Source organism: Eurosta solidaginis, chromosome 5, assembly GCF_040869045.1.
Source record: "Eurosta solidaginis isolate ZX-2024a chromosome 5, ASM4086904v1, whole genome shotgun sequence".
Lineage (NCBI taxonomy): Eukaryota > Metazoa > Arthropoda > Insecta > Diptera > Tephritidae > Eurosta > Eurosta solidaginis.
The window spans coordinates 96,151,831-97,221,289 of NC_090323.1; the positions used below are offsets into that span (position 1 = coordinate 96,151,831).

The 1,069,459-nt window shown below is 37.4% G+C and overlaps 5 protein-coding genes, 2 long non-coding RNA genes and 1 pseudogene across 11 annotated transcripts; 5 read left to right on the top strand and 3 right to left on the bottom strand.

Moving 5' to 3' along the window:
- Positions 1-340,342: 340,342 nt before the first annotated feature.
- Positions 340,343-348,049, bottom strand: LOC137233482 (uncharacterized). The gene is made up of 3 exons (XR_010947486.1): positions 347,905-348,049; positions 342,017-342,401; positions 340,343-341,957 (listed from the first exon to the last, which is right to left on the bottom strand). It is a non-coding gene; the product is annotated as an uncharacterized lncRNA (long non-coding RNA).
- A 20,835-nt stretch (positions 348,050-368,884) lies between these two features.
- Positions 368,885-369,889, top strand: LOC137252235 (uncharacterized). 2 transcript variants are annotated; one of them, XR_010953484.1, is made up of 3 exons: positions 368,885-368,984; positions 369,049-369,411; positions 369,467-369,889. It is a non-coding gene; the product is annotated as an uncharacterized lncRNA (long non-coding RNA). The 2 variants fall into 2 exon arrangements; XR_010953485.1 differs by having other exon boundaries at positions 369,475-369,889.
- A 39,973-nt stretch (positions 369,890-409,862) lies between these two features.
- Positions 409,863-974,095, bottom strand: dos (daughter of sevenless). 4 transcript variants are annotated; one of them, XM_067787081.1, is made up of 10 exons: positions 973,886-974,093; positions 728,644-728,950; positions 686,103-686,554; positions 685,901-686,035; positions 581,714-581,834; positions 581,474-581,654; positions 581,095-581,413; positions 421,900-422,064; positions 410,642-411,150; positions 409,863-410,584 (listed from the first exon to the last, which is right to left on the bottom strand). In XM_067787081.1, exons 1-9 carry the CDS (start codon positions 973,952-973,954, stop codon positions 410,653-410,655), a joined length of 2,247 nt encoding a protein of 748 aa, XP_067643182.1. In that variant the 5' UTR covers positions 973,955-974,093; the 3' UTR covers positions 409,863-410,584; positions 410,642-410,652. The 4 variants fall into 4 exon arrangements, with proteins under 4 accessions (XP_067643182.1, XP_067643181.1, XP_067643183.1 ...); XM_067787080.1 differs by having other exon boundaries at positions 409,863-411,150; XM_067787083.1 differs by lacking the exons at positions 409,863-410,584; positions 410,642-411,150 and adding an exon at positions 415,978-416,157 and having other exon boundaries at positions 973,886-974,095.
- LOC137252791 (uncharacterized) lies at positions 631,247-638,777 on the top strand. Its single transcript, XM_067788877.1, has 7 exons — positions 631,247-631,396; positions 631,643-631,786; positions 631,903-632,192; positions 632,334-632,633; positions 632,718-632,773; positions 633,545-633,830; positions 638,370-638,777. Exons 1-7 carry the CDS (start codon positions 631,285-631,287, stop codon positions 638,775-638,777), a joined length of 1,596 nt encoding a protein of 531 aa, XP_067644978.1. The 5' UTR covers positions 631,247-631,284.
- A 50,686-nt stretch (positions 974,096-1,024,781) lies between the features above and the next one.
- LOC137252052 (protein transport protein Sec24C-like) lies at positions 1,024,782-1,025,560 on the top strand. Its single transcript, XM_067787214.1, has 4 exons — positions 1,024,782-1,024,860; positions 1,024,914-1,025,140; positions 1,025,201-1,025,432; positions 1,025,492-1,025,560. Exons 2-3 carry the CDS (start codon positions 1,024,995-1,024,997, stop codon positions 1,025,334-1,025,336), a joined length of 282 nt encoding a protein of 93 aa, XP_067643315.1. The 5' UTR covers positions 1,024,782-1,024,860; positions 1,024,914-1,024,994; the 3' UTR covers positions 1,025,337-1,025,432; positions 1,025,492-1,025,560.
- A 4,210-nt stretch (positions 1,025,561-1,029,770) lies between these two features.
- Positions 1,029,771-1,030,549, top strand: LOC137252051 (protein transport protein Sec24C-like). The gene is made up of 4 exons (XM_067787213.1): positions 1,029,771-1,029,849; positions 1,029,903-1,030,129; positions 1,030,190-1,030,421; positions 1,030,481-1,030,549. The coding sequence occupies exons 2-3, from the start codon at positions 1,029,984-1,029,986 to the stop codon at positions 1,030,323-1,030,325; spliced, it is 282 nt and encodes a 93-aa protein (XP_067643314.1). The 5' UTR covers positions 1,029,771-1,029,849; positions 1,029,903-1,029,983; the 3' UTR covers positions 1,030,326-1,030,421; positions 1,030,481-1,030,549.
- A 12,984-nt stretch (positions 1,030,550-1,043,533) lies between these two features.
- On the top strand, positions 1,043,534-1,044,694 carry LOC137254621 (protein transport protein Sec24C-like). The gene is made up of 6 exons (XM_067792428.1): positions 1,043,534-1,043,606; positions 1,043,660-1,043,886; positions 1,043,947-1,044,074; positions 1,044,131-1,044,178; positions 1,044,238-1,044,580; positions 1,044,633-1,044,694. Exons 2-5 carry the CDS (start codon positions 1,043,741-1,043,743, stop codon positions 1,044,549-1,044,551), a joined length of 636 nt encoding a protein of 211 aa, XP_067648529.1. The 5' UTR covers positions 1,043,534-1,043,606; positions 1,043,660-1,043,740; the 3' UTR covers positions 1,044,552-1,044,580; positions 1,044,633-1,044,694.
- A 10,546-nt stretch (positions 1,044,695-1,055,240) lies between these two features.
- Positions 1,055,241-1,069,459, bottom strand: part of LOC137254221 (probable Ufm1-specific protease 2) — a 51,935-nt pseudogene continuing 37,716 nt past the window's right edge.

Genomic DNA, 1,069,459 nt, shown 5'->3' on the forward strand with positions numbered 1-1,069,459 from the left:
ACGGGCAATCCCCGTTTAAATCATACAAAGAGACAAAATTGGTTTATTCGTTGTAGTGCTATAAATAGAACAAAAACAGCAACAATACCAAAGTTTCTTTGAAAACCGCCGTACCAATAAGCATAGCTTTGACACATAATTGCATACGAAGTACGCAATGTGTAAAAGATTAAAATATGCAAAAGAAGGCAATTGGGAAACACTTTACAACAACTAAGGCATGACGTAGCAGAATGCGTTTGTAACCATTTCAACTATCGTAGGAGTGCGGGTTCGACTCCCACTCCCGGGAGAAAAGGCTTTGAAGAGATTTACAAGGTATAATCGAAACAGATGTCGCCTTGTCCGTCCTGATGTCACGTTGTTTAATTTTTTCCCAAATTATTAAATAAATTATAAAATTAAAAATTGCTTCAAAAAAATGTTTTCATACATTTAATAAAAAAAGCAATACGGGCAATCCCCGATTAAATCATACAAACAGACAAAATTGGTTAATTCGTTGTAGTTCTATAAATAGAACAAAAACAGCAACAATACCAAAGTTTCTTTGAAAACCGCCGTACCAATAAGCATAGCTTTGACACATATTTGCATACGAAGTATGCAATGTGTAAAAGATTAAAATATGCAAAAGAAGGCAATTGGGAAAAACTTTACAACAACTAAGGTATGAAGTAGCTGAATGCGTTTGTAACCATTTCAAACATCGCAGGAGGGCGGATTCGACTCCCACTTCCGGGAGAAAAGGCTTTGAAGAAATTTACAAGGTATAATCGAAACAGTTGTCGCCTTGTCCGTCCTGATGTCACGTTGTTTAAATTTTTCCCAAATTATTAAATAAGATTTTCTATAATTGAATTAAATTTCATAAGAATTTTTAATATATTTTAATATATTTCTTTATTAAAATTTCAATACAAGAATAAATTGTACGCTTTGTTAACGCTTCGCTCCGGTAACACAGCGCCATTAAGGTGCTAGCCCGACCATCTCGGGAACGATTTATATGGCCACATTAAACATTCAGGCCTCGTATATATATATATACAATTATTATACAATATAAATATTTTCTATATTGATGTTCAATTTTTACTAAATTTCTCTTTCTACAGATTAGTTAAAATGTTTCATTCTCCACAACACAATACACACACGTCCACACTCACATATAATTTAAATGATTCGCTTATTGATTTACCCAATAATTCTTCTCAAGAAGAATTGGTAAATCCTTATGCAAAGCAAAATAATACCGAGATTTGTGCTACCTCCGTCAAGTTTCCACCTTTTTGAACAAATTGTATAGAAGCTTGGTTTATACACGTAGAAACACAATTTAATACAAAAAACATTACACAAGACACTACAAAATATGAACACACAATTACAGCACTACCTCAAGAAGTTATAATTATAATTTTAGATTACATTCAGGATCCCCCACAACATAATAAATTTGAACAATTAAAGAACAATTTTTTAATTATTTTGAACAATTAAAATAAAAAATTAGATACAATTTTGTCAGATTCGGAAATGGGTGATCGTTAGCCTCTGAATTTTATCGGTCGCTTCTGCTACTTACTGGCTCCAGATTTAGTCCAGATATTTTAAGAAAACTATGGATGAGGAAATTGTCTAATAATCTGAAAGCAGTATTAGGTAGCTCTTGTTTTGATAACATAAATGAATTAACAAAATTAGCTGACAATATATGGGAAGTAGTTAATAGGTCAGAAGTTTCTGTTGTAAATAGTTTTTAAAATTCCAAATCTCAAGATTCAATAATTGACAACAAATATCATGTGTCAAAAATTTCAGAAATTTTCCCTTGAATTGAGTGCTATACGACAAGAAATGAACTTTTAAATGCGAAGGGCTTATGCAAAAAATGTTAACTCCTAACATTATTTTATCATATCATGTATCCCAGAAACATGTATCTCAGCAACATGTTTCTCAGCAACATGTATCTCATCAACAGGTTGCCCAGCAACATGTATCTCATCAACAGGTTGCCCAGCAACATGTATCTCATCAACAGGTTGCCCAACAACACGTATCTCAGAATAATGTTGCCCAGCAACATGTATCCTAGCAACATGTTGCCCAGCAACATTATAACGTAGCGTTACTATAATATAACCCCCTGTACCTCTTTCTTACTTGCGCCTGAAACTATGCATATATAGCACAGCCAACAACCAACAGCTGATGGCAGGCGGCAACAATACAACCATCATATGGTAAATGGCCATATGCAACCAACAGCTGATGGCAGCCCAGCAACAAGACAATCACCACAATAGTGGTGCATTTATCCATCATTTTGCATCGCAAACCCTATAAAAGGAGCGAATTCGTATTTGGCAATTCAGTCTTCGCAGGTGAGCCAGCGGGAGTGGTTGTCTTTTTAAAGACACCATTAGGGAAGAGAAGGGGCGCCGTCATGGCGTAGGTCACCCTTCAACGGGGTTGGACGGCGAATGTGGTCTCTTCGGATAATCTCCCTCCGTCGCCCACATAGGTGTTGGGGGCCACGACGCCCTAATGACTAAGCCGCCCCTCCCCCGAAGCTCGGCTGAGCGGAATGGGACGCTGTCGTGGCGCGGGTCAACTTTCACCTGGCCTGAACGACGAGAATAGTATCTTCGGAATATTTCCCTCCGTCGCCCACCCAGGTGTAGAGTGGCACGACGCCGAACGACTCCCTCAGCGGGTTAGGGGGTATATATATATATGTATATAATTCAAATCAAACCTTTATAAAAAATATGGTATATAAAACTACACAAAAATTTCAAAATTAATTGAAGAAATTGTGCAATATCTTTTAAATTGATTGATGTAATTGTGCAATGGCTTTATTAGTAAAATATTCATTGTCATTTGCACTCAAGGAACCGTTGTATGAGCCTATCCACATTTAGATGAAAGTCAGCTATTATTGAGGTGTTGGTGAGACGTCGACGTTGCGTACAATTGGCTAACAAAAACAACAGTAAGCACACGTAATAACAGCAACACTAATATACGAATAAATGATTCGGCTACTGATTAAGATAAACAAATAAACAAATTACTTTATTTCCTGGTTAATTGTATTGTATATAATATTGGTAACAAGAGTTGCAATATTTAAGAACTGTCGCAAATGCAATTAAACAGAGTTTTTGTTTGCGGTATGAGATGAACACGCATGAATCGATTGTCTATTGAATTCAATCAAAAAGGAAATTTTTTTAGCACATACATATGTATGTATTTGTACATGTCAACTTAGATTTTGGATAACGTTAAATTACACCTATTTATTTCTATTTTGCATTAAATGTTGATTAAATTTTTGAATAATTTTATTTTGGGAATGGTGAAAATTGTTGGTTTTGTTGTAATTTTCTTCACCAAACTTAAAAAACTCAGTCCAATTCATTCACGCTTAGCTGATTATTTATTTCCACATCTCACCACACACTAACTACATATATTTTTCTCGCTTTCACACAATCGTTGAGTTGGTTAATACAATACAGTACATCTTGTTTCTGCTAGGCCGAAAGTTCAAGTATTATGTTGTTCATTAACCGATGTGTTGTTTATTGGACTATCGGTTGTGCAATGCTACGTTCGACTTCGCTTGCCTTTCTGCTTCAGTAGCGAATTGTGGTAGATGCAGCAAAATCAGCGTTATTGCTTAGTTATAGTAGGGTGGTAGGATCGCGAAATTGTAGGGTAATTATTTGTAGATACTAATTTGTTATATTAAGGAGGTAGGATCGCCAAATTGTAAGGTAATTATTTGTAGATACTAATTTGTATTTTTAGATTTAAAAAAATATATCTTTATTTCAATATCAAAATTATTATAATTAATAATCAAAAATGTTCTTCTTTTCACGCAACAATTCAAAAGTAACTTAAATCTATATTTTCTAATTTTAACAAAGTTGAAACAAGTAAAGTAAAATTATAAACCCTACATTTATATCAGATTCAGCAGAAATAAAATTTTTTACATCGACCGAACGCCTAAAAACGGTTTCCAGTAATAAAGAGTTTTCTACCTGAAAATATAATGATTAAAAATTTGAATGCATCTTAAAAATACTATGAAACTTAGGTGTGTAAAAATAACACTAATATGCCACCCAGCATGTTTAATTCTTTTCAGTTTTTTCTATCATTACAAAACAGTAATTTAATAAACATATTATTTTGAAATCCACGTAAATCTTAATATCCAAATTCGTCCTTGTTATGACTATTCACTTTTGCATTACTCGCTGAAGGAATATTATTTACGATTACCTTCCTCACATCATATCCTTGCATAAACAAATCTTTAAATTTCAATTCAAATGCCATCATGACGGTTTCCAGGCGCATTCAAACACTCAGGACACAAGTAGCGAATGTAATTGGCTATTATTTTATATTACATTTTATACTATTTTTACACAAGCCCTGGTCACGTTCTCAGATGCTTAGATTAGATGAAAAGTTTGCACGGTGATTTAACGTTTAAGTAAGTCTGTGAGAATATATATTAGAAATTTATTTGTTGTATGCTATTCATAAGAATGTATACCAATAACACCGTTATTTAATTGTTTTAATATCAGCGTTTATATTCTCATTTTCTTTTCTACGCTTTTCACGGATACGTTTAAATGCCTCTGTTTTAACAAGGCCTAATGAATTATAAACCACTCCACTTTTTAAAGAGTTCTGCGTCAGGGAACCTTTCTTATTTGGCTCCAGTTTGGTTGTATGACATATATTTACACTCTGGCAATTTACAGTTGGCGGACTTTCCAAGTCTAGATCAAAATACTGCAGTCGCGGCTTATCTGTTATACTTGTAGATAAAGGAATCAATTTAATTGAAGATTCATTTATTGAAGGTGATTTCTGAAGCAAACCTGGCTTATCGGCAGGTCCAACACTGGATTGGAGCTCCGTTTTTCCTGATGGTGTGAAAAGCGATCATGGTAATGTTTTTTTTTTCAAAATTATTTAGATCAGATTCAGCAGAAATAAAATTTGTTACATCGACAACACGCCTAAAAGCGGTTTCCAGTAATGAAGTGTTTTCTACCTGAAAATAGGATAATCAGAACTTTTAATTCATCTTAAAAATTCTATGAAACGTAGGTGTGTAAAAATAACACTAATATGTCATCCAGCATGTTTAATTCTTTTCAGTTTTTTCTATCATTACAAAACAGTAATTTAATAAACATATTATTGTTGTTTAGGCTAGTGGCCTAATTAATTTCCTACCGGATAGCCGCCCTCGACTTAACTATTTTTTCGTTTGTCAGCAAGCAACTGCTAACTTCCAATCGTCCTCTTGATACAGCATTTTCTTTCGTTAAGAGAGAAAATTCGGGGTTCGGTGGCGATTTAGAAGGTTCCGTCGTCTCTGATTTAGTTTGCATGCCAACAAATCACCATCTGATCCAGCGTTCGATTTTGGAGTTTCTCATTCAAACAAAAACGTAAGTTCCTACAATCCTTTTATTGTGATATTAAATTAATACGTATGACGAAATAAAGACATATTTTAATTATTGTACATATTTCTATATGTATAATTATGTTTTTATTTCTTTTCCGCAAAATACAATTGGTTTCATTCCAGCCAATTGCGTCGATAGTCCTTCGAGCTGTTCTACGAACAAGCAAGTACGTTTATAAAAAGAGCTTTGATATCAAAGAGGAGAATTTAGCCAACAGGTGCCGAACATTTTATATACATACCTACATATTCATCATCTTCATAAACCAAAAAAAAAATTTATTGCGGATGAGTTTTTCTTTTTATCGTACTGAATAATAAATTAAGAAAAAACATACATATGTATAAGTTGAGTGATTTTTGCGGAGTTTTGAAACAAAAAAAATTTTAATTATATCTAATAATTTTTTCGTTTGTGTGCGAGAAATTTTACATTTTTTTTTTCGTTTTCCAAGGGTTGGTGCACAGAATTCTTTAAAATTTTTTTAAATTTAATTCCTTGATAAATACGTGAACAAGTGTCCAAATTGGGAACTTCCTCTAATTTTTACTCTGCGCCTTCAAATTTGTATTGTTTTTTTCTTGTCGGTGGCACAAATATACGGCCCAAATTGCCCATTGGACACGGTTTTTTCACCCTTTTAATTCATCACAACACAGCACTTCACTATAAATTCAATTTAAATAACTATCACATAATTTGTATGAATACAAAATCACTCGCGCCCCGTTTTTTCCATAATTATAATCGTTTTAATTTATAGAAGTCATAATAATAGCGATTTGCAATCGCATTATTAAAACCCAAGTGCAAGAAAAACTAGATAAAAGAAAAAAAACAAATCGAAATAGGAGTGCAAATCCCGAAATTAGTACTGCGAATACCGAAACCTCATAAAGGAGGTTTAAATACACATTTTTGCTGGAATTTATTTTAAATAAAGTGTGCAATTATTTTTGAAATAATTTGTGATCTTTTTTGAAATAATAAATAAATACTTTTGTACAAAATTTCGAGTTTTTTCATTTTTCTGGAAATCAAGGAAACTGAAAGTTCCAGCCACGCTCAACCTCACCCACGCCGAAGTGAATGATGCCAAAATCATCATTCAAACTCAACGGAAGTATTACGAATACACGATAGAGCTGCTTCACATGGCAGGACCCTTACCTAAAAAGAACACCCTTCTGACATTAAAACCAATGCTAGATGACTCAGGAATCATGCGAGTTTCCGGAAGATTAGATTATGCCACATGTAGCCCTAAGGAGCGGCACCCAATTATCATACCCGAAAACTCTCGATTTTGTTCTCTTCTGTTGGACTTCCTCTGTTCGAACCTACTGCACGCCGAAAAACAGCTTATGATCCGAATGTACAGCATCAGTACTACATTCCACGTTTGAAGCAAAAGGTAACAAGTAAGGAAGGCTAAGTTCGGCAGTAACCGAACATTAAATACTCAGCTGAGAGCTATGGAGACAAAATAAGGGAAAATCACCATGTAGGAAAATGAACCTAGGGTAACCCTGGAATGTGTTTGTATCACACGCGTATCAAATGGACGGTATTAAAGAGTATTTTAAGAGGGAGTAGGCCATAGTTCTATGGGAGGACGCCACTTAGGGATATCGCCATAAAGGTGGACCACGGGTGACTCTAGAATTTGTTTGTACGATATGGGTATCAAACGAAAAGTGTTAATGAGTATTTTAAAAGGGAGTGGGCCTTAGTTCTATAGGTGGACGCCTTTTCGAGATGTCGCCATAGAGGTGGACCAAGGGTGACTCTAGAATTTGTTTGTAAGATATGGGTATCAAATGAAAGGTGTTAATGAGTATTTTAAAAGGGAGTGGGTCTTAGTTCTATAGGTGGACGCCCTTTGGAGATATCGCCATAAATGTTGACCAGGGGTGACTCTAGAATGCGTTTGTACGATATGGGTATCAAATGAAAGGTGTTAATGAGTATTTTAAAAGGGAGTGGGCGTTAGTTCTATAAGTGGAGGCCTTTTCGAAATATCGACCAAAATGTGGACCAGGGTGACCCAGAACATCATTTGTCGGGCACCGCTAATTTATTTATATATGTGATACCACGAACAGTATTCCTGCCAAAATTCCAAGGGCTTTTGATTTCGCCCTGCAGAACATTTTTATATTCTTCTAATTAATATGGTAGGTGTCACACCCATTTTGCAATATTTTTTTCTAAAATTATATTTTGCGTCAATAAACCAATCCAGTTACCATGTTTCATCCCTTTTTTCGCATTTGGTATAGAATTATGGGATTTTTTCCATTTTTCATCCATGGTCATCATCGATGTAAAAAACCATTTGAACACGTAAGCTCCAACCGAGACATCGCGTCACGGGACCCGTACGGTTTTTTGTTACAAGGATCTCTATTCATGTTCTCACGTATTTGTTCGCAATGACCGAATTGGGCCATTTTTTCATCACCGTACGAAGGTCCGTTCGAAGTCATCACACGGCACGATAAATATTTCAAAGTCAACTATAAAAATTACAATGCCGCGATTTCCATCGATCGGCTTAAGCCCGTATATTCGCCACTGAGGACACCTAAGTCAACATTGTTAAATAATTTTTTTTTTTTCATTTTAATTTAATTAAATTTCAAAATTCTACCAAAAAATACGGCGACAGACGGAAGGTTTTAAGACCGGGGCAAACTCCTGTAGGAATGAAAACGGCGACCTTGTAACTGATGTCCAGAGAGTGCTTAGATTATGGAGGGAACACTTCTCTGCTCTCCTAAATGGAGGCAGCAATTCACCGCGCAGAGATGAAGAACCCGATCCCGCAATCGATGATGATGGAATATATGTCCCCCCGCCCGATTATGACGAAGTTAGAATAGCAATAACCAAATTGAAAAACAACAAGGCCGTGGGCGCTGATGGATTGCCTGCGGAGCTATTCAAGTTCGGCGGCGAGGAGTTGGTAAGGCGCATGCAGCAGCTTCTTAGCAAAATATGGGCGGACGAAAGCATGCCCGACGGTTGGAATCTAAGTGTTCTTTGCCCAGTCCACAAGAAGGGGGATACTGCAAAATGCACCAACTATCGTGGAATCAGCCTTCTTAATATCGCATATAAGGTCCTTTCAAGTGTATTGTGCGAAAGATTGAAGCCCACCGTGAACCGGCTGATTGGACCTTATCAGTGCGGCTTCAGACCTGGTAAATCTACCATCGACCAGATTTTCACAATGCGCCAAATCTTGGAAAAAACCCGTGAAAAGAGAATCGACACACATCACCTCTTCGTCGACTTTAAAGCCGCCTTCGACAGCACGAAAAGGAGCTGCCTATATGCCGCTATGTCTGAATTTGGTTTCCCCGCAAAACTTATACGGCTGTGCAAAATGACGTTGAGCAACACCATCAGCTCAGTCAGAATTGGGAAGGACCTCTCCGAGCCGTTCGAAACTAAACGAGGTTTCAGACAGGGTGACCCCCTATCGTGCGATTTCTTTAATTTGATGCTGGAGAAAATTATACTAGCTGCAGAACTTAACCGCACTGGAACAATATACTATAAAAGCGTGCAATTACTGGCATATGCTGATGACATTGATATCATCGGCCTAAACACCCGCGCTGTTAGTTCTGCTTACTCCAAGCTGGAAAAAGAAGCGGTAAAGATGGGTTTGATGGTGAATGAGGACAAAACGAAGTACCTGCTGTCATCGAGCAAAGAGTCAGCGCATATGCGCCTTGGCAACCACGCTACTGTTGGCAGCCATAATTTCGAAATAGTAAAAGACTTCGTTTATTTGGGAACCAGCATCAACATTAGCAACAACATCAGCACTGAAATCCAGCGAAGAATCAATCTTGCCAATAAATGCTACTTTGGACTAGGTAGGCAATTGAAAAGTAAAGTCCTCTCTCGGCGAACGAAAATCATACTCTACAAGTCACTTATCGTACCCGTCCTGCTATATGGGGCAGAAGCATGGACCATGACAACAGCAGATGAAGCGGCTTTGGGAGTGTTCGAGAGAAAAGTTCTTCGAAAGATTTATGGACCTCTACGCGTTGGCGATGGCGAGTACCGAAGAAGATTTAATGATGAGCTGTACGAGCTATACGCAGACATCAACATAGTCCAGCGAATTAAAACGCAGCGGCTGCGCTGGCTAGGCCATGTTATGCGAATGAAAGATGATGCTCCGGCCAAGAAAGTGTTTCTATCGGAACCCGCCTATGGAAGCAGAGGTAGAGGGCGGCCCCCACTCCGTTGGAAGGACCAGGTGGAAAACGATTTAAACTCCCTTGGTGTGACCAATTGGCGCCGGTTGGCGGAGCGAAGGAGCGACTGGCGCGCCTTGTTGGACGGCCATAACCGTTTAGACGGTTAAGCGCCAATTAAGTAAGTAAGTAAGTAAATTTCATAAGAAAAGAAATATATTAAAAAATTCAATTTTTTGGCAATTTTTATAGCCTTATGCCTTTATGTTATGTTAATAATAATGAGCTTAAAGGCCAAAAAAAGTTAAATTGTTTGTTAACTGCTAACATGTAATTTTTTTTAGTTATTCTTAACGTACGTTCAAACTTTGTTTTTACATACATAAAACTATGTCATTGCAAATATTTCGTATCACTTAAGTTTTTTTTCTGTATTTGGTAAAAACTTTAACATAATAACAAAAATTCATTTTACATAATTTTTTTAAGAAGGGAAGTTATGTGGCAATTACATTCCCACTAATTCTCATATTCACCTTATAGTTAGTCAAGTAAATGTAAATACATATTTATAATTAACTGCATTTTGTTGTTGCACATAGTGGTTTGCGAGAACGAAGAACATAATAGAAATAGCAACAAGTAAGAACGGGACTCTCTTCGGCTGTGCCGAAGACTTCATACCTTTCATGAATGGGGCTGAACAATAATCTTATCCTGTTCGTAATCTCCGAATAATCGGATGTATAAGATAAGAAATATATAGTGAACAGATCTACATACCTAAACGATTTTTTTGCGTTAGGATGCAAAGTTTCAGGTTTTTTGTGGTCTGCGTGTAAAAACTATGACTACGAATCACGTATTTCAACAATATATGACGTAAACGCAACTATTGGATGAAATTTGATGAATTTTGAAGCTTATAGCCGTAAAAAAGGGCCAAAAATTACAGTTTATATGGGGTATTTAATATATATACCACCGATCTCTATGATTTTTTTAGACAACAATATATGCTATATAAGTAAGCATTTGGTGAAATTTGAAGCTTAAAGCTGTTAAAATGGTGCAGAAATTGCGCAAAGTTTCTTTTTTGAACAATCGGTTGTATGAGATATATACTATATATACCACCGATCTCATGATTTTTCCAGACAACAATATATGCTATACACGTAAGCATTTGGTGAAATTTGAAGCTTCTAGCTGTTAAAATGGGGAAGAAATTGCGCAAAGTTTCTTATCGGTTGTATGAGATATATACTATATATACCACCGACCTCAAGGATTTTTCCAGACAACAATGTATGCTATACACGTAAGCATTTGGTGAAATTTGAAGCTTCTAGCTGTTAAAATGGGGAAGAAATTGCGCAAAGTTTCTTATCTGAACAAGTTGTATGAGATATATACTATATATACCACCGGTCTCTATGATTTCTTCAGTGAAATTTGAACATATCTAAACAATTTTTAAGATAAATATAAAATAAAAAATATGTAGGTACTTTGTGTGAGGATGTAAAGCTTCATGTTTTTTGTGGTCAGCATGTAAAAACTATGAATACGAATCACGTATTTCAAAAATATATGACGTAAACGTAACTATTTGATGAAATTTGATGAATTTTGAAGCTTCTAGCCGTAAAAAAGGGGCAAAAATTACAGTTCATATGAAGTATATAATATATATACCACCGATCTCTATGATTTTTTCAGACAACAATATATGCTATATACGTAAGCATTTGGGGAAATTGGAACTTCTAGCTGTTAAAACGGGGCAGAAATTGTGCAAATTTTCTTATCTGAACAATCGGTTGTATGAGATATATACTATGTATACCTCCGATCTTAATGATTTTTTCAGACATCAATATGTGCTATACACGTAAGCATTTGGTGAAATTTTAAGCTTCTAGCTGTTAAAATGGGGCCGAAATCGCAAAAAAAAATATATATATACCATCATATATATATTATATATATCACCGATCTCTATGATTTTTTGACACAAAAATGTGTATATATACGTAAGCAATCGGTGAAATTTGAAGCTTATAGGTGTTAAAATGGGGTAGAAAATGCGAAAAGTTTCTTATCTGAACAATCGGTTGTATGAGATATATACTATATATACAACCGATCTCTATGATTTTTCCAGACAACAATATATGCTATATACGTAAGCATTCGGTGAAATTCAAAGCTTCTAGCTGTTACAATGGGGATAGAATTGCGAAAATATATATATATACTATATTTATATACTATATATACCACCATATATATACTATATATAACACCGATATTTATGATTTTTTCAGACAACAATATATGCTATATACGTAAGCAGTCGTTGAAATTTGAAGCCTCTAGCTCTTAAAATAGGGCAGTAATTACGAAAAGTTTCTTATCTGAACAATCGGTTGTGGGGGATATATACTATATATACGACCGATCTCATCAATTTTTTCAGGCAACAATATGTGCAAATATACGAAATTAAATTTAGTAAGATATGACAAAATCCCCTTTTTTCTGAAAAATCGGATGTATGGAGGATATATGCTATAGGGGTCCGCTCCGGCCGGTTCCGAAAAATGTCTAATCGGACACCCAAATACCCAAATTTTATCAAGATATCTCAAAAATTGAGGGACTAGTTTGCATACAAACAGACAGACGGTATACTTAATGGTGGATCTATCTATTTTCCTTTAAGGACTTACAATTTTGGGTTTCGTGACGAAATAATTATACCATTTCATTTTCATGAAAGGTATAAAAATAGGTAGGTACTTTGTGTGAGGATGCAAAGCTTCACGTTTTTTGTGGTCTGCATGTAAAACCTATGACTACGAATCACCTATTTCAAAAATATATGACGTAAACGAAACTATTTGATGAAATTTGATGAATGTTGAAGCTTCTAGCCGTTAAAAAGGGGCAAAAATGAAAGTTTATATGAAGTATATAATATATATACCACCGATCTCTATGATTTTTTCAGACAACAATATATGCTAAATCTGTTAAATTGAGTAAGATATGACAAAAATCCTCTTTTTCTGAAAAATCGGTTGTATGGAGGATATATGCTATAGTGGTCCGATCCGGTCGGTTCCAACAAATGTCTAATCGGACATCTAAATACACCCGCTCACCAAATTTTATAAAGATATCTCAAAAAGTGAGGGACTAATTTGCATACAAACAGACAGACGGACATGGCTAAATCAACTCAGTTCTTCATCCTGATTATTTCGGTATACTTAATGGTGGGTCTGTCAAAGCTTCACGTTTTTTGTGGTCTGCATGTAAAAACTATGACTACGAATCACGGATCTCAAAAATGTTTGACGTAAACGTAACTATTTGACGAAATTTGATGAATTTTGAAGCTTCTAGCCGTAAAAAAATGGCAAAAATTACAGTTTATATGAAGTTATAATATATATACCACCGATCTCTATGATTTTTTCAGACAACAATATATGCTATATACGTAAGCATTTTGTGAAATTTGAAGCTTCTAGCTGTTAAACCGGGGCAGAAATTGCGCAAAGTTTCTTATCTGAACAATCGGTTACATGAGATGTATACAATATATACAACCGATCTCTATGATTTTTTCAGACAACAATATATGCTATACACGTAAGCATTTGGTGAATTTTGAAGCTTCTAGCTGTTAAAATGGGGCAGAAATCGCAAAAAAAATATATATACTATATATACCATCATATTATATATATCACCGATCTCTAAGATTTTTTTACACAACAATATATACTCTATACGTAAGAAATCGGTGAAATTTGAAGTTTATAGCTGTTAAAATGGGGTAGAAATTGTGAAAAGTTTCTTATCTGAAAAATCGGTTGTATGAGATGTATACAATATATACAACCGATCTCTATGATTTTTTCCGACAACAATATATGCTATATATGTAAACATTCGGTGAAATTTGGGGCTAAAATTGAGAAAATATATATATATATACTATATATATATACTATATATACCACCATATATATACTATATATATCACCGATCTTTATGATTTTTTCAGACAACGATTCAAGGTTCGATTCGAGCTCAAGGCTAGAACAATAATTTTTTTCTAATTGTTGTTATTTTTTTTTAATTTTTCTAAATTTGAAAAATTGTATTCTGTTTTTGGAATAGTAAGTAGAAAATTTTTCAGACAACCTGCCATAGCTGCGCAGATAGATCCATTTCGAAGGGTGCTAAGCCTTCATCATCAGTAAGCTTTAGGCATGCTGCGCTAACCATTTAGCTATACAGCGGTGGTTTGTTTGACTCGAAAATTTGCTACTTCTATTCCTTTTTACCAACTATATTTATTCAGTGTTGCGCCATCTGGTGCAAATCACTGATAATGCTGGATTTTTGTTTATTGTCAATTACTTTGTTTGACATTCCCAAGTGCTCGTGGTTTATTAACAATTGTTTTTGTTTTTATTGGCCTATTGATAAATGATTCAAGGTTCGATTCGAGCTCAAGGCCAGAACAATAATTTTTTTTCTAATTATTGTTATTTTTTTTTTTAATTTTTCTAAATTTGAAAAATTGTATTCTGTTTTTGGAATAGTAAGTAGAAAATTTTTCAGACAACCTGCCATAGCTGCGCATATAGATCCATTTCGAAGGGTGCTAAGCCTTCATCATCAGTACGCTTTAGGCATGCTGGGCTTACCATTTAGCTATACAGCGGTGGTTTGTTTGACTGGCAAATTTGCTACTTCTATTCCTTTTTACCAACTATATTTATTCAGTGTTGCGCCATCTGGTGCAAATCACTGATAATGCTGGATTTTTGTTTATTGTCAATTACTTTGTTTGACATTCCCAAGTGCTCGTGGTTTATTAACAATTGTTTTTGTTTTTATTGGCCTATTGATAAATGATTCAAGGTTCGATTCGAGCTCAAGGCCAGAACAATAATTTTTTCTAATTATTGTTATTTTTTTTTAAGTTGTCTAAATTTGAAAAATTGTATTTTGTTTTTGGAATAGTAAGTAGAAAATTTTTCTGACAACCTGCCATAGCTGCGCAGATAGATCCATTGGGTGCTAAGCCTTCATCATCAGTATGCTTTAGGCATGCTATACACGTAAGCATTTGGTGAATGTTGAAGCTTCTAGCTGTTAAAATGGGGCAGAAATCGCAAAAAAAATATATATACTATATATACCATCATATTATATATATCACCGATCTCTAAGATTTTTTTACACAACAATATATACTCTATACGTAAGAATTCGGTGAAATTTGAAGTTTATAGCTGTTACAATGGGGTAGAAATTGTGAAAAGTTTCTTATCTGAACAATCGGTTGTATGAGATGTATACAATATATACAACCGATCTCTATGATTTTTTCCGACAACAATATATGCTATATACGTAAGCATTCGGTGAAATTTGAAGCTTCTAGCTGTTAAAATGGGGCTAAAAGTGAGAAAATATATATATATATATGCTATATATATATACTATATATAGCACCATATATATACTATATATACCACCGATCTTTATGATTTTTTCAGACAACAATATATGCTATATACGTAAGCATTCGTTGAAATTTTTAGCCTCTAGCTCTTAAAATAGGGCAGTAATTACGAAAAGTTTCTTATCTGAACAATTGGTTGTGGGGGATATATACAATATATACACGACCGATCTCATCAATTTTTTCAGGCAACAATATGTGCAATATACGAAATTATATGGTGAAGTTTGAAGCTTCAATCTGTTAAATTGAGTAAGATATGACAAAAATTCCCTTTTTCTGAAAAATCGGATGTATGGAGGATATATGCTATAGTGGTCCGCTCCAGCCGGTTCCGATAAATGTCTAATCGGACACCCAAATACACCCGCTCACCAAATTTTATCAAGATATCTCAAAAATTGAGGAACTAGTTTGCATACAAACAGGCAGACGGTATACTTAATGGTGGATCTATCTATTTTCCTTTAAGGACTTACAATTTTGGGTTTCGTGACGAAATTAATATACCATTTCATTTTCATGAAAGGTATAAAAATAGGTATGTACTTTGTGTGAGGATGCGAAGCTTCACGTTTTTTGTGGTCTGCATGTAAAACCTATGACTACGAATCACGTATTTCAAAAATATATGACGTAAACGAAACTATTTGATGAATTTTGAAGCTTCTAGCCGTTAAAAAGGGGCAAAAATGACAGTTTATATGAAGTATATAATATATATACCACCGATCTCTATGATTTTTTCAGACAACAGTATATGCTAAATCTGTTAAATTGAGTAAGATATGACAAAAATTCTCTTTTTCTGAAAAATCGGTTGTATGGAGGATATATGCTATAGTGGTCCGATCCGGCCGGATCCGACAAATGTCTAATCGGACACCCAAATACACCCGCTCACCAAATTTTATCAAGATATCTCAAAAATTGAGGGGCTAGTTTGCATACAAACAGACAGATGGACATGGCTAAATGAACTCAGTTCTTCATCCTGATTATTTCGGTATACTTAATGGTGGGTCTATCAAAGCTTCACGTTTTTTGTGGTCTGCATGTAAAAACTATGACTACGAATCACGGATTTCAAAACTGTTTGATGTAAACGTGACAGTTTATATGAAGTATATAATATATATACCACCGATCTCTATGATTTTTTCAGACAACAATATATGCTATATACGTAAGCATTTGGTGAAATTTGAAGCTTCTAGCTGTTAAAACGGGGCAGAAATTGCGCAAAGTTTCTTATCTGAACAATCGGTTGTATGGGATATATACTATGTATACCACCGATCTCAATTATTGTTTCAGACATCAATAAATGCTATACTCGTAAGCACTTGGTGAAATTTGAAGCTTCTAGCTGTTAAAATGGGGCAGAAATCGCAAAAAAAAATATCTATACTATGTATACTATCATATATATATTATATATATCACTGATTTCTAAGATTTTTTTACACAACAATATATACTCTATACGTAAGAAATCGGTGAAATTTGAAGTTTATAGCTGTTAAAATGGGGTAGAAATTGTGAAAAGTTTCTTATCTGAACAATCGGTTGTATGAGATGTATACAATATATACAACCGATCTCTATGATTTTTTCCGACAACAATATATGCTATATACGTAAACATTCGGTGAAATTTGGGGCTAAAATTGAGAAAATATATATACAATTTTTGTTGTTATATCGGCCTACTGATTTTAAGATCGCGGGTTCGAATCGAGCCCAAGGCCTAACAATAATTTTTTATCATTATTATTGTTATGATAAATTTTTTCTTAATTGAAAAAATTTTTAAATTAGAATAGAAGAAAGAAAAAATTTAGACAACTGCCAAAGCTCGTTGTATAGATCCATTTCGGGAACTGCTAAATTCCTTCATCGGCCGCTGTGATGGCTGAATGGTTATAGCAGCGGCGCCTAAACGTTGCCGATGAAGGAATTTAGCAGTTCCCGAAATGGATCTATACAACGAGCTTTGGCAGTTGTCTAAATTTTTTCTTTCTTCTATTCTAATTTAAAAATTTTTTCAATTAAGAAAAAATTTATCATAACAATAATAATGATAAAAAATTATTGTTAGGCCTTGAGCTCGATTCGAACCCGCGATCTGAAAATATATATATATATACTATATATACCACCATATATATACTATATATATCACCGATCTTTATGATTTTTTCAGACAACGATTCAAGGTTCGATTCGAGCTCAAGGCCAGAACAATAATTTTTTTCTAATTATTGTTATTTTTTTTTTTTAATTTTTCTAAATTTGAAAAATTGTATTTTGTTTTTGGAATAGTAAGTAGAAAATTTTTCAGACAACCTGCCATAGCTGCGCAGATAGATCCATTTCGAAGGGTGCTAAGCCTTCATCATCAGTACGCTTTAGGCATGCTGCGCTAACCATTTAGCTATACAGCGGTGGTTTGTTTGACTGGCAAATTTGCTACTTCTATTCCTTTTTACCAACTATATTTATTCAGTGTTGCGCCATCTGGTGCAAATCACTTATAATGCTGGATTTTTGTTTATTGTCAATTACTTTGTTTGACATTCCCAAGTGCTCATGGTTTATTAACAATTGTTTTTGTTTTTATCGGCCTATTTTTCAAATTTAGAAAAATTAAAAAAAAAAAATAACAATGATTAGAAAAAAATTATTGTTCTGGCCTTGAGCTCGAATCGAACCTTGAATCATTTATCAATAGGCCGATAAAAACAAAAACAATTGTTAATAAACCATGAGCACTTGGGAATGTCAAACAAAGTAATTGACAATAAACAAAAATCCAGAATTATCAGTGATTTGCACCAGATGGCGCAACACTGAATAAATATAGTTGGTAAAAAGGAATAGAAGTAGCAAATTTGCCAGTCAAACAAATCACCGCTGTATAGCTAAATGGTTAGCGCAGCATGCCTAAAGCGTACTGATGATGAAGGCTTAGCACCCTTCGAAATGGATCTATCTGCGCAGCTATGGCAGGTTGTCTGAAAAATTTTCTACTTACTATTCCAAAAACAAAATACAATTTTTCAAATTTAGAAAAATTAAAAAAAAAAATAACAATAATTAGAAAAAAATTATTGTTCTGGCCTTGAGCTCGAATCGAACCTTGAATCATTAATCAATAGGCCGATAAAAACAAAAACAATTTTTCAGACAACAATATATGCTATATACGTAAGCATTCGTTGAAATTTGAAGCCTCTAGCTCTTAAAATAGGGCAGTAATTACGAAAAGTTTCTTATCTGAACAATCGGTTGTGGGGGATATATACTATATATATACGACCGATCTCATCAATTTTTTCAGGCAACAATATGTGCAATATACGAAATTATATGGTGAAGTTTGAAACTTCAATCTGCAACTATGCTCATTGATTTAAAAACCATTTTAACACGTTAGCTCCAACCGAGACATCGCGTCGCGGGACCCGTACGGTTTTTTGGTTTTTTGTTACAAAGATCTCAATTCATGTTCTCACGTATTTGTTCGCAGTGACCAAATTTTGCCACTTTTTTCATCACCGTACGAAGGTCCGTTCGAAGTCATCACACGGCACTATAAATATTTCATAGTCAACTATAAAAATCACAATACCGCGATTTCCATCGATGGGCTTAAGCTCGTATATTTCGCCACTGAGGACACCTAAGCCAACACTGTTACATAATTTTTTTTTGCATTTTAATTGAATTAAATTTCATAAGAAAAGAAATATATTAAAAAATTTAATACAAAATTAAATTGTACGCTTTGTTAACTGCTAACATGTAATTTTTTTTTAGTTATTCTTAACGTACATTCAAACTTTGTATTTACATACATAAAACTATGTCATTGCAAATATTTCGTATCACTTAGGTTTTTTTTCTGTATTTAATAAAAGCTTTAAAATAATAACAAACATTTATTTTAACAAATTTTTTTTAATAAGGGAAGTTATGTGGCCATTACATTCCGACTAATTCCCATATTCACTTTATAGTTAGTGAAGTAAATGTAAATACATATTTATAATTAACTCTCGACCTATGATGCCTTTTGTTGTAGCACATAGTGGTTTGCGTGAACGAAGAACATAATAGAAATAGCAATAAGCTAACTCTTCTTTAGGTACATACCATTATAAGCAGTATGATATTATCTCGCGACGGGTGCAATGAAATGTTATATTAGTGAATTAATATATTAATAAATACGCATTAAATATTATAACAAAGAAAATAAATTGATTTAATGTAGTAATTTACCTATAAACGCTACATATATGCATAGTTTCAGGCGCAAGTAAGAAAGAGGTACAGGGGAGTTATATTATTGTAACGCTACGTTACAATGTTGCTGAGATACATGTTGCTAGGATACATGTTGCTGGGATACATGTTGCTAGGCACAGCGGTAGCCTCTTGTGCGCACGCATCGGTTCACGGCCGAAACCAGAGCTGTGGAGAGGGCGTCGTCCGCTCGTTCGGGCGGCGAGACATTCCTTACCAGACCAGGGCGACGGAGGGAGATAGTCCGAAGACATCACTCTCGTCGCCCAGGCCCAGCAAGGGTTGACTCGCGTCACGACCGCACCCTCTTCTCCCCATCTCGCTAGTGGGAGTGGTCAAATGTGCCTTAGGCACCCGCTCTGGCTAGCTTACTACACCAGGGCTGAGGGAGGAGGGATCGCTTGGTCGTTCGGCGTTGTTGTTCTTGTTGTTTGTTTTGTTGTTGTTGTAGCGATAAGGTTGCTCCTCGAAAGCTTTGGGGAATATTATCGATGTGATGGTACTTTGACGGATACTGATTCGGTACGCTCCGGTAACACAGCACCATTAAGGTGCTAGCCCGACCATCACGGGAACGATTTATATGGCCACATTACACATTCAGGCCATCCCTCCCTCCCCATATATATATATATAAATACATATATATACAATTATTATAAAATATAAATATTTTCTATATTGATGTTCAATTTTTGCTAAATTTCTCTTTCTACAGATTAGTTAAAATGTTTCATTCTCCACAACACAATACGCACACGTCCACACTCACATATAATTTAAATGATTTGCTTATTGATTTATCTAATAATTCTTTTCGAGAAGAATTGGTAAATGCTTATGCAAAGCAAAATAATACCGAGATTTGTGCTACCTCCGTCAAGTTTCCACCTTTTTGAACAAATTGTACAGAAGCTTGGTTTATACACGTAGAAACACAATTTAACTCAAAAAACATTACACAAGACACTACAAAATATGAACACACAATTACAGCAATACCTAAAGAAGTTATAATTATAATTTTAGATTACATTCAGAATCCCCCACAACATAATAAATTTGAACAATTAAAGAACAATTTTTAATTTTGAACAATTAAAATAAAAAATTAGATAAAATTTTGTCAGATTCGGAAGTGGGTAATCGTAAGCCCTCTGAATTTTATCGATCGCTTCTGCTACTTACTGGCTCCAGGTTTAGTCCAGATATTTTAAGAAAACTATGGATGAGGAAATTGTCTAATAATATGAACGCAGTATTAGGTAGCTCTTGTTTTGATAACATAAAGAATTAAAAAATTAGCTGACAATATATGGGAAGTAGTTAATAGGTCAGAAGTTTCTGTTCTAAATATTTTCTAAAATTCCAAATCTCGAGATTCAATAATTGACAACAAATATTTTGTGTCAACAATTTCAGAAATTTTCCCTTGAATTGAGTGCTATACGACAAGAAATGAACTTTTAAATGCGAGGGCTTATGCAAAAAATGTTAACTCCTAACATTATTTTATCATATTATGTATCCCAGCAACATGTATCTCAGAAACAAGTTTCCCAGCAACAAGTATCTCAGCAAAATGTATCTCCGCAACATGTTGCCCAGCAACATTGTAACGAAGAGTTGCAATAATATAACCCCCTGTACCTCTTTCTTACTTGCACCTGAAACTATGCATATAAAGCACAGCCAATAACCAACAGCTGATGGCAGGCGGCAACAATACAACCATCACATGGTAAATGGCCATATGCAACCAACAGCTGACGGCAGCCCAGCAGCAAGACAATCATCACAATAGCGGTGTATTTATCCATCGTTTTGCATTGCAAACCGTATAAAGGGAGTGAATTTGCATTTGGTAATTCAGTCTTCGCAGGTGAGCCAGCGGGAGTGGTTGTATTTTTAAAGACATCATTAGGGAAGGGAAGGGGCGCCGTCATGGTGCGGGTCACCCTTCCCCGGGGTTGGACGACGAATGTGGTGTCTTCGGACTATTTCCCTCCGTCGCCCACATAGGCGTTGGGGGCCACGACGCCCTAATGACTAAGCCGCCCCCCCCCCTCCACAGCTCGGGCTGAGGGGAAGGGGGCGTTGTCATGGCGCGGGTCACCATCCACCTAGCCTGGACGACGAGAGTAGTGTCTTCGGAATATCTCCCTCCGTCGCCCACCAAGGTGTCGAGTGGCATGACACCGAACGACTCCCCAGCGGGTTAGGGGGTATATATATATATATATATATATATATGGGGTATTCCATCTCATTTCGACCAATTTTGAACCCGACCCCCTTAGAATTGGATGAAAGTTGTTCTTCTTTTTCTAGCTTACGAAAAACGTTTTTGAGAATTTTTTAAAAATTGTTCATCCAACTCAAAAAAAGTTATGAATTTAAAAAAAAAACACCGTTTTTGTTTTCAAAATGCTATAACTTTTTCAAAAATTGACCGTTTGGGATCTTTTTTTTTTTTAATTTGTTTTTAAATGTACTTTTCGGAAAAAATACAAAAAAATGTTTAAATTTTTTTTTCAATTAAATAAAAAAAAAAAAAAAATCAGCCCACCCCGGGATTAGTGGGGATGATTGCAGAATTGATTGAAGTTTTTTATGAGAAAAAAAATGGCGAAATTCGAAAAATCTCGAAAAACTGAAAAATTACAAAAAAAAACTTTACAAATTTTTTTGTATTTTTTCCGAAAAGTACATTTAAAAACAAATTAAAAAAAAAAACAAGATCCCAAACTGTAAATTTTTGAAAAAGTTATAGCATTTTGAAAACAAAAACAGTGTTTTTTAAAAAATTCATAACTTCAAAATTATATATATAAATATATATATATATATAATTCAAATCAAACCTTTATAAAAAATATGGTATATAAAACTACACAAAGATTTCAAAATTGATTGAACAAATTCCGCAATGGCTTTCAAATTGATTGATGTAATTGTGCAATGGCTTTATTAGTAAAATATCCATTGTCATTTGCGCTCAAGGAACCACTGTATGAGCCTATCCACATTTAGATCAAAGTCAGCTATTATTGAGGTGTAGGTGAGACGTCGACATTGCGTACAATTAGCTAACAAAAACAACAGTAAGCACACGTAGTAACAGCAACACTAAATATACGAATAAATGATTCGGCTACTGATTAAAGAAACACAAATAAAAAAATTACTTTCTTTCCCGGTTAATTGTATTGTATATAATATTGATAACAAGAGTTGCAATATTTAAGAACTGTTGCAAATGCAATTAAACAGAGTTTTTGTTTGCGGTATGAGATGAACACGCATAAATCGCTTGTCAATTGAATTCAATCAAAAAGACAATTTTTTAGCACATATGTATGTATTTGTACATGTCAACTTAGATTTTGGATAACGTTAAATTACACCTATTTATTTTGTATTTGTGCATTAAATGTTGATTAAATTTTTTAATAATTTTATTTTGGGAACGGTGAAAATTGTTGGTTTTGTTGTAATTTTCTTCACCAACTTAAAAAACTCAGTCCAATTCATTCACGCTTAGCTGATTATTTATTTCCACATCTCACGACACACTAAATACATATATTTTTCTCGCTTTCACACAATCGTTGAGTTGGTTGATACAATACAGTACGTCTTGTTTCTGCTAGGCCAAAAGTTTAAGTATTATGTTGTTCATTAACCGATGTGTTGTTTATCGGACTATTTAAACTGATCCATGTCCACTTTTAATGTCTGCTGTTAACACGATCTGAATCGGATGTGCAATGCTACGTTCGACTTTGCTTGCCTTTCTGCTTCAGTAGCGAATTGTGGTAGATGCAGCAAAATCAGCGTTATTGTTGAGTTATATTAGGGTCGTAGGATCCCCAAATTGTAGGGTAATTATTAATTATACTAATTTTTATATTATAGGGTAATTATTTGTAGATACTAATTTGTATTTTTAGATTTAAAAAAATTTAATCTTTAACTCAATATCAAAATTATAATAATTAATAATCAAAAATCTTCTTCTCTTCACGCAACAATTCAAAAGTAACTTAAATCTATATTTTCTAATTTTAACAAAGTTGAAACAAGTAAAGTAAAATTATAAACCCTACATTTATATCAGATTCAGTAGAAATAAAATTTGTTACATCGATCGAACGCCTAAAAACGCTAGGCCGAAAGTTCACTTTTCGGAAAAAATACAAAAAAATGTTAAAATTTTTTTTTCAATTAAATAAAAAAAAAAAAAAAAAAATCAGCCCACCCGGGATTAGTGGGGATGATTGCAGAATTGATTGAAGTTTTTTATGAGAAAAAAAATGGTGAAATTCGAAAAATCTCGAAAAACTGAAAAATTACAAAAAAAAACTTTACAAATTTTTTTTGTATTTTTTCCGAAAAGTACATTTAAAAACAAATTAAAAAAAAACAAGATCCCAAACGGTAAATTTTTGAAAAAGTTATAGCATTTTGAAAACAAAAACAGTGTTTTTTAAAAAATTCATAACTTCAAAATTGGTCGAAATGGGATGGAATACCCCATATATATAAATATATATATACATATAATTCAAATCAAACCTTTATAAAAAATATGGTATATAAAACTACACAAAGATTTCAAAATTGATTGAACAAATTGCGCAATGGCTTTCAAATTGATTGATGTAATTGTGCAATGGCTTTATTAGTAAAATATCCATTGTCATTTGAGCTCAAGGAACCACTGTATGAGCCTATCCACATTTAGATCAAAGTCAGCTATTATTGAGGTGTAGGTGAGACGTCGACGTTGCGTACAATTAGCTAACAAAAACAACAGTAAGCACACGTAGTAACAGCAACATTAAATATACGAATAAATGATTCGGCTACTGATTAAAGAAACACAAATAAAGAAATTACTTTCTTTCCTGGTTAATTGTATTGTATATAATATTGACAACAAGAGTTGCAATATTTAAGAACTGTTGCAAATGCAATTAAACAGAGTTTTTGTTTGCGGTATGAGATGAACACGCATAAATCGCTTGTCAATTGAATTCAATCAAAAAGACAATTTTTTAGCACATATGTATGTATTTGTACATGTCAACTTAGATTTTGGATAACGTTAAATTACACCTATTTATTTCTATTTGTGCATTAAATGTTGATTAAATTTTTTAATAATTTTATTTTGGGAACGGTGAAAATTGTTGGTTTTGTTGTAATTTTCTTCACCAACTTAAAAAACTCAGTCCAATTCATTCACGCTTAGCTGATTATTTATTTCCGTATCTCACGACACACTAAATACATATATTTTTCTCGCTTTCACACAATCGTTGAGTTGATTGATACAATACAGTACGTCTTGTTTATGCTAGGCCAAAAGTTTAAGTATTATGTTGTTCATTAACCGATGTGTTGTTTATTGGACTATTTAAACTGATCCATGTCCACTTTTACTGTCTGCTGTTAACACGATCTGAATCGGATGTGCAATGCTACGTTCGACTTTGCTTACTTTTCTGCTTCAGTAGCGAATTGTGGTAGATGCAGCAAAATCAGCGTTATTGCTTAGTTATAGTAGGGTGGTAGGATCGCGAAATTTTAGGGTAAATATTTGTAGATACTAATTTGTTATATAAGGAGGTAGGACCGCCAAATTGTAGGGTAATTATTTGTAGATACTAATTTGTATTTTTAGATTTAAAAAAATGTATCTTTATTTCAATATCAAAGTTATTATAATTAATAATAAATATTTTTCTTCTTTTCACGCAACAATTCAAAAGTAACTTTAATCTATATTTTCTAATTTTAACAAAGTTGAAATAAGTAAAGTAAAATTATAAAGCCTACATTTATATCAGATTCAGCAGAAATAAAATTTGTTACATCGACCGAACGCCTAAAAACGGTTTCCAGTAATAAAGAGTTTTCTACCTGAAAATATAATGATTAGAAATTTGAATGCATCTTAAAAATACTATAAAACTAAGGTGTGTAAAAATAACACTAATATGTCAGCCAGCATGTTTAATTCTTTTCAGTTTTTTCTATCATTACAAAACAGTAATTTAATAAACATATCATTTGAAAGCGACATAAATCTTAATATCCAAAATTCGTCCTTGTTATGACTATTCACTTTTGCATTACTCGCTGAAGGAATATAATTAGCGATTACCTTCCTCACATCATATCCTTGCATAAACAAATCTTTAAATTTCAATTCAAATGCCGTCATGATGGTTTCCAGACGCATTCAAACACTCAGGACACAAGTAGCGAATGTAATTGGCTATTATTTTATATCACATTTTGTACTATTTTTACACAAGACCTGGTCACGTTCTCAGATGCTTAGATTAGATTTTCTTTTCTACGCTCTTCACGGATACGTTTAAATGCCTCTGTTTTAACAAAGTCTACCGAATTATAAACCACTCCACTTTTTAAAGAGTTTTGCCTCAGGGAACCTTTCTTATTTGACTCCAGCTTGGTTGTGTGACATATAATTGCACTCTGGCAATTTACAGTTGGCGGATTTTCCAAGTCGAGATCAAAATACTGCACTCGCGGCTTATCTGTTATACTTGTAGATAAAGGAATCAATTTAATTGAAGATTGATTTATTGAAGCTGATTTCTGAAGCAAAAGTGCCTTATCGGCAGGTCCAGCACTGGATTGGGGCTTCGTTATTCCTGATGGTGGGAAAAGCGATCGTGGTAATGTTTTATTTTCAAAATTATTTATATCAGATTCAGCAGAAATAAAATTTGTTACATCGACAAAACGCCTAAAAGCGGTTTCCAGTAATGAAGTGTTCTCTACCTGAAAATAGGATAAACAGAAATTTTAATTCATTTTAAAAATACTATGAAACGTAGGTGTGTAAAAATAACACTAATATGTCATCCAGCATTTTTAATTCTTTTCAGTTTTTTCTATCATTAGAAAACAGTAATTTAATAAACATATTATTGTTGTTTAGGCTAGTGGCCTAATTAATTTCCTACCGGGTAGCCGCCCTCGACTTAACTATTTTTTCGTTTGTCAGCAAGCAACTGCTCACTTCCAATCGTCCTCTTGATCCAGCATTTTCTTTCGTTAAGAGAGAAAATTCGGGGTTCGGTGGCGATTTAGAAGGTTCCGTCGTCTCTGATTTAGTTTGCCTGCCAACAAATCACCATCTGATCCAGCGTTCGATTTTGGAGTTTCTCATTCAAACAAAAACGTAAGTTCCTACAATTATTTTATTGTGATATTAAATTAATACGTATTGACGAAATAAAGGCATATTTTAATTATTGTACATATTTCTATGTATAAATACTAATTATGTTTTTATTTCTTTTCCGCAAAATACAATTGGTTTCATTCCCGCCAATGTCGGGCGGCAATGTCCTTCGAGCTGTTCTACGAACAAGCAAGTATGTGTATAAAAAGAGCTTTGATATCAAAGAGGAGAATTTAAACAACAGGTGCCGAACATTTTACATACATACCTACATATTCATAATATTCACAAACCAAAAAAAAAATTTATTACGGATGAGTTTTTCTTTTTATCGTACTGAATAATAAATTCAGAAAAAACATACATATGTATATGATCGAGTGTTTTTTGCGGAGTTTTGAAACGAAAAAAAATTAGTTATAATAATTTTTTCATTTGTGCGCGAGAAATTTTGCATTTTTTTCTTTGTTTTCCAAGAGTTGGTGCACAGAAATTGGGAACTTCCTCTAATTTTTACCGCGCGCCTTCAAATTTGTATTGTTTTTTTCTTGTCGGTGGCACAAATATACGGTCAAGATTGCCCATTGGACACTGTTTTTTCACCCTTTTAATTCATCACAACACAGCACTGCACTATAAATTCAATTTATATAACTATCACATAATTTGTATGAATACAAAATCACTCGCGCCGCGTTTATTTCCATAATTATAATCGTTTTAATTTATAAATGTCATAATAATAGCGATTTGCAATCGCATTATTAAAAACAAGTGCAAGAAAAACTAGATAAAAGAAAAAAACAAATCAAGGCGAATTTGCATATCTAAATGCATGTGGTGGGTGGTGAGCAACTTCGAAATAGGAGTGCAAATCCCGAAATTAGTACTGCGAATACCGAAACCTCATAACGGAGGTTTAAATACACATTTTTGCTGGAATTTATTTTAAATAAAGTGTGCAATTATTTTTGAAATAATTTGTGATCTTTTTGAAATAATAAATAAATACTTTTGTACCAAAATTTCGAGTTTTTTCATTTTTCTGGAAATCAAGGAAACTGAAAGTTCCAGCCACGCTCAAGCTCACCCACGCCGAAGTGAATGATGCCAAAATCATCATTCAAACTCAACGGAAGTATTACGAATACACGATAGAGCTGCTTCACATGGCAGGACCCTTACCTAAAAAGAACACCCTTCTGACATTAAAACCAATGCTAGATGACTCAGGAATCATGCGAGTTTCCGGAAGATTAGATTATGCCACATGTAGCCCTAAGGAGCGGCACCCAATTGTCATACTCGAAAACTCTCGATTTTGTTCTCTTCTGTTGGACTTCCTCTATTCGAACCTACTGCACGCCGAAAAGCAGCTTATGATCCGAATGTACAGCATCAGTACTACATTCCACGTTTGAAGTAAAAGGTAACAAGTAAGGAAGGCTAAGTTCGGCTGTAACCGAACATTACATACTCAGCTGAGAGCTATGGAGACAAAATAAGGGAAAATCACCATGTAGGAAAATGAACCTAGGGTAACCCTGGAATGTGTTTGTATGACATGTGTATCAAATGGACGGTATTAAAGAGTATTTTAAGAGGGAGTAGGCCATAGTTCTATGGGTGGACGCAATTTAGGGATATCGCCATAAATGGGACCACGGTGACTCTAGAATTTGTTTGTATGATATGGGTATCAAACGAAAAGTGTTAATGAGTATTTTAAAAGGGAGTGGGCCTTAGTTCTATAGGTGGACGCCTTTTCGAGATATCGCCATAAAGGTGAACCAGGGGTGACTCTAGAATTTGTTTATACGATATGGGTATCAAATGAAAGGTGGTAATGAGTATTTTAAAAGGGAGTGGGCCTTAGTTCTATAGGTAGACGCCTTTTCGAGATATCGCCATAAATGTGGACCAGGGGTGACTCTAGAATACGTTTGTACGATATGGGTATCAAATGACAGGTGTTAATTACTATTTTAAAAGGGAGTGGGCGTTAGTTTTATAGGTGGAGGCCTTTTCGAGATATTGACCAAAATATGGACCAGGATGACCCAGAACATCATTTGTCGGGCACCGCTAATTTATTTATATATGTAATACCACGAACAGTATTCCTGCCAAGATTCGAAGGTCTTTTGATTTCGCCCTGCAGAACTTTTTCATTTTCTTCTACTTAATATGGTAGGTGTCATACCCATTTTGCAAAGTTTTTTTCTAAAGTTATATTTTGCGTCAATAAACCAATCCAATTACCATGCTCCATACCTTTTTTCGCAACTGGTATAAAATTATGGCATTTTTTTTCATTTTTATCCGTGGTCATCATCGATTTAAAAAAGCATTTGAACACGTTAGCTCCAACCGAGACATTGCGTCACGGGACCAGTACGGTTTTTTGTTACAAGGATCTCAATTCATGTTCTCACGTATTTGTTCGCAATGACCAAATTGGGCCATCTTTTCATCACCGTACGAAGGTCCGTTCAAAGTCATCACACGGCACGATAAATATTTCATAGTCAACTATAAAAATCACAATACCGCGATTTAAATTGTACGCTTTGTTAACTGCTAACTTGTAATTTTTTTTTAGTTATTCTTAACGTACATTCAAAATTTGTATTTACATACATTAAACTATGTCATTGCAAATATTTCGTATCACTTAAGTTTTTTTATGTATTTGGTAAAAGCTTTAACATAATAACAAAAATTAATTTTACATAATTTGTTTAAGAAGGCAAGTTATGTGGCAATTACATTCCCACTAATTCCCATATTCACCTTATAGTTAGTCAATACATATTTATAATTAACTCCCGACCTATGATGCATTTTGTTGTTGCACATAGTGGTTTGCGAGAACGAAGAACATAATACAAATAGCAACAAGTAAGAACGGGACTCTCTTCGGCTGTGCCGAAGACTTCATACCTTTCATGAATGGGGCTGAACAATAATCTTATCATGTTCGTAATCTCCGAATAATCGGATGTATAAGATAAGAAATATATAGTGAACAGATCTACATACCTAAACGATTTTTAAGATAAATATAAAATAAATAAATAATAGTTTAAAAAAACTAAAAAACACGCTTTTATAACCGAACTAAAAAATAGAAAATAATTTTCAATTAAAAAGAGTTTATATAACAGTAGTAGAAGGTCAAACAATCATTTATAGTTAATCACCTCAAAACAAAATTATAATAAAATTTAAGTTATTAACAGAATAATTTAATTCACAGTAAAACGCGTGGGATGCTTGATATTGAATGTTACAATCATTCTATTGGCAACTATCTGAGAGGAAAGATATGAAATGTAGTCAAATGCACCCCACGCTTTTTACTGTGAATTAAATTATTCTGTTAATAACTTAAATTTTATTATAATTTTATTTTGAGGTAATTAACTATAAATGATTATTTGACCTTCTACTACTGTTATATAAACTGTTTTTAATTGAAAATTATTTTCTATTTTTTATTTTGGTTAGCTATAAAAGCGTGTTTTTTTAGTTTTTAGTTCAAGTAATTTTAAAAGTTTTAGTCGAGAGTGATGAAACCTCGAAACGCCAGCGGTCCATGGATAGATCCAACCCCAATCCACCGAAAAGGGCCAAGATGCAGGGAGGCTGGACGCGGCCTTTCGCCGAAATTGCCAAGAGTCGGCAGATAATTGGCATTATAGACGAGAGAAGCGAAGATGGCAGGATCCCGAAACAACAGTGGAAGTGGATCGAGGCCGCGCTCGCTACGGTGACCGTTAAGGTTAAGAAAGACAACCCTGGTCCACCGCCATCTTACACGGATGCAGGGTGGTTCCGGGGCAATATCAAGCTAATTGCCTGTGACGACGCCAGGTCGGTAAACCTCTATAGGGCCGCCGTCACACTGATAGGGGTGATATTCCCGGGCACGCGCCTCAAGGTAGTGGAGGCGCGTGATATCCCCTCACGACCAAGGGATAGAGCCAGGGTTCCAGTGACGCCAACGGACCCAGCTGACATCCTGGAGCTGCTCCAAGAGTACAACCCGCCACAGGTTTGGAAGTGAACCCGGATAAAACCGAGCTTGTCCTCTTCACGAGGAGGTACAAAGTACCAAATTTTATACCGCCAATAATTGGGGGTACGTTCTTGGCGTTTATCGATCAAGTCAAGTATTTGGGAGTCATTCTGGATAGGTAGCTATTCTGGAGTGACCATTCTTCTGACGATTCTTCTTTATGGTGCCTTGGTCTGGTGGCCTGCACTAGATAAAAGCCTTTATACGTGTGCAAAGTTTCAATCAAATTTATGGCCATTCAAAGTGGTAGTAAGGCCAATTGACCTTATGGCCGTTGACCTTATGTTACCCCAGCATCACATTAATTCATTGTCATCGAGCCTTGATACGCGTGCAAAGTTTCAATCAAACTTATGGCCATTAAAAGTGGTAATAAGGCCAACTGACCTTATGGCCGTTGACCTTATGTCACCGCACCATCACATTAATGCATTGTCATTGAGCCTTGATACGTGTGCAAAGTTTCAATCAAACTTATAGCCATTCAAAGTGGTAATAAGGCCAATTGACCTTATGGCCGTTGACCTTATGTCTCCACACCACCACATTAAAGCATTGTCATCGGTCCCTGATATGTATGCAAAGTTTCAAATTAATCAGAATTCTAGAAACCGGTGAAAATTAAGCTCAAAGATTCCGTTACATACAGGCCAAACTAATAAAAGCGTGTTAAAAACAGGTAGGTACTTTGTGTGAGGATGCAAAGTTTCAGGTTTTTTGTGGTCTGCGTGTAAAAACTATGACTACGAATCACGTATTTCAACAATATATGATGTAATCGTAACTATTTGATGAAATTTGATGAATTTTGATATTTTTTACAGTTTGTATGGGGTATATAATATGTATACCACCGGTCTCTATGATCTTTTCAGACAACAATATATGCTATATACGTAAGCACGGGACTCTCTTCGGCTGTGCCGAAGACTTCATACCTTTCATGAATGGGGCTGAACAATAATCTTATCCCGTTCGTAATCTCCGAATAATCGGATGTATAAGATAAAAAATATATAGTGAACAGATCTACATACCTGAACGATTTTTAAGATAAATATAAAATAAATAAATAATAGTTTAAAAAAACTAAAAAAACACGCTTTTATAACCGAACTAAAAAATAGAAAATAATTTTCAATTAAAAAGAGTTTATACAACAGTAGTAGAAGGTCAAACAATCATTTATAGTTAATCACCTCAAAATAAAATTATAATAAAATTTAAGTTATTAACAGAATAATTTAATTCACAGTAAAACGCGTTGAATGTTACAATCATTCTATTGGCAACTATCTGAGAGGAAAGATATGAAATGTATTCAAATGCACCCCACGCTTTTTACTGTGAATTAAATTATTCTCTTAATAACTTAAATTTTATTATAATTTTATTTTGAGGTGATTAACTATAAATGATTGTTTGACCTTCTACTACTGTTATATAAACTGTTTTTAATTGAAAATTATTTTCTATTTTTTAGTTCGGTTAGCTATAAAAGCGTGTTTTTTTAGTTTTTTTAAACTATTATTTATTTTTAATTTTTTAGTTCAAGTAATTTTAAAAGTTTTTGTCGAGAGTGATGAAACCTCGAAACGCCAGCGGTCCATGGATGGATCCAACCCCACGCCACCGAAAAGGGCCAAGACGCAGAGAGGCTGGACGCGGTCTTTCGCCGAAATTGCCAAGGGTCGGCAAATAATTGGCATTATAGACGAGAGAAGCGAAGATGGCAGGATCCCGAAACAACAGTGGAAGTGGATCGAGGCCGCGCTCGCTACGGTGGACGTTAAGGTTAAGAAAGACAACCCTGGTCCACCGCCATCTTACACGGATGCAGGGTGGTTCCGGGGCAATATCAAGCTAATTGCCTGTGACGACGCCAGGTCGGTAAACCTCTATAGGGCCGCCGTCACACTGATAGGGGTGATATTCCCGGGCACGCGCCTCAAGGTAGTGGAGGCGCGTGATATCCCCTCACGACCAAGGGATAGAGCCAGGGTTCCAGTGACGCCAACGGACCCAGCTGACATCCTGGAGCTGCTCCAAGAGTACAACCCGCCACAGGTTTGGAAGTGAACCCGGATAAAACCGAGCTTGTCCTCTTCACGAGGAGGTATAAAGTACCAAATTTTATACCGCCAATAATTGGGGGTACGTTCTTGGCGTTTATCGATCAAGTCAAGTATTTGGGAGTCATTCTGGATAGGTAGCTATTCTGGAGTGACCATTCTTCTGACGATTCTTCTTTATGGTGCCTTGGTCTGGTGGCCTGCACTAGATAAAAGCCTTTATACGTGTGCAAAGTTTCAATCAAATTTATGGCCATTCAAAGTGGTAGTAAGGCCAATTGACCTTATGGCCGTTGACCTTATGTTACCGCAGCATCACATTAATTCATTGTCATCGAGCCTTGATACGCGTGCAAAGTTTCAATCAAACTTATGGCCATTAAAAGTGGTAATAAGGCCAACTGACCTCATGGCCGTTGACCTTATGTCACCGCAACATCACATTAATGCCTTGTCTTTGAGCCTTGATACGAGTGCAAAGTTTCAATCAAACTTATGGCCATTCAAAGTGGTAATAAGTCCAATTGACCTTATGGTCGTTGACCTTATGCCACCTCACCATCACATTAATGCATCCTTACCGAGCCTTGATACGCGTGCAAAGTTTCAATCAAACCTATGGCCATTAAAAGTGGTAATAAGGACAATTGACCTTATGGCCGTTGACCTTATGTCACCGCGCCATCACATTAATGCATTGTCATTGAGCCTTGATACGTGTGCAAAGTTTCAATCAAACTTATAGCCATTCAAAGTGGTAATAAGGCCAATGGACCTTATGGCCGTTGACCTTATGTCACCACACCACCAAATTAATGCATTGTCATCGGTCCCTGATATGTATGCAAAGTTTCAAATTAATCAGAATTCTAGAAACCGGTGAAAATTAAGCTCAAAGATTCCGTTACATACAGGCCAAGCTAATAAAAGCGTGTTAAAAACAGGTAGGTACTTTGTGTGAGGATGCAAAGTTTCAGGTTTTTTGTGGTCTGCGTGTAAAAACTATGACTACGAATCACGTATTTCAACAATATATGATGTAATCGTAACTATTTGATGAAATTTGATGAATTTTGATATTTTTTACAGTTTGTGTGGGGTATATAATATATATACCACCGGTCTCTATGATTTTTTCAGACAACAATATATGCTATATACGTAAGCACGGGACTCTCTTCGGCTGTGCCGAAGACTTCATACCTTTCATGAATGGGGCTGAACAATAATCTTATCCCGTTCGTATAAGATAAAAAATATATAGTGAACAGATCTACATACCTAAACGATTTTTAAGATAAATATAAAATAAATAAATAATAGTTTAAAAAAACTAAAAAAACACGCTTTTATAACCGAACTAAAAAATAGAAAATAATTTTCAATTAAAAAGAGTTTATACAACAGTAGTAGAAGGTCAAACAATCATTTATAGTTAATCACCTCAAAATAAAATTATAATAAAATTTAAGTTATTAACAGAATAATTTAATTCACAGTAAAACGCGTTGAATGTTACAATCATTCTATTGGCAACTATCTGAGAGGAAAGATATGAAATGTAGTCAAATGCACCCCACGCTTTTTACTGTGAATTAAATTATTCTCTTAATAACTTAAATTTTATTATAATTTTATTTTGAGGTGATTAACTATAAATGATTGTTTGACCTTCTACTACTGTTATATAAACTGTTTTTAATTGAAAATTATTTTCTATTTTTTAGTTCGGTTAGCTATAAAAGCGTGTTTTTTTAGTTTTTTTAAACTATTATTTATTTTTAATTTTTTAGTTCAAGTAATTTTAAAAGTTTTTGTCGAGAGTGATGAAACCTCGAAACGCCAGCGGTCCATGGATGGATCCAACCCCACGCCACCGAAAAGGGCCAAGACGCAGGGAGGCTGTACGCGGTCTTTCGCCGAAATTGCCAAGGGTCGGCAAATAATTGGCATTATAGACGAGAGAAGCGAAGATGGCAGGATCCAGAAACAACAGTGGAAGTGGATCGAGGCCGCGATCGCTACGGTGGCCGTTAAGGTTAAGAAAGACAACCCTGCTCCACCGCCATCTTACACGGATGCAGGGTGGTTCCGGGGCAATATCAAGCTAATTGCCTGTGACGACGCCAGGTCGGTAAACCCCTATAGGGCCACCGTCACGCTGATAGGGTTGATATTCCCGGGCGCGCGCCTCAAGGTAGTGGAGGCGCGTGATATCCCCTCACGACCAAGGGCTAAAGCCAGGGTTCTAGTGACGCCAGCGGACGCAGCTGACATCCCGGAGCTGCTCCAAGAGTACAACCCGCCACAGGTTTGGAAGTGAACCCGGATAAAACCGAGCTTGTCCTCTACACGAGGAGGTACAAAGTACCAAATTTTATACCGCCAATAATTGGGGGTACGTTCTTTGCGTTTAGCGATCAAGTCAAGTATTTGGGAGTCATTCTGGATAGGAAGCTATTCTGGAGTGACCATACAGTGGAGCGATCCAAGAAGGCAGCAGCAGAGCTGTTCACCTGCAAGGGGGCAATTGGCACCTCCTGGGGATTCTCCCCTAAGGTGACCTACTGGATTTACACAGCCATTGTGCGCCCGATTCTTCTTTATGGTGCCTTGGTCTGGTGGCCTGCACTAGCTAAAGGCCTTTATACGTGTGCAAAGTTTTAATCAAATTTATGGCCATTCAAAGTGGTAATAAGGCCAATTGACCGTTGAACTTATGTTACCGCACCATCACATTAATTCGTTGTCATCGAGCCTTGATACGCGTGCAAAGTTTCAAAGTGGTAATAAGGCCAACTGACCTTATGGCCGTTGACCTTATGTCACCGCACCATCACATTAATGCATTGTCATTGAGCCTTGATACGTGTGCAAAGTTTCAATCAAACTTATGGCCATTCAAATTGGTAATAAGGCCAATCGACCTTATGGCCGTTGACCTTATGTCACCTCACCATCACGTTAATGCATCGTCATCGAGCCTTGATACGCGTGCAACGTTTCAATCAAACCTATGGCCATTAAAAGTGGTAATAAGGCCAATTGACCTTATGGCCGTTGACCTTATGTCACCGCACCATCACATTAATGCATTGTCATTGAGCCTTGATACGTGTGCAAAGTTGCAATCAAACTTATGGCCATTCAAAGTGGTAATAAGGCCAATTGACCTTATGGCCGTTGACCTTATGACACCATACCACCACATTAATGCATTGTCATTGGTCCCTGATACGTATGCAAAGTTTCAAATTAATCATAATTCTAGAAACCGGTGCAAATTAAGCTCAAAGATTCCGTTACATACAGGCCAAGCTAATAAAAGCGTGTTAAAAACAGGTAGGTACTTTGTGTGAGGATGACAAGTTTCAGGTTTTTTGTGGTCTGCGTGTAAAAAGTATGACTCCGAATCACGTATTTCAACAATTTTGAATTTTGAAGCTTCTAGCCGTAAAAAAAGGGGCAAAAATTACAGTTTATATGGGGTATATAATATATATAAGTGTATGAGATATAAACTATATATACCAGCGATCTCAATGATTTTTTCAGACAACAATATATACGCTATTAACGTAAGCATTTGGTGAAATTTGAAGCTTCTAGCCGTTAAAATGGGGAAGAAATTGCGCAAAGTTTCTCATCTGAAAAATCGGTTGTATGAGATATATACTCTATATACCACCGGTCTCTATGATTTTTTCAGACAACAATATATGCTATCACGTAAGCATTTGGTGAAAGTTGAGCATATCTAAACGTCTTTTAAGATAAATATAAAATAAATAGTAGGTAGGCACTTTGTGTGAGGATGCAAAGCTTCACGTTTTTTGTGGTATGCATGTAAAAACTATGACTACGAATCACGTATTTCTAAAATATATGACGTAAACGCAACTATTTGATGAAATTTAATGAATTTTGAAGCTTCTAGCCGTAAAAAAGGGGCAAAAATTACAGTTTATATGGGGTATATAATATATATACCACCGATCTCTATGATTTTTTCAGACAAAAATATATGCTATATACGTAAGCATTTGGTGAAATTTGAAGCTTCTAGCTGTTAAAATGGGGCAGGAATTGCGCAAAGTTTCTTATCTGAACAATCGGTTGTATGAGATATATACTATATATACCACAGATCTCAATGGTTTTTTAGACATCAATATATGCTATACACGTAAGCATTTGGTGAAATTTGAAGCTTCTAGCTGTTAAAATGGGGCCGAAATCGCAAAAAAAATATATATTTATATACTATATATATATATACTATATATGCCATCATATATATATTATATATATCACCGATCTCTATGATTTTTTGACACAACAATATATACTATATACGTATATACAATATGTGCTATATACGTTAGCAATCGGTGAAATTTGAAGCTTATAGCTGTTAAAATGGGGTAGAAATTGCGAAAAGTTTCTTATCTGAACAAATGGTTGTATGAGATATATACTATATATACAACCGATCTCTATGATTTTCTCAGACAACAATATATGCTATATACGTAAGCATTCGGTGCAATTTGAAGCTTCTATCTGTTAAAATGGGGCTAAAATTGCGAAAATATATATATATATACTATATATACCACCATATATATAGTATATATATACCACCGATCTTTATGATTTTTTCAGACAACAACAGGATGTATGGAGGAGTACTCCGATCCTGCCGGTTCCAATAAATGTCTAATCGGACACACAAATAACCCCGCTCACCAAATTTTATCAAGATATCTCAAAAATTGAGGGACTAGTTTGCATACAAACAGACAGACGGACAGACGGACATGGCTAAATCAGCTCAGCTCTTCATCCTGATTATATCGGTATACTTAATGGTGAGTCTATCTATTTTCCTTTAAGGACTTACAATTTTGGGTTTCGTGCCGAAATTAATATACCATTTCATTTTCATGAAAGGTATAAAAATAGGTAGGTACTTTGTGTGAGGATGCAAAGCTTCACGTTTTTTGTGGTCTGCATGTAAAACCTACGACTGCGAATCAGGTATTTCAAAAATATATGAAGTAAACGTAACTATTTGATGAATTTTGAAGCTTTGGCTGTAAAAAAGGGGCAAAAATGACAGTTTATATGAAGTATATACTATATATACCACCGATCTCTATGCTATATACGTAAGCATTTGGTGAAATTTGAAGCTTCTAGCTGTTAAAACGGGGAAGAAATTGGGCAAATTTTCTTATCTGAACAATCGGTTGTATGAGATATATACTATGTATACCACCGATCTCAATGATTTTTTCAGACATCAATATATGCTATACACGTAAGCATTTGGTGAAATTTAAAGCTTCTAGCTGTTAAAACGGGAAAGAAATTGGGCAAAGTTTCTTATCTGAACATTCGGTTGTATGAGATATGTACTATATATACCACCGATCTCAGTGATTTTTTCAGACATCAATATATGCTATACACGGTGAAATTTGAAGCTTCTAGCTGTTAAAATGGGGCTAAAATTGCGAAAATATATATATATACTACATATATATTATATATACCACCATATATATACTATATATACCACCGATCTTTATGATTTTTTCAGGCAACTATGTATGCTATATGCGTAAGCATTCGATGAAATTTGAAGCCTCTAGCTCTTAAAATAGGGCAGTAATTTCGAAAAGTTTCTTATCTGAACAATCGGTTGTGGGGAATATATACTATATATACGACCGATCTCATCAATTTTTTCAGGCAACAATAGGTGCAAGATACAAAATTATATGGTGAAGTTTGAAGCTTCAATCTGTCAAATTTTATCTAGATATCTCAAAAATTGAGGGTTTAGTTTGCATACAAACAGACAGACGGACAGACGGACATGGCTAAATCAACTCAGCTCTCCATCCTGCTTATTTCGGTATACTTAATGGTGGGTCTATCTCTTTTCCTTTAAGGACTTACAATTTTGGGTTTCGTGACGAAATTAATATACCATTTCATTTTAATGAAAGGTATAAAAATAGGTAGGTACTTTGTGTGAGGATGCAAAGCTTCGCGTTTTTTGTGGTCTGCATGTAAAAACTATGACTACGAATCACGTATTTCAAAAATATATGATGTAAACGTAACTATTTGATGACATTTGATGACTTTTAAAGCTTCCAGCCGTGAAAAAGGGGCAAAAATGACAGTTTATATGAAGTATATAATATATGTACCACCGATCTCTATGATTTTTTCAACACTACAATATATGCTATATACGTAAGGATTTGGTGAAATTTGAGCTTTTAGCTGTTAAAACGGGGCAGAAATTGTGCAAAGTTTCTTATATGAACAATCGGTTGTATGAGATATATACTATGTATACCACCGATCCCATAATTTTTTTAAGCATCAATATATGCTATACATGTAAGCAATTGGTGAAATTTGAAGCTTCTAGCTGTTAAAATAGGGCAGAAATCGCAAAAAAAATATATATACTATATATACCATCATATATATATTATATATATCACCGATCTCTATGATTTTTTGACACAACAATATATACTATATATGTAAGCAATCGGTGAAATTTGAAGCTTATAGCTGTTAAAATGGGGTAGAAATTGCGAAAAGTTTCTTATCTGAACAATCGGTTGTATGAGATATATTATATATATACAACCGATATTTATGATTTTTTCAGACAACAATATATGCTATATACGTAAGCATTCGGTAAAATTTGAAGATTCTAGCTGTTAAAATGGGGCTAAAATTGCGAATATATATATATATACTACATATATATTATATATACCACCATATATATACTATATATACCACCGATCTTTATGATTTTTTCAGGCAACTATATATGCTATATGCGTAAGCATTCGTTGAAATTTGAAGCCTCTAGCTCTTAAAATAGGGCAGTGATTTCGAAAAGTTTCTTATCTGAACAATCGGTTGTGGGGAATATATACTATATATACGACCGATCTCATCAATTTTTTCAGGCAACAATAGGTGCAATATACAAAATTATATGGTGAAGTTTGAAGCTTCAATCTGTTAAATTGAGTAAGATATGACAAAAATCCTCTTTTTCTGAAAAATCGGTTGTATGGAGGATGTATGCTATAGTGATCCGATCCGGCCGGTTCCGACAAATGTCTAATGGGACACCCAAATACACCCGGTCATCAAATTTTATCAAGATATCTCAAAAATTGAGGGACTAGTTTGCATACAAATATACAGACGGACAGGCGGACACCCAAATACACCCGCTCACCAAATTTTATCAATACATCTCAAAAATTGAGGGACTAGTTTACATACAAACAGACAGACGGACAGACGGACATGGCTAAATAAACTCAGCTCTTCATCCTGTATATTTCGGTATATTTAATGGTGGGGCTATCTATTTTCCTTTAAGGACATACAATTTTGGGTTTCGTGACGAAATTAATATACCATTTCATTTTCATGAAAGGTATAAAAATAGATAGGTACTTTGTGTGAGGATGCAAAGCTTCACGTACTATATAAAATGGGGTAGAAAATGCGAAAAGTTTCTTATCTGAACAATCGGTTGCATCAGATATATACTATATATACAACCGATCTCTATGATTTTTTTAGACAGCAATATATGCTACATACGTAAGCACTCGGTGAAATTTGAAGCTTCTAGCTGTTAAAATGGGGCTAAAATTGCTACAATATATATATACACTATATATACCACCATATATATACCACCGATCTTTATGATTTTTTCAGACAACAATATATGCTATATACGTAAGCATTCGTTGAAATTTGAAGCCTCTAGCTCTTAAAATAGGGCAGTAATTACGAAATGTTATATGTTATAGTGGTCCGATCTGGCCGGTTCCAACAAATGTCTAATCGGACACCAAAATACACCCGCTCACCAAATTTTATCAAGATATCTCAAAAATTGAGGGACTAGTTTGCATAAAAACAGACAGACGGACAGACGGACATGGCTAAATCAACTCAGCACTTCATCCTGATTATTTCGTTATACTTAATGGTGGGTCTATCTATTTTCCTTTAAGGACTTACAATTTTGGGTTTTGTGACGAAATTAATATACCATTTCATTTTCATGAAAGGTATAAAAATAGGTAGGTACTTTGTGTGAGGATGCAAAGCTTCACGTTTTTTGTGGTCTGCATGTAAAAACTATGACTACGAATCACGTATTTCAAAAATATATGACGTAACGTAACTATTTGATGAAATTTGATGAATTTTGAAGCTTCTAGCCGTAAAAAAGGGCAAAAATGACAGTTTATATGAAGTATATAATATATATATACCACCGATCTCTATGATTTATTCAGACTACAATATAGGCTATATACTTAAGCATTTGGTGAAATTTGAAGCTTCTAGCTGTTAAAACGGGGCAGAAATTGCGCAAAGTTTCTTATCTGAACAATCGGTTGTATGAGATATATATAATGTATACCACCGATCTCAATGATTTTTTCAGACACCAATATTTGCTATACACGTAAGCATTTGGTGAATTTTGAAGCTTCTAGCTGTTAAAATGGGGCTAAAATTGCTAATATATATATATATACTATATATACCACCATATCGAAATCGCAAAAAAAAAAATATATATATACTATATATTTATACTACACAACACAACAATATACGACACAACAATATATACTATATACGTAAGCAATCGGTAAAATTTGAAGGTTATAGCTGTTAAAATGTGGTAGAAATTGCGAAAAGTTTCTTATCTGAACAATCGGTTGTATGAGATATATACTATATATACAATCGATCTCTATGATTTTTTCAGACAACAATAAATGCTAAATACGTAAGCATTCGGTGAAGTTTGAAGCTTCTAGCTGTTAAAATGGGGCTAAAATTGCGAAAATATATATATATACTATATATACCACCATATATATACTACTAGCCTTTACCCGCGGCCCCGTCCGCAAGGATAAATTTAAATATATGGGCTATTCAAATATCAAGTTATCTGTTTAAAATTTTGTTTTCTGTCTAATGCATTTTATTTTTGCAATTGAGTAAAAAAATAACTAAATGAGCTGATAACCTGATAGGATCCCAAATGATCCCGAAATTATCCAGAAAAAGCTACGAAATGACCCCCACGCTATCGCGGACGGATCCCGAAAACCATCCAGATAGGCCCCGGAAGGGTCTCCAAAATTTCCCGGAATAGTCCCAAAAAAACCCGAAATGACAACAACACGATTCTAGACCTATCCAGAGAACCACACAGAAATTATCCCTGAAGGTGTTCCAAAATTATCCCGAAACAGTCCCGAAAAATTTCCGAAATGACTCTTACGGACTCCCAGACGGATCTCAAAAACCAACCAGAAATGATGCCGAAAGGGTCCCCAAATGATCCCGTATTAGTCGAAAAAAAGTCCTGAAGTGACCCGGACGGGATCCCGGACGGATCCCGAAAACCATCCAGAAATGATGTCGAAAGGGTCCCCAAATGATCCCGTATTAGTCGCGAAAAAGTCCCGAAATGACCCCGAAGGGATCCCGGACTGCTCCCCAAAACCATCCAGAAATGATGCCGGAAGGTACCCTAAATGATCCCAAAAAGTCCTGAAATAACCCCGACGGGATCCCAGACGGATCCCGAAAGTCATCCAGAAATGATGCCGGATGGGACCCCGAATGATCCCGAACAAGTCCCGAAATGACCCCGACGACATCCCGGACGGATACCGAAAAACATCCAGATATGATGCCGGAAAGGCCCTCAAATGATCCCCTAATTGTCACGAAATGACCCTGACGGGATCCAGGACGGAACCCGAAAACCATCAAGAAATTATGGCGAAAGGGTCCCCAAATGATCCCGTATTAGTAGAGAAAAATTCCCGAAATTACCTCGACGGGATCCTAGACGGATCTCAAAAACCATCCAGAAATGATGCCGGAAGATACCCCAAATGATCCCAAAATAGCCCCGAAATGGCCCCGACGGGATCCCGGACGGATCCCGAAACCCATCCAGATATGATGCCGGAAGGGTCCCCAAATGATCGCGAAATTGTCCCGAAATGATCGCGGAATAGTCCCGAAAATGTCCCAAAACAACTCCGACGGGATCCCGAACTGATCCCGAAAACTATACAGAAATGATCCGATATGATGCCGGAAGGGTCCCCAAATGATCGCGAAATTGTCCCGAAATGATCGCGGAATAGTCCCGAAAATGTCCCAAAACAACTCCGACGGGATCCCGAACTGATCCCGAAAACTATACAGAAATGATCCGGTAATGGTCCCAAAATGATCCCGAAATAGTCCAGAAAAAGTCCCGAAATTACCCCGGCGGGATGCCGGACGTATCCCGAATACCATCCAGAAATGATCCCGGAAGGGTCTCGATATTACCCTAACGGGATTACAAATAAGGTGAAGCTAATTATAAAACCATGTTGATAAGGCAGCAGGCGCGTTGGAGCGAATGAAAAGTTAGAAAAAACATCCAGGTAAAGCTAATAAAAGCGTGCTAATAAAAACAATTGATGGAGGGCGGATGGCGGGAGGAGATGGAGAGCACCACCGATCGTTTTTCCAAAATTGTTTAGATCTCGATCTCTATGAGCCAGATACCAAAAATTATTGATTTAGGAGAACACTTATATTGAGTTTTAACAATTTATAGATTTTACACCAGAGGGTGAAAGAAAGGGGGAGGGGGACGTAGGGTGTCACTGCTCATTTGGTAAGCCTTCGACTTATTTGACCCATTGAGTTTGTAATATTGGTGAACGTCAACATAGGTAAAGTTATAATGTGTAAAAATTATTAAAAAGTATTTGTTCGAAGGGTCGTGGGTCCCCTACCCCCATTTCCATGTTCGAAAAAAATTTCGCTAGTAGACATTATCTCTGTCCCAAATTTCATCAAAATCCGTGTAGCCGTTCTGGCGTGATTCAGTCACAAAGACAAAAAAATACAATTATTAAATTATAACTCTTCCTAGGGGCGGGGACCTCCCCCCTTTTCAAAAATATATAGCTAGTAGATCCTTCTAGACTATTGGCTATATGTGTGCAAAATTTCATCCAAATCGGTCCAGCCGTTCTTGCGTGATTGAGTCACAAGGCAAAGGTCTGGACAAACATACAAACATCCAAACTTTCCCATCTATAATATATATTAGATATATACCACCGATCTTTATGATTTTTTCAGACAAAAATATATGCTATATACGTAAGCATTCGTTGAAATTTGAAGCCTCTAGCTCTTAAAATAGGGCAGTAATTACGAAATGTTTCTTATCTGAACAATCGGTTATGGGGGATATATACTATATATAAGACCGATCTTATCAATTTTTTCAGGCAAAAATATGTGCAATATACGAAATTATATGGTGAAGTTTGAAACTTCAATCTGCTAAATTGAGTAAGATATGACAAAAATCCTCTTTTTCTGAAAAATCGGTTGTATATGGAGGATATATGCTATAGTGGTCCGATCTGGCCGGTTCCAATAAATGTCTAATCGGACACCCAAATACACCCGCTCACCAAATTTTATCAAGATATCTCAAAAATTGAGGGACTAGTTTGCATACAAACAGACAGACGGCCAGACGGGCATGGCTAAATCAACTCAGCTCTTCATCCTGATTATTTCGGTATACTTAAGGTGGGTCTATCTATTTTCCTTTAGGGACTTACAATTTTGGGTTTCGTGACGAAATTAATATACAATTTCATTTTCATGAGAGGTATAAAAATAGGTAAGTACTTTGTGTGAGGATGCAAAGCTTCACGTTTTTTGTGGTCTGCATGTAAAAACTATGATTACGAATCACGTATTTAAAAATATATGACGTAACGTAACTATTTGATGAAATTTGATGAATTTTGAAGCTTCTAGCCGTAAAAAAGGGGCAAAAACCACAGTTTATATGAAGTATATAATATATATACCACCGATCTCTATGATTTATTCAGACAACAATATATGCTATATACGTAAGCATTTGGTGAAATTTGAAGCTTCTAGCTGTTAAAACGGGGCAGAAATTGCGCAAAGTTTCTTATCTGAACAATCGGTTGTATGAGATATATACTATGGGTGAGATATATACTATGTATACCACCAATCTCAATGATTTTTTCAGCCATCAATATATGCTATACACTTAAGCATTTGGTGAAATTTGAAGCTTCTAGCTGTTAAAATGGGGCCGAAATCGCAAAAAAAAAATATATATATACTATATATTTATACTATATATACCATCATATATATATTATATATATCACCGATCTCTATGATTTTTTGACACAACAATATATACCATATACGTAAGCAATCAGTGAAATTTGAAGCTTATAGCTGTTAAAATGGGTTGAAATTGCGAAAAGTTTCTTATCTGAACAATCGGTTGTATGAGATATATACTACCGACCTCTATGATTTTTTCAGACAACAATATATGCTATATACGTAAGCATTTGGTGAAATTTGAAGCTTCTAGCTGTTACAATGGGGCTAAAATTGCGAAAATATATATATATACTATATATACCACCGATCTTTATGATTTTTTTAGACAACAATATATGCTATATACGTAAGCACTCGTTGAAATTTGAAGCCTCTAGCTCTTAAAATAGGGCGGTAATTACGAAATGTTTCTTATCTGAACAATCGGTTGTGGGGGATATATACTATATATACGACCGATCTCATCAATTTTTTCAGACAACAACATGTGCAATATACGAAATTATATGGTGAAGTTTGAAGCTTCAATCTGTTAAATTGAGTAAGATATAACAAAAATCCTCATTTTCTGAAAAATCGGTTGCATGGAGGATATATGCTATAGTGGTCCGATCCGGCCGGTTCCGACAAATGTCTAATAGGACACCCAAATACACCTACTCACCAAATTTTATTACGATATCTCAAAACTTGAGGGACTAGTTTGCATACAAACAGACAGACGGACAGACGGACATGGCTAAATCAACTCAGCTCTTCATCCTGATTATTTCGGTATACTTAATGATGGGTCTATCTGTTTTCCTTTAAGGACTTACAATTTTGGGTTTCGTGACGAAATTAATATACCATTTCATTTTCATGAAAGGTATAAAAATAGGTAGGTACTTTGTGTGAGGATGCAAAGCTTCACGATTTTTGTGGTCTGCGTGTAAAAACTATGACTACGAATCACGTATTTCAAAAATATTTGACGTAAACGTAACTATTTGATGAATTTTGAAGCTTCTAGCAGTAAAAAAGGGGCAAAAATGAGAGTTTATATGAAGTATATAATATACATACCACCGATCTCTATGATTTTTTCAGACAACAATATATGCTATATACGTAAGCATTTGGTGAAATTTGAAGCTTCTAGCTGTTAAAACGGGGCAGAAATTGCGCAGAGTTTCTAATCTAAACAATCGCTTTTATGGGATATATGCTATGTGTACCACCGATCTCAATGATTTTTTCAGACATCAATATATGCTATACACGTAAGCATTTGGTGAAATTTGAAGCTTCTATCTGTTAAAATGGGGCCGAAATCGCAAAAAAAAGTATATATATTTTAATTTCCAATGTCTTATTAAATACAATATCATGAGCTATTCTGTTTTGCGCAGGCTTGCTAAAAACTTCCCTTTATTTTATGAATCTTTCTTTCTACCGAAAAAGGCATTGCCACATTATCACATTTTTACAAGTGAATTTACTTAATCACTAAGAACTCCTTACCTAATTTTGCCTACAGAGGGCAACGTCAGTATTTACAGAGTAGATGCGAACACCTGATTGGTTGACTATAATCGACTCGATTATTTATGAGTTTTTTCTATTTACATATTATTTACTTATTCTAGCTAAACCTAATACATGCGTGAAGTTTCGTCTGAGTGTTGCTGAGGGCTATTCAAGCTGTTTTTGGTCTGCTGACCATCTTCTAATGCGCGAAGCTTCAACAATGCCATCATAGGGTAACTGAGTTAATTGGCAATTCTCAATGTCTCTAATTACATACCGATCATGTGGTAATATTTTATGGATCACATACGGGCCCCTGTATTTCGGTATAAGGTTTTTATTCCGACAGTTGTATCGACATTACGTATTACTACGAAATCACCTGCAGCGTATGTCTCAGGTGGCTTACTACTTTTGGAAAAGTATCTTTAACGAAGCTTTTTCGTTGCCCCGTTGCTTCTTTGATATTTGCTGGGGTATACTCGCCGTGCCCAGGGTTCGTTTACAATAAATTTGTATTAAAGGGGCACCTTGCAAATCGATTTAATATAAAAAACTTCACTCTCTTTATTGGCCCTAAATTCTATAATATAAAATAAAACGTGTTTGTATACTTCATTTTCAATTTCTCTTGAGTTATCTTGTGGTATCCTTGATTGCGGTGGCGGGCCTTAAGCGTCCGGCCGTATTCCGTTAGCTGGGTCCCGTTAGTATGTGGCGTCGGTGCTCTGTCGCGCCTTACGTCGGCGTCTACTTGTATTGCTGAGACGATGCTCTGTCGCCGTGTGCCGTTAGACGGGTCCCGTTAGTATGTGGCGTCGGTGCCTTGACGCGCCTTACGTCGGCGTTTCCTTGTATTACTCTGCTGCGCCTTGCGTCGGCGTCTATTTGTATTGCTGGTTGCTGGGTAATTCTCTGCCACGCCTTGCGTCGGCGTCTACTCGTATTTGCTGGGCGATACTCTGTCGCGCCCTACGTCGGCGTTTACTTGTATTGCTGAGGCGATGCTCTGTCGCGCCCTACGTCGGCGCTTACTTGTATTACTCTGTCGGTGTACCTCTGCAGCGCTCTGCCGCTGCGCTAGGCGCTGGCTTACCCTGGCTGCGCTATGCGTCGCCGTGCTGACTTGACCTCTGTCGGCGTACCTCTGCTGCCGCGGTTCGCGATGGCTTAAGGCTCCATTACTGATACTTAGCATAGACTTGACTTGACTTGGCGTAAACTTGGCAACTTAGCCACGATTCTACTCCACTTAGCGCATACAATTTGGCAACATAATCAGGTTTGAAATTTACTATTAAATAAATGTCAATTTGTATGACAAAATGTCAAAATGTCATGGAAACAAACAAATGGCAACTCAAAATGTAAACGTCACTTAGAACTTACATAGAAAATCAAAATACAACAGACTTCTAAGTCAAGTTAAGTGTTGCCAAGTTTTGAGTAATCAGTAACATGCACTGTTCATTTAACAGAACTGTAAGTGACAGTTCTCAAGTCAAGTCAAGTCTATGCTAAGTATCAGTAATGGAACCTTTACCCTGGTTACGTTGTGCGTCGGCGGACCTCTGCTGCGCTTTGCTGCCGCGCCCTGCGCTGGTTTACGTGCGTTGCCGCTCTATTGCGGCCTCTGCCGGCGTACTTCTACTGACGGAGGTGAGCGGGTGTCACCCGTCGCGATTGAGCGTTACTGTGGCGGGGCCTTTGGTCTTTGGGGGTGATGCGTAGAGAAGGTCAACAGCAATCACCATTCCACGACTCGCTCCTATGAAGTGGATTCCTATTGCATAGAGAAGGTCAACTGCAATAGGGATATACTTCGCTAGTAGCTCTGGTCACGACCACAGCTCCGTGCTGACTGACTCTGGTGCTGCTGTGTCGCTCCTTTTATGGCTGTTGTGTTTGGTGTTGCTAGCTCAAATGGTTGCGTTGCTATGGTCATCGTGTTGCTGTTGAATGTTGCGAGCGCTCGTTGTGTTGCTGAGATTTGTTGGTTGGCCGTGTTGCTCTTAAATGTTGCGACCGCTCGTTGTGTTTCTGAGACTGGTTGGTTGATCGTGTTGCTAGAGCCTTTTGTGGCCACTTGTTGTGTTAATGTCGTGTCAAATATGTTGTGGGGTCGTTTTGTGTGGGCCAAATTAATGAGGATTTATTTGGTCCTCACACCCCCCCCCCCCACACTTCAGAAATTTAGCCCTCGGTGCCCAGTATTCGTATGCGGGCCCTGCCTTTTACCACCGTGTCGGTGTATTCCCGTGTGCGAAAACTTACGCGGGAGCGTCCTTTGCCTTCGGCGATGCGTCGGAAAATGTCTCGCACGCTTTCTGCAATTTTCGGGAGTTGGTTTAGCGTTGGTCCATCCGCGTCGTGGGCCTCGATTATCACCTCTTGGTGGCCTGCTCTTGTTTGTTGTGGCTCTGTTTCGGCGTCTGGTGCTACCGGTTCAGTGTTGTCTTCCGGGATTGGTTGTTTGACTGTGTAAGGATTGTATGTGGTGGTTATGGTTTGCGTAGTCTTCGTGGACTCTCGACCGTCCCGTAGAAATCGGTTCAACATTTCCGTGCGCTTCTGGCTCGCCATTTCCTCGGTGAACGGCTGTCTGCACAGTCCGGGTACTCCTTCTCCGCTCCCTGTGTATCGCAATACCCTCTCCATGTTCTCGGCTACGTATACGCCACAGTCGTTGTTGTTGCATTGTTGAGGGACCTCGAGTACTTTCTCCTGGGCCTTAAACCCGTCATACCCGTACCGCTGTACATACTCCCACCGAAGGAAATCCACCCAAGCCTGTGTTGCGTGCGGAAGTTTGGCCCTGTGCATCGAGTCCGCTATCCATACGTACCGCTCCTGCCAGCATTCCGTGTCAGTGATGTGGTGTGTGACTGCTGCGTTCGCCAGGCCGAGTAGGTACCAGTGTTTGGCTACGTTGTGGGGCGCAAGGATCACGCTCTTGCCAAACAGGTCGACGTTTTGGACCCAGCGGTGTATGCGTCGGTAATTTTCCTCCGTGTTCCTCTTCTGGGTCAGCTGCCAGATCACGAAAGGGCTGAGAGTCGTATTGTGTTGTCCGTGTTGCTCTTCCAGTCCCTTTGCCCAAGCGTCAATAACGGTATCGGTTAGCCATCTAGATCCCTGGAGGGCGTTGAGGTCAGTCGCGTAGAGTGTTATGCCGCCTGGTCCTGCCGGGAATATTGTTTTGGTCGTTTCCCTCTCTGGTGGGGCTGTGTCCTCATTCGAGGAGAGCTCAATGATCGCTTGCTGTTGTTGATCCGGTGGGCCTGTGTCCTTGCCAGGGGAGAGCTCGATGGCTGCCGGCAACTGCCCTGCCTCCACGTCTATCCTACCCAGTGTGGCTGTTAGTGGTGATGTGCTGGTCTTGTTGTGGGCCTTGGCCGCGACTTCCTCCCATTTAGATATGCGCGTGGTGCGTGTCACGAGTTCCGTTGCCCGTCTGGCTGCTTCCGCCGCGCGCCTGATGTTGGTGCTGGCATAAGCTGCGGCTGCGGCTGACTCGGTGTTCGTGGTGTTGGTGTAGGTGTCTGCAGTGTTTGGTGATGTAACGGTGCGTGCGATGTCAGCGTACGTGTTTGCGTGTGCAGTTGCACGCATGTTGTTGACGTCGCCGCCTGTGGTGTTCGGTGGTGTGATGATACGTGCGACGTCAGCGTACGTGTTTTCGAGCTTAGTTGCGCGCGTGTTTCTGACGTCGGCGCCAGTAGCGCTTGGTGGTGTAACGTTGCGTGCGACATCAGCGTACGTGTTTGTGCGTGTGGTTCCACGCGTGTTGCTGACGTCGTTGCCGGTAGCTCCTTCCAGCAGTACTACCCCGGGGCGCTTTGCTTCCTCCTCCTCGTAATGCTGGCGCATACGCTTGACGCTGTTGTTTAGTTTGGCGTTATGGCTCTCCATCTTAGGTTGTTGGTTATTTTTTTTTTTTTTTTTTTTTTTGTTTTTGTTGGAAAAGAAATTCGTAGCAAACGAACGTGTTGTCACCTCCGTGGTTTGCGATAGAATGATTAGATTATTTTCCCTGAATTTATTTTAATTCCCGCGATGGTCTCTGCTGCCTGATATGGCTTTCGCTCCCCAATATTGACCGTTTTCTCCTTCCCGCCGTTGTTTTTCGTACTTTGAGTATCACTGGTGATACATATCCTAGGATCTGGTAGGGTCCGTCATATTTGGGGGCCAACTTTGCCGCTAAATTTTCGCCGGCCTTGGGGAGATGGTGTTCCTTTGCGAGCACTAGTTCGCCGACTGCGGGGGTCCATTTTCTCCGCCGTAAATTGTAGTGCCGTGCTTGATCTGCCGCCGCTCGTTCCATGTTCTGCCTCACTATTCTGAATGCCTCTTGCATTCTGTCAAGTTTCTCTTCTGCCGTTGTGGTAGCTGTGCCCGTCCCCAGGTTGACCTCGTCAAACAATGCGCCTGGTAGTCGCGGTTCCCGTCCTTGTACGAGGAAGACTGGACTGTATCCTGTGGACGCGGTCACACTGGTGTTGATGGCCAGCTCGATTTCTGGGAGACGGTCGTCCCATCTGTTTTGCTGTGATCTGGTGAGTTGTGCTATGATTCTCTTGATTGTCCTGTTCGCCCGTTCCGTCGGGTTTTCTTGCGGGGTGTAGGGCGCCGTGAATTGTTGTCGTATCCCCATTTCCCTGAGGTAACGCTGCCACATTGTGCTGGTGAACTGGAGGCCGTTGTCCGATATCAGTATCTTGGGAGCACCAAACCTGCGAGGATGCGTTCTCTGAACGCACGGCGTAGGCCTTCTGCTGTCGCACGCCTCATGGGGACCAGTTCCACCCATTTGCTGAAGCGGTCGAAAAATACTAGTAGCATCGTGTTCCCGTGTGTGGATCGTGGGAGTGGTCCAACGAAATCGACGCATACCGTGGCGAATGGTTCTTGGGCCACTTGTGTGAGCATCTTTTCGGCCGGCTTTTGCTGTGTTTCCTTGTACTTCTGGCAAGACTCGCACTGTCGTACGTATCGACTGATGTCCCGAAACATGCCGGGCCAGTAGTACCGGTTGGCAATCCGCGCTACTGTCCGGCGGATGCCCATGTGTCCAGCGCTTGGTATATTGTGATTTTCTTCTAATACTCGTTGTCGCAGTGGTGTGGGTACACCAAGTTTCCAAGGCACCGCTTCCTCATTTTGTGACCGGCAGGGAATATGGCGGTACAGTTGTCCATCTTGTATCATGTAGTCAGAATATTTCTCGGGGTTAGTGCGCACTTCATTCACGCGCTTATGCCACCACTTGCATGGTCGCTCTGTTGTCGTTGCCAGTCGTAGGGTCTCCAGTGGCTGTCGTGATAGTGCATCCGCTACCAGGTTCAGCTTTCCTTTCCTGTACTCTATGTCGAAGGTGTGCTGCTGAAGTTCCAAGGCCCATCGTGCTATACGGCCGGAGGGGCTTTCGATGGAGTTTAGCCACTTTAGAGACATATGGTCCGTGATTACCCTGAATCGGTACCCTTCCAAGTATGGCCTCATCTTGCGTATTCCCCAGACGATCGCGAGGCATTCCTTCTCGGTAGGCGAGTAGTTGGTTTCCGCCTTGTTGAGTTTCCTGCTGGTGTAGGCGATCACGCGTTCCCCGCTTTCCAAATCCTATGTCAATACGGCGCCTAGCCCGAAATTGCTTGCGTCCCTTTGCAAGGTGAAGGTCTTGGTGAAGTGCGGACAGGCAAGTATCGGTGCTTCCGTTAGTTTTTGCTTTCAGACCTCGAAGGCTTCCTGTTGTTCGGCTCCCCACTTCCAGTGTTTGCCCTTTTTCAGCAGGGTTGTGAGTGGCTGGCTGATCGTCGCGAAGTCGGGCACGAATCGTCGGTACCAAGATGCTATACCGAGATATTGACGCACCTCTTTCGCGTTCGTTGGTGGTTTCAGGTCTTTGATGGCTGCAACTTTCTCGGGGTCGGTGTGAATTCCCCTGTCGCTTACTACGTGTCCTAGGTATCGAATTTCTTTCTTGAAAAACTCGCATTTCTCCGTATTTATTCTGAGGTTGACGCGCTGTAGTCGTAGCATCACTTCTTTCAGGTTGCGAATGTGCTCCTCCAAGGTGGATCCTATGATGATTATGTCATCGAGGTAAGCGAAAGCGTAGGGTTCCATCTCCGGTCCAATAACCTGATCTAGTGCTCGGTGAAACGTTGCAGGTGCGGAGTGTAGGCCGAACGGCATAACGCGCCACTGGAATAACCCGCGTCCCGGTACCGTGAAAGCTGTGTAGGGACGGCTCTGAGGCTCCAGTGGTATTTGCCAGTAGCCATTTTTCAAATCCAAACTGCTGATATACTTCGCCCGTCGTAGCTTGTCCAATATATGTTGTATTCTGGGTAAGGTGTACGCGTCGGGTACGGATCGGGCATTAAGCTGCCGATAGTCCACGCATAACCTCCACTTCCCGTTTTTCTTCTTGGCTAGTACGATTGGTGCGCTGTGTGGGCTACAGGATGGCTCGATGCATCCTTTCTGAAGTAATTCGTCAATTTCGTTGTTGATGATGGTCTGCATAGCTGGGTTGCGGGGGAAGTAACGTTGCTTGATAGGGCGGTCGTCCGTCAGGATAATCCTGTGCTCAGCTATTGTAGTCACCCCACTCATGCTCTCAAATTTTCGGAGTTCTTCTGCCAGAAAACTGTGCACTCGTTCCGCCTCGTCCTCATCGTAGGCCCCATTGATCCTGTTGATCCTATCATCTATGTTATGGCTGTTCTCACCTGGTGGCGATACCTCCTCCGTGATCTGTGTCGGCTCGGCTGATGGCAATGTATGCTGTGTGACTGGCCTGGATAGCGCGAGGTGACCTCCTCCGCAGGATATGGTAGCTCCCATGCCCCCTAGTGTATCTAGGCCCAGTATTATGTCGTCGATTGCTCCGGGCATGACGTGTAAAACCGTGTTGTGTGACGCTTCTCCGAGGCGTACCTCAGTCCTTATGGCGTCGAAGATTGTGGTGCTAGTCCCGTTTGCCATCGTTATTTTGATGGCCACTCTCACCATTTCTCCGCTCCCAGAATTTACCACACGTTCTGCAAGGCTGCTCGAAACGAAACTTCTCGACGCCCCTGTATCGATGACTGCCTCGGCTGATTCCGCGCCGAGCCTAGCTACGGCGTAAAGGCGGCCGTGCTCTTGGTACATGGTTACTGCCGATTCGGCGCTGGGTTCCTTGGGCTCACTGCGCCTTGTTCTTTGTGAAGCCCTCTGTCGTTTCCCTGACGTCGACAGCAGCATTCGATTGTGCGTATATCACTGCGGCCACACTCCCAGCAAAAAATTTTCCGTGGGTTTCGGCATCTATACGCGTAGTGTCCTTGTTCACCACATCTCCTACATACGTTGTTGGGGTCAAACCTCTGATTGCCTGGAGGCGCGTGGTGCGGTATGTTCGGTGGTTGTGGCGGTGATGGGGTTACAGGTTGCGGTGGTGGAACCAAACTTGTGTCGCCTACGACGTGTCGCGTAACTTCGCGGCGATGTCCCTCTGATGGTCGTCGATAGCCCTCATGTATGCTCTCGAATTCCTCAGCAAGGGTTAAGAGTTCTGCGAGATGGGTGAAATCCCTCCGACGGATATAAAGTAGGTAATCGGGGTGGCTGTTACGGAAGATTCGTTCCAGCCGCTGTTCGCTGGTGTACCCTGCGTGTCTCATCAAGCTCTGTATAGCTAGCACGTAATCCTTGTACTTTTCCTTGTTATGCTGCCTTCGTTGGCGTATGTCGTCCTCGAGACGCTCGAAATACCTGACTGGCAGGAAGAAACGTAAAAAATCCTGTTTGAAGCTTGTCCACCTTTCCCAGTGCGCATTGTTGTTCCGATACCATTGTAGCGCGGTGCCCCCTAGTAGCTCTGGCATGGTTTTTGGTAGGAGATCCACGTTTAGCGCCTACACTTCGGCTAACTCCTCTAGCCGCTCGATGAACGCTAACGGATCCCGTCCACCGTCGTACTTTACTGACCACTTCCGCACTTGGTCGATGATGGGTGCGAACACAACGGTCGGTGCTTGAGTTACCTGAGGCGTATAATTTATGGCTGATGCCCTTGTCCCTGATGGTAAGTACGGTTGCGCGCGTTGCGTATTCCGTGGAGGAAATTCCAGTGGGTTCTGCTGTGGTTGACCCCCGGTCGTGGTTCCTTCTGCGGCCGGAGGGATTGGTGTCTGGGAGGTGCCGTTGGCTGGTACTGCTATTCCTGATGCTAAGTTCTTTTGTGGGGGTGCTGTGTTCCTGGGAGGAAACGCGAACTGGTCTCGCTCTGCTGGTCTATCTGTGTTGTTCATGGTTTCCCCTCCGTTTGACGGAATCGGTGTCTTAACCTCATTTAAGTCACTCGTGTCTGTTCTCTTATAAGCGGCTTCTATGGATAAACATTTTTCCTGTATTTCCGCGTCAACATTTGCTACCGAAGCCAGAGCTACTATGCGCTTTCGGATCTCCCGGGTGGTGCCTGTGTGCTCAATACCCAATTCCTGTGCGATGGATATCAGCTGCTCCTTTGAAATGTTGTCTAACCACGTGGTATCAATCTGGTCGGCCATTTTACGGTTAGGTTTCTAGTCAGGAATGTTCCTTCTGACGTTGTACGATTTGCAGGGTCCCTGCTCGGGCGCCAATTGTAACGAAGCTTTTTCGTTGCCCCGTTGCTTCTTTGATATTTGCTGGGGTATACTCGCCGTGCCCAGGGTTCGTTTACAATAAATTTGTATTAAAGGGGCACCTTGCAAATCGATTTAATATAAAAAACTTCACTCTCTTTATTGGCCCTAAATTCTATAATATAAAATAAAACATGTTTGTACACTTCATTTTCAATTTCACTTGAGTTATCTTGCGGTATCCTTTATTGCGGTGGCGGGCCTTAGCGGTCCGGCCGTATTCCGTTAGCTGGGTCCCGTTAGTATGTGGCACCGGTGCCTTGACGCGCCTTATGACGGCGTCTCTCTCTGCTGCGGTGCTTTGTCGCGCCTTACGTCGGCGTCTACTTGTATTGCTGAGGCGATGCTCTGTCGCCGTGTTCCGTTAGACGGGTCCCGTTAGTATGTGGCGTCGGTGCCTTGACGCGCCTTACGTCGGCGTTTACTTGTATTACTCTGCTGCGCCTTGCGTCGGCGTCTATTTGTATTTCTGGTTGATGGGTGATTCTCTGCCACGCCTTGCGTCGGCGTCTACTCGTATTTGCTGGGCGATACTCTGTCGCGCCCTACGTTGGCGTTTACTTGTATTGCTGAGGCGATGCTCTGTCGCGCCTTACGTCGGCGCTTACTTGTATTACTCTGTAGGTGTACCTCTGCTGCGCTCTGCCGCCGCGCTTGGCGCTGGCTTACCCTGGCTGCGCTATGCGTCGCCGCGCTGACGTGACCTCTGTCGGCGTACCTCTGCTGCCGCGCTCTGCGCTGGTTTACGTGCGTTGCCGCTCTGTTGCGGCCTCTGCCGGCGTACTTCTACTGACGGAAGTGAGCGGGTGTCACCTGTCGCGGTTGCGCGTTACTGTGGCGGGGCCTTTGGTCTTTGGGGGCGATGCGTAGAGAAGGTCAACCGCAATCACCATTCCACGACTCGCTCCTATGAAGTGGATTCCTATTGCATAGAGAAGATCAACTGCAATAGGGATATACTTCGCTAGTAGCTCTGGTCACGACCACAGCTCCGTGCTGACTGACTCTGGTGCTGCTGTGTCGCTCCTTTTATGGCTGTTGTGTTTGGTGTTGCTAGCTCAAATGGTTGCGTTGCCATGGTCACCGTGTTGCTGTTGAATGTTGCGAGCGCTCGTTGTGTTGCTGAGATTTGTTAGTTGGCCGTGTTGCTGTTAAATGTTGCGACCGCTCGTTGTGTTTCTGAGACTGGTTGGTTGATCGTGTGGCTAGAGCCTTTTGTGGCCACTTGTTGTGTTAATGTCGTTTCAAATATGTTGTGGGGTCGTTTTGTGTGGGCCAAATTAATGAGGATTTATTTGGTCCTCACAATCTTAAATTGTATTCTTGTGACCTCTCAATAGCTGCAAGTGCTGATGCCCGAGTTGTCTGGAGACTCGGTGCCCCGCTGACTTCTTGTTTGTCCTCGATATTTTCTGTCAGCTCATCGACTACAGCGCCCCTCTGTTCTACGCCGAACAGCAACACGCTTGGAGAGTGCCCAGTAGTAGAGTGTACGGTATTATTTAAGTTATATTCAGCTTGTCCTAACATGACAGACCAGTTGGCGTGATTTATCGGCTCAGTAATTTTGCTCAAAACGGCTTTGATGGCCCTATTTACTCTTTCTACTTGACCATTCGCTTGCGGCGAAGCGGTGGCAACTTTGACATGAGATATATTATTTTTTAACAGGTATGCGCTGAATTCGATAGAAGTAAAACAAGAGCCGCGGTCTGATATTAACCTCTTCGTTCTACTATAGTAGCTGAATTATTTCTCGAGACAGGCTATGACTTCTTTTGTGCTTGTGGAATTTACCGGATATAGACGGACAAATTAATAAATGCGTCGATTACCACTAGAATATATTTCCGCTTTGAGTTGGCGGAAGGCAATGGACCAAAGTGGTCGACATGTATGGTATCGAACTGTATAGGTTTTTTTTTGAATATTATGCAGATTGCGCTTGTTCACATTAGCAGGGGCAGAGTACATAATGCACTTGATACCATTCCGAATGAAATTTTCAACTTTATCCCTAAGTTTGGGTATCCAATAATGTTTTTTTATTTGATCACATGTCTTGTCAATGCCTAAGTGACCGATTTTCTCGTGAATCAGCCTAATAACGTTGTCTTCCATATCTTTTGGAACTAACATCTTCAAGTAACCCTCCCCCTCTCTCCTGAAGGCAAGGCCATCCGCTAATTCGTAGTTCAACACAGACCCCAGCTCTAGTTTCTCCCGTAACTTTCTTATGGAATCATTTCGGTATTGTGAGGCTTATATATAAAAGTCAACTTCATTGGCTCACCAGCGAGGGCTACAAGTGATTCGGAGGTGTGTGCGGTACCAGCTTCGGTGCATCGGCTAAGTGCATCAACATGCGCCATGTTTACTACACCTCTGTACAGGATTGTGTAATTATAGTTTTCAAGTTCTAGCGCCCATCTGGCTATCCGCGGGTTAAGCTGTTTTATACTTAAGGTCATCGTAAGCGAATTGCAGTCTGTGACTATCTGAAACGGAATACCCTCTAAATAGACTCTGAAGCGACGTAGTGCATATATAATGGCTAAGGTCTCTATTTCAAAGCTATGGTATCTCGCCTCTGCCGCCGTAGTAGCTTTTCAAAAATACATAACCGGATGCAGACGGCTGTCCGTTTGCCTTTGTAGCATAACCGAGGCGAAGCCCGCCGAACTCGCATCACAGTGCAACTCTGCCTGTTTCTTTGGGTCATATATATCTAGCACTGGTGCCGCCGACACTTTTTTAGCTCTTCGAAAGCCTGCAGAGATTCTTTTGACCACTCGAACTTAATACCTTCCCGTGTCAATATTTGCAAAGGGCCAGAGATCCTTGCAAAGTTTTGAATAAACTTCCTAAAGTAAGAGGAGAGTCCCAAGCACGTCCTAAGCACCTTCTGATTCCTGGGCAGCCTATATTTTCGAATTGCTTCTACATGTGCGTCACTGGGTCGTACGCCATCTGACCTAACGGCATAACCTAGATAATCGAGTTTATTAAACCCAAATAAACATTTATCAAGCCTTAATTCTAAATCCCTCTCTCTCATCCTCCTAAGTACTCTGCCCACATGCTCGATATGAGCTTCAAAATCTTCAGTGGCTACGATTATATCATCCATATACACCAGAATTAACCCCTCATCGACCAAATCTTTGAAAATGTTGTGAATATATCGCTGGAATACTGCGGGCGCGTTCTTTAGGCCAAATGGCATACGAACGTATTCGAATTGACCATACGGTGTTACGAAAGACGTATATTTAATGGAGTCGGCTGCCATTTTCACATGAAAGAGACCGTTTCGCAGATCAAAAGTTGAAAACAATTGTTTCCCCCCAAGTAACCGAGACAATCTTCGATTGACGGAAGCGGAAAATTGTCACGAGCCGTCAATTTATTAAGCGGGCGATAGTCAACGCACTTGCGTATCTCGCCACTCTTTTTCCTCACTAACACGATCGCAGAGGCATAAGGTGATTCGCTTGGCCTAATTATGTTTTTTCTAATAGTTCATCTGTTATTTTTCGCAGTTCGGCTTTTTCATAATGGGACAGCCTTCTTGGCGCTGAATGGAATGGTTTGTCGTCGACTAGTCTAATTTTCATTTCAGAGTCATATGGACAAACATCAATACCTGTAAGGTTCACATAGTTATCGACTAATGTTTTTTCTAATTGTGCTATATTCTTTTTTCCAAGGGCGCTGTTTATCTTTACCTCGGACAAAGATGCGCTCAGCTCATTGAAACTACCTTCAGATGGAAATATATCGAGTTGGCACAATCCGTCAGTAGGAGACCCCTGAGACATTATACCCGTGTGTGATTGGTTTATCTTACCGTCCAACTTATCAATGGATCCATTGTTGTGTCACTCTGAACAACCCTCTGCAACCTTAAGACTACATGCACCATTTGGATCAAGCGCACAAAAATAAGATTTTCCATCTAGTAAATGATTATATAATTGATTAGGGTGATATATGCCGCCATACTTAAATGAACACAAATGAATATTAAATTTTTTGAGAAAATCTCGACCTAAGATAAGAAGAATTTCCATGGTGTCATCGGGCACCACATTCAAGACAATTGTGTTAATTTTATTTTTAAACTTTATTTCAGCTTTGATTTTTCCAAAAGTTAACAATTTAAAACTTCCTAAATCTCGATAAATTGATTGTACGGGGGTTCCGTCAACGTCTATTGGTACTGCGGAATTCCGAACGAAGCTAGTTGGAGTACCGGTATCGAAAAGAGACGAAAAATCTATAAATTTTTTGTGAATTTTTAAACTATTTCATTGTTCTAGCATTCAGTAGTATATAAACTTATGGTGTATTGTCCTGAACCCCATCGACTATAAAATTGATTAACTCAAAATCATCAATATAATCACACCGCGTTGCGATATTTTCCATTTCTAATACGTACCGACGCACACTGCTCTTCTTGTCCCACTTGTGATTCGCTAATGCCTTATAGACTTCGGCACGACTCACCACACGCCCGAACTCTCTCACCAGCAGCGTCTTTAGATCAGCGTAGTTCAAAATATCTCTGCTTAACAAAAGTTTTGCATCCCCACAAATCGATTTACACAAACAAGTGAACTTGAAAAGCTCGTCAGCTCCCACCATTTGCATTATCCTTTCAAAGTTACGTAAAAGTCATGGACATTGTATGTCTTATTCTCCCCATCGAATTTCGTAATTGTATGTTCAATATCTCGGAAGGTTAAGCGCTTCGACAAATTCGACCTAATGTTGCCAACGGCATTATCAGTATTTGTGTCTTGGCATTGGCGCCTTAGATCAGCAACGGATTTTTCGAGTTCAAGAAGCTCTTTCTGTTTTTTATTAAATTGCAATTTTTCGGTCAACCTCGGTTTCTTCTCTTACCCCTAAGATGATTGCGTTGAACAGTTTTGTGTCAGATTCAGTATACCTGTTGACCGAACCGGTGGGCGCGGTGTTAATGGCGTCAATTGTGGCGGCGACGTGGGCAGCAGTACCAGCAACGGTGGCCTCAGTGTTAGTGACGGCGGCAATGTTTGTTATGACTAGAGTATTAACAGCGGCAGTTTCGGCAACGGTGGTGGCATCGGCAATGTCAGCAGTTTCAGCAGTGGCATCAGTATCGGCGGACGTAATGGCATTGGCAGTATCGGGGACATCAGTGACATCAGTCACGGCAGCATCAGCAGTGGCCGGAGCACCAGAAACAAAAGCGACGTCGACAGTATTTCGATCATTTACATCAGGTGAATCATAATTCAGATCAAAATTCGGGGCAGCGCTCACTGGGATACTAGTGGAAGGGACCTGACCAGCTCCAACCACATTTTGCAGCAATCTCCGCAGTTGCGTTGCCATAGATGTGTGTGGAAACTCCACCCCAGCATCATTTAGAACATTGATCAATTCCTCACGAATATTCATTATATATTTATGTATTCTTATTACGTTTGTAGCACGCAAATTCTACCCCACACCTGAGCTTTAATTTCCAATATATTGTTAAATAAAATATCAGGAGCTATTCTGTTTTCCGCAGGCTTGGCAAAAATTTCCCTTTATTGTATTAATCTTTCTTTCTACCGAAAAAGGCATTGCCACATTATCACATTTTTACAAGTGAATTTACTTAATCACTAAGAAGACCTTACCTAATTTTGCCTACAGAGGGCAGCGTCAGTATTCAAAGAGTAGAAGCGAACACCTCATTGGTTGTTCGCCGCATTCGTTACCTTAATGCAGGTTGCCGTAATTTTACACTAAATAATTGCGTTTACCGAGCTTAGAATAGAATAAGTATTCCTCAATAGATGGCAGTAACAACGCCACTCTTAAGGTTAGTACGCAACCATTTTCGGATAGCATCGGACACTTCCACATTTCAGTGGATTACAGTATACTATATACATACTATATATACCATCATATATATATTATATATATCACCGATCTCTATGATTTTTTGACACAACAATATATACTACATACGTAAGCAACCGGAGCAATTTGAAGCTTATAGCTGCTAAAATAGGGTAGAAATTGCGAAAAGCTTCTTATCTGAACAATCGGTTGTATGAGATATATACTATATATACAACCGATCTCTAGCTGTTAAAATGGGGCCAAAATAGCGAAAATATATATATATATTATATATACCACCATATATATACTATATATACCTCAGATCTTTATGATTTTTTCAGACAACAATATATGCTATATACGTAAGCATTCGTTGAAATTTGAAGCCTCTAGCTCTTAAAATAGGGCAGTATTTACGAAAAGTTTCTTATCTGAACAATCGGTTGTGGGGGATTTATACTATATATACGACCGATCTCATCAATTTATTCAGGCAACAATATGCGCAATATACGAAATTATATGGTAAAGTTTGAAGCTTCAATCTGTTAAATTGAGTAAGATATGACAAAAATCCTCTTTTTCTGAAAAATCGGTTGTATGGAGAATATATGCTATAGTGGTTCGATCCGGCCTGTCCCGACAAATGTCTAATCGGACACCCAAATACACCCGCTCACCAAATTTTATCAAGATATCTCAAAAATTGAGGGACTAGTTTGCATACAAACAGACAGACGGGCAGACGGACATGGCTAAATCAACTCAGCTCTTCATCCTGATTATTTCGGTATCCTTAATGGTGAGTCTATCTATTTTCCTTTAAGGACTTCCAATTTTGTGTTTCGTGACGAAATTAATATACCATTTCATTTTCATGAAAGGTATAAAAACAAACACAAGAACCTGAACACAGCAAATAGCGAAAATACCAAAAAACATACATTAGCGTTACATACATACCACAGCTAACAGACAACAAAACATTACACAAAATCATACCAAGCAGTAACACAAGCTATGCACACAAACAACAATATATGCCATATACGTAAGCGTTCGGTGAAATTTGAAGCTTATAGCTTTTAAAATGGGGTACAAATTGCGAAAAGTTTCTTATCTGAACAATCGGTTGTATGAGATATATACTATATATACAACCGATCTCTATGATTTTTTCAGACAACAATATATGCTATATACGCAGCATTCGGCGAAATGTGAAGCTTCTAGCTGTTAAAAAGGGGCAGTAAAAACATACATTAGCGTTACATACATACCACAGCTAAAAGACAACAAAACATTACACAAAATCATACCAAGCAGTAACACAAGCTATGCACACAAACAACAATATATTCCATATACGTAAGCGTTCGTTGAAATCTGAAGCTTATAGCTTTTAAAATGGGGTACAAATTGCGAAAAGTTTCTTATCTGAACAATCGGTTGTATGAGATATATACTATATATACGACCGATCTCATCAATTTTTTCAGGCAACAATATGTGCAATATGCGAAATTATATGGTGAAGTTTGAAGCTTCAATCTGTTAAATTGAGTAAGATATGACAAAAATCCTCTTTTTCTGAAAAATCGGTTGTATGGAGGATATATGCTATAGTAGTCCGATCCGGCCGGTTCCGACAAATGTCTAATCGGACACCCAAATACACCCGCTCACCAAATTTTATCAAGATATCTCAAAAAGTGAGGGACTAGTTTGCATACAAACAGACAGACGGACAGACGGACATGGCTAAATCAACTCAGCTCTTCATCCTGATTATTTCGGTATACTTAATGGTGGGTCTATCTATTTTCCTTTAACGACATACAATTTTGGGTTTCGTGACGAAATTAATATACCATTTCATTTTCATGAAAGGTATAAAATTAGGTAGGTACTTTGTGTGAGGATGCAAAGCTTCACGTTTTTTGTGGTCTGCATGTAAAAACTATGACTACGAATCACGTATTTCAAAAATATATGACGTAAACGTAACTATTTGATGAATTTTGAAGCTTCTAGCCGTAAAAAAGGGGCAAACATGACAGTTTATATGAAGTATATAATATATATACCACCGAACTCTATGATTTTTTCAGACGACAATATATGCTATATACGTAAGCATTTGGTGAAATTTGAAGCTTCTGACTGTTAAAATGGGCAAGAAATTGCGCAAAGTTTCTTATCTGAACAATCGGTTGTATGAGATCTATGATTTTTTCAGACAACAATATACGCTATACACGCAAGCATTCGGTGAAATTTAAACATATCTAAACGATTTTTAAGATAAATATAAGATAAAAAATAGGTAGGTACTTTGTGTGAGGATGCAAAGCTTCACGTTTTTTCTGGTCTGAATGTAAAAACTATGACTACGAATCACGTATTTCAACAATATGTGACGTAAACGTAACTATTTGATGAAATTTGATGAATTTTAAAGCTTCTAGCCGTAAAAAAGGGGCAAAAATTACTGTTTATATGGGGTATATAATATATATACCACCGATCTCTATGATTTTTTCAGACAACAATATATGCTATATACGTAAGAATTTGGTGAAATCTGAAGCTTCTTGCTGTTAAAATGGGGCAGAAATTGCGCAAAGTTTCTTATCTGAACAATCGGTTGTATGAGATATATACTATATATACCACCGATCTCAATGATTTTTTCAGACAACAATATATGCTATACACGTAAGCATTTGGTGAAATTTGAAGCTTCTAGCCGTTAAAATGGGGAAGAAATTGAGCAAAGTTTCTTATCTGAAAAATCGGTTGTATGAGATATATACTATATATACCACCGGTCTCTATGATTTTTTCAGACAACAATATATGCTACACACGTAAGCGTTTGGTGAAATTTGACATATCTAAACGATTTTTAAGATAAATATAAGATAAAAAATAGGTAGGTACTTTGTGTGAGGATGCAAAGCTTCACGTGTTTTGTGGTCTGTATGTAAAAACTATGACTACGAATCACGTATTTCAAAAATATATGACGTAAACGTAACTATTTGATGAAATTTTATGTGATTTGAAGCTTCTAGCCGTAAAAAAGGGGCAAAAATGGCAATTTATATGAAGTATATAATATATATACCACCGATCTCTATGATTTTTTCAGACAACAATATGTGCTATATACGTAAGCATTTAGTGAAATTTGAAGCTTCTTGCTGTTAAAACGGGGAAGAAATTGCGCAAAGTTTCTTATCTGAACAATCGGTTGTATGAGATATATACTATATATACCACCGGTCTCTATGATTTTTTCAGACAACAATATATGCTATACACGTAAGTATTCGGTGAAATTTGAACATATCTAACCGATTTTTAAGATAAATATAAGATAAAAAATAGGTAAGTACTTTGTGTGAGAATGCAAAGCTTCACGTTTTTTGTGGTCTGCATGTAAAAACTATGACTACGAATCACGTATTTTAAAAATATATGATGTAAACGTAACTATTTGATGAAATTTTATGAATTTTGAAGCTTCTAGTAAAAAAGGGGCAAAAATGGCAGTTTATATGAAGTATATAATATATATACCACCGATCTCTATGATATTTTCAGACAACAATATATGGTATATACGTAAGCATTCGTTGAAATTTGAAGCCTCTAGCTCTTAAAATAGGGCAGTAATTACGAAAAGTTTCTTATCTGAACAATCGGTTGTGGGGGATGTATACTATATATACGACCGATCTCAGCAATTTTTTCAGGCAACAATATGTGCAATATACGAAATTATATGGTGAAGTTTCAAGCTTCAATCTGTTAAATTGACTAAGATATGACAAAAATCCTCTTTTTCTGAAAAATCGGTTGTATGGAGGATATATGCTATAGTGTTCCGATCCGGCCGGTTCCGACAAATGTCTAATCGGACACCCAAATACACCCGCTCACCAAATTTTATCAAGATATCTCAAAAATTGAGGGACTAGTTTGCATACAAACAGACAGACGGACAGACGGATATGGCTAAATAAACTCAGCTCTTCATCCTGATTATTTCGGTATACTTAATGGTGGGTCTATCAATTTTCCTTTAGGGACTTACAATTTTGGGGTTCGTGACGAAATTAATATACCGTTTCATTTTCATGAAAGGTATAAAAATAGGTAAGTACTTTGTGTGAGGATGCAAAGGTTCACGTTTTTTGTGGTCTGCATGTAAAAACTATAACTACGAATGACGTATTTCAAAAATATATGACGTAAGCGTAACTATTGATGAAATTTGATGAATTTTGAAGCTTCTAGCCGTAAAAAAGGGACAAAAATGACAGTTTATATGAAATATATAATATATATACCACCGACCTCTATGATTTTTCCACACAACAATATATGCTATATACGTAAGCAGTTGGTGAAATTTGAAGCTTCTAGCTGTTAAAATGGGGCAGAAATCGCAAAAAAAAATATATAAATAATATATATTTATACTATATATACCATCATATATATATTATATATCTCACCGATCTCTATGATTTTTTCAGACAACAATATATGCTATATACTTAAGCATTTGGCGAAATTTTGAGCTTCTAGCCGAAATCGCAAAAAAAAATATATATAATATATATATATACTATATATACCATCATATTTATATTATATATCTCACCGATCTCTATGATTTTTTCAGACAACAATATATGCTATATACGTAAGCATTTGGTGAAATTTTAAGATATCGAAACGATTTTTAAGATAAATATAAGATAAAAAATAGGTAGGTACTTTGTGTGAGTATGCAAAGCTTCACGTTTTTTGTGCTCTGCATGTAAAAACTATGACTACGAATCACTTATTTCAACAATATATGACGTAAACGTAACTATTTGATGAAACTTGATGAATTTTGAAGCTTCTAGCCTTAAAAAAGGGACAAAAATTACAGTATATATGGGGTATATAATATATATACCACCGATGTCTATGATTTTTTCAGACAACAATATATGCTATATACGTAAGGATTTGCTGAAATTTGAATCTTCTAGCTGTTAAAATGGGGCAGAAATTGCGCAAAGTTTCTTATTTGAACAATCGGTTGTATGAGATATATACTATATATACAACCATTCTCTATGATTTTTTCAGACAACAATATATGCTATATACGCAAGCATTCGGTGAAATGTGAAGCTTATAGCTGTTAAAATGGGGCTAAAATTGCGAAAATATATATATATAATATATATACCACCATATATAAACTATATATACCACTGATCTTTATGATTTTTTCAGACAACAATATATGCTATATACGTAACCATTCGTTGAAATTTGAAGCCTCTAGCTCTTAAAATAGGGCAGTAATTACGAAAAGTTTCTTATCTGAACAACCGGTTGTGCGGGATATATAGTATAAATACGACCGATCTCATCAATTTTTTCAGGCAACAATATGTGCAATATGCGAAATTATATGGTGAAGTTTGAAGCTTCAATCTGTTAAATTGAGTAAGATATGACAAAAATCTTCTTTTTCTGAAAAATCGGTTTTATGGAGGATATATAGTGGCCCGATCCGGCCGGTTCCGACAAATGTCTAATCGGACACCCAAATACAACCGCTCACCAAATTTTATCAAGATATCTCAAAAATTGAGGGACTAGTTTGCATACAAACAGACAGACGGACAGACGGACATGGCTAAATCAACTCAGCTCTTTATACTGATTATTTCGGTATACTTAATGGTGGGTCTATCAATTTTTTTTTTTCTTAATTGACAACAAAATTTGATTTGCTTTACAACAATTTTCTCAAAAAAAAAAACAATGTTTTTGTGCGAGAAGATAGCTTATCTCTTATGTAAAACTATATGCCATCAATATTAATGAGGATACATAGAGAGTGCAGCAGTAAGAAAAATAAAATAAAATAAATTAAAAGAAAAGAAATTAGTTTAGCTGTGAAATAACGTATTATAAGTAATGTTTGATTTAAATTTGTATGATTTAAATAAATAAATAACTTATTACAAGTAATGTATGATTTAAATACCATTTCCGTATATCAGTAAAAGTAAGAGGAAAATTAACAATTACATTTTACAGCTGAATATTAAAATTATAGTTTGCAAGAAGTAGGCGTTTGACTTCAGTTTTAAAGCTTTGCAGATTTTTTGCATTTTTAACTTCATCTGGAAGTTTGTTGAATAATTTTACTCCATAGTGTTTTATTGATTTGGCACATCTTTCTGTTCGAAAAAGACGTGGTTTGATATTTGTTCGAGTTCTAAAGGCATATTCTGGGGTTTGTTCTTCTTGTATGTTCAAATTATGTTTAATTAAATTTTTTTTTATTTTGTAGAACGCTATTAGCGTCTTAGAGATGCAATATTTGCGTATATCTAGCCTATTACAATATAACAGCTCAATTGATGTTCTCCGCGGTGAATTTAAAATGTTTTTAATTACTTTATTTTGTGTTCTTTGTAATTCATTTATAAGTTGCTCTGAGCAAACATTCCATATTGGATTCAAATAGTTAATATATGACATGAACAAAGAGTTGTATAGAAGCCATAGTTGCCTTTTTGGAATTAATTTCCGATTTCTATATATCGAGAAATTCAGTGGTATTAATTTCATTTTCAGCTTGTTTATGTGTTCTCGCCAATTTAGATTTGCATCAAACCACATGCCAAGGTATTTTAGACTCTCGACCCTCGTAATAAAAGTACCATCTAGATGAATTCCCTTCAGATCGTTCATACCGGGAATATTTTTATAGTTGTTAAATATTATAAAATTTGTTTTCGAGATATTCATTTTCAGCAAATTACGTTCAAACCATTTCGAAAGTTTCTTTATATCCGTTTGGATATTGACTAATAGTTCGTCTAGAGTATCAGTAGCATACAAGAATGTCCCATCATCGGCATAAAATTGCGGTTTTCCATTTAACTCGAGTTTAAATATGTTGTTAATGTATATTACAAATAGAGTTGCAGCTAATTTTGATCCTTGTGGAACACCAGTTTTAATAGTTTTAGTTAGACTTTTTGTATCTTTTATTTGGACAAATTGCTTTCTATCAATTAAGAAACTTTCGAAGAATTTAATAGCAGTGTCATTAACTCCCAACTCTCTAAGCTTTTGTATCATGATGTAAAGATTTACTGAGTCAAACGCTTTACTAAGATCAATCGCCAGCATAGCAACGTATTTTTTCTATCTAAATTTTCATATAGAAATTCTGTACAAGTGATGCATGCGGACAAAGTACTTGAGTTTTCTGTAAATCCCCACTGATTATCGCTAATTATGTGATTACTTTTAATGAATTCTTTCAATCTGTTTAATAAAATACTTTCAAATACTTTGTCAATTGTACTTAACTTCGTTATAGGTCTATAATTTGAACAGACTTCCTTGCTTCCACTTTTGTGAATTGGAACTACTGATCCAATTTTTAACTCATCTGGATACTGACCACTTATAAAACATTCATTAATAAATTTTGCTAATGGACCATACAAGTCGTCTTTATATTTCTGTACCAGTCGCGCAGAGATTCCGTCAGGTCCGTTGGCCGACTTTGGGTTAAGACTACCAATTGCTAAACGTACTTCTTCGGTATGACACTGAGATAATATAAAAGGGTGTATTATTCCATTTACCGGTTCAGGAGAGTACTCAAAACTGTCTGGCGTATTTATAATGTTTAGAAAGTAATTATTAAAAGCATCAGCTATCTCTGAAAGTTCTGTAATATTGGTTTCATTATATTCTGTCTGCGTGATATCTGAGGACGAGGTATTATTCTGTCCATAAACAAGCTGATTTAAGATCTTCTACGTTTTAGTGCTAGATACAATATTTTCTTCTATCTGCCTTTCATAGAACTCTTTTCGTGCATTGTTCATTTCGTTGCGCGTTTGGGTCTTGAAAATCCTAAATTGGTTTTTCGACATACAAGTTATTGATGTATTTCCTCTTTAATTTGTAAAACTTGTTTCTCTCCTTGATCAGAGACAATGTTTCGTTATTCATCCACGGCTTCTTAACAACTTTATTTGTTTTTTTAATACTTATGTGAATTTTTCAATACTACTACATAGCTGTTTATGAAATCCCGAAAAGGTAGATTGGGTTATTATATTATTTATATATTTATTTTGTTCAAAGAGGTAGTAATCAAAAACTTTTATTTCGGTTTCCTGATTTTCAATGTTTTTTATATTGTTATTTACAGTCAAAGCTAGGAGTCTATGATCAGATATGACATTATCATCTAACGACAAAGTATATCTGTAATCAACTAAATCAGTTAGGGCATGATAAATGATAGTTTTAGAACCGTTGCCTTTTCTTGTATACATCTCTTTATTCAGACTATTTAAAAAGAGAAACCCTTTATTTAATACCGCACTTACATAGTTACTCAATTCTCTATTTGACGCTAATAAACTCATATTAAAATTTCCAACTACGATAGATCTCTTGCATCTCAAAATATCGTTTTCGAATTTTTCCACGAAAGAACTAATATCGCACGTGCAGAATCTATAGACACACGAGATCTGCATATTTGCTTTAATTAACTTTATGTTCAAAAAGCTACTTCCTTCATATTCTAATTCAGATAGAGAAGATGGAACCGTTCTATGTACAAAAATCGCGCATCCACCTGCTCTATTTGATATACGATTTGCAAAATAAGCATTATAATCTTTCAAGTTGAAATATTTCTTTTCGTTTTCGTATATCCAAATTTCACTCACACCAATTACATGAATAGTTTTGCCCTCGATTGCGTGTTGATGAATAAGCATATCAAGGTCATGTAATTTATTTCTAATACTCTGTATATTTAGATACAAAATATTAATATTATTATTGTTATTGATAAAATTTAATTTGTTTATTTTGTACTTTACATCTATTTTAAATGCTGTATTATTCACTTCATTAACAAAGTCCATGAATTTTTAGAATATAAACTTAAATATGTATATTACGGGATTTTCGGGATATCGGGATTTACTACACTAGTTTTTTCATATCTTCTAATTCCTTTACTTGGATAGCAGCAGTGTCGTTGGCTTTTCTTACAAAGACTTTCGCATCTTTGACCCAAACATATTTGTAGTTTTTTTGTTTGCTTCGTCTTTCACCTTTTTCATAAAATCGCTGAGCTCTTTTTCCATCAACTGATGAAAGTTGACATTCTTTCCCTTCATATCTGCATTTGATATTATTTTACTTACGTCTATATGCCCGCCTTTTTTTCTATACTCGAAGCATTTCATTTTAAACTCGCTACTGCTCATTTTCACTATCAAAGGGTATGTTTTAAATTTCTTGTTTTCACTTTGATAAACATCTAGGATGTTATCATCGTGAATTTTTGCATTGACTTGAGCAGCAATTTTTAAAACAACAGTTTTTAAGTCGACGTCTTTTATTTGAGGTAGATTTGTTATTATTAGGTTTTTTTATTTCTTTCTTGCTTTATTTCTATCACATTTCTCTCTAATGTTTTCATTTTGAGTTTTGTATTTTCCCCGCTTACTTTAAGCTCTTTCAATTCCTTCTTTATTTGTCTATTTTCTTCTGTTAGTCTATCAATTTCCTTCTTTAGTGCATCAAAACTGTCACTTATAAGCTCTTGCGACTCTCTTATTTTTTTCATCGCTCTTTCTTGCACTTTAAATTCTTTGTTTAATTTATCAATAATTGACGAAAGGTTGGCAGAATTGGTTTCGTTGTCACTTGAATCGCTTGAGGTTAAAATCTTTTCTTTGTTATCATGTTTCTTATTTATTCTTGTGTTTGGCGCCATTCTTGAATCTCTTTTATAGTCTTTCGCAGTTTTAGTTTTATCAAAATTTTTATATTATTTATTAAGTTTGCGAATTAACAAATTTCAAGCGCAATTAACTTTACCGACCAAGTCACTTTATTAATTTAGTTTTATGTATTTTTCGAAGCTTTAACGACTTTTGTTCACGTGAAATAATATTTATTTTACTGAGCTGTAATTATTGCATCCTCTCACTTATGACGACATTTTCCTTTAGGGACATACAATTTTGGGTTTCGTGACGAAATTAATATACCATTTCATTTTCATGAAATGTATAAAAATAGGTAGGTACTTTGTGTGAGGATGCAAAGCTTCACGTTTTTTGTGGTCTGCATGTAAAAACTATGACTACGAATCACGTATTTCAAAAATATATGACGTAAACGTAACTATTTGATGAATTTTGAACTTCTAGCCGTAAAAAAAGGGCAAAAATTACAGTTTATATGAAGTATATAACATATATACCAAACATACAATATATGCTATAAACGTAAGAAGTTGGTGAAATTTGAAGCTTCTAGCTGTTAAAATGGGGCAGAAATCGCAAAACAAAAATATATATATAATATATATACAAGCATTTGGTGAAATTTTAAGCTTCTAGCTGTTAAAATGGGGCCGAAATCGCAAAAAAACAATATATATAATATATATATATACTATATATATATATATATATATATTATATATCTCACCGATCTCTATGATTTTTTCAGATAACAATATATGCTATATACGTAAGCATTTGGTGAAATTTTAACACATCTAAATGATTTTTAAGATAAATATAAGATAATAAATAAGTAGATACTTTGTGTGAGGATGCAAAGCTTCACGTTTTTTGTGGTCTGCATGTCAAAACTACGACTACGTATCACGTATTTCAACAATATATGACGCAAACGTAACTATTTGATGAAATTTGATGAATTTTGAAGCTTACAGCAGTAAAAAAGGGCAAAAATTACAGTTTATATGGGGTATATAATATATATACCACCAATCTCTATAATTTTTTCAGACAACAATATTTGCTATATACGTAAGCATTTGATTTGAAGCTTCTAGCTGTTAAAATGGGGCAGAAATTGCGCAAAGTTTCTTATCTGAACAATCGATTGTATGAGTTATATACTATATATACCACCGATCTCAATGATTTTTTCAGACAACAATATATGCTATACACGTAAGCATTTGGCGAAATTTGAAGCTTCTGGCTGTTAAAATGGGGAAGAAATTGCGCAAATTTTCTTATCTGAACAATCGCTTGTTCGACATATATACTATATATGCCACCGGTCTTTATGATTTTTTCAAACAACAATATATGCTATACACGTAAGCATTTGGTGAAATTTGAACATATATAAACGATTTTTAGATAAATATAAAATAAACAAGTAAAAACGGGACTGTCTTCGGCTATGCCGAAGACTTCATACCTTTCATGAAGGGGACTGAACAATAATCTTATCCCGTAATCTCCGAATAATCGGATGTATAAGATAAGAAATATATAGTGAATAGATCTACATACATAAACAATTTTTTAGATAAACATAAAATAAAAAACAGGTAGGTACTTTGTCTGAGGATGCAAGGTTTTACGTTTTTTGTGTTCTGCATGTAAAAACTATGACTACGAATCACGTATTTCAAAAATATATGACGTAAACCTAACTATTTATGAAATTTGATGAATTTTGAAGCTTCCAGCCGTAAAAAAGTTTATATGAAATATATAGTATATATACCACCGATCTCTGTGATTTTTTCAGACAACAATATATGTTATATACGTAAGCATTTGGTGAAATTTGAAGCTTCTAGCTGTTAAAACCGGGCAGAAATTGCGCAAAGTTTCTTATCTGAACAATCGGTTGTATGAGATATATACTTTGTATACCACCGATATCAATGATTTTTCAAGACATCAATACATGCTATATGCGTAAGCATTTGGTGAAATTTGAAGCTTCTAGCTGTTAAAACGGGGCCGAAATCGCAAAAAAATATATATATACTATATATATATATATATATACCATACAGAGCTGTAAAATGATTCAATCAATACAGTTATAAATCAAGACTGATTCATTTACAAATATGATTGGTCGATTTCAAATATTTAAGCCAAGTTTGAGTGCGATTTCATGTTTTCCATTCAAAAATTCCGTTAGTGATTGCATGACTGTAAAAAAAGCATTCGGCTTGATTGTGAGTGCATCGAGAGCACTCCCACTCACGAGTGATTGCAAAATTTGTTGACTGCAATCATCTTTTCATTCAGTTCCATTGAAATTTTCGTTTTCAGGGTTGATACTTTCGTACTTCTGATGGTTAACATATCTGTGATTCGTTTGAAGGTTTCAAAATAGATATAAATAACTGGACTGCCATATTTCATTTAAAACATTATGTTTGATTCTAAAAAATTTTATTCGGTGGATTTTGCTTCAAATGGATTAAACCCAATAAAATGTGCTTTAATTCCGATTCGAAGAAATCAGACATACGAATTCCAGAGTCAAAATATTCAAAAAACTAAATTGGATTATAATATTACCTACAACAAAATAATATTTAGTCATAAGGTCCAAAATTGGCTTCCGCATTCAATTACTGCGGTGATCCTGACTCAATGTTTTGACATTTTGTATTTTAATTAAGTTCTTTACTGATTTCTACTAAATTAAGCATTATTTTTTAAGGAGGTTAATGGAAATCAATTGCCACATAAAATGTGTATTTTATAAAGTGCATTTCAATGGTGTTCTTGCAGTGAAAGTGTAGAAAAAAGCATTTAAAAATTCGAAGCGGTAGACGTCAAGAAGCAATGCACAGTGTTTCATTATAGAACAAAGTCTAAACAAATTCGGGGTGATACGATACATAAAATGAAAGTTTTGGAGTGTACTACATTGGATGTGGAATAACTCTGAGGACCCACTATATATATGTTTATGTCAATATAATTATATTTTTAATACCGTAAATTACACATGTGTTTAATTTTATGAATCGAAGGGAAAGCGAAAATTTTAGTTTAATTTATGACTTACAAAAAATGTTTATTGGAGTGACCAATTAACAACGTCAGGCGAGATTCGTCTCTTCTCGTCCTCCAATGCATTTTATTACTGTTGTAAATTTTATAATAGGCTACTCAAGGGACCACTTCAGCTAACTGGCATTCGTTATTAATTATTAAGATATTCGTATTTATTTTTGTTCGCGTTAACATACATCATGTGTACAAATTGCCGCTAGAATGAATTTGTGATACTAACGATTGTACATAAAACCATCAATATCCTTTAACGGGAGTCCTAGGAAACCTGCAGTTTCAACAGGGATGGATATAGTGAAAGGGGTGTTAGAGGAATTGGTTCCACATTGCAATTAAAGAGATGGTTGGTGTCATGTGGGGACAGGTTGCAGGCAGGACATACATTTTGTATGTCGCGGTTGATTTTGAATAGGTAAGAGGTTAACCTGTTACAGTATCCAGATCGAAGTTGAGCTAACAAGATTCTTTTCTGATGAGTTGAGCGTCTCTTTATCCCTACCCCAAGTGCTGCCGGCAAGAGATTTGAGGACTTTATTACGGCTCTGAATTATGGTACAATTGCGGATGCATTTTCGCGATCCTGATCGAACGTCACACTCAGTATTTTCGGGTGTAAGACCGTCGGTAGCGTGACGCTATCTGCGTGGATGTCCAATACGGTCAACCTTTGCCGTGTCCATGTTGTAAATAAGGTCACCGATGATTCGGTCTGTGACAATGTCAGGTTGCGCGAGGCGAAAAACTGGAGAGATCAGGGAGGTAGTTGTTTATTTTATTACATAGCTCATCGATGGTTGGACCGGGATCTGTAGCCATCATCGTGAATTCGTCGGCGGAGGATACAATGGTAGCTCCTTCTGGTGGCGAAAGGAGCTTCTATATGTAGAAATTTGTTGTTTAATTTTTCTTGGTTTAGATATGCGTTCCTGAATTGCACCGATGCTTACCTACCAGATAATTTGCGGTGCACCTTTTGAGACTTTGAGGAAAGGAAACTTTTTGAGAGTTTTGATTAATCTTTGTTCTTCGATAGTTTCAAAACAAAAAATAAACCGTCAGTACTATCGATTGTTACAAGTTACAAAGTTCCACCTTCCACCATTTTGATATACTACAAGCTGTTTTTTATTTTACATATTTGTCGAATTTGCTACACTGTGATAGCAGGAGAACGGTTATGTTTTTTTACTTTCAAAAACAAAATAACAAATTAAATATAAAAAATTGTAATTCTTTGACAACCCAATAAGCATTTTTAGCAATGTTAATTTAGAACTCATTTGAGAGCTAACCTTATTCTTAAAAACCTACGTTATTTAGTTTTCAAGTACACCTAAAATCACAGTAACACCAATTTTACACAGAAGTTTAATTTTAAAAAAATTTTACTTTTTAAAAATAACGTTTTTAACAAAAAAATAGTTAAAAGAGAAAGCACTTCGAATATAATCAAAATAAAATGCATAACCAAATTTATGTAACATTAGCTATGAAATCCGAAACTCCAAGAAAACCGACTATATTTTTGTATCTAAAAGCCTTCCAATAAAGCAATAATGAAGTAGTAATTTTGATGTTGTATTGAAGCTTTGTTCCAAATAGAAAGTACCTTTAAAATTCATTTCAATCAATTAATTTTAGTAAAGCAATCTTTTTCATATTCTCTGTTGGCTGAGTAAGTTCTTTTAGATGGATTTTTTTACAAACTGTAATTTCTCTCGAAAGTGTTCGCACAACAGTGCGCGTATTATACATTCAAGACACTATGACAGAGTTCTGTGGGTACACACTTCCATTTGCAAGGTTTCCCACTTTTCCTAAAAGTGAAATATTAGCAACACAAGCAACTGCATTAAATTCCAGTGATGTCGCTTCACTGGTTAAGGATGTAAAAAATTCAGTTGGATATAGTTAACACTTCAGCAATAACAAGATTAGCAGCTATTCGAAGTTTCAGTAATGTGGATTAAGCGGTCCAGGGGTTCAGCGATATGGGAATACATTCTTTAGGGGAAGTTCCACATCCCCCATCCCAATCCCGCCTGTTTTTCTAAAATGTTATAGGAGTGATGTTTTTCATCTAGCTGTCAGATATTATTACCCTCGCATCATTGCCTTCGGAGATATTTTTTAAACGATGCGCCCAAAAACAGTGCTGAAAAATTTCCGTGTGGGGTTCTCTTCATTAAAAATTTAAGTGCTATTAGATCGGGCAATATTTTTACTTTATACAAACTATATATGTATTTCTATTCTGGATATCTTGGGAAATATAATAAATAATGATGATAAAAATTTTGTTTATAGAGGTTTAAAATATTTGTAGTGTTTTAACTGACATTATCTGACTAAAAAATAAAAGTCAGGGGTATCCTGTAAATTTGTAACAAACATATTTATAATACAAAAATCTTTTTTTTTATTATTTTATTATAAAATTCATAACTGGTTTGGTCCCTGGCATGTACAAATAAATCTTAAAAAAATGCAAGAATGTTTGTTTTTTGCAAATAAGTATCTCCTTCAAGAAAACTTCGATTTCGAATTTTGACACCTCTCCCAACATTCTTGGAGGTATTTTAGCATTCGACCGCCAATGTGATTTTCTCGTATTCTGCTATTGCAGTTGACGATGGGATTGTATATAAATGTGTATGCAAAGTGGCCTACAATAGATTGGCCAAATTTCAAATATTTTCCGAAATGCCTGTCTCTAATGTCTCTTAAACAAAAAACAAGCTGCAAATTAATGTTTGAATTAACTTTCTGAACAAGTGTTTTCTAAAATGATTTAAAAGACAGTTAATCAAATTGAGAATTAAAATTTTCTTCCTTTCAGATATTTTGTTCCATTGTTTATTGGGGAAAAAAAGTTAGTATGAAAGACAGGAATGTTCAACCTGCCAAAAATATACTTTTTTTCTGTTTTACATTGCGCTTTTTCAAATTGTCATGTTTAACGCTATTGAGCAAGTTGTTTCAACTATTCTTATCCTGAAGTATGTCATAAACATGTTTTTAATAAATTTTTAAATTTCAACTTTCATAAGAAGGATCTTAAATTTTTTCATACTATTTTAGGGATTATTTGAGCATTTTTGCAGCAAGTGATTGGTACTGAATATATGGCTTCACACACCCAAAATGTGAAATCACCTAACTGCACTCACTGATTTCAGTATATTTATTTCTGCAGTTTGATTTAGCATTCTTTTCAATTGCATGCGGTACTGAATGAAATCTTTGTTTCTCAGCATGAATGCAGAATTAAAAAATTTAAAGCATAATTCTCGTATGAAGAAAAAATTGTGAAATACTGATTGTAGAAAATCTCTAATTTCAAAAAGCAAATGATTTCACTCTTCAACAGCTCTGATACTATATTTACCATCATATATATATTATATATATCACCGATCTCTATGATTTTTTGAAACAACAATATATACTATATACGTAAGCAATCGTTGAAATTTGAAGCTTATAGCTGTTAAAATGGGGTAGAAATTGCGAAAAGTTTCTTATCTGAACAATCGGTTGTATGAGATATACTATATATACAACCGATATCTATGATTTTTTCAGACATCAATATATCCTACACGCGTAAGCATTTGGTGCAATTTGAAGCTTCTAGCTGTTAAAACGGGGCCGAAATCGCCCGAGGAGGTGGTACTTTAATTGCTGTTCGGCGTAAATATCACTCATCATCTATTTCACTGCAGAATGAGGACACTCGGTTGGATCAACTGTGTGTATGTGTCAATGGGTCGTCGACACTCTTTATATGTGTATCTTACATTCCGCCTGGTAGTATTGACAGTTTGTATAAAGCACATACTGATAATCTTATAGACTTAGTTTCTACGAAATCAGAGTGTAATTTTTGTATTTTAGGTGATTTCAATATAGGAGATGTGAGCTGGGCGCCAGTGGGTGAGAGTTTAACTTTGTACCCCAACAATGTAACTAGCTTTTCCGAAACGTATGTTGTTGACAACTTATTAAGCGTCAATCTTACTCAAATTAATTCAATTTTAAATAAACTGTTTAAAACATTAGGTCTAATTTTTTTAAGTGAAGATATGAGTTTTTCTTTGGAAGAATGTCTCGACCCTCTGTCATGCCCCGGCTTGCATCATGTTCCTCTTGTCCTGCAACTGGAGTTTTACGAATTTAGAAATGTCGACTTAGATTTGCTACCGGATAATTACTGTTTCAAAAATTGCAACTTTAATGCCATTAGCGATAGAATCAATTTGCATGATTGGGATACTATATTTTCTGGGAAGAGTGTAAATGAATGCTTTGATATTTTCAAAGTTAAAGTCAATGAAATTTGCTCCACTTTAATTCCTCGAGTGAAAAGGAAATGTTACAAAATACCTTGGTATACAAGAAAGTTGAAAAGACTTAAAAATTTAAGGAATAAGTTTTTTAAAAGGTATAAATTATCGAAGATGCGTCTTCATAAGGATAAATATTTATTATACTCAAGTAAGTTTAAATCTTTGAGTAAGAAACTTCATAAAGAGTATGTTGCTAAATTTGAAAGGAATATTAAGTTAAACCCTAAATCTTTTTGGCGTTACGTTAAGGCTAAAAAGTCGTGTGCAAGTATCCCATCTAAAGTTTCTTACAATGGAAAATCTGCGTATTCCCTCGGCGAAGCTGTCAACCTCTTTGCTGATTTTTTCGGGGCGAATTTTGAGACTGGGACGTTTCTCACCGAGGAACTAGATACGGAAAATGACACCCCTATTAATTTTGGTCAATTGTCCCTGACTCTTGAAGATGTCATTTGTGGCATCTCGGTGATCAAGTCGTCAGTGCAAATGGATGTAGATGGGTTCTGTTCTTTTTTGTTTAAAAATATTGCAGCAGTTGCGTATCCAATCTTATTAATTTTTAATAAATCTCTCAGGAATGGAGATTTCATAAACGCTTGGAAGGTAACGTCTATTACCCCGATATTCAAGAGTGGTAATAAAAGTAATGTTGCCAACTACCGTCCTATTTCTAAACTTTCCACTGTCTCGAAATTGTTTGAAATTGTAGTTAAGGATAAAATATTCTTCGCAGTAAAGACCTTGATTTCACCTAATCAGCATGGATTCATGCCTGGCAGATCAACTGTAACTAATCTAGCAGTATTTTCTGAATACTGTATTTCTTCATTTAATAGGAGGGCGCAAGTTGATACTATCTATACCGATTTTTCGAAGGCTTTTGACAAAGTCAACCATTCATTACTAATATCTAAACTTGCTGGCTTCGGCTTCCATTCTAGTATGCTATCTTGGGTGAGATCTTACTTGGCAGATCGTAGCTGTGTTGTTGTGGTAGATGGTATTTCTTCGCGGTCGTTTACTGCCAATTCTGGTGTACCCCAAGGGAGCGTGTTGGGTCCCTTATTATTTGTTATCTTTATTAATGACATACGTCATTGTTTCAGTTATGCTGAATTCTTATTGTTTGCTGATGACTTGAAAATTTTTGCATCAATCACGACTCAATCTGAGTCCACTATGCTCCAAGCTGATCTTGATAACGTAATGGACTGGTGTAAACGGAATCGTCTGCTTTTAAATATAAGTAAATGTTTTAGTATTACCTTTGCTAAAACTCGAAATGTTCTTCCTGTTTCGTATCATATTGGGGACTCTACGCTGAGGGTTGTTGATGAAATATCAGATCTTGGTGTAGTCTTTGATGCGAAGTTTCTATTCCACAGTCAGATTAATTATGTCATTCCGAAGTCTTATTCCACACTCGCGTTCATTCGCCGTTTCAGTATGGATTTTAGTGATCCTTATACTTTAAAACTTTTATTTACAACCCTAGTGCGGTCTAAACTAGAATATGCTGTTTTCATTTGGAGGCCGTACCATGCCTGCCATATAGACCGACTTGAGCGTATTCAAAAAATATTTTTGCGATTTGCCCTCCGGTCTTTGCGTTTTCAGGACCCTGTTCCAACATACAGTTCTAGGTGTCTTTTAATTAACCTTAAATCTTTAGTGAGTAGAAGATCAATGCTTTCATTGACATTTTTATATGATATCATCAATGGTACGGTTGACTCGCCCTATCTTTTAGAACGTATACGGTTCAATGTACCATCGCGAACCCTTCGATGTCACGATTTTTTCTGGTTAGATAGATTTAGAACGACTTATGCTTCCAACTCTCCAATTGCTAGGGCAATGAGGGAGTTTAATTTGCTGTATTCTATAGATATTGATTTTGCATTAAATAAATTTAGGTTTAAACTGCTATTGAATGAAATTATTTGAATATTTTATATTTATTAGTTAAGATATATTAGTAAATAGTCTGTAAGGAGGTTCTGTTTGTCCTAGACTATAATATGAATAAATAAATAAATAAATAAATAAATATACTATATATACCATCATATATATATTATATATATCACCGACCTCTATGATTTTTTGACACAACAATATGTACTACATACGTAAACAATCGGTGAAATTTTAAGCTTATAGCTGTTAAAAAAGGGTAGAAATTGCGAAAAGTTTCTTATCTGAACAATCGGTTGTATGAGATATATACTATATATACAACCTTTCTATGATTTTTTCAGACAACAATATATGCTATATACGTAAGCATCTGGTGAAATTTGAAGCTTCTAGCTGTTAAAGCGTGGCAGAAATTTCGCAAAGTTTCTTATCTGTACAGGCGGTTGTATGAGATATATACTATATATACAACCGATCTCTATGATTTTTTCAGACAACAGTATATGCTATATACGTAAGCATTCGGTGAATTTTGGAGTTTCTCGCTGTTAAAATGGGGCTAAAATTGCGAAAATATATATATATATTATATATATATACTATATATACCACCACATATATACTATATATACCACCGATCTTTATGATTTTTTCAGACAACAATATATGCTATATACGTAACCATTCGTTGAAATTTGAAGACTCTAGCTCTTAAAATAGGGCATTAATTACGCAAAGTTTTTTATCTGAACAATCGGTTGTATGAGATATATACTATGTGTACCACCGATCTCAATGATTTTTTCAGACATCAATATATGCTATACGCGTAAGCATTTGAGAAGCAATTTGAAGTTTCTAGCTGTTAAAATGGGGCCGAAATCGCAAAAAAATATATATATACTATATATACCATTATATATATATTATATATATCACCGACCTCTATGATTTTTTGACACAACAATATGTACTACATACGTAAACAATCGGTGAAATTTTAAGCTTATAGCTGTTAAAATAGGGTAGAAATTGCGAAAAGTTTCTTATCTGAAAAATCGGTTGTATGAGATATATACTATATATACAACCATTCTATGATTTTTTCAGACAACAATATATGCTATATACGTAAGCATTCGGTGAAATTTGAAGCTTCTAGCTGTTAAAATGGGGCTAAAATTGCGAAAATATATATATATACTATATATATATACTATATATATATACTATATATACCACCATATATATACTTTATATACCACCGATCTCTATGATTTTTTCAGGCAACAATCTAATATATATTATAAATGGCAAAGTTTGGATGTGAAGATGTTTGGATGTTTGTCCAGACGTTTGTCTTTGTGACTCAATCACGCAAGAACGGCTGGACCGATTTGGATGAAATTTTGCACACATATAGCCAATAGTCGAAAAGCTTCAATCACAACAGACTGCCAATGATTTCGCAACTCGACTCTCACACCTGCTCTCTGAGGGCACAACTCATCTCCAAAGCACTTCATACTGCCGCCGAGGAAAAAATTGGTTACCGGCGGCCACGAAAAAACAACTGGTATGATGAAGAATGCCGCGTTGCAACCGAAAGAAAAGACGCTGCCTAAAGGGCTACGTTAAAAGCGAGCGCGACAAGAGGAGTGTGTGAACGCTATCGTGAGTTGAAAAAAGAAAAAAGCAGAAGCAGAAAGGCGTGAGTGCGAGGAGCTTGAGCTGCTAGCCACCAGGAATAACGCCTGAAAATTCTACCAAAAAATACGGCGACAGACGGAAGGTTTTAAGACCGGGGCAAACTCCTGTAGGAATGAAAACGGCGACCTTGTAACTGATGTCCAGAGAGTGCTTAGATTATGGAGGGAACACTTCTCTGCTCTCCTAAATGGAGGCAGCAATTCACCGCGCAGAGATGAAGAACCCGATCCCACAATCGATTATGACGAAGTTAGAATAGCAATAACCAGATTGAAAAACAACAAGGCCGTGGGCGCTGATGGATTGCCTGCGGAGCTATTCAAGTTCGGCGGCGAGGAGTTGGTAAGGCGCATGCAGCAGCTTCTTAGCAAAATATGGGCGGACGAAAGCATGCCCGACGGTTGGAATCTAAGTGTTCTTTGCCCAGTCCACAAGAAGGGGGATACTGCAAAATGCACCAACTATCGTGGAATCAGCCTTCTTAATATCGCATATAAGGTCCTTTCAAGTGTATTGTGCGAAAGATTGAAGCCCACCGTGAACCTGCTGATTGGACCTTATCAGTGCGGCTTCAGACCTGGTAAATCTACCATCGACCAGATTTTCACAATGCGCCAAATCTTGGAAAAAACCCGTGAAAAGAGAATCGACACACATCACCTCTTCGTCAACTTTAAAGCCGCCTTCGACAGCACGAAAAGGAGCTGCCTATATGCCGCTATGTCTGAATTTGGTTTCCCCGCAAAACTTATACGGCTGTGCAAAATGACGTTGAGCAACACCATCAGCTCAGTCAGAATTGGGAAGCACCTCTCCGAGCCGTTCGAAACTAAACGAGGTTTCAGACAGGGTGACCCCCTATCGTGCGATTTCTTTAATTTAATGCTGGAGAAAATTATACTAGCTGCAGAACTTAACCGCACTGGAACAATATACTATAAAAGCGTGCAATTACTGGCATATGCTGATGACATTGATATCATCGGCCTAAACACCCGCGCTGTTAATTCTGCTTACTCCAAGCTGGAAAAAGAAGCGGTAAAGATGGGTTTGATGATGAATGAGGACAAAACGAAGTACCTGCTGTCATCGAGCAAAGAGTCAGCGCATATGCGCCTTGGCAACCACGCTACGGTTGGCAGCCATAATTTCGAAATAGTAAAAGACTTCGTTTATTTGGGAACCAGCATCAACATTAGCAACAACATCAGCACTGAAATCCAGCGAAGAATCAATCTTGCCAATAAATGCTACTTTGGACTAGGTAGGCAATTGAAAAGTAAAGTCCTCTCTCGGCGAACGAAAATCATACTCTACAAGTCACTTATCGTACCCGTCCTGCTATATGGGGCAGAAGCATGGACCATGACAACAGCAGATGAAGCGGCTTTGGGAGTGTTCGAGAGAAAAGTTCTTCGAAAGATTTATGGACCTCTACGCGTTGGCGATGGCGAGTACCGAAGAAGATTTAATGATGAGCTGTACGAGCTATACGCAGACATCAACATAGTCCAGCGAATTAAAACGCAGCGGCTGCGCTGGCTAGGCCATGTTATGCGAATGAAAGATGATGCTCCGGCCAAGAAAGTGTTTCTATCGGAACCCGCCTATGGAAGCAGAGGTAGAGGGCGGCCCCCACTCCGTTGGAAGGACCAGGTGGAAAACGATTTAAACTCCCTTGGTGTGACCAATTGGCGCCGGTTGGCGGAGCGAAGGAGCGACTGGCGCGCCTTGTTGGACGGCCATAACCGTTTAGACGGTTAAGCGCCAATTAAGTAAGTAAGTAGCCAATAGTCTAGAAGGATCTACTAGCTATATTTTTTTGAAAAGGGGGGAAGTCCCCGCCCCCTAGGAACAGTTATAATTTAATTATTGTATTTTTTCGTCTTTGTGACTGAATCACGCCAAAACGGCTACACGGATTTTGATGAAATTTGGGACACAGACAATAGTCTACTAGCGAAATTTTTTTCGAGCATGGAAATGGGGGTGGTGATCCCACGACCCCTTCGAACAATTCCTTTTTACTAATTTTTACACATTATAATATTACCTTTACTGATCTTCACCAATATTACAACTCAATAGGTCAAATAAGTCGAGAGCTTACAAAATGAGTAGTGACAACCTCCGTCCCCCCTCCCCCCTTCTCAACACCTCTGGTGTAAAATCTTTAAATTGTTATAACTCAATATAAATTTTCTCCAAAATCAATAGTTTTTGGTATCTGGCACACACAGATCGAGATCTAAACAATTTTGGAAAAACGATCAGTGGTCCTCTCCTTCTCCTCCCGCCATCCACCCTCCTTCAATTGTTTTTATTAACACGCTTTTATTAGCTTTACCTGTATGTTTCTATGTAACTCTTCATTCGCTCCAACGCGCCTGCTGCCTTATTTACATGGTTAGGTTCATATCGAAACCTTTCCGGGATCATTTCTGGATGGTTTTCGGGATCCGTCCGGGATCCCGTCGGCGTCATTTCGGGACTTTTTCTCGACTAATACGGGATCATTTGGGGACCCTTTCGGCATCATTTCTGGATGGTTCTCGGGGTCCGTCCGGGATCCCGTCAGGGTCATTTCGGGACTATTAGGGGATAATTTTTCCGGCATCATTTCTGAATAGTTTTCGGGATCCGTCCGAGATCGCGACGGGTCATTTCGGGATAATTTGGGGTACCTAGCGTCATCATTTCTGGATGGTTTTCGGTATCCGTCTGGGATCCCGTCGGGGTCATTTCGGGACTTTTACGGGATCATATGGGGTCCCTTCCGCCATTATTTCTGGATGGTTTTCGTGATCCGTCCGGGTCATTTCGGGACTTTTTCGGGATCATATGGGGTCCCTTTTGGCATCATTTCTGGATGGTTTTCGGGATCCGTCCGGGATCCTATCAGGGTCATTTCGGAACTAATTCGGGATCATTTCGAGCACCTTCCTGCATCAGTTCTAGATGGTTTTCGGGATCCGTCCGGAATCCCGTCGGGGTTATTTCGGGACTTTTTATCGACTAATACGGGATCGTTTGGGGACCCTTTCGGCATCATTTCCTGATGGTTTTCGGTATCCGTTAGGGATCCCGTCGGGGTCATTTCGGGACTTTTTCGGGATCATTTGAGTTCCCTTCCGGCATCGTTTCTGGATGGTTTTTAGGATTCGTCCGGGATCCCGTCGGGGTCATTTCGGGACTTTTTCTCGACTGATACGGGATCATTTGGGGACCCTTTCGGCATCATTTCTGGATGGTTCTCGGGGTCCGTCCGGGATCCCGTCAGGGTTATTTCGGGACTATTAGGTGATCATTTGAGGACCTTTCCGGCATCATTTCTGGATGGTTTTCGGTATCCGTTAGGGATCCCGTCGAGGTTATTTCGGGACTTTTTCGAGATCATTTGGGTTCCCTTCCGGCATCGTTTCTGGATGGTTTTTGGGATTCGTCCGGGATCCCGTCGTGGTCAATTCAGGACTTTTTCGGGATCATTTGGGGTACCTTTCGGCATCATTTCTAGATGGTTTTCTGGATCCGTCCGGGATCCCGTCGTGGTCATTTCGAGACTTTTCGCCACTAATACGGGATCTTTTAGGGACCCTTTCGCCATTATTTCTGGATAGTTTTCGGGATCCGTCCGGGATCCCGTGAGGGTCATTTCGGCACTATTTGGGGATCATTTGGGAACCTTTCCGGTATATTTCTGGATAGTTTCCGGAATCCGTCGGGGATCCCTTCAGGGTCATTTAGGGACTATTAAGGGATCATTTGAGGACCTTTCCGGCATCATTTCTGGATAGTTTTTGGGATCAGTCCGGGATCCCGTTGGGGTCATTTCCGGACTTTTTCTCAGCTGATACGGAATCATTTGGGGACCCTTTCGGCATCATTTCTGGATGGTTTTCGGGATCTGTCCGGAATCCCGTCGGGGTCATTTCAGAACTTTTTCGGAATCAATTTGGGTACCTTCCTTCATCATTTCTAGATGGTTTTAGGGATCCGTCCGAGATCTCGTCGGGGTCATTTCGGGACTTTTTCGGGATCATTTAAGCATGGTTTTCAGGATTCATCCGGGATCCCGTCAGGGTAATTTGTGGACTTTTGCGAAACTATTTCGCGATCATTTTGGGCCAAGATCATTCCTGGATGGATTTCGGGATCTGTCCGGGATCCCGTCGGGGTCAGTTAGGGATCCATTTGAGATCCCGTCAGGAACATTTCGGGACTTCTTAGGGACTATTTCGGGATCATTTCTGGATGGTTTTCGGGATCCGTCCGGGATCCCCTCGGGGTCATTTCGGGACTTTTACTCTACTAACACGGGATCATTTGGGGCCCTTTCGGCATCATTTCTGGATGGTTCTCGGGGTCCGTCCGGGATCCCGTCAGGGTCATTTCGGGACTTTTTCGGGATCTTTTGGGGTCCCTTTTGGAATCATTTCTGGATGGTTTTCGGGATCCGTCCGAGATTCTGTCGGGGTCATTTCGGGACTTTTTCGGGATCATTTGGGGTCCCTTTTGGAATCATTTCTGGATGGTTTTCGGGATCCGTCCGAGATTCTGTCGGGGTCATTTTGGAACTAATTCGGGATCATTTGGGGTACCTTCCGGTATCATTTCTGGATAGTTTTCTGGATCCGCCCGAGATCGCGACGGAGTCATTTCGGGATCATTTGGGGTACCTAGCGGCATCATTTCTGGATGGTTTTCGTGATCCGTCCGGGATCCCGTCGGGGTCATTTCGGGAATTTTTCGGGATCTTTTGGGGTCCCTTTTGGAATCATTTCTGGATGGTTTTCGGGATCCGTCCGAGATTCTGTCGGGGTCATTTTGGAACTAACTCGGGATCATTTGGGGTACCTTCCGGCATCATTTCTAGATGGTTTTCTGGATCCGTTCGGAATACCGTCGGGCTTATTTCGGGACTTTTTCTCGACTAATACGGGATCATTTGGGGACCCTTTCGCCATCATTTCTGGATGGTTTTCGGGATCTGTCCGGAATCCCGTCGGGTCATTTCAGAACTTTTTCGGAATCAATTTGGGTACCTTCCTTCATCATTTCTAGATGGTTTTTGGGATCCGTTCGAGATCCCGTCGGGGTCATTTCGGGACTCTTTCGGGATCATTTAAGCATGGTTTTCAGGATTCGTCCGGGATCCCGTCAGGGTAATTTTTGGACTTTTCCGAAACTATTTCGGGATCATTTTGGGCCAAGATCATTCCTGGATGGATTTCGGGATCCGTTCGGGATCCCGTCGGGGTCATTTCGGGACTTTTTCGGGATCATTTAAGCATGGTTTTAGGTTTCGTCCGGGATCCCGTCAGGGTAATTTGTTGACTTTTCCGAAACTATTTCGGGATCATTTTGGGCCAAGATCATTCCTGAATGGATTTCGGGATCTGTCCGGGATCCCGTCAGGTTCAGTTAGGGATCCTTTTGAGTTCCCGTCAGGGACACTTCGGGACTTCTTAGGGACTATTTCGGGATCATTTCTGGATGGTTTTCGGGAACCGTCCGGGATTCCGTCGGGGTCATTTCGGGACTTTTTCGGTCTAATACGGGATCATTTGGGACCCTTCCGGCATCACTTCTGGATGGATTTTGGGATCTGTACGGGAACCCATTAGGGTAATTTCGGGACTTTTTCGGTACTATTTCGGGACCATTTGGGGACCCTTCCGAGATCATTTTTGGATCCGTCCGGGATGCCGTAGGAGCCATTTCGGGGTTTTTTGTTACTTTTCCGGGATAGTTTTTGGACCCTTCCGGGATCATTTCTGGATCTGTGCGGGATCCCATCTGGGTCATTTCCGGACTATTTCGGAACCATTTCGGGATCCTTCCGGAATCATTTCTGTATGGTTTTCGCGATCCGTCGTGGATCCCCTCGGAGCCATTTCGGAACTTTTTCTGGAGTATGTCGGGATAATTTAGGGACCCTTCCTGGATATTTTCTGCTTGATTTTTGAGATCCGCCCGGGAGCCCGTCAGGGTCATTTCGGAACCTTTTCGGGATCATTTTGGAACACCTTCGGGGATCATTTCTGTGTGGTTCTCTGGATACGTCTAGAATCGTGTCGTTGTCATTTTGGGTTTTTTTGGGACTATTCCGAGAACTTTTGGAGACCCTTCCGGGGCATTTCTGGATGGTTTTCGGGATCCGAACGCGATAGCGTGGGGGTCATTCGTAGCTTTTTCTGGATAATTTCGGGATCATTTGGGATCCTATCAGGTTATCAGCTCATTTAGTTCTTTTTTTACTCAATTACAAAAATAAAATGCATTAGACTGAAAACAAAATTTTAAACAGATAACTTGATAAGCAGGCTAACGTGAATAGCCCATATATTTAAATTTCTCCTTGCGGACGGGGCCGCGGGTAAAGGCTAGTATATGCTATATACGTAAGTATTTGGTGAAATTTGAAGCTTCCAGCTGTTAAAACGGGGCAGAAATTGCACAAAGTTCCTTATCTGAACAATCTGTTGTATGAGATATATACTATGTATACCACCGATCTCAGTAATTTTTTCAGACATCAATATATGCTAAACACGCAAGCATTTGGTGAAATTTGAAGCTTCTAGCTGTTAAAATGGGGCAGAAATCGCAAAAAAAAATATATATATATACTATATATATATATTATATATACCATCATATATATATTATATATATCACCGATCTCTATGATTTTTTGACACAACAATATATACTATATACGTAAGCAATCGGTGAAATTTGAGGCTTATAGCTGTTAAAATGGGGTAGAAATTGCGAAAAGTTTCTTATCTGAACAATCGGTTGTATGAGATATATACTATATATACAACCGATCTCTATGCTTTTTTCAGACAACAATATATACGAAAAGTACATCTAAAAATAAATTTAAAAAAAAAAGATCCCAACTGGTCAATTTTTGAAAAATTTATAGCATTTTGAAAACAAAAACGGTGTTTTTTTAAAAATTCATAACTTTTTTTTGAGTTGAATGAAAAAATTTGAAAAACTTCTGAAAAACGTCTTTCGTAAGCTAGAAAAAGAAGAAAAACGTTCAGCCAACTCTAAAGGGGTCGGGTTCAAAATTGGTCGAAATGGGATGGAATACCCCATATATACTATATATACCACCATATATATACTATATATACCACCGATCTTTATGATTTTTTCAGACAACAATATATGCTACGAACGTAATCATTCGTTGAAATTTGCAGCCTCTAGCTCGTAAAATAGGGCAGTAATTACGAAAAGTTTCTTATCTGAACAATCGGTTGTGGGGGATATATACTATATATACTACCGATCTCATCAGTTTTTTCAGGCAACAATATGCGCAATATAAGTAATTATATGGTGAAGTTTGAAGCTTCTACCTGTTAAATTGAGTAAGATATGACAAAAATCCTCTTTTTCTGAAAAGTCGGTTGTATGGAGGATATATGCTATAGTGGTCCGATCCGGCCGGTTCCGACAAATGTCTAATCGGACACCCAAATACACTCGCTCACCAAATTTTATCAAGATATCTCAAAACTTGAGGGACTAGTTTGCATACAAACAGACAGACGGACAGACGGAGATGGCTAAATCAACTCAGTTCTTCATCCTGATTATTTCGGTATACTTAATGGTGGGTCTATCTATTTTCCTTTAAGGACTTACAATTTTGGGTTTCGTGACGAAATTAATATACCATTTCATTTTCATGAAAGGTATAAAAACAGGTAGGTACTTTGTGTGAGGATGCAAAGTTTCAGATTTTTTGTGGTCTGCGTGTAAAAGCTATGACTACGAATCACGTATTTACAATTTACCATTTATTTATTTATTAAGTCTATGAACACATGTTCTTACAGACTACCAATGAAAAAACTTACAGCATATTATTAACAAAATTCTTACAGACTACTAACAATTTTCATACAATTAAAAAACTGACTACAATTGAGAAATACAAAAAGTTAACAAGTCAGTGAAAAACTAGCACTTACAGACTAATATAAAAGAATTGATAACTAAAAAACACACTTTAATAAATTAATAAAAACGTTCTTCGACAAAGAGAAATCAAGTTCGACAAAATATGAGATCTTATTAAATTCATTCATAGCGCGGGTAATTGGGGCATTTCTCGCATAATTAGTTCTACTATTAATGACATAAAAAGGGTAAAAGCTTCTAAGTTCTATTCTTGGAACATTAAAATTAATTTTCTCAAGAAGAGCAGCACAATCTGTATCCCCATGGATGATACAATATAAAAAGGTCAAAGAAATAATAGACCTTCTCGCTTCTAAAGTTTTAAGATTTAAAAGAAGTAAACGTGCATTATATGAGGGAAGAGGGCTAGTAAATCTAAGTGACCGCAGACAGTATTTAAGAAAAACTTTTTGAACTTTCTGAATCCTATTAATTGCAAACTGTTGGAACGGTCGCCAAATGATAGTGGCATACTCGAGATGAGATCGTACAAATGAATTGTAGAGCAATTTGAGTGTATACGGGTCAGAGAACTCTGCACTATTACGCCGAATAAAACCAAGCATTGCATACGATTTGGCTATGATAAAGTTTACATGGCTGTTGAAAGAAAATTTGGTATCATAAACCACACCAAGGTCCTTGATTTTATCAACAGTCTGCAGTGGTTTGTTATCAATGGTATATGAACTATTAAACTTAAAGCGCAATTTAGAGTAGGTTACGTGAAAGCATTTATTAATATTTAAAGAAAGGTGCGATCTAACGCACCAGGAATAGAAATTATTAATTTCACACTGAAGTTCGAACATATCACGCGAAGACTTTATAATGGAGAAAACTTTAAGATCATCAGCGTACAAGAGAAACCTAGCATACGAAAAGCAAGTGCTGATGTCGTTGATGAACAGGACAAAGAGCAAGGGTCCAAGAATACTGCCCTGCGGAACGCCGGAAGTTGCAAGGTATGGATCGGATGATACACCATCAATGCAGACAATACACCATCTGTTAATTAAATAAGAATTTAGCCACTGCAGAAAATTTGAGTGAAAACCAAGACAGGAAAGTTTATGAATAAGGATCTCATGTGATACCTTATCGAAGGCTTTGGAGAAGTCAGTATAAATACAATCCACCTGGTATCCAGATGCAAAAGCAGATATACAATACTCACTAGACTCCACTAGATTGGTGACCGTCGAACGTCCCGCAACAAAACCATGCTGTTTGGCACAAATTAGGCTCTTCACTGAAAAGTATAACTTGTCTTTTACAACACATTCAAATAACTTCGAAACAGTAGTGAGCTTTGATATAGGTCTGTAGTTACAGACATCATTCTTATTTCCAGATTTGTAGATAGGAGTTATCGATGCAAGTTTCCAAGCATTAATAAACTCCCCGCACTGAAGTGACATATTAAACAGGATCTCAAGAGGTAAAACTAAGGCCGGACAACCTTTAAACAAGGCACTTGAGAGACCATCAGAATCTGTCTTGACCGACTGCTTTAAATTAGTAATACCACTTGAGATCTCGTCACATGAAATCGACATTGAACCGAAATCCAGAGCAGAATTTAAATCAGATGCAAAGTCGAAAGAAGGGGCATCATCATAGGATGCAAAATTGGCACTAAAATAGTCCGCAAACAGGTTCACTACCGCATTAGGATTTGTAGCTACACTATCTTGGTAAAAGACAGAAGCAGGAACCGAGGAGCAGGTCCTTTTAGATTTAATAAAACTCCAAAATGTTTATGGATTGGACTTAATATTTGTCTCAAAGCTAAGAATATAGTTTTTGTAAAGAAACTTATCCAATCAGTTAAACTCCTTTAGGTACTGCTGATACTTCTCGTAAAAGAACAGATTCTTGGTCTGACTAAACTTTTGTAGTATTTGTTTCGCAAATTCTTCAATTTTTTTAAACCCTTAGTATACCAAGGTAATTTATACGGTTTTTTCTTAAAGACTGGAACATGCCTGAAACATAGGTTAAAAAGCGTTGATCTAAATACATATCTCATAGCAAATGCTAACATCTGAGGAGGAAAAAAGATCAACCCAGTTAATTTCCAAGAAAACATGGTTAAGTATAGACATGTCGCACCGTGCAAAATTAAGAGCGATATCATCATTTACAGAGGGTACACAAAACACATAAAACTCAAGTTTAAGAACAATAGTAGTGTGATGCATATCCGACGGAGCAAATGGTGCATCGCATTCGGAAATGTTAAAATTAATATTATCACTGAGGAATATAAGATCTAATATTCTGTCAAGCCTGTTAGTGAAGTTATTGATTTGCAGCAAGTTTAAGCTTAGCATGTTATCTATAAGATATGTCTCATAGGACTTCAATATATTATTTGGCATGAGGCCCGAACCACAGAAACCCTGAGACCAAGTGACATCACTTAGATTAAAGTCACCTAAAATACATATATGATTATCACCAAGCTTATTAAGAACTACAGATGAAATATTGTCAGCATGAGCTTTATAAAGATCTTCAGAACTATTTGGCGGAATATAAGATGCCATCAAGAATAGAGAGCCGGAGTACGTAGAGCCACTAACTTTAACACAGAGTTGGTCAAGTAGCGAATCGATATTATCCAGCTGAATTAGGGAAGCATTATACTTGCGTTGAGCTGCAATAAGTACACCTCCACCTCGAGAACGCCCAGTTTTTTCGACATCCCTGTCTTTACGGAAAACGACAAACAAATTGGGATCGAAGAATTCGCCAGCAAAAAAATCTGGAGTCAGCCAAGTTTCAACAATGACAAAAATATCATACTCTAACTGCGAGCTCAGCGACTTAACATCATGCGCTTTTGTTCTGATGCCAGAAGCATTTTGAAAATAGATATTTAGTTGCTTGTTGACAGGATTAGTATTGCCACTGGCAACTAAGGGCAATTCGATTGCCTTACCTCTTTGGGAAAAAAACGAAATGACCGAACGTTCACCCCAGCAGGCCACAAATCTGGTGATAAAATGGCATCATACAGTGTTTCTGTAACACCAAGCTTAAAGTTGACTTTTGTTAATGAGTCAAGCGGGGTGTCATTTTTTATAAGCCTTTTGTATTTCAACAACATATAACGTAAACGTAACTATTTATTTGAAATTTGATGAATTTTGAAGCTTATAGCAGTAAAAAAGGGGTAAAGTTACAGTTTATATGGGGTATATCATATATATACCACCGATCTCTATGACTTTTTCAGACAACAATATATGCTATATACGTAAACATTTGATTTGAAGCTTCTAGATGCTAAAATAAGGCAGAAATTGCGCAAAGTTTCTTATCTGAACAATCGATTGTATGAGATATATACTATATATACCACCGATCTCAATGATTTTTTCAGACAACAATATATGCTATACCTGTAAGCATTTGGTGAAATTTGAAGCTTCTAGCTGTTAAAATGGGGAAGAAATTGCGCAAAATTTCTTATCTGAATAATCCGTTGTATGACATATATACTATATATACCACCGGTCTCTATGATTTTTTCAGACAACAATATATGCTATACACGTAAGCATTTGGTGAAATTTGAACATATCTAAACGATTTTTAAGATAAATATAAAATAAACAAGTAAGAATGGGACTGTCTTCGGCTATGCCGAAGACTTCATACCTATCATGAATGGGGCTGAACAATAATCTTATCCCGTTCGTAGTCTCCGAATAATCGGATGTATAAGATAAGAAATATACATACCTAAACGATTTTTAAGATAAATATAAAATAAACAAGTAAGAACGGGACTCGCAAAAAAAAGGTCGTTGATCGGTAAAGAAAAAATTTTCCGTTCAACGCATATGACTCGTGCCAGTCGCCAAAGCGCAGGCGATTCAAAAAACACCACCAAAGCCAAAAAGCAGACAAAGCAGGTAGAGGAAGTGAGACGGCGTTACAACACACGCAGGCAGAGAGGTGGAGAGAATACGCTCAGGCAGCTTCCAAGAAGGTCATGGCCGAAGCAGCGCAGCAGAAAGCAGTAAAAGAAGCAGCGCCAATGGCAAAACAAAACAAAACAGTGGAATGTTAGAATAATGAATTGCTACAACAGTTGGTGCAATTGCTAGCATTAAAAATCCAAGCAGACGAAACAAAGCAGGCCGAAACCAAAATTACGGCAGAAAGTTTTGGCAAAATTATACCCGAATTCGATGGAGGAAATATGCCAGTGAAACTCTGGTTTACTAACTTTGAATTAAACGCAGCTGTATACGGTTTGAACAATGGACAGAAATACGTGCAAGCAAGGGCGAAAATGACGAAAACTGCGAAACTTTTTCTTGAATCGGTAGCTGTTTACGAATATGGTGCAATGCGCACAATTTTGGAAGACGAATTTGACAAGTCAAAGATGTGTAGTGCGGATGTTCACGCAGAACTACGATAACGGAAAAAGCAGAAGTTTCCACGAATATGTGCTGCAGATGAAGAAATTGGCTACACGTAGTAATATAGACACGCAGTCGGTGATTCGTTTTATAGTTGGTGGGCTGCAATTAAAAGACGAATTTAAATACAACCTTTGCAGCTGTAAGTCATATAAGGAATTGCCAGATCAATACGAAGTTTACGAGAAAATAGTTTTGCGGGAAAAAAGCAACAAAGAGCATAAAGGGCAAGTACACGTAAACGAGAAGCGTTCACACAATTTAAGCGAAAAGAGAACACATTGCTTTAACTGTGGCGCTACGGATCATATGCGGAAAAATTGCCATGCAGAAACAAAGTGTTTTCGTTGCAATAAAAGTGGGCATATGTCGAAAGACTCTCCAACTGTAGCTGCTGCTGTAAACCTCGTCCATAATTCGAAACGCTGTAAAAAGATAAAGATTAACAACGTCGAAGTAAGCGGGTTAGTAGACACGGGCGCAGATATAACTATTATAAAAAAAAGTACATTCGACAAAGTTGGTGGAGGTGTGCTGCAAACATATATACAACAGCTTTGCGGCCTCGGTACTAAATCTACAAAACCAATTGGGTGTTTCGTTGCTGAAGTTGGTGTTGACGACTTACTGACGCAGCAAAAATTCATTGTAGTATCCGAAAAAGACGTTATGTATGATGCGCTACTGGGTTACGATTTTATTTCAAAGTTCAACTTGGCGGCGACGGCAGATATATATAAGTATTTATAATGTAACCGACACAAATTCTCATGTTGATGTTCCTCCGCAGTACGAAGCCGAAATTCGCTCCTTGATTACCAACTACAATCCAGTCGATTATGTTGGAGAATGTCCAGTTGTATTGAAGATCATTCCGGATGGTTACGATGTCCCGTTCAGGCATTCTCCAAGTCGCATACCATTCCATGAAGTTGAAGCAGTCAACAAGCAAATTGATGAGTGGCTTAGAGCTGGAATCATAAGACAGTCCACGTCCAACTTCGCCAGCCGCATGGTTATCGTGAAGAAAAAGGACGGTACGTGCCGCATTTGTGTGGATTTTCGAAAACTTAACTAGGCTGTACTAAAAGATTGTTTTCCGGACCCTATAATTGAGGACGTAGTCGAAAAGTTGCAGAAGTCGAAATTTTTTACGGTTTTGGATTTGGAAAATGGGTTTTTCCACATCCCAATTGAAGAGAGTAGCAGAAAATACACCGCTTTCACAACAACAAGGGGGCTTCACGAATTTAATCGGGCTCCGTTTGGATTCTGCAACTCTCCCGCCGTTTTTATACGATTCGTTAACTACATCTTCCAGAATTTAATAAATAATAACGTATTAGACTTATATATTGACGATATTATCATTCATGCAGAAACAGCTGATGATTGTCTTCGTAAAACAAAGCTGGTTTTTGCAACGGCAGCAGAACACGGGTTGAAAATCAAATGGCCAAAATGCCATTTTATGCAGGCGTCTGTAAGTTTCCTGGGCCACTTTGTTAAAGATGGATATGTGTGGCCTGGCAAAGAGAAAACGGATGCGGTTAACAAGTTCGCAATCCCAAAAAATGTTAAGGCCGTGCAGTCGTTTTTAGGCCTAACGGGATTTTTTCGAAAGTTCATTATCACATTATCACACATCGCCAGGCAGCAAACAAATCTACTATGTAAAGACTCTGTATTTGCTATCGGTCCAGCTGAAGTCGAAGCCATCCAAACACTGAAAAATTGTTTGACTAAAGAGCCAGTGCTAAGGTTGTACAACAGAAATGCAAAGACCGAGGTACATACAGATGCGTCGAAGGATGGTTTCGGTGCAACACTATTGCAGTGGTATAGCGGCCAGCTATACCCAGTGTACTTCTGGAGCAAAAAGTCGACGGAGACAGAGGCGCGACAGCACAGTAATGTTTTTGAAGCGAAGGCGGTATACCTCGCTTTTAAAAAGTTTCGTCACTACCTGTTGGGCATTCATTTTAAGCTGGTGACTGATTGCGCGGCGTTCAAACAAACGTTAAGTAAACAGGATGTACCCGAGAAGTTGCTTCGTAGGTGGTTTATTTTCAAGACTTCGACTTTAGTGTAGAACACCGACCAGGCGAAAGGTTAAAGCACGTTGATTGCCTCAGTCGATACTCACAGCAGGTTATGATAGTAGCGTCGGAGTTGGCAGCTCGTATTAAAAAAGCACAGCAAGAGGATACAATGACTAAAGCAATCGCAGATCTACTTGATAGGCGACCATACGAAGCTTTTAAAATAAAAGCTGGTCAGTTATATAAAAATATTGAGGGTAACGATCTTTTGGTGGTTCCAAAGCAGATGGAAAAAGAAATTATTGTCAATGCTTATAATGTTGGTCACTTTGCGGTGCAGAAAACTATGCATGCTATACAACAAAATAATTGGATACTACACCTGGAACAAAAAGCTACGAAGGTAATCAACAATTGTGTAAAATGTATCATCTATAATAAGAAGCTGGGTAAAAAAGAGGGTTATCTGCACGTAATTGATAAAGGTGACCAACCATTGCATACGTTGCATATTGACCATCTGGGACCAATGGACGCTACCTCAAAGCAGTATAAATATATCTTGGCAATCGTCGACGCGTTAACCAAATGTGTGTGGCTGTACCCCACAAAGAGCACAGGTTGCGAAGAAGCGGTTCATAAGCTGGAGTCATGGTCTGCGGTTTTTGGAAATCCCGCACGCATAGATACCGATAGAGGTGCCACGTTCACGGCACATATGTTTTCCGTAAAGGAGAGGGGTATTAATCACATCTGGAGTACTACCGGGGTCCCACGTGGAAACGGACAGATCTAAAGAGTGAATCGAACGGTTCTGTTGATTATTTCAAAGCTCTCGGCAGAAGAACCTGCAAAATCGTTCAAGTTAGTTCCAAAAGTATTAATTCACATACTCATGCGTCTACAAAGCGGTTTCCGATTGAACTTATGTTTGGTGTCAAAATGAACCACACATGCAGTGATCAGATACAACTTTTACTCGAGCAGGAGCTATATGATGCATACGACGAAGGGCGGCACAATTTGCGGCAAGAGGCGAGGCACGAAATCGAGCGCGCTCAGAATCAATACAAAAAGCAGTTTGATAGCAAACGAAAGAAGGAATACGGGTAAAAGATCGGCGATTTTAAATTCAACAATAAAATATATAGACAAACAAACGGTCTTGGAATGGGAAGCCCCACATCAGCAATTCTTATGGAAGTGTTCATGCAAAATCTGGAAGAAAAGTACATACAGGAGCTGAAGTCCAAATTAGGCGTGTCATTTTATGCTAGATACGTGGATGACATAATATGCGTTTTAACTACTAATAACGAAGAGCTCGTACTGGAGTACCTCAACAAACAGCACGGCAATATAAAATTTACAATGGAAACCGAAAAAGACGGAGGAATCAACTATCTAGACCTCACGACAAATATTGATAAAGATGCCAAAAGATTTAACTATGACATATATAGAAAGTCAACGGCCACCGACACAATAATACACAATACCTCAAATCACCCTCAACATCATAAAAATGCAGCATTAAGGCACTTGGTACATAGACTTGAAAGAACACCTCTTACACAAGAGGCATATAAGAGAGAACTTGAGGTCATATATAATATCGCTGCAAACAACGGATATAAAAAAGCACTAGTAGATAAGCTCAGAAGGACAAATGGAGAACCAAAAAGAAATAATGAAAAAGAAAATAATAGCTGGACGACTATGACATATACTGGAAAAGCAACATATAAATTGGCAAATTTCTTTAAAAAATACAACATTAACACAGCATTCAAAACATCGAACAATCTACGGCGAAAACTAAGAACTAACATTAACTCAGAGGATCCGTTTAGCAGCCACGGCGTATACAAGCTTACCTGCGGATGCCAGCATAGTTACATAGGACAAACAGGACGGCAAATAAGAACGAGGTTCAGAGAACATATTAGAGATTACAACAAAAAAATACGGAATCCAAACATTATACCCGAGTCTAACTTCGCGAATCACATGGTCGAGAATGAATGTTCCCCAGCAAACATCAATAAAACAGTTAGGGTTCTTCACATACAAGAAAAGGGCCGACGTCTCAACGTACTCGAAAACATGGAAATCTACAAACAGAAAACATTCGACGGTAGAATAATAAACGAACAGATAAACACCATTTCTGACACAATATTCGAGCCTTTAAAACTTGTTTACAGGAAACAACTTAATCACACAGGTACAACAGACAAACGCACAACAACAAATAAACACAAAACAATTAACACACCAAAACAAAAAACCGACAAAGAAGGTCAAACGACTAAAATCACAGATTTCTACCTACCCCAGTCAGCCACACAAATCGATTAGTAAACCACCCTCGGTTCTGAACGAACACACAGCACATTCACATAACTAAATATACACAAGCATCAATTTGACAATACCTGCTCATATACCTACGAACTATAAATACAGGACAAATGACAACAACAGATCAGAACGAAAATCGACACTGATGATGGCACAACGCCGAAACCGGTTTGTCTCAAAACCAAATTTGACAAGGGATGACGGAAAATCGTTCCAATATACATCAGATATATACTATGTGTACCACCGATCTCAATGATTTTTTCAGACATCAATATATGCTATACACGTAAGCATTTGGTGAAATTTGAAGTTTCTATCAGTTAAAATGGGGCCGAAATCGCAAAAAATATATATATATACTATATATACCATTATATATATTATATGTATCACCGATTTCTATGATTTTTTGACACAATAATATATACTACATTCGTAAGCAATCGGTGAAATTTGAAGCTTATAGCTTTTAAAATAGGGTAGAAATTGCGAAAAGTTTCTTATCTGAACATTCGGTTGTATGAGATATATAATATATATACAACCGATCTATGATTTTTTCGAACAACAATATATGCTATATACGTAAGCATTTGGTGAAATTTGAAGCTTCTAGCTGTTAAAATGGGGCTAAAATTGCGAAAAAATATATATATACTATATATGCCACCGATCTCTATGATCTTTTCAGACAACAATATATGCTATATACGTAAGCATTTGGTGAAAGTTGAAGCTTCTAGCTGTTAAAACGGGGCAGAAATTGCGCAAAGTTTCTTATCTGAACAATCTGTTGTATGAGATATATACTATGTATACCACCGACCTCAATAATTTTTTCAGACATCAATATATGCTAAACACGTAAGCATTTGGTGAAATTTGAAGCTTCTACCTGTTAAAATGGGACAGAAATCGCAAAAAAAATATATATACTATATATATATACTATATATACCATCATATATATATTATATATATCACCGATTTCTATGATTTTTTGACACAACAATATATACTATATACGTAAGCAATCGGTGAAATTTGAAGCTTATAACTGTTAAAATGGGGTAGAAATTGCGAAGAGTTTCTTATCTCAACAATCGGTTGTATGAGATATTTACTATATATACAACCAATCTCTAAGATTTTTTGAGACAACAATATATGCTATATACGTAAGCATTTGGTAAAATTTGAAGCTTCTAGCTGTTAAAACGGGGCAGAAATTGCGCAAAGTTTCTTATCTGAACAATCTGTTGTATGAGATATATACTATGTATACCACCGATCTCAATGATTTTTTCAGACATTAATATATGCTATACACGTAAGCATTGGGTGAAATCTGAAGCTTCTAGCTGTTAAAATGGGACCGAAATCGTAAAAAAAATATATATATACTATATCTATGGGGTATTCCATCCCATTTCGACCAATTTTCCACCCGACCGCTTTAGGATTGGCTGAATATTTTTCTTCTTTTTCTAGCTTACGAAAGACGTTTTTCAGAAGTTTTTCAAATTGTTTCATCCAACTCAAAAAAAGTTATGAATTTAAAAAAACACCGTTTTTGTTTTCAAAATGATATAACTTTTTGAAAAATTGACCGTTTGGGATCTTTTTTTTACATTTGCTTTTAAATGTACTTTTCGGAAAAAAATCAAAATAAAATTTTAAAGTTTTTTTTTTCAATGAAATAAAAAAAAAATTCTCGGCCCACTCCATAATTAGTGGGGATGGTTGCAGAATTGAATGAAGTTTTTTATGAGAGAAAAAAAGGCGAAATTCAAAAAATCTCGAAAAACTGAAAAATTACAAAAAAAAACTTTAAAAATTTTTTTTGAGTTTTTTCCGAAAGGTACATTTAAAAACAAATTTAAAAAAAAAGATCACAAACGGTCAATTTTTGAAAAGGTTATAGCATTTTGAAAACAAAAACGGTGTTTTTTTTTAAATTCATAACTTTTTTTGAGTTGGATGAAAAAGTTTGAAAAACTTCTGAAAAACGTCTTTCGTAAGATAGAAAAAGAAGAAAAACTTTCAGCCAACTCTAAAGGGGTCGGGTTCAAAATTGGTCGAAATGGGATGGAATACCCCATATATACTATATATACCACCATATATATACTATATATACCACCGATCTTTATGATTTTTTCAGACAACAATATATGCTATATACATAAGCATTCGTTGAAATTTGAAGCCTCTAGCTCTTAAAATAGAGCAGTAATTACGAAAAGTTCCTGATCTGAACAATCGGTTGTGGGGAATATATACTATATATACTACCGATCTCATCAGTTTTTTCAGGCAACAATATGTGCAATATACGAAATTATATGGAGAAGTTTGAAGTTTCAATCTGTTAAATTGAGTAAGATATGAAAAAATCCTCTTTTTCTGAAAAATCGGTTGTATGGAGGATATATGCTATAGTGGTCCGATCGGGCCTGTTCCGACAAATGTCTAATCGGACACCCAAATACACTCACTTATCAAGATATCTCAAAAATTGAGGGACGAATTTGCATACAAACAGACAGACGGACAGACGGACATGGCTAAATCAACTCAGCTCTTCATCCTGATTATTTCGGTATACTTAATGGTGGGTCTATCTATTTTCCTTTAAGGACTTACAATTTGGGTTTCGTGGGGAAAATTAATATACCATTTCATTTTCATGAAAGGTATAAAAACAGGTAGGTACTTTGTGTGAGGATGCAAAGTTTCAGATTTTTTGTGGTCTGCGTGTAAAAACTATGACTACGAATCACGTATTTCAACAATATATAACGTAAACGTAACTATTTGATGAATTTTGAAGCTTATAGCAGTAAAAAAGGGGTTAAAATTACAGTTTATATGGGGTATATAATATATATACCACCGATCTCTATGACTTTTTCAGACAATAATATATGCTATATACGTAAACATTTGATTTGAAGCTTCTTCTTCTGTTCTTTTCTGAACAATCGGTTGTATGACATATATACTATATATACCACCGGTCTCTATGATTTTTTCAGACAACAATATATGCTATACACGTAAGCATTTGATGAAATTTGAACATATCTAAACGATTTTTAAGATAAATATAAAATAAACAAGTAAGAATGGTACTGTCTTCGGCTATGCCGAAGACTTCATACCTTTCATGAATGGGGTTGAGCAATAATCTTATCACGTTCGTAGTCTCCGAATAATCGGATGTATAAGATAAGAAATATATAGTGAACAAATCTACATACCTAAATGATTTTTAATGGCGGCCACCGTGGTGTGATGGTAGCGTGCTCCGCCTATCACACCGTATGCCCTGGGTTCAACTCCCGGGCAAAGCAACATCAAAATTTTAGAAATAAGATTTTTCAATTAGAAGAAAATTTTTCTAAGCGGGATCGCCCCTCGGCAGTGTCTGGCAAGCGCTCCGATTGTATTTCTGCCATGAAAAGCTCTCAGTGAAAACTCATCTGCCTTGCAGATGCCGTTCGGAGTCGGCATAAAACATGTAGGTCCCGTCCGGCCAATTTGTAGGGAAAAATCAAGAGGAGCACGACGCAAATTGGAAGAGAAGCTCGGCCTTAGATCTCTTCGGAGGTTATCGCGCCTTACATTTATTTTTTTTTATTAAATGATTTTTAAGATAAATATAAAATAAAAAACAGATAGGTACTTTGTGTGAGGATGCAAGGTTTCAGGTTTTTTGTGGTGTGCGTGTAAAAACTATGACTACGAGTCACGTATTTCAACAATATATGACGTAAACGTAACTATTTGATGAAATTTGATGAATTTTGATGAATTTTGAAGCTTCTAGCCGTAAAAAAGGGGAAAAAATTACAGTTTATATGGGGTATATAATATATATACCACCGATCTATATGATTTTTTCAGACAACAATATATGCTATACGCGTAAGCATTTGGTGAAATTTGAAGCTTCTAGCTGTAAAATGGGGAAGAAATTGCGCAAAGTTTCTTATCTGAACAATCGCTTGTATGAGATATACACTATATATACCACCGGTCTCTATGATTTTTTCAGACCACAATATATGCTATACACGTAAGCATTTGGTGAAATTTGAACATATCTAAACGATTTTTAAGATAAATATAAAATAAACAAGTAAGAATGGGACTGTCTTCGGCTATGCCGAAGAATTCATACCTTCCATGAATGGGGCTGAACAGTAATCTTATCCCGTTCGTAGTCTCCGAATAATCGGATGTATAAGATAAGAAATATACATACCTAAACGATTTTTAAGATAAACATAAAGTAAACAAGTAAGAACGGGACTGTCGTCGGCTATGCCGAAGACTTCATACCTTTCATGAATGGGGCTGAACAATAACCTTATCCCGTTCGTAATCTCCGAATAATCGGATGTAAAAGATAAGAAATATATAGTGAACAGATCTACATACATAAACGATTTTTAAGATAAATATAAGATAAAAAATAGGAAGGTAATTTGTGTGAGGATGCAAAGCTTCACGTTTTTTGTGGTCTGCATGTAAAAACTATGACTACGAATCACGTATTTCAAAAATATATGACGTAAACGTAACTATTTGATGAAATTTGATGAATTTTGAAGCTTCTAACCGTAAAAAAGGGGCAAAAATGAGTGTTTATATGAAGTATATAATATATATACCACCGATCTCTATGATTTTTTCAGACAACAATATATGCTTCATACGTAAGCATTTGGTGAAATTTGAATCTTCTTGCTGTTAAAACGGGGCAGAAATTGCGCAAAATTTCTTATCTGAACAATCGGCTGTATGAGATATAAACTATGTATACCACCGATTTCAATGATTTTTTTAGACATCAATATATGCTATACAGTTGAGCATGTGGTGAAATTTTGTGCTTCTAGCTGTTAAAATGGGGCCGAAATCGCAAAAAAAAATATATATATATATTATATATATACTATATATACCATTATATATATATTATATATCTCACCCATCTCTATGTTTTTGACACAACAATATATATACGTAAGCAATCGGTAAAATTTGAAGCTTATAGCTGTTAAAATGGGGTAGAAATTGCGAAAAGTTTCTTAGCTGAACAATCGGTTGTATGAAATATATACTATATATACAACCTATCTCTATGATTTTCTTAGGCAACAATATATGCTATATACGTAAGCATTCGGTGAAATTTGAAGCTTCTAGCTGTTAAAATGGGCCTAAAATTGCGAAAATATATGTATATACTATATATATATACTATATATACAACCATATATATACCACGGATCTTTATGATTTTTTCAGACAACACTATATGCTACATACGTAAGCATTCGGTGAAATTTGAAGCTTCTAGCTGTTAAAATGGGCCTAAAATTGCGAAAATATATGTATATACTATATATATATACTATATATACAACCGTATATATACTATATATACCACCGATTTCTATGATTTTTTGACACAACAATATATACTATATACGTAAGCAATAGGTGAAATTTGAAGCTTATAGCTGTTAAAATGGGGTAGAAAGTGCGAAAAGTTTCTTATCTGAACAATCGGTTGTATGAGATATTTACTATATATACACCAGATCTCTATGATTTTTTCAGACAACAATATATGCTATATACGTAAGCATTTGGTGAAATTTTAAGCTTCTAGCTGTTAAAAAGGGGGCAGAAATTTCGCAAAGTTTCTTATCTGAACAATCTGTTGTATGAGATATATACTATGTATACCACCGATCTCAATGATTTTTTCAGACATTAATATATGCTATACACGTAAGCATTGGGTGAAATCTGAAGCTAGCTGTTAAAATGGGGCCGAAATCGTAAAAAAAAATAAAATATACATATACTATATCTATGGCGTATTCGATCCCATTTCGACCAATTTTGAACCCGACCCCTTTAGAATTGGCTGAAAGTTTTTCTTCTTTTTCTAGCTTACGAAAGACGTTTTTCAGAAGTTTTTCAAATTTTTTCATCCAACTCAAAAAAAGTTATGAATTTAAAAAAAAACACCGTTTTTGTTTTCAAAATGCTATAACTTTTTGAAAAATTGACCATTTGGGATCTTTTTTTTTACATTTGCTTTTAAATGTACTTTTCGGAAAAAATCAAAAAAAAATTTTAAAATTTTTTTTTTCAATGAAATAAAAAAAAAATTCTCGGCCCACTCCGGTATTAGGGGGGGTGGTTGCAGAATTGAATGAAGTTTTTTATGAGAAAAAAAAGGCGAAATTCAAAAAATATCGAAAAACAGAAAATTTACAAAAAACAAACTTTAAAAATTTTTTTGGATTTTTTCTGAAAAGTACATTTAAAAACAAATTTAAAAAAAAATATCACAAACGGTCAATTTTTGAAAAAGTTCTAGCATTTTGAAAACAAAAACGGTGTTTTTTTTTTAAATTCATAACTTTTTTTGAGTTGGATGAAAAAATTTTAAAAACTTCTGAAAAACGCCTTTCGTAAGCTAGAAAAAGAAGAAAAACTTTCAGCCAACTCTAAAGGGGTCGGGTTCAAAATTGGTCGAAATGGGATGGAATACCCCATATATACTATATATACCACCATATATATACTATATATACCACCGATCTTTATGATTTTTTCAGACAACACTATATGCTATATACGTAAGCATTTGTTGAAATTTGAAGCCTCTAGCTCTTAAAATAGGACAGTATTTACCAAAAGTTTCTTATCTGAAAAATCGGTTGTGGAGGATATATACTATATATACGACCGATCTCATCAATTTTTTCACGCAACAATATGTGCAATATACGAAATTATATGCTGAAATTTGAAGCTTCACTATGTTAAATTGATTAAGATATGGCATAATTCCTCTTTTTCTGAAAAATCGGTTGTATGGAGGATATATGTTATAGTGGTCCGATCCGGCCGGTTCCGACAAATGTCTAGTCAGACACCCAAATACACCCGCTCATCAAATTTTATCAAGACATCTCAAAATTTGAGGGACTAGTTTGCATACAAACAGACAGACGGACATGGCTAAATCAACTCAGCTCTTCATCCTGATTATTTCTTAATGGTGGGTCTATCTATTTTGCTTCAAGAACTTACAATTTTGGGTTTCGTGACGAAATTAATATACCATTTCATTTTCATGAAAGGTATAAAAACAGGTAGGAACTTTGTGTGAGGATGCAAAGTTTCAGGTTTTTTGTGATCTGCGTGTAAAAACTATGACTACGAATCACGTATTTAAACAATATATGACGTAAACGTAACTATTTAATGAAATTTGATGAATTTTGAAGCTTATAGCCGTAAAAAAGAGGCAAAATTACAGTTTATATGGGGTATATAATATATGTGCCACCGATCTCTATAATTTTTTCAGACAACAATACATGTTATATACGTAAGCATTTGATTTGAAGCTTCTAGCTGTTAAAATGGGGCAGAAATTGCGCAAAGGTTCTTATCAGAACAATCGGTTGTATGAGATATATACTATATATACCACCAATCTCAGTGATTTTTTCAGACAATAGCATATGCTATACACGTAAGAATTTGGTGAAATTTTGAGCTTCTAGCTGTTAAAATGGGGAAGAAATTGCGTAAAGTTTCTTATCTGAACAATCGGTTGTATGAAATATATACTATATATACCACCGGTCCTATGATTTTTTCAGACAACAATATATGCTATAGACGTAAGCATTTGGTGAAATTTGAACATATCTAAACGATTTTTAAGATAAATATAAAATAAACAAGTAAGAACGGGACTGTCTTCGGCTATGCCAAAGACTTCATACCTTTCATGAATGGGGCTGAACAATAATCTTATCCCGTTCGTAATCTCCGAATAATCGGATGTATAAGATAAGAAATATATAGTGAACAGATCTACATACCTAAACGATTTTTAAGATAAATATAAAATAAAAAAAGGTAGGTACTTTGCGTAAGGATGCAAGGTTTCAGGTTTTTTGTGGTCTGCGTGTAAAAACTATGACTACGAGTCACGTATTTCAACAATATATGATGTAAGCGTAACTATTTGATGAAATTTGATGAATTTTGAAGCATCTAGCCGTAAAAAAGGGGCAAAAATTACAGTTTATATGGGGTATATAATAAATATACCACCGATCTCTATGATTTTTACAGACAACAATAATACGTAAGCATTTGGTGAAATATGAAGCTTCTAGCTGTTAAATGGGGCAGAAATTTCGCAAAGTTTCTTATCTCAACAATCGGTTGTATGAGATATATACTATATATACCACCGATCTCAATGATTTTTTCAGACAAAAATATATGCTATACACGTAAGCATTTGGTGAATTTTGAAGTTTCTAGCTGTTAAAATGGGGTAGAAATTGCGAATATATATATATATACTATATATATATACTATATATACCACCATATATAAACTATATATACAAGCGATCTCTATGATTTTTGCAGACAACAATATATGCTATATACGCAAGCATTCGGTGAAATTTGAAGCTTCTAGCTGTTAAAATGGGGCTTTAATTGCGAAAATATATATATATACTATATATACCACCATATATAAACTATATATACCACCGATATTTATGATTTTTTCAGACAACAATATATGTTATATACGTAAGCAATCGTTGAAATTTGAAGCCTCTAGCTCTTAAAATAGGGCAGTAATTACGAAAAGTTTCTTATCTGAACAATCGGTTGTGGGGGATATATAATATATACGACCGATCTCATCAATTTTTTCAGGCAACAATATGTGTAATATACGACATTATATGGTGAAGTTTGAAGCTTCAATCTGTTAAATTGAGTAAAATATAACAAAAATCCTCTTTTTCTGAAAAATCGGTTTTATGGAGTGTATATGCTATAGTGGTCCGATCCGGCCGGTTCCGACAAATGTCTAATCGGATACCCAAATACATCAGCTCACCAAATTTTATCAAAATTGAGGGACTAGTTTGCATACAAACAGACAGACGGACAGACGGACATGGCTAAATCAACTCAGCTCTTCATCCTGATTATTTCGGTATACTTAATGGTGGGTCTATGTATTTTCCTTTAAGGACTTACAATCTTGGGTTTCGTGAGGAAATTAATATACCATTTCGCAGATATGCAAAAGACTTTAAGGATCCCTATACCAGGAAGGCACTTTTTATCTCTTTAGTTCGCTCAAAATTAGAATACGCCTCAGTTGTCTGGAATCCTATTTATAGTGGCCACTCTGCCAGAATAGAGAGGGTTCAAAAAAATGCATTAGATTTTGCTTAATTTCAATTAACTTTGACGATCCAACCCCATCCTATTACTCGCGATGCATACTTATCAATCTCCATTCTCTTGAAATCCGGAGAGCTGCGCATCTACTAATGTTTGTTTATGATCTCATCACTGGCTCTTTGGATTGTTCAGCTCTTCTAGCTAAAGTTAATTTTAATGTACCTAATAGGTGTCTTCGTACTTTCTTGCCCTTTTACTTGCGTGTCGGTAGAGCTAACTATTGCATGTTTGACCCGAATTTCCGCGCACTTGCCGTATTTAATAGACTTTCAGGGAGTTTCCTTCTTGATTTCTCTTTGTCGAGAAGTACGTTCAATTCTTCTCTGGATTTGTGGCTGTAATTTATTTTTATTATTTATTCATCTCATTGTTATCTTTTTTCTTTTTTTATTATTTACACGGTAATTACATATATAAGTTTGACTATATAGTTTTTATATCTTTCTATTCATTTGTATCTAGTCTGTAAGATTCTTTTCGAGCATAGACTTAGTAAACATATACATACATTTCATTTTCATGAAAGGTATTATAACAATTAAGAACGGGACTGTTTTCGGCTATGCCGAAGGCTTCATACCTTTCATGAATGGGGCTGAACAATAATCTTATTCCGTTCGTAATCTCCGAATAATCGGATGTATAAGATAAGAAATATATAGTGAACAGATCTACTTACCTAAACGATTTTTAAGATAAATATAAAATAAAAAACAGGTAGGTACTTTGTGTGAGGATGCAAAGTTTCAGGTTTTTTGTGGTGTGCGTGTAAAAACTACGACTACGAGTCACGTATTTCAACAAAATATGACGTAAACGTAACTATTTGATGAAATTTGGTGAATTTTGAAGCTTCTAGCCGTAAAAAAGGGGCAAAGATTACAGTTTATATGGGGTATATAATATATATACCACCGATCTCTATGATTTTTACAGACAACAATATATGCCATATACGTAAGCATTTGGTGAAATTTGAAGCTTCTAGCTGTTAAAATGGGGCAGAAATTGCGCAAAGTTTCTTATCTGTACAATCGGTTGTATGAGATTTATACTATATATACCACCGACCTCAATGATTTTTTCAGACGACAATATATGCTATACACGTAAGCATTCGGTGAAATTTGAACATATCTAAACGATTTTTTAAAATAAATATAAAATAAAAAATAGGTAGGTGCTTTGTGTTAGGATGCATATTTTCACGTTTTTTGTGGTCTGCATGTAAAAACTATGACTACGAATCACGTATTTCAAAAATATATGACGTAAACGTAACTATTTGATGAAATTTGATGAATTTTGAAGCTTCTAGCCGTAAAAAAAGGGGCAAAAATGACAGTTTATATGAAGTATATAATATATACCACCAATCTCTATGATTTTTTCAGACAGCAATATATGCTTTATACGTAAGCATTTGGTGAAATTTGAAGTTTCTAGCTGTTAAAACGGGGCAGAAATTGCGCAAAGTTTCTTATCAGAACAATCGGTTGTATGAGATATATACTATGTATACCACCGATCTCAATGATTTTTTCAGACGACAATATATGCTATACACGTAAGCATTTGGTGAAATTTGAAGCTTCTAGCTGTTAAAATGACGAAGAAATTGCGCAAAGTTTCTTATCTGAACAATCGGTTGTATGAAATATATACTATATATCCCACCGGTCTCTATGATTTTTTCAGACAACAATATATGCTATACACGTAAGCATTCGGTGAAATTTGAACATATCTAAACGATTTTTTAAAATAAATATAAAATAAAAAATAGGTAGGTGCTTTGTGTTAGGATGCATATTTTCACTTTTTTTGTGGTCTGCATGTAAAAACTATGACTACGAATCACGTATTTCAAAAATATATGACGTAAACGTAACTATTTGATGAAATTTGATGAATTTTGAAGCTTCTAGCCGTAAAAAAAGGGGCAAAAATGACAGTTTATATGAAGTATATAATATATACCACCAATCTCTATGATTTTTTCAGACAGCAATATATGCTTTATACGTAAGCATTTGGTGAAATTTGAAGTTTCTAGCTGTTAAAACGGGGCAGAAATTGCGCAAAGTTTCTTATCAGAACAATCGGTTGTATGAGATATATACTATGTATACCACCGATCTCAATGATTTTTTCAGACGACAATATATGCTATACACGTAAGCATTTGGTGAAATTTGAAGCTTTTAGCTGTTAAAATGGCGAAGAAATTGCGCAAAGTTTCTTATCTGAACAATCGGTTGTATGAGATATATACTATTTATACCACCGATCTCAATGATTTTTTCAGAAATCAATATATGCTATACACGTAAGCATTTGGTGAAATTTTAAGCTTCTAGCTGTTAAAATGGAGCCGAAATCGCATAAAAAAAAATACATATATATTATATATATACCATCATATGTATATTATATATATCAGCGATCTCTATGATTTTTTACACAACAATATATGCTATATACGTAAGCAAATGGTGAAATTTGAAGCTTATAGCTGTTAAAATGGGGTAGAAATTGCGAAAAGTTTCTTATCTGAACAATCGGTTGTATGAGATATATACTATATATACAACCGATCTCTATAATTTTTTCAGACAATAATATGTGCTATATACGTAAGCTTTCGGTGAAATTTGAAGCTTCTAGCTGTTAAAATGGGACTAAAATTGCGAAAATATATATATATACTATAAATATATACTATATATACCACCATATATATACTATATATACCACCGATCTTTATGATTTTTTCAGACAATAATATATGCTATATACGTAAGCATTCGTTGAAATTTGAAGCCTCCAGCTCTTAAAATAGGGCAGTAATTACGAGAAGTTTCTTATCTGAACAATCGGTTGTGGTGACAGCGCGAATGTTTGATGGAACTAGCAATAACAAAATATATATTAATGATATACTCACGGGTTTTAATCGACCTTTGTTTACGGCAGCATATAAATTAAAGAAAGAGAAACACTAAAAATATTTATGGTTAGGGAAATCGAGCTTCCTATTAAAAAGAGCAGAAAATGAGAGGGTTATCAACATCAGAACTTCTGAAGACATAAAATTTATTGTTGATTAGCTACTCTGTAGCTATACTCTTTGTTCTTTTTTTCTTCATTTATTTTTCTTCGATGTTTGCCATATACGTAAGCATTTGGTGAAATTTGAAGCTTCTAGCTGTTAAAATGGGGCAGCAATTGCGCAAAGTTTCTTATCTGAACAATCGGTTGTATGAGATATATACTATATATACCACCGACCTCAATGATTTTTTCAGACGACAATATATGCTATACACGTAAGCATTTGGTGAAATTTGAAGCTTCTAGCTGTTAAAATGGCGAAGAAATTGCGCAAAGTTTCTTATCTGAACAATCGGTTGTATGAGATATATACTATGTATACCACCGATCTCAATGATTTTTTCAGAAATCAATATATGCTATACACGTAAGCATTTGGTGAAATTTTAAGCTTCTAGCTGTTAAAATGGAGCCGAAATCGCAAAAAAAAATATATATACTATATATATATACTATATATACCATCATATATATATTATATATCACCGATCTCTATGTTTTTTGACACAACAATATATACTATATACATAAGCAATCGGTGAAATTTGAAGCTTATAGCTATTAAAATGGGGCAGAAATTGCGAAAATTTCTTATCTGAACAATCGGTTGTATGAGATATATACTATATATACAACCGATCTCTATGAAATTTGAAGCCTCTACTCTTAAAATAGGGCAGTAATTACGAAAACTTTCTTATCTGAACAATCGGTTGTGGGGGATAAATACTATATATACGACCGATCTCATCAATTTTTTCAGGCAATAATATGTGCAATATACGAAATTACATGGTGAAGTTTGAAACTTCAATCTGTTAAATTGAGTAAGATATGACAAAAATCTTATTTTCTGAAAAATCGGTTGTATGGAGGATATATGCTATAGTGGTCCGATCCGGCCGGTTCCGACAAATGTCTAATCGGACACCCAAATACACACGCTCACCAAATTTTATCAAGATATCTCAAAAATTGAGGGACTAGTTTACATACAAACAGACAGACGAACAGACGGACTTGGCTAAATCAACTCAGCTCTTCATCCTGATTATTTCGGTATACTTAATGGTGAGTTTATCTATTTTCCTTTAAGGACTTACACTTTTGGGTTTCGTGACGAAATTAATATACCATTTCATTTTCATGAAAGTTATAAAAATCGGTAGGTACTTTGTGTGAGGATGCAAAGCTTCACGTTTTTTGTGGTCTGCATGTAAAAACTATGACTACGAATAACGTATTTCAAACATATATGGCGTAAACGTAACTATTTGATGAAATTTTATGAATTTTGAAGCTTCTAGCCGTAAAAAAGGGGCAAAAATGACAGTTTATATGAAGTATATAATATATACCACGGATCTTTATGATTTTTTCAGACAACAATATATGCTATATACGTACGCATTTGGTGATTTTTGAAGCTTCTAGCTGTTAAAACGGGGCAGAAATTGCGCAGAGTTTCTTATCTGAACAATCGGTTGTATGAGATATATACTATGTATACCACCGATCTCAATGATTTTTTTAGACATCAATATATGCTATACGCGTAAGCATTTGGTGAAATTTGAAGTTTCTAGCTGTTAAAATGGGGCCGAAATCGCAAAAAAAAATATATATATACTATATATACCATCATATGTATATTATATATATCAGCGATCTCTATGATTTTTTGACACAACAATATATGCTATATACGTAAGCAAATGGTGAAATTTGAAGCTTATAGCTGTTAAAATGGGGTAGAAATTGCGAAAAGTTTCTTATCTGAACAATCGGTTGTATGAGATATATACTATATATACAACCGATCTCTATAATTTTTTCAGACAATAATATGTGCTATATACGTAAGCTTTCGGTGAAATTTGAAGCTTCTAGCTGTTAAAATGGGGCTAAAATTGCGAAAATATATATATATACTATAAATATATACTATATATACCACCATATATATACTATATATACCACCGATCTTTATGATTTTTTCAGACAACAATATATGCTATATACGTAAGCATTCGTTGAAATTTGAAGCCTCCAGCTCTTAAAATAGGGCAGTAATTACGAGAAGTTTCTTATCTGAACAATCGGTTGTGGTGACAGCGCGAATGTTTGATGGAACTAGCAATAACAAAATATATATTAATGATGCACTCACGGGTTTTAATCGAGCTTTGTTTACGGCAGCATATAAATTAAAGAAAGAGAAACACTAAAAATATTTATGGTTAGGGAAATCGAGCTTCCTATTAAAAAGAGCAGAAAATGAGAGGGTTATCAACATCAGAACTTTTGAAGACATAAATTTTATTGTTGATTAGCTACTCTGTAGCTATACTCTTTGTTCTTTTTTTCTTCATTTATTTTTCTTCGATGTTTGCCATATACGTAAGCATTTGCTGAAATTTGAAGCTTCTAGCTGTTAAAATGGGGCAGCAATTGCGCAAAGTTTCTTATCTGACCAATCGGTTGTATGAGATATATACTATATATACCACCGACCTCAATGATTTTTTCAGACGACAATATATGCTATACACGTAAGCATTTGGTGAAATTTGAAGCTTCTAGCTGTTAAAATGACGAAGAAATTGCGCAAAGTTTCTTATCTGAACAATCGGTTGTATGAGATATATACTATATATCCCACCGGTCTCTATGATTTTTTCAGACAACAATATATGCTATACACGTAAGCATTCGGTGAAATTTGAACATGTCTAAACAATTTTTAAAATAAATATAAAATAAAAAATAGGTAGGTGCTTTGTGTTAGGATGCATATTTTCACGTTTTTTGTGGTCTGCATGTAAAAACTATGACTACGAATAACGTATTTCAAAAATATATGACGTAAACGTAACTATTTGATGAAATTTGATGAATTTTGAAGCTTCTAGCCGTAAAAAAGGGGCAAAAATGACAGTTTATATGAAGTATATAATATATATCACCGATCTCTATGATTTTTTCAGACAACAATATATGCTATATACGTAAGCATTTGGTGAAATTTGAAGTTTCTAGCTGTTAAAACGGGGCAGAAATTGCGCAAAGTTTCTTATCTGAACAATCGGTTGTATGAGATATATACTATGTATACCACCGATCTCAATGATTTTTTCATACGACAATATATGCTATACACGTAAGCATTTGGTGAAATTTGAAGATTCTAGCTGTTAAAATGGCGAAGAAATTGCGCAAAGTTTCTTATCTGAACAATCGGTTGTATGAGATATATACTATGTATACCACCGATCTCAATGATTTTTTCAGAAATCAATATATGCTATACACGTAAGCATTTGGTGAAATTTTAAGCTTCTAGCTGTTAAAATGGAGCCGAGATCGCAAAAAAAATATATATACTATATATACCATCATATATATATTATATATATCACCGATCTCTATGTTTTTTTACACAACAATATATACTATATACATAAGCAATCGGTGAAATTTGAAGCTTATAGCTATTAAAATGGGGCAGAAATTGCGAAAAGTTTCTTATCTGAACAATCGGTTGTATGAGATATATACTATATATACAACCGATCTCTATGAAATTTGAAGCCTCTACTCTTAAAATAGGGCAGTAATTACGAAAACTTTCTTATCTGAACAATCGGTTGTGGGGGATAAATACTATATATACGACCGATCTCATCAATTTTTTCAGGCAATAATATATGCAATATACGAAATTATATGGTGAAGTTTGAAATTTCAATCTGTTAAATTGAGTAAGATATGACAAAAATCCTATTTTCTGAAAAATCGGTTGTATGGAGGATATATGCTATAGTGGTCCGATCCGACCGGTTCCGACAAATGTCTAATCGGACACCCAAATACACACGCTCACCAAATTTTATCAAGATATCTCAAAAATTGAGGGACTAGTTTGCATACAAACAGACAGACGAACAGACGGACATGGCTAAATCAACTCAGCTCTTCATCCTGATTATTTCGGTATACTTAATGGTGAGTCTATCTATTTTCCTTTAAGGACTTACACTTTTGGGTTTCGTGACGAAATTAATATACCATTTCATTTTCATGAAAGGTATAAAAATCGGTAGGTACTTTGTGTGAGGATGCAAGGCTTCACGTTTTTTGTGGTCTGCATGTAAAAACTATGACTACGAATAACGTATTTCAAACATATATGGCGTAAACGTAACTATTTGATGAAATTTGATGAATTTTGAAGCTTCTAGCCGTAAAAAGGGGCAAAAATGACAGTTTATATGAAGTATATAATATATATACCACCGATCTTTATGATTTTTTCAGACAACATTATATGCTATATACGTAAGCATTTGGTGAGTTTTGAAGCTTCTAGCTGTTAAAACGGGGCAGAAATTGCGCAAAGTTTCTTATCTGAACAATCGGTTGTATGAGATATATACTATGTATACCACCGATCTCAAAGATTTTTTTTGGCATCAATATATGCTATAGGCGTAAGCATTTGGTGAAATTTACGACAATATATGCTATACACGTAAGCATTTGGTGAAATTTGAAGATTCTAGCTGTTAAAATGGCGAAGAAATTGCGCAAAGTTTCTTATCTGAACAATCGGTTGTATGAGATATATACTATGTATACCACCGATCTCAATGATTTTTTCAGAAATCAATATATGTTATACACGTAAGCATTTGGTGAAATTTTAAGCTTCTAGCTGTTAAAATGGGGCCGAAATCGCAAAAAAAAAATATATATATACTAAATATACCATCATATGTATATTATATATATCACCGATCTCTATGATTTTTTGACACAACAATATATGCTATATACGTAAGCAAATGGTGAAATTTGAAGCTTATAGCTGTTAAAATGGGGTAGAAATTGCGAAAAGTTTCTTATCTGAACAATCGGTTGTATGAGATATATACTATATATACAACCAATCTCTATGATTTTTTCAGACAACAATATATGCTATATACGTAAGTTTTCGGTGAAATTTGAAGCTTCTAGCTGTTAAAATGGGGCTAAAATTGCGAAAAAAAATATATATATACTATAAATATATACTATATATACCACCATATATATACTATATATACCACCAATCTTTATGATTTTTTCAGACAACAATATATGCTATATACGTAAGCATTCGTTGAAATTTGAAGCCTCCAGCTCTTAAAATAGGGCAGTAATTACGAGAAGTTTCTTATCTGAACAATCGGTTGTGGTGACAGCGCGAATGTTTGATGGAACTAGCAATAACAAAATATATATTAATGATGCACTAACGGGTTTTAATCGAGCTTTGTTTACGGCAGCATATAAATTAAAGAAAGAGAAACACTAAAAATATTTATGGTTAGAGAAACGAGCTTCCTATTAAAAAAGCAGATAATGAGAGGGTTATCAACATCAGAACTTTTGAAGACATAAAATTTATTGTTGATTAGCTACTCTGTAGCTATACTCTTTGTTCTTTTTTTCTTCATTTATTTTTCTTCGATGTTTGTTGACGTTCTGATTGATGATAACCCAATCATCGCTAGCAAAAATTTTTTTCAAAAAGCGCCCTCAGTAGGTTCTAACGATATAAAAGTTGTGCATCAGAATATACGTAGCCTCAGGCAGAATTTTGATTTATTTTTAAGTCATATCGATGCATTAGGTTGCCTACCAGATATTATATTTTTAACGGAAATTTGGATATATTCTTATGAAGTAAGTGACTACAGCATACCTCATTTCAATTTTTATGCCAATGCGAATGATAGATACAGTGCGGGAGGTGTTGGAGCCTTTGTGCGCAATACTTATGAGTGTACCTCAGTAAGTAAAAATCTTTATGGTGCTGATATGCTACAACTTTCTCTTAATATAAAAGGCGAACAATTTGTTTTCCTAGGGGTATACAGACTACAATCTGTTCCTATTTCTGTATTTATTCAAGAATACTCCAGTTTCGTGCTGTGTGAAGAAACTACAAACTTTTTCATACTGGGTGATTTTAATTTAGACCTTTTGCATCACTGTAATACAACTGACGATTATTTGGCCTTGATGGCTGGAAATGGTTATACTTCCTATATTAATGAGCCGACACGCTTAAGTTCGGGTACGTGTATTGATCATATTTTTTTCCGCTTTAATGCCGTACCATATAGATATTGTAATAATTTTAACACTGACTTGCAAGTAACTGATCACACGATGACAGAAATCATATACCAAAGTTAATTTCCCTATGCTGAATCATAAGCTATGTTCCGAAAGTTGGTCGAATGTCCTCGCTGAAAATGACATATCAGTAGCTTTTTACATATTTTTAGATATTAGCGCACATACGCAACGCTTCGTATACTGTGAATAATCGTAAAAAAATGTGAGACTTAAGCCTTGGATTACTCGGGATCTCCTACAGAAAATAAAGCTCAAAAACCAACTAAGAAAAAAGTGTGCTAAGCATCCTAGTAATAGAAGGCTCCGCACTAGATACAACAAAATAAGTAATAGCACCAATAAGGCCATACGACTGACGCGGGAAAACTTCTTTCGAAACAAGTTTAATTCAGCACTTGGCAATATTAGGAAAGAATTGGAAGTTGTAAATAATCTTCTTAATCGAAACGGTGAAAAAGATAATGAGCGAATAGATAGCAAGCTAGAAGTCAGTCGATTACAGATGCTGTGAAAATAGCTAATAAACTTAACACGCACTTTACAACGGTTGGGAACACAGTATTAACTAACTGCAATTGTCGGTTTGCGACCCATTTACCATCGGGCCAAGATGCTCGAAATAGCTTCTTTTTTTACCCTATCACAGGTTTCGAAATTATAAGTATTATAAAAACCTTAAAAAACTCTAGTTCATGCGGTGAGGATGGTATTTCCAATTTAATTTTAAAACAGATATATTTTAATGTGGTTGATATACTGATATACTTATTCAACACCAGCATTACTCAGGGTATTTTCCCCGATGGTTTGAAATGTGCGATTGTAATTCCGATCTTGAAAAAAGGGGATAAAAAAGATGTTAATAATTACAGACAGGACAGAACACAAAAAGTTAAAGTAGAATGTAGCTACAGTAGCTTACAGCTTGTTAATCTGGGCGTTCCCCAAGGCTCATTTCTTGGTCCAATATTGTTCTTGGTCTATATTAATTCAATATTTAAGCTTCCATTGAGAGGCAAGGCCACTGCCTTTGCAGACGATCTTGCAATTGCGTACAGTATACCGAATTACTTTGAATTAATATGTGACGTTAATCATGATATACATTTGTTACGAACCTGGTTCGCTTCACAAAAACTGATTGTAAGTAGTAAAACTAGACTTATGTATTTCAGCCATGTTCTCAAAGAACAACCAAGTTATGATGTCATATTTCACTCCGCAGTGTGCTCTCGCTTTAACATGCACCATATAGCGTGCACTCAAAGTGACGCGATGAGATCTTTTGATTGTAATAGAAACTGTAGTGAGAGCTGCTCCAGGGTTGAAGTGGTTGAGAATTTCAAGTACCTAGGAATTAAAATAGACAACCGCTTGAGTTGGTCTGAGCACATTAATGCTCTAAAAAAATACTTTCTATATACCACTCGTCACTTTTATCGTCTGAAAAAGTTATGTTCAATATCCACTCTAAAAACAGTTTACTACGGAATATTTGAATCTAAACTGCAATATGGTATCTCATGCTAGGGCGGCGCTTCGGCTAATAAGCTGTCAGCAGTGGTAACAATTCAAAAGGGGGTTATAAGGCGAATCTGCAGTGCAAACTATAGGTCTCACTCTATGCTATATTTTAGGAAACTAGATATATTTCCGTGTCGACATCTCTATCTTTACAAAGTTTTAAAAACATTCTTTATACGGTGTGGCTACCTGGAAAGCTTTCCTTCGGAAGTTTACAACTTACGAAGAAATCTACTTCCGATGGTACAAATTCCGCATACTAGGACGTCGCACTTTAAAAGTTTTTACACATACAAGTCGTGCAAATTTTTCAACTCCCTTACTGCCACTGTACAGGTAATAAGAAATGTCAACTTATTTAAAAAAGAAGTTAAGCTGTATCTTTTTGGTTATAACCACTTTGAATTAGAAACGATGCTGAGGACGACCCTATAAACCGTACATGCCTTAGGAAGCTGCAAATATTTAGTATTGATTCTCTTTCATATCTTTGATGATTTAATTTAATGTATATCTTAAACTCTTTATGAAATTTTTATTTTTGTACACCCCACACAAATCAATATACCAAAGCTAGGACTGGCGTTTAGAACTATGTTAAACTTTAATATAAAAAATGCCATATACTTTTCCCATGCTGCATAGTAATTTGAAATTATTTAATGTAATATTGCAATCTTAGGTTAATAAGTATGCATCTAGAAAATGTTTAATAAAATACAATACAATACAATACAATATATACTGTAACGAATTTACTTGCAAATCCTCTTATTTGCAATCCTCTGCTAAGTTCGAATCACTAAACTGTTGAATAAATAACTCCAATTTGTAATAATGCAAAATCGCCTTTATTAAAGTACTTCACAATAACACTCAAACTGTGCAACGAATAGCTTGCTTAATAACCAAACTGATTGATAGCTCAAATGAAACTCTACTATTCAAAATAATACTGCTCTTGCTCGCTAGATAGCGTCTTAGTCGAAACTGCTTGACAACTCAAATCAAACTGAATTCCAGCGCCTCTACAATTGCTGCCTTTTATAATCTTTGATTTCAACCTTCGCATCTTCTAGGCGCTTCCAGAATCTACTAGTCCAGCAGCTCTCAAACTTCTCAGCTGTAACTACAATTGCAAAATTTTATAGTTTTTCTCATTGCATACTTATAGGAGTATCTCAGATATATGCATGTGTTTGTGCATTGACTCTCCGCTGCTCGTATACGTACATGGTACATATGTGTATACGCAATTATTGTTTCGTTTATGTAGATACATAATGATTGATCTATAGATGTGAATTCACGTCACTGCTTAGCATCGGCTTAGAGATGGCAGCACTACTTAGTTTTGCTAATATTGGTAACACTGCCCTCCACCTAAGTCTGATTGTCCCGATTAGACAAATCTCCCGATCTTAACGTTGCCAGCCTTTCCAAATGGACCACTTTCATTTTGGTTCGTGGTTTACCGATGGTTTGTATGCGGTACACTACATCGTTGATCCGTTTTACAACTTTGTATGGGCCTTCCCAATTACACTGCAATTTCGGGGACAAACCTTTTTTACGTTGTGGGTTGTATAACAGCACCAAATCTCCTTCCTGAAAACCTTCTGAATTAAGTGCTTTATCGTATCTGGCTTTCATCTTGTTACTCATAATCTTTGTTCGTTGCCTTATCAGATCATGTATTTCTCTTAGCTCTTCTTCCAAATCACTAGTGGATTTCTTGACATTTCTCTCCGTATTGGCATCTATCCCAAACTTCAAATCAGCTGACAGTCTAAGGTCATTGCCAAAGATTACTTTTGCAGGGGTTTGGCCCGTTGTCTCATGCACTGCTGATCCGTAAGCCATCAAGAATAATGGTACGCGGGTATCCCACTCTTCATGGTACATGTCTACTACTTTCCTTAAGTGCTCCTCCAATGTTCTATTGAATCGTTCTACCATACCATCGGATTGAGGATGCAATGCAGTTGTTTGTGTTTTTCGAATGCCCAATGATTTACACATTTCCTGGAACACAGCTGATTCGAAATTCCTGCCTTGGTCAGAATGTAACTATATTGGTACACCATACCTTGCAACCCATTCGTTTTTAACCACTTCTGCTACTGTTGTTGTTGTTGTTGTAGCAGTGCTTCGCCCCACCTAACAGACGCGACCGATCACAAACTGTCATCAATATCCTCTAACGGGAGTCCAAGGAAACTTGCTGTTTCAACAGGGGTGGACCATAGGGAAAGGGGTGTTAGAGGCGTTGGTTCCACATTACAATTAAAGAGATGGTTGGTGTCATGTGGGGACACATTGCAAGCGGGGCATACATTTTGTATGTCGGGGTTGATTCTGGATAGGTAAGAGTTTAACCTGTTACAGTATCAAGAACGAAGTTGAGCCAGAGTGACACGCGTTTCCCTGGGGAGTATGCGTTCCTCTTCCGCAAGTTTTGGATACTTTACTTTGAGTACTGGGTTCACCGGGCAATTCCCGGCATAAAGGTCCGACGCCTGTTTGTGGAGTTCACCAAGGGCCTGCTTGTGTTTTTTCGCTTCATACGGCTGTGTTCTCAGATGCCGTATTTCCTCAAAATGCTTACGGAGATGACTCCTTAAGCCCCTAGGCGGTGCTGGCTCGTCAATCAGATGTCTGTTGGGATGCCCAGGTTTCTGGGTATTCAACAGGAACTGTTTGGTCAGCATCTCGTTTCTTTCCCTGATGGGGAGTATTCTCGCCTCATTATGTAGATGGTGTTCTGGGGACATAAGAAGACAGCCCGTGGCAATTCTGAGAGCAGTATTTTGGCAGGCCTGTAGCTTCTTCCAGTGGGTAATTTTTAGGCTTGGCGACCATATGGGTGACGCATAGCACGTAATCGGCTGGCTAATTGCTTTGTATGTAGTCATGAGCGTTTCTTTATCTTTTCCCCAGGTACTGCCAGCAAGGGATTTGAGGATTTTGTTACGGCTCTCAATTCTCGGAACAATTGCGGCTGCGTGCTCACCAAAATGTAGATCCTGATCAAACGTCACACCCAAGATTTTGGGGTGTAGGACAGTCGGTAGCGTAGAGCCATCGACGTGGATGTTCAAAATGGTCGACATTTGGGACGTCCATGTTGTAAATAAGGTCGCGGAAGATTTAGTCGGTGATAATGCCAGGTTTCGCGAGGCGAAAAAACTGGAGAGATCAGGGAGGTAGCCGTTTATTTTGTTGCATAGCTCATCGATCTGTGGGCCTGGGCCTGTGGCCATTACTGTGCAGTCATCGGCGTAGGAAACGATTGTGACTCCTTCCGGTGGTGAAGGTAGCTTAGATATGTAGAAATTAAACAAAAGTGGGGATAGGACACCACCCTGTGGCACCCCTTGTTTAATTCTCCTTGGCTTTGATGTTTCGTTTCTAAATAGCACCGATGCCTGCCGACCACCCAGATAATTTGCGGTCCACCTTTTAAGACATGGGGGAAGGGTAGACCCTTCCAGGTCTTGCAGTAACGAGCCATGGTTGACCGTATCAAAAGCTTTTGATAGGTCTAGCGCTACGAGTACTGTTCTATGGTGAGGGTTTTGATTTAAACCGCAATTTATCTGGGTGCTAATGGCATTTAGCGCGGAGGTAGTGCTATGGAGTTTTCTGAAGCCATGCTGATGGGAGGCTAGTTGCAAATTTGCTTGGAAATAAGGGAGCAAAATGGCTTCGAGCGTCTTTGCTACTGGCGATAGGAGAGATATCGGACGATACGACTCTCCTATGTTAGCTGGTTTACCAGGCTTTAGTAGCGGGACCACCTTGGCCATTCTCCATTTCTCGGGTATGACAAAGGTGGAAAGAGACAGGTTGAAGACCTGCGCTAAATATTTGAAACCCTCTTTCCCTAAGCTTTTAAGCATCGGCATGGCTATGCCGTCTGGGCCCACTGCTTTGGATGGTTTAGCGCGACCAATGGCGTCCTCAACCTCTTTAGCGGTGATGGTGATTGGTGACGCGCTGAATTTGTGTTTATGTGCGTGTCTGTTGGCCCTCCGTCTAACTTTGTCGACCGTAGAATGCATTATATATTGTCGGCAGAAAGCGCTCGCGCATTTTTTCGCATCCGACAGCACTTTGTCGCCAAAGGCGATGGAAACTTTGTCTTTGTGCTTGGTCGGATTCGATAGGGACTTTACGGTGGACCAAAGTTTACCCACACCGGTAGAGAGGTTACAACCTCTTAGGTGCTCCTCCCATTTCGCCCGCTTGTGTTCATCCACAAGCAATCTGATGCGTTGGTTTATATCCCTTATTTGGGGGTCGCCTGGATCAAGCTGCCTTATAAGGTCACGTTCTCTCGCTAAGTTTGCGGCCTCCGCCGGGAAGTGGGGCCGGATTTCGGGAATTCTCCCGGCGGGAATGAAACGTGCCGAGGCGGATTCAATGACCTTGCGGAAGGCACGCTCCCCTTGGCGGGCATCAGTCGGGATAGGGAGGGCAGCAAAGAGGTTGTCTGTAAAGGATTTATATTCTTCCCACTTTCCTTTTTTAAAGTTTATGAAAGTGCGTTTTTCGGTGACGATGAAGTCGGCGGTACGCTCGAGCGAAACAAGTATAGGCAGGTGGTCGGATGCCAATGATACCATCGGCTGCCACTTCTGCTACTGTTTCTGCTTCTTGGTTTGGGATTGGGTATACCTCTGGCCATTTACTGAAATAAACCATAACCACCAGTACGTATTTGTTTCCGCGGTTGCTAGTAGGAAATGGACCTGCGACATCCATTGCGATCCTTTCAAATGGTGCACCTGAAAAATACTGCTTCATCTGGCCATGACTTCGGGTTTTGGGCCCTTTCGCTCTGTTGCATACCTCGCAGTTGGCAATCCACTCGGTGACCGACTGACGACAACCAACCCAATAGAATCCCTGCTTAATTTGCTCGAGCGTCTCCGTGATTCCATGATGACCTCCGCTTGGACCATTATGCAGCTCGCTGAGCACTTCAGGAATCCTCTTCCTGGGAACAACTATCAGTATCTTCTTGCGTTGACCATCCTCACTCTCCCATACTCGATGCAAGCAACCGGATATCAATTCTAAACTGTTCCACTGTGCCCAATATGACTTCGCAATGGGATTCTCTGCTGACATCTCCTCTCTGCTTTGTCTTTCGTTTCGTTCGAGCCCTTGCATAACATGTGACAGATCTGTATCTTCTAGCTGACACTTTCTTAGTTGTTCCTTGTCCTATTCATCCGTACACGTTATAGTCATTAGCCGGACATCTATAATGTCTTCTTTAGCCTCGGCCTTTGAACAGTGCTTGCATTCCAGACTACATGGTATTCGTGAGATTGCATCGGCATTTCCATGGGTACTACCTTTTCGATGCTCAATGGAAAAGTCATAGCTTTGTAGTCGCTCGATCCACCGCGACAATTGTCCTTCCGGATTACGGTACTGCAGAAGCCATTTGAACGCTGCGTGATCTGTCCTGACACGGAATCGCTGGCAGTAGTGGTATTTGTGAAAATGTTTAATGCATTCTACCCATGCCAACAGCTCTCTCCGCGTAACACAGTAGTTCCTCTCTGGTTTTCCAATCGAACGGCTGTAATGTGCAACTAGGTACCTTCTCCTGTCCATCGACCAGTTGTGATAAAACGCCTCCTATAGCATATCCACTCGCATCTGTATCTAGAATAAATGTTGCTCCTGGAATCGGATATGCTAACATTGGGGCAGTGCACAAACGCTCCTTCAATGTTTGGAAAGCCACTTCTTGCTCCTTCTTCCATTGAAAAGCTTTGTTTTTTCTTGTAAGCTCATGGAGGCTATGGGCTACGCTGGAAAAATTTGGTACAAATCGGCGGTAATATGTGCACAGCCCAAGGAAAATTCTCAACTCATGTAGGTTCTATGGTCTTGGCCAATCCTTTACAGGCTCTATTTTTTCGTTCGCAGTGCAGATACCCTCTGTCGTTACCTTGTGACCCAAATAATTGACTTCCTTTTTAAACAGCGCACACTTTTTGGGACTTAACTTCAGACCAGCGCCAGCTATTCTCTGGAAAACTTTCTCCAAGTTCTTAAGATGTTCATCAAAGTTCTTGCCCAATACGATGATGTCGTCCAGGTACACCAAGCATGTTTTCCAATGTAGTCCTTTCAATACCTGGACCATGAGTCTCTCAAAAGTAGCTGGTGCATTACAAAGTCCAAAAGGCGTCACTGTAAATTGCCACAGACCATCACCGACACTGAAGGCTGTTTTCTCTTTATCTTCCTCCTTCACCTCAACTTGCCAATAGCCGCTTTCCAAGTCCAGTGTGGAAAACCATTTCGTACCAGATAGCGAGTGCAGAGTGTCGTCAATTCTTGGCAACGGGTAGCTATCCTTTTTCGTAACGTCATTCAACTTCCGGTAGTCCACAAAAACCTCATATTTCCATCCTTCTTCTTTACAAGTACTACCGGTGAGCTCCATGGACTAGCTAATGGTTCGATGACGCCGCTGTCGCTCATTTCTTGTATGATTTGACTCACAACTTCCCGCTTCGCCAGTGCAACACTACGTGGAGCTTGACGGATCGGCCTCGCATCTGCCGTTTCAATTTGGTATTTGGATGGATTTGGAACCATCCTGGTCAAATATTTTCGCGTACTTTAGGAACAGTTGTTTTGCCTTACTCTGATAGGCTTCCTCTAGCCCTTGCGTCCATGCCGTGATGTCATTTGAAAGATCAGTATTACTAGATGAAACGTGTTCCTGGAGCTGTTCACAGTTAATAACTACTTCGGCCTCTTGGCATCTTCCCAAAATAGCTCCTTTGGTCAAATTGAATGGTGACTTGAACTCATTGAGTACTCTTACCGGAATACGTCCATCTTGTTTTGTCATAGCCAGGGTTTTTCCTACAAGTATGTTCAGTGCTGATTTATTTGCTGCTTCGACAACCCACAATTTGTTTGTCCCACAATCTCCATCAACCTTTGCCCAGGTGACTGCTTCTGATTTTGGTGGTATTTGCTGACTCTCTTCCACCAGCACTCGTTTACTGCTGTAGCCTCTCTCGTAGCCGAAATTAAGTGGCACATCCATGTTCCTATATCGATCTTGATGCCTTGGTTGATTAAGAAGTCTACTCCAATTATGATTTCATCAGCAATACCTGCCACTATAAAATTGTGTAGTACCGTGACGTTCCCAATTGCTAATTCACATTCTACTTCTCCAATTACCTGGGTGTCCTCTCCCGTGGCTTTACGTAAGCTTGATCCAAGCAATGGTCTTATCTTCGTGTTGACTAAATCTGATCGAATGATGGAATGGGATGCACCCGTATCTACAGTCAGTAAACGTTCCTTTCCATCCACATGTCCTCCGACAGTAAGATTGCTTGACCTTCTTCCAATTTGCGAGACAGAGATTATGAGGCATTCAATTGAGGGAGCCAGCTGTCGCGCCTTGCGACTGACTCTCTTTAGTTTAACGATTGAGTGGACTTGGAGATTTGCTCATCTCCTTCAGCTCTGCGTTTACGACCACCCACATTGTTGGAACTGTTAGGGTTGGTGTTGCAATGTCGTGCAATATGACCTGGGTTGCCGCACTTGAAACATTTAATAACTCCGGCATTTTTCTGCTGTGATCCCTTCAGTGCTTCCAAAATTGTGTCTACCCAATCTGGTCTTTCCACTTCCAAACGATGAGCTTTGTATGCTGGTTTACTCAATAGTGAGGCAGTTTCCTGAGTCAGTGAATGTGATACCGTCTCTGCAAATGTTGGCTTTGGGTTTGCGTATGTGGCTCGCTTCGTTTCGACGTCCCGTATGCCATTTATAAAGCTCTGAATTTTTACTCTTTCGGTGTATTCCATGGGTGCGTCGGCATTCGCCAAATGTACAAGCCTTTCGACATCTGAAGCAAACTCCTGCAAAGTCTCATTTGGTTTTTGGTAGCGGTTTTGCAACTCAATTTGGAATATCTGTTTTTTATGCTCGATTCCATAACGTCGTTCTACAGCAGCCATCAATGCTTCATAACTGTTCCGTTCGTACTCTGGAATCGTCTGTAAGATTTCGGCAGCTGGTCCTTTCAATGCTACGAAGAGTGCAGCAACTTTATCTTCAGCATTCCAGTTGTTCACTGTTGCGATCTTCTCAAATTGTAGCTTAAAGACCTGGAAAGGAACAGAACCGTCAAAGGATGGTGTTTTTACCTTTGGATTACTCGCTGAAACTGTTGGGCGATTTAATTGCAACTCCTGTATACGACCTCTCAAAGCTTCTATTTCAGCATCAATTTTGTCCTCGAGCTGCACAATTTTTGTATCCTGTGCTTCCAGCTTTGATGTTACCCTTGCTTCCTATGCTTCCAACTGCGAAGACATTTGCGCCACCTGCAATGATAAGTGCTCCTCTTGTGCTTCCATCTTAGATGTTATACGTGTCTCTTGCGACTCCAGTTGGGATGCATTTTTTGTCTTCTGCTCTTCCAGTTGGGATGCCATATATGTCTTCTGTTCTTCGAGCTGTGTAGAAATTTGTGTTTCCTGTGCTTCAATCTTCGATGTTATGCATGTCTCCTGCGATTCCAATTTTGATGTTACTTGCGACGCCATTTCTGAAATGCGTACCTCCTGTGATTCTAGTTGGGATGATATTTGCGACGACATTGATGTTACTGTCGATGTTTGAGCAGCTATTGCAGCCAATATCTTGTTCAAGTCTGTGCTCGTAACTGTCTGCGATGTTTCATTTTTCTCTTCAATTTTTGTTGTTGTCGCGTCCCCATCAGGATAAAAGACATACTCGTCCACATCAATTCCTTCTGCTTCCATTGCCTCTCGTAGCCGTGCCTAAAGTTCGAGTTTAACGCCGCTTGTATTCAATCCACGGCTCTCCAACTCCTTCTTCAGTTGCTGAATCTTCAATTCACCGAACTTTGCCATGTCCTTGTTGTCCTCCGAAATTTATTCAACAATTCCTCTTCTGACACCAATTGTAACGAATTTACTTGCAAACCCTCTTATTTGCAATCCTCTGCTAAGTTCGAATCACTAAACTGTTGAATAAATAACTCCAAATTGTAATAATGCAAAATGGCCTTTATTAAAGTACTTCACAATAACACTCAAACTGTGCAAGGAATAGCTTGCTTAATAACCAAACTGATTGATAGCTCAAATGAAACTCTACTATTCAAAATAATACTGCTCTTGCTCGCTAGATAGCGTCTTAGTCGAAACTGCTTGACAACTCAAATCAAACTGAATTCCAGCGCCTCTACAACAGCTGCCTTTTATACTCTTTGATTTCAACCTTCGCATCTTCTAGGCGCTTCCAGAATCTACTAGTCGAGCAGCTCTCAAACTTCTCAGCTGTAACTATAATTGCACAATTTTATAGTTTTTCTCATTGCATACTTATAGGAGTATCTCATATATATGCATGTGTTTGTGCATTGACTATCCACTGCTCGTATACGTACATGGTACATATGTGTAGACGCAATTATTGTTTCATTTATGTAGATACATAATGATTGATCTATGGATGTTAAATCACGTCACTGCTTAGCATCGGCTTAGAGATGACAGCACTCTTTAGTTTTGCTAATATTCGTAACAATACTATATATACGACCGATCTCATCAATTTTTTCAGGAAATTATATGGTGAAGTTTGAAGCTTCAATCTGATAATTGAGTAAGATATGACAAAAATCCTGGCGGCCACCGTGGTGTGATGGTAGCGTGCTCCGCCTATCACACCGTATGCCCTGGGTTCGCACCCCGGGCAAAGCAACATCAAAATTTTAGAAAGAAGGTTTTTAAATTAGAAGACAATTTTTCTAAGCGGGGTCGCCCCTCGGCAGTGTTTGGAAAGCGCTCCGTGTGTATTTCTGGTCCCGTCCAGCCAATTTGTAGTGAAAATCAAGAGGAGCACGACGAAATTGGAAGAGAAGCTCGGCCTCAGATCTCTTCGGAGGTCATCGCGCCTTACATTTATTTTTTTTTTTATGGCAAAAATCCTCTTTTTCCGAAAAATCGATTGTATGGAGGATATGTGCTATAGTGGTCCGATCCTGCCGGTTCCGACAAATATCTAATCGGACACCCATATACACCCGCTCACCAAATTTTATTAAGATATCTCAAGAATTGAGGGACTAATTTGCATACAAACAGACAGACGGACAGACGGGCATGACTAAATCAACTCAGCTCTTCATCCTGATTATTTCGTTATACTTAATGGTGGGTCTATCTAGTTTCCTTTAAGGACTTACAATTTTGGGTTTCGTGACGAAATTAATATACCATTTCATTTTCATGAAAGATATAAAAATAGGTAGGTACTTTGTGTGAGGATGCAAAGCTTCACGTTTTTTGTGGTCTGCATGTAAAAACTATGACTACGAATCACGTATTTCAAAAATATATGAAGTAAACGTAACTATTTGATGAAATTTTATGAATTTTTAAGCTTCTAGCCGTAAAAAAAGGGCAATAATGACAGTTAATGTGAAGTATATAATATATATACCACAGATCTCTATGATTTTTTCAGACAAAAATATATGCTATATACGTAAGCATTTGGTGAAATTTGAAGCTTCTAGCTGTTAAAACGGGACAGAAATTGCGCAAAGTTTCTTATCTGAACAATCGGTTGTATGGGATATATACTATGTATACCATCGATCTCAATGATTTTTTCAGACATCAATATATGCTATACAAGTAAGCATTTGGTGAAATTTGAAGCTTCTAGCTGTTAAAACGGGACAGAAATTGCGCAAAGTTTCTTATCTGAACAATCGGTTGTATGGGATATATACTATGTATACCACCGATCTCAATGATTTTTTCAGACATCAATATATGCTATACAAGTAAGCATTTGGTGAAATTTGAAGCTTCTAGCTGTTAAAATGGGGCCGAAATCGCAAAAAAAAAAATGTATACTATATATATACTATATATACCATCATATATATATTATATATATCACCGATCTCTATGATTTTTTGACACAACAATATATACGTAAGGAATCGGTGAAATTTGAAGGTTATAGCTGTTCAAATGGGGTAGAAATTGCGAAAAGTTTCTTATCTGAACAATCGGTTGTATGAGATATATACTATATATACAACCGATCTCATCAATTTTTTCATACAACAATATATGCTATATACGTAAGCATTCGGTGAAATTTGAAGCTTCTAGCTGTTAAAATGGGGCTAAAGTTGCGAAAATATATATATATGCTATATATATATATACTATATATACCGCCATATATATACTATATATACCACCGATCTTTATGATTTTTTCAGACAACAATGTATGCTATATACGTAAGCATTCGTTGAAACTTGAAGCCTCTATCTCTTAAAATAGGGCAGTAATTACGAAAAGTTTCTTATCTGAACAATCGGTTGTGGGGGATATATATTATATATACGACTGATCTCATCAATTTTTTCAGGCAACAATATGTGCAATATACGAAATTATATGGTGAAGTTTGAAGCTTCAATCTGTTAAATTGAGTAAAATATGACAAAAATTCTCTTTTTCCGAAAAATCGGTTGTATGGAGGATATATGCTATAGTGGTCCGATCCGGCCGGTTCCGCCAAATGTCTAGTCGGACACCCAAATACACCCGCTCACCAGATTTTATCAAGATATCTCAAAAATTGAGGGACTAGTTTGCATACAAACAGACAGACGGACATGGCTAAATCAACTCAGCTCTTCATCCTGATTATTTCGGTATACTTAATGGTGGGTCCATCTATTTTCCTTTAAGGGCTTACAATTTTCGGTTTCGTGACGAAATTAATATACCATTTCATTTTCATGAAAGGTATTAAAATAGGTAGGTACTTTGTGTGAGGATGCAAAGCTTCACGTTTTTTGTGGTCTGCATGTAAAAACTATGACTACGAATAACGTGTTTCAAAAATATATGAAGTAAACGTAACTATTTGATGAGTTTTGAAGCTTCTAGCCGTAAAAAAGGGCAAAAATGACAGTTTATATGAAGTATATAATATATATACCACCGATCTCTATGATTTTTTTAGACAACAATATATGCTATATACGTAAGCATTTGGTGAAATTTGAAGGTTCTAGCTGTTAAAACGGGCAGAAATTGCGCAAAGTTTCTTATCTGAACAATCGGTTGTATGAGATATATACTATGTTTACCACCGATCTCAATGATTTTTTCAGACATCAATATATGCTATGTACGAAAGCATTTGGTGAAATTTGAAGCTTCTAGCTGTTAAAATGGGGCCGAAATCGCAAAAAAAAATATATATATTATATATATACTATTATATACCATCATATATATATTATATATATCACAGATCTCTATGATTTTTTGCCACAACAATATATAGTATATACGTAAGCAATCGGTGAAATTTGAAGCTTATAGCTGTTAAAATGGAGCTAAAATTGCGAATATATATATATATACTATATATATATGTAGGAATGATTCTGAAGGGCTGCGGATTTATTCATACTCTTTACTTTACTTTAAAACTACTGTTGTATCTATGTGTTTGATTTTATAAAATCGTCACGTTCGCTTTTGGAATTCTTGTAGAATTCTTTCAGTTGTAACGAGTATTAAAAAACTGATCGTACATACATACATCGAGAGAAATGATCACATTTACAAAATAATTTTAAATAAATTTTAAAATACTTATATACTAATAAAATATTCGAATGTTTATATAACCTACTAATTTAATTCAATAAATTATATCTTATTTTAAATTAAGACAACGTTTAATCTACAAATTGGGGGCTCCACCGTAGAGTCAGTCGTGAAAGAGTCATTAAAATGAACTATTTATGTGGATTTTTTTTTTTTTAATTTTATTCATAGGGGAAGGAATGATTGATTGGATGAAAACAGGAAAGGTCAGAAAACAATGAAATCATAGAGGAACGAAAGATTGGTTGGATGAAGACAGAAAAGATCAGAAAGCAATGAAATCATATAGGAACGAATCATTGGGCGAATAAATAGAAAATAAGGGAGTTTATAATATTGAAGTGAAGAAATCATTCAAAGTTATCGAAACCTGCATCATCGGGTGAGAGGTACAAAAAATTAAGTAAGTTATTTGTTCAAGTCCGCATTATCGGCTAAGCAGAGAACGAAAACAACGAAGAAATTATGGAATTATGGTTTTATAAAGATTTCTGGTAAAAAAAAAAAAAAAACGAAACGAATAACGACCGTTATTTTGTGAATTTTGTTTTTAAATAAAGCATAGACTTTAAGATTGGTGTTGTGAAGTTTTTACAATTTTGAGAATGGATAAGGCACAAATAGAATGTATGACAATAACAGTTGAAAGAGAAATTAAGAGAGGAGAATTTGTTGACCACGGGTCGTAAAAAATAACTTCAAGAAAGATTGTTCCAACATTTTGGCCATTCTGCGAATGATGATGAATCGGTTCAATCGGTGTATGAAGAAATTGCTAATGAAAGAGTGTTTCCAAATGTTGTAGTTCATCAACCTCAGTTCAATCCACAAAGGATGTAATTGATAGTCTTACGCAGTTTAAGGGAGTAGGTAGACCAGATGTTCATAAATTTTTAAAGGAGTTTGAACAAAATGCTCAAATTGTAGGATGGAGTAATCTTTAGAAATTCATTTATGCAAAACAATTGCTGCCAGGGGCTGCAAAGCTGCGAAGCCAGTTTGATATTCAAACATGGTCAGCTTTGAAAATTGTCTTAATAAATGAGTTTGGAGAGCGGGTATCTTCGGCTGATATCCATAGATTATTGAGAAATCGTAAAAAACATTCTAATGAAAGTTTTTTAGAATATCTTTACTCTTTGATGGAAATAGGTGGACGAATTAATCTAGAAGAGCTAAGTATTATTGAATATTTTATTGAAGGTATAACAAGGCTGTATTATATCAGGCAAAGGATATTGCAGAATTAAAACTTCTAATGCGTGTGTATGAAAGAATTCGTGGTAGTCAAGTTCGACAAAGCAGACCATTTTCAAATGGAACAATGAGTAGTAAAGATAAAAGATGTTTCAAATGTGGAAGTGATTCCCATTTAGCTAGTGTATGCTCAAAAATAAAATGCTTCAATTGTGGTCAACTTGGTCATAAATCTTTTGAATGTAAAAAGGTTAAAAAAGAATCGAAAGAAAATACAAATAAAGCTAATACGGTAGAAGGTTGGGGAGAGTAAAATTTAAAAATGTCAAATTTTGTGAGAATAATTTTCAATTTTCAGCTTTAGTCGATACAGGTTGTAATCTTTGTCTTATGCGATATGATACGTTGATGAAAAGTGAATTAGAAGTTCTAATTAGGTTGGAGCAAAAGGAGTTGCTTGGAATTGGGGGTTATAGGATTCGTACATTAGGAAGTTTCAAAACAAAGTTCGAAATTGATCATATTGAATTCAATTTGAAATTTTATTTAATACGTGATGAAGATATGAGTTATGCAGCTATTATAGGAAATGCTGTTTTGGAAATAGCAGACTTGGTTGTAACAAAGGAACAAGTAGCATTTTTTAAGTTAGATGGCAAATGTGAAGGAAAGAATGACAATATGCAGGATAGATTGGTTAAAAACGTAGAAAATTGTGGTTGGATTCGAGAACTAGATACAGTGTATGTTGTTTGTGAGGAGGCTAGTTTTGAGCAGGAAGTTGAAATAAGCCATTTACCTGATTATCTCGGTAAAGAAATAAGGGAATTAGTAATCAATTATGAACCGCATAATAATGTTAAGTCACAGTGATAAATGAAGATTTTATTGAGCGATGAAGTTCCGGTATACCAAGCACCCAAACATATGTCGTATGAAAATCAAATTTTTGCTGAAAAGCAAATTTCGGAATGGCTTGATAAAAACATAATACGGCCTAGTGTATCTGAATATGCAGCACCCATTGTGTTAGTAGCGAAAAAGGATGGAAGCAAACGGTTGTGCTGTGGCATTAATTGATGATGCTGTTGATAGATTACAAAAAGCTAAAGTTTATACTACTCTTGATTTAAAAACTGGATATTTCCATGTGCCCATTCACGAGGAGTCGAAGAAGTACACAGCTTTCATAAGACATAATGGTCAGTTTGAATTTAACTGTGTACCGTTTGGTCTTTCAAATGCTCCATCAGTCCTTTGTAGATACGTTAACGTTGTCCATAGACCGTTAATCCAAAGTGGGCATGTGATTGTCTACAAGGACGATGTTATTATACCAGCTAAAGATGAGCTTGAAGGATTAAATAAGTTACGCTGAAAACGGGTTAAAGATGAAATGGTCAAAGTGTCAATTTCTGAAAAGGAGAGTAGAATCTTTAGGATATGTAATTGAAAATAGTACCATTACTCCATCGGCGCATAAAACGAAAGCAGTTTCAGCTTTTCCTTGCCCGAAAAATGGGAAGGCTTTACAGCGATTAATAGGTCTTACTTCTTGCTTTCGGAGATTCATAGAAAACTATGCTATTATTGCTAAGCCACTGACAGATCTCTTAAAGAACGATGTACAATTTAAATTAGGGGAAAAAGGGATAACAGCATTTAAGCAATTGAAGGATGCTCTTGGGAAAGCACCTGTTTTAAAATTGTACGGTCCTACGGCATATTGCGAAATTCATACAGACGCTTGTAAGTATGGGTATGGAGCCGTGCTTCTACAAAAAGATATTGATGACCAGATTTTACATCCAGTACAAGTTATGAGTCGCAAAACTACACCGGTGGAAGAGAATTATCATTCTAATGAATTGGAGGCTTTGGCTATTATTAACGCACTGAAGAAATGGAAAATATATGTTATGGGTAGAATTTTAAAATAGTCACTGATTGTAATGCATTTACCATGACTATGAAAAAGAAGGATGTACCAGTTCGGGTTTCTAGATGGGCTTTATTTTTGCAGGATTTTGATTACGTGTTGGAGTACCGTTCTGGATCTAAAATGAGGCATGTAGATGCTCTCAGTCGTATGTATTGTACGGTTATAGAAGATTCACTAAAGCATAAATTGAAACAAGCACAAAAAATTGATAAATGGGTTAAAGCAGTACGGCAGATAGTTGAAAAGGAGGATTATGAAGATTATTATTTGAAACATGATATTTTATTTAAAGACCCAAATAAGGAGTTGGTGGTAGTACCAGAAGCAATGGAGACGGAAATAATAAGAGACGGACATCAGAAAGGACATTTTTCTGTGAAAAAGACACAGGATTATATTGGAAACACGTTTTATATACCAAAATTTTATAGAAAAATACATACAGTTGTAAAAAGTTGCATTGAATGTATAGTGACAAATGCTAAAACGGGGCGTAATGAAGGTTATTTAAACTCGATAGATAAAGATGATAGGCCTCTGGTAACATTTCATATTGATCACGTAGGTCCAATGCAGACGTCAAACAAAAATTATGCATATATTTTAGTAATTGTTGATGGATTCACGAAGTTTACTTGGCTCTATCCAACGAAGAACTGTGGTTCTGAGACTGTTATCGATAGGATAAAAAAATAATCAGCTGTATTTGGTAATCCAAAGCGGATTATAACCGACAGAGGAACAGCATTCACTATTGATGCGTTTAAAAAATACTGTGTAGAATCTGATATTCCACACTTGTTAATTGCAATGGGTGTACCTCGTGGTAATGGGCAAGTGGAAAGGGTGCATCGAATAGTAGTTCCAATGCTAGCTTAGTTATGAAAATCCTTCAATGTGGTACAAATATACAGATAAAGTTCAACAATTTATGAAAAGCACGCCACCTCGCAGTACGAAAATATCTCCATTTAAATTACTCACAGGTGTTAATATGAGGTTAGATGATTTAAAGGATATTAGGGTTTTAGTTGAGGAATCGGATTTAGCAGATTTTAATTTTGAAAGGGATGAAAGTAGAGAATTGGCTAAGGAAAATGTAGCAGAAATACAAGCAGAAAATTGTAGACATTTTGATAAGAAAAGAACACCAGATTCTAATTTTAAAGTAAATGATTTAGTAGCGATATTGAGAACCCAATGTGGAGTGGGAATGAAGGTAAGACCAAAATTTTTAGGTCCTTATAAAGTTACAATATGCTTTAATTATGGGAGTTACGAGGTAGAACGAGTTAGAGATACTGAGGGTCCGAGAAAAACTACAACTGTTTCTGAATATCTTAAAATATGGCCGCCATCATTAGAGGCCGAATGAACGCAGGATGGCCGAATGTAGGAATGGTTCTGAAGGGCTGCGGATTTATTCATACTCTTTACTTTACTTTAAAACTACTGTTGTATCTATGTGTTTGATTTTATTAAATCGTCACGTTAGTTTTTTGAATACTTGTAGAATTTTTTCAGTTGTAACGAATATTAAAAAACTGATCGTACATACATACTAGAGGTTTACGCCGATGACTTTATCGGCGGCGGCGGCGTAGGCGGCGCGCCGGCGTACACCGGTGTTCTTACTTTAAAAGTTTGATTTTTCTATTTAAAAAAATAATATTTAGGAAAGGTTTTGTTTATAGGTATTTAAGGAAATCAACATGTTGGCCATTTCGGAAAGATCCGGGGTTTTTGCATCAAAATCTCGCAGAACGTTCAAAAATTTTCGGGAGTAGCTCCTTGCGAAGGGATTGTCCCTCGTTCGCATGCTCCAGAGAGGCTTCGAACCTAACCCCGATCTTTGGAATTGGTACTGCTGCGTCTGCTGAAAAGAAATAGAGATACATAAAGTACTCACACTTTTGCCTGTATATCTCGTGCAAAGCGTAGTTTCACTTAGGGTTAACTCCTAATAATCGTCGCGAACACAATTTCTTTAAATCGTTTGTCGCTCCTTGGCGGTCACGCATAAAGGCGACTTAGGGTTGCTATGAATGGGCTATTAATACTCATGACTATCGTGGCACAGGGCGCCTGTTTTTAAGAGCTAAAATTTCCGATGTGCGAACAGTAGGAATCCCTACCACCAGTCGCTACCACGCCTCCTGAGCCTCACACCATATGCCAGTACAGAAGCTATAGGACTGCGACTTCGAACTCATACCTTCGTCGACGTCACTTTCCTAGAAGCTCTAGGTATAGCTCCAAAGACTTTCCAACGGATGCTTTTGTCGCGCTATGCTGCCGAGCTACACTTTGAAACGTTAGGGAGTGACTATTCGGCCAAAGATGCCGCTCTCGAAATCATAAGCAGTCTAATTGGATGTCATTGCGTCATGGGTGAAAATCCGTATAATCCTCGGCGCATCTACATAATTAAAATTTTACAAGGACCCTGGATAAAATTCTTAAAATGTAGACCAAAGATTGCAGACGTTTGTGTTCACAACATTGATTTCAATAGTCTTCGTTAAATCAAATTGTAATGAAAGTCGACGGATTTTAAGTTGAAAGTTGTTAACTACTGTTTTCCGGCCTTACGATATAGGAGCTCATTATGGATGACCGCGTAGCTTCAGTTTTCAGACAAGTTCGACTGTCCGCTGCGTTAGGGCAATATCACACACGGTCATTAGTTCCACTGTCTTGGGAAAGATTTTGCTTTACCACTTTGAGTGTTCTGGCGAAGGACAAAGCTTCACCTCGTAAATATATGTGCCTACGTATTCACAATTGTAAAAGCAGCCGTAACGTGTAGGTGATATTTAAACTTGGTTGATAGGCTATAATCAATGTGATTCACTCCAGGGGACTAGTTTTGGATAGGACCGCCAACTTTAGGAAATGTCAAACCGGAAGACTTGGGTGTTGAAGGATGAAGTGTGAAAATCAAAATTAACATTTCAGACGCTATTGTGTAGTTTCGCAAATAAACAACAGACGTTTGAATGTAAGCCCAAGTGATTGTTCAAACCCTCTCATAAGTACATATATCCTCAACTTAAGTATAAGGTAAGAATAATTTCAAAGGAGTGTTTATGCCCCTAGAACCTACTAAAGGATTTTGCATCGCTGATTTCGCTTATTCTTGAGGACAGTTTAAAAACATGTTCGCCTTGAGTCATTTTATTTGAATTAATTGTTCATTACTAATTTTTTCAAAAATGCAAAGTGAGCATATAAATTTATTATATAACTTTTCTATTAGTATTTTGTTTTAATAACTTGGTGAATTGGGTGATTGAAAGTCTGTGTTAAGCTGACATCGAAAGCGCCTGTTATTTTAAATAACTTTTGAATAGTTATAAAGAGTTAAATTTCGTAATTAGTTTCTTATAACTGGCAGTGATGCGCATCCGTTGATACCACTTTCACAATTTTCGACATGAACAATAAATGGCCTAAACAGTCTTAAACGAGTAGAAAATATAGTAACGCGCCGGACGCCGCACCGCCACGCCGATATTTTTGACATTCGGCGGCGGCGTGCGAAAAACGACGAAAATCGGCGGCGACGTATATCTCTAATACATACATCGAGGGAAATGATCACATTTACAAAATAATTTTAAATAAATTTTAAAATACTTATATACTAATAAAATATTTGAATGTTTATATAACCTACTAATTTAATTCAATAAATTATATCTTATTTTAAATTAAAACATTGTTTAATCTACATATATACTATATATACCACCACATATATACTATATATACCACCGATCTTTATGATTTTTTCTGATAACAACATATGCTATATACGTAAGCATTCGTTGAAAGTTGAAGCCTATAGCTCTTGAAATAGGGCAGTAATTGCGAAAAGTTTCTTATCTGAACAATCGGTTGTGGGGGATATATACTATATATACGGCCGGTCTCATCAATTTTTTCAGACAACAATATGTGCAATATACGAAATTATATGGTGAAATTTGAAGCTTCAATGTGTTCAATTGAGTAAGATATGACAGAAATCCTTTTTTCTGAAAAATCGGTTGTATGGAGGTTATATGCTATAGTGGTCCCATCCGGCCGGTTGCGACAAATGTCTAATCGGTCACCCAAATACACTCGCTCACCAAATTTTATCAAGATATCTCAAAAATTGAGGGACTAGTTTGCATACAAACAGACAAACGGACAGACGGACTTGGCTAAATCAACTCAGCTCTTCATCCTGGTTATTTCGGTATACTTAATGGTGGGTCTATCTATTTTGCTTTAAGGACTTACAATTTTGGGTTTCGTGACGAAATTAATATACCATTTCATTTTCACGAAAGGTATAAAAGTAGGTAGGTACTTTGTGTGAGGATGCAAAGCTTCACGTTTTTCAAAAATATATGACGCAAACGTAACTATTTGATGAAATTTGATGAATATTGAAGCTTCTAGCCGTAAAAAAGGGGCAAAAATGACAGTTTATATGAATTATATAATATATATACCACCGATCTCTATGATTTTTTCAGACAACAATATATGCTACTAGCGGACCCCGTTGCACTTCGTAGCAACCAACCAAAAAAAGAAATGAAAGATTATAATTTTTTTTATGAAATGAATGCATTGTATTTCAAAATTATTAATTTCAATCCAAAACCTTTGGATATACAATATTTTTAGTTTGCCTATTGGAAGCGAGCACAAACAAACAATTTGGAGTTCCAACTCTTGAGCAGGCCACGTATAGCTGTCCATGTGAAAAGCACGGCTCCTCAACATTTAATCCGCATATTTGAAACGTTTGTCCTTGTGCCTTATTGATGGATATGACAAATGATAGACGCACTAGGAATTGCAAACGCTTGATTTCAAAGGGCATGTCTGTTGGAATCAGTGGAATACGTGGTATGAGTACAATTTCATTTTTCGCTGTTCCGGTCAATATTGTCGCTTCAATTAAATTCGGCATCAATTTTTTTACTACTAATCTTGTGCCATTGCATAGTTTTGGTGCATTTAAATTCCGCAGTAAAATAATTGATGAGCCAACCTTTAAATTCAAATAATGCGTGGCATACCAGGTGGTTCCAATGAATTCAAAAATTCAATTGGATAATTCACTGCATCATCTGCATTCATTGCGCTATCAACAGATTTATATGATGTCGCTGCACCTGGCAATTTTTCTTGAATCTGATAATTGATTGCATTGACGTGTAAATTTTTTGGTGCCTGTATTGCGCGTTCTCTCAACCAATTGTGATTCCTGTAATTTTTAATAATATTTGGAAACACACTTACAATCAACTCTTCTGTTGATTGGAGAATGGTACAGAAATTGTTCGGCAATGTAATCAATCCATTTGTATTATCGGCTCGAATTTTCCATTGCCAATATCTAACAATTGCTTCGAAAACCGATCTGCAGATTGGTCGTTGTGAAATTGAACGCGCATATTTATGTTCAATGTCAATTTTTGCACATGTCGCCACAGAAGAGAAGACTTTAAACACGCGTTGATCTTATCCGCCGGTGTTGATCGTGGAACCACAGGAAATATTTGTCGAAAATCCCCTGAAAATAATATTAATGCACCACTAAAAATTTCTTGATTCTGACGTAGATCTTGCATTGTACAGTGTAATGCTTCCAGCGATTTTTTATGCATCATTGTACATTCATCCAATAGAATAATTGCTGCTTGTTGCAAAACTTTTGCCATCGCAGAGTTTCTTGAAATATTGCACGTGGGATGTTCAATCACCTGTTAATTTGAAAATAATTACATTTTAATTAATATCGATTAAATTTTAAAGTAATCAATCAATAAATATAAGCATACCTGCACATTCAACGGCAATTTTAATGCAGAGCGCACTGTTCGTCCACCATCCAATAGAGTAGCAGCGATTCCCGACGAAGCAAGTGCCAATGCAATTTTTCGTTGCGATCGAATGGCTGCCAAAATGAGTGATATCACAAATGTTTTTCCCGTACCACCAGGCGCATCCAAAAAATATAATCCACCGACTTCATTTTGTACCGCTTGAATGATGGTATCATAGACATGTTTTTGATGGTCATTTAATTTAGGAACATTCAAATTCACAAATGTTTGCAATTCATTGGGATCATACTGTTGTTCACGTTGCAATTCTCGATCAAATAAATTATGCATTGGACGATTGGGTGATGACAAACCTAATTGCCCTAATCATTTATTTGCACTCGTAAGGCACATATCTTCAATCGCTATCAATGCCTCATTATACATTTCCAATGAAATCAGCAAATCAGTGTTTCTTGTGTGATGACGCATTCGAATCAAATAGTCTTCTGCCATAAAATCTTTGTATTTATTCCACAATTCAAGAGGATTTGAAGGAAAACATGTTGACACGATTATGGCATGTAAGATACGTATTTGGTGTGGAGAAGAAGCAATCGACGCATCGTGAAGCGTTAAATCCCAATGCGCATCATTTTCAAGCAAACCTAATTGCTCGCATGCTTCACAATACTTCATACATAAATAACCATTCACTCTTCGCAAATGTTGAAATGAACGTGGCCCAACAACATTTACTAACAAAAATCGCAAATAATAACATTCTGCATTGTTTGGATGAACTGTGTACAATCTTCCCATGGTATCTGCAAAAAAAAAACACCCGGATGGCCATTAAGAGGTGTTCCTTGTTTACGTCGTTACCATGAATGCGTGCGATGAGTGGGAGTGTGTGTTTGTATGTATGCAAATTATTAACTTAACGAAGATATGTTGGAAACGCAGGTGTGAACAATAGTTACCATCAGAAGAAAGTGATTGATAAACATTTGCATTTGGACAGGTTCATCTGTTTAACATTTGTATGCTGTCTATGAAATTAACTTGTAATAGGTTGGATCGATTTTTTTCGTTAGGTCGGACCGAAATGTAAATTTTTTTTTCAAATTTTGAATTTTTTCTAAAAAAAAATCATAACTCAAGAATGGCTAAACCCGATTTGGGATGTCAAAATCAACTAACCATCATCTCTCCTTCCTGTATCTTTCCTAAAAATGTCATGGCAATCTTTCTATCCGTTCTCGAGTTATAGAGTTACAATCAAAATGTACACTTCTTTTTATATACATATATAGATATACGTAAGCATTAATGAAATTTGAAGCTTCTAGCTGTTAAAATGGGGTAGAAATTGCGAAAAGTTTCTTATCTGAAAAATCGGTTGTATGAGATATATACTATGTATACCACCGATCTCAATGATTTTTTCAGACATCAATATATGCTATATAGGTAAGCATTCGTTGAAATTTGAAGCCTCTAGCTCTTAAAATAGGGCAGTAATTACGAAAAGTTTCTTAGCTGAACAATCGGTTGTGGGGGATATATACTATATATATGACCGATCTCATCAATTTTTTCAGGCAACAATATCTACAATATACGAAATTACATGGTGAAGTTAGATGCTTCAATCTATTAAATTGGGTAAGATATGACAAAAATCCTCTTTTTATGAAAAATCGGTTGTATGGAGGATATATGCTATAGTGGTCCGATCCGGCCGGTTCCGACAAATGTCTAATCGGACACCCAAATACACCCGCTCACCAAATTTTATCAAGATATCTCAAAAATTGAGGGACTAGTTTGCATACAAATAGACAGACGGAAAGACGGACATGGCTAAATCAACTCAGCTCTTCATCCTGATTATTTCGGTATACTTAATGGTGGGTCTATGTATTTTCCTTTAAGGACTTACAATCTTGGGTTTCGTGATGAAATTAATATACCATTTCGCAGATATGCAAAAGACTTTAAGGATCCCTATACCAGGAAGGCACTTTTTGTCTCTTTAGTTCGCTCAAAATTAGAATACGCCTCAGTTGTCTGGAATCCTATCTATAGTGGCCACTCTGCCAGAATAGAGAGGTTTCAAAAAAAATTCATTAGATTTTGCTTAATTTCTATTAACTTTGACGATCCAACCCCATCCTACTACTCGCGATGCATACTTATCAATCTCCAGTCTATTGAAATCCGGAGATGTCACGGATATTAGCATCACTAAGTTATCCCATCACTAAGGCGATGCTAAGGCCATGCCAAGCAGTATTTACGTTAATAATCAAATCAAGTATATGCATATATAAGGCAGCCCAGAGAGATGTCACACACAGATGCATTTACTTATACGCCCATGTGTGCGCGAGAGACTGTAAACTACAAATATTCACATCAATAATTCAATCATTATGTATCTACATAAACGAATAAATAATTGCGTCTACACATATGTACCATGTACGAATACGAGCAGCGGAGAGTCAATGCGCAAACACATGCATATATCTGAGAAGTTTGAGAGCTACTGGACTAGTAGATTCTGGAAGCGCCTAAAAGATGTATAAAATTGTGCAATTTTAGTTATAGCTGAGAAGTTTGAGAGCTCATGGACAATGCTAGTACATTCTGGAAAAATGCGAACGAGGAAACCAAAGGGTATAAAAGGCAACAGATGTAGAGGCGCTGGAATTCAGTTTGAGTTGAGCAATCAATCAGTTATTGATTAAGCACGCGATCTGGCGGCCAATAGTAGAGTTTAATTTGAGTTATCAATAAGTTTGGTTATTAAGCCAGCGAGTAGCAAAGTATAAGTGTTATTGTGAAGTACTTTAATAAAGGCCATTTTTCCATTATTCAATATTGGAGTTATTTATTCAACAGTTTAGTGATTCGAACTCAGCAGAGGATTGCAAATAAGAGGATTTGCAAGTAAAATCGTTACAATTGGTGTCAGAAGAGGAATTGTTGAATAAATTCCGAAGATTGGGAATACAACTTGGACATGGCAAAGTTCAGTGAATTGAAGATCCAGCAACTGAAAAAGGAGTTGGAGAACCGTGGATTAAATACAACCGGCAATAAGATCGAACTTTAAGCACGGCTACGAGAGGTAATGGAGTCGCAAGGAATTGACTTGGACGAGTTTGTCTTTTATCCTGATGGGGACGAAACAACAACAAAAATTGAAGAGAAAAACGAAACATCGCAGACAGTTGCGAACACACAAATGTCCGAAATGTTATCACAAATATCCACCAACTTGTCATCACAACTGGAAGAACAAAAGACAAATATAACATCCCAACTGGAAGGACAAAAGACAAATATAACATCCCAACTGGAAGAACAAAAGACAAATATAACATCCCAACTGGAAGAACAAAAGACAAATATAACATCCCAACTGGAGTCACAGAAGACATATATGGCATCCCAACTGGAATCACAGGAGGCACGTATTTCAGAAATGACGTCGCAAGTGTCATCTCAACTGGAAGGCCAAAAGACATATATGGCATCTCAATTGGAAGCGCAAGAGGTACGTATATCTGAAATGTCGGCAGAAATTTTGGAACAGGTACCATCAAAACTGGAAGCGCAGGATGCAAAAATGGCTCAATTTCAGGCAGAAGTAGATGATTTAAAAGGTCGTATGGAGCAGTTACAACTAAATCGCCCAGCTGTTTCAGCGTGTAATCCAAAGGTAAAGACACCATCCTTTGACGGTTCTGTTCCTTTTCAGGTCTTTAAGCTACAGTTTGAGAAGACCGCAGCAGTGAACCAATGCAATGCTGAAGATAAAGTTGCAACTCTGTTCGTGGCACTGAAAGGGCCTGCCGCGGAAATCTTACAGACCATCCCAGAGTACGAGCGGAACCATTACGAAACATTGATGAGCGCTTTAGAGAGACGTTACGGAAGCGAGCATAGAAAACAAAACCGCTACCAAAAATCAAATGAGACATTACAGGAGTTTGCTTCAGATATTGAAAGATTGGCTCATCTTGCAAATGCGGACGCACCCGTGGAATACACTGAAAGGGTAAAAATCCAGAGTTTCATAAATGGCATACGGGACGTGGAAACGAAGCGAGCTACATACGCAAACCCAAAGCTGAAATTTTCTGAAACGGTATCACATGCATTGACTCAGGAAACGGCCTCACTATTGAGTAAACCAGCATACAAAGCTCATCGTGTAGAAGTGGAAAGACCAGATTGGGTAGACACTATTTTGGAAGCACTGAAGGGATCACAACAGAAAAATGCCGGAGTTATTAAATGTTTCAAGTGCGGCAACCCAGGTCATATTGGACGACATTGCAGCAGCGGTCCCAATAGCTCCAACAATGTGGGTGGTCGTAAACGCAGAGCAGAAGGTGATGAGCAAATATCCAAGACCACTCAATCGTTAAACTAAATGGAGTCAGCCGCAAGGGGCGACAGCTGGCTCCCGCAATTGAATGCCCCATAATCTCTATCTCGCAGATTGGAAGAAGATCGAGCAATCTTACTGTTGGATGACATGTGGACGGAAAGGAACGGTTACTGACTGTAGATACGGGTGCATCTCATTCCATCATTCGAGCGGACTTAGTCAACAAAAAGATAAGACCATTGCTTGGAGCAAGATTACGTACAGCCACGGGAGAGGACACCCAGGTAATTGGAGAAGTAGAATGTGAAGTCGCAATTGGGAACGTCACGGTAGTACACAATTTTATAGTGGCAGAAATTGTTGATGAAATCATAATTGGAGTGGACTTCTTAATCGACCAGGGCATCAAGATCGACATGCAAAGCAAGACGATGCGATATAAAAACATGGATGTACCACTTAATTTCGGCTACGAGAGAGGCTACAGCAGTAAACGAGTGCTGGTGGAAGAGAGTCAGCAAATACCACCAAAATCCGAAGCAGTCATCTGGGCAAAGGTTGATGGAGATTGTGGGACAAACAAATTGTGGGTTGTCGAAGCAGCAAACAAATCAGCACTAAACATACTTGTAGGAAAACCCCTGGATATGACAAAACAAGATGGACGTATTCCGGTAAGAGTACTCAATTAGTTCAAGTCACCACTCAAACTGACTAAAGGAGCTATTTTGGGAAGATGCCAAGAGGCTGAAGTAGTTATTAACTGTGAACAGCTCCAGGAACACGTTTCAGCTAGTAATACTGTTCTTTCAAATGACATCACGGCATGGATGCAGGGGCTAGAGGAAGCATATCAGAGTAAGGCAAAACAACTGCTCCTAAAGTACGCGAACATATTTGACCAGGATGATCCTAAACCAGGCCGCACCAACGTTGTGAAACATCAAATTGACACTGAAGATGCGAGGCCGATCCGTCAAGCTCCACGTAGTGTTCCACTGGCGAAGCGGGAAGTTGTGAGTCAAATCATTCAAGAAATGAGCGACAGCGGCGTCATCGAACCATCAGCTAGTCCATGGAGCTCACCGGTAGTACTTGTAAAAAAGAAGGATGGAAAAATGAGGTTTTGCGTGGACTACCGGAAGTTGAATGACGTAACGAAAAAGGATACCTACCCATTGCCAAGAATTGACGACACTCTGGACTCGCTATCTGGTACGAAATGGTTTTCCACGCTGGACTTGAAAAGCGGCTACTGGCAAGTGGAGGTGAAGGAGGAAGATAAAGAGAAAACAGCCTTCAGTGTCGGTGATGGTCTTTGGCAATTTACAGTGATGCCTTTTGGACTTTGTAATGCACCAACTACTTTTGAGAGACTCATGGACCAGGTACTGAAAGGACTACATTGGAAACCATGCTTGGTGTACCTGGACGACATCATCGTATTGGGCAAGAACTTTGATGAACATCTTAAGAAATTGGAGGAAGTTTTCCAGAGAATAGCTGGCGCTGGTCTGAAATTAGGTCCCAAAAACTGTGCGCTCTTTAAAAAGGAAGTCAATTATTTGGGTCACAAGGTAACGACAGAGGGCATCTGCACTGCGAAAGAAAAAATAGAGGCTGTACAGGATTGGCCAAGACCACAGAACCTACATGAATTGAGAACTTTTCTTGGGCTGTGCACATATTACCGCCGATTTGTACCAAATTTTTCCAGCGTAGCCCATAGCCTCCATGAGCTTACAAGAAAAAACAAAGCTTTTGAATGGAAGAAGGAGCAAGAAGTGGCTTTCCAAACATTGAAGGAGCGTTTGTGCACTGCCCCAATGTTAGCATATCCGATTCCAGGAGCAACATTTATTCTAGATACAGATGCGAGTGGATATGCTATAGGAGGCGTTTTATCACAACTGGTCGATGGACAGGAGAAGGTAGTTGCATATTACAGCCGTTCGATTGGAAAACCAGAGAGGAACTACTGTGTTACGCGGAGAGAGCTGTTGGCATTAGTAGAGTGCATTAAACATTTTCACAAATACCTCTACGGCCAGCGATTCCGTGTCAGGACAGATCACGCAGCGTTGAAATGGCTTCTGCAGTTCCGTAATCCGGAAGCACAATTGGCGCGGTGGATCGAGCGACTACAAAGCTATGACTTTTCCATTGAGCATCGAAAAGGTAGTACCCATGGAAATGCTGATGCAATGTCACGAAGACCATGTAGTCTGGATTGCAAATAAGAGGATTTGCAAGTAAAATCGTTACAGTATTATAACAATTAAGAACGGGACTGTTTTCGGCTATGCCGAAGGCTTCATACCTTTCATGAATGGGGCTGAACAATAATCTTATTCCGTTCGTAATCTCCGAATAATCGGATGTATAAGACAAGAAATATATAGTGAACAGATCTACATACCTAAACGATTTTTAAGATAAATATAAAATAAAAAACAGGTAGGTACTTTGTGTGAGGATGCAAAGTTTCAGGTTTTTTGTGGTGTGCGTGTAAAAACTATGACTACGAGTCACGTATTTCAACAATATATGACGTAAGCGTAACTATTTGATGAAATTTGGTGAATTTTGAAGCTTCTAGCCGTAAAAAAGGGGCAAAGATTACAGTTTATATGGGGTATATAATATATATACCACCGATCTCTATGATTTTTTCAGACAACAATATATGCCATATACGTAAGCATTTGGTGAAATTTGAAGCTTCTAGCTGTTAAAATGGGGCAGAAATTGCGCAAAGTTTCTTATCTGAACAATCGGTTGTATGAGATATATACTATATATACCACCGACCTCAATGATTTTTTCAGACGACAATATATGCTATACACGAAATCATTTGGTGAAATTTGAAGCTTCTAGCTGTTAAAATGACGAAGAAATTGCGCAAAGTTTCTTATCTGAACAATCGGTTGTATGAGATGTATACTATATATCCCACCGGTCTCTATGATTTTTTCAGACAACAATATATGCTATACACGTAAGCATTCGGTGAAATTTGAACATATCTAAACGATTTTTAAAATAAATAAAAAATAAAAAATAGGTAGGTGCTTTGTGTTAGGATGCATATTTTCACGTTTTTGTGGTCTGCATGTAAAAACTATGACTACGAATCACGTATTTCAAAAATATATGACGTAAACGTAACTATTTGATGAAATTTGATGAATTTTGAAGCTTCTAGCCGTAAAAAAGGGGCAAAAATTACAGTTTATATGAAGTATATAATATATACCACCGATCTCTATGATTTTTTCAGACAACAATATATGCTATATACGTAAGCATTTGGTGAAATTTTAAGTTTCTAGCTGTTAAAAGGGGGCAGAAATTGCGCAAAGTTTCTTATCTGAAAAATCGGTTGTATGAGATATATACTATGTATACCACCGATCTCAATGATTTTCTCAGACGACAATATATGCTATACACGTAAGCATTTGGTGAAATTTGAAGCTTCTAGCTGTTAAAATGGCGAAGAAATTGCGCAAAGTTTCTTATCTGAACAATCGGTTGTATGAGATATATACTATATATCCCACCGGTCTCTATGATTTTTTCAGACAACAATATATGCTATACACGTAAGCATTCGGTGAAATTTGAACATATCTAAACGATTTTTAAAATAAATATAAAATAAAAAATAGGTAGGTGCTTTGTGTTAGGATGCATATTTTCACGTTTTTTGTGGTCTGCATGTAAAAACTAGGACTACGAATCACTTATTTCAAAAATATATGACGTAAACTTAACTATTTGATGAAATTTGATGAATTTTGATGCTTCTAGCCGTAAAAAAGGGGCAAAAATGACAGTGTATATGAAGTATATAATATATACCACCGATCTCTATGATTTTTTCAGACAACAATATATGCTATATACGTAAGCATTTGGTGACATTTGAAGCTTCTAGCTGTTAAAATGGCGAAGAAATTGCGCAAAGTTTCTTATCTGAACAATCGGTTGTATGAGATATATACTATGTATACCACCGATCTCAATGGTTTTTTTAGGCATCAATATATGCTATACGCGTAAGCATTTGGTGAAATTTGAAGCTTCTAGCTGTTAAAATGGGGCCGAAATCGCAAAAAAAAAATATATATATACTATATATACCATCATATGTATATTACATATATCACCGATCTCTATGATTTTTTCAGACAACAATATATGCTATATACGTAAGCATTTGGTGAAATTTGAAGTTTCTAGCTGTTAAAACGGGGCAGAAATTGCGCAAAGTTTCTTATCTGAACAATCGGTTGTATGAGATATATACTATGTATACCACCGATCTCAATGATTTTTTCAGACGACAATATATGCTATATACGTAAGCATTTGGTGACATTTGAAGCTTCTAGCGAAGAAATTGCGCAAAGTTTCTTATCTGAACAATCGGTTGTATGAGATATATACTATGTATACCATCGATCTCAATGATTTTTTTAGGCAACAATAAATGCTATACGCGTAAGCATTTGGTGAAATTTGAAGCTTCTAGCTGTTAAAATGGGGCCGAAATCGCAAAAAAAAATATATATATACTATATATACCATCATATGTATATTACATATATCACCGATCTCTCTGATTTTTTCAGACAACAATATATGCTATATACGTAAGCATTTGGTGAAATTTTAAGCTTCTAGCTGTTAAAATGGAGCCGAAATCGAAAAAAAGATATATATATACTATATATATATACTATATATACCATCATATATATATTATATATATCACCGATCTCTATGTTTTTGGACACAACAATATATACTATATACATAAGCAATCGGTGAAATTTGAAGCTTATAGCTATTAAAATGGGGCAGAAATTACGAAAAGTTTCTTATCTGAACAATCGGTTGTATGAGATATATACTATATATACAACCGATCTCTATGAAATTTGAAGCCTCTACTCTTAAAATATGGCAGTAATTACGAAAACTTTCTTATCTGAACAATCGGTTGTGGGGGATAAATACTATATATACGACCGATCTCAACAATTTTTTCAGGCAATAATATGTGCAATATATGGTGAAGTTTGAAACTTCAATCTGTTAAATTGAGTAAGATATGACAAAAATCCTATTTTCTGAAAAATCGGCTGTATGGAGGATATATGCTATAGTGGTCCGATCCGGCCGGTTCCGACAAATGTCTAATCGGACACCCAAATACACACGCTTACCAAATTTTATCAAGATATCTCAAAAATTGAGGGACTAGTTTGCATACAAACAGACAGACGGACATGGCTAAATCAACTCAGCTCTTCATCCTGATTATTTCGGTATACTTAATGGTGAGTCTATCTATTTTCCTTTAAAGACTTACACTTTTGGGTTTTGTGACGAAATTAATATACCATTTCATTTTCATGAAAGGTATAAAAATCGGTAGGTACTTTGTGTGAGGATGCAAAGCTTCAGGTTTTTTGTGGTCTGCATGTAAAAACTATGACTACGAATAACGTATTTCAAACATATATGGCGTAAACGTAACTATTTGATGAATTTTGAAGCTTCTAGCCGTAAAAAAGGGGCAAAAATGACAGTTTATATGAAGTATATAATATATATACCACCGATCTTTATGATTTTTTCAGACAATAATATATGCTATATACGTAAGCATTTGGTGATTTTTGAAGCTTCTAGCTGTTAAAACGGGGCGGAAATTGCGCAAAGTTTCTTATCTGAACAATCGGTTGTATGAGATATATACTATGTATACCACCGATCTCAATGATTTTTTTAGGCATCAATATATGCTATACGCGTAAGAATTTGGTGAAATTTGAAGCTTCTAGCTGTTAAAATGGGGCCGAAATCGCAAAAAAAAATATATATATACTATATATACCATCATATGTATATTATATATATCACTGATCTCTATGATTTTTTGACACAACAATATATGCTATATACGTAAGCAAATGGTGAAATGTGAAGCTTATAGCTGTTAAAATGGGGTAGAAATTGCGAAAAGTTTCTTATCTGAACAATCGGTTGTATGAGATATATACTATATATACAACCGATCTCTATGATTTTTTCAGACAACAATATATGCTATATATGTAAGCTTTCGGTGAAATTTGAAGCTTCTAGCTGTTAAAATGGGGCTAAAATTGCGAAAATATATATATATACTATAAATATATACTATATATACCACCATATATATACTATATATACCACCGATCTTTATGATTTTTTCAGACAATAATATATACTATATACGTAAGCATTCGTTGAAATTTGAAGCCTCCAGCTCTTAAAATAGGGCAGTAATTACGAGAAGTTTCTTATCTGAACAATCGGTTGTGGTGACAGCGCGAATGTTTGATGGAACTAGCAATAACAAAATATATATTAATGATGCACTCACGGGTTTTAATCGAGCTTTGTTTACGGCAGCATAAAAATTAAATAAAGAGAAACACTAAAAATATTTATGGTTAGGTAAATCGAGCTTCCTATTAAAAAGAGCAGAAAATGAGAGGGTTATCAACATCAGAACTTTTGAAGACATAAAATTTATTCTTGATTAGCTACTCTGTAGCTATACTCTTTGTTCTTTTTTTCTTCATTTATTTTTCTTCGATTTTTGCCATATACGTAAGCATTTGGTGAAATTTGAAGCTTCTAGCTGTTAAAATGGGGCAGAAATCGCGCAAAGTTTCTTATCTGAACAATCGGTTGTATGAGACATATACTATATATACCACCGACCTCAATGATTTTTTCAGACGACAATATATGCTATACACGTAAGCATTTGGTGAAATTTGAAGCTTCTAGCTGTTAAAGTGACGAAGAAATTGCGCAAAGTTTCTTATCTGAACAATCGGTTGTATGAGATATATACTATATATCCCACCGGTCTCTATGATTTTTTCAGACAACAATATATGCTATACACGTAAGCATTCGGTGAAATTTGAACATATCTAAACGATTTTTAAAATAAATATAAAATAAAAAATATAATTTTTTTATGAAATGAATGCATTGTATTTCAAAATTATTAATTTCAATCCAAAATCTTTGGATATACAATATTTTTAGTTTGCCCATTGGAAGCGAGCACAAACAAACAATTTGGAGTTCCAACTCTTGAGCAGGCCACGTATAGCTGTCCAAGTGAAAAGCACGGCTCCTGAACATTTAATCCGCATATTTGAAACGTTTGTCCTTGTGCCTTGTTGATGGACATGACAAATGATAGACGCACTAGGAATTGCAAACGCTTGAATTTAAAGGGCATGTCTGTTGGAATCAGTGGAATACGTGGTATGAGTACAATTTCATTTTTCGCTGTTCCGGTCAATATTGTCGCTTCAATTAAATTCGGCATCAATTTTTTTACTACTAATCTTGTGCCATTGCATAGTTTTGGTGCATTTAAATTCCGCAGTAAAATAATTGATGAGCCAACCTTTAAATTCAAATAATGCGGTGGCATACCAGGTGGTTCCAATGAATTCAAAAATTCAATTGGATAATTCACTGCATCATCTGCATTCATTGCGCTATCAACAGATTTATATGATGTCGCTGCACCTGGCAATTTTTCTTGAATGTGATAATTGATTGCATTGACGTGTAAATTTTTTGGTGCCTGTATTGCGCGTTCTCTCAACCAATTGTGATTCCTGTAATTTTTAATAATATTTGGAAACACACTTACAATCAACTCTTCTGTTGATTGGAGAATGGTACAGAAATTGTTCGGCAATGTAATCAATCTATTTGTATTATCGGCTCGAACTTTTCCATTGCCAATATCTAACAATTGCTTCGAGAACCGATCTGCAGATTGGTCGTTGTGAAATTGAACGCGCATATTTATGTTCAATGTCAATTTTTGCACATGTCGCCACAGAAGAGAAGACTTTAAACACGCTTTGATCTTATCCGCCGTTGTTGATCGTGGAACCACAGGCAATATTTGTCGAAAATCCCCTGAAAATAATATTAATGCACCACTAAATATTTCTTGATTCTGACGTAGATCTTGCATTGTACAGTGTAATGCTTCCAGCGATTTTTTATGCATCATTGTACATTCATCCAATAAAATAATTGCTGCTTGTTGCAAAACTTTTGCCATCGCAGAATTTCTTGAAATATTGCACGTGGGATGTTCAATCACCTGTTAATTTGAAAATAATTACATTTTAATTAATATCGATTAAATTTTAAAGTGATCAATCAATAAATATAAGCATACCTGCACATTCAACGGCAATTTTAATGCAGAGCGCACTGTTCGTCCACCATCCAATAGAGTAGCAGCGATTCCCGACGAAGCAAGTGCCAATGCAATTTTTCGTTGCGATCGAATGGCTGCCAAAATGAGTGATATCAAAAATGTTTTTCCCGTACCACCAGGCGCATCCAAAAAATACAATCCACCGACTTCATTTTGTACCGCTTGAATGATGGTATCATAGACATGTTTTTGATGGTCATTTAATTTAGGAACATTCAAATTCACAAATGTTTGCAATTCATTGGGATCATACTGTTGTTCACGTTGCAATTCTCGATCAAATAAATTATGCATTGGACGATTGGGTGATGACAAACCTAATTGCCCTAATCATTTATTTGCACTCGTAAGGCACATATCTTCAATCGCTATCAATGCCTCATTATACATTTCCAATGAAATCAGCAAATCAGTGTTTCTTGTGTGATGACGCATTCGAATCAAATAGTCTTCTGCCATAAAATCTTTGTATTTATTCCACAATTCAAGAGGATTTGAAGGAAAACATGTTGACATGATTATGGCATGTAAGATACGTATTTGATGTGGAGAAGAAGCAATCGACGCATCGTGAAGCGTTAAATCCCAATGATCATCATTTTCAAGCAAACCTAATTGCTCGCATGCTTCACGATACGTCATACATAAATAACCATTCACTCTTCGCAAATGTTGAAATGAACGTGGCCCAACAACATTTACTAACAAAAATCGCAAATAATAAAATTCTGCATTGTTTGGATGAACTGTGTACAATCTTCCCATGGTATCTGCAAAAAAAAACACCCGGATGGCCATCAAGAGGTGTTCCTTGTTTACGGCGTTGCCATGAATGCGTGCGATGAGTGGGAGTGTGTGTTTGTATGTATGCAAATTATTAACTTAACGAAGATATGTTGGAAAGGCAGGTGTGAACAATAGTTACCATCAGAAGAAAGTGATTGATAAACATTTGCATTTGGACAGTTTCATCTGTTTAACATTTGTATGCTGTCAATGAAATTAACTTGTAATAGGTTGGATCGGTTTTTTTCGTTAGGTCGGACCGAAATGTAAATTTTTTTTTTCAAATTTTGAATTTTTTCTAAAAAAAAATCATAACTCAAGAATGGCTTAGCCCGATTTGGGATTTCAAAACCAACTAACCATCATCTCTCCTTCCTGTATCTTTCCTAAAAATTTCATGGCAATCTTTCTATCCGTTCTCGAGTTATAGAGTGACAATCAAAATGTACACTTCTTTTTATATATATAGATATACGTAAGCATTAATGAAATTTGAAGCTTGTAGCTATTAAAACGGGGTAGAAATTGCGAAAAGTTTCTTATCTGAAAAATCGGTTGTATGAGATATATACTATGTATACCACCGATCTCAATGATTTTTTCAGACATCAATATATGCTATACACGTAAGCATTTGGTGAAATTTGAAGTTTCTAGCTGTTAAGATGGGGCCGAAATCGCAAAAAAAAAATATATATACTACATATATATACTATATATACCATCATATATATATTATATATATCACCGACCTCTAGGATTTTTTGACACAACAATATGTACTATATACGTAAGCAATTGGTGAAGCTTATTGGTTGAAGCTTATAGCTGTTAAAATGGGGTAGAAATTGCGAAAAGTTTCTTATCTGAACAACCGGTTGTATGAGATATATACTATATATACAACCGATCTCTATGATTTTTTCAGACAACAATACATGCTACGTAAGCATTCGGTGAAATTTGAAGCATCTAGCTTTAAAATGGGGCTAAAATTGCTAATATATATATATATACTATATACTATATATACCACCGATCTATATGATTTTTTCAGACAACAATATATGCTATATAGGTAAGCATTCGTTGAAATTTGAAGCCTCTAGCTCTTAAAATAGGGCAGTAATTACGAAAAGTTTCTTATCTGAACAATCGGTTGTGGGGGATATATACTATATATACGACCGATCTCATCAATTTTTTCAGGCAACAATATCTGCAATATACGAAATTACATGGTGAAGTTAGATGCTTCAATCTATTAAATTGAGTAAGATATGACAAAAATCCTCTTTATGAAAAATCGGTTGTATGGAGGATATATGCTATAGTGGTCCGATCCGGCCGGTTCCGACAAATGTCTAATCGGACACCCAAATACACCCGCTCACCAAATTTTATCAAGATATCTCAAAAATTGAGGGACTAGTTTGCATACAAACAGACAGACGGACAGACGGACATGGCTAAATCACCTCAGCTCTTCATCCTGATTATTTCGGTATACTTAATGGTGGGTCTATCTATTTTCCTTTAAGAACTTACAATCTTGGGTTTCGTGATGAAATTAATATACCATTTCGCAGATATGCAAAAGACTTTAAGGATCCCTATACCAGGAAGGCATTTTTTGTCTCTTTAGTTCGCTCAAAATTAGAATACGCCTCAGTTGTCTGGAATCCTATCTATAGTGGCAACTCTGCCAGAAGAGAGAGGGTTCAAAAAAAAAATTCATTAGATTTTGCTTAATTTCTATTCACTTTGACGATTCAACCCCATCCTATTACTCGCGATGCATACTTATCAACCTCCAGTCTCTTGAAATCCGGAGAGCTGCGCATCTACTAATGTTTGTTTATGATCTCATCACTGGCTCTTTGGATTGTTCAGCTCTTCTAGCTAAAGTTAATTTTAATGTACCTAATAGGTGTCTTCGTACTTTCTTGCCCTTTTACTTGCGTGTCGGTAGAGCTAACTATTGCATGTTTGACCCGAATTTCCGAGCACTTACCGTATTTAATAGACTTTCAGGGAGTTTCTTTCTTGATTTCTCTTTGTCGAGAAGTACGTTCAATTCTTCTCTGGATTTGTGGCTGTAATTTATTTTTATTATTTATACATCTCATTGTTATCTTTCTTCTTTTTTATTATTTACACCGTAATTACATATATAAGTTTGACTATATAGTTTTTATATCTTTCTATTCATTTGTGGTAGGTACTTTGTGTGAGGATGCAAAGTTTCAGGTTTTTTGTGGTGTGCGTGTAAAAACTATGACTACGAGTCACGTATTTCAACAATATATGACGTAAGCGTAACTATTTGATGAAATTTGGTGAATTTTGAAGCTTCTAGCCGTAAAAAAGGGGCAAAGATTACAGTTTATATGGGGTACATAATATATATACCACCGATCTCTATGATTTTTTCAGACAACAATATATGCCATATACGTAAGCATTTGGTGAAATTTGAAGCTTTTAGTTGTTAAAATGGGGCAGAAATTGCGCAAAGTTTCTTATCTGAACAATCCGTTGTATGAGATATATACTATATATACCACCGACCTCAATGATTTTTTCAGACGACAATATATGCTATACACGTAAGCATTTGGTGAAATTTGAAGCTTCTAGCTGTTAAAATGACGAAGAAGTTGCCAAAGTTTCTTATCTGAACAATCGGTTGTATGAGATATATACTATATATCCCACCGGTCTCTATGATTTTTTCAGACAACAATATATGCTATACACTTAAGCATTCGGTGAAATTTGAACATAGCTAAACGATTTTTAAAATAAATATAAAATAAAAAATAGGTAGGTGCTTTGTGTTAGGATGCATATTTTCACGTTTTTTGTGGTCTGCATGTAAAAACTATGACTACGGATCACGTATTTCAACAATATATGATGTAAGCGTAACTACTTATTTGATGAGATTTGATGAATTTTGAAGCTTCTAACCGTAAAAAAGGGGCAAAAATGACAGTGTATATGAAGTATATAATATATTCCACCGATCTCTATGATTTTTTCAGACAACAATATATGCTATATACGTAAGCATTTGGTGAAATTTGAAGCTTCTAGCTGTTAAAATGGGGCAGAAATTGCGCAAAGTTTCTTATCTGAACAATCGGTTGTATGAGATATATACTATATATACCACCGACCTCAATGATTTTTTCAGACGACAATATATGCTATACACGTAAGCATTTGGTGAAATTTGAAGATTCTAGCTGTTAAAATGACGAAGAAATTGCGCAAAGTTTCTTATCTGAACAATCGGTTGTATGAGATATATACTATATATCCCACCGGTCTCTATGATTTTTTCAGACAACGATATATGCTATACACGTAAGCATTCGGTGAAATTTGAACATATCTAAACGATTTTTAAAATAAATATAAAATAAAAAATAGGTAGGTGCTTTGTGTTAGGATGCATATTTTCACGTTTTTTGTGGTCTGCATGTAAAAACTATGACTACGAATCACGTATTTCAACAATATATGATGTAAGCGTAACTACTTATTTGATGAAATTTGATGAATTTTGAAGCTTCTAACCGTAAAAAAGGGGCAAAAATGACAGTGTATATGAAGTATATATTATATACCACCGATCTCTATGATTTTTTCAGACAACAATATATGCTATATACGTAAGCATTTGGTGAAATTTGAAGTTTCTAGCTGTTAAAACGGGGCAGAAATTGCGCAAAGTTTCTTTTCTGAACAATGGGTTGTATGAGATATATACTATGTATACCACCGATCTCAATGATTTTTTCAGACGACAATATATGCTATACACGTAAGCATTTGGTGAAACTTGAAGCTTCTAGCTGTTAAAATGGCGAAGAAATTGCGCAAAGTTTCTTATCTGAACAATCGGTTGTATGAGATATATACTATGTATACCACCGATCTCAATGATTTTTTCAGAAATCAATATATGCTATACACGTAAGCATTTGTTGAAATTTTAAGCTTCTAGCTGTTAAAATGGAGCCGAAATCGCAAAAAAAATATATATATACTATATATATATACTATATATACCATCATATATATATTATATATATCACCGATCTTTATGTTTTATGACACAACAATATATACTATATACATAAGCAATCGGTGAAATTTGAAGCTTATAGCTATTAAAATGGGGCAGAAATTGCGAAAAGTTTCTTATCTGAACAATCGGTTGTATGAGATATATACTATATATACAACCGATCTCTATGAAATTTGAAGCCTCTACTCTTAAAATAGGGCAGTAATTAAGAAAACTTTCTTATCTGAACAATCGGTTGTGGGGGATAAATACTATATATACGACCGATCTCATCAATTTTTTCAGGCAATAATATGTGCAATATACGAAATTATATGGTGAAGCTTGAAACTTCAATCTGTTAAATTGAGTAAGATATGACAAAAATCCTATTTTCTGAAAAATCGGTTGTATGGAGGATATATGCTATAGTGGTCCGATCTAATCGGACACCCAAATACACACGCTCACCAAATTTTATCAAGATATCTCAAAAATTGAGGGACTAGTTTGCATACAAACAGACAGACGGACATGGCTAAATCAACTCAGCTCTTCATCCTGATTATTTCGGTATACTTAATGGTGAGTCTGTCTATTTTCCTTTAAAGACTTACAGTTTTGGGTTTCGTGACGAAATTAATATACCATTTCATTTTCATGAAAGGTATAAAAATCGGTAGGTACTTTGTGTGAGGATGCAAAGCTTCACGTTTTTTGTGGTCTGCATGTAAAAACTATGACTACGAATAACGTATTTCAAACATATATGGCGTAAACGTAACTATTTGATGAAATTTGATGAATTTTGAAGCTTCTAGCCGTAAAAAAGGGGCCAAAATGACAGTTTATATGAAGTATATAATATATATACCACCGATCTTTATGATTTTTTCAGACAACAATATATGCTATATATGTACGTAAGCATTTGGTGATTTTTGAAGCTTCTAGCTGTTAAAACGGGGCAGAAATTGCGCAATGTTTCTTATCTGAACAATCGGTTGTATGAGATATATACTATGTATACCACCGATCTCAATGATTTTTTTAGGCATCAATATATGCTATACGCGTAAGAATTTGGTGAAATTTGAAGCTTCTAGCTGTTAAAATGGGGCCGAAATCGCAAAAAAAAATATATATATACTATATATACCATCATATGTATATTATATATATCACCGATCTCTATGATTTTTTGACACAACAATATATGCTATATACGTAAGCAAATGGTGAAATTTGAAGCTTATAGCTGTTAAAATGGGGTAGAAATTGCGAAAAGTTTCTTATCTGAACAATCGGTTGTATGAGATATATACTATATATACAACCGATCTCTATGATTTTTTCAGACAACAATATATGCTATACACGTAAGCATTCGGTGAAATTTGAACATATCTAAACGATTTTTAAAATAAATATAAAATGAAAAATAGGTAGGTGCTTTGTGTTAGGATGCATATTTTCACGTTTTTTGTGGTCTGCATGTAAAAACTATGACTACGAATCACGTATTTCAAAAATATATGACGTAAACGTAACTATTTGATGAAATTTGATGAATTTTGAAGCTCTAGCCGTAAAAAAGGGGCAAAAATGACAGTTTATATGAAGTATATAATATATACCACCGATCTCTATGATTTTTTCAGACAACAATATATGCTATATACGTAAGCTTTCGGTGAAATTTGAAGCTTCTAGCTGTTAAAATGGGTCTAAAATTGCGAAAATATATATATATATACTATAAATATATACTATATATACTACCATATATATACTATATATACCACCGATCTTTATGATTTTTTCAGACAACAATATATGCTATATACGCAAGCATTCGTTGAAATTTGAAGCCTCCAGCTCTTAAAATAGGGCAGTAATTACGAGAACTTTCTTATCTGAACAATCGGTTGTGGTGACAGCGCGAATGTTTGATGGAACTAGCAATAACAAAATATATATTAATGATGCACTCACGGGTTTTAATCGAGCTTTGTTTACGGCATCATATAAATTAAAGAAAGAGAAGCACTAAAAATATTTATGGTTAGGGAAATCGAGCTTCCTATTAAAATGAGCAGAAAATGAGAGGGTTATCAACATCAGAACTTTTGAAGACATAAAATTTATTGTTGATTAGCTACTCTGTAGCTATACTCTTTGTTCTTTTTTTCTTCATTTATTTTTCTTCGATGTTTGCCATATACGTAAGCATTTGGTGAAATTTGAAGCTTCTAGCTGTTAAAATGGTTTGAATGATTTTTTCAGACGACAATATATGCTATACGCGTAAGCATTTGGTGAAATTTGAAGCTTCTAGCTGTTAAAGCGATGAAGAAGATATACTATATATCCCACCGGTCTCTATGATTTTTTCAGACAACAATATATGCTATACACGTAAGCATTCGGTGAAATTTGAACATATCTAAACGATTTTTAAAATAAATATAAAATAAAAAATAGGTAGGTGCTTTGTGTTAGGATGCATATTTTCACGTTTTTTGTGGTCTGCATGTAAAAACTATGACTACGAATCACGTATTTCAAAAATATATGACGTAAACGTAACTATTTGATGAAATTTGATGAATTTTGAAGCTCTAGCCGTAAAAAAGGGGCAAAAATGACAGTTTATATGAAGTATATAATATATACCACCGATCTCTATTATTTTTTCAGACAACAATATATGCTATATACGTAAGCATTTGGTGAAATTTGAAGTTTCTAGCTGTTAAAACGGGGCAGAAATTGCGCAAATTGAACAATCGGTTGTATGAGATATATACTATGTATTCCACCGATCTCAATGATTTTTTCAGACGACAATATATGCTATACACGTAAGCATTTGGTGAAATTTGAAGCTTCTAGCTGTTAAAATGGCGAAGAAGTTTCTTATCTGAACAATCGGTTGTATGAGATATATACTATGTATACCACCGATCTCAATGATTTTTTCAGAAATCAATATATGCCATACACGTAATCATTTGGTGAAATTTTAAGCTTCTAGCTGTTAAAATGGAGCCGAAATCGCAAAAAAAATATATTTATACTATATATGTGGGTCCAAATAAAACGCATTAAGTTCTTTTGAACAATTAAGTATAGTTTATTCAAATTATTTTTAATCAGTGGTATTGAAAAGAACGCGCAGTCGTTGAAAGTCAATCGGTAACTAACTCCGTTTCGTTCGTTTTAAATCAGCGTCATGTATTTTTCGTCAAGTGTTCGTTCGTATGTCTCTAATGTCAGTAGAGTTGTATTATCTAGTAGCTAATAGGTCTGTCCACTTCTTGTTGTCCGTTCCTGTGTCAATCCTACATTCGGCCGTCCTGACATGTCGTTCGACCCGAACGATAGGTTCCAGGCTTTCATGTGCTCGGATATTGTTGTAGTTTTATGGGGACCCTCATGGTCACCTACTTTTTCTACTTCATACCTGCCGTGGGGTAGCCTTTGTTTTACAGCATATGGCCCTAAGAATTTGGCCTTAAGTTTTAAGCCTGGACCATATTGCGTTCTTTTTATCGCAACCAACTCATCTACATTATATTCGGTCTCTTTTTTTCGCTTTGAATTAAATGAACGTCTATTCTCTTCTTGAATATTTGAAATATTTTCTACTGCATGTTGCCTGACATCTTCACGTTCGCTATTTAATTCTTCAACTAACGAATCTTCCAGTAACTTGCGCAGTTCTATGGTTTCGGCTACACGCATGTCTAACCCCGTTAGTATTTTAAAAGGTGTATAACTGGTACTTCTTGTTGGACTATTATTGATAAAACGTTGGACTGTTTCGACATATTTGTACCAGTTTTCTGGGCTATTGTGACATAGTTTCGTAAGAAGTGGAATAATAATGCGATGTATTCGTTCTACTTGTCCATTACCGCGAGGGACCCCTGTTGCAATTAACAGATGTTGAATATTTTCTTTGTCGCAATACTCATCAAAGCTTTTTGCTGTAAAAGCAGTACCTCTATCTGTTATTATTCGTCTAGGGTTACCAAACACTGAAGCCTGTTTTTCTAATCGATCTATGACTGAAGCTGAGTCAGTACTTCTGGTAGGATAGAGCCAAACAAATTTGCTAAACGCGTCTACTACGACAAGCAAATGATTGCATTTTTTGTGTGTTAATTCCATTGGACCTACGTGATCCAGATGGTACGTCGCAAGAGGTTTATCTTCTTTGTCGATAGGTGAGAGTAATCCTTCCATTTTTCCTACTTTCGCTTCTGCAATAATGCACTCTACGCAACTTTTTACTATTTTGCTTACTTTCGGTACAATTTGTGGTATATAAAAATGTTTTCCTATGTAATCTTGGGTCTTTTTTGCTGCCCAATGCCCCTAACGATGTGCCGCACGAATAACTTCCTCTTCCATTGCTTGCGGAACCACTACTAACTCGTTAACTGGGTCCTTATACAAAACACCATTCTTCATATAAAAATCTTCATAAGCCTGGTTTTCGAGAACTTTAGAAATAGCCTTCACCCAATCATCTCTTTGCTGCGCCTCTTTCAAGCGAAAGCTTAAAGAGTCTTCTAGCAACACACACGACATTCGACTTAGTGCGTCAACATGCTTCATCTTCGTTGCTGGCCTATGCTCAATCACATAATCGAAGTCTTGTAGGTACATGGCCCAACGAGCAACTCTAAGGGGTACTTCTTTTTTCATCACCGTCTGAGCGAAAGCATTACAGTCGCTTACGATTTTGATCTTTTTTCCCAGCAAATATATTCGCCACTTTTTCAAGGCCTCTATGATCGCAAGAACTTCCAACTCATATGAGTGGTACTTCTGTTCTTCTGGCCTAGTCTTTCGGCTCATATATTGGATGGGGTGGAATCGTTGGTCATCTATGTCTTTCTGAAGTAGTACGCCCCCATAGCCATACATACAAGCATCCGTATGTACTTCGGTGTCAGCATTAGGATTGTAGAGTTTTAAAACTGGTGCTTTAACAAGCGCTGACTTAAGTTGCTGAAATGCTAAGTTTTCTTTCTCTTCGACCCTAAATTCGGTGTCTTTTCTGAGTAAATCGCTCAATGGTTTCGCGATTACCGCGTATCCCTCCACAAATCGTCTAAAATAGGAAGTGAGCCCTAAGTACCTTTGAAGGGATTTCCTATCACGTGGTAATGGAAACATACTCACAGCTTTAATCTTATCTTCTGATGGTTTTATACCCCCATCCTCAATAACGTAACCAAGAAATTGTATTTTTCTCTTTAGAAATTGGCACTTTTGCCACTTTATCTTTAGCCCATAACTTTCTGCTCTTCCTAAAACAATTTTAAGTTTTTTCAAACCATCGTCTACATCTCTGGCCGGAATAATAATATCATCCATATAAATTACGATGATTCCCTCCTGAACTAAGTCACGAAAAATAGCTGAAATGTACCTACAGAAAACAGCAGGTGAGTTACATATACCAAAAGGTACAAAGTTAAATTCAAATTGGCCACCCTGTGTGACAAAGGAGGTATATCGCTTTGAGTTTGATTCAACCGGAACATGAAAGAATCCGTTAGCTAAATCCAGGGTGGTAAAGATCTTGGCCCCTTGCAACTTTTCTAATACATCGTCTATCAGTGCCATTGGGAAATTGTCCCGAAGAATCTTTTCGTTCAATTTCCTGTAGTCACAGCACAATCGCTTGGTTCCATCTTTTTTTGAAACGAGAACCACAGGCGATGCGTACTCGGAGTTGCTTGGCTGTACAATGCCATCTTTAAGCCAATTGTTGACCTGTTCGTCAATTATGCGTTGATCTGCATGCGAAACTCTACGTGGTGTTTGATATATAGGTAAATCATCGGAGACAATAATTTTCATTTCAACTGGCGATTGCAACTTCGGTACTGGTACGTACTGCTCTAACATCGTGCTTACTAATGCTCGTTTATCTGTTGGCAAATGTGTTAAGTCTAAAGGCAAATCGTTTTTAATATTAACTAATTCGTTTTCTGAACAAAGTGCTGTAAATTCAAGCAGAAGAAAATTATCTGATATATCTCTCTTCCTATCCGCTTCTACCTCACTGTCTTTTTTGGGTTTTGATTTAAACTCGGCGTTTCCTTCGGAAAACGAGATATCTACATCTCTCAGTATATCATTTCCTAGTACGGCGTCGTAGCGCAAGTCATTAGATTTGGTAACATGAAAAGTAACTTCTACTGCAAGGTCATCTACATTAATTTGTTTAGTTATACTGCCTATTGTGTTTAATTCGCTTTCTTTGATACCAACTAACCTTCGTTTTTCGTTACTTAATTGTGGGTAGTTCAACTTACGGAATGTGCTGTAATTAATCAAACTCAAATCTGATCCGGTGTCGACCATAGCATCGACGGCTATATTTCCTATTTCAATTTTCTTGAAGATTAAACCGCTGCAGTGATTTCGGGGTGAATTAAGCATGACATTAACTGTCCCCTTTTCTGTTTTTATTGGTTTTGCTGCATTTCCCTTGCATTCAAAACTACGATGCCCTGCTTGACCACACTTAAAACACGTATACTGCTTAGTACCGCTGCTACAATCTTTTGCCAGGTGTGCTGTTGATGAACACTTATAACATTTTCTCGAACTATCTGCGCTACTTTGTGAGGTCGACCCCTTTGGCATGCTTTGACCATAGCTCTGCCTGTTTGATGACAGCCGCGAACCATGCACCCTTTCGTAGACCTTTAAATTTTCTTTCAAGTCTTTTATAGTTTGTGCTTGGTATAGTATGATTTTGTTTGTCCTCGAATCAGGGATACCGTCTACAAAATAACCGATTATACTTACTTCATCTAGTTTTATTGGCTTTGCTATCTCCACGAGAGTATACAGATACTCTTTGAAAGACTCAGTGGCCTTCTTACGACGACTTTGTAACATTCTATGAATATCAAGCGCGGATAACTTCCTACCGAACTCGTCAATTATAGATGATTTTAATGAATTCCAGTCCCTAATACCGGTCTGACTGCGCAAGAATAATTTTGCTGCTCCTTTGAGTAGCTGTTTAGCGTATACATACTTCTGTAGTTCACTCCAACCTAACGTTAGAGCATTATCCTCAAACTCTTGTACCCAGTCGTAAACGTCCAATGTGTCGGTCCCTGTAAATGACGGGAGGCTATCTTGAATGTCCTTTAAAGTGAAGTTAGGCCTCATTACTAAAGTTTGTGGAGCGGGACTGACGGCTTCTTCATAAGTTGTCTCTTTATCGCTTTCTGCATCACTTTCTTCATCGCTTTGTACTAATTGATAATGCCGAAGAAGTCTGTCCCTAAGGTCAGTCTAACGTCCTTGAACACTTAAGTTAACACTTCTTAGGTTTTCTTTTAATGACTCTACTGTCATAGCTAAAATTTTCTGAGCGTCCATGGTATTGGAAATGTCGTAAATATTAAAATATGGTGAAAAATATGTTTAATCTATCAGCTAAGAGTGTAGTATTAAAATAGCTAAACTGGCAATGTTTAATAGTAACGTTTTAGCATGCAATTTTTAACACTTGATTTCATTAGTCTATGTTTGATTTGCTTGTTTATTTATTTAACTTCTATTTTTATTTTTATTGTCGTGTACATACAAATCGTTGTCTCTGAATTAAATTCCTGCTTGTTTGCATGCATGCAGTTAACAAAACAAAATCATTCAATTCTTTTGGTTTGTTTTGATTACTATATTCTTAAATTAGTGATTTTGACCACTTTGTCCTGTTTCCACTTTTAAATGATATTCGTGTTTTACTAAGTAAGATATATGTATGTGTACCTACTTGTACGCATTCTATTTTGACATAAAATGTTTCGTGTGCTGCGAACTAAATTCTTAAGTTTATGATCTTTCAAGATTTATTTGCTCTTCACTCCCACAAGTTGATCTATGTTTCTAGATATGAAAGCAATGCCTTATATTCTTTCTACGTACAATACTCATAGGCTTGCTTCTTTTTAACTTTCTTCTTTAGTAACTAGACTTTCTACCTATGCCCTTTGGCTATATTGCCATCCTCTTCTTAAAATGTAAAACTGCCAGCTTTCACATACACATATACATAAATATATATTTTCTCATACAAATCAAAAATACTCAGAAATGTTCTTTAACATTCGTAATTGGAATAATTACCTTTTGCAGCACACAAATATATTGTAATCATGTTCTTGTTCCCATGCATGAACTTAAAAATGTAATGTTTAATGATTTCTTTACTACATTTAATCATTCACTAATCTATTTTATCCTTTGCTATGTATATATGTATATGTACATTTATATGTTTCTACCAGGCATGCTTAACCAACGAACTGATATCATTTCGTTACGATAATTAACGTTAATAAACGAAACAAAGTCATTTCGTTTCGTTTATTAACGTTAAGAACGTCAAATTAACGAAATGATTTTGTTTCGTTTTCTGCCATATCAAAACGAAATCAAATCGTTTATGTTGATTATTAATTTCAAACTATGCTGGCAAAGTTGGTTGATGGCGGAGTCATTAAAGGTGAAAGCATTAGCCGAGCTGATTGCAACTTTTCTCATGAATTTTGACAGTACGAACATTTCTCAGAGTATTTTTGATATTACCACCAACGAATTACACAAACAAATTACATGGAGTTCGTGTCTATGTCCGCTCGCTGTTACCACCTTACGGCTTCACCATGGCTATAGCATTGCCAGCACAATTCAAACATAAAGTATCACGTTTTTGTTAACGTTTTTAACGTTAACGAAAGCTTTTCATTTCGGTTAAAAACGAAATACAATTTATCTTGATAATTTCTTTATTGATAATATTTCGAAGTGTTTCAACGGAAACGGTGGAAATTTTTTGATAAACGATTAGCTTAACGTTAAGGTGCATCCCTGGTTTCTACTATTTGCTAAAAATATTGCGATTTTCAGCTTTCGTATTCGTACATACATAAATAGTTTCTCACTTACGTACATGGAAAATAGTGGTACCTCCAAAATTTTGTGCTGTTAGGGTATACCGATCCTCTTCTGCTTTCGTTGGCCTTGGTTATGTTCTGCTGTTTTTGTGAAATTCACCTGTCTCGTTGTGTATAGCTGTACGGCTCTCACTGTCTCGACTTTTGGGATATCGGTCTGTTTTTATTTCGTCTGTAGCTGAGTTCTCTCCCAGCAGATATGTATATGTTGATGAGTAACTTTCATAAATTATGAAGTGTTTGTAGCTTTCGATGTATATCTGTGCTGCTCTCACACCAGCTTCGACTGTTGCAATGATTTCAAATTTTAAACTCAGCGTTGCTGTGCGGCTTTCACTGACATCACTTTTGGTACTTCGACTTTCGTTAAGTTTCTTAGTTTATTAGCAAACTCTGTACTTGAGCTATTCACATAAAAATTTCGCTGTGTAGCTTCCAAAAAATTCTCGATGTATAGCTGTGCTGCTTATACACCTTTTATTGTCGCTATGGCTTCAATTTTTCTTCTTTCACGAGTGTAATACTCGTGCTTTATGCTACCGAATTTCGTCTTTTCCAATATGGTAGCTGTTTTTTTTTCGTTTTTTTTTTGTTCTTTGATGTATAGCTGTGCGGCTTATACACCTGACGTAATTGATGTAACGACTTCAAATCCAAACATTATCTCTCTTGTTTCACGAGTATGATACTATAACTCTTCGTATTTGAACTTCGGCTTCACAAATTTAAACTTCGTAGCCAACTGACGCTACAGACCATTTTTCACGCTGTGATTTTCGGCTGTAACTTTAAGATACGGTTTTTATGCAATTTCTTTTGCTTCTCAATGAACCAAACTTTAGAAAGTAACTTCTTATTTAATGTGTGGCTCAATATGAAAATTTCTTCTTTTGTTTTTTCAAAAATAACTATATTTTCATAGGTTTAATGCACTTTCACAACGAACACTTTCTTTTATGAGCGATTTTAACACGCTCGCGCATAGATTTCCACCTTAATTATTGTTACGGCTCAATCACGGTTGAGTTCCCCAAAAATGTGGGTCCAAATAAAACGCATTAAGTTCTTTTGAACAATTAAGTATAGTTTATAGTTTATTCAAATTATTTTTAATCAGTGGTATTGAAAAGAACGCGCAGTCGTTGAAAGTCAATCGGTAACTAACTCCGTTTCGTTCGTTTTAAATCAGCGTCATGTATTTTTCGTCAAGTGTTCGTTCGTATGTATCTAATGTCAGTAGAGTTGTATTATCTAGTAGCTAATAGGTCTGTCCACTTCTTGTTGTCCGTTCCTGTGTCAATCCTACATATATATATACTATATATACCATCATATATATATTATATATATCACCGATCTCTATGTTTTTTTACACAACAATATATACTATATACATAAGCAATCGGTGAAATTTGAAGCTTATAGCTATTAAAATGGGGCAGAAATTGCGAAAAGTTTCTTATCTGAACAATCGGTTGTATGAGATATATACTATATATACAACCGATCTCTATGAAATTTGAAGCCTCTACTCTTAAAATAGGGCAGTAATTACGAAAACTTTCTTATCTGAACAATCGGTTGTGGGGGATAAATACTATATATACGACCGATCTCATCAATTTTTTCAGGCAATAATATGTGCAATATACGAAATTATATGGTGAAGTTTGAAACTTCAATCTGTTAAATTGAGTAAGATATGACAAAAATCCTATTTTCTGAAAAATCGGTTGTATGGAGGATATATGCTTTAGTGGTCCGATCCGGCCGGTTCCGATAAATGTCTAATCGGACACCCAAATACACACGCTCACCAAATTTTATCAAGATATCTCAAAAATTGAGGGACTAGTTTGCATACAAACAGACATACGAACAGACGGACATGGCTAAATCAACTCAGCTCTTCATCCTGATTATTTCGGTATACTTAATGGTGGGTCTATCTATTTTCCTTTAAGGACTTACAATTTTGGATTTCGTCACGAAATTAATATACCATTTCATTTTCATGAAAGGTATAAAAATAGGTAGGTACTTTGTGTGAGGATGCAAAGCTTCACGTTTTTTGTGGTCTGCATGTAAAGAAGATGATTACGAATCACGTATTTCAAACATATATGGCGTAAACGTAACTATTTGATGAAATTTGATGAATTTTGAAGCTTCTAGCCGTAAAAAAGGGGCAAAAATGACAGTTTATATGAAGTATATAATATATATACCACCGATCTTTATTTTTTTTCAGACAACAAAATATGCTATATACGTAAGCATTTGGTGATTTTTGAAGCTTCTAGCTGTTAAAACAGGGCAGAAATTGCGCAAAGTTTCTTATCTGAACAATCGGTTGTATGAGATTTATACTATGTATACCACCGATCTGAATGATTTTTTTAGGCATCAATATATGCTATACGCGTAAGCATTTGGTGAAATTTGAAGCTGCTAGCTGGTAAAATGGGGCCGAAATCGCAAAAAAAAAATATATATATACTAAATATACCATCATATGTATATTATATATATCACCGATCTCTATGATTTTTTGACACAACAATATATGCTATATACGTAAGCAAATGGTGAAATTTGAAGCTTATAGCTGTTAAAATGGGGTAGAAATTGCGAAAAGTTTCTTATCTGAACAATCGGTTGTATGAGATATATACTATATATACAACCCATCTCTATGATTTTTTCAGACAACAATATATGCTATATACGTAAGTTTTCGGTGAAATTTGAAGCTTCTAGCTGTTAAAATGGGGCTAAAATTGCGAAAATATATATATATATACTATAAATATATACTATATATACCACCATATATATACTATATATACCACCGATCTTTATGAATTTTTCAGACAACAATATATGCTATATACGTAAGCATTCGTTGAAATTTGAAGCCTCCAGCTCTTAAAATAGGGCAGTAATTACGAGAAGTTTCTTATCTGAACAATCGGTTGTGGTGACAGCGCGAATGTTTGATGGAACTAGCAATAACAAAATATATATTAATGATGCACTCACTGGTTTTAATCGAGCTTTGTTTACGGCAGCATATAAATTAAAGAAACGGAAACACTAAAAATATATATGGTTAGGGAAATCGAGCTTCCTATTAAAAAGAGCAGAAAATGAGAGGGTTATCAACATCAGAACTTTTGAAGACATAAAATTTATTGTTGATTAGCTACTCTGTAGCTATACTCTTTGTTCTTTTTTTCTTCATTTATTTTTCTTCGATGTTTGTTGACGTTCTGATTGATGATAACCCAATCATCGCTAGCAAAAATTTTTTTCAAAAAGCGCCCTCAGTAGGTTCTAACGATATGAAAGTTGTGCATCAGAATATACGTAGCCTCAGGCAGAATTTTGATTTATTTTTAAGTCATATCGATGCATTAGGTTGCCTACCAGATATTATATTTTTAACGGAAATTTGGATATATTCTTATGAAGTAAGTGACTACAGCATACCTCATTTCAATTTTAAAGCCAATGCGAATGATAGATACAGTGCGGGAGGTGTTGGAGCCTTTGCGCGCTATACTTATGAGTGTACCTCAGTAAGTAAAAATCTTTATAGTGCTGATATGCTACAACTTTCTCTTAATATAAAAGGCGAACAAGTTGTTTTCCTAGGGGTATACAGACTACAATCTGTTCCTATTTCTGTATTTATTCAAGAATACTCCAGTTTCGTGCTGTGTGAAGAAACTACAAACTTTTTCATACTGGGTGATTTTAATTTAGACCTTTTGCATCACTGTAATACAACTGACGATTATTTGGCCTTGATGGCTGGAAATGGTTATACTTCCTATATTAATGAGCCGACGCGCTTAAGTTCGGGTACGTGTATTGATCATATTTTTTTCCGCTTTAATGCCGTACCATATAGATATTGTAATAGTTTTAACATTGACTTGCAAGTAACTGCTCACACGATGACGGGTTTGCAAATATTTGGAATTGTTTTCGACAAACCAAAAGCAAATCGCGTTCAGAAATCATATACCAAAGTTAATTTCCCTATGCTGAATCATAAGCTATGTTCCGAAAGTTGGTCGAATGTCCTCGCTGAAAATGACATATCAGTAGATTTTTACATATTTTTAGATACCTTAAACGCGCACATTCTCAACTCTTCGTATACTGTGAATAATCGTAAAAAAATGTGAGACTTAAGCCTTGGATTACTCGGGATCTCCTACAGAAAATAAAGCTCAAAAACCAACTAAGAAAAAAGTGTGCTAAGCATCCTAGTAATAGAAGGCTCCGCACTAGATACAGCAAAATAAGTAATAGCACCAATAAGGCCATACGACTGACGCGGGAAAACTTCTTTCGAAACAAGTTTAATTCAGCACTTGGCAATATTAGGAAAGAATGGGAAGTTGTCAATAATCTTCTTAATCGAAACGGTGAAAAAGATAATGAGCGAATAGATAGCAAGGTGGAAGTCAGTCGATTACAGATGCTGTGAAAATAGCTAATAAACTTAACACGCACTTTACAACGGTTGGGAACACAGTATTAACTAACTGCAACTGTCGGTTTGCGACCCATTTACCATCGGACCAAGATGCTCGAAATAGCTTCTTTTTTGACCCTATCACAGGTTTCGAAATTATAAGTATTATAAAAACCGTAAAAAACTCTAGTTCATGCGATGAGGATGGTATTTCCAATTTAATTTTAAAAAAGATATATTTTAATGTGGTTGATATACTGATATACTTATTCAACACCAGCATTACTCAGGGTATTTTCCCCGATGGTTTGAAATGTGCGATTGTAATTCCGATCTTGAACAAAGGGGATAAAAAAGATGTTAATAATTACAGACCTATTTCACTACTCTCGGACAGAACACAAAAAGTTAAAGTAGAATGTAGCTACAGTAGCTTACAGCTTGTTAATCTGGGCGTTCCCTAAGGCTCATTTCTTGGTCCAATATTGTTCTTGGTCTATATTAATTCAATATTTAAGCTTCCATTGAGAGGCAAGGCCACTGCCTTTGCAGACGATCTTGCAATTGCGTACAGTACACCGAATTACTTTGAATTAATATGTGACATTAATCATGATATACATTTGTTACGAACCTGGTTCGCTTCACAAAAACTGATTGTAAGTAGTAAAACTAGACTTATGTATTTCAGCCATGTTCTCAAAGAACAACCAAGTTATGATGTCATATTTCACTCCGCAGTGTGCTCTCGCTTTAACATGCACCATATAGCGTGCACTCAAAGTGACGCGATGAGATCTTTTGATTGTAATAGAAACTGTAGTGAGAGCTGCTTGAGGGTTGAAGTTTTTGAGAATTTCAAGTACCTAGGAATTAAAATAGACAACCGCTTGAGTTGGTCTGAGCACATTAATGCTCTAAAAAAATACTTTCTATATACCACTCGTCACTTTTATCGTCTGAAAAAGTTATGTTCAATATCCACTCTAAAAACAGTTCACTACGGAATATTTCAATCTAAACTGCAATATGGTATCACATGCTAGGGCGGCGCTTCGGCTAATAAGCTTTCAGCAGTGGTAACAATCAAAAAAGGGGGTTATAAGGTGAATCTGTAGTGCAAACTATAGGTCTCACTCTATGCTATATTTTAGGAAACTAGATATATTTCCGTGTCGACATCTCTATCTTTACAAAGTTTTAAAAACATTCTTTATACGGTGTGGCTACCTGGAAAGCTTTCCTTCGGAAGTCTACAACTTACGAAGAAATCTACTTCCGATGGTACAAATTCCGCATACTAGGACGTCGCACTTTAAAAGTTTTTACACATACACGTCGTGGAAATTTTTCAACTCCCTTCCTGCCACTGTACAGGTAATAAGAAATGTCAACTTATTTAAAAAAGAAGTTAAGCTGTATCTTTTTGGTTATAATCACTTTGAATTAGAAACGATGCTGAGGACGACCCTGTAAACCGTACATGCCTTAGGAAGCTGCAAATATTTAGTATTGATTCTCTTTCATATCTTTGATGATTTAATTTAATGTATATCTTAAACTCTTTATGAAATTTTTATTTTTGTACACCCCACACAAATCAATATACCAAAGCTAGGACTGGCATTTAGAACTATGTTAAACTTTAATATAAAAAATGCCATATACTTTTCCCATGCTGCATAGTAATTTGAAATTATTTAATGTAATATTGTAATATTAGGTTAATAAGTATGCATCTAGAAAATGTTTAATAAAATACAATACAATACAATACAATATATACTGTAACGAATTTACTTGCAAATCCTCTTATTTGCAATCCTCTGCTAAGTTCGAATCACTAAACTGTTGAATAAATAACTCCAATTTGTAATAATGCAAAATCGCCTTTATTAAAGTACTTCACAATAACACTCAAACTGTGCAACGAATAGCTTGCTTAATAACCAAACTGATTGATAGCTCAAATGAAACTCTACTATTCAAAATAATACTGCTCTTGCTCGCTAGATAGCGTCTTAGTCGAAACTGCTTGACAACTCAAATCAAACTGAATTCCAGCGCCTCTACAATTGCTGCCTTTTATAATCTTTGATTTCAACCTTCGCATCTTCTAGGCGCTTCCAGAATCTACTAGTCCAGCAGCTCTCAAACTTCTCAGCTGTAACTACAATTGCAAAATTTTATAGTTTTTCTCATTGCATACTTATAGGAGTATCTCAGATATATGCATGTGTTTGTGCATTGACTCGCCGCTGCTCGTATACGTACATGGTACATATGTGTATACGCAATTATTGTTTCGTTTATGTAGATACATAATGATTGATCTATGGATGTGAATTCACGTCACTGCTTAGCATCGGCTTAGAGATGGCAGCACTCCTTAGTTTTGCTAATATTGGTAACACTGCCCCCCACCTAAGTCTGATTGTCCCGATTAGACAAATCTCCCGATCTTAACGTTGCCAGCCTTTCCAAATGGACCACTTTCATTTTGGTTCGTGGTTTACCGATGGTTTGTATGCGGTACACTACATCGTTGATCCGTTTTACAACTTTGTATGGGCCTTCCCAATTACACTGCAATTTCGGGGACAAACCTTTTTTACGTTGTGGGTTGTATAACAGCACCAAATCTCCTTCCTGAAAACCTTCTGAATTAAGTGCTTTATCGTATCTGGCTTTCATCTTGTTACTCATAATCTTTGTTCGTTGCCTTATCAGATCATGTATTTCTCTTAGCTCTTCTTCCAAATCACTAGTGGATTTCTTGACATTTCTCTCCGTATTGGCATCTATCCCAAACTTCAAATCAGCTGGCAGTCTAAGGTCATTGCAAAGATTACTTTTGCAGGGGTTTGGCCCGTTGTCTCATGCACTGCTGATCGGTAAGCCATCAAGAATAATGGTATGCGGGTATCCCACTCTTCATGGTACTTGTCTACTACTTTCCTTAAGTGCTCCTCCAATGTTCTATTGAATCGTTCTACCATACCATCGGATTGAGGATGCAATGCAGTTGTTCATGTTTTTCGAATGCCCAATGATTTACACATTTCCTGGAACACAGCTGATTCGAAATTCCTGCCTTGGTCAGAATGTAACTCCATTGGTACACCATACCTTGCAACCCATTCATTTTAAACCACTTCTGCTACTGTTTCTGCTTCTTGGTTTGGGATTGGGTATACCTCTGGCCATTTACTGAAATAATCCATAACCACCAGTACGTATTTGTTTCCGCGGTTGCTAGTAGTAAATGGACCTGCGGCATCCATTGCGATCCTTTCAAATGGTGCACCTGAAAAATACTGCTTCATCTGGCCATGACTTCGGGTTTTGGGCCTTTCGCTCTGTTGCATACCTCGCAGTTGGCAATCCACTCGGTGACCGACTGACGACAACCAACCCAATAGAATCTCTGCTTAATTTGCTCGAGCGTCTTCGTGATTCCATGATGACCTCCGCTTGGACCATTATGCAGCTCGCTGAGCACTTCAGGAATCCTCTTCCTGGGAACAACTATCAGTTTCTCCTTGCATTGACCACCCTCACTCTCCCATACTCGATGCAAGCAACCGGATATCAATTCTAAACTGTTCCACTGTGCCCAATATGACTTCGCAATGGGACTCTCTGCTGACATCTCCTCTCTGCTTGGTCTTTCGTTTCGTTCGAGCCCTTGCATAGCATGTGAAAGATCTGTATCTTCTAGCTGACACTTTCTTAATTGTTCCTTGTCCCATTCATCCGTACACGTTATAGTCATTAGCCGGACATCTATAATGTCTTCTTTAGCCTCGGCCTTTGAACAGTGCTTGCATTCCAGACTACATGGTCTTCGTGAGATTGCATCGGCATTTCCATGGGTACTACCTATTCGATGCTCAATGGAAAAGTCATAGCTTTGTAGTCGCTCGATCCACCGTGCTAGTTGTCCTTCCGGATTACGGTACTGCAGAAGCCATTTCAACGCTGCGTGATCTGTCCTGACACGGAATCGCTGGCCGTAGAGGTATTTGTGAAAATGTTTAATGCATTCTACCCATGCCAACAGCTCTCCGCGTAACACAGTAGTTCCTCTCTGGTTTTCCAATCGAACGGCTGTAATATGCAACTACCTTCTCCTGTCCATCGACCAGTTGTGATAAAACGCCTCCTATAGCATATCCACCCGCATCTGTATCTAGAATAAATGTTGCTCGTGGAATCGGATATGCTAACATTGGGGCAGTGCACAAACGCTCCTTCAATGTTTGGAAAGCCACTTCTTGCTCCTTCTTCCATTGAAAAGCTTTGTTTTTTCTTGTAAGCTCATGGAGGCTATGGGCTACGCTGGAAAAATTTGGTAAAATCGGCGGTAATATGTGCACAGCCCAAGGAAAATTCTCAACTCATGTAGGTTCTGTGGTCTTGGCCAATCCTTTACAGGCTCTATTTTTTCGTTCGCAGTGCAGATGCCCTCTGTCGTTACCTTGTGACCCAAATAATTGACTTCCTTTTTAAACAGCGCACACTTTTTGGGACTTAACTTCAGACCAGCGCCAGCTATTCTCTGGAAAACTTTCTCCATGTTCTTAAGATGTTCATCAAAGCTCTTGCCCAATACGATGTTGTCGTCCAGGTACACCAAGCATGTTTTCCAATGTAGTCCTTTCAGTACCTGGACCATGAGTCTCTCAAAAGTAATTGGTGCATTACAAAGTCCAAAAGGCATCACTGTAAATTGCCACAGACCATCACCGACACTGAAGGCTGTTTTCTCTTTATCTTCCTCCTTCACCTCAACTTGCCAATAGCCGCTTTCCAAGTCCAGTGTGGAAAACCATTTCGTACCAGATAGCGAGTCCAGAGTGTCGTCAATTCTTGGCAATGGGTAGCTATCCTTTTTCGTAACGTCATTCAACTTCCGGTAGTCCACGCAAAACCTCATTTTTCCATCCTTCTTCTTTACAAGTACTACCGGTGAGCTCCATGGACTAGCTAATGGTTCGATGACGCCGCTGTCGTTCATTTCTTGTATGATTTTACTCACAACTTCCCGCTTCGCCAGTGCAACACTACGTGGAGCTTGACGGATCGGCCTCGCATCTGCCGTGTCAATTTGATATTTGGATGGATTTGGAACCATCCTGGTCAAATATGTTCGAGTACTTTAGGAGCAGTTGTTTTGCCTTACTCTGATAGGCTTCCTCTAGCCCCTGCGTCCATGCCGTGATGTCATTTGAAAGATCAGTATTACTAGATGAAACGTGTTCCTGGAGCTGTTCACAGTTAATAACTACTTCGGCCTCTTGGCATCTTACCAAAATAGCTCCTTTGGTCAAATTGAATGGTGACTTGAACTCATTGAGTACTCTTACCGGAATACGTCCATCTTGTTTTGTCATAGCCAGGGTTTTTCCTACAAGTATGTTCAGTGCTGATTTATTTGCTGCTTCGACAACCCACAATTTGTTTGTCCCACAATCTCCATCAACCTTTGCCCAGGTGACTGCTTCTGATTTTGGTGGTATTTGCTGACTCTCTTCCACCAGCACTCGTTTACTGCTGTAGCCTCTCTCGTAGCCGAAATTAAGTGGCACATCCATGTTCTTATATCACATCGTCTTGCTTTGCATATCGATCTTGATGCCTTGGTTGATTAAGAAGTCCACTCCAATTATGATTTCATCAGCAATACCGTGACGTTCCCAATTGCTAATTCACATTCTACTTCTCCAATTACCTGGGTGTCCTCTCCCGTGGCTTTAGGTAAGCTTGCTCCAAGCAATGGTCTTATCTTCGTGTTGACTAACTCTGCTCGAATGATGGAATGGGATGCACCCGTATCTACAGTGAGTAAACGTTCCTTTCCATCCACATGTCCTCCGACAGTAAGATTGCTTGACCTTCTTCCAATTTGCGAGATAGAGATTATGAGGCATTCAATTGAGGGAGCCAGCTGTCGCGCCTTGCGGCTGACTCTCTTTAGTTTAACGATTGAGTGGACTTGGAGATTTGCTCATCTCCTTCAGCTCTGCGTTTACGACCACCCACATTGTTGGAACTGTTAGGGTTGGTGTTGCAATGTCGTGCAATATGACCTGGGTTGCCGCACTTGAAACATTTAATAACTCCGGCATTTTTCTGCTGTGATCCCTTTAGTGCTTCCAAAATTTTGTCTACCCAATCTGGTCTTTCCACTTCCAAACGATGAGCTTTGTATGCTGGTTTACTCAATAGTGAGGCAGTTTCCTGAGTCAGTGAATGTGATACCGTCTCTGCAAATGTTGGCTTTGGGTTTGCGTATGTGGCTCGCTTCGTTTCGACGTCCCGTATGCCATTTATAAAGCTCTGAATTTTTACTCTTTCGGTGTATTCCACGGGTGCGTCGGCATTCGCCAAATGTGCAAGCCTTTCGACATCTGAAGCAAACTCCTGCAAAGTCTCATTTGCTTTTTGGTAGCGGTTTTGCAACTCAATTTGGAATATCTGTTTTTTATGCTCGCTTCCATAACGTCGTTCTACAGCAGCCATCAATGCTTCATAACTGTTCCGTTCGTACTCTGGAATCGTCTGTAAGATTTCGGCAGCTGGTCCTTTCAATGCTACGAAGAGTGCAGCAACTTTATCTTCAGCATTCCAGTTGTTCACTTTTGCGGTCTTCTCAAATTGTAGCTTAAAGACCTGGAAAGGAACAGAACAGTCAAAGGATGGTGTTTTTACCTTTGGATTACTCGCTGAAACTGTTGGGAGATTTAATTGCAACTCCTGTATACGACCTCTCAAAGCTTCTATCTCAGCATCAATTTTGTCCTCGAGCTGCACAATTTTTGTATCCTGTGCTTCCAGCTTTGATGTTACCCTTGCTTCCTATGCTTCCAACTGCGAAGACATTTGCGCCACCTGCAATGATAAGTGCTCCTTGTTGTTGTTGTTGTAGCAATAAGTGCTCCTCTTGTGCTTTCATCTTAGATGTTATACGTGTCTCTTGCGACTCCAGTTGGGATGCATTTTTTGTCTTCTGCTCTTCCAGTTGGGATTCCATATATGTCTTCTGTTCTTCAAGCTGTGTAGAAATTTGTGTTTCCTGTGCTTCAATCTTCGATGTTATGCATGTCTCCTGCGATTCCAATTTTGATGTTACTTGCGACGCCATTTCTGAAATGCGTACCTCCTGTGATTCTAGTTGGGATGATATTTGCGACGACATTGATGTTACTGTCGATGTTTGAGCAGCTATTGCAGCCAATATCTTGTTCAAGTCTGTGCTCGTAACTGTCTGCGATGTTTCATTTTTCTCTTCAATTTTTGTTGTTGTCGCGTCCCCATCAGGATAAAAGACATACTCGTCCACATCAATTCCTTCTGCTTCCATTGCCTCTCGTAGCCGTGCCTGAAGTTCGAGTTTAACGCCGCTTGTATTCAATCCACGGCTCTCCAACTCCTTCTTCAGTTGCTGAATCTTCAATTCACCGAACTTTGCCATGTCCTTGTTGTCCTCCGAAATTTGCTCAACAATTCCTCTTCTGACATCAATTGTAACGAATTTACTTGCAAACCCTCTTATTTGCAATCCTCTGCTAAGTTCGAATCACTAAACTGTTGAATAAATAACTCCAAATTGTAATAATGCAAAATGGCCTTTATTAAAGTACTTCACAATAACACACAAACTGTGCAAGGCATAGCTTGCTTAATAACCAAACTGACTGATAGCTCAAATGAAACTCTACTATTCAAAATAATACTGCTCTTGCTCGCTAGATAGCGTCTTAGTCGAAACTGCTTGACAACTCAAATCAAACTGAATTCCAGCGCCTCTGCAATAGCTGCCTTTTATACTCTTTGATTTCAACCTTCGCATCTTCTAGGCGCTTCCAGAATCTACTAGCCGAGCAGCTCTCAAACTTCTCAGCTGTAACTATAATTGCACAATTTTATAGTTTTTCTCATTGCATACTTATAGGAGTATCTGATGTGTTTTTGCATTGACTATCCGCTGCTCGTATACGTACATGGTACATATGTGTAGACGCAATTATTGTTTCGTTTATGTAGATACATAATGATTGATCTATGGATGTTAATTCACGTCACTGCTTAGCATCGGCTTAGAGATGACAGCACTCTTTAGTTTTGCTAATATTCGTAACAATACTATATATACGACCGATTTCATCAATTTTTTCAGGCAACAATATGTGCAATATACGAAATTATATGGTGAAGTTTGAAGCTTCAATCTGATAATTGAGTAAGATATGACAAAAATCCTGGCGGCCCCCGTGGTGTGATGGTAGCGTGCTCCGCCTATCACACCGTATGTCCTGGGTTCACACCCCGGGCAAAGCAACATCAAAATTTTAGAAAGAAGGTTTTTAAATTAGAAGAAAATTTTTCTAAGCGGAGTCGCCTCTCGGCAGTGTTTGGAAGGCGCTCCGGGTGTATTTCTGCCATGAAAAGCTCTCAGTCAAAAATCATCTGCCTTGCAGATGCCGTTCGGAGTCGGCATAAAACATGTAGGTCCCGTCCGGCCAATTTGTAGTGAAAATCAAGAGGAGCACGACGAAATTGGAAGAGAAGCTCGGCCTCAGATCTCTTCGGAGGTTATCGCGCCTTACATTTATTTTTTTTTTATGACAAAAATCCTCTTTTTCCGAAAAATCGATTGTATGGAGGATATGTGCTATAGTGGTCCGATCCTGCCGGTTCTGACAAATGTCTAATCGGACACCCAAATACACCCGCTCACCAAATTTTATTAAGATATCTCAAGAATTGCGGGACTAGTTTGCATACAAACAGACAAACGGACAAACGGGCATGACTAAATCAACTCAGCTCTTCATCCTGATTATTTCGTTATACTTAATGGTGGGTCTATCTAGTTTCCTTTAAGGACTTACAATTTTCGGTTTCGTGACGAAATTAATATACCATTTCATTTTCATGAAAGGTATAAAAATAGGTAGGTACTTTGTGTGAGGATGCAAAGCTTCACGTTTTTTGTGGTCTGCATGTAAAAACTATGACTACGAATCACGTATTTCAAAAATATATGAAGTAAACGTAACTATTTGATGAAATTTGATGAATTTTTAAGCTTCTAGCCGTAAAAAAAAGGGCAAAAATGACAGTTTATGTGAAGTATATAATATATATACCACAGACCTCTATGATTTTTTCAGACAAAAATATATGCTATATACATAAGCATTCGGTGAAATTTGAAGCTTCTAGATGTTAAAATGAGGCTAAAGTTGCGAAAATATATATATATGCTATATATATATATACTATATATACCGCCATATATATACTATATATACCACCGATCTTTATGATTTTTTCAGACAACAATGTATGCTATATACGTAAGCATTCGTTGAAACTTGAAGCCTCTAGCTCTTAAAATAGGGCAGTAATTACGAAAAGTTTCTTATCTGAACAATCGGTTGTGGGAGATATATATTATATATACGACTGATCTCATCAATTTTTTCAGGCAACAATATGTGCAATATACGAAATTATATGGTGAAGTTTGAAGCTTCAATCTGTTAAATTGAGTAAAATATGACAAAAATTCTCTTTTTCCGAAAAATCGGTTGTATGGAGGATATATGCTATAGTGGTCCGATCCGGCCGGTTCCGCCAAATGCCTAGTCGGACACCCAAATACACCCGCTCACCAGATTTTATCTAGATATCTCAAAAATTGAGGGACTAGTTTGCATACAAACAGACAGACGGACATGGCTAAATCAACTCAGCTCTTCATCCTGATTATTTCGGTATACTTAACGGTGGGTCCATCTATTTTCCTTTAAGGGCTTACAATTTTCGGTTTCGTGACGAAATTAATATACCATTTCATTTTCATGAAAGGTATAAAAATAGGTAGGTACTTTGTGTGAGGATGCAAAGCTTCACGTTTTTGGGGTCTGCATGTAAAAAATATGACTACGAATAACGTGTTTCAAAAATATATGAAGCAAACGTAACTATTTGATGAATTTTGAAGCTTCTAGCCGTAAAGAAGGGCAAAAATGACAGTATATATGAAGTATATAATATATATACCACTGATCTCTATGATTTTTTCAGACAACAATATATGCTATATACGTAAGCATTTGGTGAAATTTGATGGTTCTAGCTGTTAAAACGGGGCAGAAATTGGGCAAAGTTTCTTGTCTGAACAATCGGTTGTATGAGATATATACTATGTTTACCACCGATCTCAATGATTTTTTCAGACATCAATATATACTATACACGTAAGCATTTGGTGAAATTTGAAGCTTCTAGCTGTTAAAATGGGGCCGAAATAGCAAAAAAAAAATTTATATATTATATATATATACTATTATATACCATCATATATATATTATATATATCACAGATCTCTATGATTTTTTGACACAACAATATATAGTATATACATAAGCAATTGGTGAAATTTGAAGCTTATAGCCGTTAAAATGGGGTAGAAATTGCGAAAAGTTTCTTATCTGAACAATCGGTTGCATGAGATATATACTACATATACAACCGATCTCTATGATTTTTCCAGACAACAATATATGCTATATACGTAACCATTCGGTGAAATTTGAAGCTTCTAGCTGTTAAAATGGGGCTAAAATTGCGAATATATATATATATATATACTATATATATATGTAGGAATGATTCTGAAGGGCTGCGGATTTATTCATACTCTTTACTTTACTTTAAAACTACTGTTGTATCTATGTGTTTGATTTTATAAAATCGTCACGTTCGCTTTTGGAATTCTTGTAGAATTTTTTCAGTTGTAAGGAGTATTAAAAAAACTGATCGTACATACATACATCGAGAGAAATGATCACATTTACAAAATAATTTTAAATAAATTTTAAAATAATTTTATACTAATAAAATATTCGAATGTTTATATAACCTACTAATTTAATTCAATAAATTATATCTTATTTTAAATTAAGACAACGTTTAATCTACAAATTGGGGGCTCAACCGTAGAGTAAGTCGTGAAAGAATCATTAAAATGAACTATTTATGTGGATTTTTTTTTTTAATTTTATTCATAGAGGAAGGAATGATTGATTGGATGAAAACAGGAAAGGTCAGAAAACAATGAAATCATAGAGGAACGAAAGATTGGTTGGATGAAGACAGAAAAGATCAGAAAGCAATGAAATCATATAGGAATCATTGGGCGAATAAATAGAAAATATGGGAGTTTATAATATTGAAGTGAAGAAATCAATCAAAGCTATCGAAACCTGCATCATCGGGTGAGAGGTACAAAAAATTAAGTAAGTTATTTGTTCAAGTCCGCATTATCGGCTAAGCAGAGAACGAAAACAACGAAGAAATTATGGAATTATGATTTTATAAAGATTTCTGGTAAAAAAAAAAAAAACAAAAAAAACGAAACAAATAACGACCGTTATTTTGTGAATTTTGTTTTTACATAAAGCATAGATTTTAAGATTGTTGTTGTGAAGTTTTTACAATTTTGAGAATGGATAAGGCACAGATAGAATGTATGACAATAACAGTTGAAAGAGAAATTAAGAGAGGAGAATTTGTTGACCACGGGTCGTAAAAAATAACTTCAAGAAAGATTGTTCCAACATTTTGGCCATTCTGCGAATGATGATGAATCGGTTCAATCGGTGTATGAAGAAATTGCTAATGAAAGAGTGTTGCCAAATGTTGTAGTTCATCAACCTCAGTTCAATCCACAAAGGATGTAATTGATAGTCTTACGCAGTTTAAGGGAGTAGGTAGACCAGATGTTCATCAATTTTTAAAGGAGTTTGAACAAAATGCTCAAATTGTACGATGGAGTGATCTTCAGAAATTCATTTATGCAAAACAATTGCTGTCAGGGGCTGCAAAGCTTTTTATTCGAAGCCAGTTTGATATTCAAACATGGTCAGCTTTGAAAAGTGCCTTAATAAATGAGTTTGGAGAGCGGGTATCTTCGGCTGATATCCATAGATTATTGAGAAATCGTAAAAAACATTCTAATGAAAGTTTTTTAAGAATATCTTTACTCTTTGATGGAAATAGGTGGACGAATTAATCTAGAAGAGCTAAGTATTATTGAATATTTGATTGAAGGTATATCTGATTCACGAGCAAACAAGGCTGTATTATATCAGGCAAAGGATATTGCAGAATTAAAACTTCAAATGCGTGTGTATGAAAGAATTCGTGGTAGCCAAGTTCGACAAAGCAAACCATTTTCAAATGGAACAATGAGTAGTAAAGATAAAAGATGTTTCAAATGTGGAAGTGATTCCCATTTAGCTAGTGTATGCTCAAAAATAAAATGCTTCAATTGTGGTCAACTTGGTCATACATCTTTTGAATGTAAAAAGGTTAAAAAATAATCGAAAGGAAATACAAATAAAGCTAATACGGTAAAAGGTTGGGGAGAGTTGAAATTTAAAAAGGTCAAATTTTGTAAGAATAATTTTCAATTTTCAGCTTTAGTCGATACAGGTTGTAATCTTTGTCTTATGCGATATGATACATTGATGAAAAGTGAATTAGAAGTTCTAATTAGGTTGGAGCAAAAGGAGTTGCTTGGAATTGGGGGTTATAGGATTCGTACATTAGGAAGTTTCAAAACAAAGCTCGAAATTGATCATATTGAATTCAATTTAAAATTTTATTTAATACATGATGAAGATATGAGTTATGCAGCTATTATAGGAAATGCTGTTTTGGAAATAGCAGACTTGGTTGTAACAAAGGAACAAGTAGCATTTTTTAAGTTAGATGGCAAATGTGAAGGAAAGAATGGCAATATGCAGGATAGATTGGTTAAAAACGAAAAAAATTGTGGTTGGATTCGAGAACTAGATACAGTTTATGCTGTTTGTGAGGAGGCTAGTTTCGAGCAGGAAGTTGAAATAAGCCATTTACCTGATTATCTCGGTAAAGAAATAAGGGAATTAGTAATCAATTATGAACCGCATAATAATGTTAAGTCACAGTTAGAAATGAAGATTTTATTGAGCGATGAAGTTCCGGTATACCAAGCACCCAGACGTATATCGTATGAAAATCAAATTTTTGTTGAAAAGCAAATTTCGGAATGGCTTGATAAAAACATAATACGGCCTAGTGTATCTAAATATGCAGCACCCATTGTGTTAGTAGCGAAAAAGGATGGAAGCAAACGGTTGTGCTGTGACTACCGCAGATTAAATCAAAAAAATATTAGAGAGAATTTTCCAATGGCATTAATTGGTGATGCTGTTGATAGATTACAAAAAGCTAAAGTTTATACTACTCTTGATTTAAAAACTGGATATTTCCATGTGCCCATTCACGAGGAGTCGAAGAAGTACACAGCTTTCATAAGACATAACGGTCAGTTTGAATTTAACTGTGTACCGTTTGGTCTTTCAAATGCTCCATCAGTGCTTTGTAGATACGTTAACGTTGTCCGTAGACCGTTAATCCAAAGTGGGCATGTGATTGTCTACAAGGACGATGTTATTATACCAGCTAAAGATGAGCTTGAAGGATTAAATAAGTTACGCTGAAAATGGGTTAAAGATGAAATGGTCAAAGTGTCAATTTCTGAAAAGGAGAGTAGAATTTTTAGGATATGTAATTGAAAATAGTACCACTACTCCATCGGCGCATAAAACGATAGCAGTTTCAGATTTTCCTTGCCCGAAAGATAGGAAGGCTTTACAGCGATTAAAAGGTCTTACTTCTTGCTTTCGGAGATTCATAGAAAACTATGCTATTATTGCTAAGCCACTGACATATCTCTTAAAGAACGATGTACAATTTAAATTAGGGGAAAAAGGGATAACAGCATTTAAGCAATTGAAGAATGCTCTTGGGAAAGCACCTGTTTTAAAATTGTACGATCCTACGGCATATTGCGAAATTCATACAGACGCTTGTAAGTATGGGTATGGAGCCGTGTTTCTACAAAAAGATATTGATGACCAGATTTTACATCCAGTACAAGTTATGAGTCGCAAAACTACACCGGTGGAAGAGAATTATCATTCTAATGAATTGGAGGCTTTGGCTATTATTAACGCACTGAAGAAATGGAAAATATATGTAATGGGTAGAAATTTTAAAATAGTCACTGATTGTAATGCATTTACCATGACTATGAAAAAGAAGGATGTACCAGTTCGGGTTTCTAGATGGGCTTTATTTTTGCAGGATTTTGATTATATGTTGGAGTACCGTTCTGGATCTAAAATGAGGCATGTATATGCTCTCAGTCGTATGTATTGTACGGTTATAGAAGATTCACTAAAACATAAATTGAAACAAGCACAAAAAATTGATAAATGGGTTAAAGCAGTACGGCAGATAGTTGAAAAGGAGGATTATGAAGATTATTATTTGAAACATGATATTTTATTTAAAGACCCAAATAAGGAAATGGTGGTAGTACCAGAAGCAATGGAGGAGGAAATAATAAGAGATGCACATCAGAAAGGACATTTTTCTGTGAAAAAGACACAGGATTATATTGGAAAGACGTTTTATATACCAAAATTTAATACAAAAGTACATACAGTTGTACAAAGTTGCATTGAATGTATAGTGACAAATGCTAAAACGGGGCGTAAGGAAGGTTATTTAAACCCGATAGATAAAGATGATAGGCCTCTGGTAACATTTCATATTGATCACGTTGGTCCAATGCAGACGACAAACAAAAATTATGCATATATTTTAGTAATTGTTGATGGATTCACGAAGTTTACTTGGCTCTATCCAACGAAGAACTGCGGTTCTGAGACTGTTATCGATAGGATAAAAAAACAATCAGCTGTATTTGGTAATCCAAAGCGGGTTATAACCGACAGAGGAACAGCATTCACTAGTGATGCGTTTAAAAAATACTGTGTAGAATCTGATATTCCACACTTGTTAATTGCAACGGGTGTACCTCGTGGTAATGGGCAAGTGGAAAGGGTGCATCGAATAGTAGTTCCAATGCTAGCTAAGCTTAGTTATGAAAATCTTTCAATGTGGTACAAATATACAGATAAAGTTCAACAATTTATGAAAAGCACGCCACCTCGCAGTACGAAAATATCTCCATTTAAATTACTCACAGGTGTTAAGATGAGGTTAGATGATTTAAAGGATATTAGGGGTTTAGTTGAGGAATCGGATTTAGCAGATTTTAATTTTGAAAGGGATGAAAGTAGAGAATTGGATAAGGAAAATGTAGCAGAAATATAAGCAGAAAATCGTAGACATTTTGATAAGAAAAGAAAACCAGATTCTAATTTTAAAGTAAATGATTTAGTAGCGATACTGAGAACCCAATATGGAGTGGGAATGAAGTTAAGACCAAAATTTTTAAGTCCTTATAAAGTTACAAAATGCTTTAATTATGGGAGTTACGAGGTAGAACGAGTTAGAGATACTGAAGGTCCGAGAAAAACTACAACTGTTTCTGAATATCTTAAAACATGGCCGCCATCATTAGAGGCCGAATGAACGCAGGATGGCCGAATGTAGGAATGGTTCTGAAGGGCTGCGGATTTATTCATACTCTTTACTTTACTTTAAAACTACTGTTGTATCTATGTGTTTGATTTTATTAAACGTCACGTTAGTTTTTTGAATACTTGTAGAATTTTTTCAGTCGAAATCGTAAAAAACATTCTAATGAAAGTTTTTTAGAATATCTTTACTCTTTGATGGAAATAGGTGGACGAATTAATCTAGAAGAGCCAAGTATTATTGAATATTTTATTGAAGGTATAGCTGATTCACGAGCAAACAAGGCTGTATTATATCAGGCAAAGGATATTGCAGAATTAAAACTTCAAATGCGTGTGTATGAAAGAATTCGTGGTAGTCAGGTTCGACAAAGCAGACCATTTTCAAATGGAACAATGAGTAGGAAAGATAAAAGATGTTTCAAATGTGGAAGTGATTCCCATTTAGCTAGTGTATGCTCAAAAATAAAATGATTCAATTGTGGTCAACTTGGTCATAAATCTTTTGAATGTAAAGAGGTTAAAGAAGAATCGAAAGAAAATACAAATTAAGCTAATACGGTAGAAGGTTGGGGAGAGTAAAATTTAAAAATGTCAAATTTTGTGAGAATAATTTTCAATTTTCAGCTTTAGTCGATACAGGTTGTAATCTTTGTCTTATGCGATATGATACGTTGATGAAAAGTGAATTAGAAGTTCTAATTAGGTTGGAGCAAAAGGAGTTGCTTGGAATTGGGGGTTATAGAATTCGTACATTAGGAAGTTTCAAAACAAAGTTCGAAATTGATCATATTGAATTCAATTTAAAATTTTATTTAATACGTGATGAAGATATGAGTTATGCAGCTATTATAGGAAATGCTGTTTTGGAAATAGCAGACTTGGTTGTAACAAAGGAACAAGTAGCATTTTTTAAGTTAGATGGCAAATGTGAAGGAAAGAATGACAATATGCAGGATAGATTGGTTAAAAACGTAGAAAATTGTGGTTGGATTCGAGAACTAGATACAGTTTATGCTGTTTGTGAGGAGGCTAGTTTTGAGCAGGAAGTTGAAATAAGCCATTTACCTGATTATCTCGGAAAAGAAATAAGGGAATTAGTAATCAATTATGAACCGCATAATAATGTTAAGTCACAGTTAGAAATGAAGATTTTATTGAGCGATGAAGTTCCGGTATACCAAGCACCCAGACGTATGTCGTATGAAAATCAAATTTTTGTTGAAAAGCAAATTTCGGAATGGCTTGATAAAAACATAATACGGCCTAGTGTATCTGAATATGCAGCACCCATTGTGTTAGTAGCGAAAAAGTATGGAAGCAAACGGTTGTGCTGTGACTACCGCAGATTAAACCAAAAAAATATTAGAGAGAATTTTCCAATGGCATTAATTGATGATGCTGTTGATAGATTACAAGAAGCTAAAGTTTATACTACTCTTGATTTAAAAACTGGATATTTCCATGTGCCCATTAACGAGGAGTCGAAGAAGTACACAGCTTTCATAACACATAATGATCAGTTTGAATTTAACTGTGTACCGTTTGGTCTTTCAAATGCTCCATCAGTGCTTTGTAGATACGTTAACGTTGTCCGTAGACCGTTAATCCAAAGTGGACATGTGATTGTCTACAAATACGATGTTATTGTACCAGCTGAAGATGAGCTTGAAGGATTAAATAAGTTACGCACGGTTCTTAAGGAGGCAGCTGAAAATGGGTTAAAGATGAAATGGTCAAAGTGTCAATTTCTGAAAAGGAGAGTAGAATTTTTAGGATATGTAATTGAAAATAGTACAATTACTCCATCGGCGAATAAAACGAGAGCAGTTTCAGATTTTCCTTGCCCGAAAGATAGGAAGGCTTTACAGCGATTAATAGGTCTTACTTCTTGCTTTCGGAGATTCATAGAAAACTATGCTATTATTGCTAAGCCACTGACAGATCTCTTAAAGAACGATGTACAATTTAAATTAGGGGAAAAAGGGATAACAGCATTTAAGCAATTGAAGGATGCTCTTGGGATTGTACGGTCCTACGGCATATTGCGAAATTCATACAGACGCTTGTAAGTATGGGTATGGAGCCGTGCTTCTACAAAAAGATATTGATGACCAGATTTTACATCCAGTACAATTTATGAGTCGCAAAACTACACCGGTGGAAGAGAATTATCATTCTTATGAATTGGAGGCTTTGGCTATTATTAACGCACTGAAGAAATGGAAAATATATGTTATGGGTAGAAATTTTAAAATAGTCACTGATTGTAATGCACTTACTATGACTATGAAAAAGAAGGATGTACCAGTTCGGGTTCTAGATGGGCTTTATTTTTGCCGGATTTAATTTCGTGTTGGAGTACCGTTCTGGATCTAAAATGAGGCATGTAGATGCTCTCAGTCGTATGTATTGTACGGTTATAGAAGATTCAGTAAAGCATAAATTGAAACAAGCACAAAAAATTGATAAATGGGTTAAAGCAGTACGGCAGATAGTTGAAAAGGAGGATTATGAAGATTATTATTTGAAACATGATATTTTATTTAAAGACCCAAATAAGGAGTTGGTGGTAGTACCAGAAGCAATGGAGGAGGAAATAATAAGAGATGGACATCAGAAAGGACATTTTTCTGTGAAAAAGACACAGGATTATATTGGAAAGACGTTTTATATACCAAATACAGTTGTAAAAAGTTGCATTGAATGTATAGTGACAAATGCTAAAACGGGGCGTAATGAAGGTTATTTAAACTCGATAGATAAAGATGATAGGCCTCTGGTAACATTTCATATTGATCATGTAGGTCCAATGCAGACGACAAACAAAAATTATGCATATATTTTAGTAATTGTTGATGGATTCACGAAGTTTACTTGGCTCTATCCAACGAAGAAATGTGGTTCTGAGACTGTTATCGATAGGATAAAAAAACAATCAGCTGTATTTGGTAATCCAAAGCGGATTATAACCGACAGAGGAACAGCATTCACTATTGATGCGTTTAAAAAATACTGTGTAGAATCTGATATTCCACACTTGTTAATTGCAACGGGTGTACCTCGTGGTAATGGGCAAGTGGAAAGGGTGCATCGAATAGTAGTTCCAATGCTAGCTAAGCTTAGTTATGAAAATCCTTCAATGTGGTACAAATATACAGATAAAGTTCAACAATTTATGAAAAGCACGCCACCTCGCAGTACGAAAATATCTCCATTTAAATTACTCACAGGTGTTCATATGAGGTTAGATGATTTAAAGGATATTAGGGGTTTAGTTGAGGAATCGGATTTAGCAGATTTTAATTTTGAAAGGGATGAAAGTAGAGAATTGGCTAAGGAAAATGTAGCAGAAATACAAGCAGAAAATCGTAAACATTTTGATAAGAAAAGAAAACCTGATTCTAATTTTAAAGTAAATGATTTAGTAGCGATATTGAGAACCCAATATGGAGTGGGAATGAAGTTAAGACCAAAATTTTTAGGTCCTTATAATGTTACAAAATGCTTTAATTATGGGAGTTACGAGGTAGAACGAGTTAGAGATACTGAGGGTCCGAGAAAAACTACAACTGTTTCTGAATATCTTAAAATATGGCCGCCATCATTAGAGGCCGAATGAACGCAGGATGGCCGAATGTAGGAATGGTTCTGAAGGGCTGCGGATTTATTCATACTCTTTACTTTACTTTAAAACTACTGTTGTATCTATGTGTTTGATTTTATTAAATCGTCACGTTAATTTTTTGAATACTTTTAGAATTTTTTCAGTTGTAACGAATATTAAAAAAATTGATCGTACATACATACTAGAGGTTTACGCCGATGACTTTATCGGCGGCGGCGGCGTAGGCGGCGCGCCGGCGTACGCCGGTGTTTTTACTTTAAAAGCTTGATTTTTCTATTTAAAAAAATAATATTTAGGAAAGGTTTTGTTTATAGGTACTTAAGGAAATCAACATGTTGGCCATTTCGGAAAGATCCGGGGTTTTTGCATCAAAATCTCGCAGAACGTTCAAAAATTTTCAGGAGTAGCTCCTTGCGAAGGGATTGTCCCTCGTTTGCATGCTCCAGAGAGGCTTCGAACCTAACCCCGATCTTTGGAATTGGTACTGCTGCGTCTGCTGAAAAGAAATAGAGATACATAAAGTACTCACACTTTTGCCTGTATATCTCGTGCAAAGCGTAGTTTCACTTAGAGTTAACTCCTAATAATCGTCGCGAACACAATATCTTTAAATCATTTGTCGCTCCTTGGCGGTCACGCATAAAGGCGACTTAGGGTTGCTATGAATGGGCTATTAATAATCATGACTATCGTGACACAGGGCGCCTCCAGTTTTTTCGGCTGTTTTTAAGAGGTAAAATTTCCGATGTGCGAACAGTAGGAATCCCTACCACCAGTCGCTACCACGCCTCCTGAGCCTCACACCATATGCCAGTACAGAAGCTATAGGACTGCGACTTCGAACTCATACCTTCGTCGACGTCACTTTCCTAAAAGCTCTAGGTATAGCTCCAAAGACTTTCCAACGGATGCTTTTGTCGCGCTATGCTGCCGAGCTACACTTTGAAACGTTAGGGAGTGACTATTCGGCCAAAGATGCCGCTCTCGAAATCATAAGCAGTCTAATTGGATGTCATTGCGTCATGGGTGAAAACAGGGATGCACCTTAACGTTAAGCTAATCGTTTATCAAAAAATTTCCACCGTTTCCGTTGAAACACTTCGAAATATTATCGATAAAGAAATTATCAAGATAAATTGTATCTCGTTTTTAACCGAAACGAAAAGCTTTCGTTAACGTTTTTAAACGTGATACTTTATGTTTGAATTGTGCTGGCAATGCTATAGCCATGGTGAAGCCGTAAGGTGGCAACAACGAGCGCACATACACACACAAACTCTATGTAATTTGTTTGTGTAATTCGTTGGTGGTAATGTCAAAAATACTCTGAGAAATGTTCGTACTGTCAAAATTCATGAGAAAAGTTGCAATCAGCTTGGATAATGCTTTCACCTTTAATGACTCCGCCATCAATCAGCTTTGCCAGCATAGTTTGAAATTAATAATCAACATAAACGATTTGATTTCGTTTTGATATGGCAGAAAACGAAACGAAATCATTTCGTTAATTTGACGATCTTAACGTTAATAAACGAAACGAAATGACTTCGTTTCGTTTATTAACGTTGATTATCGTAACGAAATGATATCGTTTCGTTGGTTAAGCATGCCTGGGTGAAAATCCGTATAATCCTCGGCGCATCTACATAATTAAAATTTTACAAGGACCCTGGATAAAATTCTTAAAATGTAGACCAAAGATTGCAGACGTTTGTGTTCACAACATTGATTTCAATAGTCTTCGTTAAATCAAATTGTAATGAAAGTCGACGGATTTTAAGTTGAAAGTTGTTAACTACTGTTTTCCGGCCTTACGATATAGGAGCTCATTATGGATGACCGCGTAGCTTCAGTTTTCAGACAAGTTCGACTGTCCGCTGCGTTAGGGCAATATCACACACGATCATTAGTTCCACTGTCTTGGGAAAGATTTTGCTTCACCACTTTGAGTGTTCTGGCGAAGGACAAAGCTTCACCTCGTAAATATATGTGCCTACGTATTCACAATTGTAAAAGCAGCCGTAACGTGTAGGTGATATTTAAACTTGGTTGATAGGCTATAATCAATGTGATTCACTCCAGGGGACTAGTTTTGGATAGGACCGCCAACTTTAGGAAATGTCAAACCGGAAGACTTGGGTGTTGAAGGATGAAGTGTGAAAATCAAAATTAACATTTCAGACGCTATTGTGTAGTTTCGCAAATAAACAACAGACGTTTGAATGTAAGCCCAAGTGATTGTTCAAACCCTCTCATAAGTACATATATCCTCAACTTAAGTATAAGGTAAGAATAATTTCAAAGGAGTGTTTATGCCCCTAGAACCTACTAAAGGATTTTGCATCGCTGATTTCGCTTATTCTTGAGGACAGTTTAAAAACATGTTCGCCTTGAGTCATTTTATTTGAATTAATTGTTCATTACTAATTTTTTCAAAAATGCAAAGTGAGCATATAAATTTATTATATAACTTTTCTATTAGTATTTTGTTTTAATAACTTGGTGAATTGGGTGATTGAAAGTCCGTGTTAAGCTGACATCGAAAGCGCCTGTTATTTTAAATAACTTTTGAATAGTTATAAAGAGTTAAATTTCGTAATTAGTTTCTTATAACTGGCAGTGATGCGCATCCGTTGATACCACTTTCACAATTTTCGACATGAACAATAAATGGCCTAAACAGTCTTAAATGAGTAGAAAATATAGTAACGCGCCGGACGCCGCACCGCCACACCGATATTTTGGACATTCGGCGGCGGCGTGCGAAAAACGACGAAAATCGGCGGCGGCGGCGGCGTTTATCGGCGGCGTATATCTCTAATACATACATCGAGAGAAATGATCACATTTACAAAATAATTTTAAATAAATTTTAAAATACTTATATACTAATAAAATATTTGAATGTTTATATAACCTACTAATTTAATTCAATAAATTATATCTTATTTTAAATTAAAACATCGTTTAATCTACATATATACTATATATACCACCACATATATTTTATATATACCACCGATCTTTATGATTTTTTCTGATAACAACATATGCTATATACGTAAGCATTCGTTGAAAGTTGAAGCCTATAGCTCTTGAAATAGGGCAGTAATTGCGAAAAGTTTCTTATCTGAACAATCGGTTGTGGGGGATATATACTATATATACGACCGATCTCATCAATTTTTTCAGACAACAATATGTGCAATATACGAAATTATATGGTGAAATTTGAAGCTTCAATGTGTTCAATTGAGAAAGATATGACAGAAATCCTTTTTTTCTGAAAAATCGGTTGTATGGAGGTTATATGCTATAGTGGTCCCATCCGGCCGGTTGCGACAAATGTCTAATCGGTCACCCAAATACACTCGCTCACCAAATTTTATCAAGATATCTCAAAAATTGAGGGACTAGTTTGCATACAAACAGACAAACGGACAGACGGACTTGGCTAAATCAACTCAGCTCTTCATCCTGATTATTTCGGTATACTTAATGGTGGGTCTATCTATTTTACTTTAAGGACTTACAATTTTGGGTTTCGTGACGAAATTAATATACCATTTCATTTTCACGAAAGGTATAAAAGTAGGTAGGTACTTTGTGTGAGGATGCAAAGCTTCACGTTTTTCAAAAATATATGACGCAAACGTAACTATTTGATGAAATTTGATGAATATTGAAGCTTCTAGCCGTAAAAAGGGGGCAAAAATGACAGTTTATATGAATTATATAATATATATACCACCGATCTCTATGATTTTTTCAGACAACAATATATGCTACTAGCGGACCCCGTTACACTTCGTAGCAACCAACCAAAAAAAGAAATGAAAGATTATAATTTTTTTTATGAAATGAATGCATTGTATTTCAAAATTATTAATTTCAATCCAAAACCTTTGGGTATACAATATTTTTAGTTTGCCCATTGGAAGCGAGCACAAACAAACAATTTGGAGTTCCAACTCTTGAGCAGGCCACGTATAGCTGTCCATGTTAAAAGCACGGCTCCTCAACATTTAATCCGCATATTTGAAACGTTTGTCCTTGTGCCTTATTGATGGATATGACAAATGATAGACGCACTAGGAATTGCAAACGCTTGATTTCAAAGGGCATGTCTGTTGGAATCAGTGGAATATGTGGTATGAGTACAATTTCATTTTTCGCTGTTCCGGTCAATATTGTCGCTTCAATTAAATTCGGCATCAATTTTTTTACTACTAATCTTGTGCCATTGCATAGTTTTGGTGCATTTAAATTCCGCAGTAAAATAATTGATGAGCCAACCTTTAAATTCAAATAACAGGTGGTTCCAATGAATTCAAAAATTCAATTGGATAATTCACTGCATCATCTGAATTCATTGCGCTATCAACAGATTTATATGATGTCGCTGCACCTGGCAATTTTTCTTGAATCTGATAATTGATTGCATTGACGTGTAAATTTGTTGGTGCCTGTATTGCGCGTTCTCTCAACCAATTGTGATTCCTGTAATTTTTAATAACATTTGGAAACACACTTACAATCAACTCTTCTGTTGATTGGAGAATGGTACAGAAATTGTTCGGCAATGTAATCAATCCATTTGTATTATCGGCTCGAACTTTTCCATTGCCAATATCTAACAATTGCTTCGAAAACCGATCTGCAGATTGGTCGTTGTGAAATTGAACGCGCATATTTATGTTCAATGTCAATTTTTGCACATGTCGCCACAGAAGAGAAGACTTTAAACACGCGTTGATCTTATCCGCCGGTGTTGATCGTGGAACCACAGGAAATATTTGTCGAAAATCCCCTGAAAATAATATTAATGCACCACTAAAAATTTCTTGATTCTGACGTAGATCTTGCATTGTACAGTGTAATGCTTCCAGCGATTTTTTATGCATCATTGTACATTCATCCAATAGAATAATTGCTGCTTGTTGCAAAACTTTTGCCATCGCAGAATTTCTTGAAATATTGCACGTGGGATGTTCAATCACCTGTTAATTTGAAAATAATTACATTTTAATTAATATCGATTAAATTTTAAATATAAGCATACCTGCACATTCAACGGCAATTTTAATGCAGAGCGCACTGTTCGTCCACCATCCAATAGAGTAGCAGCGATTCCCGACGAAGCAAGTGCCAATGCAATTTTTCGTTGCGATCGAATGGCTGCCAAAATGAGTGATATCACAAATGTTTTTCCCGTACCACCAGGCGCATCCAAAAAATATAATCCACCGTCATTCGCTACCGAACTGTCAAGCCGTACGGTCGCATTTAATTCGTTTGTATTTATACTCGCTACTTTCTGTTTGCGCTATTTAACCTAAATTTGCTTTTTGAGCTTTTTCACGTGCGTTTTTCTTTTGATAAAACTTTAGATCAAAAATTTAACTTGATAAAATCGTAATTGTTCACAATGCCCCTCGGGGCCAACAAGCTGGGGGATAATAGGTTTGCACCTTTATCTCCAGCTCCTAAATCCAAAAGAAAAAAACCAACAACTGCAACACTTGACTTATTCCCGGAATTACCTATAACGCAGAAGGATAATCCTAAGTATCTGGTAATAAAATCGAAGGACGAAAAAAAACCGATTTCAACCACATCTTGTTTTGCTGTCTACAAAGGTATACAATCAATTAGTAAAGACGTTAACAACATAACATCTCTTCGAGATGGTAGTCTACTACTACTCGTAAAAAACCAAAAAATTGCTGACAAATTTCTCTCAACTAAAGACCTGCCCGGCGCTGGTGCTGTCGAAATCTTACTTCACAACTCACTTAACTCAGTAAAGGGAACGATTTATGCTCCATTTATCTGCCAACTTGCTGATGAGGAAATAATAGAAGGTCTGAAAGATCAAGGCGTAATTGCAGTTCACAAATTCACCAAACTAAACAATGGCAAGCGGGAGCCTACGGGCGTAATACTCTTAACGATTGAGAAATACACTTTGCCTAGTCGTATTGAAGTTGCCTGGCGAACTCTTGATATCCGTCCCTATTACCCAAATCCCATGCGCTGTAAAACTTGCCAATTGTTAGGTCACACTACCAAACGCTGCAACAGTACTCCATCCTGCGTAATCTGCAATCTTCCCCCTAACCATTCCTCCCCCTCTGAGTGTACTAGAGTGAAATGCGCAAATTGCGGTGGTGAACATCCTGCTTCATCTAATGACTGTCCTAAATTTGTCCAATCTAAAGAAATACTTAAAATTAAAACTATTCACAAATGCTCAATGAGCGAAGCCATCAGCCTTTACAAGGCACAAACTCCAACTACTCCTAAACCATTTTCTTACGCCAACATAACCGCTTCCAGCAACAACGCTTATTTCAATGCAAATTCCTCCAAAAATGAAAACAACTTACACCCAAACGATTCCAACCTCAACATTATTGCTAAAACTTCAAACAACAACAACACCCTTTCAAATACCAACAACCATACAGTCCCTTCCGACTGCATTAATACCCCATCTCCCTCAGTATCCTCCCTAAACAACTCTCCTTCTCCCCCCTTCTCTCCTCTCTCCCTATCCTCATCCCCTGCCATTAATTCGCCTCCCGCCTCTGTGCCTTCTCCTACTTTCTTTCCCACCTCAAACATCCCCTCGCTCATGGAAACATAATTCCTGACACATTTTTCTTTTCCTTTTTTCTTTTTCATGATGTTAACTGTCCTTCAATGGAACATTAACGGTTACATAAATAACTACTTAGAACTTGAAATATTAATTAAAGAACACAACCCTTCTATTATATTACTAAATGAAACACATATAGCAAGCAATAAAACAGCCTATACCCCAAAATCATTTATTGGTCACTTCTATAACCTCCCGTCTAACACATCAAGCAAACAAGGTATCGCAATCCTGATTAGAAGAAACATTCCGCATAACATTCTCTCTATATCTCCTTCGAATATCTTGTCCCTTTCCCTTGAAATTTCCTCCCCCTTTAAAATCAACCTAATTTGTGCCTATTCCCCGCCACACCAAACATTTACATCAGCTGATTTTCTGAACCTTCTCCCACCTGGCTCTACTCCTTTCTTACTTGCTGGTGACTTCAATGCCTGGTGTCCTCTTTGGGGTTCCCCATCATCCAACACCAAAGGCCGAGCAATTGAAGATGCTGTACTTAGCTCCGAATGTTTCGTACTTAATGATGGTTCTCATACCCACTTCTCAACCCATTCCACTTTTACCCACATTGACCTGACACTCTGTTCTACCTCGCTATCACCTAAAATTGATTGGCACCGTATAGATGATCTACATGGAAGCGATCATTTTCCTATCAAAGCTAACATTTCCCACCAAAATTCAACCTTCTTTAAACCCAGAATATTCTTTAAAACTTCTTCAGCTGACTGGCCTAAATTCGAAGAATTTTGTTTGAACTACTCAGATACTCTTCCTTCTTCTAATAACATAAATCAAGAAGCTTCTAGGATCCAAAAAATTATTAGATCTGCAGCCAATCAATCCATTCCACTAACCTCTCCTAAACCCAGAAATAACAACCCTCCTTGGTGGGATAATGAACTTTCTTCTCTTAGAATTCACAAGCAACAAGCTTGGTATCATTTCAAACATAACCGCTCGCCATCGAATCTGGTAGCATATAAAAAAGCGAATGCCATTTTTAGAAGAAAAGCTAAGTTAGCTAAAATTAAATCTTTTCAGACTCTCACAGCCAGCATAAATTCCTCTTCTGATCCCAAAATGATTTGGACAAACATAAAAAGATTATCTGGTAACCTAACCTCCTCTCCTATCCCACCCCTCAAATCCTCACAAGGCAACCTAATATATCCTCAGGATATAGCCTTAGAGTTCGCCACTTATTTCTCTAACAACTCCTCTGACTCTAATTTCTCACCTGAATACTCTTCTAACAAACAATCTATTCTCTCCTATACCTACCTTCCCCCTTCCTTATCACCTTCAGCCAAATACCTCGATTCAAATCTGTCTTCAATTGAACTTCATCTTGCCCTGTCTTCCGTTAAAGGTAAAACTCCTGGAATAGATAAAATTTCCTATCCCATCATCAAAAACCTACCCCCTCTCCTCCGCAATAGACTCCTTAAACTTTACAACAATATCTTTCAAACTTCCGTCATACCCCAAACCTGGAAAACCAGCGCCGTCATCCCAATATTAAAACCTGGTAAACCTCCCTACGAAGTTACCAGCTATCGCCCAATTTCTCTCCTACCTTGCCTAGGAAAACTCTTAGAAAAAATTATTGCTACTAGGCTTTCATGGTTCCTCCAATTTAATAAACTCATTCACTCTAATCAGGTTGCATTTAAAAAAGGCCAAAGCACAATTGATGCCCTTCTTTACCTTGACCATTTCATCTGCGATGCTCTATCTAACAAAAACCACGTTTCCCTTCTCTCCCTTGATTTCGAAAAGGCATTTGATCGCGTAGGCATACACGTGGTTTTAAGACAATTAATTAAATGGAAGGTAGGACCCCGTATTTTTAATTTTGTAAAATCTTTCCTATATAAACGAAAAATTAAAGTTCTTATTTCTGGTTCATCTTCTCCCTCACTTTCCTTAGATAACGGAACCCCTCAGGGATCACCGCTGTCAGGTATTTTGTTCATCATAGCATTTGACGAAATCAGTTCTATCCTATCAAATTTCCCTAATATACGTCACGAGCTATATGCTGATGACCTGCTCATATTTTCCAAATCTTCCGACCTTAGTTCCATATCCTCTTCCTTTGTAGACGTCCTTTCCCAGCTATCCTCTTGGTCCCTCTCGTCGGGCGCTTCAATATCGTACTCTAAATCTAATTCATTCCACATTTGTAGAAAACAAAGTTGTAATTTTCCACCAATTTCATTTAACAATGTAAATATTCCTTGTCCTCCTACAATTAAGTTTCTTGGATTAGTCCTAGATAGTAAGTATGTATTTAAAGATCACTGTCAGTATATAAAAAATAGAATTATTAAAAACTCAAATATCATTAAGTACCTATCATGTAAGCGCTCGCTCATTGGCCCAGCTCTATTAATTCAAGTTGTCAACGCCCTAATACTCTCCGTATTAAACTACGCTATTGAAATTTATGGACATCACTCAAAGAACCATATCAAAATGCTTGCTGCTCCGTATCACTCAGCTATAAGAAGATCGCTCCATGCATTCCCAACATCGCCTATCAAAAATTTATTAGCAGAATCTGGTCTTCCCTTTCTAAGGGACAAAATGGAAGACAGCACTATCAAACTCTACCCTAGGATTATCCTTGGTTCCAATAACACGCTACAAAATGCTTTACATTCAGCATCATCACGGATTCGATCGCCTAAAATGGAATCAGCAATATACAAAAGCGCGTCTTTTGCCAAAACAAACAACTTGCCATTAAAACCACCCAAACTACGTAAACTTTGTCATCCTCCATGGTTGATTTCTAAAGAAACTTTTATAGACAATCTAGTTCGCCTACCCAAAAATACCACTCCGAATGCGATTTACATTGCTGAATTTCTAGTAGTTGCGAGTGCATTAAAACACAATAGTTGGAGATTTATTTACACGGACGGATCAAAAAATACCAGCACGTCATTTGCTGTCGTTAGCGAAAAAGGTAAGCCGATATCCTATGGGCTGCTTTTCCCCTTCTGTTCTATATTTATTGCCGAGGCCTCCGCTATTTTCCACGCCGTTCTACATGCTTCTAAAAACTCTGGAAAATATATAATATGTACCGACAGCTTATCATGTTTTCAAGCTATACAAAATTGCAATAACCTCACTAATGTCATCAAAGCAATTAGAGAATATCTTATTCTGTACCGAAATAAAATTAAGCTAATGTGGGTTCCAAGCCACACTGGTATAACTGGAAATTTTTACGCTGATGAATTAGCAAGAGATGCATCTAAGTCGCCCATAATAACAGTCAGCTTCTTTACAAAATCTGACATATATCGTCTCATCAACGAAAGAAGACACTCTAAACTAGCCATCGATTGGATTTCTTATAATCACCATTATGCTATAGTCAACTCAGCAAGGATCAAACCAGTGTATCCATCAACAATACCAGCTAACATTCTCACTCCATACATACGTCTCCGGATAGGACACACAATAGCTACGCACGCTCACCTCCTTGGTAGCACAAGAAACAATTGCTGTCCATTTTGCAACGACACAGCAACTGTCCTCCACCTATTAGAATTTTGCCCAATGCTGCGAGATAAAAGAGAACGCAACTTTAACATGGATCCTATCTCCCTTCTTTCCAATCCAACTGACGAAAACATAAAAACCATATATCATTTTCTAAAAGATTCCGATTTATTGAGAAGAATATAACACAAATCACTTATTCAACGGACAGCTGATAGCCTCTGATGCTAGCGCTGCATGTTTTTTTTTTTTTAGGTTGTACATATGTTAAATAACATTGTATAAGCTTTTATAAATAAATAAAAAAATAAATAAATAATCCACCGACTTCATTTTGTACCGCTTGAATGATGGTATCATAGACATGTTTTTGATGGTCATTTAATTTAGGAACATTCAAATTCACAAATGTTTGCAATTCATTGGGATCATACTGTTGTTCACGTTGAAATTCTCGATCAAATAAATTATGCATTGGACGATTGGGTGATGACAAACCTAATTGCCCTAATCATTTATTTGCACTCGTAAGGCACATATCTTCAATCGCTATCAATGCCTCATTATACATTTCCAATGAAATCAGCAAATCAGTGTTTCTTGTGTGATGACGCATTCGAATCAAATAGTCTTCTGCCATAAAATCTTTGTATTTATTCCACAATTCAAGAGGATTTGAAGGAAAACATGTTGACACGATTATGGCATGTAAGATACGTATTTGATATGGAGAAGAAGCAATCGACGCATGGTGAAGCGTTATACATAAATAACCATTCACTCTTCGCAAATGTTGAAATGAACGTGGCCCAACAACATTTACTAACAAAAATCGCAAATAATAACATTCTGCATTGTTTGGATGAACTGTGTACAATCTTCCCATGGTATCTGCAAAAAAAAAACACCCTAATGGCCATTAAGAGGTGTTCCTTGTTTACGTCGTTACCATGAATGCGTGCGATGAGTGGGAGTGTGTGTTTGTATGTATGCAAATTATTAACTTAACGAAGATATGTTGGAAACGCAGGTGTGAACAATAGTTACCATCAGAAGAAAGTGATTGATAAACATTTGCATACGGACAGGTTCATCTATTTAACATTTGTATGCTGTCTATGAAATTAACTTGAATAGGTTGGATCGATTTTTTTCGTTAGGTCGGGCCGAAATGTAAATTTTTTTTTTAAATTTTGAATTTTTTCTAAAAAAAAATCATAACTCAAGAATGGCTAAACCCGATTTGGGATGTCAAAATCAACTAACCGTCATCTCTCCTTCCTGTATCTTTCCTAAAAATGTCATGGCAATCTTTCTATCCGTTCTCGAGTTATAGAGTGACAATCAAAATGTACACTTCTTTTTATATACATATATAGATATACGTAAGCATTAATGAAATTTGAAGCTTCTAGCTGTTAAAACGGGGTAGAAATTGCGAAAAGTTTCTTATCTGAAAAATCGGTTGAATGAGATATATACTATGTATACCACCGATCTCAATGATTTTTTCAGGCATCAATATATGCTATATAGGTAAGCATTCGTTGAAATTTGAAGCCTCTAGCTCTTAAAATAGGGCAGTAATTACGAAAAGTTTCTTATCTGAGCAATCGGTTGTGGGGGATATATACTATATATACGACCGATCTCATCAATTTTTTCAGGCAACAATATCTGCAATATACGAAATTACATGGTGAAGTTAGATGCTTCAATCTATTAAATTGAGTAAGATATGACAAAAATCCTCTTTTTATGAAAAATCGGTTGTATGGAGGATATATGCTATAGTGGTCCGATCCGGCCGGTTCCGACAAATGTCTAATCAGACACCCAAATACACCCGCTCACCAAATTTTATCAAGATATCTCAAAAATTGAGGGACTAGTTTGCATACAAACAGACAGACGGAAAGACGGACATGGCTAAATCAACTCAGCTCTTCATCCTGATTATTTCGGTATACTTAATGGTGGGTCTATGTATTTTCCTTTAAGGACTTACAATCTTGGGTTTCGTGATGAAATTAATATACCATTTCGCAGATATGCAAAAGACTTTAAGGATCCCTATACCAGGAAGGCACTTTTTGTCTCTTTAGCTCGCTCAAAATTAGAATACGCCTCAGTTGTCTGGAATCCTATCTATAGTGGCCACTCTGCCAGAATAGAGAGGTTTCAAAAACAATTCATTAGATTTTGCTTAATTTCTATTAAGTTTGACGATCCAACCCCATCCTACTACTCGCGATGCATACTTATCAATCTCCAGTCTATTGAATTCCGGAGATGTCACGGATATTAGCATCACTAAGTTATCCCATCACTAAGGCGATGCTAAGGCCATGCCAAGCAGTATTTACGTTAATAATCAAATCAAGTATACGCATATATAAGGCAGCCCAGAGAGATGTCACACACAGATGCATTTACTTATACGCCTATGTGTGCGCGAGAGACTATAAACTACAAACATTCACATCAATAATTCAATCATTATGTATCTACATAAACGAATAAATAATTGCGTCTACACATATGTACCATGTACGAATACGAGCAGCGGGGAGTCAATGCGCAAACACATGCATATATCTGAGAAGTTTGAGAGCTACTGGACTAGTAGATTCTGGAAGCGCCTAAAAGATGTATAAAATTGTGCAATTTTAGTTATAGCTGAGAAGTTTGAGAGCTCATGGACAATGCTAGTACATTCTGGAAAAATGCGAACGAGGAAACCAAAGGGTATAAAAGGCAACAGATGTAGAGGCGCTGGAATTCAGTTTGAGTTGAGCAATCAATCAGTTATTGATTAAGCACGCGATCTGGCGGCCAATAGTAGAGTTTAATTTGAGTTATCAATCAGTTTGGTTATTAAGCCAGCGAGTAGCAAAGTATAAGTGTTATTGTGAAGTACTTTAATAAAGGCCATTTTTCCATTATTCAATATTGGAGTTATTTATTCAACAGTTTAGTGATTCGAACTCAGCAGAGGATTGCAAATAAGAGGATTTGCAAGTAAAATCGTTACAATTGGTGTCAGAAGAGGAATTGTTGAATAAATTCCGAAGATTGGGAATACAACTTGGACATGGCAAAGTTCGGTGAATTGAAGATCCAGCAACTGAAAAAGGAGTTGGAGAACCGTGGATTAAATACAACCGGCAATAAGATCGAACTTTAAGCACGGCTACGAGAGGTAATGGAGTCGCAAGGAATTGATGTGGACGAGTTTGTCTTTTATCCTGATGGGGACGAAACAACAACAAAAATTGAAGAGAAAAACGAAACATCGCAGACAGTTGCAAACACAGACTTGAACATGATATTGGCTGCAATGTCGGCACAAATGTCCGAAATGTCATCACAAATATCCACCAACTTGTCATCACAACTGGAAGAACAAAAGACAAATATAACATCCCAACTGGAAGGACAAAAGACAAATATAACATCCCAACTGGAAGAACAAAAGACAAATATAACATCCCAACTGGAAGAACAAAAGACAAATATAACATCCCAACTGGAGTCACAGAAGACATATATGGCATCCCAACTGGAATCACAGGAGGCACGTATTTCAGAAATGACGTCGCAAGTGTCATCTCAACTGGAAGGCCAAAAGACATATATGGCATCTCAATTGGAAGCGCAAGAGGCACGTATATCTGAAATGTCGGCAGAAATTTTGGAACAGGTACCATCAAAACTGGAAGCGCAGGATGCAAAAATGGCTCAATTTCAGGCAGAAGTAGATGATTTAAAAGGTCGTATGGAGCAGTTACAACTAAATCGCCCAGCTGTTTCAGCGAGTAATCCAAAGGTAAAGACACCATCCTTTGACGGTTCTGTTCCTTTTCAGGTCTTTAAGCTACAGTTTGAGAAGACCGCAGCAGTGAACCAATGCAATGCTGAAGATAAAGTTGCAACTCTGTTCGTGGCACTGAAAGGGCCTGCCGCGGAAATCTTACAGACCATCCCAGAGTACGAGCGGAACCATTACGAAACATTGATGAGCGCTTTAGAGAGACGTTACGGAAGCGAGCATAGAAAACAAAACCGCTACCAAAAATCAAATGAGACATTGCAGGAGTTTGCTTCAGATATTGAAAGATTGGCTCATCTTGCAAATGCGGACGCACCCGTGGAATACACTGAAAGGGTAAAAATCCAGAGTTTCATAAATGGCATACGGGACGTGGAAACGAAGCGAGCTACATACGCAAACCCAAAGCTGACATTTGCTGAAACGGTATCACATGCATTGACTCAGGAAACGGCCTCACTATTGAGTAAACCAGCATACAAAGCTCATCGTGTAGAAGTGGAAAGACCAGATTGGGTAGACACTATTTTGGAAGCACTGCAGGGATCACAACAGAAAATGCCGGAGTTATTAAATGTTTCAAGTGCGGCAACCCAGGTCATATTGGACGACATTGCAGCAGCGGTCCCAATAGCTCCAACAATGTCGGTGGTCGTAAACGCAGAGCAGAAGGTGATGAGCAAATATCCAACACCACTCAATCGTTAAACTAAATGGAGTCAGCCGCAAGGGGCGACAGCTGGCTCCCGCAATTGAATGCCCCATAATCTCTATCTCGCAGATTGGAAGAAGATCGAGCAATCTTACTGTTGGATGACATGTGGACGGAAAGGAACGGTTACTGACTGTAGATACGGGTGCATCTCATTCCATCATTCGAGCGGACTTAGTCAACAAAAAGATAAGACCATTGCTTGGAGCAAGATTACGTACAGCCACGGGAGAGGACACCCAGGTAATTGGAGAAGTAGAATGTGAAGTCGCAATTGGGAACGTCACGGTAGTACACAATTTTATAGTGGCAGAAATTGTTGATGAAATCATAATTGGAGTGGACTTCTTAATCGACCAGGGCATCAAGATCGACATGCAAAGCAAGACGATGCGATATAAAAACATGGATGTACCACTTAATTTCGGCTACGAGAGAGGCTACAGCAGTAAACGAGTGCTGGTGGAAGAGAGTCAGCAAATACCACCAAAATCCGAAGCAGTCATCTGGGCAAAGGTTGATGGAGATTGTGGGACAAACAAATTGTGGGTTGTCGAAGCAGCAAACAAATCAGCACTAAACATACTTGTAGGAAAACCCCTGGATATGACAAAACAAGATGGACGTATTCCGGTAAGAGTACTCAATTAGTTCAAGTCACCACTCAAACTGACTAAAGGAGCTATTTTGGGAAGATGCCAAGAGGCTGAAGTAGTTATTAACTGTGAACAGCTCCAGGAACACGTTTCAGCTAGTAATACTGTTCTTTCAAATGACATCACGGCATAGATGCAGGGGCTAGAGGAAGCATATCAGAGTAAGGCAAAACAACTGCTCCTAAAGTACGCGAACATATTTGACCAGGATGATCCTAAACCAGGCCGCACCAACGTTGTGAAACATCAAATTGACACTGAAGATGCGAGGCCGATCCGTCAAGCTCCACGTAGTGTTCCACTGGCGAAGCGGGAAGTTGTGAGTCAAATCATTCAAGAAATGAGCGACAGCGGCGTCATCGAACCATCAGCTAGTCCATGGAGCTCACCGGTAGTACTTGTAAAAAAGAAGGATGGAAAAATGAGGTTTTGCGTGGACTACCGGAAGTTGAATGACGTAACGAAAAAGGATACCTACCCATTGCCAAGAATTGACGACACTCTGGACTCGCTATCTGGTACGAAATGGTTTTCCACGCTGGACTTGAAAATCGGCTACTGGCAAGTGGAGGTGAAGGAGGAAGATAAAGAGAAAACAGCCTTCAGTGTCGGTGATGGTCTTTGGCAATTTACAGTGATGCCTTTTGGACTTTGTAATGCACCAGCTACTTTTGAGAGACTCATGGACCAGGTACTGAAAGGACTACATTGGAAACCATGCTTGGCGTACCTGGACGACATCATCGTATTGGGCAAGAACTTTGATGAACATCTTAAGAAATTGGAGGAAGTTTTCCAGAGAATAGCTGGCGCTGGTCTGAAGTTAGGTCCCAAAAACTGTGCGCTCTTTAAAAAGGAAGTCAATTATTTGGGTCACAAGGTAACGACAGAGGGCATCTGCACTGCGAACGAAAAAATAGAGGCTGTACAGGATTGGCCAAGACCACAGAACCTACATGAATTGAGAACTTTTCTTGGGCTGTGCACATATTACCGCCGATTTGTACCAAATTTTTCCAGCGTAGCCCATAGCCTCCATGAGCTTACAAGAAAAAACAAAGCTTTTGAATGGAAGAAGGAGCAAGAAGTGGCTTTCCAAACATTGAAGGAGCGTTTGTGCACTGGCCCAATGTTAGCATATCCGATTCCAGGAGCAACATTTATTCTAGATACAGATGCGAGTGGATATGCTATAGGAGGCGTTTTATCACAACTGGTCGATGGACAGGAGAAAGTAGTTGCATATTACAGCCGTTCGATTGGAAAACCAGAGAGGAACTACTGTGTTACGCGGAGAGAGCTGTTGGCATTGGTAGAGTGCATTAAACATTTTCACAAATACCTCTACGGCCAGCGATTCCGTGTCAGGACAGATCACGCAGCGTTGAAATGGCTTCTGCAGTTCCGTAATCTGGAAGGACAATTGGCACGGTGGGTCGAGCGACTACAAAGCTATGACTTTTCCATTGAGCATCGAAAAGGTAGTACCCATGGAAATGCTGATGCAATGTCACGAAGACCATGTAGTCTGGATTGCAAATAAGAGGATTTGCAAGTAAAATCGTTACAGTATTATAACAATTAAGAACGGGAATGTTTTCGGCTATGCCGAAGGCTTCATACATTTCATGAATGGGGCTGAACAATAATCTTATTCCGTTCGTAATCTCCGAATAATCGGATGTATAAGACAAGAAATATATAGTGAACAGATCTACATACCTAAACGATTTTTAAGATAAATATAAAATAAAAAACAGGTAGGTACTTTGTGTGAGGATGCAAAGTTTCAGGTTTTTTGTGGTGTGCGTGTAAAAACTATGACTACGAGTCACGTATTTCAACAATATATGACGTAAGCGTAACTATTTGATGAAATTTGGTGAATTTTGAAGCTTCTAGCCGTAAAAAAGGGGCAAAGATTACAGTTTATATGGGGTATATAATATATATACCACCGATCTCTATGATTTTTTCAGACAACAATATATGCCATATACGTAAGCATTTGGTGAAATTTGAAGCTTCTAGCTGTTAAAATGGGGCCGAAATCGCAAAAAAAAAAAATATATATATACTATATATACCATCATATGTATATTACATATATCACCGATCTCTATGATTTTTTCAGACAACAATATATGCTATATACGTAAGCATTTGGTGAAATTTTAAGCTTCTAGCTGTTAAAATGGAGCCGAAATCGAAAAAAAGATATATATATACTATCACCGATCTCTATGTTTTTGGACACAACAATATATACTATATACATAAGCAATCGGTGAAATTTGAAGCTTATAGCTATTAAAATGGGGCAGAAATTGCGAAAAGTTTCTTATCTGAACAATCGGTTGTATGAGATATATACTATATATACAACCGATCTCTATGAAACTTGAAGCCTCTACTCTTAAAATATGGCAGTAATTACGAAAACTTTCTTATCTGAACAATCGGTTGTGGGGGATAAATACTATATATACGACCGATCTCAACAATTTTTTCAGGCAATAATATGTGCAATATATGGTGAAGTTTGAAACTTCAATCTGTTAAATTGAGTAAGATATGACAAAAATCCTATTTTCTGAAAAATCGGTTGTATGGAGGATATATGCTATAGTGGTCCGATCCGGCCGGTTCCGACAAATGTCTAATCGGACACCCAAATACACACGCTCACCAAATTTTATCAAGATATCTCAAAAATTGAGGGACTAGTTTGCATACAAACAGACAGACGAACAGACGGACATGGCTAAATCAACTCAGCTCTTCATCCTGATTATTTCGGTATACTTAATGGTGAGTCTATTTTCCTTTAAAGACTTACACTTTTGGGTTTTGTGACGAAATGGGGTAGAAATGGGGTAGAAATTGCGAAAAGTTTCTTATCTGAACAATCGGTTGTATGAGATATATACTATATATACAACCGATCTCTATGATTTTTTCAGACAACAATATATGCTATATATGTAAGCTTTCGGTGAAATTTGAAGCTTCTAGCTGTTAAAATGGGGCTAAAATTGCGAAAATATATATATATACTATAAATATATACTATATATACCACCATATATATACTATATATACCACCGATCTTTATGATTTTTTCAGACAATAATATATACTATATACGTAAGCATTCGTTGAAATTTGAAGCCTCCAGCTCTTAAAATAGGGCAGTAATTACGAGAAGTTTCTTATCTGAACAATCGGTTGTGGTGACAGCGCGAATGTTTGATGGAACTAGCAATAACAAAATATATATTAATGATGCACTCACGGGTTTTAATCGAGCTTTGTTTACGGCAGCATATAAATTAAATAAAGAGAAACACTAAAAATATTTATGGTTAGGGAAATCGAGCTTCCTATTAAAAAGAGCAGAAAATGAGAGGGTTATCAACATCAGAACTTTTGAAGACATAAAATTTATTCTTGATTAGCTACTCTGTAGCTATACTCTTTGTTATTTTTTTCTTCATTTATTTTTCTTCGATTTTTGCCATATACGTAAGCATTTGGTGAAATTTGAAGCTTCTAGCTGTAAAATGGGGCAGAAATTGCGCAAAGTTTCTTATCTGAACAATCGGTTGTATGAGATATATACTATATATACCACCGACCTCAATGATTTTTTCAGACGACAATATATGCTATACACGTAAGCATTTGGTGAAATTTGAAGCTTCTAGCTGTAAAATGGGGCAGAAATTGCGAAAAGTTTCTTATCTGAACAATCGGTTGTATGAGATATATACTATATATACAACCGATCTCTATGATTTTTTCAGACAACAATATATGCTATATATGTAAGCTTTCGGTGAAATTTGAAGCTTCTAGCTGTTAAAATGGGGCTAAAATTGCGAAAATATATATATATACTATAAATATATACTATATATACCACCATATATATACTATATATACCACCGATCTTTATGATTTTTTCAGACAATAATATATACTATATACGTAAGCATTCGTTGAAATTTGAAGCCTCCAGCTCTTAAAATAGGGCAGTAATTACGAGAAGTTTCTTATCTGAACAATCGGTTGTGGTGACAGCGCGAATGTTTGATGGAACTAGCAATAACAAAATATATATTAATGATGCACTCACGGGTTTTAATCGAGCTTTGTTTACGGCAGCATATAAATTAAATAAAGAGAAACACTAAAAATATTTATGGTTAGGGAAATCGAGCTTCCTATTAAAAAGAGCAGAAAATGAGAGGGTTATCAACATCAGAACTTTTGAAGACATAAAATTTATTCTTGATTAGCTACTCTGTAGCTATACTCTTTGTTATTTTTTTCTTCATTTATTTTTCTTCGATTTTTGCCATATACGTAAGCATTTGGTGAAATTTGAAGCTTCTAGCTGTAAAATGGGGCAGAAATTGCGCAAAGTTTCTTATCTGAACAATCGGTTGTATGAGATATATACTATATATCCCACCGGTCTCTATGATTTTTTCAGACAACAATATATGCTATACACGTAAGCATTCGGTGAAATTTGAACATATCTAAACGATTTTTAAAATAAATATAAAATAAAAAATATAATTTTTTTATGAAATGAATGCATTGTATTTCAAAATTATTAATTTCAATCCAAAACCTTTGGATATACAATATTTTTAGTTTTTGGAAGCGAGCACAAACAAACAATTTGGAGTTCCAACTCTTGAGCAGGCCACGTATAGCTGTCCATGTGAAAAGCACGGCTCCTGAACATTTAATCCGCATATTTGAAACGTTTGTCCTTGTGCCTTATTGATGGACATGACAAATGATAGACGCACTAGGAATTGCAAACGCTTGAATTCAAAGGGCATGTCTGTTGGAATCAGTGGAATACGTGGTATGAGTACAATTTCATTTTTCGCTGTTCCGGTCAATATTGTCGCTTCAATTAAATTCGGCATCAATTTTTTTACTACTAATCTTGTGCCATTGCATAGTTTTGGTGCATTTAAATTCCGCAGTAAAATAATTGATGAGCCAACCTTTAAATTCAAATAATGCGGTGGCATACCAGGTGGTTCCAATGAATTCAAAAATTCAATTGGATAATTCACTGCATCATTTGAATTCATTGCGCTATCAACAGATTTATATGATGTCGCTGCACCTGGCAATTTTTCTTGAATCTGATAATTGATTGCATTGACGTGTAAATTTTTTGGTGCCTGTATTGCGCGTTCTCTCAACCAATTGTGATTCCTGTAATTTTTAATAATATTTGGAAACACACAATCAACTCTTCTGTTGATTGGAGAATGGTACAGAAATTGTTCGGCAATGTAATCAATCTATTTGTATTATCGGCTCGAACTTTTCCATTGCCAATATCTAACAATTGCTTCGAGAACCGATCTGCAGATTGGTCGTTGTGAAATTGAACGCGCATATTTATGTTCAATGTCAATTTTTGCACATGTCGCCACAGAAGAGAAGACTTTAAACACGCGTTGATCTTATCCGCCGGTGTTGATCGTGGAACCACAGGCAATATTTGTCGAAAATCCCCTGAAAATAATATTAATGCACCACTAAAAATTTCTTGATTCTGACGTAGATCTTGCATTGTACAGTGTAATGCTTCCAGCGATTTTTTATGCATCATTGTACATTCATCCAATAGAATAATTGCTGCTTGTTGCAAAACTTTTGCCATCGCAGAATTTCTTGAAATATTGCACGTGGGATGTTCAATCACCTGTTAATTTGAAAATAATTACATTTTAATTAATATCGATTAAATTTTAAAGTGATCAATCAATAAATATAAGCATACCTGCACATTCAACGGCAATTTTAATGCAGAGCGCACTGTTCGTCCACCATCCAATAGAGTAGCAGCGATTCCCGACGAAGCAAGTGCCAAAGCAATTTTTCGTTGCGATCGAATGGCTGCCAAAATGAGTGATATCACAAATGTTTTTCCCGTACCACCAGGCGCATCCAAAAAATATAATCCACCGACTTCATTTTGTACCGCTTGAAAGATGGTATCATAGACATGTTTTTGATGGTCATTTAATTTAGGAACATTCAAATTCACAAATGTTTGCAATTCATTGGGATCATACTGTTGTTCACGTTGCAATTCTCGATCAAATAAATTATGCATTGGACGATTGGGTGATGACAAACCTAATTGCCCTAATCATTTATTTGCACTCGTAAGGCACATATCTTCAATCGCTATCAATGCCTCATTATACATTTCCAATGAAATCAGCAAATCAGTGTTTCTTGCGTGATGACGCATTCGAATCAAATAGTCTTCTGCCATAAAATCTTTGTATTTATTCCACAATTCAAGAGGATTTGAAGGAAAATATGTTGACACGATTATGGCATGTAAGATACGTATTTGATGTGGAGAAGAAGAAATCGACGCATCGTGAAGCGTTAAATCCCAATGCGCATCATTTTCAAGCAAACCTAATTGCTCGCATGCTTCACGATACGTCATACATAAATAACCATTCACTCTTCGCAAATGTTGAAATGAACGTGGCCCAACAACATTTACTAACAAAAATCGCAAATAATAAAATTCTGCATTGTTTGGATGAACTGTGTACAATCTTCCCATGGTATCTGCAAAAAAAAACACCCGGATGGCCATCAAGAGGTGTTCCTTGTTTACGTCGTTGCCATGAATGCGTGCGATGAGTGGGAGTGTGTGTTTGTATGTATGCAAATTATTAACTTAACGAAGATATGTTGGAAAGGCAGGTGTGAACAATAGTTACCATCAGAAGAAAGTGATTGATAAACATTTGCATTTGGACAGGTTCATCTGTTTAACATTTGTATGCTGTCAATGAAATTAACTTGTAATAGGTTGGATCGATTTTTTTCGTTAGGTCGGACCGAAATGTAAATTTTTTTTTTCAAATTTTGAATTTTTTCTAAAAAAAAATCATAACTCAAGAATGGCTAAACCCGATTTGGGATTTCAAAACCAACTAACCATCATCTCTCCTTCCTGTATCTTTCCTAAAAATTTCATGGCAATCTTTCTATCCGTTCTCGAGTTATAGAGTGACAATCAAAATGTAAACTTCTTTTTATATATATAGATATACGTAAGCATTAATGAAATTTAAAGCTTGTAGCTATTAAAACGGGGTAGAAATTGCGAAAAGTTTCTTATCTGAAAAATCGGTTGTATGAGATATATACTATGTATACCACCGATCTCAATGATTTTTTCAGACATCAATATATGCTATACACGTAAGCATTTGGTGAAATTTGAAGCTTCTAGCTGTTAAAATGGGGCCGAAATCGCAAAAAAAAAAATATATATACTACATATATATACTATATATACCATCATATATATATTATATATATCACCGACCTCTAGGATTTTTTGACACAACAATATGTACTATATACTTAAGCAATTGGTGAAGCTTATTGGTTGAAGCTTATAGCTGTTAAAATGGGGTAGAAATTGCGAAAAGTTTCTTATCTGAACAACCGGTTGTATGAGATATATACTATATATACAACCGATCTCTATGATTTTTTCAGACAACAATACATGCTACGTAAGCATTCGGTGAAATTTGAAGCGTCTAGCTTTAAAATGGGGCTAAAATTGCTAATATATATATATATACTATATATACCACCGATCTATATGATTTTTTCAGACAACAATATATGCTATATAGGTAAGCATTCGTTTAAATTTGAAGCCTCTAGCTCTTAAAATAGGGCAGTAATTACGAAAAGTTTCTTATCTGAACAATCGGTTGTGGGGGATATATACTATATATACGACCGATCTCATCAATTTTTTCAGGCAACAATATCTGCAATATACGAAAGTACATGGTGAAGTTAGATGCTTCAATCTATTAAATTGAGTAAGATATGACAAAAATCCTCTTTTTATGAAAAATCGGTTGTATGGAGGATATATGCTATAGTGGTCCGATCCGGCCGGTTCCGACAAATGTCTAATCGGACACCCAAATACACCCGCTCACCAAATTTTATCAAGATATCTCAAAAATTGAGGGACTAGTTTGCATACAAACAGACAGACGGACATGGCTAAATCAACTCAGCTCTTCATCCTGATTATTTCGGTATACTTAATGGTGGGTCTATCTATTTTCCTTTAAGGACTTACAATCTTGGGTTTCGTAATGAAATTAATATACCATTTCGCAGATATGCAAAAGACTTTAAGGATCCCTATACCAGGAAGGCATTTTTTGTCTCTTTAGTTCGCTCAAAATTAGAATACGCCTCAGTTTTCTGGAATCCTATCTATAGTGGCCACTCTGCCAGAATAGAGAGGGTTCAAAAAAAAATTCATTAGATTTTGCTTAATTTCTATTAACTTTGACGATTCAACCCCATCCTATTACTCGCGATGCATACTTATCAACCTCCAGTCTCTTGAAATCCGGAGAGCTGCGCATCTACTAATGTTTGTTTATGATCTCATCACTGGCTCTTTGGATTGTTCAGCTCTTCTAGCTAAAGTTAATTTTAATGTACCTAATAGGTGTCTTCGTACTTTCTTGCCCTTTTACTTGCGTGTCGGTAGAGCTAAATATTGCATGTTTGACCCGAATTTCCGAGCACTTACCGTATTTAATAGACTTTCAGGGAGTTTCTTTCTTGATTTCTCTTTGTCGAGAAGTACGTTCAATTCTTCTCTGGATTTGTGGCTGTAATTTATTTTTATTATTTATACATCTCATTGTTATCTTTCTTCTTTTTTATTATTTACACGGTAATTACATATATAAGTTTGACTATATAGTTTTTATATCTTTCTATTCATTTGTATCTAGTCTGTAATATTCTTTTCGAGCACAGACTTAGTAAACATATACATACATTTCATTTTCATGAAAGGTATTATAACAATTAAGAACGGGACTGTTTTCGGCTATGCCGAAGGCTTCATACCTTTCATGAATGGGGCTGAACAATAATCTTATTCCGTTCGTAATCTCCGAATAATCGGATGTATAAGATAGGAAATATATAGTGAACAGATCTACATACCTAAACGATTTTTAAGATAAATATAAAATAAAAAACAGGTAGGTACTTTGTGTGAGGATGCAAAGTTTCAGGTTTTTTGTGGTGTGCGTGTAAAAACTATGACTACGAGTCACGTATTTCAACAATATATGACGTAAACGTAACTATTTGATGAAATTTGGTGAATTTTGAAGCTTCTAGCCGTAAAAAAGGGGCAAAGATTACAGTTTATATGGGGTACATAATATATATACCACCGATCTCTATGATTTTTTCAGACAACAATATATGCCATATACGTAAGCATTTGGTGAAATTTGAAGCTTCTAGCTGTTAAAATGGGGCAGAAATTGCGCAAAGTTTCTTATCTGAACAATCGGTTGTATGAGATATATACTATATATACCACCGACCTCAATGATTTTTTCAGACGACAATATATGCTATACACGTAAGCATTTGGTGAAATTTGAAGCTTCAAGCTGTTAAGATGACGAAGAAGTTGCGCAAAGTTTCTTATCTGAACAATCGGTTGTATGAGATATATACTATATATCCCACCGGTCTCTATGATTTTTTCAGACAACAATATATGCTATACACTTAAGCATTCGGTGAAATTTGAACATATCTAAACGATTTTTAAAATAAATATAAAATAAAAAATAGGTAGGTACTTTGTGTTAGGATGCATATTTTCACGTTTTTTGTGGTCTGCATGTAAAAACTATGACTACGAATCACGTATTTCAACAATATATGATGTAAGCGTAACTACTTATTTGATGAAATTTGATGAATTTTGAAGCTTCTAACCGTAAAAAAGGGGCAAAAATGACAGTGTATATGAAGTATATAATATATTCCACCGATCTCTATGATTTTTTCAGACAACAATATATGCTATATACGTAAGCATTTGGTGAAATTTGAAGCTTCTAGCTGTTAAAATGGGGCAGAAATTGCGCAAAGTTTCTTATCTGAACAATCGGTTGTATGAGATATATACTATATATATCACCGACCTCAATGATTTTTTCAGACGACAATATATGCTATACACGTAAGCATTTGGTGAAATTTGAAGCTTCTAGCTGTTAAAATGACGAAGAAATTGCGCAAAGTTTCTTATCTGAACAATCGGTTGTATGAGATATATACTATATATCCCACCGGTCTCTATGATTTTTTCAGACAACAATATATGCTATACACGTAAGCATTCGGTGAAATTTGAACATATCTAAACGATTTTTAAAATAAATATAAAATAAAAAATAGGTAGGTGCTTTGTGTTAGGATGCATATTTTCACGTTTTTTGTGGTCTGCATGTAAAAACTATGACTACGAATCACGTATTTCAACAATATATGATGTAAGCGTAACTACTTATTTGATGAAATTTGATGAATTTTGAAGCTTCTAACCGTAAAAAAGGGGCAAAAATGACAGTGTATATGAAGTATATAATATATACCACCGATCTCTATGATTTTTTCAGACAACAATATATGCTATATACGTAAGCATTTGGTGAAATTTGAAGTTTCTAGCTGTTAAAACGGGGCAGAAATTGCGCAAAGTTTCTTTTCTGAACAATGGGTTGTATGAGATATATACTATGTATACCACCGATCTCAATGATTTTTTCAGACGACAATATATGCTATACACGTAAGCATTTGGTGAAATTTGAAGCTTCTAGCTGTTAAAATGGCGAAGAAATTGCGCAAAGTTTCTTATCTGAACAATCGGTTGTATGAGATATATACTATGTATACCACCGATCTCAATGATTTTTTCAGAAATCAATATATGCTATACACGTAAGCATTTGTTGAAATTTTAAGCTTCTAGCTGTTAAAATGGAGCCGAAATCCCAAAAAAAAGTATATATTTTCTATATATATATACTATATATACCATCATATATATATTATATATATCACCGATCTTTATGTTTTATGACACAACAATATATACTATATACATAAGCAATCGGTGAAATTTGAAGCTTATAGCTATTAAAATGGGGCAGAAATTGCGAAAAGTTTCTTATCTGAACAATCGGTTGTATGAGATATATACTATATATACAACCGATCTCTATGAAATTTGAAGCCTCTACTCTTAAATAGGGCAGTAATTACGAAAACTTTCTTATCTGAACAATCGGTTGTGGGGGATAAATACTATATATACGACCGATCTCATCAATTTTTTCAGGCAATAATATGTGCAATATACGAAATTATATGGTGAAGCTTGAAACTTCAATCTGTTAAATTGAGTAAGATATGACAAAATCCTATTTTCTGAAAAATCGGTTGTATGGAGGATATATGCTATAGTGGTCCGATCCGGCCGGTTCCGACAAATGTCTAATTGGACACCCAAATACACACGCTCACCAAATTTTATCAAGATATCTCAAAAATTGAGGGACTAGTTTGCATACAAACAGACAGACGAACAGACGGACATGGCTAAATCAACTCAGCTCTTCATCCTGATTATTTCGGTATACTTAATGGTGAGTCTGTCTATTTTCCTTTAAAGACTTACACTTTTGGGTTTCGTGACGAAATTAATATACCATTTCATTTTCATGAAAGGTATAAAAATCGGTAGGTACTTTGTGTGAGGATGCAAAGCTTCACGTTTTTTGTGGTCTGCATGTAAAAACTGTGACTACGAATAACGTATTTCAAACATATATGGCGTAAACGTAACTATTTGATGAAATTTGATGAATTTTGAAGCTTCTAGCCGTAAAAAAGGGGCAAAAATGACAGTTTATATGAAGTATATAATATATATACCACCGATCTTTATGATTTTTTCAGACAACAATATATGCTATATATGTACGTAAGCATTTGGTGATTTTTGAAGCTTCTAGCTGTTAAAACGGGGTAGAAATTGCACAATGTTTCTTATCTGAACAATCGGTTGTATGAGATATATACTATGTATACCACCGATCTCAATGATTTTTTTAGGCATCAATATATGCTATACGCGTAAGCATTTGGTGAAATTTGAAGCTTCTAGCTGTTAAAATGGGGCCGAAATCGCAAAAAAAAATATATATATACTATATATACCATCATATGTATATTATATATATCACCGATCTCTATGATTTTTTGACACAACAATATATGCTATATACGTAAGCAAATGGTGAAATTTGAAGCTTATAGCTGTTAAAATGGGGTAGAAATTGCGAAAAGTTTCTTATCTGAACAATCGGTTGTATGAGATATATACTATATATACAACCGATCTCTATGATTTTTTCAGACAACAATATATGCTATCCACGTAAGCATTCGGTGAAATTTGAACACATCTAAACGACTTTTAAAATAAATATAAAATGAAAAATAGGTAGGTGCTTTGTGTTAGGATGCATATTTTCACGTTTTTTGTGGACTGCATGTAAAAACTATGACTACGAATCACGTATTTCAAAAATATATGACGTAAACGTAACTATTTGATGAAATTTGATGAATTTTGAAGCTCTAGCCGTAAAAAAGGGGCAAAAATGACAGTTTATATGAAGTATATAATATATACCACCGATCTCTATGATTTTTTCAGACAACAATATATGCTATATACGTAAGCTTTCGGTGAAATTTGAAGCTTCTAGCTGTTAAAATGGGGCTAAAATTGCGAAAATATATATATATATACTATAAATATATACAATATATACCACCATATATATACTATATATACCACCGATCTTTATGATTTTTTCAGACAACAATATATGCTATATACGCAAGCATTCGTTGAAATTTGAAGCCTCCAGCTCTTAAAATAGGGCAGTAATTACGAGAACTTTCTTATCTGAACAATCGGTTGTGGTGACAGCGCGAATGTTTGATGGAACTAGCAATAACAAAATATATATTAATGATGCACTCACGGGTTTTAATCGAGCTTTGTTTACGGCATCATATAAATTAAAGAAAGAGAAACACTAAAAATATTTATGGTTAGGGAAATCGAGCTTCCTATTAAAAAGAGCAGAAAATGAGAGGGTTATCAACATCAGAACTTTTGAAGACATAAAATTTATTGTTGATTAGCTACTCTGTAGCTATACTCTTTGTTCTTTTTTTCTTCATTTATTTTTCTTCGATGTTTGCCATATACGTAAGCATTTGGTGAAATTTGAAGCTTCTAACTGTTAAAATGGGGCAGAAATTGCGCAAAGTTTCTTATATGAACAATCGGTTGTATGAGATATATACTATATATACCACCGACCTCAATGATTTTTTCAGACGACAATATATGCTATACGCGTAAGCATTTGGTGAAATTTGAAGCTTCTAGCTGTTAAAGCGACGAAGAAGATATACTATATATCCCACCGGTCTCTATGATTTTTTCAGACAACAATATATGCTATACACGTAAGCATTCGGTGAAATTTGAACATATCTAAACGATTTTTAAAATAAATATAAAATAAAAAATAGGTAGGTGCTTTGTGTTAGGATGCATATTTTCACGTTTTTTGTGGTCTGCATGTAAAAACTATGACTACGAATCACGTATTTCAAAAATATATGACGTAAACGTAACTATTTGATGAAATTTGATGAATTTTGAAGCTCTAGCCGTAAAAAAGGGGCAAAAATGACAGTTTATATGAAGTATATAATATATACCACCGATCTCTATGATTTTTTCAGACAACAATATATGCTATATACGTAAGCATTTGGTGAAATTTGAAGCTTCTAGCTGTTAAAATGGCGAAGAAGTTTCTTATCTGAACAATCGGTTGTATGAGATACATACTATGTATACCACCGATCTCAATGATTTTTTCAGAAATCAATATATGCTATACACGTAATCATTTGGTGAAATTTTAGGCTTCTAGCTGTTAAAATGGAGCCGAAATCGCAAAAAAAATATATTTATACTATATATATATACTATATATACCATCATATATATATTATATATATCACCGATCTCTATGTTTTTTTACACAACAATATATACTATATACATAAGCAATCGGTGAAATTTGAAGCTTATAGCTATTAAAATGGGGCAGAAATTGCGAAAAGTTTCTTATCTGAACAATCGGTTGTATGAGATATATACTATATATACAACCGATCTCTATGAAATTTGAAGCCTCTACTCTTAAAATAGGGCAGTAATTACGAAAACTTTCTTATCTGAACAATCGGTTGTGGGAGATAAATACTATATATACGACCGATCTCATCAATTTTTTCAGGCAATAATATGTGCAATATACGAAATTATATGGTGAAGTTTGAAACTTCAATCTGTTAAATTGAGTAAGATATGACAAAAATCCTATTTTCTGAAAAATCGGTTGTATGGAGGATATATGCTATAGTGGTCCGATCCGGCCGGTTCCGACAAATGTCTAACGGACACCCAAATGCACACGCTCACCAAATTTTATCAAGATATCTCAAAAATTGAGGGACTAATTTGCATACAAACAGACATACGAACAGACGGACATGGCTAAATCAACTCAGCTCTTCATCCTGATTATTTCGGTATACTTAATGGTGGGTCTATCTATTTTCCTTTAAGGACTTACAATTTTGGATTTCGTCACGAAATTAATATACCATTTCATTTTCATGAAAGGTATAAAAATAGGTAGGTACTTTGTGTGAGGATGCAAAGCTTCACGTTTTTTGTGGTCTGCATGTAAAGAAGATGACTACGAATCACGTATTTCAAACATATATGGCGTAAACGTAACTATTTGATGAAATTTGATGAATTTTGAAGCTTCTAGCCGTAAAAAAGGGGCAAAAATGACAGTTTATATGAAGTATATAATATATATATCACCGATCTTTATGATTTTTTCAGACAACAAAATATGCTATATACGTAAGCATTTGGTGATTTTTGAAGCTTCTAGCTGTTAAAACAGGGCAGAAATTGCGCAAAGTTTCTTATCTGAACAATCGGTTGTATGAGATTTATACTATGTATACCACCGATCTCAATGATTTTTTTAGGCATCAATATATGCTATACGCGTAAGCATTTGGTGAAATTTGAAGCTTCTAGCTGTTAAAATGGGGCCGAAATCGCAAAAAAAAAATATATATATACTAAATATACCATCATATGTATATTATATATATCACCGATCTCTATGATTTTTTGACACAACAATATATGCTATATACGTAAGCAAATGGTGAAATTTGAAGCTTATAGCTGTTAAAATGGGGTAGAAATTGCGAAAAGTTTCTTATCTGAACAATCGGTTGTATGAGATATATACTATATATACAACCGATCTCTATGATTTTTTCAGACAACAATATATGCTATATACGTAAGTTTTCGGTGAAATTTGAAGCTTCTAGCTGTTAAAATGGGGCTAAAATTGCGAAAATATATATATATATACTATAAATATATACTATATATACCACCATATATATACTATATATACCACCGATCTTTATGAATTTTTCAGACAACAATATATGCTATATACGTAAGCATTCGTTGAAATTTGAAGCCTCCAGCTCTTAAAATAGGGCAGTAATTACGAGAAGTTTCTTATCTGAACAATCGGTTGTGGTGACAGCGCGAATGTTTGATGGAACTAGCAATAACAAAATATATATTAATGATGCACTCACTGGTTTTAATCGAGCTTTGTTTACGGCAGCATATAAATTAAAGAAACAGAAACACTAAAAATATTTATGGTTAGGGAAATCGAGCTTCCTATTAAAAAGAGCAGAAATTGAGAGGGTTATCAACATCAGAACTTTTGAAGACATAAAATTTATTGTTGATTAGCTACTCTGTAGCTATACTCTTTGTTCTTTTTTTCTTCATTTATTTTTCTTCGATGTTTGTTGACGTTCTGATTGATGATAACCCAATCATCGCTAGCAAAAATTTTTTTCAAAAAGCGCCCTCAGTAGGTTCTAACGATATAAAAGTTGTGCATCAGAATATACGTAGCCTCAGGCAGAATTTTGATTTATTTTTAAGTCATATCGATGCATTAGGTTGCCTACCAGATATTATATTTTTAACGGAAATTTGGATATATTCTTATGAAGTAAGTGACTACAGCATACCTCATTTCAATTTTTATGCCAATGCGAATGATAGATACAGTGCGGGAGGTGTTGGAGCCTTTGCGCGCTATACTTATGAGTGTACCTCAGTAAGTAAAAATCTTTATAGTGCTGATATGCTACAACTTTCTCTTAATATAAAAGGCGAACAAGTTGTTTTCCTAGGGGTATACAGACTACAATCTGTTCCTATTTCTGTATTTATTCAAGAATACTCCAGTTTCGTGCTGTGTGAAGAAACTACAAACTTTTTCATACTGGGTGATTTTAATTTAGACCTTTTGCATCACTGTAATACAACTGACGATTATTTGGCCTTGATGGCTGGAAATGGTTATACTTCCTATATTAATGAGCCGACGCGCTTAAGTTCGGGTACGTGTATTGATCATATTTTTTTCCGCTTTAATGCCGTACCATATAGATATTGTAATAGTTTTAACATTGACTTGCAAGTAACTGCTCACACGATGACGGGTTTGCAAATATTTGGAATTGTTTTCGACAAACCAAAAGCAAATCGCGTTCAGAAATCATATACCAAAGTTAATTTCCCTATGCTGAATCATAAGCTATGTTCCGAAAGTTGGTCGAATGTCCTAGCTGAAAATGACATATCAGTAGCTTTTTACATATTTTTAGATACCTTAAACGCGCACATTCTCAACTCTTCGTATACTGTGAATAATCGTAAAAAAATGTGAGACTTAAGCCTTGGATTACTCGGGATCTCCTACAGAAAATAAAGCTCAAAAACCAACTAAGAAAAAAGTGTGCTAAGCATCCTAGTAATAGAAGGCTCCGCACTAGATACAACAAAATAAGTAATAGCACCAATAAGGCCATACGACTGACGCGGGAAAATTTTTTTCGAAACAAGTTTAATTCAGCACTTGGCAATATTAGGAAAGAATGGGAAGTTGTCAATAATCTTCTTAATCGAAACGGTGAAAAAGATAATGAGCGAATAGATAGCAAGCTGGAAGTCAGTCGATTACAGATGCTGTGAAAATAGCTAATAAACTTAACACGCACTTTACAACGGTTGGGAACACAGTATTAACTAACTGCAATTGTCGGTTTGCGACCCATTTACCATCGGGCCGAGATGCTCGAAATAGCTTCTTTTTTGACCCTATCACAGGTTTCGAAATTATAAGTATTATAAAAACCATAAAAAACTCTAGTTCATGCGGTGAGGATGGTATTTCCAATTTAATTTTAAAAAAGATATATTTTAATGTGGTTGATATACTTATTCAACACCAGCATTACTCAGGGTATTTTCCCCGATGGTTTGAAATGTGCGATTGTAATTCCGATCTTGAACAAAGGGGATAAAAAAGATGTTAATAATTACAGACCTATTTCACTACTCTCGGACAGAACACAAAAAGTTAAAGTAGAATGTAGCTACAGTAGCTTACAGCTTGTTAATCTGGGCGTTCCCCAAGGCTCATTTCTTGGTCCAATATTGTTCTTGGTCTATATTAATTCAATATTTAAGCTTCCATTGAGAGGCAAGGCCACTGCCTTTGCAGACGATCTTGCAATTGCGTACAGTACACCGAATTACTTTGAATTAATATGTGACATTAATCATGATATACATTTGTTACGAACCTGGTTCGCTTCACAAAAACTGATTGTAAGTAGTAAAACTAGACTTATGTATTTCAGCCATGTTCTCAAAGAACAACCAAGTTATGATGTCATATTTCACTCCGCAGTGTGCTCTCGCTTTAACATGCACCATATAGCGTGCACTCAAAGTGACGCGATGAGATCTTTTGATTGTAATAGAAACTGTAGTGAGAGCTGCTTGAGGGTTGAAGTTTTTGAGAATTTCAAGTACCTAGGAATTAAAATAGACAACCGCTTGAGTTGGTCTGAGCACATTAATGCTCTAAAAAAATACTTTCTATATACCACTCGTCACTTTTATCGTCTGAAAAAGTTATGTTCAATATCCACTCTAAAAACAGTTCACTACGGAATATTTCAATCTAAACTGCAATATGGTATCACATGCTAGGGCGGCGCTTCGGCTAATAAGCTGTCAGCAGCGGTAACAATCAAAAAAGGGGGTTATAAGGCGAATCTGTAGTGCAAACTATAGGTCTCACTCTATGCTATATTTTAGGAAACTAGATATATTTCCGTGTCGACATCTCTATCTTTACAAAGTTTTAAAAACATTCTTTATACGGTGTGGCTACCTGGAAAGCTTTCCTTCGGAAGTCTACAACTTACGAAGAAATCTACTTCCGATGGTACAAATTCCGCATACTAGGACGTCGCACTTTAAAAGTTTTTACACATACACGTCGTGCAAATTTTTCAACTCCCTTCCTGCCACTGTACAGGTAATAAGAAATGTCAATTTATTTAAAAAAGAAGTTAAGCTGTATCTTTTTGGTTATAATCACTTTGAATTAGAAACGATGCTGAGGACGACCCTATAAACCGTACATGCCTTAGGAAGCTGCAAATATTTAGTATTGATTCTCTTTCATATCTTTGATGATTTAATTTAATGTATATCTTAAACTCTTTATGAAATTTTTATTTTTGTACACCCCACACAAATCAATATACCAAAGCTAGGACTGGCATTTAGAACTATGTTAAACTTTAACATAAAAAATGCTATATACTTTTCCCATGCTGCATAGTAATTTGAAATTATTTAATGTAATATTGTAATATTAGGTTAATAAGTATGCATCTAGAAAATGTTTAATAAAATACAATACTGTAACGAATTTACTTGCAAATCCTCTTATTTGCAATCCTCTGCTAAGTTCGAATCACTAAACTGTTGAATAAATAACTCCAATTTGTAATAATGCAAAATCGCCTTTATTAAAGTACTTCACAATAACACTCAAACTGTGCAACGAATAGCTTGCTTAATAACCAAACTGATTGATAGCTCAAATGAAACTCTACTATTCAAAATAATACTGCTCTTGCTCGCTAGATAGCGTCTTAGTCGAAACTGCTTGACAACTCAAATCAAACTGAATTCCAGCGCCTCTACAATTGCTGCCTTTTATAATCTTTGATTTCAACCTTCGCATCTTCTAGGCGCTTCCAGAATCTACTAGTCCAGCAGCTCTCAAACTTCTCAGCTGTAACTACAATTGCAAAATTTTATAGTTTTTCTCATTGCATACTTATAGGAGTATCTCAGATATATGCATGTGTTTGTGCATTGACTCTCCGCTGCTCGTATACGTACATGGTACATATGTGTATACGCAATTATTGTTTCGTTTATGTAGATACATAATGATTGATCTATGGATGTGAATTCACGTCACTGCTTAGCATCGGCTTAGAGATGGCAGCACTCCTTAGTTTTGCTAATATTGGTAACACTGCCCTCCACCTAAATCTGATTGTCCCGATTAGACAAATCTCCCGATCTTAACGTTGCCAGCCTTTCCAAATGGACCACTTTCATTTTGGTTCGTGGTTTACCGATGGTTTTTATGCGGTACACTACATCGTTGATCCGTTTTACAACTTTGTATGGGCCTTCCCAATTACACTGCAATTTCGGGGACCCTTTTTTACGTTGTGGGTTGTATAACAGCACCAAATCTCCTTCCTGAAAACCTTCTGAATTAAGTGCTTTATCGTATCTGGCTTTCATCTTGTTACTCATAATCTTTGTTCGTTGCCTTATCAGATCATGTATTTCTCTTAGCTCTTCTTCCAAATCACTAGTGGATTTCTTGACATTTCTCTCCGTATTGGCATCTATCCCAAACTTCAAATCAGCTGGCAGTCTAAGGTCATTGCCAAAGATTACTTTTGCAGGGGTTTGGCCCGTTGTCTCATGCACTGCTGATCGGTAAGCCATCAAGACTAATGGTATGCGGGTATCCCACTCTTCATGGTACTTGTCTACTACTTTCCTTAAGTGCTCCTCCAATGTTCTATTGAATCGTTCTACCATACCATCGGATTGAGGATGCAATGCAGTTGTTCATGTTTTTCGAATGCCCAATGATTTACACATTTCCTGGAACACAGCTGATTCGAAATTCCTGCCTTGGTCAGAATGTAACTCCATTGGTACACCATACCTTGCAACCCATTCATTTTTAACCACTTCTGCTACTGTTTCTGCTTCTTGGTTTGGGATTGGGTATACCTCTGGCCATTTACTGAAATAATCCATAACCACCAGTACGTATTTGTTTCCGCGGTTGCTAGTAGTAAATGGACCTGCGACATCCATTGCAATCCTTTCAAATGGTGCACCTGAAAAATACTGCTTCATCTGGCCATGACTTCGGGTTTTGGGCCCTTTCGCTCTGTTGCATACCTCGCAGTTGGCAATCCACTCGGTGACCGACTGACGACAACCAACCCAATAGAATCTCTGCTTAATTTGCTCGAGCGTCTTCGTGATTCCATGATGACCTCCGCTTGGACCATTATGCAGCTCGCTGAGCACTTCAGGAATCCTCTTCCTGGGAACAACTATCAGTTTCTCCTTGCATTGACCATCCTCACTCTCCCATACTCGATGCAAGCAACCGGATATCAATTCTAAACTGTTCCACTGTGTCCAATATGACTTCGCAATGGGACTCTCTGCTGACATCTCCTCTCTGCTTGGTCTTTCGTTTCGTTAGAGCCCTTGCATAGCATGTGAAAGATCTGTATCTTCTAGCTGACACTTTCTTAATTGTTCCTTGTCCCATTCATCCGTACACGTTATAGTCATTAGCCGGACATCTATAATGTCTTCTTTAGCCTCGGCCTTTGAACAGTGCTTGCATTCCAGACTACATGGTCTTCGTGAGATTGCATCGGCATTTCCATGGGTACTACCTTTTCGATGCTCAATGGAAAAGTCATAGCTTTGTAGTCGCTCGATCCACCGTGCCAGTTGTCCTTCCGGATTACGGTACTGCAGAAGCCATTTCAACGCTGCGTGATCTGTCCTGACACGGAATCGCTGGCCGTAAAGGTATTTGTGAAAATGTTTAATGCATTCTACCCATGCCAACAGCTCTCTCCGCGTAACACAGTAGTTCCTCTCTGGTTTTCCAATCGAACGGCTGTAATATGCAACTACCTTCTCCTGTCCATCGACCAGTTGTGATAAAACGCCTCCTATAGCATATCCACCCTGTTGCTCCTGGAATCGGATATGCTAACATTGGGGCAGTGCACAAACGCTCCTTCAATGTTTGGAAAGCCACTTCTTGCTCCTTCTTCCATTGAAAAGCTTTGTTTTTTCTTGTAAGCTCATGGAGGCTATGGGCTACGCTGGAAAAATTTGGTACAAATCGGCGGTAATATGTGCACAGCCCAAGGAAAATTCTCAACTCATGTAGGTTCTGTGGTCTTGGCCAATCCTTTACAGGCTCTATTTTTTCGTTCGCAGTGCAGATGCCCTCTGTCGTTACCTTGTGACCCAAATAATTGACTTCCTTTTTAAACAGCGCACATTTTTTGGGACTTAACTTCAGACCAGCGCCAGCTATTCTCTGGAAAACTTTCTCCATGTTCTTAAGATGTTCATCAAAGCTCTTGCCCAATACGATGTTGTCGTCCAGGTACACCAAGCATGTTTTCCAATGTAGTCCTTTCAGTACCTGGACTATGAGTCTCTCAAAAGTAGTTGGTGCATTACAAAGTCCAAAAGGCATCACTGTAAATTGCCACAGACCATCACCGACACTGAAGGCTGTTTTCTCTTTATCTTCCTCCTTCACCTCAACTTGCCAATAGCCGCTTTCCAAGTCCAGTGTGGAAAACCATTTCGTACCAGATAGCGAGTCCAGAGTGTCGTCAATTCTTGGCAATGGGTAGCTATCCTTTTTCGTAACGTCATTCAACTTCCGGTAGTCCACGCAAAACCTCATTTTTCCATCCTTCTTCTTTACAAGTACTACCGGTGAGCTCGATGGACTAGCTGATGGTTCGATGACGCCGCTGTCGTTCATTTCTTGTATGATTTGACTCACAACTTCCCGCTTCGCCAGTGCAACACTACGTGGAGCTTGACGGATCGGCCTCGCATCTGCCGTGTCAATTTGATATTTGGATGGATTTGGAACCATCCTGGTCAAATATGTTCGCGTACTTTAGGAGCAGTTGTTTTGCCTTACTCTGATAGGCTTCCTCTAGCCCCTGCGTCCATGCCGTGATGTCATTTGAAAGATCAGTATTACTAGATGAAACGTGTTCCTGGAGCTGTTCACAGTTAATAACTACTTCGGCCTCTTGGCATCTTCCCAAAATAGCTCCTTTGGTCAAATTGAATGGTGACTTGAACTCATTGAGTACTCTTACCGGAATACGTCCATCTTGTTTTGTCATAGCCAGGGTTTTTCCTACAAGTATGTTCAGTGCTGATTTATTTGCTGCTTCGACAACCCACAATTTGTTTGTCCCACAATCTCCATCAACCTTTGCCCAGGTGACTGCTTCTGATTTTGGTGGTATTTGCTGACTCTCTTCCACCAGCACTCGTTTACTGCTGTAGCCTCTCTCGTAGTCGAAATTAAGTGGCACATCCATGTTCTTATATCACATCGTCTTGCTTTGCATATCGATCTTGATGCCTTGGTTGATTAAGAAGTCCACTCCAATTATGATTTCATCAGCAATACCGTGACGTTCCCAATTGCTAATTCACATTCTACTTCTCCAATTACCTGGGTGTCCTCTCCCGTGGCTTTAGGTAAGCTTGCTCCAAGCAATGGTCTTATCTTCGTGTTGACTAAATCTGATCGAATGATGGAATGGGATGCACCCGTATTTACAGTCAGTAAACGTTCCTTTCCATCCACATGTCCTCCGACAGTAAGATTGCTTAACCTTCTTCCAATTTGCGAGATAGAGATTATGAGGCATTCAATTGAGGGAGCCAGCTGTCGCGCCTTGCGGCTGACTCTCTTTAGTTTAACGATTGAGTGGACTTGGAGATTTGCTCATCTCCTTCAGCTCTGCGTTTACGACCACCCACATTGTTGGAACTGTTAGGGTTGGTGTTGCAATGTCGTGCAACACTTGAAACATTTAATAACTCCGGCATTTTTCTGCTGTGATCCCTTTAGTGCTTCCAAAATTTTGTCTACCCAATCTGGTCTTTCCACTTCCAAACGATGAGCTTTGTATGCTGGTTTACTCAATAGTGAGGCAGTTTCCTGAGTCAGTGAATGTGATACCGTCTCTGCAAATGTTGGCTTTGGGTTTGCGTATGTGGCTCGCTTCGTTTCGACGTCCCGTATGCCATTTATAAAGCTCTGAATTTTTACTCTTTCGGTGTATTCCACGGGTGCGTCGGCATTCGCCAAATGTGCAAGCCTTTCGACATCTGAAGCAAACTCCTGCAAAGTCTCATTTGCTTTTTGGTAGCGGTTTTGCAACTCAATTTGGAATATCTGTTTTTTATGCTCGCTTTCATAACGTCGTTCTACAGCAGCCATCAATGCTTCATAACTGTTCCGTTCGTACTCTGGAATCGTCTGTAAGATTTCGGCAGCTGGTCCTTTCAATGCTACGAAGAGTGCAGCAACTTTATCTTCAGCATTCCAGTTGTTCACTTTTGCGGTCTTCTCAAATTGTAGCTTAAAGACCTGGAAAGGAACAGAACCGTCAAAGGATGGTGTTTTTACCTTTGGATTACTCGCTGAAACTGTTGGGCGATTTAATTGCAACTCCTGTATACGACCTCTCAAAGCTTCTATCTCAGCATCAATTTTGTCCTCGAGCTGCACAATTTTTGTATCCTCTGCTTCCAGCTTTGATGTTACCCTTGCTTCCTATGCTTCCAACTGCGAAGACATTTGCGCCACCTGCAATCATAAGTGCTCCTTGTTGTTGTTGTTGTAGCAATAAGTGCTCCTCTTGTGCTTCCATCTTAGATGTTATACGTGTCTCTTGCGACTCCAGTTGGGATGCATTTTTTGTCTTCTGCTCTTCCAGTTGGGATTCCATATATGTCTTCTGTTCTTCAAGCTGTGTAGAAATTTGTGTTTCCTGTGCTTCAATCTTCGATGTTATGCATGTCTCCTGCGATTCCAATTTTGATGTTACTTGCGATGCCATTTCTGAAATGCGTACCTCCTGTGATTCTAGTTGGGATGATATTTGCGACGACATTGATGTTACTGTCGATGTTTGAGCAGCTATTGCAGCCAATATCTTGTTCAAGTCTGTGCTCGTAACTGTCTGCGATGTTTCATTTTTCTCTTCAATTTTTGTTGTTGTCGCGTCCCCATCAGGATAAAAGACATACTCGTCCACATCAATTCCTTCTGCTTCCATTGCCTCTCGTAGCCGTGCCTGAAGTTCGAGTTTAACGCCGCTTGTATTCAATCCACGGCTCTCCAACTCCTTCTTCAGTTGCTGAATCTTCAATTCACCGAACTTTGCCATGTCCTTGTTGTCCTCCGAAATTTATTCAACAATTCCTCTTCTGACACCAATTGTAACGAATTTACTTGCAAACCCTCTTATTTGCAATCCTCTGCTAAGTTCGAATCACTAAACTGTTGAATAAATAACTCCAAATTGTAATAATGCAAAATGGCCTTTATTAAAGTACTTCACAATAACACACAAACTGTGCAAGGAATAGCTTGCTTAATAACCAAACTGATTGATAGCTCAAATGAAACTCTACTATTCAAAATAATACTGCTCTTGCTCGCTAGATAGCGTCTTAGTCGAAACTGCTTGACAACTCAAATCAAACTGAATTCCAGCGCCTCTGCAATAGCTGCCTTTTATACTCTTTGATTTCAACCTTCGCATCTTCTAGGCGCTTCCAGAAACTACTAGCCGAGCAGCTCTCAAACTTCTCAGCTGTAACTATAATTGCACAATTTTATAGTTTTTCTCATTGCATACTTATAGGAGTATCTGATGTGTTTTTGCATTGACTATCCGCTGCTCGTTTACGTACATGGTACATATGTGTAGACGCAATTATTGTTTCGTTTATGTAGATACATAATGATTGATCTATGGATGTTAATTCACGTCACTGCTTAGCATCGGCTTAGAGATGACAGCACTTTTTAGTTTTGCTAATATTCGTAACAATACTATATATACGACCGATTTCATCAATTTTTTCAGGCAACAATATGTGCAATATACGAAATTATATGGTGAAGTTTGAAGCTTCAATCTGATAATTGAGTAAGATATGACAAAAATCCTGGCGGCCCCCGTGGTTTGATGGTAGCGTGCTCCGCCTATCACACCGTATGTCCTGGGTTCGCACCCCGGGCAAAGCAACATCAAAATTTTAGAAAGAAGGTTTTTAAATTAGAAGACAATTTTTCTAAGCGGGGTCGCCTCACGGCAGTGTTTGGAAGGCGCTCCGGGTGTATTTCTGCCATGAAAAGCTCTCAGTCAAAACTCATCTGCCTTGCAGATGCCGTTCGGAGTCGGCATAAAACATGTAGGTCCCGTCCGGCCAATTTGTAGTGAAAATCAAGAGGAGCACGACGAAATTGGATGAGAAGCTCGGCCTCAGATCTCTTCGGAGGTTATCGCGCCTTACATTTATTTTTTTTTTATGACAACAATCCTCTTTTTCCGAAAAATCGATTGTATGGAGGATATGTGCTATAGTGGTCCGATCCTGCCGGTTCCGACAAATGTCTAATCGGACACCCAAATACACCCGCTCACCAAATTTTATTAAGATATCTCAAGAATTGAGGGACTAGTTTGCATACAAACAGACAGACGGACAGACGGGCATGACTAAATCAACTCAGCTCTTCATCCTGATTATTTCGTTGTACTTAATGGTGGGTCTATCTAGTTTCCTTTAAGGACTTACAATTTTCGGTTTCGTGACGAAATTAATATACCATTTCATTTTCATGAAAGGTATAAAAATAGGTAGGTACTTTGTGTGAGGATGCAAAGCTTCACGTTTTTTGTGGTCTGCATGTAAAAACTATGACTACGAATCACGTATTTCAAAAATATATGAAGTAAACGTAACTATTTGATGAAATTTGATGAATTTTTAAGCTTCTAGCCGTAAAAAAAAGGGCAAAAATGACAGTTTATGTGAAGTATATAATATATATACCACAGATCTCTATGATTTTTTCAGACAAAAATATATGCTATATACATAAGCATTTGGTGAAATTTGAAGCTTCTAGCTGTTAAAACGGGACAGAAATTGCGCAAAGTTTCTTATCTGAACAAACGGTTGTATGGGATATATACTATGTATACCACCGATCTCAATGATATTTTCAGACATCAATATATGCCATACACGTAAGCATTTGGTGAAATTTGAAGCTTCTAGCTGTTAAAATGAGGCCGAAATCGCAAAAAAAAATTTTATACTATATATATATACTATATATACCATCATATATATATTATATATATCACCGATCTCTATGATTTTTTGACACAACAATATATACGTAAGGAATCGGTGAAATTTGAAGGTTATAGCTGTTCAAATGGGGTAGAAATTGCGAAAAGTTTCTTATCTGAACAATCGGTTGTATGAGATATATACTATATATACAACCGATCTCTATGATTTTTTCATACAACAATATATGCTATATACGTAAGCATTCGGTGAAATTTGAAGCTTCTAGCTGTTAAAATGAGGCTAAAGTTGCGAAAATATATATATATGCTATATATATATATACTATATATACCGCCATATATATACTATATATACCACCGATCTTTATGATTTTTTCAGACAACAATGTATGCTATATACGTAAGCATTCGTTGAAACTTGAAGCCTCTAGCTCTTAAATAGGGCAGTAATTACGAAAAGTTTCTTATCTGAACAATCGGTTGTGGGGGATATATATTATATATACGACTGATCTCATCAATTTTTTCAGGCAACAATATGTGCTATATACGAAATTATATGGTGAAGTTTGAAGCTTCAATCTGTTAAATTGAGTAAAATATGACAAAAATTCTCTTTTTCCGAAAAATCGGTTGTATGGAGGATATATGCTATAGTGGTCCGATCCGGCAGGTTCCGCCAAATGTCTAGTCGGACAGCCAAATACACCCGCTCACCAGATTTTATCTAGATATCTCAAAAATTGAGGGACTAGTTTGCATACAAACAGACAGACGGACATGGCTAAATCAACTCAGCTCTTCATCCTGATTATTTCGGTATACTTAACGGTGGGTCCATCTATTTTCCTTTAAGAGCTTACAATTTTCGGTTTCGTGACGAAATTAATATACCATTTCATTTTCATGAAAGGTATAAAAATAGGTAGGTACTTTGTGTGAGGATGCAAAGCTTCACGTTTTTTGTGGTCTGCATGTAAAAAATATGACTACGAATAACGTGTTTCAAAAATATATGAAGCAAACGTAACTATTTGATGAATTTTGAAGCTTCTAGCCGTAAAAAAGGGCAAAAATTACAGTATATATGAAGTATATGATATATATACCACCGATCTCTATGATTTTTTCAGACAACAATATATGCTATATACGTAAGCATTTGGTGAAATTTGAAAGTTCTAGCTGTTAAAACGGGGCAGAAATTGGGCAAAGTTTCTTATCTGAACAATCGGTTGTATGAGATATATACTATGTTTACCACCGATCTCAATGATTTTTTCAGACGTCAATATATACTATACACGTAAGCATTTGGTGAAATTTGAAGCTTCTAGCTGTTAAAATGGGGCCGAAATAGCAAAAAAAAAATTTATATATTATATATATATACTATTATATACCATCATATATATATTATATATATCACAGATCTCTATGATTTTTTGACACAACAATATATAGTATATACATAAGCAATCGGTGAAATTTGAAGCTTATAGCCGTTAAAATGGGGTAGAAATTGCGAAAAGTTTCTTATCTGAACAATCGGTTGCATGAGATATATACTACATATACAACCGATCTCTATGATTTTTCCAAACAACAATATATGCTATATACGTAACCATTCGGTGAAATTTGAAGCTTCTAGCTGTTAAAATGGGGCTAAAATTGCGAATATATATATATATACTATATATATATGTAGGAATGATTCTGAAGGGCTGCGGATTTATTCATACTCTTAACTTTACCTTAAAACTACTGTTGTATCTATGTGTTTGATTTTATAAAATCGTCACGTTCGCTTTTGGAATTCTTGTAGAATTTTTTCAGTTGTAAGGAGTATTAAAAAAACTGATCGTACATACATACATCGAGAGAAATGATCACATTTACAAAATAATTTTAAATAAATTTTAAAATAATTTTATACTAATAAAATATTCGAATGTTTATATAACCTACTAATTTAATTCAATAAATTATATCTTATTTTAAATTAAGACAACGTTTAATCTACAAATTGGGGGCTCAACCGTAGAGTAAGTCGTGAAAGAATCATTAAAATGAACTATTTATGTGGATTTTTTTTTTTATTTTATTCATAGAGGAAGGAATGATTGATTGGATGAAAACAGGAAAGGTCAGAAAACAATGAAATCATAGAGGAACAAAAGATTGGTTGGATGAAGACAGAAAAGATCAGAAAGCAATGAAATCATATAGGAATCATTGGGCGAATAAATAGAAAATAAGGGAGTTTATAATATTGAAGTGAAGAAATCAATCAAAGCTATCGAAACCTGCATCATCGGGTGAGAGGTACAAAAAATTAAGTAAGTTATTTGTTCAAGTCCGCATTATCGGCTAAGCAGAGAACGAAAACAACGAAGAAATTATGGAATTATGATTTTATAAAGATTTCTGGTAAAAAAAAACGAAACAAATAACGACCGTTATTTTGTGAATTTTGTTTTTACATAAAGCATAGATTTTAAGATTGTTGTTGTGAAGTTTTTACAATTTTGAGAATGGATAAGGCACAGATAGAATGTATGACAATAACAGTTGAAAGAGAAATTAAGAGAGGAGAATTTGTTGACCACGGGTCGTAAAAAATAATTTCAAGAAAGATTGTTCCAACATTTTGGCCATTCTGCGAATGATGATGAATCGGTTCAATCGGTGTATGAAGAAATTGCTAAAGAAAGAGTGTTGCCAAATGTTGTAGTTCATCAACCTCAGTTCAATCCACAAAGGATGTAATTGATAGTCTTACGCAGTTTAAGGGAGTAGGTAGACCAGATGTTCATCAATTTTTAAAGGAGTTTGAACAAAATGCTCAAATTGTAGGATGGAGTGATCTTCAGAAATTCATTTATGCAAAACAATTGCTGTCAGGGGCTGCAAAGCTTTTTATTCGAAGCCAGTTTGATATTCAAACATGGTCAGCTTTGAAAAGTGCCTTAATAAATGAGTTTGGAGAGCGGGTATCTTCGGCTGATATCCATAGATTATTGAGAAATCGTAAAAAACATTCTAATGAAAGTTTTTTAAGAATATCTTTACTCTTTGATGGAAATAGGTGGACGAATTAATCTAGAAGACCTAAGTATTATTGAATATTTGATTGAAGGTATAACTGATTCACGAGCAAACAAGGCTGTATTATATCAGGCAAAGGATATTGCAGAATTAAAACTTTAAATGCGTGTGTATGAAAGAATTCGTGGTAGTCAAGTTCGACAAAGCAGACCATTTTCAAATGGAACAATGAGTAGTAAAGATAAAAGATGTTTCAAATGTGGAAGTGATTCCCATTTAGCTAGTGTATGCTCAAAAATAAAATGCTTCAATTGTGGTCAACTTGGTCATACATCTTTTGAATGTAAAAAGGTTAAAAAAGAATCGAAAGGAAATACAAATAAAGCTAATACGGTAAAAGGTTGGGGAGAGTTGAAATTTAAAAAGGTCAAATTTTGTAAGAATAATTTTCAATTTTCAGCTTTAGTCGATACAGGTTGTAATCTTTGTCTTATGCGATATGATACATTGATGAAAAGTGAATTAGAAGTTCTAATTAGGTTGGAGCAAAAGGAGTTGCTTGGAATTGGGGGTTATAGAATTCGTACATTAGGAAGTTTGAGGCATTCAATTGAGGGAGCCAGCTGTCGCGCCTTGCGGCTGACTCTCTTTAGTTTAACGATTGAGTGGACTTGGAGATTTGCTCATCTCCTTCAGCTCTGCGTTTACGACCACCCACATTGTTGGAACTGTTAGGGTTGGTGTTGCAATGTCGTGCAATATGACCTGGGTTGCCGCACTTGAAACATTTAATAACTCCGGCATTTTTCTGCTGTGATCCCTTTAGTGCTTCCAAAATTTTGTCTACCCAATCTGGTCTTTCCACTTCCAAACGATGAGCTTTGTATGCTGGTTTACTCAATAGTGAGGCAGTTTCCTGAGTCAGTGAATGTGATACCGTCTCTGCAAATGTTGGCTTTGGGTTTGCGTATGTGGCTCGCTTCGTTTCGACGTCCCGTATGCCATTTATAAAGCTCTGAATTTTTACTCTTTCGGTGTATTCCACGGGTGCGTCGGCATTCGCCAAATGTGCAAGCCTTTCGACATCTGAAGCAAACTCCTGCAAAGTCTCATTTGCTTTTTGGTAGCGGTTTTGCAACTCAATTTGGAATATCTGTTTTTTATGCTCGCTTTCATAACGTCGTTCTACAGCAGCCATCAATGCTTCATAACTGTTCCGTTCGTACTCTGGAATCGTCTGTAAGATTTCGGCAGCTGGTCCTTTCAATGCTACGAAGAGTGCAGCAACTTTATCTTCAGCATTCCAGTTGTTCACTTTTGCGGTCTTCTCAAATTGTAGCTTAAAGACCTGGAAAGGAACAGAACCGTCAAAGGATGGTGTTTTTACCTTTGGATTACTCGCTGAAACTGTTGGGCGATTTAATTGCAACTCCTGTATACGACCTCTCAAAGCTTCTATCTCAGCATCAATTTTGTCCTCGAGCTGCACAATTTTTGTATCCTGTGCTTCCAGCTTTGATGTTACCCTTGCTTCCTATGCTTCCAACTGCGAAGACATTTGCGCCACCTGCAATCATAAGTGCTCCTTGTTGTTGTTGTTGTAGCAATAAGTGCTCCTCTTGTGCTTCCATCTTAGATGTTATACGTGTCTCTTGCGACTCCAGTTGGGATGCATTTTTTGTCTTCTGCTCTTCCAGTTGGGATTCCATATATGTCTTCTGATCTTCAAGATGTGTAGAAATTTGTGTTTCCTGTGCTTCAATCTTCGATGTTATGCATGTCTCCTGCGATTCCAATTTTGATGTTACTTGCGATGCCATTTCTGAAATGCGTACCTCCTGTGATTCTAGTTGGGATGATATTTGCGACGACATTGATGTTACTGTCGATGTTTGAGCAGCTATTGCAGCCAATATCGTGTTCAAGTCTGTGCTCGTAACTGTCTGCGATGTTTCATTTTTCTCTTCAATTTTTGTTGTTGTCGCGTCCCCATCAGGATAAAAGACATACTCGTCCACATCAATTCCTTCTGCATCCATTGCCTCTCGTAGCCGTGCCTGAAGTTCGAGTTTAACGCCGCTTGTATTCAATCCACGGCTCTCCAACTCCTTCTTCAGTTGCTGAATCTTCAATTCACCGAACTTTGCCATGTCCTTGTTGTCCTCCGAAATTTATTCAACAATTCCTCTTCTGACACCAATTGTAACGAATTTACTTGCAAACCCTCTTATTTGCAATCCTCTGCTAAGTTCGAATCACTAAACTGTTGAATAAATAACTCCAAATTGTAATAATGCAAAATGGCCTTTATTAAAGTACTTCACAATAACACACAAACTGTGCAAGGAATAGCTTGCTTAATAACCAAACTGATTGATAGCTCAAATGAAACTCTACTATTCAAAATAATACTGCTCTTGCTCGCTAGATAGCGTCTTAGTCGAAACTGCTTGACAACTCAAATCAAACTGAATTCCAGCGCCTCTGCAATAGCTGCCTTTTATACTCTTTGATTTCAACCTTCGCATCTTCTAGGCGCTTCCAGAAACTACTAGCCGAGCAGCTCTCAAACTTCTCAGCTGTAACTATAATTGCACAATTTTATAGTTTTTCTCATTGCATACTTATAGGAGTATCTGATGTGTTTTTGCATTGACTATCCGCTGCTCGTTTACGTACATGGTACATATGTGTAGACGCAATTATTGTTTCGTTTATGTAGATACATAATGATTGATCTATGGATGTTAATTCACGTCACTGCTTAGCATCGGCTTAGAGATGACAGCACTTTTTAGTTTTGCTAATATTCGTAACAATACTATATATACGACCGATTTCATCAATTTTTTCAGGCAACAATATGTGCAATATACGAAATTATATGGTGAAGTTTGAAGCTTCAATCTGATAATTGAGTAAGATATGACAAAAATCCTGGCGGCCCCCGTGGTTTGATGGTAGCGTGCTCCGCCTATCACACCGTATGTCCTGGGTTCGCACCCCGGGCAAAGCAACATCAAAATTTTAGAAAGAAGGTTTTTAAATTAGAAGACAATTTTTCTAAGCGGGGTCGCCTCACGGCAGTGTTTGGAAGGCGCTCCGGGTGTATTTCTGCTATGAAAAGCTCTCAGTCAAAACTCATCTGCCTTGCAGATGCCGTTCGGAGTCGGCATAAAACATGTAGGTCCCGTCCGGCCAATTTGTAGTGAAAATCAAGAGGAGCACGACGAAATTGGAAGAGAAGCTCGGCCTCAGATCTCTTCGGAGGTTATCGCGCCTTACATTTATTTTTTTTTTATGACAACAATCCTCTTTTTCCGAAAAATCGATTGTATGCAGGATATGTGCTATAGTGGTCCGATCCTGCCGGTTCCGACAAATGTCTAATCGGACACCCAAATACACCCGCTCACCAAATTTTATTAAGATATCTCAAGAATTGAGGGACTAGTTTGCATACAAACAGACAGACGGACAGACGGGCATGACTAAATCAACTCAGCTCTTCATCCTGATTATTTCGTTGTACTTAATGGTGGGTCTATCTAGTTTCCTTTAAGGACTTACAATTTTCGGTTTCGTGACGAAATTAATATACCATTTAATTTTCATGAAAGGTATAAAAATAGGTAGGTACTTTGTGTGAGGATGCAAAGCTTCACGTTTTTTGTGGTCTGCATGTAAAAACTATGACTACGAATCACGTATTTCAAAAATATATGAAGTAAACGTAACTATTTGATGAAATTTGATGAATTTTTAAGCTTCTAGCCGTAAAAAAAAGGGCAAAAATGACAGTTTATGTGAAGTATATAATATATATACCACAGATCTCTATGATTTTTTCAGACAAAAATATATGCTATATACATAAGCATTTGGTGAAATTTGAAGCTTCTAGCTGTTAAAACGGGACAGAAATTGCGCAAAGTTTCTTATCTGAACAAACGGTTGTATGGGATATATACTATGTATACCACCGATCTCAATGATATTTTCAGACATCAATATATGCCATACACGTAAGCATTTGGTGAAATTTGAAGCTTCTAGCTGTTAAAATGAGGCCGAAATCGCAAAAAAAAATTTTATACTATATATATATACTATATATACCATCATATATATATTATATATATCACCGATCTCTATGATTTTTTGACACAACAATATATACGTAAGGAATCGGTGAAATTTGAAGGTTATAGCTGTTCAAATGGGGTAGAAATTGCGAAAAGTTTCTTATCTGAACAATCGGTTGTATGAGATATATACTATATATACAACCGATCTCTATGATTTTTTCATACAACAATATATGCTATATACGTAAGCATTTGGTTAAATTTGAAGCTTCTAGCTGTTAAAATGAGGCTAAAGTTGCGAAAATATATATATATGCTATATATATATATACTATATATACCGCCATATATATACTATATATACCACCGATCTTTATGATTTTTTCAGACAACAATGTATGCTATATACGTAAGCATTCGTTGAAACTTGAAGCCTCTAGCTCTTAAATAGGGCAGTAATTACGAAAAGTTTCTTATCTGAACAATCGGTTGTGGGGGATATATATTATATATACGACTGATCTCATCAATTTTTTCAGGCAACAATATGTGCTATATACGAAATTATATGGTGAAGTTTGAAGCTTCAATCTGTTAAATTGAGTAAAATATGACAAAAATTCTCTTTTTCCGAAAAATCGGTTGTATGGAGGATATATGCTATAGTGGTCCGATCCGGCAGGTTCCGCCAAATGTCTAGTCGGACAGCCAAATACACCCGCTCACCAGATTTTATCTAGATATCTCAAAAATTGAGGGACTAGTTTGCATACAAACAGACAGACGGACATGGCTAAATCAACTCAGCTCTTCATCCTGATTATTTCGGTATACTTAACGGTGGGTCCATCTATTTTCCTTTAAGAGCTTACAATTTTCGGTTTCGTGACGAAATTAATATACCATTTCATTTTCATGAAAGGTATAAAAATAGGTAGGTACTTTGTGTGAGGATGCAAAGCTTCACGTTTTTTGTGGTCTGCATGTAAAAAATATGACTACGAATAACGTGTTTCAAAAATATATGAAGCAAACGTAACTATTTGATGAATTTTGAAGCTTCTAGCCGTAAAAAAGGGCAAAAATGACAGTATATATGAAGTATATGATATATATACCACCGATCTCTATGATTTTTTCAGACAACAATATATGCTATATACGTAAGCATTTGGTGAAATTTGAAGGTTCTAGCCGTTAAAACGGGGCAGAAATTGGGCAAAGTTTCTTATCTGAACAATCGGTTGTATGAGATATATACTATGTTTACCACCGATCTCAATGATTTTTTCAGACATCAATATATACTATACACGTAAGCATTTGGTGAAATTTGAAGCTTCTAGCTGTTAAAATGGGGCCGAAATAGCAAAAAAAAAAATTTATATATTATATATATATACTATTATATACCATCATATATATATTATATATATCACAGATCTCTATGATTTTTTGACACAACAATATATAGTATATACATAAGCAATCGGTGAAATTTGAAGCTTATAGCCGTTAAAATGGGGTAGAAATTGCGAAAAGTTTCTTATCTGAACAATCGGTTGCATGAGATATATACTACATATACAACCGATCTCTATGATTTTTCCAAACAACAATATATGCTATATACGTAACCATTCGGTGAAATTTGAAGCTTCTAGCTGTTAAAATGGGGCTAAAATTGCGAATATATATATATATACTATATATATATGTAGGAATGATTCTGAAGGGCTGCGGATTTATTCATACTCTTAACTTTACCTTAAAACTACTGTTGTATCTATGTGTTTGATTTTATAAAATCGTCACGTTCGCTTTTGGAATTCTTGTAGAATTTTTTCAGTTGTAAGGAGTATTAAAAAAACTGATCGTACATACATACATCGAGAGAAATGATCACATTTACAAAATAATTTTAAATAAATTTTAAAATAATTTTATACTAATAAAATATTCGAATGTTTATATAACCTACTAATTTAATTCAATAAATTATATCTTATTTTAAATTAAGACAACGTTTAATCTACAAATTGGGGGCTCAACCGTAGAGTAAGTCGTGAAAGAATCATTAAAATGAACTATTTATGTGGATTTTTTTTTTTATTTTATTCATAGAGGAAGGAATGATTGATTGGATGAAAACAGGAAAGGTCAGAAAACAATGAAATCATAGAGGAACAAAAGATTGGTTGGATGAAGACAGAAAAGATCAGAAAGCAATGAAATCATATAGGAATCATTGGGCGAATAAATAGAAAATAAGGGAGTTTATAATATTGAAGTGAAGAAATCAATCAAAGCTATCGAAACCTGCATCATCGGGTGAGAGGTACAAAAAATTAAGTAAGTTATTTGTTCAAGTCCGCATTATCGGCTAAGCAGAGAACGAAAACAACGAAGAAATTATGGAATTATGATTTTATAAAGATTTCTGGTAAAAAAAAAAAAAAAAAAAACGAAACAAATAACGACCGTTATTTTGTGAATTTTGTTTTTACATAAAGCATAGATTTTAAGATTGTTGTTGTGAAGTTTTTACAATTTTGAGAATGGATAAGGCACAGATAGAATGTATGACAATAACAGTTGAAAGAGAAATTAAGAGAGGAGAATTTGTTGACCACGGGTCGTAAAAAATAATTTCAAGAAAGATTGTTCCAACATTTTGGCCATTCTGCGAATGATGATGAATCGGTTCAATCGGTGTATGAAGAAATTGCTAAAGAAAGAGTGTTGCCAAATGTTGTAGTTCATCAACCTCAGTTCAATCCACAAAGGATGTAATTGATAGTCTTACGCAGTTTAAGGGAGTAGGTAGACCAGATGTTCATCAATTTTTAAAGGAGTTTGAACAAAATGCTCAAATTGTAGGATGGAGTGATCTTCAGAAATTCATTTATGCAAAACAATTGCTGTCAGGGGCTGCAAAGCTTTTTATTCGAAGCCAGTTTGATATTCAAACATGGTCAGCTTTGAAAAGTGCCTTAATAAATGAGTTTGGAGAGCGGGTATCTTCGGCTGATATCCATAGATTATTGAGAAATCGTAAAAAACATTCTAATGAAAGTTTTTTAAGAATATCTTTACTCTTTGATTGAAGGCTAAGCTTAGTTATGAAAATCCTTCAATGTGGTACAAATATACAGATAAAGTTCAACAATTTATGAAAAGCACGCCACCTCGCAGTACGAAAATATCTCCATTTAAATTACTCACAGGTGTTAAGATGAGGTTAGATGATCTAAAGGATATTAGGGGTTTAGTTGAGGAATCGGATTTAGCAGATTTTAATTTTGAAAGGGATGAAAGTAGAGAATTGGCTAAGGAAAATGTAGCAGAAATATAAGCAGAAAATCGTAGACATTTTGATAAGAAAAGAAAACCAGATTCTAATTGTAAAGTAAATGATTTAGTAGCGATATTGAGAACCCAATATGGAGTGGGAATGAAGTTAAGACCAAAATTTTTAGGTCCTTATAAAGTTACAAAATGCTTTAATTATGGGAGTTACGAGGTAGAACGAGTTAGAGATACTGAAGGTCCGAGAAAAACTACAACTGTTTCTGAATATCTTAAAACATGGCCGCCATCATTAGAGGCCGAATGAACGCAGGATGGCCGAATGTAGGAATGGTTCTGAAGGGCTGCGGATTTATTCATACTCTTTACTTTACTTTAAAACTACTGTTGTATCTATGTGTTTGATTTTATTAAACGTCACGTTAGTTTTTTGAATACTTGTAGAATTTTTTCAGTCGAAATCGTAAAAAACATTCTAATGAAAGTTTTTTAGAATATCTTTACTCTTTGATGGAAATAGGTGGACGAATTAATCTAGAAGAGCCAAGTATTATTGAATATTTTATTGAAGGTATAGCTGATTCACGAGCAAACAAGGCTGTATTATATCAGGCAAAGGATATTGCAGAATTAAAACTTCAAATGCGTGTGTATGAAAGAATTCGTGGTAGTCAGGTTCGACAAAGCAGACCATTTTCAAATGGAACAATGAGTAGGAAAGATAAAAGATGTTTCAAATGTGGAAGTGATTCCCATTTAGCTAGTGTATGCTCAAAAATAAAATGCTTCAATTGTGGTCAACTTGGTCATAAATCTTTTGAATGTAAAGAGGTTAAAGAAGAATCGAAAGAAAATACAAATTAAGCTAATACGGTAGAAGGTTGGGGAGAGTAAAATTTAAAAATGTCAAATTTTGTGAGAATAATTTTCAATTTTCAGCTTTAGTCGATACAGGTTGTAATCTTTGTCTTATGCGATATGATACGTTGATGAAAAGTGAATTAGAAGTTCTAATTAGGTTGGAGCAAAGAGAGTTGCGTGGAATTGGGGGTTATAGAATTCGTACATTAGGAAGTTTCAAAACAAAGTTCGAAATTGATCATATTGAATTCAATTTAAAATTTTATTTAATACGTGATGAAGATATGAGTTATGCAGCTATTATAGGAAATGCTGTTTTGGAAATAGCAGACTTGGTTGTAACAAAGGAACAAGTAGCATTTTTTAAATTAGATGGCAAATGTGAAGGAAAGAATGACAATATGCAGGATAGATTGGTTAAAAACGTAGAAAATTGTGGTTGGATTCGAGAACTAGATACAGTTTATGCTGTTTGTTAGGAGGCTAGTTTTGAGCAGGAAGTTGAAATAAGCCATTTACCTGATTATCTCGGAAAAGAAATAAGGGAACTAGTAATCAATTATGAACCGCATAATAATGTTAAGTCACAGTTATAAATGAAGATTTTATTGAGCGATGAAGTTCCGGTATACCAAGCACCCAGACGTATGTCGTATGAAAATCAAATTTTTGTTGAAAAGCAAATTTCGGAATGGCTTGATAAAAACATAATACGGCCTAGTGTATCTGAATATGCAGCACCCATTGTGTTAGTAGCGAAAAAGGATGGAAGCAAACGGTTGTGCTGTGACTACCGCAGATTAAACCAAAAAAATATTAGAGAGAATTTTCCAATGGCATTAATTGATGATGCTGTTGATAGATTACAAGAAGCTAAAGTTTATACTACTCTTGATTTAAAAACTGGATATTTCCATGTGCCCATTAACGAGGAGTCGAAGAAGTACACAGCTTTCATAACACATAATGGTCAGTTTGAATTTAACTGTGTACCGTTTGGTCTTTCAAATGCTCCATCAGTGCTTTGTAGATACGTTAACGTTGTCCGTAGACCGTTAATCCAAAGTGGACATGTGATTGTCTACAAATACGATGTTATTGTACCAGCTGAAGATGAGCTTGAAGGATTAAATAAGTTACGCACGGTTCTTAAGGAGGCAGCTGAAAATGGGTTAAAGATGAAATGGTCAAAGTGTCAATTTCTGAAAAGGAGAGTAGAATTTTTAGGATATGTAATTGAAAATAGTACAATTACTCCATCGGCGAATAAAACGAGAGCAGTTTCAGATTTTCCTTGCCCGAAAGATAGAAGGCTTTACAGCGATTAATAGGTCTTACTTCTTGCTTTCGGAGATTCATAGAAAACTATGCTATTATTGCTAAGCCACTGACAGATCTCTTAAAGAACGATGTACAATTTAAATTAGGGGAAAAAGGGATAACAGCATTTAAGCAATTGAAGGATGCTCTTGGGATTGTACGGTCCTACGGCATATTGCGAAATTCATACAGACGCTTGTAAGTATGGGTATGGAGCCGTGCTTCTACAAAAAGATATTGATGACCAGATTTTACATCCAGTACAATTTATGAGTCGCAAAACTACACCGGTGGAAGAGAATTATCATTCTTATGGATTGGAGGCTTTGGCTATTATTAACGCACTGAAGAAATGGAAAATATATATTATGGGTAGAAATTTTAAAATAGTCACTGATTGTAGTGCACTTACTATGACTATGAAAAAGAAGGATGTACCAGTTCGGGTTCTAGATGGGCTTTATTTTTGCCGGATTTTGATTACGTGTTGGAGTACCGTTCTGGATCTAAAATGAGTCATGTAGATGCTCGCAGTCGTATGTATTGTACGGTTATAGAAGATTCAGTAAAGCATAAATTGAAACAAGCACAAAAAATTGATAAATGGGTTAAAGCAGTTAGTTGAAAAGGAGGATTATGAAGATTATTATTTGAAACATGATATTTTATTTAAAGACCCAAATAAGGAGTTGGTGGTAGTACCAGAAGCAATGGAGGAGGAAATAATAAGAGATGGACATCAGAAAGGACATTTTTCTGTGAAAAAGACACAGGATTATATTGGAAAGACGTTTTATATACCAAATACAGTTGTAAAAAGTTGCATTGAATGTATAGTGACAAATGCTAAAACGGGGCGTAATGAAGGTTATTTAAACTCGATAGATAAAGATGATAGGCCTCTGGTAACATTTCATATTGATCATGTAGGTCCAATGCAGACGACAAACAAAAATTATGCATATATTTTAGTAATTGTTGATGGATTCACGAAGTTTACTTGGCTCTATCCAACGAAGAAATGTGGTTCTGAGACTGTTATCGATAGGATAAAAAAACAATCTGCTGTATTTGGTAATCCAAAGCGGATTATAACCGACAGAGGAACAGCATTCACTATTGATGCGTTTAAAAAATACTGTGTAGAATCTGATATTCCACACTTGTTAATTGCAACGGGTGTACCTCGTGGTAATGGGCAAGTGGAAAGGGTGCATCGAATAGTAGTTCCAATGCTAGCTAAGCTTAGTTATGAAAATCCTTCAATGTGGTACAAATATACAGATAAAGTTCAACAATTTATGAAAAGCACGCCACCTCGCAGTACGAAAATATCTCCATTTAAATTACTCACAGGTGTTCATATGAGGTTAGATGATTTAAAGGATATTAGGGGTTTAGTTGAGGAATCGGATTTAGCAGATTTTAATTTTGAAAGGGATGAAAGTAGAGAATTGGCTAAGGAAAATGTAGCAGAAATACAAGCAGAAAATCGTAAACATTTTGATAAGAAAAGAAAACCTGATTCTAATTTTAAAGTAAATGATTTAGTAGCGATATTGAGAACCCAATATGGAGTGGGAATGAAGTTAAGACCAAAATTTTTAGGTCCTTATAAAGTTACAAAATGCTTTAATTATGGAAGTTACGAGGTAGAACGAGTTGGAGATACTGAGGGTCCGAGAAAAACTACAACTGTTTCTGAATATCTTAAAATATGGCCGCCATCATTAGAGGCCGAATGAACGCAGGATGGCCGAATGTAGGAATGGTTCTGAAGGGCTGCGGATTTATTCATACTCTTTACTTTACTTTAAAACTACTGTTGTATCTATGTGTTTGATTTTATTAAATCGTCACGTTAGTTTTTTGAATACTTTTAGAATTTTTTCAGTTGTAACGAATATTAAAAAATTGATCGTACATACATACTAGAGGTTTACGCCGATGACTTTATCGGCGGCGGCGGCGTAGGCGGCGCGCCGGCGTACACCGGTGTTTTTACTTTAAAAGCTTGATTTTTCTATTTAAAAAAATAATATTTAGGAAAGGTTTTGTTTATAGGTACTTAAGGAAATCAACATGTTGGCCATTTCGGAAAGATCCGGGGTTTTTGCATCAAAATCTCGCAGAACGTTCAAAAATTTTCAGGAGTAGCTCCTTGCGAAGGGATTGTCCCTCGTTTGCATGCTCCAGAGAGGCTTCGAACCTAACCCCGATCTTTGGAATTGGTACTGCTGCGTCTGCTGAAAAGAAATAGAGATACATAAAGTACTCACACTTTTGCCTGTATATCTCGTGCAAAGCGTAGTTTCACTTAGAGTTAACTCCTAATAATCGTCGCGAACCCAATATCTTTAAATCATTTGTCGCTCCTTGGCGGTCACGCATAAAGGCGACTTAGGGTTGCTATGAATGGGCTATTAATAATCATGACTATCGTGACACAGGGCGCCTCCAGTTTTTTCGGCTGTTTTTAAGAGGTAAAATTTCCGATGTGCGAACAGTAGGAATCCCTACCACTAGTCGCTACCACGCCTCCTGAGCCTCACACCATATGCCAGTACAGAAGCTATAGGACTGCGACTTCGAACTCATACCTTCGTCGACGTCACTTTCCTAGAAGCTCTAGGTATAGCTCCAAAGACTTTCCAACGGATGCTTTTGTCGCGCTATGCTGCCGAGCTACACTTTGAAACGTTACTTACTTACTTACTTAATTGGCGCTTAACCGTCTAAACGGTTATGGCCGTCCAACAAGGCGCGCCAGTCGCTCCTTCGCTCCGCCAACCGGCGCCAATTGGTCACACCAAGGGAGTTTAAATCGTTTTCCACCTGGTCCTTCCAATGGAGTGGGGGCCGCCCTCTACCTCTGCTTCCATAGGCGGGTTCCGATAGAAACACTTTCTTGGCCGGAGCATCATCTTTCATTCGCATAACATGGCCTAGCCAGCGCAGCCGCTGCGTTTTAATTCGCTGGACTATGTTGATGTCTGCGTATTTGAAACGTTAGGGAGTGACTATTCGGCCAAAGACCCTGCCCTCGAAATCATAAGCAGTCTAATTGGATGTCATTGCGTCATGGGTGAAAATCCGTATAATCCTCGGCGCATCTACATAATTAAAATTTTACAAGGACCCTGGATAAAATTCTTAAAATGTAGACCAAAGATTGCAGACGTTTGTGTTCACAACATTGATTTCAATAGTCTTCGTTAAATCAAATTGTAATGAAAGTCGACGGATTTTAAGTTGAAAGTTGTTAACTACTGTTTTCGGCCTTACGATATAGGAGCTCATTATGGATGACCGCGTAGCTTCAGTTTTCAGACTAGTTCGACTTTCCGCTGCGTTAGGGTAATATCACACACGGTCATTAGTTCCACTGTCTTGGGAAAGATTTTGCTTCACCACTTTGAGTGTTCTTGCGAAGGACAAAGCTTCACCTGGTAAATATATGTGCCTACGTATTCACAATTGTAAAAGCAGCCGTAACGTGTAGGTGATATTTAAACTTGGTTGATAGGCTATAATCAATGTGATTCACTCCAGGGGACTAGTTTTGGATAGGGCCGCCAACTTTAGGAAATGTCAAACCGGGAGACTTGGGTGTTGAAGGATGAAGTGTGAAAATCAAAATTAACATTTCAGACGCTATTGTGTAGTTTCGCAAATAAACAACAGACGTTTGAATGTAAGCCCAAGTGATTGTTCAAACCCTCTCATAAGTACATATATCCTCAACTTAAGTATAAGGTAAGAATAATTTCAAAGGAGTGTTTATGCCCCTAGAACCTACTAAAGGATTTTGCATCGCTGATTTCGCTTATTCTTGAGGACAGTTTAAAAACATGTTCGCCTTGAGTCATTTTATTTGAATTAATTGTTCATTACTAATTTTTTCAAAAATGCAAAGTGAGCATATAAATTTATTATATAACTTTTCTTTTAGTATTTTGTTTTAATAACTTGGTGAATTGGGTGATTGAAAGTCCGTGTTAAGCTGATATCGAAAGCGCCTGTTATTTTAAATAACTTTTGAATAGTTATAAAGAGTTAAATTTCGTAATTAGTTTCTTATAACTGGCAGTGATGCGCATCCGTTGATACCACTTTCACAATTTTCGACATGAACAATAAATGGCCTAAACAGTCTTAAATGAGTAGAAAATATAGTAACGCGCCGGACGCCGCACCGCCACGCCGATATTTTTGACATTCGGCGGCGGCGTGCGAAAAACGACGAAAATCGGCGGCGGCGGCGGCGTTTATCGGCGGCGTATATCTCTAATACATACATCGAGAGAAATGATCACATTTACAAAATAATTTTAAATAAATTTTAAAATACTTATATACTAATAAAATATTTGAATGTTTATATAACCTACTAATTTAATTCAATAAATTATATCTTATTTTAAATTAAAACAACGTTTAATCTACATATATACTATATATACCACCACATATATACTATATATACCACCGATCTTTATGATTTTTTCTGATAACAACATATGCTATATACGTAAGCATTCGTTGAAAGTTGAAGCCTATAGCTCTTGAAATAGGGCAGTAATTGCTAAAAGTTTCTTATCTGAACAATCGGTTGTGGGGGATATATACTATATATACGACCGATCTCATCAATTTTTTCAGGCAACAATATGTGCAATATATGAAATTATATGGTGAAATTTGAAGCTTCAATGTGTTCAATTGAGTAAGATATGACAGAAATCCTTTTTTTCTGAAAAATCTATTGTATGGAGGTTATATGATATAGTGGTCCCACCCGGCCGGTTGCGACAAATATCTAATCGGTCACCCAAATACACTCGCTCACCAAATTTTATCAAGATACCTCAAAAATTGAGGGACTAGTTTGCATACAAACAGACAGACAGACAGACGGACAGACGGACAGACGGACTTGGCTAAATCAACTCAGCTCTTCATCCTGATTATTTCGGTATACTTAATGGTGGGTCTATCTATTTTGCTTTAAGGACTTACAATTTTGGGTTTCGTGACGAAATTAATATACCATTTCATTTTCACGAAAGGTATAAAAGTAGGTAGGTACTTTGTGTGAGGGTGTAAAGCTTCACGTTTTTTGTGGTCTGCATGTAAAAAATATGACTACGAATCACATATTTCAAAAATATATGACGCAAACGTAACTATTTGATGAAATTTGATGAATATTGAAGCTTCTAGCCGTAAAAAAGGGGCAAAAATGACAGTTTATATGAAGTATATAATATATATACCACCGATATCTATGATTTTTTCAGACAACAATATATGCTACTAGCGGACCCCTTTGCACTTCGTAGCAACCAACCAAAAAAAGAAATGAAAGATTATAATTTTTTTTATGAAATGAATGCATTGTATTTCAAAATTATTAATTTCAATCCAAAACCTTTGGATATACAATATTTTTAGTTTGCCCATTGGAAGCGAGCACAAACAAACAATTTGGAGTTCCAACTCTTGAGCAGACCACGTATAGCTGTCCATATGAAAAGCACGGCTCCTCAACATTTAATCCGCATATTTGAAACGTTTGTCCTTGTGCCTTATTGATGGACATGACAAATGATAAACGCACTAGGAATTGCAAACGCTTGAATTCAAAGGGCATGTCTGTTGGAATCAGTGGAATACGTGGTATAAGTACAATTTCATTTTTCGCTGTTCCGGTCAATATTGTCGCTTCAATTAAATTCGGCATCAATTTTTTTACTACTAATCTTGTGCCATTGCATAGTTTTGGTGCATTTAAATTCCGCAGTAAAATAATTGATGAGCCAACCTTTAAATTCAAATAATGCGGTGGCATACCAGGTGGTTCCAATGAATTCAAAAATTCAATTGGATAATTCACTGCATCATCTGCATTCATTGCGCTTTCAACAGATTTATATGATGTCGCTGCACCTGGCAATTTTTCTTGAATCTGATAATTGATTGCATTGACGTGTAAATTTTTTGGTGCCCTTATTGCGCGTTCTCTCAACCAATTGTGATTCCTGTAATTTTTTATAATATTTGGAAACACACTTACAATCAACTCTTCTGTTGATTAGAGAATGGTACAGAAATTGTTCGGCAATGTAATCAATCCATTTGTATTATCGGCTCGAACTTTTCCATTGCCAATATCTAACAATTGCTTCGAGAACCGATCTGCAGATTGGTCGTTGTGAAATTGAACGCGCATATTTATGTTCAATGTCAATTTTTGCACATGTCGCCACAGAAGAGAAGACTTTAAACACGCGTTGATCTTATCCGCCGGTGTTGATCGTGGAACCACAGGAAATATTTGTCGAAAATCCCCTGAAAATAATATTAATGCACCACTAAAAATTTCTTGATTCTGACGTAGATCTTGCATTGTACAGTGTAATGCTTCCAGCGATTTTTTATGCATCATTGTACATTCATCCAATAGAATAATTGCTGCTTGTTGCAAAACTTTTGCCATCGCAGAATTTCTTGAAATATTGCACGTGGGATGTTCAATCACCTGTTAATTTGAAAATAATTACATTTTAATTAATATCGATTAAATTTTAAAGTGATCAATCAATAAATATAAGCATACCTGCACATTCAACGGCAATTTTAATGCAGAACGCACTGTTCGTCCACCATACAATAGATTAGCAGCGATTCCCGACGAAGCAAGTGCCAATGCAATTTTTCGTTGCGATCGAATGGCTGCCAAAATGAGTGATATCACAAATGTTTTTCCCGTACCACCAGGCGCATCCAAAAAATATAATCCACCGACTTCATTTTGTACCGCTTGAATGATGGTATCATAGACATGTTTTTGATGGTCATTTAATTTAGGAACATTCAAATTCACAAATGTTTGCAATTCATTGGGATCATACTGTTGTTCACGTTGCAATTCTCGATCAAATAAATTATGCATTGGACGATTGGGTGATGACAAACCTAATTATCCTAATCATTTATTTGCACTCGTAAGGCACATATCTTCAATCGCTATCAATGCCTCATTATACATTTCCAATGAAATCAGCAAATCAGTGTTTCTTGTGTGATGACGCATTCGAATCAAATAGTCTTCTGCCATAAAATCTTTGTATTTATTCCACAATTCAAGAGGATTTTAAGGAAAACATGTTGACACGATTATGGCATGTAAGATACGTATTTGATGTGGAGAAGAAGCAATCGACGCATCGTGAAGCGTTAAATCCAAATGCGCATCATTTTCAAGCAAACCTAATTGCTCGCATGCTTCACGATACTTCATACATAAATAACCATTCACTCTTCGCAAATGTTGAAATGAACGTGGCCCAACAACATTTACTAACAAAAATCGCAAATAATAACATTCTGCATAGTTTGGATGAACTGTGTACAATCTTCCCATGGTATCTGCAAAAAAAACACCCGGATGGCCATCAAGAGGTGTTCCTTGTTTACGTCGTTGCCATGAATGCGTGCGATGAGTGGGAGTGTGTGTTTGTATGTATGCAAATTATTAACTTAACGAAGATATGTTGGAAAGGCAGGTGTGAACAATAGTTACCATCAGAAGAAAGTGATTGATAAACATTTGCATTTGGACAGGTTCATCTGTTTAACATTTGTATGCTGTCAATGAAATTAACTTGTAATAGGTTGGATCGATTTTTTTTGTTAGGTCGTACCGAAATGTAAATTTTTTTTTTCAAATTTTGAATTTTTTCTAAAAAAAAACATAACTCAAGAATGGCTAAACCCGATTTGGGATTTCAAAATCAACTAACCATCATCTCTCCTTCCTGTATCTTTCCTAAAAATTTCATGGCAATCTTTCTATCCGTTCTCGAGTTATAGAGTGACAATCAAAATGTACACTTCTTTTTATATATATAGATATACGTAAGCATTAATGAAATTTGAAGCTTCTAGCTGTTAAAACGGGGTAGAAATTGCGAAAAGTTTCTTATCTGAAAAATCGGTTGTATGAGATATATACTATGTATACCACCGATCTCAATGATTTTTTCAGACATCAATATATGCTATACACGTAAGCATTTGGTGAAATTTGAAGTTTCTAGCTGTTAAGATGGGGCCGAAATCGCAAAAAAAAGTATATATATATATATATATACTATATATACCATCATATATATATTATATATATCACCGATCTCTAGGATTTTTTGACACAACAATATGTACTATATACGTAAGCAATTGGTGAAATTTGAAGCTTATAGCTGTTAAGATGGGGTAGAAATTGCGAAAAGTTTCTTATCTGAACAATCGGTTGTATGAGATATATACTATATACCGATCTCTATGATTTTTTCAGACAACAATACATGCTATATACGTAAGCATTCGGTGAAATTTGAAGCATCTAGCTGTTAAAATGGGGCTAAAATATATATATATATACTATATACTATATATACCACCGATCTTTATGATTTTTTCAGACAACAATATATGCTATATAGGTAAGCATTCGTTGAAATTTGAAGCCTCTAGCTCTTAAAATAGGGCAGTAATTAGGAAAAGTTTCTTATCTGAACAATCGGTTGTGGGGGATATATACTATATATACGACCGATCTCATCAATTTTTTCAGGCAACAATACCTGCAATATACGAAATTACATGGTGAAGTTAGATGCTTCAATCTATTAAATTGAGTAAGATATGACAAAAATCCTCTTTTTATGAAAAATCGGTTGTATGGAGGATATATGCTATAGTGGTCCGATCCGACCGGTTCCGACAAATGTCTAATCGGACACCCAAATACACCCGCTCACCAAATTTTATCAAGATATCTCAAAAATTGAGGGACTAGTTTGCATACAAACAGACAGACGGACAGACGGACATGGCTAAATCAACTCAGCTCTTCATCCTGATTATTTCGGTATACTTAATGGTGGGTCTATCTATTTTCCTTTAAGGACTTACAATTTTGGATTTCGTCACGAAATTAATATACCATTTCATTTTCATGAAAGGTATAAAAATAGGTAGGTACTTTGTGTGAGGATGCAAAGCTTCACGTTTTTTGTGGTCTGCATGTAAAGAATATGACTACGAATCACGTATTTCAAAAATATATGACGTAAACGTAACTATTTAAAAGGGGCAAAAATGGCAGTTTATATGAAGTATATAATATATATACCACCGATCTCTATGATTTTTTCAGACAACAATATATCCTATATACGTAAACATTTGGTGAAATTTAAAGCTTCTAGCTGTTAAAACGGGGCAGAAATTGCGCAAAGTTTCTTATCTGAACAATCGGTTGTATGAGATATATACTATGTATACCATCGAACTCAATGATTTTTTCAGACATCAATATATGCTATACACGTAAGCACTTGGTGAAATTTGAAGCTTCTAGCTGTTAAGATGGGGACGAAATCGTGAAAAAAAATATATATATACTATATATAACATCATATATATTATATATATCACCGACCTCTATGATTTTTTGACACAAAAATATATACTATATGCGTAAGCAATCGCTGAAATTTTAAGCTTGCAGCTGTTAAAATGGGGTAGAAATTGCGAAAAGTTTCTTATCTGAACAATCGGTTGTATGAGATATATACTATTAATATACTATGTATACCACCATATATGCTATATATATCACCGATCTTTATGATTTTCTCAGACAACAATATATGCTATATACGTAAGCATTCGTTGAAATTTGAAGCCCCTAGCTCTTAAAATAGGGCAGTAATTACGAAAAGTTTCTTATCTGAACAATCGGTTGTGGGGGATATATACTATATATACGACCGATCTCATCAATTTTTTCAGGCAACAATATGTGCAATACACGAAATTATATGGTGAAGTTTGAAGCTTCAATCTGTTAAATTCAGTACGATATGACAAAAATCCTCTTTTTCTGAAAAATCGGTTGTATGGAGGATATATGCTATAGTGGTCCGATCCGGCCGGTTCCGGAAAATGTCTATTCGGACACCCAAATACACCCGCTCACCAAATTTTATCAAGATATCTCAAAAATTGAGGGACTAGTTTGCATACAAACAGACAGACGGACAGACGGACAGACGAACTTGGCTAAATCATCTCAGCTCTTCATCCTGATTATTTTGGTATACTTAATGGTGAGTCTATCTATTTTCCTTTAAGGACTCTCAATTTTGGGTTTCGTGACGAAATTAATATACCATTTCATTTTCACGAAAGATATAAAAATAGGTAGGTACTTTGTGTGAGGATGCAAAGCTTCACGTTTTTTGTGGTCTGCATGTAAAAACTACGACTACGAATCACGTATTTCAAAAATATATGACGTAAACGTAACTATTTGATGAATTTTGAAGCTTCTAGCCGTAAAAAAGGGGCAAAAATGACAGTTCATATGAAGTATATAATATATGTACCACCGATCTCTATGATTTTTTCAAACAACAATATATGCTATATACGTAAGCATTTGGGTTAATTTGAAGTTTCTAGCTGTTAAAATGGGGCTAAAATTGCGAAAATATATATCTATACTATATATATATACTATATATACCACCGACCTTTATGATTTTTTTAGACAACAATATATGCTATATACGTCAGCATTCGTTAAAATTTAAAGCCTATAGCTCTTAAAATAGGGCAGTAATTACGAAAAGTTTCTTATCTGAACAATCGGTTGTGGGGGATATATACTATATATACGACCGATCTCATCAATTTTTTCAGGCAACAATATGTGCAATATACGAAATTATATGGTGAAATTTGAAGCTTCAATGTGTTCAATTGAGTAAGATATGACAGAAATCCTTTTTTTCTGAAAAATCTATTGTATGGAGGTTATATGCTATAGTGGTCCCACCCGGCCGGTTGCGACAAATATCTAATCGGTCACCCAAATACACTCGCTCACCAAATTTTATCAAGATATCTCAAAAATTGAGGGACTAGTTTGCATACAAACAGACAGACGGACAGACGGACTTGGCTAAATCAACTCAGCTCTTCATCCTGATTATTTCGGTATACTTAATGGTGGGTCTATCTATTTTGCTTTAAGGACTTACAATTTTGGGTTTCGTGACGAAATTAATATACCATTTCATTTTCACGAAAGGTATAAAAGTAGGTAGGTACTTTGTGTGAGGGTGTAAAGCTTCACGTTTTTTGTGGTCTGCATGTAAAAAATATGACTGCGAATCACGTATTTCAAAAATATATGACGCAAACGTAACTATTTGATGAAATTTGATGAATATTGAAGCTTCTAGCCGTAAAAAAGGGGCAAAAATGACAGTTTATATGAAGTATATAATATATATACCACCGATCTCTATGGTTTTTTCAGACAACAATATATGCTATATACGTAAGGATTTGGTGAAATTTGAACAGCTTTCAGATGCCGTTCGGAGTCGGCATAAAACATATAGGTCCCGTCCGGCCAATTTGTAATTAAAATCAAGAGGAGCACGACGCAAATTGGAAGAGAAGCTCGGCCTTAGATCTCTTCGGCGTTTATCGCGCCTTACATTTATTTTTATTTTATTTATCTCAAAAATTGAGGGACTAATTTGCATACAAACAGACAGACGGACATGATTAAATCAACTCAACTCTTCATCTGATTATTTCGGTATACCTAATAATGGGTCTATCTATTTTCCTTTAAGGACTTACAATTTTGGGTTTCGTGACGAAATTAATATACCATTTCATGTTCATGAAAGTTATAAAAATAGGTAGGTACTTTGTGTGAGGATGCAAAGCTTCACGTTTTTTGTGGTCTGCATGTAAAAACTATGACTACGAATCACGTATTTCAAAAATATATGGGGTAAACGTAACTATTTGATGAAATTTGAAGCTTCTAGCCGTAAAAAAGGGGCAAAAATGACAGTTTATATGAAGTATATAATATATGTACCACCGATCTCTATGATTTTTTCAGACAACTATACAGATAGACATGCTATATACGTAAGCATTTGTTTTAATTTGAACCGTCTGGCTGTTAAAACGGGGCAAAAATTGCGCAAAGTTTCTTATCTGAACAATCGGTTGTATGAGATAAATCCTATGTATACCAACGATCTCAATGATTTTTTGAGACATCAATATATGCTATACAGGTAATCATTTGGTGAAATTTGAATCTTCTAGCTGTTGAAATGGGGCCGAAATCGCAAAAAAAAAAAAAATATATATATATATACTATATATATATACCATATATACCATCATTGTTTGCTGTTCGTATATACCACCTCGTTCGGATATGGATGTTTATGCTAGTCATAGCTCGGCCATCTGTGATTTGCATTCGCAGTTGGGAGATAACGATCGACTTGTTGTTGTTGGTGACTTTAACTTACCAACAGTTAGTTGGGTTAATATAAGTGATTCAAACTTTTTAACTCCCACTGCTCAACATGAGTTTCTCAATTGCTTGTTAGACTCATCTCTTTTACAGATTAACAATGTTCCAAATAGTGGAAATAAAATGCTGGATTTAGTATTTGTGGATGGCTCGGTGGGTACTGCCCTTACGCAAATACCACCTTTATCCCTTCCAGAAGACCCTCTTCACCCTACGCTAGAGATATCACTTGATATCAGCCTACCCCGTAGGATTCAAGTACAGTCTCGTCCCCGATCTAGATGCTTCTACAAAACGAATTTCATTATGCTCAATGATCTGTTGGCTTCCCATGCTTGGTCGGATCTCTATGCTTGCACTGATGTCGATTCGGCTATCTCTATATTTTACAGTACGCTTGATAGATCTTTGATACCTGCATTCCTACTCGCTATACCCTATGTTCGAATAAGCCCCCTTGGTTTTCAAGGCAACTTATCAGACTTAATAACATCAAATCTAGGCTTTATAAGAGGTTCAAGAAATCTGGAGCATCTGCAGACCTCTCTAAATATCTAATAGCTCGTTATAAATTTCATCGTCTTAATCAGCTTTGTTATAAAAATTACTTGAGTTGTTGTAAAGCCCAATTTTTTAGAAATCCAAAAAAGTTTTACGGTTTCGTAAATTCAAAGCGGAAAACTTCAGGGTATCCTTCCTCATTAACCTTTGGAGGTAAAAAAGCTTGCACTGATGACGACGTTGCTGAACTATTTTCTGAGTTCTTTAAGTCCACGTATTCATCCAGTGTTTTTCATTCTGGTCAATATCCCTATTGCTTAGATAGCTCGAATTACATTAGGAATCCTGCTATTGATGGTAATATTGTTCTTCAGAGTCTTCAATCTTTGAAGCCCACCTTTTCTCCGGGACCGGACGGTGTTCCTAGTTGCGTGCTTAGGTACTGCGCCGAAAACATGTATGAGCCTATTTTAAAATTATTTGAGCTATCTCTGGGATCTGCGTCATGCCCGGCACTTTGGAAACAGTCTTTTATTATACCCCTGCATAAAAAAGGTAGTAGGTAAAAAGTTGATAACTACAGGGGTATTGCTCAACTTTCAGTCATTCCTAAAGTCTTTGAACAGATTGTCACCAATCAACTGCAATATCAGTGTTCTAGTCTTTTATCTCCATGCCAACACGGTTTTATTCGTCAAAGGTCAACCACTACAAATTTGCTTGTATTCACCTCTATAGTTATGGAAGGATTTTTAGCGAACAAGCAAACGGATGTCATCTACACGGACTTCAGCAAAGCATTTGATACCGTCAACCACGGGTTGCTTATTCATAAGCTTGATTTACTGGGCTTTCCATTTCACCTATTAATGTGGCTGAAAAGCTATCTTTCTAACCGGACCCAAAAAGTCCTGTTCAAGTGCAATCTGTCGGAATCGTTCGGAGTTTCCTCCGGCGTACCCCAGGGAAGTCATCTAGGCCCTTTGCCCTTTGCCCTTTTCATTAATGACTTGCCACAGACAATATTATATTCCCATACTATAATGTATGCGGATGATGTAAAACTTTGCTACACTTACTGTCCTACCGATTTGAGTTCCTTGGATCTTCTTCAGGCCGACTTGGACTCGTTCCAATGTTGGTGCACAACAAATTTATTAGCTTTAAATTGCTCTAAATGTAAGCATATGACATTTCACCGAGTGAAGCCAGCATTGAAATCTTATGTAATAGATGGTACGCCTTTGGAGCGTATATCTATTGCAAATGATCTAGGTGTCCTTTTTGATCCGAAATTGAATTTTAACATGCATATTTCATCTACAGCCAACAAAGCGTTGGGTTTACTTGGATTTGTTAAAAGATGGGCTAAAGAGTTCGATGATCCGTACCTCACTAAGGTTCTTTACACATCGCTGGTTCGTCCAATACTCGAGTATTGCTCATGCGTTTGGTCCCCTGTTTCTCAAAAGCATATAAAGCGTCTTGAGTCAGTTCAAAAGCAATTTTTGATATTTGCATTGCGCGGCCTTAATTGGGACTCAAGTCTCCACCTTCCTCCATACAGAAGTAGACTTCTTCTTATTAACTTACCCACTCTGGAAAATCGGAGAATATTACTGGGGGTATTGTTCATCCATAAGCTCAATATTGGAGAAATTGATTCCGCGGACCTCCTCAGCCGCTTGTTTTTTGCGGTTCCCCCTAGAGTATCCAGACACTACGTTCCTTTCTATTTACCCCTTTGTCGACGAAACTTTGCTAAAAATAATCCTCTTCTTATCTGGTGCGCGCACTACAATGACTTGTATAGCTGCATCAGTCTTGAATGTACTTTTGCCACTATACGTAATGCAATACTTGCCTATCTAATTTAAGAGATGCAAGCTAATTTAATTTGCCGGCATTTTATTCCTTCGATAATAAACAGGAACTATCTCGCTTAAGGATGGAGGAACATTTATCAACATGTATCATTAAGAAGGAACAAGACAGTACTGTGTTGATTGGAATCTGGTGCATTCCAACAACGTAAAAAACATGCTTTTTCATGAGTCACTGACCGGAATCGTATGCATTCCGGCAGTATAATCTTATGGGTCAGGCATCGAGCTGATTGGAATCCGGTGCATTCCAACAACACAGGTCATGTTACTTTTTTATGCCTTGTGATGGCGTATCCTCATTACACTACTCTTAGCACTGCCGTATTCCCATGACATGCTGATTGGAATCTTGTTGCATTCCAACAGGGAGATTGGAATCCACTGCATTCCGAAATCATGCTGAGCGGAATCTGATGCATTCCGCCAGTATAAGATTTCGGCATAAGATCTTATTTCTGCTCATATTTCTTATTATTATTATATTCTGAAATTAAATAGTAATGTTCATTAATCTTTCTTTGTTTGTAATATAACATTGTTGAAAGCTCGATATATCTTAAATTTTATCTTTTGAGTTGTATATTTATATATCTTTTATATTATGCAGTCGACCATAGTTTGTCGTCGACTTTAAATAATAAATAAATAAATAATATATATATCACCGATCTCTTTGATTTTTTGACACAAAAATATATATACTATATACGTAAGCAATCGGTGAAATTTGAAGCTTATATCTGTTAAAATGGGGTAGAAATTGCGAAAAGTTTCTTATCTGAACAATCGGTTGTATGAGATATATACTATATATACGACCGATCTCATCAATTTTTTCAGACAAAAATATATGCTATATACGTAGCCATTCGGTGAAATTTGAAGCTTCTAGCTGTTAAAATGGGACTAAAATTGCGAAAATATATATACTATATATACCACCGATCTTTATGATTTTTCAGACAACAATATATGCTATACACGTAACCATTCGGTGAAATTTGACGCTTCTAGCTGTTAAATGGGACTAAAATTGCCAAAATATATATACTATATATACCCCCGATCTTTCTGATTTTTTCAGACAACAATATATGCTATATACGTAAGCATTCGTTGAAATTTGAAGCCTATAGCTCTTAAAATAAGGCAGTAATTACGAAAAGTTTCTTATCTGAACAATCCGTTGTGGGGGATATATACTATATATACGACCGATCTCATCAATTTCTTCAGGCAATAATATGTGCAATATACGAAATTATATGGTGAAGTTTGAAACTTCAATCTGTTAAATTGAGTAAGATAAGACAAAAATCCTCTTTTTATGAAAAATCGGTTGTATGGAGGATATATGCTATAGTGGTCCGATCCGGCCGGTTCCGACAAATGTCTAATCGGACACCCAAACACACCCGCTCACCAAATTTTATCAAGATATCTCAAAAACTGAGGGACTAGTTTGCATATAAACAGACAGATGGACAGACGGACATGGCTAAATCAACTCAGCTCTTCATCCTGATTATTTCGGTATACTTAATGGTGGGTCTATCTATTTTCCTTTAAGGACTTACAATTTTGGGTTTCGTGACGAATTTAATATACCATTTCATTTTCATGAAAGGTATAAAAATAGGTACGTACTTTGTGTGAGGATGCAAAAATTCACGTTTTTTGTGGTCTGCATGTAAAAAATATGACTACGAATCACGTATTTTAAAAATATATGACGTAAACGTAACTATTTGATGAAATTTGATGAATTTTGAAGCTTCTAGCCGTAAAAAAGGGGCAAAAATGACATTTCATATGAAGTATATAATATATGTACCACCGATCTATATGATTTTTTCAGACAACAATATATGCTATATACGTAAGCATTCGGTGAAATTTGAAGCTTCTAGCTGTTAAAATGGGACTAAAATCGCGAAATTATATATATATACTATATATATATACTACATATACCACCATATATATACTTTATATACCACCGATCTTTATGATTTTTTCAGACAACAATATATGCTATATACGTAAGCATTCGTTGAAATTTGAAACCTCTACCTCTTAAAATAGGGTAGTAATTACGAAAAGTTTCTTATCTGAAAAATCGATTGTGGGGGATATAAACTATATATACGACCGATCTCAACAATTTTTTCAGACAACAATATGTGCAATATACGAAATTATATGGTGAAGTTTGAAGCTTTAATCTGTTGAATTGAGTAAGATATGACAAAAATCCTCTTTTTCTGAAAAATCGGTTGTATGGAGGATATATGCTATAGTGGTCCGATCCGGCCGGTTCCGACAAATGTCTAATCGGACACCCAAACACACCCGCTCACCAAATTTTATCAAGATATCTCAAAAACTGAGGGACTAGTTTGCATACAAACAGACAGACGGACAGAAGGACATGGCTAAATCAACTCAGCTCTTCATCCTGATTATTTCGGTATACTTAATGGTGGGTCCATCTATTTTCCTTTAAGAACTTACAATTTTGGGTTTCGTGGCGAAATTAATATACCATTTCATTTTCATGAAAGGTATAAAAATAGGTAGGTACTTTGTGTGAGGATGCAAAGCTACACGTTTTTTGTGGTCTGCATGTAAAAACTATGACTACGAATCACGTATTTCAAAAATATATGACGTAAACGTAACTATTTGATGAAATTTGATGAATTTTGAAGCTTCTAGCCGTAAAAAAGGAGCAAAAATGACATTTTATATGAAGTATATAATATATATACCACCGATCTCTATGATTTTTTCAGACAACAATATATGCTATATACGTAAGGATTTGGTGAAATTTGAAGCTTCTAGCTGTTATAACGGGGCAGAAATTGCGCAAAGTTTCTTATCTGAACAATCGGTTGTATGTGATATATAATATGTATACCACCGAACTCAATGATTTTTTCAGACATCAATATATGCTATACACGTAAGCATTTGGTGAAATTTGAAGCTTGTAGCTGTTGAAATGGGGTCGAAATTGCAAAAAAAAAAATATATACATATACCATATATACCATCATATATATCACCGATCTCTATGATTTTTTGACACAACAGTATATACTATATACGTAAGCAATCGGTGAAATTTGAAGCTTATAGCTGTTAAAATGGGGTAGAAATTGCGAAAAGTTTCTTAGCTGAACAATCGGTTGTATGAGATATATACTATATATACAACCGATCTCTTTGATTTTTTCAGACAACAATATATGCTATAAACGTAAGCATTCGGTGAAATTTGAAGCTTCTAGCTGTTAAAATGGGGCTAAAATTGCGAAAATATATATATATACCATATATATACTATATATACCACCATATATACTATATATACCACCGATCTTTATGATTTTTTCAGACAACAATATATGCTATATACGTAAGCATTCGTTGAAATTTGAAGCCTATAGCTCTTAAAATAAGGCAGTAGTTACGAAAAGTTTCTTATCTGAACAATCGGTTGTGGGGGATATATACTATATATACGGCCGAACTCATCAATTTTTTTAGGCAACAATATGTGCAATATACGAAATTATATGGTGAAGTTTGAAGCTTCAATCTGTTAAATTGAGTAAGATATGACAAAAATCTTCTTTTTCTGAAAAATCGGTTGTATGGAGGATATATACTATAGTGGTCCGATCCAGCCGGTTCCCACAAATGTCTAAACGGACACCCAAATACACCCGCTCACCAAATTTTATCAACGGCGGCCGCCGTGGTGTGATGGTATCGTGCTCCGCCTACGTGTGGTTCAAACCCGGGCAAAGCAAAGAAATAAGGTTTTTCAATTAGAAGAAAATTTTTCTAAACGGGGTCGCTTCTCGGCAGTGTCTGGCAAGCGCTCCGGGTGTATTTCTGCCATGAACAGCTCTCAGTGAAAACTCATCTGCCTTGCAGATGCCGTTCGGAGTCGGCATAAAACATATAGGTCCCGTCCGGCCAATTTGTAATTAAAATCAAGAGGAGCACGACGCAAATTGGAAGAGAAGCTCGGCCTTAGATCTCTTCGGAGTTTATCGCGCCTTACATTTATTTTTATTTTATTTATCTCAAAAATTGAGGGACTAATTTGCATACAAACAGACAGACGGACATGACTAAATCAACTCAACTCTTCATCTGATTATTTCGGTATACCTAATGGTGGGTCTATCTATTTTCCTTTAAGGACTTACAATTTTGGGTTTCGTGACGAAATTAATATACCATTTCATGTTCATGAAAATTATAAAAATATGTAGGTACTTTGTGTGAGGATGCAAAGCTTCACGTTTTTTGTGGTCTGCATGTAAAAACTATGACTACGAATCACGGTTTTCAAAAATATATGGGGTAAACGTAACTATTTGATGAAATTTGAAGCTTCTAGCCGTAAAAAAGGGGCAAAAATGACAGTTTATATGAAGTATATAATATATGTACCACCGATCTCTATGATTTTTTCAGACAACTATACAGATAGACATGCTATATACGTAAGCATTTGGTTTAATTTGAACCGTCTGGCTGTTAAAACGGGGCAGAAATTGCGCAAAGTTTCTTATCTGAACAATCGGTTGTATGAGATAAATCCTATGTATACCAACGATCTCAATGATTTTTTGAGACATCAATATATGCTATACAGGTAATCATTTGGTGAAATTTGAATCTTCTAGCTGTTGAAATGGGGCCGAAATCGCAAAAAAAAAAAATATATATATACTATATATATATACCATATATACCATCATATATATCACCGATCTCTTTGATTTTTTGACACAACAATATATACTATATACGTAAGCAATCGATGAAATTTGAAGCTTATATCTGTTAAAATGGGGTAGAAATTGCGAAAAGTTTCTTATCTGAACAATCGGTTGTATGAGATATATACTATATATACGACCGATCTCATCAATTTTTTCAGACAAAAATATATGCTATATACGTAACCATTCGGTGAAATTTGAAGCTTCTAGCTGTTAAAATGGGACTAAAATTGCGAAAATATATATACTATATATACCACCGATCTTTATGATTTTTTCAGACAACAATATATGCTATACACGTAACAATTCGGTGAAATTTGACGCTTCTAGCTGTTAAATGGGACTAAAATTGCCAAAATATATATACTATATATACCCCCGATCTTTATGATTTTTTCAGACAACAATATATGCTATATACGTAAACATTCGTTGAAATTTGAAGCCTATAGTTCTTAAAATAAGGCAGTAATTACGAAAAGTTTCTTATCTGAACAATCCGTTGTTGGGGCTATATACTATATATACGACCGATCTCATCAATTTCTTCAGGCAATAATATGTGCAATATACGAAATTATATGGTGAAGTTTGAAACTTCAATCTGTTAAATTGAGTAAGATAAGACAAAAATCCTCTTTTTATGAAAAATCGGTTGTATGGAGGATATATGCTATAGTGGTCCGATCCGGCCGGTTCCGACAAATGTCTAATCGGACACCCAAACACACCCGCTCACCAAATTTTATCAAGATATCTCAAAAACTGAGGGACTAGTTTGCATACAAACAGACAGATGGACAGACGGACAAACGGACATGGCTAAATCAACTCAGCTCTTCATCCTGATTATTTCGGTATACTTAATGGTGGGTCTATCTATTTTCCTTTAAGGACTTACAATTTTGGGTTACGTGACGAATTTAATATACCATTTCATTTTCATGAAAGGTATAAAAATAGGTACGTACTTTGTGTGAGGATGCAAAAATTCACGTTTTTTGTGGTCTGCATGTAAAAAATATGACTACGAATCACGTATTTTAAAAATATATGACGTAAACGTAACTATTTGATGAAATTTGATGAATTTTGAAGCTTCTAGCCGTAAAAAAGGGGCAAAAATGACAGTTCATATGAAGTATATAATATATGTACCACCGATCTATATGATTTTTTCAGACAACAATATATGCTATATACGTAAGCATTCGGTGAAATTTGAAGCTTCTAGCTGTTAAAATGGGGCTAAAATCGCGAAATTATATATATATACTATATATATATACTACATATACCACCATATATATACTTTATATACCACCGATCTTTATGATTTTTTCAGACAACAATATTGCTATATACGTAAGCATTCGTTGAAATTTGAAACCTCTACCTCTTAAAATAGGGTAGTAATTACGAAAAGTTTCTTATCTGAAAAATCGGTTGTGGGGGATATAAACTATATATACGACCGATTTCAACAATTTTTTCAGACAACAATATGTGCAATGTACGAAATTATATAGTGAAGTTTGAAGCTTCAATCTGTTGAATTGAGTAAGATATGACAAAAATCCTCTTTTTCTGAAAAATCGGTTGTATGGAGGATATATGCTATAGTGTTCCGATCCGGCCGGTTCCGACAAATGTCTAATCGGACACCCAAATACACCCGCGCACCAAATTTTATCAAGATATCTCAGAAATTGAGGGACTAGTTTGCATACAAACAGACAGATGAACAGACGGACATGGCTAAATCAACTCAGCTCTTCGTCGTGATTATTTCGGTATAGTATACTTAATGGTGGGTCTATCTATTTTCCTTTAAGGACTTACAATTTTGTGTTTCGTGACAAAATTAATATACCATTACATTTTCATGAAAGGTATAATAGGTAGGTACTTTGTGTGAGCATGCAAAGCTTAACGTTTTTTGTGGTCTGCATGTAAAAACTATGACTACGAATACGTATTTCAAAAATATAGATATATTCAAAAAATATATAGTACAAATATATATAAATTTGATGAATTTTGAAGCTTCTAGCCGTAAAAAAGGGGCAAAAATTACAGTTTATATGAAGTATATAATACATATACAACCGATCTCTATGATTTTCTCAGACAACAATATATGCTATATACGTAAGCATTTGGTGAAATTTGAAGCTTCTAGCTGTTAAAACGGGGCAGAAATTGCGCAAAGTTTCTTATATGAACAATCGGTTCGGAATCACGTATTTCAAAAATATATGACGCAAACGTAACTAGTTGATGAAATTTTATGAATTTTGAAGTTTCTAGCCGTAAAAAAGGGGCAAAAATTACAGTTTATATAAGTATATAATATATGTACCACCGATCTATATGATTTTTTCAGACAACAATATATGCTATATACGTAAGCATTCGGTGAAATTTGAAGCTTCTAGCTGTTAAAATGGGGCTAAAATCGCGAAATTATATATATATACTATATATATATACTACATATACCACCATATATATACTTTATATACCACCGATCTTTATGATTTTTTCAGACAACAATACATGCTATATACGTAAGCATTCGTTGAAATTTGAAGCCTCTAGCTCTTAAAATAGGGCAGTAATTACGAAAAGTTTCTTATCTGAACAATCGGTTGTGGGGGATATATACTATATATACGACCGATCTCATCAATTTTTTCACGCAACTATATGTGGAATATACGAAATTATATGGTGAAGTTTGAAGCTTCAATCTGTTAAATTGAGTAAGATATGACAAAAATCCTCTTTTTCTGAAAAATTGGTTGTATGGAGGATATGTGCTATAGTGGTCTGATCCGGCCGGTTCCGACAAATGTCTAACCGCTCACCAAATTGTATCAAGGAATCTCAAAAATTGAGGGATTAGTTTGCATACAAACATATAGACAGACAGACGGACATGGCTAAATCAACTCAGCTCTTCATCCTGATTATTTCGGTATACTTAATGGTGGGTCTATCTGTTTTCCTTTAAGGACTTACAATTTTGGGTTTCGTGACGAAATTAATATACCATTTAATTTTCATGAAAGGTATAAAAATAGGCAGGTACTTTATGTGAGGATGCAAAGCTTCACGTTTTTTGTGTTGTGCATGTACAAACTATGACTACGAATCACGTATTTCAAAAATATATGACGTAAATGTAACTATTTGATGAAATTTGATGAATATCGAAGCTTCTAGCCGTAAAAAAGGGGCAAAATTACAGTTTATATGAAGTATATAATACATATGCCACCGATCTCTATGATTCTTTCAGACAACAATATATGCTATATACGTAAGCATTTGGTGAAATTTGAAGCTTTTAGCTGTTAAAACGGGGCAGAAATTGCGCAAAGTTTCTTATCTGAACAATCGGTTGTATGAGATATATACTATGTATACCACCGATCTCAATGATTTTTTCAGACATCAATATAAGCTATACACGTGAGCATTTGGTGAAATTTGAAGCTTCTAGCTGTTAAAATTGTAATGGTCGGTGGCGAATAAGCCAGCGTGCTAGTATTACTCATATTTTGGAAAAAATTATCGCATGCGATAACAGAATCAAAGTTCGACCCGTTGATGGCGCTGTTGTCTTGCGCCTAATAAAAAGTTAGTATACAAAAAGCTAAAAATTTGTTTACATCTTCCATATCGTGATAGATCGCCTCTGTCACAATGAGAAGCTTAACTTCCGGCCTCTGAAAGGTATAAAAGGGCACATGGTGCCTACAGTTAGCCTCTTTTTTTGGACATCTCTACCTCCTGTGTACAAGCGAGTCACCGAAGGGGTGAAATAAATATCAGCAGATCACCAGCGGAAAAAAATTTCCGAATTCTATTCTGGAAGGTAGGTTTTTAAATTTATTAAAAAGTGAAGTGTTTTTTTTTTATTCGAATTTGTGTTATTTAGGTCTGTGTCAAAACCGTAGGTCAAAGTACCAAGTGATTGGCCTTCTTCACCCGCGTCCTTTACACGGCCACGCCTAATAGCTTAGAGAGTGGTCAGTGCCAAGAACACCATATACGTACGAAGCACGATCTCCAGATTGCCACCCACCTCCAGCTTTGGTTGCCAGCGTTTGCATCGGCTCAGTTGGAACGTTGGCGCACTAGTGTGGAGGTGGACAGTTCCGTGGATAAACATAAACTACCGTGGAAGACCGAAATATACGTCCGCTTGGCGGAATGACTCCCATTCGGTTGCTTTAGCTTCCAAGGAGCCACCTTCGCTAACAAAAACTTGCAACGCGCCACGAAGGCGCATACCAGGCGCGCATCTTGATCATCGCGGAAATTTAACAGCCCACAAAAAGAGGACAAAAGTCCATAAAGCAGGAAAGAGGCAATTGCCTATGTCATTATAAGTGTTTGTGCAGATGGCATAACCCACGAGGGAAATAGCCCATAATAATGTATATGTGAAGATAATTATAGAAGGTGAAGTTAGTAAAATCTACGTAATTGAAATAACCTATTTTTGGTTTTCGCTAATGAATTTAGAATTTTTAAACATTCGTAATTAAACCTTAAGTCAACAATCGTGGTCTCTTTAACGTAATTAGAAAAGTGTTGAAATTGACTATTTAAAGTAGCAATTAAATTCAAAATTACAAAACCTAGAATAGATATATGATAATTAAAAATTGTAAAGCTTGTCTTGAAACAAAAAAAAAAAAAAAAGGAAGAGGAAACGTATAGCAGTCGCGGTTGTGCTAGTGTGATCAGTTAGCAGAGGGAAAATTTTCAACAAAAAAAAAAATTTGATTTTTTTGAACGGGCTAATGTCAGTTTGTAGTTTTGTTTAAAATCCATGACGTCAGACTTGCAGCTGAAAAGCAAAAACACCTAATTGTTAGGGTACAGAAATACGCCCAACTTACAAGAATTTCGCTAAAATAAAACACCAACAATAACAACAGTACAAGCTGTCCCGCACATTCATCACTGGAAGGCCTTTCAACGAGGGATCGGCATCGATGGACATACACATAAACACATGTAAGTCAATTGTACTTTTTTTTTATATTTTCTTATTGTTCGACCTTCTTAATTTTTTCTGATAAGCACAGTCAGATCGACATTAGTATGTACGTACATAGCAAGCAATAAACCTGCTCCCTATGACGACATACATACCTACATATTTGTTGGTACCAATTTTGCATACCAATGTCGACTTGATAACAGTGCTCCCATATTTGCCCATAAACGCAACAACAATTATCAATATGCCCTTAGAAATGCGCTAAAGAAAAAGAAAAAGAAACCATAGATTTGTTTGTTTACAAATTGCTTCTGAAGGCGATCACACCCAACTGCGGTTAGCTAAATTTTCTGAGCTCCTAGCATTCGAGGCACAATTGGATTGCCTACACTAGATACATAGCTAACTAATTATTCTCACCTATCAAAACGGGTGCCATTGTATCTAAACGCCTTTGGCGCATATTGTCCAAATAAAGAATGTAGTATATATTATAGAAAACGTAAATATAGATATTTTTCTGATTGAAAATGAATAAATATGTAAAGTGAATTTATAACATATAATTATGTGTTAAATGTAGTTTTCCTGGAGGCATAGGATGGCATAGGGAGGTAGGGAACTGTACATTCTTTGGGGATCTTCAGCAAATGCAGTTGTTAAGAAGATCCATGGCTGGGTCGGGTATAGAAAGCGCAGGTCGAATATCATCTTAGACCTCGCTGAATCCATCAGTACGATTAACAGTAGGGTGTCCCCCTTTTTTCTCTTGGTATTTAGTTCCGCCCATGTTACCATACATAATTTCCCAGTTTGTTTTAATTTTTATTCTCCATTCAGGAATCCTATAAAAATAAATTTATGTGAAGGCAGTTAAGGTAAGGCAAAACCCACCCCACGCCGAAAGAGCTAAGGCACCAGAGGATTCCGCCGGCCGCGACCCTTAAACTGTCCATAGATTAATGATTCGTTCCTCATGTCGTCACCTAGGAACCACCTATAAATTCACCCACCTCTATAGTGGCTCGTTACATAAATTTTTGGCGCCCAACGTGTGGGGCAAACTAACGTGTGGTGATAACAAAATTAGAGCTGCTTTGTGGCGTTTGCGTTGCTTGGGACGCATCGGTACCTATTCCGTAAACCCACCTAGTGAAAAAACTTTCCAAGTACATTTTCCATAGTTAGTTGTAGCACATATCCGATTTGTTCTGAGAAGCTTTAATATAGTTTGGAAGTGTGTCATCCCTGCTGACGAAGTTAGATCAGTTTAAGTCTACTTCCGCAGAGGCTGATACTGCAGAGTCTAGGGAGTTAAGCGGCCTACGATGCTGGTTATTCTGATTGGATACCAAGCCGAGAAGCAGGTTTAGCTGCTCTAGGACTCAATCGAATCCGAGCTAAGATAGTACTTTCCATCTACTGTCCCTAGATTAGTTCTCACACAAGCACAGCTTATTTGTCTTGGGATAAATCATAATTTTTTGGGTCAGCTATTAAATACTGTTGTACACATTTCCAGAATATTGCATATTCGGCACTGCACGGATACCAGTACTGAATGTCCCTACATTATACTTTTTCTAGAATACCCTAAAGATTTTGATGAAACCAAGTATTGCACCGGATTGTTAGAGATCGTTTCTGCCAGATCTCGGGCCGGGTTATTGTCTGGAACGTGATCGTATGCTGCTTTGGCGTACCCATGCCGAATAATTTGAATCGGAGCTCGGCAGTAAACCCATTTATGATCCGTTTTCTTAGTATTAAATTACAAAAACTTAGTCCACCCTATAAATCATATCGTATTGATAGTTTTACCTACTTTTTTATGTCATCAGCCTATGCCAAAGCCAGGAAAATAAATTTGTTTCTTCTATTGAAGTTATTTTGAGAATTTGAATTTTTTGACAATGCCATTACAGCACAGTCCACCATCAGGGCCAGTTACAAATATAGTATGTGCCCTTTGTAAGCAGGAGATAAATAACACCCATCCTTGTTATATACTAGTCTGCGACCATATTTTTCATAAACCGTGTTTAGAAAGTTGGTTGGCAGAAAATAGTCAGTGTTACCTGTGTGACCAAATTATTAACCAACCTGATATTAAAATAGTTGTTGGCAATTGCTCCCCTGGAGCTAAGTCTAAACGCACCGAACCTGTAACTGATCGAACCATTGTTACGCGAAGTCTTTCTAAGTTCAGGCAACCAACGAAAACTTCCAACCCTATCGAAACACAAGAGATGCGGGGTGCCGGAGCAAGTGACGCACCGTCATCCGCCTTGGATGCTAGTCATAGCTCCAACCAAACTGAGGGCCTGCCTATTACCGCAGGTAATAGAAGGCGAGGTAGGCCGTCTCGAAACCGAAATATTCGTCAAGGCAACGGGATTGACCTTACAATTATTCAAGAAATGATCGAGCAAACTGTGACTAGAGTCATGACGAGTTTAAACGTTAGTTTATCTCAAAATGCTCAGCCTAGTTCAAGCCCATCAAATAACCCTGTTTTACCAATATCCTCGCGGGATACCACTGCTTCGACAGATTCGTCCACACGCATAAGAAAAACAGCTGACATAATGCAAAAGTGGAATTTACACTTTGATGGATCGCCTGAAGGTTTAGGAGTAGAAGAGTTTATATATCGGGTGAAATCTCTCACAGACGAAACCTTAGATAGTGACTTCACTGCTATGTGCAAGCACATGCATATATTGTTTGCTGGCAAAGCCAGAGATTGGTACTGGAGGTACCATAAGCAGGTGAACCGTATAGTTTGGTCAGATATTTGCGCTTCTCTTCGACAACAATATAGAGATTATCGCTCTGCTTTTATGAGTAAGGAGATGATTAGGTCCCGTAAGCAAAAGCCTGGAGAATCATTCTCATCTTTTTATGACGCAGTGGCGGCACTTATTGACAAATCCAGCGTTCAAATGGATGAAGAAGAGGTAATGGAGATTTTGAAAAATAATTTACTCCCTGAAACTCGGGAAAAGTTATTGTACCAGCCGGTACACTCCGTTGGACACCTACGACGTTTGGTGCAAATGAGCGAAAACTTAACAAAGGAGCTCAGCTGTCGTGCCGACAGTGTAATCAAACAAAAACCCCTTGTTACTCGTCGTCAAATTCATGCCGTTGAGGAAGCTTGTTCGGAGTTAAAAGAAGACGTAACGATTGAAGGAGAATTAGCCGCAATTCGCAGTAACCATTCAAAGGTCGAATGTTGGAATTGCGCAGAGTTAGGACACATTTGGGAAGATTGTTTGGCGGAACGCCGCATTTTTTGCTACGGTTGTGGCACTCCTAATGTCTACAAGCCCCAGTGTCCATCTTGTCTTCGAAAGGCGTCGGAAAACCGACAAGCGGGTACATCCAATACCAGCCGGATGGGCCCGAGAGCGTAAATAAGCCAATTCTGGCGGAAGAAAATAATTTAAAAAAATCTTTCGTAGATCCAGTTCCTCTTCATCGACGATCGTATGAAGAGAGGCTTAACAATTATTTAGAAGTTAAGAATCGTCTGTTTAATGACATCTCCCCTAATGCAAGTAAGCGTACGTTGCGCTTACAGAGGTTTTTTGAAAACGTTAAGAAAGACCAAAAATTATTAGTTTCGACCATTTTCAGCAATCAGCAGGATATGCGAAGTTATGCAGAAGTTTCGTTTTTAAAATATAAAGAAGTTGATCTTTTAGACACTGGAGCAAATATAAGCTGCATCGGTTCAAACCTTGCGAAAGTAGATTTTTCAAATATCCCCGAATTCAGGCCTATAAAATCGGAAGCGAAAACTGCCGATGGTGAGAAACAGCAACTTATAGGTGTACTTAATGTAATTATGACCTATAAGTCTGTCAAGATGCCAATGAAACTTTACGTTATACCTACCATAAAACAGAAACTTATTTTAGGCCATGACTTTTGGAGAACCTTTGCCCTTGCACCTAACATAATAAGTTCCCTGCACTTGCATATAGATTCAAAAACAGAAAGAGACCCTAGTCTGTATCCTCTGAGTCAGCCAGAAATTCAGCAGCTAGAAGTAGTTAAAAACATGTTTCCAAACGCATCTAAAGGATTAGGCCGTACCTCCTTAATTCAACATCATATCGATGTAGGAAATGCCAAGCCGGTAAAACAGCGTTTCTATCCCGTTAGTCCAGCGGTAGAAAAGTTGCTTTATAATGAGATAGACCGAATGCTCGAGCTGGAGGTAATTGAACCATCCGTAAGTGCTTGGAGTTCTCCCATGCGTCTCGTAATTAAGCCTAATAAGGTTCGACTCTGTTTAGACGCTCGTAAGCTTAACGACGTTACAACCAAAGATGCCTATCCTTTACCTAGCATTGATGGAATATTTTCAAGACTACCGAAAGCTAATATAATTACCAAACTTGACCTGAAAGATGCATATTGGCAAATTGAGCTTAGTCCTGAGTCAAAACCGTTGACTGCGTTTACAGTCCCAGGGCGACCGCTTTACCAGTTTAAGGTCATGCCGTTCGGCTTATGCAATGCGCCGTCTACAATGTGTCGTCTCATGGATGAAATAATTCCACCAGATCTTCGACATTGCGTTTTTGGTTACCTCGACGACTTATGCATTGTATCGGAAGACTTTTCGTCACACATTACGGTACTAGTTCGCTTGGCAGAACAATTTCGCAAAGCAAATTTGACTCTTAACATAGCTAAAAGCCAATTCTTTGCCACAAGCATCAACTACCTAGGTTATATCATTGGTAGTGGGGGTATTAGTACTGACCCCGATAAAGTATCTTGTATTGTAAACTGGCCCACACCTAGAAACTTGAAGCAAGTTCGAGGCTTCCTTGGGGTTTGTGGATGGTACCGTCGGTTCATTCACAACTACGCTGACCTCACGTATCCTATAACTGAACCTTGTCGACCAAGAAGAAGTTCTGTTGGACGTCGGAAGCCCAACAGGCGATGGGCCAACTGAAGCAAATTTTGACAACTGCCCCAGTCTTAACAAACCCAGACTTTGAGAAGAAATTTTATTTGCATTGCGATGCCAGTGACTTCGGTATTGGTGCAGTCTTAGTCCAATTGTCCGAAGAAAAAGAAGAAAACCCGATAGCGTTCATGTCCAAGAAATTGACCCGATCTCAACGTAACTACAGCGTCACCGAGCGTGAATGCTTGGCCGTAATACTGGCCATAGAAAAATTCCGTTGCTACTTAGAGCTCCAAGAGTTCGAAGTAGTCACGGACCATTCGAGCCTTCTGTTGTTGATGCGACAGCAAAATGTCTCCGGTAGACTTGCTCGCTGGATATTTCGCTTGCAGCAATTTAAATTTTCCATATCTCATCGAAACGGTAAGGATCATATCGTGCCCGATGCTTTGTCACGGCTGTGTGAAAATGAAATATTAGCATTGGATATGAACCCGGTTATAAATATTGATTCCGAGGCATTTCATGATAATGCTTATGTAGCTCTGAAGAAAAAAATTGCTGGAAATGCGGAGAAATTTCCCGATATAAAAATCGTCAATAGAATAGTGTATATTAGAACAGAACCAGCCATGGTAGATGCGCTAGAAGACAAATCCCCTTGGAAGGTATGCGTTCCAGAAAGGCTACGTAACGATGCCTTAAAACAAGCCCATGACAGCCTTACGTCATCTCACGCGGGTGTACAAAAAACGATAGAAAAATTGCGCCGTTATCTTTTTTGGCCTGGTCTTGCTAAAGATGTACGCGAATAAATTCGGCAGTGTGGGGTCTGTAAGGAGAGTAAAGCTCCGAACGTAACATTACGTCCTCCAATGGGTGCTCATAGTCCTACTGACCGACCTTTTCAAAGGCTATATATTGATTTGCTGGGACCATACCCGCGAAGCAAAAATGCCAACATAGGACTACTGATTGTTCTTGATCATTTTAGCAAGTACCACTGGCTTCAACCGTTGAAGAAATTCACGTCAGCGGCAATACAAAAATTTCTGCTGGAAAATATTTTTCATAGTTTTGGGGTTCCCGAAACTATTGTAAGCGATAATGGGACCCAATTTAAAGCTAAAGAATTCAAGGCGTTTCTCACGGAATTGGGTATCCGCCACATGTACACGGCCCTATACTCACCGCAGAGTAATGCGGCTGAGCGCGTTAATCGGTCGTTGTTAACAGTGATTCGTTCGTACCTAAATAACGATCAAACGCAATGGGACGTGCATCTGTCCAGCATATCTTGTTCCTTGAGATCCGCCCTGCATCAGTCTCTAGGATGTTCCCCTTATAGAGCATTGTATGGGCTGGACATGATCACACATGGATCCGACTTCTTGAGGAGCCAATTTTACCTCTCGAACGGACAGATAACTTGGCGTTGTTGAGGAAAGACATCCAAGCTAACATACGCAAGGCATACGATAGGAACGCCAAGCAATATAATTTGCGTTCCAAACCAGTGTCTTTTAAAGAAGGTCAAGAAGTTTACCGCCGTAACTTTTCCCTGAGTAAGTTTTCTGATCAGTACAATGCGAAATTAGGCCCACAATTTATAAAATGTAGGATTCGTAAGAAGCTTGGAAATTCTTATTACCAGCTCGAGGACTTGCAGGGAAAAGAGGTAGGCACGTATCACGCCAAGGATATTAGAAGCTAGTTCCCCCTAATACTCCGTCCTACCAGGGTCGTATTATTGGGTTTTGTAATGGTCGGTGGCGAATAAGCCAGCGTGCTAGTATTACTCATATTTTGGAAAAAATTATCGCATGCGATAACAGAATCAAAGTTCGACCCCTTGATGGCGGTGTTGTCTTGCGCCTTATAAAAAGTTAGTATACAAAAAGCTAAAAATTTGTTTACAACTTCCATATCGTGATAGATCGCCTCTGTCACAATGAGAAGCTTAACTTCCGGCCTCTGAAAGGTATAAAAGAGCCCATGTGCCTACAGTTAGCCTCTTTTTTTGGACATCTCTACCTCCTGTGTACAAGCGAGTCACCGAAGGGGTGAAATAAATAGCAGCAGATCACCAGCGGAAAAAAATTTCCGAATTCTATTCTGGAAGGTAGGTTTTTAAATTTATTAAAAAGTGAAGTGTTTTTTTTTATTCGAATTTGTGTTATTTAGGTCTGTGTCAAAACCGTAGGTCAAAGTACCAAGTGATTGGCCTTCTTCACCCGCGTCCTTTACACGGCCACGCTTAATAGCTTAGAGAGTGGCCAGTGCCAAGAACACCATATACGTACGAAGCACGATCTCCAGATTGCCACTCACCTCCAGCTTTGGTTGCCAGCGTCTGCATCGGCTCAGTTGGAACGTTGGCGCACTAGTGTGGAGGTGGACAGTTCCGTGGATAAACATAAACTACCGTGGAAGACCGAAATATACGTCCGCTTGGCGGAATGACTCCCATTCGGTTGCTTTAGCTTCCAAGGAGCCACCTTCGCTAACAAAAACTTGCAACGCGCCACGAACGCGCATACCAGGCGCGCATCTTGATCATCGCGGAAATTTAACAGCCCACAAAAAGAGGACAAAAGTCCATAAAGCGGGAAAGAGGCAATTGCCTATGTCATTATAAGTGTTTGTGCAGATGGCATAACCCACGAGGGAAATAGCCCATAATAATGTATATGTGAAGATAATTATAGAAGGTGAAGTTAGTAAAATCTACGTAATTGAAATAACCTATTTTTGGTTTTCGCTAATGAATTTAGAATTTTTAAACATTCGTAATTAAACCTTAAGTCAACAATCGTGGTCTCTTTAACGTAATTAGAAAAGTGTTGAAATTGACTATTTAAAGTAGCAATTAAATTCAAAATTACAAAACCTAGAATAGATATATGATAATTAAAACTTCTAAAGCTTGTCTAGAAACAAAAAAAAAAAAACAAAAAGGAAGAGAAAAAGTATAGCAGTCGCGGTTGTGCTAGTGTGATCAGTTAGCAGAGGGAAAATTTTCAACAAAAAAAAAAAAAAAATTGATTTTTTTGAACGGGCTAATGTCAGTTTGTAGTTTTGTTTAAAATCCATGACGTCAGACTTGCAGCTGAAAAGCAAAAACGCCTAATTGTTAGGGTACAGTAATACGCCCAACTTACAAGAATTTCGCTAAAATAAAACACCAACAATAACAACAGTACAAGCTGTCCCGCACATTCATCGCTGGAAGGCCTTTCAACGAGGGATCGGCATCGATGGACATACACATAAACACATGTAAGTCAATTGTACATTTTTTTTATATTTTCTTATTGTTCGACCTTCTTAATTTTTTCTGATAAGCACAGTCAGATCGACATTAGTATGTACGTACATAGCAAGCAATAAACCTGCTCCCTATGACGACATACATACCTACATATTTGTTGGTACCAATTTTGCATACCAATGTCGACTTGATAACAGTGCTCCCATATTTGCCCATAAACGCAACAACAATTATCAATATGCCCTTAGAAATGCGCTAAAGAAAAAGAAACCATAGATTTGTTTGTTTACAAATTGCTTCTGAAGGCGATCACACCCAACTGCGGTTAGCTAAATTTTCTGAGCTCCTAGCATTCGAGGCACAATTGGATTGCCTACACTAGATACATAGCTAACTAATTATTCTCACCTATCAAAACGGGTGCCATTGTATCTAAACGCCTTTGGCGCATATTGTCCAAATAAAGAATGTAGTATATATTATAGAAAACGTAAATATAGATATTTTTCTGATTGAAAATGAATAAATATGTAAAGTGAATTTATAACATATAATTATGTGTTAAATGTAGTTTTCCTGGAGGCATAGGATGGCATAGGGAGGTAGGGAACTGTACATTCTTTGGGGATCTTCAGCAAATGCAGTTGTTAAGAAGATCCATGGCTGGGTCGGGTATAGAAAGTGCAGGTCGAATATCATCTTAGACCTCGCTGAATCCATCAGTACGATTAACAGTAGGGTGTCCCCCTTTTTTCTCTTGGTATTTAGCTCCGACCATGTTACCATACATAATTTCCCAGTTTGTTTTAATTTTTATTCTCCAGTCAGGAATCCTATAAAAATAAATTTATGTGAAGGCAGTTAAGGTAAGGCAAAACCCAACCCACGCCGAAAGAGCTAAGGCACCAGAGGATTCCGCCGGCCGCGACCCTTAAACTGTCCATAGGTTAATGATTCGTTCCTCATGTCGTCACCTAGGAACCACCTATAAATTCACCCACCTCTATAGTGGCTCGTTACAAAATGGGGCCGAAATCGCAAAAAAAATATATATATACTATATATACCATCATATATATATTATATATATCACCGATCTCTATGATTTTTGACACAACAATATATACTATATGCGTAGGCAGTCGGTGAAATTTCAAGCTTATAGCTGTTAAAATGGGGTAGAAATTGCGAAAAGTTTCTTATTTGAACAATCGGTTGTATGAGATATATACTATATATACAACCGATCTCAATGAATTTTTCAGACAACAATATATGCTATATACGTAAACATTCGGTGAATTTTGAAGCTTCTAGCTGTTAAAATGGGGCTAAAATTGCGAAAATATATATATATATATACTAGATATATGTGGGTTTATGCAAATGACGATTCCTATATACTTTAATATTAATTACTTTATTGATTATAATTGAGTTAGCATATGAAATGTAAAGAATGATATTTCAAAATTTTCCTTGTAAAGAAGTCAGACGATTTTCAATAGACGAATTACACACAACGCTTTTCATTTTCTGTGAATAATTTGGATTTATACATTGGTAAAATCCTTACTCATAAATATTATCTCACATTTGGGGGCTCGTCCAACGTTGTATGTTTTACTAAAGACGTATAAACACGAAAGAGGAATCAACTGCAAAAATCTTCTAAAGGAGTATAAAGACGAAATTTGGATAAAGACGAAAAAAGGTGAATCTTAAAGCTGGGAACATTTTAAATGATGGCAAAAAGTATGTAGTCAGCAAAAATACCGAATGTGTGTGAATGGACCTTGCATCAGCTAAAAGAAAAGGCAAAGGAAGTGGGATTGGCTATGGGCGGTAGTAAAGCTGAAATTATTGCACGCCTATTGGAATATGATCCGAGCGGGAATTGGTTGCATTGCGACGATGCAGGGGAAGAAGATGCTGCAGCTTTTGAACTTGCATCGTGAGCTTGAGTTCCTACGAGCTAGTAGAAATGCAAGCAGACTATTGGAGCAGGTTATTGGAGAAGATTTGCTAGAGAAGCAACGTATATCATCACTAAGATTGCGGTCAACATCCAAGATGAGTATTAAGACATTAGGTGAGCTCAATAATGATTTCGATGGATCACCTGATAGACTTCATTGATTCAACGTTTGGAGGAAGCAATTAGTTTTTCTGAAATCTGCACATGATCTCAGTGAGAACGAAATAAAAATTTTGATTAGTCTGAAACTCAAGGGAAAAGCATTTGAGTGGCTTCATTCAAAAGCTGAGTATTAGAAATGATATTTACTGATTTATTGTCTCAAATTGAGCGAATGTATAAGCCAAAAACAAGCAAAATCGAGCAAAGAAAGCAATTTGAAAATCGAGTATGGAGAAAAGAAGAACCAGTCAGGGAATACGCCCATGATAAGATCGTGAACGGAAATCGCATTCCTATTACAGATGAGGACATGTTGGAGTACCTTGTAGAGGGAATACCGGATCGCACTCTTTATAATCAAGCACGTATGCAAGAATTCATTACAATAGAATCTCTAATAGAAGCGTTTGACAGAATTTTCTTAAAAGAAGCAACCATTTTCACGCATTATAGTGTTAAGTTGATGAAAAATAAAACTTGTGAAGGTTATAAAGATGGTTCTGATGGTAGTGTCTTGCAGAAGTGGACAGCGAAGAGGAAAATTGTTATAATTGCGGAGAGTTAGGGCACCAAAGCGGTGAATGCCCAAAGAAAGGAAAGGTCCAAAATGTTTTAACTGTGGAGAGCATGGACACCTTGCATTAAAATGTTTTGAGAAAGCCAAACTAACAAAACAATCAAATATAATAACCTGAAAACCCTGTACACGTTACATGAAAGTTGTTTTGATACATGACCACGAAATTGAAGCACTTATTGATACGGGCAGTGACTTAACATTAATGTGTGAAAATGAATATGAAAAGATTGGGTCACCGATGTTGGAATATTCAGAAGTACGTTTTTCTGGGTTGGGATCACCAGCGTACGATGTAATGGGAGAATTTGACACAGAAATAATCATATATTGGCATATTTTTCCAATCCGAATCAGAGTGATTCCAATGTTATTGCAAGGAATCGGCTTTTGATTGGAAATGTTTTTCTTGTACGAAGAAATTTCCATGCCAAACAGGGTGTGATTTATATTGACAAGGATAACGATGTTTCTGAAATTTTTCAAATCCAAGCTTATGATGAGGAGGATAATGGAGAGATTGACCTTTCTCATATAGATGAACATGAAGTTAAATCTGAAGTGGAGATAATAGTTACTAATTATAAGCCGAAACAAAATGTCAACACGACGGTGAGTATGAGATTAGTGATTAAAGGTAATGAGCCTGTGTATCGAAAAGCGAGAAGATTATCTCCACCTGAGAGGGACATCGTGAACAAACAAATTGAAGAGTGGCAGAGCCAAGGCATAGTAAGACATTCAGCATCTGATTACGCTAGTCCGATAGTTTTGGCTAAGAAAAAAGATGGTTACCATCGACTTTGTATAGATTATAGACTGCTCAATAGGAAAATTGTAAGGGATCGATATCCCTTGCCTTTAATTGAGGATCAACTGGATGAACTTCAAGGTGCAAGAATATTTAGCACATTAGACTTGAAGAATGGATTTTTTCATGTTGAAGTAGACGAGGAAAGTGTGAAATATACGGCGTTCATTGTTCCAGATGGGCAGTTCGAGTTCTTAAGAGTTCCTTTTGGACTCTGTAACTCGCCATCAGTATTTCAGAGGTACATTAATGCCATTTTTAGAGAAGCAATACGCGAAGGCATTGTATTGATTTATATGGACGACTTGATAGTTATTTCAAAAGATATAAATGAGGGTTTGCAAAGGCTGAGAAAGATTTTTGATATAGCATCAAACGCGGGTTTAATCGTCAATTTCAAAAAGTGTAATTTTCTGACACTGCCCGTAGAGTTTTTGGGTCATATTATTGAAAATGGCATGGTAAGACCCGCAGAAATCAAAATCAAAGCTGTGAAATGCTTTCCGAGCCAACGAATATATATGGGATTAACAGGATATTTCAGAAAATTTATTCCAGACTACTCAAGAATCGCTCGACCTTTATCGAATCTTTTGAGAGCCAATGTCAAATTTAAATTTAATTTTACAGAATTGAATCATTGAAAACTTATCTTACTAGTCAGTCAGTTCTTAGTATTTATAGGGTTGGTGGTGAAACTGAACTTCACACAGATGCTTCTAAAGTTGGGTATGGGGCAATTGTATTGCAACAGGATGCTGAGGATGGATTGATGCACCCTATATATTTTGCAAGTGGAAAGGCTACTGAGGCTGAAGAGAAATATCCTAGCTATGAGCCCTACGTCGATTTCGCGTATACCTATTAGGAATAAAATTTAAGATTGTGACGGATTGTCAGGCTTTTACTATGACTATGCAGAAAAATGATCTGTGTGTAAGGGTATCACGCTGGGTATTGCTCTTAGAAGAGTTCAAGTATACAATAGAGCACAGGCCGGGTCGAAGTCTTAAGCATGTGGACGCATTAAGTAGATACCCGATTTCGTCATGTTTAATAATTACTGAGACTGATGACAGTCTATCTGCAAGAATGAAGAAACTTCAGCGAGAGGATGTTGATTTAAATAAAAAAATAAAACAAACAGAAGAGGGAACGTGTAGAGGTTATAGTCTGTTGTGCAAAGACGTAGAGGACGGATCACGTATCGTAGTTCCAAAAGTAATGCAGATGCAGATTATTCGAGGTGCACATGAAAGAGGATATTTTTCAGTTGGGAAAACTTTGACATTGCTTGAAAATTCGTATTGGATCCCTGACTTGCGGAAAGAAGTAGAGAACGTAATCGAAAGTTGTGTGCCATGCATTTTAGCTGATAGAAAGATCGGGAAACCAGAAGCATTTTTGCATCCAATTGACAAAGGAAGTTCTCCCTTTCACACATATCATATTGACCACTTAGGACCACTGCCTTCAACAAAAAAATCCTACTGCCATGTATTTGCGGTAATTGATTCATTTACAAAATTTGTGTGGCTCTATGCTACCAAATCAACAACCTCTGCAGAAGTTATTGAAAAGCTTCGACTGCAATCAATTAACTTCACTAATCCGAAACGAATTGTAAGTGACAGGGGAACTGCTTTCATATCAAAAGAATTTGCAATGTATTGTAGCGAAGAAGGAATTCAACATGTCTTAATAACAACAGGTATTCCCAGGGCAAATGGTCAAATTGAAAGAGTTAGTCGAATAATAATTCATATGCTAGCGAAACTCTCTGCTCCAAGTCCAGGGGAATGGTATTGCCATCTTAGCAATGTTCAGAAGTTGATCAACATTACAGTACATCGAAGTACGGGTGCCACTCCATTTAAATTGATGTTTGGAGTAGAAGCAAACACCAAAGATGATCTGAAGTTGTTAGAGATCTTGGATCAGGAGTCTATTAATGTGTTTGAGGGAGAAAAAAGTTATCTCCGACAGGAGGCACATAAGAGCATTCAACTTATGCAGGACGAAAATAGGCGACATTTTAGAAAAAAGGCATATATTTATCGTGAAGGAGACTTGGTTGCTATTCGAAAAATGCAGCAAACACCAGGATCTAAGTTGGCGCACAAGTTTCTTGGCCGTTATCAAATAGTGAAGTGTTTACGAAACGATAGATATGTTGTACATAGAATTGGTGAGACCGATGGTCCCAAACAAACATCTACCGCAGCCGATTCTATGAAAAGATGGACATTTGATGCCGATGAGGACGTTCTTCGAAGTGATGATGAGCAATTAGAAGAAGACGGAGATGCACTCGGGTCGAGTACTTGATCAGGATGGCTGAATGTAGGTTTATGCAAATAACGATTCCTATATACTTTAATATTAATTACTTTATTGATTATAGTTGAGTTAGCATATGAAAAGTATAGAATGATATTTCAAAATTTTCCTTGTAGAGAAGTCAGACGATTTTCAATAGACGAATTACACACAACGCTTTTCATTTTCTGTGAATAATTTGGATTTATACATTGGTAAAATCCTTACTCATAAATATTATCTCACATATACCACCATATACATATATACTATATATACCACCGATCTTTATGATTTTTTCAGACAACAATATATGCTATATACGTAAGCATTTGAAGCCTCTAGCTCTTAAAGTAGGGCAGTAATTACGAAAAGTTTCTTATCTGAACAATCGGTTGTGGGGGATATATACTATATATGCGACCGATCTCATCAATTTTTCAGGCAACAATATGTGTATTATACGAAATGATATGGTGAAGTTTGAAGCTTCAATCTGTTAAATTGAGTAAGATATGACAAAAATCCTCTTTTTCTGAAAAATCGGTTGTGTGGAGGATATATGCTATAGTGGTCCGATCCGACTGGTTCCAACAGATGACTAATCGGACAGCCAAATACACCCGCTCACCAAATTTTATCAAGATATCTCAAAAATTGAGGGACTAGTCTACATACAAACAGACAGACGGACATGGCTAAATCAACTCAGCTCTTCATCCTGATTATTTCGGTATATTTAATGGTGGGTCTATCTATTTTCCTTTAAGGACTTACAATTTTGGGTTTCGTGACGAAATTAATATACCATTTCATTTTCATGAAAGTTATAAAAATAGGTAGGTACTTTGTGTGAGGATGCAAAGCTTCACATTTTTTGTGGTCTGCATGTAAAAACTATGACTACGAAACACGTATTTCAAAAATATATGACGTAAACGTAACTATTTGATGAAATTTAATGAATTTTGAAGCTTCTAGCCGTAAAAAAGGGGCAAAAATGACAGTTTATATGAAGTATATAATATATATACCACCGATCTCTATGATTTTTTCAGACAACAATATATGCTACACCCAGAGAAAAAACGCGTTGTAGAAATAACTATGAAAATATTCAATTTAAATATGCTCAAGTCTAATATGAAAAACCTGAATCTGAATATTTTACACCTTGATTTTACTAAAAATACAGTTAATCAACGGATTTACTATGAAAAATATTGATTTTAAATGTGACACACGTTGACTTGAATACAAATAAGAATCTAGCAACGTTAAGCGCCAAATACACGACACGAACATTTCCGCGAACATTCCCGTTATGTCATGTTTCTGCGACCTTTTCTGTCGTGTATGGTGGTGTTTGCCAGTTCGCGCGTGTATGGCGAAATAGCTCATAATCGTAGTAATTTCTGAACGGAACAGACGTGCGCGGAAAAGTAAAGTGGACAATAAAAAATTTCTGAGTGAATTTATTGAAATGTATAAATCTTTGCCATCATTGTGGCAAGTAAAAAGCAAAGATTATTGTAATAGAATTAAAAAGAATAATGATTTTGCGACTTTAATCGAAAAATTAAAAGAAGTAGATCCTGATGCCACAAAGGATACAGTTATAAAAAAAATAAGTAGTTTGCAGGCGCAATACCGGCGTGAATAAAAAAAAAAGAGAGATAGTTTGAAGTCTGGTGCTGGTGCTGAGGATGAATATGTTCCTACTCTTTGGTGCTATGATTTGCTATGCTTTTTGAAAGATCAAGAAGAACCTTTGGCAGGCGTTACCACAATGCAGGATGAAAATACAAACACATTTGAGGTAAGAAAAATTTTTGTTTTTGATGCCGATGAGGACGTTCTTCGAAGTGATGATGAGCAATTAGAAGAAGACGGAGATGCACTCGGGTCGAGTACTTGATCAGGATGGCTGAATGTAGGTTTATGCAAATAACGATTCCTATATACTTTAATATTAATTACTTTATTGATTATAGTTGAGTTAGCATATGAAAAGTATAGAATGATATTTCAAAATTTTCCTTGTAGAGAAGTCAGACGATTTTCAATAGACGAATTACACACAACGCTTTTCATTTTCTGTGAATAATTTGGATTTATACATTGGTAAAATCCTTACTCATAAATATTATCTCACATATGCCACCATATACATATATACTATATATACCACCGATCTTTATGATTTTTTCAGACAACAATATATGCTATATACGTAAGCATTTGAAGCCTCTAGCTCTTAAAGTAGGGCAGTAATTACGAAAAGTTTCTTATCTGAACAATCGGTTGTGGGGGATATATACTATATATGCGACCGATCTCATCAATTTTTCAGGCAACAATATGTGTATTATACGAAATGATATGGTGAAGTTTGAAGCTTCAATCTGTTAAATTGAGTAAGATATGACAAAAATCCTCTTTTTCTGAAAAATCGGTTGTGTGGAGGATATATGCTATAGTGGTCCGATCCGACTGGTTCCAACAGATGACTAATCGGACAGCCAAATACACCCGCTCACCAAATTTTATCAAGATATCTCAAAAATTGAGGGACTAGTCTACATACAAACAGACAGACGGACATGGCTAAATCAACTCAGCTCTTCATCCTGATTATTTCGGTATATTTAATGGTGGGTCTATCTATTTTCCTTTAAGGACTTACAATTTTGGGTTTCGTGACGAAATTAATATACCATTTCATTTTCATGAAAGTTATAAAAATAGGTAGGTACTTTGTGTGAGGATGCAAAGCTTCACATTTTTTGTGGTCTGCATGTAAAAACTATGACTACGAAACACGTATTTCAAAAATATATGACGTAAACGTAACTATTTGATGAAATTTAATGAATTTTGAAGCTTCTAGCCGTAAAAAAGGGGCAAAAATGACAGTTTATATGAAGTATATAATATATATACCACCGATCTCTATGATTTTTTCAGACAACAATATATGCTACACCCAGAGAAAAAACGCGTTGTAGAAATAACTATGAAAATATTCAATTTAAATATGCTCAAGTCTAATATGAAAAACCTGAATCTGAATATTTTACACCTTGATTTTACTAAAAATACAGTTAATCAACGGATTTACTATGAAAAATATTGATTTTAAATGTGACACACGTTGACTTGAATACAAATAAGAATCTAGCAACGTTAAGCGCCAAATACACGACACGAACATTTCCGCGAACATTCCCGTTATGTCATGTTTCTGCGACCTTTTCTGTCGTGTATGGTGGTGTTTGCCAGTTCGCGCGTGTATGGCGAAATAGCTCATAATCGTAGTAATTTCTGAACGGAACAGACGTGCGCGGAAAAGTAAAGTGGACAATAAAAAATTTCTGAGTGAATTTATTGAAATGTATAAATCTTTGCCATCATTGTGGCAAGTAAAAAGCAAAGATTATTGTAATAGAATTAAAAAGAATAATGATTTTGCGACTTTAATCGAAAAATTAAAAGAAGTAGATCCTGATGCCACAAAGGATACAGTTATAAAAAAAATAAGTAGTTTGCAGGCGCAATACCGGCGTGAATAAAAAAAAAGAGAGATAGTTTGAAGTCTGGTGCTGGTGCTGAGGATGAATATGTTCCTACTCTTTGGTGCTATGATTTGCTATGCTTTTTGAAGGATCAAGAAGAACCTTTGGCAGGCGTTACCACAATGCAGGATGAAAATACAAACACATTTGAGGTAAGAAAAATTTTTGTTTGCGATCTTCTCTCTTTTTTTACGCTTAATTGCCACAGCGAGCAATATTGCTGCAGCACAATTGTTGTCCGTATTCATCGCTGTCTGAAAGAGAACTAATGTTCGGCCAAAAGTTCGTATGGTGTATGGCCAAAGCTGCGAACAAGATTGCGGAATGTTCGCGGAAATGTTCGTGTCGTGTATTTGGCGCTTTAAATTAACAAAAATAAATTTCAATATAACTAATTTACATATTTAGTTAAACGTTGCAGCATATTTATTTTAACTATGGTCATAGTCACCCAGTATTTATTATATGTACATACATTCATACATACATTTATTTATATATTAACTATGGGCCATCTGCACCGCGATTCATACACATGTTCATAACTCCAGCGCAATTGGTTCAGTGTTGCCAAGATACCAACGTGTTTATACCAAAGTAGGGCATACTTTTCGGCCGCATGCTGCAACGACTTAATACTCAAATGACCACGCCAATTAAATTTTTCTTCTAAAGTTTAGTGTTTATAATAAAATGTCTCTTTTTATCTCAATAAAAACCAATAAAATAAACCAAATTAATAATAATAATATTTTAACAAATAAGTGCCACTAATGGGATTTGAACCCTGGCACTGCATTTGTGATCTGCTCAGAACCCGATCCCAAATTAGCGACTTATTTTTAGAGACTAGTGACGTGAGAATGCTAAGTGAATACCATATAGTCTCAAATTGGGATTTCACTAGTTTATTTTATATTGAAACTAGCAGACCAGGCAGACGTTGTTCTTCCCTTAATTTGGTCTATCTGCATACATCTTAGTAAGGTCTTTCCGTCTAACTCTGCCTTCCCCCTCTTATATTTTTCTTAATCTTTTATTCACTCCTCTCTCCGTCTTTTTCGATTCGTCTATCTCTATTTCGTCTCACTCTATCTCTTTCTCAGTCTCCTTCTCCTACCCTCTTTTCTCTTCTCTCAAGTTCTTCTCATTCTCCTTCATCTCTTATTGCCAGTTCCAGAGGGTGGTCCTAATCCCAGTCCCAGTCCGTCTCTGGTCTAGTTCCCGGAAAAAAGGATCGTAAATACTAATACAGGCAAATTAATACACCAAATTTCAGGCAAATCGAATAGGACGTACATAGGTACATATATAGGTATGTGGGTATTATTAATACATGTCTCTATTTCGGCTTCGCATGCTTATTTATCAGTTTTGTCAGGTTGATGCTACTAAATCGAATATTACAATGGAAATTACTTTAAAGCTCTCAGCAATAGCTTTCATTTGATATCCATAATACACACACATTGTGCAGGTATCCGGGTCCACGTTTTGGCTAATATCTCGAGACGCTAGTCACACAGCTATAGAAAAATTACTCTGTACTAAAGCACTAATCAACAGCTTTCATTTGATATCCATATTGTATAAACATATTCTAGGGGCGCCCGGGTCTCCTTTTTGTCCTATTTCTCGAAACCCTAGTCACCAATATGTATCCTGGTCCACTTCCCGGAAGAAAAATTATCCGACATTTTATTCTAGATATAACGCTACCTACATACGAAATTTCAGGCAAATCGAGCCATATATACGACAGTTTAGAATAAATCGGTCCCTGGTCCACTTCCCGAAAAAAAAACTTTTCACAAACACTCTGCGGGTTCCTATTAAGTTATCCTAAAAATTTCATGGCAATCTTTCTATCCGTTCTCGAGTTATGGAGTGACAATCAAAATGTACACTTCTTTTTATATATATAGATATTTAAAAAGTGATCATTCTAACATCGTTTTATTTTTCTAAGATATGCAATTATAATAAAAAAAATTCCTACAATATGCATAAAATGTATAATATACACGCATTATGAAATGATATTTGAAAGTAGTGCTGTTATCAAAAATGAACCAGGTTCTCAAAGATTTTAGTTTTTGAACATTGGCAACCATAGGATGTCATTGGCGAGGATAACTGTAAAATTGCCAATTATCAGAAGTTTTGTGTACTTTGAGTGAGTAAGGCGTGCGATCGAATATCAAAAATTAAATTACATTATTGGTAAGAAAATAATAATCTTAAATTGCGTGTAAAACGTGTATGGGCAGACATTCATACACTTTAATATGTACATACATAAATTAGATGTAATTAAACGTACGTATGTAAGTATGTATGTGCATACTAATGTGTATGGATGCCGGTACAATATGTACATGTTTATACGCGAATATTTTCTTCAGAAGATATTCATTTACATTCAAATAATGTTGCTTCTTTTTCTGATTACCTTTGGTCAGGTTTTGTGTACTTGGAGTGAATACCAGTTTTGAACTAAATTGCAAATTATATTACCTAATGATATTGGTAAGTGTGAAAATAATGCTCAATCAGAAATCAATCTTCTTAAAAAAGTGTTTGTTTGCGTGAAAAACATGTATGGACAGGCGTCCATATGCTACCCTAATTTGCATGTCAATGTGTATGAATGCCGGTAGATAGATGTTTTTTACGCGAACATTTTTTGATTTATACGTTGAAATATTTATTAGTTCTTTCTGTTCCATTGAGAAATAAAATGTTAAATGTGCAAAGCGAACGAACTGATGACGAAAAATTACAAGAACTATTAAATTTATTCGAGTTAGATTGCTTATTTGAATGCTTAAGATGTAAGTAAAACATTATTGGAAAATTGTCAGTGCAACTTTATTGAATTAAAGTTATTCCAGCGAACGGAGTGACTTATCGCTGTCTCAAATACGTTTCAAAGTCTGACATTAAGGATGCTATCTCCAATATTGGATTAAGAGCTGAGTTCAGGGAAAAACTTTTTGCTTAGCGGAAATCCGAGGTGACACACGTAGCTAAATAATCTTGTCATAACATTAAAACGTTCGTTCTTACTAGTTCAATATTGATGACGAAACAATTTCGGTAGAGTCCAGAGTCATATCTTGGTTGGAAAAATCGCAGAGCTCAATTTCAACGGAATTCAGCACGCAAATACGCAAGAATTCATTGCTGGTAAATCACTATTTTCTGTTACCCGTATTTATTTTTAAAATTTCCTATAATTTCAGGACATCAGCACCATTTTAAAAAGCTGTTCGAAAGGCAGGAGCATTCTAAGTTACTACGAGAATCACTCTTGTTTAACTAATACTCAAAGGGAGCAACTAATCACGATATTAGTGGAAGAAGCAAATTGCAATGGCATAACCATTAGAACTTCCGACTATCGTGCAATCGTGGACCAAATAATTTCAATATTTCCTGGAGAACGTGAAGCTAAGGTAAATGACTTTGTGTGGCGTCAAAATATTCCTTTATACTTATGGGGTATTCCATACCAAATCGACCCCTTTAGATTTGGCTGAAAATGTTTGTTCTCTTTCTACGTTACGAAAGACGTTTTCCAGAGTTTTTTAAAATTTTTTCATCCAACTCAAAAAAAGTTATGAATTTTTGAAAAAACGCTCTTTTTTTCAAAATGCTAGAACTTTTTCAAAAATTTACCGTTTGGGATCTTTTTTTCCATAATTTTTGTGTTTAAATGTACTTTTCGGAAATAAATACAAAAACAATTTTCAAGGTTCATCTTATATGAAATTTTACAGTTTTTCGAGAAAACTTACCAATTTTTCGAAGTTTGTCATTTTTATTTTTCTTTATTCTTTGAAAATGTTGTAGAATTTTGAAAAAAAGAGCGGTTTTCTTCAAAAATTGATAACTTTTTTTGCGTTTCTAGTTAATTTTTGTTTTTTTATATTGGAATATTTAAGTTCAAGGTCGATTTCAACATCATATACCCAGGGAAAGAGCTGATGCTATTTAGCAAGTGGGATGTTTTTAAAACAAAAATCAAGCTTTATTACCGACAAAATTTGCACAATGAAAGTTGCAAAAAGCTACTAATAGAATTGCAGCTTGCTAAAAACCACGATAAGTACAGATAAAGTAATTTGTTTTTAAATAAATCATTTCCAAATAAATTTTACGTAACAGATTCATCCGACTTCATTATAACAACCTTGCTCCCATTTGTTTTACCCCCCACTTCCTGGTATAAGAGTAGTCCGAAGGAGAAAAGAAAGAAAATAACAATACTGGACGCACAAGAAAGCCTGGTTCTACATTTGTCTTCAGTCAGCGACTACGAACAGAAAATAGCCGAAATTGTTGAAAAAATGTTTTCAAAAAATTCAACAGTTCAGCCATTTATAATTGTAGAAGGATTTAGTTCATACAATCTGAAGTCCTTTTTTGTTTATTTCGATAAAAATTTATACAAGTTAAACTCCTTCACTGAATCCTTGGTAACATGTTTCAAAATATTCCATACGTTAAATTTAAAGTATCCAATTGCATCTGAATTGTCATGGTTATTTATTCAGAAATTCTTTTTTGAAATCGACACTAGATATGATACAAAATCTTCTAATTTGACGGCACTGTTGAATTTTATGAAAACTGAAACGTAGTTTAAAATAAATACACAGAAACTTAGAAAACAAAGTAAAAACTGCTTATCAAGATGTATCCTTGCTTCAAATGTAACAAAACTATGATTACTGTAGATTTATTAATAATTCATCTAAAATATGACCATTTTTTATCGCGAAATAGCCCATTACAATGCAAAGTAAATAATCGTAACCAATTATTTAATATGTATAACACATTAAAAGCACATTTTTGTAAAGTACACTCATGCGGAAAGGCATTTATCCTATAAGCATCGCACAAGCCCCTATTTATGAAAACTCAAATCCAAATTTATGTACAACGCTATTGTATGAAAAAAAAAACAGTTAATAATTTTAAAACTGTTAAAATACAAGAACATATAGAAAATCTTAAAAAAGAAGCTATAACTTTTACACTACGACTACATGCACAGTCGTTCAAATATACTTAAACTTATCTCACTTCCCGACGCTCCTGACATAGATGAAGATTTGAAATGCATTTCTAATTTCTGTACTGAGCCATTCAAGGATATTGATTCTGAGTATCGGGTTTTAAAAGTTTTAAGAGAAATGAAATTATATCAAGATCCGAAATCGTATGTTGTATCAAGCAAAATTTCACAAAAAATTGTAAGAGGTAATTCGTCTTTATTTCAAAAAAAGATTGATATTTACATCAGTAACGTCCAGTTTCAGTTTAAGTCTTTCTTTAAACTACCGAACATACTTAACGCGACAATTGACAATCAAAAAACGCTTTTGGAGAACGAATCCTTCTCAAATTTTATAAATTCTGATACATTCGCGAACAAGTCAAAAAACTTTCTATCTGATGACATTGTAATACCATTTTTTCTGTATTTCATGAATTTCAAACGAACAATGCTCTAGAAACTCATCTGCAGTCTATTTGCGCATTTTATTATTCGTTTCCAACGATATCTCAATACCTACTATATAAGCTAGATTTTATTTTTCCATTTGCATTTATTTCATCAAATTTGTTAAAATCTCATGATCATGAAATGGTATTTTACCATATATTGCGTGAGCTTAAGCAGTTGGAAAACGGCATTGAAATTGATACGCCTAACGGAATAAAAAAAATTTATTTCGTAGCAGGACTAGTTTTAGGAGACAATTTGGGGTTAAATTCATTTCTTGGCTTTGAAAGTTCATTCAGATCTAAACGGCTTTGCCGATCTTACCGACGAAGTAATAATGAAATGAAAACAGACTTTATTGAAATAAAAAAATTTTTGAGAAATAAATTTACATATGAAAATGATTTAAAATCCGAAAACTTTTTAGAAACCGGCATCAAAACCAATTGTATATTAAACAAACTAACAAATTTTCATGTAACACAAAACTTTTATTTTGACTTGATGCACGATATTTTGGAAGGCGATGTGTCTATGATATTTGCAAAGTTCTCTTGGCCTTGATCGACAATTAATAGTAGAAAGCAACTTTTTTCATATGGTGAAATAGAGGTAGGGAATTTCTCGGTACCATTGGATATGCACAGACTAAAAAGTTTTAAACTAAAAATGACCGCTAGTGAAATGCTTTGTTTTGCTAACTTTCTGCCACTAATGATAGGTGATTTGGTGCCAGAAAGCAATGAACACTGGATTTTACTAACAAAAATTTTGGAAATTATAGATTTATTATTTCAAAATAAATTTACTGTACAAGATTTGAAATCTTTAGAAAAGAAAATAGAATTGCACCACAAATTGTATGTAAAATTATAAAGACCGTTCTTAAAACCTAAGCATCATTTTATGGTTCATTATCCTACAGCAATTTCAAAATGCGGACCTTCTATTATGACATATTTTATTCTACAAGTTACCCTTTACATTTATACCAATTGAATAATGGGAAAAGTTATGTAAAATACAAATCGCTTTAACCAGCAGTTTTGTACGAAATATTGTACAAATTTATTTATTTTTGAATAAAATATACATAAAAACTAATTCAAACCTATTATTTGGAATACGAAATATTTCTGGTAAATATACACCACATTAAATGCACGTAATTAAAACCAAATATGGAGCATAGTAAATTTAAATATGGGTGCAATTAAAATTAAATATGAAGCATAGTAAATATTACTATGCACGTAGTTGTAATAACTATGAAAAATAGTCATTCTTAATATGCTGCATAGTAAGATTGAATATAAATGTTCTTTGAAACAAATAAGCTGTCAGTTAGCTTTGACTAAAATTATATTCATTATTATAAAAGAATATATTTGAAACAAATATGAAACATATTTGATTCTACGACGAAGCGAAGTTGATTTAAATAATACCGTATATTAAGTTTATCTATTTGTATAGTTAAATGTACTACGTTCATAGTCAAACCAATTTTAAAGTGCAGCATAGTTAGAATGACTATTTTCCAATTAACTGCAAAACCATTTTCAAAAATAGTTAAATCAACGTGTAAATTGTCAGATTAGTTAGAATGACCATTTTCCAATTAACTGCAAAACCATTCACAAAAATAGTTAAATCAACGTGTAAATAGTCAGATTTACGTGTGTTTTGCGCTGAGTGTATATACGTAACAGAGGTTGTAAGAGATATATACTATGTATACCCCCGATCTCAATGATTTTTCAGACATCAATATATGCTATACACGCAAGCATTTGGTGAAATTTGAAGCTTCTAGCTGTTAAAATGGGGCCGAAATCGCAAAAAAAAATATATATATACTACATATACCACCATATATATATTATATATCACCGATCTCTATGATTTTTGACACAACAATATATACTATATACGTAAGCAATCGGTGAAATTTGAAGCTTATAGCTGTTAAAATGGGGTAGAAACTGCGAAGTTTCTTATCTGAGCAATCGGTTGTATGAGATATATACTATATATACAACCGATCTCTATGATTTTTTCAGACAACAATATATGCTATATACGTAAGCATTCGGTGAAACTTGAGCTTGTAGCTGTTAAAATGGGGCTAAAATTGCGAAAATATATATATATACTAAATATACCACCATATATATACTATATATACCACCGATCTTTATGATTTTTTCAGACAACAATATATGCTATATACGTAAGCATTCTAGCTCATAAAATAGGGCAGTAATTACGAAAAGTTCTTTATCTGAACAATCGGTTGTGGGGGATATATACTATATATACGACCGATCTCATCAATTTTTTCAGGCAACAATATGTGCAATATGCGAAATTATATGGTGAAGTTTGAAGCTTCAATCTGTTAAATTGAGGAAGATATGACAAAAATCCTCTTTTTCTGAAAAATCGGTTGTATGGAGGATATATGCTATAGTGATCCGATCCGGCCGGTTCCGACAAATGTCTAATCGGACACCCAAATACACTCGATCACCAAATTTTATCAAGATATCTCAAAAATTGAGGGACTAGTATGCATACACACAGACAGACGGACATGGCTAAATCAACTCAGCTCTTCATCCTGATTATTTCGGTATACTTAATGGTGGGTCTATCTATTTTCCTTTAAGGACTTACAATTTTGGGTTTCGTGACGAAATTAATATACCGTTTCATTTTCATGAAAGATATAAAAATTGGTAGGCACTTTGTGTGAGGATGCAAAGCTTCACGTTTTTTGTGGTCTGCATGTAAAAACTATGACTACGAATCACGTATTTCAAAAATATATGACGTAAACGTAACTATTTGATGAAATTTAATGAATTTTGAAGCTTCTAGCGGTAAAAGAGGGGCAAAAATGACAGTTTATATGAAGTATATAATATATATACCACCGATCTCTATGATTTTTTCAGAAAACAATATATGCTATATACGTAAGCATTCGTTGAAATTTGAAGCCTCTAGCTCTTAAAATAGGGCAGTAATTATGAAAAGCTTCTTATCTGAACAATCGATTGTGGGGGATTACAACCGATCTCATCAATTTTTCAGACAACAATATGTGCAAAATACGAAATTATATGGTGAAGTTTGAAGCTTCAATCTGTTAAATTGAGTAAGATATGACAAAAATCCTCTTTTTCTGAAAAATGGGTTGTATACAGGATATATGCTATAGTGGTCCGATCCGGCCGGTTCCGACAAATGTCTAATCGGACACCCAAATACACTCGATCACCAAATTTTATCAAGATATCTCAAAAATTGAGGGACTAGTATGCATACACACAGACAGACGGACATGGCTAAATCAACTCAGCTCTTCATCCTGATTATTTCGGTATACTTAATGGTGGGTCTATCTACTTTCCTTTAAGGACTTACAATTTTGGGTTTCGTGACGAAATTAATATACTATTTCATTTTCATGAAAGGTATAATAAGCCAACTCTTCTTTACGTACATACCATTTTAAGCAGTATGATATTATCTTGCGACGGATGCAGTGAAATGTTATATTAGTAAATTAATATATTAATAAATACGCAATAAATATTATACCCAAGAAAACAAATTGATTTAATCGAGTAATTTACCTATAAACATAATTTCAGGCGCAAGTAAGAAAGAGCTACGTTGCAATGTTGCTGGGCAACATGCTGCTGAGGTACATGTTGCTGATTCATTTTGCTAGGCGCAGCGGTAGACCCTTGTGTGCACGCATCGGTTCACGGCCGAAACCAGAGCTGTGGAGAAGGGGTCCTTCGGTCGCTCAGGCGGCGAGACGAGGCCGACGGAGGGAGATAGTCCGAAGACACCACTCTCTTCGCCCAGGCCCAACAAGGGGGTCTCGCGTCACGGCCGCACCCTCTTCTCCAGATCTCGCTAGTGGGAGTGGTCAAATATGCCTTTGGCATCCGCTCCGGCTAGGTTACTATACCGGGGCTGAGGGAGGAGGGGTCGCTTGGTCGTTCGGCGTCGTGCCACTCGACACCTGGGTGGGCGACGGAGGGAGATTTTCCGAAGACACCACTCTCGTCGTCCAGGCCAGTTTAAGGGTGACCAGAGCCATGACAGCGCCTCCTTCCGCTAAGCCCGAGCTGCGGGGTAGGGGTGGCTTAGTCATTAGGGCGTCGTGGCCCCCAACACCAATGTGGGCGACGGAGGGAGATAGTCCGAAGACATCACATTCGTCGTCCAACCCGGTGAAGGGTGAACCCCGCCACGACGGCGTCCCGCACGGTAGCAGCGACGGGATCCGCACGGCGGCTGAACGGCGGTAGGATAGCGGACCGCCAACGGTTGGCGTAACAACGGCGGTAGGATAGCGGACGGATCGGTCATCAGTGGGATCGGTGGTCGGAGGTATCCGACGAGCGGGAGACCTGCAAGAGACTGCGAGGACTCGGTTAGTGCTGCCTTCACCGCTGGACACCCCGCCTCCTTACTTGCACGCTAGATAGAAGGTGCGCAAGGGGGCGGGACTGTACCAGCCGAGACACCGTGGAACGATCAGTGGGCGGATGGGAAGTGCACCACGCAGCGGTTCACGGCCGAAACCAGAGCTGTGGAGAACTGGTCGTCCGCTCATTCGGGCGGCGAAACATTCCTTACCAGACCAGGGCGGCGGAGGGAGATAGTCCGAAGACATCACTCTCGTTGCCCAGACTCAGAAAGGGGTGTTTTGCGTCACGTCCGCACGCTCTTCTCCCCATCTCGCTAGTGGGAGTGGTCAAATATGCCTTAGGCATCCGCTCCGGCTAGCTTACTATACCAGGGCTGAGGGAGGAGGGGTCGCTTGGTCGTTCGGCGTCGTGCCACTCGACACCTGGGTGGGCGACGGAGGGAGACAGTCCGAAGACACAACTCTCGTCGTCTAGGCCAGGTGAAGGGTGACCCGCGCCATGACAGTGCCCCTTTCCGCTCAGCCCGGGGGAGGGGCAGCTTAGTCAATAGGATGACGTGGCCCCCCAACACCAATGTGCGCGATGGAGGGAGATAGTCCGAAGACACCACATTCATCGTCCAACCCCGGTGAAGGGGATTGGGTGACCCTCGCCATGACGGCGCCCTTCCCTTCCCTAAAAAGACAACCACTCCCGCTGGCTCACCTGCGAAGACTGAATTGCCAAATGCAAATTCGCTCCTTTTATACGGTTTGCGATGCAAAATGATGGAGAAGTACAAAACAATTGTGGTGATTGTCTTGTTGCTGGAAAAATACACCACTGGCCTGCCATCAACTGTTGGTTGCATATGGCCATTTACCATATGATGGTTGTATTTTTGCCGCCAGCTCAGCTGTTGGTTGTTGGCTATGCTATATATGTGGCAATCACATTCCCACTAATTCCCATATTCACCTTATAGTTAGTGAAGTATTTACATTTACATTTAGTGAAGTATTTATAATTAACCTATGATGCATTTTGTTGTTGCACATAGTGGTTTGCGAGAACGAAGAACATAATAGAAATGGTAATCAGCTAATTCTTCTTTAGGTACATACCATTTTAAGCAGTATGATATTATCTCGCGACGGGTGCAATGAAATATTATATTAGTAAATTAATATATTAATAAATACGCAATAAGTATTATACCCAAGAAAAAAAATTGATTTAATGGAGTAATTTACCTATAAACCCTACATTGGTGACCCAGGCGTGATCGCTTAAATAAAGTAAATTTAGAATTTCGATTCGTTGAAAGTGCGACTAACAAAAAAATACATAAAACGGTTTTGCCCAAATGGAAAATACCTAAAATTACTGTTTACACAAACATTCGTTCCTTTCAATGAAATTGAATAGTAGCAACATAAGCACTTATTTTAAGTGCTGGATAAAGATTTACAAAAATTACAAAATTATTTTGAAGTCCATAGAACTGTACAAAAGAATATTGTTTTTTTTTTTTATTCTTGTGTGACCACCATTAAGTAAAATATCGCCCGACATTTTTGTTCTACATTAGAAAGCGGAGTGGTCGAATTCTCCAGCGGCAAATCGGTTTGCAAACACTAACAACATTGCAGTTGAAATCACACGTACACAATTTTTTTTGTGTTGTAATATTAACGCTACTTTGGTGACTCCGAAGTGATATGAACACGCAACGTTTGACCGTCAATCCAAAAAGATTGCCGTGAATGGGCAAAATCGTGCCTGCAATGTCAGCAAAATAAAATTCATCAGCACGTGACGTCACCTATCGCCCGCTTCGAAATACCAACAAAAAGGTTCGAACATATACACATTGACTTAGTCACTACGCCAACGTCTCGAAGCTACAACAAATGTTTGACGATCATAGATAGATTCACTCGGTTCCCAGAAACTGTACCATTAAAAAATGGAGATACAGACACAGTTGCATTCGCATTGATCATTAATTGGATTTCAAGGTATGGCGTGCCTGTCGGAATAACATTTGAAAGAGGAGGTCAATTCACATCAACATTGTTTCAATCATTGAAGAGGCTATTTGGCATTAAGCACTGGCGCACAACACCATATCACCCCCAATCCAACGGGCTAGTAGAGCGACTGCATCGGTAACTCAAATCCGCTTTACTATGCCACAATGAGACATGGTTTGATGCCCTACCAGCTGTATTACTTGGTTTGCGTGCAGCATGGAAAGAAGATATAAAAACCACTCCAGCTGAACTCGTATACGGCGAACCGATTCGTTTGCCCGGCGAATTTCATAGCTCCATCAGAAAAGCATTCCAACGCCCAAACTGTGCTCATCGATTTAAAAAACCATTTGAACACATTAGCTCCAACCGAGACATCGCGTCACGGGACCCGTTTTTTTTCTACAAAGATATCAATTCATGTTCTCACGTATTTGTTCGCAATGGCCAAATTGGGTCACCTGTTTCATCACCGTACGAAGGTCCGTTCGAAGTCATCACACGGCACGATAAATATTTCATAGTCAACTATAAAAATCACACTACCGCGATTTCCATCGATCGGCTTAAGCCCGTATATTTCGCCACTGAGGTTACCTAAGCCAACACTGTTACACAATTTTTTTTGCATTTTAATTGAATTAAATTTTATAAGAAAAGAAATAATATATTAAAAAATTCAATACAAAATTAAATTGTACGCTTAGTTAACTGCTAACATGTAATTTTTTTAGTTATTCTTAAGGTACATTCAAACTTTGCATTTACATACATAAAACTATGTCATTGCAAATATTTCGTATCACTTAAGTTTTTTTTCTGTATTTAGTAAAAGCTTTAACATAATAACAAAAATTCATTTTACATAATTTTTTTTAAGAAGGTAAGTAATGTGGCAATTACATTCCCACTAATTCCCATATTCACCTTATAGTTAGTGAAGTAAATGTAAATACATATTTATAATTAACCTATGCACATAGTGGTTTGCGAGAACGAAGAACATAATAGGTACATACCATTTAGGTACATACCATTTTAAGCAGTATGATATTATCTCGTAGGGTGCAGTGAAATTTTATATTAATAAATTAATATAAATTAATAAATACGCAATAAATATTATACCCAAGAAAACAAACTGATTTAAGGGAGTAATTTACCTATAAACGCTACGTATATGCATAGTTTCAGGCACAAGTAAGAAAGAGGTACAGGGGGGTTATATTATTGTAACACTACGTTACAATGTTGCTGGGCAACATGTTGCTGAGATACAGGTTGCGGGGCAAAATGTTGCTGGGAAACATGTTGCTGAGATACAGGTTGCGGGGCAACATGTTGCTAAGATACATGTTGCTAGGATACATGTTGCTGATGTACATGATGCTAGGCAAAGCGGTAGCCCTTGTGCGCACGCATCGGTTCACTGCCGGAACCAGAGCTGTAGAGAGGGGGTCGTCCGTTCGTTCGGGCGGCGAGACATTCCTTACCAGATCAGGGCGACGGAGGGAGATAGTCCGAAGACATCACTCTCGTCGCCCAGGCCCAGCCAGTTGTGACTCGCGTCACGGCCGCACCCTCTTCTCCCATCTCGCTAGTGGGAGTGGTCAAATATGCCTTAGGCACCCGCTCTGGCTAGCTTACTATACCAGGGCTGAGGGAGGAGGGATCGCTTGATCTTTCGGCATTGTTGTTGTTGTAGCGATAAGGGTGCTCCCCGAAGGCTTTGGGGAGTATTATCGATGTGAAGGTCCTTTGCCGGATACATATCCGTTAGGCTCCGGTAACACAGCACCATTAAGGTGCTAGCCCGTCATCTCGGGAAAGATTTATATGGCCACATTAAACATTCAGGCCATACCTCCCTCCCCACCCTCAAGTTTCATGAGGAGCTTGGGGTCGCCAGAGCCTCGCCTGTTAATGAAACAGTTTTCGCCGCGGATAGGTGAGGTTGCCAATTGGGCTTGGAGAAGCTGTATATTGCGCTGACAACCTGAAGGGTTGTGCTACACAGCCCCTTGAATGCGGTATTTTAGTCGCCTCTTGTGCCAGGCATGCCTACCGCGGGTATATTCTGACCCCCTAACCCGCTGGAGGAGTCGTTCGGCGTTGTGCCACTCGACACCTGGGTGGGCGACGGAGGGATGTATTCCGAAGACACTACTCTCGTCATCCCGGCCAGGTGAAGGGTGACCCGTGCCATGACAGCGCCCCCTTCCGACCAGCCCGAGCTGCAGGGGAGGGGCGGCTTAGTCTTTAGGCCGTCATGGCCCCCAACACCTATGTGGGCGACGGAGGGGGATAGTCCAAAGACACCACATTCGTCGTCCAACCCCGGTGAAAGGTGACCCGCGCCGTGACGGCGCCCCTTTCATTCCCTAATGATGTCTTTAAAAAGACAACCACTACCGCTGGCTCACCTGCGAATACTGAATTGCCAAATGCAAATTCGCTCCTTTTATACGGTTTGCGATGCAAAATGATGGATAAATACACCACTATTTTGGTGATTGTCTTGTTGCTGGCCTGCCATCAGCTGTTGGTTGCATATGGCCATTTACCATATGATGGTTGTATTGTTGCCGCCTGCCATCAGCTGTTGGTTGTTGGCTGTGCTATATATGCATAGTTTCAGGCGCAAGTAAGAAAGAGGTACAGGGGGTTATATTATTGTAACGCTACGTTACAATGTTGCTGGGCAACATGTTGCTGAGATACATGTTACTGGGATACATGTTGCTGAGATACATGTTTCTGAGATACATATTGCTGGGATACATGATATTGTTACGAACATTAGCAAAACTAAGGCGTGATGATATCATCTCTAAGCCGATGCTAAGCAGTGACGTGAATTCAAATCCATAGATCAATCATTATGTATCTACATAAACGAAACAATAATTGCGTCTACACATATGTACCATGTACGTATACGAGCAGCGGAGAGTCAATGCACAAACACATGCATATATCTGAGATACTTCTATAACTATGCAATGAGAAAAACTATAAAATTGTGCAATTGTAGTTACAGCTGAGAAATTTGAGAGCTGCTGGACTAGTAGATTCTGGAAGCGCCTAGAAGATGCGAAGGTTGAAATCAAAGAGTATAAAAGGCGGCAATTATAGAGGCGCTGGAATTCAGTTTGAGTTGAGCTATACAGCAGTTATTGATTAAGCACGCGATCTGGCGGCCAATAGTAGAGTTTCATTTGAGCTACCAATCAGTTTGGTTATTAAGCAAGCTATTCGTTGCACAGTTTGAGTGTTATTGTGAAGTACTTTAATAAAGGCCATTTTGCATTATTACATACTGGAGTTATTTATTCAACAGTTTAGTGATTCGAACTTAGCAAAAAGGGCAAATAAGAGGATTGCAAGTAAATTCGTTACAATTGGTTTCAGAAGAGGAATTGTTGAATAAATTCCGGAAGACAACAAGGACATGGCAAAGTTCAGTGAATTGAAGATCCAGCAACTGAAGAAGGAGTTGGAGAGCCGTGGATTGAATACAAGCGGCGTTAAACTCGAACTTCAGGCACGGCTACGAGAGGCAATGGAAGCAGAAGGAATTGGTGTGGACGAGTATGTATTTTATCCGGATGGGGACGACACAACAACAAAAATTGAAGAGAAAAATGAAACACAGCAGACAACGGCGAACACAGACCTGAACATGATATTGACTGCAATATCGGCACAAATGTCCGAAATGTCATCTCAAATATCTACCAATATGTCATCACAATTGGAATCGCAAGAGACACGCATAACATCCAAGATGGAAACTCAGCTGGAATCGCAGGAGAACCATATAACAGCGAAGATTGAAGCACAAGAGGCACGGATATCCGAAATGTCGGCGCAAATTTCAGCACAGATATCACCGCAGATCTCTGCTTAACTGGAAGAGCAAGAAGGACGCATTTCCTCGAAGTTGGAGGCGCAAGATACAAAAATTTTACAGTTTGAAGAAAAAACCGAGGCCGAGGTGGATGCTTTGAGAGGACGTATCGAGCAGTTGCAACTAAATCGCCCAGCAGTTTCAACGAGTACTCCAAAGGTAAAAACACCATCCTTTGACGGTTCTGTTCCTTTCCAGGTCTTTAAGCTACAATTTGAGAAGACCGCAATAGTGAACAACTGGAATGCTGAAGATAAAGTTGCTGCATTGTTCGTAGCTTTAAAAGGACCAGCTGCGGAAATCTTACAGACCATCCCAGAGTACGAGCGGAACAACTACGAAACATTGATGAGCGCTTTAGAGAGACGTTACGGAAGCGAGCATAGGAACAGATATTCCAAATTGAGTTGCAAAACCGCTACCAAAAATCAAATGAGATATTGCAGGAGTTTGCTTCAGATATTGAAAGATTGGCTCATCTTGCAAATGCGGACGCACCCGTGGAATACACTGAAAGGGTAAAAATCCAGAGCTTCATAAATGGCATACGAGATGTGGAAACGAAGCGGGCTACATATGCGAATCCAAAACTAACATTTGCTGAAACGGTATCGCATGCACTGACTCAGGAAACAGCCTCACTTTTGAGTAAGCCAGCGTACAAAGCTCATCGCGTGGAAGTGGAAAAGCTAGAGTGGGTAGACGCAATATTGGAGGCGCTGAAAGGATCGCAAAAGCGGAGTGAAAAAGTTATCAAATGTTTCAAATGCGGGAAGTCCGGTCACATTGCCCGTTATTGCGATCTTGATCCTAGTAGTTCCAACAATGTGGGTGGCCGTGAACGCAAAGCTGGAGGAGATGAGCAAGGGCGAGTAAGAGGTAGGGATCGGGAGCTAGATCCAGCTATTGAATGCCTTGTGATATCTGTGTTGCAAATTGGTAGAAAATCGTCAGAGGGAATGTGGATGGCAAAGAACATGTACTGACTGTAGATACGGGCGGATCTCATTCCTTGATTCGATCTGATTTGGTCTACAGGAGAATAAAGTCATTACCTGGAGCAAGGTTGCGTACGGTCACAGGCGAGTATAACCAAGTCCAGGGATAAGTGATATGTGAAGTCCTAATTGGGAAAGTCATGGTTTTACACAAATTCGTTGTGGCGGAGATCGTTGATGAAGTCATATTTGAAGTGGACTTCTTGGTTGGCCATGATATCAGGATCGATATGCGGAGAAAAATTATACGCTATAAGAACCAGGACATACCACTTAACTTTAGTTTGGAAAAAGGGTTCAGCAGTAATCGGATACTGATGAAGAAGACTCGACAAAGGCCACGAAATTCAAAGGTAAAGGTTGATGGAACAAATGGGCCAAACAAATCAAAACCGAAGGTACCTATGAGAGAAACACTGGCATTGAAAAGCCCCAACGGACGTACTAAAACGAAGGAAAGGATTTGGCAGAAAGAATGGAAGGGTGGTTTCAAGCCAAGGCACACTACTGTTGTGAAGCGTCGGAAAGATACTGATTATGCAAAGCAAATCCGTCCAGCGCAACCTCTACGAAGTAGTTCATTGGCCAAACAACAGAGTGTGAAGGAACGGCCCAGGGTAATGAGTATTAAGATGAAACACTGGCATGACAAGAACTTTAAGTCGGAAGGTTTCTTGGCGGGAGATTTGGTACTGTTAAACCACCTTCACCGGCGGAAAGGTGTTCCATCCAAATTTCGGTGCAGTTGGGAAGGCCCGTACAAAGTTGTGAAGAAGATCAGTGACACCATCTGCCGCATACAAACCATTGGGAAACCACGAAGTAGAAGAGTGGTACATTTGGAGATGCAAGCGACGTTTAGATCGGGAGATTTGTTTGATCGGGACGATCAGATTTAGGTGGAGGGGAGTGTAACGAATGTTAGCAGCACTGAGCGATGCTATCGTCTCTAGGCCGATGCTAAGCAGTGACGTGAATTCACATCCATAGATCAATCATTGTGTATCTACATAAACGAAACAATAATTACGTCTACGCATATGTACCATGTACGTATACGAGCAGCGGAGAGTCAATGCACAAACACATGAATATATCTGAGATACTCCTATAAGTATGCAATGAGAAAAACTATAAAATTGTGCAATTGTAGTTACAGCTGAGAAGTTTGAGAGCTGCTGGACTAGTAGATTCTGGAAGCGCCTAGAAGATGCGAAGGTTGAAATCAAAGAGTATAAAAGGCGGCTATTGTAGAGGCGCTGGAATTCAGTTTGAGTTGAGCTATCCAGCAGTTATTGATTAAGCACGCGATCTGGCGGCCAATAGTAGAGTTTCATTTAAGCTATCAATCAGTTTGGTTACTAAGCAAGCTATTCGTTGCACAGTTTGAGTGTTATTGTGAAGTACTTTAAAAAAGGCCATTTTGCATTATTACATATTGGAGTTATTTATTCAACAGTTTAGTGATTCGAACTTAGCAAAAAGGGCAAATGAAAGGATTGCAAGTAAATTCGTTACAAGTTCATTTCTTGTCGTATATCACTGAATTCAAGGGAAAGTTTCTGAAATTGTTGACGCATAATATTTGTTGTCAATTATTGAATCTTGAGATTTGGAATTTTAAAAACTATTTAGAACAGAAACTTCTGACCTATTAACTACTTCCCATATATTGTCAGCTAATTTTGTTAATTCATTTATGTCATCTAAACAAGAGCTAGCTAATACTGCTTTCAGATTATTAGGCAATTTCCTCATCCATAGTTTTCGTAAAATATCTGGACTAAACCTGGAGCCAGTATGTAGCAGAAGCGACCGATAAAATTCACAGGGCTTGCGATCACCCATTTCCGAATCTGACAAAATTGTATCTAATTTTTTATTTTAGTTGTTCAAAATTAAAAAAATTGTTCTTTAATTGTTGAAATTTATTATGTTGTGGGGGATTCTGAATGTAATCTAAAATTGTAATTATAACTTCTTGAGGTAGTGCTGTAATTGTGTGTTCATATTTTGCAGTTTCTTGTGTAATGTTTTTTGTGTTAAATTGTGTTTCTACATGTATAAACCAAGCTTCTGTACAATTTGTTCAAAAAGGTGGAAACTTGACGGAGGTAGCAAAAATCTCGGTATTGTTTTGCTTTGCATAAGGATTTACCAATTCTTCTTGTGAAGAATTATTCGGTAAATCAATAAGCGAATCATTTAAATTATATGTGAGTATGGAAGTGTGTGTATTGTGTTGTGGAGAATGAAATTATGAACAATTAGCTAACAAAAACAACAGTAAGCACACGTAGTAACAGCAACACTATACGAATAAATGATTCGGCTACTGATTAAAGAAAAACAAATAAACAAATTACTTTCTTTCCTGGTTAATTGTATTGTATATAATATTGATAACAAGAGTTGCAATATTTAAGAACTGTTGCAAATGCAATTAAACAGAAATTTTGTTTGCGGTATGAGATGAATACGCATAAATCGATTGTCAATTGAATTCAATCAAAAAGACAATTTTTTAGCACATATGTATGTATTTGTACATATCAACTTAGATTTTGGATAACGTTAAATTATACCTATTTATTTCTATTTTTGCATTAAATGTTGATTAAATTTTTGAATAATTTTATTTTGGGAACGGTGAAAATTGTTGGTTTTGTTGTAATTTTGTTCACCAAACTTAAAAAACTCAGTCCAATTCATTCACGCTTAGCTGATTATTTATTTCCACATCTCACCAAACACCAACTACATATATGTTTCTCGCTTTCACACAATCGTTGAGTTGGTTGATACAATACAGTACAACTTGTTTCTGCTAGGCCGAAAATTCAAGTCATATGTTGTTCATTAACCGATGCGTTGTTTATTGGACTATTTAAACTGATCCACGTCCACTTTTACTGTCTGCTGTTAACACGATCTGAATCGGATGTGCAATGCTACGTTCGACTTTGCTTGCCTTCCTGCTTCAGTAGCGAATTGTGGTAGATGCAGCAAAATCAGCGTTATTCTTTAGTTATAGTAGGGTGGTAGGATCGCGAAATTGTAGGGTAATTATTTGTAGATACTAATTTGTTATATTAAGGAGGTAGGATCGCCAAATTGTAGGGTAATTATTTGTAGATACTAATTTGAATTTTTAGATTTAAAAAAATGTTATCTTTTATTTATCAAAATTATAATAATTAATAATCAAAAATTTTCTTCTTTTCACGCAACAATTCAAAAGTAACTTAAATCTATATTTTCTAATTTTAACAAAGTTGAAACAAGTAAAGTAAAAGTATAAACCATACACATATATCACATTCAGCAGAAATAAAATTTAGTACATCGACCGAACGCCTAAAAACGGTTTCCAGTTATAAAGAGTTTTCTACCTGAAAATATAATTATTAGAAATTTGAATGCATCTTAAAAGTACTATGAAACTTAGGTGTGTAAAAATAACACTAATATGTCACCCAGCATGTTTAATTCTTTTCAGTTTTTTCTGTCATTACAAAACAGTAATTTAATAAAAATATTATTTTGAAAGCGACATGAATCTTAATATCCAAAATTCGTCCTTGTTATGACTATTCACTTTTGCATTACTCGCTGAAGGAATATTATTTGCAATTACCTTCCTCACATCATATCCTTGCATAAACAAATCTTTAAATTTCATTTCAAATGCCTTCATGATGGTTTCCAGGCGCATTCAAACACTCAGGACACAAGTAGCGAATGTAATTGGCTATTATTTTATATTACATTTTGTACTATTTTTACACAAGACCTGGTCACGTTCTCAGATGCTTAGATTAGATGAAAGGTTTGCACGGTGGTTTAACATTTAAGTAAGTCTGTGAGAATATATATTAGAAATTTATTTGTTGTATGCTATTCATAAGAATGTATACTAATAACACCGTTATTTAATTATTTTAATATCAGCGTTTATATTCTCATTTTCTTTTATACGCTCTTCACGGATACGTTTAAATGCCTCATGTTTTAACAAAGTCTACTGAATTATAAAGCGCACCAGTTTTAAAAGAGTTGTGCGTCAGGGAACCTTTCTTATTTGACTCCAGCTTGGTTGTATGACATATATTTACACTCTGGCAAATTACAGTTGGCGGATTTTCCAAGTCTAGATCAAAATACTGCAGTCGCGGCTTATCTGTTATAATTGTAGATAAAATAATCAATTTAATTGAAGATTGATTTATTGAAGCTGATTTCTGAAGCAAAACTGCCTTATCGGCAGGTCCAACACTGGATTGGGGCTTCGTTTTTCCTGATGGTGTGCAAAGCGATCGTGGTAATGTTTTATTTTCAAAATTATTTAGATCAGATTCAGCAGAAATAAAATTCGTTACATCGACAGAACGCATAAAAGCGGTTTCCAGTAATGAAGTGTTTTCTACCTGAAAATAGGATAATTAGAAATTTTAATTCATCTTAAAAATACTATGAAACATAGGTGTGTAAAAATAACACTAATATTTTATCCAGCATGTTTAATTCTTTTCAGTTTTTTCTATCATTACAAAACAGTAATTTAATAAACATATTATTATTGTTAAGGCTAGTGGCCTAATTAATTCCCTACCGGGTAGCCGCCCTCGACTTAACTATTTTTTCCTTTGTCAGCAAGCAACTGCTAACTTCCAATCGTCCTCTTGTTCCAGCATTTTCTTTCGTTAAGAGAGAAAATTCGGGGTTCGGTGGCGATTTGGAAGGTTCCGTCGTCTCTGATTTAGTTTGCCTGCCAACAAATCACCATCTGATCCAGCGTTCGATTTTGGAGTTTCTCATTCAAACAAAAACGTAAGTTCCTACAATCCTTTAATTGTGATATCAAATTAATACGTATTGACGAAATAAAGACATATTTTAATTATTGTACATATTTCGATGTATAAATACTAATCATGTTTTTATTTCTTTTCCGCAAAATACAATTGGTTTCATTCCCGCCAATTGTGTCGATAGTCCTTCGACCTGTTCTACGAACAAGCAAGTACGTTTATAAAAAGAGCTTTGATATCAAAGAGGATAATTTAAGCCAACAGGTGCCGAACATTTTACATACATACCTACATATTTATAATATTCACAAACCAAAAAAAAATTTATTACGGATGAGTTTTTCTTTTTATCGTACTGAATAATAAATTCAGAAAAACATACATACATATGTATATGATCGAGTGATTTTTGCGGAGTTTTGAAACGAAAAAAAATTTATTTATAATTTTTCGTTTGTGCGCGAGAAATTTTGCATTTTTTTCTCTGTTTTCCAATTGTTGCTGCACTGAATTCATTTAACTTTTTTTTTTAATAATTTCGCTGATAAATACGTGAACAAGTGTCCAAATTGGGAACTTCTCTGGTTTTTACCGTGTGGCTTCAAATTTGTATTGTTTTTTTCTCGTCGGTGGCACAAATATACGGCTAAAATTGCACATTGGACACGGTTTTTTCACCCTTTTAATTCATCACAACACAGCACTGCACTATAAATTCAATTTAAATAATTATCACATAATTTGTATGAATACAAAATCACTCGCGCCGCGTTTATTTCCATAATTATAATCGTTTTAATTTATAAAAGTCATAATAATAGCGATTTCCAATCGCATTATTAACAACAAGTGCAAGAAAAACTAAATAAAAGAAAAAAACAAATCAAGGCGAATTTGCATATCTAAATGCATTATAGTGGTGGGTGGAGACCAACTTCGAAATAGGAGTGCAAATCCCGAAATTAGTACTGCGAATACCGAAACCTCATAATACATACATTTTTACTGGAATTTATTTTAAATAAAGTATGCAATTATTTTTGAAATAATTTGTGATCTTTTTTGAAATAATAAATAAATACTTTTGTACCAAAATTTCGAGTTTTTTCATTTTTGTGGAAAGCAAGGAAACTTAAAGTTCCAGCCACGCTCAACCTCACCCACGCCGAAGTTAATGATGCCAAAATCATCTTTCAAATTCAAGGGAAGTATTACGGAGACACGATAGAGCTGCTTCAAATGGCAGGACCCTTACCTAAAAAGAACACCCTTCTGACATTAAACCCAATGCCAGATGACTCAGGAATCATGCGAGTTCCGGAAGATTAGCCTATCCACATGTAGCCTTAATGAGCGGCACCAAATTATCAGATCCGAAAACTCTCGATTTTGTTCTCTTCTGTTGGACTTCCTCTATTCGGACCTGCTGCATACCGAAAAACAGCTTATGCCTTTTCGAGATATCGTCATAAAGGTGAACCAGGGGCGACTCTAGAATTTGTTTGTACGATAAGGGTATCAAATGAAAGGCGTTAATGCGATACCCATCAAATGAAAGGTGTTAATGAGAATTTTAAAAGGGCGTGGAACCTAGTGGACGCCTTTTCGAGATATCGCCACAAAGGTGGACCAGCGTGACTCTAGAATTTGTTTGTACGATAAGGGTATCATATGAAAGGCGTTAATGCGTATTTTAAAGGGGCGTGGACCTTTTCGAGATATCGCCATAAAGATGGACCAGGAGAGACTCTAGAATGCGTTTGTACAATATGGGTATCAAACGAAAGGTGTTAATGAGTATTTTAAAAAGGAGTGTGCGTTGGTTCTATAGGTGGAGGCCTTTTCGAGATATTGACCAAAATGTGGACCAGGGTGACCCAGAACATCATTTGTCGGGTACCGCTAATTTATTTATATATATAATACCATGAACAGTATTCCTGCCAAGATTTCAAGGGCTTTTGATTTCGCCCTGCAGAACTTTTTCATTTTCTTCTATTTAATATGGTAGGTGTCACACCCGTTTTGCAAAGTTGTTTTCTAAAGTTATATTTTGCGTCAATAAACCAATCCAATTACCATGTTTCATCCCTTTTTTCGCATTTGGTATAGAATTATGGCACTTTTTTCATTTTTCATCCGTGGTCATCATCGATTTAAAAAACCATTTGAACACGTTAGCTCCAACCGAGACATCGCGTCACGGGACGCGTACGGTTTTTTATTACAAAGATCTCAATTCATGTTCTCACGTATTTGTTCGCCATGACCAAATTGGGGCATCTTTTTCATCACCGTACGAAGGTCCGTTCGAAGTCATCACACTAACGATAAATATTTCATAGTCAACTATAAAAATCACAATATCGCGATTTCCATCGATCGGCTTAAGCCCGTATATTTCGCCACTGAGGACACCTAAGCTATAATTTACATAATTTTTTTTTTTTGCATTTTAATTGAATTAAATTTCATAAGAAAAGAAATATATTAAAAAATTCAATACAAAATTAAATTGTACGCTTTGCTAACTGCTAACATGTAATTTTTTTTAGTTATTCTTAATGTACATTCAAACTTTGTATTTACATACATAAAACTATGTCATTGCAAATATTTCGTATCACTTAAGTTTTTTTTCTGTGTTTAGTAAAACTTTAACATAATAACAAAAATTCATTTTACATAATTTTTTTAAGAAGGGAAGTTATGTGACAACTACATTCCTACTAATTCCCATATTCCCCTTATAGTTAGTGAAGTAAATGTAAATACATATTTATAATTAACTGTCGACCTATGCTGCATTTTGTTGTTGCACGTAGTGGTTTGCGAGAACGAAGAACATAATAGAAATAGCAATAAGCTAACTCTTCTTTAGGTACATACCATTTTAAGCAGTATGATATTATCTCGCGACGGGTGCAATGAAATGTTATATTAGTAAATTAATATATTAATAAATACCCAATAAATAGTATACCCAAGAAAACAAATTGATTTAATGGAGTAATTTACCTATAAACGCTACATATATGCATAGTTTCAGGCGCAAGTAAGAAAGAGGTACAGGGGGGTTATATTATTGTACCGCTACGTTACAATGTTGCTGGGCAACATGTTGCTGATACAGGTTGCTGGGAAACATGTTGCTGATACATGTTGATAGGCACAACGGTAGCCCCGGTATCGGCTCACTGCCGAAACCAGAGCTGTGGAGGGGGTCCTTCGGTCGTTCGGGCGGTGAGACATTCCTTACCAGACCAGGGCGGCGGAGAAAGATAGTCCGAAGACATCACTCTCGTCGCACAGGCCCAGCTAGAGGGACTTGCGTCACGGCCGCACCCCCTTCTCCCCATCTCGCTAGTGGGAATGGTTAAATATGCCTTAGGCATCCGCTTCGGCTAGTTTACTATACCAGGGCTGAGGGAGGAAGGGTCTCTTGGTCGTTCGGCGTCGTGCCACTCGACACCCGGGTAGGCGAAGGAGGGAGATATTCCGAAGACACCACTCTCGTCTTCCAGGCCAGGTGAAAGGTGACCCGCGCCATGACAGCGCCCCCTTCAGCTCAGCCCGAGCTGCAGGGGAGGGTGGCTTAGTCATTAGGGCGTCGTGGCCCCCAACACCCATGTGGGCGACGGAGGGAGATAATCCGAAGACACCATATTCGTCGTCCAACCCCGGTGAAGGGTGACCCGCGCCATTGCGGCGCCCCGCACGATAGCAGCGACGGGATCCGTACGGCGGCTGAACGGCGGTAGGATAGCGGACCGCCAACGGTCGGCGTAACAACGGCGGTAGAATAGCGGGCGGCTAACGTACGTCGTAGCAGCAGCGGGATGGAAGGAGCGGTGGCACCAGATGGGCGACGATGCGACAGTAGAAGCGGTGGATTACGGAGCGCGTACCATGGCGAAGGCGGAGAGGGAGGTATGCTGGTAACGGGTTTTACCTGTGCAACAGCAGGTTGTTTCGGTAGGCGTAGTCGTCGGTGGTATCGGACGGATCGGTCTTCGGCGGGATCGCTGGTCGGCGGTATCCGACTTGCGGGAGACCTGCAAGAGATTGCGAGGACTCGGTTAGTGCTGCCTTCACCGCTGAACACCCCCGCCACCCTACTTGCACGCAAGATAGAAGGTGCGCAAGGGCGGCGGGACTGTACCAGCAGAGACACCGTGGAACGATCCGTAGGCGGATAGGAAGTGCACCACGCATCGGTTCACGGCCGAAACCAGAGCTGTGGAGAGGGGGTCGTCCGCTCGTTCGAGCGGCGAGACATTCCTTACCAGACCAGGGCGGCGGAGGGAGATAGTCCGAAGACATCACTCTCGTAGCCCATACTCAGCAAGGGGTGACTCGCGTCACGGCCGAACCCTCTACTCCCCATCTCGCTAGTGGGAGTGGTCAAATATGCCTTAGGCGGCCGCTCCGGCTAGCTTACTATACCCGGGCTGAGGGCTCGCTTGGTCGTTCGGCGTCGTGCCACTGGACACCTGGGTGGGCGACGGAGAGAGATAGTCCCAAGACACCACTCTCATCGTCCAGGCCAGGTGAAGGGTGACCGGCGCCATGACAGCGCCCCCTTCCGCTCAGCCCGGGGGAGGGCGGCTTAGTCATTAGGGCGTCGTGGCCCCCCAACACCTATGTGCGCGATGGAGGGAGATAGTCCGAAGACACCACAACGTCGTCCAACCCCGGTGAAGGGTGACCCTCGCCATGACGGCGCCCTTCCCTTCCCTAATGGTATCTTTAAAAATACAACCACTCCCGCTGGATCACCTGCGAAGACTGAATTGCCAAATGCAAATTCGCTTCTTTTATACGGTTTGCGATGCAAAATGATGGCGAAATACACCACTACTGTGGCGACTGTCTTGTTGCTAGAAAAATACACCACTGGCCTGCCATCAACTGTTGGTTGCATGTGGCCATTTACCATATGATAGTCGTATTGTTGCCGCCTGCCATCAGCTGTTGGTTGTTGGCTATGCTATATATGTGGCAATTACATTCCCACTAATTCCCATATTCACCTTATTGTTAGTGAAGTAAATATAAATACATATTTATAATTAACTCTCAACCTGTGATGCATTTTGTTGTTGCACATAGTGGTTTGCGAGAACGGAGAACATAATAGAGATAGCAATAAGCTAACTCTTCTTTAGGTACATACTATTTTAAGCAGTATATTATCTCGCGACGGGTGCAATGAAATGTTATATTTGTAAATTAATATATTAATAAATACGTAATAAATATTATACCCAAGAAAACAAATTGATTTAATGGAGTAATTTACCTATAAACCCCTTAAATAAAGTAAATTTAGAATTTTTGTTCGTTAAAAGTGCGACTAACAAAAAATACATAAAACGGTTTTGCCCAAATGGAAAGTACATAAAATTATTGTTTACACAAACATTCATTCCTTTCAAAGAAATTGAATAGTAGCAACTTAAGCACTTATTTTAAGTGCCGGATAAAGATTTGCCAAAATTACAAAATTATTATAAAGTCCATGGACCTGTACAAAAGCAAATGGTTTTTTTTATTCTTGTGTGACCACCGTTAGGTAAAATATCGGCTGGCACAAATCCTTGGGCTGAACCCTCCCAGAGGGTGCCGGCTGGTAATATGCACACCAGTTTCCCCTTCCAGGGGAGTGCTAGCTAAGTTTAGGAATCATCTCCATTTGTGCCCCAGCTCCTTAATAGCTTAGGCATATGGAAATGGTTTTTAAACGTGGCCTCAAGGTGGGAACTGGACCACGCCCAGTTGAAAAGGTGGTCCACCCCTAATCCAGGGTGTTATGCGATTCCGTGCCCATTGGATGGTTTGCAGTCAGGGGCATCCGACTGTATTCTTACCGAGCCTCCCGGATACCGGTCCACCTCCGCGAGTAACGGCGACTTGCTACGGTATGGGGCACTACCGCAGTCGACCACATTGTTTCCCTTATCCCTTTACTTCAGGCTGCCGAACGGTCTCACCTTAGTAGGCAGCTAACGAACAAGATGTAAAATGAGCAACAAAAACCTGGCCTCGGATCCCTGCACGGGTAAAGAAGCCGCCCTTGGACTAGGCATTAAAAAAGTCCACAATTCGTCGGGAACCGCACAGACGGCGCCGACCAGGCCTTCACGGCAACAAAAAAATCTTCGGCCACCTGTGCAAGCTAGCGGAAGAACTAAACCCCTTGAGGGCAAGTCCAATTCCTAAGCAGCCGGCAAAGCTAGCCCCAAAGAGAGAAAGCAACGTCCGACTGAGCAAGCACAGGAGGCCCGTCCCACGCCCGTACAGGGCACCTCTTGTCAGCAGGTGGCTGGTAACAGCACTAAATCCTCCACGGAAAAAGTACTGCCTCCACCGCTGCAAAGCTACCTCGCAAGCCGGCTGAACACCTTGAGGGTTCCAAGGCAAATAAGCAAATCCCGACTTCGGTCCGCAACCAGCGGAACATTCGCAATGCCGTCAAAATCTTTGAGAAACTTGGCAACTCTCCCAGCGACAAGTTGACGGCAGAGCAAAAAAAGTTCTCTGGCCTGGGCCAGGAAGATTATTTCTGCCAAGAAGGGCAGCAACAACAACCCCATCCCCCTTCCTCTTCTGCCACCAAACTACTTTCTGACCCGAAGATGCCGGCCCTTAAGAGACAAAGGTCTATGGGAAATGCCTCGAGCGATCCCAAAAGGCACCGGCCTTCGACCTCTACTCCCCCTGCCCTGACCAAAACCTTCAGCGAGGCGGCTAAGGCCAACTTTACGCTGGCGGTTTCGAACCACGGTCACCCGGATGGGAACATAACCCCGGATAACTGGAAGGATGTCCTTAACGGCCTTCTCAAGATCTTTAAGGACATCATGACCAAGTATCCGGGGCCGGCTCCCACTATCCGTGATGCCAGCTGGTACCAGGGTAGGGTCAAGCTTGTTTCCTGCGCCGATGAGCGCTCGTTCAAGCTCTACAAACTCGCCATAGCTTCGCTAGGACAGCTGTGGCCTGGAGCCAGGTTGGATGCGGTCGGTGTGGAAGAAATTCCGAACACACCGAGATCTAGGGCCTGGGTCCCAGACGGCATAGCGGATCCTGGCGAGATCCTGGATACCATCGCGAAGTCGAATCAGGGGCTACCCTCGAGCGATTGGAGGATAGTCCGGGTCGGCGAGACAAGGGCGAAGCAACGTTATGTTGGCTTCATCATAAACGAGGATTCTCTCCCTTGGCTTGACGAATGTGTTGGAGTATTAAGCTACGGCTTCTACTCCATCACGTTGAAAATTCGAAGGGATGGTACGAAGGAGGAAACACCGGACGAGGGTGAGCCTGTACCTCAGGGCGAGGGATCAGACAGAAACACCCCGAGTGGATCTGCTGCCCATGGCACTGGGGAAGGGACCGCCACCGCGCCGGAAGATCTGGTGATTGGGGATACCGCCTCGAGCGAATCTGCAACCGCCACAATGAATCTCACGGACCCATGCAACATCTTGAGTGGACATGGGGCCGTTATCGAACTGGCACGCAGCACTCCGGATGCTGAGAGCGATACACTCTCGGTATCTGAGTTTGCGGGCCAGTTCTTTACGGGTAGCTTCTGCTGGAATCCGACCCGTCGGATGCCGAATTCGACGATACCATCGTAAAGGAGGCATCCGACGATGCGGATCAGCAGAGGATGGACGTCGATGCCGCAAACGAACCGTAACGGGCGCGCAGGTACTGCAGGTAAACCTGCACCATTCTAAGGTAGCCTCGGCTGCCCTAATCTTACGCCTCAGCACAACGTATGAGGATGTCGTTCTAGTCCAGGAGCCTTGGGTCGTTGGCAGCAAGGTCTGTGGACTCTTTTCGAAGGACTACCGGCTGGTGACCCCGCCCGTGACAGGTAGAATCAGATCTTGTATTCTAGTAAAGAAAAATCTAGTATTTATTTTACTATCTCTTTTTAGCGACGAGGACTTTACCTGTATTAGCATCGAGCTACAGGGGCAACAATCTGGCTGATGTCCGCATATCTCTCGCACGATCGCCCAACTTCTGTGCAGGACCGGCTCTGCAAAGCAGTACGGGAGGCCCACAGTAAAGGGTTCCGGATAATAATTGGGGCCGATGCCAATGCACATCACACTACTTGGGGCTCTACCGACATTAACAGTAGGGGTGAGTCTCTTTTTGATTCTATTATAAGTAACAATCTAAGTATATGCAACTCTGGAGACAAACCAAATTGCATCACCTCAAACAGGAAGGAGGTTATAGATGTTACTCTAGTTTCTGGGGCATTCTCTGACCTTGTCAAAAATTTGATAGTTTCCAACGAAAACTCCTACTCTGATCATATGTATATCATTTTCACTCTGCTCTTGCGTACACCGCCTAGGGTGGCTTACAGGAATAGGAGACGTACGGACTGGAACCTTTATAAAAAATTCCTATCCTCTACTCTCCTAAAGAACGCTTCTCACGGTAGGCCGAGCCTACCGCTAACAACTGATGAAGCGCCTCCTTTAGGCACAACATTTGCTTCTCTCGGTGAGATAGACTCATCGTCAAAAATAGAAGAAGCAGTAGATCTTATCACCAAATCTTGTAACTCTGCCTTCACAGTAGCCTGCCCGGAGATTAAGGTAAAAAGAAACCCTATTGGTGGAACCAAAGAAATCTCCGAGCAGAGGAAAAACAGCAGAAAACTCTTTAACGAGGCTAAGCGTACGGGAATCTGGTCCCATTATAGGGACGCCTTAAAATCTTTTAAGAAGTTAATCCAGAAGGCCAAAAGGGACTCCTGGAAGAAATTCACCAATGACATCGAAGGAGTCTCAGAGGCCAATCGCCTACGAAAGGTCCTCTCGAGAACCCCCATACCTCCAAGCTGCATTCGCACAACGAGGGGAGAAAGGGCCACTTCTAGTACGGAAATTCTCGAAACCCTGATCAGCACTCACTTTCCAGGCTGCAGATATAAACCATACATCTTAAACACGCAATCTAACCCAGGGCCATTTCAACCCCTGGACCACATTGTAAGCGAAAAAGGAGTTATATGGGCAATCAAGTCCTTTAAACCCTTCAAATCTGCGGGAACGGATGGAATATTTCCCGCTGAATTGCAAGCGCAAGCGATCTTATAAGCCCGCTGCTTGCTAAAATCTACAAGGCTTGCCTCAACCTGGTCTATACCTCCACGGAATGGACCAAGGCAAAGGTAGTCTTCATACCCAAAGGAGGCAGGATATCGGGGAACAGTCGAAAGGATTTCAGACTAATAAGTCTGACCTCCTTCCTCCTAAAAGTTCTAGAACGATTGCTGGACGCCTACATTAGACGATCGGCAAATAAGGCACTAATCTCCAACAACCAACACGCCTACTCTAAGGGCAAATCCGTAAAGACAGCTCTACAAGCTATCACTACTAAGATAGAGAAGGGTCTTGCCTTTAAAGAATTTACGCTGGGTATCTTTCTCGACATAGAAGGAGCCTTCAACAACGTTCCCCAGCAGCGGTCGCAAAATCTCTACGTTCACTAGCGGTGGAAGAGCCTCTTGTGAAATTCGTCGTGCTCCTTCTAAACAAGAGAATCATTATCTCTGAGCTGGGCAGCTCATAGTTAATAAGGTATACCAACAGAGGAACCCCCCAGGGGGCATTCTTTCTCCTCTTCTATGGAACCTGACGGTGAACGCTCTGTTATCTATACCACAGCCCACCGGATGCCAAGTCATTGCATATGCCGACGACATAGCCTTGACAGTTACCGGCAAACACCTTCCGGTGCTTGGCGAACTCTTGCAAAATGCTCTTAATCTAACAAACGCTTGGTCTATGGAATGCGGACTCAGCATCAGCAGTGAAAAAACTGAAATTGTGCTTTTTACCCGCAAACGCAGTATACCGGAATTTACCCTCCCGTCCCTAAACGGGAAGCAAATCAAACTCTCTACCGAGGTTAAATATCTCGGAGTTATTCTAGACAGGAAGCCTGACTGGAAGCGAAATGTGGAGGAACGATCCAGGAAAGCCACAATGGCTCTCTACGCTTGTAAGTCAGCAATCGGAAAAAGGTGGGGTCTCCAGCCACGCATAGCCCATTGGATCTATACGGCAGTGGTGAGACCCATACTCTTCTACGCCGTCACCGTATGGTGGAGGGCACTCGATATCGAATCTAACAAGAGTAAAGTAACGAGAGTGCAGAGGATGGCGGCAATGCTCACCAGCTGTTCCCTTCCGTCCACTCCCACCAAAGCTCTTGAAACCATAGTATTCCTTCTCCCAACTGTTCTATATGGTAGATACTGTGCCTCCTGCAACGCGGCAAGGCTCAACGCTATCGAACCATGGAGGGACTGCAGGTTTGGTCACACCCGGATCCTGAAGCAAGTCCCCGAAATCTTCTTGAAATTGGACCATACAACATCGCCCCCTTGCTGGGACAACAAGTTTTCCACAAGAATCCCAAAGAGGAACGAGTGGGCAAACGGCGTGGAGCCGGGATCACACGAAATCTCCTTTTTTATAGATGGCTCTAAACTAAACAACAGAGTCGACAGCGGGATATTCTCGGAGAAGCTCAATCTAAGCGAGGGCTTTCGCCTACCTAATTACTGCAGTGTTTTTCAGGCTGAACTCATAGCTATCTGGGAAGGAGCCTGCTATTTTGCTAACCTGCAGGTAACCAATTCTATTTCAATTTTCTCTGACAGCCAAGCTGCCATAAAATCCCTGCAATGCAGTAACACCTCGTCACTAGTGGCATTGAAGTGCAGAGAAACCCTCAACAAACTAGCTGAAAATTGCAACCTTAGCATAATGTGGGTTCCTGGACACTGTGACATCTCAGGAAACTGCGCCGCGGATGAGCTAGCTAGGGAAGGCACCAACTTGCAAACAACAACCTCCGCTGGTTGGGCCAGCCCTCCTCTAAACACTTGCAAATACCACCTGCGATCTCTTTTCACGGATCAGGCAAACGCCAGATGGGCGAGGGAACCTACATGTAGTATATCCAAGCAAATCTGGCCTAAGCTGGATGAAAAGAGATCGCGATCGGTGATATTGTTAAACCGTATCTCTATAAGCCCACTAGTGGGCCTTCTTACAGGTCACTGTCTCAAGGTGCATAGGCACTTACGGTGCCTATATGGCCCTGTAGACAAATGACTTCTGCCGCAGCTGTAGGGACAGCAGGAGATAGAAAGAGTTGAGCACTATCTGTGCCACTGTCCCGCACTGTCAAAAACCAGGTACCAATGCCCCCACAGATACTCTTTTGGGTGCCTTGCGGAGCTGGAATCTATAAACCCAAACGACGTCTTGCGTTTCATTGGGCAAACGCTTTGGTTTAGCCTCACTGGGGTCTAAACTTTCTTCTTTTTCGAAAGTAGGGTAATAGGAAATAGGGGCCCCCGCGTGGTAGCACAACGGGCCACAACGGCCCTGCTCAGGCAGGGGAGGCAGCCACTCTAACCTAACCTAACCTAGGTAAAATATCGCCCGACATTTTTGTTCTACATTAGAAAGCGGAGTGGTCGAATTCTCCAGCGGCAAATCGGTTTGCAAACACTAACAACATTGCAGTTGAAGGCACACATACACACATTTTTTTTGTGTTAGTAATATAAACGCTACATTGGTGACCCCGAAGTGATATGAACACGCAACGTTCGACCGTCAATCCAAAAAGATTGCCGTGAATGGGCAAAATCGTGCCTGCAATGTCAGCAAAATAAAATTCATCGGCACGTGACGTCACCTATCGCCCGCTTCGAAATACCAACAAAAAGGTTCGAACATATACACATTGACTTAGTCACTCCGCCAACGTCTCGAGGATACAACAAATGTTTGACGATCATAGAAAGATTCACTCGGTTCCCAGAAGCCGTACCATTAAAGAGTGGAGATACAGACCCAGTTGCATTCGCATTGATCACTAATTGGATTTCAAGATATGGCGTGCTGTCAGAATAACATCTGAAAGGAGGGAACTCGTATACGGCGAACCGATTCGTCTGCCCGGCGAATTACTAGCTCCATCAGACAAGCATTCCAACGCCCACACTGTGCTCATCGATTTAAAAAACCATTTCAACACGTTAGCTCCAACCGAGACATCGCGTCACGGGATCCATACGGCTTTTTGTTACAAAGATCTCAATTCATGTTCTCACGTATTTGTTCGCAATGACCAAATTGGGCCACCTTTTTCATCACCGTAGAAGGTCCGTTCGAAGTCATCACACGGCACGATATAAAAATCACAATACCGCGATTTCCATCGATTGGCCCGTATATTTCGCCACTGAGGACACCTAAGCCAACACTGTTACATAATTTTTTTTTTTGCATTTTAATTGTATTAAATTTTATAAGAAAAGAAATAATATATTAAAAAATTCAATACAAAATTAAATTGTACGCTTAGTTAACTGCTAACATGTAATTTTTTTAGTTATTCTTAAGGTACATTCAAAATTTGTATTTACATACACAAAACTATGTCATTGCAAATATTTCGTATCACTTAAGTTTTTTTCTGTATTTAGTAAAAGCTTTAACATAATAACAAAAATTCATTTTACATAATTTTTTTTTAAGAAGGGAAGTAATGTGGCAATTACATTCCCACTAATTCCCCTATTCACCTTATAGTTAGTGAAGTAAATGTAAATACATATTTATAATTAACTCTCTACCTATGATGCATTTTGTTGTTGCACATAGTGGTTTGCGAGAACGAAGAACATAATAGAAATAGCAATAAGCTAACTCTTCTTTAGGCACATACCATTTTAAGCAGTATGATATTATCTCGCGATGGGTGCAGTGAAATGTTATATTAATAAATTAATATAAATTAATAAATACGCAATAAATATTATACCCAAGAAAACAAATTGATTTATGCCCCTATTACGATATACAACTAAACTTGGTTGGGTTGTAATTAAAACAACTAAACTTTCAGACATCTAAACTCCTGTTTGGTATTATGAATTACAACTTATTTCAGTTGAAGTTGAATTGGCGTTGCCAACCTAAGAAATTTAAGCATTTGTAAAAGTGATTTTGTTATTACAAGATATTATATGAAATCTATTTTATAATGGCGAAAATGTTGGTGATTAACATGTCGCGAATACGGAAAACATTCGCGTGATCATTCCAATCACTTGGAACTACCAAACACCAAGTAAGAAAATGTTTAAGTGACAAATGATGAGCTTCAAATTAAGTTATTTTGCAGATTTGAAAGGAAGCATTTTGCTCATTAGTAAACAAAATTAAGGACCATTTCCGCAAACGCGTTCGAGGGACGGCTTTACCCCTATTTTAAAATTATGCGCCACAATCAGATTCCTTGCTGATGTCAGCTATCAAAAATGCTGTGGAAATGATTTTGGTGTTGGACTGGTTTTATATTTTATTGAGAAGCATATTTGTACGCAGTGGATTAAAATCCAAACAGCAAAAATTGTATTTTACTCTAAAACAGGATGCCCAGGAGTAGTGATTAGTAACAATGGGACTCACGTTGGCATAATTTCACCTATTTTGGCTGCATCCGAACTGCGGCGAGCTTCGTCCAACTTCGGAATATCGCTCCATAAAGTCAAAAAGTTATTCAATGTAATCCTTCGTTTAAACGTTGTTTTTTCTATAAATGTGCACAAAATTGCTGATTATAGTTTGATTAAAAAATGTTTTACTACCGTCTTTAAATTTTTTGTTTTTTTTTTTATGGCGTCTTATGAGCCCGTGCACCATCTAGCTCTTATCAAAGGTGGTATCAAAAAACGCGTTTTGATCTCCGTTTTTAGGATTCGAAAGCGGAAATTAAAAATTGTAACTCTGTCGCAAAATATTTACAAAAACCCACAAAACAGCCCGTGAGGGTCCGAAATATGAGGGCCGATTCGCATTTTTTTTCCACAGAAGACCTTTCTGTGTTGGCGGGGTTTGGCCGCGATTTGTAAAAATAACCCTGGGTGGGTCCAGTGCCTTTCTGCATTAGTGTGTACAAAAAAACTTGCAAAATACAACCACATGAAAATTTGAACCGAAATGATATGACAGAAATTAAATTTTTAATTTTTGTTTTCGGATTTTAAAATCGGAGGTCGAAACGCGTATTTTGATACCAATTTTGAAAATTTTTGCTAAAAGCTAGGGGATGGACCGTCTTCTAAAACGTTACATTTTTTCAAAACAACTGCAAAATTGTATGAGACAACTCCTAGTAATCAGTTGTAAGATTTTGACGTCTTTGACAACTACACCAACATAAGGTTGTAAACGGTAATTCCACAATAAGTTGTAAGACTAGACAACTCAACCGACATTTTTTTTTTACAGGTTGAGTTGTAATCTGTAATACCATATTGCGAAATTTCAACAAAACCAGAGTTGAGTTGTAAGCAGTAATTGGGGCATTAATGGAGTAATTTACCTATAAACGCTACATATATTCATAGCTTCAGGCGCAAGTAAGAAATATGTACAGGGGGGTTATATTATTGTAACACTACTTTACAATGTTGCTGAGATACAGGTTGCGGGGCAACATGTTGCTGGGAAACATGTTGTGCATATACATGTCGCTGGGCAGCATGTTGCTGAGATACATGTTGCTGAGCTACATGTTGCTGGGAGACATGTTGCTAGGCACAGCGGTAGCCCCTTGTGCGCACGCATCGGTTCACGGCCGAAACCAGAGCTGTGGAGAGGGGTCGTCCGCTCGTTCGGGCCGGAGGGAGATAGTCCGAAAACATCACTCTCGTCGCCCAGGCCCAGCAAGGGGTGACTCGCGTCACGGCCGCACCCTCTTCTCCCCATCTCGATAGTGGGAGTGGTCAAATATGCCTTAGGCACCCGCTCTGGCTAGCTTACTATACCAGGAATTAGGGAGGAGGGATCGCTTGGTCGTTCGGCGTTGTTGTTGTTGTTGTAGCGATAAGGTTGCTCCCCGAAGGCTTTGGGGAGTATTATCGATGTGATGGTCCTTTGACGGATAGAGATCCGGTACGCTCCGGTAACACAGCACTATTAAGGTGCTAGCCCGACCATCTCGGGAACGATTTGTATGGCCACATTAAACATTCAGGCCATCCCTCCCTCCCCACCCCCAAGTTCCATGAGGAGCTTGGGGTCGCCAGAGCCTCGTCTGTTAATGAAACAGGATTCGCAGCGGATAGGTGAGGCTGCCAATTGGGTTTGGAGAAGCTGTATATTGCGCTGGCAACCTGAAAGGTTGCGCTAAACCGCCCCTTGAATCTGGTATTTTAGTAACCTCTTACGACAGGCATACCTACCGCGGGTATATTCTGACCCCCTAACCCGCTGAGGGGAGACGTTCGGCGTCGTGCCACTCGACACCTGGGTGGGCGACCGAGGGAGATATTCCTAAGACACTACTCTCGTCGTCCGAAGACGACACATTCGTTTTCCAACCCGGGTGAAGGGTGACCTGCGCCATGACGGCACCCCTTCCCTTCCCTGATGGTGTCTTTAAAAAGACAACCACTCCCGCTGGCTCACCTGCGAAGACTGAATTGCCAAATGCAAATTCGCTCCTTTTATACGGTGTGCGATGCAAAATGATGGATAAATACACCACTATTTTGGTGATTGTCTTGTTGCTGGGCTTCCATCAGCTGTTGGTTGCATATGGTCATTTACTATATGATGGTTGTATTGTTGCCGCCTGCATATATGCATAGTTTCATGCGCAAGTAAGAAAGAGGTACAGGGGGTTATATTATGGTAACGCTACGTTACAATGTTGCTGGGCAACATGTTGCTGAGATACATGTTGCTGAGCAACATGTTTCTGAGATATATGTTTCTGAGATACATGTTGCTAGGATACATGATATGATAAAATAATTTTAGGAGTTAACATTTTTTGCATAAGCCCCTCGCATTTAAAAGTTCATTTCTTGTCGTATAGCACTCAATTAAAGGGAAAGTTTCTGAAACTGTTGACACATAATATTTGTTGTCAATTACTGAATCTTAAGATTTGGAATTTTAAAAACTATTTAGAACAAGAACTTCCGACCTATTAACTACTTCCCATATATTGTCAGCTAATTTTGTTAATTCATTTATGTTATCTAAACAAGAGCTACCTAATATTGCTTTCAGATTATTAGGCAATTTCCTTATCCATAGTTTTCTTAAAATATCTGGACTAAACCTGGAGCCGGTAAGTAGCAGAAGCGACCGATAAAATTCAGAGGGCTTACGATCACCCATTTCCGAATCTGACAAAATTTTATCTAATTTTTTATTTTACCTTAAAGAATATCTTTAAATTAAGACTTTCTTTAATTGTTCAAATTTATTATGTTGTGGGGGATTCTGAATGTAATCTAAAATTGTAATTATAACCTCTTGAGGTAGTGCTGTAATTGTGTGTTCATATTTTGTAGTGTCTTGTGTAATGTTTTTTGTGTTAAATTGTGTTTCTACGTGTATAAACCAAGCTTCTATACAATTTGTTCAAAAAGGTGGAAACCTGGCGGAGGTAGCACAAATCTCGGTATTATTTTTCTTTGCATAAGGATTTACCAATTCTTCTTGAGAAAAATTATTCGGTAAATCAATAAGCGAATCTTTAAATTATATGTGAATGTGGAAGTGTGTGTATTGTGTTGTGGAGAATGAAATATTTTAACTAATCTGTAGAAAGAGAAATTTAGTAAATATTTAACATCAATATAGAAAATATTTATATTTTATAATAATTGTTTAAATAAACAATATATATATATATATATATATATATATATATATATAATATATATAATTCAAATCAAACCTTTATAAAAAATATGGTATATAAAACTACACAGAGATTTCAAACTTGATTAAAGAAATTGTGCAATGGCTTTCAAATTGATTGATGTAATTGTACAATGGCTTTATTAGTAAAATATTGATTGTCATTTGCGCTCAAGGAACCGCTGTATGAGCCTTTCCAGCACTTGTAGTCAGCTATTATTGAGGTGTAGGTGAGACGTCGACGTTGCATACAATTAGCTAACAAAAACAACAGTAAGTACTTGTAGTAGCAGCAACAAAAAACACTAAATATACGAATAAACGATTCGACTACTGATTAAAGAAAAATAAGTAAACAAATTACTTTCTTTCCTGGTTAATTGCATTGTATATAATAGGGGTACTCATGAAAGCATATAAACTTATAAGGTGTAAAATTATATTCATTTACACACGCTGTTATATGAACGCACCTAGTAATACTCTTGATAAACTTGATTGTTTATCAGCTGTATTATTGCCGAAAAAATTTTTTTTTATTGTTATACAAATTAAAAAATGCCAAGATTAAGTGAAAAATCAAAACTAAAACGAATTTACTTGCTGATGTTGGAGATTTCTGATGAAAATGCCTGCTGTAATGTCTGCAAGGTTGCATTAATTTGAGTTTACCGCGTTTACACAATGAAATGTGCGCGTAAATTTATACAAATTGTGTAAATGATTTTTCATACAAAATTTGACAGCTCGTTTACGCACTAGATAAATTTATACGTTTACACACTTTATAAGGAATTTATACGGTTACATGAGTCCCCCTAATATTTATAACAAGAGTTGCAATATTTAAGGACTGTTGCAAATGCACCTGAGATGAACACGCATAAATCGATTGTCAATTGAATTCAATCAAAAAGACAATTTTTTAGCACATATGTATGTATTTGTACATGTCAACTTAGATTTTGGATAACGTTAAATTACACCTATTTATTTCTATTTTTGCATTAAATTTTGGTTAAGTTTTTTAATAATTTTATTTTGGGAACGGTGAAAATAGTTTGTTTTGTTGTAATTTTCTTCACCAAACTTATTTAACTTAGTCAAATTCATTCACGCTTAGCTGATTATTTATTTCCACATCTCACCACACACTAACTACATATATTTTTCTCGCTTTCACACAATCGTTGAGTTGGTTGATACAATAGAGTACATCTTGTTTCTGCTAGGCCAAAAGTTCAAGTATTATGTTGATCATTAACCGTTGCGTTATTTATTGGACTATTTAAACTGATCCATGTCCACTTTTAATGTCTGCTGTTAACACGATCTGAATCGGATGTGCAATACTACGCTCGACTTTGCTTGCCTTTCTGCTTCAGTAGCGAATTTGTATTTGTAGATTTAAAAAAATAGAATCTTTAATTCAATATCAAAATTATAATAACTAATAATCAAAAAATTTCTTCTTTTCATGCAACAATTCAGAAGTAACTTAAATCTATATTTTCTAATTTTAACAAAGTTGAAACAAGTAAAGTAAAATTATAAACCCTACATTTATATCAGATTCAGCAGAAAAAATATTTGTTACATCAATCGAACGCCTAAAAACCCTATGCCGAAAGTTCAAGTATTTTGCTGTTCATTAACCGATGCGTTGTTTATTGGACTATTTAAACTGATCCATGTCCACTTTTATTGTCTGCTGTTAACACGATCTGAATCGGATGTGTGTGTATGTTCGACTTTGCTTGCCTTTCTGCTTCAGTAGCGAATTGTGGTAGATGCAGCAAAATCAGCGTTATTGTTTAGTTATAGTAGGGTGGTGGATCGCGAAATTGTAGGGTAATTATTTGTAGATACTAATTTGTATTTTTAGATTTAAAAAATTGTATCTTTATTTCAATATCAAAATTATAATCATTAATAATCAAAAATTTTCTTCTTTTCACGCAACAATTCAAAAGTAACTTAAATCTATATTTTCTAATTTTAACAAAGTTGAAACAAGTAAAGTAAAATTATAAACCCTACATTTATATCAGATTCAGCAGAAATAAAATTTGTTACATCGACCGCTGAAGGAATATTATTCGCGATTACCTTCCTCACATCATATCCTTGCATAAACAAATCTTTAAATTTCAATTCAAATGCCGTCATGATGGTTTCCAGGCGCATTCAAACACTCAGGACACAAGTAGCGAATGTAATTGGCTATTATTTTATAATACATTTTGTACTATTTTTACACAAGACCTGGTCACGTTCTCAGATGCTTAGATTAGATGAAAGGTTTGCACGGTGGTTTAACGTTTAAGTAAGTCTGTGAGAGTCTGTGGCGGCCACCGTGGTGTGATGGTAGCGTGCTCCGCCTACCACACCGTATGCCCTGGGCTCGCACCACGGGCAAAGCAACATCAAAATTTTAGAAATAAGGTTTTTAAATTAGAAGAAAATTTTTCTAAGCGGGGTCGCCCCTCGGCGGTGTTTGGCAAGCGCTCCGGGTGTATTTCTGCCATGAAAAGCTCTCAGCGAAACCTCGTCTGCCTTGCAGATGCCGTTCGGAATCGGCATAAAACATGTAGGTCCCGTCCGGCCAATTTGTAGGGAAAATCAAGAGGAGCACGACGCAAATTGGAAGAGAAGCTCGGCCTTAGATCTCTTCGGAGGTTATCGCGCCTTACATTTATTTATTTATTTAAGTCTGTGAAAATATATATTAGAAATTTATTTGTTGTATGCTATTCATAAGAATGTATACTAATAACACCGTTATTTAATTATTTTAATATCAGCGTTATTCTCATTTTCTTTTATACGCTTTACACGGATACGTTTAAATGCCTCAGTTTTAACAAAGTCTACTGAATTATAAACCACACCACTTTTTAAAGAGTTTTGCGTCAGGGAACCTTTCTTATTTGACTCCAGCTTGGTTGTATGACATATATTTACACTCTGGCAATTTACAGTTGGCAGATGTTCCAAGTCGAGATCAAAATACTGCAGTCGCGACTTATCTGTTATACTAGTAGATAAAGGAATCAATTTAATTGAAGATTGATTTCTGAAGCAAAACTGCTTTATCGGCAGGTCCAACACTTGATTGGGGCTTCGTTTTTCCTGATGGTGTGAAAAGCGATTGTGGCAATGTTTTATTTTCAAAATTATTTAGATCAGATTCAGCAGAAATAAAATTTGTTACATCGACAGAACGCCTAAAAGCGGTTTCCAGCAATGAAGTGTTTTCTACCTGAAAATAGGATAATTAGAAATTTTAATTCATCTTAAAAATACTATGAAACGTAGATGTATAAAAATAACACTAATATGTTATCCAGCATGCTTAATTCTTTTCAGTTTTTTCTATCATTACAAAACAGTAATTTAATAAACATATTATTGTTGTTTGGACTAGTGGCCTAATTTATTTCCTACCGGGTAGCCGCCCTCTACTTAACTATTTTTTCGTTTGTCAGCAAGCAACTGCTTACTTCCAATCGTCCTCTTGATCCAGCATTTTCTTTCGTTAAGAGAGAAAATTCGGGGTTCGGTGGCGATTTGGAAGGTTCCGTCGTCTCTGATTTAGTTTGCCTGCCAACAAATCACCATCTGATCCAGCGTTCGATTTTGGAGTTTCTCATTCAAACTAAAACGTAAGTTCCTAAAATCCTTGGCTGAGCGACTGCCGCAGTCGTCCGCAGTCAACCATAATTTTTCTTTCCAACACAATGAATTTAAATGAATTTACCTGAATTTTATATTGAGATTATTTACATATATACCTTTTACGTATAAGTACGCATGTTGAATTATTTGCATGTACAAATACGTATATCCTATATTACGTACATATTCCTTCCAATTTGTAGGGAAAATCAAGAGTAGCACGACGCAAATTGGAAGAGAAGCTCGACCTTAGATCTCTTCGGAGGTTATCGCGCCTTACATTTATTTTTTTATTCCTTATTAAATTTAAGTATTTGAGACGTTTGTATTGTACGCTAACACGCCAGCGTATTTCACCTCTCTGGCAACCCCAACAATGGGTTGACAGATGTGACTATGTACACATAAATATATTTATTATTGTTTTGACATTTTGCTTTTTTACTCATTCGAATTTACCCATTCGGTGTGACACTAAAAGTTGTAAATCTCTTTGTATAAAAGAAAAAATAGTATCTTTAAAGTTAACCAAACCCCGGTGCCTTTTTATTTAAACTCGAAAGCCTATAATCGGTTGTGTACGGCATTTAGTATTAACCTTAGTTGAAATAAGGAATAAAACAAATTTGTCCAATTGAATGAAACCTGCAACTACACAAGTGATTGAAGATAGGTTATTATATGATATATTGTTGCCGCCACCGCCACCGTAAGCAGCACACCGCCATCACATCGCCATCTCAAACCGCCGTCTCCACAGCAGCATCCTCATCCCAGGTAAAGGAAACCTCCCCCTAAACAGTGGTCCTTCGACGCCACTAAGGAACCAGCGACACAATAAGTACCCATTTTCCAAAAAATTGTGAGTATTAAATGCGATTTAATACACCCCACACAAGAAATATATATAAAATCGGAAAAAGTAAGGCATTTAATCCTCAAAAAATTATTATTTCCCGCCAAAAGTTATAATTTCCCGCCAAAACTTGCACATACCATTTCGTATATATATATATATATACAGCAATAACGCCATATTGCAAAACTCAGTACGGTATATGTGCAAAGCAAAATAAGAAAAATTCAGTAGTTAGCTACAGTGGGCACACTTGCTAAAAGCACCCCCTTATATTTTAATACGACAAACCTCTTAATAATTTAAAATTTTCTCATTTTAAATTAAAATACCTCTAGTCGCTAATTAAATATACTGCAAAACCTCTGCAAATTTCTCATTTTCCCCCACTTGAATAAATATTGAACAAATATTTTTTTCCTTACTTGTGTTCACACATCTATACAAAAGCATACACAAAATTAATTACACAAATAAGCGGCAATACAAAATCTCATACAGTGGTACAAGAGTGGTTCAGTGCGTACACTACCGTTTAAAAAATATAGCTCTCTTGTGTAAAGCTAAAATTTTCCCGAGTAATTTAGTATTTCGCTCTGTATCCCCATTTATACAGTCCACAAGACTATTGATAGAGAAATTAACATAATTACTCATAATTACATATATATATATTTGTATTTTTCCCACGTATATTTAACCCTCACGCATATATCTATATATTAATACGCTAACAAAATTTCCATACAATCAATTGATAGGCTGTTTCGCATACTTAGCAAACGTAAAATCATATAAAAGTTATATGAATCGATTCGTATTGATCAGCCGCAGTGCATAGGCCTATTTTTGTTAACAAATATTGTTTATAATTAATAGAAAAAGTTTTTTGTAAATTCGAAAAATTCATACAAACATCGTAATTCATTATCGTGCACAAGCGCGCCATCTTTGGGAAAAATTATCTAAGTTTTCTGATGCGAATTTCAAAGACCTAAATCTTTATGCACAAGCGGGCCGTCTTTGGGAACAATTATCTAAGTGTTTAATGTGAATTTCAAATTTTATGTATCCCCGCTAAATTCGAAGGCACAAATGTTTCACCTGCATACAAATATGGTTTCCCATTTTTGCCGCTTACCAATAATAGCCTCTACCAAAATCCTAAAAAATTGTTCCAAAATAATTTATAGCGTACCAAAAACCTTAAATACAATTAATTTTGGACCGACCCATTTTTTGTGGCAAATTTTACATACACGTAAATACAAAAGTCTTTATTTAACAGATTCTTTGTTTTTTAGTTTAGTTGTTTTCAAAAAAACATGAAATCACAAATAATGAGTTAACTTTTGTTGAAACTAACTAATTTATTGCGCGCCGTCTTTGGAAACAATTATCTAAGTGTTTAATGTGAATTTCAAATTTTATGTATCCCCGCTAAATTCGAAGACACAAATGTTTCACCTGCATACAAATATGGTTTCCCATTGTTGCCGCTTACCTATAACAGCCTCTACCAAAATCCTAAAAAATTGTTCCAAAATAATTTATAGCGTGCCAAAAACCTTAAATAGAATTAATTTTTGACCGGCCCATTTTTTGTGCAAATTTTACCTACACGTAAATACATAAGTCTTTATTTAACAGATTCTTTGTTTTTTATTTTAGTTGTTTTCAAAAAAACATGAAATCACAAATAATGAGTTAACTTTTGTTGAAACTAACTAATTTATTTATAACAATTAATGGCAAATTTGCTCGAAAATGTTGTTGCATTTGCAGATTTAATCCTCATTTTAGATAAAGTACGTCTTATACTGAACAAAAAAAAAAAGTTACAAAAATATAACATTACATTTTTTAAATTGCCGTTTATGCTAATTACGAAACAAAAAAACGTCCCAAAAACTTTTTTGATTTTAGGTCAGAGCGGCAACCGGCATCATAGCGGCCGTCTTGCACAGGCAGTATATTACCCACTTTATTTATTATTAGGCTAACTTTGTTGGATTATATATCAATTAATCGGATGCTTAGATCCCAAAACCCTAATTGGTTTATGTCGCTTAAAGTAGTGAAATCAATTTTATTTAATAAATATGATTGCGTGAATAATTTCAATGTTTTTGTTTGTTTTTCCTTTCTTCCTAATTTATTCTGTTCTGTTATATCTTAGTATTATATTGTTCACAGACGATATTTTATGGTAGATATGGTCATATATATTCATGAAATGGAGTGTTCACAAATTTAATACAAATTAATTACGTGCATAGATCTCAATGGGATCCCAACATTAAATATCCGAATATTAGAATCTTCATATTTCCACAATGATCACATTAAAACCCGGAAAAAAGTATAAGTGCACTTATAGCGTTTTTATATGAAACTGTTTGTTCACTTCACTTAATTTTTCGCAATTTAAGTACTTCATTTTTTTTCTTTAATTAAACATTTTTTTAGTAAACTCTGCCTTCTTTCTCATTACATAATTTTTTTATATTTTTATTTTATTTTTTATGAAGGTATCCTCTATTTTACTCGAAATTTTTGTTTTGTGACACAGTTACATATTAGATATGTATTTATACCAACTTAAACGGGTGGCGTGAAATAGGCTAAATTCATTTAGCAAATTTCTTAATTTTTAACTAAAAGTTCGTGTTTTTTGAATTATGACACTATTGACGTAAATGGGCGATATGTGTATATGGGTGACATAGGCCTACTGGGGAACCGAGCTCCCAAAACTAAATTCGGTAGCGCGCCAACGGGGACCTTCCGGGTGGTGTGGGAAAACCTATTTTTCATTTCAATTTCAAGTAATTTCACCATAATTCTATGTCAATTTCATATGATTTTACATAATTTTTATATTTTTGTTTAAGGAGCTCCATACCAAAACGTTATAATTACATGTGAAAAGTTTGTAGAAAATTTAAGAAAATACAATCAAAAAGTACAAAGTCTTAGATCAAATTCAAAACTTTAAAGAAAAAGTTAAGTAAGTTAGATCAGTTTGCTATATTTCCAACACTTGATGCATAGACTGAGTTCAAAAAATACACGTTGGTCGAATTTCGACCACAGGCGATATTAGTACATATTAAATACAGTGCACCGCGGCACAGTGGTCAACTTTGTGTCGCCATACCCTCAAATTTAAAATTAATTAAAACCTCTTTACCTCTGAAATTCGTCCCCCTCTTTCTATTGGGTTTTACACATACTCAAACCCCTCAAATAAATTTAACTAAAAAACTTTTTTTTGGTTTTGAAAATTATTCTCTCTTGCTATTTAACGTGAATATAAACGCAACTCCCTCACACATAGTTAAAAGCAAATAAATACTCTCTATTCAAAAAAAAAAAAGTTTTTTCTCTCTCTTAGTTAAATTTTATTAATTCTCAACTCTAAGCGTCATAAAACAAAGCTCAAAAATGAGCGACGATGAATCCAAAAAAAGTGGCTCCAAAACTCAAGGAGTTAAAAGATTTAAAACCTCGTCTGCCCCCAAAAAATTTATATCCGAAACGGATAATTTTATGGAATATTGTGCTCGGTTTAGGTCGACGTCGCTCCAAGACAACACTGAGTCCTCACTCAAAATAAAAAACTCGAATATAGAAAAATTCTGGAATCGAGTCCAACACGTCTTCGAAAAATTGTCGAAACCCCAGATCAGGAACTGCCCGAAGATTTTCCAACATCTGCTAATAGCAAATACAGGTCCTGTCTCATAGCGTATGAAGACACGAAAGCCCAGATCGAAGACCAGCTTCAGTTGCTTAAACAAGCAAATGCCCCCGCGACCCCTACTGTCACACCAGGTCCACCCGATAACTCCGGTATTTCGCTGAAAATCCCTCCCTGCGATACCGAAATATTTTATGGTAGTTACGAAAAATGGCCCTCATTTCGTGACATGTTAACAGCCGTTTATATTAACCACCCGAAACTCTCCCAAGCGCAAAAATTGTATCACCTCAGATACAAAACCCAAGGAAAGGCAGCTCAAATAGTCAATCAATTCCCGTTGACTGACGACAACTTTGCCTTAGCGTGGGAAGCCCTAAAGGCCCGATACGAGAACAGACGAGTTCTCGTAGATAATCAAATACGGGCCCTGATGAACTTAAAAACTATCACCACAGAAAACAGTGAAGACATTCAAAGGTTGCAATCGTCGGTAAATAATTGCCTTCAAATTCTCGCTACGCAACAAGTATCCACAGATAACTGGGACCTCATACTTATTTATCTCGTGACCTCTAAACTCCCTGAAAATACAGTCACGTTATGGGAGCAGTCTCTGACTTCAAGAAGAAACTTCCTAACTGGTCCCAAATGGACCAGTTCCTCACAACTCGATATGAAGTCGTAGAGCGAATCGATCAATGGCGACCAAATAAATTTAAAGCCACCCCACAAGCTAGGCCATATTTAAACCCCAGCAGTCGCATCCCTTTCAAAATAGATCGACCTCCCACACCCAATCCCATATGACAGAGCAGCGGACAATATACAAGTGCGCTGTGTGTAAAACATCATCTCACCCCCTTATAAGTTGCTTCAAATTTAAGAAGCTGTCGACCTCTGATCGCAGAAGGTTTGTGAGAAAAAACAATATGTGTTTCGATTGCCTCTCTCAGTCACACATATTGAAAGACTGTTCCAGTACTCAAACTTGCAATCAATGTCAAGATCGGCACAACTCAGTTCTTCACGAAGGCACATCTCAAGTGCCGAAAAGACAACCCTCACGATTGCAAAAGACAGCCTCACAAGCCACAACCGCGAATTCCACAACCTCCTCCGGTAATACTCCCGATAAAGCGAATCCCCTGGATGTAAGCCCTTCATGCTCGCAAAAAAGCCAAGTCCAATCGTTTTATTCCGAAAACGATTGTGAAATAATTTTACCCACGGCTATCGTACCCGTAGAGCATACTGGAGAAATTTTTAAACTAACAGCTCTTGTGGATCAGGGATCTGAACGAACCTTTATCTCTACCAGAGCCCAAGATAGACTCAAACTCCCATTCAAACCTTCTAGATTTGAAATATCAGGGATGGGCGGCAATGTAGTTCAGACCTCAAACAAATTGTGCTCTCTGACTTTGGTATCCCCCGATTTTAAAACCAGGATAAGTGCAGAGGCAATAGTATTACTCCGGCTAACAAAAATGCTCCCCTCGCTTAAGCTCACTAGCTAGCTTCAAGCAAAATGGGCACACCTCAACCTTGCAGACTCGAACTGTCACTCCCCCTCGCAAATAGATCTCGTCCTAGGCAATGATGTAATACCGCAAATCATCCAAAATGGCGTTGAGAAACTTTCCCCCCATCTTCTAGCGCAGAAAACCATTTTTGGATGGATTCTGAGCGGTAGAGCCCCTGTGATGGTAAACGCCTTCTGCATGCAAGTGTCAGAAGTGACAAACGAAGATCTTAACTCTCTATTGCGAAAATTCTGAGAATTGGAGGAAGCTTCCACCAAACCCCAAATAACCCCAGAAGACGAGTTTTGCGAGAATTTCTACGCAGCCACAACCTCACGCGATGATAACGGTCGTTACATCGTAAGGCTGACGTTTAAACCCAGCTTCCCAGAGTCAATCCCATTATCCCACTCTTGGTCTTCAGCTCTAAGCCAGTTTCTTGGAATGGAGAGAAGTCTCCAGAAGAAAGGGGATTTAAAGACTCAATATGATGGTGTCCCAGAAGAATACCTCACCCTCGATCATATGGAGGAAACCGGCTCCTATGAAAAATTTGACGGAGGTAAATGCGTCTCATTTTATCTTCCCCATCACGCAGTTATTAAGCCCGAGAAAAAGACATCAAAGGTGCGGGTCGTGTTTAACGCCTCAAAGAAGTCGGCATCTGGACATGCGCTCAACGACGTTATTTATACCGGCCCTACCCTTCAACCCGATCTGAGGCTTCTGATTCTCAAGTGGCGGACATACCAGTTTGTTTTTAGCAGAGACGTAGAAAAAATGTATCGTCAAATCATAATGCATGAAGACAGAGACTATCAGAGGATCGTCTTTCGCTCATCTCCGAGACTATCGTCTGAAAACAGTCACATTTGGTGTGAACTTTTCCCCCTACCTCGCCATACGTACTCTTCACCAATTGGCCAAAGATGTAGATGAAACTTTCCCCAAAGCCGTCCCTGTCTTGACCAAAGAAACATATGTAGATGATATTCTCTCTGGCAGCCACGAAATTCTCTCTGCTGAAACATCTCTCTCCCAAGTCATCCAAGTGTTAGCGTCAGCAGGATTTCCATTACGGAAAATAACGGCCAATCACCCCAATATAATAAAAAACATCAAAGAAGAGGACTTGCTAAACACCAATCCTCTGGAATTCGAGAAAGCAAGCAACACAAAAACTCTCGGCATACAGTGGAACGCCCTGAACGACACGTTTTCGAATACAGTGGACTCAATATCCCTCTCGTCCGCTTGTACGAAACGACAAATTCTCTCCTCGGTCGCAAAACTTTTTGACCCCGCAGGGTGGCTTACGCCGATTATGATTCAGGCCAAGATTTTACTCCAAGAGCTATGGATAGACGGAACTGGCTGGGACGAAACAGTGAAGCCCCTCCGCTTCATTAAATGGACGCAGTTCGCAAAAAATGTACCCAACATCTCAGATATAAAGATACCTCGATGGGTTGACTACATCCCGAGCCAGCAGGTTGAACTGCATGGTTTCTGCGATGCGTCAGAAAAGGCATATTGCGCCACTATATATCTGCGAACAACCCACGGTGTCACCACGTCGTCCCACCTTCTCTTCGCACTACCAGTCTTCCAAGACTAGAACTATGTGTAGCTCTACTCCTTGCCCGACTAATCGCCGCCGTACAATCCCATCTCGAGCTCTCTCTTAAAAATCTTTACATGTGGTCTGACTCGGAAATTGTGTTAGCATGGCTCGAAAAGCTTCCTCACGCTTGGAAAACTTTCGTATTCCATCGAACAGCTGAAATTATGGATCTCGTCGGAAGCGCCTCCTGGAAGCATGTAGGCAGTCGCGACAATCCAGCAGATATGGGCACAAGAGGATGCAAACCCATGGACTTGGCAAATTCTTCGCTGTGGTGGAATGGGCCTGCGTGGGTGACCCAGCCCCCCGAAGCCTGGCCAAAACCATCTACCCGCAGCATCAACCCGCCTGAAATGCGCCGAGTCGAAGCACTACACTCAGCTGAAGATCACCCCGATGTATTGGATCGATTTTCCTCTTTTCTTCGCGCCCTCAGGGTCATGGCCTATGCCCTCAGGTTCATTAATAATCTCAAGGACCGAATTCGACGCATTAAACCCGTTTACACTCCCTCTCTGTCTCATGAAGATCTCCGCAAAACGAAAAATAAACTTGTGACGTTAACGCAAACCCGATATTTTCCTCGCGAAAGAGCATGCTTGGAAAATGCAAAACCCATTGATAAAAGAAGCTCTCTACTAACCCTCAACCCATACCTCGATGAAAACGGGCTCCTCAAGGTTCATGGCAGATTAGTTCATTCGACGTTGACATACAATGAAAAACATCCCGTTATTATCCCAGAAAAATCTATATTCGCTGTCCTCTATATACAGTACCTCCACGAACTTCTCCTCCACGCCGAAATACGTCTAATGCAGCAATGCCTCAGACAGGATCTCTATATTCCACAACTCAAAACCCTCATAAAAAAGATGCATACATCAGTGCAAAACTTGTACCCTCCACAAGCAGCAAATGCGATCGCAAATCACGGCGGCCTTGCCCCCGGAACGATGCACATACGCTCCTCCTTTTACCACTACAGGTGTCGACTTTGCGGGGCCTTTTCAAATAAAAGCCTCCTTTCTAAGGTCTCACACCTTACTGAAAGGCTACGTGGCCGTTTTTGTCTGTTTTGTGACAAAAGCTGTCCACCTTAAGCTGTGCTCGAACTTAACAACCAATGCCTTTCTCGCAGCATTTGCTCGCTTCGTCGGACGTCGTGGATATCCTGCCACAATGATGAGTGACAACGGCAAAACGTTTATTGGAGCTAAAAGAGCGACCGAAAAGGAGTTCGTTGACTTCATGAAAACTGCCTCTCAAGAAGTGATCGCGAAATATTCGCCCCAGGGCATCAATTGGAAATTAATTCCGCCCGGAGCTCCCCACATGGCCGGCTTGTGGGAGTCTGCAGTGAAGAGTTTCAAACTGCACTTCAAGAGGATTGCAGGAGCCCACAAGTTCACCTTTGAAGAATTTACCACCCTCTTGGTAAGAATTGAAGCCGTATTGAACTCTCGTCCTATCTCACCTTGGTCCCAAGATCCCACCAAGTTTACCGCGCTGACCCCCGGCCACTTTCTCAGAGGTGGCCCCCTCCTCGCTATCCGTGAAGTGGATCACGGTGATTTATCTCTTATAAACCGATGGGACAGGGTAAAAAGCTTACATCATCAGTTCAGCAAAAGGTGGAAGGAAGACTACCTAAAGGATCTCCAGAAAAGGCAGAAGTGGAAAAATCCACAACCCGAACCCAAGGTCGGTGAGTGTGTCTGCATTCACGACGACTCACTTCCCCCGACTGAATGGCGCCTTGGACGTATTGAAAAAATCCATCCAGGTCCTGACGGCCATATACGTGTTGTTGAGGTTCGTACGCAAACCGGCACCCTCACACGACCACTTGTTAAGCTCTGTTTCTTCCCTCAGACTGAAAGCCCACCATCTCGGGCAAACCCGGAGAATTCGTAGCTACTCTCAAACCACCTCTGACCACTCTTACCACATCACCGTCTCTCATATGTCGTATTTCGCAACATCATTTTACTAGTCATTTTACGGTCATTGTGACTTTCTGCAGCGGTTATATTCATAGTCATTTTTGCATGGGCGGATTAGGTTTTGTGACCAAATTTTCCGTTTCGTTCCTATTAATGTGATCGTGCATTCCGCTCCCACCTATAGGATGTGAGCATAGTACTGTGTTGCTCACACACGTCACAATGCTCGTCAAATGGCGGTAATTTTTCCGTCATTTCACTCTACATTTTCGAGTCATTTGACAATCAATTTTACTGCGGTTTTACCATTTATATAACCGCCATATAACGTGAATTTTACCTGCAGATTTACTTTACCTGGAGCAGCCATATGAATAAAATATGAACCAAAAAAATTTAATTTTCAATATTTATTATTTTCAATATTATTATATATGTACATGAAATTGGAACTTATATTAATCCAGTTCATATAAAACAGAAGAACTTTAATAATAAGTAAACTCGCTTAATTGGTTTTTGTTTTCCAATTGAAATCTCTTCTAAGCGAGCAAAAAAATAATATTAAGCTTTAGAAAAAACTCCAATTATTTGAATAATCTACAACTTAAAGCTTAGTAGAAATTCAGATCAAGAATATTCAAAGGTGTCGTGGATACGATTGCTGTCGTAATTGAAGAACTTAAAAATGTACGACTATTAATTGAGTCAGACTTATTATTGTTCTAAATCTAATCATTCAAGCAATAATTCTGCAACCCATAGCAGGATTATAGATTGGTTTCAAATCTAATTCCAACAGCAATCGTATCACGACATCCCTTATTATATATGCACATGAAATTTTAACTTAAATTAATACAGTTCATATAAAGAAAATTAAGTATTTTAATAATAAATAAACTCGCTTAATTGGATTTCGTTTTCCAATTGAAATCTTTTCCAAGCGAACAGAAAATAATTTTAAGCTTTAGAAAAAACTCCAATTATTTGAATCAATTTAAATCTACAACTTAAAGCTAATTAGAAATTCAGGTTAGATTTACTCTTTTTTTTTCAGATCAAGAATATTCAAAGGTGTCGTGGAATCCCATTGCTGTCGTAATTGTTGAACTCAAAAATGTACGACTAGTAATTGAGTCAGACTTATTATTGTTCTAAATCTAATCATTCAAGCAATAATTCTGCAACCCATAGCAGGATTATAGATTGGTTTCAAATCTAATTCCAACAGCAATCGTATCACGACATCCCTTATTATATATGCACATGAAAATGTAACTTAAATTAATACAGTTCATATAAAGAAAAGTAAGTATTTTAATAATAAATAAACTCGCTTAATTGGTTTTCGTTTTCCAATTGAAATCTTTTCTAAGCGAGCAGAAAATAATTTTAAGCTTTAGAAAAAAACTCCAATTATTTGAATAATCTACATCTTAAAGCTTAGTAGAAATTCAGATTAGGTTTACTCTTTTTCAGATCAAGAATATTCAAAGGGGTCGTGGAATCCGATTGCTGTCGTAATTGATGAACTTAAAAATGTACGACTTGTAATTAAGTCAGACTTATTATTGTTCTAAATCTAATTATTCAAGCAATAATTCTACAACCCTTAGCAGGAGTATTGATTGGTTTCAAATCTAATTCCGACAGCAATCGTATCACATCCCTTATTATATATGTACGTGATATTGCAACTTAAATTAATACAGTCGATATAAAGAAAAGTAAATACTTTAATAATAAATAAACTCTCTTAATTGGTTTTTGTTTTCCAATTGAAATCTTTTCCTGTGCAAGCACATCGCTAATCTGTGTTGGCAAAAGATATGATTATACTGTGTTCGATAGATAGTCGGACGAGCCGCTACTCGGCGAAGTAGAGATGACCGTTGTGTCGGTGGCAGCTGTTACAACAGCAGTTTCTAACTTTACACCATCCGTACATTGTGATGAATACGTCACTGCCTTTTCCAATTGCTTGGCGCCAGCAATTTTTGCTGTTTGTAAAGCTTTAGCTGTAATGCAAATATATAGATGGGTTAAAGTGGTTTTCGTATGTTATTCAACAACTCACCCTATACCATCATCACAGCCTCCTCATCGATTTTGAATATGTGTACTATTTCAGTATTCAGACCCAGTTCGTTTGGTGCAATATTTTCGATTTGAAGAATATGTATACTATCCGTTAGGCAGACTATTAGGTTCAATCGATTCATTCATATACTGTGGGTATTTGAGCCGTAGACGCAATGGCAGATATTTTGATTCTTTTTGAAGTGTAACATTTGTAAACAGTTGGGTTTCTCTGCTGTCACCATCACCACTAGAGAGCTATTGAAGAAACGCTCGACCAAGATAATATGTGAGATTTACACGCATAGATTTCTTCCACCTTTTCACAGTTATTGATGGAGAAAATGCGAAAGCCATATTTACCATCCAATACCGAAATAGAACTGTAGAGGAAGAAACATTTTATAAAATTTAATAAAATCAAAAAATGATAGTTGTGCTAAAATGGGGTAACGTATTGTATGTTAAAGTATAGCGAAGTCTCAGCGGCTTTGTCCTGGTGAAAATTGAGTTTGAATAGGTTTTATTCTTCATTCTTAGAAACATGTACGAAGGTACCTGGTAAGATATTAAAAATCCTCAACGCTTTTTTTTGCTATAACTTAAAAAAACTCATATTCAAACTTCTGCTTAACTTCTACATATCAATAGCTACCTTTACCACCAGGAGTCACTATTGCTTCTCCGCCTATGCTATTGTTTCCTACATCGATGAGCTTTGTAATAAAATAAACAGCTATCTCCCCAATCTCTCCAGTTTTGTCGCCTCGCGAAACCTGATATTTTCACCAACCAAATCATCGGTGACCTTATTTAAAACATGACCGCGCCAAATGTCGACCATATGGCATTACCCTACCGATTGTCTTACACCCTAAAATTTTGGGTGTGACTTTCGATCAGGATCTGCATCTTGGAGAGCATGCACTAGCAATTTTAACGAAAATCGTCGTTGGTGTGAGGGCTTAGCCGATCTCCATAGCGCCCGACTATGAGGAGGAGCTGTTAAGGACTGGCATCTACGCCGTTTCGCCTCATTGGAGGGCGGCGGGATGTCGGTGACCAAGAACTGCCAACCCCCTAATCCAGGGTGTTATGCGGACCGTGCCTGTTGGACGATTTGTAGCCAGGGGATAAATTCGGCTGTATTCGAACGGAGCCTTCCCGATACCGGACCACCTCGGGAAGTATTGATGGCCTTACCACAGTAAGGGGCGCTGCTGTGGCTGACCGATCTTTCCCCGTATATAATACTGGACCGCTGAGCCCGCCTTGTCGGGCTGGTGGTCGTACGACCAAGGTGAACGACTCATTACCTAATTTTCATAAGGACGATGATAAGAAGAGGACTGAGCCGCAAGCCAAGGACGACAAATACGCATTAAGCGATGCGTCGGACTCGGGGAGCGAGAGTAGTGCTAATTCAATGAACTCCGTGTTGGAGAAGCACACAAATGAAAAAGGAGTAGAAGAGTGGAGAAGGGTACGGAGCAAAGAGCTCTCTCGAAGTACCGTGCAGTACTAAGAATTGTACAACGCTTGGGAGCAGTGGTGGACCCAACATAAGAGGAGATCGAGCGCTTGGCATGGGCTCATGAGGCGGTAGAAGTAGGTCGAAGGCAGTTCAAAAGGTTTTCTGCGAGAAACCCTCGGTTCTGCAATCGGTATGAGGAGGAAGAAGCGTCGAATGGCAGAATGAAAAGGCAACGTTCGGCGGAAGGCGACAAGCCTGCTTTCAAGAGGCAGAAAGGGCCCAGTCCCAGAGCCGCGACGCAGGACAGTCCCATAGACAAGACAAGTAGGCCCAAAGCTGTAAGACAGATGGGCCCCAATAGCGAGGTAGCAACTACCTCGAAGGCTGCGAGTCAGAGGGAAGTTCCAACTATGGAAGTAGGAGATAAGCCAAAGGGAGATAACGCTAAGAATCCGACTTTCTCGGAGGTGCTAGAGGGAGCTAAGACTCTGGCTTTCTCGGAGGTGCCAAAGGGAAATAACACTAAGACGCCGGCTTTTCCCGAGAAGATGAGTGATGTGGCAAAGCAGTCACTGACTGTGGCGCTGGTTGATCGTAGCAGTCCTTTCGAACAGATGACTAGTGAAAGGTAGAGATCTGTAGAAAAGGAGCTTATTAGCTTAATGCTTAAGATGATGCGGGAATAACCAAGTAAGCTCCTTCCAACCTTTGATTCGGGGGATGGTATAATGGTATGAAGATGATAGCGTGCGACAACATCGCGAGCTTGCGGTGGCTGGAGGAAGTGGTTCCAAACCTCTAAAGGCAGTGCACGAACGCGCGTTTTGAGATGGTGGATAAAGCGCAAATCCCCAAGGTACCAAAATTTAAGGTATGGATACCATGCGTGATGAAGTCGGAGGATACACTGCGATTTTTGCAGAATCAGAATCGGTCGCGGGTATTAAAGTCCTAACACGCTGGACGTGGGCGAAGTCGAAAAGTACCTCAAAAGCCTAAGGGAAAAAAGACAGGTGGAGGTAGCCCACGTCACCCCGAATGTGTTAGAAGGGGACCAACAGCCAGATGGTGCTGTGAGTCGCACAGAGGAACACCCGGCACAACAGGTACAAGAGGCTGAAGGGGGCTTCGAACACTCTAAACCAAAAGGGCTAGGGGAGGACGACGACGTCACGATGAAGGTGCTGGAGGGGGACAAGCAGCCCATTGGTGCTGCGAGTCCTACAGATAAACCTCCAACACAGTAAAGTGGCGTCGAGCGAACTCCTCCTCCTAACGCGCTGATCCAGGAGCCGTGGCTTCCATCGGGAGGAAAGGTTTCTGGACTTAGCGCGCGCGGATTTGGCTTTTACTATGCGCAAACGGAAGGACGGGTGCGAGCCGTAGTAATGGTAAGGAAACAGCTGCATTCATATATGCTGCCTAATTACACTACTGAGGATCTCGTAGTGGTGGTGAAATCGCCGGGCTCAGATGGTACATGTCCGGCCATGCTACAAGTTTCAAGTAGGGCGGTCGTGGGATGGCTTAAAATAATATTCGATGGGTGCATAAACTGAATCATGTACCGCACTCTTGGAGAACTGCTCGTGTAGCTTTCCTACCAAAGGCGGGGAAGATCGGTCACGTGTATCCCAAAGATTATAGACCCAATAGCTTACATTACAATGAGTATAAAGCGGTGAAAGAAAGCGGTGAAAAATATGCGCATATTCTAAAATCTTTTTAAATTAGTTATACGCACTAAATATTTGTGAAAAATATACATAAAAACTCTAAAATTCAACTACAATTAGCGGACATAAATGTTCTGCAGTTATTTGATGCAAAAACATTGTAAACTACTTTTATAATAAATTTTGTATATGTGTAAAGAAGAATGGAGAAAAAATGTGACAAATGCAAAAGTAATATACGAGAAGAAGCGTCAAAAATTCGGTGTGAAGGGGTGTGTGGTAAATATTACCACCTAACAACAAAATGCTCAGGCTTGGATCAATACAGCGTCACCAAATTTGAAGAATGTGAGATGCTTAGGTTTATGTGTACTGAATATGGTTATTGCGGAATGGAAAGAGGATATAACTGATAAGAAAGTTGTGATCTCAGTCTTTTTAGACTTAAAACGTGCTTTTGAAACTGTGGATAGAGAGGAACTGCTGAATGTTATGTTTAATAATGGGATAAGAGGAAAATCCTTGGAATGGTTCAGAAGCTATTTGAGTAATAGAAAACAGAAGACGATAATTGGAAGTGCAGTTTCACCGGTTGCTGATGTACATATTGGGCTACCGCAAGGTTCAGTATTGGCACCGCTATTGTTTACAATATATATTAACGATATTAAAGAATGCTTGAAATATTGCAATATTCGACTATTTGCGGATAATGCATTGATAACCATTAGTGAAAGAAGTGCGGGCTTTGCGGTATCGAAAATGCAAGAAGACTTAGACTCCCTTTACAAATGGCTATGCCATAGAAAGTTGAAAGTGAACGTGGATAAAACCAAAAGTATGATATTTTGCAAAAATCAAAGCATTATGGGTGCCAATAACCTTAGCAATATTACTCTGAAGATAAGAAATGTTGAAATTCAGCAAGTAGACAAGATCAAATACCTAGGAGTCTGGATCGACAAAAACCTTAGATTTGGAGAACACATAAGTTATTTAGAAAACAAAATTGCAAAAAAAATTGGTTTTATGTACAGAACTTGTAAATATATTAGTCAACGACACAAATTATTAGTGTATCGATCAATTATTGAACCGCACTTTATCTATTGTCCAACAATCCTGCTATTAGCAAATGACACACAAATAAAAAAACTGCAGATACAATAAAACAAGGCAATGCGATTAATTTTAAAATGTTCGCTTAGAGCACGAAAAACTAAAATGCTAAATATGTTAAACTGGCTCAGTGTAAAACAGTCGATATATTATTTCACATTGAAATTTATACATCATATGAAATTAGGAATAACACCGAATTATCTGAACGGGAGAATACATTTTAATCATGAAATACATAACTATGGAACTAGAAGCAGCGGAAATATAAGACTGCCTAGAGTAAGAACGGAGTTCGCGAAGAAGACTTTAGAATATATAGGTTTTAAAATGTACAATGAATTACCAAATGCGATAAAAGACTGTGAAAATATTAATAAGTTTAAAGCAAAATTATTTTTATACTGTAAGTCATTAAGCATGTAATGTATACAATTTATTTATATATATATATATATATATATATATATTTTTTTTTTTTTTACCTTGAACTAGGTCTTAAAGACCGTAAATAAATAAATTATTATTATATTAAGATCATTTCTGCTCAAAACCTTTGAGAGGCTGATAGATGTGTACATAAAGTCCAACGTGGATGAAAAGCTGCTCCCCACAACACAACAGGCGTACACCAAAGGCAAATCAGTAGACACCGCATTGCATAGGGTGGTAATAAGCATAGAAAAAGCCCTGGAATATGCTCTAGAAGTCTTCTTAAGCATTGCCGGGGCTTTCTAAATGGGCGATTATTGATGGTCTTAATTACGTTAAAGTACATCCAGCCTTACCCAGATGGATCGACTGCATGTTAAACTGCAGTAAGATTACATCGCAATGGGGATTGTACGCGGCCACGAAATTAGTGGACAGGGGCACTCCGCAGGGAGGGGTGCTATCACCTCTGCTGTGGACGCTGGTCATTATCCAACTGCTTAGGGGATTCTACGAGGGACCAGAAAAACTTACGGTTTACGCAGATGACGTTGCATATGGTCTTGTTTACAAAGAGGTACAAGGTCCCTAATTGGACCAGGCCTAAGTTAGGAGGGGCGACTCTACGGGAGAAACCTTGCACAAAATATCTAGGAATGATCCTAGACAGTAAGCTGTCATGGCAGCTCAACGTGGAGGAGAGGGTGAGGAAGGCTTCAACGGCACTTTATGCATGTAAAAGAATGCAAAAGAACCGGCATATACGATCAGAAGGAACTCGATGACGATGCCTCAAAACTAACAACCAAAAGCAATAATTATCATTTCACTGACACAAATTTTATAGTTTTTTTTCGGGATTTGGACACAATGTTGTTGTTGTTTTTGTAGCGATAAGGTTGCTCCCCGAAGGCTTTGGGGAGTGTTATCGATGTGATGGTCCTTTAGCCGGATACAGATCCGGTACGCTCCGGTAACACAGCACCATTAAAGTGCCAGCCCGACCATCTCGGGAACGATATATGTGGCCACATTAAACCTTCAGGCCATCCCTCCCTATAGCATCATGTAACGAAGCTCAGTTTCTTCCAAAAATTGTTCAACACTGCCACGTAAAATCAATGTACTTGTTCTAATGCAACCTTTAAATAATTATAAACTATAAAAATGAAATTAATGCCAAACCTTGGAAAATGTTGAAACGTTCACCACCAACAAAATGCAAAAACTTTTCATCCTCCTCCCGTGACCATTCTGTCTTCTTTATGCTAGGAGCAAGCCATTCGTACCAGCGTGCCTTACATTGCTTGGCAGATTTGCGGTGCAGCAGTGATGCAATACGTGACCACTCGCGTCAAATGCTTACCTCAGTGTTTCTCCACACACCACCTTTTATCATAATTCGCGGCATGGTGAATTCTTTCGATGAGAACAAAAATCAAATCAAAAATTTTTGTCGAAATAAACAGCAAAAATCATTGTATATTAAAGACTTTGGGAAAATTTTAGAATAGCACCCCCGAGTTCGGGGTAAAACTTGGTATCAAATGAAAGAGGGAGTTCTCCCAATCACAAATATATATATTTTAAAGTGCGAAAACTTATAATTTAAAAGTTATTTGTTGTTAAAGTTTGCAAATTTGGCAAATTTCTATAGCACTTTAAATTACAATTTCCACATCTTTCAAAACCTTAATCCACATACATTTCTATATAAATTGGCAACGATAAACTTAAATTGCATTTTTGTATATTTCACATTTCATTTTTGCATTGTTTTCACTTATTATAAATGTTTTTATTAAATCAATCGCGCTTTTGTAGCAACATGCACATATATATATATATATATATACATATATTTTATTGATGACATTACAAAGCTGTGCTGCCACATATATATACGTATACACATATAAAATTTGTATAGAAATTTGCAAACTTTAACACCAAATAACTTTTAAATTATAAGTTTGCGCACTTTAAAATATATATATATATATATGTGATCTGGAGAACTCGCTCTTAATTTTAAATCTTTCCGGAGATATTCCATTTAAAACTCTCAAAATTGAAAAATTTTTCGACCACCAAATGTTTTGTTGTCTCTGCTGAATTAGAAATGGCGGATTTTTTTGCACGCAAAAATGACGTATTTTGCTATCTTATAAAAATAATAGGTGCGAGAGAGCACGGTACATTGTGGGAAAGCTAAATTTGTCAACATACTATTTCATTTGGAGAATTTTTCATTCCAAATCGTCACCCCTGTTAAAAATTCGTGTGTCTGTGTGCGTTTTTGGTCACACGATTTTTGCAGGGATAATGCCAGCTGAAACCCCCTGTATCAGTATTTCTCTCCACTAAAATACTTTTACAACTGTAATTAAATATCGCTATGGATCGTGCAAATCAGTCGTCGTCACGAAGACAAGTGCGGTCGGAGATCGTTTCTCCCAACCGCGCCAATGAATCACGCAGCTCGACACTAATAACGGATTACCGACGGTGCCGCATATGCACCCGTCAGCACGCTCTTCGGAACTGCGTCATATTCAAAAAAATGAAACCACCCCAGAGATGGATGCTTGCACGAGCCCATAAGTTTTGCCTGAATTGCTTGGCATTATCTCACATCACCAGCGAGTGCAGCTCGTACGACAGATGCCGGATCTGTGGAGCGCGACATCACTCCCTACTCCATCGGCCGGACGCTGCCCCAAGCGCCCAACGCGCCATCCAGGCACCCCGGCCTGGCAGATCCGCCGTACCGCCACCCCCTGCCGCCACCGGGCAACCCCGTTCTCGCCCGGGAAACAACATTCCCTCAGCAGCACCCATCATCGCACGACGCACCATTCGATGCACCGCACAAGGGCTGCAGACCGCCAACGCTAGAGGAAAAGTATCCGAAATCCTCGTGCGAGATGCATTGCGGACCCTTCAGGAGCTACAGGAGGCTCTAGCCGCTGACGTGCCTAGGGCGGGGACGATGGCTGAGCGACTGCCGCAGTCGTCCGCAGTCAACCATAATTTTTCTTTCCAACACAATGAATTTAAATGAATTTACCTGATTTTTATATTGAGTTTATTTACATATGTACCTTTTACGTATAAGTACGCATCTTGAATTATTTGCATGTACAAATACGTATATCCTATATTACGTACATATTCCTTATTAAATTTAAGTATTTGAGACGTTTGCATTTTATGCTAACACGCCAGCGTATTTCACCTCTCTGGCAACCCCAACAATGGGTTGACAGATGTGACTATGTACACATACATATATTTATTATTGTTTTGACATTTTGCTTTTTTACTCATTCGAATTTATCCATTCGGCGTGACACCAAAAGTTGTAAATCTCTTTGTATAAAAGAAAAAATAGTATCTTTAAAGTTAACCAAACCCCGGTGCCTTTTTATTTAAACTCGAAAGTCTATAATCGGTTGTGTACGGCATTTAGTATTAACCTTAGTTGAAATAAGGAATAAAACAATTTTGTCCAATTGAGTGAAACCTCCAACTACACAAGTGATTGAAGATAGGTTATTATATGATATATTGCTGCCGCCACCGCCACCGTAAGCAACACACCGCCATCACATCGCCATCTCAAACCGCCGTCTCCACAGCAGCATCCTCATCCCAGGTAAAGGAAACCTCCCCCTAAACAATCCTTTTATTGTGAAATTAAATTAATACGTATCGACAAAATAAAGACATATTTTAATTATTGTACATATTTCTATGTATAAATACTAATCATGTTTTTATTTCTTTTCCGCAAAATACAATTGGTTTCATTCCCTCCAATTGTGTCGATAGTCCTTCGAGCTGTTCTACGAACAAGCAAGTACGTTTATAAAAAGAGCTTTGATATCAAAGAGGAGAATTTAAGTCAACAGGTTCCGAACATTTTACATACATACCTACATATTCATCATCTTCATAAACCAAAAAAAAAAAATTATTACGGATGGGTTTTTCTTTTTATCGTACTGAATAATAAATTGAGAAAAAACATACATATGTATATGATCGAGTGATTTTTGCGGAGTTTTGAAACGAAACAAAATTTGAATTATAATAATTGTTTCGTTTGTGCGCGAGAAATTTTGCATTTTTTCTTTGTTTTCCAATTGTTGGTGCACTGAATTCGTTTACCTTTTTTTTAATTAATTCATTGATAAATACGTGAACAAGTGTCCAAATTGGGAACTTCTCTGGTTTTTACCGTGTGGCTTCAAATTTGTATTGTTTTTTTCTCGTCGGTGGCACAAATATACGGCTAAAATTGCACATTGGACACGGTTTTTTCACCCTTTTAATTCATCACAACACAGCACTGCACTATAAATTCAATTTAAATAATTATCGCATAATTTGTATGAATACAAAATCACTCGCGCCGCATTTATTTCCATAATTATAATCGTTTTAATTAATTAATTAATTAATCTAAAATTATATTTTGCGTCAATAAACCAATCCAATTTTCGCATTTGGTATAGAATTATGGCACTTTTTTCATTTTTCATCCGTGGTCATCATCGATTTAAAAAACCATTTGAACACGTTAGCTCCAACCGAGACATCGCGTCACGGGATTCGTACGGTTTTTTATTACAAAAATCTCGATTCATGTTCTCACGTATTTGTTCGCAATGACCAAATTGGGCCACCTTTTTCATTACGGTACGAAGGTCCGTTCGAAGTCATCACACGGCACGATAAATATTTCATAGTCAGCTATAAAAATCACAATACCGCGATTTGCATCGATCGGCTTAAGCCCGTATATTTCGCCACTGAGGACTCCTAAGCCAACACTGTTACATTATTTTTTTTATTTTAATTGAATTAAATTTTATAAGAAAAGAAATAATATATTAAAAAAGTCAATACAAAATTAAATTGTACGCTTAGTTAACTGCTAAAATGTATTTTTTTTTAGTTATTCTTAAGGTACATTCAAACTTTGTATTTACATACATAAAACTATGTCATTGCAAATATTTCGTTTCACTTAAGTTTTTTTCTGTATTTAGTAAAAGTTTTAACATAATAACAAAAATTCATTTTACATCATTTTTTTTAAGAAGGGAAGTAATGTGGCAGTTACATTCCCACTAATAGGGGAATTCACCTTATAGTTAGTGAAGTAAATGTAAATACATATTTATAATTAACTCTCAACCTGTGATGCATTTTGTTGTTGCACATAGTGGTTTGTGAGAACGAAGAACATAATAGAAATAGCAACAAGCTAACTCTTCTTTAGGTACATACCATTTTAAGCAGTATGATAATATCTCGTGACGGGTTAGTTCGGTTAGGTTGGGTGGTAGCTTCCCTGATAGGGGAAGCTCACTTGGACAACATGACGGTCCGTTGTGATACCACATATAATAAACTAAACTAACGGTGACGTAGATATAACTACTTAGAAAATCGTTGGGTAGCAACGATAAAGTTCCGAATGATCCCGGTCTCAACCTTGGATAGCTCCTCGGGAGATCCAACTGAGTCACGACCGAAATACTTTCGCCTAGTTCTGGCAAAAGCTGGGCAGTCAAGCATAAAGTGATTTGGTGACACCACCTCATCATCCTCCATACAGCTGCAGCAGGATAGAGTTTCCAATATATTGAGACTTCCCCATGGATAGCCATGGGACAGTGCCCTGTCAAAACCCCAATGACCATTGATAGGTGAGCCTTAGTGAACACAATTATTTCAGCAGACCTCCTGCCATCCACTTTCGGCCAGAAAGATCTTGATACCCTGCAAGACGTAGTATCCGCCCAACGTTTGCTGAGCTGACTCGAGGCCCAGCTATGGAAGAGCAATCCACAGGTGGCTAGCGGAATCCCGAAATCCCTACGGCCATCTTCATCCGCTTCATTTGTACCGATTCGGGCTAAGAGATCTGCTTGACAGTTACCCGGAATATCACTATGGCCCGGGACCCAGATAATCTTAATTGTAAAATAATTCGATGCAATCGCAAGCGAGGTCAGGCACTCCCAGACCACCCTCGATCACACTGTAATTTAGCTCAAGGCCTTTATAGCCGCTTGGCTATCAGAGTAGATGTTAAATTGCCTAACCGTAGTAGCGCTGGATAGCATTTCATCCACCGCATCCTTAATCGCAGCAACTTCCGGTTGGAATACCCTGCAGCGATGAGCCAACTTAAACTTGCAGCTTACATTTAGCTCTTGACAAAAGACCCCACCGCCAACCTTTCCGTCCAACTTCGACCCATCCGTGAATAAGTTAACCGGTCCCATGCCCCAGATAATTCCTCTTCCCCACTCCTCCCTCGGGGGAATGACTGGGGTGAAGGTTGTATAGGGAGCGGCCATCGGCATGCAATAATCCGTCCTCTCCGGGATAAATTCGAAACTAGTAAGAAGGCTAGAGTGTCCGAAATCAGAAAGCATATAACCCATATCACGAAGCCTGACCAACGACCTGGCCGCGGCTGCCTTTCCCGCAATATCTACTGGATGTATATTCACCATGACATTCAGCGTCAAGGTAGGTGTTGTTCTCATAGCGCTACTGATACCAATAAGCGCCGTCCGTTGCACTGACACTAACATTTTGGAGGTGCTCGCCGTCTCCAGTGCTTTCCACCAGACCAGCACCCCATAGAGCAGAATCGGTTTGACCACCATCTCATAAAGCCAGTGTACTACTCCTGGCGAGAGCCCTCATCTCTTTCCGATAGCCGCCCTGCAGCAGTACAAGGCAACCGCGGCCTTCCTGGCCCTATCTTCCACATATCTTCTTGTCCAGAACAATTCCCAAATATTTAACCCTGTCAGTAAGTACTAATGGTACCCCTCCAATCGAAGGAGTTCTGAAGTCGGGTATCTTATATCTCCTTGTAAAAAGAACCAATTCTGTTTTTCCCGTGTTGACCGCCAATCCACATGATTCAGCCCACCTAGACACAGTATCCAGGTAGCCCTGCAGAACATCGCGCAGGGTGCCCAGAAATTTGCCTCTGACTAGGATAGCGAGGTCATCTGCATAGGCAACCACCCGACAACCATTGGCTTCCAGCTCCACAAGAAGCTCGTTGACTACCACAACCCAGAGCAGAGGAGATAGGACACCCCCCTATGGCGTGCCCCTGCACACCTTCCTCCTAATTATGGCCCCTCCCCACTCCGCTACGACAATTCTGCCGCATAGAAGTTTGCTAAGAAATTCAACCAGAGCCGCTTCGACTCCTAAACCCACCAGAGCTCTTTCGATTGCCCCCGGTAAGACATTGGTAAAAGCCCCCTCGATGTCTAGAAAGGCACCCAGAGGATACTCTTTATGTTCTAGAGACCCTTCTAATTGCTTTACAATCGAATGGAGAGCCGTTTCTGTCGATCTGCCCTTGCAGTACACATGCTGTGAAGCCGACAGTAACCCCCCAGGTATCCTTTCCCGTAGGTACAGGTCAATCAGCCGCTCAAACGTCTTAAGAAGAAACGACGAGAGACTGATTGGCCTGAAATCCTTAGGTGACACATGGGAGCTCCTTCCGGCATTCGGAATGAAGATGACCCTAACCGTGTGCCACGAATTAGGGATATAGTTAAGCCTGAGGCAGTTAGTGTAGATGATGGCCAACCAGCGGCAGGAAATCCCTAAAGACTTTTGAAGTTGCGCAGGAATGATGCCATATGGGCCGGGTGACTTATAGGGCTTGAACGAATTTATAGCCCAGGATATTTGACTTTCCCGTAGTGGAATGGCAGGCATTTCTGCATGGCCAGCAACCGCCGACCACGCAAGCGAAGATCCCTGTGCAACTGGGACATCAGGAAAATGATTGTTCAGTAAAACTCTCAGGGACACCTCGCTACTCATCGACCAGTCCCCACCATCATCTCTCAGATACCCCCGAGGGGCGCCATGAATCTCGCTTGGCTATTCTTATTTCATATTTATAAATCCCCACTCTCACCTTATAGAGCTCCCAGTCCGAGGGTAGTTTACTCCCCCTGGCTCTGTTAAATAGCCGCCTAATGGACGCTCTTAGGTCGTCAAGGGAATCAGATCACCAGGGCGGCTTGCCCTTCCCCCTGTAAGTTTTCAATGGACAGGACTGTTGAAAGGCGATATTGCTTGCCGAGGTGAAGTTTTCCACCAGACCGTCCATTTCAGATTCGGACAGGTCCGAACGATAGGCGCCTCAGGCAATAGCTCTCCCAACTTCCTACAATAAAAGTCCCAGTTGGTACTTTTAGGGTTCCTAAAAGATATTTTACCGGGACGTTCTTCGTTCACCGAGAACTGAATATATCGGTGATCAGAGAAGGAGTGCTCGTTGAGATCCCTCCAGCCAGATATCCGATCTTCCAGTTCTCTGCTAACCACGGTGAGGTCCAGGACCTCCTCCCTTACCGCAGTAATAAAAGTCGGGTCATTCCCCCTATTACGTATACAAAGTCCCTCATCTACGATAAAACTCTCGTTAAAATTTGATAGCTTGCACTCAGCTCTACTGGCGTTTCAGCGCGATATGGTAGAAAAAGACAATACAATTGCTTCCCTCACCGCGGAAATAAATTGTTTACGCGGCTCTTTTGAAGCCGCAGTTAAACAAGTCATGAATAATGCCGATGTGTGGTACGGTAATCCCTCTCATCTGCCACCCTCAACTAATGAGAGTGCTAACATGTCAAATACTTCTAATACAACGAACGTTGTGACGTCAGTGCATGAGAATGCTCGCTCGCCTGTTGCTGTTGATGCTGCTGCTTGTGCCATTACAATCACGTCGCCTAGTGTTGTGACGTCAGTGCATGCGGATACAATAAATAATAATGTTGTGACGTCAGTGCCAGTGAGTGCCCAACCATCCGTACTATCGACAAGTGCTGCTGCTTGCACTACTAAAACTTCAACGCCTAGTGTTGTGACGTCAGTGCCTATGAATCCTCAATCATCTGTAGTATCGATTAGTGCTATCTCAAATATTAGTACTGCAGCTGCTTGCACTACTAATACAACGGTGTCCAATGCTGTGACGTCGACGCCTCAGAGTGTTATTTCAACTTCAAATAATTCTCGCAATACGTATGCATCCATAATTACGGCCGTGCCAACGACGGGTATTTCGGCTTCTTCTTCATCCACTCATGCGTCTATTAAGGATGATGGACAGGGGGCAAATGTGTCTAAAACTCGAACTAAAATGAAAAATACTAATTCTCGAATTCTTATTAGAGGATCTAACGCATCGAGCGATCTGGTGGTTGCTGATCGTTACAAATGGCTACATATATCGTCTTTTTCGCCATCTGTAACTGAAGATAATATAATTGAATATGTGGCTAGGCAAGCTAATTTAAATAAAACCGCATTAAGTTGTACGAAGCTAGTAAAAAAAGATGTTGCGTTGGCAAATCTGAATAGAGTTAGCTTCAAGTTGGGAGTTCCTGAGTCATCATTTGACAAATTGCTCAGCTCCGAAATTTGGCCGACTAATGTTACGGTGAAGCCTTTTCAGTTTTTTCGGAAGGCTCACAAAAAGCCTCCTCGCACACAGTAGGGAGAAATCGTCCCGCTAATAAAAGCAGTAACGACTTAAGGATATATTTTCACAATGTATCTGGCATGAGAACCAAGTCTGATCTTGTGTATAATTTTAGTGCGCAAATGGATTATGATATCTTTGTCTTCATCGAGACATGGCTCAATGAAAAATTTTTTGATAGTGAGTTCTTTGACCCAAATCTTTTCAATGTCTATCGCAAGGATCGGGATGCTGGGAAAACTGGTTGCATTCGCGGTGGTGGTGTTTTAATTGCTGTCAAGCGCCAGCTGCGTTCATTTTTATTTCCGCTCAACAATGACGACTCGCTACTTGACCAAATCTGCGTGTGTATAAATGGTTCTGGTTCTGGTGCGCATGGCTCCCTATATCTGCTTGCCTCTTATGTTCCACCAGGCAGCGCATTTGATGTATACAAAGCTCATGCTGATAACATAATCTCTCTTGTTTTACGAAACCTTAATGATAACCACCTCTGCGTGCTTGGAGACTTCAACCTTTGTAATATTCACTGGTCAACAAATAATTCTAGTTATGGTCTCACACCTAATAATCTTTCTTTGAATCACGAACTGTATTTCATTGATAATTTATTGAGTCTCAATTTAAAGCAAATTAGTAAAAGTGTTAATGCCCTAAATAGATTATTGGATCTAGTATTTATAAGTGACAACATTAATTGTGAAGTCAGCGAATGCTCTAATGCAGTTATTCCCAAGGATAGGCATCACCTACCACTGGTCATTACTTGTAGTTTTTATTGTTATGCGTCGGATACTTCAGATAGCAGATTAACATTCAACTTCAATTCGTGCGATTTTCCTAGATTTAACGATTTTTTAATGGAAATAAACTGGGACGAATTACTGGAGGGACTTGATACCTCTAACTGCTTCGCCACGTTCAAATCCACTCTATTTAATCACTGTTTGGATAAAATTCCGGTAAAGCGAAAGAGGCCGTATAAACTTCCGTGGTATTCGAAAGAATTAAAAAAACTGAAGAACATAAAAAATAAATATTTGCGTAACTTCAAACGGTCAAAGAATCATATATTCTTTACTAAGTACAAGCACTATTTAAAGATATTTAATCATTTGGATAAGTTTCTGTACAATAACTATATTTATAATATTGAGTCGAATATTAAATCGAATCCTAAAACTTTTTGGAACTATATAAAGTCAAAAAAAGGCGGCTCCATTGTACCCTCTGGAGTTTTCCTTGATGATCAACCTGCGCGATCTCTAAGTGAGGCAGCGAACTTATTTGCTGAGTTTTTTAAGTCAAATTTTTCTCAGGATGATAATAATAAAGCGGTTGATTTTTCATTGGATGCCGTTAGTACCCTGAACTTCGGTACGCTTACTCTCTCCTGTGAGGATGTTAGTAAGGCTATTATTATACTTAAATCCTCATCCCAAACTGACGTTGATGGGTTTTCTTCTGTCTTGTTAAAAAACTGTCCAGCCTTGGTCTATCCGTTGACTCTGATTTTCAATAAATCATTATCATGTGGGACGTTCATCGATGATTGGAAGCTCACCTCGATTACGCCCGTTTTCAAATGTGGAAATAAGAACGATGTGCGTAACTATAGACCAATATCCAAGCTGTCCACAATCTCTAAAATTTTTGAGCATGCTGTGAATGCCAAGTTGAGTTTTGCTGTTAAATCCCTTATATCACCCAACCAGCACGGGTTTGTTGCTGATAGGTCCACGGTTTCAAATCTTGCTGTTTTTAGCGAATACTGTGTAGATTCTTTCTCTGCTGGACTACAGGTTGATTGCATTTACACTGACTTTTCCAAAGCTTTTGATAGAGTTCCTCACACAGTTCTGATAAAAAAATTAAGCTGTATCGGTTTTCATTCAACGTTTCTTTTGTGGATTCGTTCTTATTTAAGTAATAGACACTGCGTTGTTACCATTGATGGGAAAATGTCTAGTCCGTTCGTTGCGACTTCTGGCGTTCCCCAGGGAAGTATACTAGGCCCACTTTTATTTATATTATTTATTAATGACATCAGCAGTTGTTTTTCGTTTGCAAAGTGTTTACTTTATGCAGATGACTTAAAAATATTCTCAGCTATTAAATCGCAAGAAGATGCCATAAAGCTGCAGGATGATATAAATAAGCTTCACCAATGGTGCCTGAACTCCTGTCTCTCTTTAAATACGCAAAAATGCTTCCAAATAGTTTATTCAAAATCAACTAACAATTTCTCTACAAAATACAGTATATCTAACTGTGAACTTCAATGTGTTGACGAGATTAAAGACCTGGGTGTCGTTTTTGACAAAAGGTTTTCCTTCATTAATCACATTAACTACGTAACGTCGAAAGCATATTCTATGCTCGGATTTGTAAGGCGCAATGCTTCAAAATTCTCAGACCCCTATACCTTTAAGGTGCTCTACACGTCATACGTTAGATCTCACATTGAATATGCTGTCTTCATTTGGAGACCAAGCAACCAAACGGCCATTTGTAGAATTGAGAGAATTCAAAAAATTTTCCTTAAATATGCCCTTCGCCCGTTAAACTTTTCGGAGCCGATTCCTTCCTACTCTGCACGTCTTTTACTTTTAAGCCTCAAGTCTTTGGAAAATCGTAGATCTATACTGTGCTTGTCATTCATGTATAACGTTATTAATGGCTACATTGATTGCCCTTATTTGCTGGAAAGGATTCGATTTAATGTTCCCCAAAGATCTCTCAGAAATTCCTTTCCATTTTATTACGATTATTTCAGAACGAATTACGCTGGTAATGCTCCCATTACGCGTGCTATTCGGGAGCTTAACTCAATAAGTAATTCCGTTGCTCTTGATTTTTCTATACAAAGAGCTGAATTTATGAATATTTTGAAGTCTGCTTTCTAAGTAAACCGATTACTTTTAGGCATAAGTATTTTTTAAATTTTCCTTGTATCATAGTCTGTAAGGATTAAAATTCATAGACTTAAACAAATAAATAAATAAAAGTAAATAAAGACTCACCTCTGGTGTTCGTATCCGAGCTCCCCCATATGCTATGGTGTGCATTAGCATCGGCACCTATGATTACGCCAACATCTCTCCGCCTTGCTTCAGCGGTGATTTCGCCCAGTGCCACAGGTGGTGGTCCCGTTACGTCCCCATGGGGCATATACGCTGAGACCCCCATCATTCGTTACTGCCTCAGACCGTGGTTACGTCAGCATTGGTGAAATTAGAGAGAATAAAAGCTTTAAATTCCTTTTTAATAAGCACACAGGATCAGGGCCTACCTGCCTCCCCATGCACCATGGTGTTGAATTTTCCCGTTCTTCATCCAGCAATTTTACCACCGTTACTACTCAGCTACGGCTCCTGGACAAGGATCTACTCCGCCTTTCTCAAGACAGAGCAACAAGTTTGCGGAAGCCGCCTTAGAATGCTGAAGATTGATTTGACGGATTTCCATCAACACCACTCTTCTTCTTCTGGACCCCATCCTTGGCGGCTTCGCCCTCGGAGACTAGGAGATCCTCCCCCCCCCCCCCCCCCCCCAAACAGACGATTTACACTGATGACGGATCCCGTCATCGATGATTCGCCCTCGGAGGCTAGGAGCTCCTCTGCCCTATCAGCCAGACGACTAGCACTGATGACAGATCCCGCTATTGACGGGACGTCAACAGTGCTTTCGCTGTCCAAATTAGCGGGGTCAGCAACCACAACCATGGGTACTGGCTCCCCTGCGGACGCCTCCACCCCCAGAACAGTCTCTGGGGGAGAGGAACCATCTCCCCTGGAATCGGCGTGGTAGATTTTGAGAACCACACGCTCGAGGCCATAGGAGATAACCCCCCTCGTGTCAGAGAGAGGACCGGTGGACTCTACGATTAGAAGAATCAGCACTTGCCGACGTGGCCCAACAGCCTCCTCTACTCTGAGGACCCTCCGGTTATGCGTCGGAAGGTTCGGGTTGCAGTAACGCATTAATTCTAGTATTTTCTCCGGCTGAGAGGGCCCGGCAGGCAACCACACTCGAGCCCTCGGTCGAAGGGGGAGATCCCTCCGTTCCACGGCCTCGAGTCTGGCTCCCCTCCAGACCTCCCCAACCAAAGAAATTATTTTCTTAAAGATACAGGCCGACCGCTCGTCAGCACAAGTAATCAGTCTAAATCCATGATACCACCCCGAGTATTCGAAGCATGGCCGCGGACCTGGACTCTCCATAACAGCGGTCATATAGGCCGCTGATATGGCGCTGGCGAACCACGGCCACTCCTACGGGAGATGGCACCATCCTCCCTACTCCTATCCAGGACCCCGAGGGTGATGGCTCCCGCCCGTTTAGCGATTTCGCTAAACGCAATTGCGTCCCCACCTCTTCGGGCCCTTTCTGTCGTTGAGGCATTCCGCTCATCCGACCTTTGCCGCTTCATAGCCCCCAAACCCTGCTGCTTACCCGCATCGTTCGACACCGGTGTGTGGTCGTCACAAGCTACGACGCTCCTGGCCCACTCCAGCGTCCGGGAATGCTTCTCATAAATCGGAGCTGCATCCCTTCCGCCGTAGCGCTCCAAGATATTCTCAGCTAGGCGCCGATCGCCCAGAGCATTCCTACGCGGCGGCGAACGCCTACCTTTCCCGACAGGCTTCGACCCCAGGGCTCCCCTTTGGGAAAGCTCCTCGCGACAGGGCTTCCTTACTAGTACTGGGCTGGTCCGTCGCATTCGCCGGACCTCTACCTTTCCCTGTCACAGCCCCATATGGGCCTGCATTGGGTGTCGGTTTCGACTCCCCTCCACTGCCCGAACTACCCGTACCTGCGGGGTTTGAAACCAAACCCCTGCGCTGATCCGTCTGATCAGCCCTTTTGACACACCGGGAGCTTTCCCGGCTGCCAGCGACCTGCTTCGGAGCGCTCTCCGCATCTGTCGCGTCCCTCGCACCATGAAGACCTTCGCCGTCACTCCTACCCTCTCGCGACCAGTGCAGTGAAATGTTATATTAATAAATTAATATAAATTAATAAATACGCAATAAATATTATCAAGAAAACAAATTGATTTAATGGAGTAATTTACCCATAAACGCTACATATATGCGTAGTTTCAAGCGCAAGTGAGAAAGAGATACAGGGGGTTATATTATTGTAACGCTACGTTACAATGTTGCTGAGATACAGGTTGCGGGCAACATGTTGCTGGGAAACATGTTGCTCATATACATGTTGGTGGGCAATATGTTGCTGAGATGCATGTTGCTAGGATACATGTTGCTAGGCACAGCGGGAGCCCCTTGCGCGCACGCATCGGTTCACGGCCGAAACCAGAGCTGCGGAGAGGGTGTCGTCCGCTCGTTCGGGCGGCGAGACATTCCTTACCAGACCAGGGCGGCGGAGGGAGATAGTCCGAAGACATCACTCTCGTCGCCAAGGCCCAGCAAGGGGTGACTCGCGTCACGGCCGCACCCTCTTCTCCCCATCACGCTAGTGGGAGTGGCCAAATATGCCTTAGGCACCCGCTCTGGCTAGCTTACTATACCAGGGCTGAGTCGGTTGGTCGTTCGGCGTTGTTGTTGTTGTTGTTGTAGCGATAAGGTTGCTCCCCGAAGGCTTTGCGAAGTATTGTCGATGTGATGGTCCTTTGACGGATACAGATCTGGTACGCTCCGGTAACACAGCACCATTAAGGTGCTAGCCCGACCATCTCGGAAGCGATTTATATGGCCACATTAAAACTTCAGGCCATCCCACCTCAAGACCAAGCTCCAGAGCATCGTCTGTTAATGACACAGGATTCGCCGCGGATAGGTGAGGTTGCCAATTGGGTTTGGAGAAGCTGTATATTGCGCTGGCAACCTGAAGGGTTGCGCTAAACAGCCCCTTCAATCTGGTATTTTGGTCGCCTCTTACGACAGGCATACCTACCGCGGGTATTTTCTGACCCCCTAACCCACTGCGGAAGTCGTTCAGCGTCGTGCCACTCGACACCTGGGTGGGCGACGGAGGGAGATATTCCGAAGACACTACTCTCGTCGTCCAGGCCAGGTGAAGGGTAACCCGCGCCATGACAGCGCCCCCTTCCGCTCAGCCCGAGCTGCGGGGGAGGGGCGCTTTAGTCATTAGGGCGTCGTGGTCCCCCAACACCTATGTGGGCGACGGAGGGAGATAGTCCGAAGACACCACATTCGTCGTCCAACCCCGGTGAAGGGTGACCCGCGCCATGACAACGCCCCTTCCCTTCACTAATGGTGTCTTTAAAAAGACAACCACTCCCGCTGGCTCACCTGCGAAGACTGAATTGCCAAATGCAAATTCGCTCCTTTTATACGGTTTGCGATTCAAAATGATGGATAAATACGCCACTATTGAGGTGATTGTCTTGTTGCTGGCCTGCTGTCAGCTGTTGGTTGCATATGGCCATTTACCATATGATGGTTGTATTGTTGCCGCCTGCCATCAGCTGTTGGTTGTTGGCTGTGCTATATATGCATAATTTCATGCGCAAGTAAGAAAGAGGTACAGGGGGTTATACGTTACAATGTTGCTGGGCAACATGTTGCTGAGATACATGTTGCTGGGATACTTGTTGCTGGCATACATGTTGCTGAGATACATGTTGTTGGGATAGATGTTGCTGAGATACATATTTCTGAGATACATGTTGCTGGGATACTTGTTGCTGACATACATGTTGCTGAGATACATGTTGTTGGGATAGATGTTGCTGAGATACATATTTCGGAGATACATGTTGCCGGGATACATGGTATGATAAAATAATGTTAGGAGTTAACATTTTTTGCATAAGCCCCTCGCATTAAAAGTTCATTTCTTGTCGTATCGCACTTAATTCAAAGGAAAGTTTCTGAAATTGTTGACACATAATATTTGTTGTCAATTATTGAATCTTGAGATTTGGAATTTTAAAAACTAGAATAGAAACTTCTGACCTATTAACTACTTCTTGTGTAATGTTTTTTGTTTAAAATTGTGTTTCTACGTGTATAAACCAAGCTTCTGTACAATTTGTTCAAAAAGGTGGAAACTTGACGGAGGTAGCACAAATCTCGGTATTATTTTGCTTTGCATAAGGATTTACCAATTCTTCTTGAGAAGAATTATTCGGTAAATCAATAAGCGAATCACTTAAATTATATGTGAGTGTAGAAGTGTGTGTATTGTGTTGTGGATAATGAAACATTTTAACTAATCTGTAGAAAGAGAAATTTAATAAAAATTGAACATCAATATATAAAATATTTATATTTTATAATAATTGTTTATTATATATATATATTATATATATATTACAAAATCAAACCTTTATACAAAATATGGTATATAAAACTGCACAAAGATTTCAAAATTGATTGAAGAAATTGAGCAATGGCTTTCAAATTGATTGATGTAATTATGCAATGGCTTTATTAGTAAAATATTCATAGTCATTTGCGCTCAGGGAACCGCTGTATGAGCCTATCCACATTTAGATCAAAGTCACCTATGTCACCTATGTAGGTGAGACGTCGACGTTGCGTACAATTAGCTAACAAAAACAACAGTAAGCACTTGTAGTAACAGCAACAAAAAACACTAAATATACGAATAAATAATTCGGCTACTGATTAAACAAAAACAAATAAACAAATTACTTTCTTTCCTGGTTAATTGTATTGTATATAATATTGATAACAAGAGTTGCAATATTTAAGAACTGTTGCAAATGCAATTAAACAGAGTTTTTGTTTGCGGTATGAGATAAACACGCACAAATCAACTGTCAATTGAATTCAATCAAAAAGAAAATTTTTTAGCACATATGTATGTATTTGTACATGTCAACTTAGATTTTGTATAACGTTAAATTACACCTATTTATTTCTATTTTTGCATTAAATGTTGATTAAATTTTTGAATAATTTTATTTTGGGAACGGTGAAAATTGTTGGTTTTGTTGTAATTTTCTTCACCAAACTTAAATAACTCAGTCCAATTCATTCACGCTTAGCTGATTACACTGGACCACGAATTTCAACTTTTTTTCTTTACCAGAAACGCTGTTATGAAATTCGTATGTAAAATCACCCCCTGATTTCGAAAATTGTTCATTTTTGATTCTATGGTACCGTTTTTGAGATATTTGCAATTTACCGTTATTCGAAAAAACCAAAAAGAGGGCTCCCTTTAATTACGTATATCTCACGAACGGGTCAAGCAATTGCAAATAAGTTTACAGAATCGGAAAGAAGATAAAATTTGCTATAAATGCGTCATACATTGTTTTTTGCTCAACCATATAGTTTTCGAGATATTAGCTCATCATTTCAGATTTTTGTTTTTTTTTATGAAAAAATATGAAAAAAATTACTTTTTGCGAGGGCAGCATTCCAAAACCACAACTTTTTTTCCAAATATTTTTTATTTACGTAAAGCTCTGTTTAATTAGAAAAAAGATAAGCTATAATCGAAGAAAATCGATGCAAAACTACGTAAGTTATAAGCGCTCAAATAAAAATACCCAGGTTGCGCAATTTCAACGTATACCTCAAAACGTATGTATGGTATAAAGAAGAGTGAAATATCTAGCTATGATCTGTTTCTATTTAGGTAAAAGTTCAATTTATGAATGAAATTACCCATATTTTTAACTTTTTTTTTTAATTTATTTATGTTTGTACTATATTCTAACAATCTTTATCTTAATTTTATTTTACTATGTAGTCGAAATAATTATGTGTTCGACTTTGACGCTTATTCAGTTTAGGATCGGTTTCTCTTATGAGAAACCAGCAGTAATCACCCATCATTGCGACGTCCCAGAATCCTTGATATCGATTTTCAATTAATTTCATTTGCTGATGAAACCTTTCGCCATGTTCGAGAATTTCGTCGCCAAGATTTGCCGGAAAAAAGCTCAAATGTGAGTGCAGAAAGTGAATTTTTAACGACATATTTACGCCCGGAAAGAAAATATTAGTTAGGTAAACAAGTTATAGAATTTTGGGAAATTAATTTTAATAAGCCTTTAATATTTACCCATTTTCGCATAATTATTGATTAAGTCGTTCACTATCTGCTCGTAGTTAGGGCTTTTGTGTCTACCGAGAAAAGAAGCAACGACGTTTTCAAAGGATTCCCACGCTGCTGCCTCATCTGATGAGAGTAGTCCTTTGAATTGATTATTGTTGATCAAATTTTTTATTTGTGGTCCGACAAAAATACCTTCCTTTATCTTGGCTTGAGAAATATCTGGAAAAATTGTTTTCATATAGTCGAATGCTTCGCCTTCTTTGTCCAAAGCCTTAACCAAGTTTTTAATGAGACCGAGCTTGATGTGTAAGGGTGGAAGTATGATTTTCTCTTTCTTGACAAGAGGGGTGTATTTGATGTTATCCACACCAACGGTAAACTCGACTCTTTCCGGCCAATCCTTTCTGACGTAGTGGTCCTTACGAGCTCGGCTATCCCACTTGCAGAGGAAGCAGCAGTGCTTCGTGTAGCCACTTTGTAGACCGCATAGCATTGCAACGACTTTGAGATCAGAACATATTTTCCAATCATGCTCTTCATACTTGATAAATTTGAGTAGTTTTTGCGTTTCCTCGTAGGTTTCCTTTGTATTTACTGCATGTGCTAGCGGGATAGAAGGCTTTTTGTTACCAATATGCAATAATACAGCCTTTAAACTCAGTTTATTGCTGTCTATGAACAATCGCCACTCTTTTGAATCATATGCTTGACCAAACTCTTTGAATAAACCAAGAATGTCGTTGCAGTAGCATATAATGTCTTTCTTGGTATAGTGTTTGGAAAATGGTTCGTGACGAGTTCTACAATATATCACCTTAACATCGGAGGATACAAATTTAAATTGTTGCATACGAGAAGTGTGGATCTCGGCCTTTTCCTTGGATAGTTCCAAATCTCTTATCCAATCATTAAGTTGTGCTTGTGACAGAACGTTTCTCTCGTTTCCCATGCGAAATTCAGTACAAATTGATTCCTCGCACTCAAATATTACTGTTGACAATGGAACTGGATCCGCAACTGCCGTTGAATGTAGTACTGGTAATGTCACTGTATGTACGCTGGCACAGGTTACTCTTCTTGATCTTCCAACGCCAAGAACTTTTGTTTGACAAATATAACACTCTATTGAATGGCAAGTAGGTTCTCTCCATATCATTGGTGTATCAAATTTTATTTGTTGTCATGATTCCGACTGAATCAATTCTACTCGACACGATGTACACAAAGTGTTCGATGTCCATGGTTTTTCAGCATTTTTAGGCTCAATGCCAAAATACTTGGAGTATAAAGTTTTGATATGATATGAGAACACTCGTCGTCGCCTTATGATAGTATATTGGCCACTCATGAAACAGAACATATCTGGATCGTTATAACACTCAAATTCTCGCGTCCTTTTACTCATTTTATTTTTTTTACTAAATCACGGTTTTGAAATTTGACTTATGAACTGAACTATCTCTGGCGAGCCTTGCAGATGTTATGAAGTTTCAAGGCGCATTAACTCATATTTATACTCGGAACAAGAATAAAATTTAAAAAATCAAATCTTACCTAGACAGAAAGGTTCCTTTTTATACGAAGCCGGGAAAAGAAAATACTAACTGCATACTTATCCATTAGTGACGGAAATACATATTTATAACTACATGCCTACAGCAGCTTTCGAACCCAACCACTCTTCCTTTCGATGCAACCACTCTACCTACTATAAAACAATTCGAGTATTAAAAGTACTATTTGATTTATTTAAAGAAAAAGTATTATCATTGTTATGGTGTTATTCGTTTATCCGGATAATATCCCATTTGCACTTTATACCTTTAATATATGTATGTATACATACATTGAAGTTGCGCAACATGGGTATTTTTATTTGATCGCTTATAACTTACGTATTTTTGCATCGATTTTCTTCGATGATAGCTTATCTTTTTTCTAATTAAACAGAGCTTTACGTAAATAAAAAATATTTGGAATATGTGGTTTTGGAATGCTGCCCTCGCAAAAAGTAATTTTTTCATATTTTTTCATAAAAAAAAAAACAAAAATCTGAAATGATGAGCTAATATCTCGAAAACTATATGGTTGAACAAAAACCAATGTATAATGCAGTTATAGCAAATTTTATCGTCTTTCCGATTCTGTAAGCTTATTTGCAATTGCTTGACCCGTTCGTGAGATATACGTAATTAAAGGGAGCCATCTTTTTGGTTTTTTCGAATAACGGTAAATTGCAAATATCTCAAAAACGGTACCATAGAATCAAAAATGAACTCGATTTTCGAAATCAGGGGGTGGTTTTACATACGAATTTCATAACGGCGTCTCTGATAAATTTTGGCCGTCGACCAGTGTTATTTATTTCCACATCTCACCAGACACTAACTACATATATTTTTCTCGCTTTCACACAATCGTTGAGTTGGTTGATACAATACAGTACATCTTGTTTCTGCTAGGCCGAAAGTTCAAGTATTATGTTGATCATTAACCGATGCGTTGTTTATTGGAATATTTCAGGCATGCTTAACCAAAGAACCGATATCATTTCGTTACGATAATTAACGTTAATAAACGAAACAAAGTCATTTCGTTTCGTTTATTGACGTTAAGAACGTCGAATTAACGTTAATTTGACGTTCTTAACGTTAATAAACGAAACGAAATGACTTTGTTTCGTTTATTAACTTTGATTATCGTAACGAAATGATATCGTTTCGTTGGTTAAGCATGCCTGGAATATTTAAACTGATCCATGTCCACTTTTGCTGTCTGCTGTTAACACGATCTGAATCGGATGTGCAATGCTACGCTCGACTTTGCTTGCCTTCCTGCTTCAGTACCGAATTGTGGTAGATGCAGCAAAATCAGCGTTGTTGTTGAGTTATATTAGGGTGGTAGGATCGCCAAATTGTAGGGTAATTATTTGTAGATACTAATTTGTAGATACTAATTGTTATACTATAGGGTAATTATTTGTAGATACTAATTTATATTTGTAGATTTAAAAAAATTGAATCTTTAATTCAATATCAAAATTATAATACTTAATAATCAAAAATTTTCTTCTTTTCACGCAACAATTCAAAAGTAACTTAAATCTAAATTTTCTAATTTTAACTAAGTTGAAACAAGTAAAGTAAAATTATAAACCCTACATTTATAACAGATTCAGCAGAAATAAAATTCGTTACATCGACCGAACGCCTAAAAACGGTTTCCAGTAATAAAGAGTTTTCTACCTGAAAATATAATGATTAGAAATTTGAATTCATCTTAAAAATACTATGAAACTTAGGCGTGTAAAAATAACACTAAAATAACACTTTTCATTTTTTTCTATCATTACAAAACAGTAATTTAATAAACATATTATTGTGAAAGCGACATAAATCTTAATATCCAAAATTCGTCCTTGTTATGACTATTCACTTTTGCATTACTCGCTGAACGAATATTCAGCCCTATTCTGCATTTCGACTTGGATTGGAATTTTTTCGATTTGGCAATTTTGGTATTCTATGTTCCAATCTCTTTCGATCCAACTTCGAATCGTTCGATTTTTTGTATTCTGCATTGCGATCGTAGTTCCGTTTTTCTAAGTTGCAAATTAGTTGGCGGAAAAATATTTTCTTTTTATTTTTTTATTAATTTATAACAGAATTTTAACAAAAATGTAAGTAAAACTTGTTAGGAAACGTAGAAGGCTTGATGATGATTGTTTTTTTATATGTTTTCAGGTCAAAAACAACATGTCGATGTCGAAGTCCTTGGACGTATTTGCCCCGCAAAAGTATCTAAAATATACTTGAAAGCATCCTTGTTAAGTCGAAAATTCTGTTTGAACCTAAATAAAAAAATAAGTCATTAAACTTTACCACTTTTAAGTTCAATTTCTTACAATTCGTCACTCATCTCAAATGGATTACACAAATCTCGCAATATTTGCCTTTCCATTGTCGCCTGGGAATTTTCGTATGCGTTGCTTTCCAACTCCATAAATAATGCCGCGGCTATTGATTCCATTATAACAGACAGCTATAATTTGTGTCTGTTCGTTGGGTCCAGTTATATGCCAAAGCAATCTGCCGGCGTAGAGGAAGGTAAAGCGAAAACGTAAACAATCCTTGCGGAAAGAATAAATAAACCTTTATAAAGTATTTCAGGCCAGTGCAATGAAATTACCATCCTTAAAATTCAGAAAATGTGAACTATATTCGTGCAGGAATCCGTTTTAACAAAACTTGGTGGCCACGGCAGGGAATTGGCCAAAAGAACGACAAAAACACACTTACAATTATGAAAGCACTTCACTCAAAAAAATATAACACTGCGGCAATATATTCTATTGATTTTTTTTTGTACAAAATGTCGTGGATAATAAAATATAAACGTTTTTCAGTGTTTTTTACAAATTTTCTTTAATTTATTTTGTTCCAATGTTCACACATTCCGTACCAACAGCTGATTTCGAAAAATCATTTGATCTTCCTCTTCTCTTTACGATTCCGTCGTAATGCAGAATACCAAACTTCGATTGAAGCGGAGCGTAGAACGGGAACGTAATCGAAATGCAGAATAGGGGTGATTATTCGCGATTAACTTCCTCACATCATATCCTTGCATAAACCAATCTTCTAATTTCAATTCAAATGCTGTCATGATGGTTTCCAGACGCATTCAAACGCTCAGGACACAAGTAGCGAATGTAATTGGCTAGTATTTTATATTATATTTTGTACTATTTTTACATAAGACCTGGTCACGTTCCCAGATGCTTAGATTAGATGAAAGGTTTGCACGGTGGTTTAACGTTTAAGTAAGTCTGTGAGAATATATATTAGAAATTTTATGTTGTATGCTATTCACAAGAATGTATACCAATAACACCGCTATTTAATTATTTTAATATCAGCGTTTATATTCTCATTTTCTTTTCTACGCTCTTCACGGATACGTTTAAATGCCTCTGTTTTAACAAAGTCTGCTGAATTATAAACCACACCACTTTTTAAAGAGTTTTGCGTCAGTGAACCTTTCTTATTTGGTTGTATGACATATATTTACACTCTGGCAATTTACAGTTGGCGGATTTTCCAAGTCTAGATCAAAATACTGCAGTCGCGGCTTATCTGTTCTACTTGTAGATAAAGGAATGAATTTAATTGAAGATTGATTTATTGAAGCTGATTTCTGAAGCAAAACTGCCTTATCGGCAGGTCCAACACTGGATTCGGGCTTCGTTTTTCCTGATGGTGTGAAAAGCGATCGTGGTAATGTTTTAGTTTCAAAATTATTTAGATCAGATTCAGCAGAAATAAAATTTGTTACATCGACAGAACGCCTAAAAGCGGTTTCCAGTAATGAAGTGTTTTCGACCTGAAAATAGGATAATAAGAAATTTTAATTCATCTTAAAAATACTATGAAACGTAGGTATGTAAAAATAACACTAATATGTCACCCAGCATATTTAATTATTTTCATTTTTTCTATCATGACAAAACAGTAATTTAATAAACATATTATTGTTGTTAGTTAGGCTAGTGGCCTAATTAATTTCCTACCGGGTAGCCGCTCTCGTTAACTATTTTTTCGTTTGTCAGCAAGCAACTGCTGACTTCCAATCGTCCTCTTGATCCAGCATTTTCTTTCGTTAAGAGAGAAAATTCGGGGTTCGGTGGCGATTTGGAAGGTTCCGTCGTCTCTGATTTAGTTTGCCTGACAACAAATCACCATCTGATCCAGCGTTCGATTTTGGAGTTTCTCATTCAAACAAAAACGTAAGTTCCTAAAATCCTCTTATTTTGATATTAAATTAATACGTATTGACAAAATAAAGACATATTTTAATTATTGTACATATTTCTATGTATAAATACTAATCATATTTTTATTTCTTTTCCTCAAAATACAATTGGTTTCATTCCGGCCATTGTGTCGATAGTCCTTCGAGCTGTTCTACGAACAAGAAAGTACGTTTATAAAAGAAGCTTTGATATCAAAGAGGAGAATTTAAGCCAACAGGTGCCGAACATTTTACATACATACCTACATATTCATCATCTTCATAAACCAAAAAAAAAATTATTACGGATGAGTTTTCCTTTTTATCGTACTGAATAATAAATTCAGAAAAAACATACATATGTATATGAACGAGTGATTTTTGCGGAGTTTTGAAACGAAAAAAAAAATTTTAATTATAATAATTTTTTCGTTTGTGCGCGAGAAATTTTGAATTTTATTCTTTGTTTTCCAATAGTTGGTGCACTGAATTCTTTTAACTTTTTTTAAATTAATTCCTTGATAAATACGTGAACAAGTGTCCAAATTGGGAACTTCCTCTAATTTTTACCGTGCGGCTTCAAATTTGTATTGTTTTTTTTCTCGTCGGTGGCACAAATATACGGCCAAAATTGCCCATTGGACACGGTTTTTTCACCCTTTTAATTCATCACAACACAGCACTGCACTATAAATTCAATTTAAATAATTATCACATAATTTGTATGAATACAAAATCACTCGCGCGTTTATTTCCATAATTATAATCGTTTTAATTTATAAAATTCATAATAATAGCGATTTGCAATCGCATTATTAAAAACAAGTGCAAAACTAAATAAAAGAAAAAAAAAAACAAATCAAGGCGAATTTGCGTATCTAAATGCATTATAGTGGTGGGTGGTGAGCAACTTCGCAATAGGAGTGCAAATCCCGAAATTAGTACTGCGAATACCGAAACCTCATAAAGGAAGTTTAAATATACATTTTTACTGGAATTTATTTTAAATAAAGTGTGCAATTTTTTTGAAATAATTTGTGATCTATTTTGAAATAATAAATAAATACTTTTGTATCAAAATTTCGAGTTTTTTCATTTTTGTGGAAAGCAAGGAAACTGAAAGTTCCAGCCACGCTCAACCTCACCCACGCCGAAGTTAATGATGCCAAAATCATCATTCAAACTCAAGGGAAGTATTACGGAGACACGATAGAGCTGCTTCAAATGGCAGGACCCTTACCTAAAAAGAACACCCTTCTGACATTAAACCCAATGCCAGATGACTCAGGAATCATGCGAGTTCCGGAAGATTAGCCTATCCACATGTAGCCTCAATGAGCGGCACCCAATTATCACACCCGAAAACTCTCGATTTTGTTCTCTTTTGTTGGACTTCCTCTATTCGAACCTGCTGTACGCCGAAAAACAGCTTATGCCTTCTCGAGATATCGCCATAAAGGTGGACCAGGGGTGATTCTAGAATTTTTTTGTACGATATGGGTATCAAATGAAAGGTGTTAATGAGTATTTTAAAAGGGAGTGGGCCTTAATTCTATAGGTGGATGCCTTTTCGAGATATCGCCATAAAGGTGGACCAGGGGCGACTCTACAATTTGTTTGTACGATATGGGCAGGAGCGGGTTTACATAGGGGCAACATGGGCAGCTGCCCAGGGCGCCGTTTCAATAGGGGCGCCAAAACTAAGACAAGGAAAACATTTTTTTTTTTTTTATTTATCAAAAAAAATTTTATTTTGAATATTACAACAAGAATGAACAATTTTTTCAATTTTTTACAGAGAAAACATGAATCAAAGTACATTTCAGAACATTGGTACAGTTCTTAACCTTCGCCCCGGTGGGACTTACATATCGCCCATTTCCTGCATTTGCACTTTTAAAAATACACAACTTTTCAGGAAGGGCAGTTTTGAGATTCAACCGCCATATGGTGCGCAGGTATATGCAACATTTGGTTTGTATCTGAAGCGCTTAGTTTTCAACAAATCATAAAGAATTTTTTACTCAACATGAAGTATGATGTTAATAACTATTCTGCAGCATTAACTCAAAAATCACGTTTTTTGATTTATTCCGGTCTTGCAGCAAATGAGCGATATGTAAACACTAAGTTTTAGCAGCTTGTGTGCAGTAAATGACGTGAAAAGCCCGGCCCACATTCAAAACGACGACTGCGAGCGACAACGGCGAAAAACTGAAGCTTGACGATATTTGCCGCCAAGCACCGACGACTGATTATAATGAAAGCGACAACGACAATTCTGCATTAGCTCAAACAACAACAAAAAATTTAGAAAGAAGTATTTCATGTGTTAAAAAAATGTATAACTAATAAATTTCAACACATATTTAAGGCTATTTGCATTTATTTTGATTTTTATTCACAAAAAGAAAAAAGGACGACACGACCGTCGCCTGTCAAAATAGAAATAGATCTAATCTAGCGACAGCGGCATTCATGATTGATTACCGCTTTGTCGTGTTGTGCCCAAAAAATTCCTCCCCATAAGAACATGTGTAAAGATAACTTGACAGATGCCGCACCGTCGTTGTCGTCTTGAATCTGTTTTCCCTAAAAGATTCAAATTTAATTGAAATTTCAAATTTAAAAATCAAGTAGGCATTGAAGTATTTTTTCGGGGAAATGCGCGAGCTCACTTTTTCAAAGGAAACTAAGATCTGAATATTTTCTGTTTCTGGTTAATTTGAATAGTTCGCGCTTCTATACAATGCGCTGCGTACATTTTATGTAATCTTAAAAGTCGTTCCGAGTTAAAAACATAAAAAAAGTGTCAGTGAGTTAATGTTTTGTGAAAAATAGAAGAATGAGTGCAAATATGAAAAAGTTAAGCGGCGCAGCAAACCAAAAACGTGCAGCCTAGAGAGTGCAGAAAGGCAAAGATTTACTGTCGAAAATCCCAAAACTTGATTGTTTTTTTCAAACTCCTCGAAAAGAAAATGACTCCGTTGAGGTAAAAATGCGTAAATCAATTGATCGACAGCTAGGTTAGCCCAGCTAGATTCTGGGCCAGAAAGCAAGATTTCGCTACCTGGGAGGTACCCTACTGCCAAAAATTGTGAGTTTAGTTTCAGTACGAAACATTTTCACTATAAAATTGTTTTTCAGATTCGAATGATGAACTGCAATTTAATTATATTGCGAAATCTGTGCCACCCAATAGTGAGGGTTTAAAATCAGATAATTTTGAAGGTTAGAATATGGAAAAAAATGTGGTACCTATATAAAAGTTTTAATTCAGCCCTATAATGCATTTCGACTTGGATTGGAATTTTTTCGATTTGGAAATTTTGGTATTCTGTGTTCCAATCTCTTTCGATCCAACTTCGAATCGTTCGATTTTTTGTATTCTGCAAAAAATATTTTCTTTTTATTTTTTTTATTAATTTATCACAGAATTTTAACAAAAATGTAAGTAAAACTTGTTAAGAAACGTAGAAGGCTTGATGATGATTGTTTTTTGTATGTTTCCAGGTCAAAAACAACATGTCGATGTGGAAGTCCTTGGACGTATTTGCCCCGCAAAAGTACCTAACACATACTTGAAAGCATCCTTGTTAAGTCGAAAGTTTTTTTTAACCTAAATAAGAAAATAAGTCATTAAACTTTACCACTTTTAAGTTCAATTTCTTACAATTACTCACTCATCTCAAATGGATTACACAAATCTCGCAATATTTGCCTTTCCATTCTCGCCTGGCAATTTTCGTATGCGTTGCTTTCCAACTCCATAAATAATGCCGCTATACAGCTATAATTTGTCTGTTCGTTGGGTCCAGTTATATGCCAAAGCAAGCTGCCGGCGTAGAGGAAGGTGAAGCGAAAACGTAAACAATCCTTGCGGAAAGAATAAATAAACCTTTATAAAGTATTTTAAGCAAGTGCAATGCCACGGCAGGGAATTGGCCAAAAGAACGACAAAAACACACTTACAATTATGAAAGCACTTCACTCAAAAAAATATAACACTTCGGCAATATATTCTATTGCTTTTTTTTGGGCAAAATGGCGTGGATAATAAAACATAAACGTTTTTCAGTGTTTTTTACAAAGTTTCTTTAATTTATTTTGTTTCAATGTTCACACATTCCGTACCAACAGCTGATTTCGAAAAATCATTTGCTCTTCCTCTTCTCTTTACGATTCCGTCGTAATGCAGAATACCAAATTTCGATTAAAGCGGAACGTAGAACGGGAACGTAATCGAAATGCAGAATAGGGGTGATTATATGTTTTATACATTATAGGTCAAAGTTTCGAAAGTGGAGAAGTAACATCAAATCCTCTTACATGTGGCATACCTATTCAGGAAAATAAAGATTTGAATTCTCCACAAGACCCTAGTGGACTGAATCAATTGAATTTGAGCGATGATCCCGACAAATGGACAATTAATGATGCAATTCGTGATCATATAGCAATACATGGATGCAAACAGAATTCTGAAGCTGATTTCAGTCTATCCAAACGAATTTATCTTGATGGTAGCGTAAGATAGCTATCAGAAAATCTATTTCATAGAAATCTTCAAACTGGAGAGACAAGCCTTCGCACTTGGCTTATTTATTCTGCTAGCAAAGGAAGTGTGTTTTTTGTACCATGTTTATTTCAACTGCAAAATGGGATTCAATGATTGGAAACATTCGACTCAACGGATAAAAGAGCATGAAAATTCCCCAATCCACTAAAAGAACGTATTGAAACTGAAACAAAGGAGTCATCAGGAATCAAGGATTGATAAAACGCTCGCTATTCAATTGAATGAAGAAATAGATTACTGGAGGAAAGTTTTAAACCGAGTTCTTTCTGTAACGAAAGCTTTAGCATCCCGTGGACTTCCATTCAGGGGCAGTGACGAAAAAATGGGATCTCCAAATAATGGGAATTATTTGATGTTTCTGGAAGTTGTTGCAGGATATGAGCACAAGTTATTTATCCAAAACGATTTGTGAGGAGTTCATAAGTTGTATGGCGAAAAAAGTGATATCTACCATTTCAGAGGAGATAAAAACAGCAAAATATTTTTCTATCGTAGTAGATTCGACCCCTGATATATCCCACGTTGACCAGATATCGTTCGTTTTTAGATATATCCAGCAAAATGGTGTCCCCGTTGAACGATTTCTAAAATTCATGGAGAACACGGCGATAGAATTAGCTGATGCTATTTTAAAAACTTTGACTGACCTCGGACTAGACATTGCTGACTGTCGCGGTCAATCATACGATAACGCGAAAAACATGTCTGGAGCTTATAATGGTCATCAAGCTCGGATAAAAGCATCAAATCCTGCAGCAGAATACGTACCTTGCGCTGCTCATTCGCTGAATTTAGTGGGTGTACATGCAGTGGAGATTTGTCCAGTAACAGCGGCATTTTTTTTACAATTCAAAGCTTGTACAACTTTTTTACTGCATCAACGAGACGTTGGGAGCATCTGCAATCAGCTGCCCCAAAACCCATCACTTTGAAATCATTATCTACAGCTAGATGGTCAGCTAGATACGACGCAGTTAACATTCTGAATGATAATTATGTAAAAATTATTGAAGTTTTGATAGCGATTGAAGAAGATTTGACAGAAAAAACAATTTGTCGGCAAGAAGCGAAGGGCATTCGAATTCAATTGGAGAAGCTTGAAGCTTCATTTCTGACTATTTTGTGGCACTTCCTGCTTGCAAGATTCAATGCAGTGAGTCAAAAATTACAAGCTGTTGAATGCAGTATTGCCGAAATCATTGAACATTACAAGGGACTGCAAAAGATTGTCTCTGACTGTCGGGATGAATTTGATGAATACGAGAAAAGAACCCTCGAGTTATCAGAAGATCCAGAGTGCGATACCAGTAAGACACGAAAACGGACACGTAAATTGAGAACAGATGAATCGGTGTATGGAGAAGTGACACTGTGCGGAAGAGAAAATTTCTGAGTAAATATCTTCAATGTTATACTAGATAATTTGACTGTGGAATTAGAAGAGAGACGCAAGGCATACGATGAAATCAACAAAAAATTTATGATTATCCTCAAGGCGAGCGAATTGTCTTCTAACGGAGAAATCAGAATGGAATCGAAGGCTCTGATATCTACGTTCTCGTCTGATGTGGAACCGACAACTGATGACGAATTCGTCCATTTTTTTGCTTATTGCAAAGAAAATAATATTAAGACGAAATCTCCACTGAATGTTATGAAGCTTATTCGGTCCGATGATTTGAAACAAATTTTTCCGAACGTTGACATCGCATATGGCATGTTTGCTACCATAGCAGTGACTAATTGCAGCGCCGAAAGGTCTTTTTCTTTTTATGTTTATAGATGGACCAATTTATAATATTTGTGTTTGCTGGGTTGAGCACATATGGTGAAAATTAAAAAACAGTTGTTGTTGTTTTTTCCCGACGCGTTTCGACGTTCTTTTTTCACGTCATCTTCTGGGGATTTCTTTAATGATAAATATGCGGAAATAATATATATATTAATATTTTGATACTTTTTTCTAACACTTTCAAACAATTAACATGAAACTGACACATCATACACATTTTTTATTTACTTATATTAATTGTAGTATAATTAAATTAACTATTTCACTTTATTTTAACAAATATACATAAACAGTTCGCACTTGCATTTTTGTTTACTTTGATTTACATCTCTGAATAACAGCTGAGTAGACGCTGCTGATATTGTCAAAGTCTTATTTGAAATTTAGTGTGTTGTGTATTTGTTGTTGTATTCGTATGCTTTCAAGAGACATTCTCGTTTTTTCTCTTTTTTCGATATCTAATATTTCAACATTTGAAAAATCCGGTGTTAGTTTTTTTGTTTGTTGCGTCTTTTCTGTGTTCATTAATACGTATACCCAGTTGTCGTTTGGTTGTGAAATATAACATTTTCCACATTTATCATCATCGCGATCATTGCATGTTATTTTGTAAACCACATCGTTTTGTTGAGTCGATCTTGAGTTATTTTGGAGCGAAGGTAATTTTTTATCCTTTTCAAACAAGAAAGATCAACAGTTTAGCACAGCTTTGTATTGAATCTGATATTCTTCTCTCTTTGAATTTTGAACATTTGATTACAAATTTTGCCACCCAAAACGTAAGACGCAAGTGTTTTTGAATAATATTTTCCATATTTCTCTGTTATTAGTTTTCTGACAATCTATAAGTTTCTTGAAACTAAAAATATTGATATAATGAAATGTCACCACACAAAGGCAAGTACGGTTTTTTTGGAAATATTGGGGCGCGGCTTGATTTGTTTGCCCAGGGCGTTTCTAGAGGTAAATCCGCCCCTGGATATGGGTATAAAATGAAAGGTGTTAATGAGAATTTTAAAAGGGCGTGGGCCCTAGTTCTATAGGTGGACGCCTTTTCGAGATATCGCCACAAAGGTGGACCAGCGTGACTCTAGAATTTGTTTGTACGATAAGGGTTTCAAATGAGAGGTGTTAATGAGTATTTTGAAAGGGCGTGGGCCTTAGTTCTATAGGTGAACGCCTTTTCGAGATATCGCCATAAAGGTGGACCAGGGGTGACTCTAGAATGCGTTTGTACGATATGGGTATCAAATGAAAGGTGTTAATGAGTATTTTAAAAGGGAGTGGGCGTTAGTTCTATAGGTGGAGGCCTTTTCGAGATATTGATCAAAATGTGGACCAGGGTGACCCAGAACATCATTTGTGGGGTACCGCTAATTTATTTATATATGTAATACCACGAACAGCATTCCTGCCAAGATTCCAAACGCTTTTGATTTCGCCCTGCAGAACTTTTTCATTTTCTTCTACTCAATATGGTAGGTGTCACACCCATTTTGCCAAGTTTTTTTTAAAGTTATATTTTGCATCAATAAACCAATCCAGTTACCATATTTCATCACTTTTTGCACATTTGGTATAGAATTATGGCACTTTTTTCATTTTTCATCCGTGGTCATAGTCGGATTTCGGCCATTTTTTACACCAATACAAAGTGAGTTCAGATAAGTTCGTGATCTGAGTTTAGTAAAGATATATCGATTTTTGCTCAAGTTATCGTGGTAACGGCCGAGCGGAAGGACAGACGGTCGACTGTGTATTAAAACTGGGCGTGGCTTCAACCGATTTCACCCTTTTTCACAGAAAACAGTTATCGTCCGAGAATCTAAGCCCCTACCACATTTTACAAGGATTGGTAAATTCTTGTTCAATTTATGGCATTAAAAGTATTCTAGACAAATTAAATGAAAAAGGGCCAAGCCACGCTCATTATGAAATTTTCTTTCATTTTTGTATTTTATTGCACCATATCATTACCGGAGTCGAATGTTGACATAATTTACTTATATACTGTAAAGATATAAAATTTTTTGGTAAAATTTGACTTAAACAATTTTTTTAAGTAGGCGTGGTCGTTCTCCGATTTTGCTAATTTGTATACATACATATAGTAATACATATAGCATACATATAGTAATAGGAGTAACGTCCCTTCCAAATTTCATCGTGATATCTTCAACGACTGCCAAATTACAGCTTGCAAAATTTTTAAATTACCTTATTTGAAAAGTGGGCGGTGCCACGCCCATTGTCCAAATTTTACTAATTTTCTATTCTGCGTCATAAGTTCAACTCGCCTACAAAGCTTCATTGCTTTATCCGTCTTTGGTAATGAATTATCGCACTTTTTCGGTTTTTCGAAATTTTCGATATCCAAAAAGTGGGCGTGGTTATAGTTCGATATCGTTCATTTTAAATAGCGATCTGAGATGAGTGCCCAGGAACCTACATACCAAATTTCATCAAGATACCTCAAAATTTGTTCAGGTTATCGTGTTAACGGACAGACGGACATGGCTCAATCAAATTTTTTTTCGATACTGAAGATTTTGATATATGGAAGTCTATATCTATCTCGATTCCTTTATACCTGTACAACCACCCGTTATCCAATCAAAGTTAATATACTCTTGGCGCCATGCGCGGTTCCAGGGGGGGGCACTCTAATGAAGTATATGATACTAATCTACATAGTAATTTCTTATCACACAACGGATTTTTACAAATTTTTCATTTTTCTTGCGTTTTTACGTTATTATTACATATATTTAAAAAAAAGCCCCCCCCCCCCCCCTAGAACGTAAAAACGCAAGAAAAATTAAAAATTAGTAAAAATCCGTTTTTTGATAAGAAATTACTATGTAGGTTAGTATTATATACTTCATTAGTCAATACAAAAAAAAATACCCCCCCCCCGGGACCGCGCATGCTGTGAGCTCTGCTCAACTGGGTATAAAAAGCTCATCTTTCACTGCAAAATATACACCATCTAACATCAGATGAAAACGCAGATAATGGCAGCCTTGCCACCCGAGAAGTCAACATATTCCCTACCCTTCCACACAACAGGAGTCGACTTTGCTGGACCATTTTTTGTAAAAACTTCTCCCCTTCGCCGAGCTTCGTATATGAAGGCTTACGTTTGTTTGTTCGTCTTTTTTCCACAAAGGCTGTTCATTTAGAAGTGTGCTCTGATCTCACCACGAATGCCTTCAACGCAGCCTTTTCCCGATTCACTGGCCGCCGTGGCCTACCCACCCCATCAGATATTGTCTGACAACAGAAAGACGTTCGTCGGCACACAACGCGTATTACAAAGGCAATTCACCACATTCCTCAAGGAAGTTGTTACAGACGTCGCCGAAAAGCATGCAACTCACGGATTCTCATGGAAATTCATCTCACCATACGCTCCACACATGGGTGGTCTATGGGAAGCGGCCTTGAAAAGTTGCAAGATACACTTTACGAAGGTAGAAGGACACAAGAAGTTCTCCTTGGAAGAGCTCACTACCCGCATAGAGGCGGTCCTCAACTCCCGACCGCTCTCCCTATTTCCGAAGATCCAATGGATCCCCTAGTCCTAACCCCAGGCATTTCCTACATGGCGCACCATGTGACATGTTGAAGACGTGATACAATTTCCGGACAAAGTCCGCCCCCTCCGTCTGGCAACATCCGACCAGTGCGGCCAAGCGCATGCAGTGCAGCTCAGCTGTGGCAGCAACCACCACCGCGCGCACTCTCTTAATATTTTTTAGTATTTATTAAACTACCCACCAACACGCACCGCGCTCGTCCGACCTATTAACTACTTCCCATATATTGTCGGCTAATTTTGTTAATTCATTTATGTAATCTAAACAAGAGCTAGCTAATATTGCTTTCAGGTTATTAGGCAATTTCCTCATCCATAGTTTTCTTAAAATATCTGGACTAAAAGAAGAAGAATTATTCGGTAAATCAATAAACGAATCATTTAAATTATATGTGAGTGTGCAAGTTTGTGTATTGTTTTGTGGAGAATGAAACATTTTAACTAATGTCAAGAACAGTGTACACCTCACATGGGTCCCGGGACACAGGAACATAGAGGTAAACTGCGCTGCAGACGAACTTTCTAGGCAGGGTACGACCAGACAGATTCTGCCTGACAATAAACGCCTAGGTATGCCTTTTGCCACTTGCAAGCTAATACTAATAGAGTATACCTATAGTCAAGCCAACGAAAGATTACTACTAACGCCGGGATGTAGAACATCAAAGCAATCCTGGCCTAAATGGGATACTAAGAGATCCCGTCACGTCTATACCCTAAGCAGGGAAAAAATCTCATTTGTAGGAGTTCTGACTGGGCACTGCCTCATCGGAAGGCATGCGGAAAGGCTATGAGCGCCCTTCCGACGATGCTGCAGAAGTTGTAAAGAAGACGAGGTAGATGAAACGGTGATGCACGTCATCTGCAACTGCCCGGCGTTAAGTGGTCCCAGACAACACTGTCTGGGAGCTCCCTTCCTGAGCGATCTCCGCCAGGTCTTGGAGCATGATATAAGGGACTTGGTAGCTTTTATCAAGTCCTCGAAATGGTTGGAAAAGGAGGGCTAATGGTGTCTTTCTGTGGTACAACGGGACAACTGATACTGGCCTATGTGTGCCCATGTGGCAGCCACTACTACCTAACCTAACATAAGCAATTTACCAATATTAAAGTAGTAATCTACGCCCATGCACCGACAGAGGAGAAAGACGATGAGGTGAAAGACGCTTTTAATGAACAATTACAACGCACAACCAGCGCTGCCCCCGCCATGACATAAAAGTCGTGCTTGGCGACTTTAACGCCAGGGTGGGCAAAGGTGTTTTTGTCCTACAGTCGGAAAGTTCAGCCTACACAATGAAACTTCTCCTAATGTACTGAGGCTTATTGACTTTGCTGGTGCTCGAAACATGGTTATATTCAGCACAAGGTTCATGCATAAAAAGATACATCGAGTTACATGGCTGTACCCCTATCGAAATACTCGCAGTCAGATAGATCACGTAGTGATAGACGGACGGCATGCCTCCAGTGTTTTAGATGTGCGCAAGGACCTAACATCGACTCGGACCATTATCTCGTCGCAGCCAAAATAAGCACCCCCCTCTGCGCGACTAAAAGCAAGGAACAAAAAACACAAGGAAAGCTAGACAGTGAAAGGCTGCAGTCGCAACAGACTGCCAATGATTTTGCAACTCGACCCACACCTGCTCTTTGTGAACTCAACTCATCTTGAGGGAATATGGGAGCATATCTCCAAACCACTTCGTACTGTCGCCGAGGAAAAAATTGGTTACCGCTAACCCCAGGGCATTTCGCATATGGCATGTTGGAGACATGATCCAATTTCCGGACTAAGTCCGCCCCTTCCGTCTGGCAACACCCGGCCAGTGCGGCCAAGCGCATGCAGTGCAGCTCAGCGGTGGCTGCAACCACCACCGCGCGCACTCTCTTAATATTTTTTAGTTTCTGATAAACTACCCACCAACACGCACCGCGCTCGTCCGACCGTTCGCACACTAGTCGCAGTTTTTCCCGTCCGCCATCGCGCAGTTCTCTTTTTTAATTAAATTAAATTAATTATTATAATTTGGTTGTACATTTTAGATACATGTGGCTGATATAAATGTTGCTGGGCAACATGTTGCCGAGGTTCATGTTTCTGGGCAACATGTTGCTGAGATATATGTTGCTGGGACTTAACGCCACATCGGTAACCACTTGTGCGCACACATCGGTTCACTACCGAAACTATAGCTGTGGAGAGGAGGTCGTGTGGTCGTTTGGCGGCGAGCCATTCCTTACCAGATCAGGGCGACGGAGGGAGATATTCCGAAGACACCACTCTCGTCGCCCGAGCGCAGCAAGGGTGACTCGCATCATGGCCGCACCTTCGTCTCCCCAGCTCGCTAGTAGGAGTGGTCAAATATGCCTTAGGCATCCGCTCCGCTAGCTTACTATACCAGCGCCGAGGAGGGGTCGCTTGGTCGTTCTCGCACGTTTCGCTAGCCCTAAGTGCTCAGTGCGCGGCGCAGCTCGGCTGCGGTTTGGCCTTCCACGGGGATTCGGTGTTCGTTACACTCATCTATCCGCCCCTCCCTTTTCAGCAAGTAGATCCAGTTGAACGAGTCGGCATCGTACCTTCGCGAGCCGATGTATTCGTTTTTTTCTGGAGGTGTCGAACCCGCCCGGCAGTGTTGGTGGTTGTTGAATTTGGTTTTCCACGGTCATCTGCGGAGGAGGGTCGCTCCTCGGGCGCCATTTATGAGGTGGTGTTTGTCTAAGGCCGGGGTAACGCCCAGCCAATCCAGAGTTGAGTAAAAGACCCACAAGCCCCTACTGAATAAAAACACAATATTTATGTGTTACGAACACACGGCTGGGGGTGTTAGAAGGGCAGCAGCTTTCCGTTCCAAGAGTGTATGGGAGGGAGAGCGGCGGCTAACGGTCGTCGTATCAGAGGGGGGGTCGGCAGGACGGTTTAACGGTGGAGGTTAACGGACGGATTGATACGGCGGGATCAGCACGGCGGCTGAACGGCGGTAGGATAGCGGACGGCCAGCGGTCGTCGTAGTAGCGACGGGATCCGCACGTCGGCTGAACGGCGGTGGGATATCGGACGGCCAACATGCGTCGTAGCAGCAGCGGGATGGCGGCACCAGATGGGCGACGCTGCGATGGGTTACGGAGCGCGTACCAGGGCGAAGGCGGAAAGGGAGGTATGCTAGTAACGGGTTTTACCTGTGCAGCAGCGGGTTTTTCCGGTAGTGGTAGTCGGCGGTGATATCGGACGGATCAGTCATCGGCGGGATCGGTGATTGGCGGTATCCGACGGGCGGGAGACCTGCAAGAGACTGCGAGGACTCGGTTAGTGCTGGCTTCACCGCTGGATACCCCCGCCTCCCTACCTGCACGCTAGATAGAAGGTGCGAAAGGGGGCGGGACTGTACCAGCCGAGACCCCGTGGATCGGTCCTTGGGCGGATGGGAAGTGCACCACGCATCGGTTCACGCCCGAAACCAGAGCTGCGGAGAGGGGTCGTCCGCTCGTTCGGGCAGCGCGACATTCCTTACCAGACCAGGGCGACGGAGGGAGATAGTTCGAAGACACCACTCGCCCAGGCCCAGCAAAGGGGTGACTCGTGTCACGGCCGAACCCTCTTCTCCCCATCTCGCTAGTGGGACTGGTCAAATATGTCTTAGTAATCCGCTCCGGCTAGCTTAATATACCAGGGCTGAGGGAGGAGGGGTCGCTTGGTCGTGCGGCGTCCTGCCACTCGACACCTGGGTGGGCGACGGAGGGAGATAGTCCGAAGACATCACTCTCGTCGTCCAGGCCAGTTGAAGAGTGACCCGCGCCATGACAGCGCCATCTTCCGCTCAGCCCGAGCTGCGGGGGAGGGGCGGCTTAGTCATTAGGGCGTCGTGACCCCCCAACACCTATGTGGGCGACGGATGGAGATAGTCCGAAGACACCACATTCGTCGTCCAACCCCGGTGAAGGGTGACCCGCGCCATTACGGCGCCCTTCCCTTCCCTAATTGTGTCTTTAAAAAGACAACCACACCCTACGGTTTGCCATGTAAAATGATGGATAAATATACCACTATTGTGGTGATTGTCTTGTTGCTGGAAAAATACACCACTGGCCTGCCATCAGCTGTTGGTTGCATATGGCCATTTACCATATGATGGTTTTATTGTTGCCGCCTGCCATCAGCTGTTGGTTGTTGGCTATGCTATATGTGTATAGTTTCAGGCGCAAGTAAGAAAGAGGTACAGGGGGTTATATTATTGTAACGCTACGTTAAAATGTTGCTGGGCAACATGTTGTTGAGATAGGTGTTGATAGGATACATGTTGCTGAGATACATGTTGCTGAGATAAATGTTGGTAGGATACATGTTGCTGGGAAACAAGTTGCTGAGATACATCTTGCTGGGATACATGTTGCTGAGATACATGTTGCTGAGATACATGTTTCTGAGATACACGTTGCTGGGATACATAATGATATGATAAAATAATGTTAGGAGTTAACATTTTTTGCATAAGCCCCTCGCATTTAAAAGTTCATATCTTGTCGTATAGCACTCAATTCAAGGGAAAGTTTCTGAAACTGTTGACACATAAAAGTTTTTTTGTCAATTATTGAATCTTGCTTGGGATTTGGAATTTTAAAATAAATTTAGAACAGAGACTTCTGACCTATTATCTACTTCCCATATATTTTCAGCTAATTTTGTTAATTCATTTATGTTATCTAAACAAGAGCTAGCTAATACTGCTTTCAGATTATTAGGCAATTTCCTCATCCATAGTTTTCTTAAAATATCTGGACTAAAACTGGAGCCAGAAAGTAGCAGAGGCGACCGATAAAATTCAGAGGGCTTACAATCACCTATTTCCGAATCTGACAAAATTTTACCTAATTTTTTATTTTAGCTTAAAATTAAGAATTTCTTTAATTGTTCAAATTTATTATGTTTTGGGGATCCTGATTGTAATCTTAAATTGTAATTATAACCTTTTGAGGTAGTGCTGTAATTGTGTGTTCATATTTTGTAGTGTCTTGTGTAATGTTTTTTGTGTTAAATTGTGTTTCTACGTGTATAAACAAAGCTTCTGTATAATTTATTCAAAAAGGTGGAAACTTGCCGGAGTTAGCACAAATCTCGGTATTATTTTGATTTGCATAAGGATTTACCAATTCTTCTTGAGAAGAATTATTCGGTAAATCAATAAGCGAATCATTTAAATTATATGTGAGTGTGGAAGTGTGTGTATTGTGTTGTGGAGAATGAAACATTTTAACTAATCTTTAGAAAGAGAAATTTAGTAAAAATTGAACATCAATATAGAAAATATTTATATTTTATAATAATTGTTTAAATAAACAAAATATATATATATATATATAATATATAATTCAAATCAAACCTTTATAAAAAATATGGTGTATAAAACTACACAGAGATTTCAAACTTGATTGAAGAAATTGGTTAATTGCATTGTACATAGTATTTATAACAAGAGTTGCAATATTTAAGAACTGTTGCAAATGCACCTGAGATAAACACGCATAAATCGATTGTCAATTGAATTCAATCAAAAAAGCAATTTTTTAGCACATATGTATGTATTTGTACATGTCAACTAAGATTTTGGATAACGTTAAATTACACCTATTTATTTCTATTTTTGCTTTAAATGTTGATTAAGGTAGGTAGGTTGAACTGGCCGGTCCATGAGGACCTCACATAGACTGATTGAGTCCGTAGTGTTACCAGAAGTTTGTTTTAACGACCAAACTGAAAAACCCTATCAAAAACCAGGACCTATGTTATAAAATAACTCCGTCCTCTTGGCAAATACTAGAAGCTTCCTAGGACTTAAGCCACTTGCTGCTTCTAGATCTGACAGCTGTATCACTCCTAATAGCTGGAGTCTTAGCCTGGCAAGTGCAGGGCACGAGCACAGAACGTGCTCGATCGTTTCCTCCTCCAAACCGCACTTCCTACACCTGCTATTACTGACCAAGCCAGAAGGCAGTGTCCAGTCAGAATACCCGTCATGAGTCTACAGTCCTCTCTTTTTAATGATAGAAGCAACTGTGTTAGTCTAAGGTTGTAAGACCTACACATAATCTTCGACACTTTACAGCCCCGCGCTTGAACCCACGCCTTTCCTGCTTGGTCGATCATGTGCACCTCTCGCCTTCGCTTAATCTCGCCCAATCTAATTGGGACGTCTACGGAGCAAGCTTCAAGGGATGCGCCGCTTTTTCATTCCCATCTATTCCCATATGCCCTGGGACCCAATATTAGATGTATGCTTCTCCCTGTCCCGATTCTCTCCAGAGACTGCTTACACTCTAACACACATTTAGATGCTGTGCTATGCGAGATTATTGCCTTAATTGATGCTTGATTGTCAATATAAAAGTTAACACGGTTGCAGCTTAAGCTATTCTCTTCCACGGTTTCAACTGCTTTGGTTACGGCTAATATTTCCTCTTGGAAAACGCTACAGTAAACCGGCAGCCTGCAGGATCTGCTTATTTCCGGATCAGCGCAGTATACCGCAGACCCTACTCCTTCCACTATTTTGGAACCATCGGTGTATACATGTATCGCCTCGTCCGCCATTTGCGCACCCTTGCGCCAACCGTCCACCTCTATTGTGGCCTTAAGATCTCCCTCAAAGTGCAGGTAGGGAATCATGTAGTCTGTTCGTCTTGTGACTGATGACGCTATACTACTATGGCCATATGGTCGGCGCTCAAGCTGCCCCGAAGCATCGAGCCTGGTTGCGGTCGTTAACGCTTTATTCTTTGCTACCAGGTCTACAGGTGGAATGTGCAGAATGGCATACAGTGCAGCCGTCGGGATTGTTTTCAGGGCTCCCGTAATGAAAAGCATCGATAGTCTGCATACCCCCTCTAATTTTTTGAGGTATGTTGTTTTTTGTGTGGCTTTCCACCAAACAAGAACTCCATAGTATAGAATAGGGCTTACAATCGATGTAAAAACCCAATAGAAAGAGAGGCGATAGGCCCCACGTACATCCCAGCATTCTTCTACATGCATAGAGTGCCGTTGAGGCCTTCTTGACCCTCTCCTCCACGTTGAGCTTCCATGACAGCTTACTGTCTAGGATGATTCCTAGATATTTTGTGCAAGGTTTCTCCTGTAAGGTCACCGCTCCTAACTTAGGCCTGGTCCAATTTGGGACCTTGTACCTCTTTGTAAACAAGGCCATGTCCGTGTTCTCCGCATTGACTTTCAGCCCGACATTAGATGCCCAGGTATGAATATCCCGAAGCGCCCGATCCATCAAAGAACTAATCGTTGGAAGGCATTTTCCACTTATGACAATTGCAACGTCATCTGCGTAAGCCGTAAGTTTTACGGGTCCCTCATCGAATTGCCTGAGCAGTTGATTGATGACCAGTGTCCACAGCAGAGGTGATAGCACCCCTCCCTGCGGCGTGCCCCTGTCCACTGATTTCGTGGCCTCGTACAATCCCCATTGTGATGTAATCTTTCTGCAATTTAACATGCAGCCGATCCATCTTATTAAGGCAGGATGTACTTTAATGTAATTAAGACCATCCATAATCGCCCATTTTGCAACATTATTGAAAGCCCCGGCAATGTCCAAGACGACTCTTAGAGCATACTCCTTATATTCCAGGGATTTCTCTATGCTTATTACCACCCTATGCAATGCGGTGTCTACCGACTTGCCTTTGGTGTCCGCATGCTGTGTTGTGGAGAGCAGCTTTTCATCCACGTTGGACTTTATGTACACATCTATCAGCCTCTCAAAGGTTTTAAGCAGAAATGATGTTAAGCTAATGGGTCTATAGTCTTTGGGATACACGTGACCGATCTTCCCCGCCTTTGGTAGAAAAGCTACACGAGCAGTTCTTCAAGAATGCGGTACATGATTCAGTCTTATGCACCCATCGAATATTATTTTAAGCCATTCCACGACCGCCCTACTTGAGACTTGTAGCATGGCCGGGAATATACCATCTGGGCCCGGCGATTTAAACTTAGAAAACGTCTTCACTGCCCACTCGATCTTGGTATCGGTCACCAAGCCCGGCACCACTAGCTCCGTGATCGAAGTGTGAGTGATGTCTGCTGATTCTTCTAAACCGTCTCCCGATGGGAAATGTGTATCGGGAAGCACCTCAAGGGATTCCTCACTATCACGTGACCATTCCCCGTTCTCTTTCTTTATTAGTCCCTGGACTATGTTTCCCTTTGCTAGGACTTTTTTCAACCATGCTGTTTCACTGGAGCACTCTATGTCCGTACAGAAACTGTAGATCCTCAGTAGATCCCTGTACTCGTCCCGACACGCTTCGCTTTACGCGGTCTTTGCGAGTTAAACATTTCTTTTACCTGTCTTCTTAGAAGACTCAGCTCATTGCTCCACCATGGCGGCTTTGCTTTTCCTCTGAATCTTCTTAGAGGGCAAGCTTTGTTATACGCAGTCATAAGCGTCCTTGTTAGGAATTCATTCGACTCCTCCAGTTCCTCTACATTAGCAACCTCTTTGAGTTGTCCCAGTTTTGTTTCTACATGTTTCTGGAATTTAGTCCAATTCGTTGCCCTAGGGTTTCTAAAGGTTCCTCCCTTCTCTACCCTCTTTAGTGGGATGCTGAAGCTTATATACGCATGGTCGGAGAAGGATGGTCTATCAAGAACCATCCAATCATACCTTGATATATCACGCTCGGAGCTCAATGTAATATCCAGAACATTGCTGGATGTTGGACCAATGTATGTAGGAACATTTCCCCTGTTGGCTATCTGCAAATTGGTTTGCAGGATGTAACAAAATAGAGATTCGCCTCTCTCGTTCTTATCTGCTCCTCCCCACGCATTGTGGTGCGCATTTGCATCTGCGCCTATGACCAACCGCACTTTGCGCCCTTCCTCCTGTACTAGCCTTTTGCACTCCATCGGTGGAACCTCCGCAGCATGGGCCATGTAGCAGGACGCCAGGATAAATGCCTGCTTATTCTTTTGCTCAACGGCCACCGCTACGAGATCCTCAGTGGCGTAATTAGGCAGCATATATGAATGCAGCTGTTTCCTTACCATTACTACAGCTCTCACCCGTGCTTCCGTTTGCGCGTAGTAAACGCCAAACCCGGGCGCGCTAAGTCCAGAAACCCTTCCTCCCGATGAGAGCCACGGCTCCTGTATCAGCGCCACGTCAAACGAACCCTCCCCAAGGGTTAGGAGTTCGCTCGACGCCACTTTACTGTGTTGGAGGTTTATCTGTAGGACTCGCAGCACCATTGGGCTGTTTGTCCCCCTCCAGCACCTTCGTCTTGACGTCGTCGTCCTCCTCTTGCCCTTTTGGTTTAGAGTATTCGAGGCCCCCTTCAACCCCTGTGAATGTTGTGCCGTGTGTTCCTCTGTGCGAGTCACAGCACCATTTAGCGGTTGGTCTTCTTCTAGCACATTCGTGGTGACGTCGGGGACCTCCACCTGTCTTTTTCCCTTAGGCTTCTGAGGTCCTTTTCGACTTCGCCCACTTCCAGCGTGTTAGGATTTTTATCCTCGGGACTTCTTTTCCTGAGTCGCATGTAAATTTTGCCAGTGCCAAAGGACATTTTGCCAAGCTGCGTGTACAAAATATCCTCCGCCTGCTTGTTTATTTGGAAGATGTAGAACTGACCCTCCTCGGTAGGTCGAGATACAGTAAGTACCTTCCAATCCAGTGTCGGTATGTTCGGATTCTGATTCTGCAGAAGTCGCAGTGTATCCTCCGACTTCATCACGCATGGTATCCATACCTTAACTTTTGGTACCGTGGGGATTTGCGCTTTATCCACCACCTCAAACCGCGCGTACGTGCCTTGCCTTTGGAGGTTTGGAACGACTTCCTCCAGCCACCGCAAGCTCGCGATGTTGTCGCACGCTATCATCTTCACACCATTATACCATCTCCATGAATCAAAGGTTGGAAGGGGCTTACTTGGTTGTTCCCGCAACATCTTAAGCATTAAGCTAATAAGCTCCCTTTCCACAGATCTCCACCTTTCAGTAGTGATTTGTCCGAACGGACTGCTACGATCAACCAGCGCCACGGTCAGTGACTGCTTTGCCACATCACTCATCATCTCGGGAAAAGCAGGAGTCTTAGTGTTATCTCCCTTTGGCACCTCCGAGAACACCGGAGTCTTCGCGTTAACTCCCTTTAGCGCCTCCGAGAAAGCCGGAGTCTTAGCGTTATCTCCCTTTGGCTTATCTCCTACTTCCGTAGTTGGAACTTCCCTCTGACTGGCAGCTTTCGAGGTAGTTGCTACCTCGCTATTGGAACCCATCTGTCTTACAGCTTTGGGCCTACTTGTCTTGTCTATGCGACTGTCCTGCCTCGCGGCTCTAGGACTGGGTCCTTTCTGCCTCTTGAAAGCAGGCTTGTCGCCTTCTGCCGAACGTTGCCTCTTCATTCTGCCATTCGACGCTTCTTCCTCCTCGTACCGGTTGCCGAACCGAGGGATTCTCGCAGCAAACCTTTTGAACTGCCTTCGACCTACTTCTACCGCTTCATGGGCCCATTCCAAGCGCTCGACCTCCACTTCTGTTGGGTCGACCACTGCTCCCAAGCGTTGTACAATTCTTAGTGCTGCACGGTACTGCGAAAGAGCTCTTTTACTTCCTATGCTCCGTACCATTCTCCACTCTTCTACTCCGTTTTCATTTGTGTGCTTCTCCAACACGGAGTTCATTGAATCAGCACTACTCTCGCTCACCGAGTCCGACGCATCGCTTAATTCGTATTTGTCGTCCTTGGATTGCGACTCAGTCCTCCTCTTTACATCCTCCTTATTACATGGTAATGAGGTAATGAGTTGTTCATCTTGGTCGTACGACCACCTGCCCGACAAGGCGGGCTCAGCGGTCCAGTATTATATACGGGGAAAGAACCGTTCGCCACAGCAGGGCCCCTTACTGCGGTAAGGCCATAAATACTTCCCGAGATGGCCCAGTATCGGGAAGGCTCCGTTCGAATACAGCCGAATTTATCCCCTGGCTGCAAATCGTCCAATAGGCACGGTCCGCATAACACCCTGGATTAGGGGGTTGGCAGTTCTTGGTCAACGACATCCCGCCGCCCTCCTATAAGGCGAAACGGCGTAGATGTCAGTCCTAAACAGCTCCGCCTCAAAGTCGGGCCTATGGAGTTCGGCCAAGCCCTCACACCAACGACAAGGTGCCTACCCTAGTGAGGGAAATGTTGATTAAACTTTTGCATAATTTTATTTTGGGAACGGTGAAAATTGTTGGTTTTGTTGTAATTTTCTTCACTAAACTCAGTCCAATTCATTCACGCTTAGCTGATTATTTATTTCCACATCTCACCCCACACTAGCTAAATATATTTTTCTCGCTTTCACACAATCGTTGAGTTGGTTGATACAATACAGCACATCTTGTTTCTGCTAGGCCAAAAATTCAAGTATTATGTTGTTCATTAACCGATGCGTTGTTTATTGGACTATTTAAACTGATCCATGTCCACTTTTACTGTCTGCTGTTAACACGAGCTGAATCGGATGTGCAGTGCTACGTCCGACTTTGCTTGCCTTTCTGCTTCAGTAGCGAATTGTGGTAGATGCAGCAAAATCAGCGTTATTGTTTAGTTATAGTAGGGTGGTAGGATCGCGAAATTGTAGGGTACTTATTTTTAGATACTAATTTGTTATATTAAGGAGGTAGGATCGCCAAATTGTAGGGTAATTATTTGTAGATACTAATTTGTATTTTTAGATTTAAAAAAATTTTATCTTTATTTCAATGTCAAAATTATAATAATTAATAATCAAAAATTTACTTCTTTTCACGCAACAATTCAAAGTAACTTAAATCTATATGTTCTAATTTTTACAAAGTTGAAACAAGTAAAGTAAAATTATAAACCCTACATTTATATCAGATTCAGCAGAAATAAAATTTGTTACATCGAACGAACGCCTAAAAACGGTTTCCAGTAATAAAGAGTTTTCTACCTGAAAATATAATAATTAGAAATTTAAATTCATCTTAAAAATACTATGAAACTTAGGTGTGTAAAAATAACACTAATATGTCACCCAGCATTTTTAATTCTTTTCAGTTTTTTCTATCATTACAAAACAGTAATTTAATAAACATATTATTGTGAAAGCGACATAAATCTTAATATCCAAAATTCGTCTTTGTTATGACTATTCACTTTTGCATTACTCGCTGAAGGAATATTATTCGCGATTAACTTCCTCACATCATATCCTTGCATAAACAAATCTTTAAATTTCAATTCAAATGCCGTCATGATGGTTTCCAGGCGCATTCAAACACTCAGGACACAAGTAGCGAATGTAATTGGCTAGTATTTTATATTACATTTTGTACTGTTTGTACACAAGACCTGGTCACGTTCTCAGATGCTTAGATTAGATGAAAGGTTTGCACGGTGGCTTAACATCCACGTCGATGGCACTACGCTACCGACTGTCTTACACCCCAAAATCTTGGGTGTGACGTTTGATCAGGATCTACATTTTGGTCCGCACGCAACCGCAATTGTTCCAAGAATTCAGAGCCGTAATAAAATCCTCAAATCCCTTGCTGGCAGTACCTGGGGAAAAGATAAAGAAACGCTCTTGACCACATACAAAGCAATTAGCCAGCCGATTACGTGCTACGCGTCACCCATATGGTCGCCAAGCCTAAAAACCACTCACTGGAAGAAACTACAGGCCTGCCAAAATACTGCTCTCAGAATCGCCACGGGCTGTCTTCTTATGTCCCCAGAACATCATCTGCATAATGAGGCGAGAATACTCCCCATCAGGGAGAGAAATGAGATGCTGACCAAACAGTTTCTGTTGAATACCCAGAAACCTGGGCATCCCAACAGACATCTGATTGACGAACCAGCACCGCCTAGGGGCCTAAGGAGTCATCTCCGTAAGCATTTTGAGGAAATACGGCACCTGAGAACCCAGCCGTATGAAGCGGAAAAACACAAGCAGGTCCTTGGTGAACTCCATAGACAGGCGTCGGACCTTTATGTCGGGAATTGCCCGGTGAATCCAGTACTTGAAGAAAAATATCCAGAACTCGCAGAAGAGGAACGCATACTCCCCAGGGAAACGCGTGTCACTCTTACTCAACTTCGTTCTGGATACTGTAACAGGTTAAACTCTTACCTATCCAGAATCAACCCCGACATACAAAATGTATGCCCTGCTTGCAATGTGTCCCCACATGACACCAACCATCTCTTTAATTGTAATGTGGAACCAACGCCTCTAACACCCCTTTCCTTATGGTCCACCCCTGTTGAAACGGCAAGTTTCCTCGGACTCCCGTTAGAGGATATTGATGACAATTTGTGATCGGTCGCGGCTATTAGGTGGGGCGAGCATTGCTACAACAACAACAACGGTGGTTTAACGTTTAAGTAAGTCTGTGAGAATATATATTGAAAATTTATTTGTTGTATGCTATTCACAAGAATGTATACCAATAACACCGTTATTTAATTATTTTAATATCAGCGTTTATATTCTCATTTTCTTTTCTACGCTCTTCACGGATACGTTTAAATGCCTCTGTTTTAACAAAGTCTACTGAATTATAAACCACACCACTTTTTAAAGAGTTTTGCGTCAGAGAACCTTTCTTATTTGACTCCAGCTTGGTTGTATGACATATATTTACACTCTGGCAATTTACAGTTGGCGGATTTCTTAAGTCTAGATCAAAATACTGCAGTCGCGGCTTATCTGTTATACTTGTAGATAAAGGAACCAATGTAATTGAAGATTGATTTATTGAAGCTGATTTCTGAAGCAAAACTGCCTTATCGGCAGGTCCAACACTCGATTGGAGCTTCGTTTTTCCTGATGGTGTGAAAAGCGATCGTGGTAATGTTTTAGTTTCAAAATTATTTAGATCATATTCAGCAGAAATAAAATGTGTTACATCGACAGAACGCCTAAAAGCGGTTTCCAGTAATGAAGTGTTTTCTACCTGAAAATAGGATAATTAGAAATTTTAATTCATCTTAAAAATACTATGAAACGTAGGTGTGTAAAATAACACTAATATGTCACCCAGCATGTTTAATTCTTTTCAGTTTTTTCTATCATTACAAAACAGTAATTTAATAAACATATTATTGTGGTTTAGGCTAGTGGCCTAATTAATTTCCTACCGGGTAGCCGCCTTCGACTTAACTATTTTTTCGTTTGTCAGCAAGCAACTGCTAACTTCCAATCGTCCTCTTTATCAAGCATTTTCTTTCGTTAAGAGAGAAAATTCGGGGTTCGGTGGCGATTTGGAAGGTTCCATCGTCTCTGATTTAGTTTGCCTGCCATCTGATCCAGCGTTCGATTTTGGAGTTTCTCATTCAAACTAAAACGTAAGTTCCTAAACCCTTTTATTGTGATATTAGATTAATACGTATTGACAAAATAAAGACATATTTTAATTATTGTACATATTTCTAATCATGTTTTTATTTCTTTTCCGCAAAATACAATTGGTTTCATTCCCGCCAATTGTGTCGATAGTCCTTCGAGCTGTTCTACGAACAAGCAAGTACGTTTATAAAAAGAGCTTTGACATCAAAGAGGAGAATTTTAGTCAACAGGTGCCGAACATTTTACATACATACCTACATATTCATCATCTTCATAAACCAAAAAAAAAAAAATTATTACGGATGAGTTTTTCTTTTTATCGTACTGAATAATAAATTCGGAAAAAACATACATCTAATTATCTAATATATATTATAAATGGGAAAGTTTGGATGTTTGTCCAGACGTTTGTCTTTGTGACTCAATAACGCAAGAACGGCTGGACCGATTTGGATGAAATTTTGCACACATATAGCCAATAGTCTAGAAGGATCTACTAGCTATATATTTTTCAAAAGGGGCGTGGTCCCCGCCCCCTAGGAACAGTTATAATTTAATTATTATATTTTTTCGTCTTTGCGACTGAATCACGCCAGAATGGCTACACGGATTTCGATGAAATTTGGGACACAGACAGTAGTCTACTAGCGAAATTTTTTTCGAACATGGAAAGAGGGGTAGGGGTCTCACGACCCCTTCGAGCAATTACTTTTTAATAATTTTTACACATTATAACTTTACGTATACTGGCCTTCACCAATATCACAGACTCAAGGGGTCAATTAAGTCGAGGGCTTACAAAGTAAGCAGTGACACCCTCCGCCCCCTCCCCCCTTTATCACCACTCTGGTGTAAAATCTATAAATTGTTATAACTCAATATAAATTTTCTCCTAAGTCAATAGTTTTTGGTATCTGGCACATACAGATCGATATCTAGACAATTTTGGAGGAACGATCAGTGGTCCTCTCCTTTTACTCCCGCCATCCGCCCCCCTTCAATTGTTTTTATTAGCACGCTTTTATTAGCTTTACCTGTATGTTTCTATGTAACTTTTCATTCGCTCCAATGAACCTGCTGCCTTATTAACATGGTTTTATAATTAGCTTCACCTCATATGGAGACCCTTCCGGGATCATTTCTGGATGGTTTTCGGGATCGGTCCGGGATCCCGTCGGGGTAATTTCGGGACTTTTTTGGGACTATTTCGGGATCATTTTGGGACCCTTCCGGGATCATTTCCGGATGGTTTTCGGGATCCGTCCGGGATCCCATCAGGGTAATATCGGGATCATTTGCGTACCTTCGAGAGATAAATTCTTGATGGTTGCCGGGATCATTACGGGACTTTTTCGGGGTTATTTTGGGTCCCTTTAGGCATCATTTCTGGATAGTCTTCGGGATTCGTCCGGCATCCCGTCGGGGTCATTTCGGAACTTTTTCGCGACTAATACGGGATGATTTGGAGACCCTTTCGGCATCATTTCTGGATGGTTTTCGGGATCCGTCCGGGATCTCGTCGGGGTAATTTGGGGACTTTTTCGGGATAATTTGGGGCCTCTTCCGGCATAATTTTTGGATGGTTTTCGGGATCCTCCCGGGATCATTTGGGGACCCTTTCGGCATCATTTCAGGATGGTTTTCGGGATCCGTCCGGGATCTCGTCGGGGTAATTTGGGGACTTTTTCGGGATCATTTGGGGCCTCTTCCGGCATCATTTCTGCATAGTTTTCGGGATCCTTTCGGGGTCCCATCAGGGTCATTTCGGGACTTTTTCGGCATCATTTAAGATTGGTTTTCAGGATTCGTCCGGGATCCCGTCAGGGTAATTTCTGGACTTTTCCCAGACTATTTCGGGACAATTTTGAGACCCTCCCAAGATCATTTCTGGATGGATTTCGGAATCTGCCCGGGATGCCGTCAGGGTCATTTTGGGACTATTAGGTGATCATTTGAGGACCTTTCCGGCATCACTTCTGGATGGCTTTCATTTCGGGACTTTTTCGGGATCATTTGGGGTCCGTCCCAAGATCATTTCTGGATAGATTTCGGGATCTGTCCGGGATCCCGTCAGGGTCATTTAGGGATGCGTTCGAGTTCCCGTCAGGGACTTCTTCGGGACTATATCGGGATAGTTTCTGGATGGTTTACGATATCCGTCCAGGACCCCTTAAGGGTAATTTCGGTACTATTAGGTTATCATTTGAGGACCTTTCCAGCATCACTTCTGGATGATTTTCGGTATCCGTTCGGGATCCCGTCGGAATCAATGCGGGACTTTGTCGGAATCATTTGGGATCCCTTCCGGCATTATTTCTGGATGGTTTTCGGGATTTGTCCGGGATCCCGTCGGGGTTATTTCGGGACCTTTTCGTGGCTAATACGGGATCATTTGGGGACCCTTCCGGCATAATTTCTTGATGAATTTGCCGGATCCATCAGGGTCATTTCGGGACCATTTTGGGATCATTTGGGGACCTTCCGAGATCATTTTTGGATCCGTCCGGTATGCCGTAGGAGCCATTTCGGGATTTTTGTTACTTTTCCGGGATAGTTTTTGGACCCTTCCGGGATCATTTCTGGATCTGTGCGGGATCCCATTTGGGTCATTTTGGGACCCTTCCGGAATCATTTCTGTATGGTTTTCGCGATCCGTCGTGGATCCGCTCGGATCCATTTCGGAATTTTTTCTGGAGTATGTCGGGATAATTTAGGGACCCTTCCTGGATATTTTCTGGATGGTTTTTGAGATCCGCCCGGGAGCCCGTCATGGTCATTTCGGAACCTTTTCGGGATCATTTTGGAACACCTTCAGTGATCATTTCTGTGTGGTTCTCTGGATATGTCTAGAATCGTGTCGTTGTCATTTCTGGTTTTTTTGGGACTATTCCGGGAACTTTTTGAGACCCCTTCGGGGCATTTCTGGACGGTTTTCGGAATCCGTCCGCGATAGCGTGGGGCTCATTTCGTAGCTTTTTCTGGATAATTTCGGGATAATTTGGGATCCTATCAGGTTATCAGCTCATTTAGTTCTTTTTTTTACTCAATTACAAAAATAAAATGCATTAGACAGAAAACAAAATTTTAAACAGATAACTTGATAAGCAGGCTAACGCGAATAGCCCATATATTTCAATTTCTCCTTGCGGACGGGGCCGCGGGTAAAGGCTAGTATGTATATAATCGAGTGATTTTTGCGGAGTTTTGAAACGAAAAAAAATTTTAATTATACTAATTTTTTCGTTTGTGCGCGAGAAATTCTGCATTTTTTTCTTTGTTTTCCAATAGTTGGTGCACTGAATTCGTTTAACTTTTTTTTTTTAATTAATTCGTTGATAAATACGCGAACACGTGTCCAAATTGGCAACTTCCTCTAATTTTTACCGTGCGGCTTCAAATTTGTATTGTTTTTTCTCGTCGGTGGCACAAATATACGGCCAAAATTGCCCATTGGATACGGTTTTGTTTACCCTTTTAATTCATCACAATACAGCACTGTATGATGAATTCAATTTAAATAATTATCATATAATTTGTATGAATACAAAATCACTCGCGCCGCGTTTATTTCAATAATTATAATCGTTTTAATTTATAAAAGTCATAATAATAGCGGTTTGTAATCGCATTATTAAAAACAAGTGCAAGAAAAACTAAACATAAGACAAAAAACAAATCAAGGCGAATTTGCGTATCTAAGTGCACTATAGTGGTGGGTGGTGAGCAACTTCGGAATAGTGCAAATTCCGAAATTAGTACTGCGAATACCAAAACCTCATAAAGGAAGTTTAAATATACATTTTTACTGGAATTTCTTTTAAATAAAGTGTGCAATTATTTTTGAAATAATTTGTGATCTTTTTTGAAATAATAAATAAATACTTTTATACCAAAATTTCGAGTTTTTTCATTTTTATGGAAAGCAAAGAAACTGAAAGTTCCAGCCACGCTCAACCTCACCCACGCCGAAGTGAATGATGCCAAAATCATCATTCAAACTCAACGGAAGTATTACGGAGACACGATAGAGCTGCTTCAAACGGGAGGACCCTTACCTAAAAAGAACACCCTTTTGACATTAAACCCATGCTAGATGACTCAGGAGTAATGCGAGTTTCCGGAAGATTAGCCTATGCCACATGTAGCCTTATGCCCCTATTACCGTTTACAACTCAACTTCCCTTCAAAAAACGCGAGTACTCTATAAATAATATAAGGAATACTCCTTTGGGAGTATAGGACTGCTCCAAATCTAATCTGTATTCATACAAAAAATGTGCTCCAATTAACATTGCGATGTCCTAGGAGAGGAGTAGGTGATCCCACTCTCGCTTTGTTTGTGAGTATTCCATAGAGTACATACGTGAGAGTACTTTCCCAAGTACTTTCACTGTTGTACTCCATGGAGCACCCACAGAGGATCATATGCCAAAGTACTAAAGAGGAATTGCGTAGGAAAGAATTATCGAAGTGAATTTAATTTAAAATTAAAGTAAAGGGGCAATACAACTTTTATATTTTATACTTCGAATATTCTTATGTTATTTAGCATTTGCGTGAATAAAGAAACTAATATAATACGCATACGCATACGTGAATAAAGAAACTAATATAATATGTATACATAAAACCAGTGCGCAGTTGCATTTTATCAGAGTTGCCAAAGTAAAATTTTATTATTAGTTAATTTTTGCAGGGTTAGTTGGGTTGTAATTAAAACAACTCAACTTTAAGACAACTCAACTCCTGTTTGGTATTACGAATTACAACTTATTTCAGTTGAAGTTGAATTGAGTTGCCAACTTCAGAAAGTGATGATTTGACAGATAAATGAACAGCTGATCAATTTGTGGAGGAAATTTAAGCATTTACAAAATAAAAGCGAAACGGACGTTATATGAATATCTATTTTACAATGGCGAAAATGTTGGTGATTGACATGTCGCGAATACGGAAAACATTCGCGTGATCATTCCAATCCCTTGGAATGCCAAGCACCAAGTAAGAAAGCGTAACCCCAGCGGGTAAGGGGGTAAGAATATACCCGCGGTAGGTATGCCTGTCGTAAGAGGTGACTAAAATACCAGATTCAAGGGGTGTGTAGCGCAACCCTTCAGGTTGCCAGTGCAATATATAGCTTCTCCAAACCTAATTGTCAACCTCACCTATCCGTGGCGAATCCTGTTTCACTAGCAGATGAGGCTCTGGCGACCCCAAGCTCCTCATGGAACTTGGGGGTGGGGAGGGAGGGGAAGGTTTAATGTGAAGGTTTAATGTGGCCACATAAATCGTTCCCGAGATGGTCGGGCTAGCACCTTAATGGTGCTGTGGTACCGGAGCGTACCGGATCTATATCCGGCAAAGGACCATCACATCGATAACACTCCCCAAAGCCTTCGGGGAGCAACCTTATCGCTACAACAACAACAACACAGTAAGAAAACGTTTAAGTGACAAATGATGAGTTTCAAATGAAGCTATTTTGCAGATTTGTAAGTTATTTTCGGTTAAGTAAGGAAGAATATTTCTTGAGGGACGGCTGTACCCCTATTTTAAAACTACACTCCTTGCTGACGGCAGCTATCAAAAATTCAGGGGAAATGATTTTAGTGTTGGACTGGACAAGATCTTCAGTTAATAAGCATATTTGTGCGAAGTGGATTAAAACCCATATGACTCCAGAGCAAAGCGCTACAAAAACCGCATTTTACTCTAAAACAAGATTCCCAGGAGTAGTGGGTAGTATCGATGGGACTCACGTTAGCATAATTTCACCTATTTTGGCTGCATCCGAACTGCGCCTTGCCTCGTCCAACGTGGGGTTGTCGCTCCAGAAGGTCAAAAAGATGTTCAATGTAATCTTTGGTTGAAAACTTGTTTTTTTTTTTTTATAAATGTGTACAAAATTGCTGAGTATAAAGATTGTTTAAATTAATTTAAAAAAGGTTTAATTACTCACTTTCGATTTTTTTTCCAGCAACGTTTTAAAAGAAGGTGCCTCATCTAATTTTTTTTTCAAAAAGTATCAAAGCTGTTATCAAAAGACACGTTTCGACATCCGTTTTAAGAATCCGAAAGCGGAAATTACACATTTTACTTCTATCGAAAGATTTTTACAAAAGCCCATAAAATGGCCCGAGAGGGTCCGAAATATGAGACCCGATCCATAGTTTTTTTGCACAGAACACCTTTCTGCGCTGGCGGCCTCCGGCTGTGATTTGTAAAAATAACCCTGGTTGGGTCCAACACCTTTCTGCATTGGTGTGTACAAAAATTCTGGAAAAATACAACAACCACATGAAAATTCGAAACGAAATATGACAGAAATGAAATTTTTAATTTTTGCTTTCGGAATCTAAAAACGAAGGTCGAAACGTGTCTTTTAATACCAACTTCGAAAATTTTTGTTAAAAATTATGTGGTGAACCGTCTTGTAAAACGTTACCTTTATTCCAAACAACTGCAAAATTGTATGAGACAACTGCTAGTAATCAGTTGTAAGATTTTGACGTCTTTGACAACTACACCAACACAAGGTTGTAAACGGTAATGCCACAAAAGTTGTTAGACGAGACAACTCAACCGACATTTTTTTTGACAGGTTGAGTTGTAATCTGTAATACCAAATTGCGAAATTTCAACCCAACCAGAGTTGAGTTGTAAACGGTAATAGGGGCGCTAATGAGCGACCCCAAATTATCATACCCGAAAACTCTCGATTTTGTTCTCTTCTGTTGGACTTCCTCTATTCGAACCCGTTGCACGCCGAAAAACAGCTTATGGTCCGAATGTACAGCATCAGTACTACATTCCACATTTGAAGCAAAAGGTAACAAGTAAGCAAGACTAAGTTCGGCTGTAACCGAACATTACATACTCAGCTGAGAGCTATGGAGACAAAATAAGGGAAAATCACCATGTAGGAAAATGAACCTAGGGTAACCCTGGAATGTGTTTGTATGACATGTGTATCAAATGGAAGGTATTAAAGAGTATTTTAAGAGGGAGTAGGCCATAGTTCTATGGGTGGACGCCATTTAGGGATATCGCCATAAAGGTGGACCAGGGGTGACTCTAGAATTTGTTTGTACGATATGGGTATCAAACGAAAAGTGTGAATGAGTATTTTAAAAGTGAGTGGGCCTTAGTTCTATAGGTGGACGCCTTTTCGAGATATCACCATAGAGATGGACCAGGGGTGACTCTAGAATTTGTTTGTACGATATGGGTATCAAATGAAAGGTGTTAACGAGTATTTTAAAAGGAAGTGGGCCTTAGTTCTATAGGCTGACGCCTTTTCGAGATATCGCCATAAAGGTGGACCAGGGGCGACTCTAGAATTTGTTTGTACGATATGGGTATCAAATGAAAGGTGTTAATGAGTATTTTAAAAGGGCAGGGCCCTAGTTCTATAGGTGGACGCCTTTTCGAGATATCGCCACAAAGGTGGACCAGCGTGACTATACAATTTGTTTGTACGATAAGGGTATCAAATGAAAGGTGTTAATGGTTATTTTAAAAGGGCGTGGGCATCAGTTCTATAGGTGGACGCCTTTTCGAGATATCGCCATAAAGGTGGACCAGGGGTGACTCTAGAATGCGTTTGTACGATATGGGTATGGAATGAAAGGTGTTAATGAGTATTTTAAAAGGGAACGGGTGTTAGTTTATAGGTGGATGCCTTTTCGAGATATTGACCAAAATGTGGACCAGGGTGACCCAGAACATCATCTGTCGGGTACCGCTAATTTATGTATATATGTAATACCACGAACAGTATTCATGTCAAGATTCCAAGGGCTTTTGATTTCGCCCTGCAGAACTTTTTCATTTTCTTCTACTTAGTATGGTAACAGTCGCACCCATTTTGCAAAGTTCTTTCTAAAGTTATATTTTGCGTCAATAAACCAATCCAATTACCATGTTTCATCCCTTTTTTCGCATTTGGTATAGAATTATGGCACTTTTTTCATTTTTCATCCGTGGTCATAGTCGGATTTCGGCCATTTTTTACACCAATACAAAATGAGCTCAGATAAGTACGTGAACTGAGTGTAGTAAAGATATATCGATTTTTGCTCAAGTTATCGTGGTAACGGCCGAGCGGAAGGACAGACGGTCGACTGTGTATAAAAACTGTATTTTATTGCACCATATCATTACTGGAGTCGAATGTTGACATACTTTACTTATATACTGTAAAGATATTAAATTTTTTGGAAAAATTTGACTTAAAAAAAAAATTTTACTTATATACTGTAAAGATATTAAATTTTTTGGAAAAATTTGACTTAAAAAAAAAATTTTTTTTAAGTAGGCGTGGTCGTTCTTCGATTTTGCTAATTTTTATTAAGCATACATATAGTAATAGGAGTAACGTTCCTGCCAAATTTCATCGTGATATCTTCAACGACTGCCAAATTACAGCTTGCAAAACTTTTAAATTACCTTCTTTGAAAAGTGGGCGGTGCCACGCCCATTGTCCAGATTTTACTAATTTTCTATTCTGCGTCATAAGTTCAACTCACCTACCTAATGAAGTATATAATACTAATCTACGTAGCAATTTCTTATCACACAACGGATTTTTACTAATATTTAATTTTTCTTGCGTTTTTACGTTATTGTTACATATATTTTAAAAAAAGCAAGAAAAATTAAAAATGAGTAAAAATCCGTTTTGTCATAAGAAATTACTATGTATGTTACTATTATATACTTCATTACAGTCAATACAAAAAAATTCCTGCAACTGCCCGGCGTTAAGTGGTCCCAGACAACGCTGTCTGGGAGCTCCCTTCCTGAGCGATCTCCGCCAGGCCTTGGAGCATGATATAAGGGACTTGGTAGCTTTTATCAAGTCCTCGAAATGGTTGGAAAAGGAGGGCTATTGGTGTCTTTCTGTGGTACCACAACGGGACAACTGATACTGGCCTATGTGTGCCCATGGGGCAGCCACTACTACCTAACCTAACATAAGCAATTTACCAATATTAAAGTAGTAATCTACGCCCATGCACCGACAGAGGAGAAAGACGATGAGGTGAAAGACGCTTTTAATGAACAATTACAACGCACAACCAGCGCTGCCCCCGCCATGACATAAAAGTCGTGCTTGGCGACTTTAACGCCAGGGTGGGCAAAGGTGTTTTTGTCCTACAGTCGGAAAGTTCAGCCTACTGGACTGAGGCTTATTGACTTTGCTGGTGCTCGAAACATGGTTATATTCAGCACGAGGTTCATGCATAAAAAGATACATCGAGCTACATGGCTGTACCCCGATCGAAATACTCGCAGTCACATAGATCACGTTGTGATAGACGGACGGCATGCCTCCAGTGTTTTAGATGTGCGCACGATCCAAGGACATAACATCGACTCGGACATTTATCTCGTCACAGCCAAAATAAGCACCCGCCTCTGCGCGACAAAAAGCAAGGAACAAAAAACCCAAGGAAAGCTAGACAGCGAAAGGCTGCAGTCGCAACAGACTGCCAATGATTTTGCAACTAGACTCACACCTGCTCTCTGTAAACTCAACTCATCTTGAGGGAATATAGGAGCATATCTCCAAACCACTTGGCACTGTGGCCGATAAAAAAATTGGTTACCGTTAACCCCAGGGAATTTCGCATATGGCATGTTGAAGACATGATCCAATTTCCGGACTAAGTCCGCCCCCTCCGTCTGGCAACACCCGGCCAGTGCGGCCAAGCGCACGCAGTGCAGCTCAGCGGTGGCTGCAACCAGCACCGCGCGCACTCTCTTAATATTTTTTAGTTTCTAATAAACTACCCACCAACACGCACCGCGCTCGTCCGACCGTTCGCACGCTAATCGGAGTTTTTCCCGCCCGCCGTCGCGCAGTTCTCTTTTTTAATTAAATTAAATTATTATAATTTGGTTGTACATTTTAATTGTGAAAATTGAAATACATAAATTAAACGTGCCTAGTGAAAATTATACACTGAGATACATGTTGCTGATATAAATGTTGCTGGGCAACATGTTGCTGGGCAACATGTTGCTGAGATATATGTTGCTGGGACTTAACAACACAGCTGTAACCACATGTGCGCACGCATTGGTTCACTACCGAAACTATAGCTGTGGAGAGACGGTCGTGTGGTCGTTTGGCGGCCAGCCATTCCTTACCAGACCAGGGCGACGGAGGGAGATATTCCAAAGACATCACTCTCGTCGCACGGGCGCAGCAAGGGGTGACTCGCATCACGGCCGCACCTTCGTCTCCCCAGCTCGCTAGTAGGAGTGGTCAAATATGCCTATGGCATCCGCTCCGCTAGCTTACTATACTAGGGCCGAGGGAGGAGGGGTCGTTTGGTCGTTCTCGCGCGTTTCGCTCGCACGTAAGTGCTCAGTGCGCGGCGCAGCTCCGCTACGGTTTCGCCTTCCACGGGGATTCGGTGTTCCTTACACTCGTCTATCAGCCTCTCCCTTTTCAGCAAGTAGATCCAGTTGAACGAGTTGGCATCGTACCTTCGTGAACCGGTGTGCTCGTTGTTTCTGGTGGTGTCGAACCCGCCCGGCAGTGCTGTTGGTTGTTGAATTTGGTTTTCCACCGTCATCTGCGGAGGAGGGTTCTTGCTCGGTCGCCATTTTTGAGGTGGGGTTTGTCTAAGGCCGGGGTAACGCTCAGCCAATCCAGAGTTGGGTAAAAGACCCACAATCCCCTACTGAATAAAAACACAATATTTATGTGTTACGAACACACGGCTGGAGGTGTTAGAAGGGCAGCAGCTTTCCGTTCCAAGCGTGTATGGGAGGGAGAGCGGCAGCTAACGGTCGTCGTATCAGAGGGGGGATCGGCAGGACGGTTGAACGGTGGAGGTTAACGGACGGATTGGTACGGCGGTATAGTAGTGGACGAATTGGTACGGCGGTATGGAAGCAGCGGCGGGATCAGCACGGCAGCTGAACGGCGGTAGGATAGCGGACGGCCAGCAGTTGTCGCAGCAGCGACGGCATCCGCACGTCGGCTGAACGGCGGTAGGATATCGGACGGCCAACATGCGTCGTAGCAGCAGCGGGATGGCGACACCAGATGGGCGACGCTGCGATGGGTTACGGAGCGCGTACCAGGTCGAAGGCGGAAAGGGAGGTATGCTAGTAACGGGTTTTACCTGTGCAGCAGCGGGTTTTTCCGGTAGTGGTAGTCGGCGGTGATATCGGACGGATCAGTCATCGGCGGAATCGGTGATCGGCGGTATCCGACGGGCGGGAGACCTGCAAGAGACTGCGAGGACTCGGTTAGTGCTGGCTTCACCGCTGGATACCCCCGCCTCCCTACCTGCACGCTAGATAGAAGGTGCGCAAGGGGGCGGGACTGTACCAGCCGAGACCCCGTGGATCGGTCCTTGGACGGATGGGAAGTGCACCACGCATCGGTTCACGCCCGAAACCAGAGCTGTGGAGGGGTCGTCCGCTCGTTCGGGCAGCGCGGCATTCCTTACCAGACCAGGGGGACGGAGGGAGATAGTTCGAAGACACCACTCGCCCAGGCCCAGCAAAGGGATGACTCGTGTCACGGCCGCACCCTCTTCTCCCCATATCGCTAGTGGCAGTGGTCAAATATGCCTTAGGCATCCGCTCCGGCGGAGGGGTTGCTTGGTCGTGCGGCGTCCTGCCACTCGACGCCTGTGTGGGCGACGGAGGGAGATAGTCCGAAGACATCACTCTCGTCGTCCAGGCCAGTTGAAGAGTGATCCGCGCCATTACAGCGCCCTCTTCCGCTCAGCCCGACCTGCGGGGGAGAGGCGGCTTAGTCATTACGGCGTCATGAACCCCCAACACCTATATGGACGACGGATGGAGATAGTCCGAAGACACCACATTCGTCGTCCAACCCCGGTGAAGGGTAACCCACGCCATTACGGCGACCTTCACTTCCCTAATTTTGTCTTTAAAAAGACAACCACTCCCTACGGTTTGCGATGTAAAATGATGGATAAATATAACACTATTGTGGTGATTGTCTTGTTGCTGGAAAAATACACCACTGGCCTGCCATCACCTGTTGGTTGCATATGGCCATTTACCATATGATGGTTGTATTGTTGCCGCCTGCCATCAGCTGTTGGTTGTTGGCTATGCTATATATGTATAGTTTCAGGCGCAAGTAAGAAAGAGGTACAGGGGGTTATATTATTGTAACGCTACGTTACAATGTTGCTGGGCAACATGTTGTTGAGATAAGTGTTGCTAGGATACATGTTGCTGGGCAACATGTTGCTGAGATACGTGTCGCTAGGATACATGTTGCTGAGATACATGTTACTGAGATACATTTTGCTGGGATACATAATGATATGATAAAATAATGTTAGGAGTTAACATTTTTTGCATAAGCCCCTCGCATTTAAAAGTTCATATCTTGTTGTATAGCACTCAATTCAAGGGAAAGTTTCTGAAATTGTTGACACATAAAATTTTTTTTGTCAATTATTGAATCTTGGGATTTGGAATTTAAAATAAATTTAGAACAGAGACTTCTGACCTATTATCTACTATTAGCTAATTTTGTTAATTCATTTATGTTATCTAAACAAGAGCTAGCTAATACTGCTTTCAGATTATTAGGCAATTTCCTCATCCATAGTTTTCTTAAAATATCTGGACTAAAACTGGAGCGAGTAAGTAGCAGAAGCGACCGATAACATTCAGAGGGCTTACGATCACCTATTTCCGAATCTGACAAAATTTTACCAAATTTTTTATTTTAGCTTAAAATTAAGAATTTCTTTAATTGTTCAAATTTATTATGTTGTGGGGGATCCTGAATGTAATCTTAAAGTGTAATTATAGCTTCCTGAGGTAGTGCTGTAATTGTGTGTTCATATTTTGTATTGTTTTGTGTAATGTTTTTTGTGTTAAATTGTGTTTCTACGTGTATAAACCAAGCTTATATTCAATTTATACAAAAAGGTGAAAACTTTACGGAGTTAGCACAAATATCGGTATTATTTTGATTTGCATAAGGATTTACCAATTCTTCTTGAGAAGAATTATTCGGTAAATCAATAAGCGAATCATTTAAATTATATATGAGTTGGACGTGTGTGTATTGTGTTGTGGAGAATGAAACATTTTAGCTATCTGAAGAAAGAGAAATTTAGTAAAAATTGAACATCAATATTGAAAATATTTATATTTTATAATAATTGTTTAAATAAACAATATATATATATATATATATATATATATATATATATATATATATATATATATATATATATATATATATATATATACATATATATATTGTTTATTTATATATAATTCGAATCAAACCTTTATAAAAAATATGGTATATAAAAGATTTCAAAATTGATTGAAGAAATTGTGCAATGGCTTTCAAATTGATTGATGTAATTGTATTTAGTAAAATATTCATTATTAGTAAAATATTCATTGTCATTTGCGCTCAAGGAACCGCTGTATGAGCCTATCAACATTTAGAGCAAAGTCAGCTATTATTGAGGTGTAGGTGAGACGTCCCCGTTGCGTACAATTAGCTAACAAAAACAACAGTAAGCTCACGTAGTAAGAGCAACAAAAAACACTAAATATACAAATAAATGATTCGGCTACTGATTAAGGAAAAACAAATAAACAAATTACTTTCTTTCCTGGTTAATTGTCATGTGTGTGCATGTGCTATTGATAACAAGAGTTGCAATATTTAAGAACTGTTGCAAATGCAATTAAACAGAGTTTTTGCTTGCGGTATGAGACGAACACGCATAAATCTATTGTCAATTGAATTCAATCAAAAATACAATTTTTTAGCACATATGTATGTATTTGTACAAGTTAACTTAGATTTTGGATAACGTTAAATTACACCTATTTATTTCTATTTTTGCCTTAAATGTTAATTAAATTTTGAATAATTTTATTTTGGGAACGGTGAAAATTGTTGGTTTTGTTGTAATTTTCTTCACTAAACTTAAATAACTCATTCCAATTCATTCACGCTTAGCTGATTATTTGTTTCCACATCTCACCACATACTAACTACATATATTTTTCCCGCTTTCACACAATCGTTGAGTTGGTTGATACAATACAGTACATCTTGTTTCTGCTATGCCGAAAATTCAAGTACTATGTTGTTCATTAACCGATGCGTTGTTTATTGGACTATTTAAACTGATCCATGTCCACTTTTATTGTCTGCTGTTAACACGATCTGAATCGGATGTGCACTGCTACGTCCGACTTTGCTTGCCTTTCTGCTTCTGTAGCGAATTGTGGTAGATGCAGCAAAATCAGCGTTATTGTTTAGTTATAGTAGGGTGGTAGGATCGCGAAATTGTAGGGTAATTATTTGTAGATACTAATTTGTTATATTAAGGAGGTAGGATCTCCAAATTGTAGGGTAATTATTTGTAGATACTAATTTGTATTTTTAGATTTAAAAAAATTGTATCTTTATTTCAATATCAAAATTATAATAATTAATAATCAAAAATTTTTTTCTTTTCACGCAACAATTCAAAAGTAACTTAAATCTATATGTTCTAATTTTAACAAAGTTGAAACAACTAAAGTAAAATTATAAACCCTACATTTATATCAGATTCAGCAGAAATAAAATGTGTTACATCGACCGAACGCCTAAAAACGGTTTCCAGTAATAAAGAGTTTTCTACCTGAAAATATAATGATTAGAAATTTGAATTCATCTTAAAAATACTATCAAAACTTAGGTGTGTAAAAATAACACTAATATGTCACCCAGCATGTTTAATTCTTTTCAGTTTTTTCTATCATTACAAAACAGTAATTTAATAAACACATTATTGTGAAAGCGACATAAATCTTAATATCCAAAATTCGTCCTTGTTATGACTATTCACTTTTGCATTACTCGCTGAAGGAATATTATTCGCGATCAACTTCCTCACATCATATCCTTGTATAAACAAATCTTTAAATTTCAATTCAAATGCCGTCATGATGGTTTCCAGGCGCATTCAAACACTCAGGACACAAGTAGCGAATGTAATTGGATAGCATTTTATATTACATTTTGTACTATTTTTACACAAGACCTGGTCACGTTCTCCGATGCTTAGATTAGATGAAAGGTTTGCACGGTGGTTTAGCGTTTAAGTAAATCTGTGAGAATATATATTGGAAATTTATTTGTTGTATGCTATTCACAAGAATGTATACCAATAACACCGTTATTTAATTATTTTAATATCAGCGTTTATATTCTCATTTTCTTTTCTACGCTCTTCACGGATACGTTTAAATGCCTCTGTTTTAACAAAGTCTACTGAATTATAAACCACACCACTTTTTAAAGAGTTTTGCGTCAGGGAACCTTTCTTATTTGACTCCAGCTTGGTTTTATGACATATATTTACACTCTGGCAATTTACAGTTGGCGGATTTTCCAAGTCTAGATCAAAATACTGCAGTCGCGGCTTATCTGTTATACTTGTAGATAAAGGAATCAATTTAATTGAAGATTGATTTATTGAAGCTGATTTCTGAAGCAAAACTGCCTTATCGGCAGGTCCAACACTGGATTGGGGCTTCGTTTTTCCTGATTGTGTGAAAAGCGATCGTGGTAATGTTTTAGTTTCAAAATTATTTAGATCAGATTCAGCAGAAATAAAATTTGTTACATCGACAGAACGCCTAAAAGCGGTTTCCAGTAATGAAGTGTTTTCTACCTGAAAATAGGATAATTAGAAATTTTAATTCATCTTAAAAATACTGTGAAACGCAGGTATGTAAAAATAACTCTAATATGTCACCCAGCATGTTTAATTCTTTTCAGTTTTTTCTATCATTACAAAACAGTAATTTAATAAACATATTATTGTTGTTTAGGCTAGTGGCCTAATTAATTTCCTACCGGGTAGCCGCCCTCGACTTAACCATTTTTTCGATTGTCAGCAAGCAACTGCTAACTTCCAATCGTCCTCTTGATCCAGCATTTTCTTTCGTTAAGAGAGAAAATTCGGGGTTCGATGGCGATTTGGAAGGTTCCGTCGTCTCTGATTTAGTTTGCCTGCCAACAAATCACCATCTGATCCAGCGTTCGATTTTGGAGTTTCTCATTCAAACTAAAACGTAAGTTCCTAAAATCCCTTTATTGTGATATTAAATTAATACGTATTGACAAAATAAAGACATATTTTAATTATTGTAAATATTTCTATGTATAAATACTAATCATGTTTTTATTTCTTTTCCGCAAAATACAATTGGTGTCATTCCCGCCCGACCAGGGCGACGGAGGGAGATGTTCCAAAGACATCACTCTCGTCGCCCGGGCGCAGCAAGGGCTGACTCGCATCACGGCCACACCTTCGTCCCCCCAGCTCGCTAGTAGGAGTGGTCAAATATGCCTATGGCATCCGCTCCGCTAGCTTACTATACTAGGGCCGAGGGAGGAGGGGTCGTTTGGTCGTTCTCGCGCGTTTCGCTCGCACGTAAGTGCTCAGTGCGCGGCGCAGCTCCGCTACGGTTTCGCCTTCCACGGGGATTCGGTGTTCCTTACACTCGTCTATCAGCCTCTCCCTTTTCAGCAAGTAGATCAAGTTGAACGAGTTGGCATCGTACCTTCGTGAACCGGTGTGTTTGTTGTTTCTGGTGGTGTCGAACCCGCCCGGCAGTGTTGGTGGTTGTTGAATTTGGTTTTCCACCATCATATGCGGAGGAGGGTCTCTGCTCGGGCGCCATTTATGAGGTGGGGTTTGTCTAAGGCCGGGGTAATGCTCGGCCAATCCAGAGTTGAGTAAAAGACCCACAAACCCCTACTGAATAAAAACACAATATTTATGTGTTACGAGCACACGGCTGGAGGTGTTGGAAGGACAGCAGCTTTCCGTTCCAAGCGTGTATGGGAGGGAGAGCGGCGGCTAACGGTCGTCGTATCAGAGGGGGGATCGGCAGGACGGTTGAACGGTGGAGGTTAACGGACGGATTGGTACGGCGGGATCAGCACGGCGGTATAGTAGCGGACGGATTGGTACGGCGGTATGGAAGCAGCGGCTGAACGGCGGTAGGATAGCGGACGGCCAGCGGTCGTCGTAGCAGCGAAGGGATCCGCACGTCGGCTGAACGGCGGTAGGATATCGGACGGCCAACATACGTCGTAGCAGCAGCGGGATGGCGGCACCAGATGGTCGACGCTGCGATGGGTTGGGTTACGGAGCGCGTACCAGGGCGAAGGCGGAAAGGGAGGTATGCTAGTAACGGATTTTACCTGTGCAGCAGCGGGTTTTTCCGGAAGGGGTAGTCGGCGGTGATATCGGAAGGATCAGTCATCGGCGGGATCGGTGGTCGGCGGTATCCGACGGGCGGGAGACCTGCAAGAGACTGCGAGTACTCGGTTAGTGCTGGCTTCACCGCTGGACACCCCGCCTCCCTAACTGCACGCTAGATAGATGGTGCGCAAGGGGGCGGGACTGTACCAGCCGAGAGACACCGTGGATCGATCCGTGGGCGGATGGGAAGTGCACCACGCATCGGTTCACGCCCGAAACCAGAGCTGTGGAGAGGGGTCGTCCGCTCTTTCGGGCAGCGCGACATTCCGTACCAGACCAGGACGACGGAGGGAGATAGTTCGAAGACACCACTCGCCCAGGCCCAGTAAAGGGGTGACTCGTGTCACGGCCGCACCCTCTTTTCCCCATCTCGCTAGTGGGAGTGGTCAAATATGCCTTAGGCATCCGCTCCGGCTAGCTTAATATACCAGGGCTGAGGGAGGAGGGGTCGCTTGGTCGTGCGGCGTCCTGCCACTCGACACCTGGGTGGGCGACGAAGGAAGATAGTCCGAAGACATCACTCTCGTCGTCCAGGCCAGTTGAAGAGTGACCCGCGCCATAACAGCGCCCTCTTCCGCTCAGCCCGAGCTGCGGGGGAGGGGCGGCTTAGTCATTACGGCGTCGTGACCCGCCAACACCTATATGGGCGACGGATGGAGATAGTCCGAAGACACCACATTCGTCGTCCAACCCCGGTGAAGGGTAACCCGCGCCATTACGGCGCCCTTCCCTTCCCTAATTGTGTCTTTAAAAAGACAACCACTCCCTACGGTTTGCGATGTAAAATGATGGATAAATATACCACTATTGTAGTGATTGTCTTGTTGCTGGAAAAATACACCACTGGCCTGCCATCACCTGTTGGTTGCATATGGCCATTTACCATATGATGGTTGTATTGTTGCCGCCTGCCATAAGCTGTTGGTTGTTGGCTATGCTATATATGTATAGTTTCAGGCGCAGGTAAGAAAGAGGTACAGGGGGATATAATATTATTGTAACGCTACGTTACAATGTTGCTGGGCAACATGTTGTTGAGATAAGTGTTGCTAGGATACATGTTGCTGAGATACATGTAGCTAGGATACATGTTGCTGAGATACATGTTGATGAGATACATGTTACTGAGATACATGTTTCTGAGATACATAATGATGTGATAAAATAATGTTAGGAGTTAACATTTTTTGCATAAGCCCCTCGCATTTAAAAGTTCATATCTTGTCGTATAGCACTCAATTCAAGGGAAAGTTTCTGAAATTGTTGACACATAAAATTTTTGTTGTCAATTATTGAATATTGGGATTTGGAATTTAAAATAAATTTAGAACAGAGACTTCTGACCTATTATCTACTATTAGCTAATTTTGTTAATTCATTTATGTTATCTAAACAAGAGCTAGCTAATACTGCTTTCAGATTATTAGGTAATTTCCTCATCCATAGTTTTCTTAAAATATCTGGACTAAAACTGGAGCCAGTAAGTAGCAGAAGCGACCGACAAAATTCAGAGGGCTTACGATCACTTATTTCCGAATCTGACAAAATGTGACCTAATTTTTTATTTTAGCTTAAAATTAAGAATTTCTTTAATTGTTCAAATTTATTATGTTGTGGGGGATCCTGAATGTAATCTTAAATTGTAATTATAACTTCTTGAGGTAGTGCTGTAATTGTGTGTTCATATTTTGTAGTGTCTTGTGTAATGTTTTTTGTGTTAAATTGTGTTTCTACGTGTATAAACCAAGCTTCTGTACAATTTATTCAAAAAGGTGGAAACTTGACGGAGTTAGCACAAATCTCGGTATTATTTTGATTTGCATAAGGATTTACCAATTCTTCTTGAGAAGAATTATTCGGTAAATCAATAAGCGAATCATTTAAATTATATGTGAGTTGGACGCGTATGTATTGTGTTGTGGAGAATGAAACATTTTAGCTAATCTGAAGAAAGAGAAATTTAGTAAAAATTGAACATCAATATTGAAAATATTTATATTTTATAATAATTGTTTAAATAAACAATATATATATAACTCGAATCAAACCTTTATAAAAAATATGGTATATAAAAGATTTCAAAATTGATTGAAGAAATTGTGCAATGACTTTCAAATTGATTGATGTAATTGTACAATGGCTTTATTAGTAACATATTCATTGTCATTTGCGCTCAAGGAACCGCTGTATGGGCCTATCCACATTTAGAGCAAATTCAGCTATTATTGAGGTGTAGGTGAGACGTCGACGTTGCGTACAATTAGCTAACAAAAACAACAGTAAGCACACGTAGTAAGAGCAACAAAAAACACTAAATATACGAATAAATGATTCGGCTACTGTTTAAAGAAAAACAAATAAACAAATTACTTTCTTTCCTGGTTAATTTTCATTTGTGTACATGTGCTATTGATAACAAGAGTTGCAATATTTAACAACTGTTGCAAATGCAATTAAACAGAGTTTTTGTTTGCGGTATGAGACGAACACGCATAAATCTATTGTCAATTGAATTCAATCAAAAATACAATTTTTTAGCACATATGTATGTATTTGTACATGTCAACTTAGATTTTGGATAACGTTAAATTACACCTATTTATTTCTATTTTTGCCTTAAATTTTGATTAAAGTTTTGAATAATTTTATTTTGGGAACGGTGAAAATTGTTGGTTTTGTTGTAATTTTCTTCACTAAACTTAAATAACTCATTCCAATTCATTCACGCTTAGCTGATTATTTGTTTCCACATCTCACCACACACTAACTACATATCTTTTTCTCGCTTTCACACAATCGTTGAGTTGGTTGATACAATACAGTACATCTTGTTTCTGCTAGGCCGAAAATTCAAGTACTATGTTGTTCATTAACAGATGCGTTGTTTATTGGACTATTTAAACTGATCCATGTCCACTTTTATTGTCTGCTGTTAACACGATCTGAATCGGATGTGCACTGCTACGTCCGACTTTGCTTGCCTTTCTGCTTCTGTAGCGAATTGTGGTAGATGCAGCAAAATCAGCGTTATTGTTTAGTTATAGTAGGGTGGTAGGATCGCGAAATTGTAGGGTAATTATTTGTAGATACTAATTTGTTATATTAAGGAGGTAGGATCGCCAAATTGTAGGGTAATTATTTGTAGATACTAATTTGTATTTTTAGATTTAAAAAAATTTTATCTTTATTTCAATATCAAAATTATAATAATTAATAATCAAACATTTTATTCTTTTCGCGCAACAATTCAAAAGTAACTTAAATCTATATGTTCTAATTTTAACAAAGTTGAAACAAGTAAATTAAAATTATAAACCCTACATTTATATCAGATTCAGCAGAAATAAAATGTGTTACATCGACCGAACGCCTAAAAACGGTTTCCAGTAATAAAGAGTTTTCTACCTGAAAATATAATGATTAGAAATTCGAATTCATCTTAAAAATACTATGAAACTTAGGTGTGTAAAAATAACACTAATATGTCACCCAGCATGTTTAATTCTTTTCAGTTTTTTCTATCATTACAAAACAGTAATTTAATAAACATATTATTGTTGTTTAGGCTAGTGGCCTAATTAATTTCCTACCGGGTAGCCGCCCTCGACTATTTTTTCGTTTGTCAGCAAGCAACTGCTAACTTCCAATCGTCCTCTTGATCCAGCATTTTCTTTCTTTAAGAGAGAAAATTCGGGGTTCGGTGGCGATTTGGAAGGTTCCGTCGTCTTTGATTTAGTCTGCCTGCCAACAAATCACCATCTGATCCAGCGTTCGATTTTGGAGTTTCTCATGCAAACTAAAACGTAAGTTCCTAAAATCCCTTTATTGTGATATTAAATTAATACGTATTGACAAAATAAAGACATATTTAAATTTTTGCACATATTTCTATGTATAAATACCTATCATGTTTTTATTTCTTTTCCGCAAAATACAATTGGTTTCATTCCCGCCAATTGTGTCGATAGTCCTTCGAGCTGTTCTACGAACAAGCAAGTACCTTTATAAAAAAAGCTTTGATATCAAAGAGGAGAATTTAAGTCAACAGGTGCCGAACATTTTACATACATACCTACATATTCGTCATCTTCATAAACCAAAAAAAAAAATTTATTACGGATGAGTTTTTCTTTTTATCGTACTGAATAATAAATTCAGAAAAAACATACATATGTATATGATCGAGTGATTTTTGCGGAGTTTTGAAACGAAACAAAATTTTAATTATAATAATTTTTTCGTTTGTGCGCGAGAAATTCTGCATTTTTTTCTTTGTTTTCCAATACTTGGTGCACTGAATTCTTAAACTTTTTTTTGAATTAATTCCTTGATAAATACGTGAACAAGTGTCCAAATTGGGAACTTCCTCTAATTTTTACCGTGCGGCTTCAAATTTGTATTGTTTTTTTTCTCGTCGGTGGCACAAATATAAGGCCAAAATTGCCCATTGGACATGGTTTTTTCACCCTTTTAATTCATCACAACACAGCACTGCACTATAAATTCAATTTATATAACTATCACATAATTTGTATGAATACAAAATCACTCACGCCGCGTTTATTTCAATAATTATAATCGTTTTAATTTATAAAAGTCATAATAATAGCGGTTTGTAATCGCATTATTAAAAAAAAGTGCAAGAAAAACTAAATATAAGACAAAAAACAAATCAAGGCGAATTTGCGTATCTAAGTGCACTATAGTGGTGGGTGGTGAGCAACTTCGGAATAGTGCAAATCCCGAAATTAGTACTGCGAATACCAAAACCTCATAAAGGAAGTTTAAATATACATTTTTACTGGAATTTATTTTAAATAAAGTGTGCATTTATTTTTGAAATAATTTGTGATCTTTTCTGAAATAATAAATAAATACTTTTGCACCAAAATTTCGAGTTTTTTCATTTTTGTGGAAAGCAAGGAAACTGAAAGTTCCAGCCACGCTCAACCTCACCCACGCCGAAGTGAACGATGCCAAAATCATCATTCAAACTCAACGGAAGTATTACGGAGACACGATAGAGCTGCTTCAAACGGCAGGACCCTTACTTAAAAATAACACCCTTTTGACATTAAACCCATGCGAATAATGCGAGTTTCCGGAAGATTAGCCTATGCCACATGTAGCCTTAATGAGCGGGACCAAATTATCATTAATAAAGAGTATTTTAAGAGGGAGTAGGCCATAGTTCTATGGGTGGACGCCAATTAGGGATATCGCCATAAAGGTGGACCAGGGGTGACTCTAGAATTTGTTTGTACGATATGGGTATCAAACGAAAAGTGTTAATGATTATTTTAAAAGGCAGTGGGCCTTAGTTCTATAGGTGGACGCCTTTTCGAGATATCGCCATAGAGGTGGACCAGGGGTGACTGTAGAATTTGTTTGTACGATATGGGTATCAAATGAAAGGTGTTAACGAGTATTTTAAAAGGGCGTGGGCCTTAGTTCTATAGGTGGACGCCCTTTCGAGATATCGCCATAGAGGTGGACCAGGGATGACTCTAGAATGCGTTTGTACAATATGGGTATCAAACGAAAGGTGTTAATGAGTATTTTAAAAGGGAGTGGGCGTTAGTTTATAGGTGGAGGCCTTTTCGAGATATTGACCAGGGTGACCCAGAACATCATTTGTCGGGTACCGCTAATTTATTTATATATGTAATACCACGAACAGTATTCCTGCCAAGATTCCAAGGGCTTTTGTTTTCGCCCTGCAGAACTTTTTCATTTTGTTCTACTTAATATGGTAGGTGTCGCACCCATTTTGCAAAGTTTTTTTTTAAAGTTATATTTTGCGTCAATAACTCCAGTTACCATGTTTCCTCCCTTTTTTCGCATTTGAATTATGGCACTTTTTTCATTTTTCATCCGTGGTCATAGTCGGATTTCGGCCATTTTTTACACCAATACAAAGTGAGCTCAGATAAGTACGTGAACTGATTTTAGTAAAGATATATCGATTTTTGCTCAAGTTATCGTGGTAACGGCCGAGCGGAAGGACAGACGGTCGACTGTGTATAAAAACTGGGCGTGGCTTCGACCGATTTCGCCCTTTTTCACAGAAAACAGTTATCGTCCGAGAATCTAAGCCCATATCAAATTTCACAAGGATTGGTAAATTTTTGTTCGACTTATGGCATTAAAAGTATCCTAGACAAATAAAATGGAAAATGAACCTACCGATTTCGCCCTTTTTCACAGAAAACAGTTATCGTCCGAGAATCTAAGCCCATATCAAATTTCACAAGGATTGGTACATTTTTGTTCGACTTATGGCATTAGAAGTATCCTAGACAAATTAAATGGAAAATGAACCTATCATTACTGGAGTCGAATGTTGGTATAATTTACTTATATACTGTAAAGATATTAAATTTTTTGGAAAAATGTGACTTAAAAAAAAATTTTTAAGTAGGCGTGGTCGCTCTCCGATTTTGCTAGTTTTTATTAAGCAAACATATAGTAATAGGAGTAACGTTCCTGCCAAATTTCATCGTGATATCTTCAAGGACTGCCAAATTACAGCTTGCAAAACTTTTAAATTACCTTCTTTGAAAAGTGGGCGGTGCCACGCCCATTGTCCAAATTTTTACTAATTTTCTATTCTGCGTCATAAGTTCAACTCACCTACCAAGGCAGTTCGCTTCCCAAGGCAGTCGGTTCTATGTACCGGAGCGACTCGGGTTTTTCCCGAACAAGGACGGTCATTTCAGTGTGACCCCATCTAATTTGTTTCGTCCCTCCCACAAATTGTCATCCTCCCAGAAGCTCCTTGCAGCAGGACTGCTCCATATTCTCTTACTCCGGGAAGGCATCGAATCCAATCCGGGTCCGTCTCCTGACCCCGGTCCTGAGAAATGGTTTTGCTGCATCTGTCGGAAAAGAATCTTTTTAGGACGGTCGTACTCTGTTCAGTGTGTCTCGTGCAAGGGATGGTTGCATCGGACAGGTTGTTCTGGGCTTGATCCCAAAACCCGACGTCCACGTAACTTTTATAAATCTTTTGTGGCTCCTTGCTGTTCACGCCCAAGGGCGTCCCGTAGTTTACGCCTAAGCGCCCCCCCCCCCCCCCTTCCACTACCTTCCAGCAGCCCCGCTGCTCAGCAAGCCACAACAAGTACCCGCTGCTGCTCGCGCCCCACGGCGCCAACAACTCAAACAGCTGATACCACTCATAACTACTACCTTCGTAGTAGAGTTGGTAGCAATGCTGAGCATTCCGGCAGCAATCGTTTCTTTATCTTTTCCCCAGGTACTGCCAGCAAGGGATTTGAGGATTTTATTACGGCTAACAATTGCGGTTGCGTGCGCACCAAAATGTAGATCCTGATCAAACGTCACACCCAAGATTTTGGGGTGTAGGACAGTCGGTAGCGTAGTGCCATCGACGTGGATGTTCAATATGGTCGACATTTGGGGCGTCCATGTTGTAAATAAGGTCGCGGAAGATTTAGTCGGTGACAATGCCAGGTTTCGCGAGGCGAAAAAACTGGAGAGATCAGGGAGATAACCGTTTATTTTATTGCATAGCTCATCGATCTCTGGGCCTGGGCCTGTGGCCATTATTGTGCAGTCATCGGCGTAGGAAACGATTGTGACTCCTTCCGGTGGTGAAGGTAGCTTAGATATGTAGAAATTAAACAAAAGTGGGGATAGGACACCACCCTGTGGCACCCCTTGTTTAATTCTCCTTGGTTTTGATGTTTCGTTTCTGAATTGCACCGATGCCTGCCGACCACCCAGATAATTTGCGGTCCACCTTTTAAGACATGGGGGAAGGGTAGACCCTTCCAGGTCTTGCAGTAACGAGCCATGGTTGACCGCATCAAAGGCTTTTGATAGGTCTAGCGCTACGAGTACTGTTCTATGGTGGGGGTATTGATTTAAACCGCAATTTATCTGGGTGCTAACGAGATTTAGCGCGGAGGTAGTGCTATGGATTTCTCTGAAGCCATGCTGATGAGGGGCTAGCTGCAAATGTGCTTGGAAATAAGGGAGCAAAATGGCTTCAAGCGTCTTTGCCACTGGCGATAGGAGAGATATCGGACGATATGGATTGCTCCTCCATAGCTGGGCCTCGAGTCAGCTCAGCTAACGTTGGGTGGACACCACGTCTTGCAGGGTAGCAAGATCTTTCTGGCCGAAAGTGGATGGCAGGAGGTCTGCTGAAATAATTGGGTTCACTAAGGCTCACCTATCAATGGTCATTGGGGTTTTGACAGGGCACTGTCCGATGGGTAACCATGCGGTACGTCTCAATATACTGTAAACTCCATCCTGCTGCAACTGTATGGAGGACGATGAGGTGGTACAACCAAATCACTTTATGCTTCATTGCCCAGCTTTTGCCAAAACTAGGCGAAAGTATTTCAGTCGCGACTCACTTCGATCTTCCGAGGATTTATCCAAAGTTGAGATCGGTATCATTCGGAGCTTTATCGTTGCTACTCAACGATTCTCTAAGTAGCTAGATCTGAGTCACCGTTATTTTTGGTGTATGTGGTATCACAACGGACCTTCATGTTGTCCAAGTGAGCTATCCTTATCAGGGCAGCTACCACCTAACCTAACCTAACCTAGTATCAAATTGAAAAGTTCGAAAATATCATTTTCACAATTTCGAAAATGTAAATAACATAAGATTGATGAAAAAAAATTTACCGAAAATAGCACATTGATGCCTAGATTGCTTTTTTTTTTGAGTGTATTGCAAAAAAAGGAATTGGCCAGAAAACGATAACTGCCAAGATATATTCAGATGAAATTCCCGACACGTGGTTAAACCTCGTAGAGTGCCAGGGAATTGGTAATATTTTGTTACTGGAAGGTTACGCTAACTCCACCCATATTGGCATCGTCAAATACGGTGTAACACCAAATAGTTAGGGGCTGAGCAAAACACGAAACGAACGTATTGTTTTGCTATTTCTGAAAGTAAAATCGATATTTTTTTACCGTAAGTATATGTTCTGAAGACTAACTTCGAAAATAGGGAGAATTACTTGTTGCTTATAAATTAAACTTTACAACAACTTGGCTTGGTAAAATGTGTAAAATCGTTTCCCTGTAACACGCCTGCTGCTCCATTGCATTTTGATAGGTTTTTGTATATAGGTATATACTGTATACACTTTAACTTACCTTATAAATATTGGGCTTTAAATTACGATCAATAGATGGCGCTCTTAACGTATAATTCTCTTCAGACATTGGATTGTTTAGACTTCCCGCAGCACGCTTCTCAATAAACTTTCCAGTTGCACTAGTTTTTGGTTTTAGTTTGCGGTTTACAGGTGGCAACTCAACCTTGAAATGGAAACATTAAATATACGATTACTAAAAGTCTATCAACAAGATTGTTTGAGGTTTCAATTACACGAACTGGTGATGCAAGTTAATTATATCTATGAACATTACGCCGTTGGTTATACATTTTTTTTTTTTTTTGCTAATATGAAGTTAGCCGGTTAGAATATATAAAATTAGAATAATCTTTGCGCTGCCTGGGGCAAACATAGGCCAGTGACATATAGGCCCGTTGCGATACCACGAAAACACTCCATTACTATTCCTGTTGTTGTTGTTGTTGTAGCAATGCTTCGCCCCACCTAATAGCTGCGACCGATCACAAATATCCTCTAACGGGAGTCCAAGGAAAATTGCTGTTTCAACAGGGGTGGACCATAATGAAGAGGGTGTTAGAGGCGTTTGTTCCACATTACAATTAAACAGATGGTTGGTGTCACGTGGGGACACATTGCAAGCGGGGCATACATTTTGTATGTCGAGGTTGATTTTGGATATGTAAGAGTTTAACCTGTTACAGTATCCAGAACGAAGTTGAGCCAGAGTGACTCGCATTTCCCTGGGGAGTATGCGTTCCTCTTCCGCAAGCTTTGGGTACTGTTTTTTGAGTACTGGATTCACCGGGCAATTCCTGGCATAAAGGTCCGACACCTGTTTGTGGAGTTCACCAAGGACCTGGTTGTGTTTTTTTGCTTCATACGGCTAAGTTCTCAGGTGCCGTATTTCCTCAAAATGCTTAAGGAGATGACTTCTTAAGTCCCTAGGCGGTGTTAGCTCATCAATCAGATGTCTGTTGGGATGCCCAGGTTTGTGGGTATTCAACAGGAACTGTTTGGTTAGCATCTCATTCCTCTCCCTGATGGGGAGTATTCTCGCCTCATTATGTAGATGGTGTTCTGGGGACATAAGAAGACAGCCCGTGGCGGTTCTGATAGCAGTATTTTGGCAGGCCTGTAGCTTATTCCAATGGGTAATTTTTAGGTTTGGCGACCATAAAGGGGACGCTTAGCATGCAATCGGCTGAAAAATTGCTTTGTATGTGGTAATGAGCGTTTCTTTGTATTTTCCCCAAGTACTGCCAGCAAGGGATTCGAGGATTTTATTACGGCTCTGGATTTTCGGTACAATTGCGGATGGGTGCTCACCGAAATGTAGATCGTGATCAAACGTCACACTCAAGATTTTGGGGTGTAGGACAGTCGGTAGCGTAGTACCATCGACGTGCATGTTCAAAATGGTCGACATTTGGGACGTCCATGTTGTAAATAAGGTCGCAGAGGATTTAGTCGATGATAATGCCAGGTTTCGCGAGGAAAAAAAACTGGAGAGATAATGGAGGTAGCCATTTATTCTGTTGCAAAGCTCATCGATCTTTGGGCCTGGGCCTGTGGCCATTATTGTGCAGTCATCGGCGTAGGAAACGAGAGTAACTCCTTCTGGTGGCGAAGGTAGCTTAGATAAGTAGAAAATAAACAAAAGTGAGGATAGGACACCACCCTGCGGCACCCCCCGTTTAATTCTTCTTGGATTTCTAAATTGCACCGATGCCTGCCGACCACCCAGATAATTTGCGGTCCACCTTTTAAGACATGGGGGAAGGGTAGACACTTCCAGGTCTTGCAGTAACGTGCCATGGTTCATCATATCAAAAGCTTTTGATAGGTCTAGCGGAACGAGTACTGTTCTATGGTGGGGGTTTTGATTTAAACCGCAATTAATCTGGGTGCTGATGGCATTTAGCGCGGTGGGGGTGCTATGGAGTTTTCTGAAGCCATTCTGATGGCAGGCTAGCTGCAAATTTGCTTTGAGGTAGGGGAGCAAAATGGCTTCAATCGTCTTGACTACTGGCGATAGGAGAGATATCGGGCGATATGACTCTCCTATGTTAGCTGGTTTCCCAGGCTTTAGTAGCGGGACCACCTTGGCCATTTTCCATTTTTCGGGTATGACAAAGGTGGAAAGAGACAGGTTGAAGACATGTGCTAAATATAGGAAACCCTCTTTCCCTAAGCTTTTAAGCATCGGCATGGCTATGCCGTCTGGGCCCACTGCTTTGGATAGGTTAGCATGACCGATGGCATCCTCAACCTCTTTGGCGGTGATGGTAATTGGTGACGCGCTGAATTTATGTTTATGTGCGTGTCTGTTGGCCCTCCGTTTATCTTTGTGGATAATCTGCAAACCCCTCTAATTTTTTAAGGTAGGTTGTGCTTTGTGTGGCTTTCCACCAAACAAGAACTCCATAGTATAGAATAGGGTTTACAATCACTGTAAAAACCCAATGAGAAAGAGAGGGCGATAAACCCCACGTACCCCCCAACATTCTTTTACATGCATAAAGTGCTGTTGAGGCCTTCTTCACCCTCTCCTCCACGTTCAGCTTCCGTGACAGCTTACTGTCTAGGATGATTCCTAGATATTTTGTGCAACGTTTCTCCTGTAGGGTCACCCCTCCTAACTTGGGCCTTTTCCAATTTGGGACCTTGTACCTCTTTTTAAACAAGACCATATCCATCTTCTCCGCGTTGGCTGTCAACCCGACATTAGATGCCCAGGTATGAATATCCCGGATGGCCCGATCCAACAAAGAGCTAATCGTTGGAAGGCACTTTCCGCTTATGACAACTGCAGCGTTATCTGCATAAGCCGTAAGTTTTAAGGGTCCCTCACTGAATCACCTGAGCAGTTGGCTGATGACCAGCGTCCACAGCAGAGGTGATATCACCCCTCCCTGCGGCGTGCCCCTGTCCACTGATTTCGTGGCCTCGTACGATCCCCATTGCAATTTAACATGCAGCCGATCCATCTGGTTAAGGCTGGATGTACTTTAATGTAATTAAGACCGTACATAATCGCCCATTTAGAAACATTGGTGAAAGTCCCGGCAATGTCTAAGAAGACTCCTAGGGCATATTCCTTGTATTGTAGGGCTTTCTCTATGCTTATTACTACCCTATGCAATGCGGTGTCTACCGACTTACCGACCCTATGCAATGCGGCGTCTACCGCATATTGTGTTGTGGAGTGCAGCTTTTCATCCACGTTGGACTTTATGTACACATCTATCATCCTCTCAAAGGTTTTGAGCGGAAATTAATCTAATGGGTCTATAGTCCTTGGGATAGACGTGACCGATTTCCCCCCCCCCCCCCCCCCCCCCTTTGGTAGGAAAGCTACACAAGCAGCTCTCCAAGAGTGCGGTACATGATTCAGTCGTATGCACCCATCTAGTATTATTTTAAGATATTCCACGACCGCTCTATTTGAAACTTGTAGCCTGGCCTGGAATATACCATCTGGGCCCAGCGATTTAAACTTAGAAAACGTCTTCACCGCCTATTCGATCATGGTATCGGTCACCAAGCCCCGCACAACCCGCTCCGTGATCGAAGTGTGAGTGCTGTCTGCTGGCTCTTCTAAATCATCTCCCGATGGGAAATATGTATCGAAAAGCACCTCAAGGGGATCCTCACTACCGTGACGATTCCCTCTTCTCTTTCTTTATTAGTCCCTGGACTATGTTTCTCCTCGCTAGGAATTTTTTCAACCGATCTGTTTCGCTGGAGCACTCTATGTCTGTACAGAGACTTTTCCATGAGATTCTCTTCGCCCTGGAAATTTCACGCTGGTAGATCCTCAGTAGATCGCTGTAATCGTCCCGACACGCTTCGCTTTCTGCGGCCGATGCTAGCTTCAAAATTTATTTTACCTGTCTTCTTAGAAGACTTAGCTCTTTGCTGCGTGTAAAACATATCCTCCGCCAGCATGTTTATTTGAAAGATGTAGAACTGACCTTCCTCCGTAGGCCGAGATATAGTATCTTCCAAACCAGTGTCGGCATGTTTGGATTCTGATCCTGCAGAAGTCGCAGTGTATCCTCCGACTTCATCACGTATGGTATACATACCTTAACTTTTGGTACCGTGGGGGTTTACGCTTTATCCACCACCTCAAATCGCGCGTTCGTGCCTTGCCTTTGGAGGTTTGGAACCACTTCTTAGCTCTTTGCTGCGTGTAAATTATATCCTCCGCCAGCATGGACCTTCCTCCGTAGGCCGAGATATAGTATCTTCCAAACCAGTGTCGGTATGTTGGGATTCTGATTCTGCAGAAGTCGCGGTGTATCCTCCGACTTCATCACGTATGGTATACATACCTTAACTTTTGGTACCGTGGGGTTTCCGCTTTATCCACCACCTCAAATCGCGCGCTCGTGCCTTGCCTTTGGAGGTTTGGAACCACTTCCTCCAGCCACGAAGAGGTGATGTGTGTCGATTCTTTTTTGGTGTGGTTTTTCCAAGACTTGGCGCAATGTGAAAATCTGGGCGATGGTACATTTACCAGGTCTGAAGCCAGCCGAAGGTCCAATCAGCCAATTCACGCTGGGATTCAATATTTCGCACACTACATTTGACAGGACCATATATGTGATATCAAGAAGGCTGATTCCCCTATAGTTGGCACAGTTTGCAGTATCCCTTTTCTTGTGGACTGGGCAAAGAACACTTAGATTCCAATCGTCGGGAATGCACTCATCCGACCTTATTTTGCGAAGACGCTGATCATGCACCTTACCAACTCCTCGCCGCCGTATCTGAATAGCTCCGCAGGTATTCCGTTAGCGCCCGCGGCCTTGTTTTTAATCTGGTTATTTCTATTCTGGCTTCGTCATAATCGGGTGGGGTGGTACATTAATTGTATCGTCTATTACGGAGTGGGTTTATCATCCGTGTGCGGAAAATCGCTGTATCCATTTAGGAGAGCAGAGAAGTGTTCCCCCCATAATCTAAGTACTCTCTTGACATCAGTTACAAGGTTGCCGTTTTCGTTCTTACAAGAGTTAAAAAAAAATAAATAAATGTAAGGCGCGATAACCTCCGAAGAGATCTAAGGCCGAGCTTCTCTTCCAATTTGCGTCGTGCTCCTCTTGCTTTTCCCTACAAATTGGCCGGACGGGACCTACATGTTTTATGCCGACTCCGAACGGCATCTGCAAGGCAGGTGAGTTTTAACTGAGAGCTGTTCATGGCAGAAATACACCCGAAGCGCTTGTCAAACACTGCCGAGGGGCGACCCCGCTTAGAAAAATTGTCTTCTAATTGAAAAACCTTATTTATAAAATGTTGATGTTGCTTTGCCCGGGGTGTGAACCCAGGGCATACGATGTGGTAGGCGGAGCACGCTACCATCACACCACGGTGGCCGCCTCTTACAAGAGTTGCCCCGGCCTTAAAACGTTCCGTCTGTCGCCGAATTTTTTGGTAAAATTTTCGGGCGTTATTCCTGGTGGCTAGCAGCTCAAGCTTCTCAAACTCACGCCTTTCTGCCTCTGCTTAAAATTTTTAATTGATATCGGTGCAGAAATATAAGTTATACCCAAAAAATTTAACAAAAACGTAGAACCTTCGCCCATGAAGTTAGTGGTAGCAAACAATAGTCAAATAAATACGTATGGAAGAAAGCTTCTCACAGTTGACCTAGGCTTGCCCAAAAAATGCAGCCATCGAACATTTCACCAATATCAACAAATTCGCTTACGGTATAAAGGCTATCACCAAAAAGGGTGTACGTTGGCTCAATTGCACAAGGGTCCTTCGAAAGTGTCATATGGAAGCACTTCTTTATATTAAGTCGTAGGTTGTTTTTAATGATCCAACTAGTTAGATTATTAAGATCATTTTGTAAAAGAATTACGTCTGACACGCTCGCAATGGTTTTGAAAACTTCCTAATCATCTGCGTAAAGCAGATACTGTGAGTTCCTGAAACAGGTACCTATACCATTAATAAAAAGAAGAATCGGTCCCAGAATACTTCCTTGTGGAACGCTAGAAGTGGCTTCAAAGGAATAAGACTTGACATTCTCAATTTCAACAAAAGAAATTTTATTTCAGAGATATGATCTAATCCAGTAATATGTTATGAGAAACAGTGTCAAACGCCTTTGTTATTTTCCATTTGTTAATAACTCACCACATGATAGGAAAAGATTGAAAATATAGTTTAATGGAATACAGAGAGACGAACTGCATTTCTTTAAAATAAATGTGGACAGACCATCAATGTCACTTTTTAAAGAAGAGCGGTGATGCCTTTAATTACATCTAATTCAGTAACGAAAAAATTTCAAAGTCGACCGTTTGGCAACATCAGCGTAATTATAGCTACACGAGCTGGTGTCAGTTAAAAAATTTGATTTACGAAAGCTATCTTTGGACGCCTTTTTTACCCTTTTTACATTTTTTGTATACCATGGGAATTTATGTATACGCGCAGGAAGTAAATAAAGGTTATGAGAAAACACATATGTCGTGCGTGTTATGCAGAAAGGCATCATAGCACTCACCAACACTTTTTGAGCTAAAAATTGATTCCCAATCCAAGTCAGGAAATTGCGAGTTTAGGGAGTCAAAGTCAGCTTCGTGAAACTGAAAACTCACGTTGGAGCTGTACCTTGCACTAGAAATAAAATCAAGGAATTCTACGGAAAGAGAAAGCGGGACATGGTGTTTATCAGACTATAAGATCGGGAAAGTGGATTCTCATATTTGAAATATTAAATTTTTGTCAACAAAACCAACATCTAAAATATTATGTATCTGATTAAAAAACGAATTGAGTAAGATTAATACTGAAGAGGTTATCTATGAAGTTTATTTCATGTGAACTATTAACATTAGTTGGAGTTAGGATACCATTATTAAGAAAATCTGACCACGTTATTTTACTCAAATTAAAGTCACCCAAGATACAAAAATTACACTCTTCATTTCATTCATATAAACTTGTGATGTTATTTATATGAGCAGCGTATAAAGAATCAGGGTTGGCAGGTGGTATGTAAGAAACACAAACAAATAATTTGCTAGAATTTTCATATATACAAACACACAGTTGATCAAGAAGAGAATTTTCATCTTCCAATTCAACAACAAACGAGCAAAACTTTCGATTGACTGCAATTAAAACCCCTCCACCTCTGAAGCAATTTGTTTTAATTGCGTCTCTATCAATCCAAAAATTCAGCATCAGCGAAATCAATTTTTAACCATGTCTCCACAATTACATAAAGCTCATATTCCCATCGAGAACTACATAAAAACACGTCACTGGTTTTAGTACGCATTCCCGAGATGTTTTGGTAATAAATACTTAATAGATTTTTATTATGCATATAACTAGAGCTTAGACTATGCGAGCGACTTCTCTTTTTGGTGGTGACGAAAAGGGCGTATCATAATGCCCAAAGGTCATAAATTAGCATCAAAAAGGCAATAATAGAAGGCTTGACAAACACCAAGTTTAAAAGTCATTCTCTCTAAGTCATCAAGAGATAAGCCATTTTTGTACAAGCTTGTAACAAGATACATAATTGCTCGCAATCCGGAAATGATTGGCTACGTAACCGGTGATATTTTCCATTGTAACACATGGCTTAAACGAAGAAATATGCAGCCCCTTCTTTTTAGAAACAACTTCCAACTCGGTACACACATTTCGACAGAAAACTACAACTCACATCACTATTAAAACTATTTGCAGAAAAGTGAGTAGCTTGAGCAGTAACTTCAGAGTACGAAGGCGTAGGTATAGCGCAATTATAATTCTCAGCAGAACTACATATTGACGCGGCAGAGGCTGTAACTGCAGATGAAGCAGGAACTGTGTTTGGGTTTGCACTAGTAGGCACAGTTTTTTGAGAGCGAAGATTGTAACCAGCACTAGTTTGTTTAGTGTTTGTTGATTTCTTATATTTGTTAGTGTCACTGTAATTATTGTCACACGATAGAGCATATATGTAGTACTCCTATATTGCTACAAAAGGCTAGGTACATTCCTAAGCATCAGAGTGCCGATATATTGCTGTTTAAACGTTTTTGCTTTTGTATTCAATAATCGAATGTACCTAAATTAAAATTTTTTCTTGTCACACTTATGCTGCTATAATCACAAAAATTTTATAGGCTGTCTTGTTTTGATTTCGAGTTCAAAACATATTGCGCGCATTTTCTATTAGCGCATTACATATATGCGATAGATCAACAACCTGGATTACAATGAGTTACGCTGTTTATTATCTGAAGCATTATTAGCATCACTGTTGATTGTTTTTGTTGTTGCTCATTAGCTCAGCCAACTGGCATTTTAGTATGTTAATCTCTTTCGACAAACGAGAAAACATAGCAAAAAAGTTTGACGAAACACTCATACAGTTATTGCATACAAAAACAATGTTCATATGACTGGTCAGAATATGCGAAATATTGTTTATATCAATTTTTGAACATAATTAGTGATGGAAATTTTCACACAATCTGCATTTAACACCAGAATCACAATTAATAAGATTATTGCAGTCAGAGCAGTTATCGAACGTTGGAATAGCATGGCTATTAAACGAAATGATCCAGCTGTGGGACAAAAAAGAGCGAGAGCATGACAAGAACACGTCAGTACACGCCAACAATGTTTATATTTCCATTTTACGACCGATTTTTTTTTCAAGAATGAATGAGCTTACCACCAGTGAATAATAATTGTTATTCAATTATTATTTTTGTTTATTGGGAAAAAACTGAACAGAAGGAAACATTTACAGGCATATTATGATGGTACCATTTCGAAAACCGCCGCGTCATCATCATCAGACAGCCCCCCAGCGGGTTAGGGGGCTTAGAATATACACGCGGCAGGTATACCCGTCGTAAGAGGCGACAAAAATACCAAATTGATTCAAGGAGCTGTGTAGCGAAACTCTTTCAAGGGGTTGGCAGCGCAACATATAGTTTCTTCAACCCAATTGTCAGCCGAGGATCTGGCGATCCCAAGTTCCTCATGATCTAGGGGGTGGAGAGCGGGATAGCCTAGGCGGTTTCATGTGATCATACTAAATCGTTCCCGAGATGGTCGGCAAAGGACCATCATAACGCTACAACAACAACAACATCAGGCAGTTTCGTAATGTTTTTATTTATTTCAACAGGTTTCACCGCGGAGCGAACCTCGGCCAAACCGCTGAAATCACAATCGCCTAATCATTGGGCTATTGTGTTGTATTTGCCTTTCTTTATTTCATTTTTCAAGCTCTCGCACAATTTGAGACATTCTGTCTTTACGTTAATTTGTACTAGGCCTGCATTTTTTGTTATTGTTGTTGTACCACTCTTCTTTATTTGTGTATTTTTTAAAAATTAATGAGCACACCACCTTCTTTTCAGTTTTTTCCAATAAACAAAAATAATAATTGCGAGGTAGTGTAGTTGCGCGTTTTTGTTTTAACGTGGGTTTCCCAGTAGGCCGTTTTGTTCGAGTGAAAATACGTTTTATAATAAGCGTCTACTACTTTAGAGATTTTGCAGATTAATAATAAAAAAAGATCGCAATTTGGTTTTGTTTGCAGTAGATTTTGAGTGAAGATTAAACTATTGTAGTTAGTTGTGGAAAGCAGCCACTGTTGTGAGAAGTTTACAGACTATTTAAGAGTGCTAAGGTCGGTTTCAATCCGCGTGAATTGCAGAAAGTCATACACCCGGGAAAAATCAATCACCGCAGCAAATAGACAACGTTAATATGACCAGGTTAGTACTTAAAAAGTGAGTGCACCTCGAACTAGAGCACGAGTAAGTGATTCCAGATTTTGTTTAAAAAAAAAATCTTATTTCGTGGCGATGAAGCAGATAAACAGGCCGAGAAAAAGAAACAGCAGATCTACAAAAAAAATTTAAAAGTTTCTACACTTACAAACCGAATTTTGGAAGTTTATAGGAATGCATAGGGTCCCAACAGTGGAGGACGTAATGAACCCAACAATTAGGGAATTATAATTAATGTTAATGTTTAAAAAACTATTTACAAATAGAGAACAAAAGTAAAACAATTTTTATTAAAATTTTATTTTTTTAAGGAACTTGAAATTATTTCAACAACATGGTAAATAAAGTATCTTTTTTAAATTGCATGGTGGAAAGCCATCCTAAATACGAAGATACGATGCAGGAAAAGAAAATTCAGAAGGCTCAGAAAATAGATAAGCAAAATTTGAACCCACAACTGAATTAGAAGATATTTGATTCCAGCTGTCTGCTTTCGTTTGCCTGTTCATACTATTGATTATTGCGATAGTAATAATACTCAAAAATTACATAGGAAATAAATTAAGAAAGCTAAATACGGTACAAGAACATATTTAATAATCTTGTTTTTAATACGCCTGCTTCTTCTTTCCCCAGTGGCACATCTTCAGAAATGAATCAATGGGAAGAAATTTGTAACACTTTAGTAGAGTAAAAAATTAAAGCAGAGAAATCCTATAAGTGCATAAACAAGAGTATTACCATTAAAACTGAGGCAGTAGCGAAACATTTCGAATCATTGAACAGATTAGGTAAGATAATTTGCAGAGTAAGTAGCCAACTTACTACACTGAAGCATACCAAACATTTTCCAGTGTTAGGGATAAATTGGTGTCCTTACTCGCAAGGTATGGTATTGAAGTAACAGTACCAACTACTGTTGAGGAAGATTTACAGATTGACTTCAATACTCTCTTATCAGAGCCCCCTCCAACCCAGATAGAAGATAAAAAACTAATTGAAATAACTACATTCCCAAACGCAAATGTCAAAATGCCACAGCTTCATCAGGGCTGCCTGAGTTTGATGGTAACTCAAAAAAGGGCATAGTTTCTAAGACGCTCTTGATATCCTTGAACAAATCAAAGATAGTCATCAGAGCTGTAAAATTATTCAATCAATACAGTTATAAACTAAGATTGATTCATATTACAAATATGATTGTTTGATTTCAAATATATAAGCCAAGTTTGAATGCGATTTCATTTTTTCCATTCAAAAATTCCGTTAGTGATTTCATGACTGTAAAAAAAGCATTCAGCCTGATTGTGAATGCATCAAGAGCACTCCCACTCACGAGTGATTGCAAAATTTTGTTGACTGCAATCACTTTTTCATCCAGCTCCATTGAAATATCCGCTTTCCTGCGATTGGTTTGAAGGTGTCAAAATAGTTATAAAAAACCGGGCTGCCATATTTCATTTAAAATATGTTGTTTGATTCTAAAAAGTTTTATTCGGGGAATTTTGCACCAATTGAATGAAATTCAATTTTAAATGCTTCAGTTCTGATTGAAAAAAAAAAAAAATAAGAAACACGAATAAATGAGTTAGTACATTCATAAAACATAATTGGAATAAAATATTATTTCAAATACATATAATTTCCAATCATAAAGCCCAAATGTGGTTCTCGCATTCAATAGCGACGGTAACTCTGACTCAATGTTTTAAAATTTTATATTATAAAACTGTATTTTGGTATTTTCTACAAAATTAAGCTTTATTTTTTTAAAAGTTAAGTAGAAATCAATTGCCACATAAATAAGGAATATAAAGAAGTGCTTCTTGTAGATTATAGTGCAGTGAAGGTGGAGAAAAATGCGTTTAAAAACTGAAACGGTAGACGTCAAATATTTGTGCACAGTGTTCCTCTTTATATCAAAAACACACAAAATGTGATTGTATTATTAAAAGGCCGGCATTTCTTGATCTTCCCCAAATATATATTCTCAGACCGCGAGACTATTTCACTTGCAGATATAAGCTTGCCTTTGCAATACATTAATTTCAGCATTTCTAGATATTGTTAACTATGCTAAACAGTGATTTAACATTTTATAATTTTGGACCTCTGTCTCTTTCACCATGCACAAGTAACATGAATTCTTTTATTACAGCATGTTAATGATATCTTTATGAAGTATTATAAAAAAAAAATAACAACAACAACAAAAAAAAGCAAGCTACTCTGAAATTTAAAAAAGCCATTATTCCGATTTACAAAGTCTTGTGTGGATAGCTTAAATAAACCAATATTTGATAGTTACTTTCCACTTGATCTAGATGCTAGGCTGTCATCAGCATGGCTTTAAAAACTCCATAGTACCACCACCGCGCTAAATGCCATTAGCACCCAGATAAATTGTGGTTTAAATCAGAAACCCCACCATAGAACAGTATCGTAGCGCTAGACCTATCAAAAGCTTTTGATACGGTCAACCATGGCACGTTACTGCAAGACTTGGAAGGGTCTACCCTTCCCCCATGTCTTAAAAGGTGGACCGCAAATTATCTGGGTGGTGGGCAGGCATTGGTGCAATTCAGAAACGAAATATCAAAGCCACGAAGAATTAAACAAGGGGTGCCTCAGGGTGGTGTCCTATCCCCACTTTTGTTTAATTTTTACATATCAAAACTACCTTCGCCACCAGGAGTTACTACCGTTTCTTACGCCGATGACTGCACAATAATGGCCACAGGCCCGGGCCCAAAGATCGATGAGCTTTGCAACAGAATAAATGGCTACCTCCCTGATCTCCTCAGTTTTTTCGCCCCGCGACCCTATTTACAACTTGGACGTCCCAAATACGACCATTTTGAACAGTCACGTCGATGGCACTACGCTACTGACTGTTCTACACCCCAAAATCTTGGGTGTGACGTTTGATCAGGATCTACATTTTGGTGAGCACGCAGCCGCAATTGTTCCGAAAATCCAGAGCCGTAATAAAATCCTCAAATCCCTTGCTGGCAGTACTTGGGGAAAAGACAAAGAAACGCTCATTACCACATACAAAGCAATTGGCCAGCCGTTTTCGTGCTACGCGTCCCCTATATGGTCGCCAAGCCTAAAAACTACCCACTGGAAGAAGCTACAGGCCTGTCAAAATACTGCGCTCAGAACCGCCACGGGCTGCCTTCTTATGTCCCCAGAACACCATCTACATAATGAGGCGAGAATACTCCCCATCAGGGAGAGAAATGAGATGCTAACCAAACAGTTCCTGTTGAATACCCAGAAACCTGGGCATCCCAACAGACATCTTATTGATGAGCCAGCACCGCCTAGGGACTTAAGGAGTCATCTCCGTAAGCATTTTGAGGAAATACAGCACCTGAGAATTCAGCCGTATGAAGCAAAAAAACACAGCAGGTCCTTGGTGAACTCCACAAACAGGCGTCGGACCTTTATGCCGGGAATTGCCCGGTGAATCCAGTACTCGGGGAACAGTACCCAAAACTTACGGAAGAGGAACGCATACTCCCCAGAGAAACGCGAGTCACTCTGGCTCAACTTCGTTCTGGATACTGTAACAGGTTAAACTCTTACATATCCAGAATCAGCCCCGACATACAAAATGTATGCCCCGCTTGCACTGTTTCCCCACATGACACCAACCATCTCTTTAATTTTAATGTGGAACCAACGCTTCTAACCCCTTTCATTATGGTCCATCCCTGTCGAAACAGCAAGTTTATTTGGACTTCCGTTAGAGGATATTGATGACAATTTGTGAATCATAAAAAATGCAAATTTATGTAGATCACTTAACCCAGCTTCCTACACTCTTAACAATTATAATCTTGAACAGGTACGTATACAGTTTTATAGACATTGGGGTTGATATGGACAGTAAACTTAACTTCAACCTTCATATTACTGCAACTGTTAATAAGGCTAGAGGTATTCTGGCGTTTGTAAAGCGATGGTATAAAGAATTCAGCCACCCGTACGTTACTAAAGCTTTTTTACAACATTAGCCAGGCCGATATTAGAATATGTGGCAATAATTTGGAACCCGAGCTACCAGCTTCATATTAATTGGTCCAAAAACAATTCTTACTTTTCTCCTTAAGGGATTTCCCTGCTAGTCGTAGGGAAATGCTTTTAATTGTATTTATGATTAAATTACTAAATGGTTCGGTCTCTAACTCATTCCTGTTGAGCGAAGTAAAACTCTTTAATGTCCCCTTCTGGCTGTTTAGGCCCGAAGCCTAAATTCATATTAACTCCCGCTACCCTATTAGCACTACGTTATCGACCACTAGTTCGCCCACATGCATGTATATGTGTACATATGTAGGGTTATGTTGTCCACACACATATACATACATGCCGGTACAACTGTGTGAGGAAGCTTCCCCTTAAAACCGGATACTTTTCCCGCGGTTCAACGGCAACCGTCTACTTTTTCAGCGATTGTCGAGCGAACCACAGCTAGAAGCGTCCCGAGGAGCCCCGCCACATAGTTTCATAAAAGTTAAATTATTGTTCCAATTATAATTTCCACTTGACTAAAAGCCACTATTATAATGCGAAACATCTCGCCTTTCTTTCTTTTATTTTATTTAACATTGTCCTAAACACAATTGTGGTGCCTCCACTCCCGTGCTGAGTTTGCGACCAGTGAGCTGCAATTATTCATATTTTAAGGTTATTAGTGGACTAACCAAAAAATGAGTATTAGTGCGTACACAAACAAAGAATATCAAGCACTTATATCCACTAAAACCCATTTACATAGTCATGCTTCGTAAAATGAATAACCGCTCATAAGCAACGAAGCAGTTCAGTACTCAATTTTCTTATTGAGCAAGGAAGTCAACTGTGTTATAGGAAAACACTAATTGGAATCAGTAAGACTACAGTGCAATAAAATGAATATAGTCCTATCAGTCTTCTGACGCTAGCAACACAACGATGTACACGAAAATAAACTGAACACAGCGCTAAAGAAAAACCGATAATAAACGAAGTATACAGTGTATTACACACGAAACCAACGTCCTACTGAGTTAAAGCGACTATGATTTCAGTTTATATATAACAATGTCATATATGTATGGGACATATGTGTTGCGGGCCACTCGCATGTATTTTCTATTTTATGTGCTAGTCACTCATAGTATTTTTCTGTACTTGACTAAGTACACATTTAGACAAAATTTTTTGGCTCACACCACAATTGTACACTGGCCTTCAAGACATCTCAAACCTCTCTACCTAAAATATAGAGGATCAAATTTTGAATTAAATGAGCCCTTCCCCTGTTTGTGTCAGAATTACAACTCTCACTCTAGCACATTTGATGTTTCGGACTCTCTCTTTTGTATTGAAAGATCTGTTCTTTCCTCTCTTAATAGTAACTAACTGTATTCATTAACATATTGAATTAATTTTCTACTAATTCTATCCATATATGTATATTAATTACTAATACGGCATTTATTAACACGCTTTTAATAGCTTGGCCTGTATGTAACGGAATCTTTGAGCTTAATTTTCACCGGTTTCTAGAAGTCTGATTAATTTGAAATGTTGCATACGTATCAAGGACCGATGACAATGCATTAATGTGATGGCGTGATGACATAAAGTCAATTGGCCTTATTACCACTTTGAATGGCCATGAGTTTGATTGAAACTTTGCACACGTATAAAGGCTCGATGACAATGCAATAATGTGATGGTGTGGTGACATAAGGTCAACGGCCATAAGGTCAATTGGCCTTATTACCACTTTGAATGGCCATAAGTTTAATTGAAACTTTGCACACGTATGAAGGCTCGATAAGAATGCAATAAAGTGATGGTGGGATGACATAAAGTTGATGCATGGCACATCTACGTAAGAGCATACTGGAGCCCTTTTTAACACGCTTTTATTAGCTTGGCCTGTATCTAAGTATCTATGTATGTATGTATGTATGTAACGGAATCTGGAGTGGAGCCGAGAGCCCCGGTAATGCAGAGCCCCGAACTCCGTTGCACCCCTTTTGAAGCATTTTAAGATAGGTACTTTTAGCTAGTGCAGGCCACCAGACCAAGGCACCATAAAGAAGAATCGGGGGCACAATGGCTGTGTAAATCCAGGTCACCTTAGGGGAGAATCCCCAGGAGGTGCCAATTGGCCTCTTGCAGGTGAACAGCTCTGCTGCTGCCTTCTTGGATCGCTCCACTATATGGTCACTCCAGAATAGCTTCCTATCCAGAATGACTCCCAAATACTTAATCTTGATCGCTAAACGCTAAGAACGTACCCCCAATTCTTGGCGGTGTAAGATTTGGTACTTTGTACCTCCTCGTGAAGAGGACAAGCTCGATTTTATCCGGGTTGAAAAGCAAACCTGTGGCTGTGGCCCAGTGCGAAATTTTGGATAGTGCCCCTTCCATTAGGTTGCAAAGAGTTTGCGGAAATTTCCCCCGCATGGTGACGCAGATAGGTTGTCTTAGGCTCAATTACGTACGAGCATCGTGGAGATAATTCAACGTGGTTTTTATCCCCAAGCCAGGGAAAACCCCCCACTCTAAACCAAATGATTATAGGCCTATAAGCTTATCTTCTTTTCTGCTAAAAGCACTCGAAAGACTCCTAAAGGGCTACATCAGGAGGAGGATTGAGCCATCGCTTCTTTCGCAAGCTCAACATGCCTATACTAAGGGTAGGTCAACTGACACGGCCTTGCACTCACTGGTATCCGTTATCGAAAGGTCACTTGACCTCAAGGAATATGCACTGGTGGGATTTCCAGATATAGCGGGTGCCTTCAACAACGTTCTTCCAGAGGCCATCACCTCAGCGCTGGCCGATCTGGGGGTTGACGCGTGCCTGGTGGAGTTTATATACAATCTGCTTACGCGTAGGCAGATTAAAAACCCTTTTATCCAGGGCCTTATAAGTTCGTCAGTATACTGTAGCTGAGCCGGAAAAATTCCATCCGGCCCCGCGATTTATAGGGCTTGAAGGTCTGTAAAGCCCAATCAATCCTTTTGTCATCTGTGATTTCGCTTATTAGCTGATCATTAGGTGACCCTCCGCTAACAATATTTGAAGACACGCCCGCGCTTGCTGGGAAGTGTGTATCCATAAGCAAGTTTATGGTTTTAGCGCTGGAGTCCGTCCAGTGCCCATCCGGCTTTTGGAAGTAATCCTGGAGCAGCTCCAGGATGTCAGCTGGGTCCGTTGGCGTCACTGGAACCCAGGCTCTAGCCTTTGGTCGTGAGGGGATATCACGCGCCTCCACTACCTTGAGGCGCGCGCCCGGATATGCCACCCCTATCAGCGTGACGGCGGCCATATAAAGGTTTACCGACCTGCCGTCGTCACAGGCAATTAGCTTGACATTGCCCTGGAAGCACCCTGCATCGGTGTAAGATGGCGGTGTACCAGGATTTTCTTTCTTAACCTTAACGGTCGCCGTAGCCATCGCGGCCTCGATCCACTTCTACTGTTATTTCGGGATCCTGCCATCTTCGCTGCTCTCATCTATAATGCTAATGATCCGCCGACCCTTGGCAATTTCGGCGAAAGACCGCGTCCAGCCTCCCTGCGTCTTGGCCCTTTTCGGTGCCGTGGGGTGGATTCATCCATGGACCGGTGGCGTTTCGAGGTTTCATCACTCTCGAATAAATCTTTTAAAATTTTTAACTAAAAAATTAAAAATAAATAATAGTTTAAAAAAACTAAAAAAAACACGCTTTCATAGGTTAAAAATAAATAAATGTAAGGCGCGATAACCTCCGAAGAGATCTAAGGCCGAGCTTTCATAGGTTACCGAACTAAAAAAATAGAAAATAATTTTCAATTAAAAAGAGTTTATATAACAGTAGTAGAAGGCCAAACAATCATTTATAGTTAATCACCTCAAAATAAAATTATAATAAAATTTAAGTTATTAACAGAATAATTTTATTCACAGTAAAAAGCGTGGGGTGCTTGATATTGAATGTCACAATCATTCTATTGACAGCTATCTGAGAGGAAAGTTATGAAATGTTGTCAAATGTACCCCACGCTTTTTAATCTGAATTAAATTATTCTGTTAATAACTTAAATTTTATTATAATGTTATTTTGAGGTGATTAACTATAAATGATTGTTTGACCTTCTACTACTGTTATATAAACTCTTTTTAATTGAAATTTATTTTCTATTTTTTAGTTCGGTAACCTATGAAAGCGTGTTTTTTTAGTTTTTGTTGGGGAAACGGTTAAGCAGAATTAATGTGTACGGTTGGGGCCGTCAGTATGCAAAAAAAATGGTTAAAGTAATACTGCGGAAGTGCTTAGACTTCAATTGTTCAATTTAAGGGTGAAGTTTATGAATCAAAGTTAAAACCCCTTTCCCCACTCTTGGCAGTGGACATGTTTGTGTCCTTTTCTGAAATAAATTATTTTCGCAGCTCTCCCGAAAGTTTACGTCCCCATTTAATAAAATATTGTCCGGAAAATCGTCATTTTGTACAAATTTAGAGATCGTTACATTATCAAATAGTAACAATATGATATGCTTGCAGAAACTTTGCCATACATGCACTCATTTCCTACTGGTGCGCTTGGTGTGTAAAATTATTTGAATACATTTTTTATTTTTATTTGACAATTGCCTAAACATGTATGCTAACGTTGTAAATTCAGAGACTTCACCTTTAATACAAATTCTAGCATTTTCGGGACCCCAAATTTCTTAAGGAACATGAAGTTCCGCTTTTTAAAGCTTAACTAATTCAATATTAATATAGAATGCGCACAACCATATACATAAGAGTACATACAAACCTATAGTAGTAGTACTTTTTTGAATGTAGGAATACTTTTTGAAGTTTTTGAATGTTGCTTAGTATTAAAATCAGAATATACCCATAAGTAGGATGTTATGAAATTTCTTTGACTTATCAGATCACAATAGATTAAATGGTTCTCAGGAAATGATGGTCTTATTATACAGTGTACATATATTGTTATTATTTTTTATTTATTTTTTGTTTATTTCAAAATATGTGATTGTTAGTTTGAATTGAAAATATTATGCAAGGAAGTTTGAAGCCTATTTAAGTCTGAATTAATTTTAACCCTTATGATTTGATACATATAAGGTTGTGCACTTTCGTAGGTTAAGTTTTTGAAATCTAAAGAATATCTAAATCCCGGTATTAATTACAATACAAGATCCCGAAGGTCCCGGGGTTCCGAAATATTGACATCCCTAATATAAGGTGAAGGTTTAAAATTTTTTGGCATATTCATTAACCCATTTGGCGGCACATGTTGCTATTATTCGGAAACTAGAAAAAATTATCTAAAACACTAGTTTTTGAGACCTCAGAAACCTGTACGGTGATTAGTAATCACTGATTACGTATATATATATTTTACTAATAACATAAGAAACATTAAAGAAGCAAGACAATTTTTTTATGAAAAAAGAGCACAAAAAAAAAAAACAACGTAAATAAAGAATACCAAGATAAGTAAGATCCATAGTTCTTAGCGGGTAGGTACAGTTTAGAAATTTTGCAGTAAAGTAAATAGTTTACACCCAAAGCGCGCTTAAATAAATTGCTCGATATCACGCCGATTTTCACACATTTTTATATAACTAAATGTGCCATATGTTGTTGTATGGCGCGCAAATGATGTAGAATTATGGATATATCTATTTTAATTTATTCTACCCATGATAATAAGGTGATTGGTTTCATCTGTCACTCTGCATTGTAATGGAATAACTTAATCTGTCACTCTGCATCGTAATGGAATAACTTATCGAAATAAATAAAGACTTACATGTATCAAAATGATCACGGGGAAAAAATTTATTGAAACCGATGATGCAAACTTTACAGGTGGGTGGTAGAAAACTTACTTTTTTCTTGTCACACTTATGCTGCTATAATCACAAAAATTTTATAGGCTGTCTTGTTTTGATTTCGAGTTCAAAACATATTGCGCGCATTTTCTATTAGCATATAGGAGTATTACATATATGCGATAGATCAACAACCTGGATTTACAATGAGTTACGCTGTTTATTATCTGAATCATTATTAGCATCACTGTTGATTGTTTTTGTTGTTGCTCATTAGCTCAGCCAACTGGCATTTTAGTATGTTAATCTCTTTCGACAAACGAGAAAACATAGCAAAAAAGTTTGACGAAACACTCATACAGTTATTGCATACAAAAACAATGTTCATATGACTGGTCAGAATATGCGAAATATTGTTTATATCAATTTTTGAACATAATTAGTGATGGAAATTTTCACACAATCTGCATTTAACACCAGAATCACAATTAATAAGATTATTGCAGTCAGAGCAGGTTATCGAACGTTGGAATAGCATGGCTATTAAACGAAATGATCCAGCTGTGGGACAAAAAAGAGCGAGAGCATGACAAGAACACGTCAGTACACGCCAACAATGTTTATATTTCCATTTTACGACCGATTTTTTTTTTCAAGAATGAATGAGCTTACCACCAGTGAATAATAATTGTTATTCAATTATTATTTTTGTTTATTGGGAAAAACTGAACAGAAGGAAACATTTACAGGCATATTATGATGGTACCATTTCGAAAACCGCCACATCATCATCATCAGACAGCCCCCCAGCGGGTTAGGGGGCTTAGAATATACACGCGGCAGGTATACCCGTCGTAAGAGGCGACAAAAATACCAAATTGATTCAAGGAGCTGTGTAGCGAAACTCTTTCAAGGGGTTGGCAGCGCAACATATAGTTTCTTCAACCCAATTGTCAGCCGAGGATCTGGCGATCCCAAGTTCCTCATGGATCTAGGGGGTGGGAGAGCGGGATAGCCTAGGCGGTTTCATGTGATCATACTAAATCGTTCCCGAGATGGTCGGCAAAGGACCATCATAACGCTACAACAACAACAACATCAGGCAGTTTCGTAATGTTTTTATTTATTTCAACAGGTTTCACCGCGGAGCGAACCTCGGCCAAACCGCTGAAATCACAATCGCCTAATCATTGGGCTATTGTGTTGTATTTGCTTTCTTTTATTTCATTTTCAAGCTCTCGCACAATTTGAGACATTCTGTCTTTACGTTAATTTGTACTAGGCCTGCATTTTTTGTTATTGTTGTTGTACCACTCTTCTTTATTTGTGTATTTTTTAAAAATTAATGAGCACACCACCTTCTTTTCAGTTTTTTCCAATAAACAAAAATAATAATTGCGAGGTAGTGTAGTTGGCGCGTTTTTGTTTTAACGTGGGTTTCCCAGTAGGCCGTTTTGTTCGAGTGAAAATACGTTTTATAATAAGCGTCTACTACTTTAGAGATTTTGCAGATTAATAATAAAAAAAAGATCGCAATTTGGTTTTGTTTGCAGTAAGATTTTGAGTGAAGATTAAACTATTGTAGTTAGTTGTGGAAAGCAGCCACTGTTGTGAGAAGTTTACAGACTATTTAAGAGTGCTAAGGTCGGTTTCAATCCGCGTGAATTGCAGAAAGTCATACACCCGGGAAAAATCAATCACCGCAGCAAATAGACAACGTTAATATGACCAGGTTAGTACTTAAAAAGTGAGTGCACCTCGAACTAGAGCACGAGTAAGTGATTCCAGATTTTGTTTAAAAAAAAATCTTATTTCGTGGCGATGAAGCAGATAAACAGGCTGAGAAAAAGAAACAGCAGATCTACAAAAAAAATTTAAAAGTTTCTACACTTACAAACCGAATTTTGGAAGTTTATAGGAATGCATAGGGTCCCAACAGTGGAGGACGTAATGAACCCAACAATTAGGGAATTATAATTAATGTTAATGTTTAAAAAACTATTTACAAATAGAGAACAAAAGTAAAACAATTTTTATTAAAATTTTATTTTTTTAAGGAACTTGAAATTATTTCAACAACATGGTAAATAAAGTATCTTTTTTAAATTGCATGGTGGAAAGCCATCCTAAATACGAAGATACGATGCAGGAAAAGAAAATTCAGAAGGCTCAGAAAATAGATAAGCAAAATTTGAACCCACAACTGAATTAGAAGATATTTGATTCCAGCTGTCTGCTTTCGTTTGCCTGTTCATACTATTGATTATTGCGATAGTAATAATACTCAAAAATTACATAGGAAATAAATTAAGAAAGCTAAATACGGTACAAGAACATATTTAATAATCTTGTTTTTAATACGCCTGCTTCTTCTTTCCCCAGTGGCACATCTTCAGAAATGAATCAATGGGAAGAAATTTGTAACACTTTAGTAGAGTAAAAAATTAAAGCAGAGAAATCCTATAAGTGCATAAACAAGAGTATTACCATTAAAACTGAGGCAGTAGCGAAACATTTCGAATCATTGAACAGATTAGGTAAGATAATTTGCAGAGTAAGTAGCCAACTTACTACACTGAAGCATACCAAACATTTTCCAGTGTTAGGGATAAATTGGTGTCCTTACTCGCAAGGTATGGTATTGAAGTAACAGTACCAACTACTGTTGAGGAAGATTTACAGATTGACTTCAATACTCTCTTATCAGAGCCCCCTCCAACCCAGATAGAAGATAAAAAACTAATTGAAATAACTACATTCCCAAACGCAAATGTCAAAATGCCACAGCTTCATCAGGGCTGCCTGAGTTTGATGGTAACTCAAAAAAGGGCATAGTTTCTAAGACGCTCTTGATATCCTTGAACAAATCAAAGATAGTCATCAGAGCTGTAAAATTATTCAATCAATACAGTTATAAACTAAGATTGATTCATATTACAAATATGATTGTTTGATTTCAAATATATAAGCCAAGTTTGAATGCGATTTCATTTTTTCCATTCAAAAATTCCGTTAGTGATTTCATGACTGTAAAAAAAGCATTCAGCCTGATTGTGAATGCATCAAGAGCACTCCCACTCACGAGTGATTGCAAAATTTTGTTGACTGCAATCACTTTTTCATCCAGCTCCATTGAAATATCCGCTTTCCTGCGATTGGTTTGAAGGTGTCAAAATAGTTATAAAAAACCGGGCTGCCATATTTCATTTAAAATATGTTGTTTGATTCTAAAAAGTTTTATTCGGGGAATTTTGCACCAATTGAATGAAATTCAATTTTAAATGCTTCAGTTCTGATTGAAAAAAAAAAAAAAAATAAGAAACACGAATAAATGAGTTAGTACATTCATAAAACATAATTGGAATAAAATATTATTTCAAATACATATAATTTCCAATCATAAAGCCCAAATGTGGTTCTCGCATTCAATAGCGACGGTAACTCTGACTCAATGTTTTAAAATTTTATATTATAAAACTGTATTTTGGTATTTTCTACAAAATTAAGCTTTATTTTTTTAAAAGTTAAGTAGAAATCAATTGCCACATAAATAAGGAATATAAAGAAGTGCTTCTTGTAGATTATAGTGCAGTGAAGGTGGAGAAAAATGCGTTTAAAAACTGAAACGGTAGACGTCAAATATTTGTGCACAGTGTTCCTCTTTATATCAAAAACACACAAAATGTGATTGTATTATTAAAAGGCCGGCATTTCTTGATCTTCCCCAAATATATATTCTCAGACCGCGAGACTATTTCACTTGCAGATATAAGCTTGCCTTTGCAATACATTAATTTCAGCATTTCTAGATATTGTTAACTATGCTAAACAGTGATTTAACATTTTATAATTTTGGACCTCTGTCTCTTTCACCATGCACAAGTAACATGAATTCTTTTATTACAGCATGTTAATGATATCTTTATGAAGTATTATAAAAAAAAAATAACAACAACAACAAAAAAAAGCAAGCTACTCTGAAATTTAAAAAAGCCATTATTCCGATTTACAAAGTCTTGTGTGGATAGCTTAAATAAACCAATATTTGATAGTTACTTTCCACTTGATCTAGATGCTAGGCTGTCATCAGCATGGCTTTAAAAACTCCATAGTACCACCACCGCGCTAAATGCCATTAGCACCCAGATAAATTGTGGTTTAAATCAGAAACCCCACCATAGAACAGTATCGTAGCGCTAGACCTATCAAAAGCTTTTGATACGGTCAACCATGGCACGTTACTGCAAGACTTGGAAGGGTCTACCCTTCCCCCATGTCTTAAAAGGTGGACCGCAAATTATCTGGGTGGTGGGCAGGCATTGGTGCAATTCAGAAACGAAATATCAAAGCCACGAAGAATTAAACAAGGGGTGCCTCAGGGTGGTGTCCTATCCCCACTTTTGTTTAATTTTTACATATCAAAACTACCTTCGCCACCAGGAGTTACTACCGTTTCTTACGCCGATGACTGCACAATAATGGCCACAGGCCCGGGCCCAAAGATCGATGAGCTTTGCAACAGAATAAATGGCTACCTCCCTGATCTCCTCAGTTTTTTCGCCCCGCGACCCTATTTACAACTTGGACGTCCCAAATACGACCATTTTGAACAGTCACGTCGATGGCACTACGCTACTGACTGTTCTACACCCCAAAATCTTGGGTGTGACGTTTGATCAGGATCTACATTTTGGTGAGCACGCAGCCGCAATTGTTCCGAAAATCCAGAGCCGTAATAAAATCCTCAAATCCCTTGCTGGCAGTACTTGGGGAAAAGACAAAGAAACGCTCATTACCACATACAAAGCAATTGGCCAGCCGTTTTCGTGCTACGCGTCCCCTATATGGTCGCCAAGCCTAAAAACTACCCACTGGAAGAAGCTACAGGCCTGTCAAAATACTGCGCTCAGAACCGCCACGGGCTGCCTTCTTATGTCCCCAGAACACCATCTACATAATGAGGCGAGAATACTCCCCATCAGGGAGAGAAATGAGATGCTAACCAAACAGTTCCTGTTGAATACCCAGAAACCTGGGCATCCCAACAGACATCTTATTGATGAGCCAGCACCGCCTAGGGACTTAAGGAGTCATCTCCGTAAGCATTTTGAGGAAATACAGCACCTGAGAACTCAGCCGTATGAAGCAAAAAAACACAGCAGGTCCTTGGTGAACTCCACAAACAGGCGTCGGACCTTTATGCCGGGAATTGCCCGGTGAATCCAGTACTCGGGGAACAGTACCCAAAACTTACGGAAGAGGAACGCATACTCCCCAGAGAAACGCGAGTCACTCTGGCTCAACTTCGTTCTGGATACTGTAACAGGTTAAACTCTTACATATCCAGAATCAGCCCCGACATACAAAATGTATGCCCCGCTTGCACTGTTTCCCCACATGACACCAACCATCTCTTTAATTTTAATGTGGAACCAACGCTTCTAACCCCTTTCATTATGGTCCATCCCTGTCGAAACAGCAAGTTTATTTGGACTTCCGTTAGAGGATATTGATGACAATTTGTGAATCATAAAAAATGCAAATTTATGTAGATCACTTAACCCAGCTTCCTACACTCTTAACAATTATAATCTTGAACAGGTACGTATACAGTTTTATAGACATTGGGGTTGATATGGACAGTAAACTTAACTTCAACCTTCATATTACTGCAACTGTTAATAAGGCTAGAGGTATTCTGGCGTTTGTAAAGCGATGGTATAAAGAATTCAGCCACCCGTACGTTACTAAAGCTTTTTTACAACATTAGCCAGGCCGATATTAGAATATGTGGCAATAATTTGGAACCCGAGCTACCAGCTTCATATTAATTGGTCCAAAAACAATTCTTACTTTTCTCCTTAAGGGATTTCCCTGCTAGTCGTAGGGAAATGCTTTTAATTGTATTTATGATTAAATTACTAAATGGTTCGGTCTCTAACTCATTCCTGTTGAGCGAAGTAAAACTCTTTAATGTCCCCTTCTGGCTGTTTAGGCCCGAAGCCTAAATTCATATTAACTCCCGCTACCCTATTAGCACTACGTTATCGACCACTAGTTCGCCCACATGCATGTATATGTGTACATATGTAGGGTTATGTTGTCCACACACATATACATACATGCCGGTACAACTGTGTGAGGAAGCTTCCCCTTAAAACCGGATACTTTTCCCGCGGTTCAACGGCAACCGTCTACTTTTTCAGCGATTGTCGAGCGAACCACAGCTAGAAGCGTCCCGAGGAGCCCCGCCACATAGTTTCATAAAAGTTAAATTATTGTTCCAATTATAATTTCCACTTGACTAAAAGCCACTATTATAATGCGAAACATCTCGCCTTTCTTTCTTTTATTTTATTTAACATTGTCCTAAACACAATTGTGGTGCCTCCACTCCCGTGCTGAGTTTGCGACCAGTGAGCTGCAATTATTCATATTTTAAGGTTATTAGTGGACTAACCAAAAAATGAGTATTAGTGCGTACACAAACAAAGAATATCAAGCACTTATATCCACTAAAACCCATTTACATAGTCATGCTTCGTAAAATGAATAACCGCTCATAAGCAACGAAGCAGTTCAGTACTCAATTTTCTTATTGAGCAAGGAAGTCAACTGTGTTATAGGAAAACACTAATTGGAATCAGTAAGACTACAGTGCAATAAAATGAATATAGTCCTATCAGTCTTCTGACGCTAGCAACACAACGATGTACACGAAAATAAACTGAACACAGCGCTAAAGAAAAACCGATAATAAACGAAGTATACAGTGTATTACACACGAAACCAACGTCCTACTGAGTTAAAGCGACTATGATTTCAGTTTATATATAACAATGTCATATATGTATGGGACATATGTGTTGCGGGCCACTCGCATGTATTTTCTATTTTATGTGCTAGTCACTCATAGTATTTTTCTGTACTTGACTAAGTACACATTTAGACAAAATTTTTTGGCTCACACCACAATTGTACACTGGCCTTCAAGACATCTCAAACCTCTCTACCTAAAATATAGAGGATCAAATTTTGAATTAAATGAGCCCTTCCCCTGTTTGTGTCAGAATTACAACTCTCACTCTAGCACATTTGATGTTTCGGACTCTCTCTTTTGTATTGAAAGATCTGTTCTTTCCTCTCTTAATAGTAACTAACTGTATTCATTAACATATTGAATTAATTTTCTACTAATTCTATCCATATATGTATATTAATTACTAATACGGCATTTATTAACACGCTTTTAATAGCTTGGCCTGTATGTAACGGAATCTTTGAGCTTAATTTTCACCGGTTTCTAGAAGTCTGATTAATTTGAAATGTTGCATACGTATCAAGGACCGATGACAATGCATTAATGTGATGGCGTGATGACATAAAGTCAATTGGCCTTATTACCACTTTGAATGGCCATAAGTTTGATTGAAACTTTGCACACGTATAAAGGCTCGATGACAATGCAATAATGTGATGGTGTGGTGACATAAGGTCAACGGCCATAAGGTCAATTGGCCTTATTACCACTTTGAATGGCCATAAGTTTAATTGAAACTTTGCACACGTATGAAGGCTCGATAAGAATGCAATAAAGTGATGGTGGGATGACATAAAGTTGATGCATGGCACATCTACGTAAGAGCATACTGGAGCCCTTTTTAACACGCTTTTATTAGCTTGGCCTGTATCTAAGTATCTATGTATGTATGTATGTATGTAACGGAATCTGGAGTGGAGCCGAGAGCCCCGGTAATGCAGAGCCCCGAACTCCGTTGCACCCCTTTTGAAGCATTTTAAGATAGGTACTTTTAGCTAGTGCAGGCCACCAGACCAAGGCACCATAAAGAAGAATCGGGGGCACAATGGCTGTGTAAATCCAGGTCACCTTAGGGGAGAATCCCCAGGAGGTGCCAATTGGCCTCTTGCAGGTGAACAGCTCTGCTGCTGCCTTCTTGGATCGCTCCACTATATGGTCACTCCAGAATAGCTTCCTATCCAGAATGACTCCCAAATACTTAATCTTGATCGCTAAACGCTAAGAACGTACCCCCAATTCTTGGCGGTGTAAGATTTGGTACTTTGTACCTCCTCGTGAAGAGGACAAGCTCGATTTTATCCGGGTTGAAAAGCAAACCTGTGGCTGTGGCCCAGTGCGAAATTTTGGATAGTGCCCCTTCCATTAGGTTGCAAAGAGTTTGCGGAAATTTCCCCCGCATGGTGACGCAGATAGGTTGTCTTAGGCTCAATTACGTACGAGCATCGTGGAGATAATTCAACGTGGTTTTTATCCCCAAGCCAGGGAAAACCCCCCACTCTAAACCAAATGATTATAGGCCTATAAGCTTATCTTCTTTTCTGCTAAAAGCACTCGAAAGACTCCTAAAGGGCTACATCAGGAGGAGGATTGAGCCATCGCTTCTTTCGCAAGCTCAACATGCCTATACTAAGGGTAGGTCAACTGACACGGCCTTGCACTCACTGGTATCCGTTATCGAAAGGTCACTTGACCTCAAGGAATATGCACTGGTGGGATTTCCAGATATAGCGGGTGCCTTCAACAACGTTCTTCCAGAGGCCATCACCTCAGCGCTGGCCGATCTGGGGGTTGACGCGTGCCTGGTGGAGTTTATATACAATCTGCTTACGCGTAGGCAGATTAAAAACCCTTTTATCCAGGGCCTTATAAGTTCGTCAGTATACTGTAGCTGAGCCGGAAAAATTCCATCCGGCCCCGCGATTTATAGGGCTTGAAGGTCTGTAAAGCCCAATCAATCCTTTTGTCATCTGTGATTTCGCTTATTAGCTGATCATTAGGTGACCCTCCGCTAACAATATTTGAAGACACGCCCGCGCTTGCTGGGAAGTGTGTATCCATAAGCAAGTTTATGGTTTTAGCGCTGGAGTCCGTCCAGTGCCCATCCGGCTTTTGGAAGTAATCCTGGAGCAGCTCCAGGATGTCAGCTGGGTCCGTTGGCGTCACTGGAACCCAGGCTCTAGCCTTTGGTCGTGAGGGGATATCACGCGCCTCCACTACCTTGAGGCGCGCGCCCGGATATGCCACCCCTATCAGCGTGACGGCGGCCATATAAAGGTTTACCGACCTGCCGTCGTCACAGGCAATTAGCTTGACATTGCCCTGGAAGCACCCTGCATCGGTGTAAGATGGCGGTGTACCAGGATTGTCTTTCTTAACCTTAACGGTCGCCGTAGCCATCGCGGCCTCGATCCACTTCTACTGTTATTTCGGGATCCTGCCATCTTCGCTGCTCTCATCTATAATGCTAATGATCCGCCGACCCTTGGCAATTTCGGCGAAAGACCGCGTCCAGCCTCCCTGCGTCTTGGCCCTTTTCGGTGCCGTGGGGTGGATTCATCCATGGACCGGTGGCGTTTCGAGGTTTCATCACTCTCGAATAAATCTTTTAAAATTTTGAACTAAAAAATTAAAAATAAATAATAGTTTAAAAAAACTAAAAAAAACACGCTTTCATAGGTTAAAAATAAATAAATGTAAGGCGCGATAACCTCCGAAGAGATCTAAGGCCGAGCTTTCATAGGTTACCGAACTAAAAAAATAGAAAATAATTTTCAATTAAAAAGAGTTTATATAACAGTAGTAGAAGGCCAAACAATCATTTATAGTTAATCACCTCAAAATAAAATTATAATAAAATTTAAGTTATTAACAGAATAATTTTATTCACAGTAAAAAGCGTGGGGTGCTTGATATTGAATGTCACAATCATTCTATTGACAGCTATCTGAGAGGAAAGTTATGAAATGTTGTCAAATGTACCCCACGCTTTTTAATCTGAATTAAATTATTCTGTTAATAACTTAAATTTTATTATAATGTTATTTTGAGGTGATTAACTATAAATGATTGTTTGACCTTCTACTACTGTTATATAAACTCTTTTTAATTGAAATTTATTTTCTATTTTTTAGTTCGGTAACCTATGAAAGCGTGTTTTTTTAGTTTTTGTTGGGGAAACGGTTAAGCAGAATTAATGTGTACGGTTGGGGCCGTCAGTATGCAAAAAAAATGGTTAAAGTAATACTGCGGAAGTGCTTAGACTTCAATTGTTCAATTTAAGGGTGAAGTTTATGAATCAAAGTTAAAACCCCTTTCCCCACTCTTGGCAGTGGACATGTTTGTGTCCTTTTCTGAAATAAATTATTTTCGCAGCTCTCCCGAAAGTTTACGTCCCCATTTAATAAAATATTGTCCGGAAAATCGTCATTTTGTACAAATTTAGAGATCGTTACATTATCAAATAGTAACAATATGATATGCTTGCAGAAACTTTGCCATACATGCACTCATTTCCTACTGGTGCGCTTGGTGTGTAAAATTATTTGAATACATTTTTTATTTTTATTTGACAATTGCCTAAACATGTATGCTAACGTTGTAAATTCAGAGACTTCACCTTTAATACAAATTCTAGCATTTTCGGGACCCCAAATTTCTTAAGGAACATGAAGTTCCGCTTTTTAAAGCTTAACTAATTCAATATTAATATAGAATGCGCACAACCATATACATAAGAGTACATACAAACCTATAGTAGTAGTACTTTTTTGAATGTAGGAATACTTTTTGAAGTTTTTGAATGTTGCTTAGTATTAAAATCAGAATATACCCATAAGTAGGATGTTATGAAATTTCTTTGACTTATCAGATCACAATAGATTAAATGGTTCTCAGGAAATGATGGTCTTATTATACAGTGTACATATATTGTTATTATTTTTTATTTATTTTTTGTTTATTTCAAAATATGTGATTGTTAGTTTGAATTGAAAATATTATGCAAGGAAGTTTGAAGCCTATTTAAGTCTGAATTAATTTTAACCCTTATGATTTGATACATATAAGGTTGTGCACTTTCGTAGGTTAAGTTTTTGAAATCTAAAGAATATCTAAATCCCGGTATTAATTACAATACAAGATCCCGAAGGTCCCGGGGTTCCGAAATATTGACATCCCTAATATAAGGTGAAGGTTTAAAATTTTTTGGCATATTCATTAACCCATTTGGCGGCACATGTTGCTATTATTCGGAAACTAGAAAAAATTATCTAAAACACTAGTTTTTGAGACCTCAGAAACCTGTACGGTGATTAGTAATCACTGATTACGTATATATATATTTTACTAATAACATAAGAAACATTAAAGAAGCAAGACAATTTTTTTATGAAAAAAGAGCACAAAAAAAAAAAACAACGTAAATAAAGAATACCAAGATAAGTAAGATCCATAGTTCTTAGCGGGTAGGTACAGTTTAGAAATTTTGCAGTAAAGTAAATAGTTTACACCCAAAGCGCGCTTAAATAAATTGCTCGATATCACGCCGATTTTCACACATTTTTATATAACTAAATGTGCCATATGTTGTTGTATGGCGCGCAAATGATGTAGAATTATGGATATATCTATTTTAATTTATTCTACCCATGATAATAAGGTGATTGGTTTCATCTGTCACTCTGCATTGTAATGGAATAACTTAATCTGTCACTCTGCATCGTAATGGAATAACTTATCGAAATAAATAAAGACTTACATGTATCAAAATGATCACGGGGAAAAAATTTATTGAAACCGATGATGCAAACTTTACAGGTGGGTGGTAGAAAACTTACTGTAGACAACTTTTCTTTTCCAATTTTTACCATTAGAAGGTAAGTAATAATTTTTCTAAATTTAAAAATGCTTCTTGTTACTGAAAGAGTCTACTGCATTTGTGAAATTTTCAAAGTTAAGGTTCAAATAAAAAATTTATGAGCGGGGTGTTTGGGGTTCAGAGCTCTAAAATCTTACGATTTGTGTTACTTGGGTGGTTTCGCACTTTGTCTGTGACAATTTCCAAAAAAAAAATTGAAAAGCATTTATTTTCCACGTAGCTTTAATTTTTTAAAGCTGTGACAGCGAATTTAAAGGTATCCTTCGAAAAAAGCGAGCAAAATTTGTTAAAAAACTTGATGATGAATCACCAAATAAGCTCCGAGGGTTAATTAAATATGCCCAAGTAAAAAAAAACACTATATCAGCAACTCCAATAAAACATTTAATATGAAAGACAGGAATGTTCAACTTGCCGGAATGATACTTTTTTTTTTCAATATAACTCGACATTTTTAAAATTTTCATGCTTAATGCTCTTGAGCAAGTTGTTTTAACTATTATCACACTAATTATCTTCATAAAAACTTTTTGAACCAATTTTTAAAACTAAGCTTTCATGAAGAGGAACTAAAATTTGTTTCGTACTATTTTAGGTACTATTTGCGCATTTATGTAGTAAGTGATTCGTACTGAATGCATGACTTCACACACCAAAAATGTGAAATCACCTGAGTGCACTCATTGATTTCAGTATATTTATTTCTGCAGTCTGATTTAGCATTCTTTTCAATTGCATTCGGTGCTGAATGAAATCCTTATTTCTCTGCACGATTGCAGAATTAAAAAAATGAAAGCATAATTCCCGTAGGCAGAAAAAATTGTGAAATCCTGATTGTAGAAAAGCTCTAATTTCAAAAAGCAAATGATTTGCGGCTACCGTGGTGTGATGATAGCGTGCTCCGCCTACCACACCGTATGCCCTGGGTTCACACCCCGGGCAAAGCAACATCAAAAATTTTAGAAATAAGGTTTTTCAATTAGAAGAAAATTTTTCTAAACGGGGTCGCCCCTCGGCAGTGTTTGGGAAGCGCTCCGGGTGCATTTCTGCCATGAAAAGCTCTCAGTGAAAAGTCATCTGTCTTGCAGATGCCGTTCGGAGTTGGCATAAAACATGTCAAGTTCGGCCAAATTGTAGGGAAAATCAAGAGGAGCACGACCCAAATTGGAAGAGAAGCTCGGCCTTAGATCTCTTCGGAGGTTATCAGGCCTTACATTTATTATTTCATTTAAATGATTTCATTCTTAAGCAGCTCTGATAGTCATGAAGCAATAGCAATATCAGATAAGACTAAAAGGATTAACAATATACCTTATAAGCACTGAATATTCAATCAAAGCAATAAAACAAAAATTTAAATCAGCAATTAAACGTGATTCAGTAGAGGTTTTGACAGCAAAGCTTCTAAGTACACAACAACGTAGCAACAACGTGTGCGTTCCTCTTCCGCAAGTTTAGGGTATTGTTCTTTGAGTACAGGGTTCACCAGGAAATTCCTGGCATAGAGGTCCGACGCCTGTTTGTGGAGCTCACTGAGGACCTGCTTGTGTTTTTGGCTTCATACGACTGTGTTCTCAGGTGCCGTATTTCCTCATAATGCTCACGGAGATTACTCCTTAAGCCCCTGGGCGGTGTTGGCTCATCAGCCAGATGTCGGTTGTGATGCCCAGGTTTCTGGGAACTGTTTGGTTAGCATTTCATTTCTCTCCCTATTGGGGAGGATTCTCGCCTCATTATGTAGATGGTGTTCTGGGGACATAAGAAGACAACCCGTGGCGGTTCTGAAGGCAGTATTTTGGCAGGCCTGTAGCTTCTTTCAGTGAGTCGTCTTTAGGCTTGGCGACCATATCGGGGACGCGTAGCATACAATCGGCTGGTCAATTGCTTTGTAAGTGGTAATGAGCGTTTCTTCATCTTTTCCCCAAGTACTGCCAGCAAGAGATTTGAGGATTTTATTACGGCTCTGGATTTTCGGTACAATTGCAGCTGCATGCTCACCAAAATGTAGATCCTGATCAAACGTCACACCCAAGATTTTCGGGTAGTCGGTAGCGTAGTGCCATTTACGTGGGTGTTCAAAATGGTTCCCCCATAAATTCAGAAAACAAAAATTCAGAAACACATTTTTAAGGAAAACATTAGTCAGAACCCTTTTTACAGAAAGCTAAAATTGAGAAGTCAAAATTAAGAAACAAAAATTCAGAAATCAAAATTCAGAAGTCACATTTCAGAAGTCAAAATTCGGAAAGCAATCAGACAGCAAAAAAATTTAATTTTGCGCACCCACCAAACTGGGTGAAGTCCGTACAAATAATTCTATCCAAAGGCGGCACAACATCATTTGAAGTGCGTTTGGGACACACCCTAACATATTTATTTTCATAAATAAAATAAATTAAATAATTTAAAAAAATTTGTAGTTAAACGGTTTTATTGAAAACAATACTTACCTTAAGTAATAATAATACTAAAACCTATAAAATAATTAGGTATGTCCTAGGTACTTGTCATCACACTCCTCATCAATCTAGTGCGTTGATAAAATCGTTGGACGCGTCAAATTTTTATTGATAGTCATATATAAGACCAACTGAACCTGAATAAGGTTATGCTGTTCCTCACATTTTTAGATATTTCACGCGCCCAACGCTTTTATTTAATTGTCTCATCAACGCCCTTGGTCGATGAGCAGTGCGATGACTACTACCTAGGACCTACCTAATTATTTTAAAGATTTAATTATTATTATTACTTAATGTAAGTATTGTTTTCAATAAAACCGTTTAACTTAATTTTTTTTTTTTAATTATTTTATTTTCAAGTTTTTAGTCTTTATTTAATTGCCTATTATTTCTCATTCTATTTAGTTCATTTAGTGACTCATTATTACAAGGACTCTTTCCTGACAATTTGTTACATCCTAAGTCCTCAATACATAATCCTTCCAAAGACTTTACTCGACTCTGCACCACGTATGCTTGTCCCTCCTCGAACTCCCAAATATTTTGATGTCACTTCTACTGGACTGTATGTAATATTTGTTCCAAATATGAGCCAAATCGGCCATCATAGGTCACTTTCTATTCATGTATGTATTATGTGTTCCAAATATGAGCCAAATCGGACCACAAATACGATTTTTTTCAATATCTTGATCCTTGCGCCACCTAGCGGCGATTTTTCTTCATAGGTCTCTTTCTATTCTTGTATGTATTATATGTTCCAAATATCAGCCAAATCGGACTACAAATACGATATTTTTCAATATCTTGATCCTTGCGCCACCTAGCGGCGATTTTTTTCATGGGTCGCTTTCTATTCATGTATGTATTATTTGAAACATATATGAACCAAGTCGGACCACAAAAGCGATTTTATGAAATATTTCGATCCATGCGCCACCTATCGGAGTTTTTTTTATTATTGCATTGTCATCGGGTTCTGAACTATATTCCAAGTTTTCAGCTTGTAGCTTATCGGGAAGTTACTTAAATTTCAATTACAAAATTCGTGCCAAATTACAAAATATTGCCTGTCTAGTCAGGCAATAACACTGCAGGAATTTTCAGCTGGAGGCGAGCCATATCGGAAACGCAAGATAAAATATAAAGACTTCGCATTTTTAAAATTGTAAATTAATTTGAAAATGATAAACGCGAAAAGATTTATTTAATTACATGCGTGCTATTGCACATAATTTAAAATTTTAGATTGTATTATTTTTCTTTATACATAATTCCTTCCAAATAAATAAACTTTTCCGATTTTTGAGAAAAATTTTATATTTTTTCTGTCTGATTATTTTATGAATTTTGACTTCTGAATTTTGCCTTCTGAAATTAGACTTCTAAATTTTCACTTCTGAAATTAGACTTCTGAGTTTTGACCTCTGAATTTTTCTTTCTGAGAAAACGGTTCTGACTAATGTTTTCTGAAAAAATGTGCTTCTGAATTTTTGTTTTCTGAATTTATGGGGGGCACCGTTCAAAATGGTCGACATTTGGGACGTCCATGTTGCAAATAAGGTCGCCGATGATTTGGTCGGTGATAATGTCAGTTTTCGCGAGGCGAAAAAACTGGATTTTGTTGCAAAGCTCGTCGATCTGTGGGCCTGTGGCCATTATTGTGCAGTCATCGGCGTAAGAAACGATAGTAACTCCTTCTGGTGGCGAAGGTAGCTTTGATATGTAGAAGTAAAACAAAAGTGGGGATAGGACACCACCATGTGGCACCCCTTGTTTAATTCTTCTTGGTTTTGATGTTGCATTTCTAAATTGTTCGGAGTCGGCATAAAATCATGTAGGTCCCGTCCGGCCAATTTGTAGGGAAAATCAAGAGGAGCACGACGCAAATTGGAAGAGAAGCTCGGCCTTAGATCTCTTCGGAGGTTATCGCGCCTTACATTTTTTTTTTTTTATTCTTTTCCTATGCTTATAGCATCGGCATGGCTATGCCGTCTGGGCCCACTGCTTTAGATGGTGTTGCTTGACCGATGGCATCCTCAACCTCTTTGGCGGTTATGGTAATTGGAGACGCGCTGAATTTATGTTTATGGCGTCCGTTGGCCCTCCGTCTAACTTTGTCAACCGTAGAATGCATTATATATTGTCTGCAAAAAGCGCTTTTTCGCATCCGACAGCACTTTGTTGCTAAAAGCGATGGAAATTTTGTCATTGTGCTAGGACGGATTCGATAGGGACTTTACGGTGGACCATAGCTTACCCACACCGGCAGAGAGATTACAACTACTTAGATGCCCCTCCCATTTCACCCGATTATGTTCATCCACAAGCAATCTGATGCGTTGGTTTATGTCCCTTATTTGGGGGTCGCCGGGATCGAGCTGTCTTATCTGTCTCTCGCTAAATTTGCGGCATCCGGCGGAAAATGAGGCCGAAATTCGGGAATTCTTCCGGCGGGAATAAGGCGAGCCGAGGCGGATTCAATTATCTTGCGGAAAGCACGCTCCCCTTGGCGAGTATGTCAACACATGAACTTATATTTTTAAAAATTATTTATTTAGGTTAATATATCAATACTTGTATTTTATTTTGAGTTTTCAATATGTTTTAAAAACTAATTAGAGTTTTCTTTTGTTGATGTAATCAAAAATTTTCAAGTTTAAACGAAAACTTAATTAAAAATTATTTTTTAAAATTAAAGTACAAAGTAGTTAACCCTATAGCGGGCATCAATCGGGAAAAAGCTGTCTGCAGAGGATTTGTATTTATCCCACTTTCCTTTTCTAAAGTTTATGAAAGTGCGTTTTTCGGTGACGATGAAGTCGGAGATGCGCTCGAGCGAAATAAGTATTGGCAGGTGGTCGGATGCCAATGTTACCACCGGCTGCCAGTTGACGCAGTTTACGAGTCCTGCGTTCACGATTGATATATCTGGCAAACTGTGACAGCTTTTTACCATACGAGTGGTATATTTGATCCGCCAACATCTCACCCCTGCTGTCCGCCAGCAGGTATGAATGCCATAGATCGTAATGGGCATTCAAATCGCCTAAGATAATGCGATTATCGCCAGTGAGTAAGGCGCTGATATTAGGGCGGTATCCACTGGGACAGCAGGTGGCAGGAGGGATGTATATGTTGATCATTTATTAGGTTTACATCGCCTGACCGGACAGATAAGTCGTGGCGTTCTAAGACAATGTCCCTGCGGCCGATGTCGGGTTCAAATATATGATATTGCACTGAGTGGTGTATCCATTTCCGCTCGCGCTATCTTTTCTGTGGACATTATACCCGGAACAGGTCTGAAGAGCAGATCTTGCTGTGAGTTTAGTCTCTTGAATCGCAGCTATGCGGATGTTGCGCCGCTTCATGAAGTCGACTATCTCCGTGATCTTCCTAGTTAATCCATTACAGTTTAACTGCAGAATTCTGAAGTACAGCGAGAACCATCACATCGACAACGCTCCCCAAAGCCTTCGGGGAGTAACTTTATTGCTACAACAACAACAAGGAGCCACAAAAGATTTATAAAAGTTACGAGGGCGTCTGGTTTTGGGATCCAGCCCAGAACAACGTGTCCGATGCAACCATCCCTTGCACGTGATACACTGGCAAGAGTATGACCGTCCTAAAAACATTCTTTTCCGGCAAACGAAGCAAAACCAAATTTCGGGACTGGGGTCAGGAATAAGGGCATTGGTCAGGGAATAAAAAGCACACTTGGCACAGTCACAACAGATTTAAAAGGAGATAACTTATTAATTAAACACAAATTTCTGGTAGTAGAAGACAATTTCCCAATCACATCTGATGGAATTCTAAGTTCGCATTTTATAAAGAAATATAATGGCATTTTGAATTAATGACGACAGATTAATTTTGAGACTATGACTTTCCGAAAAATATAATAATTCAAATGACATTCAGACTAACTAATAATACAATTAAAATACCTAACTTAAAAACTACTAAATCAGAGCTATTCATTCCTCATCAAAAATTAGCTGAAGGCATTTTCATTGCTAGTAACTTAACAAATAAAGGTCAACCTTTTGTTAGAGACCCATATACCACAGAATTACAATATTAAAACATAAAATTTAAACGATTACATATGAATTTCCCGAGACTACGGAGAATAAAAATAATAACAAAGATAAATTAGAAAGATTAGTAAAACAGTTTCCATATTTTGTTAACCAACAATTAACTTCATTGTGTGAATATATAGACATATTTGCATTAAAAACAGAACCTATAGCTTCTAATAATTTTTATAAACAAACATTACATCTCAAAGATGACAATCCAGCTATATAAAAAAAATACACATTACCACAAGCGCACAAAGGTGAAATAAGTAAACAAGTGAATAAATTAATCAAAGATGACATAATAGAACCATCTACGCCAGAATACAATACCTCCATATTATTAGTACCCAAAAAATCATTACCCGTTCAAACACAGAAAAGACGGAGTATGGGGATTGAGTAGTTTATTTTTTAATTCAGTTTTTATCAGGTTCGAATGAGACACGTCGAACGCGACATTTTTTCTACCATACATTTACATCAATAAGACAATACATTCAACTTATTAATTATTACAAAAAAGTGGCAAACTTAACAAAATATATTTAATAAAGAAAAACAAAATAGGTATATTCATCCTAAATATGTATAACAAAGATCAACTTAAAAATAGCCTTAATTAAATTTTTTGCGGTGGAGTGTGCAGTTCTAGCTGCTGTCAGCTGTTGGCCATTGCAACAAAACGCGTGGAACTTGGCCATACCATTGAAGTGGAACTTGGATACTCCTTGTTTTGTTCCATTTTTCATCTAATTTATAATGCAGACACAAATTTTTAATTTGAGCTGTTGACATAAAGTATATTTGAATGCCGTTAACATTATTCTTTGCACATTCATAAAACGAAAATGCATCGGGTAAAACCAAGTTCTTGGATTTGGTTATCTGCCAGACTTAAAAAAAAGGACGGCTCCAAATCCATCAACGGCTCCCTTTCCGTGTGAACTGGCAAAAAAATTCCATTCAACATAACTGCATTTAATTTCTTTTATGATATCGTTTAAACTACTCATGATGTATTTATTTTTGAATTGAGCGCAGCATCCATCGGAAAATATTGATATTTTTGCAAACTGGCCAAAAATTTTACTAATTTCGCGTAAAAGTCTCAAAACAAAAATATAAGCGTCATGTTTATTATGTGTCAGTTTGTCACTTATGACCGCAAACTACTGTGGAGCACCATGTACCCAAGCTACGCAAGTAAAAATTGTTACCTGGCGGTAGCTGAAATGAGCACTTTGAATCTCATTTTGGTGTGTAGCCTGTAATTCTCGGCAATATTTAATAACGAGCTCAGAAGCCTTCAAGTTATTTTTGGATTCTTCAAAATATTTCTGCTGAGCTCTTTTTACAAAAAAATGAGTTTTAAAAGAAAGTAATTTTGTTTCCAAATTTAAAATTAGGTTAGATACAGTTGATGTTGTAGTAGAGAGAGCCATGTGGTTGTCAATTTTTTGCCATTGTTTCCAGCTTACTTCATCTTCCATATTAGCTAAATATGCAAGAGGAATAAGCTCGTACTTTAAATTTGTTAGGCACTTTTTACAATTATTTGTCATGCAATATTCATTTTGAATATCGCAGCAAACAGATTGAATGAACTCTTCACCATCTCTGGCAATATATTGAATATTTTTGGAACAACTTTTCAAAATATAATCAAAATTAGCATGATACATGCAAACACACATATTATGTGGCAATTTACTGACCAACTGCACATGGCGAGGTCGCATTTTAAAAAAAGTGGATTTTCCAATCTTTTCGCTTGGAAAATGTTTTTAAAGGCTTCATATGTTTCAGACATGGTCATCAGCATAAAACGCTTTGCTGTTAATTATTATTGTCCGTTAAATATTTTTGTGTCTTTTTTTCCAGCAGCTGTACACTAATATTATCGTTCTGATAAAAATCAAGTAAGGCACTAACCAAGCTGTTTGGTATGTTCTTGTGAGAATGACTTTCGTTTGGCTTTTCTTTAGATAGCATATATTTTTTGACCAATACTTCGAGAACCTTTCGCTTTTTCCATATCCTTTGGCATCGCAACCTCTACCTTTTTAACAGCTTTGGCCAAACTTTGCTTACATAGGTACGGCGAGTTTGGGGTTTCCCTTACGCATGTCGTTCTATTTTGTTGATTTACTTTTTGTCGCCTATCTTTTTTTCTTAAGCGATTATATTTCCGCCTCTCTTCCATCAAATTTTCGTTTTCTTCAGCCAGAGCTCACCACTTTTGTCTAGCACTCCGCATTCTTTCCCTGTTTTTTAACTTATAGTTTTCATCATCCTTTAACTTCTCTCTCCACTTTTTGCATTTTGCTTTATTATTTTCGCTTGTTTTTTTACTCATCTATAATAAATTACATTTCTGGATTCACATAAACAAGGAAGGGTAATTTAAAACATAACGATCATTTAATATATTTTTACCTTTTTATGGTGTTGCATGCTACACACTTTAAATAAAATACCGCGATCAAAGCGATGAATATTTGCGAGCGAAATTTGTTTTATCAAATTTCTGATAGAAATTTATATTTGCTAATAAATGTTGATGCTTATTGTACAAATATTTTCGAGTAACTGATATGAAAACCTATTTTTCAAGGTTGAACGCGACATCCAAATACACATTCGAACCAATAAGAAATGTACCGCAATATTCAATTGCATCGTTTGTTTTACATTTTTCTCATATTTCCTAAACATAAGCAAAGAGTTTAAAGATCAATTTCAATGCATAATGACTCTAATTAAGAACATTGATAGCTCTCATTAAGAACATTGATAGAAACAAAAAGTGCAAGAGAAATGTTCAAAACAAAACTTTTGCACTTATTCGGCTTTGCATGTCAATATATCTATATGTATTAATAATAAATGTAAAATTGGCTTATATTAGTTTAATTTAATAGATTTGTGATAAAAATATGTTAAAAGAACTTTCAACTTTTTGTCTGTGGTTGACCTTTTTGGAGAAATGCCCATATGCAACATAAATTAAAATTTTTCCAATGCCAAATTGTGAGAATTCCACAAGACTTTTGTAATCTATATATATAAATATGAATTTGTGTGCGTTAGGTCGTTCAAAACTGAAAAACGGCTACACCGATTTCAATAATTTTTTTTTCTATAATTTTCGATCTGATCCAGGGGTCATTTACGACAAAAAATTTATTTAAAATACTTCAATTAAAAATATTTTAGCTATTACTCAATAACGGTTTGACCGATTTCAAAAATTTTTTCTCTCCTTTATTTCGATCGGACTGACTGTTCATTTACAGCAAAAAAAAAAATGGAAAATCTTCAATTTATCAATATTTTAGTTTGGTTGTTATTATTCATGCGGCTTTGGTTGTTTTACGCACCAGTATATGAATCAGAGTGGATGTAAATAATTTTGTCAGATGTCGCCCCAAATAAATTTCTTTTATATAACCCTTTCGTATATGCAACATAAATTTAAATTTTTCCAATGCCAACCTTTGATAATTCCACAAGACTTTTGTAATCTATATATATAAAAATGAATTTGTGTGCGTTAGGTCGTTCAAACCTGAAGAACGGCTACACCGATTTCAATTTTTTTTTTTCTATTATTTTCGATCTGATTCAGGGATAATTTACGACAAGAAAATTTATTTAAAAAACTTCAATTAAAAAATATTTTAGCTATTACTCAAAAACGGTTTGACTGTTATTTACAGCAACAAAAAATTTGGAAAATCTTCAATTTATCAATATTTTAGCTAATAGTACGAGTTTGGTTGTTATTATTCATGCGGCTTTGGTTGTTTTACACACCAGTATATGAATCAGAGTGGATAGAAATAATTTGGTCAGATGTCGCCCTAAATAAATTTCTTTTATATAACCCTTTCGTATATGCAACATAAATTAAAATTTGTCCAATGCCAATATTTGAGAATTCCACAAGACTTTTGTAATCTATATATAAAAAAATTAATTTGTGTGCGTTAGATCGTTCAAAACTGAAAAACGGCTACACCGATTTCAACAATTTTTTTTTCTATTATTTTCGATCTGATTCAGGGATCATCAAAAAATTTATTTAAAAAACTTCAATTAAAAAATATTTCAGCTATTACTCAAAAAGGGTTTGACCGATTTGACTGACTGTTCATTTACAGCAAAAAAAAAAAATTGGAAAATCTTCAATTTATCAATATTTTAGCTAATAGTTTGGTTGTTACTATTCATGCGGCTTTGGTTGTTTTACAACCCTTTATTATTTGCAACATTTTTCTAATAAGTGATATAAATTAAAATTTTTCCAATGCAACCAGTACTGCCGCTCACATATTTTTCTTCGTACCAAAAAAACTGTTTGGGAGTACCAAAAAATTTTTTTCACAGAATTGAAAGACAAATGGTTACTTACCATTTTTTATTTTTCAAGATCAAGAAAATACATCAAATTTTCATTAACATCTTCATACGTACATATATCATTCATTTTCATGTAGGATCCAAACTTAAAAATAACGTACCAACGTAACAATCATTTTAAAAGTACCAGTTTCAGTACGAAAGTGCCAGGAACGGCAGCTATGGCACAAAATTTGTAAAGGTACACACATTTGATACAGGTGTGCGTCTTAACTGTTTACATTTTACACCTCCTATTTGCAACATTTTTCTAAGTAGCGATATAAAAAATGGAAGGAAAAGTGATGCAAGGTGTCGCTGTGATATTTTCACCATACAACTTTTGCCCAAGAATATTAGCCGTGTTTTTTTTTTTTACACGCGTATACGTTTACGTCGCTAATTCTTAGGCGACCCATCTAGCGGCAAATAGCTACTTAGGAGACCCATCTAGCGGCAATTAGCTACAAAACATGTTGTGCCAAAAAGCGGAGACAAAACGTTTGTTGTATGGCTGTGTATAACATATACAGTCGGGCCTCGATTATCCGTGATCCGGTTAAACGGTAACCCAGATTAACCGTGATGGCCAAAGATCAGTCTATTGTTTTTTCTTTGCAGTGTTTTCAAATAGTTTGCTTCGATTAACCGTGATTACCTCTATTATCCGTGATGGCAGCGAAAATTGTGTTTGTGTTAATAGCACGTCACTGTAGGTGAATATGTACATATGTATGTATAATAAACATGAAAACGGGGAATTCCCTTGTTTGACGATGAGCCAGAAGCATTTACAAGTTATTATTGTAGTTTAATTTTGAAATTTGAGAAGTGCGGGTGGATAGATCTAAATATATTTAGTATGGCACCGTTACCAGTGGTAAAAAGAAAAAGAAATGTTTTAAATATTGAAGATAAAGTAAAAGTAATTAACGAGCATTTGAAAAATAATGTGAGTGTTAAAATGATAGCTAAAAAAATACGAAGTTGGGATGCAGACCGTTTATGACATTTTAAAAAGCAAAGACAAGCTTTTAAAGTTTTGTGCAGAGTGATTCGGTGGTTGGATTTCGTAACCGAAAAACTTTAAAGACAGCTGAAGAACCAAAAGTAGATTTGGCACTTTACGAATGGTTCAGATAAGACCGTTTTAAAGGCACTCCAATTACAGTACTGATGATAAGAGAAAAGGCTAAAATATACCACAAAAAACTAAACATTGAACAATTAAATGAATTGATATCAACGGAAAATCTTACCAGTGAGCAAATTTATAATGCGGACGAGACAGGCCTTCTTTGGAAGTGTTTGCCCGAGAGCAGTTTGGTTTGTCATAATGAAAGATTCATAGATGGGCATAAGGTGTCAAAAGAAAGACTAACCACTTCAGTTTGCGCTAATGCTGCTGGTACACACAAGTGCAAATCTTTAGTTATTGGTAAAAGTGCTCGTCCAAGAGCCCTAAAAAATGTATACGACCTTCCCGTAATTTATAAGGTCAATTCAAAAGCATAGGTAACGCAAACAATATTTTTAGAATGGTTTACCAAAAACTTTATGCCAGAGGTAAAAGAGCATCTTAAGAAAATCGGTCTTACGGATGATAGCAACATCCTTCTGTTATTGGACAACTGCCCGGCACATCCAAACGTTCACGATTTTAAGGCTAAAAACGTTATTGTCAAATATTTGCCACCGAATTGTACGTCCTTGATCCAACCGATGGATCAGGGTTTAATATGAAGTTTTAAATGCCATTATCGTAAAACTATAGTGCAAAAACTAGTCTCGTCAAATAATAGAGAAGATTTTAAGAAAGAATTTAGTATAAAGAAAGCCCTGTGGTGCATTGATAATGCTTGGGACGTTATTACTTCTGAAGTTTTGAAGAACGCTTGGAATAATTTGTTATGTCCAGATAATGAAGGTGCGTAGGCATATTTTAATAATTTTATAAAATATTTTCATGCAAAAATGCATTGGTTTTTGTTATAGGTATAGACATATCGAATACGCACGTGAATGTGGCACAAATGATCAATATTACGGATGACTTTACCACAGAGGATATAGAGACATGTCTGAAATGTGATGAAAATCCCTCCCAATTTGCTGTTTTGTCAGATGAAGAAATTATAAGCATGGCAAACAGTATCTCAGATGAACCTGAGCGAGACAATGGATTCGAAAACACTGATGAAGACAATGTAATTGTTTCAGAAACCACTTTAAAAGAAGCGATAGAGGCATCAAGCACATTGCTGAATTTCCTGGATAGCCCTGGTTGTCCCGGAATTACAGAGCAGCATAAAATTCAAGTTTATCGCATACAAGAAAAACTTATAAAAGAAAATTATAAATTGAAAAATATTACACAAACAACATTACACGACTTTTTTAAGAAATTGTATTCTTTTTTTGCTTGAAGTCATTTTTGTGCTTCATGTTTTCAGTAGAAAATTTCATGTATGCATACATTGTATTTAATATAAAAATGCACATAATTTTCTTGAATTAATTTTTTTAATGTAAATATGTATGTAAACCAATGTTCACTTGTTAAATAATAAAAATATTAAAAAAAACTATAATCAAAATTGTTATTCCATTAACCGTAAAAATCGATTATCCGTAATGCTTCTGGTCCCGACCATCACGGATAATCGAGGCCCGACTCTAGCTGAATTGGTTGCGATGAATAGTGGGCACACAACATTTGTTGAGGTGATACATTGAATTAGTGTAGAGGAGCATAGACACATATTTCAGTTACATCTGAGTATAATGCGTATTGCAATTTAGTAGTACTAATTTTATGCGCAGCAATTTCAGCAGAGGTGTATTTAGAGTTTGACGTTTAGCAGTCCTTATAAAGTTTAAGCGTAAACGTCGATTGATGTAAAAAAACACAGCTATTGTAATCTTATATATGAAAAGAAAGGCTAAAATCTGTGTTAGTGGGTAGCCGGTGTTTGAAGAGATGCGCTGGTCGATTTTGTTCAAGCTTTCACATAAGTTGCGTATACCTCACGCGGAGGTTTGCCCATAGGTTTGGTTGCGATCGACGCACAGAGATATAGGCCAAAACGTGGACCCGGGTACACCGAGAATGTGTTTACAGAATATGGATACCAAATGAAAGCTGTCAGTGAATGCTTTAGTAGAGGGTAATTTTCATACCCCTGGTGACTAGGGCCTCGAGATATAGGCCAAAACGTGGGACCGTGAACGCCTAAACAGTGTTTTTACATTATGGGTATCAAATTGAAGCTGTTGATGAGTGCTTTAGTACAGGGTAGTTTTCATACCTATTGGTGACTAGGGTCTCGAGATATAGACCAAATCGTGGATCAGGGTAACACTAGGATGTGTTCTTACATTATGGGTATCAAATTGAAGCTGTTGATGTGTGCTTTAGTACAGGGTAAGTTTTATGCCGCTGGATGACTAGGGTATCGAGATATAGGCCAAAACGTGGACCCGGATACCCATAAAATGTGCGTGTAATATGGATATCAAACGAAAGCTGATGCTGAGAGCTTTAAAGTAATTTTCATTTTGATATTCGGTTTAGCCGCATCAACCTAGCAAAACTGATAAATATGCATGTGAAGCCGAAATTAAGACATGAATTAATAATACCCACATACCTATTTACTTACGTCCTATTCGATTTGCCTGAAATTTGGTATATAAATTTGCCTATATTAGTATTTACAATCCTTTTTTCCAGGAGGAAGACCAGAGACGAGCTGGGACTGGAATTAGGATTAGGACTGGGACTGAGACTTGGACTCGGAATGGGACTGGAACAAAATACATACCACCCTCTGGGACTGGCAATAAGGGATGAAGAAGAATGAGAAGAACTTGAGAGAAGAGAAAAGAGAGGAGAGGGAGAATGAGAAAGAGATGGAATGAGACGAAGATAGAGATAGATGAAGCGAAAAGACGAAGGGTGGAGGGAATAAAAGGATTAAGAAAAAGTGAAGAGGGGGGAGGGCAGAGTTAGACGGAAAAGCTTATTAAAATGTATGCAGATAGACCAAATTTAGGGCAGAACAACGTCTGCCGGGTCTGCTAGTCATTAATAAGAAGAGGGAAGAGAATCGCTCCCAGAATACTTCCTTGTGGAACGCCAGAAGTGGCTTCAAAGGAATAAGACTTGACATTCTCAATTTCAACAAAAGAAATTTTATTTGAGAGATATGATCTTATCAAGTAATATGTTATGAGAAACAGTGTCAAACGCCTTTGCTATTTTCCATTTGTTAATAAACTCACCACATGATAGGAAAATATTGAAAATATAGTTTAATGGAATACAGAGAGACGAACTGCATTTCTTTAAAATAAATGAGGACAGACCATCAATGTCACTTTTTAAAGAAGAGCGGTGATGCCTTTAATTACATCTAATTCAGTAACGAACAAATTTCAAAGTCGACCGTTTGGGCAACATCAGCGTAATTATAGCTACACGAGCTGGTGTCAGTTAAAAAATTTGATTTACGAAAGCTATCTTTGGACGCCTTTTTTACCCTTTTTACATTTTTTGTATACCATGGGAATTTATGTATACGCGCAGGAAGTAAATAAAGGTTATGAGAAAACACATATGTCGTGCGTGTTATGCAGAAAGGCATCATAGCACTCACCAACATTTTTTGAGCTAAAAATTGATTCCCAATCCAAGTCAGGAAATTGCGGGTTTAGGGAGTCAAAGTCAGCTTCGTGAAACTGAAAACTCACGTTGGAGCTGTACCTTGCTCTAGAAATAAAATCAAGGAATTCTACGGAAAGAGAAAGCGGGACATGGTGTTTATCAGACTATAAGATCGGGAAAGTGGATTCTCATATTTGAAATATTAAATTTTTGTCAACAAAACCAACATCTAAAATATTATGTATCTGATTAAAAAACGAATTGAGTAAGATTAATACTGAAGAGGTTATCTATGAAGTTTATTTCATGTGAACTATTAACATTAGTTGGAGTTAGGATACCATTATTAAGAAAATCTGACCACGTTATTTTACTCAAATTAAAGTCACCCAAGATACAAAAATTACACTCTTCATTTCATTCATATAAACTTGTGATGTTATTTATATGAGCAGCGTATAAAGAATCAGGGTTGGCAGGTGGTATGTAAAAAACACAAACAAATAATTTGCTAGAATTTTCATATATACAAACACACAGTTGATCAAGAATAGAATTGTCATCTTCCAATTCAACAACAAAAGAGCCAAACTTTCGATTGACTGCAATTAGAACCCCTCCCAAGCAATTTGTTTTAATCAAAAAATTCAGCATCAGCGATATCAATTTTTAACCATATCTCCACAATTACATAAACGTCATATTCGCATCGAGAACTACATAAAAATACGTCACTGGTTTTGGTACGCATTCCCGAAATGTTTTGGAAATAAATACTTAATAGATTTTTATTATGCATATAACTAGAGCTTAGACTATGCGAGCGACTTCTCTTTTTGGTGGTGAAGAAAAGGCCGTATCATAATGCCCAAAGGTCATAAATTAGCATCAAAATGCAATCATAGAAGTCTTGGCAAGCACCAAGTTTAAAAGTCATTATCTCTAAGCCATCAAGATATAAGCCATTTTTTTACAAGCTTGTTATAAGATACATAATTGCTCGCAATCCGGAAATGATTGGCTACATAACCGGTGATATTTTCCGTTGTAACACATGGCTTAAGCGAAGAAATATGCAGCCCCTTCTTTTTAGAAACAACTTCCAACTCGGTACACATATTTCGACAGACAACTACACCTCTAACTTTATTTTTCAGGGATACCGAATTCACAAGATTAGCCCCTTTCAAACTCACATCACTATTAGAATTATTTGCAGAAAAGTGAGTAGCTTGAGCAGTAACTTAAGAGTACGAAGGCGTATATGTAGCGCAATTATCATTCTCAGCAGAACTACATATTGACGCGGCAGAGCCTGTAACTGCAGATGAAGCAAAAAGTGTGTTTGGGTTTGCACTAGTAGGCACAGTTTTTTGCGAGCGAAGATTGTAAGCAGCACTAGGTTGTTTAGTGTTTGTTGCTTTCTTATTTTCGCGAGAGCGCAATAGAGGCGTAGATTTGTTGGTGTCACTGTAATTATTGTCACACGATAGATCATATATGTAATATTGCTACAAAATGGTAGGTACATTCCCAAACATCAGAGTGCCGTTATATTGCTGTTTAGACGTTTTTGTTTTTGTATTCAATAATCGAATATACCTAGATTTTAATTTTTTATTGTCACACTTATGCTTCTACAATCACAAAAATTTTACAGGCTGTCTTGTTTTGATTTCGAGTTCAAAACACATTGTGCGCATTTTCTATTAGCAATATAGGAGTATTATATATATGCGATAGATCAACAACCTGGATTTGCAATGAGTTACGCTGTTTATTATCTGAAGCATTATTAGCATCACTGCACTGCTGGTTGTTTTTGTTGCTGCTCATTAGCTCAGCGAACTGGCATTTTAGTAAGTTAATCTCTTTTGACAAGAGAGAAAACATAGCAAAAAAGTTTGGCGAAACACTCAGACAGTTATTGCTCACAAAAACAATGTTCAGAAAATGCGAAATATTGTTTATATCAATTTTTGAACATAATTAGTGATGGAAATTTTCACACAATCTGCATTCAACACCAGAATCACAATTAATAAGATTATTGCAGTCAGAACAGGTTATCGAATGTTGGGATAGCATGGCTATTAAACGAAATTACCCAGCTGTGGGACACAAAAACGCGAGAGCAGGACAATAACACGTCATTACACGCTAACAATGTTTATATTTTCATTTTACGACCGATGTTTTTTCAAGAATGCATGAGTTTACCACCAGTGAATAATAATTGTTATTCAATTATTATTTTTGTTTATTGGGAAAAACTGAACAGAAGGAAACATTTACAGGCATATTACGATAGTACCATTTCGAAAACCGCCACGTCATCATCATCAGCGGGTTAGTGGGCTTAGAATATACACGCGGCAGGTATACCCGTCGTAAGAGGCGACAAAAATACCAAATTGATTCAAGGAGCTGTGTAGCGCAACTCTTTCCCAGCAAACAGTTTCTAACGTTAGAGAAATATTGAAATTTTACATTAGAATTCTAATGTAGTTCTCTAATGCAATTCGAATCAAAAACTAGGTTAGAGAACTAGATTAGAATTCGACTGTCAAACGATTCGAATAACACTAGAAATGCGATGTTATGATTATTGTCACAGTTATCGATTATTTGCACGACATGATCACTCATTCTTAGTGTCATACAAACAAAATGAAAATAGTGGAAATATTAAAAAATGCGAAATAAGTTTTTTATTTATAATAATAAATACTAGTAAGTGAAAATGAATCAAAAAAGATTAAAAAAGGAAAGCGAGCAGATTATTGAAGGGCTACTTGAATGGCATGAAGAAAACGCTTCCTCATCCGTACCTCAAACCAACGCTGAGCTCAATCTTTAAGTACGTTTTTAATTTATTATAATAGACAAAAGCCTTTGAAATATGTTCATTCTTAATACATAAGATTATAACCGAATAAACGTATTTGATATAATGAAAAAATGAAAATTTCGCTGATTTTAAATAATTGAATTTAACTGCGCGTCACTTGAAAATTCTCATTAGAAACTCATTAGAATTTGACGTTAGAATTCGATTAGAATTCTAACCCTTTTCTCGATATCGAGTACGAAGTCCCCTTTTTATCGAGAATGCTATAATTCGCGAAAGTTTCGCAAATCGTGTCCTCTAACCTTCTACCTTAGAGAAATACATTAGAATTCGATTCGTCTTCTAATCGTTTTCTAATTTAATGTTTGTTGGGTTCAAGGGGTTGGCAGCGCAACATATAGTTTCTTCAACCCAATTGACAGCCGAGGATCTGGCGACCCTAAGTTCCTCATGGATCTAGGGGTGCAGGATGGCCTAGGCGGTTTCATGTGATCATACTAAATCGTTCCCGAGATGGTAGGGCTAGTACCTTAATGATGCTTGTTATCGGAACGGTCCGACAAAGGACCATCATATCGCTACAACAACAACAACATCAGGCAGTTTCGTAATGTTTTTATTTATTTCAACAGGTTTCACCGCGGAGCGAACCTCGGCCAAACCACTGAAATCACAATCGCCTAATCATTGGGCTATTTTGCTTTCTTTTATTTCATTGTCAAGCTCTCTCACAATTTGAAACATTCTGTCTTTACGTTAATTTGTACTACGCGTGCATTTTTTGTTATTGTTGTTGTACCACTCTTCTTTATTTGTGTATTTTTTAAGAATTAATGAGCACAACACCTTTCCAGTTTTTTCCAATAAAGAAAAATAATAATTGCCAGGTAGTGTAGTCGGCGCGTTTTTGGTTCAACGTGGTTTTCCCAGTAGGCCGTTCTGTTCGAGTGAAAATACGTTTTATAATAAGCGTCTACTATTTTAGAGATTTTGCAGATTAATAATAAAAGAAAAAAACGCAATTGTGTTTTGTTTGCAGTAAGATTTTGAGTGAAGATTAAACTATTGTAGTTAGTTGTGGAAAGCAGCCACTGATTGACGCAAGTGCTGTGAGAAGTTTACAGACTATTTAAGAGGTCTAAGGTCGGTTTGAATCCGCGTGGATTGCAGAAAGTCAAACACCCGGGAAAAATCAATCACCGCAACAAAAAGACAACGTGGAGATGAACAGGTTAGTACTTCAAAAGTAAGTGCACCTCGAACTAGAGCACGAGTAAGTGATTCCAGCTTTTGTTTAAAAAAAAAATGCTTATTTCGTGGCGATGAAGCAGATAAACAGGCTGAGAAAAAGAAACAGCAGATCTACGAAAAAAATTTAAAAGTTTCTACACTTACAAACCGAATTTTGGAAGTTTATAGGAATGAATAGGGCCCCAACAGTGGAGGACGTAATGAACTCAACAATTAGTGAATTATAATTAATGTTAAAGTTTAAAAAACTATTTACAAATAGAGAATGCAAGTAAAGACAATTTTTATTAAAATTTTATTTTTTTAAGGAACTTGAAATTATTTCAAGAACATGGTAAATAAAGTTTCTTTTTTAAATTGCATGGTGGAAAGCCATCCTAAATACGAAGATACGATGCAGGAAAAGAAAATTCAGAGGGCTCAGAAAATAGATTAGCAAAATTCGAACCCACAATTGAATTAGAAGAGATTTTATTCCAGCTGTCTGCTTTCGTTTGCCTGTTCATACTGTTGATTATTGCGATAGTAATAATACTCAAAAATTACATAGGAAATAAATTAAGAAAGCTAAATACGGTACAAGAACATATTTAAGAATTTTGTTTTTAATACGCCTGCTTCTCCTTTCCCATTGGCACATCTTCAGAAATGAATCAATGGAAAGAAATTTGTAACACTTTAGTAGAGTAAAAAATTAAAGCAGAGAAATCCTATAAGTGCATAAACAAGAGTATTACCATTAAAACTGAGCCAGTAGCGAAACATTTCGAATCATTGAACAGATTAGGTAAGATAATTTGCAGAGTAAGTAGCCAACTTACTTCACTGAAGCATACCAAATATTTTCCAGTGTTAGGGATAAATTGGTGTCCTTACTCGCAAGGTATGGTATTGAAGTAACAGTACCAACTACTGTTGAGGAAGATTTACAGATTGACTTCAATACTCTCTTATCAGAGCTCCCTCCCACCCAGATAGAAGACAAAAAACTAATTGAAATAACTACATTCCCAAACGCAAATGTCAAAATGCCACAGCTTCATCAGGGCTGCCTGAGTTTGATGGTAACTCAAAAAAGGGCATAGTTTCTAAGACGCTCTTGATATCCTTGAACAAATCAAAGATCGTCATCAGAGCTGTAAAATGATTCAATCAATACAGTTATAAACCAAGATTGATTCATATTACAAATATGATTGTTTGATTTCAAATATCTAAGGCAAGTTTGAATGCGATTTCGTTTTTTCCATTCAAAAATTCCGTTAGTGGTTTCATGACTGTAAAAAAAGCATTCAACGTGATTGTGAATGCATCGAGAGCACTCCAACTCACGAGTGATTGCAAAATTTGTTGACTGCAATCACTTTTTCATCCAGCTCCATTGAAATATCCGCTTTCAGGGTTGATATTTTCGTACTTTTGATGGCTAACATACCTGTGATTGGTTTGAAGGTGTCAAAATAGTTATAAAAAACAGGGCTGTCATATTTCATTTAAAATGTTTTGTTTGATTCTAAAAAGTTTTATTCGGGGAATTTTGCACCAAATGAATGGAATTCAATTTTAAATGCAGCAGTTCTGATTGAAAAAACAATTAAGAAACACGAATAAATGAGTTAATACATTCATAAAACATAATTGGAATAAAATATTATTTCTCTTCAGCTCCTTTGCTGTAGTTACCGGGAATGCGATGACGACGATGATGATGTTGAGGACGGTGACGGGGGGCGCTCGGCACTTCCGGAAAAGCGTGGAACGCTATCAAATTTCTTGCACAACTTGGGAAATTTGGGTTTCTTGCGTAGATGTCTGCAATATGCTGAGGTTCACTAGTTAGGGTTATTTCGCACGGCGTTCGTATGAACTTTCACAAAGTTGATGAAAAAAAAGCGCGTATTTGAACTACAAACTTCAATCTTGGTTTATTTACTTTGTATATATATAGTTGACAGAAAAGATAAAATTTTAAGTCGAACAGGCGGGTTTTTGTTCCTTTTGGCGGACCGGGACGATTATCAATTCGAATTGCAAAAAATTATATGCAAAAAGAAATGTTAAAAAGAAAAAATGTCAACACGATTGGTTGACAGCTGATGCTCGTTCAGGCGAGCGAGTAGCGCACGCGTTGCCAACCACGCATTCAAAGTGTTGGGTGCGTTACCGTGGTGTGATGATTGGGGTTATTAATTCAAAGGGTACAAATTCAGTAATCAAAGATGCGTGCGCTAATCGCTCGCTTGAACATCTTGCCCCGCCTAGACGCGTTAGCCGGCTAATGTCAATCTGAGCTGCTCCAGCGCTCTGATGGCCTCGTTCATGAGGATATTTGCCACCTTGCCTCGGTGTGAAGCCGTCTGAAGGCCTACTGCTGAGCACCGAACGGTCCGTGCTTTTGGGATCGTGACTGCGGTCGGATTGTAACGACTGTTGACGGCTTGTTGTTGTGGGCGTTGGCGGCGGCGGCGAGAGTTAGAGCGTGGTGGTGGTGTCGGAGGCACTTGAGGTGTTGGTGCGGCGTGGCTCGATGGTGTTGGTGTTGGTGGGGCCCGGTGGAGCATGGTGTGGTGTGGCAGTGCACAAATTCGGCACATAATGGGCGAAGTACACTCACTCGTCGCGTGTGATAGCGCCAGACAATTGGTACAATACCCATGGGCTCGTGCCAGGAGATACCGCTGCGACGGCTGCATGCCCCGAAAGAGTGGGCAAGTACGTAGCGCATGATGGCGAGCGCATACGCGGCATTGCATGAAGTTATTGCTGGAGTTGTTGTTTTGGCGCTCGGCGTGATTGCTAGCCACCACCACTTGAGAGCGTATCGACGTTCTTGGCCTTGGAGTTGGTGTTACATCCATGTTCGCCTGAAACGAGTCGTATTCATATGACTTTAGTGCGGGGTATATTGATGATTGTAACTATGAGATGGAGCGGGATTTTAATTGTTGTTTTTGAGATTAGGCGGATACGGTGATTTGCCGGGATAAGTCCTTAGGGGTGGTAACGAAAATCTACACGGTCGCTTGGGGGCTGGGCGGACTGTCCGCCGGGGGCAGAAAACATAATTTTACTATCGGCCGTGTGAGAATGCCGGATTGGGTGCGCACCTCGACGACACGAATGTGGCCCTCCGGGCCGGGGCGTGCTCGTTCGATGCGTCCGAGGCGCCATTCGGTTGGAGGAAGTGTATCGTCCTTGATGAGGACACACTCACCGACTTTTGGCTCCATGCGTGTCTTTCCAACGATATCGTTTATGGAGGTCCTTGAGGTAGTCCTCCTTCCATCGTCGACTGAACTGGTGATGGATAACCTTGACCTTTTCCCATCGGTTGAGCAGAGATAGGTTCTCATGGTCAGGTTCAGGAATCGCTAGTAAAGGGGTTCCCCTAAGGAAGTGTCCGGGGGTGAGCGCGGTAAAGTCAGAGGGATCCTGAGATAGCGGGGAGATGGGGCGTGAATTTAACACGGCCTCTATTCGTATTAGCAGGGTGGTAAATTCCTCGAAAGTGAATTTGTGAGATCCGACTGACTTCTTGAGGTGTGTTTTAAAACTTTTGACCGCAGCTTCCCATAAGCCGCCCATATGAGGAGCGCTGGGGGGTATAAACTTCCATTTTATGCCTTGAGCGGCGTATTTTTTGACGATTTCTTGGGATACTTCGCTGGAGAAGGTCACAAATTCCTTTTCCGTAGCTCGTTTGGCACCTACAAAGGTTGTGCCATTATCGCTCATCATCGTTGCGGGATAGCCTCGACGTCCAACAAAACGGGCAAACGCAGCCAGAAAGGCCTCAGAGGTGAGATTTGAGCACAGCTCAAGGTGTACCGCTTTTGTCGTGAAGCAAACAAAAACGGCCACGTAACCTTTCACGAGGGTAGGCGATCTTAGCATGGATGCTTTTATCAAAAAAGGGCCAGCAAAATCAACACCCGTTGTGGTGAAGGGGGGAGCGAAAGTGCATCGTGCGGGTGGCAAGGCTGCCATTATTTGGGAGCGCATTTGCTGCTTGTGGACGGTGCATGTTTTACATTGAAAAATGCATTTTTTGATGAGTGGCTTGAGCCGAGGAATGTAAAATTCTTGTCTAATCGTTTGCTGCATGAGACGGACTTCGGCGTGCAAGAAAAGTTCATGCAGGAAGCGTAGGAAAAGCGCAGCATATCGGGATTTTTCCGGGATAATAATGGGGTGGCTTTCGTTGAAGGTTAGGGTTGAGTCAACTAGGCGACCGCGAACTCGGAGCAATCCATATTCATCCAAATATGGATTAAGGGTGAGAAGGGGGCTCCGTTTGTCTATAGGTTTCTAGGCTAACAACGAGGCCTTTTCCTTGGGGAAATATCGCGACTGAGTTAAGGCGATTAGCTTGAGTTTCGTGTTTCGGAAGTCGTCGTGTGTGAGGGTTAACGGGGAAGTTGGTATGTGGCCCGCGCGGGTTTTAAGGGTGCGTATGAAGTGCAACACGTGAGTTAAAACTCTCAGGGCACGCGGAAACGAGGAGAAGCGATCCAGAATGTCGGGTTCTTCTTCGCTGGCATGTAATGCTTCGATTCGGCGGACTTCGGGTGGACTTACGGAGGGGCGGCGCAAGTCTTTGGGCCATGATTCTGGGGGACTGATGAGCCATTCTGGGCCTTTCCACCACAGGGAGGAAGTTGCCAAATCAAGAGGTTTGCATCCTCTTGTACCCATGTCGGCGGGGTTTTCGGAACTGCGTACATGTCGCCAAGTGGCGTTTCCAACCAGATCGATTATTTTCGCGGTTCGATTTGCTACGAAGGTTCTCCATGTATAGGGGGGCTTTTCGAGCCATGCGAGCACTATTTCGGAGTCCGACCACAGCGTCAAGGTAGGCGGACTGAGATTGAGTTGGGATTGAACGACGGAGACTAGTTTCGCTAGGAGCAGAGCTCCACACAATTCCAGCCGTGGCAAGCTAGTGGATTTTAGGGGTGCCACTTTGCTTTTAGAGACTAGGAGATGAGAAGTTGTGTTTTGTCCTACCGTCGTTCGGACATAAATGCTGGCGCAATAAGCTTTCTCAGACGCGTCGCAAAAGCCATGCAGCTCCGTGGGTTGGTCAGGGGAGTAATTGACCCAACGAGGAATTTGAATCCCTGTTATGGCGTGGAGGTTATGTGCGAACTGCGTCCACTTTGCGAGGCGGAGGGGTTTCACCTGTTCGTCCCAGTCAGTTCCATCAAGCCACAGCTCTTGCAAGAGAATTTTGGCTTGGATCATTATCGGCGTTAGCCATCCTGCGGGGTCGAACAGTTTTGCGACTGAAGAGAGAATGTGTCGCTTTGTGCTCGCGGTGCTTACTGGGATGGATTCAACGGTGTACGAAAATGAGTCCTTTATGGCATTCCATTGAATCCCGAGCGTTTTCGTCGTACTTGCTTTTTCGAATTCGAGAAACTGGGAATCCAGCAAGTCTGCTGTGGGAATAGTTTCAATTATGTCAGGATGGTTTGCCGTGATTTTTCTAAGGGGGAAGCCTGCTGACGTAAGGGCTTGCCTGACTTGCGAGAGGGACTCTGAAGCTGAGAGGATGGAGTGCCCGCCAGACAGTATGTCGTCTACATATGTCTCGTCTTTTAATATCTGAGATGCTTTAGGGAAGGTATTATTGACGTCTTTAGAGAGTTCGTGCAAGGAACGTATTGCAAGATAGGGAGCGCAATTAAGACCGAATGTGACGGTTTTAAGCTTAAAATCTTGAATTGGACCATTGGGGGCTGAGCGAAAAATAATTTTTTGGTACTCTTGGTCCTCCTCATGTAAGAGAATTTGGCGGTACATTTTCTCTACATCGCCGTTGAAAACAAATTGGTACGTGCGCCACTTGAGTATTAATAGCATCAAATCGGGTTGTAGGGTGGGACCGGTATAGAGAACATCATTCAGAGAATTGCCGGAAGTTGATTTCTTTGATCCATTAAAGACCACACGTACCTTAGTAGTTCTTTTTTCGGGCTTTATAACCGCGTGATGGGGTAGGTAGAACGACAAGTATTTGTTGTCTGAGCATTTTTCGTAGGAAGTGGTTTCTTCCATATGACCTAGGGTGAGATATTCTAATAAGACTTGGTCATATTGGGATTTAAGTTCGCCTTTTTTGAGAAGATTTCTCTCCATGCTAAGAAATTGCTGGAGAGCTGAGGTTCGGGATCTACCTAAGGCTACCTGTTCTGGGAAACTGCGTCTAAAGGGGAGTCGCACTACATAGCGACCGTCATCTCTGCGAGTGGTGGTGGACTGATACAATTCTTCGCATATAGTGTCCTCAACATTAAGACACTTGGGGGTGGATACTTCTTCCAGTTCCCAGAATTTTCTGAGCTGCGAATCGAGGGAGTTCGATACTTCCTCCACCTGGGTTGAGAACGAAACTACTTTGCTAGGGACTTGACCACTAAGGATCCACCCAAATATGTTGTTTTGCGCTAGTAGGTTCGGGGAGATTTTCTCAACACCTTCTAGCATTATCTGCGGGATAAGGTCACTGCCAATGACTAAGTCAATCTGGGATGGGGAGTGGCAGTTTGCATCTGCGAGGGTTAGATGCGCCCATTTTTCACGCTGTGCTAGGGTGGGATTGAATTTGGGTAACGCCTTGGTTAACTGGGGAAGGACAATAGCTTGTGCTTGGATCCTTGTGATTAAATCGTTCGAGACTAGAGTTAGAGCGCATAGTTTGTTCGATGTTTGAACCACTCTTCCACCCATGCCTGATATTTCGAAATTAGAAGCTCGGCATGGTAGACGCAGTTTTATTTGAGCTTTGGAGGAGATAAAGCTCCGTTCTGACCCTTGGTCAATTAGGGCTCTGAGTTTGAAGAGTTCACCTCGGTGTTCTACCGAGACGATTGCCGTCGGGAGTAGTACTTTACTTTCATTGTCCGAGTAGAAAGATTGTACGTGGGCATTTTTTGAACACGTGGGTTGGTCGCGATTGTCTTCCGGAGCGTGTGGAGTTGGGTGACTGACATCAGGGGGGGTGGTAGTTGCTACTTGGGCTGTGGCTTTATGCATTCTGGGTGTTGATGATGTGCTGGAGGACGCATCATCATGGAGAGCTGAGTTGTGACGTTGTCGGCAGTGCACACACTTGAATGTGCTTTTGCAATCCCTTAGAACGTGGGATTGGGATAAGCAGTTAAAGCACATGTGATTATCTCTCACGAACTTGTTCCGATCATGAACTGGCATTCTAGCGAATTTTGCACAGCTGTACAGGGGGTGCTCAGAGGTTTTGCAATATGCGCATTTGTACATTGTGCGGTGTTCTGTAGCATGGGATTGAATCCTCGGATTGGATTTTTCGTGATTGCTGCCTCTGAATGCATAATTATTTTGTTTAGAGTAGCTTGTGCTGGCGGGGGCCGATGTGAGTTTAGAGGGGCGCCATTGGTCTACTCTTTCTACCACCTCATAGCGAGTAGTCAGAAATTGGTTCATTTGGGACCAGTTGGGGAGATCTTTCCTGGAGGTTAGAGACTGTTCCCACAGGGTTACCGTGTTCTCCGGGAGTTTAGAGGTGACCAGATAAATGAGGATTGGATCCCAACTTTCTGTTGAAACTTGCTGGGTGGCGAGAATTTGGAGGCAATTATTCACGGATGATTGCAATTTCTGTATATCCTCGCTATTTTCAATGGGAATTGGTTTTAAATTCATAAGGGTTTTTATTTGGTTGTCGACCAAAACCCTGCGATTTTCATATCGCGACCTTAGGGCTTCCCACGCCAGTTCAAAGTTGGCATCACTGAGTGGGAACTGTTTGACTATTTCGCCGGCTTTGCCTTGTGTTTTATACCGGAGGTGGTATAATTTCTGGGCTTTTGTGAGTTTTGGGTGGTTAATATAGACCGCCGTGAACATGTCACGAAATGACGGCCATTGTTCATAACCCCCATAAAATACTTCTGTATCACAAGGCGGGATTTTTAAGCCGAAACCTGTTCCATCTCTGGGAAGTGATGCAGTGGGGGCGGCTATGGGAGTGTTTGCTTGTTGGAGTAACATAAGTTGGTCCCCTATCTGGGCTTTCGTGTCCTCATACATAATTAGACATGACTGGTATTTATTAAACGCGACCGGTTTGAAGTCATCTGGGAGATCTAGGTCATCTGTATCTAATATCGCGTCATGGGAGGTTTGGACCCGGTTCCAAAACCTATCAATATTGGTGTCTTTAATTTTCAGTGACGATTCCGTATTTTCGTTAATAGGGGTGGACCTGAATCGAGCACAGTAGTCCGTGAAATTATCCGTTTCCGAGATGAATTTGTTTGCCGTGAACATTTGCTTATTTTTTTTTGTGGTTAGGCGCGTTTGGCGTTGATCTTTGGCGCTGCCTTGGGATTTCTCGTCGTCACTCATTGTGGGGCTTTTTGATTGGCTTCTTTGAGGGACACCTAACATAAGGTGAACAAGCGAGGGAGAGAGCCTGAGAGTGAGGGAGAGAGCCTGAGAGAGAGAGAGTGAGTTGACGGCTTAAAGAACGATTTATCACCGCAATGCAAATTTCACGACAAGAGAAATAAACTTTTTGACCTTTTGAAATTATCTTTAATAACGCGAACCGTGAATTCGTACCACTGTACCCGCTTGGGAGAGCAACAAAATTAAAATTGTATCACCGTACCGCACTTTTATAAACGTGTGTATATATGAGTATATATGCGTATATATGAGTGAAAAAATAAAAATTTTTTTTTGTTTCCAAAGGGATATATAATTGTTATATATTTGAGGGATTTGTAATATTTGTGAGTATTTGAGAAGTTGAAAACGCTAGTTAAAGAAATTTGAAAAAGTGAGTGTTTTATAAATTTATTTTGGGTCCCTGTCTACCAGTTAATTATTACATATGCACATACATACATACGAATGAGAAACCGATAAGTATATTGGAAATGCACTGTTTTTGGGGTTGAACTGCCTTTCCTTTTTGCAATACGGGACTTATATATGTATTTAAGAAATATTAAAATTTATGATTGCAAAAAATTATTGGGAATAAATATGTATGTATTTATGAATCCTATTGGGAAATCCACAAATATCAAATTTTAATTAATAATGGGGAATATTAATTATTTCAGCGGGGATTACTACTTAGATTTGTGGATTATTATTTTAATCATTTAATTTTGTATGTATGAAGGGTAGAGGCAGAGAGGGGGCCAGTTAATCTTACTTTCTTTAATGCGTTTTATCCTCTGAGGGCAAATGAATAATTTTATACAATATTCAAATTGAGAAAACTCCACAAATATTATCTTTTTAATTAGTTCGGGGCGTGAGTTGGGAATAAGAAATTTGATTTCTACTCACGATTTTTGGGATACTTTCTCTTTTAATTTTCCAACGCTGGGTCCAAAAATGGCGACGAAGGACCAAATCTTCAGCTCCTTTGCTGTAGTTACCGGGAATGCGATGACGACGATGATGATGTTGAGGACGGTGACGGGGGGCGCTCGACACTTCCGGAAAAGCGTGGAACGCTATCAAATTTCTTGCACAACTTGGGAAATTTGGGTTTCTTGCGTAGATGTCTGCAATATGCTGAGGTTCACTAGTTAGGGTTATTTCGCACGGCGTTCGTATGAACTTTCACAAAGTTGATGAAAAAAAAGCGCGTATTTGAACTACAAACTTCAATCTTGGTTTATTTACTTTGTATATATATAGTTGACAGAAAAGATAAAATTTTAAGTCGAACAGGCGGGTTTTTGTTCCTTTTGGCGGACCGGGACGATTATCAATTCGAATTGCAAAAAATTATATGCAAAAAGAAATGTTAAAAAGAAAAAATGTCAACACGATTGGTTGACAGCTGATGCTCGTTCAGGCGAGCGAGTAGCGCACGCGTTGCCAACCACGCATTCAAAGTGTTGGGTGCGTTACCGTGGTGTGATGATTGGGGTTATTAATTCAAAGGGTACAAATTCAGTAATCAAAGATGCGTGCGCTAATCGCTCGCTTGAACAATTTCAAATACAATAATTTCCAATCATAAAGCCCAAATGTGGTTCTCGCATTCAATAGCGACGGTAACACTGACTCAATGTTTTGATATTTTATATTATAAAACTGTATTTTGGTATTTTCTACAAAAATAAGCTTAATTTTTTTTAAAAGTTAAGTAGAAAGTAATTGCCACATAAATAAGGAATATAAAGAAGTGCTTCTTGTAGATTATATTGCAGTGAAGGTGGAGAAAAATGCGTTTAAAAACCTGAAACGGTAGACGTCAAACAGTTGTGCACAGTGTTCATCTTTATATCAAAAACACATAAAATGTGATTGTATTATTCAAAGGCCCGGCATTACTTGATCTTCCTCAAATATATATTTCCAGACCGCGAGACTATTTGACTTGCAGATATAAGCTTGCCTTTGCAACACATTAATTTCAGCATTTCTTGATATTGTAACTATGCTAAACAGTGATTTAACATTTTATAATTTTGGACCTCTGTCTCTTTCACCATGCACAAGTAACATGGATTCTTCAATTACAACATGTCAATGATATCTTTATGAAGTATTGGAGCAATGAATACTGAATACTGTTACTAGCCTACTAGTCTTGAATACTGTTACTAGCAAATATGTATAGAAATTCAACAACATCTGTAAGGCATGTTTCAATGTATCTAAGTATAAGTCAAAAGTAAAAGTCATTATCAAAAAAAAAAAAAGAACAACAAAAAAAAAACAAGATACTCTGAAATTAAAAAAAGCCATTTTTCCGATTTACAAAGTCTTGTGTGGATAACTTAAAATAAACCAAGATAAACGATTTTTTTTTTGTTTTCTTGGAGCCCCTGCAATAGTTTTGAAAATTTGGAAAGTTTTGGCAGCTAATGGTATCGAAGTTGACCACTTTTTTAATGAAAATATGACCTCCATCGTTTTAAAGACTTTTAGAAAATTTGTTCATATAGGAAGATGAAATTCGCATGACACCAACGTAATTTTTTATTAACAGTGTAACTATATTGTACTATTAATTACGTTAGCTGGCTATAACCTTTTTTCTTTATATTTCATGTTATTTGAAAATGCTACCCTGTGTTTGGAAGGCGATGTTTTTTCTATTGTCATAAGCAAAAAAAATATATAAAAGTAAAAAAATTTCATTAAATGACATAAGCACAATATTGGACTACCTACCCAATTGGAAACTTTATTGCTCATACAATCAGACCAATTCTAAATATTCTCGCGGAATTTTGTTCTCGCGGATTTTTTTATTCCCGCGGAAAAATTCCTCCAATTCCGTTCTCCTAGGGAGAGCAATAATTGGGGAATAGGAATTTCGAATTTTCGAAGTCAGCTGTTTTGTCAATTGAAATTTCGTTGCACATTTCTTCTTTTGTTTAAAAAATTGAAAAGTTTAATTATTGTTGACAATTTGTTGGAAATTAAGAAATAAAATATAAACAATGCACAGTATTTATAGCATTTCATGTGGTATTCACTGAAATGAGTAATGAATTGGTGCCACAGCAACATCAACAGCGGAACATAAGAAGAAGACGGCCGCATAACACAAATCTGCCGGAGTTGCCTGCTTTCATTCAGCAAAGCAATTTTCTGGCGGCCAAGTTGAGTTGAATTCATCCTTCATCATATGCCAAAATCTATTTAAGCCTTATTAAAAAATCCTTGCGCAATTTCTGATTGGCTGCATCAAATTTGTATACCAAGAGCTCTACCGTTGCTTATGATATACTTTTCGACTTAAAATAAAGAATATTGTGGTTGTAGTTGTTGTTGTATTAACAGCGAGAATATTGTGGTAGAATATAAATACATCTTTTAGCACAAATTTGTACAAATAAGTGTTCTTTCTTAAAATAACCAATTTCCTTTAACTATTTTGATGCATTCCCTTTAATTTAACAAGTGAAAAAACTCCTATGAAATGGCAGAGAAATCTCCCTCTCCCTCACATTCATAATACCTACTTTTCTCCCATAACCGGTTTCCGCTTTTTCGAACATTGTTCAGAATAGGAGGAAAGGGAGAAGTGAAAAAACTCACAAGGAATTTTTATTTAGAATACGAGGAATGGGAGAAGGGAGAAAACTCGCACGGAATTTTCGTTTAGAATTGGGCTGAATATATATCGCCGTGTCGTTTCCAAGAATATGTTAGCAAGAAAATTTTGGTCTTCGCCCAAATAAATCAGATAAAAATAATAATAAGTTTTTCTCTTGCAAAGGAAGATGTAAATTTTTTTATCTTATGCGTCAAGCGAAGAAAGGTCTCTTTTACAGTCAGACTTGGTGCACCATAAATTATATGCCACTTAATCTTAAAAAATGCAAATTTATGTATATTTCATATTTTTTGTACTATCGACTGTTTTCTTTATTTATTGTAAATTTGTTTTTTGGTTTCGGGTTTACAGTACAATAAATCAGAAAAATGCCTTTTTTATTTTCTCGCCAACGTTTCGACCTTTTATTTTGGTCTTCTTCAGGGCCTAATGACAAAAAATATAAAAGTTAGTATATAAGGCCTTGCATTGCAAAAGAGGGTTAATAATTATTAATTACATATACACACAAAAGTACATATATAACACGATTATTGAAATCACAGATTCTTACTCAAAATTACTGCGTTCTTCCTTGTCCAGTTGTTTCGTATAGATATTTTGTTTTCTGCATTGTGCAGAAATGGTCATATATAAAATTTTAAATTATAGGGCTTTGGGATTATTATTTTATAAATTTGAATAAAAATTAATAGAAATAAGTAATAAAATGAACACAATATAAATTGAAACAACAAACTATATATGTACGTATTTGACGTTTGTTGATATTTTGCCAGCCGGTTCGTGCTTGATGGGCTATGTAGAGCAGCTGATGATTGCTGATATCGTTAGAAGATACACGTGTAGATGTCGCTGATGTTTTTAGCTTCTACGCTTCTTTTATTAACGCAGTTTTTATCAGCTTTAATAAATATTTCTTCTATTAGGATTCTTTTTCCCCAACTTTTCTCTCTAGCCAATACTTTAGTTCCTTCGAAGTCAAATCTATGTACAAAGGTAATAGCGTGGAGGGCGAGTGCACTTTTTTCTGTTTCTTTCTTCTCAACAGTTTTTCTATGTTGATAACGTAAGCTGCACCTTCCAAAGTTTGGAAGATGACACACCATACCACAAACAGATTGGCCAGTTTATTTCAGATTTTCGAAAGAAAATACTTAGCTTGGAAATAAAAATCTCCTTTTGGAAGATCAATCGACTAGAACAACAAATCAATAATCTAAGATCAATTATCCAATCCAGAAGCTTACCTAACACGAATTATTTTTTCCGAACACAAGAAATTAGCTATCAAAATAAATACGAGGTAACCATAAATAACTTGAACACAAAGTACAACAAACTAGAATCAACTCAAATACAAACACACATCACATCGGACACAACATGCTTTATACACAATGCAACAACTATAAATTTACCAAAAGACGTCATGCTCTTAATGGGCTTAGGCCCAAACTTTGGACTACCAACAACTCCTAACAAGCTACCAACCAAACAGATAATAGCAGAAGTAGAGTGTATTATGCAAAATTGCGTAGATCCCCAAAACAGAAACGAAATCAGACAAACGGTCACACGCACAATATTACAAGCCAAATCAACAGCAAGAAAATCCCATTTAGAAAACTTCCTACTACAAAAAGAAAAAAGTTGCATACAGTTTTTTAACAACAACCCTGAAATAATATGCACTAGATCGGATAAAGGAAATAAATCTGTGTTTATGTACAAAAACGACCTATTAAAACTTGGAGAGGAGATGTTCAGCGACACTGACACATACAACGCCATAACTGACCCAACAAACAAAATACAAATCAAAAATAATCTGTTTGTAAAAACCCTATTCAATAGAGGTAAAATAGACTCCCTAACTAAACGGAAACTTACAACGTACAACGCAAAACCCACCAAGGATATACTTTGCACCAAAACACCACAAAAACGAAAATCCAATGCAACTTAGACCGATCTCCGCCGACTATGATGGACCAACAACAGCACTGTCGAAATATGCAACAGCGATTCTAGCCAAAATACCAAAATCGCAGTTCCACATACGCAATTCATTTGAATTTAAAGCATTCATCGCCCAACAAACACACGAACCGGGCCAAATACAAGTATCATTTGACGTAAAATGCCTATTTACAAATGCGTCAGTTGATTCTATTTTAAGAATCTTAAACGAGAGGTGGAGGGAAATTGAATCCATCACAAATCTTTCGCAAAGTGAATTTATCGAAATGATTACTCTTTGCACAAAAAACAGCTATTTTCAACTTAACGAACAATTCTATGCACAGAACTTCGGATGCCCAATGGGATCACCCATCAGCTGTATTCTAGTAGAAATTCTAATGGACAACGTTTTAGAACGAGCCATTCAGAGAGTAAAAGAAGAACTAGAATTCAACATCAGCATAATTAAGAAATACGTAGACGACCTATACTTACTACTGCCTGAACACATCCTTCCATCGATCTTAAAAATATTCAATGCCATAGAACCAGGAATCGAAGTCACATTTGAAAAAGAACAACAAAATATGCTACCATTCTTGGATATGGTTATTTTCAGAAACACACAGGATGGAACCTTTAACACGGACTAGTACCGTAAACCAGTCTCATCAGGTCGTATTTTGAATTATAGGTCAATACATCCCTTAACCCAAAAAATCAGCACCGCAAAAGGGTTAATAAACAGAGTTCTTAACTTAAGTGATGAAAAATACCACAACAAGAACAAATTAGTTATAAAGGGCATCCTCAAAGCGAATGATTATCCGCCAAAACTGGTTTCAAGATTAATAAATCATTATAAAATGCCCATCAACAACAAAAACACCGCACCAATACTAACGAGCACCAACGCCCAACAACAATCAGCAGAAATTAAAACTATGACAATTTCATATTTCCCGTATGTTACAAAATGTATTACAAACAAATTCAAAGAGCTCACTGACAACGTCCGTTTTGCGTACAAAAATAAAAACAATGTTGGGAAAATGTACAACAAGATTAAAGACAAAATACCAACAAAGAAAGAAAAGAACGTTGTATACAAAATAGACTGCATCGACTGCCAGCGAAGAAAAAGTTACATAGGCACTACATCTCAACATTTATACAAACGCCTAAATTAACATAGAAAAACTGTTGAGAAGAAAGAAACAGAAAAAAGTGCACTCGCCCTCCACGATATTACTTTTGGACATAGATTTGACTTCGAAGGAACTAAAGTATTGGCTAGAGAGAAAAGTTGGGGAAAAAGAATCCTACTAGAAGAAATATTTATTAAAGCTGATAAAAACTGCGTTAATAAAAGAAGCGTAGAAGCTAAAAACATCAGCGACATCTACACGTGTATCTTCTAACGATATCAGCAATCATCAGCTGCTCTACATAGCCCACCAAGCACGAGCCGGCTGGCAAAATATCAACAAACGTCAAATACGTATATATATAGTTTGTTGTTTCAATTTACATTGTATTCATTTTATTACTTATTTCTATTCATTTTTATTCAAATTTATAAAATACTAATCCTAAAGCCCTATAATTTAAAATTTTATATATGACCATTTCTGCACAATGCAGAAAACAAAATATCTATACGAAACAACTGGACAAGGAAGAACGCAGTAATTTTGAGTAAGAATTTGTGATTTCAATAATTGTGTTATGTACTTTTGTGTGTATATGTAATTAGTAATTATTACCCTCTTTTGCAATGCAAGGCCTTATATACTAAGTTTTATATTTTTTGTCATTAGGCCCTGAAGAAGACCAAAATAAATGGTCGAAACGTTGGCGAGAAAATAAAAAAGGCAAATTTATGTAGATCACTTCAGCCAGCTTCCTACACTCTTAACAATTATAATCTTGAACAGGTATGTATAAAGTTGTATAGACATTGGGGTTGATATGGACAGTAAACTTAACTTCAACCTTCATATTACTGCAACTGTTAATAAGGTTAGAGATATTCTGGCGTTTGTAAAGCGATGGTATAAAGAATTTAGCGACCCGTACGTTACTAAAGCTTTTTTACAACATTAGTCAGGCCGATATTAGAAGATGGGGCAATAATTTGGAACCCGAGCTACCAGGTTCATATTGATTGGCTAGAATCAGTCCAAAACCAATTCTTACTTTTCTCCGTACGGGAGTTCCTTGTGTAGCAAGTTGGCTTGTATATATATATATTTACTTATGTATAGCTTCTTAAACTCTCTCTTCAAGGATACCTGTTTGTTTATAGTTGTATTTCTTTTCATTGCTAAATTATTATTTATTGTAAATCAAGTAGTTTTACTTTTCATGTAACCGTTTTTTTCGTTTGTGAAGTTATTTTTGAAATGAGATATATGGATTCATTATTAAAGAACTCTCGAACGAAGCAGACATGTTCATAATTTTGTCGGCATCCTACAGCTAAGAAGTGGGATTGTCAGACATTTTTTTTTTCTACAAGCTGAAAAATTCAATCGCATAGAACTGAAATAAACAGTCAAATTTAAATCAATTTTTTTCTTGAAATTTTGGAAATACGATTTTCAATTTTAATATTGAATTGGTTCAATGAATATGAACATTATTTCTGGATTTGGATTACTAAAACGAGTGGATACTAGTCAGCTTCAAGGATTTGGTGTACAAAATGTTTGCGGATACTAATAGCGTTTCACGATTTTGGATAATGAAAATGAGTGGATACTAACCGCGTTTCAAGGATTCGAATTATAAAAATGAGTGGATTTGGATTTCAAAACATGTGCGGATACTAAATAGCGTTTCGAAGATTTTGATTACAAAGATTGTGGAGATACTAAGCAGAATTTCAAGGGTTTGGATTACAAAAAGTGTGTGGATACTAATCAGGATTCGGACTAAAATTTTCGATAAAAATAACGTTTCTAGGAGCTGCTTTAAGAAAGGTAGTAGATACTAATTGTTTTTCCCCCCGTTTCTGGTGCCAAAATAAAGAAGATATTAAATATATTAACGAGAACATAGTAAGATAAAATGGATACGTCAATAAGTGCTAATGATTATACATTGGTACAACTTCGTGCGTGGTTGCAACATCTTCAGTTGGGTACAAAAAATACGTTGGCGTTGCGCATAAGTGAGGTACCGGTTGAGATGCGTCGTAGTTGTCCTACTGAAATTCTTGAGTTGGGTGGAAGTCCATTGCCGAATGAGGTTAACTCTTCAAACCTTGAAAAGATAGTTAGTGTACCCTGTGAGAATGATGCATCTAATTCTATTTCTGCTGTTAACGTTGCATATGTCCAACGAGAAGCAGATCTTTTAAAATGGGAGAAAGAGCTTTTGGAGAGGGAAAATGAATTTTTGCGTACAGTGGCTAATACGCAGACTAATTTGCAAGCAACGCATGTTAAAAAAACAAACATTTCGGTTGATGTTTTAAAAAGCTTGGTGCCAGATTACAGTGGTGACAGCAATATAGATATTTGTATATCGCAAGTTGAAAATGTTAAGGTGGTGATTCAGTTGATGAAAGCACTATGAGTTTACTTTTATTTGGAAAACTCAAGGGTAAGCCACAACGGTGGCTATTCTCAAAACCAGATTTTGTGGTCGAAAGTTTTAGTTAGCTGATTTTTGAGTTGGAGGAAATTTTTAGTACGAAAGAAAGCAGTTTAATCTTACGTAAAAAATTTGAAATGCGCAAATGGCAACAAAATGAAGGATTTGTGGAATATTTTAATGATAAGGTTGAGTTAGCAAATTCGTTAAAGATGTCAGAGGAAGAGTTAGTAGAGTATATTATTGATGGTATTATGGATGAACAGCTGCGAGTACAAACATACTTACAATGTTTTTCAACTAAATCGCAGTAGTTGCAAGCATTTGTAAAAATTAGACAGAAGTTAGTTACAGGAACCACGTCAAAGGTAATAGTGGATAAAGCAACTGTGAGATGTTATAATTGCAACTCGATGGGTCACTACGCGTCTGAATGCAAAAAACCTGTAAGGGAAAAGGACTTGTTATGGATGTGGGAGCAAAACACATAGAGTTGGCGAATGTCCAGACCGAAAGAATTATGGTTGTCGAAGAAAATGATTATATAAGGTCTTTTTCGTTTATTTTTAAACTTATTGGTAATGTTAAATTTTCTTTAGACTGCCTCATAGACTCTGCAAGTCCTATCAGCCTAATTCAGCGATCCAGTGTTAGAAATGATATACTATGTTCAAATTTTTTTTCAATTGTTTCTATTGAATATTTTGGTTTGAATAAACCAAAGGTTGAAGTGTTTGGAAAATTTCCGTGTTTTGTGTTTTTAGGTGGTGAAGAGTTTCCTGTAGATTTTGTAGTTGTACCTGATAGGACTATGGGTTATGAAGAAGTCTTAGGAAGAGATTTTGTAAAAACTTATGGTTTTAAATTATTGAGAGATGAAGAGAAAGAAACGTATGTGGTACCAAAAGAATTCAAAAGTAAGAGTACGAAGGAAGAAAAAGATATAAAGATAAAAAACTGTAAACCTTACGATGGTGTTACTGATGTTTTAAAAATTAAAAATAGTGAACAGGATGACAATTCAAATGTCCAAAAAGCAGGAAAAGAAAATTATGTTTCAGTTAAGAATATTATTAACAATAAGAGAGCTATGAAAGAGAATGTGTGTTCATTTTCTAATGTTAACATTAGTTTAGATGACGATGTAAAGGAGAGAAATCCAGAAGCTAAATTTACCAATTCACTGTTAACAGTGGTAATGGAAATACAAATTTAGATTTGATAGTAGGAGATGATGTTTCTTTAGCAGATTATAGTAAATTAAAAAGTTTGTTTGTAAAATTGTATGTAAATGTGCAGCGTTCTTACGAGCCGAAGGCGAAGTGTCAAATGAAGTTAACACTTAATAGTGTTAAACCTTTTCATTGTCCACCGCGGCGTTTGGCTTATAAAAAAAAGAATGAACTTCAAAATTTGTTAGATGATTATTTAGAGAAAAAATATATTAGACATTTACAGGCATATTACGATGGTACCATTTCGAAAACCGCCACGTCATCATCATCAGACAGCCCCCCAGCGGGTTAGTGGGCTTAGAATATACACGCGGCAGGTATACCCGTCGTAAGAGGCGACAAAAATACCAAATTGATTCAAGGAGCTGTGTAGCGCAACTCTTTCAAGGGGTTGGCAGCGCAACATATAGTTTCTTCAACCCAATTGACAGCCGTGGATCTGGCGACCCCAAGTTCCTCATGGATCTAGGGGTGCAGGATGGCCTAGGCGGTTTCATGTGATCATACTAAATCGTTCCCGAGATGGTCGGGCTAGTACCTTAATGATGCTTGTTATCGGAACAGTCCGACAAAGGACCATCATATCGCTATAACAGCAACAACATCAAGCAGTTTCGTAATGTTTTTATTTATTTCAACAGCGGAGCGAACCTCGGCCAAACCGCTGAAATCACAATCGCCTAATCATTGGGCTATTGCGTTGTATTTGCTTTCGTTTATTTCATTTTCAAGCTCTCTCACAATTTGAGACATTCTGTCTTTACGTTAATTTGTACTAGGCGTGCATTTTTTGTTATTGTTGTTGTACCACTCTTCTTTATTTGTGTATTTTTTAAGAATTAATGAGCACAACACCTTTTCAGTTTCTTCCAATAAAGAAAAATAATAATTGCGAGGTAGTGTACTCGGCGCGTTTTTGTTTCAACGTGGTTTACCCAGTAGGCCGTTCTGTTCGAGTGAAAATTCGTTTCATAATAAGCGTCTACTATTTTAGAGATTTGCAGATTAATAATAAAAAAAAATCGCAATTGTGTTTTGTTTGCAGTAAGATTTTGAGTGAAGATTAAACTATTGTAGTTAGTTGTGGAAAGCAGCCACTGATTGACGCAAGTGTTGTGAGAAGTTTATATACTATTTAAGAGGTCTATTTTGAATCCGCGTGGATTGCAGAGTCATAAACCCGGGAAAATCAATCACCGCAACAAAAAGACAACGTGAAGATGAACAGGTTAGTACTTCAAAAGTGAGTGCACCTCGAACTAGAGCACGAGTAAGTGATTCCAGCTTTTGTTTAAAAAAAAACGCTTATTTCGTGGCAATGAAGCAGAAAAACAGGCTGAGAAAAAGAAACAGCAGACCTACGAAAAAAATTTTAAAGCTTCTACACTTAAAAACCGAATTTCGGAAGTTTATAGGAATGAATAGGGTCCCAACAGTGGAGGACGTAACGAACCCAACAATTAGGGAATTATAATTAATGTTAAAGTTTAAAAAACTATTTACAAATAGAGAATACAAGTAAAGACAATTTTTATTAAAATTTTATTTTTTTAAGGAACTTGAAATTATTTCAAGAACATGGTAAATAAAGTTTCTTTTTTAAATTGCATGGTGGAAAGCCATCCTAAATACGAAGATACGATGCAGGAAAAGAAAATTCAGAAGGCTCAGAAAATAGATTAGCAAAATTCGAACCCACAATTGAATTAAAGGAGATTTTATTCCAGCTGTCTGCTTTTGTTTGCCTGTTCATACTATTGATTATTGCAATAGTAATAATACTCAAAAATTACATAGGAAATAAATTAAGAAAGCTAAATACGGTACAAGAACATATTTAAAAATTTTGTTTTTAATACGCCTGCTTCTCCTTTCCCATTGGCACATCTTCAGAAATGAATCAATGGGTAGAAATTTGTAACACTTTAGTAGAGAAAAAAATTAAAGCAGAGAAATCCTATAAGTGCATAAACAAGAGTATTACCATTAAAACTGAGCCAGTAGCGAAACATTTCGAATCACTGAACAGATTAGGTAAGATAATTTGCAGAGTAAGTAGCCAACTTACTACACTGAAGCATACCAAATATTTTCCAGTGTTAGGGATAAATTGGTGTCCTTACTCTCAAGGTATGGTATTGAAGTAACAGTACCAACTACTGTTGAGGAAGATTTACAGATTGACTTCAATACTCTCTTATCAGAGCCCCCTCCCACCCAGATAGAAGATAAAAAACCAATTGAAATAACTACATTCCCAAACGCAAATGTCAAAATGCCACAGCTTCATCAGGGCTGCCTGAGTTTGATGGTAACTCAAAAAAGGGCATAGTTTCTGAGACGCTCTTGATATCCTTGAACAAATCAAAGATAGTCATCAGAGCTGTAAAATGATTCAATCAATACAGTTATAAACCAAGATTGATTCATATTACAAATATGATTGTTTGATTTCAAATATATAAGCCAAGTTTGAATGCCATTTCGTTTTTTCCATTCAAAAATTCCGTTAGTGGTTTCATGACTGTAAAAAAGGCATTCAACGTGGTTGTGAATGCATCGAGAGCACTCCAACTCACGAGTGATTGCAAAATTTGTTGACTGCAATCACTTTTCATCCAGCTCCATTGAAATATCCGCTTTCAGGGTTGATATTTTCGTACTTTTGATGGCTAACATACCTGTGATTGGTTTGAAGGTGTCAAAATAGTTATAAAAAACAGGGATGTCATATTTCATTTAAAATATTTTGTTTGATTCTAAAAAGTTTTATTAGGGGAATTTTGCACCAAATGAATGGAATTCAATTTTAAATGCATCAGTTCTGATTGAAAAAACAAATAAGAAACACCAATAAATGAGTTAATACATTCATAAAACGTAATTGGAATAAAATATTATTTCAAATACAATAGTTTCCAATCATAAAGCCCAAATGTGGTTCTCGCATTCAATAGCGACGGTAACTCTGACTCAATGTTTTGATATTTTATATTATAAAACTGTATTTTGGTATTTTCTACAAAAATAAGCTTTATTTTTTTTAAAAGTTAAGTAATAGTAAAAGGCATTATCAAAAAAAAAAAAAACAACAACAAAAAAAACAAGCTACTCTGAAATTAAAAAAAGCCATTTTTTCGATTTACAAAGTCTTGTGTGGATAACTTAAAATAAACCAAGATAAACGATTTTTTTTTTTTTTTTGTTTTCTTGGAGCCCCTGCAATAGTTTTGAAAATTTAGAAAGTTTTGGCAGCTAATGGTATCGAAGTTGACCACTTTTTTAATGAAAAATATGACCTCCATCGTTTTCAAGACTTTTAGAAAATTTGTTCATATAGGAAGATGAAATTCGCATGACACCAACGTAATTTTGTATTAACAGTGTAACTATATTGTACTATTAATTACGTTAGCTGGCTATAACCTTTTTTCTTTATATTTCATGTTATTTGAAAATGCTACACTGTGTCTGGAAGGCGATGTTTTTTCTATTGTCATAAGCAAAAAAAAATATATAAAAGTAAAAAAATTTCATTAAATGACATAAGCACAATGTTGGACTACCTACCCAATTGGAAACTTTATTGCTCATACAATATATATCGCCGTGTCGTTTCCAAGAATATGTTAGCAAGAAAATTTTGGTCTTCGCCCAAATAAATCAGATAAAATAATAATAAGTTTTTCTCTTGCAAAGGAAGATGTCAATTTTTTTATCTTATGCGTCAAGCGAAGAAAGGTCTCTTTTACAGTCAGACTTGGTGCACCATAAATTATATGCCACTTAATCTTAAAAAATGCAAATTTATGTAGATCACTTCAGCCAGCTTCCTACACTCTTAACAATTATAATCTTGAACAGGTATGTATAAAGTTTTGTAGACATTGGGGTTGATATGGACAGTAAACTTAACTTCAACCTTCATATTACTGCAACTGTTAATAAGGCTAGATGTATTCTGGCGTTTGTAAAGCGATGGTATAAAGAATTCAGCGACCCGTACGTTACTAAAGCTTTTTTACAACATTAGTCAGGCCGATATTAGAAGATGGGGCAACAATTTGAAACCCGAGCTACCAGGTTCATATTGATTGGCTAGAATCAGTCCAAAAACAATTCTTACTTTTCTTATTAAGGGACTTCCTTGTGTAGCAAGTTGGCTTGTGTATATATATATATTTACTTATGTATAGCTTCTTAAACTCTCTCTTCAAAGATACCTGTTTGTTTATAGTTGTCTTTCTTTTCATTGTTAAATTATTATTTATTGTAAATCAAGTAGTTTTACTTTTCATGTAACCGTTTTTTAAGTTTGTGAAGTTATTTTTGAAATGAGATATATGGATTCATTATTAAAGAACTCTCGAACGAAGCAGACGTGTTCATAATTTTGTCGGCATCCTACAGCTCAGAAGTGGGATTGTCAGAAATTTTTTTGTTTCCTACAAGCTGAAAAATTTCAATCGCATAGAACTGAAATAAACAGTCAAATTTAAATCAATTTTTTCATTGAAATTTGGAAATACGATTTTCAATTCAATTTTAATATTGAATTGGTTCAATGAATATGAACATTATTTCTGGATTTGGATTACTAAAACGAGTGGATACAAAAAGTTTGCGGATACTAATAGCGTTTCACGATTTTGGATAATGAAAATGAGTGGATACTAACAGCGTTTCAAGGATTCGAATTATAAAAATGAGTGGATTTGGATTTCAAAACATGTGCGGATACTAAATAGCGTTTCAAAGATTTTGATTACAAAGATTGTGGAGATACTAAGCAGAATTTCAAGGGTTTGGATTTCAAAAAGTGTGTGGATACTAATCAGGATTCGAACTAAAATTTTCGATAAAAATAACGTTTCTAGGATCTGCTTTAAGAAAGGTAGTAGATACTAATAGTATTTTTCCCCCCAAGCGTTTCTGGGTTCCAAAATAAAGAAGATATTAAATATATTAACGAGAACATAGTAAGATAAAATGGATACGTCAATAAGTGCTAATGATTATACATTGGTACAACTTCGTGCGTGGTTGCAGCAGCTTCAGTTGGGTACAAAAAATACGTTGGCGTTGCGCATAAGTGAGGTACCGGTTGAGATGCGTGGTAGTTGTCCTACTGAAATTCTTGAGTTGGGTGGAAGTCCATTGCCGAATGAGGTTAACTCTTCAAACCTTGAAAAGATAGTTGGTGTACCCTGGGAGAATGATGCATCTAATTCTGTTTCTGCTGTTAACGTTGCATATGTCCAACGAGAAGCAGATCTTTTAAAATGGGAGAAAGAGCTTTTGGAGAGGGAAAATGAATTTTTGCGTACAGTGGCTAGTACGCAGACTAATTTGCAAGCTTAAAAATTAATTTGCATGTTAAAAAAAACAAACATTTCGGTTGATGTTTTAAAAAGCTTGGTGCCAGATTACAGTGGTGACAGCAATATAGATATTTGGATATCGCAAGTTGAAAATGTTAAGGTGGTGTATTTAGTTGATGAAAGCACTATGAGTTTACTTTTATTTGGAAAACTCAATGGCAAGGCATAACGATGGCTATTCTCAAAACCAGATTTTGTGGTCGAAAGTTTTAGTCAGCTGATTTTTGAGTTGGAGGAAATTTTTGGTACGAAAGAAAGCAGTTTAATCTTACGTAAAAAAATTGAAATGCGCAAATGGCAACAAAATGAAGGATTTGTGGAATATTTTAATGATAAAGTTGAGTTAGCAAATTCGTTAAAGATGTCAGAGGAAGAGTTAGTAGAGTATATTATTGATGGTATTATGGATAAACAGCTGCGAGTACAAACATACTTACAATGTTTTTCAACTAAATCGCAGTAGTTGCAAGCATTTGTAAAAATTAGACAGAAGTTAGTTACAGGAACCACGTCAAAGGTAATAGTGGATAAAGCAACTGTGAGATGTTATAATTGCAACTCGATGGGTCACTACGCGTCTGAATGCAAAAAACCTGTAAGGGAAAAGGAGCTTGTTATGGATGTGGGAGCAAAACACATAGAGTTGGCGAATGTCCAGACCGAAAGAATTATGTTATGGTTGTCGAAGAAAATGATTATATAAGGTCTTTTTCGTTTATTTTTAAACTTATTGGTAATGTTAAATTTTCTTTAGACTGCCTCATAGACTCTGCAAGTCCTATCAGCCTAATTCAGCGATCCAGTGTTAGAAATTATATACTATGTTCAAATTTTTTTCCAATTGTTTCTATTGAATATTTTGGTTTGAATAAATCAAAGGTTGAAGTTTTTGGAAATTTTCCGTGTTTTGTGTTTTTAGGTGGTGAAGAGTTTCCTGTAGATTTTGTAGTTGTTCCTGATAGGACTATGGGTTATGAAGCAGTCTTAGGAAGAGATTTTTTAAAAACTTATGGTTTTAAATTATTGAGAGATGAAGAGAAAGAAACGTATGTGGTACCAAAAGAATTCAAGAGTAAGAGTACGAAGGAAGAAAAAGATATAAAGATAAAAAACTGTAAACCTTACGATAGTGTTACTGATGTTTTAAAAATTAAAAATAGTGAACAGGATGACAATTCAAATGTCCAAAAAGCAGGAAAAGAAAATTATGTTTCAGTTAAGAATATTATTAACAATAAGAGAGCTATGAAAGAGAATGTGTGTTCATTTTCTAATGTTAACATTAGTTTAGATGTCGATGTAAAGGAGAGAAATCCAGAAGCTAAATTTACCAATTCACTGTTAACTGTGGTAATGAAAATACAAATTAAGATTTGATAGTAGGAGATATTTCTTAAGCAGATTATAGTAAATTAAAAAGTTTGTTTGTAAAATTGTATGTAAATGTGCAGCGTTCTTACGAGCCGAAGGTGAAGTGTCAAATGAAGTTAACACTTAATAGTGTTAAACCTTTTCATTGTCTACCGCGGCGTTTGGCTTATAAAAAAAAGAATGAACTTCAAAATTTGTTAGATGATTATTTAGAGGAAAAATATATTAGACCAAGTGAATCGGAGTGAGCCAATAGTGATAGTAGAACGGAAGGAAACATTTACAGGCATATTACGATGGTACCATTTCGAAAACCACCACGTCATCATCATCAGACAGCCCCCCAGCGGGTTAGTGGGCTTAGAATATACACGCGGCAGGTATACCCGTCGTAAGAGGCGACAAAAATACCAAATTGATTCAAGGAGCTATGTAGCGCAACTCTTTCAAGGGGTTGCCAGCGCAACATATAGTTTCTTCAACCCAATTGACAGCCGAGGATCTGGCGACCCCAAGTTCCTCATGGATCTAGGGGTGCAGGATGGCCTAGGCGGTTTCATGTGATCATACTAAATCGTTCCCGAGATGGTCGGGCTAGTACCTTAATGATGCTTGTTATCGGAACGGTCCGACAAAGGACCATCATATCGCTACAACAACAACAACATCAGGCAGTTTCGTAATGTTTTTATTTATTTCAACAGGTTTCACCGCGGAGCGAACCTCGGCCAAACCACTGAAATCACAATCGCCTAATCATTGGGATATTTTGCTTTCTTTTATTACATTGTCAAGCTCTCTCACAATTTGAGACATTCTGTCTTTACGTTAATTTGTACAAGGCGTGCATTTTTTGTTATTGTTGTTGTACCACTCTTCTTTATTTGTGTATTTTTTAAGAATTAATGAGCACAACACCCTTTCAGTTTTTTCCAATAAAGAAAAATAATAATTGCGAGGTAGTGTACTCGGCGCGTTTTTGTTTCAACGTGGTTTTCCCAGTAGGCCGTTCTGTTCGAGTGAAAATTCGTTTTATAATAAGCGTCTACTATTTTAGTGATTTTGCAGATTAATAATAAAAAAAAAAATCGCAATTGTGTTTTGTTTGCAGTAAGATTTTGAGTGAAGATTAAACTATTGTAGTTAGTTGTGGAAAGCAGCCACTGATTGGCGCAAGTGCTGTGAGAAGTTTACATACTATTTAAGATGTCTAAGGTCGGTTTGAATCCGCGTGGATTGCAGAAAGTCATACACTCGGGAAAAATCAATCACCGCAACAAAAAGACAACGTGAAGATGAACAGGTTAGTACTTCAAAAGTGAGTGCACATCGAACTAGAGCACGAGTAAGTGATTCCAGCTTTTGTTTAAAAAAAACGCTTATTTCGTGGCGATGAAGCAGATAAACAGGCTGAGAAAAAGACACAGCAGATCTACGAAAAAAATTTAAAAGTTTCTACACTTACAAACCGAATTTTGGAAGTTTATAGGAATGAATAGGGTCCCAACAGTGGAGGACGTAATGAACCCAACAATTAGGGAATTATAATTAATGTTAAAGTTTAAAAAACTATTTACAAATAAAGAATACAAGTAAAGACAATTTTTATTAAAATTTTATTTTTTTAAGGAACTTGAAATTATTTCAAGAACATGGTAAATAAAGTTTCTTTCTTAAATTGCATGTTGGAAAGCCATACTAAATACGAATATACGATGCAGGAAAAGAAAATTCAGAAGGCTCAGAAAATAGATTAGCAAAATTCGAACCCATAATTGATTAGGAGAGATTTTATTCCAGCTGTCCAGGAAAAGAAAATTCAGAAGGCTCAGAAAATAGATTAGCAAAATTCGAACCCACAATGAATTAGAAGAGATTTTATTCCAGCTGTCTTCTTTCGTTTGCCTGTTCATACTATTGATTATTGCGATAGTAATAATACTCAAAAATTACATAGGAAATAAATTAAGAAAGCTAAATACGGTACAAGAACATAAATAAGAATTTTGTTTTTAATACGCCTACTTCTCCTTTCCCATTGGCACATCTTCAGGAATGAATCAATGGGAAGAAATTTGTATCACATTAGTAGAGTAAAAAATTAAAGCAGAGAAATCCTATAAGTGCATAAACAAGAGTATTACCATTAAAACTGAGCCAGTAGCGAAACATTGCGAATCATTGAACAGATTAGGTAAGAAAATTTGCAGAGTAAGTAGCCAACTTACTACAATGAAGCATACCAAATATTTCCCAGTGTTAGGGATAAATTGGTGTCCTTACTCGCAAGGTATGGTATTGAAGTAACAGTACCAACTACTGTTGAGGAAGATTTACAGATTGACTTCAATACTCTCTTATCAGAGCCCCCTCCCACCCAGATAGAAGATAAAAAACTAATTGAAATAACTACATTCCCAAACGCAAATGTCAAAATGCCACAGCTTCATCAGGGCTGCCTGAGTTTGATGGTAACTCAAAAAAGGGCATAGTTTCTAAGACGCTCTTGATATCCTTGAACAAATCAAAGATAGTCCTCAGAGCTGTAAAATGATTCAATCAATACAGTTATAAACCAAGATTGATTCATATTACAAATATGATTGCTTGATTTCAAATATATAGGCCAAGTTTGAATGCGATTTCGTTTTTTCCATTCAAAAATTCCGTTAGTGGTTTCATGACTGTAAAAAAAGCATTCAACGTTATTGTGAATGCATCGAGAGCACTCCAACTCACGAGTGATTGCAAAATTTGTTGACTGCAATCACTTTTTCATCCAGCTCCATTGAAATATCCGCTTTCAGGGTTGATATTTTCGTACTTTTGATGGCTATCATACCTGTGATTGGTTTGAAGGTGTCAAAACAGTTATAAAAAACAGGGATGTCATATTTCATTTAAAATATTTTGTTTGATTCTAAGAAGTTTTATCAGGGGAATTTTGCACCAAATGAATGGAATTCAATTTTAAATGCATCAGTTCTGATTGAAAAAACAATTAAGAAACACGAATAAATGAGTTAATACATTCATAAAACATAATTGGAATAAAATATTATTTCAAATACAATAATTTCCAATCATAAAGCCCAAATGTGGTTCTCGCATTCAATAGCGACGGTAACTCTGACTCAATGTTTTGATATTTTATATTATAAAACTGTATTTTGGTATTTTCTACAAAAATAAGGTTTATTTTTTTTTTAAGTTAAGTAGAAAGCAATTGCCACATAAATAAGGAATATAAAGAAGTGCTTCCTGTAGATTATATTGCAGTGAAGGTGGAGAAAAATGCGTTTAAAAACCTGAAACGTTAGACGTCAAATAGTTGTGCACAGTGCTCATCTTTATATCAAAAACACATAAAATGTGATTGTATTATTCAAAGGCCCGGCATTTCTTGATCTTCCCCAAATATATATTCCCAGACCGCGAGGCTATTTCACTTGCAGATATAAGCTTGCCTTTGCAACACGTTAATTTCAGCATTTCTTGATATTGTTAACTATGCTAATCAGTGATTTAACATTTTATAATTTTGGACAAGTAACATGGATTCTTCAATTACAGCATGTCAATGATATCTTTATGAAGTATTGGAGCAATGAATACTGAATACTGTTACTAGTCTACTAGTCTTGAATACTGTTACTAGCAAATATGTATAGAAATTCAACAACATCTGTAAGGCATGTTTCAATGTATCTAAGTATAAGTCAAAAGTAAAAGTCATTATAAAAAAAAAAAAAAAACAACAACCAAAAAAAAAAAACAAGCTACTCTGAAATTAAAAAAAGCCATTTTTCCGATTTACAAAGTCTTGTGTGGATAACTTAAAATAAACCAAGATAAACGATTTTTTTTTTTTTTCTTGGAGCCCCTGCAATAGTTTTGAAAATTTAGAAAGTTTTGGCAGCTAATGGTATCGAAGTTGACCACTTTTTTAATGAAAAATATGACCTCCATCGTTTTCAAGACTTTTAGAAAATTTGTTCATATAGGAAGATGAAATTCGCATGACACCAACGTAATTTTTTATTAACAGTGTAACTATATTGTACTATTAACTACGTTAGCTGGCTATAACCTTTTTTCTTTATATTTCATGTTAGTTGAAAATGCTACACTGTGTCTGGAAGGCGATGTTTTTTCTATTGTCATAAGCAAAAAAATATATATGTGTCTGGAAGGCGATGTTTTTTCTATTGTCATACGCAAAAAAAATATATAAAAGTAAAAAAATTTCATTAAATGACATAAGCACAATATTGGACTACCTACCCAATTGGAAACTTTACTGCTCCTACAATATATATCGCCGTGTCGTTTCCAAGAATATGTTAGCAAGAAAATTTTGGTCTTCGCCCAAATAAATCAGATAAAAATAATAATAAGTTTTTCTCTTGCAAAGGAAGATGTAAATTTTTTTATCTTATGCGTCAAGCGAAGAAAGGTCTCTTTTACAGTCAGACTTGGTGCACCATAAATTATACGCCACTTAATCTTAAAAAATGCAAATTTATGTAGATCACTTCAGCCAGCTTCCTACACTCTTAACAATTATAATCTTGAACAGGTATGTATAAAGTTTTGTAGACATTGGGGTTGATATGGACAGTAAACTTAACTTCAACCTTCATATTACTGCAACTGTTAATAAGGCTAGAGGTATTCTGGCGTTTGTAAAGCGATGGTATAAAGAATTCAGCGACCCGTACGTTACTAAAGCTTTTTTACAACATTAGTCAGGATGATATTAGAAGATGGGGCAATAATTTGGAACCCGAGCTGCCAGGTTCATATTGATTGGCTAGAATCAGTCCCAAAACAATTCTTACTTTTCTCCTTAGGGGACTTCCGTGCGTAGCAAGTTGACTTGTGTATATATATATATTTACTTATGTATAGCTTCTTAAACTCTCTTTTCAAAGATACCTGTTTGTTTATAGTTGTATTTCTTTTCATTGTTAAATTATTATTTATTGTAAATCAAGTAGTTTTACTTTTCATGTAACCGTTTTTTACGTTTGTGAAGTTATTTTTGAAATGAGATATATGGATTCATTATTAAAGAACTCTCGAACGAAGCAGACGTGTTCATAATTTTGTCGGCATCCTACAGCTCAGAAGTGGGATTGTCAGAAATTTTTTTGTTTCCTACAAGCTGAAAAATTTCAATCGCATAGAACTGATATAAACAGTCAAATTTAAATCAATTTTTTTATTGAAATTTGGAAATACGATTTTCAATTCAATTTTAATATTGAATTGGTTCAATGAATATGAACATTATTTCTGGATTTGGATTACTAAAACGAGTGGATACAAAAAATTTGCGGATACTAATAGCGTTTCACGATTTTGGATAATGAAAATGAGTGGATACTAACAGCGTTTCAAGGATTCGAATTATAAAAATGAGTGGATTTGGATTTCAAAACATGTGCGGATACTAAATAGCGTTTCAAAGATTTTGATTTCAAAGATTGTGGAGATACTAAGCAGAATTTCAAGGGTTTGGATTACAAAAAGTGTGTGGATACTAATCAGGATTCGGACTAAAATTTTCGATAAAAATAACGTTTCTAGGAGCTGCTTTAAGAAAGGTAGTAGATACTAATAGTCTTTTTCCCCCCAAGCGTTTCTGGGTTCCAAAATAAAGAAGATATTAAATATATTAACGAGAAAATAGTAAGATAAAATGGATACGTCAATAAGTGCTAATGATTATACATTGTGAAAGAGTCTTTATTCAAGCTCTTTCGGGTTGTCAGGATTTCTGGATTCCGATTAAATAAAAACGCTGCCGATTTATGCACATTAGCACATTATAACTAACAATTCATGTTTATTAAAGTTTAAAGTTAAATATATGAAAATGTGTGTTTAAATGAAATTAGCTAAATAGTTTATTTTATTGAAAGTAAAATGAGTATTAGAATGATTTCTCTGCCCGTTGCTGAACCGACGTTGTTCACGGCGCGTTGTTCAAATCTAAACTACCCTTTTTGTCGCTGACCATGAGTAAGGGTTGCCAATTGATTATTATTCCGTTCATGTGCAGAGATGATGTATTTCGTAGGATTAATTACTAAGGTAGGGTCAGCCTAACCGTTGTATTATATTGACCATAGATTAGGTTGCCTTTATATTATATTGCTCGTATTCTTAGGATGACCTTACATTCGGCCAATCCTGATAACTGGAGTCGCCCTCGGCTCCGTCGTCGTCGTTGTCAAAACCATCAAAATTGGGTAAACTACACCATGGCTTCAACTTATCTGATGCAAAAATTGAAGTATAATGTCGTTGCTTACGTTTCGATCCAGGTATGTCTTCAATGAGATACCGGTCTTTACCTATAACCTTTGTTATCAAAAACGGCCCTTTGTACAGTGGCTCCAATTTGCGAGAACCACCTGTGCTCACCTGTTCATTTTCGGCGAGAACAAGATCGCCGACGTTGTACTGTGTTGGTTTATGATGTCTTTCGTCGAATTTAGATTTTGCTTTCCCTCTTTGCTGATTTATTCGATGCACGGCATCTGTTTGTATCTCTTTCATCTCGTCGTTGTTAATAGTTTTATCTTCATGTAATGCTAATATCAATTTGTTTTGTAAAATATCTCTAGGCTTATAACTGAATAAAAGTTCTTGGGGTGTTCGCTGTGTTGTTTTATTCTTCATCGTGTTAATAGCCCACTGTATACTTTGAATTTGTTCATCCCAGTATTTGTCGTTTTCAGTTGATGGAAGTAACATACCCATAATAGTTCGATTTGTACGCTCGGCATGTCCATTTGCCCGTGTAGTTCGAATCTGCTTGATGTCGTGATTGTTACAATAATTCTTAAAGTCATTTGATGTGAATACTGTCCCTCGATCTGTTACGATACGTGTAGGCACTCCAAAATAACTGCTCACCTCATTCAATAGTGTTAATACATGTCGGGTTGCAGTACTCTTAACTGCTCGTACTACCGTAAATTTAGTAAATGAATCTACTAAAACTATAATATGCTCGTTTCCCTTTTTACTACGGGGAAAAGGTCCAATATGATCAATATGTATCGTTTTAAACGGTACAGGATCGACTTCATCGTAATGGTACGCCCCTTCTGTTTTACCACCCCGCTGCTTATTGTATGCACACTCGACGCATGATTGTATAAAAGATTTTATGAAATTTCGCATACGTGGAAACCAAAAGTATTTCTGTGTTTCTTCTAAAGTTTTCTCCGTGCTAAGGTGTTTAACTTTCTCATGTACGCTAGCTATAATTTTGTAACGCATTGATTTTGGTACTAAACATAATTTATTACCTTTCTGTTTTCGGTAAACCCGCCCATTTTCGAGCTTATATTCTTCATTTGTAATTTTGTCACCGCTTTCTAATTTCTCAATAATAGAACGAATATTATTGTCTTGCTGTTGCATACTGTACATCCAATCTCCCATTTCTATTGTTGTTTTTGAAATTTTTAAAGATGCTGTATCTATATCTACACTTTTTTCGTTTGGTGCTCTGCTTAGGAAATCAACATGTTCCATCCTCTTGCCTGGTCGATGTTCTAACTTAATAATAAAGTCCTGGATACGTAGCCACCAACGTGCAATTCTTGGTATCAACTCACGCTTCTGCATTGCTGTAGTGACTGCATTACAATCCGTCACCACTACAATTTCTTTACCTTGTACGTAATATCTAAAACGCTCTAGACTACTAACCACTGCTAAAACTTCGAGTTCATAGCTGTGAAAATTACGTTCGCTATCTGTTGTGGATCTGCTATAATACGCAACTGGTTTCCAGTCACTGCCTTCCCGCTGTAAGAGCACACCTGCAATGCCAACAGAACTGGCATCAGTATGTATTTGATGATCTGCTTCAACGCGATAACCTGCCATCACTGGCTTCGATGTTAACGCTGTCTTCAACATCAAAAATGCTTTCTCTTGCCTATCAGTCCATTTAAACTGTTGATCTTTTCGTAATAATTCACGCAATGGCTCACTTATAATCGAGTACCCTGGCACGAAGCGTCTAAAATATCCACTAAGACCTAGAAAACGTTTTATATCGGTTATGGATTTTGGCACTGAAAAATTATTTACAGCCGCCGTCTTTATATTGCCTGGACTTACACCACCGGGGTGAAGTTCATGTCCTAAAAATTCTATTGTCTGCTTCATAAATTCGCATTTGTTGATATTTAAAGTAAGATTAAGTTGGCGTAAAGCTTCAAATACTCTAGACAACTTTTCGTACATCTCGGATATATTGTTACTACCAACCAATATATCATCCATATAGTGAATCATGTCACCAGGTTGAGTCCTATCTTTAATGTTTTGCATTAAACGCTGGAATACCGCCGGCGCATTTCTAAGCCCGAATGGCATTCGCTTAAATTCAAATAAACCGTCTGTTGTTATGAACGCAGTGTATTTTCGACACTCTTCTTCGATTGGTACCTGATAGTAACCACTATTTAAATCTAAGACTGAAAAATATTTGTATCTCAAGGCTTCGCTCAGCCTTTCTTCTATGTTTGGTGTAGGATAAATTTCTTTTGTTGTAAACTGGTTTAGTCGCCTGTAGTCAACGCAGAGGCGTTCACCGCCGTTTTTCTTCTTAACCAAAATAATTGGACTTGCGTATTCCGATTTCGATGGGCTAATTATGTCGCATGACAAAAGCTCATTAATTATTTCTGTTACAAGATGCTTTTTCGGCTCGGGAACCCTGTATGGTTTTTGGGCAATCGGTGTATTCGTTGTCAGTTCAATTCTCATCTTCGTCTCATTAGTTAAGCCAATGTCACAAAGCTTTTCTGCAAAAACGTCCCTATTATCTTCCAATAACGCTTGCAAATTTGAATTCTCGTCGTCTATACTACAATTAATGTTACTAAAACTCGTTACTGGATTTTCCACGACTACCTTTTTCACCTGCGTAGAAAATGTAAAGTTGTCCGCTTTTATTTCTGCTACCATGCCGTCATTTCTAAAAATATCATGGCCCAAAAGTACGTCCGTCGTTAAAATATCGTCATCGACCACAAATAAATTGACTTTTAAATTTATCTCATCAACTGTCATGCATACGTTGACCTTATGCTTTAATGTACGTTTTCCACCGCATATACCTACTATTTCTGCAGCGCATGGATATATTTTCAACTTTTCTACAGCTGATCGCTGGATCATACTACATTCACTTCCAGTGTCTACGAAAGCTACTAATGACTTACCATTTACAATGACTGGATTATGAAAAAAATTTGTTGATTCTTGTAACTGAGAACGCTTGACAACAACTGCTTTTTTCCCGCAATTTTCTGCTTCATTATTTGGATGAAGTTTATTACAGTCTTTACATTTACGATTCTGCTTCGATTTCGGACAATTTCGCGCGATATGTCCACCTTCTTTGCAATTGTAACATGTTACGCTTTTCGTTTCGACCGCGCTTCGATTGATATCTTTAGCACTTTCTTTATTGCGATTGTTTATGTACTCGTTTTTAAACTGTTTTGTTACCGACATATTTTGTATATAATCTTCAATTGTTTCGCGCATATCTTTAAGAGAATTAAACTTAATTGGAGCTATTGCTATTTGCAACTCACGATGCTTTAAACCGTCGCGAATGTATTTTATAATTGTACTTTCAGTCAAGCCATACCGTCGGCCTAGTCCGCTCATTCGAAAACAATATTCATTAACTTTTTCGTTTTGCATTCGCGTTGCACTTGCCATTTTATAATGAATTTGTGCGTCATTCAATTCAAAACTAAATTCACTTTTTAACGCACTTGCCAAATCAGGCCAATTGGAATAAAATGTTGGTGCAGCATCTAACCACATTCGTGCAGCACCTTTTAATTTACTGTACACTGCCAAAAGTAAACATTTCTCATCCCATTCGCATGCACTTATTGCACTGTCCACCCTATTAACAAATTGTGTCACTGTTAGAGAGCTTTCGTTCGTTGGGTTAAATTCTGGTATTGTCTCAGCAATTTCTTTTACACTGGCATTTCTGCCCACCACTCTTATTGAACTTTGGGGTGAGACAACTATGCGCTCTTCATTTACACTAGAGCCACTACCATTCACTTCTTGTGCATTTGTCTGTTGACTTGGAACAAAACTTTGTATTTTTGTCATCATAATTTCCATCATTGCTCTTAAATCATTTACTTGCGTTTGTAGATTTGTTTCAGAATTCTCGATTTGGATTTCATCACTACCTAAGAAATCACACAATCGTAACACTAGTTCAGCTTTTGTTCCCGTAGTTGAAAGATCATTATTACGCAGCTGCTCTTTCAGCTCGTCTACTTTCAACATTGACACTTTTATTTTCATTTTGCTATTTTGTTTACTTCTTTTAAAACGAGTATTCTAATTAGAATTTGTTTACTTATTTGTTTTGCTTCACTCGTCCTTTCGTTCGAGTTTTACGACACGTTGTCTCTTTTGTCTATTTATATTTTCATACACACGAATGGTCGTGTAAGCGAGATCGACACTTTGAAATAAATTATTACAACAATAACATTAACGACCATTGTCGTATTCTTTACTCGTTCACTCGCACGCTCTACACGCAGACCACAGAGTTAATAAAAAAAATCTTGTATTTATTACTTCAAATACAAAGCTCTGATTTCTATTTTCTATGTTCATCAACCGTTCGTACATTCGTACTCCCGATAACTATACTTTGCCACAGTTATATTCGTACGCATATAATTCACAATTTCTGCTTTCTTGCTTTTGCCTTTTTTCCCCGCAAACCGCTCGTCCATTCGTACGCGCGATAGGCAACAAATTTTGGGCAACAACTACAACACGCAATTTGAAATCAACCACCGAAATTCACTTGCTCTGTCTTACTTTGTATGTATCACCGACCGATCGTCCATTCGTACGCGCGACAGGCAACACAACAACAATTACAACATGCAATTTGAACACAAACGTATTTTAGTTGTTTCTTTGCTTGCAATTTATGATTTATAGCAACGCTCTATGCCTCGTAAAAAAAACATGACAATATCGTATGCAATTCAAATACTTTCCGTTGATACTGCTTTATCGATAATGCTTTACCGACGCTCGTCCATTCGTACGCTCGTAGGCAAACACAACAACAAAACATATGTATGTACATCAACTTTCGGTTTGTGCCTTATGTACAGACTTTGAACATGTCTACACTTGTCGGAATGTTGCATGTATTCTGATGCAATCTTCCTGAAACGAACGAATCTTCTCAAGAATTCGTTGTTTTACACACACACATTTTTGTTCTATTATATTTCAATATAATTCCCACTGTCACTGTGAGGCTATGCAGAGCATCTCACTTCTGAACTGAAAGAGTCTTTATTCAAGCTCTTTCGGGTTGTCAGGATTTCTGGATTCCGATTAAATAAAAACGCTGCCGATTTATGCACATTAGCACATTATAACTAACAATTCATGTTTATTAAAGTTTAAAGTTAAATATATGAAAATGTGTGTTTAAATGAAATTAATTAAATAGTTTATTTTATTGAAAGTAAAATGAGTATTAGAATGATTTCTCTGCCCGTTGCTGAACCGACGTTGTTCACGGCGCGTTGTTCAAATCTAAACTGCCCTTTTTGTCGCTAACCATGAGTAAGGGTTGCCAATTGATTATTATTCCGTTCATGTGCAGAGATGATGTATTTCGTAGGATTAATTACAAAGGTAGGGTCAGCCTAACCGTTGTATTATATTGACCATAGATTAGGTTGCCTTTATATTATATTGCTCGTATTCTTAGGATGACCTTACAATTGGTACAACTTCGTGCGTGGTTGCAGCAGCTTCAGTTGGGTACAAAAAATACGTTCGTGTTGCGCATAAGTGAGGTACCGGTTGAGATGCGTGGTAGTTGTCCTACTGAAATTCTTGAGTTGGGTGGAAGTTCATTGCCGAATGAGGTTAACTCTTCAAACCTTGAAAAGATAGTTGGTGTACCCTGGGAGAATGATGCATCTAATTTTGTTTCTGCTGTTAACGTTGCATATGTCCAACGAGAAGCAGATCTTTTAAAATGGGAGAAAGAGCTTTTGGAGAGGGAAAATGAATTTTTGCGTACAGTGGCTAGTACGCAGACTAATTTGCAAGCTTAAAAATTAATTTGCATGTTAAAAAAATAAACATTTCGGTTGATGTTTTAAAAAGCTTGGTGCCAGATTACAGTGGTGACAGCAATATAGATATTTGGATATCGCAAGTTGAAAATGTTAAGGTGGTGTATTCAGTTGATGAAAGCACTATGAGTTTACTTTTATTTGGAAAACTCAAGGGCAAGGCACAACGGTGGATATTCTCAAAACCAGATTTTGTGGTCGAAAGTTTTAGTCAGCTGATTTTTGAGTTGGAGGAAATTTTTGGTACGAAAGAAAGCAGTTTAATCTTACGTAAAAAAATTGAAATGCGCAAATGGCAACAAAATGAAGGATTTGTGGAATATTTTAATGATAAGGTTGAGTTAGCAAATTCGTTAAAGATGTCAGAGGAAGAGTTAGTAGAGTATATTATTGATGGTATTATGGATGAACAGCTGCGAGTACAAACATACTTACAATGTTTTTCAACTAAATCGCAGTAGTTGCAAGCATTTGTAAAAATTAGACAGAAGTTAGTTACAGGAACCACGTCAAAGGTAATAGTGGATAAAGCAACTGTGAGATGTTATAATTGCAACTCGATGGGTCACTACGCGTCTGAATGCAAAAAACCTGTAAGGGAAAAGGAGCTTGTTATGGATGTGGGAGCAAAACACATAGAGTTGGCGAATGTCCAGACCGAAAGAATTATGGTTGTCGAAGAAAATGATTATATAAGGTCTTTTTCGTTTATTTTTAAACTTATTGGTAATGTTAAATTTTCTTTAGACTGCCTCATAGACTCTGCAAGTCCTATCAGCCTAATTCAGCGATCCAGTGTTAGAAATGATATACTATGTTCAAATTTTTTTCCAATTGTTTCTATTGAATATTTTGGTTTGAATAAATCAAAGGTTGAAGTTTTTGGAAAATTTCCGTGTTTTGTGTTTTTAGGTGGTGAAGAGTTTCCTGTAGATTTTGTAGTTGTTCCTGATAGGACTATGGGTTATGAAGCAGACCAAAAGAATTCAAGAGTAAGAGTACGAAGGAAGAAAAAGTTATAAAGATAAAAAACTGTAAACCTTACGATAGTGTTACTGATGTTTTAAAAATTAAAAATAGTGAACAGGATGACAATTCAAATGTCCAAAAAGCAGGAAAAGAAAATTATGTTTCAGTTAAGAATATTATTAACAATAAGAGAGCTATGAAAGAGAATGTGTGTTCATTTTCTAATGTTAACATTAGTTTAGATGACGATGTAAAGGAGAGAAATCCAGAAGCTAAATTTACCAATTCACTGTTAACTGTGGTAATGAAAATACAAATTTAGATTTGATAGTAGGAGATATTTCTTAAGCAGATTATAGTAAATTAAAAAGTTTGTTTGTAAAATTGTATGTAAATGTGCAGCGTTCTTACGAGCCGAAGGTGAAGTGCCAAATGAAGTTAACACTTAATAGTGTTAAACCTTTTCATTGTCTACCGCGGCGTTTGGCTTATAAAAAAAAGAATGAACTTCAAAATTTGTTAGATGATTATTTAGAGAAAAAATATATTAGACCAAGTGAATCAGAAATAGTGATAGTACGTAAGAGAACGGAAGGAAACATTTACAGGCATATTACGATGGTACCATTTCGAAAACCACCACGTCATCATCATCAGACAGCCCCCCAGCGGGTTAGTGGGCTTAGAATATACACGCGGCAGGTATACCCGTCGTAAGAGGCGACAAAAATACCAAATTGATTCAAGGAGCTGTGTAGCGCAACTCTTTCAAGGGGTTGGCAGCGCAACATATAGTTTCTTCAACCCAATTGACAGCCGAGGATCTGGCGACCCCAAGTTCCTCATGGATCTAGGGGTGCAGGATGGCCTAGGCGGTTTCATGTGATCATACTAAATCGTTCCCGAGATGGTCGGGCTAGTACCTTAATGATGCTTGTTATCGGAACGGTCCGACAAAGGACCATCATATCGCTACAACAACAACAACATCAGGCAGTTTCGTAATGTTTTTATTTATTTCAACAGGTTTCACCGCAGAGCGAACCTCGGCCAAACCACTGAAATCACAATCGCCTAATCATTGGGCTATTTTGCTTTCTTTTATTTCATTGTCAAGCTCTCTCACAATTTGAGACATTCTGTGTTTACGTTAATTTGTACAAGGCGTGCATTTTTTGTTATTGTTGTTGTACCACTCTTCTTTATTTGTGTATTTTTTAAGAATTATTGAGCACAACACCCTTTTAGTTTTTTCCAATAAAGAAAAATAATAATTGCGAGGTAGTGTACTCGGCGCGTTTTTGTTTCAACGTGGTTTTCCCAGTAGGCCGTTCTGTTCGAGTGAAAATTCGTTTTATAATAAGCGTCTACTATTTTAGTGATTTTGCAGATTAATAATAAAAAAAAATCGCAATTGTGTTTTGTTTGCAGTAAGATTTTGAGTGACGATTAAACTATTGTAGTTAGTTGTGGAAAGCAGCCACTGATTGGCGCAAGTGCTGTGAGAAGTTTACATACTATTTAAGAGGTCTAAGGTCGGTTTGAATCCGCGTGGATTGCAGAAAGTCATACACCCGGGAAAAATCAATCACCGCAACAAAAAGACAACGTGAAGATGAACGGGTTAGTACTTCAAAAGTGAGTGCACATCGAACTAGAGCACGAGTAAGTGATTCCAGCTTTTGTTTAAAAAAAAACGCTTATTTCGTGGCGATGAAGCAGATAAACAGGCTGAGAAAAAGACACAGCAGATCTACGAAAAAAATTTTAAAGTTTCTACACTTACAAACCGAATTTTGGAAGTTTATAGGAATGAATAGGGTCCCAACAGTGGAGGACGTAATGAACCCAACAATTAGGGAATTATAATTAATGTTAAAGTTTAAAAAACTATTTACAAATAGAGAATACAAGTAAAGACAATTTTTATTAAAATTTTATTTTTTTAAGGAACTTGAAATTATTTCAAGAACATGGTAAATAAAGTTTCTTTCTTAAATTACATGTTGGAAAGCCATACTAAATACGAATATACGATGCAGGAAAAGAAAATTCAGAAGGCTCAGAAAATAGATTAGCAAAATTCGAACCCACAATTGAATTAGAAGAGATTTTATTCCAGCTGTCTTCTTTCGTTTGTCTGTTCATACTATTGATTATTGCGATAGTAATAATACTCAAAAATTACATAGGAAATAAATTAAGAAAGCTAAATACGGTACAAGAACATATTTAAGAATTTTGTTTTTAATACGCCTGCTTCTCCTTTCCCATTGGCACATCTTCAGAAATGAATCAATGGGAACAATTAGTAGAGTAAAAAATTAAAGCAGAGAAATCCTATAAGTGCATAAACAAGAGTATTACCATTAAAACTGAGCCAGTAGCGAAACATTTCGAATCATTGAACAGATTAGGTAAGATAATTTGCAGAGTAAGTAGCCAACTTACTACACTGAAGCATACCAAATATTTTCCAGTGTTAGGGATAAATTGGTGTCCTTACTCTCAAGGTATGGTATTGAAGTAACAGTACCAACTACTGTTGAGGAAGATTTACAGATTGACTTCAATACTCTCTTATCAGAGCCCCCTCCCACCCAGATAGAAGATAAAAAACTAATTGAAATAACTATATTCCCAAACGCAAATGTCAAAATGCCACAGCTTCATCAGGGCTGCCTGAGTTTGATGGTAACTCAAAAAAGGGCATAGTTTCTAAGATGCTCTTGATATCCTTGAACAAATCAAAGATAGTCCTCAGAGCTGTAAAATGATTCAATCAATACAGTTATAAACTAAGATTGATTCATATTACAAATATGATTGCTTGATTTCAAATATATAGGCCAAGTTTGAATGCGATTTCGTTTTTTCCATTCAAAAATTCCGTTAGTGGTTTCATGACTGTAAAAAAAGCATTCAACGTTATTGTGAATGCATCGAGAGCACTCCAACTCACGAGTGATTGCAAAATTTGTTGACTGCAATCACTTTTTCATCCAGCTCCATTGAAATATCCGCTTTCAGGGTTGATATTTTCGTACTTTTGATGGCTAACATACCTGTGATTGGTTTGAAGGTGCCAAAACAGTTATAAAAAACAGGGATGTCATATTTCATTTAAAATATTTTGTTTGATTCTAAGAAGTTTTATCAGGGGAATTTTGCACCAAATGAATGGAATTCAATTTTAAATGCATCAGTTCTGATTGAAAAAACAAATAAGAAACACCAGTAAATGAGTTAATACATTCATAAAACATAATTGGAATAAAATATTATTTCAAATACAATAATTTCCAATCATAAAGCCCAAATATGGTTCTCGCATTCAATAGCGACGGTAACTCTGACTCAATGTTTTGATATTTTATATTATAAAACTGTATTTTGGTATTTTCTACAAAAATAAGCTTTATTTTTTTTTAAAGTTAAGTAGAAAGCAATTGCCACATAAATAAGGAATATAAAGAAGTGCTTCTTGTAGATTATATTGCAGTGAAGGTGGAGAAAAATGCGTTTAAAAACCTGAAACGTCAAATAGTTGTGCACAGTGCTCATCTTTATATCAAAAACACATAAAATGTGATTGTATTATTCAAAGGCCCGGCATTTCTTGATCTTCCCTAAATATATATTCCCAGACCAAGCGTTTCTGGGTGGCAAAATAAAGAAGATATTAAATATATTAACGAGAACATAGTAAGATAAAATGGATACGTCAATAAGTGCTAATGATTATACATTGGTACAACTTCGTGCGTGGTTGCAGCAGCTTCAGTAAGTGAGGTACTGGTTGAGATGCGTGGTAGTTGTCCTACTGAAATTCTTGAGTTGGGTGGAAGTCCATTGCCGAATGAGGTTAACTCTTCAAACCTTGAAAAGATAGTTGGTGTACCCTGTGAGAATGATGCATCTAATTCTATTTCTGCTGTCCATCGAGAAGCAGATCTTTTAAAATGGGAGAAAGAGCTTTTGGAGAGGGAAAATGAATTTTTGCGTACAGTGGCTAATACGCAGACTAATTTGCAAGCAACGCATGTTAAAAAAACAAACATTTCGGTTGAGTAAGAGTACGAAGGAAGAAAAAGATATAAAGATAAAAAACTGTAAACCTTACGATAGTGTTACTGATGTTTTAAAAATTAAAAATAGTGAACAGGATGACAATTCAAATGTCCAAAAAGCAGGAAAAGAAAATTATGTTTCAGTTAAGAATGTTACTAACAATAAGAGAGCTATGAAAGAGAATGTGTGTTCATTTTCTAATGTTAACATTAGTTTAGATGACGATGGAAAGGAGAGAAATCCAGAAGCTAAATTTACCAATTCACTGTTAACAGTGGTAATGGAAATACAAATTTAGATTTGATAGTAGGAGATGATGTTTCTTTAGCAGATTATAGTAAATTAAAAAGTTTGTTTGTAAAATTGTATGTAAATGTGCAGCGTTCTTACGAGCCGAAGGCGAAGTGTCAAATGAAGTTAACACTTAATAGTGTTAAACCTTTTCATTGTCCACCGCGGCCTTTGGCTTATAAAAAAAAGAATGAACTTCAAAATTTGTTAGATGATTATTTAGAGAAAAAATATATTAGACCAAGTGAATCAGAGTGAGCCAATAGTGATAGTACGTAAAAGAACGGGGAAAATAAGAATGTGCGTTGACTACAGAACTCTCAATAAAGTTACAATGAAGGATAATTGAGGGGATATGTGGAATAATGGTATAAGTCGAGTTACACCGTTTTTCCATAAATCAACTAAATAAAAAGAGCACGATTACATACACATACCATATTAATCGTAGAAAATAATAGTGATATTTAACAAAGATATTAGCTTCATTTATGGAAAAACGGTAGAACTCTCTAATAAAATTTTGCAGTAGTGAAGCATCGAAATGGTATGCAAAATATATTAAATGCCGTAGACCGGAAATAACTGAAAAATCAAAGAATTGAAGTGGTTTCAAAAACGACTAAGCAGACAGAGAACACCATTGTTAAAAATAGAAAAAGTTTAAAAATGATAAAAGTAGTAAAAAGAAAAAAGATTTCTAAAAATAACAAAAGGAAATAACAAATAGTTATAAGCACATCTAAATAGTAAAATATAATGTATTTAACAATGGTTATTAATGTATTTTCTATTTTGTTTAATAAAGTATCTCAATCAAAATATTTGATACTCGATCTATGGAATAACGGTATAACTAAAAAAAGGAAGAAATCATCTATTTTCTAATAAAGATATGTATATATAAAATCTGTTACTTTTTCTTATCAAAGAATCATGCTATCTAAAATCCTACCAAGAATGATTATTATAAATTTATTTTTACATGCATTGTTAAGTTTTTTTTTCACTTTTCTCAAAAGGTTGATTCTTGAGTTATACCGTTATTCCACACATCCCCTCAATTATCCCATTCCTCTCATAGACGATCTACTTGATAGGTTAGTTCATAAAAAATTTTTCTCTTAGTTGGATCTTAAAAATGGATTTTTTTACGTGTTTATGGATCCATACTTAGTAAAATATACGTCGTTTATAACCCCAGTGGGTCAATTTTAGTTTTTACGGATGCCGTTTGGCTTGAAAAATGCTCCTTCGGTATTCCAACGGTTTGTCAATAAGGTATTTTCTGATATGGTGAAGTCGAATAAGTTAATTGTGTATATGGATGGTATAATGGTGGCAACGGAAACAGTGGAAGAACATTTTGAAATTTTGCGGGAAGTTTTTAAAAAATTAGTTGAAAAAAATTTGGAACTTCGATTAGATAAATGTGAGTTTTTAGTAAAGCGGATAAAATATTTAGGTTACATGACTACTGAAGAAGGCATAAAGGCAGATGATAAAGGTCTAGAGGCTGTTAAACATTTTTCGATTCCAACAAAAGTTCAGTCTGTTCAGACTTTTTTGGGCTTATGTTCCTATTTTAGGAGGTTTGTTAGGGATTTTTCAATTATAGCAAAACCATTATACGATTTGACGAAAAAAGGGAAGAAATTCTGTTTCGGAAAGAGTGAGTTAGAGTGTTTTGAGATGCTTAATCAAAAGCTGCTAGAGTCTCCAATATTAGCTTTGTATGATTCTGCCGATGAAACTGAGCTCCATTGCGATGCTAGTTGTGTGGGATTTGGAGCTATTTTAATGCAAATAAAAAAGGATGAGAAAATGCATCCAATATTTTATTTTTCGAAACGAATCACTGAAGCAGAAGCGAAGTATCATAGTTTTGAACTTGAAACTTTGGCTATAATATACGCACTTCAACGGTTCCGCGTGTATTTGCAAGGGTTTAAGTTTAAAATAGTTACGGATTGTAATTCATTAACTTTGACATTGAATAAGAAGGAACTAAATCCTAGGACAGCGAGGTGGGCTTTAGAGCTTTAGAATTATGAATATGTGTTAGAACATCGTTCAGGTAGTCGCATGCAGCATGTTGATGCTTAGAGCCGTATCAACGGTGTATTTATTTTGAATGCTAATACGTTTGAAGATAATTTAATAATTTGTCAAAATAGGGACAAAAAATTAGGGGAATTGCGAAACATGTTGGAGAGAGGGGATCATAATTTATATGTAATGAGAAATAATTTATATATCGAAAAAGAGAGAATGGTTTGGTTTTCTTTTATGTTCCTGAGGAAATGGAAATACATGTGTTGTACAAATATCATAATGAAATGGGGCACATATGTAGGTGTGGATAAAACGTTAGATGTTATATCTAAAACTTATTGGTTCCCACTAATGAAACAAAAAATCAAAGCTCATATACAAAATTGTTTACAGTGCATTTCATTTTCTCCCAAATGTGGGAGCTCGAAGAAGGTTTTTTGAATAATATACCGAAAGAAAATAATCCTTTTGAGGTGGTGCATATAGACCATTATGGCCCAGTAGAGGACTTTAGGATGAAAAAGTACGTTTTCGTTGTTATAGATGCTGGATAACTGGATACAAAACTACAAGTGCTAGAGAAGTGGTTAATGCATTAAAGGGTTATTTTTGATCTTATAGTAGACCAAACTGTATAGTGTCCGACAGAGGTAGTTGTTACACTTCAAATGAGTTTGAAAATTTTTTGGTTGAAGAAAATATTAAACATACAAAAATAGCTACTAGTCTAAGAGCTGGCTACTGAGATAACAACATGACTCGGTCCAAGGAATATCTAACCTGGAAAAGGTTCCATTAGTAACGGCGGGCCGAAAGCCCGACCGCCAGAAGGTGCACTGGAAGCTGTATGCGTGGGCGGGCAGATAAAGTTGCGTATTTTTTTTTTCTTAAAAAACTGTTGACGGACAAGGCGGAAAATTCTTTGATGTATTCAGTATACTTACCTGTAATAGGAAAACAATTGCCAGAAGTCGACCAAGTTGCGAAAATTTTGCAAAATTTACATGTTGAGGGACACTTCTGGCAATCATATTGTTTATTTATTATGCCTTGAAAAGAGTTCCTGCAAAATGTCAGAAGATAAAATGGAAGCAATCCCGAGATATCGAGGACAGTAGGCGTGAGCGTCGGCCAGCGGCGCGCGGCTATTTGACTAATTAATTTAATTAAAATGTAAATTTTACTTAGATTTGTTTATATTTAACTCTAACTGGTCGTATTATTGCAAAATAAGTTTAAAGAAATGAATATTTTTCGACAATCATTTTATTAAATAATTGAAACTATAAAATCGCCAAAATATATGTCAAAAATCTCCATATTCAGATCTATTAATTTTTGTTTGGAGTGGCATCATTGACATATACAGTTTAAAAAAGATACACTCATTGGAATACATAGTAAAACTGCACAATTTTATATGATGTATATAAAAATGTATTAATTACTATATGATGTTTAGTAGAAGCATTCGTGTAGCGAAATCTCTACAAATTTATCATACCAAAACTGAGTAATTTATTTTTCGTATTTAATCAAGTTAACTATACCCGATGGCTGTTGAAATACCATGAGGATTTGTTATTGATCGAAAAAAAAACATCCACGCCTTGCGGAAGAATTTAAACGCGGTATGTTTGGAATAAGAAGAACGTCTAACTCCTTTTCGCGTATTCCAATAGATCTAACTCTAGAACAGACCGTGAATGCCGATGCAGCAAAAAGATTGACAGGAGTAACACACTTTACGGACTCGATCAGTGCTCGACAGCAATGGGCTAAAAGTCATGATTTGAGATCATACATAATTTCTCATGTGTTTGATTACTGGGGATTGAAAAAAATTCAGGATGCAACATCGAGATTAGAAAAGTACCAAATAGATAAAGATTCTGAAAGTGTACTTGCATTTGTGAATAAATTGAAAAACAATTTGAATCCGTTTGATACCGAAAAGTTGGATAAAAATCTACTATATAATATAAAAAGTGGTGGTACCGCACCTAATTCTGTGGCTGAATTTCTTCTGAATGTAGAAAAGAAAGGACAAGAACTCAGAGAAACGTTTATAATAGAGTGCTCACAAGATGATCGAAGATTTGAATCTGCTATAAAGCAGAATAAAATAGTGAATTTCACAACCTGCAATGCAAAAAAGAAAATCGTTATAAATAATAAAGTGCAAGAACTACGCATGGAACGTGATTTATTCGGCCGTATGTTGGGAATTTCGATGGAAAACTCAACTGACTTGGAATAGATATTACTCCGATGCCTCCTTCTTTATGCCATTCAGATGGAACGATATGTGATACTAAAAAAGCTGTCATGATGAAAATTCTTCGGTGTGATTCACCTTTGCCAGCGCATATCGATGTTTTAATTGTTGACGCATTCCTTTTAATACACACGATTCTTCAAATTCTCAATAGTTACAATGCACGATGTGTGCATATTATTTTTGATGTGTGCTTATTATTTTTGATACTGCTCCCCATCTATCAAAAATTATGAGCGTTCATTAAGAAGAGGTTCCGAAAGTAATTATCACTACGTCATGTCTGGTCCAGAACAGGTGAGGACGAATGACTTTGCAACAGAGCTTAGAAATGATCGGTTTAAAGAAGCTCTCGTAACTTTCTTAATATCTCATTGGCAAAGTGATGAAGGAGCTCCTTTTATACAAAACAAGACAGTTGTCTTGAATTATCTGCGATGTTATGAGTATAGTCTGAATGAAAATGGTAATGTTGTTCGAGAGGAGAAACACGAATTTTTCTGTCCATCGCATGAAGAAGCAGATTCAAAAATTATTTATCACGCATCCAAAATGAATCCACATACGAATGTTGTTGTCAAGTGCTCTGATACAGGCATAGCTATTATCATGTTAGGTAATATTTATATAATTTCTGCGAACATTTACATCGAAGGCGGAACTGCAAAAAAACGACATATTATTAATGTAAGAAATCTTCAAGAAAGACTAGGATCGAATGTATGTAGGGCACTACCTAGTTTCCATGCAATTACTGGGTGCGATTACAACCCCGCATTTTACAATAAAGGCAAACAACGCCCTTTTAAAATGCTCCAGACGAATGAAGAGTTCCAGAAAGCCTTCGCAAACTTGGGGAACACGTCAGTCAATGTTGAAGAAACATTTGAAAAAATTGAAACATTTATCTGTCTTATGTATGGATTTAAATCTGCGAAAAATATTAACGATGTGAGGTTTCAAATGTTTCTTCGGAATTATAAAGCCAAGAAAACTGATGAAGGATTTGAAAAACTTTGATGCTTTATGTTGACCTCCATGGCACAGCGAGTTATATCAACAAATGAGAAGGGCACATTCATTATATTTCACATGTATGGAATAATGCAACACTTCCAGATCCAGTAGTATTAGATCCAGAGGACTATGGGTGGACCTCAATTGATAACAAATATGACTTTTTATGGTTTGAAGGCCCCCAACTATCATCACCAGTGAAAGACTTAATTTTAAACGATGAACAAGGTAAATTTCAGTTTCCGTTCAAGTCAATTAAGTACGTGAAAACTTCGATACAATAACGCATTCCTTTTTTTTCAGTTGACAGCGACGTGTCTGAATATGATAGCGATGAAGATCCAGACTATGAAGATAATGAAGAAGATGTATACGATACTGATTATGAAACTGACTGAATTATACTTCCTTCGCAAATTTTAATTGAGCGTAGTCATTAAGCTATATGCTCCAATTTAATGGATTTTTGAAGTTATTATAAAATAATAAATTTTCCGAATGAGCTTCTGCCGTTTGTGTGGTAGTTTTCTTAGTTCCTTATGAAACTTCCAATAAATTGCCAGAAGTCTCCATAAACTTTTTATCAGATAAAATAAGTCAGAAGCGATCACTGCACGAGCCGCTGAGCCGCGCGCCGCTCAGCCGCGCGCCGCTGGCCGACGCTCACGCCTTTTCTCCTCGATATCTCGGGATTGCTTCCATTTTATCTTCTGGCATTTTACAGGAACTCTTTTCAAGGCAAAATAAATAAATAATAACATTGCCAGAAGTGTCCCTTAACATGTAAATTTTGCAAAATTTTCGCAACTTGGTCGACTTCTGGCAACCATTTTGCTTCCCCTTACGCTTCTGGCAATTGTTTTCCTATTACAAGTAAGTATACTGAATACCTCAACGAATTTTCAGCCTTGTCCGTTAACAGTTTTTTAAGAAAAAAAAAAAATATGCATCTTTATCCGCCCGCCCACGCATACAGCTTTCAGTGCTCCTTCTGGCGATCGGGCTTTCGGCCCGCCGTTACTAATGGAACCTTTTCCAGGTTAGATATTCCTTGGACAGAGTCATGTTGCTATCTCAGTAGCCAGCTCTCCGTCTATACGGGTTCACCACAAGCAAACGGGCAAGTCGAGAGAATTAACAGAAGTTTAGGTCCAATGATTGCAAAAGTTATGAACTCGGTAAAAAATGTTAGTTGGGATAATGTTATAGAAACTGTGGAGTATGTGTTGAACAATACAAAACAGGACCATTAAGGAATATCCTAGTGTAATGTTGTTTGGTGTAAAGTAACGTGGAAGAGTGTTCGATTATTTAAAGGAGAATTTTGTTGATGAAGTATATGATACATTACCAAAATCGCTGACAGACATTAGAGAAAAGGCAGCTGAAAATGAAAGACAGTTACAAAGTTATAATAAGGCGTATGTGGATGCCAAAAGAAAGATTAAAAACATATATAAGGAGGGTGACTATTTCATGATTAAAAACTTTGATTCGTACACAGGGGTATCAAAAAAACTTTTACCAAAATTCAAAGGTCCGTATGAAATATCTAAGGCGCTAAAAAATGATCGGTATGTTTTAAAGGATGTTGAAGGTTTCCAACAATCAAGGACACCTTATGTGGGAGTTTGGGCAGTTGGAAATTTGCGGCCCTGGTTAGTGAAGGAAACATTTACAGAGATCAGGTGATCTTAAATGTCAGGATGGCCGAGTTGTAGCAAGTTGGCTTGTGTATATATAGATCTACTTATGTATAGCTTCTTAAACTCTCTCTTCAAAGATACCTGTTTGTTTATAGTTGTATTTCTTTTCATTGTTAAATTATTATTTATTGTAAATCAAGTAGTTTTACTTTTCATGTAACCGTTGTTTTACGTTCGTGAAGTTATTTTTGAAATGAGATATATGTATTCATTATTAAAGAACTCTCGAACGAAGCAGACGTATTCTTAATTTTGTCGGCATCCTACAATTGCTAGTCGTAGGGAAATGCTTTTAATTGTATTTATGATTAAATTACTAAATGGGTCCATCTCTTTTTCATTCCTGTTGAGCGAAGTAAAACTCTTTAATGTCCCCTTCTGGCTGTTTAGACCCGAAGCCTAAATTCATATTAACTCGCGCCACCCTATTAGCACTACGTTATCGACCACTAGTTCGCCCACATGCATGTATATGTGTACACATGTGTAGGGTTATGTTGTCCATGCACATATATATACATGCCGGTACAACTGTGTCGGGAAGCTTCCCCTTAAAACCGGAGACTTTTCCCGCGGTTCAACGGCTGTCCTCGACAACGCAACCGTTTACTTTTTCAGCGATTGTCGAGCGAACCACAGCTAGAAGCGTCCCGAGGAGCCCCGCCACATAGTTTCATAAAAGGTAAATTGTTGTTCCAATTATAATTTCCACTTCACTAAAAGCCACTATTATAATGCGAAATATCTCGCCTTCCTTTCTTTTATTTTATTTAACATTGTCCTAAAAACAATTGTGGTGCCTCCACTCCCGTGCCGAGTTTGCGACACAATACAATTGTACACTGGCCTTCAAGACATCTTAAACCTCTATACCTAAAATATACAGGATCAAATTTTGAATTAAATGAGCCCTTCCGTTGTTTGTGTCAGAATTACAACTCTCACTCTAGCACATTTGATGTTTCGGACGCTCTTTTTTGTATTAAAAAATCTGTTCTTTCCTCTTCATTAACATATTGAATTAATTTTCTACTAATTCTATCCATTATATGTATATTTATTATATATTATTACTAATACGGCATTTATTTTACTTAGCTGATGAGGTTTCCTCTGTAGCTGAGCAGTTTTGAATTTCGACGGTTAACAAACCATTGCCTTACAGCGACTCGGCATGAACAGGATTAGCCTGGTTTCATTGGACGACTTGAGAGCAGTGTGATGTCACAACGCCCATAAAAAAAATTATAAAAAAACTCTCCGTTCTGAACACTTTTTTTTTCTAAAATGCTCCATTTACTTCATGGGATCATTTAAAATGAAATTAATAAAAAACTTGAATCCTTTAAGTCCTTTAATTTGTGGTGCTAAAACGTACACTAAGAATCATAATTTCCTCCTTTGGTTTATATCATGAAAACAACTTCTTGGTACTGAGAATAAGTACGAATATTTTTCTGGAAAAATGTCGGGGAAACGGTTAAGCAGAATTAATGTGTACGGTTGGGCCGACAGTATGAAAAAAAAATTGTTAAAGTGATACTGCGGAAGTGCTTAGACTTCAATTGTTCAATTTAAGGGTGAAGTTTATGAAACAAACTTAAAAACCCTTTCCCCACTCTTGGCAGTGGACATGTTTGTGTCCTTTTCATTTAATAAAATATTGTCCCGAATATCATCATTTTGTACAAATATAGAGATCGTTACATTATCAAATAGTAACAATAAGATATGATTGCAGAAACTTTGCCATACGTGCGCTCATTTCCTACTGGTGCGCTTGGTGTGTAAAATTATTTGAATACATTTTGTATTTTTATTTGACAATTGCCTAAACATGTATGCTAACGTTGTAAATTCAGAGACTTCACCTTTAATACAAATTCTAGCATTTTCGGGACTCCAAATTTCTTAAGAAACATGAAGTGCCGCTTTTTAAAGCTTACCTTATTCAATATTAATTTAGCATGCGCACACACATATACATAAGAATACATACAAACATATAGTAGTAGTACCTTTTTGAATGTAGGAATACTTTTTAAAGTTTTTGAATGGTGCTTAGTATTAAAATCAGAATATACCCATAAGTAGGATATTATGAAATTTCTTTGACTTATCAGATCACAATAGATTAAATGGTTCTCAAGAAATTATGGTCTTATTATACAATGTACATATATTATTTTTTTTCAAAATATGTGATTGTTAGTTGAATTGAAAATATTATGCAACGAAGTTTGAAGCCTATTTATTTCTGAATTAATTTTAACCCTTATGATTTGATGCATAAAAGGTTATCGAAAATAATATTGTGCACTTTCGTAGGTTAAGTTTTTGAAATCTAAAGAATATCTAAATCCCGGTATTAATTACAATACAACATCCCGAAAATCCCGGGGTTCCAAATTATAAAATATTAACATCCCTAATATAAGGAGAAGTTTTAGAACTTTGGAATATTCATTAATCCATTTGGCGGCACATGTGCTATTATTCGGAAACTATAAAAAATTATCTAAAACACTAGTTTTCGGGACTTCAGAAACCTGTACGGTGATTACGTATACATTGTAACGAATATTAGCAGCACTAAGGGATACTATCATCTCTAAGCGGATGCTAAGCAGTGACGTGTATGCACATCAAGAATTCAATCATTATGTCTACACATATGTACGTATACGCAGCGGAGAAGCAACGCACAACCACATGCATATATCTGAGATACTCCCGAAAGTATGCAATGATTGTGCCAGTGTTGCTCACACATACACGCGCATGGGGTATGAGAGAAGCTATAAAGTATGTAGTTACAGCTGAGTAATTTTATAGCTGATAACTAACTAGTAAGTTCTGGAATAGAAAAGCAAGTACAGGCACGACAATCACTTTGATTTAAGACGCTATCTGGCGAGCAACAGTAGTGTTATTGTGAAGAACTTTAATAAAGGCCATTTTACATTATTGAATAGTGGAGTTATTTATTCAACATTTTAGTGATTCGAACGTTAGTAGAAGGTTGCAAATAAGCGGAATTGCAGTAAATTCGTTACAATTGGTGTCAGAAGAGGAATTGTTGAATAAATTGCACAATTGCAGAGTACAACAAGGACATGGCGAAGTTAAGTTAATAAAGGATCCAACTGAAAAAGGAGTTGGAAGCCCGTGGATTGAATACAACTGGCAATAAGATTGAACTTCAAGCACGGCTACGAGACGCTATGGAGTCGGAAGGAATTAATGTGGACGATGATGTCTTTCATCCTGATGGGGACGAGACAACAACAAAAATTGAATAGAAAAACGAAACATCGCAGGCAGTTACCAGCACAGACTTCAACGTTATATTGGCTGCAATATCTGCACAAATGTCGACAGTAACATCGAAGATTGAAGCACAAGAAACACGTATTTCAGAAATGTCGATACAGATAATATCCAAGATGGAATCACAAGAAGCGCGTATTTCAGAAATGTCGACACAGATTACATCCAAGATGGAAGCACAAGAGGAGCGCTTATCATTGCAAGTGGCACAAATGTCTTCGCAGTTAGAAGCACAGGAAGCAAGGCCAACATCAAAGCTGAAAGCACAGAATACAAAAATTTAACAGCTCGAGGACAAAATTGATCCCGAGATAGAAGCTTTGAGAGGTCGTATACAGGAGTTGCAAATAAATCGCCCTGCAGTTTCAGCGAGTAATCCAAAGGTAAAAACACCATCCATTGACGGTTCTGTTCCTTTCCAGGTCTTTAATGTATAATTTGAGAAGACGTCAGCAGTGAACAACTGGAATGCTGAAGATAAAGTTGCAGCTCTATTCGTAGCATTGAAGGGGCCAGCAGCCTAAATCCTACAGACGATTCCCGAAGGAGAGCGGAACAACTATGAAGCATTGATGGCTGCTGTAGATCTACGTTACGGAAGCGAACACAGGGAACAAATCTACCAAATATAATTGCAAAACCGCTACAAAAATCTAACGAGACATTGAAATATTGGCTCATCTTGCAAATGCGGACGCACCTATGGAATACACTGAAAGGGTAAAGATTCAGAGTTCTATAAATGGCATACGGAACGTCGAAACAAAGCGAACTACACACGCAAGCCCAAAGCAAACATTTGCTGAAACGGTATCCCATGCACTGACTCAGGAAACAGCGTCACTTTTGAGTAAGCCCGCATACAAAGCTCATCGCGTGGAAGTGGAAAGGCCAGACTGGGTAGACACAATTTTGGAAGCATTAAAAGGAACGCAGCAGAAAAACAATGGTGGCGTCAAATGCTTTAAATGTGGAAAGCCAGGGCACATTGCACGTTATTGCAGTACCAATCCTAACAGTTCCAGCAATGTGGGTGGCCGTAAACGCAGAGATGAAGGAGATGAGCAAATCTCCAAATCCACCCAATCGTTAAACTAAAGCGAGTCAGCCGCAAGGGGCGACAGCTGGCTCCCTCGATTGAATGCCCCATAATCTGTATCTCGCAAATTGGAAGAAGGTCAAGCAACTTTACTGTTGGAGGGCATGTGGATGGAAAGGAACGTTTACTGACTGTAGATACGGGTGCATCTCATTCCATCATTCGATCAGATTTAGTCAACAAGAAGATAAGACCATTGCTTGGAGCAAAATTACGTACAGCCACGGGAGAGGACACCCAGGTAATTGAAGAAGTAACATGTGAAGTAGCAATCGGGAACGTCACGGTACTACACAATTTTATAGTGGCAGAGATTGTTGATGAAATCATAATTGCAGTGGACTTCTTAATCGACCAAGGCATCAAGATCGATATGCAAAGCAAGACGATGTGATATAAGAACATGGATGTGCCACTTAATTTCGGCTACGAGAGAGGCTACAGCAGTAAACGAGTGCTGGTGGAAGAGTCAGCAAATACCACCAAAATCCGAAGCAGTCATCTGGGCAAAGGTTGATGGAGATTGTGGGACAAACAAATTGTGGGTTGTCGAGGCAGCAAACAAATCAACACCGAAAAACCCTGGCTATAACAAAACAGGATGGACGTATCCCGGTAAGAGTACTCAATGAGTTAAAGTCACCACTCAAACTGACCAGAGGAGCTATTTTGGGAAGATGCCAAGAGGTTGAAGTAATAACCAATTGTGAGCAGCTCCAGGAAGAGGTTTCAACTAGCAATATTGATCTTTCAGATGACATCATGGCATGAACGAAGGGACTAGAGGACGACTATCAGAGTAAAGCAAAACCATTGCTCCCAAAGTACGGGAACATATTTGACCAAGAGGGCTCCAAACCAGGCCGCACCAACGTTCTGAAACATTAAATTGACACTGGAGATGCGAGGCCGATCCGTCAAGCTCCACGTAGTGTTCCACTGGCGAAGCGGGTTGTGGGTCGTCAAATCATACAAGAAATGAGCGACAGCGGCGTCATCGAACCTACTCCAAGGAGCTCACCGGTAGTACTTGTAAAGAAGGATGGAAAAATGAGGTTTTGCGTGGACTACCGCAAGTTGAATAACGTTACGAAAAAGAATACCTACCCATTGCCAAGAATTGACGACACTCTGGACTCTCTCTCTGGTACGAAATGGTTTTCCACACTGGACTTGAAAAGCACTGGCAAGTGGAAGTGAAGGAGGAAGATAAAGAGAAAACAGCCTTCAGTGTCGGTGATGGTCTTTGGCAATTTACAGTGATGCCTTTTGGACTATGTAATGCACCAGCTACTTTTGAAAGACTCATTGATCAGGTACTGAAAGGACTACATTGGAAAACATGCTTAGTGTACCTAGACGACATCGTCGTATTGGAAAGAACTTCGAAGAACATCTGAAGAACTTAAGGAGATTTTCCAAAGAATAGCTGGTGGTGGTCTGAAACTTAGTCCCAAAAACTGTTCTCTGTTCAAGAAGCAAGTTAGTTACTTGGGTCATAAAGTAACGACGGAGGACATCTGCACCGCGAATGAAAAGATAGAAGCAGTGAAGGATTGGCCAAGACCACAGAATCTGCATGGATGGAGAAATTTCCTTGGGCTGTGCACATATTACCGCCGATTTGTACCAAATTTTGCTAGCGTAGCTCATAGCCTCCACGAGCTAACAAGAAAAAATAAAGCTTTTGAATGGAAGAAGGAGCAAGAAGTGGCTTTCCAAACATTGAAAGAGCGTTTGTGTACTGCACCAATGTTGGCATATCCGATTCCAGGAGCAACGTTTATTCTAGATACAGATGCGAACGGATATGCTTTAGGAGGCGTTTTATCACAATTGGTCAATGGACAGGAGAAGGTAGTTGCATATGGTTGTACGTTCGATTGGAAAACCAGAGAGGAACTATTGCGTCACACGGAGAGAGCTGTTGGCAATGGTAGAGTGAATTAAACATTTTCAGAAATACCTCCACAGCCAGCGTTTCCGCGTCAGGCAGATCACGCAGCGTTGAAAAGGCTTCCGCAGTTCCGTAATACGGAAGGACAATTGGCACGGTAGATCGAGCGACTACAAAGCTATGAATTTTCCTTTGAGCATCGAAAAGGTAGTACCCATGGAAATGCTGATGCAATGTCACGAAGACCATGTAGTTTGGAATGCAAGCACTGTTCAAAGACCGAGGCTAAAGAAGGCATTATAGATGTCCGGCTAATGACTATAACATATACAGATGAATGGGACAAGGAACAGCTGAACATTGATATCCGTTTGCCTTCATCGAGTATGGGAGAGTGAGGATGGTCAATGCAAGAAGAAACTGATAGTTGTTCCCAGAAAGAGGATTCCTGACGTGCTCAGCGAGCTGCATAATGGTCCAAGTGTAGGTCATCTTGGAATCACGAAGACGCTCGAGAAAATTAAGCAGATATTCTATTGGGTTGGTTGCCGTCAGTCGGTCACCGAATGGATTGCCAACTGCGAGGTTTGCAACAGAGCGAAAGGGCCCAATACACGAAGTCATGGCCAGATGAAGCAGTATATTTCGGGTGCACCATTTGAAAGGATCGCCAGGCATGTCGCAGGTCCATTTCCTACTAGCAACCGCGAAAACAAATACGTACTGGTGGTTATGGATTATTTCATTAAATGGCCAGAGGTATACCCAATCCCAAACCGAGAAGCGGAAACAGTAGCAGAAGTGGTTACAAACGATTGGATTGCAAGGCATGGTGTACCAATGGAGTTACATTCTAACCAAGGCAGGAATTTTGAATCAGCTGTGTTCCAAGAAATGTGTAAGAAGTTGGGCATTCGAAAAACACGGGTAACTGCATTGCATCCTCAGTCCTATGGTATGGTGGAACGTTTCAATAGAACATTGGAGGAGCATTTAAGGAAAGTAGTAGAGTGGGATACACACATTACATTATTCTTGATGGCTTACCGATCGGCAGTACATGAGACAACGGGCCTAACAGCCGCAAAAGTAATTGTTGGCAATGACCTACCTTCGACTGCCAGCTGATTTGAAGTATGGGATAGATGCCGATGCGGAGAGAAATGTCAAGAAATCCACTGGTGTCTTGAAAGAAGAGCTGAGAGAGATACACGATCTGGTAAGGCAACGAGCAAAGATTATGAGTGACAAGATGAAAGCCACGTACGATAAAGCAATTAATTCCGAAGGGTTTCAGGAAGGAGATTTGATGCTGTTATACAACCCACAATGAAAAAAAAAGGTTTGTCCTCGAAATTGCAGTGTAATTGGGAAGGCCCATACAAAGTTGTAAAACGGATCAACGATGTAGTATACCGCATACAAACCATTGGCAAACCACGAACCAAAATGAAAGTGGTTCATTTGGAAAGGCTGGCAGCGTTTAGATCGAGAGATTTGTCTCATCGGGACGATCAGACTTAGGTGGAGGGCAGTGTAACGAATATTAGCAGCACTAAGGGATACTATCATCTCTAAGCCGATGCTAAGCAGTGACGTGTATGTACATCAAGAATTCATTCATTATGTCTACATATTGTACGTACACGCAGCGGAGAAGCAACTCACAACCACATGCATATATCTAAGATACTCCCGAAAGTGTGCAATGGTTGTGCAAGTGTTGCTCACACATACACACGCATGGGGTTTGAGAGAAGCTATAAAATCATGCATCTGTAGTTACAGCTGAGTAATTTTATAGCTGATAACTAACTAGTAAGTTCTGGAAATAGAAAAGCCTAGAAATATGCAACGAGGAAACCAGACAGTATAAAAGGCAGCAAGAGGCACGACAATCAGTTTGTTAAGACGCTGTCTGGCGAGCAATAGTAGTGTTATTGTGAAGAACTTTAATAAAGGCCATTTTACATTATTGAAGAGTGGAGTTATTTATTCAACAGTTTAGTAGAAGGTTGCAAATAAGCGGAATTGCAGTAAATTCGCTACAATATATATTTTACTAATAACATAAAAAACATTAAAAAAGCAAGAAACTTTTTTATGAAAAAAGAGCACAAAAAAACAAAGTAAATAAAGAATACCAAGATAAGTAAGATCCATAGTTCTTAGCGAGTAGGTACAGTTTAGAAATTTTGCAGTAAAGTAAATAGTTTACACCCAAAGCGCACTTAAATAAATTGCTCGATCGCCGATTTTCACATATTTTTATATAACTAAATGTGCCATATGTTGTTGTATGGTGCGCAAATGATGTAGAATTATGGATATATCTATTTTACTTTATTCTACCCAAGATAATAAGGTGATTGGTTTCATCTGTCACTCTGCATCGTAATGGCATAAACTAATTGAAATAAATAAAGATTTACATGTATCGAAATGATCACGGGGAAAAAATTGATTGAAACCGATGATGCAAACTTTACAGGTGGGTAGAAAACTTACTGTAGACAACTTTTTCTTTTCCAATTTTTACCACTAGAAGGTAAGTAATCATTTTTCTAAATTTAAAAATGCTTTTGGTTACTAAAAGAGTCTACTGCATTTGTGAAAGCAACATATTATCCAACCGTTATTTTTCCAAATTAAGGTTCCAATAAAAAATTTATGACCGGGGTGTCTGGGGTTGAGAGCTCTAAAATCTTACGATTTGTGTTACTTGGGTGGTTTCGCACTTTGTCTACGACAATTTCCAAAAAAAAAAATTTGATAAGCATTTATTTTCCACGTAGCTTTATTTTTTTTAAAGCGAATTTAAAGGTCTCCTTCGAAAAAAGCGAGCAAAATTTGTTAAAAAACTTGATGATGAATCACCAAATATGCTCGGAGGGTTAGTTAAATATGCCCAAGTAAAAAAATCACTATATCAGCAACTCCAATAAAACATTTAGTATGAAAGACAGGAATGTTCAGCTTTCCGGAATAATACTTTTTTTTCAATATAACTGGACCTTTTTAAAATTGTTATGCTTAATGCTCTTGAGCAAGTTGTTTTAAGTACTATCACGCTAATTATCTTCATAAAAACCTTTTCAACCAATTTTTAAAACTAAGCTTTCATAAAAGGGAACTAAAATTTTTTTCGTACTATTTTAGGTACTATTTGCGCATTTTTGTAGTAAGTGATTGGTACTGAATGCATGACTTCACACACCAAAAATGTGAAATCACCTGAGTGCACTCACTGATTTAGCATTCTTTTCATTTGCATTCGGTGCTGAATGAAATCCTTATTTCTCTGCACGATTGCACAATTAAAAAAATTAAAGCATAATTCCCGTAGGCAGAAAAAATTGTGAAATCCTGATTGTAGAAAAGCTCTAATTTCAAAAAGCAAATGATTTGCGGCTACCGTGGTGTAATGGTACCGTGCTCCGCCTACCACACCGTATGCCTTGGGTTCACACCCCGGACAAAGCAACATCAAAAATTTTAGAAATAAGGTTTTTCAATTAGAAGAAAATTTTTTTAAGCGGGGACGCCCCTCGGCAGTGTTTGGCAAGCGCTACGGGTGCATTTCTGCCATGAAAAGCTCTCAGTGAAAACTCATCTGCCTTGCAGATGCCGTTCGGAGTCGGCATAAAACATGTAGGTCCCGTCCAGCTAATTTGTAGGGAAAATCTAGAGCACGACGCAAATTGGAAGAGAAGCTCGGCCTTAGATGTCTTCGGAGGTTATCGCGCTTTACATTTATTTTTTTTTTAATGATTTCATTCTTCATCAGCTCTGATAGTCATGAAGCAATAGCAATATCAGATAAGACTAAAAGGATTAACAATATACCTTATAAGCACTGAATATTCAATCAAAGCAATAAAACAAAAATTTAAATCAGAAATTAAACGTTATTCAGTAGAGGTTTTGACAGCAAAGCTTCTAAATACACAACAACGTAGCAAAACTGCTAACCAGTATACCACCGAAATAGAAAAACTGACTAAAGCATTACAAGGAGCGTACATGTCGGACGGGCTAACCCTAGAACTAGCAAACAAATATGCTACACAATCTGCTGTTAAAACAATGTTTAGGAATTGCTCCAATAAAAAAAAAAACAATTATGAAGGTCGGAACGTTAATATCAATAAAAGATGTAACTACCAAATTTACAAATAGTTGTACGGAATCAATGGGGAACTCAAATTCGATTTTGAGCATGCGGCAACAGAGCCGATACCGTGGTACTTTCCGTAGAGGTTACCAAAATAACAACCACGGAGGCTATCAAAGTAGAATATTTAAACTTCAGCGCCGATACAACAATAATAACTTCCAAAACAGGTATCGAAAATTTAGCAACTAATCGGGAACAAATCACACATGTACGTATTTGCACAGGAGGAACACCAACAAACTCCACTTGAACAGTAAATAACAAAAAAGGCGTGTACTTAATCTACATCTAAATAGTTACATATCTACCAAAATATCTTTAAATAACTCAATTCTAACTCTCTTGATAGATACAGAAGCAGATCCAAATTGATAGTAATATCATAATTAATACTACACAGATAACTTACTGTTGTTGTTGTTGTTGTAGCAGTGCTTAGCTCCATCCAATGGGTGTGGTGTCACATTACAAGCAGGACATATGTTTTGTATGTCGGGGTTGATTCTGGATAAGTAAGAGATTAACCTGTTACAGTATCCAGATCGAAGTTGAGCTAGAGTGACTCGCGTTTCCTTAGGGAGTGTGCGATCCTCTTCCGTAAGTTTAGGGTATTGTTCTTTGAGTACAGGATTCACCAGGCAGTTCCTGGCATAGAGGTCCGACGCCTGTTTGTGGAGCTCACTGAGGACCTGCTTGTGTTTTTTGACTTCATACGGCTGTGTTCTCAGGTGCCGTATTTCCTCATAATGCTTACGGAGATGACTCCTAAAGCCCCTGGGTGGTATTGGCTCATCAATCAGATGTCTGCTGGGATGCCCAGGTTTCTGGGTATTCAACAAGAACTGTTTGGTTAGCATTTCATTTCTCTCCCTAATGGGGAGTATTCTCGCCTCATTATGTAGATGGTGTTCTGGGGACATAAGAAGACAACCCGTGGCGGTTCTGAGGGCAGCATTTTGGCAGGTCTGTAGCTTCTTCCAGTGAGTAGTCTTTAGGCTTGGCGACCATATCGGGGACGCGTAGCATACAATTGGCCGGTCAATTGCTTTGTAAGTGGCAATGAGCGTTTCTTCATCTTTTCCCCAAGTACTGCCAGCAAGAGATTTGAGGATTTTATTACGGCTCTGGATTTTCGGTACAATTGCGGCTGCATGCTCACCAAAATGTATATCCTGATCAAACGTCACACCCAAGATTTTGGGGTGTAAGACAGTCGGTAGCGTAGTGCCATTGACGTGGGTGTTCAAAATGGTCGACATTTGCGACGTCCATGTTGTAAATAAGGTCGCCGATGATTTAGTCGGTGATGTCAGGTTTCGCGAGGCGAAAAAACTGGAGAGATCAGGGAGGTAGCCGTTTAATTTGTTGCAAAGCTCATCGATCTGTGGGTCTGTGGCCATTATTGTGCAGTCATCAGCGTGGGAAACGATAGTAACTCCTTCTGGTGGCGAAGGTAGCTTTGATATGTAGAAGTTAAATAAAAGTGGGGATAGGACAACACCCTGTGGCACCCCTTGTTTAATTCTTCTTGGATTTGATGTTGCGTTTCTACATTGTACCTATGGCTGCCGGCCACCCAGAGAATTTGCGGTCCACCTTTTTATACTTGGGGAAGGGTAGACCCTTCCAGGTCTTGCAGTAATGTGCCATGGTTGACCGTATCAAAAGCTTTTGATAGGTCTAGCGCAACGAGTGCTGTTCTATGGGGGTTTTGATTTAAACCGAAATTTATCTGGGTGCTAATGACATTTAGCGCGGTAGTTGTGCCATGAAGTTTTCTAAAGCCATGCTGATGACAGGCTAGTTGCAAATTTGCTTTGAAATAGGGGAGCAAAATGGCTTCAAGCGTCTTAGCTACTGGCGATAAGAGAGATATCGGGCGATATGGATCTCCTATGTTATCTGGTTTCCCAGGCTTTAGTAGCGGGACCACTTTGGACACTTTCCATTTTTCGGGAATGACAAAGGTGGAAAGAGACATGTTGAAAACATGTGCTAAATATTTGAAACCCTCTTTTCCTAGGCTTATAGCATCGGCATGGCTATGCCGTCTAGGCCCACTGCTTTAGACGTCCCTTATTTTAGAGGCGATAGGTTGGCGGAATAAGTTGAAAATTTTACATAATTAGTAGCTAATTAAATGCAAATTAAGTGCGAGAAAAAAAATTTATAGCTTTACAAATTTTTTTTTATGACATTCTGCGCTAAAATAAGACTGAAGTTAGCGAAACCAATCGGCGAAAGGTTGGCGGAATAAATTGAAAATTTTACATAATGAGTACCTAATTTATTGCAAATTAACTGCGAGAAAAAAAAATTTATAGCTTTAAAAAATTTTTTTTTATGACATTCTGCGCTAAAACAGACTGAAGTTAGCGAAACCAATCGGCGAAAAGTTGGCGGAAGAAGTTGAAAATTTTACATAATGAGTACCTAATTTATTGCAAATTAACTGCGAGAAAAAAAATTTATAGCTTTACAAAATTTTTTTTTATGACATTCTGCGCTAAAATAAGACTGAAGTTAGCGAAACCAATCGGCGAAGGGTTGGCGGAATAAGTTGAAAACTTTACATAATGAGTACCTAATTTAGTGCAAATTAACTGCGAAGAAAAGAATACTTAAAAATCATTTTCTTACATTTTTTTGTTATATAAATAAAATTGATAAAAAAAATGTTATTTTTGAAAATTTTTTTTTCAATTAAATTAAAAAAAATATTAAAAAAATTCGGTCCACTCCGGGATTAGTGGTAATGATTGCAGACTTGATTGAAGTTTTTTATGAGAAAAAAAAATGGCGAAATTCGAAAAATCTCGAAAAACTAAAAAATTAAAAAAAAACTTTAAAAATTTTTTTGTATTTTTTCCGAAAAGTACATTTAAAAAAAATTAAAAAAAAAAGATCCCAAACGGTCAATTTTTGAAAAAGTTATAGCATTTTGAACACAAAAACGGTGTTTTTTTTTTAAATTCATAACTTTTCTTGATGAAAAAATTTGAAAAAATTCTGAAAAACGTCTTTCGTAAGGTAGAAAAAGAAGAAAAACTTTCAACTTTGTAAAGCTATAAATTTTTTTTCTCGCAGTTAATTTGCAATAAATTAGGTACGCATTATGTAAAGTTTTCAACTTATTCCGCCAACCCTTCGCCGATTGGTTTCGCTAACTTCAGTCTTATTTTAGCGCAGAATGTCATAAAAAAAAATTTTGTAAAGCTATAAATTTTTTTTCTCGCTGTTAATTTGCAATAATTAGGTACTCATTATGTAAAATTTTCAACTTCTTCCGCCAACTTTTCGCCGATTGGTTTCGCTAACTTCAGTCTTATTTTAGCGCAGAATGTCATAAAAAAAATTTTGTAAAGCTATAAATTTTTTTTCTCGCATTAATTTGCAATAAATTAGATACTCATTATGTAAAGTTTTCAACTTATTCCGCCAACCCTTCGCCGATTGGTTTCGCTAACTTCAGTCTTATTTTAGCGCAGAATGTCAGAAAAAAAAATTTTGTAAAGCTATAAATATTTTTTGTCGCTGTTAATTTGCAATAAATTAGGTACTCATTATGTAAAATTTTCAACTTCTTCCGCCAACTTTTCGCCGATTGGTTTCGCTAACTTCAGTCTTATTTTAGCGCAGAATGTCATAAAAAAAAATTTTGTAAAGCTATAAATATTTTTTGTCGCTGTTAATTTGCAATATATTAGGTACTCATTATGTAAAATTTTCAACTTCTTCCGCCAACTTTTCGCCGATTGGTTTCGCTAACTTCAGTCTTATTTTAGCGCAGAATGTCATAAAAAAAAAATTTGTAAAGCTATAAATTTTTTTTTCTCGCACTTAATTTGCAATAAATTAGGTACTCATTATGTAAAATTTTCAACTTATTCCGCCAACCTTTCGCCGATTGGTTTCGCTAACTTCAGTCTTATTTTAGCGCAGAATGTCATAAAAAAAAATTTTGTAAAGCTATACATTTTTTTTCTCGCAGTTAATTTGCAATAAATTAGGTACTCATTATGTAAAATTTTCAACTTCTTCCGCCAACTTTTCGCCGATTGGTTTCGCTAACTTCAGTCTTATTTTAGCGCAGAATGTCATAAAAAAAAATTTTGTAAAGCTATAAATATTTTTTGTCGCTGTTAATTTGCAATAAATTAGGTACTCATTATGTAAAATTTTCAATTTCTTCCGCCAACTTTTCGCCGATTGGTTTCGCTAACTTCAGTCTTATTTTAGCGCAGAATGTCATAAAAAAAAATTTGTAAAGCTATAAATTTTTTTTTCTCGCACTTAATTTGCAATAAATTAGGTACTCATTATGTAAAATTTTCAACTTATTCCGCCAACCTTTCGCCGATTGGTTTCGCTAACTTCAGTCTTATTTTAGCGCAGAATGTCATAAAAAAAAATTTTGTAAAGCTATAAATTTTTTTTCTCGCAGTTAATTTGCAATAAATTAGGTACTCATTATGTAAAATTTTCAATTTATTCCGCCAACCTATCGCCGCTAAAATAAGGGACGTCTGCTTTAGATGGTGTAGCTTGACCGATGGCATCCTCAACCTCTTTGGCGGTAATGGTAATTGGGGACGCGCTGAATTTATGTTTATGGCGTCTGTTGGCCCTCCGGCTAACTTTGTCAACCGTAGAATGCATTATATATTGTCGTCAAAAAGGGCTGGCGCATTTTTTCGCATTCCGAAAGCACTTTGTCGCCAAAAGCAATGGAAATTATGTCATTGTGCTTGGACGGATTCGATAGGGACTTTACGGTGGACCATAGCTTACCCACACCGGCAGAGAGATTACAACTACTTAGATGCCCCTCCCATTTCACCCGCTTGTGTTCAGCTACAAGCAATCTGATGCGTTGGTTTATGTCCCTTATTTGGGGGTCGCCGGGATCGAGCTGTTTTATCTGCCTCTCGCTAAATTTGCGGCCTCCGGCGGAAAATGAGGACGAAATTTGGGAATTCTTCCGGCGGGAATAAAGCGAGCCGAGGCGGATTCAATGACCTTGCGGAAAGCACGCTTCCTTTGACGAGTATGTCAACACATGAACCTATATTTTTAAAAATAATTTATTTAGGCCGAAACCGCACATTTTACGTTTATTGCAGAATGCACCTTCATTAATTAAAAATCAGTTGGCATTACTGGTTTGACACTTTCTCTTGTAATTGTCATTCGAATTGGACAGAAAAAAGTCCACTCAGAATTTATCCTTTGTTCAATAAAGTAATGTATAAGTTAAAAGTCGTTCTATTTATTCGTGTATCGTGAACCAAACATTACAACTGGTGACCCCGTAAAAGAATACAAAATGCCTAACGAACAAGAGGAGGAATTTCTAGATGCAATCGCTTTGCCACAACTTGTACGAGTCTCCGTCAAGCCACCACCGTTTTGGAAACCTGATCCTAGACTTTGGTTTGCACAAGTAGAGGCGCAGTTCGCACGAGCCGGCATTATGGCAGATGCAACGAAATTCTATACTGTCGTCGCCGAAGTAGACTCAGAAATTCTTTCATACGCAGGCGATATAATTTTCGCACCTCCTGAAACTGGCAAATATGATTTGTTAAAAGAAAGATTAATCAACGATTTTGGTGAATCGAGGGAGGCACGTCTCAAACGGTTATTTGAGGCTTGTGAACTCATCGAAAAGAAACCAACAGCACTGCTTCGCGAAATGAAAGAGCTAGCAAATCATCATATGGACAAGGAGATACTTAAGTATTTATGGTTGCGGCGTTTTCCAGTACACGTACAACAAATTATTTCAACGATAGAGGGTGAAGTCGAATCTTTGGTAAAGAAAGCTGACAATGTTATGAACATTACTCCGACGCAGTGTGAACGCAGTTGATATGATAGAAGCTGCAGGTAAGTCATAATCAGATTTAGTAAACAGAATCGAACGGCTCGAGTGCGCCAACGAAATTAATCGCATCGATCAAAGCACGCGCCCCAACTCGATTTGTTCTAGGGTAGTACCTGCGCCACGGCAGGAGTCGGCAAATAATATATGTTGGTATCACCAAAAATTCGGAAGTCGGGCAACGAAGTGCCGACAGCCTTGTACTTATACCCCACCAAGATCGGAAAACTAGTAAGTCCTCCGATTCGAGCGGCTAAACCGGAGAACATAAATTCATGCCGCCTTTATATTCGTGATAAGACGACTGCCTTAAAATGTTTCATTGATACCGGGGCAGAAATATAAGTTATACCCAAAAAATTCAACAAAAACGTAGAACCTTCGCCCATGAAGTTAGTGGCAGCAAACAATAGTCAAATAAATATGTATGGAAGAAAGCTTCTCACAGTTGACCTAGGCATGCCCAAAAAATTCAGCTGGGTATTCATAGTATCCGATGTCTCGCAGGCAGTCATAGGGGCAGACTTTTTGCATAATTTTAACATTTTAGTAGACGTCAAAAATAAAAGTTTAATAGATCAAAACACCAAACTACGCACAGTTTGCCAAATCAGAAAACTGACGCAAAATACCGCTTCGCTCAGAGGCGCTTTACGCCGATTTAGCAGACGATTCAAAGAGATCGACATGTAATGTATGCTCCAACAATTCAGCATTATATAGAGACAAAAGGCGCACCCATAACGCAAAAAGTACGACGGCTTTCGTCCGAAAAGCTTGAGATAGCGAAAAAGTAATTTGAGTATCTTTTAGAGAGAGGGATATGTCAGAGGTCAAAGGGACAATGGGCAAGTCCTTTGTACACGGCAAGAAGTCAAATGGCTCTTGGAGGCTATGCGGAGACTATAGGCGTTTGAATGCCAATACCATTGCCGACAGCTACTCTGTTCGTCACATACAATACTTTGCAAACATTCCGAAAATGGCCATTATAACCCCATTTGGGTTGTTTGAATTCAAGTACATGACGTTCGGGCTAAGAAACTTGGCCCAAACGTTTCAAAGGTTCATCGACGAAGTCGTTAGAGGCTTACCGTTCGCCTTTCCATATTCAGATGAGGTATTAGTCGCGTCCACGTCTACTAACAACACGAAACGCATATCGAACAGTTATTTGAACGTTATAGAGAATTCGGTATAGTCATAAATATCGAAAAGTGTCAAATTGCGCAGGCGGAGGTAGGGTTTTTAAGGGCATCTGGTGATAACACCCTTGCCACGAAAGGTTAAGGGCATCTTTGATTGTAAGCAGCCGCAAGAAGTCCACGAGCTTCTAAGTTTTTCGGGGGCGGTAAATTTTTAGAGGCAGTTTTTACCACATCATTCTCACAGTTGACCTAGGCATGCCCAAAAAATTCAGCTGGGTATTCATAGTAGCCGATGTCTCGCAGGCAGTCATAGGGGCAGACTTTTTGCATAATTTTAACATTTTAGTAGACGTCAAAAATAAAAGTTTAATAGATCAAAACACCAACCTACGCACAGTTTGCCAAATCCCAAAACTGACGCAAAATACCGCTTCGCTCAGAGGCGCTTTACGCCGATTTAGCAGACGATTCAAAGAGATCGACATGTAATGTATGCTCCAACAATTCAGCATTATATAGAGACAAAAGGCGCACCCATAACGCAAAAAGTACGACGGCTTTCGCCCGAAAAGCTTGAGATAGCGAAAAAGTAATTTGAGTATCTTTTAGAGAGAGGGATATGTCAGAGGTCAAAGGGACAATGGGCAAGTCCTTTGTACATGGCAAGAAGTCAAATGGCTCTTGGAGGTTATGCGGAGACTGTAGGCGTTTGAATGCCAATACCATTGCCGACAGCTACCCTGTTCGTCACATACAATACTTTGCAAACATTCCGAAAACGGTCATTATAACCCCATTTGGGTTATTTGAATTCAAATAAATGACGTTCGGGCTAAGAAACACGGCCCAAACGTTTCAAAAGTTCATCGACGAAGTCGTTAGAGGCTTACCGTTCGCCTTTCCATATTTAGATGAGGTATTAGTCGCGTCCACGTCTACTAACAACACGAAACGCATCTCGAACAGTTATTTCAACGTTATAGAGAATTCGGTATAGTCATATATATCGAAAAGTGTCAAATTGCGCAGGCGGAGGTAGAGTTTTTACGTCATCTGGTGACCCGAAAGGGCATAACACCCTTGCCACGAAAGGTTAAGGGCATCTTTGATTGTAAGCAGCCGCAAGAAGTCCACGAGCTTCTACCTACCTAACCACGAGCTTCTAAGTTTTTCGGGGGCGGTAAATTTTTAGAGGCAGTTTTTACCACATGCTGCCGCTGTCGAAGCACCGTTACAAAAGATGATGGGTCCTTGTAAGAAGAAAGATCGCACAAAAATTAATTTGACGTCGGAAACAATCACGGCGTTTCAAGAGTTGAAGACGCAATTGGCCAACGCAGCACTCCTACCTCCTTGCTGGAGCCATAATTGCATTAATGACGGATGCCTCAGATTTCGCTATGGGGACGGCGTTGCAACAAATGGTAGGCGGTGCATGGCAGCCATTGGGTTTCTTTTCGCAGAAATTGTCAACGGCGGAACAACGATATAGCACGTACGATCTATTAGCGATACACAGGGAAATTCGACATTTCCGCTATTTTTTAGAAGGGACTAGCTTTATCATATTTACTGATCATAAACCGTTGGTCCACGCATTCGACCAAAAATGGGAAAAGCTCTCACCTCGTCAGACGCGCCAACCCAACTTTATTAGTCAGTTCTCATCGGACATCAGACATGTCAGTGAAGCAGAAAACTTCGTTGCCCTATCCTATCAAGGATAGAAACACTTACGATACCATCGCCCGTGGATTTAGGTCTACTTCAAGAGGAACAAAAGAAAAGCGAGGAGTTAAGAGAACTTCTAAATGGGAATACTTCGCTAAAACTAGTTAAACACATATATCCAGGTACGAATTTAGAAATAATTTGCGACAACACGACCGGGAGCTTGCGACCTTCAGTCCCAGCACCATTACGACTCTAATGCGGTACATGGTTTGGCACATCCAGGTGCAAGGTCGACCGTAAAGCTGATATCCAAGAACTTCGTTTGGAAAGGCCTGAATTTCGTACTCGAGCACGTGTGAAAGGTGGTGCAAAGTTGCAAGGCATACGAGGAGTGAGCTGGAAACCTTCGCGGTACCGAACAGATGCTTCGAACATATAAATGTTGACATCGTTGGACCTTTTCCATCATCGAATGGCTACACATACTATTTGTCATGCGTCGATAGATTTTCAAGATGGATCGAGGCCATGCCCTTAACAGATATGACAGCAGAGACGGTAGCCAAAGAATTTGTTCGTTTGTTTGTTTGTTTTCTTCATTTTCTTATAAAAATTAAATGCAGTATTACAATTTAAATTAATAATTAAATAAGAAAATAGATAATGACATTAAATGCTTATTTTATGAGCAGTGGAAATGTCATTTCCTCCATTCGGTATTACATAGCTATTTGTAAAATGCTTGTGCGGCACATTATAATAAAAAGGTACAATTTATATGATAAACATGAATAAATAATTCAATGACACAACTATTATGAATACAAACAATAATTAGAGATACAAAGGCCGCTTCCCAAGGCAGTCGGTTCTATGTACCGGAGCGACTCGGGATTTTTCCCGACCAAGGACTGTCATTTCAGTGTGACTCCATCTAATTTGTTTCGTCCCTCCCACAAATTGTCATCCTCCCAGCAGCTCCTTGCACCAGGACTGCTCCATATTCTCTTACTCCGGGAAGGCATCGAATCCAATCCGGGTCCGTCTCCTGACCCCGGTCCTGAGAAATGGTTTTGCTGCATCTGCCGGAAAAGAATCTTTTTAGGACGGTCATACTCTGTTCAGTGTGTCTCGTGTAAGGGATGGTTGCATCGGACAGGTTGTTCTGGGCTTCATCCCAAAACCCGACGTCCACGTAACTTTTATAAATCTTTTGTGGCTCCTTGCTGTTCACGCCCAAGGCGTCCCGTAGTCTACGCCTAAGCGCCCCCACTACCTTCCAGCAGCCCCGCTGCTCAGCAAGCCACAACAAGTACCCGCTGCTGCTCGCGCCCCACGGCACCAACAACTCAAACAGCTGATATCACTCATAACTACTACCTTCGTAGTAGAGTTGGTAGCAATGCTGAGCATCAGCCCCTGCCCCCGTCTTCTCCCCCCCCCCCCCCCCCCCCCTCTTTTCCGGCAGCAATCGTGCACGTCAGGGAAACAGACTCTTAGTCCCTACCTCCGTTTGCACCGTCTGCCAGCACAGAATATATAGGTTTGCGACATCCGCCCAATGCAGCTCCTGCCTTGGGTGGTGCCACTTTCCGAGATGTTCTGGTCTCCGCGACGGCAACCACCCGACGGGTTTCATCGCGCCATGTTGCCAGGTCGCAAACCCAAATCATCCGGGTACCCCAATGCTTGCCCAAGGACGCCCAGTCCCAGGGCCACAACAGCAATTGCATCCTGGCCTTCCACAACCCAGGCGTAGTCACCCGACACTTACCCCCAGAGTGGCGACGTCTCCCCTTATGCACTTCAGAATTCTGCAGTTAAATTGTAATGGACTAACTGGGAAGATTACGGAGATAGTCTATTTCATGAAGCGGCACAACATCCGCATTGCTGCGATTCAAGAGACTAAACTCACAGCAAGATCTGCATTGCAGATCCACAGGAAAGACCGCGAGAGCGGAAATGGAGGCGGTCTCGCGTTTATCATACACCACTCTGTGCAATATTATATATTTGATCCTGGCATCGACCGCAGGGACAATGTCTTAAACCGTCAAGGCCTATCTGTCCGGTCAGGCGATGCAAACCTAGAAATCATCAACATCTACATCCCTCCTGCCACCTGTTGCCCCAGTGGATACCGCCCTAATATCAGGGCGTTACTCACTGGCAACATTCGCATTATCTTAGGCGATTTCAATGCCCATCATGATCTATGGCATTCAAACTTGCGGGCGGACAGTAGGGGTGAGATGTTGGCGGATCAAATAGAAGAAACGACGTTCTGCACAATAAACGGAGACGCCCCCACACGTATGGTAGGAAGCTGTCACAGCTCGCCAGATATCTCAATCGTGAGCGCAGAACTCGTAAACTGTGTCAACTGACAGCCGATGGTAACATTGGCATCCGACCACCTGCCCATACTTATTTCGCTTGAGCGTACCGCCGACTTCATCGTCACTGAAAAACGCGTTTTCATAAACTTCAAAAAAGGAAAGTGGGAAGAATATAAATCCTTTACAGACAGCCACTTTGCTGCCCTCCCTATCCCGACTGATGCCCGCCAAGGGGAGCGTGCCGTCCGTAAGGTCATTAAATCCGCCTCGGCACATTTCATTCCCGCCGGGAGAATTCCCGAAATCCGGCCCCACTTCCCGGCGGAGGCCGCAAACTTAGCGAGATAACGTGACCTTATAAGACAGCTTGATCCAGGCGACCCCCAAATAAGGGATATAAACCAACGCATCAGATTGCTTGTGGATGAACACAAGCGGGCGAAATGGGAGGAGCACCTAAGAGGTTGTAACCTCTCTACCGATGTGGGTAAACTTTGGTCCACCGTAAAGTCCCTATCGAATCCGACTAAGCACAAAGACAAAGTTTCCATCGCCTTTGGCGACAAAGTGCTGCCGGACGCGAAAAAATGCGCGAGCGCTTTCTGCCGACAATATATAATGCATCCTACGGTCGACAAAGATAGACGGAGAGCCAATAGACACGCACATAAACATAAATTCAGCGCGTCACCAATCACCATCACCGCTAAAGAGGTTGAGGACGCCATTGATCGTGCTAAACCATCCAAAGCAGTGGGCCCAGACGGCATAGCCATGCCGATGCTTAAAAGCCTAGGGAAAGAGGGTTTCAAATATTTAGCGCATGTCTTCAACCTGTCTCTTTCCACTTTGTCATACCTGAGAAATGGAAAATGGCCAAGGTGGTCCCGCTACTAAAGCCTGGGAAACCAGCTAACATAGGTGAGTCGTATCGTCCGATATCTCTCCTATCGCCAGTGGCAAAGACGCTTGAAGCCATTTTGCTCCCTTATTTCCAAGCAAATTTGCAGCTAGCCCCTCATCAGCATGGCTTCAGAAAACTCCATAGCGCTACCACCGCGCTAAATGCCATTAGCACCCAGATAAATTGCGGTTTAAATCAATACCCCCACCATAGAACAGTACTCGTAGCGCTAGACCTATTAAAAGCTTTTGATACGGTCAACCATGAGTCGTTACTGCAAGACCTGGAAGGGTCTACCCTTCCCCCATGTCTTAAAAGGTGGACCGCAAATTATCTGGGTGGTCGGCAGGCATCGGTGCAATTTAGAAGCGAAACATCAAAACCAAGGAGAATTAAACAAGGGATGCCACAGGGTGGTGTCCTATCCCCACTTTTGTTTAATTTCTACATATCTACGCTACCTTCACCACCGGAAGGAGTCACAATCGTTTCCTACGCCGATGACTGCACAATAATGGCCACAGGCCCAGGCCCAAAGATCGATGCGCTATGCAATAAAATAAACGGCTACCTCCCTGATCTCTCCAGTTGTTTCGCCTCGCGGAACCTGGAATTATCACCGACTAAATCTTCCGCGGCCTTATTTACAACATGGACGTCCCATATGTCGACCATTTTGAACATCCACGTCGATGGCACTACGCTACCGACTGTCCTACACCCCCAAAATCTTGGGTGTGACGTTTGATCAGGATCTACACTTTGGTGAGCACGCAGCCGCAATTGTTCCGAGAATTCAGAGCCGTAACAAAATCCTCAAATCCCTCGCTGGCAGAACTTGGGGAAAAGATAAAGAAACGCTCATGACTACATACAAAACAATTAGCCAGCCGATTACGTTCTACGCGTCACCCATATGGTCGCCAAGCCTAAAAATCACCCACTGGAAGAAACTACAGGCCTGCAAAAATACTGCTTTCAGAATCGCCACGGGCTGTCTTCTTATGTCCCCAGAACACCATCTGCATAATGAGGCGAGAATACTCCCCATCAGGGAGAGAAATGAGATGCTGACCAAACAGTTCCTGTTGAATACCCAGAAACCTGGGCATCCAAACAGACATCTGATTGATGAACCAGCACCGCCTAGGGGCTTAAGGAGTCATCTCCGTAAGCATTTTGAGGAAATACGGCACCTGAGAACCCAGCCGTATTAAGTGAAAAAACACAAGCAGGTCCTTGGTGAACTCCATAAACAGGCGTCGGACTTTTATGCCGGGAATTGCCCGGTGAATCCAGTACTTAACGAAAATTATCCAAAACTCGCGGAAGAGGAACGCATACTCCCCAGGGAAACGCGTGTCACTCTTGCTCGACTTCGTTCTGGATACTGTAACAGTTTAAACTCTTACCTATCCAGAATCAACCCCGACATACAAAATTTATGCCACGCTTGCAATGTGTCCCCACATGACACCAACCATCTCTTCAATTGTAATGTGGAACCAACGCCTCTAACACCCCTTTCCTTATGGTCCACCCCTGTTGAAACGGCAAGTTTCCTTGGACTCCCGTTAGAGCATATTGATGACAATTTGTGATCGGTCGCGGCTATTAGGTGGGGCGAGCATTGCTACAACAACAACAACAGAGATACAAAGGTATTTTTTAGTATGAAATACATCAGATCTTAATAAACAGCAAAGAAATGTGAGATAGGACGCAACAGAATTTCTATTTCCTCATGATTGAAACCAAAAAGCCACTTCTTCACTTCCCTCAGAAACGCTGGTAGCCTTCCAATAAGCTGTATCCCAGCAGGTAGGTTATTGTATAGTTTACACGAGACAATGGTGTAGAAGTTACGAAAAAGTGTGGTGCGAAATCTAGGAACTGTTACTAGATGCAGCATTGCACTTCTTAGATTGTGAAAGTTGTATATCGGACTTTGTGTGTATCCGCTCCTTATAAAAAAAAATTTAGAACTTTGTAATAGTATAAATTTCTCATGGGAAGAATGTTCATTTTTTTTAAAAGATCTGTAGAGTGCGTTAGACGACCAACGTTGCACATTATTCTGATAAAACATTTTTGTAGAATTAAAAGCGAATGAATTTTACTAGCATAGGCACCACCCCAACAACTAACACCGTATTGTAATTTTGAGTGGATTAGTCCATAATAAACCATTGCCAAAACTCTATTTGAGCACAATCTTTTTAAATCATAAAAGGAGCGTACGGCTGACAACATATAAACCTTCATAGCAGATATATGCGATGACCAACTTAGATTTTGGTCAATTATAACTCCTAAATATTTGAAATTTGAGACAACTTCGATCTTAAAGCATTTAATGATACAAATTATTGAGCGATCTTATAAGCCCGCTGCTAGGTAAAATCTACGAGGCTTGCCTCAACCTGGTCTATTTGGTGGTTAACCAAATATTTATTTTATTTTAAAAAATTTATATTTTGTTTATTTTTGAGTCCAGATATTTTCATACTAATTAGAATTTTCTTTTTTGAAGTTATTCACAAATTTTAAGTTACACGAAAACTCAATTAAAAATTATTTTAAAAATTAAAGTAAAGAGTACAAAGTAGTTAACACTATAGTATATATCCCCACGGAATGGACCAAGGCAAAGGTAGTCTTCATACCCAAAGGAGGCAGGATATCGGGCAACAGTCCAAAGGATTTCAGACCAATAAGTCTGACCTCCTTCCTCCTAAAGGTTCTAGAACGATTGCTGGACGCCTATATTAGACGATCGGCAAATAACGCACTAATCTCCAACAACCAACACGCCTACTCTAAGGGAAAATCCGTAGAGACAGTTCTACATGCTATCACTACTAAGATAGAGAAGGGTCTTGCCTTTAAAGAATTTACGCTGGGTATCTTTCTCGACATAGAAGGAGCCTTCAACAACGTTCTCCCAGCAGCGGTCACAAAATCACTACGTTCACTAGGGGTGGAAGAGGCTATTGTGAAATTCGTCGAGCTACTTCTAAACAAGAGAAGCATTATCTCTGAGCTGGGCAGCTCATCGTTAATAAGGTACGCCAACAGAGGAACCCCCCAGGGGGGCGTTATTTCTCCTGTACTATGGAACCTGACGGTGAACGCTATGTTATCTATACTACAGCCCACCGGATGCCAAGTCATTGCATATGCCGACCACATAGCCTTGACAGTTACCGGCAAACACCTTCCGGTGCTTGGCGAACTCTTGCAAAATGCTCTTAATCTAACAAACACTTGGTCTAGGGAATGCGGACTCAGCATCAGCAGTGAACAAACTGAGATGGTACTTTTTACCCGCAAACGCATTATACCGGAATTTACCCTCCCGTCCCTAAATGGGAGGGAAATCAAACTCTCTACCGAGGTTAAATATCTCGTAGTTATTCTAGACAGGAAGCTTGACTGGAAGCGAAATGTGGAGGAACGATCCAGGAAAGCCACAATGGCTCTCTACGCTTGTAAGTCGGCAATCGGAAAAAGGTGGGGTCTCCAGCCACGCATAGTCCATTGGATCTACACGGCAGTGGTGAGACCCATACTCTTCTATGCCGTCACCGTATGGTAGATACCGGGCCTCCTGCAACGCGGCAAGGCTCAACGCTATCGTACCATGGAGGGACTGCAGGTTTGGTCAAACCCGGATCCTGAAGCAGGTCCCCGAAACCTTCTTGAAATTGGACCATACATCGTCCCCTTGCTATGACAACAAATTTTCCACAAGAATCCCAGCGAGGAACGAGTGGGCAAACGGCGTGGAGCCGGGATCTCACGAAATCTCCGTGGCAGCCCTCGATCTTGCTAACCTGCAGGTGACCAATTCTATTTCAATTTTCTCTGACAGCCAAGCTGCCATAAAATCCCTGCAATGCAGTAACACCTCGTCACTAGTGGCATTGAAGTGCAGAGAAACCACCAACAAACTACCTGAAAATTGCAACCTAAGCATAATAGCCCTCCTCTAAACACTTGCAAACACTGCCTGCGATCTCTGCGATGGGCCAAGGAACCTACTAGTAGTATATCCAAATCTGGCCTAAGCTGGATGAAAAGATATCGCAATCGGTGATATTGTTAAACCGTATCTCTATAAGCCCGCTAATGGGCCTTCTTACAGGTCACACTCTCATGGGCAGTCTTGGTGCCTATATGGGCCTGCAGACAAATGACTTCTGCCGCAGCTGTAGGGACGAGGAGGAGATAGAAAGCGTAGAGCACTATCTGTGCCACTGTCCCGCACTGTCAAAAACCAGGTACCAATGCATCCACAGACACTCCTTTGGGTGCCTTGCGGAGCTTGAATCTATAAACCCAAACGACATCTTGCGTTTCATTAGGCAAACGCGCTGGTTTAGCTTCACTGGGGTCTAAACTTTCTTCTTCTTCGAAAGTAGGGTAACAGGAAATAGGGGCCCCCCGTATGGTATCACAACGGGCCACAACGGCCTACGTGAGTCCCCGCTCGGACAGCGGAGGCAGCCACTTTAACCTAACCTAACCTAACCTAAAAACTGAGTTTAGAGCGATGTTGAGAACAATTATTAGCGCACAATTTGTGACGCGTACAACTGGAAGCATAAAAGATAATATCGTTCCTTGATGGTTCCTTTCCACATAAGTTAAAATATATTATCTTTGTTTTGCTGCTTACCACGAGTTTATAGCTTGGGAACCAATTTCTTAACAAAAAAGCGTCGTGATTAATATCAGCATTAAGATTAAAAGAATTTTCTGAACCATATGCGATAGCTAGGGCATCAGCAAAGGCTGTAACTTTACCAATTAGTAGCAATGAGAATACAGAATTTATGTAAATTAAAAACAAAATTGGACCAAGAACCGAGCTCTGGGGCACACCTAAGTTTATAGGTCTGGGTTCGCTTAGATTATTGTTAACTTTAACTCTCTGAACTCTGCTCGTTAAGTATGACTCAAACCAACTAAGATAGTTACCACGAAAACCTGCAGAACTGAGATTATTTATTAAAATACTGTGATCTAACATTTCAAACGCTTTTGTTATATCTACAAAAAGACTAGCACAGCTTTTCCTTTCGTCCATTGCTTTGTAAATAGAAGAACAAAAGTCAAGAAGAGCGCCATCAGTTGACCATCCAGACCTAAAGCCAAACTGCATTGGGCTAAAAAAAATTATTTTATTTAAATAATATAAAATCCTAATTTTCACTGCTTTCTCAAACACTTTTGATACTGACGACAGTAGCGATATTGGCCTGTAGTTATTTTTGTCTTTTTTGTTTCCCTTTTTGAAAAGCGGTATCACGGTGGCGCATTTTAAATCTTCTGGGTAAAATAAATATTTTAAAATATCGACAATATAAAGGGCTATGTTCTTTAACATGCGATTCGAAATGTTGTCACTACCACTTAAGCAGGAATTGTTTAAATTCTTGATAATATTAAGAATTTCTGAACCTGAAATGGGATCAAAGAAAAAGCTGTTACTAGGAGGTATGAACTCTGCGTACATTGGATCTGATTGGCAAATGAAATGATTTGGATCACTTAATGTTTCAGAGACAGTACCTACATTCACGAAAAAGTTATTAAATACGTTTGAAATTTCGAGAGAGCCAAAGACATCAACACCATCTACACTTAACACAATGGAGTCAGGTTTTCTCTTAGAGCTAGGGTTTATAATTTTATTCACATCATCCCATTCCTTTTTTGAGTTGCCATTTGCTGCAAATATTATACGTTGAAAATATTCATCACGAATTTTGCGTATATCTTTATATAATCTATATGTCAAGCGACGTACACGTTTCCTGAGCTTAGTGTTTAACGGATGCTTATTGCTTTTTTCCTTAATATATTCTTCAATTTAATCTTTTTTAATAAGGTACGACTTATCCAAGGTTTGAGAGTGTTTGAGCGACTGTCGTAGTCGCCAGCAGCCAACCCTTCTATTTAATAGAAATTAGGCTTAAGAAAACCTAAACATGAATTTAAATGAATTTAGCTGAATTTTATATTGAAGTTTTTTACATATGTACCTTTTACGTATAAGTATGCATCGTGAATTATGTGCATGTACAAATACGTATATTCTATATTACGTACATATTCCTTATTAACTTTAAGTATTTGAGACGTTTGTATTGTACGCTAACACGCCAGCGTATTTCATCTCTCTGGCAACCCCAACAATGGGTTGACAGATGTGACTATCTACACATACATATATTTATTATTGCTTTGACATTTCTTTTTATATTTTATTATTCGAATTCTTTTTACAAATCTTGTGTGCACCAATTAAATCAGTGAAAAAATATAATTTGATAAACCAGTCATGCAATGATCGGAAATTCCAAGGTAAAGGTTTATACCAATATACATATCATCATCCATATTATACACATATAGATGATCAATACAGGTCCTTGAGTCTGGGCGTGTTGTTTCTTGAATGGTCTGCTAGAAGCGCAAGATAACTATCTAATAAAGCGTTAGTTCTTAATAAGTCAAAATTAAAGTCTCCCAAAATAAAAATATTTGACGCTTTTTCCCTATTTAAAAAAAAAATAAAACTCCTCATGGAAAGCTTTAAAATGATGACAATGAAATCTATACAGACACACAAAAGTATAAGATACATTACATATCTTCAATGAAACTTTTATTATATCAGCGCTTGTCAAACTAAGGGATGTGTAAGGTTATCTACTTTGTAAAATATACTTTAATTTTGTAAATTATTTTTATGTTATTTTACTTTTATATATCATTAACACATTGTACTGGTGTACCTGGCAAAGTCACAATTCCTCCATTTAATATAATTTTATATCTAAAATCATATCGGGTACGTGTTTGAGTGCTTTTCACTTCCGGTGTATACATTCCGGTGCAAGAAAGTTACTCACCACACCACGATCAGAACACTTCCTTTATATCATTTGATACCACTTCAAAAACGACTGACTGCTAGCTGTCAAGAGAGAGCATAGCTAGACTTCCGGAAGGAAACATGTTTTTTGAGTCCTTTATGAACGAGATATCGAGGAGGTAAGATCAGTGGAGATTAGGCGAATTTGTTTTTTTATGCAAACACAAGTGTGCTTTCTAATTAATTCTATCTGCCCGCGTGCGCAAAGTTTATTTAAGACCGCAAGTAAAGGTTAAAAAGTATGCCTACGCGTAATTTACCATCAGTTTCGTTATATAAAATTATCTCCACTGATCCCACGCTAAAGCCGACACACCAAGATCAAGATACTCAACCAAGGTGCATGCCACGAGGCCAGCTATCGCTGCTTGACCACCAGGAGCCGTATCCCAGCTGTATAGTTTCGGCGATATTAAATAAAGTATAGATATCTATACGTCTGAAGTATTTGGGCAGGATTTTTTTTTATGGGTTGTAAACCTTAGACCGCATATGTTCGGTTCCAATAACCCAACAAAATAATAAGGAAGATTTTTTTGCTAGAATATGCCTGAAATAGTGTGTATGCACAAGCGTATATATGCATGCATAAACCTAAAAGACAATAACTAAAAATTGAAAATAAAAGTACAGAAGGAAAAATTCATAAATATTATTATATATATATATATATATTATTGTAAATTTTAAACTTAAATTAAAAAGTTAAACTTAGTGAAGCACCCTTCGTGCCACATATTTCAAGGAAGTTTGGATTGGATTTAAATAGGAGCTAATTAAGTTAGCGATATTAAATCATGAAGAATTCTTCTTCTTTTTCAACTTTAACTCTTTTTGACTTCTTTTGGTACAAATGTAATCACTAGCCTCCCTCACACAATATCTTTATTGTTTTTGTTGGTTTTTTTCTTATAGGTTACATACCCATGTACATGCATATTTAATATTAAATGAGAAATCGAAGTTTTTTTTGCTTCTTTCTCATACAAATATTTTTGTTTTAAACTTTGTTTTGTTTAGCGCTTCGAGTTTTTCACTCATTCGGCGCTCACTCAAATAAGTAGCTACAGTGGCGTAAATAAAAATGGCCACGAACCTACTCGAATTTTCCCTAGAATAAATATTGTTTCTTTTTAGTCTCTTCGTTATGTTGCGAAATTTCGTCATATAAGGAAGAAATACATAAAAAGAACTACTATTTGATTCAAAAGAGGGTAATAACTAGTTGCTCGAAGCAGTAATTATTAGGGAGTTAGGCGAGATAACGCATTCATTCTCAGCACTACGTCACAGCGAGGAGGCCTCAACGCTACGTCGAAATGCTCCACATGTAAGTAACATGGTTATTATGTTTTCTTTTGTAAACAAATAAAATATTAAGTCGCTTTGATTTATGTACATATTTATGCATACATTTACGTGCGGTTACACACCTGACCATAGTGTACCTAGCTTTGGTTATTTTAGCTAATACTCTCATTTGACCGGACTGATTTGAGTGAGAACCTGTATATGCATATATATATACATACATATGCACATATGGATGAGTTTCTTCCTCTAGTTGCGATTGCCAAAGTTAGTGATCAACAAGGGGTTTTTTTCTTCTCTTTTTCCACCTATTTTCTTTTGATGACAAAGTCATCAATCCCAGCTACATACATATCAGTTTTTTTTTATTTTTGCGCCCTCCGCAAGCATATGTATGTGAATGAATATGTAACCTGTACATATGATTTTCCATTCTCTTGAAAAAGATAGTCCAATGACCATACATATACAGATCAGCTGTTGAGGTAGGTTAGGGATTTGCATTTAAGTACCCCCAAACAAAAATTGTTAGAAGTTAAGTAATGTAATTTTTTTTTCTAACTTTGGAATTGGTAGTTTGTACAACTTATAAGATAGCTTTGACTCCTTATCTTTACTTCTAATGTTAAGATAAATCATGCTTTGAATTGTAATAAAAATATTGTTAACATGAGTACATAAATCTATTAGTTTGGTCTGATTAAGGATAGTGAGAGTGGGTTTATTGGGGCCTTTTTAACCACCTTAAAGGCCATGGTTGAGTGGGTCTAGAGCAGCCAAAACATCTACATGTGCTGCAAGGTGATGGGCGTCGAAGCTCTGAAGGAGTAAGTATGGATGTCAATGGGTAAGTCGATGGGTTTTTTTTTTAGTCGTGTGCAATATTATATTTTGTCTTGTTAGGGCTAGGGATTAGGGAGAAGGTGTCTGGGTCCTGCAGCTGTTTAATACCCTGCCCCAGGCTGAAGCTCCGGGACGAGCCAGTGCACACGCGGCAGTCGTAGGACAAGACTTAACCGGCCCTTCTAGACGACCCTCAATCGTTTCCTTTTTCCACCCTGTCCACTAGTTCATAACAGAAATGGCGCCCGAGCAGGGACCTGAAGAGACGATGAATAACAGCCTCTTGTCCCCATATTTTTATTCCCGTATCGGAATTCGTTTTCGTTTGTCCGACGTTAAAATATTTTTATTAGTCTATAAATTTTGGTTAGTGGAACTTCCAAAGAGTTTCGGACCTCAAGACTGATAGCTATATGCCTTCGCTTTTGACCAGCTTTTGTAAAGTTGTTCTGGGATCATAACCTACTTTCAAAATGTAATTCATACGCCAACGTCCGCCAGCTGGAAATTAACTCTGACAAGGTTGAATATCTGGAGAGTTTACCGCTTTTGGATGTTGTGTATTTAGATACAATTCAAGTTGAAATTTTTTTTCTAGTTAATTTTTTTTTTTCGCTTTTATGATTTTCTTTTTTGCCGTTGTTAGGAGTTTAGCTGCAGTATGGCTAAATGCCCGCTGGCTTACCAACATCAGTAAAATTGACATATTTTAAAAGTTTTTGTGATTTTTTTTCTTCATTTCTTTTGATACAGAGAAGTATTTTGCTTCAAAAATTTCTTTCCATGGCTAAAGCCTGTTGGCAGTAAGACCATGCACTCTCCAGTCCTCAGACTACCCATCACCACTTCTGCCTCTCTCACTTCCGGAGAATCAGACCATAGTAACCTTTTGCTGATTTTTTTTTATATACCCTCTTTGCTACTAATTAAACCAAAAAAAAAAAAAAAACACAAAAAAAAACCTTAATTGAATAAACTTTTTTTTCAAGATACGGCCTAAAATGCATAAATTCATAGACACTAAAATCAAAGATTTGCAAATTTGATTTTAGGAGGAGATTTTAGTTACGAGATTTCATATTGTTCGGAAATTTTTCTATCGTGCCAGTGAATATTGTTTTTATAATATATACCTATCGGAGACATCAAGTCGACCTTTTCTTTAAAGACTTTTTTTACACCCTTTTAATTTTATTTGGTTGGATTTTGGGTTACGTTCGGGTTAAACTGCGAAAATGGCCCTGCGCCACAGTAATGAGCATGTGCCACAGCCGGTCAATATATGTACGATATGTCGAGACGCGTTCTCTGAGGCAGACGATGTACTAATAACCGGGTGTTCACATCAGTTCCACCGCGCTTGCCTTTTGAATTGGCTGAAAAGGAACTCGACCTGTCCACAATGCCGCAGCAAATGTCACAGTCGAGATTTTAGCCAAAACGCCGGCGCACGGATGAAGACGCGTTCACACCAACCTCCTCAGCACAATCAGCACAACCAGCAAAACAGAAGTAGGGAAGTAGGTCTCACCATGGGAGCCCAAAATGAGCAACAGCAGTCCGAAGGCGCTGCCAGTTTGCCTGTCTTGAATGCCCCAGTTGGAAATAATGAGGGAAATGATGACGACAATCGTATCCGCAACATCGTATCTGCGGTAGTATCAGCAAGGCAAGCTACCATTTTTAATAATCTCGAAGACCGCGTATCACATTTGATCGAACAAAAACTTGAGGGTGTAGTTTCACAACTAATGAATAGACTGAACCTCAATGCTCCACCCACTCAACAATCAAATGTCCCTAGTCCCGAAAGAGTGGCTCCGCAACCTAGTATGCACCGGAACCATTCAACTCCACCTTGGCCTAGAGATATACCGAATTTACCATACCATTCGAACCCCAACTTTCACCAGCAACTTGACCAGCTTCGCTTTAGTGACATTTCAAGTGTTCCAAATGCAGGTAGGGTTGCCCAGCTGATATCAAACTGGGATATAAAGTTTGATGGTGCACCGAAATTATCCGTAGATAGTTTTCTTTATAGGCTTGAATGTCAGGTTTCAGATACTTTAGGGGGTAACTTTAATTTACTCTGCGAGCACATTCAATGCTTGTTTCTTAATGAAGCCAAGGATTGGTATTGGCGATACCGTCGTACTGTGGAACGAGTTACGTGGCCATCCCTTTGTGAAGCCTTACGTACTAATTTTCAGCAGCATCGTACGGATTTTGAAATTAAAGAGATGCTGCGTAGCAGAAAACAAGGACCGACCGAAACTTTTGACGAATTCCGTAATGCCGTTCTGAAGATAGCAGAACCTTTGCAGTCACCACTACCTGAAGCCGAATTGGTGGAAATCCTCCAACACAACTTGCGGCCTCGGATAAGACAGCAGCTTCTATATGTTCAAATAAGCTCGCTAGCGGATCTGCGTAGACTCTGTCTCAAGGGAGCAAGTCTTGCTGGAGAAATCAGTAGGGTTGCTAATCCGATGCCAATAGGGAATATCCGACAACCTACTCGCCGTTATGTTAGTGAAATACCATGTGAGGACACCGAAATCGAAGCTGAACCGGAAATCGACGAAATATCAAAGCAAGCATCCAAGACGAAACAAATTTGCTGGAATTGCCAAGGCGAAGGCCATAGGTTTTTGACTGCCTCGAACATCGGACAGTGTTTTGCTACGGATGTGGAGCACCAAACGTTTACCGGCCGAAATGTAGTAAGTGTAATCCGGAAAACCTGAAACCGAGCGAGAGTCTCAGGAAGATTCCTCGCGACGACCGGAAGTAGCCCCAAATAGGATGGCCGTCCGTCCTAATAAAATTTCCGAGAGCGATTTCAGTGAACCCAATTCATCCATCCGGGAAATTATCCCATACGAAGAGCGTCTCAAAAACTATAATAAAGTTAGGAATAGGATATTTGCAGAGGATATTAAACCAACCAACTCCAAGCGATCGTCCGTACGTTGCAAGAACTTTTGGGAAAAAGTCAAACGTGACCACAAACTTTTAAATAGCGTGGTTAGCTCCATCTACCAGAAGTCTTCCGACTTACGACCATACGCTAAGATAGAGGTTCTAGGCTGTGAGTATTTGGGTCTGTTAGACAGCGGAGCCCAGGTATCTTGTTTAGGCTCCTCGTTAGCGAATACCGTGAAAGCGGAAAATCAACTACGCGAACATGCCACTTCAATCTGCACCGCAGATGGGAAGAGACAAGTCGTGTATGGTTGCATGGACCTAGATGTTCAATTTCAAGGAAAACGCAAGACTATTCACTTTTTTGTTATCCCGTCTATGTCCCAACAAGTCATTCTAGGCGTCGACTTTTGGGCAAAATTTCAAATCGCTCCAAATATTATTTCGCAAATTTCGACTTGCCAAACACCTGATGCAAATGATGCAAACCGTATTTCCTTAAGTGTGGACCAACAGCGCCAGTTAGAGCAAATTACGAATAGGTTTCCCAGCTTCGAAAAAAAAGGTCTGGGAAAAACTTCCTTAATGGAATATGTTATCGAGCTTGAACCCAACGTCCGTCCGATAAAACAGCGATATTTTCCGATATCTCCTGCAGTGGAAAAGTTAGTACACGCAGAGATTGATGAAATGATTAGATTAGGTGTAATCGAGGAAGCTCCAAATAGTCCATGGTCCAGTCCGGTCGTGCTCGTGAAAAAGCCTAATAAAGTCCGTCTGTGTCTCGACTCGCGAAAAGTTAACAGTGTCACCGTGAAGGACGCTTATCCCCTCCCACATATTGATGGTATATTAAGCAGATTACCAAAGGCTGAATTTATTAGTTCCCTCGACTTACGTCGTGTCTTCTGGCAAATTCCCTTAGCGGAAAGCTCCCGAGATTACACCTGTTTTACTGTCCCTAATCGTCCGCTTTATCGATACCGCGTTATGCCTTTCGGTCTATGTAATGCTCCACAGGCGCTTTGTCTACTGATGGATCGCGTAATCCCTCCTCAATTGAAAAATCAAGTTTTTGTTTATTTGGATGATCTCTTGATTCTATCAGAGACTTTCGAAAACCACATGTCCGTTCTCGCAGAGGTTGCTCAATACTTAAGGAAAGCGGGCCTAACTATAAACGTGGGAAAAATCTCATTTTGCATTCGCGAAGTTAAATACCTCGGCTACATAGTAGGAAATGGTACGCTCCGTACTGACCCCGACAAAATTTCTGCCGTAACGAACTATCCCGTTCCAAACACTGTAAAGCAATTGCGAAGGTTCCTCGGAATGGCCGGCTGGTACCGACGTTTTGTGGATAATTTCGCAGCTGTTACCACACCTTTAACAAATTTGCTAAAGAAGAGCAAAAATTTCACATGGAACGAGGAGGCCCAGAAATCGTTCGACAAACTCAAAAATATGTTGTGCACCGCTCCTGTCTTAGCAAGCCCGGACTACGAAAAGCCGTTTATCATCCAGTGTGATGCTAGTAAGCTTGGTGTTGGTGCTGTTTTGGCACAAAGAAATGATGAAGGAACCGAAGTCCCTATTGCCTACTTTTCTCAGAAGCTGAACCAGGCTCAGACGAATTATAGTGTAACGGAACTGGAGTGTCTCGCTGCAATTCTCAGCCTCAAGAAATTTAGAGCCTATGTAGAGGGTCAGGACTTTACCATCATAACCGACCACGCCAGCTTGCAATGGCTCATGCGACAGACGGATTTGTCAAGTAGACTGGCTCGATGGGCGTTTAAACTACAGGGCTTTAGGTTTAAAATAGAGCATCGCAAAGGTTCGCTTAATGTTGTCCCGGATAGTTTATCGCGCCAGAACTTCGACGAAATAACTGAACTAGAAGTCCGTCCACTGGTGGATCTTAGCTCACCCAAGTTTTTGTCGGAAGAGTAAAATAAGCTTGTACAACACGTTCAAACCCACAAAACTCGGCTTCCGGACTTACAGGTACTGGACAACAAGGTGTATAAACGCACAGAGCATCCTAATGGTAACGTCGATCGAGAAGCTTTCAACTGGAAGCTGTCGATTCCAAAAACTCTTACCCGTTCGGTGATTGACAATGCCCACTGCCCCCCAAACAAATGTCATGGAGGTGTGGCTAAGACATTGGAACGATTGCGACTTAACTTTTACTGGCCCAACATGGCAGCGGACGTAAAATTATATGTCGGGCAATGTGATACTTGTCGGCAGTGTAAATCACCAAATACTACTCTACGTCCCCCTATGTCTACGCAGTACATCGTTCAGCGACCCTTCCAGAAACTTTACATTGACCTGATAGGACCTTATCCACGATCGAAACAGGGTAATATTGGGGTACTGATTATCCTCGACGCCCTAACAAAATATCCCTTATTAAAGCTTGTTAGAAATTTTAACACCACACCAATTCGAGAATATCTGCGGAAAGTATTTAGCCTCTTTGGAACCCCTGAAATTGTCCTAACAGATAATGGCCAACAGTTTAGATCGAAACAGTTCAACACATTTTTAGCAGACCGTGGAGTGAAACATATATGCACTGCTTTATGTAGCCCACAGGCTAAAGCGAGTGAAAGAGGAAATCGGTCCATCATAACTGGCATTAGGTCATACCTCAAACATGACCAGGGACTTTGGGATGAGCATTTAGGAGACATTGCCGAAGCTCTCAGGAGCTCTTACCACCAGACTATTAGATGTTCACCGTATTTTGCACTTTTCGGCCAGCAAATGATCTCACACGGAAATGATTATAAACTGCTACGGGAACTGGGAACGCTTGACGAGAATATGCCAAGTAGAGCAGATCGCTTAAACTGTATACGTGATACGATTATGAAAAATATTAGCCTAGCGTTCGAATCTACAGCCAAACGGTACAACCTCCGGAGCACTACGAAAGCCTTTAAAGTTGGCGAAACCGTTTTTCGTCGGAATTTTACCTTAAGCGATGCCACGAAGAAATACTGCGCCAAACTTGCACCGAAATTCACAAAAGCAAAAGTCGTAAATGTAAAAGGAAATTGTATATATGAGCTTGAGGATGTAGCTAGTGGAAGGCGGGGAATGTATCATCGCAAAGATATTCAAGAAGATAAAAACAACGCACCAACACTCTAGGTGGGGGGGTGTGTACTGGTGTACCTGGCAAAGTAACAATTCCTCCATTTAATATAATTGTATATCTAAAATCATATCGGGTACATGTTTGAGTACTTTTCACTTCCGGTGTATACATTCCGGTGCAAGAAAGTTACTCAGCACACCACGATCAGAACACTTCCTTTATATCATTTGATACCACTTCAAAAACGACTGACTGCTAGCTGTCAAGAGAGAGCATAGCTAGACTTCCGGAAGGAAACATGTTTTTTGAGTCCTTCTTTCTGAACGAGATATCGAGGAGGTAAGATCAGTGGAGATTAGGCGAATTTGTTTTTTATGCAAAAACAAGTGTGCTTTCTAATTAATTCTATCTGCCCGCGTGCGCAAAGTTTATTTAAGACCGCAAGTAAAGGTTAAAAAGTATGCCTACGCGTAATTTACCATCAGTTTCGTTATATAATATTATCTCCACTGATCCCACGCTAAAGCCGACAAACCAAGATCAAGATACTCAACCAAGGTGCATGCCACGAGGCCAGCTATCGCTGCTTGACCACCAGGAGCCGTATCCCAGCTGTATATTTTCGGCGATATTAAATAAAGTATAGATATCTATACGTCTAAAGTATTTGGGCAGGATTTTTTTTTATGGGTTGTAAACCTTAGACCGCATATGTTCGGTTCCAATAACCCAACAAAATAATAAGGAAGATTTTTTTGCTAGAATATGCCTGAAATAGTGTGTATGCACAAGCGTATATATGCATGCATAAACCTAAAAGACAATAACTAAAAATTGAAAATAAAAGTACAGAAGGAAAAATTCATAAATATTATTATATATATATATACATATTATTGTAAATTTTAAACTTAAATTAAAAAGTTCAACTTAGTGAAGCACCCTTCGTGCCACATATTTCAAGGAAGTTTGGATTGGATTTACATAGGAACTAATTAAGTTAGCGATATTAAAATCATGAAGAATTCTTCTTCTTTTTCAACTTTAACTCTTTTTGACTTCTTTTGGTACAAATGTAATCACTAGCCTCCCTCACACAATATCTTTATTGTTTTTATTGGTTTTTTTCTTATAGGTTACATACCCATGTACATGCATATTTAATATTAAATGAGAAATCGAAGTTTTTTTTTGCTTCTTTCTCATACAGATATTTTTGTTTTAAACTTTGTTTTGTTTAGCGCTTCGAGTTTTTCGCTCATTCGGCGCTCACTCAAATAAGTAGCTACAGTGGCGTAAATAAAAATGGCCACGAAACTACTCGAATTTTCCCTAGGATAAATATTGTTTCTTTTTAGTCTCTTCGTTATGTTGCGAAATTTCGTCATATAAGGAAGAAATACATAAAAAGAACTACTATTTGATTCAAAAGAGGGTAATAACTAGTTGCTCGAAGCAGTAATTATTAGGGAGTTAGGCGAGATAACGCATTCATTCTCAGCACTACGTCACAGCGAGGAGGCCTCAACGCTACGTCGAAATGCTCCACATGTAAGTAACATGGTTATTATGTTTTCTTTTGTAAACAAATAAAATATTAAGTCGCTTTGATTTATGTACATATTTATGCATACATTTACGTGCGGTTACACACCTGACCATAGTGTACCTAGCTTTGGTTATTTTAGCTAATACTCTCATTTGACCGGAATGATTTGAGTGAGAACCTGTATATGCATATATATATACATACATATGTACATATGGATGAGTTTCTTCCTCTAGTTGCGATTGCCAAAGTTAGTGATCAACAAGGGGTTTTTTTTTTCTCTTTTTCCACCTATTTTCTTTTGATGACAAAGTCATCAATCTCAGCTACATACATATCAGTTTTTTTTTATTTTTTCGGCCTCCGCAAGCATATGTATGTGAATGAATATGTAACCTGTACATATGATTTTCCAATCTCTTGAAAAAGATAGTCCAATGACCATACATATACAGATCAGCTGTTGAGGTAGGTTAGGGATTTGCATTTAAGTACCCCCAAACAAAAATTGTTAGAAGTTAAGTAATGTAATTTTTTTTCTAACTTTGGAATTGGTAGTTTGTACAACTTATAAGATAGCTTTAACTCCTTATCTTTACTTCTAATGTTAAGATAAATCATGCTTTGAATTGTAATAAAAATATTGTTAACATGAGTACATAATTCTATTAGTTTGGTCTGATTAAGGATAGTGAGAGTGGGTTTATTGGGGCCTTTCTAACCACCTTAAAGGCCATGGTTGGGTGGGTCTAGAGCAGCCAAAACATCTACATGTGCTGCAATGTGATGGGCGTCGAAGCTCTGAAGGAGTAAGTATGGATGTCAATGGGTAAGTCGATGGGTTTTTTTTAGTCGTGTGCAATATTATATTTTGTCTTGTTAGGGCTAGGGATTAGGGAGAAGGTTTCTGGGTCCTGCAGCTGTTTAATACCCTGCCCCAGGCTGAAGCTCCGGGAACGAGCCAGTGCACACGCGGCAGTCGTAGGACAAGACTTAACCGGCCCTTCTAGGCGACCCTCAATCGTTTCCTTTTTCCACCCTGTCCACTAGTTCATAACAACATTTAAGAAATTTTACAACAACAGACATACAAACTTCACAATACAAGTAAATTCATATTTAACAAACCAAAGAGCGAAGAAATAACTTAAAATTTTTAAAATCAAACTAATTACTATAATCAATTTTAAAAAATCTCAAAAGATTTCTTAAAATTATTTTTATTGACATATATCAATTCTTTCATATTGAAATTAAAATCATATGACAATTTATATATCTACCTCAAACGAATAACGGAATCAACTTTTCATTCCTTATCAACAACTTGGACATACATTATGCAGAGTACAATTATATATTGAACATATATTCTGCATAAAACAAGTTTTTAAGTTTTGAATGATTGTGCACACAAAGTTGCCCTCTACTATCATTCAACCTCATTCTAATCTCTTCAAAAACAATTATAATTAACAATATTTTCCAAACAGCTATTAAGTTATTTTTAACCTCAACAACATAGCAATAACACAGCCTAATATTAATATGCATAAAATGTTATTACAATTAGTAAACAATAACAACACCTACTGAAAATTAAAAAATAAAATAAGCTATCAATTCAAGTACATCGAATCATTGAGTACTTACATCATTACATCATCATTGAGTACTTACTTCAATACCAAAAATACATTTCTCAAAATTCTGACAATTAAAAAATATAAATACAATATATCTAAAACACAAAATTCAAACATTTTTCAAACTACAATATAAAATTCTTACAGTAATCAATATACACTGTAAATTAACATTTAAAAAATAAATTTTCCGTTTCACTGGAGGGGGAGTATATGTAGGGTTATCTACTTTGTAAAATATACTTTAATTTTGTAAATTATTTTTATGTTATTTTACTTTTAATGTTATTTCAAAATGAAAATTTTCAAATCAGTTATTTTAGAATTGTTAAAATGTGAAAATAATTAATTTGAATATAACATAAATTTTTAATAAAAATATAGTTTAACACTATATAGCATGTAACTTCACATTCGTAATAATCACGTATAAAAACTTCAACACCGCCAGCGGAGTACGAGTCATTGGTATTAGCAAAAAATTTATAATTAGGAATGATGTAGTCAGTTACTTCGTAAGAAAAGTTCCAGATTTCAGAAACAAATAATATATCAGGAAGGTTACTAAAGGATTCAAGATTACAAACTAAGGAGCAGGGCCGTAGAGAGAAAATCCGGGCCCGGGACTAAACAATTTACGGGCCCCCTATAAAAAATCCACTAATACATTTGATTAACTTGAATTAATGACGTCTCATTCATGAATCATTATTAGGGTATTACATCTAAAAAAAATTTGCTACATCAACTAAATGATTTTTGGACTAAGAGCTGACAATAAAATTAACACAGAATTTTTACTATTTATACTATTTTATTGTAACGTAGAAATAAAATTCTCTTTTAACAGCCACATATTCTTTTAAATAATCTTTTCAAGTTATTTGGTAACATTTTAATACATTTCTGATAAATTTAATGATGATTATAAATTTTAATTATTCAATATAGAAAGTTCGGATATCAAGGAGTGGCTTTTCTTGCTTCTTTCGCTGCAAAATTTTTTATAATAATATCAAAATTTAATTGTCTTGCCAAAACCGATTCAACACAAAGCGTGGCAAGTCCTGAAAGATGAACACCATCTACGAAAGTTTTTGATTCTGATGAAAGGACGCTGAAGGGGAGTTCTGCACTAGCTTTTGTCAAGAGCTAAATGTAAGCCGCAAGTTTAAGTTGGCTGATCACTGCAGTGTATTCCAAGCGGAAGTTGCTGCGATTAAGGATGCGGTGGATGGAATGCTATCCAGTGCTACTACGGTTAGGGAATTTAATATCTACTCTGTTAGCCAAGCGGCTATCAAGGCCTTGGGCTCAACTACAGTGCGATCGAGGGTGGTCTGGGAGTGCCTGACCTCGCTTGGGATTGCATCGAATTATTTAACAATTAAGATTATCTGGGTCCCGAGCCATAGTGATATCCCGGGTAACTGTCAAGCGGATCTCTTAGCCCGCATTGGTACAACTGAACCGGATGAAAATGGCTGTAGGGATTTCGGGATTCCACTGGCCACCTGTGGATTGCTCCTCCATAGCTGGGCCTCGAGTCAGCTCAGCAAACGTTGGGTGTACACCACGTCTTGCAGGGTAGCAAGATCTTTCTGGCCGAAAGTGGATGGCAGGAGGTCTGCTGAAATAATTGGGTTTACTAGGGCTCACAATGGTCATTGGGGTTTTGACAAGGAACTGTCCGAGGGGTATCCATGCGGTACGTCTCAATATACTGGAAACTCCATCCTGCTTCAGCTGTATGGAGGATGATGAGGTGGAATCACCAAATCACTTTATGCTTGATTGCCCAACTTTTGCCAAAACTAGGCGAAAGTATTTCGGTCGCGACTCACTTCGATCTTCCGAGGATTTATCCAAAGTTGAGATCGGTATCATTCGGAGCTTTATCGTTGCTAATCAACGATTCTCTAAGTAGCTAGATCTAACTCACGGTTATTTTTGGTGTATGTGGTATCCCAACGGACTTTCGTGTTGCCCAAGTGGGCTATCCTTATCAGGGCAGCTACCACCTAACCTAACCTAACCTAATTCGACCGAGTTCTTTGTCAAGCGAACAAATTAGTTTAGTCATTTCAACAGAAGAGAAATTGTTGCTCTTAAGTTAACAAAATTCTGTAACATTGACAGATTTCAATCTAACTGATTTTTCTGTTAACAGGTCATTTCAACAGCGAACAACAGTCAATGCATGAGCAAATTTCAAAGAGAATTTTACGCTCACTGCGCTCTCTACTTTGTACTTATGACGATTGTGCCACTTGTTTAAAAACAAAAAACACCAAAATAAAAAAACCACCAAATCGAAAAAACACACAAATTGGGAAAACAAAAAAAAGCTAGTTTTTCAGTTATCAATACAAAACAAAAAAACTTTTTTTGAATTTAATGTGCATAACACTTCAAAAAATTATGCGATACCGGGACACCTATTTATCGGGTACAAGTTTGCAACTTCTCCTCCAAGCAAAATGCAAAATTGTGCTTCTTTTTGCCAAAGGTTTGGTTTAAACAAACAGGATTTTTCCAAAATTGGTAACATTTTGTTCAAGTTTTTACGAATTTCCACTCAAGCGAACGAATCTAATAAGATAATAAAAAACAGCCTTTTGTAATGCTGATGTTTCCGACAGCATAAAAGCTTGAGCTGTTTTGGAATCGTTTCGAAATAAAGTGTTACGAGAATTAAACTTTCCGAATTACATGTATAGTTACTCCAATGGTGAATTACCTTCCAGCGATTTCACTCTTTACTTTTCTATAGGTTACAAGTTCTCTATTTAAAATGTTATGTCAAACATTTAGACTACAAGTTTTGTTCGAAAAAATTACGTGTGGCAATTCTATATGTGAGAGAAGAATTTGAGAATAAACAGTAAAGCGACGCGCGGCGAAGTTCAAAGCTATAAATTATAAAAAATAAAATTTGGTGAAAGTGCGTTTAATAAAACAAAGTAATAAAGTGTATAATGTTTAATGTATGTGTATAATGTTTAATTGTAAAGTTGAAATAAAGTTCTTGAAACCGACGCCAATTTATCTTCAGAAGGTCTTTTCGTTTCCTCTTTCGAATGTCTGGAAACTTTGGCGAGATGTTCAATTGAACTCTAGCTTGGAGGACCACGTTTCTTTCATTAATGGTAGTCAGTATTTTGAACCAAATTTAGGACAGCAAGATACATTCGAACTTGTTGATGTACTTGAGAATGCCGGTAACATCTCCGTATGCTTGCGCAGTCAGATCTGGCTTTTGTCTGAAAGACTATGAAGAGGGTTCGGTTAATTTTTTTAGGATGTCCTATCGTTGTGGAGTGCTGCTGAGAATAGTAAAATATTTTTGTATAACTCCTAAGAAAGTAAAATGCATCCGACATCAGCATGCACCATCTCAACACCACATAAGTTGAGACTGTGGGTTGCACAAGGCGAGTAATCAGCATTCGAGTTTTTGTCGAGAATGTGACGTAGTGCTCCGCTGCAAGCTCCTTTCATATTGGCGCCGTTATGTTGTTGTTGTTGTAGCGATAAGGTTGCTCCCCGAAGGCTTTGGGGAGTGTTATCGATGTGATGGTCCTTTGCCGGATACAAATCCGGTACGCTCCGGTGCCATAGCGCCATTAAGGTCCTAGCCCGACCATCTCGGGAACGATTTATGTGGCCAAATTAAACCTTCAGGCCATTCCCTCCCTCTAAGTTCCATGAGGAGCTTGGGGTCGCCAGAGCCTCGTCTGTTAGTGAAACAGGATTCGCCGCGGATAGGTGAGGTTGACAATTGGGTTTGGAGAAGCTATATATTGCGCTGGCAACCTGAAAGGTTGCGCTACACAGCCCCTTGAATCTGGTATTTTAGGTGCCTCTTACGACAGGCATACCTACCGCGGGTATATTCTGATCCTTGTGCACGACAATCTTTTAATGGGATTTCATGTTTACCTAGAGTATGGGAAAATAGTTCAGCGATTTGCTGACCAGTTTTTTGGTTACAATTCGCGAAAGCCAAAAACCGTTTTTGAATTGTAAAATTTGTTGCTTTCGAATTGAAATGGAGTTAGCGCAAAATGAACGTAGTCGACGTGACCAGCATCAGGCATAGCATCAACGATAATAGCAAAATACTTGGCTTGTTTGCCTTGATCTAATATAGTTTCACTCACGTGCTTTGCACAAATTTCTATAAACTCGTTCTGAATGTCTGGGGAAATATAGTGAACTTGCAAACGTTTGTGCTGCTGTTGTGAAATCCTAACTTTTTCTCTAAGTATCGGATCATAATGGCTTTTGAGATCTTAGATGCCCAAAAATGTCCATTGTTTCGTTCACCAAGATATATACTTTCGCCTTTGAAATCTAGGCCTCTTTCAACCAAAAATAAAATAGTGTCCAAAATTCTATATAAAATTTCTTTCCACTTTTGAGTTTCAGTGATTAGCTGTTCATTGATAGGCGTATCAATTTTAGCCTCCTTTTGAATTAGATTTTGTAAAGATCGCCATTGAATATAACATTTAATGTGATCTTGAGTATTTTCGTGTGAAAGCAGTTTATCGAATAGCTTCTTCCATACCTGGAATTTCGAATATCCGCCAAGATAACAAATTTTAGGTCGATTTGAAGTATTGGTGCTTAACAGAGGACATGGTAGGCAATAAAAAGCATTGATACTGGCACTCCACACCAACCAGTCACGCTCCACTTTCTCTCCATTTGGCAAGATTCTGTTTAACAACGAGGTAGGAAATGCCTCGCCATGACAATCACGTGGAAAAATAACAGGACACTTTTGATGAATTCGACGATATTCACGGTACCGATATCGAATTCGTTTAAATAATCTGGACTTTGATACAGAGTTGGTGGTATTGTTGGAAGATTTTTTGAAGATGAACCTTCATCAGTGTCACCACGAAAACTTTACGATTTCTGATTCATGTAAACATACACTTTTGTTTGATGTTTTTATTGTCTCCTCACTGCTCGAAAGCCCAGGTAAAAATCATTACCAATATTCGTTGCTTTTGAAATTCGGCTTAAAATTTGAACATGGAACAACTAAAGACTCCTGAATTAACAAAAAAATGTCTTCGTACCTCTAAATCGCGGGCCCCCTGAGATACCCCGGGCCCGGGGGAAATCCCCCAATTCACCCTCTCGTCGGGCCTGCTAAGGAGTCGAAATTCTGCCTTAGACTTCTCACATTCTGATGTAAAACAGTGAATTGGCTGTCATTTGCTGCGAGTAAATAAGAGTCATTAACAACATTTATTATAGGGCTGTTATTTATAAAACCTGATCTTGTGTTCATAATTTACCTAGTAGTAAACTTAATAAACGTAATAATAAACTTAGTTTAGTTAAATGCAAGAAGATCATCGAAAGTTTTTATAATAACAGCTCTTTCATTTAATTTTTTTTTTTTTTTTCATTAAAAGCTTGGAATTGCTGAACCAATATATTTATACTTTTTTTTCCTTTTTACCGTACTAGCAGCTACGAACAGAGCTCTATAAAGCTTTTATTTATAAGCTTTTATTTATATGACGTATTAGGCTTCTTCCTGGCCGTCCGCTTGGCCATCATAATTTTTTTCTTTGCTTGGACTGATCTGAGCTTTATGCAAGTAATATTAGCGACGTTATTATTGATGTGCTTAACGCTGATATTTTCAATTTCATCTTCAGATACCTGCACATTTAATGCATCTCTGAAAATTTTCTGCACACATTCTTTTACGTTCTCTATGCTGACATTCGAAACCCCCGCAACATCGATCGAGCTCTCTAATTGGCTTTGTTCTTCCCAATTCAACCTACTTTCGAGCTTATTCACTCTTTGTTTCAACTCCACATTTTCATCTCTCAGCTGTTGTATTGTATTTAAACATTTAATATTTACTTGTTTGAGGCTTAGTATCTCTTCGTACAAAAGCTGAAGAGTAACTTTTCCCTCAATTTCGCTATCGCATACCGTGTTTTCTTTTTCACGCAAATTTACATTTATTGTCTGCTTAGAAATGTTTGCTGCTTTGCGCTGTTCACCAAGTTTTTGTTTATTTTGCTTTTCCTTATTCGTACAGGTTCGCGCGAGTTATGTATAATGCCAATAACCCCCCAATTACCAATAAATCGTCAACTTATGTAAGTGCAGACTCAGCACAAGACGATATCGACAAATTCATATTAAGCATAACAAAATAAATAAAAGTAACTTCCGGCCCAATTCAAAACTATAGTATATTGCAAATTTAAGTAAACAATTCCGGTTAATTAGTAGTAAGCATTTTCACCATTGTTTTAAATAAACAATTCAGCCTAATTAGTAGTAAGCATTTTCGCCATTGTACATTTACGCTTTCTTTTAATTTGGAATAAAGAAAAGAATTCAGTTTGGTTTTGAAGTCGCTCGAGTTAAAGTCTAGTTCTCGGTTGTTATTTTATTTAAGCCGTTGCCTTTGGCATTTTTTTTTAAATCTGCTTGCCGCAACTACGACGACATTGGCGCAGTCGGTAATCCTTTATATATATATAAAAGGATCGTGATACGAACAACTAAAAAGTGGCAGTGCAGTTACATACAGTAGTATAGTGACCACCCACAAAAGAACACAATTAAAAAGTGGCAGTGCAGTTACATACAGTAGTATAGTGACCACCCACAAAAGAACACAAAAAAAAAGAGGCAGTGTAGTGACATACAGTCGTATAGTGACCACCCACAAAAGAACACAACTAAAAAGTGGCAGTGCAGTGACATAAAGTCGTATAGTGACCACCCACAAAAGAACACAACTAAAAAAGTGGTAGTGTAGTGTGCATATAAGTAAATATAGCCACCACCCACAGCTAAATAGTAACAAAAAATAAAACAAAAAGTAGTAGTGCAGTGTGCATATAATACATATAGCCACTACCCACAAATCAGCAGCAAAGCGGCAACAAATTGGCTTCAGGAAGACAAAGAGAACAAGACGAACGAAGGAATATGACGGAAAATCAGACTCAAATGGCACCAGTAGATCTGGTCGAGGAACTGGCCAGACGGGAACAACAGTTGGAGACGCTGAGGGCAGCATGCCTGGAGCTGCAACAAAGAGCGGACCATACGAGGACGGACCGGGTGTCGAAGAACATCGCCCAGATACCAATTTTCACCGGGCGAGGCGATGTATCGGTAAACTCTTTCTTCTAGGGCACAGAATACCTGCTGTCAACAATAGACAACGAAAACGAGAAGGAGGCGACGAGGATGATCTTCTACCGGACCTTACAGGGCGAAGCGAAAAACGTAATAAATATCCCTCGCCCAGACTACTGGCAACTGACAAAAGAAGTGTTAAAGATGAGATACAAGCCCGACACGGAGCCTCACGAGATCTATAAACGGATTACAGCCCTTAAGGTGAACTCGGTAAGTGAACTCGCTGAAATTCAAAATATTAAGTATAAAGCCGATGAGCTTATAGTATACTATAGGCGACGACAGGGAATAGATCTCACTAACATAGATAGTCTCTTAGTAAACACAACGAAGGAGATGACACAGGGCACGTTGCTAGACCAAAATATATGAGGGTAGGGAACTAGGCCAAATTATATCCATAATGAATCAAAGAAGATTCGAGGATACGTGTATCCGACCCGAATATAGAAAAATATATAGAAGGGAAGGTATAGAAAGTGGCCGAAGAAAACTATAACCAAACGCCACAAGTTCCAAATAAAAACACAGGCCAATGCGAGAGAAGCTCTGGTAATTTTAGAAATAATCAAGGAAACTCAGCACAAGTAAGACAAAATCAGAAAGGGTCATACCAAAATAGGGAAAATGTGTCATTACAAAGGAGGCAGAGTCCTCAAAATTATTACCAAAATAATAACTACAGAAGTAGTTCAGATCAACTTCAGAGGTACCCAAAGGTAGGAAACCCTAGGCCAAATTACGGTCAAAATCGCGGTAATCAACCTAGGCAAGACCGAGCGGAACCGATGGAGATTGACAATTTAGAAAAAAATTCGGGCAAACCAAGAAGAAAGAAAAGAAGTAAATAATTGAATATTATAGGACCCAATTTAATGAAAATCCAGATGAAGAAGAGCAAAATTTTTTCGAGGTACCAGCTCGGACTGTCTTCCCACCATAACGCTTACATTGCGGAACAAGAAATATTTTGCTCTGATTGATACTGGAGCAAGTATAAGTTTAATCGATAGTGATATAAACGACTTCAAAAAATTTTGCTGAAGAATCCAATCGGATTTAGTACAATAACTAAAAATGATATAATTAAATATGAAGTACTGACGGAAGCCCCAACGGAATTTAATCTTCCGAATTATGCAAGAATTAAGTGGAAAGTAACTCCATTAAAAGGCAGAAAATATAATTTTATAATAGGCATCGATCTACTCAATTGTTTTAACACAACAATCAATTTAGTGGATGGGTGTATAACACTTAATGAAAAAAACAACTTATTTTGAAAGTAACCCGTATAAAAATCTTGAAATTCATACGTTAGAAGCAAACAAGTTTGACTGGAGCAGAATAAGACTTGACCACTTAAACAAGGAAGAAAAAGGGGAGGTTGAAAAAATAATAAAAAGGTTTAAAAACTTATTTTTTAAAGAAAGTGACCAACTAACAAGCACGACGAAGGTTGTACATGAAATTAGGACGACGACAGACGGACAGATTGACAGCAAATTATATCGATATCCCCCACAACATGAGGCAGAGGTGAGGAAACAAATAAAAGAAATGGAAGAACAAGGAATTATAAGAAAAAGTAGCTCACGATATTCTAGCCCATTAATTGTTGTACCCAAAAAAAAAGGATAATTCTGGAGAAAGAAAATACAGGATAGTCATAGACTACAGAAAATTGAATGAGGTGACAATAGACGATAAATACCCCCTACCAAATATAGACTCTATTTTGGATAAGCTAAGGAAAGCTCAATACTTTACAACACTTGATCTAGCCAAATGGTATCACCAAATTCTAATTAGAGAACAGGATAGGGAAAAGACGGCATTCGCCACACCTCATGGCTTATACGAATTTATAAGAATGTCATTCGGATTAAAAAATGCACCGGCTACATTTCAACGGTTAATGAACGAAACATTACGGGACTTTATTAATAAAACATGTGTAGTGTATCTTGACGATATTTTAATATTTAGTACATCCCTTCAAAGGCACGTAAAAACAATAATAGAAATATTCAAAGTGTTAGAAAAAGCAAATTTAAAGATCCAAATCGATGAATGTAACTTTATGAAGAAGGAGACAGAGCTCTTGGGTCATATCTTAACAGAGGAAGAATTAAAACCAAATCCCGATAAAATTAAAGTGATAGAATCATTAAAATTGGCCAGAACAGAAAAACAAATAAAAAGTTTTTTAGGCATTACAGGTTATTACCGCAAGTTCATAAAGGAGTACGCGAAGAGAGTTCAGCCTATAACAAAATATTTTTAAAAAAATGTTAAAATTAACTTAAAGGATCCAACCTACATAGAAGCATTTGGAAAATTAAAAACATTAATAAGTACGCATCCAGTTTTAAGGTATCCTAATTTTGACAAGCCATTCACACTAGCAACTGACGCATCGAATTATGCAATTGGTGCTGTCCTATCACAAGAACTTCTATTCTAGAACACTGAATAACCATGAGAAAAATTATTCTGCTACAGATAAAGAATTCTTAGCTATTCTCTGGAGCGTAAACTATTTGAGACCTTATCTCTACGGAAAAAAGTTTAAAATTTTTACAGATCACCAACCAATTAAATTCGTTCACACCAAATACAAAGGTAAGGACATGTCACCTAGACATCAGAGATGGCTTCTCAAACTAGGAGAATATGATTTCAATATAGAATATTTGAAAGGAAAGGAAAACCAGGTAGCAGATTTTCTGAGTAGATTGGAAAATAGTGCAGATGATGCGGAAGAGGAAAAAGTAGATAAGGATGTTAACGAAAGTAGTGGATTGGATTTTGATTTACAGTCAAGCCAATATGAAGCAAATAACATAAAAGATAATGAAACGTTAGCAACAATGCACTCAGCAGAAGAAATTTTGCAGGACCATTTCTTTATTAAGGAAGAAATTGTAAAAATACAAATAATTTTGACTAACAATAAAGTTGAAGAAGCAAAATTTTTGCATGGGAAAACAATAATTTTCATAGCAGAAAGTGATTTTGATTTAATGGGCGAAATATTTCGGAAATACATTACAAAAGGCAATGTAGGTATATACTCAGAGCTATCAGACTCAAGTTATAACATAGTTCAACAAAAATTGAGAGAATTGTATTGTAATAGGCAGTTAAAATTTACAAAATGTACAATAAGGGCACAAGACATAGAAACCGAAGTCGAGGCAATAAAACAAATTTCTCTTTACAATGTAAGAGAAAGCATGCATTCGGGCATAGGGGAAACATACAATAAAATAAGAATTAAAATCTATTACCCAAAGCTAATGGAATTAGTGCAAATGGTAATCAATCAATGCGCTATATGTAAAGGAGTAAAATATGACCGGTGTCCTATTAAAAACCAATTTCATTACACCGAGACACCATCGGACATAAATGAAATAATACACATAGATACATACGTTATGAAAATTACAAGTTCTCTAAATTTGGGGCAGCGTATTCCCTGAATGACAGAAACCACATATCGATAATCGAACAATTAGAAAACCATTTTTCGAAAATAGGAAAACCAAACAATTGCGGATAATGAATTCAGGACAACACATCTTAAAGAATTTTTAGACCGAGAGGGAGTCCAAATTCATCTAACCAAATCAAACAGTCATACAGGTAATGCAGATATAGAAAGAATGCATAACTCTATCGCTCTATCGTTATATATTCTTCAAATAAAAATGTGCCAATCAAACAAATAATGCAAAGAGCTATTAGAAGTTACAAAAATAGGTATCACTCTACTAGTAAAAGTACGCCAATAGATGTACAAAGTGGAAAAGTTAGTAAAATAAAAATTATAGAAAATATGGAGCAAAATAAAAAAAGAGTTATAGAAAAACTAAATAAAAAAGGGAGGTTTATACCGAAAACAGGAAAGAAGGACTTATAAAAAATTACAAGGCAGTGAGGCATAAGGAGCAGCCAAAATATAGAAAGAAGAACTTAGAAGGCATACACCCATGCAATATTAAAAGACCGCTTAAATTTTCAGATAATGACGATACTGTTATTGATAATACAATAGACAGGACATAAAAAACCATCTCTTACAGACAGGAGAAAAAATCAATGAACAGGTAGAAGTAAATAATTATTTCGAAATAGCATTAGAACAGTTAAATAATGTTATTTATAGCGACAGGATAATATTAGAAAAAGAATTTAATACCATACAAAAAATTATGGATGAGGAATATGAGCGAAGTTTATATTTAGAACAATTAACAAAGATACAATTGTTAAAGGCTAGAATCGAACAAAGACTAGATAGCGTAGTAGCATCCAAATATAATATTATGCATCCCAGCATATTAACAAGCGATGAGATAGTTAGATATGATATTTATTATAATAAATTATTATATTTACTATCCGGAACAGCATATTTCAATAACACATATTTAGTTCTTAGTATAAAAATTCTCATTACTTTTGTAAATGTTAAAATTAGATATCTCGTACCAATACCTAACAAAGATTATAACGAAATAGATAGTGAAATTGAAAAAATTTTTAAATACGATAATCAAATTTTTAAATTTGAAGAAAATAAGCAATTGAAAAAAATTAAAACAAGCTCACATTGTACATTAACCTCAAACTGTCAATTCTCTAAAAATAAAGAGCTAGAAATAATAGAAATAGATTAAGATACAATTCTTGTTAAAAATGTACAAAATTTGTTAATTAATCAAACATGCTCAAAATATGAAGTTATACTTAACAAAAATAATCTAATACAATACAGAAATTGTTCAATTAAAATTAATGACTACTATTTCTCTAATTCAGAAGAAATCTTCGAAGAAAAAATGGTTTACTATCAATATGAAAAAATACATAACTTTACACAAAAAATTAAGCTAAGCGATGTAATAAAAATAAATAAATCAAATTTGAGTAGTATTGTAAACTTATATTACCATAGTAAAATTTCATACGTATGTATTGCAGTAGTAACTTTTTTAATAATATCAATTTTCGTAATTTCAATGATTAAGCATAAACCAGTAATATTAAAACTAAATAGTAGAATTCAGGGGAATCCTAATCTAAAAGGGGGAGTAGTTATGTATAATTCCAATAACCGCCAATTACCAATAAATCGTCAACTTATGTAAGTGCAGAGTCAGCACAAGACGATATCGACAAATTCATATTAAGCATAACAAAATAACTAAAAGTAACTTCTAGCCCAATTCAAAATTATAGTCATTGCAAAATTTAAGTAAACAATATGGACCAATTAACATGGGCCAATTCACCGATATCCGTAAAAAATCGCCAATTTGCCGAAATAAAAGAAAAAATAGTCTAGGGAGACTATAAATTCATTTTAATTGCCAGAAAGGAAATAAGTTTGGGATATTTTCGGCAAAGTAGATATTGACGGCAGCTTTTTGGACAAAGCAATAGCTTGCAAAGACTGCAGTAGCGTTGTAACCTTTACAAAGAGCACATCGAATTTAGTCAAACGCAAGTGTTACAAAACTCTTACAGATTGATTTGACAATAGGCCCCGAGTAGATGTTGATGACGAAACAAGTAAGGACGTTGTCCGATCTGTTACAGGATGGGTTGTAAAAAATTGTCGAGGATGAAGGTCTGCAGGAATACACAGAGCTAATGTTGTCAATGGGAGCCAAGTATGGGTCAAATGTAGACGTCGAAAAATTGGTACCACACCCTACCACTGTATCCAGATACATAGACAAGCTCTACAAAATTGCGTACGATAAAAGAACAGAACTAAAGGAATTAAGTGGCGGATTTCTTGGACTCACTTCGAATTTATGTACAGACACTGTTTCAAAGCATTCCTACTTATCATTAACGGTGCACTTTATTACAAATGTAAAATTAGTCACAAAATTGCTTGCTTTTAAGTCCATAGACTCCGAGCCCTGTACCAGTAAGCATTGCCGATTTCAATACCCTGATTGTTTTTTCACGAACTTTTTCAGAAACGATCAAAGAATTCTGCAAAAAGTGACGGAAGCTCTGGACGAATTTGATTGCTCCTTGGATAAAGCCATTATTGTTACGGATAGAGGAACTAACATGAAAGCCGCTTTCCAACATCACAACCACATATTTTGTATTACCCATTTATTGCACAACATCGTGGAAAAATCTCTTAACGAGTCAGCCGATATTAGCGAAATGAAAGAAAAATGCTCACATGTCATCACACAGAATTCTCTTTCAAACGAAAAAGAATGCCTATTTTCCGGTTTTCTTCAGCCTCAAAACATACCTAGTAGTATTGACCGATTACAACAAAAATTGATGCTATATGAAAATATGTGCGGGATCATGCACAACGATTTTGATGTTCTAAAGTGGTGGGTGTTTAATAAACCTAAATATCCTCTGTTTTTCCAGCTAAGCCGAAAAATATTTGCTACTCCTGCTAGTAGTGCACCTTCAGAAAGAGTATTTTCAAAGGCCAAGCAATTACTTTCAGATAAGCGTAGTTCCCTAGGGTTTAACCCGACATGTGTTGAAAAGATTATGTTTTAACATATCTATATGAAAAATATTTAGAACATATCATATAAAAAAAACTTGTTTGCTTAAATAGTATAAGTTAAATCTACTTAGTTAAATAGCTAATAAGATCTAACATAAGAAAACGCATTAATATGAAAAATAAATAAAATCCTAAAATTGCACATTTATGCCTTTTATTTTGTTATAATAAATGGATTTTACACGGACAACTAGTGTACATTTTTATAATTCCGTAAAATTCACCAAACTGTACTTGTATACACAAGTATAACTGCGATACAAGTAGTACTACTGAATATACAAGAATATACTGAATATACAAGTTGTACTACGCACATGCATTGACGCCATTGGTTGGAGTTGTGCTGCATGAGACGAGACCGTGCAAGTACTTGTATATTTTGCTACTTACAGCCTTTTGTACGCATACACAGCAGTTCTCATGCCAGCGAATTGAATGAGCGCTTGTACAAAATTTGTGTGAATGTATTCTTTGGAATATTTTTGTGCATTCATGCAGGGGTCTATAGTGGTATTTTATTGTCTCAGCGCCAAGGTTCTTCAGCATTGGCATGGATATTCCTATTGATTTAGGAAGCTTGGCCCTCTTGGATGGCCTATTCTGTGAGGACGATTGATAATAGGTGGCACGTCGTGTTCATGTTTATGTGCCCGTCTGTTTGCACGACGCATTGCCTTGTCTACTGAAGGATGCTTATGAATTCCAAGTTGAGTATCCTAATATGAGGGTCTCTAGGGTTGTTGCTGTTGTTGTTGTTTTAGGGTCGTATCGCCAGGTCAAGTTCCCTTGCTAACTTTGCAGCTTCAGAAGGGAAATGCGGAATAAAGCGTGCAGAAGCGGAACTGTTGACCTTGCGGAACGCACGCTCACTTTGCCGGACATCAGTCGGGATGGGGAGAACAGCAGAGCTTGATTTCTGCAGGTTGTGTAGCCCTCAGAGTTAGCTTTTTTGAAATTAATAAAACTCCGTTTTTCAGAGGTGATAAAAGTAGCAAGTCAATGTAGTTTATGAGCCCTGCACAGACGATGAAATTGTCTGGCGAGATGTGACAGTTACTTGCAATTTGAGTGGGGGATATAAACGTTTATCGCGCAGCAAGTTGTTGTTGTTGTTGTATTAACAGTGCTTCGCCCCATTCAGTGAGCAATGGGAGATACATAGGTGTTTGTGGCGTGGGTACCAAATTACAATTGAAAAGATGGTTGGTGTCATGTGGGGACATATCGCATGCAGCACAGACATTAGGTATATCGAGGTTGATTCTGGGCAAGTAAGTATAGTATCCATAACGGAGTTGGGCCAGGGTGACTCGTGTATCCCTTGATAGTGTTCTTTCTTCTTCTGCAAGGGTGGGATATCGGGCGAGTCCTGGCAAAAGCATTCACCGATTCAGTGTGGATTTGGCTTAGGGTCTGCTTATGCTTGTCTGGTTCAAACGGCTGTGTTGGCAGGTGCCGGATCTCGTCATAGTGCTTATGGAGATGTTCCCTTAATCCCCGTGAAGGCGGTACTAGATCAAGCAGTTGTTTGCTAGCGTGCTAGCTTGTTCAGCATTTCATTGTGCTCTTTAATATTGAGCTCTTTGGCCTCATTATGTAGATGGTGTTCGGGGGTCATAAGGAGACATCCGTTAGCAGTTCTGATCGCATCATTTTGACAGGCCAGTTTGTATATTTTAGACCAGTCGACCAAACTGGTGAAGCGTAGCTCAGGAGCGGCCGGCCAATTGCTTTGTACGTGGTTAGCAACGTCTCTATCTTTTTCCCAGGTGCTGCCGGCAAGCGACTTGAGGATATTGTACTTTAGATATAATTTCAGTTGCATGAGCCTTGAAGGTTAGAGTATTATTGAACGTTACCCCAAAGATCTTTGGGTGACTGACAATCGGTAGTGTAACACCATCGACGTGTACGTCCAATATTTTCGACATCTGTTCCTTCCACGTCGTAAACAGAGTGGCCGTGGATTTTGTCGATGATCCTACCATACATCCATCTTTTTAGACAAGGGGAAGGTGTGAGCCTTCTTTGTCTTGGAGTAGCGTGTCGTGTTTGACTGTGTCCAAAGGTTTTGGTAGATCAAGTGCCACGAGCACCGTCCTATGATGAGGTTTTTCCTGATTTAGTCCATAATTAATCTTAATTAATTAATTTATGGCATTGAGCGCGGTGGTGGTGCTGTGCATCTGCCGGAAGCCATGGTGGTGCGTGGCTAGGTGAAAATTTACCGTAAAATGAGAGAGCAAAACGGTTTCCAATGTCTTTGCTACTGGCAAAAGGAGTGATATCGGTCGATATGACTCGCCTTCGTTAGCTGGTTTGCCAGGCTTTAGTAGCAGAATTATCCTTACCATTTTCCATTGTTCGGGAATGGCAAAGGATTCCAGCGACAGTTTGAAAACTTGTATTAGGTATTTTAGCGCCAAGGTGTTTTAGCATTGGCATGGCTATTCGTGCAGAAAGTCGTACAGCAAATTTGCTCTGCTAGCTGCCTGCCACTTGGTGTCGACTCGCAAACTGGAACTGGACTAGGAGTTGATAACTCCTTCTTACGCGAGTGCGTGTGGCAGAAAAGGAGGGGTGGGATGGGGTAAAAGCTGGTGCTCGGGATTGCTGCTCGCACGTAGATTGTAGTGAAGGTTTAGAGCAGCCGCTTGAGCTGAAGGAGCCGTTTGGCGCGAGTAACAGCGGACAGTCGATGTGGTCTGATGGGCTGCATTGCTGCTAGAAGGTGACAAAGGTACGCTTGTGAACCACGGGACATCCTTGGACGCAAAAGCAGGGAGCGGCAAAAGTTTTTTAGAAATTTCGAAGGTGACGAACGATGGGTTCTAACCCAGAATATCTCAAACGGTATAACCATCTTTTACATGTGACACACTGCCAAGAGTATGAGCGTCTGATGTGGATACTTTTCCGACACATGCAGGAGAACCATAGCTTGGGTGGGACCGGGGTTAGGTTCACGGAGCAGAAGGGTGTGGAGCAGTGCAGCTGAAAGGAGCTCCTTACAGGATGACAATTTGTAGGAGGGACGCAGCAAATTACACTGAAATTACAGCCGTAGCGCTCTGGTACATAGAACCGGCTGCCGTGGGAAGCGTCTAATCGGGGTCGCCCCTCGGAAGTGATTTGGCAAACACTCCGCGTGTATTTCTGCCATGAAAAGTTGCTCAGTGAAAATAGATCTGCCTTGAAGATGCCGTTCGGAGTCGGCATGAAACATATACGGAAAATTTAAATAAGCACGACGCAAATTGGAATAGGATCTCGGCCTTAATCTCCTCGATGGTAAAGCGCGCCAAGGATTTATTTTTCAAAGTCCCCGCCGTTGTATTTTTATTCTAGATTTGTACTCTTAGCATTACCAACTTACTTGCTCTATGAAATCATAACGGAAAACATTTCCTTCATGTTTGTTAGGAGCGGCGTTTGTGTAGAAATGCTTATGCAAACTTGTGTCAGTATTTGTTTTTACACAATCATTAATATTATCCAACGACGTTAATGATTTCGAAGAGTTCATATTGTTGTTAATCAAAATTTTTTCCTTAAACATTTCTTCTAGGTTGTGATAAGGAAGCTGGTGAGAGCGAGGTATGTCATAACAGGTTTCTACAATTGAAGTAGCATCATGTGGTCCGATTGCTGGTGAAGTGTTTTCGGTATCGGAAAGTTGTGAAGCATGTGATGCTCTAAATAAAATCAATTATATAAGAAAAGCTAAACAGCTTTGTTAATTTCAATATACTTACTTTTGTGTTTGTTTAATATCCAGGGAAAGGTTTGTTCTGTATTTAGATAATTTTTCTATATTACATTTAATGTTGTTTGGTTTTTCGGAGCTGCCACCAGGTAATTTAGAAAATCGTTGTGAATATGTTAAAACATAAGATTCGTTTTCCATTGAACTATCAGATGGTCTCGCAGTACGGTCTGAAAAACAATAAGCTTAAAGAAATTATAGCCTTAAAGTTTTTAATAGACTTATCTACCAATATTTTCACGGAGGGGCATAGGATATGTCCATTCATCGTCATCCGTAAACACTCCTTCAGAATCCGAATCAGACCTACCATAGGTTGGGGTATAATTTTGAGCATCCATTATTTGCACCTATGCGTTAAAAAATGCAAATAGTTAATTTAAATTGCAATTTTTTTTAAGATGGGTTTTGGCAATGTACCATATTCAAAGCAAATATCATAAGTATATGAACATATGTAAGACTGCTGCGGACCACTTTCAGAGATTCACATCAAGTACCAGCCCAAACCCGCTACACCGGTTACGTGGAATTACATTCCAGAAATTCAACTAACAGACAAGTATTTGTGCATTGAACTCGATATCCGTTATAAAATTGTATCGTGTCGTGAAACAGATCACTCATTGTATGGGCGGGTGGCAGATAAGCATACTAGCAGCAAACTGTGCTAGCAAAGCGCTTTCTCAAAAAAACGAATTTATCGGAATGAAAAATCTTTAATTTTTAATGTATTAGTCAGTTCTGCGTCAGTACGTACCTCTTTGTAAATAAGAATAAAAATTCGCTGTTATTGTTTAACAGTGGTTCGACCCATTCGATGGGTGCGACAACTCACAAATTATCATTAAGGTCCTTTAACGGGAGTCCAAGGAATCTACCAGGTTCTACAAGGGTGGGTCATAGGGAATTTGGAGTTAGAGGTGTAGGTTCCACATTACATTTGACATGATGGTCATGTGGTGACACATCGTATGTAGGACATAAATTTTGTATTTTGGGGGTTAATTATGTACAAGTTAAGAGTTTAACCTGTTACAGTATTCAGAACGAAGATGGGTCAGGGTGACTCGTTGTTGTTGTAGCAGTGCTTCGCTCCACCTAATAGTGAGACCGATCACATATTGTCATCAATATCCTCTAACGGGAGTCCAAGGAAACTTGCTGTTTTAAAAGAGATGGTTGGTGTCATGTGGGGACACATTGCAAGCAGGACATACATTGTGTATTTATTTATTTATTTGCTATATTAAAGTCACCACAGACACAAAGCAGTCAACTACTGGATACAAGATACAGTACAAATAATAAGAAAAAAAACATAAGAGTAAAAACAAAATTTAAAATAAAAACAAAATTATAAACAATAAAATTAATTGATTCTGGATAGGTAAGAGTTTAACTTGCTGCAGTACCCAGATCGAAGTTGAGGTAGAGTGACGCGCGTTTCCCTAGGGAGAGTGCGTTCCTCTTCTGCGAGTTCTGGGTATTTTTCTTTACGAACTGGATTCGCCGGGCAATTCCTGGCATAGAGGTCCGACGTCTGTTTGTAGATATCAGTTAGGACATGTTTGTGCTTTTTTGCTTCATACGGCTGTGTTCTCAGGTGCCGTATTTCCTCATAATGCTTACGGAGATGACCTCTTAAGCCCCTTGGAGGTGTAGCCTCATAAATCAGATGTCTGCTGGTATGCCTAGGTTTCTGGGCATTCAACAGAAACTGTTTCTTCAGCATTTCATTTCTCTCCCTATGGGGGTGTGCTCTCGCCTCATTGTTTAGACGGTGTTCTGGGGACAAAAGAAGACAGCCTGTAGCGGTTCTGAGGGCAATGTTTTGGCAGACCTGTATTTTTTCTAGTGAGTAACCGTTAGGCTTGGCGACCACATCGGGGACGCGTAGAATGCAATTGGCCGGTCAATTGCTTTGTAAGTGGCAATGAGCGTTTCTTTGCCTTTCTCCAAGTGCTGCCGGCAAAAGATTTGAGGATTTTATTACGGCTCTGGATTTTGGGTACAATTGCGTTTGCATGCTCTCCAAAAAGTAAATCCTGACTCGTGTCTCCCTTGGTAGTGTGCTTTATTCTTCTGCAAGAGTAGGATAGTGTAAATTGATAACGGGTTTCACCCTTTTGGAGGAGTGGCTAGATCAAGCAGTTGTTTCTTAGGGTGTCCCGGTTTGTGACAATTAAGCTAAAACTGTCTGTTCAGCTTTTCGGTATGCTCTTTAATATTAGCCATCATCCCGTCGCAAAAAACCCTGAGCCAGATCAATCCAGATAGAAGTCTGGTTCAATTTGTGAGGCAGATAGCTTTTCAATTTCTTGTCTGTGGGTTGGAAACGCTGTGTTTAATAAACTACTTTTTCATGGTGTCACTGTTTTGACTTTAACCGTATGTGTTGAATGAAACACAACGGCGACATCTGCCTATCGCAACTCACAACCTCAGCTGCTTAGGTCTCCCAATCCTCGAGAGAACTGGATGATGGGTATTAAGCTCTTTGGCCCGCTATGTAGGTGATACTCAGGGGTCATAAGGAGACATTTCGTGGCAGTTCTAAGTACGGCATTTTGCAGCCTTTTTCAATGTGTGTATTCAAGACCAGGCGACCACTCTGGTGACGCCTAGCAAATGAGCGACCGGCCAATTGCTTTGTTCGAGGTTATAAATTATTCTTTATCCCAAGTGCTGCCGGCAAGCGACTTAAGGATTTTAGAAAGAGCTTAGGGTGACTGGCAGTCGGTAGAGTAACACCATTTGCGTCATCTGTTTCTTCCACGTCATAAAAACAGTGGCCGCAGACCTTGTCGGTGATAATGCCAGGTTGCGCGTGGTGAAGAAACTAGAAAGACTGGGGAGATAGCTGTTTTTTAGAATGTAACGAAGCTTCTCCTTGTCCCGATGTTTTCTAATAACTGATGGGGAATGCTCGCCGTATCAAGGGTTCCGTACAATAAATTTATACTTTGGGCCCCTTTTCCAAGTCGTACAATTCACTTCATTTAACTTACTTTTATGCTATTCACTAAATGTATTATAATTAATATCTCATGTATTTCATTATTCACTTTTATTTGTACTGGGCTGCGGCGTGGCCGGCTTGGTAACGGCCCACCCGAGTCCCGTTGGCGACCTGCTCGCGTGCTTGCTTGCGTTGGCTTTTTTCTAGGTTAGTCACGTTGGCTAGCGGTCCACCCGTCTCCCGTTAGCGCGTGGTCATGAGGTGCGTTGGTGACGTGTGCCTTCTACGCTTTATTTCGATTACCTCTCTTGGATAGCGATTCACTCCGGTCCCATTACCGAGTGGTTACGGGATGCACTGGTGGCGTGTCTACGTTGGTGTTCGTCGTTGCGTTGGCTGTCGTGCTTGGTGTTCGGTCGCTGTGGACGCTCATCGGAAATAACTCCTTGTTGTTGTTGTTGTAGCAGTGCTTCGCTCCACCTAACAGCCGCGACCGATCACAAATTGTCATCAATATCTTCTAACGGGAGTCCAAGGAAACTTGCTGTTTCAACAGGGGTGGACCATAAGGAAAGGGGTTTTAGAGGCGTTTGTTCCACATTACAATTAAATAGATGGATGGTGTCATGTGGGGACACATTGCAAGCGGGCCATACATTTTGTATGTCGGGGTTGGTTCTGGATATGTAAGAGTTTAACCTGTTACAGTATCCAGAACGAAGTTGAGCAAGAGTGACACGCGTTTCCCTGGGGAGTATGCGTTCCTCTTCCGCGAGATTTGGATACTTTTCTTTGATTACTGGATTCACCGGGCAATTTCCGGCATAAATGTCCGACGCCTGTTTGTGGAGTTCACCAAGGACCTGCTTGTGTTTTTTCGCTTCATACGGCTGGGTTCTCAGGTGCCGTATTTCCTCAGAATGCTTACGGAGATGACTCCTTAAGCCCCTAGGCGGTGCTGGCTCATCAATCAGATGTATGTTGGGATGCTTAGGTTTCTGGGTATTCAACAGGAAGTGTTTGGTCAGCATCTCATTTCTCTCCCTGATGGGGAGTATTCTCGCCTAATTATGCAGATGATGTTCTGGGGACATAAGAAGACATCCCGTGGCGATTCTGAGAGCAGTATTTTGGCAGGCCTGTAGCTTCTCCCAGTGGGTAATTTTTAGGCTTGGCGACCATATGGGTGACGCGTAGCACGTAATCGGCTGGCTAATTGCTTTGTATGTAGTCACGAGCGTTTCTTTATCTTTTCCCCAAGTACTGCCATCGAGGGATTTGAGGATTTTGTTATGGTCTGAATTCTCGGAACAATTGCGGCTGCGTGCTCACCAAAACGTAGGTCCTGATCAAACGTCACACCCAAGATTTTGGGGTGTAGGACAGTCGGTAGGGTAGTGCCATCGAATGTTCAAAATGGTCGACATTTGGGACGTCCATGTTGTAAATAAGGTCGCGGAAGATTTAGTCGGTGATAATGCCAGGTTTCGCGAGGCGAAAAAACTGGAGAGATCAGGGAGGTAGCCGTTTATTCTATTGCATAGCTCATCGATCTGTGGGCCTGGCCCTGTGGCCATTATTGTGCAGTCATCGGCGTAGGAAACGATTGTGACTCCTTCCGGTGGTCAAGGTAGCTTAGATATGTAGAAATTAAACAAAAGTGGGGACAGGACACCACCCTGTGGCACCCCTTGTTTAATTCTTCTTGGTTTTGATGTTTCGTTTCTAAATTGCACCGATGCCTGCCGACCACCCAGATAATTTGCGGTCCACCTTTTAAGACATGGGGGAAGGGTAGACCCTTCCAGGTCTTGCAGTAACGAGCCATGGTTGACCGTATCAAAAGATTTGATAGGTCTAGCGCTACGAGTACTGTTCTATGGTGGGGGTTTTGATTTAAACCGCAATTTATCTGGGTGCTAATGACATTTAGCGCGGTGGTAGTGCTATGGAGTTTTCTGAAGCCATGCTGATGACAGGTTAGCAGCAAATTTGCTTGGAAATAGGGGAGCAAACTGGCTACAAGCGTCTTTGCCACTGGCGATAGGAGAGATATCGGACGATACGACTCTCCTGTTAGCTGGTTTCCCAGGCTTTAGGAGCGGGACCACCTTGGGCATTTTTCATTTTTCGGGTATGACAAAGGTGTAAAGAGACAGGTTGAAGACATGCGCTAAATATTTGAAACCCTCTTTCCCTAGGCTTTTAAGCATCGGCATGGCTATGCCGTCTGGCCCCACTGCTTTGGATCGTTTAGCGTGACCAATGGCGTCCTCAACCTCTTTAGCGGTGATGGTGATTGGTGACGCGCTGAATTCGTGTTTATGTGCGCGTCTGTTGCCACTCCGTCTATCTTTGTCGACCTTAGAATGCATTATATATTGTCGGCAGAAAGCGCTCGCGCATTTTTTCGCATCCGACAGCACTTTATCGCCAAAGGCGATGGAAACTTTGTCTTTGTGCTTAGACGGATTCGATAGGGACTTTACGGTGGACCAAAGTTTACCCACACCGGTAGAGAGGTTACAACCTCTTAGGTGCTCCTCCCATTTCGCCCGCTTGTGTTCATCCACAAGCAATCTGATGCGTTGGTTTATATCCCTTATTTGGGTATCGCCTGGATCAAGCTGTCTTATAAGGTCACGTTCTCTCGCTAAGTTTGCGGCCTCCGCCGGGAGGTGGGGCCGAATTTCGGGAATTCTCCCGGCGGGAATGAAAACGTGCCGAGGCGGATTCAATGACCCTGCGGAAGGCACGCTCCCCTTGGCGGGCATCAGTCGTGATAGGGAGGGCAGCAAAGAGGTTGTCTGTAAAAGATTTATATTCGTCCCACTTTCCTTTTTTGAAGTTTATGAAAGTGCGTTTTTCTGTGACGATGAAGTCGGCGGTACGCTCGAGCGAAATAAGTGTAGGCAGGTGGTCGGAATATCAGCTGCCAGTTGACGCAGTTTACGAGTTCTGCGCTCACAATTGAGATATCTGGCGAACTGTGACAGCTGCCTACCATACGTGTGGGGGCGTTTCCGTTTATTGTGCAGAACGTCGTTTCTTCTATTTGATCCGCCAACATCTCACCCCTACTGTCTGCCCGCAAATTTGAATGCCATAGATCGTGATGGGCATTGAAATCGCCTAAGGTAATGCGATTGTTGCCAGTGAGTAAGGCGCTGATATTAGGGCGGTATCCACTGGGGCAACAGGTGGCAAGAGGGATGTATATGTTGATGATTTCTAGGTTTGCATCGCCTGACCGGACAGATAGGCCTTGACGTTCTAAGACATTGTCCCTGCGGTCGATGCCAGGATAAAATATATAATATTGCACAGAGTGGTGTATGATAAACGGGAGCCGCCTCCATTTCCGCTGTCGCGATCTTTTCTGTGGACATTATACCCAGACCAGGTCTGCAATGCAGATCTCGCTGTGAGTTTAGTCTCTTGAATCGCAGCAATTCGGATGTTATGCCGCTTCATGAAATCGAATATCTCCGTAATCTTCCCAGTTAGTCCATTACAGTTTAACTGCAGAATTCTGAAGTGCATAGGGGGGGACGTCGCCACTCTGGGGGTAAGTGACGTGTGACTGCGCCTGGGTTGAGGAAGGCTAGGACGCAATTGCTGTTGTGGCCCTGGGACTGGGCGTCCTTGGGCAAGCATTGGGGTACCCGGATGAAGACGGGGGCAGGGGCTGATGCTCAGTATTGCTACCGACTCTACTACGAAGATAGTAGTTATGAGTGGTAGCAGCTGTTTGAGTTGTTGTCGCCGTGGGGCGCGAGCAGCAGCGGGTACTTGTGGCTTGCTGAGCAGCGGGGCTGCTTGCAGGTAGTGGAGGCGCCAAGGCGTAGACTACGGGACGCCCTTGGCGTGAACAGCAAGGAGCCACAAAAGATTTATAAAAGTTACGTGGACGTCGGGTTTTGGGGTCAAGCCCAGAACAACCTGTCCGATGCAACCATCCCTTACACGAGACACACTGAACAGAGTATGACCGTCCTAAAAAGATTCTTTTCCAGCAGATGGAGTAAAACCATTTCTCAGGACCGGAGTCGGGAGACGGGCCCGGATTGGATTCGATACCGTCCCGGAGCAAGAGAATATGGAGCAGTCCCGCTGCGAGGAGCTGCTGGGAGGTTGACAATTTGTGGGAGGGACGCAACAAATTAAATGGGGTAACACTGAAGTGACAGTCCTTGGTCGGGAAAAATTCCGAGTCGCTCCGGTACATAGAACCGACTGCCTTGGGAACCGAAATAACTCCTTGGTTTACGTTAGCATTTGTCTATTCTTTACTCATTTCAAAGTATATGTTTGTCCTGTACCCTTTTGTGGAGAACCCCCGTTCGTGGGTGCCAGCTCCCTCCACCATTATCCTACGGTGCAGGTTGGTACTGGCCTTGGAGACGTACTGGTGCGCGTGGGCTTTGGTTTACTGATAACTGTTTTTGTCACTTCGATGGTCAGTGAAGGAATGGCCAGTGGTATTGGCTGCTGAGTCCTTCTTGAAATTAATAAAAATTTATTTGTTTTGGTTTTTTGATTTTTTTCGTAGACTTAGTTTTGGTTCTGCGGTCTCGGCCGCGTGGTAAATTTTTAATTCGCTGATGTTCACTTTTCTCTTTTCGTCCGCTGACTTTTCGTAGCTGGTCGATAACTTGTGACATGTACCGCAAGATTTGGTACGGACCATCGTATTTGGGCGCTAGTTTTGCTGTAAAGCCCTCTCCGGCCTTTGATAGGTGATGCTCCTTTGCTAGAACTAGTTCACCGAATTCGGGGTTAAATTTTCTCCGGCGAAGGTTATAATGCCTAGCTTGGTCTGTGGCAGCACGTTCCAAATTCTGCCTAACTATTTTAAATGCCTCCTGCATCCAGTTGGACTTCTCCTCTGCCATAGTGGGATTCGTACCAGTTCCGCCGTTTATCACGTCGCAGCGTGCTCCCGATAATAGTGGATCGCGCCCCTGTACAAGAAATGTCGGACTATACCCTGTGGAGGCTACAACACTGGTGTTTATGGCAAGCTCGATTTCGGGCAGGAGTTGTCCCATCGATTATATCTCCTCATGGAACTTGGGGGTGGGGAGGGAGGGATGGCCTGAAGGTTTAATGTGGCCATATAAATCGTTCCCGAGATGGTCGGGCCAGCACCTTAATGGTGCTGTGTTACCGGAGCGTATCGGATCTGTATCCGACAAAGGACCATCACATCGATAACACTCCCCAAAGCCTTCGGGGAGTAACCTAATCGCTGCAACAACAACAACAACAAGGCTACAACGCTGGTGTTTATGGCAAGCTCGATTTCGGGCAGGAGGTTGTCCTATCGGTTATGTCTCGATTTGGTGAGTTGTGCTATGATTCTTTTAACGGACCGGTCAGCACACTCAGTAGGGTTCTCTTGGGGCGTATAAGGTGCAGTGAATTGCGGTCGTACCCTAGTGCTAGACAATTGTACGCCGTTATCCGAGATGAGTATTTTGGGTACACCGAATCTTGCGATGATTCATTCTCTGAAAGCGCGGCGGAGGCCCTACGCCGTGGCTCGCCTCATAGGAATTAACTCTACCCATTTGCTGAAACGGTTGAAGATCAATAACAGCATGGTGTGGAGCGTGCTATCTGCGACACCATTTTCCCGGTTGGTTTCTGTTGCTCCGCCTTATACTTTTGGCAATACTCGCATTGGCGTATTAACGGCTGATGTCGCGGAACATCCCTGGCCAATAATAGCGGTTGGCGTTCCGTGCTACCCTCCGGCGAATACCCATATGTGCAGCGTGTCGTGGTTCCCTTGTAGCACACGCTGTCGGAGCAGGGTTGGTACTCCTAATTTCCACGGCACTGTACGCTCGTCGTGGGATCTGCACGGAATGTCACGGTAGAGTTATCCGTCCACTAACACATAGTCGGCGTACTGCTCCGGGTCGGTTGACGCGTCGCTGCCATCACTTACATTACGTATTCGTTGTCGTGGCTTGTAGTATGGTGTCCAATGACTGTCGGGACAGTGCGTCCGCCACCATATTCAGTTTCCCTTTCCTGTAATCGATATCAAAGGCGTGTTCTTGCAGTTGCAGGGCCCATCGTGCAATTGGGCCTGAAGGGCTCTCCATGGAGTTCAGCCACTTCAGCGCCATGTGATCGGTTATTACGTTGAATCGATAGCCTTCCAAATAAGGCCTCATTTTGCGAATTCCCCAGGCACTCCTTCTCAGTGGGCAAGTAGTTGGCTTTTGCTTTGTTTAATTTCCGACTAGCGTAGGCAATCATGCGCTCACCGCCGTCCAAGCCTTCCGTCAGTACCGCCCCCAGGCCTAATTGCTTGCATCCGTCTGTAGGGTAAATTTCTTCGTGAAGTATGGGCATGCGAGTATAGGGGCCTCAGTGAGCTTCTGCTTGAGGGTTTCGAATGCGCCTTGTTGTTCATCTCCCCACCACCAATGTTTTCCCTTCTTTAGCAACGCGGTGAGCGGTTGACTTACCGTGGCGAAGTCGGGTACGAAGCGGTGGTACCAGTATGCTATCCCCAGGTATTGAGGTACCTCTTTGACCTTCGTCGGTGGCTTCAGCTCCTGGATGGTGGCAAGTTTCTCGGGGTCAGTGTGGATTCTCTTGTCGCTGACCACGTGGCCCAAGCAACGGAGTTTCTTCTTGAAAAAATCGCATTTCTCGGGGTTTATTCTGGGTAGAGACACCGTAACTATAATCATAAATGAGTTGATGCGCTTAGTAGTGTCACTAATCCCGTTATGCAGTAAGATGATATTTCTTTTCTGCACACTGTTCTTTATTGTACTAAGTCTTTTATACAAAATAAATGCTTATGCTAACATAAATATGTTTAACTGTTAACAAATAATAAATTGCACGCGTTGTGCCTGCAGTGCATACTTTACAAATTTATGCATTTGCTTGCGGAATTTAGTTTTATTGGTTTTTACTTATGTTGTTGTTGTTGTTGTTGTTGTTGTAGTAATGCTCGCCCCACCTAATAGCCGCGACCGATCACAAATTGTCATCAATATCCTCTAACGGGAGTCCAAGGAAACTTGCCGTTTCAACAGGGGTGGACCATAAGGAAAGGGGTGTTAGAGGCGTTGGTTCCACATTACAATTAAAGAGATGATTGGTGTCATGTGGGGACACACTGCAAGCAGGGCATACATTTTGTATGTCGGGGTTGATTCTGGATAGGTAAGAGTTTAACCTGTTACAGTATCCAGAACGAAGTTGAGCAAGAGTGACACGCGTTTCCCTGGGGAGTATGCGTTCCTCTTCTGCGAGTTCTGGATATTTTTCTTCAAGTACTGGATTCGCCGGGCAATTCCCGACATAAAGGTCCGACGCCTGTCTATGGAGTTCACCAAGGACCTGCTTGTGTTTTTCCGCTTCATACGGCTGGGTTCTCAGGTGCCGTATTTCCTCAAAATGCTTACGGAGATGACTCCTTAGGCCCCTAGGCGGTGCTGGTTCGTCAATCAGATGTCTGTTGGGATGCCCAGGTTTCTGGGTATTCAACAGAAACTGTTTGGTCAGCATCTCATTTCTCTCCCTGATGGGGAGTATTCTTGCCTCATTATGCAGATGGTGTTCTGGGGACATAAGAAGACAGCCCGTGGCGATTCTGAGAGCAGTATTTTGGCAGGCCTGTAGTTTCTTCCAGTGGGTGGTTTTTAGGCTTGGCGACCATATGGGTGACGCGTAGCACGTAATCGGCTGGCTAATTGCTTTGTATGTGGTCAAGAGCGTTTCTTTATCTTTTCCCCAGGTACTGCCAGAAAGGGATTTGAGGATTTTATTACGGCTCTGAATTCTTGGAACAATTGCGGTTGCGTGCGCACCAAAATGTAGATCCTGATCAAACGTCACACCCAAGATTTTGGGGTGTAGGACAGTCGGTAGCGTAGTGCCATCGACGTGGATGTTCAATATGGTCGACATTTGGCGCGTCCATGTTGTAAATAAGGTCGCGGAAGATTTAGTCGGTGACAATGCCAGGTTTTACTTATTGTTATAGATAGTGTATTATGCTTACAATTACATTTATTGCCCTTACTTAAACTACTTCTAAATATTCGTACGTATGTATTAACATTCTCCGCCGCGTTGAGCGGTTAGCGAAAAAAAAAAAATTGTGAGACATGCAGGCGTGGCTTTGTCTGCGGAGGTGTTGGCGATATTCTGAATTCCTTGTATTTATTTCTAAGCCGTTCGCTAATGAGACATATAATTATGCATACTGACACTAGCAGTGCCGATATGCTTATGTATGGCTGGTGAAGTGGTGAGTTTCTTTCGTCAGCTGAAAGGAATTTGATGTCTTGGAGTCGATTTTGGATATTGGTGAATTGTTCTAATGTGGTGTCGAAATCAATAGTTGGTTCCAATATTTTCTTGATATCAGTAGGTTTCCCGATAGTAGTCAAGTTACCGAATGCCGCATATGATGTATGTACGGAAGTGACACCAGTTTTGTGTCCATGAATGGTTAAAGACCTTCCTTTGATGACACAGCTTGGTTCTATAGACAGAATGCCAGAAGCGTTGATGTGTACCTTGAAGATATCATTGCTACAAACTGCTGTCATTTCTTTGTGTTCTGTTGTTGCACATACCCACCGGTTATTAGTGTCCAGTGGTACAACGGATATATTGCCTTGAACGTGACCGACATTGCAAATTGGAGAAAAGAGCTACTTCGCAGGAGTAGCTGCCGGAGTCTCGGGTGATACGGACTTGTATAGAAGGGCAAAGAAATGAATCGGTTATGATTGTCATTCACAGCCAAATATTCAATGTCTGTTTTATTGCAATCGTCGTGTTTCCTGTCCATGTGGGGATGGGATGACCTTGTAAAGCTCAAATCGTTCGTGGTCGACTAAAAGGTATCTCAGCGACAAAGACAATCCTTCCATTTGTTGCAGCGCCCTTTATCTCCATGATCTTGTACAGTTCTACTAATTCATTATCGTCAACTGGTAGAGTGCGTCCTGTAGGAAGATGTCTCTTAATCTTGGCAACTTCTAGCCTTAACTGCCTTGGTGTGAGAATGAGTGGACTTACATTTCCATGGTTGGTGTGAGTGAGAGCTGCAACTAGATCGGTCTCGATTCGTTGCAAATCTAAGGCAAGATTATTGAGTTGAATCGCCAAATACATGACGTATTGAGCTTGTCTTAACTTAGAGTTCTCATCTGCAATAGAATTTAAATCTTTGTGATTGATTGTTTAAGCTGCGACAAGCGTGTCATTGTCGTCGCCGTCTTTTCGTAGCTATGAGGTCAGTATCTTGAATTAAATTGTCCCGGCTCTGTCGAAGTTGTTGTGACATAGGCTCACATGACTCGCTAATTGTTGATCGGTTACACAGTTCTGCCAGTGACTTTATTCCGTCTTCCGAAAGAGGTGCGAGATCGTAATATATTATTAACCTACAGGTGGCTGTCACCAGTTTTGTTGATCCTATAACTTCGAAATACAACCCAGGATTGCTTGGAAATTCCGTAACATTCACATGCGAGGCCTAATATCACAGGCAGCAAAAGAAGTGAGATTAAAATTGTAGCTATATAACACAAGTTTTCGTTGACTGGTGCTGCTGTCGTTTTCCGATGAATGTTGCCTTTTTTGCGATGTCGGCTGTTCATATTCAGAGTTCTCTTGTTGAGTATCGTTGAGTAGTGGAGCAAGTTTGTGAATAGGCCTTTTTAGAGTTACCCTTGCTGTTTTATTCGTGTAATTCTACCCAACGGCCATTGTAGCGCAGGAATATTGACTTCCTTGAGGATAACAAGCATACCTGCAGTCACATTGGGCGAAGGCGTTTTCCACTTTCCATTTTGCTGCAACTCATGTAGGTAGTTTTCGGTCCATTCCTTCCAGAATTTACGTTTGATTTCTGAAATTAACTTCCACTGGCCGCCCAAGGATATTTTCGTCGACTTAGCGTTGGCATCCACGGCTGGCGTCAATGGTTCTGCTACCAGAAAATGACCTGGCGTAAGCGCGTTCAGATCATCGTAACATGACGAAAGTGGCATTGAGGGTCGAGAATTCAAAATGGCTTCTATTTCCGCAACAATGGTTCCTAGCTCTTCATAAGTTAGCGATGCTGCTGAGACGCGTCGTACCAAGTGATGTTTGGCGGATTTGACTGCTGCCTCCCAAAGTCCACCGAAATGAGGAGCTATAAAATGTAAGGCGCGATAACCTCCGAAGAGATCTAAGGCCGAGCTTCTCTTCCAATTTGCGTCGTGCTCCTCTTAATTTTTCCCTACAAATTGGCCGGACGGGACCTACATGTTTTATGCCGACTCCGAACGGCATCTGCAAGGCAGATGAGTTTGCACTGAGAGCTTTTCATGGCAGAAATACAATCGGAGCGCTTGCCAGACACTGCCGAGGGGCGACCCCGCTTAGAAAAATTTTCTTCTAATTGAAAAATCTTATTTCTAAAATTTTGATGTTGCTTTGCCCGGGAGTTGAACCCAGGGCATACGGTGTGATAGGCGGAGCACGCTACCATCACACCACGGTGGCCGCAGGAGCTATTGGCGGAATGAATTTAAAGTTAATTGCCTTATCACGGCATTCTCGTATGATTTTTTCTTGAGCTGATTGTGAGTATATAGAGTTTTTTAGCTCGACCAGTTTGTTGCTTGCTCCAATAAAATTAGTGGCGTTGTCGGAGTACAATATTTGACAGTGTCCTCTTCTACTGATGAAGTGTCTTAAGGTTGCTATGAAGGCTTCAGTTGTAAAGTTCGACACAACTTCCATATGAATGGCCTTTGTCGCAAAACAGCAAAACACGGAAATATAAGCCTTGTCCGGTCTTTTGCCTCTAACCTTGTGATGAATACAAATTGGTCCAAAGTAGTATACTCCTGTTGTTATAAACGGGCGTGCTGGCGTTACTCTGGACGCTGGTAGATTGCTCATTAATTGTTTGATTGAAGACTGGCCTTGCTTTAGTGCTCCGCACGCATTTGTGTACGATGCTACGTGCTACTGGCTTTCCATTCGTGATCCAAAAATGTGCCTTGGATGCCGCCAACAGTGCCTGTGGGCCGCAGTGACGATTTTCTTCATGAAGCATGGTGACTAATAATTTCACTACGACATGATTGTGGCGCAGTATTTGAGGGTGTTTTGCTTTGAACGACAGCGTGGATTGTTGCAGACGGCCACCCACTTGCATTATTTGATGATCATCTAAGAATGGATTGAGTGACGCCAAGGAGCTAGATTTACTGACAGGCGTATTATTCGACAGTTTTTCCAGTTCTTCCTCAAATTCAGTTCCTTGAACGATTCTTAATATCACGTTAATGCGCTTTCCATCTTAAATGCGTTGAGTGCCTTATTGTTTGGGCGCAATTGTTTGGCAATTTTAGCATTTTTTATGAATCTTAAGACATAGCCGATCGTTCGTTGAAGTGTTTTGAATGAATTGCGATGGTTTGTTCTATCGATTACCTCTTCCCAATTTTGTTTCTTTGACGTCATGGTTAAGACACGTTTTGTCATCTTACGTTCTTCGTCGCATGTGATGTTCGTGCCTTGTGACCATGGTTTTGGCCACTCCCTTTTTCCTGAGAGAAATAGAGTACAACAAAACCATATGGAATGGTGTGACAATTTTTCTGGTGCGATTCCCCGGGATATTTCGTCTACTGGGTTTTCCTTAGAGTTGACGTGATTCCATTGGTTTGGCAAACTAAGGATTTGGATTTTGGATCCGATTTGCCACAAAGGTATGAAATGAAATTGATCCAGGCTAAGACAATTTGGGAATCTGTCCAAAAGAAGTTTTCCGTATCTCGGAGCCGTAGATCCCGCTTTACTTTGTTAGCCAACTCTACACCTAACACTGCCGCGCATAGCTCTAATCGTGGTAGGGTTTGTTTCTTTATTGGTGCTACCCTTGACTTAGAGCAGATCAATATAGTTGTTATGATACTATCGGTATATGTTGACCGAATGTAGATTGCAATGGACCCAAAGGAAGCGGTTGTGTGTCACCTGTCTTAGGACGGACCATCGGAGCAAGGAATGTACTAGACGCTCCTGCCCCAAGTGCATGAAGAAGCATAACACATTGCTACATTTGGAGACGTCAATACGTAAGCAAACAACCATCTCAGAAGAAACATATCACCAAAGGTACGACCACAAGGGTCTTCTCCAATTAAGAGTAATAAAGGCTCAACCAGTCCAATCGTAGCGTCAGCAAACCAGCCGCAGTCCGATAATCATTACATACTACAAGCGACAACAAGGGAACAGGTGACGGGAAGCAATGGCCGCATCGGCATATTCCGAGTACTACTGGACTCTGGGTCGCAAGTTAATTTAATAACGGAGAGAGTCCTGAATAAACTATCATTGACCTCATCACAGTCGACGCTGTGTATTGAGGGAATAGGCCGCAAGATTCGCAATGTATCCAGACGAGTCAATCTCGAAGTCCAATCAATTACAGGCAGCTATTCCACCCGAATCGAAACTTTTGTTCTTCCTAATATTGCATCACCACAGCCCACATCGCCTTTCGACACATCAAGTTGGGAAATTCCGGAAACAATTCAATTGGCTGATCCGTGTTTCAACTCAACTGGTAAAATCGACATATTGATTGGAGCTGAGTTTTACCACCGAATCATATGCTCTCATCAGATAAAACTCAGCAGTGAATTGCCAATCTTACAGAAGACGCAACTCGGCTGGATCGTTATGGGAAAACTGCAAGAAAGAACTATCAACATGGCTACTTGCGCAGTCCCGAGTCAGGAGGAGCTAACAACAAACCAACTAATCGAAAAATTTTGGAAACTTGATGACACAGGTGATACAGAACAAACAATGTCACTGAACGATAAAAGATGTGACAGCCTTTTTATTCAGAATATAAGTAGGAATGACGAAGGACGATTTATCGTTCGCCAGCCATTTTCGGAAAATCCGGCAAATATTTGGTAATAAGCGCTACCTTTGTTGTGTAGTATGACTCGGGATGATCTTGATTGGCCTCATTCTTTAGTTCGTCAATATTTCGGCTTAAGGCACGTATTAAGGCCTTCTGATTTCGAAGAACCTTATTGAGCGTGTCATCACGTTCATCAAGTGGTTCCTGTTCCTTTTCCTTAGTTGCACCCTCTTGACCTTCCTTCCGTTGAATATCTACTGATTTCAAAATTCGTAGCATTTCGGACTCAAAAAATTCCCTGTATTTTATCGTCATATCTGAAATACGTAGATACTGGTCCGTGAAATATCGATGATGCATTGGTAGAGAAGAGAGACACCTCATTCGATTGTCCGTGCTCTCAAACTTCGACCACGTATTTTCAAGGCGTTCTTCGTAATACCCTTGAGTTGAACTCCAGTCCTTCCTGAAATTCCGAATGAGGGTCTCGATCTCGTCTGCCGTGTTCTGCTGGACAGCGACAAGCTCTCCGAAATTGGCCATGACGTTGGTCAGAATGGATAATCGTTGGGGTATGGCGTGAATTTGTACCGTCCTATTAGTTCGTTTCCTAATGTGATCCTGTGTCTTATTTTCAGGATGACTTGTATACGTTGATGTTGGTGCCAATGTGAAGCAGGAACTTGGTTATGATAGCCTGTTCAACACGATGATGTTGGTGCCAGTATGAAGCAGCAACTTGTACACAGCTTGATGATGACGGCGGTGCGTCTTCTTGTGTGATCCTGATTCTTGTTCGCAGGATCACGTCGGGGTCACCAAAAGGTTGGACTTGGTAGAACACCAGTCGAGTGGATTGAATAGCTTAGGTAGATACACCTTAAGATGTTGTGTTAACTTGGGCAGATTCGCCTTAAGTTGGGTTATTGAGTTTGAATTTAGCTAGGGTAGAAACACCGTAACTATAATCATAAATGAGTTGATGGGCTTAGTAGTGTCACAAATTCCGTTATGCAATAAAAGATGATATTTCTTTTCTGCACACTGTTCTTTATTGTACTAAGTCTTTTATGCTAAATAAATGCTCACGCTAACTTTAACTGTTAACATATAATAAATTGCATGCTTGGCAATAAGTAAATAAAGTTGATGATTACTAATAATTATTAGGTCACGCGTTGTTCCGTCATTGCATACTTTACCAATTTATGCATTTGTTTGCGGAATTTAGTTTTATTGGTTTTTACTTATTGTTATTGATAGTGTATTATGCTTACCATTACATTTATTGCCCTTATTTAAACTACTTCTAAATAAATGTACATATGTATTAACATCCGCCATTGGATGGCGGCTATTAGGTTCTAGATGTATCTGCCAGTAACCGTATTTGAGGTCTAGGCTACTGATGTATTTCGCCCGCCGTAGTTTATCTAGTATGTGTTGTATCCTTGGCAAGGGGTATGCATCTGGTACTGATCAGGCGTTCAGCTACCTGCCGATAGTCAACGCATAATTGCCACTTACCCTTCTTCCGGGCTAACAAGATTGGTGCGCTGTGTGGGCTACGCGATGGCCCGATGCAACCTTTCGCGAGGAGTTCGTCGATCTCAGTATTGATGATGGTTTGCATTGCTGGATTGCGTGGCAAGTACCGCTGCTTTATGGGGCGGTCGTCTGTCACGTTGATCCTGTGCTCGGCCACGTTAGTCACCCCGGTCAGTCTCGAACTTATGCGTCTGCCTGTTCATTACCATTATATGTGCTCCTGGCATTACGGGGGAGTGTGATAAAAGCCGTCGCGCAGTGGCTTTGGTGTAACTTTAGAATTTGGTTACCGATAATCATTTGGCTGGATTGTTCTGCTTGATTCGAGCTCCCGGGCAACATTTGCCATGTTTCGGAAGACTCAAAAGTGAGGCAATTATTCTCGTTGTTAGGAACTGTTCATGTGGATTTTATGAACCGACCCAGGTTGTTGTTATGACAGCGCGAGTAAGTCCTGCTCCCGGGAGCGTACTTCCGTCCGTATGGCATTGAAGACTTGGCTGCTAGTACCGTCGGCCATGGTTATTTGGAGGCCTGCGGCTACATTTTCTCCGCCTCCTGAGTTTAACATGCGCTATGCCACAACGTTTGATATGAAACTTTGCGAGGCCCCGATGTCGATGATGGCTTCTGCTGGTTGTCAGCCACGTTGGACTAAGGCGTAGAGACGGCTACGCTCCTGACGCATGGTTACTTGTGTTTCGGCGCTGGGTTCTGTGGGTTCACCGCGCCTTGTCCTTGGTGAGTCCCTTTCTCGTTTTCCACGGCAGCATGCTACTGTTTGTACATCAGGCTGACTGCACTCCCAACAGAATAACTTTATCGAATTTCGGCCTCTGTCAATGTGTTGCCCTCCTTGGCCAAATCTTCTGCATACGTTGTTCGGAGTTGTGGGTGGGGAGTGGTGCTGCGTGGTCGGAATCGTATTTTGTGATAGCTGCTGGTGAGGTGATGGTTTGATCTTGTGACCGTTGCTTTCTCGCCTAGGACTTGTCTCGCCATCTCACGTCGTGGTACTTCCGACGTCCGTCTATGGCCTTCGTGGATGCCTTAATAGTCTTCCGCGAGGGTAAGAAGTTCCGCTAAACTGTTGAAATATCGTCGGCGAATATACAGTAGGTACTTCGGATGGCTCTTCCGAAATATCCTTTCTAGCCGTTGCTCGTTGCTGTAACCGGCGCGCTGCATCAAGTTTTGTATCGCCATCACATATTCCTTGTATTTCTCCCGTCGTGTTGTCTTCGCTCTCGTACGTCGTCCTCTAGACGCTCCAAATATCTGGCCGGTAAGAAAATCGTACGAAATCACGCTTGAAGGCCGCCCAGTTGGTCCAGTGTTCGTTGTTGTTGCGGCACCACTGGAGGGCGATGTTGCATAGTAATTCAGACATAGTTTTCGGAAGGAGGTCTGCGTTTACCATGTATACCTCTGTAATCCTTCCAGCCGTCCTATGAATGCTAGGGATCCCGCCCACCATCGTACTTCACTTACCACTTCCGTACTTGATCATGACAGGTGCGATTACAAGAGCCTATGCTTGATTACCTTGGGCTATCACAACTTTGGTGGGTTCTGAGGTGTGGGTTGCATGTTCTGCGTCGGAAATGCCAATTGTAACCGTTATGGTGTCTTCGTGGGACCTCTCGCTCCTGCTCCACTTGGAGTCGGTAAAATTGATGCCTTCGGCCCATTCTCGTTCACCAAATTGGCGTCTGCGCTTCTGTATGTGGTCTCTATGGGTATGAATTTTGCGTATAGCTCGGAGTCGGTCGGTGCCCTGGAAATTGATAAAACTATGCGTTTTCGGATCTCCCGCGTTGTGCCTGTGGGCTCGAGGTCTAGCTCTTGGACGATGGAAACCAACTGCTCTTTGGCTACATTATCCATCCACGATGTACCAAAAGACTCCGACATCTTAAAGATTTTTATCGGGAATTTTGCCCTTTGAATAGTTAGTTGTACGACTTGGAGCGAGGGTTACTGCTCGGTCGCCAATTGTAACGAAGCTTCCTCGCACCGATGCTTCTCTAATAACTGCTGGGGTATACTCGCGGTGTCCAGGGTTCCGTACAATACATTTATACTTTGGAGCCCTTTTCCAAGTCGTACAATTCACTTTGTTTAACGTTCTTTATGCTATTCACTAAATGTATTATAATTAATATCTCATGTATTTCATTATTGAATTTTATTTGTACTGCGCGGCGGCATGGCCTGCTTGGTAACGGCCCACCAGAGTCCCGCTGGCTGGCCTGCCCACGTGCTTGCTTGCGTTGGCTTTTTTCTAGGTTAGTCACGTTGGCTAGCGGCCCACCTGCGTTCAGTTAGCGCGTGATAAGGAGGTGCGTTGGTGACGGGTGCCTACGCTGCTTTATTTCGATTGCCCCTTGGATAGCGCTTGCTGTTGTGGTTGCAATTCTGTCGCTGAGGACGCTCAGTTGCCGCTGGCGATGTCGCTGCGCTGGCAGTCGTGGTTGGTATCCTGTCGCTGAGGACGCACTACTGCCTTGGCGATTTCGTTGCGCTGGCTGTCGTGGATAGTATTCTGTCGCTTAGGATGCTCTGTTGCCGTTGGCGCTGTCGCTGCGCTGGCTGCCGTGGTTAGTATTTTGTCGCTGACGACGCTCTGTTGCCGTTGGCGCTGTCGCGGCGCTGGCTGCTGTGGTTAGTATTCTGTCGCTGAGGATGCTTTTTGCGATGCTATGCTGCCGTTGTCGATGCCGTGTTGCCGTTGGCGCTCTTTCGAGCTCCGCCGCCGTTGCGGGTCGGCTCGCGGTCGACTGTGGCGGGTCGGCGGAGCGCAGCCTTAAGCGTATAATGAGCGGGAAAGCCCCAACACGCAAGTACGGCTCAGTCTGCGTCTACGTCGGGTGGTGATGTGTCACATTGGTTAAAACCTATTTACCGGCCATCACCATCCAATCGTAAATCCGATTATTTACCACAGCACCGGGCTGAATCGTTTGATGGGCGGCGATGGCTCTGTTGTTGATACGGGTCGCCTCCCGGTCGACTGGGGTGGGTCGACGGAGCGCAGCCTTAAGCATATAATGAGCGGGAAAAGCCGCAACACTCAAGTACGGCTTAGTCTGCGTCGACGTCGGGTAGTCATGTCCGGCATTAGTTGAAACCTATTTACCAATTCTCGTCCTTTCCTTTTACCAGCAAGAAAAGAATTAACGAAATCGGCAGGATAGGCATGCCATTAAGGAAATAAGGGATTCGTTTTTATATATGTATAACATCAGATGAGGCTATAGCGTCAGTACGATGAAAACATAGTAAAATTGCTTGTATGTCCTTATTAAAATCAGAAAAGGTGCTGAAAAATAGTAAAAATTTTAATTTTGCTGTTTTTCAGTAAGTAATTATTATTTGGGATTTTAGTAAACTGTAAAAATAATTGATTACGAAATACTTATAGGATCAAAGCACAATGCATACTGAACTTTTTTTCTGCTGACTGTAAAAATTTAAAAATAATTGATTATGCAATACTTATAGCATCAAAGCACAATACAATACTGAACTTTTTTTTTCTGCTGACGACGACAGCTTGTATCAATTCAAATTACATCTAAAATAAAATAGAACAAACGTTTGTTTTTTACATTTGCTTATTTCCTGCCGCTGAGATATTTTCCAAATTTGAATTCAACTAATTTTGTAGTACTGAAAAATAGTCGACCGTTTTCAAACCTTGCATGAACGTATAGTCGTTTGTAAATGAACACATTGAAAAGTGACCAAATAATATAAATTGTGGACCTTTTTTGTCAATACTATTCGACAAAAATTGTTTTACTTACACTGAAAAAAGAAGACTGGCAAAATCGACCGAAAGACGGGTCAATTCAACCAAAATGTCTGTCAATTTGTATCCACCATCGCATCAAGATGTTGAATCAACTGCGCACAAATCGTTGATTCGTAATTGACCGTTTTAGTAGTCAAATGAACAAAAAAAAGTTGTTGCGACAGCTTTGTACGAAAGTACCTATGTTGCCATATACATACATACGTAAATATGTGAATACATAAATACGCATGTTTGCTACATATACATTAGAACACCCACAGAATGTATGGGATTTGCAAAAGTATCCAATTATTTCGCTCCCCACGCATTTTCTGAAAGAATGGGGATAAAAAATAAGATCTGTAAAAAAATCTGGTCATCTGTAGTGAAAAAATTCCATGGAAATTTGACCTAAAGGCTAAAAATGCACTAAAAATTGTATATGTTTTTATTGGCTAATATCTCGTAAACCAATAATTTTAGGAGAAATAATGACAAAAGGACTTTTATTTAGATTGGAGTCAGGAGTAAATTGCCAATATAAATGTTGTACCTGCGAATGCTCTTTCAAGGACTTTTAATAAGTCGAAGTTAATTTTTTATTTTTTTGTAATGGTCAAATAAAATAAATGCAAAATAATGGATTAGATAAGCTATACACCGTTTGGTAGGATATTAACCAAAGTTTCATTTTAACATTGCATTTTAATTTTAACATTTTTGCAATGGTGGGATGGCGCAAAACTAAGTAAAAGCGGCTTTTAAATTTCTAAAAATATACAGAATGAGATAATTCAGGGGGGTAAAGTTCTAATCCTCTTCGCTCCACATAAAATACAAGATCTGTAAAAAAAAATCTGTAGTGAAAATATTCCATGCGCTTTTGACATAAAGGCTAAAAATGCACTAAAAATTTTACATTAGAACACCCACAGTGCTAATTTTCTTCGTTCCCAACCGTTTTTCTGAAAGAATGGGGAAAAAAATAAGATCTGTAAAAAAATCTGGCCATCTGTATTGAAAAAATTCCATGGAAATTTTACCTAAAGGCTAAAAGTGCACTAAAAATTTGTATATGTCTTTATTGGCTAATATCTCGTAAACAAGTATTTTATGGAGAAATAATAACATAAATACTTTTATTTAGAATGGTATCAGGAGTAAATTGCCCATATAAATTTTTTACCGGCGAGTGTCCTTTTAAGGACTTTTGATAATACGAATTCTTAAAAAATAATTTATTAAATAAGGGCTTGGAAATATATTTATATATAATAAACGTGCATTGTAATTGTGAGCTATAGGCCAAGAAATTTATAATAAAAATAATTCTGATAAGGCAGCATAATGGAAATCTAGAAGCGTGTTCTTAATTGGTTAGCATTTGAAAGTAAGTAAATATAAGAAACTAAATAAACAAATTGTTCTACATAGGAAAGAAAACAAAATGCTTAAATGCAGATGCGCTTCCCAGCAGAAGTGTTGAGTGTATTTTGTTATTTAATACAAAAGAAAAGAAAAAGTGCAAAACAATGTGCTTTATTTTTTGCAGAAACACTAATCAATTTATACGAAAAATTCGAAATTCCAGTGAAAAGACGTGACGGAATTGAAAGAATTATCCTACTAAATTATAATAACTATAAGAAAATGAAAAAAATAGTAGTTTAGCGACTATAAAAAAGTTTAGCAACTCATTGGAAGAACCGTTCGACATTTCGCATACAAATGCACTAAAAAAAAACAAAAAGCAATCAATTTCCTAGTAGAGCATCGTGAATCACTTGCAGCAGCGCGATTAAAAGTGTCACTAAGTTTTAAAAATGTATGCAGTGAAATGTCTCCTATAAACGACTTTCTTCTGAAGATCAGTACAGTGTTATTTTCGGTGCTTCAGATGAGGCAGAGTACATTCCTATAAATGACTCCTCTCCAGAAGATCAATGCAATGTTATTTCCGGTGGTTCAGATAAGGAAGAGTACATTCCGGACATACCATGTGACAACAACACTTTTCATGCTTCCAAGAATAAAAAAATTGAATTGGCTAACCACGTAAAAAACGTAGTGGATGGCGCATAAACACAAGTGCTAGATAGGTACCAAATCAGCAATGTTGCAGCTGCAACAATTATATGTCCAACGGCATATAATTTAGGCTATGACTTGGATTCGTTATATGTTTCAGCAGAACATATCCGTAAGCAAAGTCATGAAAACAGGGAATTAATTTACAGAAAAGTCAAAGATGAATTCTCTAGAGGACTGCACAACTGGGAACCAAAAAGGATCTAACAGATTAGCCATCATTTTGTCATCACAAGGTAATTCAAAAGTTCTGTGAATACCAAAAATTAATAGGCAGACCGGTGCTATTGAAAGTGATGCTGTACATGCCGCAATGGTTGATTGGGGCGTACAAAAACATGTAAGGGCTATGTGCTTTGACATCACTGCAAGCAACACCAGCACTTCCATTGGAGCCTGTGCTACGATTGAGCAAAAGGTTGGAAAGCACCTTTTGCATTTCGCATCCAGAACCATATATCTAAATTGCTGGTTGGAGCCGCATTCAAAATATCAGTGGAGAAAGCCACAACAGGACCTAAAACCTTATTATTTGAAAACTTTCGAAAAGCATGGCCAAAAATAAGACAGGAGGATTATGAGTATGGTGTAGAAGACGCAGATGTAGCTGAATTTTTTACCGATGACTTAAGATCCGAGTTCATAGCTTTTATTAATGACCAAATCAAAAATAAAGTAGATAGCACTAGACATGACTACATAGAGATGCTGAAACTATGTTCGCTATTTATTGGACAGGAAATACCAGGCTACAAAATTTCCAAACCCGGCGCAGCCAGTCACGCTAGATGGATGGCAAAAATTATATACTGCCTCAAAATTTTTCTTTTTAAAAAACAATCTACAATTTCTTGTAAGTAAAACAGACTAGGCCAGCATTAAATAAAACATGTTTAATCTCATATTTCAGCTAAAGTTTTAAGCAACATACGGAGATTCAACATATTTGTGGTACGTGTATACATGAAATATTGGTTTTTGTGCCAAATAGCACCAAAAGCACCAGCCCATGAATTAAGATTGTTAAAATATTTAGAAGAGTTCAAACGTATTGATGCGGATATAGCGGAATCAGTTCAGAGTAAATTACGTGGGCATTTGTGGTACTTAAATGAGTCCAATATTGCATTGGCTTTTTTTTTATGACGAGGTTAGTTTTGACATGAAAAGAAAAATGCTGTCAAATTTAAAAAGAAACGGCCATCCTGATAATTCAAAAAGAATCGATCTACCTGTAGATGTACTCAATATTTCAGAACTATGCGATTTCGTTACGAGCCAAACATATTTCTTTTTTGATACTTTACTCGACAAAAGCGTGACTATATGTGTGTATCCCCCTCTTTATGGAATCTGTCGACTACTTTCCTTAAGTGCTCCTCCAAGGTTATATTGAATCGTTCCACCATACCATCGGACTGAGGATGCCATGCAGTTGTCCGTGTTTTTCGAATGCCCAATTTCTTACACACTTCTTGAAACACCGCTGATTCGAAATTCCTGCCTTGGTCAGAATGTAACTCCATTGGTACACCATACCTTGCAACCCAATCGTTTCTGCTACTGTTTCCGCTTCTTGGTTTGGGATTCGGTATACCTCTGGCCATTTACTGAAATAATCCATAACCACCAGACGTATTTGTTTCCGCGGTTGCTAGTAGGAAATGGACCTGCGACATCCATGGCGATCCTTTCAAATGGTGCACCTGAAATATACTGCTTCATCTCGCAATGACTTCGTGTTTTGGGCCCTTTCGCTCTGCTGCAAACCTCGCAGTTGGCAATCCACTCGGTGACCGACTGACGGCAACCAACCCAATAGAATATCTGCTTATTTTTCTCGACCTTCTTCGTGATTCCATGATGACCTCCGCTTGGACCATTATGCAGCTCGCTGAGCACGTCAGGAATCCTTTTCCCGGGAACAACTATCAGTTTCTTTTGCTTTGACCATCCTCACTCTCCCATACTCGATGCAAGCAACGGGATATCAATTCTAAACTGTTCCACTGTGGCCAATATGACTTTGCAATGGGACTCTCTGCTGACGTCGCCTCTCTATTTGGTCTTTCGTTTCGTTCGAGCCCTTGCATAACATGTGACAGATCTGTATCTATTATCTGACACTTCCTTAGTTGTTCATTGTCCCATTCATCCGTACACGCCATAGTCATTAGCCGGACATCTATAATGTCTTTTTTAGCCTCAGCTTTTAAACACTGTTTGCAGTCAAAACCACATGGTCTCCGTGTAACGCAATAGTTCCTCTCTGGTTTTCCAATTGAACCGCTGTAATATGCAACTACCTTCTCCTGTCCATCAACCAGTTGTTGTGACAAAACGTCTCCTATAGCATATCCGCTTGCATCTGTATCTAGCATAACCGTTGCTCCTGGAATCGGATATGCCAACATTGGTGCAGTACACAAACGCTCTTTCAATGTTTGGAAAGCCACTTCTTGCTCCTTCTTCCATTCGAAAGCTTTATTTTTTCTTGTTAGCTCGTGGAGGCTATGGGCTACGCTGGCAAAATTGGGTACAAATCGGCGATAATATGTGCAGAGCCCAGGAAACTACTTAACTCATGAAGATTCTGTGGTCCTGGCCAATCCGTCACTGCTTCTGTCTTTTCATTCGCGGTGCAGATGCCCTCCGTCGTTACTTTATGACCCAAGTAACTAACTTGCTTCTTGAACAGAGAACACTTTTTGGGACTAAGTTTCAGACCAGCACCAGCTATTCTTTGGAAAACCTCCTCCAAGTTCTTCAAATGTTCTTCGAAGTTCTTTCCGAAAACAGTGATGTCGTCTAGGTACACTAAGCATGTTTTCCAATTGTCTAAGCTTTGGTGATTCGACGGGCGAATATTTTTTTGTTATTATATTATCTGTTATTTCAGTGGACTGTGTGTTATTTTAGAGAGAGGTGGCTATGCACCAGTTACACATTGGGGGCGAGCACTGGGGGCTCTAAGGTATTGGCTGCGGGTTCAGCCACCTTATTTTGCTTGGAAAAACCCCGCTTTGGGATAACAAATTTAAACTATGTCTTAAGAATATTTCACTAACCAGTTGAGAATTACAAGCGCACTCATTGGCTAATGAAACAAACGAACGAAAAATGTTCATAGTTTAAGTCACTTAAACATACTCGCCCGCCTAGACGGCTTAGTCGTCTAGTGAAACTTTCATACGAGCCAGTTATCCGGCTCGAAGTACCATGTCTAAGCTTGGGTGATTCGACGGGCGCATATTTTTTTTTGTTATTTGTCATTCATTGGGGGCGAGCACTGGGGGTTCTAAGGTATAGGCTGCGGGTTGAGCCACCTTATATTGCTTTGAAAAGCCCCGATTTGGGATAAAAAATTTACACTATACCTTTAGAATATTTCACTAACCAGTAGAAAATTACAAGCACACTCAATGGCTAATGAAACAAACGAACGGAAAATGTTCATAATTTAAGTCACTTAAACACCAATGTAGTCCTTTCAGTACCTGATCCATGAGTCTTTCAAAAGTAGCTGGTGCATTACATAGTCCCAAGGGCATTACTGTTAACTGCCAAAGACCATCTCCGCCACTGAAGGCTGTATTCTCCTTGTCTTCCTCCTTCACTTCCACTTGCCAGTAGTCACTTTTCAAGTCCAGTGTGGAAAACCATTTTATACCAGATAGCGAGCCCAGAGTGTCGTCAATTCTTGGCAGAACAAAACTTGGAAATCGAGTTGGTTTTCACGCAGAAAATTCAATTTCGGTTGCTCTCATACAAGTTGTATGTGCATGATACATTTTTGGCAGAAAATGACTTGCGTGCGTTTATATTAGGTTGGCCTCTTACTCTGATAGTCTTCCTCTAGGCCCTCCGTCCATGCCGTGGTGTCGTTTGAAAGATTAGTATTACTAGTTGAAACATGTTCCTGGAGCTGTTCACATCTAATAACTACTTAAGCCTCTTGACATCTTCCCAATATAGCTCCTTTGGTCAATTCGAGTGGTGACTTGAACTCATTGAGTACTCTTACCGGAATACGTCCATTTTGTTTTGTCATAGCCATGGTTTTTCCTATAAGTACGTTCGGTGTTGATTTGTTTGCTGCTTCGACAATCCACAATTTGTTTGTACCACAATCTCCATCAAACTTTGCCCAGATTACAGCATCTGATTTTTTGCTGACTCTCTTTCACCAGCAATCGTTTACTTCTGTAGCCTCTCTCGTAGCCGACATTAAGTGGCACATCCATGTTCTTATATCGCATCGTCTTGCTTTGCATGTCGATCTTGATTGTGTATACTCAATCTGGCCTCTCCACTTCCACACGATGTGCTTTGTATGGTGGCCTACTCAATAGTGAGGCACTTTTCTGAGTCAATGCATGAAATACCGTTTCTGCGAATGTTGGCTTTGGGTTTGCGTATGTGGCTCGCTTCGTTTCGACGTCCCGTATGCTATTTATAAAGCTCTGAATTTTTACCCTTTCGGTGTATTCCACGGGTGCGCCGGCATTCGCCAAACGTGCAAGCCTTTCGACATCTGACGCAAACTCCTGCAGTCTCATTAGCTTTTTGGTAGCAGTGTTGCAACTCTATTTGGTATATCTGCTTCCTATCCATATCGCCTCTCTAGAGCACCCATCAAAGTTTCGTAGTTGTTCCGCTCTCCCTCGGGAATCGTCTGTAGGATTTCAGCTGAAGATCCTTTCAATGCCGCGAATAGTGCAGCAACTTTGTCTTCAGCATTCCAGTTTTTCACTGTTGCGGTCTTATCAAACTGGAGTTTAATAATAATAAAACCCAACGGATTAAAACCCTCCAAAGCCCGCCCGACCGGCGCGAGGGGCGCATCCGCATGACGCACGGATTTGTTATTGCCGAGTTGTTGATAGGCGGTTTGTTAAGCGTCGAGATCTAAAACTGCTCATCTACAGAATAAAATTCATCAGCTGAGTATTTACATAACAGTTGGAAATTGTACATATAGTAAATTGTTAAATAAGTTAACGCTTTTATCATATAAAGATTTTTATTTCTTTTTTTAATTTTTGTTTTGTTTTTTGTTACGAGTTAAGATAGGATAAGACAGTTTTCTTTATGGTAAAAAGTGAATCCGTTATATCAAATGAATTAGAATGAGTGTTAAAATCATGACACAAACACCGAAAAGGTTCATTTAATTCGAAATTAGTTCTACACTGCTTCAAAAGAAAAGGTTTGTAATGTCTTGACACCCGTGATGGGACGTTAAAGTTTATTTCGTTCAAAAGAATTGGACTAGAAATCAGTCCATTCAGGAGTTTAGCCATAAATATAACGCCTAGCATTTATCTACGACTTGCAAAAGTTGGAAGATTGATAAGCTTCGACCGACTAGTATAAGGTGGAAGATTATACGCAGAGTCCCACTGAAAATTTCTTAAAGAGAAAAGTAGAAATTGCTTTTGTGTTGATTCAAGTCTATCTGCATGAACTCGATATTGTGGATTCCAGAAAATTGATCCGTATTCTAGTATCGGTCTATTAAAGTGATGAAAAGAGCTTTATTTACATAAGGGTCACTAAATTCTATGGACCACGGTTTCACGAATGAAAGAACACCTCTAGCCGTATTGGCAGTAGCATTAATATGAAGGTTGAAACTAAGTTTAGCATCTATCGTGACTCCCAAGTCCTCAAAATAGTTTACTGATAGAAGACAAAAATTATTAATTACGTAAGAGGCTGCTGGCAAAAATCTTCGAGATAGGCACATGAATTTGCATTTATTGAGGTTAAGTGGCATTGAATTTACGTTGCACCAAGTAACTAGGCAGTTTAAGTCGGTTTGAAGCAAGGGACGTTCTTCGGTAGACGCATAAGACCTAAAAAGTTTTACATCATCAGCATACATTAAGATTTTGGAATATTTTATAGTGGTACAGATATCATTAATAAGTAGCAAGAACAGAATTGGACCAAGGTGGCTGCCTTGTGGGACGCCAGAGGAAACATCGATGACATTTGAAAAGGTATTTTTAAAAATAACTTTTTGCGTTCGACCGCAGAGATACGACGAGATCCACTGGGTGAGACCAGGTTGGAAGCCAAGCCGATCCAGCTTGTAGATACGTACGGAGTGGGATACTTTGTCAAATGCTTTACTGAAATCAGTATAAATAACATCTGTGGGAAGATTTTCTCTAAATCCCTTAGAAACATGAGTTGTGAATTCAAGTAGATTAGTAATGGTAGATTTGCCTTTACAGAATCCGTGTTCCGGTTCTGCAATCAAAGTAGAAATGGAAAATGTTAGCTGATTGGTAACGATAGCTTCAAACAACTTTGGGATGGCCGGCAACTTTGCTATTCCTCGATAGTTCTCTACACCCGACCTACTACCACTTTTGTGAAGGGGTATAAGATTCCCTCCAAGCAGAAGGAAAGACTCCACGTTTTAGGGACATATTGAATAAATCATTTAGAGGCTGATAAATGTGTTCAGCGCATTTTTTAAGAAAACAAGTGGGAATTAAATAAGGACCGTACTTGTAAGATTCTTTCAAAGACGTTAAATATGAAAAAACTTCATCTGGAGATATTTCTGGAATATTAATTGTGTTAAGCGAGTTAAGCTGAAATGGATATTCATTTGAAAAAGTATTAAATTCAGTGGAATAGTTGGACTTGAAAAATTGTGCAAAGAAGTTAGCAATATCTTGATCGTCGCTAGACAAATCACCATGGTATTTTAAAGCAGAGGGAAACCCTTTAACCCTACGTTTAGAGTTCACGAAATCATAGAAGGCTTTCGGATTGCAAGTTATTTTCCTTTTCATCTTACAGATGTATGTACGTATTCTAGCACTTTTTGTTTAATTCAAAATATTTATCACGTAAAATAAAGTAATGCAAGTAATCGGAGTGAGAGCCCGACCTTTTGAATAATTTGAAGAAGCGCGATTTTCTGTTTTTTAAAGACCTCAGCTCTTTAGTGAACCATATTTGGACTGGTTCGGTAGACACACGTTTTCGCTTAGGTACGTGTTTTTTTTCCAAAATACCGTAAATGGTGGTATAAAAGTCAGAAACATTTTTGTCAATATCTACACCATATTTGGGCCAAGCCACTGTAGATAAAGTTTGATTAAGTTTACTAAATTAGCCTTCGCAAATTCAAATCTGAATCTAGAGTCGTATTTAGTAGCAATGCTATTCGGAGAATTTCTTTCGAATTCGTTTGCTATTTCCAGGGAAGGATGGTAAGGGTCTCCAGGTACAGTAAGAGATTCACCCCAGCTTAGAGTACATTTTGATGTATCGTCAACAAATACCAAATCAAGGGTCTTCCCGAAATTTCAGGAATTATGTTTATCTGTTTAAGGCAAAGTTCAGCTATTTCGGCTAAAAATTCGTTGTTGGACAGGTCTGAAGAAATAGGTACAATATCCTGGTCAGATATGGTCCATAATACATGCGGGAGATTAAATTCACCCAGGACTATCATCGAATCAATGGGCTTCAACAATGAATTAACAATTTTGAGCAGGGAAATATGATCCATATACACCGAAGGATCAGAAGATGGTGGGATATAGCAGACGGCGATATAGGCACAACCCATTCCGAGATTGATTCTAATGCATTTGAATTCTGTAGGATCAATAATGGGTAAATTAACCTCAGCTGAAGGTACAGAAGAATGCAAAAGTCCACCTCCAATTCTGTTCAAGCGGTCATTTCTGTATATTTGGTAATCATGGCAAAGAATCTCGGAGTTAAATATATGAGGTTTTAGCCAAGTTTCAGTTAAAGCGATAATGTTGTAATTGCAGTTAAACGATTTCAAATACAATTCAGTTAGTTAGTGTTTACACCTCTAACATTTTGATAAAACATATTTAGGACTGATTTAACATTAAGTTTTTTGATGCAATATTGTTATGTGGAAGTGTAGCAAGATTTGAAATATTAGTATTACGCCTACGCTCGAATTCCCGCACAAAAGCACCGGGCGGCCAAAACGAATTATTTAATATAGTATCAAAATGTTGTGCAATGTACATCAATCCTAAAAGACTAAAAAAGAATATCTCTAGGATAGTTAAAATTGAATTTTCGAACTGTCACGTTTTCAAATTTAAGCTTAGCGATGATGTACGGCTTTAGGTCCTCTTCTGTGGTGTCTTTATCAAATTTTGACACAAAAACAGATTTTTTAATAGGGAGAGCAATAAGATTGTTGGACGGCGGTTCGGATTCCGCAAAATGGTTTTGTGGATGCTGATTATTTTTTGTAGAATATTTTTTAGGTTTTGTTAAAGAAACCTTGGATGAAGATGGATGAGCTGGTAAGGGACTTGGGGATGCCAGATTTATTAATTCGATAGTTGGGGGTGATGTAACTACGGGTGGAGGAACTTCAGCAACGGCATTGAGTGTCGGAGCACCTGGAAAGGAACAGAGCCGTCAAAAGATGGAGTTTTTACCTTCGTATTGCTTGCTGAAACAACTGGGCGATTTAGTTGCAGCTCCTGTATACGACCTTTTAAAGCATCTACCTCAGCCTGGATTTTGTTCTTAAACTGCATTATTTTTTGGTCCATACGGGCTTCCAGTTGTGCAGAGATCTGCTATGATACCTGTGCTGAAATTTGTCCCGGCATTTCGGATATACGTGCCTGCTGTGCTTCAATCCTGGATGCTATTTGTGATGACATTTCGGATATACATGCCTCCTGTGTTTCAATCCTGGATGTTATTTGTGACGACATTTCGGATATACGTGCCTCCTGTGTTTCCATCTGGGATGTCATATATGTCTTCTGTTCTGCCAGTTGAGATGACATTTGCGACGACATTTCTGAAATGCCTGCCTCCTGTGATTCCAGTTGGAATGCCATATATGTCTTCTGTTCTACCAATTGAGATGACACTGTCGATGTTTGAGCAGATATTGCAGTCAAAATCGTGTTCAAGTCTGTGCTCGTAACTCTCTGCGGTGTTTCATTTTCCTCCTCCAATTTTGTTGTCTCATCGCCATCAAGATGAGAGAAATACTCTTCCGCGTTAAATCCTTCTGATTTCATTGCCTCTCTGACACCAATTGTAACGAATTTAGGGAAATTCCGCTTATTCCAAACCTTCTGCTAACATTAGAATCGCTAAACTGTTGAATAAATAACTCCAATATTCAATAATGCAAAATGACTACTTTGAAAGTTCTTCACAATAACACTTATACTTCACAACCAATAGCGTGCTTAAATCAAAACTGATTACTGACTACTCAGCTTACTCTGCTTGTATACTCTCTGTTGCCTTGTCCGCATATTTCTCCAAATGTCTAGATGTTTCTCCTTCTAGAATCTTGTACTACCAGCTATATGCGTGTGTATTTGTAGTTTATAGCCTCTCGCATAGCCATATGCGTGTGTATATGTGAGTACTCTCCGTTGCCTTGTAGTATATGTGTAGATAATGATTTATTTGTTTACGTACATACAAGTGGCATCGGCTTAGTGATGGTAGTATCGCTTAGTCAGACTAATATTCGTCACAGTATATAATAGAAAGTAGTCAAATGAACCTACAAATAAAACAAAAAGGGTAAAGAAACAAAGGAAGCGTTAAAAAAAGTGATAGAACCCACAGCCGGTCTAGTTAAAAGATAAATGAAATTAATAGAGGAGGCATAGTTCTGGAATGTAAAAATAAAGCTATTTGCGAGCAAGTGCATCAAAAAATAAAAGGGAGTAGAGGAAAACATTATGAAGTTCAGAAGCCAAAGGAGAAAAAGAAATAAAAAAGATTTTTAAAGTAGTAGGGTTAACTGAAAAAATTGGTAACGAGCGTATTATTGAATGCTTAACGAACCAAAGTGGCGAGTGCTTGGGAAAAGAGTTGAAGTCATCAAAGTATATGAGAATAGAACTAGCAGAGCGGAAAGATTCATTGTTTTAGTAGAAACAGACGCTGAAACCTATGAGGCTATCCTGAAAAGGCAAAGAGTAAATATCGATCGATACAATACAGTCGGAAAGTATTAGAACAAGACAAAAAAAAGATGTTGTTGTTGAAATAGCGTAAGTATTGTATTCTTCTAAATTGAAAATGGTGAAGCGACAGGAAATATCCGTCGAAATACGAGCCCAAATCATATATATATTTTTTTTTTTTTTTTAAAAACAGGGAAAACTATCGAGAAATAGCCAAACTTTTGAAAATATCTCTGTGTTCAGTTCGTACGGCCATTAAAAGATAACGGGAAACTGGACAAAATCAAAGAATCGACAACGAAATATATGCAATAAGTAAGGCCAATCGAAGGAAACCTGCATCAGAAATACGTGCTGAATTCAATGAAGGCTTGGATTCACCAATATCGCTCACGACAGTCAAAGGCCGACTTAAGGAAAAAGGTATGATTCGACGCATTGCTGCCAGAAAGCCACATTTACGGCCAGTAAATAAACAGAAAAGACAGAGACAGAAAGTTCGCTCAAGAACATATTGACTGTTTCAGCTACGCTGGCGTTGGTCAACTAAAAAAAATTCAAGTACCTAATTATGAAAATAGATCAGTATCACAGTGTACTCCAACGCCATTCAGTACCATCTGGCATTAGTTTGATTGGTCGTGGATTCATTTACCGACAAGACAATGATCCGAAACATGCATCAAAACTTTGTACTTCTTACTTAGAAAGAAAAAATGTCGCAGGTGACCTTGATACAACGGAGTGTCCACCACAATCCCCCCATGTAAGTCCTATCAAGCTATTGTGGGAAGAATTGGATCGACGTGTGAGAGATCTAAAGCCAACTTGCCTTCCTGGCCACTGGGATTGTTTGAACGAAGCGTGGAATAATGTTCCACATCAAACACTTCAAAAACTCATCCGAAATTGTGCGCTGCAGTCATCAAAGCAAAAAGTGGCCATTTTCAAGAAAATTGCTTAAAATCACAAACTCACTGTTTTCTTATAAATTTTGATGGAATTTTTAGTAAAATTCATTAAAAAATGTCTTCGGATCATATAACTATGGTGAATGTACAAAACTACTGCGAATATTTGAATAAATGATACGATAAACTGACAAAAAAACTTTTTCATCTTGTTTTAATACTTTCCGGCTGTACTGTACATGTTTGGTGTTTGAACTTGATAGTGTTATGAGATGTTTTAAATATTTGGGTTATAAGCACAAGTCAAGCGAATGCACCACTAAAAGAGCATGTGGTAAATCTGCTGGAAATCATGATACGAATAAATGCAGTTCTGAAGTTGTTAAATGTGTAAATTGTTGCGAACTAGTACAGAAAAAAGTAATTGACGAGAATGTGAACCATTCAGCATTTAGTCTGGACTGTACGGAAATAAAAAAAATATGTACATAAGTGCCAAAAACAGGACAAGAGTGTAGCAACGAATCCTAAAGGAATTTAGTTCAATTTATTTAAATGTAAGCAGTATCACAACCAACAAGGAGCTGGAAGAAGCAGCAGTTGGATGCCACACTTAATGTTCTGAGACGTGTGTGACTGAAGATATTACTAATCAAGAACTGCAAATAAAATCATATAATTTGATTAGGTGTAACTCTCATAGTAGGCACATCAATTGAGTTTAAGACTAAGATTCATTACTCTTGAGACAGGAATATTTGGTTCCTACTATTACACTCTAAGCTTTTTGATTGATTTAACGAAAATTATCATGGTAATTTTATGTTGAATCTCTTGCTGCTGCTTAAAATCATATTCATTTCTGCTTAGTTTCCGCGAAAAGTCACAAATGGTATAATTTCAAACACAAAGTATAACAAACTTAAATTTTGCTACTGAGAATGTTTAGTAATTAAACATAAAATGCTGAAAATTTTTAAATGTGACCAAAAATGCACAACTACCGAGAAAAGTCGCGTTTGCAAATTCGTTCGGTAAAAAATATTCTTATATTGTGTAGTGAGAAGATACTTTAAGATATTAATTAAAAATATATATAGAAATGTTTGAATGTAAAATTTGGTAAAATACTTGCATTTTTGTTTGTTTGCATGACAATTGTAATAACAAGTTTTTTTCTTATAATTGTTACAAGGTGCATTTCTCACGAAATCACCGAAATATTTACAAAGTGCAACACAGAAATAATATATTTTCATCAGAAATGCCATGTGGTAAAATGCAAGTATGTTGGACTCAGCATCGAAGAAATATATGTGTACGCTTTAAACCACTTGCGCCATAGCAAAATTATTAATTGCTCAATATCAATGTGTTTTAAAACCTTTATGAACCAGTCCTCCTTTTGATCGCATTTCTATCGAAAGCTTAAAAAACCAGCTTACTCCGAAGCAACCAGATGCAACATCAACCGAAGTAGTTAACACCGTAGAGGTGCTTCTGTCTTTGACTCCAATGAAGAAGCAGTTCCTCCTAGCAGCAGTTCAACCAATAGCTTTGGAAATATTTTGTTGGATATGAAATACAAATACAGTAGAATTGCGAAAAAGTTAACCAAAATGTCCCAAGGGTAGTTTACTTTTCCGAAATATTAACTTGTCCAAGCGGTTTTCAAATTTGAAAAAATGCAGTAATAAACATAGTTCTTGGGATATAACACATTGAATTTATTTAAATGACTTAGTTTCATAATTTCATCATTACATAGCATAAACCTAGATTTGATTTGTACTGGCTGATTTCAAGTTCTCAGAACATACATACATATTAATTTATTCACATTGTAAATATCGACGTGCCGTATGAAAAGTACCACTTTAAAAATTTTTACAAAGAAATCCTATGAAAAAGATTGTGTAAGTATTACTTTTCGTATGGCACGTCGATATGTACTTATTAATTTGTAAGAACGGGTTTAAGGAAGCAGTCGAGACGTGTTTGTTTTTTTCTTTCGTGTAATAGCTTTTGACAATTTTCGCCCGCATATTAATAAGATCTGATATCTGATTTGTATCATTATTGTTCTCATACCACTCATACATATCAAGGTATTGATACATCCAACTGCTTCCGAAAAACTCACTTTCTGTTGTTGAATATCTTGCTCGATAGCTGATTCTTCGTTATCATTATAGGACTTTGCAATCTTCGTCATCTTCCGTAATTTGAACGTCGTTCCAATATTTAATGTCGTCAATGCTGACGTCAACATCACCCACCTTTGACAACAGCCGTGCTTTCTTTTTTATAAGCGTATAAGTGCACGTTTGCGTGTAAAAAAAACTTTTATCCTCGCTTAGATAATGCTTAGGAGACCCATCTAGCGGCAGTGGTTAAATAACTAGCTACAGAACAGGGTATACCGAAAAGCGGAGACACAGCCCTCTGAATGCCATAACGTATAACATATAGCTGAATCGGTTGCGATGAATAGTGGATACACACCATTTTTAGGGGTGATACATAGAATTAGTGTTGAGGTGAAACATCCCTTATATTATTTCTAATTGCTGTTTTTATGTACGGGTCCCTTTTTCGCTATTATTTGGAATCCAAATCTATAAGTAAAGTTTTTGTTGTAAAGATGGGGATTCGATTTCGATTTCGGCTATTAGCGAGCTTTGGGCAATTTTGGTCGTAGTGTTTTTGTTTAGCTATATTTTATTAAAATAATTTGTTAAAAATAAACGATTATGAGCACACAAAGAAATCTATTTGTACTATGGCAATATTGTGAATATTTGCACCGCATTACTGGCAGTTGCGATTGTGCGCTAGATGGTAGCGCAAGCTGTAAGTTTTAATTGATTGACGGTAGTTGCTATTATACGCTAGATGGCAGCGCACCCTGTAAGTTAATAGAACCGCTGATTTCTGTTGATATTTGATATGAGACTTTTATATTGGTTGCCCAAGATGCGCACAGGTCAGGCTCGTAGAAACATATTTCAGTTACTCCCGGGAGAAAAGGCTTTGAAGAGATTTACAAGGTATAATCGAAACAGCTGTCGCCTTGTCCGTCCTGATGTCACGTTGTTTAAATTTTTCCCAAATTATTAAATAAATTATAAAAATTAAAAAATTGCTTCAAATAAATGTTTTCATACATTTAAAAAAGCAATATGGGCAATCCCCGATTATTAAAATCATACAAACATACAAAATTGGTCAATTCGTTGTAGTTCTATAAATAGAACGAAAACAGCAACAAAACCAAAGTTTCTTTGAAAACCGCCGTACCAAGCATAGCTTTAACACATAATTGCATACGAAGTATGCAATGTGTAAAAGATTAAAATATGCAAAAAGAAGGCAATTGGGAAAAACTTTACAACAGGCATGACGTAGCTGAATGCGTTTATAACCATTTCAACTATCGTAGGAGTGCGAGTTCGACTCCCACTCCCGGGAGAAAAGGCTTTGAGGAGATTTACAAGGTATAATCGAAACAGCTGTCGCCTTGTCCGTCCTGATGTCACGTTGTTTAAATTTTTCCCAAATTATTAAATAAATTATAAAAATTAAAAAATTACTTCAAATAAATGCTTTCATACATTTAAAAAAGCAATATGGGCAATCCCCGATTATTAAAATCATACAAACAGACAAACTTGGTTAATTCGTTGTAGTTCTATAAATAGAACGAAAACAGCAACAAAACCAAAGTTTCTTTGAAAATCGCCGTACCAAGCATAGCTTTAACACATAATTGCATACGAAGTATGCAATGTGTAAAAGATTAAAATATGCAAAAAGAAGGCAATTGGGAAAAACTTTACAACAGGCATGACGTAGCTGAATGCGTTTATAACCATTTAACTATCGTAGGAGTGCGAGTTCGACTCCCACTCCCGGGAGAAAAGGCTTTGAAGAGATTTACAAGGTATAATCGAAACAGCTGTCGCCTTGTCCGTCCTGATGTCACGTTGTTTAAATTTTTCCAAAATTATTAAATAAATTATAAAAATTAAAAAATTGCTTCAAATAAATATTTTCATACATTTAAAAAAGCAATATGGGCAATCCCCGATTATTAAAATCATACAAATAGACAAAATTGGTTAATTCGTTGTAGTTCTATAAATAGAACGAAAACAGCAACAAAACCAAAGTTTCTTTGAAAACCGCCGTACCAAGCATAGCTTTAACACATAATTGCATACGAAGTATGCAATGTGTAAAAGATTAAAATATGCAAAAAGAAAGCAATTGGGAAAAACTTTACAACAGGCATGACGTAGCTGAATGCGTTTATAACCATTTCAACTATCGTAGGAGAAAAGGCTTTGAAGAGATTTACAAGGTATAATCGAAACAGCTGTCGCCTTGTCCGTCCTGATGTCACGTTGTTTAAATTTTTCCCAAATTATTAAATAAATTATAAAAATTAAAAAATTGCTTCAAATAAATGTTTTCATACATTTAAAAAAGCAATATGGGCAATCCCCGATTATTAAAATCATATTTCAGTTACATCTGAGTATATAATGCGTACTGAAATTTAGTAGTATTAATTTTATGCGCGGTATCCTCTGTGAAAATATTTGGATATGAAAATATTCTGAAGCCTTTATTGAATGATCTAAAAATTTTAGAATCAGTGGGAGTAATTATATTGGATAGTAAACATGGATTTGAACGAAAATTCCTTGGTATTGTATTTTCTGTAATTGGTGATAACCTGGGTTCGCATCAAATATGAGGATTTAATGAAATCTTTAGCTTTGCAACATATATTTGTCGGTATTGCTTCTTCGAGCGAAAGAGCTTACACATCAACGATATAGAAATTGGAACTCTGAAAAACATTAGCAATTATAATGAACTGATTTCTACAGAAAATTTCAATATAGGAGTTGTAAAAAACTCTTGTTTTAATATACTTCAGTACTTCCATGTTTGTAACACAGGACTTCCTCCTTGTATTGCCCACGATTTATTTGAAGGAATAGCCCCATATGACTTCATGGATATTTTAAAAAAGTTATGCAATAAATACAACGTCGCCATCGACCACATATTTACTTAGCGGACATAAGAAAGAAATTCGTTTGTCATTTCCGAAAATAAATGTTGATGAAGTTCGTCACATATTATTTTTGATGCCTCTTGTATTGATGAATATAGTTTCCAATTACTAGGACCCAATATATTTGCTTTTTACAACCACGGTAAATTTGTGTCGTTTAATCTATTTCCCCGCAAATAGAGTTACTGAGCTTCTATATACATGTTATGTTTTTTTTTTTTTTGTTTTGAATACAGAGCTGAGTGCTTTCCTCATCTTAATCTTAGGCCTAAACACCACTATCTTAAACATTATCCAGATTTAATCAAGCACCAATATTTTAAGAACATAGCTAGAAAATGTAAAAACTTCAAAGACATTACCTATACTTTGGCAAAAACACATCAATGCAAGCAATCTAGTCTTTATAGACATAGGTTAATGAAAAATGTTATATGTAAAACCGCATTAGCACTGGAAAAGAATATGTTTAATATTGAAATTCCAAATGATTTTATATTTGTAACAAAAAAGTTATATTTTCTTGGACCACTTATAAAGAAAATGATGCTATAGTATATTCAATTGACGAAGAATGTAATGTGAATGTTCTTATTATTAACTCTTTGTTTATAAATAAGAATTATGAAAGTTTTATTTGTTACGGTGAATAAGTTAAAATGTGGTTCAAAAGCACAGTAAGCTTGTACGAATCATTTGATACAACACCTAAGAAATTTTCCATTGACAATAATAATCAGATTTTACTTCCAAAACCTATAAAACTAATCACGTTCAATTCTAAGCCATATTTTGCTCAATTTTCGCCAATTGTGGATCACATACAAACTACGTTGCTGTAAACGAATATGAAAGTTTCCTTAATTTCAACTAGTTAATATTTGTTATGTTTTTTTATTTTCAACTTATTTTTAATTAATAATAAATTTAAATGCGCCGACAGATCGCAGAAAAAAGCCTTCGTGTGTCAAGCATCTATTGCTCATATTATTGAGAAAAGTATCAATACGGCAATACTTTGACAAAATCATTTAAGCAAAATACATATTTTTTAATATTTCATTTCATTTAGCTAAAGGCTAAAGCGTACTCCGCCTACCACACCGTATGCCCTGGGTTCACACCCCGGGCAAAGCAAGATCAAAATTTTAGAAATAAGGTTTTTCAATTAGAAGAAAATTTTTCTAAGCGGGGTCGCCCCTCGGCAGTGTTTGGCAACCGCTCCGAGTGTATTTCTGCCATGAAAAGCTCCCAGTGAAAACTTGCAGATGCCGTTCGGAGTCGGAATAAAATATGTAGGTCCCGTCCGGCCAATTTGTAGGGAAAATCAAGAGGAGCACGACGAAAATTGGAAGAGAAGCTCGGCCTTAGATCTCTTCGGAGGTTATCGCGCCTTACGTTTATTTATTTTAATGGCTATTCCCTTTTTGGACATAAGCTCGTTTTGGAGTGTGATGGGACAGATATAGATGACGACGAGACCTTGCAAGCTTTTTTAAAGTTATGAGCACTCTAATCATTTTAAAATCTGGAGACTCAGTAATGATACTACCTCCAGCAGTTTCGCCAGCACGACCGCGCAGTAAAATTTACTAGTCAGCAAGAAGCTTTTTCAAGCGATGTTTCATACCTTACACTTGATTCCGACTATGGCTCTACAAATTTCCAGATGTTACCGCACTCATCACCCCAGGAACAGCCACCAAATGATCTACAAAATAGTAGCCAGGAAAGTCAAGAAATTCCGTGTTGTACAAATGGCGATGAAAATATGTCTTCGGGCGCTCAACTTAAGGTGCTACTGTTCCTAATTTGACTAAGAAGGCACCACAGACTCTTTGTGATTCGTTTAACGATTTTGAAATTCCTTGGAATAAAATGTCTATGGAAATGAAAAAAAATTACTGGAAGAGAAAAACATTTAGGAAAATTGCTGAACCAGTTTTGTAACACCATTGTAGATGAATTGCGGTAAAAATCCGTATACATTCCTATGAGCGTTTACAGAAGCATCTCCCAAATGGCCGCTCATAAATATTACGAATCATTTGTTGAGAGAGATGGCCAAAAAAATATTATACCACAAGTTCCTGTTTTTTTAATCACAACAATGAGAAACCGTAATAATTGTTTGACCTCTTCAGCAAAAAAAGGCTCTTCTACCACAAATATGTCACTAAAGTTGAGAAAAACCATCCATACAATGTCCCATAGTTACAAATCAAATGGATTAAAACATTTAACTATCGGCATTTTCATAACAATATTTATTTAAAACTCGCAATAATAAAACACGAACTTTCTGAATTAAGGAAATGAACGATGTTTCTACACGGAAATAAAATTTAAATCTGTTTTCTATTTACAATCTTACATCTACTTATACTAATTCTGACATAAATAATAATTTCGTAAAACTAGCGACCTGGTAAGTGATAAGTAGGTTTATTTACAAGTACATATATGTATGTATGTTGTTAGTTAAGTTGACCATGCATGGATACACAGGCAGGCGTTGGCTGTATATAGTAGGAGAGCTGGTAAACATTTTTGAGCAGGTATTTGAGGCACAATGAAAATTATGTACAACGCTTTTTTAATGGTATCTAAGTATAGAAATGCAGAACTGGCTAAGGGGTGGCGGGGCTGAGACTGCCCTTGAATTTAACAAAAAAATTTATGTTTGTATGCTAAAAATGTTTTTGAGGCACTTTGAAAATTAAATATGTTAAAATTTAATATTTGAAAAATATAAAAAGAAATAAGCCAGATTATTAGGTTTGGTCTAAAACTTTGCCAGGTCATTGCAAAATTTTTCTTTAATTGAAAACATTTTTCGAGGCACTTTGAAAATTATAAAAAGAAATAAACCAGATTATTAGGCTGGGTCTAAAACTTTGCTAGGTCAGTGCAAAATAATTTTTTTTTTTTTTAACTGAAAAAAGTATGGACGGGACTGTCTTCGGCTGTCCCGAAAACTTCATACCTTTCATGGTAATGTAATGGTATATTAATTTCGTCACGAATTCCACAATGGTAAGTCCTTAAAGGAAAATAGATAGAAGTACCATTAAGTATACCGAAATAATCAGGATGAAGAGCTGAGTTGATTTAGCCATGTCCGTCTGTCTGTTTGTATGTAAGATAGTCCCTCAATTTTTGAGATATCTTGATGAAATTTAGTGAGCGTGTATTGAGGTGTATTTAGGTGTCCGGTTAGAGATTTGTCGGAACCGGCCGGATCGGACCACTATAGCATATATCCTCCATACAACCGATTTTTCAGAAAAAGAGGTTTTTTGTCATATCTTCCTCAATTTATCAAATTGAAGCTTTAAACTTCACCATATGCTTACGTATATAGCATATATTGTTCTCTGAAAAAATCATAGAAATCGGCGTTATATATAGTATATGTCTCATACAACAGATTGTTCAGATAAGAAACTTTTCTCTTTTTGCCCCATTTTAACAGCTAGAACCTCAAATTTCATGCTTACGTATATAGCACATATTTTTGTCTGAAAAATCATAGAGATCGATAGTATATATATTATATACCCCATATAAACTGTCATTTTTGCCCCTTTTTTACGGCTAGAAGCATCAAATTTTATCAAAAACTTACGCTTACTTCACATATTGTTGAAGTAAGTGATTCGTGGTCATAGCTTTTACATGCAGACCACAAAAAACATGAAACTTTGCATCCTCACACAAAGTACCTACTTATTTTTTTATTTTATATTTATCTTAAAAATCGCTGAAGTATGTACATCTCTTCACTATATATTTCTTATCTCATACACCCGATTATTTGGATATTACGAATGGGATAATATTATTGTTCAGCCCCATTCATGAAATGTATGAAGTTTTCAGCACAGCCGAGGACAGTCCCGTCCATACTTGTTTCAATTAAAAAAAAAATATTTTGCACTGACCTGGCAAAGTTTTAGACCCAACCTAGTAATGTGGCTTATTTGTTTTTATAATTTTCAAATACTAAATTTTAACATATCTAATTTTCAAAGTGCCTTAAAAACATTTTTTCAATTAAAGAAAATATTTTGCAATGACCTGGCAAAGTTTTAGACCCAACCTAATAATCTGGCTTATTTCTTTTTATATTTTTCAAATATTAAATTTTAACATATTTAATTTTCAAAGTAAGTAAAAACATTTTTTCAATTAAAGAAAATATTTTGCAATGACCTGGCAAAGTTTTAGACCCAACCTAATAATCTGGCTTATTTCTTTTTATATTTTTCAAATATTAAATTTTAACATATTTAATTTTCAAAGTAAGTAAGTAAAAACATTTTTTCAATTAAAGAAAATATTTTGCAATGACCTGGCAAAGTTTTAGACCCAACCTAATAATCTGGCTTATTTCTTTTTATATTTTTCAAATATTAAATTTTAACATATTTAATTTTCAAAGTGCCTCAAAAACATTTTCAGCATACAAAAATAAATTTTTTTGTTAAATTCAAGGGCAGTCTCAGCCCCGCCTCCCCTTAGCCAGTTCTGCATTTCTATACTTAGATACCATTAAAAAAGCGTTGTACATAATTTTCATTGTGCCTCAAATACCTGCTCAAAAATTCTTACCAGCTCTTAGACTAATACAATTGTAGCACGTACCTGCTGCAAGTAAATGTAAGCAAGGTGCTCGAGGTCAGGTCAGAAATGAGTTAATATCTTTTGAACCACAAAATTGTCCAACTTAAAACAAGTAAGGAAGGCTAAGTTCGGGTGTAACCGAACATTACATACTCAGTTGAGAGCTATGGAGACAAAATAAGGGAAAACCACCATGTAGGAAAATGAACCTAGGGTAACCCTGGAATGTGTTTGTATGACATGTGTATCAAATGGAAGGTATTAAAGAGTATTTAAAGAGGGAGTGGGCCATAGTTCTATAGATGGACGCCATTTAGGGATATCGCCATAAAGGTGGAGAAGGGATGACTCTAGAATTTGTTTGTACGATATGGGTATCAAATGAAAGGTGTTAATGAGTATTTTAAAAGGGCCTGGGCCTTAGTTCTATATGTGGACGCCTTTTCGAGATATCGCCATAAAGGTGGACCAGTGGTGACTCTAGAATTTGTTTGTACGATATGGGTGTCAAATGAAAGGTGTTAATGAGTATTTTAAATGGGAGTGGGCCTTAGTTCTATAGGTGGACGCCTTTTCGAGATATCGCCATAAAGGTGGACCACGGGTGACTCTAGAATGCGTTTGTACAATATGGGTATCAAACGAAAGGTGTTAATGAGTATTTTAAAAGTGAGTGGCCTTAGTTCTATAGGTGGACGCCTTTTCGAGATATCGCCATAAAGGTGGACCAGGGGTGACTCTAGAATGCGTTTGTACAATATGGGTATCAAACGAAAGGTGTTAATGAGTATTTTAAAAGGGTGTGGGCCTTAGTTCTATAGGTGGACGCCTTTTCGAGATATCGCCATAAAGGTGGACCAGGGGTGACTCTAGAATTTGTTTGTACGATATGGGTATCAAATGAAAGGTGTTAATGAGTATTTTAAAAGGGCGTAGGCCTTAGTTCTATAGGTGGACGCCTTTTCGAGATATCGTTATAAAGGTGGACCAGGGTTGACTCTAGAATGTTTTTGTACGATAAGGGTATGAAATGAATGGCGTTAATGAGTATTTTAAAAGGGAGTGGGCCATAATTATATATGTGGACGCTTTTTCCAGATATCGCCATATAGGTGGACCAGGGGTGACTCTAGAATGTGTTTGTACGATATGGGTATCAAATTAAAGGTATTAATGTGGGTTTTAAGAGGGAGTGGCTCTTAGTTGTATATGTGAAGGCGTTTTCGAGATATCGACCAAAATGTGGACCAGGGTGACCCAGAACATCATCTGTCGGGTACCGCTAATTTATTTATATATGTAATACCACGAACAGTATTCCTGCCAAGATTCCAAGAGCTTTCGATTTCGCCTTACAGAACTTTTTCATTTTCTTCTACGTAATATGGTAGGTGTCACACCCATTTTACAAAGTTTTTTCTAGAGTTATTTTTTGCGTCAATAAACCAATCAAATTACCATGTTTCATCCCTTTTTTCGTATTTGGTATAGAATTATGGCATTTTTTTCATTTTTCGTAAATTTCGATTTCGAAAAAGTGGGCCGGGTATAGTCGGATTTCGTCCATTTTTTGTACCAAGATAAAGTGAGTTCAGATAAGTACATGGACTAAGTTTAGTAAAGATATATCGGTTTTTGCTCAAATTATCGTGTTAGCGGGCGAGGGAAAGGACAGACGGTCGACTGTGTTAAAAACTGGGCGTGGCTTCAACCGATTTCGTCCAATTTCACAGAAAATAGTTACCGTCATAGATTCTATGCCCCTACCAAATTTCAGAAGGATTGGTAAATTTTTGTTCGACTTATGGCATTAAAAGTATTCTAGACAAACTAAATGAAAAAGGGCGGAGCCACGCCCATTTTGAAATTTTCTTTTATTTTTGTATTTTGTTTCACCATATCATCACTGGAGTTGAATGTTGACATAATTTACCTATATACAGTAAAGATATTCAATTTTTTGTTAAGATTTTACTTCTTCATCCGATTTTTCTAATTTTTATTTAGCACATATATAGTAATAGTAGTAACGTTCCTGCCAAATTTCATCATGATATCTACAATGACTGCCAAATTACAGCTTGCAAAACTTTGAAATTACCTTCTTTTAAAAGTGGGCGGTGCCACGCCCATTTTCCAAATTTTACTAATTTTCTATTCTGCGTCATAAGGTCAACCCACCTACCAAGTTTCATCGCTTTATCCATCTTTGGCAATGAATTATCGCATTTTTTCAGTTTTTCGAAATTTTCGATATCGTCCGATATCGTTCATTTTAAATAGCGATCTGAGATGAGTGCCCAGGAACCTACATACCAAATTTCATCAAGATACCTCAAAATTTACTCAACTTATCGTGTTAACGGACAGACGGACGGACAGACGGACAGACAGACGGACGGTCATGGCTCAATCAAATTTTTTTTCGATACTGATGATTTTGATATATGGAAGTCTATATCTATCTCGATTCCTTTATACCTATACAACCAACCGTTATGCAATCAAAGTTAATATACTCTGTGAGCTCTGCTCAACTCGGTATAATAAAAAGGGTTTTTTAAATGAAAGTGTATCGCTTATTATATATATTTTTTCGAAAATATTCGTGGGGGAAAACCGTATGTAGTAATTATTTAATAAATTCATTTTCTATTCATTATTTTGATTTTATAAAATTAAATATTTTTAGTGCAGTTAATAATGTTACCTTCAAAATGAAACAAAAATTAATAAGATACGACGAGTGGAACCAAAGCATATAGCATTTTGAATGTGGGCAAGTTTGTTTACCCATCGAATCTGAGCACATGCAGATCTCTGAAAAAAAATTTTTCGAGGAAATCCTGATATATGTGTTGACTTAAATTGAGAAAAGGTTCCAACAAATAAATTTGGTCTTTTAAAAAAGTGAAACTTTTTTTTCTACAAATCCGTACGATTTGTAAAACAATGACCCATCGAGGAGACAATTTTTAATATCGAAGCACCAAAAGAAATCCTTACAGCAGTCAGAAGAGGAAATTCTTCTGCAATACATGGCTGATTGCTTTGCACCATAAAGACAGTTTTTTAACAATGTGCACCATATACCAATTGTCACAGAATTTCTTCAAAATTGGCCTATGATATTTCACAAAAAATGCCTACTTCAACATATTGAAAAATTAATGGAATTGGACGTATCTATATTTAAGTTTCACTTTAGAGCATCTGAAGCTAAATTGAAAGCGTTTTTCAAAATTTTAGAAAAAGGAAATGATGAAGACATTTAAATAGCCATTTCTAAACATTTCAAGGAAAACCACGAGCTATTATTTTCAAAGTTTGAGGTGTGGTTTATATGTAATTTATGTTATATGTTATTTCACACATTGAAAATACTTCATAAATATTATATTTTATTTTATATTGCAGTTTGTTTCATGGAGGGTGGAGCCGTGTGTAGAGGTCCACGAAAGTGGGGAAAGCTTCTGACCGCCATTCACCTGGGAACGGCCAGAGCGATTCTTTTGCATGCGGTTCACTACTGCCGGTCGCTTGCGGACAAGTATCTTCTGGGTAGCCGCGAAACATCCGTTTAGCGGTGAGCTAATGTGAGAAGGCGACAACCTGGCAAGGCCACTCTGACATAATCGGTTTAAGGGCTAGCCGGGGGGAGATCTCATCAGCAGCGTCTGTACACCTCTAGGTGCGGCTGCAAGCGGGCGTCTGTCTTGGAGCAAGCGGCTCGCTATATAAACGTGCCAAGTAATATTTTCACCCCCGCTGGGCGGGTTGTGCGCTGGCCTTGGGACCCGCCACGTAAAACCATACCCCAATGAAATATAACAACAAGCCTCGGATAAATACACTCTCTATTGATGACGACCATGGCAAAAGTTTGAAGGACAATGAATTGAGGGCATGCACCTGGAACGTCCGCTCCCTGAATGGGATTGGTGCAGATGCCCGGCTGGTTGATGTCCTCGTCAAAGCAAAATCTGACATCACCGCCATTCAAGAAATGCGTTGGACGAAGGAAGAAAGAAGATCAAAAATTGTGACATATATTGGAGTGGCCATACGAATAAGCGCAGTTTCGGCGTCGGATTCGTGGTGGGAGAGAGACTTTGTCGCCAAGTTCTGGCGTTCACACCTGTGGACGAACGTCTCGCCGCTATCCGAATAAAAGCAAAATTTTTTAATATATCATTCATCTGCGCCCATGCGCTGACAGAGGAGAAAGACGATGAGGTGGATGAAACTTTTTATGAACAATTAGAACGCACATACGAGCGCTGCCCCCGTCACGATATAAAAGTCGTGCTTGGTGACTTTAACGACAGGGAGGGCAAAGAAGGTGTTTTTGGCCCTACAGTCGGAAAGTTCAGCCTACACAATGAAACTTCTGCTAACGGACTGAGGCTGATTGACTTTGCCGGTGCTCGAAACATGGTCATATCCAGCACGAGGTTCATGCATAAAAAGATACATCAAGCTACATGGCTGTCTCCTGATCGAAATACTCGCAAAAACCAAGGAACAAAAAACACAAGGAAAGCTACACAGTTAAAAATATTGGAATATATTTTAAATCCTGCTTCGGTTTAAAGCAAATTTTAAACATTTAAGGTTTTAATTTTAAATTTCATAAAGTTCACTGCAAAAAGTATATTTTTACAGTACAAATTTTAAACCTTCCTTGTACTAAATCGAAATTTATTCTTCACAGGTGTACTTTTTATACCTACTTCAATCTAACTCGCAAGTATAATATTTTAAAGTTTTAAAATTAAACTAATTTTGGATTAAAAATAAGACTTGACTCTTTCAAGTATTAGTTCTTAGACTTTCTTGGTCTAAAAGTGATATTCTGCTCTTTCAATTAGTCGCTGCTGACAGTTGGATTTGAATTACTTTGTTTGTGCCGTAGGCAGTAGGCTCTGATATTTTGCTACGCTGGCGTCTTTCATCGTGCCAATCAGAGATCTGCAGTTAGTACTTTATTTTGGGTACATTCTAGCATTGAACAAAACCCGCTTTGCGAGTAGGTGTATGATTTGGTCACAACTGGCCACGGGTTAGCGACGGCGGTCAATATGATCATTTTGTTTGATACGCTTAAGTACTAAGTTAAGGACTAATATACACACAAATATTAAGTAGTTTAGAGGTTTAAGGTCTGCTACAAAAATTCTACTATACAACTCCGAGGAAAAAATTTTCATTTCAAGTCCTTTTGTGCAAGATATTTTCGATAACGTAATTTATCTCTCGGTTAAAATAGAACTTATATTGCGGACGCGGCTAATTTAGAACAAAGACTAATATTAGAGCGAAGCTCTCGGCTACGATTTATTATAGTTTTGAAAAATGTGTACAACCTTGCTTTGACAAGTGGAATATTTTTTTTATTTCAACGCTTTCTTAGTCATAGTAACTATTTATATAGTTTTTTTGTCACTAACGTGACGCAAGGATAAGCAAAAAATTGTATATTTAAAAAACTCCGTTATTCGAACCAGCTTCGCGCTTACAAATTTTTATGGAACTTAATTAAGAAATTTTTACTTTCGTTTCCTTTACGTTGGACGCTCTCCTTTAAATTATTCAACTTTTTTTTGTAAAATTATACCAAAATCTAAAGCAATGTACCGAGACATTTTCAAAGTACCAGTTTGTTACGCAATTAATAAAAGTGGCATCGCTACTGGAATGATTTACACACACACCTTATTGCGTTCGCTCGTTTTTCGGCGTGCACGAAATTACGTACGGATGCTGGTCTCTGATGTCGACAGCCGTCAGCTGCATTGTTTTCTTTTCTTCGTAATTGAAAATGTTATATTTCTGAAGCTCTCGCGCAACATACATATGTACAGAAGATCATAAAATGGCTTCATTTGTCAAAGTAAAAAGTGGTAATATAATCAAATTTATAGAAATTAGAAAAGTTATCGATGATAATACGGAGGAAATTACAACTGATGATATAATATATTCGGGTAAGTTAAAATAGTACAACAAAGTAAAAAAATACATAGAGTGAGTCAATTAAGTTTACGTACAACGGCATTTCCCCGAATTAATCTTTATTTTCTTCATTAAATTAATAAAAAGTAAACATTTTTGACTTGTAATTGAAACAGTCAATAGTAGAGCTTCATTGGGGGGAATGCCTTTGTAGGTACCTAAACTAAATGGCTCACTGTATGTATGTATTTTCTCTTTTCGTGAACCATTTCTTGCAGTTGGATTGGCGTTTGATTTTCACGAGAACGCGGTGCTTAAATTTCGCGATCGGGATGGAGCAAATATCGAAAACGACCACCTCCACCAAATTGTGCAGCAATACGGCAAATGCAGTTGTTTTTTACTTGAAGTTTTCACTGGCGGTAAGACATTTTTTTATGCAATTATTGTGAATTTGTTCTTTAATTCATGATATTGCTTTGTTAATAATATATGCAGGTATGTACATTTATGGCTACTTTGATTTTTATGTTTTTAGATGAAGAAAGTATTTCCAAATCTTTGGTAAAAACGCCGGTATTTCAAATCCACAGCGCTGCATTAGAGGCACATCTGCGAAGCGGAGATTATTCACACATTTTGAGAGAATACAGTGATAGTGGAACTCATACAGACTCTTCAAGAAGGCTACTGGTTCGAGAGGCGGTATCTTTTATGAGACATCATTTTGGAAATTACCCTACAAAAACGCAGAAAATAGCAACTGCAGAGGCTATTATTGCTCTTTTTCCAAATTACAAAATTGAAGGAAGCGCATATGGTGGAATCGTAAGTATTTGTTCGTGAATTCAGGAAATGACGCAGTAAAATATGAAAGCATCAGTTTTTTGCATTCACGAAGCAGCACCATAGTTGTCTGCTTTCATTTTCGTCATACGTCATACCTAATTCTTTAATTTAAACTTTCAGGAGCTTTTCTACAATCCTATCGATAACACTTGGTATTTGTCCTCGAAACTAAAAAATTTTAATTCGAAAAGGCGTAAAACTGAGGGAAAGTCAGAAGATATTGCAGAAGCAGTTTGCGCGAGCAACGATGAAAATCTTTCCAATGAAGACATCGAATTTTTCAAAAATTGCATTGTGAGCGAACAGAGAGATACTATAAAAGAAAGACTGGCCAAGACAATAAAAGGTCGTCAGAAATTTTGTGCAGCGAGTACAAATATTTTTTCAACGTTTAGATTTTTTCTGTTTGATGCAACATTGGTAATTAATGACAATATATTCACTTTTGTATTTATTCATGAATGTATGTAATTGTTATTTCATGTTATTATATCATTATTACAGATTTCTTTTGATTTTGAGTTGCAATACGGAGAAAATAGCAAATATTTACTGCAGAAGTGGGAAAATACTCAACTTTCGCTAAGGAAATATATGACGAGTCCTCTGGAGTTCAAAATCCTATAAATAATCGTAAAATTCATATATCTTTGATATTATTCAATACCAGGCGTAACGTTTTTGTATATTTTAAGGTTGGAATTCCGAAGTACAACCCTTTCTGTAGTTGCTAAAACTCCTGCCCTCAACTGCAGCGAAGTGTAACTTGGCGAAAAGGGTTCCATATAAAGTCTCTGAAAGCAATTTTATTTCATTTGCAAACCACAACTCGCCTATAGAAGAAGTAGCCGCTGCCTCACGTCACCCTATTTTACTTGCTGTTGGGCCTAACAAATTAGCAATAGCTCAGTATTTTGTAGTCGTTGATGGTAAGAAGCTAAGTCTACCTATGTCGTTCAGTTTTGTTGAAGCATTTGATGTATATTTCAAAACATTTTACATATTTAGTATTAAGTTTGATCCGACTCTAACAAGCTTTCCAAATTTTTTTGCTAAATACATTTACGAAATAGAAAAAAGTTTTAAATCTAGTACGAGACAAATTGAAGTAAACTGTAAATTTATTAAAAAATTTGACAACCTTAAAAGATACAAAAGTACTTTATAAGTATTGCCAAAATGTATTTCTGCTCTTTTTGCAACAAAGTATTTGACACTACTGCTTTTGTCATATTTCATTTGAAACATATTCATTTTTTATCGGAATCAAAAGGAATTATATTAAACTGTATAAAATCAAAGAGCTGTAAGAAAACTTTTTGCACATTTAGCGGGCCTAAAAGACATGCTGAACATTGCTCTGTCGGTGTTAATGCAAGCGATGTATTAAATGTGACTTCAGATCTCATACCAGCATTAAATATATTAGATGAAGAATTACCAAAAGAAGCTGATTTTGTGTCAAGCGATGTAACGCATCGCTCAAAGAAATTGTGTAACGATTTCAATTTTGAAGTTCCAATACAAGCATCGTTTTCGAATTTTGCGAAACACTTAATGGCATCTGGAATGGCAGAAAGTAACGTAAATGAAATTTTTAGTCCGCTTGAGGAAATTGTAGGTACTCTTTTCCACACATTCGAGGATTTTCTTAAAAATAGACATAGTGAAGTTAACTCTACTATTTTAAAAGAAACATTTCATAGCTTTGGCTCATGTGTTACAAACCGTATAAAGAAGTTTTCAAGTAACTACAAAAGAAGCGAAATGTACAAAAAAGATGAGTTCTATGTACAACCAGTTTCAAAGCCTCTGGGTGGTAGATGGGACATCAAGACAAATAGAAATAACAACGAATCTTACAAAGAATACGTGGAATGCACCTTCCAATATGTACCAATCTTAGAAACTATAAAAGCCCTTTTTAAAAATGAGTCCTTTAAAAACTTGTATCATAAAAAAAGCCATGCTTGCAAAGATAGCGTTTATGTTAATTATTGTTGCTCGAAAAATTATAAGCAGTCTATGTTATTTCAAAGCAATGCAAATGCGTTACAAATCCAACTTTTTTACGATGAGTTCGAAGTAGTAAATCCTTTGGGGAGTAAGACTGCGATCCATAAAATCGGTGCAATTTATTTTTCAATTAGAAATTTACCACACGAGTACTTTTCACAGTTAAGAAACATATATTTAGCCGCTCTTTTCTTTTGTACTGATTTAAGAAACGAATGTACAGATTTCCATATGAAATTGCAGCCTATTGTAAAAGATCTTAAATATTTTGAAGAAGAAGGAATTAGCTTGGAAAGTCTATTAAGATTGCGGTCCCAGTATAACGACCTGTTTAGTTTAAATAAAAATGAAGTTTTTAATGACCTCAAAGAATCAAAAGGAATCAAACACTATTGTAAATTAAATGAGTTAAACTACTTTCATATAATAGACAGTAATAACGTAGATTTGATACATGACGTTCTTGAAGGAGCTGTTCCTTTTGTTCTAAAACATTTTTTTAAAACAGCAAAACATTTCAAATATATTAGCGCTGCAGAGATAAACAGTAAAATAAGATTCTACAATTATGGATTTCTTCAAAAAAAAAATATTTGCTAACAAATATCTGTTGACAAATTAGGTGCATCACTCGGTCTCACGGCATCTCAAAACTTATGTCTTATATTACACTTCCCATTAATATTTTTTACATTCAAGAAAAACTGCCACATTTGTGGGAGGGTATTACTTCTTTACTCCAAATAATCAGAATTACAATGTCGCCAGTTATTGAAGAAAAAGATATAGAGATTTTAAGTGAAACAATTAAATCTCGTTTATCTTGCATTGTAGAACAATATAACTTAAGCCTTTTGCCAAAACACCATATGCTAACCCATTATCCCTCGGTGATTAGAAAGCTAGGTCCTGTTGTACACTCTTGGACAATGAGGTACGAAGCTAAACATCGAGACTTTATCAAGCAAGCGTCTGCAACGAACAATTACATAAATGTTTGTAAAACGTTAGCTTCTAGGTACCAAAAAAACTTTAGTTATTTTCTTGAGCAGATGACGACAGAAAAAACAGCCTCGTTTGAAAAATTAAAAATAAAAGCAACTTCAATTTTAGAACCGGAAATTAAAAACTACTTTATTGAAAATCAATATATCAATATCAAAATTTATACAACAAATCGTGTAGAGATTAAATATGGGTTTTCCTACAGATGTAACTTTTATGTATATATGGGAAAAGAAAATACCGAAGTAAAAAAATTTGGCCTTATAAAAAATATATATGTAGTCAATGCTGAAATACATTTCCATTTATTGATTTATTTGTGTACTCTTTTCAATCCCCTTTTAAGTGCGTATGAAATATTTTCTACCGGAAATTCATGTATGCTCAAATTTAATTCATTAAAATTTAATCGGCCCTATGAAGCTTATGAACATAATGATAAGTTATATGTTATGATACCTCTACTGTTACCTGAATAATTGTAATAATTTTAATAAATAATTGAATAAAAATGAATTTGAATGAAAATCAAGTTTCTGTTTTTATATCAACATTGGACTAAAACGTAAACTTCTTTGGCTTAAATTTTAGCCATTCGAAGTCTAATTTTGAGGTAAGTTTAGACTGAATGGTAAACCTCGCTGGTGTTAATTTTGGCGAAGTAAAATACTGTTTTTAAACCAATCTCAGGATCAGCGTTAAACTTCATCGGTTTTGTTTTTATACATATAAGGTCTAGAATACAGTATTTTCAGTTAAATATTTAGAATTATTATTTACTATATTTAACCAAAAACAGGCCTTAAAATTAAACCACTCGAGGTCTAAAAAATGGAACGAATCCTGATTAAAATTCAAACCCAGAAAGGCTAAAAATTGTTTGAACTTTTCAAAGTTTAAACTTTAGTATTTTTTCGGTCGAGTCATATATACATACCAAGAAAGTTTAAATTTTAGTCCAAAATTTTTAACAGTGTAGACGTCGAAAAGCTTCAATCACAACAGACTGCCAATGATTTCGCAACTTGACTCTCATTCCTGCGAGAGTGCTCTCTGAGAGCACAACTCATCCTGAAGGAATACAGGAGCAGTGGGAGCATATTTCCAAAGCACTTCGTACTGCCGCCGAGGAAAAAATTGGTTACCGGTGACCGCGAAAAAACAACCGGTACGATGAAGAATGCTACGTTAAAAGCGAGCGCGACAAGATGAGTGTGTGAACGCTATCGTGAGTTGAAAAAGGAAGTGAGACGCCTTTTCAGGAAGAAAAAATCAGAAGCAGAAAGGCGAGAGTGCAAGGAGCTTGAGCTGCTAGCCACCAGGAATAACGCCCGAAAATTCTACCAAAAAATACGGCGACAGAGGGAAAGTTTTAAGACCGGGGCAAACTCCTGTAGGAATGAAAACGGCGACCTTGTAACTGATGTCCAGAGAATGCTTATATTATGGAGGGAATACTTCTCTGCTCTCCTAAATGGAGGCAGCAATTCACCGCGCAGAGATGAAGAACCCGATCCCGCAATCGATGATGATGGAATATATGTCCCCCCGCCGGATTATGACGAAGTTAGAATAGCAATAACCAGATTGAAAAACAACAAGGGCATGGGCGCCGATAGATTGCCTGCGGAGCTATTCAACTACGGCGGCGAGGAGTTGGTAAGGCGCATGCAACAGCTTCTTAATATGGGCGGACGAGTGCATGCCCGACGGTTGGAATCTAAGAGTTCTTTGCCCAGTCCACAAGAAGAGGGATACTGCAAAATGCATCAACTATCGTGGAATCAGCCTTCTTAATATCGCATATAAGGTCCTTTCAAGTGTATTGTGCGAAAGATTGAAGCCCACCGTGAACCGGCTGATTGGACCTTATCAGTGCGGCTTCAGACCTGGTAAATCTACCATCGACCAGATTTTCACAATGCGCCAAATCTTGGAAAAAACCCGTGAAAAAAGAATCGACACACATCACCTCTCCGTCCACTTCGACAGCACGAAAAGGAGCTGCCTATATGCCGCTATGCCTGAATTTGGTTTCCCCGCAAAACTTATACGGCTGTGCAAAATGACGTTGAGCAACACCATCAGCTCAGTCAGAATTGGGAAGGACCTCTCCGAGCCGTTCGAAACTAAACGAGGTTTCAGACAGGGTGACACCCTATCGTGCGATTTCTTTAATTTGATGCTGGAGAAAAGTATACTAGCTGCAGAACTTAACCGCACTGGAACAATATACTATAAAAGCGTGCAATTACTGGCATATGCTGATGGCATTGATATCATCGGCCTAAACACCCGCGCTGTTAGCTCTGCTTACTCCAAACTAGAAAAAGAAGCGGTAAAGATGGGTTTGATGGTGAATGAGGACAAAACGAAGTACCTGCTGTCATCGAGCAAGGAGTCAGCGCATATGCGCCTTGGCAACCACGCTACTGTTGGCAGCCATAATTTCGAAATAGTAAAAGACTTCGTTTATTTGGGAACCAGCATCAACACTAGCAATATCAGCACTGAAATCCAGCGAAGAATCAATCTTGCCAATAAATGCTACTTTGGACTAGGTAAGCAATTGAAAAGTAAAGTCCTCTCTCGGCGAACGAAAATCATACTCTACAAGTCACTTATCGTACCCGTCCTGCTATATGGGGCAGAAGCATGGACCATGACAACAGCAGATGAAGCGGCTTTGGGAGTGTTCGAGAGAAAAGTTCTTCGAAAGATTTATGGACCTCTACGCGTTGGCGATGTCGAGTACCGAAGAAGATTTAATGATGAGCTGTACGAGCTATACGCAGACATTAACATAGTCCAGCGAATTAAAACGCAGCGGTTGCGCTGGCTAGGCCATGTTATGCGAATGAAAGATGATGCTCCGGCCAAGAAAGTGTTTCTATCGGAACCCGCCTATGGAAGCAGAGGTAGAGGGCGGCCCCCACTCCGTTGGAAGGGCCAGGTGGAAAACGATTTAAACTCCCTTGGTGTGACCAATTCGCGCCGGTTTGCGGAGCGAAGGAGCCCTGGCGCGCCTTGTTGGAAGGCCATAACCGTTTAGACGGTTAAGCGCCAATTAAGTAAGTAAGTAAGTTTGTTTCATGGTTTCCAATTCATAACTAAATTTTTCGATTTTAAAACAAGATGGAGAAGCAGGAGAGCATTATTGAAGAGCTTAAGAGCATCGAAGAGCGCGTCATGCAGCAGTTTCGGGATTTTTTGGCTGAAGTCTCAAACATAAAACTTAAATACAAAATATTGAAGCCCAAGTCGGAAAAATTGAGCATGAGTGCCGATGTAGAAACGCTACGAGCGGAAAGAGTGCAATCTGAACAGCTGAGTTCAGCGGTTCAAGCACTCAGAGTAGAACTTGACGACTGCCAAAACTCACTAATATCAACAGACGTCATAGTTAGAGGCATCCCACACACAAGAGAAGAGAATCTGAAAGAAACTTTCGTAAAGCTGTGTGACGCTGTTGTAGTTCAAACACCTCCACTCGCGCCATATTCCGAATCGCCAGCAAAAACAACAACAAAACATCGGGATTAATAATAAAACTATGTTCTGCTAGTGACCGCTCGCTCTTACTAAGCTCAGTGGCGCATTACTGCAAATTATTGAAGAGACCAATTATGCTCTTTGATATTGGGCACATTACAGAGTGGATATGTACGAAAGTCTGACTCAGCGCAACAGCCAAATTCTACAATTTGCACTACAACTTAAAAGGAAGAAACAAATACAATTTTTGTTCACAATGCGCGTGCATGTAAGAGTCAAAACGAATGAGAAATTCATCAAGGTATAAAGCGTTGACCACGTCAGTCATGTGGCAGAAACTGAAAAAAATTACCAGCTAACCGCTTCGGCGAACCTGTCTCCGCTTCAAGAACACGTATATAACGTATCTACACATGAACACATATATATATATACATTTTTATTTTTTATTTTTTTTGAAATCAGCCTTCAGTAATCAGCAAATGAGTTTCAGGCAAACACTACGCATATTGTTTATTTAAGCATGATTTTCGTTTGTTACAATTTTATGCTATTACTATATGTGACCCGGTCTATGAAAAGGTGGCTTATGACTCAAAAAAGAAATTGCGAGAAATAGCTGTTAAAGATAAACAATGCATTTCTTCAGTTTCTTAGTATTAGTAATTTTTTTGAGTCATAAACCACCTTTTCATAGACCGGGTCACATATACTCTTCTAAACTTTTTTCTCGATGGGGAAAAAATTCGCCCTACCTGTTACTAGAGACACATTATCTCCGCTACATTTAATTGCAGACCTTGAACAAGCAATACAGACGATGGAAGATAATAGACAAAACGACACCATCAGATGTAAGTTTGCTACCAAGATCAACACCTTTAAATATAAAATAAGGAACGGCCCAAAGGAGAAAATTATAATAAAATGGTTTAAGAACACAAAAGAATTTCTGAAACAACACAAAGACTCTATAGTAGTTACCAATGCTTATAAAGGAAGCAAAAAAGTAATGATGTACAAGACAGACTACAAACAAAAAATGAAATAGCTACTAAACGAAAGACAACTTACAAAACCATACGGAGGGATCCAACACATCAGTTACAAAGGAAGAACAATAACATCGTGAACGATATCTATAAACAAAAGAACATGAGCCTCAAACAGAAGACACAACTCGCGTGCACTGCGGCAGAGCACCTAGACTGTATGGCCTCACAAAGATACAAAAAAAAAATACGCCCCTTCGTCCGATATCGTCGTCCGACAATGTACCTTGTTACAACCTTTCGAAATACATAGGCCACACACTGAAAGAAATCGTATCAAAAAGGTATAACGTCCAAAATGCGTTCCAAGTGAAAGAAAAATTAAAACATATAGAGATAGAAGATGACGAAATCCTGGTATCGTTTGATGTGATATCTCTCTTTACCAATATACCCACACAATTAGCAATCCACACCATTATGCAATAATGGAAAACATTAGAGGAACACACAACACTAACCAGACCTCAGTTTCAAAAAATTTTAGAGTTTTGACTACGCGACAACAAATTTCTTTATGTACGATGGAATCCTTTATCAACAAGTTTTTGGTATGCCAATGGGAAATCCCTTATCACCCACGGTGGCAGATATCGTGTTAGATAAAATTATAGACGACAGCATTACTGAACTGAAATCCCGTGACATATATATCAAATACATAGACAAATATGTAGACGATATATTAGCTATTGTAAAAATCCCAGACGTGGAAGACATTCTCAAAACACTGAACGCACAACATAAAAAAATCCAGTTCACGACAGAAAAAGAAAAGAACCAAAAATTAACCTTCCTAGACATCGAAATTATAAGAGAAAACAACAAACTCAAAACGAACTGGTACTGTAAATCCATAGCTTCCTCCAGAATGATAAATTACAATTCCAACCACCCATGGACCCAGAAGAAAAATACCGCCGTAAACCTCATTAACAAAAATTTCACCCTAAGCGACCAGGAGTTCAGAATAGACAACGAGAGGAAAATAAAAAATATCCTATTCAAAAATGGATACCCTAATGCAGTGATTGAAATGCTTATACAAGCAACAATTAATAGATTAGAACAGGAACACAGAACTATGGAAAAAAACCAAGAACGGGAAAATAAAGTGTACACAGGAGTCACATATATACCTGGCTTAACGGACAACAAAACATTAAACAAAATTATGAACAACAATAACACAAGCTTTGCAAACCGCACTGTACCCTAAATAAAATATTTACAGAAACAAAAGACAAAATAGACAAAGAACAACAACACAATGTCATATACGAAATAAAATGCAATGGTAAAGTTGGCGAAAGCTGCAACAAAATATACACTGGTACAACAAAACGTGCATTGGGAATTCGAGTCAATGAGCACAATGCAGACGCGAGAAATAGCAAAACGAATACAGCTTTAGCTGACCACCTTACAAACAACAAACATTCAGCGGACTTTACAAATGTACGAATACTAGACGTAGAAAGAAGAACAAAAACCCGACTGACACTGGAAGGACTGAGGATACAACAATGAATAAAAGATGCTGTCAGTTTTAAAGAAGATGTGGACAATATAAATTGCGCTTATTCAACAGCGATTTCAGAGAGTAAACATGTATGCGCACGGAAATAGTCGGAAGTACTTATTAATAAATTGTGAATTGTTTTCAATGTTGTTTGTTTATATGTTATAATTTAATCAGTTATTTTATATTTTTGAGTTCAAGGCCAGATTAAATAAAAAACTTTTAATTTTTTAATTTGATTTGTTTTATTTTAATTAGTTGTCAATATTTCGACTTCACTCTGAAGTCATCATCAGGACTGACTGCAAAAAACAATACGTAATTTTAATAATAAAATAAAAACATTTATTTATGCATCGACACCACTTACATCTTCAAATGCGCTTTCAAGACTAACATTTAACATAACAATTATAAAAAGAAACAGCGATTAAAAATCTAAACAAACAGAGTAAACAAATGAAAAACCGTAATTGTAAACAAAAACTATAAAACAACAAATAGTTAGACGGCGAATAGAACATCGATACATACATATATATTTGGCATTACAGTGTTGTTGTGAAACGAAGACGAAAACTTTTTATGTTCGTGCGGGTCTGTAAAAATGCATCACATGCTTTTGTTGTTTTTTATAAGGTTGCGGTAGACGTGAGAACAATTCGCGATGCCCGTTTTGAAATTCATCCTCTTATTATTAGGGGTGTCCACTATATGAAGCATTTCTAATGTGAAGCGTTGGTATAATTTTTCTCTACTTCTAAAATGGTTACATTGTCAAATTCTGGATAATGTCCTGTTTCTAGGCAGTGGGATGTTAAAGCCGTTTTGTTGTCTGAAAAATTGTTCCTTAATTTTATATTAGATCTATGTGCGGATATCCTTGTCTTCAATTTTGTTTTTGTAGTCCCCACATATACTTTCTCGCATACGTGGGACCCGTCGCCATTGCAAGGAATCTTGTAAACTACATCCGATTTTTCATGTGTTGAAATTTTATATTTAAGATTGCTAAAAATTTTCCGCAGGGTGTTGTCATATGTGAAAGCTAACCGCACGTTCTCTTTATCGTACATGCTTGAATATTTTATTCTCTCCGATAATTTCGGGACATACGTTGCAGACTTGTAAATTTTGGCATCTCTAGTCTCTTTATTACCTACATCACTGGGTCGGGAATAATAATCACGAATTATTTTCGATGCTAACTTTATGGGAAAGTTGTTGTTTTCTAGAATCTTTTTGATAGTTTTTATGTTTTTATCGTGATAAATATTGTCGCTGATCGATAGAACGTGTCTGACGAAGTTGTTGGCCGTGTTCAAAATTGTTCTCTTTTCATGTTGTGAGTGAAAGTTTATAAGCCTCCCCGAGGCTGTTGGTTTTTGATACCAATCTATAGCTAAGAAATTATTTCTTTTGATTACCAATGTATCTAAAAATGGTATTTCCCCGTATTTTTCTATCTCAATTGTAAATTTGATGGATCTGTGATATCCATTCAGTATGTTAAGCAATTTGTTTGTATCTTCTGTTTTTACTATAGCGAATATATCATCCACGTACTTTGTAAGTAATCGTGGTTTGTTAACAGATTCAGTCTCAAATCTGGTTAATAGTTCTTCCATAATGACATCCGCTATTACCGGTGACGCTGGTGATCCCATTGGCATCCCTGATCGTTGCTCGTATATCTTGTCTCTGTATTTAAAATAACGATTTTCTTTGATACAAAACTTAACAACATTTAAGAAAAGTTCTTTCGTCATGGATGTGTACTCTTTTATCTGGTTCCACTTAGAATCTATGATATCAAGGGCCAAATCAACTGGGATACTGGAAAACAAGGAAACAACATCGAACGACACTAGACTCTCATCATCATACACATAAGTATCTTTTATCTTTTTCTTGAAATCCATCGCGTCTATTACATTAAATTTGGATGTCATTGTTAGTTTTTTTAATATTTGAACAACGAATTTACATAGACTGTAGGACGGAGTATTAATAGACGAACAAATACGTCTTAGCGGAATCCCTGCCTTATGGATTTTTGGCAGACCATAAATTCTGGGTGGGTTCGCTGGTTTACAGGTAAGACGGTACTTTTCTTTAAGGTCGATGGATTTGTTATTGTACATTTTTCCACTATTTCATTATTTTTCTGTTGTAGTCTACTAGTGGGGTCACGCTTCTTTCCCTAGGCCCTAAACATGCCCTACCGACGGAAGTGAGTGATTTTCCTCTTTTTAAAATGATAGCGGACGGAGAGAATTACATACAGACGATTAAAGAAAAAGAGAAACAAGAGATAGAAAGGAACAACTTGACGACACTTCTGCAAAATCACCTAAATATGACGAAAACTTCCGTTAGAGATAAATTTACAAAAGACACCCTGCGCTCGACTAAACAATTTTTAAAGAACAACGAACAGCTTCTAATTCTCAACGCAGATAAAGGAAATGCTACAGTAGTGATGGATAAAATCGAATATGAAAAAAAGATGCGGACAATAGTAAATGATATTTCTATGTACAAAGTATTGAAGCGTGACCCCACTAGTAGAATACAACAGAAAAATAATGAAATAGTGGAAAAACTGTACAATAACAAATCCATCGACCTTAAAGAAAAATACCGTCTTACCTGTAAAACAGCGAACCCACCCAGAATTTATGGTCTGCCAAAAATTCATAAGGCAGGGATTCCGCTAAGACCTATTTGTTCGTCTATTAATACTCCGTCCTACAGTCTATGTAAATTCGTTGTTCAAATATTAAAAAAACTAACAATGACATCCAAATTTAATGTAATAGACGCGATGGATTTCAAGAAAAAGATAAAAGATACTTATGTGTATGATGATGAGAGTCTAGTGTCGTTCGATGTTGTTTCCTTGTTTCCCAGTATCCCAGTTGATTTGGCCCTTGATATCATAGATTCTAAGTGGAACCAGATAAAAGAGTACACATACATGACGAAAGAACTTTTCTTAAATGTTGTTAAGTTTTGTATCAAAGAAAATCGTTATTTTAAATACAGAGACAAAATATACGAGCAACGATCAGGGATGCCAATGGGATCACCAGCGTCACCGGTAATAGCGGATATCGTTATGGAAGAACTATTAACCAGATTTGAGATTGAATCGGTTAACAAACCACGATTACTTACAAAGTACGTGGATGATATATTCGCTATAGTAAAAACAGAAGATACAAACAAATTGCTTAACATACTGAATGGATATCACAGATCCATCAAATTTACAATTGAGATAGAAAAATACGGGGAAATACCATTTTTAGATACATTGGTAATCAAAAGAAATAATTTCTTAACTATAGATTGGTATCAAAAACCAACAGCCTCGGGGAGGCTTATAAACTTTCACTCACAACATGAAAAGAGAAAAATTTTGGACACGGCCAACAACTTCGTCAGACGAGTTCTATCGATCAGCGATAATATTTATCACGATAAAAACATAAAAACTATCAAAAAGATTCTAGAAAACAACAAATTTCCCATAAAGTTAGCATCGAAAATAATTCGTGATTATTATTCCCGACCCAGTGATGTAGGTAATAAAGAGACTAGAGATGCCAAAATTTACAAGTCTGCAACGTATGTCCCGAAATTATTGGAGAGAATAAAATATTCAAGCATGTACGATAAAGAGAACGTGCGGTTAGCTTTCACATATGACAACACCCTGCGGAAAATTTTTAGCAACCTTAAAAATAAAATTTCAACACATGAAAAATCGGATGTAGTTTACAAGATTCCTTGCAATGGCGACGGGTCCCACGTATGCGAGAAAGTATATGTGGGGACTACAAAAACAAAATTGAAGACAAGGATATCCGCACATAGATCTAATATAAAATTAAGGAACAATTTTTCAGACAACAAAACGGCTTTAACATCCCACTGCCTAGAAACAGGACATTATCCAGACTTTGACAATGTAACCATTTTAGAAGTAGAGAAAAATTATAACAAACGCTTCACATTAGAAATGCTTCATATAGTGGACACCCCTAATAATAAGAGGATGAATTTCAAAACGGACATCGCGAATTGTTCTCACGTCTACTGCAACCTTATAAAAAACAACAAAAGCATGTGATGCATTTTTACAGACCCGCACAAACAAAAAGTTTTCGTCTTCGTTTCACAACAACATTGTAATGCCAAATATATATGTATGTATCGATGTACTATTCGCCGTCTAACAATTTGTTGTTTTATAGTTTTTGTTTACAATTACGGTTTTTCATTTGTTTACTCTGTTTGTTTAGATTTTTAATCGCTGTTTCTTTTTATAATTGTTATGTTAAATGTTAGTCTTGAAAGCGCATTTGAAGATGTAGGTGGTGTCGATGCATAAATGAATGTTTTTATTTTATTATTAAACTTACGTATTGTTTTTTGCAGTCAGTCCTGATGATGACTTCAGAGTGAAGTCGAAATATTGACAACTAATTAAAATAAAACAAATCAAATTAAAAAATTAAGTGTTTTATTTAATCCGGCCTTGAACTCAAAAATATAAAATAACTGTTTATACTGACGGCCAAAAAAGAAAGTAAATCGTTATAATTTAATGTTATGTGTATGTAAGTGAAATTTTAATGTGAAATTGTCGAATATTTTGTAATTGTTTTATGTTTTGTCAAATAAACTAGGCTCGCCGAAGAAGGTGGAAAATATCACCGAAATGCATAGGAGAAAAAGGAAAACTTAGCGTTTTGCCTTATAATTTGAAATCGGCCGTAAAGCGCAATAAATATCAACACATAAATTTAAAATATTGGCCCAACAACAAAAAAATCAACAAAAATTATGAAAACAAGTTCGGCATGGCAATAGGCTCCAAACAAACCTGGAAGCGAATTCATGAAATAGGCATTGACAGAAAAAAAAGCAAAAATTCCGGAAGAAGTGGACGTAAATCACTTAAACAATAAATTCGTGAACCCATCTGTCCCCGACAGCGATATATCCTACGATAGATATAATGTGGTTGCTAACGAGTCAATCCACGGATTCGGTTTCGTGTGCATTGATGAATGCGATGTTGTCCAGTCTGTACTATCCATTAAGTCTAACGCTGTTGGGTTTGATGGCATTCATTCGTAAAATGCCTCCTGCCTAAAATTCTACCCTATCTAACTTACGCTTTCAATACTATCCTAACGTCTGGCAACTTTCCAAAATGCTGGAAAGTGACCAAAGTAATACCTGTCACGAAACCCAACGGAGAATATAGACCTATATCCATACTGCCGTTTCTATCTAAAGTTTTCGAACGTATTATGTACGGTCAGATAAACAGCTATGTCCATGAAAAATCAATTATATGTTGCCAGGAATCAGGTTTTATACCGAGAAAGAGCTGTACCACTGCTCTATTAACAGTACCGATGACATACGGTTGAGTATTGATAAAAAATGTGTAACCCTCCTCCCTCTTCTTGATCATTCCAAGGCTTTTGACCTTGTGAACCACAAATTGTTGTGTATCAAATTGAAAAGTATTTTTGGTTTCGAATCCCAGCCCTAAATCTTATTAGCTCTTACCTTTTGGACCGATCTCATTGTAGTTAGCTGAGAAGGCAGAATTTCTAATTTTCTTCCTGTAACCAGGGGTGTCCCACAGGGGTCGATTATCGGTCCTTTACTTTTTGTATTATACATTAACGATCTCCCCAAAATACTCAAGTATAGTAATATCCACATCTACGCAGACGACGTCCAACTGTATATAAGCTGCCCTAAATCGATGCTAAACTCGTGCATACATGAGCTTAACTATGAATTGGAACTTGTAAGTGAATGGGCCAATAAAAACGGGTTGGTTATTAACCCTGGCAAATCAAAATGCGTGGTCATCCACAGAAAATATTTTGATCTGAACGATTACAACCATATTTCATTTCATTAATTAGAAATTACATTAGTACAGTAAGATAATATATCTTTTATAGTACAACAAACAGTGTCATAGATATGTATTTAACTAGATTGAATAAAATTTTGGGTATTACTGAAGTTAACGACGCTATATAAAGTACAGTAGTAATGATATAGATATAGTAGACATATTAAAGACAGTTAATTAAAACTACACTTAAAGTAGACGATTTAAGAAGAAATTGAGTAAAAAAAACATGGGTCAGTTTAAGATTAATGTGAAGAGAACCAATTGAAAAGAATTCGTTATTGTAGCTGGGTTTGAGGTCCATATACGAATGGTGTTGACGAAAAACAGCCTTGTGGAGACAACAAAATTTAAGCTGGGTACAACTATACTACATGACCTGAGAGATCTAGCAAATGTGACTTTTTCATATAAGTACGGTGGGGATTTAGTAGAAATCAACCTAAACAAGAAAATTATACTTCTAGCCTTTGATAGTCGAATATGTCACATCCTAAGAGTTGAAAATGCCACGCAGAAATATGATCGAACCTTCGTAACTCAAATGCGTAGCGAGTTACCTGACTGAAGGCAATCTCAATTTTATGTGCAGAGCACGAATCTAGTTTGCTGTAAACTAACTCAAAGTAGGTTAATATTGGCAATATAAGCTGAACGGCAAGCTTTCTTCTAGTTTGAGGAGGCGTAAACGGTGCAGACTGCCTCAGATTGCGCAATTTGCCATACACTTTACCAACAACAGAGTTACTAACTCAGAGTAACGGGGTTATTCTGTGTACTTGACAAATTGTCAATAAGTTGACAAGTAATCAAGATTTTTATCAAGTTGACAAATATTTCTATTCTGTGCATAGCTTGACAACTCTAAAAAGCTCTACGACCTGTGCTTTTCACCATATTGGGGTGAACTAAATTAGCTAAGCGTGGGGCAGTTGAGGGCGAGCAGTTTAATGTGAGTTATAAGGGAGTAATTTGATGTGCTTGTAGGCGTATGAGTCGTGGCACAGTGGATGACGTACCCCACGTTTGGGGTTGCGGGTTCAAAGCCCACTGCAAGCAAGCATTTTTTAAATTTATTATTTTTTTTTTATTTTATAAATTATTATTTTAATGGACTGTATTTTATTTTCATTTAAATCAACGGTTTAGTGCAGCAATCGCGAAATGGAAAAAACGTAAGAGTTAAATATTGTTCTTAATTTTTTGTAACAAATATTTTAAAATCATAGTTTTTTCAAAGAAATCAAAAGTGGAAAGTGCTGCGCATGAGCAATTGGAGCGATATGTCTCATTTTATGCTTCCAACCCCGAAATTGGAATAGGAAAAAATAATCCGATGGGTTTTTTGGGGGTCATTTCGGCACGGCTTTGGGGACTCCCTCGGAGCATTTGGGGTTCCCCTCGGGGTCATTTGGGGATCATTCCGGGACGGGTTTGGGGACTCCCTCGGGGTCATTTAGGGGACATTGCGGGATTATTTTGGGGTCCCCATCGGGTGCATTTGGGGGTCGTTCCGGGATCTTTTTGGGGACTCTCGGGATAATTTGGGTGTCTTCCGGGATGATTTTGGGGAATCCATCGGGGAATTTGGGTTTCATTCCGGGATGTTTATGGGGACTCCCTCGGGGTCTTTCCGGGGTGGTTTTGGCGACTCCCTCGGGGTCTTCCCAGGGTGAATTGGGGTCGTGCCGGGATGTTTTTAGGAACTCCCTCGGAGTCATTTGGGAGAATTCTGGGATGGTTTTGGGGACTCCATCGGGTCCTCCCGGGGTCGTTCCGAGATCTTTTTGGAGACTCTCTGGGAGTCATTTGGGGGACATAACCCCCAAATAACCTCGAGGGAGTCCCCAAAACCATTCCGGAATGACCTCGGGAGAGTCCCCAAAAATATACCGGAACGACCCCTAAATGACACCGGGAGGACCAGATGGAGTCCCCAAAACCATCCCGGAATGTCCCCCAAATGCCCCCGAGGGAGTCCCCAAAACCGTCCCGGATCCCCAAATGACCCCGAGGGACTCCCCAAAACCTCCCCGTAATGAACCCCAAATGACCCCGCGGGAGTCCCCAAAGCCATGCCAAAATTACCCCTAAACGACCCCCAGATAGTCCCCATAAACATCCCGGAACGACCCCCAAATTACCCCGAGGGAGTCCCCAAAACTGTACCGAAATGATCCCCAAATGACCCCAAGGGGGTCCCCCAAACGATACAGGAACGACCCCCAAATGACCCCGGGAGCACCCAATGGAAACCCCAAAACCATCCCGGAATGACCTCGAGGGAGTCCCCAAAACCGTCCTGAAATTACCCCCAAAATCCCCAGAGGATCTTCCCACAATAATAGCAAAAGTAATAAATCTTCCATTTTCTCTCGATCGCACAATAACAGAATTCTAATTTAAGTTTATCCGTATAAATTAAATTATCAAGAGCGTTTGACTTATTGACAATTGTCAGCGAAAAGGCTTTTTATTTTTTACATAGAATAGCAATTACTTGATAAATTATCAAACTTGACAAATAAGCAAGATGGTGAATTTGTCAAGTGCACAGAATAGGGCTGTAGGTTATTATTGGCAATAAAAGCTGTACGGCAAGCTGTCTTCTACGTAGAGGAGGCGGAAACGGTGCAGTTTGCCTCAGATTGCGCAATGTACCATACACTTTACGAACAGAGTTGATATGGTCAACACAAGTTAGGTTTGAGTTAATTACGAAACCCAGATTCGAGATTTTAGTAACAGTTTGTAAAGCAGTATTACCAATGCATATAGTAGGAGTACATCGCGGACCTTTTTCTTAGAAATAGGTAATATAAACTATTTATTAGCATTAAGGCAAAGACCATTACTATTGGCCCAGTACTGCACGCATGATTGGTCATTATTTACCTTGACATAAAGTGTGCTTAGGCTCGCGAAACTACCAGATAAATACATTTGTATATCATCTGCATACGCATGCATGCTCATGTCATTACACACTGAAAAAATGTCGTTTATAAAAATACTAACAGCCTCATTCTGTTTGGCGAACGATACCTGCTTGGACGATATCGTTGCCGTTTATCGTGTATCTTTAAAATGGAGTCATTGGTGCCGCTTGTCGTATCGCTGCAGTCGTATCCCTAACGTAATCAGCTGTTTATCGTTACGGCGGAAAACCAAAAACCAATTGGTTGGCTACGATACGGTTACGACCTTAGCGGCACCAGTAATCGATTGCATTGATTCCCATAAGGTCGAATCAGCTGTTATAAGGTTACCGATACAGTTACCGATAACGCACCAAAGTCTGCAGCTTTACGTCGTTCGTCAACTACACGATATCAAGTGTCAAACTTGCAACTCTGTGCACATATGTTTTGTTTTTGCGCACGTCCATAAAGTTTACAAAATACGTGAAATAAAAATAAAGTTGTTAGTAAAATAAATATAGTGATATAAATATAATAAAAATGTATCAAGCTATTGCTCTATTATTTGCGCCATATACCGGTGCGCCTCTGGCCAGATCCACATTTACTTCCAGCTCATGAACAAGCTCGAGGAATTGGGCGCTTGTGGTCTTTTTTGAATCTTCTAATATAAAATACAAGTTTTTTTTACACAATAATAACCAATTAATTAATAATACTCACTTTTTTGTTTGTGCCGCTCAATTTCAACCAAAGCAATAGGTGAATACCTGTTGTTTGGTTTTGACACTTTGTTTTCGTATTGGTAGCACCTTTTCGTGATACAGAATACCAATCGAGCACTTTCGTTACGTAACAGTCAGCTGTTATCGTTTTGTCTATAGTATTGCAAGTCATAATACGAACACTCGAACGATGATCGTTTTGGAGACGCTATCGTCAAAAAGAATGAGGCAGTAAATAATAAGGTCCCAAGGAAGGAGCCCTGCAGAACACCTTGGATTAAGTTTTTCATATCCTACACTTCACTTCCCGTGTTGCCAAATTGAACTCTTCCAGTTAAATAACTTTCCATTAGCATCAAAGCGCTTTTAGTAAATCCGAAGTATAGCTGAAGCTTATAACAGAGCAATTCGTGGTCGACAGAATCGAAAGCTTTTTAAAGGTCTAGTAAGCAGAGCAGTGAGCTGGTTATTATCGAAGGGTATTCGGATATCATCGATTACTTTTAGTAATGCAGTTGCACAGCACAGAGAAACACACAGAACCGTTTGGAACAAAATTACCAGTCAATACCAACCACTGAACTATGCACAAACGCATCATTAAGGGTACATGCATTCAAAGTACAGCGAGTGTAGGTTTACCGTGAGTACCTGTCTTAGAAGACCTACCTCACGTGTGCACCAAGTACACGAGTCAAAGCAGATTTGACCAGCCCCCAAGGCTCGCTTACCTTGGAACCAATCGATAATGTGAGTGGACACATCATCACCTTGGTTGGGTTGGAGGCCTATCTAACACCTCTTCCATTCTATGGGTCATGGCACCCAGTTGCAATGCAACTCCACATTCGAGCTGACCAACTCTTACCGCACCACGATGCTCCCAAAGGGGCCTACCTCAATGAACAGAAACGGAGCAAGCTCCGCGGGTCATCTGTTCCCCGTGGTATTACTTTAAATTCTTGGTATGACTTTCGCAGCCGAAGCCACTTCCGGCTGAGTATCCACCTACTCTGGGCCGGCCGCCTAGTGTGAGGCGGGGTTAGAACCCCTAGAACCCCCTCCCCCCACATTCACGGACACACACACAATTTAACCACCACGATCACCACCACGTCTCCTCCGTCTAAACACCTCCAAAGCCTACCTATTGAGCAAATCAATAGTCCGACTAGTGGAGAGCGCTCCACTCACATCAACCCTTCCCTCTTCAAAACTAATTCCCCAATTACCCATATCCCTTATGTCCAAGTACTCCGGACACTCACACAACACATGCACCCAGTCCTCCCGCAACGCACCACATACACACCCCTCCGATTCGCTCAAGCTCCTCTTATGCAAGAATGCATTAAGAGGACCATACCCGTAAGCAGAAAGCCAACACTCAGATTAAACCTTGCCTTTTACTTCCATATATTCGAAGACTCTTTAAATTACGCCAAAGAGATTTACGAGGTAATGAGGGTGTAGTGTAAACAGCCAACAATTTCAATTCCAAATGAGTAAACCAGTTTATATGCTACCCTGTAACAAAAAGAGTCTAAATTTTAACCAACACAAAAGGGGAATTTGCTAATTGTTGCTGACAGAGCAATTCACAAACCAAATTTGCATTCAAGCAAATTTGCTGACATTGCGGTTCCCACAGAAGTCACAGCTCAACACACATGTGTAGGTACATATTTTATGTCGAGTTGTACGTAGGTATGTAAGTATATACGCTTAAAGTAAATATGTATGTAAGTATATGTATATGCTTAAAGTAAATATGTATGTAAGAATATGTTTAGAATAATTGAGTATAAATAAGCTGACAATACTTGAATAAACAAGCATTCGCTCGTTCGTCACTCACACAACCGACTATTCTTTTTTAATCTTTTATATGGTGTAACGTAGCGTTATAATAACGTAAATACTCCCTGTATTTCCTTATTCACTTAAACCTGAACCTCCCTGTAATTATTTTTCTATAGCATAGCTACCTGAACCTTCCTGTACTTATTTTTCTATAGCATAACCAACAACCACTTGTAGTTATTCTTTTATAGCATAGTCAACAACCACTAAATAGCAAACCAATGAAAATCATAATAATGGTGTGTTGACTTCTCAACCAGTTGGCGGCACCACCCATATAAACATCGAATTTGCATTTTTGCAATTCAGTCCTCGCAGGTGAGCCAGCGGGAGTGGATGTCTTTTTAAAGACATATTTTTTCCTCCTGCTAGCTAGCTGAGTGGAAGGGGCGCCGTCATAGCACGGGTCACCCTTCACTTAGGTAAGGACGACGGGGAGGATGCCTTGTGCTACTTTGCCCCCCGCGCCCTCCTAGGTGTTGAGTGGCCCGATGCCTTCATGGCCATTTAACCCCTCCCCCTCAGTTCTAGCGTAAGCTGGCTGAGTGGAAGGGGCGCTGTCATGGCGCGGGTCACCCTTCACTTAGGTAAGGACGACGGGGAGGATGCCTTGTGCTACTTTGCCCCCCGCCGGCCCGATGCCTTAATGACCATACAACCCCTCCCCCTCAGTCCTAGCTTCGGCTGGCTGAGTGGCAGGGGCGCCGTCATGGCGCGGGTCACCCTTCACTTGGGTAAGGACGACGGGGAGGATGCCTTGTGCTACTTTGCCCCCCGCGCCCTCCTAGGTGTTGAGCGGCCCGACGCCTTCATGACGTTCCACCCCTTCCCCTCAGCTCTGGGTTCGGCCGTGAGCCGATGCGTGCGCACAGGGGCTACCGCTGTGCCGTTAAGGTGCACTTCCCCTCCGCCCACGGGTCGACCCACGGTGTATCGGCTGGTACAACCCCGCCCCCCTTACGCACCACCTACCGCCGTTCAGCCGCTGCATACGTCACGCCGCTGCTACGACGACCATTGGCCGTCCGCCGTCCTACCGCCGTTAAGCTGCTGCATCCGTCACGCCTCAGCCACGACGACCGTTGGCCGCTTGCCATCCTACCGCCGTTAAGCCGCTGCTTCTATCCCGCCGCTGCTTCCGTACCGCCGTACGAGTCCGTCCTTTACCCGACCGTTCAACCGCCCTACCGAACCTCCTATACTCCAACGACCGTTAGCCGCCGCTCCACCCCTCGCCATCTTGCGACGGAAAGCTGCTGTCCGCCTAATATCGCCAGCCATGTGTGCGTGTGTTCGTAACACATAAATATTGTGTATTTATCAGTAGGGGTTTGTGGGACCTCTACTCGACTCTGGATTGACTGAGCGCTACCCCAGCCTTAGACAAAACCCACCTCATAAATGGCGCCCGAGCAGGGACCCTCCTCCGCAGATGACCGTGGAAAAACAAATACACCAACCACCAACACTGCCGGGGCGGGTTCGACGAACACACCATCAGAAACAACAAACACACCGGCCTCCGAAGTTACGATACTGAATACCGACTCACTCAATTGGATCTACTTACTGAAAAGGGAGAGGCTGATAGAGGAGTGTAAGAAGCATAGCATTCCCGTGGAAGGCCAAACCGTAGCCGATCTACGCCGCGCACTGAGCACGTACGTGCAAGCAAAACGCATGAGGAAATCAAGTGAAGACCTACTGAAGGAGTTGGAGAAGGAAGTAGAAGAGGACGAAGGGAAACCAGTTAAACTACCAACACCGACACTAAACATCACCCCAACACAACCGATCAAGTCAATAACCGCCATCCAGGTACAAAATTCCCTCTCGCATGCGCATGAGAGAGAACGCGCGCAACCGAAACGAGACGAAATGAGCACCAGTGAGCTAATGAATACCGTCCGCCACTGGGATCTGCATTTTTCGGGAGAGGAGTCGCTGCACGAATTTCTTGAGAGAATAGAAGAGCTCGCCGAATGTTACCGCATCCCCGTCGACCGGCTCATCCTAACGCTGCCGGAACTGCTGCGTGGCAAAGCACTCCAATGGTACCGCATGCCTAAGCGTCATCTTCAACATTTAGAAGAGGCCATCCGAAAACGCAGGCAACAAGGCCGAGAAAAAGCCAAGGACTACGTCCTCGCATTGGAAACGCTGATCCGCCAGCATCCGACAATGTGCAAGGAAAATCACCTCGAGCGAATATACGATGGCCTACGCGTTGAATACCGCCTCTTCGTCAAGCGCAGCGAGTTTAAGACGATCGATGAGCTCCTGGAAATAACGGAGGAATATGAGCTGCTAAAAAGCTAGGAAGCGAAACAGGACAAAGAGGCGATCCACGGCCTGTATCATCTTCAAAAGGATTACGATAGCAAGGAGTGCTGCTGGCGCTGCAAGGAACGCGGACACCGCCGAGTCCAATGCAGGGGACGCTGGAGAACGTTCTGCTCCACGTGTGGACAAGACAACATCCTCTCCAGGGACTGCCTATGCCCTTCGACCAACCAATCCACCGACAACAACACATCCACAATGCCGTCAAGTTATGTGAGAGGAAGCCGCCAAGCATTATTTGTGGGGCCACAAAAGCCTATTGAACCACCAGCCCGCGATCCCGCTGTCGAAATGAAAGTAGATGACCGTTTTTATATACCGATAATCATCGAGGGCATGAGCGTGCGCGCGCTAGTGGACACCGGCGCCACCCTTTCATACGTCGATGAGTCAATACGAAATCACCTGGAGAGAAGCAACATCAAACCACGTCTTAACAGGCGGAGCGTCCAATTGGCAGACCAGACGTGTGTCTATAGTTCGAATTCCTACACAGCAAGGATTACGTACCAAGGACGAACGACCAACAAAATGGTGTCCGTCATCCCAAACCTGGCAGAACGGATGATCTTAGGAATGGACTTTTTACGGGAAAGGGGAATCACCCTCACGCTAGATGGCCAGCCGTTAGAAGTCACCTTGACCAGAAGATCAGCCGAGTTTGACACACGGATGCAGCGCCTTAACGGCGGTAGGATGGCGAACGGCCGACGGTTAGTGGGGCAGCGGCGGCACCCGCAAGGCGGGATGGGCATGGCAGTAGTATGGGGGACGGCCAACGGTCGGCGTAGCACCGGCGGGATGGAAGCAGCGGCGGCACCAGAGGGGCGACGATGCGACGGCAGCGGCGGTGGGCCACGGCAGTAGTATGGCGGACGGCCAACGGTCGGCGTAGCACCGGTGGGATGGAAGCAGCGGCGGCACCAGAGGGGCGACGATGCGACGGCAGCGGCGGTGGGCTACGGAGCGCGTACCAGGACCGGGGAGAGAGGGGAAGTAGGCTAGCGATGGTGTTTGCCTGGGCAGCGGCGGCTCGTTCCGGGCGGGGTCGGTTGACGGTATCGGATTGGTCGGCAGTCTTCGGCAGAATCGATAGTAGGCCGGTCGGTCACCTGGGGAAGAGACTCGTTAGTGCTGGTTTCACCGCTGGACACCCCCGCCTCCCTACTTGCACACTAGTAGAAGGTGCGTAAGGGGGCGGGGTTGTACCAGCCCATACACCGTGGGTCGACCCGTGGGCGGAGGGGAAGTGCACCTTAACGGCACAACGGTAGCCCCTGTGCGCACGCATCTGCTCACGGCCGAAACCAGAGCTGAGGGGAAGGGGTGGAACGTCATGAAGGCGTCGGGCCGCTCAACACCTAGGAGGGCGCGGGGGGCAAAGTAGCACAAGGCATCCTCCCCGTCGTCCTTACCCAAGTGAAGGGGGACCTGCGCCATGACGGCGCCCCTGCCACTCAGCCAGCCGAAGTTAGGACTGAGGGGGAGGGGTTGTATGGTCCTTAAGGCATCGGGCCGCACAACACCTAGGAGGGCGCGGGGGGTAAAGTAGCACAAGGCATTCTCCCCGTCGTCCTTACCTAAGTGAAGGGTGACCCGCGCCATGACAGCGCCCCTTCCACTCAGCCAGCTTACGCTAGAACTGAGGGGGAGGGGTTAAATGGCCATGAAGGCATCGGGCCACTCAACACCTAGGAGGGCGCGGGGGGTAAAGTAGCACAAGGCATCCTCCCCGTCGTCCTTACCTAAGTGAAGGGTGACCCGTGCCATGACGGCGCCCCTTCCACTCAGCTAGCTAGCAGGAGGGAAAAATATGTCTTTAAAAAGACATCCACTCCCGCTGGCTCACCTGCGAGGACTGAATTGCAAAAATGCAAATTCGATGTTTATATGGGTGGTGCCGCCAACTGGTTGAGAAGTCAACACACCATTATTGTGATTTTCATTGGTTTGGTATTTAGTGGTTGTTGACTATGCTATAAAAGAATAACTACAAGTGGTTGTTGGTTATGCTATAGAAAAATAAGTACAGGGAGGTTCAGGTAGCTATGCTATAAAAAAATAATTACAGGGAGGTTCAGGTTTAAGTGAATAAGGAAATACAGGGAGGATTTACGATATTGTAACGCTACGTTACAGTCCCCCTCCCACTTCGGTTGACGGAAAGCTGCGGTGGGGAAAGATGGATCTCCAGGCATGACCTAGGTCTTATGCCGGTGTGCATGTGGGCGAAGCACTTTATTAATTATTTTTTTTCTTTTTTTTTCTCAAAAATATACAGAGTCATTCCACTTATATCTAACAGAGTTTATGTTTTTAATTCATTTGTATAGCGTAAGAATAATTACATTTCATTGTTCTTAAAACTAACAGAGTATATTTCATACAATTCCTTATAATACATAATATTCTTCTTCTTCGTTTCCATCTTCCTCGGGTAGTGATTTCATCATGGCTATCAGGTATTTGGTAAAATGTGGCCCGAAAAAAATAAGTCCCCTTCGCGTTTTTGTTCGGTTGGCTGGCCACTGGTACTGCTCCCTCCGTGTGCACCCGCTCTGACATCGTTCTATTTCGCCGAAGTTTATGCCTGCTGCAGATGCTTTTGTACCCTCTTTTCTGACCATGTTTATTGCAAGTGCCATTTGTGGAATCCCCTAATCCCATGTGCGGTGGTCGCTCAGGAACGGTGCTAACGCTTTTCCGCCGAACTGCTTCCCATTGTCGGTGAGGAAGGTTTTCGGACAACCAAGTAAGTATATGACCTTTTCTTGTAGCGCTTTGAGCACGCTTGCCGTTTTTGCTTGGCGCGCCGGGATTAACTCCACCCACTTGTAGAACTTGTAGATCATGGCGAGGAGGTAATTGCTTTGCTTGGAACGTGGTAGTGGTGTCACGAAGTCGATGTTTACTATTTCCCATGGCTGCGGATATTGCATGGTTGCCAATAATCTCACCGGGCTCTTCTCTGTCGCTTTTCATGGTGTAAAATATGTCTGGTTCGGTGTTTTGTAACGGGCGGCGGGAGAGTGCATTGCATATCGCGTGCGGCGCTCTTTTTCGGTACTCTTTATTGAAGTTGTATTTTTGTGTAGCCGGGTAACGGGGGTAGAAGCGTTGCTTCAGCGGTCGGTTTACGGATGGTCGAATGTTCGGCTGCTGTAATTGGGCTAACGGTTTTGCTCGATCGCTTCTGGTAGGGCGCTGAAAAAGTTTCCTGCTCCGAATTTTGGCCATTGTTCGCGTGTTCCCAGCTGGTCATTGCACATAGTGTTTCAAACTCGGCTGATCTTCTGGTCAAGGTGACTTCTAACGGCTGGCCATCTAGCGTGAGGGTGATTCCCCTTTCCCGTAAAAAGTCCATTCCTAAGATCATCCGTTCTGCCAGGTTTGGGATGACGGACACCATTTTGTTGGTCGTTCGTCCTTGGTACGTAATCCTTGCTGTGTAGGAATTCGAACTATAGACACACGTCTTAACAGGCGGAGCGTCCAATTGGCAGACCAGACGTGTGTCTATAGTTCGAATTCCTACACAGCAAGGATTACGTACCAAGGACGAACGACCAACAAAATGGTGTCCGTCATCCCAAACCTGGCAGAACGGATGATCTTAGGAATGGACTTTTTACGGGAAAGGGGAATCACCCTCACGCTAGATGGCCAGCCGTTAGAAGTCACCTTGACCAGAAGATCAGCCGAGTTTGACACACTATGTGCAATGACCAGCTGGGAACACGCGAACAATGGCCAAAATTCGGAGCAGGAAACTTTTTCAGCGCCCTACCAGAAGCGATCGAGCAAAACCGTTAGCCCAATTACAGCAGCCGAACATTCGACCATCCGTAAACCGACCGCTGAAGCAACGCTTCTACCCCCGTTACCCGGCTACACAAAAATACAACTTCAATAAAGAGTACCGAAAAAGAGCGCCGCACGCGATATGCAATGCACTCTCCCGCCGCCCGTTACAAAACACCGAACCAGACATATTTTACACAATGAAAAGCGACAGAGAAGAGCCCGGTGAGATTATTGGCAACCATGCAATATCCACAGCCATGGGAAATAGTAAACATCGACTTCGTGACACCACTACCACGTTCCAAGCAAAGCAATTACCTCCTCGCCATGATCTACAAGTTCTACAAGTGGGTGGAGTTAATCCCGGCGCGCCAAGCAAAAACGGCAAAGCGTGCTCAAAGCGCTACAAGAAAAGGTCATATACTTACTTGGTTGTCCGAAAACCTTCCTCACCGACAATGGGAAGCAGTTCGGCGGAAAAGCGTTAGCACCGTTCCTGAGCGACCACCGCACATGGGATTAGGGGATTCCACAAATGGCACTTGCAATAAACATGGTCAGAAAAGAGGGTACAAAAGCATCTGCAGCAGGCATAAACTTCGGCGAAATAGAACGATGTCAGAGCGGGTGCACACGGAGGGAGCAGTACCAGTGGCCAGCCAACCGAACAAAAACGCGAAGGGGACTTATTTTTTTCGGGCCACATTTTACCAAATACCTGATAGCCATGATGAAATCACTACCCGAGGAAGATGGAAACGAAGAAGAAGAATATTATGTATTATAAGGAATTGTATGACATATACTCTGTTAGTTTTAAGAACAATGAAATGTAATTATTCTTACGCTATACAAATGAATTAAAAACATAAACTCTGTTAGATATAAGTGGAATGACTCTGTATATTTTTGAGAAAAAAAAAGAAAAAAAATAATTAATAAAGTGCTTCGCCCACATGCACACCGGCATAAGACCTAGGCCATGCCTGGAGATCCATCTTTCCCCACCGCAGCTTTCCGTCAACCGAAGTGGGAGGGGGACTGTAACGTAGCGTTACAATAACGTAAATCCTCCCTGTATTTCCTTATTCACTTAAACCTGAACCTCCCTGTAATTATTTTTTTATAGCATAGCTACCTGAACCTCCCTGTACTTATTTTTCTATAGCATAACCAACAACCACTTGTAGTTATTCTTTTATAGCATAGTCAACAACCACTAAATACCAAACCAATGAAAATCACAATAATGGTGTGTTGACTTCTCAACCAGTTGGCGGCACCACCCATATAAACATCGAATTTGCATTTTTGCAATTCATTCCTCGCAGGTGAGCCAGCGGGAGTGGATGTCTTTTTAAAGACATATTTTTCCCTCCTGCTAGCTAGCTGAGTGGAAGGGGCGCCGTCATGGCACGGGTCACCCTTCACTTAGGTAAGGACGACGGGGAGGATGCCTTGTGCTACTTTACCCCCCGCGCCCTCCTAGGTGTTGAGTGGCCCGATGCCTTCATGGCCATTTAACCCCTCCCCCTCAGTTCTAGCGTAAGCTGGCTGAGTGGAAGGGGCGCTGTCATGGCGCGGGTCACCCTTCACTTAGGTAAGGACGACGGGGAGAATGCCTTGTGCTACTTTACCCCCCGCGCCCTCCTAGGTGTTGTGCGGCCCGATGCCTTAAGGACCATACAACCCCTCCCCCTCAGTCCTAACTTCGGCTGGCTGAGTGGCAGGGGCGCCGTCATGGCGCAGGTCCCCCTTCACTTGGGTAAGGACGACGGGGAGGATGCCTTGTGCTACTTTGCCCCCCGCGCCCTCCTAGGTGTTGAGCGGCCCGACGCCTTCATGACGTTCTACCCCTTCCCCTCAGCTCTGGTTTCGGCCGTGAGCAGATGCGTGCGCACAGAGGCTACCGCTGTGCCGTTAAGGTGCACTTCCCCTCCGCCCACGGGTCGACCCACGGTGTATGGGCTGGTACAACCCCGCCCCCTTACGCACCTTCTACTAGTGTGCAAGTAGGGAGGCGGGGGTGTCCAGCGGTGAAACCAGCACTAACGAGTCTCTTCCCCAGGTGACCGACCGGCCTACTATCGATTCTGCCGAAGACTGCCGACCAATCCGATACCGCCGATACCGTCAACCGACCCCGCCCGGAACGAGCCGCCGCTGCCCAGGCAAACACCATCGCTAGCCTACTTCCCCTCTCTCCCCGGCCCTGGTACGCGCTCCGTAGCCCACCGCCGCTGCCGTCGCATCGTCGCCCCTCTGGTGCCGCCGCTGCTTCCATCCCACCGGTGCTACGCCGACCGTTGGCCGTCCGCCATACTACTGCCGTGGCCCACCGCCGCTGCCGTCGCATCGTCGCCCCTCTGGTGCCGCCGCTGCTTCCATCCCGCCGGTGCTACGCCGACCGTTGGCCGTCCCCCATACTACTGCCATGCCCATCCCGCCTTGCGGGTGCCGCCGCTGCCCCACTAACCGTCGGCCGTTCGCCATCCTACCGCCGTTAAGGCGCTGCATCCATCACGCCGCTGCTACGACGACCGTTGGCCGTCTGCCATCCTACCGCCGTTCAGCCGCTGCATCCGTCACGCCGCTGCTACGACGACCATTGGCCGTCCGCCGTCCTACCGCCGTTAACCCTCATTTTGACGGATAACTGTATTGTCATATTGAGTACCCATGGTTTTGGCTGGACCCCAAAGAAAACTTAACTTCAATTTATCGAAACTGCACATTATTTTGTTTAATACCATCTTGAAAACTTAAATAAGACATTCTATTAATAAAACAAAATAATTAAACTAAAATAAGTTTGTTTTTGTGCACTTAAAACATATGTATGTAATAGCATTTTGAGTGTTGCTGGCAAAGAGATTCTTCACACTCATGGCAAAATAATCTTGTTTTTTTACTCAGAGGAAACAACTGCCCTATTCTTGTGTTTTTTAATTTCGGGTGGGATCCATGCTTTATTGCTTCGAAGAGTTCCAACGTAGGACAGCCCCAAGCTTATTAGGCGCTTACATAAATTAAAACTAGAAAAGTTATCGGCAACTACTATGTGCCCTGAGTTTGCATATTTGAAACCAAGCGTATTGTTCGTTTTCTCCTTGGTTTTTTTGCTCTCTCTTCATTGGTTACTTTTCGAGTATAAATATCTCCAATCAAATGATAATGAGTTTTTGCGTCACATGCCCACTATACTTTTATACCGTACTTAGCTGGTTTTGAAGGTATGTATTGAGTAAATTTTTGTTTTTCCTCGTTAAGGAAAGAGTTGCTCGTCAAGAGTTATCTCACTGTATGGACGAAAATTCCTTTGAAAGCTTCCATTTAAAAAGTTCCAAATATATCGTATAGGTGCATTTTCTGAGCGAAGGATCTAGTGCGCCCGTCATCGAAGCGCATATAACGGGATATTGTAAAAAAACTATGGTAAGAAATTGTTACTCTGAAAATCGGCATTTGAATCGGTTTCCATAGAACCGACGCCGCTTGGTTATTGATATTGCTGACTCCTGCTGCAATAAGAATACCGAGAAAACCACTCAGCTCTGCTTTTATATGATTCTTTTAAATTGGTAGGATTTTTCAAGTTCCATTGATTTGTGTTTTCCATACCGTATTTGTTTGTTTCACTTATTATAATGTATGATATGTTTGGTGTAAAAACTCATCAAAAACTTCAACAGGAGAACTCGATTTGATAGTCGATCCACCAGGAACACGTAGTACATTATGGTAGCGAATATGACCACATTGCGCCACTGTCTTGCTCCAAACGGTCGCATCCTTACCAAAAAAGTCGTTACTTGCATCAGTATTCAAATCATCGTCGCTATCTGAACTGTTATATATATCTGCTGCGACCTCACTTTCATGTTCAGCTTAAATATCTGAAGCTTCAAATTCCGACTCATTTTCCACTTCTGAGACACAATCTTCTGGTCATTGTCATTATCGTTTTCAACTTCCTCGGCCAAAGCATTTGCAACCAACTCATAAAATGTGGAATCACTACGTGGCACATTATCATAAATAAAATATATTTTACTCATTTTTACTAAATAAATACACTTTTCACGGACAACACCGAATTCTAATGTCACGTGGAAACAAAAATATTTTGGAAAATGGGACTTCAAACACAAAAGAGCAAAGAAAGCCATGCACAATCCGAAAATAAAATAGGCCGATGCATACGAACGAATTTAGTCATTACGCTATTTACTTAAGGGTCTGGCCAGACCCATCAGTACTCAATATGGCTTTGACACTGAAAAATTCAATTGGATAACTATTTACGTACGTTTATAAATGTATGCATAAAAAAAATTATGCTAAAATACATGACGAAGGATATCAAGAAGCGTTGAAACATAAACTCATCTCCTGGCGTAGAGAGAGTGAGTTAAAGTTCAAAAAGGCCTGGCTGGGCCCATCAGTACAAATGAGGGTTAAGCTGCTGCATCCGTCACGCCGCTGCTACGACGACCGTTGGCCGTTTGCCATCCTACCGTCGTTCAGCCGCTGCATCCATCACGCCGCTGCTACGACGACCGTTGGCCGTCTGCCATCCTACCGCCGTTCAGCCGCTGCATCCGTCACGCCGCTGCTACGACGACCATTGGCCGTCCGCCGTTAAGCTGCTGCATCCGTCACGCCGCAGCCACGAAGACCGTTGGCCGCTTGCCATCCTACCGCCGTAAAGCCGCTGCTTCCGTACCGCCGTACGAGTCCGTCCGTTACCCGACCGTTCAACCGCCCTACCGAACCTCCTCTACTCCAACGACCGTTAGCCGCCGCTCCACCCCCTCGCCATCTTGCGACGGAAAGCTGCTGTCCGCCTAATATCGCCAGCCGTGTGTGCGTGTGTGTGTAACACATAAATATTGTGTATTTATCAGTAGGGGTTTGTTGGACCTCTACTCGACTCTGGATTGACTGAGCGTTAGCCCAGCCTTAGACAAAACCCACCTCATAATGGCGATCCTGTCTATGATTCTGGTGGCAAATTTTTCAGCCTAAGTTAATTGCTGGCAAGGATACGCCTTTTATATGGCGATCCTGCCTCAGCCTAATTCATTGGTAAGGATTATACTGGCTGATTACAGCCTAAGCCTTGTAAAAGAAGCAAAAAAAAAAAGATATAGGACGTGTTTTTCCGAATCTTAAACACAAATTTCGCTTTTGCAATGATGTTTTTGATGAATAAATTTGGGCTCCAACGATGAAGATTACATGAAAATTGCGGCAGTTGAAAAACAAATACGCTACCATTAGATGCGCTGGCTCCCACTTTTGTACCTTTCGAATTCCAACATACTTCAACTAAACACAATTTCTACAAATCCAAATATACAACCAGCCAGAAATGTCCAACGGTGATAAGGTGGTAAACAATTGGGAAGAAATCATTGAAGTCGGTCAGAGCATAAAAAGGGTGGAATAAACAACAGGACTGGCAGCATAATACGTATAATTAGAATAAGTATAATTAGCTGTATTCTGAAGTCGGTTTGACAATTTAGACATTATTTTTAAGTAGGAAAATATTCGGGCAACCTAACGGCTGCCTATTGACAAAAATATAAAATTTTTGCTGTAAAATAAATATAAATGTTTTTTTATTTTACCCCTCTAAATTATGTTCCCAGAAGAGGACATACAAAGTCAAAGTCAATTTGACCAAATTTTTTGATAAATTAGTTGGATTAAATTTAAATTTGCAAGGAGGTGAAAACAAAACACCCGAGAAAATCAAGCAAGGTCCTAAGCTAATAGCAATCGAGGAGTACAGAAAGAGAAATAGGATTCAAAAAATTGAGGAACCTAAAGTCCCAAAGCAGGTCAAATTGAAAAGAAAAAGAGGAGGAAAGCAGTTTAACATTAGAAAACCAATAGCCAGGATCTATGAAAAAATTTATTTAAGTACTAATCAGGAAGAAAAAATTCAACTAAAACAAGAAATTAAGGGATTAAGGAATAATAATTATAAAAATAAAAAACAAAAAAATAAAAACATATATAAGCATTAGGGTGTCAAAATAAAAATATTGTAAAACTATAGATCTTAAATTATGGAAAGAACTAGGAAGATTAAAACGTATGTAAAAGGCCCACTTGAGGACCTTAGTAACTCTAGTATGGTTGAAAAATTATTAGAAACTTATTGATATGCCTAGGGAACCAACAATATGGAATGTTAGGAACCCACAAGCAACAACACCTGAAGAGTTATATAGATTGGAAGAACCAACAATATGGAATGTTAGGAACCCACAAGCAACAACACCTGAAGAGTTATATAGATTGGAAGAACAGATTAATATAATGACAAAAATTTAATAAAGGAAAAACAAAGAAATAAGCATAAATTAGCATTTTTCCCACCCCCGAGGATACCATGATCTTCCTATTTATCTGTGTAGCTAGTTGCATTAATTTGTTTCTGAAGCTCTACTCATCCCAAAGCATTTTAAACAAACTTTTTTATCTACCATCCCCAATGGGCAAATGGGAAGATATCGTTAAACTACTCATAGAAGAAAAACGATAAGAGAAAAATCTTACTGCTGGACAGGCGGACTTCCATAGCATCGATAGAAGTGCAGCGAAACTATACTCTATATTGCTATGTAGCGCCAAGACTTCCAAGCTCTTGTACGCATACAAAAAAGGTTGCCGAAGCACATACTGAAGCGCATCACTCGATTAACTCAGTGCATCGCCGTGCAGATGTTGCCTTCGCGCTTTACTAACATGCGTAAAATGCCTGCATACTACACAAGCACAACGCTTTGTTCGCATGATCTGGAAGTCTCCCATCCATAGTACTCCAAGGTAGGACATAGATGTAACTATTCTAGATTGCATAGTCCAGAAGACAATTATAAACATGTAAAATAGATTTAAGTTAGGCTTAGGAAAGCCGTAATAAATAAATACATTTACATTTACATTTACAAATGTGTTAATAAAAAGACAAAGCTAAAAGCAGAAACAGTAGCAAAGCATCTCAATATAATAGTTGAAGCATTTAACAAAATAGGAAAAATAATACAACAGTTAAATGGTAAACTAGACGGCAATCGAAAAGACCAAGCATATCAAATTTTTACCAGCGTTAGAGACAAATTGGTGTCCTCACTGGCAAGATATGATATAGAATTCATAGTACCAACGAGTTTCAAAAAGGAAATAAAAATAGACTTTAGCACATTCCTGCTGGAGTTAGCCTCCGATTTAGAAGAGGAACCAGAAGTAAAACAAAAAGAAGAACAAAAACAGGAACAAAAAGAAAATTTAATAGAGACACCAAACTACCCAACAAGAAAAGACAAAATGGCACACACCACAGTGGAATTCTTAAAAACGGCTTCGTCAATTCTGCTTGAGTATGATGGTAAGCCTTAGAACTTACATAGTTTCTTAGACGCACTAGATATCCTAGAACAAATTAAGGATACTCACGAGACCATAGGAGTCTCCATGATAAAAACTAAGCTGAAGGGAACAGCTAGAAACCTTTTGAGCACTGAAAATTCAGTACAAGCAATAAAGCAAAAGTTGAGTTCAGCAATTAAAGGTGAATCTGTAGAAGTTTTGACGGCAAAACTCCTAAACGTCCAACAGCGCAATAAAACAGCTACCCAGTACACTGCCGAAATCGAAAAATTAACAAAATCGTTGGAGGGTGCTTACATATCTGACGGTCTTGCACCTGATGTGGCAACCAAATATGCCACACAATCAGCTGTAAATGCCATGTGTAAGAACTCGGCTAACGAAAGAGTTAAACTGATAATGCAAGCAGGAAAGTTCACATCTATGAGCGAGGCTATTTCAAAATTCACGAATAGCTGTACTGAAGTCACGGGTAACCCAAATACAGTGTTTCGCCTGACGCGCTCACAAGGTAATTACCGGGGTATCTTCCGAAGAAGCTACCAAAATAATAATTATCGAGGTAACCAAAACCGAAGATATTACAGTAATGCTAACAGTTATAATAATAATAATAGTAATAGACAAATCTAATCAGAGTAACACGAGCAATCTCCGTAATATAAACCAACAGGAAAACCAGCAAACTCCACTACAACAGTAAACTCCAACAGTAATAAAGTATGTACATTCAACTTGCATCTGAACAGCTACATATCTTCCAATACTACTCTAAATAAGTCAACTTCAACGTTCCTGATAGATACATGAGCGGATATCTCAATAATAAAGAAGGGTCAAATTGACAGTAATGTCACAATAAATAACTCACAGATCACAGATTTAAAAGGTATTGGCCGAGGCATAACAAGCACACTTGGAACAGTAAAAGCAGATCTAACAGATGATAGTCTTTTAATAGGACACAAATTTCACATTGTAGAAGACAATTTCCCAATCCCATGTGATGGAATTTTGGGACTCGACTTCATTAAAAAATATAATTACATTTTAGATTATAATAAAAATGGGGACAGCCTAATACTACGACCATACGATTACCCAGAAGATATAGTTATACAAATGACAAGTAAACCAACAATCAATAACATTACAATACCCGCAAGATCCGAAGTAATTAGACAGGTTCATATCAATAGTTACAATAAGGAACTATTAGTACCTCATCAAGAATTGACTGATGGCATTTTTGTAGCCAACACGATAGTAAACTGAAATCAAGCTTTAATAAGAATAATAAATACAACAGATAAACATGCAATCATTCAAGATTATGACATCAAAACAGAAAGTTTAGAGGATTATGTAATATTTGAAAATACACCTCACTGTAAAGCTAATAATAAAGAAAAGTTAGAAAGATTGAATAAAAATTTCCCACCATTCGCTAGAAATCACTCAACACATTATGCTCAGAATTCGTTAATATATTCTCATTAGAAACAGAACCAATCACGACCAACAATTTTTACAAACATAAGTTGCATCTGAAAAATAACACTCTTGTGTATATTAAAAATTATAGACTACCTCAAGCACATAAGAATGAAATAAATAAACAAGTAAACAAATTAATTCAAGATGATATTGTGAACCATCAACCTCAGAGTACAACAGCCCTATTTTATTGGTACCTAAAAAATCCCTTCCGGGCAAAGAGGAAAAAAGGTGGAGATTAGCTGATAATTTCCCTTTGCTAGAATAGATGATATTCTGGATCAATTGGGAAGAGCGAAATATTTCTCATGCCTAGATTTAATGTCAGGATTTCACCAAATAGAACTCAGCCCAGAGTCAAGGGATATCACATCCTTTACAGCGGATAACGGTACTTATCGTTTCAAAAGATTACCTTATGGTCTCAAAGTAGCTCCAAACTCATTCCAGAGGATGATGACATCAACCTCAGAGTACAACAGCCCTATTTTATTGGTACCTAAAAAATCCCTTCCGGGCAAAGAGGAAAAAAGGTGGAGATTAGCTGATAATTTCCCTTTGCCTAGAATAGATGATATTCTGGATCAATTGGGAAGAGCGAAATATTTCTCATGCCTAGATTTAATGTCAGGATTTCACCAAATAGAACTCAGCCCAGAGTCAAGGGATATCACATCCTTTACAGCGGATAACGGCACTTATCGTTTCAAAAGATTACCTTATGGTCTCAAAGTAGCTCCAAACTCATTCCAGAGGATGATGACATTGGCATTCGCAGGTCTGAAACCATCACAAGCATTCTTATACATGGACGATTTAGTCGTATTGGGATGCTCCGAAAAACATATGATTAAAAATTTACGGGATGTATTCTCCACATGCAGAAAATATAATTTAAAATTACATCCGGATGCCAATGAAGCAAAAAGATTTGTCGCATTTTGTAATTATTAAAGAAGATTCATACCAAATTTCGCGGAATACGCCAGGATTCTAACAAGGCTTAGTAAGAAAAATGTAATTTTCAATTGGACAGACGACTGCGAGAAATCTTTTAGCTACCTAAAAAATGCATTAATTAGTCCAAATATCCTACAATATCCCAATTTTGATACAGAGTTCTTTATTACAACTGACGCAAGTGGTTATGCTTGCGGTGCTGTGCTAAGCCAAGAGTATGAAGGAAAACAATTACTCTGTAGTGCCATAGTAATTGCATTAAATTAAATTGTAGCTGGCAACTCCCTCTTTGGAAAAGTGCAAGATGCAACATGCATCAGATGCACTTGGCATCACTAAAAATGTTAGAGTCGAGCAACGCGGAGAGTTTCTGATTAGTTGAAACTGCCGTTGCTCGTTGCCATGATTAATTTCAAAGCCATCATTAATTTCGTTGCTAAGCAACGTAAGGAAAAAGGTGCCGAGACACAAAGTTGCGTTAGCGGCAGTGAGTTAGAAATGAACCGGCACTCGATCAAGACGCGCACTTTAAAGTCGTGAAAAAAAAAGTTATACAAGAACAAAAAAGTACAGTGACAAATTGTAGTGGTACAATAAGAAACTAAAAAGTGTCGTTAACAAAATTTTAAATAAAAAGAAAAACAATACACTAAAACCCAAACGAATTTATTTATTATAAAAACAAAAACAGAAGGACAAAAAGAAAAATATAAAAGTAAGTGCGTGGGTGGTGTGCGAGCGCATTAGAGCGCTAGTTAATTCTCCACAGATCCACATGGATCTTTTATATGGCGACCGTAGGCCGAAGCCCTGTAAAAACGGTGTGTGACCGAAAGGAGGCAAGCCTCCCAACAGGCGTGGGTGCTCATATTAAAAGGAAAAAAGCCCAAAACGAAATTTCAAAAATGTTGGAAAAGTGAATAATTTACAAAAAAATTACAAAAATATAAAATTTAAAAACCATTAAAAAAAATACAAAACATTTAAAAATTCCTACAAAAAATATGTAAAGTCAAAAATACACAGACAAAACTGAATTATCGAATGTATTAATACATATATACAAATATCTAATCATTTTCAAAAATAAAACATGCAATAAAAAGCTTCAATTAAAGAGAAATCAGCTCAAATATGGCAGTGGCTAGTGAGGGAAAATTTTTAAGTGAAAGACATTTAAAGCAAATATATACGTATAACACAAAGAGTTAATACAAACGGAAATAATAAAGGTAAATTTCGGAATTAATAATAAAGCAAAAACTAAACGGAAGCAGAAATAATATAATTCGAAAAACGAAAAACCAAACCTTTTGAATAAACTCTACACATTTCTTAGTGGGAAAAAACATTAAACAGCACTAGTCACGCCACATTAATAACGGCACTAGCCACGCCACCTTCATAACGGCAAACCACCGTACACCATAAAATAGCGGAAAACGAGCGACGCCATCAGCAGCAGAACACCAAGCAGCAGCAGCAGAACATACAGCGGTAAATCAAATCAAGCAGCAATTGGTATGGCGAAATAAAACTTTTCATACATATTTTCATATTTAATACATACATTTAAAAATTACATTTTTCAATTTTTTATCGAAATTAAAACATATTTCATTGACTTTTCATAATTATTATAAAAATATTTTGCATTATAGTCAAAATCAAATTAAATTACTTACAGAAAAAAAAATTAATTAAAACTCACATACTCATACATACATAGATATATGTGTAAAACCATAGGTAGGCACTGTGGGACAGGGTCGGACAAAAACTGCATTAAAAACTTCATTCGTTCTTTCCGTTATTACAACAATTGTGATTCAATAAATTTTCAATAAAAATTTTCATTAGTTTAATCCCACTCTGCCCTACAGTGGGCTCCATCAAAAAAATTTGACAAAAAAAAAAAAAATTGTTTACTTTTCTAAAGCGGTGTGTCCGTGAATAAATATGATATAAATTTTTTTAAATCCCGGTGCGTCCGAGGACATTACAATTTCCGATGATATTACAATTTTGGAAAGATGCGGTGCGCCCGTATCTATAAAAATAAAAACAATAAATTTTGATAAGCCTGTACAAAAATATTTGCCATTCTATAATCTTTGCATTTAAATTCAAATAAAATTATAATTTTGCCATACATTTCAGATTCAAAATTTTTTCACATTCTGTACAATTAAAAATTCTTACATTTCAATAAATATACTCGTTAACAATATTCAACATCTTTTAAAAATTGCATATGCATTTCAATTCCCACCTCCCGTTTTGCATGAAAAATTTTCAGCATATTCCAATCATTGGATTTGGATTTGCGGACAACAAAAGCGTAAAGTAAATATTTTTTTAATCTTTCTTTTCATTAACTAATCACTAACTTTAGTATTTCAATAAAATTCACTAACTAAAGTTTTTTTGCAATAAGTATTCGCTAACCAATTGTATAATTATAACTAAAATCTAAAAGCTTTCAAAAATACATACTTTCACAAATTTCTTTTAAAATATTTTCAAAAATTCCCTTTAAGAATACTTTCATAATTTTCTTTAGAGCTTAACTCAACTCGTTCCAATTTAATTTCCTTTAAATTTCTATTCAATCTTCATAAACAAATTCACATATCTTGCAACAAAAAAAAAAATTTTTAATATTTTGTCTATTCGTTTCAACACGTATGGACCTAAGAAGCGGGAAGGTTGTTTCTAAAAATTCCCATCCGAGTTCAAGTTCCAAAAATTCAGAGCAAGATTTAGATTCCAAAAACTCAGAGCAAGATATAGATTCCAATAATTCAGATTCTGATTCATCTTCGAGTGCATCGTCAACTGATACCTTAACAGGTGAACATAATAATAAATTATCCCTGAGTGCAAACTTTTTAGGATTTGATGATCAACCTGTAATTCCAAATTCTAGTTTTTCTATTCTAACTCCGATTCTTAACGTTACAACCATGGCCGAAATCGAGGAGAAAAAATCGTTTATTAATACTTGGGCCTCGATTATGCGAGACAACTACAGTGGAGACCCGTTAGCACTTGGCTCATTTATAAATAAAGTTGAATTAATGGAAGTATTCTCTAACGAAAATTTAACTCCAACTTTTATTGCATTTTTAAAATCCAAGCTCGAAGGCAAAGCTCGCGAAGTTAAAGAGCGGCAGGTGTTAGCGTTTCGGTCACGTCCGATAAGATATAATAATTTCCGTGGAAATTCCAGAGGTAACTAATTTCATATAACAACAATAGTAATTTTCGATTTAACAACAACGCAAATAGACAACACAATAATACAAATTTCCGAAATAACAATTATAACAGAGACAATAATCGCAATTACAACAGAGGCAGTAGCAATTCCAACAATAACAATAATTATCGGTCCGTAAATAACAGAAATTCCAATAATCAGGGTTCAGGTTCCAGAAATTCAGCCAATGTTCGTTCTATAAATGCCAAAGCCCCTCAGGCGCGAACACTGAGGGAGGAGGAGCAATTCGACTAAATATTTATCAGTCAATATATTGTTTAAATTTAAATTTTTTAAATTGTATAGTTTCTAGATGCCCTTGATATCCTCGACCAAATCAAGGATAGTCACAAAGCCTTGGCAATAACGATGATAAAAACAAAACTAAAAGGCACAGCAAGAAATTTTATTAGCAATGAAAGTACAATTGCACAAATAAAACTAAAATTAAAAACTGCAATAAAAGGCGAATCAGTGGAAGTTTTGACAGCAAAACTCCTGAATATCCAACAGCGCAGTAAAACCGCAAACCAATACACTGCGGAGATAGAAAAGATTACTAGGTCATTGGAGGGAGCCTATATCTCGGATGGATTAAACCCAGACTTGGCAACCAGATATGCCACTCAAGCAGCAGCTAAAGCTATGTGTAAGAACTGCTCCAATGATAAAGTGAAAATGATTATGTAAGCGGGAACGTTCACAACAATGAACGATGCGATTTCAAAGCTCACAAACAGCTGCACGGAAATAACAGGCAGCTCAAACACTATTTTGAATATAAATAAATAAATGTAAGGCGCGATAACCTCCGAAGAGATCTAAGGCCGAGCTTCTCTTCCAATTTGCGTCGTGCTCCTCTTGATTTTTCCCTACAAATTGGCCGGACGGGACCTACATGTTTTATGCCGACTCCGAACGGCATCTGCAAGGCAGATGAGTTTTCACTGAAGAGCTTTTCATGGCAGAAATACAATCGGAGCGCTTGCCAGACACTGCCGAGGGGCGACCCCGCTTAGAAAAATTTTCTTCTAATTGAAAAATCTTATTTCTAAAATTTTGATGTTGCTTTGCCCGGGAGTTGAACCCAGGGCATACGGTGTGATAGGCGGAGCACGCTACCATCACACCACGGTGGCCGCCATTGAATATAAGATATCAAAATCAATACCGGAGTAATTTCCGTGGGGGTTACCGAAATAGTAACTACGGAAGTTATAGAGGCAGACGGTTCAGACCACAACAAAGGTATAACAATACCACAAGACCAAATACTAATAACCAAAGGGTTGCAACCCAAAATGGGAATAGGAATTATAGCCAAATACGTAACGTACGCAACTGTACGCACCAGGAAAAGCAGCAGACTCCACTTCAAGAGCAATAAGCAGAAAAATATGTGTACTAAATTTACACTTAAATAGCTACATATTCACTAAAACGACTCTAAGTAACTCAGTTACCACAAACCTCCTAGTAGATACAGGAGCAGATATTTCAATCATAAAAAAGAATCAAATAGATAATCATACAAAAATAAATACAACACAAATAATAGATTTAAAGGGCATAGGTAGAGGCATCACCAACACATTAGGCACAGTCAAAACGGACTTAAAAGGTGATGACCTTCTATCTATAATACAAAAATAAGTTGGGTTTTCCTTCCTGACGCTATAACTCCAGAACGAAGAACCGATTTCCACGGTTTAGCATTCGTTGGAAAGGTCTCGGGCTGCGTGAGGTTTATAGCAAAGAAAATTCAGGATCGACGCACAGGATCTCGAGATATAGGCCAAAACGTGGACGCGGGTACCCCTAGAATGTGTTTATATAATATGGATATCAAATGAAAGCTGTTGATGAGTGCTTTAGTAGAGGGTAATTTTCATACCCCTGGGTGACTAGGATCTCGAGATATAGGCCAAAACGTGAACCCGGGTACCCCTGAAATGTGTTTATAGAATATGGATAACAAATGAAAGCTGTTAGTGAGTGCTTTAGCAGAGGGTAATTTTCATACCCCTGGGTGACTAGGCTCTCGAGATGTAGGCAAAAACGTGGACCCGGGTACCCCTAGAATGTGTTTATAGGATATGGATATCAAATAAAAGCTGTTGAAGAGTGCTTTAGTAGAGGGTCATTTTCATACCCCTGGGTGACTAGGGTTTCGAAATATAGGCCAAAACGTGGACCCGGGTACCCCTAGAATGTGTTTATAGAATATGGAAAACAAATGAAAGCTGCTGATGAGTGCTTTAGTGGAGGGTAATTTCCATACCCCTGGATGACTAGGGTCTCGAGATATAGGCCAAAACGTGGGCCTGTGAACGCCTATATAGTGTTTTTACATTATGGGTATCAAATTGAAGCTTTTGCTGTATGCTTGTGCACAGAGTAAGTTTTACACCGCTGCGTGACTAGGGTCTCGAGATATAGGCCAAAACATGGACCCGGATGCACCTAGAATGTGTTTTTACATTATGGGTATCAAATTAAAGCTGTTGATGGGTGACTAGAGTCTCGAGATATAGGCCACAACATGGACCCGAATACACCTAGAATGTGTTTTTACATTATGGGTATCAAATTAAAGCTGTTGATGTGTTTTTTAGTACGAAGTAAGTTTTATGCCGCTGGGTGACTAGGGTCTCGATATATAGGCCAAAACGTGGACCCGGATACACCTAGAATGTGTTTTTACATTATGGGTATCAAATTGAAGCTGTTGCTCTATGCTTTAGTACAGAGTAAGTTTTACACCGCTTCACTATGGAAAACAAAGGCCTGTTTCTGATTAAAAATCAATAACTTTTTTATTTCTGAATATTATGTTCTAAAATTTTGCACATATATAGAATAGGGTATATGGCTTCAAATGAAATGTAATTTATTATGCCTCAATTTAAAACCATACCTTAAAAGATAAAAGAAATTCAAAATTATTAAAAATATCCAATATTTATTTTTTAGCAATGAATACTATTATTTTATGCCTACAAAAACCAAATATCAAATAGTATGTCAAAATACAAGTCAATTGAAATAATAAAAACATAAAAAAATGGTGATTGAAATTGAACACAGATTAATTGATTTATTGTAATGTTTACTATTGTTTTTGTACATATCCATATGTTTATTATGTTGAACTTCGGGATCTAAAATTAATTCGTTCACTTTCAAAAGATCTAAGGTGTCTTTATCAAGTTCCTTCACGTTTTTAGTACACAGTTTTCTAATGCTGGTTTTGCAAGGATCTGAAATATAAAGAAGAGTATGAAATACGTCCTCGTTTGAAGCGGATTTTGATCATTTTCGAGCATGATGTAAAGACACTTTTTATAATCCTTATAACGGGATTCTTGTGCATCTTCCGAGAGTTGACCAATAGGAAGTACTGCAAAATGCTTTATGACACTTTCTCCATGAATCAAAATTTTGTAATCTGAAGATGGCATGTAGTGTTATTCATAATTGTTCACATAGATCCTCGCAGACTCCGTATCATAACTGCCAAACTTTTCAGCATTTATCATTGAAAGAGCTTGCAGAATTATGTAAAGTCGTCTAATCAAATTTATATCGACTCCTGTAATTTAAGCAGAGCAGCATGCATAGTGAAAAATTATTCTGGAAATATTACCGTCATTAGTATTACCACTTACTTGCCTTGGTTTGTCGAGGATCAATCCTAGCTCTTCACGGAAACGCCTTTGTACCAGGGTTTTCTTCTCTTCCTTAGTCGTTTCTTTTCTTCGCTTGTGGCTCACCATGTTTGGAAAGACAGATTATAGGAAACATGTAAAATCATTTCGATACAACGAATCCAGGCGTGTAAAGTAGACAGTCCATATTAATAAGAATCTTCATTTTCAGGCCTAGCAGTCACTTCACTCAAATCGTTCATTTGTCCCGTAGTACAAATATTGTGCTTTCTTTAAATCCAAGTCAATAAATACGCTCAATGCTTCTTCATCCGTCAACATGTTTGTCTGCCTTGCGTCTTCTATGAGACTCGAGAATAAGGTCTTATTTTCACTGTCAGCAAACCTTAATGTTTCCACAAGTTTAGCTTCTGTTCCTTCTCCTATCGAACGTAACCCTTGAAGATATGCATTACAGACGTGTTCAAATCCATATTAATTAAGTAGCATTGTATTTTTTCTTCTTTTACTGGATTCTGCCAAATCTGAATAAGATACGCACGGTTTCCCAAGTTTTCCAGAAGAAATAGATGGTGTGGAGTCGGTTGTAACGTCTTCAGATTTCGGTAAAGATACTGAATATTCTGATTCTAACCAATTACTGTTTTTCATTAAAAATGTATCCTTTTTCCGTGAAGCTTCTGCCCATCGTTTATTAAAAGTATGAATAATATGTCTTTGAAAATCACTGAGGATGAAACATAAGTTGTCTTTAGATACATGATAATTTTCTTTTACAACTGTTGATAACGCCTCCAATGATTTTCCTCCTTCGATATACGAAAGTATTATTTCACGTCTAAAAGACTTGAAAGTATCTAGACATTTTGAAGGGACAACAAAACACGTAGTTATTTGTATTAGTAACAATTACACTTCAGTTAATTCACTAATATTTTGTTCTGTTTATAATATGTAATATGAGGGTAGTGCATTGAAACAAAGGGTATTTTGGAAATTCCGTTATAATCGCTTTTAACCTCGTTAGTTTCCTACCTAAGGTGTACATTCCATAAGTACTCCGTCAACGAAGTTTCGAATTGTAGGTATAATGTGCAAAACTGCACTTAATGCTTTACATTTTTATTGTTTAAAATATGACTCAACGCTCAATGTCACACGGGAGAACTGGAATTTTTATTGATAAAAAATATGTATTTTACATAGTAATAATATATTGCCGCCCACTGAAATTAAAAATTTAGGTAAAACTGCATTTAGTGTTTTTGTTATGATGTTTGAAAATATTTTTATTACTCTTTTTATTGTTTAAAGCTGTATTCAACCCTCATGGTCACTCGAGAAAACTGGGATTTTTATTGAGAAGAAAGAAGAATCATTCAGGGCTGTTCTCTGGTGTGCAACTTGTTTATTAATATTTTCACACGCGACATGAGTGCAAAAGAGATAAGCTTCCTAATATGGATGAAAAATTACAAAAACTTACCGCAAACTAGTGATGCACACAGCAACATTTACTCCGAAAATCGCAAATTTCCGCAGCTTTTTTTTATTTGATTATGATTATGGATAGCTAGGCTATAAATCAACATAAAATGTAAAGCGTGGGTAAACGTGGGCAACTGTCAAAAGTTTTGATGAACTTAAAAAAAAACTTTTTTCACCATTTTATTTTGAAATTATTTTAAGGTAAACATAAACATAATATTAGAAACGTATTAATTGTTTCATATTCTTCAAAAAAAGAGGTTTCCAGAAATATATAATACGTCATACCTTTTCCTGTAACGTATAACATTAAAATCAATTTGAAAGTGATGAAAGGAATGGGCTTAACATGGACGTCCGTCAAAACTTAAAGTTTGTGATATTGTAAAAAAATAATTTCATATAATATGCATAATTTTTCGATATTATAGTATAGTTTGGTCCTTAAACTGTTGATTGAAATTAAAAAAGCATGCCAGTAGCGACATCGAAAAAACCATTTTTAATCAGCAGTTGTTTTACGATTTTCCATAGTGCGCTTGGGTGACTAGGGTCTCGAGATATAGGCCAAAACATGGACCCGGATACACTTAGAATGTGTTTTTACATTATGGGTATCAAATTGAAACTGTTGATGTGTGCTTTAGTACAGAGTAAGTTTTATTCCAGTGGGTGACTAGGGTCTCGAGATATATGCCAAAACATGGACCCGGATACCCCCAGAAAGTGTGTGTATTATGGATATCAAATAAAAACTGTTGCTGAGAGCTTTAAAGGAATTTTCATTGTGATATTCGATTTAGTCGCATCAACCTGGCAAAACTGAAAAATATACATGCGAAGCCGAAATCAAGACATGAATTAATAATATCCACATACCTATTTACATACGTCGTATTCGATTTGCTTGAAATTTGATATATAAGTTTGCCTATATTAGTATTTACGATGCTTTTTTCCGGGAAGTAGACCATAGACGGACTGGGACTGGGATTAGGACTAGGACTGGGAGTGAGACTGAGACTGAGACTCGTAGCGGGACTGGGACTGAGACTCGGAATGGGACTGGAACAAAATACATACCACCCTCTGGGACTGGCAATAAGATATGAAGAAGAATGAGAAAAACTTGAGAGAAGAGAAAAGAGAGAAGGAGACTGATAGAATGAGACGAAGATGGTGATAGATGAAGCAAAAAAATGCGAAGGGAGGAGTGAATACAAATATTAGGAAAAAGCGTAGAGGGGCGAGGGCAGAGTTAGACAGAAAAAGCTTATTAAAATGTATGCAGATAGACCAAATTTAGGGCAGAACAACGTCTGGCGCGCCTGCTAGTTTATCATAAATTTCACGTCGTAGAAGACGACTTCCCAATACCATGCGATGGAATTATAGGTTTAGACCTTATAAAGAAATATAATTGCATTCTAGGTTATGGCACAACAGAGGATAAACTAATCCTAAGACCATATGATTTCCCCCCAAACAATAACAATGCACCTGACAAATTGTCTGTCCGTCAATACGATCCCTGCTAGATCTGAAGTCATTAGACAAGTAGCAGTAAACACTGATAGTAAAAATATCTTCATACCCCACCAACAATTATCTGAAGGCATTTTCATAGCAAATACAATAACAAATAAAGATCAAACTTTCGTCAGAATTATTAATACAACAAATAAAAACACAACTATACAAAAATACAAAATTAATACTGAAAATTTAGATGACTATACACTAATTGAAACAAGCACACACAATAAAAATAGCGATGATACAGAAAAATTAAAAAGGCTAACCAAAAACTTCCCAAAATTTGTCAATTCTCAATTAACATCAATATGCACAGAATTCATAGACATATTTGCACTACAAACAGAACCAATTTCTTCCAATAATTTTTATAAACAAAAATTACACATGAATGACGACACCCCAGTTTACATAAAAAACTATAGATTGCCTCAGACACAAAAAGGGGAGATAAGCAAACAGGTTAATAAGTTGATCGAAGATGACATAATAGAACCTTCCATATCAGAATACAACAGCCCAATCTTATTAGTCCCTAAAATATCACTTCCACGGCATACAGAAAAAAGATGTTGTTGTTGTTGTTGATTATAGACAGGGCAATAAAAAGCTAGCAGCAGATAAATTTCCACTCCCAAGAATTGATGATATTCTAGACCAACTTAGAAGAGCGAAATATTTTTCATGTCTAGATTTCATGTCAGGTTTCCACCAAATAGAATTAGACCCGGACTCTAGGGATATAACTTCATTCACAGCTGAAGACGGCACATACAGATTCAAAAGGCTCCCGTATGGATTAAAAGTAGCACCTAATTCGTTCCAAAGAATGATGACATTAGCGTTCGCAGGCCTCAAACCTTCCCAAGCATTTCTCTACATGGATGATTTGGTTATATTAGGTTGTACTGAAAAACATATGTTAAAAAACCTAAGAGACATGTTCTCCACCTGTAGGAAATACAACCTAAAATTACATCCAGATAAATGCCTATTTTTCAGCCAGGAAGTAACTTACTTAGGACATAAATGCACCAGCAAGGGAATATTACCCGACCCAAGCAAATTTGAAACAGTTCAAAATTACCGAACATCAAAAACAGCCGATGAAACCATTACAGAAGATTTGTACCGAACTTCGCAGAATACTCAAGAAAACTAACTAGGCTTTGCAAAAAGAACGTTTCCTTCGTGTGGACGGCAGAATGTCAAAAAGCTTTTGTCTACCTAAAGGAAGCATTAATCAGTCCAAAACTTTTGCAATACCCAGACTTCAATAAAGAGTTCTGCATAACAACAGACGCTAGTGGGTATGCTTGCGGAGGAGTCCTTAGCCAAAAAATTACCAATTGCTTACGCTTCTAGATCTTTCACAAAAGGTGAAACTAACAAGCTACAATAGAGAAAGAATTAGCAGCAATCCATTGGGCTATAACCTTCTTCAGAACATACGTCTATGGCAGAAAATACCTAATTAAAACAGACCACCGCCCTTTAACATACCTTTTCTCGATGAAGAACCATTCATGTAAGTTAACACGAGTAATACTTGATTTAGAGGAGTATTATTTTGAAGTGGAATACATTGCCGGAAAGGAAAACCACGTCGAGGACGCATTGTCTCGCGTTAACATAACAAACTTAAAAGAAATGTCAGTGGAAGCATGATGAAAGTCACACAGAGAACCTCAAAGTATATGAAGCGCTAAAAAAATTTGAAGTAAAAAGATATGTCAGGCTCGCTTTCGATCCTCCGAAATTTTATTTCAAAACGGGAAAGAAAATTTGTAGCACTATAAATACAAGCAACCTAATTGTTGATGATAAAATTGACTTACGACAATTCTTTATCACGCTTGAAAAAGAAGCCGCCAATTTAGGACTTGTACAAATACAGTTGTCCTTAGGGGACAAATTGTTTTAAAGTAATTATACTGCAGTAGGCAAATTTATAGAAGAAAGGTTCTCAAAAAGTTAACAATAGCACTAACCCCAGAGGTTATATGTGTGACAAATCCCGGGAAAATTAAAGAAATTTTGCACAAATATCATGACGATCTTATTAGTGGTGGCCACCCAGGAATAAATCGCATGATAAAGAAAATCAAGCAAACATATAGCTGGAAAAATATGAGAGGTGGCATAAAGAAATACGTAAATAACTGCATCCACTGCAAAACGAATACAGTTAATAAGCATATAAAGGAACCAATGATAATAACGGAGACACCTCCGAAGGCTTTTGATATTGTACAAATCTATACGGTCGGACCATTACCAAAATCGATAAATGGAAACGAATATGCAGTTAACATCATATGCGATCTAACCAAATACTTTATTTTTTATTTTTTTAATCCCAGTCCCGAGCAAACATGCGATAACGGTTGCTAAAGCTGTATTCGAGCATTTCAATTTGACTTATGGTTGCATGAAAACAATCGTAACAGACATGGGAACCGAATACAAAAAAAGCTTATTCGAAGAACTGTGCAAACTGCTAAAAATTGATCATAAAACCTCAACATCATACCATCATCAAACTTTGTACGTTCATACATATCCACTGACAAAGATGTTTGGGATGAATACATCAGGTATCTCGCGTACTGTTACTATACGACGCCATCGACCGTACACGGGTATTGTCATTTCGAGCTTATATTCGCGAAAAACCCCCCGACCTACGAATTTCTAGATGAAAATAAAATAAGCCCAGTGTATAATTACGAGGCATATGTTAAAGAAATAAAATACAGACTACAAATAGCCCAGCAACGAGCTAGGAAATTAGTCCAAGAGACTAAAGAAAAACAAAAAAATAACTATGATAGAAGTAGCTACAGTAAGGAAATGGATATAGGTGAACTAGTATTAGTTATAAATGACCTGGGCCATAAATTAAAGTATAAGGTAAAGATAAAAATAACAATTTCACATTAATACCACATAGAGTAGAAAATCGTGATAGGAACAATAAAGATAAGGAAATAATAGTCCATAAGAATAGGATTAAACCAATATAAAACATCTGCTAGTAACTCACATAATTTAGAAAAACAAAAAAACACAGTTTCAACAAAAGCATTCCACTTTACTCGTCAAACAAAAATCGGCACAATAGATACATAAGCCAAGAAAACAACAAAAAAAAAAAAAAAAAACACATAAACACACAAATTCATGTTGGCATCAAGTTACCATTAATTAATAAATGTTAAAGAATAATTTGTAAACCCAAGCGGATTTCAAGTGGGTCGACACACTTAAAAGTCAGCTGTGTAAATGGAATTTCAATAGGTAACACACGCAAAATAGTATGAAAAAATGTCAATAACACAAGTCAGCATATTAGAAACAATCGTAAACTAATGTAAACAAACAAAAACGGCATAAACAAACTCACCACTGTCAATATCAAGTTACCGCTATGCAATAAATTATAATAGGATACAAAAGCAATTAAAATCTTTTTTCTAATTCAAGCAAAATTCAAGTGGGTCATTAAGTCTCTGAAATAGTCATATGCAATTGTCTCCAATTATATATGCCTCTTTTGAAGGTGGATGGTGTACCATTATGCATTATGCTCTCCTACGCCAATGCACGTTTTATGCAGACCACTCACAGTCATATTGAAGTATATTACAATATCGACCTACATACGTTATGTTACCCCAACACAGCGGGTGTTCAACATCACATACAATTGCCGACAGCAAGTCATATATACGATTACATTCAAATGGCGCATTGACCAACTTGTTAATAGCGCGAACGAACGCCAATGACAGTTTGTCAATGTGCCTGCCAAAATATCTACACAATACAGACATTTCTAAAATTAGGTCAAATAATACGCTGACACAAAATATATGTATCTAGAATGTAGATACCTTTAGCTTGTAAGTATTGATGTAATTAGTTATGTGCAAAATAGAAAATTCTGTATAAATAGTAACGCATTTCTACAATAAAGTCAATCACTTTTTAACGCTACACTTCGGCGTTCTTCATTATTTATTTTAAAGATTACAACATTATTACAATATAGTTAATGTAGAGACATAATACTTTGTCAACCGTAGAATGCATTATATATTGTCGGCAAAAATCTCTCGCGCATTTTTTCGCATCCGACATCGCTTTATCGCCAAAGGGGATGGAAATGTTGTCATTGTGCTAGGACGGATTCGATAGGGACTTTACGGTGGACCAAAGCTTACCCACACCTGCAGAGAGGTTACAACTACTTATATGCTCGTCCCATTTCGCCTGCTTGTGTTCATCCACAAGCAATCTGATGCGTTGGTTTATATCCTTATATGGGGGTCGCCGAGATCGAGCTGTCTTCTAAGGTCACGTTCTCTCGCTATATTTGCGGCCTCCGCCGGAAAATGAGGCCGAATTTCGGGAATTATTCCGGAGGGAATAAAGCGAGCCGAGGCGGATTCAATGACCTTGGGGAAAGCACGATCCCCTTGGCCATCACCAATCGGGATAGGGAGGGCAGCAAAGCGGCTGTCTGTAAAGAATTTGTATTCATCGCACTTTCCTTTTTTAAAGTTTATGAAAGTGCATTTTTCGGTGACGATGAAGTCGGCGGTACGCTCGAGCGCATGTGGTTGTTGTTATTGTTGTACCAGGTGGTCGGATGCCAATTTTACCATCGGCTGCTAGTTGACGCAGTTTATGAGTCCTGCGCTCACGATTGATATATCTGGCGAACTGTGACAGCTTCCTACCATACGAGTGCGGGAGTCTCCGTTTATAGTGCAGAACGTCATTTCTTCTATTTGATCCGCCAACATATCACCCCTGCTGTCAGCCTGCAAGTTTGAATGCCATAGATCGTGATGGGCATTGAAATCGCCGAAGATAATGCGGTTATCGCCAGTAAGGCGCTGATATTAGGGCGGTATCCACTGGGGCAACAGGTGGCAGGAGGGATGTAGATGTTGTTGTTGTTGTTGTAGATATGCTTCGCCCCACCTAATAGCTGCGACAGATTACAAATTGTCATCAATATCCTCTAACGGGAGTCCAAGGAAACTTGCTGTTTCAACAGGGGTGGACCATAATGAAAGGGGTGTTAGAGGCGTTGGTTCCATATAACAATTAAAGAGATGGTTGGTGTCATTCTAAAAAGATTATTTTCCGGCAAATGTAGCAAAACCATATCTCAGGACCGGGGTCAGAAGACGGACCCCGATTGGGTTCGATACCTTCCCGGATCAGGAGAGAATGGCGCATTCCCGCTGCAAAGAGTTTCTAGGAGGATGACAATTTGTGGGAGGGACACAACAAATTAAATGGGTTTACACTGAAATGACAGTCCTTGGTCGGGAAAAATCCCGAGTCGCTCCGGTACATAGAACCGACTGCCTTGGGAAACGCACAAGGGCACACCGTCGTCGGCGAGCAGAAAAACGTCGATGCCAATACAAAATTGTGAACAGCAAGGGTAGCAATAATATAGAAATGTAATTATCTTATAACTAGAGGCATATGTTCAACTTGAAAACGACATCTAATCATTTAACTACTTACCAACAGATGGCGCTTAGTTGACATTTAATTAAACTAACTTATAGTTGTTATTCGTGAAATTTACAAGTTTTTGGAATGTAATAAAATTGTGAGACTTTCGTAGTGTATAACTAAAAAAATATTTGAAATTAATAATTCGGCGCATGAAGATACTCGACCTAAATAACTTAGTTCTCGATTTCACTAATTGTGATAACAATCCCTTATACTATAGGCTGGAATTACCCATTTCAAATTTTTCATTCCAGTTCATTTTGCGGTTAGTGTTTGACATGTTGAAATCTATTTTTAAGGATATCAAATATTGGTAAGTAAAAATATATAATATATGTACATATAAAAAAAATAGAGTTTGATTAATGATGGCATGTAGAACAAAGTATGTTATGCGGCATACTCGAAGATTGCCGAGCAAAGCTCGGTTGCCCAGGTACTATTTTTTTAATTAAAAATTGTCCTAATAAAATATCCAATTTTGTTCCAAACTTGCTTTGACATATATAGATATTTGGGATGCCATCATATCGGAGTCATAAAAGGCTCCCAATGATCATTTTTCTGATTCCTTAATTTACCACTCATTTAGGACTCATTTTGGATTCTTAAATTATGAGCGCCATGAGCATGTTTGAGGGGTAGCTTTGTTTACGTCAGGCATGCTTAACCAACGAACCGATATCATTTCGTTACGATAATTAACGTTAATAAACGAAACGAAGTCATTTCCTGGTTTACGTAAATATGTGTACCCTATAAACATTCTCGAAGCTCTGCTACAACAACAATCCCCTAAGATTTTGGAGTCTAATAATATGGGAAAAATATGAGGCTCAGAAATTTTATCACCTAATCAATTTTGATGAATTGAATATAACGGAATAAAAATTCATAAATTTTTCTGCGACAATTTTTTATAATAAATAAATAAAATTTTAATTTAAACAAAACTTATTTCATTTCTATTAACAGGATAATTTCAGGAGAGTTTTGTTACAAAAATAGTTTTCCTATATTTTCCGCTTCGGATATGTGCCAATAATTCTTCCTAAAAGCCCTGAATTGTGTCATAATAGAACTCGAAATAATCAGTTTATGAGGCCAATAAGGCCTGTGTAGGAGTCATATTAACGGTAAAATATGAGCTGCTTATGAGCCTGCTAGGAGTCATATCGTATTTACTTCACGCTCCTAGATGATTTCGGACTAATTGCTGACTTCGAAAGTTTGCTGGGTGCTTGTTTAAAATCAAAACAAAAATTTCTTAATTTCAAATGACGTCTCAATTTAATTTCTGAACTGACATTCCAAGCAGCCTCGATTTAAATTATTTGTAATTATCCAAAAAAGGATACAAAAAAGGAGTTATCCAGGTATTTACCCAAAAAAATGGTAGAATCCCATCTCTATCTATGAACCAGCAAACAACACTTGAGTCATAATTTGCCCTGTCTCATAATTTTTTTTCGAAACACCTTATCTGAGAGTAAAGTCAATACTCATATATGTCATATGTAAAATGTTCTGAGGCAAGGTGGTTGATGTCAAATGTTCTGCTATTAAAAATGTGAAAGCAATTAAAAAATAAAGGGTGTTTTTTGAATACATCAAATTTCAACTTACTGCACTAGTACAATTAGTAATTTTCGGAGAATATGACTGGTCGTTTGTAAGGTTTAAACCAATATTGACGTGACTTCGTGGCATATCGTAAAACTTTGGATCCAAATTATTCAAAGGTGTTGTTGGGTTTTCCAGCTGAAAATATTAATACGAAAAAGAATCTAAACATCAATCACCATTTGCATAAACCACGGATCCTTACCTGTTTGGGAGTCCCCGAAAAGCACTCACTTATAGGAATGTAGGGATTAGATGATTTACTAAAGATGGGGACACTCTGAGTGCCCAGATAATGTAGTTCTAATGAAGGTGAGTTTTGTAGTGTGCGGTTTTCCGAAAGCTTACACATTGTGCTATTTCCAAGGTCTAACTGCTTTTCTTTTGAAGGTGCATTGGCATTAGAATAGGGTTTTACATCAGAATTTTCAGTTTTTAAAGGTTTCCATTCATTAAGTAACTCCCTACTACTATATTTTGCGTTGACATACGACGTTTCGTTATTCTGATAAACGTTATCGCACTTGACCCTATATGTAGATGGAAACAGTAATAGTTGTTTGTGATTATTTATTTCTTTGTCCTGGGTGTTTGCAACTGGAGGTGTAATATTTAAGGATGTTGTTGAATGTGGCTTGATGTTACCGCAGGTACGATCTATAACAATAAAGTATATACACATATCTTATTGTAATAATTTTGAAAGTTTATATATTTTGCATTTAAATCAAATAGAAAATAGACACAGGTAGATTGAGACGTCGGCAGGCATCGGTGTAATTTAGGAACGCAACATCAAAACCAAGAAGAATTTAACAAGGGGTGCCACAGGGTGGTGTCCTATCCCTACTTTTGTTTAACCTCTACATATAAAAGCTACCTATGCCACCAGAAGGAGTCACTATCGTTTCCTACGCCGATGACTTCACAATAATGGCCACAGGCCCAGGCCCACAGATCGATGAGCTTTGCAACAAAACAAACGGATACCTCCCTGGTTTCTCTAGTTTTTTCGACTCGCGTAACCTGACATTATCACCGACTAAATCATCGCCGAGCTTATCTACAACATGGATGTCCCAAATGTCGACCATTTTGAACATCCACGTGAATGGCACTACGCTACCCCAAAATCTTGGGTGTGACGTTTGATCAGGATCTACATTTTGGAGAGCATGCAGCCGCAATTGTATCGAAAATCCAAAGCCGTAATAAAATCCTCAAATATCTCGCTGGCAGTGCTTGGGGTAAAGATAAAGAAACGCTCACTACCACTTTCAAAGCAATTAGCCAACCGATTGCATACTACGCGTCCCCGATATTGTCACCAAGCCTAAAGACTACTCACCGGAAGAAGCTACAGGCCTGCCAAAATACCGCCCCGAAATGCTAACCAAACAGTTCCTGTTGATTACCCAGTAACCTGGGCATCCCAACAGGCATCTGATTGATGAGCCAACACCGCCCAGGGGCTTAAGAAGGCTTCTCCGTAAGCATTATGAGGAAATACGGCACCTGAGAACACAGCCGAATGAAGCTAAAAAATACAAGGAGATCCTCAGTGAACTCCATAAACAGGCTTCGGACCTCTATGCCAGGAATTGCCCGGTGAATCCTGTACTCAGAGAACACTACTAAAACTAGCAGAAGAGGAACGCACTCTCCATAGGGAAACGCAAGTCACTCTAGCTCGACTTTGATCTGGATACTGTAAAACTCTTACCTATCCAGAATCAACCCCGACATATAAAACATATGTGCTGCTTGTAATGTGTCCCACATGACACCAACCACCTCTTTAACTGTATTGTGGAACCAACGCCTCTAACAGCCCTCTCATTATGGTCCACCCCTGTGGAGTAATTGTATTGGTCTATTGACGCAAAATATAACTTTAGAAAAAAACCTAGTAAAATGGGTGTGACACCTACCATATTAAGTAGAAGAAAATGAAAAAGTTTTGAAGGGCGAAATCAAAAGCCCTTGGAATCTTGGAAGGAATACTGTTCGTGGTATTACATATATAAATAAATTAGCGGTACCCGACAGATGATGTTCTGGATCACCCTGGTCCACATTTTGGTCGATATCTCGAAAACGCCTTCACATATATAACTAAAGGCTACTCCCTTTTAAAACCCTCATTAATACCTTTAATTTGATACCCATATCGTACAAACACATTCTAGAGTCACCCCTGGTCCACGTTTATGGCGATATCTCGAAAAGGCGTCCACATAAAGAACTAAGGCCCACTCCTTTTTAAAATACTCATTAACACCTTTCATTTGATACCCATATCGTACAAAAAAATTCTAGAGTCATCCCTGGCCCACCTTTATGGCGATATCTCGAAAGGCATCCACCTATAGAACTAAGGCCCACTCCCTTTTAAAATACTCATTAACACCTTTCATTTGATACCCATATCGTACAAACAAATTCTAGAGTCACCCCTGGTCCACCTTTATGGCGATATCTTGAAAAGGAGTCCACCTATAGAACTAAGGCCCACGCCCTCTTAAAATACTCATTAACACCTTTCATTTGATACTCATATCGTACAAACAAATTCTAGAGTCACCCCTGGTCCATCTTTATGGTGATATCTCGAAAAGGCGTCCATCTATAGAACTTAGGCACATGCCCTTTTAAAATTCTCATTAATACCTTTCATTTGATACCCATATCGTACAAAATAAATTCTAGAGTCACCCCTGGTCCACCTTTATGGCGTTATCTCGAAAAGGCGTCCACCTATAGAACTTAGGCCCACTCCCTTTTAAAATTATCATTAACACATTTCATTTGACACCCATATCGTACAAAGAAATTCTAGTCAGGCCTGGGCCACTTTTATGGCGATATCCCTAAATGGCGTCCATCTATAGAACTATGGCCCACTTCCTCTTAAAATACCCTTTAATACCTTCCATTTGATACATATGTCATACAAACACATTCCAGGGTTACCCTAGGTTGTTTTTACAACATGGTGATTTTCCCTTACTTTGTCTCCACAGCTCTCAACTGAGTATGTAAAGTTCGGTTACACCCGAACTTAGCCTTCATTACTTTTTAACTTTTTCTTCAAATTGGCGGGACCGGACCCCGACTCAGAACGGCATCTGCAAGGCATATGAGTTTTCACTGGGAAGTTTTTCATAGCAGACATACACTTGGAGTACTTGCCAAATCACTGCCAAGAAGCGACCCCGCTTAGAACGCTTCCCAAGGCAGCCGGTTCTATGTACAGGAGCGGCTAAGGATTTCTCCTGACTAAAGGCTGTCATTTCAGTGTAACCTCATTTAATATTTTGCGTCCCCCCACAAATTGTCATCTTCCCAGCAGATCCTTCCAGCGGGACTGCGCCATATTATCCTGCTCCGGGAAAGTATCACAGAGACCAGTATCAAAAATGGTTTGGCCGTGTGTGCCTCTCTTTCTGGCACTAGCATACGAGATGGTTAGGGAAACAGACTCTTAGTACCTACCACCTTGTGCACCGTTTACACCGTTTACCACATTGGATGGTACCACTTTCCTATATGTTCTGGTCTCATCGACGGCAACCCCCCGACGGTTTTGATCGCGCCATGTTGCCAGGCCGCAAACTCACCCAAACCAGGTACTCCGATGCTGACCTAAGGACGCCCAGTGCCAGGGCCACAACTGCACTTGGGACCTAGCCTCCCCCAACCCTACGCAGTCACCTGTCACTTACCCCAGAGTGACGACGTCTTCCCCGTTGCACTTCAAAATACTGCAGTTAAACTGTAATGGGTTAGCTGGGAAGATCACGGAGATAGTCGATTTTATGAAGCGCAACATATCCCTCCTGTCACCGGATGCCCTGAGATCAGCGCACTACTCACTGTTGAAAATCGCATGGCACGATCTGTTGTATTCTGATCTGCAGACGGACAGCAGGGGTGAAATCTTGGCCAACCAAATAGAAGAAAAGACGTTCTGCACTATAAACGGAGACGCCCCACGCGTATGGTAGGAAGCCGTTCAATCGCATTACTGCCCTCCCAATCCCGACTGATGCCCGCCAAAGGGAGCGGACTTGCCGCAAGGTCATAGAATTCACGTCGGCTCGTTTTATTCCCGTCGGAGGATTCCCGGATATCCCCCCACACTTTCCAGCGGATGCCACAACTCTAGCGAGACAACGTGACCTTATAAAACAGCACGAACCTGCGACCCGAAGGCAGCCGGTTCTATGTACCGGAGCGACTCGGGGTTTTTCCCGACCAAGGCCTGTCATTTCAGTGTGACCCCATTTAATTTGTTGCGTCCTTCCCATAAATTGTCATCCTCCCAGCAGATCCTTGCAGCGGGACTCCGCCATACTCTCTTGCTCCGGGAAGGTATCGAACCCAATCCGAGTCCTGCACCTGACCTCGGTCCAGAGAAATGGTGTTGCTGCGTATGCCAGAAAATAATATTTTTAGGACGGTCACACCCTTGTTAGTGTGTCACGTGCAAGGGATGGTTGCATCGGAGAGGATGTTCTGGGCTTGTACCCAAAACGCGATGTCCTCGGTACCTTTTATACATCTTTTGTGGCCCCTTGCTGTTCACACCCAAGGACGCCCTGTCATCTGCGCATTAGCGCCCCACCCACTACCTTCCAACAGCCCTGCTGCTCAGCAAGCCACAAGTACCCGCTGTTGCTCCACGGCGCCACCAGCTCATACGGTCGCTCCTACTCACAACTACAATCTCGTAGTAGAGTCGGTAGCAACGCCGAGCATCAGCCCCCGTCTTCTTCTCCCCCTCTTTCCGGCACTAGCATTCGAGTAGGTCTGCGAAACAGTGGTGGTAGGGACACCACGCTTGCCAGCACAGAATACATATGATTGCGACAACTGCCCAATGCAGCTCCTGACTTGGGCGGTGCCACTATACTATATGTTCTAGTCTCAGCGACGGAAACCTCCCGACGGGTTTCATCGCGCCATGTTGCCAGGCCGCAAACCCAACTGCACCGGGTACCCCAATGCTTACCCAGGGGCGTCCAATCCGTCAGGCGAATTCACCTGTCACTTACGCTTCCCACGGCAGCCGGTTCTTCGTACCGGAGCGACTCGGGATTTTTTCCCCAGACCAAGGGCTGTCATTTCAGTGTAACCCCATTTAATTCTTGCGTCCCTCCCACAAATTGTTTGTTTGTTTATTCATTATTTTCTTATAATAATTAACAATTTTCATAAAATATTAATAAAATAATAACAAGTACCTGGGCGACCGAGCTTTGCTCGGCAATCTTCGAGTATGCCGCATAACATACTTTGTTCTACATTTCATCATTAATCAAACTCTACTTTTTTATATGTACATATATTTTATATTTTTACTTACCAATATTTGATTTCCTTAAAAATAAATTTCAAAAACATGTCAAACACTAACCGCAAAATAAACTGGAATGAAAAATGTGTAATGGGTAATTCCAGCCTATAGTATACGGGATTGCTGTGACAATTAGTGAAATCGAGAACTGGGTTATTTAGGTGGAGTATGTTCATGCGCCGAATTATTAATTTCAAAAATTTGTTTAGTTGTACACTATGAAAGTCTCACAATTTTTATAATTCCAAAAACTTGTAAATTTCACGAATGACAACTATCAGTCAGTTTAAATAAATCCAACTTACCTAAGCGCCATCTGTTGGTAAGTAGTTAAGTGGTTAGATGTCGTTTTCAAATTGAACATATGCCTCTAGTGTTCAACGGTAGCAAATTACCATGGTGAGATATATTTTTGCTATGGTGAGAAATCTTTCTAATAGTAATCTGTGAGAAATTGCAATTATTCATTTCATATTTGCCAAAAATATGCATTTAAATATATTTTGCCACGGCGCCTTGATATTGCATTTAAATTGTATTAGCGTGTGTGAAATTAAGAAAATTGAGTCGAATCATGTGTAAGATTTTTTACAAAGATTTTTAACTTTAATGCTCTCCTTTAAAGCTTTAATAGAATATGAGTAAGTAGAGTACTATTTCGTCTAATTACCCCAACCCTAAATGGCAACCCTACTCAAAAATGTCCCTATTGTAATGCGGAGTGAAATACCTTTCGTTTGATACCCATATCGGCATATCTCATGCAATATTTTTTAATTTCGAATAGGTGGCAACCCTAAATGGCAACCCTATTCAAAAATGTCCCTATTGTAACGCGGAGTGAAATACCTTTCGTTTGATACCCATATCGGCATATCTCATGCAATTTTCTTTTTAATTTCGAATAGGTGGTAACCCTAAATGGCAACCCTACTCAAAAATGTCCCTATTGTAAAGCGGAGTGAAATACCTTTCGTTTGATACCCATATCGGCATATCTCATGTAATTTTTTTTTTAATTTCGAACAGGCGGCAACCTTGTGAAACATGCTCAGCAGCCACATCAACCGTCTGCTGTTGCTCGCGAAAAATGGCGCTTCCACCTAACGCGGCCGATACAACCCATCACTACAATCTACGTAGCACGGATAGTAGCAATGCGGAGCACCAGCTTTTACCCCCGTCCGTCCCCTCCCTTTCCGACACTCGTACTCGCGTAAGAAGGAGTCATCAACTCCTTGTCCCCCACACCATGTGCTCCGTATGTCAGCTCAGAGTATTTACGATCGCGGCATCGGTCCAATGCAGTTCATGCCTTGGTCTATGCCACCTTCATAGATGCTCTACCACACTAGTACCAACTCATTGACACCAGGTACACCATCACCAATCGGACAGCACACTCGACAAAGCCTATATCCTTCAAGGTGCCTTTATCCATCTCTGATTCCCAGAGTGACGACTCCCCCCGATGCACTTCAGAATTCTGCAACTTAATTTCTGCAACTTGCAATAACGGATACTAGCAAGATCGCACAGATAATTGACTACATGAATAAAAATAATATCCGTATAGCCGCAACTCAAGAAACAGAGCTAACTGCCAGATCGGACTCCGAACCTGCGATGCCTACAACATTCATAGGCAAGATCACACAAGGGGTAATGGTGGTAGCCTTGCCTTTATGACTCATCAAACCGTGCAATATAGTCTATTTCAACCTAACATCAGCCGCAGGGATAATATCTTAGAAAGTCAAGGCATAACCACCCGGTCAGGCTATATTGACCTAGAAATAATTAGCATCTACATTCCCCCTGTCACCTGCTGTCCAAGTGGCTATCGCCCTGGGTGCCCCCCATAAATTCATAAAACAAAAATTCAGAAAACATTAATTATAACCCTATTTTCAGACAGACAAAACTCAGAAGTCAAATTTCAGAAGTCAAATTTCAGAAGTGAAAATTCAGAAGTCAAATTACAGAAGGCAAAATTCGGATGTCAAAATTCAGAAAGTAATCAAGACGACAGAAAAAACGGCGACGGCAACCCCCCGACGGGTTTCATTGCACCATGTTGCCAGGTCGCAAACCCCAATCTACCGGGTACCCCAATGATTGCCCAAGGACGCCCGGTCCCAGGGTCACAACAGCAATTGCGTCCTGGCCTTCCTCAACCCAGGCGTAGTCACCCGTCACTTACTCCCAGAGTGGCGACGTCTCCCCATATGCACTCCAGAATTCTGCAGTTAAACTGTAATGGACTAACTGGGAAGATTACGGAGATAGTCGATTTCATGAAGCGGCATAACATCCGCATTGCTGCGATTCAAGAGACTAAACTCACAGCGAGATCTGCATTGCAGACCTGTTCTGGGTATAATGTCCACAGAAAAGATCGCATGAGAAGGAAATGGAGGCGGCCTCGCGTTTATCACACACCACTCTGTGCAATATCATATATTTGATCATGGCATCGATCGCAGGGACAATGTCTTAGAACGCCAAGGCCTATCTGTCCGGTCAGGCGATGCAAACCTAGAAATCATCAACATCTACATCCCTACTGCCACCTGTTGCCCCAGTGGATACCGCCCTAATATTAGCGCCTTACTCACTGGCAACAATCGCATTATCTTAGGCGATTTTAATGCCCATCACGATCTATGGCATTCAAACTTGCGGGCGGACAGTAGGGGTGAGATGTTCGCGGATCAAATAGAAGAAACTACGTTCTGCACAATAAACGGAGACGCCCCCACACGTATGGTAGGAAGCTGTCACAGTTCGCCGGATATCCCAATCGTGAGCGCAGAACTCGTAAACTGCGTCAACTGGCAGCCGATGGTAACATTGGCATCCGACCACCTGCCTATACTTATTTCGTTCGAGCGTACCGCCGACTTCATCGTTACAGAAAAACGCACTTTCATAAACTTTAAAAAAGGAAAGTGGGACGAATACAAATCTTTTACAGAGAACCTCTTTGCTGCCCTCCCTATCCCGACTGATGCCCCCCAAGGGGAGCGTGCTTTCCGCAAGGTAATTGAATCCGCCTCGGCACGTTTCATTCCCTCCGGGAGAATTCCCGAAATTCGGCCCCACTTCCCGGCGGAGGCCGCAAATTTAGCGAGAGAACGTGACCTTATAAGACAGCTCGACCCAGGCAACCCCCAAATAAGGGATATAAACCAACGCATCAGATTGCTTGTGGATGAACACAAGCGGGCGAAATGGGAGGAGCACCTAAGAGGTTGTAACCTCTCTGCCGGTGTGGGTAAACTTTTGTACACCGTAAAGTCCCTATCCAATCCGTCTAAGCACAATGACAATTCGGCGATAAAGTGCCGTCGGATTCGAAAAAATGCGCGAGCGCTTTCTGCCGACAATATAATGCATTCTACGGTCGACAAAGATAGACGGAGGGCCAACAGACACGCACATAAACATAAATTCAGCGCGTCTCCAATTACCATCACCGCCAAAGAGGTTGAGGATGCCATGCTAAACCATTCCGATGCTCAAAAACCTAGGGAAAGAGGGTTTCAAATATTTAGTGCATGTCTTCAACCTGTCTCTTTCCACCTTGGTCATACCCGAAAAATGGAAAATGGCCAAGGAGGTCCCGCTACTAAAGTCTGGGAAACCAGCTAACATAGGAGAGTCGTATCGTCCGATATCTCTCCTATCGCCAGTGGCAAAGACGCTTGAAGCCATTTTGCTCCCCTACTTCCAAGCAAATTTGCAGCTAGCCTCTCATCAGCATGGCTTCAGAAAACTCCATAGCACCACCACGGCGCCAAATGCCATCAGCACCCAGATAAATTGCGGTTCAAATCAAAAACCCCACCATAGAACAGTACTCGTAGCGCTAGACCTATCAAAAGATTTTGATACGGTCAACCATGGCACGTTACTGCAAGACCTGGAAGGGTCTACCCTTCTCCCATGTCTTAAAAGGTGGACCGCAAATTATCTGGGTGGTCGGCAGGCATCAGTGCAATTTAGAAACGAAACATCAAAACCAAGAAGAATTAAACAAGGGGTGCCACAGGGTGGTGTCCTATCCCCACTTTTGTTTAATTGCTACATATCTAAGCTACCTTCACCACCAGAAGGAGTCACTATCGTTTCATACGCCGATGACTGCACAATAATGGCCACAGGCCAAGGCACAGGCCCAAATTCGATGAGCTCTGCAACAGAATAAACGGCTACCTCCCTGATCTCTCCAGTTTTTTCGCCTCGCGAAACCTGGCATTATCATTGACTAAATCTTCCGCGATCTTATTTACAACATGGACGTCCCAAATGTCGACCATTTTGAACATCCACGTTGATGGCACTACGCTACCGACTGTCCTACACCCCAAAATCTTGGGGTTGACATTTGATCAGGATCTACATTTTGGTGAGCACGCAATTGAGCAATTGTTCCGAAAATCCAGAGCCGTAAAAAAATCCTCAAATCCCTTGCTGGCAGTACCTGGGGAAAAGATAAAGAAACGCTCATTACTACATACAAAGCAATTGGCCAGCCTTTTACGTGCTACGCGTCACCCATATGGTCGACAAGCCTAAAAATTACCCACTGGAAGAAGCTACAGGCATGCCAAAATACTGCTCTCAGAATCGCCACGGGCTGCCTTCTTATGTCCCCAGAACACCATCTACATAATGAGGCGAGAATACTCCCCATCAGGGAGAGAAATGAGATGCTAACCAAACAGTTCCTGTTGAATACCCAGAAACCTAAGCATCCCAACATACATCTGATTGATGAGCCAGCACCGCCTAGGGGCTTAAGGAGTCATCTCCGTAAGCATTTTGAGGAAATGCGGCACCTGAGAACCCAGCCGTATGAAGCAAAAAAACACAAGCAGGTCCTTGGTGAACTCCACAAACAGGCGTCGGACCTGGGATTCAAGGGGTTGTGTAGCGCAATATATAGCTTCTCCAACCCAATTGTCAACCTCACCTTCGAGCGGCGAATCCCGTTTCACTAACAGACGAGGCTCTGGCGACCCCAAGCTCCTCATGGAACTTGGGGGTGGGGAGGGAGGTATGGCCTGAAGGTTTAATGTGGCCATATAAATCGTTCCCGAGATGGTCGGGCCAGCACCTTAATGGTGCTGTGTTACCGGAGCGTATCGGATCTGTATCCGACAAAGGACCATTACATCGATAACACTCCCCAAAACCTTCGGGGAGTAACTAATCGCTACAACAACAACAACAACAGGCGTCGGACCTTTATGTCAGGAATTTTCCGGTGAATCCAGTACTCAAAGAAAAGTACCCAAAACTTGTGGAAGAGGAACGCATACTCCCCAGGGAAACGCGTGTCACTTTTGCGCAACTTCGTTCTGGATACTGTAACAGGCTAAACTCTTACCTATCCAGAATAAACCCCGACATACAAAATGTATGCCCCGCTTGCAATGTGTCCCCACATGACACCAACCATCTCTTTAATTGTAATGTGGAACCAACGCCTCTAACACCCCTTTCATTATGGTCCAACTCTGTTGAAACAGCAAGTTTGCTTGGACTCCCGTTAGAGGATATTGATGACAATTTGTGATCGGTCGCGGCTGTTAGGTGGGGCGAAGCACTGCTACAACAACAACAACAGAAAAAAGATAAAATTTTTCTCAAAATTCAGAAACGTTCATTTATTTGGAAGGAATTATGTATAAAGAAAAAGTAGTAAAATCTAAAATTTTAAATTGTGTGCAATAGAATAGAAAGCATGTAATTAATTAAATCTTTTCAGCCTCCAGCAGAAAATTGCTGCAGTTTTTTTCTGTTATTGCGTGTTCTTTTTTTATTTTATTTATGAAATTATATATGTTAGCGTGTGTCCCAAACGCACTTCGAATGACGTTGTACCACCTTTCAATATAATTATTTGTACGGACTTCACCCAATTTGGTGATATTATACATATTCCATAATTCAATTGGGTATAACGCCTTCTTTCGACGTTGCTGTGTTCCAGGCTGAAAAAAATATCAGAAGTCAAAATTCAGAAAGTAGTCAGCAAAAAAACATTAAATTTTGCACTAGAATCACAGGATAGCATCCAAGATTGAAGCACAACAGGCACGAATGTCGGCGTAAATTTCGGCACAGATATCATCGCAGATCTCTGCGCAACTGGAAGAGCAAGAAGGACGTATTTCCCTCGAACTCGAGGAAAAAATCGATGCCCAGATTGAAAAATTTAGAGGTCGTATAGAGGAGTTGCAACTAAATCGCCCACCAGTTTCAGCGAGTAATCCAAAGACAAAAAAATTCAGGACTTTATAAATGGAATACAGGATGTCGAAACGAAACGAGCATATGCGAATCCAAAACCAACATTTGCTGTAACGGTACCCCATGCACTGACTCTGTGTAAGCCAGTTTTCAAAGCACGCCGTGTGGAAGTAGAACGGCCTGGGTAGACACAATGTTGGAAACACTAAAATGAACGCAGCAGAAAAACGATGGTGGGGTCAAATGCTTTAAGTGTGGTAAGCCAGGCCACATTGCACGTTATTGCAGTACCAACTCTTATAGTTCCAACAATGTGCGTGGCCGAAGAGCTGAAGGTGATAAGCAAATCTCCAAGACCACTTAATCGTTAAACTAAAGCGAGTCAGCCGCAAGGGGCGACAGCTAGCTCCCGCAATTGAATGCCCCATAATCTATGTCTCGCAGACTGGAAGAAGGTGGAGCAATCTTACTGTCGGAGGACATGTGGATGGAAAGGAACGTCTATTGACTGTAGATACGGGCGCATCTCATTCCATAATCCGATCTGATTTGATAAACAGGAGAATAAAGCCATTACATGGAGCAAGATTGCGTACGGTCACTGGCGAGTACAACCAAGTACAGGGAGAAGTCTTAATTGGAAAGGTCACGGTTCTACACAAATTCATTGTGGCAGAGATCGTTGATGAAGTCATATTGGGAGTGGACTTCTTAGTTGACCATGGCATCAAGATCGACATGCAAAGAAGGATTTTGCGCTATAAGAACAAGGATGTACCATTTAACTTCAGTTTGGAGAAAGGGTTCAGCAGTAAGCGGGTGCTAGTGGAGAAGATTCGACAAAGAACACAAAAGTCAAAGGCAGTAGACAGGGCAAAGATTGATAGAACGAATAGAACACACAAATCAAAACCGAATGTACCTGCGGGAAGAACACTGGCATTGAAAAACCGAAATGGACACAGTAAAATGAAGGAAAGAATTTCACAGAAAGAATGCAAGGGTTCAAGTCAGGGCGCACTACTGTTATGAAACGTCAGAACGATACTAATTATGCAAAGCCAATCCGTCAAGCTCAAGCTCTTCGATGTAGGCCAGTGGCCAAACAACAGTGTGCGGCAACGAACTAGGATAACGAGTAATAAGATGAAACACAGGTACGATGAGAACAACAATTCGGAAGATTTTTTGGAGGGAGATTTGGTACTGTTATACAACCCTCGCCAGCGGAAAGGTGTTCCATCGGTACACATCGGTACGGTTGGGAGGTTAGGTTAGGTTGAACTGGCCGGTCCATGAGAACCTCACATAGACTGATTGAGTCCGTAGTGTTACCAGAAGTTTGCTTTAACGACCAAACTGAAAAACACTATCAAAAACCAGGACCTATGTTATAAAATAACTCCGTCCTCTTGGCAGGCTCAAGCTCTTCGATGTAGGCCAGTGGCCAAACAACAGAGTGTGCGGTAACGAACTAGGATAACGAGTAATAAGATGAAACACAGGTACGATGAGAACAACAATTCGGAAGGTTTTTTGGAGAGAGATTTGGTACTGTTATACAACCCTAGCCAGCGGAAAGGTGTTCCATCGGTACATATCGGTACGGTTGGGAGGTTAGGTTAGGTTGAACTGGCCAGTCCATGAGAACCTCACATAGACTGATTGAGTCCGTAGTGTTACCAGAAGTTTGCTTTAACGACCAAACTGAAAAAAACTATCAAAAACCAGGACCTATGTTATAAAATAACTCCGTCCTCTTGGCAGGTAGGTAGGTAGTTTGAACTGGCCGGTCCATGAGGACCTCACATAGACTGATTGAGTCCGTAGTATTACCAGAAGTTTGTTTTAACGACCAAATTGAAAAACCCTATCAAAAACCAGGACCTATGTTATAAAATAACTCCATCCTCTTGGCAAATACTAGAAGCTTCCTAGGACTTAAGCCACTTGCTGCTTCTAGATCTGACAGCTGTATCACTCCTAATAGCTGGAGTCATAGCCTGGCAAGTGCAGGGCACGAGCACAGAACGTGCTCGATCGTTTCCTCCTCCAACCCGCACTTCCTACATCTGCTATCACTGACCAAGCCTAATTTAAAGGCATGTGACGCCAGAAGGCAGTGTCGAGTCAGAATACCCGTCATGAGTCTACAGTCCTCTCTTTTTAATAATAGGGGCAACTGTGTTAGTCTAAGGTTGTAAGACCTACACATAATCTTCGACACTTTACAGCCCCGCGTTTGAACCCACGCCTTTCCAGCTTGGTCGATCATGTGCACCTCTCGCCTTCGCTTAATGTCGCCCAATCTAATTGGGACATCTACGGGATGCGCCCTTTTTAGCTAGTTCGTCCGCTTTTTCATTCCCATCTATTCGCATATGCCCTGGGCCCAATATAGATGTATGCTTCTCCCTGTCCCGATTCTCTACAGAGACTGCTTACACTCCAACACGCATTTAGATGCTGTGCTATGCGAGATTATGGCCTTAATTGCTGCTTGACTGTCAACATAAAAGTTAACACGGTTGCAGCTTAAGCTATTCTCTTCCAGGGTTTTTACTGCTTTGGTTACGGCTAATATTTCCGCTTGGAAAACGCTACAGTAATTCGGCAGCCTGTAGGATCTGCTTATTTCCGGATCAGCGCAGTATACCGCAGACCCTACTCATTCCACTACTTTGGAACCATCGGTGTACACACGTATCGCCTCGTCCGCCATTTGCGCACCCTTGCGCCAACCGTCCACCTCTATTGTGGCCCTAATATCACCCTCGAAGCGCAGATACGGAATCATGTAGTCTGTTCGTCTCGTGATTGATGACGCTATACTACTATGGCCATATCGTCGTATCAAGCTGCCCTGAAGCACCGAGCCTGGTTGCGGTCGTTAACGCTTTGTTCTTTGTTCTTCCTCTTGGCAAATACTAGAAGATTCCTAGGACTTAAGCCACTTGCTGCTGCTAGATCTGACAGTTGTATCACTCCTAACAGCTGGAGTCTTAGCCTGGCAAGTGCAGGGCACGAGCACAGAACGCGCTCGATCGTTTCCTCCTCCAACCCGCACTTCCTACATCTGCTATCACTGACCAAGCCTAATTTAAAGGCAAGTGACGCCAGAAGGCAGGGTCCAGTCAGAATACCCGTCATGAGCATACGCACCCTTTTTAGCAAGTTCGTCTGCTTTTTCATTCCCATCTACTCCCATATGCCCTGGGGCTCAATATAGATGTATGCTTCTCCCTGTCCCGATTCTCTCCAGAGACTGCTTACACTCGAACACGCATTCAGATGCTGTGCTATGCGAGATATAAAAGTTAACACGATTGCAGCTTGGGCTATTTTCTTCCAGGGTTTCTACTGCTTATGGCATACAGTGCAGCCGTCGGGGTTGTTTTCAGGGCTCCCGTAATGCTAAGCATCGATAGCCTGCATTCCCCCTTTAAATTTTTGAGGTATGTTGTTTTTTGTGTGGCTTTCCACCAAACAAGAACTCCATAGTATAGAATAGGGCTTACAATCGCTGTAAAAACCCAATGAGAAAGAGAGGGCGATAAGCCCGCGTACACCCCAGCATTCGTTTACATGCATATAGTGCCGTTGAGGCCTACTTCACCCTCTCCTCTACGTTGCGCTTCCATGGCAGCTTACTGTCTAGGATGATTCCTAGATATTTTGTGCAAGGTTTCTCCTGTAAGGTCACCCCTCCTAACTTAGGTCTGGTCCAATTTGGGACCGTGTACCTCTTTGTTAACGAGACCATATCCGTCTTCTCCGCATTGACTTTCAACCCGACATTAGATGCCCAGGTATAAATATCCCGAAGCGCCCGATCCATCAAAGAACTAATCGTTGGAAGGCACTTTCCACATATGACAATGGCACCGTCATCTGCGTAAGCCGTAAGTTACGGGTCCCTCATCGAATCGCCTGAGCAGTTGGTTGTTGACCAGCGTCCACAGCAAAGGTGATAGCACCCTTCCCTGCGGCGTGCCCCTGTCCACTGATTTCGTGGCCTCGTACAATCCCCATTGTGATGTAATCTTCCTGCAATATAACATGCAGCCGATCCATCTGATTAAGGCGGGATGTACTTTAGTGCAATTATGGCCATCCATAATCGCCCATTTAGAAACATTATTGAAAGCCCCGCCAATGTCCAAGAAGACTCCTAGAGCATACTCCTTATATTCCAGGGATTTCTCTATGCTAATTACCACCCTATGCAATGCGGTGTCTACCGACTTGCCTTTGGTGTACGTATGCTGTGTTGTGGAGAGCAGCTTTTCATCCACGTTGGACTTTATGTACACATCTATCAGCCTCTCAAAGGTTTTGGGCAGAAATGATGTTAAGCTAATGGGTCTATAGTCCTTGGGATAAACGTGATCGATCTTCCCCGCCTTTGGTAGGAAAGCTACACGAGCAGTTCTCCAAGAGGGCGGTACAAGATTCGGCCTTATGCACCCATCGAATATTATCTTAAGCCATTCCACGACCGCCATACTTGAAACTTGTAGAATGGCCGGGAATATACCGTCTGGGCCCTGCGTTTTAAACTTAGAAAACGTTTTCACTGCCCAATCGATCTTGGTATCGGTCATCAAGCCCGGCACTACGCGCTCCGTGATAAAAGTGTGAGTGATGTCTGCTGACTCTTCTAAACCGTATCCCGATGAGAAATGTGTTTCGAGAAGCACCTCAAGTGAGTCCCCACTATTACGTGACCATTCCCCGTTCTCTTTATTAGTCCCTGGACTATGTTTCTCCTTGTTAGACTTTTTTCAACCGTGCTGTTTCGCTGGAGCACTCTATGTTCGTGCAGAAACTTGATCGAGATTCTTTTCGCCCTGGAAATTTCACGTTTGTAGATCCTCAGTAGATCCCTGTACTCGTCCCGACACGCTTCGTTTTCCGCGGTCTTTGCGAGCTTAAACATTTCTTTTACCTGTCTTCTTAGAACACTCAGCTCATTGCTCCACCATGACGGCTTTGATTTTCCTCTGAATCTTCTTAGAGGGCAAGCTTTGTTATACGCAGTCATAAGCGTCCTTGTTAGGAATTCATTCGACTCCTCCAGTTCCTCCACATTGGCAACCTCTTTGGGTTGTCCCAGTTTTGTTTCTACCTGTACGTAGGGACATTTCCCCTGTTGGCTATCTGCAAATTGGTTTGCAGGATGTAACAACCTTCGTATCTGCTCCTCCCCACGCATTGTGGTGCGCATTTGCGTCTGCGCCTATGACCAACCGCCCTTTGCGCCCTTCCTCCTGTACGAGCCTTTTACACTCCATCGGTGGAACCTCCGCAGCATGGGCCATGTAGCAGGATGCCAGGATAAATGTCTGCTTATTCTTTTGCTCAACGGCCACCACTACGAGGTCCTCAGTAGTGTAATAAGGCAGCATATATGAATGCAGCTGTTTCTTTACCATTACTACAGCTCGCACCCGTCCATCCGTTTGCGCGTAGTAAACGCCAAACCCGCGCGCGCTAAGTTCAGAAACCTTTCCTCCCGATGAGAGCCACGGCTCCTAGATCAGCGCCACGTCAAACGAACCCTCCTCAAGGGTTAGGAGTTCGCTCGACGCCACTTTACTGTGTTGGAGGTTTATCTGTAGGACTCGCAGCACCATTGGGCTGTTTTTTGTCCCCCTCCAGCACCTTCGTCGTGACGTCGTGGTCCTCCCCTTTCCCTTTTGGTTTAGAGTATTCGAGGCCCCCTTCAGCGAGTTACAGCACCATTTGGCGGTTGGTCCTCTTCTAACACCTTCTTGGTGACGTCGGGGACCTCAACCTGTCTCTTTCCCCTTAGGCTTTTGAGGTCCTTTTCGACTTCGCCCACCTCTAGTGTGTTAGGATTTTTATCCTCGGGACTTCTTTTCCTGATTCGCATGTAAATTTTGCCAGTGCGAAAGGACATTTTGCCAAGCTGTGTGTACAAAGTATCCTCCGACTGCTTGTTTATTTGGAAGATGTAGAACTGACCATCCTCGGTAGGCCGAGATACAGTAAGTACCTTCCAATCCTGTGTCGGTATGTTCGGATTCTGATTCTGCAGAAGTCGCAGTGTATCCTTCGACTTCATCACGCATGGTATCCATACATTAACTTTTGGTACCGTGCGGATTTGCGCTTTATCCACCACCTCAAACCGCGCGTTCGTGCCTTGCCTTTGGAGGTTTAGAACCACTTCCTCCAGCCACCGCAAGCTCGAGATGTTGTCGCACGCTATCATCTTCACACCATTATACCATCCCCCCGAATCAAGGGTTGGAAGGGGCTTACTTGGTTGTTCCTGCATCATCTTAAGCATTAAGCTAATAAGCTCCCTTTCCACAGATCTCCACCTTTCAGTAGTAATTTGTCCGAAAGGACTGCTACGATCCACCAGCGCCACATTCAGTGACTGCTTTGCCACATCACTCATCTTCTCGGGAAAAGTCGGAGTCTTAGTGTTATCCCCCTTTGGCACCTCCGAGAAAGCCGGAGTCTTAGCGTTATCTCCCTTTGGCTTATCTCCTACTTCCGTAGTTGGAACTTCCCTCAGACTCGCAGATTTCGAGGTAGTTGCTACCTCGCTATTGGGGCCCATCTGACTTACAACTTTGGGCCTACTTGTCTTGTCTATGCGATTGCCCTGCGTCGCGGCTCTAGGACTGGGTCCTTTCTGCCTCTTGAAAGTAGGCTTGTCACCTTCCGCCGAACGTTGTCTCTTCCTTCTGCCATTCGACGCTTCTTCCTCCTCGTACCGGTTGCAGAACCGAGGGTTTCTCGCAGCAAACCTTTTGACTGCCTTCGACCTACTTCTACCACCTCATGGGCCCATTCCAAGCGCTCGATCTCCACTTCTGTTGGGTCGACCACTGCTCCCAAGCGTTGTACAATTCTTAGTGCTGCACGGTACTGCGAGGGAGCTCTTTTACTTCCTATGCTCCGTACCCTTCTCCACTCTTCTACTCCGTTTTCATTTGTGTGCTTCTCCAACACGGAGTTCATTGAATCAGCATCACTCTCACTCCCCGAGTCCGACGCATCGCTTAATGCGTATTTGTCGTCCTTGGCTTACGACTCTGTCCTCCTCTTATCATCGTCCTTATTACAATCAGGTAATCGTTCATCTTTGCCGTACGACCACCTGCCCGACAAGGCGGGCTCAGCGGTCCAGTATTAAATACGGTGAAAGAACCGTCCGCCACAGCAGCGCCCCTTACTGTGGTAACGCCATCAATACTTCCCGAGGTGGCCCGGTAACGGGAAGGCTCCGTTCGAATAGAGCCAAATTTATCCCCTGGCTGCAAATCGTCCAATAGGCACGGTCCGCATAACACCCTGGATTAGGGGGTTGGCAGTTCCTGGTTACCGACATCCTGCCGCCCTCCTATGAGGCGAAACGGCGTAGATGTCAGTCCTAAACAGCTCCGCTTCATAGTCGGGCGCTATGGAGCTTAGCTCTCACACCAACGACAAGGTGCCTACCCTAGTGAGGGGTGCGGTTGGGAAGGCCCATACAAAGTTGTGAAGCGGATCAGTTATGTGGTATACCGCATAAAACCAATTGGGAAACCACGAAATAGAAGGGTGGTTAAATTGGCGAGGCTTTCAGCATTTAGATCGGAAAATTTCTCTGATCGGGCAGTGTGGCGAGTATTAGCATCACTATGCTGTTAGTAAATAATAAAAACACAAAAACATTAAAGCAAGCCACACTTGTGTACATGAACACATTAATCATCATTTATACACATGCATGGAAGGCGACGAGAAGTACATGCACACATAACCAGCAACTCGAAGTGAAGAGATATCTCACACACACACATGTAGTCATCAGCCGAAGTTCTTACTCACACATACACACTCATATAACTAAATTACCAAGCAGGAGATACAAAAGTTCTACAAGGCGAGACGTCTAAACCTTTGGAGAAATCTGCGGACGAGGCAACAGAAAGTATAAAAGCAGGGCAAGCTGAGTAATAACTAATCAGTTTTGATTTAAACACGCTATTGGTTTTGAAGTATAATTGTGAGGTACTACTCCCAAATTTATCTAAATAACGCCCAGTTGAAATACTGAATAATTTATTCAAGAGTTTAGCGATTCGAATGTTAGCAGAAGTTGCATAAATATCAGAAATCCCCAGAATTAGTTACAATACTGTAACAGGTTAAACTCTTACTTGTCCAGGAATCAACCCCGACATACGTAATGTACATATATCCTGCATGTGATGTGTCCCCACATGACACCAACAATCTTTTCAATTCTATGTCCCGCCCCCATTTGAAACCGCCAGTTTCCTTGGACTCCGTTTAGAGGTCTTTGATGACAATTTTTATGTCCGGTCAGGCGATGTAAACTTAGAAATCATCAACATCTACATCCCTCCTGTCACCTGTTACCCCAGTGGATACCGCCCTGATATCAGCGCACTACTCACTGGCAATAATCGCATTATCTTGGGCGATTTCAATGCCCATCACGATCTTTGGCAGTCTAACCTGCAGGCGGACAGCAGGGGTGAGATGTTGGCGGACCAAATAGAGAAAAGGGCATTCTGCACAATAAACGGAGACGCCCGCACTCGTATGGTAGGAAGCTGTTACAGCTTGTCAGATCTATCCATTGTAAGCGCAGAAGTAGTAAACTGCGTCAACTGGCAGCCGATGGTAACATTGGCATCTGACCACCTACCTATACTCCTTTCGCTCAGGCGATCTGCCGACTGCATCATTACTGAGAACCGCACTTTCATCAAGAAAGGAAAGTGGGATGATTATAAATCCTTTACATATAACGCTTATCTACCCACCCTATCCCGACTGATGCCCGTCAAGGGGAACGTGCTTTCCGCAAGGTCATCGAATCCGCCTCAGCTCGTTTTATTCCCGCCGGAAGAATTACGGAAATCTGGCCACACTTTCAGGCGGATGCCGCAAATTTAGCGAGAGAACGTGACCTTATAAAACAGGACGACCCCGGCGAACCCCAAATAACGGATATAAACCAACACATCAGATTGCTTGTGGATGAACACAAGTGAGCAAATGGGAGGAGCACTTAAAGAATTGTAACCTCTCTGCCGGTGTGGGTAAGCTTTGGTCCACCGTAAAGTCCCTATCGAATGCGTCTAAGAACAATAAGAAAATCTCCATCGCCTTTAGCGACATGCTGTGACATGCGAAAAAATGCACGAGCGCTTTTTGCCGACAAAATGTAATGCATTGTACGGTTGACATCGTTATGCTAAACCATCTAAAGCAGTGGGCCCAGATGATGCTTAAAAACCTAGGTAAGGAGTGATCTAATTATCTAGCGCATGTCTTCAACTTGTGCCTACCCACCTTCGTCATCACCGAAAAATGGAAAACGGCTAAGATGGTTCCGCTATTAAAGCCTGGGAAACAAGCTAACATAGGAGATTCTTATCGTCCGATATCTCTCCTATCGCCAGTAGCCAAGACACTTGAAGCCATCATGCTTCCCTATTTTAATGCAAATTTGCAACTAGCCAATCATCAGCATGACTTCCGAAAATTACATAGCATTACCACCGCGCTAAATGCCATTAGCACGCAGATAAATTGCGGATTAAATCAAAACCCCCACCATAGGGCAGTACTCGTTGCGCTAGACCTGTCAAAAGCTTTTGATACGGTCAACCACGGCAAGTTATTGCAAAACCTGGAAGGGTTCCCCTTCCCCCAAATGTCAAAAGGTGGACCGCAAATTATCTGTCTGGTCGGCAACCATCGGTGCAATTCAGGAACGTAACATACAAACCAAGATGAATTAAACAAGGGGTGCCACAGGGCGGTGCCTATCCAAACTTCTGTTTAACTTCTACATATCAAAGGTACATTCACCACCAGGAGTCACTATCGTTTCCTACGCCGATGAATGCACAACAATGGCCACAGGGCCAGGCTCACAGAACGACGAGCATAGTAACAAAATAAACAGCTTTCTCCCTGATCTCTCCAGTTGCTTCGACTCGCGAAACCTGACATTGTGACCGACCAAATCATCGGCGACCTTATGGACGCGCCAGATGTCGACCATATTGAATATCCACGCCGATGGCACCACGCTGTCTTACACCCTAAAATCTTGGGTGTGACGTTCGATCAGGATCTACATTTTGGAGAGAATGCAGCCGCAATTGTACCGAAAATCCAGAGCCGTAATAAAATCTTCAAGTCTCTTGCCGGCAGCGCTTGTGGTAAAGATAAAGAAACGCTCATCACTACTTACAAATCAATTGGCCGGCCGATTGCATACTACGCGTCCCCTATATGGTCGCCAAGCCTAAAGGTTACTCACCTTATTTACAACATGGACGCGCCAAATGTCGACCATATTGAACATCAACGTCGATGGCATTACACTACCGACTGTCTTACACCCAAAGATCTTGGGTGTGACGTTCGATCAGGATCTATATTTTGGAGAGGATGCAACCACAATTGTTCCTTAAATCCAGAGCCGTAATAAAATCCTTAAATCAAGGTCAAGACAAAGAAACGCTCATTACCACTTACAAAGCAATTGGCCGGCCGATTGCAAGCTACGCGTGCCCGATATGGTCGCCAAGCCTATATAGGCTTGCCAAACTACTGCCATCAGAACTGCTAAGGGCTGTCTTCTTATATCCCCAGTACACCACCTACACAATTAGGCGAGAGTATTTCCCATTAGGGTGAACAAACAGTTTCTGTTGAATACCCAGAAACGTGGGCATCCCAACAGACATATGATTGATGAGGCTAATCCTCTCAGGGGCTTAATGGGTTATCTCCGTAAGCATTATGAGGAAATACGGCACCTGAGAACACAGCCGTATGAAGCAAAAAAGCACAAACAGGTCATCACTGATATCCACAAACAGACGTCGGACCTCTATGTCAGGAATTACCCGGCGAATCCTGTTCTTAAACAAAAATACCCAGAACTCCAGAAGAGGAACGCACTCTCACTAGAGAAGCGCGCGTCACTCCAGCTCAACTTCGATCTGGGTGCTGTAATGTGTACAAACAAACAGACTTCAAAAATTGTATATGACTGAGTTGGGCCAAATATTTTCTTAGCTATTTAATATGAATTTGGAGCTTTTAGGCCGATTTAATTAAATAAAACAAGTTTATTTTTTTTTCCATTGCTTGACAAAATTATTGACGACAGTATCGCTGAGCTAAAATCTTCCGACATATATATCAAATACATAACGAAATATGTAGATGATATATGCGCCGTAGTTAAGGTCAAAGACGTAGACGAAATTCTAAGAACATTCAATAGACAACACACAAAGATACAATTTACAATAGAAAAAGAAATGGGCAGCAAACTGGCATTCGTGGACATAGAAATATACAAATCCAATAACAAACTTACAACTAACTAGTACACAAAATCCATAGCATCATCAAGACTAATTAACTATCATTCCAACCACCCATGGACGCAAAAGAAGAACACCATTATCAATTTTATATCGAAAATTTACACCTTGAGCGACCAAAAGTTCATAAATCACAACAGAGAGAAAGTGATAAACATATTACGCAAAAATGGTTATCTAGTCAATACAATAGAAAATTTAATACAAATAGCAATAAACAACAAGTAAGGACGGGACTGTCTTCGGCTATGCCAAAGACTTCATACCTTTCATGAATGGGGCTGACCAATAATCTTATCCCGTTCGTAATCTCAGAATAATCGGATGTATAAGATAAGAAATATCTAGTGAATAGATCTACATGCCTAAACGATTTTTAAGATAAATATAAAATAAAAAATAGGTAGGTACTTTGTGTGTGGATGCAAAGTTTCAGGTTTTTTGTGGTCTGCGTGTAAAAACTATGACTACGAATCACGTATTTCAACAATATATGACGTAAACGTAAATATTTGATGAAATGTTATGAATTTTGAAGCTTCTAGCCGTAAAAAAGGAGCAAAAAAATACATTTTATATGGGGTATATAATAGGGTGGTCCTTATATGGGTAAACAAAATTTTTTTTTTTTCTTTCTTTCGGGGCACCCTTTCATTCGATTCTCTATCCCGAGAAACTAATTTTTCAGTAAAACAAAAAAAAATTCTTAAATATTTAGGGGTCGCTACCAGCGTTTGAACTTTTATAAAAATTTTAAGTATAAACTTTTATTTAGTATTATAAAGGATTCGCAAAAGTAACAATTTCAAAATAAAAATACTTTTAATAATTAAGCAGATAACCTATTATTAAGAAGAGATGATTTTTTTGTATCTGGATATTTCTTTCTGTAATCTTTCACCAACAAAAGTAGATATTGCTTTTGCTCTTCATCATTTGTTAATAACTTATTATATTCTTCCATAAAAGCGACACCACGTTCAGCTATATCATTTATTACCCGCATGGAATGAACGATTTTCTTCGCAGCTTCAAATTCTGGATCATCCTCCCAAGTTTGCACATGTTTTCTCAAAAACTGACACGATACGCCCATTATGTTGAAAAATCGTAAAGAGTTGCTGGTTACAAAATCTTCTATACCCATGTCAGAGATGTATTTGATGTTGATTTGTTTTCTTTTTGGACAGTCCTCCAAGCCTTCGACTCCCAGCGCCTCCACCATTTTTTTCTTTTCTTGTATTGAAATTTGATCGTCAAAAAAAGCAAAAGACACTAACTCTTCCGACAAATACCACAACTGCCCAAGTATTTTTTTCATGGCTACTTTGGCTACTGCTTTATTTACAACTTCATACGATGCAAGGTCTTTTAATAACTGTAGATCGTTTCTTGGTGCGGGGATCCTACAGGAGCCTCATACCAGTATTTAGTATAAATAATAACTGTAAAAAGGCATATATCTTTCACTGTTGTTTCTTCCTGTTTCGTTAGCTTAAACTGGTCTTTAAATAGAAAAATCTTAAACAATAGATAGATTTTGCCATCCATCTAGCACGGTGTAGCCCAGCAGGTCTTTTAAAAGAAACCCCTTTTTCAGGGACTCCTCCCAAATAAATTATAGTAAGGTTCAGCAACTCTTTATAATCATCTCGGGGTTGATATGCTAGGAGATTTTTTTGGGCAAAAGAAAGCATGTCTGCCGCAAAATTATTAATGATGTGTGATGAATTTGCGTCATTAATTACTGTGGTATATTCGTTTTGGTTGATTCTATGCCAGTTCTTCTTAAATCTTTTAAATAACTGAATATCAGGTCCGCTAGTGGGGCCCAAGGATTGTACCACTACCGCTTCCAATAAAATCTCCATTATGTGATGACGACAAGCCAGCCAAAGCATATCTTTCTCCATTTTTTGCTCCAAAAGAATACAAGCACCATTTTTTTTGGCCCGTATTAACAGATGTAGTGTCAAAACAAACACGTTTAATTTTATCTGTTAAACTCCATGACTTTATTGTTTCGTGCACAGCTGTGGCATATGCTGCGCCTGTTCCATGTTCAAGTTTTGGAACCCCCAGAAGCTGATCAATACCAACCCCAGATACCAAAATTGGTAACCGATCTACAGTTTCATGTCCACTTATATCCTCAATAAATTTGCCATCCCAATGAATTGTAAGTGGTACGTCAGGTTTAAATTCTCTTTTAAGGGATTCCACCAGTGTTTTCCGATTTTTTTATACGATTTCGACGTATTGAAGACATTCACATTAAACTCTGAAAGATTGACACCAACACTCTTTAAGGTAGATGACACGACCATAGTGGCTTTTCTATCACTTAATTTAGCAACATCGAGGCTAGCAGATAGGTCGCTACTGATTAAATTTTGACGAGCTCGTTTTTTGGGGGGTTTTGACTTCAACGTCTTCAACGTCTTGACTTCAATTTCGAAATCAGATCCAGACGATTCTTCGCTTGTGGTCGATAAAGAAAGTAGGACCTTTTCTGTCATAGCCGAGATGCTTTTATTTTCCTTTCACGCAATTGTTGCATGTGTTCGGCTTTCTTTTTTATCTGATCACATTTCCTTTTTTTTTTTTTATCTACAGAGCCAATTAAACCCGGTCGGTTTTGCTGTCGCTGTGCTAGTAAGAACTGTTTATCCTCTTCTATTGTCATAATAATCAAAGCTTTAGAATTCGCGATATCAAACAGATCTTCTAAGTTACGATGCCAGGATTGTTCCTTTTGTTGTAACTTCTTCGAACGTTTTTTGTTTGTTTTCTTTATTTTTTTTTTAGATTACGCCATTCATTGAAGAGTTTTTCTATTTTAATGATCACATGCTTTTTCAATCTTGTTGGTATACTGGCCTTTTCCCATAACTTTATGACTTCACATGCGGCAAGATTCGCAGAATCCCGAACATTTTTTTTTCTTCATTTTTGTAATAAAAGAATAAACCTAACACTTCGCCAAAAGAAGGCAACTTGGACTGATTGAGATTTGGTATTGATTGTCCGAGAAGCCAAATATTGGTTTTGTTTCTAGTTGATAGACTAGCTTTTTTACTTGTAGACGCCATGATAACTTATAACAGGCAACCCGTACACTTTAAAATACAGAAAAGTTACAACTAAATGCAAAGATTCAAGGCCAACTTTTGTTACTATTTAAAAAAAATTTTAGCTTACGGCCATGCAGCGCCTACTGGGTTCTCAATTTGAAAAATGTTTCAACAGCTGACTTCACTTATAAAACACAAACCAATGTATAGAAAGGTGTTTGCAAAGCCAACTCGGGTTACAATTAAAAAAAAAAATGTAGTTCACGGCCATGCAACGCCACCTAGTTATACTCAGTTGAGCAGAGCTCACAGAGTATATTAAGTTTGATTGGATAACGGTTGGTTGTACATATATAAAGGAATCGAGATAGATATAGACTTCCATATATCAAAATAATCAGGATCGAAAAAAAATTTTATTGAGCCATGTCCGTCCGTCCGTCCGTCCGTTAACACGATAACTTGAGTAAATTTTGAGGTATCTTGATGAAATTTGGTATGTAGGTTCCTGAGCACTCATCTCAGATCGCTATTTAAAATGAACGATATCGGACTATAACCACGCCCACTTTTTCGATATCGAAAATTTCGAAAAACCGAAAAAGTGCGATAATTCATTACAAAAGACCGATAAAGCGACGAAACTTGGTAGGTTAGTTGAACTTATGACGCAAAATATAAAATTAGTAAAATTTTGGACAATGGGCGTGGCACCGCCCACTTTTTAAAGAAGGTAATTTAAAACTTTTGCAAGCTGTAATTTGGCAGTCGTTGAAGATATCATGATGAAATTTGGCAGGAGCGTTACTCTTATTACTGCATGTACGATTAATAAAAATTAGCAAAATCGGAGAAGGACCACGCCCACTTTAAAAAAAAAAAATTTTTTAAAGTAAAATTTTAACAAAAAATTTAATATCTTTACAGTATATAAGTAAATTATGTCAAGATTCAACTCCAGTAATGATATGGTGCAACAAAATACAAAAATAAAAGAAAATTTAAAAATGGGCGTGGCTCCGCCCTTTTTAATTTAATTTGTCTAGGATACTTTTAATGCCATAAATCGAACAAAAATTAACCAATCCTTTTGAAATTTGGTAGGGGCATAGATTTTATGGCGCTAACTGTTTTCTGTGAAAATGGGCGAAATCGGTTGATGCCACGCCCAGTTTTTATACACAGTCGTCCGTCTGTCCTTCCGCATGGCCGTTAACACGATAACTTGAGCAAAAATCGATATATCTTTACTAAACTCAGTTCACGTACTTATCTGAACCCACTTTACCTTGGTATGAAAAATGAACGAAATCCGACTATGACCACGCCCACTTTTTCGATATCGAAAATTGCGAAAAATGAAAAAAATGCCATAATTCTATACCAAATACGAAAAAAGGGATGAAACATGGTAAGGTAATTGGATTGTTTTATTGACGCGAAATATAACTTTAGAAAAAACTTTATAAAATGGTTGTGACACCTACCATATTAAGTAGAAGAAAATGAAATAGTTCTGCAGGGCGAAACAAAAAACCCTTAAAATCTTGCCAGGTATTACATATATAAATAAATTAGCGGTATCCAACCGATAATGTTCTGGGTCACCCTAGTCCACATTTTGGTCGATATCTGGAAAAAGCCTTCACATATACAACTACCACCACTCCCTTTTAAAACTCTCATTAATACCTTTAATTTGATACCCAAATCGCACAAACTCATTCTAGAGTCACCCCTGGTCCACCTTTATGGCGATATCTCGAAAAGGCGTCCACCTATAGAACTAAGCCCCACACCCTTTTAAAATACTCATTAACACCTTTCTTTTGATACCCATATTGTACAAACAAATTCTAGGGTCACCCCTGCTCCACCTTTATGGCGATATCTCGAAACGGCGTCCACCTATGGAACTAAGGAATACTCCCTTTTAAAATACTCATTATCACCTTTCTTTTGATGGCCATATCGTACAAACACATTCTATAGTCACCCCTGGTCCACCTTTGTGGCGATATTCCGAAAAGGTGTCCACCTATAGAACTAAGCCCCACACCCTTTTAAAATACTCATTAACACCTTTCTTTTGATACCCATATTGTACAAATAAATTCTAGGGTCACCCCTGGTCCACCTTTATGGCGATATCTCGAAACGGCGTCCACCTATGGAACTAAGGATTACTCCCTTTTAAAATACTCATTAACACCTTTCTTTTGATACCCATATCGTACAAACAAATTCTAGGGTCACCCCTGGTCCACCTTTATGGCGATATCTCGAAACGGTGTCCACCTATGGAACTAAGGATTACTCCCTTTTAAAATACTCATTAATACCTTTAATTTGATATCCATATCGTACAAACGCATTCTAGAGTCACCCCTGGTCCACATTTATGGCGATATTTCGAAAAGGCGACCACCTATAGAACTAAGGCCCACTCCCTTTTAAAATACTCATTAACACCATTCGTTTGATGCCCATATTGTACAAACAAATTCTAGGGTCACCCCTGGTCCACCTTTATGGCGATATCTCGAAACGGCGTCCACCTATGGAACTAAGGATTACTCCCTTTTAAAATACTCATTAACACCTTTCATTTGATACCCATATCGTACAAACGCATTCTAGAGTCACCCCTGGTCCACCTTTATGACGATATCTCGAAACGGCGTCCACCTATAGAACTAAGGCCCACTCCCTTTTAAAATACTCATTAACACCTTTCGTTTGATGCCCATATTGTGCAAACGCATTCTAGAGTCACCCCTGGTCCATCTTTATGGCGATATCTCGAAAAGGCGTCCATCTATAGAACTTAGGTCCACGCCCTTTTAAAATACTCATTAATACCTTTCATTTGATACCCATATCGTACAAACGCATTCTAGGGTCAACCCTGATCCACCTTTATGGTGTCCACCTATAGAACTATGGCCCACTCCCTCATAAAATACTCTTTAATGCCTTTCATTTGATACACATGTCATACAAACACATTCCAGGGTTTCCCTCGGTTCATTTTCCTACATGGTTATTTTCCCTTATGTTGTCACCATAGCTCTCAACTGAGTATGTAATGTTCGGTTACACCCGAACTTAACCTTCCTTACTTGTTTTTGAATTTAAAAACTTATTTTCACTTATAAACAAATCAAAGCATGCTAATATTTAGAAGTTCATATTCGATGTTTTCAATAATAACATGAGTTCTTACTTTTTGATTTCAATATCAGCTGAATATATACATTAGGGTGATTCAAATTTAAAAAAATTTGTTTTTTCGGTCTTACCCCCTGAAACTTTAGGCCTTGGAAAATTTTAGCCTTGGAAAAAATTAGTGCTCTAACTTAACCCTAAGGGGTGGCAATTTTTTTGAATCACTCTAATACATATACTAATAAAAGCATGCCATTAGATAATATTACGGATTCATAGGTATCTTGTCTCTTCAAAAGTCGTTTGTTTTTTGTGGTCTACATGTAAAAACTATGACTACGAATCACGTATTTCAAAAATATTTGAAGTAAACGTAACTATTTGATGAAATTTGATGAATTTTGAAGCTGCTATCCGTAAAAAAGGGGCAAAAATGACAGTTTATATGAAGTATATAATATATATACCACTCTATGATATTTTCAGACAACAATATATGCTATATACGTAAGCATTTGGTGAAATTTGAAGCTTCTAGCTGTTAAAACGGGGCAGAAATTCTTATCTGAACAATCGGTTGTATGAGATATATACTATGTATACCACCGATCTCAATGATTTTTTCAGACATCAATATATGCTATACACGTAAGCATTTGGTGAAATTTGAAGCTTCTAGCTGTTAAAATGGGGCCGAAATCGCAAAAAAGTATATATATACTATATATATATACTATATATATATACTATATATATACACTATATATACCATCATATATATATTATATATATCACCGATCTCTATGATTTTTTGACACAACAATATATACTATATACGTAAGCAATCGGTGAAATTTGAAGTTTATAGCTGTTAAAATGGGATAGAAATTGCGAAAAGTTTCTTATCTGAACAATCGGTTGTATGAGATATATACTATATATACAACCGATCTCTATGATTTTTTCAGACAACAATATATGCCATATACGTAAGCGTTCGGTGAAATTTGAAGCTTCTAGCTGTTAAAATGGGGCTAAAATTGCGAAAATATATATATATGCTATATATCCATATATATACTATATATACCACCGATCTGTATGATTTTTTCAGACAACAATATATGCTATATACGTAAGCATTCGTTGAAATTTGAAGCCTCTAGCTCTTAAAATAGGGCAGTAATTACGAAAAGTTTCTTATCTGAACAATCGGTTGTGGGGGATATATACTATATATACGACCGATCTCATAAATTTTTTCAGGCAACAATATGTGCAATATACGAAAATATATGGTGAAGTTTGAAGCTTCAATCTGCTAAATTGAGTAAGATATTACAAAAATCCTCTTTTTCTGAAAAATCGGTTGTATGGAGGATATATGCTATAGTGGTCCGATCCGGCCGGTTCCGACAAATGTCTAATCGGACACCCAAATACACCCGCTCACCAAATTTTATCAAGATATCTCAAAAATTGAGGGACTAGTTTGCATACAAACAGACAGACGGACAGACGGACATGGCTAAATCAACTCAGCTCTTCAACCTGATTATTTCGGTATACTTAATGGTGAGTCTATCTATTTTCCTTTAAGGACTTACAATTTTGGGTTTCGTGACGAAATTAATATACCATTTCATTTTCATGAAAGGTATAAAAATAGGTAGGTACTTTGTGTGAGGGTGCAAAGCTTCATGTTTTTTGTGGTCTGCATGTAAAAACTATGACTACGAATCACGTATTTCAAAAATATATGAAGTAAGCGTAACTATTTGATGAAATTTGATGAATTTTGAAGCTTCTATCCGTAAAAAAGGGGCAAAAATTACAGTTTATATGAAGTATATAATATATATACCACCGATCTCTATAATTTCTTCAGACAACAATATATGCTATATACGTAAGCATTTGGTGAAATTTGAAGCTTCTAGCTGTTAAAACGGGGCAGAAATTGCGCAAAGTTTCTTATCTGAACAATCGGTTGTATGAGATATATACTATGTATACCACCGATCTCAATGATTTTTTTCAGACATCAATATATGCTATACACGTAAGCATTTGGTGAAATTTGAATTTCTAGCTGTTAAAATGGGGCCGAAATCGCAAAAAAAAAATATATATATACTATATATACCATCATATATATTATATATATCACCGATCTCTATGATTTTTTTACATGACAATATATACTATATACGTAAGCAATCGGTGAAATTTGAAGCTTATAGCTGTTAAAATGGGGTAGAAATTGCGAAGTTTCTTAACTGAACAATCGGTTGTATGAGATATATACTATATATACAACCGATCTCTATGATTTTTTCAAACAACAATATATGCCATATACGTAAGCGTTCGGTGAAATCTGAAGCTTCTAGCTGTTAAAATGGGGCTAAAATTGCGAATATATATATATATACTATATATATATATACTATATATACTATATATATATATACTATATATACTATATATATATATACTATATATACTATATATATATATACTATATATACCACCATATATATACTATATATACACCGATCTGTATGATTTTTTCAGACAACAATATATGCTATATACGTAAGCATTCGTTGAAATTTGAAGCCTCTAGCTCTTAAAATAGGGCAGTAATTACGAAAAGTTTCTTATCTGAACAATCAGTTGTGGGGGATATTACTTTATATACGACCGATCTCATCAATTTTTTCAGGCAACAATGTGTGCAATATACGAAAGTATATGGTGAAGTTTGAAGCTTCAATCTGTTAAATTAAGTAAGATATTACAAAGATCCTCTTTTTCTGAAAAATCGGATGTATGGAGGATTTACGCTATAGTGTCCGATCCGGCCGGTTCCGACAAATGTCTAATCGGACAATCAAATACACCCGCTCACCAAATTTTATCAAGATATCTCAAAAATTGAGGAACTAGTTTGCATACAAACAGACAGACGGACAGACGGACATGGCTAAATCAACTCAGCTCTTCAACCTGATTATTTCGGTATACTTAATGGTGGGTCTATCTATTTTCCTTTAAGGACTTACAATTTTGGGTTTCGTGACGAAATTAATATACCATTTCATTTTCATGAAAGGTATAAAAATAGGTAGGTACTTTGTGTGAGGATGCAGCGCTTCACGTTTTTTGTGGTCTGCATGTAAAAACTATGACTACGAATCACGTATTTCAAAAATATATGATGTAAACGTAACTATTTGATGAAATTTGATGAATCTTGAAGCTGCTATCCGTAAAAAAGGGGAAAAATTACAGTTTATATGAAGTATATAATATATATACCACCGATCTCTATGATTTTTTCAGACAACAATATATGCTATATACGTAAGCATTTGGTGAAATTTGAAGCTTCTAGCTGTTAAAACGGGGCAGAAATTGCGCTAAGTTTCTTATCTGAACAACCGGTTGTATGAGATATATACTATGTATACCACCGATCTCAATGATTTTTTCAGACATCAATATATGCTATACACGTAAGCATTTGGTGAAATTTGAAGCTTCTAGCTGTTAAAATGGGGCCGAAATCGCAAAAAAAAAATATATATACTATATATACCATCACATATATATTATATATATTACCGATCTCTCTGATTTTTTGACACAACAATATATACTATATACGTAAGCAATCAGTGAAATTTGAAGCTTATAGCTGCTAAAATGGGGTAGAAATTTATCTGAACAATCGGTTGTATGAGATATATACTATATATACAACCGATCTCTATGATTTTTTCAGAAAACAATATATGCCATATACGTAAGCGTTCGGTGAAATTTGAAGCTTCTAGCTGTTAAAATGGGGCTAAAATTGCGAAAATATATATATATTCTATATATATATTCTATATATATATTCTATATATATATACTATATATACCACCATATATATACTATATATACTACCGATCTGTATGATTTTTTCAGACAACAATATATGCTATATACGTAAGCATTCGTTGAAATTTGAAGCCTCTAGCTCTTAAAATGGGAAAGTAATTACGAAGTTTCTTATCTGAACAATCGGTTGTGGAGGATATATACTATATATACGACCGATCTCATCAATTTTTTCAGGCAACAATATGTGCAATATACGAAAGTATATGGTGAGGTTTGAAGGTTCAATCTGTTAAATTGAGTAAGATATTACAAAAATCCTCTTTTTCTGAAAAATCGGTTGTATGGAGGATATATGCTATAGTGGTCCGATCCGGCCGGTTCCGACAAATGCCTAATAGGACTCCCAAATACACCCGCTCACCAATTTTATCAAGATATCTCAAAATTGAGGGACTAGTTTGCATAGAAACAGACAGACGGACAGACGGACATGGCTAAATCCACTCAGCTCTTCAACCTGATTATTTCGGTATACTTAATGGTGGGTTTATCTATTTTCCTTTAAGGACTTATAATTTTGGGTTTCGTGGCGAAATTAATATACCATTTCATTTTCATGAAAGGTATAAAAATAGGTAGGTACTTTGTGTGAGGATGCAAAGCTTCACGTTTTTTGTGGTCTGCATGTAAAACTATGACTACGAATCACGTATTTCAAAAATATATGAAGTAAGCGTAACTATTTGATGAAATTTGATGAATTTTGAAGCTTCTATCCGTAAAAAAGGGGCAAAAATGACAGTTTATATGAAGTATATAATATATATACCACCGATCTCTATGATTTTTTCAGACAACAATATATGCTATATACGTAAGCATTTGGTGAAATTTGAAGCTTCTAGCTGTTAAAACGGGGCAGAAATTGCACAAAGCTTCTTATCTGAACAATCGGTTGTATGAGATATATACTATGTATACCACCGATCTCAATGATTTTTTCAGACATCAATATATGCTATACACGTAAGCATTTGGTGAAATTTGAAGCTCCTAGCTGTTAAAATGGGGCCGAAATCGCAAAAAAAAAAAATATATATATACTATATATACCATCATATATATATTATATATATCACCGATCTTTATGATTTTTTGACACAACAATATATACTATATACGTAAGCAATCGGTGAAATTTGAAGCCTCTAGCTGTTAAAATGGGGCTAAAATTGCAAAAATATATATATATACTATATATATATACTATATATATATACTATATATATATACTATATATACTATATATATTGTAACGAATTTGCTGCAAATCCTCTTATTTGCAATCCTCTGCTAAGTTCGAATCACTAAACTGTTGAATAAATAACTCCAATATTGAATAATGGAAAAATGGCCTTTATTAAAATACTTCACAACAGTAACTGTGCAACGAATAGCTTAATAACCAAACTGATAGCTCAAATGAAACTCCACTATTCAAAATAATACTGCTATTGCTGCTAGATATCGTCTTAGTCGTAACTGCTGATCAACTCAAATCAAACTGAATTGCAGCGCCTCTACATCTGTTGCCTTTTACTCTTTGGTTTCCTCGTTCGCATTTTTCTAGAATCTACTAGCATTGTCCATGAGCTCTCAAACGTCTCAGCTATAACTAAAATTGCACAATTTTATACATCTTTTAGGCGCTTCCAGAATCTACTAGTGCAGTAGCTCTTAAACTTCTCAGATATATGTATGTGTTAGTGCCTTGACTCTCCGCTGCTCGTATACGTACATGGTACATATATGTTGACGCAGTTATTGTTTCGTTTATGTAGATACATAATGATTGAATTATTGATGTGCATTCACGTTACTGTTTAGCATCGGCTTAGAGACGATAGCATCGCTCAGTGCTGCTAACATTCGTTACACTGCCCTCCACCTAAGTCTGATCTTCCCGATCAGACAAATCTCTCGATCTAAACGCTGCTAGCCTCTCCAAATGAACCACTTTCATTTTGGTTCGTGGTTTTCCAATGGTTTGTATGCGGTACACTACATCGTTGATTCGCTTTACAACTTTGTATGGGCATTCCCAGTTACACTGCAATTTCGGGGACAAACCTTTTTTTCGTTGTGGGTTGTATAGCAGCACCAAATCTCCTTCCTGAAACCCTTCCGAATTAATTGCTTTATCGTACCTCGCTTTCATCTTGTCACTCATAATCTTTGCTCGTTGCCTTACCAGATCGTGTATCTCTCTCAGCTCTTCTTCCAAGACACCAGTGGATTTCTTAACATTCCTCTCCGCATCGGCATCTATCCCATACTTCAAATCAGCTGGCGGTCGAAGGTCATTGCCAAAAATTAACTTTGCGGGAGTTTGGCCCGTTGTGTCATGTACTGCCGATCGGTAGGCCATCAAGAATAATGATATGTGTGTATCCCAGTCCTTATGGTACTTGTCTACTACTTTCCTTAAATGCTCCTCCAATGTTCTATTGAAGCGTTCCACCATACCATCCGACTGAGGATGCAATGCAGTTGTCCGTGTTTTTCGAATGCCCAACTTCTTGCACATTTCTTGGAACACAGCTGATTCAAAATTCCTGCCTTGGTCAGAATGTAACTCCATTGGTACACCATACCTTGCAACCCATTCGTTTTTAACCACTTCTGCTACTGTTTCTGCTTCTTGGTTTGGGATTGGGTATACCTCTGGCCATTTACTGAAATAATCCATAACCACCAGTACGTATTTGTTTCCGCGGTTGCTAGTAGGAAATGGACCTGCGACATCCATGGCGATCCTTTCAAATGGTGCACCTGAAATATACTGCTTCATCTGGCCATGACTTCGGGTTTTGGGCCCTTTCGCTTTGTTGCATACCTCGCAGTTGGCAATCCACTCGGTGACCGACTGACGGCAACCAACCCAATAGAATCTCTGCTTAATTTTCTCGAGCGTCTTCGTGATTCCAAGATGACCTCCACTTGGACCATTGTGCAGCTCGCTGAGCACGTCAGGAATCCTCTTCCTGGGAACAACTATCAGTTTCTTCTTGCATTGACCATCCTCACTCTCCCATACTCGATGCAAGCAACCGGATATCAATTCTAAACTGTTCCACTGTGCCCAATATGACTTCGCAATGGGACTCTCTGCTGACATCTCCTCTCTGCTTGGTCTTTCGTTTCGTTCGAGCCCTTGCATAACATGTGACAGATCTGTATCTTCTAGCTGACACTTTCTTAGTTGTTCCTTGTCCCATTCATCCGTACACGTTATAGTCATTAGCCGGACATCTATAATGTCTTCTTTAGCCTCGGCCTTTGAGCAGTGCTTGCATTCCAGACTACATGGTCTTCGTGGCATTGCATCAGCATTTCCATGGGTACTACCTTTTCGATGCTCAATGGAAAAGTCATAGCTTCGTAGTCGCTCGATCCACCGTGCCAGTTCTCCTTCTGGATTACGGAACTGCAGAAGCCATTTCAACGCTGCGTGATCTGTCCTGGCACGGAATCGCTGGCCGTAGAGGTATTTGTGAAAATGTTTAATGCACTCTACCAATGCCAACAGCTCTCTCCGTGTAACGCAATAGTTCCTCTCTGGTTTTCCAATTGAACGGCTGTAATATGCAACTACCTTCTCTTGTCCATCGACCAGTTGTGATAAAACGCCTCCTATAGCATATCGGCTCGCATCTGTATCTAGAATAAATGTTGCTCCTGGAATCGGGTATGCCAACATTGGGGAAGTGCACAACCGCTCTTTCAATGTTTGGAAAGCTACTTCTTGCTCCTTCTTCCATTCAAAATCTTTATTTTTCCTTTTTAGCTCGTGGAGACTATGGGCTACGCAGGCAAAATTTGGTACAAATCGGCGGTAATATGTGCACAGCCCAAGGAAACTTCTCAATTCATGCAGATTCTTTGGTCTTGGCCAATCCTTTACTGCCTCTATCTTTTCATTCGCTGTACAGACACCTTCTGTCACTACCTTGTGGCCCAAATAATTTACTTCCTTTTTAAACAGCGTACACTTTTTGGGACTTAACTTCAGACCAGCGCAAGCTATTCTCTGGAAAACTTCCTCCAAGTTTTTAAGATGTTCATCAAAACTCTTGCCCAATACGATGATGTCGTCCAGGTACACCAAGCAAATTTTCCAATGTAGTCCTTTCAGTACCTGGTCCATGAGTCTCTCAAAAGTAGCTGGTGCATTACAAAGCCCAAAAGGCATCACTGTAAATTGCCAAAGACCATCACCGACACTGAAGGCTGTTTTCTCTTTATCTTCCTCCTTCACCTCAACTTGCCAGTAGTGTGGAAAACCATTTCGTACCAGATAGCGAGTCCAGAGTGTCGTCAATTCTTGGCAACGGGTAGCTATCCTTTTTCGTAACGTCATTCAACTTTCGGTAGTCCACGCAAAACCTCATTTTTCCATCCTTCTTCTTTACAAGTACTACCGGTGAGCTCCATGGACTAGCTGATGGTTCGATGACGCCGCTGTCACTCATTTCTTGTATGATTTGACTCACAACTTCCCGCTTCGCCAGTGGAACACTACGTGGAGCTTGACGGATCGGCCTCGCATCTCCAGTGTCAATTTGATGTTTCACAACCTTGGTGCGGCCTGGTTTGGAACCATCCTGGTCAAATATGTTCGCGTATTTTATGAGCAGTTTTTTTGCATTACTCTGATAGGCTTCCTCTAGCCCATGCGTCCATGCCGTGATATCATTTTAAAGATCAGTATTACTAGATGAAACGTGTTCCTGGAGCTGTTCACAGTTAATAACTACTTCGGCCTCTTGGCATCTTCCCAAAATACCTCCTTTGGTCAAATTGAATCGTGACTTGAACTCATTGAGTACTCTTACCGGAATACGTCCATCTTGTTTTGTCATAGCCAGGGTTTTTCCTACAAGTATGTTCAGTGCTGATTTATTTGCTGCTTCGACAACCCACAATTTGTTTGTACCACAATCTCCATCAACCTTTGCCCAGATGACTGCTTCTGATTTTGGTGGTATTTGCTGACTCTCTTCCACCAGCACTCGTTTACTGCTGTAGCCTCTCTCGTAGCCGAAATTAAGTCGCACATCCATGTACTTATATCGCATCGTCTTGCTTTGCATATCGATCTTGATGCCTTGGTTGATTAAGAAGTCCACTCCAATTATGATTTCATCAACAATACCTGCCACTATAAAATTGTGAAGTACCGTGACGTTCGCAATTGCTACTTCACATTCTACTTCTCCAATTACCTGGGTGTCCTCTCCCGTGGCTGTACGTAATCTTGCTCCAAGCAATGGTCTTATCTTCTTGTTGACTAAATCTGATCGAATGATGGAATGGGATGCACCCGTATCTACAGTCAGTAAACGTTCCTATCCATCCACATGTCCTCCGACAGTAACATTGCTTGACCTTCTTCCAATTTGCGAGATAGAGATTATGGGGCATTCAATTGAGGGAGCCAGCTGTCGCCCCTTTGCGGCTGACTCGCTTTAGTTTAACGATTGAGTGGATTTGGAGATTTGCTCGTCTCCTTCAGCTCTGCGTTTCGGTCACCCACATTGTTGGAACTATTGGAATTGCTACTGCAATGACGTGCAATGTGACCTGGGTTACCGCACTTGAAACATTTCATAACTCCGGCATTTTTTGTTGTGATCCCTTCAGAGCTTCCAAAATTGTATCTACCCACTCTGGCCTTTCTGCTTCCACACGATGATCTTTGTATGCTGGTTTGCTCAATAATGACGCCGTTTCCTGAGTCAATGCATGGGATACCGTTTCAGAAAATGTTTGCTTTGCGTTCACGTATGTGGCTCGCTTCGTTTCGACGTCCCGTATGCCATTTATAAAGCTCTGAATCTTCACTCTTTCCGTGTATTCCACGGGTGCATCCGCATTTGCAAGATGAGCCAATCTCTCAATGTCCGAAGCAAACTCCTGCAAAGTCTCGTTAGCATTTTGGTAGCGGTTTTGCAATTCTATTTGAAATATCTGTTTCCTGTGTTCGCTTCCGTATCGCCGTTCTACAGCAGCCATCAATGCGTCATAACTGTCCCGTTCGTACTCTGGAATAGTCTGACAGATTTCGGCAGCTGGTCCTTTCAATGCTACGAAGAGTGCGGCAACTTTATCTTCCACATTCCAGTTGTTCACTGCTGCGGTCTTCTCAAACTGTAGCTTAAATACCTGGAAAGGAACAGAGCCGTCAAAAGATGGAGTCTTTACCTTTGGATTACTCGCTGAGACTGTTGGGCGATTTAATTGCAACTCCTGTATACGACCTCTCAAAGTTTCTATCTCATCATCAATTTTGTCCTAGAGCTGCACAATTTTTGTATCCTGTGCTTCCAGCTTTGATGTTACCCTTGGTTCCTGTGCTTCCAACTGCGAAGACATTTGCGCCACCTGCAATGATAAGTGCTCCTCTTGTGCTTCCATCTTAGATGTTATACGTGTCTCTTGCGACTCCAGTTGGGATGCCATATATGTCTTCTGTTCTTCGAGCTGCGTAGAAATTTGTGATGACATTTCGGACATTTGTGCCGATGTTGCAGCCAACATCATGTTCAGGTCTGTGTTCGCCATTGTCTGCGGTGTTTCATTTTTCTCTTCAATTTTTGCTGTTGTCTCGTCCTCATCAGGATAAAAGACATACTCGTCCACATCAATTCCTTCTGCTTCCATTGCCTCTCGTAGCCGTGCCTGAAGTTCGAGTTTAACGCCGCTTGTATTCAATCCACGGCTCTCCAACTCCTTCTTTAGTTGCTGGGTCTTCAATTCACTGAACTTTGCCATGTCCTTGTTGTCCTCTGGAATTTATTCAACAGTTCCTCTCCTGACACCAATTGTAACGAATTTGCTGCAAATCCTCTTATTTGCAATCCTCTGCTAAGTTCGAATCACTAAACTGTTGAATAAATAACTCCAATATTGAATAATGGAAAAATGGCCTTTATTAAAATACTTCACAACAGTAACTGTGCAACGAATAGCTTAATAACCAAACTGATAGCTCAAATGAAACTCCACTATTCAAAATAATACTGCTATTGCTCGCTAGATATCGTCTTAGTTGTAACTGCTGATCAACTCAAATCAAACTGAATTGCAGCGCCTCTACATCTGTTGCCTTTTATACTCTTTGGTTTCCTCGTTCGCATTTTTCTAGAATCTACTAGCATTGTCCATGAGCTCTCAAACTTCTCAGCTATAACTAAAATTGCACAATTTTATACATCTTTTAGGCGCTTCCAGAATCTACTAGTGCAGTAGCTCTCAAACTTCTCAGATATATGCATGTGTTAGTGCCTTGACTCTCCGCTGCTCGTATACGTACATGGTACATATATGTTGACGCAGTTATTGTTTCGTTTATGTAGATACATAATGATTGAATTATTGATGTGCATTCACGTTACTGCTTAGCATCGGCTTAGAGACGATAGCATCGCTCAGTGCTGCTAACATTCGTTACAATATATACTATATATACCACCATATATATACTATATATACCACCGATTTGTATGATTTTTTCAGACAACAACATATGCTATATACGTAAGCATTCGTTGAAATTTGAAGCCTCTAGCTCTTAAAATAGGGCAGTAATTACGAAAAGTTTCTTATCTGAACAATCGATTGTGGGGGATATATACTATATATACGACCGATCTCATCAATTTTTGCAGGCAACAATATGTGCAATATACGAAAGTATATGGTGAAGTTTAAGCTTCAATCTGTTAAATTGAGTAAGATATTACAAAAATCCTCTTTTTCTGAAAAATCGGTTGTATTGAGGATATATGCTATAGTGGTCCGATCCGGCCGGTTCCGAAAAATGTCTAATCGGACACCCAAATACACCCGCTCACCAAATTTTATCAAGATATCTCAAAAATTGAGGGACTAGTTTGGATACAAACAGACAGACGGACAGACGGACATGGCTAAATCCACTCAGCTCTTCAACCTGATTATTTCGGTATACTTAATGGTGGGTCTATCTATTTTCCTTTAAGGACTTACAATTTTGTGTTTCGTGACGAAATTAATATACCATTTCATTTTCATGAAAGGTATAAAAACAAACACAAGAACCTGAACACAGCAAATAGCGAAAATACCAAAAAACATACATTAGCGTTACATAAATACCACAGCTAACAGACAACAAAACATTACACAAAATCATACCAAGCAGTAACACAAGCTATGCACACAAACCATATCATACATTAAAAAGCATATACAAAAACAAAGGACAAAATTGAAAAGGAACAACTACATAGCGTAGTTTACGAAATTCGATGTCATGGTAACAAAGGAGAGAAATGTAACAAAGTTTATATACGCACAACAAAAAGATCACTAGGAACGAGAATAAAGGAACATGAACTAGATGCAAAAAACAACAAAAGCAATACAGCACTGGCCCAACACCTTACGGAAAAGAAACACACAGCTGATTTCGACAACGCAACAATACTGGATGTGGAGAACAGAACGCGTCGAAGGATGACACTAGAGGGACTGCGCATACAACAAAAACTACCAACAACGATCAACTTTAAAGAGGACGTTGATAATATTAATTGTGCCTATGCGACGTCAATAACAAAAAATGTCTGGAGGTGACAAGTGCAATATTGTTTTTAATGTTAATAGACGGTATTTTAATGTAGCAAATGTCGGTGTGATTTTTAATTATTGTTCTTATTTGTTTGTTATTAATATGTGTACTTATATTTTTAAAGAAATGTGACAAAAACCACTGGTTTAAACAATGTAAGTGATTTAATATTGAACATTAATACCAATTATTGTATTTGTAACATACATGTTTTTCGTATTTAATAAATAGATTCCCTGAGGAAGACACGAAAATGTGACAAAAATTTTAATTTCCGTAAAGAAAGTCAAAATGAATTTACCTTAACACTTTATACCATGCCGTGAATATAACTACAAAATTGAAAAATTAAAGAAAAGGCAAACTTTTAAATATTCTTAAAAAGTTTGTAAAAAGAGACTCTATTGCAATCACACTTTGTATATATATTTCTGATTCTCATATGTAAGAATCGGAATTAATAAACTTTGGCTTCCAGTGCGAGTTTAAGTTATCTGGAGGTTGAACCTGCACTTTTGGTCCCTTTAGCTGTGATAAGCAAGAATATTTTATGTAAACGTACATTGAGTTAGACTGAGATTAACTTTAACCACAGATTAAATTCGTACTGAAAAATGGTTCCTAAGAATCAAAAAAGGCAAGGTAAAACTCAAATCAAGTTTAACTATAGTTTATACTCTCTTAAAAGGAACAGTTTCAATTTCCAAGCTTCGATTCGTATTTTGAATTTAAAAAAGTGGTTTGGTGAGTGAACCGATCAATAACACTGCTTGTAACTACAAACGAAATTAGTAAGATCTTTTGTAAATGAAACCAATCCACAGGAATCACGGCGGACGAATACTATTTTTAGGGGCATCCTGAAACACATGTATGTATAATATGGCACATTAAAATAATGAATAATTACCACAATCATCCATTGAATGATTGGTGTCGTGTAAGTGGCATACTTGGCAAATGCAATTAACCCAATCCCTCATATATTCTGCTGAATCGGCCGCTAGATAATAAGTGCGTTTCGGAGTTTTGATGTCGAACATAAACTGAAATTTTTGTTTCCTGTTTTCCAGTCGAAGACCACAATCAACTTGCTCACATTGATCTAAATCAATAATGCCTTTTAGTTTCCGACAATTACGATCAGTGTAATACTCGAGACAGAACTGTTCCGGAATTTCTCCTTGTTTTAAAGTGAACCACCGTCGACGCCATCGCTGTTCAGGGAGGAAAGTAAAAAAACGTATAAATAAATGTTAAGTGTGAGTTGGTTTTACAAAAACATATGAGTGCAGTGAGAATAGTGTCGATCCCGTACTCTCGGTAAAAGATATAGAGTACAACCAATACTAGTGAGTACTTCGCTACTTTTATCCGATTTGAAACAAGTTTGTATTTTTTTAACAACAAGTAAGTGTGTAACAAAACCTCTTTTCTACCTCTTGCAGAGTTGGGTAAAGCTAGAAAAAAACGCGAGTACCGAATTTAAGAAAAGAAAAACACAAAGACATTGCCTATAACACTCGCTTAAAATCAGTGTATCAAATTATTTAAAGAAGGGGCTAGTATTTCTATATTTATTTCGATTAGTTTATGCCAGCACAAGGTACTCTTATGTCAGCAAAGTAAATATCGTCGGCTTATACGTCGGCTTATAACCTCAACAAGGACCCAGTTTTTCAGGAGAACAAAAAAAACCGTTTTGACAGTTATATTGTAATTTGCTTATAATATGAAGTACGCCAATGGGTGATGAAAAGTGCGGTTGTGTATTCAAATCAGTTCTTGTTCCACACTCAGCTTTATTTAGTTAAAAAAAACAGATAGAGCTTTTTCTATTCGAATAAAAATTACTTTTATAATGTAAAACGCTTATGTAGGAGAAATTGCCAAGAATCTTTCTATCTGAACGATCGGTTGCATGGGATATATACTATATATAGCTCCGATCAAAGTGATTTTTTCATAAAATCTTCTATGATATATTAAAATATATATCACCGAGTTTCACGTTTATACTTTCTAAATTCAGGGAGAAATGACCAAAAATCTTTCTATCTGAACGATCGGTTGTATGGGATATATACTATATATAGCTCCGATCAAAGTGATTTTTTCGGAAAAATCTTCTATGATATATTAAAATATATATCACCGAGTTTTACATTTATAATTTCTAAATTGCAGCAGGAATGACCAAAATCGTCTTATCTGAACGATCGGTTGTATGGGAGATATATGTTATAGTGGTCCGATCCTACCGGATCCGAAAAATGTAATACAAAAATACATCCTTGCGCCAAATTTCATTGAGATATCTCAAAACTTGAGGGACTAGTTTGCGTTCAAACAGACAGACGAACGGACAGACGGACATGGCTATATCAACTCAGTTCGTCGCCCTGATCAATTCGGTATACTTAATGGTGAGTGTATCTTCTGTATTTCTCAACGTTACAAACATCGGACCAAAGTTAATATACCATTTCATTCAAGGTTCGAATCGAGCTCAAGGCCAGAGCAATAATTTTTTTATCTAATGATAATTATTGTTATTTTTAAATTTTTCTAAATTTGAAAAATTGTATTTTGTTTTTGGAATAGTAAGTAGAAAATTTTTCAGACAACCTGCCATAGCTGCGCAGATAGATCCATTTCGAAGGGTGCTAAGCCTTCATCATCAGTACGCTTTAGGCATGCTGCGCTAACCATTTAGCTATACAGCGGTGGTTTGTTTGACTGGCAAATTTGCTACTTCTATTCCTTTTTACCAACTATATTTATTCAGTGTTGCGCCATCTGGTGCAAATCACTGATAATGCTGGATTTTTGTTTATTGTCAATTACTTTGTTTGACATTGGTTTATTAACAATTGTTTTTGTTTTTAACGGCCTATTGATAAATCATCCAAGGTTCGAATCGAGCTCAAGGCCAGAACAATAATTTTTTTTCCAATGATAATTATTGTTATTTTTTAATTTTTCTAAATTTGAAAAATTGTATTTTGTTTTTGGAATAGTAAGTAGAAAATTTTTCAGACAACCTGCCATAGCTGCGCAGATAGATCCATTTCGAAGGGTGCTAAGCCTTCATCATCAGTACGCTTTAGGCATGCTGCGCTAACCATTTAGCTATACAGCGGTGGTTTGTTTGACTGGCAAATTTGCTACTTCTATTCCTTTTTACCAACTATATTTATTCAGTGTTGCGCCATCTGGTGCAAATCACTGATAATGCTGGATTTTTGTTTATTGTCAATTACTTTGTTTGACATTCCCAAGTGCTCATGGTTATTAACAATTGTTTTTGTTTTTAACGGCCTATTGATAAATCATTCAAGGTTCGAATCGAGCTCAAGGCCAGAACAATAATTTTTTTTCCAATGATAATTATTGTTATTTTTTAATTTTTTTAAATTTGAAAAAATGTATTTTGTTTTTGGAATAGTAAGTAGAAAATTTTTCAGACAACCTACCATAGCTGCGCAAATTTAGAAATATTAAAAAATAACAATAATTATCACTAGAAAAAAAATTATTGTTCTGGCCTTGAGCTCGATTCGAACCTTGAATGATTTATCAATAGGCCGATAAAAACAAACACATTTGTTAATAAACCATGAGCACTTGGGAATGTCAAACAAAGTAATTGACAATAAACAAAAATCCAGCATTATCAGTGATTTGCACCAGATGGCGCAACACTGAATAAATATAGTTGGTAAAAAGGAATAGAAGTAGCAAATTTGCCAGTCAAACAAACCACCGCTCTATAGCTAAATGGTTAGCGCAGCATGCCTAAAGCGTACTGATGATGAAGGCTTAGCACCCTTCGAAATGGATCAGACAACCTGCCATAGCTGCGCAAATTTAGAAAAATTAAAAAATAACAATAATTATCATTAGAAAAAAAATTATTGTTCTGGCCTTGAGCTCGATTCGAACCTTGAATGATTTATCAATAGGCCGATAAAAACAAAAACAATTGTTAATAAACCATGAGCACTTGGGAATGTCAAACAAAGTAATTGACAATAAACAAAAATCCAGCATTATCAGTGATTTGCACCAGATGGCGCAACACTGAATAAATATAGTTGGTAAAAAGGAATAGAAGTAGCAAATTTGCCAGTCAAACAAACCACCGCTGTATAGCTAAATGGTTAGCGCAGCATGCCTAAAGCGTACTGATGATGAAGGCTTAGCACCCTTCGAAATGGATCTATCTGCGCAGCTATGGCAGGTTGTCTGAAACATTTTCTACTTACTATTCCAAAAACAAAATACAATTTTTCAAATTTAGAAAAATTAAAAAATAACAATAATTATCATTAGAAAAAAAATTATTGTTCTGGCCTTGAGCTCGATTCGAACCTTGAATGATTTATCAATAGGCCGATAAAAACAAAAACAATTGTTAATAAACCATGAGCACTTGGGAATGTCAAACAAAGTAATTGACAATAAACAAAAATCCAGCATTATCAGTGATTTGCACCAGATGGCGCAACACTGAATAAATATAGTTGGTAAAAAGGAATAGAAGTAGCAAATTTGCCAGTCAAACAAACCACCGCTGTATAGCTAAATGTTTAGCGCAGCATGCCTAAAGCGTACTGATGATGAAGGCTTAGCACCCTTCGAAATGGATCTATCTGCGCAGCTATGGCAGGTTGTCTGAAAAATTTTCTACTTACTATTCTAAAAACAAAATACAATTTTTCAAATTTAGAAAAATTAAAAAATAACAATAATTATCATTGGAAAAAATTATTGTTCTGGCCTTGAGCTCGATTTGAACCTTGAATGATTTATCAATAGGCCGATAAAAACAAAAACAATTGTTAATAAACCATGAGCACTTGGGAATGTCAAACAAAGTAATTGACAATAAACAAAAATCCAGCATTATCAGTGATTTGCACCAGATGGCGCAACACTGAATAAATATAGTTGGTAAAAAGGAATAGAAGTAGCAAATTTGCCAGTCAAACAAACCACCGCTGTATAGCTAAATGGTTAGCGCAGCATGCCTAAAGCGTACTGATGATGAAGGCTTAGCACCCTTCGAAATGGATCTATCTGCGCAGCTATGGCAGGTTGTCTGAAAAATTTTCTACTTACTATTCCAAAAACAAAATACAATTTTTCAAATTTAGAAAAATTAAAAAATAACAATAATTATCATTAGAAAAAAAATTATTGTTCTGGCCTTGAGCTCGATTCGAACCTTGAATGATTTATCAATAGGCCGATAAAAACAAAAACAATTGTTAATAAACCATGAGCACTTGGAATGTCAAACAAAGTAATTGACAATAAACAAAAATCCAGCATTATCAGTGATTTGCACCAGATGGCGCAACACTGAATAAATATAGTTGGTAAAAAGGAATAGAAGTAGCAAATTTGCCAGTCAAACAAACCACCGCTGTATAGCTAAATGGTTAGCGCAGCATGCCTAAAGCGTACTGATGATGAAGGCTTAGCACCCTTCGAAATGGATCTATCTGCGCAGCTATGGCAGGTTGTCTGAAAAATTTTCTACTTACTATTCCAAAAACAAAATACAATTTTTCCAATTTAGTAAATTAAAAAATAACAATAATTATCATTAGAAAAAAAAAATTATTGTTCTGGCCTTGAGCTCGATTCGAACCTTGAATGATTTATCAATAGGCCGATAAAAACAAAAACAATTGTTAATAAACCATGAGCACTTGGGAATGTCAAACAAAGTAATTGACAATAAACAAAAATCCAGCATTATCAGTGATTTGCACCAGATGGCGCAACACTGAATAAATATAGTTGGTAAAAAGGAATAGAAGTAGCAAATTTGCCAGTCAAACAAACCACCGCTGTATAGCTAAATGGTTAGCGCAGCATGCCTAAAGCGTACTGATGATGAAGGCTTAGCACCCTTCGAAATGGATCTATCTGCGCAGCTATGGCAGGTTGTCTGAAAAATTTTCTACTTACTATTCCAAAAACAAAATACAATTTTTCAAATTTAGGAAAATTAAAAAATAACAATAATTATCATTAGAAAAAAAAATTATTGTTCTGGCCTTGAGCTCGATTCGAACCTTGAATTATTTATCAATAGGCCGATAAAAACAAAAACAATTGTTAATAAACCATGAGCACTTGGGAATGTCAAACAAAGTAATTGACAATAAACAAAAATCCAGCATTATCAGTTATTTGCACCAGATGGCGCAACACTGAATAAATATAGTTGGTAAAAAGGAATAGAAGTAGCAAATTTGCCAGTCCAACAAACCACCGCTGTATAGCTAAATGGTTAGCGCAGCATGCCTAAAGCGTACTGATGATGAAGGCCTAGCACCCTTCGAAATGGATCTATCTGCGCAGCTATGGCAGGTTGTCTGAAAAATTTTCTACTTACTATTCCAAAAACAAAATACAATTTTTCAAATTTAGAAAAATTAAAAAAATAACAATAATTATCATTAGGAAAAAAAATTATTGTTCTGGCCTTGAGCTCGATTCGAACCTTGAATGATTTATCAATAGGCCGATAAAAACAAAAACAATTGTTAATAAACCATGAGCACTTGGGAATGTCAAACAAAGTAATTGACAATAAACAAAAATCCAGCATTATCAGTGATTTGCACCAGATGGCGCAACACTGAATAAATATAGTTGGTAAAAAGGAATAGAAGTAGCAAATTTGCCAGTCAAACAAACCACAGCTGTATAGCTAAATGGTTAGCGCAGCATGCCTAAAGCGTACTGATGATGAAGGCTTAGCACCATTCGAAATGGATCTATCTGCGCAGCTATGGCAGGTTGTCTGAAACATTTTCTACTTACTATTCCAAAAACAAAATACAATTTTTCAAATTTAGAAAAATTTAAAAATAACAATAATTATCGTTAGAAAAAAATTATTGTTCTGGCCTTGAGCTCGATTCGAACCTTGAATGATTTATCAATAGGCCGATAAAAACAAAAACAATTGTTAATAAACCATGAGCACTTGGGAATGTCAAACAAAGTAATTGACAATAAACAAAAATCCAGCATTATCAGTGATTTGCACCATATGGCGCAACACTGAATAAATATAGTTGGTAAAAAGGAATAGAAGTAGCAAATTTGCCAGTCAAACAAACCACCGTTGTATAGCTAAATGGTTAGCGCAGCATGCCTAAAGCGTACTGATGATGAAGGCTTAGCACCCTTCGAAATGGATCTATCTGCGCAGCTATGGCAGGTTGTCTGAAAAATTTTCTACTTACTATTCCAAAAACAAAATACAATTTTTCAAATTTAGAAAAATTAAAAAATAACAATAATTATCATTAGAAAAAAAATTATTGTTCTGGCTTTGAGCTCGATTCGAACCTTGAATGATTTATCAATAGGCCGATAAAAACAAAAACAATTGTTAATAAACCATGAGCACTAGGGAATGTCAAACAAAGTAATTGACAATAAACAAAAATCCAGCATTATCAGTGATTTGCACCAGATGGCGCAACACTGAATAAATATAGTTGGTAAAAAGGAATAGAAGTAGCAAATTTGCCAGTCAAACAAACCACCGCTGTATAGCTAAATGGTTAGCGCAGCATGCCTAAAGCGTACTGATAATGAAGGCTTAGCACCCTTCGAAATGGATCTATCTGCGCAGCTATGGCAGGTTGTCTGAAAAATTTTCTACTTACTATTCCAAAAATAAAATACAATTTTTCAAATTTAGAAAAATTAAAAAAAAACAATAATTATCATTAGAAAAAAAAATTATTGTTCGGGCCTTGAGCTCGATTCGAACCTTGAATGATTTATCAATAGGCCGATAAAAACAAAAACAATTATTAATAAACCATGAGCACTTGGGAATGTCAAACAAAGTAATTGACAATAAACAAAAATCCAGCATTATCAGTGATTTGCACCAGATGGCGCAACACTGAATAAATATAGTTGGTAAAAAGGAATAGAAGTAGCAAATTTGCCAGTCAAACAAACCACCGATGTATAGCTAAATGGTTAGCGCAGCATGCCTAAAGCGTACTGATGATGAAGGCTTAGCACCCTTCGAAATGGATCTATCTGCGCAGCTATGGCAGGTTGTCTGAAAAATTGTCTACTTACTATTCCAAAAACAAAATACAATTTTTCAAATTTAGAAAAATTAAAAAATAACAATAATTATCATTAGAAAAAAAATTATTGTTCTGGCCTTGAGCTCGATTCGAACCTTGAATGATTTATCAATAGGCCGATAAAAACAAAAACAATTGTTAATAAACCATGAGCACTTGGGAATGTCAAACAAAGTAATTGACAATAAACAAAAATCCAGCATTATCAGTGATTTGCACCAGATGGCGCAACACTGAATAAATATAGTTGGTAAAAAGAAATAGAAGTAGCAAATTTGCCAGTCAAACAAATCACCGCTGTATAGCTAAATGTTTAGCGCAGCATGCCTAAAGCGTACTGATGATGAAGGCTTAGCACCCTTCGAAATGGATCTATCTGCGCAGCTATGGCAGGTTGTCTGAAAAATTTTCTACTTACTATTCCAAAAACAAAATACAATTTTTCAAATTTAGAAAAATTAAAAAATAACAATAATTATCATTAGGAAAAAAATTATTGTTCTGGCCTTGAGCTCGATTCGAACCTTGAATGATTTATCAATAGGCCGATAAAACAAAAACAATTGTTAATAAACCATGAGCACTTGGGAATGTCAAACAAAGTAATTGACAATAAACAAAAATCCAGCATTATCAGTGATTTTCACCAGATGGCGCAACACTGAATAAATATAGTTGGTAAAAAGGAATAGAAGTAGCAAATTTGCCAGTCAAACAAACCACCGCTGTATAGCTAAATGGTTAGCGCAGCATGCCTAAAGCGTACTGATGATGAAGGCTTAGCACCCTTCGAAATGGATCTATCTGCGCAGCTATGGCAGGTTGTCTGAAAAATTTTCTACTTACTATTCCAAAAACAAAATACAATTTTTCAAATTTAGAAAAATTAAAAAATAACAATAATTATCATTAGAAAAAAAATTATTGTTCTGGCCTTGAGCTCGATTCGAACCTTGAATGATTTATCAATAGGCCGATAAAAACAAAAACAATTGTTAATAAACCATGAGCACTTGGGAATGTCAAACAAAGTAATTGACAATAAACAAAAATCCAGCATTATCAGTGATTTGCACCAGATGGCGCAACACTGAATAAATATAGTTGGTAAAAAGGAATAGAAGTAGCAAATTTGCCAGTCAAACAAACCACCGCTGTATAGCTAAATGGTTAGCGCAGCATGCCTAAAGCGTACTGATAATGAAGGCTTAGCACCCTTCGAAATGGAACTATCTGCGCAGCTATGGCAGGTTGTCTGAAAAATTTTCTACTTACTATTCCAAAAACAAAATACAATTTTTCAAATTTAGAAAAATTAAAAAAAAACAATAATTATCATTAGAAAAAAAAATTATTGTTCTGGCCTTGAGCTCGATTCGAACCTTGAATGATTTATCAATAGGCCGATAAAAACAAAAACAATTGTTAATAAACCATGAGCACTTGGGAATGGCAAACAAAGTAATTGACAATAAACAAAAATCCAGCATTATCAGTGATTTGCACCAGATGGCGCAACACTGAATAAATATAGTTGGTAAAAAGGAATAGAAATAGCAAATTTGCCAGTCAAACAAACCACCGCTGTATAGCTAAATGGTTAGCGCAGCATGCCTAAAGCGTACTGATGATGAAGGCTTAGCACCCTTCGAAGTGGATCTATCTGCGCAGCTATGGCAGGTTGTCTGAAAAATTTTCTACTTACTATTCCAAAAACAAAATACAATTTTTCAAATTTAGAAAAATTTAAAAATAACAATAATTATCATTAGAAAAAAAATTATTGTTCTGGCCTTGAGCTCGATTCGAACCTTGAATGATTTATCAATAGTCCGATAAAAACAAAAACAATTGTTAATAAACCATGAGCACTTGGGAATGTCAAACAAAGTAATTGACAATAAACAAAAATCCAGCATTATCAGTGATTTGCACCAGATGGCGCAACACTGAATAAATATAGTTGGTAAAAAGGAATAGAAGTAGCAAATTTGCCAGTCAAACAAACCACCGCTGTATAGCTAAATGTTTAGCGCAGCATGCCTAAAGCGTACTGATGATGAAGGCTTAGCACCCTTCGAAATGGATCTATCTGCGCAGCTATGGCAGGTTGTCTGAAAAATTTTCTACTTACTATTCCAAAAACAAAATACAATTTTTCAAATTTAGAAAAATTAAAAAATAACAATAATTATCATTGGAAAAAAAATTATTGTTCTGGCCTTGAGCTCGATTCGAACCTTGAATGATTTATCAATAGGCCGATAAAAACAAAAACAATTGTTAATAAACCATGAGCACTTGGGAATGTCAAACAAAGTAATTGACAATAAACAAAAATCCAGCATTATCAGTGATTTTCACCAGATGGCGCAACACTGAATAAATATAGTTGGTAAAAAGGAATAGAAGTAGCAAATTTGCCAGTCAAACAAACCACCGCTGTATAGCTAAATGGTTAGCGCAGCATTCCTAAAGCGTACTGATGATGAAGGCTTAGCACCCTTCGAAATGGTTCTATCTGCGCAGCTATGGCAGGTTGTCTAAAAAATTTTCTACTTACTATTCCAAAAACAAAATACAATTTTTCAAATTTAGAAAAATTAAAAAAATAACAATAATTATCATTAGGAAAAAATATTATTGTTCTGGCCTTGAGCTCGATTCGAACCTTGAATGATTTATCAATAGGCCGATAAAAACAAAAACAATTGTTAATAAACCATGAGCACTTGGGAATGTCAAACAAAGTAATTGACAATAAACAAAAATCCAGCATTATCAGTGATTTGCACCATATGGCGCAACACTGAATAAATATAGTTGGTAAAAAGGAATAGAAGTAGCAAATTTGCCAGTCAAACAAACCACCGTTGTATAGCTAAATGGTTAGCGCAGCATGCCTAAAGCGTACTGATGATGAAGGCTTAGCACCCTTCGAAATGGATCTATCTGCGCAGCTATGGCAGGTTGTCTGAAAAATTTTCTACTTACTATTCCAAAAACAAAATACAATTTTTCAAATTTAGGAAAATTAAAAAATAACAATAATTATCATTAGAAAAAAAAATTATTGTTCTGGCCTTGAGCTCGATTCGAACCTTGAATTATTTATCAATAGGCCGATAAAAACAAAAACAATTGTTAATAAACCATGAGCACTTGGGAATGTCAAACAAAGTAATTGACAATAAACAAAAATCCAGCATTATCAGTTATTTGCACCAGATGGCGCAACACTGAATAAATATAGTTGGTAAAAAGGAATAGAAGTAGCAAATTTGCCAGTCAAACAAACCACCGCTGTATAGCTAAATGGTTAGCGCAGCATGCCTAAAGCGTACTGATGATGAAGGCCTAGCACCCTTCGAAATGGATCTATCTGCGCAGCTATGGCAGGTTGTCTGAAAAATTTTCTACTTACTATTCCAAAAACAAAATACAATTTTTCAAATTTAGAAAAATTAAAAAAATAACAATAATTATCATTAGGAAAAAAAATTATTGTTCTGGCCTTGAGCTCGATTCGAACCTTGAATGATTTATCAATAGGCCGATAAAAACAAAAACAATTGTTAATAAACCATGAGCACTTGGGAATGTCAAACAAAGTAATTGACAATAAACAAAAATCCAGCATTATCAGTGATTTGCACCAGATGGCGCAACACTGAATAAATATAGTTGGTAAAAAGGAATAGAAGTAGCAAATTTGCCAGTCAAACAAACCACAGCTGTATAGCTAAATGGTTAGCGCAGCATGCCTAAAGCGTACTGATGATGAAGGCTTAGCACCATTCGAAATGGATCTATCTGCGCAGCTATGGCAGGTTGTCTGAAACATTTTCTACTTACTATTCCAAAAACAAAATACAATTTTTCAAATTTAGAAAAATTTAAAAATAACAATAATTATCGTTAGAAAAAAATTATTGTTCTGGCCTTGAGCTCGATTCGAACCTTGAATGATTTATCAATAGGCCGATAAAAACAAAAACAATTGTTAATAAACCATGAGCACTTGGGAATGTCAAACAAAGTAATTGACAATAAACAAAAATCCAGCATTATCAGTGATTTGCACCATATGGCGCAACACTGAATAAATATAGTTGGTAAAAAGGAATAGAAGTAGCAAATTTGCCAGTCAAACAAACCACCGTTGTATAGCTAAATGGTTAGCGCAGCATGCCTAAAGCGTACTGATGATGAAGGCTTAGCACCCTTCGAAATGGATCTATCTGCGCAGCTATGGCAGGTTGTCTGAAAAATTTTCTACTTACTATTCCAAAAACAAAATACAATTTTTCAAATTTAGAAAAATTAAAAAATAACAATAATTATCATTAGAAAAAAAATTATTGTTCTGGCTTTGAGCTCGATTCGAACCTTGAATGATTTATCAATAGGCCGATAAAAACAAAAACAATTGTTAATAAACCATGAGCACTAGGGAATGTCAAACAAAGTAATTGACAATAAACAAAAATCCAGCATTATCAGTGATTTGCACCAGATGGCGCAACACTGAATAAATATAGTTGGTAAAAAGGAATAGAAGTAGCAAATTTGCCAGTCAAACAAACCACCGCTGTATAGCTAAATGGTTAGCGCAGCATGCCTAAAGCGTACTGATAATGAAGGCTTAGCACCCTTCGAAATGGATCTATCTGCGCAGCTATGGCAGGTTGTCTGAAAAATTTTCTACTTACTATTCCAAAAACAAAATACAATTTTTCAAATTTAGAAAAATTAAAAAATAACAATAATTATCATTAGAAAAAAAATTATTGTTCTGGCTTTGAGCTCGATTCGAACCTTGAATGATTTATCAATAGGCCGATAAAAACAAAAACAATTATTAATAAACCATGAGCACTTGGGAATGTCAAACAAAGTAATTGACAATAAACAAAAATCCAGCATTATCAGTGATTTGCACCAGATGGCGCAACACTGAATAAATATAGTTGGTAAAAAGGAATAGAAGTAGCAAATTTGCCAGTCAAACAAACCACCGATGTATAGCTAAATGGTTAGCGCAGCATGCCTAAAGCGTACTGATGATGAAGGCTTAGCACCCTTCGAAATGGATCTATCTGCGCAGCTATGGCAGGTTGTCTGAAAAATTGTCTACTTACTATTCCAAAAACAAAATACAATTTTTCAAATTTAGAAAAATTAAAAAATAACAATAATTATCATTAGAAAAAAAATTATTGTTCTGGCCTTGAGCTCGATTCGAACCTTGAATGATTTATCAATAGGCCGATAAAAACAAAAACAATTGTTAATAAACCATGAGCACTTGGGAATGTCAAACAAAGTAATTGACAATAAACAAAAATCCAGCATTATCAGTGATTTGCACCAGATGGCGCAACACTGAATAAATATAGTTGGTAAAAAGAAATAGAAGTAGCAAATTTGCCAGTCAAACAAACCACCGCTGTATAGCTAAATGTTTAGCGCAGCATGCCTAAAGCGTACTGATGATGAAGGCTTAGCACCCTTCGAAATGGATCTATCTGCGCAGCTATGGCAGGTTGTCTGAAAAATTTTCTACTTACTATTCCAAAAACAAAATACAATTTTTCAAATTTAGAAAAATTAAAAAATAACAATAATTATCATTAGGAAAAAAATTATTGTTCTGGCCTTGAGCTCGATTCGAACCTTGAATGATTTATCAATAGGCCGATAAAACAAAAACAATTGTTAATAAACCATGAGCACTTGGGAATGTCAAACAAAGTAATTGACAATAAACAAAAATCCAGCATTATCAGTGATTTTCACCAGATGGCGCAACACTGAATAAATATAGTTGGTAAAAAGGAATAGAAGTAGCAAATTTGCCAGTCAAACAAACCACCGCTGTATAGCTAAATGGTTAGCGCAGCATGCCTAAAGCGTACTGATGATGAAGGCTTAGCACCCTTCGAAATGGATCTATCTGCGCAGCTATGGCAGGTTGTCTGAAAAATTTTCTACTTACTATTCCAAAAACAAAATACAATTTTTCAAATTTAGAAAAATTAAAAAATAACAATAATTATAATTAGAAAAAAAATTATTGTTCTGGCCTTGAGCTCGATTCGAACCTTGAATGATTTATCAATAGGCCGATAAAAACAAAAACAATTGTTAATAAACCATGAGCACTTGGGAATGTCAAACAAAGTAATTGACAATAAACAAAAATCCAGCATTATCAGTGATTTGCACCATATGGCGCAACACTGAATAAATATAGTTGGTAAAAAGGAATAGAAGTAGCAAATTTGGTTAGCGCAGCATGCCTAAAGCGTACTGATGATGAAGGCTTAGCACCCTTCGAAATGGATCTATCTGCGCAGCTATGGCAGGTTGTCTGAAAAATTTTCTACTTACTATTCCAAAAACAAAATACAATTTTTCAAATTTAGAAAAATTAAAAAATAACAATAATTATCATTAGAAAAAAAATTATTGTTCTGGTCTTGAGCTCGATTCGAACCTTGAATGATTTATCAATAGGCCGATAAAAACAAAAACAATTGTTAATAAACCATGAGCACTTGGGAATGTCAAACAAAGAAATTGACAATAAACAAAAATCCAGCATTATCAGTGATTTGCACCAGATGGCGCAACACTGAATAAATATAGTTGGTAAAAAGGAATAGAAGTAGCAAATTTGCCAGTCAAACAAACCACCGCTGTATAGCTAAATGGTTAGCGCAGCATGCCTATAGCGTACTGATGATGAAGGCTTAGCACCCTTCGAAATGGATCTATCTGCGCAGCTATGGCAGGTTGTCTGAAAAATTTTCTACTTACTATTCCAAAAACAAAATACAATTTTTCTAATTTAGAAAAATTAAAAAATAACAATAATTATCATTAGAAAAAAAATTATTGTTCTGGCCTTAAGCTCGATTCGAACCTTGAATGATTTATCAATAGGCCGATAAAAACAAAAACAATTGTTAATAAACCATGAGCACTTGGGAATGTCAAACAAAGTAATTGACAATAAACAAAAATCCAGCATTATCAGTGATTTGCACCAGATGGCGCAACACTGAATAAATATAGTTGGTAAAAAGGAATAGAAGTAGCAAATTTGCCAGTCAAACAAACCACCGCTGTATAGCTAAATGGTTAGCGCAGCATGCCTAAAGCGTACTGATAATGAAGGCTTAGCACCCTTCGAAATGGATCTATCTGCGCAGCTATGGCAGGTTGTCTGAAAAATTTTCTACTTACTATTCCAAAAACAAAATACAATTTTTCAAATTTAGAAAAATTAAAAAAAAAAACAATAATTATCATTAGAAAAAAAATTATTGTTCTGGCCTTGAGCTCGATTCGAACCTTGAATGATTTATCAATAGGCCGATAAAAACAAAAACAATTGTTAATAAACCATGAGCACTTGGGAATGTCAAACAAAGTAATTGACAATAAACAAAAATCCGGCATTATCAGTGATTTGCACCAGATGTCGCAACACTGAATAAATATAGTTGGTAAAAAGGAATAGAAGTAGCAAATTTGCCAGTCCAACAAACCACCGCTGTATAGCTAAATGGTTAGCGCAGCATGCCTAAAGCGTACTGATGATGAAGGCTTAGCACCCTTCGAAATGGATCTATCTGCGCAGCTATGGCAGGTTGTCTGAAAAATTTTCTACTTACTATTTGTTTTTTTTTTTTTTTTTTTTTTTAATGGACGTTGTGGCAGCGCGCTGCCCTCAAGTAGCCCAATGAAGCTGCGAGCTTGCAATTATGGGGGAAATAGAGAATGTTAGGTGGTGGGTAACAATAGCCTCAAATAACTTTGGGATAGCGGATAACTTTGCTATGCCCCGGTAGTTTTCTATTGAAGACCTGCTTCCATTTTTATGAAGCGGAATAAGAAAAGATTCCTTCCATATTGTTGGGAAAACGCCATAAATTAAAGATAAATTAAATAAATCTGTAAGCGGCTGATAGATGTTTGCGGCACATTTTTTAAGAAAGTGTGTCGGGATCCTGTCGGGGCCGTATGAATATGATACTTTTAAAGTTTTTAAATAAGATAATACATCTTCTGAAGATATAAATGGAGCTCTGATTGAATAACATGAATCAATATGGTATGGGTATTCATTAGGTGAAACGTTGGTCTCAATAGAGTAATTTGATTTGAAAAATTCCGCAAAGAAGTCGGCGATCTCTTGATCATCGCTGGAAATATTATCTTGGAATTTCATGGATGATGGAAACCCTTTCACCCTGCGTTTAGAGTTTACGAATCCGTAAAATGCCTTCGGGTTGCAAGTTATATTTCTTTTCATTTTACAAAGATAAGCTTTGTAACACTTTTTGTTCAATTGAAAATACTTGCAGCGTAGAATCGAGTACTGTAAGTAATGGTTATGTAAACCCGTCTTTTTGAACAACTTAAAAGATCGAGACTTTTTATTCTTTAAAATTTTCAGCTCTTTAGTGAACCATACTTGGCTTGTATCGGAATGTACACAAATCCGCTTAGGTACGTATTTTTCAAAAAGACAGTAAATGGTATTGTAAAAGTGAGAAACGCTTTGCTCCACATCAGCATTAAATATTGGCCACACTATTCGAGATAGATCACGATTTAATTTTTTAAAATTGGCCTTCGCAACGTCGAAGCGATAACTGGAGTCGTATCGTTTATTTCCGCTGTTACAAGCATAATTTACAACTTCGTAAACTATTTTGAGGGAAGGGTGGTAAGCATCTTCAGGTTCAATAATGGGTTCGCATCGACTAATGGAATATTTAGATTCATCATCCACAAAGGCTAAATCTAACACTCTTCCGAATTTATTCGATTGGATGTTGATTTGTTGAAGGCACAGCTCAGACATTCCGTCTAGAAATTCATTGTTGGAAGACTTTGAAGAAACTGGTACGATATTAAAGTCAGAGATGCACCATGATATGTGTGGCATATTGAAGTCACCCAAGACAATAATGGAATCGGAAGGCTTTAGCATCGAATTAACAGTTCTTAGCAAGGAAATGTGATTCATATAAACGTACAGTTCAGAAGATGGCGGGATATAACAGATGGCCAAATAAATGTGGATATTTGCTAGTTGTGTGCGTATGCACAAGAACTCAGTTGTATCGGTGGCGGTTACGCAAATCTCTTCAGATGGTATTGAAGAGTGTACAGCAAGCAGAACCCCACCTCCAACCCTGCTCATGCGGTCATTTCGATATATCTGGTAGTCATTACAGAGGATCTCTGAGTTAAAAACATGAGGTTTCAGCCAGGTTTCGGTTAAAGCAATTATATCGTAGCTTGAGTTAAATGATTTTAAAAACAGTTCTGTTAACTTGGTGTTTAAGCCTCTAACATTTTGGTAAAGTATATCTAAAGCAGATTTTTCGTTCAGTTTTTTGACTCAGTGTTATTAACAGGGATCTTTGCCAAGTTTGGAACACTCTTATTCCGCCTATATTCAAATTCCCGCACAAGTGCCCCAGAGGGCCAAAAATCGTTACTCAAGATAGTGTCAAAATGGTCAATAGGTACATCTAATCTAAAGGAAGATACGTTTCTTTCATAACTAAAATTAAATTTCCGAATTGTTACGTCATGGGTTTTCCTTTTTGAGAAGATATACGATTTCAGATCCTCCTCAGTAGTATCCCTCTCGAATCTTGACACGAATATCGATTTTTTAGGAGGGACTACAACCAACTTCCTAGTTCCAGGCTCAGTCGCCTGAGAACGGTTTGCAGGTTCAATATTTTTTCTAGCTGCTAGTTTTGTTGTGTCCAAAAACAAAATACAATTTTTCAAATTTAGAAAAATTAAAAAATAACAATAATTATCATTGGAAAAAAAAATATTGTTCTGGCCTTGAGCTCGATTCGAACCTTGAATGATTTATCAATAGGCCGATAAAAACAAAAACAATTGTTAATAAACCATGAGCACTTGGGAATGTCAAACAAAGTAATTGACAATAAACAAAAATCCAGCATTATCAGTGATTTGCACCAGATGGCGCAACACTGAATAAATATAGTTGGTAAAAAGGAATAGAAGTAGCAAATTTGCCAGTCAAACAAACCACCGCTGTATAGCTAAATGGTTAGCGCAGCATGCCTAAAGCGTACTGATGATGAAGGCTTAGCACCCTTCGAAATGGATCTATCTGCGCAGCTATGGCAGGTTGTCTGAAAAATTTTCTACTTACTATTCCAAAAACAAAATACAATTTTTCAAATTTAGAAAAATTAAAAAAATAACAATAATTATCATTAGGAAAAAAAATTATTGTTCTGGCCTTGAGCTCGATTCGAACCTTGAATGATTTATCAATAGGCCGATAAAAACAAAAACAATTGTTAATAAACCATGAGCACTTGGGAATGTCAAACAAAGTAATTGACAATAAACAAAAATCCAGCATTATCAGTGATTTGCACCAGATGGCGCAACACTGAATAAATATAGTTGGTAAAAAGGAATAGAAGTAGCAAATTTGCCAGTCAAACAAACCACCGCTGTATAGCTAAATGGTTAGCGCAGAATGCCTAAAGCGTACTGATGATGAAGGCTTAGCACCCTTCGAAATGGATCTATCTGCGCAGCTATGGCAGGTTGTCTGAAAAATTTTCTACTTACTATTCCAAAAACAAAATACAATTTTTCAAATTTAGAAAAATTAAAAAATAACAATAATTATCATTAGGAAAAAAATTATTGTTCTGGCCTTGAGCTCGATTCGAACCTTGAATGATTTATCAATAGGCCGATAAAAACAAAAACAATTGTTAATAAACCATGAGCACTTGGGAATGTCAAACAAAGTAATTGACAATAAACAAAAATCCAGCATTATCAGTGATTTGCACCAGATGGCGCAACACTGAATAAATATAGTTGGTAAAAAGGAATAGAAGTAGCAAATTTGCCAGTCAAACAAACCACCGCTGTATAGCTAAATGGTTAGCGCAGCATGCCTAAAGCGTACTGATGATGAAGGCTTAGCACCCTTCGAAATGGATCTATCTGCGCAGCTATGGCAGGATGTCTGAAAAATTTTCTACTTACTATTCCAAAAACAAAATACAATTTTTCAAATTTAGAAAAATTAAAAAATAACAATAATTATCATTAGAAAAAAAATTATTGTTCTGCCCTTGAGCTCGATTCGAACCTTGAATGATTTATCAATAGGCCGATAAAAACAAAAACAATTGTTAATAAACCATGAGCACTTGGGAATGTCAAACAAAGTAATTGACAATAAACAAAAATCCAGCATTATCAGTGATTTGCACCAGATGGCGCAACACTGAATAAATATAGTTGGTAAAAAGGAATAGAAGTAGCAAATTTGCCAGTCAAACAAACCACCGCTGTATAGCTAAATGGTTAGCGCAGCAGCATGCCTAAAGCGTACTGATGATGAAGGCTTAGCACCCTTCGAAATGGATCTATCTGCGCAGCTATGGCAGGTTGTCTGAAAAATTTTCTACTTACTATTCCAAAAACAAAATACAATTTTTCAAATTTAGGAAAATTAAAAAATAACAATAATTATCATTAGAAAAAAAATTATTGTTCTGGCCTTGAGCTCGATTCGAACCTTGAATTATTTATCAATAGGCCGATAAAAACAAAAACAATTGTTAATAAACCATGAGCACTTGGGAATGTCAAACAAAGTAATTGACAATAAACAAAAATCCAGCATTATCAGTGATTTGCACCAGATGGCGCAACACTGAATAAATATAGTTGGTAAAAAGGAATAGAAGTAGCAAATTTGCCAGTCAAACAAACCACCGCTGTATAGCTAAATGGTTAGCGCAGCATGCCTAAAGCGTACTGATGATGAAGGCTTAGCACCCTTCGAAATGGATCTATCTGCGCAGCTATGGCAGGTTGTCTGAAAAATTTTCTACTTACTATTCCAAAAACAAAATACAATTTTTCAAATTTAGAAAAATTAAAAAATAACAATAATTATCATTAGAAAAAAAAATTATTGTTCTGGCCTTGAGCTCGATTCGAACCTTGAATGATTTATCAATAGGCCGATAAAAACAAAAACAATTGTTAATAAACCATGAGCACTTGGGAATGTCAAACAAAGTAATTGACAATAAACAAAAATCCAGCATTATCAGTGATTTGCACCAGATGGCGCAACACTGAATAAATATAGTTGGTAAAAAGGAATAGAAGTAGCAAATTTGCCAGTCAAACAAACCACCGCTGTATAGCTAAATGGTTAGCGGAGCATGCCTAAAGCGTATTGATGATGAAGGCTTAGCACCCTTCGAAATGGATCTATCTGCGCAGCTATGGCAGGTTGTCTGAAAAATTTTCTACTTACTACTCCAAAAACAAAATACAATTTTTCAAATTCAGAAAAATTAAAAAATAACAATAATTATCATTAGGAAAAAAAATTATTGTTCTGGCTTTGAGCTCGATTCGAACCTTGAATGATTTATCAATAGGCCGATAAAAACAAAAACAATTGTTAATAAACCATGAGCACTTGGGAATGTCAAACAAAGTAATTGACAATAAACAAAAATCCAGCATTATCAGTGATTTGCACCAGATGGCGCAACACTGAATAAATATAGTTGGTAAAAAGGAATAGAAGTAGCAAATTTGCCAGTCAAACAAACCACCGCTGTATAGCTAAATGGTTAGCGCAGAATGCCTAAAGCGTACTGATGATGAAGGCTTAGCACCCTTCGAAATGGATCTATCTGCGCAGCTATGGCAGGTTGTCTGAAAAATTTTCTACTTACTATTCCAAAAACAAAATACAATTTTTCAAATTTAGAAAAATTAAAAAATAACAATAATTATCATTAGGAAAAAAAATTATTGTTCTGGCCTTGAGCTCGATTCGAACCTTGAATGATTTATCAATAGGCCGATAAAAACAAAAACAATTGTTAATAAACCATGAGCACTTGGGAATGTCAAACAAAGTAATTGACAATAAACAAAAATCCAGCATTATCAGTGATTTGCACCAGATGGCGCAACACTGAATAAATATAGTTGGTAAAAAGGAATAGAAGTAGCAAATTTGCCAGTCAAACAAACCACCGCTGTATAGCTAAATGGTTAGCGCAGCATGCCTAAAGCGTACTGATGATGAAGGCTTAGCACCCTTCGAAATGGATCTATCTGCGCAGCTATGGCAGGTTGTCTGAAAAATTTTCTACTTACTATTCCAAAAACAAAATACAATTTTTCAAATTTAGAAAAATTAAAAAATAACAATAATTATCATTAGAAAAAAAATTATTGTTCTGCCCTTGAGCTCGATTCGAACCTTGAATGATTTATCAATAGGCCGATAAAAACAAAAACAATTGTTAATAAACCATGAGCACTTGGGAATGTCAAACAAAGTAATTGACAATAAACAAAAATCCAGCATTATCAGTGATTTGCACCAGATGGCGCAACGCTGAATAAATATAGTTGGTAAAAAGGAATAGAAGTAGCAAATTTGCCAGTCAAACAAACCACCGCTGTATAGCTAAATGGTTAGCGCAGCAGCATGCCTAAAGCGTACTGATGATGAAGGCTTAGCACCCTTCGAAATGGATCTATCTGCGCAGCTATGGCAGGTTGTCTGAAAAATGTTCTACTTACTATTCCAAAAACAAAATACAATTTTTCAAATTTAGGAAAATTAAAAAATAACAATAATTATCATTAGAAAAAAAATTATTGTTCTGGCCTTGAGCTCGATTCGAACCTTGAATTATTTATCAATAGGCCGATAAAAACAAAAACAATTGTTAATAAACCATGAGCACTTGGGAATGTCAAACAAAGTAATTGACAATAAACAAAAATCCAGCATTATCAGTGATTTGCACCAGATGGCGCAACACTGAATAAATATAGTTGGTAAAAAGGAATAGAAGTAGCAAATTTGCCAGTCAAACAAACCACCGCTGTATAGCTAAATGGTTAGCGCAGCATGCCTAAAGCGTACTGATGATGAAGGCTTAGCACCCTTCGAAATGGATCTATCTGCGCAGCTATGGCAGGTTGTCTGAAAAATTTTCTACTTACTATTCCAAAAACAAAATACAATTTTTCAAATTTAGAAAAATTAAAAAAATAACAATAATTATCATTAGGAAAAAAAAATTATTGTTCTGGCCTTGAGCTCGATTCGAACCTTGAATGATTTATCAATAGGCCGATAAAAACAAAAACAATTGTTAATAAACCATGAGCACTTGGGAATGTCAAACAAAGTAATTGACAATAAACAAAAATCCAGCATTATCAGTGATTTGCACCAGATGGCGCAACACTGAATAAATATAGTTGGTAAAAAGGAATAGAAGTAGCAAATTTGCCAGTCAAACAAACCACCGCTGTATAGCTAAATGGTTAGCGCAGCATGCCTAAAGCGTACTGATGATGAAGGCTTAGCACCCTTCGAAATGGATCTATCTGCGCAGCTATGGCAGGTTGTCTGAAACATTTTCTACTTACTATTCCAAAAACAAAATACAATTTTTCAAATTTAGAAAAATTTAAAAATAACAATAATTATCATTAGAAAAAAATTATTGTTCTGGCCTTGAGCTCGATTCGAACCTTGAATGATTTATCAATAGGCCGATAAAAACAAAAACAATTGTTAATAAACCATGAGCACTTGGGAATGTCAAACAAAGTAATTGACAATAAACAAAAATCCAGCATTATCAGTGATTTGCACCAGATGACGCAACACTGAATAAATATAGTTGGTAAAAAGGAATATATGTAGCAAATTTGCCAGTCAAACAAACCACCGCTGTATAGCTAAATGGTTAGCGCAGCATGCCTAAAGCGTACTGATGACGAAGGCTTAGTACCCTTCGAAATGGATCTATCTGCGCAGCTATGGCAGGTTGTCTGAAAAATTTTCTACTTACTATTCCAAAAACAAAAAACAATTTTTCAAATTTAGAAAACGCTTTAGGCGTACTGATGATGAAGGCTTAGCACCCTTCGAAATGGATCTATCTGCGCAGCTATGGCAGGTTGTCTGAAAAATTGTCTACTTACTATTCCAAAAACAAAATACAATTTTTCAAATTTAGAAAAATTAAAAAATAACAATAATTATCATTAGAAAAAAAATTATTGTTCTGGCCTTGAGCTCGATTCGAACCTTGAATGATTTATCAATAGGCCGATAAAAACAAAAACAATTGTTAATAAACCATGAGCACTTGGGAATGTCAAACAAAGTAATTGACAATAAACAAAAATCCAGCATTATCAGTGATTTGCACCAGATGGCGCAACACTGAATAAATATAGTTGGTAAAAAGGAATAGAAGTAGCAAATTTGCCAGTCAAACAAACCACCGCTGTATAGCTAAATGGTTAGCGCAGCATGCCTAAAGCGTACTGATGATGAAGGCTTAGCACCCTTCGAAATGGATCTATCTGCGCAGCTATGGCAGGTTGTCTGAACAATTTTCTACTTACTATTCCAAAAACAAAATACAATTTTTCAAATTTAGAAAAATTAAAAAATAACAATAATTATCATTAGAAAAAAAATTATTGTTCTGGCCTTGAGCTCGATTCGAACCTTGAATGATTTATCAATAGGCCGATAAAAACAAAAACAATTGTTAATAAACCATGAGCACTTGGGAATGTCAAACAAAGTAATTGACAATAAACAAAAATCCAGCATTATCAGTGATTTGCACCAGATGGCGCAACACTGAATAAATATAGTTGGTAAAAAGGAATAGAAGTAGCAAATTTGCCAGTCAAACAACCCACCGCTGTATAGCTATATGGTTAGCGCAGCATGCCTAAAGCGTACTGATGATGAAGGCTTAGCACCCTTCGAAATGGATCTATCTGCGCAGCTATGGCAGGTTGTCTGAAAAATTTTCTACTTACTATTCCAAAAACAAAATACAATTTTTCAAATTTAGAAAAATTAAAAAATAACAATAATTATCATTAGAAAAAAAATTATTGTTCTGGCCTTGAGCTCGATTCGAACCTTGAATGATTTATCAATAGGCCGATAAAAACAAAAACAATTGTTAATAAACCATGAGCACTTGGGAATGTCAAACAAAGTAATTGACAATAAACAAAAATCCAGCATTATCAGTGATTTGCACCAGATGGCGCAACACTGAATAAATATAGTTGGTAAAAAGGAATAGAAGTAGCAAATTTTCCAGTCAAACAAACCACCGCTGTATAGCTAAATGGTTAGCGCAGCATGCCTAAAGCGTACTGATGATGAAGGCTTAGCACCCTTCGAAATGGATCTATCTGCGCAGCTATGGCAGGTTGTCTGAAAAATTGTCTACTTACTATTCCAAAAACAAAATACAATTTTTCAAATTTAGAAAAATTAAAAAATAACAATAATTATCATTAGAAAAAAAATTATTGTTCTGGCCTTGAGCTCGATTCGAACCTTGAATGATTTATCAATAGGCCGATAAAAACAAAAACAATTGTTAATAAACCATGAGCACTTGGGAATGTCAAACAAAGTAATTGACAATACACAAAAATCCAGCATTATCAGTGATTTGCACCAGATGGCGCAACACTGAATAAATATAGTTGGTAAAAAGGAATAGAAGTAGCAAATTTGCCAGTCAAACAAACCACCGCTGTATAGCTAAATGGTTAGCGCAGCATGCCTAAAGCGTACTGATGATGAAGGCTTAGCACCCTTCGAAATGGATCTATCTGCGCAGCTATGGCAGGTTGTCTGAAAAATTTTCTACTTACTATTCCAAAAACAAAATACAATTTTTCAAATTTAGAAAAATTAAAAAATAACAATAATTATGATTAGAAAAAAAATTATTGTTCTGGCCTTGAGCTCGATTCGAACCTTGAATGATTTATCAATAGGCCGATAAAAACAAAAACAATTGTTAATAAACCATGAGCACTTGGGAATGTCAAACAAAGTAATTGACAATAAACAAAAATCCAGCATTATCAGTGATTTGCACCAGATGGCGCAACACTGAATAAATATAGTTGGTAAAAAGGAATAGAAGTAGCAAATTTGCCAGTCAAACAAACCACCGCTGTATAGCTAAATGGTTAGCGCAGAATGCCTAAAGCGTACTGATGATGAAGGCTTAGCACCCTTCGAAATGGATCTATCTGCGCAGCTATGGCAGGTTGTCTGACAAATTTTCTACTTACTATTCCAAAAACAAAATACAATTTTTCAAATTTAGAAAAATTAAAAAATAACAATAATTATCATTAGAAAAAAAATTATTGTTCTGGCCTTGAGCTCGATTCGAACCTTGAATGATTTATCAATAGGCCGATAAAAACAAAAACAATTGTTAATAAACCATGAGCACTTGGGAATGTCAAACAAAGTAATTGACAATAAACAAAAATCCAGCATTATCAGTGATTTGCACCAGATGGCGCAACACTGAATAAATATAGTTGGTAAAAAGGAATAGAAGTAGCAAATTTGCCAGTCAAACAAACCACCGCTGTATAGCTAAATGGTTAGCGCAGCATGCCTAAAGCGTACTGATGATGAAGGCTTAGCACCCTTCGAAATGGATCTATCTGCGCAGCTATGGCAGGTTGTCTGAACAATTTTCTACTTACTATTCCAAAAACAAAATACAATTTTTCAAATTTAGAAAAATTAAAAAATAACAATAATTATCATTAGAAAAAAAATTATAAACAAAAATCCAGCATTATCAGTGATTTGCACCAGATGGCGCAACACTGAATAAATATAGTTGGTAAAAAGGAATAGAAGTAGCAAATTTGCCAGTCAAACAAACCACCGCTGTATAGCTAAATGGTTAGCGCAGCATGCCTAAAGCGTACTGATGATGAAGGCTTAGCACCCTTCGGAATGGATCTATCTGCGCAGCTATGGCAGGTTGTCTGAAAAATTTTCTACTTACTATTCCAAAAACAAAATACAATTTTTCAAATTTAGAAAAATTAAAAAATAACAATAATTATCATTAGAAAAAAAATTATTGTTCTGCCCTTGAGCTCGATTCGAACCTTGAATGATTTATCAATAGGCCGATAAAAACAAAAACAATTGTTAATAAACCATGAGCACTTGGGAATGTCAAACAAAGTAATTGACAATAAACAAAAATCCAGCATTATCAGTGATTTGCACCAGATGGCGCAACGCTGAATAAATATAGTTGGTAAAAAGGAATAGAAGTAGCAAATTTGCCAGTCAAACAAACCACCGCTGTATAGCTAAATGGTTAGCGCAGCAGCATGCCTAAAGCGTACTGATGATGAAGGCTTAGCACCCTTCGAAATGGATCTATCTGCGCAGCTATGGCAGGTTGTCTGAAAAATTTTCTACTTACTATTCCAAAAACAAAATACAATTTTTCAAATTTAGGAAAATTAAAAAATAACAATAATTATCATTAGAAAAAAAATTATTGTTCTGGCCTTGAGCTCGATTCGAACCTTGAATTATTTATCAATAGGCCGATAAAAACAAAAACAATTGTTAATAAACCATGAGCACTTGGGAATGTCAAACAAAGTAATTGACAATAAACAAAAATCCAGCATTATCAGTGATTTGCACCAGATGGCGCAACACTGAATAAATATAGTTGGTAAAAAGGAATAGAAGTAGCAAATTTGCCAGTCAAACAAACCACCGCTGTATAGCTAAATGGTTAGCGCAGCATGCCTAAAGCGTACTGATGATGAAGGCTTAGCACCCTTCGAAATGGATCTATCTGCGCAGCTATGGCAGGTTGTCTGAAAAATTTTCTACTTACTATTCCAAAAACAAAATACAATTTTTCAAATTTAGAAAAATTAAAAAAATAACAATAATTATCATTAGGAAAAAAAAATTATTGTTCTGGCCTTGAGCTCGATTCGAACCTTGAATGATTTATCAATAGGCCGATAAAAACAAAAACAATTGTTAATAAACCATGAGCACTTGGGAATGTCAAACAAAGTAATTGACAATAAACAAAAATCCAGCATTATCAGTGATTTGCACCAGATGGCGCAACACTGAATAAATATAGTTGGTAAAAAGGAATAGAAGTAGCAAATTTGCCAGTCAAACAAACCACCGCTGTATAGCTAAATGGTTAGCGCAGCATGCCTAAAGCGTACTGATGATGAAGGCTTAGCACCCTTCGAAATGGATCTATCTGCGCAGCTATGGCAGGTTGTCTGAAACATTTTCTACTTACTATTCCAAAAACAAAATACAATTTTTCAAATTTAGAAAAATTTAAAAATAACAATAATTATCATTAGAAAAAAGTTATTGTTCTGGCCTTGAGCTCGATTCGAACCTTGAATGATTTATCAATAGGCCGATAAAAACAAAAACAATTGTTAATAAACCATGAGCACTTGGGAATGTCAAACAAAGTAATTGACAATAAACAAAAATCCAGCATTATAAGTGATTTGCACCAGATGACGCAACACTGAATAAATATAGTTGGTAAAAAGGAATATATGTAGCAAATTTGCCAGTCAAACAAACCACCGCTGTATAGCTAAATGGTTAGCGCAGTATGCCTAAAGCGTACTGATGACGAAGGCTTAGTACCCTTCGAAATGGATCTATCTGCGCAGCTATGGCAGGTTGTCTGAAAAATTTTCTACTTACTATTCCAAAAACAAAAAACAATTTTTCAAATTTAGAAAACGCTTTAGGCGTACTGATGATGAAGGCTTAGCACCCTTCGAAATGGATCTATCTGCGCAGCTATGGCAGGTTGTCTGAAAAATTGTCTACTTACTATTCCAAAAACAAAATACAATTTTTCAAATTTAGAAAAATTAAAAAATAACAATAATTATCATTAGAAAAAAAATTATTGTTCTGGCCTTGAGCTCGATTCGAACCTTGAATGATTTATCAATAGGCCGATAAAAACAAAAACAATTGTTAATAAACCATGAGCACTTGGGAATGTCAAACAAAGTAATTGACAATAAACAAAAATCCAGCATTATCAGTGATTTGCACCAGATGGCGCAATACTGAATAAATATAGTTGGTAAAAAGGAATAGAAGTAGCAAATTTGCCAGTCAAACAAACCACCGCTGTATAGCTAAATGGTTAGCGCAGCATGCCTAAAGCGTACTGATGATGAAGGCTTAGCACCCTTCGAAATGGATCTATCTGCGCAGCTATGGCAGGTTGTCTGAACAATTTTCTACTTACTATTCCAAAAACAAAATACAATTTTTCAAATTTAGAAAAATTAAAAAATAACAATAATTATCATTAGAAAAAAAATTATTGTTCTGGCCTTGAGCTCGATTCGAACCTTGAATGATTTATCAATAGGCCGATAAAAACAAAAACAATTGTTAATAAACCATGAGCACTTGGGAATGTCAAACAAAGTAATTGACAATAAACAAAAATCCAGCATTATCAGTGATTTGCACCAGATGGCGCAACACTGAATAAATATAGTTGGTAAAAAGGAATAGAAGTAGCAAATTTGCCAGTCAAACAACCCACCGCTGTATAGCTATATGGTTAGCGCAGCATGCCTAAAGCGTACTGATGATGAAGGCTTAGCACCCTTCGAAATGGATCTATCTGCGCAGCTATGGCAGGTTGTCTGAAAAATTTTCTACTTACTATTCCAAAAACAAAATACAATTTTTCAAATTTAGAAAAATTAAAAAATAACAATAATTATCATTAGAAAAAAAATTATTGTTCTGGCCTTGAGCTCGATTCGAACCTTGAATGATTTATCAATAGGCCGATAAAAACAAAAACAATTGTTAATAAACCATGAGCACTTGGGAATGTCAAACAAAGTAATTGACAATAAACAAAAATCCAGCATTATCAGTGATTTGCACCAGATGGCGCAACACTGAATAAATATAGTTGGTAAAAAGGAATAGAAGTAGCAAATTTTCCAGTCAAACAAACCACCGCTGTATAGCTAAATGGTTAGCGCAGCATGCCTAAAGCGTACTGATGATGAAGGCTTAGCACCCTTCGAAATGGATCTATCTGCGCAGCTATGGCAGGTTGTCTGAAAAATTGTCTACTTACTATTCCAAAAACAAAATACAATTTTTCAAATTTAGAAAAATTAAAAAATAACAATAATTATCATTAGAAAAAAAATTATTGTTCTGGCCTTGAGCTCGATTCGAACCTTGAATGATTTATCAATAGGCCGATAAAAACAAAAACAATTGTTAATAAACCATGAGCACTTGGGAATGTCAAACAAAGTAATTGACAATACACAAAAATCCAGCATTATCAGTGATTTGCACCAGATGGCGCAACACTGAATAAATATAGTTGGTAAAAAGGAATAGAAGTAGCAAATTTGCCAGTCAAACAAACCACCGCTGTATAGCTAAATGGTTAGCGCAGCATGCCTAAAGCGTACTGATGATGAAGGCTTAGCACCCTTCGAAATGGATCTATCTGCGCAGCTATGGCAGGTTGTCTGAAAAATTTTCTACTTACTATTCCAAAAACAAAATACAATTTTTCAAATTTAGAAAAATTAAAAAATAACAATAATTATGATTAGAAAAAAAATTATTGTTCTGGCCTTGAGCTCGATTCGAACCTTGAATGATTTATCAATAGGCCGATAAAAACAAAAACAATTGTTAATAAACCATGAGCACTTGGGAATGTCAAACAAAGTAATTGACAATAAACAAAAATCCAGCATTATCAGTGATTTGCACCAGATGGCGCAACACTGAATAAATATAGTTGGTAAAAAGGAATAGAAGTAGCAAATTTGCCAGTCAAACAAACCACCGCTGTATAGCTAAATGGTTAGCGCAGCATGCCTAAAGCGTACTGATGATGAAGGCTTAGCACCCTTCGAAATGGATCTATCTGCGCAGCTATGGCAGGTTGTCTGACAAATTTTCTACTTACTATTCCAAAAACAAAATACAATTTTTCAAATTTAGAAAAATTAAAAAATAACAATAATTATCATTAGAAAAAAAATTATTGTTCTGGCCTTGAGCTCGATTCGAACCTTGAATGATTTATCAATAGGCCGATAAAAACAAAAACAATTGTTAATAAACCATGAGCACTTGGGAATGTCAAACAAAGTAATTGACAATAAACAAAAATCCAGCATTATCAGTGATTTGCACCAGATGGCGCAACACTGAATAAATATAGTTGGTAAAAAGGAATAGAAGTAGCAAATTTGCCAGTCAAACAAACCACCGCTGTATAGCTAAATGGTTAGCGCAGCATGCCTAAAGCGTACTGATGATAAAGGCTTAGCACCCTTCGAAATGGATCTATCTGCGCAGCTATGGCAGGTTGTCTGAAAAATTTTCTACTTACTATTCCAAAAACAAAATACAATTTTTCAAATTTAGAAAAATTAAAAAATAACAATAATTATCATTAGAAAAACAATTATTGTTCTGGCCTTGAGCTCGATTCGAACCTTGAATGATTTATCAATAGGCCGATAAAAACAAAAACAATTGTTAATAAACCATGAGCACTTGGGAATGTCAAAGTAATTGACAATAAACAAAAATCCAGCATTATCAGTGATTTGCACCAGATGGCGCAACACTGAATAAATATAGTTGGTAAAAAGGAATAGAAGTAGCAAATTTGCCAGTCAAACAAACCACCGCTGTATAGCTAAATGGCTAGCGCAGCATGCCTAAAGCGTACTGATGATGAAGGCTTAGCACCCTTCGGAATGGATCTATCTGCGCAGCTATGGCAGGTTGTCTGAAAAATTTTCTACTTACTATTCCAAAAACAAAATACAATTTTTCAAATTTAGAAAAATTAAAAAATAACAATAATTATCATTGGAAAAAAAATTATTGTTCTGGCCTTGAGCTCGATTCGAACCTTGAATAATTTATCAATAGGCCGATAAAAACAAAAACAATTGTTAATAAACCATGAGCACTTGGGAATGTCAAACAAAGTAATTGACAATAAACAAAAATCCAGCATTATCAGTGATTTGCACCAGATGGCGCAACACTGAATAAATATAGTAGGTAAAAAGGAATAGAAGTAGCAAATTTGCTAGTCAAACAAACCACCGCTGTATAGCTAAATGGTTAACGCAGCATGCCTAAAGCGTACTGATGATGAAGGCTTAGCACCCTTCGAAATGGATCTATCTGCGCAGCTATGGCAGGTTGTCTGAAAAATTTTCTACTTACTATTCCAAAAACAAAATACAATTTTTCAAATTTAGAAAAATTAAAAAATAACAATAATTATCATTAGAAAAAAAATTATTGTTCTGGCCTTGAGCTCGATTCGAACCTTGAATGATTTATCAATAGGCCGATAAAAACAAAAACAATTGTTAATAAACCATGAGCACTTGGGAATGTCAAACAAAGTAATTGACAATAAACAAAAATCCAGTATTATCAGTGATTTGCACCAGATGGCGCAACACTGAATAAATATAGTTGGTAAAAAGGAATAAAGTAGCAAATTTGCCAGTCAAACAAACCACCGCTGTATAGCTAAATGGTTAGCGCAGCATGCCTAAAGCGTACTGATGATGAAGGCTTAGCACCCTTCGAAATGGATCTATCTGCGCAGCTATGGCAGGTTGTCTGAAAAATTTTCTACTTACTATTCCAAAAACAAAATACAATTTTTCAAATTTAGAAAAATTAAAAAATAACAATAATTATCATTAGAAAAAAAATTATTGTTCTGGCCTTGAGCTCGATTCGAACCTTGAATGATTTATCAATAGGCCGATAAAAACAAAAACAATTGTTAATAAACCATGAGCACTTGGGAATGTCAAACAAAGTAATTGACAATAAACAAAAATCCAGCATTATCAGTGATTTGCACCAGATGGCGCAACACTGAATAAATATAGTTGGTAAAAAGGAATAGAAGTAGCAAATTTGCCAGTCCAACAAACCACCGCTGTATAGCTAAATGGTTAGCGCGGCATGCCTAAAGCGTACTGATGATGAAGGCTTAGCACCCTTCGAAATGGATCTATCTGCGCAGCTATGGCAGGTTGTCTGAAAAATTTTCTACTTACTATTCCAAAAACAAAATACAATTTTTCAAATTTAGAAAAATTAAAAAATAACAATAATTATCATTAGAAAAAAAATTATTGTTCTGGCCTTGAGCTCGATTCGAACCTTGAATGATTTATCAATAGGCCGATAAAAACAAAAACAATTGTTAATAAACCATGAGCACTTGGGAATGTCAAACAAAGTAATTGACAATAAACAAAAATCCAGCATTATCAGTGATTTGCACCAGATGGCGCAACACTGAATAAATATAGTTGGTAAAAAGGAATAGAAGTAGCAAATTTGCCAGTCAAACAAACCACCGCTGTATAGCTAAATGTTTAGCGCAGCATGCCTAAAGCGTACTGATGATGAAGGCTTAGCAACCTTCGAAATGGATCTATCTGCGCAGCTATGGCAGGTTGTCTGAAAAATTTTCTAATTACTATTCCAAAAACAAAATATAATTTTTCAAATTTAGAAAAATTAAAAAATAACAATAATTATCATTGGAAAAAAAATTATTGTTCTGGCCTTGAGCTCGATTCGAACCTTGAATGATTTATCAATAGGCCGATAAAAACAAAAACAATTGTTAATAAACCATGAGCACTTGGGAATGTCAAACAAAGTAATTGACAATAAACAAAAATCCAGCATTATCAGTGATTTGCACCAGATGGCGCAACACTGAATAAATATAGTTGGTAAAAAGGAATAGAAGTAGCAAATTTGCCAGTCAAACAAACCACCGCTGTATAGCTAAATGGTTAGCGCAGCATGCCTAAAGCGTACTGATGATGAAGGCTTAGCACCCTTCGAAATGGATCTATCTGCGCAGCTATGGCAGGTTGTCTGAAAAATTTTCTATTTACTATTCCAAAAACAAAATACAATTTTTCAAATTTAGAAAAATTAAAAAAATAACGATAATTATATTAGGAAAAAAAATTATTGTTCTGGCCTTGAGCTCGATTCGAACCTTGAATGATTTATCAATAGGCCGATAAAAACAAAAACAATTGTTAATAAACCATGAGCACTTGGGAATGTCAAACAAAGTAATTGACAATAAACAAAAATCCAGCATTATCAGTGATTTGCACCAGATGGCGCAACACTGAATAAATATAGTTGGTAAAAAGGAATAGAAGAGCAAATTTGCCAGTCAAACAAACCACCGCTGTATAGCTAAATGGTTAGCGCAGCATGCCTAAAGCGTACTGATGATGAAGGCTTAGCACCCTTCGAAATGGATCTATCTGCGCAGCTATGGCAGGTTGTCTGAAAAATTTTCTACTTACTATTCCAAAAACAAAATACAATTTTTCAAATTTAGAAAAATTAAAAAATAACAATAATTATCATTAGAAAAAAAATTATTGTTCTGGCCTTGAGCTCGATTCGAACCTTGAATGATTTATCAATAGGCTGATAAAAACAAAAACAATTGTTAATAAACCATGAGCACTTGGGAATGTCAAACAAAGTAATTGACAATAAACAAAAATCCAGCATTATCAGTGATTTGCACCAGATGGCGCAACACTGAATAAATATAGTTGGTAAAAAGGAATAGAAGTAGCAAATTTGCCAGTCAAACAAACCACCGCTGTATAGCTAAATGGTTAGCGCAGCATGCCTAAAGCGTTCTGATGATGAAGGCTTAGCACCCTTCGAAATGGATCTATCTGCGCAGCTATGGCAGGTTGTCTGAAAAATTTTCTACTTACTATTCCAAAAACAAAATACAATTTTTCAAATTTAGAAAAATTAAAAAATAACAATAATTATCATTAGAAAAAAAATTATTGTTCTGGCCTTGAGCTCGATTCGAACCTTGAATGATTTATCAATAGGCCGATAAAAACAAAAACAATTGTTAATAAACCATGAGTACTTGGGAATGTCAAACAAAGTAATTGACAATAAACAAAAATCCAGCATTATCAGTGATTTGCACCAGATGGCGCAACACTGAATAAATATAGTTGGTAAAAAGGAATAGAAGTAGCAAATTTGCCAGTCAAACAAACCACCGCTGTATAGCTAAATGGTTAGCGCAGCAGCATGCCTAAAGCGTACTGATGATGAAGGCTTAGCACCCTTCCAAATGGATCTATCTGCGCAGCTATGGCAGGTTGTCTGAAAAATTTTCTACTTACTATTCCAAAAACAAAATACAATTTTTCAAATTTAGGAAAATTAAAAAATAACAATATTTATCAATTAAAAGATAGCCGGTCAATTATGTATTTAACAGCAGTATAAATAGGCTTTTTGACCATTATTTGCTTAGTGCAAAGTTAAATTAAACTCCACTATTTCGGCTCAACGTTTCGCTAAGCACCTTAGCTTCTTCAGGAGCGAAACTGAATTTATTTAGTAATTTTTATCACAAACCAGTAATTTTATAACAACAGCAATGTACATAAAAGAAAGTTATTAAAAGAAATTTTGGTTAGAATTTAGCAAACAGATTGTTTAGTGAAAAACTTACATATATAAATGTATGTATCCCTAGATTACATTAGGCGTCACAAATTGCACAAAGTATAAACTAACTAAGTTAATCAAGAAAATTAAAAGTATAAAAATGGTACTAGTAATATGTAGTACACTTGTCATTAAACTGGACTTTGATTATCAAACATAATTGGTATGTTTTGTTTACATATGTACGTATGTATGAAAGGCTGTGTTCAGTGAATACCTAAGAATGTGAAAATGTAAACAAAAACTTTATAAACATAAAAGATATGCGGCGGAGATGTCAGCTGTGTCTTCCTTTCTATTAACAGTTCTCTCTCTATTTTGCATAATTCTTAAGCTTTCTGTTGTGTATCTCACTTTTTCCCGCCTTTCCTTGTCCAATATTCTCGCTTTACCTAGATCAACAGAGTGTCCGCTTTCCGTTGTGTGTTGCGATAGTGCTGTATTATTTTTCTTTTTATTTATATCCGACTCATGCTCTTTGAGTCGGATACCCAGGGTGCGCTTTGTTGTACCTATATATATTTTATTACATTTTTCGTGTTCGGTTCCTTCACATGGTATTTCGTATACTATATTGTTGTGTTGTGAAAGGGGGATAGGGCTTTTTGTTTTAGTGAAAATACTTTGTAGAGTTCGATTTGATTTATAAGCCAAGCATGTGTTATTTTTGTTGTATGGTATATCAGAGCCGAAGTTCTCTGTTAATTTTGGTATGTAAGTCACACTGAAGAACTTCTTCGTTTGGCTTGCAGTGCTTGTTGTTGAGAATCTGCTACTTTTGTTTTCTATTTGTGCTATCTTATGCTGTATAAGATTTTGTATCAGGGTACTCGGGTAATTATTGTTTATTAAGATCTCACGGATTTTATTTATGTTGACATTCCAAAATTTTTTATGGCTAATATTTAGTACTTTTTCGATTAAGTTGGATGCCGTGTTGACTTTGTATTTGAAGGGTTGGGCTGACAGAAAATTTATGAGGCGCCCCGATGATGTTGGTTTCGTATACCAATCTAATACTAATTCCTTCTCCGTTCTGTGGATTCTTATGTCTAGAAAGGGAATATTGCCGTTCTGCTCTATTTCAGAAGTGAATTTTAGTTTGTTATGGTATTTATTTAATGTGTCTAATATAATGTTCAAATCGTTTCTTTTAATTATTGCAAGGATGTCATCCACGTATTTGACTATAAATTGTATGTTAATGTTATATTTTTGTTTAAGTTCAGACATAGTCTCATTCACTAAGTCATCCATGACTATGTCGGCTATGGTTGGAGAGAGGGGATTACCCATAGGCATACCAAACGTTTGTGAATATAGTTTTTCATTGAACATAAAGTAATTGTTATCTTTCAAGCAAAAGTCTAATATTTGCTTAAATTTTGGTCTAGGTATACTGGATATTTTTTCAATTTTATCCCACTTTTTGGTGATTATTTTTGTAGCTAGCGTTGTCGGTATATTTGTGAAGAGCGAAACAACATCAAAAGATACCAGTAAGTCGTCGTCTCCCAATTTGATGTCTTTTAGTCTCTCTTTTAATTCAAAGGAATTTTTGATGTAATCATCTGATACCAAGGACCTCAGAAAGCCTCCAAGGTATTTCGACAATTCATAGCATGGAACGTTAGTCGACGACACTATGGGACGAAAGGGTAAATCAGTCTTATGAATTTTAGGCAAGCCGTACAGTCTTGGGGCAATCGCTGTTGAGCATGCTAATCGTTGTTTTTCCCTTATGTTAATTATGTGGCTTTTGTACAAATCGTTAACGAGTTTATTGTTCTTACGTTGGAGTTCCATTGTTGGATCATTCCTCAGTGTTTTGTACGTGTTTTTATCTTCCAGTATTTTCCCCATCTTTTTCATGTATTCCTCCTTGTACAGTACTACTGTTTTGTTGCCTTTATCCGCGTCAGTTATTATGATGTTTTTGTGTGCATTAAGGAATAGCTTGGCTTTGTTGAAAGATTCCAAGACGAATTTTTCTTTGGAGTTGAGTTTTCTAGGGATACATACATTTATATATGTAAGTTTTTCACTAAACAATCTGTTTGCTAAATTCTAACCAAAATTTCTTTTAATAACTTTCTTTTATGTACATTGCTGTTGTTATAAAATTACTGGTTTGTGATAAAAATTACTAAATAAATTCAGTTTCGCTCCTGAAGAAGCTAAGGTGCTTAGCGAAACGTTGAGCCGAAATAGTGGAGTTTAATTTAACTTTGCACTAAGCAAATAATGGTCAAAAAGCCTATTTATACTGCTGTTAAATACATAATTGACCGGCTATCTTTTAATTAATACCGTCGGAAGGCCTGCCGATATTACATATTAAGTCTTTTTTATTGCAAACCCAACAACAACATCTGATTAAAATGAGGAATTATTATGAACACATGAAATACAAATATGGACCAAATACCTGCAGAACACTTAAACATTATAGCAAACAAAAACAAAAATTAACTAAATTAAAGAACCAGCTGAAGTTCTTGTTAGAATGCAAGAAGTACTCTTTAATTCCAACACATCTCAGTAATGCCATCAAAAATATAGCGATCTGCACAACATCCCATAAGGTTAAACAAACATTGGACAGTACCAAACGCCACTTTCTGAGTAAAATACTTAATATAGAGATCACGCAAGCGAACATCAACATCAAAACCACTAATAATAACATTTACCACGCAGCACAACTATTAAAACGAGACTTACAGGAAACAGATTTTCGTACGTTCACAAAAGATCAAGAGCATTTATGTCATAGACTTACTAGAGAAGTGGAAGCCACACATGCTACAAAATTAAGAAAACTTAAGCAACAACAAATTTACCAGCTGGGCATAAACTTCAACAACGACTGGTTCATTAATAAAACGAAAATAGTTTTTCCAGATGAAGTGAAGTGGTTACTTTCACTAGGAAGGAAGTTCACGATACCTACGACAACAAACGATTTTACACCTACAACAATTATTGCTGAAATGGAACAAATAATTCAAAACTTAGACGATGACAAAACCAAAGACATAGCACGTAATAAAGTAAGCAACCGTATCCTACAGTTCAAACGAGGAAGAAAACTCAACTCCAAAGAAAAATTCGTCTTGGAATCTTTCAACAAAGCCAAGCTATTCCTTAATGCACACAAAAACATCATAATAACTGACGCGGATAAAGGCAACAAAACAGTAGTACTGTACAAGGAGGAATACATGAAAAAGATGGGGAAAATACTGGAAGATAAAAACACGTACAAAACACTGAGGAATGATCCAACAATGGAACTCCAACGTAAGAACAATAAACTCGTTAACGATTTGTACAAAAGCCACATAATTAACATAAGGGAAAAACAACGATTAGCATGCTCAACAGCGATTGCCCCAAGACTGTACGGCTTGCCTAAAATTCATAAGACTGATTTACCCTTTCGTCCCATAGTGTCGTCGACTAACGTTCCATGCTATGAATTGTCGAAATACCTTGGAGGCTTTCTGAGGTCCTTGGTATCAGATGATTACAACATCAAAAATTCCTTTGAATTAAAAGAGAGACTAAAAGACATCAAATTGGGAGACGACGACTTACTGGTATCTTTTGATGTTGTTTCGCTCTTCACAAATATACCGACAACGCTAGCTACAAAAATAATCACCAAAAAGTGGGATAAAATTGAAAAAATATCCAGTATACCTAGACCAAAATTTAAGCAAATATTAGACTTTTGCTTGAAAGATAACAATTACTTTATGTTCAATGAAAAACTATATTCACAAACGTTTGGTATGCCTATGGGTAATCCCCTCTCTCCAACCATAGCCGACATAGTCATGGATGACTTAGTGAATGAGACTATGTCTGAACTTAAACAAAAATATAACATTAACATACAATTTATAGTCAAATACGTGGATGACATCCTTGCAATAATTAAAAGAAACGATTTGAACATTATATTAGACACATTAAATAAATACCATAACAAACTAAAATTCACTTCTGAAATAGAGCAGAACGGCAATATTCCCTTTCTAGACATAAGAATCCACAGCACGGAGAAGGAATTAGTATTAGATTGGTATACGAAACCAACATCATCGGGGCGCCTCATAAATTTTCTGTCAGCCCAACCCTTCAAATACAAAGTCAACACGGCATCCAACTTAATCGAAAAAGTACTAAATATTAGCCATAAAAAATTTTGGAATGTCAACATAAATAAAATCCGTGAGATCTTAATAAACAATAATTACCCGAGTACCCTGATACAAAATCTTATACAGCATAAGATAGCACAAATAGAAAACAAAAGTAGCAGATTCTCAACAACAAGCACTGCAAGCCAAACGAAGAAGTTCTTCAGTGTGACTTACATACCAAAATTAACAGAGAACTTCGGCTCTGATATACCATACAACAAAAATAACACATGCTTGGCTTATAAATCAAATCGAACTCTACAAAGTATTTTCACTAAAACAAAAAGCCCTATCCCCCTTTCACAACACAACAATATAGTATACGAAATACCATGTGAAGGAACCGAACACGAAAAATGTAATAAAATATATATAGGTACAACAAAGCGCACCCTGGGTATCCGACTCAAAGAGCATGAGTCGGATATAAATAAAAAGAAAAATAATACAGCACTATCGCAACACACAACGGAAAGCGGACACTCTGTTGATCTAGGTAAAGCGAGAATATTGGACAAGGAAAGGCGGGAAAAAGTGAGATACACAACAGAAAGCTTAAGAATTATGCAAAATAGAGAGAGAACTGTTAATAGAAAGGAAGACACAGCTGACATCTCCGCCGCATATCTTTTATGTTTATAAAGTTTTTGTTTACATTTTCACATTCTTAGGTATTCACTGAACACAGCCTTTCATACATACGTACATATGTAAACAAAACATACCAATTATGTTTGATAATCAAAGTCCAGTTTAATGACAAGTGTACTACATATTACTAGTACCATTTTTATACTTTTAATTTTCTTGATTAACTTAGTTAGTTTATACTTTGTGCAATTTGTGACGCCTAATGTAATCTAGGGATACATACATTTATATATGTAAGTTTTTCACTAAACAATCTGTTTGCTAAATTCTAACCAAAATTTCTTTTAATAGCTTTCTTTTATGTACATTGCTGTTGTTATAAAATTACTGGTTTGTGATAAAAATTACTAAATAAATTCAGTTTCGCTCCTGAAGAAGCTAAGGTGCTTAGCGAAACGTTGAGCCGAAATAGTGGAGTTTAATTTAACTTTGCACTAAGCAAATAATGGTCAAAAAGCCTATTTATACTGCTGAACAATATTTATCATTAGAAAAAAAATTATTGTTCTGGCCTTGAGCTCGATTCGAACCTTGAATTATTTATCAATAGGCCGATAAAAACAAAAACAATTGTTAATAAACCATGAGCACTTGGGAATGTCAAACAAAGTAATTGACAATAAACAAAAATCCAGCATTATCAGTGATTTGCACCAGATGGCGCAACACTGAATAAATATAGTTGGTAAAAAGGAATAGAATTAGCAAATTTTCCAGTCAAACAAACCACCGCTGTATAGCTAAATGGTTAGCGCAGCATGCCTAAAGCGTACTGATGATGAAGGCTTAGCACCCTTCGAAATGGATCTATCTGCGCAGCTATGGCAGGTTGTCTGAAAAATTTTCTACTTACTATTCCAAAAACAAAATACAATTTTTCAAATTTAGAAAAATTAAAAAATAACAATAATTATCATTAGAAAAAAAATTATTGTTCTGGCCTTGAGCTCGATTCGAACCTTGAATGATTTATCAATAGGCCGATAAAAACAAAAACAATTGTTAATAAACCATGAGCACTTGGGAATGTCAAACAAAGTAATTGACAATAAACAAAAATCCAGTATTATCAGTGATTTGCACCAGATGGCGCAACACTGAATAAATATAGTTGGTAAAAAGGAATAAAGTAGCAAATTTGCCAGTCAAACAAACCACCGCTGTATAGCTAAATGGTTAGCGCAGCATGCCTAAAGCGTACTGATGATGAAGGCTTAGCACCCTTCGAAATGGATCTATCTGCGCAGCTATGGCAGGTTGTCTGAAAATTTTTCTACTTACTATTCCAAAAACAAAATACAATTTTTCAAATTTAGAAAAATTAAAAAATAACAATAATTATCATTAGAAAAAAAATTATTGTTCTGGCCTTGAGCTGGATTCGAACCTTGAATGATTTATCAATAGGCCGATAAAAACAAAAACAATTGTTAATAAACCATGAGCACTTGGGAATGTCAAACAAAGTAATTGACAATAAACAAAAATCCAGCATTATCAGTGATTTGCACCAGATGGCGCAACACTGAATAAATATAGTTGGTAAAAAGGAATAGAAGTAGCAAATTTGCCAGTCAAACAAACCACCGCTGTATAGCTAAATGGTTAGCGCAGCATGCCTAAAGCGTACTGATGATGAAGGCTTAGCACCCTTCGAAATGGATCTATCTGCGCAGCTATGGCAGGTTGTCTGAAAAATTTTCTACTTACTATTCCAAAAACAAAATACAATTTTTCAAATTTAGAAAAATTAAAAAATAACAATAATTATCATTAGAAAAAAAATTATTGTTCTGGCCTTGAGCTCGATTCGAACCTTGAATGATTTATCAATAGGCCGATAAAAACAAAAACAATTGTTAATAAACCATGAGCACTTGGGAATGTCAAACAAAGTAATTGACAATAAACAAAAATCCAGCATTATCAGTGATTTGCACCAGATGGCGCAACACTGAATAAATATAGTTGGTAAAAAGGAATAGAAGTAGCAAATTTGCCAGTCAAACAAACCACCGCTGTATAGCTAAATGTTTAGCGCAGCATGCCTAAAGCGTACTGATGATGAAGGCTTAGCAACCTTCGAAATGGATCTATCTGCGCAGCTATGGCAGGTTGTCTGAAAAATTTTCTACTTACTATTCCAAAAACAAAATATAATTTTTCAAATTTAGAAAAATTAAAAAATAACAATAATTATCATTGGAAAAAAAATTATTGTTCTGGCCTTGAGCTCGATTCGAACCTTGAATGATTTATCAATAGGCCGATAAAAACAAAAACAATTGTTAATAAACCATGAGCACTTGGGAATGTCAAACAAAGTAATTGACAATAAACAAAAATCCAGCATTATCAGTGATTTGCACCAGATGGCGCAACACTGAATAAATATAGTTGGTAAAAAGGAATAGAAGTAGCAAATTTGCCAGTCAAACAAACCACCGCTGTATAGCTAAATGGTTAGCGCAGCATGCCTAAAGCGTACTGATGATGAAGGCTTAGCACCCTTCGAAATGGATCTATCTGCGCAGCTATGGCAGGTTGTCTGAAAAATTTTCTACTTACTATTCCAAAAACAAAATACAATTTTTCAAATTTAGAAAAATTAAAAAAATAACAATAATTATCATTAGGAAAAAAAATTATTGTTCTGGCCTTGAGCTCGATTCGAACCTTGAATGATTTATCAATAGGCCGATAAAAACAAAAACAATTGTTAATAAACCATGAGCACTTGGGAATGTCAAACAAAGTAATTGACAATAAACAAAAATCCAGCATTATCAGTGATTTGCACCAGATGGCGCAACACTGAATAAATATAGTTGGTAAAAAGGAATAGAAGAGCAAATTTGCCAGTCAAACAAACCACCGCTGTATAGCTAAATGGTTAGCGCAGCATGCTTAAAGCGTACTGATGATGAAGGCTTAGCACCCTTCGAAATGGATCTATCTGCGCAGCTATGGCAGGTTGTCTGAAAAATTTTCTACTTACTATTCCAAAAACAAAATACAATTTTTCAAATTTAGAAAAATTAAAAAATAACAATAATTATCATTAGAAAAAAAATTATTGGTCTGGCCTTGAGCTCGATTCGAACCTTGAATGATTTATCAATAGGCTGATAAAAACAAAAACAATTGTTAATAAACCATGAGCACTTGGGAATGTCAAACAAAGTAATTGACAATAAACAAAAATCCAGCATTATCAGTGATTTGCACCAGATGGCGCAACACTGAATAAATATAGTTGGTAAAAAGGAATAGAAGTAGCAAATTTGCCAGTCAAACAAACCACCGCTGTATAGCTAAATGGTTAGCGCAGCATGCCTAAAGCGTACTGATGATGAAGGCTTAGCACCCTTCGAAATGGATCTATCTGCGCAGCTATGGCAGGTTGTCTGAAAAATTTTCTACTTACTATTCCAAAAACAAAATACAATTTTTCAAATTTAGAAAAATTAAAAAATAACAATAATTATCATTAGAAAAAAAATTATTGTTCTGGCCTTGAGCTCGATTCGAACCTTGAATGATTTATCAATAGGCCGATAAAAACAAAAACAATTGTTAATAAACCATGAGCACTTGGGAATGTCAAACAAAGTAATTGACAATAAACAAAAATCCAGCATTATCAGTGATTTGCACCAGATGGCGCAACACTGAATAAATATAGTTGGTAAAAAGGAATAGAAGTAGCAAATTTGCCAGTCAAACAAACCACCGCTGTATAGCTAAATGGTTAGCGCAGCATGCCTAAAGCGTATTGATGATGAAGGCTTAACACCCTTCGAAATGGATCTATCTGCGCAGCTATGGCCGGTTGTCTGAAAAATTTTCTACTTACTATTCCAAAAACAAAATACAATTTTTCAAATTTAGAAAAATTAAAAAATAACAATAATTATCATTAGGAAAAAAAATTATTGTTCTGGCCTTGAGCTCGATTCGAACCTTGAATGATTTATCAATAGGCCGATAAAAACAAAAACAATTGTTAATAAACCATGAGCACTTGGGAATGTCAAACAAAGTAATTGACAATAAACAAAAATCCAGCATTATCAGTGATTTGCACCAGATGGCGCAACACTGAATAAATATAGTTGGTAAAAAGGAATAGAAGTAGCAAATTTGCCAGTCAAACAAACCACCGCTGTATAGCTAAATGGTTAGCGCAGCATGCCTAAAGCGTACTGATGATGAAGGCTTAGCACCCTTCGAAATGGATCTATCTGCGTAGCTATGGCAGGTTGTCTGAAAAATTTTCTACTTACTATTCCAAAAACAAAATACAATTTTTCAAATTTAGAAAAATTAAAAAATAACAATAATTATCATTAGAAAAAAAATTATTGTTCTGGCCTTGAGCTCGATTCGAACCTTGAATGATTTATCAATAGGCCGATAAAAACAAAAACAATTGTTAATAAACCATGAGCACTTGGGAATGTCAAACAAAGTAATTGACAATAAACAAAAATCCAGCATTATCAGTGATTTGCACCAGATGGCGCAACACTGAATAAATATAGTTGGTAAAAAGGAATAGAAGTAGCAAATTTGCCAGTCAAACAAACCACCGCTGTATAGCTAAATGGTTAGCGCAGCATGCCTAAAGCGTACTGATGATGAAGGCTTAGCACCCTTCGAAATGGATCTATCTGCGCAGCTATGGCAGGTTGTCTGAAAAATTTTCTACTTACTATTCCAAAAACAAAATACAATTTTTCAAATTTAGAAAAATTAAAAAATAACAATAATTATCATTAGAAAAAAAATTATTGTTCTGGCCTTGAGCTCGATTCGAACCTTGAATGATTTATCAATAGGCCGATAAAAACAAAAACAATTGTTAATAAACCATGAGCACTTGGGAATGTCAAACAAAGTAATTGACAATAAACAAAAATCCAGCATTATCAGTGATTTGCACCAGATGGCGCAACACTGAATAAATATAGTTGGTAAAAAGGAATAGAAGTAGCAAATTTGCCAGTCAAACAAACCACCGCTGTATAGCTAAATGGTTAGCGCAGCAGCATGCCTAAAGCGTACTGATGATGAAGGCTTAGCACCCTTCGAAATGGATCTATCTGCGCAGCTATGGCAGGTTGTCTGAAAATTTTTCTACTTACTATTCCAAAAACAAAATACAATTTTTCAAATTTAGGAAAATTTAAAAATAACAATAATTATCATTAGAAAAAAAATTATTGTTCTGGCCTTGAGCTCGATTCGAACCTTGAATTATTTATCAATAGGCCGATAAAAACAAAAACAATTGTTAATAAACCATGAGCACTTGGGAATGTCAAACAAAGTAATTGACAATAAACAAAAATCCAGCATTATCAGTGATTTGCACCAGATGGCGCAACACTGAATAAATATAGTTGGTAAAAAGGAATAGAAGTAGCAAATTTGCCAGTCAAACAAACCACCGCTGTATAGCTAAATGGTTAGCGCAGCATGCCTAAAGCGTACTGATGATGAAGGCTTAGCACCCTTCGAAATGGATCTATCTGCGCAGCTATGGCAGGTTGTCTGAAAAATTTTCTACTTACTATTCCAAAAACAAAATACAATTTTTCAAATTTAGAAAAATTAAAAAATAACAATAATTATCATTAGAAAAAAAATTATTGTCCTGGCCTTGAGCTCGATTCGAACCTTGAATGATTTATCAATAGGCCGATAAAAACAAAAACAATTGTTAATAAACCATGAGCACTTGGGAATGTCAAACAAAGTAATTGACAATAAACAAAAATCCAGCATTATCAGTGATTTGCACCAGATGGCGCAACACTGAATAAATATAGTTGGTAAAAAGGAATAGAAGTAGCAAATTTGCCAGTCAAACAAACCACCGCTGTATAGCTAAATGGTTAGCGAAGCATGCCTAAAGCGTACTGATGATGAAGGCTTAGCACCCTTCGAAATGGATCTATCTGCGCAGCTATGGCAGGTTGTCTGAAACATTTTCTACTTACTATTCCAAAAACAAAATACAATTTTTCAAATTTAGAAAAATTTAAAAATAACAATAATTATCATTAGAAAAAAATTATTGTTCTGGCCTTGAGCTCGATTCGAACCTTGAATGATTTATCAATAGGCCGATAAAAACAAAAACAATTGTTAATAAACCATGAGCACTTGGGAATGTCAAACAAAGTAATTGACAATAAACAAAAATCCAGCATTATCAGTGATTTGCACCAGATGGCGCAACACTGAATAAATATAGTTGGTAAAAAGGAATATAAGTAGCAAATTTGCCAGTCAAACAAACCACCGCTGTATAGCTAAATGGTTAGCGCAGCATGCCTAAAGCGTACTGATGCCGAAGGCTTAGCACCCTTCGAAATGGATCTATCTGCGCAGCTATGGCAGGTTGTCTGAAAAATTTTCTACTTACTATTCCAAAAACAAAATACAATTTTTCAATTTTAGAAAACGCTTTAGGCGTACTGATGATGAAGGCTTAGCACCCTTCGAAATGGATCTATCTGCGCAGCTATAGCAGGTTGTCTGAAAAATTTTCTACTTACTATTCCAAAAACAAAATACAATTTTTCAAATTTAGAAAAATTAAAAAATAACAATAATTATCATTAGAAAAAAAATTATTGTTCTGGCCTTGAGCTCGATTCGAACCTTGAATGATTTATCAATAGGCCAATAAAAACAAAAACAATTGTTAATAAACCATGAGCACTTGGGAATGTCAAACAAAGTAATTGACAATAAACAAAAATCCAGCATTATCAGTGATTTGCACCAGATGGCGCAACACTGAATAAATATAGTTGGTAAAAAGGAATAGAAGTAGCAAATTTGCCAGTCAAACAAACCACCGCTGTATAGCTAAATGGTTAGCGCAGCAGCATGCCTAAAGCGTACTGATGATGAAGGCTTAGCACCCTTCCAAATGGATCTATCTGCGCAGCTATGGCAGGTTGTCTGAAAAATTTTCTACTTACTATTCCAAAAACAAAATACAATTTTTCAAATTTAGGAAAATTAAAAAATAACAATAATTATCATTAGAAAAAAAATTATTGTTCTGGCCTTGAGCTCGATTCGAACCTTGAATTATTTATCAATAGGCCGATAAAAACAAAAACAATTGTTAATAAACCATGAGCACTTGGGAATGTCAAACAAAGTAATTGACAATAAACAAAAATCCAGCATTATCAGTGATTTGCACCAGATGGCGCAACACTGAATAAATATAGTTGGTAAAAAGGAATAGAAGTAGCAAATTTGCCAGTCAAACAAACCACCGCTGTATAGCTAAATGGTTAGCGCAGCATGCCTAAAGCGTACTGATGATGAAGGCTTAGCACCCTTCGAAATGGATCTATCTGCGCAGCTATGGCAGGTTGTCTGAAAAATTTTCTACTTACTATTCCAAAAACAAAATACAATTTTTCAAATTTAGAAAAATTAAAAAATAACAATAATTATCATTAGAAAAAAAATTATTGTTCTGCCCTTGAGCTCGATTCGAACCTTGAATGATTTATCAATAGGCCGATAAAAACAAAAACAATTGTTAATAAACCATGAGCACTTGGGAATGTCAAACAAAGTAATTGACAATAAACAAAAATCCAGCATTATCAGTGATTTGCACCAGATGGCGCAACACTGAATAAATATAGTTGGTAAAAAGGAATAGAAGTAGCAAATTTGCCAGTCAAACAAACCACCGCTGTATAGCTAAATGGTTAGCGCAGCAGCATGCCTAAAGCGTACTGATGATGAAGGCTTAGCACCCTTCGAAATGGATCTATCTGCGCAGCTATGGCAGGTTGTCTGAAAAATTTTCTACTTACTATTCCAAAAACAAAATACAATTTTTCAAATTTAGGAAAATTAAAAAATAACAATAATTATCATTAGAAAAAAAATTATTGTTCTGGCCTTGAGCTCGATTCGAACCTTGAATTATTTATCGATAGGCCGATAAAAACAAAAACAATTGTTAATAAACCATGAGCACTTGGGAATGTCAAACAAAGTAATTGACAATAAACAAAAATCCAGCATTATCAGTGATTTGCACCAGATGGCGCAACACTGAATAAATATAGTTGGTAAAAAGGAATAGAAGTAGCAAATTTGCCAGTCAAACAAACCACCGCTGTATAGCTAAATGGTTAGCGCAGCATGCCTAAAGCGTACTGATGATGAAGGCTTAGCACCCTTCGAAATGGATCTATCTGCGCAGCTATGGCAGGTTGTCTGAAAAATTTTCTACTTACTATTCCAAAAACAAAATACAATTTTTCAAATTTAGAAAAATTAAAAAATAACAATAATTATCATTAGAAAAAAAAATTATTGTTCTGGCCTTGAGCTCGATTCGAACCTTGAATGATTTATCAATAGGCCGATAAAAACAAAAACAATTGTTAATAAACCATGAGCACTTGGGAATGTCAAACAAAGTAATTGACAATAAACAAAAATCCAGCATTATCAGTGATTTGCACCAGATGGCGCAACACTGAATAAATATAGTTGGTAAAAAGGAATAGAAGTAGCAAATTTGCCAGTCAAACAAACCACCGCTGTATAGCTAAATGTTTAGCGCAGCATGCCTAAAGCGTACTGATGATGAAGGCTTAGCAACCTTCGAAATGGATCTATCTGCGCAGCTATGGCAGGTTGTCTGAAAAATTTTCTACTTACTATTCCAAAAACAAAATATAATTTTTCAAATTTAGAAAAATTAAAAAATAACAATAATTATCATTGGAAAAAAAATTATTGTTCTGGCCTTGAGCTCGATTCGAACCTTGAATGATTTATCAATAGGCCGATAAAAACAAAAACAATTGTTAATAAACCATGAGCACTTGGGAATGTCAAACAAAGTAATTGACAATAAACAAAAATCCAGCATTATCAGTGATTTGCACCATATGGCGCAACACTGAATAAATATAGTTGGTAAAAAGGAATAGAAGTAGCAAATTTGCCAGTCAAACAAACCACCGCTGTATAGCTAAATGGTTAGCGCAGCATGCCTAAAGCGTACTGATGATGAAGGCTTAGCACCCTTCGAAATGGATCTATCTGCGCAGCTATGGCAGGTTGTCTGAAAAATTTTCTACTTACTATTCCAAAAACAAAATACAATTTTTCAAATTTAGAAAAATTAAAAAAATAACAATAATTATCATTAGGAAAAAAAATTATTGTTCTGGCCTTGAGCTCAATTCGAACCTTGAATGATTTATCAATAGGCCGATAAAAACAAAAACAATTGTTAATAAACCATGAGCACTTGGGAATGTCAAACAAAGTAATTGACAATAAACAAAAATCCAGCATTATCAGTGATTTGCACCAGATGGCGCAACACTGAATAAATATAGTTGGTAAAAAGGAATAGAAGAGCAAATTTGCCAGTCAAACAAACCACCGCTGTATAGCTAAATGGTTAGCGCAGCATGCTTAAAGCGTACTGATGATGAAGGCTTAGCACCCTTCGAAATGGATCTATCTGCGCAGCTATGGCAGGTTGTCTGAAAAATTTTCTACTTACTATTCCAAAAACAAAATACAATTTTTCAAATTTAGAAAAATTAAAAAATAACAATAATTATCATTAGAAAAAAAATTATTGGTCTGGCCTTGAGCTCGATTCGAACCTTGAATGATTTATCAATAGGCTGATAAAAACAAAAACAATTGTTAATAAACCATGAGCACTTGGGAATGTCAAACAAAGTAATTGACAATAAACAAAAATCCAGCATTATCAGTGATTTGCACCAGATGGCGCAACACTGAATAAATATAGTTGGTAAAAAGGAATAGAAGTAGCAAATTTGCCAGTCAAACAAACCACCGCTGTATAGCTAAATGGTTAGCGCAGCATGCCTAAAGCGTACTGATGATGAAGGCTTAGCACCCTTCGAAATGGATCTATCTGCGCAGCTATGGCAGGTTGTCTGAAAAATTTTCTACTTACTATTCCAAAAACAAAATACAATTTTTCAAATTTAGAAAAATTAAAAAATAACAATAATTATCATTAGAAAAAAAATTATTGTTCTGGCCTTGAGCTCGATTCGAACCTTGAATGATTTATCAATAGGCCGATAAAAACAAAAACAATTGTTAATAAACCATGAGCACTTGGGAATGTCAAACAAAGTAATTGACAATAAACAAAAATCCAGCATTATCAGTGATTTGCACCAGATGGCGCAACACTGAATAAATATAGTTGGTAAAAAGGAATAGAAGTAGCAAATTTGCCAGTCAAACAAACCACCGCTGTATAGCTAAATGGTTAGCGCAGCATGCCTAAAGCGTATTGATGATGAAGGCTTAGCACCCTTCGAAATGGATCTATCTGCGCAGCTATGGCCGGTTGTCTGAAAAATTTTCTACTTACTATTCCAAAAACAAAATACAATTTTTCAAATTTAGAAAAATTAAAAAATAACAATAATTATCATTAGGAAAAAAAATTATTGTTCTGGCCTTGAGCTCGATTCGAACCTTGAATGATTTATCAATAGGCCGATAAAAACAAAAACAATTGTTAATAAACCATGAGCACTTGGGAATGTCAAACAAAGTAATTGACAATAAACAAAAATCCAGCATTATCAGTGATTTGCACCAGATGGCGCAACACTGAATAAATATAGTTGGTAAAAAGGAATAGAAGTAGCAAATTTGCCAGTCAAACAAACCACCGCTGTATAGCTAAATGGTTAGCGCAGCATGCCTAAAGCGTACTGATGATGAAGGCTTAGCACCCTTCGAAATGGATCTATCTGCGTAGCTATGGCAGGTTGTCTGAAAAATTTTCTACTTACTATTCCAAAAACAAAATACAATTTTTCAAATTTAGAAAAATTAAAAAATAACAATAATTATCATTAGAAAAAAAATTATTGTTCTGGCCTTGAGCTCGATTCGAACCTTGAATGATTTATCAATAGGCCGATAAAAACAAAAACAATTGTTAATAAACCATGAGCACTTGGGAATGTCAAACAAAGTAATTGACAATAAACAAAAATCCAGCATTATCAGTGATTTGCACCAGATGGCGCAACACTGAATAAATATAGTTGGTAAAAAGGAATAGAAGTAGCAAATTTGCCAGTCAAACAAACCACCGCTGTATAGCTAAATGGTTAGCGCAGCATGCCTAAAGCGTACTGATGATGAAGGCTTAGCACCCTTCGAAATGGATCTATCTGCGCAGCTATGGCAGGTTGTCTGAAAAATTTTCTACTTACTATTCCAAAAACAAAATACAATTTTTCAAATTTAGAAAAATTAAAAAATAACAATAATTATCATTAGAAAAAAAATTATTGTTCTGGCCTTGAGCTCGATTCGAACCTTGAATGATTTATCAATAGGCCGATAAAAACAAAAACAATTGTTAATAAACCATGAGCACTTGGGAATGTCAAACAAAGTAATTGACAATAAACAAAAATCCAGCATTATCAGTGATTTGCACCAGATGGCGCAACACTGAATAAATATAGTTGGTAAAAAGGAATAGAAGTAGCAAATTTGCCAGTCAAACAAACCACCGCTGTATAGCTAAATGGTTAGCGCAGCAGCATGCCTAAAGCGTACTGATGATGAAGGCTTAGCACCCTTCGAAATGGATCTATCTGCGCAGCTATGGCAGGTTGTCTGAAAAATTTTCTACTTACTATTCCAAAAACAAAATACAATTTTTCAAATTTAGGAAAATTAAAAAATAACAATAATTATCATTAGAAAAAAAATTATTGTTCTGGCCTTGAGCTCGATTCGAACCTTGAATTATTTATCAATAGGCCGATAAAAACAAAAACAATTGTTAATAAACCATGAGCACTTGGGAATGTCAAACAAAGTAATTGACAATAAACAAAAATCCAGCATTATCAGTGATTTGCACCAGATGGCGCAACACTGAATAAATATAGTTGGTAAAAAGGAATAGAAGTAGCAAATTTGCCAGTCAAACAAACCACCGCTGTATAGCTAAATGGTTAGCGCAGCATGCCTAAAGCGTACTGATGATGAAGGCTTAGCACCCTTCGAAATGGATCTATCTGCGCAGCTATGGCAGGTTGTCTGAAAAATTTTCTACTTACTATTCCAAAAACAAAATACAATTTTTCAAATTTAGAAAAATTAAAAAATAACAATAATTATCATTAGAAAAAAAAATTATTGTTCTGGCCTTGAGCTCGATTCGAACCTTGAATGATTTATCAATAGGCCGATAAAAACAAAAACAATTGTTAATAAACCATGAGCACTTGGGAATGTCAAACAAAGTAATTGACAATAAACAAAAATCCAGCATTATCAGTGATTTGCACCAGATGGCGCAACACTGAATAAATATAGTTGGTAAAAAGGAATAGAAGTAGCAAATTTGCCAGTCAAACAAACCACCGCTGTATAGCTAAATGGTTAGCGGAGCATGCCTAAAGCGTATTGATGATGAAGGCTTAGCACCCTTCGAAATGGATCTATCTGCGCAGCTATGGCAGGTTGTCTGAAAAATTTTCTACTTACTACTCCAAAAACAAAATACAATTTTTCAAATTCAGAAAAATTAAAAAATAACAATAATTATCATTAGGAAAAAAAATTATTGTTCTGGCTTTGAGCTCGATTCGAACCTTGAATGATTTATCAATAGGCCGATAAAAACAAAAACAATTGTTAATAAACCATGAGCACTTGGGAATGTCAAACAAAGTAATTGACAATAAACAAAAATCCAGCATTATCAGTGATTTGCACCAGATGGCGCAACACTGAATAAATATAGTTGGTAAAAAGGAATAGAAGTAGCAAATTTGCCAGTCAAACAAACCACCGCTGTATAGCTAAATGGTTAGCGCAGAATGCCTAAAGCGTACTGATGATGAAGGCTTAGCACCCTTCGAAATGGATCTATCTGCGCAGCTATGGCAGGTTGTCTGAAAAATTTTCTACTTACTATTCCAAAAACAAAATACAATTTTTCAAATTTAGAAAAATTAAAAAATAACAATAATTATCATTAGGAAAAAAAATTATTGTTCTGGCCTTGAGCTCGATTCGAACCTTGAATGATTTATCAATAGGCCGATAAAAACAAAAACAATTGTTAATAAACCATGAGCACTTGGGAATGTCAAACAAAGTAATTGACAATAAACAAAAATCCAGCATTATCAGTGATTTGCACCAGATGGCGCAACACTGAATAAATATAGTTGGTAAAAAGGAATAGAAGTAGCAAATTTGCCAGTCAAACAAACCACCGCTGTATAGCTAAATGGTTAGCGCAGCATGCCTAAAGCGTACTGATGATGAAGGCTTAGCACCCTTCGAAATGGATCTATCTGCGCAGCTATGGCAGGTTGTCTGAAAAATTTTCTACTTACTATTCCAAAAACAAAATACAATTTTTCAAATTTAGAAAAATTAAAAAATAACAATAATTATCATTAGAAAAAAAATTATTGTTCTGCCCTTGAGCTCGATTCGAACCTTGAATGATTTATCAATAGGCCGATAAAAACAAAAACAATTGTTAATAAACCATGAGCACTTGGGAATGTCAAACAAAGTAATTGACAATAAACAAAAATCCAGCATTATCAGTGATTTGCACCAGATGGCGCAACGCTGAATAAATATAGTTGGTAAAAAGGAATAGAAGTAGCAAATTTGCCAGTCAAACAAACCACCGCTGTATAGCTAAATGGTTAGCGCAGCAGCATGCCTAAAGCGTACTGATGATGAAGGCTTAGCACCCTTCGAAATGGATCTATCTGCGCAGCTATGACAGGTTGTCTGAAAAATTTTCTACTTACTATTCCAAAAACAAAATACAATTTTTCAAATTTAGGAAAATTAAAAAATAACAATAATTATCATTAGAAAAAAAATTATTGTTCTGGCCTTGAGCTCGATTCGAACCTTGAATTATTTATCAATAGGCCGATAAAAACAAAAACAATTGTTAATAAACCATGAGCACTTGGGAATGTCAAACAAAGTAATTGACAATAAACAAAAATCCAGCATTATCAGTGATTTGCACCAGATGGCGCAACACTGAATAAATATAGTTGGTAAAAAGGAATAGAAGTAGCAAATTTGCCAGTCAAACAAACCACCGCTGTATAGCTAAATGGTTAGCGCAGCATGCCTAAAGCGTACTGATGATGAAGGCTTAGCACCCTTCGAAATGGATCTATCTGCGCAGCTATGGCAGGTTGTCTGAAAAATTTTCTACTTACTATTCCAAAAACAAAATACAATTTTTCAAATTTAGAAAAATTAAAAAAATAACAATAATTATCATTAGGAAAAAAAAATTATTGTTCTGGCCTTGAGCTCGATTCGAACCTTGAATGATTTATCAATAGGCCGATAAAAACAAAAACAATTGTTAATAAACCATGAGCACTTGGGAATGTCAAACAAAGTAATTGACAATAAACAAAAATCCAGCATTATCAGTGATTTGCACCAGATGGCGCAACACTGAATAAATATAGTTGGTAAAAAGGAATAGAAGTAGCAAATTTGCCAGTCAAACAAACCACCGCTGTATAGCTAAATGGTTAGCGCAGCATGCCTAAAGCGTACTGATGATGAAGGCTTAGCACCCTTCGAAATGGATCTATCTGCGCAGCTATGGCAGGTTGTCTGAAACATTTTCTACTTACTATTCCAAAAACAAAATACAATTTTTCAAATTTAGAAAAATTTAAAAATAACAATAATTATCATTAGAAAAAAATTATTGTTCTGGCCTTGAGCTCGATTCGAACCTTGAATGATTTATCAATAGGCCGATAAAAACAAAAACAATTGTTAATAAACCATGAGCACTTGGGAATGTCAAACAAAGTAATTGACAATAAACAAAAATCCAGCATTATCAGTGATTTGCACCAGATGACGCAACACTGAATAAATATAGTTGGTAAAAAGGAATATATGTAGCAAATTTGCCAGTCAAACAAACCACCGCTGTATAGCTAAATGGTTAGCGCAGCATGCCTAAAGCGTACTGATGACGAAGGCTTAGTACCCTTCGAAATGGATCTATCTGCGCAGCTATGGCAGGTTGTCTGAAAAATTTTCTACTTACTATTCCAAAAACAAAAAACAATTTTTCAAATTTAGAAAACGCTTTAGGCGTACTGATGATGAAGGCTTAGCACCCTTCGAAATGGATCTATCTGCGCAGCTATGGCAGGTTGTCTGAAAAATTGTCTACTTACTATTCCAAAAACAAAATACAATTTTTCAAATTTAGAAAAATTAAAAAATAACAATAATTATCATTAGAAAAAAAATTATTGTTCTGGCCTTGAGCTCGATTCGAACCTTGAATGATTTATCAATAGGCCGATAAAAACAAAAACAATTGTTAATAAACCATGAGCACTTGGGAATGTCAAACAAAGTAATTGACAATAAACAAAAATCCAGCATTATCAGTGATTTGCACCAGATGGCGCAACACTGAATAAATATAGTTGGTAAAAAGGAATAGAAGTAGCAAATTTGCCAGTCAAACAAACCACCGCTGTATAGCTAAATGGTTAGCGCAGCATGCCTAAAGCGTACTGATGATGAAGGCTTAGCACCCTTCGAAATGGATCTATCTGCGCAGCTATGGCAGGTTGTCTGAACAATTTTCTACTTACTATTCCAAAAACAAAATACAATTTTTCAAATTTAGAAAAATTAAAAAATAACAATAATTATCATTAGAAAAAAAATTATTGTCCTGGCCTTGAGCTCGATTCGAACCTTGAATGATTTATCAATAGGCCGATAAAAACAAAAACAATTGTTAATAAACCATGAGCACTTGGGAATGTCAAACAAAGTAATTGACAATAAACAAAAATCCAGCATTATCAGTGATTTGCACCAGATGGCGCAACACTGAATAAATATAGTTGGTAAAAAGGAATAGAAGTAGCAAATTTGCCAGTCAAACAAACCACCGCTGTATAGCTAAATGGTTAGCGAAGCATGCCTAAAGCGTACTGATGATGAAGGCTTAGCACCCTTCGAAATGGATCTATCTGCGCAGCTATGGCAGGTTGTCTGAAACATTTTCTACTTACTATTCCAAAAACAAAATACAATTTTTCAAATTTAGAAAAATTTAAAAATAACAATAATTATCATTAGAAAAAAATTATTGTTCTGGCCTTGAGCTCGATTCGAACCTTGAATGATTTATCAATAGGCCGATAAAAACAAAAACAATTGTTAATAAACCATGAGCACTTGGGAATGTCAAACAAAGTAATTGACAATAAACAAAAATCCAGCATTATCAGTGATTTGCACCAGATGGCGCAACACTGAATAAATATAGTTGGTAAAAAGGAATATAAGTAGCAAATTTGCCAGTCAAACAAACCACCGCTGTATAGCTAAATGGTTAGCGCAGCATGCCTAAAGCGTACTGATGCCGAAGGCTTAGCACCCTTCGAAATGGATCTATCTGCGCAGCTATGGCAGGTTGTCTGAAAAATTTTCTACTTACTATTCCAAAAACAAAATACAATTTTTCAATTTTAGAAAACGCTTTAGGCGTACTGATGATGAAGGCTTAGCACCCTTCGAAATGGATCTATCTGCGCAGCTATGGCAGGTTGTCTGAAAAATTTTCTACTTACTATTCCAAAAACAAAATACAATTTTTCAAATTTAGAAAAATTAAAAAATAACAATAATTATCATTAGAAAAAAAATTATTGTTCTGGCCTTGAGCTCGATTCGAACCTTGAATGATTTATCAATAGGCCGATAAAAACAAAAACAATTGTTAATAAACCATGAGCACTTGGGAATGTCAAACAAAGTAATTGACAATAAACAAAAATCCAGCATTATCAGTGATTTGCACCAGATGGCGCAACACTGAATAAATATAGTTGGTAAAAAGGAATAGAAGTAGCAAATTTGCCAGTCAAACAAACCACCGCTGTATAGCTAAATGGTTAGCGCAGCAGCATGCCTAAAGCGTACTGATGATGAAGGCTTAGCACCCTTCCAAATGGATCTATCTGCGCAGCTATGGCAGGTTGTCTGAAAAATTTTCTACTTACTATTCCAAAAACAAAATACAATTTTTCAAATTTAGGAAAATTAAAAAATAACAATAATTATCATTAGAAAAAAAATTATTGTTCTGGCCTTGAGCTCGATTCGAACCTTGAATTATTTATCAATAGGCCGATAAAAACAAAAACAATTGTTAATAAACCATGAGCACTTGGGAATGTCAAACAAAGTAATTGACAATAAACAAAAATCCAGCATTATCAGTGATTTGCACCAGATGGCGCAACACTGAATAAATATAGTTGGTAAAAAGGAATAGAAGTAGCAAATTTGCCAGTCAAACAAACCACCGCTGTATAGCTAAATGGTTAGCGCAGCATGCCTAAAGCGTACTGATGATGAAGGCTTAGCACCCTTCGAAATGGATCTATCTGCGCAGCTATGGCAGGTTGTCTGAAAAATTTTCTACTTACTATTCCAAAAACAAAATACAATTTTTCAAATTTAGAAAAATTAAAAAATAACAATAATTATCATTAGAAAAAAAATTATTGTTCTGCCCTTGAGCTCGATTCGAACCTTGAATGATTTATCAATAGGCCGATAAAAACAAAAACAATTGTTAATAAACCATGAGCACTTGGGAATGTCAAACAAAGTAATTGACAATAAACAAAAATCCAGCATTATCAGTGATTTGCACCAGATGGCGCAACACTGAATAAATATAGTTGGTAAAAAGGAATAGAAGTAGCAAATTTGCCAGTCAAACAAACCACCGCTGTATAGCTAAATGGTTAGCGCAGCAGCATGCCTAAAGCGTACTGATGATGAAGGCTTAGCACCCTTCGAAATGGATCTATCTGCGCAGCTATGGCAGGTTGTCTGAAAAATTTTCTACTTACTATTCCAAAAACAAAATACAATTTTTCAAATTTAGGAAAATTAAAAAATAACAATAATTATCATTAGAAAAAAAATTATTGTTCTGGCCTTGAGCTCGATTCGAACCTTGAATTATTTATCGATAGGCCGATAAAAACAAAAACAATTGTTAATAAACCATGAGCACTTGGGAATGTCAAACAAAGTAATTGACAATAAACAAAAATCCAGCATTATCAGTGATTTGCACCAGATGGCGCAACACTGAATAAATATAGTTGGTAAAAAGGAATAGAAGTAGCAAATTTGCCAGTCAAACAAACCACCGCTGTATAGCTAAATGGTTAGCGCAGCATGCCTAAAGCGTATTGATGATGAAGGCTTAGCACCCTTCGAAATGGATCTATCTGCGCAGCTATGGCCGGTTGTCTGAAAAATTTTCTACTTACTATTCCAAAAACAAAATACAATTTTTCAAATTTAGAAAAATTAAAAAATAACAATAATTATCATTAGGAAAAAAAATTATTGTTCTGGCCTTGAGCTCGATTCGAACCTTGAATGATTTATCAATAGGCCGATAAAAACAAAAACAATTGTTAATAAACCATGAGCACTTGGGAATGTCAAACAAAGTAATTGACAATAAACAAAAATCCAGCATTATCAGTGATTTGCACCAGATGGCGCAACACTGAATAAATATAGTTGGTAAAAAGGAATAGAAGTAGCAAATTTGCCAGTCAAACAAACCACCGCTGTATAGCTAAATGGTTAGCGCAGCATGCCTAAAGCGTACTGATGATGAAGGCTTAGCACCCTTCGAAATGGATCTATCTGCGTAGCTATGGCAGGTTGTCTGAAAAATTTTCTACTTACTATTCCAAAAACAAAATACAATTTTTCAAATTTAGAAAAATTAAAAAATAACAATAATTATCATTAGAAAAAAATTATTGGTCTGGCCTTGAGCTCGATTCGAACCTTGAATGATTTATCAATAGGCTGATAAAAACAAAAACAATTGTTAATAAACCATGAGCACTTGGGAATGTCAAACAAAGTAATTGACAATAAACAAAAATCCAGCATTATCAGTGATTTGCACCAGATGGCGCAACACTGAATAAATATAGTTGGTAAAAAGGAATAGAAGTAGCAAATTTGCCAGTCAAACAAACCACCGCTGTATAGCTAAATGGTTAGCGCAGCATGCCTAAAGCGTACTGATGATGAAGGCTTAGCACCCTTCGAAATGGATCTATCTGCGCAGCTATGGCAGGTTGTCTGAAAAATTTTCTACTTACTATTCCAAAAACAAAATACAATTTTTCAAATTTAGAAAAATTAAAAAATAACAATAATTATCATTAGAAAAAAAATTATTGTTCTGGCCTTGAGCTCGATTCGAACCTTGAATGATTTATCAATAGGCCGATAAAAACAAAAACAATTGTTAATAAACCATGAGCACTTGGGAATGTCAAACAAAGTAATTGACAATAAACAAAAATCCAGCATTATCAGTGATTTGCACCAGATGGCGCAACACTGAATAAATATAGTTGGTAAAAAGGAATAGAAGTAGCAAATTTGCCAGTCAAACAAACCACCGCTGTATAGCTAAATGGTTAGCGCAGCATGCCTAAAGCGTATTGATGATGAAGGCTTAGCACCCTTCGAAATGGATCTATCTGCGCAGCTATGGCCGGTTGTCTGAAAAATTTTCTACTTACTATTCCAAAAACAAAATACAATTTTTCAAATTTAGAAAAATTAAAAAATAACAATAATTATCATTAGGAAAAAAAATTATTGTTCTGGCCTTGAGCTCGATTCGAACCTTGAATGATTTATCAATAGGCCGATAAAAACAAAAACAATTGTTAATAAACCATGAGCACTTGGGAATGTCAAACAAAGTAATTGACAATAAACAAAAATCCAGCATTATCAGTGATTTGCACCAGATGGCGCAACACTGAATAAATATAGTTGGTAAAAAGGAATAGAAGTAGCAAATTTGCCAGTCAAACAAACCACCGCTGTATAGCTAAATGGTTAGCGCAGCATGCCTAAAGCGTACTGATGATGAAGGCTTAGCACCCTTCGAAATGGATCTATCTGCGTAGCTATGGCAGGTTGTCTGAAAAATTTTCTACTTACTATTCCAAAAACAAAATACAATTTTTCAAATTTAGAAAAATTAAAAAATAACAATAATTATCATTAGAAAAAAAATTATTGTTCTGGCCTTGAGCTCGATTCGAACCTTGAATGATTTATCAATAGGCCGATAAAAACAAAAACAATTGTTAATAAACCATGAGCACTTGGGAATGTCAAACAAAGTAATTGACAATAAACAAAAATCCAGCATTATCAGTGATTTGCACCAGATGGCGCAACACTGAATAAATATAGTTGGTAAAAAGGAATAGAAGTAGCAAATTTGCCAGTCAAACAAACCACCGCTGTATAGCTAAATGGTTAGCGCAGCATGCCTAAAGCGTACTGATGATGAAGGCTTAGCACCCTTCGAAATGGATCTATCTGCGCAGCTATGGCAGGTTGTCTGAAAAATTTTCTACTTACTATTCCAAAAACAAAATACAATTTTTCAAATTTAGAAAAATTAAAAAATAACAATAATTATCATTAGAAAAAAAATTATTGTTCTGGCCTTGAGCTCGATTCGAACCTTGAATGATTTATCAATAGGCCGATAAAAACAAAAACAATTGTTAATAAACCATGAGCACTTGGGAATGTCAAACAAAGTAATTGACAATAAACAAAAATCCAGCATTATCAGTGATTTGCACCAGATGGCGCAACACTGAATAAATATAGTTGGTAAAAAGGAATAGAAGTAGCAAATTTGCCAGTCAAACAAACCACCGCTGTATAGCTAAATGGTTAGCGCAGCAGCATGCCTAAAGCGTACTGATGATGAAGGCTTAGCACCCTTCGAAATGGATCTATCTGCGCAGCTATGGCAGGTTGTCTGAAAAATTTTCTACTTACTATTCCAAAAACAAAATACAATTTTTCAAATTTAGGAAAATTAAAAAATAACAATAATTATCATTAGAAAAAAAATTATTGTTCTGGCCTTGAGCTCGATTCGAACCTTGAATTATTTATCAATAGGCCGATAAAAACAAAAACAATTGTTAATAAACCATGAGCACTTGGGAATGTCAAACAAAGTAATTGACAATAAACAAAAATCCAGCATTATCAGTGATTTGCACCAGATGGCGCAACACTGAATAAATACAGTTGGTAAAAAGGAATAGAAGTAGCAAATTTGCCAGTCAAACAAACCACCGCTGTATAGCTAAATGGTTAGCGCAGCATGCCTAAAGCGTACTGATGATGAAGGCTTAGCACCCTTCGAAATGGATCTATCTGCGCAGCTATGGCAGGTTGTCTGAAAAATTTTCTACTTACTATTCCAAAAACAAAATACAATTTTTCAAATTTAGAAAAATTAAAAAATAACAATAATTATCATTAGAAAAAAAAATTATTGTTCTGGCCTTGAGCTCGATTCGAACCTTGAATGATTTATCAATAGGCCGATAAAAACAAAAACAATTGTTAATAAACCATGAGCACTTGGGAATGTCAAACAAAGTAATTGACAATAAACAAAAATCCAGCATTATCAGTGATTTGCACCAGATGGCGCAACACTGAATAAATATAGTTGGTAAAAAGGAATAGAAGTAGCAAATTTGCCAGTCAAACAAACCACCGCTGTATAGCTAAATGGTTAGCGGAGCATGCCTAAAGCGTATTGATGATGAAGGCTTAGCACCCTTCGAAATGGATCTATCTGCGCAGCTATGGCAGGTTGTCTGAAAAATTTTCTACTTACTACTCCAAAAACAAAATACAATTTTTCAAATTCAGAAAAATTAAAAAATAACAATAATTATCATTAGGAAAAAAAATTATTGTTCTGGCTTTGAGCTCGATTCGAACCTTGAATGATTTATCAATAGGCCGATAAAAACAAAAACAATTGTTAATAAACCATGAGCACTTGGGAATGTCAAACAAAGTAATTGACAATAAACAAAAATCCAGCATTATCAGTGATTTGCACCAGATGGCGCAACACTGAATAAATATAGTTGGTAAAAAGGAATAGAAGTAGCAAATTTGCCAGTCAAACAAACCACCGCTGTATAGCTAAATGGTTAGCGCAGAATGCCTAAAGCGTACTGATGATGAAGGCTTAGCACCCTTCGAAATGGATCTATCTGCGCAGCTATGGCAGGTTGTCTGAAAAATTTTCTACTTACTATTCCAAAAACAAAATACAATTTTTCAAATTTAGAAAAATTAAAAAATAACAATAATTATCATTAGGAAAAAAAATTATTGTTCTGGCCTTGAGCTCGATTCGAACCTTGAATGATTTATCAATAGGCCGATAAAAACAAAAACAATTGTTAATAAACCATGAGCACTTGGGAATGTCAAACAAAGTAATTGACAATAAACAAAAATCCAGCATTATCAGTGATTTGCACCAGATGGCGCAACACTGAATAAATATAGTTGGTAAAAAGGAATAGAAGTAGCAAATTTGCCAGTCAAACAAACCACCGCTGTATAGCTAAATGGTTAGCGCAGCATGCCTAAAGCGTACTGATGATGAAGGCTTAGCACCCTTCGAAATGGATCTATCTGCGCAGCTATGGCAGGTTGTCTGAAAAATTTTCTACTTACTATTCCAAAAACAAAATACAATTTTTCAAATTTAGAAAAATTAAAAAATAACAATAATTATCATTAGAAAAAAAATTATTGTTCTGCCCTTGAGCTCGATTCGAACCTTGAATGATTTATCAATAGGCCGATAAAAACAAAAACAATTGTTAATAAACCATGAGCACTTGGGAATGTCAAACAAAGTAATTGACAATAAACAAAAATCCAGCATTATCAGTGATTTGCACCAGATGGCGCAACGCTGAATAAATATAGTTGGTAAAAAGGAATAGAAGTAGCAAATTTGCCAGTCAAACAAACCACCGCTGTATAGCTAAATGGTTAGCGCAGCAGCATGCCTAAAGCGTACTGATGATGAAGGCTTAGCACCCTTCGAAATGGATCTATCTGCGCAGCTATGACAGGTTGTCTGAAAAATTTTCTACTTACTATTCCAAAAACAAAATACAATTTTTCAAATTTAGGAAAATTAAAAAATAACAATAATTATCATTAGAAAAAAAATTATTGTTCTGGCCTTGAGCTCGATTCGAACCTTGAATTATTTATCAATAGGCCGATAAAAACAAAAACAATTGTTAATAAACCATGAGCACTTGGGAATGTCAAACAAAGTAATTGACAATAAACAAAAATCCAGCATTATCAGTGATTTGCACCAGATGGCGCAACACTGAATAAATATAGTTGGTAAAAAGGAATAGAAGTAGCAAATTTGCCAGTCAAACAAACCACCGCTGTATAGCTAAATGGTTAGCGCAGCATGCCTAAAGCGTACTGATGATGAAGGCTTAGCACCCTTCGAAATGGATCTATCTGCGCAGCTATGGCAGGTTGTCTGAAAAATTTTCTACTTACTATTCCAAAAACAAAATACAATTTTTCAAATTTAGAAAAATTAAAAAAATAACAATAATTATCATTAGGAAAAAAAAATTATTGTTCTGGCCTTGAGCTCGATTCGAACCTTGAATGATTTATCAATAGGCCGATAAAAACAAAAACAATTGTTAATAAACCATGAGCACTTGGGAATGTCAAACAAAGTAATTGACAATAAACAAAAATCCAGAATTATCAGTGATTTGCACCAGATGGCGCAACACTGAATAAATATAGTTGGTAAAAAGGAATAGAAGTAGCAAATTTGCCAGTCAAACAAACCACCGCTGTATAGCTAAATGGTTAGCGCAGCATGCCTAAAGCGTACTGATGATGAAGGCTTAGCACCCTTCGAAATGGATCTATCTGCGCAGCTATGGCAGGTTGTCTGAAACATTTTCTACTTACTATTCCAAAAACAAAATACAATTTTTCAAATTTAGAAAAATTTAAAAATAACAATAATTATCATTAGAAAAAAATTATTGTTCTGGCCTTGAGCTCGATTCGAACCTTGAATGATTTATCAATAGGCCGATAAAAACAAAAACAATTGTTAATAAACCATGAGCACTTGGGAATGTCAAACAAAGTAATTGACAATAAACAAAAATCCAGCATTATCAGTGATTTGCACCAGATGACGCAACACTGAATAAATATAGTTGGTAAAAAGGAATATATGTAGCAAATTTGCCAGTCAAACAAACCACCGCTGTATAGCTAAATGGTTAGCGCAGCATGCCTAAAGCGTACTGATGACGAAGGCTTAGTACCCTTCGAAATGGATCTATCTGCGCAGCTATGGCAGGTTGTCTGAAAAATTTTCTACTTACTATTCCAAAAACAAAAAACAATTTTTCAAATTTAGAAAACGCTTTAGGCGTACTGATGATGAAGGCTTAGCACCCTTCGAAATGGATCTATCTGCGCAGCTATGGCAGGTTGTCTGAAAAATTGTCTACTTACTATTCCAAAAACAAAATACAATTTTTCAAATTTAGAAAAATTAAAAAATAACAATAATTATCATTAGAAAAAAAATTATTGTTCTGGCCTTGAGCTCGATTCGAACCTTGAATGATTTATCAATAGGCCGATAAAAACAAAAACAATTGTTAATAAACCATGAGCACTTGGGAATGTCAAACAAAGTAATTGACAATAAACAAAAATCCAGCATTATCAGTGATTTGCACCAGATGGCGCAACACTGAATAAATATAGTTGGTAAAAAGGAATAGAAGTAGCAAATTTGCCAGTCAAACAAACCACCGCTGTATAGCTAAATGATTAGCGCAGCATGCCTAAAGCGTACTGATGATGAAGGCTTAGCACCCTTCGAAATGGATCTATCTGCGCAGCTATGGCAGGTTGTCTGAACAATTTTCTACTTACTATTCCAAAAACAAAATACAATTTTTCAAATTTAGAAAAATTAAAAAATAACAATAATTATCATTAGAAAAAAAATTATTGTTCTGGCCTTGAGCTCGATTCGAACCTTGAATGATTTATCAATAGGCCGATAAAAACAAAAACAATTGTTAATAAACCATGAGCACTTGGGAATGTCAAACAAAGTAATTGACAATAAACAAAAATCCAGCATTATCAGTGATTTGCACCAGATGGCGCAACACTGAATAAATATAGTTGGTAAAAAGGAATAGAAGTAGCAAATTTGCCAGTCAAACAACCCACCGCTGTATAGCTATATGGTTAGCGCAGCATGCCTAAAGCGTACTGATGATGAAGGCTTAGCACCCTTCGAAATGGATCTATCTGCGCAGCTATGGCAGGTTGTCTGAAAAAATTTCTACTTACTATTCCAAAAACAAAATACAATTTTTCAAATTTAGAAAAATTAAAAAATAACAATAATTATCATTAGAAAAAAAATTATTGTTCTGGCCTTGAGCTCGATTCGAACCTTGAATGATTTATCAATAGGCCGATAAAAACAAAAACAATTGTTAATAAACCATGAGCACTTGGGAATGTCAAACAAAGTAATTGACAATAAACAAAAATCCAGCATTATCAGTGATTTGCACCAGATGGCGCAACACTGAATAAATATAGTTGGTAAAAAGGAATAGAAGTAGCAAATTTGCCAGTCAAACAAACCACCGCTGTATAGCTAAATGGTTAGCGCAGCATGCCTAAAGCGTACTGATGATGAAGGCTTAGCACCCTTCGAAATGGATCTATCTGCGCAGCTATGGCAGGTTGTCTGAAAAATTGTCTACTTACTATTCCAAAAACAAAATACAATTTTTCAAATTTAGAAAAATTAAAAAATAACAATAATTATCATTAGAAAAAAAATTATTGTTCTGGCCTTGAGCTCGATTCGAACCTTGAATGATTTATCAATAGGCCGATAAAAACAAAAACAATTGTTAATAAACCATGAGCACTTGGGAATGTCAAACAAAGTAATTGACAATACACAAAAATCCAGCATTATCAGTGATTTGCACCAGATGGCGCAACACTGAATAAATATAGTTGGTAAAAAGGAATAGAAGTAGCAAATTTGCCAGTCAAACAAACCACCGCTGTATAGCTAAATGGTTAGCGCAGCATGCCTAAAGCGTACTGATGATGAAGGCTTAGCACCCTTCGAAATGGATCTATCTGCGCAGCTATGGCAGGTTGTCTGAAAAATTTTCTACTTACTATTCCAAAAACAAAATACAATTTTTCAAAATTAGAAAAATTAAAAAATAACAATAATTATGATTAGAAAAAAAATTATTGTTCTGGCCTTGAGCTCGATTCGAACCTTGAATGATTTATCAATAGGCCGATAAAAACAAAAACAATTGTTAATAAACCATGAGCACTTGGGAATGTCAAACAAAGTAATTGACAATAAACAAAAATCCAGCATTATCAGTGATTTGCACCAGATGGCGCAACACTGAATAAATATAGTTGGTAAAAAGGAATAGAAGTAGCAAATTTGCCAGTCAAACAAACCACCGCTGTATAGCTAAATGGTTAGCGCAGCATGCCTAAAGCGTACTGATGATGAAGGCTTAGCACCCTTCGAAATGGATCTATCTGCGCAGCTATGGCAGGTTGTCTGACAAATTTTCTACTTACTATTCCAAAAACAAAATACAATTTTTCAAATTTAGAAAAATTAAAAAATAACAATAATTATCATTAGAAAAAAAATTATTGTTCTGGCCTTGAGCTCGATTCGAACCTTGAATGATTTATCAATAGGCCGATAAAAACAAAAACAATTGTTAATAAACCATGAGCACTTGGGAATGTCAAACAAAGTAATTGACAATAAACAAAAATCCAGCATTATCAGTGATTTGCACCAGATGGCGCAACACTGAATAAATATAGTTGGTAAAAAGGAATAGAAGTAGCAAATTTGCCAGTCAAACAAACCACCGCTGTATAGCTAAATGGTTAGCGCAGCATGCCTAAAGCGTACTGATGATAAAGGCTTAGCACCCTTCGAAATGGATCTATCTGCGCAGCTATGGCAGGTTGTCTGAAAAATTTTCTACTTACTATTCCAAAAACAAAATACAATTTTTCAAATTTAGAAAAATTAAAAAATAACAATAATTATCATTAGAAAAACAATTATTGTTCTGACCTTGAGCTCGATTCGAACCTTGAATGATTTATCAATAGGCCGATAAAAACAAAAACAATTGTTAATAAACCATGAGCACTTGGGAATGTCAAAGTAATTGACAATAAACAAAAATCCAGCATTATCAGTGATTTGCACCAGATGGCGCAACACTGAATAAATATAGTTGGTAAAAAGGAATAGAAGTAGCAAATTTGCCAGTCAAACAAACCACCGCTGTATAGCTAAATGGCTAGCGCAGCATGCCTAAAGCGTACTGATGATGAAGGCTTAGCACCCTTCGGAATGGATCTATCTGCGCAGCTATGGCAGGTTGTCTGAAAAATTTTCTACTTACTATTCCAAAAACAAAATACAATTTTTCAAATTTAGAAAAATTAATAACAATAATTATCATTGGAAAAAAAATTATTGTTCTGGCCTTGAGCTCGATTCGAACCTTGAATAATTTATCAATAGGCCGATAAAAACAAAAACAATTGTTAATAAACCATGAGCACTTGGGAATGTCAAACAAAGTAATTGACAATAAACAAAAATCCAGCATTATCAGTGATTTGCACCAGATGGCGCAACACTGAATAAATATAGTAGGTAAAAAGGAATAGAAGTAGCAAATTTGCTAGTCAAACAAACCACCGCTGTATAGCTAAATGGTTAACGCAGCATGCCTAAAGCGTACTGATGATGAAGGCTTAGCACCCTTCGAAATGGATCTATCTGCGCAGCTATGGCAGGTTGTCTGAAAAATTTTCTACTTACTATTCCAAAAACAAAATACAATTTTTCAAATTTAGAAAAATTAAAAAATAACAATAATTATCATTAGAAAAAAAATTATTGTTCTGGCCTTGAGCTCGATTCGAACCTTGAATGATTTATCAATAGGCCGATAAAAACAAAAACAATTGTTAATAAACCATGAGCACTTGGGAATGTCAAACAAAGTAATTGACAATAAACAAAAATCCAGCATTATCAGTGATTTGCACCAGATGGTGCAACACTGAATAAATATAGTTGGTAAAAAGGAATAGAAGTAGCAAATTTGCCAGTCAAACAAACCACCGCTGTATAGCTAAATGGTTAGCGCAGCATGCCTAAAGCGTACTGATGATGAAGGCTTAGCACCCTTCGAAATGGATCTATCTGCGCAGCTATGGCAGGTTGTCTGAAAAATTTTCTACTTACTATTCCAAAAACAAAATACAATTTTTCAAATTTAGAAAAATTAAAAAATAACAATAATTATCATTAGAAAAAAAATTATTGTTCTGGCCTTGAGCTCGATTCGAACCTTGAATGATTTATCAATAGGCCGATAAAAACAAAAACAATTGTTAATAAACCATGAGCACTTGGGAATGTCAAACAAAGTAATTGACAATAAACAAAAATCCAGCATTATCAGTGATTTGCACCAGATGGCGCAACACTGAATAAATATAGTTGGTAAAAAGGAATAGAAGTAGCAAATTTGCCAGTCAAACAAACCACCGCTGTATAGCTAAATGGTTAGCGCAGCATGCCTAAAGCGTACTGATGATGAAGGCTTAGCACCCTTCGAAATGGATCTATCTGCGCAGCTATGGCAGGTTGTCTGAAAAATTTTCTACTTACTATTCCAAAAACAAAATACAATTTTTCAAATTTAGAAAAATTAAAAAATAACAATAATTATCATTAGAAAAAAAAATTATTGTTCTGGCCTTGAGCTCGATTCGAACCTTGAATGATTTATCAATAGGCCGATAAAAACAAAAACAATTGTTAATAAACCATGAGCACTTGGGAATGTCAAACAAAGTAATTGACAATAAACAAAAATCCAGCATTATCAGTGATTTGCACCAGATGGCGCAACACTGAATAAATATAGTTGGTAAAAAGGAATAGAAGTAGCAAATTTGCCAGTCAAACAAACCACCGCTGTATAGCTAAATGGTTAGCGGAGCATGCCTAAAGCGTATTGATGATGAAGGCTTAGCACCCTTCGAAATGGATCTATCTGCGCAGCTATGGCAGGTTGTCTGAAAAATTTTCTACTTACTACTCCAAAAACAAAATACAATTTTTCAAATTCAGAAAAATTAAAAAATAACAATAATTATCATTAGGAAAAAAAATTATTGTTCTGGCTTTGAGCTCGATTCGAACCTTGAATGATTTATCAATAGGCCGATAAAAACAAAAACAATTGTTAATAAACCATGAGCACTTGGGAATGTCAAACAAAGTAATTGACAATAAACAAAAATCCAGCATTATCAGTGATTTGCACCAGATGGCGCAACACTGAATAAATATAGTTGGTAAAAAGGAATAGAAGTAGCAAATTTGCCAGTCAAACAAACCACCGCTGTATAGCTAAATGGTTAGCGCAGAATGCCTAAAGCGTACTGATGATGAAGGCTTAGCACCCTTCGAAATGGATCTATCTGCGCAGCTATGGCAGGTTGTCTGAAAAATTTTCTACTTACTATTCCAAAAACAAAATACAATTTTTCAAATTTAGAAAAATTAAAAAATAACAATAATTATCATTAGGAAAAAAAATTATTGTTCTGGCCTTGAGCTCGATTCGAACCTTGAATGATTTATCAATAGGCCGATAAAAACAAAAACAATTGTTAATAAACCATGAGCACTTGGGAATGTCAAACAAAGTAATTGACAATAAACAAAAATCCAGCATTATCAGTGATTTGCACCAGATGGCGCAACACTGAATAAATATAGTTGGTAAAAAGGAATAGAAGTAGCAAATTTGCCAGTCAAACAAACCACCGCTGTATAGCTAAATGGTTAGCGCAGCATGCCTAAAGCGTACTGATGATGAAGGCTTAGCACCCTTCGAAATGGATCTATCTGCGCAGCTATGGCAGGTTGTCTGAAAAATTTTCTACTTACTATTCCAAAAACAAAATACAATTTTTCAAATTTAGAAAAATTAAAAAATAACAATAATTATCATTAGAAAAAAAATTATTGTTCTGCCCTTGAGCTCGATTCGAACCTTGAATGATTTATCAATAGGCCGATAAAAACAAAAACAATTGTTAATAAACCATGAGCACTTGGGAATGTCAAACAAAGTAATTGACAATAAACAAAAATCCAGCATTATCAGTGATTTGCACCAGATGGCGCAACGCTGAATAAATATAGTTGGTAAAAAGGAATAGAAGTAGCAAATTTGCCAGTCAAACAAACCACCGCTGTATAGCTAAATGGTTAGCGCAGCAGCATGCCTAAAGCGTACTGATGATGAAGGCTTAGCACCCTTCGAAATGGATCTATCTGCGCAGCTATGACAGGTTGTCTGAAAAATTTTCTACTTACTATTCCAAAAACAAAATACAATTTTTCAAATTTAGGAAAATTAAAAAATAACAATAATTATCATTAGAAAAAAAATTATTGTTCTGGCCTTGAGCTCGATTCGAACCTTGAATTATTTATCAATAGGCCGATAAAAACAAAAACAATTGTTAATAAACCATGAGCACTTGGGAATGTCAAACAAAGTAATTGACAATAAACAAAAATCCAGCATTATCAGTGATTTGCACCAGATGGCGCAACACTGAATAAATATAGTTGGTAAAAAGGAATAGAAGTAGCAAATTTGCCAGTCAAACAAACCACCGCTGTATAGCTAAATGGTTAGCGCAGCATGCCTAAAGCGTACTGATGATGAAGGCTTAGCACCCTTCGAAATGGATCTATCTGCGCAGCTATGGCAGGTTGTCTGAAAAATTTTCTACTTACTATTCCAAAAACAAAATACAATTTTTCAAATTTAGAAAAATTAAAAAAATAACAATAATTATCATTAGGAAAAAAAAATTATTGTTCTGGCCTTGAGCTCGATTCGAACCTTGAATGATTTATCAATAGGCCGATAAAAACAAAAACAATTGTTAATAAACCATGAGCACTTGGGAATGTCAAACAAAGTAATTGACAATAAACAAAAATCCAGCATTATCAGTGATTTGCACCAGATGGCGCAACACTGAATAAATATAGTTGGTAAAAAGGAATAGAAGTAGCAAATTTGCCAGTCAAACAAACCACCGCTGTATAGCTAAATGGTTAGCGCAGCATGCCTAAAGCGTACTGATGATGAAGGCTTAGCACCCTTCGAAATGGATCTATCTGCGCAGCTATGGCAGGTTGTCTGAAACATTTTCTACTTACTATTCCAAAAACAAAATACAATTTTTCAAATTTAGAAAAATTTAAAAATAACAATAATTATCATTAGAAAAAAATTATTGTTCTGGCCTTGAGCTCGATTCGAACCTTGAATGATTTATCAATAGGCCGATAAAAACAAAAACAATTGTTAATAAACCATGAGCACTTGGGAATGTCAAACAAAGTAATTGACAATAAACAAAAATCCAGCATTATCAGTGATTTGCACCAGATGACGCAACACTGAATAAATATAGTTGGTAAAAAGGAATATATGTAGCAAATTTGCCAGTCAAACAAACCACCGCTGTATAGCTAAATGGTTAGCGCAGCATGCCTAAAGCGTACTGATGACGAAGGCTTAGTACCCTTCGAAATGGATCTATCTGCGCAGCTATGGCAGGTTGTCTGAAAAATTTTCTACTTACTATTCCAAAAACAAAAAACAATTTTTCAAATTTAGAAAACGCTTTAGGCGTACTGATGATGAAGGCTTAGCACCCTTCGAAATGGATCTATCTGCGCAGCTATGGCAGGTTGTCTGAAAAATTGTCTACTTACTATTCCAAAAACAAAATACAATTTTTCAAATTTAGAAAAATTAAAAAATAACAATAATTATCATTAGAAAAAAAATTATTGTTCTGGCCTTGAGCTCGATTCGAACCTTGAATGATTTATCAATAGGCCGATAAAAACAAAAACAATTGTTAATAAACCATGAGCACTTGGGAATGTCAAACAAAGTAATTGACAATAAACAAAAATCCAGCATTATCAGTGATTTGCACCAGATGGCGCAACACTGAATAAATATAGTTGGTAAAAAGGAATAGAAGTAGCAAATTTGCCAGTCAAACAAACCACCGCTGTATAGCTAAATGGTTAGCGCAGCATGCCTAAAGCGTACTGATGATGAAGGCTTAGCACCCTTCGAAATGGATCTATCTGCGCAGCTATGGCAGGTTGTCTGAACAATTTTCTACTTACTATTCCAAAAACAAAATACAATTTTTCAAATTTAGAAAAATTAAAAAATAACAATAATTATCATTAGAAAAAAAATTATTGTTCTGGCCTTGAGCTCGATTCGAACCTTGAATGATTTATCAATAGGCCGATAAAAACAAAAACAATTGTTAATAAACCATGAGCACTTGGGAATGTCAAACAAAGTAATTGACAATAAACAAAAATCCAGCATTATCAGTGATTTGCACCAGATGGCGCAACACTGAATAAATATAGTTGGTAAAAAGGAATAGAAGTAGCAAATTTGCCAGTCAAACAACCCACCGCTGTATAGCTATATGGTTAGCGCAGCATGCCTAAAGCGTACTGATGATGAAGGCTTAGCACCCTTCGAAATGGATCTATCTGCGCAGCTATGGCAGGTTGTCTGAAAAAATTTCTACTTACTATTCCAAAAACAAAATACAATTTTTCAAATTTAGAAAAATTAAAAAATAACAATAATTATCATTAGAAAAAAAATTATTGTTCTGGCCTTGAGCTCGATTCGAACCTTGAATGATTTATCAATAGGCCGATAAAAACAAAAACAATTGTTAATAAACCATGAGCACTTGGGAATGTCAAACAAAGTAATTGACAATAAACAAAAATCCAGCATTATCAGTGATTTGCACCAGATGGCGCAACACTGAATAAATATAGTTGGTAAAAAGGAATAGAAGTAGCAAATTTGCCAGTCAAACAAACCACCGCTGTATAGCTAAATGGTTAGCGCAGCATGCCTAAAGCGTACTGATGATGAAGGCTTAGCACCCTTCGAAATGGATCTATCTGCGCAGCTATGGCAGGTTGTCTGAAAAATTGTCTACTTACTATTCCAAAAACAAAATACAATTTTTCAAATTTAGAAAAATTAAAAAATAACAATAATTATCATTAGAAAAAAAATTATTGTTCTGGCCTTGAGCTCGATTCGAACCTTGAATGATTTATCAATAGGCCGATAAAAACAAAAACAATTGTTAATAAACCATGAGCACTTGGGAATGTCAAACAAAGTAATTGACAATACACAAAAATCCAGCATTATCAGTGATTTGCACCAGATGGCGCAACACTGAATAAATATAGTTGGTAAAAAGGAATAGAAGTAGCAAATTTGCCAGTCAAACAAACCACCGCTGTATAGCTAAATGGTTAGCGCAGCATGCCTAAAGCGTACTGATGATGAAGGCTTAGCACCCTTCGAAATGGATCTATCTGCGCAGCTATGGCAGGTTGTCTGAAAAATTTTCTACTTACTATTCCAAAAACAAAATACAATTTTTCAAAATTAGAAAAATTAAAAAATAACAATAATTATGATTAGAAAAAAAATTATTGTTCTGGCCTTGAGCTCGATTCGAACCTTGAATGATTTATCAATAGGCCGATAAAAACAAAAACAATTGTTAATAAACCATGAGCACTTGGGAATGTCAAACAAAGTAATTGGCAATAAACAAAAATCCAGCATTATCAGTGATTTGCACCAGATGGCGCAACACTGAATAAATATAGTTGGTAAAAAGGAATAGAAGTAGCAAATTTGCCAGTCAAACAAACCACCGCTGTATAGCTAAATGGTTAGCGCAGCATGCCTAAAGCGTACTGATGATGAAGGCTTAGCACCCTTCGAAATGGATCTATCTGCGCAGCTATGGCAGGTTGTCTGACAAATTTTCTACTTACTATTCCAAAAACAAAATACAATTTTTCAAATTTAGAAAAATTAAAAAATAACAATAATTATCATTAGAAAAAAAATTATTGTTCTGGCCTTGAGCTCGATTCGAACCTTGAATGATTTATCAATAGGCCGATAAAAACAAAAACAATTGTTAATAAACCATGAGCACTTGGGAATGTCAAACAAAGTAATTGACAATAAACAAAAATCCAGCATTATCAGTGATTTGCACCAGATGGCGCAACACTGAATAAATATAGTTGGTAAAAAGGAATAGAAGTAGCAAATTTGCCAGTCAAACAAACCACCGCTGTATAGCTAAATGGTTAGCGCAGCATGCCTAAAGCGTACTGATGATAAAGGCTTAGCACCCTTCGAAATGGATCTATCTGCGCAGCTATGGCAGGTTGTCTGAAAAATTTTCTACTTACTATTCCAAAAACAAAATACAATTTTTCAAATTTAGAAAAATTAAAAAATAACAATAATTATCATTAGAAAAACAATTATTGTTCTGGCCTTGAGCTCGATTCGAACCTTGAATGATTTATCAATAGGCCGATAAAAACAAAAACAATTGTTAATAAACCATGAGCACTTGGGAATGTCAAAGTAATTGACAATAAACAAAAATCCAGCATTATCAGTGATTTGCACCAGATGGCGCAACACTGAATAAATATAGTTGGTAAAAAGGAATAGAAGTAGCAAATTTGCCAGTCAAACAAACCACCGCTGTATAGCTAAATGGCTAGCGCAGCATGCCTAAAGCGTACTGATGATGAAGGCTTAGCACCCTTCGGAATGGATCTATCTGCGCAGCTATGGCAGGTTGTCTGAAAAATTTTCTACTTACTATTCCAAAAACAAAATACAATTTTTCAAATTTAGAAAAATTAATAACAATAATTATCATTGGAAAAAAAATTATTGTTCTGGCCTTGAGCTCGATTCGAACCTTGAATAATTTATCAATAGGCCGATAAAAACAAAAACAATTGTTAATAAACCATGAGCACTTGGGAATGTCAAACAAAGTAATTGACAATAAACAAAAATCCAGCATTATCAGTGATTTGCACCAGATGGCGCAACACTGAATAAATATAGTAGGTAAAAAGAAATAGAAGTAGCAAATTTGCTAGTCAAACAAACCACCGCTGTATAGCTAAATGGTTAACGCAGCATGCCTAAAGCGTACTGATGATGAAGGCTTAGCACCCTTCGAAATGGATCTATCTGCGCAGCTATGGCAGGTTGTCTGAAAAATTTTCTACTTACTATTCCAAAAACAAAATACAATTTTTCAAATTTAGAAAAATTAAAAAATAACAATAATTATCATTAGAAAAAAAATTATTGTTCTGGCCTTGAGCTCGATTCGAACCTTGAATGATTTATCAATAGGCCGATAAAAACAAAAACAATTGTTAATAAACCATGAGCACTTGGGAATGTCAAACAAAGTAATTGACAATAAACAAAAATCCAGCATTATCAGTGATTTGCACCAGATGGCGCAACACTGAATAAATATAGTTGGTAAAAAGGAATAGAAGTAGCAAATTTGCAAGTCAAACAAACCACCGCTGTATAGCTAAATGGTTAGCGCAGCATGCCTAAAGCGTACTGATGATGAAGGCTTAGCACCCTTCGAAATGGATCTATCTGCGCAGCTATGGCAGGTTGTCTGAAAAATTTTCTACTTACTATTCCAAAAACAAAATACAATTTTTCAAATTTAGAAAAATTAAAAAATAACAATAATTATCATTAGAAAAAAAATTATTGTTCTGGCCTTGAGCTCGATTCGAACCTTGAATGATTTATCAATAGGCCGATAAAAACAAAAACAATTGTTAATAAACCATGAGCACTTGGGAATGTCAAACAAAGTAATTGACAATAAACAAAAATCCAGTATTATCAGTGATTTGCACCAGATGGCGCAACACTGAATAAATATAGTTGGTAAAAAGGAATAAAGTAGCAAATTTGCCAGTCAAACAAACCACCGCTGTATAGCTAAATGGTTAGCGCAGCATGCCTAAAGCGTACTGATGATGAAGGCTTAGCACCCTTCGAAATGGATCTATCTGCGCAGCTATGGCAGGTTGTCTGAAAAATTTTCTACTTACTATTCCAAAAACAAAATACAATTTTTCAAATTTAGAAAAATTAAAAAATAACAATAATTATCATTAGAAAAAAAATTATTGTTCTGGCCTTGAGCTCGATTCGAACCTTGAATGATTTATCAATAGGCCGATAAAAACAAAAACAATTGTTAATAAACCATGAGCACTTGGGAATGTCAAACAAAGTAATTGACAATAAACAAAAATCCAGCATTATCAGTGATTTGCACCAGATGGCGCAACACTGAATAAATATAGTTGGTAAAAAGGAATAGAAGTAGCAAATTTGCCAGTCCAACAAACCACCGCTGTATAGCTAAATGGTTAGCGCGGCATGCCTAAAGCGTACTGATGATGAAGGCTTAGCACCCTTCGAAATGGATCTATCTGCGCAGCTATGGCAGGTTGTCTGAAAAATTTTCTACTTACTATTCCAAAAACAAAATACAATTTTTCAAATTTAGAAAAATTAAAAAATAACAATAATTATCATTAGAAAAAAAATTATTGTTCTGGCCTTGAGCTCGATTCGAACCTTGAATGATTTATCAATAGGCCGATAAAAACAAAAACAATTGTTAATAAACCATGAGCACTTGGGAATGTCAAACAAAGTAATTGACAATAAACAAAAATCCAGCATTATCAGTGATTTGCACCAGATGGCGCAACACTGAATAAATATAGTTGGTAAAAAGGAATAGAAGTAGCAAATTTGCCAGTCAAACAAACCACCGCTGTATAGCTAAATGTTTAGCGCAGCATGCCTAAAGCGTACTGATGATGAAGGCTTAGCAACCTTCGAAATGGATCTATCTGCGCAGCTATGGCAGGTTGTCTGAAAAATTTTCTAATTACTATTCCAAAAACAAAATATAATTTTTCAAATTTAGAAAAATTAAAAAATAACAATAATTATCATTGGAAAAAAAATTATTGTTCTGGCCTTGAGCTCGATTCGAACCTTGAATGATTTATCAATAGGCCGATAAAAACAAAAACAATTGTTAATAAACCATGAGCACTTGGGAATGTCAAACAAAGTAATTGACAATAAACAAAAATCCAGCATTATCAGTGATTTGCACCAGATGGCGCAACACTGAATAAATATAGTTGGTAAAAAGGAATAGAAGTAGCAAATTTGCCAGTCAAACAAACCACCGCTGTATAGCTAAATGGTTAGCGCAGCATGCCTAAAGCGTACTGATGATGAAGGCTTAGCACCCTTCGAAATGGATCTATCTGCGCAGCTATGGCAGGTTGTCTGAAAAATTTTCTACTTACTATTCCAAAAACAAAATACAATTTTTCAAATTTAGAAAAATTAAAAAAATAACAATAATTATCATTAGGAAAAAAAATTATTGTTCTGGCCTTGAGCTCGATTCGAACCTTGAATCATTTATCAATAGGCCGATAAAAACAAAAACAATTGTTAATAAACCATGAGCACTTGGGAATGTCAAACAAAGTAATTGACAATAAACAAAAATCCAGCATTATCAGTGATTTGCACCAGATGGCGCAACACTGAATAAATATAGTTGGTAAAAAGGAATAGAAGAGCAAATTTGCCAGTCAAACAAACCACCGCTGTATAGCTAAATGGTTAGCGCAGCATGCCTAAAGCGTACTGATGATGAAGGCTTAGCACCCTTCGAAATGGATCTATCTGCGCAGCTATGGCAGGTTGTCTGAAAAATTTTCTACTTACTATTCCAAAAACAAAATACAATTTTTCAAATTTAGAAAAATTAAAAAATAACAATAATTATCATTAGAAAAAAAATTATTGTTCTGGCCTTGAGCTCGATTCGAACCTTGAATGATTTATCAATAGGCTGATAAAAACAAAAACAATTGTTAATAAACCATGAGCACTTGGGAATGTCAAACAAAGTAATTGACAATAAACAAAAATCCAGCATTATCAGTGATTTGCACCAGATGGCGCAACACTGAATAAATATAGTTGGTAAAAAGGAATAGAAGTAGCAAATTTGCCAGTCAAACAAACCACCGCTGTATAGCTAAATGGTTAGCGCAGCATGCCTAAAGCGTTCTGATGATGAAGGCTTAGCACCCTTCGAAATGGATCTATCTGCGCAGCTATGGCAGGTTGTCTGAAAAATTTTCTACTTACTATTCCAAAAACAAAATACAATTTTTCAAATTTAGAAAAATTAAAAAATAACAATAATTATCATTAGAAAAAAAATTATTGTTCTGGCCTTGAGCTCGATTCGAACCTTGAATGATTTATCAATAGGCCGATAAAAACAAAAACAATTGTTAATAAACCATGAGCACTTGGGAATGTCAAACAAAGTAATTGACAATAAACAAAAATCCAGCATTATCAGTGATTTGCACCAGATGGCGCAACACTGAATAAATATAGTTGGTAAAAAGGAATAGAAGTAGCAAATTTGCCAGTCAAACAAACCACCGCTGTATAGCTAAATGGTTAGCGCAGCAGCATGCCTAAAGCGTACTGATGATGAAGGCTTAGCACCCTTCCAAATGGATCTATCTGCGCAGCTATGGCAGGTTGTCTGAAAAATTTTCTACTTACTATTCCAAAAACAAAATACAATTTTTCAAATTTAGGAAAATTAAAAAATAACAATATTTATCATTAGAAAAAAAATTATTGTTCTGGCCTTGAGCTCGATTCGAACCTTGAATTATTTATCAATAGGCCGATAAAAACAAAAACAATTGTTAATAAACCATGAGCACTTGGGAATGTCAAACAAAGTAATTGACAATAAACAAAAATCCAGCATTATCAGTGATTTGCACCAGATGGCGCAACACTGAATAAATATAGTTGGTAAAAAGGAATAGAATTAGCAAATTTTCCAGTCAAACAAACCACCGCTGTATAGCTAAATGGTTAGCGCAGCATGCCTAAAGCGTACTGATGATGAAGGCTTAGCACCCTTCGAAATGGATCTATCTGCGCAGCTATGGCAGGTTGTCTGAAAAATTTTCTACTTACTATTCCAAAAACAAAATACAATTTTTCAAATTTAGAAAAATTAAAAAATAACAATAATTATCATTAGAAAAAAAATTATTGTTCTGGCCTTGAGCTCGATTCGAACCTTGAATGATTTATCAATAGGCCGATAAAAACAAAAACAATTGTTAATAAACCATGAGCACTTGGGAATGTCAAACAAAGTAATTGACAATAAACAAAAATCCAGTATTATCAGTGATTTGCACCAGATGGCGCAACACTGAATAAATATAGTTGGTAAAAAGGAATAAAGTAGCAAATTTGCCAGTCAAACAAACCACCGCTGTATAGCTAAATGGTTAGCGCAGCATGCCTAAAGCGTACTGATGATGAAGGCTTAGCACCCTTCGAAATGGATCTATCTGCGCAGCTATGGCAGGTTGTCTGAAAATTTTTCTACTTACTATTCCAAAAACAAAATACAATTTTTCAAATTTAGAAAAATTAAAAAATAACAATAATTATCATTAGAAAAAAAATTATTGTTCTGGCCTTGAGCTGGATTCGAACCTTGAATGATTTATCAATAGGCCGATAAAAACAAAAACAATTGTTAATAAACCATGAGCACTTGGGAATGTCAAACAAAGTAATTGACAATAAACAAAAATCCAGCATTATCAGTGATTTGCACCAGATGGCGCAACACTGAATAAATATAGTTGGTAAAAAGGAATAGAAGTAGCAAATTTGCCAGTCAAACAAACCACCGCTGTATAGCTAAATGGTTAGCGCAGCATGCCTAAAGCGTACTGATGATGAAGGCTTAGCACCCTTCGAAATGGATCTATCTGCGCAGCTATGGCAGGTTGTCTGAAAAATTTTCTACTTACTATTCCAAAAACAAAATACAATTTTTCAAATTTAGAAAAATTAAAAAATAGCAATAATTATCATTAGAAAAAAAATTATTGTTCTGGCCTTGAGCTCGATTCGAACCTTGAATGATTTATCAATAGGCCGATAAAAACAAAAACAATTGTTAATAAACCATGAGCACTTGGGAATGTCAAACAAAGTAATTGACAATAAACAAAAATCCAGCATTATCAGTGATTTGCACCAGATGGCGCAACACTGAATAAATATAGTTGGTAAAAAGGAATAGAAGTAGCAAATTTGCCAGTCCAACAAACCACCGCTGTATAGCTAAATGGTTAGCGCAGCATGCCTAAAGCGTACTGATGATGAAGGCTTAGCACCCTTCGAAATGGATCTATCTGCGCAGCTATGGCAGGTTGTCTGAAAAATTTTCTACTTACTATTCCAAAAACAAAATACAATTTTTCAAATTTAGAAAAATTAAAAAATAACAATAATTATCATTAGAAAAAAAATTATTGTTCTGGCCTTGAGCTCGATTCGAACCTTGAATGATTTATCAATAGGCCGATAAAAACAAAAACAATTGTTAATAAACCATGAGCACTTGGGAATGTCAAACAAAGTAATTGACAATAAACAAAAATCCAGCATTATCAGTGATTTGCACCAGATGGCGCAACACTGAATAAATATAGTTGGTAAAAAGGAATAGAAGTAGCAAATTTGCCAGTCAAACAAACCACCGCTGTATAGCTAAATGTTTAGCGCAGCATGCCTAAAGCGTACTGATGATGAAGGCTTAGCAACCTTCGAAATGGATCTATCTGCGCAGCTATGGCAGGTTGTCTGAAAAATTTTCTACTTACTATTCCAAAAACAAAATATAATTTTTCAAATTTAGAAAAATTAAAAAATAACAATAATTATCATTGGAAAAAAAATTATTGTTCTGGCCTTGAGCTCGATTCGAACCTTGAATGATTTATCAATAGGCCGATAAAAAAAAAAACAATTGTTAATAAACCATGAGCACTTGGGAATGTCAAACAAAGTAATTGACAATAAACAAAAATCCAGCATTATCAGTGATTTGCACCAGATGGCGCAACACTGAATAAATATAGTTGGTAAAAAGGAATAGAAGTAGCAAATTTGCCAGTCAAACAAACCACCGCTGTATAGCTAAATGGTTAGCGCAGCATGCCTAAAGCGTACTGATGATGAAGGCTTAGCACCCTTCGAAATGGATCTATCTGCGCAGCTATGGCAGGTTGTCTGAAAAATTTTCTACTTACTATTCCAAAAACAAAATACAATTTTTCAAATTTAGAAAAATTAAAAAAATAACAATAATTATCATTAGGAAAAAAAATTATTGTTCTGGCCTTGAGCTCGATTCGAACCTTGAATGATTTATCAATAGGCCGATAAAAACAAAAACAATTGTTAATAAACCATGAGCACTTGGGAATGTCAAACAAAGTAATTGACAGTAAACAAAAATCCAGCATTATCAGTGATTTGCACCAGATGGCGCAACACTGAATAAATATAGTTGGTAAAAAGGAATAGAAGAGCAAATTTGCCAGTCAAACAAACCACCGCTGTATAGCTAAATGGTTAGCGCAGCATGCTTAAAGCGTACTGATGATGAAGGCTTAGCACCCTTCGAAATGGATCTATCTGCGCAGCTATGGCAGGTTGTCTGAAAAATTTTCTACTTACTATTCCAAAAACAAAATACAATTTTTCAAATTTAGAAAAATTAAAAAATAACAATAATTATCATTAGAAAAAAAATTATTGGTCTGGCCTTGAGCTCGATTCGAACCTTGAATGATTTATCAATAGGCTGATAAAAACAAAAACAACTGTTAATAAACCATGAGCACTTGGGAATGTCAAACAAAGTAATTGACAATAAACAAAAATCCAGCATTATCAGTGATTTGCACCAGATGGCGCAACACTGAATAAATATAGTTGGTAAAAAGGAATAGAAGTAGCAAATTTGCCAGTCAAACAAACCACCGCTGTATAGCTAAATGGTTAGCGCAGCATGCCTAAAGCGTACTGATGATGAAGGCTTAGCACCCTTCGAAATGGATCTATCTGCGCAGCTATGGCAGGTTGTCTGAAAAATTTTCTACTTACTATTCCAAAAACAAAATACAATTTTTCAAATTTAGAAAAATTAAAAAATAACAATAATTATCATTAGAAAAAAAATTATTGTTCTGGCCTTGAGCTCGATTCGAACCTTGAATGATTTATCAATAGGCCGATAAAAACAAAAACAATTGTTAATAAACCATGAGCACTTGGGAATGTCAAACAAAGTAATTGACAATAAACAAAAATCCAGCATTATCAGTGATTTGCACCAGATGGCGCAACACTGAATAAATATAGTTGGTAAAAAGGAATAGAAGTAGCAAATTTGCCAGTCAAACAAACCACCGCTGTATAGCTAAATGGTTAGCGCAGCATGCCTAAAGCGTATTGATGATGAAGGCTTAGCACCCTTCGAAATGGATCTATCTGCGCAGCTATGGCCGGTTGTCTGAAAAATTTTCTACTTACTATTCCAAAAACAAAATACAATTTTTCAAATTTAGAAAAATTAAAAAATAACAATAATTATCATTAGGAAAAAAAATTATTGTTCTGGCCTTGAGCTCGATTCGAACCTTGAATGATTTATCAATAGGCCGATAAAAACAAAAACAATTGTTAATAAACCATGAGCACTTGGGAATGTCAAACAAAGTAATTGACAATAAACAAAAATCCAGCATTATCAGTGATTTGCACCAGATGGCGCAACACTGAATAAATATAGTTGGTAAAAAGGAATAGAAGTAGCAAATTTGCCAGTCAAACAAACCACCGCTGTATAGCTAAATGGTTAGCGCAGCATGCCTAAAGCGTACTGATGATGAAGGCTTAGCACCCTTCGAAATGGATCTATCTGCGTAGCTATGGCAGGTTGTCTGAAAAATTTTCTACTTACTATTCCAAAAACAAAATACAATTTTTCAAATTTAGAAAAATTAAAAAATAACAATAATTATCATTAGAAAAAAAATTATTGTTCTGGCCTTGAGCTCGATTCGAACCTTGAATGATTTATCAATAGGCCGATAAAAACAAAAACAATTGTTAATAAACCATGAGCACTTGGGAATGTCAAACAAAGTAATTGACAATAAACAAAAATCCAGCATTATCAGTGATTTGCACCAGATGGCGCAACACTGAATAAATATAGTTGGTAAAAAGGAATAGAAGTAGCAAATTTGCCAGTCAAACAAACCACCGCTGTATAGCTAAATGGTTAGCGCAGCATGCCTAAAGCGTACTGATGATGAAGGCTTAGCACCCTTCGAAATGGATCTATCTGCGCAGCTATGGCAGGTTGTCTGAATAATTTTCTACTTACTATTCCAAAAACAAAATACAATTTTTCAAATTTAGAAAAATTAAAAAATAACAATAATTATCATTAGAAAAAAAATTATTGTTCTGGCCTTGAGCTCGATTCGAACCTTGAATGATTTATCAATAGGCCGATAAAAACAAAAACAATTGTTAATAAACCATGAGCACTTGGGAATGTCAAACAAAGTAATTGACAATAAACAAAAATCCAGCATTATCAGTGATTTGCACCAGATGGCGCAACACTGAATAAATATAGTTGGTAAAAAGGAATAGAAGTAGCAAATTTGCCAGTCAAACAAACCACCGCTGTATAGCTAAATGGTTAGCGCAGCAGCATGCCTAAAGCGTACTGATGATGAAGGCTTAGCACCCTTCGAAATGGATCTATCTGCGCAGCTATGGCAGGTTGTCTGAAAAATTTTCTACTTACTATTCCAAAAACAAAATACAATTTTTCAAATTTAGGAAAATTTAAAAATAACAATAATTATCATTAGAAAAAAAATTATTGTTCTGGCCTTGAGCTCGATTCGAACCTTGAATTATTTATCAATAGGCCGATAAAAACAAAAACAATTGTTAATAAACCATGAGCACTTGGGAATGTCAAACAAAGTAATTGACAATAAACAAAAATCCAGCATTATCAGTGATTTGCACCAGATGGCGCAACACTGAATAAATATAGTTGGTAAAAAGGAATAGAAGTAGCAAATTTGCCAGTCAAACAAACCACCGCTGTATAGCTAAATGGTTAGCGCAGCATGCCTAAAGCGTACTGATGATGAAGGCTTAGCACCCTTCGAAATGGATCTATCTGCGCAGCTATGGCAGGTTGTCTGAAAAATTTTCTACTTACTATTCCAAAAACAAAATACAATTTTTCAAATTTAGAAAAATTAAAAAATAACAATAATTATCATTAGAAAAAAAATTATTGTCCTGGCCTTGAGCTCGATTCGAACCTTGAATGATTTATCAATAGGCCGATAAAAACAAAAACAATTGTTAATAAACCATGAGCACTTGGGAATGTCAAACAAAGTAATTGACAATAAACAAAAATCCAGCATTATCAGTGATTTGCACCAGATGGCGCAACACTGAATAAATATAGTTGGTAAAAAGGAATAGAAGTAGCAAATTTGCCAGTCAAACAAACCACCGCTGTATAGCTAAATGGTTAGCGCAGCATGCCTAAAGCGTACTGATGATGAAGGCTTAGCACCCTTCGAAATGGATCTATCTGCGCAGCTATGGCAGGTTGTCTGAAACATTTTCTACTTACTATTCCAAAAACAAAATACAATTTTTCAAATTTAGAAAAATTTAAAAATAACAATAATTATCATTAGAAAAAAATTATTGTTCTGGCCTTGAGCTCGATTCGAACCTTGAATGATTTATCAATAGGCCGATAAAAACAAAAACAATTGTTAATAAACCATGAGCACTTGGGAATGTCAAACAAAGTAATTGACAATAAACAAAAATCCAGCATTATCAGTGATTTGCACCAGATGGCGCAACACTGAATAAATATAGTTGGTAAAAAGGAATATAAGTAGCAAATTTGCCAGTCAAACAAACCACCGCTGTATAGCTAAATGGTTAGCGCAGCATGCCTAAAGCGTACTGATGCCGAAGGCTTAGCACCCTTCGAAATGGATCTATCTGCGCAGCTATGGCAGGTTGTCTGAAAAATTTTCTACTTACTATTCCAAAAACAAAATACAATTTTTCAATTTTAGAAAACGCTTTAGGCGTACTGATGATGAAGGCTTAGCACCCTTCGAAATGGATCTATCTGCGCAGCTATGGCAGGTTGTCTGAAAAATTTTCTACTTACTATTCCAAAAACAAAATACAATTTTTCAAATTTAGAAAAATTAAAAAATAACAATAATTATCATTAGAAAAAAAATTATTGTTCTGGCCTTGAGCTCGATTCGAACCTTGAATGATTTATCAATAGGCCGATAAAAACAAAAACAATTGTTAATAAACCATGAGCACTTGGGAATGTCAAACAAAGTAATTGACAATAAACAAAAATCCAGCATTATCAGTGATTTGCACCAGATGGCGCAACACTGAATAAATATAGTTGGTAAAAAGGAATACAAGTAGCAAATTTGCCAGTCAAACAAACCACCGCTGTATAGCTAAATGGTTAGCGCAGCAGCATGCCTAAAGCGTACTGATGATGAAGGCTTAGCACCCTTCCAAATGGATCTATCTGCGCAGCTATGGCAGGTTGTCTGAAAAATTTTCTACTTACTATTCCAAAAACAAAATACAATTTTTCAAATTTAGGAAAATTAAAAAATAACAATAATTATCATTAGAAAAAAAATTATTGTTCTGGCCTTGAGCTCGATTCGAACCTTGAATTATTTATCAATAGGCCGATAAAAACAAAAACAATTGTTAATAAACCATGAGCACTTGGGAATGTCAAACAAAGTAATTGACAATAAACAAAAATACAGCATTATCAGTGATTTGCACCAGATGGCGCAACACTGAATAAATATAGTTGGTAAAAAGGAATAGAAGTAGCAAATTTGCCAGTCAAACAAACCACCGCTGTATAGCTAAATGGTTAGCGCAGCATGCCTAAAGCGTACTGATGATGAAGGCTTAGCACCCTTCGAAATGGATCTATCTGCGCAGCTATGGCAGGTTGTCTGAAAAATTTTCTACTTACTATTCCAAAAACAAAATACAATTTTTCAAATTTAGAAAAATTAAAAAAATAACAATAATTATCATTAGGAAAAAAAATTATTGTTCTGGCCTTGAGCTCGATTCGAACCTTGAATGATTTATCAAAAGGCCGATAAAAACAAAAACAATTGTTAATAAACCATGAGCACTTGGGAATGTCAAACAAAGTAATTGACAATAAACAAAAATCCAGCATTATCAGTGATTTGCACCAGATGGCGCAACACTGAATAAATATAGTTGGTAAAAAGGAATAGAAGTAGCAAATTTGCCAGTCAAACAAACCACCGCTGTATAGCTAAATGGTTAGCGCAGCATGCCTAAAGCGTACTGATGATGAAGGCTTAGCACCCTTCGAAATGGATCTATCTGCGCAGCTATGGCAGGTTGTCTGAAAAATTTTCTACTTACTATTCCAAAAACAAAATACAATTTTTCAAATTTAGAAAAATTAAAAAATAACAATAATTATCATTAAAAAAAAAATTATTGTTCTGGCCTTGAGCTCGATTCGAACCTTGAATGATTTATCAATAGGCCGATAAAAACAAAAACAATTGTTAATAAACCATGAGCACTTGGGAATGTCAAACAAAGTAATTGACAATAAACAAAAATCCAGCATTATCAGTGATTTGCACCAGATGGCGCAACACTGAATAAATATAGTTGGTAAAAAGGAATAGAAGTAGCAAATTTGCCAGTCAAACAAACCACCGCTGTATAGCTAAATGGTTAGCGCAGCAGCATGCCTAAAGCGTACTGATGATGAAGGCTTAGCACCCTTCCAAATGGATCTATCTGCGCAGCTATGGCAGGTTGTCTGAAAAATTTTCTACTTACTATTCCAAAAACAAAATACAATTTTTCAAATTTAGGAAAATTAAAAAATAACAATAATTATCATTAGAAAAAAAATTATTGTTCTGGCCTTGAGCTCGATTCGAACCTTGAATTATTTATCAATAGGCCGATAAAAACAAAAACAATTGTTAATAAACCATGAGCACTTGGGAATGTCAAACAAAGTAATTGACAATAAACAAAAATCCAGCATTATCAGTGATTTGCACCAGATGGCGCAACACTGAAAAAATATAGTTGGTAAAAAGGAATAGAAGTAGCAAATTTGCCAGTCAAACAAACCACCGCTGTATAGCTAAATGGTTAGCGCAGCATGCCTAAAGCGTACTGATGATGAAGGCTTAGCACCCTTCGAAATGGATCTATCTGCGCAGCTATGGCAGGTTGTCTGAAAAATTTTCTACTTACTATTCCAAAAACAAAATACAATTTTTCAAATTTAGAAAAATTAAAAAAATAACAATAATTATCATTAGGAAAAAAAATTATTGTTCTGGCCTTGAGCTCGATTCGAACCTTGAATGATTTATCAATAGGCCGATAAAAACAAAAACAATTGTTAATAAACCATGAGCACTTGGGAATGTCAAACAAAGTAATTGACAATAAACAAAAATCCAGCATTATCAGTGATTTGCACCAGATGGCGCAACACTGAATAAATATAGTTGGTAAAAAGGAATAGAAGTAGCAAATTTGCCAGTCAAACAAACCACCGCTGTATAGCTAAATGGTTAGCGCAGCATGCCTAAAGCGTACTGATGATGAAGGCTTAGCACCCTTCGAAATGGATCTATCTGCGCAGCTATGGCAGGTTGTCTGAAACATTTTCTACTTACTATTCCAAAAACAAAATACAATTTTTCAAATTTAGAAAAATTTAAAAATAACAATAATTATCATTAGAAAAAAATTATTGTTCTGGCCTTGAGCTCGATTCGAACCTTGAATGATTTATCAATAGGCCGATAAAAACAAAAACAATTGTTAATAAACCATGAGCACTTGGGAATGTCAAACAAAGTAATTGACAATAAACAAAAATCCAGCATTATCAGTGATTTGCACCAGATGGCGCAACACTGAATAAATATAGTTGGTAAAAAGGAATATAAGTAGCAAATTTGCCAGTCAAACAAACCACCGCTGTATAGCTAAATGGTTAGCGCAGCATGCCTAAAGCGTACTGATGCCGAAGGCTTAGCACCCTTCGAAATGGATCTATCTGCGCAGCTATGGCAGGTTGTCTGAAAAATTTTCTACTTACTATTCCAAAAACAAAATACAATTTTTCAAATTTAGAAAACGCTTTAGGCGTACTGATGATGAAGGCTTAGCACCCTTCGAAATGGATCTATCTGCGCAGCTATGGCAGGTTGTCTGAAAAATTTTCTACTTACTATTCCAAAAACAAAATACAATTTTTCAAATTTAGAAAAATTAAAAAATAACAATAATTATCATTAAAAAAAAAATTATTGTTCTGGCCTTGAGCTCGATTCGAACCTTGAATGATTTATCAATAGGCCGATAAAGTGCGAACGTCAAGCTGTGAAGTTGTGTTTTGATTTCTACTGTGCCTTATTTTGTCTTAAATAAATAAATTTGTTTGTTTAAATAATTATTGTGCTAAAAATAAGTGTAAACACGTTGTGTACTGCATTCGCAATTTAAAGTTCTGCTTTTCTTTACTAAAATAAATTGTATCTTAAAAATAATTGATAAAGTGTGCATATCCATACATACATACATATTTGCCGAGTCACTTTGCATATTTGTTGTTGCATTTTGGCATTTACATATTTTCAGTTTTCAATTGTTATTTGCTCGTGCACATTTACTTCATTTTCTTTTCACTGCCACAGCTGTTTGCATTGTGTGTTGTTAAGCGTCAGTTAATAGCGATCTTAAACTGCACATACAGTGATCTTCAAACTGCTCAAACAGTGATTTTCTTACTGTGATCTCCAAACTATTTTCACTGCCTCCGTCTGTTTAATCAATTTTACTTTAACTTATAATGTCTTGCAATTTTGTTAACTGCCAATTGAAAGGTGATACCGAGCGTTTCGTGTCGTGCTGGCTTTGTGATGAGCTTGCTCATATGAAGTGCGCTAGTTTGACAGCAAGGGTGTGTGATGCGATCAACGATAACAAGGGTGTGCGTTGGTCGTGCTTGAAATGCAGATCCACCGAAGTGGATCTTTTTAAGCTTTTCAAACATACCCGAAACGCATTCTCCGAAATCGGTAAGGAACTTTCTACATTAGGGGATAAATTCAAGTATTATGAAAACTTGTTTAAAACTTTCAAATGTATTACCGATTCAGCTGCTAATGCTAACAGCGACAGTCGTGACAGCAAACGAAAACGAACTGATGTCTCGGCTGGCGTATTGACCCTAGACCCCGTTCAAAACATCCAGAACCCAATCGTTCCTACACCTAGCACGATAGAATTAATAAACTTAGCATCTCCAAGTCCTCTTACAGTAGAGCCTTCAACATCAAAGGCACCTCCAACAAAACTAGCAGCTAGAAAAAATATTGAACCTGCAAACCGTTCTCAGGCGACTGAGCCTGGAACTAGGAAGTTGGTTGTAGTCCCTCCTAAAAAATCGATATTCGTGTCAAGATTCGACAGGGATACTACTGAGGAGGATCTGAAATCGTATATCTTCTCAAAAAGGAAAACCCATGACGTAACAATTCGGAAATTTAATTTTAGTTATGAAAGAAACGTATCTTCCTTTAGATTAGATGTACCTATTGACCATTTTGACACTATCTTGAGTAACGATTTTTGGCCCTCTGGGGCACTTGTGCGGGAATTTGAATATAGGCGGAATAAGAGTGTTCCAAACTTGGCAAAGATCCCTGTTAATAACACTGAGTCAAAAAACTGAACGAAAAATCTGCTTTAGATATACTTTACCAAAATGTTAGAGGCTTAAACACCAAGTTAACAGAACTGTTTTTAAAATCATTTAACTCAAGCTACGATATAATTGCTTTAACCGAAACCTGGCTGAAACCTCATGTTTTTAACTCAGAGATCCTCTGTAATGACTACCAGATATATCGAAATGACCGCCTGAACAGGGTTGGAGGTGGGGTTCTGCTTGCTGTACACTCTTCAATACCATCTGAAGAGATTTGCGTAACCGCCACCGATACAACTGAGTTCTTGTGCATACGCACACAACTAGCAAATATCCACATTTATTTGGCCATCTGTTATATCCCGCCATCTTCTGAACTGTCCGTTTATATGAATCACATTTCCTTGCTAAGAACTGTTAATTCGATGCTAAAGCCTTCCGATTCCATTATTGTCTTGGGTGACTTCAATATGCCACACATATCATGGTGCATCTCTGACTTTAATATCGTACCAGTTTCGTCAAAGTCTTCCAACAATGAATTTCTAGACGGAATGTCTGAGCTGTGCCTTCAACAAATCAACATCCAATCTAATAAATTCGGAAGAGTGTTGGATTTAGCCTTTGTGGATGATGAATCTAAATATTCCATTAGTCGATGCGAACCCATTATTGAACCTGAAGATGCTTACCACCCTTCCCTCAAAATAGTTTACGAAGTTGTAAATTATGCTTGTAACAGCGGAAATAAACGATACGACTCCAGTTATCGCTTCGACTTTGCGAAGGCCAATTTTAAAAAATTAAATCGTGATCTATCTCGAATAGTGTGGCCAACATTTAATGCTGATGTGGAGCAAAGCGTTTCTCACTTTTACAATACCATTTACTGTCTTTTTGAAAAATACGTACCTAAGCGGATTTGTGTACATTCCGATACAAGCCAAGTATGGTTCACTAAAGAGCTGAAAATTTTAAAGAATAAAAAGTCTCGATCTTTCAAGTTGTTCAAAAAGACGGGTTTACATAACCATTACTTACAGTACTCGATTCTACGCTGCAAGTATTTTCAATTGAACAAAAAGTGTTACAAAGCTTATCTTTGTAAAATGAAAAGAAATATAACTTGCAACCCGAAGGCATTTTACGGATTCGTAAACTCTAAACGCAGGGTGAAAGGGTTTCCATCATCCATGAAATTCCAAGATAATATTTCCAGCGATGATCAAGAGATCGCCGACTTCTTTGCGGAATTTTTCAAATCAAATTACTCTATTGAGACCAACGTTCCACCTAATGAATACCCATACCATATTGATTCATGTTATTCAATCAGAGCTCCATTTATATCTTCAGAAGATGTATTATCTTATTTAAAAACTTTAAAAGTATCATATTCATACGGCCCCGACAGGATCCCGACACACTTTCTTAAAAAATGTGCCGCAAACATCTATCAGCCGCTAACAGATTTATTTAATTTATCTTTAATTTATGGCGTTTTCCCAACAATATGGAAGGAATCTTTTCTTATTCCGCTTCATAAAAATGGAAGCAGGTCTTCAATAGAAAACTACCGGGGCATAGCAAAGTTATCCGCTATCCCAAAGTTATTTGAGGCTATTGTTACCCACCACCTAACATTCCCTATTTCCCCCATAATTGCAAGCTCGCAGCATGGGTTCTGTAAGGGCAAATCACCTATCACCAATTTACTAGAATTTACCACCCACGTTTCTAATGGATTTAGAAAAGGCCTTCACACTGATGTAATTTACACCGATTTCAGTAAAGCTTTCGACAAAGTATCACACCCATTACTTATTCATAAGCTCAGTCAACTCGGTTTTCAACCCCGTCTTATATGTTGGATTTCTTCGTATCTTGGTTATCGTACGCAAAAAGTAATCTTTAAAAATACACTTTCTGGGGTCATCAATGTTTCTTCTGGTGTTCCTCAGGGCAGCCATCTTGGTCCGATTCTGTTCTTGTTGTTCATAAACGATATATCTGGTACAATTAAATACTCAAAAATCTTGATGTACGCAGACGATGTAAAACTTTTCAAATCATGTGCCTCGGTTGAGGAACATTCCTTGCTTCAAATGGATTTAAATCACTTGGTTACCTGGTGCAATGTAAATTATATGCCGCTCAATCTCAAAAAATGTAAATTCATGTGTTTTTCTCGGAGAGTTTCGCCACCAGCTTCATATACAATTAACAACTATAGTCTAGAAACTGTAAATAATTTTATTGACTTGGGAGTCATGATGGATTCCAAACTTAGTTTCAATCTTCATATTAATGCTACAGTGAATAAAGGCAAAGGTGTTTTTGCATTTGTTAAACGGTGGTCAAAAGAATTTAACGACCCTTACATAACTAAATCACTTTTTACAACATTAGTTAGGCCAATATTAGAATACGGCTCGATAATTTGGAATCCGCGTTATCAAGTCCATGCAGACAGTCTCGAATCAATACAAAAACAATTTTTACTATTTGCCTTAAGAAATTTCCAATGGGACTCTTTAACTAATCTTCCACCTTATACTAATCGATTAAAGCTTATCAATCTTCCAACTCTTGCTAGTCGAAGGGAAATGCTTGGTGTGATATTTATGACAAAACTTTTAAATGGATCAATTTCGAGCCCATTCCTTCTGAATGAAGTGAACTTTTGCGTTCCCTCTCGGACATCGAGACACTTCAAACCTCTTCTGCTGAAACAATGTAGAACGAATTTCGAACAAAATGAACCTTTTCGGCGTTTATGCCAAGATTATAACTCTCACTCAAACACATTTGATAGCTCGGACTCCCTTTTTTCTATAAAAAAGATTGTTCTCACCTCTCTAAATTAATGTATAATACGTTTGCTTCTGTTCTCTTTAAGTATTACGCTTGGCTAATGAAATTTCTTCTGTAGCTGAGCAGTCTCAGATCGTGACGCTTGACAAACCGCTGCCCATCAAAGACTCGGCAAAATAAAAAAAAAAAAAAAAAAAAGTTATTATATATATATATAAATCGATCGCGTGAACAGGATTAGCCTGGTTTCATTTAGCCACTTGAGGGCAGCGCGCTGCCACAACGTCCATTAAAAAAAAAAAAAAAAAAAAAAACAAAAACAATTGTTAATAAACCATGAGCACTTGGGAATGTCAAACAAAGTAATTGACAATAAACAAAAATCCAGCATTATCAGTGATTTGCACCAGATGGTGCAACACTGAATAAATATAGTTGGTAAAAAGGAATAGAAGTAGCAAATTTGCCAGTCAAAAAAACCACCGCTGTATAGCTAAATGGTTAGCGCAGCATGCCTAAAGCGTACTGATGACGAAGGCTTAGCACCCTTCGAAATGGATCTATCTGCGAAGCTATGGCAGGTTGTCTGAAAAATTTTCTACTTACTATTCCAAAAACAAAATACAATTTTTCAAATTTAGAAAAATTAAAAAATAACAATAATTATCATTAGAAAAAAAATTATTGTTCTGGCCTTGAGCTCGATTCGAATCTTGAATGATTTATCAATAGGCCGATAAAAACAAAAACAATTGTTAATAAACCATGAGCACTTGGGAATGTCAAACAAAGTAATTGACAATAAACAAAAATCCAGCATTATCAGTGATTTGCACCAGATGGCGCAACACTGAATAAATATAGTTGGTAAAAAGGAATAGAAGTAGCAAATTTGCCAGTCAAACAAACCACCGCTGTATAGCTAAATGGTTAGCGCAGCATGCCTAAAGCGTACTGATGATGAAGGCTTAGCAATCTTCGAAATGGATCTATCTGCGCAGCTATGGCAGGTTGTCTGAACAATTTTCTACTTACTATTCCAAAAACAAAATACAATTTTTCAAATTTAGAAAAATTAAAAAATAACAATAATTATCATTAGAAAAAAAATTATTGTTCTGGCCTTGAGCTCGATTCGAACCTTGAATGATTTATCAATAGGCCGATAAAAACAAAAACAATTGTTAATAAACCATGAGCACTTGGGAATGTCAAACAAAGTAATTGACAATAAACAAAAATCCAGCATTATCAGTGATTTGCACCAGATGGCGCGACACTGAATAAATATAGTTGGTAAAAAGGAATAGAAGTAGCAAATTTGCCAGTCAAACAAACCACCGCTGTATAGCTATATGGTTAGCGCAGCATGCCTAAAGCGTACTGATGATGAAGGCTTAGCACCCTTCGAAATGGATCTATCTGCGCAGCTATGGCAGGTTGTCTGAAAATTTTTCTACTTACTATTCCAAAAACAAAATACAATTTTTCAAATTTAGAAAAATTAAAAAATAACAATAATTATCATTAGAAAAAAAATTATTGTTCTGGCCTTGAGCTCGATTCGAACCTTGAATGATTTATCAATAGGCCGATAAAAACAGAAACAATTGTTAATAAACCATGAGCACTTGGGAATGTCAAACAAAGTAATTGACAATAAACAAAAATCCAGCATTATCAGTGATTTGCACCAGATGGCGCAACACTGAATAAATATAGTTGGTAAAAAGGAATAGAAGTAGCAAATTTGCCAGTCAAACAAACCACCGCTGTATAGCTAAATGGTTAGCGCAGCATGCCTAAAGCGTACTGATGATGAAGGCTTAGCACCCTTCGAAATGGATCTATCTGCGCAGCTATGGCAGGTTGTCTGAAAAATTGTCTACTTACTATCCCAAAAACAAAATACAATTTTTCAAATTTAGAAAAATTAAAAAATAACAATAATTATCATTAGAAAAAAAATTATTGTTCTGGCCTTGAGCTCGATTCGAACCTTGAATGATTTATCAATAGGCCGATAAAAACAATAACAATTGTTAATAAACCATGAGCACTTGGGAATGTCAAACAAAGTAATTGACAATAAACAAAAATCCAGCATTATCAGTGATTTGCACCAGATGGCGCAACACTGAATAAATATAGTTGGTAAAAAGGAATAGAAGTAGCAAATTTGCCAGTCAAACAAACCACCGCTGTATAGCTAAATGGTTAGCGCAGCATGCCTAAAGCGTACTGATGATGAAGGCTTAGCACCCTTCGAAATGGATCTATCTGCGCAGCTATGGCAGGTTGTCTGAAAAATTTTCTACTTACTATTCCAAAAACAAAATACAATTTTTCAAATTTAGAAAAATTAAAAAATAACAATAATTATGATTAGAAAAAAAATTATTGTTCTGGCCTTGAGCTCGATTCGAATCTTGAATGATTTATCAATAGGCCGATAAAAACAAAAACAATTGTTAATAAACCATGAGCACTTGGGAATGTCAAACAAAGTAATTGACAATAAACAAAAATCCAGCATTATCAGTGATTTGCACCAGATGGCGCAACACTGAATAAATATAGTTGGTAAAAAGGAATAGAAGTAGCAAATTTGCCAGTCAAACAAACCACCGCTGTATAGCTAAATGGTTAGTGCAGCATGCCTAAAGCGTACTGATGATGAAGGCTTAGCACCCTTCGAAATGGATCTATCTGCGCAGCTATGGCAGGTTGTCTGAAAAATTTTCTACTTACTATTCCAAAAACAAAATACAATTTTTCAAATTTAGAAAAATTAAAAAAATAACAATAATTATCATTAGGAAAAAAAATTATTGTTCTGGCCTTGAGCTCGATTCGAACCTTGAATGATTTATCAATAGGCCGATAAAAACAAAAACAATTGTTAATATACCATGAGCACTTGGGAATGTCAAACAAAGTAATTGACAATAAACAAAAATCCAGCATTATCAGTGATTTGCACCAGATGGCGCAACACTGAATAAATATAGTTGGTAAAAAGGAATAGAAGTAGCAAATTTGCCAGTCAAACAAACCACCGCTGTATAGCTAAATGGTTAGCGCAGCATGCCTAAAGCGTACTGATGATGAAGGCTTAGCACCCTTCGAAATGGATCTATCTGCGCAGCTATGGCAGGTTGTCTGAAAAATTTTCTACTTACTATTCCAAAAACAAAATACAATTTTTCAAATTTAGAAAAATTAAAAAAATAACAATAATTATCATTAGGAAAAAAAATTATTGTTCTGGCCTTGAGCTCGATTCGAACCTTGAATGATTTATCAATAGGCCGATAAAAACAAAAACAATTGTTAATAAACCATGAGCACTTGGGAATGTCAAACAAAGTAATTGACAATAAACAAAAATCCAGCATTATCAGTGATTTGCACCAGATGGCGCAACACTGAATAAATATAGTTGGTAAAAAGGAATAGAAGTAGCAAATTTGCCAGTCAAACAAACCACCGCTGTATAGCTAAATGGTTAGCGCAGCATGCCTAAAGCGTACTGATGATGAAGGCTTAGCACCCTTCGAAATGGATCTATCTGCGCAGCTATGGCAGGTTGTCTGAAAAATTGTCTACTTACTATCCCAAAAACAAAATACAATTTTTCAAATTTAGAAAAATTAAAAAATAACAATAATTATTATTAGAAAAAAAATTATTGTTCTGGCCTTGAGCTCGATTCGAACCTTGAATGATTTATCAATAGGCCGATAAAAACAAAAACAATTGTTAATAAACCATGAGCACTTGGGGATGTCAAACAAAGTAATTGACAATAAACAAAAATCCAGCATTATCAGTGATTTGCACCAGATGGCGCAACACTGAATAAATATAGTTGGTAAAAAGGAATAGAAGTAGCAAATTTGCCAGTCAAACAAACCACCGCTGTATAGCTAAATGGTTAGCGCAGCATGCCTAAAGCGTACTGATGATGAAGGCTTAGCACCCTTCGAAATGGATCTATCTGCGCAGCTATGGCAGGTTGTCTGAAAAATTTTCTACTTACTATTCCAAAAACAAAATACAATTTTTCAAATTTAGAAAAATTAAAAAATAACAATAATTATGATTAGAAAAAAAATTATTGTTCTGGCCTTGAGCTCGATTCGAATCTTGAATGATTTATCAATAGGCCGATAAAAACAAAAACAATTGTTAATAAACCATGAGCACTTGGGAATGTCAAACAAAGTAATTGACAATAAACAAAAATCCAGCATTATCAGTGATTTGCACCAGATGGCGCAACACTGAATAAATATAGTTGGTAAAAAGGAATAGAAGTAGCAAATTTGCCAGTCAAACAAACCACCGCTGTATAGCTAAATGGTTAGCGCAGCATGCCTAAAGCGTACTGATGATGAAGGCTTAGCACCCTTCGAAATGGATCTATCTGCGCAGCTATGGCAGGTTGTCTGAAAAATTTTCTACTTACTATTCCAAAAACAAAATACAATTTTTCAAATTTAGAAAAATTAAAAAAATAACAATAATTATCATTAGGAAAAAAAATTATTGTTCTGGCCTTGAGCTCGATTCGAACCTTGAATGATTTATCAATAGGCCGATAAAAACAAAAACAATTGTTAATAAACCATGAGCACTTGGGAATGTCAAACAAAGTAATTGACAATAAACAAAAATCCAGCATTATCAGTGATTTGCACCAGATGGCGCAACACTGAATAAATATAGTTGGTAAAAAGGAATAGAAGTAGCAAATTTGCCAGTCAAACAAACCACCGCTGTATAGCTAAATGGTTAGCGCAGCATGCCTAAAGCGTACTGATGATGAAGGCTTAGCACCCTTCGAAATGGATCTATCTGCGCAGCTATGGCAGGTTGTCTGAAAAATTTTCTACTTACTATTCCAAAAACAAAATACAATTTTTCAAATTTAGAAAAATTAAAAAAATAACAATAATTATCATTAGGAAAAAAAATTATTGTTCTGGCCTTGAGCTCGATTCGAACCTTGAATGATTTATCAATAGGCCGATAAAAACAAAAACAATTGTTAATAAACCATGAGCACTTGGGAATGTCAAACAAAGTAATTGACAATAAACAAAAATCCAGCATTATCAGTGATTTGCACCAGATGGCGCAACACTGAATAAATATAGTTGGTAAAAAGGAATAGAAGTAGCAAATTTGCCAGTCAAACAAACCACCGCTGTATAGCTAAATGGTTAGCGCAGCATGCCTAAAGCGTACTGATGATGAAGGCTTAGCACCCTTCGAAATGGATCTATCTGCGCAGCTATGGCAGGTTGTCTGAAACATTTTCTACTTACTATTCCAAAAACAAAATACAATTTTTCAAATTTAGAAAAATTTAAAAATAACAATAATTATCATTAGAAAAAAAATTATTGTTCTGGCCTTGAGCTCGATTCGAACAAACCACCGCTGTATAGCTAAATGGTTAGCGCAGCATGCCTAAAGCGTACTGATGCCGAAGGCTTAGCACCCTTCGAAATGGATCTATCTGCGCAGCTATGGCAGGTTGTCTGAAAAATTTTCTACTTACTATTCCAAAAACAAAATACAATTTTTCAAATTTAGGAAACGCTTTAGGCGTACTGATGATGAAGGCTTAGCACCCTTCGAAATGGATCTATCTGCGCAGCTATGGCAGGTTGTCTGAAAAATTTTCTACTTACTATTCCAAAAACAAAATACAATTTTTCAAATTTAGAAAAATTAAAAAATAACAATAATTATCATTAAAAAAAAATTATTGTTCTGGCCTTGAGCTCGATTCGAACCTTGAATGATTTATCAATAGGCCGATAAAAACAAAAACAATTGTTAATAAACCATGAGCACTTGGGAATGTCAAACAAAGTAATTGACAATAAACAAAAATCCAGCATTATCAGTGATTTGCACCAGATGGTGCAACACTGAATAAATATAGTTGGTAAAAAGGAATAGAAGTAGCAAATTTGCCAGTCAAAAAAACCACCGCTGTATAGCTAAATGGTTAGCGCAGCATGCCTAAAGCGTACTGATGACGAAGGCTTAGCACCCTTCGAAATGGATCTATCTGCGCAGCTATGGCAGGTTGTCTGAAAAATTTTCTACTTACTATTCCAAAAACAAAATACAATTTTTCAAATTTAGAAAAATTAAAAAATAACAATAATTATCATTAGAAAAAAAATTATTGTTCTGGCCTTGAGCTCGATTCGAACCTTGAATGATTTATCAATAGGCCGATAAAAACAAAAACAATTGTTAATAAACCATGAGCACTTGGGAATGTCAAACAAAGTAATTGACAATAAACAAAAATCCAGCATTATCAGTGATTTGCACCAGATGGCGCAACACTGAATAAATATAGTTGGTAAAAAGGAATAGAAGTAGCAAATTTGCCAGTCAAACAAACCACCGCTGTATAGCTAAATGGTTAGCGCAGCATGCCTAAAGCGTACTGATGATGAAGGCTTAGCAATCTTCGAAATGGATCTATCTGCGCAGCTATGGCAGGTTGTCTGAACAATTTTCTACTTACTATTCCAAAAACAAAATACAATTTTTCAAATTTAGAAAAATTAAAAAATAACAATAATTATCATTAGAAAAAAAATTATTGTTCTGGCCTTGAGCTCGATTCGAACCTTGAATGATTTATCAATAGGCCGATAAAAACAAAAACAATTGTTAATAAACCATGAGCACTTGGGAATGTCAAACAAAGTAATTGACAATAAACAAAAATCCAGCATTATCAGTGATTTGCACCAGATGGCGCGACACTGAATAAATATAGTTGGTAAAAAGGAATAGAAGTAGCAAATTTGCCAGTCAAACAAACCACCGCTGTATAGCTATATGGTTAGCGCAGCATGCCTAAAGCGTACTGATGATGAAGGCTTAGCACCCTTCGAAATGGATCTATCTGCGCAGCTATGGCAGGTTGTCTGAAAATTTTTCTACTTACTATTCCAAAAACAAAATACAATTTTTCAAATTTAGAAAAATTAAAAAATAACAATAATTATCATTAGAAAAAAAATTATTGTTCTGGCCTTGAGCTCGATTCGAACCTTGAATGATTTATCAATAGGCCGATAAAAACAGAAACAATTGTTAATAAACCATGAGCACTTGGGAATGTCAAACAAAGTAATTGACAATAAACAAAAATCCAGCATTATCAGTGATTTGCACCAGATGGCGCAACACTGAATAAATATAGTTGGTAAAAAGGAATAGAAGTAGCAAATTTGCCAGTCAAACAAACCACCGCTGTATAGCTAAATGGTTAGCGCAGCATGCCTAAAGCGTACTGATGATGAAGGCTTAGCACCCTTCGAAATGGATCTATCTGCGCAGCTATGGCAGGTTGTCTGAAAAATTTTCTACTTACTATTCCAAAAACAAAATACAATTTTTCAAATTTAGAAAAATTAAAAAATAACAATAATTATGATTAGAAAAAAAAATTATTGTTCTGGCCTTGAGCTCGATTCGAATCTTGAATGATTTATCAATAGGCCGATAAAAACAAAAACAATTGTTAATAAACCATGAGCACTTGGGAATGTCAAACAAAGTAATTGACAATAAACAAAAATCCAGCATTATCAGTGATTTGCACCAGATGGCGCAACACTGAATAAATATAGTTGGTAAAAAGGAATAGAAGTAGCAAATTTGCAGTCAAACAAACCACCGCTGTATAGCTAAATGGTTAGCGCAGCATGCCTAAAGCGTACTGATGATGAAGGCTTAGCACCCTTCGAAATGGATCTATCTGCGCAGCTGTGGCAGATTGTCTGAAAAATTTTCTACTTACTATTCCAAAAACAAAATACAATTTTTCAAATTTAGAAAAATTAAAAAATAACAATAATTATTATTAGAAAAAAAAATTACTGTTCTGGCCTTGAGCTCGATTCGAACCTTGAATGATTTATCAATAGGCCGATAAAAACAAAAACAATTGTTAATAAACCATGAGCACTTGGGAATGTCAAACAAAGTAATTGACAATAAACAAAAATCCAGCATTATCAGTGATTTGCACCAGATGGCGCAACACTGAATAAATATAGTTGGTAAAAAGGAATAGAAGTAGCAAATTTGCCAGTCAAACAAACCACCGCTGTATAGCTAAATGGTTAGCGCAGCATGCCTAAAGCGTACTGATGATGAAGGCTTAGCACCCTTCGAAATGGATCTATCTGCGCAGCTATGGCAGGTTGTCTGACAAATTTTCTACTTACTATTCCAAAAACAAAATACAATTTTTTAAATTTAGAAAAATTAAAAAATAACAATAATTATCATTAGAAAAAAAATTATTGTTCTGGCCTTGAGCTCGATTCGAACCTTGAATGATTTATCAATAGGCCGATAAAAACAAAAACAATTGTTAATAAACCATGAGCACTTGGGAATGTCAAACAAAGTAATTGACAATAAACAAAAATCCAGCATTATCAGTGATTTGCACCAGATGGCGCAACACTGAATAAATATAGTTGGTAAAAAGGAATAGAAGTAGCAAATTTGCCAGTCAAACAAACCACCGCTGTATAGCTAAATGTTTAGCGCAGCATGCCTAAAGCGTACTGATGATGAAGGCTTAGCAACCTTCGAAATGGATCTATCTGCGCAGCTATGGCAGGTTGTCTGAAAAATTTTCTACTTACTATTCCAAAAACAAAATATAATTTTTCAAATTTAGAAAAATTAAAAAATAACAATAATTATCATTGGAAAAAAAATTATTGTTCTGGCCTTGAGCTCGATTCGAACCTTGAATGATTTATCAATAGGCCGATAAAAACAAAAACAATTGTTAATAAACCATGAGCACTTGGGAATGCCAAACAAAGTAATTGACAATAAACAAAAATCCAGCATTATCAGTGATTTGCACCAGATGGCGCAACACTGAATAAATATAGTTGGTAAAAAGGAATAGAAGTAGCAAATTTGCCAGTCAAACAAACCACCGCTGTATAGCTAAATGGTTAGCGCAGCATGCCTAAAGCGTACTGATGATGAAGGCTTAGCACCCTTCGAAATGGATCTATCTGCGCAGCTATGGCAGGTTGTCTGAAAAATGTTCTACTTACTATTCCAAAAACAAAATACAATTTTTCAAATTTAGAAAAATTAAAAAAATAACAATAATTATCATTAGGAAAAAAAATTATTGTTCTGGCCTTGAGCTCGATTCGAACCTTGAATGATTTATCAATAGGCCGATAAAAACAAAAACAATTGTTAATAAACCATGAGCACTTGGGAATGTCAAACAAAGTAATTGACAATAAACAAAAATCCAGCATTATCAGTGATTTGCACCAGATGGCGCAACACTGAATAAATATAGTTGGTAAAAAGGAATAGAAGAGCAAATTTGCCAGTCAAACAAACCACCGCTGTATAGCTAAATGGTTAGCGCAGCATGCCTAAAGCGTACTGATGATGAAGGCTTAGCACCCTTCGAAATGGATCTATCTGCGCAGCTATGACAGGTTGTCTGAAAAATTTTCTACTTACTATTCCAAAAACAAAATACAATTTTTCAAATTTAGAAAAATTAAAAAATAACAATAATTATCATTAGAAAAAAAATTATTGTTCTGGCCTTGAGCTCGATTCGAACCTTGAATGATTTATCAATAGGCTGATAAAAACAAAAACAATTGTTAATAAACCATGAGCACTTGGGAATGTCAAACAAAGTAATTGACAATAAACAAAAATCCAGCATTATCAGTGATTTGCACCAGATGGCGCAACACTGAATAAATATAGTTGGTAAAAAGGAATAGAAGTAGCAAATTTGCCAGTCAAACAAACCACCGCTGTATAGCTAAATGGTTAGCGCAGCATGCCTAAAGCGTACTGATGATGAAGGCTTAGCACCCTTCGAAATGGATCTATCTGCGCAGCTATGGCAGGTTGTCTGAAAAATTTTCTACTTACTATTCCAAAAACAAAATACAATTTTTCAAATTTAGAAAAATTAAAAAATAACAATAATTATCATTAGAAAAAAAATTATTGTTCTGGCCTTGAGCTCGATTCGAACCTTGAATGATTTATCAATAGGCCGATAAAAACAAAAACAATTGTTAATAAACCATGAGCACTTGGGAATGTCAAACAAAGTAATTGACAATAAACAAAAATCCAGCATTATCAGTGATTTGCACCAGATGGCGCAACACTGAATAAATATAGTTGGTAAAAAGGAATAGAAGTAGCAAATTTGCCAGTCAAACAAACCACCGCTGTATAGCTAAATGGTTAGCGCAGCATGCCTAAAGCGTATTGATGATGAAGGCTTAGCACCCTTCGAAATGGATCTATCTGCGCAGCTATGGCCGGTTGTCTGAAAAATTTTCTACTTACTATTCCAAAAACAAAATACAATTTTTCAAATTTAGAAAAATTAAAAAATAACAATAATTATCATTAGGAAAAAAAATTATTGTTCTGGCCTTGAGCTCGATTCGAACCTTGAATGATTTATCAATAGGCCGATAAAAACAAAAACAATTGTTAATAAACCATGAGCACTTGGGAATGTCAAACAAAGTAATTGACAATAAACAAAAATCCAGCATTATCAGTGATTTGCACCAGATGGCGCAACACTGAATAAATATAGTTGGTAAAAAGGAATAGAAGTAGCAAATTTGCCAGTCAAACAAACCACCGCTGTATAGCTAAATGGTTAGCGCAGCATGCCTAAAGCGTACTGATGATGAAGGCTTAGCACCCTTCGAAATGGATCTATCTGCGTAGCTATGGCAGGTTGTCTGAAAAATTTTCTACTTACTATTCCAAAAACAAAATACAATTTTTCAAATTTAGAAAAATTAAAAAATAACAATAATTATCATTAGAAAAAAAATTATTGTTCTGGCCTTGAGCTCGATTCGAACCTTGAATGATTTATCAATAGGCCGATAAAAACAAAAACAATTGTTAATAAACCATGAGCACTTGGGAATGTCAAACAAAGTAATTGACAATAAACAAAAATCCAGCATTATCAGTGATTTGCACCAGATGGCGCAACACTGAATAAATATAGTTGGTAAAAAGGAATAGAAGTAGCAAATTTGCCAGTCAAACAAACCACCGCTGTATAGCTAAATGGTTAGCGCAGCATGCCTAAAGCGTACTGATGATGAAGGCTTAGCACCCTTCGAAATGGATCTATCTGCGCAGCTATGGCAGGTTGTCTGAAAAATTTTCTACTTACTATTCCAAAAACAAAATACAATTTTTCAAATTTAGAAAAATTAAAAAATAACAATAATTATCATTAGAAAAAAAATTATTGTTCTGGCCTTGAGCTCGATTCGAACCTTGAATGATTTATCAATAGGCCGATAAAAACAAAAACAATTGTTAATAAACCATGAGCACTTGGGAATGTCAAACAAAGTAATTGACAATAAACAAAAATCCAGCATTATCAGTGATTTGCACCAGATGGCGCAACACTGAATAAATATAGTTGGTAAAAAGGAATAGAAGTAGCAAATTTGCCAGTCAAACAAACCACCGCTGTATAGCTAAATGGTTAGCGCAGCAGCATGCCTAAAGCGTACTGATGATGAAGGCTTAGCACCCTTCGAAATGGATCTATCTGCGCAGCTATGGCAGGTTGTCTGAAAAATTTTCTACTTACTATTCCAAAAACAAAATACAATTTTTCAAATTTAGGAAAATTAAAAAATAACAATAATTATCATTAGAAAAAAAATTATTGTTCTGGCCTTGAGCTCGATTCGAACCTTGAATTATTTATCAATAGGCCGATAAAAACAAAAACAATTGTTAATAAACCATGAGCACTTGGGAATGTCAAACAAAGTAATTGACAATAAACAAAAATCCAGCATTATCAGTGATTTGCACCAGATGGCGCAACACTGAATAAATATAGTTGGTAAAAAGGAATAGAAGTAGCAAATTTGCCAGTCAAACAAACCACCGCTGTATAGCTAAATGGTTAGCGCAGCATGCCTAAAGCGTACTGATGATGAAGGCTTAGCACCCTTCGAAATGGATCTATCTGCGCAGGTTGTCTGAAAAATTTTCTACTTACTATTCCAAAAACAAAATACAATTTTTCAAATTTAGAAAAATTAAAAAATAACAATAATTATGATTAGAAAAAAAATTATTGTTCTGGCATTGAGCTCGATTCGAACCTTGAATGATTTATCAATAGGCCGATAAAAACAAAAACAATTGTTAATAAACCATGAGCACTTGGGAATGTCAAACAAAGTAATTGACAATAAACAAAAATCCAGCATTATCAGTGATTTGCACCAGATGGCGCAACACTGAATAAATATAGTTGGTAAAAAGGAATAGAAGTAGCAAATTTGCCAGTCAAACAAACCACCGCTGTATAGCTAAATGGTTAGCGAAGCATGCCTAAAGCGTACTGATGATGAAGGCTTAGCACCCTTCGAAATGGATCTATCTGCGCAGCTATGGCAGGTTGTCTGAAACATTTTCTACTTACTATTCCAAAAACAAAATACAATTTTTCAAATTTAGAAAAATTTAAAAATAACAATAATTATCATTAGAAAAAAATTATTGTTCTGGCCTTGAGCTCGATTCGAACCTTGAATGATTTATCAATAGGCCGATAAAAACAAAAACAATTGTTAATAAACCATGAGCACTTGGGAATGTCAAACAAAGTAATTGACAATAAACAAAAATCCAGCATTATCAGTGATTTGCACCAGATGGCGCAACACTGAATAAATATAGTTTGTAAAAAGGAATATAAGTAGCAAATTTGCCAGTCAAACAAACCACCGCTGTATAGCTAAATGGTTAGCGCAGCATGCCTAAAGCGTACTGATGCCGAAGGCTTAGCACCCTTCGAAATGGATCTATCTGCGCAGCTATGGCAGGTTGTCTGAAAAATTTTCTACTTACTACTCCAAAAACAAAATACAATTTTTCAATTTTAGAAAACGCTTTAGGCGTACTGATGATGAAGGCTTAGCACCCTTCGAAATGGATCTATCTGCGCAGTTATGGCAGGTTGTCTGAAAAATTTTCTACTTACTATTCCAAAAACAAAATACAATTTTCAAATTTAGAAAAATTAAAAAATAACAATAATTATCATTAGAAAAAAAATTATTGTTCTGGCCTTGAGCTCGATTCGAACCTTGAATGATTTATCAATAGGCCGATAAAAACAAAAACAATTGTTAATAAACCATGAGCACTTGGGAATGTCAAACAAAGTAATTGACAATAAACAAAAATCCAGCATTATCAGTGATTTGCACCAGATGGCGCAACACTGAATAAATATAGTTGGTAAAAAGGAATAGAAGTAGCAAATTTGTCAGTCAAACAAACCACCGCTGTATAGCTAAATGGTTAGCGCAGCATGCCTAAAGCGTACTGATGATGAAGGCTTAGCACCCTTCGAAATGGATCTATCTGCGCAGCTATGGCAGGTTGTCTGAAAAATTTTCTACTTACTATTCCAAAAACAAAATACAATTTTTCAAATTTAGAAAAATTAAAAAATAACAATAATTATGATTAGAAAAAAAATTATTGTTCTGGCCTTGAGCTCGATTCGAATCTTGAATGATTTATCAATAGGCCGATAAAAACAAAAACAATTGTTAATAAACCATGAGCACTTGGGAATGTCAAACAAAGTAATTGACAATAAACAAAAATCCAGCATTATCAGTGATTTGCACCAGATGGCGCAACACTGAATAAATATAGTTGGTAAAAAGGAATAGAAGTAGCAAATTTGCCAGTCAAACAAACCACCGCTGTATAGCTAAATGGTTAGCGCAGCATGCCTAAAGCGTACTGATGATGAAGGCTTAGCACCCTTCGAAATGGATCTATCTGCGCAGCTGTGGCAGATTGTCTGAAAAATTTTCTACTTACTATTCCAAAAACAAAATACAATTTTTCAAATTTAGAAAAATTAAAAAATAACAATAATTATTATTAGAAAAAAAAATTACTGTTCTGGCCTTGAGCTCGATTCGAACCTTGAATGATTTATCAATAGGCCGATAAAAACAAAAACAATTGTTAATAAACCATGAGCACTTGGGAATGTCAAACAAAGTAATTGACAATAAACAAAAATCCAGCATTATCAGTGATTTGCACCAGATGGCGCAACACTGAATAAATATAGTTGGTAAAAAGGAATAGAAGTAGCAAATTTGCCAGTCAAACAAACCACCGCTGTATAGCTAAATGGTTAGCGCAGCATGCCTAAAGCGTACTGATGATGAAGGCTTAGCACCCTTCGAAATGGATCTATCTGCGCAGCTATGGCAGGTTGTCTGACAAATTTTCTACTTACTATTCCAAAAACAAAATACAATTTTTTAAATTTAGAAAAATTAAAAAATAACAATAATTATCATTAGAAAAAAAATTATTGTTCTGGCCTTGAGCTCGATTCGAACCTTGAATGATTTATGAATAGGCCGATAAAAACAAAAACAATTGTTAATAAACCATGAGCACTTGGGAATGTCAAACAAAGTAATTGACAATAAACAAAAATCCAGCATTATCAGTGATTTGCACCAGATGGCGCAACACTGAATAAATATAGTTGGTAAAAAGGAATAGAAGTAGCAAATTTGCCAGTCAAACAAACCACCGCTGTATAGCTAAATGTTTAGCGCAGCATGCCTAAAGCGTACTGATGATGAAGGCTTAGCAACCTTCGAAATGGATCTATCTGCGCAGCTATGGCAGGTTGTCTGAAAAATTTTCTACTTACTATTCCAAAAACAAAATATAATTTTTCAAATTTAGAAAAATTAAAAAATAACAATAATTATCATTGGGAAAAAAATTATTGTTCTGGCCTTGAGCTCGATTCGAACCTTGAATGATTTATCAATAGGCCGATAAAAACAAAAACAATTGTTAATAAACCATGAGCACTTGGGAATGTCAAACAAAGTAATTGACAATAAACAAAAATCCAGCATTATCAGTGATTTGCACCAGATGGCGCAACACTGAATAAATATAGTTGGTAAAAAGGAATAGAAGTAGCAAATTTGCCAGTCAAACAAACCACCGCTGTATAGCTAAATGGTTAGCGCAGCATGCCTAAAGCGTACTGATGATGAAGGCTTAGCACCCTTCGAAATGGATCTATCTGCGCAGCTATGGCAGGTTGTCTGAAAAATTTTCTACTTACTATTCCAAAAACAAAATACAATTTTTCAAATTTAGAAAAATTAAAAAAATAACAATAATTATCATTAGGAAAAAAAATTATTGTTCTGGCCTTGAGCTCGATTCGAACCTTGAATGATTTATCAATAGGCCGATAAAAACAAAAACAATTGTTAATAAACCATGAGCACTTGGGAATGTCAAACAAAGTAATTGACAATAAACAAAAATCCAGCATTATCAGTGATTTGCACCAGATGGCGCAACACTGAATAAATATAGTTGGTAAAAAGGAATAGAAGAGCAAATTTGCCAGTCAAACAAACCACCGCTGTATAGCTAAATGGTTAGCGCAGCATGCCTAAAGCGTACTGATGATGAAGGCTTAGCACCCTTCGAAATGGATCTATCTGCGCAGCTATGGCAGGTTGTCTGAAAAATTTTCTACTTACTATTCCAAAAACAAAATACAATTTTTCAAATTTAGAAAAATTAAAAAATAACAATAATTATCATTAGAAAAAAAATTATTGTTCTGGCCTTGAGCTCGATTCGAACCTTGAATGATTTATCAATAGGCTGATAAAAACAAAAACAATTGTTAATAAACCATGAGCACTTGGGAATGTCAAACAAAGTAATTGACAATAAACAAAAATCCAGCATTATCAGTGATTTGCACCAGATGGCGCAACACTGAATAAATATAGTTGGTAAAAAGGAATAGAAGTAGCAAATTTGCCAGTCAAACAAACCACCGCTGTATAGCTAAATGGTTAGCGCAGCATGCCTAAAGCGTACTGATGATGAAGGCTTAGCACCCTTCGAAATGGATCTATCTGCGCAGCTATGGCAGGTTGTCTGAAAAATTTTCTACTTACTATTCCAAAAACAAAATACAATTTTTCAAATTTAGAAAAATTAAAAAATAACAATAATTATCATTAGAAAAAAAATTATTGTTCTGGCCTTGAGCTCGATTCGAACCTTGAATGATTTATCAATAGGCCGATAAAAACAAAAACAATTGTTAATAAACCATGAGCACTTGGGAATGTCAAACAAAGTAATTGACAATAAACAAAAATCCAGCATTATCAGTGATTTGCACCAGATGGCGCAACACTGAATAAATATAGTTGGTAAAAAGGAATAGAAGTAGCAAATTTGCCAGTCAAACAAACCACCGCTGTATAGCTAAATGGTTAGCGCAGCATGCCTAAAGCGTATTGATGATGAAGGCTTAGCACCCTTCGAAATGGATCTATCTGCGCAGCTATGGCCGGTTGTCTGAAAAATTTTCTACTTACTATTCCAAAAACAAAATACAATTTTTCAAATTTAGAAAAATTAAAAAATAACAATAATTATCATTAGGAAAAAAAATTATTGTTCTGGCCTTGAGCTCGATTCGAACCTTGAATGATTTATCAATAGGCCGATAAAAACAAAAACAATTGTTAATAAACCATGAGCACTTGGGAATGTCAAACAAAGTAATTGACAATAAACAAAAATCCAGCATTATCAGTGATTTGCACCAGATGGCGCAACACTGAATAAATATAGTTGGTAAAAAGGAATAGAAGTAGCAAATTTGCCAGTCAAACAAACCACCGCTGTATAGCTAAATGGTTAGCGCAGCATGCCTAAAGCGTACTGATGATGAAGGCTTAGCACCCTTCGAAATGGATCTATCTGCGTAGCTATGGCAGGTTGTCTGAAAAATTTTCTACTTACTATTCCAAAAACAAAATACAATTTTTCAAATTTAGAAAAATTAAAAAATAACAATAATTATCATTAGAAAAAAAATTATTGTTCCGGCCTTGAGCTCGATTCGAACCTTGAATGATTTATCAATAGGCCGATAAAAACAAAAACAATTGTTAATAAACCATGAGCACTTGGGAATGTCAAACAAAGTAATTGACAATAAACAAAAATCCAGCATTATCAGTGATTTGCACCAGATGGCGCAACACTGAATAAATATAGTTGGTAAAAAGGAATAGAAGTAGCAAATTTGCCAGTCAAACAAACCACCGCTGTATAGCTAAATGGTTAGCGCAGCATGCCTAAAGCGTACTGATGATGAAGGCTTAGCACCCTTCGAAATGGATCTATCTGCGCAGCTATGGCAGGTTGTCTGAAAAATTTTCTACTTACTATTCCAAAAACAAAATACAATTTTTCAAATTTAGAAAAATTAAAAAATAACAATAATTATCATTAGAAAAAAAATTATTGTTCTGGCCTTGAGCTCGATTCGAACCTTGAATGATTTATCAATAGGCCGATAAAAACAAAAACAATTGTTAATAAACCATGAGCACTTGGGAATGTCAAACAAAGTAATTGACAATAAACAAAAATCCAGCATTATCAGTGATTTGCACCAGATGGCGCAACACTGAATAAATATAGTTGGTAAAAAGGAATAGAAGTAGCAAATTTGCCAGTCAAACAAACCACCGCTGTATAGCTAAATGGTTAGCGCAGCAGCATGCCTAAAGCGTACTGATGATGAAGGCTTAGCACCCTTCGAAATGGATCTATCTGCGCAGCTATGGCAGGTTGTCTGAAAAATTTTCTACTTACTATTCCAAAAACAAAATACAATTTTTCAAATTTAGGAAAATTAAAAAATAACAATAATTATCATTAGAAAAAAAATTATTGTTCTGGCCTTGAGCTCGATTCGAACCTTGAATTATTTATCAATAGGCCGATAAAAACAAAAACAATTGTTAATAAACCATGAGCACTTGGGAATGTCAAACAAAGTAATTGACAATAAACAAAAATCCAGCATTATCAGTGATTTGCACCAGATGGCGCAACACTGAATAAATATAGTTGGTAAAAAGGAATAGAAGTAGCAAATTTGCCAGTCAAACAAACCACCGCTGTATAGCTAAATGGTTAGCGCAGCATGCCTAAAGCGTACTGATGATGAAGGCTTAGCACCCTTCGAAATGGATCTATCTGCGCAGGTTGTCTGAAAAATTTTCTACTTACTATTCCAAAAACAAAATACAATTTTTCAAATTTAGAAAAATTAAAAAATAACAATAATTATGATTAGAAAAAAAATTATTGTTCTGGCATTGAGCTCGATTCGAACCTTGAATGATTTATCAATAGGCCGATAAAAACAAAAACAATTGTTAATAAACCATGAGCACTTGGGAATGTCAAACAAAGTAATTGACAATAAACAAAAATCCAGCATTATCAGTGATTTGCACCAGATGGCGCAACACTGAATAAATATAGTTGGTAAAAAGGAATAGAAGTAGCAAATTTGCCAGTCAAACAAACCACCGCTGTATAGCTAAATGGTTAGCGAAGCATGCCTAAAGCGTACTGATGATGAAGGCTTAGCACCCTTCGAAATGGATCTATCTGCGCAGCTATGGCAGGTTGTCTGAAACATTTTCTACTTACTATTCCAAAAACAAAATACAATTTTTCAAATTTAGAAAAATTTAAAAATAACAATAATTATCATTAGAAAAAAATTATTGTTCTGGCCTTGAGCTCGATTCGAACCTTGAATGATTTATCAATAGGCCGATAAAAACAAAAACAATTGTTAATAAACCATGAGCACTTGGGAATGTCAAACAAAGTAATTGACAATAAACAAAAATCCAGCATTATCAGTGATTTGCACCAGATGGCGCAACACTGAATAAATATAGTTGGTAAAAAGGAATATAAGTAGCAAATTTGCCAGTCAAACAAACCACCGCTGTATAGCTAAATGGTTAGCGCAGCATGCCTAAAGCGTACTGATGCCGAAGGCTTAGCACCCTTCGAAATGGATCTATCTGCGCAGCTATGGCAGGTTGTCTGAAAAATTTTCTACTTACTATTCCAAAAACAAAATACAATTTTTCAATTTTAGAAAACGCTTTAGGCGTACTGATGATGAAGGCTTAGCACCCTTCGAAATGGATCTATCTGCGCAGTTATGGCAGGTTGTCTGAAAAATTTTCTACTTACTATTCCAAAAACAAAATACAATTTTTCAAATTTAGAAAAATTAAAAAATAACAATAATTATCATTAGAAAAAAAATTATTGTTCTGGCCTTGAGCTCGATTCGAACCTTGAATGATTTATCAATAGGCCGATAAAAACAAAAACAATTGTTAATAAACCATGAGCACTTGGGAATGTCAAACAAAGTAATTGACAATAAACAAAAATCCAGCATTATCAGTGATTTGCACCAGATGGCGCAACACTGAATAAATATAGTTGGTAAAAAGGAATAGAAGTAGCAAATTTGCCAGTCAAACAAACCACCGCTGTATAGCTAAATGGTTAGCGCAGCAGCATGCCTAAAGCGTACTGATGATGAAGGCTTAGCACCCTTCCAAATGGATCTATCTGCGCAGCTATGGCAGGTTGTCTGAAAAATTTTCTACTTACTATTCCAAAAACAAAATACAATTTTTCAAATTTAGGAAAATTAAAAAATAACAATAATTATCATTAGAAAAAAAATTATTGTTCTGGCCTTGAGCTCGATTCGAACCTTGAATTATTTATCAATAGGCCGATAAAAACAAAAACAATTGTTAATAAACCATGAGCACTTGGGAATGTCAAACAAAGTAATTGACAATAAACAAAAATCCAGCATTATCAGTGATTTGCACCAGATGGCGCAACACTGAATAAATATAGTTGGTAAAAAGCAGGCATGCTTAACGAACGAAACGATATCATTTCGTTACGATAATCAACGTTAATAAACGAAACGAAGTCATTTCGTTTCGTTTATTAACGTTAAGAACGACAAATTAACGTTAATTTGACGATCTTACGTTAATAAACGAAACGAAGTGACTTCGTTTCGTTTATTAGCGTTGATTATCGTAACGAAATGATATCGTTTCGTTCGTTAAGCATGCCTGGTAAAAAGGAATAGAAGTAGCAAATTTGCCAGTCAAACAAACCACCGCTGTATAGCTAAATGGTTAGCGCAGCATGCCTAAAGCGTACTGATGATGAAGGCTTAGCACCCTTCGAAATGGATCTATCTGCGCAGCTATGGCAGGTTGTCTGAAAAATTTTCTACTTACTATTCCAAAAACAAAATACAATTTTTCAAATTTAGAAAAATTAAAAAAATAACAATAATTATCATTAGGAAAAAAAATTATTGTTCTGGCCTTGAGCTCGATTCGAACCTTGAATGATTTATCAAAAGGCCGATAAAAACAAAAACAATTGTTAATAAACCATGAGCACTTGGGAATGTCAAACAAAGTAATTGACAATAAACAAAAATCCAGCATTATCAGTGATTTGCACCAGATGGCGCAACACTGAATAAATATAGTTGGTAAAAAGGAATAGAAGTAGCAAATTTGCCAGTCAAACAAACCACCGCTGTATAGCTAAATGGTTAGCGCAGCATGCCTAAAGCGTACTGATGATGAAGGCTTAGCACCCTTCGAAATGGATCTATCTGCGCAGCTATGGCAGGTTGTCTGAAAAATTTTCTACTTACTATTCCAAAAACAAAATTCAATTTTTCAAATTTAGAAAAATTAAAAAATAACAATAATTATCATTAAAAAAAAAATTATTGTTCTGGCCTTGAGCTCGATTCGAACCTTGAATGATTTATCAATAGGCCGATAAAGTGCGAACGTCAAGCTGTGAAGTTGTGTTTTGATTTCTACTGTGCCTTATTTTGTCTTAAATAAATAAATTTTTTTGTTTAAATAATTATTGTGCTAAAAATAAGTGTAAACACGTTGTGTACTGCATTCGCAATTTAAAGTTCTGCTTTTCTTTACTAAAATAAATTGTATCTTAAAAATAATTGATAAAGTGTGTATATCCATACATACATACATATTTGCCGAGTCACTTTGCATATTTGTTGTTGCATTTGATTGGCATTTACATATTTTCAGTTTTCAATTGTTATTTGCTCGTGCACATTTACTTCATTTTCTTTTCACTGCCACAGCTGTTTGCATTGTGTGTTGTTAAGCGTCAGTTAATAGCGATCTTAAACTGCACATACAGTGATCTTCAAACTGCTCAAACAGTGATTTTCTTACTGTGATCTCCAAACTATTTTCACTGCCTCCGTCTGTTTAATCAATTTTACTTGCCAATTGAAAGGTGATACCGAGCGTTTCGTGTCGTGCTGGCTTTGTGATGAGCTTGCTCATATGAAGTGCGCTAGTTTGACAGCAAGGGTGTGTGATGCGATCAACGATAACAAGGGTGTGCGTTGGTCGTGCTTGAAATGCAGATCCACCGAAGTGGATCTTTTTAAGCTTTTCAAACATACCCGAAACGCATTCTCCGAAATCGGTAAGGAACTTTCTACATTAGGGGATAAATTCAAGTATTATGAAAACTTGTTTAAAACTTTCAAATGTATTACCGATTCAGCTGCTAATGCTAACAGCGACAGTCGTGACAGCAAACGAAAACGAACTGATGTCTCGGCTGGCGTATTGACCCTAGACCCCGTTCAAAACATCCAGAACCCAATCGTTCCTACACCTAGCACGATAGAATTAATAAACTTAGCATCTCCAAGTCCTCTTACAGTAGAGCCTTCAACATCAAAGGCACCTCCAACAAAACTAGCAGCTAGAAAAAATATTGAACCTGCAAACCGTTCTCAGGCGACTGAGCCTGGAACTAGGAAGTTGGTTGTAGTCCCTCCTAAAAAATCGATATTCGTGTCAAGATTCGACAGGGATACTACTGAGGAGGATCTGAAATCGTATATCTTCTCAAAAAGGAAAACCCATGACGTAACAATTCGGAAATTTAATTTTAGTTATGAAAGAAACGTATCTTCCTTTAGATTAGATGTACCTATTGACCATTTTGACACTATCTTGAGTAACGATTTTTGGCCCTCTGGGGCACTTGTGCGGGAATTTGAATATAGGCGGAATAAGAGTGTTCCAAACTTGGCAAAGATCCCTGTTAATAACACTGAGTCAAAAAACTGAACGAAAAATCTGCTTTAGATATACTTTACCAAAATGTTAGAGGCTTAAACACCAAGTTAACAGAACTGTTTTTAAAATCATTTAACTCAAGCTACGATATAATTGCTTTAACCGAAACCTGGCTGAAACCTCATGTTTTTAACTCAGAGATCCTCTGTAATGACTACCAGATATATCGAAATGACCGCCTGAACAGGGTTGGAGGTGGGGTTCTGCTTGCTGTACACTCTTCAATACCATCTGAAGAGATTTGCGTAACCGCCACCGATACAACTGAGTTCTTGTGCATACGCACACAACTAGCAAATATCCACATTTATTTGGCCATCTGTTATATCCCGCCATCTTCTGAACTGTCCGTTTATATGAATCACATTTCCTTGCTAAGAACTGTTAATTCGATGCTAAAGCCTTCCGATTCCATTATTGTCTTGGGTGACTTCAATATGCCACACATATCATGGTGCATCTCTGACTTTAATATCGTACCAGTTTCGTCAAAGTCTTCCAACAATGAATTTCTAGACGGAATGTCTGAGCTGTGCCTTCAACAAATCAACATCCAATCGAATAAATTCGGAAGAGTGTTGGATTTAGCCTTTGTGGATGATGAATCTAAATATTCCATTAGTCGATGCGAACCCATTATTGAACCTGAAGATGCTTACCACCCTTCCCTCAAAATAGTTTACGAAGTTGTAAATTATGCTTGTAACAGCGGAAATAAACGATACGACTCCAGTTATCGCTTCGACTTTGCGAAGGCCAATTTTAAAAAATTAAATCGTGATCTATCTCGAATAGTGTGGCCAACATTTAATGCTGATGTGGAGCAAAGCGTTTCTCACTTTTACAATACCATTTACTGTCTTTTTGAAAAATACGTACCTAAGCGGATTTGTGTACATTCCGATACAAGCCAAGTATGGTTCACTAAAGAGCTGAAAATTTTAAAGAATAAAAAGTCTCGATCTTTCAAGTTGTTCAAAAAGACGGGTTTACATAACCATTACTTACAGTACTCGATTCTACGCTGCAAGTATTTTCAATTGAACAAAAAGTGTTACAAAGCTTATCTTTGTAAAATGAAAAGAAATATAACTTGCAACCCGAAGGCATTTTACGGATTCGTAAACTCTAAACGCAGGGTGAAAGGGTTTCCATCATCCATGAAATTCCAAGATAATATTTCCAGCGATGATCAAGAGATCGCCGACTTCTTTGCGGAATTTTTCAAATCAAATTACTCTATTGAGACCAACGTTCCACCTAATGAATACCCATACCATATTGATTCATGTTATTCAATCAGAGCTCCATTTATATCTTCAGAAGATGTATTATCTTATTTAAAAACTTTAAAAGTATCATATTCATACGGCCCCGACAGGATCCCGACACACTTTCTTAAAAAATGTGCCGCAAACATCTATCAGCCGCTAACAGATTTATTTAATTTATCTTTAATTTATGGCGTTTTCCCAACAATATGGAAGGAATCTTTTCTTATTCCGCTTCATAAAAATGGAAGCAGGTCTTCAATAGAAAACTACCGGGGCATAGCAAAGTTATCCGCTATCCCAAAGTTATTTGAGGCTATTGTTACCCACCACCTAACATTCCCTATTTCCCCCATAATTGCAAGCTCGCAGCATGGGTTCTGTAAGGGCAAATCACTTATCACCAATTTACTAGAATTTACCACCCACGTTTCTAATGGATTTAGAAAAGGCCTTCACACTGATGTAATTTACACCGATTTCAGTAAAGCTTTCGACAAAGTATCACACCCATTACTTATTCATAAGCTCAGTCAACTCGGTTTTCAACCCCGTCTTATATGTTGGATTTCTTCGTATCTTGGTTATCGTACGCAAAAAGTAATCTTTAAAAATACACTTTCTGGGGTCATCAATGTTTCTTCTGGTGTTCCTCAGGGCAGCCATCTTGGTCCGATTCTGTTCTTGTTGTTCATAAACGATATATCTGGTACAATTAAATACTCAAAAATCTTGATGTACGCAGACGATGTAAAACTTTTCAAATCATGTGCCTCGGTTGAGGAACATTCCTTGCTTCAAATGGATTTAAATCACTTGGTTACCTGGTGCAATGTAAATTATATGCCGCTCAATCTCAAAAAATGTAAATTCATGTGTTTTTCTCGGAGAGTTTCGCCACCAGCTTCATATACAATTAACAACTATAGTCTAGAAACTGTAAATAATTTTATTGACTTGGGAGTCATGATGGATTCCAAACTTAGTTTCAATCTTCATATTAATGCTACAGTGAATAAAGGCAAAGGTGTTTTTGCATTTGTTAAACGGTGGTCAAAAGAATTTAACGACCCTTACATAACTAAATCACTTTTTACAACATTAGTTAGGCCAATATTAGAATACGGCTCGATAATTTGGAATCCGCGTTATCAAGTCCATGCAGACAGTCTCGAATCAATACAAAAACAATTTTTACTATTTGCCTTAAGAAATTTCCAATGGGACTCTTTAACTAATCTTCCACCTTGTACTAATCGATTAAAGCTTATCAATCTTCCAACTCTTGCTAGTCGAAGGGAAATGCTTGGTGTGATATTTATGACAAAACTTTTAAATGGATCAATTTCGAGCCCATTCCTTCTGAATGAAGTGAACTTTTGCGTTCCTTCTCGGACATCGAGACACTTCAAACCTCTTCTGCTGAAACAATGTAGAACGAATTTCGAACAAAATGAACCTTTTCGGCGTTTATGCCAAGATTATAACTCTCACTCAAATACATTTGATCGCTCGGACTCCCTTTTTTCTATAAAAAAGATTGTTCTCACCTCTCTAAATTAATGTATAATACGTTTGCTTCTGTTCTCTTTAAGTATTACGCTTGGCTGATGAAATTTCTTCTGTAGCTGAGCAGTCTCAGATCGTGACGCTTGACAAACCGCTGCCCATCAAAGACTCGGCAAAATAAAAAATAAAAAAAAAAAAAGTTATTATATATATATATAAATCGATCGCGTGAACAGGATTAGCCTGGTTTCATTGGGCCACTTGAGGGCAGCGCGCTGCCACAACGTCCATTAAAACAAAAAAAAAAAAAAAAAAAAAAAAAAAAACAATTGTTAATAAACCATGAGCAATTGGGAATGTCAAACAAAGTAATTGACAATAAACAAAAATCCAGCATTATCAGTGATTTGCACCAGATGGTGCAACACTGAATAAATATAGTTGGTAAAAAGGAATAGAAGTAGCAAATTTGCCAGTCAAAAAAACCACCGCTGTATAGCTAAATGGTTAGCGCAGCATGCCTAAAGCGTACTGATGACGAAGGCTTAGCACCCTTCGAAATGGATCTATCTGCGCAGCTATGGCAGGTTGTCTGAAAAATTTTCTACTTACTATTCCAAAAACAAAATACAATTTTTCAAATTTAGAAAAATTAAAAAATAACAATAATTATCATTAGAAAAAAAATTATTGTTCTGGCCTTGAGCTCGATTCGAACCTTGAATGATTTATCAATAGGCCGATAAAAACAAAAACAATTGTTAATAAACCATGAGCACATGGGAATGTCAAACAAAGTAATTGACAATAAACAAAAATCCAGCATTATCAGTGATTTGCACCAGATGGCGCAACACTGAATAAATATAGTTGGTAAAAAGGAATAGAAGTAGCAAATTTGCCAGTCAAACAAACCACCGCTGTATAGCTAAATGGTTAGCGCAGCATGCCTAAAGCGTACTGATGATGAAGGCTTAGCAATCTTCGAAATGGATCTATCTGCGCAGCTATGGCAGGTTGTCTGAACAATTTTCTACTTACTATTCCAAAAACAAAATACAATTTTTCAAATTTAGAAAAATTAAAAAATAACAATAATTATCATTAGAAAAAAAATTATTGTTCTGGCCTTGAGCTCGATTCGAACCTTGAATGATTTATCAATAGGCCGATAAAAACAAAAACAATTGTTAATAAACCATGAGCACTTGGGAATGTCAAACAAAGTAATTGACAATAAACAAAAATCCAGCATTATCAGTGATTTGCACCAGATGGCGCGACACTGAATAAATATAGTTGGTAAAAAGGAATAGAAGTAGCAAATTTGCCAGTCAAACAAACCACCGCTGTATAGCTATATGGTTAGCGCAGCATGCCTAAAGCGTACTGATGATGAGGGCTTAGCACCCTTCGAAATGGATCTATCTGCGCAGCTATGGCAGGTTGTCTGAAAATTTTTCTACTTACTATTCCAAAAACAAAATACAATTTTTCAAATTTAGAAAAATTAAAAAATAACAATAATTATCATTAGAAAAAAAATTATTGTTCTGGCCTTGAGCTCGATTCGAACCTTGAATGATTTATCAATAGGCCGATAAAAACAGAAACAATTGTTAATAAACCATGAGCACTTGGGAATGTCAAACAAAGTAATTGACAATAAACAAAAATCCAGCATTATCAGTGATTTGCACCAGATGGCGCAACACTGAATAAATATAGTTGGTAAAAAGGAATAGAAGTAGCAAATTTGCCAGTCAAACAAACCACCGCTGTATAGCTAAATGGTTAGCGCAGCATGCCTAAAGCGTACTGATGATGAAGGCTTAGCACCCTTCGAAATGGATCTATCTGCGCAGCTATGGCAGGTTGTCTGAAAAATTGTCTACTTACTATCCCAAAAACAAAATACAATTTTTCAAATTTAGAAAAATTAAAAAATAACAATAATTATCATTAGAAAAAAAATTATTGTTCTGGCCTTGAGCTCGATTCGAACCTTGAATGATTTATCAATAGGCCGATAAAAACAATAACAATTGTTAATAAACCATGAGCACTTGGGAATGTCAAACAAAGTAATTGACAATAAACAAAAATCCAGCATTATCAGTGATTTGCACCAGATGGCGCAACACTGAATAAATATAGTTGGTAAAAAGGAATAGAAGTAGCAAATTTGCCAGTCAAACAACCCACCGCTGTATAGCTAAATGGTTAGCGCAGCATGCCTAAAGCGTACTGATGATGAAGGCTTAGCACCCTTCGAAATGGATCTATCTGCGCAGCTATGGCAGGTTGTCTGAAAAATTTTCTACTTACTATTCCAAAAACAAAATACAATTTTTCAAATTTAGAAAAATTTAAAAATAACAATAATTATGATTAGAAAAAAAATTATTGTTCTGGCCTTGAGCTCGATTCGAATCTTGAATGATTTATCAATAGGCCGATAAAAACAAAAACAATTGTTAATAAACCATGAGCACTTGGGAATGTCAAACAAAGTAATTGACAATAAACAAAAATCCAGCATTATCAGTGATTTGCACCAGATGGCGCAACACTGAATAAATATAGTTGGTAAAAAGGAATAGAAGTAGCAAATTTGCCAGTCAAACAAGCCACCGCTGTATAGCTAAATGGTTAGTGCAGCATGCCTAAAGCGTACTGATGATGAAGGCTTAGCACCCTTCGAAATGGATCTATCTGCGCAGCTATGGCAGGTTGTCTGAAAAATTTTCTACTTACTATTCCAAAAACAAAATACAATTTTTCAAATTTAGAAAAATTAAAAAAATAACAATAATTATCATTAGGAAAAAAAATTATTGTTCTGGCCTTGAGCTCGATTCGAACCTTGAATGATTTATCAATAGGCCGATAAAAACAAAAACAATTGTTAATAAACCATGAGCACTTGGGAATGTCAAACAAAGTAATTGACAATAAACAAAAATCCAGCATTATCAGTGATTTGCACCAGATGGCGCAACACTGAATAAATATAGTTGGTAAAAAGGAATAGAAGTAGCAAATTTGCCAGTCAAACAAACCACCGCTGTATAGCTAAATGGTTAGCGCAGCATGCCTAAAGCGTACTGATGATGAAGGCTTAGCACCCTTCGAAATGGATCTATCTGCGCAGCTATGGCAGGTTGTCTGAAAAATTTTCTACTTACTATTCCAAAAACAAAATACAATTTTTCAAATTTAGAAAAATTAAAAAAATAACAATAATTATCATTAGGAAAAAAAATTATTGTTCTGGCCTTGAGCTCGATTCGAACCTTGAATGATTTATCAATAGGCCGATAAAAACAAAAACAATTGTTAATAAACCATGAGCACTTGGGAATGTCAAACAAAGTAATTGACAATAAACAAAAATCCAGCATTATCAGTGATTTGCACCAGATGGCGCAACACTGAATAAATATAGTTGGTAAAAAGGAATAGAAGTAGCAAATTTGCCAGTCAAACAAACCACCGCTGTATAGCTAAATGGTTAGCGCAGCATGCCTAAAGCGTACTGATGATGAAGGCTTAGCACCCTTCGAAATGGATCTATCTGCGCAGCTATGGCAGGTTGTCTGAAAAATTGTCTACTTACTATCCCAAAAACAAAATACAATTTTTCAAATTTAGAAAAATTAAAAAATAACAATAATTATTATTAGAAAAAAAATTATTGTTCTGGCCTTGAGCTCGATTCGAACCTTGAATGATTTATCAATAGGCCGATAAAAACAAAAACAATTGTTAATAAACCATGAGCACTTGGGAATGTCAAACAAAGTAATTGACAATAAACAAAAATCCAGCATTATCAGTGATTTGCACCAGATGGCGCAACACTGAATAAATATAGTTGGTAAAAAGGAATAGAAGTAGCAAATTTGCCAGTCAAACAAACCACCGCTGTATAGCTAAATGGTTAGCGCAGCATGCCTAAAGCGTACTGATGATGAAGGCTTAGCACCCTTCGAAATGGATCTATCTGCGCAGCTATGGCAGGTTGTCTGAAAAATTTTCTACTTACTATTCCAAAAACAAAATACAATTTTTCAAATTTAGAAAAATTAAAAAATAACAATAATTATGATTAGAAAAAAAATTATTGTTCTGGCCTTGAGCTCGATTCGAATCTTGAATGATTTATCAATAGGCCGATAAAAACAAAAACAATTGTTAATAAACCATGAGCACTTGGGAATGTCAAACAAAGTAATTGACAATAAACAAAAATCCAGCATTATCAGTGATTTGCACCAGATGGCGCAACACTGAATAAATATAGTTGGTAAAAAGGAATAGAAGTAGCAAATTTGCCAGTCAAACAAACCACCGCTGTATAGCTAAATGGTTAGCGCAGCATGCCTAAAGCGTACTGATGATGAAGGCTTAGCACCCTTCGAAATGGATCTATCTGCGCAGCTATGGCAGGTTGTCTGAAAAATTTTCTACTTACTATTCCAAAAACAAAATACAATTTTTCAAATTTAGAAAAATTAAAAAAATAACAATAATTATCATTAGGAAAAAAATTATTGTTCTGGCCTTGAGCTCGATTCGAACCTTGAATGATTTATCAATAGGCCGATAAAAACAAAAACAATTGTTAATAAACCATGAGCACTTGGGAATGTCAAACAAAGTAATTGACAATAAACAAAAATCCAGCATTATCAGTGATTTGCACCATATGGCGCAACACTGAATAAATATAGTTGGTAAAAAGGAATAGAAGTAGCAAATTTGCCAGTCAAACAAACCACCGCTGTATAGCAAAATGGTTAGCGCAGCATGCCTAAAGCGTACTGATGATGAAGGCTTAGCACCCTTCGAAATGGATCTATCTGCGCAGCTATGGCAGGTTGTCTGAAAAATTTTCTACTTACTATTCCAAAAACAAAATACAATTTTTCAAATTTAGAAAAATTAAAAAAATAACAATAATTATCATTAGGAAAAAAAATTATTGTTCTGGCCTTGAGCTCGATTCGAACCTTGAATGATTTATCAATAGGCCGATAAAAACAAAAACAATTGTTAATAAACCATGAGCACTTGGGAATGTCAAACAAAGTAATTGACAATAAACAAAAATCCAGCATTATCAGTGATTTGCACCAGATGGCGCAACACTGAATAAATATAGTTGGTAAAAAGGAATAGAAGTAGCAAATTTGCCAGTCAAACAAACCACCGCTGTATAGCTAAATGGTTAGCGCAGCATGCCTAAAGCGTACTGATGATGAAGGCTTAGCACCCTTCGAAATGGATCTATCTGCGCAGCTATGGCAGGTTGTCTGAAACATTTTCTACTTACTATTCCAAAAACAAAATACAATTTTTCAAATTTAGAAAAATTTTAAAATAACAATAATTATCATTAGAAAAAAAATTATTGTTCTGGCCTTGAGCTCGATTCGAACAAACCACCGCTGTATAGCTAAATGGTTAGCGCAGCATGCCTAAAGCGTACGGATGCCGAAGGCTTAGCACCCTTCGAAATGGATCTATCTGCGCAGCTATGGCAGGTTGTCTGAAAAATTTTCTACTTACTATTCCAAAAACAAAATACAATTTTTCAAATTTAGGAAACGCTTTAGGCGTACTGATGATGAAGGCTTAGCACCCTTCGAAATGGATCTATCTGCGCAGCTATGGCAGGTTGTCTGAAAAATTTTCTTCTTACTATTCCAAAAACAAAATACAATTTTTCAAATTTAGAAAAATTAAAAAATAACAATAATTATCATTAAAAAAAAAATTATTGTTCTGGCCTTGAGCTCGATTCGAACCTTGAATGATTTATCAATAGGCCGATAAAAACAAAAACAATTGTTAATAAACCATGAGCACTTGGGAATGTCAAACAAAGTAATTGACAATAAACAAAAATCCAGCATTATCAGTGATTTGCACCAGATGGTGCAACACTGAATAAATATAGTTGGTAAAAAGGAATAGAAGTAGCAAATTTGCCAGTCAAAAAAACCACCGCTGTATAGCTAAATGGTTAGCGCAGCATGCCTAAAGCGTACTGATGACGAAGGCTTAGCACCCTTCGAAATGGATCTATCTGCGCAGCTATGGCAGGTTGTCTGAAAAATTTTCTACTTACTATTCCAAAAACGAAATACAATTTTTCAAATTTAGAAAAATTAAAAAATAACAATAATTATCATTAGAAAAAAAATTATTGTTCTGGCCTTGAGCTCGATTCGAACCTTGAATGATTTATCAATAGGCCGATAAAAACAAAAACAATTGTTAATAAACCATGAGCACTTGGGAATGTCAAACAAAGTAATTGACAATAAACAAAAATCCAGCATTATCAGTGATTTGCACCAGATGGCGCAACACTGAATAAATATAGTTGGTAAAAAGGAATAGAAGTAGCAAATTTGCCAGTCAAACAAACCACCGCTGTATAGCTAAATGGTTAGCGCAGCATGCCTAAAGCGTACTGATGATGAAGGCTTAGCAATCTTCGAAATGGATCTATCTGCGCAGCTATGGCAGGTTGTCTGAACAATTTTCTACTTACTATTCCAAAAACAAAATACAATTTTTCAAATTTAAAAAAATTAAAAAATAACAATAATTATCATTAGAAAAAAAATTATTGTTCTGGCCTTGAGCTCGATTCGAACTTTGAATGATTTATCAATAGGCCGATAAAAACAAAAACAATTGTTAATAAACCATGAGCACTTGGGAATGTCAAACAAAGTAATTGACAATAAACAAAAATCCAGCATTATCAGTGATTTGCACCAGATGGCGCGACAGTGAATAAATATAGTTGGTAAAAAGGAATAGAAGTAGCAAATTTGCCAGTCAAACAAACCACCGCTGTATAGCTATATGGTTAGCGCAGCATGCCTAAAGCGTACTGATGATGAAGGCTTAGCACCCTTCGAAATGGATCTATCTGCGCAGCTATGGCAGGTTGTCTGAAAATTTTTCTACTTACTATTCCAAAAACAAAATACAATTTTTCAAATTTAGAAAAATTAAAAAATAACAATAATTATCATTAGAAAAAAAATTATTGTTCTGGCCTTGAGCTCGATTCGAACCTTGAATGATTTATCAATAGGCCGATAAAAACAGAAACAATTGTTAATAAACCATGAGCACTTGGGAATGTCAAACAAAGTAATTGACAATAAACAAAAATCCAGCATTATCAGTGATTTGCACCAGATGGCGCAACACTGAATAAATATAGTTGGTAAAAAGGAATAGAAGTAGCAAATTTGCCAGTCAAACAAACCACCGCTGTATAGCTAAATGGTTAGCGCAGCATGCCTAAAGCGTACTGATGATGAAGGCTTAGCACCCTTCGAAATGGATCTATCTGCGCAGCTATGGCAGGTTGTCTGAAAAATTGTCTACTTACTATCCCAAAAACAAAATACAATTTTTCAAATTTAGAAAAATTAAAAAATAACAATAATTATCATTAGAAAAAAAATTATTGTTCTGGCCTTGAGCTCGATTCGAACCTTGAATGATTTATCAATAGGCCGATAAAAACAAAAACAATTGTTAATAAACCATGAGCACTTGGGAATGTCAAACAAAGTAATTGACAATAAACAAAAATCCAGCATTATCAGTGATTTGCACCAGATGGCGCAACACTGAATAAATATAGTTGGTAAAAAGGAATAGAAGTAGCAAATTTGCCAGTCAAACAAACCACCGCTGTATAGCTAAATGGTTAGCGCAGCATGCCTAAAGCGTACTGATGATGAAGGCTTAGCACCCTTCGAAATGGATCTATCTGCGCAGCTATGGCAGGTTGTCTGAAAAATTTTCTACTTACTATTCCAAAAACAAAATACAATTTTTCAAATTTAGAAAAATTAAAAAATAACAATAATTATGATTAGAAAAAAAATTATTGTTCTGGCCTTGAGCTCGATTCGAATCTTGAATGATTTATCAATAGGCCGATAAAAACAAAAACAATTGTTAATAAACCATGAGCACTTGGGAATGTCAAACAAAGTAATTGACAATAAACAAAAATCCAGCATTATCAGTGATTTGCACCAGATGGCGCAACACTGAATAAATATAGTTGGTAAAAAGGAATAGAAGTAGCAAATTTGCCAGTCAAACAAACCACCGCTGTATAGCTAAATGGTTAGCGCAGCATGCCTAAAGCGTACTGATGATGAAGGCTTAGCACCCTTCGAAATGGATCTATCTGCGCAGCTGTGGCAGATTGTCTGAAAAATTTTCTACTTACTATTCCAAAAACAAAATACAATTTTTCAAATTTAGAAAAATTAAAAAATAACAATTATTATTAGAAAAAAAAATTACTGTTCTGGCCTTGAGCTCGATTCGAACCTTGAATGATTTATCAATAGGCCGATAAAAACAAAAACAATTGTTAATAAACCATGAGCACTTGGGAATGTCAAACAAAGTAATTGACAATAAACAAAAATCCAGCATTATCAGTGATTTGCACCAGATGGCGCAACACTGAATAAATATAGTTGGTAAAAAGGAATAGAAGTAGCAAATTTGCCAGTCAAACAAACCACCGCTGTATAGCTAAATGGTTAGCGCAGCATGCCTAAAGCGTACTGATGATGAAGGCTTAGCACCCTTCGAAATGGATCTATCTGCGCAGCTATGGCAGGTTGTCTGACAAATTTTCTACTTACTATTCCAAAAACAAAATACAATTTTTTAAATTTAGAAAAATTAAAAAATAACAATAATTATCATTAGAAAAAAAATGATTGTTCTGGCCTTGAGCTCGATTCGAACCTTGAATGATTTATCAATAGGCCGATAAAAACAAAAACAATTGTTAATAAACCATGAGCACTTGGGAATGTCAAACAAAGTAATTGACAATAAACAAAAATCCAGCATTATCAGTGATTTGCACCAGATGGCGCAACACTGAATAAATATAGTTGGTGAAAAGGAATTGAAGTAGCAAATTTGCCAGTCAAACAAACCACCGCTGTATAGCTAAATGGTTAGCGCAGCATGCCTAAAGCGTACTGATGATGAAGGCTTAGCACCCTTCGAAATGGATCTATCTGCGCAGCTATGGCAGGTTGTCTGAAAAATTTTCTACTTACTATTCCAAAAACAAAATACAATTTTTCAAATTTAGAAAAATTAAAAAATAACAATAATTATCATTAGAAAAAAAATTATTGTTCTGGCCTTGAGCTCGATTCGAACCTTGAATGATTTATCAATAGGCCGATAAAAACAAAAACAATTGTTAATAAACCATGAGCACTTGGGAATGTCAAACAAAGTAATTGACAATAAACAAAAATCCAGCATTATCAGTGATTTGCACCAGATGGCGCAACACTGAATAAATATAGTTGGTAAAAAGGAATAGAAGTAGCAAATTTGCCAGTCAAACAAACCACCGCTGTATAGCTAAATGGTTAGCGCAGCATGCCTAAAGCGTACTGATGATGAAGGCTTAGCACCCTTCGAAATGGATCTATCTGCGCAGCTATGGCAGGTTGTCTGAACAATTTTCTACTTACTATTCCAAAAACAAAATACAATTTTTCAAATTTAGAAAAATTACAAAATAACAATAATTATCATTAGAAAAAAAATTATTGTTCTGGCCTTGAGCTCGATTCGAACCTTCAATGATTTATCAATAGGCCGATAAAAACAAAAACAATTGTTAATAAACCATGAGCACTTGGGAATGTCAAACAAAGTAATTGACAATAAACAAAAATCCAGCATTATCAGTGATTTGCACCAGATGGCGCAACACTGAATAAATATAGTAGGTAAAAAGGAATAGAAGTAGCAAATTTGCCAGTCAAACAAACCACCGCTGTATAGCTAAATGGTTAGCGCAGCATGCCTAAAGCGTACTGATGATGAAGGCTTAGCACCCTTCGAAATGGATCTATCTGCGCAGCTATGGCAGGTTGTCTGAAAAATTTTCTACTTACTATTCCAAAAACAAAATACAATTTTTCAAATTTAGAAAAATTAAAAAATAACAATAATTATCATTAGAAAAAAAATTATTGTTCTGGCCTTGAGCTCGATTCGAACCTTGAATGATTTATCAATAGGCCGATAAAAACAAAAACAATTGTTAATAAACCATGAGCACTTGGGAATGTCAAACAAAGTAATTGACAATAAACAAAAATCCAGCATTATCAGTGATTTGCACCAGATGGCGCAACACTGAATAAATATAGTTGGTAAAAAGGAATAGAAGTAGCAAATTTGCCAGTCAAACAAACCACCGCTGTATAGCTAAATGGTTAGCGCAGCATGCCTAAAGCGTACTGATGATGAAGGCTTAGCACCCTTCGAAATGGATCTATCTGCGCAGCTATGGCAGGTTGTCTGAAAAATTTTCTACTTACTATTCCAAAAACAAAATACAATTTTTCAAATTTAGAAAAATTAAAAAATAACAATAATTATCATTAGAAAAAAAATTATTGTTCTGGCCTTGAGCTCGATTCGAACCTTGAATGATTTATCAATAGGCCGATAAAAACAAAAACAATTGTTAATAAACCATGAGCACTTGGGAATGTCAAACAAAGTAATTGACAATAAACAAAAATCCAGTATTATCAGTGATTTGCACCAGATGGCGCAACACTGAATAAATATAGTTGGTAAAAAGGAATAAAGTAGCAAATTTGCCAGTCAAACAAACCACCGCTGTATAGCTAAATGGTTAGCGCAGCATGCCTAAAGCGTACTGATGATGAAGGCTTAGCACCCTTCGAAATGGATCTATCTGCGCAGCTATGGCAGGTTGTCTGAAAATTTTTCTACTTACTATTCCAAAAACAAAATACAATTTTTCAAATTTAGAAAAATTAAAAAATAACAATAATTATCATTAGAAAAAAAATTATTGTTCTGGCCTTGAGCTCGATTCGAACCTTGAATGATTTATCAATAGGCCGATAAAAACAAAAACAATTGTTAATAAACCATGAGCACTTGGGAATGTCAAACAAAGTAATTGACAATAAACAAAAATCCAGCATTATCAGTGATTTGCACCAGATGGCGCAACACTGAATAAATATAGTTGGTAAAAAGGAATAGAAGTAGCAAATTTGCCAGTCAAACAAACCACCGCTGTATAGCTAAATGGTTAGCGCAGCATGCCCAAAGCGTACTGATGATGAAGGCTTAGCACCCTTCGAAATGGATCTATCTGCGCAGCTATGGCAGGTTGTCTGAAAAATTTTCTACTTACTATTCCAAAAACAAAATACAATTTTTCAAATTTAGAAAAATTAAAAAATAACAATAATTATCATTAGAAAAAAAATTATTGTTCTGGCCTTGAGCTCGATTCGAACCTTGAATGATTTATCAATAGGCCGATAAAAACAAAAACAATTGTTAATAAACCATGAGCACTTGGGAATGTCAAACAAAGTAATTGACAATAAACAAAAATCCAGCATTATCAGTGATTTGCACCAGATGGCGCAACACTGAATAAATATAGTTGGTAAAAAGGAATAGAAGTAGCAAATTTGCCAGTCAAACAAACCACCGCTGTATAGCTAAATGGTTAGCGCAGCATGCCTATAGCGTACTGATGATGAAGGCTTAGCACCCTTCGAAATGGACATATCTGCGCAGCTATGGCAGGTTGTCTGAAAAATGTTCTACTTACTATTCCAAAAACAAAATACAATTTTTCAAATTTAGAAAAATTAAAAAATAACAATAATTATCATTAGAAAAAAAATTATTGTTCTGGCCTTGAGCTCGATTCGAACCTTGAATGATTTATCAATAGGCCGATAAAAACAAAAACAATTGTTAATAAACCATGAGCACTTGGGAATGTCAAACAAAGTAATTGACAATAAACAAAAATCCAGCATTATCAGTGATTTGCACCAGATGGCGCAACACTGAATAAATATAGTTGGTAAAAAGGAATAGAAGTAGCAAATTTGCCAGTCAAACAAACCACCGCTGTATAGCTAAATGTTTAGCGCAGCATGCCTAAAGCGTACTGATGATGAAGGCTTAGCACCCTTCGAAATGGATCTATCTGCGCAGCTATGGCAGGTTGTCTGAAAAATTTTCTACTTACTATTCCAAAAACAAAATACAATTTTTCAAATTTAGAAAAATTAAAAAATAACAATAATTATCATTGGAAAAAAAAGTATTGTTCTGGCCTTGAGCTCGATTCGAACCTTGAATGATTTATCAATAGGCCGATAAAAACAAAAACAATTGTTAATAAACCATGAGCACTTGGGAATGTCAAACAAAGTAATTGACAATAAACAAAAATCCAGCATTATCAGTGATTTCCACCAGATGGCGCAACACTGAATAAATATAGTTGGTAAAAAGGAATAGAAGTAGCAAATTTGCCAGTCCAACAAACCACCGCTGTATAGCTAAATGGTTAGCGCAGCATGCCTAAAGCGTACTGATGATGAAGGCTTAGCACCCTTCGAAATGGATCTATCTGCGCAGCTATGGCAGGTTGTCTGAAAAATTTTCTACTTACTATTCCAAAAACAAAATACAATTTTTCAAATTTAGAAAAATTAAAAAACAACAATAATTACCATTAGAAAAAAAATTATTGTTCTGGCCTTGAGCTCGATTCGAACCTTGAATGATTTATCAATAGGCCGATAAAAACAAAAACAATTGTTAATAAACCATGAGCACTTGGGAATGTCAAACAAAGTAATTGACAATAAACAAAAATCCAGCATTATCAGTGATTTGCACCAGATGGCGCAACACTGAATAAATATAGTTGGTAAAAAGGAATAGAAGTAGCAAATTTGCCAGTCAAACAAACCACCGCTGTATAGCTAAATGTTTAGCGCAGCATGCCTAAAGCGTACTGATGATGAAGGCTTAGCACCCTTCGAAATGGATCTATCTGCGCAGCTATGGCAGGTTGTCTGAAAAATTTTCTACTTACTATTCCAAAAACAAAATACAATTTTTCAAATTTAGAAAAATTAAAAAATAACAATAATTATCATTGGAAAAAAAATTATTGTTCTGGCCTTGAGCTCGATTCGAACCTTGAATGATTTATCAATAGGCCGATAAAAACAAAAACAATTGTTAATAAACCATGAGCACTTGGGAATGTCAAACAAAGTAATTGACAATAAACAATAATCCAGCATTATCAGTGATTTGCACCAGATGGCGCAACACTGAATAAATATAGTTGGTAAAAAGGAATAGAAGTAGCAAATTTGCCAGTCAAACAAACCACCGCTGTATAGCTAAATGGTTAGCGCAGCATGCCTAAAGCGTACTGATGATGAAGGCTTAGCACCCTTCGAAATGGATCTATCTGCGCAGCTATGGCAGGTTGTCTGAAAAATTTTCTACTTACTATTCCAAAAACAAAATACAATTTTTCAAATTTAGAAAAATTAAAAAATAACAATAATTATCATTAGAAAAAAAATTATTGTTCTGGCCTTGAGCTCGATTCGAACCTTGAATGATTTATCAATAGGCCGATAAAAACAAAAACAATTGTTAATAAACCATGAGCACTTGGGAATGTCAAACAAAGTAATTGACAATAAACAAAAATCCAGCATTATCAGTGATTTGCACCAGATGGCGCAACACTGAATAAATATAGTTGGTAAAAAGGAATAGAAGTAGCAAATTTGCCAGTCAAACAAACCACCGCTGTATAGCTAAATGGTTAGCGCAGCATGCCTAAAGCGTACTGATGATGAAGGCTTAGCACCCTTCGAAATGGACATATCTGCGCAGCTATGGCAGGTTGTCTGAAAAATTTTCTACTTACTATTCCAAAAACAAAATACAATTTTTCAAATTTAGAAAAATTAAAAAATAACAATAATTATCATTAGAAAAAAAATTATTGTTCTGGCCTTGAGCTCGATTCGAACCTTGAATGATTTATCAATAGGCCGATAAAAACAAAAACAATTGTTAATAAACCATGAGCACTTGGGAATGTCAAACAAAGTAATTGACAATAAACAAAAATCCAGCATTATCAGTGATTTGCACCAGATGGCGCAACACTGAATAAATATAGTTGGTAAAAAGGAATAGAAGTAGCAAATTTGCCAGTCAAACAAACCACCGCTGTATAGCTAAATGGTTAGCGCAGCATGCCTAAAGCGTACTGATGATGAAGGCTTAGCACCCTTCGAAATGGATCTATCTGCGCAGCTATGGCAGGTTGTCTGAACAATTTTCTACTTACTATTCCAAAAACAAAATACAATTTTTCAAATTTAGAAAAATTAAAAAATAACAATAATTATCATTAGAAAAAAAATTATTGTTCTGGCCTTGAGCTCGATTCGAACCTTGAATGATTTATCAATAGGCCGATAAAAACAAAAACAATTGTTAATAAACCATGAGCACTTGGGAATGTCAAACAAAGTAATTGACAATAAACAAAAATCCAGCATTATCAGTGATTTGCACCAGATGGCGCAACACTGAATAAATATAGTTGGTAAAAAGGAATAGAAGTAGCAAATTTGCCAGTCCAACAAACCACCGCTGTATAGCTAAATGGTTAGCGCAGCATGCCTAAAGCGTACTGATGATGAAGGCTTAGCACCCTTCGAAATGGATCTATCTGCGCAGCTATGGCAGGTTGTCTGAAAAATTTTCTACTTACTATTCCAAAAACAAAATACAATTTTTCAAATTTAGAAAAATTAAAAAACAACAATAATTACCATTAGAAAAAAAATTATTGTTCTGGCCTTGAGCTCGATTCGAACCTTGAATGATTTATCAATAGGCCGATAAAAACAAAAACAATTGTTAATAAACCATGAGCACTTGGGAATGTCAAACAAAGTAATTGACAATAAACAAAAATCCAGCATTATCAGTGATTTGCACCAGATGGCGCAACACTGAATAAATATAGTTGGTAAAAAGGAATAGAAGTAGCAAATTTGCCAGTCAAACAAACCACCGCTGTATAGCTAAATGTTTAGCGCAGCATGCCTAAAGCGTACTGATGATGAAGGCTTAGCACCCTTCGAAATGGATCTATCTGCGCAGCTATGGCAGGTTGTCTGAAAAATTTTCTACTTACTATTCCAAAAACAAAATACAATTTTTCAAATTTAGAAAAATTAAAAAATAACAATAATTATCATTGGAAAAAAAATTATTGTTCTGGCCTTGAGCTCGATTCGAACCTTGAATGATTTATCAATAGGCCGATAAAAACAAAAACAATTGTTAATAAACCATGAGCACTTGGGAATGTCAAACAAAGTAATTGACAATAAACAATAATCCAGCATTATCAGTGATTTGCACCAGATGGCGCAACACTGAATAAATATAGTTGGTAAAAAGGAATAGAAGTAGCAAATTTGCCAGTCAAACAAACCACCGCTGTATAGCTAAATGGTTAGCGCAGCATGCCTAAAGCGTACTGATGATGAAGGCTTAGCACCCTTCGAAATGGATCTATCTGCGCAGCTATGGCAGGTTGTCTGAAAAATTTTCTACTTACTATTCCAAAAACAAAATACAATTTTTCAAATTTAGAAAAATTAAAAAATAACAATAATTATCATTAGAAAAAAAATTATTGTTCTGGCCTTGAGCTCGATTCGAACCTTGAATGATTTATCAATAGGCCGATAAAAACAAAAACAATTGTTAATAAACCATGAGCACTTGGGAATGTCAAACAAAGTAATTGACAATAAACAAAAATCCAGCATTATCAGTGATTTGCACCAGATGGCGCAACACTGAATAAATATAGTTGGTAAAAAGGAATAGAAGTAGCAAATTTGCCAGTCAAACAAACCACCGCTGTATAGCTAAATGGTTAGCGCAGCATGCCTAAAGCGTATTGATGATGAAGGCTTAGCACCCTTCGAAATGGATCTATCTGCGCAGCTATGGCCGGTTGTCTGAAAAATTTTCTACTTACTATTCCAAAAACAAAATACAATTTTTCAAATTTAGAAAAATTAAAAAATAACAATAATTATCATTAGGAAAAAAAATTATTGTTCTGGCCTTGAGCTCGATTCGAACCTTGAATGATTTATCAATAGGCCGATAAAAACAAAAACAATTGTTAATAAACCATGAGCACTTGGGAATGTCAAACAAAGTAATTGACAATAAACAAAAATCCAGCATTATCAGTGATTTGCACCAGATGGCGCAACACTGAATAAATATAGTTGGTAAAAAGGAATAGAAGTAGCAAATTTGCCAGTCAAACAAACCACCGCTGTATAGCTAAATGGTTAGCGCAGCATGCCTAAAGCGTACTGATGATGAAGGCTTAGCACCCTTCGAAATGGATCTATCTGCGCAGCTATGGCAGGTTGTCTGAAAAATTTTCTACTTACTATTCCAAAAACAAAATACAATTTTTCAAATTTAGAAAAATTAAAAAATAACAATAATTATGATTAGAAAAAAAATTATTGTTCTGGCCTTGAGCTCGATTCGAATCTTGAATGATTTATCAATAGGCCGATAAAAACAAAAACAATTGTTAATAAACCATGAGCACTTGGGAATGTCAAACAAAGTAATTGACAATAAACAAAAATCCAGCATTATCAGTGATTTGCACCAGATGGCGCAACACTGAATAAATATAGTTGGTAAAAAGGAATAGAAGTAGCAAATTTGCCAGTCAAACAAACCACCGCTGTATAGCTAAATGGTTAGCGCAGCATGCCTAAAGCGTACTGATGATGAAGGCTTAGCACCCTTCGAAATGGATCTATCTGCGCAGCTGTGGCAGATTGTCTGAAAAATTTTCTACTTACTATTCCAAAAACAAAATACAATTTTTCAAATTTAGAAAAATTAAAAAATAACAATTATTATTAGAAAAAAAAATTACTGTTCTGGCCTTGAGCTCGATTCGAACCTTGAATGATTTATCAATAGGCCGATAAAAACAAAAACAATTGTTAATAAACCATGAGCACTTGGGAATGTCAAACAAAGTAATTGACAATAAACAAAAATCCAGCATTATCAGTGATTTGCACCAGATGGCGCAACACTGAATAAATATAGTTGGTAAAAAGGAATAGAAGTAGCAAATTTGCCAGTCAAACAAACCACCGCTGTATAGCTAAATGGTTAGCGCAGCATGCCTAAAGCGTACTGATGATGAAGGCTTAGCACCCTTCGAAATGGATCTATCTGCGCAGCTATGGCAGGTTGTCTGACAAATTTTCTACTTACTATTCCAAAAACAAAATACAATTTTTTAAATTTAGAAAAATTAAAAAATAACAATAATTATCATTAGAAAAAAAATGATTGTTCTGGCCTTGAGCTCGATTCGAACCTTGAATGATTTATCAATAGGCCGATAAAAACAAAAACAATTGTTAATAAACCATGAGCACTTGGGAATGTCAAACAAAGTAATTGACAATAAACAAAAATCCAGCATTATCAGTGATTTGCACCAGATGGCGCAACACTGAATAAATATAGTTGGTGAAAAGGAATAGAAGTAGCAAATTTGCCAGTCAAACAAACCACCGCTGTATAGCTAAATGGTTAGCGCAGCATGCCTAAAGCGTACTGATGATGAAGGCTTAGCACCCTTCGAAATGGATCTATCTGCGCAGCTATGGCAGGTTGTCTGAAAAATTTTCTACTTACTATTCCAAAAACAAAATACAATTTTTCAAATTTAGAAAAATTAAAAAATAACAATAATTATCATTAGAAAAAAAATTATTGTTCTGGCCTTGAGCTCGATTCGAACCTTGAATGATTTATCAATAGGCCGATAAAAACAAAAACAATTGTTAATAAACCATGAGCACTTGGGAATGTCAAACAAAGTAATTGACAATAAACAAAAATCCAGCATTATCAGTGATTTGCACCAGATGGCGCAACACTGAATAAATATAGTTGGTAAAAAGGAATAGAAGTAGCAAATTTGCCAGTCAAACAAACCACCGCTGTATAGCTAAATGGTTAGCGCAGCATGCCTAAAGCGTACTGATGATGAAGGCTTAGCACCCTTCGAAATGGATCTATCTGCGCAGCTATGGCAGGTTGTCTGAACAATTTTCTACTTACTATTCCAAAAACAAAATACAATTTTTCAAATTTAGAAAAATTAAAAAATAACAATAATTATCATTAGAAAAAAAATTATTGTTCTGGCCTTGAGCTCGATTCGAACCTTCAATGATTTATCAATAGGCCGATAAAAACAAAAACAATTGTTAATAAACCATGAGCACTTGGGAATGTCAAACAAAGTAATTGACAATAAACAAAAATCCAGCATTATCAGTGATTTGCACCAGATGGCGCAACACTGAATAAATATAGTTGGTAAAAAGGAATAGAAGTAGCAAATTTGCCAGTCAAACAAACCACCGCTGTATAGCTATATGGTTAGCGCAGCATGCCTAAAGCGTACTGATGATGAAGGCTTAGCACCCTTCGAAATGGATCTATCTGCGCAGCTATGGCAGGTTGTCTGAAAAATTTTCTACTTACTATTCCAAAAACAAAATACAATTTTGCAAATTTAGAAAAATTAAAAAATAACAATAATTATCATTAGAAAAAAAATTATTGTTCTGGCCTTGAGCTCGATTCGAACCTTGAATGATTTATCAATAGGCCGATAAAAACAAAAACAATTGTTAATAAACCATGAGCACTTGGGAATGTCAAACAAAGTAATTGACAATAAACAAAAATCCAGCATTATCAGTGATTTGCACCAGATGGCGCAACACTGAATGAATATAGTTGGTAAAAAGGAATAGAAGTAGCAAATTTGCCAGTCAAACAAACCACCGCTGTATAGCTAAATGGTTAGCGCAGCATGCCTAAAGCGTACTGATGATGAAGGCTTAGCACCCTTCGAAATGGATCTATCTGCGCAGCTATGGCAGGTTGTCTGACAAATTTTCTACTTACTATTCCAAAAACAAAATACAATTTTTCAAATTTAGAAAAATTAAAAAATAACAATAATTATCATTAGAAAAAAAATTATTGTTCTGGCCTTGAGCTCGATTCGAACCTTGAATGATTTATCAATAGGCCGATAAAAACAAAAACAATTGTTAATAAACCATGAGCACTTGGGAATGTCAAACAAAGTAATTGACAATAAACAAAAATCCAGCATTATCAGTGATTTGCACCAGATGGCGCAACACTGAATAAATATAGTTGGTAAAAAGGAATAGAAGTAGCAAATTTGCCAGTCAAACAAACCACCGCTGTATAGCTAAATGGTTAGCGCAGCATGCCTAAAGCGTACTGATGATGAAGGCTTAGCACCCTTCGAAATGGATCTATCTGCGCAGCTATGGCAGGTTGTCTGAAAAATTTTCTACTTACTATTCCAAAAACAAAATACAATTTTTCAAATTTAGAAAAATTAAAAAATAACAATAATTATCATTAGAAAAAAAATTATTGTTCTGGCCTTGAGCTCGATTCGAACCTTGAATGATTTGTCAATAGGCCGATAAAAACAAAAACAATTGTTAATAAACAATGAGCACTTGGGAATGTCAAAGTAATTGACAATAAACAAAAATCCAGCATTATCAGTGATTTGCACCAGATGGCGCAACACTGAATAAATATAGTTGGTAAAAAGGAATAGAAGTAGCAAATTTGCCAGTCAAACAAACCACCGCTGTATAGCTAAATGGTTAGCGCAGCATGCCTAAAGCGTACTGATGATGAAGGCTTAGCACCCTTCGAAATGGATCTATCTGCGCAGCTATGGCAGGTTGTCTGAAAAATTTTCTACTTACTATTCCAAAAACAAAATACAATTTTTCAAATTAAGAAAAATTAAAAAATAACAATAATTATCATTGGAAAAAAAATTATTGTTCTGGCCTTGAGCTCGATTCGAACCTTGAATGATTTATCAATAGGCCGATAAAAACAAAAACAATTGTTAATAAACCATGAGCACTTGGGAATGTCAAACAAAGTAATTGACAATAAACAAAAATCCAGCATTATCAGTGATTTGCACCAGATGGCGCAACACTGAATAAATATAGTAGGTAAAAAGGAATAGAAGTAGCAAATTTGCCAGTCAAACAAACCACCGCTGTATAGCTAAATGGTTAGCGCAGCATGCCTAAAGCGTACTGATGATGAAGGCTTAGCACCCTTCGAAATGGATCTATCTGCGCAGCTATGGCAGGTTGTCTGAAAAATTTTCTACTTACTATTCCAAAAACAAAATACAATTTTTCAAATTTAGAAAAATTAAAAAATAACAATAATTATCATTAGAAAAAAAATTATTGTTCTGGCCTTGAGCTCGATTCGAACCTTGAATGATTTATCAATAGGCCGATAAAAACAAAAACAATTGTTAATAAACCATGAGCACTTGGGAATGTCAAACAAAGTAATTGACAATAAACAAAAATCCAGCATTATCAGTGATTTGCACCAGATGGCGCAACACTGAATAAATATAGTTGGTAAAAAGGAATAGAAGTAGCAAATTTGCCAGTCAAACAAACCACCGCTGTATAGCTAAATGGTTAGCGCAGCATGCCTAAAGCGTACTGATGATGAAGGCTTAGCACCCTTCGAAATGGATCTATCTGCGCAGCTATGGCAGGTTGTCTGAAAAATTTTCTACTTACTATTCCAAAAACAAAATACAATTTTTCAAATTTAGAAAAATTAAAAAATAACAATAATTATCATTAGAAAAAAAATTATTGTTCTGGCCTTGAGCTCGATTCGAACCTTGAATGATTTATCAATAGGCCGATAAAAACAAAAACAATTGTTAATAAACCATGAGCACTTGGGAATGTCAAACAAAGTAATTGACAATAAACAAAAATCCAGTATTATCAGTGATTTGCACCAGATGGCGCAACACTGAATAAATATAGTTGGTAAAAAGGAATAAAGTAGCAAATTTGCCAGTCAAACAAACCACCGCTGTATAGCTAAATGGTTAGCGCAGCATGCCTAAAGCGTACTGATGATGAAGGCTTAGCACCCTTCGAAATGGATCTATCTGCGCAGCTATGGCAGGTTGTCTGAAAATTTTTCTACTTACTATTCCAAAAACAAAATACAATTTTTCAAATTTAGAAAAATTAAAAAATAACAATAATTATCATTAGAAAAAAAATTATTGTTCTGGCCTTGAGCTCGATTCGAACCTTGAATGATTTATCAATAGGCCGATAAAAACAAAAACAATTGTTAATAAACCATGAGCACTTGGGAATGTCAAACAAAGTAATTGACAATAAACAAAAATCCAGCATTATCAGTGATTTGCACCAGATGGCGCAACACTGAATAAATATAGTTGGTAAAAAGGAATAGAAGTAGCAAATTTGCCAGTCAAACAAACCACCGCTGTATAGCTAAATGGTTAGCGCAGCATGCCCAAAGCGTACTGATGATGAAGGCTTAGCACCCTTCGAAATGGATCTATCTGCGCAGCTATGGCAGGTTGTCTGAAAAATTTTCTACTTACTATTCCAAAAACAAAATACAATTTTTCAAATTTAGAAAAATTAAAAAATAACAATAATTATCATTAGAAAAAAAATTATTGTTCTGGCCTTGAGCTCGATTCGAACCTTGAATGATTTATCAATAGGCCGATAAAAACAAAAACAATTGTTAATAAACCATGAGCACTTGGGAATGTCAAACAAAGTAATTGACAATAAACAAAAATCCAGCATTATCAGTGATTTGCACCAGATGGCGCAACACTGAATAAATATAGTTGGTAAAAAGGAATAGAAGTAGCAAATTTGCCAGTCAAACAAACCACCGCTGTATAGCTAAATGGTTAGCGCAGCATGCATATAGCGTACTGATGATGAAGGCTTAGCACCCTTCGAAATGGATATATCTGCGCAGCTATGGCAGGTTGTCTGAAAAATGTTCTACTTACTATTCCAAAAACAAAATACAATTTTTCAAATTTAGAAAAATTAAAAAATAACAATAATTATCATTAGAAAAAAAATTATTGTTCTGGCCTTGAGCTCGATTCGAACCTTGAATGATTTATCAATAGGCCGATAAAAACAAAAACAATTGTTAATAAACCATGAGCACTTGGGAATGTCAAACAAAGTAATTGACAATAAACAAAAATCCAGCATTATCAGTGATTTGCACCAGATGGCGCAACACTGAATAAATATAGTTGGTAAAAAGGAATAGAAGTAGCAAATTTGCCAGTCAAACAAACCACCGCTGTATAGCTAAATGTTTAGCGCAGCATGCCTAAAGCGTACTGATGATGAAGGCTTAGCACCCTTCGAAATGGATCTATCTGCGCAGCTATGGCAGGTTGTCTGAAAAATTTTCTACTTACTATTCCAAAAACAAAATACAATTTTTCAAATTTAGAAAAATTAAAAAATAACAATAATTATCATTGGAAAAAAAAGTATTGTTCTGGCCTTGAGCTCGATTCGAACCTTGAATGATTTATCAATAGGCCGATAAAAACAAAAACAATTGTTAATAAACCATGAGCACTTGGGAATGTCAAACAAAGTAATTGACAATAAACAAAAATCCAGCATTATCAGTGATTTGCACCAGATGGCGCAACACTGAATAAATATAGTTGGTAAAAAGGAATAGAAGTAGCAAATTTGCCAGTCCAACAAACCACCGCTGTATAGCTAAATGGTTAGCGCAGCATGCCTAAAGCGTACTGATGATGAAGGCTTAGCACCCTTCGAAATGGATCTATCTGCGCAGCTATGGCAGGTTGTCTGAAAAATTTTCTACTTACTATTCCAAAAACAAAATACAATTTTTCAAATTTAGAAAAATTAAAAAACAACAATAATTATCATTAGAAAAAAAATTATTGTTCTGGCCTTGAGCTCGATTCGAACCTTGAATGATTTATCAATAGGCCGATAAAAACAAAAACAATTGTTAATAAACCATGAGCACTTGGGAATGTCAAACAAAGTAATTGACAATAAACAAAAATCCAGCATTATCAGTGATTTGCACCAGATGGCGCAACACTGAATAAATATAGTTGGTAAAAAGGAATAGAAGTAGCAAATTTGCCAGTCAAACAAACCACCGCTGTATAGCTAAATGTTTAGCGCAGCATGCCTAAAGCGTACTGATGATGAAGGCTTAGCACCCTTCGAAATGGATCTATCTGCGCAGCTATGGCAGGTTGTCTGAAAAATTTTCTACTTACTATTCCAAAAACAAAATACAATTTTTCAAATTTAGAAAAATTAAAAAATAACAATAATTATCATTGGAAAAAAAATTATTGTTCTGGCCTTGAGCTCGATTCGAACCTTGAATGATTTATCAATAGGCCGATAAAAACAAAAACAATTGTTAATAAACCATGAGCACTTGGGAATGTCAAACAAAGTAATTGACAATAAACAATAATCCAGCATTATCAGTGATTTGCACCAGATGGCGCAACACTGAATAAATATAGTTGGTAAAAAGGAATAGAAGTAGCAAATTTGCCAGTCAAACAAACCACCGCTGTATAGCTAAATGGTTAGCGCAGCATGCCTAAAGCGTACTGATGATGAAGGCTTAGCACCCTTCGAAATGGATCTATCTGCGCAGCTATGGCAGGTTGTCTGAAAAATTTTCTACTTACTATTCCAAAAACAAAATACAATTTTTCAAATTTAGAAAAATTAAAAAATAACAATAATTATCATTAGAAAAAAAATTATTGTTCTGGCCTTGAGCTCGATTCGAACCTTGAATGATTTATCAATAGGCCGATAAAAACAAAAACAATTGTTAATAAACCATGAGCACTTGGGAATGTCAAACAAAGTAATTGACAATAAACAAAAATCCAGCATTATCAGTGATTTGCACCAGATGGCGCAACACTGAATAAATATAGTTGGTAAAAAGGAATAGAAGTAGCAAATTTGCCAGTCAAAAAAACCACCGCTGTATAGCTAAATGTTTAGCGCAGCATGCCTAAAGCGTACTGATGATGAAGGCTTAGCACCCTTCGAAATGGATCTATCTGCGCAGCTATGGCAGGTTGTCTGAAACATTTTCTACTTACTATTCCAAAAACAAAATACAATTTTTCAAATTTAGAAAAATTAAAAAATAACAATAATTATCATTGGAAAAAAAATTATTGTTCTGGCCTTGAGCTCGATTCGAACCTTGAATGATTTATCAATAGGCCGATAAAAACAAAAACAATTGTTAATAAACCATGAGCACTTGGGAATGTCAAACAAAGTAATTGACAATAAACAAAAATCCAGCATTATCAGTGATTTGCACCAGATGGCGCAACACTGAATAAATATAGTTGGTAAAAAGGAATAGAAGTAGCAAATTTGCCAGTCAAACAAACCACCGCTGTATAGCTAAATGGTTAGCGCAGCATGCCTAAAGCGTACTGATGATGAAGGCTTAGCACCCTTCGAAATGGATCTATCTGCGCAGCTATGGTAGGTTGTCTGAAAAATTTTCTACTTACTATTCCAAAAACAAAATACAATTTTTCAAATTTAGAAATTTAAAAAAATAACAATAATTATCATTAGAAAAAAAATTATTGTTCTGGCCTTGAGCTCGATTCGAACCTTGAATGATTTATCAATAGGCCGATAAAAACAAAAACAATTGTTAATAAACCATGAGCACTTGGGAATGTCAAACAAAGTAATTGACAATAAACAAAAATCCAGCATTATCAGTGATTTGCACCAGATGGCGCAACACTGAATAAATATAGTTGGTAAAAAGGAATAGAAGTAGCAAATTTGCCAGTCAAACAAACCACCGCTGTATAGCTAAATGGTTAGCGCAGCATGCCTAAAGCGTACTGATGATGAAGGCTTAGCACCCTTCGAAATGGATCTATCTGCGCAGCTATGGTAGGTTGTCTGAACAATTTTCTACTTACTTACTACTAATTACCAAAAACAAAATACAATTTTTCAAATTTAGAAAAATTAAAAAATAACAATAATTATCATTAGAAAAAAATTATTGTTCTGGCCTTGAGCTCGATTCGAACCTTGAATCATTTATCAATAGGCCGATAAAAACAAAAACAATTATACCATTTCATGTTCATGAAAGGTATAATGATGGCGAATAACCTAACGGTACATGTTCTATTTGCATTGTGTTTTCATATCTTCTTTCTGTTAATGTTATATTGCGAATTTGACAACAACTTCTCATGTATGTATATCAGTGGCACAGAGGCTTAGGTCTTCAAATACCATACAAAAGTCGTCGGTTCAATGCCAGATCACGGATTAAAATTTTATTATTTTTTTTATTTAATTTTGGGAGGCGAGGTTTATAAATTTATTATTAAAAATACTGTGAAAAAATATTTAAAAATTTAAATGAAAAACCTAGATCTGGCAGTGAATCAACGATGAGAAAATATCGCAAAATTAGCAAAATACCATAAATATAGCTATTGAATAGAAGGAAACTACGAAAGCAAACTGCAAAAGTTCTCAGAATAATTGAAAAAAAGAAAATTCAAAACGTTACAGATATCCATCGCCTAAATATCTTCTTGGAGAAAAAATTCCGTTAAACTATAAGTTTTTTTGTCAAATGAATTTCTATCGCTTTATTAACTGCAAAATGTAACGAATTAGTTACTTATGGCGATAGACGATAAAATTATCAGAAAACTGCTGGCAGGGTTTTGTATGTAATTTATATATAAAAATATATGTATGTATTTATAATTTGTAAAAAAAAAAAAACGTTCCGGTGTTTATATGCAATGCAATGATTTTTGAATTTTTTTGTTATGTAAATACTATAGAAAACTGCTGGCAGGGTTTTGTATGTAATTTATATATAAAAATATATGTATGTATTTATAATTTGTAAAAAAAAAAAAAACGTTCCGGTGTTTATATGCAATGCAATGATTTTTGAATTTTTTTGTTATGTAAATACTATATTAATTGTATTTATAAGTTATTGCGTTGCACTGTATTTGCTTTAATGTGCCCATTAAATATTTGTGCAATCATCAATATTGAACTGTTAATTTGGAAATAGAATAAAAATCGCGGCGATTTTAAACCTAATTTGAATGTTTTTCACACAGAGAATGGGGATTTCGTTGCGGATTTTGATTTTGGGGATTTTGATTTGGCGATTTTGATTTGGGGATTTAGATTTTGGGGATAAAGGGGGTAACCCTTATTTATAGAAAACTCAACATTGGTTAACATTTTACTCCAGTCTGCATGATTGATAGGATTACTTATTTTTGCAAGAGTTCGCTTAAGAGTGCTATTGACCCTTTCAACCTGGCCATTAGCTTGAGCTGAAGCCACTGCAATTTTAACGTGCTCCACATTCATTTTCAATATATACGAACTAAATTCTAAAGAAGTAAAACAGGTTCCCCGGTTTAAACGTTTAGGCCTACTGTATCACGAAAAATATTTATCTAAGTATGATTTGACCTCTTTAGTGCTGGTTGATTTAACTGCAAACAGTTTCACAAATTTACGAATATATGCTTACGTTGAGAGTATATAGAAGGCAAAGGACCAAATATCAACGTGTACGGTGTGAAAGCGTACTGTTTCTTTAGGTATACTATGATTTTGTTCGCGAATTCGAACAGGCGTAATTGTGAAATATTTGTGTCCCTATTTCGGGCCGCTCGTAACAAAAAATCTAGTTCATTAATTTCTGCCTGCGAAATCACTTGACATTTCGTGTCAAAAGGAATATCAATAAGTTCCTCTTCTAAGTAATTGTCGTATTAGTATCTACATTTTCATTTAAATTCACTAAATCCCGAGATTCCCTACAATTTTCGGACGCTTGCGAGACATATAGCTCAGGCGAATATGTTTTATTGCTTCTAGTTGTTAGAAACGCTGTATCCAACAAATCTGGGCATTTATCCCCCGGACTATCAGCTAACTCTACATTGCTCTCTACTGCATCATAATCGTAGCATCTGCTTAAAGCATCAACGTGACTTATTATTACTCCATTCCTGTGATGAATTTGATAGTCATAATTCGCCATTTCCAGCGCCCAACGTTCTATTTTTGGACATGTTGGACTATTTAACGTCATTGTAACTGCGTTGCTATCTGTAACAGTCAAATCTACATAAAGCATATATTATTCCGAGTGTCTCCAACCCAAAACTATGCAAGCGCATTTCTTGTGGTTGCGTTGCTTTGGAGAAATAAAACACCGTATGAAATTTTCCGTCATCTTGCCTCTGCATTAGAATTGCACCAAAACCTACTTTACTAGCATCTGTATGTAACTCGGTCTCCTTATCGGGACTATAAATTGCCAAGATCGGCTTGGACGCTAATCTAAATTTGAGCTCATCGAATTCTTTAATGCATGAGATCAATAATGACAAACTTTGCCTCATTTCGGAGCAAACTTTGTAACGGGTGAGCTATTTTGGCATAATTTGGTATAAATTTACGAAAATAAGACAAAGGACCTAAACAAGATTTAACCTCTTTTATGTTTCTCGGCATTGGGTATGATTTAATTGATAGGATATATTCATCGCATTATACGCAAACTTACATTTACTCATATTTAGTTTTAATCCGTACTTGGAAATACGGGTTATAACTTCTTTAAACAATTCTAAATGCGATTGTAAGTGATTTGATACAACTGATATATCATCTAAATATACCACTATTTTCTTTGAATCTATGATGTATTGCAAACAACGGCGTATGTAGCGTTGGAAAAACTGAAGATCAATTTTTCAACCCAAATGGCATTTTATTATACTCAAGTTGCCCATCGGGTGTTACAAACGATGTATATTTCCTCGACTCCTCACCAATGCTTATATGGAAAAATCAATTTCGAAGGTCTAAGGAGGAATAAAATATTTTCCTTGCAAAGTATTCCAAACAATCCTCAATCTAAGGTATAGGAAAATTATCTTTTAACATTTCCTAAAATCTCCGTTTTTTTCTTTACCATCACTATCGGTGATACATATGGGGCATCACTCGGCCTTATAACACCTTGCTGTAAAAGATAACCTATAATCTGACGCAAAGCTACACGCTCTTCTATAGCTAAACGTCTTGGACTAAAATGAAATGGAACTTCTTTTGTTAATCTGATGGACATCTTATAGTCAATGGGTTCTGTGATAATTTCTGTTTTAGCATAGGTTTTTAAAATTTTGTTTTGTATCTGAGTTTTTACTTCTTTACTTATTGAGGATTTATATTAAATGAATCGGTCTCACTTTCGATATCAATTTTCATGAGTGCACAAACATCATCTTCTAAAGATAGCATATCATCATTACTATTTGCCACTATATTTTCACAACTTCGAGTTAAATCAGCTTTAATATATTTTTCTTTAGACGACAAGTCTATAAAGGTCGCCGACACAGGCTGATGTGTACCAACACACGAATTTTTATTTTCAGAATTCATACAAATTTTATTTATTTTACAACAAAGAACAATATTAAGTTTGTTAAGACATTCCCGTCCTAAAAGCATCGGCACCGGGAAATGATTATCTGGTACTATGAAAAATACCGCATTGTTACTATGATTCATATATTTTATTTTGCAATGTACATTCGTTTGCATTGGTGCATTGCCCAGGCCAAAATATGTAGTCTTAAACAATTCCTTTTCTTTCATAAATGGTGTTTCATACTTGTGAATTAAATTTTATGGGCTTCCTGTATCAAAAAGGCATAAGAGATTCTTTGTTTTCGTATACATGCCTTTACAATTTAGAAACGCAACACTTACCTCATCTGTAATACTTATAATATTGGCAGAATTTGTGTTGAAACCATGTAACGTAGCGTTAAAATAGTATGACCCCCACAGTAACCCTTTTTCTCCTACGCCTGAGACCCCACTCTAACCCTTTTTCACCTACGCCTGAGAGTATACATACATAGTACATTAACAGGTAGCCAACATCAGCAGCTACATACCTTTTTTTTTTTTTTTTTTTGCGGGGAGGCTGAAAAATGCCTAATGCACCATAATTGCTGCCGTCGCAGCAACCGTGTGTCCGTAGACTAAAAAACAGCCCCGTTCTGGAACCGTCGCCCACCCCGGCACCACTTTCGCATTACTTCAGGGTGGCGTTCCATATTTCTCATTTTTTAAGAGCCTACTGTTGTCCCTGCGTCCAGGTTCCCGCTATTTGCTCTGAGTGTCCATTTAATCGCCACTGCTTCGCATGCGCATTTCTCTGCGCTCCCTCTCAGTATCCATCAGGCGTGTCATTACTATAAATGCCATTTTGCTCACTGCAGTCCAGCATTCTTTCCTGCTGCATATATGTGAAACTAAATTTCTCGTGGTAGGTTCCTCCCCAAAGACTCCATGCAAGGTGAGTCTTTCTTCGTGGAAACGGGGGCAGTAGAACATGACGTGTTCTGCGTTTTCTAACTCTGTGGTACACATTGGGCAATGAGGATCTTCCTCTATCCTACGCTTCCATAAATACTCTTTGAAACCGCCATGTCCACTCATTATCTGCGTGAGATGGTAGTTCAGTTCGCCGTGCTTCCGCTCATTCCATTGAGCTACGTTCCAAACTAGTGTGAAAGTCCAACGCCCTTTACTCGAGGCCTCCCACCGTTCTTGCCACTTAGCTATTGTTTGTGTCCTTGCTCTTTTCTTGTCTTCTTCAGATGGTCGCTCGATATCAGTGTTATACAGATCGGCCATTTCGCTTGCCAGTAAGTCCACTGGGATTTTCCGGGTTAGAACCAGGATCGCGTCGTCGGACACCGTCCGATAAGCACTTGCTATTCTTAAAGAAGCAAGTCGGTACGCTGCTAATATATATTTTTGATGGGTCTGTTTAGATCCATACCACACTGGTGCTGCGTATAGTATTATTGAGCTGGTTACTGTGGACAATAGCTGACGTATAGCTTCGCTCGGACCACCAATGTTAGGCATTATTCGCATAAGTGATCCATTAACTTTGGTAATTTTCTCCCCCACCGCTCTGAAGCGCTCTTTGAAAGTTAACTTAGAGTCAATGTGCACTCCTAAGTATTTTAAGGAATCCTTTGAGGTGATTTGATGATCCCCGACAGTTAAGACTAACTCGTTCGCCGACCGTTTGGAGCTTACTAATACCACTTCCGTCTTTTGGCTAGCCAACTCCAGTCCTGTATTGGTCAGCCATTCCTTTATTCTTGCTACGGCGTCATTACATAATGCTTGAAGCAGGTCCAGTTTCTTGGCCACTACTACCACTGCAATATCATCAGCATATCCCACAATTTGCGTGTTTTCTGGTAGATCAATCTTTAGCACCCCGTCATACATTACATTCCAAAGCGTTGGTCCGAGAACAGATCCCTGTGGGACGCCTCCTGTGATTTTGTACTCGTTAGCTCCTTGATCCGTGTCAAAAAGAAGTACTCTGTCTTTAAGATAGCTACCTATAATTCTGCGTAAGTAAGCTGGAGTGCCGAAGCTTTGCAGCGCTGCCATTATCTACATCCAGTTCGCAGTGTTAAAAGCATTCTTGATGTCCAACATAATCAGTGCACAGAACTTCCTTTTATTTTGGCCTCCAGAGATAGCTTCTCTAGCTATATTGACGACTGTTTGTATTGCATCTACGGTGGATCTTGATTTGCGAAATCCATATTGACTATTCGATAAGCCACCTGGTCTTTCTAGAGTCAGCTGTAGGCGCTCACTAATTATACGCTCGAAAATCTTCCCTAGGGAATCCAGCATACAAGGGAACACGCCTTCTTGCATACAGGCATTAAAAAGATCAGTAAATAATGTAGCCCTAGTTGTAATCGCGGCTTTAAGGGCTATGTTTGGTACTTCGTCGGGTCCTGGGGATTTGTTATCAGCAACTCTTTTTGCAGCGTCCAGCACCTCTTGCTCTGTAATTTGCGGAATTTCCGTACTTTCTAGATCCTCGCTTGGATAAGTCCAGCGATCTTGCGCCGGGAAAAGTGTTTCAACAATAATATTCATCAGTATCGGGCACGTAGGTTGCTGTGATATCGGTCCTTTAACTTTGGCCATCACAGTTCTGTAGGCTGATCCCCAAGGATCTAGGTCGACATTATCCAGCAGTTCCCTAAAGCATAACTTCTTGCTCTTTTTTATGGCATTTTTAAGTGCCTTTCTTTGTGCGACATAGGTGCTGTGTAGCTCTGCATATCGTGGTGATGAGCGTGCCCTCTGCGCTATTCTTCGTGCTTTGTGGCATTTTCTACGCTCTTCCGCAATTTCGTCATTCCACCAATGTACCGGAGTGCGCTGTGCTTTTCCGCGACTTCTGGGCATGGCAGCATCACATGCCATACATAGCAACTTAGTGATTTGAACCGACTGGTCTTCCGCATGCGATTCTCGTACTATGGCGTCCTTCCAGATAATGTCAAATATTTGTGGGTCGAAAAGGTGCTGTTTCCATTTCCTAATTTGTCGATGTCTTGCTGCTACCGTTCGTGGAGTTTCGAGCAGCTCTACGCTAATAGCTTTATGGTCGCTGTGTGTGTAGACGTTGCTTATGGACCATTTTGCTCGTCTTGCTATTTCGCTGCTAGCGAAGGTGAGATCTATAATGGATCGTCTGGTACCTGTATCGAAGGTATATATCCCTGGTTCATTTAGGAGTTCTAGCCTCAAAGAAGTAAGACTTTCGAGGAGAACTCTCCCTCTTTCGTTGGTTCGTCTACTTCCCCACACAGATGACCATGCATTGAAGTCTCCACACACTAAAAGCGGGTGTTTACCTCGTGCTTCAATGGTGATCCCGTATATCATGTCTTCGAACTCGGCGATGGTCATGCTCGGAGGGGCATAGCAACTGAAGACGTATATACCGTTGATTTTTGCCCACGTGAATCCTGCTACCGTTGGCGTCATAATTTCCTGTAGGAGAAATTTCCCTGGTGCCCAAATTGAGGCTTTCCCTGCTGAATCTGAGAGCCAACCCTGCTCCTGGCGATTTTTGTATTGTTCAGAGAGTACCACTATGTCATATCCTCCTTCATAGACTGTTTGGGATAATAGCTCTTGGGCTGCCTCGCAATGGTTTAAATTGAGCTGCAATACCCTCATGAGACAGTCATTTTGCTGCCCTCTCGTTGTGGGCATTTAAAACTGCCTGCTGAATGTTGTCCCCCACATAGCGCGCATTTCGGTGCATTTTCGCAACTTGCAGCCTTATGACCTTCCTGGCCGCATTTCCTGCATAGGCTAGACCTATCTACAGTCTCCTTACATTTCTGAGCTATATGCCCGTAGCCCCAGCACCTATAACAGCGTTTTTCTTGCTTGAGCTCTCTAATTCGGCAGGAAACCCATCCTATCCGGATTCTTTGCGTATTAAGAACCGCCTTGACATCATCCGCTGTAAGGCTTATAAGTGCCGACTTCGTGCCACTGTACCCTGTGCGTATGCTTTTTATGGCAGCCACATCTGGAAGTTTGATGTTGCATTGCTGGTGGAGGGCGTTGCAAATCTCCTCGGGCGTAGTAATCTCATCGAGATCTCTGCACTGTAGCGTGACCATTTGGGACTTTGTTATAACTTTAGCCGAGTCCTTTAGTACCGCTTCAATTTCTGCTTGGTACGCGCTTGTTTTCCCATCTTGCGATTTTTTCAGCTCTAGTAACAACTCTCCTTTCGCCGTTCTTCTAATCGTTTTGACGTCATCACCCAGGGATTTTAATTCGTCGCATCTTCTCACTTTACGCAATATGTCGGCGTACGTCGCATCCCCCGCCTTGGAAATGATGATTGCATCCGGCCTAGCCTTAAGTGATTTTTTCTTGCTCTTCTTTTTGGCTAACTGCCACTCTCCCGTCTTTTGGGCTGCAGTTTCCTCTTTCCGCTCCGTCTTCTCTTGCGTTTCTTGCCGTCGTTTGTGACCACCCACGTGCCCTGGTAAGACATCTTTTAGAGTAGTAGTGGGTTTTACCACGTTGTTCTCCTTGGTCGAGTACGAATTATTCCTCGGTCGCTTTCCTGGGGGTGATGGACTTCTATCCTTGGCGCATTCGCTTGCACACAATTTATGTTCTAAATTCTTTACCTCTAGGGCCGACTCGATGTACAGCACTTTTATTACGGAGGCCAAGCGCTTGATTTCCGCGTGTATATTATTACGCCCTATGAAGAACTGCATCAAGTCCTCAATCGCCTTGCCTAGCTTGGTCATCTTTTTTTCTCCAGGGGGGTTTTGCTGATTTAACGCAGCTGACGCCTGCTTAATTAGCTCACTTAATAATGGTGTGCCCGTTTGAGCCTTGCTGTCGGAGTTCTTTTTGCAAAGCTTCGGTGTAGCACCCGGCGACAACGCTCCTTGCTTGCTTTCGGCCTCCGCTCCTTTGGGTTTCGTTACCACTTGCGACGAAATGTTAAGGCCCCCAGCCGATGGGCCACGCCCTTCTGGAGAGCGAGGTTGCTTCCTTCCTACAAATGGATTGAACGCCATTTCATTCTCCTGTGTTTGGTTTTTTATTTTAGTATTGTTGTTGCTCATCATTTATTTAATTGGGTCCCCACTTGAGGCCGCTATCTTGGTCCGAGTGTGCAGTTACCTATATAGATCCCGTGGTTGTCTATGCGAAGGCAGGAAGGCCACGTGAAGGTTGACGCAGTCCCTCATGAAGACTGCGTTCAGAGCCAGATCAGTATTAATCGGGAGGATCTCAACCGAACCTGCACCACCAACTTAATGATGACGGACTTTGAACGTACCCCAAGGCCTGCCAAGGTTTTAACGGGACGGAGACGAATGGGACATTAACCCGAAAGTCATTTCGACGGTGTGTCAAGCCGTGTACTGAGATTTCCGAATGCCACATTCGCCAGCCCTTAACAAACATATCCGAGTCGTTGATTCCAGTATACCTTAATTAAGACCTTACTGGGCTCAGTCTTAATGTGACAATCACCTTAAATTTACAAATAATTTACCTCTTTACCTTCCTGAGTGTGTATCCCACGTCGTATAGTTGCCTCCCTATCTTGGGTAGGTATTCCCTCGAAGCAACCCCGCACTAGGCTGTGGATGCTTAATTCAGGGCGGCATCTACTCGCCCTGTCACTGGAGGTTCTCAGGGTGCTTTAGGCCTTTTAAGCCAAACCCTCCTCACCAGCCGCTCTTGGTCGAGGGCTGCTTATTTGATATTCGCAGCTAACCTAATTAATAGGCCGTTCACTGTCCGCCAGCAGTGACCCCCTTGGCCTGAGCTCAGCCACTACATACCTATATGCTTTATTAAGCAACCCAGTCACTCCTCCTGACTAGCTGAGTTGAAGGGGTGCTGCCTTGGCATTGGTCACCCCTTACTTGCGGGGACAACGGGTCGTCGCCTTTATAGTTTTCTCGCCCGTGTCCCCCGCCGTTCGGCCGATAGATGCCTTCCCCTCAGTCCTGGCTCAGGCAGTAGAGCGACCCGTCGGCTAAAGGGGCTACCGCTGTGCCGTCAAGGCGCACTTCCCCTCAGCCCACGGATCGACCTACAAAGACCCGGCTGGTACAACTCCGCGTCCAGCCCTGCCATCGTGCAAGCATGGAGGCGGTGGTGTCCAGTTAGCGAGCGAGCACTGGAGGCGAGTGAGCCAACCACACCACGGAGTGGAAAGGGGCGCTGCCAGGGAACGGGTCACCCTCACTTGCGGGGACAACGGGTCGTCGCCTTTATGGTTTTCTCGCCCGTGTCCCAGCTAGGTGGGGGGCCTTATGACCATCCGGCCCTTTTCCCCTCCGCCCCGGCCCGGCCGTCGATCGGTCCAGCAGCTAAAGGGGCTACCGCTGTGCCGTAAGGTGCACTTCCCCTCAGCCCATGGATCGGCCTTCGGAATTCCTGCTGGTACAACTCCGCGTCCAGCCCTAAATTCTTAGTCATTTCCTCGCAGGTCCCTCCGACGCCGCAACTGTAACAGCGTCCTCGCAGGAAGCCGCCACCCGCAACCGCCGCTACTGGTAACCCCCCCGAAAAGGTAATCAAGTAGAACGTTCGCACCGACACCCCGTCTTGGTCACGCCACTGGTACGCGCTCCGTTGCCCGTTGTTTCCGTCGCTATCCTACCGCCGTTGCGCCGCTGCTCCGACGACCGTTGGCCGCCCGCTATCCTACCGCCGTTGCGCCGCTGCTACGACGACCGTTAGCCGCTGCTACCTCACCAGCTCGCTGGTACCGTCACTGCGTCCATACCACTACATCCATCCGTCTGTACCAATCTATCCGCTAATACTGTCCGCCGTCCAGCCGCCGTGCTAATCCCGCCACTGCAAACCGCTGTACCAATCTGTCCGCTAATACTGTCCGCCGTCCGGCGGCTGTGCTGATCCCGCCGTTCGATCGCCGCACCGACCCCTCTGCTATTACAACGACCGTTAGCCGCCGCTCGCCTCCCTCCCCCGCCATCTTCGCACGGAAAGCTGCTGCCTTCACTACCCGTCAAGCCGTGTGTGTGTGTGTATTCGTCATTAACACATAACAACTGTGTTCTTATTAAGTGGGGGTTTGTGGGACCTCTACTTGACCCTGGATTGACTCAGTGCTACCTCAGCCTTCGACAAAACCCACCTCATAAATGGGGACCCTCCTCCGCAGATGACAGTGGAAAACCAAACACCACAGCCACCAACACTGCCGGGGCGGGTTCGACGAACACACTATCAGAAACAGTAAACACACCGGCCTCCGAAGGTACAACGCTGACCACCGACTCGCTCAACAGGATCTACTTGCTGAAAAGGGAGAGGCTGATAGAGGAGTGTAAGGAACACCGAATCCCCGTAGAAGGCCAAACCGTAGCCGAGCTGCGTCGCACATTGAGCGCATACGTACGAGCCAAACGCGCAAGAAAATCAAGCGAAGATTTGCTGAAGGAGCTGGAGAGAGAAGTGAATGAGGAAGAGGGGAAAACCGCTACGCCATGCCAGCCAACAACAAAACAAATCCCTTCGATCCAGATTCACGGCACCCAGCCACACGTAGAAAAGAGAGAACGCGCACCACCGAAGCGAGACGAAATGAGCGACGGTGAGCTGATGAACACCGCTCGCCGCTGGGACTTGCATTTTTCGGGTGAAGAATCGCTGCACGAATTTCTGGAGAGGATAGAGGAGCTTGCTGAATGTTACCGCATCCCCGTCGACCGGCTCCCCCCAACGCTGCCGGAACTTCTACGTGGTAAGGCACTCCAATGGTACAGCATCCGTAAACAACAAATCAACCAATGGAGCGATTTTCGAACGGAGGTGCAAAATTTTTTCCTGCCCAAGCGTCATCTTCGACATTTGGAAGAGGCCATCCGACAACGCAAGCAACACGGCCGTGAAAAAGCCAAAGACTACATCCTCGAATTAGAAACGCTGATCCGCCAGCACCCGACAATGTGTAAAGAAAACCACATCGAACGAATATACGATGGCCTACGCGTTGAATACCGCCTCTTCGTCAAGCGCAGCGAGTTTAAGACGATCGATGAGCTCCTGGAAATAACGGAAGAATATGAGCTGCTAAAAATGTAGGAAGCGAAACAGGGCAAAGTAGCGATCCACAGCCTGTATCATCTTCAAACGGAGTACAATGGCAAGGAGTGCTGCTGGCGCTGCAAGGAACGCGGACACTGCCGCTTCCAATGCAGGGGCCGCTGGAGAACGTTCTGCTCCAGGTGTGGACAAGACAACATCATCCCCAGGGACTGCCTATGCCCTTCGACCAACCAATCCACCGACAACAACACATTCAGGATGCCGTCAAGTTATGTGAGAGGAAGCCGCCAAGCACTACTTGTGCGGCCACAAAAGTATATGGAACCACCAGCCTGCAATCCCGCTGCCGAAATGCAAGTCGATGACCGTCTCTACATACCGATAACCATCGAGGGCATGAGCGTGCGCGTGCTAGTAGACACCGGCGCCACCCTCTCATACGTCGACGAGTCAATACGAAACCACCTGGAGAGAAACAAAATCAAACCACATCTTCACAGGCAGAGCGTCCAATTGGCAGACCAGACGTGTGTCTATATCTCGAATTCGTACCCAGAAAGGATTACGTACAAAGGACGAACGACTAACACAATGATGTCCGTCATCCCGAACTTGGCAGAACGGATGATTTTAGGAATGGACTTTCTACGAGAAAGGGGAATCACCCTCACGCTAGATGGTCAGCCGTTAGAAGTCACCTTGACCAGGAGATCAGCCGAGCTAGACACACCATGTGCAATGACCAGCCGGGATCACGTGAACAATGGTCAAAAACCGGAGCACCACCAGAAGCGATTGAGTAAAACCGGTAGCTCAATTACCACAGCCGAACATTCAACCAACCGTAAACATAACCGACCGCTGAAGCAACGCTTCTACCCCCGTTACCCGGATATACAAACATACAACGTCAATGAAGATTACCGAAAAAGAGCGCCGAATGCGATATGCAATGCTCTCCCCCGCCGCCCGTTACAAAACACCGAACCAGACATATTTTACACAATAAAAGGCAACAGAGAAGAGTCCGGTGAGATTATTGGCAACCATACAATATCCGCAGCCATGGGAAATAGTAACCGCCAACTTCGTGCCACTACTACCACGTTCCAAGCAAAGAAGCACTTACCTCCTCGCCATGATCTACAAATTCTACAAGTGGGTGGAGTTAATTCCGGCGCGCCAAGCAACAACGGCAAGCGTGCTCAAAGCGCTACAAGAAAAGGTCTTATACCGACTTGGTTGTCCGAAAACCTTCCCCACCGACAATGGGAAGCAGTTCGGCGGAAAAGCGTTATCACCGTTCCTGGGCAACCACCGCACATGGGAGTAAGAGACTCCACAAATGGCATTTGCAGTAAATACAGTCAGCAAAGAGGGTACAAAGCATCTTCAGCAGACATAAACTTCGGCGAAATAAAGCGACATTAGAGCGGGTGCACACGGAGGGAGCAGTACCAGTGGCCAGTCAACCGAGTAAAAGGGGTACCATATTTTTTTCGGCCCATATATTACCGAATACCGAACGGTCATAATGCAATCACAACACGAGGTAGATAAGAAAAACGCCAATATGTCGAGGATGGAAGAAGAAGAAGAAGGATGGCATTTTATTTATAATATTCATGAATTTCGCATTATTTTAAAATTAAATATTCTGTTAGTTTTAAGAACAATGAAATTGTAAACATTTTTTTTTTTTATCAACTTTGTTAAGTATAAGTGGAATGACTCTGTATATTTTATGGAAAAAAATGTTAATAAAACGATGCACGCATACACACCGGCAAAGCCGGCATAACGGCACACATACAACCGCTAGGCCAGGCCTGGCGTGATACTCCTGTTCCTCACAGCAGCTTTCCGTCAACCGAAGTGGGAGGGGGACTGTAACGTAGCGTTACAATAGTATGACCCCCACTGTAACCCTTTTTCTCCTACGCCTGAGACCCCACTCTAACCCTTTTTCACCTACGCCTGAGAGTATACATACATAGTACATTAACAGGTAGCCAACATCAGCAGCTACATACCAATGCATGCGAATGGCATTTGGCGATAACAATAATATGCACACGGTACGCCAACTCACAGTAAATGGCAAACTGAAGTACCCAATTAGCGGTTCATTTCTCACTCGCATCATAGCAGAAGCAGTATAAAAGAGAATAAATTGGCTGTTGTCACTTCATTCCTCGCAGGTTAGTCAGAGGAAGTGGTTGCTTTATTAAGCAACCCAGTCACTCCTCCTGACTAGCTGAGTTGAAGGGGTGCTGCCTTGGCACTGGTCACCCCTTGCTTGCGGGGACAACGGGTCGTCGCCTTTATGGTTTTCTCGCCCGTGTCCCAGCTAAGTAAGGGGGGGAGCCCGCCGTCTTAGGGCTACCCCGCCCCTTCCTCTCAGTTAAGACTCCAGCCGACCCGGTTCGGCAGCTGCGTAGCGTGGTGCCTTCGGGCCCCAGTTTCTCCTCGCAGCCTACGAACCGGACAAACAAGGACAGAGCTGGTGCACCGCCCCCCGACATCTTACCTTAGCGTGCAACCACGGGGTGAGCGATGTCCAGCGAACGAGCCAATCCCACCTCCAGAGGGAAAGGAGGTGCCGCCACGGCACTGGCCACCCCTTGCTTGCGGGACAACGGGTCGTCGCCTTTATGGTTTTCTCGCCCGTGTCCCAGCCAAGTAAGGGGGGGCTCGCCGCCGTTCGGCCGATAGATCCCTTCCCCTCAGTCGTGGCTCAGGCAGTAGAGCGACCCGTCGGCTAAAGGGGCTACCGCTGTGCCGTCAAGGCGCACTTCCCCTCAGCCCACGGATCGACCTACAAAGACCCGGCAGGTACAACTCCGCATGGAGGCGGTGGTGTCCAGCTAGCGAGCCAGCACTGAAGGCGAGTGAGCCAACCACACCACGGAGTGGAAAGGGGCGCTTTCAGGGAACGGGTCACCCTCACTTACGACCATCCGGCCCTTTTCCCCTCCGCCCCCGCCCCGCCGTCGACCGGTCCAGCAGCTAAAGGGGCTACCGCTGTGCCGTAAGGTGCACTTCCCCTCAGCCCATGGATCGGCCTTCGGAATTCCTGCTGGTACAACTCCGCGTCCAGCCCTGCATTCTTATTCATTTCCTCGCAGGTCCCTCCGCCGCCGCAACTGTAACAGCGTCCTCGCAGGAAGCCGCCACCCGCAACCGCCGCTACTGGTAACCCCCCGAAAAGGAAATCAAGTAGAACGTTCGCACCGACCCCGTCTTGGCCACGCCACTGGTACGCGCTCCGTTGCCCGTTGTTGCCGTCGCTATCCTACCGCCGTTGCGCCGCTGCTCCGACGACCGTTGGCCGCCCGCTATCCTACCGCCGTTGCGCCGCTGGTACGACGACCGTTAGCCGCTGCTACCTCACCACCGTCCAACCAGCTCGCTGGTACCGTCACTGCGTCCATACCACTACATCCATCCGTCTGCTAATACTGTCCGCCGTTCACCCGCCGTTGTAATCCCGCCACTGCATACCGCTGTACCAATCTGTCCGCTAATACTGTCCGCCGTCCAGCCGCCGTGCTAATCCCGCCACTGCAAACCGCTGTACCAATCTGTCCGCTAATACTGTCCGCCGTCCGGCGGCCGTGCTGATCCCGCCGTTCGACCGCCGCACCGACCCCTCTGCTATTACAACGACCGTTAGCCGCCGCTCGCCTCCCTCCCCCGCCATCTTCGCACGGAAAGCTGCTGCCTTCACTACCCGTCAAGCCGTGTGTGTGTGTGTATTCGTCATTAACACATAACAACTGTGTTCTTATTAAGTGGGGGTTTGTGGGACCTCTACTTGACCCTGGATTGACTGAGTGCTACCTCAGCCTTCGACAAAACCCACCTCATAACCATTGGTTATAGTAGCCGCAACGTGCGTCAAACGCTGTATTTATTTTGGATTACTACACTGCTTATGGTCATGGCCAGACTTCCAACAGATGAAGCAAACATCTTTTGGTCGCACTTCATAAGGGCAATCAGGAACAATTGCAGCAACGATTATTTTCACCTCTGTTGTTATTCAGACCAATTCCAAATATTCTCGCGGAATTTTGTTCTCGCGGATTTTTTTATTCCCGCGGAAAAATTCTTCCCATTCTTTTCTCCTAGGGAGAAGAATAATTGGGGAATAGTAATTTCGAATTTTCGAAGTCAGCTGTTTTGTCAATTGAAATTTCGTTGCGCATTTCTTATTTTGTTTAAAAAATTGTAAAGTTTAATTATTGTTGCCAATTTGTTTGAAATTAAGAAATAAGGTATAAACAATGCACATTATTGCATTTCATGTGGTATTCACTGAAATGAGTAATGAATTGGTGCCACAGCAACATCAACAGAGGAGCATAAGAAGAAGACCGACGGGATAACACAAATCCGCCGGAGTTGCCTGCATTCATTCTGCAAAGCAATTTTCTGGCGGCCAAGTCGAGTTGAGTTCGTCTTTCGCCATATGCCAAAATCTATTTAAGCCTACTTAAAAAATCCTTGCGCAATTTCTGGATGGCTGCATCAAATATGCGAAGAGCTCTTCCGTTGCTTATGATATATTTTTCGACTTAAAATAAAGAATATTGTGGTTGTTGTTGTTGTATTAAAAGTGAGAATATTGTGGTAGAATGTAAATACATATTTTGGCACAAATTTGTACAAATAAGTGTTCTTTCTTAAAATAACCAATTTCCTTTAACTATTTTGATGCATTCCCTTTAATTTAACTAGTGAAAAAACTCCTATGAAATGGCAGAGAAATCGCCCTCTCCCTCACATTCATAATACCTACTTTTCTCCCATAACCGGTTTCCACTTTTTCGAACATTGTTCAGAATAGGAGGAAAGGGAGAAGTGAAAAAACTCAAAAGGAATTTTTATTTAGAATACGAGGAATGGGAGAAGGGAAAAAACTCGCACGGAATTTTCGTTTAGAATTGGGCTGATTTTTTATTTTGGACTTAGCAAATATTTGTACATCAGACGATTGCTTTCGCACAGCATTGCGATGCTCTGCCATGTTTGCAGCATCTTTCAGATCGGCAACACTCTTTGCATTACAAAAAAATTGATAATTCAATGAACGACTTTCCAAACCATGTAAAATGAACGCAGATAGATCGTACTCTGACACATCGCCACCACGAGCGATCGCTTCCATTTCCAGAATATACCGTCGCTCACTCTCATTGAGAGCATTTTTCCTGTTCTGCAAGGCTTGATAAATTTCTTGGTGCGAAACTGAATGACCGAATTCCTTCAACAAATTTGCTTTTAACTCATCATACGTAACAGGACCTTTAGTCAAAAGCAATCTAGCTGTGCCTTTCAAAGAATTTCTAAGAGCTAAAAACTTAAAAAGCTCATCAGCTCAAGATGGCGTATGAAAGTCAATAGCACTATACATACGATTAACACCATCAAATTTCACAATTGCATGTGCAATATCTTGAAATAAAATGCCACGAGAAAGTATACGCAACTATGTTTCGCTATTTTCCATTTCGGAAATTTCTTGTTTACTTACTTTTTATTTAGTTTAGTAACTCGTATGACCACCTTTTTGTTAAATAGCATCTTGAAGATGATTTTTCCTTCAGAGCTCAAAAATAAAATTTTGAAGGCAACTGTATGGTATGGCGGTGGAAGCTTTGATGGTTTTGGGCCTACTTGGCTGCCTCTGGAGTTGGCAAAATAACTTTCTTTGATGGCACAATGGACAAAAATTTGTATTTAACTTTACGAAAGGTAATTTGTTGCGATTCGCCCCTAATTTGGGTATACGTGATCGATTTCGCAATAACCAAGACAAATACCCTTAACACATATCCAGGATTATGCAGGGATTGGGCAAGCATAGGTAATATGGAACTGTCCACACCTAATGAATCCACTTCCACAATTTCTCACCTTAAATGCCATTGAAAATTTGTGGTCAATTTTGGATTCGGCTACACGGCAAAGGCAGATTAGTAAGATTAGCGATTTAAAAACTACTCTTGTCGAAAAAAGGCATAAGGTAACACCCGAAGACGCTCAAAAACTAATTGTATCTATGAAAAATCATCTTGAAGATGTTATTTAACAAAAAGTCATACGAGTTACTGAACTAAACAAAAAGTAGTTCTTTTTCTAAGGGAGGGCGCAAGGCACGAAATAAGCTGTGACCTTAGGTTTCGAGATGATTTTAGTTTTTATTAAATAATTAGCACAAACTTGTAAACACATGAAAATTAAGTATTTGTTCAAATAGAAGCAAATTTTTAATAAAATTGTGCATTTGAATTTTTTTGACACCATCACTAGTTTCCTTTCTATATAGCTCTACAGTTTTTTTCTGCAGCTGCACGAAATAAGCTGTGAGCCACTGTATATACAATTTGTTGAAAAAAAGCGCTTCCTCTTCTGTTATCGTCTCTTCTCTTCTCTTCTCTTCTCTTTTCTTTTCTTTTCTTCTCTTTTCTTTTATTCTATTCTCTTTTCTTTTCGTTTCTTTTCTTTTTTCTCCTTTCTTTTATTTTCTTTTTTCTCTTCTTTTCTCTTCTCTTCTCTTCTCTTCTCTTGCCTTCTTTTTACTTCTCTCTCTTCTCTTCTCTTACAGAAAAACGTGCCTGTAACGGCATCTTTTAAAATTATACTGCCTGTTTTCTTTTTTCTCACATTGTTTGTTCTGGGACAAACCTAGTAATTTTTGTAAACACTTCAACTTCTACTGCGTTATCGTTTTGTTTGGAATCACACCATGGCTTCGCAAAAATTTCAGTCATGTATGGAAATTAATAATAGATATGGTCAATTCAATATGTTATGCTTATGGATATGTGTACTTCTTTGCAGTGTTCGTGTGTTTAGAAATTTTTGTTAAGAGTTGTACGTTTGCAAGAGTTTTTTGTGCATATCTTTTGACAGAAGTAAAAAGTTTCATTTTGATGTTGTCGTTTGATGTTGTGTCTCTCTTCTCTAATATACCGACCACTTTAGCCTCTAAAATAATAATGAAAAAATGGGACAAAATTAAAGAAACAACAAATATACCAAACAATAAATTTCAAACCATATTAGACTTTTGCTTAAAGGACAACAACTATTTCGTTTGCAACAATAAAATGTATACTCAAACATTTGGAATGCCTATGCCCTTTCCCCGACGATTGCAGATATAGTGATGGATGAAATACTTGACAATACTTTCTCAGAACTAAAACAACAAAATAACACAAACATAAAATTTTTATTGAAATATGTGGACGACATATTCGCTATAATCAAAAGAAATGACGCGGAACTCATCTTAAAACTCTTAATAAATATCATGAAAGACTAAAGTTCACCATGGAAATGGAGGAAAACGGTAATATCCCATTTCTCGATGTCCGAATACACAAGAACAATAGGTGTATTCTTTTTCAAGCAAGCTTGGGGAAAACGCTTCAACTAGCTAAACGGTTTCATTATGCCAAATCAGCTAATTGTTACTTTTTTTCGCTGCTATGACATTTCTACTTCTAGCGCAGTATGTTTTTGACTCTCAACCAGAGAATTACAAAAACAAACTACATGAAATGCGTGTGTTTGTTTGTATGTATGTCACCCTGCCGCCACGCTGTTATTTTGTTATTTTTGTTTATCTGCACATTCGTATGTTCATTTCATTCGCCCGTTCACAATAGTGCCCTATTTTTGAATATGCAACACTATACAACACTATCAATCAGGTCGACAATTACCTAAGCGGTTTCAACTGAAAGCGCTTAGCCAATTCAACTCGATTACTTTTTATTGTTGTTTTCCATGCAATTCGGTAAGCTAGCTAGTGTTTTAATTGTACTAGTTAGCAACGAAATACAGCTAATATAATATTAGACTGGTACACCAAACCTACATCTTCTGGACGCCTAAGAAACTTCCTATCCTCACAACCTAAAAAATATAAAGTAAACACTGCGAGAAACTTCATACAGAAAATACTGACAATAAGTCATCCCAAATTTCACGACGCCAACATTAAATTAATTAAAAGAACGGTAAAGAAAAATAATTACCCCGATCACTTAACCAATAACTTAATTCAACAAAAAATAATAGAAATGCAAAATATAATAAATCCATCACCAACTACAGATATGACAAATGAACCCAAAAGATACTTTAGCGTCACATTCGTTCCCAGGCTCTCAGAAAATTTCACAAACATTATACAAAAACCAAGCTTAGCATACAAATCGAATTGCACACTAGCGACATGCTTCCCAAAAACAAAAAGCCCAATAGATCAGCCACAACAAAGTAATGTAGTGTACGAAGTAACTTGCAAAGGCAACAACAACGAGAATTGTAAAAAGATTTATATCGGGACTACGATAGACGATATATACTTTGGAGAGCCTACGTATAATGCAGAAAAGGGAATATACAAGAAAGAAGACACCGATGAAATAGCCGCGACTTATTTGTTATGTTTATAGTTTAGTTTAGTATGACAAGAGTACCACGAATGATGGTATCAACATTGTATGTTTATGTTTTTGTTAAATTTAATGCAACAATATCATTGTTTAGTGTTTTTTAACGTAAATATTTAATGTAACAAAAATCTACAATTTTCAGTGTAAGTTAGATATAAATGTTTAATGTGTGTTTTAAACTTTGTGCACCTATATGTAACATCTACTAAAGTGGCTTTTGTATTTTTGCTCTTTTTATGGATTTCTAAATAAACTTACAGTTACGATCCTGAAGGTGCTAAGAAAATCTTAGCGAAACGTTGAGCTGTAAGGTGGAAAAAGCTTTGTTGTCTTATTCGCACCCCACATAAATAGATCAGACCAACTTATAATATATAAAATTAAAAAGCTTAATTCCGCTTTCGGATTATTGATACGGAAGTTAAAACTCGTCTTTTGATACCCCCATTTTGACCACAATTAGGCAGTGCACCGTGATCTTTTTTTTTTTTTTTTTTTTTTTTTGCGGGGAGGCTGAAAAATGCCTAATGCACCATAATTGCTGCCGTCGCAGCAACCGTGTGTCCGTAGACTAAAAACCAGCCCCGTTCTGGAACCGTCGCCCACCCCGGCACCACTTTCGCATTACTTCAGGGTGGCGTTCCATATTTCTCATTTTTTAAGAGCCTACTGTTGTCCCTGCGTCCAGGTTCCCGCTATTTGCTCTGAGTGTCCATTTAATCACCACTGCTTCGCATGCGCATTTCTCTGCGCTCCCTCTCAGCATCCATCAGGCGTGTCATTACTATAAATGCCATTTTGCTCACTGCAGTCCAGCATTCTTTCCTGCTGCACATATGTGAAACTAAATTTCTCGTGGTAGGTTCCTCCCCCAAAGACTCCATGCAAGGTGAGTCTTTCTTCGTGGAAACGGGGGCAGTAGAACATGACGTGTTCTGCGTTTTCTAACTCTGTGGTACACATTGGGCAATGAGGATCTTCCTCTATCCTACGCTTCCATAAATACTCTTTGAAACCGCCATGTCCACTCATTATTTGCGTGAGATGGTAGTTCAGTGCGCCGTGCTTCCGCTCATTCCATTGAGCTACGTTCCAAACTAGTGTGAAAGTCCAACGCCCTTTACTCGAGGCCTCCCACCGTTCTTGCCACTTAGCTATTGTTTGTGTCCTTGCTCTTTTCTTGTCTTCTTCAGATGGTCGCTCGATATTAGTGTTATACAGATCGGCCATTTCGCTTGCCAGTAAGTCCACTGGGATTTTCCGGGTTAGAACCAGGATCGCGTCGTCGGACACCGTCCGATAAGCACTTGCTATTCTTAAAGAAGCAAGTCGGTACGCTGCTAATATATATTTTTGATGGGTCTGTTTAGATCCATACCACACTGGTGCTGCGTATAGTATTATTGAGCTGGTTACTGTGGACAATAGCTGACGTATAGCTTCGCTCGGACCACCAATGTTAGGCATTATTCGCATAAGTTATCCATTAACTTTGGTAATTTTCTCCCCCACCGCTCTGAAGTGCTCTTTGAAAGTTAACTTAGAGTCAATGTGCACTCCTAAGTATTTTAAGGAATCCTTTGAGGTGATTTGATGATCCCCGACAGTTAAGACTAACTCGTTCGCCGACCGTTTGGAGCTTACTAATACCACGTCCGTCTTTTGGCTAGCCAACTCCAGTCCTGTATTGGTCAGCCATTCCTTTATTCTTGCTACGGCGTCATTACATAATGCTTGAAGCAGGTCCAGTTTCTTGGCCACTACTACCACTGCAATATCATCAGCATATCCCACAATTTGCGTGTTTTCTGGTAGATCAATCTTTAGCACCCCGTCATACATTACATTCCAAAGCGTTGGACCGAGAACAGATCCCTGTGGGACGCCTCCTGTGATTTTGTACTCTTTAGCTCCTTGATCCGTGTCAAAAAGAAGTACTCTGTCTTTAAGATAGCTACCTATAATTCTGCGTAAGTAAGCTGGAGTGCCGAAGCTTTGCAGCGCTGCCATTATCTGCATCCAGTTCGCAGTGTTAAAAGCATTCTTGATGTCCAACATAATCAGTGCACAGAACTTCCTTTTATTTTGGCCTCCAGAGATAGCTTCTCTAGCTATATTGACGACTGTTTGTATTGCATCTACGGTGGATCTTGATTTGCGAAATCCATATTGACTATTCGATAAGCCACCTGGTCTTTCTAGAGTCAGCTGTAGGCGCTCACTAATTATACGCTCGAAAATCTTCCCTAGGGAATCCAGCATACAAAGTGGCCTATATGAGGATGGTTGGTCCGGCTGTTTACCACGTTTCAGCAATAGGACAAGTCTTTGTCGTTTCCACGGGCGAGGGAACACGCCTTCTTGCATACAGGCATTAAAAAGATCAGTAAATAATGTAGCCCTAGTTGTAATCGCGGCTTTAAGGGCTATGTTTGGTACTTCGTCGGGTCCTGGGGATTTGTTATCAGCAACTCTTTTTGCAGCGTCCAGCACCTCTTGCTCTGTAATTTGCGGAATTTCCGTACTTTCTAGATCCTCGCTTGGATAAGTCCAGCGATCTTGCGCCGGGAAAAGTGTTTCAACAATAATATTCATCAGTATCGGGCACGTAGGTTGCTGTGATATCGGTCCTTTAACTTTGGCCATCACAGTTCTGTAGGCTGATCCCCAAGGATCTAGGTCGACATTATCCAGCAGTTCCCTAAAGCATAACTTCTTGCTCTTTTTTATGGCATTTTTAAGTGCCTTTCTTTGTGCGACATAGGTGCTGTGTAGCTCTGCATATCGTGGTGATGAGCGTGCCCTCTGCGCTATTCTTCGTGCTTTGTGGCATTTTCTACGCTCTTCCGCAATTTCGTCATTCCACCAATATACCGGAGTGCGCTGTGCTTTTCCGCGACTTCTGGGCATGGCAGCATCACATGCCATACATAGCAACTTAGTGATTTGAACCGACTGGTCTTCCGCATGCGATTCTCGTACTATGGCGTCCTTCCAGATAATGTCAAATATTTGTGGGTCGAAAAGGTGCTGTTTCCATTTCCTACTTTGTCGATGTCTTGCTGCTACCGTTCGTGGAGTTTCGAGCAGCTCTACGCTAATAGCTTTATGGTCGCTGTGTGTGTAGACGTTGCTTATGGACCATTTTGCTCGTCTTGCTATTTCGCTGCTAGCGAAGGTGAGATCTATAATGGATCGTCTGGTACCTGTATCGAAGGTATATATCCCTGGTTCATTTAGGAGTTCTAGCCTCAAAGAAGTAAGACTTTCGAGGAGAACTCTCCCTCTTTCGTTGGTTCGTCTACTTCCCCACACAGATGACCATGCATTGAAGTCTCCACACACTAAAAGCAGGTGTTTACCTCGTGCTTCAATGGTGATCCCGTATATCATGTCTTCGAACTCGGCGATGGTCATGCTCGGAGGGGCATAGCAACTGAAGACGTATATACCGTTGATTTTTGCCCACGTGAATCCTGCTACCGTTGGCGTCATAATTTCCTGTGGGAGAAATTTCCCTGGTGCCCAAATTGAGGCTTTCCCTGCTGAATCTGAGAGCCAACCCTGCTCCTGGCGATTTTTGTATTGTTCAGAGAGTACCACTATGTCATATCCTCCTTCATAGACTGTTTGGGATAATAGCTCTTGGGCTGCCTCGCAATGGTTTAAATTGAGCTGCAATACCCTCATGAGACAGTCATTTTGCTGCCCTCTCGTTGTGGGCATTTAAAACTGCCTGCTGAATGTTGTCCCCCACATAGCGCGCATTTCGGTGCATTTTCGCAACTTGCAGCCTTATGACCTTCCTGGCCGCATTTCCTGCATAGGCTAGACCTATCTACAGTCTCCTTACATTTCTGAGCTATATGCCCGTAGCCCCAGCACCTATAACAGCGTTTTTCTTGCTTGAGCTCTCTAATTCGGCAGGAAACCCATCCTACCCGGATTCTTTCCGTATTAAGAACCGCATTGGCATCATCCGCTGTAAGGCTTATAAGTGCCGACTTCGTGCCACTGTACCCTGTGCGTATGCTTTTTATGGCAGCCACATCTGGAAGTTTGATGTTGCATTGCTGGTGGAGGGCGTTGCAAATCTCCTCGGGCGTAGTAATCTCATCGAGATCTCTGCACTGTAGCGTGACCATTTGGGACTTTGTTATAACTTTAGCCGAGTCCTTTAGTACCGCTTCAATTTCTGCTTGGTACGCGCTTGTTTTCCCATCTTGCGATTTTTTCAGCTCTAGTAACAGCTCTCCTTTCGCCGTTCTTCTAATCGTTTTGACGTCATCACCCAGGGATTTTAATTCGTCGCATCTTCTCACTTTACGCAATATGTCGGCGTACGTCGCATCCCCCGCCTTGGAAATGATGATTGCATCCGGCCTAGCCTTAAGTGATTTTTTCTTGCTCTTCTTTTTGGCTAACTGCCACTCTCCCGTCTTTTGGGCTGCAGTTTCCTCTTTCCGCTCCGTCTTCCCTTGCGTTTCTTGCCGTCGTTTGTGTCCACCCACGTGCCCTGGTAAGACATCTTTTAGAGTAGTAGTGGGTTTTACCACGTTGTTCTCCTTGGTCGAGTACGAATTATTCCTCGGTCGCTTTCCTGGGGGTGATGGACTTCTATCCTTGGCGCATTCGCTTGCACGCAATTTATGTTCTAAATTCTTTACCTCTAGGGCCGACTCGATGTACAGCACTTTTATTACGGAGGCCAAGCGCTTGATTTCCGCGTGTATATTATTACGCCCTATGAAGAACTGCATCAAGTCCTCAATCGCCTTGCCTAGCTTGGTCATCTTTTTCTCTCCAGGGGGGTTTTGCTGATTTAACGCAGCTGACGCCTGCTTAATTAGCTCACTTAATAATGGTGTGCCCGTTCGAGCCTTGCTGTCGGAGTTCTTTTTGCAAAGCTTCGGTGTAGCACCCGGCGACAACGCTCCTTGCTTGCTTTCGGCCTCCGCTCCTTTGGGTTTCGTTACCACTTGCGACGAAATGTTAAGGCCCCCAGCCGATGGGCCACGCCCTTCTGGAGAGCGAGCTAGCTTCCTTCCGTGCACCGTGATCTAGTAAGTTACCCTAATCTCTAAGTATAGCTGGGTACAAGAATGTATGCTGATAGATGGCATTTAAAAAAAAATTCGTTGCTGATAGAGAAATTTTCAAAAACAAAATTCATACCATTTGCGCTAAGCTTAAAGGGTGGCATTAATGTCGGATATGAAAGGTGATCATTTTACTATCTAAAACTCATTTTCGTTGTTGTTGTTGTAGCAGTGCTTCGCACCATCCAATAGGTGGGACCGATCACAAATTGTCATCAATGTCCTCTAACCGGAGTCCAAGGAAACTTGCTGTTTCAACAGGCGTGAACATAATGAGAGAGGTGTTAGAGGCGTTGGTTCCACAATACAGTTGAAGAGATGGTTGGTGTCATGTATGTCGGGGTTGATTCTGGATAGGTAAGAGTTTAACCTGTTACAGTATCCAGATCGAAGTTGAGCTAGAGTGATTCGCGTTTCACAAGGGAGTGTGCCTTCCTCTTATGGAAGTTTTGGGTATTGTTCTTTGAGTACAGGATTCACCGGGCCCCTTTGTGGAGTTCACTGAGGACCTGCTTGTGTTTTTTGGCTTCATACGGCTGTGTTCTCAGGTGCCGTATTTCCCCATAATGCTTACGGAGATGACTCCTTAAGCCCCTGGGCGGTGTTGGCTCATCAATCAGATGTCTGTTGGGATGCCCAGGTATCTGGGTATTCAGCAGGAACTGTTTGGTTAACATTTCATTTCTCTCCCTAATGGGGAGTATTCTCGCCTCATTTTGTAGATTGTGTTCTGGGGACATAAGAAGACAACCCGTGGCGGTTCTGAGGGCAGTATTTTAGCAGGCCTGTAGCTCCTTCCTGTGAGTAGTCTTTAGGCTTGGCGACCATATCGGGGACGCGTAGCATGCAATCGGCTGGCCAATTGCTTTGTAAGTGGTAATGAGCGTTTCTTTATCTTTACCCCAAGTACTGCCAGCAAGATATTTGAGGATTTTATTGCGGCTCTGGATTTTCGGTACAATTGCGGCTGTATGCTCACCAAAATGTAGATCCTGATCAAACGTCACACCCAAGATTTTGGGTGTAAGACAGTCGGTAGCGTAGTGCGATTGACGTGGATGCTCAAAGTGGTTGACATTTGGGACGTCCATGTTGTAAATAAGGTCGCCGGTGATTTAGTCGGTGATGTCAGGATTCGCGAGGCCAAAAAACTGGAGAGATCAGGGAGGTAGCCGTTTATTTTGTTGCAAAGCTCATCGATCTGTGGGCCTGGACCTGTGGCCATTATTGTCCAGTCATCGGCGTAGGAAACAATAGTAACTCTTTCTGGTGGCGAATGTAGCTTTGATATCTAGAAGTTAAAGAAAAGTGGGGATATTAAACTACCCTACGGCACCCCTTGCGTAATTCTTCTTTTTTTTTGGTGTTGCGTTTCTAAACTGCACCGATGCCTGCCGACTACCCAGATAATTTGCGGTCCACCTTTTAAGACTTGGAGGAAGGGTAGACCCTTCCAGGTCTTGCAGTAACGTGCCATGGTTGACCGTATCAAAAGCGTTTGATAGATCTAGCTCAACGAGTACTGTTCTATGGTGGGTATTTTGATTTAAACCGCAATTTTTCTGGGTGCAAATGGCATTTAGCGCGGTGGTTGTGTTATGAAGTTTTCTAAAGCCATGCTGATGACAGGCTAGTTGCAAATTTGCTTTGAAATAGGGGAGCAAAATGGATTCAACAGTCTTGGCTGCTGGCGATATGAATCTCCTATGTTAGCTGGTTTCCCAGGCTTTAGTAACGGGACCACCTTGGCCATTTTCTATTTTTCGGGGATGATAAAGGTGGACAGACAGGTTGAAGACATGTGCCAAATATTTGAAACCCTCTTTTGCTAGGCTTGTAAGCATCGGCATGGCTATGCCGTCTGGGCCCACTGCTTTAGATGGTTTAGCATGGCCGATGGCATCATCAACCTCTTTGGCGGTGATGGTATTGATTGTGCTTAGACGGATTGGATAGGGATTTTACGGTGGACCAAAGCTTACCCACACCGGCAGAGAGGTTACAACCACTTAGATGCTTCTCCCATTTCGCCCGCTTGTGTTCATCCACAAGCAATCTGATGCGCTGGTTTATGTCCCTTATTTGGGGGTCGCCGGGATCGAGCTGTCTTATAAGGTCATGTTCTCTCGCTAAATTTGCGGCCTCCGTCGGAAAAAGAGGCCGAATTTCGGGAATTCTTCCGGTGGGAATAAAGCGAGCCGAGGCGGATTCAATGACCTTGCGGAAAGCACGCTCCCCTTGGCGAGCATCAGTCGGTATAGGGAGGAAAGCAAAGCGGGCGGTATCCACTGGGCAACAGGTGGCAGGAGGAATGTAGATGTTGATGATTTCTAGGTTTACATCGCCTGACCGGACAGATAAGCTGTGACGTTCTAGGACACTGTCCCTGCGGCCGGTGTCGGGATCAAATATATGATATTGCACTGAGTGGTGTATGATAAACACGAGACCACCTCCATTTCCGCTCCGCCGTCGCGGAGACCAGAACGTCTAGGAAAGTGGCACCGTCCAAGGCAGGAGCTGCATTAGGCGGATGACGCAAACATATATATTCTGTGCTGGCAAATGGTGCATCCGTATGAGCTGGTGGCGCCGTAGGACGCGAGCGTAGACTATGGGACGCCCTTGGGCCTGAACAGCAAGGACCCACAAAAGATATATAAAAGTTACGAGGACGTCGGGTTTTGGGAGTTATCCCAGAGTAACCAGTTCGATGCAACCATCCCGGCACGTGACACACTGACAAGAGTATGACCGTCCTAAAAAAATTCCTTTCCGGCAAACGCAGCAAAACCATTTCTCAGGACCGGGGTCAGGAGACGGACCCGGATTGGGTTCGATACCTTCCCAGAGCAGAAGAGTAAGGCGCAGTTCCCCTGCAAGGAGCTGCTGGGAGGATGACAATTTGTGGGAGGGACGCAACAAATTAAATGGGGTTACACTGAAATCACAGCCCTTGGTCGGGAAAAATCCCGAGTCGCTCCGTACATAGAACCGGCTGCCTTGGGAAGCGACTCATTTTCGTCAAATATGCTAATGGAGGGTATATAATATAAGCTGAAGATATACTCTGTGAGTTTTGCTCAACTAAGTATAAAAATGCATCCGTGAGTCCTGGGTAACGGACGCAACATTCGCGCACATTTAAACCTGCATAAAATGGGGCATGAGAAGCGGACTGAGTGGGTAATACAATGTTTGTATAGCACTACTATAATGCTTCATTCCGCAAAAATGTTGGTACATCTAAGTACTTATATATACATATAGTACGGCTCAGACGCGACAAGAAATATAAAAAAGGACGTGTGGCACTCGGGGACTGCCGCGGTAAAGCTATTGCATATTATCAACTTATGCAATTATAATATTTATGCAACATTTTGTTTTCTTTGATATTATTTCAAGTTTTGTCTTTGATATTAATTCAATTTAACCTTTTTAATCGCGGTGACCGATAAGAAAACAAATTTTTTACTTTTATTGAATAAATGAGAAGTTAATATTTAACTTTCACTTTAACTTTAACTTTATTCTTAACTTTAAATTTAACTTCATTTTTAATTTTAACTTTAACTTTAACATTCACTTTAACTTTAACTTTAACATTAACTGTAACTTTAAATTTAACTTTAACTTTAAACTTAACTTTAACTTTAACCTTAAATTTAACTTTAACTTTAACTTTAACTTTAACTTCAACTTTAAATTTAACCTTAACTTTGACTTTAACTTTAGCTTTAACTTTCACTTTAACTTTAAGTTTAACTTTAACCTTAACTTTAACTTTAACCTTAACTTTAACTTTAACTTTAACCTTAACTTTAACTTTAGCTTTGACTTTAACTTTAACCTTAACTTTAACTTTAACTTTAACTTTAACTTTAACTTTGACTTTAACTTTAACCTTAACTTTAACCTTAACTTTAACTTTAGCTTTAACTTTAACTTTAACTTTAATCTTAACTTTAACTTTAACTTTAACCTTAACTTTAACTTTAACTTTAATCTTAACTTTAACTTTAACTTTAGCTTTGACTTTAACTTTAACTTTAATTTTAACTTTAACCTTAACTTTAACTTTAACTTTAACTTTGACTTTAACTTTAACTTTAACTTTGACTTTAACTTTAACCTTAACTTTAACTTTAACTTTAATCTTAACTTTGACTTTAACTTTAACTTTAACTTTAACTTTAACTTTAATCTTAACTTTAACTTTAACTTTAGCTTTGACTTTAACTTTAACTTTAACTTTAACTTTAACTTTAACCTTAACTTTAACTTTAACTTTAACTTTAACTTTGACTTTAACTTTAACTTTGACTTTAACTTTAACCTTAACTTTAACTTTAACTTTAACTTTAACTTTAACTTTAACTTTGACTTTAACTTTAACTTTAACTTTAACCTTAACTTTAACTTTGACTTTAACTTTAACTTTAACTTTAACTTTAACCTTAACTTTAACTTTAACTTTAACTTTTTTAACTTTAACTTTAACTTTAACTTTAACTTCAACTTCAACTTCAACTTCAACTTTACCTTTAACTTTAACTTTAACTTTAAGTTTACCCGCGGGGGTATCGGTCCCCTACCGGGCGCCTCCTCAGGTGGTGGATAGAGGAACGCTTCCCACAAGACGGGAGGTACTGAGTGAATTAAGTACTCAGGGCGAACCAAAACGAGCAATCCAGTGGAAAAATGGGAATGTGTTGCTCTAAGGGCAACACATCCCAAAGTTCCGGTGGAAGGGCGATAGGATGCCGCCCTAAAATACCCCATCAAGCATCCACAGGATCGAGACCAGTAAGATCCTGTTGACCAAAACTGGAAATATGATTATGAACTGATTGCTACGGGCTGGCGATGACGATAGGCTACTACCTTAATAAGCAAGGGTGACACCTTGCCGAAACGGCTGGTAGGTTAATATCGGCATCGTCTCCGTCTCGTTAAAACCTTGGCAGGTCTTCAAGTACGTTCGAAGCACGTCGCCATTAAGTTGATGGTGCAGGCTCAGTTGAGCCGACTCCTGACTAACGCTGTATTCTGGCTCTGAACACAGACTCCCATAAGGACCTGTGTCAACCCACGTGTGGCCTCCCTGCTTCTGCAAAGATAACCACGGGAATTGAAGAAGCCGACTGCACATCGTGCGGAGATAGCGGCTTGAAGCGGAGACCCAATAGAACAAAGGAGGAACAAAATAAAAACAACAAAGGAAGATAAAAGTAGAGAAAGCGAGAAAGAAAGGGGCGATGAAGCGGTGTTCAAGAAGAGCACTAAAGTGCTGAGATCGCCGGTTTTAACAACCCCCGCTAAAGCGACCTTGTCGGTAATGCCCACACAAGGCACCAAATCGGCGGAAAAGACAAAGGCAGCGAAAGCACAGCTGCGCAATAACCCCAGCCAGTCAACACCTGCTACTGCAAGGGAAAAAGCGTCGGTCAGCTCACCCAATGTCGTTGCACAGCGCGCTGTTGGGAAGGAGAAACGTGCGACTCCGCCAAGAGGCTCACTCTCATACACAAGCCTCGAAGCGAAGAGCCAAGACGAACTGCTGGAGTACGCGGTATCAGTGCTGCGCGAGATGCAGGAAACCGCTCTCAAGCAGAAGACCGTGTCCAAGGACATAAAAACCGGTATGGCTCTTCTCGAGGAAGCGTTAAGCTGCATGGGATCGTTAAGGGCCCAAAAGGTAGATGAGAGCAGAGAATCGGGCCGAAAAAGCAAGAGGGCACGAACGAGCTCAGATTCCCACTCGGAGGACTTGGAAGCCAAAAAGAAACGAGATGAAAGAACAAATACGCTTTCACAAGGTGAGTCTTGGTCCAATGTAGCGCGCCGGAGGCTGAAACAGCGGGCCCAGCCAGCCAAGCAGGCAACCCCCGTCCAAGCTCCTAAAGCTCAAAAACGGGCGAGAAAGAGGAGACAAGCAGCAACTTTTGTGGTAAAACCTGTGGAAGGCAAAAGCTATGCCCAGGTACTAGGGGCCATACGCGGCCAGCTCCGCCCTAATGACACAGGTACGGTGGTACGGTCAGTACGAAAAACCAAATCTGGTAACGTACTGATTGAAACGGCGCGCTGCAGTGACCAGACGGCCTTCAGATCAGCTATAGGTAGTGCAGTAGGAGAGGTCGGTAAAGCACAACAGCTCTCCAAGCGGATGAAGTTGGAAGTACTTGGCATGGTCTGTCTCACAACTGAAACAGAAATCCAAGACGCCATAAGGAGGGAGGTCGGAAAAGAAGAAATCACTAGACCTTTCCGTGTCTCTGTGTTCGCAGCAAACCAAAGAGAACAGAAAATGGCGGTGGTCGAAGTGGACGAGAATATTGGCAACGCCCTACTCAAAAAAGGTAAAATGCCTATCGGATGGATACAGTGCCGAATCAGACAGCGAGCAGAAGTACAACGCTGCTTTAGGTGTCTCGGCTACGGACACCGGAAGGCAGAATGCAAGGGTCCAGACAGGAGTAACGCCTGCTGGAAGTGTGGGCAAAGCGGCCACAAAGCTTCGGCCTGTACCGCAGCTCCAAAATGTTACCTGTGTTATACACAGAAGCTCGATCATGTCCCTGGATCTGGAGCATGCAGCATTTTCAGAGCGGCACTCGCTGTTGCAAAGGCCAAAGTCTCAATTCAATAGTGATTAGTTTTATCCAAGGCAACCTAAACCGGAGCAGACTTGCTGATGAGCTACTACAACAGTTGGTCTTAGACCATAAAGCTAACAGCGTTATCATCAGCGAACCCTATAGAGCCCGAAATGATTGGCATATAGACAACACCGGCACCGCCGCAATCTGGATGACAGATGCAAACGCCAATATTGTGAACCGTGTTGCCGGACAAGGCTACGTCCGCCTAACTACGAATAATACCACAATAGTAAGCTGCTACTTGTCCCCGAATGATCCCATTCAAACGTTCAGGGAGAAGCTTGAACTTATTGAAGACGACCTGAGGGACTTAACTAGTAACCTGGTTGTGGCGGGAGACTTTAACGCAAGAGCCGTCGAATGGGGAATGCCGCAGACTAACACCCGTGGAAGGTTAGTCCTGGAGATGGCAGCCAGGCTCGGTTTGAACGTGCTTAACACTGGTACGACCCCTACATACCGACGGCCAGGCTTTGGATACTCGATCCCCGATGTAACACTAGTGTCAGAAAGCCTGCTGCTGACCGCTGCTGGATGGAGAGTCATAGAGGATCTGACTGGCAGCGATCACAACTACATCACTTTCCACCTAAACGATCCCGGTCAGAGGCAGATTCCGAACGGGCCACGCAGAACAAAAGCATGGGACGCATCCAAGGTCGACTCTGCCACGTTCTCCGCATCAGTACTGGGGGATGCCCGACGGATAATCAACAACTCCAGTCCGACGGAAGAGACGGTTGAAAAGACAATGAGCTGTCTTCGCCACGCTTGCAACCTCTCTATGCCACGGAGGGGAGTGTGGAGGGGTAAAAAGCAGGTATACTGGTGGAATAGCGAAATCGCGGAGCTGCGGAAAATATGCCACAGGATGCGAAGGCTAGCAACTCGCGCGCGCGGCAGGCCTGAGGCTCTAGTAAAGTCGGAAGCGTACAAAGGAGCGAAGAAAGCTCTTAGTGCTGCCATTAAGCAAAGCAAGCTTAAGTGCTGGAAAGCGCTTTGCGAGGAAGTGGATCGAGACCCATGGGGGCAGGGATATAAGATAGTAATGAAGAAGTTCCGTCCGCCAAACCAGCTGATGGACGAGAACCAAATAAGGAACATTGTGGATGGCCTGTTTCCCACCCAACTGCCTAGGGAGGGCGGGTACGTTACCCATGAAGATCGCAACGTGGAACCATTCCAAGAAGAAGAGCTTAAAACTGCCGTGCGAACTATGAAACCTAGGAAAGCATCTGGGCCCGACGGAATACCCGCGGAGGCAATTAGACTAGCTGCAAACGACTGCCCAGAACTTATGTTGCACATGTACAACAAATGTCTCGAAGAAAGAATTTTCCCCACCATATGGAAGACAGCACGACTGGTTCTCATTCCAAAAGGGAAAGGAGATCCCAACTCTCCATCATCCTACCGTCCCCTATGTATGTTGGACACAGCAGGGAAATTGATGGAGAGTCTCCTGAAGCAACGCCTCACCAGAGCGTTACAGGACGCCGGAGGACTGTCGCCCAGACAGCATGGTTTTCGGAGGGGGCACTCTACAATAGATGCCATAGCAGAAGTTATAGACGCAGTCAAGAAAGCCGAGACAGCGTGCCACAGAGCAAGACCTATAGTGTTGCTGGTCACGCTGGACGTCAAAAACGCTTTTAACTCAGCTAGGTGGGAGGACATGCTTGAGGCACTAGAAAGCACTTTCAAAGTACCGCAATATTTGTTAGAAATTTTAAGGGACTACCTAAGAGAGAGGTATCTAATATATGAAAGTACTCACGGTCAAAAAAAGGTAAAAATAAGCAGCCCAGGGTTCGGTACTAGGTCCCGATCTCTGGAATATAACTTACGACAGTCTTCTTCGATTAGACATGCCAGAAAGCACCTTCCTCGTTGCATTTGCAGACGACGTGGCAGCTGTGATAACAGCACCAAGCTGCGAGCTGGCACAGCTAAAATTAAACCAGGTCATGCGTAATGTAAATAGGTGGATGGCTGAGCACGGTCTCCAGTTAGCAACAGCCAAAACGGAGATCGTCATCTTCACAAAGAGACGTATTCCCACTACCAGGAACATGATGGTTGGGGACCAGCCAATAGAAACACTCGCTTCAACGAAATATCTGGGAGTGAGGTTAGACAGCAAACTCAACTTCTCGGATCACATACGAGGGGCCTGCGAAAGAGCTGCGCGCATAATAGCGCAGTTGAGTAGATTAATGGCAAACACAGGTGGCCCAAAGCCATGCACAAGGAAGTTGCTTGCATCAGCCTCGGATTCTATACTCTTATATGGTGCAGAAATCTGGGCGGACGCAATGAAATACCGGAAGAACCGAGTCGCCCTCACCTCGGTCCAACGCAGAGGGGCGCTGCGAATATCTTCGGCTTACCGCTCGGTATCAGCTGAAGCTGTCCTGGTCGTTGCGGGAACCATACCGATATATCTTCTCGTTGAGGAAAGAAAAACAATATATGACAACGGATCGCAAGCAAGTAGAGCTGCTGTTGCCATGCAGGCGCGATCGATCCGATGTTGGCAAGATCAGTGGAGCAACAGCATCGTAGGAAAGTGGACTAGGGAACTAATCCCTGAACTGAATCCATGGTTGAAGCGACCGCACGGAGAGGTAGACTTTTACCTGACCCAGTTTCTAACGGGACATAGTTACTTCCGCAAATACCTACACAGAATGGGTAAAGTTGATAGCCCGAGCTGCCTGTACTGTGGGGAAATAGACGATGTACGCCACACCTTCTTCGAATGCAGGCACTTCTCGCATCAGCGAAGGAGGGTAGAAGAGGTACTTGGCGACCTATCCCCGGGCAGTGTCATTAATAACATGACCTGTCGAAGAGACAAATGGGATACGGTCAGCACATATGTGAGGCATATACTTACCAGTAAACGAGAAGACGGATGCCTAGCCCATTAGCGTGAGAGTAGCCATAGAGCTCACGTAGCGCGCACCCGTACCCGAAGTAATGCTAAACGCGGTCCCAGGTACGGGGATTTGCGCGGGCCGTGGGAGGTTAGGTTTTAGTGGGTAGGCCTTCATGGAAGAAGGGAGTCCTACACTCGGAGAGTCTCGCAGTGAGGCTTAAATATCCCGGTCAGTGCATAAAGCATTTCCTCCTTCCACGAAACACAAAAAAAAAAAAAAAAAAAAAAAACTTTAACTTTAACTTTAACTTTACTTCAACTTTAACTTTAACTTAAACTTAAACTTTAACTTTAACTTTAACCTTTACTTTAACTTTGACTTTAACTTTAACTTTAACTTTAACCTTAACTTTAACTTTAACTTTGACTTTAACTTAAACTTTAACCTTAACTTTTACTTTAACTTTAACTTTAACTTTAACTTTAACTTTAACTTCAACTTTAACTTTAACCTTAACTATAACTTTAACTTTAACTTTAACCTTAACTTTAACTTTAACTTCCACTTTAACTTTAACTCTATTTTTAACTTTAACTTTCGCTTTAACTTTAACATTCACTTTAACTTTAACTTCAACTTTAACCTTAACTTTAACTTTAACTTTAACTTTTTCACTTTAACTTTAACTTTAAGTTTAACTTTAACCTTAACTTTAACTTTAACTTTAACCTTAACTTTAACTTTAACTTTAACCTTAACTTTAACTTTAACTTTGACTTTAACTTTAACTTTAACTTTAAGTTTAACCTTAACTTTAACTTTAATTTTAACTTTAACTTTAACTTTAACTTTAACTTTAACCTTAACTTTAACTTTAACTTTATCTTTAACTTTAACCTTAACCTTAACCTTAACTTTAACTTTAACTTTAACCTTAACTTTAACTTTGACTTTAACTTTAACTTTAACTTTAACCTTAACTTTAACTTTAACTTTAACTTTAACTTTGACTTTAACCTTAACTTTAACCTTAACTTTAACTTTAACCTTAACTTTAACCTTAACTTTAACCTTAACCTTAACCTTAACCTTAACCTTAACTTTAACTTTAACTTTAACTTTCACTTTAACTTTAACTTTAACTTTAACCTTAACTTTAACTTTAACTTTAACTTTAAGTTTAACTTTAACCTTAACTTTAACTTTAACTTTAACCTTAACTTTAACTTTAACCTTAACTTTAACTTTAACTTTGACTTTGACTTTAACTTTAACTTTAAGTTTAACTTTAACCTTAACTTTAACTTTAACTTTAACTTTAACCTTAACTTTAACTTTAACTTTAACCTTAACTTTAACTTTAACTTTAACTTTAACTTTAAGTTTAACTTTAACTTTAACTTTAACTTTGACTTTAACTTTAACTTTAACTTTAACTTTAACTTTAACTTTAACTTTAACTTTAACTTTAACTTTAACTTTAACTTTAACTTTAACTTTAACTTTAACTTTAACTTCAACTTTAACTTTAACTTTAACTTTAACCTTAACTTTAACTTTAACTTTAACTTTGACTTTAATCTTAACTTTAACTTTAACTTTAACTTTAGGGTAAGGTTGATAGCCCGAGCTGTCTGTACTGTGGGGAAATAGACGATGTACGCCACACCTTCTTCGAATGCAGGCACTTCTCCCATCAGCGAAGGAGGGTAGAAGAGGTACTTGGCGACCTATCCCCGGGCAGTGTCATTAATAACATGAACTGTCGAAGAGACAGATGGGATACGGTCAGCACATATGTGAGGCATATACTTACCAGTAAACGAGAAGACGGATGCCTAGCCCATTAGCGTGAGAGTAGCCATAGAGCTCACGTAGCGCGCACCCGTACCCGAAGTAATGCTAAACGCGGTCCCAGGTACGGGGATTTGCGCGGGCCGTGGGAGGTTAGGTTTTAGTGGGTAGGCCTTCATGGAAGAAGGGAGTCCTACACTCGGAGAGTCTCGCAGTGAGGCTTAAATATCCCGGTCAGTGCATAAAGCATTTCCTCCTTCCACGAAACACAAAAAAAAAAAAAAAAAAAAAAAACTTCGACTTTAACTTTAACTTTAAGTTTAACTTTAACCTTAACCTTAACTTTAACTTTAACTTTAACTTTAACTTCCACTTTAACTGTAACTTTAACTTTAGCTTCAACTTTAACTTTAACTTCAACTTTAACTTTAACCTTAACTTTAACTTTAACTTTGACTTTAACTTTAACTTTAACTTTAAGTTTAACTTTAACTTTAACCTTAACTTTAACTTTAACTTTAACTTCCACTTTAACTTTAACTTTAACTTTAGCTTTAACTTAAACTTTAACTTTAACTTCAACTTTAACTTTAGCTTTAACTTAAACTTTAACTTTAACTTTAACTTTAACTTTAACTTTAACCTTAACCTTAACTTTAACTTTAAATTTTACTTTAACTTTAACTTTTACTTTAACTTTAACTTTAACTTTAACTTTAACTTCAACTTTAACTTTAACCTTAACTATAACTTTAACTTTACTTTAACTTTAACTTTAACTTTAACCTTAACTTTAACTTTAACTTTAACTTCAACTTTAACTTTAACTTTAACCTTAACTTTAACTTTAACTTTAACTTTGACTTTAATCTTAACTTTAACTTTAACTTTAACTTCAACTTCAACTTTAACCTTAACTTTAACTTTAACTTTAACTTTAACTTTAGGGTAAGGTTGATAGCCCGAGCTGTCTGTACTGTGGGGAAATAGACGATGTACGCCACACCTTCTTCGAATGCAGGCACTTCTCCCATCAGCGAAGGAGGGTAGAAGAGGTACTTGGCGACCTATCCCCGGGCAGTGTCATTAATAACATGAACTGTCGAAGAGACAGATGGGATACGGTCAGCACATATGTGAGGCATATACTTACCAGTAAACGAGAAGAGGGATGCCTAGCCCATTAGCGTGAGAGTAGCCATAGAGCTCACGTAGCGCGCACCCGTACCCGAAGTAATGCTAAACGCGGTCCCAGGTACGGGGATTTGCGCGGGCCGTGGGAGGTTAGGTTTTAGTGGGTAGGCCTTCATGGAAGAAGGGAGTCCTACACTCGGAGAGTCTCGCAGTGAGGCTTAAATATCCCGGTCAGTGCATAAAGCATTTCCTCCTTCCACGAAACACAAAAAAAAAAAAAAAAAAAAACAAAAAAAAAACTTTGACTTTAACTTTAACTTTAAGTTTAACTTTAACCTTAACCTTAACTTTAACTTTAACTTTAACTTCCACTTTAAATTTAACTTTAACTTTAACTTCAACTTTAACTTTAACTTTAACTTTAACCTTAACTTTAACTTTAACTTTAACTTCCACTTTAACTTTAACTTTAACTTTAACTTTAACTTCAACTTTAACTTTAACTTTAACTTTAACCTTAACTTTAACTTTAACTTTGACTTTAACTTTAACTTTAAGTTTAACTTTAATTTTACCCTTAACCTTAACTTTAACTTTAACTTTAACTTCCACTTTAACTTTAACTTTAGCTTTAACTTAAACTTTAAGTTTAACTTTAATTTTAACCTTAACCTTAAGTTTAACTTTAACTTTAACTTCCACTTTAACTTTAACTTTAGCTTTAACTTAAACTTTAACTTTAACTTTAACCTTAACCTTAACTTTAACTTTAACTTCCACTTTAACTTTAACTTTAGCTTTAACTTAAACTTTAAGTTTAACTTTAATTTTAACCTTAACCTTAAGTTTAACTTTAACTTTAACTTCCACTTTAACTTTAACTTTAGCTTTAACTTAAACTTTAACTTCAACTTTAACCTTAACCTTAACTTTAACTTTAACTTTAACTTCCACTTTAACTTTAACTTCAACTTTAACTTTAGCTTTAACTTAAACCTTAACTTTGACTTTAACTTTAACTTTAACTTTAAGTTTAACTTTAACCTTAACCTTAACTTTAACTTTAACTTTAACTTCCACTTTAACTTTAACTTTAACTTTAACTTTAACTTCAACTTCAACTTTAACTTTAACTTTAACTTTAACTTCAACTTTAACTTTAACCTTAACTTTAACTTTAACTTTGACTTTAACTTTAACTTTAACTTTAAGTTTAACTTTAATTTTAACCTTAACCTTAACTTTAACTTTAACTTTAACTTCCACTTTAACTTTAACTTTAGCTTTAACTTAAACTTTAAGTTTAACTTTAATTTTAACCTTAACCTTAAGTTTAACTTTAACTTTAACTTCCACTTTAACTTTAACTTTAGCTTTAACTTAAACTTTAACTTTAACTTTAACCTTAACCTTAACTTTAACTTTAACTTTAACTTCCACTTTAACTTTAACTTCAACTTTAACTTTAGCTTTAACTTAAACCTTAACTTTGACTTTAACTTTAACTTTAAGTTTAACTTTAACCTTAACTTTAACTTTAACTTTGACTTTAACTTTAACTTTAAGTTTAACTTTAACTTTAACCTTAACCTTAACTTTAACTTTAACTTCCACTTTAACTTTAACTTTAGCTTTAACTTAAACTTTAACTTTAACTTTAACCTTAACCTTAACTTTAACTTTAACTTTAACTTCCACTTTAACTTTAACTTCAACTTTAACTTTAGCTTTAACTTAAACCTTAACTTTGACTTTAACTTTAACTTTAACTTTAAGTTTAACTTTAACCTTAACCTTAACCTTAACTTTAACTTTAACTTTAACTTCCACTTTAACTTTAACTTTAACTTTAACTTCAACTTCAACTTTAACTTTAACTTTAACTTTAACTTCAACTTTAACTTTAACCTTAACTTTAACTTTAACTTTGACTTTAACTTTAACTTTAACTTTAAGTTTAACTTTAACTTTAACCTTAACCTTAACTTTAACTTTAACTTCCACTTTAACTTTAACTTTAACTTTAGCTTTAACTTAAACTTTAACTTTAACCTTAACTTTAACTTTAACTTTGACTTTAACTTTAACTTTAAGTTTAACTTTAACTTTAACCTTAACCTTAACTTTAACTTTAAATTTTACTTTAACTTTAACTTTTACTTTAACTTTAACTTTAACTTTAACTTCAACTTTAACTTTAACTTTTACTTTAACTTTAACTTTAACTTTAACTTCAACTTTAACTTTAACCTTAACTATAACTTTAACTTTGACTTTAACTTTAACTTTAACTTTAACTTTAACCTTAACTTTAACTTTAAATTTTACTTTAACTTTAACTTTAACTTCAACTTTAACTTTAACCTTAACTATAACTTTAACTTTGACTTTAACTTTAACTTTAACTTTAACTTTAACTTTAACCTTAACTTTGACTTTAACTTTAACTTTAACTTTAAGTTTAACTTTAACCTTAACCTTAACTTTAACTTTAACTTCCACTTTAACTTTAACTTTAACTTCAACTTCAACTTTAACTTTAACTTTAACTTCAACTTTAACTTTAACTTTAACCTTAACTTTAACTTTAACTTTGACTTTAACTTTAACTTTAACTTTAACTTTAAGTTTAACTTTAACTTTAACCTTAACCTTAACTTTAACTTTAACTTCCACTTTAACTTTAACTTTAACTTTAGCTTTAACTTAAACTTTAACTTTAACTTTAACTTCAACTTTAACTTTAGCTTTAACTTAAACTTTAACTTTAACTTTAACTTTAACCTTAACCTTAACTTTAACTTTAAATTTTACTTTAACTTTAACTTTAACTTCAACTTTAACTTTAACCTTAACTATAACTTTAACTTTGACTTTAACTTTAACTTTAACTTTAACTTTAACTTCAACTTTAACCTTAACTTTAACTTCCACTTTAACTTTAACTTTCGCTTTAACTTTAACATTCACTTTAACTTTAACTTTAACTTTAACCTTAACTTTAACTTTAACTTTAACTTTAACTTTAACTTTAACTTTAACTTTAACTTTAACTTTAACTTTATTTTTAACTTTAACTTTAACTTTAACTTTCGCTTTAACTTTAACATTCACTTTAACTTTAACTTTAACTTTAACTTTAACATTCACTTTAACTTTAACTTTATGATCCGGGCTGGGCGTGAGGTTAGCACCTACTAACAGGCCAACCTAATATAATCGCACGCAAGTCATTTTCTGTCAAAAATGTCTCATGCACATACAACTTGTATGAGAGCAACACAAATTGAATTTGCTGCGTGAAAACCTAACTCGATTTCCAATTTTTTTTCTGCGTGACATTTAGATTTGACGTTTGCACACATGCTTTACATTGTCGCAACGCATGCTTATTTGGGTTAGGGCAAAAAACGCCGGTTGGTTGCGTGCGCTAAAAAAACGCAGTGCGGTTTTATTAGGTTGGCTTGTAAGCGACCATATATGTATACGATAAGCGATAGCACAATGGCTACTTCGTGAAAATCAACGACAGCTCTTTTAGTTTGATTTCGATGGTCGTACGGTGAGGAAGTGTCGCACGCGCGCTTAAAACGGAGTACCAAAGAGTGCGTGTGACACATGTTCACCGTTCAAGCATTGAAATCAAACTAAATAAATAATTGATTTTGCTTTCGTGCTCGTTACGCGTTCGTGTTTACTAACACATTCTCAATTTGGTAACCTGCCCACCGCTGATTATGAGATCCAATATTATGTATTTGACCTGTTGCTAACACCGAACCTTTACGAACGTTTTCGAATCTTTTCGAGCCTTTTCGGATCTTTTTTGGCAAATATCCGTTTCGGTTTTTTTTGATTTAGTCGCCAAGCCCGCGATAAAATCTATGCAATAGCTTAATAATTTGTTAATGCTAACTGTTTTTGTTATATTGGTCGGTGACAATGTCAGGTTTCGCGTGTAACTCCTTCTGGTGGTGAAGGTAGCTTCGATATGTAGAAGTTAAAGAAAAGTAGGGATAGGACACCACCCTGTGTTACCCTTTGTTTAATTGTTCTGGGTTTAGATGTTATGTTCCTGAAACTTAGCAGTTTTTGCGTGTTGTAAATAAATGTTGCCAATGTGTTGGTTTCAGTTATTGATATTAAATTTAAATTTTTCCCAAATTATTAAATAAATTATAAAATTAAAAAATTGCTAAAAAAATAAATGTTTTCATACATTTAAAAAAGCAATACGGGCAATCCCCAATTAAATCATACAAACAGACAAAATTGGTTAATTCGTTGTAGTTCTATAAATAGAACAAAAACAGCAACAAAACCAACGTTTCTTTGAAAACCGCCGTACCAAGCATAGTTTTAACACATAATTGCATACGAAGTATGCAATGTGTAAAAGATTAAAATACGCAAAAAGAAGGCAATTGGGGAAAACTTTACATCAACTAAGGCATGACGTAGCTGAATGTGTTTGTAACCATTTCAACTATCGTAGGAGTGCGGGTTCGACTCCCACTCCCGGGAGAAAAGGCTTTGAAGAGATTTACAAGGTATAATCGAAACAGCTGTCGCCTTGTCCGTCCTGATGTCACGATGTTTAAATTTTTCCCAAATTATTAAATAAATTAGAAAATTTGCAAAGTTTACAAACGGTGATGGTTACTAGGACATCTTTCTGAATTTTACTTCTTCATCTGCAAGCTTCTCGGGAGCTGAGTATTGAACTCGAAATCTCCAACATTCATACTTTATAATAGTGTAAAGGCAGATGCCCTTAACCACTCAGCCATATGAATACCCCGCTGCTCGCTTTGCAATTCTTCCCTGATATCTATAACAAAACTTACTTACTTACTTAATTGGCGCCTAAATTAATTCGCATAGTGTGTGTTATTAACTATAGTAGTGTTATTAACTATAAACTAGCGAGGCGAATGTGAAGTGCTGTGTTATATTTTGGTATTTTCCTCTTGTAAGTGTTAAAAATCGTTAAAAATGCGAGGTAGAGACTCAATAAGCGAATTTGTGTTCTAGTAATCACAAATAAAGTGAACAAAACTCCATAATTAACTATTTTATATTGAAAATAAATTGTTTCACATTTATACAAACTATAAACATAGATCATATACACGGATAAATAAACGGCAATAATGGGTGTGTGTGCAAAATGCAATTCCACAATAAGAGGGAAAGTGGAATAGCATGTGAAGGAGTGTGTGGGAAAGTGTACCATGAGAGCCTACAATGCTCAGGAGTAGATAAATATAGCGCAAAAATTATTGGTGAAAAAAACAACATGATACGATTTATGTGTGACGAATGTATAACATACATACAAAACGTCGACCTGGTGCTACAAGATATGCAGATGAGTGTAAAAAAAAATAACTCTATATTAAATGAATACAAGAGCGAATTCGAAGAAACTATGAAAAAAAGTCAAAATGAGATAAAGTCATTATTGGAAGCAGTTGAAACGCGGTATACACAGCGTGTTGCAATGATGGAAAAATCTCAGAAATTATTTGAAAAAAAAATTGGAGAAGTAAAAAACTTATATGAAATGGTTGAAGAAGTAAAAAACAAAACTGAAACAATCGGCAAAGACAACGAAAAGGTGCATAGTGAAATTAAAAAGCTGAACAACAACACTAATGAAATACAAATGTCATACGCAGAAACTATTAAAAACAATATAAAGAAAAAGGCATTGCCAGAGTTAAAAAACGATGTTGCAATAATTGTGAAACCCAAAGTGAAGCAAGCGGTTGAAAAAACGAAAATAGACCTGAACAGCAAAGTTGATCCCAAAGATTTGAATATTTCGAAAATTGTATCAAAAAATAATGGTGTAATGGTGATTCGTAGTCAAAATAATGATGAACGCAAAAAAATCAAAGATGCCATTGAAAAAAACATTGGCAAGGAATATGAAATAAAAGTGCCAAATTCAATTCGCCCAAGCTTTTTTAATACAGGAATGAATTTTAAATACGAAAACAGCGATTTAATAGAATCAATAAAGAAGCAAAATATTAACCTGATCCAAGGCTCATTAAAAGTATTGAAGCAGTTTGAAAGAAATCGAGGCAACATAAAGGTGTATAATGCAATCATCGAAATAGATAAAGAGGATTTTACAAAGGTTCTTGCCGCAGAGCGAATAAATATCGGGTGGGATAGATGTAGTCTTCGATGCTATTAATGTACTAATGTGCTACAAATGCAAAGGATTTAATCATAAATCAGCCGACTGTAAAAACGAAGAAGGTTGCCACAAATGCCACGGAAAACACAACGATAAAACATGTGAAGAAAATCCAATTAACAAGTGTCTAAATTGCATAAAAGCGAACACAAACTTAAACCTAGCTTTAGACATAAATCATGATACATTTGACAGGAACTGTCACTGCTACAATAATAAACTAGAGATAAAAAAACAAAAATTAGGATATTAGCAACTAAATGAAGATGCAGAAAGCTCACAAAAAATATAAAATGACAAATTCAAGAAACCCAAAAATAAACTAAAATGTATATATCTTAACACAAATAGTATCACAGCTAACAAAAATGAAGTTGAAATAATGATCGAGGAAGAAAATCCAGATATTGTACTTTGTGCAGAAACACATACTACGGAGGATGTATATGACTCGGAACTGGAGATTGCTGGGTGCAATCATATTAGATGCGACTCGCATAGTCGTCACACCGGTGGTGTCTTAACCTATATTCATAAGAAAATTGATTTCAAAGTTATATTCAATAGGAGCATAGGTAATAATATATGGTGTATTGTGTTTGAAACAATACGATGTATAACTAAGTGGAGGGTTTGTGCGTTATATCACTCACCAAACACCAGTGATGCCGAATTCATAAGACATATTAATGAGATGATGGAAGATTGCTTTTCTGAAAGCGGCAACAATATCGTTATTGGCGACTTTAATATAAATGTCAATACACACACAACATACTCGAGACAGCTAATCATGACATTCGAATCACTAGCAATGTATCAATTAATTAATTTTAATACAAGAATAACAGAAACAACGCAAACGAGAATAGATCTACTCTTTAGTAACAAAACTGAAGTTGAAGTATCGAATTTGGATTCGCATAAAATATCGGATCATGAAACTATTTCATTCAAACTACGAATTCAAAAGAAGTACCAAATGAGAATCTTTGAAAACCGCGTGTGTTGGAGTAACTATGCAAAAGACCACTTAGTAAATCTCCTTAGAACTTACAACTTAGCTGAACTAAACAACTGCGAAGTTAGCCTAAAGGTCCAAAGAATAAACAACATCCTTAATGACGTAATGGCCACTTTAACATATAAAAAGCGAGTTCAAGTTAAATTGATTAATAAATGGTACGACCATGAACTAACAGAGTTAAATAAGCTGAAGTATGAACAATTTAAAATAGCAGAGAGAACCAATATTTGGGATAACTATATTACAATAAAACGATATTACAAAAAAGCAGTTAAAATAAAAAAGAAAACATTTATGGAAAACAAAATCTCAAGAAATACTAATAACCAAAACTTAATGTGGAAATGTCTAAAAGACGCCATAAATTTGAGTAGTGAGGTAGCACAAATTCAAAAAATTTCTATAAATGGTGCTCTTATTGAAGATGATTATGAAATAGCAACTGAATTAAACCGTTACTTTAATGAGAGCATAATCGGAATCAGAGATAGCATTGAAATCTTCGAAGCAGGTGGAAATCAAATGGAGATAAGCAGAAGCGTGTTTAAATTGAAGGAAATAGATGTTGAAGAAATTATGAGAGTTACAACAAAATTAAAAAACAAGTACGGAGGAAAAAAATTAGTAACGGAAGGTGTATTAAAGGACAGCATGGAGTACTTAGGATATACCTACACATGTGTAATTAATGAAAGTTTCCAATTTGGTGTATTTCCAGACTGCTGGAAGACCTCAGTAATTGTACCTGTGGAAAAAGTAAAGGGAACAATTAAACCAGAGGAGATACGACCCATAAATACCTTACCTAGCGATGAGAAAATAATAGAAACTGTAGTTAAGAACCAATTGCTGGATTACTTAAATAAAAACGAAATTATTATAAAGGAGCAGTCGGGGTTTAGATCAAAACACTCGTGTGAAACTGCACTTAACCTGGTAATTGCAGAATGGAAAGAAAGTAGAACGAAGAAACAATTTACAATTTCAGTTTTCCTCGACCTAAAAAGAGCTTTCGAAACAGTAGACAGAGATATTCTTATAAGAAAACTGTATAAAATTGGCATAAGAAACATAGCGCTTAACTGGTTCAAAAGTTACCTTAGTGGAAGAAAGCAGAAAACTGTAATAAGAAATAAGATTTCCCCCGAAGTGGACATTGAAATAGGATTGCCACAGGGATCGGTGCTTGCAGCAATTCTTTTTATAATTTACATAAATGATATTAAAAACTGTATCAAATACTGCAAAATAAGATTATTCGCTGATGATGCACTTTTGACTATAAGCGGTAACACAATTGATGAGGCAGCCTCAAAAATACAATCGGACCTACAGGCAATATATAAGTGGTTGTGCCAAAATATGCTTAAAATAAACATAGAAAAGACAAAATGGATGATAATGGGGTCTAGAGTGACTCAAGATGATGTATCGCTAAAAATAGCAAATACCCCTATAGAAAGAGTAACCCGAATAAAATACCTGGGAATAATTATAGATGACAAATTAACATTTGATGAACATCTTAAATACATCGAAGGGAAAATTTCCAAAAAAATAGGGTTCATGTTTCGTTCATGCAGGCATATTAGTATGCAATACAAAATAATGGTCTATAGATCCATTATCGAGCCGCATTTTATTTACTGTCCTACAATCCTATTCGCATTAGCTGATTCGCAAAAATCCAGGCTACAAATTAAACAAAACAAAGTTATGCGTTTCATATTAAGAAAACGGTATAATACCCCAATTAAGGATTTACTACACAGCTTAAACTGGCTTAGTGTAAAACAGAACATCACTTACTACACATTGAAGTTTATACACAACATAAAGTTGGGAAACTTGCCGAATTACCTAAGTAAACGTATCAGACTAAACAGAGAGGTCCATAGCTATCAAACAAGACACAATAACAACTTTTACTTGCCGGTAGTGAGATCTGAATTCGATAAAAAAAAGTATATACTACGAAGGAATTAGAGAATATAATGATCTGCCAATTGATATTAAAAACTGTAATAATACCAAAAAATTCAGAAAGTTATTATACAGCTACTGTAAAGCGCTACCTGTAAAGTAGTTAAATTTATTTAGTAAATAATTTTATAGATTATTATATAGTTGAAGTCAAAGAAATTCAATGAATTGAAACAAATATGTAAACATTAAAAATACTTTGTACCTTATTAAATTATATAGATCTTCAAGATCGTAAATAAATAAAATTAAAATTAAATTAAAATAAATTAAATTAAATTAACCGTCTAAACGGTTATGGCCGTCCAACAAGGCGCGCCGGTCGCTCCTTCGCTCCGCCAACCGGCGCCAATTGGTGACACCAAGGGAGTTTAAATCGTTTTCCACCTGGTCTTTCCAACGGAGTGGGGGCCGCCCTCTACCTCGGCTTCCATAGGCGGGTTCCGATAGAAACACTTTCTTGGCCGGAGCATCATCTTTCATTCGCATAACATGGCCTAGCCAGCGCAGCCGCTGCGTTTTAATTCGCTGAACTATGTTGATGTCTGTGTATAGCTCGTACAGCTCATCATTAAATCTTCTTCGGTACTCGCCAACGCGTAGAGGTCCATAAATCTTTCGAAGAACTTTTCTCTCAAACACTCCCAAAGCCGCTTCATCTGCTGTTGTCATGGTCCATGCTTCTGCCCCATATAGAAGGACGGGTACGATAAGTGACTTGTAGAGTATGATTTTCGTTCGCCGAGAGACGACTTTACTTTTCAATTGCCTACCTAGTCCAAAGTAGAATTTATTGGCAAGATTGATTCATCGCTGGATTTCAGTGCTGATGTTGATGCTAGTGTTGATGCTGGTTCCCAAATAAACGAAGTCTTTTACTATTTCGAAATTATGGCTGCCAACAGTAGCGTGGTTGCAAAGGCGCGTATGCGTTGACTCTTTGCTGTATGACAGCAGGTACTTCGTTTTGTCCTCATTCACCATCAAACCAATCTTTATCGCTTCTTTTTCCAGTTTGGAGTAAGCAGAACTAACAGCGCGAGTGTTTAGGCCGACGATATCAATGTCATCAGCATATGCCAGTAATTGCACGCCTTTATAGTATATTGTTCCAGTTCGGTTAAGTTCTGCAGCTAGTATAATTATCTCCAGCAGCAAATTAAAGAAATCGCACGATAGGGGGTCACCCTGTCTGAAACCTCGTTTAGTTTCGAACAGCTCGGAGAGGTCCTTCCCAATTCTGACTGAGCTGATGGTGTTGCTCAACGTCATTTTGCACAGCCGATAAGTTTTGCGGGGAAACCAAATTCAGACATAGCGGCATATAGGCAGCTTCTTTTCGTGCTGTCGAAGGCGGCTTTAAAGTCGACGAAGAGGTGATGTGTGTCGATTCTCTTTTCACGGGTTTTTCCCAAGATTTGGCACATTGTGAAAATCTGGTCGATGGTAGATTTCCAGGTGTGAAGCCGCACTGATAAGGTCCAATCAGCCCGTTCACGGTGGGCTTCAATCTTTCGCACAATACACTTGAAAGGACCTTATATGCGATACTAAGAAGGCTGATTCCACGATAGTTGGTGCATTTTGCAGTATCCCCCTTTTTGTGGACTGGGCAAAGAACACTTAGATTCCAACCGTCGGGCATGCACTCGTCCGCCCATATTTTGCTAAGAAGCTGCTGCATGGGCCTTACCAACTCCTCGCCACCGTACTTGAATAGCTCCGCAGGCAATCTATCGGCGCCCACGGCCTTGTTGTTTTTCAATCTGGTTATTGCTATTCTAACTTCGTCATAATCGGGCGGGGGGACATATATTCCATCATCATCGATTGCGGGATCGGGTTCTTCATCTCTGCGCGGTGAATTGCTGCCTCCATTTAGGAGAGCAGAGAAGTATTCCCTCCATAATATAAGCACTCTCTGGACATCAGTTACAAGGTCGCCGTTTTCATTCCTACAGGAGTTTGCCCCGGTCTTAAAACCTTCCGGCCGTCGCCGTATTTTTTGGTAGAATTTTCGGGCGTTATACCTGGTGGCTAGCAGCTCAAGCTCCTCGTACTCACGCCTTTCTGCCTCTCCTTTTTTCTTCCTGAAAAGGCGTCTCGCTTCCCTTTTCAACTCACGATAGCGTTCACACATTCCTCTTGTCGCGCTCGCTTTTAACGTAGCCCTGTAGGCAGCGTCTTTTCTTTCGGTTGCAACGCGGCATTCTTCATCGTACCAGTTGTTTTTTCGTGGCCGCCGGTAACCAATTTTTTCCTCCGCGGCAGTACGAAGTGCTTTGGAGATATGCTCCCACTGCTCCTGTATTCCTTCAGGATGAGTTGTGCTCTCAGAGAGCAGGTGTGAGTGTCGAGTTGCGAAATCATTGGCAGTCTGTTGTGATTGAAGCTTTTCGACGTCTAGCCTTCCTTGTGTTTTTTGTTCCTTGGTTTTAGCAGCGTTGAGGCGGGTGCGTATTTTGGCTGCAACGAGATAATGGTCCGAGTCGATGTCAGGTCGTCGGATCGTGCGCACATCTAAAACACTGGAGGCATGCCGTCCGTCTATCACAACGTGATCGATCTGATTGCGAGTATTTCGATCAGGAGACAGCCATGTAGCTTGATGAATCTTTTTATGCATGAACCTCTTGCTAGATATGACCATGTTTCGAGCACCGGCAAACTCAATCAGCCTCAGTCCGTTAGGAGAAGTTTCATTGTGTAGGCTGAACTTTCCGACTGTAGGGCCAAAAAGACCTCCTTTGCCCACCCTGGCGTTAAAGTTGCCAAGCACGACTTTTATATCATGACGGGGGCAGCGCCCGTATGTGCGTTCTAATTGTTCATAAAAAGTGTCTTTCACCTCATCGTCTTTCTCCTCTGTTGGCGCATGGGCGCAGATGAATGATATATTAAAAAATGTTGCTTTTATTCGGATAGCGGCGAGACGCTCGTCCACAGGCGTGAACGCCAACACTTGGCGACAAAGTCTCTCTCCCACCACGAATCCGACGCCGAAACTGCACTTATTCATATGGCCACTCCAATAGATGTCACAATTTTTGATCTTCTTTCTTCCTTGCTTCGTCCAACGCATTTCTTGGATGGCGGTGATGTCAGATTTTGCTTTGACGAGGACATCAACCAGCCGGGCATCTGCACCAATCCCATTCAGGGAGCGGACGTTCCAGGTGCATGCCCTCAATTCAGTGTCCTTCAAACGTTTGCCATGGTCGTCGTCAATAGAGCGTGTATTTATCCGAGGCTTGTTGTTATATTTCATTGTAGTATGGTTTTACGTGGCGGGTCCCAAGCCCAGCGCACAACCCGCTCAGTGGGGGTATAAATATTACTTGCACGTTTATATAGCGAGCCGCTTGCTCCAAGACAGACGCCCGCTTGCAGCCGCACCTAGAGGTGTACAGACGCTGCCGATGAGATCTCCCCCGGCTAGCCCCCAAACCGATTATGTCAGAGTGGCCTAGCCAGGTTGTCGCCTTCTCACATTAGCTCACCGCTAAACGGATGTTTAGCGGCTACCCAGAGGATACTTGGCCATAAGCGACCGGCAGTAGTGAGCTGCTTGAACCGCATGCAAAAGAATCGCTCTGGCCATTCCCAGGTGAATGGCGGTCAGAAGCTTTCCCCACTTTCGTGGACTTCTACACACGGCTCCACCCTCCTCCCATCAATAACAAAACCAATTGTATAAAGAAATATAAGCATGTCTCGCTAATTAAATACAGATAATAATAGTGAACAGCGGAAGTACGGCTTATAAAAGCAGTACTATAAAAATCCAATATTACTAAGCTCTTTGGCGTGCCTATAATTATTCCACACAATTAGGAAGCATATAGAATTAGTATGTACCTAAAGGGTGGATAAAGGAAAGCAACAAAAAAGGCAATACTTAGAGACCAATTTGTAGTATCGCGTGGAATTCACCTCACTTCAAACACGCTTAACATTACAAACATACGTTCATTGACCCAGATAACTACCATAAGTTCATTCGCGTTCATCAAGTCACCTAATGCATTAATGCGTCATACCCAAATTGCTCAAGTAGAAATCATATCGACAATATGAAAGTCAATATAATAATTCGCTAACAAAGCATTCCTCACTATTGAGTCATGCACCTCTAGTATGTAATTATTAATGTAAGAATGTATATATGTATAGGTGAAGAACTTTTGTATAAATAGGAAAGAATTTATTCAATAAAGAAGAATTATGAATCTGATGTCAGCGCTGAACATTAGCGCCTACAAAAACCATTTTCTTTTAAAATCTAAAAAGTATACATTGTACATGGCGATCCTGCCAGTCTAGATCAAAATTGGCAAAACTGCTAAAGATCTAGCTGGTCAGAGGAACCTGTCGTAAAGCAGGATTAGCTGGAGGAAGATCCTGCAAGTCTAGATCAAAATTGGCAAAACTGCTAAAGATCCAGCTGGTCAGAACAACCTGTCGTAAAGCAGGATTAGCTGGAGGAAGATCCTGCCAGTTCAACATTTAAGGCAAAATTGCTGATCAAGAAATGCCAAAAGGATTTCATTAACATAAATCCTGACAGTCTGAAGCAAAATATATCGAAGAAGATCTCAAAGATCCTGCCACAAAATTTGAGTCACCAAACAATTTTGAAAGCACACCAGAGCGATATGGAAGACCAAAACGGCAACCGATTTGAATTTTAAAACTAACAAAAGCAAAAGAAGACAATATACTAGAACAAAGGACATACTTCATGGCAATCAGCAAACCGCAATTACCACGCATAAAAAAATGTGGAATAAATATAATATCTGACTGACGGCCGGAGACCAACAATAGCAAATCAACAGGACCAGATGAGCAGTACGACTAGCAACAAGATTGGCAATGAGTTTTACGTATTTTAAGTATATAAATTTTTAGAATAAATTGAGCGGCCTTAGGGATGCTTACCCATTAGCAGAAATTTTATTTTAGCTTAGGCAATTTTTTTTTAAATCAGGAATGTTAATTAAAAATTAAGAGAAAATTTTTTATAATTTATAATGTTAAAATATTAAAAATTAATTTGTTTAACTAAAATTAAAAAAAAAATGATATGGAAAAATTTTTTATTAAAAATTAAAATTCAAAACTAGGATTTTTTTTACGGTAGGATGAGCAAACTTCTTTTTACAAAAAGTTTGATGTCAGATTTGAACATGACACACACTAATCCAAAAAATAGGGAAAAATATTGAAGCCCAATGTGGCATATAGAAAAAAAAAACATAATAATAACATGAAATTTAATTTTAAACAATTCTTTGAAAAAATTTTTTTTTTAATTTTAAGAAAACTAGAATGTTAAAAATATTAACTTTAGAAAATTCTCTTCACGAAAATCTAAAATTTTAGAAACAAATTTTAAACAGCAGTTTCTACAATATTAATTAAACAAGGAAAAATAAAATTAACAAAATCCTTCTTAGATCTTTAAATCAAGTAGAAATAATAAAAGCAAAATGGCATAAAAATTAATTTTTAAAATATTTTTGTAAATTGAAAAAAAAAATGCTAAAAATTTTTAAATTAAACAAATTTCGCCATTAAAAACAAAATTTTTTTTATACTATAATAGCGTTAACTAAATAAACAAGTAAAATGGAATACATAGGATAAAGAATAAAATCAAAAATTTTATTAAAAATTAAATTTAGGATTAGGATAGTTAAATATGAACCACCAACAGAAATAGATACAAAAAACTCGCCAAACGTTCCAGATGTTTGGTTAGCAGTTACAATGTGCGCATTCATGCTATTGATCGTCACAATAGCTATGACGCTAAAACATTATATGAAATTCAAATATAGGCAACAAAAACCGTTCAACTCATATCTATTTTTAGTACCAAACCCAAAGCTGAGGAAGAGCGATAAACTATTCTATTATTAACCCTCAAAATGTCGCAAACGACCTTAAAGGCAGCTTCAATACACTTGCCCAAATTTAACGACAAATCAATAATTTCATTAGACTTACCCAAATTTAATGACAAATCAATAATTTGCATACTTCAAAGTAATAGTTTCCATGGAAGTTATCAAAATAACATCCTTGAAGGCTGTCAAAGGAAAAGATTTATAAAACAGCCCTGGTAAAATTTGCATCAGTGGACATATAAAAAAAAATTGTTTATACAACCAGCCAATTATAACAACAAAAATGAAGAAAAGTCACAAAGAGAACCTATATATATATATATACTAGCAGACCCGTCAGACGTTTTTCTGCCCTAAATTTGGTATATCTCCATAAATTTTAATAAGCTTTTGCCGTCTAGCTCTGCCCCCCCCCCCTCACCTTTTCTTAATCCTTATATTCACTCCTTCCTCCGTATTTTCGCTTCATATATCTCTATTATCGTCTCACTCTATCTCTTTCTCAGTCTCCTTCTCTCTTTTCTCTTCTCTAAAGTTGTTCCCATTCTTCTTCATCCCTTATTACCAGGCAAATCGAATAGGACGTATGTAAATAGTTACATATGTGGGGATTATTATTTCATGTCTTTATTTCGGCTTCGCATGCACATTTATCAGTTTTGCCAGGTTAATGCAAGTTACCACAAAAAATTATTTGGTAACACCCAGTAAGTTGATTGGGTCATTCAACGAAAAATGAAACAACACGGCACACTTATCACAGTGACATTGTGGTGGCCGTCTATAATTAAGCATAAAATTATATATGTACGCTCACTTAAAAGGCCGATGGTGTAATATCGCGTGGAATTCACCTCACTTCAAACACGCTTAACATTACAAACATACGTTCATTGACCCAGGTAACTACCATAAGTTCATTCGCGTTCACCAAGTGACCTAATGCATTAATGCGTCATACCCAAATTGCTCAAGTAGAAATAATATTGACAATATGTAAGTCAATAAAATAATTCGCTAACAAATCATTCCTCACTATTGAGTCATGCACCTCTAGTATGTAATTATTAATGTAAGAATGTATATATGTATAGGTTAAGAACTTTTGTATAAATAGGAAAGAATTTATTCAATAAAGAAGAATTATGAATCTGATGTCAGCGCTGAACATTAGCGCCAACAAAAACCATTTTCTTTTAAAATCTAAAAAGTATACATTGTACAAATTGCAAAGCGAGCAGCGCTGCAATCATATGGCTGAGTGGCTAAAGGCACCTGCCTTCACACTAGTATGAATGCGAGTGTAGAAGTTACGTGGTACCTGTCAATGGAAGACCCAACCCCGCGGTGTAACTTAAACATTGATCAATATCCGTTGATCGGCGGCCCAACATGTTGGTACCAATCGGCTGAATTGGGTGTTCAAGTCAGCCAGCCTTGGTATGGCCGGGGAGGACTATCTAACCCCGCCGTTCCATTTCGGGTTAATGACACCCGGTTGCACGGCAACTCCACCGCGAGTTCCATGCTTGTCTCAGTATACCTCTTTCATTGATTTTTGTTTTCTCAATATCTTATTAATGCATTAATCAGCATGATATATGTGTTTTTATCACAATTAAGGAATTTTACCAACCTTTTCTGTCCAGCGGTGCCACAACAATGTATGATACATTGTTGACGATCTGCGTTTGCTTAGATATTGCTTAAGGCCGTACTACGTTGACCATATTGCGCTTCATTTTTGCTTCCATTTTCTCTTTCGTTCGAATTTTTACTCCAATTGCACTCCAATTTTACTCCATCCACAATTGATGGCTGTGGTCAACCTTTTCCGCACAATGACCTGTTGTACCGCGCACCAGCCTTGACAATATCCTCGTAAAGCAGCTCGCCCACTGCTGTCATCTGACAACGTCAAATCTTGCCACAGTTTCGGATGTGGCCGTCCGTTCGGCGAAAGCATCCTTATAGGCATCCTTACGCAACGCAGCCTAAGGCAGCTTCAAACATCTCAAAAGACAAGATGAGTACCGGCCCACTCGTACAATTATCGATTGTTTTTCGCTGACGATAGGCATACGTTTCTCCGTTACCCACCGTGTTTCCCCGGTTTCCACAATTATGGGATGTGACCAACACTTTCGTCTGTCCCTCAGACTCAGTTTTCAATGAATTACGTTTACCGAGAAAAGCAAGAGACCAAATTCCCTTGGTTTGCACACCCAAGGGAAAACTTTATTGTCTACTCAGAGCTAGTCCATAAGTGAACTCTTAGGTTGAAACTACGGCCACCGCGTTTCTCCCACAATGGGGCCGAACCCATGGACAGGAGGTGAGACCTGAATACAAGCACCATGTGATGCAGTGCATCACAACATAATTGGCTTTTCCTGCCCCCCCCCCCCCCACGGTGTCAGTTTTTAAAGAACATGCTTAGGGTCCCGCAGGTGATACGCCGCGTCCACTCTGCTCCCTTTCGAGTAAAGTCACCTTACTCATGGATTGGTTAGCCATGGTATAATGGTCGCCTTTTACGACCGGTATACCTACCGTGGGCATATTCTAACCCCTAACCCAAAGGGGGAACACTAGTATGAATGTTGGAGATTTCCAGTTCAATTCTCAGCTCCCGAGAAGCTAGCTGATGAAGAAGTGAAATTCGGAAACATGTCGTAGTAACCATCGCCGTATGTAAACTTTGCAATTGTTCTCTAATATCACTAACAAAAACAATTGGATAAAGAAATATGAGCATGTCTCGCTAATTAAATACAGATAATGTGTTGGTTTCATTTTGAGTTTGCCATGACCTCTTGACCATCCCTACTCCATTTAAATTAAAAAAAAAAAAAAAATCAGCTGATGAGATGAACAAACCATATAGTTCAGCTATGGCCATCCAATAGGCGCGACGGATCACAAATTGTCATCAATATCCTCTAACGGGAGTCCAAGGAAACTTGCTGTTTCAACAGAGGTGGACCATAATGAAAGGGGTGTTAGAGGCGTTGGTTCCACATTACAATTAAAGAGATGGTTGGTGTCATGTGGGGACACATTGCAAGCGGGGCATACATTTTGTATGTCGGGGTTGATTGTGGATAGGTAAGAGTTAAGCCTGTTACAGTATCCAGAACGAAATTGAGCAAGAGTGACACGCGTTTCCCTGGGGAGTATGCGTTCCTCTTCCACAAGTTTTGGGTACTTTTCTTTGAGTACTGGATTCACCGGACAATTCCTGACATAAAGGTCCGACGCCTGTTTGTGGAGTTCACCAAGGACCTGCTTGTGTTTTTTTGCTTCATACTGCTGGGTTCTCAGGTGCCATATTTCCTCAAAATGCTTACGGAGATGACTCCTTAAGCAGGCGGTGTTGGCTCATCAATCAGATGTCTGTTTGGATGCCCAGGTTCCTGGGTATTCAACAGGAACTGTTTGGTTAGCATTTCGGGGCGGTATTTTGGCAGACCTGTAGCTTCTTCCGGTGTACTTCTTCCGGTTTCAACGGGGGTAGACCATAGTGAGAGGTGTATAAGAGGCGTTGGTTCCACATTGCAATTAAAGAGATGGTTGGCGTCATGTGGGGGCAACACATTGCAAGCAGGACATACATTTGGTATGTCGGGGTTGATTCTGGACAGGTATGAGTTTAACTTGTTACAGTACCCAGATCGAAGTTAAGCTAGAGTGACGCGCGTTCCCTTAGGGAGAGTGCGTTACTCTTCTGCGAGTTCTGGGTATTTTTCTTTAAGAACTGCCCAGGTTTCTGGGTATTCAACAGGAACTGTTTGGTTAGCATTTCGGGGCGGTATTTTGGCAGGCCTGTAGCTTCTTCCGGTTTCAACGGGGGTAGACCATAGTGAGAGGTGTATAAGAGGCGTTGGTTCCACATTGCAATTAAAGAGATGGTTGGCGTCATGTGGGGGCAACACATTGCAAGCAGGACATACATTTGGTATGTCGGGGTTGATTCTGGACAGGTATGAGTTTAACTTGTTACAGTACCCAGATCGAAGTTAAGCCAGAGTGACGCGCGTTCCCTTAGGGAGAGTGCGTTACTCTTCTGCGAGTTCTGGGTATTTTTCTTTAAGAACTGGATTAGCCGGGCAATTCCTGGCAGAGACGTCCGACGCCTGTTTGTGGATATCACTGAGGACCTATTCTCAGGTGCCGGATTACCTCATAATGCTAGCAGAGATGACCTCTTAAGCCCCTGGGAGGTATGGCCTATGCAATCAGATGTCTGTTGAGATGCCTAGGTTTCTGGGTATTCGACAAAAACTGTTTGTTCAACATTTCATTTCTCTCCCGAATGGGAATTACTCTCGCCTCATTGTGTATGTGGTATTCTGGTGATATAAGAAGACAACCCGTAGCGATTCTGCGAGCGTTGTTTTGGCAGGCCTGTATTTTCTTCCAGTGAGTAACCTTTAGGCTTGGCGACTATATTGGGGACGCGTAGCATGCTGTCGGCCGGCCAATTGCTTTGTAAGTCGTAATGAGCGTTTCTTTGTCTTTACCCCATGGGTTGCCGGCAAGAGTTTTGAGGATTTTACTACGGTTCTGGATTTTAGGTACAATTGTGGTTGCATGCTCACCAAAGTGTAGATCCTGGTCGAACGACACACCCAAAATTTTTGGGTGTAAGGCAGTCGGTTGCGTAATGCCAATTTTACTTCTGTGAAGAGTTGTTTTCAAACGAAATTAAAATTTTTGGATATGTTTAATAAATGAACCTGTGAATTATTACGCAGTTCCCTTACACTTGTGTCGAACTGCTACTATATATCCAACATTATCGGGAGGGGTCAAAGAACCAGTTTTAGATTGTATGTATTTGATAAAACTTTAAATCATGTCAGACTTATTTCGTTATCCTTATTTTTTCATAAAACATATTTCCAAATCATTTTCGACGGTGGCGATTTGATTTACCACCCCTGACGCGTCCAACGCTTTTATTTAATTGTCTTATCAACGCCCTAGATCGATGAGGAGTGTGATGACTAGTACCTAGGACCTACCTAATTATTTTCTAGCTTTTAGTATTATTATTAATTCATGTAAGTATTGTTTTCAATAAAACCGTTTAATTTACAATTTTTTTTTAATTATTTTTTTTTCAAGTTTTTAATCTTTATTTAATTGCCTATTATTTCTCATTTTATTTAGTTCAGTTAGTGACTCATTATTACAAGGACTCTTTCCTGACAATTTGTTACAATCTAAGTCCCCAATACATAATCCTTCCAAAGACTTCACTCGACTCTGCCCCACGTCGGCTTATCCCTCCTCGAAATCCAAAATAATTTGATGTCACTTCTATCGGACTGTATGTAATATTTGTTCCAAATATGAGCCAAATCGGACCACAAATACGATTTTTTGAACATCTCAATCCTTGTGCCACCTAGTGGCGAGTTTTTCATAGGCCGCTTTCTATTCTTGTATTTATTATGTGTTCCAAATGTGAGCCAAATCGGGCCACAAATACGATTTTTTTGAATATATCGATCAATGCGCCACCTAGCGGCGATTTTTTTTCATCAGTCGCTTTCTATTCATGTATGTATTGTGTTCCAAATCGGACCACAAATACGATTTTTTTAAATATATCGATCCATGCGCCACCTATCGGAGTTTTCTTAATATTATTGCATATGTCCTCGGGTTCTGAACTATATTCCAAGTTTCAAGCTTGTAGCTTATCGGGAAGTTACTTAATTTCAATTACAAAATTCGTGCCGACCAGCCAGCCAGCCTGTCAAGTCTAGCTAAATAAAACCGTTTAAAAATCAATTAGTAGTATACCTAGAAAAACACGATGTAATTATATCTGAGCAATTTGTGTTTATAAAAAGTCAATCATGTGAAACAGCACTGAATATGGTAATTGCGAAATGGAAAGAGGATATAAGTGACAAAAAAGTTGTGTTATCGGTCTTTCTAGACTTAAAACGGGCTTTCGAAATAATTGATAAGAGATATTCTGTTGGATGTCATGTTTAAAATTGGTATAAGGGGAAACGAGTTGGAATGGTTCCGAAGTTGTTTGAGCAACACGAAGCAAAGAACGATAATTGGAAATTCAATTCCATCGGTTGTTGATGTAAACATTGGCCTTCCGCAAGGCTCAGTACTGGCGCCAGTTGTTTACAATATACATTAATGATATTAAATCATGTTTAAAACATTGCAAAATTTGTCTATTTTCGGATGATGCATCGATTATCATCAGTGAAAGATAATGGTTCCCAGCGGGTTTGGGGGTTAGAATATACCCGCGGCAAGTATGCCTGTCGTAAGAGGCGACTAAAATACCAGATTCAAGGGGTAGTGTAGCGCAACCCTTTCAGGCAGCGCAATATGAAAGCTTCTCCAAACCCAATTGTCAACCTCGCCTATCCGTGGCGAACCCTGTTTCATTAACAGCCGAGGCTATGGCGACCCCGAGCTCCTCGTGGATCTAGGAGGTGGGAGGGCGGTAGGGCCTAGAAGGTCGGATGTGGTCATAACAAATCGTTCCGAGATGGTCGGGCTTGGTACCGGAACGTACCGGATCTTCATCCGGCAAAGGACCATCAACATCGATAACACTCCTCAAGGTCTTGGTAGCCGCCGCAGAAATCGCATGACAAATAAGATCAAATAAGTTGCTGGAAAAATATGAAAAATAAATTAAAAGATCGAATAAATTTTACATCCACTGTACCCTCCTTCCGCTAACTAGTTAAACTGCTACCACTAATATAAACTACATTGCTCTTCCGTCAATAACAGCTCTTAAATTTTTACATAATTAGTTACATATTTCATATTATAAATTTCTATAAATTAGCTACAGATTTTTTTTTTACTAAGTTTAATGAACTCTAATGAAATGAAATAACAATGAAAAGATGTTATCTAATAGAAATAATTAAAGAAATGGGAGAGTGGAGTGACCGTCTATAATTAAGCATAAAATTATATACGCTCACTTAAAAGGCCGATGGTGTAGTATCGCGTGGAATTCTCCTCACTTCAAACACGCTTAACAATACAAACATACGTTCATTGACCCAGGTAACTACCATAAGTTCATTCGCGTTCACCAAGTCACCTAATGCATTAATGCGTCATACCCAAATTGCTCAAGTAGAAATCATATTGACAATATGTAGGTCAATATAATAATTCGCTAACAAAGCATTCCTCACTATTGAGTCATGCACCTCTAGTATGTAATTATTAATGTAAGAATGTATATATGTATATATGTATAGGTTGAGAACTTTTGTATAAATAGGAAAGAACTTATTCAATAAAAAAGAATTATGAGTCTGATGTCAGCGCTGAACATTAGCGCCAACAAAAACCATTTTCTTTTAAAATCTAAAAAGTATACATTGTACATGGCGATCCTGCCAGTCTAGATCAAAATTGGCAAAACTGCTATAGATCTAGCTGGTCAGAGGAATCTGTCGTAAAGCAGGATTAGCTGGAGGAAGATCCTGCCAGTCTAGATCAAAATCAGCAAAACTGCTAAAGATCTAGCTGGTCAGAACAACCTGTCGTAAAGCAGGATTAGCTGGAGGAAGATCCTGCCAGTTCAACATTTAAGGCAAAATTGCTGATCAAGCAATACCAAAAGAATTTCATTAACATAAATCCTGAAAGTCTGAAGCAAAATATATCGAAGAAGATCTCAAAGATCCTGCCACAAAATTTGAGTCACCAAACAATTTTGAAAGCACACCAGAGCGATATGGAAGACCAAAAAGCAACCGATTTGAATTTTGAAACGAACAAAGGCAAAAGAAGACAATATACTAGAACAAGGGCATACTTCATGGCAATCAGCAAACCGCAATTACCACGCATAAAAAAGGGTGGAATAAACATATCTGACTGACGGCCGGAGACCAACAGTAACAAATCAACAGGACCAGATGAGCAGTACGACTAGCAACAAGATTGGCAATGAGTTTTACGCATGTTAAGTATATAAATTTTTAGAATAAATTGAGCGGCCTTAGGGACGCTTACCCATGCTTACCCAAATAAAATTTTTGCTTAGGCAATTTTTTTTTAAAAATCAGGAATGTTAATTAAAAATTAAGAGAATATTTCAAATTTATAATGTTAAAATATAAAAAATTAATTTGTTTAACTAAAATTAAAAAAAAAAAACAATGATTTGGAAACATTTTTTATTAAAAATTAAAATTCAAAATTAGGATTTTTTTTTTACGGTAGGATGAGCAAACTTCTTTTTACAAAAAGTTTGATGTCAGATTTGAACATGACACACACTAATCCAAAAAATAGGGAAAAAGATTGAAGCCCAACGTGGCATAAAGAAAAACAAACATAATAATAACATGAAATTAAATTTTAAACAATTCTTTGAAAACAGAAAATTTTTTTCAATTTTAAGAAAACTAGAAATGTTAAAAATATTAACTTTAGAAAATTCTCTTTAAGAAAATCAAAAATTTTAGAAACAAATTTTAAACAGCAGTTTCTACAATATTAAATAAATAAGGAAAAATAAAATTAACAAAATCCTTCTTAGATCTTTAAATCAAGGAGAAATAATAAAAGCAAAATGGCATAAAAATTAATTTTTAAAATATTTTTGTAAATTGAAAAAAAATGCTAAAAACTTTTAAATTAAACAAATTTCGCTATTAAAAACAAAAAAAAATGTTTTTATACTATAATAGCGTTAACTAAATAAACAAGTAAAATGGAATACATGGGATAAAGAATAAAATCAAAAATTTTATTAAAAATTAAATTTAGTTCATTTCTCACAAAAGTATAGAAAATTTTGAACATGGCTTGGTGGACAAAGATTGTGCAAGGCATCATGATAGCCATAGCTGGCTACGAAGTAGGAAAGGAAAGTTCAGAAACGGAGAACAGGATAGTTAAATATGAACCACCAACAGAAATAGATACAAAAAACTCGCGAAACGTTCCAGATGTTTGGTTAGCAGTTACAATGTGCGCATTCATGCTATTGATCGTCAAAATAGCTATGACGCTAAAACATTATATGAAATTCAAATATAGGCAACAAAAACCGTTCAACTCATATCTATTTTTAGTACCAAACCCAAAGCTGAGGAAGAGCGATAAACTATTCAATTATTAACCCTCAAAATGTCGCAAACGACCTTAAAGGCAGCTTCAATACACTTGCCCAAATTTAACGACAAATCAATAATTTCATAAGACTTACCCAAATTTAATGACAAATCAATAATTTGCATACTTCAAAGTAATAGTTTCCATGGAAGTTATCAAAATAACATCCTTGAAGGCTGTCAAAGGAAAAGATTTATAAAACAGCCCTGGTAAAATTTGCGTCAGTGGACATATAAAAAAAAAATTTTTTTTACAACCAGCCAATTATAACAACAAAAATGAAGAAAAGTCACAAAGAGAACCTATATATATATATATATACTAGCAGACCCGTTTGGTATATCTCCATAAATTGTAATAAGCTTTTGCCGTCTAGCTCTGCCCCCCCCCCCCCCCCACCTTTTCTTAATCCTTTTATTCACTCCTCCCTCCGTATTTTCGCTTCATATATCTCTATTATCGTCTCACTCTATCTCTTTCTCAGTCTCCTTCTCTCTTTTCTCTTCTCTAAAGTTGTTCCCATTCTTCTTCATCCCTTATTACCAGGCAAATCGAATAGGACGTATGTAAATAGTTACATATGTGGGGATTATTATTTCATGTCTTTATTTCGGCTTCGCATGCACATTTATCAGTTTTGCCAGGTTAAAGCAAGTTACCACTATGCAAAAAATTATTTGGTAACACCAAGTAAGTTGACTGGGTCATTCAACGAAAAATGAAACAACACGGCACACTTATCACAGTGACATTGTAGTGGCCGTCTATAATTAAGCATAAAATTATATATGTACGCTCACTTAAAAGGCCGATGGTGTAATATCGCGTGGAATTCACCTCACTTCAAACACGCTTAACATTAAAAACATACTTTTCTTTAATCGGGTTTCCAGTCAAAATAATCAGAAAAACGCCTTTATTATTTTATTGCCGACGTTTCGACCGTTTATTGTGGTCTTCTTCAGGGCCTACATTAAAAACATACGTTCATTGACCCAGGTAACTACCATAAGTTCATTCGCGTTCACCAAGTCCACCATTTTCTTTTAAAATCTAAAAAGTATACATTGTACAAATTGCAAAGCGAGCAGCGCTGCAATCATATGGCTGAGTGGCTAAAGGCACCTGCCTTCACACTAGTATGAATGCGAGTGTAGAAGTTACGTGGTACCTGTCAATGGAAGACCCAACCCCGCGGTGTAACTTAAACATTGATCAATATCCGTTGATCGGCGGCCCAACATGTTGGTACCAATCGGCTGAATTGGGTGTTCAAGTCAGCCAGCCTTGGTATGGCCGGGGAGGACTATCTAACCCCGCCGTTCCATTTCGGGTTAATGACACCCGGTTGCCCGGCAACTCCACCGCGAGTTCCATGCTTGTCTCAGTATACCTCTTTCATTTATTTTTGTTTTCTCAATATCTTATTAATGCATTAATCAGCATGAGATATGTGTTTTTGTCACAATTAAGGAATTTTACCAACCTTTTCTGTCCAGCGGTGCCATGCTTGTCTCAGTATACCTCTTTCATTTATTTTTGTTTTCTCAATATCTTATTAATGCATTAATCAGCATGAGATATGTGTTTTTGTCACAATTAAGGAATTTTACCAACCTTTTCTGTCCAGCGGTGCCACACCAATGTATGATACATTGTTGACGATCTGCGTTTGCTTAGATATTGCTTAAGGCCGTACTACGTTGACCATATTGAGCTTCATTTTTGCTTCCATTTTCTCTTTCGTTCGAATTTTCACTCCAATTGCACTCCAATTTTACTCCATCCACAATTGAGGGCTGTGGTCAACCTTTTCCGCACAATGACCTGTTGTACCGCGCACCAGCCTTGACAATATCCTCGTAAAGCAGCTCGCCCACTTCTGTCATCTGACAACGTCAAATCTTGCCACAGTTTCGGATGTGGCCGTCCGTTCGGCGAAAGCATCCTTATAGGCATCCTTACGCAACGCAGCCTAAGGCAGCTTCAAACATCTCAAAAGACAAGATGAGTACCGGCCCACTCGTACAATTATCGATTGTTTTTAGCTGACGATAGGCATACGTTTCTCCGTTACCCACCGTGTTTCCCCGGTTTCCACAATTATGGGATGTGACCAACACTTTCGTCTGTCCCTCAGAGTCAGTTTTCAATGAATTAGGTTTACCGAGACAAGCAAGAGACCGAATTCCCTTGGTTTGCACACCCAAGGGAAAACTTTATTGTGTTTATGATTTATTTAATATTCAATAGTTTTACCAGCTAAAAATTGTGTTGGTTAAAATAAATTTTTGGTAAAAAAAAACGCATTTTTTCGCTCAACGACGAGTTTTGCCAAATTTTTCTTTAAATATATGCATATAAAAAAAGGCCATTTAACCAGCTTCACAGCAAGACTAAGATTTTTGATATATGTAGCGAAAATTGGGAAATATGAGGTTTTTCATATTTTCGAAGTTCTGACTTTTCACTTCGTATAACAGCTGTTATACTAAATTTCTCAAAAAAAGAATACAGCCATTCAAATAAAAGAAAAAGGCGGACGGGACCACATTTTTACTTTTTAATTTGCTGAACACGTTAACAAAAAAAAAAATTCGAAATGTGTAATTTCAAACTTCGAAAGCCGATATTTATTTTTTTGGAGTCTAACTTAGCAAAACGAACATAATACTTTCTATACTTAAACCTCAATCTCCTCAAAAAAGTTGATTTGGTCCAATACCCAATTTCCAAATCCACTTGCATCTTTGACATAGCGCTTCCCAAGGCAGTCGGTTCTATGTACCGGAGCGACTCGGGGTTTTTCCCGGCCAAGGACTGTCATTTCAGTGTGACCCCATCTAATTTGTTTCGTCCCTCCCACAAATTGTCATCCTCCCAGCAGCTCCTTGCAGCAGGACTGCTCCATATTCTCTTACTCCGGGAAGGCATCGAACCCAATCCGGGTCCGTCTCCTGACCCCGGTTCTGAGAAATGGTTTTGCTGCATCTGCCGGAAAAGAATCTTTTTAGGACGGTCATACTCTGTTCAGTGTGTCTCGTGCAAGGGATGGCTGCATCGGACAGGTTGTTCTGGGCTTGATCCCAAAACCCGACTTCCACGTAACTTTTATAAATCTTTTGTGGCTCCTTGCTGTTCACGCCCAAGGGCGTCCCGTAGTCTACGCCTTAGCGCCTCCCCACTACCTTCCAGCAGCCCCGCTGCTCAGCAAGCCACAACAAGTACCCGCTGCTGCTCGCGCCCCACGGCGCCAACAACTCAAACAGCTGATACCACTCATAACTACTACCTTCGTAGTAGAGTTGGTAGCAATGCTGAGCATCAGCCCCTGCCCCCGTCTTCTCCCCCCTCTTTTCCGGCAGCAATCGTGCAGGTCAGGGAAACAGACTCTTAGTCCCTACCTCCGTTTGCACCGTCTGCCAGCACAGAATATATAGGCTTGCGACATCCGCCCAATGCACCTCCTGCCTTGGGTGGTGCCACTTTCCCAGATGTTCTGGTCTCCGCGACGGCAACCCCCCGACGGGTTTCATCGCGCCATGTTGCCAGGTCGCAAACCCAAATCATCCGGGTACCCCAATGCTTGCCCAAGGACGCCCAGTCCCAGGGCCACAACAGCAATTGCGTCCTGGCCTTCCACAACCCAGGCGTAGTCACCCGTCACTTACCCCCCAGAGTGGCGACGTCTCCCCTTATGCACTTCAGAATCCTGCAGTTAAACTGTAATGGACTAACTGGGAAGATCACGGAGATAGTCGATTTCATGAAGCGGCACAACATCCGCATTGCTGCGATTCAAGAGACTAAACTCACAGCAAGATCTACATTGCAGACCTGCTCTGGGTATAACGTCCACAGGAAAGACCGCGAGAGCGCAAATGGAGGCGGTCTCGCGTTTATCATACACCACTCTGTGCAATATTATATATTTGATCCTGGCATCGACCGCAGGGACAATGTCTTAGAACGTCAAGGCCTATCTGTCCGGTCAGGCGATGCAAACCTAGAAATCATCAACATCTACATCCCTCCTGCCACCTGTTGCCCCAGTGGATACCGCCCAAATATCAGGGCCTTACTCACTGCCAACAATCGCATTATCCTAGGTGATTTCAATGCCCATCATGATCTATGGCATTCAAACTTGCGGGCGGACAGTAGGGGTGAGATGTTGGCGGATCAAATAGAAGAAACGACGTTCTGAACAATAAACGGAGACGCCCCCACACGTATGGTAGGAAGCTGTCACAGCTCGCCAGATATCTCTATCGTGAGCGCAGAACTCGTAAACTGCGTCAACTGGCAGCCGATGGTAACATTGGCATCCGACCACCTGCCCATACTTATTTCGCTTGAGCGTACCGCCGACTTCATCGTCACTGAAAAACGCACTTTCATAAACTTCAAAAAAGGAAAGTGGGAAGAATATAAATCATTTACAGACAGCCGCTTTGTTGCCCACCCTATCCCGACTGATGCCCGCCAAGGGGAGCGTGCCTTCCGTAAGGTCATTAAATCCGCCTCGGCACATTTCATTCCCGCCGGGAGAATTCCCGAAATCCGGCCCACTTCCCGGCGGAGGCCGCAAACTTAGCGAGAGAACGTGACCTTATAAGACAGCTTGATCCAGGCGACTCCCAAATAAGGGATATAAACAAACGCATCAGATTGCTTGTGGATGAACACAAGCGGGCGAAATGGGAGGAGCACCTAAGAGGTTGTAACCTCTCTACCGGTGAGAGTAAACTTTGGTCCACCGTCAAGTCCCTATAAAGACAAAGTTTCCATCGCCTTTGGGGACAAAGTGCTGTCGGACGCGAAAAAATGCGCGAGCGCTTTCTGCCGACAATATATAATGCATCCTAAGGTCGACAAAGATAGACGGAGAGCCAATAGACGCGCACATAAACACAAATTCAGCGCGTCACCAATCACCATCACCGCTAAAGAGGTTGAGGACGCCATTGGTCGTGCTAAACCATCCAAAGCAGTGGGCCCAGACGGTATAGCCATGCCGATGCTTAAAAGCCTAGGGAAAGAGGGTTTCAAATATTTAGCGCATGTCTTCAATCTGTCTCTTTCCACCTTTGTCATACCTGAGAAATGGAAAATGGCCAAGGTGGTCCCGCTACTAAAGCCTGGGAAACGAGCTAACATAGGTGAGTCGTATCGTCCGATATCTCTCCTATCGCCAGTGGCAAAGACGCTTGAAGCCATTTTGCTCCCTTATTTCCAAGCAAATTTGCAGCTAGCCCCTCATCAGCATGGCTTCATAGCACTACCACCGCGCTAAATGCCATTAGCACCCAGATAAATTGCGGTTTAAATCAATACCCCCACCATAGAACAGTACTCGTAGCGTTAGACCTATCAAAAGCTTTCCATACGGTCAACCATGGCTCGTTACTGCAGGACCTGGAAGGGTCTACCCAAATTATCTGGGTGGTCGGCAGGCATCGGTGCAATTTAGAAACGAAGCATCAAAACCAAGGAGAATTAAACAAGGGGTGCCACAGAGTGGTGTCCTATCCCCACTTTTGTTTAATTTCTACATATCTAAGCTACCTTCACCACCGGAAGGAGTCACAATCGTTTCCTACGCCGATGACTGCACAATAATGGCCACAGGCCCAGTCCCAAAGATCGATGCGCTATGCAATAAAATAAACGGCTACCTCCCTGATCTCTCCAGTTTTTTCGCCTCGCGAAACCTGGCATTATCACCGACTAAACCATCCGCGACCTTATTTACAACATGGACGCCCCAAATGTCGACCATTTTGAACATCCACGTCGATGGCACTACGCTACCGAAAGTCCTACACCCCAAAATATTGGGTGTGACGTTTGATCAGGGTCTAAATTTTGGTGAGCACGCAGCCGCAATTGTTCCGAGAATTCAGAGCCGTAACAAAATCCTCAAATCCCTCGCTGGCAGTACTTGGGGAAAAGATAAAGAAACGCTTATGACTACATACAAAGCAATTAGCCAGCCGAGTACGTGCTACGCGTCACCCATATGGTCGCCAAGCCTAAAAAACACCCACTGGAAGAAACTACAGGCCTGCCAAAATACTGCACTCAGAATCGCCACGGGCTGTCTTCTTATGTCCCCAGAACACCATCTGCATAATGAGGCGAGAATACTCCCCATCAGGGAGAGAAATGAGATGCTGACCAAACAGTTCCTGTTGAATACCCAGAAACCTGGGCATCCCAACAGACATCTGATTGATGAACCAGCACCGCCTAGGGGCTTAAGGAGTCATCTCCGTAAGCATTTTGAGGAAATACGGAACCTGAGAACCCAGCCGTATGAAGTGAAAAAACACAAGCTGGTCCTTGGTGAACTCCATAAACAGGCGTCGGACCTTTATGCCGGGAATTGCCCGGTGAATCCAGTGCTTAACGAAAATTATCCAAAACTTGCGGAAGAGGAACGCATACTCCCCAGGGAAACGCGTGTCACTCTTGCTCAACTTCGTTCTGGATACTGTAGCAGGTTAAACTCTTACCTATCCAGAATCAACCCCGACATACAAAATGTATGTCCCGCTTGCAACGTGTCCCCACATGACACCAACCATCTCTTCAATTGTAATGTGGAACCAAACGCCTCTAACACCCCTTTCCTTATGGTCCACCCCTGTTGAAACGGCAAGTTTTTTTGGACTCCCGTTAGAGGATATTGATGACAATTTGTGATCGATCGCGGCTATTAGGTGGGGCGAGCATTGCTACAACAACAACAACAACAACATAGCACAATCCGCATTTCTTTCACTGATGGTAATCAATGCATCGTCCGCAAATAAACGAATTTTACAATGTTTTAAACATGATTTAATATCGTTATGTATATTGTAAACAATATTGGTGCCAGTACTGAGCCTTGCGGTAAGCCAATGTTTACATCAACAACCGATGAAATTGAATTTCCAATTATCGTTCTTTGCTTCCTGTTACTCAAGTTACTTCGGAACCATTCCAACTCTTTTCCTCTTATAGCAATTTTAAACATGACATTCAACAGAATATCTCTATCAATTGTTTTGAAATCCCGTTTTAAGTCTAGGAAGACCGATAACACAACTTTTTTGTTACTTATATTCTCTTTCCATTTTGCAATTACCACATTCGTTGCTGTTTCACATGAATGACTTTTCCTAAACCCAGATTGCTCACGTATAACTACATGGTGTTTTTCTAAGTATGCTACTAGTTGGTTTTTAACCACTGTTTCCATTATTTTTTCATCTGCAGGTAACGTATTGATTGGACGTAGCTCCTCCGGCTTTGCTGTATTTTTAACTTTTTCTACAGGAACTATTGTAGATATTTTCCAGAAATTAGGAACAATGTTGTTATTCAATGAATCGTTTATGATTTCTTTGTAAAAGTGAGCAGTGTATATCATGGCATCTTTAAATACACCTTCCGACAAAAGCTTTTTCCCGCCATATTTGTTTGTAAATTTCTTAGTGATATTTATTTTATCATCTAATGCTATGTCTGTGAATTCAAACGCTTCTATTTGGTTATTTACGCTTATTTCGGCAGCATAAGGAATTATTTCAATGCTTTCATTAATTTCGACTATGCTCTTAACAAAGAAATTGTTTAGGGCATTGGCTATATCACATTCCTTCTCAATGCATTCATCATTAATTATTATTTTGGTTATGTGTTTTTTGTTATCAGTCATCTCTGCGAGATCCTTCAAACACTTCCACATGCGTTCTATTTTATTCTTTTCTCATACGCCAATGCTTGCATGGCTTCAGCTTGTTCAGTTGTATAACCCTATTTTCTACTCCAGTATTATACGAAGAGCTTAAATCGCTTGCTCGCAGCAGACTTACCAGATTTTCCGCACTATAGAACTCCCAGCTAGTTACGGTGTCAAATTTCCTCATTTTGACATATTTTGTTGTTGGTATCTTGAAATGTATTGTCTCGTGATCTGAAATTCTATGAACACTCAAATTTTCAGTTAGTATTTGGTCGTTTTTACTAAACAGTAAATCAATTTTTGTAGCTGAGTACTCTGCTATTCTCGTATTGAAGGTGATCCTCTGCAACATAGCCATTTGTGCAAATAAACTTACTAGCTGATTTGAGTATGTTGACGATACGTTCATATTTATGTTGAAATCCCCCATGATTATATTATTTTCTCATTCCTTTACATATTCAGTGATGATGTCGTGGAGATATAAAATAAAGTCGACATCACTGCTGCTTGGTGAGTGATAGAGTACACCTATTTGCCATTTTAATGCACATTTCCTGATTTTTACGATAACACACCACACATCTTTATTGATGGATTTATTGCACACAATGCTGAATTGTACCGATTCGTGGACATGTATTAGAACACCACCAGTAGGTCCACTGTGAGAGTCGCACCGGATGAGATTATAGGTCGGAATATTTAGTTCAGAATCCATAATTAGATCTGTTGTACATGTTTCCACACACAGCACAATGCTTGGTTTATTTATTTCAACAAGATGTTCTAATTCTAGTTTATTTGCTGTAATACTATTAATATTAAGATATATACATTCGAAGCTGTGTACTTTGTTATCGAAATTTGTGTGAGTTTTTGACTTAGTGTTTACATTGCCTTCGTTTGTTGCTAGTATCCAATCTTCTTTGCCGTTAGCTTTTGTTGATAAACAGGACACATTTTATCCAGAGAATCATGATTTTCATCTAGTCCCAAATTTAATTCTTTATTTGCTCTGATACAATTAATATATTTTTTTATTGCTTCTTTATTGCACAAAGCATATTTGTGTTCTCCCAAGCATTTTGTGCATACTTCTTTTTCTTTACAGTCGCTTGCTTTATGATTAAAGCCTTTGCATTTGCAGCAACACAGAAATTGCACTGCATCATAGACTTTGCAACGCTCCCATCCTACGTTGAGCCTTTCTCCGGCTAGTATAGTCGCAAAGACATCAGCCTCCACTTCCATTACTGCGTTATAGTAAGTTTTATCTTTTTTCTTCACTTCGAATTGCTTCACGATTTTAAAATTTGCTACGGCAAGACAATTATTTTGTCGTTTGAGTCTCTGTGTAAGCTCTTCATCATCATATTTGAAGTTTATGCCAGTCACCATAATTGTCGGCTTCAATTTTGTAGGAATTTACACCTCGTAGTTATTTCCGATATTGTTTTCGATAGCATTTTTTATTTTCTCCCATTTCTTGAATATTTGCACTCTCAACAATTACAACTCCGCTTTGCCTTGCTACTATATTTGTAATTTGTAGCTCCTTTGGGTCGACTTTCGAATTTAGATCACTTTTGGTTATTTTAACATCTTGCTTATTATTTGGCTTAACTATTAAAGGGACTTTTCGAATTTCTGGCAACGCTTCTTTTCTTGGATTTCCACCTTTTATTGCTACTGCATATGATTGCTTCGCTTCAACATTGACGTTTCTCTTTAGTTTTGTACACATTTTTTTATTCTCCTTACTAATTGCTTCTATCATTTTTTTGTTGTCATCTTTACTGTTTTTAACTCATCGCATACCTGATCGCTGCTGCGCTTGAAGCCTTCCGCTATTTCGCGTATTTTGTTTACTTCCCGTACACTTCTTTCAAACGACTCCTGAGCTTTCTGCATAGCCTGAATTCTTTCACTGAATGCAATTTCCACCGCTTTCAGCACTTGTTTTGTTTCACGCTCATTTTTTTTAAGCGCGTTATCAAAATCACTTCTATACTCAGCTAGAAGTTGACCATTTTGTTTTACCACCAATTGCATGTCTTTTAGGATGTCATCCACATTCTGCACGTATTGCACACAATCGGTGCACATAAACCTCAGCATCTCACATTCTTCAAGCTTATTAACGCTGTATTGATCCAGACCAGAACATTTTGTTGTTAAATGGTAATATTTACCACAAACACCTTCACATCTAATTTTGGTTACTTCTCCACGTATTGTGCTTTTGCACTTTTGGCATTTTTTTCCATTTTACTGTCAACATGAACGACAACGAATTTGTAAAAGGCGATTCACAGCTTTTGGTTTAATAAAACTGCTGAACTTTATTGTCCACTTATTATTCACCTTTTTTGCGTTATATTATATATTTTTCACAATTTTTAACAACATTATTGATGATTTTTGATAGCCTTGTAAGTACTTGTTATTGTAAAAAATTTAATGAGCTGATAGGCCTTGGTTAAATAAAACACAATATTTAAATTTTTAACAACTTTATCTAGTTATAAAGAGACTTTAAATTATGCGCCTATTTTATACCGCTTCTCACTTTCTCTTTTGCTCGTCACTGGTGTTGATGACCAGCGTCCACAACAGAGGTGATAGCACCCCTCCCTGCGGCGTGCCCCTGTCCACTGATTTCGTGGCGTCGTACAATCCCCATTGTGATGTAATCTTCCTGCAATTTAACATGCAGCCGATCCATCTGATTAAGGCATGATGTACTTTAATGTAATTAAGACCATCCATAATCGCCGACTTAGAATCATTATTGAAAGCCCCGGCAATGTCCAAGAAGACTCCAAGAGCATACTCCTTATATTCCAGGGATTTCTCTGTGCTTATTACCACCATATGCAATGCGGTGTCTACCGACTTGCCTTTGGTGTACGCATGCTGTGTTGTGGAGAGCAGATTTTCATCCACGTTGGACTTTATGGACACATCTATCAGCCTCTCAAAGGTTTTGAGCAGAAATGATGTTAAGCTAATAGGTCTATAGTCTTTGGGATACACGTGACCGATCTTACCCGCCTTTGGTAGGAAAGCTACACGAGCAGTGCTACAAGAGTGCGGTACGTACATGATTCACCCTTATGCACCCATCGAATATTATTTTAAGCCATTCCACGACCGCCATACTTGAAACTTGTAGCATGGCCGGGAATATGCCGTCTGGGCCCGGCGATTTAAACTTAGAAAACGTTTTCACTGCCCATTCGATTTTGGTATCGGTCACCAAGCCCGGCACTACCCGCTCCGTGATCGAAGTGTGAGTGACGTATGCTGGCTCTTCTAAACCGTCTCCCGGTGGGAAATGTGTGTCGAGAAGCACCTCAAGGGATTCCCTACTGTAACGTGACCATTCCGTTCTCTTTCCTTATTAGTCCGGACTATGTTTCCCCTTGATAGGACTTTTTTCATTAGTAAGTTTTTGGATTAGTAAGTAGAAAATGTTTAAGACAACCTGCCATAGCTGCGCAGATAGATCCATTTCGAATCAGTCAAACAAATAAATTGAACTATTAAAAAAACAATAATGATTACAAAAAATTATTGCTCTGGCTTTGAGCTCGTTTCGAACCTTGAATACTTTATCAATATCACGAGTTTACAAAGCTTCTCATTCTCAACGAAACAGAAACTTCACAAAAACAAATCTACACAACACTCAAATTAATAGAGCCAGAATGTCTCAATTGTGTTGTTAGTGTAGAAATGAGAAAAACTGAAATAATTTAATTTAATTCGCGGTTCGAATCTCGGTGAAACCTTTGATAACATTACGAAATTGCCTGATGGTGATTACGTTGGCGGTTTTCGATATGGTACCATCGCAATATGCCAGTCTTCCTTTCTGTTCAGTTTCTCTTAGAAAAACATAAATTGAATATTCAATTATTATAAGACGGTGTTAAGATCATAAATTCCTAATAAGAAGGGAAATTAGGAAAGAAATTAGTCAGAATTATTCAACTTCACGTACAACAAGAAGAAATAGTTTTCGAAGTCCTGTTAGATATCGTTCGAAATCTCGCGATAATCCCAACTGGTTATGTAGATATCACTACAAATTCGGAAATAAAGCTAAGAGATGTGAAGAACCATGTGCGCTTGTGAAAAGTAGTAATTCAACAAACCAAAATGTTCTCTTGTTGCAGCGACGAATAAGAGAATCCCAGAAGTATCAACTCGTCGCTTTATATATATTTGAAAAAGAAAACAAATTAATTTTTTTTTTGATAGTGGGGCAGAAATTTCAGTGATTCCAGTTTCAAAATTCTCGTGTATATATTTGTACACGCCAAACGGTGAGAGAACTACTGCTTCGCTCATTTTCTGTTGAAATAAAATATTGTATACCATTGTTTCCAATTACCTATATTGGTTTGTACCAAAATCTTTAAACAATTGTTCTAAAATAATTGCTAGCACACAAAAAAACTTTAAAGAGAAGTAATAACTATACCGGCCTATTTTTTTGGACAAATTTTACTTACACGTAAAAGCATAGGTCTTTATTTAACAGATTCTCTGTTTTTCATTTTAGGTGCTTTAAAAAAAAAATAAATCAGAAATAATGAGTCAACTTTTGTTCAAACTCACTAAATTTATTTATTTATAACAATTAATTGCAAATTTGACCCAAATGTTTTTTGCATTTCCAGATTTTATGCTCCTTTTAGATATAGCACTTCTTATAGTGAACAAAAAATAAATAAATTTGCTACAAAGATATTACATTAAAATTTGTATATTGTCTTTTATGCTAATTTATTTTGATATTTCTTATTTTATTTTATTATATTATCTTTTATCACGTTGTATATTAAATTTGCTACAAAGATATTACATTAAAATTTGTATATTGTCTTTTATGCTAATTTATTTTGATATTTCTTATTTTATTTTATTATATTATCTTTTATTTCAACTTAGTTTATTATTATTTAAATGCAACTTGATTGAATCGGAAAATTTTACATTGTATATTAAACGAAAAAAAACGACCCAAAAACGTTTTCGATTTTAGGTCGAAATATTGCATAGGCAGTATATCTATATATTAATACGCTAACAAAATTTCCATACAATCTATTGACAGGCTGTTTCGCATACTTAGCATACGTAAAATCATATAAAAGTTATATGAATCGATTCGTATTGATCAGCCGCAGTGCATAGGACTATTTTTGATAACAAATATTACTCTATTTGTTTATAATTAATAGAAAAAGTTTTTTGTAAATTCGAAAATCTGTGCAACTATCGAAATTGCCATCTTTAGGACGCATTATGTTCACCTACCTACTGAACATCCAAGCCTGCACAGACCATTTCCCATAGCATATGAAGTTTTTTTGAAAACCAGGGGTGACTCTAGAATGTGTTTGTATGATATGGGAATCAAATGAAAGGTGTGAATGAATAATTTAAAAGCGAGGGGGTCTTCGCTGTATAGGTGGACGCCTTTTAGAAATATCGCCATTAAGGTGGGCCAAGGGTGACTCTAGAATGTTTGTGCGATAAGGGTATCAAACGAAAGGTGTTACTGAGCATTTTAAGAGAGAGTGGGCCTTAGGTCTATAGGTGGACGCCTTTTCGAAATATTGCCATTAAGGTGGACCAGGGGTGACTCTAGAATGTATTTGTACGATATGGGTATCAAATGAAAGGTGGTAATGAGTATTTTAAAAGGGAGTGATCCTTATTTCTATAGGTGGACGCCTTTTCGAGATATCGCCATAAAGGTGGGCCAGGGGTGACTCTAGAATGTGTTTGTACGATATGGGTATCAAATTAAAGGTATTAATGAGGGTTTTAAAAGCGAGTGGCCCTTAGATGTATATGTGAAGGCGTGTTCGCGATATCGACCAAAATGTGGACCAGGGTGATCCAGAAAATCATCTGTCGGGTACTGCTAATTTATTTTTATATGCAATACCACGAACAGTATTCCTGCCAAGATTCCAAGGGCTGTTGATTTCGCCCTGTAGAACTTTTTCATTTTCTTCTACGTAATATGGTAGGTGTCACTCCCATTTTCTTTACAAAGTTTTTTCTAGAGTTATATTTTGCGTCAATAAACCAATCAAATTACAATGTTCCATCCCTTTTTTCGTATTTGGTATAGAATTATGGCATTTTTTTCATTTTTCGTAATTTTCGATATCGAAAAAGTGGGCGTAGTTATAGTCGGATTTCGGCCATTTTTTATACCAAGATAAAGTGAGTTTAGATAAGTACGTGGACTAAGTTTAGTAAAGATATATCGGTTTTTGCTCAAGTTATCGTGTTAACGGCCGAGCGGAAGGACAGACGGTGGACTGTGTATAAAAACTGGGCGTGGCTTCAACCGATTTCGCCCATTTTCACAGAAAAGAGTTACCGTCATAGAATCTATGTCCCTACCAAATTTAAGAAGGATTGGTAAATTTTTGTTCAACTTATGACATTAAAAGTATTCTAGACAAACTAAATGAAAATGGGCGGAGCCACGCCCATTTTGCAATTTTCTTTTATATTTGTATTTTGTTGCATCATATCATTACTGGAGTTGAATGTTGACTTAATTTACTTATATACAGTAAAGATATTAAATTTTTTGTTAAAATTTGACTTTAAAAAATTTTTCTTTTAAAAAGTGGGCGTGCTCTTCATCAGATTTTGCTAATTTTTATTTAGCACATATATAGTAATAGTAGTAACGTTCCTGCCAAATTTCATCATGATATCTTCAACAACTGCCAAATTACAGCTTGCAAAACTTTTAAATTACCTTCTTTTAAAAGTGGGCGGTACCACGCCCATTGTCCAAAATCTTACTAATTTTCTATTCTGCGTCATAAGGTCAACCCACCTACCAAGTTTCATCGCTTTATCCGTTTTTGGCAATGAATTATCGCATCTTTTCGGTTTTTCGATATCGAAAAAATGGGCGTGGTTATAGTCCGATATCGTTCATTTTAAATAGCGATCTGAGATGAGTGCCCAGGAACCTACATACCAAATTTCATCAAGATACCTCAAAATTTAGTCAAGTTATCGTGTTAACGGACAGACGGACGGACATGGCTCAATCAAATTTTTTTTCGATACTGATGATTTTGATATATGGAAGTCTATATCTACCTCGATTCCTTTATACCTGTACAACCAACCGTTATCCAATCAAAGTTAATATACTCTGTGAGCTCTGCTCAACGGAGTATAAAAAGATACCTACTTTTGAAAATCGAAGTGCCCTGCGACTATTTAAAGTAATTCATTTAGTTCATTAAATGTTATTTAACTAGCATTCCTGATCGCGAAAAGTCAAGTTGTCACCAACAGCAAAAACTATTAATTGGTTAGTGAATTAAAAAAAATGAATAATAACAGTAGAAAAATAATAACAGTAGAGACCTAGAGCTTCCAAAAGATAAGTTAGAGCTACTTGCATCCCGTCTAAAAGAAAGAAATTTATTAGAAAAACAGGTTACGATAACTACCTATCGTGAGCGACATAAGCCATATGCTTGTTTTTATAGAAATAAAGACAATATATGATTTGCTATGATATAACTGGATTTTTTGGAAAGCTTGGCCAAACATATGACGCAAGTGAATGGAGATTATTTATTGATAGTAACAAAGAAAGCCTTAAAGCAGTTTTATTACACAATGGCAATGAGATCATCATCTTCAATACCCATCGCACACGTCGTAAATATGAAGGAGACTTATGAAACCATGTCCAAACTTTTAAAATATATTCATTATGAAAAACACGATGGGAAAATATGTTGCGACTTGAAAGTGGTAGCTTTACTAACTGGACTACAAGGTGGTTACACAAAACATTGTTGTTTTCTTTGCCTTTGGGATAGCCGAGATCCAAGCGCATATTATGTAAGGAAGGACCGGCCAGCAAGAACCAATCACGAAGTACACAAAAGCTTTCGGAAAACTAGTCAGCCCTCCGTACAAAGCGGCTATGTTGGAGGAGCCGCCTTTACATTTGAGACAGAACGTCTTCAATGAAATTTCTCATCGACACGGGCGCCGAAGTTTCGGTTGTACCCAAACGCCACGTTGAGAGTATGCAACCAAATGCAATGAAACTGGTTGCTGCAAACAATACTACAATTAATACATTCGAGACAGAACGTCTTCAATGAAATTCCTAATCGACACGGGCGCCGAAGTTTCGGTGGTGCCCAAACGTCACGGTGAGAGTACGCAACCAAACGCAATGAAACTGGTTGCTGCAAACAATACTGCAATTAATACATTCGGCAAACTACAGATAACATTAGCTCGGCCTACGACGGCCATTTAAGTGATGTTTCTTAATCGCCGACGTTGCGCATCCTATAATAGGTGCGGATTTCCTAAGACACTACGACGTGTTGGTGGATTTTCAAAAACAAAGCAAGGAATCGACAACGCACACGCAATTGCAAACACAAACCAAGGAATTATTTTCAAACAACCAACATAATTTTTTACGAGAACTACGACGGCATTTCGAGACCGTTCGACCAATACAATACAAACGTCACAGCATGGTTAACCTGCGGAATTTGTTCCCAAGGATCGGCGAATTTTCTGGAAAGAGTGTGGTGTAGTGACTACCCAAATCAACCCTGCAGCAATATGTGGCAACATCATAGAACAGGTGAGTTTTTGCAACTACAGCCAACGTCTAGTTTTACTTTGAATTTCAACGCATCATTATAATTCTGGATTTTTCCTTCTGAAGTTAAGACATGACTTTGTTCTTCTTAGTTTTAGTTTTAGTTTAAGTTTTATTTGAGTTAATAAATATAGAATAATAAACATAACATTCTATATGTGTAATAAAGCTATTGACAGGAATGTGTGGTACATTATCGTAAAAATTTAAAAATGTGCGTTAAAATGGCAAATTGGTGTACTCTATCACTCATCAAATAGCAGTGATGTTGACTTCATGACATACTTAAACAATGTCATCAATGAACACCTCAGGGAATCTGCCAACATTATAATAGTTGGAGATTTTAATATTAATATGAATATATCATCAGCTTATAAGTTTATTTGCACAAATGGCTATGGTATAAAGGATAAATTTCAACACAATAACTGAGCACTCTTCTACGAAAATATACTTATTGTTGAGCAATAATGAGAAAGTTAAAACTGAACATGTAAGTGAATATAGAATTTCCGATCATGAAATAAATAAAGTGGCGCGAAAAACGGTCTTGTTTAATTTTGCTACTTGAATTTTATATTGAAAAATTGTAAAACCTCATAAAAATATTAGATAACATAATCTAATGTGAGAGATAGAGACTCAGGAAACTAATTTGGAAGTTATTTGTGACACTAAATAAAATAAAGTCTAAATTAATCAATTTTTAAAATAAATAAGTCATACGTATACATTTGCACCTGCATTAGTGGCTACATGCATATATACATATGTATGCACATATATGTATGCAAGTTACTTAAACCAAAATGGAAAAAAAGTGCGACAAGTGTAAAAGTTCGATACGTGGAGAAGTAGCCAATATACGATGTGAAGGGGTGTGTGGTAAATATTACCATCTGACCAAATGTTCTGGGTTGGACCAATACAGCATTAATAAACTGCAAGAATGTGAAATGCTAAGATTTATGTGTACTGACTGTGTACAGTATGTACATAATGTAGATGACATATTAAAAGACATGCAAATGGTAGTGAAGCAAAATGGACAACTACAAGAATATAGAAGTGAATTTGATAATGCACTTAGAAAGAACGAAAAAGAAATAAAGCATCTTCTACAAGCGGTGGAAACAGATTTCAGTGAAAGAATTAGAGCTATGCAAAAAGTGCAAGAATCGTGTGAAAAAAGTGTAAAATAGGTTAATAAAATACGGGAAATAGCAGAAGGCTTTAAGCGAAGCAGTGAACAGGTATGTGTCGAATTAAAAACTAACAAAGATGACAATAAGAAAATGATTGAAGCAATAAGCAGCGAAAACAAAAAAATGGCAATGAACTGAAGCAGAATGTCAATAATGTTGAAGCAAAAATATCATATGCGAATATAACAAAAAGTAGTAAACAAAAAAAAAGAAGCGTTGCCAGAGATAAAAAAAAAATCATCCACTAATAGTAAAACCGAGCAAAAAACAAGATGCGCAAAGGACAAAAAATGACCTTAATTCAAATGTAGACCCTAAAGAGCTGCAAATAACGAATATAGTAACTAGGCAAAGCGGGGTAGTGATAGTTGAAAGTAAAAATGATCAAGAACGAGATAAAATTAAAAATGCCATCGAGACTAATCTTGGAAATACCTATGAGGTCAGGATCCCTAAGAAAGTGAAACCGACAGTTGTTGTATCGGGTATAAATTTTAAATATGATAGTGAAGAACTGGCGCAGAGAATTAAACGACAAAATGCGTGTCTTTCTGAAACGGACATTAAAATTATAAAACAGTATGAAAAGAAAAAGGGCTCGAATGTGTATTACAACGCAGTACTGGAAGTGGACGTAGAAGCTTTCACGAATATACCAGCTGGAGAAAGGTTAAATGTAGGCTGGGAACGGTGCAGAGTGTATGATGCAGTCCAAGTACTTTGTTGTTTTAAATGCAAAGGCTTTCATCATAAGGCCAGAGACTGTAAAGAAAGAGAAGTGTGCACAAAATGTCTGGGTGAACACAAACATACGCAATGCGATAACGAACCAGTCAGGAAATGTATCAACTGTAGGAGGGCAAATAAGGAACTGAATCTTGGGCTTGATGATAACCATGATACTATGGATAGAGCATGTCCTGTATATCAGCAAAAATTATCCGCAAGGAAAAAAAGATTGTTTATTAGCAATCAAAGCATAAAAAGTACAAAAATCGAAGTAGTGGGGTGCATAGCTTAGAATGTATATATCGCAATATTTGTAGTATAACAGCAAACAAAAGCGAACTGGAGAGGCTTGTCGAAATAAGAAAACCAAACATTGTACTATGCGCAGAAACATGCACAACTGATCATATAATGGATACCGAATTAAACATTCCGACATACAAATGTATTCGTTGCGATTCCCATAGTAGACATACGGGTGGTGTTTTGATGTATGTTCATGAAAATTTAGAGTTTAGTATAGTCTGCAATATAGCCATTAACATGAATATATGGTGCATTATTATAAAAATCAAAAAATGTGCGTTAAAATGGCAAATTTGTGTACTTTATCACTCACCGAGTAGCAGTGACGCCGACTTTATTACGTTTTTAGATGAAATCCTTACTGAAAACCTCAAGGAATCAGACAATAATATCATAATTGGAGATTTTAACATCAGTATGAATGTATCGTCAACATACTCGAAACACCTATTAAGTTTATTGGCACAAAGGGCAATGATTCAAAGAATTAATTTCAATACGAGAACAACAGAGAACTGGTCTACCAAAATTGACTTGCAATTTAGTAATAATGATCAAGTTAGGTCGGAAAATATAGTTGAATATAGAATTTCGGATCATGAAACAATTAATTTCAAAGTGCCAACAACAAACTTTTGCAAAATGAGAAGCTACTCTACTTTTACCTCATGGGAATACTATAGTTCCGAAAACCTTTTAAATAAGCTAAGAACATGCGATTTTAGCTTTATGCGTAATGCGGGAGTAGAAAATAAAACTACATCCCTGAACAATATTCTTACTGAAGTAATTCAAGCACTGACGTATGTGAAGAGAACAAAAATACAGCTGAGAAATAAGTGGTATGACCGTGAGCTTACAGCTCTCCATAAAAGAAAACTTGAGCTATATAATATTGCCACAGAAACAGGATACTGGGATGAATAGAATGTATTAAAGAAAATATACAAAAGTACTATTATATATAAGAAGAAGATGTATATGGAAGGCAGAGTTCACAGCAATAACGGAAACATGAAGCGGATGTGGAAGTGTCTGAAAGACCTCGCAGAGCTTACAGATAACAAAAAACATATCACTAAGATAGTAATACATGGCGAATGCCTCGATAATGAGTGTCATATACCTAATGCCCTAAACAATTTTTTTGTACAGAGCATAGTCGAAATTAGTGAAAGTGTCGAAGAAATGCCTACTGCATCCGAAATAAACGTTGATCGCTCGTTCGCAATAGAACCATTTCTTTTCACAGACATTGAGTTAGATGATATAATGAATATCACAAAAGCTTTAAAAAAAAATATGGTGAAGAAAAGCTTTTATCTGAGGGTGTTTTCAAGGATTCCATGATGTACATTGGTAACTTTTACAAAGACATAATAAATGAGTCCCTAAATAATGGCATTGTTCCAAAATGCTGGAAAGTTTCAACAATAGTACCTGTGGAAAAAGTAAAAAATATAGTGAAACCGGAGGAGCTACGGCCAATCAATACGTTACCCTCAGATGAGAAAATTATGGAAATGGTGGTGAATAATCAATTGGTGGCATACCTAGAAAAGCACAAAGTTATTATACCAGAACAGTCTGGATTCAGGAAGAGCCATTCTTGTGAAACAGCACTTAACATGGTTATTGCAGAATGGAAAGAAGATATATCAGATAAAAAAGTTGTGGTGTCTGTCTTCTTAGACTTGAAACGGGCCTTTGAAACAGTTGATAGACGGGAATTGTTGAATGTTTTGTTCAAAACTGGTGTCAGAGGTAAGACTTTGGAATGGTTCCGAAGTTATCTCAGTGACAGAAAGCAAAGGACGGTAATTGGAAACGCAGTCTCATCGATTGTGGATGTAGATATCGGATTGCCACAAGGTTCAGCACTTGCACCGATACTATTTACATTGTACATAAATCATATAAAAAAATGCTTAAAATATTGCAATATACGTCTATTTGCGGATGATGCACTGCTCACCATTAGTGAGAAATATGTCAACTGTGCAATGCAGAAAGCACAAGAAGATATTGACTCTCTATACAACTGGTTGTGCCTTAAAAAATTTAAGTTAAATATAGATAAGACTAAGTTCATGGTATTTTGCAAAAACCAGAACATCATACGTAATAACGATTTAAACAATATAACCCTGAAGATAAAAAACAACTTAATTCAAAGAGTAAATGAAATGAAGTACTTAGGAGTTTTAATTGATGAAAACCTGAATTTTGGAGAACATATAAATTATCTTGAAAGAAAAATTGCGCAGAAAATAAAATTCATGTACAGAACATGTAAACATATTAGTCAGCGTCATAAAATAATGGTGTATCGTTCAATTATTGAGCCGCACTTTATATACTGTCCTACAATTCTGCTGATAGCGAGTGATATGCAAATTAAAAGACTACAAATACAACAAAACAAGGCAATGCGATTTATATTAAAATGTCCCCCAAGAAGTTCGCTATTGCAAAACGGTACGGTTGTGTTTATTTCTGCTCCTTGAATTTTACATTTTAAAATGGTAAAACTATATTCAAATACTTTTTAAGAATAAATAATGTGTGAGACAGAGACTCAAAAAGCGGAAGAATATTATACCAAATAAAGTTTGATTTTTTAAATTTAATGTATTTGCGAGAAAGTGACTCTAAATAAAGAAAGCAAAACGCATACACTTACAAAGTTTGATACATATATATACATATATTCATTCTATATAAAAAATGGAGAGTAAATGCGACAAGTGCAAAAGTACAATACGTGGAGAAGTGTCAAAAATTCGTTGCGAAGGGGTGTGTGGGAAATATTATCATTTAGCACCAAAATATTCTGGCATAGACCAATACAGTGTTAATAAATTAGACGAATGTGAAATGCTTAGATTTATGTGTAATGATTGTGTGCAGTATGTGCATAACGTAGATGACATTCTAAAAGATATGCAGATGGTAGTGAGCAAAAATGGCAAACAACTATCTGAGTACAGGAATGAATTTGATAATGCTGTCAAGAAACATGAAAGAGAAATAAAGCAAGTTTTAAAAGCAGTGGAAGTTGCATTTAGCGACAGAATTAAGGCAATGCAAAAAGCGCAAGAATCATGCGAAAAGAGTGTTGTAGAAGTGAACAAAATACGGGAAATTGCTGAAGGCTTCAAGCGAAGCAGCGAGCAGGTCTGTGATGAGTTGAAAACAAACAAGGATGACAATAAGAAAATGATTGAAGAAATAAGTAAAGAGAATAAAAAAATGTGCAATGAAATAAAGAAAAATGTTAATAGTGTTGAAGCCAAAGTGTCATACGCAGCGATAACATAAAATGATGGACAAAAAAAAGAAGTGTTACCAGACATTAGAAGGAATCATCCCCTAATTGTCAAGCCGAATAAAAAGCAAAATATAGAAATAACCAAAACTTACCTAAACTCGAAAGTTGATCCTAAAGGGCTGCAAATAACTAATATAGTAGCAAGGCAAAGCGGAGTTGTTATTGTTGAATGCGAAAATGACCATGAGCGTGACAAAATAAAAAATGCCATTGAGAACAATCTGGGAAATACTATGAGGTTAAGATTCCCAAAAAAGTGAAACCAGCAGTCATGGTGACTGGTATAAATTTTAAATATAGCGACGAGGAACTGGTGCAAAGAATTAAACGACAAAACATTTGTTTAAGTGAAACGGACATCAAAATTGTTAAGCAATATGAAGTGAAAAAGAACGCGAAAAACTATTATAATGCTGTGATAGAAATGAATGTTGAAGCGTTCGCAAATGTACTAGCTGGAGAGAGGCTTAATGTAGGGAATTCAAGGGGTTGTGTAGCGCAATATATAGCTTCTCCAACCCCATTGTCAACCTCACCTTCGAGCGGCGAATCCCGTTTCACTAACAGACGAGGCTCTGGCGACCCCAAGCTCCTCATGGAACTTGGGGTGGGGTGGGAGGGATGGCCTGAAGGTTTAATGTGGCCATATAAATCGTTCCCGAGATGGTCGGGCCAGCACCTTAATGGTGCTGTGTTACCGGAGCGTATCGGATCTGTATCCGACAAAGGACCATCACATCGATAACACTCCCCAAAGCCTTCGGGGAGTAACCTAATCGCTACAACAACAACAACAGGCTTAATGTAGGTTGGGAACGTTGCCGAGTATATGATGCAGTGCAGGTATTGTGTTGTTTTAAATGCAAAGGCTTCAATCACAAAGCGGCTGACTGCAAGGAAAAGGAAGTATGCACATAATGCTTGGGTGAGCATAAACATACACAATGCATAAAGGATGCAGTAAACAAGTGCATTAACTGCATACGAGCAAACAAGGAGCTGAATTTAGGACTTGACGAAAACCATGATACTCTGGATAGAACTTGTCCCGTATACCAACAAAAGCGAGATGCAAGGAAAAGGAAAGTTGTTTATTAGCAACCAAAGAAAATCCTTACTGCAGCGCAAAATTCAAAATATTATTTAAATCGAGATAGCAATATATATAACTTGGAATGTATTTATATTAATATTAGTAGTATCATAGCAAATAAAATCGAGCTGGAACTTCTTATTGAAATAAGAAGACCAAGTATTGTGTTATGTACGGAAACGTGTACAACAGAACATATCTTGGATTCTGAACTTAGTATTCCGACATACAAATGCATTCGTTGCGACTCTCAAAGTAGGCATACTGGCGGTGTTGTCATGTATGTGAATGAAAATATACAATGTAGCATAGTTTGTAATAAAGCTATCAACATGAGTGTGTGGTGCATTATTGTAAAAATAAACAAATGCGCGTTAAAATGGAAAATCGGTGTACTATATCACTCACCAAGTAGCAGTGACTCCACCTTTATTACTTATCTAAATGAAATCATCACTGAACATCTCAAGGAGGCGGATAATAATTTAATAATTGGTGATTTTAATATCAATGTAAATGTATCGTCAACATACTCAAACCAGCTAACAAGTTTATTTGCACAAATGGCAATGATACAAAGGATAAACTTCGACACAAGGATAACAGAGTACTCGTCTTACAAGAATTGATTTGCTATTCAGTAACAATGATAAAGTTAAAGCAGTAAATATAGGTGAACATCGCATTTCTGACCATGAGACAATCCACTTCGAATTGCCAACAACAAAGCTTTGTAAAATGTGAAGGTATGCTACTGTTACATGTTGGGAGTACTAAAGTGCTGAAAATCTTTTAACTTTGCTACGAACATGCGATTTCAGCTTTATGTCAATTTCCGGAGTAGAAACTAAAACTAAAGCCCTAAACGAAGTTTTAACTGTGGCTATGCAAGCACTGACTTATATAAAGAGGACCCAAATACAGATAAGAAATAAGTGGTACGACCGAGAAATAACAAACCTGCATAAAAGAAAAATAGAATCTTATAAAACTGCTCGAAATACTGGATTTTGGGACGAATATAACGTCATTAAGAAAATATATAAAAGAACCATAATTTATAAAAAATAAAAGAAATACATGGAAGATAGAGTAAATCATAACAATGGCGATATGAAACGTATGTGGAAGTGACTAAAAGACCTCGTCGAGCTTAATGATGTTAAAAAACATATCACTAAAATTGTAATTAACGGTGAATGCCTGGAAAAGGAATATGATATAGCTAATGCCCTAAATAACTTTTTTATACAAAGTATTGTTGAAATTAATGATAGCATCGAAGAAATTGTAAATGGGGATGAAATAAGCGCAAATCATAGTAATCCATTTGAAACATTTAAATTTACTGACATTGTAGTCGACGATATTATTATTATCACAAAATCACTTAAAAACAAATATGGCGGCGACAAGCTTTTATCGGAGGGTGTCGTTAAAGATGACATGACATATACTGCTAATTTCTACAAAGACATAATTAACGAATCCTTAAACAGCGGTATTGTACCTAGTTACTGGAAAATTTCAACAATAATACCTGTTGAAAAAGTAAAAAATACAATGAAACCTGAGGAACTACGTCCAATTAACACGTTACCTACAGATGAAAAAATTATGGAGACAGTGGTGAAGGATCAACTTGTGGCATACTTAGAGAAGCACAATGTGATTATCCCAGAACAATCGGGATCCAGGAGGAGCCATTCTTGTGAAACAGCGTTGAATATGGTAATTGCAGATTGGAATGAAGACATGGCGGACAAAAAATTTACGGTGTCTGTCTTCTTGGATTTAAAACGGGCTTTTGAAACTGTCGATAGATCTGAGCTATTGGACGTTATGTTTAAAATTGGTATAAGAGGAAAGGCGTTGGAATGGTTCCGGAGTTATTTGGGTGACAGAAAACAGAGAACGATAATTGGAAAGGAGGTTTCATCAGTGGTGGATGTTAACATTGGTTTACCACAAGGCTCGGTCTTGGCGCCAATATTGTTTACATTGTATATCAATGATATCAGAAGATGCTTAAAATATTGTAAAATACGTCTATTTGCGGATGATGCATTGCTTATCATAAGTGAAAAATATGCAGAATGTGCCATGCTGAAAGTACAAGAAGACCTAGATTCGCTATACAAATGGTTATGCCTTAGAAAACTGAAATTAAATGTCGAAAAAACTAAGTTCATGATATTTTGTAAAAACACTAATATCATAAGTAACAATAGTTTAAATAATATTACGCTGAAGGTAAAAAACATGGAAATCCAAAGAGTAGACAAAATTAAGTATTTAGGAGTTTTGATTGATGATAATCTAAATTTTGGAGAGCATGTAACTTATCTGGAAAGGAAAATTGCACAGAAAATAGGCTTCATGTATAGAACATGTAAACATATCAGTCAAAGTCATAAAATATTGGTATATCGTACAATTATTGAACCACACTTTATTTATTGTCCTACTATTCTGCTATTAAGTAATGATATATATATTAAGAAACTTCAAATACAGCACAACAAGGCAATGCGATTTATTTTAAAATGTCCTCCAAGAACGCCAAAAATTGTAATGCTCAATAGATTAAGCTGGCTTAGTATTAAACAGTCAGTTAGTTATTTCACATTGAAATTTATACACCAACTTAGGTTAGGAATGTTACCGAATTACCTGAGTAGTAAAATACATTATAATCATGAAATCCACAATTATGGAACAAGAAATTGCAATAATATAAGACTGCCTAGAATAAGAACTGAGTTCGCCAAAAGGTCTCTTGAATATTTAGGGTATAAAATGTATAATGAGTTACCTTCTGATTTGAAAGACTGTGAAAATATTAGTAAGTTCAAAGAAAAATTGTTTTTATATTGTACGTCACTAAATGTGACATGAGTATTTATGTTTAATCTCCTATTTTAACCTAAACTAGGTCTTAAAGACCGTAATAATAAATAAATAAATAAATAAATAAATAAAGAACATCAAAAACTATAATGCTGAATCGGTTAAACTGGCTTAGTATAAAACAGTCAATAAGTTACTTTACTTTGAAATTTATACGTCATGTAAGATTAGGAATGCTACCGAGTTACCTGAGCAATAAAATATTATATAATCACGAGATCCATAGTTATGGAACTAGATACTGCAATAATATAAGACTGCCTAGAGTAAGAACAGAGTTCGCAAAGAAGACTTTAGAATACACAGGGTACAAAATGTACAATGAACTACCTACTGAGATAAAAGATTGTGAAAATATTAATAGGTTTAAAGTAAAATTATTTTTATATTGTAAAACACTTGATGCTTAATGAAGCAAATGTTTACTTAACATGAACTAGGTCTTGAAGACCGTAATAAATAAATATAATAATATATAATAATAAAAACAATTCATTTCAAAGTACCAACAGCTAAATATTGCAAGGTGAGAAAAGTTGATACTGTCACCAACTGGAGTACTATAGTGCAGAAAATCTTTTAAATCTGCTGCGAACATGCGACTTTAGCTCTGTGTCTCGTGTAGGAATAGAAAATAGAACTAAGATCCTGAACAATATTTTAACTGGAGCTATGCAAGCACTGACGTATGAGAAGAGGATCGAAATAAAACTGAGGAATAATTGGTATGAAAGTGAGCTAAGGGAACTGCACAAAAGAAAACTTGAATCCTATAATACTGCTAGAAATACTGGCAACTGGGAGGATTATAGTGGCGTTAAAAAAATATATAAAAAAACTGTTATGTATAAAAAGAAGAAATACATGGAAGATAAAGTGCTCGATAGTGAAGGAGACATGAAGCGGATGTGAAAGTCTTTAAAAGACCTTGCTGAGCTCACCGATGACAAAAAGGTCGTTAGCACTCTTTCGTAAGCTCTTGACCGGTGTAGTTCGCAACATTTTTCAAGTCCGCTAAATCACAACGGCAACGAAAGAAAATGATAAAGTGAAAAATCACACAAAAATTTTTTCAAAAGCGGACTTTACAATTGCAATTGTTAATACTCTGAAATCACAATAAAAGCGAAGTATAAAAGTGAATCAAAGCGTCTACAAACACAAATAACCAGCTCAAAATTTGACGCTACAAGGAGTCGCAAAACCCACGCACGTGGGTGAAGTTTTAAAATCTTGACAAAAAGGTGATGAATGTCGTAAAACAACTTTAAAAAGTGCAATAAATTAAATAATACACATAATATTAAAGATTTATCTCCCTATCTTGCAAACAAAGTGTGTGGACGTGTCTGCGCACAAGTGACTCCTATCCTTTAGACGCCAACACAAGAAACAAACCGAGTTCCATCAGGGCACTTCTTTCTGGCTCTAAAAGCTAACCAGGTGAGTGATTCTGTTTCTCAAAGAACTGGAAAATTTGGCAAGTAAAGGTGGTGTAGCCTAGGTCCTAGCCTTCATACGTGTTCCATTTCTTTTCTAAATAATGTTGACTGGAAAGAAATCAAAACCTGAAACGACGCCCTCGACATCCACATCGAGGGAATCACAGGGTGCTGACAACTTTGCATGTTTAAATGCAAAATCTGCAAAAGCTAGAAAAGAAACGGAACAAAAGCTAATCAAAATAGTCAAGATGCAGGATTTTACGAAAGCAAAATCCTCTTTAGCATCCTGCGGAAAAAAAAATGAGGTTGGGAAAAGACATGGAAAAAAGAAATGACGCAATGGCTCCCGCCATTAATAACGGTACAAAAAACGCACCACAAAATCTTACGGGTACATATATGGACAATACGAACAACGAACAAGAAAGACAAAATGAAAGCACATACAATCACAATCACGCACAAAGGGGAATTACAGATACGACCACTGTTCTATACCCACCTAATTACAACGGCATATACTTCGTACTTGTTGAGTCATCAGCGTGCAAAGAGATGACAAACGAAAAAAACCACAAATGGCCTGAATCTATTCAACTGTATAAAACATTTTAAAATCAAAGACATCCATCTCATCTACGCCATAGGTAAATCGCTATACAAAATTATTTTTAAAAATGCCGCCGCAGCAAATAATTTTCTACTCAATCAAAAAATTAAAGAAATAGGGCTAAAACCATTTGTACCCAGATCCGCCTTTGAAACCTATGGAGTAATTAGAAGTATTCCAATAACTTACGATGAGGAAGAATTAAAACTACATATACAATCCCATATACCAATTAACTCAGTTCAGCGTTTTATGCGCAAAAACCACACTCAAAATACACTTCTACTGACAACAACAGTTAAATTAGGCTTTATTGGAAACGACATACCGAGCATCATTACACTGGATTATGCCATAATTCCAGTTGCCTTCTTTGTTCCCCCCTTACGTCAATGTCTAAACTGCGATAGACTTGGCCATGTTCAAAACTCATGTAAATCAAAGAAACGCTGCATCAAGTGTGGCCTCCCCCAATGCAGCAACGACAACTGCGATCTAAAATGCATTCTTTGAACAAGTACCGAACATATTTCAACGGACAAACTGAAATGTTCGGCATGGGAAATGGAGCAGACAATAAATTTCGTAAAAAACATTAAAAAAAATCTCGAGACGCGAAACTCTGGACACATACTTCTCGGACAGATCCAACCAGTTTTCACTACTGGCAGTCGACGATACACAGTTTCCCTATCTGCCAGATAAATCACAAAATACAATGGATAGGGACCTCACAGTAAACAGAAAGCTCACAAAAGTTAGGAACAACACAATAGCTCAAAAAGCAAGCAATGAATCAAAGCTCAACAGACCGTCCACAAAACCTATGGAAAAAAACAAAACAGAACCAGTATACAACACAACAGAATACCTGAAGGGACGAGTTACAGAAATAGAAAAGCTGTTTAAGGATCTTCTCAATAGTCTACAAAAGGAGGGAGTGAGAGAGCATCTAGGGGATGCTCTGGAAAAAATGGCTAAAATAAAAGAAAAATTCTACGCAAATGCATTAAATGAGGATATCTTAGCCATACAAGCAGAGACGGACGTCCCCTCATACTAAACCTCACCAAAGATGTTCTGCAAAGTTTACAAAAAGAACTAGGTTGCAAATTTACAGACAACCTAGGTGCATTCCAAATCCACCCCAAAGATCAAACACAAAATCAATATATTCTCTGAATCCCACGAACCAATAGGGGACAGCAACTTTGACAAACATACATAAGCGGGACTCCCAGTCATAAAGGAGACACTGCTGATAGTCGATATTCTTCCAAGAAATGCACTAAACTGTGATATTATAACTTTAGTCAAACTCTCCAAAAAAGAACCCCTCAGAATCATAAAAAACCAATTAATACACATTTGTACGATGCAGTACAAAATTTAGCTATAGAAAAACAAACCACTTCCATGTTAACCCAACAAAACATGGTTGCACCTAACATGGTGCTTACCTACATCAAACAAAATCTATATGAATGTGGGGAAATAAAAATAAGTACACCCACAAAACACTAGAGCATAGACTCCTTGATACGTCCGAATAGGCCTTTACATTTTCAAATAACTACACCACCGTTGTGCAGATTTTTCAAGGCTTTGACTCAAGCAGAATCACAAAACCTACAGAATTCTGTACCAAAGCAAAAATGACATGGTAAAAGAAATACTTAAAGCACATCATCAAAGATGTTTCGCATATAAATATAAACCAAAGGTACTAGTACCGATCACATATCCTCCCTGTATCCTACTAATCCTAATAATAACATATTTGATCAATAAAAACAAAAATAAATAACGCACTAGGAATAATAGAAATTACTGAACCACAGTATGGCATCACTATTCCTGACTTTTGGAACTACAAAACACGCTGTCAAGCACAAAATCTATCACATTTGGATATGCATATACTATATGCACTATAGTAAACAATGATCTGCACGCTCGTGTAGCTATCAAATCGTAATCAGAAGCAAATACACAAGAATTTTAATTACAATTGGAATGATAAATTAGTAAATTCATGGCGAAATTCTGCACCTTCGTGTAGAAAATCAAATCGCAGAACTACCAAACAAGAGAAATACCTGGCGTGTGGAGATACATTCTCTGGCCAACAAGTTTTAAACCAAAAAAAAAAAAAGGTCGTTAGCAAAATAGTAATTAACGGTGAATGCCTTGAGAAGGAATACCCTAAATTCCCTAAATACATTTTTTGTACAGAGCAAAGCTGAAATTAATGATAGCATTGAAATAATTCCGAATGCGGCAGAATAAAGTATAAATAATGCAATTGAAACTTTTCAATTCACCGACGTAGAGTTAGATAATATAATGAACATTACTAAATCTTTTAGAAACAAATATGGTGGAAAGAAGCTTTTGTCGGACGGGGTATTTAAAGATGCCATGATTTACATTGCTCACTTCTACAAAGATATAATAAACGAATCAATAAACAGTAGCATTGTTCCAAATTGCTGGAAAGTATCAACTATAGTACCTGTGGAAAGTCAAAAATACAATAAGGCCGGAGGAACTGCGCCCAATTAATACGCTACCCGCAGATGAAAAAATTATGGAAACGGTGGCTAAAAATCAATTAGTGGCATATCTAGATAATTACCAAATTATTATACCTGAACAATCTGGGTTTAGGAAGAGCCATTCTTGTGAAACAGCACTGAATATGGTTATTGCGGAATGGAAAGAGGATATAACTGACAAGAAAATTGTGATCTCAGTCTTTTTAGACTTAATTCGTGCTTTTGAAACTGTGGATAGAGGGGAACTGCTGTTATGTTTAATAATGGGAGAAGAGGAAAAGCCTTGGAATGGTTCAGAAGCTTTTTGAGTAATAGAAAGCAGAAGACGATAATTGGAAGTGCAGTTTCACCGGTTGCTGATGTAAGTATTAGCACCGCTATTGTTTACAATATATATTAACGATATTAAAGAATGCTTGAAAAATTGCAATATTCGACAATTTGCGGATGATGCATTGATAACCATCACTGATAGAAATGCGGGCTTTGCAGTATCGAAAATGCAAGAAGACTTAGACTCCCTTTACAAATGGCTATGCCATAAAAAGTTAAAAGTGAATGTGGATAAAACCAAATGTATGATATTTTGCAAAAATCAAAGCATTATATTTATATTTAGTCTAGTAACAAATGTTTAGTACGGACACTTATGACTAAATTACAGAGACCAGCTGGTGCCAATAACCTAAGCAATATTATCCTGAAGATAAGAAAGGTTGAAATTCAGCAAGTAGACAAGATCAAGTACCTAGGAGTCTTGATCGACAAAAACCTTAGATTTGGAGAACACATGTTATTTAGAAAACAAAATTGCAAAAAAAAAATTGTACATTAAGGATGTAATGTAAAAAATTTATTTATATATATATATATATATCTATATATATATTTTACCTTGAACTAGGTCTTAAAGACCGTAAATTATATTGTAACGAATGTTAGCAGCACTGAGCGATGCTATCGTCTCTAAGCCGATGGTAACCAGCGACGTGAATGCACATCAATAATTCAATCATTATGTATCTACATAAACGAATAAATAATTGCGTCTACACATATGTACGTATACGAACATCGGAGCGGCAATGCACAAATACATGCATATATCTTATCTGAGTTGTCACAAGAGAGAGCAATAATTTGTGCACGTAGTTGTGGCTGGCGATTTTGTAGCCGAACTAACTAGTAACTTCTGGAAATAGAAGAGCCTAGAAGTATGCAGCGTAAACTATAAAAGCGGGGCAGGCGAGTAAGAAGTAATTCAGTTCAGTTTCCGGGAGGGAAATTTGGTACTGTTATACAACTCTCACCGGCGGAAAGGGGTTCCATCCAAATTTCGGTGCAGTTGGGAAGGCCCGTACAAGGTTGTGAAGAAGATAAGTGATATCATCTACCGCATACAAGCAATTGGGAAATCACGAAATAGAAGAGTTGTACATTTGGCGATGCTAGCAGCGTTTAGATTGAGAGATTTATCTGATCGGGACGATCAGACTTAGGTGGAGGGCAGTGTAACGAATGTTAGCAGCTCTAAGCCGATGGTAACCAGCGACGTGAATGCACATCAATAATTCAATCATTATGTATCTACATAAACGAATAAATAATTGCGTCTACACATATGTACGTATACGAACATCGGAGCGGCAATGCACAAATACATGCATATATCTTATCTGAGTTGTCACAAGAGAGAGCAATAATTTGTGCACGTAGTTGTGGCTGGCGATTTTGTAGCCGAACTAACTAGTAACTTCTGGAAATCGAAGAGCCTAGAAGTATGCAGCGTAAACTATAAAGGCGGGGCAGGCGAGTAAGAAGTAATTCAGTTCAGTTTGAGTTGAGCTATCAATCAGTTATTGATTAAGCACGCGATCTGGCGGCCAATAGTAGAGTTTCATTTGAGTTATCAATCAGTTTGGTTATTAAGCCAGCGAGAAGCAAAGTATAAGTGTTATTGTGAAGTACTTTAATAAAGGCCATTTTTCCATTATTCAATATTGGAGTTATTTATTCAACAGTTTAGTGATTCGAACTTAGCAGAGGATTGCAAATAAGAGGATTTGCAGCAAATTCGTTACAATATATATATTATGATAATATGGCCATGCTAGAACAACAGGATTTTTCGTGTATTTTTTTTTTTTGCTGTCTAGGGGTCAATCTGCCATAAAGATATGAACCATTAACCAATGTATGAGTCATTATCCATTATTTTTCAATAAAATTGCATGTTTTACTGTATTCTCAATCTATATGTATGCACATAAATCGTGCTAAAGCATATTATTACGCTTCCCAAGGCAGTCGGTTCTATGTACCGGAGCGACTCGGGATTTTTCCCGACCAAGGACTGTCATTTCAGTGTAACCCCATTTAATTTGTTTCGTCCCTCCCACAAATTGTCATCCTCCCAGCAGCTCCTTGCAGCAGGACTGCTCCATATTCTCTTGCTCCGGGAAGGTATCGAATCCAATCCGGGTCCGTCTCCTGACCTCGGTCCTGAGAAATGGTTTTGCTGCATCTGCCGGAAAAGAATCTTTTTAGGACGGTCATACTCTGTTCAGTGTGTCTCGTGTAAGGGATGGTTGCATCGGACAGGTTGTTCTGGGCTTGATCCCAAAACCCGACGTCCACGTAACTTTTATAAATCTTTTGTGGCTCCTTGCTGTTCACGCCCAAGGGCGCCCCGTAGTCTACGTCTAAGCGCCCCCCCATTACCTTCCAGCACCCCCGCTGCTCAGCAAGCCACAACAAGTACCCGCTGCTGCTCGCGCCTTACGGCGCCAACAACTCAAACAGCTGCTACCACTCATAACTACAATCTTCGTAGTAGAGTCGGAAGCAATGCTGAGCAACAGCCCCTGCCCCCGTCTTCTCCCCCCCTCTTTTTCGGCAGCAATCGTGTAGGTCAGGGAAACAGACTCTTAGTCCCTACCTCCGTTTGCACCGTTTGCCAGCACAGAATATATATGTTTGCGACATCCGCCCAATGCAGCTCCTGCCTCGGGTGGTGCCACTTTCCTAGATGTTCTGGTCTCCGCGACGGCAACCCCTCGACGGGTTTCATCGCGCCATGTTGCCAGGTCGCAAACCCAAATCATCCGGGTACCCCAATGCTTGCCCAAGGACGCCCAGTCCCAGGGCCACAACAGCAATTGCGTCCTGGCCTTCCTCAACCCAGGCGTAGTCACCCGTCACTTACCCCCAGAGTGGCGACGTCTCCCCTCATGCACTTCAGAATTCTGCAGTTAAACTGTAATGGACTAACTGGGAAGATTACGGAGATAGTCAATTTCATGAAGCGGCACAACATCCGCATTGCTGCGATTCAAGAGACTAAACTCACAGCACGATCTGCATTGCAGACCTGCTCTGGGTATAATGTCCACAGAAAAGATCGCGAGAGCGGAAATGGAGGCGGCCTCGCGTTTATAATACACCACTCTGTGCAATATCACATATTTGATCCTGGCATCGACCGCAGGGACAACGTCTTAGAACGTCAAGGCCTATCTGTCCGGTCGGGCGATGCAAACCTAGAAATCATCAACATCTACATCCCCCCTGCCACCTGTTGCCCCGGTGGATACCGCCCTAATATTAGAGCCTTACTCACTGGAAACAATCGCATTATTTTAGGCGACTTCAATGCCCATCATGATCTATGGCATTCAAATTTGCGGGCGGACAGTAGGGGCGAGATGTTGGCGGATCAAATAGAAGAAACGACGTTCTGCACAATAAACGGAGACGCCCCCACACGTATGGTAGGAAGCTGTCACAGTTCGCCAGATATCTCAATCGTGAGCGCAGAACTCGTAAACTGCGTCAACTGGCAGCCGATGGTATCATTGGCATCCGACCACCTGCCTATACTTGTTTCGCTCGAGCGTACCGCTGACTTCATCATCACCGAAAAACGCACTTTCATAAACTTTAAAAAAGGAAAGTGGGGAGAATATAAATCCTTTACAGACAACCTCTTTGCTGCCCTCCCTATCCCGACTGATGCCCGCCAAGGGGAGCGTGCCTTCCGCAAGGTCATTGAATCCGCCTCGGCACGTTTCATTCCCGCCGGGAGAATTCCCGAAATCCGGCCCCACTTCCCGGCGGAGGCCGCAAACTTAGCGAGAGAACGTGACCTTATTAGGCAGCTTGATCCAGGCGACCCCCAAATAAGGGATATAAACCAACGCATCAGATTGCTTGTGGATGAACACAAGCGGGCGAAATGGGAGGTGCACCTAAGAGGTTGTAACCTCTCTACCGGTGTGGGTAAACTTTGGTCCACCGTAAAGTCCCTATCGAATCCGACTAAGCACAAAGACAAAGTTTCCATCGCCTTTGGCGACAAAGTGCTGTCGGATGCGAAAAAATGCGCGAGCGCTTTCTGCCGACAATATATAATGCATTCTACGGTCGACAAAGTTAGACGGAGGGCCAACAGACACGCACATAAACACAAATTCAGCGCGTCACCAATCACCATCACCGCTAAAGAGGTTGAGGACGCCATTGCTCGCGCTAAACCATCCAAAGCAGTGGGCCCAGACGGCATAGCCATGCCGATGCTTAAAAGCCTAGGGGAAGAGGGTTTCAAATATTTAGCGCAGGTCTTCAACCTGTCTCTTTCCACCTTTGTCATACCCGAGAAATGGAGAATGGCCAAGGTGGTCCCGCTACTAAAGCCTGGTAAACCAGCTAACATAGGAGAGTCGTATCGCCCCACCTAACAGCCGCGACCGATCACAAATTGTCATCAATATCCTCTAACGGGAGTCCAAGGAAACTTGCCGTTTCAACAGGGGTGGACCATAAAGAAAAGGGGGTAGAGGCGTTGGTTCCACATTACAATTAAAGAGATGGTTGGTGTCATGTGGGGGCACGTTGCAAGCGGGGCATACATTTTGTATGTCGGGGTTGATTCTGGATAGGTAAGAGTTTAACCTGTTACAGTATCCAGAACGAAGTTGAGCAAGAGTGACACGCGTTTCCCTGGGGAGTATGCGTTCCTCTTCCGCGAATTTTGGATACTTTTCTTTAAGTACTGGATTCACCGGGCAATTCCGGGCATAAAGGTCCGACGCCTGTTTATGGAGTTCACCAAGGACCTGCTTGTGTTTTCCGCTTCATACGGCTGGGTTCTCAGGTGCCGTATTTCCTCAAAATGCTTACGGAGATGACTGCTTAAGTCCCTAGGCGGTGCTGGTTCATCAATCACATGTCTGTTGGGATGCTCAGGTTTCTGGGTATTCAACAGGAACTGTTTGGTCAGCATCTCATTTCTCTCCCTGATGGGGAGTATTCTCGCCTCATTATGCAGATGGTGTTCTGGGGACATAAGACAGCCCGTGGCAATTCTGAGAGCAGTATTTTGGCACGCCTGTAGCTTCTTCCAGTGGGTAATTTTTAGGCTTGGCGACCATATGGCACGTAATCGGCTGGCTAATTGCTTTGTATGTAGTCATGAGCGTTTCTTTATCTTTTCCCCAAGTACTGCCAGCGAGGGATTTGAGGATTTTGTTACGGCTCCGAATTCTCGGAACAATTGCTGCTGCGTGCTCACCAAAATGTAGATCCTGATCAAACGTCACACCCAAGATTTTGGGGTGTAGGACAGTCGGTAGCGTAGTGCCATCGACGTGGATGTTCAAAATGGTCGACATTTGGGGCGTCCATGTTGTAAATAAGGTCGCGGAAAATTTAGTCGGTGATAATGCCAGGTTTCGCGAGGCGAAAAAACTCAAGAGATCAGGGAGGTAGCCGTTTATTTTATTGCATAGCGCATCGATCTTTGGGCCTGGGCCTGTGGCCATTATTGTACAGTCATCGGCGTAGGAAACGATTGTGACTCCTTCCGGTGGTGAAGGTAGCTTAGATATGTAGAAATTAAACAAAAGTGGGGATAGGACACCACCCTGTGGCACCCCTTGTTTAATTCTCCTTGGTTTTGATGTTTCGTTTCTAAACTGCACCGATGCCTGCCGACCACCCAGATAATTTACGGTCCACCTTTTAAAACATGGGGGAAGGGTAGACCCTTCCAGGTCTTGCAGTAACGAGCCATGGTTGACCGTATCAAAAGCTTTTGATAGGTCTAGCGCTACGAGTACTGTTCTATGGTGGGGGTATTGATTTAAACCGCAAATTATCTGGGTGCTAATGGCATTTAGCGCGGTGGTAGTGCTATGGAGTTTTCTGAAGCCATGCTGATGAGAGGCTAGCTGCAAATTTGCTTGGAAATAAGGGAGCAAATGGCTTCAAGCGTCTTTGCTACTGGCGATAGGAGAGATATCGGACGATACGACTCTCCTATGTTAGCTGGTTTCCCAGGCTTTAGTAGCGGGACCACCTTGGCCATTTTCCATTTCTCGGGTATGACAAAGGTGGAAAAAGACAGGTTGAAGACATGAAGACGAATTCAGTACCATGTGTTGTTATCCCAACTGCTGATATACATTCGCCTTGGATTGAATCATGCTTTTCTACTACAATTTTCGCTAATTGAACTGAAACTAATGTAGAAATTAAACAAAAGTGGGGATAGGACACCACCCTGTGGCACCCCTTGTTTAATTCTCCTTGGTTTTGATGTTTCGTTTCTAAACTGCACCGATGCCTGCCGACCACCCAGATAATTTACGGTCCACCTTTTAAGACATGGGGGAAGGGTAGACCCTTCCAGGTCTTGCAGTAACGAGCCATGGTTGACCGTATCAAAAGCTTTTGATAGGTCTAGCGCTACGAGTACTGTTGTATGGTGGGGGTATTGATTTAAACCGCAATTTATCTGGGTGCTAATGGCATTTAGCGCGGTGGTAGTGCTATGGAGTTTTCTGAAGCCATGCTGATGAGAGGCTAGCTGCAAATTTGCTTGGAAATAAGGGAGCAAATGGCTTCAAGCGTCTTTGCTACTGGCGATAGGAGAGATATCGGACGATACGACTCTCCTATGTTAGCTGGTTTCCCAGGCTTTAGTAGCGGGACCACCTTGGCCATTTTCCATTTCTCGGGTATGACAAAGGTGGAAAAAGACAGGTTGAGGACATGAAGACGAATTCAGTACCATGTGTTGTTATCCCCACTGCTGATATACATTCGCCTTGGATTGAATCATGCTTTTCTACTACAGTTTTCGCTAATTGAACTGAAACAATTTTTAAATTTCGGGAACCGCTAAATTTTTTTATCGGCAACGTTTAACCGAAATTGGGGGTAGACTATACATTAAGGGGCCAGGGGGAGGGGTTGGGAGTGATGGGAGGCGGTAGTGGTGACTCCCCCTTTCTAAAAACACTACCCCCACCCACAGGAGGCTTATAGTTTGATCACAATTTAATATTAAAGTTAACAAAAAAAATGCAAAGGTGTTTTGCACAAACATTTGATGGAGTCCGGTAAATTTTTAAGTTTTTTGTTAATATCTATTGAACGGCTACTGATTATTAATATTTGGGTCAAGACAAACCCGACACTCGTCGGTCGATCCTCTTTTGACAGAAATAAAAAGGTAAAAGTCTAGTTGAGGGGTCGACTGCTAATACGCTAACATAAATATCGAGAGGTGTCAAAAGATGCGTATTAATCTCGAGAACAATATTCCGAAGGCGGAAAAGAAAAATTTTATCTCAGTCCGAAGATATTTGCAGTTGAAGTTGGCGATTTGCATGTGGTTGTTGTTGTATTTGTACCCTCAAAAAAATTGTGCATCACACACACGGACATGGCGTAGCCTAGGGTTATTTTTTATAAGCGCGGCCAAAGGCCGCCAACGCAGAAAGGTGTTCTGCGCAAAAATACGGTAATAGTCTAGTTGAGGGGTCGATTGCTAATACGCTACCAAAAATATCGAGAGAGGTGTCAAACGACGCGTCTTGACATCAGTATTAATAATCCGAAGGCGGAAGAGAAAACTTTTAAAGCGTTCAAAAGATATTAACGAAAAACCGAAAAAAGACCCGCGGGTACCTCCCAAACCGGGCGTCGGAACCATAGTATTTTTGCGCAGAACACCTTTCTGCGTTGGCGGCCTTCGGCCGCGCTTATAAAAAATAAGGTAATAGTGCAGTTTACGGTACCCACCGAAATTTGGGCCAAAATTTTCGAGTGAGGTATCAAAAGACGCGTTACCATATCTCCGGACAGAGATAAAATTTTTCTTTTCCGCCTTCGGATTATTGTTCTGGAGATTAATACGCGTCTTTTGACACCTCTCTCGATATTTTTGGTAGCGTGTTAGTAGTCGACCCCTCAACTAGACTATTACCAAAAATACTATGGATTCAACCCCCGGTTTCGGAGGTACCCGCGGGTCTTTTTTCGGTTTTTCGTTAATATCTTTTAAACGATTTAAAATTTTTATTTTCCGCCTTCGGATATTAATACTGATGTCAGGACGCGTCGTTTGACACCTGATATTTTTGGTAGCGTATTAGCAGTCGACCCCTCAACTAGACTATTACCGACAACCCTCCCGATTTTTGGACGTGTATTAGCAATCGACAGCTGACTTGTATCCATAATTTTACTTCTGTGAAGTTGCTTGCAAACAAAATTAAAATTTTTGGTAATAGTCTAGTTGAGGGGTCGACTGCTAATACGCTACCAAAAATATCGAAGGAGGTGTCAAACGACGCGTATTAATCTCGAGAACAATAATCCGATGGCGGAAAAGAAAAATTTTTTCTCTGTCCGGAGATATTTGCATTTGAAGTTGGCGATTTCCATGTGGTTGTTGTTGTGGTGGTACCCCCAAAAAAAATTGTGCATCACCGTGGCGGTAGCCACGGTTATACCACACACCCGGACTTGGCATGGCGCTTGAAGCCATTTTGCTCTCTTATTTCCAAGCACATTTGCAGCTAGCCCCTCATCAGCATGGCTTCAGAAAACTCCATAGCACTACCTCCGCGCTAAATGTCATTAGCACCCAGATAAATTGCGGTTTGAATCAATATCCCCACCATAGAACAGTACTCGTAGCGTTAGACTTATCAAAAGCTTTTGATACGGTCAACAATGGCTCGTTACTGCAAGACCTGGAAGGGTCTATACTTCCCCCATGTCTTAAAAGGTGGACCGCAAATGATCTGGGTGGTCGGCAGGCATCGGTGCAATTCAGAAACGAAACATCAAAACAAAGGAGAATTAAACAAGGGGTGCCACAGGGTGGTGTCCTCTCCCCGCTTTTGTTTAATTTCTACATATCTAAGCTACCTTCACCACCGGAAGGAGTCACAATCGTTTCCTACGCCGATGACTGCACAATAATGGCCACAGGCCCAGGCCCAGAGATCGATGAGCTATGCAATAAAATAATCGGCTATCTGCCTGATCACTCCAGTTTTTTCGCCTCGCGAAACCTGGCATTGTCACCGACTAAATCTTCCGCGACCTTATTTACAACATGGACGCCCCAAATGTGGACCATATTGAACATCCACGTCGATGGCACTACGTTACCGACTGTCCGACACCCCAAAATCTTGGGTGTGACGTTTGATCAGGATCTACATTTTGGTGCGCACGCAACCGCAATTGTTCCAAGAATTCAAAGCCGTAATAAAATCCTCAAATCCCTTGCTGGCAGTACCTGGGGAAAAGATAAAGAAACGCTCTTGACCACATACAAAGCAATTAGCCAGCCGATTACGTGCTACGCGTCACCCATATGGTCGCCAAGCCTAAAAACCACCCACTGGAAGAAACTACAGGCCTGCCAAAATACTGCTCTCAGAATCGCCACGGGCTGTGTTCTTATGTCCCCAGAACACCATCTGCATAATAAGGCGAGAATACCCCCCATCAGAGAGAGAAATGAGATGCTGACCAAACAGTTTCTGTTGAATACCCAGAAACCTGGGCATCCCAACAGACATCTGATTGACGAACCAGCACCGCCTAGGGGCCTAAGGAGTCATCTCCGTGAGCATTTTGAGGAAATACGGCACCTGAGAACCCAGCCGTATGAAGCGAAAAAACACAAGCAGGTCCTTGGTGATATCCATAGACAGGCGTCGGACCTTTATGTCGGGAATTGCCTGGTGAATCCAGTACTTGAAGAAAAATATCCAGAACTCGCAGAAGAGGAACGCATACTCCCCAGGGAAACGCGTGTCACTCTTTCTCAACTTCGTTCTGGATACTGTAACAGGTTAAACTCTTACCTATCCAGAATCAACCCCGACATACAAAATGTATGCCCCGCTTGCAATGTGTCCCCACATGACACCAACCATCTTTTTAATTGTAATGTGGAACCAACGCCTCTAACACCCCTTTCCTTATGGTCCACCCCTGTTGAAACGGCAAGTTTCCTTGGACTCCCGTTAGAGGATATTGATGACAATTTGTGATCGGTCGCGGCTTTTAGGTGGGGCGAGCATTGCTACAACAACAACAACTTGGCATGGCGTAGCCCAGGGTTATTTTTTAGGGTAATAGTCTAGTTGAGGGGTCGACTGCTAATACGCTACCAAAAATGTCGAGAGAGGTGTCAAACGACGCGTCTTGACATCAGTATTAATAATCCGAAGGCGGAAAATAACAATTTTAACGCGTTCAAAAGAATTTAACGAAAAACCGAAAAAAAAACCCGCGGGTACCTCCGAAACCGGTGGTCGGATCCATAGAGTTTTTGCGCAGAACACCTTTCTGCGTTGGCGGCCTTCGGCCGCGCATATAAAAAATAACCCTGGGCTACGCCATGCCAAGTCCGGATGTGTGGTATAACCATGGCTACGGCCACGGTGATGCACAATTTTTTTTGTGGGTACAACACAACAACAACCACATGGAAATCGCCAACTTCAACTGCAAATATCTCCGGATAGAGATAAAATGTTTCTTTTCCGCCTCCGGACAATTGTTCTCGAGATTAATACGCGTCTTTTGACACTTCACTCGATATTTTTGGTAGCGTATTAGCAATCGACCCCTCAACTAGACTATTACCTTAAATTATTGCGCTCCCTCACACTTGTGCTGAACTGCTACTATATATCCAATATTATCAAGAGGGGTCAAAGAACCCGATTTATATTGTATTTGATAAAACTTTAGATCATGTCAGACTTATTTCTTTCATAAAACATACCGATCTCCAAATCCGTTTCGACGGTGGCGATTTGATTAACCACCCTTCGTAATGCACTTCCTTATTCATTTACAAGAATACTAAATTGCTTTATAATATATTTATTCCTCATAATTCACATCGAAATTTGTTTTAATGATTAAGACCACATCTATTATGCAGGAACCTTTACTTTGGCTATAGCCAAATATTCTTAGGGATGGAACAGTATTAGTAATGGCCGCGACACAATACTTTTTATGCAATCCATTAATATCGCCACAATCACACAAGATGTTGCGTTTGTAAATATAAAGGAAAATTACAATTGAAGTTTATTTCGCCTTTCCCAACCATAGTGTACAAGTACAAGTGTGTTGACTTATCTGTCAAGCATTCTGACAGGCACTCGCTGGATTCGGCAGTCCGAAATTGACAGCGAATTCAAAATGGATACCATTACCGAATGCGCCGAATGATTGAAAAAGTCGGGACGATTGGTGGACTTCGGAAAAACATAACGGGAAATTCTGGGTTGTCGTTGTTGGTTTGGTTGAAAACGGTAAAAAAGTGTTTTGTGCAAAAACGCAAAACACTGAAACAGGGTTTATGTAGGCGCAAAAGTTTTGCTGTGGTGCACAATTTTTTCACTTCATTTCGTGGCGGAAAAATTTCACATGGAATTATTCACTCTTGTTCCTGAGGGTTTTTTTTACTTTTCCTGACATGGCTCAATTATATGGTTGGCTGCCGTGCTGGTAAAAAAAATGATTTGTTAAATAATAATTTCACATCACTTTCAGTTATATGTTCAGTAAATGAATCTAGTTTAGCACATTATTTTGCCACAACAACCAAGAATTTCAAAGTTGATTTCGCTCCATTTCATACGCCTAATACCGTTTTACCACAGAACCTTAATCGAATCACAATTCTGTTTAATGAAATAATTAAGTTTCCCTTTTCATACAGGGCCCTTTGTTTAATTAAGCGAACATCTGTCAACAGCCCCAAAAAAATAATTCGTTTTTACAAAAAATGGTTAAAATTGAAAGCAGTCGTTTCCTTTTTGACTATAAATACAATCAAAATAAAATGCATGCGGAACTACCCGTAGATGTTGCTCCTAACCAAATATGTGACTAATTTCGAAAAAGCCATATTATATTTTGCAGCAAATGCAGCGAAAATTAAATTTTGAATTTTTTCGTGTTTTTCTATTTTTTTTTTAAAAAATAATTTTTTTGATTGTCATTTGTTACATTGACAATAAAATTCGAAGCTCTTAGCAAAACCGACTGGATTTTGCACTCGATTAGGCATTCAATAAAGCAATAATAACATTATTAAGAATTTTTATTTTGTATGAAAGATTGAGTTCAATTAGGCCTTTAATGTAAAAAACTTCATTAATTACTTCATTAAGCCTATGTGTGAAATTGGCATAACACCGACATATAAAAGATAATTTCATGAAAAGCTTCTTGACATATATATAAAAATTAACAAAAATACATCGAACCGCTCTACATTTCTACAAATATTACTTTTTGTCTCAGATATGCCGATATTTAGAATTAAAAAAGTTATGGTAATAGTCTAGTTGAGGGGTCGACTGCTAATACGCTACCAAAAATATCGAGAGAGGTGTCAAACGACGCGTCTTGACATCAGTATTAATAATCCGATGGCGGAAAATAAAAATTTTAACGCCTTCATTGGAACGTGGGGATAGTTGTGTTGACATTTACAAACAAGAAAGTTGGCACATTTTCCTAAACTTTGCTAAATTCCGTAATCATAGTGTACAAGTACAAGTATGTTGACTCATCTGTCAAGCATTCTGACAGGCACTCGCTGTATTCGGCAGACCGAAAATGACAGCGAATTCAAAATGGATACCATTACCGAATGCGCCGAATGATTGAAAAAGTCGAGACGATTGGTGGACTTCGGAAAAACATAACGGGAAATTCTGGGTTGTCGTTGTTGGTTTGGTTGAAAACGGCAAAAAAGTGTTTTGTGCAAAACGCAAAACACTGAAACAGGGTTTATGTAGGCGCAAAAGTGTTGCTGTGGTGCACAATTTTTTCACTTTATTTCGTGGCGGAAAAATTTCACATGGAATTATTCACTCTTGTTCCTGAGGGTTTTTTATACTTTTCCTGACATGGCTCAATTATATGGTTGGCTGCCGTGGTGGTAAAAAAAAATTATTTGCTAAATAATAATTTCACATCACTTTCAGTTATATGTTCAGTAAATGAATCTAGTTTAGCACATTATTTCGCCACAACAACCAAGAATTTCAAAGTTGATTTCGCTCCATTTCATTCGCCTAATACCGTTTTCCCACAGAACCTTAATCGAATCACAATTCTGTTTAATGAAATAATTAAGTTTCCCTTTTCATACAGGGCCTTTTGTTTAATTAAACGAACATCTGTCAACAGCCCCAAAAAAATAATTCGTTTTTATAAAAAATGGTGTCACGTACACCTTTTAGGGGTGAATCCGCCCCTTTGCGCGATCAAGGTGGAATGTCCCCCAGCTAGCTCAGGGCGAGAGGTCGGGGCCCTTAACCCTTGTCCACCTTGATGCGGAGCGGATGTCACAATCATCATTAAACTTACATCCGTGCACCTCCCTCGCAGAAAGCCCACCCTGCCTTGGACCGCTCGAATTTCTGCTTGGCAGCGAGTCCCCTTTTCCTCTGCTCCAAATGACCCTGCATACTCACCCTAATGTCATCTTCACCCTCCCCCAACCGATTAAATTTTAGCAAACCATTTCAATTTCTTTTCCAATTTCAATCTACCATATTATTTATTTGAAATACCTTAATTCTATACAAAGAAATTAAAAGAAAACGTACTTTATGGCTATCGAGCCAAATATCAATGCTCATGAGAAATAAAGATTTAGACCAGGACAAACAAAAAACTTATATCACACTCGAATCGATATATGTATATATATGTGAATATCCACAGGTACCACAAGAAAAATGTATAATTATTCACAGGCTTAACACAACCCACAAAAAAAAGGACACGGAATAAAAATTCAAACCGTTTTCAAAAAAAATAGATTGCCGAACGGTGTATGCCTACATATATATATACATATATATAGATTCATATACGTACTTTCAAAACTTAAAACGGTAGGTATGTATATATTCTGAAAAAATGTTCGATATACGACACTGTACCAAAAAAATAAGACATATGTACATGTAACGGAATCATTAAAAAAAAATACAATGTTACAAAAAAATCAGTCTTTCGATTATTCTAATTTTGGCAAAGAAAAAAAATATTATCCATTAGCATGTATATAACTCAAACACGAATAATTTTATATATGTTACACCCATTTCCATCATGGGATATACCCTACAAGTGTTTTCCAATCAGAGATTGGCAATTTGTTCAAGGCCTACTTGGTCACCAAAGTTCATCCAAACGCTTTTGGGCTCAATCGGAGCCACTTCAAAAATTATCCGAGAAACCACCCTAATGCCTACCTACAAGAGCGCTCTCAAGGAAGTTCAGGGGTTTGTTGCAGGGTTTATTGGCCACTGCACGATACAAAAAAAAACGTATTTCCTTAAATTTCTCCGTTTGGAGTGCCTTTGTAGTGCCTTATAGGTGCATTTACATTTGGCAAGGTTCAAATTTATACGAGATTTACTACATACAGGAACAAACTATATATATAAAAAACACCTAAACTAGACTACAATTATCCCTGCAAACACCTTCCTCTTATTACTGCCGCTTCTCGTCGATCTCGAGTTGTTAATGTTGTTAAGGGTATATATATATTGCTTGCAGTCTCGACTGCCGGAACCAGATAACATATGGGGATAGTTGTTTTCAAATATCGGTGATTGGTATAGGGACCAGTATAACTGCATACATGAAAAGTATAAATGTCCGGTAAAATGTAACAAATAATTTTCCCTGGCGCTGTTGGAGCTTTCGTCATCCGCGGTGACCAGATGGCATTCCCACTAGAGGAATAGAAAAATACCAATCAGCTCGACTTACATGGGCTAATGGAGGTATTTCACGCCAATTTTGGCGTTCACGCGTTTCTATTAGGGTGTTTATGACACCAACAAAATAGCAAAATTGATAGCACCAAAACTAAAATCTTCCAAAAAAAAAAACGTGCTCAACATTATGAGGATTACTTTTACCGAAGAAAAATTTAGTTTTTAAGTAGGGATATGAAACAAGAAAGACAAGAAAAAAAATGCGGTTAGATTTTTCCGACACAATTAAAATGTATCCAGAAAATTTTGCAACAAAAAGAGGGATAATTATTTCAAAAAAGAAGATAATTAAAATGAGGGGCGATTAAAACCTGGAAAATTTCATGACCGAAGTCGACAATGGGGTTGCGTGAACCCCAAAATGGCGCAAAAAAAAGGGAATTAACGAAAAAAATCTCAAAAAAAAATTAAAAATCTGGCACTTACCCTCATAAAATTTATTCCACATCCATTATGCCGTTGGTTTAATTATTTTACCGACGGACCCGATAGGTTTTATAAGGCCAAAAGCCTTTTTTTTTTTTTTTTTTAAAAACAAGTTTTTTTTTTTTTCTTTTTTCTTTAAACCGGATCTTTTTTCCTTTTTAAACACAATCTCAAACTCTTATAATTCGCTTTACTTTTACGCGCACAGGGAAATACACTCTAACTACACATTATGTACTTATTTTGTACGATGACGGACCGCGCAGCACAGACGAATTGGTGCAATAGACTTTTGGACTGATCTCCTTTCTACAGTCACACCCCCTTATATAGATAACAACATAGCAGATACACCGTTTTCTTGTGCCGTTTTCCTATTATCATCCTTAATCTCGACCGCAACCATAATAACCTATATCCATCCCTTTCCTGTACTCACCACGCTCGGAGCTACCCTATGGCTACCATCTGGCAACCCTTGGAAAAGAGCTTTTGCCAGTTCCTCTATTGTGAACATACCCCGTGTTTGACGTTTCTCGTTTGTTTACATTTTTACGTGCGTGATAAATCTAAATGTTTTACCTTTTGCTATTTTTGTGTAATTATTTCTACTTACACTCAGTGGTGAAGTGAATTTAAAAAAAAAAACAAGACCCCATTTCATGTGGTGCCCTTTTTTTATCCGAGAATATGCGTCTGGACTGCCTGTAGAAGCAGCTACGGTGGTTCTTGACTTTAGCTCACATCTGCTATGACTCGCCCAAGAAATAACGTGAGTATGTGCCCGCAGACGCGCTTTGGACCCAGGATCACGGGTCCGAACGCTGAACTCAAAAATTTTATATCTGCTACGAGATATTTGCGGAAGAAATTGAAGAAAGAACTTCATATGGTTGTTGTAATTTTGAGTGATTCGTTACCCAACACAAAAAAATTGTGCACTTAGATAAGTGTTACGCTTTCATGCCCTCAATAATTAAAGTGTTTTGTTTTCTTTCTTTATTTTTATTTCAGTGTGTATCTTAGGAGGCTCCGGCGTTGAGGCGTAGAGGACGAGATGTTGGGACTTTGGGATGTCGAGTTTACGGGAAGTACACTTGCTTCGAAAAATGAATCTAAGGATTGTTACTTTTGCATACCTTTTTATTTCGTCTTTCTAGGTACTTTTGCCATTGACTTGGGAGTTCGGCCGTACCACTCGAGCGGGCCAAGGTACGCCCAACGCGGGGAACACCCACACCCTGACAACGTCTCCTGCCTCGAGAGCTTAGCCGGGCATATGTTACGGGAAGTAACGAAAATTGTAATATGTATATATATGAACTCTTACTTTTTGGTTTCTTTATAGATGAACCCCAGAACGGGCACCTTTTAGAAACATCCTACGCCGCCGACTTGACCCTCATCGACGGAGTGGTATTCCGCAAGTTATGAAGTATATGTGTATAAAGTTTATTATAATTTGTTCTTTTTTTCAGGTCATCGACGCGGCATTCTAGTATTAAGTTATTTAGTATACCATTATGTAGTTTTAAGTTATTTGACCGTAAGTTATTTAGTTCTAGGTTAGCTAATATCAAGTTAATTATTAAGCGTTAGTTCCGGTAGAATTAGGTTCTTTAGGATTCGTTTATTGTTTAAGGTCCTTCGCGTGCCAGGCCCCTAAACTCTTCCCTGCTAACGACTCTAACAAGTACATATTGTTACCTAGCGCCTTAGTAATTCGACACTTAGTGAACTTGCGACAAAATTTAGCGTTTACATTTTGTTTAAAGTCGCTAAGTACAAAATTCCGTTTGTAAATTTCTTGGCCAGGCTTGAACTGTATTTCGCGAATTCTTTTATTGTAGCGCGCCGCGTTACTTTCGTACGCTTCATGTAAATTTTCTTGTATTTTCTCACGCATTAACCTAAGCTTGTCACTATGATCAATTACAAACATTTCGTTGTCATTAAGACAACTCAATTTCCTGGCGAGCGCATAATCAGCCCCATTTGTGAACATATTAAATCCGAAGAGTGCAAAGTATGGCGACACTCCTGTCGCCGAGTGCACTGCACTCCGAAGAGAACACTCAATCTCGGTTAGGTATAAATCCCAATCCCTATGGTCATTTTCTAGATATGATCTGATAGCGGCTAACACCGATTGATTTGCTCTTTCGGCGGCATTCGATTGCGGTGAATAAAAAGCTGTTTTTAAGTGTCTAACCCCGTACGTTTCCAATAGTTCCGTGAACTGTTTGGATACAAATTGTTTACCGTTATCGGAATGTACGATTTCCGGTACACCGAACTTATGGAAAATTTCTTCGGTTAAGAACTTAACCACATTACTCGCGGTAGCTTCGCGCATTGCCTTCAAAAATATGAACTTTGAAAAATGATCGATAATGATAAAAATAAAACAGTTGCCGCGTTTCGACCTCGGATATTTGCCTAAAAAGTCAATGTATAATTTCTGAAAAGGGCGGACTGTTACTACCTCTTTTCCGATCCCTGGCTTTAGAATTGTATTACAAGGTTTTGTTTCCTTGCAGGTCTGGCATTCTCGTACAAAGTTGCGAACCTGTACCACCATGTTAGGCCAATAGTACAACCTCCTAAGTCTATGTAGAGTTTTCGCCATACCCCCGTGCGCAGCTATCTCTGGACAATGTGCGTTTTCGATTAGCGTTGACGTCAACGCCTCAGGGACCCACAATTTCCACTCATTTTCCTCTAGTTCTACGTTTTTCGACAAAAACTTTTTAAAAACCATGCCGTCTTCTACCTTTAGATCAGGCAACCTATCTGTATTGTTTTCTATCGTGTTGATTAATTCTTTATATTCCTTCGATTCGAATTCAACGGTATCCATATTTGCTATTGGAGATTCTGTGATCTCTGCTATACAACGCGAGAGCGTATCCGCCACTATATTGTCGGCACCTTTACGGTGTTCTATTTCGAAATTAAAAGCTTGTAGTTGTAATGACCACCTAGCTAGTCTTCCATTTAAATCTTTTAAAGACATTAGCCATTTAAGGCTAGCGTGGTCGGTCACTATTGTAAAGGGCATTAAGTCAATATATGGTCGAAATCTCTTGACGGCCATCACCGCCGCAAGACATTCCTTCTCCGTTGTACTATATTTTCTTTGACATTCGTTGAACTTTTGTGAAAAGTATGCGATTGGCTTTTCTGCATCATCACTTTCTTTTTGGTAGAGTACTGCCCCCAGACCGTAATCAGATGCATCGCATTGTATGAAAAATCTTTTTGAGAAATCAGGGTGTCTGAGAACTGGAGCACTTGTGAGTGCTCTCTTCAAGCTATTGAATGCTTCCACTGCTTCTTCAGACATTTCGAACTTTCTCCCCTTCTTCAACGAATCTGTCAAAGGTGCTGCCATTGTGGCGAAATCTTTTATAAATCTCCTATACCATCCTGCAGTTCCGAGGAAACTGCGCACCTCTTTTACCGTTTTTGGAACAGGGATTTTCTGTATTGCTTTAACCTTCTCAGGATCTGTCTTTAACATCCCGCCTCCTACAATATAACCTAAATATGGCAATTCTTTAAAACAAAATTTCGATTTGTTCAACCCAATCGTAAGGTTCGCGTCTCTTAAGCAGATGACGACTTCTTGTAAAATTCGAAGATGTGAGTCAAAGTCAGGAGCGATGATTAATAAGTCATCCAAATAGATAAAAACATTTGACTTTAGTCTTTGTGGAATGACACGGTCCATTAGGCGACATAGTCTTTGGGCCGCATTGCACAATCCAAACGGCATTGTAACGAATTGGTAGAGTGGACGTCCAGGCACGGTAAACGCGGTATAAGGTTTACTAGCTTCGTCTAGCTCGATTTGCCAAAACGCGAACTTTAGGTCGACGCTACTTATAAAGTGTGTGTCGTCAATGCGACTTAGTATCCCCTCTATATTTTGTAGGGGGTATGCGTCTTTTACAGTGACGGCGTTTAGTTTACGAGCGTCTAAACAAAAGCGATTTTTCCCCGGCTTCCTCACCACTGTCGTTCGGTTACTCCAGGGGCTCTCACTCTCCTCTATAACGCCCAACTCCAACATTTTGTCGACCTCCTCATATACGATGGCTTGCATTGCCGGCGAAAGAGGATAATGTCGCTCCTTAATAGGTACTGCTTCGTCGACTAACTTTATTGTATGTTTTTCCAAGCTAGTTCGTCCTAACCCGTGATCTTCATATGTCCTAAACTCTTTTACTACTTTTTCTAAACGCTTCTTCTGCTCTGGCGTTAAACAGTGTAAAACCCGACGTTCGTTCCTGTCTTCATCAGATACCAACTCTTGCTCTATTTTTGTTAGATCTATTTCATCCACGGTAATAACTTCAGGTGCCAACTGAAACGCCCTCCAAAAGTCGACTCCGAGGTAGATCTTTTGTTCGAGGTATGGGCATAAAAAAAATGTAATTTTTTGTTCCACTGTATTAAACTTTACCGGTAAAGTTATTTTGCCTAAGACATTATGTCTGCGGCCGCCTGCAGTTGTGACAGAAGACACATAACGTTCGATAGGAACTCCTAATCCTTCTACAAACTCCCGACAGCTACGGCCTAGAATACTGACGGAGGCGCCAGTATCTAGTAAGCCGCGTGTTTGTATGCCCTTTATATCTATATCCGCATACACACGCGGGTCTGTTGTACTTATTTTCCTAATAGATGCCACTACCTTCTGTCGGAGTTTTTTCCTCTTTTTAAATCGTTCCCTTGCCTTCTGAATTTTACGCGAAACTGCCCGACGTCCCATAACAATGCTTTCTGCAAAAATTCTTTCCCGAGTTTCGAGGTATTTCCTAAGTCGTTCTTCATAGGATATCGTATTTTCCTTTCCTGTCTTTGAGGGCTTTACGGTTTTTGTGTTTTTATTGAAAATGCAAATATCAGTTGTAATTGCTGATTCTATATACGGTTCTGTATTTGTTGACGCGTCTACTTTGACGAGGTTTGGGTGGAGCGCGATTCCCCCGTCACAATCGCGTTCCTCAAAGCGTTTCCCGCTGGGTTACACATTGGGCATTTAGGAGTAATAACATCCTGTTTGCCACATTTGTAACAGAAAATGCGCCGCTGAAGCGACATACATTCGGTGAAGAAGTGGCCGTCAGCGCCACAATTCCAGCACGAAACGTTTCTGCGAACGCCCGACTGCTTATTTGAAGATTGATGGCGTATTTCCTCCACGGTGACTTGACCCTCATCACCGGGAGTAAAACGCTCATCGTCTTCCGATTGATAAATTTCATTCACATATTGTGCGCGTGGCGTAAAAGTACTCAACGGCGTGCGGTCCCGGCGCGGAAAGCATCGCTCGACCTCCTTGCATTCCATTCGTAATTGGTCTAGGGAATATGCCGAAATTGGGTAAACCATTTTAGCTAATGATTCGCGCAAGTTCCCTTTTACTAATCGTACTATCTCGTATTCTGGTATCGGATTTTTAAGTCGTGAACGTAAAATACCAACCGCGTGGAAATATTCGTCGATATTTTCTCCCGGCCTTTGCTTCCTCTCTGTCAATTCCCTAAGGATCTCAAAATCTGTACGTTGTGATGAATATTGGCGTAGCAGCGCGAGCTGTAAACTCGGCCAATCGACTCGGCCGTGCGACTTTATATAAAGCCAGTACCACTCCCGTGCTTCGCCGCTCAGCAATCGATGGAAATCGCGTATTATTTCATTCCATGTACACCCATATTGAGTCTTTAGGTATTCTAGTCGGAATATAAAGTCCTCGACTGGCATGGCATCGCGATGCCCTTTAAAATCTAGTCCCCATTTTTCTACCTTAATGTCTGGCCTGGACAATTCCCTATCCCTTATTCCTGACACTTCTTGACGCCCTGCGGAGGTAGTTGCTGATTCCCTTTCTTCGACTATACGAGGTTGACGAGCTGGTGGTGGGTTGTTGCGCGTGTAGACTGCTGCACTGACCATGTGGTGATAGTTGTTCCCACCCCTGTCATGATTATTAGTATTAGCGTGTGTAGCCAAATTCATGGATCGCCTGGAATCACGAGATTCGATACTTGAGTTGTGTCTTCGTCGTTTATTATTTCGATTACGAACCCTATCGTTGCCCCCTGACTGCTCTACCGCTGCCTCCGTATTTGGACCTGCCCTATTTAACTCCGGTAAACTTTCGCGAATTTCTGTCATAATGGCTTGTTTCGCCTCGACCATCAATTCTTTTAGAATTGGTGCTAACTCATCCCTAAGCCCACGAGGGTTGCCTACAGAAGCTCGATTTGGTTCGACAGTGTTGTTAGTAGTAGGTGGTGGAAAGTTCAGGTTCGATGGTGGAGCTTGTAATGGTTGCGATTGCTCTTTAGGCGCTTTCGGAATAGTACCGGTGCTCTTGTTTGGCTCTGCTGAAGCGTTATTAGTATTTGCTTGCCTAGTCTCTCCGCCTGCGGCTACGGCTGTGTTACCGCCCCCGAATCGATCAGAAAGATCTATAAAGGTAGTGTCGTGAGAGTTCGCCATATTAGATGATTTTAGTTTATTTAATTGTTTAGTCTTGTATCGGGTGTTATAAGGTTCAAAGCGACCCATACGATTGGTGTTTTCCCCTTATCGCACCGTCTATTTTTTTTTTTTTTTTTTTTTTTAGATTTATTTCGCAAAAAGAAATTAATCTGATTTCCGCTCAATTTCAAAAAAAAACTTCGATCGCTACTTCGACTTCCAAAATCCTATCCGTATGTTTAACTTGTTTCCCCTAAAAAAATTATTTATAATTTCAATTCAATTTCAGAATATTTGACTTTAAATTGTTTCCCGCAAAAAAAAAAGGAGGCAATTCGATTTCAAATCTGATCGCAAAAATTGTTTTCAAACAAGATGTTTATAGCAAAAAAAATTTATCGTTTAATTTCGTTCGTTTTCGAAGATCAGTTTCAACTATTTACTTTGGATGTTCCCTCAAAGAAAATTCTTTATAATTTGAATTCTATGTCAAACTCTTTGACTTCAAATTGTTTTCCAAAAAAGTATTAACAATTTCAAATTTCACATATATTGGTTTGGGTGGGTTCAGATAACATTCAGGCCTATCAAAAAAAAATGTTTGATGCTAGGAGTCATTGGAGCAAACTCTTGCGTTCCTACGAGGGTGTATGCACTTCAGCATTTCAAAAAAAAAAAATCTATATGTGGATCTGTTCTAAAATTCGCATACATTATGCAACACTAGCTTTATGCAGCTGACCGCTTGAGGTCATTATGTATAATTTCCATAATTACGGAGCAACATATTAACAAAAAAACTTAATAAGGACTTCCCTTTTATCTGAAGCTACAAAAAAAAAGATTGATTGTATTGTAATGAAAGAAAAATAATTTTTAGTAAATTATGAAAGATGCAAATAGTCGGCCACCCTAATGCGGCTATGCCATCTATGGGCTATTGCTAGGGTCTGCCATCTGCTTCCAACTCCTGTCTCGGTGCATTTAAATTTTCGGATCAAACACCATGAATAAGTCACCGAAACAGGGTGTTGGTCGCATACGGCCAGACCCGTTTAAATCGATGATTACATACGTGAAAAAAATATGTATATTTATAATATAAAAATTGAAATATATTTATATGAAATGAGCTTTGCTATTACTAGCGACTTAGATGTTGATTTCGAATTTAAAATTTGCTCATTGCCGGGCGCCTATTTCAATCAGCGGCGCTGCTGTACAATCCTCACGATAACATTTTATTTTATCACCATACATATGTATATGGTATTTAAAAAAAATTTCTTTTGGTTGGCCGCTATACTAAATATAGCGGCCCCCTCTCTATGCTTTCGCTTGGGCGCCATATTAATAATAATTGTCACGTACACCTTTTAGGGGTGAATCCGCCCCTTTGCGCGATCAAGGTGGAATGTCCCCCAGCTAGCTCAGGGCGAGAGGTCGGGGCCCTTAACCCTTGTCCACCTTGATGCGGAGCGGATGTCACAATCATCATTAAACTTACATCCGTGCACCTCCCTCGCAGAAAGCCCACCCTGCCTTGGACCGCTCGAATTTCTGCTTGGCAGCGAGTCCCCTTTTCCTCTGCTCCAAATGACCCTGCATACTCACCCTAATGTCATCTTCACCCTCCCCCAACCGATTAAATTTTAGCAAACCATTTCAATTTCTTTTCCAATTTCAATCTACCATATTATTTATTTGAAATACCTTAATTCTATACAAAGAAATTAAAAGAAAACGTACTTTATGGCTATCGAGCCAAATATCAATGCTCATGAGAAATAAAGATTTAGACCAGGACAAACAAAAAACTTATATCACACTCGAATCGATATATGTATATATATGTGAATATCCACAGGTACCACAAGAAAAATGTATAATTATTCACAGGCTTAACACAACCCACAAAAAAAAGGACACGGAATAAAAATTCAAACCGTTTTCAAAAAAAATAGATTGCCGAACGGTGTATGCCTACATATATATATACATATATATAGATTCATATACGTACTTTCAAAACTTAAAACGGTAGGTATGTATATATTCTGAAAAAATGTTCGATATACGACACTGTACCAAAAAAATAAGACATATGTACATGTAACGGAATCATTAAAAAAAAATACAATGTTACAAAAAAATCAGTCTTTCGATTATTCTAATTTTGGCAAAGAAAAAAAATATTATCCATTAGCATGTATATAACTCAAACACGAATAATTTTATATATGTTACACCCATTTCCATCATGGGATATACCCTACAAGTGTTTTCCAATCAGAGATTGGCAATTTGTTCAAGGCCTACTTGGTCACCAAAGTTCATCCAAACGCTTTTGGGCTCAATCGGAGCCACTTCAAAAATTATCCGAGAAACCACCCTAATGCCTACCTACAAGAGCGCTCTCAAGGAAGTTCAGGGGTTTGTTGCAGGGTTTATTGGCCACTGCACGATACAAAAAAAAACGTATTTCCTTAAATTTCTCCGTTTGGAGTGCCTTTGTAGTGCCTTATAGGTGCATTTACATTTGGCAAGGTTCAAATTTATACGAGATTTACTACATACAGGAACAAACTATATATATAAAAAACACCTAAACTAGACTACAATTATCCCTGCAAACACCTTCCTCTTATTACTGCCGCTTCTCGTCGATCTCGAGTTGTTAATGTTGTTAAGGGTATATATATATTGCTTGCAGTCTCGACTGCCGGAACCAGATAACATATGGGGATAGTTGTTTTCAAATATCGGTGATTGGTATAGGGACCAGTATAACTGCATACATGAAAAGTATAAATGTCCGGTAAAATGTAACAAATAATTTTCCCTGGCGCTGTTGGAGCTTTCGTCATCCGCGGTGACCAGATGGCATTCCCACTAGAGGAATAGAAAAATACCAATCAGCTCGACTTACATGGGCTAATGGAGGTATTTCACGCCAATTTTGGCGTTCACGCGTTTCTATTAGGGTGTTTATGACACCAACAAAATAGCAAAATTGATAGCACCAAAACTAAAATCTTCCAAAAAAAAAAACGTGCTCAACATTATGAGGATTACTTTTACCGAAGAAAAATTTAGTTTTTAAGTAGGGATATGAAACAAGAAAGACAAGAAAAAAAATGCGGTTAGATTTTTCCGACACAATTAAAATGTATCCAGAAAATTTTGCAACAAAAAGAGGGATAATTATTTCAAAAAAGAAGATAATTAAAATGAGGGGCGATTAAAACCTGGAAAATTTCATGACCGAAGTCGACAATGGGGTTGCGTGAACCCCAAAATGGCGCAAAAAAAAGGGAATTAACGAAAAAAATCTCAAAAAAAAATTAAAAATCTGGCACTTACCCTCATAAAATTTATTCCACATCCATTATGCCGTTGGTTTAATTATTTTACCGACGGACCCGATAGGTTTTATAAGGCCAAAAGCCTTTTTTTTTTTTTTTTTAAAAACAAGTTTTTTTTTTTCTTTTTTCTTTAAACCGGATCTTTTTTCCTTTTTAAACACAATCTCAAACTCTTATAATTCGCTTTACTTTTACGCGCACAGGGAAATACACTCTAACTACACATTATGTACTTATTTTGTACGATGACGGACCGCGCAGCACAGACGAATTGGTGCAATAGACTTTTGGACTGATCTCCTTTCTACAGTCACACCCCCTTATATAGATAACAACATAGCAGATACACCGTTTTCTTGTGCCGTTTTCCTATTATCATCCTTAATCTCGACCGCAACCATAATAACCTATATCCATCCCTTTCCTGTACTCACCACGCTCGGAGCTACCCTATGGCTACCATCTGGCAACCCTTGGAAAAGAGCTTTTGCCAGTTCCTCTATTGTGAACATACCCCGTGTTTGACGTTTCTCGTTTGTTTACATTTTTACGTGCGTGATAAATCTAAATGTTTTACCTTTTGCTATTTTTGTGTAATTATTTCTACTTACACTCAGTGGTGAAGTGAATTTAAAAAAAAAACAAGACCCCATTTCATGTGGTGCCCTTTTTTTATCCGAGAATATGCGTCTGGACTGCCTGTAGAAGCAGCTACGGTGGTTCTTGACTTTAGCTCACAGCTGCTATGACTCGCCCAAGAAATAACGTGAGTATGTGCCCGCAGACGCGCTTTGGACCCAGGATCACGGGTCCGAACGCTGAACTCAAAAATTTTATATCTGCTACGAGATATTTGCGGAAGAAATTGAAGAAAGAACTTCATATGGTTGTTGTAATTTTGAGTGATTCGTTACCCAACACAAAAAAATTGTGCACTTAGATAAGTGTTACGCTTTCATGCCCTCAATAATTAAAGTGTTTTGTTTTCTTTCTTTATTTTTATTTCAGTGTGTATCTTAGGAGGCTCCGGCGTTGAGGCGTAGAGGACGAGATGTTGGGACTTTGGGATGTCGAGTTTACGGGAAGTACACTTGCTTCGAAAAATGAATCTAAGGATTGTTACTTTTGCATACCTTTTTATTTCGTCTTTCTAGGTACTTTTGCCATTGACTTGGGAGTTCGGCCGTACCACTCGAGCGGGCCAAGGTACGCCCAACGCGGGGAACACCCACGCCCTGACAATGGTTAAAATTGAAAGCAGCCGTTTCCTTTTTGCCTATAAATACAATCAAAATAAAATGCATGCGGAACTACCCGTAGATGTTGCTCCTAACCAAATATGTGACTAATTTCGAAAAAGCCATATTATATTTTGCAGCAAATGCAGCGAAAATTAAATTTTGAATTTTTTCGTGTTTTTCTATTTTTTTGTAAATTATTCAAAATAATTTTTTTGATTGTCATTTGTTACATTGACAATAAAATTCGAAGCTCTTAGCAAAACCGACTGGATTTTGCACTCGATTTGGCATTCAATAAAGCAATAATAACATTATTAAGAATTTTTATTTTGTATGAAACATTGAGTTCAATTAGGCCTTTAATGTAAAAAACTTCATTAATTACTTCATTAAGCCTATGTGTGAAATTGGCATAACACCGACATATAAAACATAATTTCATGAAAAGCTTCTTGACATATATATAAAAATAAACACAAAATACATCGAACCGCTCTACATTTCTACAAATATTACTTTTTGTCTCAGATATGCCGATATTTAGAATTAAAAAAGTTATGGTAATAGTCTAGTTGAGGGGTCGACTTCTAATACGCTACCAAAAATATCGAGAGAGGTGTCAAACGACGCATTTTGACATCAGTATTAATAATCCGATGGCGGAAAATAAAAATTTTAACGCGTTCATTGGAACGTGGGGATAGTTGTGTTGACATTTACAAACAAGAAAGTTGGCATATTTTCCTAAACTTTGCTAAATTCCGTAATCATAGTGTACAAGCAAAGAGGATAAATACAATAAGAGCCGTCACTCGTTATTTTTTAGGCATTTACTCAGTGTATACTGAGAGGTAGTCGCTACTTTTTTTTGGGCGAGATGTTTATAAATGTCTTCTATACATTTTCGTGGGGTATTTGTGTTTATTTTTCCGACTGTAATGACAACGAATTCAAAATGGATACCATTACCGAATGCGCCGAATGATTGAAAAAGTCGAGACGATTGGTGGACTTCGGAAAAACATAACGGGAAATTCTGGGTTGTCGTCGTTGGTTTGGTTGAAAACGGTAAAAAAGTGTTTTGTGCAAAAACGCAAAACACTGAAACAGGGTTTATGTAGGCGCAAAAGTGTTGCTGTGGTGCACAATTTTTTCACTTTATTTCGTGGCGGAAAAATTTCACATGGAATTATTCACTCTTGTTCCTGAGGGTTTTTTTTACTTTTCCTGACATGGCTCAATTATATGGTTGGCTGCCGTGCTGGTAAAAAAAAACTATTTGTTAAATAATAATTTCACATCACTTTCAGTTATATGTTCAGTAAATGAATCTAGTTTAGCACATTATTTCGCCACAACAACCAAGAATTTCAAAGTTTATTTCGCTCCATTTCATTCGCCTAATACCGTTTTACCACAGAACCTTAATCGAATCACAATTCTGTTTAATGAAATAATTAAGTTTCCCATTTCATACAGGGCCTTTTGTTTAATTAAGCGAACATCTGTCAACAGCCCCAAAAAAATAATTCGTTTTTACAAAAAATGGTTAAAATTGAAAGCAGCCGTTTCCTTTCTGACTATAAATACAATCAAAATAAAATGCATGCGGAACTACACATAGATGTTGCTCCTAAGCAAATATGTGACTAATTTCGAAAAAGCCATATTATATTTTGCGCAAATGCAGCGAAAATTAAATTTTGAATTTTTTCGTGTTTTTCTGTTTTTTTGTAAATTATTGAAAATAATTTTTTTGATTGTCATTTGTTACATTGACAATAAAATTCGAAGCTCTTAGCAAAACCGACTGGATTTTGCACTCGATTAGGCATTCAATGAAGCAATAATAACATTATTAAGAATTTTTATTTTGTATGATGGATTGAGTTCAATTAGGCCTTTAATGTAAAAAACTACATTAATTACTTCATTAAGCCTATGTGTGAAATTGGCATAACACCGACATATAAAAGATAATTTCATGAAAAGCTTCTTGACGTATATATAAAAATTAACAAAAATACATCGAACCGCTCTACATTTCTACAAATATTACTTTTTGTCTCAGATATGCCGATATTTAGAATTAAAAAAGTTATGGTAATAGTCTAGTTGAGGGGTCGACTGCTAATACGCTATCAAAAATATCGAGAGAGGTGTCAAACGACGCGTCTTGACATCAGTATTAATAATCCGATGGCGGAAAATAAAAATTTTAACGCGTTCATTGTGTACAAGTACAAGTGTGTTGACTTATCTGTCAAGCATTCTGACAGGCACTCGCTGTATTCGGCAGACCGAAAATGACAGCGAATTCAAAATGGATACCATTACCGAATGCGCCGAATGATTGAAAAAGTCGAGACGATTGGTGGACTTCGGAAAAACATAACGGGAAATTCTGGGTTGTCGTTGTTGGTTTGGTTGAAAACGGCAAAAAAGTGTTTTGTGCAAAAACGCAAAACACTGAAACAGGGTTTATGTAGGCGCAAAAGTGTTGCTGTGGTGCACAATTTTTTCACTTTATTTCGTGGCGGAAAAATTTCACATGGAATTATTCACTCTTGTTCCTGAGGGTTTTTTTTACTTTTCCTGACATGGCTCAATTATATGGTTGGCTGCCGTGGTGGTAAAAAAAAATTATTTGCTAAATAATAATTTCACATCACTTTCAGTTATATGTTCTGTAAATGAATCTAGTTTAGCACATTATTTCGCCACAACAACCAAGAATTTCAAAGTTGATTTCGCTCCATTTCATTCGCCTAATACCGTTTTCCCACAGAACCTTAATCGAATCACAATTCTGTTTAATGAAATAATTAAGTTTCCCTTTTCATACAGGGCCTTTTGTTTAATTAAACGAACATCTGTCAACAGCCCCAAAAAAATAATTCGTTTTTATAAAAAATGGTTAAAATTGAAACAGCCGTTTCCTTTTTGCCTATAAATACAATCAAAATAAAATGCATGCGGAACTACCCGTAGATGTTGCTCCTAACCAAATATGTGACTAATTTCGAAAAAGCCATATTATATTTTGCAGCAAATGCAGCGAAAATTAAATTTTGAATTTTTTCGTGTTTTTCTATTTTTTTGTAAATTATTCAAAATAATTTTTTTGATTGTCATTTGTTACATTGACAATAAAATTCGAAGCTCTTAGCAAAACCGACTGGATTTTGCACTCGATTTGGCATTCAATAAAGCAATAATAACATTATTAAGAATTTTTATTTTGTATGAAAGATTGAGTTCAATTAGGCCTTTAATGTAAAAAACTTCATTAATTACTTCATTAAGCCTATGTGTGAAATTGGCATAACACCGACATATAAAACATAATTTCATGAAAAGCTTCTTGACATATATATAAAAATAAACACAAAATACATCGAACCGCTCTACATTTCTACAAATATTACTTTTTGTCTCAGATATGCCGATATTTAGAATTAAAAAAGTTATGGTAATAGTCTAGTTGAGGGGTCGACTTCTAATACGCTACCAAAAATATCGAGAGAGGTGTCAAACGACGCATTTTGACATGAGTATTAATAATCCGATGGCGGAAAATAAAAATTTTAACGCGTTCATTGGAACGTGGGGATAGTTGTCTTGACATTTACAAACAAGAAAGTTGGCATATTTTCCTAAACTTTGCTAAATTCCGTAATCATAGTGTACAAGCAAAGAGGATAAATACAATAAGAGCCGTCACTCGTTATTTTTTAGGCATTTACTCAGTGTATACTGAGAGGTAGTCGCTACTTTTTTTTGGGCGAGATGTTTATAAATGTCTTCTATACATTTTCGTGGGGTATTTGTGTTTATTTTTCCGACTGTAATGACAACAAATTCAAAATGGATACCATTACCGAATGCGCCGAATGATTGAAAAAGTCGAGACGATTGGTGGACTTCGGAAAAACATAACGGGAAATTCTGGGTTGTCGTCGTTGGTTTGGTTGAAAACGGTAAAAAAGTGTTTTGTGCAAAAACGCAAAACACTGAAACAGGGTTTATGTAGGCGCAAAAGTGTTGCTGTGGTGCACAATTTTTTCACTTTATTTCGTGGCGGAAAAATTTCACATGGAATTATTCACTCTTGTTCCTGAGGGTTTTTTTTACTTTTCCTGACATGGCTCAATTATATGGTTGGCTGCCGTGCTGGTAAAAAAAAACTATTTGTTAAATAATAATTTCACATCACTTTCAGTTATATGTTCAGTAAATGAATCTAGTTTAGCACATTATTTCGCCACAACAACCAAGAATTTCAAAGTTGATTTCGCTCCATTTCATTCGCCTAATACCGTTTTACCACAGAACCTTAATCGAATCACAATTCTGTTTAATGAAATAATTAAGTTTCCCATTTCATACAGGGCCTTTTGTTTAATTAAGCGAACATCTGTCAACAGCCCCAAAAAAATAATTCGTTTTTACAAAAAATGGTTAAAATTGAAAGCAGCCGTTTCCTTTCTGACTACAAATACAATCAAAATAAAATGCATGCGGAACTACACATAGATGTTGCTCCTAAGCAAATATGTGACTAATTTCGAAAAAGCCATATTATATTTTGCGCAAATGCAGCGAAAATTAAATTTTGAATTTTTTCGTGTTTTTCTGTTTTTTTGTAAATTATTGAAAATAATTTTTTTGATTGTCATTTGTTACATTGACAATAAAATTCGAAGCTCTTAGCAAAACCGACTGGATTTTGCACTCGATTAGGCATTCAATGAAGCAATAATAACATTATTAAGAATTTTTATTTTGTATGATGGATTGAGTTCAATTAGGCCTTTAATGTAAAAAACTACATTAATTACTTCATTAAGCCTATGTGTGAAATTGGCATAACACCGACATATAAAAGATAATTTCATGAAAAGCTTCTTGACATATATATAAAAATTAACAAAAATACATCGAACCGCTCTACATTTCTACAAATATTACTTTTTGTCTCAGATATGCCGATATTTAGAATTAAAAAAGTTATTGTAATAGTCTAGTTGAGAGGTCGACTGCTAATACGCTATCAAAAATATCGAGAGAGGTGTCAAACGACGCGTCTTGACATCAGTATTAATAATCCGATGGCGGAAAATAAAAATTTTAACGCGTTCATTGTGTACAAGTACAAGTGTGTTGACTTATCTGTCAAGCATTCTGACAGGCACTCGCTGTATTCGGCAGACCGAAAATGACAGCGAATTCAAAATGGATACCATTACCGAATGCGCCGAATGATTGAAAAAGTCGAGACGATTGGTGGACTTCGGAAAAACATAACGGGAAATTCTGGGTTGTCGTTGTTGGTTTGGTTGAAAACGGCAAAAAAGTGTTTTGTGCAAAAACGCAAAACACTGAAACAGGGTTTATGTAGGCGCAAAAGTGTTGCTGTGGTGCACAATTTTTTCACTTTATTTCGTGGCGGAAAAATTTCACATGGAATTATTCACTCTTGTTCCTGAGGGTTTTTTTTACTTTTCCTGACATGGCTCAATTATATGGTTGGCTGCCGTGGTGGTAAAAAAAAATTATTTGCTAAATAATAATTTCACATCACTTTCAGATATATGTTCAGTAAATGAATCTAGTTTAGCACATTATTTCGCCACAACAACCAAGAATTTCAAAGTTGATTTCGCTCCATTTCATTCGCCTAATACCGTTTTCCCACAGAACCTTAATCGAATCACAATTCTGTTTAATGAAATAATTAAGTTTCCCTTTTCATACAGGGCCTTTTGTTTAATTAAACGAACATCTGTCAACAGCCCCAAAAAAATTATTCGTTTTTATAAAAAATGGTTAAAATTGAAAGCAGCCGTTTCCTTTTTGTCTATAAATACAATCAAAATAAAATGCATGCGGAACTACCCGTAGATGTTGCTCCTAACCAAATATGTGACTAATTTCGAAAAAGCCATATTATATTTTGCAGCAAATGCAGCGAAAATTAAATTTTGAATTTTTTCGTGTTTTTCTATTTTTTTGTAAATTATTCAAAATAATTTTTTTGATTGTCATTTGTCACATTGACAATAAAATTGGAAGCTCTTAGCAAAACCGACTGGATTTTGCACTCGATTTGGCATTCAATAAAGCAATTAAAACATTATTAAGAATTTTTATTTTGTATGAAAGATTGAGTTCAATTAGGCCTTTAATGTAAAAAACTTCATTAATTACTTCATTAAGCCTATGTGTGAAATTGGCATAACACCGACATATAAAACATAATTTCATGAAAAGCTTCTTGACATATATATAAAAATAAACACAAAATACATCGAACCGCTCTACATTTCTACAAATATTACTTTTTGTCTCAGATATGCCGATATTTAGAATTAAAAAAGTTATGGTAATAGTCTAGTTGAGGGGTCGACTTCTAATACGCTACCAAAAATATCGAGAGAGGTGTCAAACGACGCATTTTGACATCAGTATTAATAATCCGATGGCGGAAAATAAAAATTTTAACGCGTTCATTGGAACGTGGGGATAGTTGTGTTGACATTTACAAACAAGAAAGTTGGCATATTTTCCTAAACTTTGCTAAATTCAGTAATCATAGTGTACAAGCAAAGAGGATAAATACAATAAGAGCCGTCACTCGTTATTTTTTAGGCATTTACTCAGTGTATACTGAGAGGTAGTCGCTACTTTTTTTTGGGCGAGATGTGTATAAATGTCTTCTATACATTTTCGTGGGGTATTTGTGTTTATTTTTCCGACTGTAATGACAACAAATTCAAAATGGATACCATTACCGAATGCGCCGAATGATTGAAAAAGTCGAGACGATTGGTGGACTTCGGAAAAACATAACGGGAAATTCTGGGTTGTCGTCGTTGGTTTGGTTGAAAACGGTAAAAAAGTGTTTTGTGCAAAAACGCAAAACACTGAAACAGGGTTTATGTAGGCGCAAAAGTGTTGCTGTGGTGCACAATTTTTTCACTTTATTTCGTGGCGGAAAAATTTCACATGGAATTATTCACTCTTGTTCCTGAGGGTTTTTTTTACTTTTCCTGACATGGCTCAATTATATGGTTGGCTGCCGTGCTGGTAAAAAAAAATTATTTGTTAAATAATAATTTCACATCACTTTCAGTTATATGTTCAGTAAATGAATCTAGTTTAGCACATTATTTCGCCACAACAACCAAGAATTTCAAAGTTGATTTCGCTCCATTTCATTCGCCTAATACCGTTTTACCACAGAACCTTAATCGAATCACAATTCTGTTTAATGAAATAATTAAGTTTCCCATTTCATACAGGGCCTTTTGTTTAATTAAGCGAACATCTGTCAACAGCCCCAAAAAAATAATTCGTTTTTACAAAAAATGGTTAAAATTGAAAGCAGCCGTTTCCTTTCTGACTATAAATACAATCAAAATAAAATGCATGCGGAACTACACATAGATGTTGCTCCTAAGCAAATATGTGACTAATTTCGAAAAAGCCATATTATATTTTGCGCAAATGCAGCGAAAATTAAATTTTGAATTTTTTCGTGTTTTTCTGTTTTTTTGTAAATTATTGAAAATAATTTTTTTGATTGTCATTTGTTACATTGACAATAAAATTCGAAGCTCTTAGCAAAACCGACTGGATTTTGCACTCGATTAGGCATTCAATGAAGCAATAATAACATTATTAAGAATTTTTATTTTGTATGATGGATTGAGTTCAATTAGGCCTTTAATGTAAAAAACTACATTAATTACTTCATTAAGCCTATGTGTGAAATTGGCATAACACCGACATATAAAAGATAATTTCATGAAAAGCTTCTTGACATATATATAAAAATTAACAAAAATACATCGAACCGCTCTACATTTCTACAAATATTACTTTTTGTCTCAGATATGCCGATATTTAGAATTAAAAAAGTTATGGTAATAGTCTAGTTGAGGGGTCGACTGCTAATACGCTATCAAAAATATCGAGAGAGGTGTCAAACGACGCGTCTTGACATCAGTATTAATAATCCGATGGCGGAAAATTAAAATTTTAACGCGTTCATTGTGTACAAGTACAAGTGTGTTGACTTATCTGTCAAGCATTCTGACAGGCACTCGCTGTATTCGGCAGACCGAAAATGACAGCGAATTCAAAATGGATACCATTACCGAATGCGCCGAATGATTGAAAAAGTCGAGACGATTGGTGGACTTCGGAAAAACATAACGGGAAATTCTGGGTTGTCGTTGTTGGTTTGGTTGAAAACGGCAAAAAAGTGTTTTGTGCAAAAACGCAAAACACTGAAACAGGGTTTATGTAGGCGCAAAAGTGTTGCTGTGGTGCACAATTTTTTCACTTTATTTCGTGGCGGAAAAATTTCACATGGAATTATTCACTCTTGTTCCTGAGGGTTTTTTTTACTTTTCCTGACATGGCTCAATTATATGGTTGGCTGCCGTGGTGGTAAAAAAAAATTATTTGCTAAATAATAATTTCACATCACTTTCAGTTATATGTTCAGTAAATGAATCTAGTTTAGCACATTATTTCGCCACAACAACCAAGAATTTCAAAGTTGATTTCGCTCCATTTCATTCGCCTAATACCGTTTTCCCACAGAACCTTAATCGAATCACAATTCTGTTTAATGAAATAATTAAGTTTCCCTTTTCATACAGGGCCTTTTGTTTAATTAAACGAACATCTGTCAACAGCCCCAAAAAAATAATTCGTTTTTATAAAAAATGGTTAAAATTGAAAGCAGCCGTTTCCTTTTTGCCTATAAATACAATCAAAATAAAATGCATGCGGAACTACCCGTAGATGTTGCTCCTAACCAAATATGTGACTAATTTCGAAAAAGCCATATTATATTTTGCAGCAAATGCAGCGAAAATTAAATTTTGAATTTTTTCGTGTTTTTCTATTTTTTTGTAAATTATTCAAAATAATTTTTTTGATTGTCATTTGTTACATTGACAATAAAATTCGAAGCTCTTAGCAAAACCGACTGGATTTTGCACTCGATTTGGCATTCAATAAAGCAATAATAACATTATTAAGAATTTTTATTTTGTATGAAAGATTGAGTTCAATTAGGCCTTTAATGTAAAAAACTTCATTAATTACTTCATTAAGCCTATGTGTGAAATTGGCATAACACCGACATATAAAACATAATTTCATGAAAAGCTTCTTGACATATATATAAAAATAAACACAAAATACATCGAACCGCTCTACATTTCTACAAATATTACTTTTTGTCTCAGATATGCCGATATTTAGAATTAAAAAAGTTATGGTAATAGTCTAGTTGAGGGTCGACTTCTAATACGCTACCAAAAATATCGAGAGAGGTGTCAAACGACGCATTTTGACATCAGTATTAATAATCCGATGGCGGAAAATAAAAATTTTAACGCGTTCATTAGAACGTGGGGATAGTTGTGTTGACATTTACAAACAAGAAAGTTGGCATATTTTCCTAAACTTTGCTAAATTCCGTAATCATAGTGTACAAGCAAAGAGGATAAATACAATAAGAGCCGTCACTCGTTATTTTTTAGGCATTTACTCAGTGTATACTGAGAGGTAGTCGCTACTTTTTTTTGGGCGAGATGTTTATAAATGTCTTCTATACATTTTCGTGGGGTATTTGTGTTTATTTTTCCGACTGTAATGACAACGAATTCAAAATGGATACCATTACCGAATGCGCCGAATGATTGAAAAAGTCGAGACGATTGGTGGACTTCGGAAAAACATAACGGGAAATTCTGGGTTGTCGTCGTTGGTTTGGTTGAAAACGGTAAAAAAGTGTTTTGTGCAAAAACGCAAAACACTGAAACAGGGTTTATGTAGGCGCAAAAGTGTTGCTGTGGTGCACAATTTTTTCACTTTATTTCGTGGCGGAAAAATTTCACATGGAATTATTCACTCTTGTTCCTGAGGGTTTTTTTTACTTTTCCTGACATGGCTCAATTATATGGTTGGCTGCCGTGCTGGTAAAAAAAAACTATTTGTTAAATAATAATTTCACATCACTTTCAGTTATATGTTCAGTAAATGAATCTAGTTTAGCACATTATTTCGCCACAACAACCAAGAATTTCAAAGTTGATTTCGCTCCATTTCATTCGCCTAATACCGTTTTACCACAGAACCTTAATCGAATCACAATTCTGTTTAATGAAATAATTAAGTTTCCCTTTTCATACAGGGCCTTTTGTTTAATTAAGCGAACATCTGTCAACAGCCCCAAAAATATAATTCGTTTTTACAAAAAATGGTTAAAATTGAAAGCAGCCGTTTCCTTTCTGACTATAAATACAATCAAAATAAAATGCATGCGGAACTACACATAGATGTTGCTCCTAAGCAAATATGTGACTAATTTCGAAAAAGCCATATTATATTTTGCGCAAATGCAGCGAAAATTAAATTTTGAATTTTTTCGTGTTTTTCTGTTTTTTTGTAAATTATTGAAAATAATTTTTTTGATTGTCATTTGTTACATTGACAATAAAATTCGAAGCTCTTAGCAAAACCGACTGGATTTTGCACTCGATTAGGCATTCAATGAAGCAATAATAACATTATTAAGAATTTTTATTTTGTATGATGGATTGAGTTCAATTAGGCCTTTAATGTAAAAAACTACATTAATTACTTCATTAAGCCTATGTGTGAAATTGGCATAACACCGACATATAAAAGATAATTTCATGAAAAGCTTCTTGACATATATATAAAAATTAACAAAAATACATCGAACCGCTCTACATTTCTACAAATATTACTTTTTGTCTCAGATATGCCGATATTTAGAATTAAAAAAGTTATGGTAATAGTCTAGTTGAGGGGTCGACTGCTAATACGCTATCAAAAATATCGAGAGAGGTGTCAAACGACGCGTCTTGACATCAGTATTAATAATCCGATGGCGGAAAATAAAAATTTTAACGAGTTCATTGGAACGTGGGGATAGTTGTGTTGACATTTACAAACAAGAAAGTTGGCATATTTTCCTAAAGTTTGCTAAATTCCGTAATCATAGTGTACAAGTACAAGTGTGTTGACTTATCTGTCAAGCATTCTGACAGGCACTCGCTGGATTCGGCAGACCGAAAATGACAGCGAATTCAAAATGGATACCATTACCGAATGCGCCGAATGATTGAAAAAGTCAGACCGATTGGTGGACTTCGGAAAAACATAACGGGAAATTCTGGGTTGTCGTCGTTGGTTAAAAGATAATTTCATGAAAAGCTTCTTGATATATATAAAAATTTACATAAAATACATCGAACCGCTCTACATTTCTACAAATATTACTTTTTGTCTCAGATATGCCGATATTTAGAATTAAAAAAGTTATGGTAATAGTCTAGGTGAGGGGTCGACTGCTAATACGCTACCAAAAATATCGAGAGAGGTGTCAAACGACGCGCCTTGACATCAGTATTAATAATCCGATGGCGGAAAATACAAATTTTAACGCGTTCATTGGAACGTGTGGATAGTTGTGTTGACATTTGCAAACAAGAAAGTTGGCATATTTTCCTAAACTTTGCTAAATTCCGTAATCATAGTGTACAAGTACAAGTGTGTTGACTTATCTGTCAAGCATTCTGACAGGCACTCGCTGGATTCGGCAGACCGAAAATGACAGCGAATTCAAAATGGATACCATTACCGAATGCGCCGAATGATTGAAAAAGTCGAAACGATTGGTGGACTTCGGAAAAACATAACGGGAAATTCTGGGTTGTCGTCGTTGGTTTGGTTGAAAACGGTAAAAAAGTGTTTTGTGCAAAAACGCAAAACACTGAAACAGGGTTTATGTAGGCGCAAAAGTGTTGCTGTGGTGCACAATTTTTTCACTTTATTTCGTGGCGGAAAAATTTCACATGGAATTATTCACTCTTGTTCCTGAGGGTTTTTTTACTTTTCCTGACATGGCTCAATTATATGGTTGGCTGCCGTGGTGGTAAAAAAAAATTATTTGCTAAATAATAATTTCACATCACTTTCAGTTATATGTTCAGTAAATGAATCTAGTTTAGCACATTATTTCGCCACAACAACCAAGAATTTCAAAGTTGATTTCGCTCCATTTCATTCGCCTAATACCGTTTTCCCACAGAACCTTAATCGAATCACAATTCTGTTTAATGAAATAATTAAGTTTCCCTTTTCATACAGGGCCTTTTGTTTAATTAAACGAACATCTGTTAACAGCCCCAAAAAAATAATTCGTTTTTATAAAAAATGGTTAAAATTGAAAGCAGCCGTTTCCTTTTTGACTATAAATACAATCAAAACAAAATGCATGCGGAACTACCCGTAGATGTTGCTCCCAACCAAATATGTGACTAATTTCGAAAAAGCCATATTATATTTTGCAGCAAATGCAGCGAAAATTAAATTTTGAATTTTTTCGTGTTTTTCTATTTTTTTGTAAATTATTCAAAATAATTTTTTTGATTGTCATTTGTTACATTGACAATAAAATTCGAAGCTCTTAGCAAAACCGACTGGATTTTGCACTCGATTTGGCATTCAATAAAGCAATAATAACATTATTAAGAATTTTTATTTTGTATGAAAGATTGAGTTCAATTAGGCCTTTAATGTAAAAAACTTCATTAATTACTTCATTAAGCCTATGTGTGAAATTGGCATAACACCGACATATAAAACATAATTTCATGAAAAGCTTCTTGACATATATATAAAAATAAACACAAAATACATCGAACCGCTCTACATTTCTACAAATATTACTTTTTGTCTCAGATATGCCGATATTTAGAATTAAAAAAGTTATGGTAATAGTCTAGTTGAGGGGTCGACTTCTAATACGCTACCAAAAATATCGAGAGAGGTGTCAAACGACGCATTTTGACATCAGTATTAATAATCCGATGGCGGAAAATAAAAATTTTAACGCGTTCATTGGAACGTGGGGATAGTTGTGTTGACATTTACAAACAAGAAAGTTGGCATATTTTCCTAAACTTTGCTAAATTCCGTAATCATAGTGTACAAGCAAAGAGGATAAATACAATAAGAGCCGTCACTCGTTATTTTTTAGGCATTTACTCAGTGTATACTGAGAGGTAGTCGCTACTTTTTCTTGGGCGAGATGTTTATAAATGTCTTCTATACATTTTCGTGGGGTATTTGTGTTTATTTTTCCGACTGTAATGACAACGAATTCAAAATGGATACCATTACCGAATGCGCCGAATGATTGAAAAAGTCGAGACGATTGGTGGACTTCGGAAAAACATAACGGGAAATTATGGGTTGTCGTCGTTGGTTTGGTTGAAAACGGTAAAAAAGTGTTTTGTGCAAAAACGCAAAACACTGAAACAGGGTTTATGTAGGCGCAAAAGTGTTACTGTGGTGCACAATTTTTTCACTTTATTTCGTGGCGGAAAAATTTCACATGGAATTATTCACTCTTGTTCCTGAGGGTTTTTTTTACTTTTCCTGACATGGCTCAAATATATGGTTGGCTGCCGTGCTGGTAAAAAAAAACTATTTGTTAAATAATAATTTCACATCACTTTCAGTTATATGTTCAGTAAATGAATCTAGTTTAGCACATTATTTCGCCACAACAACCAAGAATTTCAAAGTTGATTTCGCTCCATTTCATACGCCTAATACCGTTTTACCACAGAACCTTAATCGAATCACAATTCTGTTTAATGAAATAATTAAGTTTCCCTTTTCATACAGGGCCTTTTGTTTAATTAAGCGAACATCTGTCAACAGCCCCAAAAAAATAATTCGTTTTTACAAAAAATGGTTAAAATTGAAAGCAGCCGTTTCCTTTCTGACGATAAATACAATCAAAATAAAATGCATGCGGAACTACACATAGATGTTGCTCCTAAGCAAATATGTGACTAATTTCGAAAAAGCCATATTATATTTTGCGCAAATGCAGCGAAAATTAAATTTTGAATTTTTTCGTGTTTTTCTGTTTTTTTGTAAATTATTGAAAATAATTTTTTTGATTGTCATTTGTTACATTGACAATAAAATTCGAAGCTCTTAGCAAAACCGACTGGATTTTGCACTCGATTAGGCATTCAATGAAGCAATAATAACATTATTAAGAATTTTTATTTTGTATGAAAGATTGAGTTCAATTAGGCCTTTAATGTAAAAAACTACATTAATTACTTCATTAAGCCTATGTGTGAAATTGGCATAACACCGACATATAAAAGATAATTTCATGAAAAGCTTCTTGACATATATATAAAAATTAACAAAAATACATCGAACCGCTCTACATTTCTACAAATATTACTTTTTGTCTCAGATATGCCGATATTTAGAATTAAAAAAGTTATGGTAATAGTCTAGTTGAGGGGTCGACTGCTAATACGCTATCAAAAATATCGAGAGAGGTGTCAAACGACGCGTCTTGACATCAGTATTAATAATCCGATGGCGGAAAATAAAAATTTTAACGCGTTCATTGGAACGTGGGGATAGTTGTGTTGACATTTACAAACAAGAAAGTTGGCATATTTTCCTAAACTTTGCTAAATTCCGTAATCATAGTGTACAAGTACAAGTGTGTTGACTTATCTGTCAAGCATTCTGACAGGCACTCGCTCGATTCGGCAGACCGAAAATGACAGCGAATTCAAAATGGATACCATTACCGAATGCGCCGAATGATTGAAAAAGTCGGGACGTTTGGTGGACTTCGGAAAAACATAACGGGAAATTCTGGGTTGTCGTCGTTGGTTTGGTTGAAAACTGTAAAAAAGTGTTTTGTGCAAAAACTAAAACACTGAAACAGGGTTTATGTAGGCGCAAAAGTGTTGCTGTGGTGCACAATTTTTTCACTTTATTTCGTGGCGGAAAAATTTCACATGGAATTATTCACTCTTGTTCTTGAGGGTTTTTTTTACTTTTCCTGACATGGCTCAATTATATGGTTGGCTGCCGTGCTGGTAAAAAAAATTATTTGTTAAATAATAATTTCACATCACTTTCAGTTATATGTTCAGTAAATGAATCTAGTTTAGCACATTATTTCGCCACAACAACCAAGAATTTCAAAGTTGATTTCGCTCCATTTCATTCGCCTAATACCGTTTTCCCACAGAACCTTAATCGAATCACAATTCTGTTTAATGAAATAATTAAGTTTCCCTTTTCATACAGGGCCTTTTGTTTAATTAAGCGAACATCTGTCAACAGCCCCAAAAAAATAATTCGTTTTTACAAAAAATGGTTAAAATTGAAAGCAGCCGTTTCCTTTCTGACTATAAATACAATCAAAATAAAATGCATGCGGAACTACACATAGATGTTGCTCCTAAGCAAATATGTGACTAATTTCGAAAAAGCCATATTATATTTTGCGCAAATGCAGCGAAAATTAAATTTTGAATTTTTTCGTGTTTTCATGTTTTTTTGTAAATTATTGAAAATAATTTTTTTGATTGTCATTTGTTACATTGACAATAAAATTCGAAGCTCTTAGCAAAACCGACTGGATTTTGCACTCGATTAGGCATTCAATAAAGCAATAATAACATTATTAAGAATTTTTATTTTGTATGAAAGATTGAGTTCAATTAGGCCTTTAATGTAAAAAACTACATTAATTACTTCATTAAGCCTATGTGTGAAATTGGCATAACACCGACATATAAAAGATAATTTCATGAAAAGCTTCTTGACATATATATAAAAATTAACAAAAATACATCGAACCGCTCTACATTTCTACAAATATTACTTTTGGTCTCAGATATGCCGATATTTAGAATTAAAAAAGTTATGGTAATAGTCTAGTTGAGGGGTCGACTGCTAATACGCTACCAAAAATATCGAGAGAGGTGTCAAACGACGCGTCTTGACATCAGTATTAATAATCCGATGGCGGAAAATTAAAAATTTTAACGCGTTCATTGGAACGTGGGGATAGTTGTGTTGACATTTACAAACAAGAAAGTTGGCATATTTTCCTAAACTTTGCTAAATTCCGTAATCATAGTGTACAAGTACAAGTGTGTTGACTTATCTGTCAAGCATTCTGACAGGCACTCGCTGGATTCGGCAGACCGAAAATGACAGCGAATTCAAAATGGATACCATTACCGAATGCGCCGAATGATTGAAAAAGTCAGACCGATTAGTGGACTTCGGAAAAACATAACGGGAAATTCTGGGTTGTCGTCGTTGGTTAAAAGATAATTTCATGAAAAGCTTCTTGATATATATAAAAATTAACATAAAATACATCGAACCGCTCTACATTTCTACAAATATTACTTTTTGTCTCAGATATGCCGATATTTAGAATTAAAAAAGTTATGGTAATAGTCTAGTTGAGGGGTCGACTGCTAATACGCTACCAAAAATATCGAGAGAGGTGTCAAACGACGCGTCTTGACATCAGTATTAATAATCCGATGGCGGAAAATAAAAATTTTTAACGCGTTCATTGGAACGTGTGGATAGTTGTGTTGACATTTGCAAACAAGAAAGTTGGCATATTTTCCTAAAATTTGCTAAATTCCGTAATCATAGTGTACAAGTACAAGTGTGTTGACTTATATGTCAAGCATTCTGACAGGCACTCGCTGGATTCGGCAGACCGAAAATGACAGCGAATTCAAAATGGATACCATTACCGAATGCGCCGAATGATTGAAAAAGTCGAAACGATTGGTGGACTTCGGAAAAACATAACGGGAAATTCTGGGTTGTCGTCGTTGGTTTGGTTGAAAACGGTAAAAAAGTGTTTTGTGCAAAAACGCAAAACACTGAAACAGGGTTTATGTAGGCGCAAAAGTGTTGCTGTGGTGCACAATTTTTTCACTTTATTTCGTGGCGGAAAAATTTCACATGGAATTATTCACTCTTGTTCCTGAGGGTTTTTTTTACTTTTCCTGACATGGCTCAATTATATGGTTGGCTGCCGTGCTAGTAAAAAAAAAACTATTTGTTAAATAATAATTTCACATCACTTTCAGTTATATGTTCAGTAAATGAATCTAGTTTAGCACATTATTTCGCCACAACAACCAAGAATTTCAAAGTTGATTTCGCTCCATTTCATTCGCCTAATACCGTTTTACCACAGAACCTTAATCGAATCACAATTCTGTTTAATGAAATAATTAAGTTTCCCTTTTCATACAGGGCCTTTTGTTTAATTAAGCGAACATCTGTCAACAGCCCCAAAAAAATAATTCGTTTTTACAAAAAATGGTTAAAATTGAAAGCCGCCGTTTCCTTTTTGACTATAACAACAATCAAAATAAAATGTATGCGGAACTACACATAGATGTTGCTCCTAAGCAAATATGTGACTAATTTCGAAAAAGCCATATTATATTTTGCAGCAAATGCAGCGAAAATTAAATTTTGAATTTTTTCGTGTTTTTCTATTTTTTTGTAAATTATTGAAAATAATTTTTTTGATTGTCATTTGTTACATTGACAATAAAATTCGAAGCTCTTAGCAAAACCGACTGGATTTTGCACTCGATTAGGCATTCAATAAAGAAATAATAACATTATTAAGAATTTTTATTTTGTATGAAAGATTGAGTTCAATTAGGCCTTTAATGTAAAAAACTTCATTAATTACTTCATAAAGCCTATGTGTGAAATTGGCATAACACCGACATATAAAAGATAATTTCATGAAAAGCTTCTTGACATATATATAAAAATTAACAAAAATACATCGAACCGCTCTACATTTCTACAAATATTACTTTTTGTCTCAGATATGCGGATATTTAGAATTAAAGAAGTTATGGTAATAGTCTAGTTGAGGGGTCGACTGCTAATACGCTACCAAAAATATCGAGAGAGGTGTCAAACGACGCGTCTTGACATCAGTATTAATAATCCGATGGCGGAAAATAAAAATTTTAACGCGTTCATTGGAACGTGGGGATAGTTGTGTTGACATTTACAAACAAGAAAGTTGGCATATTTTCCTAAACTTTGCTAAATTCCGTAATCATAGTGTACAAGTACAAGTGTGTTGACTTATCTGTCAAGCATTCTGACAGGCACTCGCTGGATTCGGCAGACTGAAAATGACAGCGAATTCAAAATGGATACCATTACCGAATGCGCCGAATGATTGAAAAAGTCGGGACGATTGGTGGACTTCGGAAAAACATAACGGGAAATTCTGGGTTGTCGTCGTTGGTTTGGTTGAAAACTGTAAAAAAGTATTTTGTGCAAAAACGCAAAACACTGAAACAGTGTTTATGTAGGCGCAAAAGTGTTGCTGTTGTGCACAATTTTTTCACTTTATTTCGTGGCGGAAAAATTTCACATGGAATTATTCACTCTTGTTCCTGAGGGTTTTTTTTACTTTTCCTGACATGGCTCAATTATATGGTTGGCTGCCGTGCGGGTAAAAAAAATTATTTGTTAAATAATAATTTCACATCACTTTCAGTTATATGTTCAGTAAATGAATCTAGTTTAGCACATTATTTCGCCACAACAACCAAGAATTTCAAAGTTGATTTCGCTCCATTTCATTCGCCTAATACCGTTTTCCCACAGAACCTTAATCGAATCACAATTCTGTTTAATGAAATAATTAAGTTTCCCTTTTCATACAGGGCCTTTTGTTTAATTAAGCGAACATCTGTCAACAGCCCCAAAAAAATAATTCGTTTTTACAAAAAATGGTTAAAATTGAAAGCAGCCGTTTCCTTTCTGACTATAAATACAATCAAAATAAAATGCATGCGGAACTACACATAGATGTTGCTCCTAAGCAAATATGTGACTAATTTCGAAAAAGCCATATTATATTTTGCGCAAATGCAGCGAAAATTAAATTTTTAATTTTTTCGTGTTTTTCTGTTTTTTTGTAAATTATTGAAAATAAGTTTTTTGATTGTCATTTGTTACATTGACAATAAAATTCGAAGCTCTTAGCAAAACCGACTGGATTTTGCACTCGATTAGGCATTCAATGAAGCAATAATAACATTATTAAGAATTTTTATTTTGTATGAAAGATTGAGTTCAATTAGGCCTTTAATGTAAAAAACTACATTAATTACTTCATTAAGCCTATGTGTGAAATTGGCATATCACCGACATATAAAAGATAATTTCATGAAAAGCTTCTTGACATATATATAAAAATTAACAAAAATACATCGAACCGCTCTACATTTCTACAAATATTACTTTTTGTCTCAGATATGCCGATATTTAGAATTAAAAAAGTTATGGTAATAGTCTAGTTGAGGGGTCGACTGCTAATACGCTATCAAAAATATCGAGAGAGGTGTCAAACGACGCGTCTTGACATCAGTATTAATAATCCGATGGCGGAAAATAAAAATTTTAACGCGTTCATTGGAACGTGGGGATAGTTGTGTTGACATTTACAAACAAGAAAGTTGGCATATTTTCCTAAACTTTGCTAAATTCCGTAATCATAGTGTACAAGTACAAGTGTGTTGACTTATCTGTCAAGCATTCTGACAGGCACTCGCTGGATTCGGCAGACCGAAAATGACAGCGAATTCAAAATGGATACCATTACCGAATGCGCCGAATGATTGAAAAAGTCGAAACGATTGGTGGACTTCGGAAAAACATAACGGGAAATTCTGGGTTGTCGTCGTTGGTTTGGTTGAAAACGGTAAAAAAGTGTTTTGTGCAAAAACGCAAAACACTGAAACAGGGTTTATGTAGGCGCAAAAGTGTTGCTGTGGTGCACAATTTTTTCACTTTATTTCGTGGCGGAAAAATTTCACATGGAATTATTCACTCTTGTTCCTGAGGGTTTTTTTTTACTTTTCCTGACATGGCTCAATTATATGGTTGGCTGCCGTGCTGGTAAAAAAAATTATTTGTTAAATAATAATTTCACATCACTTTCAGTTATATGTTCAGTAAATGAATCTAGTTTAGCACATTATTTCGCCACAACAACCAAGAATTTCAAAGTTGATTTCGCTCCATTTCATTCGCCTAATACCGTTTTCCCACAGAACCTTAATCGAATCAAAATTCTGTTTAATGAAATAATTAAGTTTCCCTTTTCATACAGGGCCTTTTGTTTAATTAAGCGAACATCTGTCAACAGACCCAAAAAAATAATTCGTTTTTACAAAAAATGGTTAAAATTGAAAGCAGCCGTTTCCTTTTTGACTATAAATACAATCAAAATAAAATGCATGCGAAACTACACATAGATGTTGCTCCTAAGCAAATATGTGACTAATTTCGAAAAAGCCATATTATATTTTGCAGCAAATGCAGCGAAAATTAAATTTTGAATTTTTTCGTGTTTTTCTGTTTTTTTGTAAATTATTGAAAATAATTTTTTTGATTGTCATTTGTTACATTGACAATAAAATTCGAAGCTCTTAGCCAAACCGACTGGATTTTGCACTCGATTAGGCATTCAATAAAGCAATATTAACATTATTAAGAATTTTTATTTTGTATGAAAGATTGAGTTCATTTAGGCCTTTAATGTAAAAAACTACATTAATTACTTCATTAAGCCTATGTGTGAAATTGGCATAACACCGACATATAAAAGATAATTTCATGAAAAGCTTCTTGATATATATAAAAATTAACATAAAATACATCGAACCGCTCTACATTTCTACAAATATTACTTTTTGTCTCAGATATGCCGATATTTAGAATTAAAAAAGTTATGGTAATAGTCTAGTTGAGGGGTCGACTGCTAATACGCTACCAAAAATATCGAGAGAGGTGTCAAACGACGCGTCTTGACATCAGTATTAATAATCCGATGGCGGAAAATAAAAATTTTAACGCGTTCATTGGAACGTGTGGATAGTTGTGTTGACATTTGCAAACAAGAAAGTTGGCATATTTTCCTAAACTTTGCTAAATTCCGTAATCATAGTGTACAAGTACAAGTGTGTTGACTTATCTGTCAAGCATTCTGACAGGCACTCGCTGGATTCGGCAGACCGAAAATGACAGCGAATTCAAAATGGATACCATTACCGAATGCGCCGAATGATTGAAAAAGTCGAAACGATTGGTGGACTTCGGAAAAACATAACGGGAAATTCTGGGTTGTCGTCGTTGGTTTGGTTGAAAACGGTAAAAAAGTGTTTTGTGCAAAAACGCAAAACACTGAAACAGGGTTTATGTAGGCGCAAAAGTGTTGCTGTGGTGCACAATTTTTTCATTTTATTTCGTGGCGGAAAAATTTCACATGGAATTATTCACTCTTGTTCCTGAGGGTTTTTTTTACTTTTCCTGACATGGCTCAATTATATGGTTGGCTACCGTGCTGGTAAAAAAAAATGATTTGTTAAATAATAATTTCACATCACTTTCAGTTATATGTTCAGTAAATGAATCTAGTTTAGCACATTATTTTGCCACAACAACCAAAAATTTCAAAGTTGATTTCGCTCCATTTCATTCGCCTAATACCGTTTTCCCACAGAACCTTAATCGAATCACAATTCTGTTTAATGAAATAATTAAGTTTCCCTTTTCATACAGGGCCTTTTGTTTAATTAAGCGAACATCTGTCAACAGCCCCAAAAAAATAATTCGTTTTTACAAAAAATGGTTAAAATTGAAAGCAGCCGTTTCCTTTTTGACTATAAATACAATCAAAATAACATGCATGTGGAACTACACATAGATGTTGCTCCTAAGCAAATATGTGACTAATTTCGAAAAAGCCATATTATATTTTGCAGCAAATGCAGCGAAAATCAAATTTTGAATCTTTTCGTGTTTTTCTATTTTTTTGTAAATTATTGAAAATAATTTTTTTGATTGTCATTTGTTACATTGAAAATAAAATTCGAAGCTCTTAGCAAAACCGACTGGATTTTGTACTCGATTAGGCATTCAATAAAGCAATAATAACATTATTAAGAATTTTTATTTTGTATGAAAGATTGAGTTCAATTAGGCCTTTAATGTAAAAAACTTCATTAATTACTTCATTAAGCCTATGTGTGAAATTGGCATAACACCGACATATAAAAGATAATTTCATGAAAAGCTTCTTGACATATATATAAAAATTAACAAAAATACATCGAACCGCTCTACATTTCTACAAATATTACTTTTTGTCTCAGATATGCGGATATTTAGAATTAAAGAAGTTATGGTAATAGTCTAGTTGAGGGGTCGACTGCTAATACGCTACCAAAAATATCGAGAGAGGTGTCAAACGACGCGTCTTGACATCAGTATTAATAATCCGATGGCGGAAAATAAAAATTTTAACGCGTTCATTGGAACGTGGGGATAGTTGTGTTGACATTTACAAACAAGAAAGTTGGCATATTTTCCTAAACTTTGCTAAATTCCGTAATCATAGTGTACAAGTACAAGTGTGTTGACTTATCTGTCAAGCATTCTGACAGGCACTCGCTGGATTCGGCAGACTGAAAATGACAGCGAATTCAAAATGGATACCATTACCGAATGCGCCGAATGATTGAAAAAGTCGGGACGATTGGTGGACTTCGGAAAAACATAACGGGAAATTCTGGGTTGTCGTCGTTGGTTTGGTTGAAAACTGTAAAAAAGTATTTTGTGCAAAAACGCAAAACACTGAAACAGTGTTTATGTAGGCGCAAAAGTGTTGCTGTTGTGCACAATTTTTTCACTTTATTTCGTGGCGGAAAAATTTCACATGGAATTATTCACTCTTGTTCCTGAGGGTTTTTTTTACTTTTCCTGACATGGCTCAATTATATGGTTGGCTGCCGTGCGGGTAAAAAAAAATATTTGTTAAATAATAATTTCACATCACTTTCAGTTATATGTTCAGTAAATGAATCTAGTTTAGCACATTATTTCGCCACAACAACCAAGAATTTCAAAGTTGATTTCGCTCCATTTCATTCGCCTAATACCGTTTTCCCACAGAACCTTAATCGAATCACAATTCTGTTTAATGAAATAATTAAGTTTCCCTTTTCATACAGGGCCTTTTGTTTAATTAAGCGAACATCTGTCAACAGCCCCAAAAAAATAATTCGTTTTTACAAAAAATGGTTAAAATTGAAAGCAGCCGTTTCCTTTCTGACTATAAATACAATCAAAATAAAATGCATGCGGAACTACACATAGATGTTGCTCCTAAGCAAATATGTGACTAATTTCGAAAAAGCCATATTATATTTTGCGCAAATGCAGCGAAAATTAAATTTTTAATTTTTTCGTGTTTTTCTGTTTTTTTGTAAATTATTGAAAATAAGTTTTTTGATTGTCATTTGTTACATTGACAATAAAATTCGAAGCTCTTAGCAAAACCGACTGGATTTTGCACTCGATTAGGCATTCAATGAAGCAATAATAACATTATTAAGAATTTTTATTTTGTATGAAAGATTGAGTTCAATTAGGCCTTTAATGTAAAAAACTACATTAATTACTTCATTAAGCCTATGTGTGAAATTGGCATATCACCGACATATAAAAGATAATTTCATGAAAAGCTTCTTGACATATATATAAAAATTAACAAAAATACATCGAACCGCTCTACATTTCTACAAATATTACTTTTTGTCTCAGATATGCCGATATTTAGAATTAAAAAAGTTATGGTAATAGTCTAGTTGAGGGGTCGACTGCTAATACGCTATCAAAAATATCGAGAGAGGTGTCAAACGACGCGTCTTGACATCAGTATTAATAATCCGATGGCGGAAAATAAAAATTTTAACGCGTTCATTGGAACGTGGGGATAGTTGTGTTGACATTTACAAACAAGAAAGTTGGCATATTTTCCTAAACTTTGCTAAATTCCGTAATCATAGTGTACAAGTACAAGTGTGTTGACTTATCTGTCAAGCATTCTGACAGGCACTCGCTGGATTCGGCAGACCGAAAATGACAGCGAATTCAAAATGGATACCATTACCGAATGCGCCGAATGATTGAAAAAGTCGAAACGATTGGTGGACTTCGGAAAAACATAACGGGAAATTCTGGGTTGTCGTCGTTGGTTTGGTTGAAAACGGTAAAAAAGTGTTTTGTGCAAAAACGCAAAACACTGAAACAGGGTTTATGTAGGCGCAAAAGTGTTGCTGTGGTGCACAATTTTTTCACTTTATTTCGTGGCGGAAAAATTTCACATGGAATTATTCACTCTTGTTCCTGAGGGTTTTTTTTTACTTTTCCTGACATGGCTCAATTATATGGTTGGCTGCCGTGCTGGTAAAAAAAATTATTTGTTAAATAATAATTTCACATCACTTTCAGTTATATGTTCAGTAAATGAATCTAGTTTAGCACATTATTTCGCCACAACAACCAAGAATTTCAAAGTTGATTTCGCTCCATTTCATTCGCCTAATACCGTTTTCCCACAGAACCTTAATCGAATCAAAATTCTGTTTAATGAAATAATTAAGTTTCCCTTTTCATACAGGGCCTTTTGTTTAATTAAGCGAACATCTGTCAACAGACCCAAAAAAATAATTCGTTTTTACAAAAAATGGTTAAAATTGAAAGCAGCCGTTTCCTTTTTGACTATAAATACAATCAAAATAAAATGCATGCGAAACTACACATAGATGTTGCTCCTAAGCAAATATGTGACTAATTTCGAAAAAGCCATATTATATTTTGCAGCAAATGCAGCGAAAATTAAATTTTGAATTTTTTCGTGTTTTTCTGTTTTTTTGTAAATTATTGAAAATAATTTTTTTGATTGTCATTTGTTACATTGACAATAAAATTCGAAGCTCTTAGCCAAACCGACTGGATTTTGCACTCGATTAGGCATTCAATAAAGCAATATTAACATTATTAAGAATTTTTATTTTGTATGAAAGATTGAGTTCATTTAGGCCTTTAATGTAAAAAACTACATTAATTACTTCATTAAGCCTATGTGTGAAATTGGCATAACACCGACATATAAAAGATAATTTCATGAAAAGCTTCTTGATATATATAAAAATTAACATAAAATACATCGAACCGCTCTACATTTCTACAAATATTACTTTTTGTCTCAGATATGCCGATATTTAGAATTAAAAAAGTTATGGTAATAGTCTAGTTGAGGGGTCGACTGCTAATACGCTACCAAAAATATCGAGAGAGGTGTCAAACGACGCGTCTTGACATCAGTATTAATAATCCGATGGCGGAAAATAAAAATTTTAACGCGTTCATTGGAACGTGTGGATAGTTGTGTTGACATTTGCAAACAAGAAAGTTGGCATATTTTCCTAAACTTTGCTAAATTCCGTAATCATAGTGTACAAGTACAAGTGTGTTGACTTATCTGTCAAGCATTCTGACAGGCACTCGCTGGATTCGGCAGACCGAAAATGACAGCGAATTCAAAATGGATACCATTACCGAATGCGCCGAATGATTGAAAAAGTCGAAACGATTGGTGGACTTCGGAAAAACATAACGGGAAATTCTGGGTTGTCGTCGTTGGTTTGGTTGAAAACGGTAAAAAAGTGTTTTGTGCAAAAACGCAAAACACTGAAACAGGGTTTATGTAGGCGCAAAAGTGTTGCTGTGGTGCACAATTTTTTCATTTTATTTCGTGGCGGAAAAATTTCACATGGAATTATTCACTCTTGTTCCTGAGGGTTTTTTTTACTTTTCCTGACATGGCTCAATTATATGGTTGGCTACCGTGCTGGTAAAAAAAAATGATTTGTTAAATAATAATTTCACATCACTTTCAGTTATATGTTCAGTAAATGAATCTAGTTTAGCACATTATTTTGCCACAACAACCAAAAATTTCAAAGTTGATTTCGCTCCATTTCATTCGCCTAATACCGTTTTCCCACAGAACCTTAATCGAATCACAATTCTGTTTAATGAAATAATTAAGTTTCCCTTTTCATACAGGGCCTTTTGTTTAATTAAGCGAACATCTGTCAACAGCCCCAAAAAAATAATTCGTTTTTACAAAAAATGGTTAAAATTGAAAGCAGCCGTTTCCTTTTTGACTATAAATACAATCAAAATAACATGCATGTGGAACTACACATAGATGTTGCTCCTAAGCAAATATGTGACTAATTTCGAAAAAGCCATATTATATTTTGCAGCAAATGCAGCGAAAATCAAATTTTGAATCTTTTCGTGTTTTTCTATTTTTTTGTAAATTATTGAAAATAATTTTTTTGATTGTCATTTGTTACATTGAAAATAAAATTCGAAGCTCTTAGCAAAACCGACTGGATTTTGTACTCGATTAGGCATTCAATAAAGCAATAATAACATTATTAAGAATTTTTATTTTGTATGAAAGATTGAGTTCAATTAGGCCTTTAATGTAAAAAACTTCATTAATTACTTCATTAAGCCTATGTGTGAAATTGGCATAACACCGACATATAAAAGATAATTTCATGAAAAGCTTCTTGACATATATATAAAAATTAACAAAAATACATCGAACCGCTCTACATTTCTACAAATATTACTTTTTGTCTCAGATATGCCGATATTTAGAATTAAAAAAGTTATGGTAATAGTCTAGTTGAGGGGTCGACTGCTAATACGCTACCAAAAATATCGAGAGAGGTGTCAAACGACGCGTCTTGACATCAGTATTAATAATCCGATGGCGGAAAATAAAAATTTGAACGCGTTCATTGGAACGTGGGGATAGTTGTGTTGACATTTACAAACAAGAAAGTTGGCATATTTTCCTAAACTTTGCTAAATTCCGTAATCATAGTGTACAAGTACAAGTGTGTTGACTTATCTGTCAAGCATTCTGACAGGCACTCGCTGGATTCGGCAGACCGAAAGTGACAGCGAATTCAAAATGGATACCATTACCGAATGCGCCGAATGATTGAAAAAGTCTAGACGATTGGTGGACTTCGGAAAAACATAACGGGGAATTCTGGGTTGTCGTCGTTGGTTTGGTTGAAAACGGTAAAAAAGTGTTTTGTGCAAAAACGCAAAACACTGAAACAGGGTTTATGTAGGCGCAAAAGTGTTGCTGTGATGCACAATTTTTTCACTTTATTTCGTGGCGGAAAAATTTCACATGGAATTATTCACTGTTGTTCCTGAGGGTTTTTTTACTTTTCCTGACATGGCTCAATTATATGGTTGGCTGCCGTGGTGGTAAAAAAAAATTATTTGTTAAATAATAATTTCACATCACTTTCAGTTATATGTTCAGTAAATGAATCTAGTTTAGCACATTATTTCGCCACAACAACCAAGAATTTCAAAGTTGATTTCGCTCCATTTCATTCGCCTAATACCGTTTTCCCACAGAACCTTAATCGAATCACAATTCTGTTTAATGAAATAATTAAGTTTCCCTTTTCATACAGGGCCTTTTGTTTAATTAAGCGAACATCTGTCAACAGCCCCAAAAAAATAATTCGTTTTTACAAAAAATGGTTAAAATTGAAAGCAGCCGTTTCCTTTTTGACTATAAATACAATCAAAATAACATGCATGCGGAACTACACATAGATGTTGCTTCTAAGCAAATATGTGACTAATTTCGAAAAAGCCATATTATATTTTGCAGCAAATTCAGCGAAGATTAAATTTTGAATTTTTTCGTGTTTTTCTATTTTTTTGTAAATTATTGAAAATAATTTTTTGATTGTCATTTGTTACATTGACAATAAAATTCGAAGCTCTTAGCAAAACCGACTGGATTTTGCACTCGATTAGGCATTCAATAAAGCAATAATAGCATTATTAAGAATTTTTATTTTGTATGAAAGATTGAGTTCAATTAGGCCTTTAATGTAAAAAACTTCATTAATTACTTCATTAAGCCTATGTGTGAAATTGGCATAACACCGACATGAAAAGCTTCTTGACATATATATAAAAATTAACAAAAATACATCGAACCGCTCTACATTTCTACAAATATTACTTTTTGTCTCAGATATGCCGATATTTAGAATTAAAAAAGTTATGGTAATAGTCTAGTTGAGGGGTCGACTACTAATACGCTACCAAAAATATCGAGAGAGGTGTCAAACGACGCTTCTTGACATCAGCATTAATAATCCGATGGCGGAAAATAAAAATTTTAACGCGTTTATTGGAACGTGGGGATATTTGTTAAATAATAATTTCACATCACTTTCAGTTATATGTTCAGTAAATGAATCTAGTTTAGCACATTATTTCGCCACAACAACCAAGAATTTCAAAGTTGATTTCGCTCCATTTCATTCGCCTAATACCGTTTTCCCACAGAACCTTAATCGAATCACAATTCTGTTTAATGAAATAATTAAGTTTCCTTTTTCATACAGGGCCTTTTGTTTAATTAAGCGAACATCTGTCAACAGCCCCAAAAAAATAATTCGTTTTTACAAAAAATGGTTAAAATTGAAAGCAGCCGTTTCCTTTTTGACTATAAATAAAATCAAAATAAAATGCATGCGGAACTACACATAGATGTTGCTCCTAAGCAAATATGTGACTAATTTCGAAAAAGCCATATTATATTTTGCAGCAAATGCAGCGAAAATTAAATTTTGAATTTTTTCCTGTTTTTCCATTTTTTTGTAAATTATTGAAAATAATTTTTTTGATTGTCATTTGTTACATTGACAATAAAATTCGAAGCTCTTAGCAAACCGACTGGATTTTGCACTCGATTAGGCATTCAATAAAGCAATAATAACATTATTAAGAATTTTTATTTTGTATGAAAGATTGAGTTCAATTAGGCCTTTAATGTAAAAAACTTCATTAATTACTTCATTAAGCCTATGTGTGAAATTGGCATAACACCGACATATAAAAGATAATTTCATGAAAAGCTTCTTGACATATATATAAAAATTAACATAAAATACATCGAACCGCTCTACATTTCTACAAATATTACTTTTTGTCTCAGATATGCCGATATTTAGAATTAAAAAAGTTATGGTAATGGTCTAGTTGAGGGGTCGACTGCTAATACGCTACCAAAAATATCGAGAGAGGTGTCAAACGACGCGTCTTGACATCAGTATTAATAATCCGATGGCGGAAAATAAAAATTTTAACGCGTTCATTGGAACGTGGGGATAGTTGTGTTGACATTTACAAACAAGAAAGTTGGCATATTTTCCTAAACTTTGCTAAATTCCGTAATCATAGTGTACAAGTACAAGTGTGTTGACTTATTTGTCAAGCATTCTGACAGGCACTCGCTGGATTCGGCAGACCGAAAATGACAGCGAATTCAAAATGGATACCATTACCGAATGCGCCGAATGATTGAAAAAGTCGGGACGATTGGTGGACTTCGGAAAAACATAACGGGAAATTCTGGGTTGTCGTCGTTGGTTTGGTTGAAAACTGTATAAAAGCGTTTTGTGCAAAAACGCAAAACACTGAAACAGGGTTTATGTAGGCGCAAAAGTGTTGCTGTGGTGCACAATTTTTTCACTTTATTTCGTGGCGGAAAAATTTCACATGGAATTATTCACTCTTGTTCCTGAGGGTGTTTTTACTTTTCCTGACATGGCTCAATTATCAAAATTTCAAAGCTGATTTCGCTCCATTTCATTCGCCTAATACCGTTTTCCCACAGAAACTTAATCGAATCACAATTCTGTTTAATGGAATAATTAAGTTTCCCTTTTCATACAGGGCCTTTTGTTTAATTAAGCGAACATCTGTCAACAGCCCCAAAAAAATAATTCGGTTTACAAAAAATGGTTAAAATTGAAAGCAGCCGTTTCCTTTTTGACTATAAATACAATAAAAATAAAATGCATGCGGAACTACACATAGATGTTGCTCCTAAGCAAATATGTGACTAATTTCGAAAAAGCCATATTATATTTTGCAGCAAATGCAGCGAAAATTAAATTTTGAAATTTTGTGTGTTTTTTTGTAAATTATTGAAAATAATTTTTTTTATTGTCATTTGTTAGATTGACAATAAAATTCGAAGCTCTTAGCAAAACCGACTGGATTTTGCACTCGATTAGGCATTCAATAAAGCAATAATAACATTATTAAGAATTTTTATTTTGTATGAAAGATTGAGTTCAATTAGGCCTTTAATGTAAAAAACTTCATTAATTACTTCATTAAGCCTATGTGTGAAATTGGCATAACACCGACATATAAAAAATAATTTCATGAAAAGCTTCTTGACATATATATAAAAATTAACACAAAATACATCGAACCGCTCTACATTTCTACAAATATTACTTTTTGTCTCAGATATGCCGATATTTAGAATTAAAAAAGTTATGGTAATAGTCTAGTTGAGGGGTCGACTGCTAATACGCTACCAAAAATATCGAGAGAGGTGTCAAACGACGCGTCTTTACATCAGTATTAATAATCCGATGGCGGGAAATAAAAATTTTAACGCATTCATAGGAACGTGGGGATAGTTGTGTTGACATTTACAAACAAGAAAGTTGGCATATTTTCCTAAACTTTGCTAAATTCCGTAATCATAGTGTACAAGTACAAGTGTGTTGACTTATCTGTCAAGCATTCTGACAGGCACTCGCTGGATTCGGCAGACCGAAAATGACAGCGAATTCAAAATGGATACCATTACCGAATGCGCCGAATGATTGAAAAAGTCGAGACGATTGGTGGACTTCGGAAAAACATAACGGGAAATTCTGGGTTGTCGTCGTTGGTTTGGTTGAAAACGGTAAAAAAGTGTTTTGTGCAAAAACGCAAAACACTGAAACAGGGCTTATGTAGGCGCAAAAGTGTTGCTGTGGTGCACAATTTTTTCACTTTATTTCGTGGCGGAAAAATTTCACATGGAATTATTCACTCTTGTTCCTGAGGGTTTTTTTACCTTTCCTGACATGGCTCAATTATATGGTTGGCTGCCGTGCTGGTAAAAAAAATTATTTGTTAAATAATAATTTCACATCACTTTCAGTTATATGTTCAGTAAATAAATCTAGTTTAGCACATTATTTCGCCACAACAACCAAGAATTTCAAAGTTGATTTCGCTCCATTTCATTCGCCTAATACCGTTTTCCCACAGAACCTTAATCGAATCACAATTCTGTTTAATGAAATAATTAAGTTTCCCTTTTCATACAGGGCCTTTTCTTTAATTAAGCGAACATCTGTCAACAGCCCCAAAAAAATAATTCGTTTTTACAAAAAATGGTTAAAATTGAAAGCAGCCGTTTCCTTTATGACTATAAATACAATCAAAATAAAATGCATGCGGAACTACACATAGATGTTGCTCCTAAGCAAATATGTGACTAATGTCGAAAAAGCCATATTATATTTTGCAGCAAATGCAGCGAAAATTAAATTTTGAATTTTTTCGTGTTTTTTTATTTTTTTGTAAATTATTGAAAATAATTTTTTTGATTGTCATTTGTTACATTGACAATAAAATTCGAAACTCTTAGCAAAACCGACTGGATTTTGCACTCGATTAGGCATTCAATAAAGCAATAATAACATTATTAAGAATTTTTATTTTGTATGACAGATTGAGTTCAATTAGGCCTTTAATGTAAAAAACTTCATTAATTACTTCATTAAGCCTATGTGTGAAATTGGCATAGCACCGACATATAAAAGATAATTTCATGAAAAGCTTCTTGACATATATATAAAAATTAACAAAAATACATCGAACCGCTCTACATTTCTACAAATATTACTTTTTGTCTCAGATATGCCGATATTTAGAATTAAAAAAGTTATGGTAATAGTCTAGTTGAGGGGTCGACTGCTAATACGCTACCAAAAATATCGAGAGAGGTGTCAAACGACGCGTCTTGACATCAGTATTAATAATCCGTTGGCGGAAAATAAAAATTTTAACGCCTTCATTGGAACGTGGGGATAGTTGTGTTGACATTTACAAACAAGAAAGTTGGCACATTTTCCTAAACTTTGCTAAATTCCGTAATCATAGTGTACAAGTACAAGTATGTTGACTTATCTGTCAAGCATTCTGACAGACACTCGCTGGATTCGGCAGACCGAAAATGACAGCGAATTCAAAATGGATACCATTACCGAATGCGCTGAATGATTGAAAAAGTCGAGTCGATTGGTGGACTTCGGAAAAACATAACTGGAAATTCTGGGTTGTCGTCGTTGGTTTGGTTGAAAACGGTAAAAAAGTGTTTTGTGCAAAAACGCAAAACACTGAAACAGGGTTTATGTAGGCGCAAAAGTGTTGTGTGGTGCACAGTTTTTTCACTTTATTTCGTGGCGGAAAAATTTCACATGGAATTATTCACTCTTGTTCCTGAGGGTTTTTTTTTACTTTTCCAGACATGGCTCAATTATATGGTTGGCTGCCGTGCTGGTAAAAAAAAAATTATTTGTTAAATAATAATTTCACATCACTTTCAGTTATATGTTCAGTAACTGAATCTAGTTTAGCACATTATTTCGCCACAACAACCAAGAATTTCAAAGTTGATTTCGCTCCATTTCATTCGCCTAATACCGTTTTCCCACAGAACCTTAATCGAATCACAATTCTGTTTAATGAAATAATTAAGTTTCCCTTTTCATACAGGGCCTTTTGTTTAATTAAGCGAACATCTGTCAACAGCCCCAAAAAAATAATTCGTTTTTACAAAAAATGGTTAAAATTGAAAGCAGCCGTTTCCTTTTTGACCATAAATACAATCAAAATAAAATGCATGCGGAACTACACATAGATGTTGCTCCTAAGCAAATATATGACTAATTTCGAAAAAGCCATATTATATTTTGCAGCAAATGCAGCGAAAATTAAATTTTGAATTTTTTCGAGTTTTTCTATTTTTTTGGAAATTATTCAAAATAATTTTTTTGATTGTCATTTGTTACATTGACAATAAAATTCGAAGCTCTTAGCAAAACCGACTGGATTTTGCCCTCGATTAGGCATTCAATAAAGCAATAATAACATTATTAAGAATGTTTGTAAATTGTCGAGCTCGAGGCCATACAATATTAAATAACAAACAAATAAAACTGTTTATTTGTATATGTTATATATTGTCGTTTTTTATTTATCGATATTTCGACTTCAATTAGAAGTCATCTTCAGGACTAGAAATACAAAAATACAAGTATTATAATAAAAAACATAAAAGTACATGTATACATTTGACTTACATCGTTGGATGTACCAGATCGACTAATTTAAAATTTGATATGACAAAAACGAGAATAAACATAAAAAGTAAACAAATAAAGACCCGTAATTATAAACAAAATTCTTAACTAACAACAATATAGCATAAAAAGTTAAACTGTGAGGGACACCCATAGCATAAGTATGTATTAAATTCCCACCAGGTAAATGTTGTTGTATAACACTCTCAGCATTAATTTTTGCAATTTTGCTTTACCAATTGTCGGTATGCGTGAGCGCATTTGTCTGTGTCTGACTTAAAATTCATTCTTTTATCGTTGGGTGTGCCGATGATGTGAAGCATCTCCAAAATATAGCGTTTCGTATAATGTTTTTCTTGTTGTAGAATTTCTACCTCATCGAAATCCGGAGAGTGTCCAGTTGTTGTTTTGTTTTAAGAATTTTGTTTATAATTACGGTTCTTTATTTGTTTACTTTTTATGTTTATTCTCGTTTTTGTCATATCAAATTTTAAATTAGTCGATCTGGTACATCCAACGATGTAAGTCAAATGTATACATGTACTTTTATGTTTTTTATTATAATACTTGTATTTTTGTATTTCTAGTCCTGAAGATGACTTCTAATTGAAGTCGAAATATCGATAAATAAAAAACGACAATATATAACATATACAAATAAACAGTTTTATTTGTTTGTTATTTAATATTGTATGGCCTCGAGCTCGACAATTTACAAACATTTTTAAAAACTAAAGGCCAAAAAACCAACAAAAAAATTCATTATTAAGAATTTTTATTTTGTATGAAAGATTGAGTTCAATTAGGCCTTTAATGTAAAAATTACTTCATTAAGCCTATGTGTGAAATTGGCATAACACCGACATATAAAAGATAATTTCATGAAAAGCTTCTTGACATATATATAAAAATTAACATAAAATACATCAAACCGCTCTACATTTCTACAAATATTACTTTTTGTCTCAGATATGCCGATATTTAGAATTAAAAAAGTTATGGTAATAGTCTAGTTGAGGGGTCGACTGCTAATACGCTACCAAAAATATCGAGAGAGGTGTCAAACGACGCGTCTTGACATCAGTATTAATAATCCGATGGCGGAAAATAAAAATTTTAACGCGTTCATTGGAACGTGGCGATAGTTGTGTTGACATTTACAAACAAGAAAGTTGGCATATTTTCCTAAACTTTGCTAAATTCCGTAATCATAGTGTACAAGTACAAGTGTGTTGACTTATCTGTCAAGCATTCTGACAGGCACTCGCTGGATTCGGCAGACCGAAAATGACAGCGAATTCAAAATGGATACCATTACCGAATGCGCAGAATGATTGAAAAAGTCGAGACGATTGGTGGACTTCGGAAAAACATAACGGGAAATTCTGGGTTGTCGTCGTTGGTTTGGTTGAAAACGGTAAAAAAGTGTTTTGTGCAAAAACGCAAAACACTGAAACAGGGTTTATGTAGGCGCAAAAGTGTTGCTGTGGTGCACAATTTTTTCACTTTATAGCTTGGTAAGCAGATCACAAGTAATTGCTCAAAAAAATTTTGCCTTTTTTCTTCCATGAAAAATAGTAGTATGGAAGTAATTTTGACGTTTAAAAATCTACGGTGAGTAGTGAAACAAGCAAGAAGAAGAGCACATAAACAAAAGAAATATAAAGAATGTCACTTCCTTTATTGGGGAAAGTATTCGCAAACATATATTTTTGAATAATTTTCTGTCTAATAAATGTGTTTATTTTTCTAGAGTGGTCCTCAAATTGGTCAGCTACACCTTCAACATCAATTGCCGGCTGTGTTACATCTCCATACCAGCAAACAGATGAACAGCAAATGCCACCGCAACTGGGTCCAATGCCACGACAGCCTGGTCTAATGCAGTCAAAATCCGGTCAAATGCCACCTCAACACCCTATGCGCCAGTCATTTGGTGGCCATGAGCAACAAGGTCCTCCAGGTATGCCGCCCGCATCTACTGGACCAGGTGGGGCAATGACACCACATCCAGTTATGCCAATGTATATACCATAACAGCAACCGGGTTATGCAATGCCACGATAACAGCAGCAACAACTTCCCCAGGATGGCTATCTGCCAATGCCACAAAATCCGGGCTATCCACCACAACCTCAACATCCAGGTTATCCTCTACAACAACCAGGTGCACCACGTGGTTACATGGGTCAAATGATGCCACCGACACAACCTGGACAGACGCCAATGCTCAGTCAACCACCCAAGCCGGGTCAACCCCCAATACCCGGACACGTCCGGACGTCCTGGTTATAATGTATGCTAATACAACTAATAATTTACAAATTTTCTGATGGTTATTTTCTTTAGCAACCACCTGCACCTGTTACTGGGAAATATCAACAGCCGCAACAGTATGATCAAGCCCAACGCCGTTTAGATCCCTATCAGATGCCAAATCCGATAAGCGTTATCATTGAAAATCAAAATAGCGCTGGTGGTGCTTTTATTACTAATGAACAGGGTTTATTACCACCATTGGTGACCACAAAATATGTGGTAGAAGATCAAGGTAACTCCTCGCCACGTTACGTTAGGTATCGATAATCGAAATTAATGTTTTGTTTGGCAATTACATTGATCTTTATTCTTTTCAGGTCGTCTTTGTATTGCATACCTGCAACAGCTGATTTATTAAAAACAACAGCTTTGTCCATTACACTTACCGTCTCACCAATGCCACGCACGGTTGAGGGTAAATATGAGCCACCCATTGTAAATTTTGGTGAATAGGGTGCAATTAGATGTAATCTTTGCAAGGCTCATATATACAATTTGTAGATGCTGGTCGTCGTTTCCAAAGTCTTATGTGTAAAATAACAACAGATGGTACAAAAAAAATCTTTAAATTTTGCTTGTGTTCATTGATCCATATTTTTTCTCAACAGTGTCAACTGGATATTTCCAACATTTGGGCCACACCGGACAGCGTGTCGATAAATATGAATGCCCTGAACTTGTATTGGGTACATATGACTTTTTGTTTAAAAAATGTTTGGGTACCGATAGCTTTCAAGGTAAACCTCAACTCATATCCAACATCAATGCCTCGCAATCAATGGTGGACGCTATACGCACTTCATTGGGTCCACGCAGTATGGACAAGCCTATTGTTGATTCCAGTGGTAAGGCCACAATTTCAAATGATGGTGCAAGCAGTATGAAACTATTGCATATTGTGCATCCAGCCGTAAAACTCTAGTCGACATCGCCAAATCTCAAGATGCTGAGGTAAGTTTTTTGTTATATTAGAATGTGTAGAAAAAAATGTTTCTCTTATCAGGTCAGCGATGGCACCACTTCAGTAGTACTTTAAGCAGGTGAAATCTTAAAACAAGTTAAGCCATATACAAAAAAGCCTTCATTAAGCCTATGTGTGAAATTGGCATAACACCGACATATAAAAAATAATTTCATGAAAAGCTTCTTGACATATATATAAAAATTAACACAAAATACATCGAACCGCTCTACATTTCTACAAATATTACTTTTTGTCTCAGATATGCCGATATTTAGAATTAAAAAAGTTATGGTAATAGTCTAGTTGAGGGGTCGACTGCTAATACGCTACCAAAAATATCGAGAGAGGTGTCAAACGACGCGTCTTGACATCAGTATTAATAATCCGTTGGCGGAAAATAAAAATTTTAACGCCTTCATTGGAACGTGGGGATAGTTGTGTTGACATTTACAAACAAGAAAGTTGGCACATTTTCCTAAACTTTGCTAAATTCCGTAATCATAGTGTACAAGTACAAGTATGTTGACTTATCTGTCAAGCATTCTGACAGACACTCGCTGGATTCGGCAGACCGAAAATGACAGCGAATTCAAAATGGATACCATTACCGAATGCGCTGAATGATTGAAAAAGTCGAGTCGATTGGTGGACTTCGGAAAAACATAACTGGAAATTCTGGGTTGTCGTCGTTGGTTTGGTTGAAAACGGTAAAAAAGTGTTTTGTGCAAAAACGCAAAACACTGAAACAGGGTTTATGTAGGCGCAAAAGTGTTGTGTGGTGCACAGTTTTTTCACTTTATTTCGTGGCGGAAAAATTTCACATGGAATTATTCACTCTTGTTCCTGAGGGTTTTTTTTTACTTTTCCAGACATGGCTCAATTATATGGTTGGCTGCCGTGCTGGTAAAAAAAAAATTATTTGTTAAATAATAATTTCACATCACTTTCAGTTATATGTTCAGTAACTGAATCTAGTTTAGCACATTATTTCGCCACAACAACCAAGAATTTCAAAGTTGATTTCGCTCCATTTCATTCGCCTAATACCGTTTTCCCACAGAACCTTAATCGAATCACAATTCTGTTTAATGAAATAATTAAGTTTCCCTTTTCATACAGGGCCTTTTGTTTAATTAAGCGAACATCTGTCAACAGCCCCAAAAAAATAATTCGTTTTTACAAAAAATGGTTAAAATTGAAAGCAGCCGTTTCCTTTTTGACCATAAATACAATCAAAATAAAATGCATGCGGAACTACACATAGATGTTGCTCCTAAGCAAATATATGACTAATTTCGAAAAAGCCATATTATATTTTGCAGCAAATGCAGCGAAAATTAAATTTTGAATTTTTTCGAGTTTTTCTATTTTTTTGGAAATTATTCAAAATAATTTTTTTGATTGTCATTTGTTACATTGACAATAAAATTCGAAGCTCTTAGCAAAACCGACTGGATTTTGCCCTCGATTAGGCATTCAATAAAGCAATAATAACATTATTAAGAATGTTTGTAAATTGTCGAGCTCGAGGCCATACAATATTAAATAACAAACAAATAAAACTGTTTATTTGTATATGTTATATATTGTCGTTTTTTATTTATCGATATTTCGACTTCAATTAGAAGTCATCTTCAGGACTAGAAATACAAAAATACAAGTATTATAATAAAAAACATAAAAGTACATGTATACATTTGACTTACATCGTTGGATGTACCAGATCGACTAATTTAAAATTTGATATGACAAAAACGAGAATAAACATAAAAAGTAAACAAATAAAGACCCGTAATTATAAACAAAATTCTTAACTAACAACAATATAGCATAAAAAGTTAAACTGTGAGGGACACCCATAGCATAAGTATGTATTAAATTCCCACCAGGTAAATGTTGTTGTATAACACTCTCAGCATTAATTTTTGCAATTTTGCTTTACCAATTGTCGGTATGCGTGAGCGCATTTGTCTGTGTCTGACTTAAAATTCATTCTTTTATCGTTGGGTGTGCCGATGATGTGAAGCATCTCCAAAATATAGCGTTTCGTATAATGTTTTTCTTGTTGTAGAATTTCTACCTCATCGAAATCCGGAGAGTGTCCAGTTGTTGTTTTGTTTTAAGAATTTTGTTTATAATTACGGTTCTTTATTTGTTTACTTTTTATGTTTATTCTCGTTTTTGTCATATCAAATTTTAAATTAGTCGATCTGGTACATCCAACGATGTAAGTCAAATGTATACATGTACTTTTATGTTTTTTATTATAATACTTGTATTTTTGTATTTCTAGTCCTGAAGATGACTTCTAATTGAAGTCGAAATATCGATAAATAAAAAACGACAATATATAACATATACAAATAAACAGTTTTATTTGTTTGTTATTTAATATTGTATGGCCTCGAGCTCGACAATTTACAAACATTTTTAAAAACTAAAGGCCAAAAAACCAACAAAAAAATTCATTATTAAGAATTTTTATTTTGTATGAAAGATTGAGTTCAATTAGGCCTTTAATGTAAAAATTACTTCATTAAGCCTATGTGTGAAATTGGCATAACACCGACATATAAAAGATAATTTCATGAAAAGCTTCTTGACATATATATAAAAATTAACATAAAATACATCAAACCGCTCTACATTTCTACAAATATTACTTTTTGTCTCAGATATGCCGATATTTAGAATTAAAAAAGTTATGGTAATAGTCTAGTTGAGGGGTCGACTGCTAATACGCTACCAAAAATATCGAGAGAGGTGTCAAACGACGCGTCTTGACATCAGTATTAATAATCCGATGGCGGAAAATAAAAATTTTAACGCGTTCATTGGAACGTGGCGATAGTTGTGTTGACATTTACAAACAAGAAAGTTGGCATATTTTCCTAAACTTTGCTAAATTCCGTAATCATAGTGTACAAGTACAAGTGTGTTGACTTATCTGTCAAGCATTCTGACAGGCACTCGCTGGATTCGGCAGACCGAAAATGACAGCGAATTCAAAATGGATACCATTACCGAATGCGCAGAATGATTGAAAAAGTCGAGACGATTGGTGGACTTCGGAAAAACATAACGGGAAATTCTGGGTTGTCGTCGTTGGTTTGGTTGAAAACGGTAAAAAAGTGTTTTGTGCAAAAACGCAAAACACTGAAACAGGGTTTATGTAGGCGCAAAAGTGTTGCTGTGGTGCACAATTTTTTCACTTTATAGCTTGGTAAGCAGATCACAAGTAATTGCTCAAAAAAATTTTGCCTTTTTTCTTCCATGAAAAATAGTAGTATGGAAGTAATTTTGACGTTTAAAAATCTACGGTGAGTAGTGAAACAAGCAAGAAGAAGAGCACATAAACAAAAGAAATATAAAGAATGTCACTTCCTTTATTGGGGAAAGTATTCGCAAACATATATTTTTGAATAATTTTCTGTCTAATAAATGTGTTTATTTTTCTAGAGTGGTCCTCAAATTGGTCAGCTACACCTTCAACATCAATTGCCGGCTGTGTTACATCTCCATACCAGCAAACAGATGAACAGCAAATGCCACCGCAACTGGGTCCAATGCCACGACAGCCTGGTCTAATGCAGTCAAAATCCGGTCAAATGCCACCTCAACACCCTATGCGCCAGTCATTTGGTGGCCATGAGCAACAAGGTCCTCCAGGTATGCCGCCCGCATCTACTGGACCAGGTGGGGCAATGACACCACATCCAGTTATGCCAATGTATATACCATAACAGCAACCGGGTTATGCAATGCCACGATAACAGCAGCAACAACTTCCCCAGGATGGCTATCTGCCAATGCCACAAAATCCGGGCTATCCACCACAACCTCAACATCCAGGTTATCCTCTACAACAACCAGGTGCACCACGTGGTTACATGGGTCAAATGATGCCACCGACACAACCTGGACAGACGCCAATGCTCAGTCAACCACCCAAGCCGGGTCAACCCCCAATACCCGGACACGTCCGGACGTCCTGGTTATAATGTATGCTAATACAACTAATAATTTACAAATTTTCTGATGGTTATTTTCTTTAGCAACCACCTGCACCTGTTACTGGGAAATATCAACAGCCGCAACAGTATGATCAAGCCCAACGCCGTTTAGATCCCTATCAGATGCCAAATCCGATAAGCGTTATCATTGAAAATCAAAATAGCGCTGGTGGTGCTTTTATTACTAATGAACAGGGTTTATTACCACCATTGGTGACCACAAAATATGTGGTAGAAGATCAAGGTAACTCCTCGCCACGTTACGTTAGGTATCGATAATCGAAATTAATGTTTTGTTTGGCAATTACATTGATCTTTATTCTTTTCAGGTCGTCTTTGTATTGCATACCTGCAACAGCTGATTTATTAAAAACAACAGCTTTGTCCATTACACTTACCGTCTCACCAATGCCACGCACGGTTGAGGGTAAATATGAGCCACCCATTGTAAATTTTGGTGAATAGGGTGCAATTAGATGTAATCTTTGCAAGGCTCATATATACAATTTGTAGATGCTGGTCGTCGTTTCCAAAGTCTTATGTGTAAAATAACAACAGATGGTACAAAAAAAATCTTTAAATTTTGCTTGTGTTCATTGATCCATATTTTTTCTCAACAGTGTCAACTGGATATTTCCAACATTTGGGCCACACCGGACAGCGTGTCGATAAATATGAATGCCCTGAACTTGTATTGGGTACATATGACTTTTTGTTTAAAAAATGTTTGGGTACCGATAGCTTTCAAGGTAAACCTCAACTCATATCCAACATCAATGCCTCGCAATCAATGGTGGACGCTATACGCACTTCATTGGGTCCACGCAGTATGGACAAGCCTATTGTTGATTCCAGTGGTAAGGCCACAATTTCAAATGATGGTGCAAGCAGTATGAAACTATTGCATATTGTGCATCCAGCCGTAAAACTCTAGTCGACATCGCCAAATCTCAAGATGCTGAGGTAAGTTTTTTGTTATATTAGAATGTGTAGAAAAAAATGTTTCTCTTATCAGGTCAGCGATGGCACCACTTCAGTAGTACTTTAAGCAGGTGAAATCTTAAAACAAGTTAAGCCATATACAAAAAAGCCTTCATTAAGCCTATGTGTGAAATTGGCATAACACCGACATATAAAAAATAATTTCATGAAAAGCTTCTTGACATATATATAAAAATTAACACAAAATACATCGAACCGCTCTACATTTCTACAAATATTACTTTTTGTCTCAGATATGCCGATATTTAGAATTAAAAAAGTTATGGTAATAGTCTAGTTGAGGGGTCGACTGCTAATACGCTACCAAAAATATCGAGAGAGGTGTCAAACGACGCGTCTTGACATCAGTATTAATAATCCGATGGCGGGAAATAAAAATTTTAACGCGTTCATAGGAACGTGGGGATAGTTGTGTTGACATTTACAAACAAGAAAGTTGGCATATTTTCCTAAACTTTGCTAAATTCCGTAATCATAGTGTACAAGTACAAGTGTGTTGACTTATCTGTCAAGCATTCTGACAGGCACTCGCTGGATTCGGCAGACCGAAAATGACAGCGAATTCAAAATGGATACCATTACCGAATGCGCCGAATGATTGAAAAAGTCGAGACGATTGGTAGACTTCGGAAAAACATAACGGGAAATTCTGGGTTGTCGTCGTTGGTTTGGTTGAAAACGGTAAAAAAGTGTTTTGTGCAAAAACGCAAAACACTGAAACAGGGTTTATGTAGGCGCAAAAGTGTTGCTGTGGTGCACAATTTTTTCACTTTATTTCGTGGCGGAAAAATTTCACATGGAATTATTCACTCTTGTTCCTGAGGGTTTTTTTCTTGACCTTTCTTGACATGGCTCAATTATATGGTTGGCTGCCGTGCTGGTAAAAAAAATTATTTGTTAAATAATAATTTCACATCACTTTCAGTTATATGTTCAGTAAATAAATCTAGTTTAGCACATTATTTCGCCACAACAACCAATAATTTCAAAGTTGATTTCGCTCCATTTCATTCGCCTAATACCGTTTTCCCACAGAACCTTAATCGAATCACAATTCTGTTTAATGAAATAATTAAGCTTCCCTTTTCATACAGGGCCTTTTGTTTAATTAAGCGAACATCTGTCAACAGCCCCAAAAAAATAATTCGTTTTTACAAAAAATGGTTAAAATTGAAAGCAGCCGTTTCCTTTATGACTATAAATACAATCAAAATAAAATGCAGGCGGAACTACACATAGATATTGCTCCTAAGCAAATATGTGACTAATGTCGAAAAAGCCATATTATATTTTGCAGCAAATGCAGCGAAAATTAAATTTTGAATTTTTTCGTGTTTTTTTATTTTTTTGTAAATTATTGAAAATAATTTTTTTGATTGTCATTTGTTACATTGACAATAAAATTCGAAACTCGTAGCAAAACCGACTGGATTTTGCACTCGATTAGGCATTCAATAAAGCAATAATAACATTATTAAGAATTTTGTATGACAGATTGAGTTCAATTAGGCCTTTAATGTAAAAAACTTCATTAATTACTTCATTAAGCCTATGTGTGAAATTGGCATAGCACCGACATATAAAAGATAATTTCATGAAAAGCTTCTTGACATATATATAAAAATTAACAAAAATTCATCGAACCGCTCTATATTTCTACAAATATTACTTTTTGTCTCAGATATGCCGATATTTAGAATTAAAAAAGTTATGGTAATAGTCTAGTTGAGGGGGTCGACTGATACTAAGCTACCAAAAATATTGAGAGAGGTATCAAACGACGCGTCTTGACATCAGTATTAATAATCCGATGGCGGAAAATAAAAATTTTAACGCGTTCATTGGAACGTGGGGATAGTTGTGTTGACATTTACAAACAAGAAAGTTGGCATATTTTCCTAAACTTTGCTAAATTCCGTAATCATAGTGTACAAGTACAAGTGTGTTGACTTATCTGTCAAGCATTCTGACAGGCACTCGCTGGATTCGGCAGACCGAAAATGACAGCGAATTCAAAATGGATACCATTACCGAATGCGCCGAATGATTGAAAATGTCGGGACGATTGGTGGACTTCGGAAAAACATAACGGGAAATTCTGGGTTGTCGTCGTTGGTTTGGTTGAAAACGGTAAAAAAGTGTTTTGTGCAAAAACGCAAAACACTGAAACAGGGTTTATGTAGGCGCAAAAGTGTTGCTGTGGTGCACAATTTTTTCACTTTATTTCGTGGCGGAATAATTTCACATGGAATTATTCACTCTTGTTCCTGAGGGTTTTTTTTTACTTTTCCTGACATGGCTCAATTATATGGTTGGCTGCCGTGGTGGTAAAAAAAAATTATTTGTTAAATAATAATTTCACATCACTTTCAGTTATATTTACAGTAAATGAATCTAGTTTAGCAGATTATTTCGCCACAACAACCAAGAATTTCAAAGTTGATTTCGCTCCATTTCATTCGCCTAATACCGTTTTCCCACAGAACCTTAATCGAATCACAATTCTGTTTAATGAAATAATTAAGTTTCCCTTTTCATACAGGGCCTTTTGTTTAATTAAGCGAACATCTGTCAACAGCCCCAAAAAAATAATTCGTTTTTACAAAAAATGGTTAAAATTGAAAGCAGCCGTTTCCTTTTTGACTATAAATACAATCAAAATAAAATGCATGCGGAACTACCCATAGATGTTGCTCATAACCAAATATGTTACTAATTTCGAAAAGGCCATATTATATTTTGCAGCAAATGCAGCGAAAATTAAATTTTGAATTTTTTCGTATTTTGCTATTTTTTTGTAAATTATTGAAAATAATTTTTTTGATTGTAATTTGTTACATTGACAATAAAATTCGAAGCTCTTAGCAAAACCGACTGGATTTTGCACTCGATTAGGCATTCAATAAAGCAATAATAACATTATTAAGAATTTTTATTTTGTATGAAAGACTGAGTTCAATTAGGCCTTTAATTAAAAAACTTCATTAATTACTTCATTAAGCCTATGTGTGAAATTGGCATAACACCGACATATAAAAGATAATTTCATGAAAATTAACATAAAATACATCGAACCGCTCTACATTTCTACAAATATTACTTTTTGTCTCAGATATGCCGATATTTAGAATTAAAAAAGTTATGGTAATAGTCTAGTTGAGGGGTCGACTGCTAATACGCTACCAAAAATATCGAGAGAGGTGTCAAACGACGCGTCTTGACATCAGTATTAACAATCCGATGGCGGAAAAAAAAATTTTAACGCGTTCATTGGAACGTGGGGATAGTTGTGTTGACATTTACAAACAAGAAAGTTGGCATATTTTCCTAAACTTTGCTAAATTCCGTAATCATAGTGTACAAGTACAAGTGTGTTGACTTATCTGTCAAGCATTCTGACAGGCACTCGCTGGAGTCGGCAGACAGAAAATGACAGCGAATTCAAAATGGATACCATTACCGAATGCGCCGAATGATTGAAAAAGTCGAGACGATTCGTGGACCTCGGAAAAACATAACGGGAAATTCTGGGTTGTCGTCGTTGGTTTGGTTGAAAACGGTAAAAAAGTGTTTTGTGCAAAAACGCAAAACACTGAAACAGGGTTTATGTAGGCGCAAAAGTGTTGCTGTGGTGCACAATTTTTTCACGTTATTTCGTGGCGGAAAAATTTCACATGGAATTATTCACTCTTGTTCCTGAGGGTTTTTTTTTACTTTTCCAGACATGGCTCAATTATATGGTTGGCTGCCGTGCTGGTAAAAAAAAAAATATTTGTTAAATAATAATTTCACATCACTTTCAGTTATATGTTCAGTAAATGAATCTAGTTTAGCACATTATTTCGCCACAACAACCAAGAATTTCAAAGTTGATTTCGCTCCATTTCATTCGCCTAATACCGTTTTCCCACAGAACCTTAATCGAATCACAATTATGTTTAATGAAATAATTAAGTTTCCCTTTTCATACAGGGCCTTTTGTTTAATTAAGCGAACATCTGTCAACAGCCCCAAAAAAATAATTCGTTTTTACAAAAAATGGTTAAAATTGAAAGCAGCCGTTTCCTTTTTGACCATAAATACAATCAAAATAAAATGCATGCGGAACTACACATAGATGTTGCTCCTAAGCAAATATGTGACTAATTTCGAAAAAGCCATATTATATTTTGCAGCAAATGCAACGAAAATTAAATTTTGAATTTTTTCGTGTTTTTCTATCTTTTTGTAAATTATTGAAAATAATTTTTTTGATTGTCATTTGTTACATTGACAATAAAATTCGAAGCTCTTAGCAAAACCGACTGGATTTGCACTCGATTAGGCATTCAATAAAGCAATAATAACATTATTAAGAATTTTTATTTTGTATGAAAGATTGAGTTCAATTAGGCCTTTAATGTAAAAAACTTCATTAATTACTTCATTAAGCCTATGTGTGAAATTGGCATAACACCGACATATAAAAGATAATTTCATGAAAAGCTTCTTGACATATATATAAAAATTAACAAAAATACATCGAACCGCTCTACATTTCTACAAATATTACTTTTTGTCTCAGATATGCCGATATTTAGAATGAAAAAAGTTATGGTAATAGTCTAGTTGAGGGGTCGACTGCTAATACGCTACCAAAAATATCGAGAGAGGTGTCAAACGACGCGTCTTGACATCAGTATTAATAATCCGATGGCGGAAAATAAAAATTTTAACGCCTTCATTGGAACGTGGGGATAGTTGTGTTGACATTTACAAACAAGAAAGTTGGCACATTTTCCTAAACTTTGCCAAATTCCGTAATCATAGTGTACAAGTACAAGTATGTTGACTTATCTGTCAAGCATTCTGACTGACACTCGCTGGATTCGGCAGACCGAAAATGACAGCGAATTCAAAATGGATACCATTACCGAATGCGCTGAATGATTGAAAAAGTCGAGTCGATTGGTGGACTTCGGAAAAACATAACGGGAAATTCTGGGTTGTCGTCGTTGGTTTGGTTGAAAACGGTAAAAAATTGTTTTGTGCAAAAACGCAAAACACTGAAACAGGGTTTATGTAGGCGCAAAAGTGTTGTGTGGTGCACAATTTTTTCACTTTATTTCGTGGCGGAAAAATTTCACATGGAATTATTCACTCTTGTTCCTGAGGGTTTTTTTTTACTTTTCCAGACATGGCTCAATTATATGGTTGGCTGCCGTGCTGGTAAAAAAAAAATTATTTGTTAAATAATAATTTCACATCACTTTCAGTTATATGTTCAGTAAATGAATCTAGTTTAGCATATTATTTCGCCACAACAACCAAGAATTTCAAAGTTGATTTCGCTCCATTTCATTCGCCTAATACCGTTTTCCCACAGAACCTTAATCGAATCACAATTCTGTTTAATGAAATAATTAAGTTTCCCTTTTCATACAGGGCCTTTTGTTTAATTAAGCGAACATCTGTCAACAGCCCCAAAAAAATAATTCGTTTTTACAAAAAATGGTTAAAATTGAAAGCAGCCGTTTCCTTTTTGACCATAAATACAATCAAAATAAAATGCATGCGGAACTACACATAGATGTTGCTCCTAAGCAAATATGTGACTAATTTCGAAAAGCCATATTATATTTTGCAGCAAATGCAGCGAAAATTAAATTTTGAATTTTTTCGTGTTTTTCTATCTTTTTGTAAATTATTGAAAATAATTTTTTTGATTGTCATTTGTTACATTGACAATAAAATTCGAAGCTCTTAGCAAAACCGACTGGATTTTGTACTCGATTAGGCATTCAATAAAGCAATAATAACATTATTAAGAATTTTTATTTTGTATGAAAGATTGAGTTCAATTAGGCCTTTAATGTAAAAAACTTCATTAATTACTTCATTAAGCCTATGTGTGAAATTGGCATAACACCGACATATAAAAGATAATTTCATGAAAAGCTTCTTGACATATATATAAAAATTAACAAAAATACATCGAACCGCTCTACATTTCTACAAATATTACTTTTTGTCTCAGATATGCCGATATTTAGAATTAAAAAAGTTATGGTAATAGTCTAGTTGAGGGGTCGACTGCTAATACGCTACCAAAAATATCGAGAGAGGTGTCAAACGACGCGTCTTGACATCAGTATTAATAATCCGATGGCGGAAAATAAAAATTTTAACGCCTTCATTGGAACGTGGGGATAGTTGTGTTGACATTTACAAACAAGAAAGTTGGCACATTTTCCTAAACTTTGCTAAATTCCGTAATCATAGTGTACAAGTACAAGTATGTTGACTCATCTGTCAAGCATTCTGACAGACACTCGCTGGATTCGGCAGACCGAAAATGACAGCGAATTCAAAATGGATACCATTACCGAATGCGCTGAATGATTGAAAAAGTCGAGTCGATTGGTGGACTTCGGAAAAACATAACGGGAAATTCTGGGTTGTCGTCGTTGGTTTGGTTGAAAACGGTAAAAAAGTGTTTTGTGCAAAAACGCAAAACACTGAAACAGGGTTTATGTAGGCGCAAAAGTGTTGCTGTGGTGCACAATTTTTTCACTTTATTTCGTGGCGGAAAAATTTCACATGGAATTATACACTCTTGTTCCTGAGGGTTTTTTTTACTTTTCCTGACATGGCTCAATTATATGGTTGGCTGCCGTGCTGGTAAAAAAAAATTATTTGTTAAATAATAATTTCACATCACTTTCAGTTATATGTTCAGTAAATGAATCTAGTTTAGCACATTATTTCGCCACAACAACCAAGAATTTCAAAGTTGATTTCGCTCCATTTCATTCGCCTAATACCGTTTTCCCACAGAACCTTAATCGAATCACAATTCTGTTTAATGAAATAATTAAGTTTCCCTTTTCATACAGGGCCTTTTGTTAAATTAAGCGAACATCTGTCAACAGCCCCAAAAAAATAATTCGTTTTTACAAAAAATGGTTAAAATTGAAAGCAGCCGTTTCCTTTTTGACTATAAATACAATCAAAATAAAATGCATGCGGAACTACACATAGATGTTGCTCCTAAGCAAATATGTGACTAATTTCGAAAAGCCATATTATATTTTGCAGCAAATGCAGCGAAAATTAAATTTTGAATTTTTTCGTGTTTTTCTATTTTTTTGGAAATTATTCAAAATAATTTTTTTGATTGTCATTTGTTACATTGACAATAAAATTCGAAGCTCTTAGCAAAACCGACTGGATTTTGCACTCGATTAGGCATTCAATAAAGCAATAATAACATTATTAAGAATGTTTGTAAATTGTCGAGCTCGAGGCCATACAATATTAAATAACAAACAAATAAAACTGTTTATTTGTATATGTTATATATTGTCGTTTTTTATTTATCGATATTTCGGCTTCAATTAGAAGTCATCTTCAGGACTAGAAATACAAAAATACAAGTATTATAATAAAAAACATAAAAGTACATGTATACATTTGACTTACATCGTTGGATGTACCAGATCGACTAATTTAAAATTTGATATGACAAAAACGAGAATAAACATAAAAATTAAACAAATAAAGAACCGTAATTATAAACAAAATTCTTAACTAACAACAATATAGCATAAAAAGTTAAACTGTGAGCGACACCCATAGCATAAGTATGTATTAAATTCCCACCAGGTAAATGTTGTTGTATAACACTCTCAGCATTAATTTTTGCAATTTTGCTTTACCAATTGTCGGTATGCGTGAGCGCATTGGTCTGTGTCTGACTTAAAATTCATTATTTTATCGTTGGGTGTGCCGATGATGTGAAGCATCTCCAAAATATAGCGTTTCGTATAATGTTTTTCTTGTTGTAGAATTTCTACCTCATCGAAATCCGGAGAGTGTCCAGTTGTTTTGCAATGCTGAGTGAGGGCCGTTTTGTTATCATTAGTGTGGTTCCTATTTTTTATGTTTGATTTGTGAGCGGAAATCCTTGTCTTTAGTTTGGATTTAGTTGTCCCCACATATACCTTATTGCATACGTGGGACCCGTCGCCGTTGCATTTAATTTTATATATAACGTCAGATTTCTCATATTTTCCGATTTTGCTTTTTGTATTTGTAAATATTTTTTGTAAAGTGTTGTTATATGTGAAGGCAATTTGAAATTTTTCCCTGTCGTACAAATTCGAATGCTTTATCCTATTCGACAAACCTGGTACAAAAGTGGTGGATTTATATATTTTATCTGGTTTGGCTTTCTTGTCTCTAGTCGTCTTGAAATGGCTATGTATGAATTGTTTTATAAGTTGAGCAGGAAATTCATTATTACCAAGAACTTTTTGAATTATTTCAATATTTTTCTTATGGTACATCGCGTCACTAATTGTGAGAACACGTCTTACGAAATTTTTGGCCGTATTTACAATTGCAGACTTGTCGTGTTTCGAATAAAAGTTTAATAATCTACCGGAGGCAGTAGGCTTTCTATACCAATCGAACGTGAGGTGGTTGTTGTTTTTTATTACCAGAGTGTCCAGAAATGGCAATTCTCCATCTTTCTCAACTTCTAACGTAAATTTTATGGATCTGTTGTATTCATTTAAGTTAGCCAGCATTTTCTCAATATGGTCCGTTCTTGCAATGGCAAACAGATCGTCTACATATTTAGTTAGGAGGCGTGGTTTATATGGTGTATCTTCCTCAAATTTAGTTAGCAGTTCTTTCATCACAATATCTGCTATGACTGGAGATGCCGGTGACCCCATAGGCATTCCTGCACGTTGTTCATAAATCTTATTGTTGTAGTTGAAGTACCTGTTTTGTTTAATACAAAATCGTACTACCTCAAGGAAGAGATCTTTGGTTAGATTTGTATGCTTTTTAATTTGGTTCCATTTGGACGAAATGATTTCCAAAGCATGGTCTACTGGAATGCTAGGGAATAATGAGACAACATCGAACGAAACTAGGCTCTCATCATCAAAGACATATGTATCCTTAATTTTATTTTTAAACTCAACGGAATCTTTTACATTGAATTTTGATTCTTTGGTTACATTCATCAAAATATTTACAACGAATTTACATAGGTTGTACGAAGGCGAATTGATGGAAGAACATATAGGCCTCAATGGGATACCTTCTTTATGAATCTTCGGTAGACCATACAGTCTTGGTGCATTAGCGGTCTTACTCAAGAGTCGGTATTTTTCTTTCAAGTCTATCATATTGTTTTCAAAGAGCTTTTCCACGATCACATTGTTTCTGTCTTGGAGCTTGGTAGTTGGATCTCGTTTTAATACTCGATATGTGGAAATGTCATTGACGATGCGTTGTAATTTTGTTTCGTAATCGTCCCTTTGCATTAAAACTGTCGCACTTCCTTTGTCCGCGTTTAGAACTAACAATTCTTTATTATTTCTAAGAAATATTTTTGTCGACTGTAGGGTATCTAGAACAAACCTGTCCCTCGCGCTAATGTCTGCTTTGTTTTGGTGATCTCGTATAATTGTTGTAAAATTATTTCTCTCTATTTCTTGCTGTTCTTTGTCTTTGATTGTATGTATGCAATCTTCGCCATCTGCTATAATTTGAAAAAGGGGGAGGCTATTCTTTGTTGTTGGTAAAGAGTATTTTGGGCCTAGTGAGAAAATCCACTGAACGTCTGGTGGTATGGTAGTACTTGTTGTATTATGAAACCACTGCGGTACGTTTTTTATGTTAAGTAATTGTTTTTGTTTTTCCTTAAGCCTCTCATATTTGCTCGTTTGTGTTTTCTTTATTTTTGCGGTAATATTTTGAGCTAACACTTTTTCGCTCTCGAAAAACATGTTGGAATCATCCTCACTAAGTTTTTGTTGTAATTTATAATTTAATGTATTTACCTCTTTTATTTTTTGTTGTTGTAGTTCATGTTTTATTTGTATTATGAGATTCAGGAGCTTCTTATGCACATTTTCTAAATACCTCGATGTTGAGTTGGTGATTTTCTTTGATATTCTATTTTTGCCGATGTTGCAGTTGACAATATAAGAAATACTCTTAGTAGCGTTGCTGATAAAACTTGGTATAATTCCACTCTTTCTACATCTCCCAAGGAATTTAATCGACTCAGTAAGCCTGCTTAGTTGTTGTGCGCTGCGCTGATAGCGTTTTGTACATTTGATAGTTTTATTATTATACTTATCTTTTAAATTTCTGTAGATGTTGTATGTATTTTTGTTATTGCGGCGTGCTCTCCGTTCCATAATTAATTTTTTTGTTGGTTTTTTGGCCTTTAGTTTTTAAAAATGTTTGTAAATTGTCGAGCTCGAGGCCATACAATATTAAATAACAAACAAATAAAACTGTTTATATGTATATGTTATATATTGTCGTTTTTTATTTATCGATATTTCGACTTCAATTAGAAGTCATCTTCAGGACTAGAAATACAAAAATAAAAGTATTATAATAAAAAACATAAAAGTACATGTATACATTTGACTTACATCGTTGGATGTACCAGATCGACTAATTTAAAATTTGATATGACAAAAACGAGAATAAACATAAAAAGTAAACAAATAAAGAACCGTAATTATAAACAAAATTCTTAACTAACAACAATATAGCATAAAAAGTTAAACTGTGAGCGACACCCATAGCATAAGTATGTATTAAATTCCCACCAGGTAAATGTTGTTGTATAACACTCTCAGCATTAATTTTTGCAATTTTGCTTTACCAATTGTCGGTATGCGTGAGCGCATTGGTCTGTGTCTGACTTAAAATTCATTCTTTTATCGTTGGGTGTGCCGATGATGTGAAGCATCTCCAAAATATAGCGTTTCGTATAATGTTTTTCTTGTTGTAGAATTTCTACCTCATCGAAATCCGGAGAGTGTCCAGTTGTTGTTTTGTTTTAACAATTTTGTTTATAATTACGGTTCTTTATTTGTTTACTTTTTATGTTTATTCTCGTTTTTGTCATATCAAATTTTAAATTAGTCGATCTGGTACATCCAACGATGTAAGTCAAATGTATACATGTACTTTTATGTTTTTTATTATAATACTTGTATTTTTGTATTTCTAGTCCTGAAGATGACTTCTAATTGAAGTCGAAATATCGATAAATAAAAAACGACAATATATAACATATACAAATAAACAGTTTTATTTGTTTGTTATTTAATATTGTATGGCCTCGAGCTCGACAATTTACAAACATTTTTAAAAACTAAAGGCCAAAAAACCAACAAAAAAATTCATTATTAAGAAATTTTATTTTGTATGAAAGATTGAGTTCAATTAGGCCTTTAATGTAAAAAACTTCATTAATTACTTCATTAAGCCTATGTGTGAAATTGGCATAACACCGACATATAAAAGATAATTTCATGAAAAGCTTCTTGACATAAAAATTAACATAAAATACATCGAACCGCTCTACATTTCTACAAATATTACTTTTTGTCTCAGATATGCCGATATTTAGAATTAAAAAAGTTATGGGAATAGTCTAGTTGAGGGGTCGACTGCTAATACGCTACCAAAAATATCGAGAGAGGTATCAAACGACGCGTCTTGACATCAGTATTAATAATCCGATGGCGGAAAATAAAAATTTTAACGCGATCATTGGAACGTGGGGATAGTTGTGTTGACATTTACAAACAAGAAAGTTGGCATATTTTCCTAAACTTTGCTAAATTCCGTAATCATAGTGTACAAGTACAAGTGTGTTGACTTATCTGTCAAGCATTCTGACAGGCACTCGCTGGATTCGTCAGACCGAAAATGACAGCGAATTCAAAATGGATACCATTACCGAATGCGCCGAATGATTGAAAAAGTCGGGACGATTGGTGGACTTCGGAAAAACATAACGGGAAATTCTGGGTTGTCGTCGTTGGTTTGGTTGAAAACGGTAAAAAAGTGTTTTGTGCAAAAACGCAAAATACTGAAACAGGGTTTATGTAGGCGCAAAAGTGTTGCTGTGGTGCACAATTTTTTCACTTTATAGCTTGGTAAGCAGATCACAAGTAATTGCTCAAAAAAATTTTGCCTTTTTTCTTCCATGAAAAATAGTAGTATGGAAGTAATTTTGACGTTTAAAAATCTACGGTGAGTAGTGAAACAAGCAAGAAGAAGAGCACATAAACAAAAGAAATATAAAGAATGTCACTTCCTTTATTGGGGAAAGTATTCGCAAACATATATTTTTGAATAATTTTCTGCTAATAAATGTGTTTATTTTTCTAGAGTGGTCCTCAAATTGGTCAGCTACACCTTCAACATCAATTGCCGGCTGTGTTACATCTCCATACCAGCAAACAGATGAACAGCGAATGCCACCGCAACTGGGTCCAATGCCACGACAGCCTGGTCTAATGCAGTCAAAATCCGGTCAAATGCCACCTCAACACCCTATGCGCCAGTCATTTGGTGGCCATGAGCAACAAGGTCCTCCAGGTATGCCGCCCGCATCTACTGGACCAGGTGGGGCAATGACACCACATCCAGTTATGCCAATGTATATACCATAACAGCAACCGGGTTATGCAATGCCACGATAACAGCAGCAACAACTTCCCCAGGATGGCTATCTGCCAATGCCACAAAATCCGGGCTATCCGCCACAACCTCAACATCCAGGTTATCCTCTACAACAACCAGGTGCACCACGTGGTTACATGGGTCAAATGATGCCACCGACACAACCTGGACAGACGCCAATGCTCAGTCAACCACCCAAGCCGGGTCAACCCCCAATACCCGGACACGTCCGGACGTCCTGGTTATAATGTATGCTAATACAACTAATAATTTACAAATTTTCTGATGGTTATTTTCTTTAGCAACCACCTGCACCTGTTACTGGGAAATATCAACAGCCGCAACAGTATGATCAAGCCCAACGCCGTTTAGATCCCTATCAGATGCCAAATCCGATAAGCGTTATCATTGAAAATCAAAATAGCGCTGGTGGTGCTTTTATTACTAATGAACAGGGTTTATTACCACCATTGGTGACCACAAAATATGTGGTAGAAGATCAAGGTAACTCCTCGCCACGTTACGTTAGGTATCGATAATCGAAATTAATGTTTTGTTTGGCAATTACATTGATCTTTCTTCTTTGCAGGCCGTCTTTGTATTGCATACCTGCAACAGCTGATTTATTAAAAACAACAGCTTTGTCCATTACACTTACCGTCTCACCAATGCCACGCACGGTTGAGGGTGAATATGAGCCACCCATTGTAAATTTTGGTGAATAGGGTGCAATTAGATGTAATCTTTGCAAGGCTCATATATACAATTTGTAGATGCTGGTCGTCGTTTCCAAAGTCTTATGTGTAAAATAACAACAGATGGTACAAAAAAAATCTTTAAATTTTGCTTGTGTTCATTGATCCATATTTTTTCTCAACAGTGTCAACTGGATATTTCCAACATTTGGGCCACACCGGACAGCGTGTCGATAAATATGAATGCCCTGAACTTGTATTGGGTACATATGACTTTTTGTGTAAAAAATGTTTGGGTACCGATAGCTTTCAAGGTAAACCTCAACTCATATCCAACATCAATGCCTCGCAATCAATGGTGGACGCTATACGCACTTCATTGGGTCCACGCAGTATGGACAAGCCTATTGTTGATTCCAGTGGTAAGGCCACAATTTCAAATGATGGTGCAAGCAGTATGAAACTATTGCATATTGTGCATCCAGCCGTAAAACTCTAGTCGACATCGCCAAATCTCAAGATGCTGAGGTAAGTTTTTTGTTATATTAGAATGTGTAGAAAAAAATGTTTCTCTTATCAGGTCAGCGATGGCACCACTTCAGTAGTACTTTAAGCAGGTGAAATCTTAAAACAAGTTAAGCCATATACAAAAAATTCTGGAAATTCAGATAAATTTTTTAGTCGTTCTAGCATTTACACCATTATTCTGAAATTGATTGGGGTACAAAACTGCGTACTCAAAAATTTGCTAGACCCTCTGCCAAAAAAGGTGCACATTTTGATGTCCGTTTTTCAAAGTTTGATTAATTCTTTGTAACTTTTGCAACTTTTGTTTAGGTGGCTTCTATTATAGATTTAGCTATATTTTGCAAATTAGAGTGCCTTTCTATTATGCAAATTATACAGCCTTCCTGTTATGCATTTTAATCGAGATTTTGACACAATATACTAGAATATTTAATGGTTCATCTAATGGCCTGATTAGATCAAAATTTAACAAATGGCACACTCACGCTTCTGGCAAGCAAGTGACGATATATACAGTGTGCGCCAAAACTAGAGCACCGAAAAGTCTCTGTTGCTTTTGGTTAAATAAAATCTTAAGTGCAAGTTCCTAATTCAATGAGGCGTATATTTTTAATTAGTTGCAACTTTTTTGACAGATAGCGCATTGGAAGTTTTGTCAAATAGCTACAACTAACTTTAAGTACCCACCTAATTCTGACTATGAATATACCCCAATATTTTGCTTTTATTTATGAAGACCACATCGACGACTGAGTGGAATATCACTGTATTTCAAAACATTTTTCGAAAATTCCTTTCTCAGAAATTGGTACACGAACGCCTTAAATTAGAACTTGTTTCAAAAATGCCGTATTTCAAAACTTGGTTCAAGAACGTCCTATCTCAGAATGAGTTTCAAAAACGTCCTATCTCAGCTGGAAATGTATTTAGTTTTCGTTCAAATATAACATTTTGTAAACTCATTCTAAGATACGGCGTTTTGGAACTAAGTTATAAAATAGGGCGTTTTTGGAAAAAATTCTAAGTTAAGGCGTTCTTGAAACAATTTCTGAGAACGGGCATTTTTTTTTAAATGTTTTGAAACAGGGTGATCTACCACTCAGCCTTCGATATACTAAACAGTTATATATTAATAAAAGATACTTAGTTCTAGGAAACTTATAATTTGACTTTTGTTAAGCTATGTAGATTTTCTGAAAGGAATTTCGGTGCTTTATTTATGTCGCACACTATATATCATACATTTCACCAACAGACTTCAATATTTACTCTTTAAGAGCTCATTAATAATACAATACAATAAATAATAATAAAGGCATGCTTTCAATAAGCGCCTATAAACTTCCCCTCTTATCCATAAAAAAATAAAATAGGTTTATTAAGCTCTTATAATTGGAAATTTGTATGGAAATGCCATTTTAAAATGCTTTATAAACCTTCAATATTTTGTATTAATAATGGGATTAAATAAATATACCCCCTTATTCATAAAAAATATTGAGGGTTCATAAAGATTTTTAAAATGATATTTCCATACAAATTTCCAATTACAAGAGCTTAATAAACCTATTTCATTTTTTATGAATAAGGGAGGTTATTTATAACAAACATAAAATAACATTCCTTTTTATCTAATAATATATTGGGTAATATGAACAAAAGAGTTTACTAATAGACTTCAATATTTGGACGCTTTAGGAGCTTATTAAATGTATACTTTCAATAAGGGCCAATACCGCGCCGTCGAAATTATAGTTCCTCATGTTCGTACGAACCAAAAATTTAATGTTGTTACAAAAAAAAAAATTTAAAACTTAGAAGGAATCATTCGCAAATCTACACCTTTTCCATTTTGAATTCAGAAAACGTAAATTGAATTTCAGAATAGGTAATTGGATTTCAGAATTTGTCATTTGGATTTAAGAAGTGATTTGGATTTCAGAGAACTATAATTGGATTTCAGAATAGGCAATTGGAATTGAGAATGTGTGAAGTGGATTTCAAAAATAGACAATTCAATTTCAGAAGGCATCAATTGGATTTCAGATATCATACAATTTATTGCGCAAAGTTGGAAAATAATTTGTAAGTTGAAGGCATTTCATAAATTCATTTAAATGTAAAACAATTCGAAAGGTATTTTCTGAAATCCAATTCACACATTTTGAATTCCAATTACCTATTCTGAAATCAAATTAACATATTCTGATATCCAGATAACTATTCTTAATCCAAATGACAAATTCTGAAATTCAATTAACTATTCTGAAAGGTGTAGTTGAGCGATGAATTATGTACCTTTTAATTTGGCAATGAGTGTATGTCGTAGACCAATTTTTTGTTCGTACCAACATAAGGAATTATAATTTCGGTGGCGCGGTATAGCGTGCTTACTTAAATATAATTTATAACAATTTTTCATGAGGACGATATGTGATATGTGATCACAGGTGGTGCACTGACGTACAGACCAATTTATTCTGTGGTCTGGCTGAATTTGTGTTCCTCGACTTTCTGTAGAAGGATACTGTTTATGTGAAGACACATGTCATCTCCGACAGAACGTGGCAGCTTATTTAGCAGCCAGTCAAAAGTCGATAATGCCTGAGCGTATGGGGATTTCTTACGATCCTCCAAAAACTCCTCTTGCTTTTTTAAAATTCTATTGAAGCGCCCCCACTTCTCATCTGGACTTTGAGATACGTAGACGGTTTCGAACGCTTTGAATTCTGTAAATACAAAATGGTAGGTCTGTTTATATATTTTATTTATTTATTATTTATATTTATAGAACGTCATGCTGTTGCGCATATTGCCAAACATCAACGCAGAATGTGATGCTGTGGCAAATGCGCAATTCTGCCGTCGATATTACCACCTGCACCCATACTCACATAGTCGTATTGGGAATCGTTGTCAGTAATTTGCGTGCTGTTCACGTCCTCTGAGGGATCTAAGGGATATTGGCTTGATTCCTCACTGAAATTCGATGAAGATGTAAATGTCCTGCAAGAGAGTACATGTACAATGTTAACATTTTTTGAAGTATACACACAGAATTCAGGACAATGGATCAAACTTCGAAAAAATTTTTATCAAAATTTGAATTTTTTAATCCGAATTTCAAAAAATTTTTTGAATATGCAGTTTTGGAATGTGCAAGTTAGAAGTTTCTCAGAAGTTTTCCCGAATTTTTAGAACTTTTTAGAACTTTTTTTATCGAAAGTGTTGGTTATTTTCATCCAGGCCTGCATAATAACGTTATTTTCATAAACAAAATAAAAATATTTCGTTTTTTATTTGATATTCAAAAGTTTAATTTCGTTGATATCAAAGTAAAAAAAAATTGATTTTTAGAGTTTGAGTATGTTTTTCCATACAAAAATTGCTCAAAAATTACTCAAACATTCTAATTTTGTGATTTTGTTTCTGATGCCAACGAAACGAATTAAAAAATTTTTTTTTTGATTTCGTTGTCGAAAAAAAATATTTGTTTATTTCGTTGTGCAGCCTTGGTCTCTTCCATACAACTCGTGCACAAAAAGTGATTTTTCAAATATATCGCAAGATTCACCATGTTTCTAAGAGATTTCAGTTATCTCGATCCCTACACCACCCAAAGGAATTTGGTTTTGCATGAATTAAATTGTCACCCAGTCTCGAACTACGTGCTGAGTTTCAGCACTCTAAGTCATCGGCATGTTAGTTAAAAGTGGATTGCAAAATTACCTTCGTTTTTCTGAAACGTTTGGCAAGAATGCCATTTCCCCGGCAAACTCCAAATTTCCTCTGAAAATTTACGCTCATCCAACGCAGCGCCGCCGCTACTGCCACTCTTTTTTCGCTTGGATGCTCTAGCGTGGTAGCGATAGCTTTCCCTAAGGCTGGTCCACGCGTCTTTGCTTTCAATCACTAATGTAAATAATACATACAATTAAATGTAAAACTTTGCATTTGCTCACAATTGTTAAAACATGTCAAAAAATGTCGCGCGAGGTATGTATATATAAATATGCGTTTTGACTTCCGTACCAATAACACACTTGCAGTTTTCGGAACACCCAATATTTGTGCTTACACGAACCAAATGGAAATTACAGAAAATTTCCAACTTTGTTTGCAAATACCTGTTTATAAAAGACAAAACGCGTCTTTTGACACTCCTCCATATATTTTTGGACGTGGTTTAACAGTTTTGAGCTAAAGTAAATAATGACCAATTAAAATACACAAATATGGTATTTGTTTACTTTAGCTCACAACTGCAAAAACCCGACCAAAAATATCGGGAGAGGTGGCAAAAGACGCGATTTGCTCCTAGGACCACGAACCCGAGAGCGTAAATTCAAAATTTCATTTCTGCCAAAAGTTATATCCAAAAACCGAAAAATGGACCCAGAGCTCTACGAAACCGGGGGTGAGATCCATAGTTTTTTTGCGCAGAACACCTTTCTGCATTGGCGGCCTTCGGCCGCGCTTATAAAAAATTACCCTGGGTGGGTCCAACACCGGTTTGGAGACCAAAACTTTATCCACGCAAAACACTTTTACCCACAGTTTTTCTTGTGGGTACTACAAAATCATCAAAATAACCACATGAAAATTTTAAATTTTGTTTGAAAATATCTCCGAAACGACATAAAATTTTGAATTTCCGCCTTCGGATTCGTGATCGTGGGTGCAAAGTGCGTCTTTTGACACCTCTCCTTATATTTTTGGACGAGTTTTAGCAGTTGTGAGCTAAAGTAAACAATTACCACAAATATACATACAAAAAGTTTTATTAACATACCTTCTTTCCCAAGGGAGCTACTTAAGTGGACCCAGGCCTGATCCACTGCATTTTTGTTGCAATGCAATGGATCAGAAGTATCCCTTATCCTGGGCCACTCTTTCACTTCCCTTATCAGGGCCCGTTTCTCCTCCGCCGTGAAATTTAATACGCGCGTTTTGCGGTTTGGTGCTGCAGCAATATTTATTTCCTTTTCTGAAATAAAATAATAATTATTTATTGCAGAAAAATTAAAAAAACCATGTTCTTACCTAATTTTTCCAGTTGTTTACCTTTTTTTCTTCAAGAAATATATGGCACTTGACATATTTCTTGCGGAAACCGGTGTTGCCGTATGTAAATTTGATGGAAAAATAGTAGTAAAGTATCGTACTAAATTTCTTGTAAACTGCGTACTACCTCAAGAAAATTTACCACAAGGAATTTTCTTGAGCATTTCTTGAGCGTTTTTTATATGGAATTTTTACTTTCTTGTGAACTGCGTACCACGCTTATTTCGTGGCGGAAAAATTTCACATGGAGTTATTCACTCTTGTTCCTGAGAGTTTTTTTTACTTTTCCTGACATGGCTCAATTATATGGTTGGCTGCCGTGCTGGTAAAAAAAATTATTTGATAAATAATAATTTCACATCACTTTCAGTTATATGTTCAGTAAATGAATCTAGTTTAGCACATTATTTCGCCACAACAACCAAGAATTTCAAAGTTGATTTCGCTCCATTTCATTCGCCTAATACCGTTTTCCCACAGAACCTTAATCAAATCACAATTCTGTTTAATGAAATAATTAAGTTTCCCTTTTCATACAGGGCCTTTTGTTTAATTAAGCGAACATCTGTCAACAGCCCCAAAAAAATAATTCGTTTTTACAAAAAATGGTTAAAATTGACAGCAGCCGTTTCCTTTTTGACTATAAATACAGTCAAAATAAAATGCATGCGGAACTACCCATAGATGTTGCTCCTAACCAAATATGTGACTAATTTCGAAAAAGCCATATTATATTTTGCAGCAAATGCAGCGAAAATTGAATTTTGAATTTTTTCGTGTTTTTCTATTTTTTTGTAAATTATTCAAAATAATTTTTTTGATTGTCATTTGTTACATTGACAATAAAATTCGAAGCTCTTAGCAAAACCGACTGGATTTTGCACTCGATTAGGCATTCAATAAAGCAATAATAACATTATTAAGAATTTTTATTTTGTATGAAAGATTGAGTTCAATTAGGCCTTTAATGCAAAAAACTTCATTAATTGCTTCATTAAGCCTATGTGTGAAATTGGCATAACACCGACATATAAAAGATAATTTCATGAAAAGCTTCTTGACATATATATAAAAATTAACATAAAATACATCGAACCGCTCTACATTTCTACAAATATTACTTTTTGTCTCAGATATGCCGATATTTAGAATTAAAAAAGTTATGGTAATAGTCTAGTTGAGGGGTCGACTGCTAATACGCTACCAAAAATATCGGGAGAGGTGTCAAACGACGCATCTTGACATCAGTATTAATAATCCGATGGCGGAAAATAAAAATTTTAACGCGTTCATTGGAACGTGGGGATAGTTGTGTTGACATTTACAAGCAAGAAAGTTGGCATATTTTCCTAAACTTTGCTAAATTCCGTAATCATAGTGTACAAGTACAAGTGTGTTGACTTATCTGTCAAGCATTCTGACAGGCACTCGCTGGATTCGGCAGATCGAAAATGACAGCGAATTCAAAATGGATACCATTACCGAATGAGCCGAATGATTGAAAAAGTCGAGACGATTCGTGGACTTCGGAAAAACATAACGGGAAATTCTGGGTTGTCGTCGTTGGTTTGGTTGAAAACGGTAAAAAAGTGTTTTGTGCAAAAACGCAAAACACTGAAACAGGGTTTATGTAGGCGCAAAAGTGTTGCTGTGGTGCACAATTTTTTCACTTTATTTCGTGGCGGAAAATTTTCACATGGAATTATTCACTCTTGTTCCTGAGGGTTTTTTTTTTACTTTTCCTGACATGGCTCAATTATATGGTTGGCTGCTGTGCTGGTAAAAAAAAATTATTTGTTAAATAATAATTTCACATAACTTTCAGTTATATGTTCAGTAAATGAATCTAGTTTAGCACATTATTTCCCCACAGCAACCAAGAATTTCAAAGTTTATTTCGCTCCATTTCATTCGCCTAATACCGTTTTCCCACAGAACCTTAATCGAATCACAATTCTGTTTAATGAAATAATTAAGTTTCCCTTTTCATACAGGGCCTTTTGTTAAATTATGCGAACATCTGTCAACAGCCCCAAAAAAATAATTCGTTTTTACAAAAAATGGTTAAAATTGAAAGCAGCCGTTTCATTTTTGACTATAAATACAATCAAAATAAAATGCATGCGGAACTACACATAGATGTTGCTCCTAAGCAAATATGTGACTAATTTCGAAAAACCCATATTATATTTTGCAGCAAATGCAGCGAAAATTAAATTTTGAATTTTTTCGTGTTTTTCTATTTTTTTGTAAATTATTGAAAATAATTTTTTTGATTGTCATTTGTTACATTGACAATAAAATTCGAAGCTCTTAGCTAAACCGACTGGATTTTGCACTCGATTAGGCATTCAATAAAGCATAATAACATTATTAAGAATTTTTATTTTCATTTACTCATTCACTTCATTAATTACTTCATTAAGCCTATGTGTGAAATTGGCATAACACCGACATATAAAAGATAATTTCATGAAAAGCTTCTTGACATATATATAAAAATTAACAAAAATACATCGAATCGCTCTAAATTTCTACAAATATTACTTTTTGTCTCAGATATGCCGATATTTAGAATTAAAAAAGTTATGGTAATAGTCTAGTTGACGGGTCGACTGCTAATACGCTACCAAAAATATCGAGAGAGGTGTCAAACGACGCGTCTTGACATCAGTATTAATAATCCGATGGCGGAAAATAAAAATTTTAATGCGTTCATTGGAACGTGGGGATAGTTGTGTTGACATTTACAAACAAGAAAGTTGGCATATTTTCCTAAACTTTGCTAAATTCCGTAATCATAGTGTACAAGTACAAGTGTGTTGACTTATCTGTCAAGCATTCTGACAGGCACTCGCTGGATTCGGCAGACCGAAAATGACAGCGAATTCAAAATGGATACCACTACCGAATGCGCCGAATGATTGAAAAAGTCGAGACGATTGGTGGACTTCGGAAAAACATAACGGGAAATTCTGGGTTGTCGTCGTTGGTTTGGTTGAAAACGGTAAAAAAGTGTTTTGAACAAAAACGCAAAACACTGAAACAGGGTTTATGTAGGCGCAAAAGTGTTGCTGTGGTGCACAATTTTTTCACTTTATTTCGTGGCGGAAAAATTTCACATGGAAATATTCACTCTTGTTCCTGAGGGTTTTTTTTACTTTTCCTGACATGGCTCAATTATATGGTTGGCTGCCGTGCTGGTAATAAAAAATTATTTGTTAAATAATAATTTCACATCACTTTCAGTTATATGTTCAGTAAATGAATCTAGTTTAGCACATTATTTCGCCACAACAACCAAGAATTTCAAAGTTGATTTCGCTCCATTTCATTCGCCTAATACCGTTTTCCCACAGAACCTTAATCGAATCACAATTCTGTTTAATGAAATAATTAAGTTTCCCTTTTCATACAGGGCCTTTTGTTTAATTAAGCGAACATCTGTCAACAGCCCCAAAAAAATAATTCGTTTTTACAAAAAATGGTTAAAATTGAAAGTAGCCGTTTCCTTTTTGACTATAAAGACAATCAAAATAAAATGCATGCGGAACTACACATAGATGTTGCTCCTAAGCAAATATGTGACTAATTTCGAAAAAGCCATATTATATTTTGCAGCAAATGCAGCGAAAATTAAATTTTGAAATTTTTTGGTGTTTTTCTATTTTTTTGTAAATTATTGAAAATAATTTTTTTGATTGTCATTTGTTACATTGACAATAAAATTCGAAGCTCTTAGCTAAACCGACTGGATTTTGCACTCGATTAGGCATTCAATAAAGCAATAATAACATTATTAAGAATTTTTATTTTGTATGAAAGATTGAGTTCAATTAGGCCTTTAATGTAAAAAACTTCATTAATTACTTCATTAAGCCTATGTGTGAAATTGGCATAACACCGACATATAAAAGATAATTTCATGAAAAGCTTCTTGACATATATATAAAAATTAACAAAAATACATCGAACCGCTCTACATTTCTACAAATATTACTTTTTGTCTCAGATATGCCGATATTTAGAATTAAAAAAGTTATGGTAATAGTCTAGTTGAGGGGTCGACTGCTAATACGCTACCAAAAATATTGAGAGAGGTGTCAAACGACGCGTCTTGACATCAGTATTAATAATCCGATGGCGGAAAATAAAAATTTTAACGCGTTCATTGGAATGCCATTTAAAATGCTTTATAAACCTTCAATATTTTGTATTAATAATGGGATTAAATAAATATACCCCCTTATTCATAAAAAATATTGAGGGTTTATAAAGATTTTTAAAATGAAATTTCCATACAAATTTCCAATTACAAGAGCTTAATAAACCTATTTCATTTTTTATGAATAAGGGAGATTATTTATAACAAACATAAAATAACATTCCTTTTTATCTAATAATATATTGGGTAATATGAACAAAAGAGTTTACTAGTAGACTTCAATATTTGGACGCTTTAGGAGCTTATTAAATTCATTAAATGTATACTTTAAATAAGGGCCAATACCGCGCCGTCGAAATTATAGTTCCTCATGTTCGTACGAACCAAAAATTTAATGTTGTTACAAAAAAAAAACTTAAAAACTTAGAAGGAATCATTCGCAAATCTACACCTTTTCCATTTTGAATTCAGAAAACGTAAATTGAATTTCAGAATAGGTAATTGGATTTCAGAATTTGTCATTTGGATTTAAGAAGTGATTTGGATTTCAGAGAACTATAATTGGATTTCAGAATAGGCAATTGGAATTGAGAATGTGTGAAGTGGATTTCAAAAATAGACAATTCAATTTCAGAAGGCATCAATTGGATTTCAGATATCATACAATTTATTGCGCAAAGTTGGAAAATAATTTGTAAGTTGAAGGCATTTCATAAATTCATTTAAATGTAAAACAATTCGAAAGCTATTTTCTGAAATCCAATTCACACATTTTGAATTCCAATTACCTATTCTGAAATCAAATTAACATATTCTGATATCCAGATAACTATTCTTAATCCAAATGACAAATTCTGAAATTCAATTAACTATTCTGAAAGGTGTAGTTGAGCGATGAATTATGTACCTTTTAATTTGGCAATGAGTGTATGTCGTAGACCAATTTTTTGTTCGTACCAACATAAGGAATTATAATTTCGGCGGCGCGGTATATCGTGCTTACTTAAATATAATTTATAACAATTTTTCATGAGGACGATATGTGATATGTGATCACAGGTGGTGCACTGACGTACAGACCAATTTATTCTGTGGTCTGGCTGAATTTGTGTTCCTCGACTTTCTGTAGAAGGATACTGTTTATGTGAAGACACATGTCATCTCCGACAGAACGTGGCAGCTTATTTAGCAGCCAGTCAAAAGTCGATAATGCCTGAGCGTATCGGGATTTCTTACGATCCTCCAAAAACACCTCTTGCTTTTTTAAAATTCTATTGAAGCGCCCCCACTTCTCATCTGGACTTTGAGATACGTAGACGGTTTCGAACGCTTTGGATTCTGTAAATACAAAATGGTAGGTCTGTTTATATATATTATTTATTTATTATTTATATTTATAGAACGTCATGCTGTTGCGCATATTGCCAGACATCAACGCAGAATGTGATGCTGTGGCAAATGCGCAATTCTGCCGTCGATATTACCACCTGCACCCATACTCACATAGTCGTATTGGGAATCGTTGTCAGTAATTTGCGGGCTGTTCACGTCCTCTGAGGGATCTAAGGGATATTGGCTTGATTCCTCACTGAAATTCGATGAAGATGTAAATGTCCTGCAAGAGAGTACATGTACAATGTTAACATTTTTTGAAGTATACACACAGAATTCAGGACAATGGATCAAACTTCGAAAAAATTTTTATCAAAATTTGAATTTTTTAATCCGAATTTAAAAAAATTTTTTGAATATGCAGTTTTGGAATGTGCAAGTTAGAAGTTTCTCAGAAGTTTTCCCGAATTTTTAGAACTTTTTAGAACTTTTTTTATCGAAAGTGTTGGTTATTTTCATCCAGGCCTGCATAATAACGTTATTTTCATAAACAAAATAAAAATATTTCGTTTTTTATTTGATATTCAAAAGTTTAATTTCGTTGATATCAAAGTAAAAAAAAATTGATTTTTAGAGTTTGATTATGTTTTTCCATACAAAAATTGCTCAAAAATTACTCAAACATTCTAATTTTGTGATTTTGTTTCTGATGCCAACGAAACGAATTAAAAAATTTTTTTTTTTGATTTCGTTGTCGAAAAAAAATATTTGTTTATTTCGTTGTGCAGCCTTGCTCTCTTCCATACAACTCGTGCACAAAAAGTGATTTTTCAAATATATCGCAAGATTCACCATGTTTCTAAGAGATTTCAGTTATTTCGATCCCTACACCACCCAAAGGAATTTGGTTTTGCATGAATTAAATTGTCACCCAGTCTCGAACTACGTGCTGAGTTTCAGCACTCTAAGTCATCGGCATGTTAGTTAAAAGTGGATTGCAAAATTACCTTCGTTTTTCTGAAACGTTTGCCAAGAATGCCATTTCCCCGGCAAACTCCAAATTTCCTCTGAAAATTTACGCTTATCCAACGCAGCGCCGCCGCTACTGCCACTCTTTTGTCGCTTGGATGCTCTGGCGTGGTAGCGATAGCTTTCCCTAAGGCTGGTCCACGCGTCTTTGCTTTCAATCACTAATGTAAATAATACATACAATTAAATGTAATACTTTGCATTTGCTCACAATTGTTAAAACATGTCAAAAAATGTCGCGCGAGGTATGTATATATAAATATGCGTTTTGACTTCCGTACCAATAACACACTTGCAGTTTTCGGAACACCCAATATTTGTGCTTACACGAACCAAATGGAAATTACAGAAAATTTCCAACTTTGTTTGCAAATACCTGTTTATAAAAGACAAAACGCGTCTTTTGACACTCCTCCATATATTTTTGGACGTGGTTTAACAGTTTTGAGCTAAAGTAAATAATGACCAATTAAAATACACAAATATGGTATTTGTTTACTTTAGCTCACAACTGCAAAAACCCGACCAAAAATATCGGGAGAGGTGGCAAAAGACGCGATTTGCTCCTAGGACCACGAACCCGAGAGCGGAAATTCAAAATTTCATTTCTGCCAAAAGTTATATCCAAAAACCGAAAAATGGACCCAGAGCTCTACGAAACCGGGGGTGAGATCCATAGTATTTTTGCGCAGAACACCTTTCTGCATTGGCGGCCTTCGGCCGCGCTTATAAAAAATTACCCTGGGTGGGTCCAACACCGGTTTGGAGACCAAAACTTTATCCACGCAAAACACTTTTACCCACAGTTTTTCTTGTGGGTACTACAAAATCATCAAAATAACCACATGAAAATTTTAAATTTTGTTTGAAAATATCTCCGAAACGACATAAAATTTTGAATTTCCGCCTTCGGATTCGTGATCGTGGGTGCAAAGTGCGTCTTTTGACACCTCTCCTTATATTTTTGGACGAGTTTTAGCAGTTGTGAGCTAAAGTAAACAATTACCACAAATATACATACAAAAAGTTTTATTAACATACCTTCTTTCCCAAGGGAGCTACTTAAGTGGACCCAGGCCTGATCCACTGCATTTTTGTTGCAATGCAATGGATCAGAAGTATCCCTTATCCTGGGCCACTCTTTCACTTCCCTTATCAGGGCCCGTTTCTCCTCCGCCGTGAAATTTAATACGCGCGTTTTGCGGTTTGGTGCTGCAGCAATATTTATTTCCATTTCTGAAATAAAATAATAATTATTTATTGCAGAAAAATTAAAAAACTATGTTCTTACCTAATTTTTCCAGTTGTTTACCTTTTTTTCTTCAAGAAATATATGGCACTTGACATATTTCTTGCGGAAACCGGTGTTGCCGTATGTAAATTTGATGGAAAAATAGTAGTAAAGTATCGTACTAAATTTCTTGTAAACTGCGTACTACCTCAAGAAAATTTACCACAAGGAATTTTCTTGAGCATTTCTTGAGCGTTTTTTATATGGAATTTTTACTTTCTTGTGAACTGCGTACCACGCTTATTTCGTGGCGGAAAAATTTCACATGGAGTTATTCACTCTTTGTTCTCTGAGAGTTTTTTTTACTTTTCTGACATGGCTCAATTATATGGTTGGCTGCCGTGCTGGTAAAAAAAATTATTTGATAAATAATAATTTCACATCACTTTCAGTTATATGTTCAGTAAATGAATCTAGTTTAGCACATTATTTCGCCACAACAACCAAGAATTTCAAAGTTGATTTCGCTCCATTTCATTCGCCTAATACCGTTTTCCCCACAGAACCTTAATCAAATCACAATTCTGTTTAATGAAAATAATTAAGTTTCCCTTTTTCATACAGGGCCTTTTGTTTAATTAAGCGAACATCTGTCAACAGCCCCAAAAAAATAATTCGTTTTTACAAAAAATGGTTAAAATTGACAGCAGCCGTTTCCTTTTTGACTATAAATACAGTCAAAATAAAATGCATGCGGAAACTACCCATAGATGTTGCTCCTACCAAATATGTGACTAATTTCGAAAAAGCCATATTATATTTTGCAGCAAATGCAGCGAAAATTGAATTTGAATTTTTTCGTGTTTTTCTATTTTTTTGTAAATTATTCAAAATAATTTTTTTGATTGTCATTTGTTACATTGACAATAAAATTCGAAGCTCTTAGCAAAACCGACTGGATTTTGCACTCGATTAGGCATTCAAATAAAGCAATAATAACATTATTAAGAATTTTTATTTTGTTGAAAGATTGAGTTCAATTAGGCCTTTAATGCAAAAAACTTCATTAATTGCTTCATTAAGCCTATGTGTGAAATTGGCATAACACCGACATATAAAAGATAATTTCATGAAAAGCTTCTTGACATATATATAAAAATTAACATAAAATACATCGAACCGCTCTACATTTCTACAAATATTACTTTTTGTCTCAGATATGCCGATATTTAGAATTAAAAAAGTTATGGTAATAGTCTAGTTGAGGGGTCGACTGCTAATACGCTACCAAAAATATCGGGAGAGGTGTCAAACGACGCATCTTGACATCAGTATTAATAATCCGATGGCGGAAAATAAAAATTTTAACGCGTTCATTGGAACGTGGGGATAGTTGTGTTGACATTTACAAACAAGAAAGTTGGCATATTTTCCTAAACTTTGCTAAATTCCGTAATCATAGTGTACAAGTACAAGTGTGTTGACTTATCTGTCAAGCATTCTGACAGGCACTCGCTGGATTCGGCAGATCGAAAATGACAGCGAATTCAAAATGGATACCATTACCGAATGCGCCGAATTATTGAAAAAGTCGAGACGATTCGTGGACTTCGGAAAAACATAACGGGAAATTCTGGGTTGTCGTCGTTGGTTTGGTTGAAAACGGTAAAAAAGTGTTTTGTGCAAAAACGCAAAACACTGAAACAGGGTTTATGTAGGCGCAAAAGTGTTGCTGTGGTGCACAATTTTTTCACTTTATTTCGTGGCGGAAAATTTTCACATGGAATTATTCACTCTTGTTCCTGAGGGTTTTTTTTTACTTTTCCTGACATGGCTCAATTATATGGTTGGCTGCCGTGCTGGTAAAAAAAAATTATTTGTTAAATAATAATTTCACATCACTTTCAGTTATATGTTCAGTAAATGAATCTAGTTTAGCACATTATTTCCCCACAACAACCAAGAATTTCAAAGTTTATTTCGCTCCATTTCATTCGCCTAATACCGTTTTCCCACAGAACCTTAATCGAATCACAATTCTGTTTAATGAAATAATTAAGTTTCCCTTTTCATACAGGGCCTTTTGTTAAATTATGCGAACATCTGTCAACAGCCCCAAAAAAATAATTCGTTTTTACAAAAAATGGTTAAAATTGAAAGCAGCCGTTTCATTTTTGACTATAAATACAATCAAAATAAAATGCATGCGGAACTACACATAGATGTTGCTCCTAAGCAAATATGTGACTAATTTCGAAAAAGCCATATTATATTTTGCAGCAAATGCAGCGAAAATTAAATTTTGAATTTTTTCGTGTTTTTCTATTTTTTTGTAAATTATTGAAAATAATTTTTTTGATTGTCATTTGTTACATTGACAATAAAATTCGAAGCTCTTAGCTAAACCGACTGGATTTTGCACTCGATTAGGCATTCAATAAAGCAATAATAACATTATTAAGAATTTTTATTTTGTATGACAGATTGAGTTCAATTAGGCCTTTAATGTAAAAAACTTCATTAATTACTTCATTAAGCCTATGTGTGAAGTTGGCATAACACCGACATATAAAAGATAATTTCATGAAAAGCTTCTTGACATATATATAAAAATTAACAAAAATACATCGAACCGCTCTACATTTCTACAAATATTACTTTTTGTCTCAGATATGCCGATATTTAGAATTAAAAAAGTTATGGTAATAGTCTAGTTGAGGGGTCGATTGCTAATACGCTACCAAAAATATCGAGAGAGGTGTCAAACGACGCGTGTTGACATCAGTATTAATAATCCGATGGCGGAGAATAAAAATTTTAACGCGTTCATTGGAACGTGGGGATAGTTGTGTTGACATTTACAAACAAGAAAGTTGGCATATTTTCCTAAACTTTGCTAAATTCCGTAATCATAGTGTACAAGTACAAGTGTGTTGACTTATCTGTCAAGAATTCTGACAGGCACTCGCTGGATTCGGCAGACCGAAAATGACAGCGAATTCCAAATGGATACCATTACCGAATGCGCCGAATGATTGAAAAAGTCGAGACGATTGGTGGACTTCGGGAAAACATAACGGGAAATTCTGGGTTGTCGTCGTTGGTTTGGTTGAAAACGGTAAAAAAGTGTTTTGTGCAAAAACGCAAAACACTGAAACAGGGTTTATGTAGGCGCAAAAGTGTTGCTGTGGTGCACAATTTTTTCACTTTATTTCGTGGCGGAAAAATTTCACATGGAATTATTCACTCTTGTTCCTGAGGGTTTTTTTCACTTTTCCTGACATGGCTCAATTATATGGTTGGCTGCCGTGGTGGTAAAAAAAAATTATTTGTTAAATAATAATTTCACATCACTTTCAGTTATATGTTCAGTAAATGAATCTAGTTTAGCACATTATTTCGCCACAACAACCAAGAATTTCAAAGTTGATTTCGCTCCATTTCATTCCTCTAATACCGTTTTCCCACAGAACCTTAATCGAATCACAATTCTGTTTAATGAAATAATTAAGTTTCCCTTTTCATACAGGGCCTTTTGTTTAATTAAGCGAACATCTGTCAACAGCCCCAAAAAAATAATTCGTTTTTACAAAAAATGGTTAAAATGGAAAGCAGCCGTTTCCTCTTTGACTATAAATACAATCAAAATAAAATGCATGCGGAACTACACATAGATGTTGCTCCTAAGCAAATATGTGACTAATTTCGAAAAAGCCATATTATATTTTGCAGCAAATGCAGCGAAAATTAAATTTTGAATTTTTTCGTGTTTTTCTATTTTTTTGTAAATTATTGAAAATAATTTTTTTGATTGTCATTTGTTACATTGACAATAAAATTCGAAGCTCTTAGCTAAACCGACTGGATTTTGCACTCGATTAGGCATTCAATAAAGCAATAATAACATTATTAAGAATTTTTATTTTCATTTACTCATTCACTTCATTAATTACTTCATTAAGCCTATGTGTGAAATTGGCATAACACCGACATATAAAAGATAATTTCATGAAAAGCTTCTTGACATATATATAAAAATTAACAAAAATACATCGAATCGCTCTACATTTCTACAAATATTACTTTTTGTCTCAGATATGCCGATATTTAGAATTAAAAAAGTTATGGTAATAGTCTAGTTGACGGGTCGACTGCTAATACGCTACCAAAAATATCGAGAGAGGTGTCAAACGACGCGTCTTGACATCAGTATTAATAATCCGATGGCGGAAAATAAAAATTTTAACGCGTTCATTGTAACGTGGGGATAGTTGTGTTGACATTTACAAACAAGAAAGTTGGCATATTTTCCTAAACTTTGCTAAATTCCGTAATCATAGTGTACAAGTACAAGTGTTTTGACTTATCTGTCAAGCATTCTGACAGGCACTCGCTGGATTCGGCAGACCGAAAATGACAGCGAGTTCAAAATGGATACCATTACCGAATGCGCCGAATGATTGAAAAAGTCGAGACGATTGGTGGACTTCGGAAAAACATAACGGGAAATTCTGGGTTGTCGTCGTTGGTTTGGTTGAAAACGGTAAAAAAGTGTTTTGTGCAAAAACGCAAAACACTGAAACAGGGTTTATGTAGGCGCAAAAGTGTTGCTGTGGTGCACAATTTTTTCACTTTATTTCGTGGCGGAAAAATTTCACATGGAATTATTCACTCTTGTTCCTGAGGGTTTTTTTTACTTTTCCTGACATGGCTCAATTATATGGTTGGCTGCCGTGCTGGTAATAAAAAATTATTTGTTAAATAATAATTTCACATCACTTTCAGTTATATGTTCAGTAAATGAATCTAGTTTAGCACATTATTTCGCCATAACAACCAAGAATTTCAAAGTTGATTTCGCTCCATTTCATTGGCCTAATACCGTTTTCCCACAGAACCTTAATCGAATCACAATTCTGTTTAATGAAATAATTAAGTTTCCCTTTTCATACAGGGCCTTTTGTTTAATTAAGCGAACATCTGTCAACAGCCCCAAAAAAATAATTCGTTTTTACAAAAAATGGTTAAAATTGAAAGTAGCCGTTTCCTTTTTGACTATAAATACAATCAAAATAAAATGCATGCGGAACTACACATAGATGTTGCTCCTAAGCAAATATGTGACTAATTTCTAAAAAGCCATATTATATTTTGCAGCAAATGCAGCGAAAATTAAATTTTGAAATTTTTTGGTGTTTTTCTATTTTTTTGGAAATTATTGAAAATAATTTTTTTGATTGTCATTTGTTACATTGACAATAAAATTCGAAGATCTTAGCTAAACCGACTGGATTTTGCACTCGATTAGGCATTCAATAAAGCAATAATAACATTATTAAGAATTTTTATTTTCATTTACTCATTCACTTCATTAATTACTTCATTAAGCCTATGTGTGAAATTGGCATAACACCGACATATAAAAGATAATTTCATGAAAAGCTTCTTGACATATATATAAAAATTAACAAAAATACATCGAATCGCTCTACATTTCTACAAATATTACTTTTTGTCTCAGATATGCCGATATTTAGAATTAAAAAAGTTATGGTAATAGTCTAGTTGACGGGTCGACTGCTAATACGCTACCAAAAATATCGGGAGAGGTGTCAGACGACGCGTCTTGACATCAGTATTAATAATCCGATGGCGGAAAATAAAAATTTTAACGCGTTCATTGGAACGTGGGGATAGTTGTGTTGACATTTACAAACAAGAAAGTTGGCATATTTTCCTAAACTTTGCTAAATTCCGTAATCATAGTGTACAAGTACAAGTGTGTTGACTTATCTGTCAAGCATTCTGACAGGCACTCGCTGGTTTCGGCAGACCGAGAATGACAGCGAATTCAAAATGGATACCATTACCGAATGCGCCGAATGATTAAAAAAGTCGACACGATTGGTGGACTTCGGAAAAACATAACGGGAAATTCTGGGTTGTCGTCGTTGGTTTGGTTGAAAACGGTAAAAAAGTGTTTTGTGCAAAAACGCAAAACACTGAAACAGGGTTTATGTAGGCGCAAAAGTGTTGCTGTGGTGCACAATTTTTTCACTTTATTTCGTGGCGGAAAAATTTCACATGGAATTATTCACTCTTGTTCCTGAGGGTTTTTTTTACTTTTCCTGACATGGCTCAATTATATGGTTGGCTGCCGTGGTGGTAAAAAAAATTATTTGTTAAATAATAATTTCACATCTCTTTCAGTTATATGTTCAGTAAATGAATCTAGTTTAGCACATTATTTCGCCACAACAACCAAGAATTTGAAAGTTGATTTCGCTCCATTTCATTCGCCTAATACCGTTTTCCCACAGAACCTTAATCGAATCACAATTCTGTTTAATGAAATAATTAAGTTTCCCTTTTCATACAGGGCCTTTTGTTTAATTAAGCGAACATCTGTCAACAGACCCAAAAAAATAATTCGTTTTTATAAAAAATGGTTAAAATTGAAAGCAGCCGTTTCCTTTTGGACTATAAATACAATCAAAATAAAATGCATGCGGAACTACACATAGATGTTGCTCCTAAGAAAATATCTGACTAATTTCGAAAAAGCAATATTATATTTTGCAGCAAATGCAGCGAAAATTAAATTTTGAATTTTTTCGTGTTTTTCTGTTTTTTTTGTAAATTATTGAAAATAATTTTTTTGGTTGTCATTTGTTACATTGACAATAAAATTCGAAGCTCTTAGCAAAACCGACTGGATTTTGCACTCGATTAGGCATTCAATAAAGCAATAATAACATTATTAAGAATTTTTATTTTGTATGAAAGATTGAGTTCAATTAGGCCTTTAATGCAAAAAACTTCATTAATTGCTTCATTAAGCCTATGTGTGAAATTGGCATAACACCGGCATATAAAAGATAATTTCATGAAAAGCTTCTTGACATATATATAAAAATTAACATAAAATACATCGAACCGCTCTACATTTCTACAAATATTACTTTTTGTCTCAGATATGCCGATATTTAGAATTAAAAAAGTTATGGTAATAGTCTAGTTGAGGGGTCGACTGCTAATACGCTACCAAAAATATCGAGAGAGGTGTCAAACGACGCGTCTTGACATCAGTATTAATAATCCGATGGCGGAAAATAAAAATTTTAACGCGTTCATTGGAACGTGGGGATAGTTGTGTTAACATTTACAAACAAGAAAGTTGGCATATTTTCCTAAACTTTGCTAAATTCCGTAATCATAGTGTACAAGTACAAGTGTGTTGACTTATCTGTCAAGAATTCTGACAGGCACTCGCTGGATTCGGCAGACCGAAAATGACAGCGAATTCCAAATGGATACCATTACCGAATGCGCCGAATGATTGAAAAAGTCGAGACGATTGGTGGACTTCGGGAAAACATAACGGGAAATTCTGGGTTGTCGTCGTTGGTTTGGTTGAAAACGGTAAAAAAGTGTTTTGTGCAAAAACGCAAAACACTGAAACAGGGTTTATGTAGGCGCAAAAGTGTTGCTGTGGTGCACAATTTTTTCACTTTATTTCGTGGCGGATAAATTTCACATGGAATTATTCACTCTTGTTCCTGAGGGTTTTTTTTACTTTTCCTGACATGGCTCAATTATATGGTTGGCTGCCGTATAAAAAAAATTATTTGTTAAATAATAATTTCACATCACTGTCAGTTATATGTTCAGTAAATGAATCTAGTTTAGCACATTATTTCGCCACAACAACCAAGAATTTGAAAGTTGATTTCGCTCCATTTCATTCGCCTAATACCGTTTTCCCACAGAACCTTAATCGAATCACAATTCTGTTTAATGAAATAATTAAGTTTCCCTTTTCATACAGGGCCTTTTGTTTAATTAAGCGAACATCTGTCAACAGCCCCAAAAAAATAATTCGTTTTTATAAAAAATGGTTAAAATTGAAAGCAGCCGTTTCCTTTTGGACTATAAATACAATCAAAATAAAATGCATGCGGAACTACACATAGATGTTGCTCCTAAGCAAATATGTGACTAATTTCGAAAAAGCCATATTATATTTTGCAGCAAATGCAGCGAAAATTAAATTTTGAATTTTTTCGTGTTTTTCTATTTTTTTTGTAGATTATTGAAAATAATTTTTTTGATTGTCATTTGTTACATTGACAATAAAATTCGAAGCTCTTAGCTAAACCGAATGGATTTTGCACTCGATTAGGCATTCAATAAAGCAATAATAACATTATTAAGAATTTTTATTTTCATTTACTCATTCACTTCATTAATTACTTCATTAAGCCTATGTGTGAAATTGGCATAACACCGACATATAAGAGATAATTTCATGAAAAGCTTCTTGACATATATATAAAAATTAACAAAAATACATCGAATCGCTCTACATTTCTACAAATATTACTTTTTGTCTCAGATATGCCGATATTTAGAATTAAAAAAGTTATGGTAATAGTCTAGTTGACGGGTCGACTGCTAATACGCTACCAAAAATATCGAGAGAGGTGTCAGACGACGCGTCTTGACATCAGTACTAATAATCCGATGGCGGAAAATAAAAATTTTAACGCGTTCATTGGAACGTGGGGATAGTTGTGTTGACATTTACAAACAAGAAAGTTGGCATATTTTCCTAAACTTTGCTAAATTCCGTAATCATAGTGTACAAGTACAAGTGTGTTGACTTATCTGTCAAGCATTCTGACAGGCACTCGCTGGTTTCGGCAGACCGAGAATGACAGCGAATTCAAAATGGATACCATTACCGAATGCGCCGAATGATTGAAAAAGTCGAGACGATTGGTGGACTTCGGAAAAACATAACGGGAAATTCTGGGTTGTCGTCGTTGGTTTGGTTGAAAACGGTAAAAAAGTGTTTTGTGCAAAAACGCAAAACACTGAAACAGGGTTTATGTAGGCGCAAAAGTGTTGCTGTGGTGCACAATTTTTTCACTTTATTTCGTGGCGGAAAAATTTCACATGGAATTATTCACTCTTGTTCCTGAGGGTTTTTATTACTTTTCCTGACATGGCTCAATTATATGGTTGGCTGCCGTGGTGGTAAAAAAAATTATTTGTTAAATAATAATTTCACATCACTTTCAGTTATATGTTCAGTAAATGAATCTAGTTTAGCACATTATTTCGCCACAACAACCAAGAATTTCAAAGTTGATTTCGCTCCATTTCATTCGCCTAATACCGTTTTCCCACAGAATCTTAATCGAATCACAATTCTGTTTAATGAAATAATTAAGCTTCCCTTTTCATACAGGGCCTTTTGTTTAATTAAGCGAACATCTGTCAACAGCCCCAAAAAAATAATTCGTTTTTATAAAAAATGGTTAAAATTGAAAGCAGCCGTTTCCTTTTGGACTATAAATACAATCAAAATAAAATGCATGCGGAACTACACATAGATGTTGCTCCTAAGCAAATATCTGACTAATTTCGAAAAAGCCATATTATATTTTGCAGCAAATGCAGCGAAAATTAAATGTTGAATTTTTTCGTGTTTTTCTGTTTTTTTGTAAATTATTGAAAATAATTTTTTTGGTTGTCATTTGTTACATTGACAATAAAATTCGAAGCTCTTAGCAAAACCGACTGGATTTTGCACTCGATTAGGCATTCAATAAAGCAATAATAACATTATTAAGAATTTTTATTTTGTATGAAAGATTGAGTTCAATTAGGCCTTTAATGCAAAAAACTTCATTAATTGCTTCATTAAGCCTATGTGTGAAATTGGCATAACACCGACATATAAAAGATAATTTCATGAAAAGCTTCTTGACATATATATAAAAATTAACATAAAATACATCTAACCGCTCTACATTTCTACAAATATTACTTTTTGTCTCAGATATGCCGATATTTAGAATTAAAAAAGTTATGGTAATAGTCTAGTTGAGGGGTCGACTGTTAATACGCTACCAAAAATATCGAGAGAGGTGTCAAACGACGCGTCTTGACATCAGTATTAATAATCCGATGGCGGAAAATAAAAATTTTAACGCGTTCATTGGAACGTGGGGATAGTTGTGTTGACATTTACAAACAAGAAAGTTGGCATATTTTCCTAAACTTTGCTAAATTCCGTAATCATAGTGTACAAGTACAAGTGTGTTGACTTATCTGTCAAGAATTCTGACAGGCACTCGCTGGATTCGGCAGACCGAAAATGACAGCGAATTCCAAATGGATACCATTACCGAATGCGCCGAATGATTGAAAAAGTCGAGACGATTGGTGGACTTCGGGAAAACATAACGGGAAATTCTGGGTTGTCGTCGTTGGTTTGGTTGAAAACGGTAAAAAAGTGTTTTGTGCAAAAACGCAAAACACTGAAACAGGGTTTATGTAGGCGCAAAAGTGTTGCTGTGGTGCACAATTTTTTCACTTTATTTCGTGGCGGATAAATTTCACATGGAATTATTCACTCTTGTTCCTGAGGGTTTTTTTACTTTTCCTGACATGGCTCAATTATATGGTTGGCTGCCGTATAAAAAAAATTATTTGTTAAATAATAATTTCACATCACTTTCAGTTATATGTTCAGTAAATGAATCTAGTTTAGCACATTATTTCGCCACAACAACCAAGAATTTCAAAGTCGATTTCGCTCCATTTCATTCCTCTAATACCGTTTTCCCACAGAACCTTAATCGAATCACAATTCTGTTTAATGAAATAATTAAGTTTCCCTTTTCATACAGGGCCTTTTGTTTAATTAAGCGAACATCTGTCAACAGCCCCAAAAAAATAATTCGTTTTTACAAAAAATGGTTAAAATGGAAAGCAGCCGTTTCCTCTTTGACTATAAATACAATCAAAATAAAATGCATGCGGAACTACACATAGATGTTGCTCCTAAGCAAATATGTGACTAATTTCGAAAAAGCCATATTATATTTTGCAGCAAATGCAGCGAAAATTAAATTTTGAATTTTTTCGTGTTTTTCTATTTTTTTTGTAAATTATTGAAAATAATTTTTTTGATTGTCATTTGTTACATTGACAATAAAATTCGAAGCTCTTAGCTAAACCGAATGGATTTTGCACTCGATTAGGCATTCAATAAAGCAATAATAACATTATTAAGAATTTTTATTTTCATTTACTCATTCACTTCATTAATTACTTCATTAAGCCTATGTGTGAAATTGGCATAACACCGACATATAAAAGATAATTTCATGAAAAGCTTCTTGACATATATATAAAAATTAACAAAAATACATCGAATCGCTCTACATTTCTACAAATATTACTTTTTGTCTCAGATATGCCGATATTTAGAATTAAAAAAGTTATGGTAATAGTCTAGTTGACGGGTCGACTGCTAATACGCTACCAAAAATATCGAGAGAGGTGTCAGACGACGCGTCTTGACATCAGTATTAATAATCCGATGGCGGAAAATAAAAATTTTAACGCGTTCATTGGAACGTGGGGATAGTTGTGTTGACATTTACAAACAAGAAAGTTGGCATATTTTCCTAAACTTTGCTAAATTCCGTAATCATAGTGTACAAGTACAAGTGTGTTGACTTATCTGTCAAGCATTCTGACAGGCACTCGCTGGTTTCGGCAGACCGAGAATGACAGCGAATTCAAAATGGATACCATTACCGAATGCGCCGAATGATTGAAAAAGTCGAGGCGATTGGTGGACTTCGGAAAAACATAACGGGAAATTCTGGGTTGTCGTCGTTGGTTTGGTTGAAAACGGTAAAAAAGTGTTTTGTGCAAAAACGCAAAACACTGAAACAGGGTTTATGTAGGCGCAAAAGTGTTGCTGTGGTGCACAATTTTTTTCACTTTATTTCGTGGCGGAAAAATTTCACATGGAATTATTCACTCTTGTTCCTGAGGGTTTTTATTACTTTTCCTGACATGGCTCAATTATATGGTTGGCTGCCGTGGTGGTAAAAAAAATTATTTGTTAAATAATAATTTCAAATCACTTTCAGTTATATGTTCAGTAAATGAATCTAGTTTAGCACATTATTTCGCCACAACAACCAAGAATTTCAAAGTTGATTTCGCTCCATTTCATTCGCCTAATACCGTT

Coding starts and splice junctions, on each gene's coding strand:
- LOC137252791 (XM_067788877.1), top strand. CDS start 631,285: ATGGCTTCATTTGTCAAAGTAAAAAGTGGTAATATAATCAAATTTATA. Junction 631,787..631,902: donor ACTTGAAGTTTTCACTGGCG/GTAAGACATTTT, acceptor TTATGTTTTTAG/ATGAAGAAAGTATTTCCAAA. Junction 632,634..632,717: donor TTCTGTTTGATGCAACATTG/GTAATTAATGAC, acceptor TCATTATTACAG/ATTTCTTTTGATTTTGAGTT.
- dos (XM_067787081.1), bottom strand. CDS start 973,954: ATGAATAAGGAAGTGCATTACGAAGGGTGGTTAATCAAATCGCCACCG. Junction 581,414..581,473: donor GATATTAAACAAACACAAAA/GTAAGTATATTG, acceptor GATTTTATTTAG/AGCATCACATGCTTCACAAC. Junction 411,151..421,899: donor TAAAGCCCAATATTTATAAG/GTAAGTTAAAGT, acceptor TCCTATTTTCAG/GTAGAAAACACTTCATTACT.
- LOC137252052 (XM_067787214.1), top strand. CDS start 1,024,995: ATGCCAAATCCGATAAGCGTTATCATTGAAAATCAAAATAGCGCTGGT. Junction 1,025,141..1,025,200: donor TCCTCGCCACGTTACGTTAG/GTATCGATAATC, acceptor TATTCTTTTCAG/GTCGTCTTTGTATTGCATAC.
- LOC137252051 (XM_067787213.1), top strand. CDS start 1,029,984: ATGCCAAATCCGATAAGCGTTATCATTGAAAATCAAAATAGCGCTGGT. Junction 1,030,130..1,030,189: donor TCCTCGCCACGTTACGTTAG/GTATCGATAATC, acceptor TATTCTTTTCAG/GTCGTCTTTGTATTGCATAC.
- LOC137254621 (XM_067792428.1), top strand. CDS start 1,043,741: ATGCCAAATCCGATAAGCGTTATCATTGAAAATCAAAATAGCGCTGGT. Junction 1,043,887..1,043,946: donor TCCTCGCCACGTTACGTTAG/GTATCGATAATC, acceptor TCTTCTTTGCAG/GCCGTCTTTGTATTGCATAC. Junction 1,044,075..1,044,130: donor GCCACCCATTGTAAATTTTG/GTGAATAGGGTG, acceptor TACAATTTGTAG/ATGCTGGTCGTCGTTTCCAA.